This window comes from Heloderma suspectum, chromosome 1 (genome assembly GCF_057233095.1).
Source record: "Heloderma suspectum isolate Gila_16-S chromosome 1, 16-S_ref, whole genome shotgun sequence".
NCBI lineage: Eukaryota > Metazoa > Chordata > Lepidosauria > Squamata > Helodermatidae > Heloderma > Heloderma suspectum.
In genome coordinates this window covers 65,913,758-67,067,190 of record NC_139458.1, presented here as the reverse complement: position 1 = coordinate 67,067,190, position 1,153,433 = coordinate 65,913,758, and the positions used below count along the sequence as shown (strand labels likewise).

General features: G+C 43.6%; 6 protein-coding genes across 17 annotated transcripts; 4 read left to right on the top strand and 2 right to left on the bottom strand.

The window, feature by feature from the left end:
- Positions 1 to 135,047: 135,047 nt before the first annotated feature.
- Positions 135,048 to 153,675, top strand: KATNBL1 (katanin regulatory subunit B1 like 1). 3 transcript variants are annotated; one of them, XM_084844940.1, is made up of 10 exons: positions 135,048 to 135,181; positions 142,757 to 142,884; positions 145,594 to 145,634; positions 146,501 to 146,783; positions 148,567 to 148,685; positions 149,085 to 149,135; positions 149,221 to 149,310; positions 149,952 to 150,041; positions 150,706 to 150,799; positions 152,240 to 153,675. In XM_084844940.1, exons 2-10 carry the CDS (start codon positions 142,771 to 142,773, stop codon positions 152,270 to 152,272), a joined length of 915 nt encoding a protein of 304 aa, XP_084701066.1. In that variant the 5' UTR covers positions 135,048 to 135,181; positions 142,757 to 142,770; the 3' UTR covers positions 152,273 to 153,675. The 3 variants fall into 3 exon arrangements, 2 of the variants coding, with proteins under 2 accessions (XP_084701066.1, XP_084701058.1); XR_014789278.1 differs by lacking the exon at positions 135,048 to 135,181 and adding an exon at positions 137,126 to 137,402 and having other exon boundaries at positions 149,228 to 149,310; XM_084844932.1 differs by lacking the exon at positions 135,048 to 135,181 and adding an exon at positions 137,126 to 137,402.
- Positions 153,676 to 174,979: 21,304 nt separating this feature from the next.
- EMC7 (ER membrane protein complex subunit 7) lies at positions 174,980 to 186,182 on the top strand. The gene is made up of 5 exons (XM_084844895.1): positions 174,980 to 175,313; positions 177,936 to 178,055; positions 179,904 to 180,042; positions 182,987 to 183,067; positions 185,754 to 186,182. Exons 1-5 carry the CDS (start codon positions 175,057 to 175,059, stop codon positions 185,904 to 185,906), a joined length of 750 nt encoding a protein of 249 aa, XP_084701021.1. The 5' UTR covers positions 174,980 to 175,056; the 3' UTR covers positions 185,907 to 186,182.
- A 5,328-nt stretch (positions 186,183 to 191,510) lies between these two features.
- On the top strand, positions 191,511 to 213,045 carry LOC146357308 (fibrinogen-like protein 1). Of its 2 annotated transcripts, none has more exons than XM_084844910.1 (3): positions 191,511 to 191,557; positions 208,991 to 209,182; positions 212,145 to 213,045. In XM_084844910.1, the coding sequence occupies exons 2-3, from the start codon at positions 209,035 to 209,037 to the stop codon at positions 212,840 to 212,842; spliced, it is 846 nt and encodes a 281-aa protein (XP_084701036.1). In that variant the 5' UTR covers positions 191,511 to 191,557; positions 208,991 to 209,034; the 3' UTR covers positions 212,843 to 213,045. The 2 variants fall into 2 exon arrangements, with proteins under 2 accessions (XP_084701036.1, XP_084701044.1); XM_084844918.1 differs by lacking the exon at positions 191,511 to 191,557 and adding an exon at positions 207,570 to 207,613.
- A 12,763-nt stretch (positions 213,046 to 225,808) lies between these two features.
- On the bottom strand, positions 225,809 to 227,398 carry CHRM5 (cholinergic receptor muscarinic 5). Its single transcript, XM_084827393.1, has one exon. The coding sequence runs from the start codon at positions 227,396 to 227,398 to the stop codon at positions 225,809 to 225,811; it is 1,590 nt and encodes a 529-aa protein (XP_084683519.1).
- Positions 227,399 to 240,074: 12,676 nt separating this feature from the next.
- On the top strand, positions 240,075 to 424,359 carry AVEN (apoptosis and caspase activation inhibitor). Of its 9 annotated transcripts, XM_084844871.1 has the most exons (10): positions 240,175 to 240,350; positions 259,229 to 259,327; positions 283,799 to 283,970; positions 353,834 to 353,885; positions 378,880 to 378,986; positions 380,537 to 380,701; positions 394,765 to 394,835; positions 399,803 to 399,898; positions 401,588 to 401,945; positions 423,869 to 424,359. In XM_084844871.1, exons 5-10 carry the CDS (start codon positions 378,959 to 378,961, stop codon positions 423,985 to 423,987), a joined length of 837 nt encoding a protein of 278 aa, XP_084700997.1. In that variant the 5' UTR covers positions 240,175 to 240,350; positions 259,229 to 259,327; positions 283,799 to 283,970; positions 353,834 to 353,885; positions 378,880 to 378,958; the 3' UTR covers positions 423,988 to 424,359. The 9 variants fall into 9 exon arrangements, with proteins under 9 accessions (XP_084701005.1, XP_084700981.1, XP_084700987.1 ...); XM_084844879.1 differs by lacking the exon at positions 353,834 to 353,885 and having other exon boundaries at positions 240,075 to 240,350; XM_084844855.1 differs by lacking the exon at positions 353,834 to 353,885 and having other exon boundaries at positions 240,075 to 240,350; positions 259,229 to 259,417.
- Positions 424,360 to 424,442: 83 nt separating this feature from the next.
- Positions 424,443 to 1,017,705, bottom strand: RYR3 (ryanodine receptor 3). Its single transcript, XM_084844796.1, has 105 exons — positions 1,017,616 to 1,017,705; positions 921,699 to 921,818; positions 895,319 to 895,426; positions 850,843 to 850,917; positions 849,630 to 849,708; positions 847,233 to 847,345; positions 846,074 to 846,173; positions 835,558 to 835,651; positions 826,682 to 826,756; positions 826,022 to 826,178; positions 818,898 to 819,062; positions 817,298 to 817,419; positions 810,367 to 810,535; positions 804,060 to 804,195; positions 801,205 to 801,300; positions 799,759 to 799,877; positions 798,387 to 798,520; positions 797,242 to 797,483; positions 794,500 to 794,692; positions 775,054 to 775,270; positions 774,703 to 774,807; positions 772,394 to 772,497; positions 769,578 to 769,661; positions 766,170 to 766,329; positions 765,509 to 765,656; positions 763,864 to 764,069; positions 755,780 to 755,954; positions 741,664 to 741,872; positions 741,115 to 741,293; positions 740,468 to 740,504; positions 740,164 to 740,166; positions 739,882 to 740,042; positions 736,131 to 736,296; positions 730,895 to 730,981; positions 730,127 to 730,353; positions 725,290 to 726,091; positions 724,181 to 724,381; positions 721,585 to 721,687; positions 719,672 to 719,809; positions 702,305 to 702,578; positions 701,542 to 701,656; positions 686,099 to 686,228; positions 679,594 to 679,697; positions 677,100 to 677,235; positions 669,671 to 669,851; positions 662,833 to 662,941; positions 661,500 to 661,620; positions 657,825 to 657,994; positions 656,669 to 656,889; positions 655,109 to 655,199; positions 646,039 to 646,179; positions 644,619 to 644,782; positions 638,981 to 639,059; positions 631,250 to 631,339; positions 628,971 to 629,117; positions 608,595 to 608,657; positions 604,345 to 604,420; positions 604,077 to 604,200; positions 601,763 to 601,878; positions 599,787 to 599,854; positions 590,068 to 590,189; positions 585,691 to 585,740; positions 581,535 to 581,595; positions 580,695 to 580,933; positions 571,534 to 571,615; positions 567,968 to 568,098; positions 565,043 to 565,363; positions 563,631 to 563,871; positions 559,053 to 559,140; positions 558,846 to 558,938; positions 548,048 to 548,062; positions 543,847 to 544,017; positions 537,797 to 537,856; positions 535,427 to 535,558; positions 530,169 to 530,281; positions 520,179 to 520,275; positions 516,588 to 516,697; positions 515,764 to 515,815; positions 512,770 to 512,838; positions 511,675 to 511,774; positions 510,204 to 510,283; positions 509,615 to 509,691; positions 506,024 to 506,097; positions 505,772 to 505,789; positions 505,222 to 505,302; positions 504,651 to 504,739; positions 501,961 to 502,089; positions 500,540 to 500,644; positions 496,601 to 496,682; positions 494,962 to 496,286; positions 491,987 to 492,045; positions 469,221 to 469,392; positions 468,856 to 468,942; positions 467,396 to 467,593; positions 465,230 to 465,360; positions 461,518 to 461,560; positions 459,564 to 459,691; positions 448,966 to 449,026; positions 444,954 to 445,100; positions 441,818 to 441,952; positions 428,456 to 428,612; positions 427,426 to 427,490; positions 427,192 to 427,292; positions 426,291 to 426,342; positions 424,443 to 425,373 (listed from the first exon to the last, which is right to left on the bottom strand). Exons 1-105 carry the CDS (start codon positions 1,017,664 to 1,017,666, stop codon positions 425,278 to 425,280), a joined length of 14,619 nt encoding a protein of 4,872 aa, XP_084700922.1. The 5' UTR covers positions 1,017,667 to 1,017,705; the 3' UTR covers positions 424,443 to 425,277.
- Between the last annotated feature and the right edge of the window lie 135,728 nt (positions 1,017,706 to 1,153,433).

Sequence of the window (1,153,433 nt, the reverse complement as noted above, 5' to 3'; positions counted from 1 at the left end):
TGATGTTGACTATTTAGACTTCCCCCTACCCAAGCAACTCTTCTATAAAACTGAGCAAGTGTTTGTCTTTTTAAATGCTTATTCATCCTCATTTGTGCCAAGAATGCTTGAGGTCTGCCCACCTGTCTATTTGCAAATTCAGTGATTTTATTTGTGGGAGAGAGACTGAGATAATTAGGAATGGCTCCAGGACCACCAAAACTCCTTAGCCTGAAACAAAATGCACAGATATTGTTGAGTTAGTTTTTATTTTGTGTGGCTTACTTGAAACTTGAAAAGGCTAGGGGTGTACAAAACCCACTCACCTGAGTTCGCTGGGGGGTCCGCGGGGGGGGGGGAGGCAATCCATTCCTCCCCCCGGAATCCTCCCTGGCTGGCTCCATTCTGCAACGAGTCCACGGAGCCGCCGGCCAGGTCCATCTGCTGCCGGACTTCCGTCCGGTGCCAGTCTGAGGACACAAATGGCGTCCGGCATAGTGGACGCCATTTGCGTCCCTGCTCTTTGCTGTGATAGGCTACATAAATCTTTACATAGCCTATCACGGCAAAGAGCAGGGATGCAAATGGTGTAGCAGATTTACGTAAAGTTTTACATAGCCTATCACGGCAAAGAGCAGGGACACAAATGGCGTAGCGGATTTATGTAAAGTTTTACGTAGCCTATCACGGCAAAAAGCAGGGACGCAAATGGCGTAGCAGATTTACGTAAAGTTTTACGTAGCCTATCATGGCAAAGAGCAGGGATGCAAATGGCATCTGCTACACCGGACGCCATTTGCTTCCGCAGACTGGCAGCAGATGGTGGCGGACAGCAGTGGATGACCTGGACCCAGCTGGCGGCAAGTAGGATCTGGCCGGCGCAAACTTTGCAGGGTGGCGGAGGTGAGTGGTCCGTTCTGCCACGGACTCTGGGGGGCCGAATTCTTTAGAATCTGGCCCCATTGGAGTCCATGGCGGAATTCTCCGCCATCCCTAGAAAAAGGCTTCCCATGAACAAACATAGTTCATCTCATATTAATGTTCCTCTTTATTTGAAAGGATTTCATACTAACCAACTTAAAAGTAGGCCTGTGCATCACTTTGGTGACAAATCCGAATCCCGAAGTGAATCAGGGTGCCTTGGTGCAATCCAAAGCAAATCAGACCAGTAGAGCTGTGCACCACTTCGGTATGAAGCCCAAATAACAAGGCGAAGCAGGTTCAGAGGTTCCTCGTTGTGATACGAAGCGGATCACACCAGCACCAAGGCATCCCGAGCGAGGTGGCTCCTCCAAGAAGCATCTCATCTGCCTCATATATTTGGAGCTCTTCTTCTGCCTTCTGAGCAGCCCAGGCAGGCTATCTCCAAAATGTATCAACTTCTGAAAAATCACGTGGAGGGGGAGGAGGAGGAGGAGGAGGGAAGGGGAAGTTGAGATGATGTGGAGGCGCCAATTTGAGAGAGATCCGGCCACCAGGAGAGATGGGGAAGGGGAGAGGAGAGGAGAGGAAGGAGGAGGAGGGAGTAAGCTTTGCTGTGAGTCAGCCTCCATTTGCTCATTGTGAGAGAGGTGGTGTTACTGGAGAGGAGAGGACTGTCTGAATGTTATTTGGCTAGAGCAGTGGTCTCCAAAGTGGGGTGCACACACCCTAGAGGGGCACAAGACGATCCATTGGGGTGAGCGAGCCATATGACTGTGTTGAGCAGCTTCCCGCTGCCCTGACGAGCTGCCATTGTGTGCAATGATGGTGGTGGTGGCGACAGCAGGATGGGACGGGAGCTGAGAGGGGAGCTCCATGGCATTTCTCTCTCTGCTCCAGTCCTATCCTGCCTCTGCTGCAGCCACTGGAAGCAACTGCCCCAGTCTCTGCCAGGCATGGCAGAAGAAGCCTTAACCTTTCCCACTCTCCTTTGGCAGAATTAAGTAGGGATGTCAGAGAATTCCATAGATGCTACACTATTTGCGTTCCCCTTATTTTCGCCGTAGTCTACGTAAATGTTTACGTAGACTAGACGTGCCAAAATAAGGAACGCAAATGGCGGTGCCCATGGGCGCCGCCATTTGCGTACGTGCGGTTTTTTGGGTTTTTTTACTCAGCCGTGATAGGCTACGTAAACATTTATGTAGCCTATCACAGTATTTTTTAAAAATCTAGCCGTGATAGGCTACGTAAATCTTTACGTAGCCTATCACATTTTTTTGTTTTTTGTGGGTTTTTTTACTGGAAATGGTGGTGGCGGCAGCTGGTCGGAAGACCGGCCGCCGCCGCCGCCACCAGGAGGATTCGCCCAAGGTAAGTCCCGTCCCAGGGGCGGGGCGGGGGGGGCAGAACATATCGCCACCAATTTTGGGGGTCCGAATGCGCTGGCATTCGGCCTCCCCGAGATTCGTGGTGAAATTCTCTGACATCCCTACGCTCCGCAGGGATTCCATGGAGCCGCCGGCCGGCTCCGCCAGCAGCTGTACATCTGACCGCTGGCTAGCAGGGATGCAAATGGCGGCGGCCATAGCCGCCGCCGTTTGCATCCCTGTGTTCAGCAATGATAGGCTATGTAAAGACTTATGTAGCCTATCATGGCTGGGTTAAAAAAAAAAAAAGAACGCGTACGGAAATGGCGGCGGCTATGGCCGCCTCCATTTGCATTCCTTATTTTTGGCCATCTTAGTCTACGTAAATATTTACGTAGGCTAAGACGGCGAAAATAAGGGGGAACACAAATAGCATAGTGGACGCTATTTGCGTTCCCCCTTATTTTTGCCATCTTAGTCTACGTAAATATTTACGTAGACTAAGACGGCCAAAAATAAGGAACGCAAATGGCGGTGGCCTTAGCCGCCGCCATTTACGTACTTTTATTTTTTTTTAACCCAGATGTGATAGGCTACGTAAGTCTTTATGTAGCCTATCATGAATGGGGGAAAACAACAACAACAACCGACTGCAAATGGTGGTGGCAGTGGCAGCCGGTCGGAAGACCAGTCGCCGCCTCCACCGAAGCCGCCGCTGGAGCCGCCGCCATCCAGAACATCCGCCCCAGGTAAGTCTCATCCCGGGGGGGATCCACAGGGGGCAGGGGGGGTGGCAGGCCGTTCTGCCACGGAGTTCGGGGGGCCGAATGCACTGGTATTCTGTCAGGGTGGACACTGAGCCCATAGAATCCCAGAGTAGTTCTGATTCTGAGGAACAGCAGTCGCTCCTGGAAGAGGAGCGCACTCCTCTTTCCCAGGGCCGACAGCTGGCGGAGATTTCTCCCACCAGCATTCCTAGCTTAGATAACAGTCCAGGGAGTGACACGGCGCGGGTAGCAGACTTGGTGGACGCGCGACGCCGATGCAGAGAGTGGCGCCAAATGGAGGGCGCAGAAAGGAGGCGTAGTGCCCGGTTGGTGCGCAAACAATGGCTGCGCCCAGAGGATTCAAGGAAAAAGGGAGGGACTCTCCCTAGTCCTTAAGTTCAGGGGTCTGCCAGTAATTCCCTTTCAAATGGGGATCAACTGTTCCAACTTAGGGCATAGGTACTGTGCTGCTCAGATCTAGTTGCTAACGGTAGAGTTGTTAAGTTGTAAAAGAAGAATAAAGCTTTGAAAGGAATCCCTTTGTCTGTGTCTGGACTTGGCTACTGGATTAGACTGAGAGAGGCCTCCAAGGAGCCCTTGACATATTTGGCCTCACATATTCGGCCTCACACACACACTGAACAACGGCCCAGGTAAGGAGGTGGGGGGCTGGGAGGGGTGTTGGGGAGGCCAAAGAGGGATTCAGATGTCCGAATCCCACTTTGGCTTTGTAGGCCGAGGCAGGTCGGAGGACCCCCAAATCAGCGCTTTCATATCTCCCCTCAGTCTTCTCTTCTCAAGGCTAAACATGCCCAGTTCTTTCAGTCTCTCTTCATAGGGCTTTGTTTCCAGTCCCCTGATCATCTTTGTTGCCCTCCTCTGAACCCTCTCCAGCTTGTCTGCATCCTTCTTCAAGTGTGGTGCCCAGAACTGGACACAGTACTCCAGATGAGGCCTAACCAGTACTGAGTAGAGGTGACTAGTACTTCCCGGGATTTTGAAGCTATGTCATTAAATGTCATTCTGTTGTTTTCTGCCTAGTGCTCCAGTCTATCAAGATCACTTTGAATTTTGTTTCTGTCTTCCAGGGTATTACCTATCCTGCCCAATTTTGTGTCATCTGCAAATCTGATCAGCATTCCGTGCACCTCCTCATCAAAGTCATTAATAAAAACGTTGAAGAGCATTGGGCCCAGGATTGAGCCCTGTGGTACCCCGCACATTACCTCTCCCCAGTTTGAGAAGATCCCATTGATAAGCACTCTTTGAGTCCAATTCTGTAGCCAACTGTGGATCCACCGGATCATTGTTTCATCTAGCCCACTTTGAGCTAGTTTGCTCATCAGGATATCATGGGGCACTTGGTCGAAAGCTTTGCTGAAGTCGAAGTATATTATGTCCACAGCATTCCCACAGTCCACAAGGGAGGTTACCTGATCAAAAAATGAGATCAGATTCGTCTGGCAGGATTTGTTCTTCACAAATCCATGTTGGCTTTGAGTAATCACTGCATTGTTTTCAAGGTGCTTCCAGATGGATTGCTTTATCATCTGCTCCAGAATTTTCCCAGGGATTGATGTCAGACTGACTGGTCTGTAGTTCCCAGGTTCCTCCCTTTTACCCTTTTTGAAGATAGGAACAACATTAGTCCTCCTCCAGTCATCTGGCACTTCACCCGTCCTCCATGAGTGCTCAAAGATAATAGACAGTGGTTCTGAGAGTTCTTCTGCCACTTCCTTTATTAGTCTAGGGTGCAGTTCATCTGGCCCTGGAGATTTGAACTCATTCAAAGTAATTAGGTGTTCCTTGACCATATGCCTATCCATCTCAAGCTGCAATCCTGCCCCTTCACCTTTGCCAGGGGGGTCATAGACCCTCTTTTGGGAGAAGACTGAGCCAAAGTAGGAATTGAACACCTCTGCCTTTTCTTTGTCATCTGTTACCCTTATTTAATAGCTGGACCACCATTTCTTTTTTCTGTCTTTTACTTTGCATGTAGCTGAAGAAAGCTTTTTTGTTGCTTTTAGCATCCCTCGCTAACCTCAGCTCATTCTCAGTTTTAGCTTTCCTGACGCCATCCCTGCAATTCTGTGCTACCTGCCTGTACTCTTCCTTTGTTGCTTAGCCTTCTTTCCACTTCCTATATGTGTCCTTTTTTGTTTTCAGGTCATCTCTAAGCTTTTTGTGAAGTCACATTGGCTTCTTCTGTTGTCTTCCACCTTTTTTTCTTGTTGGAATGGTTTGTAATTGTGACTTGAGAATTTCCTTTTTTAAAAACTCCCACCCATCTTGGACTCCTTCTCTCCTTAGAGTCGCTTGCCATGGGACCTTACTTATCATTGTTCGGAGTTCATTAAAATCAGCTTTCCTAAAATCCAGGGTATGGGTTTGGCTACACTCGGCTTTTTGCTTCCCTTAGAACCATGAACTCAAGTATAACATGGTCGCTTTCTCTCAGAGTTCCTGTAACTGCTACTTGACCCACTAAGTCATCTCTGCTGGTTAGGTTCAAGTCAAGGATAGCCGATCCTCTAGTTCCTACCTCTACTTTCTGTAGGAGGAAGTTATCCACCACACACATCAGGAATTTCCTGGAGGGGCCATGGTTTGCAGAATTTGTCTCCCAACAAATATCGGGGAAATTGAAGTCCCCCATTACTACTACATCATGCTTCCTTGTTGAAACATTGGCTATTTGCTTTTCAAAAGTTTCATCCTCGTCTTCTCCTTGATTGGGTGGCCAGTAGGGATGGCGGAAAATTCCGCCACGGATTTCAGTGAGGCTGAATGTACTGGCATTCAGCCCCCCGAAATCCGTGGTGGAACAGCCTGCCACCCCCATGCCCCCACACGGATCCCTCCCAGGACAAGACTTACCTGGGGTGGATGTTCCGGACGGCAGCGGCTCCAGCGGTGGCTTCGGCAGTGGCGGTGGCTGGTCTTCCGACTGGCTGCCACCACTGCCATTTGCAGTCTGGTCTTTTTTCTTTTTTTTTACATAGACCTGATAGGCTATGTAAAGACTTACGTAGCCTATCACGTCTGGGTAAAAAACAAACAAACGCGTACGCAAATGGCGGCGGCTACAGCAGCCGCCATTTGCGTTCCTTATTTTTCACCGTCTTAGTCTACATAAATATTTACGTAGACTATTACAGTGAAAATAAAGAGGAACGCAAATAGCACCCACTACGCTATTTGCGTTCCCCTTTATTTTTGCCGTCTTAGTCTATGTAAATATTTACATAGACTAAGACGGTGAAAAATAAGGAACGCAAATGGCGGCTGCCATAGCTGCCGCCATTTGCGTACGCTTTTTTTTTTTTTTAACCCAGACATGATAGGCTACGTAAATATTTACGTAGCCTATCACGGTTGAATACAGGGACGCAAATGGCGGCAGCTACGGCAGCCGCCATTTGCGTCCTTGCTACCCAGCAGCCTGATGTCCGGCTGCTGGCGGAGCCGGCTGCTGGCTCCGCGGAATCCCTGCGGAGCAGAGTCGGCCAGGCAGGACTCCGGGGGGAGGGATGGAGCGCCTCCCCCCCCATCGAGGATTCCGGGGGGAGGGACGGAGCACCTCCTCCCCCACCGCGAAGCAGATCCACAAAATGGTAAGTGACTTTCGTACATCCCTAGTGGCCGGTAGTAGACTCCGACCTCCAGGTTCCTTTTATTCTTTGCTCCATTTATTTTAATCCAGATGCTCTCGATGGGCTACCAAGCCCATCCTCCTGTATTTCTGTGCAGAGATAAGTATTTTTAACATATAGTGCAACCCCACCTCCCTTTCTGTTCCTCCTGTTCTTTTTAAACAAGTTATATCCTTCAGTTGCTGTATTCCAGTCATGAGAGTCATCCCACCAAGTCTTAGTTATACCTATCAAGTCATAATTTCCCTCCTGTATTAAGAGTTCAAGTTCGATCTGTTTGTTTCCCATACTCTGGGCACTAGTATATAGACATCGAAGACCATGTGCTTCATGGTCTGGCTTTCTTCCTACATGTTTGTGAAGACTATTATTGGGTGCTATTAGAGCTGTTCTCTCCGTTGCGGTGCATGAGCCTTCGTCCATTGTTACCCCCAACTTTATGTCTCCCTTCCCCATAGGATTCAGTTTAAAGCCCTCTTGATAAAATTATTCATGCTGTGGCCAAACACATTCTTCCCAGCCTTTGTGAGGTGCAACCCATCCTTTGCCAAAAGTCCATCTTCCAGGAAGTATAGCCCGTGGTCCCAGAATCCAAATCTCTCTCATCGGCACCACTTTTGTAGCCAGTCATTCACCTGGAGTATTTTTCTTTCCCTTTCTAGCCCTCTTCTAACTACTGGAAGGATGGATGAGAAAACTATCTGAGCCCCAAAGTTCTTGAGTTTCATTCCCAAAGCTTCAAAGTCTGACGTGATTTCTTCGTAGCTCCGCTTGGTGGTATCATTTGTTCCCACATGGATGAAAAGAAAGGGATACCTGTTAGTGGGCTTTATGAGTGCAGGCAACCCTTCAGTCATGTCTCTAATCCATCCTCCCGGGAGACACCATACCTGGCGACTCCACAGGTCTTTGTGACATACTTGGGTTCGATCCCACGCAGCAAGGAGTCTTCCACTACCACTACTCTTCTTGTAGCTGTAGGCCTTGGTTTCATCACCTCTGCTTGACTGACCTTCAGCCTCTTGCTCGCTTTCATGCAGGTTTCCCTGTAATTCTTCCTCTGCAGGCTGTCCTCCATTCTCATCCTCAAGTACCTGAAAATGGTTCCCTAGTTCCACTGCCTTCACTGGTGCTGAGTGTCTTCTAGTTCTTCTGCTCCTGTCACCCTTTTCCAAGGAGTATCCTCTACTGCATTTTTCCTCACCCCAGCAGTTTCCTCTTCTGCCTCAGCTTGCTGTTGCTCTTCAAGCTTCTGTTCTTCACTTTGCTGCTGTAGTTCCACCGTTCTGTCCAAGAACTCTTTGTGTTCTCTTATTCCCTGGAGGGTCGACACTCACCACTGCAGTCCTCTTACTTTTTCTTCCAGCAGCGTATCAACTTGCACTTGTTGCAGGTGTAGGCCATGTTGTTCTCAGGCAAGAAAACAAACCTGGCACACACCTTGCAGGTCCCCACCACTGGAGAGTCTTGTCCTTCCATAGCCTCTTTTCCCTTTTTGTGTCTAGCTTCCTGGTTGTTCTAGACTAGCCTGTGCCTGGTCCTCTACTTACTGCAGGTTAAAAACAGAGTCCCACTGGTATGGAAATGTGTGTAACATGACAAACAAATTTAAAAAAATGTTAGGGGCCTGCCCCTTGACTTCCCCTGCCGAACCCCCCTGGCCAACTCCTGTTTGCTCCCCCTGATCACTCACTCTGGTCGCTCGCTCTCTGGGGGCTTGCTTGCTTCTGTAGTCCCTGGACCAGCTGGAGCAGCTTGCTCTGCTCTGCTCTGCTCAGCTGGGAGGGGGGAAACAGACTGAAGCTTCCTTCCCACTCAGCTGCTGGGAGTACTCAGGCCACACACACATACCCAATTAATTGAAGCTCTCGGGGGCACCTGGTAAGCTCACAGCCACTCAGCAGGAAATGGACAGCCCTCTGGGTTTCCTCCAGCCCACTTACCTCTTTGCCTTGTCTCTTTTGTCTCCTTTGTCTCTTCTGCCACTGCAGGTCCCCTGGCCAACTCCTGTTTGCTCCCCCTGTTTGCTTGCTCTGATCGCTCACTCTCTGGGAACTTGCTTGCTTCTGTAGTCCCTAGACCAGCTGGAGCAGCTTCCTCTGCTCTGCTCTGCTCTGCTCTGCTCTGCTCAGCTGGGAGGTGGGAAACAATTCCATTCCATTTATGTCGTAATAAAGCTTGTCATGTGGGAGCTCTCCTGCCATTGATGGAATTATGAACTGATCTTTGCGGAAGACCCAATAATTTCAACTTGAGTGTTTTTAACAAGAATCTCAAGAATCGATATAGCTGGGCATCTAATTTCAGGACTGAAGAATAGAACTGTGGGTCAGTTCAGAGAATGGCAAACAATGTTCTGCACCCAGAATGGGTATTCCTGCTTATCTCTTGTGTGCTGTAACCCCCACTTCCCCCACCTAAAAAGCTAATCCTGAGAGTCAGGGAACCGTTCTAAATACTGTGGGATATGGTATAGCTGACTGCTGATAGAAAGGATAGTCAGCAGAAATTGGCCCCTATTGCATGAGCAGAACTGCCTTTCTGCTTCTGCAAGGCACCTCTGGTTCCAACCCAGTACACCTGGCAGGGACATATCAGAAAATACTGTAGCTGCCAAAGCATATTGAAAGAGCTGGTTCTGGCTGCACAGGAATGGGTGGAGGAGGGCCTGAAGAGGTTCTGACCTGGAGGGCAGGTTGCTCTGCAGAATGTGGTGGCTGTTTTCCCATCTTGCAGGCAGGAGAGGGAAGCACAACTGAAGGACATCTGAACCTCTGAAGCAGTTCATGGCAAAGTTTGGGAATCCCTGCTGTAGGACTACAACTGTAAAACCTCCTGGACAAATAATGAATGCTGATCAGCATAGCTTGGTCTGCACTTGTATATTCTGGAGGTGAAAGCTAGATTTACCATGGTCACAGAAACTGGATGCATCATGACTCATAATTATCCTAAAACAGAAATAAAATATTTAATTTGGCACAGATTATAAAAAGACTGTTCAAATGATACCTTGTATTCTTCCATTTAGCAATCATCTCAGCCTTTTTTTCTTAAGCCACCTTAAAAGATTTTAAATCATACAGAATTCCACAAGCATAAAATTGGGAGTGAAAAATATCTACTCTAATGGAACTGAGAGGCAGAACATCATGAACGCAAACCTAAATGTCAAAAATGCATTAATTTTGGTTGCACGTACATTTTGATAATGGACAAAGAATATGCACGGCTGGAACTGTATGATGTTGCAATAGAGATGTTAAAAGTATTCTATTCACAAGAATAGATATGTATGTACATATGGGGGAGAACAGCACATGCAACTAGAGCTTTGCTTTTTACTTTTCTTTGCAGCAGTTCCCACTGCTGTACACACAAACCATAGTGTTTTTTTAAGTGACGTCTGGCAACAGAAACTGATGCAGAAAAAAGAGAAAGCAAAGTGCTGCTTGCATGTTCAGTTCTATCCCACAGGTGCATATTATTCTTTGGATGCCACTGAATGAATTCTGTTTCACTAAATGGAACTATAAATACCATTGACAAAGACTGGAGACACGTTTAAAATGACATTGTGTCCATAAGCTTACATGAGTTTATATGGCTGAATGTGGGGCAATGATAACATCAGGACATGTAAGTAGCCAGCAGGAAAAAATTTATAATGTGACAGCATTGTACATATCACAAGCAGTAGAACTAAGAGGACAGACTTGAGCTCCAGAGAGAGACAAAGTTGGAAATAGGAGCAGGAAGTCTTGGGCAGGAAGCAAATGAGGAGATCCTCCTGTTGTAGAGCATGCTGATGGCAGAAACTTTTACAAGAGTTTTGTAAGGGAACTGGATAAAAGCTCTTTCCTCTCATCTGATGATTGTAAGTACCCTGTCTTAATAAGCAACTTATAGCCACTGGAATTATACTGCAGTACATGTTATGTTTACTTCTGTGATAATCATTAGGAATATATCCAGATAGAATTTTGCGTCTTTTATCTTAAACCTTCTTCTACTCGCCGTTCTCTTAGTGTGCAATCCTATGCATGCTTAGACAGAAAAAGTCCTACAACATGCTAGCTGGGGAATGCTGGGAGCTGTAGGACTTTTTTTCTTTCTATACATGCATCCGATTGCAGCCTTAGTCAATAGCTTCATTATCATTTTAAAAACCTATTGAAGTGCATAACCTTGGTTTTATTTTTATCTCCAAGCATATTTCTTTTTTGCAGTAGAGTTAAGAATCAGCAAAGTCATTCTTTACATGAAACATTTTTTGTCTGTGTGCATATTGTTACGGCACTCATTCTCTCCATTTCTGAGAGGTGAGATGTTTCAGGAGTTCAAGCACTAACTCACACCAGTTTCCTGAGAAGGAAGACACATGAGACTTGTGGCATTTCTTTCATAAAAAGTTTGTTTACATTGAGCTCAAGATGACGGCCCACAACATTACTAGTCCAACAGATCTCTGCTTCCCCTCAGCTGTCTCGGGATTTACGTCAGAGAGCCAAAACCAGCTCTCACCTCCATCTTAGGTCTACCCTCAGTCAGGGTACCTTCCTGCTATACCACAGGCCTTGCTTGGCCCTTTCTCCTTCGCCTGGTAGAACAAAAGGTTACCAGCTGAAGAGTTACAGGGTTGGGGGGAAGCCCAAATCGCTTTGTAATCAGAGGCACTGAGCTGTAAGGGATACCTGGAAGGTAATTTACACTGACCCCAAGCATATAACAATATTGATCCGGAGGACTAGAAAACAAGCTCTCTTTCCACTGTTATTTGCAGCTGCTTTAAGCACAAAAATTCAAAACATGCAATTAAATTCTAAAGAAGATTTTACAACATGAACCTGGAATTCATTCTGGAGCACAAAGCTGAATAATAAAGCATATACGGAACACAATCCAAACCAGGCATATGTTTCAAATTTACATGTCCATAGGCGGTCTGTCTTAATATACTCCAGCAGTTACCAGAAATAATATTCACAGATCAACACGTGTTCATTTAGAAGAATTAAAGAAAACTGAGAGCCCATCAGATCTAAGCCCTGACAAGTGACTAGTAAATTATGTAAGCAAATATTTATTATTAAATTGTTAATGTATATCCTCCTCTTCTTCTAGATATCATTTAAAGGGGCTTACAGAGTCTGAAAATATAAGACTAGGGGTCCCCAACAGGGCTCCCGAGGGCACAGTTGTGCCTGTGAGACTTTTAATGGTGCCCTCATGGTGATTTCAATGTATATAAGGAATGTCTGCTAAATTCCTGGTTGCTCTATATTTTAAGTCTATGAACTTGTAGTTGCAGTTTTGGCATGCCCCCTTGCTCTCTGATTGGCCTTTCCTGGAAAGTAAGTAATAGGTTACGAGCCAGCATCTTTATTCCCATTCTGTGCCTGCTAGAAGCGGGCATGAGTGGTGGGTGGCTGTGTTGAAAGGGAAAGGTAAGTGTCCCTCTTGAATGCAAACTGGCAGTACGGGGATGTGATCAAATGGGCTTGGGTCTTTTCCATCTGAGAGGAGAGCCCAGGAAAACAGAGGGCATTTCCTGCCTACTTGCTCACATTCCTATCTGTGTTTTGGGGGGTGAGCAGGTTGGTGCTTATCTTGAACCCTTTATTTTTGTGTGTTGGAAGCTGCAGTGCTTGTCCTCTGTGCATTCTGTTTGTTTGTTGTGGGTGGGTAAACCAATGGAATTTCCAGCCCATTCACTCATCTGCCCACATTGCTTTACCTCCAGGTTTTGTGTTTGGGGTGGTGGTGATGCAGGAGTATTTCCCATTCTCCTCCATGGCTGCCTGCCTTGAGTTTGCTGTGGCACTCTGAATGCTGTTTGGTGCATGTGGGGAGCATGTGCAAAGTTAAGGATTTTGCTGTGTGCTTGCTCACACGCCTGTGCTGTTTTTGTTCATTGTGCGTGCTAGATTTCTGGGCTCCCTGGCTGTCCTACCTAGCCCCGTTTGTTTTGTAGCATGTGATGGTGGAGGCCTTTTGCTGTGGAGGGGGGAAACCAGAGCCTTTCCCTCCTTGCTTGCCCAGCCCACCCAACTCCTTTCTGTGGGCAAGCAAGCAGGGCTGTGAGAGCTGGACTATAAGGAAGGCTGAGAGCCAAAGAATTGATGCTTTCAAATTGTGGTGCTGGAGAAGACTCTTACAAGTCCCCTGGACTGCAAGAAGGTCAAATCAGTCAATCCTAAAAGAAATCAACCCTGACTGCTCATTGGAAGGACAGATACTGAAGCTGAAGCTCCAATATCTTGGCCACCTAATGCGAAGAGAAAACTCCCTGGAAAAGACCCTGATGCTGGGAAAGATTGAAGGCAAAAGGAGAAGGGGACGGCAGAGGATGAGATGGCTAGATAGCATCATGGATGCAATGAATATGAACTTGAGCACACTCTGGGAGACAGCGGAGGACAGGAAGGTCACAAAGAGTCGGACACGACTTAACGACTGAACAACAACAATGTACAAGATTGTACTGCTAGGGCAGTATCCTATTCAGCAGCAACAAACAAAATTCAGCAGCAACACTAACGTAAATTACACTGCGTTAGCACGAGCTGCCTCTAGCACAGTGCCAAGAGGGCCCGCTGGCTTCACAGACTTTCAGGGGAAACCTGCCATGCCAGCAAATACTATTGGCACTGCGCTAGAGGCAGCTTACGCTAATAGAATGTAATTTACGTTAGCACTAGTGCCAAAGAGGATATTGCCCTTAATCCTTAGGACAGGAAATGTACTTTGAAATAAAGCTATTGCATTCTGAAGCACTGAAACAGATCTTGACATCTCCATGGATGAAAATTACTTTAAAAGGTAAGATTACATGTGTTTAAAAGGGTGATTATCAAACAGGGTTTTGAAACAACTGGAGTTTGTTTGTACACCACTGGAATTTAAATTTCCAGGATAATGTGCAGCCTTATGTATTAGGTTGCCATGCTGAAGCTGGCCAAAGATTGGCTATGCAACCATTGGATGCAGCATAAGTACTGCTCGGCTGACTGAGAAAGACGCACACCAGTGGGAAGGCACTTGCACCACTAAAAGCTTCCTGGTAAACCTGTGGAAAGCTCTACAAGTATACATGTCCCACCAGTGGTCAATGGTGGAATGAAAACAAGGTGCTTCAGGGGATCTGCAGGATCCTAAACCCCTCTCATGTCCCCAACTCATACCCCAGAAGGAGACCTCAACTAACCCTGGAGTTGGTGTAGTTCATTCCTTCCCATCGACCACAATAGGAGGGGGAAAGAATGGACAAAAAATGGTAAGAAAAAGCTGCCCTCCCCCCACTATTCCCACCCTGGCTGCAGCATGCTGGCAGGGCTTAGGAAGTGGTGGTAGCTCCACCATGGAATCTCCCTGGCACCACCACCATGGGATTGCTCTGTCTGTCTCCTTATTCTGTAGACACAGATCTTTTGATTTCTGTGAAGATTTTTTTTCCAAATGAAAACTTAGAAGAAATAAATGTTGGAATTGCCATGAACAAAAGCCCTGTTCAGGCGTTCTGCAAGGAGAGATTAAACACATGAGGAGAGGGAGTGTGCTAGCCCTGCACCCTCCGCCATTGCGTTTGTCTCCCTCTATTCATGGAGGGTGGCTTTCTAAAGAGGAGACCCTCCTGTATCTGTGGAGGTTTGCCACACAATTGGTATGCTGGAAAATCATTGTGTGGGTCAGAGGTGGACAACTTATACCAGCTAATGTTTAGGCCTACAACTCCCATCATCTTTCACCATAGGCTATATAGCATTCTAAAAGCAGTTTATGCAGTCCAGGAGATGGATCATATATGGTCCAAGGGGGTGTCTCCATGGTCAATTTGCTGCAAGCTGGCTCTGTTTGGAGGTTCTTCAGGGCACATGACATCGTGGCCATCACGCAGCCACCCTAGGGCTAATCGCAGAAAAACCAGATTTCCTGAGACTACCAATTCTTTTCTTTAAATCAGGTTCTCCATGATATAGTTGTTGTGTGCCCCTTGGGTGTGCTAGTCCTGCCCAGGGATGTGCCTTCACCATGATCCCGATCAAGGGATGTTTCCTGTCCCTGTGTTTCCCAGCACAAACCTATTTGTGTCTACTCAGAAGTAACTTCCCATTGTGGTCAATGAGGCTTGTTCCCTAAAAGCACACTTTCGAAGTTACTGAGATTCCCATCAATCGAAATAGCACATTTAGGAGCCTTAAAGCACTACGTCATTCCCCTACAGGCTGTGAAGTGCTACCTCGAAGCTGCATTTCTCTGATATTTGGTTCATTGCTGTTAGGAAGTAACTAATCCGCAGCTTCGATCCTTTGCAGCATCGCAGAGCAGGAGCTTCAGGGGAAAGGAGAAAAGGGGTAGACAGGGCTGGTTGGAACCAGGGCAAATCAAGTATTGACAGGTTAAAGGCTAACTGGAATAACCATCCTAAAGGCTGTGAAGCACGATCTCAAAGCTGCATTTCTTTGATGTTTGGTTCACTGCTTTCAGGACGTAACTAATCCGCAGCTTCCATCTTTCGCAGCGGGAGCTTAATGGGGAAGGAGGAAGTAGGGGAGAACCTGGATGGGGGGGGGACGGTTCTCTCACTGGTTGAGCTTCAGGGAGGAGACAGGGGAGTAGCGCCTGGACGGGGTGGGGAGGCTCTGCCATTGGTTGAGAAGCCCCTGCCAGGCTGATGATGTTCAGTTCCAATCCCCTCACCCCACCCTTCCTGTGAAGCAACTTATAAAGGTGCGGAGCACTCGTTTGTGGGTCTCTACATGGACCAAACCCAATTCCTTGAAAACTTCAAGTAAGCCACCATTTGCTTCTCCTTTCGTTGTCGTGGGAGATGGATCACCAAAGATCCATATATGCATCTGGTCTGCATTTTTATGAGGGATTCTATTGGCAAGTCAAGCAAAACTGGATTGTTCTAACACAGTTCCCAAGAGTAAGGTTATATAAACCATAATTTCTGCTGTTTTTTAACCAGACAGTGGTCCTGCAGGGATCACATCCAATAGAAACACCAACTGCATCATGATTCACAGCTATAGCAATACCTATCCCCAGCCCTTTTCACTGTTTATTTCTTAGCCCCTTTCCTTCCTCCCCCCCCCATCTACAGTGAGTCTAAAGATCCTAAATAGAATTCCATGAAACACAAGAACTGATTTTTGAAAAAACAAAACATCATTGAAAGCCTTGGAAGCAAATAAAATTTTCATAAATAATATTTCAAACTAATTGCAGCAAGAGCACATTCACTCATTTCTGACCAGTGGTGTAGTGGTGGAAGGTCACGCCAGGGCTTCACTCCAGCACTTTTTTTGAAGCCAGCCCCCAGCCGGGTCGCAATCTGCTAGGGAAGGAGGAGGGAGCAGAGAGAGAGCAGGCAGCTGCCTCTTGGCTGCCTCTCGTCTACTATGCAGAGCTGGCCAGACAAAGGGAGCGAGGGAGCCTGAAGGAGCTCTGCAGCCTCCTCCCCCATGCCATTCTCCTCCTCAGCGCTTGGCTTCTCCGCCCGTCCCTGCTCCATGCCTGCTGCGCCTGGCACTGCCCTTGTCTCCTGCAATACTGTCCACCCATTCAGGGGTGCTGCTGCTGGCCACAGCAGCAGTGGGGGGGGGGGCTGCCACCGTTATTTACTTATGGGGCAGGGCAGGGCAGGTGGCTGGTTTGTGCCAGTTTTTAGGATTTATCACACAGTCCTATGCGTGTTTACTCAGAAGACAGTCCCACTAGGTTCAATTGCCAATTCGGCTTTCTCCCAGGTAAGTGTGCGTAGGACTGCAGCCTTAGCTGCCTTCCCAAGAACTCTGTAAATTTAATTCAAAATAAACACCCATGGGATTGCACTGTTAATTCTTGAACATTAATTTCTACAGTAAGCAGAATTGCCAAATGCAACCTGCTCTGTCAGCTACACTTTTTGGCACAAGGTTGGCATGTACCTGGGCAAACAAACCCTGGTGGAGGGAAGGGAAACAGAAAAAAATCAGTTGGGGGGAGAGGAGAAAGAAGGAGTGTGTGTGTGTGTGTGTGTGTGTGTGTGTGTGTGTGTGTTTCAATCCAGCTGGATTTGTGGACCTTTCTGTTGCAGGATGGGAGAGATATAGTGAAGGAGCTTAGGAAAGGCTAATGGGTAATGTTGGGGCGCTAAGGGTGTGTGCAAGGGGCCTGTTTAAATGACAAGGGATCTGTCCATGAGGGCTGAGTTGAGGGGGTGAAGCTTCCATAGAGTATCATATTTTGAAAACCTAAAATGTTTGTGAGTGAGTGAAAAAGATTAACACCCCTGCATTTTTTTCTTAGACATCCAGTTGAAATACCCCTGCCTTACTCTCAGCTGCACTGTTTTTAGATCCCAACTGAAGGCTGTATATCTTACAAGGCTGTACAATCTTAGAAGGGGGCGTGGCTGTGAGGGGGCGTGGCTGTGGCTGTCACAAAGGGACCCTGCACTTCTGAATTTGCCACTGCACTACTGTGTCTGACATTTTTGCAAGCACGCATTTGAATCAGACAGTGCTGAATAAAGCACATACATATGCCAACAAAATGCAGTATTTCATGTGGTTTCTGGATGATATCATGGAAATGGTCCAATGTGTTATCTATAGCATGTGAATTTATTTGTGCGCTCATAGGGCATATATGCTAAAGAAAGATTTTCCAGATGTATGAGGGCTTGCCTAGAGCTTCACCACACAAACACTTGTACTGAGCTGCTACCAGCTTCTCTTTTTCTCTCTCTCTCTCTCTCTTCTCTCTCTCTCTGTCTCTTTCACTCTTCTTTCTTTTTCTCTTTTTGCAGAGCCTTTCCTTTGGCTTTGGTCTTTTCCTCAGCACTTTTTGTCTATCCAAAGTATGTAGACGGTAAGCTTAAATCACTCGTTTTGTTTATGTGGCAACAAGTTCAGTGTCCTGGCTGAAAAAAATGTTCTTGGCCTTGGACAGCACAGGCCTGGAGAAGCCTCCATCTGTTTTAAATATGCCACAAATTGTAGTATGGAAACCATTGCCCTCAAATAGTAGCCAATTTGCTACATTAAAAAAAATGCAAGGGTGATTCAATTGTGAGCTATTTTTCATGCTTGTATGTAGATTAGCTTCAAAGACATTCAGTCCCTTTAAGGAAAGCATTTCATATTTGTTTGAATATAGCCTACAGATCAAAAAAAATCTGGATAATAGAGACTAAACAATGATAGTGGTGACCAAATAAAATAAATATTTTATAATGCACATTTGTGAACTGGTGGAGTATAGTAGGGTAGCAGGGATGTAGACTTCTATAGCTTTAAGTACTTGGCTGAGTTTTTATTTATTGTTTTTTGTAAGCCAAGCCTAATAATTTTCTGGTTAATTCAAGTGCTTTTATGGATTATGCGTATTTGCTTTTTCCTCTGCCCTTAGTGGATCGCATGAATCATAACGTTTCCTCTAATCTTTTGGACTGTTTAAATATTTGAAAGCTATCAATCCTATTCCCTCTTAATGTTTTCTCTAAGTTAAAATTCCTTAGTTGATATCGGTTTCCCAGTCCATTATTGGTCTCACTCCATTGACAAAGAACTCTAAGGGGACACTGGGGAATGCTAGGAGTTGTAGAACTTTTTTCCGTCTAAACATTCACAGGAGCGTGCCTTAATACAATCAACAAAACTTGAGGTATGCGAAAAATACCTGATCCTAAAAATTTCAACACTAAACAAGCCTTGGAATACATTTAGAGATATAATTTAGATGTTTTTAAATGATGTAACTGCTCCCATGTAAGTTCCTGCATGAACAGAATCATTATCATACTATACTTTTGCTCATACAAACTTCATTATCACTTTTCCTGCCTTTTTTTTTGCATATAGCAGGAGTGTGATTTACATTTACCTTTTACATCCTATTTTGTAATTTTTTGTATTGGCCCCAGGAGCGTAGCCAAGTCATTTATAGTGTTAGAGGGGCCTAGAGATCCATAATGCTTGCTTAAGTTCATTATTGGTGCAATTCCCTTGCTAGTAAGCCTCTGAGCATGTGAAGATGATCCAAAGGGCCAATAACAGCCTTCTCAGCACATTCCTTACTAATGAGTAGAAAGCCTTATCGGGCCGTGCCTGAGAAGTGAAGCTATGTGTTTATGCTGAGCTGCAGGGGGCTGTGCTTGAGAACCAAGTGTTGTTAGGTTATGCTGGGAATGAACGCTAGGGGCGCTTACTAGTGTCATGCTGCCTCATTGCTGACATGTAGAGTATAAGACCCATTGTGCCCAATGGCTCGTGGTTCAGAGAAGCTGTCTGATCCAACCACTGGGTACGCCTGTGTGCTGTAAGTTACCCAATAAAGTCTCCTTGTAAGTAAACCTTTGAATCTGATTTATCACTATCTTGGCACCTCTAACCTAAGAATTCGAAGCCCACAGCCGGGGCGATACATTTTTCGACTCAGAGATTTCTTTAAACCGCACAACATCCAGGAAGGATGAATCACCACCAGAGGTTCCTGCTGGCTGTGTCCAAAACTGACATATTGTAAATTTTCCCAGTTAGAATGAATCACTAGGCCTCTGAGCCCATCTAACATGCTCGTTCTGCTGTGGTTGGGGGCTGAGAGGCCATTGGATCCAGCAGATCCACCACTCCTCACCCACTCCCCCACTCCCAGCACAACCGTTCTCTCCCTTCCCGAGGTTGGAGTCCTGACCTTTTGAGAGGGAGCTGCCATAGAGCTTTCCATGGCGACAGGGAGGCGCTTGTGGAGATCTACCGTCAAATCTCCTCCTCCAAGTTTGAAGCTCTGTCTCCAGCCTTGGAGGGGCAGAGCCACTGCATCTTATGGCCTCTCAGACGTGTCGCAGGATTGCTCTCTTAATGATGAAACACTTAACAGGTATCCCAAGAAGTCCCGATATTTGAAGTACATTATTCTAGCATTTAATTTTAAAGAAATCTGCACTTTAAGCTTTTAATGTTAGCAGTTGTCTACAGCCTGGCAACATATGAAAAGCAGGGATGTCATTTCAGGGTCTGTTCACACTAGTTCATTTTCAGTTATAGGTTGCTGGGGCAATTGGACTAAATGACTGGTGCTTCACTTCAACATTGGGCTGTGGAAAAGCAACTTACACATTAATTTAGAACTTACTTCCGTACCATGTTCCATGCAATATCTGATTCCACCTGCTGGCTGGGAGGTGAACCTCCAGCTGGGGCCTTTCCAGAACCCCACTTGAAACTTTCTAGAGCTGAAAGGAATGTATGCAAGTATTCAAAACATTCTCATGAGTGGAGGAGATAAAAATAATTATTATTTTTACATAGCATCATTAGATTGTTCCAACTCCTTTACATATTATTTATTTGTTTGTTTATTGCATTTATATCCCGCCTTTTTTCCTCTTGCAAGGAACCCAAGGCAGTTTACATTCTCCTCCTCCTCCTCCTCTTCTCCATTTTATCCTCACAACAACAATCCTTTGAGGTAAGTTGGGCTGAGAGTCTGTGACTGGCCCGAAGTCACCCAGTGAGCTTCCATGGCTGAGTGAGGACTAGAACCCGGATCTCCCGGCTCCCAGTTCAGCACTCTTTACATACATTAACTCAACAGAGAAGGGCCTTTTCTATTGCAGCCCCAGGTTGTAGAACTCCCTTCCTAGAGAGGTTCACTTGGGAAGCAGGGTATAAATGTTCAAAAGTAAATAAATGGTCCATACAGCAGCCATGTGGTTCTGTAATGCTGGATTAAATTTATAGTGATATATAATGGCAAGGAGAATTTCAAAGGCTTAACAGTTGTTTCCATGTGAATCCAAGAAACATTCAAGCATTTCTAACTAGAAATTACTTGATGTTCAATAATTTGTTTGTTTTTAATTCTTGTGTTTTCGGTAGGAAGTAGGCCTGGTCTTCTAACTCTATCTAGTTTTAAACTATGTGTTAGGATGTAATCCATATGTAGAGATGTCCCTGGATTATAAAACTCTTCACTCACAATAGATTGTTTGGCAGTAATGTGCTACTATGTGTTCCCTGCCTATATCTTCCCTATCCTCAACCGCAACACATAATGTTGGCAACAGACGCTTGCAAAAAATTTTCCTTGTATATCCATGATGGAATATCACCATCACACACCCAACACTGTCTTTCTGTAAGGGGAAAATAAGACATGGTTACATCTTATTTCCATCTCTCACTACTGTGGTATAAAAACCTGGAATGTTTGAAAGTTGATAACAAGATGATAAACGATGAGGAAAAAATGATCAGGTTAAATCATAAGAGTTTTAGATCATACTGCTTTGGGGTTAAATCCAATGTCTCCAGAGCAGACCCCCACTCACCCAATGGGACTTCCCTTTGCTCTCCTCCCCCATGCACCCCCACATCTGTTCCAGAGGGTCCCCCAACCCTCCAGAGCAGATTTGGGGGAATGGGGGGAGGGGATTCCAGGGGAGAGGGGAAATCGTTCCTCCAGCATTTTCTCTTCTGCTGGTGGACAATTGGTACTGGATACAAGCCCATGTGTTTAACTCCATAGTAACATTCAGTACCCCAGTCACAGTTGTGCACGTATCATTGGGCATGATCCAGCCACCATTAAGCAGTTTTAATTCCCATTGATTTCAGCAGGAAAATTAATTATGTACTTATACCTCTTGAGCTTAACTCTTCCATGGAGTAAGTAAGCATGGGCCTCAGATTATGCCTCATATGTTTTAGTCCCCAATTCAGTTAGCAGGCGTGCATAATTTGTGAGCCACCAAGATGAATTCAGCCCATCACCTGCCATATAATGTGGCTTGCCGGGTGCTTGAAAACTTCACTCTATTATTTTTTGCAGTTCCGGGCAGCTAGCAAAAAAAAAAGTTTACTAAGGCTCTCATGGGCCAGACCACAGGGCTGGTGAATTGTATTCAAGCTGGTGGGCTACATGCTGTATGGGCCAACATGCTCACCATCTTTTCTTCTGGAAACAAGTATATGTTTTTAGTTTGATGAGAACTGTGACTAGTCTGATTCATCTTGAGTTTGGCAAAGTCATTTGGCTCTGATAATATACCCTGGGAACTGTCCAAGGCTACGAGGGCTCACAGTTGCACTTAGAAGGAGCTATAGTTTATCTTCAGTTCATTTGTAATAAAACAAAATACTTCCAAAGCACTAACGATGATGTACAGATGATGGATGATGCTGTACTACGTTTTTGTGAGCTAAATGAAAGTAGGGCTGCAACCCTACACACACTTACCTGGGAGCAAGCCCAATTGAACTCAGTGGAGCTTGGTTCTGAGTTCACAGGTATAGGAATGCACTGTCAGTTAATTTAAATGATTTGTTCAGTTTTTTCTGAACAAGTGCAACCTATGAAAAGGCATGTTTTTTTGCCTTAATGCATCCCACTTTATCTATACTTAAAAGGAATCCATGTAGCGTCTTGAAAGACTGACTGGGTCTCAAATCTTAACCCTGGTTCACATCCTTTCTTAGCAGCATCAGGCTTCATGTGAGGGAGGACTGAGGAGAGATGGTGCCAATACAGCAGCCGTGTATATGGGCAATTGCCTCAAGTACCAACAATCATACTTAGGTGCTTTGGGATTGTAGAAACCCCTGCACTGTTCCTCTACCACAGCCTATCACTGGCATGACTGTCTGAATCAAACCTAAATCACCAGAACTGCCAGGCACCTCACATTGAATTTCCCCATCCTGTCATGTCTAGGTGATTGTGAATAATAGTTGACATCACTAGTGTCTAGCAGAATATACAATATAGTTCCGTAAGTTGCTTATGTTCTACTTGCCTGTGTATTTGCCCTTTCTCATTGGTTATGAAAAGAGCAATGGTTAAACACATAAGCCCTTTCATGCATTGGTCATGCAAAGGGGGCTTCCCAAGCAAAAGGAGCATCAGACAGGGCCGCACCGCTGGCCCTGCAACTGACATCCATGCATTGAGCATAGACATCCGCAAATATATGCCCCGACACACATAGGCTTCCATGGGATTGGGAACCTTGTGCAATTGGGGTTCCCATTCCCATAGAAGCCTCCATACATAGGGTTCTGTGTGTGTTGGCTTCCCTTCTGCATCCACACTTAATGTATGAATGTTGGGGGCAGGACAACCCCACAGTCCCTTTGCATGATGAATGCATGAAGGCACCAACAGAGATACAGAGCAGAGTTATTATGTAAAAAAAACATGGCCACTCTTGGGAAGAATGGGGGACTAAATGAACTTTGTTCTGATTCAGCAAAGTATTTCTTATGTTTTTCTGAACCTTCCAGAACTATAGTAGGGGAGGGGCTGTAGCTCAAAGGCACAGCACCTGCTTGGCATGCAGAGGTCCGAGGTCCAATCCCCAGCCTCTCAGGTAGGGCTAGGAAAGAATCCTGCCTGAAACCTGGGAGGAGCTGCTGCCAGTCAGTGTCAACAAAACTGGGCTAGATGGACCAATGGTCGGACTCAGTATAAGGCAGCTTCCTATAGTACCCAGTGAAATGAGTCAGGCTTAATTCACAAACTTCTAGCATTACCTTCTCCCTCTGTATCTTTTCCATCTACAGAAAGTTAAAGTTAAAAAATATGTGGAAAGATTTAAACATGTCATCCTCCACTTGCATTCTGAAGTGATATAGTCCAGGAAGAGAGTACCATAGCTCAGTGGTAGAGGACAGGGAGGGGCTGTAGCTCGGTGGCCAAGCACCTGCTTAGCATGCACAAGGTCCCAGGTTTAATCCCTGGCATCTCCAGGCATGGCTGGGAAAGACCCCTTCCTGAAACCCTGGGGAGCTACTGCCAATCCATGTGTGTGCCAAGCTCAATGGACTTGCTATAAGGCAGCTTCCTGTGCCCACATTATTTTCCTTAAGCTTTGAACTGCCTCTTTCTCAAATAAATGAGCTTGTGTTGTAATTGTCAGAGTCCTACAGCATCTGACATGCAGCTTGAACTATATCATGTTAAATGGGTGTTCAGTAGCATCTTTCAGTATTTATAGTGCTTCCCGGGGAACAGACAGAACTCAAATCATGCAAGCACGTTAGCAGGGGATGTTGGGCGTTATAGTCCCACACATCTAGCAGGCAGGAGGTTGGAGAAGGCTGCTCTACATAAAATATAGGGGAAACTAGGGCTCTGGATACCAGGAGGATATCTCACTTTGCTTCACAAGCACACACCACAGGTTGTTCTGTTCTTGCCTCACAGCCTCATTGTACTTTTTTATCACCCATTTTGTCTCCCTTCGCTCTATCCCCTCCACTCTCATTAGACATGCCAGATGGCAATGTTCCTTACCGATTTTTTTAAAATTCATGGACCAGACACCACTGTCAACGTTCGTGTCTAAAAAACATTTGGCAAGTTAATAAGACTCATGGCGACAGAGTATTACAGTAAGTTCTTGGATGCAATGTCATGAAAAAGTGCTATTTTCATTAGCAAAATATTTCCTTAAGGCCATGAATTTGGACAAATTGTCCAAGGCTTTATTTCACTGGAGTGGTATTCCTGTGAATTCATAATTGCTTTCCTCTCTCACTCTGCTATAATGTTGCTCTCATCTCTCTCTCTCTCTCTCTCTGCATCAAGACTGGAATTCTTAACTCTGTGACCAAAAGGATTGTTTCTAAAGTCAACTAGTAACTGGCAGACCAACTTCTCAAGATCACACAAATCCTACTGATACGTTTGTTCCTTTCTCTCAATGGCTCTTTCAAGAAGTTATCGAGATTAAAGAAACACCCCCAGGCCCAAGAGGGCAAAATTAGGGCGCAATCCTATGGCCGCTAGTCAGCAGCTAGATGGCCATAGGATAGGTCGGTTTCCGGGAACCGACCTCAGAGCCCACGCTCCAAGGTCGGTTCCTGGAGAACCTACCCCCACCCCCTCCCGCGCTACCTTGTCGGCAGTGTGGATCAGCCCCATGCTCCGCACTTGTAAGAGTAGTGCAAAGCAGCGAAAATGGGGCATTCCTGAGGCCGGGCCGGGGAGGTCAGAAATGCCGGTACAATGCATCCAGCTGCCGTTTCCCACGCTCTGAGGTCCCGTGGCTAGACAGCCGAAATCGACTGTCTAGCCATGAGAAACGGGTGGGGGGAGTGAGAAGATCTGCTCCTCACCACTCCTCCTGCCCTGCACAGGGTAGGCAGTTGTCAGGAGCGCCCTAGCGGCCTCTTTCAGTACACTCCAATAGCCAACTCAAGACACAAACAAAAGGATTCTTTTTAAGGCTTTAATCCTTTTACAACTTAATGACTCTTTCAGATGCTAATCACCAATGACTAAGCAATGAACAGTGGAGTTGCCTATGCTCCGGGTAGGCAGTTGGTCCCCGTTTGAAGGAGAATCACTTGAAGATCCTGAACTTATGGGCCAGGGAGAGATCCTCCCTCTTTCCCTTGGGTCCACAGGACATGGCCGTTGCTTGCGCGCCAAACAGGCGCTACGCCTCCTTTCCGCACCCTCCATCGCTCGTCGCTCCCTGCGTCTGCATCGAGCATCTAGCAAGCCCCCCTCCCGTACTCTCTCACTGCCCGGGTCACTATCTATCTTAGGAATGCCGGCAGGAGGAATCTCTGCCAGCTGCTGTGCCTGTGAGGGATGAGCTGGCTCCTCTCCCATGGATTGCTGATTCTCCTCAGAATCAGAACTGCTCTGGGGTTCTATCGGCTCAGTTTCCACCCTGACAGCAGTCACCCCTGGGCTCGGAGGCGGCCGTCTATCCAGATAGGATTGCTCCCTTACAGAATTTGCTTCATTACTCCCAATCTGAGTAATGCCACAAAAGTCATATAGAATCAAGATCTACTACTTTCTTTACCTGTAACAACCACTAATGGTGAACCTAGGATCCATATCCATATTTGAAACACAGTATCAGCATCAGCACCTGCAGCATCCAGGCAGGGCCTGTCATTGATACACTTTAAAACCCTTGCACTATTTCTCTGACATTTGTCAGGCTTCATACCATCACAGAAGGAAATACTATGCCTGAATGTTTCATCCAGTTCTTAAAAACAAACAAACAAACAAACAAAAACAACACCCCAAAATGTTGTAACCCTTTCTTGATTTCCAATGATAGTCAATGGGAAGTAGAAAGCTTCAGATTTCCAAAGCGAGATTTGGATTCAGTCCCAAATACAATTGGGTGCCCTCTGAATTTCTCCAAGCCAAATTGAGCTGTTTTCTGAATCTCCAATTCGGGGTCCAAATCAAATCATGTGGTTAGTGCACAACCCTACTTAAAATCCTTCCCTGCCTGCACAAGTCCTGCCAGTTATGAAGGTAAGCCACCCCTCACTCCTGATTGGCTCATGGTGCTGCATCGTGACACTGGCCATCCCTGCCTCCTGCTCCATGCAGGAGAGGGATGGGGCAAATCCATCCCCGCCTGCAAACCACAGGCTGGAGATATGCCATCCTACTAAATTGTTCATATTACATTCCACTTGAAACATGGTAGTAGACACACACCCTTCATGGATCACTGCCTTGTTGTGGCGAAGGGGCTTGTGTAACTCAGTGAAGCCATAAGCTATGCCGTGCAGGGCCACCCAAGACGGACAGGTCATGGTGGAGAGTTCTGACAAAATGTGGTCCACTGGAGAAGGAAATGGCAACCCACTCCAGTATTCTTGCCAAGAAAACCCCATGGAACGTATCACAAGGCTAAAAGATATGATGCCGGAAGATGAGCCCCTCAGGTCGGAAGGTGTCCAACATAGGACAATAAAGGACACTCAGCTGTGGATGTGTCTGGTGGTGAAAAGAAAATCCGATGCTGTAAAGAACAATATTGTTTAGGAACCTGGAATGTCAGATCAATGAATCAAGGTAAGCTGGAGGTGGTCAAACATAAGATGGCAAGATTGAACATCGACATCTTGGGAATCAGCGAACTAAAATGGACAAGCATGGGCGAATTTAATTCAGGTGACCATCATATCTACTACTGTGGGCAAGAATCCCTTAGAAGAAATGGAGTAGCACTCATAGTCAACAAAAGGGTGGGAAAAGCAGTACTGGGGTACAATCTTAAAAATGATAGAATGATCTCAGTACGAATCCAGCGCAAACCATTCAACATCACAGTCATTCAAGTCTATGCCTCAACCACTGATGCTGAAGAAGCTGAGGTTGATTGGTTCTATGAAGACCTACAACACCTTCTAGAACTAACACCAAAAAAAGATGTCCACTTCATCATAGGGGATTGGAATGCTAAAGTAGGAAGTCAAGAAATCACCGGGATAACAGGCAAGCATGGCCTTGGTGTACAAAATGAAGCAGGACAAAGGCTAATAGAGTTTTGCCAAGAGAACACGCTGATCATAGCAAACACTCTTTTCCAACAGCACAAGAGGCGACTCTACACATGGACATCACCAGATGGTCAATATCGAAATCAGATTGATTATGTACTTTGCAGCCAAAGATGGAGAAGCTCCATACAGTCAGTAAAAACAAGACCTGGAGCTGACTGTGGCTCAGATCATGAGCTTCTTATCGCAAAATTTTGGCTTAAATTGAAGAACGTAGGGAAAACCACTAAACCATTCAGGTATGACCTCAATCATATCCCTTATGAATATACAGTGGAGGTGAGGAATAGATTTAAGGGATTAGACCTGATAGACAGAGTTCCTGAGGAACTATGGACAGAGGTCCGTAACATTGTTCAGGAGGCAGCAACTCAATTCATCCCAAAGAAAAAGAAATGCAAGAAAGCCAAGTGGCTGTCTGATGAGGCTTTACAAGTAGCTGAGGAAAGAAGGGAAGCGAAAAGCAAGGGAGAAAGGGGAAGATATAGCCAACTGAATGCAGAGTTCCAGAGAATAGCAAGGAGAGACAAGAAGTCCTTCTTAAATGAACAATGCAAAGAAATCGAGGAAAACAATAGAATGGGAAAGACTAGAGATCTCTTCAAGAAAATCGGAGATCTCAAGGGAACGTTTTGTGCAAAGATGGGCATGATAAAGGACAAAGGCGGCAGGGACCTAACAGAAGCAGATGAGATTAAGAAGAGGTGGAAAGAATACACAGAAGAACTATACAAGAAAGATCATAATGTCCCTGATAGCCATGATAGTGTGGTCACTGAACTTGACCTGGACATCCTCGAGAGTGAAGTCAAGTGGGCCTTAGGAAGCATTACTAACAACGAAGCTAGCGGAGATGACAGTCTTCCAACTGAGCTATTTAAAATCCTAAAAGATGATGCTGTTAAAGTGCTGCACTCAATATGCCAACAAATTTGGAACACTCAGCAGTGGCCACAAGACTGGAAAAGGTCAGTTTACATTCCAATTCCAAAGAAGGGCAATCCCAAAGAGTGTTCAAACTACCGTACAATTGTGCCCATTTCACATGCCAGCAAGGTTATGCTCAAAATCCTACAAGCTAGGCTTCAGCAGTATGCGAACCAAGAACTACCGGAAGTACAAGCTGGGTTTCGAAGAGGCAGAGGAACTAGAGATCAAATCGCCAACTTTCGCTGGATCATGGAGAAAGCAAGAGAATTCCAGAAAAACGTCTATTTCTGCTTCACTGACTACGCTAAAGCCTTTGATTGTGTGGATCACAACAAACTCTGGCAAATTCTGAAAGAGATGGGAGTACCAGACCACCTTCCCTGTCTCCTGAGAAACCTGTACGAGGGTCAAGAAGCAACAGTAAGAACCAGACATGGAACAACCGATTGGTTCAAAATTGGGAAAGGAGTACGACAAGGCTGCATATTGTCACCCTGCTTATTTAACTTATATGCAGAGTACCTCATGAGAAACGCCGGGTTGGATGAATCACAGGTCGGAATTAAGATTGCCGGGAGAATTATCAACAACCTCATATATGCAAACGATACCACCCTAATGGCAGAAAGCAAAGAGGATCTCAAGAGCCTCTTGTTGAGGGTGAAAGAGGAGAGTGCAAAAGCTGGTTTGAAACACAACATTAAAAAAACGAAGATCATGGCATCTGGCCCCATCACTTCCTGGCATATGGAAGGGGAAGAAATGGAAGCAGTGACAGATTTTATTTTCTTGGGCTCCAAGATCACCGCAGACGGTGACTGTAGCCATGAAATTAAAAGACGCTTGCTCCTTGGGAGGAAAGCTATGGCAAACCTAGACAGCATAGTAAGAAGCAGAGACATCACTTTGCCGACAAAGGCCCGTCTAATCAAAGCTATGGTTTTCCCAGTAGTAACGTATGGCTGTGAGAGCTGGACTATAAGGAAGGCTGAGCGCCGAAGAATTGATGCTTTCGAGCTGTGGTGCTGGAGAAGACTCTTACGAGTCCCCTGGACTGCAAGGAGGTCAAACCAGTCCATCCTAAAGGAAAACAACCCTGACTGCTCATTGGAAGGACAGATACTGAAGCTGAAGCTCCAATATTTTGGCCACCTAATGCGAAGAGAAAACTCCCTGGAAAAGACCCTGATGCTGGGAAAGACTGAAGGCAAAAGGAGAAGGGGACGGCAGAGGATGAGATGGCTAGATAGCATCACGGATGCAATGAATATGGACTTGCGCACGCTCCAGGAGAGCGCGCAGGACAGGAAGGCCTGGCGTGCTGTGGTCCATGGGGTCACGAAGAGTCGGACACGACTGAACGACTGAACGACAGTAGACACACATTACGTGCCCAGCTTGGGGTGGTTTTCGTGATGGCTTACTGAAAAGATTAACCTAGGAAGCTGCCTTATACTGAGTCAGACCACTGGTCCACCTAGCTCAGCACTGTCACTGACTGGCAGCACTGTCGAGGGTTCCAGACTGAGGTCGCTCCCATCCCTACCTGGAGATGCAGAGGGACTGAAACTTTTTGTATGTAAAAGAAGCGCTCTGCCACTGAGCCCTTCCTAAAATCTTAATTGTATACCTACTCAGTTTAGAGAGGGAGGACGTCAGTTAAGCGCTCCCGGCTTCATACTTGGAGGATGTTTCCTGAGCAATGTCATAGGCCATGTTTGTATTTTATTACCCTGCAGTGGCCATGATCCACTCACAGCTTTCCATTTGTCACTACATAGGAAGCGGCCCAATCCTGATTCAGACCATTGGCCCATCTAGCCCAGGATTGCTGACACTGGCTGGCAGCAGCTCTCCAGGGTTTACAGGCCGGCATTTTTCCTGCCCTACCTGGAGATGCTGGAGATTGAACCTGGGACCTTCTGCATGCCAAGCAGGTGCCCTACCGCTGAGCTTTGGGCCCTTCCACAGTCCCCTTGATTTCAATGGGCAATACACTTAACTTTCTCCCTAGAACTTAAAAGTGCTTAAGTTTACCTGAATCATGCCCATTTTGTTTTATGTAAAGTTTGCCAAACTGAGGCAGTCACTGAATCCATGTTGTGTCCCAGATGCTGCAAGCCCACAATGTAAGTTACCATCCTCAGGGAAAACCTCATGCCACTCCTTTAAGATTACTGCGATCATCCATTGTGGTTGACTGACAGAAGTAGGAAGAGGGAATTAGCCTGGCCTCAATACTACTCAATGCTATTTTACATTTGCCTCCTAGATTATCGCTGGTTGGTCCTTCTATTTCCTGGGAGACACGATGATCCTTCTCATGGGCATATGGTGCTATATAAAAGACTGCTGTACACACATGTCCCTTCTGTGAGATTTCTGGCTTAAAAACTGTATTGAACATGGCTCCCTTCCAAGCACTTGTGAGATCTCCTTCTTCTTCTGAGAACCGAATGAACAGAAGCTATGCTTCGCATGAATTCTCGAGCCTCTGCTGTCTGGCTTGTATTAACTTTTCCATTACCAGTGCTTTGCAAACCTTTTTCATAACAATGCCATCTGCATCTGGAGGGAGGGGACTGAAGATTGTTTTTTCCATGGGTGGCTTTAACCAACTATGCAGCTACCAGCCATCATGATGTGCTCTCCTGGAAACAGCTTTTACTTACAGCGCCAGCACAGGAGAATCATTAGGGATTTTCGTGGGGGAAATTCCAGCTGGCAGCACATTTGTGCTAGCAAATCTATGGCAAGCTTGCCTGTTATTTATTCATCTGTTTCTGTGTATCAACATTCATCACCAGAATGTTGATATATATTGGGGTGGGGGAAGCTACAGAAAGGATAATTTTTAGTCCTTCTGCTGACTTTTGAAAGCTGCATCAAGTAAATTCTACCCCAAATCAATTAAATTTTGTGTTTGGGCTATATCAAGCAAATAAAATAAATACCCATGCCTTGTTTTGCATAATTCTGATTCCAGATTTTAAATTTACAAATAATGTTTAGCAGTAAAGAGGAAACTGGAGATGGAGAAGGGTATGGAGACTAAGAGGGGCCGCGGTGGCTTAGTGGTTAAGATGCTGAATTGCAGACTGGAAGGTCAGCAGGACAGCAGTTCGAGACCCGAGCTGCGTGACGGAGTGAGCTCCCGTCTTCAGTCCCAGCTTCTGCCAACCTAGCAGTTCGAAAGCAAGAAATTGCAAGTAGATAAATAGGTACCGCTTCGGCAGGAAAGGTAACAGCGTTCTGTGCACCTCAGTGTTCAGTCATGCTGGCCACATGACCACGGAAGCATCTTCGGACAGTGCTGGCTCTTCGGCTTAGAAATGGAGATAAGCACCACCCCCTAGAGTCGGACGCGACTGGTTGGGGACACCTTTACTTTTTTTTTTTAATGGAGATTAAGAACAACTGGTGGACAGGAGCTCCCAGGGAGTACTGAATGGAAAAGCCAGTTCCACGCGCCCGACCAGTGAAAGCCCCACCTAACTTTCTCCAGTTTCTGAACTTCAGTTAGGCATTACACACATCTTTCCAAGCAATTTTCTACAACCACCATGAGGGTTAGAAACTTGCTTTTAATAAAAACTAAAGCAAGATTGTCAAGATACCATCCTCTCTTCCAGATTGCCAGCTCTCATGATTAATCCATGGATATGCAAGTTGCATGTGGCATCCATGTACTCTGATGTCACTGCCAAATGTCGTTTATTATCTGCATGTACATCTATGTACATGTGCACAGACTGGCATTTTGCTACAGCTAAGTGTAACAAATTTTTCAGCCCTCCCTTTTGTAATAGCTTATGATGGCAAGAATCAGTCCACTCCTAATTTGTTCATCTAGTACTTTCAGCAAGCATATTTCAGCAATGAGCTGTAGTAACACTTCTAGCCAAGGCCAAACATATTTCAGTCATTACAACTCTAGCTCACTTAGGCTGTCCTCAGGGCATGGCCAGACCAAGCAGAGTCTCTTATCCTGACCTGAGCCTAGACCAGTGCTAGCATGTGTTACTCTATCACTTGCACAGTCACTAAAAGAGCCTCTACACCAAAGGAATCTACACTTCCTAAGTGCTTTTGAAAGTACAAAACTCCATGGGGACAGGGGATGTCACTTGGATGTTCAGCTTCAGATGTAAAAACAGGGGGGGGGAAGTCCAGTCCCTGGGTTGTGAGTTAATAGCAGCAAATTCCGCAGTGTGGTTGAATGGTTACCATTTGAGCCTACATTTTAGAAACTTTTCAGCTAATGAAATATGTGCCCATTTCAACACATGGGAGTAATCAAAACAGCCTTGTTCCCCCTTATATTAGCCACCGGCCACATGCAGAATTTGGCTTTTGGAATTTCAGTGGAAACAATTATTGTTTCAAGTGGTAGTTGTAATGCAATATGGCAGCTTTGCCTGGCAGGGAAGGTGGTGAGGACAAACGGATGTTTGGGGCACCAAGTAAACGGTGGGCCCTAAGTTGAAGGTCAACTTGGCTAGAGACCATAGTGGGTTTAGAATGTGAAACCAGGAGCTGCACTGAGAGAGGGACAAAGGAACACATTGACCAACAAGAGCACAGGAGCAGGAGTAGGGAAAGTACAGGATTTTAAAAACCTGAGGGGGAATGAGGAAGGCCAAAAATGGAGACCCCCCCCCCAAGTCACGTCAGAGCAGTGGAAATCAAGGAGGAGGGAGGGTGCTCTAGACCCATTCTTCCATCTGAGAAGCTGAACTGGGAAGGTGAACTGGGGGGGGCAGTGGACCCTCATGATCACTTTGCCAGTGGGGAGGCACGGGTGTCAAATCTCAGGCCTCTGGGCTAAAGCCAGACCACCTGGGGTCCCAATTGACCCTCCATGGTTTCTCAAATGGCCCCACTCCCTTTTCCTGGACCCACCCACTTCCTTGACTGCAGATCGCTTAGTGGTTTGCCAGCTTTCATGTGATTTTCTCCCCCATCCAAAAAGAGCAAAATGCCTTTCCTAAGGCTTAGCCACTGGCAGTAAGAGCTTTATTCTAAAATATGCTGGTATTTTTGGTATCTTGGCCCTGCCCCTTTTGCCTTCAGCCCAGATGCCACTGGAATGCAGCCCCAGGGGCCTCTCAAAGATTGAAATTGGTGCTGGGGCTGAAAGAGGTTCAACACCCCTGTCATAGGGATAAAGAATCAATACGGGCAAAGCTCTAACTGGGGCCACCAAATACCGAAGTAGTTGTGTGATCATTTCAGTTAGGAGAAATAAACGGCCAAATGGGTACGGAAAGAGGAAATGCAAAAGTGCCATTAGTAAATCCCGAGGCAGTGTGGATTAAGCTTAAACCTTTAGCTGCAGACAGACGGCAAGATTAATTGCACGTGTTTCAACCACCTGAGACAGGAGGCGACTGTATATACTCCATAAACGGCTACTTCACATTTTTAACAAGCTGTTAAATTGCTACTGACCAGAGACCAGAAGAAGGCTCTGCATGCTGCCAGCTTTACAAAACAACTTCTGCTAGAATAATCAGACTGCAGACGATTCATTGAAAAGAGTTGTTTTCGAGTTCAAAAATGTAACCCCAAATAAGGGCAGGACAGGTTAAATAAAACATTTGCTGCACCAGACAAAAGATGATAAATGGGCTGGTGACTGCCTTGAAGGAAATTCTTGGTGGCTTTGTAGTTTCATCTAAGTGAAAGGACACATGCTTGCAAAAGGACTTGTCCTTCCTGACCCTTCTAAGAAGTGCGTTGAAAAGGCCTGGTGTCTGTACAATCACATCACCAGTGCTAATTTTAGTTTTATTTTCAAATCTTTGGTGTGTTTTGCTTACTAGGTCACATATCCTAGTTTTGCAAATACATTTTCTAAAAATATACCAGTACAATTCCACCTTTCCTACTCAAAACATTGGCCTGGTTCACACACAATGACAACCAAAGTGTTGTTGTTGTTGTTTAAATCCTGGGTTGTCATGAATGAGTTGGCATGCTTGTTACTGTGGCTCAAATGCTCCCACTTGGCTCCTGTTGCCAACAGGAGCGGCTAAACAAATGCTGAACCCAGAACTCTGGCTGGTCTCACCCCAACAAGCCAGAGTTGGAATTCAGGATTAATCCTTGGATTCCAACTCTGGCTTGTCAGGGGAGACAAGCCAGTATTCCAGGTTTGGCCATCATGCTGAACAACTCAGGGGTGAGGTGTCCTTGAGTTGTTTAGCCATTTCTGTTGGCAATGGAAACAATCAAGCCCTGGTGACTATCATACTGGCTCATTCACAACAACCCAGAGTTCAAAAAACTCTGGGTTGTCATTACATGCAAACCAGGGCATTCTTGAAAAAGTCAAAGTTTAAGGTAAGGTATAAAAGGTTGTTTTTCCAAAACCCAGACATATAGGTTTGTGTACCGAATGGTGTCCTTCAATTTTTTTCACTGCATTTGAAACACCATGTTGCAGCCGTGGTCAGGAGTGCATTCCACTCATTTTGCATTTAAAAAACCTCTTTCTGCCACATGGCCACATTCAAACCTCTATCAGTTTGGGCTAGAACCAAGTAGTCTGGAACTAGTGAACAAGAGGCTGCATGGTCAGTGTAACTTTGCTCTACCATTATTTACTTGCTTCCTGTGACTTGAAAAATCAGGTGAACGTTACTACATCCAATATAAATCCTTCCTTTGCTCTGGCTTTGCATCTGGGCAACTCGTTGTGGAGAGGGTTCACTGTGTATCTTGCTCCCCTGCTATCATCTTGCCCTGCTTCTCGCCACCTTCTCGCCCCCCCACTGCTAGACAGCCAAAAACGGCCTCCAAGTTCGGAGGCGGCCACCTATCTAGTTCGGATTGTGCCCTCAGTGTCCTAACTTGCTGCCACTAGGCTCACACCACTGCCCAGAGAGAGAGGGCAGACAAGTGAATAAGCAGCTTTTTCTGCTGCTCTTTCTTGCTCCCTTCACCACTCACTCACATGCTCTGTCCCTTTGGGATAGGAGAGGGTGGTGACAGAGGGCATCAAATGTGCAAATCAGGATGTGCAAATAGGGATGTGCAAATCAGCAAAATGTGAGCCTGCTGAAGTTCTCTGAATTCCATCTCACAGCTTGTTCCAACTCGAGGCCATATCAGATGGCACGCTTTATTTTTTTTTTCTTTTTGTGTGAAAATCCATGGGTATTTCCATGCATATTTTTCCAAATATACACATCATTTGTGTACATTTGGCTCATACAACATATGACAACAGCCTACCCATGTATTTAGACACTGGTGTGCCCTAATCACATATAAAGCAGGAGGACGGAAGAGCAAAAGGGGTGCATATGTAGGGGTGCTGAAACCTATCCCTCCCCACAGTATTCATACTGAGAGGAGTTAAAGTGAGAAAGACATACTCCCCTTGAAAGAATAATCATATGCCCATTCCTGAGTTGCTTGTATGTATAACAAATTCAGACTGGTTTACTCTTCATTCTCTAACCTAGCAAGAGCCCTGGGGGCAGTGGCTAAGCTGGAGAAAGGACCTGAAGGAATTCTAGAAATTGATGCCATACTGTTTGCCAACATTAGGGGCCGACATTGTACACACACAAACTTCCCTTCCCTTCTTGGCCCTTATTGCACACAATCCCAGACAGGTTTCTGGGCAAGGCCTCATTTTAGGCTATGATTTGAGTCCCCAATGGTATGGAAGTTAAAAGGAGAAGGACCTGCTTTTTTCCCCTCACCTGCCTGTGCCTCCATTAGAATGTGAATATGCATATAGGGACCAGAACTGAGAACAATTCTGGGTAGGGTGGCCACTTAGTCATCACCAAAAAAGAAGAAATGCCTCACCAAAAAAAGAAAACAAAGGGATACTGATTTGTATAAAATTTGCATATGGTGATATGTATATAGAGGTTTAAATTTAGAAATAATTACTGCAATTTAAATAGATGTACTATTCATCCTAGTGGGGAAGACTGTGACCTGGTGACCTGTGTCCCTGCTGTCTGGGTGCTAACTGCTGATGGACAACTTTAAGACCCCTACTGCTTTCCCTTCTTATAGTTTTTTTCCATCTTCAAACCAGAATTTAAATCCTTCAAATAAAGGACTGCCCTATGACAGCCCTTCAAATAGAGAACTGTCCTCTGGAAAGCAGGACACATGACCACCCTAATTCTGGGACACATGCCACTTGGCTTCACTGAACGTCATCTCCCTGGGGGAAATAATCCGAGTGACAGTCCAGTGCACAAGATCCAAAACACCCTGAGTCTTTACAGACACCAATCGTAATTGCAGTTGCATGGCTTGAGAGCTGCAGAAACATACAAGTGAATGTTAGTACTGTGCCATATAACAGCAGCCTTTGCATCTTAAAGAACTTCTGCTCTTCTTTTTGTGAGTGCTATCATGGAAGTTCTAAAGCTTAAAATGTTTCTTAAAACTAGGGGTGGAATGCGTATGAGCATCTCAGCACCTCAAATGAGAGCTGGAGGTAGGGGAAGAGGGAATTTGGGCATTTCTCTGAATGTGTAACAGCTAAATCCCAGGAAGGGGACAGGGTCATGCAAACTGGCCCAACCCCTAAGATGCCCAAGTGTACCAGACTCTGACCCCTCAGTCCCTGATCTTGTTGCATTGAGCAGCAAGGTCTGATGGGGCAGTCTACTTGCGTTCACTTGAATGCAAGTAGAACTCTCTGCGTGATTGGAGGCCCTATTTTATCAGCACCCCCGGTTATGTGGAAAGCTCTATTCATATTCAAGCAAGAGCGAGTAGAACACCCCTTCAGACCTTGCTGGCTCAGCATGACAATATTACTGAGGGCAGGATGTGTGACCCCAGCCCCCTCACACAGATTTAATCCTCATGCATTCAGCTGAATGCCTGAACAGGGCTAGTATCTCATCACTTTCTGTGGAATGTGTGAAATGGTCCTGAAAAACAGTTCCTAGGAATCATATCCTGTACCGAGAAAGAGGTTTTGTAATGACGTAATTTCCATATTCACTGCTGTTTTCATGCCTCCCTCAGACTCCTCTGAGGACGAAGGGGAATGGCAGGCCCTAGACCTGGGGGAAGGGACTAGCACAGAAGTAGCTCAAGCCCCCTAATCACCTGTTGATGATCCAGGCCCTGCGGCAGCCTCTCTAGAGGATTCAGAGGGCGAAGTTCCACTGATCCCGGTAGAGCGAAGGCATGTAAAAGACCGATGGAGGCAAGCCTCTGTCCATTTAAGATGGAGAGGCTCCCGGAAGCCAGAGGACTGAGTGATTGCCAGCAGCTGCTCCAGGACACTGCAGTTAAAAGCAGGAAGCAGGCAGGGGCAAAACTGCTGGAGAACAACATTGCATCCACACGCCGGATCTCATCAGCCTCACCTTCGACCCTGAACCTCAGCCTTGCTATTGAATCCCTGATGTTTTGACTCTGGACTGGAATAATGGCTTCTCTCTGCTGTGCTGTCTTGTCTTTGTTTCAACCAGTAAAGTTCCCAGCTCAGGCCTCCCTCCTCCTTTCCTGGCCTTGTTCATGTTTATGACTGCTTATCAGCCAATGAGTTGTTGCAGCCATTGCCTGCTAGCTACAGTCAGCCAGCAAGGACTGACAGCTGTACTGGATATTTTGACGAACTGAGATTCAGGTTTATTAAAACATACTGTGGTTCATTCTTAAGAAAGCAATATTGCTTTCTTAAGAACAGCGGACAGCTGTCTAAAACCAAATCTGTGTTTGAGTTGTTCCATGAAGTATTCACAGAATATTTTAGAAAGAGATAATACACAGCTTCATTCTGTCTGTTTTCGCAAGACACTTTTCACAAAACTTGTAATGGAACATGTCGGGCTTGATTCTGTCCACCTCATTATTTTGATGGACTTGAATTATGCACCTGTTGTAGACGAAGACTTCAAGTAGCGCCCTGAGAATTCTTTGGATCAAAAAACCTCTTCCATTTCAGGGGAATGTTGTTCAACTCCTTGTGTCCTACTGAACGTATTATTCCATATCCTAAACCAATATTTCATTTCCTAGTCTGCTACTTTCAAAAATTGTTTTGCACTGCTGTTTTTGAACATCACTATACATTCAACTAAGAAAAATTACATACATCAAATGAGTTACTCCTCCCCTCCCAAAAGTATTTGTAGTTCTCTGTGAGATCTCCTGGATTCTGATGGAACTACATATTATTTTGTTAGATAAGAGTGTCTCAGTCCAATTCATACATGGTTTATTGGACCAAGAACATGCCCATATAATGCAACACATCTGGGGTTAGGCTTACTACATCCAGATACTTCCTTTAGATTAGAATAATGTGCTTTGGAAACTTAGTGTGAGAAGTATGGAGGTTGGTTCTTTCCTTCCTTCCTTCCTTCCAGATTATTATACCACTTACCATATTTAAAAATATCTCTAAGCAGTTTACAAAAAAATTAAATGCATTAGAATCTTTACGATACACATTAAAATGCAATTAAAATACATAATTGCTAAAACATTTATATAAAACATGAATAAAAACATTAAAACTAATACAACACCACAATTACAAACAAACTGGGCAGCACACTCACTCAGGGAAGGCCTAGGTAAAGAAATGGGTCTTTAATTGGCACCAAAAGTATGTTACAGTTGGCTTCTCCCAAATACCAGGTTAAGTTAAATTAAATTAGCCTCAGTTATGCATAGACTAGTTGTGTTCAGACTGGACTAACGTAATGCATCCTACTTGGGGCTGCCTTTGAAGATGACTCAGGAACTTCAGCAGGGGCAGAATGTGGCCCCTCATGTCCTTGTGGGGGCTAGACTGGGGCGCTGAACCTCTTCCAGTCTGAGGGCTCAATTCCATTTCAGAGAAGCTCTCTGGGGGGGTGGGGAGCCAAAGGGGGTAAGTATATTTTAACTTAAAGCTCCTAACTTAAACCACTATATTTTAAACCTAGAGCTCTTAGTGCCAGTAACTAAACCTCAGGCAAGGCATTCCAACCGGGGGGGGGGGGAGCTGCACAAAAGCCAGGAAAACTCTCTTTTTGGGGGGAGAAAGGGGTGGAGCCATCTCAGGGTCCCTGGAAGGCTGGATTGGGCTCCCAGGCCTAAGGTTCTGAACCTCCAGGACAGCCAGTCATACCAATCCTGTACCAGCTGCACTGGTTGCCAGTGCATTTCTGGGCCTGAGTCAAAGTGCTGGTTTTGAACTTTAAAGCCTTAAATGGTTTGGGGCCAGGTTATTTGAAGAAATGCCTACACCAGGGGTCCCCAAAACAGTGCCCATACGTACCATGCCCGCAGGGACCTCTAATGGCACCCATGAAGTTTTCCACTCCCTGCCTGCTTCAAAAATACGTTTTTAAATAAAAATCTGGGAAAATGTTGGGGCCGTCTTTCTTCTCTCTCTAGCCTCTAGCCTTGCTCTTTCTTTTCTCTCTACCTCTTTGTCTTGCTATTTCCCCCTCCCACCCAGCCTCTAGTCTCACTATATCTCTCCCTGCCCCACCCTTCTTTAGCTCCCTTTTGACTTTAGCCAGGCCCCCACAGTGGGCATTAAGTGACTAGCCACATCCTCTGTGGGAGCCATTTTGTGGTGGTGCCTACAGCAGTTTCTCAAATTCCCAAATGTGCCCATGGGTCCAAAAAGGTTGGGGACCCCAGGCCTACAGTGGTATGAACCTGCCCATGTGTTAAGACAATTGTCGGAGGCCCTACTCACTGGCTCACCATTAAGATCTGTAGTGTTGGCAGGCATTAGAGATAGGGCCTTTTCAGTGGTGGCTCTGGCTCTGTGGAACTCCTTCCCAAGAGGAATATGGCTTGTACCATCTGGTTCTAAGAGTTTTTTTAATGCTTTGTTTTTTAATTAGAAGTGTTTATTACATATGCTGTTTTTTTGTTACTGGTTTATTCTTATATTTGTTTAGAATTAATTTAGTAGTTTTATGAACTGATTATATTGATATAGAATAGTATGTTTTATATTGTAAGATGCCTTGGGAAGACTGAACTCTTGAAAGGCGACCAGGAGTGTATCAAATAAACAAGTAAGTTTTAAAAATCTACTTGGTTACCCAGTTATTCTCAGGAACCTATATAACCATATCATTACTCAATTCAGGCCTATACTATATTGTGTTTTAAACTTTGACTACAGAATTCAGGCTCTACACAGGACTGGTGTATTAACAGATTCTAATTCCACTCCCTGGTATTAGGGCCCTTAATATATACCTGCTGCAGGGCTCTCTCCTAGGCTAAGAGAGCAGAGGGGAGTCTGTGTTGTACTCCAGGAGACAGTTCACAGTTAATCTTCTATGCCTGGATACAACACATGCCCACTTATAGACTGCCTGGGGTTCAAATGTGGCCTCATCAATATCTTTAAGCTGTATGTGCTGTGTATGATTAGATTAGCATTTGTTTAATACAGTTGTTATATTGTGTGTTGTCTTTTTAGAGTACATAATTTTGTATTTGTTCGTACAGACATTTCCCCGTTTCTTCAATATGTGTTGTGGACTATACTTACATGTGTAGACTCTTTTATATCTTGGGGGAGGGGGGGTTGTACGTGCTGATGTCAGCATCCTCCTTGAGGACTGATGAAGCTGGGATGATGATCCTGCCACTGCCCATAGCTAGCACCGTCCATGTGCTGAGCGCTGTGACTGTATTCCTGCCTCTTTTGCCCCATACTGCTTATGCTGGGAGTGTCGAGCTCTGGGCCCTGCAGGGCCACAGGGCAAGAGACATAAAAGGGGGGGAAGGCTCAAAAGCCTTAAGAAGTTGCAGGGAGATACATATATTATATCTGGTATCATATTTCCTCTTTGCCTCTGAGCACCAGGGGTGGAGCAGTTACTCAGGCTTCCATGTAGGGCTGTAAGAATCCCTTACTTCCGGGTCCTGTGGGGGGTCCGCGGGGGGGGGGGGGAGGTGATCCGTACCTCCCCCCAGAATCCATCTAGGCCAGCTCCGCTCTGTGGCAATCCTGCAGTGCCGGCCGCCAGCTCCACTCCTCTGGCGATATGGCCGGCTGCCATTGCCGTGCCGTATCACTGTATTAACAGTACTAAATAGGCCGTTATGGGGTATTGACGTCAGTGGAAGCTCGTGGCTCCAATTTCGGTGGGCCTATGCATCCATTCTGGGTTTTAGTCAGAACCAGCCAGCACTCTAAAGGAGCTATCCAAGGTGCCAAACCCTATCCCCAAAACAGTTCCAGCATCTTGGATAGTTCCTTTAGAGTTCTGACTAAAATCCAGAATGGATTTAAAGCCCCACCAACATCAGAGCCACCAGCCTCCACTGACTGCCATGTACCCGACTTAAATCTATGGACCTCGGTCTTAGATATCCATGCCAATAGGTGCATTCCTTCTGATGCCAAAAGCAGCTGGCAAACAGCAATCTGGATTGGGACTGTGATGGAGGTAAAGGGTTAAAGCCCACCCACCCTGCTGCAGTCCCAATCCACACCACCCATGCTACTTTTTTTCTTTTTTTTTAATTACATTCATGCAATTGCTAATTCCGTGAATAAGATCATATCTGGTTCTGATGCTATGTTTAGCGAAGTTATATAATAGGATGTAAATTTGTGACAATGGACTTATGAAGGGGTAAAGATTGGTTACCATTTAGTATAGAATTTAGCCCTAAATCCACTGGTCAGAATTTTCACTGATTTTCATAGGTTTGTTACATCCACGGTGGCTTACAATCCTCTGAAAATAGTTTAATAGTACCTTGCACATGGAATAAGGTATTTCTTTGGATAAGTTTCCTTGCAGCTTCCAGCATCATGGAAGATCTCCAGCAAAAGTTCAGCCCAGCCCCAGCTATACCAAAAATCGCTCTGAATAATTTGGTATTGAGTATCTCTATGGAATTTTCATAGCTTCCTCTGAATATCCCACAAGACTACAAAATGTACCTATACCTAAAAGGTGAGTTAGTAAAGCCTGATTTTCCAGCCCTTCTGGTGAAAATATTGTGGAACTGGTAGATTGAAGTGGCTACCTTGAATACACACATTACATCATTCTTCAAAGCAGTCTGAAAATTTAAAAGCCCTGTGGAATCTCTGATGGCTTTCTTTAGTCCTATTAAAGAACAGCAGGGCCTTTATTTCTCCATCCCATTAGTTTGTGTTGAACTCCTAAAAGTCAATTACTACAGAAATCATAATTTTCCTGGCAACTCACTATTGTGGTTTGAAGAACGGGGAAATGTAGTAACACTTGCACCAGTGGGGGAATGTTGCATGGATTGTATTCGGCAAGTGATGGCTACACATTCCAAACTTGCAGGGGAGGGGGCGGACATCTGGAAACGGCCATGTTTCTTATAAAATGTAGGAACTGGTAGTAGCAGAGAAAAGTTAAAACCCTAGGCTGTAATCCTAGAACCTGCACTTGTGGGGAGGTGTCTAATAAATTGTCAGTATTTCCCTTCCCTAATATGTCCCCCCCACCCCAATAGCTGGTACACTGCTGCTATGCCAGGTCTACTGCAATAGAGTAGGCTGTTCATGTTGACAGCTCATCAGTTCATCCTGTTTTGAACAGGGTTACACTGCCCCCCAAGGATCAGGTTTATTTATTTGTTACAGTTCCATACTGCCCAACAGTACCACTAGAACAAGCAGAAGACTATCCTTGTCATGGCCCAGCTTCAGCACTGCAGTGGGCCTTGTAAGTTATAGCAAAGATTTGATTAAAAGTAGTCTGGAAGGATTTGGGCCTATTCAGTCTCTGGAATGTCAGAGCCACCACGTGTGTTCTAGATCCTTGCCCTTCCTGACTCATAAGAGCAGCCAGAGGTGGACTGGCCGAGTGGGTAAGGGGAGTGGTTAATGCCTCCCTTAGGCAAGGCAGAATTCCAGCTTGCTTGAAGGAGGCGGTGGTGAGACCTTTGTTAAAAAGGCCCTCCCTGAACCCCACTATATTGGATAATTATCGGCCAGTCTCCAATATTCCATTTCTGGGCAAGATATTGGAGCGCGTGGTGGCCTCCCAACTCCGGAGATTCCTGGATGAGACAGATTATCTAGATCCATTTCAATCTGGCTTCAGACCCGGTTATGGGACAGAAACAGCTTTGGTCGCCTTGGTGGATGACCTACGCCGGGAACTAGACAGGGGGAGTGTGTCCCTGTTGGTTCTGCTGGACCTCTCAGCGGCTTTCGATACCATCGACCGTGGTATCCTTCTGGGCCGCCTCGCTGGGATGGGACTTGGAGGCACTGTTTTACAGTAGCTCCATTCATTCTTGGAGGGGCGGACCCAGAAGGTGGTGCTGGGGGACTTCTGTTCGACTCCCTGGCCATTGGCTTGTGGGGTCCCTCAGGGTTCTGTTTTGTCCCCCATGCTATTTAACATATTCATGAAACCACTGGGGGAGGTTGTCCAGAGTTTGGGGGTTCAATGTCACCAGTACGCTGATGACACCCAACTCTCCTTTTCCTTTCCATCTAATTCCAAGGAAGCTGTTGGGGTGCTGAACCGGTGTCTGTCAGCAGTAATGGACTGGATGAGGGCAAACAAATTGAAGCTTAATCCAGACAAGACAGAGGTGCTCCTGGTCAGTCGAAAGGTAGATCAGGGAATAGGGATCCAGCTTGTGCTAGACGGGGTTACACTCCCCCTGAAGACACAGGTTCGCAGCTTGGGTGTACTTCTGGATTTAGCCCTGAGCCTGGATGCCCAGGTTTCAGCGGTGGCCAGGAGTGCATTTGCACAGTTAAAGCGAGTGCGCCAGCTGGGCCCGTTCCTTGAGATGTCTGACTTGGCCACAGTGACACATGCCTTAGTTACATCCTGTTTGGATTACTGTAACGCGCTCTACGTGGGGCTGCCTCAGAAGAGTGTTCAGAAACTTCAGCTGATTCAAAGAACTGTGGCCAGGCTGCTGACTGGGGCTGGTTACAGGGAGAATACAACTCCCCTGTTAAAACAGCTTCACTAGCTCCCAGTCTGTTTCCGGGCACAATTCAAAGTGCTGGTTATGTCCTATAAAGCCCTATACGGCTCGGGTCCAGGTTATCTGAAAGACCATATTCTCCCTTATGAGCCTATTCGTGCCCTGAGATCTTCAGGGGAAGCCCTTCTCGCCATCCCGCCATCATCACAGGCACGCCTGGTGGGAACGCGGGAGAGGGCCTTCTCGGTGGCTGCCCCAAGGCTCTGGAATTCTCTTCCCAGGGAAGCGAGAGTGGCACCCTCCTTGATATGTTTTCGCAGGCATGCAAAAACTTTGTTCCAGCAGGCCTTTGGGGATAACTAGTCTGGACCTGGGAAAATGCAACGTATGGATACCATTTTTGTTGTTCTGGTTATCTTTTAATGTTTTAATATCTTTACACTTTTAATATTGATGATTTAATTATATTTTTAACTTTTATACAGCTGTATTTATATTTATATTTATAGGTTTTAATTGTAGCAGTTTTAACATTGTAAGGCCGTCTTGAGTCCCGGTATTGGGAAAAAGGCAGGATATAAATAAATGTAATCATCATCATCATCATCATCAGTGTGAGTTTATTACTGTCAATGTTCTCAGGGCAGAGCCAGGGGGAGTCACCCTCCTCCCTGTCCACCTGCTGGTCTGGCCTTGGCAGGCAGGGAGGCTGGAAGCTGTCCATGAGAACATGACAGAGGTGGGGTTTGCAGAAGGGTTACCCAGGTTGAAGCATCAACACTAGAGGGCCTAACAGAGATGCCCTGTTTGGATAGGAGCCTTGCTGAAAGGCCAAAAGCCCTTGTCTGTCAACTGGTCCAGAGGAGGTGTCTCACAGTCATGCCTTCCCCTTTTAAGCTGATGCAAAGGCAAAGAGCCTTTGCTAGGAACATCTTGTCTTCATTGCTCAAAGCCTTCTCTGTTTGGATCCATCATCATCTGGGCCTCTGGAGGCACTCTGCACCTGGACTCTCCTTCCAATTGGAAGTTTGGATTGCTAAGGACTTGCCACGAGGAGTACTGTGATGCTTTTCATAGACTTTGAACTGTCATTTTGCTGTAGATTGTGTGTCTTCCTTGTTGTTAGCCCAGAGTGCTGTCACTGTCAGGCTGAGTTTGATCCTGACTCTTGGACTTTTCTCTGTCTGGACTCATGCAGTGTGGAGTTACCAAGGTGGTGTGGAACTCTGCTTGTGTGGACCTACTCTTGGTCTTAATAGGCCTCACCCGTGTAGCACAGAGATCCCAATGAAGGTTCAAGGTTGGATGAAGTCTCTCTCTCTGTGTGGATTTGTTTGGGCCTTTTCTAGAACTCTTGCCTTCGATTGCCTGGGAAGGATGATCCCAGGAATCGTTCCTTGTGATGTTTGTGGAGATTCATGTCTTTGCCTGGGAAGATTGACCCCAGGAATCAGTCAGGGTACTGTCTATTGTCCTCAATTGCCTGGGAAAGATGTCCCCAGGAATCCAGAGCCCCTTCCCCTGTGTTTTGAGTCTCAGAGATTTCAGTGGGGAAACCTGCTGTGTGCATCTCTGCAGACTAACTGGGTATAAGATTGCTGCCTAAATTCTGTTTTATTTCTTTTATGGTTATGTCTTGATTTTTTAAATATCAGAAATTAAATATATTGGAAACTAAATGGAGAAGAAACAAGTGAACAACTAAAGCTAAAGGGTTATTGCTCTTCCTCATGTTTCATATAACCATCATGAAGAGCCATTTGGTATGGTAGTATTAAAGCACTGAAAGCAATCCACAGAAACAAGGAAATTAAAATTAATGCTGTAACTCCATCCTTCACCCGCTCTGCTGCATTAAATAGTATTCTTAGACCACCCAGAGCAAACCGGATCCTGAAAATCATAGACTTACTCAAGAATGTTATGAACAGAATTTCTAATATGATTCTTATTTCAGTTACAGATTTAATTCAGATCAAGAGCATAGCTTGTCACTTACCTTTATTATTAGGCATTATTAATAACGTCTAAAGAAACCTCTTCTTTCAAAAGAGCCTACCAGTGAAATCTAATGGCTTTTGCATATTGTTAATGAGTAGGCTTTGTTAATTAACAGGCCTGTAACTATCCATTTAGCTGGTATTCTTTTCATAGTTTCAACACGAAAAGCACAATCTTGCAGAGAATAAACAGGTCTAGAATGTCATTGACTCTTATAAACAACATTCAATTATATTCAAATACTGTTGATTCAAGCTAGAACTGAAAGTACATGGCACTTCTCAAGGCTTAAGCAAATATATACTTTGCTGCATTTGAATTAACTTTCAAGGGGAATGGAAACTTCTTTATAAAATAGCAGCTATCTTATTGGTGGCAAACCCTGACAAACTTCCACTAAGGCACTTTCAGATACGCGTTGCACTCCAGAGGACTGTGCAGTCACTCCTCAAGAGGCGCTCTACATGGCTGCCATAAAGTATATGTTGATATAGTGGCCCCAATCCAATAGGAGGGAAAGTGTTCAGAAAAGGAGACTGTCCATTCATTTCTCCAGGCTGAAAACCTGATTCAGGAGCATCCAGCCATCTGTTCAAGAAGAGGAAAGGGCTGGATTTAGTTCCTCCCCAGTCTGTCCTCCCCACAAGTGGATGATCAGTACTGACCACAAATTGATGACAGCACTGGAATGCAGACCATCAGGCCAAGGGAAAGCGATGCACAGACTCCTCCTTGTGTGCAGATTTCCTCCCACTGGTTCAAGGTAGATATTTGTAAAAGATTATCATCACTCTTCTGTAACATCACATTAGGGTTGGGGGTGCCTTTAATTTCTGAATGGCTTATAACTGCTGTGTCTGATTTCAGATATCCCAGCAGAATTTGTTCTAATTTTGTAATACTACCCGTATTTGTTTGTACCCTCTTACCCCAAATAAGTATCAGAACATCTTAAAATATTTACTGTCTAAGAACCATTGGGGGATGTTATGTATCATCTGTACTGCATTTTCCATACTTCTCATTTCTAATCTGATAAACAACAACCCAGCTCCCTTTTACCTATTACATAAGACTGTTCATACACAACATCCATTGTATTAAAAACTGTCCAGTCGCTGGCGGTTTCCTTTTAAAAACTGTTTTTCTTTCCTAAACATGATTATAATAAAACCAAAATATTTTGGTGATTTGTGACACCCATAGAAATAAGATCTTTACATGTTGTTTTCTGTTACTGAACAGAGGCATGTTCCAGTGGCAGGGCCAAGGAAAAACCACAGTAACCACTGACGGCAAACAAGAAACTTTGCTCTCACATCGGGCAAAGAGCAAATGGCGTATGTGAAAATAATATTTTAAATAAAAACATAGGGATGATGTTGTAGGCTTATTTTGTAATATCATGCACAGGTTGTGATACAGTTGACCAGCCTGTCCACTGTGATTCCCCTTCATGACACAGGTCTCTGTGATGCTGCTGTCAGCTAATTTCCATCTTACCTGTTGAATTGCTGATAACCTTTTCACTTGCAGGGAAAGGCTCAGAGCACTTGCATGAAGATAGCTCCTTGTATACAGCTCACAGAAACACTGAAGCCATTTTCTTCCTGCTGATTGATGCACAGATATACACAGCAGAAATGTACAACTGACTAATGTGCTAAAATGGTCAGGCCTGAGGCCTGGCTTGCAACAGCCTGCTTACAGAGGCTGGGGCTGACACCGTGTCAAGCGTGGTGCCTCCTCCATAGAGAGGAGTTCCATCCTCACAGTTCCATCCTAAATGGAAGACATGACACAGTAAATGCTGCAATTATCTGCTTTATTGGTCCTCGTTACAGCACAGGATCATTAAAGTCAGTCCGAGTCCTTTAAGAGTTCTAATTCCTACAGAGCAATGAAAGGCACAGGTCAGTAGTTGCAAGATCAGCATTGTCTGGGACTGGGTTTCTTTTAGAAGTGGTTAATTCTTTTGTGCCAATTCGTCCTTGTGTTTTTCTGTCGCTCCTGCTTGAGTTGGGATATTTGGCTTATGCTGCAACTGATAGCTCCCCTCCCCCAAGTCTGGAGCTATGGAAAGGCAGTTCTGTCTTGCAGGTTGCTGTGCTGTGTGGTATACTGGGATGAATTCCTTGTTGGAGGCTTTTCCACCCCCACCTGACAGGCTCTCAAAGGTTTCTCCCCCCGCTCAAAGCATCTCCTCATCTTCTTCACTCCCTGAGTGTTCCGGGCTCTCATGTTCTCCTTCTGCACCTCTGCTTTTTTCACTTGGCTTTTCCCCTTGTATTTTTTTTGTGAGTCCTTCTGACTGTGTCTCTTAAAATCCTTCTAGTGAGCCTATTAGCGCCTTTTCCTTCCTACTACGCCCTTTGGTGCCTTCTGGTCTTTGTGCTTTTCCTGTTGCTCCCTCCAGCCACTCTTCCTGAGCCTCTTTGCTCTGGCTTCATCCTCTCTCTTTCCCCCTTCTGTGCATCAGCCTTCTCTCCCCTGCTTCTTCCCAGCTTCCCTTTTGTCTCTCAGAGTCCTCAGGCCATTTAAAGAGCCCTTGTCCTAATTCTTCCTTTGGCTCAACCAGTCTCATCTGTGGCTTCTGGCAGTTGCTGGGCGACTGACTGGGGGAACACAGGGGAATCAGACAGTGCCCTGCAGTCTGAACATGCAGGTAATTCAATGGTGTGTTGGGCCAGAGCCAGGTGGCATGGCCATGAAAGAGCTGGAGGAGGTTTGGTATCTGGCTGGGCAAACAGGAACTGAGGACCAAAGGCAGGAGACATAGGCCGGCTGGAGGGGCAGGGCAAAGCATTGCTCAGATTGCCAGACTAGCCTAGAGGGAAGAGTTTTATAGGGTTTGGTGCCTCTCCATTGGTTTGGGTGGTCAACTGACAGTCCTGAGGCCAGCAACGCAGCCTAGATGTTGTAATGTGAGTAGGAACTAAAGTGGTTTAGAAACGGTTGTTTGGGGGGAAGTAGTTCTGGGTGAGCCCAGCAGGGAACGGAAGCTCAGGAGGATCTCGGTACTTTCAGTTTTGTATAAAGTTGGTTAGCAGCCCGCTGCTAAGTAAAGTTGTTCCTTATAGTTCAGTCCCTGTGGTCCATCTTATAATCTTGCAAATACTACAGATGTCACCCATGCCCTGCAGAGCCTAGCTTGGCTGGCTGATTAAAGACCTGGAGTGCTGGTGGCACAGGAGGTAAGGCACCAACGGCTGTCAGCTATAGGCCCTGGTTCCACCCTCAGTGCCTTATAGAATAACCTGCCTCAAGCCCAAGTGCTAGCATGGGAAAGAAAATAAAAAGTATTTCTTAGAATAGTAGACATTGTATATGTAATGTTTATTCAAAACAAAGCCAAGTATTTTGAAGCCTAATATATGCTGGAATCTTCGTAATGAAAAGAAACAGTTAACTATAGACATTTGTGAATGCCACATTCCAGAATGCACTTTTTTTCTTGCCAAATGTAACTTAATGTCAAGCTTTCAATTCAGGATGTTATTAGTCAAGTCTGAAATAAAACTGGCAGTCCCTAATCCTTCCTGGTGTGCACCATTGAGAATGCCAGTGACGCTACTACCCTCTAATGTTTACTGACAACACCTTGACATTCTAACTCAACGATAGCCAGAAAATACAAAATATGGTTAAACTGACAACACTAAAGGGGCTTTCTGTATGTATTGAAAAGTATATATTTCTGAATGTATTATTTTCAACCCAATACAGGAGAATCAAGCACCTTCGGAAGTTGTTTTCTGCTGGGATGGAACTTGGCTGAGAAGCTCTCCCAGGTACAAGTCTGTCCATTTTGCTGTTTCTGCTTAGCTGAGTTTCCTTAAAATTATGAAGAAGGATCAAAATATTTCCATTTCTGGTACCAATTGGTAGGGTTGGCTGTTGAAATACCCTGCATGTGCTTCTGATTGTATGTCCCTGCTACGGCCACAGCATAGCTGTTACTTATTCCCCCATTCCTGCAGGTATGGGCCCTCAGTTTATCTTTGAACCTATCCTTCCGGTCCTATGGAAGCCACACATGCTTCACCATCATTGCTTTCAGGAACCAAGTGCCTATGACACCATGCCAATCTCCAGCTTGGCCATTTTACCAAGTCACAGAGAAGAAGGATCTGTGAATCCCTTTGTCCTTGGCCCAGCAAACTGGCAGTTATAAGTGATGGGATTATTTGGTATCGCTGCCTCCTGTTAAAAAGGGAGTTAGTGCAGAAAAAATAAAAGGCAAAACAGAATGAGCATTTACCAGTCCCACGTGCGCACAAAAGGCTAAAAGGAGACCACACCTTACTGAAGAAAGAAAACTGGTTTACTCTCAGTTTCTTGCACATACAAATGCAAATATATGGCATGGTGTGTGTGTTTTAATCAAAGTGTTAATTAAAATGAAAAAATATGAAGACAATAGATCTGTATCTTTGTATGCTTTTGTATTCTGGATTACCGAAAATATCACACTGCCATCTAGAATCCATCTATAATTTTAAGCTGTTATTTTGTGGCTGCAGTAATAGTAGATTCAACGCAACATTATATGTGTTGTTGAACGACAGCTTATGAACATGGTAGTCCAATCTCCTGAAGATAACAGTTTTGCTCCAGACATCTAGTGTGACTATAGCAAGGCCACAGACCTTTTGGTGCTTCTCCATACCAAGCTTTGCATCCCACAACTTACTGGGGCTTCTGCTTCCAGATTCTTTGTGGAACTAAGATTGGATCCTTATGCAGGCTGGCATGGACTTTTTCCCTGGGATTTCCTTGGTCTGCAAGTTGTACATATTACTGCATTTGTTGTCGTTCAGTCGTTACGTCATGTCCGACTCTTCGTGACCCCATGGACCATAGCACGCCAGGCCTTCCTGTCTGCCGCTCTCTCCCGGAGCGTGCTCACGTTCATATTCATTGCATCGGTGATGCTATCTAGCCATCTCATCCTCTGCCGTCCCCTTCTCCTTTTGCCTTCAATCTTTCCCAGCATCAGGGTCTTTTCCAGTGACTTTTCTCTTCGCATTCAGTGGCCAAAATATTTGAGCTTCAGCTTCAGTATCTGTCCTTCCAATGAGCAGTCAGGGTTGATTTCCTTTAGGATTGACTGCTTTGACCTCCTTGCAGTCCAGGGGACTCCTAAGAGTCTTCTCCAGCACCAGATGCTTTCCAGTTCGAAAGCATCTTCGGCGCTCAGCCTTCCTTATAGTCCAGCTCTCACAGCCATACGTTACTACTGGGAAAACCATAGCTTTGATTATACAGATCTTTGTCGGCAGGGTGATGTCCCTGCTTCTTACTATGCTGTCTAGGTTTGCCATGGCTTTCCTCCCAAGGAGCAAGCGTCTTTTAATTTCATGGCTACAGCCACCATCTGCGGTGGAGCCCAAGAAAATAAAATCTGTCACTGCTTCCATTTCTTCCCCTTCTATATGCCAGGAAGTGATGGGCCCACATGCCATGATCTTAGTTTTTTTAATTTTGAGTTTCAAACCAGCTTTTGCACTCTCCACTTTCACCCTCAACAAGAGGCTCTTGAGATCCTCTTCGCTTTCTGCCATTATGGTAGTAGTGTCGTCTGCATATCTGAGGTCGCTCATAATTCTCCGAGCAATCTTAATTCCGACCTGTGATTCATCCAACCCGGAGTTTCTCAAGATGTGCTCTGCATATAAGTTAAATAAGCAGGGCGACAATATACAGCCTTGTTGTACTCCTTTCCCAATTTTGAACCAATAGGTTGTTCCATGTCCGGTTCTTACTGTTGCTTCTTGACCCTCGTAGAGGTTTCTCAGGAGACAGGTAAGGTGGTCTAGTACTCCCATCTCTTTCAGAATTTGCCACAGTTTGTTGTGATCCACACAATCAAAGGCTTTAGCATAGTCAATGAAGCAGAAATAGACGTTTTTCTGGAATTCTCTTGCTTTCTCCATGATACAGCGAATGTTGGAGATTTGATCTCTAGTTCCTTTGCCTCTTCGAAACCCAGCTTGTACTTCCGGTAGTTCTCGGTTCACATACTGCTGAAGCCTAGCTTGTAAGAATTTGAGCATCACCTTGCTGGCATGTGAAATGAGCACAATTGTACTTGTGTTTGAACACTCTTTGGCATTGCCCTTCTTTGGAATTGGAATGTAAACTGACCTTTTCCACTCTTGTGGCCACTGTTGGGTGTTCCAAATTTGTTGGCATATTGAGTGCAGCACTTTAACAGCATCATCTTTTAGGATTTTAAATAGCTCAGCTGGAATACTGTCATCTCTGCTAGCTTTGTTGTTAGTAATGCTTCCTAAGGCCCACTTGACTTCACTCTCTAGGATGTCTGGCTCAAGTTCAGTGACCGCACTATCATGGCTATCAGGGACAGTAAGATCTTTCCTGTATACTTCTTCTGTGTATTCTTTCCACCGCTTTTTAATCTCATTTGCTTCTGTTAGGTCCCTGCCTTCTTTGTCCTTTATCGTGCCCATCTTTGCACATAACGTTCCCTTGATATCTCTGATGTTCTTGAAAAGATCTCTAGTCTTTCCCATTCTGTTGTTTTCCTCAATTTCTTTGCATTGTTCATGTAAGAAGGCCTTCTTGTCTCTCCTTGCTATTCTCTGGAAATCTGCATTCAGTTGGATATATCTTCCCCTTTCTCCCTTGCTTTTTGCTTCCCTTCTTTCTTCAGTTACTTGTAAAGCCTAATCAGACAGCCACTTTGCTTTCTTGCATTTCTTTTTCTTTGGGATGGATTTAGTTGCTTCCTCCTGAACAATGTTACGGACCTCCATCCATAGTTCCTCAGGCACTCTGTCTATCAGGTCTAATCCCTTAAATCTATTCCTCACCTCCACTGTATATTCGTAAGGGATATGATTTAGGTCATACTTGAATAGTTTAGTGGTTTTCCCTACGTTCTTCAATTTTAGCCAAAATTTTGCAATAAGAACCTCATGATCTGAGCCATAGTCAGCTCCAGGTCTTGTTTTTACTGACTGTATAGAGCTTCTCCATCTTTGGCTGCAAAGTACATAATCAATCTGATTTCGATATTGACCATCTGGTGATGTCCATGTGTAGAGTCGCCTCTTGTGCTGCTGGAAAAGAGTGTTTGCTATGATCAGCATGTTCTCTTGGCAAAATTCTATTAGCCTGTGTCCTGCTTCATTTTGTACACCAAGGCCATGCTTGCCTGTTATCCCAGTGATTTCTTGACTTCCTACTTTAGCATTCCAATCCCCTATGATGAAAAGGACACCCTTTTTTGGGTGTTAGTTCTAGAAGGTGTTGTAGGTCTTCATAGAACTGATCAACCTCAGCTTCTTCGGCCTCAGTGGTTGGGGCACAGACTTGAATTACTGTGATGTTGAATGGTTTGCCTTGGATTCATACTGAGATCATTCTATAGTTTTTGAGATTGAACCCCAGTACTGCTTTTCCCACACTTTTGTTGACTATGAGTGCTACTCCATTTCTTCTAAGGGATTCTTGCCCACAGTAGTAGATATGATGGTCACCTGAATTAAATTTGTCCATGCTTGTCCATTTTAGTTTGCTGATTCCCAAGATGTCGATGTTCAATCTTGCCATCTCATGTTTGACCACCTTCAGCTTACCTTGATTCATTGATCTGACATTCCAGGTTCCTAAACAATATTGTTCTTTACAGCATCGGACTTTCTTTTCACCACCAGACACATCCGCAGCTGAGTGTCCTTTCGGCTTTGGCCCAGCCACTTCACTCCTTCTGGCGCTACTTGGAAATTCCCTCTGCTCTTCCCCAGTAGTTTATTGGACACCTTCCAACCTGAGAGGCTCATCTTCCGGCGTCATATCTTTTAACCTTGTGATACGTTCCATGGGGTTTTCTTGGCAAGAATACTGGAGTGGGTTGCCATTTCCTTCTCCAGTGGACCACATTTTGTCAGAACTCTCCACCATGACCTGTCCGTCTTGGGTGGCTCTGCACAGCATAGCTTATGGCTTCACTGAGTTATGCAAGTCCCTTTGCCACAACAAGGCAGTGATCCATGAAGGGGATTACTGCATTACTCCTGATCTTTTAAAAACCATGATAAAGGTCAGAAAGCATGGGAGATGCCCTGGAGGTTGACGACGTCATGTAAACAACCCGCAAACTTTTGTGAGTGACCAATCACGAGCGTGCAATAAAAGCCTCATGTAGAAATGCCCTTGGTCTCTCATTCTGATCACACAAAAGATTTTATATATATATATATATATATATATATATATGCTTCAGAAAGATATTGGAAGAACTAAAATGTACAAAGGGTTTTAACTAGGGCCACTGTGAATTTTCAAGGATGTCCATTTTTATTCTAAAATTTTCACTATTGAGGGATCGGGAATTTTCATCTGATCAGTTCCTAAACATTTACTTAGCCCTAGCTTTAAATTCCTCTGATAAAATATGCATCCTTTATGCAGAGTGATCCCAAATTCACCCACTAAAGTTGTTTCAGAGCCAGTTCAAATGGTCTATTCACACAGAGACAATGCTGACGTGAGCAATGGAAGTCCCAGTGGTACCTTCTGTGAGCAAGATTTGCTGCATTGCCAGCATGCCCCACTCATGAAAGTCCTCTGAACCAGCTCCTTTAACATTTTGTTAAATTCCACTGTAAATTTAAGCTATGGTGCAAGATTACCCTCTATATTGATTTATAAAAAGTCATCATTGGCATATCAGACATACATATGCATAAGGTAAAAACACGATAACTTTGGGCACAATCCTATACATGTTTAGACATGTATACATGTAAGAGAATTCTTACAACTCCCAGCTTTCCCCAGCAATATGCTGGGAACTGTAGGACTTTTCTCTGTCTAAACATGCATAGGATTGCACCCTTAATTGCAAAATGGAAGAATGCTAAGCCACATGAGGGCAATATCCTATTCACACCAAAGAGAAAACAGTATTGGAGGGCAACAAGTATTTTTCTTCTCCTTCTGCTGCCAATAAGCATCTACAGAATTCTGCCAAACAGACCTGTCCAGGTGGGAAATTACCTATTAAGTCAAAGCTTTTGCTATCCAGAAACTGAGTGACCTTCTCACTGTGTCAAGTTTGCGGCTTTGCAGACAGAATGGCTCTTATTTGGCTCTACTAAAGCAGGGAATAAGTTTGATTATAGGATTGGAGTTTGATATATAAGAACCCTGGGCACCCATTTTATTTGGACCAGTTTCAATTGCTGTCATTTATAGTATGAAGGGACAGCCTGGGGATATGCAAGCAACCAACCTCCACCTATCTTGGCAGGTGAAAACCACTTGGAAGAAGCTTAATTCTTTGCTGTCTAGGAAGATTTAGACCTTCAGTAATGGAAGAGTGCCAAAAGACGTCAAATCTGCACATTCAGCCCTGTCAGGTTCCAGCCTCAGACCAATCACCATAGTTAAAATAAAATACAGATTTCAGAGACAGGTTCTCTGACAGTGAGTCCATTAAGGATAAGCAGAAGTATAAGGAGCAGATAAAATTATCTTATATGAAATGCTACACGCTCATTTTGCCTAGTGTAAAAGATGGACATTATAAACCATGGCTTTAAGCTCCGTTCATAAGATCACAGTCTTTCATTCTTATCAGCACAATGAAGTCACCCAACCATCAGCATGCACTGAATGAGCGGGGGGAATCCTACCCCTTTCCCTTCTCAAATCCGTGGTTGCAATCAGGTTATGTGACATATGGACAAACACACCCTTTAGAGACATTACTGGCATCCCATATATGGCATGCCCTCCCTAAGGAGACTTGCCTGGCACCTACATTGTTATGTTTTCTCCCAGGCATTTTAGAGACTGAGTTTTTAGATTTTATGGCTGTTTTATATACCCTGTACTATTTGTTATGTTGTACTGAATTGTATGTTATTCTTTTTACTACTTATATCTATATTTCCTTTTAAGTGTTCTAATCCATCCAGAGAAGGGTTGATATTGGATGAATTAAAAATACAATTAATAAAATGATAAAATCACTACCTTTGTCTGCTATCAGACATAAATGGCATTCTACCTCTAGATCCAGATGTTAATGCATATACATATCAAATAACCACAGTTGTTGTACCCTTTTGCTGACAGGTATCCCTGGACTGAGCCTTCTGTCATGGAATACAGTTGTCAATAGAAGCCACTTGTTGCCTAACATGAGCAGCACATGCCATAGGTGGCATGCGATAATGGGCTGGATGAGGGCCAATAAACTGATGCTAAATCCTGAAAGACGGAAGCTCTGTGGATTGGTGGTTCCCAAGTCCAGGAACTGGGTAAGCGACCTGTCCTGGATGGGATTGCACTCCCCCTGAAGGAGCAGGGGCGTAGCTTGGGAGTATTCCTAGATCCATCCCTGTCACTGGAGCCCCAGGAGGACTCCGTGACTCGGAGTACTTAAGGCCAGCTTTGGCTGATCTGCTAGCTATGGCCTTTCCTGGACAGAGATAATCTAGCCACAGTAGTGCACATGCTGGTAACTTCCTGATTAGACTACTGCAATGCACTTCACATGGGGCTGCCCTTGAAGATGACTCAGAAGTTGCAGCTAGTGCAAAATGCAGCAGCTAGGCTGTTGACTGGAACATCACGTGAAGATCACATAGCACCAGACTTAAAAGAATTGCAGTGGCTGCCAATACACTTCCAGTCGGAATTCAAGGTTTTGGTGATGACATTTAAAGCTATAAGCAGCTTGGGACTTCAATATTTGAGGGAGCGCCTCTCCCTATATATGCTTGCCCGAGAACTGAGATCTGTTGGAGTGGCCCTCCTCTACATCCCACCAGTACGAGACATACACTATGGTGGGATGTGGGAGAGGGCCTTCTCTTCTGTGGCACCCCGGCTGTGGAATGCCTCTCCTTGGAGGCCTGATTGGTGCAGACATTGGTCTCATTTTGGCGCCAAGTAAAAACATGGCTTTTTCCCAAAACCTTTGAGGGCTAAATGCATACCCTAGCACATTGTTTTAACTATTTTATTGTTTTAGATTTTAACTGGTATTAGCCTGTTTAATGGTTTAATATGTTTTTAGGTGTTTAAATTATTTCTTGTTTTATACTCTTTAAATTGATTTTATCTATACACCGCCCTGAGATCTTAATGATATAGGGCGGGATAAAAAGGTAAAAGGTAAAGGTGTCCCCAACCAGTCGTGTCCGACTCTAGGGTGCGGTGCTCATCCCCGTTTCTAAGCCGAAGAGCCAGCGCTGTCCAAAGACGCTTCCGTGGTCATGTGGCCAGCATGACTGAACACTGAGGTGCACGGAACGCTGTTACCTTTCCTGCCGAGGCGGTACCTATTTATCTACTTGCAATTTCTTGCTTTCAAACTGCTAGGTTGGCAGAAGCTGGGACTGAAGACAGGAGCTCACTCCGTCACTCAGCACTCGGGTCTCGAACTGCTGACCTGCCGACCTTCCAGTCTGCAGTTCAGCGTCTTAACCACTAAGCCACCGTGGCCCCATAGGGCGGGATACAAATATATTAAATAAATAATAAAAATACTAAATAAATAAATGCTCTGTTTTTATTTCTTAAGTGAAACTAGTGTCAGGGTGGAAACTGAGTCCATAGAGCCCCAGAGCAGTTCTGATTCTGAGCAGGAACAGCAATCCATGGGAGAGGAGCTCACTCATCTCTCATAAGCACAGCAGCTAGCAGAGATTCCTCTTGCCAGCATTCCTGGGATAGATAGTGACCCTGGCAGTGAGAGAGCACTGGAGGGGGGCTTGCTGGACTCTCGGCGCAGACGCAGGGAGCGACGAGCGATGGAGGGCATAGAAAGGAGGCGTAGTGCTCGTTTGGTGCGCAAACAACGGTCGCGTCCCGAGGACCCAAGGGAAAGAGGGAGGATCTCTCCCTAGCCCATAAGTTCAGGGTCTTCCCGTGATTCTCCTTCAAACGGGGACCAACTGCCTTACCTGGAGCTTAGGCTACTCTGCTGTCTTTCCCCAGTGCTATTCCTTGCTTTGTCGCTAGTGATTAGTATTCTGAAAGAGTCATAAAGTAATAAAGGAATAAAGTCTTGGAAAGAATTCCTCATCGTCTGTTTCCTAAGTTGGCTATTGATGGGGACTGCAAGAGGCAGCTAGGGCGCTCCTGACAGCTTGGTCCCCGTTCTTCTTTTTTTCTCTCTCTGCCCTAGGGATGGGGGAGAATTTCTCCCCGAAACTTCAGGGGGCCGAGCGCCAACGCATTCGGTCCTCCGAAAGTTTTCGGGGAGAAATTCTCCGCCCCCCCCCCCCCAGGATGGGACTTACCTTTCACGAATGTCCCTCCCGGCGGTGGGTCCCGGCGGCGGTTTGGCAGGTCTTCGTCAGGGGCGGGGGCGGCAGCCGGTCTTTCGACCGGCTGCCGCCGCCGCCATTCCAAGAAAAGTAAAAAAAAAACAAAAACGCCCCTATGATAGGCTACGTAACGATTAACGTAGCCTATCACGGCTAGATTTGCAAAGTCAGCCATGATAGGCTACGTTAATCGTCACGTAGCCTATCACGGGTGACTTTAAAAAAAAAAAGTGCGTACGGCTAATGGCGGCCCCCATAGGGAGCCGCCATTCGCATTCCTTATTTGGTCCCTGTAGTCTACGTAAAGATTTACGTAGACTACGGCAAAAATAAGGGCAATGCAAATAGCAAATAGCGTTGCCCTTATTTTCGCCGTAGTCTACGTAAATCTTTACGTAGACTACAGGGACCAAATAAGGAACGCGAATGGCGGCTCCCTATAGGGGCCGCCATTTGCGTACGCGCTTTTTTTTTTCAAAGTCACCCGTCATAGGCTACGTGACGATTAACGTAGCCTATCACGGCTGACTTTGCAGATCTAGCCGTGATAAGCTACGTTAATCGTTACGTAGCCTATCACGGGGCTTTTTTTTTTATTTTATTTTTCTTTTGAAGTTCGCGGCCAGGGAGACGGGGCGCTTCTCCCCGGCCTGAATTTCGGCCGGGAGAGGCGGGAAGCCTCCCCCCCCCGGCCTGAACTTTGGGGGGAGAAGCGAAGTGCCTCCCCCCCACCGCGAAAAAAGCTGCGAGACCAGGTAAGTGACTTTTGTACATCCCTACTCTGCCCCTACTGCCTCTGGAGACTGCCATGGACCCGGCGGTGCAAGCTCTCGCGCAAGAGAACCAGGCTGTTCATGATCAAGTGGCTCAACTGACAACTGCCGTACAGAGTCTACAAGCTGCGGTTCAACCCCCACCACCTCTGATTCCCCCCCACTGTAAGTGCCCGGTGGCTCTGCCATAGACGTTTTCTGGTGAGAAAGGACTTTTTCAGATTTTTCGGGCCCAATTGGAGCTGTACATGCACCTTTGACCTGAGGATTTCCTGACAGAACAGGTTCGTGTGGGCTTCGTCATTAACCTACTTTCAGGCGTGGCAGCTAAATGGGCTTCGGGACTTCTTCTCACTAATGACCCCCTGCTTGGGGACTATCAAGGTTACATGACAGCGATGGCCAGTTTTTTTGGTGACCCCCTGCGCACGCAGACCACTTCTCAGGAGATTCGCCGCCTCAGGCAGGGCAAGGACTCAGTTTCCAGCTACGTGACAACTTTTCGCTTGCTGATGCAGGATTTACAGTGGAATGATGCCGCTCTGGTGGCTCAGTTTTTGAACGGTTTGAACGACGAGACCTTGGATGAGTTGGTACACACGCCTAGCCCGCCTACTTTGGAGGACCTCATCCAGACCTGCCTCCAGATAGATAGTCGGCTGGAGGGGCGCCGGCGGGGCGCTGGGGGCCAAGATTGCCCTCCTCCCATTCCCCCTGTTTCCTGCCCCCTCCCCCACCTGCTGCCCCTGCGGTGGGGACGGAGGAGACCCCGATGCAGCTGGGAGCTACCCGAGCCCCGCTGCCGCCGGAGAAACTAGAGTGGCGGCACGCGGAGTGGCGATGCTTTCGGTGTGGAAAGCTGGGACATTTCGCCAAAACCAGCCGTGCTAGACCCGCAGCCCTACTGCCTCCCCCTCCTCTCCTTCCTCCTCCTTCTCATCCCCAGGCCTGACTAGGCTGCCCCCCAAGCCTGTTGGGGGTTTCCAGGGTGGGGGTAGGTTCCCCACCAGCTGGGTGCCTTCCGCAACCCCCCCACCCTCCCATCTGCTATTGCATGTTCACCTCCGCTCCTCCCAGTGGGGTGGGGTGGAGGCCCTAGCTTTAGTGGACTCTGGGGCTTCGACCAGTTTCATGGATGAAACGTTTGCTCCCTTCCACAAGATTCCTACTCTGCCTCTTCCTGCCCCCTTGGCAGTGGAGACCATCGATGGGCGTCCTCTTTCTTCGGGTGCAGTGACCCGGATTACAGCTCCGCTCACTCTGCACACCCAGTCCCATGTTGAGCAGGTTCAGTTTCACTTGGCCAAGGTTCGCCAATACCCAATCGTGCTGGGTGTTTCCTGGCTCTCTAAGCATAATCCTCAAGATTTCTTGGGAGCTTCAGCAAGTGGAGTTTGCGTCTCCCTACTGCCGGGAGCATTGCCTCCCGACTGAGGCGCCAGTCCCAGTCCAGGCCTTAACCCTTTCCTCCCCCTCCTTGTCTGCTTCTGGCAGTTCTTCAGCTACCGTGATCCTCCCAGAGAAGTATGTGGCTTTTTGGGAAGTTTTCGACAAGAAGGAGGCCGACCAGCTCCCCCTCACTGCCCTTTTGACTGTGCCATTAACCTCATTCCTGGGGTGACCATCCCCTCTGGCTGGCTGTATTCGATGTCGGAGCCAGAACTTTGAGCTCTGTGGGAGTTCAGGGTCTTCCCGTGATTCTCCTTCAAACGGGGACCAACTGCCTTACCTGGAGCTTAGGCTACTCTGCTATCTTTCCCCAGTGCTGTTCCTTGCTTTGTCGCTAGTGATTAGTATACTGAAAGAGTCATAAAGGAATAAAGGAATAAATTCTTGGAAAGAATTCCTCGTCGTCTGTGTGCTGAGTTGGCTATTGGTGAGGACTGCAAGAGGCAGCTAGGGCGCTCCTGACAACTAGTACATTAAATTTTGTTCATGAGCCCAATAAAAAGTATAAAAGGTGTCACTGCTTATCTCCCCAGGCATTAATTCTAGTGATAACCAGAATCAGCTGTTTCAATCAGCTGTGGCACATACAAACGGTACTTGGCAACAGCTGGAGGAAGACAAGTTATATAACTGGGCTGCTTTTCCAAGCACTTCCTAATTGCAAATCTAATTTGTCTCAAACAGAGCTACACAAAACAAATTCCTGGGGAAAGCAGTCCTATGGTCCATGGGAGAGCATCTCAGGGACCATAGGATTGTTCAGAGTCCCCTTCCCGAAGCCGTAGACCTCAGAGGGGGTGTCTGCTTCCAGTCCCCCACCCTCAGCCCCTCACAGCTGCTGCAGAAAGAACAGTGCTGGCTGCTTCCCAATGTCACAGATGTGCCCTTGGAGGGAGTGCAAAGGGGTGGGGGAGGGGAGAGTCCAGAATACAAGAAATCCTATAGCTGCCCCAGCCCAGCCTCTGCCAGTGCACCCTCTCTAGATGCTCTTCCTGTACTGCCAGCAGTAGCCCAGAGATTGGAGCTTTCCTTCTAAGCAGAGCTCGAAAATAGTAAAGGCATAACATAACAGGGATGTAAACACTGTTTGGCACCTTCACCCAAGGCAATTGCTAAAGAAGACAATTTGGTCTGGTTAATCATGCAGGCTTCTGGAACAATAGCCATCATCACCTACAGGATTTTAAAGAGAGGACTATAAAGAACACTTTCAAATAATGCAAGCCAAAAGAACAGGGGTGTTGAACCTCAGGCCCACGGGCCAAATCCAGCCCTGAGGGGTTCCCTAGAAGGCCCCATCCTCATCAGTTGTACAAGCCCTCTTTCTCATGACTGCTGATCGTTTAGTGATTTCCCAGCTTCTACATGGTTTTCTTCCCATTCTTAAAGATTGAAATGCCTCGTCTACAGCTTAGCCACTGGCAGTAAGAGCTTTAAGCTAAAATATGCTGGTAATTTTGGTATCTTGGCCCTGCTCCTTTTCCCTTTGGTCCCACTTCCTTTTGCTCTCGGCCTGGCCCACCACTGGACTGTGGCCCCTAAAAACTTATCTGACATTGAATTCGGCCCTCAGTCTGAACGGGATTTAACACCCCTGCAGTAGAAGTTCTATGGTGAATGTTGAATGGTCACACTGCTCTGTGACACAGTCTAGTAACAATAGTAGTGAATATAGCAGAACAGAAGACAGGAGACTGGAAAACCTCAATCACGTCACTGTTTTATGCCATAATGGCACAAAAGCTTTAAGCACTTTGAGTTATGTGGAGGGACCATAGCTCAATGGTAAAGCATGTGCTCTACTTGCAGAAGGTCCTACTTTTATCCTTCTCCAGTTAAAAGGATCCGACAGAGGGTGATGAGAAAGACCTCTAAGATCCTGGAGAACCATCCAGGCACAGTAGACAAAGCTGGGCTTGATGGACAAATACTTTGACCTGGTATAAGGCAGCCTTCTAAGATTTTAGGACTGGCCACAGAATTGACAGCCCTTGAAGAGGAAGCACAGGAAGCAAACTAATTCTAGGTAGCGGCAAGGGAGGTGTTTTATCATGGGGGCGGAGAGTAACACTGCATATCTGCTTCTCTGTTCTCTGTACAGCAAACCTTCTATTTGGTCAACCAAGGGGCAATTGGATACCACAAGATTCTAAACAATTCTATTCACCATGTAAAACAAAATTGTCGTTTAGTCTAGATAGCAGCTGGAATCTTAACACCATTTCACCACAATATTTACAACGGCATTGTGCATTACATTAAAAAAAGGACTGAATAAGGACTGCCAGACCTGGGACATAGGTTGATACTGAACAGAACTCAGTGCTTGTCCGAAGCTATGAAGGTTTGTTATCGCACACATAGAGGACCTATTTCTCTTCAGTGTTATAGTATTAGAATTGTTTGTGTGACTTTATTATCAGGCCATTTGGGATGGATTCAAAGAGTTTTCCCTGAAATGCACTGACTTTTGCAGTTGTCACATGTGGGCAAATCAAGTGGGACTGGTTTGTCAGAAAGGAGTTGAATAGATTTGAACTGCAGAGTTGACACTTGCTCAAAAAGATAAAAACAAAAACCTCCAATGAGAACTGGCGATGGGATTCTTTCAGACAAACTGGCTTCACTTGATTCCCAACTCATGATGACTATAGAAGTCAATGCATATTGTGGAAAAGCTATTAGTTTGAATCCATTCTTTATCATCACCTCTAGTAAGGACCTCTCAGAGGGTAAAGTGCATCTTACCTATCATAGGCATGAAGGCCAAGTGTGCATGATTCAAGTGCATCTTTTTCTGGAACAGAAAAATATCTATTCTTATGTAAGGAAGCCCTGGTGTGCTCACTGCATCTTTTTGCACTCTGTGCACATACGCACATGGCGGGTTACTGTAAGTAGAGGATGAGCTGCACAGTGTCAAGGGAATGCTCCGGTTTTGCTCCCACCACAATAGTACTTAACAGCCATGCTGGATCAGACCAAGGGTCCATCTAGTCCAGTATTCTGTTCACACAGTGTCCAAACACCTGCCTGTGGGAAACCCACAAGCAGGACATGAGTGCAACAGCACCCTCCCACCCATGTTCCCAAGCAACTGGTGTACACAGGCACACTGCCTCTGATACTGGAGGTAGCATATAGCTGTCAGGAGTAGTCACCATTGACAGCTTTATCCTCCAGAAATTTGCCCAATCCCCTTTAAAAGCCATCCAAAGCAGTGGCCATCAGTACATCTTGTGGAAGTGAATTCCATAGTAACTATGTGCCATGTGAAGTACTTCCTTTTATCTGTCCTAAATCTCCCACCAATCAGCTTCATGGGATGACCCCGGGTTCGAGAATTATGAGAGAGGGAGAAAAGGCCTCCCTATCCATTTTGTCCACAACATGCATACTTTTGTACACCTCTGTCTCCTCTCTTTCTCACCTTTTTGCTAAGCTAAACAATCCCAGCTGTTGTAACCTTTCCATAGGGGAGTTGCTCCAGCCCTTTGAACATTTTAGTTGCCTTGTTCTGCACTTCTGCACTTCAGGCTTTTTATTTCTGCTTAAATAAAAAAGGGGCAAAAATAACAGTACAGCACTAAACTTCTGTACTTCTTTCAGGACTGATCCCTGATACTGAAATAGGTTCTATGGCAAAGTCCCAATAAGCCAAACCTTAAGTGGAACCCTGTAGTTTCTCACATTTTTTCCTGTTTAAAACAATTGATGGAGAAACATTCCAGTGCCCTTCCCTCTCAACAGATAGTTTAGCCAAATGTCATAACAAGTTTCAGCATCTCTAGACTACCCATCACTGTTTTGCCTCAGGCCAGTATCTAGCTAACCAACCATTACGTTTAGCACTTGAGAAGTGCTTTGCATCTGTTATACCAAGAGCCTGTGAGAAACAGAGCTCCTGTCTAATTAACACATTATAAAACTAACTCTAACCAAAAGCTGTTGAAAGAGTGGTGAGTTAATCCATTCCTTTCATTGTTTGCCAATGCCTTTCTTTTCTCTTGATTTACAATTAACTGTTCTGGGTCCCAGGAATGAACTTCAAAAATGTGCAGCCATTTATGACATTCTCTGTTTTTAAAAATACCCCTTTCCAGCCTGGAAACAAACAACCCAAATGAAAGACTTCTCTTGGCACGATCAGGATTTCAGTCCTGCGTACACCTCCCATAGATTACACGATGCTTTCCCAACTACGTAGGTCAGTGTTACATGAACATGGAACTCCTGTGCCTTTCACCTTGAGCTAAGGTCTTTCAATACCACTCCAACGATAGGAGAAGGATGAGTGGGGGAACTACTGCACTTAATCTCCAACTTAAATGCTGGCTTCAGATGTACATAAGTACCCACAAAAAGCACCACTTGAATTACTACAGCTCAGAGCTACAGCAATCTTCCACAGATGTGCATTCAGCTGCTCACGTATATTTCAAGCTAGCATTTCAAAAGAGGATCAAGCACAGGTAAAATAAGAACTAGTACTGCAATTACGGAAGTTAGAGAAATCCGCCACAGATTCAAATGAGGCCGCATTCTTTGGAATCCAGCCTCAGGAATCCGTGGCGGATCGGCCACACTTACTTCCTCTCCTGGAGGATTCCACGTGGGACAGCACGGCTGCTTGTTGCACCAGGAGCCATTCGCCACCACGCCGATCGCCATTTAAAAAAAAAAGGCAATCAGCAGGATGTGCTCAATCTTGTGTATAAGTCTATGTGTCTATAGGCTTATACTCAAGATTCACCACTCTATTTTGCATATATAAAATATATATATATATATTTTATATATATATATATATATATATATATATATAAAATATTTTATTTTATATATATATAAAATATATAAATATATATAAAATATTTATATAAAATATATATATAATATTTTATATTTTTAAAAATGGCAGCCATAGACTTATACGCAAAATAGAGCTGTGAATCTTGTGTATAAGTCTACCTGAATCAACCGGAGTCCTTCACCTCCACGACAATCGCCTTTCTTTCTTTTTTTTAAAGGTGATCGGCAGGATGTCCCCATAGACTTATACGCAAAATAGAGCCATGAATCTTGTAGACTTATATACAAGATTTACAGCTCTATTTTGCGTATAAGTCTATGAGGACACCCTGCCGATTGCCTTTTTTTTTTTTTTTTAATGGCGATCAGCGCGGAGGCGAAGGGCTCCGGTTGATTCAGGTAAGCGGCGGCCCTCAGGTCTGCAGAATCCGGCAGCCCTCGGCTCTGCGGAATCCTCGCAGAGTGGCGCCTCCCCCTGCCACAGATTCCCCATGGTGGGGAATCCGTACATCCCTAACTGCAATATCGCACGGAAAGAGCCTGTGTGATATAGCAGAGTTTTGGACTAGGGCACATCTCCTGTCCCCAGTGTCCCTGTCTCTGCCTATTCCAACCTGGACCTTTGTGTGCTGAGTGGCAGGTCTGAATAGGGATGGGTAAGAATTTTGTTTCAATTCAATTTCGATAAGAATTTACCAAAATCTGCAAAGTTCTCCATATTTGGGACAAAAAGAACTTGGGATTTTTTAAAAAAAAAACCTGAATGTGGGAGAATCCGAAGCCGAAAGATCCATCTATCCAAGCCCAGGGTTTGAATGCTTAGCTCTTAAAAGTCTGGGTTTGAACCCCTGTGTATTCAAGCCATGTTTGTGGTGTTGACTGCCTCTTTTTTTGAATGGCTCTTCATCTTTAACAGCTGTATGACAGGCAAGTACATCATTGTCCTCTCCATCTGAGAATAGCTGTACGGATTAAATTTTGCTGCTGCGGGCAGGTTAGAATTTTGTTCCAGTTTGTTTTTGATAAGAATTTACCAAAATTCACAAAGTTTTTCAAATTTGGAAGAGAAAGAACTATGGATTTTAAAAATACAAATGTGGGAGAAAGCAAAATTCACAGATTCACCCATCCCTAGGTCTGAAGGGACAAACCTATGCATGTTTGGCTTAACATGCATAGGCTCCTCCATGCAAGAACCCCGTGTGATGAGTGTCCCAAATCATGGGAGGAGCTTACATGCATTCAGCTGAACACACATAGATTCCCTCTTCACACCTTCTACTCAACGCATAAAGGTCTAAGGTGGGGCCAGTGGGCACAGGGACATTCCACTCCTCCATATGTTAAAGGACACATGGAGGAATAACAGCTTGGGGCCAGCTTATCTGAAGGATCGCCTCCTCCCATATGTGCCTGCCCAGACCCTAAGATCATCCTCAGGGGTCCTTCTCTGGGAGCCCCCACCAAAGGAAGTGAGGTGGGTGGCTACCAGGAGGAGAGCCTTTTCTGCTGTGCCCCCCCACCCCCGGCTGTGGAATGAGCTCCCTAGAGAGGTTCACCTGGTGCCTACATTGTTCTCCTTCCGGTGTCAGGTGAAGACCTTTTAATTTTCCCAGTATTTTAGCATTTTAGCTTTTTAATCTTTTAGCTCTGGTGTTTTAAATCTGTATTTTAAATCTCTGCATTGCTGCTAGGTTTTATTCTGGTTGTATTGTTATATTGTGGTTTTAAGCTTTTATATTTTATATTGTTTTATGTTGCACTCTGTGGTTTTAATTTTTGTGAACCGCCCAGAGAGCTTTGGCTATTGGGCGGTATAGAAACGAAATAAATAAATAAATAAATAAATAAATAAATAACTTATTTACTTCTGGGGCTACTGGTGTCATGCAATGTTCATAAAAATTCTAAATCTTCGAGACAACAGCCCTCTTCAGGCGTCCTACTTACTATGTTGAAAGAATGTGCGAAGAGAGGAGTGCTCCAGCCCCGCCCCCTTTGTCATCACATCTGTTGCCCGGTATGCCTGCAGGGCAATGGTCTGAGCGCCTCCTGTATCTGTGGAGGCACTCCACATGAATAAGAACCCTGCAGCGCTTCTCTCTTCATGCGTTTTTTCAACACAGTAAGTAAAACGTCTGAAGAGGGCTAGCCTCTCAGTCCAAAGGATAGCACACTGCCCAGACCCTAAGATCATCTTCAGAGGCCCTCCCCCAGATGTCCTTGCCAAATGAGGTGAGGCAGGTGACTATTAAGGTGAGGGCCTCTTTAATGGTGGCAACCCAGCTGTGGACTGCCTGCCACAGATAGGCTCTCCTGGCACCTACGTTGTAGCTTTTCAGTGTCAGGTAATTACCTTTTTCTTGTCCCAGATATTTTAGTCTTTCAGTGTTCATTATTTTTACATGTGTTTTCGTATTTTTACATCTTTACACTGCTGCTGGCTTTTACTTTGGTTTTATATTGTAGTACTAAATTTAAAATATATATCTTATGTTCTATTATGTTGTGTTCTATGGTTCCAACTTTTGTGAACAGCCCAGAGACCTGAGGCTATTGGGTGGCATAGAAATATAGATAGATAGATAGATAGATAGATAGATAGATAGATAGATAGATAGATAGGCAGGCCTAGATTTCCTCAGGGAGCACTACGTCCCCTAGACAGCGTGAGTTTCGGTTTCCTGGCTCCGCACTCTTAGACAGGGCTCTGAGCTCGGAGCCAGGAAACTGCTCTCCTCTCCCCCTCCCTGCCAGTACAGAGAAACCCATACCAGCTGCCCCTCTGTGTTCAATAAATGGTGCGCAGAGATGAGGGAAAGATGGGGCTTTCCTGGGGGTAGGGAGGGGAACAGGCCAGGGTGGCTGGCTGACACTTTTTCCTATTGCCGCCGCAGCCTCCTTCCCTCCCCCTCCCCAAAGTCTCTGGTAGACAAGTGAAATCGCCCTTCTAGCTAAAGTGCAGAGCAGGAGGTGCGAGGCATCTCCCTCTCTGCATAGGATACTCATAAGCCTCCAAGTTTGGGGGCTTATGAGTACCCAGGGATTGCGCCCTAACTCTCTGATGGCTGGCATTTTTAGGGGGAAACTGAACAGGGGTTTATTCAGGACAGCATCCCTAATATGATATTGATTGGAAAGGGTGCAAAGAAGAGAAGAGGGCTGAATTTAGAATAAAGCAATTTGAATGCATATTTCTGCTTCATTGACTACGCTAAAGCCTTTGATTGTGTGGATCACAACAAACTGTGGCAAATTCTGAAAGAGATGGGAGTACCAGACCACCTTATCTGTCTCCTGAGAAACCTGTACCAGGGTCAAGAAGCAACAGTAAGAACCGGACATGGAACAACTGATTGGTTCAAAATTGGGAAAGGAGTACGACAAGGCTGTATATTGTTGCCCTGCTTATTTAATTTATATGCAGAGTACATCATGAGAAACTCCGGGTTGGATGAATCACAGGTCAGAATTAAGATTGCTGGGAGAATTATCAACAACCTCCGATATGCAGATAACACTACCCTAATGGCAGAAAGCAAAGAGGATCTAAAGAGCCTGTTGTTGAGGGTGAAAGTGGAGAGTGCAAAAGCTGGCTTGAAACTCAACATTAAAAAAACGAAGATCATGGTATCTGGCCCCATCACTTCCTGGCATATAGAAGGGGAAGAAATGGAAGCAGTGACAGATTTTATTTTCTTGGGCTCCAAGATCACCGCAGACGGTGACTGTAGCCATGAAATTAAAAGATGCTCGCTCCTTGGGAGGAAAGCTATGGCAAACCTAGACAGCATAGTAAGAAGCAGAGACATCACCTTGCCGACAAAGGTCCGTCTAATCAAAGCTATGGTTTCCCAGTAGCAACGTATGGCTGTGAGAGCTGGACTATAAGGAAGGCTGAGCGCCGAAGAATTGATGCTTTCGAACTGTGGTGCTGGAGAAGACTCTTACAAGTCCCCTGGACTGCAAGGAGGTCAAAGCAGTCAATCCTAAAGGAAATCAACCCTGACTGCTCATTGGAAGGACAGATACTGAAGCTGAAGCTCAAATATTTTGGCCACCTAATGCGAAGAGAAAACTCTCTGGAAAAGACCCTGATGCTGCGAAAGATTGAAGGCAAAAGGAGAAGGGGACGGCAGAGGATGAGATGGCTAGATAGCATCACTGATGCAATGAATATGAACTTAAGCACACTCCGGGAGAGAGCGGAGGACAGGAAGGCCTGGCATGCTATGGTCCATGGGATCACGAAGAGTCGGACACGACTTAACGACTGAACAACAAGAAGAACAATTTGAATGCAACTAAAGAAATGCATATATTTTCCTGTTACACTTATCAACTCTAAGATATATAATTATTACAGTACTAAAATAAATTAATGTAATGCTCCTTGGAGGAATGTTGCAAAAACAAATCAGTACATACACAACATCTACAACAAAATTAATTAATAATTTTCTGAGGTACAATATCTTTTCCTTTGTGGGAGGTTTTTGCAGAAATGTCAAAATCATATTACTGTAAAGCTTTCCTGAACGTTAAACTGTATTCACATGTGTGTCTATGGGAGAAAATTCAGTTGCCCTACTCTGGATGCCATAGCTTACCCACAAGAAGCATCATATACTACAGATTAGAATAGGAAAATGCATGGGGATGAATCCAAATTTAGGCATGTGCAACTAGGCTGATGTGTGCAACTGAGCACGGCAGCTCATCCAGCCCCTCAAAATGCTACACAGAGGGCAGGGCACACTGCTGAATGGGGTAGGCTGTGGTATGGGGAAAGTCTTTTCACAGGTGGTGCCTCTGCCCAGTTTTCAGGGATCTGCTCCTTCCTCATCAGCCCGCTCCATTCAGCAGGGTCCATTTTCAGGGGGTGGAAGGGCTGTTGTGGGGAAGAGGGGGCAGGGAAGTCCAGTTCCACCAGTCTCATTCCTTCTTCAATTATGCCTTAGAGATGCAATCCTACACACACTTACCTGGGAAGGACCTCTCATTAACATGGTGGGACTTACTTCTGTGGAGCGCTTCACACCTTGGAGAGCTCCTCTAGAGTTCTGGCTGGGTTTGACTGAAACCTGGAGCGGATTCACCACCCCACTGAAATCGGAGCCACCACCCTCCAGTGCTTCTGTGGAAACATCCATAGGGTTGTTCTGCATACTCAGCCTTGAGCTTGCCATTACGATACCTTGTCTTTTGATATCTTGACATTGGCTTAACCCTCAGCTTGATGCAAAACTTTGACCTGATTTGGTGACTTAAGGATTCTTTTGGCTTTAATTATAAATTAATTAGGACTATATTTTGGGCCATTCAGGTTATCATGCACCCTCATTTTTACTTTAACCTTGGCTGCAGCCCTGGCTGACTGACAGAATGGTCAAAGTATTTCCCTCAAACATTGTTACTGGAATAAGGTAGTTGGAGACCTAGAGCTATAAACTTAATAATCCAATATTTATCCAAGAGGTTTGGTGAGTGGAATGTGTGGAGAGGGGTGAGATGCTGACCAGCTGCTGTTTGTCCTAAACTAATCCCTAAGAGTGTGGGAAAATATGGGAAACAATTGGAAGTGGTTAACTCACATGACTTGGAATAAAATGAGAATGAGAGTGGATTGAGAATTATGTCTTCTATAGGGCAATCCTATAGAGATTCTACGGTCCTGCCATACCAATGGCTGGTAACATGAGCGTAATGTAGTGAAGGTCCTCACACATTGACAGCGCATGTCATGGGGACTGCCTTCTCCCTCTCCCACTAGTGATGCATATGCCAGTGATGCCCCATGTTTGAAGGAGCCATGAGAATGTACAGATGTAAGCCTATATGGTTCCTCAACCTGAGGTGGAATCCTGATTCTCCCAGGATCCCCCTTGCATGGACAAGCCCTATGTACATATGCTGATGACACCCCCACATTAGCCATGTAAAGAAGGAGCCAATCAAGACAACAGAACACCCGGCTGCCTCAACTGCTCCATCCGGAGGAAATGCATGGAGAACCACAGGAAAAAGCACTCAGGTCCTGGTATGGAAAAAAAATGCACCCACCAAGACACCATAAACAACACAGTTGTGTCAGTATTTGTGTGAGGGGAGAAAGCTTTTGGCAAGGGAGAGGACCACATACACAAAGAAGGAGGGGCAACACAAAGCTCACCAGAACCAGCAGGAGGATCTGCCTCATGGCACAGTAGGAAAGAGCACTGGCATTGAAAACAGCGGAGGGGAGGGTGCTGGATTTTCTTCTCCCATGCAGTGGTACTTAGTGGCAGATGCTGGTAGCCTCCAGCAAACCACCTCATGAGATACCACTGTATGCAACCCTGCCAAGGTTCCCTTTATGACCTGGACCCCCTGAGCAACCCCTTAAGGATCTATTACCTCCGTAAGAGTATCACCTTCCTTCTTTTAAACTTCCCCTTCCCAGTAATGTGGGGTTTAGGCTGCAGACATGGGGTGACTGACACTCTAGACAAGGGTTTAACCACAACAGTTTACTAGAAGATTTAAAGCAAACAAATTACAACTAAAGGTATTCACTGAGTGTAGAAAAGGCATTAAAAGAAAATAAAAGTTGCAAAATGCAAGTTCCTTTACCCTAGCCAACCTTAGACTTTTCTAGGCTGCTTCTTCCTGCTCGCTCTTCGGACTCTGCTCTGGCTGTCTCTGCTCTTACCGGCTCTCTTGCTCTCTTCATATACCTCCTCCCTCAAAACCGAAAGCACTGCTTCAAACCTGAAGAAACTCAAGTGGAGAAATGAAACTGACACTTAACTGGAGAAATGAAACTACTCCTCTCAGGGTTACCCCTCCCAACAGAAAATTCCAGGCCTCTAAGCCTGACCTTTTTCCCCCTTTGCCTCTGTAGGCCTCAGACCTTCAAAAAACCCTTCATCTTTAGCTCCAAGAATGCCATAGACAAGGGTCAGGGAGCTTCCGGCTGATCTGAGCTAATACAAAGACTTAGTAAAGTTACTTCATTAACCTACCAGAAAATGAAGCTTCTGTATACGTCTGGCCCAGTAAGGTACCAAGGGCTCCTCCCTTCAGAGAAATGCATGTAGATTTCAAAAACATGTTTTCTGTAACAAATGATAAATCTAGAAGAAGCACTCATAAAGAATTATATTGATATAAAAAATTAGAAGCCATGGACATGGTTAAAAAAGGCCTATTTATTCTATGTATTGTTATTTTTACTTACTAGTTACTTACCTATTAAAATATAATACATCAAAAATAAAGTAAAGGTTTAGGCCTAGGCACTGAGTGGGATAAAAGTTATTGTTGCAGCAGTATGGTAAATCAGAATCAGGGCTTCATGACCCATGTAATTTTCTGGCTGGGGGCGGGGGGAGAGAAATACTGCAGAAAAAGAAGATTAAAATGCTGCAATTCTGAAGATTTGATAGTAAAAATCCACTGACTACTCCACCCAGGATTGCATAAATGTTAACATGAAAAGAAGCAAGAATACGTACTTTTAAAAGAATGTCTTTCTTGTTTACAATTTCAGTAGTCTAGCGTGATTCATTCCTCAAATGAAGATGATAGCTCTTTAAAAACAGGGGAGGGGGAGTATGTTGATTTTTTAAAATCAGAGATGCTTCCAATAAATTAGAATAACAAAAAAACCCTCTCTTATGAACAAATTTCAAAATCTTACTGCTTGCTTTCAGCAACCATGCAACTTCTTATAATTTCATCTGCTGAAAACTCAAAAACTGAACGATAGGATGTGTTTTACTTTAGAATTTTCAAGTGACAGCTATTGAAATCCGAGACAGAGACCAGCATAATTATTTATCCCACAGAAATGTCTAAAATAGAATATTTTGCTCAATATGTGATTTATTTTTGGGTTTTGTTTTTGGAGGGGCTGTTTGTTTTAGGTAAGAGAGAGCCACATATCCTATAACCCTCAAAATAATTATCCCAAAGGATACGAATTATCCATCTTTAATCTGGCATGAGGCTAGTGCTAAAAGACTTCTGTTTTCCTTCTACCTTGATACTTTTGTTTTGTATTCAGAAGCCTTATTTGCCTCTTCTCAACTGTGGAAATCTATGAACTCTGTATTTCAGAAAATAAGGGCACAATCCTATGCATGTTTCGACAGAGAAAAGGCCTATAACTCCCAGCATTCCCCCACCAAGCTGGCGGGGGAATGCTGGGAGTTGTAGGCCTTTTCTCTGTCTAAACATACATAGGATTGTGCCCTAAGTATTCTAATAATTCATACTCCCTGTCAATCTGGTGAACAAAATGAAGCTCACACAATATTCGTTAGATATCCTTGAACACATTTTTATTACTTGCCTTTGCAAAGGAAGGTTAAAGAATGGTAAAGGGGTACATGTTTGTTTATCTGAATTGCTATTGCAAGCTTATAGCACATCAGGTTGATATTAATTCTGGTTTAAACAATCAAAACTAAAGCCAGATCTACACTTTGTGATCTACACCTTGTGTTATGATCCCATCATGGTGACGCTATAGCCCTCTTGTGCATTCATACTTTGTAGGACACACAATGACGTTTGTTGTGGTATTTTGGATAATGTGGAATAAAAAGCAAGAAAAACACTACAATAGCAGTATATCGAATGTGTAATATGCCCCAACAGTTATCAGTGCACTTCAATACTGCTATAAAGCAGTAGTGTAGATCTAGCCGAAATGTGAAAATTATGCTGTAAAGTTCTTCGTAGCTAGGAAAAACCAGTCACACACATATCTTTAAGTAAAGTGTCATTAGAAAAGTTTGAAGAAGGCAGTAAAGCTGATCCACTTTTCTAAAGGTTTCCCCTATGGGTTTTGCAGTGACATTTGTTAGATTGTTAACAGCCATTTTGGCTCCTTTATGATGTTGGGGTTTCTATGGCATGATATGCTTATTATAATATGATGTAAAAACAGAAGGCAACATTGAACTCAGTGATATTTTCAAGAGCTTTAGGAAGAATATAATTGGAAATTGAATTGGAAAAAGGACAGAGAACGTCTTAAGAGATTTAAGGCATTTTGACCAGACTCATCTTGTTTGGAAAATAATTGACATCATAATATATTTCAGGTGATTTTTTATGAAGCTACACTTAGGGAGCAATCCTATCTAGATAGGCGGCCGCCTCCAAACTCGGAGGTGACCACCTATCCAAAGCAGGGCAGGAGAAGCACGGAGGGGATCATTCCGTCCACGCTTTTCCTGCCCTGCTTTTTTGGCTAGACAGCCAATTGTGGCTGTCTAGTCACAGGAGCACGGAGCAGGGAAGGAGGCTGCTGTACGACACTCGTACAGGCAATTATGCTTTCCCCGCCCCAGAATGCCCCCCAGCCATGCCCCTTTCTGGCTGCTCTGTGCTCCTCTTGTGAGGCAGCGCAGAAGTGGGAGGAGGTCGGTTCTCCAGGAGCTGACCTTGGAGTAGGGATGTACGAATCCCTTACCTGGCTCTGCGCAGGGGCATCCGCGGTGGGGGGGAGGCGCTGCGTCCCTCCCCCCGGAATCCTGCCCGGCCGGCTCCAGCCACCTGCAGCCAGACATCTAGCCGCTGGGCAGCCCTGCAGGGATGCAAATGGTGGCTGTCGTAGCCGCCGCCATTTGCGTCCCTGTATTGAGCTGTGATAGGCTACGTATTTACGTAGCCTATCACAGCAGGGGGAAAAACCCCAGTGTACGCAAATGGCGGTAGCCGCCGCCATTTGTGTACACTGGGGGTTTTTCCCCCCTGCTGTGATAGGCTACGTAAATACTTATGTAGCCTATCACGGCCTCTGCAGGGACGCAAATGGCGTCCCTGTGTTAGCTGTGATAGGCTACGTAAGTATTTACGTAGCCTATCATGGTTAGGAAGTGGAGGAAGCGAATGGCGGCCAGGACGGCAAAGCAGCAGGTAAGTGCTCCATTTCACGCGTCTTTCGTGGGGTGGGGGCGGCGGGGACTTTGTCCCGTGCACCTTTTTTGGGGTGGGGGGGCGGGGGCTTCATTCCATGACGGATTTTGGGGGGCCGAATGCACTGGCATTCCACCTCACCGAGATCCGTCGTGGAATTCTCTGACATCTCTACCTTGGAGTGCGGGCTCCAAGGTCAGTTCCCGGAAAACAACATATCCTGTGGCCATCTAGCTGCTGTCTAGCAGCCATAGGATTGCTCCCTCCAAAACATATCTAGAATTCCTATGACTAGCCAATAGAACAGGGGTAGGGAGCCTCAGATCTGGGGGCCACCCTGGCCCCCTGGCCCCACCCCCTTTTCCCCGACCACATGGTTTCCTAACTTTTGTGCTGTTTTCCCTCATTCCAAAAGGTTGCAATCCCTCCCCTAAGGCTTAGTTACTGGCAGTAAAATCTTTAAGCTATAATAAGCTGGCATGTTGTCTACTTTTGGTTCCACCGCTTTTTTCTACAGCCCTGCCCCCTTTACTCGCAGCCCTGCCCACAACTGGAATGTGGGCTCGGAGAGTGTCCCTGAAATGGAATTCAGCTCTTGGGCTGAAAGAGGTTCCCCACCGCTGCAACAGGTGTTTATTTATCATCCAAAACTTCTAGCAAAAGCTGGCTTTGTAACAAAGATGAGAGAAGGAAAGCGGCCCGCTCCATCAGCTCAACAGAAAGCCTCCTCTCGTTGAGCTGTTTCTATTCCAGCTGGTCATGGTACAAAAGCCAACTACATGGGTTGCATTACACCCATTACAGCTACATTATATTTGGTCATTATAAAAACCTTACATTAAGCACCACTGGCTGAGTTTTCTTGTTTTCCTTTACCCTCCCCATCTTTTTGTTTTGTTTTTGGGCCATGTCTTTATAGATTGTAAGGCTGAGGACAGGGACTGTCTTATTTTTATTTATATGTATGCTACTCTGGGAGCCTTTCTGGCTGGAAAGTGGATAGAAATGGTTTAAATAAAAAATACATAAGCAAGGAAAATTAATCTCCTATTTACTTATGATACATGGGTATGAACTAGCCAAAGTTAGGCGCTTTAAATAGATGCTGTAGGTTTCAACAGAAAATATTTCAGCTGTAATCCTAAGCACACTTACCGAAGAGTAGGTCCCATGCTTGCACAAAAGTAAGTCTCACCATGTCCAGTGGCTCATACTCCCAGGGAAAATTGCAGCCAAGGTCAACCAATTAAATTAGTGGTACTTAAAGGTGCATAACTTTGGCTAATCATGAATATACTAATAGGGAACTTGGGCTCTGAACACCCCAATAGTAGTGGATAATAGTGGACAGCTAATATTAAAGTTTCTTTTAAAAGTGTGCACCGTGTAGTTTTTCTGAAGAAAAAAAAACTAGTTAAAAAAATTAAATGGTAGCCCAAGCCATAAGAAAATATCCACAGTGCAGCAGTTATTTAGCACCTGCTCAAGCATCATTGCCAAGTTATTCTGAAGAAACACATAAAGTCCAAAGTGCTGAAGAGCCAACCCACAAAAAAACATAAGAAGAGCTGTGCTAGATCAGACCAAAGGCCCGTCTCAGCCTTCCCCAACCTGGTGATGTCCAGCTGTTTTGGACTACAACTCCCAGCATCCCTGGCCATGCTGGCTGGGGCTGATTGGAGTTGAAATCTAAAACATCTGGAGGGCACCAGGTTCAGGAAGGCTGCTTTATCTAGTCCAGCATTCTGTTCTCACAGTAACCAACAAGAAGCCTATGGGAACATTACCAGCCCTACCACTAGGCAGACTGAGGCAGTTGCCTCAGGCAGCAGATGGTGGGAAGTGGCAGCAAGGTGCTAGAGGAGGGAGCTGTGGGCACACGGCCTGCCCTGTGCCCCCTAAGCTAGCCAGCTGCCTTCATTTGTGATGGATGATGCTATCCCACTGACAGTGTCAAAGAAAGATTCAACTGCCAGTCCAACCAGCTTTTCTACATGGAATGGTAGAGGCACCATCTTTTCCTTTGCCTCTGGCAGCAAAATGTCTTAGGCCAGCCCTGTATGGGAAGCTCACAAGTGGCACGTGAGCACAATAGCACCCCCCTGCTCGTGTTGCCCAGCAACTGGTATTTGGAAGCATACATATAGCCGTCATAACTGGTAGCAAAAAACACATGTATACTTTGGTCTTCTGCAGTTTATGTTCTGGGGGCACACAGGGAGCCCCAAACACTGTAGAGCTGGCGCTCAAAGAATACAAAGACACCGTAGCCTTCTTTTTGCCAATGTTCTATAGTTTCCTAAGTGCATTCCTTTCCAATGAATGCTGGACCTAGTATTCCAGGCTCCTTTAACTATATTTTTAAGACAATTTTTAAGGTCCTGATTCTGCCAAGCCTTCTGATTTAATCAGATCCCAAATAGTCACTTCCCGTGACCCTGAACTTTGACACTAAGCAAAAGGGTGGTTTTCATGCAGCATTGCCACCCGTTCAACATTTTTATGGTCTTATGCTATTCTGGTTGCTCTGTCCACAATAAGTAGAAAATATGTTATGCATGGAGATTGTCCAGATTTTTTGTGAAGGCAGAGTTGTGTGTCTGAACAAACTGAATATGCTGCTTTCAATCTTCAAAGAGAGAGAGAAAACACTTCCATGGAAAGCAAAGGGTCTGCTTCTTGAAAAGGGGATGGAGGGTGGTAATTTGTTTTGCACCATTAAGTAATATAATATATAGTGTTATTTGGCCTGTCATCTTACTGCATAGGATAACAAAAGTCTATCATGATAACAGCTGTTTTCCAACTCCATATTTAATAATTAAAGTAAATGATGGCACTACATATCCATTCTGATACGTGGTTTCAAGTCATCTTTTGATAGTGTATTTTGTTTGCCTCATTGATGTGCAGCAAATTGTGGACTATCTATAAATGTTCAGGTTAAATGGTGACAACACTGCTTTCATGATATGTTTTCTTAATTTGTTGTAGTAATCATGACTGTTCTGAATTTGGTCAAGCCTGAATGTTGTTGTGTTGGTTTGCCAGTTCATATAATATCAGTCTAGCTGATTTCTTGAGGGGTCAAGTTTCCTCTTTTACAGAGGACTGTCCTCTATTTGAAGGGCTTAGTTCAAGTCTGGGTTTAAAACAGAGAACCTCCTGAAGGAAGACCTGGGCCTTGAAGCTGCCCATCGACAGCACCTGGGCAGAAGACTAAGCACAGGTCACCTAGTCACAGTCTTCCACTCTATGGTGAGATATACAGTATTTTTATTTAAATTACCATAATTATTTCTAAATTTGCATCTATACATATCATAGAATCATAGAATAGTAGGGTTGGAAGGGGCCTACAAGGCCATCGAGTCCAACCCCCTGCTCAATGCAGGAATCCAAGTCAGAGCATCCCTGACAGATGGCTGTCCAGCCTCGTCTTAAACGCCTCCAGTGTGGGAGAGCCCACCACCTCCCTAGGTCATTGGTTCCATTGTCGTATTGCTCTAACAGTCAGGAAGGTTTCCTGATGTTCAGCCGGAATCTGGCTTCCTATAACTTGAGCCCATTATTCCATGTCCTGCACTCTGGGATGATCAAGAAGAGATCCTGGCCTTCCTCTCTGTGACAACCTTTCAAGTACTTGAAGAGTGCTATCATATCTACCCTCAGTCTTCTCTTCTCAAGGCAAAACATGCCCAGTTCTTTCAGTCTCTCTTCACAGGGCTTTGTTTCCAGTCCCCTGATCATCTTTGTTGCCCTCCTCTGAACCCTCTCCAGCTTGTCTGCATCCTTCTTCAAGTGCGGTGCCCAGAACTGGACACAGTACTCCAGATGAGGCCTAACCAGTGCTGAGTAGAGGGGAACTAGTACTTCCTGGGATTTGGAAGCTATGCTTCTATTAATGCAGCCCAAAAGAGCATTTGCCTTTTTTGCAGCCACATCACATTGTTGGCTCATATTCAGCTTGTGATCAACAACAATTCCAAGATCCTTCTCGCTTGTAGTGTTGTTGAGCCACGTATCCCCCATCTTGTAACTGTGCATTTGGTTTCTTTTTCCTGGGTGCAGAACTTGGCATTTATCCCTATTAAATTTCATTCTGTTGTTTTCTGCCCAGCACTTCAGCCTATCAAGATCCCTTTGAATTTTATTTCTGTCTTCCAAAGTATAAGCTATCCCACCCAATTTTGTGTCATCTGCAAATTTGATCAGCATTCCCTGCACCTCCTCCTCCAAGTCATTCATAAAAAATGTTGAAGAGCACTGGGCCCAGGACGGAGCCCTGCGGTACCCCACTCGTTACCTCTCCCCAGTTTGAGAAGGTCCCATTGATAAGCACACTTTGAATCCGATTCTGTAGCCAACTGTGGATCCACCGGATGGTTGTTTCATCTAGCCCACTTTGAGCTAGTGTTTGCTTATCAGGATATCATGGGGCACTTTGTCAAAAGCTTTGCTGAAGTCGAGGTATATGATGTCTACAGCATTCCCATGGTCCACAAGGGAGGTTACTTGATCAAAAAATGAGATCAGATTTGTCTGGCAGGACTTGTTTTTGACAAATCCATGTTGGCTTCGAGTAATCACGGCACTGTTTTCAAGGTGCTTACAGATGGATTGCTTTATCATCTGCTCCAGAATTTTCCCAGGGATTGATGTCAGACTGACTGGTCTGTAGTTCCCAGGTTCCTCCTTTTTACCCTTTTTGAAGATAGGGACAACAGTCTCCTCCAGTCATCTGGCACTTCCCCCGTCCTCCATGATTTCTCAAAGAGAATAGACAGTGGTTCTGAGAGTTCTTCTGCCAGTTCCTTTGTTACTCTAGGATGCAGTTCATCTGGCCCTGGAGATTTGAACTCATTCAAAGTAATTAGGCATTCCTTGACCATATGCCTATCGATCTCAGGCTTCAATCCTGCCCCTTCAGCCTGTACTTTGCCTTTGCCAGGGGGGTCATAGACCCTCTTTTGGGAGAAGACTGAGCCAAAGCAGGAATTGAGCACCTCTGCCTTTTCTTTGTCATCTGTTATTGTTTTGCCATCCTTATTTAATAGCTGAACCACCATTTCTTTCCTCTTCCTTTTACTATGTATGTAGCTGAAGAAAGTCTTTTTGTTGTTTTTAGCATCCCCCACTAACCTCAGCTCGTTCTCAGCTTTAGCCTTCCTGACATCATCCCTGCAATTCTGTGCTACCTGCCTGTACTCTTCCTTTGTTACTTGGCCTTCTTTCCACTTCCTATATGTGTCCTTTTTTGTTGTCAGGTCATCTTTAAGCTTTTTGTGAAGCCACACTGGCTTCTTCTGTTGTCTTCCACCTTTGCTTCTCGTTGGAATTGTTTGTAATTGTGCCTTACGAATTTCCTTATTTAAAAGCTCCCACCCATCTTGGACTCCTTTTCTCGTTAGCGTCGCTTGCCATGGGACCTTACTGATCATTGTTCTGAGTTTATTAAAATCAGCTTTCCTAAAACCCAGGGTACGCGTTTGATTACACTCGGCTTTTGCTTCCCTTAGAACCAAGAACTCAAGTACAACATGGTCGCTTTCCCCCAGAGTTCCTGTAACTGCTCCTTTATCCACGAAGTCATCTCTGTTGGTTAGGATCAAGTCAAGGATAGCCGATCCTCTAGTTCCTTCCTCTACTTTCTGCAGGAGGAAGTTATCCACCACACAAGTCAGGAATTTCCTGGAGGGGCCATGTTTTGCAGAATTTGTCTCCCAACAAATATCAGGGAAATTGAAGTCCCCCATTACTACTACATCATGCTTCCTTAAAACATTGGCTATTTGCTTTTCAAAAGTTTCATCCTCGTCTTCTCCTTGATTGGGTGGCCGGTAGTAGACTCTGATCACCAGGTTCCTTTTATTCTTTGCTCCATTTATTTTGATCCAGATGCTCTTGATGGGGCTATCAAGCTCATCCTCCTGTATTTCTGTGCAGAGATATGTATTTTTCACATACAGTGCAACCCCCCCTCCCTTTCTGTTCCTCCTGTTCTTTTTGAACAAGTTATATCCTTCAATTGCTGTATTCCAGCAAATGTAAATTAGCATATGCAAATATACGCATCTAGGTGTCCTCTGTTGTCCTCTTTTGGGGCAGTTCACAAGTGGACAATGTGCCCATTGTATGTAGCAGCACGCCATTCCCACACATCCACACTGGAACAGCACACCTGAATTATGCCATATGTGCACATAGTCCTATGCTTTTACATATATAGGCCTCAATTCATATGTGCCATCCCCACTGGGAAGGAAAGGCGAAGATGGAGATGGCACGCTAGATAGGGTGAGGACAGCAGGCATGCTTGCACTACAATTCCAGACAATGGCCTGGGGGTTGCATTTTATACTGTTACCCACTTCTAAAGTATGCTGCCAGGCAGCTTCCATTGTTTTGAGCTCCAGATAGCTAAATAAAATCAGTAATATTCTGATCAGTAATAATCAGTAATATCAGTAATAATCTTCAGGAGATCAAATTCAGGTATTTCTCAGTGTTTAACAATTGCATTAGAAGCCTTCAGCCAAAGAACTGACTCACTGGTACAAATTAACATGTGTAATTCAGCCTCCACCACATTGTCTTTTGACTGGGGGCCTCACTATCCCCTTAGGTTTCTCATGTCACAATCCTACAGTGATGGTAAAAGTCACCGTTTGCAAAATTTTCCAGCTTTCATAAATCTTAGGTAGAGGAGCCCCTACGGGGCCTGGACCGGCCATCCCGTCTTGGTTCCCTATGCCTTCATGGCTTCCTTGCCTGACTATTTGCTTCCTTTCCTTTCTGCCAATAGCATTCAACGCTTCCTGTCCTTAAGCCCTATGTGAGATTTTACTCTATCCACTCTGCCTCATTGGCAATTCTTTCTTCCAACCCAGGGCTCCAACATGTTCAGCCGGAATCGGGCTTCCTGTAACTTGAGCCCATTATTCCGTGTCCTGCACTCTGGGATGATCAAGAAGAGATCTTGGCCTTCCTCTCTGTGACAACCTTTCAAGGACTTGAAGAGCGCTATCATATCTCCCCTCAGTCTTCTCTTCTCAAGGCGAAACATGCCCAGTTCTTTCAGTCTCTCTTCATAGGGCTTTGTTTCCAGTCCCCTGATCATCTTTGTTGCCCTCCTCTGAACCCCTTCCAGTTCGTCTGCATCCTTCTTCAAGTGCGGTGCCCAGAACTGGACACAGTACTCCAGATGAGGCCTAACCAGTGCTGAGTAGAGGGGAACTAGTACTTCCTGGGATTTGGAAGCTATGCTTCCATTAATGCAGCCCAAAAGAGCATTTCCCTCTTTTGCAGCCACATCATATTGTTGGCTCATATTCAGCTTGTGATCTACAACATTTCCAAGATCCTACTCGCTTGTAGTGTTGTTGAGCCACGTATCCCCCATCTTGTAACTGTGCATTTGGTTTCTTTTTCCTGGGTGCAGAACTTGGCATTTATCCCTATTGAATTTCATTCTGTTGTTTTCTGCCCAGCTCTCCAGTCTATCCAGATCCCTTTGAATTTTATTTCTGTCTTCCAAAATATTAGCTATCCCACCCAATTTTGTGTCATCTGCAAATTTGATCAGCATTCCCTGCACCTCCTCCTCCAAGTCATGAAGAAAAATGTTGAAGAGCACTGGGCCCAGGACTGAGCCCTGCGGTACCCCGCTCATTACCTCTTCCCAGTTTGAGAAGATCCCATTGATAAGCACTCTTTGAATCCGATTCTGTAGCCAACTGTGGATCCACCGGATCGTTGTTTCATCTAGCCCACTTTGAGCTAATTTGCTTATCAGGATATCATGGGGCGCTTTGTCAAAAGCTTTGCTGAAGTCGAGGTATATGATGTCTACAGCATCCCCACAGTCCACAAGGGAGGTGACCTGATCAAAAAATGAGATCAGACTCATCTTGCAGTATTTGTTCTTGACAAATCCATGTTGGCTTCAAGTAATCACTGCATTGTTTTCAAGGTGCTTACAGAGTGATCGCTTTATCATCTGCTCCAGAATTTTCCCAGGGATTGATGTCAGACTGACTGGTCTGTAGTTCCCAGGTTCCTCCTTTTTACCCTTTTTGAAGGTAGGGGCAACATTAGCCCTCCTCCAATCATCTGGCACTTCACCCATCCTCCATGATTGCTCAAAGAGAATATACAGTGGTTCTGAGAGTTCTTCTGCCAGTTCCTTTATTACTCTAGAGTGCAGTTCATCTGGCCCTGGAGATCTGAACTCATCCAAAGTAATGAGGTGTTCCTTTGTTGCAGAACTCAGAGTCAGAGAGACCACGGAGTGAAGGAAAAAGAGTTTCTTTATTTAACGCGCGGGCTTAAGGCTGGAATCATTTCCAAAGAGCCAGAAGCCCTGATTTACATCAGCACATTGTTTTTATAGATATTGTGACACATAGGAAACGGCTCCTCCTCTCCCTCCCGTGTGGGGTTGCAGTCCTCAACATTTCCTCTCCTAGCACCATTGTTTATAATACAAGAAATGGGTTATAGGGTAGCCATGATAAGCAGAGAACAGAAGAGAACAGCAGAGAACAAGATATACATATCACCATGACCTTAGCCTTTGTTGACAAGATAAGAAATTCCTGTGTCTCGTCAGCTTACAAACATATATTTTAGAGAGCAAGAGCTCAGCAAGAACATGAAGCATGAGACTGCATGAGGCTACTTAGTCTGACCCCCAATATGGCTGCTACATTCCCCCCTTAAATGCATAATTTCATTACAATTATAGCATTTCATTATGCAAATAGACATTCTGGTTTGCGAAGCATAACACAGGACTCTTATAGCAACCCTCTTACTTACTATCTTGTTGAGCTATTAGAGCGTAGAGGGCGGCAGTTTTACTAGCCAAGACATAAAACAGATTGGTTAAACAGCGCATAAGCCAAGGAATGCAAAGGCATAACAGTATTTCTATGAACAACACTGGTAGAATTAGGATGAACAATGCCTTAAGCCAGCTAAGATCTGGAAGCCAAGGGGTTAACCAGTTTAGCTAATTGTTTTGTCCCATTGTTATGTTAGCCACTATATTATGCATGCAGATTATTGATTTGAACATCTACAGCATTACTATTATTAGTCAAATTAAATGATGGAGGAGAAAAAGATAAAAAAAACCTGTTTGCAGATATATCTCTTGGCAAACAAAAATGTTTTACTCTCGTGATGTTAGCCAGGTGAAGCCAGTAATTATCAGCGAATCGCTGGGACAGATTCCCCTCTCTAGGGGTAGACCCCCCTTTTTGCACCTTATTAAGGAAACACAATGCAACACTACAACACGCATGTTTGATCTTCTTTGGGATCTGACCGTACGCTGGGCAGCTATTCACCTGGCTAGCTGCAGTAGGGTCTAGTCCCCTTCTTAAATTCTCCAGTTGCAGGTCTGACTGTACGCAGGGGGACAGTCTCCCGGTGTGCCCACAGTGAGGTCTAGCCTGAGTTTTCTTACTGCTTCTTTAGGACGACTTTTAAAGGATTTTTGAAAAGGAAAGATATCCTTTCAAAGGAGTTTTGTTTATAGTCTACTCCCCCCCCCTCGCTTTCTTGACTCGTGTCCAATGTATCCAGGGTTTAACTTCAGCTACTTTTATAGCTGCGGGGGTGGAAAGTATAACAGTTTTCAGTCCTCTCTATCTGGGAGTCAAAGGGTTATTTTTTCTCTCTTTAACCCATACTTTAACTCTTGGTTGGAAAGGATGAACTTCTGTGATGGGAATTGGGCTTTTTTTCTAAGACAAAACGACGCTGGGCTTGAAGAACTTTGCCCAGTGTTTGGACTTCTTGTTTAAGGCTAACGTTTGCTTGCTCTTGATGCCACTCCAGTGTCAATCATGAAGTCAATGTCATGGCTCCTCACAGTCAATGTCACGGCCCCTCTTAAGCTGTCTTTTCTCTCGCCCGTTCTGGCTCCTTTGGTTTTCTCTTTTGTATTTGATTTATTTCATTTGGGCTTTCACGCCACCAATGTCCATCTTGTCCACACTGGGCACACTGTGCCTCTGCTTCTGCTGGGTCTTCTTCTATTTTTTCGTCCACGTCTTCTTGGGCCTCTGGGTCGAGGGTATACTGGCGATAGGCATTTAAAAGATGCTCCAAGTACGCTCTGGGGCTTCGGTGGCACCTTGCAGCACTTTAGACACTTTGGTCATATTAACTGACTTCTTCATACTTGCTTCCATGGCTTCTAACAGCAGGATTTGATACTGGGTGAGGCGCTTTAGCCCCGCTTGTGTTTTGGGATTCTAGCAGGGGGGGGTTACTTACAAGGAGACTTTATTGGGTAACTTACAGCACACAGGCATACCTAATGGTTGGATCAGACAGCTTCTCTGAACCACGAGCTATTGGGCTAAATGGGTCTTATACCATACATGTTACCCATGAGGCAGCACAACGCTAGCAAGCATTTTCAGCATAGGCTAGAAGTGTTTGGTTCTCAGGCACAGCTTTCTGTAAACAGACTTCGCTTCCCAAAGTGCTTGATAACACTTTCATTTATTAGTATGGGAACAGAAATCTCTCTCTTTCTTTTGCTTTCTTTTTCTTGCTGATCTGCCTGTATTGCAGATCATGTTTCAAACTTTTTACATAAAACTTTCTTCTCTATGCACCAGCCTTGTCTCTTTATTTGTCTTTTTTCAAGTTAAACTCACTTACTTAAACCTTTCTGCCTTACACTAGTCCCAATGACACACATTTGGGATAGGCTCTTCTTCTCCTTCTAGTTACATTTTCTTCATCTTAAAGAACTATTACATTATTGTGGCTACTTTACCCCAGGTAATAAGCTTCAGGCATAATCAGCTGCTTCTAATTCACCCTGGGGGCAACTATGGCCACGCTTCTTCTCTACAAATGTTCTTTCTCTTTGCTTCTTGCCTCTTCTTTCTTCTTGTTTTTCTCCCTTCTCTATCTGTCTGCTACTTTCTCTATTTCTGTCTTTTTCTACTTGCCTCTGTCTTTCTCTACTTGTCTCTGTCTTTTCTCTTGTCATCCATTGGGAACCACACTCAGTATCATTTGGAGTTGCAACTAACACTAATCTGCAAATATCACATATATTTTATGATATCTAAGAAATCATAAAATAGACACAACAAACTTTTTCTGCAATTTAACACAATGAATGGAAAACACTTTTTGCATGGTAAGGCATGATGGAGCAGATCCAGCAATTGGGGGGGTGGAGCTCTCGGGGCTATCTATCACTAGACAAGCTAGCCAGGGATTTATAATATCTCACACACACACACCCCTCTTTTCTTCTCTTCCCCTTTAACTTGGTACACGAAAGCAAAGTGCTGAAACTCAGGATGCTGGGGGGTGATGGGCATCGCCGTATACTTGCATTTTTCAGGCAGCCATTAATCTTCTTCGGGAAGGCGGTGGGGTGATTTGCAGGACTTCAAAGGCAAGCTTTTCAGTTTGTTTGTATTTGTAAATCCCAAGCACAAAACAGGACAGGATGAGGTACAGGGCAGCTAAATTTTTGCTTTGGCACGGGCAACAAATAACTCGGGTCAGCTTTCTTCGCTGGGGTCTCAAACAGGAAAACAGTCTTAATTTAAAGTTGTAACATCACTGACAGCATCAGCCAGCCAGCTACACAGATCTCACTGTTTTTCAAGACAGTTACTCCAATATCTTCTTTTCTTCTCAATCAGGTTGGGTCTCCCAGCTTACACAGTTTATTGCAGCTTCCAGGAGCATGGTAGTAGCGTGATTTTGGCTTGGCCAGGAACATGCTGTCTGGTTTCTCGGTCTTTTCAGCACACACACTCAGGCAGTCTAACACTGGACACTCAAATTAGTGAGATTTCTTCATTGCAGGGAATCCCACGGCAAAAGCTTAATGGTTACGCTCTTCAGAAATCTACAGGCTCTATGAAATTCTAGGACAGTTCAAAGCTAAACACGGCTACCTTGACAGAGATCTTCATCGTGGTCTTTCTACTTCATTCTGCCTTGGCTATTTGCTTTTCAAAAGTTTCATCCTCGTCTTCTCCTTGATTGGGTGGCCGGTAGTAGACTCCGACCACCGGGTTCCTTTTATTCTTTGCTCCATTTATTTTAACCCAGGTGCTCTCAATGAGGCTACCAAGCTCATCCTCCTGTATTTCTGTGCAGAGATATGTATTTTTAACATATAGTGCAACCCCCCCTCCCTTTCTGTTCCTCCTGTTCTTTTTGAACAAGTTATATCCTTCAATTGCTGTATTCCAGTCATGGGAGTCATCCCACCAAGTCGCAGTTACACCTATCAAGTCATAATTTCCCTCTTGTATTAAAAGTTCAAGTTTGTTCTGTTTGTTTCCCATACTCTGGGCATTAGTATATGGACATTGAAGACCATGTGCTTTATAGTCTGGCTTTCTTCCTACATGTTTGTGAAGACTATTATTGGGCGCTATTAGAGCTGTTCTCTCTGTTGCGGTGCATGAGCCTTCATCCATTGTTACCCCCAACTTTACATCTCCCTTCCCCGTAGGATTCAGTTTAAAGCCCTTCTGATGTTCTTCATGCTGTGGCCAAACACATTCTTCCCATCCTTTGTGAGGTGCAACCCGTCCCTTGCCAGCACTCCATCTTCCAGGAAGTATAGCCTGTGGTCCCAGAATCTAAATCTCTCACGCTGGCACCACCTTTGTAGCTCCGCTTGGCAGTATCATTTGTTCCCACATGGATGAGAAGAAAAGGATACTTGTCAGTGGGCTTTATGAGTGCAGGCAACCCTTCAGTCACCTCTCTAATCCATCCTTCCAGGAGACAACATACCTGGCGAGTCCACAGGTCTTCGCGACATACTTGATTTTTGATCCCACGCAGCAAAGAGTCTCCCACGGCTACTATTCTTCTTGTTGTTGTAGGCCTGGGTTTCATCACCTCTGCTTGACTGACCTTCAGCCTCTTGCTCACTCTCATGCAGGTTCCCCTGTAATTCTTACTGTGCAGGCTGTCCTCCAGTCTCATCCTCAAGTACCTGGAATCGGTTCCACAGCTCCACTGCTTCCACTGGTGCAGAGCAGCATCTAGTTCTTCTGCTCCTAACTGTCTCCCTTTTCCAAGGAGTATCCTCTACTGCATTTTTCCCCACCTCAGCATTTACCTCTTCTGCCTCAGCTTGCTGTTGCTCTTCAAGCTTCTGTTCTTCACTTTGCTGCTGTAGTTCCACCATTCTGTCCAAGAACCCTTCATGTTCTCTTATTCCCCGGAGGATTATCGGTCGCCGTTCCAGTCCTCTTACTTTTTCTTCCAGCATCATGATCAACTTGCATTTGTTGCAGGTGTAGGCCATGTTGTTCTCAGGCAAGAAAACAAACATGGCACACACCTTGCAGGTCACCAGCACTGAAGAGTCTTGTCCTTCCATAGCCTCTTTTCCCTTTTTGTGTCTAGCTTTCTGATTGTTCTAGACTAGCCTGTCCCTGGTCCTCTACTCACTGGAGGTTAAAAGCAGAGTCCCACTGGCATTGAAGTGTGTGTTACAAGAAAAATAAATTAGTAGTAGCAGTAGTAGTAGTAGTAGTAATAATAATAATAATAACATAAAAAATAAAATAAAATATATATATTAGGTTCCTCCCCCTTGACCTCCCTTGCTGAACTCCCCTGGCCAACTCCTGTTTGCTCCCCCTGTTTGCTTGCTCTGGTCGCTCGCTCTCTGGGAGCTTGCTTGCTTCTGTAGTCCCTGGACCAGCTGGAGCAGCTTGCTCTGCTCTGCTCTGCTCTGCTCAGCTGGGAGGTGGGAAACAGACTGAAGCTTCCTGCCCACACAACTGCTAGGAGTACTCAGGCCACACACACCCAATTCAGGTGGAGGTCTCAGGAGCACCTGGTGAGCTCACAGCCACTCAGAAGGATAAAGTCCAGCCCTCTGGGCTTCCTCCAGCCCACTTACCTCTTTGCCTCTGTCTCCTTTGTCTCTTCTACCACTGGAACTCCCCTGGCCAACTCCTGTTTGCTCCCCCTGTTCGCTCGCTCTGGTCGCTCACTCTCTGGGAGCTTGCTTGCTTCTGTAGTCCCTGGACCAGCTGGAGCAGCTTCCTCTACTCTGCTCTGCTCTGCTGGGAGGCGAGAAAACTTCTTCTCTTTTTGTTAGCCCCTCTCTTTCTTCTGATCATTCATTCATTCATTCATTGGATTTATACCCTGCCTTTCTGCCAAGGAAATGGCACTCGAGGAGGCTAATAATAATAGCTTATTGTTTCTAGGCTCCATGCCAACTCCCATTCCTCCAGCCTCCGACTGGGGTCTGCCTTCCTTACTGCTCTGCTTCTTTGCCTCCAGGGCTCTCTTGCCCATTCCACTTTCTAGTCTTTGCCTGTCCAGTGCTCAGTAACACTTCTCCGGTCCCTAGGGCCTGTGTGAGGTTTTAATCCAGACACAACCGCTTTCCCTTTCTTCCCTGCGGCGCATTCCACTGTTCTTTGAGGTGATGGAATGTTTATGAATGTTGTGTGCCATCACAATATCTCAGCCTATTAGTGTCAGGCCTGCTCTGCCCATGAAACAGAATGAGGTAGTAGAATCCTGAGGTAGTAGTATAAAGCGCTCTACTTCAGGCTGAAGGCAAGATTTGAGTTTTTAAAAAATCCCTGCTAGTAGAAAGCTAGCATAGCAGCAAGAAATATTGTAGGCTTGCTCACTCCTTCTTGTGCTAATTGCAATGATGTGTGTGTGTATTTTAATGCAACAGAACATTTAAAATTGATTATCTCCCACCTGAAGTAGCACAGATCATTCTTCCACCTCAGAACTCTTTCACTCCTACCTTATTCTGTTGCATCTATAGACCAGGCCTCATAAACTTTACTGCTGCCGTGCAATGTAGATTAGTACATCGAATATTATGTTTTAGTTCAGTAGTTCAGCCTTATTGTCTCACTGAGATAGATAGATAGATAGATAGATAGATCGATCATAGGTTATAGTATAGATCAGTATCTAAGAGCACAATCGTATGGCCTCTAGACAGCATCTAGATGACCATAGCATTTTTCAGTTTATGGGAACCGAGCTCAGAGTCAGTGCTCCGATTTTGGTTCCCAGAAATCTGACTCCCCCCCCCCCACCTCATGGGAGATGTGGGTTGTCCCTGGCGCTGTACTCGTAAGAGCAGCATGGAGTGGCCAAACAGGGGGCATTCCTGGGGGGCGGGGAAGGGAGGGGACCACGGAACTGCCATTACAATGCTTCCTATGCGCTCTGCAGCCTCCCCCACCCTGCTCTGAGGTGCCCCCAGCTAGACAGCAGAAATCGCCTCTCTAGCCGCAAATGCAGGGCAGCTGGAGCTTGAAGGATTGTCAGCCACCTCTGAGTTCGGAGGCAGCAGACTATCCCCATAGGATTGCACACCAAATTCCTCAGAGCAACATTCTCTGCTTCTGTATCCAACATTCAATTAAAAAACACTTCTTTAAAACTGAAAGCTAGGACATGGTAAATACGTCATAAAATTCTATTCGTTCTCATTAAGTGCAATAAACTAAAGAGCCATGAAGACAAACATGAAAACTATGAATAATTGCTCCAGCTAGCAAAAATGTTTGTCTGAATTTTGGATCACATAATAAAAACTAGTAATACAGTTGGCCATTCAGTTGGCAATAACAAAATTCCTGTACGACTGGCTTGATTCCTAGCCTAGTATCCAAATCAGTCAGTCTGTAGGTGGTAATGTAATTTTGCCTACTCTGGATAAAAATTAAACACCAATTAAAAATTATTTTAAGGAACCAGATATTTTTAGGTTTTCCTAAGATATGAGCTAGTGAACACTGGGACTGGAATAATGCCAGCAATTCCTTTCATTTTTAATCTCAGAGATTTTTAAAACATCAAAGATGGAAAGGACCCATTTTTCTTGCATATGTGGAGGAAATTTGGCATTTTTAACTACCTATGGGGGAAAAACATGTTGTGCTTTAATATTTTATCTGAAATTGTAGGCTAAATTGACCAGGAGGTAGTTTATGTTTATACTTTGTGTAAATACCCTTTGAAGAAAAAAAAATTATTTGAATACAATTATAAATATTCAGTGACATCCAACATCATACGAACAAACTTTCACTTGCACAGAAATACTTTTCTCCCCTCTCTTCCCCCCAGCACCCCATGTGTGCCCCCAGACCTTCTCTAGAAGGTCCCCTCACTGTCTGGATCAGATTTTTCAGGTGTGCAGGAGGTGGCAGAGGGTGAAAGGAAATCCATTCTGCCAACAGTGTCTGTTCTGCTGGTAGATGGACACTATTGGCTTTCACCCAACTGAACTATTCTTCTGCATCTTTATTAAGTGTCTATATCATGGTGGCTTAGTGGTTAAGATGCTGAACTGCAGATTGGAAGGTTGGCAGGTCAGCAGCTCGAGACCCGAGTGCTGCGTGACGGAGTGAGCTCCCGTCTTCAGTCCCAGCTTCTGCCAACCGAGCAGTTCGAAAGCAAGAAATTGCAAGTAGATAAATAGGTACTGCCTCGGCGGGAACGGTAACAGCGTTCCGTGCACCTCGGTGTTCAGTCATGCCGGCCACATGACCACGGAAGCGTCTTCGGACAGCGCTGGCTCTTCAGCTTAGAAACGGGGATGAGCACCGCACCCTAGAGTCGGACACGACTGGTTGGGGACACCTTTACCTTTTTATATCATAAGAACTTCCAAATGACATCCTCCATGACAACATGGTACAAATATACAACACATTTTAGTTGTTATTAATATAAGGATACTTATATTATTTACTGGAAAAACAGCACAAAAAGTAACTATAAGGAAATTCCACATGACCTGCAACATTTCAGGAGTTTGGGGAACTTTCTAGTGAACCTGTGGGCCAGGGGGTGGGAGATGCAGCAGACCTAAAAGGTTGACACTTACGGTGGCTCTATATTGTTTGTGTTTCAGAAATCTTTCATCACTTAAATAACCTCCAGGCATTCCTTTCATAGGTCAAAAGAGCAAAGTTGCCCAGGAAAAGCATTCTTTAAAACATAGAGGAAAAATACTAAACTAATCTTTTGGAAATCTTCTTTCTAGCATATACCCAGTGATAAGTATCAGGTTTCTGTTTCTCTTGGCTTTCCTATCCATCACAAGAAATTCCAGAATTTCCCTTCCGAGGGTTATAGGAAGACAACAGTGCTTTTCAGAGTAGGCTCATGGTGTATCCTTATTGGCTGGAAAACAGCAGCATATATTACAGGAGCAGTAAAATACAAAGCCACGTAGAGGACCAAACAAGGAAATCATGGGAGAACAAATATTTAACACCCAAAGACAAAAACACCATTTAGAAAAAGTAACAGGAGCACAAATTTGTGATCTGAGTTTTTGAGCTCAGGGAAATAAAAAGATGTCTAGCATCAGAAAAATGGTCAATCGGTCATTCCTATCATTCATTTTTTCAAGGGGGTCACTTAGTGTACCAGTCACAATGCAGTCATGACTTTCACATCAGAGTAATGATCTTAATTGCCTGAGTATCATATGCCAAATACTGTGCTGAATGTCAAAGGAATGTGAGCTGAAATAGGCATTTTGTGGTTTGAGACTAAGGGGCAATCTACACTTATGGGTTTTTTCACTTCCAATGAGGTTTCACCTCCCGTCTTTCACACTACACAGTTCCCGCCTCGAATTAGAACCAGAATTTTCCACTTCTGTGCTACTGCTTTCAATACCCTGATATCCTGGTATTTCCCCTTAATGTGCTCTGATATCCCATGTTCGTTACCATATCTGGTTGTAGTCCCCTCCTACCCCTGTCCATATAAGGCGTTGTTTGTAGTTCCCTCTTGTCCAATCATAGCTCTCAACAGCCCCAAGTCATCTTCTGGCTACTGTTTGCTAGGGATGTACGAAAGTCACTTACCTTTTCGCGGATTGTGTTCGTGGTGGGGAGGGAGGCACTCCGTCCCTCCCCCCGGAATCCTCGACGTGGGGGAGGCGATCTGGTCCTCCCCCCTGGAATCCTGCCTGGCCAGCTCCGCTCCGCAGCCAGCCAGGCCCGTCTGCAGCCGGAGTTCCGGCCACAGACGGGCTGCTGTGGACGCAAATGGCAGCCACCATAGCGGCTGCCATTTGTGTCCAGCGAGGCAGCCGTGATAGGCTACATAAGTATTTACGTAGCCTATCACGGCTGGGCACAAAAAAAACACCGTACGCAATTGGCGATGGCTATGGCGGCCGTCATTTGCATTCCCTATTTTTCACCGCTTTAGCCTATGTAAATATTTACATAGGCTATTACGGCGAAAAAAAGGGGAACGCAAATAGTGTAGTGGGCGGTATTTGCGTTCCTTTTTTTCTCGCGCCGTAATAGCTTCCGTAAATATTTACGTAGGCTAAAATGGTGGGAAAAAAGGAACGCAAATAGTGCCCACTATGCTATTTGTGTTCCCCTTTTTTTCACCGTAATAGCCTACGTAAATATTTACATAGACTAAAACCACGAAAAATAGGGAACGCAAATGGTGGCCACCGTAGCCGTCGCCAATTGTGTACGCTTTTTTTTTTTTGCTTGGCTTGCCGTGATAGGCTACGTAAATACTTACATAGCCTATCACGGTAAACACCAGGACAACAATGGTGGCCACGGCAGCCGGTCGAAAGACCAGCCGCTGACGCCGCCGGACCCACCACTGGACCCGCCGCCATCCGGAACATCCGCCCCAGGTAAGCCTCGTCCTGGGGGGAATCTGCGGGGGGGGGGGCAGGCCGTTCTGCCATGGATTTCGGGGGGTCAAATGCCAGTGCATTCGGCCTCACTGAAATCCGTAGCGGAATTCTCCGCCATCCCTACTGTTTCCATAGGTTCCTCAGCACTCCCTGTTTCCTCAGCAATAAGCAAAGGGCTGGATGTGCGCATGCTTGTCTGATCTCAGAAGCTCAGCGGAGTCAGTCCCGGTCAGTGCTTGGATGGGAGTCCACCTGGGAATCAGGCTTCCTGCATTGAGCAGGGGGTTGTTCTATCCCTTCAAATGAGACTAAGTTTTACCCCCCTCTATCCCCCGCTTCGGCCTTTTTTTTTTTTTTTAATTAAGGTGTAATCTTCAAAGCTTCAGATCTTCAAAGAAGTGAATCTTTGAAGAAGTGAATCTTCGAAGAATCATAGCTTCTCCAGCCCAATTGCACTGCAAATTTGCCTGGGCAAGCCCAGGCAAGCATAAATGTTTTCGCAGTCCCACCCATGCTCACCGCATGGAAAACACACACATATTCAGGCAGACAGTCCTCAGTGTCCACAGACTAACATCAATAAAAATGCCCGGTGACAATTTTAACGTCATCTCAGGAGCAGGGGACAAACATAGGGTGGTCTTCAAAGATGCGAATTTTCAAAGCTTCAAAGAAGCTAGCAGCCCCCCCAAAATGCGAGCGCTGGGTGCCACCGCCGCTACCCCTCTTCCTCATGCCAGCTGTCAAGGGCTGGCACAGGGAAAAATGCATTGGGAGACAGCCCCCAGCCTCTTGCCCTGGCCTCCAGCAAGGGGGGGAGGTTAGGTGCCTCCTTCTTCCCTCCACCCCCACCTGCTACAGCGGCGGCAGGAAGGGACAAGCTGGTCATTTTCCCTAAGGCCAGGAAAACATGCGGAAAACGACCAGCCTCTCCTGCGCCACTGCCGCTGTTGCAATGATGGGGGGAGGATGAGAGGTGCTGCCTTCTTCCCCTCTTCTTACTGAGGGAGCTAGTGGGGGGGCAGGGGGGTAAATTCTTGTAGGGCTTTGAGCCCCAACAGGATGCTTGAGCAATCCCTACACACACACACAGGGATAGATGAAGAGAGGGATGGTGGGCAGGGAATCAGCAGAAACAGGAAGAGTTTCTTCTCCAATGAGAGCTGCCGTCTTTAAGAGCAGGAAAACAGCACAGCACCTGAGTGTGAACCGTGCTTGTGCATTCGGTGAAGTACTGCAACGGGGAAACAGGGTGAGTGTTGATAATTATGTTTTAATGCGATGGCATTTACCTCGCCAGTCTACTGAATTTGATGCACTAGCAGATGCAATGTAGATTGGCCTTAACTCAGTAAACTAACAAGAATTAAGTGTGTTCAGCCCCAGCGTCAGCTCCAGGTATGAGGGAGGCCCTGGCACCACCACCACAGCCAACTAGCACCGTTCCATCAAGGTTCAGGAATCAGCAGATCAAAAAACAGAGGTATACCTTATTTCCTGTCCCTGTTTCTGGGGAGGTTTCCCCACAAATTGGGAGCCTCCAGCCACTACTAGCCTATTTCTTTCATTGTGTGTATGAGTGTGAATACCCAGTCTATCTTTAACCAGGAATAGGTGAGGCTTTAGACCCTTTTGAACAATCCTCCCAGGTAATTTATTGGTGAGGATAAAGGCAAAAAAGGGGGGGATCTCTAGGCGAGGGGTGGGCAGCCAGTAGATCTCCAGCTGTTTGGGACTTCAACTCCCAGAAGCTCCTGCCAGCATGGCCAATGATCAGGAATGCTGGGAGTTGAAATCCAAAACCTCTGGAGATCTACTTTCTGCCCACCCCTGCCCTAGGCTATTGCTTCTACATGCCTGGAACTTATAGGAGCTTCAGAATGGGAGCCTTTTTATATTAATTCCCTCTTTCTCTCTCTTTGCCCCCTCCCTATATATTTCCCACTGCCAACTTCTCTCTTTTAGTCCCTCTTTGTGCCTCACTCCTAACATCCCTGGAGCTCTCTATTTGTAAGCCTCCCTCTCCCTCAATCCTATTATCATTCTCCCTGCTCACCTTATGAGAATTAGGGCGTCCTTCTGTGTTTTCACAGGCCTGGTTCACAACAAGAGTTTTTTCAACATGAGCAAGTCAGCATGCTAGTTCATGTGGTTCAATTGCTCCCGCTTGGTTTCTCCTGCCAGTGGGAGCAGGTAAAAAAGCCAGGGATTCTTCATCACTGGCTTGGTTAGCATGGCTGGGAACTCTGACTTGTCTCTCCCCTAACAAGCCGGAGTCATAACCCAATAACTAATCCTGGGTTACAACAACTCTGGCTTGTTGGGAGAGAGACAAGTGAGAGTTCCCAGTTTAGACATCACACTAGCCATGCCAGGGATAGGTAGTCCCTAGCTTGTTTAGCTGCTCTTGTTGGCAGGAGGAACCAAGAAGAAAAGATCAAGCTGTGTGCAGTAGTATGCTGGCTCACTCACAGTAACCCAGGGTTTAAAAAAACTCTGAGTTGCTGTGACATGTGAACCAGGCCACAGCCAAGCACTATCCTATTCATTTTAGCTCTTTCCTTATTGTAATTGAATGACTGTATATGGTGCTGAACTTCCCCTGAACTTTGCATATTCTTTTTCTTATTTGTTTGTTTAAATAACTATTACTGTTTTTGAACCTGTGTGTGTATTTGACTAGGCTAATAATCAGTTGTGGTGCACCATGCTTCATGGTGCATCTCAAAATCCCCTTAACCAGTATATTACAGAATATTAGTAAGGCCATACACAAGTCTGCAGAGTGCAGAGTGGTTCCCATTAACAAAGGTGTGAAGGAGGCTTAACTTGATTACAAAAAAAACAGGTCTCAGAAAGCGCTAGGTTTTAGTTACATTTCCAAAGGAATGAACTGGTTTGTCATTTACTTATGATCACCTACAACTAATCCAGATCCAGGACTGTTCTACTTTGGACAGAAGACATTCAGTGGGTTCACACAACATTGAACCGTGGGTTGTTGCTTAACATGGGTTCTGTCAGGAGCGCCCTAGCTGCTTCTTGCAGTCCCCACCAATAGCCAACTCAGGACACAGACGACAAGGAATTCTTTCCGAGACTTTATTCCTTTATTACTTTATGACTCTTTCAGATACTAATCACTAGCAACAAAGCAAGGAACAGCACTGGGGAAAGATAGCAGAGTAGCCTAAGCTCCAGGTAAGGCAGTTGGTCCCCGTTTGAAGGAGAATCACGGGAAGACCCTGAACTTATGGGCTAGGGAGAGATCCTCCCTCTTTCCCTTGGGTCCTCGGGACGCGACCGTTGTTTGTGAGCCAAGCAAGTGCTACGCCTCCTTTCTATACCCTCCATCTGTCGTCACTCCCCACATCTGCGCCAAGCGTCCAGCAAGCCCTCCTCCAGCGCACTCTCACTGCCAGGGTCACCATCTATCCCAAGAATGCTGGCAGGAGGAATCTCTGCCAGCTGCTGTGCCTGTGAGAGATGAGCGAGCTCCTCTCCCATGGATTGCTGTTCCTCCTCAGAATCAGAACTGCTCTGGGGCTCCATTGGCTCAGTTTCCACCCTGACAGATTCTTGTGTTGTGTGAACCCAGCCATGCTTACAAACCATGGTTTGTTAACCACAAACAAGCCAGGAAGAGAACCCATGGTTTGTTGTTTAGGGTGTGAACTGTGGGTTGTTCATGGTTAACAAACCATGGTTTGTTATTGCAACTCAGTTCACACGACACAACAACCCATGGTTCAACAACCCATACTGCTGCCCCCCATCCTTCCTCTTCTTTTTCAGTGCCCTCCACCCATGCTCCTAAAAATTGAGAAGAAAGGATACCAGTTTCCAACCCAGTTTTCTGCTCCAACACCCATTTCACAGAAGTCAAGCTGACGAGGCTCAGAGATAAGTGCCTTGGCTGAGGAACTGTGCACAAGGCAGAGGTGTGCTCTGATCCCCGAATGCCAAATCACATATTTGCCCAACAAAATTTGAAAATTTGTTACCAACAACAACTGAACTGTAAATGACCACTGTTAATAACATGATTGTCACCATCAGTACTTTCTGCATTGAATTTCTTTCTGACCTCACTGTTTACAGTTCTTACCACCACATCTACTATATTTAAAAACAAAACAAAACCCTGAAGCTGTCCATAATACTCCATTCATCTGATAAAGTGCCCTATAGTCCAAGAAAGTGTAAGCCAGAATAAATTTGTTAGCCTTTAATGGGCCACAAGACCCTTTGTTGTTGTTTTTGGCAATAGACTATCACAGCTACCCTCTGCCTCTGGTAATTATCTGAACCAACAGATTATCTATCTGTGTTCATTGTTGTTTCTGAAAACAATCAGTTGAGACAAATTACCAAATAGCTGAGTTGTCCTGCTGCTGGTCTTTGTTGTTGTTGTTGTTGTTGTTGTTCAGTCGTTCAGTCGTGTCCGACTCTTCGTGACCCCATGGACCATAGCACGGCAGGCCTTCCTGTCCTCCGCTCTCTCCCGGAGCGTGCTCAAGTCCATATTCATTGCAAGGCCACAGACCTTTTGGTGCTTCTCCATACCAAGCTTTGCATCCCACAACTTACTGGGGCTTCTGCTTCCAGATTCTTTGTGGAATTAAGATTGGATCCTTATGCAGGCTGGCGTGGACTTTTTCCCTGGGATTTCCTTCGTCTGCAAGTTGTACATATTACTGCATTTGTTGTTGTTCATTCATTAAGTCGTGTCCAACTCTTCGTGACCCCATGGCCCATAGCATGCCAGGCCTTCCTGTCCGCCGCTCTCTCCCGGAGTGTGCTCAAGTTCATATTCATTGCATCCGTGATGCTATCTAGCCATCTCATCCTCTGCTGTCCCCTTCTCCTTTTGCCTTCAATCTTTCCCAGCATCAGGGTCTTTTCCAGTGACTTTTCTCTTCGCATTCAGTGGCCAAAATATTTGAGCTTCAGCTTCAGTATCTGTCCTTCCAATGAGCACTCAGGGTTGATTTCCTTTAGGATGGACTGATTTGACCTCCTTGCAGCCCAGGGGACTCGTAAGAGTCTTCTCCAGCACCACAGTTCGAAAGCATCAATTCTTTGGCTCTCAGCCTTCCTTATAGTCCAGCTCTCACAACCATACATTACTACTGGGAAAACCATAGCTTTGATTATACGGACCTTTGTCGGGAAGGTGATGTCTCTGCTTCTTACTATGTTGTCTAGGTTTGCCATAGCTTTCCTCCCAAGGAGCAAGCGTCTTTTAATTTCATGGCTACAGTCACCGTCTGCAGTGATCTTGGAGCCCAAGAAAATAAAATTTGTCACTGCTTCCATTTCTTCCCCTTCTATATGCCAGGAAGTGATGGGGCCAGATGCCATTTTATGGTTTCGTCTTTACTTTGTGAACTTCTCAGAGAGCTATTGGGCAGTACAGAAATGTAGTTAATAAATAAATGAATCGACTAGTACAAAATGTTTTATAAACAGCATAGAGGTCTGTTTCTCTTTCCACCCATCTGCACTGAAAATGTGTAGTATAAAAACATTTTAAAATTATCACTGTCAGCGGGATTCTTTGCTTTCCAAATCGGCTGACCTTATACTAGATTGCTGAATACTATTTTGAATAAATGTAGATATCTGCCTGGAAAGTAAAGAAAGATCTCCACAGAATAACCAGCAATAAAATAGGATCAGTCTCTTTCACTGAGTTAGATTCTAGTAAGCAATGTAAAGATATTAATTCAATGTAATCTTTCTTACTTGTTTAAAACACACACACACACACACACACTTTCAAGGTAAACAGCTTTAAATCCTGAGAAGTGCACATCTGGTTTAAATAGTCAGAATATGAATATGTGAGCAAAGCAAAAATAGAGAATAAAATAGAGGCAGAGAAATGTGTAAACAAAGACTGGGGGTGGTTACTACTACTACTACTACTACTACTATTTATAGTGATTTGTTAGCAAATGAAGCCATCTCGTGGAAGAAAGCAGAATAGCAAAGCGAGTTAAATAGAGTGTACATGTATTTATTTATGCAATAGTCAAAAGTCAACAAAAGAATCATTTCCAAATTGCTTTACATTTCCTACTAGGCACCAAAAGAAAAAAAGAGGGGGAAAGGGATGGCCGGAGGAAAGAAACACTTAAATTTTGTCACACCGTACAGCCTATGTGCCTTATTGAAACTGTTAGGATACTTTCACATTCCCAGTGCCAACCACAGGTTGGCTTAACTGAGGACCAACCATGTTGTGTACATTCACTGCTACAGAGCAAATATGTCACAGCGATGATCAGGAGGTAGATGGGGTGGTGAATATGTGTTCCAGGTCATTGGAGATAGATTGCTTACACTTCCACCAGCGGCAGCTGCTTCAGCGTGTTTGCACAGTTTCAACTGTAAGTTGTCTGTAACGCATTCACACACATTTATTTTGGGTGCTCCAAAACATAAGAAGCGCAGACCCTCGTGCCAAATTACAAATTAATTTTCTGAGCCTCCTCCATTTCAAAAGTGGTTTGCCATGCAGCATAGGGGAATGTAAGAACTAAAGAAGAGCCGTACAGGATCAGACCAAGGGTCCATCTAGTCCAGCATTCTGTTCACAGAATGGCCAACCAGCTGCCCATGGGAAACCCACAAGCAGGATGGGAGTGCAACAGTGCCCTCCCGCCCATGTTCCCCAGCAACTGGTGTACATAGGCATCCTGCCTCTGATACTGGAGGTAGCATAGAGGCATCAGGGGTAGTAGCCATCAATAGCCTTCTCCTCCAGGAATGTGTCCTATCCCGTTTTAAAGCCAGCCAAAGTGGTGGCCATCACTACATCTTGTGGAAGTGAATTCCGTAGTTTAACTATGCGCTGTGTGAAGAAGTGTGAAGAAAAGAGGTAGGAGTATTTAACACTAACACCACAGGTTGAAATTTTATTTATGCATAAACCAAATGTAGTACTACCAGACTTGCTTGCACTAACTTATACCAGTCCAATACATAAGTAACCTATATTAGTTATCAAACTAATTTGACAATTCTAAAAAATAATTTTAAAACATCATTGCTTGTCAGATGGTGAAAACAGTTCTATTTCAATGAGTTTTTAAGATATGTAAAATTACCAGGACTAAAAAATTGCTGCTGCTGTTTTGTTTTGGAAATGCTTTTACCTACTGTTTTAGTTTCTTTAAGTATAGTATTTGTCTTCAGACACAATCCTATGCATAGGCAGAAAAGAAGTCCTACGTCTCCTAGCATCCTGCAGCCAGCATGGCTAGCTGAAGCATGCTGGGAGTTGTAGGCCTTTTTTCTGTCTAAACATACATAGAATTGCACTCTTAGATATTTTCTTAATTGTTGATTTGTGCTATGCTTTTCTTTTTAACTTCACTATTGCATGATGTCTTGAATATCGTGTAAAAATATGGTGTATATATAATTATAATTATAATACTCTTGCATGCTCCATCAGCCCTCCTTTCTGCCAGATTTTCAGTTCTGCAGAAAGGATAATGTCTCACTCTTGATCCAGTCACCCTGAGTCAAAGTAGACATGGCAGTGGTAGACCTGTTCATTTAAACACCGATCTGCTGTATGATTTTTAGAGCAGAAGGACATGCAGATTAGGGGAGCTGAACCCTACTCATACCTCAAGCCTCTCCCTGAAGCTCTGTTTGTCAGGCCCCCAGAGAACCTTGGTTATTGGTTGCATTAAAAATATAATAAATAAATAAGTTTCTCCCAGCAGAGTTCACTTCCAGTATCTTTCTCTTATTAGTATCTCTTGGGCTGAACATAACCATGGATAACCATGTGGGATCACGTGCTTCTTGCTCCCCCTCTGTCTCCCTGTCACATGTCTATTGGGCACACTCCTCCTTCCCTGACTTTAACCATGGTGGTTATGTGTAAGGATTGCACCAATGTTAATAATGGTGCACACAAGGCTCACTGTTAAGCAGAAGTTAGGACGGGGTAGTCTGTTCCAATGGAAGAGGCTTTCAGGCTGCAGTGGTGCTAGCCCCAGCACATCAACAGCCATGTGAACACTGTACAAACACTGTCTTGCTGCAGCAAGATAACTATGCCCACATAAAAAAAGACTCTAGGGATGTTCACTGGATGTGCATCAGATCTGGACAAAGCCTGAAGCCCAAGCAGAATATGGCCCCTTCAGACAGTCTGGTGCTTCTCAGGCAAAGCTGGCTTCCTTCCCAAGCCACCAGAACTGAAGCCAGGCCAGAACAAGGCTTCATTGCTGATTTATGCCGAGAGATGCAGACATTCTGTCTCCATTCTAAATAGTGTCTTTTTATTTTGTTTTTCTAAAATGTTGAGGAGCAGCAAAGGGAGGGAGTGCAGCTGAGTGACTGAGAGATCCACAGAAAGGAAAGATGGCACTATGAGATGGTCATCCTTCCAACACCACCAGGCTTCACTATGAAAAAAAGAAGACACTTCCAACTGGTTTTAAAACATTATAACTCCTAGCCCCTGCACCTATCCTTCTGAAACTTTGCTGGGTTCTTGCTTGGGGACACCTTCATTCATTCATTCATTTGTTTCAGAAGATTTCTATACCACTTCATTTTTTGAAAACAATAATCCCAAAGCAATTCACAAGATAAACATGATAAAATACCACAAAACCAATCAATAAAACAGTAAAACAAAGATAAAACAAGAACATCTCATTAAAATCCCCATGGATAGATGTATGACATTTTTCATACAAATTGCCCCCCAAAAACAGGGGTGGGGGAGGGAATGAGAAGTAAATCACACACAAGACAAAAAATGTGAGGATTCCCCTTCCACATGAACCACTGCACCTCTCCTTCTGCAGTTTTGCAGTTTTCTTACTTGGAGACATCTCTAGTCTGTCTGCCATTTTCAGAACAATAATTCACAAGAAACATTGAGGGATTAGGGGGCTCCTCTTTAGGATACCCTCAAAATGCTAATACTGCTCTTGCACAAAACCCCTTCTACCTGTTCATCTGAAACTTGGCAGGCTCAGTCCCCACAGAAGGGGCAACTATACCTGCAAGTGTCATCCAACTCTGCCAAAAAAATTAAAAGGTATCATCAGTTCCTTAAATAGATAGATAGATAGATAGATAGATAGATAGATAGATAGATAGATTTTAGCACAACCCACCCTGCACCTATGTTTCTGAAATTTGGCAGGTTTAATCCCCTCCTAAGGGGCTACTCTGCCTTCAAATGTCATCCAATTCTGACAATGAGAAAAAAGTTATAGCCATTTTTAATTTCCTAGAATAGTCAATGGGAGGTATAAAAACTTGAATTTCCAAATCTCAGCTTAAGTTCAATACCCAAATTGAAGCGAATGGCCTCTGAATTGGTCCAAGCAGAATTGGGCCATTTTCTAAATCACCAAATCAGGGTCCCAGTTGAATCTGGGGGGTCAGTGTACATCTCTATTGTTAAAGGGCCTTAAAGAAAATAGCAAGGCATTATTAGGGGAGTGGGAACCATAAGGGACAACCCAAGGCTTTTTACTACCTGAGGTAAAGAACAAGATAAATACACACCCATTCTATGTACAGAAGATGACTGGACTGCAGGGGCATCGTTAAGATAAGCCCACCTGGGCATGGGCCCCGGATCTTTTTTTGAGCTGTGCCTCAGATCTTTTGAGCTGTCCTAATTGCGTTTTTTTTCTCCCCCCCTTCATGGATCACTGCCTTGTTGTGGCGAAGGGGCTTGCGTAACTCAGTGAAGCCATAAGCTATGCCGTGCAGGGCCACCCAAGACGGACAGGTCATGGCAGAGAGTTCTGACAAAATGTGGTCCACTGGAGAAGGAAATGGCAACCCACTCCAGTATTCTTGCCAAGAAAACCCCATGGAACGTATCACAAGGTAAGCTAGAGGTGGTCAAACATGAGATGGCAAGACTGAACATTAACATCTTGGGAATCAGCAAACTAAAATGGACAGGCATGGGCGAATTTAATTCAGGTGACCATCATATCTACTACTGTGGGCAAGAATCCTGTCGAAGAAATGGAGTAGCACTCATAGTCAACAAAAGGGTGGGAAAAGCAGTACTGGGGTACAATCTTAAAGATGATAGAATGATCTCAGTACGAATCCAAGGCAAACCATTTAACATCACAGTAATACAAGTCTATGCCCCAACCACTGATGCCGAAGAAGCTGAGGTTGATCGGTTCTATGAAGACCTACAACACCTTCTAGAACTAACACCAAAAAAAGATGTCCTCTTCATCATAGGGGATTGGAATGCTAAAGTAGGAAGTCAAGAAATCACCAGGATAACAGGCAGGCATGGCCTTGGTGTACAAAATGAAGCAGGACAAAAGTTAATAGAGTTTTGCCAAGAGAACACGCTGATCATAGCAAACACTCTTTTCCAACAGCACAAGAGGCGACTCTACACATGGACATCACCAGATGGTCAATATCGAAATCAGATTGATTATGTCCTTTGCAGCCAAAGATGGAGAAGCTCTATACAGTCAGTAAAAACAAGACTGGAGCTGACTGTGGCTCAGATCATGAGCTTCTTGTTGCAAAATTTCAGCTTAAATTGAAGAACATAGGGAAAACCACTAAAACATTCCGGTATGACCTCAATCATATCCCTTATGAATATACAGTGGAGGTGAGGAATAGATTTCAGGGATTAGACCTGATAGACAGAGTGCCTGAGGAACTATGGACGGAGGTCCGTAACATTGTTCAGGAGGCAGCAACGAAATCCATCCCAAAGAAAAAGAAATGCAAGAAAGCCAAGTGGCTGTCTGATGAGGCTTTACTAGTAGCTGAGGAAAGAAGGGAAGCGAAAAGCAAGGGAGAAAGGGGAAGATATATCCAACTGAATGCAGAGTTCCAGAGAATAGCAAGGAGAGACAAGAAGGCCTTCTTAAATGAACAATGCAAAGAAATTAGGCAGGGACCTAACAGAAGCAGATGAGATTAAGAAGAGGTGGAAAAAATACACAGAAGAACTATACAGGAAAGATCTTAATGTCCCTGATAGCCATGATAGTGCGGTCACTGAACTTGAGCCGGACATCCTCGAGAGTGAAGTCAAGTGGGCCTTAGGAAGCATTAATAACAACAAAGCTAGCGGAGATGACAGTATTCCAGCTGAGCTATTTAAAATCCTAAAAGATGATGCTGTTAAAGTGCTGCACTCAATATGCCAACAAATTTGGAACACTCAACAATGGCCGCAAGACTGGCAAAGGTCAGTTTACATTCCAATTCCAAAGAAGGGCAACGCCAAAGAGTGTTCAAACTACCGCACAATTGCACTCATTTCACATGCCAGCAAGGTGATGCTCAAAATCCTACAAGCTAGGCTTCAGCAGTATGCAAACCGAGAACTACCGGAAGTACAAGCTGGGTTTCGAAGAGGCAGAGGAACTCGAGATCAAATCACCAATGTTCACTGGATCATGGAGAAAGCAAGAGAATTCCAGAAAAAAGTCTATTTCTGCTTCATTGACTATGCTAAAGCCTTTGATTGTGTGGATCACAACAAAATGTGGCAAATTCTTAAAGTGATAGGAGTACCAGACCACCTTACCTGTCTCCTGAGAAACCTGTACGAGGGTCAAGAAGCAACAGTAAGAACCAGACATGGAACAACCGAGTGGTTCAAAACTGGGAAAGGAGTACGACAAGGCTGCATATTGTCACCCTGCTTATTTAACTTATATGCAGAGTACATCATGAGAAACGCTGGGTTGGATGAATCACAGGTCGGAATTAAGATTGCTAGGAGAATTATCAACAACCTCCGATATGCAGACGATACCACCCTAATGGCAGAAAGCGAAGAGGATCTAAAGAGCCTCTTGTTGAGGGTGAAAGAGAAGAGTGCAAAAGCTGGTTTGAAACTCAACATTAAAAAAACGAAGATCATGGCATCTGGCCCCATCACTTCCTGGCATATAGAAGGGGAAGAAATGGAAGCAGTGACAGATTTTACTTTCTTGGGCTCCAAAATCACCGCAGACGGTGACTGTAGCCATGAAATTAAAAGACGCTTGCTCCTTGGGAGGAAAGCTATGGCAAACCTAGACAGCATAGTAAGAAGCAGAGACATCACCTTGCCGACAAAGGTCCGTCTAATCAAAGCTATGGTTTTCCCAGTAGTTATGTATGGCTGTGAGAGCTGGACTATAAGGAAGGCTGAGCGCCGAAGAATTGATGCTTTCGAACTGTGGTGCTGGAGAAGACTCTTACGAGTCCCCTGGACTGCAAGGAGGTCAAAGCAGTCAATCCTAGAGGAAATCAACCCTGAGTGCTCATTGCAAGGAGAGATACTGAAGCTGAAGCTGAAATATTTTGGCCACCTAATGCGAAGAGAAAACTCTCTGGAAAAGACCCTGATGCTGGGAAAGACTGAAGGCAAAAGGAGAAGGGGACGACAGAGGATGAGATGGCTAGATAGCATCACCGATGCAATGAATATGAACTTGAGCACACTCCGGGAGAGAGTGCAGGACAGGAAGGCCTGGCGTGCTATGGTCCATGGGGTCACGAAGAGTCGGACACGACTGAACGACTGAACAACAACAACAATTGCGTTTTTGTTTTGTTTTTTACATTTTCCCATTGACTTGCATTGGAAAACAAAAACGGCCATAACTTTTTTAGTTTGTACGATAAGTACATGACACTCAGAGGCTTGGTATCCCCCATAGAGATGATTGAATACACCAAATTCCAGGCAGTTAGGTCAAGTGGTTTTTGTGCTAGTCACGGGTAAGATTTGCTATTTTCAAGAAAATCTGTCAAAGCAAAGAGCTATAATTTTTTTTGTACTTCCACATATGTGCATGACATTTGGGGACCTGGTCACCTCCATGGAGCTGACTGAGCCTGCCAAATTTCAGACAGCTAGGCCTAGTGGCTTTTGTGCTAGCCACAGGTAAATTTTGCTTTTTCCAAGAAAATGTGTCAAAGCAAAGAGCTATAATTTCTTTGTTCTTCCACGAAAGTGCATGGAATTTGGAAATCTGCCAGCCCCCATGGAGCTGATGGAACTTGCCAAATTTCAGGCAGTTATGTGCAGTGACTTTTGTGCTAGTCACAGGTAAAGTTTGCTATTTTCAAGAAAATGCGTCAAAGGAAAGAGCTAATTTTTTTGTGCTTCCACATAGGTGCATGGAATTTGGGGACCTGGCAGTGCCTATAGAGATGATTAGGTCTTGTGGCTTTTGTGCTAGCCACAGGTAAAATTTGCTTTTTCCAAGAAAATCTGTCAAAGTAAATAGCTATAATTTTTTTGTGCTTCCACATAAATTCATGGAATTTGGGGACCTAGCAGGCCCTATGGAGCTGACTGAACCTACCAAATTTCAGACGGCCTAGTGGCTTTTGCACTAGCCATGCATAAAGTTTCCTTTTCTCAAAGTCTAAAACAAAAAGTAAAAACTGTCAAGTCACCTAGGGGATTAGAGATCCTAATCAGAAGGTGTTTAAGGCGACCATTAGGAGGTCACTATTCCTAATCTCTGGTGTAGGGTTTTTTAAGGTGCAAAAAACCTCTCTCCCCCTACTTTTCTGTTCTTACATGGTGCCCACTGTTGGGAGCTTGCCTGCAATGAAATTTTGAAGAGGGAGAAGAAAGGGAAGAAAGAGCTCCATGTGAAATACTGGTCTTTCACACACCATCTGATTTTACTGCCCCAAACTGGAACCTTTGGATTCTGCAGAAGTTTAGTAGCTACAGTACAGCAAAGGATCCAATCAGCTTCCACAAACTTCTTTCTCTCCCTCCACTTTAATTTATCCTAAATAGCTGTAGGACTCAAATAATCCCAAAGGGAGGGTTAGAACTATGTGGCATCATGATCGAGAAACTGCTGGGACTTTTAAATGGGTTCTAAAGTTTTAGAAAAGCTAGAAAACACCCTCAGCCTCCTCACCTCATAAAGTTCATTTAAGTACGTGCAATCCTTGCAAACCCTGCACAGCCTCCTAAATTCCTTTGAAGTACCACCTCTCTGAAAGGAGCCACTTGGCTTAGGGAATTCTCTCTTACCCCCACCCCCATGCACATTTCCAATCACCATTCTTCTTTTCGTCTTCCCTCCTTTATCCCGTTCCTTCTTTCTTTGTCTTCTTTTTTCCATCCAGAGCATATTGTGGGGAATTCTGAAAGAGAATTCTCTTCAGCTGGCAAGAGAAGTTCTGAACTGTATTTGACTTTATACAAACAGTTTTTGGCAGGGGTAGGGAATCTTTTTGGGCTGTGGATGTTGGGAATATTGCAACCTCGTCTGCAAGTTACTGGAAGGAGTCAGTGTTGCAGTTAGCTAATTCATGGGAATTTTGACCACAGCTAGCCTTAGGAACTCTATAGCCTACCGTGTGTTTTCCTCTGATTTCTCCCTTTTGCTCCTACCCTTCCTCCCCCCACCCCTCCATTGCTGGTAGCACATGGGTTTGCTCTCTCACTCCTGCCGGTGTAATGGAGCACAAAGTGGACTGGATAGTCTTTTGAAACTCTACACTGTATTTGCATTGTATATGCAGGAATATTTGTGAGTAAAACTGTTTTCTTCACTAAAGAAGTGTGTGTCCTCCTTTTTAAATTCCAAGATAGCCTGTGTGCATGTGGGGCTAGTAAGCCCTCATTCTGTTTTGCCTTTTTGTTTTTTTTTTCTGCTAATTGCCTTTTTAGCAGGAGGCATAATTACTAAACAATCCCATCAGTGGGCACATTTGGCAATTTGTTAAACTGTCCTGGACACCACCACAAAATGGCTGCCATGGGAGGTGTGGCAAAGGACAAATAACCAAAGACTGAGCACAATGCAGAAGTGGGGTCTGAGCCCCAACACATTAAACAACTCCTTAGAACCCCACAGTTTTCAGCACCAACAGAAACCTATTTCACAGCAATCCCAGCTGCCAATAGGAAAATGTGTTAATTAAAAATAAGTGGGATGGGGTAGGGCATCTGTGTGGGTCTGGGGGTGCATTGGTGGCTAGGCAGGCTAACTGCCAGAGGAGAAGGATGTCAATTCCAGTGTCGACACTCCTGCAATGAGGGCCAGTTGGCTACTGTTGTGCTTGCCCACAATGGCCTGCACCGGCAATGTATCACTGTGGGGCATTGTGAGCAATTACAGTGGTGGCCACTCTGTGCTTACTGATGCCCTGGAAAAGGGGGAGTGGGTCAGCAGTGCTAGAAGCTGTGGGCTCCTGGACGTTGCTTGAGGATGCTGCCTTGTGCATGCTCCGAAGACTGAGATTGCATTTCCCTGCAATTCAGTATGAATATATGATTTCCTTACCACAGATGCATTACTGGGGATACGACACCTGGATTCCCCACCCCCCAAAAACCAGCAAAGGGCAGGAGGACAACTTTAACAATCTGTAAAGTCCTTAGAATGTATATTTCAGGGTTAGGGAACGTGTGGCCCTCCAGAGTTGCAGTACCACAGCATCCTGAAGGCCACGCTTTCCCCACACGGGACTAATCAGATAGATTGTTTTTAAAGCTTGCTTGCTCTGTAACAGTAGAAGGGGCAAGCTGTCAGCGTGGACACTGAGCCCATAGAATCCCAGAGTAGTTCTGATTCTGAGGAAGAAGAGCCGCTCCTGGGACAGGAGTGCGCTCATCCTTCCCAGGGCCAACAGCTGACAGAGATTCCTCCCACCGGCATTCCTGGCATAGATAGCAGTCTAGCAGGGAGTGACAGAGCGCGGGAAGCAGACTTGCTGGATGCGTGACGCCGACGGAGGGAGCGGTGCCAAATGGAGGGCGCGGAAAGGAGGCGTAGTGCCTGGTTGGCGCACAAACAACTGTTGCGCCCAGAGGATCCAAGGGAAAAGGGGAGGGACTCTCCCTAGCCCATAAGTTCAGGGTCTGCCAGTGATTCCCTTTCAAACGGGGACCAACTGTTCCAACTTAGGGCATAGGTACTCTGCTGCTCAGATCTAGTTGCTACCTGTAGAGTTGCTAAGTTGTAAAAGAGGAATAAAGCTTTGAAAAGAACCCCTTTGTCTGTGTCTGGACTTGGCTACTGGATTAGACTGAGAGAGGCCTCCAAGGAGCCCTTGACACAAGCTTGCCCTGGGATAACATTCTTGTACGACAGATCTATCTATCTATCTATCTATCTATCTATCTATCTATCTATCTATGAATCTGACTAGTCCTCCCAGTGCTGCTTTTTAATTCCTATATCCCCATTCTAGTTATACCTTCATAACTACAATCCAATAATAATTGTTGTTGTTTTCCCACCACAGGCTTATTATTGTTAACGTTCTTCAGATGAGACAGGAAGGAAAAAAGTATTCTCCTGCAAGAGCCTTTTGTAAGATACGTGAGAAGTGAGCAACGTAGGTTTTTTAATCCTTTATGTTCTCTGGGCTGAGCTCTGTAACTGAAGTGCATTAACAAAGATCCTTCCTGAGACCTATTACTGAGAAAATTGTTCCAGACATTCTGCTGTTTCCAGCTAAGCACCACCACACAAAGAGATCTGGGGGGGTTTCATGGAGACAGCATCTATATAACATATGATGGAAAAGGTGCTGTGGGAAAAACCTGTTTCATATCCAAACATAAAAGACTCGAATGACTTACAAGTTATCTTGCTTTATTTTTATAAGGAGACTCTTCCCCTAATTGTCTGTATGTTGGGCATAGTGAATTAACTGTGCACTATCTCCTTAAGAGCTTCTCTACACAAGGCATTTCTTGTGCTCTTGTGTTTCCTTACTCACAGTTGTTTATAGGTTGACGTGATCCTCCAGTTTCACTTATGTTTTTTAATAGCACTTCCCCAGGGATTTGTAGAGTGGGAAAAATGGGGTATTACTTCTGAAAGAGAACAAAAAGGTTGTTTCCTACTTATGTATTTTTGCTGTTCCTCTATAGCACAGCGCCATGCAGAGGTTATATAGCAGGAAAGCAGGAAAGGAAAAGCTCTTTGTGTCGAGCTGGGATCTCAGTTCTGTGACAAAACCAAAAGTAGAATAGGGACGTCAGAGAATTTCGCCACAAATCCTGGGGGAGGCCGAATGCCAGCGCATTCGGCCCCCTGAAATCGGTGGTGAAACGGTCTGCCCCCCCGGCCCCCCCAGGACGGGACTTACCTTGGGCGAATTTTCCTGGCGGCGGCGGTGCGGCGGTGGCGGCCGGTCTTCCGACCGGCTGCCACCACCACCATTTCCAGTAAAAAACAAAAAAAAAACAAAAAAAGTGATAGGCTACGTAAAGATTTACGTAGCCTATCACGGCTAGATTTTTAAAAAACACCGTGATAGGCTGCGTAAATATTTACATAGCCTATCACGGCTGATTTAAAAGAGAAAAAAATGTGCGTATGCAAATGGCGGTGCCCATGGGCGCCGCCATTTGTGTTCCTTATTTTGACACGTCTTAGTCTACGTAAACATTTACGTAGACTAAGACGGCGAAAATAAGGGGAACGCAAATAGCGTAGACGCTACACTACTTGCGCTCCCCTTATTGTCGCCGTCTTAGTTTACGTAAACATTTATGTAGACTAAGACGGCGAAAATAAGGGGAACACAAATAGCATAGCGTCTATTTTGGAGAATTGGATCTTTAAAGAATCGAAGCCCCACCTAATGTAGTGGCTTAGAGGACAGGCTCGCATCTTCGAAGAATCGAAGCTGCACTCACTGCAGTACAGTATAGGCGAAGTTCACAGGAGGGGGACTGTTCTGTGCAGTTTTTGAGTGGCAGTTCCCCGTTCATGGTGATCGCTGTCCTCCTGGACATGTGTGTGTGTGTCGTGAGCGCATCACACAACCCTCGCGGCGAGCGCTGTGTGCTTTGTGCTTGACGGGGCTCGTCCGGGCAAGTGTGTGGGGAGATGGGGGCATGAGCAGGATGCATCTGTTGCTTGGCAACAGCCAGTCATGCTTCGCCCATCTCCCAACAGATATATTCTCCGCTCTCTCTCCAGGCAATGCTCGGCTTCTCCGCCCTTGGCTTTCCTTGGGCATTTGTGGCTTGCGACAGGACTCATGTGTCAATCATGTCCCCAATTAGACAGGGCAGCAAGTTTATCAATCGGAGTTTTGATCGGAGGTTGGGTGGAGTGGGCGAAACTACGATGCCTATGTCTTTTGGAACTCCACACTGTGAAGCAATGGATGCTGGGGCGTTTGTGCCTGGGAACTTGATGTGGAGAGCAGACAGTGTGTTTATCCTGCCGCTGATCCTGGCCAACGGAGCTTACCCCATGCGACGTTGGCTGATGAAGCCTTTTGGGGGACACCTCTCACCAGAGGAAGCTCACTTCAACCAGTGCCTCAGCAGAGCTAGAAACATGGTTGAGCGTGCCTTTGGCAGGCTGAAAAGCAGGTGGAGATGTCCCGCGGGATGACTGGAGGTGGCAGAGGAAAACATCCCATCGGTGATTTCTGCCTGTGTCATTCTCCACAACATCTGCGAGACTAATGGGGCTGCTTTGACAGAGGCATCTGGGGACAGTAACTGCATTGTGTTGGACACCCTGGGGCTTCCCTACGTGAATGACGACCAGCTGCATAATGAGCAGGGGAACGAGGTCCGGAGGGTGCTGTGCAACTTCATGTGGGAGAACAGGGAAGGATTGCGTTGAGGGGACATGTCCTGGGAAGCCCGTTGGGGCCGGTTGTGTGGTGGTGGTGGGTCAGGTTGTTGTCTCTATGTCTGCTTTGTTTTTAGTTCACTCCTGGTTACTTCCCCATTTCTGTTCATGTTATTTGTCCTCTGATTAAAAGTGTTCGAACAACCATAAGTGGCTCCTGCCCCTCTCTCCTTCGCATGCGCGAGAGATGGCAGCTGCCACCCCCACTTCTCTAAAAGCTTCTTCGAAGAATCAGAGATTCGTCAACAGGTGGTGCTGCATGGAGATAGGGGAGGAGGAATGCTCTATGGTGTTGTCCAAACTGCCCCACTGTCATTCTCCTGCCAGCAAAATGGCACTGAGGCGGCTCACGTATTGGCAGGAGAGGGAGGTGGAGCTGATGCTCCAGCTGCTGCTCCAGGGCCAGCGCGTAGAGATGGTTATGAGGAGCTCCATGCAAGGAAACATGTCAGTCTACAGGGCGGTAGCAAGGGGGCTCTCATAGGCCGGGTTCCCTCGCTCTTCCCTGCAGGCCTGCACAAAGTTTAAGGCCTTGAAGGCCCGTTTCTTCGAGGCCCTGGAGCAGCATTCTGGGACGCCACCTCCTACAGCACAGCCCGCCTACTACCGGGAGCTGCACGCGCTCTGGGTGCACGCCAGGAAGCCGAGCCCCGCCGATAGGCGCAGTGCAGGTCAGCCATGGGGTGTTGCCACAACTGTGTATTTGGTGCTGTGCCTGTGTAATGTGTTGCGGGGGGGGTCCTGGAAGAGGTGGGCAGTGGTTCCCCCAGGGGAAGGGCTGGCGAGGGCCCCATGCAGGGCAAGGATGCCCAGGGTCAAGCCCTGGTGGCGGTTCTGGCCGGGCCTGGTGCTGGTATGCGCCCCTTGCCCACATTTGCCACAGTGGCGCCCCGTGCCCTGTGCTGACCATGCGGCGCAACCCAGTACGCCACAGATTGGATGCCCCCCCACTGCGCTGTACACACTGGGGGGGGGGTTCCAGGGCTACCAGGGCAAGCGTTGTGTGGGCGATGGGGTGTGGCCTGGACATGCAAGAACAATACCTGGGATTGCCCCCCTCAATGGCCCCTCTGGACAGGAGCACAGCACTCCTCACCTCAGTGCCATGTTGCCAGGCAGAGTTGGTGTCACAAGCTAAGGAAACCGCGTGCTCACTCAAGCTTCATGGGGCGCCACAGGCCTTGCGCATCAGCACGTTCTCCCCTGCGTGCGCCTGTTCGGCGACTTGTGGGCGGATTGCCACGGGATGGGTGGAAATGCCACCAGGCCTGCACGTGAGGTCATAGAGGTCACCCCCCCAACCCTGAGGCCCACTGTGGTCCTTACCCCAAACCTCTTTCTTCCAGCACTGCAGAGAGCACTTGCCGGGCAGCAAGTTACCCCTTCGGCAGGTCTGGGGGGGGGGCTGTGACCTCCTCCTTGGGTGGTGGAGGTGGACCTGGGAGCCAACTCCCCCCTGCAGCAGCCACCGTGGGGCAGGTCACAGCCAGGAGGAGGTCTGCAGGTGAGTCTGAAAAGAGCATGGTGGAAGCCCTTCCCAGCATGGCCTTATCCTGGGGACAATGCTCCTGGAGCTGGGCCCTGCCCCGCATGCCCCACGGACAGTGTGGCAGGGGTGGGGGAACAGCCAGCTGTCTGGGAGCAGCGCATTGCAGCACACTGAGGGAATGTGGGGAAAAGGTGAAAGGGTTCCTGGCCCGCTGCAGGGCAAACCGCCCATCCCTTGGGCAGACCTATGCTGTCTCCCCACTCCGCTCACATGCCAAATTACGGGAAGAGCAACCCACTGGCGTTGCATCATGCCCTTACGCGGGCGCCCAATCAGTAGGCTTGTGCTAATGCTGCTTCCCTGTCCACCACCACAGGTGCGGCTGTGCCGGTGATGGTGGGGCAGCCCGCACCAGTCTCCACGGGGGCTGCTGTCGCGGGGCCCAGTGGAGGAGTTTCGGGGCAGGCAGGGACAACCACCACCGTCCTCGGAGCTGTCATCTGCCTGGAGGGGTCTGTGAAGAAGACCAGTGAGTATCTCATTCTTGCAGCTTCCGTGTTTGGGAAGTGCGCAGCTTGCTCTACATGGGGGCCCTGATCAGGATGTCTCCCTTCTTTTCAGTGGGCAAGACAGAGAAGCGGCTGTCCTGCCTGGAGAGGGATGCGCGGGAAGAAAAGAAGAGCTGTCGGGAGGAGGCTCGGGGGAGGGGGGAAAGCGTTAAGCTGGGGTTGTTTGTACTGGGGGGTGGGGCAGGCACTTTTCTTATGTAAATGGAAGTTATAAAGAACACGAGCACAAATAATTTTTTTATGAAAACCTGACTTCGTGGTGTCGCATAGCTTTCCTCATGTCACACAACTTGGTAGAGAGTCTTTTTTTCTTTCTATAGAACTTTACTATTGGGATGACGAGGAACACACAGGGGAGAAACCAGAGCAGAGCACGTCTCTTTGGGCGTCCAAGTCTTGCTGGGGCCTCTCTCCGGTGCACAGCCTCTCCCGCCATCCAAGACGCAATTCTAGAAGTCCAGGTTCCTGTGGCTGCTACGAAGCTGTTTCTGGATCTTCTGCTCCCCCCAAATATCCAGCAAATCTACTATCTCCGTGCACCTCCATGACACCCCTCTTCCCTTGCTACTCGATGCCATCCTCTGTTAACGTGGATGGTGGAGAGAAGGGGGGCACGATGCAGCAGATCTTTCCAAGAACGGCACGGGTCGGGATTTCGAGTGGCAGAAGTGGGATCTCTTCACCGTCAAGGCTCACCCGGACCTCCGCACCACAAGATCCTAACAAAAGAACACAAGGAAGAAAATATCAGAGCAGGGACTGGCGCACATAGTCGTCACAGTCCGGGGGGGCATCACAGAGCAGCCGCATGTCATGTGCTGGATTTGGAGCACCTTCTGCACAGGGCACCCCCCCCCATGGTACTGGCGGGAGGCTCTACTGTTGGCCCGCAAAAGTGAGACAGAGCACAGCGCTGAGGCAGGGAAAAAATGACAGGGGGCCAGGCGGGCTTTGCAGGCTTTTCTGGGGTAGGGGAAGCGGGGGAAGCCACCCTGACTCACATGCCAGGGCAAACGCAACCCCCTGGCACTGTGTGCCAAGACACATTATATGTCCCTGTGGGCTGATCAGCCCTTCAGTGCACAATCCCCATTAATGCCATTCCAGCAGGGTCAGCCCACATTGTTTTAAAAACAACAGGCATTTCTCAACAGTCACGGGGAGGGGGGACACACACCCCTTGTGTGGGGGGAAATAACACCCACAAAACTCTGGGGAGGGTGGTGAGGTGGAGACAGGTCCACCTCATGCAGTACACGGGGGCACTCTTGGAGAAGGGGCAGCTTTCACAGTGGAGAGAGCAGCGCGGAGGTCTCCCAAAGAATAATTTATCCATGGTGCCATGGAGGGAGCAGCTCGAGGTGCCGCGAAACACGTCCGGCGAGGGGGGGGAAGCCCAGCGAGGAAGACAGTGGTGTCCAGATGAGGGGTGGGAGGGCACGTTGTGTGCTGAGCAGTGCCAACACAGGGGAAGAACAGAGCGGGGGGGGGAATACACAGGGCGGGATGCAACGCGGGCACGAAAGGTGGGGAGTGTTCTTTAAGTGCTTACCTTAAGATCCCTGCAGACCAGGAGGCTGCAGCGATACCTCTAAGCCCCAAACTTCAATTCTTCGAAGATTCGAAGATCTTCTCCTTGTTTTTTAAAAAAAGCCACGGCCAGGGGCGCAGGGAGGCCACTTGTTTGCTCACGGACGCCAGCTGCTCTGGAGGAGACGCGATCAATAGCCGGAAGATGACCTGTGAGGGTGGTGCATGCTGATTGCCCAGCAGGGAAATACAAACACCGCCGTATATGGGCATGCAGGAGAGGGGACAACAACCATATACAGTAGTGAAGGCGGGAAATCGGAGCACATTAGGGGGAACTACCAGGATAACGGGGTGTTGAAAGCGGGAGCACAGGGCCTGGAAACTCCGGGTCCAATTCGAGGCGGGTAATGTGTAGTGTGAAAGGTGGGCGGTGAAACCTCATTGGAAGCGAATAAAGGCGGTAAGTATAGATTGGACCTCTGTTGTTCAAGGCCAAACTAGACAAGATAGCAGCAGACCAACAAATCTTGGCCAACAAATTCTAGTGGGTGAGGGAGGTTTAAAGTGCAGGATGGGAGTATAATCCTTCTTCCACCGGTACTTTTGCCCACAAAATCACTTCTAAAGCCATCTTTCTTCTGGTGGGATTCTGTGACCAGAAGTAACTCCTGCTGGAAGAGAAATGGTGTTAAAGTGGGTACAGAAACTAGGTCATGATCTACTAGTACATCTCTGGGTAACTGCAGTAGATCTGCAAGGGTCTCTGATTCCCAAATGTTTAATAACATCAACAAGGAAAAGGCTTTCCTCTGCTCCTCCATTAGGCAGCTGAAATTAAGAGCCTTTCTACACAAGGCATTTATTGTGAGTGATCCCTCACCCACGATAGTTTGTGGGTGCTTTACATGATGTCGTCATCCTCCTGAGCCTCTCCCATTGTTTGCAACCATTATAGTGGGGTTTCTTTTTCCTAACAAGGAATGTCTGGTATTTCCATGAATGGCAGCATAAAACCATGATGTAGTTGCACAATTACACTATACCACAGCACCACCTAGTGGTTGTGTCATGGAACATATAGAAAGGCAGAGAAAGAAAACCCCCAGAAAAAAACATGTGTCAAGGAGCTGATATTCATCCCACAAACAATTTGGAAGCAGAAGCCTCAGTAAAGTAGAAGGTTAAAAGTCTCATGTAGAAAAGCAGTAAGAAAGCTTGGGGGTAAAACAGCAGTCAGTTTTTGTGTAAAAGGACTGTGATCTCAGTTCTGAAACTGAAAACAAATTCTTGGTCTGAGCCATTGGTTCAGAGGGACCCAGAGGGACCCTATATGAGTTCAAATCTCCAGAGCCAATTGAACTGCATCCTAGGGTAATAAAGGAACTGGCAGAAGAACTCTCAGAACCACTGTCTGTTCTCTTTGAGAAATCATGGAGGATGGGTGAAGTGCCAGATGACTGGAGGATGGCTAATGTTGTCCCTATCTGCAAAAGGGGCAAAATGGAGGAACCTGGGAACTACAGACCAGTCAGTCTGACATCAATCCCTGGGAAAATTCTGGAGCGGATGATAAAGCAATCCGGCTGTAAGCACCTTGAAAACAACACAGTGATTACTCAAAGCCAACATGGATTTGACAAGAACAAATTGTGCCAGACTAACCTGACCTCGTTTTTTGATGAGGTCACCTCCCTTGTGGACTGTGGGAATGCTGCGGACGTAATATGCCTCGACTTCAGCAAAGCTTTCAACAAATGATATCCTGATGAGCCCCATGATATCCTGATGAGCAAACTAGCTCAAAGTGGGTTAGATGAAACAACTATCAGGTGGATCCACAGTTGGCTACAGAATCGGACTCAAAGAGTGCTTATCAATGAGATTGCCTTAAACTGGGGAGAGGTAACGAGTGGGGTATCACAGGGCTCAGTCTTGGGCCCAGTGCTCTTTAACCATTTTTTCAGTGACTTGGATGAGGAGGTGCAGGGAATGCTGATCAAATCTGCAGATAACACAAAATTGGGTGGGATAGCTAATACCCTGGAAGACAGAAACAAAATTCAAAGTGATCTTGATAGGCTGAAGTGCTGGGCAGAAAACAACAGAATGAAATTGAATAGGGATAAATATCAAGTTTTGCACCTAGGGAAAAGAAACCAATGCACAGTTACAAGATGGTGATAATTGGCTCAACAATACTACAAGAGAGAAGGATCTTGGAATTGTTGTAGATCACCAGCTGAATATGAGCCAACAATGTGATGCGGCTGCAAAAAAGGCAAATGATCTTTGGGGCTGCATTAATAGAAGTATAGCTTCCAAATCATGTGAAGTACTAGTTCTCCTCTACTCAGCCCTGGTTAGGCCTCATCTGGAGTACTGTATCCAGTTCTGGGCACCACATTTTAAGGATACAGACAAGCTGGAGGGGGTCCAGAGGAGGGCAACAAAGATGATCAGGGGACAGGAAACAAAGCCCTATGAGGAGAGACTGAAAGACCTGGGCATGTTTAGCCTTGAGAAGAGAAGACTGAGGGGAGATACGATAGCGCTCTTCAAGAACTTGAAAGGTTGTCACAGAGAGGAAGGCCTGGATCCTGAGGATAATGTAAGCCGCCTTGAGTTCCTTGCGGGAGGGAGAAAGGCGGGGTATAAATGCAATAAATAAAAATAAATAAATAATAATAATAATCTCTTCTCCACCATCCCGGAGTGCAGGACATGGAATAATGGGCTGAAGTTACAGGAAGCCAGATTCTGGCTGAACTTCGGAAGAAACATCCTGACTGTTAGAGCAATATGACAATGGAACCAATTGCCTAGGGAGGTGGTGGGCTCTCCCTTATTGGAGGATCTGTCTGGGATGCTTTGACTTAGATTTCTGCACCGAGCCAGGGGTTGGACTCGATGGTCTTACAGGCCTCTTCCAACCCTACTATTTTGTGATTCTGTAAAAAAAAAAACGCACTGACTCTATAGTGAACTATGGAGAACATATGCATAACCATACAGGAAACCAATTAAACACTCAGACTGCAATTCTATGAAAATGTACTTGGGAGTAAGCCCCCAGTGGGTCTCACTTCTTAGGAAACATGTATTAACTTGAGCTGCACAGGTGCAATGTAAATGGCTTTTAAACTTTTTATATTATATTTAATATTTAAACTTCCGTAAACCACCCAGAGAGTTTCTGCCATGGGGCCATATAGAAATGATGATTATTAATAATAATAACAACAACAACAACAAGAGGCAAAAGTTGCTTCCAGACAGACAGCTCCTAGTATAATTAATTGAAAGACATTGTGCAACTATTCTTTCCCCTGTTACTGGATTTTCTATGGTAAGAAAGAAGATGGAAGAAGCGGTGGGAAAACATGGGAGGGTTACAAATGGAAGATGATGACATCTGGACCCCCATAAAATTCCATGTGTAAGGCAGGGCAATGGCACAGTAAAAGCCTCATCGAGAAGAACCCCAGCACAACAACTACCTGGATAAAAGTATGTTCGCTCTATCTGCAGATGCATTAGCACGACCTTGTGGGTGGTTAAATATACCAAAAGCATTCAAAAGGACAAGTGCACTCCACATAAATTTGTTTGAAAGCAATTTTTATTGTCATGGCTTCCTTCAGATCAATTGTGATGTCTGAAAATTCTATATTAGGCAGCACCGTTAAGTACAACTCTATGCCTTATGTAACAACTCTGTTTTTTAAAGTGTGCATTGTCTTTGCTGTTGTTCTTGTCAGAGCCATGACAGTTGAACAAGTCTGCAACTTGTTAAAAATTGTGGCGGAAGGCTGCCACTGATTATGGATTGGATTCAAACTTGTGCGCAGCAGAGTTTTGCTGGTGCTGGAGGAAGGGGACGAGGTGGCAATGTTTCCAGATTTGTCCCCCACACCCCTTGTCTCTCCAGTCTTCAGCAGCAGCACCTCCCACTCCCACAGTGATCTGGAAGGTACACTTTGTTCCTGATGCTATGAAGTTAGTTTCTACCTGCTGCAACAATATAGCGTAAGGCAGAAGTATCCAAAGTTTCTAAACTAAAGCCCACAAAGGAAAGATTTCATATGACCAAAGATCTTAGACAGGCACACCTTATTTTTCCATCCTTTCGCAACTGCTGTTCAAACAACCAAAAAATCATTGTTCATTCTCTTTCCTTGCATCTTTAGATCATGCTTCTGCTGCCATAACTATGACACATTTCTTAACACGAGATGTAGCCGCAAGTGCATCTATTCCATACTAAATACTTATAAAAAAAAAGTCTTTTCCAGCTATTAGTTACAGCTATTAACTAAGCATTTGTCATGTAAACATCCTGCCTCATTCATTAAATTATATGGTTGGGGAGTATGTCCAAACATGATGGTCTTCCATTTGTAACCTTCCCATGTTTTCCCACCACCTCCATCTTTTTCCTTTCCACAGAAAATCCATTAAGGAGGAAAAGATGAAAGAGCTGCACAGTGCTTTTTGGTTGGAGTGGTAGGAGCCCTCCATCAGGGTTCACCCAAGATGTCTATACTCATTGAAGACTGGCAGATGGTATTCTTTGAAGTGCATGGTAGTGCTTGGTCTCAACTACAAATACTAGCAAATACTCAATTAATCCAAATTAATCATCTTTTAAAGTGTTTATTAATAAAACTATCCAGCATAGAACTTACTTGATCTTAATGGCATTTTTTCTGAAACTAAATATCACTTGTTTTAATAACTCCAAATAGCTGTGCAACAGCTTCTATCTTCATTTAACAACATAGATTTTTAAAACTCTGTTTTATTAATTTACCACCTTGATTAAATGTGCATGGCATATCAGAAAGGTAGGAGGCAGCCTTTCCATCCCCCCACCATCAATATTTCCCTATAGCCTCTATACAAAGGCAGAAAACTATTTCCACAACTAAAAGGGTATTAGAAACAACAGACACGATGAGGGATAACTTACTTCCCAAACATTAGCCATTTCATAACAAACTTAAAAATGCAACTGGATAGATTTTATATGATGATGTCCACCACAAATATAGCCTTTTCAGTTAATACTCTGTGCTTGTTCCATTTGTAAACTGCAGTGACACCTGGCCACTGGGAACTGGAGCAGGACTCCAATTTATTCCACAAAGATCATTATATACATAACAGATGGCTAACATTCTGTTTCCGTTAATCTGGGCTAGAGTTCAATTGGCAATTCAGAGGTGAATGACTCTATCCTATTAGTAGTCTCTCGAGCCATCTTGTCTCCAACTGGCAAACTAAAGATTATCAGATAAGCATGGTGACTGTTACCATCCCCTTGAGAAACTAATTTATGCCACATTTCAAAGTACTGTTTGATCTTAACAGGAGCTCATTTGCATAGCTGCCAAGACATTTCATTTACTCAGTCCCTTATCTTAGAAAGAATAACGAAGGAAGTTATGCTGGAAAGCTAGAAAACCAGTTGGCCTAGTAGTGCCTTCTGCAGATAATTAATGAAGGAAAACTGGCAAAGGGCAAAATAAAAGGGAAGTTGAAAATGCAAACTTTGGGGGGGCAATCTAGAAAGACAAAAAATAGTTTATTATGATCATATTAAGAGATTTAATCAATGGAATTTTACATATATAATCTGATAGCAAAGTAAGAGATCAGGATAGTTTCATTGTTTCACATTGTCATAGAAAAACATTTTACTTCCTGATAAAATGTTCACTTCCTCAATATTTTTTCCTAATCAGGGTCATACGCACACATAAACACACTCATCATCCGCCATACTGCATGTTTTTGTATCTCTGGGAACCTTTTGAGTGGTGTGTCTGGCATGCTGGAACATGGAAGGAGTTGTTACTTGTTAGGCAAGTGAGTAACTGCAAGGCTGTTGCATTAAAATCCATATTATATATTAGAAGAGTCCATATCAGATTGAGGAAATGAGATGAATGACTAGGATAGGCATCAGCAACCAAACAGAGGGAGAAAGACCAGCTTGGAGACCAAACTGGTGAGAAGTAAAATGCAACATCTGATGGCAATGTGTTTGCACTTTGGAAACAGGGGATCGTAAGGGCAAACCAACCAAATTAAGAAACTAAAATGAATGGCTACTGGCTGCAATAGGAACAAGGCAGGAAACTAGAATAAACAGTCAGGATCCAGGATTAGCAAGAGCCAAAGAACACAGGGTGAAGCCATTATATAGAAGTAGACTCAGAAAACTGAAACTGGCCTGTGATGTAGGCAAGGAATGTCACTGCCCTTGGGAGTTTACATACAAACCAAAGACCAATTGGAGTAAGGATAAGAGGTTACCAATCTATATTAGAGCAAAACTATATGTCACAATGCACCTATAGATGCTGGTTTGGATAGGGAGCACCACTGCCTTGATAGTTTTGTGGGTAGTCAGTCAAACACTGAAGCCAGCTAATCCTCAGTCTAGTCCTGTGGTGCTTACCACTTTAATGAGCTTTGTGAAGTTCTACTATACTATGGGACTGAACAGTCTGAAAGCCCATTAGGACACAGATGCTAGAAAATACCCAGAAGGCAAATGGGCATAGAATGGGCACAGATGGAACACAGAATTTGGGTGAAATTAGTTTGCTAAAGTACTTGCATCCTAATGTTCCAGGTTGGAATCTGCCCTCACGTTTATCTAATTATCAGTGTCCATCATAGTCCATCATAGTCCATCATGACTATAATCAAAGGGTTACAGCACAGTACTACCAGTTTGTATATTTTGAGGTAGGTTTTGAGTACTCCAGGCAGCACTCAGTACTTCTCTCTAGCTTCTGGACATTCTGATCTCTTTAAAGAGCACCTCAACACATTAGCAGTCATCTTGCTCTTATGCTAAGTCAGGCAGTGGAGCTAGTCTTTGGATGATCCATGGAACTACGAGAAAGGTTCCAAAGTAAACATTGAAAAGCTGTGACTTTGGCAATCTCGACACATGTCTATTAATGGGGCTGTGAGACCCCATCCAGAATGCCTGCCTGCAATTTCTAGCAAAGCTTCCTTCCTCCAGGCTGGAACACAGAAGAAAGCCCTACTAGGACCAGTGGCTGGACAAGTCCTGATTGAAGGGGAGGTGAGACAGCATAGGAGCAGGAGTGACCAGTCAATGAAAATATCAGGGTTTTTATTTTTCAACTTTTATGCAATCATGAATTATGACATCATATTAGAGAAGCAATTTCTCTCATTTCTTGTCAAAATGTATTATTTCATTTTGCCCTATTTTCAGTCTGGTCCACAAATGTTGTAATTTGATTACAGTTTATAGGGCTAAATTCATTTAAGTGCAATTAATTGGTCTTTGTTTCAAACTGCTCATTATTTTTTTAAAATGCTGTTTTATCTTTATCATGATGTCATAAGCCAGTGATCTTCACTGTTTTTCAGGCAGGAGCCACTTTGGCTCCAGGCTCCACCACCGAGGCCACTTGAGGGCCTTTTCCAGGCTGTTGGGGGCTTCTCCTCTCCCTCTCCTAGTCAAGTGGTGACATTGTGTACAGGGTTCATCTGGAGCCCTTGGGGGGCCTCCTCCTCATCCAAGCAAGGCCGCATCAGTCAGTCACCAGGTAGGCAAATTCTGATAGGTTCCATTCATCCTTAGGTTAGGATGGATCTTTTATTACTGAGAGAGTGCTCCATTCTATGAATTGCTGCAAAATCTCCCAGTGTACTACTACATTGTTCTCTCGCGCGCCTGCTCACATCCCGCACCTGTGCACTGCGCCACTGCAGCAACCAATCATGTTGCTCTTTGTTGGGCTCCTCCATCACCACAACTAATTGGCTGACTGCTCCTAAGTTCTCCACTCCTCTGAGTGGAGGAGTGGCTACATCTGAGGAGTAGCAGGTCTTCTCTGGTAGCCCAGATCACAGCAGCTGGCCCACTGCTAAAGCTAACAATAAGGCAAAACTAAAGAGCCCCTGCTGAAAGACAGCAGCTACTGCGAAGAGAGAAAGTCAATGTGAGAATGAAGTGAGGTGACTGGGAGACATCAGTGGCCCCTCGGCCTTGCACTGAATAGCACTGATGTAAGGAGTGAATGGATTTTCCACTTTTGATATAGTGTGGTAAAGAGAGCTGAAAGAAATATTTTATCTGCAGTCTCCTACCTTGAATCTCTAAGTCCTTCAAAAATATTAAAATCTGAATTTACAGCAGGTGGGCCCATTACAGCTGTTAACTTTGAAATTCTCTGTGTATTTTAACTTCAGCTCTTCTACAATCAGATGGTGTAGAGGAAATTCCAGAAGACCATTGTATATCGAGGAGATAGATGTGACATGCTGCAACTGCTCCTTCCACGCCTAAACTTCCCATGAGGCCTTAAAAGCCAGGTCTCTTAGGCCTCTTCCAGAAGTATCAGACTCCTAGGCCTGATTCTTGTTTTTCAAGGTTAGAATTAAGAGTCAGGATGGTATCGCCTAGGAAGGCAGGGAGGATCTCTTTGGCTGCGGTCCACCTGCTAATTTAACAGAAGATGCCTAGGCATCATGAGACCATCACAGCAGGTTAACAGAAGATGCCTAGGCATCATGAGACCATCACAGCAGGTGTCATTGATTAAGAAGGCTATGGACACAGCATGACAACATGGGGAGCCCCTGTGAGAAACAGCACGTAGACACAGGGGACTTCACGTATATAAGTCCCTCCAGAGCATCACTCAGTTGAGCTTCGGCGCAGACTGAGACCATGGAGGTGCTGTGTGTTGGCTGACTGGAGTCTCTCCACTGTCGTTATCTGGGGCTCCCGACAGCAGAACGGAGGATTAAGATATTTTGCTTAGTTTAGCTTTATAACATTGTATGCGTACCTGTAATGCTCTGCCTGCTATAGTTAATAAAGTTTTTTGACTCTTACTCACTTGTGTGGTCATTGCTCTGAATCATAAAAAAAAAAACCCTCTCTGCCTTTGGCAAAACAGATGGCAGAATAAAGAACAGTATATACAAAGAATAGGTGACATTAGCATTATTGTCAAATAAATGAAAGATTAGACATGCAAAAATAGGTAAAATTATTTTATTCTGGGCATCTGTAAAATACAGTATACAGTCTATGAGTTCTATCCGAATGATCTCTGCTGCAACGCTACTTCATTAGCACTACAGAAATACTACTGCCCTGTTTATTGTGCACTTAGGTCCGATTTTACTAAAGTGCCTTCTGGTGATCAACAAGTACTTTGTCTTGGACCATCATGGCAACAATTGTCTGTATCAAATAGATTATATAATCAAACAGTAAATATGATAGGGGAAGGAGATTTGGGGGGGAAGTATGTGCTTTGTAGCTAAGAAGGAGAAGCCAAATATAGTCAATACACCAAATATAGTCAAAGTTCCTTCATCAAACAAACCCACTCATATACACAGAGACACACATAGGTTGCTTCCACATGAAACCTTTTCTCCAGAACTGCTATCCATTGTTCACTCACTTTTTACAGATAATCCAGATGACATTGTTGACACATTGCCCTCCATGATTTTCAGATCTGATTAGTGGCTTTTAAAAAAAAAATATTTTGGGTAGTAAAACACAATTGCTGCAGCAGTCTGTGTATTGTGAACTGGCAAAAATTTTTGAGGACTCCTGCACCTTTAATTAAAAGTTCCTGTTTACAGATTCAGCCCATTTTAGTGCTTCCTTTTAAGCATAACTGGGGCATTAGAATTTAGGGATGTACGAAAGTCACTTACCTTTTCGTAGATGTGATTCGCAGGGGGGGGGAGGCACTCCGTCCCTCCCCCCGAAATTCTGGCTGGGGGGGAGGTGCTCCATCCCTCCCCCCCGAATCCTGGCCGGCCGGCTTCGCAAATGGCGGCGGCCGTAGCCGCTGCCATTTGCGTCCCTGCAGTCAGCCATGATAGGCTATGTAAATGTTTACGTAGCCTATCACGGCTGATTTAAAATAAAAAAAACGCGCGTACGCAAATGGCGGCGCCCATGGGCGCCATTTGCGGTCCTTATTTTGGCACGTCTTAGTCTACGTAAACATTTACGTAGACTAAGACAGCGAAAATAAGGGGAACGCAAATAGCGTAGACGCTACGCTATTTGCGTTCCCCTTATTTTCGCCGTCTTAGTCTACGTAAACATTTCCGCAGACTAAGACGTGCCAAAATAAGGAATGCAAATGGCGGCGCCCATGGGCGCCACCATTTGCGTATGCGCTTTTTGTTTTGTTTTTAAATCAGCCGTGATAGGCTACGTAAACATTTACGTAGCCTATCACGGTGTCTTTTAAAAATCTAGCCGTGATAGGCTATGTAAATCTTTACGTAGCCTATCACGTTTTTTTGTTTTTATTTTTTTTAAGTGGAAATGGCGGCGGTGGTGGCCGGTTGGAAGACCGGCCGCCGCAGCCGCCGCACCACCGCCGCACTGCCGCCAGAGCCGCCGCCGCCAGGAAGATCCGCCCAAGGTAAGTCCCATCCCGGGGGGGGTGGCGGGGGGGTGGCAGACCGTTCCGCCACCAATTTCGGGGGGCCGAATGCGCTGGCATTCAGCCTCCCCGAGATTCGTGGCGGAATTCTCTGACATCCCTATTAGAATTGCCCTTTTCTAATTGACTGTCATTTTGTCTCCCATGATGGCAGGGGTGGGGTGTATAAGTACTGATTTCTTCCCATTATTTTTTCTTTTCATTTTTATTTAGCAAAACAGCACTATTTCACCATATTAAAATTAAAAGATAACAGTAATGGGAGGAAATCAATCATTAAATACACAGATACCCCAGGCATGGAATTGAAACAATAAAGGGGATTATTGAAACAATTAGCTGACTATAACTGACAGTGTTTATTCAAGAGGCAATTAAGGGGCAATTCATCACTAAGCCACACTCAGTAAGAAGCAATAAAGTTGGCTGAACCTGCAAGCAGGAAGATTTTGCTTGACATTAGAAGGGATTTTTGCTGAACGGGACTGATTTCTGAGTAAACATTACAGAAGGATCTTGGCCATAGGGAAAGGCATTGCTGTATAATACACCATTATATTAAATCAGGGTTTGTGAACATGTGGCCCTCTAGATATTGAAGGCCTGCAACTCCCATCAGCCCTAGACAGCATAGCCCATGGTGAAGGATGATGGGAGTTGCAGTCCAATAACATCTGGAGGGCCACAAATATACTGTTTCTCTATTAAGTGCTATTTGGAACCACTGTTTTAGTTCCACTTCCAGTTAATTGCAGAAAACCAATGCCTCAACGGTACTAGAGGGCTCAATTGTCAACGCAACCACAGACAAAAATAACGTATAAGAACACGTCAGGTGTTTATTTTTAGCAAAATGTATACAGGGTCAGACTCATATTAAAATATGGCATCGCTGAGGTACAATATGTAATCCAAAGGAACAAAATAAAGATTTGGGAATTTTCAAAGAGGAGCACATGCAACTGTTCTGTTCCGCCTCTGTCATGTGATAGGCTTAGCATTGTTGGGCAGTGGTGAGCCGTGGGTTACTGGGTTCCACTATGGACTGGATTTTCACCAAGGCCTTGGGCTAGTCAGGTTTCCCGGGGAGGCAGGAAGGGGGATAGGACAGCATCACAGAGAGCTCTGAGTGGTACTGGAACTAAACACCAGACAAGCAGCAGATTTTGACTGAGCACTAAGTAGAGGTTTGGCTTCTTTTAGGCTGGTTAGCCCCACCTCCACACTGCCTAAATGCTTTTCTCTAAGGGCCTGGTCTGTTTTAGCAGGCTCAGACTGCAATAATGCAGGGGTGGCTAAGGTGTGCTGGTATCCATGGCTAGAATCCTCAGAGTCTGAAAACAGCAATGTGACCTCCTCTGGACACAGGAGGTCAGGTCCCTGGGGTCTTCCTGGAGAACTGAGTCCTGAGGAGGTGGAAGCCTTGTAAGGCTTTTTTGTAACCGAATCCTCTCCTTGAATGATTAACTCAGGAGCCTCTTCTTCTGAGGATAAGGGGTCAGGATCCTCTGAGGACAAGGGCTCAGGGTCCTGGACCATGACAGCAAAGCAAAAACACACAGCACTCTTGTCCTATTGACACCTAAATGTTGCTGCAAAACTCTCTACTGTACTTTTAGCATCTGATTACCAAAGCATATTACAAGAAAAGTGCCTTAATTATACTAGCAGTCCTGACTAAACAAACCAGTTCTACTCTACTAGCCTGAAAACTAAATGCAAGCTCATGTAAACTTTTCAGCTAAAATAAACACTTGCAAATCCCTGATTTATCTGTGTGATGATGATGATGATAATTGCTAAATCTGAAGAATCATTGTACATAAAAACAGTAAATTGCATTTTAATGTTTTAATTTTTGCAAGTTTTTCAAAATTTAAAACAATACAAATATAATAAATAAATAAACATGCAGTATTATTTTTGCTCACAGGCCAGGTATGTGGTTTTGTTATGAAGCATTTTACTGCATTTTAAATAACTGAGCACAATATTTCATTCTGCTGCTGGATCAGTTTATTTTACACCTGATAGTAATGTTAAAGGGCAGCATATAATGATGGGATGAAATGTGAGGAACCTCCCTCCCTGGCAATGTGTGTACATGTGTCTTTGTGTTTTAACCAAGATAGAGGCAGAATCATAAAGTCATACTTGAAGGGAACTTGGTAGTCAGCTAGTCCAAGTTTAACAGATGTTGTCTAAGGGCACAATCCTGTGCATGTTTAGACAGAAAAAAGTCCTGCAAGTCCCAGAATTCCCCAGCCAGCAGGGCTGGTTGGGGGATGCTGGCAGGTGTAGGACTTTTTTCTGTTTAAATATGCATGGAATTGCACCCTTAAACTACCTGATGTAAGATCCAAGTTCGACAGTAGGAAGAGCTTATTATGAACACAGTTCAGTTATGAGGCAAGTTATGTAGAGAAGCTGTAGAATCTCCTTCCTTTGAGATTTTCGTGATGGGTTTAGACCAGGGGTTCTCAAGTGTTCTATTCTCAGGACAAGCTAGAGAGAGCTGAAAATGACTGAGATCACAAATAGTGACAAATGGAGGCAGAGTTTGGCATAGTCAGCTGGCAATTGCTGATATCATTTTATATTGATATCTAATCACTCATTAAAAATTGCTAAATTCTTTGTCACACCTATTTACTTGTAGCAAGGAGTTTCATAATTCAGCTTTCTCGAAGTTAGGTACAGACAGTGGCTCTGAAGGTATCATTACTCAGCCTCCCCATTTGGGGAAGAATTTGCTGATCCAGAGGCTTTAAGTCTGGGGGCTCCTTCACACGGAGTTGTTTTTAGGGGTGTACGAATCACTTACCCCGTTCCGCTGGGGCCATCCGTGGGGGGGGAGGCACTCCGCCCCGCCCCCCCCCAGAATCCTCCCTGGCCGGCTGCAGCCGGGCTACAGCTGCAAATGGCGGCTGCTACGCCAGCTGCCATTTGCGTCCCCGCCAAGCTGTGATAGACTATGTAAGTATCTACGTAGCCTATCACAGCAAAAGGCAGGGATGCAAATGGCGGCCAGCGTAGCGGCTTCCATTTGCGGCCGCAGCCCAGCTGTGGCCAGAAGACAACTCAGAGCCACCGCCGGAGCTGCCCCTGGAGCTGCTGCTGCCACCAGTTAGGTCCATTCTGGCAGGGATTTCGGGGGATGGCGGGGGGTAGTCCGTTCCACCATGGACTCTGGGGGGCCGGATTCTAAAGAATCCGGCCTCACTGGAGTCCGTGGCAGAATTCTCCAACATCCCTAGTTTTTTTGGTGCGATTGTCATTCTTCAGTCATAGTTTTTCCTGCACTCTTTACACAACATCATTGCTCTGCAGCTGTTGTCCCGTCTCCCGCTGCCCCATTTCCCTGTGTTATTTCGTAATGGGGGAAATGCAGTATTTTCTCAGGTAGCGCCATCAAACTACCACCTCCTGCCCAGGTACTTTTGCTGTGGCACAATGAGCCACTTTTGTGTGGGCAGTTGTTGGGGGTGTGGTTATCATGACGACGCCTGTGACAAGGATGGGGTGGGAGTGTCACCCTGCTGCACCTGCGCCCTTTCGCCTCTTTGCCATTCTGCTATTGGTTGCCTGCAGAGCACAACATGGTGGGTGTCTGTAAACCGGCTAGGGTAGCTTTGCTGCCCTTCCTCCATTTCTCCTTCCGGCCTGCTCCCACCACCACCCCAGCAGTGCTTTACAATGGGGATTGGAGATTGCTCTGTTCTGCAAGCACTGCCTGGAAAACTTTTAACCCTTTCTATTCAATCTCCATGTACACACAAATGAGAGAAATGTAACTGCTTGCCTTGGGGCATGGAGCAGACTTCTGACATTGCAAAAGTACTGTGGAATACAGTGGCTGAGGTAGGGATCGCAGACAGTGGAAGTGAAAAGGGGAAGCAAGGAAGTTGAAGTGAAAGTGTTCATGTCAAGACAGGGGAGGGACTGCCCCAGAGGGAGTGGGCAGTGCATACAATGCTGCTGACATCCGAAAACATCCCACCAGGCTCCACCCACCAGTGTAAATGGCAGGTAGCGTTATGCAGTAAAGAAAAACCAGCTGTGTAAATTGCCGATTTAAAATCCTGCAAAGAATCCAGAAGAAGAAGGAGTGGTGAATCATGGGATAAAAACCTCGCGTAGAGAAGCCCTGGGTTTCCAACATGGTGCCCATGGGCACTAATGTGCCCATGGATACCTCTCTTGGTGCCCACCAGGCTCCTTGTCACTCCTGATTTCAATTTTATTTCTTAAGATTATTTTAAAAAATTTAACTGGGAGATTGCCATGCTGCCAAGCAAAGTGCTGTCCTTTATTTGGGTTCAAAATCTTTATTTGGGTTCAAAGGGGTAGTTTTGTATTTTGAAGCTCAGACCCCCACCTCTGCCTTCTACTTAGGTTCTTGGTCTAGTTACTTTTCTATGAGTCTCAGCAGTTTGCCTTCTGGAAAATGAGTATTTTGTGACTAGCCGTGCCCACCATGGCAGCCATGTTTTGAATGAGCAAGCCACACAACCCCATGGCTGCCATTTTGTGAGACTGCCCATGATACTCCCTCAAAATTCCAAATATGCCCACTGACACAAAAAGGTTAGGGACCCCTGCTCTAAGTATAGAAAATTGTTTATTTTATTTTGTTTTTCTCCTCCCCTCACATGCCTCTCAAATGTATTCTTACTCATCTCGTCATTTCTTCTCCCATTCTTTCATGCTTAATGTGTACCCCATCCCCAACTGCTAGTTTCTTTCATCCCTCCCTTCTGTTGCTTTTACATTCACTTCCTCCCGTAACAGCTCCCCTTATCCCTTTCCTCTTTATTCCCAGTTTTTAAAAAGTATTATTATTATTATTAAAAATAGTAGGCTTGCTCTCTAACCAACTCCCATGGTCACACCTCCCTATGCAGTGTGCATAGTATCACTATGGTATGGGGCAGTCAAGCAAAGAGGCACTGGGAAATCTGCAGCACTGAGGCTTACCTGAAAGTGGGCTGAGACCCACTGGTGGGTCCCAACTCACAGTTCGAGAAACACTGGCTTAAGGTGTAATCCTATGCATGTTTAAACAGAAAAAAAATCCTACAACTCCCAGCATGCCCCCAGCCTATATAGCTGGCTTGGGAATGCTGGGAGTTGAAGGACTTTTTTCTGTCTAAGGGCACAACCCTATGGCCGCTAGACAGCATCTAGATGGCCATAGGATTTTTCAGTTCCCAGAAACCCAACTTCCCTCCCTCTCCCCTGCCACCTTGTAGGAGGCACAGTTTGCCTCATAAGAGCACATTCCTGGGGGTAGGGAGGGAACTGTGGAAGTGCTGTTACGATGCTTTCTATGAGCCATCTGCACCCCTTCCAATGCACTCCAGTTAGACAGCCGAAATCGGCTGCCTAGCCACAAATGCAGCGTGGCTGGAGTGCAGAGGAGAAGATCCCCTCCGCGCTCCACCTGCCCTGCATTGCATAGTTGACCGCCTCTGAGTTTGGAGGTGACCAACTATCCCCATAGGATTGTGCCCTAAACATACATTGGATTGCAGCTTAAATCCATTGGCCGGGATACAAAGAACCATACAAATTATAGTGTGCCCAAGGATGCTTTGTGCTTGAGTTTCTCAAACACCATCCAGGAGGGTCAGGGGAGACATGATAGAGGTGTACAAAATTATGCATGCTGTGGAGAATGTTGATAGGGAGACATTTTTCTCTCTCTCTCAAAATACTAGAACCCAGGGTCATCCCATGAAGCTGATTGGTGGGAGATTCAGATAAAAGGAAGTACTTCTTCACACAGCGCATAGTTAAACCATGGAATTCGCTGCCACAGGATGTAGTGATGGCCACCAATTTGGATGGCTTTAAAAGGGGGTTGGACAAATTCCTGGAGGAAAAGACTATCAATGGCTACTAGTCTTGATAGCTGAGTGCTACCTCCAGTACCAGAGGCAGTGAGTCTGTGTACACCAGTTGCTGGGGAACATGCGTGGGAGGGTGCTGTTGCCCTCATGTCCTGCTTGTGGTTTCCTATGGGCAGCTGGTTGGCCACTGTATGAACAGAATGCTGGACTAGATGGACCCTTGGTCTGATCCAGCATAGTTCTTCTTTTGTTCTTATGTTCTCCTATGCTGCATAGCAAACCACTTTTGAAATGTAGAGGGCTCAGAAAATTAATTTGTAATTTGGCATGAGAGTCTGCTGTTCAAAGAAATATAGTCAACAAACTCCACAGGGAATGTCGAAGCACTGGGGAACATTTAAAGTAGCCCTTTGGATCCTGGCAGTAGCTTCTTGTCCTAATCTCTGTGTATCAGATGAATACATCTCTAGACATAAAACATTTGAAAACTGCCAACAGTATGAGAGCTAGTGTGGTGTAGTGATTAGCAAGTCAAACTAGGATGGAGGAGATGCAAATCCCATATTCAGCCAAGAAGCTCAATGGATATGGTAGAGCACATGCTTTGCATACAGAAGATCCCAGGTTCATTTGCTAGTATCTCCAGGTACGGCTGGGAAGGACCCTTCTCTGAAACCCTGGGGAGCCTCTGCCAGTCAGTGGAGAAAATACTGAGTGGGATGGACCAATGGTCTGACCTGGTATAAGGCAGTTTCCTATTTTTCTAACCTCTGTTTTTCTAACCTCAGCTTTTGTAATGATACAGCGTGGGAGGAGGGAGAGAGAGAAGAAACGTATGCACCACCTTAAGCTCCTAGGAGGAAAGACAGAATATAAATGAAACATATTCTCTAAGATTAGAGAAACATATTCTCCTTTAATCTTCTTTACAAGCAAAACATGTATTCCTTTCACCTTACCTCATATATGGCATCTCTAGAGATTCAAGCAATTTTGTATTTGTCTTTGAATTTATTCTAGCTTGTCTGTCATCCACCTTGAGCTGTGCTTTAAAACTAAATTCAGTATTTCAAACATAAAAATGTAAGACGAGTCATGCTGAATCAGACCAAAGACCTATCTAGTCCAGCATTCTGTTCACACAGTGCCAACCAGCTGCCTGTGGAATCTTAACAGTGCTGAGTGAAACTTTCCTATTGTTTCTCAGATCTTGGATATGTCACTTGTAATAATACACTAGCTTTTCTTGCTTTCACATTTGGGTGGCTGTTTCCGGGGGGGGGGGTTCTTCTTGACCCCACCATGGCATTTATGCTTTGAGGTCCCACAGAGTTCCATCTTATTCCCCATGCTATTTAACATCTACACAAAATCTAAAAAAAAATCTACATGTACAGTTGGGTCCCAAGCTCTATAAATACCATCAAGGAAAACATTCTTCTGGACTCTGTACTAGTTTTGAATATCTGGATGGTGTATTCTTCATTCAGAAGTACCATAAATGAACCTAGTGTTTAGTCACCAAATTACTTCTGATCACAGCTACTTTATTATCATCACCTCATGACACTGCCTCGTCACTTGTTAATATATATGTTACCTTACAAAATACCATGTGTAAAGTGCAACATCACAAGCCTGACACACACTTAGAACACAGCATTTGACATCTATACATCATCATGATGCTTCTTGGTTGATTAGAAGCACCCACAAAAATGTCTGTAAAATTCTTAAAGCACTACAGCAACAATCCTATTGAACTCAGTGTGACATACTCCCAAGTAAACATACACAAAATAAAAGTGACTGATCATCAGGAAAGAAAAAGGAAATATGGTTGGTTTTGGCCTATGATAGATTTCACTAAAACCAAGGGGTAAAGAGAAGATAGGGAGATGTGCAGTACCGCAAAAATCAGGGGACTGATGCTACACAGTAGCAGCTACTGAGAATACCTGGTGGTGGGTTCAGGATGAAAAGTTTAACAAACAAAACCACCACGGAAATGGAAGTTGCTGCATCCGCTTTATGCAGTGTGATGTGTTTGTAATGCGTTAACCCAGTTTAGGCTTTGGGAAATAAAGCACTATGCCTGGCAAATTCAGGGTGATAATTTGCCCGTGAGACACAGCACAAAAGAGGACAGTAATATTTAAGCCCTGCAGCGTTATGAGATTGAAGGCAAGGTTGAGGAGGAACAAGCAACATCGGCCATTGTGATGGATCGATTGACACGGGTTTTAATTATGGAGCAGTCTGGCCTCGGGATGGTCATACACGCTGAGACGCCTGTTTTAATTCTCTTTTGACAGCCAAGCCGCTCACTTCAGGCCCCCGCAGTTCGACGGAGCGAAGCGCCTTTTAATTAGAAAACGGCTTTATGAGTCGAGGATCCAGAGGCGGCACTCGCCTTTGGCGAACAGAGGTGTCACTACTCTGAGGTACTGGGGGACCGTGGAAGGAGGTGGTGAAAAGCGGGGTGCAGGGAGCGGTGCTCCGTGCACTCCGCGTGTCCGTCCGTCGGAGGGGCTGCGGTGCCAAGACCTGGGCAGCGCTGTATACGCGCCTGCGACCGGGGCGAGCGAGCGAGCGAGCGAGCGCGGAAGGACGAGGAGGAGGAGGAGGAGGAGGCGGGGAGAGAGAAGCGCCCGGGCCGCCCCGACGGGCCCGCCTGTCCGGATTCCCCGGTCCCGGCATGCAGCGCGGCGTAGTTTGAATGGCGCTGGCTCCGCTGAGTGGGCCGCGGCGCTAGGGCTCCGCCGTCGCCCAATCCGGCGGCTTCCATTTGAGGCCTGGCCAGCGCCGGCAGCACCAGCGGCGCTGGACCATGAGCAGCAGCAGGTGAGCGATCGCCGGGTCCTTGGGACATCCTTCCCCGGCGGCGGCTAGGCCGCTCAGTTCACACGTTCTTCCTTTCCGCCTCTGGACAGGCCGGGGGCGGATTCTAGAGAGCCTGGTAGTCGGTTGGGGGCAGGGAGAAAGTGCCCCGCCAACCCCGCTGTTCATCTTTCCTTGGTTGGGGGGGGGGGCGTCCCTGGGTGGGGAGGCCCCTCGGTGGGGAGGCCCCTCGGTTTCTGCTCCTGTTGGGAGGAGTGTTCATGGGCGGGGATGAAGTTGGCTAGTCTCTACCTGCCTGCGAGCCACCCACTATCTGGTGCTTGTTGAGAAGGCTGTACCTGTGTCGTGCGAGATCCCCCCCCCCCCCCGCCGCATGGGTATTAGCCCTAAAATGTACCTTAAAAATCGAGGCACGCCTTATTTCAAACCACCGGCGCCATTCTTTCGATTCTCTAATCCAAGAGAAGGATGTGGGATAGCTGCTTACACTTTTCTTTCATGGCCCCTGCCCATGTTCATCTACAAAAGCAACCGGACGTTGGGTGTACAGAATGTTTAAGGTTGCAACCCTATGCATACGTAGCAAGGAGAAAGTCCTATTCGATTGGATGGGATTTACTTCTGAGTAAACATGCTTATGATTGCATTAGTATGCCTTTTTCACATAGCGTGAAACACTAAACCCGGGTTCCTCTGCAGTTCTGTATTGCGTTGGGGTAATATCCCTCCTAAAGCCTGTGTGTTTTAATTACAGAATAAATAGAACGAAAACATATGTATCGTAAAAGGTAGATCTAGGTGCCTTATTTGGGGGGGGGTAATCTAAATCCTATGGTGGGACACTTTTTGGCTCTTAATTTATTGGATCGTATTATAGCTGGAGAAAGAAAAAACCTTGGCTAACTTGGGGCTATTTGAAGAAATATCTGTACAATTGAATTTTAAAGGGATGTCGCTGTTTAACAGAAGGACATGGAGGTAGTGCACAAGGTAAAGAATAGCTATTAGTGTTGCATTGTGTGAAACAGTACTAATTATGATGTGGCTTCCTCTATTATCTTTGGGAGGGAGGAGGTGTGTAGCACAAGAGGGAAGAGGAGGCTGGAGATGAAAAGTTGAAAATGCAAGTGGAGCATAGGGTTAGGGACGGTGGAGTCAGACAAGTGGGATCAGAATATCTGAAGGACCCTCATGAACCTGCCAGTCAGTTACAGTGATCATCATCAGATCATGCTCTGTTGCCAAGGGAAGTGTGGCTGGTGGTAACACCCAGTATAGCGTTCTCTGTGGCAGCACCCCAGTTGTGGAATTCTCTGCTATGGTTTTTAGATGGACAGTTCTAAAACTTCTATTCGCCAGACTTTTAATGGGTTTTAACTGTGTGATAACTTTTGCTGGCAGTTGCATTTATTTATTTTTATAGCAATTTCATTGTATCAGGATTGTGTTTTGTTGTTGTGAACCACCTTGGGGGCCCTGATGGGAGCCAAAAGGCAGTATATAAATGTTTCTATACATAAATGATTGCCCCTAAGACTTTGGCCAGTATCCAACAGGGCCATTGCATTCTTGCTGATTGTGTTCTGTGAACTCTGACTTGTCCCATTTTGGAAATCATTTGTGCTCATTTCACATTACTTTTAGAACAACTAACTCCCTGTTGTGCTAGCAGTAGCTCCTGCTGGTACACAGGCACAATGGGATACTTCCCTTAATTTGCAAGGTTGATTGAATATAAGGTGGCTAAGTATTCTGTCACAACTTCTTAAAAGGTTGGACAGTAAGTAAATAGCCTAGGGTGCTCCTTAAAGCCCCTTTCTATTAGAGGAGGACGTAAACTTGCTTCATCACAATATATGTGTGTATAAGTGTGTCTATATCTGACCACTGGACCCTTTATATCCCTGCCCGGTCACTGCAGTCATCTTATATTGCCAGCCACTGTGTTGCACCAAGTTTATATTTTATTGTCTCTTAACCAGTGTTTAATTTGTACACTGCTTAAGTATTCTTGGGATGCTGGGTGGTTTATAAATGCTTAATCTGTCTGTCTGTCTTTCTCTCTCTCTCTCTCTCTCTCTCTCATACACACACACATACTCTCTCTCTCTCTCTCTCTCTCTCTCAGATTTGTACATGCCTACAAAACAAGTCAGCCTTTGGTCATTAGCTCCAAAACTAGATAAGAAAAAAGTATTTCTACTGTCATTTTCAGAAACTGCAGGTATTGTACACTGCTTGTTATGAGATTGTGTAGACCACCTGATTTTTATCATAAAAAGCCAGCTATTTTTTTCTGACGTCCAGAATTTGCTTGCTTTAGTGGTTCTCTTGGCCTTCCTTCCTGTGTGGTTCTGTTGCATGCATCTACCAAAGGGAGATAATCTTGTCTGATCTATTTCTTGGAGGGAGCAAGGCTATGGCCGCTAGACAGCGGCTAGACGGCCATAGGATATGTTGTTTTCTGGAAACTGACCTCAGAGCCTGTGCTCCGAGGTCGGTTCCTGGAGAACCGGCCTCCCCCCACTTCCGCTCTGCTTTGGAGGCAGCGTGGAACAGCCCCATCCTCCGTACTCTCAAGAGAAGTGTGGAGCAGCTGAAAAGGGGCATGGCTGGGGGCATTCCAGGGCGGGGAGAGTGTAACTGCCTGTACGACACATCCTATGGAGGACAGACAGGGGAAGGAGGCTAAAAACATTTAGGGAGCAATCCTATCTAGATAGGTGGCTGCCTCCAAACTTGGAGGTGACCACCTATCCAAAGCAGGGCAGGAGAAGCACAAAGGGGATCGTTCCCTCTGCACTCCTCCTGCCCTGCTTTTTCGGCTAGACAGCTGATTGCAACTGACTAGCCGCAGGAGGACAGACTGGGGAAGGAGGCTGCGGTACGACACATCCTATGTATGACACATCCTATGTGGCCACCTATCTAGATAGGATTGCTCCCTAAATGTTTTAACTTTGCACATTGTATCTAGGCAGTCCTGTGGATAATTTTAGGAGTTCACCCATCATGTTGTAACTAGAAATTCCAGTAGTGGTGGTGGCAGTGGCAAATGGAGGGATGTAACTGTGATATTTTAGATTTTTAAAATTGCTATATTTACCTGTTTAGCACATCAGTAGCTCTATTTGCATGTAACACTAAACCATAGTTTAGTTCCCTCCTCCCTTCTCCTCCAGTGTGGTTGCAAGGAGGTGATTAGAAACATCCATTTCTGGTTTCAACTAAAGCAGTTTGTTATGTCTGAACCCAGACAAACTGTGGTTAGTGTTAATTGTGGTTTGTTGAAACAAGCCAGGATAATTCATCATACTTTGAAGTTGGCTAGTTTGGGCATAATAACAAACAACAATCCACATTTAGTTGAAAATGGAAGTAGATGCTTCCAGTCTACTCCTTGCAAACATGCTGGGGAATGGGAAGGAGTTCATGAGCCCAAGGCTTGTGCATATAATACTAAACTGTGGTATCATATTACTGGTGAATACTAGTCCACAGCACTATACTGGGATAAAAATGAATATGTTATTTAAGAAAAACATAACTGCTAAGACAGACATGTCAGTGTAGGCAAGGAAGAAAGTAATGCATGCTTGTAAATAGCCACTTGGCTAGGTTGTCCAATGGCAGATGAGAACTTACTCTAGTCTAGGTGATGAAACAGGAGAAAGTTTATATACTGAATTAGATATGTTATCTTTGTCTTATTTTAAATTAATATGTCACAAGCAGTGATGTGGGGTGGAAATGTTTCCATGGAAAATTTTCCAGGGCTCAATTTTTCTGTGGAAAGTGTGCCATTTCAAGAGTTAATTAGCAACAATGAAAGGATGCCAGTTGCAAGTACAAAAGTAGGCAAGCTTGGCAGTTTCAAAGTTGTAGATGAATGGTTGTCAGCATATTGTGCATAATTCTTTCAGTTGCTAAAATGTACTAGGGCGCAATCCTATGGAGATAGTCAGCTGCCTCCAAACTCAGAGGCGACCAACTATCCAATGCAGGGTGGGCAGAGCACAGAGGGGATCTCCTCCACGCTCCAGCTGCCCTGCATTTGTGGCTAGATGGCTGATTTTGGCTGTCTAGCCAGCGTGCCTCAGAGCAGTTAGGGGGGAGAGGCTGGACGGTGCATAGGAAGTGTCGTAATGGTGCTTCTGCCCTCCCCGTCTCAGGAATGCTCCCTTTTTGGCCGCTCCGCACGGCTCTTACAAGTGCGGAGCCAAGGATGAACCATGCTGCCTATGAGGTGGCAGGGGAAGGGGCGGGGAGCCAGTTTTCTGGGAACCAACCTTGGAGTGCTGGCTCCAAGCTCAGTTCCCAGAAAACGAGAAGTCCTGTGGCTGTCTAGGCACTGCCTAGCAGCCATAGAAGTGTGCTCTGAGTGTATCAACAGTATCTTTTATTTTTTTTCCCATTACATTTAAACAATGTAACAGGAGTACATGCTATTGATTAATTTTTTTTTACAAGAATTCCAATTTTAAAAAATCTGTATATTATAACATTTAAATTGCATTGAGTGTTATTTTATTGTTTTCCTGTAATATTTCAGGTCAACGGCTTTTGTATTGGGACAAAAAAAAATAACACGGGTACTTTTTTTGCTTACGAAATACAAATAAAATAAACATGCTAAATTTAATTACACTGGGGTATCAGAAATTTTTCAGATGCAACAACAAAAATTTCTGATGCAAACTACCTTATGCAGTTCAAAATGTTCTGGAAAACCCACAGCTCTAGTCACAAGTGACTAGAATAATGCGGGCAAAATATGTGTAACAATTCTTGTGGGCTTGTCATTGTACGGTCTCTGTTTAGCCTGGAGAAGATCACATGTTTGTTTGCTGTAATACCTGAAATAATATTTTTAAAGTAATGTAGTGGGCTTCGTGATTACTATAGTGGTTAGTATTGGTAGATTAGTAGAAAGCATTGGCCCAGTGCAAATGTTAAGCATTCCATCACCTAACCATGGTGCCTTGTGGGCTTCCCCCTCCCTTTCAGTTTTGGAACTACCTATCGTTAATGGGAAGCCACAGTTAGAACCCATGGTTAAAGGGGTGTTTGCAAACTATTGTTTGGTACCAACTTTGGCTGTGCGTGGAGTGCTAACCGTTGTTAGCTCTGAAAGTGAAAGTGGGGAGTACATGAGGAGGGGGAGCAGGTGAGCCTACAGATCCCTCCCAGTTGCCTAGCCATTGTTAAGCAACTAGGTAGCAATATGACTGCACCAAGCCATTCTGGAAGAACAGCATATCACTATAGTTATAATTTTCAGTATACATGACAAACTGGGATTGTTCTTCTAGGAACTGCAATCTGGAAGCCACTTAGGCATGTCACTGAAGTGCAATTTTTCAGCAGTAAGTGGTTTCAGAATTCCATTCCAGAGAACCAATTTAATATGTTCAGTTGTTACAAGGCTGATTGGTTATAGATTACTCATGTAATAACTGATTTCACTTGAGCTATATAGCTTGGTTAGATAACTTTTAATTTGCTAATTAAGATGACTGGGATTTTTGTTCTGGAAATGACACATGCTCAGAGATGAGTAGCTCTGAGTCTATCTGTGGTGGCAGTCCTTTACACACTTACCTGGGAGTAAGGGTCATTGAGCTCAATGGGATTTACTTTTTAATATATATGCATAGGATTGCACTGTTAATGCATCTTTGTAAAGTCTTCAGGCCCTTGGCTCTTCAACTGAAAAAACACCAACCACTCCATGTGTGTGACTACAGTTTCATCAAAATATAGGCCTGATCTACATTTTCTACTGTAGATGTGATATAATTACTGGAAGGCAACTTAATATTGAAGTGAGAAAATTTAATCATGGGCATGTGCTTTAAAAAATTGCAAATAAAATACTGCCTGGGCTAGAAACTTTATCCATGATATACTAGAGTTAGGATTCCTTTTACATGTAAAGAGTTTAAATTGTGGGGGGACATTCCAGACCTCAGATGTACAACCTAAAAAGGACATCTCTACATTACTACTATGGCTGTGCACCACTTCGGCCCAAACCCCGAGTCGAAGCAGGCTGCTTCGGGTCACTTTGTGCCCCTTCCGAGGTGAAGCGGAGGGGGTACAAAGCGACCCAGAGTGGGTTGGGGGCTCACCGAAGCACTCAGTGCTCTTCGAAGCTTTGGCCCCCGGCCCAGCCCCCCTCCCAGTGCCTCCAGGGCCTTACCTGAGCCACCTTCTCCACTGCCTTCTCTGCTGCCGCCGCCGCACCGCCTCCACTGTCTTCGCCACCGCTGCTGCTGCTGTCTTCGCCGCCGCCATCTCCTGAGGCCTGGACACACAGCGACTCTTCTCCTTCCAGGGAGTCGCCATTTTTAAAATGGCAACCTCCTGGAAGAAGAGTTGCCACGCGTCTAGGCCTTGGGAGATGGCGGCGGCAGCAGAGAAGGCGGCGGTGGTGCAGCAGTGGAGGTGGCAGCAAGGAGAAGGTGACTCAGGTAAGGACCTGGAGGCACTGGGGGGGGGCTGGGCCGGGGGCCGAAGCTCCAAAGTGCACCAAGCACTTCGGTGAGCCCCCAACCCGCATGGGGTCTCTTCGTGCCCCATCTGCTTCACCTCAGAAGGGGCACAAAGTGACCCGAATCAGCCCACTTTGACTCGGGGTTCGGGCCTCGGGCTGAAGCAGTGCACAGCCCTACTAATTACTACTACTTCATAATTCTGCCACCTCGTTGCGCTGTATGTGTAGGCCTGGTCTTAGGCACAAATAACCATAACTGGATTGGGGACTTGGACTAGTAATTGCTGATCAGCTACAGTGTGTAGATTTATTGGGAAATTGAGAGCATGTACTCTAATGTTTCTGATATTCTAATATTTGTATTGATGTCTTGAGTTTACTTTATAAAGACATGTGGAGTATAAGGTTTTTAATAAATAAAACTTAAGCTTCTCTGGGCTATATCAAACAATACTTTCCCCTGATTTACCTATCTTCATGGAAGGCACCTATCCCACCTCTGACATCCACATGTGTCCATAACATTTCAATATAACCTATGTGCATACATTCAAAAGTGCATAAGCCAAAATAGCGACCGTTGGTTTCCTCAGTAAAATCCTGGTAATGAGCCATGCAATTTTTCCATTGGACCCTATGCTCATAGGCCATATTTGAATGTACTATATTTCAGTCTGTGCGGATGTGCTGGACTGTCAAAGGCAACCAGGAATGCTCCCACCCCAATGCCTATGGGCCAAATCGGGGTGAAGCATTGTTAAATCCAGCCCCTTGTTGGATAGAAAGATGGGATAAGAATTTTAAACCCATGTAATTCTAAACAAATGTAGAACTTCAGACATCCTTATTGGACTTTATCACAGATGGGGAAACATTTTTAACAGTTATAATATTCTCAAGGCTTAGAATTGTAAACTACTTACACTGACAGAGTTTTGTAGACATCCATGTGTATGTAGTATGCACCCTCTAGATCGTGTCTAATATTCTAATAAATGTTTTTGTTAAATTCATTAAATGATTTAACATTGACAGATAATGTTAAGAATGTAAATTAACTTTTCCTCTGTCTTGAAAATCAGGGATTTCGGTGATTATGGCATCTGAAGCCCAAAATGTTAGAAAACGGAACCTATTGTATATTGAGGGTCGTACTGTTGATCTCCCTAGAAAAAGGAGCTCTCGTTCCATTAATGAGAACATGAAGGAGGTATGTTTTTTCCATTGCTTTTAGATGTTTATCTTGCATTAGATCACCAATGTTATCAGTTCAGAAAAAGTTGCATATCTAGTGCTACTGTTTCATCAGTGTATGTTGTGAGTGACCTGCCATTTGGAGGTGTAAAGGATCTCCTATTTCCCCTATTAAAATCAACATGCGTTTTAGGTGCCTATTATCACCTCTTCATTTATTAACAGCTTTCATGAGATACCTTAGTATTTCCAAAAACTGAGCACATGATAGTAGGTTTTTTTTTAAAAGGGAAGAAGTTGTAACTTAGCTTTGTGTTAACCTTCAAGGACTGAGTAGAAGAGCCTGCCTTGGGGTTAGTGGGGACTGGAGATCATGATTTCTTTGAGACTTCTGGCATTATTGTGTGAAACAATGGCTAGCAAGCAGTGCTACAGTCTAGTATGCCCTTCCAGCAGTTTACCAAGGAGGTTATTTTATTGTTTATATCTTGGCTCTCTTCCTTTTTACATAAAGATTAGTTTCAAGCATTTATTGTAAGTCCGTAATTCAGTGCCAAACTCATCAAAGCTGGATCTTTCAGAGATGACTGGAAAGCAGCCTTTTACTTTCTGGCTTGGATCCTGAGTTGCCCTTTCATGTACGGAAGTTTGACTCTGATCCAGCAGAGACTCCTGCTAGTGGAAAGGGGAGAGGAGATGACAATCACCAATTTCCCCTTTCTCCCAAACTGCCTTGCATACTCCTCCAGGGGGTCCTCTAACCCTCCAGAACAAATTTTTGGAGGGGAAAGGGGAATTGGCAAAAATCTCCTTCCCCTTCCTCTTCCACCAGTGGGTTATCCCGTTAGCAGAGTTCTGCTCACAGAAGATTAGGATCGAAGCCTCTAAAACATGAAGCAAAGTTATTATTGGCAGGACACGGGGGAAGAATTGTCCAAATTGCCTGAGGGGAGTTGATACTAACTTAATTAAATCTCTGTCCTCAATGTCGCAGTATCTTCAAGCAAACATTCTAAAATTGTAAGAATATGGTACAAAACATGTAATGTAAAATAATTTATTTTATCAATACATAATTAAGGGGGGATGGTTGGTAGCTTTTATAAACAGTGGCTTATAAATCATGCTATGGTTCTTGTGATTCACCAGCTGAAGCTTTTGAACTGATTGAGATGACGGGATTATAATGAGTACATTACATGAGTAATGATTGGCCATCTAGACAGGCAAATGTACCAAGATGAGGGTCTTTGGCTAGGTGAGGGTCTGTGACTCAGTGGTATTGCTCATGCGTTCCATGTGGAAGGTCCCATGTTCAATTCATGGCTTCTCCAGGTAGAGCTAAGAAGAATCCTGCCTGAAACTGTGGAGAACTGCTGCCAGTCAGTATCAGCAATACTGGGCTAGATGGACCAATGCTCTGACTTAGTATAAGGCAGCTTCCTATGTTCCTAGAAGGTCAGTGTGTTTGACTCTGGTAACATGTGTTATTTTATGGAGGATGCTGTGGTGCGGTCGTAGAGCACATGCTTTGCATGCAGAAGGCCCCAGGTTGAATCTCTGGCATCTCCAGGTAGGACAGGAAAATCTTCTGGAAATCTTCCTGGATGCTATTGTTACTACTTCCTGTTAATAGGATATCTGGGATTTTTTGTATTCCAACACAAAAGAGAAGGGAAACTGGAGAACAGTTTAAAACATCCTCCAGTGTTTGCATTATGGTGTACCAGTTGCCATATCATAAAACCTTTAATCTACTTTGTACCTATCCCAACAATGGGGGGAAATATTCTCACTAATCTGAATCTTCCTAGTAAGTCATAATACAATGTGAGATGCTTCAATTCATGAAGCATGATTATGGTCTATGCATTCAATTGAAGAAGAAAGTTTTTCACTTCAGGGGTTGAAATGTGAAAAGCACAAAGGAGAGCCTAAATAAATGAGATGCACAGAACCCCAAAGACCAGAGATGGAAGAAGGCAACTCTTGACTTTTGGGTAATAGATTCGAAATGTTTGACAGCAGCAGTGCTGTTCAAAAATGAGAAATTGGCTTTCCCCAACACCATACGTCCACTACACACAAAGATTGCAAATATAAATTGGCACATTTATGATACCGAAGGTGGCAACAGAAATATTGTTTGTATTCATACCTGGGCCTTTTTATTTTTTAAAAGTTATTAGTGCACTTAGTTGTCATGTGCGGAATCCAGATGGTAAGTCAGAACAACAGATGTTAAAATAGTCAAGAGCTGACCCATCTAGTATCTAATATTTCAGTATATAGTAGCTAACTTGAAGAAATCAACCACATGATTATCCCTCCCCCACCTTCTCTCTCTCTCTCTCTCTAAGCAGTTGGCAAATAGCAGTCTCCATGTTAGGAGAATGAAGTTTAGTTTTTTTCCCTTTCATTAGTCAAGAAGAATGATATTATAGCACAGGTTTAGTACAAAGTTTTCTCCTATCTCTGATGTCATAATCCCACCTCTCGCCATGGATGTCACAATATCTTGTCCTTCAGCTAGATGATCAGAGCAGTCCTTGGTGGTTTGCTCCTCTACAGCAAAAATAAATGGATTTTCTCCAGGTACCAATTGTGTGCAGTAATTGAAACAAGGTGAAAATACATTTTTAAAACCTAGAAAGTTAAGGAGTTACTAGTCGTTTTGTTTTGGGGGGGTTTCATTCTCAATAACATTTATGCTGTCTATTTCTAGGGTAAGAAATCTGCAAAACATTTGGCTTCTTGCATAAGCAGGTAAGAGCTTATTATAATTTTTTTTATATTTACAGTTCACACTCTAGGAGAGATGTTTACTTTCCAATTTAAATGATCAGAGAAGGCTGTTGAAAGACAGCATCATTTGGTCTTGTTTCTTAGAACTAAGTTTTAACGCATCATTAGTATGCTAACAAATGAGGCGATGGAGTGTTTCATCTCCACCCCACCCTCTGGTGCCCATCTCTGCTCAGGAAAACGATACATTAAAGATAGTTACCTCAGTGTTTCAGAGATGTCTGGTAAACTTGTGACCTACCATGCTGAATGCAGCCCACCAAACACATACTGCGATTTGTCAGGTGTTTGATAAACACCCTTCCTCTGCACTTGTTTTTGCTGCTTGCCTCACAAAAGAAAGAGATCTGAAGTATACACCCCCCCCCCAGCCACTAAATGACAGGTGAGCTACATCCAGTTTAGTAGGTCACAAGTTGTACAGACCTGTTTGAGCAATATGCCTTGCAGATGTTCATTGAGTGAGGGTGGTTGTGATATCAGAATACCGTGGTCATGATTGATTGTGCATCAGTTTCCATTTTTCCTCAACTCTGTGTGTACTGGGAGAGCTTGGAGATGTATGGGTGTAAAGGTGTCCAGTAGCCTAGAGAACAGTGGCTCAAATGGGTCCAGATCTTGCCACTCCTAACAAGTTGATTGATGGAAGTGTTTCTCATGTAAGTCTAAGGGCAGACTTGAATTATGCCAGGACAGTCTTCGTTATGTGAAAGTGTTCTAAAGTAAATGGCAATCTTATTGCAAAAAGTTGTAAAACATTGCATATATATGCTTTATACATGTTATATGCGGAGATACCATGATATATGTTAACTGTCTTGTTGCAGAACAACAGTTGGACAAACTGTGACCAGCCCCCATCCTCTGTTCAAAGTAGTATATTGCAGAAGAAAAGTTCACTATTATTCTCCAAAGCCTTGTTTCAGAAAGAAACAGCTCCCTAAAGTCAGGGGCTGTGACATGGCAAATAAGGAAAATGAACTGGCATGTGCGGGTAATCTGCCAGCAAAATTGCCTGCTGATGGTCGTACATTCTTACTGAACTCCAATGATTCTAGCCGCTCACAAACAGAGAGCCCTTCATCAAAATACAGTGGGTTTTTTTCGGAGGTAAGTTAAACGTTAATACTTTGTTTAAAAACAACTAATGAAACACAATGTCAAACCTGATAGTAAGCTCCCTAGCAAACTCTTGTTTCAATGTTGCCTGCCTTTCTCAGATTTAAACTCTCTGAGGCAGAGCACTGGATGTCTTGAGTCCTGTTTATCCCAAATAGACTGCTACACATCCATTTCAAATTAGTTTTGGTTCTCTGTGGTTCTTTTTGTGATTCCCCATAACTTCAAAAATAACAATACTTACATGACAAGAAATAATGACATGAGAGCTAGCCCTTGAATCAACTTTACCTGACTGCTGGCAGTCCTATCAAAGTTTAATTGTGGATGTGGTGATAAACCTTGTTCTGTTTCAGTTTTAAGAAAAAGAAGCAAAGATACTCTGTATATTTCATATAAATTCTATTGTATTGGCAGCTCATGCACTTTTCTGGAAAGGACCACCACTTCACTCATTAGTTTCATTCATTAGTTTATGTCTATGCCACTTTTTCACAAGAGTGTGTCTATAGGGGCTTACAACATATCAAATGAATACCAACAGCAGTAAATATAATAGCTCAAGGTAGCAGCTTTTGATCAGGCCTCTGGGGCAGAGGGGTGGGACTGGGCAACTGACAATGTGCAGCCCTTTGATGTTAGTCTCTCTTCACACACTCTGTCTCTTTGTGGGGGAAGCACGTTTGTCTCTCAGCACCTCCAATGGGTGGCTTCATACCACTTGAGTGTACATGCTGAACCTCTGTTGGGTTCAGTGCTATTTTTAATAATATTTTTTCAGTAATCATTACATTTTTATTGTATTTTTATTGTTTTATTATTTTAATTGTTTCTGTAAGCCGCCTTGGGTGCCATTTCTTAGCAGAAAGGCGGGATATAAATAAAATAAAGAAATGGTCCATTCCAGCAAAGCACTACTAAAGAGTGATTTGGGTTTTTTTTTTCAATTTATAAAGTGTTTTTCTTCAAAACACCTGACGTGGTGATGGATTTTCAGTCATTCTACTGACTCTTAACAGGGACATCATTTAATTACTAGAACCTACCCCCAGCCCCCATATTTAATATTTTATCACTAAAGGAGATACCTGTTTCAAAAGGTAAGCTTTTATTCTAAGCGAGTTATAATTTTCCTGTTTCCAGTATTTCTTAATGAAAATTCTTAAACTACTCATTGGGGAGGAGGAGAAAGCCTGACTGTGAGAGAGGTCAGATTGTTCCAGCTTCTGGACCAAAGTGGAGAATGGCTGTCTCCCAGGATACAGGCATTTGGTCATCTCTGGTCTAGTGTACTAGGCATCTCACCAGAACTCCTGCCATAACTTAAAATTGTCTGTGGGTGGAAACACAAGAACCACAGTGCTCTTCTGGGTTTTCCTCAGCTGGAGAAATGCATCAGCATGCTGCAACTGCACTCTGTCTTCCCTATCTCTGTAGAAAAACAAAATGTGCATGTTGCTGTTGCTCTAGTGGGGAAATGTAACAGTATACTATGGTTGTACTTTCTCTTTCTGGAGGGGAGAAGGTGAATGGGGCAAGGTTGGGCAGTCACTCCTTGTATTATTTGTAGGGATAGTGCATCAAACTTGGACCTAGGGCATGCTTTATAAAATATTAACTACCAATCATAATTGTTTCAGAATCTAAGCATTTTTATTATCCAATAACCTCTAAGGAACTGTATATGGTAGCATTAATGAGACCCAACAGAATAGGAAAAGTATAGAATGGCAGTTGTGAGCAATTAATGGTTAAATCTTTCCCATGTCCCTAGGTTTCTGAAGATCATGACACAATGGCACAAGTTCTCTTCAGTAGAAACCTCCGGCTGAATGTAGCTTTAACGTTCTGGAGAAGAAGGAGTATAAGTGAGCTCGTAGCCTATTTAATGAGGTAAATATGGAAAAAGTTTATCCAGCCCACCACAGTCCCAGCACTTGTATGTGAAGGATTCCCTTTCCCCCCACAGAGAGCGGGGTGGATGTGGGAGACATGTACACACCTTCCATTCACCTTAATGATCCCAGTGCTGCTTTTAGAAGTGCCCAAAGACAAGGTATGAGGGACAGCAGGACTCTATAGCATGTGGGAATCCTCCGCAAATGCTTTGCCTGTGGTTGTCTGAACTGTGTCCTGAAAATGTGATGTTTGTGTGTTTTTTTAAAAGCAATTCCTAGTCTACTGTACTTAAATGCTTGTGCTCACTCCTGAAATACTGAGCTTAAAAGTCTCAAGTGTAGGAGAATTACACAAAGCCATGTTTAATGGTGTATTTTTCGTTGATGTTTATAGGATACAAGATCTTGGTGTAGTGGTAGACTGCCTTCCTGTCCTTACCAGCAGGTAAAAAAAGTTCTAAGGGAGGGAGTTTATGGAGTTTATATTCAAAAAGTATATGTTTATGTATACTGACACTACCTTGTTTCAGCTTACAGGAAGAAAAAACATATATTTCTGTTGGCTGCTGTGTAGACCTTCTCCCATTAGTAAAATTAATTCTCAAAAGCAAATTTGAAGAGTAAGTTTTAAAATGCAGTTATTTTATGAATAGTTAGATGATAAAATAGATGTTAATCTTTCTCCACTGGCTGTTGCAATTTATTAACTCTGATATATTCATAGAATTACATGGCTAGATTAGTCTTCCTGATCATGTAGTCTGCTTCCTTGTGCTAACTCTCTCTCTCTCTCTCTCTCTCTCTCTCTCTCAACTTTCCTCATCTTGATCACATACTTTCTGCTTGTAACCTGCAAAAAATAGCCATGTTGGATGTTCCCACCCCAATTCAAAGAGTAGCTTAACGAAGCCATCTAAATAGGTTCAGTTGCTTAATCCAGTTCAAGTAAAAAGATACCCAGAAAATTAAACCCTTGGGTTTCGAGACAGAGTGATCTGGAAGAAAATTTCTTTCCGTCACAAATTCAGTGATAGTAGACTGTGCATCTGAAGAAAAACACTTCCACTTTGCCTCCAGAAGAAAATGTCCTTGACCCTGTAGTAAATGTAGTGGGAAGATCCTTCGCTACTAGCTCTCCCCATGCCAGTTTTCTTCTGTTTCTCTGAAGCAACATTTTGCCAATGAATTGTCTGAGCAGATTTCTTCTTGGGCTTGAATTCCCCTTCAGCATCTTTTGTAACTAATTTTTTTTTTGTTTCAGATATGTGATTGTTGGTTTAAATTGGCTCCAGGCTGTGATTAAGAGATGGTGGTCAGAGCTCTCTGCCCATACAGAAAAGATAGAGGATGGGTAAGCTTATTACAGCAGTGTTGCACTTCCTGACTGTCAAGATCTAGAGACTGCCTGAAACATTTTTTGCATGTTTTCTAATCATTAGAAATCATAGATGCACCTCTGATTCCAGGAAAGAACTAGATTTTCTAGGCAAACTGCTTGGAGCAGCTCTAAAATCAATCAAGTTAAACAATATAATTTTAAAGAGAACATTCTGTCTTGCAACGTTTTTAACTAGTTTTTAACTGTAATCCACCCAGAGAACATTAGTTATTGGGTGGATTAGAAATGTAATACATACATACATACATACATACATACCATACTTTCTCTCATTAAATTTATGATCAGATGAAGGGCATGTAGTATTGAGGCCAAAATACAAAGGTTTTCCTGGAACATGAAGCAGCAAATAGTACTCCAAAGTAACAATAAAGTTGAGACCTGATGTAGTTCCAGCCCGTCCACCATTTATGTGTATTGTGACCTCCTCAAAGTACAGATGAAGGTTTTTTCCACTGTTTTTTGTCAAGAAAATAATGTACTTCTAGATTAGCTTTTTTTTTCTCTAAAGCCTGTTTGAGCCCTTCACAATCTGTGTCTGAAATCCTGCTAAGACAGCTACCGCAGTACACTTCTAACTGCTGTATAATTCCATACCTATGCCTTTCTTTCATAGTAATATTCAGATTTTAAAGGAACAATTATGTGGATTGTGGAAACAAGAAAATCATCTTACATTGGTTCCAGGATATACGGGTAATATAGCAAAGGTAATAATTAGACTTATAAATCTAGCTTCACAGTGTTAAATGTATATAAACTGACTTAGAGTTAAATTGTAGTGAGTTGCTTTATTTCTTTGTGGTGTGTTAATTGGAAATCTGAACTGGGTCTCCATACATCAGCTCATTATTTTGCCTGATGTACTGATATGGCCATGGACCTACAAATTTTGCATTAGCCTACCTTATCTATCAACTTCTACACCTTCCCCTTCTTTTCCTTATTAAGGTGAATAAAGAAAGTTGGGTTGAATAAGCCTGGCTTATTGCTCTATTGTGTATCTGCTCTTGAGTCTCTGCTTGGTATCCATTTCTCACCTCTTGGTTCTTTTGCCCGATCATCCGCCTGACCCTTGCTTTTCTTACTGTGCCTTCCTTAGTCAAAGGGAAAAAAATCCTAGGAAGCAACAGATGAAAATTTAAAATAGAGGGGAGGGTGTAAGCCTTATTGTTAAAATTAGGTTGTAGATAAGAAGGCATAATCCTAATAATACTTAACATTTATAGAGCAACTTATTATTCAAAGGGCTTCACTTTATCTTGTTGCAAACCTTGCAATAACCCTGTAAGAGAGATTAAAAGTATTGTACCTATATTGTAGATAAGAGGCTGAGAGGCAGAGACAGAGAAGTTTACTTAAGCAACCTGCTGAGTTCATGGCAGAGGTGAGATTCAAACCAGAGACTACCTGATTCTCCCTCAGCCTCTTAGGCGTTTTGCTACACCAGCTCTCATGGAGAAGCATGCATGGTTGAGGAGAGAATCATGCCCTTGCACAGACATGACTGGATCTTCCTCTGTTTGTATCATCTTCTTCCTCGTTGCTTCCTGAAATGGCTATGGGCAAGAGGGTGGGGAATGAAAGAACACAAGATGCGCCTTCCATTTTACTATTTCTTGATAGCTCTCAGTTGAGGTCTTGGTGCTATCTAGAAAGGCTAATAGACATGTACAGAAGAGGGGGAAATTTCCCTGTATGCATGCTTAGCATAGTGTCTGTTGCTGAAAGAAGAGGGTGTGTGCATATAGAGGAACTGTACCTAGAGATCCAGCATTTCAAAATGAAGCAACAATTCCAGTGTAACACTTCAAATGCTTGATGTAATTATTTTGTAGGTACTTACAATGGGGTGGGGACTATCTTATCCATTTGGATTTCTAGGAAGGAATATTTATGAGCAAGGTAAGAGATGCATGCAGGAAGGAGTTCACTAAATCATCCTAGAAATGTCCAGGTGGATGATCAATCTTGAAAAATGGTATTCCTGTCTGGAAATAAATGCTACTTGGAAAATGCCCTTAAATGGCTGCACAATGATTGCATCAGTTCAAAGAAGCAGTGGTAGCCTCCCCTTGGATTTCCAGTCCTACTGTGTGCTATGAATTGCTTTTTGAATTAATGTCTTTTTTTCTTTCTGCTTTTTTTAGGATGTGGATGCTTATTTATTACAACTGCATTGACGTTCCTTGAAGACAGTGTCTGCGTGCGTGTGCACACATGCTAGTGTGCGTTGGCTAAGAAAACCTTTCAAGTAACACTGAACTATAATTTCTAAAAGGACTTTTCTTCTGAGAACTGTCTTTGACAGAAGAGGACTAGACCGTTAGACTGTTTAATGCAACCACTAAAAATCCATCTGCTTCACATTGAAGTGGAAAAAATTCTAATAGGAGCAACTTTTACTTCAGTGAGGTGAAAGAGCACTATGAAAACTGTATGTATGCCTTTGCTGCATTTGGGGATTTGTTCAGTTACCTGGTGAAGTCATGAAAGTGTTTCTACTACATAATTGTGTAAAACAGCAAAACTTAATTGTGAAGACAGAATTGCAGAACTAGTTACTAGGAACCACGAGAGACCAGTTGCCATAAATATTTTTTAAACTTTGTTTTTCATATGAACTGTAAAAATGTGTATATTTTCAAGATATGTTAAAATTTTGCGGTTTTGCTGTATTGAAATTCTGAAATGTGTGTCTGCTATATTAATCAAGATATTAAAGACTGTTTTTGTTGCACTACTGAGAAACTGTATATAGCAAGAGGCCTTAACTACTTGTATTGCAAATAGCCAATATGTTAAGATACCATATAGCCAATATATTAAGATACTATATAGAGGGATGGAAACTACTAAACAAATATCAGGGTGTTTACACTAAATGTGTACAAATCATTTTGAAACATTTTGCACACTTAAATATATTTAAGTGGATATTTCCACTGACTGACTACTTAAATAATTGTATGATCTAATTGAAAGAGTACTAAAATTTAGGCATGGAGGAAAGTTGACTGCAAATATCAGCAGAATAGTTAATCTGTACACCTAGCATTTTTAATACATAATTTTTCTAATATATTCTGAATTGTTTAAATTACACAGATTTGAGTAAACATACTAAATGTTACTACTGTTTTAATTAAGTTCAGATTAATACCTGGGTATCTCACCCCACTCAGAACCTCTTCTGCTGTACTTCAGATATTTATAACTCCCGCCCCTAGAAATGTTTACAGGCGGGGTAGGCCTGCGCTTTTCAGATTAACAACGCATCTGCTACCTCCTCTAACAAACGTTGCCGCAGCTCTTGCAAATGTAGTTGCCATCTCGCCATATTCCTAACTTAACATTTAAACTTAACTGGAACATGAATGCAATACATCCAGTGCAAAAGTTTACAGCTGTACTTTGTTTTACTAATTTGTGATATTTTAGTTCAACCTGCTGTGACTTACCAGCTGTATTAAAAAGAAAAACAGAGCTTGATGGGTTTGTGGGATGGCACCTGTGTTTTATGTAACTAGTAAATATGTTTGTCCAAATAAAATTCTATGAAGTGCCAGCTGTGCACAAAAACAAACTGAAATGTATTTTTGCAGCATATCAAGCAAGTTGATAATTCACTGTACTTTTGATACTTAAATATGTCTCAGGATTGTACTTCAGCTGCTTCTGCATACAACAGCAGCCTGTTAGGGTTACTTTCATGTGTGATTCTGTGAAAACATGATCTTGATGTAGTACAAGCTTGGTCAAAAGCAAGAAGCAATATCTCTACATTGACTTACTATGAAGGCACTTCCCCCAAGTTTCAACAAGCTTCTGTAAATTAAGAGAATTGTCAAAACCAAAACGAAAGCCTAGTTTTTTGTTTTGGTTTACAAAACCTTGTAGCTGTGGGAAGAGTGTGCAGAGTCGATGCAGATTGATCCTAGGTCTTGTTGCCGCTGTTTAGTTTTTTTTTAAAATCACCCCATTCTTCACCTGAAAAAGGCTCCCTGAGCAGCTTTGGGACCAGGTATATGAGAGTTGATAGCGTCCTGGAATAATAGGAAGCAAAGAGAAGCTCGTTTAAAATCTCAATTGCTCGATACTACAACAGTACCTCAGCAGTCTGATCAGGCTAACTTCAGCCTGCCAGCAACACCATAGTACTAATGCACACACAATAATCACCTTGTTAGGCATTTTCTGTTCTAGTCATGGACAGAAGACTGTAAAGAATACAAGTGGCAGTGCACAAAACAAGGGCTTGACTAGATTCTAGTTTTAAGTACTTTCAGAAGGGGATACCTATGCAGTGGTCCAGGTAATATTTTGTGAGTTACAGTGCATCTAGCTCCTGTTGTTTATTCGCTCATTCGCTTCAGACTCTTCGTAACTTCATGGACCAGCCTACGCCAGAGCTTCCTGTTGGCCGTCATCACCCCCAGCTCTCCCAAGGTCGAGTCCATCACCTCCAGAATATCATCCATCCATCTTGCCCTTGGTCGGCCCCTCTTCCTTTTGCCTTCCACTTTCCCTAGCATCAGCATCTTCTCCAGAGTATCCTGTCTTCTCATGATGTGGCCAAAGTACTTCAGCTTTGCCTTTAATATCATTCCCTCAAGTGAGCAGTCTGGCTTTATTTCCTGGAGGTTGGACTGGTTTGATCTTCTTGCAGTCCAAGGCACTCTCAGAATTTTCCTCCAGCACCACAGTTCAAAAGCATCTACCTTCGCTCAGCCTTCCTTATGGTCCACCTCTCGCAGCCATAGGTTACTACGGGGAATACCACTGCTTTAACTATGTGGACCTTTGTTGTCAGTGTGATGTCTCTGCTCTTCACTATTTTATCAAGATTTGTCATTGCTGTCCTCCCAAGAAGTAAGTCTTCTGATTTCCTGGCTGCAGTCAGCGTCTGCAGTAATCTTTGCGCCTAGAAATACAAAGACTGTCACTGCCTCCACGTTTTCTCCCTCTATTTGCCAGTTATCAGTCAGGCTGGTTGCCATAATCTTGGTTTTTTTGAGGTTTAACTGCAACCCAGCTTTTGCACTTTCTTCTTTCACCTTCGTCATAAGGTTCCTCAGCTCCTCCTCGCTTTCAGCATTCAAAGTGGTATCATCTGCATATCTGAGATTGTTAATGTTTCTTCCAGCAATTTTAACTCCAGCCTTGGCTTCATCAAGCCCAGCACATCACATGATGTGTTCTGCATACAGGTTGAATAGGTAGGGTGAGAGTATACAACCCTGCCATGCTCCTCTCCCAATCTTAAACCAGTCCGTTGTTCCATGGTCTGTTCTTACCGTTGCTACTTGGTCATTATACAGATTCCTCAGGAGGCAGACAAGATGACTTGGTATCCCCATACCACCAAGACCTTGCGACAGTTTGTTATGATCCACACAGTCAAAGGCTTTAGAATAGTCAATAAAACAGAAATAGATGTTTTTCTGAAACTCTCTGGCTTTCTCTATTATCCAATGGATATTGGCAGGTTGGTCTCTAGTTCCTCTGCCTTTTCAAAACCCAGCTTGTACATCTGGCAATTCTCGTTCCATGAATTGCTGGAGTCTACCTTGCAAGATCTTGAGCATTACCTTACTGGCATGCAAAACAAGTGCCACTGTGTCAGGGTGGACACTGAGCCCATAGATTCCCAGAGTAGTTCTGCTGCTGAGGAAGAGCAGTCGCTCCTTCGGGAGAAGAGCGCGCTCCTTTTTCCCAGGACCAACAGCTGACGGAGATTCCTCCCACCCACATTCCTAGATTAGAAAGCAGTCCAGGGAGTGTCTCAGCACAGATAGCAGACTGGGTGGATGCGCGGCGCAGACGCAGAGAGCGGCACCAAAGGGTTCGTGCTCAAAGAACGGTTGCGCCCAGAGGATCCAAGGGAAAAGGGGAGGGATTCTCCCTAGTCCTTATATTCAGGGGTCTGCCAGTAATTGCCTTTCAAACGGGGACCAACTGTTCCAACTTAGGGCATAGGGATGCTGCTGCTCAGATCTAGTTGCTACCTGTAGAGTTGTTAAGTTGTAAAAGAAGAATAAAGCTTTGAAAAGAATCCCTTTGTCTGCGTCTGGACTTGGCTACTGGATTAGACTGAGAGAGCCCTCCAAGGAGCTCTTGACACACTGTTCAATAGTTTGAACATTCTTTAGTGTTTCTCTTTTTTGGTATGGGGATATAAGTTGCATGCATCACCTTGACAGCATCATCTTGCAAGATTTTAAACAGTTCAGCTGGGATACCATCATCTCCTGCTGCCTTGTTATTAGCAATGCTTCTTAAGGCCCATTCAACCTCACTCTTCAGGATGTCTGGCTCTAACTCACTGACCACACCGTCAAATCTCTCCCCGATATTATCCTTCCTATACAGATCTTCCATATATTCTTGCCACCTTTTCTTGATCTCTTCTGCTTCTGTTAGGTCCTTGCCATCTTTGTTTTTGATCATACCCATTTTTGCCTGGAATTTACCTCCGATGTTTCTAATTTTCTGGAAGAGGTCTCTTGTCCTTCCTATTCTATTATCTTTTCACTTTCATGCATTGCTTGTTTAAAAATAATTCCTTATCTCTTCTGGCTAACCTCTGGAATTTTGCATTTAATTGGGCACATCTCCCTCTTTCGCTGTTGCCTTTTGCTTTCCTTCTTTCTTGGGCTACTTCCAGTGTCTCAGCAGACAGCCATCTTGCCTTCTTGGTTTCCTTTTTCTTTGGGATGTTTTTTGTTGCCGCCTCCTGAACTATGTTGCGAACTTCTGTCCATAGTTCTTCCGGGACCCTATCTACTAAATCTAGTCCCTTAAATCTATTCTTCACCTCCACTGCATATTCATTAGGAATATTAGTGAGCTCATATCTAACTGATCTGTGGGTCTTCCCTATTCTCTTTAGCCTGATTCTAAATTGTGCAATAAGAAGTTTGTGATCTGAACTACAGTCAGCTCCAAGTCTTGTTTTTACCAACTGTATAGATGTCCGCCACCTTTGGCTACAAAGGATGTAGTCAATCTGATTTCGGTGTCGACCATCTGGTGAAGTCTATGTATAAAGTTGTCTTTTAGGTTGTTGGAAGAGAGTGTTATGCACAGTGAGTTGTCTTGGCAAAATTCTATCAGCCTATGTCCTGCTTCATTTTGTTCTCCCAGACCATGTTAGCCTGTAATTCCAGGTGTTGTTTGACTACCCACCTTAGCATTCCAGTCTCCTGTAATGAAAATAACATCTCTTTTTGGCATATTGTCCAGTAGGTGCTGCAGATCCTCACAGAACTGATCTAATTCTGCTTCTTCAGCATCTGTGGTTGGGGCGTATATTTGGATCACTGTGATGTTGAATGGCATACCCTGAATTCGAATTGAGATAATTCTGTCATTTTTTGGATTGTATCCAAGCCACTTTATTATTAATTACGAAGGCTACTCCATTTCTTTTGTGGTCCTCTTGTCCACAGTAGTAGATCTGGTGGTCATCTGATGTGAAGCCCATTCCAGTCCATTTCAGCTCACTGACACCCAAAATGTCTATATTTAATCTTGACATCTCCCCAATAACCACATCCAATTTGCCCTGGCTCATAGATCTTACATTCCAGGTTCCTGTGGTGTGTTGATCTTTAGAACATCGGATTTGTCATTCACCACCAGCACCGTCGGCTGCTAGCCATCCTTTCGGCTTTGAGCTAGCTGCATCATCACATCTGGGGCTAGTTGAACTTATCCTCTGTTCCTCCCCAGTACAGCATTTTGACCATCTTCTGACCTGGGAGTCCCATCTTCCAATGGTATACCGGCATGTCTCTGGTTGTACTGATCCATTTAGTTTTCACGCCAATAATACTGGGGTGGGTTGCTGTTACTTTCCCCAGGGATCGTATTTAGTCTGACCTCTCTGCCATGACCTTCCTGTCTTGGGTGTCCCTTCACGGTTTAGCTCATGGTGTCATTGAAGTGCTCAAGCTCCAGCACCACGACAAGGTAACGATCTAGCTCCTACGTCTGTGCATATCCTGCACATAAATCCAGTTGAATTCAAGTGTGAAGCATATCGTTAATGCCCTCCGTTTCAATGGAATGTAGGTGTACCTGTCTCTGGCTGACACAATTTGTCTGATAGTGACCTTCATCTTGCCATACTTACATGCTTTCCTGGGGCACTATCACCTGTTAGTTTGCAACATCTAGTACTTGAATGTATATATATAAAAAATTCATTTTAGCTATTATAGGTCAATGTCTATTAGCTATCTCTATGAATTCATCTATTCTGTTCTGTAACGCACCAGATAGTGCCAATCACACCAGCTTTTGCCAATCAATTCTGTAGGCTATTTGTGTGACAAAAGTACTTTATTTGTCCATGCTGAGTAGTAGAAGAGATCCTGTTTTTCTAAACATATCAACAAATCATATTGGCACCTTTTCTTTATGTGTACATAGGATTTTTTAAAAATTCCTTTCAAAAATACAATACTAACTAGTTGAAATCACACCTAATGCCACTTCGTGTGGCACTGTGTCTAGTTTAAGGATAGAGTTCCACAACAGAGATATCAGATGGTTGTGTGATCAGGCCTTATGGATACTTTCCTTATTGGAACATCTAATGAAGAAAGAACATGGAATAGAATACTATAAATGTGTTCACAGTTGCTGAAACTAAAACCACATTGGCTTTGAAGTTACTGATAAATGTGGTCAATGGTTAATGTGGATTGTAAGGAAAAAAGCACATGTCCGTTGACAGTAATTTAAGGTCTTATATAATGGATCAAATTGATAGTGAATGAAATAGCAGATGGTAATCTTTTTGTGTTATGTAGAAACTTCTAACTTGCTTAAAACAATATTCTCTTACAGTCCTGAATATGAAACTTGGTTTTGATCTTCAAAAGGCTGGGATGCTACACTCAAGAATGTTTCTGTTGTCAAATAGTCATTGGAACCGTTTGAGGTTGTTATGCCAAACATTTCAGAAATGTATTACAAACCTGGACTTGCTTGTTTCCTAAACTGAACAGAGAAACCCTTGGTAGTCTTTATGCTAAACTCACAGGGAACTAGTTGGAAACTGCTTGTAATTTCTCCATATTACTGGATTACCTATAAAAAGGTAAAGAGGAAAATACCAAGTCATCTTATCTTATCCTATTGCATTCCAGGTGAAGAAGTCTGGGATCTTGATCTTAAACATTTCGTGATACTATTTCTTCCTACATTCCTGGTGCAATACTTTATATGTAACCCAATGCATACTCGCTTGGAAATATGTCCCACTGTGTTCCATGGACCCCAATCCTAAATAGATGGACACAGAATTGCAGCCATGTAGATGTTGCATACATGTAGCCCTTCATAACATCGCATCCTAAGGACTTGCATGCTATCAGTTGGGATGCAGAACTTCTGTATATCAAGTATTTCTGGACGAGCTTGATATATTGCTTTAGGCTGACACTTGCGCACACACACAAAGACTAAGTACTTTATTGAGTTTTCTAAACCTGCTCTGGACTTCTTTTTTTGAAAGAAAGCATTCCTAAGAGTCTGGAGATGCTAATAGCAGATTTTAGAATCCACATTGATTAGTTTTTGTTTAAGGCTGGTTAATCCAAGTTCTAGCAACCTCATTTTTTGCTAGTCTCAAATGTTTTGTCCATTTTACATATTCTGAGCTTTCTTTGTCTCTAGCCCTTTTTCATATGCTGCCAGCACTGCAAAACTAATAGCTAAGAAGAGCATGAGAATGTGTCTGCCACTGAACTGTTGCACAGGATGAGCTTTAGTCTGATTTTGCATTGAAGCATGGTCTTCGCTGTGAAGTGTGAGTAAATTGGCTCTCTTGAGCATAATTATAATCTATGAGATAATGTATGGGTTTAGCACAGACCTAATTTTACCTTAAAAGAAAGAAGAATTAAGAGAATACAATGGCTTCATGAGTGCTAAACAATATGCTGTAAAGTGACTGAAATACGAAAATAAAACCATTATTCCCAGGGGAGGTATCCCTGCTAAAATATATACAAGCACCCTAGAATAGCACTCAGTAACTGCTAGCCAGTGTTGCCGTACCAGCTGTAACCAAAATAGGCTCATGGAAGGAATGGTGCCCATAACAATGGGGCTTGCTGGCACTCCATTTTAAGGAAAGGGGGTCCTGTTGCCTTACTCCACTGTCTTCCATCCCATCCTCCATGTGGCTCTCCTGTAAAACTAGTAGCTGATATTTTAAAATGTCATTTAAAAAATGTTCCGAAATGGTACTAAATCACCATATGTAAGATGAGGTAGCGTTCTTCATGGCCTCTGTGCATCACATATATGGGCTCTGTGCCTGACCGGAGCCTCAACTCAGGAAACCTCTACAGCTAAGGAGTTTTGATGGGAACCTTTCCCTTACCATCTCAGTGTGCATGTCCCTAAGCGGGTTCCTGCTTATTCCCTCAGTTCTCTTTCGACCACCATTATGGTAGCCTTCTCTTGCATTCAGTTCAATCTGAAAGCCTTTTTCAAAGCTGAGGTTTTTATTCTATCTATCTTACTGAACAGAGTACTTCTATATTTTCCTTAGCATCATTTTTATTTTCTATTTGTTTTTGCAATCTTGCGATCTCATTTACAGGTGTATGGCTCTTACAGCGCCATTTCAGGTGTGTAGGGGCGAAGCGTGGGGTGAAGCTACCACATTCCGTCAGGCATTCTTTGTGCCTTTTCTGCATTGGCAAAGGCCACATTGTCAAGGCTTGTCCTGCATGCCTAGCCTTCTCAAAACAGAACCTTTTCAAAGCAGAAGACCCTCCCACTCCAGTTGGTCTCTGACGTTCCCAATGGCTAAGAAGCTAACCAGAGGGCTAAAGCTTCAAAATAGGCTAGTCTGTCTTCTTCAGAGCCTTAAAGAAGAAAAAGACCTCTAAAAAGTCAGATGACTTTAACTGGGATTGAGCGCACCCTTTGGGATCACACGCTCTCCTGACTCTGCACGAGGATTGACAGCGACCTCCACATTCAGTTGCGTCTCCCAGCACTCCAACATGGGATGAAGTGCATCCCTTGACTTTGACCGCTCCACCCGTCTCTATTCCAGCATCTCAGGATCGACAGCGACCCTCGGTACAGACCACGTCTCTCACTGCTCCACCAGTGCCTCAAGGTCTCCTATACCGACTACTGTATCTGCTGCTCCACCAATGGTATGTTCATCGATTCATATGGTGACTCTGATCCAGGCAGGAGAGCCTATTCCAGTTGTTGTCAACGTCAGAGGGTGAGATCCAGTATCTATCCCCAGCAGATCCACCCACTCTACCACCTCATTATTACTGACTGTAAGGCTACGGCACAGGTCATGATTGGTGTCCCTGATCACCGGATTCAATCTATTCGGGTGCCTCTTCTAACAGAAGTCTAGTTTTTACAAGCAAATCAGTTATAGGGACAGATCTATATCACCATTCTATGTGTGGGATAGACATTCAACCTAGGACTTGCAATACAGAAGACCCCAGGATTAGGTTGAGGACTGTGATGATCCTTATGGTCTATGTTACCCTGCTCACCATCCTGATCCTCCTTATTGAGGAGAAAGTTGATACCAACGACAGCCGTTGGCTACGGTATCGAGACCTCTGGAGAGAGATGCTCTTCATGCCCCAACTCTGGTCACACCGTCTGTTCAACCGCAACCACAGATAGCGCAGTTGCAGACTGTCCATCCTGCTCTATGCCATCTCTCCGTCAGTGGACCTGGGACAAATTTCTAGTCAGGTTCTGAGAATGGTGCAGGCCTTGGGTCTACAGACCTAGCAAGTAGCCTCCCACAGTGCAGGATCCAGTTTTTGATGCAGTGAATGCAGAATCTTTCAGACCCATGGCCATTCCTCTCCTCCCTGCATTAGAAGAGACCATTAAACAATCCTGGAAAGCCCCCTCCACTGTGCCACCAGCATCTAGTGCTTGGAGGGGCTGTGTCGTGTACAAGAGCCTAATGCCAATTACCTATTCAGCCACCCAGCCCCAAACACAATGGTTGTCGAGGTGGCGCAAGGCAAGACTCGTAGGGCACATTCCTCCCCAAATGACAAAGAAGGCAGAATCTGCCTTGATCTGTTTGGGAGGATATGATAGTCTTCCCCAGCTATGGGTCTGAAATCTCAAATTATCAGGCAGCGATGTCTGGGTACCAGCTATTACTATGGGACAAAGTTGGCTCTGTCTCCTAGACCATCTTCCAGATGACAAGGAGTTAGGTTGCCTCTTCCAATCCAAAGCTAAGAAGCCGTCAAGACAGCAAATAGATACATTGCGCCACCAAGTCAACTGTGCCTCAGAAATACTAGTTGGTTCCATCACCCTGCATCACCATGCCTGGCTGGGGTCAGCCGACCTCCCACAAGAGACTAGAACCTGTATTGAAGATTTGCCCTTCGATGGAAAAGGGTTGTTTAACACAAAAATTGACAATGCATTAGACTTAGTCCAAAAGGCCTGTACCATAGTACATTGTATGAGTTTTATATCCCAACAGCCATCCAGACAACACCACTGGTTCCAATGTTCCACAGCCAGATATCAACCCCAACAACTGGGGCCATCACAGCAGCATCATTCTCAACCTGTGGTATTGGGAAAGTCTTTCTCGACATCGAAGCTTCGCAGTTATCACCATAAATCTAACAATAGGAGTAGGCAGTGGCTTTGACTCAGACCCACTTCCCTTTCATCTCCTGGCTCATCCTCCTATTTTTGGAGATCTTCTGTCCACTTATTATCAGACCTAGTGTTCCAACACATTGGACTCCTGGTCTGATTGTACAGAGGGGCTACAGGTTCGAGTTTGATATCCACCCTCCACTGGATACTGTGAAAGTCATGGTTCCATCACCTGTCCTCCACCAAGAGGTCAATACTCTTCTCAGGAACGAAGTCATCATGCCCATCCCACATTCATGTCTCCGAGACGGGTTCTACTCCATGTACTTCACAGTAACAAAGAAGGATGAAGTGCTCTGGACAATCCTGGGCCTCCAAGAACTAAACCTGTACAAACTTCCCTGGAGACTTCTGCCTGGCAGACCGCCAGTCCCTGCAGGACCAGGCCCCCAGGTACTGAGCCAGCTGTGCTGCTCCACCTGCCCTCCCTGGAGGGGCTACATAAGCTGGCTGGCTGAGGTGGCCTGGGAGAGCCAGGGCCTGCAGGAGAGGCCACCACCACCGGGGAAGAGGCGGGCCTGCTGTTGCTGGGCCTGCTGTTGCTGGGCCTGCTGTTGCTGGGCCTGCTGTTGCTGGGCCTGCTGTTGCTGGGCCTGCTGCCACCGCCGCCGCCACCACCACCTGGCCTTCCCTGTGGACTGCGGCCTGGCATTATTTTTAAGGGGATTTTTAATTGTTTTGTGTTTGTGTGTGTGTGTGCGTGTATGTGTTTTCTTTTTCCTGGGGGATTTTGTTGTGGTTTTAGGGGTGGGTAGCCTGCCTGATAGGCGGGCACGAGGGGGCATGTGTCCACCTGATGGAGGCAGTGGGGGGAGTGTTGGGGGCCAGAAGATACCGAGGCTGGGCAGCAGGCGCTGGCGGAGCGCTAGGGGCAGGCCATGCCAGGTAAGGGGAACAAGGGAGAGATGTGTAGTATCTGTCCCCTGCTCCGGGCCTGTCCAGAGCCAAATGATGGCTGGGGAAGGCGTGACCCCATCTTCTGGCCTTCGTTTGCTGCTCTGCAATGCCAGGTCTGTTACCCAGAAAACCTCCCTCATCCATGACACGATCCTGGATGAGGGTGCAGACCTGGCATGTATTATGGAGACCTGGCTGGCCGAGGCTGCTGCTCCAACCCTTGCAGCCATGTGTCCAGCTGGATTTTCGTATGCACAGCAGCCGAGGGCTGGGGATTGGGGAGGGGGAGTGGCTGTTATCTACCGAGAGTCCTTGGTCTTCACCAGACCCCCTCTCCAGGAGACCAAAGTTGCTGAGTGCATGTACTGGAGGTTGGGCCCGAAGGGCAGTCTGGGGATTCTGCTCGTGTACCGTCCACCCCACTGCATGACTGACTCCCTGGCCGAGGTGCTTGAGGTGGTCTCTGATGTGCGTGTACAGTCCCCTAACTTACTGGTGTTGGGGGACTTCAACGTACATTCGGAGGCCATCACAGGAGCACCTCGGGACTTCATGGAGACCATGGCCTCCTGGGAGCTGCACCATATTCTAACTGGGCCCACCCATGTAGCCGGTCATGCACTAGACCTTGTGTTTGTTTCTGGAGAAGCGGGGAGTGATCTGGAAGTCGGGGGTATATCCACCACCCCCTTGTCATGGTCAGATCACTATCTGGTGACGTTGGACTTCTCGGTTCCACAACCCCTCCGCAGGGGTGGAGGACCCATTAAAATGGTCCGCCCCAGGCGTCTTATGGATCTAAATGGATTCCTGAACGCGCTTGGGGATTCTCTGGGGCACGCCAACGGCCACTCGGTCGAGACCCTGGTGGGTGGCTGGAATGCCGCAATCACTGGGGCATTAGATCAGGTGGCTACGAAACGCCCTCTCCCCCTGAACAGGGCTCGGACTGCACCATGGTTCAATCCGCGGTTACAAGCTCTGAAACAGGAGGTGAGACGGCTAGAGCGCCGGTGGCGGAAGTCTCGCTCCAAAGACGATCAGACACGGGCTAGAGCTGTATCTTCAGCCTATCACGTGGTGGTGAAGGCAGCAAAAAAGGAATATTATGCTGCCTCCATCGCGTCTGCAGAGTGCTGTCCCAGGAGGCTGTTCCAAGTGGTCCGGAGCCTGGTCAGTCCTGTGGCTCCGGAACCACTGGAGCATTCTAAGGCCTCCTGTGAGGCACTTAGCAGATAAAATTGATCAGATTAGGTGTGTTACTCTGCACACTGTGGATACAGTTAGTGAGCAAGAGGCGGCCTGTGGCAAACCAGTTTTGTGGGATCGTTCCAGCTTCTTCCTCCTGATGAAGTGGACAAGGTGCTTTCATCGGTACGGCCGACCACCTGCTTACTTGATCCTTGCCCATCTTGGCTCATTATGAGCTGCAGAGAGAGACTGGGTGAGGGGATCAAGGCGGTGGTGAATGCCTCCCTTGAGGAGGGAGTGATGCCATCAGCCCTCAAGGAGGCAGTGATAAGACCGCTCTTAAAGAAGCCCTCCTTGGATCCTCAAGTTTTGAACAACTTTCGCCCAGTCTCAAATCTGCCATTTTTGGGCAAGGTGATTGAGCGGGTGGTGGCGGTGCAGTTGAAGGCACACTTGGAGGAAACTGATTATCTAGACCCATTTCAGTCGGGCTTCAGGCCTGGGCATGGGACAGAAACGGCCTTGGTTACCTTGGTAGATGATATGAGGAGGGCTCTGGATAGGGGTGAATGCTCCTTCCTTGTTCTCCTCGACCTCTCAGCGGCTTTTGATACCGTTGACCACGGTATCCTCCTGGACCGCCTGGAGGGGTTGGGCATTGCAGACACCGTATTGCGGTGGTTCCGGTCCTTCCTCTCCAGCAGGTACCAGAGGGTAGCACTGGGAGAGGAGGTTTCGGACCCGTGGCCACTTACTTGTGGGGTGCCACAGGGTTCCAGCCTCTCCCCGATGCTATTTAACATCTATGTGAAGCCGCTGGGGGCTATCATCAGGAGGTTTGGGGTGCAGTGTCATCAATATGCGGATGACACGCAGCTCTACCTCTCGTTTAAATCTTCACCAAGGTTGGCCGTAGAATCCCTGTCCAAATGTCTGGAGACGGTGAGTGGCTGGATGGGGAGGAATAGGCTGAAGCTGAACCCTGACAAGACCGAGGTACTTTTGGTGGGAGACAAGAGGAGGCTGGGGGATGCTGACCTGGTGTTGAATGGCGTACGGCTACCCTTGAAAGACCAGGTCCGCAGCCTGGGGGTAATTTTGGACTCCCAGCTGTCCATGGAGGCTCAGGTGTCAGCTGTGAGCCGGACAGTGCTGTATCAACTCCATCTGATATGGCGGCTGCGCCCCTTCCTTCCCGACCATCTGCTCCCATCGGTAGTACATGCCCTGGTCTCCTCTCGTTTAGACTACTGTAATGCGCTCTACGTGGGGTTACCCTTGAAGACGGTTTGGAAACTGCAGCTGGTACAGAACACAGCGGCTCGCCTGATTAAAGGCAGCCGCCAGCGAGATCACATCACTCCAGTGCTGAAGGAGTTGCACTGGTTACCAGTTGTTTTCCGGGCCAAATTCAAGGTGTTGGTTTTGACCTTTAAAACCCTATATGGTTCCGGCCCAGCCTATCTTAAGGAGCGCCTCCAGCAGCACCAGACAGGCTGCTTAACAAGATCAGCCTCAGATGGCCTTCTCTCTGTCCCATCAGCCAGGACAGCTAGACTGGCGGGGATGAGGGAGAGGGCCTTTTCTGTGGTGGCCCCCACTCTGTGGAACTCCCTCCCTAGGGAACTCTGTCATGCCCCCTCTTTAATGAGCTTCCGTCGTGCATTAAAAACGTTGTTGTTCAGGCAGGCATTTGGGGTGGGTTAGGGTATTTTAGAAAATGTTTTTATTGTAGAATTTTATTGTTTTAAACTGTTTTTATTGTGTGTTGTACATCGCCCAGAGTGGCTGGGTGACCAGCCAGATGGGCGATTAATAAATTAATAAATAAATAAATAAACCCGGAAACTTCAGCTAGTCCAAATAGGGCAAGATTGTTAACAGGGACTGGCCAATGAGATCACATTACACCAGTACTTTTCCAGCTGTACTGGCTGCCAGTCCATTTCCAAGCCCAATTCAAAGTGTTGGTATTAACATTCAAAGCCACTAACGGCTTGGGGCCAGCTTATCTGAAAGATCGCCTCCTCCCATATGTGCCTGCCTAGACCCTAAGATCAGCCACAGCGGTCCTTCTCCGTGAGCCCCTGCCAAAGGAAGTGAGGCGGGTGGCTACCAGGAAGAGGGCCTTTTCTGCTGTGGCGCCCTGGCTGTGGAATGAGCTCCCTAGAGAGGTTTGCCTGGCACCTACGTTGCACTCCTTCCGCTGCCAGGTGAAGACCTTTTTATTCTTCCAGTAGTTTAGCATTTTAGCTTCCTAGTCTTTTAGCTTTGGTGTTTTAAATCTGTATTTTAAATCTCTGCATTGCTGCTAGGTTTTATTCTGGTTGTACTGTTATATGTGGTTTTGAGCTTTCATATTTTATATTGTTTTATGCCGTGCTTTGTGGTTTTAATTTTTGTGAACCACCCAGAGAGCTCTGGCTATTGGGCAGTAAATAAGTAAGTGAGTAAATAAATATCACCCAGGAAGTTCCACATGGTTTCTCTGGTGTCCATTGTCCCTCTCCTCTCTCAAGATTGGTTTGCCTCTATCAAACTCAAGGACAAATATTTCCAGATCACCATAGCGGAGTCGCACCAACATTATCTCCGATTTGTCATTGGTTCTGACACCTTGACCAGTTCCAGATGCTACCTTTCAGCCTAGCCACCACCCTGAGAGTATTCACCAAATGCATGACAGTGGTCTCTTCTCATCTTCACTTGCAAGATGTCGAGGTGTACCCATGCACTGACAATTGGCTGTTGGTGGCATCAACATGGAACCGCCTTCTTTGGTCGATAGAAGTGAACTGCAATCTCCTTCGAAGTTTGGGAATTTGTCTTGAGAAATCACACCTACAGCCTACCCAGACTGCAATTTATTGGGCCATTGCTGGACTCTCGCTTGGGCAGAGAATTCCTCCCTTGGGATTGGGCAGAGGTGTTGGCCGCGTTGGCAGTGGATCTAAACCTTCCCAGCATGGGGTGATGGAGACTGAACTGGTCCTACTATTGTTACAGAGGATCCTCAATGCCGCTCATAAGCCTTCTATGCAGTGTTCCTATGTGAGGAACTGATTAGGCTGACTAACTTCTACCCTGGGAGTCCCTGTCCATCTCTTTTATGCCCCTTTAGATAAAATGAACTATTTAATGTTCCCCTACTCAGAGAACAGTGGTTGGATTAAAATTATGCTAATTGAAGCCAATCATATATTAGCATAGGGGGCTATGATGTGTTGTTGAACTTATCAGGTGGTTTGTAATTTGGGGGTCAATTTGAAATAATGGGGTCAGAGTTATATGAAACAAAGAGACATTTTCATAATAGCAGTTTTAAGAATAAAAAAACCCAGTCCGCAAGATCCATGTACATCAGGCCCAGCCCTACCATTAGGTTGGGTGAGGTGGCTACCTCAGGTGACAGATGCTGAGGAAGAAGGAGCATCAGTGAGGTGTTGGAAAACGGAGCTGTGCGTGCCAGACGGCCTGCCTGCTGCCCTCACATGTAGTGGAGGACATTGTCCCATTGCAGTATTGAAGTAAGATTCAGCTGCCAGTCTGGTTGGCTTCTGTATGTGAAATGAGGGAGGGGGTGCTATCTTGTCCTTCAGCTCAGGTAGCAAATATCATGGTCTAGTTCTGGTGCACATGGATCTGTTATGCAAATAGGCTTTCCCATTTATTTCAATGGATTGTACAAAATGTACACTGGATTGAGTTCCCGGTGTACATTTTGCATGTGCAATGTTGCCTTCTCCACTGAGGGGAATGGAGCAGCCCACTTAAGTGGGGTAGTTCTGTATGCATTTTGGAACCCTTATCACTGAAAGCAATCAGTGGAGCAGGTTATGCATGTACAAAATACTGTTTCAGCAGAGTTCTTTCACATGATCCTTAACATTCTCTAGTACTGAAGCTGGCTAGCTTACAGTAAAAAGTACAATAATTCGTAAAGCATAAAAAGCTATAAAATATATTTAAATAAGTAACAATACAGCCAAATACCTAACACTGTTACCTTTACAAATGTTCATTAAAATCTTTCTGCAAAAGGAAGTCCTTAACAAGGTCCTCTAAAGGCACATCAAGTAGAGCAAAGCCAGGAGTCTTTGTGGGGTGAATTCCACAGAACAGAGCCCAGAAGCTCCCAGGGCACAGTTAAATAGCAGCAGGCTACAATTTATGCTATTAGATTGCTTTATTTAGGCAGACCAGAGCAATTCCTTATTCTGAAACTAAGAGGTTGGCACAGACCGATAGGAGTTTGATTTATAAGAAAACTGATGCTCAACAGCATTGTTAAAACAACACACCCGTCTGAGCTTTATTAGGCCTTTAATTCTAGAAACTTATGGGCTGAGAGATTAAAAAGCAGAGCCAAAATGGAATACACTTCTTGAGCCAAAAACAATTAATTCTGATACAACTGCCTAGAACATTATGCCAGAGGACTATAATACAATACATACAATAAAAATGCTAAATTGTTTCTTCTATTGTAGGTGATAGAATAGATACACAAAATAGCTTACAACCTCCCACGCTATCAGGCCCCACACTATTGCCTAAATGATATATTTAGTGCTCTTGCCTGCCAGTTAACAGAAACAGCAATGTAGCTAGGTTTATCTTAGTGGCCAAACAAAACGCTTGAAATAGAACCATTAGAAGACATTATTGCTTATAGGGCCAGAGAATCAAAACAATACTTTCACTTGCATCCCTGTTTCCAGCCCTTAATTTCCCCCCAAACATTGGAAGGTGCTGTTTTGAGGCTGAAGCTATTTTATGTCTTAATCATGCAGGAGTTATAAGAACTGTCCAAACATCTGTCGTAGGGCAATGGCTAGTGACCACTGACTCCAGTGTTTATTTTGGACTGAATGAGGCCAATTTCTCATGATATGTACTTACCTGTTATAATTTCATAATCATACTTTCCATTCAAACGAATTACTGGGTAAAAAACATTAAAAACCATCATTTAAATGAAGGCATTGGATTACAGTGTTGCCACCAAAATCAAGATTTGCCACTGAAAATTTGGCAGGAAATGTGTCTAACTTTCTGGCTGTTGGGTCTAATTTTTGTAGTGTACAAAAACATGCAACACTCTTAGGTAGAGGGTGTGCATTTCTGAAGTGACTATAGCCATCAACTTACTCCGCAACTGTAATTATTGAGTGCATTGCCATTATGGGTCAGATTAGGCCCAAATCTCCACATCAGCTCCCTTCTTAGAATGTTACAGCACCAAGCTACATTATTATGATTTTTACATGCTTTGCCTTCATTTCTTTGGGCTTAGTTGTAACCCTACAGATCTCTGATTGAAGCTGACTTTCCTTTAGCCTCCAGAGCCATAATCATGTTCAGAACTGTTTTTAGCATGGATGTGGGAGACACACAAAGGGATTCCCTAACCACAGCATCAGTGGCACCAGAGTCCCAACAAACTCTGTTGTTCCACTGTGAGAATTTTGAGGCAGTCAAAGAGCCAATGGAAATTTGGCAAAATATCATTCATTCATTCATTTATTTATTTATTGCATTTATATCCCGCCTTTTTTCCTCCAAGGAACTCAAGGCAGCATACATGATCCTCCTCCTTCCTCCATTTTATCCTCGCAACAACAACCCTGTGAGGTGGGTTGGGCTGAGAGTCTGTGACTGGCCCAAAGTCACCCAGTGAGCTTCCATGGCCAAGTGGGGATTAGAACCCGGATCTCCCGATTCCCAGTCCAGCACTCTAGCCACTACACCACACTGGCTCTCATGTGGGAGGGACACTCAAGAGACTTGCAATTTGGCAGCTGTATCACTGTAGTAAAACAGGCTTTAATATTCTGTAGTACAGGGATGCAGAACTTATTTTAGCCTGAGAGTCAAATTCAATTTCAGAGAAACTCTTGGGGGCCACATTCAGGGGTGTGTGGGGCTGAAGGCAAAAAGGATGTGCCCAAAATACTCATAGGTTTTAGCTTAAAGCTCTGACTGCTAGTAACTAAGCTCTGGGAGAGGCATTTCAACCTTTACAAACGGGGGGAAAATGGCACAAAAGCCAGGAAACCGCCCAAAGATCAGTAGTTGGAACAGGGGTGGGGACATCTAGGGAACCCCAAAGGGCCAGATTGGAACCCCAAGTGGGCCAGATTTTGCCCCTGGACCTGAGATTCTACACCCCTTCTATAGTGGATCTCACTAGATATTGTGCAAGACCACCTTGTGGTTAACAATAGATAAGGAGTTTGTTTTGTATGCATGATGGAGCCACTATGACATACTAGTTGTGTTACAGACAGTGGCAAAAAAATTGTAGCACATCAAGTACAAATTCTGAAAGTTTTTAATCATACATACTTTTGGAGTTCCACATGTGCATGTTTACAAGGATAGTAATTATCTTGTCATTAGAATGGTCATCATGTGTCTCACCACAGCCTTTGTTTGTATGAGAAATAATAATAATGCAATTTCAAGTATCTTTATCATTTTTTAAAAATTTAAACTACTTCTATACCTCTTGATATCTTAAGATCTCCAGGATGTTTACATCAAAAGTACATATAATACAATATAAAAGCCAATGTAAAAACAATATAAAACAATAAATACATTAAAATGTTACAAAAACAGTAGGATAGAGCAGTGCAATTACTGGTCAGGGAAAGCCTGAGTAAACAGATACAATTCTGAGAGGAATTTAAAGCTCACCACAGTTTCTGCCTCTTGAACCACATGTGGAAGCATGTTCCAGAGAGTGGGTTATGTGCCATTGCCTGGCAACACACTTGTAGGTTTGGGGGTGACCAATAAGGCCTCCTTGGAAGATCTTGGAAGTAAATTTGGTGTATATAGGGGAAGACAGTTGGCTAGGTCGGGGGCTGGCAAAATACCAATGGGGGCAGCTCGCAGGGCCTCTCCCAGTAAATCGTGAGGATTGTGCTTGACCCCACGTGCCATAGCCAATTTTCAGCCTTGAAAAAATCACCCCATCTCTCACTCTCCACCAGAGCTTGCACAGTGCAAGCAGTGGGAAAGAGGAGACAGTGTCCATGACGGGGCAACTAATGTGTCTGGAGAGAAGCAGCTCTACCTGTCTCAACAAAAAGCTTTCCACAAAAAACAAAAATGAACGGGAAGTGGAGAAGAATGAGAGAAAAAAGAAAGAAGTAAGGAAGTGTGTGTGAGAGAGAGAGACAGCCAAACGGAACATTTTTGTAATCACGCATAGCTCTGCTTGGTTTATTCACTCCAGAGTAAGCATGTACAGCCCCAATTTGGATCAGGACCACAGTTTTCCAGGAAGAGGTAAACGTCCTCACCCAACCATTTTTGTCCCAAAATTCCACACACACAGCCTGTCGTGGAGTTAGAATAAAGGAAAACACGTCTCCATTGGAGTCAGTGAAGGCAGTTTTTATTTTATTTTTTTAACATCCCGCCCTTCCAAAGGGGGATGAATTTTTCTGTCCCAAAACCAGTCCTAAACCCAGGCTGGAATGGATTTTTTTATTAGTAATCTGAATGCTAGTTTAACCTACACTGGAAAAACAGGATATCCCTCAACTTATTTCAGTGTTTAAAACATTGTTAGTGCTTTTTAGATCTTTGCACTGCTGTTGTCCTCTATTTTACTTTGGTTTTATTCTGTATCTCTTTTTAAACATTTTAACATTATTGATTTATTATGTTCTTATATTTTATGGTTTTAACCTCTATTCTGTGAACTACCCAGACAGCTTCAGCAATTGGATGGAACAGAAATGTAATAAATAAATATTGCAAAGATGTTAAACTTGGAAGTTAGTGATCAAATCACTTCTGAAGCTGTGATAGCTTGACTTTAGGGAGCACATATATCAGCGTTTTAACAGAAGTTCAGTGCATTCTAGGTAGAAATTTCTTTTTGGGTTTTTTTTTGGCGGGGGGAGTTACAGCGGACAGAAGGATGACATCTTGGGCAGACAGTATTCCATGTCTTATATATTGGACCTTCTCTTATTAGTGCTCTCTTTTTTGGTGCTATGGTGTTATAGTAAAAACTATTAAGGGCGCAAACCCATGAACGTAGGACGTTTTTCGGTCTAAATGTGCATAAGACTGCATCCTAAGTTAAACTTGGAAAAGGTGTTCATAAAGGTATGGATTAGTTCGTCTGAGTTGAAAAGAACTGAGTGAGAGGTGGACATTTTGTTGCAAATTTGTTTCAGTTCATAAAATAATTGGTCTGTGGAAGATATACATTTGGGAAGTGAGGGAGGTAAAAATTAAAATGCCGTAAGCCACTCTGGGCATAAAGAATAGGGCAGGGTATACGTTCAATTAATTACATGACTAAAACTCACAAATTATATTACATTTAATCACAGCTCAGACTTGTGTGATGTTGATGACTGGATCTGATAGTACAACTCTATGCATATTTCTTTGGAACTAGGTCCCACTGAGTTAAGTGGGCCTTCACTTAGTGGCAATGAACAGGCTTTGCAAACAAAAGGTCTCAGGTTCATTCTCTGGCCATCTCCAGATAGTACCAAGAAACACTCATCTGAAACTCCAGAGCTACCAGTGTCAATGCAGACCAGGGGTGGGTAACCTGTGGCCTTAAGGCAGTATGAAGCCCTCATCCTAATTTAACGCAGCCCTCAGCTTTATTTCAAAAGTCCTCTGCATGGAATCACCTCTGACCTCTAGCAAGAGACACCTGATCCTTCCCTGACAGCCCACTGCATGGAAAGGAGGGGCTCTTATACCATCTAGCCTGATGATGAGTTTTGGAGAACTCAAAAGGTTGCACCATCTTTTGTGGCATTTTGGTTGGTCAGCATAAAGGTGTGGCCTAACTGTGGATTTCATTCCTGGACTTTGCCCGGTCACTGGGCAGCAGCATGCACCCTCCACAAACAAAAGGCACCAATAAAATCTATACACTTTCTAATTCAGCTCTTAAAAGTTTTTGAATATTTACAGTCCAATCCTATTGAGATAGTCAGCAGCCTCTGAAGTCGGAGGCAGTCGAGTATTCAGTGCAGGGGGGACATAGCACAGAGGTGGTCCTCACCTCTGTGCTCTAGCTGCCCTGCATTTTCGGCTAAATGGCCAATTTCAGCTGTCTAGCCATAGCTTGGAGGAGGGAAGGAGGCTGTGCAGTGCATAAGCAGCTGCATAAAGTAGCTTCCATGGTCTCCTCCCCTCCCTCAGACCACCCCCTTTTCACCGTCTCCACGCTCCATTTCCAACCACGGAGAGAACCACACCAGCTACAGGGGGGTGGGGGAGGGGAGCATGGTTTCTGGGATCAATGTCCGGTGGCCATAGGGTTGCTCCCTTATTTTATTTATTATTTATTTATTATATTTCTATCCCTTTTTTCCTCTCACAAGGAACCCAAGGCAGCTTACATTCTCCTCCTCCTCTCCATTTTATCCTCACAACAACCCTGTGAGGTAGGTTGGGCTGAGAGTCTGTGACTGGCCCAAAGTCACCCAGTGAGCTTCTATGGCCGAGTGGGGACTGGAACCCGGATCTCCCGGCTCCCAGTCCAACAGTCGAGCTGTGGTTGGGATTGTTGCTTAGAACAGCCTTGCTGTGTATTCCACTATTAACATTGTAGGATGAAGGTGAGGCTGGGCCTGGGCTGGATTTCCTGCCAAAAAAACATCCCCAACATGAAACAGCTCTCCGGTTGCAACGTTAATCTAATAACATTACCCGCTTCAGACTCCCTCACAGCACCAATCTAGCATATGCAGAAACCTCGTGCTCTACATGCAGTTTTAAAATATTTTAAGCCTTTTTTAATCCACATTTTCCACACGACCTTTACTTTTTCAAAAAAAAAAATGTTCTGAAGGAGGTGGGGCACAACCGCTACCGAATCACAACGCTACTAAAATCCTAGCTTAGTGTATTGTTTTCTGTGGAGAGCTCTCACTTCCGCTGCGTGGCGGCTTTAAACATGGCGGCAATAAGAACCCGGAAGCCAGGACCGAGCGATTATGAACGCAAGAGCTCGGAAACTTTCTCGCCCTTGTTTGTCACGTGACCGCGGGCTCCTCCGGAGCGTCGAGCTTCGCGTCCTGCCGCTTGGCGCATGCGCCGGTGGAGGAGCGCGGCCCTTTCTTCCTCCTGCGCCTCGCCCCCCGCTGCCTCCTTCCCGGTACCTCACGCAACAGCTACAATGGCGGCCTGGCGCGGTGGCGTCCCCGGGGCGATGCTTCTGCTGTTGACGCCCCTGTTCTCCGCCGGCTCGTGGGCTTCGGAGGTTACCGGCGGCGCCAGCAGCAGCAGCAGCAGCAGCAGCGGCGGGGAAACGGGCGGCGCCGGCGAGCGGTTCAAGATCGAGGGTCGCGCGGTGGTGCCGGGGGTGAAGCCCCAGGACTGGATTGCGGGGGGCCGAGTGCTCGTGGACGGGGAGGAGCACGTCGGCTTCCTCAAGTGAGTACCGGCCGGGGACGCCCGTCACCTTCCGACTCCGCCGCTCTCCGGACCCCGAGTCGTGCGCAGCCGGGGATGCCGGTGGCTGGCCCTCAGCGCCCCCGGCTGTCGGCGCCTGGGGCGACGGATGTCAACAGCAGACCTTCCAGCCCCTGCTCTGTGAGGGGAGGAGCCAATATTTATTTGTGTTTTTAGCCCGCCCTTCGTTCAGAGAGGTCAAGGCGGTTTTAATCAACTCATTCCAATGGCTCTTGTACAGTAATAGCATCGCCTATGGGGAAAGGCAAGATTATCCTGGAGGTGATTATCCTGGAGGTAGTCATCCTGTAGTTTTTATTTTCTCCACCTTCAAAATGTTCATCCAGAGAGAGTTGCCTTTTGAATCTAGACAAGGCCAGGTGAGACTGTCCACACCAGCCTTCCACAATTTGATGCCCTCCAGATGTGTTGGACTACAACTCCCACCATCTCTAGCCAGCACACTCAGTCTATGTTGGCTGGGCATTATAGGAGTTGTCCTCCAACACATCTGAAGGGCTTCAGGTTGGGGAAGGCTGGTCCAGAGCAAATTTTAGGGTATTGTTTGTTGTCACATTCAAAACTTATAATACAATAACAGTTGCACATTTTTGGTATAGATTCTAAACAACTCTTCTCGAGGGAGTTGCTTTTCTCTCCTGCACTCCAACAACAATATTGGAGATCTACAAAACATGACTATTTATTTCTGCAGTCTTTGTTTTTCGGTTCCAGGGTTTCTACAGAAAGTCCAGGGTGTGTCAGATATCCTTGCTTTTAGGAATTGCAGGTATAAATCTTGTGCACATTGCTATTTGCAACCAAATGTGAATTCTATTCATTGCATTCAATAGGGTATGAGTTCAGATGTGCATCCCCATTATTAAACCGCTCGCTAACATGTGCAGTAGAGTACACAAACAACTGATATTTTTGCTTGCTGGCAAATCCACTAGAATTGAATAGACGATGGTTGAGCATAGTTATGTACGTCAGCAGAATTATATCAGTGTTAGTGATAGATTATTGTGGTAGTCCTTAACAATATATTGTTGCAGAGATATAATTCTTTTCCCAGGTAGCAAGTAATTGCTTTTTGGAGTTGGAATGTGGTTGTACTGGTGTTTCTGGCAGCTAGTGTCTATTACATAAGTGATGATGACCAACTCTTCCCTATTGTACCTAGTGTTATGATGCTACTTCTCATACCGCAAAGAGTATGGTGAGCAGAAACACGTAGGTGCACACATTGTGACTAATTCTTGCCTCTGCTGCTCTTTGCAGACCAAGTGCTCTCCATTGCATATGTTTGAATGTGCATTTTAAAGGCAACAATATGTCCAGTAGCAAGTGGTTATCTTCCCTACCCCAATGATTCCCTTCCCACTCCCTATACATGGGCTGGATATTATTTTAGACTTAGAGCCTTTGAGTAGAATCTTGAAAAGTTATGTCATGGTAGAGCACACTGGGAAAAGATTATTAAGTTAAGTCAATCGTGGTAAAAGGTGATGGTTTAAGGACATATGATGTGCCCTGCTCAATCAGACCAAAGGCCTATCTAGTCCAGCATTCTGTTTGCATAGCGCCATCCAGATGCCCAAGGGAAATCCATGGGAAGCCCACAAGCAGGATATGAATGCAAGAGCATCCTCCTGCTTATGTTCCCCAGCAACTGGTATAAAGAGGCATACTGCCTCTGATACTGGAGGTAATATATAGCTAGTAGCCATTGATAGTATTATTCTCCATCAGTTTGTCTAATTCCCTTTTGAAGTCATTCAAATTGATGGCCATCACTACAACATCTAGCAAATTCTATAGTTTAAGCGGGCACTGTGTGAAGAAGTACTTTTGTTTGTCCTGAATCTCCCACCATTTAGCTTCATTGGATGACTCCAGGTTATATGAAAGAGGCACTTCTCCCTATCGACTTTCTCCACATTATGCATAATTTTATACACCTCTCTCATGTTCCCCCTTACCTTCTTTTCTAAACGAAAAAGCCCCAAACATTATGACTTTTCATCATAGGGAGTTGCTCCAGCCCCTTGATCACTTTGGTTGCTCTTTTGTTCACCTTTCCCAGCTGTACAATATTCTTTTTGAGGTGTGGTGACCTGAATTCTACGCAGTATTCCAAGTGTGGGCGCACCATAGATTTATATAATGCAGGGGTGGGAAACAGGATTGGTCCCGGGGGGGCAAGTGCACAATTGTAAAGGCATGTGCTGGCTTCACCCGCCACTCATCATCCCATTCAGGATGGTGAGTGGGGAACAAGCCGTTTCCTCCAAAACACCTTTCTCTGTGTGGGGATGTTTGGGGGTGGGGTGTGCATGCTCATGCATGTCCTGTCCCCAGTTTAGCTGCAACCAGGTTGTGGCCGAATGTCTGCATAGTACTTAGGTAGGCATTGTAATCCCGTTTTCTTGCAAGACAGATACTGATGTTCTAATAATAGGGGGCTGGACTAGATAGCCCTTTGATCTGATCCAGCAGGGCTTTTCTTACATTATGGTATCTAAAACTTTTATGGTATGTTTTAAAATATTGTATCTTTTCTGTGGTGGAATTAATCTATGGTAGCTTTTGTTCTATCAGGACAGATGGAAGCTTTGTGGTTCATGATATTCCTTCTGGATCATATGTAGTTGAAGTTATATCTTCAGCTTATAAATTTGAACCAGTGCGAGTGGACATCACTTCAAAAGGGAAAATGAGGTGAGCTTTTTAAAATCACATATTGAACCAACTTAATATACTGTGTAAGGTAATGGTGGCAAGAAAACACAGTTGGTTGTCCTGTATCAGTAAGTCTTTAAACATTACTTTTGCACTAATGGAATTGTTTCTTGATGCTACATGTCCCTTACTGTTGCTTTCCTCTGCAAGGAACAGAGAAACATCATTTCTCAATACCTATATACATAATGCATTTGCACACACAACCTAACATAATCAACAAGCTTTGGGGTAGGGAACAGCTACTTAATGAATGCTTTGCTCATCCTGATAATTTGAAAGGCTTGGCTTTGCTCACTGACTTTCCTTTATCTGGACTTCTGTCTATCCCCACCTGAAATATTTGCCCACTACTTGAATATTTGAAATTAAATAGATTCTGTCTTTAAAAAATGGTTTTCTATAGATGATTTGAAAAATGCACTTTTGATCAGGAAGTATTTATGTACTGTAGGTACCAATGCAGATTATTTTTCCAAAATATCCTCTGCCCTGTAGGCTGCTGCTACCTGGGGCAGGTGGAGTGATGAAGGCAATTTTGCCTCCCATTTCTCCTCCAGATAAAAAGCCCAGCTAGATGAACCTCTGAGTCCATGTAGCTCACTTACTGGTGGTGTGCAGGGATGGCAACAGAGGCCATAAGGTCTGCGTATCCTGGCCTCTCCTCCCTTCCTTGCCTACTGGAATGCCCCCTTTTTGGCCTCTCCAAGGTCATCCAAAGTCATACCCACAGAAAGCAGCCACAACAGTTCTTTCTGCGGCAGCTGCAAGTGGGTGGGGCGACATCTAATGTTGGATTTCCCCTCTCAAGGTTGTAGCAGTGTCTACAGCCTCAGGAGGGAGGATATGAAATATACCGTGTTCACTCAGACGCTCTCCTCCTGGAGTTGTGCCCTAACGGTGTTTCTTGAATTGTTGTTTGGTTGTTAAGTCGTGTCCGACTCTTCATGACCCCATGGACCATAGCACGCCAGGCCTTCCATTTCTTGAATAGCCCCTACAAAATCACTTAAAATAAGAGGAAGGGGGATATATTCCGTTAAATATACTGAATTAATATATCTAAAATCAAACTGCTGTCAACTATGAAGCGAAATTTAACTAAAGTTAACTTTAAAAAATGCAAATAGTAATCATGACATTTGGGTAGATGTTCTGTAAGTAAATATGAACAAAGCTTCTATTACCATTTGTTTTATCAGGTATCCATAAAAATATTGAAAAGAAAACTTGTCTCATTTTGTCTTCCATCTCTGTTCAAATTCTTCCATTGAAAGCCATTTGGCAAAGCTTAGCTAAATTTCAATTTGGTGCTCATGGCTCATAGAATGTTTTTCAACTTACAACATAATATGTTAAATTTTATTATATTTTTAATCTGCCCAGTAACAAAAGTTTTCTGGGTGGATTACAAAACTGGGACTGGAGAGACCATCGGATTCTTCATAGTCTGGCCTCTCCTCTCACCTTCCCTTCCTGACCCCCGAGAACATCCCCTTTCTTACCTCTGTGTGGTCCTCCAAGGCCACTTTTGTGGCTCTTTCCATAGCGGCTGTGAGTAGGAGGCGGAGGGAGTGAGGACAGGGAAGGATAGTTTGTTAGAGTCCCCATTACGAGTTCTAGCAGTGTTGACTGTCGTGGAGGAGGATTCCGAAGAATCCTATGGTCCCTGCGGCCCTCTCTAGGGACCATAGGATTGCTCTCTTAAATGTTCAAAGAATAACGGTTTAAACAAATGCACCAATAAAGAAAATATAAAACCATATAATTTGCTGGGGTTTAATGGAGAAATTGTATAGAAAAATGCTTTTAAATCCCTTCCTTCAGAGCAAGATTTGTGAATTACATCAAAACATCAGAAGTAGTCAGACTGCCATACCCTCTTCAAATGAAATCTTCTGGACCTCCTTCTTATTTCATAAAGAGAGAATCTTGGGGATGGACAGACTTCTTAATGAACCCCATGGTATGTATGAAAGCATACATGAATCAACTAGTTTGCTGCAAATTACCTATTTAATCTCAATTTTGAACGCTGTTTTACAGCCCTGCTTGTGTATGTTAATTATGTCATTTCTAGAGGGAGAGAATGCATGAAGTAGACATGATTAAACAAAGCTTGTTTTCAGACAAGTATCTATAAGATTTACAAGAGACATCTCTAGAGAAATTAATGGTTACATCATCTTAACAGGGATTTCTTGTAGTACAGTCAACTGGGAGAAACTAGAATAGTTACAAAGCAATATAGACTTAAAGTGAAATCCTTAGGGTGAAATGTCTACCCAGAAGTAAGTCCCACTGAGTTGAGTGGGATTTACTCCCAAGTAAGTGCACTTGCAATTGCAGCCTTAAAATAACATCCTCCTTGCAAGTTAGTTTGTTTGCAAAGTTAACAGACATTATAACTTTATGGTATATAGTGGCTTTGAAGTAAAATTACAAATATGTAAACAGGTATTGTAATAGGTATCCTGCCCCAGCTATGCACTTGGCATTTCAATTGGCATTGGGAGGAGAAACATATGGGAGGAAGAATATGGAAAAGTGTATTTGAGGCGGTATATTCTTTGAGCCAACCTGAATTACCATATTTCTCATCCTTGGTGAGATTTCTGAGTAATGGGGCTGCTATGCAGCTTCAGGCACACCTAGCAGCCATTTGCTTTATTGACTCCTGCCTTGCTTTTATCCCAGGCATGCCACTGAGATTGTGTTTGTGGTCTTGGGTGACATTCAGAAAAAAAAGATTCTATCAGATCTTTGAGGCTTTTGACATCATTGCTAATTAGAGTTATAGAACTTAGCAGACGTTATGAAGATAGGAAGCTGCCTTACACCAAGTCAGCCCATCTAGCCCAGCCCATCTAGCCCAGTATTGATGGCACTGATGGGCAGTCGCTCTCCAGGGTTTCAGGCGGGAGTTTTTCCAGCCCTACCTGGAGATGCCAGGGATTGAACCTAGGACCTTTCTGCATGCAAATACATGCAGTTTTTAAATAGTGTTACATATTTGGTGTATGGTGATATTAGAGTGATTATAGAGCTCCACAGGGAAGGAGATATCCCATTCTTGGTCTACTCTTGTGCAGTGTGAGGATGGACCACTGGGTGAAATCATTATCCTGTTCATAGAATTGTAGAGGTGGAAGGAAACTTAGAGGTCATAGTCCAACCCACTGCTCAAAGGAGGATAGATATGCAATGTGAGATGCAACTACAGCTTCCTTAACAGTTGGCCATCCAGCCTCTGCTTAAATTCCTATTCCAAAGGCGAGTCCACCATCTCCTGAGGCAGTCATTTCCACTGTCAAATGGCTGTTTCTGTGAGGATGTTTCTCTTAATGTTTATCAAGAATGTGCTTCCCTACAATTTCCTCCCACTGGTTTTAGTCATGCCCTCTGGAGCAGTGGAACACTTCTGCTTTGGACATGCTCCTTCTTAAAATTTGGTACACAAGGGGAGTTGCCTGTTTTGCTTTCATATGACCCATAATTTCAGTGGTTACTTGGGAGACATGTTGACTAGAGTTGAAGGCTAGGCTTTGACCTAGGTTTGTGTTTGCCCTTCCCTGCTCGTAATGGTTCATAGCATTAGGTTGCTCATAGATCTATAGTTGTGCCTTGAACATTCCTAGTCATTACTTGTGACAGAGGGGTATATGGCTGTGTTGTTGTTGTCGTTCAGTCGTGTCCGACTCTTCGTGACCCCATGGACCATAGCACGCCAGGCCTTCCTGTCCTGCGCTCTCTCCCGGAGCGTGCTCAAGTTCATATTCATTGCATCCGTGATGCTATCTAGCCATCTCATCCTCTGCCGTCCCCTTCTCCTTTTGCCTTCAGTCTTTCCCAGCATCAGGGTCTTTTCCAGGGAGTTTTCTCTTCGCATTAGGTGGCCAAAATATTGGAGCTTCAGCTTCATTATCTGTCCTTCCAATGAGCACTCAGGGTTGATTTCCTTTAGGATGGACTGATTTGACCTCCTTGCAGTCCAGGGCACTCGTAAGAGTCTTCTCCAGCACCACAGTTCGAAAGCATCAATTCTTCGGCGCTCAGCCTTCCTTATAGTCCAGCTCTCACAGCCATACATTACTACTGGGAAAACCATAGCTTTGATTAGACGGACCTTTGTCGGCAAGGTGATGTCTCTGCTTCTTACTATGCTGTCTAGGTTGGCCATAGCTTTCCTCCCAAGGAGCAAGCGTCTTTTAATTTCATGGCTACAGTCACCGTCTGCGGTGATCTTGGAGCCCAAGAAAGTAAAATCTGTCACTGCTGCCATTTCTTCCCCTTCTATATGCCAGGAAGTGATGGGGCCAGATGCCATGATCTTCGTTTTTTTAATGTTGAGTTTCAAACCAGCTTTTGCACTCTCCACTTTCACCCTCAACAAGAGGCTCTTTAGATCCTCTTCGCTTTCTGCCATTAGGGTGGTATCGTCTGCATATCAGAGGTTGTTGATAATTCTCCCAGCAATCTTAATTCCGACCTCTGATTCATCCAACTCGGCATTTCTCATGATGTACTCTGCATATAAGTTAAATAAGCAGGGTGACAATATGCAGCCTTGTCGTACTCCTTTCCCAATTTTGAACCAATCGGTTGTTCCATGTCTGGTTCTTACTGTTGCTTCTTGACCCTCGTACAGGTTTCTCAGGAGACAGGTAAGGTGGTCTGGTACTCCCATCACTTTAAGAAAGTTCTAGGCATATGCAAATTAGTTATAATATGCTGAATTACTACCAGTGACTTCTGTTTTGGCTGATCATAGTTATCACCACAGTAGTTTTACCATTTTGTGAATACTCTGCAAGAGCTGTCACTCTTTTTTTTTTTTTTGCCATCAGTTGAAGTTCTAACAAATTCTGAGAAATAAATTAACACCATCTTTTGAATTTCTACTATTTAAGGTTATGATGATGATCCTTCCATTGCTGATATTTGTATTACTGCCTAAAGTTGTCAATACAAGTGATCCTGATATGAGACGGGTGAGTAAGCTTTGCAAGAGTTAATATTGTATTTTAATAAACCAAACCAATTATACAACACACACAGGCCAGAATGTGCCTGGGAAATAGAAATTATTTTTCAATTACTGGTTAGGTAGAAATATAGTTGTGAGCCTTCAGTAATGTCTTATAATTGAAAATTTGCTACAGGAAATTCAGATTCTAAGAAATGTTAAATTATGTGTGCAGTACATTTTTGTTAATTTATTCAGTGTTTTATATCCAGTCAGGGATAATGTGGAAAATGCTATGGTGAAAGAACAGAAATGTGGGCTTGAAAGGGGTGGGGAGAGTGGTAATATGGTGAGATCAGGAAGATGCAAGCTAAATGTTATAGGACTGAATGAACCTGTTAGTGCTTGAGGGTTTATTTGTGTTGGATAGTCTCCTTCCTTTCAACAAGACATTCAACAACTTTCTGTTTCCATCCTCAAAAGGGACTGTGATCTGCTGTGAACCTCACAAGCCCATCCAGACAGCGGTTGTGTGGGAGAATTCTCAACTGCCCCCTCATGCCATGACTGAGAAGAGATAGGGAGCTGTGCTTGGCAGGCAGATCACATTTCTAGCTGGGTTTTGGGAGCAGCAGAGATTGTTGCAGCATCCTGGGTGTCGGCCAATAGCATCCATTCCTTCCTGTTAGCAGAAGTAGCAACTGCCTAAAGCTTCCTCGCTGCTAATGCTAGGTATTAGCATGAACCTTGTGGGGTGTGGGAGCTCTGGTGAGAAATGGTAATCCAGCAGAGCCACTGAGGAGAAATAATTAGTACAACTTTGTGTTGAATGGTGAGCATATGCACTGCTGTACCATCATTTGATTTCTTGAGCTGTTGCAATGCTAGGTCAAGCACCATGCTATTGATCATGGTGGCAAAATATGCGAGTCACTAGTTCGCCATGAAAACATTGTAACTCATCTTGAGTGATAGAAAAACAAGATACATTCTCTTCCTATGTTGTTTAAATATCTCCCAAGGCTTTCTGCCACTTTATATTGTCTTCTCCTTCTCTTCCGTACTGTAATTGAAACAAGAATTCACATCCTAGGCGCATTCTGCTGTGACAGATCCATGGTAACAGGAAGTTTAAAGTATGATACTCATTAAATTATCCTAATTTATTGTCCTTTCACCATGCGTTATGCCGAATAGCGGAAGGCTAGAACAAAATGGAGATTCAAGGTGTTTACTAAATCTTCTCTGTTTAGCAGTGTTTACTGTCGGTCTTTAGCTGCTGCTTTGGGGGGTTCTGTTGGTATTGATTTCCCTTTTTGCAGAATAACCACTGTCGTCAGTAGTTCTTTACAGGTTTCAGGTTATTTTCAAGTTATATCTATTATACCAGTCTAGATCCTGAGACATCTAATGTTTCAGGTTTAGCTCAGGTTGCACTCTTCTGCACACTTACCAGGGCGAAAGGCCCCATTGAAAAAAGTGGGATTTCTGAGTAAGCCTGCATAACATTGCACTGTAAATGTTTAATAGAGGCTAAAAAGTTGAACCCTAGGATATACTAAACTGGGCTGCATCCATATGCTGCTGTGAACCAACATGTTGACTGCTCTCTTGGGCAATAAATTGATTATCTAATGCAAAGGTAGGCAACCTTTTTGGATCATGGGCACATTTGGCCATTTGAGAAGCTGTCCTGGACACCACCACAAGATGGCTACCATGGGGGCATGGGAAAGGACAAGTAAGCTGCCCAAAAGACTGAATTGGGATCTGAGCCGCAACACACTATTTGTTTATTTCATTTCTATACCGCCCAATAGCCGAAGCTCTCTGGGCGGTTCACAAAAATTAAAACACTAAACAACTCCTTTGAACTCACAGTTTTCAGTGCCTATTTCACAGCAATCCCAGTTGCCATTAAGAAAACGTGTTGTTGCTTTTTTTGAGTGGGACGGGTAGGGCACCTTGGTGAGTGCCAAGAAATGTGTCTAGGAGTGCATTGGTGCCCGCAGGCTCCACAATGCCTGCCTCTAGTGGGAAACTGTCTTGGTGCTCATCCTCTTTGGAAAATACTGGATAGGCTGGAATGGAAGTAAACTTTTCTGTTCAATTCTGAAAGGCTAGAAAAAATTACAAGGGTCTGCCACATTGTGGCATAAACCACAGTCAGATCAGCTTTTCCATACAGAAAAAGCCCAGACCCTTTATGACATTTGCCAGATACTATTTAAATAAGAGACCATTGTTAGAAGGAAATTGTTTTGCAAAAAAATGTACTCCTGGGAAACATTAATTAGAATGTTAGTTCTATGTTCTTTAAACAAAGTTTTAACAATGGTTGTTTAAGCTTTTTACTGGAATAGGCTACTTTTTTGGATTTGAAACTAGGAGAGATTTCAACAATAAATGAGCTTTTAAAACCTCTAGATGGTAAACCTTTGCCCTGTAAGGCTACTTTAGACATGGTTATTTATGCTTTTTGCTTTTTTTAGAACTTTCTGTTCGTATTATATATATATATATAGTGTAACAATTTTCTTTTTAATTCGTAGTCTAGGCTGTGGCTGTATAAAGGAGTCTGTAGTGGGGGTGTATGGTAGAGAGCAGCTGTAACATAATTACTGAGAGAACAATTAACCCACTGGGTGTATCTTTATATATGATTTAGAAATTGTTATACTTACACATTCTTCTTTTTTGTATATGTTTAGGAAATGGAGCAATCAATGAATATGTTGAATTCTAACCATGAGCTTCCTGATGTGTCAGAGTTCATGACAAGATTGTTCTCTTCAAAATCTTCTAGCAAGTCCAGTGGTGGTAGCAGTAAAATAGGGAAAAGTGGTGCAGGAAAAAGGAGGTAGTTGTATCTTCCCCTGGAACCACAATTTGCACAGCTCTGTTATGTGGTATCATCTGTACGTTCTGTGGAAGAACAAAAAGCCACTACTGTAATATTAATCCAATATGAAATTGGATATGATTCAAGTGTTGCGTGTGGTGTAGCTTTTTAATCTATTTAAATATCTTGTTCTTTAAACACATGGGGACATTTCTGTTCTTATCTCTGTAAAGTCAATACTGATGATGAGTTAACCCCTTTGTAGAGAATGACATTAAATAATTTAAATTATGTGGAATATATTGATTCTTTAATACCACTGTAAAGTATTTAATTTCAAGAAAGAAACAATGATACATTGGCCCAGTTTGCACAGTTGCACAAATAATCATGGGTTGTTTGTGAATGCGAGCATATTGGCTCACACCCATTCGCCCACTTTTGCTTGCTTGCTTGCTTATTTATTTATTTATTTATTTCATTTTTATACCTCCCAATAGCCGAAGCTCTCTGGGCGGTTCACAAAAACTAAAACCAAACAACACACAGTAAAACAATTTAAAATATATAGAACATTAAAACCACAATATAACAATACAACCACAATAAAACCTAGCAGCAGTACAGGAGTTTAAAATACAGATTTAAAACAGCAAAGATAAAAATTTAGAAAGCTAAAATGCCTGGGAAAATAAAAAGGTCTTCACCTGGCGCCAAAAGGAGTACAATGTAGGCGCCAGGCGAACCTCACTAGGGAGCTCATTCCAGAGCCGGGGTGCCACAACAGAAAAAGCCCTCCTCCTAGTAGCCACCCGCCTTACTTCCTTTGGCAGGGGCTCACGGAGAAGGGCTGCTGATGATGGTGAAACATTCAGCTGCTTGCTGAAACATTCCAGGAACGCCCATTCCTGACGTGTGAACCCAGTACTCTGGATTGTTGAACAACCTAGAGTTTGAACCTATGGTTTGTTAGGTTAAAATTCTGGGTTGTTTAACCCTAAACAACCCAAAGTGCTGGGTTCACATGTCACAACAACACTGCAAGAACGGGGGTCTCCTGGGTGGTTTCAGGAACTGAATGTAAAGCAGAAGCAATGAGCACGTGGAGTCAGCTCCTTGCTGCAGTGCAGCCACATGCTATGGGTTGTTTAATCCATAATTAGCCATTACATGTGAACCAGGTCAATGTCCTCTACTGCACTGTAAATGCATAATATCTATCATAATATGCATCACGCAATTACTGACAGAAGGTTTGTCTCCAAGCTCTTTGGATTTATTTCAGTGGTAGACCTTAGGCTCCAACATAAGTTTAGGCTGTTAGCCAGTTTGTACCGGTTCCTAAATGCACATGGCAGTTTTTTGTGAAATAGTTGGATTTTCCTTTTTCACTGTTGACAAGGGGAAAGCCATATAGCAGTGGTGGAGTGCCCTCAAATTCCTATATTGATTTCTGGCCTCTTAAAAACCATGAGTTCTTTTGGCTACCCTTTGCCACAAGAATATCTTAACAGATGCTTTAATACAATTCTACCCTGGTATAGCTTAAAATAAAAGGATTAATGACCAGTCCTGTGGTTGAGACACACAAGACTAGAACTTGTACTAGTGCAAGGCAAGTTAGTATCTTATGTTTTTTCAGCAGAAGAAAGCATGCTAATAAACATTATCAGAAGAACAGATATTGAATACACAGCCACCAACAATAGCACCAACTCTGCGCCAATTAATGGCAGTATTACCAATGCATAGCTCATTTATTTATTTAACAATGTTTATGAATCACATTAAAGAAAGTTCTAAGCAGTACTGCACAAAAACAGTCCTTCATACAGACAACATAGAAAGCCTTGAAGACATAACCCACTCTCCTCCACACAGTAGCCAAGAAGGCTGGCAGACAAAGGCAACCAAAGCTCTAATCTGTTATGTTTTATAGTCTAGGCTAGAGATTAGGAAGGATACATGAAGGACAAGAATGCCAGCTTTCTCTCTGGGAGAGAGGTTCCATTCTACTCTTAGGTCTTCTGCAACCTGTAATGTCAGTGCAATGTACATCCCATAGGCATGGCCATCCACAACTTCTGTTTTGCAAGCATCCATGGACATACAGGTAAGGAGCCACATCAGTCTAAGGGCAATATGTATATGCTGGTGTCCCCAAACTTCTAAGCCTGTTCAGCCACAATTGATGGCTCTTTCATACTTGCCACAAGAGCTAAATAAAGCAACTTGATGAAGGGAGGTTTTGCTACCTGGCCCACATTAAGCAAATGGGGGAGGAATATTAATGTCAGAACATACTTAGCTAATAAACTTCTGTACTTTGTCCATTAACCTGGTGTGTGTGTGTGTGTGGAGGGGATGTCAGGTGGAGGATGTAAGGAGATGGTTAGTGTAAAGCTATCCCTGCCCCCACCCAAATGACTGTTCTACTGCATGGTTCAAGGTATTCCAAGGCTGCAGAGAAACTGCTGTGTCTTTTATGCACTTGCCATTTGTTATGAGCTTGAAGAGACAATTCACCAAGACAATGGTAGATGTAGGTGATTTGACATTCCCATATATAAGTGCCGGCTGTTTAAGGCTTTATATCAAAAGCAGCATGTTGAATTGGGCTTGTAAGCCCATATTGACTTTTGAGTACTGTGGTAATATACTTCCAGTGGCTGCCATCTTGTTAGTGGTTTGTAATTCCTCAGTCAGGGATTTACCGGACAATAACCTCAAGATTATCTGACCTAAGCTTCTATTTACTTAACTACATCTCACCTCTTAACAGGTTCCAGATGCTGAACAGGGTATAACAAGAGCAGAGCGTATATCCTCAACAAATTCATGACACTTTGAGAATGTGTGGCACTTTGAATTAAAGACAGGTTTATGGAAATAAACAATCTTCTAGGACTTCCCTCCTAGTATGCAGCGACAGGACTTGGCAGATCCTATGGGTATTTGTTATGTCCTGCAGTTGTATGATATCTCATAGTCAATGGTATTGAAGGCCCCAGAAATTCATTCCACCAGCTATGTCTAATTCGAAACCTGTATTATTGCCTGGGATCACTTGCAGATCCTGGTGCTATGTCAAACCTGGAGAAGTGGTGATGTCATCACCATGTATAGCAGCTACCCTCACAGCCTTTCGTCCCCAAATATCAAGCTAATCCCATGGTCTGATCATGGAAAGGTTAACTTTTATGGCATATCTAGAGCAATTGGACCCTAAACTGATTATGATTACAGAATTAACATATCAGTCCAAAATGGATGAGATTTTAAGAGCTGTTTTGAGATAATTCTTCTTCTTGTTCAGTCGTTAAGTCTTGTCCGACTCTTTGTGACCCCATGAACCATAGCACACCAGGCCTTCCTGTCCTCCACTCTCTCCCAGAGCGTGTTCAAGTTCATGAGATAATTCTACCCAGTCTTAATTTTGTGTCTATCTGGGATATTTTTAAAGGGGTCTGCTGAGACCATGCAATTACTGTTAGCTTTATGGAGTTAATTGAACAACTCTATCAAATGGAGTGTTCTTATAAGAGACAGACTAAAAAAAACCCTCACACATTCATAGCAAGGGACAAGTTTAATCTCTACAACATAAAATAGAAAGTGTTCTTGTTTATACAAATCAAGGGTATTAGAACAAGGTGAAGAAGGGTCATTACCTTTTAGTATGAAGGTCAGCACAGAATAAGCTATTAATCAAGGCTTCAAGTTGGGCAAAGACAAGAGGTGATTAAAGCAATTGAAAATAATTACCTGCTACCTGTATATTTAGAATTCATATAGATACTACATGTCTTGATTAAGTTCCCTTGTCAAACAAATGTAAACCATTTCTAAATTGCCAACATCTGATTTCAAAAATAATGGTGCCTGGGCAGGCCTTGGAGGACTTCATCAAGAAGAGGTTTGCAGGAGCTTTCTGTTTGCTGTAGTGGCTGGTGTTGGCAAATACAGTGGACTGGGTCTTCAGTTGTATTTATTGTGGGTGAAGGAGCTGCGAGGAGAAGTGGGAGTGAGAACAATCCTCACAGTTGTTTCTGCCATTGTCATGTTGCTCTGCTTTCAGCCATTCTCCCTGTTTTAACTTCAAGACAGCCTGTGCGAGGCAGCTATGGAGGAAACATGCAAATGTGCTCTGCAATCTCTTACAGCTGCACATGAAATGTTGATCTGGGTATCAGCTCCTTATGGCATCTGCATGGCTTTCAAAGGAAACTTTGTTGGTGCAGATCAGTGTTTTCAGAAACCTCCAATGAACAACTTCTGAGCCCATGAACCTGATGTTGCCAACAATGGCATAGATAGGTTCTGTTCAGAACACAGGAATGACCTAGCACTTGCTCGGTATATGTTTATAAAGCGAAAGAATTTGGAAGATGGATCCACTTTAGAATTCTTAAATGGATGGAGAAGAGGGGAGGAAGAGATCAAAAGCATTGCAAAGCAAATCACACTGTACCTCAACGTTTATTATTTACAACATTTATATACCACTCCACATCTAAACAGGTTCTGGATCAGTGAACAATAAAAGATAAAAAGAATAAGACCATCTTAAAACATATAAATAATAAAGCAATGTATTAAAAGATTTTTCAAACAATACCAATAAAAACCATGGCTGGTCAATCAAGGAAGGCTTTTGAAATAAAGATATCTTCAGCAGGAGCCAAAAACAATACAATGTTGGTGCTTGCCTGACCTCCAGAGGCAGGAAGTTTGAAAGAAAGGGGGCCACCACGCTGAAGGCTATATTCAGGGTGGACTCCAATCAGGCCATAGGTCCATGCGGAACCACCAGGAGCATCCCATCTGATGACCTAAGTGACCGTATATAACATACCCTATGCAGAGGTGGAATCTGTTTTATTGACTGTGTTATTGTTATTATGCCATCAGTGTACATAGCAATTGTAAGAAGGTGATGTTTACAAGAGAACGATATGTACTGTGGGCATTTTGTTCCAAACATAGCAGGCATTCCCTTTTTAAACAATCTATAAACAGTTACAACCCATCTTACATGAATGTTATTGTGGTATTAAGCTGTCTTAATAGAGGCCTTGTTTGCATCTCCTAGGTAACATCTTCCCTTATCAACAATCCTTTGTAATAATTAATTGGCTCTTGAAAAAAAACACTTTGGCTAACAGCATATAGGAACTATATGGGCTGGGTAAGATGCTTGAAACTAGAAACTATCATTTATTTTCTAATTTACTGCGTAGTAACAGTGGTCTGTATCCAAAATGTCATGTACTATGTTCTGCACATACATGGGAGATCTTCAGCTTCTCTTTTCAGTGACCATCTCTCAGAATTTGCAAAAAGTCCCCCGAAGGTCATACCATCCAGGGCAGCATTCCATGAGTTGTGACGGCCTGCTGCCCGAAAAAAAATCAATCCTTTTTCTCCCATGGACACACAGAAGAATTTTGCATGCATGCATGGACCTCTTTCAGTCCCAGCCAGAGTAATTTACTGTACTCTTTTCTGTTTGTTCAGTTAAAATATGTAGGGCAAAGTTTGACACTATTGTTGACTGATTGATTGTGCCATCAATGTGCATGGTGCTTTATGTAGTACAAAAAGGCAGATTCCTGCCCCAAAGAGTGTGCAGTCTGAAATCTGAGCACAAGAAGTGAAGGCAGGAATAAACAGGTACTTGTGCTTAGTTACAGAAGGGCATGGAGATATTCTACTGTCCAGTAGAATATTTTATGCTTGTCCATTTGCATGAGAATGATAATTTTGAGGATGAGTTTTAACAATGATTTGCATAGCAACATTTCATCATGAGTTAATAGTTATATTTATATTCTCCTTGTTGAAATAGAAATACAACTATGTTTGTTTCCAATACGTGAATGTTGCATAGTTCTCTCTCAGTCTTACTACATGATGTGCATTATAAAAAAGGAAGAATGGGTGAAAAATATAACTTCCTGGTGAATGTACATTGTATAAACTGACTCCCAGTATCAGTTCATTGTAAAACAGCTAACTTAAAGCAAGGACGGAGAACTACCAGCCAAATCAGCCCTGGCTCGACTCTTAAGGTTCTTATTAATTTTGGCACCACTGTGCACTTTGACCTACCAAGCCCCTTCTCTATTGACTGAATGAAATGGGTGGGTTGTGAAAAGTTTGGATAACGTGTTCTGGGGAAAACAACGAGTCCTGTAGCACCATAAAAGCATTCTGCACCCATAAGTACATATACCTGGCCCCTGAGAGTAACATTTCACAGATCTGATAATGTGGACTCTAGTCCACAAAAGCTTATGCCATAATACATTAATTAGTCTTCAGGGTGCTGCAGGACTCCTTGTTGTTTTTGCTGCAGCAGACTTACACAGCTACACCTCTATTGTTGTCTGAGAGAGGAATGTGGTAAAAGTGGAGGCCTAGCTACAGAAGCTGCTGGGGTTGTCATGTTTCCAAGGATTGTATAAACCTCAGAAAGGCCTGCATAACCCTTTTTAAACAATAGCCATAAAGAAATGCTTGCCACTGAAGGTATTTGGAGGTGGAATATGGTACTTATTACTGACGGTGTGTTTATTGGAGAGAAATGAAACTATTGATTTGTTATATGGAATAAGGACTAAGATTGTATTTTGTTGTTGTTGTTCAGTCGTTCAGTCGTGTCCGACTCTTCGTGACCCCATGGACCATAGCACGCCAGGCCTTCCTGTCCTGCGCTCTCTCCCGGAGCGTGCTCAAGTTCATATTCATTGCATCCGTGATGCTATCTAGCCATCTCATCCTCTGCCGTCCCCTTCTCCTTTTGCCTTCAGTCTTTCCCAGCATCAGGGTCTTTTCCAGGGAGTTTTCTCTTCGCATTAGGTGGCCAAAATATTGGAGCTTCAGCTTCATTATCTGTCCTTCCAATGAGCACTCAGGGTTGATTTCCTTTAGGATGGACTGATTTGACCTCCTTGCAGTCCAGGGCACTCGTAAGAGTCTTCTCCAGCACCACAGTTCGAAAGCATCAATTCTTCGGCGCTCAGCCTTCCTTATAGTCCAGCTCTCACAGCCATACATTACTACTGGGAAAACCATAGCTTTGATTAGACGGACCTTTGTCGGCAAGGTGATGTCTCTGCTTCTTACTATGCTGTCTAGGTTGGCCATAGCTTTCCTCCCAAGGAGCAAGCGTCTTTTAATTTCATGGCTACAGTCACCGTCTGCGGTGATCTTGGAGCCTAGCCTGCCATTTGGGCCCTACAGTTGCTGCCCCTTTTACTTCACACTCTCACTTGCCAGAGTGTATGACAGGAGTCACTGGGTTGCATTATTACTTTATTTATACTTTCCCATACTAACAAGTACACCCTCTCAATCATGGTGCAGGCCAGGTTTCTGATTTCAGCTACGAGTCATCCTATTGGCCATCTTTCGTTCTATTGGTCTCTCTCCCATTCACTCTGATTTCCCTTACCTTGGATTGGCTGGCCGCCGTTTGTTCCCTCCCCTTTACTCATGGTTTCTTTTCTGACTGTGCAGAGCATTTAGTTTCTCTCCCCTCTTCCTGCAATATCCAGCGACCAAGCAAGTTAGTGTTAAATATCTTTGCCCCTTTCGATGCCAGATGTATCTGTTAGTGGTGTGTGATTAACACTAATGTGAAATGTGGTGCGGTGTGTGCTCACCTGTCTGAGAGGCTGGGATGACACAGTGGAGTGGAGAGTTAGGGCTTTATTCATAAAAGAGTGAACTGCGGGGAATTGAGAAGGGAATTGCAAAATGAGGGGCAAAATAGCAGAGTTTTAAGTGTAGCTGAATTGAAGATTTTTGTGTTTGTTTGTTTGTGGCTGGCTGTGGGGCTGTCTGTAACGCAGGGAATAAGGGGGAGCTGCCCTGGGTGTAATCACACTGTAGGGGTGATTGTTGTTGTTGTTGTTCAGTCGTTCAGTCGTGTCCGACTCTTCGTGACCCCATGGACCATAGCACGCCAGGCCTTCCTGTCCTGCGCTCTCTCCCGGAGCGTGCTCAAGTTCATATTCATTGCATCCGTGATGCTATCTAGCCATCTCATCCTCTGCCGTCCCCTTCTCCTTTTGCCTTCAGTCTTTCCCAGCATCAGGGTCTTTTCCAGGGAGTTTTCTCTTCGCATTAGGTGGCCAAAATATTGGAGCTTCAGCTTCATTATCTGTCCTTCCAATGAGCACTCAGGGTTGATTTCCTTTAGGATGGACTGATTTGACCTCCTTGCAGTCCAGGGCACTCGTAAGAGTCTTCTCCAGCACCACAGTTCGAAAGCATCAATTCTTCGGCGCTCAGCCTTCCTTATAGTCCAGCTCTCACAGCCATACATTACTACTGGGAAAACCATAGCTTTGATTAGACGGACCTTTGTCGGCAAGGTGATGTCTCTGCTTCTTACTATGCTGTCTAGGTTGGCCATAGCTTTCCTCCCAAGGAGCAAGCGTCTTTTAATTTCATGGCTACAGTCACCGTCTGCGGTGATCTTGGAGCCCAAGAAAGTAAAATCTGTCACTGCTGCCATTTCTTCCCCTTCTATATGCCAGGAAGTGATGGGGCCAGATGCCATGATCTTCGTTTTTTTAATGTTGAGTTTCAAACCAGCTTTTGCACTCTCCTCTTTCACCCTCAACAAGAGGCTCTTTAGATCCTCTTCGCTTTCTGCCATTAGGGTGGTATCATCTGCATATCGGAGGTTGTTGATAATTCTCCCGGCAATCTTAATTCCGACCTCTGATTCATCCAACCCGGCATTTCTCATGATGTACTCTGCATATAAGTTAAATAAGCAGGGTGACAATATGCAGCCTTGTCGTACTCCTTTCCCAATTTTGAACCAATCGGTTGTTCCATGTCTGGTTCTTACTGTTGCTTCTTGACCCTCGTACAGGTTTCTCAGGAGACAGGTAAGGTGGTCTGGTACTCCCATCACTTTAAGAAGTTGCCACAGTTTGTTGTGATCCACACAATCAAAGGCTTTAGCGTAGTCAATGAAGCAGAAATAGACATTTTTCTGGAATTCTCTTGCTTTCTCCATGATGCAGCGAATGTTGGCAATTTGATCTCTAGTTCCTCTGCCTCTTCTAAACCCAGCTTGTACTTCCGGTAGTTCTCGGTTCGCATACTGCTGAAGCCCAGCTTGTAGGATTTTGAGCATCACCTTGCTGGCATGTGAAATGAGCGCAATTGTGCGGTAGTTTGAACACTCTTTGGCGTTGCCCTTCTTTGGAATTGGAATGTAAACTGACCTTTTCCAGTCTTGTGGCCACTGTTGAGTGTTCCAGATTTGTTGGCATATTGAATGCAGCACTTTAACAGCATCATCTTTTAGGATTTTAAATAGCTCAGCTGGAATACTGTCATCTCCGCTAGCTTTGTTGTTACTAATGCTTCCTAAGGCCCACTTGACTTCACTCTCGAGGATGTCCGGCTCAAGTTCAGTGACCGCACTATCATGGCTATCAGGGACATTCAGATCTTTCCTGTATAGTTCTTCTGTGTATTCTTGCCACCTCTTCTTAATCTCATCTGCTTCTGTTAGGTCCCTGCCTTCTTTGTCCTTTATCATGCCCGTCTTTGCACAAAACGTTCCCTTGAGATCTCCAATTTTCTTGAAGAGAACTCTAGTCTTTCCCATTCTGTTGTTTTCCTTGATTTCTTTGCATTGTTCATTTAAGAAGGCCTTCTTGTCTCTCCTTGCTATTCTCTGGAACTCTGCATTCAGTTGGGTATATCTTCCCCTTTCTCCCTTGCTTTTTGCTGCCCTTCTTTCGTGAGCTACTTGTAAAGCCTCATCAGACAGCCACTTGGCTTTCTTGCATTTCTTTTTCTTTGGGATGGATTTCGTTGCTGCTTCCTGAACAATGTTACGGACCTCCGTCCATAGTTCCTCAGGCACTCTGTCTATCAGGTCTAATCCCTGAAATCTATTCCTCACCTCCACTGTATATTCATCAGGGATATGATTTAGGTCATACCTGAACGGTTTAGTGGTTTTCCCGACGTTCTTCAATTTAAGCCGAAATTTTGCAAGAAGCAACTCATGACCTGAGCCACAGTCAGCTCCAGGTCTTGTTTTTACTGACTGTATGGAGCTTCTCCATCTTTGGCTGCAAAGGACATAATCAATCTGATTTCGATATTGACCATCTGGTGATGTCCATGTGTAGAGTCGCCTCTTGTGCTGTTGGAAAAGAGTGTTTGCTATGATCAGCGTGTTCTCTTGGCAAAACTCTATTAGCTTTTGTCCTGCTTCATTTTGTACACCAAGGCCATGCCTGCCTGTTATCCCAGTGATTTCTTGACTTCCTACTTTAGCATTCCAATCCCCTATGATGAAGAGGACATCTTTTTTTGGTGTTAGTTCTAGAAGGTGTTGTAGGTCTTCATAGAACCGATCAACCTCAGCTTCTTCGGCCTCAGTGGTTGGGGCATAGACTTGAATTACTGTGATGTTGAATGGTTTGCCTTGGATTCGTACTGAGATCATTCTATCATTTTTAAGATTGTACCCCAGTCTCTTAGCTATGACTTTTTATGCTGAATTTTACAGCATAGAATCTGTTTTTTCTTTCAATTACATACATTTTTCATTGTAAATCAGATTTTAAAACCATTATTTGTTACATCAAAACGCAGGCTCAGAGCAACTGGCATTGATTTAATACTCAACGTCAGTTTTAAGAGCTTAAAAGTATGTTTCCCACTGTTTGCATCGCAAAACTTCTCTCTTTTGGAAATATTTGTATCTATTAATAACACATGAAATCTGCCCGTATTCAACTTTTTAAAAGTATGCTTATATAACTTATAAAATGTTCTCAAGGCTTTTAAACCTATTTCCTTTTTCTTTTCTTTTGATAAAAAGTATTTCAAACTAAATGGACTTGCTCTTTTAACTTAAAATGAAATTTTATCTATCTCAGTTTCTGCCTGATGCCATTAGTAAACTTAGCATTTGTACCGTACTCTAGTACCATTGCATTGTATGCCCTCCGATGTTGTCGGAAGGAAACAGGGTGAAGGAGCAAAGAAGAGCAAATATACAAGAAATGGGATGGAGCAAAGGTTCTGGAACTCTCAGCCTAGAGAGATTGGCTCCCCCTCAGTTGTCCTTCTGCTGGCAGGCAAAAACATTTTTATTCAGGCAGGACTTTGGCATATAAGCTGGTCTGCTGCTGAAGGATTTTTTTTAATTGGCTGGTCTTGCTTATCTCTCTGATTTGTGTGTTTTTAAATTATTTGCTTTTATGCTATGTTTACTTAAGATTTTGTTTTAATTTGGTTTTTAAATGTTAGCTGCCTTGAGTACCATTCTTTGGTAGAAAGGCGGGATATAAATTAGTTTTTTTGCAGGCGAGCTAGTGTGGTGTAGTTGTTAGAGTGTTGGATAGGAGAGACCGGGGTTCAAGTCCCCACTTGGCCATGGAAGCTCATTGGGTGACTTTGGGCCAGTCACTGACTCTCAGCCTAGCCTACCTCTCAGGGTTGTTGTGAAGATAAAATGGAGAGGAGGAGGATCATGTATGTCACCTTGAGTTCCTTGGAGGAAAAGATGGGATATAAATGGAACAAACAAACAAAGGCAGCCCAAAGCCGACATAAGCGGAGGCTCATTCATGGGATCAATGTTCTTTCCAGGTCAGAAGAAGCTGGTACTGGGAGCAATCTTCAGTGGCCCCTGCTACAGCTCCTGCAGTTTTATCTGTCTCTGTCTCTTACCTCTGCTGCTGCTTCTGGCCATGCAAGAGACCAGCTGAGCAGCATCAGCGGCATCGGCTGTCAGGGCACACCTGCCACGCAGCTTGTTCAAGACTCTTTTGCGCTGCTTTGGCCGTGGCTGGTACCACTCCGATCCTTGAGCAAGTGGAGAGTGCTCAAGAACCTTCTGCAGCACCGTGTAGGTGTTTTGTGAATGCACTTCGGGGGTTATCCCAGATATCCTCCATGCTAAAAGTAGCAGGAGAGCCCAAACGATCACGTTTTATTTGTTCATTTGATTTATGCCCTGTCTTTCCACCAAAAATGGCACTCGAGGCACATTGTGTCTAGTGCCCAGTGAAAACTGGCAGCATTGGAGCAGTATTTCCCAAATGGTATGCCCTGCTAGTGTGCCATAGGAAATCAATGATTAAACCATGTGAGACTCAAACTGCAGAAAGGAGGGCTGCACGCTGAATCTCTGCATCATTCACTGCTCTAGCTTTGCCTCATTCAAACTGACCTCCACTGGCGCTGGATAATCCTGCTATCTCTGCATCAGGTGTGATTGGATCATTTATTCGCTCCCAATGTAAACATGCAGCAGAATTATGCACTCCCGGAGGAGGCTTTGTGCCACATCTTTGCATGAATCACTGATCTGTGCTCACCTCCTTCCAATTGGAGATGTGCCCAGAGCAGTGACTCATGCAGAAGAAGCACTGTGGGGGTGGACTCCTCTGAGGACTGATCATTCTGCCTCTTAACACACTCCAAAAGTAAACCGTATTTGGATGTAAGAGTGAATTGTGCCTTCAATTTTAATTCAGGCAATAAGCGTGCCTCGGCACTCAGGATTTGGGAAACTCTGGATAGGAGGATGTGGAATTGCACGGTTAGCTTTGCATGTGCGCGCACACACACACTCTTTGTAATTATGATCCCTTCTTCAGAGGTGAGTGTCATTGCTTATGTAGCCAAAACAGCATTGTCCATGCACAAGAGGGAGGTATCTGCATAGTTCAGAGAACACCCAAGGTTTGCAGAAATACCAAAAAAGTAGGTGAAAAACTCTGGGGGGGAACCCCAAAAAACAGCCCAATGAGGACTGAGCATGCTGAATGGCTGCAGAGTGCTGGCTGACTGTAGCGGGGTGGGAAGCAGTGGAGGCTGGTGGCTCCGATGACAGTGGGGAGATGAATCCGCCACGGGTCTCAGTCACAACCGGTCAGAAGTCTAAAGGAGTGATCCAAGGTGCCTCATGCGCACCCACAAAGCACCTTGGGCAGCTCCTTTAGAGTTCTGGCTGAAACCCAGAGCGGATTTGCCACCCCACTGACATCAGAGCCACCAGCCTCCACTGGTGGGAAGGGGATACTGTGGCGGGAGGGATTGGAATGAAATACTTTGAACAGGAGCACTCCACACTGTGACATTTTGTGGCCGGTCCCACTTGTTTAGTTTGTCAAAATGAGAGATCTTTGAGAGACAAGTCATTTAACTGAATAGAGACTGAGATTAAGAATTGCTCATAAACTGGTGATAAAGATAAAACTCTTTACTCCCCTTAATCCTCCTAGCCAGAACTTCTAACGCAGGGTTTTCCCCCTTTCCATTCAGTAGGAGGCCTATTTATCAAAATGCTAACAGGCTTGGGTTAGGGACCCCGCCTACCCATGCAATTCGTAAAACAGCTGCTCTCAGAACTGCATATTTGTAGCAATTATCTTGTCCTGCCAGCTTCTCTTGCAGCAGTTCCAGGCAGATCTATACTTACTAGGCTGGCTGTGACATGTCTAGCCTCCTTTTCGCTTGGCACAAGGCACCCATAACCCTGCAGGAACAGAGAGATCTAGCAGCACTCAGCTTTTGTGCCAAATAAGTGGACTGGGGGTCTTGCTAGTGCAAGACGAACCTCTTTGATGGGACAATGGGTGCCCTGAGGCGTTTTTCTGCTTATGTCTGAAAGAGATCTCTAACATTCATGACCACTGATAGCCAGTTGGACATGGTAGGTGCCCCCATGCAATCACCTCGAGAGTAAGCGGGGCTGCTGCTAGGCTTGCTGCAGTAGAAGCACCATTTGTGTGGACTAGAGCCCCTCTATGGGTGCTGGATATGCAGCTGCCCCCATTCCGGTGACAGTGGCAGCACTTTCAGAGCTGGCACTATTGCAGGAATTAGGGCAGCCACACATATTTCAGCCATGTGGAAACATCAGTTGACCCAAATATTGCCGCCATATGAGCCTGGCTTAGCTGAACAAGTCATGGTATACACACACACACACACACACACACACACACACCAGGCAATCATATACATCAGGGATGGGGATCCTCTTTCAGCCCAAGGGCCAAATTCCATTTCAGAGAACCTCTCAGGTGCCGCATTCCAGTGGTGGGTGGAACCAATGGGAAAGAGGGCAGGATCAAAGGTAAAGGGGGTGGGGCCAAAAATACCAAAAAATACCAGATATTGTAGCTGAAAGCACTTCCTCCCAGTGCCTAAGCCTTAGGAGAGGCCTTTCAGTGTTTTAGAATGAGGAACAAACTGCACAAAAGGTGGGAAGCCACCAAACAGTTGGTAGTTAGGGGGACGGGGCATGACCCTCTCTGGGGACCCCTGGAAGCCAGAGTTGCCTCCTGGGCCTGAGGGTCGCCACCCTGATACAGGGGATACATCAACTCCTAGAATAACAGCTCAGGTTTATCCATCTCCAGCGTCATCCTTTCTCCCATAAAATGACGAAGTCATTATTTTTAAAGATACTGTCTTGGGTAAGTAGAAATAGGTTTTGACCATCACAACCTGATGCCACTGAAGTGGGTGAATTTCTCCTACCATTTCATCTGTGCCATTTGTAGAATTAAACTTCATGAGATAAGACCCAATTTTCCTTTAGAATAGGAAGTGAAGTTGAAATCATTACTTCATTAAAGTACTGTCGCCTCCTCTTATAAATATGTATAACTGGAGTATACCACAAATACAGTCTTATGCTACTGCAGCCACAATAACATCCTACATCTGACAAATGTGAAGAGTTTTCTGGTTCTACTCCCAACCATCACCACTGAGCAGTGGCTAAGAAGATGTAGGAGGAAGTCAATTACTTCCTGTCTGTAACTGCTGAGTGACAACTGAGGAGGAGGGAGCCTGGTTCCAGATGCATGTTTGCAAGGGCAATTATCCATCCAGAACTCTAAAGGTAGTGGTGCTCCCCCCCCCGGGGGGGGGGAGCAGCCTGGGAGCAAGCTTGAGTGGCAAAAATGGTCAGTGTGAAAAGGGTTAACTACCCCTTTCCCATTTCTTGTTCCCCTGCTCAAAATTAGAGCCTCCTGAGGAGACTGTCCATTTAAAAAAGAAACCACGTTGGCTCTTCATTGCGTGGATTTACATATAATATGTAGTTTGCCCCTGACTCTCCTGCACCAGCACCTAATCTAGAATAATATTCTGTCATTGGCATTCTAAAAATTGAGGAAAAATTAGTACCCATCCTAAGATCTCCTCTGGTGAAAATAAAACATTTGTTCATAAACTGATTATTTGCATGGATTTAAATGGGACTATTCCATCTAAACCCATTTTAGCTAGTTTGTTTCTTGGGTTGCCCATGGTTTTATTTGTGTGTGAACTGGACATTTGCACTTTATCTGCCAGGGAACATATTTTGAAGTCTATAATCATCTCTGTTGAGACATTTGAAACAATGAGTTGAAGGCTTAGTTCTAATGCAGTATTGGTTACTCATACTCCCTTATACTTTGTGTTTCAATTTTTTTTTTAAACACACACACACACAGGAGCATCACTGCATTTGGAGGTCCATTCAAGAATGTCAGGTAGCTTCGTATTAACATATGCAAAGTCACTTTGCAGTTTGTTAAAAACATAGCACTGAAAAGCTATGGGCTTCAGTGGGGCCAAGGCAATGTCCTTTGACTTTCTTTTATTCTCCCTCCTGTTGCCCTCATTAAAAATGAAAGGCAGCTAAGAGCTCTACCTTTAGGAGCCTGCTGCTAAAAAGGACAGTTTCATAGGCAGCCTGCACATCATCTTTCCTACTGAGTCACAACTGACACATATTTCTTTTCTGTGATGAATCCTCCATATCCCCTCTGGAACTCATTTGGTGCCCCCCTTTCTACACCTATGCAATAAATTGTTAATGAGCCAGATTACAGGCATTTGCTTCCTTTCCAGCTAAACTTTGGCCTTTCCCCACCACTCCCTTGATGGGACAAAATGATTGTTTGGAAGACAGTTGCTTGCAGGATTTCAACATTCTCCCCCCACCCCACCCCACCCCTGCCGGCACTTCTTTAAATGGGTTCATGCTGCTTATGCCCTGTTGTATATTTAATTATCTTCCTCCAGTTTGCATCTGTACATTTTGACTAATTTTTATATCATGTTCCAAGATAGGAATAGACATATTTCTACAATTATGGGGTATTTTACTTATGATATTAAAGTAGTATATCCAGTGCTGAAGTAGGAAATTATTCCTCTTGTGGTTGCTACAGCTCTGTAGCAAAGTAAATCACAACCTATTTGCTCATTTTATTCATATGAAAACAGAGCCAGAAGCATAAAAATACCCCACTTTCCTGTGTAGTCCTTGAGCTCCTTAGTATCAGGGAATTGTTGGTTCTGCAACTAAAATAATTCTTACAAAGTCTGGCAACTGTCAGACTCGACAGCGAAAGTCTGTGGTGATTATGTACCTGTGGCCACACTAAAGTTCTAGTAAGGTTTTTGTATATCATCTTAAAGGGATATATCATGACTCACAGCTAGTTCATGCCCTGACCTCTAAGGTGGATCACCATATTATTTTATTCTACATTTGCTCTGTTTCAAGTCTGCTCTGCACATGCAGTAGAATGAGGTGGAGATGAGTTGGTACAATGGACAGCACCACTTCATTCTGCAGCCTGGGGATCACTTAATGCTCCCCTTGGGTTAAAGAAAATCCTTGCAAGTAGAAACCTACTTGCATAGAGTCTTGCTTGCTCCCTGATGTGTTTTCCTTGCATTGAGTTTTTCTATACGGGGGGAACATTCCCAGATGTTAACCTCCCTCTGTAGTTTGAAGTGGTACAGCGCTCTCTACGACCTCAGGATTCTACAAAAGATTCTCTTGAACATCTAGTCCAAGCCTCAGTTTTCTCTTAAGAAACAGGGTGAAAGACAGCAGGAAAGAGAGAGTTAGAAAATAAATATCTTAAAAAAAAAATAAAATGTGGGTTCCTTATTGGTTGGTGTTAAAAGTGGGATTGCAATGGTTGAAAGATATTAGACTAGAGGACACTTCGTGGTCTTCACAGTCTCTATCAATGGAGAATTAAACCTGCTCATGAGGTTCAGGGCAGCAATGACTATCTCTGATGATACCAGGGCCAGTTCAGAAAGTAAGCAATCCCTACATGATTGTCCCAGTAGTATGATAGGCCAGTCAGCAGGGATTATGTGGAAGGAAGGAAGGAAGGAAGGAGGGAAGGAAGGAAGGAAGGAAGGAAGGAGGGAAGGAGAAAGCAAGCAAGCAAGCAAGCTTCAGTGCCTCCTCATGGGACCTCTACATGCAGCCACCAGCTGTGTCTGAGGGATCTTACTGAGCCTTTAGTCAGACAACAAAAGGATATGAATGATATGCAACCCCACAAGAGTTTCCAGTACAGTGAAAGGATTCCTGTGGACATCATATACCTCGACTTCAGCAAAGCTTTTGACAAAGTGCCCCATGACATCCTGATGAGAAAACTAGCTCAAAGTGGGCTAGATGAAACAACGATCCGGTGGATCCACAGTTGGCTACAGAATCAGACTCAAAGAGTGCTTATCAATGGGATCTTCTCAAACTGGGGAGAGGTAACGAGTGGGGTACCGCAGGGCTCAGTCCTGGGCCCAGTGCTCTTCAACATTTTTCTTAATGACTTTGATGAGGAGGTGCAGGGAATGCTGATCAGATTTGCAGATCACACAAAATTGGGTGGGATAGGTAATACCCAAAATTCAAAGAGATCTTGATAGGCTGGAGTGTTGGGCAGGAAACAACTGGATGAAATTTAATAGGGATAAATGCCAAGTTATGCACCTCAGAAAAAGAAACCAAATACACAGTTACAAGATGGGCAATACTTGGTTCAACAATACTGCAGGCAAGAAGGATCTTGGAATTGTTGTAGATCACAAGCTGAATATGAGCCAACCATGTGATGTGGCTGCAAAAAAGGCAAATGCTCTTTTGGGCTGCATTAATAGAAGCATAGCTTCCAAATCCTGGGAAGTACTAGTTCCCCTCTACTCAGCACTGGTTAGGCCTCATCTGGAGTACTGTGTCCATTTCTGGGCACCACACTTGAAGAAGGATGCAGACAAACTGGAGAGGGTTCAGAGGAGGGCATCACAGATGATCAGGGGACTGGAAACAAAGCCCTACGAGGAGAGACTGAAAGAACTGGGCATATTTAGCCTTGAGAAGACTGAGGGGAGATATGATAGCGCTCTTCAAGTACTTGAAAGGTTGTCACAGAGAGGAAGGCCGGCATCTCTTCTCCTTCATCTCAGAATGCAGGACACAGAATAATGGGCTCAAGTTACAGGAAGCCAGATTCCGGCTGAACAGGAAAAGCTTCCTGACTGTTAGAGCAATATGACAATGGAACCAATTCCCTAGGGAGGTGGTGGGCTCTCCCACACTGGAGGTATTCAAGACGAGGCTGGACAGCCATCTGTCAGGGATGCTCTGACTTGGATTCCTGCATTGAGCAGGGGGTTGGACTCGATGGTCTTGTAGGCCCCTTCCAACCCTACTATTCTATGATTCTATGATTCCTTCTTTGGGAATTTGGGAAAGAACTGTAGCTGCCTCTTCTATTTGATCCTTAAACCACCTACTTGACTTCTGTTTTTCAAGCTAGAAGGAAGAGAAAAGGAGAGAAATGGTGAAGAAAGAGCTGTGAAATCAGAAGAAGGATTCAAGTAAATATAAACTGAGAAAGAGGGAGGTACGAAGAAAGATATCTTGCAAAGCACTGGTGATGGCTGCTTTGGGATTCACTGTTGGCTAGTTATAGAAAGTATTTCATGTAGGATTGTGTGAAATCATTTTAAGCATTAGAGCATCTCAGGGCCAGGCCAGACTTGATGGGGCAGCCATTTGTATTTATTTATATGGCTTTCCCATTCACATATAAAGCAGTGGGCATAGGGCCTATTTTTTGCATAAGAAAAAGTGTGAACATGAGAGAAGCTAAATCCTCCGCTGCCATAAGTCACTGTATTCTTGTTGCCAAAAACATTTTCTCCTAGACCAGCTCTGATACTGGAAGTGAACCAGGCTGGGGAGAAGAGGGCTTGAAGCAATGGAGTGCAGCGAGTCAAGGTGAGGCAGGGGAGGGGGAGAGGGTTTTGTTTCTCTCACTTCCATGCTCCTTTTCATGGAAGGAATAGACCCATCTCCTGCCTTATACATGAATGGGGCAGGCATGTTAATAAATTCATGTGGCTACCGCCATCTACTTTGGCCCTCAGTTGCTCACTAAGAAGATAATATTTTCCATTATTTTCTAGCCTATCTTTGCAGATCTTGGTAGTGTAAAGTAATTGTATTTGTTTGGGAAGATAATTGTATAAGCAAGCTCTACTTCCCTGAATCAAAAACATTTTTTTGCGTGTTTACAAAGTGCTTCTTCAATTTGGGGGCATTTGTTTGTTTGGGGCATTAATACAGTAATTCTTGATTTGGGTTTGTATTTTAGAAGGAATGTGGAAATCTAACATACAGCCTAATCTTATGCATTTTTATGTAAAAAAATTATAGAAATTGTATTTCTATTTAAGAGCACAGTCCTATGGGTTGCACCCTGGGTACTCATAAGCCCCTGAACTCAGATGTTTATGAGTATGCTATGCAGAGAGAAAGGCACCTCCTGCCTCCCATGCTGGATTTAAGCTAGATGGGCAATTTTGCCCATCTAGCAGAGGCTTTGGGGAGGGGGAGAGAAGGCGGCTGGGGTGGCGATAGGAAAAGGCATGAGCCAGCTGCCCTGGTCTCCTCCCCTCCCCACCCTGAGGAATGCTCCCTTTCCCCCATCTCTGCATTCCATTTACGGAGTGGAGAGGTAGCTGGCATGGTTCTTTCTGCACCAGCTACAAGTGGAAAGGGGTGGGGAATGCAGTTTCCTCTCTATGAGGTCAGAGCCCTGTCTACAACCTCATATACAGGAAACTAAAGAATCCTATGTCCCCCAGACACTGTATGTTTTGGTGATGCATTTCTTCTTTTTTGGCAATGCAAAAGTAGCCACCCTTCTCTGGGAAGCCATGTTGAAGTTTTCATGTAGCATCTGCCACACTTGTCAGTACTTTACCTCTTTTTATTGTTTTTAGCGTATGTTAGGGATGTCAGAGGATTCCGCCATGGATCTCAGTGAGGCTGAATGCCAGTGCATTTGGACCCCCGAAATCTGTGGTGGAATGGTCTGCCACCCCCTGCCCCCCCCCCGCAGATCCTCCCCGGGATGAGACTTACCTGGGGCGGATCTTCCGGGTGGCAGTGGCTCCAGCGGCGGCTCCGATGAAGGCAGTGGCAGCGGCCGGTCTTCCGACTGGCTGCTGCTGCCGCCATTTCCAGGCTTGTGGGGGGAAAAAAAGACGTGATAGGCTACGTAAATCTTTACGTAGCCTATCATGGTTGGGGGTGGGTTAAAAAAAAACCCGCGTATGCAAATGGCGGCGGCTACGGCCGCCGCCATTTGCGTTCCTTCTTTTTGGCCATCTTAATCTACGTAAATATTTATGTTGACTATGACGGCGAAAATCAAGGGGAACATATATAGCGCAGCGGGCGCTATTTGCGTCCCTTTTTCATTCACCATTTTAGCCTACGTAAATCTTTACGTAGGCTAAAATGGGGAACCAAAAGGGGACGCAAATGGCGCCCGCTATGCTATTTACGTTCCCCTTGTTTTTCGCCATCATAGTCTACGTAAATATTTACGTAGATTAAGACGGTTAAAAGAAGGAATGCAAATGGCGGTAGCCGTAGCCACCGCCATTTGCGTGCACGTTGTTGTTGTTGTTTACTCAGAGCCCTCCGCGGCCGGAAATCCGGCTCTGGGCGGCTCTGGCCTGGCCAGGCCGGGCCTGGCTGGCTGCTCCGCAGAGCTGCCATGGAGCACAGCCAGCCGTTCGAGGATTCTGGGGGGAGGAACGGAGCTCTTCCCCCCCCGGCCAGGATTCCGGTGGGAGGGATGGAACGCCTCCCCCCCCCATCAACATAATCCACAAAAGGTAAGTCACTTTCGTACATCCCTAGCGTATATATGTATTGTTGTGATTGCATTAATTTATTTGCTATTAGCCCCTTGGGCAACATGAAATGCATTGGAAAGGGGAGAGATAAATTTTCTAACAAATCAATAATAAATGGTCATAAAACATCAATGGAACAATTCAGTCTGTCTCCTGCATATGTACATATGTATGAAGGGCAGGCAGTGACATCAAGGAGGAGAAGGAGCAGGGCCAGGGGGCTCCAGGGGTTGGCAGTAGGCCGCAGCAGGTAACCAATGAGCAATGCTGTCCCCTGATTCCAGCCTTGTAGCATTTCCTCCCATATTGTTCCTGCTAGTCATTTTGGACAAGCAGTGATCAGAACAGGTCTCATCTGTCTGAAAATGGGAATTGAGGGCTACACGTGTTATACCCTGTTCCCTCCCCGCAGTAGATTCACTAAGCTGAAAAATGTCAACAGTGATCACTTTCTTACAATGAATGGAACTTTGGCCTTTTAAGATACTTATTTGTGGATACAACATGTTGGAGTAAAGTCCACCAGCCAAAAGACAGATACACTGGAAACGTAAAGGCTTGTGAAGTCTGCTGGCCATTTATGTTTGAGATAGAGATCTTGGGCTGAGCTGTTCACCTGGACTTCAGCAGTAGGCAAAGTACATATCCAAAGAATTATCTCATAGATTAATGTTCAGCTGCCAGTTGTCACTTTGAACAAGAAAGGTAAGCAATTCTCTCTCATTCTGTTGTCTTTTTTTCTTATTCTTTTTCAGTTGCCTAATTCAATGCTTTCAAAGATACCATGTACAGTAAAGCAGCCAGCCACTACATCGCTTCAATGTGAAGTTTAAACATTGTGGGGAGGAAAAACATTTGACTCCTTCTTTCAGCCCTTTATAAATCCAAGAGCCAGTTGTAGCTCTTTTATCCATTCCTAGGGCTGCAATGCTGCACACACTTCTCTGGGAGGAAGCCCCATTGAACTCAGTGAGTAGACTATAGCATTGTACTATAAATTTCTCAAAATGAGGGAGAATTTGGATATTGGGTCAAATTAGGCATGTCTACTCAGAAGTAGCTCCAGTTGAGTTCAATGGTGCGTACTCTAAGGTTACTGCGTACAGGACAGCAGTCTTAGTAGTGGAACAACACAAGCACATTTTGAGGTCACTATTTATGCTTTGCATGGAAGGAAAACCATCACCTTGGCTGGTATTTGGTTTAGGAAATATATTAATTAGGAGCAATGGCTGCATATGGAAGACACAGATCCTTCATCCTTCCCAATCTGGAAGAAAACTGTATACCACTACTCAGGATTAAGTAAGTAGTTGAAAAGGGGATGGAATCAAGATACAGTTGGTTTACACTACAGGAGCGTTCCAACATATGATACACAGAGGTACTTACATTGATAGAATGTTATTATTTATGTATCTTTTTACAGTTTTAAGACAGGCATGTTTTAAAGCTTATGAAATCTTAGAGGTTTTCTGATTTTTTTTTTTTTTCACATGAAAGCTTGTACTTAATGAGCAACAGAACATGAATCATGATGGACACTACTCTGTAAAAGACTGAAATAGATGTTTGAAATCACTGTCAGTTATTTGGACATTTGTGCTATGGGACAACTGCTGTCTGTGCAGACAGCTTCCTTGGAGATGTTTTTTGAATGGTTACATCCTTTCTTTCTGTGCTACAATTTCATTTCAGATGTGGTCCAGGGAATTCACAGCACATCAGTTCTGATAAAGGAGAGATGTACTTTTAAAACTGAAACTTTGACATGACATTATTTTCTATTAGCTCTTACAGTGCACACAATTGTGCTATATCACATTGATTGATAAAATAATAACAAGATGAAAAGTCTTCTGTGTGACAGGAAAGTTCTAGATGTCAAAGAAGTATTTTGTCACAATTAATGCACTGTGACATACTAAAAAAACACGCACACCCCACCCTGATTTGCAAAAGAGAAAAGAAAAGGCATTTTTGGCTGATCCTGACTGCTGAAACCAGATGTTTCAATTTCTCTTCAAGAATTTCTCTCTGTGGGCAATCAATCTTTTAATGCTAAATGCCAGTCTCTGTTAGGTTTCCAGCATCCATCTGAGTGAAGGATTTATTCAAGAGAGAAAATGAATTTGAAAAATTCAGTGGGTTGCATTCTGCTGCTACTCTTTCAATGTGAAGTATGGACAACTGCAGAAAAGGCCTTTGAGCTTGCTAATTCCCACCTGCTTCCACCAGGAGGTTACACAAGACTAATCAACATGAATGCAGAAGGTACTGAAAGTGTGACATTATGTTTTCCTCTGTGTGGGGTGTAGTTTAGACAAGGGCAACCAAAATGATCAAGGGACTGAAGGATGTTTCATATGTAGAAAGGCTAAAGCGTTTGTGGCTTTTAAGTCTAGAACAAGTGATGACTATGCAGGATGGGGACAAAATTATGCATGGTGCAGGGAAAACTGAAAAAGCTTTTATCCTTCTCCCATGATACTAGCACTTGAATGTGAATGAAGTTGATTGGCTGTAAATTCAGGATAAAAAAAAAGTCCTTCTTCAGGACATGGTGATGGCCATTCACTGAGGTGGCTTTAAAGGAGGATCAGACAAATCCATGGGGAACAGTTCTATCCAGGGCTATTTAGCTAAATGGAACCTTCATGTACAGGACAGACACCAAATACCACTTCCTAGGGTCAGGGAGGCAGGCAGATGTATTGCCATCATGCCCTGCTTTGGATCTCCTGAATTAGATGGACCTGATCCAGCAGGGATCTTCACATGTGTGGGTGAGGGGTAGGGAATTCGTAGACTTCACACTACGGGTATTATCCAAAGGTGGTGCAGCACTAGTGTGAAAGATGTTGTTCTGGCATAAACCAACACTAGCAAAACATCATTAGTGTTTGCTAGTGCAAAGGGGAACAGTGGTGAATTGCTGCCAAAATTTAGTGGTGCTGCCAAATTTTCAGCAGCAAATCATTGCCTTTTCCCTTTGCACTAGCAAAGGAGAATGACGTTTTGCTAGCATTGGTTTATGCTAGTGCAACACCATTAGTGCTAGTGTTGTGCCACTGTTGGATACTACCCTATGTTTTTATTATGCTTCTTACCATTGAAACAGGAGGTTTTCCTGAATGTTTTTCTGTATCCAAACATAAAACGATGATTAATTAACAATAAATATGCTACTTTTCATTTTCAATTTGGTGTTTACTACAAGGGGTTGGAACAAGACTTAGTAATGGTTACAGCAAACCCATTGAAAATAATGGGATTTAAGTTAGTCATGATTTACTTGTCCCATTGGTTTCAATGGGTCTACTCTAAGTATGACTAAGTCTGAATCCAACCCATTGTCAGGGTTTAGGAATTAATAAGGAAATTGCTGATATTATTTCTGAGAGGAAAGAAGCATCCAGTCCAGTCCAAGGTACTTACCCTTGAAAGATGGATGCAATTTCAAACTATAACGAATTGCTTCATTCTTGAGGTTCTTAGGAGTTTGACTTCTGAATTGGGAGACAAATAATACTTGTTGGAGAGGGAATTCCTACTTTAAAATACCCTTTTGGCTAAAAGAACTATCCATTATTTATTTGTTAAGAGAGATGGATTATGGGAAGTTTTTGTGCCATATCCTCTGAATGGGCATAGTCATCTCTCTCCCACGCCTCTTACAGGGATGAAAAATTAGCTTGAACCAACCATAACCTAATCATCATCATGAGAGAGAGAGAGAGAGAGAGAGAGAGAGTTTGGGTTCATCTGTGTGTATAATGATAGACTTGGACTTAACCATAATAGTACTATGGACATCCATATTATAAAACTACATACACTGATCTTGAAGGGCCTTTCAACATTTTGCTGACTTCGAGGAATATCACTGAATATATAACTATATTCTTTTGACCAGGGTATCTGTGAAGTACTCTTCTCTTCAGTGCCACTTTCTGTCCATATTAATGCTAGCATTAATTTCAGTATGCATCCACATATAACCTGGTAGTACAAGGTAGACTTTAAACTACATAATATACTGATATGTAGGTGATGCAATGTGCATGTCACAGCACTAAAAAAAAAAGGCAAATTACTACCAGTAGCACATCCAATTTAAAAATTTATAGATTTAAAAATAAAAAATTTTTAGATAAAAAAAACTATACACACACACACACGAAAGAGAGAGAGAGAGAGAGATTTTAAAATGTGAAATGTTTTGGTATAAAAACCAGCTTCCGTCACAAATAAGAGTGTGCTACAATACCATTTATTGTGAGGTACACCAGAGGACTGCCTGTTTTGAAAATCCCATTTGTGACTGGCGGATTTGTATGGGAAGCTCAAAATATCCTTGATAGCCATAACATCAAGGCTAATGTTGTTTGTACTGCCCCATTAACACTGAAACAACATCTTGTGAAGTACTACCTGTATGACAACAAATGCTGGACATGGGAATGCCCTATCTGCATGGACGGTAAGGGGAAGTGTACAATTAAGGGTGCTATTTATAATACTGAGTGTTTGGAATGTAATTCCTGTTACATTAGTGAAACTGCAAGACCTCTCCTAAAAAAGTATAAGCAGCATTTGGCTTATATTCAGCATAATGAAACTAGACATGCTAGACCTTGGTCCCTTCATATGAGGGAGAAACATGCTGGCAGAGCAACTTTAGTGAAGATCTTTGTGCTAGCAGTTGAATAGAGCCTCCAAAGGAGAAAGATTAAGGAGGCAGTGTGTACTGATCAGCTAAAACCTGATAACAATGTAAAGAATGAGATGAAATAAGCCATTATGTTTAGTAATGTGGTTGACTGGCTGTTGAATACAGGTGCTGATTGCTAATCGTTGTTCCCTGATTGAGGTTTGGCCTGTTCCTGGTTGGTTCTGACTCAGCTTATAAGCAGTATTCTACCATACTCTTGTTGTGACTGAAGCTGGTGTTTTATACTGAAATGTTTCACATTTTAAAATATGCATGCATATATATATATATATATATATATATATTTAAAAAATTAAAATCTATAATTTTTTAAATTGTAAATCTATAAATTTATAAACTGGATGTGCCACTGGTGATCATTTGTTTTGTTTTGGACTACAAAATATATCCATTTCAAATCCTGATCAAATAATACATTTCCTATATTTTAGGGTAAAAGCCCATTCTTGTGGCAAGTTTGTATGCCAAACTTAAAACTCTTTTCTTTCCCACTATATGCAGAGTATCCAAGGGACTGCAGTGAGATTTTTAAAGAGTCTGAAGAAAACTCCCAAGATGGTCTTTATGTCATTCAGCCAGCGAAGGAGCCCATTGGTGTGTACTGTAATATGCAAGATGGTGGCTGGACCGTAATTCAGCACATGACTGCCAACAGTACTGTAGACTTTGATAGGACCTGGCAGGACTACAAATATGGATTTGGCTCAATTAATGACAACTACTGGTTAGGCAATGAATACATGCACCAAATAACCAGTTCTCCAAGGCCATATACACTTGGGGTTAAACTTGTAGACCTAAATGCTCAAATCAAGTGGGGAGAGTATGAGCCATTCCGTATTGAAGACGAAGCATCTCAATACAGGATCAGGCTTGGTTTGTATAAAGGTGATGCTGTTGATGCCCTGTGTCAGGATACAGAAGCATATCTCCATGATAACCAGAAGTTCACCACAAAAGACAGAGATAACGATAACTATTTTCAAAACTGTGCCAGACTTGAGTACAATGGAATTCCTGGTGGAGGCTGGTGGTATGATGCTTGTGCTGGAGCAAATTTAAATCGCAGGAATGTTATCTATTGGCAACAAGATTGCAACAAAAAGCATATGTGCAAATATGCCTGGATGATGGTCAAGCCGGCTGACCACAGCCAGGACTGCTGCGAGGCTTGTCTGTCTCAGAAAGATGAATTGTAAGCAAGACTATGAAATATAATCCAGAGAGACAGCCACTCTTTCTTTAACTTCCATCTAAAAGAAAAATGTTTTCATTGGTTGTATGTTTTGGAATATATGACTGAAATTAGGCCCAGTACAAAAGACTAAATCACAAGATATGAATAATGAGCACCCCAGTGTTTATTGTTGCTATTCCAGTAGTAAATCCTGAGTCATGAGCTAACAATGGGAAAGGTCTATATGATATTATTTTCCCACCCCTGATCTACGTGAAGTGAGTAGAAAGCATGTTTACTGAATTCACAGACTATAGAATACTCAGAAGATTGTCAAGGGGCTGTGAATATGAAGAAGTAACAGAGAAGAATGAGTGAGAAGAGAGAAATATTGAGGGAAGATAAACCTTTAAGAAATAGTTTAATAAGTGAGATATGAAAAGTGGGCATTACATAAGTTTAGAATCATAGAATCATAGAATCACAGAATAGTAGGGTTGGAAGGGGCCTATAAGACCATCAAGTCCAACCCCCTGCTCGGTGCAGGAATCTAAGTCAAAGCATCCCTGACAGATGTCTAGCTTCATCTTGAAAGCCTCCGGTGTGGGAGAGCCCACCACCTCCCTAGGTAGTTAGTTCTATTGTCGTATTGTTCTAATGGTCAGGTTTTCCTGACGTTCAGCTGGAATCTGGCTTCCTGTAACTTGAGCCCTTTATTCCGTATCCTGCACTTTGAGATGAAGGAGAAGAGATGCCGGCCTTCCTCTCTGTGACAACCTTTCAAGTACTTGAAGAGCGCTATCATATCTCCCCTCAGTCTTCTCAAGGCTAAATATGCCCAGTTCTTTCAGTCTCTCCTCGTAGGGCTTTGTTTCCAGTCCCCTGATCATCTGTGATGCCCTCCTCTGAACCCTCTCCAGTTTGTCTGCATCCTTCTTCAAGTGTGGTGCCCAGAAATGGACACAGTACTCCAGATGAGGCCTAACCAGTGCTGAGTAGAGGGGAACTAGTACTTCCCAGGATTTGGAAGCTATGCTTCTATTAATGCAGCCCAAAAGAGCATTTGCCTTTTTTGCAGCCACATCACATGGTTGGCTCATATTCAGCTTGTGATCTACAACAATTCCAAGATCCTTCTTGCCTGCAGTATTGTTGAACCAAGTATTGCCCATCTTGTAACTGTGTATTTGGTTTCTTTTTCTGAGGTGCATAACTTGGCATTTATCCCTATTAAATTTCATCCAGTTGTTTCCTGCCCAACACTCCAGCCTATCAAGATCTCTTTGAATTTTGGGTATTACCTATCCCACCCAATTTTGTGTGATCTGCAAATCTGATCAGCATTCCCTGCACCTCCTCATCAAAGTCATTAAGAAAAATGTTGAAGAGCACTGGGCCCAGGACTGAGCCCTGCAGTACCCCACTCGTTACCTCTCCCCAGTTGGGGAAGATCCCATTGATAAGCATTCCTTGAGTCCGATTATGCAGCCAACTGTGCATCCACCGGATCGTTGTTTCATCTAGCCCACTTTGAGCTAGTTTGCGCATCAGGATATCATGGGGCACTTTGTTGAAAGCTTTGCTGAGGTATATTATGTCCACAACATTCCCACAGTCCACAAGGGAGGTTACCCTATCAAAACATGAGATCAGATTCGTCTGGCAGGATTAGCTCTTCACAAATCCATGTTGGCTTCAAGTAATCACTGCATTGTTTTCAAGGTGCTTACAGAGTGATCGCTTAATCATCTGCTCCAGAATTTTCCCAAGGTTCGATGTCAGACTGACTGGCCCGTAGTTCTCAGCTTCCTCCTTTTTGAAGATAGGGACAACATTAGCCCTCCTCCAGTCATCTGGCACTTCCCCCATCCTCCATCATTTCTCAAAGAGAACAGACAGCGGTTCTGAGGGTTCTTCTGCTAGTTCCTTTATTACTCTAGGATGCAGTTCATCTGGCCCTGGAGATGTGAATTCATTAAAAGTAATTAGGTGTTCCTTGACCATATGCCTATCGATCTCAAGCTGCAATCCTGCCCTTTCAGCCTGTACTTCGCCTTTGCCGGGGGGGTCATAGATCCTCTTTTGGGAGAAGACTGAGCCAAAGTAGGAATTGAGCACTTCTGCCTTTTCTTTGTCATCTGTTATCATTTTGCCATCCTTATTTAATAGTTGAACCACCCTTTCTTTCCCCTGTCTTTTACTATGCATGTATCTGAAGAAAGCCTTTTTGCTGCTTTTAGCATCCCTCGCTAACCTCCGACCACCATGTTCCTTTTATTCTTTGCTCCATTTATTTTAACCTCTGCACAGAAATACAGGAGGATGAGCTTGGTAGCCCCATAGAGAGCATCTGGAAGAAGATTGAGCTAAAGTAGTAATTGAGCACATCTGCACTTTCTTTGTCATCCGTTATCATTGCATGTATCTGAAGAAAGCCTTTTTGTTGCTTTTAGCATCCCTTGCTAACCTCAACTCGTTCTTAGCTTTAGCCTTCCTGACACCATCCCTGAAATTCTGTGCTACCTGCCTGTACTCTTCCTTTGTAGCTTGGCTTTCCTTCCAGTTCCTATATGTGTACTTTTTTGTTTTCAGGTCATCTCTAAGCTTTTTGTGAAGGCACATTGGCTTCTTCTGTTGTCTTCAGCCTTTTTTTCTTGTTGGAATTGTTTGTAATTGTGCCTTGAGAATTTCCTTTTTTAAAAACTCCCACCCATCTTGGACTCCTTTTCCCATTAGAGTTGCTTGCCATAGGACCTTACTTATCATTGTTCTGAGTTTGTTAAAATTGGCTTTCCTAAAATCCAGGGTACGCGTTTTGGCTACACTAAGCTTTTGCTTCCTTTAGAACCAAGAACTCAAGTATACCATGGTCACTTTCCCCCAGAGTTCCCTTAACTGCTACTTTATCCACTAATCTCTGTTGGTTAAGATCAAGTCAAGGACAGCCGATCCTCTAGTTCCTTCCTCCACTTTCTGTAGGAGGAATTTATCAGCAACACAAGTCAGGACTTTCTTGGAGGGGCCATGTTATGCAGAATTTGTTTCCCAACAAATATCGGGGAAATTGAAGTCCCCCATTACTACTACATCATGCTTCCTTGAAACATTCGCTATTTACATTTCAAAAGTTTCATCCTCGTCTTCTCCTTGACTGGGTGGCCAGCAGTAGACTCCGACCACCATGCTCCTTTTATCCTTTGCTCCATTTATTTTAATCCAGATGCTCTCAATGCTCTCAACATGCTCATCCTCCTGTATTTTTGTGCAGAGATATGTATTTTTAACATGTAGCACAACTCTACCTCCCTTTCTGCTCCTTCTGTTCTTTTTGAACAAGTTATTTCCTTCAATTGCTATATTCCAGTCATGGGAGTCATCCCACCAAGTTTCAGTTACACCTATCAAGTCATAATTTCCCTCCCATATTAAGGGTTCAAGTTTGTTCTGTTTGTTTCCCATACTCTGGGCATTAGTATATAGACATCGAAGACCTTGTGCTATAGTCTGGCTTTCTTCCCACATGTTTTTGAAGACTATTATTGGGACTATTAGAGCGGTTCTCTCCATTGTGGTGCATGAGCCTTTGTCCATTGTTACACCCAACTTTATGCCTCCTTCCGCCATGAGATTCAGTTTAAAGCCCTCCTGATGAAGTTCTTCATGCTGTGGCCAAACACATTCTTCCCAACTCTTGTGAGGTGCATCCCACTACTTGCCAGCAGTCCAGCTTAAAATGAAAGGGAATACATTCAGGAACTAGAAAAATCACATGAAACCTGCAGCTGTGTCCCCTATCCTTTTCCACAGTATGAAAACATATAATATTTTCCTAGTTTTCTTTCATTCTCAAAAGCTCATATTAACAGTGATTTTTGAGGTGCTGCTGTCTTCTACGGAAGAAAAAATGAAGTGCAATCAATTGAAAGTCACAAAGCTCCATGATCCCTTAGAAACAGTTTATTGTGGTATGAGCTTCCTTAGATGCATGAAGCGATGAAATAGGCTCTTACCTATAAAGGCTTACAGCATAACAAACCAATTAGTTTTAACAGGCCACAACATTTAATTTTTAATTTTTTGTCTATGAGGTAGCATGGCTGCTGTTCTAAATGAAAATAGTGTTACTTGTCAGGAAGATTGCAAGACTGCATGGTCATGTGAATGATTCATTAAATAATATATTGCATAAAGATAGAAAAATGGTAACCAATAATTGATGTCTAAGAACAGTTGATTTCCAAGATAATCTTGAATGAGTTTTAAGAGCAGTTCCACTTCCTGAGCACTGAAGCGGAATGGATGTGCTAATATGCATATCTGAGATATTCCATCCAACAGAGGGCAGTGATGGATGTGAAAGTCAACAAGAATATTGTGTTGCACACAGTTAATTATTAATTTTTTGTTTCATCTGTTTTCATCTGGAAACTAAACATGCTCAGTGTTTAAGTTAAAACGTATTGTTTTATATCTCATTGTCACCTATATCTTCTGTGGTATTTTCTTCCCTTGTTTCAAATTCTAATTATTTAAGATAAGGCTAGACTTCTCCCCATCAACACTCCCCCCTTTATAAAAAGCATTCCAGAATATAGCAGCATACTAATACTGATCTTCAGCTGTGCCCACGTTTATGTAGCTGAAACGGCACCACCCACAGCAGTGGAGGCTAGTGGCTCCGATGTCAGAGGGAGAGTGGATGTGCTCTGGGTTTCAGTCAGAACTCTAAAGGAGCTGTCCAAGGTGCAAAGCACCTTGGTCCTGACTGAAACCTGGAGCGGATTCACAGCCCCACAGACATTGGAGCCACCAGCCTCCACTGAGAGACCACGCAAGAGAAAGCTATCAACAGACTTGGGAGAACCCTGTGGTTTGCAGAAGGACATTAAAAATAAAAAAGCCCTAAGGGGAAGGGGAGAAACTCTCCCAATAACAGTCCAATGAGTTCTCAACATGCTCAGTGACTGCCTACAGAATTCTGACTATTGAGAGGGAAAAGATGGAAAACCGTATGGAAGGGGAAAATGGAACTTTCAACAGAAGCATTCCATGCTGCAACATTTTGCTGCATATTTCACTTGTATATACCAATACTGAACTCAATTCTCTGCCTGATGGTCCTTATGTGTGCAAACTAGCACCACACACACACAAGAAGGAGGTAGCAGCAGGCTTGGGGAAACCCCAAGATTTGCAAAAGCACAAAAAACCTTTAGGGAAATAAATGTTAGGAAGGGGAAACCTCAAAAGCAGACTAATGAAGACTGAATGTGCTCAGTGACCACAGAATGCTGACTCTTGGGCGGAGGGGATAGAAACACAGAATGGCTATCAAATTTCACCTGGTCCAAATCTATTGGGACATCACTATACTCCATTCACATTTCTATTTGCACTGATATTTTAAAAACACCTCTATTCAATGGATCCACATCATGGAGTGCTACCAATCCACTGTAGAAAGTGGCTGTCCTGGGGCTCTGCAACAGGAAAGTCACACTGGGTCTACTTATTTGTTTATTCATTTATTTAAAATATGTATGTCTTGCCTTCCCATCTGAGATGCCCAACTTCTGAGATGCCCAAGGAAGATAACATCATCAACAAAAATTAAACAGTCATGTAATATCTGGACACAAAAAAAACGTGGATAATGCAGCAACTTTCTTCCCTTTGTTTTAAAAACACACACATTAAAAACCATGGAGATAACAATTCACAGGCTAGCCAGGCCAAAGACCTGCTGTAATATACAAGTTTGAATTCAACATCTGAACACTATTGGGGGTAGGGGTGGACAGACAAATCTCCCAGAGCAGAGAATTCAACAGCCTGGGTGCTACAATTAAAAAGACGCTTTCCTACCAACTGTACCTCACGTGGTGGTGGTACATGAACCAGGACCTCTCCTGATGACCTGAGTGGATGAGCAGTCTCACATCAGAAGATATGATTCTTTAAGGGCGCAGTCCTATGGGGATAGTCGACTGTCTCCGAAATTGGAGGTGGCTGACTATCCAATGCAGGGCAGGTGGAGTGTGGAGGGGATCCTCTCCTCTGGGCCCCAGCCACCCTGCATTTGCAGCTAGATCGCCAATTTTAGCTGTCTAGCCAGGGCACATCGGGGGGGGGGGGCAGACAGTGCATAGGAAGCATTGCAATGGCACTTCCACGGTCCCCACCCTTCTCCCCGGAACAACCCCTTTTTAGCCGCTCTGTTCTGCTCTTACAAGTGCAGAGCTGGGGACGTACTGCACCACCTACAAGGTGGCGGGGGAGGAGTGCCAGGTTTCTGGGAACCAACCAAGCTCAGAATGCTGGCTCCGAGCTCAGTTCCCAGAAACCGAAAAATCCTACGGCTGTCTAGATGCTGTCTAGAGGCCATGGGATTGCACCCTAAGATGGTCTGTTGCTCAAGGCAACCATATCACCCATCTGTGAAGCATTTGAACACCAGGACTTCAGTCTGATCAGGACTCCTGTTAGTAAAGGAAGACACTGGATCTGACACCTGATCTGAGTTTTCTGTGGAATCTTTCCTTCCCTGGACCTGACGTTGCACTTGCCTCAGTGGCCTTTGAACCCATCAGCTGCTAGTTCACACTTTTGTTCTCTGTCCCTTGGATCTAAGCTACTTGCTATGAAGGCCTTGTAAGAAGCATGTTGTCCAATTCCTGCTTGTTATAGAGTTCTTGCCTGACAGGTTTCCAGAAGAAGCAAGGACCTTCAGCCTCTTCTCAACAGTTTTTGTGCTTCCCTGATGAATGACAGGAACTGCCAGTACAACTCCCAAGATGGAATCAGATGAAATCTCTTCTGAGGAGAACACCACTATGGGCCTCCTCATGACCTAGGACCAGCAGGAGACAAGGAACCCAGAAGAAACTCCCTATGATCATACCCCAGGACAATACCCCATGAAAGGAACCAGGGGACTTAGGGAACATAATGTACCCCAACTGAATGGACTCCTGACTCCACCCCCGCCTAATCACCATCATCAAGAACAGTGATGACAACAAGTCCCGATGGCATAGTGCTTGCTTGGCAGTACCAGGCATCCCCCCTCTTCCAAGAGTCCTACTCAGGAGAAGGAACCATGGTAAGGATCAGGACCTCACTAATACACCAGGTTGAGTACTTAAACCCAGAACTGCTACCTGTAAGATGCGGATGCAATAGCCTCCATAGACCTATTCCTAGTCTAGCTACTTTCTGGGACAGGTAATCCTAGATTAAACTGCATCCTAGAGTAATAAAGGAACTGGCAGAAGAACTCTCAGAACCGCTGTCTATTCTCTTTGAGAAATCATGGAGGACCGGGGAAGTGCCAGATGACTGGAGGAGGGCTAACGTTGTCCCTATCTTCAAAAAGGGTAAAAAGGAGGAACCTGGGAACTACAGACCAGTCAGTCTGACATCAATCCCTGGGAAAATTCTGGAGCAGATCATAAAGCAATCCATCTGGAAGCACCTTGACATCAATGCCGTGATTACTCGAAGCCAACATGGATTTGTCAAAAACAAGTCCTGCCAGACAAATCTGATCTCATTTTTTGATCAAGTCACCTCCCTTGTAGACCGTGGGAATGCTGTAGACATCATATACCTCGACTTCAGCAAAGCTTTCGACAAAGTGCCCCATGATATCCTGATGAGCAAACTAGCTCAAAGTGGGCTAGATGAAACAACGATCATGTGGATCCACAGTTGGCTACAGAATCGGACTCAAAGAGTGCTTATCAATGGGACCTTCTCAAGCTGGGGAGAGGTAACGAGTGGGGTACCGCAGGGCTCAGTCCTGGGCCCAGTGCTCTTCAACATTTTTATTAATGACTTGGAGGAGGAGGTGCAGGGAATGCTGATCAAATTTGCAGATGACACAAAATTGGGAGGGATAGCTAATACTTTGGAAGACAGAAACAAAATTCAAAGTGATCTGGATAGACTGGAGTGCTGGGCAGAAAACAACAGAATGGCATTTAATAGGGACAAATGCCAAGTTCTGCACCTAGGAAAAAGAAACCAAATGCACAGTTACAAGATGGGGGATACGTGGCTCAACCACACTACGAGCGAGAAGGATCTTGGAATTGTCGTCGATCACAAGCTGAATATGAGCCAACAATGTGATGTGGCTGCAAAAAAGGCAAATGCTATTTTGGGCTGCATTAATAGAAGCATCGCTTCCAAATCCCGGGAAGTACTAGTTCCCCTCTACTCAGCACTGGTTAGGCCTCATCTGGAGTACTGTGTCCAGTTCTGGGCACCACACTTTAAGAAGGATGCAGACAAGCTGGAGAGGGTTCAAAGGAGGGCAACAAAGATGATCAGGGGACTGGAAACAAAGCCCTATGAAGAGAGACTGAAAGAACTGGGCATGTTTAGCCTTGAGAAGAGAAGACTGAGGGGAGATATGATAGCACTCTTCAAGTACTTGAAAGGTTGTCACAGAGAAGAAGGCCAGGATCTCTTCTTGATCATCCCAGAGTGCAGGACACGGAATAATGGGCTCAAGTTACAGGAAGCCAGATTCCGGCTGAACATCAGGAAAAACTTCCTGAGTGTCAGAGCAATACGGCAATGGAACCAATTACCTGGGGAGGTGGTGGGCTCTCCCACACTGGAGGCCTTTAAGACGAGGCTGGACAGCCATTTGTCAGGGATGCTCTGACTTGGATTCCTGCATTGAGCAGGGGGTTGGACTCGATTGCCTTGTAGGCCCCTTCCAACCCTACTATACTATTCTATGATTCTATGACAGGTCCTCTTCACCTTAGCTCTAGTACGCTGGGCCTGGAAAGCCAGATTGTGATACATATGGTAACATACTTATTTGCAAGTTCCTGGCAGATTCTTCTCCATTTTGGAAACTCTGGTTTACACTGATGTGTTGTCACAAGGTGTTGGACAATCCACGCCCTCTCGGAAAACTCATCTGCTTTTGCTGTCCTTCTGTATATATATAATCTGGAAGCGGCGTTAGCATTTTCTTCTAATGTGTGTCTTTTACCTTTGCTTCAGGGATGAACGCCACTGCTATGGGAAATAACCAGATAATTCAGCCATCTCACTTAGATATGTCCTCTAAACATTGTAAGAGCACTGTAGAATCCAGTCACGAAGAAATAGCTCTCATGCAACAAATGAACTGGGCATTTAAGAATCATTTAGAAAGCTTTCTTACTCCTCTCCTTGTTTATTCAAAACTAAAAAAGGTGTCATGTCTACATTGCTATTGGATAGCTCTCAGTCCATCCACCTGGCTACCACTGCCGCTGCTGCTGCTACCACCATAGATTATGCAAACATAGTATATGAGGAAGCAATAAACACACTACATTTTTAATACAGTTCCAGATATTTACAAAGTATCCCAGAGTTTGGCAGTGTAATGTTTCAGTTTTTAGCAGCATAGGTTGAGCATATACTTAACAGTTACACTTAACTGATACTTTGGCATCCATCACTGTGTAATCTTATATATCTACTCAACGAACAAACTATAAACATTTATAAAACATTCCTGCTGAACAGAACCTGGTGACAAAAATAACTTCCCATTTAACTTCAGTAGTAGAAGGCAAAGCTTTTCTTTAGCAATAACATTGCAGTTAGCGGAAAACTTTTACAGTCTTACACATTTTGCCATTATTACATAGCTTGTGTTGTAGAAGTGCATGTCATTTGAATCACACACATATCATACACATATGTATGTTTGTTCAAATTAGAAATAAGCCAGTATAACCCAAAGCATATACTATATACAGAAAATGCTCTGATGGTGGACTTAAGAAAATAATCAGAGGTCTCTAAAGTAACCCGCACTTTCCTTTAACAATTATATGCGAAAGCACCAAAAACAATTGGCAAAATACAAAATACTTAGAATCAATCATGTTGAATCCAGAATACACATTTTCACATTATTATACAGCTTCTTTAAATCATATCAAGTCCTCCTGCAAAAAAAATGGGGAACTTTTGTAAATAACTCACATAGTAGTGAAATTATTCACAACGTTGCTTAATAGTTGTGGAGAAACTTTTACTTTCCCACTCTACCTATTAAAGTACTTATGACCTTATTGGAAGCAATGACAAATATACAATTACTCTCATAAAATTCACTGTGTTATCTCTGAACTGTGGAACATTACATTTCACAACTGAACTATTACCATGCTAAGCTATAGATGAGGATGATGTGATACACATATGTACCCTTACACCAAAACTTTGCACTTGTACCTTCTTTAACTCTGAATCAGGATATACATTTTTGTAAATTGTCCATTTTTAAACAGCAGGTCAGCAAACCATGAATGTCTATAGCATTGTCAGCTATAGAACTACAAAGAGCCATGTGTAATCTCATGAAACTTTGGATCTTTACACTTCTATAGCCAGTGATGGAAACCTTGCTCCTCAAGGTTTGCTGGATTGTGTCTTATTAGTATTAGTTCCCATCCCAGAGCCCATGCACATTCAAATAAATATATGGAGATCCTGGATGAATCACCTTCTCTGTTCAGTTTAGTGGAGGGAGCATCTCCATATGAACATCCCTTTGCATACACAGAGCTGACCACTCCACTGAAGAGGATAGGGAAGTTCTTGCTGGTGGGGAGCTCTGTGTGTCCATCGGACCTCCCACCCCTGTCAAGAAATGATTGGATCAGGGCACTGGAGTAGAATTTCTAGGCCTTTTAAGATTTTAAATGTTGAGCTTTCTATACTGTTGAGTAAATAGCGGTTTGTTTCCACAAAATTAGATCCAGATGCTGGAAGAAGAGGATGGGTGGAAGGCTACTTTCCTCCCACTGGCAGCCCATGTGAAGACTATCCTAAGGGTTAAGGACCCTGATGAATGGGATGGGCTGTGGAATAGGGGACTGGGGGTCATAAATGATCAGGCAGAGGTACCTTCCATGAATGAGAGGTATTCATGGAAGGTACCTCTGCCCAATTTTTTGTGACCTCCCTTCTCCCTGAACCACAACTCACTCCACTCAGGAGGACTGGGGGTGGTGGTAAGTGGGTGTCTGGGGCAAGGAGATGTAGGAAAGTCACCTTCTGCCCACCTCCTTCCCCCAGTGTTTGTCTAGATAAAACCCAAAGTAGTTATTTCCATAGATTTGGATCCAGACTTAATTGTACTTAGAACAGACCCGTCGAAAGAAATGAAACTGAAGTTAGTCCAGCTTAAGTCCCTACTTTAAGTATGACTAAGTCTGGATTTTGATAGCTGATTTTAATTGTGATTTTAAGACCAGTTACTCTATAATAACTCCAGTTGCTGCCTTTGTTTCAGCAAATCCTTATCTTAATAAACAGCTATGCATTGTAAGCACACATATCTAAAATAGCCATTATATAAATATCACTTCTTCCTATCCAGGAAGAAGAGACATATATTTAGCAACTTCCAACTGATGCCTACTTCCTACTTGTGCTGTGAGTTTAGGCATTCAAGTATTGCCAACAAAAATCCAAAGGTTAGAGAGGCTGATGACTTCTCTTTCTTTTTCAGATTGTTGTAGTCTTTTCTGTTTCACTGATTCATGAAAAAATCCACTAAAAACTATTCAGTGAGTAATTGTTTGCAAAACAGGACCTGTTGCATCTTCAGGCAATACCAATTCTATTTTAATATGTTTTTTGTGAACAGACTAGCAATCTCATTAATTAATTTCAAAGGATTTATTTCCCCCGCAAATGTGATTTGAGATCAGGGTGCAAAGTCCCAGATCTAAAACCAGATCCTTATGGATAAATGTAATGTGAGTAATACATTTTCATAAAGCTTACTCATCAACAAGTTTCAGCTCATAACCAAAGGCTTCAGTCTTGAACACACATTCTTGAAATTCTACAGAAGTCAAAGGGTTCTGTAGACTGCTTAGGCTGCAATCATATACTCACTTACCTGAGAGACCCATTGAACTCAATGGGACTTACTTCTGAGTATAGGATTTCACTGTTAATGTGCTATAAAATACTAGACAGAAGGCAAGTTGGTGTAGGAAATCATATGAAACCTACACATCGATTGCCATGTGTGAAGCAGCTCTTACTTCAAATGAAATGTGTTTAAGATTGGGTGCTAAGATAGTTATTTGGGATGGTAATAAACAAATGCATATTATTTTACTTTTTCCTTTGAAGCCATGCATTGAATTGTAGGCAAGAGAAAAGTAGTGCATAAGGTCAATTCTGTTTTGCATTGTTCAGATTAATACACTGGATTTTAATAATAAAGCTCCTTCAGAGCCACTTAAATATGAAGAAATAAAATTGAAAAGACAATTAACTACTACCCTTGTTTTCAGGTAATGTTAATTTCTCTGACCGTGTTGGTACTGTCATTGGCTTATTCATTTACAAAGGACGTCATACAGTCTATTCCCTACGAGCCATCTCTCAGCTTCCCTAGAAAAACTCAGATGGTGCTCATAGCCTCACAACTAACTCTAAGAACACATTTGTCCATGGATAACCATTTATTGTTTTCTACTGATACTTGCCTTCTTTTTGCTTCCATCCAGTTAAGAGACAATTTTGCAGGAGAAGGGATGCAGCCTCATTCTAATAGAGACCTACAACTAAACTCAACAACAACAACAAAAATGTGGGGAGGCATATGTTACTTTCCAAGTAGGTGGACTTGATGAATGGATTGAGGGTCTATTCCATCACCAATCATTAAGGTCTTTTAATGTGCCACTATTTGGCAGAAGTGTGGAAGAAAACTTTCTATGATCAACATTAATAATACTCTGTGGAGTAGCCCCAAATGTAGAAATGTTCATGGTTGTGGCTGCTTCCTTCATAGCCATAAGTATATATTTATCATCACACAAATTGTGCTTCTTTTGTCTCCAGACATGCAAAGCAACAAGTTTACAAAGAAAGACTTGCAGCCAATGTAATTTACAGTGCTTGGCCAAGGTCAATTATTTTTCAAACACTTTAATTTGAAGTGTTAAGGTAGCTTTGTATTACCCTGCCAGTATAATTTTTCTTCCATCTTTTTCTTCTTCCACTGACAGAAGAGCAACAACCTAAAGGTTTTTCTGAAAGTTTTGTTACAAAGAGCATAACAGATGGGATTAACAGTACTATTCACATAGCACAGCCAATAGCCGAGGTGCCACAATGTTGGAGGAATGCAATCTGAGCAGAATGTGGAGACCAAAACCATTATATTGTAGGGGGTCCAAGTGATTATGAAAGCTAGAAGAATAGCACTTAAAGTCTGGGCTGCCTTACGCTCCTTTATAAGAACCATTCTTTTCCTTTTAGTAATTTGATTATTTATATTGGGATCCATGTTTTTGATAGAAGCGTCCTTGGATAAAGTGGCAGAACAAGGAGTGATTTTTACTTTTCGGCAGCCATTGTTAGTTTCTGGAGCACCATCAGCTTTAACCACCAAGCGGAACTTATAAGCCACACATTTATCACTTTTTTGAGCATGGCCTTTGCTTGGCGTTAGAAAGTATTTCTGGGTCTCATAGTCATTTTCCCTAGGATGGTCTTTGATAAAAGCTCCCTTTTTCTCTTCTTTATGCTCATCATCCTTCCCTTTTACTGAGGTCTCATAAGCTACTTGAAAGACTGGATCAGAGGCATGTTTATCCTCCTCTTCTGATGATGCATAGCTGCTGCAGGTGGTTAGCTGGTCTGCCTTAGACCAGTCTTGACAAGTATTTTGGATCTGGGATGCTTTTGCTGTAGCAGAAGTGCTTCGGCTAGATGAAGACCATGAAGCCTGACATCGCTCTCTTTTGGCTAAATTTTGTTGCTTGCAGCTAAAGCAGGACTTCAGCAGAGCCTTCTGGGGCTTTATCATTTCAAACTCAGCCACGGAACTGGAGCCTTGTAGTTCAGCCAGGTCCTTGGTGCGTTTTTCGGTCTCTTTATAAATGCGGCAATACAAAATAGTCATCACAGAAACTGGGATGTAGAAAGCAGCAATTGCAGTACCAAAGGTGATAATGGGTTCATACAAAAATTGTATCTGGCATTCTCCAGGTGGGACAGTTCGTTCCCCTACAAAGTACTGCCAGCATAAGATTACAGGTGCCCACAGAATAAAAGAAATTAGCCAAGCTAGGCCAATCATGATGCCAGCCCTTTTGGGTGTGCGTTTAGCCCTGTAGGTTAATGGCCGTGTGATAGAAAAATATCGGTCAAAGCTGATAACTAGCAAATTCATTACTGAGGCATTGCTAGCTACATAGTCCAAGGCTAGCCACAAGTCACATGCCAGACTTCCAAGAGACCAGTGCCCTATTAATATGTAGGATGTATAAAGATTCATAGAAAATATTCCAATTATTAGGTCTGCACATGCAAGACTGAGTAAATAGTAATTGTTCACTGTTTTGAGCTGGCTGTTGACTTTGAAGGATATCATTACAAGAACATTCCCCACTATGGTTATTAAGCTTAAAATGGCTGTTACAGTAGCAATGGTAATTACTTCCCAAAGGCTATGGCCTTCTAAAGGTTTATGGTTAGCAGTTGTACCATTGACAATGGTTGAATTGCTCTGTAACTTTTCTTCCATTCTTTTTCTTGGCGTATTAATATCAGCCTCTTTTAAGTTGCTCTAGCTTCTTCATCTGTATTTTGAAGACACCTTTTTAATGACAAACAAAGAGAAAGAAAGTTCATAAAACAATAATGGGCTCCTGCCAAATATATTTAGCGTAAGAAAATGGTTAGACTATTGTACACTTTCAATTATTAATTAATCTGAAGTTCTAAGATATTTAAGTATCATTAAATAAGTATTCAGTTTACAGATGTGAGACAGACATGTCAATGTCTTTCATCAAATCAGCATCTGTTGCTGTAGCAGTATGTAAGCTTAAGACTTAAATAGAACTCTTCATCAGGCAAAAGTCTGATTATTACTTGAACAATTAGTTTAACTATTTAAGATAAATAATTAAGTATATTTTGTATTATTTTCTCAAACCAACATGGTAATAAGAGCCAAACTAGACATGATGCTAAAATGTTAAAAACCACAGGATGTTAAAAACCACATCAGTTTTTTTTTAAAAAAAATTAATAGCAAGAATGGGTGGGAAGCAGCACATTTTAAGCTTTTCTGGCTGCAATCCTGATAAAAATGTTTTCCTTTATAGAATTAGCCTTAGAAAACAAACAAAAAAACTCTTATTGGTACCAATAGGAGCTAACAGGCACCTGGGATGGGGGATTTTCATTGGAATTACAGCTGGGAAAGGAAGGATTTAACCACCGCTCCCTGTGTGCTCCTGTTTTGGGAGAAATTAATCTACACGTTTATCGGATTAGATTTTATTTATTTATTGCCTTTATATCCCACCTTTCCTCCAAAGAGCATAACGCAGCATACATGATCCTCCTTCTCTCCATGTTATCCTCACAACAACCCTGTGAGGTAGGTTAAGCTGAGAGTCAGTGACTTGCCCAAAGTCACCAAGTGAATTTCATGGCAGAGTGGGGACTAGAACCCAGGGGTAGGATCCAACAATGTCCTACCGCTGGTAGCCAGCACCACCAGTTCCCGGTGCACATGCTGCCCCCAGCGTTGGTGATGTCTTGCTTCCTAGGGCAAGCCCCCAAATGACAAGAATGCAAGTTTCTGGAAGGGGCAGGTCACGCCTTCCAGAAACTTGCATTTCTGGCTGTTTGGGGGCTTGTCCCAGGAAGTGCGACATTGCTGCTGGTGGTGGTAGGAGCCACGTGTGCACATCAGGAACCGGCAGTGCTGGCCACCAGCGTTGGGTCCTACTCCAGGTCTCCTCAGTCCTAGCCCAACACTCTAACCACTATACCATATGGTTTTCTGTTTATTTTACCTGGAGAACGTAATCCTATGGCCACTAGTCAGTGGCTAGACAGCCATAAGATAAGTCAGTTTCCGGGAACTGACCTCCATGGTCAGTTCCCGGAGAAATGACCTTTCCTCCCTCCTGCACTGCCTCGCAGGCAGCTTGGAATGGCCTCACACGCCGCGCTCAGAAGAGGAGCGCAGAACGGCCAAAATGGGGTGTTCTGGGGGGCAATCTGGGGTGAGGAAGGTGGAAATGCCGGTACGACACATCCTCATCTGGCAGCCACTTCCCACGCTCTGCCTTCCCACAGCTAAACAGCCGAAACCGGCTGTCTAGCTGCAAACGCAGGGCGGCTGAAGCACAGAGGGGACGACCCCCTCCATGCTTCTCCTGCCCTGCATTGGATAGGCGGTTGCTTCCGAGTTTGGAGGCGGCCGCCTATCCCCATAGGATTGTGCCCTAAGGCTGCAAAGCTTGCTCTGCTCCAGATTTTGCCCTAAGATAAACAAACGTTACGTTTTGGTGACATTTATGCAGGGCTGGTTCTGTATTTGAGGGGGCCCTGCCTGGGCAAAGTGCGTTTTGTAGTCCCCCTCCTTTGTTGGCAGGCTCTCCTGGATTAACCTGGCAGCGGCATTGTCAGGGTGGAAACTGAGCTGATAGAACCCCAGAGCAGTTCTGATTCTGAGGAGGATCAGCAGCCAGCTCATCCCTCACAGGCACAGCAGCTGGCAGAGATTCCTCCTGCTGGCATTCCTTAGATAGTGACCCGGGCAGTGAGAGAGTGCGGGAGGGGGGCTTGTTAGACGCTCGACGCAGATGCAGGGAGCAACAAGTGATGGAGGGCGCGGAAAGAAGGTGTAGTGCCCATTCAGCATGCAAGCAATGGCCACCTCCTGTGGACCCAAGGGAAAGAGGGAGCATCTCTCCCTAGCCCATAAGTTCAGGGTCTACAAGTCATTCTCCTTCAAACGGGGACCAACTGCCTAACCTGGAGCATAGGCTACTCTGCTGTTCCTTGCTTAATCGCTGGTGATTAGCACCTGAAAGAGGCATTAAGTTGTAAAAGGATTAAAGCTTTGAAAAGGATCCTTTCATCTGTGTCTTGAGTTGGCTATTGGAGTGGACTGAAAGAGGCCGCCAGGGTGCTCCTGACAGGCATGCAGCGACACCACTCCAAGCAGCTCAAGGCAGCTCATTGTCTAATGGCCATTTTCATTTCCCAATACTCCAAATTTAAAGTAATATAGGGAAATTGTGGGAAACCTAGCCACCTTGTGCTGCTCAGAACTCCCTCCAAGCAGGAAAAAATGTTTTAAAGGAGTGTGTGTGTGTGTGTGTGTGTGTTGTGGGGGGAGGGGGAGCAGGTGTTGGTGATTGGTTCTGCTAGGGTGGTGTGGCCCTGGCAGCTGCCTAAGGCTGCCTGGTGCTGGTATTAACCCTGCATATGTGATTATTCCTGGTGTGCAGCTATCACTATGTTTTAAAATACAGTGAGAAGCTCAGGCATACATTAGAAGATGCACTGGTGTGTTGTAAGGTACTCAGATATGTACAGGTCTGCAAACTCATGCAAGTATGACTTAGATATTGTACGTTCTTCATTAAACTGTGCTGTACATGTTTCAAAAATGATCCTATGGTTATACTGCAAACATACTGTGTTTTATACTGTGTTATAGGAACAGAGGTGAATTTTTATGAGTTAGGTAGGATTTCTGGAGAAAAAGCATTTGCTAAGTGGATATGAAATCTTAAAAAGCAGAAGTAGAAACTGGGATTGGTAAACTAGTGGGACCAGAAGATAACCTTGGGATTAGAAAAGAGTAGGGGAAATATTGCAGGGGTGAAGAAGGCAGTAGAAGGTATTGGGATCAAAGAAATGGAATAATGTAATAATCTAAAGAAAAATAAATTTGAAGAGTAAGAAAATGCAGTAAGACACGACTGTTAGGATGTAATGGGGGACTAAGGGTTTGAGTCGTGGTAAAGAGAATGATGGAGTAAGGTCTCAGTAGAAGTAATTCTCTTCTTTCAGGACCAGTTTTACATTCCTATATGTGTCGGCTCAGAAATATCTCCCTTTGAGTTCAGTGGGGCTTACTCCCAGGTAAGTAGGATTGCACCCTTAATCATTTTGATGCCTTGCCTGGTACCAAATATATATAAAAATGTGTTTCTTATTCTACCCCCACACACACACACACACTGAATGAAACCTAGCCCACTGCTCTGTTCCTCCCTCTCTTGGCCATTGCCACTGGAATTCCTTGCCTGTTGTTGGTTCTTTCTCATCTCCCTATATCACAACCCCCTCCTTCCACTATTATTATTTCCTGTTGTTCTTCAGAAATACATATACCAAAGTGCAACAACAATACTTCCATCTACGGCAGCCCCATAAAGTGTTGTCAAAAGTGGTCTACAGTCTCCAAATGGTAAGGCCAACCTAGGCCATCTCCCACCATTAAAAAAAAAGTTGTGGAAAATAAGTCCTAGCTGGAGAAACACAGCAATGGGCTCAATGGGCTGGAGCAGTGACTATTAGTCATGTTTGACAGTTTACATTTTAAATTGTCCTCCAGCTGCATCAATTCCAAATAACCAAGGTATATTGGTTATTTGGAATATACTCATTACTCATCCCCTACGTGAGTAATTTCTTCTGGTAGGTTTGTTGAAAATGCAACAAAGATGTACAGCAAAATATTAAATATCACTGTAGCTTTTCAATTCTACAACATGATTCCCAATTGACATACACATGATCAAAGTAGGGCAGAAGAAGCAGATACAAAGTCTCAGGATAACTACATGTAGTTTGGATTTGTATTGTTTGCACTGGGGATTAGTGCTCTCTGTGTTCATTTGAACAGGCTATTTGTGACTAAATAGTCAGTTTTTCACCAGCAATATGGGATTTGCTGTTACCTGATAGAAAATGTGTTAGGAAGGTGGTGGTGATGGGAGATCCCTTGAAATTGGGATAGGCAAGATCATTTATGTTGATTGACGTGGTGTATATTTGTGTAAGGCTTCTACCTATTCTAGGAAGCAGTGTGTTCTTTTGTTGTGAATCAACTTCCCAAAGGATGCTTTATAAAAATGTTAGGACATTTTCAAATGTGAAGCTTCAAATAGGTTTTTCCTTAAATTGGTTTCTAATGCAAATCTAACATCTAACTGGCCATAATGCATATTCAATTTTAAAATGGCTTTCTCCCCCCACTAATTTTGAAGCAGATGTTAACATCTTTTATGCATGGAACAAATAGCGCAAGAGAGTCTCAGAGAATGTCTTTTAGAATCATGTGTGAAATGGTCCTTGGAAATGATATCTGGTTCACCCTTAACTGAGTTTTTAATGTGTCATAAGAACTTCACATAGGGAACAAAGGGAAATTCATTTTACTTAACAAAACTTAAAATATAAACTTGATGAACAAGGAATGGAAAAGAATACAATAAGGAATGAGATAAAAGTAGCATAAAGGAGTAACAAAATTAACATAAGCATAATAATGATAATGTCCCAAAGATACAATTACAGTGAGAACAATGATTATTTAGTAATGACTGAGATCTTGATCTTTTGATCTGCTCTGCAGAAGCCATAGAGCACAGTCCTGTACTCAGAGCTCCCAACGACAGATCAAGGGGGGCACTCCATCCCTTTGCATTACTGCAGGGCTAGGCTCAGGATTTCATGGGTCCTCAGGTACCAGAGTAGCTATGGAGTCCACTTTCCATTGTCCATTTATATCTGCAGCGGTGGCAGAAGTTGCTGTGCCTCCTCTTTGCTGATGCTTGCCATCCCATGGTATGGATTGGGCCCTAAGTGGGTAGGCATCTGAATGACAGGTAGTGGAGTGGCTGCTGCCAAACTGGGCTGGGTGAGGTGGTGCGCAATGACAACTGCCTCCAGAGTTCAAAAATGTTGCTGCTGTCATGCCACATTCTGTTGTTCCTTGCTGTCTTGTACGCATGTCCAAGCATGTGCACAAGGTTTAGCAAAGATGGTGGCAGTGTCTCCAGTCAATGGTAGGTCGTACCAGTTTGTGCTCCCTGGCAGGTGTCTGACCGTGGCCTCTCCTGATGTTGGCTACTGTGTCAGTGCAGGGGAGAAATATTTATGAGGTGCATGAGCACTATGTAAGCTGCAAGGGACTTTTGGGCACAGCAGAAATATTTCTGCTTTGATTTTAATGGCAACTGTCTGATCACCTCACCATGCACCCAGCTGCTGATTAACATGTGGCATGGTGTGCTAATTCAGTAGCTAGGTTTGTGGTGACACATTATTCACCCTGGATTTTTTTTTTTACATGATGTGACCAGAAAAATCATCACCAGATTGAGCCCTGCCCCGCAAAATTGTTGTGTGAATCAAATATAATTTTAATATTCTAAAATCTGCATGTATCTCTAATGCTTACAGGAGTTCATGTCACAACGAACTACATATAGTATAATCCTACATATATTACTCAGATGTAAGTCCCAGTTTGTTGAAAGTAACTTATTCCAAAGTTTCTTTCTTTATTATATTTATTTATGTATTTAATTTGTGATATTTACATACCACTAAATATAATAAAATCCCTAAGCAGTTCACATATAAATATTATAATCACATTTCAGAGTAGGGCTGTGTCCAAAGAATCACAGCCTTACTCTCTAAAGTGCCAGATAAACAAAACTTTCAGAAAGATGAGAAAATCTGTGTTCTGACAACCCTTTTAACTAAATATAAAAGTGTGACCAAATGGTGCTAAGTGATTACGAATGCCAGTTAGGGACCAAGAGGAATTACTTGTCGGGGGAATAAACCACTGCAAAATTCTCCCAAATAGCACAAGACTGCTGAATTTTGGGGTTAGACGAGTAGCTTCCTGCTTACTTAGCCCTAAGCCTCAGCAGTCCAGTGTTACAGCAGAATTATAAACGTTAAAGGGCGCTGACCTGTGATGTGAAAATGCAAAATGTTATAGCACAAATGGCTTATAGTAATTTTGCATTTTCACATCAAAGTGTCAGATTCCTTGAAAGTCTATAATGTCTGGGGGCCGGGGGGGAGTGGTCTCCACCAGCGATTTTACTCCAAGCTGGATGCACGTTGAAGACATTAGGGATACCTGACATCATGGCCATCCAGCAGCCACCCTGGAGCTTATCAGGGAAAAAACGGATTTCCTAAGACTGCTTAAAGTCCGATTCTTTTCCTTAAGTTGGGTTCTCTGCGGTATAGCTGTTGTGTGACCCAACCCCCGCATTTACCTTGGGTATGTTGGCCCTGCCCGAGGGTGTCCTTTTCACCGTGACCCCAGTCAAGGGGTGTTTCCTGTCCCTGTGTTTCCCAGCACAAACCAGTTAGTGTCTACTCAGAAGTAACTCCCATTGTGCTGAATGAGGCTTGCTCTCTGAATGCCCACATCAGAATTTACAGAGATCCCCCTGAACTGAATACAGAGTTTAAAGCACTGATTCCTTGAAGGCAGTAAAGCACTTTACCGAATCTGCGATTCTCTGTGGCTTGGTTTATTGCCTTCAGAAGTAACTAATTCACATCTGTATTACAATGATCTTGCGCAGCGTTGGGTTACAATAGGGGCTGGTTTTACTGCTGCCTTTCCCATGACAAACCCATTAGTGTCGACTTGGAAGTAACTCCCATTGAGGCTTGTTCCCAAAATGTTCCGGGAGTTACTGAGATTATCAAGACACAGGAAGATTTTATCGACGAGAAAGGGCGGGGTGGGGGGAGCCTGGATTGGGGGAAGCCTCTCTTATTGGTTGAGCAGGCCCTGCCAGTCAGATGACATTCACTCCACCCCACCCCACCCCACCAGGAAGTATGTTCTGTATAGTGACTTCGAATGGTGCGATTCACACGCCCGTGGAGTCCTGCATGGACCAAAGCTGGCTCCTTGAAAAATGCAGGTAAACCACTCCTGGAGAAGGAAATGGCAACCCACTCCAGTATTCTTGCCAAGAAAACCCCATGGAATGTATCACAAGGCTAAAAGATATGACGCCGGAAGATGAGCCCCTCAGGTCGGAAGGTGTCCAATATGCTACTGGGGAAGAGCAGAGGGTATTTCCAAGTAGCGCCAGAAAGAGTGAAGCGGCTGGGCCAAAGCCGAAAGGACACTCAGCTGTGGATGTGTCTGGTGGTGAAAAGAAAATCCGATGCTGTAAAGAACAATATTGCTTAGGAACCTGGAATGTCAGATCAATGAATCAAGGTAAGCTGGAGGTGGTCAAACATGAGATGGCAAGATTGAACATCGACATCTTGGGAATCAGTGAACTAAAATGGACAGGCATGGGCGAATTTAATTCAGGTGACCATCATATCTACTATTGTGGGCAAGAATCCCTTAGAAGAAATGGAGTAGCACTCATAGTCAACAAAAGGGTGGGAAAAGCAGTACTGGGGTACAATCTTAAAAATGATAGAATGATCTCAGTACGAATCCAAGGCAAACCATTCAACATCACAGTAATTCAAGTCTATGCCCCAACCACTGAGGCCGAAGAAGCTGAGGTTGATCGGTTCTATGAAGACCTACAACACCTTCTAAAACTAACACCAAAAAAAGATGTCCTCTGCATCATAGGGGATTGGAATGCTAAAGTAGGAAGTCAAGAAATCACTGGGATAACAGGCAGGCATGGCCTTGGTGTACAAAATGAAGCAGGACAAAAGCTAATAGAGTTTTGCCAAGAGAACATGCTGATCATAGCAAACACTCTTTTCCAACAGCACAAGAGGCGACTCTACACATGGACGTCACCAGATGGTCAATATCGAAATCAGATTGATTATGTCCTTTGCAGCCAAAGATGGAGAAGCTCCATACAGTCAGTAAAAACAAGACCTGGAGCTGACTGTGGCTCAGATCATGAGCTGCTTCTTGCAAAATTTCGGCTTAAATTGAAGAATGTCGGGAAAACCACTAAACCGTTCAGGTATGACCTAAATCATATCCCTGATGAATATACAGTGGAGGTGAGGAATAGATTTCAGGGATTAGACCTGATAGACAGAGTGCCTGAGGAACTATGGACGGAGGTCCGTAACATTGTTCAGGAGGCAGCAACGAAATCCATCCCAAAGAAAAAGAAATGCAAGAAAGCAAAGTGGCTGTCTGATGAGGCTTTACAAGTAGCTGAGGAAAGAAGGGAAGCGAAAAGCAAGGGAGAAAGGGGAAGATATACCCAACTGAATGCAGAGTTCCAGAGAATAGCAAGGAGAGACAAGAAGGCCTTCTTAAATGAACAATGCAAAGAAATCGAGGAAAACAACAGAATGGGAAAGACTAGAGATCTCTTCAAGAAAATTGGAGATCTCAAGGGAACGTTTTGTGCAAAGACGGGCATGATAAAGGACAAAGAAGGCAGGGACCTAACAGAAGCAGATGAGATTAAGAAGAGGTGGCAAGAATACACAGAAGAACTATACAGGAAAGATCTGAATGTCTCTGATAGCCATGAGAGTGCGGTCACTGAACTTGAGCCGGACATCCTCGAGAGTGAAGTCAAGTGGGCCTTAGGAAGCATTAGTAACAACAAAGCTAGCGGAGATGACAGTATTCCAGCCGAGCTATTTAAAATCCTAAAAGATGATGCTGTTAAAGTGCTGCATTCAATATGCCAACAAATCTGGAACACTCAACAGTGGCCACAAGACTGGAAAAGGTCAGTTTACATTCCAATTCCAAAGAAGGGCAACGCCAAAGAGTGTTCAAACTACCGCACAATTGCGCTCATTTCACATGCCAGCAAGGTGATGCTCAAAATCCTACAAGCTAGGCTTCAGCAGTATGCGAACCGAGAACTACCGGAAGTACAAGCTGGGTTTCGAAGAGGCAGAGGAACTAGAGATCAAATCGCCAACATTCACTGCATCATGGAGAAAGCAAGAGAATTCCAGAAAAACGTCTATTTCTGCTTCATTCACTACGCTAAAGCCTTTGATTGTGTGGATCACAACAAACTGTGGCAAATTCTGAAAGAGATGGGAGTACCAGACCACCTTACCTGTCTCCTGAGAAACCTGTATGAGGGTCAAGAAGCAACAGTCAGAACCAGACATGGAACAACCGATTGGTTCAAAATTGGGAAAGGAGTACGACAAGGCTGCATATTGTCACCCTGCTTATTTAACTTATATGCAGAGTACATCATGAGAAATGCCGGGTTGGATGAATCAGAGGTCGGAATTAAGATTGCTGGGAGAATTATCAACAACCTCCGATATGCAGACGATACCACCCTAATGGCAGAAAGCGAAGAGGATCTCAAGAGCCTCTTGTTGAGGGTGAAAGAGGAGAGTGCAAAAGCTGGTTTGAAACTCAACATTAAAAAAACAAAGATCATGGCATCTGGCCCCATGACTTCCTGGCATATAGAAGGGGAAGAAATGGAAGCAGTGACAGATTTTACTTTCTTGGGCTCCAAGATCACCGCAGACGGTGACTGTAGCCATGAAATTAAAAGACGCTTGCTCCTTGGGAGGAAAGCTATGGCCAACCTAGACAGCATAGTAAGAAGCAGAGACATCACCTTGCCGACAAAGGTCCATCTAGTCAAAGCTATGGTTTTCCCAGTAGTAATGTATGGCTGTGAGAGCTGGACTATAAGGAAGGCTGAGCGCCGAAGAATTGATGCTTTCGAACTGTGGTGCTGGAGAAGACTCTTACGAGTTCCCTGGACTGCAAGGATGTCAAATCAGTCCATCCTAAAGGAAATCAACCCTGAGTGCTCATTGGAAGGACAGATAATGAAGCTGAAGCTCCAATATTTTGGCCACCTAATGCGAAGAGAAAACTCCCTGGAAAAGACCCTGATGCTGGGAAAGACTGAAGGCAAAAGGAGAAGGGGACGGCAGAGGATGAGATGGCTAGATAGCATCACGGATGCAATGAATATGAACTTGAGCACGCTCTGGGAGAGAGCGCAGGAGAGGAAGGCCTGGCGTGCTATGGTCCATGGGGTCACGAAGAGTCGGACACGACTGAACGACTGAACAACAAAAACCACTCCTTCCTTCTCCTTCCGTTGTCATGGAGACAGGGCCCTGGACTGAAGTTGGGCATTAAAGTTAAGGGATCCATACCTGAGCAATATGACACCACCTTGTGAAGGTTTTATAGCCTGAAAGGCAGTTTAGGGCACAATCCTATGCATGTTTAGACAGAAAAAAATTCCTGGGGCATGCTGGGAGTTGCAGGTCTTTTTCTGTCTAAACATGCATAGGATTGCACCTTTAGAAATCTTTTAATAAAATAAAAAAGTGAACTAATCCCCTGAGTATTGGAAACTTCTGCTTTGTGGGTGGGAGGCATGGGTCCATCAAGTTCGTAATTAGCATAGCACAATTTGTGAACTTCAGCAAAATGCTGCAGTGTATTCCCAGCTCCTAAAGGCAGTGCTCCTGTTCAGGACTCCTGCCAGCCTGGAACTGGAGCCTTATACTATGGAAATCAAGAGTGTTTGTGTGAGGGGAAGGGATTCAGGAGGGGCAAAGGGAAAAAGACATATTTTTTTCTTTTACACTCTCCAGAAACCTTTGCCACTGTGCGGCTCCAAACTGTTTTTGCTAAATAGCAAGGGCTGGGGGAGAGTTTCTGGAGAGTGGGAAAGGGGAAAAAACTGTTCTTTTTCCTCCCCTCTTTCAAAAAATATTTTCCTTTCCTTAGAATGGCCATGTGTCCTTTTTTTTACAGAGGACAGAACTCTATTTGAAGGGTTGCCAGAGGACTGTCATCTTTTTTTGAGGGCGTCCTTTATTTGAAGGCTGTTCAGTCCAAGTCCAGTATCAGGATAGAGAACCACCAGAAGGAAGAGCTCAGCCTTGAAGCTGCCCATCACCAGCACCACAGCAGACTGAGCACAGCACACAGGTCATTTGGCCACAGTCTTCCACACTGGTGAGATGTACTGTATTTTTATTTAAATCATAATTATTTCAAAATTTGCATCTATACATAAAAATTAGTACATGCAAATTCTATGCAACTAGGTATCTTATTCTCTTTTTTTGGTGATGTGTGCCCTCCTTTTAGGTAATTCACAAGTGGCCACCCTACAACTGATACTCTGCATTCTGTAGGCCCCGAAGTCCACTGAGCATCCTGTCCTCTATTTTCTTTTAATTTAAAAACGATTATATTTCTGCATATCTGGAATCCCTTAAGTCTTCAGAAATCAATATAGGGATGTGCGAAATCTCCTTACCTGGAGTCCGCGGGGGGGAGGGAGGCTTTCTGTCCCTCCCCCCCCCCCCCCCGGAATCCTCACTGGCCGGCTCCGCGGCGAGTCCGCAGAACTGCTGGCTGGCTCTGGCCGCTGGCGGACTTCTGGCTGCTGGGACGCAAATGGCTTCTGGCGTAGCGGGCGTCATTTGCGTCCCTGCTCTTTGCTGTGATAAGCTTCGTAAATATTTATGTAGCCTATCATGGCAAAGAGCAGGGATGCAAATGGTGCCCGCTACACCGGACGCCATTTTCTTCTGCAGGACGGCAGTGGATGGACCGGACTGGCCGGTGGCAGGTAGGATCCGTTCTGGGGCAACTTTGCGGGGTGGCGGAGGTGGGTGGTCTGTTCCACCATGGCCTCCAAGGGCAGCTCATCGGAGTCTGTGGCGGAATTCTCTAATATCCCTAAATCAAATACCTTGCATATGAGTGGATCCATTATGTTGCCGACTAGCCACGGGATCACCAAGTTTGCTATTGATCATTATATATAGGGCGATGTGCCCTGTATGGGTGAGGTGTGGATGCATTGATAAAGCCATGAGACCGGAATGATTTTGTTATTCAATCGACTTTATAGAGCAATCAGATCTCAATAACTGTTATTGTTTAGGAATCATTTATGGATGCCTTTTCAAGAACCTAGTGTGGGTATATTATTTTATTATTAACTGTGCGTTGTGAGGGGTTAGGTGACTATGTTAACTGCTTTGTGAGATACTTTGGTATGGGTTATTTCACAGGGTTTTACTTTGTGAGGGGCTTGCAGCCGCATTCTTGCCGTGTTTACCTCGGCAATAAGGCTGGTTTACTTCAGTTTACTTCCAAGCATGCAGGATTGGAGACTCACGCAGGACTCGACATCTGTGTTGTGAGGAGCTCTGCGGTGGTGATATCTTACCGCTATTATTAGTAAGAATTCACGCAATATAATTACTCCCAGAAACTCAGTAACAGCTAAGCGCTGCGCGGTTACAGGAGCCGGGCGGCACCTGCATTTCCTTGCGCGTTTGCGTCGGCTCTGGAGCTTTGCACTTGGGAGTCGCGCGTGGTGAGTTACTGGCGAGGCTTCCAGCGTCTCGCTCGGTAGGCCCAAGCCTGGCGCCGTCTCAAGTTTCTGCGGCGGAGCAGCCCGTTTTCCGGAGGAGGCGGAGACCCGCGCCGGCCTAGAGAAGCGTGGCGGGCGGGCGGAGTAGGTGCCATGCAGGCTGAGCGCGGCGGCAAGCCCCAAAGGGGAAGCGGCCGGCAAAATCGGAGGCGGCCAAGCGGTAGGGAAAAGCAGGCGGAAGGCGCCGGAGGCAGCGGCGAAGACGGCCGCAGCCGAGGAGGCGGGAGCCGCGGCAGAGGCGGAGGCGGGGGGCGCGGCAGGCGAGACGCTCGTGGCAGAGGAGCCGCCGCGCCTTCCCCCGCTTCTCAGTGTTATGAGTCGGTAAGAACAAAGAAACGTCCCCCGCCCCGCCAAGCTCCTCACGGAGCAAGGCCGAGGCGGAGCTAAAGTATATCCTGCTGCTCCCCACGCCTCTCAGCCTGGAAGGCTCCGTGGCGAATGGCGCAATTCTCGGTATAGCGAGTTTGCAGTTATGAGGCTGTGGCATGGGGCTGAAGGATTTCTTATCCGACGCGCTGCTGAGGCAGCTACTTCTTTATTTTTAATCTCCCCATTAGGTGCCAGACTCGAGCTTCATACGTTCTTTAAATAAGTCCTGCTGCGGTGAATGGGGCTTCCGGAGGGCTAGCCTCTGTTAGCCTGTTGTTGCATCAAATACATCATCTTGAGGTGGCATCTTTAACAGATGTACTGTGGCGTAAGCTTTTGTGGATTAGGGTCCGCTGTCAGATGTCTAAAGCAGCCCATGCTAGCTTAAAATGATGGGAGTTGCAGTACAGCACACCTGGAGGGCATCCGGTTGGGGAAGGCTCGTGTAATCCCAATTTGTTAGATCATATATACCTATGGATATCGCTGAAACAGATTTGTATGATAAAAAGTGGGGCTAAGGGCCAGGAAATGAAAAGGATGACAGGGTGCGCGTGACATTTCCACCCATTTTTGTTTTAGTGAAGACTAAAGCTGCAATCCTAAACTCACCAGGGGGTAAGCCCCATTGAACACTGTGGGACTTACTTCACGGTATACATGTATAGGATTACACTGCACATTCACAATTCCCCCATCTCCCCCCCCCCCAATTGGGAACCACTCTACTCCTTTTTGTTTCATGTACAGTGAAGTAGATAAGAGTTAGGATAATTAGGGAGCAATCCTTTGGCTGATAGTCAGTGGCTAGACGGCCACAGGGTATGTGGTTTTCTGGGAACTGACCTCCGAGCCTGCGCTGCCAGGTCAGTTCCTGGAGAACTGACCTTCCCTCCCTTATGTGCTGCCTCGCACGTAGCGCGGAATGCTCCTATGTTCCAGTGCGGAGCAGCCAAAACAGGGCATGCCAGGGGCGTTCTGGGGCGGGGAAGGTGGAAATGCCGGCACAACACATCCTATGTGTTGTCTGGCAGCCTCCTCCCCCGCTCCGCTGTCCCACGGCTAGACAGCTGAAATTGGCTATCTAGCTGCAAATGCAGGGCAGGAGAAGCGTGGAGGGAACAATCCGCTCCGTGCTTCTCCTGCCCTGCGTTGGATAGGTGGTTGCCTCCAAGTTTGGAGGTGCCGCCTGTCTCTATAGGATTGCGCCCTTAGATAGGTATCTGGTATCTACCTCCATTTGAATGTGACACTGGGTGTCTTTGTCACTTGAGGTTCAAGTAGCCTCAGTGGCATGGAGTGCTTTCTACGTACTTCGGTTGGTGGCCCAGCTACGCCCCTATCTGGACAGATAACCTGGCTTCAGTTGTCTGTGCTCTGGTAATCTCCAAGTTGGATTACTGCAATGTGCTGTTTGTGGGGCTGCCTTTGAAGATGGTTCAGGAGCTGCAGCTTGTGCAAAATGCGGCAAACAGACTGATAACAGGGACCAGAAGGTCTGAACATCTAAGACTGATTCTGGCCTGCCTGCGCTGGCTGCCTATATGCTTCCGAGCCCAATTCAAAGTGCTTGTTTTGACCTATAAAGCCTTACACGGCTGGGGACCAAAGTATCTGATGGAATGCCTCTCCCAGCATGAACCAACCCATACACTATGCTCTGGATCTAAGGTCCTCCTCCGGGAGCCTCTTCCGAGCAAGACTTGGAAGGTGGCAACAAGGGAGAGTGCCCTCTTGGTGGTGGCCCCCATTTATGGAATGATCCCCCTGATGAGGCCTGCCTGACGCCAACATTGTCATCTTTTTGATGCCTGGCTAAAACTGCCCTCTCCTCTCAGACATTTGGCAGCATATAATGAGTCTCTTTGATTGTCTCTGGCTGATTGTTTTAAATAGCTTTAAATATATGTTATGTGTGCTATTTCTTCTATGTCATTATGTGAATGGTTTTATACTTTAATGTATTTTAATGGATTTTTAATTTTTGCGCCCAGAGAGCTTTGGCTATGGGGTGGCATAGAAATATAAGAAATTAAATAAAAGGAATGAAAGGAACCAGTGTGGGACTACACGTGACTGTATTTAAACTGGGTTGTCAGCTCCTATATGTGCAGTGTTGGCATGCTAGTGTGCATCAGGCCCATGAATTCCTGGTGTGCTAACACTGCACACCTAGTAACTGATGACCCAGTTTAAATATGATGGTAAGTTTGTTTCACACATTGGGTGTCATGTTTAAATTGGGCATCAGGCCAACGAGAGAGGTTTTTCACAAAAGGACCTAATGGCAAATTGTCTTTCCTTTGCTTCCTTGCTTGTTCAGGTGTACTTGTGGAATCTGTTATCTGGTTCCTCATCTTTCTAAAGTGTCAGTGGCCCTAAACGCACTGTGCTGCCTCAGAGATATCATGGGATGGGATAAGAGGCTATATTAAGCCCTCAGTATACTATACTGAGCATGTTGAGTCCTATATGCTAGGAGTCTACTCTGAGTTTGCATGGTAACTGGAAGATGAACCAACCTCCACCCCCTCCCCCTTGTAGGCAGCGCGGATCAGCCCTACTCTCTGCACTCATAAGAGGAGCACGGAGCAGCAAAAAAGGGGCGTTCCTGGGGGCCGGCAGATGTGCCGTTTCAATGCCTCCCATGTGTCATCCGACCTCCCACAGCTAGACACCTGAAATCGGCTGTCTATCCGCAAATGCAGTGTGGCTGAAATGTGGAGGGAACAATCCCCTCTGTGCTGCTCCTGCCCTGCATTGGGTAGGCGATTGCCTCCGAGTTTGGAGGTGGCCGCCTGTCCTGATAGGATTGCACCCTCCATATATATTACAGGTATTTTTGAATTCTAAATAGTTTGCTATAACTCTTGAGAAGACTGTAAATAATTTATTTTATTTGCTTTTAACCTGTAGGAGAGTGATGATGTCATTTATAATATGGATGTTTTGGTTCTTTTACTTTTGGATTGTGGTAGTCTTCGGTTATAAACAATAACATTGTAACAAAATTTAAATAAAGTTGGGTTACCAAATAGGATTTATGTTAAGGGGTATCCTTTATTCCAGAATATCTCAATCATGTCCTGTTTCATACACAGTTCTCAAAAACCCTTGATCTTTGAACTGACAAACTAACACTTCTACGTACAGTTTATGTCAGTGCCATCAAACCATTTTGGTTTGAGATTATTTACATATTTTAACTGATCAGTCCATGAAAAGGTTTAGGTAGTCTTTAAATTGTTGTTATTGTTCCACCATACAGAATAACAGGTGAAAGAATTCTTAGGCCTTGTCCTAAGAAGGCTACAATCTAAATTTAGATTGGGGATGGGGAGACAAAGGGAGGGGGAAGGCAAGGAATTGGGGAGAGGCAAGGGTAAAATTTATTTTAAAAGGAGATACTGGGGTTCATGCTTGCCTAGAAACATACCATCTAACTTGGAAGCCCTGTTTCTTACCTCCACTGTGTAAGAATAGGCTTCAGTTGCTCAGTGGTAAGAAATGGTATAGAGTGCCTTTCACATCTTTATTAGTAGTTATATTCCATGTTTGAGCTCAGCCACAAATAAAGCCCTGGTTTCAAGCCTCATTATCTGATGTACTTGGAATCATTGCAAAATTTGTTGATTAAAGAATGGTCAAGCCAGTTTGTGCAAGGTTTCCCTTGTGTTTAAAACAGGAACGATACAGAACTGGGCTAGAGTCTATAAGGTTATAAGAACTCTGTGTATCACAGTGGAGAAACCAAGTGGAAGGTGCAAAAGAGGAAATACAAGTTAAGTGGTTAATACCATCACTTAAAAGATAAATCATTTGTTTTCATATAACACTGGTCTTAGTATGAAAAAATCATCTGTTACTTGACTTTGCTCCTGTTCTGAAAGTTCGAAGTACATTATCTCAGTAACCTTACAACATTCCTCTAAGATAGGCCAGTATTATCTACATATTGCAGGTAAGGAAGAGAGTAGCTTGTATAAGGATATCCAGTAAGTTCATGGTCAAGGTGGGATCAGGGCACTCCCTGGCCCACAACCTGTTCTCTTGATTACATTACTGCAAATACTGTATTAACAGTATATAAAAGTCTCAGTAATATTTCTCAAATCAGAGTAGGACACAGTGGGCCATGTAAATCTCTTATGCCAAAATATACTTTATTCATTCTTTAAAAAAAACTTGATGAGAGGAGTTTGCATATCTTACTAGGAAGCTTCTTTCATATTGCCCCTTTCACATTTACTTTGTTTTGTATATACTCCAGCATTGTAGTTGATAGCTGCTATTAACTTTCTAAAATCCACATTAAAGATGCATTGTACATGTGACAAAAGACATATGTGCTCTTGTCACACATAATTTTGTATTTTCCCCCCTTAATGGTAGTTGTACCCACATTACAGAATTATGAAAATGTCTCTAAAGCAGCCCTGAGGTGAATATTTGCAGTAGTGGATTGTGTCCATGTGGGGGCAGAATGCTCTATGTGATGTGTACAGTGGGAAATTGCATGCAATACCAAGTATTCTTGCTCAGTGATCTGAATACAATCCTAACTGGGTATTGGGAGTAACTGCATTTGTGGAGTAATGTCATATAGCATTATGTAATTTGGTGCCTGATGATCAGGCAAATTGCGGGGCTTGAATAAAGCTTGATGTTTCTTGATGTGTATCCTGCCTTTAAAAGAATCACATTTGAATTAGGAGTGCAGTCACATTTCTTACCAGATTTGTAAAAATAACTAACAGTTAGGCCTTTTCTCACCCAGGAATATGATGTTAATTCATGTTTGCTATCATATTGCTCCTTTATATATGTGAATGTTGGTAACCATAGGTTGTTTCCATTTTAATGTAGGCATGGACATGTCCATGTAATGACACCAAGAGGGTATCTATTCCTGGTTGCATCTTAGCAATCTGTTGTCTTGTATTATGGCGTGTAAGTAATCAGAAGCAACTTCTGTAGTTCCCATGGAAACTTCATGCTTACTCATTCCTTTGTAAGGGAGGTTGTGGTCTGACATCAGTGTGCTTGGTATTAGTTAATTTTATCATATTGGAAACTCTCTGCTAGAAATGGGTGAGCCCTCCTCTCAGGCTTGCTCAGAAATAAGCCAAGGTACTTCCCCCAAACTTCAGGAAGTAGCTCAGTTTATTTATGAGCCAACTCAAATTCATCCCCCAAATCCTTTCTCTCCCGTCCCACTTATGAAGTTTCAGTGGTGGTTCAGCTCTGGTAGTAGAAAGTCACATAGAGAAGGAAGGGAGGGAGGTCTTTTCTCTCCCCCTCCTGGCACCTGGTACACATCTGAGATATGCAGTAATCTTTGGAAAAAACCTATAATGTTAGTAGTACTTGGGAAAACTATATTTCTAGGAGGCTACCTGTGGCAGTGCAGCCTGGAGCTGGGGAGGGGAAGATAGAGGGATTCCATTCTTTCCGTGTCTCTGATGAGGCTGGGTTCACACAACATGCTAACCCACCCAGTGTGGTTTGTTGTTGAACCATGGGTTATCGTGTTGTCTGAACGCAGCATGTTTTCCACGGGGTTGCTCATTAACCATGCAGTGTGGCTTGTTAAACACCCTGAACAACCCAACAACAAGCCATGGGTTCTCAAGGTGGCTTGTTTGAGAAAAATAAAACACCCTGCATGGTTAATAAGCCACCCTGTGGAAAATGCCCTGCATTCAGACAACACAATAACCCACTTTGTGGATAGTGCACTGCGTTCAGACAGCACGTTAACCCACCCTGTGGAAACCACACTACATTCAGACAACATGATAACCCATGATGGGTTAGCATGTTGTGTGCTTGCCACCACTAGAATGTTACTGGTAAGTTGGGTTGAAGGAAGGAGGAGGCAGTAGAATATTGTTAGGCAGGTTGGGAGGTTGTGTAGGAAGGAAGGAGGTTAGAAGTAAATTCTTCTCTGGCTCAGATTAAAATCTGAGGCAGAAAAGAATTTGGGGATGGGGTGTCATAATATTTGCCTCATAGTTGAGCCAAGTATTACAAATCCATGGAACTCATACTTTCAAGCTTGGAAGTATGAATTCAGTGACATTGCTACTCTCTGGTTTTGTGCTCACAGTCACTGATGTAGATTAGATCCCATCTTTATCCTAAAACATGTATTAAGGGAGGTTGTAAAAATTGTGATTCTGAGTAACCTACATTTATTTTCCCATGAATTTGGACATTAGTTATGGCCCTGTTGTTGTGAGCTGCTTTTGTGGTTCTAAGCTGTGAATGGGGGAAGATTTTGTGTATTTGTGGATGAACATTTTTCATACTGCATTGTTTTTGGATTATGTTTTTAGGGTATTTTTTTGCTAATTATGGTTTATATCGATTTTTGAGTTATTTCCCTGTTATATTAATCTTGAACTTCTGTATTGTGTGTAATAATAAAAAATTATTTTGAGTGCAATCCTATGCAAGTTTAAGCAGAACTTGAGTTCCACTGTGGCGTTACAGAGAACTTCAGACATGCTGGCTCTTTAGCACATGTATTGTGTGCTAAGGAGAAGCTCCATTGGCAAGGCTGTCTGCCTAAATCTATTTTTAACCAAATTGTGCTGGCTCCAGGATCCCCAATAATGGCTAATCCTCCATTTGGTCTCCCCATCATTGCCACAAAGACTAAATGATCTAATATGTTCTTTTGGCTGTTTCTTGATAATTTAGTCTTCAGTCATGCCTAAATGGCTTGAGACTTATACCCCATGTTTTAATTTGGTACTAAAGCTGAGAAACCAAGTGTAGCCTATTCTTACAGCATTTTTCTAATGTTTGGCAACTAGGAACCTTTGGGTTCATCTTCTTCTGAAGTCAGGTAATTATAGCAGCTCCTGCTCTCTTTTTCTTTCCTCTTAAATCCACCCATTTCTACCCCTACAGTCCACCTTTATCACAAACACCTGAGTAGGGATGGCGGAGAATTCCGCCACGGATTTCACTGAGGCCGAATGCACTGGCATTCGGCCCCCCGAAATCCATGGCGGAATGGCCTCCCACCCCGCGGAATCCCCCGGAACGAAACTTACCTGGGGCTCCGGCAGCGACGGCTGGTCTTTCAGCTGGCTGCTGCGGCCGCCATTTGCGTCCAGCCAGGCTGCCATGATAGGCTACGTAAGTACTTACGTAAAGAGCAGGGACACAAATGGCAGCCGCTACGCCGTTTGCGCTGCTGCTCTTTCCGTGATAGGCTATATAAGTATTTACGTAGCCTATCACGGTAAAGGCAGCCACGCAAATGCAGCCACGTGGCTGCCCTTGCGCCGCTGCTCTTTCCGTGATAGGCTACGTAAATACTTACGTAGACTATCATGGCAGCCTGGCTGGACACAAATGGCGGCCACTACGGCGGCCACCACTTGCGTCTGCAGCAGCCCGGCCGCGGCCGGAACTCTGGCTGCGGCTGGCCCTGGCTGGCTGCTCCACGGAGCTGCCGTGGAGCGGAGCTGGCCAGGGAGGATTCCAGGGGGAAGGACGGAGCGCCTCCCCCCCACTGTGGAAGCCCCACAATGGAACAAGGTAAGGGATTCGTACATCCCTACACCTGAGCTGTCTTGGTCACATAGCCTCCCAATCCCCTATTTTGCTATTTCCATAGTAACACCATCTCCTCCTTAATTGACAAACGCTAATTTTCCCCATCTTCGTCTTTCTCTGTCTCTTAGGCTGGTTAGAACTAGTAAACTGGGCATCATGCTAGGGGGTGGGTATATTAACCAAGCCATCTTTCTCTTCTGTAACAAATGTGCATGTGTCTGTTTTGAGAACAAAAAACTGTAAAAATAACATCTCTGTATTTGGACTTTAATAAGCATTTGAGCTAATTTCCCCCAATTTAGAAGTAGCTATTTCCTATTTGTTAGGATCATAATGCGTACCTTTGCAGTGTGCGCACCGCATCTCTGGTTAAAGGCCCCCTTAGACTGGTGTTGGTTGCTGCCAAAAAGCGGCACCAGTACCGGTCCTGCTGTGTTGGGAACCCCACCCCCAGTCCTACCAGGTCATCTTGCTGTTAAAAACTTTTTTTTTTTTTGTCTTTTTTTTTGTAAGGTTGCAGCATCTTCCCACATCCTGTAGAACACTCTAGAACTAGCAATGTCATGACTGGAACCATAGAGCACACTGAGAGGAACTCCCAGACTGTGTCCTCCTAGAAGATGATTTGTCCTCTAGTGTCAGAAAGCTCTGTGGTTCCATCAGCTCCTGCTTGGCCAGTTCTCAGTGCTGCCTCTGCTGCTGCCAGGAGGCACAGAGAAATGCAGCTTTTTAAACAGCCCTCAAGTAACAGCAGTAGGAAAAATAGTGGTGGGTATGTATGTGTGGAATGAAATTAAAAATTCAAATGAAAATGAAATGCCTAACATCACTTCACTGGGAAAATGAAATTGAAGTGCCTGATTGGGGTGGGAAATTGTAGTGGGAAATGTTTTAATTATAAACACTGAGGACATATAGAGGAAATTAAAGTGCTTTATTGAGGGGAATTGTGGTGGGATATATTTTAATTAACTTGAGCACACTCCGGGAGAGAGCGGAGGACAGGAAGGCCTGGCATGCTATGGTCCATGGGGTCATGAAGAGTTGGACACGACTTAACGACTGAACAGCAACAACAACAATGTTTTAATTATAAACACTATTAAGAGGAATAATTATGCTTTAATGCCAGATTTGGCTCTGGCCACACCCCTTTTTAGTTCTGGGCACACCCATTTTCTGTACCCAGAAACACTCCATGCCATTATCTAGGTGAAAGCAAGTCATGTCCAAAGTACCTCCCTCAAATTCATAGGGAGGTAATCAAATCAAATTTATGGTTTCCCCCGTGACAGGCAGGACCTTTGGCTCCTTCACCAAAGACTCCTGAGCAAACATAGCAGTCATGGGATAAGAGAAGAGGTCCTCTTATGGATCAGTAACTGGTTAAAGAACAGAAAGCCGAGAGTATGAATAACTGGACAGTTCTTACAATGGAAGGATGTAAACAGCGAGGTCCCACAGGGATCTGTATTAGAACCCATGCTTTTTAACTTGTTCATAAATTATCTGGACTTAAGAGGGAACAGAGAGTTGGCCAAGTTTGCTGATGATACCAAATTATTTAGGGTGGTTAAGCGCTCCAAAAGGATATCTCCAAACTGGGAGAAGGGGCATTAAAATGGGAAATGCAGTTTAATGTAAGCAACTGTAAAATGATGCACGTTGGGGCAAAAACATCCCAACTCCATGTATATACTGATTTGATCTGAGCTGATGGTGACTCGCCAAGAAAGAGATCTTGGGGTTGTGGTAGATAGCTTGATGAAAATGTTGACCCACTGCTGTGAAACACGCAAATTCTATGTTGGGAATAATTAGAAAAGGAGTTGAAAATAAAACTGCCAATATCATTCTGTCCTTATACAAATCTATGGTGTGACCACTACACTGGGAATACTTATGGTCACCACATCTCAAAAAGGATATTATAGAGTTGGGAAAGGTGCAGAATGGTCAACCACAGTGATCAAGGGGTTTGAGCAAGTCACCTGTGAAGAAAGGTTATAACATGTGAGACAGTTTAGCTTAGAAAAAAGTAAGTGAGACATGATAAAGGTGTACAAAATTATACATGGTATGGAGAAAGTACATAGAAGTTTTTCTTCCTTTCTCAGAATACTAGAGCCCAGGGTCATCAAATGATGCTGAATGGTGGGAGATTCAGGGCAGATAAAAAATAAGTAGGTCTTCATATGACATATAGTTAAGCTATGGAATTTGCTACTGCAACATGTAGTGATGGCCACCAACTTGGATGGCTTTAAAAGGGGATTAGACAAATTCTTGGAGGATAAGGTAATCAATGGGTACTAGTCGTGATGATTATATATTACCTCCAGATTTAGAGGTAGTTTGCCTCTGTATGCTAGTTTCTGGGAATATGTCCTGGTCTGGGCCTGCAGCTGGTTGGCCACTGTGTGAACAGAATACTGGAACTAGATAGGCCTTTTGTCTGATCCAGCATGGCTCTTTTTATGAGATTGCTCCCATTTACACCTCTGGCCCACTTTGCTGGGTTACTTGCATAAGTAGATGCTTATTATTGGTTCTTCTGCCTATGTAAGGAATCTCAGGTGCCCCAAGAACATTTTACTCTCCACCTGATTGATTCATGCCCCCCCCCCACTTCCTTCCTGGGGGAAGGGCCATAGCTCAGCGGCAAAGCACATAATTTGCATGCAGACGGTCCCAAATTCAGTCCCTGGCGTCCCCAGACAGGGCGAGAAAAAGTCCTGCCTGAAAGCCTGGAAAATTGCTGCCAGTCAGTGTCGACAATACTGGGTACTAGGACCAGTGGGCTGACTCAATGTAAGGTAGCTTCCTATGGGCAGGATCCAGTGGGGGCATTCTGCACATGGCTGGCTCTGCCAGCCCCAGGGCATGCATGGCCACAGTGTAGTGCCTCTGGGAGCAAATGTTTGTTTCTGGAAGGGGCAGGAGACGCCTCTTCCAGAAACGAGTGTTTCTGCTTATTTCAGGGCTTGCCCCCAGAAGCGCTACATTGTGGCCACCAGCAGTAGGGGCTGTGTGTGCAGTGGGGCCAGCCATGTGTACACCGGGACTGGCGGGGGATGGCCATGCTGGAAAGGCTCTTGTTGGATCCTGCCCAGTGTTCTTATGTTCCTCTTCTCCCTTTTTGAATCTCTAGAGATAAAAAGAATGAGTTTCCCCAGATACATGCATTTCCCAATGCAGGTATTTTGAGTAAGCAATTATATTTATTTAGAATAATCTGAACATGAACTCAGCAAACTTGTTGGTGTCTTTTGGAAATAAGAGCTAGTTTCTAACATATTGAAGAGAAAGCTGCTACGCCTGATATTTTAATCTCTTGTCTGTGCTGGCATTTCTGTCTCTAGTACTATGCTGTTCTTGTATGATATGTCTATAATAATGAGATAGCTAGGCTAAATCTATAAAGATTATGTCAAGTTAAATTAATGCCACATTTCTCTCATGATTGGCTGGTCGTGTTGTCATGCAGATGAAATATTAAATATAAAAATAATTGTCTTGTTGACAAAAGGCAGAGTATAAATATAATTACTGACAAATAGAAATGAATGTTTCAGCATAATGTCACCCAGTTTCATTAAAAAAATCTGTTCGTTAGAAAGGCATATACTTGCTTTCTTAGCCAATTAGAATGCAGAAATTAATAATTTGTTTTGGCAGTAAGCAATTTATACTAGCTTGAAAGGAAGTACAAAATATAAATCACAGGAATTAAATATTTTTGATGTCTTGGTAGTTAGAGGAGAAAATGAACAACTCCAAATCACTGCATTTCTTGTCACGATACAGCAAGACATATCTGGATTCACTCTGGATTCATTGAAAGGCAATGAATTGGGTAAAAAAGGATTGTTAGTACTATTATCTGAAGAGTGAGGATACTATAGGGTAGGGGTAGGCAATTGTTTTCACCTGTGGCCACATTTGGCAATTTGAGAAACTGTTTTGGGCACCACCACAAAATGGCTGCCATGGGAGATGTAGCTAGTCACAAAGAACAAGTAAACTGCCCAAATGACTGTATACAAGGAAGAGGTGGCATCTGAGCCACATCACACTTAATTACTCCTTTGAGCTCACAGTTTTCAGCAGAATAGAAGCCTATTTCATAGAAGGCACACTCTTTTTCTCTTCCCCTCTTCTTCCAGCCAACTCACCCCACCCCCGTCTCTTTCTGTCTTTCACTCTAGATCACAATTGATAGATGCGCTCACTGGCTGGGTGTCACTGAACCGTGGGTTGTTGTGTTGACTGAACCCAGGCACACTAACAAACTATGATTTGTTAACCATGAACAACCCATGATGATAACCAATGGTTTGTTGTTGGGTTGTGAACTGTGGATTGTTCATGGTTAACAAACCATGGTTTGTTAGTGTGGCTGGGTTCACACAACACAACAACTCCACGGTTCAACGACATCCCACACTCAACCTTGAATATGGGTTGAGTGTGGGTTGCAGTGTTGTGTTGTGGCAGATCAAGCAAATCTTTCATATTTGCATCATCTTACCCCGGTGCTCAATTAGGAAATTCTATAATCCAATACCTCCAAGAGAATTCTGGAATAAAAAATGAGATTCTAATGCCTAATACCACCCAGTGTAGCCTTCTGATCCAGGAGTAATAAAAATGTCTCATCTCTGAGGTTTGCCAGATAAGATACAATTGTACCAGGCCATTAGAAATAGATATGACTTTCACTTAGTAGGGTATCATAAAACAAGGCCAGATGGGTCATCAGATAAGTGACCGAGAGGCCTCGTTACAGGCCATAAATATTTAAGGAAAACAAGCTCACAAGACAAGATGATGTCAAGGAAATATGGTTGTGTCAAAAACATACCTGTAACATATCAAAGAAAGCTATAATGTTTGGATAAATATGTTGGTATCCATATTAATCTCAGTAAGAAGCTTCAACATTCATTAGTCTTATTTAGACATATGAAGATTTAAAGTAGAAATGTTATCTTTGGAATTCTTGAATAAGAAATATAAACTGTAATAAAAATAGTCTGGACATATTTTGTAGCATCCAAAAAGTATATAAAAGAGACTCGGAACACGCAACAGTGGAAGCTATTTTTTAAGATCAGCCTTCCCTAACATGTTGCCTGTAGAATCAACTGGTAAACTTGCTATTGATTATCATTGAGAACTAGCAAACATACTTGACTCTGCTTAGAAGCCTTGTTTATGAATGATGTTAGATGTTTCATGTGTTTGAATTTAGGCATGCATACGCTCTTATATTTACTACTGTTATGCTAATACTTCGTAGTAAAAAGGCAAAAAGACAAATCTTGTCGAGAAAGTGTTTCTTAAAAAATAGAATTCTGTATCACCCATATCAAGAGTAAAGTATTAAACTTACTCTTAGATGATATCTGGTTTTAAGAGAAATCTGACCATATACACAATAAACAGGTAATCAGTGGTTGCCAATGTACTGACAATATAGTTTGAGAGAATCTCTGAACCAGGGCATATGCCACAGTGTGAACCCATCCTCTCTCTCTCTCTCTCTCTCTCTCATTTCCTAATAATGTCTGTGAGCCCCATCATGTAGCCCAGAGGCATTCATGGGATATGAAGATGGAAGAGGTGGAGGCACCTAGGGGGGTGCCAAGAAAGTTGTCCAGGGCACATTGGTGTCTACGAGCACTGCGTTGCCTAACCCTTTTGTAGGGCGTGATTACAAGGAGAGGAAGAGCTGGTTTACTGGCCAGTTTTCATCTTGTAAAAAGCCACAGAACCTGAAATAGCCCATCTTTGGGGCAAAATGAAAGATACAGCATGGAAATTGCATTTACTTCATGCTATTTTCATGTTGATTTTAATATTTTAAGTTTTCTGTGAGCCTCCTTGAAGGCATGGTATATTTGAAATACAGGGCATAAAAATAATAAGATGGAAAATGGGTGTAGATTTACTTGCCTCTTTTCATTTAAAATTGTCATCCATGCCGAAATGGGAGCATCTTTCAGAAGACCTATCCAGCCTCTCTATTTACGCTGACTTTAGTCTTTCTGATATTTAAGTTACAAATGTATGTATCCTTTTCTTTAAAGTATTATTTCCAACCCTAGGTCCATATAATTGGGGAAGAAGGGTGATAATTAAAATAAAAGCACTATGAGCAATTATGATATTGCTATCATAGCCACAAAGGGGAGTAAGAAAATGGTGTCCTTTATTAATTTGGGTATAAATATATCAGTCAGTGTCAGGATCATAATGCTTATCAAGGGTCAAATGAGAACAGACAGAATTAGACAATAAGTCCTACATTTTTTCAGCACCTACTAAAGAATTAATCTAAAGTAATTGTTCACTGATTTATATTATACTAGCAATCTATAGGATTAATTTTTATTTATTTATTTATTAAATTTATTAATCGCCCATCTGGCTGGTCATCCAGCCACTCTGGGCGATGTACAACAAGAACAATTTAAAACAATAAACTACTACATTAAAAACATCACATTTCTAAAAATACCCTAAACCCACCCCAAATGCCTGCTTGAACAACCATGTTTTTAATGTGTGGCGGAAGCTCATTAAAGAGGGGGCATGGCGGAGTTCCCTAGGGAGGGAGTTCCACAGAGTGGGGGCCACCACAGAAAAGGCCCTCTCCCTCATCCTCACCAGCCTAGCTGTCCTGGCTGATGGGACAGAGAGAAGGCCATCCAAGGCTGATCTTGTTGAGCGGCCTGTCTGGTGTTGCTGGAGGTGCTCCTTGAGATAGGCTGGGCTGGAACTGTATAGGGTTTTAAAGGTCAAAACCAACACCTTGAATTTGGCCCAGAAAACAACTGGTAACTGGTGCAACTCCTTCAGCACCGGAGTGATGTGATCTTGCCGGCGACTGCCTTTAATCAGGCAAGCCGCTGTGTTCTGTACCAGCTGCAGCTTCTGAACCGTCTTCAAGGGTAACCCCATGTAGAACACATTACCGTAGTCTAGACGAGAGGAGACCAGGGCATGTACTACTGATGGGAGCAGATGGTCGGGAAGGTAGGAGTTGATACAGCGCTGTCCGGCTCACAGCTGACACCTGAGCCTCCATGGACAGCTGGGAGTCTAAGATGACCCCCAGGCTGTGGACCTGGTCTTTCAAGGGTAGCAGTACCCTGTTCAACACCAGGTCAACATCCCCCAACCTCCTCTTGTCTCCCACCAAAAGTACCTCGGTCTTGTCAGGGTTCAGCTTCAGCTTATTCCTCCCCATCTAGCCACTCACTTTTATTACAATAAAAACAAAAGTGTCCCCTGTTGCAGTAGTCTTCAACTTAGTCAGACCTGGGGTCTGTCTTTTAGCTCAAACATGCATTTGGGGACCCACTTCTTAATTTGTTTACCATATATTTATCTGGTAATTGTACCATAGGCTGTGACCCATAGGATATTCGTTGAAAACCAATATCCTAATGTGTATTGAAATCCTTTTTGATGGACCGCTGTACCATGAGCTAGTATTGCTCTGAAGACTGCTGCTCATCTTTGTGAGCAGGAGAAAATTTAGTCTAATGAGGAGAAGCTGAGCTTCAGTTAAAGAGCAACAGAATTCTGCCACCTCAGGGACTTGGAAGTGCCTTCATTCTCCCCTTCTTCAGCAGTAGAAGACAATTGGGGGACATACGTGTGCAGAAGTAGGTTTTTGTATGTGTATTCCTGTCTGGTTGGGGAATTGTGTGCAGATGGTTCTTTAGCCTCATGTAGCTGGCATGCAATTCCCCTCCCCCTTCTTTACATAGCCAGAATTCTATCGATCTGCTGTTCAGGAAGAAGATGCCTCTTCTCTCTCTTCCAAACAGCTGCTTGGGGTTTTGGCTCCAGCTGCTCTGCTCATACTGTTTAGCTGGAGCCTAGGTGCCCTCTCAATTCCGTGGTGTGTTTTGTGTTCTGCGGGCACTGGAGCGGGTCCTGCTACTAGTAGAAATGGAAATAAAAGAGGTAGGACTGGGAGCTATTTATTAGGCAATTGTGCTGTGTAGTTTCATTTCTTGTACAGACTGGCCCAAGATAAATGTTGTGGCTTAAATGCTTAGGCATCTTTTAAAAACTTCATTGCTATTTTTTTAATCATGTATTTGTGTATTTCATATTCCTCTTGTATATGAGAAATATGAGAATATATTGAGAACATATTATATACACACCATATAAAGAAGCAAGTGTGATTTTTGAACAGAGATTACTTAATATGTAACGTTAATGTTTTTTTTTCCTTTTGGGGACCACACGTTAGGGACTTGCCTCTCCCCCTGAAGCTTTATCTGAACAGAGTCTGGTAGTATCTTGCCCTTTATTTGTGGCCAAATAAAGGGCAGCTAAAAGATGATCTAGTGTGTTTCTCTGTCCATCGTCACGCTTCTAAACATCTGTCAGGTCTGATGGTATGGACGCTAGGAAGCAAGAACGCAGAAACGGACAGCCTAAGGCTCAAAACTACATTTGAGTGCAGCAGACCTATTTGTTTAAATCCAAATCATTGTGTATATTGTGGGAGTCCTGATTTTAGAGCAAAAGCACTACCTAGCTGAGGTTTGTAAAAAACCCTCTCTAGTCCAAGGCTTACCTCCATGCATTCTGTCTTCCCCCATGCATTTTTGTCCTCTTCTGAGTTGAAATAAGATTATGGTGGGGGCGGGGGGAAGAATGCTATGTTCTAACAGTATTTGCTGCCATCCTCAATTTTATACATGGAAAATACATGCAGGCAAAAATGTAAACAAATGAACTATTGCCACTGTCTTAAGTATAACTTGAGCCTGAAAGCTCAATCTGTGCTGAGTGGCTCAGACTGAGAGCTGAAGGATGTTAATTGCATGAACATGATTAATGTGCACTTTTAAAAAAAAGTGTACATAGTTCCAGGGGCCCTGGCTAGGATCAGGACTGCAGGGTACAGGGACGGGTAGGTTAACCTTCCTTTCGTCCCTCACTACAGTTTCAGTGAAAATCACTTCCTCGAAGTTGCTATTTTGCATCAGGAGGGAAGTCTCTGTAGATTGAATTGAAATTCCATTGCCCCTTATTGATACTTGTCCTGAACCAGTCCTAATACAGTAGAGAGTAGATAAGTTGCTTCTTCCTCCCCAAGCTACCACAGTGGTGTGAAGAGGAAGGCACTTGGGTCTTGCTGCCAGAGTCCCCAGACTGAGGCCTCAAGTACACTGTAGTGTCTTAGCTTAATGGCAAGGCAAACTATGGCCATGGACTGGGCATTTTTCTGAATCTGTGGTGATTGCCTGTTGACCATTTGATCAGAAGCCACTCTTTTAGAGTGCTAGGATTGAGGGAAGAGCCAAGCCATGTGAGAGGCATCCTTCTAACGGTGGCAATGCTTCAGCTTCTGGGAGGGTTGCTGCAAATGTGGGTAGCGACAGCCAAGGCAACTCCAGCTTTCCTGTCCAGCATCCACCCCTACTTTTATCTGCCCTCCCTCTGCCATCTGCTGTAGCAAACAGCACTACACCACATTTAAAAGTTAATTTTAAGGAGAAGGAACATCTTTAATTGTACTGCTTGTCTCCTTATTTAGACATTATAGTGCACACATTCCTCCATAACCCCTTCACATTTTAAAAAATGTAATGTTACATACATTGTTAGCTAGCAAACATTACATTTTGTTCTGTGCTGCAATGTGAGGAAAAAACAGCAAAGTCTTCTTGTAAATGTGTTTCATTCAGTCGTCCTTGCAATTAGCTACTTGCCTAGGACAAATTGTTATTGCCTCTGGGTGAGCCTTTGAATGACAGGCAGCTGCAGTGACAGGGCTGTTGGAAATAGTGAGCCTTAGCCAGAAATTAGGATTGGGTGTTAGAAGAGTACTATGTGCAGCTAAAATAGCATCAAAGCACCATTTCTCTGTGAGTATGCCTTCTTTCAATAGGGCTGCTTGGTTGCATCCTAGAGATTCTCTTTTTACCATTCAGTTTCCTACAGCATTGGGAGTTAAGACAGCCACAGCTTCTTCCTCCTGTCTTTCACTCCCCTGGTCCTTTTAGGCTCCCCACTCCCCTGGCTTCTATAGAGAGCAGGATTCCAGGTGTGCCATGTAGGAAGTGCATATAGAGGGGCGGTGGGCGGTGGAGAAGAGACAAAACAATGGGAAAATGGGCAGTCCATTTGATTTCTGTGTGGCAGAGCAGGAGTCATGCTTGCTTCAGCAGGAAGTGATCAGATAAAAGGACTGGAGGAAAAACCGATGGTAAAAGGCACCTCTTGCATGTCTCCTAATTCAGCTGAAGACTTAAAAGGTGAAGGGATGCTCAGGCTGAAGTTTGTCAAACGAATTTGGTAATGGCCAAAATGAGGTCTGCTTCTACCTGGCCCTATCTACAAGCATGATACTGTTGTAATAGTGCTAATGTCCCTCTTGCCCTGAACAAGCACACAGTTTGTTTTAAGAATAATATGCAAGTCTGGTATAATGGTATACTTTTTTGTTGATGTCTATCTTGTGGTTCATTTTAGGGCCTGCTGTCTAAATTCCACTTTTACTTTTTAAAAATGTATTTTGCACACTGGATATTCTTGCCTAGATTTCAGTATTGAAATGGCATATCAGGCATGCTTGTAAGCCCTTCTTCAGGGAAATAAGTTGTGTTTTTCTTTTCTCATATTATTAGCAGTACATTTTTTCTTCCTTTTGTGGTGGAGGAAAGTGAGCTCTATATTGTCATTATTTTCTTTATTCTTGTTGGCTAGTTTCATGAGAGCATATGCATTCTCAAATTGGAGCTTTACTATATTGTTTGTTTAAAAGATGTAAAATTGACATAAATTAGTATCTAATCTTAACAAGTCTGCCCCTGAGACACCCAAATTATACTCATTATTAAATTCTGTACTATTTCCCACCATACTACACTGGCTATTAATACTTGCATCAAAAACCAAACCAAGGTAAGCCTAGATAGTCTGAGTCATGCATGTACTACAACTGTAAGCAATAGTCATCAGTACTGAAATTTATAACAAACATAACACTAGATCTTTGCTCAGGATTAATTCAGCCCTCCCCCCAGATGTGCAGATTACATAGGCATCTAATCAAATCCTATAAATGCAGACATTTCTGCCAGTGATTTGTGCTGAAAATGTAATGCACAAGCCAACATGGTACATCCATTTTGACATTGCTCTCAAATTGCTACTGTTTGGCATTAAGTAGAAAGGTGGAATCACTTGATTCTGTCAACATGCATACATTTCTCTTTCAGTCATTCATTTTAGGTTGTGTTCCTCCTGTTTGGATCCTCCCAAAATATATTGAGGAATGGTTCTCCAGTGGCTAAGCATATCGTCGTACAAAACTGGAAGTAAGGAAGTTCCGACAATAGAGGAGTTGGATGTAGCAATAGAAGAAACAACAATTGCATAGAATAGAACAGATGCCAAACCTCAGATAAGTATGATCAAATCTGGAACACCCTTTTGGAATTATTTAAATAATAAGCCAAATTAATATACCACTGTAAACAGCCTTGATTTGCTACCCTGGTTTAGCTGTATATACAGTCCTCTCCATTTCTTCACCAATCTATTTCTTAATCTCTTTAACCCAGACTTTTAAATTATTTTCGTGTGTTGATGTTTAATGTTTTCAGTTGATTTATTAATGAGTTTGTGGTTTATGGCTTTATTTTAGATTTATTATGTACCACCTCAGTGGCTTTTTGGCAGAAATAGTGGCATAGAAATATTAACAATAAAATACAATAATGAATAAAATAAATAAAAGTTAATAACTTCTGCCTCTTGTTTGAAACTTAAATCTTTAAGCCAGTCCTATAATTACCTAACCATACTTGATTCCAGGAAAAGTTGTATGGTCTTTCATGAGTGATACAATCTGTAAAGGCTTTCTGTGGGACTGGAAAGCCATGTTAATAAATCGCTTCCACAGCAGTAATTATTCCCGATTGTATGCTTAAGGGGTGTTTTTATTTATCTGCCTTAAAATATCCATTGAAGTGGTGGCAGTGAAACCTGGGGTTTGGTGTCAGCTTTCACATGGGAGGAACCAATTTCCATTCTGAAGTTTCAGACCTAAGACCCAGCTTTAGTTCAAAATGCTTTACGGGACCCACTGGTTAATTTTATACCATGTATTTGTATGGCAGCAGTGTTGCTGTTGTAACCCACCCTGGATCATTCTGCTACCCAGTATTGGGTCTTGACCCAACAATTGAAAAACAATGGTAATTATCAACGGTAAAGGTCTCTCAATACTAGAGCCTGGTAGAACCTGATAGCTGATTGAAGCTGATAGAAGCTGATTGGTGGGAGATTCAGGACAGATAAAAGGAAGTACTTCTTCATACAGCAAATAGTTGAACTATGGAATTTGCTACCATAAGACATAGTGATGGCCACCAATTTGGATGGCTTTAAAAGAGGATTAGACAAATTCCTGGAGGAGAAGGCTATCAATGGCTACTAATCCTGATGGCTATATGCTACCTGCAGTTTCAGAGGCAGTATGTCTATGTACACCAATTGCTAGGGAATATGGGAGGGAGGGTACTGTTGCACTCACGTCCTTCTTGTGGGTTTCCCATGGGCAGCTGGTTGGCCACCATGTGAACAGAACGGTGGACTAGATGGGTCCTTGTGATCCAGCATGGCTCTTATGTTCTTAAGGTGAAATAAGTAGGGGAGTAGTATATGCGTTTAAAACTGACTTTAGTAATTTCCATTTTCTGATATGGTTTTAAAGTGATAGAGCTGGGATGTATGACGTTAACGCCCCCCTGACCCCTCCCCCCAGTCTGTTACCGTCCCTCAACTCTGTATCATGTTGCTCAGCGAGGCTGTACATACAATTGGATAGGCTAAAGTGCTTTGCATGTCTTCTGGGTTAGAAGAGAGAAAGATTTTTGAGGTTGCTTAGCAACCTCTGAACATGCATCAGAACTTGAAAGCAAGAAGGCCATCTTGTTGTCCTTTTCTTTGCTTTCTGAAAAAGCAAAATGATGGTGCTACTGCAATTATTGCTATGGAGGCAAAAGTCAGTAAAAGTCTTGCTTGCGCTCATTAATTTTGTTTAAGGCTGCAAACCTATGCACCCTTACACCAAAGTAAATCCCATTAAACTTGGGAAGACTTCTTCCAAATAATAACTCTTAGGTTGGGCTGTAGCTTCAAAGTATTTAATGTATCTATTTGGAATATTTATACCCCACCTAGTAACTGAGATTCTCAAGCAAGTTTACTATATATTTAAAATACAACAAATTGTATAATCACAATAGTAATCCATTACAGGGCAGAGCTTTCTCATCCAGGCTGCTGTTGATGTCACTCAGAGGTTCTGGCTCCTGGTTGCAGGTGCAAGAGAGACTGCGGTAGAGGTGGGGACAAAGCTGCTTGCAAGCCCCCCACCCCCCAATTCTCAGATGTTCCATCAGAATATTTTGGTTTGCCATGATTATTTGTAATTGAGAAATCTATGAGAATTCTCACTCAAGCAAAAATCCAGTGTTTGGTAAAGAAATTTGTGGGAGAAAACATTTTTGAAATGTGCCAAGATCCATAGATTTGTTGTAGTGATTAAATAATGGGCCGCTGCGTGGGGTGGCCTGCATCTGATGATTTCAAGAACTTTGTTTGGAGTAGCTAAAAAAAAAGCAGAAATCATGTAGCTTTCTGGTGTGCTTGCAGTTCTTTGGAATTGGATGAAATACTATAGATGTTTGGTATTTGTTTGCCATTTGTTGTATTTGTTAGTTGCTTTATAAAATGCAATTCTTTAAGCAGTCCTTAAGATCTCCTACATTTAACTTGATCATATTCTTTGGAAGCTGCTAAAAAGATTCGTTTGCATTTAGACGTGGAGATGCATGTAAAATGAGTCACTGGTGGCAAAACCTAGTCTGAATAGTCAGGCTTTTCTTTTGACAGTGAGGAACTTCAACCTTGAACAAATTATTATTTCCTGTGAGGGTGCTAGCTGTGTTTTTTCTCTTCTTGCTTTTTTTTTTGGTTGGGCGTTGCCATTTTATCTATACTTGTATCAACAGTTGATGTTTTCTTTTTCTGTTATTGATGCAAACCCTAATAAAGAAATTGTGAATCTGAAAACTTTATACTCAGGGAGGGGGGAGAGGGGGTGGTTATGAAAGGCTCTGATTCAAAGTTTACTGTGTGCTTTTCTATCTCCATGTCTGCCTTCAAAGAAACTCCAGATTAAGGCCTCTTTAAAAGTTATTTTTTGTAGGTAGGAATTCATTCCTGAGCACAGACTACTCATGAACAATGGCATTTATGAATGGTGTATGATGTTTAAATGTGTGGCTTTCACTATCAAAATACATGCAAGCAAGCATCTGATCAAGGCTGGCCCTGCCATGCAGCAGGTGACACCATGGAATGTGTGTGGAATAGATGAAGGCAGGACCTGATGTCTGAATGGTGCAATGAGAGCCTTTAAAATGTTGGTCCAGGGGTGGATGGGAATTCCTTGGGCTCTTCAGGCAGTAAAAAACTGCACCTGGCACTGGATTTGATTCTTATTAGGCAACCGTCTGAGTATATTTTGCTGGCAAAAACAATTCCTATATGCACTTGTCATTCATGAAAATTCCCTTGTTTGTTTGTGTTGTGTTGTTGGGATTTGGTTCATGAGAACAAAAGGACTGGTATGAAGCAGACCTTACTTATGTGTATGTGTGTGTGAGTAGATTAGAAGGGACTGAGGCAGCTATAGCCATGTAAGCCAATGCACTTGGAGGAATGGCGGAGTGGCAGCGGGGGTGGGTGGAATCCTTTGTAAATGGTCCTTTAGCTGCTGATTTTTTTATTTTTATTTTTTGCAACATGCATTATTTTAAGTCTGGAGTTAGCCCTTCCATATGGTAGTGAATGAAACAGTCAAAACTAGGTAACCACGTGAGCTTTAGCTTCTTCTTTTTTTAATAAAAAAACAACTAGTGATGCTTCCAAATTTTGTAATTTAGATGTTCAGTCTGCATCTAACAACACCATTTCTGTGCATGCTCTTGAATGCTCCAGTGTGTCCACCTCTGCTTCCCTCGTTGTTGTCGCTGCCATCGCAGCTCTGGCTCTGCAGGTCCATCTTCTCTCTTCCATATACTGGCAATTGATGAATAACCATTACATCACACAGGCAGGTCACACAAAGACAACCAATAAAAAAGGGGGAACATAACGTGGTGATGCATGGGGTCATGATTCCAAACTACAGCTCCCAAGATGCACTTTGATATTATGTATGCACAAGAACACATATACATGGAACAAGATCTCAGATTAAAGAAGAACTCTCATCCAAGCTCACCTGTATGAATTTGGTACTTTCTGAGGAAATAACAAACTCGCTTGGAGTTAGTTTGCCCATCTCTAATAAAAACCATTTGTTTCCTTAGTGGCCGTACGTTCTTACATTTAGGTCACATATTGGAGATATATTGGGAGTCCAAGACCCAGCTAGCACCAAACTATTTCTCTTTAGTTATCAAAGTGCCCTACTTAAAGATGAACCTTGATCATTTGCTAGTTTTTCTTTTCTCTTTTGTGACAAATTACTTTGCAAGAGAATAGCTGCAAGAACTGTAAGTATTAACAATTAGTCTCTAATAGCCCATATTTTAAAAGAATGCAAGGAACGATTAAAAGAATAATTAAGCCCCCTCATTTGGGGGGGGGGGATTTTTAACATATGCAACTTCTTCTTATCCATTCTTAGTAGAACATACATAGGATGGCCTAGGATACAGCTTCAGTTGGGTGAGCCATCCCAGAATCTGGCTTTCTAGATGTGCAAGCAAAGGCTACCTGAAGCCCAGGCCAAATTCATGCTTTTATTATTTCTGTAGTGGCAAAGAATGTGATAATTGGTTTTCACATGGGGGCAGAGTGTATTTGCGCCACATGTTTTTTTCTAGGCATTAGTAACAGTTCAGTTTTTCGGATAGAACCTATGCTACACAAATGGCTTCCCATGTAAAAATGGGAGCAGAATCACAAAGTGACGATTTGTCAGTCTTAGAGGCTAAATATTAGCCTTGTTCAGCCATTTCTCCAGAAATACCAAGGATGGGGTTGTGGTGAGACCATACACCACCCTCATGTCTGCATGTTAAAGCAGGACATCTGAAAAGTGGTGCCAATGCATGTACAACTGTAGGCCCTCTACATGATTAAGACCATGCAATCGGGTCTCCCAGTAGAGTTGTACGTTTGTTGGTGCTCCTTTTTAAATGTTTCACTTGGCACATGGATGCTGGGGTGGGGCCAGTTGTGCACTCTGACATCGGGTGTGTGTGTGGGCACAGTTCTGCCCTCTTCCACACACGTTTCATGTATATGTAGAGGAATGACTGTACAGGGCTGATGTTTTTGTTGCAGCACAGGTCAATTTCTGCCCCTCAACTCCTGACCCTAAATGCCAGTTATTCATAGGCAGACACAGTGGCAAATTTTAAATGCCTCTTGAAAACACACCTATTCACACAGGCTTTCCCTGACCTGTGAGGGACTTTGTTACTACACTGCTATAGTATTGTAATGTTTTGAAATGTTTTGAATGTTTTAATTATTTGTTATTTTATCTAGGCTGTTACGTTATGTTGTATTTTAATGTGAACCACTTGGGGATTTTAATATATTAAGCAGTGCAGAAGTATTTTTATGAACTTGAGCACACTCTGGGAGAGAGTGGAGGACAGGAAGGCCTGGCGTGCTATGGTCCATGGGGTCACGAAGAGTCGGACACGACTGAACAACAACAACAATTTTAATTAATAAATAAATAATGCCCTGTTACTGTGTGTCTGCCAAACAGCAAACAATCTGCCACCCACCATACACATATAAATAAGATGTGGATGAGCAAAATTTGCATAATTTAATTGTAACATGTGGAGGTAGAATTTCCCCATCTGATCCTACAGCATTGTTACCAGTGGTGGCTTTCATTCTGCAACAGATGTTACTATCTAGTCTTTCTCTTAGCTCTGGGAGATAACCAGCACACTTGTAAGAGGACAAAAGAGATATTTTTTCTGTTTTTTGTCCCTTGTAAGTTGAAAGCTAATGGCCTGATGTCCAGCATTGAAGTGTTGTTTTTTTTGTAGTTTTATGGTCTTCTATGAATGTACATGACATGGATTAAAAAGCTGTATGCCCTGTTCCTGGCTTTTTAGCTGACCTATTTTTTCTAATTAAACTTATTTTTACCTTTGGTAGATCTCTCTAAAGGTCACAAATGGAGCAAGCAAGTAAAGAGAATTATTCCTCAATGCATGACTATTTTTTATCCAAGATGTTTGTGCTAGATGAGAGGTGTAATATTATTGGTAGTAGTAGGATGATTGAGGGGAAGTAATAAATTATTGCAGTTACTGAAAAGCAGAATATAGAGGGCATTATGGCAAGCTGTATTAATAGATATCTCAAATGTCAGTATGAAAGCAATGCATGTAAAGAAGCTAAAGAAATGTGTTATACCTAACTCAGATTTGTTTACTTCTCCACTGTCCAATTTTATAATTTTGACAATCCCTGTGGAATTAATTTCAGTAGTAGTGTTGTTTAAAACTGCTATGTGTTAGCAACAGAAAGGCAGAAACGAATATTTTACAGCTAGAGAAAAGTCATGCTGTTTTGCCTCCAGACTATAATAGTCATTTTCAGACAAATTCTGAAGAGAACAAAGTACAAATGCATGAGGAGTGCTAATACCTACTTTAGCTTGTCTGTGATATCTAATAAAATTGCAGTCGAATTATTTTTACAAATGGTTACTTTCTAATGAATAGTTCATGATTAATGGGAAGGAGAATGAGGTTATCTCTATGATGTAAAACAGGGAAAGCAGGAAGATAACGGAGGATGATTTAATTAATTTCAGTGAGACAACAAACTAGATTGCTTGATTTCTCATCACACTCACCTGGTTTGCATGATCAAATTAAGGCATGGTTTGTTGGAGGGTTGTTTCCCCCTGCAACAAGCATGCCGGCTGGATTTGGACGACATGGCAGGCCGCACCTGGGCAGTGATTATGGAAATCGTGCCCCATACGTGCCACATTTTAAATAAACCACCATGGCTTATTTTAATCTTGCAAACAAGGTCACTGTCTCTTCTGTCAGATGATACACTGCTAAAAGAGCAAGCAATATTATATATTATGCCAGATTTCTTTTTTAAAAAAATCAGAGAAATGATACACCTATAGTTACAGTATAGGACTAGCATTTTGGCTTTGTGCATTTGGAAAAACACAAGCTGTTTCTGGTTGCCAAAATGGTAATTCATTCATTATTCTCATGACAGAAAGTTGTATTCTCACTCTGGTTGTATTCATGTGTGGTTTCCTCTGAATTTGTTGAGTCTGGTTATCTTGATATTTGTAAATAAGCCTATCACTGTGTTTTGCCTACAGTGTCATATGATGGGTAGTCAGGAATGTGACCACAACGGTTTTAATGGGTTTCAGTGCGCGAGCTGAAACAGGAGAAGGTGTAGCCTGCATTAGAAGTGAATGGCCCCAAGGAAAAACAGCTGAAGCCAGCAGGCGTGGGCAGTCCTGTAGTCTCACTCCGTATGTACCCCCTGTAGACATTAGTTATAATAGGTAGGGGTGAAGTTCCACAGAGGCAGTAGCTCAAAAGCTTATGAATTATGGAGGCAAAATAGAGAGAGGAGCTAATCTTCCTCCATTTGAGATCCCGCCAAGTATAAGCAATAGGGATGATGGCAGGAAAGAGGAATTCTTATTCATAGTCTCTTTGTAGGCCCACTAATGAAATTATGTACCTTTGCAGACCCCAAATTCTAATGTTTAAGCCAAGGAAGTGGTGCACACCCCCTCCCTATAGGACAGGAGTGGGCAAATTGTAGCTGTCCAGATGTTTTAACTTATAGCCCTGCTCACACAATCAAATTGAGCCATGGTGGCTTAACTAAGCCACCGTGGTTTGCGGGTATCCTCAGGGCCCATTACATTACCCAATCCCCGCTTGTAGGTTCTTGTGTCATCTGAACCAGGTGAGGGCAAGTTGTCGGTGTGGTTAACAAACCACCCACAACACTAAAACAGGTCACGGGCACCCTCAAACCACAGTGGCTTATTTATTTAATAATAATTTGGGACAACTCAATCATGTGGAGTCTGTTGTTGTTGTTGTTCAGTCGTTAAGTTGTGTCCGACTCTTCGTGACCCCATGGACCATAGCACACCAGGCCTTCCTGTCCTCTGCTCTCTCCCAGAGTGTGCTCAAGTTCATATTCATTGCATTAGTGATGCTATCTAGCCATCTCATCCTCTGCCGTCCTCTTCTCCTTTTGCCTTCACATATGGAGTCTACAACTCCCATATTCCCTGACCTTTCACTATGCTGACTGCAGGAGGTTTCTGTGGAGAAACAATCTTAGAGAATTGGCTCCAGGTGAGAGGAAACACTGAGATGTTAAAAGAAATGGCTGGTCCCTTGTAAACGAATATCAGAGACTGAAACAATGGCTTTGTTGTAAAGGGGCAAATGTTCCATTTTGTTTCGTTCTGTTAATGAAGTACTCTGCAATTGTGTGGAAACTTGTGAAGGGGGAATAGTTATGTCTAGAAGGGAAGATATTTATTGGTGGTGGGAAATAATTAGTTTGTAAATAGTTAACTATGTATCATCTTCTATACTCTATTTTTTTGTTAGCTTGTCTTTTCTTAAGGACTATTTTTTAGCCCCTTAAGCTCTCTCAGTATGGTAGGCAAGGCACTTTGAAAAGAGGGATGGTGGTGTGATTTTGGTTGTCTTGTTATCTGTGAATGGGTCTTCCACTATGATCTTCCTAAAGTGTCACCTAGTGAATAGTTGAGGACTTGAGAAAATAATATTTATGGTTCTCAGTGCTTGTGCATGGTTTTCTGAATAGGCAATTCATCTACAGGGGTGGATTAGAGCTGGATCAAACCAAACAGCTATCTAGCCCAGCATTCTGTTTTGTTGTTCAGACGTTAAGTTGTGTCCGACTCTTCGTGACCCCATGGACCATAGCACTCCAGGCCTTCCTGTCCTGCGCTCTCTCCCGGAGTGTGCTCAAATTCATATTCATTGCATCGGTGATGCTATCTAGCCATCTCATCCTCTGCCGTCCCCTTCTCCTTTTGCCTTCAATCTTTCCCAGCATCAGGGTCTTTTCCAGGGAGTTTTCTCTTCGCATTAGGTGGCCAAAATATTTGAGCTTCAGCTTCAGTATCTGTCCTTCCAATGAGCACTCAGGGTTGATTTCCTTTAGGATTGACTGCTTTGACCTCCTTGCAGTCCAGGGGACTCTTAAAAGTCTTCTCCAGCACCACAGTTCGAAAGCATCAATTCTTCGGCACTCAACCTTCCTTATAGTCCAGCTCTCACAGCCATACATTACTCCTGGGAAAACCATAGCTTTGATTATACGGACCTTTGTCGGCAAGGTGATGTCTCTGCTTCTTACTATGCTGTCTAGGTTTGCCATAGCTTTCCTCCCAAGGAGCAAGCGTCTTTTAATTTCATGGCTACAGTCACCGTCTGTGGTGATCTTGGAGCCCAAGAAAATAAAATCTGTCACTGCTTCCATTTCTTCCCCTTCTATATGCCGGGAAGTGATGGGGCCAGATGCCATGATCTTAGTTTTTTTTAATGTTGAGTTTCAAACCAGCTTTTGCACTCTCCACTTTCACCCTCAACAAGAGGCTGTTTAGATCCTCTTTGCTTTCTGCCATTAGGGTGGTATCGTCTGCGTCTCTGAGGTTGTTGATAATTCTCCCAGCAATTCTTAATCCTGTGATTCATCCAACCCGGCGGCGTTTCTCATGATGTACTCTGCATATAAATTAAATAAGCATGGCGACAGTATACAGCCATGTCGTACTCCTTTCCCAATTTTGAACCAATTGGTTGTTCCATGTCCGGTTCTTACTGTTGCTTCTTGTCCCTCGTACAGGTTTCTCAGGAGACAGGTAAGGTGGTCTGGTACTCCCATCTCAAGAGTCAAGAAGCAACAGTAAGAACCAGACATGGAACAACTGATTGGTTCAAAATTGGGAAAGGAGTATGACAAGGCTGCATATTGTCGCCCTGTTTATTTAACTTATATGCAGAGTAGCTGGATTGGATGAATCACAGGTCGGAATTAAGATTGCCGGGAGAATTATCAATAACCTCAGATACGCAGACAATACTACCCTAATGGCAGAAAGCAAAGAGGATCTAAACAGCCTCTTGTTGAGGGTGAAAGTGGAGAGTGCAAAAGCTGGTTTGAAACTCAACATTAAAAAAACGAAGATCATGGCATCTGGCCCCATCACTTCCTGGCATATGGAAGGGGAAGAAATGGAAGCAGTGACAGATTTTACTTTCTTGGGCTTCAAGATCACCACAGTCGGTGACTGTAATCATGAAATTAAAAGACGCTTGCTCCTTGGGAGGAAAGCTATGGCACAGCTAGACAGCATAGTAAGAAGCAGAGACATCACCTTGCCGACAAAGGTCCGTATAATCAAAGCTATGGTTTTCCCAGTAGCAACGTATGGCTGTGAGAGTTTGGCTATAAGGAAGGCTGAGTGCCGAAGAATTGATGCTTTCGAACTGTGGTGCTGGAGAAGACTCTTGCTAGTCCCCTGGACTGCAAGGAGGTCAAATCAGTCAATCCTAAAGGAAATCAACCCTGAGTGCTCATTGGAAGGACAGATACTGAAGCTGAAGCTCAAATATTTTGGCCACCTAATGCGAAGAGAAAACTCCCTGGAAAAGACCCTGATGCTGGGAAAGACTGAAGGCAAAAGGAGAAGGGGACAGCAGAGGATGAGATGGCTAGATAGCATCACTGATGCTATGAATATGGACTTGAGCACGCTCCGAGAGAGAGTGCAGGACAGGAAGGCCTGGTGTGCTATGGTCCATGGGGTCACGAAGAGTCGGACACGACTCAATGACTGAACAACAACAAATCATATCTCCCCTCAGTCTTCTCTTCTCATGCCCAGTTCTTTCAGTCTCTCTTCATAGGGCTTTGTTTCCAGTCTCCTGATCATCTTTGTTGCCCTCCTCTGAACCCTCTGCAGCTTGTCTGCATCCTTCTTAAAGTGTGGTGCCCAGAACTGGACGCAGTACTCCAGATGAGGCCTAGCCAGTGCTGAGTAGAGGGGGACTAGTACTTGACGTGATTTGGAAACTATGCTATGCTTCTATGAATGCAGCCCAAAATAGCATTTGCCTTTTTTTCAGACACATCACATTGTTGGCTCATATTCTGCTTGAACAGTATGGGTTTAGATGGAATTAGCTAAACTGGCATGTCCACCTTGGTGAGGCTACACAAAGTACTTTTGGGGAATCTGATGCAACGGTCAGGAGATTTGCTGCCTGTTTTAGGAATACCTATTCTCTTCCATGATGCTTTGCTTATATATTTGTAAATTTATTTGCAAAAAAAGGACAGGTTACAAAGACACCATATATCTCCAGTGTTCTCATTGCAAAAGGAACTAAATGTAGCAGCTTTTCCAGCAGCAGCTGGAACATCTTGCTGCTCTGGGTTGGGAAGTGGGTAACATTAGTATCCCACCCTTCTTCCAAGAAATGCAGAGCGGTGTGCCAAGGTGTTTGAACATTTTATCTGCATAATATATGAGGTTTGGCAGAGTGAGAAATAGTAACTGGCACAAAATTACTCAGTCACCTTTGTGATTCAGAGTGGATTGGAACACAGGTCTCCTTGATCTAAATCTAATGGTTTGTCCATTACCCTACATTACAATTTGTTTCTCATGGTCTGCTGGCTGTGCCCCTTCTGTCCTCAGTCTTGCCATGTTGAGCTGCAAGGTTTGAAGGGGCGTTCTACTCATGTTCACTTGAGTACAAATTGAAGACCCATTCAGACCAATGTGGGAATGTGGGGACGACATGGGGAAATTGGGGGGTGAGGGAGCAGGGCTGGCATGCATGGGAATGTAGGGGGTGGGGAGGTAAGTGTGGCCCAATCCCCTACCCAATTTAAACCCTCGTGTGTTCAGGCAAATGCATGAATAAGGCTAACCTCTTACTGATATTTCACAGTGTAGTGTTGTGTGTTCCCTGCCCTTTTACCCCACACCCCCAAGTATGTCCACATTGGTGCAGTAAATTTCTCATTCAAGAAGTTTATGCAATGTTGCATCTAGATTTTCATTCTACTTTTACTCTAGCACGTGTAGTAAAAAGTAATTTGTTAAATAATTATGGTTGATCTTTATAAATATTTTGTGAAAATTGGAAAGTTACCAATCTCTAACTAGTAAGTAATTTGAACGGTTGTCATCTAGACTCATAAAAAAACAGCTTTTGTTTGTTTAAAAAAACTCATATAGAAAGTGGAAAGCAGCAGCAACAATGACAACAGCAGACAAACAAGAACACTTGGAACAAAAAGGTTATTTTATGTCTGTATCTCTTTGATACCTGCTGCACTAGTGAAGGCAACCTATATTCTAAAGCATCAGTACATATAAAATAAAATTGAACTCTCAGTTAGTATGAATAGTATGAATACTACTATATACATATTGTCATTTCTGGTCTGTCTCTGAAGTATGTAATGGAATTACAAATTGCAAGCACTTGCAATTTAAATATGTCCACTCAAATGTAGGTAACACTGAATCTGTGGAATTAGTCTACATCATTCACATTAACAATTATGAGAATTTCATGGTTTATTTCATGTTAAAATGGAGAAAAATGAACCAGTATATTGCTTATTTGCCATCGATAGATAATTTGCCACTATTATTTCCATATGCAGAAAACCTTGTTTGGATTTTAACCCTTTTGTAAATATGGGATTGTGGGTAGAGCCATCTGGTTGCTAGGACAACCCTGGAATGTTTATTCAAAAGCTAGCAGCTTGGAGTGGGCGGAAAACCAGTAGAACTTGTCAGTTGCAATTGGCTCACTGGGGAAAAAACGCAAGGATCTTGATGATGGTGCCGGAGATCTACTCTGACGTGATTTTAAGGATAGGTCACCATTAAAATGGTAAATGGTTTGGTTGCAGTGGATTTTGCATTTCTAATAATAAGTTTAAACTATAATTTGAAATGAGGCCTATAGAAATCCAGCATAGTACTTTCATTTTTCACTATTAGTGTTGTTAGCAACAGTGCCATCCTATGCATGTCTACGCAGAAGTAAATCTCATTCAGTTCAGTACAACTGACTCCCAGGTAAAATAAATAACTTCGGTTTACTGTACCTAAATGTAATGACCAAGCTGCTTTTGCAGTGATCATCCATGGAATAGAAGGAAGTTCAACAAAGGGGCTAAAATCTACCAGTGGAAATCTAATAGTGTTGAGATTAAGGTGGCCTTGAAAGCTGAGTTCAATTGTTCCCTAGTCAAGCTTCTTTTGCTCTGAATATTGGCAAAACAATACAGGAGTGTGTACATACCTATTGGTCTGTTTGTATCTCAACTTGTATCTTAGTTTGTCTCAAACAGCAGTTGTTTATTTCAGTCTTCAAGTGCCTCACTTCTGTAGCAGCCACATTGCTAACTTGGTTTGCTCCCCCTCATTGGTGGTATAAACGGTACAGAAGTGGAAAAACACTTTACCGGTAGAGTAAAGCCCTTTCTCTGCGATTGTGAGAGAACAAACTCTGGAAGTAAAGTCTGCTCCCTTCAATCCTGTGGATCATGTCATGGAGTTCAGCTTTTGTGGGAGAAGTATGGAGCTATCAAATTTCCTTCACTGAAGAAAATAAATGAATTGCTTTGACTTAGCCTTTTTGACAATTGGGGTAAACTTTGTAGCCCTTCAATCTTATTTAGTGGTCAAGAACATGAACTGAACAAGAAGTCTTTGGTTCTAGTCATGCCTATAAACTCCTTAGGGGTTTTTAGGCAAGATACTATCTTTTAGCTTCAGCCTTAGACTGCTACAATATGAGGATGCTATTGGCAATGGTCCCCTTCATGGATCACTGCCTTGTTGTGGCGAAGGGGCTTGCGTAACTCAGTGAAGCCATAAGCTATGCCGTGCAGGGCCACCCAAGACGGACAGGTCATGGCAGAGAGTTCTGACAAAATGTGGTCCACTGGAGAAGGAAATGGCAACCCACTCCAGTATTCTTGCCAAGAAAACCCCATGGAACGTATCACAAGGCTAAAAGATATGACGCCGGAAGATGAGCCCCTCAGGTCGGAAGGTGTCCAATATGCTACTGGGGAAGAGCAGAGGGTATTTCCAAGTAGCGCCAGAAAGAGTGAAGCGGCTGGGCCAAAGCCGAAAGGACACTCAGCTGTGGATGTGTCTGGTGGTGAAAAGAAAATCCGATGCTGTAAAGAACAATATTGTTTAGGAACCTGGAATGTCAGATCAATGAATCAAGGTAAGCTGGAGGTGGTCAAACATGAGATGGCAAGATTGAACATCGACATCTTGGGAATCAGCGAACTAAAATGGACAGGCATGGGCGAATTTAATTCAGGTGACCATCATATCTACTATTGTGGGCAAGAATCCCTTAGAAGAAATGGAGTAGCACTCATAGTCAACAAAAGGGTGGGAAAAGCAGTACTGGGGTACAATCTTAAAAATGATAGAATGATCTCAGTACGAATCCAAGGCAAAGCATTCAACATCACAGTAATTCAAGTCTATGCCCCAACCACTGAGGCCGAAGAAGCTGAGGTTGATCGGTTCTATGAAGACCTACAACACCTTCTAGAACTAACACCAAAAAAAGATGTCCTCTTCATCATAGGGGATTGGAATGCTAAAGTAGGAAGTCAAGAAATCACCGGGATAACAGGCAGGCACGGCCTTGGTGTACAAAATGAAGCAGGACAAAAGCTAATAGAGTTTTGCCAAGAGAACATGCTGATCATAGCAAACACTCTTTTCCAACAGCACAAGAGGCGACTCTACACATGGACGTCACCAGATGGTCAATATCAAGATCAGATTGATTATGTCCTTTGCAGCCAAAGATGGAGAAGCTCCATACAGTCAGTAAAAACAAGACCTGGAGCTGACTGTGGCTCAGATCATGAGCTGCTTCTTGCAAAATTTCGTCTTAAATTGAAGAACGTCGGGAAAACCACTAAACCGTTCAGGTATGACCTAAATCATATCCCTGATGAATATACAGTGGAGGTGAGGAATAGATTTCAGGGATTAGACCTGATAGACAGAGTGCCTGAGGAACTATGGACGGAGGGCCGTAACATTGTTCAGGAGGCAGCAACGAAATCCATCCCAAAGAAAAAGAAATGCAAGAAAGCCAAGTGGCTGTCTGATGAGGCTTTACAAGTAGCTCACGAAAGAAGGGCAGTGAAAAGCAAGGGAGAAAGGGGATGATATACCCAACTGAATGCAGAGTTCCAGAGAATAGCAAGGAGAGACAAGAAGGCCTTCTTAAATGAACAATGCAAAGAAATCGAGGAAAACAACAGAATGGGAAAGACTAGAGATCTCTTCAAGAAAATTGGAGATCTCAAGGGAACGTTTTGTGCAAAGACGGGCATGATAAAGGACAAAGAAGGCAGGGACCTAACAGAAGCAGATGAGATTAAGAAGAGGTGGCAAGAATACACAGAAGAACTATACAGGAAAGATCTGAATGTCCCTGATAGCCATGATAGTGCAGTCACTGAACTTGAGCCGGACATCCTAGAGAGTGAAGTCAAGTGGGCCTTAGGAAGCATTATTAACAACAAAGCTAGCGGAGATGACAGTATTCCAGCCGAGCTATTTAAAATCCTAAAAGATGATGCTGTTAAAGTGCTGCATTCAATATGCCAACAAATCTGGAACACTCAACAGTGGCCACAAGACTGGAAAAGGTCAGTTTACATTCCAATTCCAAAGAAGGGCAACGCCAAAGAGTGTTCAAACTACCGCACAATTGCGCTCATTTCACATGCCAGCAAGGTGATGCTCAAAATCCTACAAGCTGGGCTTCAGCAGTATGCGAACCGAGAACTACCGGAAGTACAAGCTGGGTTTAGAAGAGGCAGAGGAACTAGAGATCAAATCGCCAACATTCGCTGCATCATGGAGAAAGCAAGAGAATTCCAGAAAAACGTCTATTTCTGCTTCATTGACTACGCTAAAGCCTTTGATTGTGTGGATCACAACAAACTGTGGCAAATTCTTAAAGTGATGGGAGTACCAGACCACCTTACCTGTCTCCTGAGAAACCTGTACGAGGGTCAAGAAGCAACAGTCAGAACCAGACATGGAACAACCGATTGGTTCAAAATTGGGAAAGGAGTACGACAAGGCTGCATATTGTCACCCTGCTTATTTAACTTATATGCAGAGTACATCATGAGAAATGCCGGGTTGGATGAATCAGAGGTCGGAATTAAGATTGCTGGGAGAATTATCAACAACCTCCGATATGCAGACGATACCACCCTAATGGCAGAAAGCGAAGAGGATCTCAAGAGCCTCTTGTTGAGGGTGAAAGAGGAGAGTGCAAAAGCTGGTTTGAAACTCAACATTAAAAAAACTAAGATCATGGCATCTGGCCCCATCACTTCCTGGCATATAGAAGGGGAAGAAATGGCAGCAGTGACAGATTTTACTTTCTTGGGCTCCAAGATCACCGCAGACGGTGACTGTAGCCATGAAATTAAAAGACGCTTGCTCCTTGGGAGGAAAGCTATGGCAAACCTAGACAGCATAGTAAGAAGCAGAGACATCACCTTGCCGACAAAGGTCTGTCTAATCAAAGCTATGGTTTTCCCAGTAGTAATGTATGGCTGTGAGAGCTGGACTATAAGGAAGGCTGAGCGCCGAAGAATTGATGCTTTCGAACTGTGGTGCTGGAGAAGACTCTTACGAGTGCCCTGGACTGCAAGGAGGTCAAATCAGTCCATCCTAAAGGAAATCAACCCTGAGTGCTCCTTGGAAGGACAGATACTGAAGCTGAAGCTGAAATATTTTGGCCACCTAATGCGAAGAGAAAACTCTCTGGAAAAGACCCTGATGCTGGGAAAGACTGAAGGCAAAAGGAGAAGGGGACGGCAGAGGATGAGATGGCTAGATAGCATCACGGATGCAATGAATATGAACTTGAGCACGCTCCGGGAGAGAGCGCAGGACAGGAAGGCCTGGCGTACTATGGTCCATGGGGTCACGAAGAGTCGGACACGACTGAACGACTGAACAACAACAACAATTGGCAATGGTGGAATAAGCATTATAGAGATAATTACTGAACTCTCCAAAAGTGCTATATAAATGCTGAGTGATGTGTTAAAGACTGTGATTGCTAGTGTGATGAACATAAAGAGGTATGTAGCAATATCCTTATTTTTATGTATGAGTAGCTTTATACTATTTCTGGGCTTCTGTTTTCTGATGTTTGGTAACATCAAACATGCTGTTCAGCTCACTTCAAATTTAGAATGCTGGAATTAAAGAGTAGGCTAACTGAGAGTGTACAGTAATGTAGTGATAAATTTTGAAGTGCAGGCACTCATCATGACAGTCCCCATAGCTACGCCCCCAAGGAGAGTCCAAAAATTCAGACAGTTGGAACTGACAAGTTCTACTGGTTTTCTGCTCACTCCAAGCTGCTAGCTTTTGAATGAACATTCCAAGGTTGTCCTAGCAACCAGATGGTTCTACCGACAACCCCATACTTACAAAAGGATCAAAATCTCCAGCAGGAGTTTTGAAAAGCTCATGGGTCTTAATTGCCCAATTCAAGACCAAGTCACCTGAAAAATACTTCGCATTACAACAGGGAGCAATGTATTGTTGTTGGGAAAATTCATTCCCCCCTCCCCCCCCGTTCCCGCCCACAAGCTATTGTGAATATTGCAGCTAAACTCAGAGGGAACAGGGAATTCTGAGAGAGGTGGCGGATGACATCAGCATCCCTCCTAATAAGAAAGTGTCCCTGCGAGCCCTTGCTCCACTACACCATCGAGAATGTTTCACTATGGCAATTGTCAGTGCTGTACTGGCTGGATAGTTAGGTCTTGGTTATTGTAATGCCAAAGTATTGGAGAGGAAAGAACAAGATATGTGATGCATTTAGTACTTGCCTTTACTGCACAGACATCTTTCACAAATTACAATTTCCAGAGCGGGTAGCTGTGTTAGTCTGTTGCAGCAAAAACAAGCAAGAGACTTGGGGCACCTTAAAGACTAGCACACTTATTCCGGCATAAGCTTTTATAGACATTACCTGCTTCATCAGATTCATGAAGTGTTAACCTCAAATTTGCAAATTTATGTACACATGCTGTTGGGATGGGGAGGGGAAATGTAAGCGATGCCGTCAGAAGGAATTGAAATGCAAAAAAGTACAGACAGTGATAATGTCATTATCAGTCATTGCCATTCACAAAATATTGTTGGGTGATAACAGTGTAATGGTAAGCGGATTAACATATGTAATGTGATTTAAAAAATCTTATTCAAACCATAGGAAACAGAGTTGAACTCTTAATTGTACATCAGCAATTTTGTGTTTATCTGTCTTTGAAGTTCCTTTGTTCAAGAATGGCCACCTTAAGGTCATAGACAACACAGAGTGTTCTGGGAGGCTGAAATATTCCCCTACTTTTTTTATATATTGCCATTCCTATTATAAGATTTCAGTTCCCTCTGACCAAATCCTTGACTGACAAACAATTTAGGTGAAGCTAAAGTGATCCACAATAAAGTGATCTCTTGTTCAAGTGGGGTTCAAGTAAAATGTTAAGGAGTGGAAAAGCAAGCTGTAGAGAATGGGATGCTATTCCAGGGAAAGAGCAACATATGGGCAGGTATGAAAGCTGAGATGGAAGCAGGCCAGTAGATATTCTTATTCTTTCAGAAAGCCTGTGATGATGTTGCTTCCCTTAATTCATACACTAAGGCTGCAATCTTAAACACAGTTGCTGTGGAGTAAACTTTATTGAACACAGTAAGCCTGCATATGATTGTGCTGAACATTTAGCTAAGTACTTTTCATAAACAGAATGGCAAATTCTTAGCAGTTTTATTTTTCTGGACTGGCTAAAATACTTTTCAAAATCTGTTTCTCCATTTTTTAAACTGTAACTCCTTTCCTCACAATTAACATCAGAAGGATTTTAGAACCATCATTTCTGTTCTTGACTATACTATGTTTGATTTTTAATTGTATATGTTTATAATTGCTTTTAAACTGCTGGGGGGAAGGACTTCATGCTGAAAAGCAGACTCAGAATATCAACATAAGCACAATTCCAAACTGAGCATTAGAAATATATGTGGATGTATTCATATGAGAGCACTTTAAGCTTCATAATTCCTACTCATTTTATATGTAACTTAAAGTTTATTTTTAAGCATTTATCTAGTTCTGAATTATTTTTACTCTGCTTTCCAGGTTTTGTAGTGCCCTTGGGCAAGATGCCCTGGGGGGGGGGGCGAGTAGTTCCACCACCTTGTTCTTGCTCCTTACCCTGTCCTTCTAGACCCAATTGTCACCACTCCCCAGAATGCGAGATCAGGGTCTGTAGGGAGCTGCTGTTCCTTTTCTCTCTCTGCTCACTGGAGAGGACTGGTGAACAGGCAAGGACAACATGATTCACAAAAATTAAAAATGCAAAATAGTACTTGATCAAATGTAACATAAAACCTTTAAAAGTTTAAAACAGAATAAAACCAGAGTAAAAACCACCAGCAGGGAAAGATCTAAAAACACAAGGACACACATCTAAAAATAAAGCTGAAGAACTAAAAAGCCTGGGGAAATAAAAAGGTCTTCATCTGGCACGGAAATGACCACAATGTAGGTGTCAGACAAGCCTGTCTGCAGAGGGCATTCCACAACTGGAATGCCACCCCCGAAAAGCCCCTTTCCTTAGTAGCCACCCACTTCACTTTGTTTGGCAGGGCACCTGAAGAATGGCCCCTGAAGATAGTCCGGGTAGGTATATATGGGAGGAGACTATCTTTCAGGTAACCTGGCCCCAAGCTATTTAGTGCTTTAAAAGCTAATAGCATCACTTTTAACTGGGCCAAGAAACAGACTGGAAGCCAGTGCAGATCATGGAGCACTGGCATAATATGATCATATCAACCAGTCTTGTTAACAATCTTGCTGCCCTATTTTTGGATCTGCTGAGGTTTCTGGACCATTTTCAAAGGCAGCCCCACATATAACACATTGCAGTGTTATACGAGATGTTACCAGATCATGGATAACTGTAGCCAGATAGGGTTGTAGTTGGTATATCAGCCTAAGCTGATAAAAGGTGCCTAACTATGCTGATTTCTGACACCATCCCTGACTATTCTACATGCAACCCATGCGTCTCTAGAGCTTATATTTATAAAACATTAAAATAAATCATAAGGTTTTGCTGTTTTAAATATGCTTGGCTCAGTCGAACCCCAGTAACTGGGGTCTCCAACGTGGTGCCTGCGGGCACCAATGTGCTATGTGCCTGCTACGCTCCCTGCCTCTCCTGAATTTTATTTTGTTTCTTAAGATTTTTTTTTAAACATTAATTGAGAGGCTGTCATGCTACACAGCAAAGGGCTGCCCTCCAGCGCCATCTTTGTTTGGTTTTCATAGAATCATAGAATCATAGAATAGTAGGGTTGGAAGGGGCCTACAAGGCCATCGAGTCCAACCCCCTGCTCAATGCAGGAATCCAAGTCAGAGCATCCCTGACAAATGGCTGTCCAGCCTCGTCTTGAAGGCCTCCAGTGTGGGAGAGCCCACCACCTCCCCAGGTAATTGGTTCCATTGCCGTATTGCTCTGACACTCAGGAAGTTTTTCCTGATGTTCAGTCGGAATCTGGCTTCCTGTAACTTGAGCCCATTATTCCGTGTCCTGCACTCTGGGATGATCGAGAAGAGATCCTGGCCTTCTTCTCTGTGACAACCTTTCAAGTACTTGAAGAGCGCTATCATATCTCCCCTCAGTCTTCTCTTCTCAAGGCTAAACATGCCCAGTTCTTTCAGTCTCTCTTCATAGGGCTTTGTTTCCAGTCCCCTGATCATCTTTGTTGCCCTCCTTTGAACCCTCTCCAGCTTGTCTGCATCCTTCTTAAAGTGTGGTGCCCAGAACTGGACACAGTACTCCAGATGAGGCCTAACCAGTGCTGAGTAGAGGGGAACTAGTACTTCCCGGGATTTGGAAGCGATGCTTCTATGAATGCAGCCCAAAATAGCATTTGCCTTTTTTGCAGCCACATCACATTGTTGGCTCATATTCAGCTTGTGATCGACGACAATTCCAAGATCCTTCTCGCTCGTAGTGTGGTTGAGCCACGTATCCCCCATCTTGTAACTGTGCATTTGGTTTCTTTTTCCTAGGTGCAGAACTTGGCATTTGTCCCTATTAAATGCCATTCTGTTGTTTTCTGCCCAGCACTCCAGTCTATCCAGATCACTTTGAATTTTGTTTCTGTCTTCCAAAGTATTAGCTATCCCTCCCAATTTTGTGTCATCTGCAAATTTGATCAGCATTCCCTGCACCTCCTCCTCCAAGTCATTAATAAAAATATTGAAGAGCACTGGGCCCAGGACTGAGCCCTGCGGTACCCCACTCGTTACCTCTCCCCAGCTTGAGAAGGTCCCATTAATAAGCACTCTTTGGGTCCGATTCTGTAGCCAACTGTGGATCCACATGATCGTTGTTTCATCTAGCCCACTTCGAGCTAGTTTGCTCATCAGGATATCATGGGGCACTTTGTCGAAAGCTTTGCTGAAGTCGAGGTATATGATGTCTACAGCATTCCCACGGTCTACAAGGGAGGTGACTTGATCAAAAAATGAGATCAGATTTGTCTGGCAGGACTTGTTTTTGACAAATCCATGTTGGCTTCGAGTAATCACTGCATTGTTGTCAAGGTGCTTACAGATGGATTGCTTTATGATCTGCTCCAGAATTTTCCCAGGGATTGATGTCAGACTGACTGGTCTGTAGTTCCCAGGTTCCTCCTTTTTACCCTTTTTGAAGATAGGGACAACGTTAGCCCTCCTCCAGTCATCTGGCACTTCCCCGGTCCTCCATGATTTCTCATGAAATTTTAATAGAGTAGTTTGGTGTTTTGGAGCTCAGAAATCATCCCTGCCTTGTACTTAGGTTCTCGGGCAAGTTACTTTTCTTTTAGTCTCACCAGTTTGCTTTCTGGGTAATGAGTGTAGCCCTGCCCCCATGGCAGCCATTTTATGAAAACACCCATGATACTCGCAAATTCCAAATGTGCTCACTGGCCCCAAAAAGTTGGGAACTGTAACTGTCCTACACTTGTAAACTTCCTCCAGTCTTGCCTGGAAATAGCTGTCAGTTCATCCACCCAGCAGTGCCACAGCAATCTGCCACCTATCTGCATTTCCTTCTTTTCCTCACCTATGGTCTGTTCCTATAGAAAATGAAGAGCAGAAGGAAATTTCTAAGTGCATATCTGCTTCCAGGCTAAGATGATAAGCAGCTTTCTCAAGCATTTCTAACAGATTTCCTGGTTAGTATGTTTGTGAAGGGGAAAGGGAGAAAGAAATGCATCCCCATATTAAAGAGAATAAAGACATTTAAGCTGCAAATCTATACCCACTTACCTGGCAGTAAGCCCCATTGAATTGAGTGGGACTTACTTCTGAGTAGACATGTAGAGCATCGTTCTGTTAGGGTATGGGGTATATAGAGGCATGAGGCAGAATAATCTGACTCACTGCACCAATGTTAGCACAAGACTTGCCCATTCTCACCCAGCTAATTACCAACCACTTTTACAAGCCTATTCTCCCACTTCTCTTCTGTATGTATTTGTAAACAGATGGTTTTCCCCAGACATCATTATATATAACTTGTCTGTCTTCAGCCTTGTTTTTAAGGCTGAAGACTAGCCTTGTAATTTGCTTCTCTCCTGCTTGCCTGGAGTAGATAGCTATTGTTCCATGCAATGATTACCTAAGTGACAAACTTCACAGGTCTGTGGTAGCTATGTATGTGGCAGATTTCCCTTTTCACTCTTCTAGCATGGAAGAGTTGCTAGCATGCTTAGCTTAATGATAACAGTGAGAAGTTCTGCTTTCCTTCCTATTTTTTTCTCCAGTACAGTCTTTAAAAAACAACAACAACTTCACCATAAAAATAAATATTGTCCTCAGTAAAGTATGGCTTAATAAATATTTGTAGTTAAAAGACTGATTTACAGCTTGATACACTAGCTGATACACAGTCTACAGCCCAGCCCTGGCACAAGCTCTCCCACCGCCTGAGGCGGGTGAGTGCATGTGCTGCCGCTGACCCTGCTCTCACCGCCTCATTGCATCCCTCATCCCTTTACTACCGCTGCCTCATGTCCCACGCCCCTGTATCGCCACTGCCACATCGTATCCCCCATCCCTGTACAGATGATTTTCTGGAACACAGCTCCCACAATGCCTGGCTCTGAGGAAGGACCCCCTCAAAGGCAGGCATTTTGGCCTGGCCAGCTCTCTGAAGAGCTGCACTAGCCGCTTCCTTGACCAACACAGTTCTCCAGAGAGCCTATGACTCAGTGCAAGTCAGAGGGCAGGTGGTTGAGAACAGCTGCTTGTGCACTGTTTTGCTTAGAGTAAAACAGAGAGTGGACTGCTGCTCTGGAGTGCCCTGCTAGCCACTCTCTTGCTGTGGCCTTTGGAGAGTGGGACTGGCGGGGTTCTTCGGAGCACCTGCCAGCATTTCCGAGTAGGCAGATGCTCCAGAGAGCCCCACCGGCCCTGCTCTCCCGCTGTGGCAAATGTCACGGTGGAGAGTGGCTGGTGGGGCTCTCTGGCACACCTGCTGGAGGTGGCGGCAGTGGGCCTGCCTGGTGGAGGCAGGGGAGTGGGGCCCAGCTGCAGCTACTTGGTGGAGTCTGCTTTGAATTGTTCCATGTGGCGACTGTAATGTGGCCCACATAACAATGGCCCATATGGCAATGCAAGTTGAATATGTGGCCACACAGAAAAATCTTACTTATACCACTGCAGATGTTTTTGATGGGGCATGCATGCATGCATATGTATGTATGTATGTATATGTGTATATGTGTGTGTGTGTGTGTGTGTGTGTGTGTGTATATATTTATGGTACAACGCCATGTGTTCTACTGCTGAGCCATGACCCCTCTTTATGACAACATGGAGAAAAATGCACAACTCATTTGGCTGTGGCATATGAATGACTTGGCAAGGAATGCTGGCGGCCATAAGACTTGTGGTGGTGATATGTAAGTGCATCAAATAAGATTTAGTCATAACATTTAATGAGATTTAGTCATAAAATTTAAGATCGGTCCCGTCTGTTATGTTCAGTATATATTTTGACTTGCCCCTTTCAGTCACAGACAGTAGGGGGATGAGAACAGCCGACATAACGTAGCCTACATACAGATTGGAATAATTTACCAACCTGTCTTTATTTTAGTTACCCAGGGTAACTACCTTGCTTTAACTCTTGATTGTAGTTCCCTTACATCTGAAAGGGGATAGAAGCCTGAAGTCTAAGGGGATTAGATAAACTGGATTTACTGTTTACTACTTTTAAAATCCATCACAGCCAGGACCAAGTCTGAAGAGTGGATAAATATGAATTTCCAAGACCAGCAGTTTATTGTGACGCTAGGCCAATGTTGCCATTATATTTTGTGTCACAGACAGGCATAATGATGCAAGTGATGTATCTGAGTGTCAGGGCTGGTAATCTCGTCATGCTTACTAAATAAAATGTTATGTTAGGACATTGATTCGAGGCAGCTGTTTAATTTTTCAGTAAACCCAAATTAAAAGAAGAAAAACTAATTTAATCCTCTTACTCAATCATCTTGCTGATACATGCTGTAGGCTGCTGCTGATCTTGAATTACGAGAAGAGGTAAAAGAAGAACAGGGAAGTTATTCAAGAAGAAAGATAGTTTCCAACTGGCATCGTTATGAAGACACCGAGAAAGAAACACAGAATGACAGTGGTGAATCTCAGCGTGGGACAGACTTCAGTGTTCTCCTTAGCTCAGCAGGTAAGAAAGAGAAATCACAAACAATTTTACATGTTACATGTTTGTCTCTTAATAATGGCATTTCCAACTTCTCACTCTTGCTTCTGATAATGGAATACTCCTCGGAAGATTACGTTTATATCTAACTAATGAAAAGCTCATGAATTTTCATAGGCAGAAGGTGGTGTTTTTAGGAAGAAAGACAGGAATATAGGAAACAGCCTTATACTGAAGTCAAATCATTAATGCATTTAGCTCATTATTGTGACTGTCAGCAGCTCTTTAGTATTTCAGAGAGAAGTCATTCCCATCCCTACCTGGAGATGCTATGGATTGAACCTGGGACCTTTTTTTCAAACATGTGTTCTACCACTGAGCTATAGCACCTCCCTAATGATATACCATGTAAAATTATCTTCAGCTTATTAATATAAACATTGTCTAGTTCTTTCTCTTTCTGTTTTCTGCCTATCAAGGAACCTGTGTGTTTCACCTAAGGATGGAGATGGTTTTTGAGTAACAGCTGGATTTTACATTTTCAAAAATAGGAGTATCAACCATTATTCATTCTTTCCAGCAACCATTGGGAGGGTCCCAGGTGCAACCTGAAATCATCTCAGAACTGGCAGAGCCTAATTTGAATGTCTGCAGCCCCTTCCCACGTTCTATCTTAAAACTGTAACTAAATGCAGACTGCATGGCTTGAACATCCAATGCTAGCTGTAGGGATGGGTGAGCTGGGTGGTTGCCCTGGGTGCTGAGCTAAGCTTATTGGCTCAGTGTTGTAGGTTGGTCAGTCTTAAGTTTAACTGAGAGTGTAAGTGAAGATGAAAAGACAAAAAATGTGTGAAAATGAGATATGTATTTAAGAGTTCTTTATGAAAATTTGGAAAGGGAACCAGAACAATAATTGGAAAAAAATGGCTAGTGGCTTTGATATGTTACAGTGAAATGATTTCTTGTATCACATGAATGATTTTGTTTGGCATGAACTTCATGTGCAATCTTGCGTGTGTCATTCTAATCATTCTTGGTTAGCATCATTATATTAACATGCAGATCATATCTGGAGAAGCAGGTTATTAAAGAACCTGAAAAATTCATTTTAGTATATTATGCCTTTACTTCCCCACTTAAAAAATATAATTGTAGTAACTGCTACAAAATATGAAGTCTTGCAGGAATGGGCAATTTGTCCCATGCCTATGCTTTGTAGCTCTTTTACAAATGGCACTTGCAACCCACATGCCCGCTATACACTCTGGTGTTAATAGTATGCTCCCACTACTTTTATCCAATTTTTATGTTGCTGTATTGGGTCAGTGTAGATGTAATGCTTCTGATCCTTTAATCATGGTTAAGGGATCAAGAGTGAGCTACAGAAGCAAGGCCTCTTACATCTGTATCCACTCTTGTTAAGCTAGAAGAAAATTTGTACCTGGACTTCGCTGGAGTGCTTAAAGATATTTGAGGTGAATCATACAAGTGTTTAGTATATGCTCCTTTGGGAGCCTCTATAGACAAAGAATGCAGAGTAGATGTGTAATAAATAGTATTGTGTGGATGGGAGTGGGGATTGATACACACAAAATATTTACATTATGTTTTATATATACTTGTCTAAACTGATTTGTGGTAATCCTCGGGGTTTGATCCAATGTCATGTGAGTGGAAGTCTGCTCGTGCAACAGGACTTCCCTTTTCTCTCCTCCCCCTGCAGCTGCATACCCCCCCCCCCAATCTGTTCCAGTGGGTCCTCCAAACCTCCAGAGCAGATTTCGGTTGCAGCGGGGAGGGGAAATCTGTTCCATCAGCGGCTTTCCTTCTGCTGGTGGAACAGCACCGTTGGATTCAACCCATTGCCAATGATAAGTTTGTGTTTATAACTTTTGATTATTTATTATAATTTACAAAATATTTCAGTAGAGGTGTAGTGCTAATAGGTATTTTTCAAAGTGGATACTCTGAAAAGTCATGTTTTCTGTCAGTTCTATGTGAGGCAGGCCTTCTTAATGAGGCATGTCAGCCCAATAGTGGTGGTTGTGTGCTGTGTTCTTGCAAACTAAACAGTGCTTTCTCTAGCAAATGTCTAGAAGAAAGTATTCTTTTTTTGCTTAAGATTTCTGCTTCTATGGGTCCTTCATTAAGAGCCTGAAAGATATGGTTTGTGGATCAAGGTGGCTTAGTTTCCCTCTTTCCCTTTAATCTATTGATTACAGGCTGATTACAACCTCTTTATAACTTTGGCTGTATACTTCAAAGCCATCCTGTGGGGTGAGATATGCCAGCCTTAGAATCCACCTAGACCAGAACACAGATAGTGTTATAGAACAGATAGGAATATAGAATATATCAACATTCAGAACAAGTAAATAGTTCTAATAACCAAACATCAACATATATAATCTCAGTAACTCCTCTCCCTGTCTCCTAACCCACACCCTCTCTCTGATCCTCCTTACTAACTGACTTTCCCAACTTCCACTACCTTCATCCATAATTCTGTTCTGACCCATTTCTCCATTTATTCTTCTATTACATTCTTCTAATATTCTTGGCTGACTGTGGCCAAGTTCAGATGTAACCCTCTGTGGTTTATAGTCTAGGAATAAGACATGTTCCTGCATGGATACTCATTCCTTTCCTCATGTGCCAGGATGCAGGGAATCTCTTGTATTTTCTTAAACCACAGGTCCCAATGACATCCAAACAGGGAAACGATGACAAGGATCATATCCTGGCTCAGAGGGAGCCTTTACAGCTTTCCAGTTTGGATGTCATGTAATACTGGTTTGAGAAACAAAGAAAGCTTCATTGAAGCCAGTGACATGGTTCTCATGATTGCAGCTTGCCAATCATGTGCTGGACAGATTTCTCTAATCACCCTCACTGGCATGGCTCGCTGTGTTGTCTGAACCCAGATGGCATGGCTTGTTTGAGGGGCCAGCAACCCTCAAGTAACATATTGGCTGTTATTGGGTAATGCAATTTTTACCTTGGATTGACTGGTGGGTGCTGCTCCTGAGTTTTTGTCATCCTCTATTTTGCAGGCTGAATATGATTTGCCAGCTACGCCTGAATGTCAATACCAAACTGCAATGTTTGTTAGTATCTAGGTTTGGCCCAGCTGCTTTTACAGCTTCAGCATCTCCCTCTCTATTGGAAACACTTATTGAGGCTGATCAGGCAAATCGACCTACAATCCATGTCTATAAATACTTATTATTGGTGAATAAATATGATATACAGGGTCTTAAGCAGAAATGGAATAGGGAACTGGATTGTCCCATTATGCCTAATCAATGGATCGCTGCTTTGGCATCTGTATCTAATGTGTCTATGGATCTCAGGTTGCATCTTATTTAGCAAAAACGTTTGTTTCTTATCTACTGGATGCTGCAATGTCACTTTAATAAGGGTTTGTCTAAGTTGGCAAAGTGTTGGAGGAGTAACACAGCAAATGCTTCTTTGAAGCATATGCTTTGGCAATGGCCAGTAGTTGCCTGTTTTGGGGAGGACGTCATTATACAGATAAATTTTGTATTGGAACACTCCTTAATATTTACCGTTGTACATGCTCTTTTAAATTATCTATCTGCTTCCTGGAAGTTAATACATGGTCAGTGCAAATGGGTTCTTTGCAGCTTTCTAGAAGCTAAGATTGATATTACAACACTGGAAAGATAAACACTCACCTCCTATAATGCAATGAATTGAAGACCTTACAACATTTTCAAAAATTGGGTGGTTTATAGATGCCACCTGCGAATGGTACTTTTTCGGATATTTGGTCTTCTTTTGTTGAAGTTATGTATAATTCTTAGAAACTTGTCTCTCTCAGGGGGGCATATGAATGCATTGAAATTGATATATTCAAATCTATGTAGCTGTATATATATATTATTTTATTTTGTTGAAATTTTATAATAAAAAATAAGTTGTTATTTTTTAGAAGGAGTCCTAACAAGTGTGTGTGTGTACGTGTACGCCATGATTATTCTTCATACAACTGTTAATGGTTTTCAGGATTCTGTCTGCTAGAGGGATGTCTCACTTCTCAGTATTCATGCAGTTAAAAACAAAGCCAGGTGGACATACCAGCCTGGCTGAAAGTGATGTATTTTATCATTGAACAGGATATTAGAGATGTGTGTCTAAACCTGAATCTACTTTGTACTATTAAAAAAAGATAGAGTAATTCTAAAATGTATTTCATACCTAATTTTGCAGCTGCTACTAAATCTTTGAAAGGTGTTGGAATTTTAACTCGGATTATACTGGCTCTGTACATGTAATTAAAACTTAATGAAAATATGAAATGTCAACATTTACTGCTTAATTCAATGAGGATTTGATATTAAAATTCCCTCTAGATTTACAGAGGTGTTAATGTTTATTAAAAATGACTGCTTAAGAGATTACTTTTCAGGTCTTGTAGCATTTCCATTCAGGAAATTGAAGCAGAAAAAGTGCTATGTTTTTGTTTGTTTTCAGCAGTCATGACTTAATTTTTTTTTTATAGCATGTGGTTATTTGCATAGTATCATCAGGCTGTTTTAGTCACCTGCATAAGGGCACGCATTCTGCCAAAGCATTCACCATAATCCCCCTAATTTGATTTTGGTTACCTGTGACTAAATGATTTCAATATGGTAGCCTTTATGTTCTAAGAAAGGTACATCTGCCTTCATACAAACAAGCTACAGAAAGAAACACCAATGAAAGAACCCTCTTTTAAACTTATTTTCCGAAGGGGCAAGGGTTATATGTGGCTTGGTAAGTCTTGCCCATGTAGCATCTTAATATGTCAACACCTGCTTCTGCAGTAATTGCCACCCACTCTAATATACAACAGTGTGTGTATTCTTGGGTGTTTACAGCCAGGCAACATATAAGCCTGGCTGAAAATTCCTCCTGGTACTCGCTTATCCCTCCAGAAAAGGAGGGTGAAAAGAATTCATTTCAGTAAGCCTGCACGACTTGTGATCATAATAAACCAAATGCAAACTTCTAGCAAAGCATGGTTACTCACCAGTGATTGATAAACCTACTTTTGCTGCATGTTCGGACTACAAAATCAAGGCTGTTGACATATAGACTGTTTATACATGGCCAGTAGATTGTGTCTGGGTCACATGTACAGACAAACCCATGGAGGATAAAGCTATCAGTACCTACTAGTTATGATGGCCATATATTATCTCCAGTATCAGAGGCAGTATACCTCTCAGTACCAGTTTGTGGGGTACACAAGTAGGAGGGTGCTGTTGCACTCATGTTCTGCTTGTGGGCTTGCCAGAGACACTGTGATTCAGCAAGGCTCTTGTTATGTTCTTATAAGAAAATTAGACCTGGTTTTGAGCATTGCACTTAATCATGACTGGACACTTCAGCAAGACCTGTGTATTAGTACAAGGCTGAAGGGCTTGCTTTAGTTTTCCACACATTTGTCTGCCTTGCAACACTGTTTAATTTATAATATATTATTTTCCAATTTATTGACATTTTTTGTTGTGCTATCACTAATCTAATGTTTGTACTATTGAAATTCAGTGAAGTTCCATTTCAACGTATTAAATCCTTAATTTATGGCAAACATGAAGTTTACCATCCGCTGAAATTTAATTACTTGTATAATCACATTTTCTTTCAATGTTTTGTATGCCTTATGACTCAAATATGAGATGTGGTTACATTTGAATGCTATGGTCCTTCAATGCAGAATAATTAACTCAGTTCACAATACCACAAAATGGTGATTGAAATCAGAGGAGCAGCTTGAAAACAACACCTCCGTAGATATCATGGCCTCTCCATCCCTAACACTTCCTAATTCTTTATCGAGTCCCTTTATCTTTGCCTTGCCATCTGGCGTTCTGATCCTAAAGATATGCTTGGCAGTGATGTGCTAGTGACATCCTGAGAGGCAGATCTTTCTTGTTGTGCTGTGCGTTAGTCCCAGTCCACATTGTAATACACTAAGGCTTCCTTGAAAGACAACCCCTTTACAAATAGGCTTGTCTTTCAAGGAAACACTGTGTGTATTCTGTCCTAGGACAAATACTAAGAGCATGAGCATTAGTCTTCCCAACCCAGAAGTGATCCTTATAAGCCATAACACATCCCACTCCAGCAGGTGTGGATGCTGTCAGTGTGCCAGGCCATTATGAGGAATGGGAAATCTGTGCACACATCCCATGTCCTGATCCAGCCTGCCCCACTCCACTCTATCAAGAAACATTGAGCTGCTCTGATCATAGTCTCTAGCTGCCACACAGCTTAGATCCTAGAGAGCGACAGAATAGGCAGGCCTAACGAGAAAGGAATAGACTAGGAAGGTTTAATCAAGGAGGGCTGTCAGAAGCAGCAAGCCCTGAGAAGCAAGAAAGGAGGATTGAAACAGTATGTGATCCAGAGGGGTAATCAGATGTTAGCATGGGTGCTAGCACTGTAAGTTCCCAAAACAATCCAAATGCACAGTCCACTTTAAGAAATCCTTGACAAAGTCAAGGCAGGAAGAGTGACATCAGAATAATCTTGCATAAAGGCTCTGCCGATCACATACCCAGTGTCAAATCTGGCGATGTCAACTTGAGTAGAGCTATAAACATTCAGTTTCAGTTCAGTTTTATTGTTTATAACTCTAGGTCATCACAATATAACAGAACGAAAATATCCAGAATATTACAGAAGTAAAAATAAATAAGTTAAACATAGATCAAAGGAAATGGCTGATAATTCAGAGCTGACAAAACTAAAATTACTGTTAACAATTCCCTAACACTGATTTCCAAGTTTTATAAAGTCTGTTAAGCAAACCTATATATTCAGTAGTTGGACGATAAGCAAAATTAGGTATGTATTCACCAGACACCAGCCCAAAATGAATCAGTATCCAGGTATAGCCTATATACTATCCAGGTATAGACTTTTTATATAGTGTGTATGCATAAATTGTCACTGTGCATAACAAACACTCTCTTCCAACAACCTAAAAGACAACTTTATACATGGACTTCACCAGATGGTTGACACTGAAATCAGATTGACTACATCCTTTGTAGCCAAAGGTGGCGGACATCTATACCATCGGTAAAAACAAGACCTGGAGCTGACTGTAGTTCAGATCACGAACTTCTTATTGCATAATTTAGAATCAGACTAAAGAGAATAGGGAAGACCCACAGATCAGTTAGATATGAGCTCACTAATATTCCTAATGAATATGCAGTGGTGTGAAGAATAGATTTAAGGGACTAGATTTAGTAGATAGGGTCCCGGAAGAACTATGGACAGAAGTTTGCAACATTGTTCTGGAGGCGGCAACAAAAAACATCCCAAAGAAAAAGGAAACCAAGAAGGCAAGATGGCTGTCTGCTGAGACACTGGAAGCAGCCCAAGAAAGAAGGAAAGCAAAAGGCAACAGCGAAAGAGGGAGATGTGCCCAATTAAATGCAAAATTCCAGAGGTTAGCCAGAAGAGATAAGGAATTATTTTTAAACGAGCTATGGACGGAAGTGGAAGAAGATAATAGAATAGGAAGGACAAGAGACCTCTTCCAGAAAATTAGAAACATCGGAGGTAAATTCCAGGCAAAAATGGGTATGATCAAAAACAAAGATGGCAAGGACCTAACAGAAGCAGAAGAGATCAAGAAAAGGTGGCAAGAATATACGGAAGATCTGTATAGGAAGGATAATAATATCGGGGATAGATTTGACGGTGTGGTCAGTGAGCTAGAGCCAGACATCCTGAAGAGTGAGGTTGAATGGGCCTTAAGAAGCATTGCTAATAACAAGGCAGCAGGAGACGACAGTATCTGTTTAACATCTTGCAAGATGATGCTGTCAAGGTGATGCATGCCATATGCCAGCAAATTTGGAAAACACAAGAATGGCCATCAGATTGGAAAAAATTTACTTGTATCCCTATACCAAAAAAGGGAAACACTAAAGAATGTTCAAACTATCGAACAGTGGCACTTATTTCACATGCCAGTAAGGTAATGCTCAAGATCTTGCAAGGTAGACTCCAGCAATTCATGGAATGAGAATTGCCAGATGTACAAGCTGGGTTTCGAAAAGGCAGAGGAACTCGAGACCAAATTGCCAATATCCGTTGGATAATGGAGAAAGCCAGGGAGTTTCAGAAAAACATCTATTTCTGTTTTATTGACTATTCTAAAGCCTTTGACTGTGTGGATCATAACAAATTGTGGCAAGTTCTTGGTAGTATGGGGATCCCAAGTCATCTTGTCTGCCTCCTGAGGAATCTGTATAATGACCAAGTAGCAACGGTAAGAACAGACCATGGAACAACGCACTGGTTCAAGATTGGGAGAGGAGTACGGCAGGGTTGTATACTCTCACCCTACCTATTCAACCTGTATGCAGAACACATCATGCGATGTGCTGGGCTTGATGGCTGGAGTTAAAATTGCTGGAGGAAACATTAACCATCTCAGATAGGCAGATGATACCACTTTGATGGCTGAAAGTGAGGAGGAGCTGAGGAACCTTATGACGAAGGTGAAAGAAGAAAGTGCAAAAGCTGGGTTGCAGTTAAACCTCAAAAAACCCAAGTTTATGGCAACCAGCTTGACTGATAACTGGCAAATAGAGAGAGAAAACGTGGAGGCAGCGACAGACTTTGTATTTCTAGGCGCAAAGATTACTGCAGACGCTGACTGCAGCCAGGAAATCAGAAGACGTTTACTTCTTGGAAGGAGAGCAATGACAAATCTTGATAAAATAGGAGCAGAGACATCACGCTGACAACAAAGGTCCGCATAGTTAAAGCAATGGTATTCCCCGTAGTAACCTATGGCTGTGAGAGCTGGACCATAAGGAAGGCTGAGCGAAGGAAGATAGATGCATTTGAACTGTGGTGCTGGACGAAAATTCTGAGAGTGCTTTGGACTGCAAGAAGATCAAACCAGTCCATACTCCAGGAAATAAAGCCAGACTGCTCACTTGAGGGAATGATATTAAAACCAAAACTGAAGTACTTTGGCCACATAATGAGAAGACAGGATATCCTGGAGAAGATGCTGATGCTAGGGAAAGTGGAAGGCAAAAGGAAGAGAGGCCAACCAAGGGCAAGATGGATGGATGCTATTCTGGTGGTGCCAGACTCGACCTTGGGGGAGCTGGGGGTGGCGACGGCTGACAGGAAGCTCTGGCGTGGGCTGGTCCATGAAGTCACAAAGAGTTGGAAGCGACTGAACGAATAAACAACAAATGCGTAAATTCAGTCTAATTTTGGGCTGCATTTGGCTGGAGTTCCAGCTTTCCCTGGTGAACTAGTGGGAAGAATTGAGGCCAGGCCTCCTCTATTTTGTTTGAGCAAACTTATCCTTTTTTCCCACTTCACTCCATTGGTATCAAGGCAAATTCTCCCAGATAAGTTGTCCTAACATGCAATGTGTTTTTGAGTCCTATTCTGCACAGTAAATTCCTGGAAAAGAAAACAAGAGGAAATGCACACAATGCTAGAAATTGGAGTGAACATGTTTTTGAGCTCAAGTAACCTTCTTCTGTCATCCCCTTTTGTTGTGACTGTGCCTTAGGACTAGTTTGAGCACATTGCCCATTGTTAGCAATGTCCATTGCCCATTGTTAGCTCCTGCAAGCCCTTCCTTTCTCCCCCCCCCGCCCCACCTTACAAGCTCACCGCAGACCTTACTTTTTCTTTCCCAAGTGTGTTATGAACTCTGATTTACTTAATCTCAACCTCTTCAGACTCACAAGCCCATCACCAATCAGCACGGAGTGTTCATGCATGTCTGCAGCCTAGCCTTAAGCACTAGAGCCCTCAGATTCAGCCCGCACGAGAACTAAACTAATTTCCCCACAGTCTGGTTCTCTCTGCATTTGCTGAGGGGTTCTTGCATTTTTATGTATGTTTTTGCTTGTTTTGATTTGTCAAGACTTACCAAGTTAATTTCCCTGATTAATGAGTGTACATCTTAAATTCTTGCTTGTGTTTAATACATTTCCCTGTTATTGAAGAAGCCTGTGAGTCATTGGGTTCCTTCTGCCAAAGATCATATTGCCAAAGTTTAAAAGTTCCTTAAGAAATGCGTATCTTGAGAACATGCACAAGTTTGTACACATATCTAGAGGAGCACTTCAGTAACACAGAGGGAGGAATTTGAGCGGGGATGACAAAATGTGAGATATAATGGGCAGAGGAGAGTTTCAGGAACTGCAGAGGTTAGGAAAGCTGATGTTCAGCTCGTATGTTTTAGAACTTTTTTCCAGTTCCATGAGAGCTAGGAACTTGACAGTTTTTTGAGGGTTCTGAGAGAGGACAATGCATTTAGAGCTGTTTAGGATCCTTGTACTCAGAACCTATGAATAATCTAAACCTACTCCTTTTACCATTTGTAGAATCAGAAGGTTATCTCATGAGATTGTATGACATTTAGATAGGCTGATTGTATGGGACTTGAGATGCCTGCCTTCGTGAGTGGATGAACCCTGGGTTAGCATTTCCTGTATTACTTGGTGTGCAGTGTGTTGGATTGTGTTTGGACAGCATATAGAAGTTCTATGCAGTCTTTCCAAATGGTTTCTGTTGAACTGTTAGAAACACTGGCTTAGCTTTGCAAAGTTATCATAAGCTTACTTAATTAAGCAGAGCAACCAATTAAGTTTTTCAGTTTTAACTTCTGTCCCAATAATTAGAGCAGAAATATAGATTTGTTCCATTGTTTACATTTTTGTAATATAATTTTAATTTCAGTGTCTAAGTTTTCCATTTTAAATATGGATTTTCAAATGTTAATTTAGCCTCTTCCCCTCACAGCCCTGTTTGTTGGTTGGTTTGTTTTTTAAATGAACAAAGTGCTGATCACTGCAGGTGAAATTTAGGTCTCTTGTTGAGCCTTTTGGGAATGAATCTTGAAACTACTAAAATCTCTGTTCAAGCAGAAGAAACAAAAGAAGTGGAAATAATGCTATAACTTGACTGGACTATAAGACTTTGTGTTTGAAAAGTTGCCTTCCGTCACTTATTGATCTGTCTGTCTTAAGTATCCAAAAATAGATTTTTCACTTCAGGCTATAGCTCAGTTAAATTTGTGTTGGCTCGCTGTAATCAAGGGCATGTACTGTCTTAAATGCAAGTTATCCAGTTTAACTGGATTTTGATTTTTTTAAATTCTTAATATTTTAATGGCAACAACTTCTTTCTGAATCTTTGTTGTTGTTGTTCAGTAGTTAAGTCATGTCCAATGCTTCGTGACCCCATGGACCATAGCACGCCAGGCCTTCCTGTCCGCCGCTCTCTCCCAGAGTGTGCTCAAGTTCATATTCATTGCATCGGTGATGCTATCTAGCCATCTCATCCTCTGCCATCCCCTTCTCCTTTTGCCTTCATTCTTTCCCAGCATCAGGGTCTTTTCCAGGGGGTTTTCTCTTTACATTAGGTGGCCAAAATATTTGAGCTTCAGCTTTAGTATCTGTCCTTGCAATGAGCAGTCAGGGTTGATTTCCTTTAGGATGGACTGATTTGACCTCCTTGCAGTCCAGGGGACTCGTAAGAGTCTTCTCCAGCACCACAGTTCGAAAGCATCAATTCTTCAGCACTCCGCCTTCCTTATAGTCCAGCTCTCACAGCCATACGTTGCTACTCGGAAAACCATAGCTTTGATTATACGAATCTTTGTCGGCAAGGTGATGTCTCTGCTTCTTACTATGCTGTCTAGGTTTGCCATAGCTTTCCTCCCAAGGAGCAAGCGTCTTTTAATTTCATGGCTACAGTCACCGTCTGTGGTGATCTTGGAGCCCAAGAAAATAAAATCTGTCACTGCTTCCATTTCTTCCCCTTCCATATGCCAGGAAGTGATGGGGCCAGATGCCATGATCTTAGTTTTTTTAATGTTGAGTTTCAAACCAGCTTTTGCACTCTCCACTTTCACCCTCAACAAGAGGCTCTTTAGATCCTCTTCGCTTTCTGCCATTAGGGTGGTATCATCTGCGTATCTGAGGTTGTTGATAATTCTCCCGGCAACCTTAATTCTGACCTGTGATTCATCCAACCCGGCGTTTCTCATGAGGTACTCTGCATATAAGTTAAATAAGCATGGCGACAGTATACAGCCTTGTTGTACTCCTTTCCCAATTTTGAACCAATCGGTTGTTCCATGTCTGGTTCTTACTGTTGCTTCTTGTCCCTCGTACAAGTTTCTCAGGAGACAGGTAAGGTGATCTGGTACTCCCATCTCCTTAAGAATTTGCTGCAGTTTGTTGTGATCCACACAATCAAAGGCTTTAGCGTAGTCAATGAAGCAGAAATAGACGTTTTTCTGGAATTCTCTTGCTTTCTCCATGATGCAGCGAATGTTGGCGATTTGATCTCTAGTTCTTCTGCCTCTTCGAAACCCAGCTTGTACTTCCAGTAGTTCTCGGTTCACATACTGCTGAAGCCTAGCTTGTAGGATTTTGAGCGTAATCTTGCTGGCATGTGAAATGAACGCAATTGTACGGTAGTTTGAACACCCTTTGACATTGCCCTTCTTTGGAATTGGAATGTAAACTGACCTTTTCCAGTCTTGTGGCCACTGTTGAGTGTTCCAAATGTGTTGGCATATTGAGTGCAGCACTTTAACAGCATCATCTTTTAGGATTTTAAATAGCTCAGCTGGAATACTGTCATCTTCGCTAGCTTTGTTGTTAATAATGCTTCCTAAGGCCCACTTGACTTCACTCTCTAGGATGTCCAGCTCAAGTACAGTGACCGCACTCTCATGGCTATCAGGGACATTCAGATCTTTCCTGTATAGTTCTTCTGTGTATTCTTGCCACCTCTTCTTAATCTCATCTGCTTCTGTTAGGTCCCTGCCTTCTTTGTCCTTTCTCATGCCCGTCTTTGCACAAAACGTTCCCTTGAGATCTCCGATTTTCTTGAAAAGATCTCTAGTCTTTCCCATTCTGTTGTTTTCCTCGATTTCTTTGCATTGTTCATTTAAGAAGGCCTTCTTGTCTGTCCTTGCTATTCTCTGGAACTCTGCATTCAGTTGGATCTATCTTCCCCTTCCTCCCTTGCTTTTCGCTTCCCTTCTTTCGTGAGCTACTTGTAAAGCCTCATCAGACAGCCACTTGGCTTTCTTGCATTTCTTTTTCTTTGGGATGGATTTAGTTGCTGCCTCCTGAACAACGTTAGGTGATAAATGGCATATTAAAGTATGTATTGTTTTGTGTCCTATGAATGTAAATGTTCTATTTCACATTGACAGCCTAGTTACCACTTCAGTTCTTTATGTTAAGTCTGAGTTGTGTTAAGTTTTGAGTTATGTTAAGTCTGAGTAAGGAGTATCTCCTTCTTGAGTAATACTGAAAAAATATATTTTGGAAAAATATAAAAGGATTTTCACACCTCTTTTGTGACTGATTGGGAATCTGAGGTGGATGTTCATGACGGATGTGATGTGGCTTTGCACAATACAGTGAAAGTAATGAGAAGCCATTTCCCTTTCATTAAGAAGGGATAGAAGAGGAATAAAAGGAACAGTAGCATCAAGGTTGGCAACTTCCTGGTTGGGGGCGCGGCTGGTAGTTTTGGACAGAGTGTTTTTTAAAAACAGATTTGTCCTGGTATTTTCTGGAAAAAGTAGAATTCAGTTGTTAATATACTAACTAAAATTCCTGAATTATAGGTTGCAATTTGGAAGTGGTATAGCCTGCTTACTTTAAATTAAACAAAACAAAAAAGAGCCACAAACTGAACCTGCATGAAGCTTTATGTACAAGCTAATTGCATGCAGTTCAGATGCTTTCCTGTCTTGCTGTGGGAGTACAACTGAACTTAGTGAGGAGTAACTCCCAGTCTAATATTTTTATTTTCAGCATGTGCAGAGTGGAAGACCATTTGTCCCAGTTTTTGAGCGTTTGGAAGTAGTGTAATATAAAATGGTAAGGAGAGATGCAGGCAGAATGAAAGTGGAAAGGCAGATAGGTTGTATGAGGAAATATTTTGTCAAATGTGAGAGACCAGAACCACAGATTACTCCTGATAAACGTGAGTACTTAAGATAACCCCCTATATAACGTATTTGAAGGAATGTTAATATTTTGCTTATATGTCATGAGAAAGTTATATTTTAATAATGTATAATTTATTTAACAATTATAAGATGTTTACTTGCTGGAACTGGGGTTTATAGAAATTACCATTTGAATGATGAAATATTTGCAATAATTTAATTAATTAATCAATAGTAATAGTAGTACATATTGATACAGTTGTTTTAAACTGGAAACATTAGGAGTTAAACTGGAGGTAATTAGTGCTCTAGGTCACCCCCCCCCCCAACAAACCTTGTCCTTCGTAAATACCTGGTTTGCATGATCACTGCAGCCCACCAGGTCTTATTTAACCCATGGTGCGTTGTGGTGTGTGCTGGTGGCCATTTTGAATATTCAGCCCCAGGGGGGTTGTTATGGTTTGTTATGTTATCTGGACCTGGGTGGCAGGGATTGTTTGGGGGTCAAATAACAGATGGTCTACTATGTGAACCGGACAATTATGTTGATCATTCCTGCTATATCTCCTGTCCTATAATATTCAGAAAGTTAAAACATATTCATGGTAGCTATATAGCCCAACAACAGATCATGAGTTTGGACAACATGACAGACAATGGCAGCTCCCTATTGAGGACTGATTATTCAAAATGACCGCTGCAGCCCACACACCATGGTGGGCTGCGGTGATCATGCAAACTGGCCCATCAACCTTATTTGGCATCTTCCTTAAAAATACACAGTAGTTTTACTTGGGATTTTCTTGCTAGTGTCTCTTGGGTTGTTTTTGCGGCTTGTTTTCATAGTGTCTTGTGACATGCGAAGCTGGCACGATGGCTTGTGCCAAAAGGCTACAGAGTCACTTAGCAAGAGCAGCAAAAAACCTGACCACTCCGCCTGCTGCCTCATGATCTCACTAGCCGTATGTCAGGCTGGCAACACCCACGTGCCAGATTGCTGCTTGTCTTTGCGATCACTGCTTGCTCTGCACGAATGGGAGAACTGTGCAAATTGAGCACTGCTCGACGGTGAAATTTTCACAAATTTCCCTAATTTGCAGACTTTTTTTTTTTAACTTTCCGGAATTGTGCGCAAATTTAGTCTGGGGGGAAAAACACACAGAGGTGTTAGTTAATGTGCACATGTGGAAATGCGCATTAGATAATGCAGATGAGCACAAATCTCCTCCAAAGTGAAAAAAAGATTTTAAAAGCACAAATCCTCCCCAAATCCTCATTTTCATGTTTTAGCCTAAGGTGGAAATGCATATTTTTGGTCTTTGGGTTTTTAAACCTGGCTAAAATTGTGTACAATTCCAGAAGGTTAAAAAAGGACACCTGACAATCTGTAAAACACAGTCACGAATAAAAGTCCTCCTTTGTCTTATATACTTTAAAAATACTTTGCAAAATTTAAAATTAACCTAATTTGGGTTTTCAACATGTTTGTGCATTTTTCAGCATTTTAATTAGATTAGATCATTGGAATTTTAGATAACCAGCTTCTCATAGGAGTGGCAAGTTCTTGTTTTTTTAAAACAGCCTTCTATATATTGCGACTATAAATAAAATAAGAAAAGCATCTTGAAAATGTGAATAAAATATATCTTAATTTATAAGTAGCTCTGCAGAGTTTGGAACAATAACCAATGTATGTAAATTAGACAGTTCATCCTGGCAGCCAATAATGCTATATAAATGTCCTAATAATTTTGTACAAGAAGCAAGGCAGAAGGTTGAATATAAAATTTCATTTTGGTGCCTCATATGAAAAGCATCTTGGCCTTTCTCATTATGAAAAAAACAAAAGAGATGTGAGCATCAAGATTTCACTGTGATGAGAAACTGAAGGGGCATCTTATACAAAATCTAGAAATTTGTCTGTTTATTCTGTAGCACAAATAATATGGCATCTAATGCAGAATCTAGTATCTGAAGCAGAAATGTGAGAGTATGCATTATCATTTAAATATGAAAATGTGGTTCTAGCCCAGCCTAGACATGTATTAGGGATTCCTGCTAAAGGTTTAAGGGTACTGTACACATGACCTATTTTCTACATAAACAGCATTCACGGTTTGGTATGGAGAATACGCACCTGGTCTTTTGCAGCATGTACATCGGGGGTATCACACCTCTTACAGCCTTAGGGAGGGGCCAAAATACCAAATCCAATATTAGTTTGTTTCATGTAGCTAGCTAGCAGTTAATGTTACTGACATGCTGGGCGTTTATCTGGTGCCCCTTTCTGGAATGAGACAATTAGCATTATGGAATCACTGTCAAATGTGGTCAATATTCAGAGAGGCAGGGTGGAGATGAGGGAGGGCAGAAGTCTGGGTGCAGGGGGAAGCAAAATTAGATGGTTCTGGACTGATGGAGTTGCTGGCAAAAGATTGTAACCAGCATATCCAGGACTGAGGTTAATGTGACCCAGCAAGTTTTTATAATGGAATTCTAAGCCAGTGTTGGCCTCAATTTCCCCCCAAGTAAGGCATGCTTAATTGCAGTTATATTTTTTTCAGTGTGTATTTTTATAGATTAAACCAGCTGTGGACTTAGCTTCTCAGATACTAGCGGCTGGCAGGTATAATATTTGAAAGTTATTCTTTGATATCTAGATATAATTGTTAGCTTGATAATAATTGCCTCAGAATGTGTAGAATGCCTCAGAATGTGTAGATCAGCCTCTTAGGGCACAATCCTATGCATGTTTAGACAGAAAAAATTGTAGAATTCCTAGCATGCCCCAGCCAGCCATGCTGGGTGGAGGATGCTGGGAGCTATAGGAATTTTTTTTGTCTAAACATGCATAAGATTGTACCCTTAATCTTCTTTGGCAGTCCCTCAGGACTGACTCAGCTATTACATTGACTTGGGAAACTTTTATATCTGATCTAGTAGTATGTTTTGATGGTTTTGGCAACCAATTATTGCTGTGTGGATTCTTCTGAAGGGATTGAAAAGGTAATCAGCTGTAAGGCTATCATGCTTTTGATGTTTTTCTAAAATCCAGCTATCAGTACGTATGGGATTCCTTCATACAACTTTGTTGAGGGCAATTCCCAGTACACGAAGCTTGTTAAACCAAAACAAAGCAACAAAAATAGAAAAATAGTTGCATGAATCCATTTATATTCTCAGCCAACTCTAGTAGTCTGAAGGAACTCTTAAAAGACTTCAATTAGCTCTCTAACAAACTTCAAAGATACTGTTCCATTAGTTACGTTCCAGCTAAGTTCTGGGTTCTTCCTACATATTACTGCCATTGGGCCTTTATGAGATCAAATTGATATATTTTTTTCACGTGACTACACTAGACCTGCTCAGAGCTAGGGAAATATTGACCTGGTTCACATGATCACTGCTGCCCACTGTGGCTTGTTTAAGCCATGGGCATGTGCCTGGTGGTTTTGAGTATTCAAGCAGTGATTTGTCATGTCATCCAAACCAAGGGACCAAGGGTTATGCAAGGGTTAAACAACCCTCATGCAACCCATGGTCTGTGGTTGGGTCATGGTGCAGCTCGAATATTAAAAATGGCCACCAGCATGCACTGCAGCTTACCATGGCTTAAACAAGCTACAGTGGGCAAAATGATTATGCAGACCTGGTCCTTGTTTTTGTTGTATTTTTTATGTGGACCTGAGAAGGGGGACTATGCATGTGAACCCATGTAGTGACAGCTTATCCTGTTATACAGTACTGTGCAAAAGTCTTAGGCCACCACCAGCTTTGTTGTTTTAGCAAAGTTTTAATGACCATCCATAATTATTTTTCGGTCTCTGTATTAAGATACAAACAGAAAATACAGGAAATATGTACAGGCAAAAGTCAGTATTTAGGGTGACCTCCCTTGGCTCTAAGCACATCTTGAACTCTTTTGAGGAGACTATCCTGAAGTTTTCTGAAGTAATCTTCTGGTATATTATACCAGGCTTCTTTCCACACTTCCCAGAGTTCTTCTTTAGATGTAGGTTGTCTTTTTTTCTTTCTCTGTCCTGGTGATCCCATACTGCCTCTATAATATTCAGGTCTGGACTCTGTGGAGGCCAGTCCATGACTGTCAGTGTTTTATCACCTGTTTTCCTCGCTAAATATGATTTCATTGCATTAGCAGTGTGCTTGGGATCGTTATCATGCTGAAAAATGAAACCATTCCCAATCAGGTGCTTTCTAGAAGGAATGGCATGATGAATTAAAACCTGTCTGTACTTTTCAGCATTCATGATCCCATCAATACGGACAAGATTGCCAACACCACTGGCAGAAATGCAGCCCCAAACCAGGACAGACCCTCCACCATGGCTGGATCTACACTTACCACCTTTTTTCGCTTCCAATGAGGTTTCATCGCCCGCCTTTCACACTACGCAGTAGCCGCCTCGAATTGGAACCGGAATTTCCCACTTCCGTGCTCCCGCTTTCAATACACTAATATCCCGGTATTTCCCCTTAATGTGCTCTGATTTTCCGCCTTTGCTACCATATCCAGTCGTAGTCCCCTCCCCCGCCTGTCCATATGTGGCGGTGTTTGTATTTCCCTCCTGTCCAATCATAGCCCCATGTCTTCTTCTGGCTACCAATCGCGTAGCTTCCTCAGAAGCCCCCGTTTCCTCAGCAACAGGCAAAGGGCTGGATGTGCGCGTGCTTGTCTGATCTCGGAAGCTAAGCAGGGTTGGTCCCGGTCAGTGCTTGGATGGGAGACCGCCTGGGAATCAGGCTTCCTGCACTGAGCAGGGGGTTGTTGTATTCCTTCAAATGAGATTAAGTTTTACCCCCTCCTATCCCCCGCTCTGGATGTTTCTTTTAAAAATTCAGGCGTTACCCTCGCAGAATCAAGGCTTCTCCGTGATGTTTTTTTTTCTAATTGAGGCATGATCGTCGAAGCTTCGAAGTTGTGATGTGTTTGCAATGTAGATTGGCCCCATGTTTCACTGAAGGCCGCAAGCACTCATTCGTCCATCTCTCTCCAACTCTTCTTCTCACATATTGTCGATGATTGGACCCCAAAATTTCAAATTTGGATTCATCACTCCATAATAGTCTTTTCCACTGATCCTCATTCCAATCTTTGTGAGCTTTATCATATCTTAGCCTTTTCATCCTGTTCCCCTTCCGCAGAAGTGGTTTCTTGGCTGCTACCCTTCCATGAAGACCATTCCTGGCCAGCCGCCTGCTGTTACTCTAGTGTAAGGGGAGGTCACACTATATACTTGCCACTTTTGCCACTTTTTCTGATTTTTTTTTCTATTGTTGAATACCACATACAAATTCCCTGTATTTTCCGGTTGTATTCTAATGAAGAGACTGAGAAATAATTATATATAGTCATTATACCATTGCTAAAACAACAAATCTTATGGTGGCCTAAGATTTTTGCACAGTACTGTATACGTTCAACATATGGGTGAGTAACATTCATTATGAATTATAAGAATTGCATTGTTGGGTCAGACCAAAGATCCATGTAGATCAGCACTATCACTGACAGCCAGGCAGTCAGCCAGATGCTACTGGGAAAAGAATAGAGCCTGATAGATAGAGCCTGGTATTTCATGGTATGCTGCCTCTGAACATGGAGGATGCATTAATAGATCTATCCTCCATGGATTGTCTAATCTCCCCTTTTTTTTAAAAGGCCATCTAAAACAATGGCTATCTCACAACTTGTGGCAACAAATTCCATAAAGTTAATTATATAGTGTTGTATGTTTCTCAGCTTGCAATAATGGAATTTGTTTTAATAAAAATGCATAAGGAAATCATCATCTCCTCCCAAATGCTTAATATCCTTTGTGAGTTTAATATAATCTGTCTTGCATAGCAAAGGAGTTCTAAAGGCAACCATACTAAAATGAAGAGTTTGAGTCTCATATATATGAGAACCAACTATCTAACAAATTTAATGTTAATGGAATATCAAAATTATCAGAACAGAAATTGTGTTTTGGTTTTCATTGGTGTTACTTTTAGAAATACATTTCAATTCATTTCAATTCATTGTGGGGTTTCCTTTGACACCTTAGTACACACCGTTCCAGGCTTGATTTCAGTGAGAAGACCAATGTAGACCAATATTAAGCATCTCTTGTTTTGCAAATAGTTTACACTTTTAGACCCAAATTGGAAATACATCATAAAACGGAGGTAGTATGTTCAGGGAAATTATACAGTGGAACTTGTTGATGAATCAGCTTCTACCCTGTAACTGTAGCTAGGGCCTGAGGGCAAGGTCCTGTGCCAGGATTGTTCTCTACCCCCCCCCCCCCCCGAAGCAGATTTTCTGCTTTGGTAGAGACCTTGGCTTACATTGGTGAATGCCTCACCTCCATATGCAAGATTATCTCCATTATGGGGTGCCCAACTTGGAAATAGGTATGATGATTTTTTGCATCTGTTTTCAAGCTTCACTCTAATGACATGCTAGAGACCAGATAATAAAAAGGGGGATATTATTCAGGCAGATCCTTTTTATTGCTGCAAATATTTCAGCTCAATGTAGTTTTCTTCAGGTGGTGTCACATTTTAGGCTGCCCATGCACAGTTTGCTGCAGTTAGCTGCTTTCTGCTTTATGAAATCACAGCTTGAAAGAGCAAACATTCCGTGTGGTGGCTGCACATCTTGACTAAGCAGTGCTACTGCTAGGTGCACACTGTGTTCTCTCTCTTTCTCAAAACTCAAATCCAAATGTTGGCCTTTTTCACAGATTTGTCTTTTTCACAAATTACATGACCCAGTATAGGGCTTTTATTACTTTTTAATGAATAAAGGAAACATTAATCAGATGTTGTTCTTAACTTCACTTTGATTCACCCCTGAATGTAGTGAATGTTACTCATCTTGTGTGTGTACACATAACACTGCCTGACATTTTGTGACCCTACCGTGCCATTATATCCCTCCACCTTCAACAGCACAGCCTACTCTGGGTGAGGGTCTTCTGACACTCCAGTTTGGCTTCTTGGGTGGTACAGGGGGCTATAGGATGGGATGGAGGGGAAAGATTCATTGTACAAGTAGTCTTCTGCTCAGGCAACCTTTGGATCCAACCCTTTTTTCTGGAAAGTTCTGGACACTTATAGCCCAGTCTTACTGGAAAGTCTGGACACTTATAGCCCAGTCTTACCCAATATACTAATAGCGAATTCATTCTATGAGTATGGATCCTTATGTAACCAAAACTGCATCAGTGCTCAAGAGGGTAGTGTCAACATTCCTTGGGGAACCCCAGAGTTTCTACAAGTACAAAAAAAACTTTAGAAAAAGAACCCTGGGGGTGAGAACTCCAAAGCGACTGAGTAAGTGGGCATGGGATGCTGACTGACTGTTGAGGGTGGGAAGGAAAACCAGAGGGAGGGGAAATTGAATCTTAATAAATCTTAAGTATCCTGGAACAGGGAATAGCTGACTGGCTGGAATCCTGAACAGGATCACTCCACAACGCAGCATTTTGTTACAGGTCCCACTTGTGCATATTTATTTTGAAGTAAGTCTGAATTTGTTAGTGGAACTTTCTTCCAAATAAAGTGTGCATAGGATTGCAGCCTTAGCTTTCAAATAAATGATCTTGTGTATATCCTTCCAGGTTGGTAGATGGAAGATAGATGGATAGCCAGCAGAAATGGCCTATAACAGATATACTTCTAGAGTGCAATTAGATTGCATGACCAAAAGTTTTAGATTGCGCTTCTAGATTGTATAGAGGTTCTGTTTTGTTACAAACTAATATGGCTTAATTGTTATAGTTTGTGGGGAATATTTGAATTTCAGAATAGGAAACTTGATTTAAATCAGTGAATTAAATAGTCTTGATTTAAATAAGGGCACCCTGACAAGTCATAATAAATTTGACCTCCCGGGGGAAAAATGGAAGTCCTCTAAAACATTCACTCACTCATTACTCATCCTTTGTCTGTCTGTTTCTGATAGAAAAAATAATTGATCATAGGAAGTCATTGTCATATTAGTGGCACTCCCCCAGGTGTGATCTGAGAGGTGGAAACTGGCAAACTTTAGATGAAGACAGACCTGTTTACTCAGGGTTTCCTGGATGCATAATTGCATTGCTTTGTTTTATTGTTTTTGTAATGTTTTTAATTTATTATTTTATATTGTCTTTTATGTATTTTATATAAACCTCTTATAGAGCTTATTATATCAAGTAGTATATAAGTAGTTAAAATAAAATAAATAAATACATGTTAGTAGAAAATGGGAACTGCAGAATCGCTAAGATGATTACCATGGTTGGATGAAAGAAAACTTTGTCATATAAAAATAACTCAGAAATTAATCAGGCTCCTTTAAATATATACCAAGATATCAAAATCTTATTAAAATGCAAAAATTGGCAACAATGTAGGCTGGATTTCCATCTGTTCAACATTTCCTTTCTAAAAGTTTCCAACATTACTTTTTTTTTCTTTATCGAACAAGCTGTCCCTTTTTAATACATTTTGAAGTGCTTAAAACAGGAAATGTCAGAATTTATTTTTCCCAGCACACAGAAATAAAATAAAGCTGGTACTTTAAAGTTCTGTGGTTTCAAAGCATGTACCTCTTTACTATTTTATTTTAATGGATCAGGCTGTTGTCTTGCTCTAACTGACATAAGCTGTTGGGTAAAAATACTAGGAAGTGACTGTTAAAACTTGCAATGAGCAATACTTGTACAAGATATATGCTTACAGTGCATTGATTAGTGCTTCATGGAAATCTTGTGTCTTCTATGAATATATTTTAACTTTCTGAATATTATAGGACAGGAGATATAGCAGGAATGATCAACGTAATTGTCCAGTTCACACAACAGATCATGGGTTGTTTGACCCTCAAACAGCCCCTGCTGCCCAGGTTTGGATGACACAAGAAACTCTGGCGAGCCCCCGTTGGGGGCTGAATAATCAAAATGGCCACCAGCACACATCACAACACACCGTGGCTGAAATAAGCCATGGTGGGCTGCAGTGATCATGTGAACCTGGTCTCTATCATGTAGGATGAATGAATAGAAGAATGTGATCCTGCCTTTGGCATTTCAGTGTTGTTTTTACTTAGAATGCATCTTATTATTTTAAAGTACATTTCTGTTAGTCATAGTTACATCAGTGCATTGTAGGTGATCAGAAGACACAATAGGACAAAACATGTCAGCTAATTCATTGTTTGATTTAAGAGCTGTTTCATGATCTTAAGCACTCAGCATTAGCAAAAGTAAGGAACTCCGTGGTCTGAAAACTCAGTGGTCTGAAAGATAAGCTTAGCCTTTTCTGGAGCTAGAGGATAGTGATCTTGAGGGCTGTCATTCTGACTTATTTCCCTTAGAATTATTTCATTACTAAATCTATGTCTCCTCTTTTGTTAAGATGTTAACAAAACCTACTGTTAACCTCAATAGCTTTCTGCCAATTCAGTTTTATCAGCATGTCAGAGTAAAACCAATAAAATATCTGCTTATACCATTATTATGACCTCTATTTATATGACTCACAATATTTGCTACACTGATATCTTTATTTTGAATAGTTCCTAATTGCTTTGGTTAGGTTTTTTTGCACCTCTATTGGTTTTGTTGTTCAGTCGTTAAGTCGTGTCCGACTCTTCGTGACCCCATGGACCATAGCACGCCCGGCCTTCCTGTCCGCCGCTCTCTCCCGGAGTGTGCTCAAGTTCATATTCATTGCATCGGTGATGCTATCTAACCATCTTATCCTCTGCCGTCCCCTTCTCCTTTTGCCTTCAATCTTTCCCAGCATGAGGGTCTTTTTCAGGGAGTTTTCTCTTCGCATTAGGTGGCCGAAATATTTGAGCTTCAGCTTCAGTATCTGTCCTTCCAGTGAGCACTTAGGGTTGATTTCCTTTAGGATGGACTGATTTGACCTCTTCCAGGGGACTCGTAAGAGTCTTCTCCAGCACCACAGTTCGAAAGCATCAATTCCTCGGCGCTCAGCCTTCCTTATAGTCCAGCTCTCACAGCCATACATTACTCCTGGGAAAACCATAGCTTTGATTATAAGGACCTTTGTCAGCAAGGTGATGTCTCTGCTTCTTACTATGCTGTCTAGGTTGGCCATAGCTTTCCTCCCAAGGAGCGATTGTCTTTTAATTTCATGGCTACAGTCACACCGTCTGCGGTGATCTTGGAGCCCAAGAAAATAAAATGTGTCACTGCTTCCATTTCTTCCCCTTCTATATGGCAGGAAGTGATGGGGCCAGATGCCATGATCTTCTTTTTTTAATGTTGAGTTTCAAACCAGCTTTTGCACTCTCTACTTTCACCCTCAACAAGAGGCTCTTTAGATCCTCTCGCTTTCTGCCATTAGGGTGGTATCGTCTGCGTATCTGAGGTTGTTGATAATTCTCCCGGCAATCTTAATTCCGACCTGTGATTCATCCAACCCGGCGTTTCTCATGATGTAACCTCTATTGGTTACTCCTGTTTTAGTTCCAGGAAACCTTAGCACTTAATTATACCACATTCAGATGAAAACCATAGGTGCCCTTCAGACACAGAAGCTGCCATGTGGGAGCTGACTCTATAAGAAAGAGATGCTCTATTAGCCTCACCCATGTAGTTCTGTCCTTAAGATGCTGCCCCCAGCTGCATGGGATTCCCTCATGAAAAACAGCTCCCTCAAAGTTGTCCTGCGTTTAACATCTGAAGGGTGCTATATTTGTCAATGAAAGTATGTATGCCTCCCTTTCAGTCAAGACCTTGAAAATAAAGAATAGCAATTCTAGAAATACCACACATTTCATGAGCTACAGTGTTGAATGTACACTGTTAAGGGAAGGTCATCTGATTCACCTCCCACTAAAGGTTGCAAATGAGTCAGTCAAACAAACCAGCCCCCTCTCCCTCCCGCCTGCCTTCTTTCTGAGAGAGCCTTCAGAAGCTCTCGTATGTATGAAACAGTGACTTCTGCCATCATTTAGTACTGAAAGTGACTCTTCTTGCTGTACCCATTCTTAGAACACACTTCACAAAGGTCTTGCATTCTGCACTTCTTACTTTCTTACTAAGAAAAGTGTCTCTTGGAAGGACACATATATTTGCTATATGCCTTATTTAGTCTCTTACGTAGTCTTTCTCTTTTATTCACATTGTTTGATAAAACAACGTCTTAGTGGTTTACCTGGCTTAGTGCCATCTTTCACAAGGAAGTAGGTGAGGGTAAAGCACATTCAGACTTCCATTTCTAAGCACAGTGTTAAGCCTGCTGGTAGTCCTACTTCTATTAATGATTTGCTTGAGCCATGATTTGCTGAGTTTCAGGCACATCCATGTTGCACAGTATGAACACATTGTGTTCCCTAAATGTCCATTCAGTCCCTCTAACCAAAATCAAGACAAGTATGAAGTGCAGCTTCATTCCACTGTGGTTTGCACTTGTACAGCTGATGGATGGTGACAACTACAGGCCAGGTAGACGTATGCAGTGTGCATAGCTGACATTATTCAATTGGCAAAGGCATGTCCTAAAGATTCTGCAGGATCTGCACAACAGCAAAAAGAAAAATGTCCCAAATTTTGTAAATAAATCTTTATGAAAGGATCCCATTATGTTTGAGCCTCAGTTTTAACTCAGGGAAACAAATTATATGCAGAGGCAGACCTATTGTTTGGGGCATACAAACTACAAAGAGAAAATCGTGGATGTAACAAATTGGGGATTCCCCCCCGCCCACACACACACATGTATTGGAGAAATTCCACCACCACGCCTGCAGGGCATTATGGAAGATAAGCATTCCAGGTGATCCCTCATATCAGGGTAGCCATCCTGGTAGGTACTTGACACCAAATTGTCACTTGGAATCTGCTTGCCTTGCATATCAAATTATAGCTGTGTAGTGATGCATAAGGCATGCAGGAAAATGTGGATGCATACGCATGAATTGAACTGTGAACACTGAGTGAAGGAAGGACTATAAAAGACTAAATGGGATAGCAGCAGAAGGCCTGTTCTCTCAGTTAGGAGGTTTGGAGTTTCAGCAACCCCAGGGACTCTTGCCTTCCTAGCAGAGCTTACTGTGTTAGGCATACCCCTCCTTAATGGCAGAGCAGGGGAGAGCAAACCTGCTTCTCCTTTGGGGAAACTTGTGAGAAGCAGGCAATGAACATCTACCCACACAGGAAAGTGGTGAAGTAGATAAGACAGAGTGACACTCGACCAGACATATAAATAATTAAAGGGCAATCACCTGTCTCTTTCTCTGTTCACCATCTTTGGCCTCTTCTTTCTCCATCCTCTGCTGCCATCTTCCCAGAGCCAAGACAGGTAGCCACCATAATGCTGTACGGTATTTCTATATTACAATTGACGTAGGTTTCACTTTGCCCTCTGGTTTTGGTTTTGTGAAATGCTGACTATGACTTCTTCCATTTAGAGAGGAGAGAGAGAGGTATGTTGAATATACCCTTGTAGACTTAGAATTCTGGCACAAGTTTCCTTAAAAATAGGCAGGTGTAGCATTATTGACTTCTGTTCCATTCACTCAGTACCACACACTGAAAGTAATTTGTGATGTTAACAGGTGTGCATGCATGTATGCTTTATGAAGGAGAACCTGCCACCTTCTGGAGCAGTCTGTTCCTCTGTCATATAATCAAGAAACTCTTCCTGATGTTGAATTGAAATCCTCTTTCTTGTCATTTGAACCCGTTGTTTTAGGTCATACCATTTGGAGCAACAGAAAACAAATTTGATCCATCATCTATGTGGTAGCCCTTCAGATTGAAGATGGCAATCACATTGTCTCTTAATCGTCTCTTCTCCAGGCTATACGTATCTAAATTCTTCAACCTTTTCTCATCAGACTTCGTCTCCAAGTCCCTCATCATCCTTGTTGCCCTCCTCTGGACACATTCTAGTTTATCCATTATCCTTTTTAAGCTTTGGTGCCCCAAACTGGACACAGCTCTAGGTGAGTTCTGACCAAACAGAGTGGTACTGTTATTTCTCATGATCTAACATAATATACTTCTGTTGATGTAGTCTAGAATTGCCTTAGTCTTTTGAACTTCCACTTGCACTGCTCAACCAAGTTTGCTTCTGGCATATTAAAACTCCTAAATCCTTTTTACATGTACTGCTGCCAAACCAGGTGTCACACAGCCTGTATTTGTGCATCTGATTTTTCCTACCTAAATACAGAAGTTTACCTTTATTTCTGTTGAAATTAATTTTGTTATTTTTGACCCAGTCCTTCATCTTTTCAAGACCATCTTGAATTTCTGTCTTCTGAGATATTAGCTACCCTTCCTGGTCTGGTTCATCTGCAGATTTGATAAGCATCCCCTATGTTCCTTCATCCATGTCATTTAATAAAGTTGTTGCATAATGCTGGGGCCAGGACAGAAATCAGTGGCACACTACTTGTCACTTCTCTCCAGGTTGATGAACCATTCAATAACACTTTTGGGGTACAGTCTATCAGCCAGCTTTGAATCCACACAACATTAGTGTTGCCTAGCCCATGTTTTACCAGCTTGTCAATAAAAATATGGTGGGAGACCTTCTTGAATGTTATGTTGACAGCATTTCTCTGATCTACCAAGCTAGTAACTTTATCAGAAGAGGAGATAAGGCTAATTGGCATAACTTGTTCTTGAGAAATCTGTGCTGGCTCTTTGCACTCACAGTATTTTTTTCTAAATGCTCACAATCCTATAACTGGGAATAAGACTAACTGGGAATAAGACTGAACTTGCTGGGATTTACTTGAGTAGACATGTATAGGATTGCTCTGTGAGTGTAATAATCACAGAAAATGAAAAACAAACATTTTTATGTGAAAGGGTGTGATCTGTTAGTCCATGAATTTGTGAAGATCTTTATATATTTCATGTTTGTGAGGGAAGATCAATGTGACATTTTAGTGTGGTTAGAATGATTTAAAATCAGCAGTAAGAATAATGCAATTTTAAATAAGGAACTAAATACTAGTCCTATCTCCTGTGTGAAAATTAGGAGTGATAAATGAAGCATTTTCATATTGTTTCACAGTATGAACATGTTTGGGATGATGCTACAAATCTTTCTGTTTGCTTAGGACCATTCTAAGATCTGTGGCTTCAAGGACCTGCCCGCCATCGCCGTATCCACTAAAGCTGAATTCAAATGGCTTGGCCTTGTATACATTAATGTGTAATAAAGAGGGAATTTTATTATTGTTTTATTGATTAGGGGTCCCCAAACATTTTGGTTGGTGGGCATATTTGGAATAAATCCTTTAAATTCTTAAAATGGCTGCCATGGTGGATGTGGCCAGTCACAAAGCACTCAATTCCCAAAAGACAAATTGGTGAGACTAAAAGAAAAATAACTTGTTCTGGAACCTAAGTACAAGGCAGAGGTGAGGTCTGAGGCCCAAAATACAAAACCATCCTTTTGAGCCCAAATAAAGGTGTTGCCTTTTGTTTCGCAGCATCCTGTCTCTTGTTTAATAATAGTTTAAAACATCTTAAGAAATAAAATAAAAATCAGGAGAAGCAGGGATACTTACAGGTGTCAAGAAAGGTGTTTGTGGGTCATTGGTGCCCATGGGCACTACTTTGGAGACCCCAATAATAGATGGTATGCAACAGAAAGCACAGATCTGACAAATTGTTCAGAATGGATTTTGAATTTGAGTTGATCAGTTTGTTGTGACCTACTATTGCCAGAGTAATTGTGCCCGAGAAAGTCCTAAACTAAAGCTTTCTGTATGTCTCTTCCATTGCCACTTTGTGCACATTGCCTATTTCTTTTCTCACGCACATTCTTCTCTCATTCATACCAGACTTCACATTAATTATCTGTTCCGTTTCTTCGCTCTTTCATTTTGCCAACCTCCTCTTTATCTTTGTAACTTTTGAACATCAGCCTGCTTTTTCATCGTTTATGTCTGAATGTGATGAGATGGGGAAAGTGAACAGCAGAGACTTCAGATGAGAGAACAATCAACAAAGGAAATTTAGGCATCAATGTGATATAAAATTAGCCAGTCTAAATATAACCTGATAACATTCACCTGTAAAAGTATAATTTGCACATTTTAGCTTGACAGATTCTTGTAAGTCATATTACAAGCTTCTGATATGGGCCAGCATGCTAAACTAGGGAAAAGTTGGTGCTTGCCTCATGAGATTATAGCTTAAGAAAAGGACAGAGACCATTAATTTAGGACTCTAATAGAAAAAGTCTGTATTGATTTCTGTTATGGAACTCTGTTATGTTCAGTCCACTTGACAAGTGACTTTAGCTGCTTGTCATAGCTCCTTGGGTGTTGTTTTCAGCTAGGCATCACCATGTTGCTTGGCTGTAGACAAGTGCAGGCTGCTCTATGATGTAGGTGGGATGTACTGCTGAACATTGGTGTGAAGCTCAGGTTACTTCTTGGGGTTTAAGGTGGGTTGGGGACAGAGAGCTTATAAGGAATGGGAATCAACTTTGGCCTGTCTTTCCTCGAGGGCAGAAGGTTCTTGCTGCCTGGAGTCTGAGATGCAGCAAAAGACAGTTATGCTGAGAAAGCTTGATCAAGACATGGAACAATAGAGCAGTATGAGAAGTAGTACAAGGTTTCTTACTCCCTGCAGCTAGCAGCTCTATGAGCTTAGGGCATTTCCCTGTCCCTGATAAGGCTTAATCTACCCTAAAACAATTCCTGATATTCGCTAAAACAATGGGAAACTATTTTGCAGGTTTCTGCCCTGCAACTTGTTATTTTACCAACAGAGAACTTAATTTTTAGTGGGACAAGTAGGGAGAAGGAAAGAAGCTAATCAGAAGGCAGGAAAATTCGGCGTTGTTCAGAGATTAATACGCACTGCACCGCAGTGTTGGGGCACTCACTCTTTTTACTTAACTTTATTGTTTGCTTAGCTGCAATTTAGGTAGCACACCTTTGCTTGTTCTGGGGCCTTTTGGATCCTAGTTTGCCTTTTTGCCTTTTCTTTGAGAGAAGAATGGATTTCTTGCTTTGACCATGCCCCTCCTTCAGATGCTTGGCTCATATTTGTTTAATAGATTCAGCATTTGCAGGGTTTTTGAAATATAGAACTTCTTATTTTATTTTTGTTCCCTTGTAAGGGTCAAACTTTACTATTTTATTTTAAAACTTTTTTCTTCTATAACTCACTGAACTAATTTTCTCATCTAGATTTTCTATGCTATGATCCTGGATCAATCTTCCTCAACTTTCATCTGAGCCCACATGTGCCCGACTACTCTGCTTAGGATAGGTAGCCATAATTTTCCTTTCCACCTGCCCCCCCAGCACCTTTTCTTTAATGGTTCAGTTGGCATGTCACAACAACTCAGTGTTTTAAAGTTGCCTAATTGCTGCCACTGCAAGTGCGAGCTGCTAAATGACCCAGGGATGTTCCCTCTGGCTTTTCAGGGAAAGGGAAGCCAGAATTCCTGATTCACCTGTCACAGCAAACAACCCAGGGATGGGCTATTTCTGGGTTGTTTAGCCGATCCTGCTTATAGCAGGGGGGATTGAGCAGCATGCTGTGATGGGCCAATATTTAGGCTAATTAGCTACATAGAGCTGGGAACCAAGTAAGCTTTAACTAGTTTGCACTGGTGGAAATTTTGGTAGCTGCTTGGGGTTTTTTACTTAATTATTCTTTTATAAATTGCTGATACCTTTATATTCCTGTTTTACTGCCTTGTTCCTTAGATTATGTTTCTATTTTTTTGTATTTATAGTTTATTATATATTTTTACATTTCCCACTCAGTCATTATATCTATCTACTTTTCCATTTATACACTCACTCATATTTCATTGCTGAGTCTGTATGTTTTTATCATTTGTCAATGAATAAATGTTTCGAAATTATTTTCCAACTCTGGTCCTTTCTGGTTACTACCACTAGCTGCTGAGCTAGAAGTCAACTTGACTCCTCAATTGTGAATAATTTCTACTAATTCCAAGCAAGGTACAATTGCAGTGTTGACACAGCCCTACCCACTTTAATTAAAAGCTTGCTTATGCTCCCTGATAAAATTCACATCAACTGGATGGTCCAGTCCTCTTAAACGCTGGATTTTACCCCTGAAGAGCAGTAAGATAAGGTCTTCCGTGTGGGGCAAAAAATAAAGCTTGAGTAATGTCTATAAAAATGATTAATAAAACACATCTGTAAAAGCAAAGACCTATTGATTTCATTTGTTTATTTTAAATTGGCTGATCTTTAGATGTATGTTAATATTCTTGTGGCTGCTGACTGATCATTTCTTTGGTAAGCTGATTACTCGCTAATAGCCCAGGATGATTGTTTGATGTTTCACTAATGCAAGTGAATGACAAGATAGGTGGGAATTTCTCTTGAGTGCTTTGCTTGAGATGGCCATCAAAACTTGGAGAATGAGAAACCCCTCCAAATGAGGGTAGGTGGGGAGAGATAGCCAAAAAAATTGTATGATTTTAAATATGACAGATCCCAGCAGGGGAAATAAGCCACAGTCATCACATGCCGAGGGAGTGGTATAATTTCCCTCGCCAGCATGGCTTCCCATATCATGCAGACCTGGCAAGGGTGCCTTGTTACCATGGTTAACAACCCACCAGAACCCATACACTGTTTTAGGGTTCTGGGGTGGCTTGTTAACCATGGCAACAGGTCACCCTTGCTGGGTTCATATGACCCAACAAGCCACGCTGGCGAAGGTAATTATGCAAATCCCTCCCCCCTGCACGCATGGTAGGGGAAATAAGCCACTGTGGCTTATTTCCCCTGCCATAATCATGCAAATGAGATCACTGTGTGTTTCAGGCTGGAGTTAGCTAGAACCAGGAGTGCAGCCTTGGGTGGGCTGCCCATGTTGACCTCTGACAATCTGCTGTAGGAATGCTCGTTTTCCTCCATTGGTACTCTGCTTCCATATTTTTAAATTAAGGAAAGGTGACAAAGGTATTATATCTAAACCCTGTAGCACTTGCCCTGGAAGTTCCCACCACTCAAGGAAGTGGGGAGCGCATAACAGTATTCATTGTGTATAATTTTATGTTTGAGTTTCTTTATTTGCTTTTCATGTTTTTAATAATACGTGGACCATTTTCTAGATTTTGGTACTGCTTGTTCCTAAACTTGTGCACTTCAAGTCTTTTAATGTACCACTGCATTTTCCTTCTGCTGCAATGATTCTAAAAGCTGTGTGCGGCAAATGTCAGTTTTCTCTGCGGATAGAAAAGGGCAATCTGACTTAAGAAAAGTGTTTAGAAACCAGGACCATATCAAGAACTAGGAACTTAGATACAGCAGTTTTGAGGCCTATTGCCCTAAATTTAAACAAGTTATTTATGTTTATTGAAAAATACTGTACTCAGTTACAGTATTTTGAAATAGTAAGAATCCTAATTAAGTGGGTGAAATAAGGCATTTTTTAAATCCAAACTTGTAACTGTTTGCTACATTGCTTTTTAGGGTATGGGTTGACATCTGCTGAATATCCGAATATATCCAGGAATAGTTAATGCAGACTTCACCTTGTCATGTGCCATATCTTACAGAGGGCTATAGTCCACAAAAGCAGATGCCAGAATAAATGTGTTAGTCTTTAAATTGCCACAAGACTCTTTGTTGCTTTGCTGCAACAGACTAACACTGCTACCCCCCTAGAAAATGTTTTGATTGGTGTTCCATGTTTGTTTTATAGCTTAAAAGTTACTAACACAGTAAGCAGGTAGTAATCTTTGTGGAACGTCTCCTGAATTTGGGTAGTATGACCAAGACCACACTGTTTCCATAGATGCTCCTTTACTGATTGTAGCTGTTCATGTGTTCTTTTTTTCCCCTCCCCCTTTTTTGCATTTTAACAAAGGTGTGTATGAATGTACCCTTCCCTCTGTACATATATTCAGCATTTTTAATTACCTGCCCTGAAGAATAGCCTAAAATTCTATGAGCAGGAAAAATGAATAGATCGAAACATAAGAAGAACCCTGCTGGATTAGGCCAAAGCCCTATTCAGTCTACTTTCCCACAGTGTCCAGCTGGAAGACCATAAGCAGGACATGAGGGCAATAGTCCTCTCCTGCTGTTGTTCCCCAGCAACTGGTATTTTGAGTATAGAAGGACATTAAGGGACAGCCAAGAAAAAGCAAACAAAACAACATAAAGAACTGCAACAGACAGAGGAGGTTTGGTGCAAACATACCTTCAAATTTATACAGATTACCATTTATATCTGAGCGACAGGGGAAACTTTCTTACTTTTACCTTGACACTAGCCCTAGTTCTACAAGAGTAGTGAGCAGGGAAACTTTCAACAGTGGAGGAAAATCCTGCCTGCTCTTTTAAACAAAGCAGAACTGAGATTGTGCTGGAGAGGGATATGATTACGCCATTAAGTTTTGTTTTTTAAAATAATTAAATCTTCTTGAAACAGCAAGGAGAGACATATTCAGATTGATAGTTCCCCACACCTTATCAGAATTGGGAAAATATTAATTCTCCCTCCCTCTTTAATAACAGTTTCCAAACTAAACAAGAATTGGGGAGGGCGGAAATTTTATCTTGCTATCAGTGATATCATGGGCAAGATTCAACAGTTGCCCTGTGCTCATGACATTGGACAAAAATGTATATAACTTTGTCACAGGCTGTGCTTATAAGTTGGGGAAAACAGGAAACACCTTGAAAAACTGACTTGCCAATGGCTGAAATACAGGCCTAAACATAAATGTGTACATAATGCACAAAAATGTACATTATGCATCCGCACCTCTGAAAATGCTGCATCTGCAAGACCCCAAAGTTAGTCTCTCTCTGGTTGTTGTATATCTCCAGTGTAATTATTCTAGAGTAAAATGTATGTGGCAGCATGAATTTTGATCTCATTAACTCTTTTAGGATATGTACACAGCTGGTAGAATAAATTACAGTACAGTATAAATTATTGAAATGTACTTTCGGAAATATCGTTGATGCTGTGAGTCAATGTTTTATTGTGAAAAACATATCAATGCAATAGTAGCAGGATACAGGGCAACTGGAACACAGTGGGCCTGTTCAGACATCATGTTAAGCCATGATAGTTAGTGTTTTTGAGGTAACCATGATAGCTTAGCATGATGTCTGAATGGTGTTTTCCCCAGCCATGGTGGTTTATTAATCACGGACGAACCACGCTCACTAATTAGTTGCTGCAGGTGGTAATGGGTTCTACCATGGCGTAGCGTGACATCTGAACAGCCTCCATGGTTAATTGAAACTGCCATAGAGCTCCCGCAGCAAGAGTGGCCAAAGAAGGAGTAGCCACTCATGCCTGAGCAGCAGATCTCTATAGTCAAGATCTGCCTAGCAACAAATGTCGCAGCTGCTGTGAGCCCACTGTGAGCACACCGCCCTAAGCAACAGCCCATTGCATGCCAGCAGAGAAGTGAGTGTAGAGCTGTGGCTTGTGGCCGCTTGTGCCCTGGTCTGCCGCTGCTATGGGCATGGCCAGGCGCGCCATGTGCAATGGCACCTGTTACAATGCAACTGCAGAGGCAGCATGGACTCTGACACTGTGCCTGCAGCGACATAAATGATCAGCGGAAGCAATGGAAGCTGATTCCTGATGGTGACCCATGTCTATTTGTGCCGCAGGGGATGCTTGAATGTGCTGTGCATCATTGTGGAGAATTATGGTGGTGAGTGGTGATTATAGGCCTCTGGAATGGGAAAGATGGATGTCAGATCATGAGTACATGCTGCAAGATGTGCCCTGGGGCTGTGTGCTGTGGTACAGGAAGCAGCCAAGCACCAAAATGGCCAACAGCGCAAAGGTGGCTGGGATACATGGCCACCCACCTGGAAGACTGTGGGTACCTGCAGGAGGGCGGGTGATTAGAGAATGGTTAGTCTAGCCATGTTGCAGAGTATGGTTACCTGCACATGTGGCAGTAGCTGTCAGGGTGGAAACTGAGCCCATAGAGCCTCAGAGCAGTTCTGATTCTGAGGAAGACCAGCAATCCGTGGGAGAGGAGCTCACGCATCTCTCACAAGCACAGCAGCTGGCAGAGATTCCTCCTGCCAGCATTCCTGAGAGAGATAGTGACCCTGGCAGTGAGAGAGCGCTGGAGGGGGGCTTGCTGGATGCGTGGCGCAGACGCAGGGAGCGGAGACAGATGGAGGGCACCGAAAGGAGGTGCTCCGCTCATTTGGCGCTAAAACAACAGTCACGTCCTGAGGACCCAAGGAAAAGAGGGAGGATCTCTCCTTAGCCCAAAGGTTCAGAGTCTTCCCACGCTTCTCCTTCAAACTGGGACCAACTGCCTTACCTGGAGCTTAGGCTACTCTGCTATCTATCCCCAGTGCAGTTCCTTGCTTAGTCGCTAGTGATTAGTACCTGAAAGAGTCATAAAGTAATAAAGGAATAAAGCCTTGGAAAGAACCCTCGTCATCTGTGTCCTGAGTTGGCTATTGGAGGGGACTGCAAGAGGCAGCTAGGGCGCTTCTGACAGTAGCACTCACAGTGGTTAGCTTAACCACCCTTCCCCAAGGTGCATCTGAACAGGGCCACTGACTGCTTTGGGTACGCAGTCAGTATACAGTATACCGAATACAGTATACAGAAGAAAGAAATGGTATGCAGCACAATGATATGCAGTTATAGCTGACTGACCTTGCATGGAAGCATGTTAAATTTTTCAGAACCAGTTAACTATTTCTCTTGGCCTAGGTCTTATATGCAAATCTTGCTCCTGTATATAGTTCATCACCAGTCCAGGTTATTAGTCCACTTTGGTTTGAAGGTGTGAAAAGTCAATATTTGTGGAAAAGATATATAACCTGAGCTGCTTCAATCAGAAAAGGGGCTGGGGAATCAGTTCATTAGAACAAATACTTGTGGGAATCCACCCTTGAGGACAGAGCCAAAATGTTTAACTGATTGGACAAATGAATGTGGCAAATGTTCAGAGCTCTGGTGAAAGGCTGACTCTGGGCCGGTTTGCACGTCATGCTAAGCCACCCTGTGAATAAGCCACCACAAGTTGGTTGTTCACTGAACAACCCACGGTACTCCTGACAGACAGTCAGGTTTGCCATGGCTTGTTTCTCCCCTCATTCCACTTCAGACCTCCCGCCTGCTCCAGCACATGTCCCAGGTGCATTTGCAGCAGAACACCTTGTTGCCTTGGTCCCTACGTCAGCATACTTTCTGCAATTAGTCTGCTGGGAATGCCGGCTACTGAGGAAACTCCCCACACACACATCATATTGCCAAATTGAATTAATTTTCAGGGCCCTTATGAATGCAGGAATGCCTTATTATATTTGGGGGGGGGGATTTTGTTGCTGTGCAAGAGCGTCTCTCTGATTTTTCACAGAATCATAGATTTGTATGGTTGGAAGGGGCCTATAAGACCATCAAGTCCAACCCCCTGCTTAATATAGGAATCCAAGTCAAAGCATCCCTGACAGATGGCTGTGCAGCTTCATCTTGAATACCTCCAGTGTAGGAGAGCCCACTACCTCCCTAGGGAATTGGTTCCATTGTTTTATTGCTCTAACAGTCAGGAAGCTTTTCCTGTTCAGCCAGAATCTGGCTTCCTGTAACTTGAGCCCATTATTCTGTGTCCTGCACTCTGGGATGATGGAGATGAGATGCTGGCCTTCCTCTCTGTGACAACCTTTCAAGTTCTTGAAGAACCCTATCATATCTCCCCTGAGTCTTCTCAATGCTAAACATGCCCAGTTTTTTCAGTCTCTTCTCATAGGGCTTTGTTTCCAGTCATCTTTGTTGCCCTCCTCTCCAGTTTGAACCCTCTCCAGTTTTTCTGCATCCTTCTTCAAGTGTGGTGCCCAGAACTGGACATGGTACTCCAGATGAGGCCTAACCAGCGCTGAGTAGAGGGGAACTAGTACTTCCCGGGATTTGGAAGTTATGCTTCTATTAATATAGCCCAAAAGAGCATTTGCCTTTTTTGCAGCCATATCACATTGTTGGCTCATATTCAGCTTGTGATCGACAACAATTCCAAGATCCTTCTCGCTTGTAGTGTTGTTGAGCCAAGTATCGCCCACCTTGTAACTGTACATTTGGTTTCTTTTCCTTAGGTGCAGAATTTGGCATTTATCCCTGTTAAATTTCATTCTGTTGTTTCTTCCCAGCGCTCTAGCCTATCAAGTTCACTATGAATTTTGTTTCTGTCTTCCAGGGTATTAGCTATCCCACCCAATTTTGTGTCAACTGCAGATTTGATCAGCGTTCCCTGCATCTCCTCCTCCAAGTCATTAATAAAAATGTTGAAGAGCACTGGGCCCAGGACTGAGCCCTGCTGTACCCTGCTTGTTACCTCTCCCCAGTTGGGGAAGATCCCACTGATAAGCACTCTTTGATTCTGTAGCCAACTGTGGATCCACTGGATTGTTGTTTCATCTAGGCCACTTTGAGCTAGTTTGCGCATCAGGATATCAAGGGGGACTTTGTCGAAAGCTTTGCTGAAGTCGAGGTATATTATGCCCACCGCATTCCCTCAGTCTACAAGGGAGGTTACCTAATCAAAAACTGAGATCAGATTTGTTTGGCAGGATTTGTTCTTGACAAATCCATGTTGGCTTCGAGTAATCACTCCATTGTTTTCAAGGTGCTTACAGATGGATTGCTTTATAATCCGCTCCAGAATTTTCACAGGGATTGGTGTCAGACTGACTGGTCTCTAGTTCCCAGGTTCCTCCTTTTTGCAGATAGGGACAACATCAGCCCTCCTCCAGTCATCTGGCACTTGACCCATCCTCCATGATTTCTCAAAGATAACAGACAGCAGCTCTGAGAGTTCTTTTGGCAGTTCCTTTATTATTCTAGGGTGCAGTTCATCTGGCCCTGGTGATCTGAACTCATTCAAAGTAATGAGGTGTTCCTTGACCATATGCCTATCGATCTCAAGCTGCAATCCTGCCCCTTCAGCCTGTACTTCGCCTTTGCCAGGGGGGTCATAGACCCTCTTTTGGGAGAAGACTGAGCTCAACTAGGAATTGAGCACTTCTGCCTTTTCTTTGTCATCTGTTATCATTTTGCCATCCTTATTTAATAGTTGAACCACCCTTTCTTTCCTCTGTCTTTCCTCTGAAGAAAGCCTTTTTGTTGCTTTTAGCATCCCTTGCTAACCTCTGCTCGTTCTCAGCTTTAGCCTTCCTGACGCCATCCCTTCAATTCTGTGCCATCTGCCTGTACTCTTCCTTCATAGCTTGGCCTTCTTTCCACTTTCTATATGTGTCCTTTTTTGTTTTCAGGTCATCTCTAAGCTTTTTGTGAAGCCACACTGGCTTCTTCTGTTGTTTTCTACCTTTTTTCTTGCTAGAATTGTTTGTGATTGTGCCTTGAGAATTTCCTTTTTAAAAAACTCCCACCCATCTTGGGCTCCTTTTCTCATTAGAGTCACTGCCATGGGACCTTACTTATCATTGTTCTGAGTTTGTTAAAATTAGCTTTCTAAAATCCAGGGTACACGTTTGGCTACACTCGGCTTTTTCCTTCCTTTAGAACTCAAGTATAACATAGTCACTTTCCCCCAGAGTTCCCGTAACTGCTACTTTGTCCACGAAGTCATCTCTGTTGGTTAGGATCAAGTCAAGGATAGCCGATCCTCTAGTTCCTTCCTCCACTTTCTGTAGGAGGAATTTATCAGCAACACAAGTCAGGAATTTCTTGGCGGGGCCATGTTTTGCAGAATTTGTCTCCCAACAAATATCAGGGAAATTGAAGTCCCCCATTACTACTACATCACGCTTCCTTGAAACATTGGCAATTTGCTTTCCAAAAGTTTCATCCTCGACTTCTCCTTGATTGGGTGGCCGGTAGTAGACTTTGCCCACCATGCTCCTTTTATTCTTTGCTCCATTTATTTTAATCCAGATGCTCTCAATGGGGCTACCATGCTCATCTCCTTGTGTTTCTGTGCAGAGATATGTATTTTTAACATGTAGTGCAACTTTACCTCCCTTTCTGCTCCTTCTCTTCTTTTTGAACAAGTTATTTCCTTCAATTGCTATATTCCAGTCCTGGGAGTCATCCCACCAAGTTTCAGTTACACCTATCAAGTCATAATTTCCCTCCTGTTCTAAGAGTTCAAGTTCATTCTGTTTGTTTCCCATACTCTGGCCATTAGTATATAGACATTGAAGAACATGTGCTTTATAGTCTGGCCCTCTTCCTACATGTTTTTGGAGGCTATTATTGGGAGCTATTAGAGCTGTTCTCCCTGTTGTGGTGTTTGAGCCTTCGTCCATTGTTACCCCCAACTTTATGTCTCCCTTCTCTGTAGAATTCTGTTTAAAGCCCTCCTGATGAAGTTCTTCATGCCGTGGCCAAACATATTCTTCCCAGCCTATGTGAGGTGCAACTCATCCCTTGCCAACAGTCCATCTTCCGGGAAGTATAACCTATGGTCTCAGAATCGAAATCTTTTGCATTGGCACCGCCTTCGTAGCCAGTCATTTCGCCCAGCATACTGATATCCCTATCTTGACAATGTACTTGTCAACTTCAGTCTCCATTTCGGGGCTTGCCTTGCTAGCAAACACCTTTTTTGTTCAAGGTTGCTTCACATTTCATGAAAATAACAACACCCGCCTGCCAAAAAGCCTTCTTTCCTACACTTGCCAGCCAGTTTCAGTTCCTTCCCCCGCAATTCCAGGCATGAGATCGCAAAATAATAATAATTCTAAGCCTGTACAAACACAGGAGTGCATTTAACCACTTTGTATTTTTATTTTTGGGGGCTTTTGCTATTGCTCAAGAGTGCAAGTCTGTCTCTCTGATATGTAGTCAAGCATCCCCGTATTCCCCTCTGCGACTTCAGTGCTTTCCTTGCTAGCTAGCGAGCACTTTTTTTTTTAAGCCTGCTTCAAGTTACACTGAAACAAGCACCCCCATCCCCAAAGTGCCTTCTCATGCAACCGCCAGCTGCTTATGGCTTCCTCCCCCTTCCTTCTTGTCACTTCCCTCTGTTGCTAGCTGTCACATCTAGATATGGGCTACAGAGCAGTGAGTGGGGTCAGTAACCATAGACAAATGTCATGGCAAGCCAGTAACATAGAGAGGAAAATTGCGCAAATCTCAAAGCAGAGGAGTAATGCAGAGCAGTTTACAACATGGATGAAATGAAGTGGGGGGGAAGTGCTTGAAACAAAATGTCATTGGTCTTGTGAATTTCATTTTGCCTTTTCTTCTAGCAGCTGTCATTCGCTCCTGTGTACTTGCACAGGAGCGAAAATAAAAACAAAAAATTGCAAATGCTTTTGGGACACTCTGTGGTGTCCTTTCTTCATGATTCCTAGAAGAAGAAAAATCATCCTGAGGCTGAGAAGGGATGAGGAAGAATGGCAGCTGAAGTAACCCCAGCAATAATTGCTCTGAAAAGGAGCTGCAATGCGGGGAGGCAATCACTCCCCTTTGTTGAATTCATTAGGACTTGAATTAGGGGAAGTGTCGGAAGGGGGGAGGACACTGACAGGTGTCAGTGCAAAGCACAATAGCTAGAGGATGACGTTGCTAAGTGGAAGTTATTGACCCATCCCTTTGGTGCTCCTTTTTGGAGCACTTTGCTCGCATTTTTTTTTCTTTTTTGGTGCTTTTGAATTGCACAAATGGGTTTGTACTTTCACTTAGCATTATTTTTTCTCCTGGTCCTTCACAAGTGTGCACAAATTAGCCTATTTGAAGTCTCACCTTGACAATTTTCTGGTGTGTTATTTATCAATTTTTTTATTGTAGATTTCAACAAAACAAACAAAAACAACATTTTAAAAAATCGCAAGTATAACTACATGCTTTTAAGACCTCAGTTTCAAATATTACAGCATTCTAAAAAAGGAAAAAGGAATAGATTTCCCATAAACTTCAGTAAAAGCAGACCAAATATCCAAATATAAATCCATTCGCAAGTGGCACCTATATACCACTCTTTCAAATGTTGCTAGTGTTGTTAAGTCTTCAATCCATTGCATTATAGGCGGTGAGCTTTTATCCTTCCAGTAGTGTAATATCAGTTTTTTAGCAGCCAAGAGGGCACAAAAAATCCATTTATGTTGACCATGTGTTACATTCAAGAAGCGGGTAAATAATTGAAGAGAACATGTACATCAGTAAATACTAGAGAGCTTTCCAATACAAAGTTTATCGATATGATAACTTCCTCCCAAAAGCAGGCAACTATTGGGCATTTCCAAAATATATGAACAAAAAGAAGCATTAACTGTATTACACTTCCAACAATTAGCCTAGTTAGACAATCTTTTATTAAAGAGACGTTGTGGCTTCCCATAAACCTGAAACAAGAGTTTTTGCTGAATAAGATGTAATATTCAGAGACATATCCATTGATTAGGCAGAATAGGACATTCCACTTACCTGTTCCATTCCTGCTGAAGACCCTGTGTAGCATATATATTCACTGATAATAAGACTTTATAAACAGGAGTCGTGGGTTGATATATGCTCAGCTTCAATAAGTGTTTCCAATAGGAAAAGTGACTCCAAGGTGATAAAAGCAGTGGGATGGAATCTAGATTCTAACAGATGTTACAATTGCAAATACTGCCACTCAGCAGTAGCAGGCAAATCAAATTTATCTTGCAAAGCTGAAAATGGCAAAAATTCATAATCAACACCCAATAATTGATCCAGGGTAAAAACCATTTTATTAGTACAGGTCCGCCACAAAAACATTTTCTTTCCAATTTTTAAATCTGGATTTCCCCATAGAGTCAATTTGGCATGGGAAAATGGGTCAAACTATCATCTTAATATGCTGAGAATCTAATGCCATCCATTTGGAGAGAGGCTCCAGACAAGAAGATTCCAAAAGTGACCAAGGTGGAAAATCAAATCTACATGAGAAAGACCAAAATTTAGTATAGGTCAGCAGATAAACCCAATGATATGTAGCAAGATCTAGAAAGCCAAACCCACATTCTTTAATTGGAAGTTGCATCCTTTTCAAATATATTCTTGGTGGAAAGGAACCCGTCCAAAATGTACAAAACAAAGCTTTAAACTTTTGGAAATATTTGCCAAGTATAAGTACGGGGATCCCACGTATAACATAAACAGTTGGAGGCATAGTATTCATCTTGAGTGTATTAACCTTACCTCATAAACTCAACTTTAAAGATGCCCATCTATCTATATCTCATGAAATACATTAATCAACTTGTTTAAATTGGACTTAATCATTTCAGATATATCTCTAGGGATAATTATTTCCAAATAAGAAATGAAATCTGGGCACCGTCAAAATTGCCAATTAGCTAATACATTGGTATGTTACCTACTCCACTTCCAGGGCTTCCTTTGACAGTTGTAACATACAAGGGAATTGACAAGGCGAGACTACAAATAGCAGACAGGCAAATCTGCGCCCTTGTGCACTTGCAAAGGACCCGGGGGGGGGGGGGTGTTTAAAAAAATTACAAACACATTTGCATAGTCCCAAAGCACTGAATTTTTTTTTAAAGTCGCAACCAAGTTATGGTCCTTCCAAAGGGCCATTTTGGCATCATTGGAGTGGCAATCATTGGCAAGGGAGAGGGGAGGCTGGAGATTGGCTAGATCACACAGAGCAGCATTGGCTTTTTTGCTGCTCTTGCCAGGTGGCACTGTAGCTGCTTGGGAAAAGCCATGCTGCCAGGTTCAAACGTCACTTCAAGCCATGCTGAGAATAAGTTATCCTCAAACACCCTACTACAAGCTATTGGTTCTCAGGGTGGCTTGCTGGTTAGAAAAACAACCCATGCTGTATCTTCCGATCCTGGTTCGCACATCACGGTAAGTCATGCTGACACTAACAAGGCTCACAAGCAGCCGTGGCTTATTGTGTCATGAGAACCCAGTCTCTGACTTTGATAAGCAGATTTTGCGTTTAGCCATCAGTGATCTAAGGATCAGTTTAAAGCCCTTGGTAAGGAAAATACTCCTGTGTTAAAGGGAATGGTTGTTTTTCTCTGTTCTTTTTTTTTTCTTCCTTTTTTTGAATTGTTGACAGATTGTCATGCCATTCTTGCAACAATTTTTATCTTGAAATAATTTATTGCAAATGTAATTTGCAATACCATTTATTAGTAATCAGAAGCAGATGTATTTACTGATTTTAATGCAAACATAAGTTCTCTGTGAAATTTTCATGACAACTTTTTGATAAAGCAGAGTTTTTGATGACATGTGCTTCATTTGAAATTTGAAAAATGGAATAAAAATGTTGACACAGTGGCAAATTTATTAACAGGATTAGGCAAAGAGATGAAAAACAGAATTGAAGCATCTATTTCCTTTGTATATATTGGCCTCTAACTAACTCTGCTATAGTTTTATATAGGAATCAAATGGTTCAAAATGAATGCAGCTTTTTATTGAATTGTATTGGTAGGGTGGCACATTTCAGAGCTCTCACTGATGAGGTTTTACGGAGTTATAGATAAGGAATAACTGAAGCTTAGTGCTGTATATAAAGACATCTGGTGTAAAGAGAACATACATGCGCAAATGGAGGCAATACAATGGGGCAAAACTACAGAATTGTAGTCCTTCATTTGCATACCTCAGGTGAGGCTCAGGGAGCTGAATGGGCTCTTGGCTGATTATTCTTCAGTGGGAATAATCTTCCTGTTCAACGAAGAAACCATTCCTGGTTTGAAACAGAAGCTATGTGAAATTAAGAATGCAGGTCTGTACTTGGTTAGGTGTGCATAACATGTTGTAAGGTGTTTTTTTTAAAGTCCATGGCGGGTTAAGTTCCAGTTTATGCATAATCTGATGGACCATAGTAACAGAAGGCATGCCTTTTGTCATTTCTCTCTAAAATTGTTAATATTGATGCTTCTCAGGGTAATAACACTCTCACTTCCAATAATAGTACTTAACTTGCCCTACTCTGTGTATTGTAAGTGGGAAAGAGCTATTTTATCTATTGCAGGGGACTTCAAGCTTTTTGGGCTTGTGGGCATGGGTGCTGTTACAAAATGACTCCCATGGGGTTGCCCATTCACAAAATGCCTGCTTTGATGGGTGTGCCCAGACGCAAAACACCCTTTTCATATGCCCACTCCTTTCTTTCTCCCCACCCCCGGTCATTCACACCACAAGCCCCCTAACCGCTCCCATTGCTATCCGCAGCCTGCCCTAGCCTCGCCACTTCCTCCTCTCAACATTGGGTTGTCCCTCAGTCCTGCCCAACCCCAGTCTCCCTGCTTCTTCCTCTTACCCCGTTGTGTGGCCCCCAGCCCAGTCTCCTTGCTTCTTCTTCCCATCCTGTTGGGTTGCTCACAGCCCTCCCCTGGTTGCCCCGCTGCCACCCCCAAGTCTCCCCATTTCCCAAGCCATGGCAACAGGGTCCATCCCTTCCTCCCATCCTTTCTCCTCCAGGCAGCTGGGAGCACTTCAAAAAGAAGCTCTGGCCTCCAGCCACCCACCCACCATTTTCTTAAGAATGTTTTTGGGTCCACATGGGACCAAGAGCAATTTGGAGTAATAAAGGCCACCTGAAGTTATGAACATTTTAAAACTAAAATAAACCAAACTATCAGCAATGCGCTTTGCGGGCACAGGGAAAGTGTCGATGGGCACCATGTTGCCTACTCGTAATCTATTTATACACTGAAACACTGATGAGAGAAATGAAGTGACTTTCCTTCCTTTAAGTGGCCTTTTTAGAGGCAAAATACCATTTCTTCCTCTCTGTCTTTCTTTCTTGAAAAAAATATTTCTCTCTTGTAATGAGAAAAAATGCAGCATTGGAAGGGGGAGGGTATTTCTTCCCATTTTATTTACTGGTTCTGTTCTGTCTAAAGTCATACACAGGATGGAACTACTTTCCTGCCAGTAGCAAGATGCCCTTATGGCTACCCTATTTCTTTTTCACTTTTGAGAAAAACATCTTTTTCTCCTGAAGTTCTTCAATATTCCTTCTACCCAGATTGCCGCCCCACACCCCCAGAATAGCAGAACATAGACTCCCCCATTCAGAAGAAGCTGTGCAAGCCTGCCACCTTATATAGCAAGGGTGATAGTTGGTTTGTGGAAAGTCTAATTCTAGGTTTCCATTGCCTAGTTTCCGGAATTTAAATTTGTCCTGTTTCAGTTTTGCTGGGGCTATTTTTTTTTAATTTCTTAAATATGTCCCCTCGTTGGTTCCAGTGTTCTCCCTTCGTTCTCTCCTTTTTAGCACCATTCTATGCCTTAAACTCTTCCACATGCTCTATTTCTTTCATTTTTTGAAACATGTTAGGTGCACCAACATTATAGATACTAAGAAAATTGAGTACAAATTTTAAATATAATAATGGAGAATGTCATTTTCAACTGTGTGTAGTGGCAACTCACCTTTTTGGGGGAAAGTATTCAAATGTCTCACAACACAAATGGGTTGGAAACACCACTGTATAGTGGCTAAACTACAAAGTGTTTCAAAAAGAACATGGGGTTGGAACATGGATGTGTTTCACAAAGAAACATGGGCTTGGAAGCATCAAGAAAACTCTTTTTATATTTGATTTATAATTAGATAGTAATGTATAAGAGAACACATTTGTTATATTACTAGACTGAAAAACTGAGAGTAAAAACCTCTGGGCTCTATTCCTGATTCTATTACTTGCTGAGCTAATGATCTTGAGCTAATGATCAGCTAATGCTGAGCTAATGATCATTTAACTATTCTGTGATCCAGTATAGCTTTCTGTTAGATTAGCTTTTACCACAGACCCACCAAACACCGTACTCGTCAGTAAAAGACACTTCTGAAATGCTTTTAGTTTAGACCCCATTGCAGTCATTGTGTTAAAACAGGGATGGGGAGTGTATTGCCCTACAGCTGTTGTTGGACTGCAACTCCTATGATCTCTCACCATTGGCTGTGCTGGCTAGGACTGATGGGAATTGCAGTCCAACAACTGGAGGAACACACATTTCCCATCACTGTGTTAAAAAAATATTCTTATGAAACAGTATTACCTTTAACACTGGCTATTTAAATTCTGTTGCTTGTTACATCCTTTGCTTTAATAATATTATTGAAGGTCTTGTCTTCATTTTGACTTTCCCAGAGGTCAGCGCTCATTGAAAGTAGCATGAAACGGGTAGTCTGCACTGTCTGTGTCAGAAACCTCTGAGAATTGCTGTAGGCACCATTCAGAGTTGAATATTTATGATTTAAATTGTACTTATTAAAATGTTCCCACATTTGTTAAAAAGGGTTAATCCTGCCCTTGATTGATATGGGTTTGCTGGCCTGAATTCTATCCTCCCTTATCTCTCCCCAGTCTTATTCATTGCACCTGACATGGAAGGTGGTAGGTGTATCAGATCTGTGTGGTGTTGTGTTACTTTAGTGTAAACAAGCCTTTAGTAATGAATATGAGCTTTTTATTTTTGAGTCCTTGAGTGATAACCTTCAGCAACCGAGTGTCCTAATCTATATTTAAGGGGTAAAGAAAATCCTTTTAAAAAATCCCCCTGTCATACATATGTTGTTTTGTTTTTATAACCTTTGAGAATATTTCTTTTTTGTTTTCTTTTAGAATAAGAAGTTTAAACTGGACAAGATTTCTGAAATGAGTGCAGGGTGTCTCTCTCTCTGTGTGTTTCTTTAATCTATGCATAGATTGTCTGTATTTTCAAGAATGTAGTTCCAGAGTAGTCAGTCTTTTTAACACTTTAACTTTTTAATATTTGATACTGCAAACTGTTGACCTTTTCACCTTTGGGAAGTAGCAACCTTTTGGAAAAGAGAGTGTGTTTATAGATTTAGGTTTCTGTCCCTTTCTGACTGTACAAGGGTGAACAGATGCAAGATGTTGTGTTTCAAAGTCTCCTGAAAATATTTCCACAGCAAATTGCTGCTCATAATTGAGCATTCCACACTTTACTGTTGTGTTCAAAGTCCTAAACTGGTACATTGTAGTCTCACATTCACATTAGCTATGTTTCTGCTGCTGCCAAGGAGCCCTGAGCAACAGGGAATGCTATTTGTAGCTGAAGAGAACCCTAAAATAAACAGCACTGGAAAGTAGAGTAGACAAGCAAAAAACATTGTGCCCTTCTAACCCTTATGGATATTAGACATCTAGAAGAGGAATAAAACCTCTTTGTACATATTAGTTAGATTATGGTGAAGAGGTGGGCAAAAAGGTCAGAAATCCATATGGGAATAACAGAGGTTGACACAAGGAATTTCATATCTATAGAGGAAGTGCTGGCTGGAGTATAAAGAGTGATGAACCCATAAAGATGACTTGGTCTCAACATTCTGGTAGGGTCCCTAGTCCCTGATGGTACAAGAGCTGATTTTTTTCCACTTTGGCATTGTTCCTCAGTTTTGGCTATTAGGTTTCTTCATGTCTACTAAAAACTCCATAATTCTTTGAGTCTGTGTATGTTCGCACTTGGTAAAGAAGAGGAAGAAGTAGTTGAGATAGGTGAAGAAAAGAGGTCTGAATAAATTGCAATATTGTGAAGAAACAAATGAGAGAAGAAAGGTAAGACCATATAACATATGTAGAGAGATAGTGAGTACGTACATTATGAGTTTTCTTTAAAATTAAGGGAGATAATAATTTCATTTTTATTGTGTTATTGTTTATGTTTACTTGGAATTAAATTCCACGTAGCTGTTTTTGTAGAGTTGAGTATTTAAGAACATTGTCAGCCCAAATACCTTTTTACAAGACCCTTAGCACACTACCAGTCTTTGAACTAATACAGGTTGGTGTCTTGTCCAAGCCTTACTGTGTTCTAGATTTGAACTATGAAGCAATATGTAGTGTTCATATTAGGTACCCCATTATAACCATTTTAACAGTGCTCTTTGGCTCTCCATCTCTATTTTCATTTTATTGTCTAATTTGGATTAAAATGCCTATACCCAGCCCTCATTTGTAATGCTGCTGAACACTTATCCTCAACTTGCATTTTAATGGTATGTTAAGCCTTCATTGCTTAACACTATGCTTTTACATCAGTTACTATAGTTTCACAGCTAACTATAATTGGCACTTTAGGTCGCTTTTCTTTGTGTATTTTAAGCATGGGTTTTACTTAAATAACAATACACATTTAAAATGTGATGGCGACATTGTATTAAATTATTTGCTTTAATAGCTTGCATTAAATACTGAAGTACAGTAAATATTACTTTGTAAATAGTAACTGTGGTATGGCTTTATATACGTGGGTATTATTTCTACATTTCCCAGCTTTAAATAAACAGCAGTTGAGCAATTTGAATCTTGGCAAACAATTCTAGACAAACCTAGTGAGAGCAGTTTAATAAGGTAATTTGGAAAAAAATAACATATAAAATCAGTTATTTGTACAGTGCAAGAAAAATTACCTTAAAGGTTTGAAATGTATCTTCAGTCTGAATAGGGGCACAACTGAAATTCACCCATATTATAGCCACAAAGTCAGAGCAATATTATTCATATGAGAAAAGCTAAATTGTTTTATTTAAAATAAAAACTTACCTAGCAGATGACTGAAGACCATTTGTGGATGCTGTTTCTCCAAATACTGAAACACACTCCCCAGGTAGGAAGGTTTCTGTATTAGATCTATATTAGAAATGCATTCTGCACACTAGCTTTGCAATTTATTTTTCTCTACTGTGTCTGTCTCATTTGCTGGTGCTGCTTCATTTTGTTGCTGCTTGCTTCCAGTTTACTCCCAGTTATTCCAAATCCTTGGGTTTGCTTTCTAAATGGTACTTTGGATTATTCTTCTCTTAACAGGCTATGAAAAAGAGCTTTCATTGGACTTTGCATCTTCTCATATGATGGAGGCAGATACATCGATTCTAGTTAACTCAAATGTTCAGTATTTATCAAATATTAATTGAAAGCTTCAGCACTCGGTAAATCCCATCTGCTTTCGTCACATGAATTCCAGTACTGAAAACTTCATTCTGTTCCCCAAAATCCAGTATATATATTGTGTTCAGAGGTAGGAAGGGCAGAATCACTGGACTTCTGGCTCTGCCTTAACTTTTCACCTGCACAGCCTGCTTTTGCTAGGGATGTTGAGCAGTCTGCTCTGCTTCTGTCAAACACAGATGTGAAATGCTGCTTACGAACAGGGGAGAAACTCCCAAAGGGTGTAGTGTGTGTTGTGTCATCTCTCAAGACAGGGAGTACGCATGGCATCAATGAGTTGCTTATATGAGCTATTCAAGTCAGGCACTGAATTGTTAGGATGACGTTTTCCATACATGATCCACTAATTATTTCTTCTGATGGACTGCGATACTTATTGGTAGGAAGAAAACTCAAATAATTCTAAGAGGTTTGATATGACCTTCCTGTTTGAATGGTTTGTCACACTAGAAAATCTGCTATTAGTGAAATGGACAAATAGTGATGTTGGAAGGGCTCCCAGCCCCCATGATTAGACCTTTTTGTTTTTTTGCAGCTATCTGGTATTAAGTGTATCTGAAAACGGTAGCCACTGAACATTTTCATTTAAAGTAGATTTTTTACATTTGATAAAATCATTGGTTTATTTCAGAATATGTACTTCAGATCCAAATCTTTTTTCCCACCTTTAAAAAAGACCCTTCACCATGTTTACTTGGAAGTAAATTCCACTTATTTCTGTGATGAATGTTTAAGATTCCAGTGTAAATCAAGATGTCATTCAAATCCCCGTATTCCCCCCCTTCAATTTATACGTAATTTCTGACTTTAGAATACTTGTTGGATTTTGTTTTTAAAGAGACATTTTCATTTTAATGCTGTGTGGCTAATGCTCTTTTGAGGTTAACGTGTTGTTTCCGGACTTTTAGCTTTGCTGTTTTAAATCTGTATTTTAAACTCCTGCACTGCTGCTAGGTTTTATTGTGGTTGCATTGTTATATTGTGGTTTTAATGTTCTATATATTTTACATTGTTTTATTGTGTGCTGTTTAGTTTTAATTTTTGTGAACCGCCCAGAGATCTTCGGCTATTGGGTGGTATAGAAAATAAATAAATAAATAAATAAATAAATAGTTTAATTTAAGCAGGAAATAGGATATATGTACATAGGGATAGCACTTCAAAGTTAGGTTTAAATACCCTGTTACCAGATTAGTTACATCACTAAATTATTTGTTCTATTAACATATCTGAATTAAAAAATAATAATTTTATGAGAGTTTATTTTACTGGGGGCAGTATCCATTGCGATACTACCACTAACATAAATTATGTTGCCCTAGCATAAGTGACTTCTAGCGTAATCCCAATAGCATTTGCTAATGGGACCCTTCCACCTAGCAAATGCTATTGGCATTGCGCTCGAGGTTGCTTACACTAGCATAATGTAATTTATGTTATGAGTAGTGTCGCATACTGCATTAGATACTCTCACATGTACTGTGAGTGGGAAATACTGTCTTGGAACCTAATTAACGCTCCAGTGGGATTGTCCCTTCAACAGAGTTCCACTCACAGGGTGCTTCTGTCTGTGGGAGAGGGGGAAAGGCATTTTTTGCTGATTCCCCCTTCATCCCCTTATGCCCCTGAAAATCTCTTTCAGATGGCTTGGGGACCTGCTGGAATAGTGTGAGGATGGTGCTGGGAGATACTGAGGGGCTGGGGAACTGGTGACAATTGCCTTCCCAATTTTCATCCTCCACCAGAAGCCTCTGCTGAGCTCTTCATTTGCAGAGTATTAGGGTCCAAACCATTGGTAGAAAATCATTGCTTGGAAAGAAAGCAATCAGTATCAATAGTATCACTAATAACAAAAATCAGTATCAGTGATGTGTCCAAAACTCTGGGACAAAATTATGCTGCTTTACTTATAAATACCACTCTCCTACTTCTATTCCCTAACCAGCTTATCCTCCTTTTGCTTGGTTGGTTCATCCACATAATTATTGATGGCTGTTGATCTAAACCTATCCTCCATGCATCTTTTTGCGTGATTTATTTTAAGAGCCATACGGTCAAAGGCTCTTGAAATAAATCAGAGTACACAATATAGTTTTTGTGTACGTGAGGCTGGGCTGGCTTGTGTACAATTATGAAAACAAACACTTCTGCAGACCATGTGATTCTGGCGAACACAGGATATGACTGGGATCACTACTATGATTTTTGTGTATGCTGGATGGAGGCTCTGAAATAATGGAAAATTCTGATGTCCATGTCACACATGTGTTTACAGACAGTTTGCATACTCATAGAATAAAATGTAAGTGTGTGTGTGTGTTGTGTGTGTGTATGCATGCATGCATGCACACATGTAAATCTTGGGGAAATCATGTGGAACTCTTTGTTAAGACTTGAAAATCTGACACTTCAGAACTGATGATGTTTCCTAGCTATGAACATTCTTGTAATTGTTGGCTTAAGGGTAGAATTGAGGGCGCTGTTAGGGTGACTTGAACCTGAATTTGGCCTAAGATGAACATCTGCATTTTCTGATGCTGAACTATGCCTTTGGCTTAGCTTTCTTCCTCCTCTGATTAGTTGGAATGGGTTATAACATAGTTTTAACTGCAAAAATAGCTTCCTAGATCCCATTCTCATTTAGGGTTAAACTACACACTGTGTTAAATACACAACATGCAGCTGATCCTTGCTCTTCTATTTACTTCTGTGAAAGCATGTGGGGCCTTGATCTCAATTGGGACCATGGCATGTGGGTAGGGGAGGTTTAAACCTTCCTACCCAGCTGCTTTTTGTCTTTAATCCCCCTGCATGGGGGCTAAAAAAAAATTAAAGAAAAAATATGACTGGGTGGGAAGGTTTAAACCTCCCCTTCCCGTGTGTGAGGTTCCCCATCTGGAATGGGGCTCTGCATCCTTACACAGAAGTAAATAAAAGAGTGAGGATCAGTTGCATGCTGTATATTTAATGTAGCGTGTAGTTTAGCCCTTTGTCTAAGCTGGCAGAAAATCCTGCTCCTGCCATGGAAAAGTCCACCTTGCACTGAGGTGTCTGTTTTGCAAATTAACTTGCAGAATGTGCTGGTGACCCAGTCTTAAAGAGACAAATGTCTCTGGCAGTAGGAAACTGATTTTGTGGGATTTTTTAAAATGAATAATGTAATAAAGTAAATCTAAAAGATTTGGCTTGTGAGGGATCATTGGTAGGGAGAGTGACAATTAAAAAAGTGGTGGGAGGGGAGAATGCAGAATGGCCTTATAGGGTTTGTCTTTTTCCAGTGTTCCTTGAAACACTATTAAGATTATAAACTACCAGTAAATGCTTTGTGTTTTACTGTGTTTATAACAGATGGTCTCTCTCTCTCTCTCTCTCTCTCTCTCTCTCTGTGTGCGTGTGTGTGTGTGTGTGCACGCATATATGATGTAAATGGATGCAGAGAGGGGTAAGTGGAATGTTTGTGATTTAAATTTGATGGGGCTCATTGCTTTCTGAAGAAAATGTTTCAGTTCTTTTGTCTTTGTGAATAGTTGCAGCTAAAACAAATAAAATAAACCTCTAACTTTTTTTTAGTCCTTATTCTGTGGGGCGGGGGGGGCAGTATTGCTTCTATACGACAATTATTCACTATTTCAATTGCAGTAGTTCTACTCTGTGAATTGAATATGTGATTATCGTTCAACTAAATTCAATCTGTCTTTAAAGCTGTAATTTTAACAGTCAGTTTAGTCTTCTGTACATTGTGTACAGATATTTGTGTCTAAGGGAAATCAGTAAATGTTTATAAAAACAGATGAAGCCTTCAGAGGTCAAGTGGTTTTTAAAATGAGATATTAAGGTAAGTTTATTGTAGTGTAATTGTTTTATGACAAAATCAGTCATTCTTAACATTATTTTTAGAACATAAGTCTGGATGGGAGAATCTGTTCCTCTTCTTTAAACCTGGAAGAATAATCCATGATGAAATGGAACAAGAACTTGGCTTCATAAAGTGGAAAGAACAATGAAGTGAAACAAAACAGACTGGAAGAGGCTGTAGCTGTAGATATTGCATTAAAAACGCAGTCACATTTTTACAGTAGAAGAGCTTAACATTTAGTAATGGATTCTCCCTGTAGTCATTTAGAAGGGTGGTGTCCCTTAATATGTTCAGTTTTTCTTGTAAACGTTCTTTGACTGTGCAGTTTGTCACTGTAACTAGCAAAATAGATCCCTTTTCAGCAAATATGCTAACTGCAGGCAACTTTAAATGGGTAGTTTGGGGAAGACTTTGCCTGGGCCTGTAGGAAAGGGTAAGCCAGCAATATTCTCAACAGTTCTTTCCTCAGCTGTGTAGTAGAGAGTTGGGGCTGGAAGCAGAATGGGGCCACGAAGTGAGATTCTACACTATACCAAATACATCCAGTTTGCTGTCTCATTTGGTGAAGGGCAGTTGACCAGGTAAGAAGAAGAGCATAAGTCTCTCACATGTTGCTTTTAACCTAGCTGGTGACATTTCCTATACAAAGATAAAGTGAGCAGTTTTAGAATGTGAAGAGGCACTAGCTTGGCCAGAAGTAGTACATGGGAGACACACACACCACTGTGCTGCAGAGGATTCTGAACGGTACTCTAACTTTTTATGCATCTTGCCTTCCTCTTCATGGCCAATCCTCATGAAGGGGTTGCACGGTTGATTAGTAACACTGATGAAGAGTACTGGAGGCAGCTGGAAAACCAGAATATATTTCTTTGGTGGCTTGGGGCTGAATTCCCCCTCCCCTCAACCCTAATTTAGAAATATCTTGTCATTTTCTCCCCAGTGCTATAATGTGTTCAAAAAAGTAGATTCACCAGATGGTCAATATTTAAGTAGGATCTCCTTCATCCACAACACTGTATCTGCCTAGAACACACAACACTAGTCTGCAGTGTCTCTTAATCCTGAACATTTTATCTTTTAAGCATTAATGGCTGTAGGCCCAGAATTTGGCACTGAGGGTTGGCTCTACCCATTCCTGCCTTCCAATGCTCTTTGGTAACTTCAAACTTCTCTCCGTTTTCTATCCCTTCCTCATCTTAAGCCCTCTTTGAGCGAACTTACACACTCAAGGCTTCTTTTGTGTCCTACCCTCTTCCGTCACCCAACCTTAGATTAAGAAGTTGCCAGAGCTCAGTAGTGGATCAGAATCATCTGAAGGTGCACTTGACAGTTCTTCTGCTGAAGCTAAGCATGTCTAGGTGTAAATTGCCCGAGAACCATATGCAATCCACTCGTTCCTCCTTGGGAGAAGAGTAAGATATAGACTGGATGTGATGGCAGTCTGTGGTTCAGATCTCATCTCTGCAAGTTGTCCTCTCTCAGCCTCTCACCTGCAATATCGGGTGGCAGTAATACTGATGTATGTATCAGGCTTGTTGTGTAAGCATTACAGTAAATATAATCTTTGTTAAAGAGCTTTGAATTCTATACAATTCTATATTGAAAAAGAAGAAATAAATAAGGTCCCAGACATCAGGTAACTAGGTTAGGAAGCATCATACATCCATATGATACTGGGCTGTGGACCAGAGGTCTGACTTGGTGTGAAGAAACTCTTTATATCGACCAGCAGGTTTCTATTCCTGTACCTTTCCAGGCTGAGCTGGCTCTGGCTCCCTTTCCCTTCACTTTCAGAACATAGTATGTGGGGAAGTTTGAATTACATGTGCACCTTCACACCATTTGCTGGTCACATGCAATGCACATGGTTCAATACAGTGAATACAGTCTGGTCAGATTAATGTTCTGCTTAAATACTTTTCTCCCCAGCAGTTTTCTCTTTCCTTCTCCTTTCTTAAAGAGAAATTGAGAAATGTGACTGGGATGAATGTGTGTCAGAGGAATAATAACTTGGGACATGTTCCTGTTGCATGTTCCTGTTACTTTTTTCCCAAGACCTGCCTGCCACCTGCCTAAAATATAAAACTGTTTTGAAACATGACTGTTTCTTACATATTTTCCTCAGTTCAGTCCATACTGTCCGAGATGCTCTTATGCTCAATAAATCATGCTAACACTGCCACAGAGTAGATATGATCCTTTGCTCTTCCTCCTGCAGGTGCAGTGGCAGAGGGAGTTTGCATAACTCACATTGTATTGGATGTGTAGGTAGTTGCTTCTTTTTCAGAAGGCAAGAGCAATGATGGCACAGATTTTTCAGCAGCTCAGACACCCTCCTCCTGCTCCTCATTCTGTTCTGTAGAGGCATTTACCAGCTTTGCCTAGCAGATTACATTCACTGTAAAGTCTGCTCCTTTGCATTTCTAGGATCAAGACCTTTAGGGTTACAAAGGTTATTGAGTTGTTGGTTATTAGGAAGTTCATTGATCCTATTGCCCACCAAGGCCCAACTACCCTTTTGGGCTCTAAATGGCATCCATTAAGACAACATAAAGATCTCAGACATTACAGTCTAGAATAGGACAGGTACTTCTATGTTCCATCTGTATTTTGGTGTTTGTATTACAATTTCTATCATTTGGATAGGTGCACCTGTTAGGATCACTCACCACCCTTTTCAGAGGAGTCATCCAAGATGCCTTATTCATATGCATCTGTGATACCTTCAGCCTCTTTGTTCACTGGAAGGCATTTGTCTTCCCAAGCAGATTAATACCTCAAGAAACAATCTTGACTGCCGATCAAAAACCAGGGCAGGATGCATTACACTATGCTAACATGCCTGGCTAGCTGCCACCATCATGAGTCTGTGTGTACAACCCAGGATGTGTACCCTCCAGCTATGGATTCTCTGTACCTTTTTCCCACTTCAGACTTATCAGTCCAAACTTCTCAAGATTTCTCCTGTAATACTGGCTTCACTACATTGGTAGCAGCGCCAGTGGAACCTACTTCCGGGACTGCCCTCCTAGCTTCAACCTCTGAAATTGCTGTTACCAGAGATGAACGAGGATCCCACTGCCAAATTTTTCAACTGAGCATGGTTTCCCACAAACCAAAGATGCATATAAACTGCCTTGATGTTGGCTGCCCATAAAGCCCTACTATTTTCCCCCTCTCTTCTGTAGGGCAAGTTTGTCTGCATAGCTACAGACAAAATGGCCACCATATTTTATATTAACAAACAGAATAATGTGACCCTTTGACACGTAACAATCACTCTCTATGAGATTCCTATCTTCCCTGCTGCCATACGTATCAGTGGTCTATACCAGTGGTCTCCGAACGTTTTTGATCTCTCACCCCTATCAATAAAATTTCTTTGAGCACCCCCCCCCAATATCTGTATATTTATTTATAAATAATATACACGTACGACTCTATTCAATTTTCCAGCAAACATTTCATCGGGACAGGAGTGATGGTTTCCTCAATCCTTGCTACCTCTCTTCCATTTCTGACCTTTACGGTTAACATTACATAGGCCTTTTTCCAACATTGATAGATGCCAGGTGCAGACATCTTTCTACGGAGGGGGTACGGATGTACACCCCTGGAGGACAATCATTCATTACCACATTAACAAACTAAATCTTAATGGCCTTGGGGATTCAGCTGTAGTAGTGTAGCAGCCATGTCGGGGGTCAGACTAAGTGGTCTCATGTTCTTGCTGAGCTAGCATAGTTTGGCAGGAACAGCAATGTAGAGACTTCCCCTGTCAGCAAGCCGAATTGCACAACACAGTCATGATTTTGCCTTTTTGCTTACTGCAAGACTGTATCCTTGTTCTCAAGATAGAATGTCCTATGGCCCATTTCCTGTACTATAAACAACTGTACCAACTGTAAAACCACAGGAGAGGGGGTGGGAGAAAGGGTCACTTGTGTGTCATCATCTCTATAAAAGTAATGTGTGGCTATGCCTCGGGGCTTCTAGCTCCTTGGAAGTGATTCCAGCCTTAAGCCCGCGCATTAAATAAAGAAGTACTCATTTTCCTTCACTCCGTGGTCTCTCTTACTCTGATTTCTGCTACGTAAATGGTGCCATGACTCGGATGTGGCAGGCTCTGAGACAGAGAGGTGGCAGTTGCCTGCTCTTTATCGCCGCACCGGGAGGGAGAGCTCGGTGCATGCCTCCCTTTCTTGGCGCCACCGACCTTTTTGTCGGGTGAACAGGAGAAGGCCTGCGCCTGGATCGCCCAAACGGCAGTGAGCAGCAAGAGAACCTTGGGAAGCGGAGGAAGGAACTTGAGCCCTGCCTGTATCGCAGCTGCAATTGAGTTGAAACCCACATTGGAAGCCTTCAGGAGAAACGCAAGTATATAGAGTAGAAAGTGGGCCCCGCCTTTAGGGAGAAAGGCCACTGGGCAGAAAAAAAGAGGGCCCCACCTTAAGAAAAAGGTCACTGTTGGTAGAACCTACTCCTTGCGGGTAGAAGGGGGGCCTGATCACACCCCCGAGCGGGTGCCAGTATTCAGCGCAGACAGGACTCAGCAGGAAGCTGAGGAAGCTGGGGAAGCCGTTTTTCCGCTCTAGTGAAAAGTGGGAAAAGTGGGTGGCAGGGACATATGAATGCAGTGGAGAGATTGATGATTGTGTGAGTGGCTACTGCGGTTTCTGACACATACCGTTGACCGTCCGGGTGCCCAGGCCAGTAGCAAAGTGTGTGGTGTGAAATTCCTTTTGTGTCGGCCAGTGAGACCCCTTACTCACTGACCAATCCCCTTTCCCTCCTTGTGTCTGTCTTTATCTTAGGAGAGAGGCTATGGGAGGTGGGGGAAGCAAGACTTGCACCCCCTTGAGATGTATGTTAAAAACAAAAAGAAAAAGATTTTTTTTAAAAGGATTCAGAATAGAGAGAGAGAATAGCAAAAAAGCTCAAGGAGAGAAAAAAAAGAACAAGATCTGAGGCTGTTAATCAGAGAAATGTTTCAAGACAGCCTGGCTTTTGACGAAGCGTGGGAGTGTGAGGCCGAAGAATTAACCGTTAGCCTAGTGCGCCGGGAGGGCAGCAAGAGAATTGCCCACAACGTTGTGAGTTGTGCAACATCATCACCTCGCCTAATTGAGATGAAATCCCTAAGAAATGGAAACTGAAAATGAAGACCCAGAAGATGAAGGCGCAAAATGAAATAAAGGTGAAGAATCAGCCCCCAGGGCACAGGCTAGACCCCTCTTCGAGTGGAAAGTGTGCCATAGGACGGTCCCAAGGCAGAATGAAGCGGAGAGACCATGATGAAAATCTCTGTCAAGGTAGCCGTGTTTAGCTTTGAACGGTCCTAGAATTTCATAGAGCCTGTAGACCATCAGCTATATGATTTCTGAAGAGCGTAACCATTAAGCTTTTGCCGTGGGATTCCCTGCAATGAAGAAATCTCACTGATTTGAGTGTCCAGTGTTAAACTGCCTGAGTGTGTGTGCTGAAGAGACCGAGAAACCAGATAGCATGTTCCTGGCCAAGCCAAAATTACGCTACTACCATGCTCCTGGAAGCTGCAATAAACTGTGTAAGCTGGGAGACCCAATCTGATTGAGAAGAAAAGAAGATATTGGAGTAACTGTCTTGAAAAACAGTGAAATCTGTACAACTTTAAATTAAGACTGTTTTCCTGTTTGAGACCCCAGCGAAGAAAGCTAACCTGAGTTATTTGTTGCCCGTGCCAAAGCAAAGATTTGGCTGCCCTGTACCTCATCATGTCCTGTTTTAAGCTTGGGATTTACAAATACAAACAAACTGGGAAGCTTGCCTTTGAAGTCCTGCAAATCACCCCACCGCCTCCCCGAAGAAGATTAATGGCTGCCTGAAAAAATTATATCATAAAATCTAAAGTGCTGCAAGGTGCCACTGAAGCCCCCAGAGCGTACTTGGAGCGTCTTTTAAATGCCTATCGCTAGTATGCCCCCCTTGACCTAGAGGCCCAAGAAAACGTAGATGAAGAAATGAAAAAGACCCGGCAGAGGCAGAAGATTCTTAAGAAAAAACCAGTGTGCCCAGTGCGGACAAGATGGACATTGGTTGTGTGAATGCCCAAATAAAATAAATCAAACACACGAAAGAGAAAACCAAAGGGGCCAGAACGGGCGAGGGAAGAGACAGCTTAGTTAGCAACCAAACTGGAAAGCAGGGGTCTATAAAAATGTATAAAGAAGCCCCCTTCATTAAAGTGGCTAAAGCCAAAAGTCTTAAATAAGACAAACCGGGCCCCCTTAATCTCAGCCCCAGGAAGCCCCTAGTCATTGCCACTGTGAGCGGCCATGACATTGACTTCATAATTGACACTGGAGCAGCATCAAGAGCAAGCAAACGTTAGCCTTAAACAAGAAGTCTAAACACTGGGCAAAGTTCTTCAAGCCCAGCATCGCTTTGTCTTAGAAAATAAGCCCCAATTCCCATTACAGAGATTCATCCTTTCCAACCAGGAGATAAAGTATGAGTTAAAGAGGGAAAAATGACCCTTTGACTCCCAGATAGAGAGGACCAAAAACTGTTATACTTTCCACCCCCACAGCTATAAAAGTAGCTAGAATTAAACCCTAGATACATTAGACATGAGTCAAGAGAGCAAAAGGAGAGGAATGGACTGTAAACAGACATCCTAAAAATCCTTTAAAAATCATTCTGAAAAGGCAGTAAGAAGACTCAGGCTAGACCTTACTGTGGGCACACCTGGAGACTGTCCACCCAGCGTACGGTCAGACCTGTACCTGGAGAATTGAAGAAGGGGACTAGACCCTGCTGCAGCTAGCCAGGTGAATAGCTGCCTGGCGTACGGTCAGATCCCAAAGAAGATCAAACATGCGTGTTGTAGTGTTAGTAGTGTTGTACTGTGTTTCCCTAATAAGATATAAAAAAGGGGGGCCTGCCCCTGGAGAAAGTAGTTTGTCCCAGCAATTTGCTGATAATTACTGGCTTCACTTAACTAACATCACTGGGATAAAGTATTTTTGTTTTCCAAAAGATACACCTGCAAACAGGCTTATTAGCACGTCTAATACCTGTCTGTAACCATCCTGAAAGAATTCAAAAGATACCATGTTAAGAGTTTATAGTGTAAGTTTAACTTACTCCCAAAATGCTGATTGGGGCATGGTTGCAAAGATCCTACCCCCTACAGAATTTACGCACCCCCATTGTTGCTGGAACAAATGCTACGTGTGTGCGAATGCCCAATTGTCAAAAATCTTCCGGAAAATGTAAAGCTATCCCTGGTCCCCCCCTTCCACTGTAATGAAATTCAAAATATATCTTTTAATGAGGCCCACATACTTTTGCCTCATGGATAGTTTTAGACATGTGGTTCCCGCACTTGGTCATTTATTCCTGCCAACTTGTCCGATAACCAACCATGTTGCCTCAGTCGCCTAGTGCCATTCCTTCCCCTGTGGCCTAAAAAAATCCGTCAACGGAAGCCTCGAGCACTGCAACTGAGTGAAGATTGTAATAGTCATGTGCAGCTATACTCTGACTCGGAAAAATTGGCCTTAGCGATGTCACTAGTTGGTGTTCCAGGTTTAGCCTTGGCTGATGGTCTGAAAATCAACCGGTTAGCGTGCAGCTTGGCCAAAAGTATAAATGCCACCTCACGAGCATTGTCATTATTAAATAAAGAAGTTGCGTGATCTAAGAGGTGCGGTTCTAGAAAATAGAGCTGGTATAGATTACCTCTTCCTTCTTCATCATTTGGGTTGTGAGACACACCCAAAGCTCTGTTGCTTTAACTTAACTGATAATGGCAATGCTGTAGATGAACAGATCAACAAACTGCACCAAATAGTCGCTGACATCAAAATAGAGCAACATAATTGGCTCGACTGGTTGACCTCTTGGCTTCCAGATCTCAGCTGGCTCAAAGCATTATTTGTTCTGATTTTACCAGTAGCAGTGGTAGGGGTACTGTTATGCCTCTGCATCCCCTGGTTTATGCGTTGCTTAAACAATCTGTTTATTGCCTCAGCCACAAAAACAGCTGCCCGCTATGCTTTAATAGCTCAACAAGATATTAAGTAAGAGAGTTGCCATAAAAATCCTGTGTTATGCCTTGCCAACTGAGATGTCTACTTGTGTGATGAAATGCTATAATTGTAATAAAATTATGCATTTAAGGGGGGAATGTAGCAGCCATGTCGGGGGTCAGACTAAGTGGTCTTATGTTCTTGCTGAGCTAGCATAGTTTGGCAGGAACAGCAATGTAGAGACTTCCCCGTCAGCAAGCCGAATTGCACAACACAGTCATGATTTTGCCTTTTTGCTTACTGCAAGACTGTATCCTTGTTCTCAAGATAGAATGTCCTATGGCCCATTTCCTGTACTATAAACAACTGTACCAACTGTAAAACCACAGGAGAGGGGGTGGGAGAAAGGGTCGCTTGTGTGTCATCATCTCTATAAAAGTAATGTGTGGCTATGCCTCGGGGCTTCTGGCTCTTTGGAAGTGATTCCAGCCTTAAGCCCGCGCATTAAATAAAGAAGTACTCATTTTCCTTCACTCCGTGGTCTCTCTGACTCTGATTTCTGCTACAGTAGGAGCTTCTGAAAAAGGGGGAAGATAAAATCAGCTTCTTATATTTTGTAAGATCATCTCATGTTTACCACAATTTTGTAGCATAAATATCGGAGCCCAGTAGTTGTTCAGGTTAGTGTTGCCAAAGTTTGAAATTGGGAGGTCCATAAAGATACACTTAAGAATCCCCCAATCTATACAAGCCAAGCACAAACTCCATGAAACTTTGGGAATGGCTCATAATTGAAACAGTGATGGTCCTACCTTGGAACCATCACTACTCACTACCACTTCTTTCTTTTCCATCTTCTAAAGCTTAACTGTTGATCACAAAAGGCCACCTAGAGCCATGCAGTTTTCAGCATGCATGACAACCTTATTTAAGCACTTGTGGGTAGAAGCTACACGTCCCAGGATCCCTTGCATCTGGGATGTTGCTATTTCAGTGTTATAGACAATGATGGAGGCTTCACAGGAGGGTCTCCTGAGAGGTTTGTTTGTTGTCATTGCCTGGTACATTTTGAGGGGAGAGAAGGGGCAAGGCTCAGGTGGTTGTGGGGGTTGGGGGACATGTTCAGGCTCTAACATGCTTCGAATGAAGTTTTCTGGAAATTGATGGGGTTCAAACTTCAGGATGGGCTTGGAAACAATATGAGTTGATGTTCTTGAGGTGCTTAAAAAATAATAATAACGTGTATTAGCGAAGTCCATTCTGAATTAAGTCCAGGGAAGTTCAATCATCACTAGCTGAGATTCTAGAAGTAACGTCACTATTAAACATTTCTAAAGATTAGTGGTTGGAATGTCAGTTCTTTAATGGATTTTAATAACAGGATTATGTTTTTGGCAGGATTACAACTATGCATATTCTTTGTCTTTTTCTCTATCTGACAGTTCTAGTTGCCATAACAACTTGATTGTACCCTAGTATTTCCTGCTTGTGGTGAAGGTTCTTTCAATACTGCTGTTATGAAATATAATTTTTAGGAATTTATCATTTATACCCATATCCCCAAATATCAAGGTGTACCATTCCTTCTCATGCTGAAATGAATGGCCCTGTGCTGACTGGTATGGCAGAGAAATGGGGCCACCCAGAGAGAATATAACAGTCTCTGCATAACAGGAGGATACCTTTTAGGCATACAGGAAAGGAAAACATTGTTTTCTTTTTTAAAGGAAAAAAAGGGAATCCCTCAGTGTGCCAAGTGGCTGTTAGGCTGCAGTTTAAGAGGCAAGTGGCTGTTTTCCTTCAGACTAGGGCCTAATGGGGTGGTGGCAGCATACATCCCCAATTCTACTTCCCTCCCCTGGATCTTTTAAACTGTCAGGGGGATCTGCCCCTTCTCAGTTTAAAAAGTGTTTGGATTATGCTTTATAATGATGATTTACCCAGCTTTTCTTTTTGTGTAAATAAATACCCAAGTGGCTCACATAAAATAAAAATAATACAATACAAAATAAAAATAAAAATTGAACTAGAACTAAAATAATAAAATTCCAGGACTAAAGCAACATAACTTTAAAAGACGCCTTCAGATCCAAATTAACCCTTCCTCGGGACAGTTTAACCTACAAAAGGAGCAGACCAACAGCTTAAAAGACTCTGTAGGAGGGAAATCTGGGTCAGGGATACACACTATTAGGAATGCATACCCCTACTCCTTTTTTGCCCTGGACCCTCCGTAATCCATGTGCTATGACGGAGGACTCAGGGATACCTATTTCAGCCCTAAACCTGAGCACTGCAGCATTATTGTGCTATAGAACAGGAAAAAGGGAAACTTCCCCATAGTTTACCCCTGCAGCTCCCAACTTGTCATATAGATATAAGATTTTATGTTGTATCCAATGGTTCCATTCTGCTAATGTAAAGCTTATACCACTTGTGGAAGCACATTTTTATCCTTGTGCAAGTTTCAGATTAGTACTTTGATTTCACTTGTGCAAGCTGTAGCACCAGTGCTTTTATTTAAAATATTTCTAGGCTGCCTTTCAGGGCAGAAGCCCTCCCAAGGCGGCTTACAGCATTAAAATTCATACAATAAAAGACTGATACACTAAAAAGGCAGGCAAGCATTCATAAAACAACAGACACCAGCAGTAAAACATTACTAGAAACCTACAGCATAATTGCAGCTACAGAGCAGAACAGTCCAATAAAACATAAAGGGAAGGCCAGAGTAAACAAGTAGGTCTTCAGGGTCTTCCTGAAAGCCTGCAAGAATGGGGCCTGATGGACCCCCGATGGCAACCAGTTGCAGAGGTGTGGACTACTGCAGAAAAGGCCCTCTCTTGAGTCTGTGCACACCTAACTGCCCTCAAAGATGGGCAAGCAAGAAGGGTCTTTCACAACTCATTACTACTTCATTACATTATGTTTTGCTTGCACTGGTTGTTCTACTAGTGCTAGCATAATTGCCAGCAGAACATGAAACCAGAGGAATGCCACCTCTTGTACTTTTGCCAGTAGCATTACATTGGATACAATCCACTATTTAAAGCTAAGCATTTTGAAGGGGAAAAAAATAACCTTTTCCTAGTCATTACAATTTTATTTTATTTGTCAGTTTTGTATCCTGCCTTTTCCCCAAGGAGCACAGAGGTACCCTGCGGCGAACAGGGTATTTATCCCATTTTATCCCCTCAACAACCCTACTAGGTAGGTTAGGTTGAAACATACTGACAGGCCCAAGGTCATGTAGTGGATTTCATGGTTGAATGGGGATTTGAATCTACGTCTGCATGATTCGTCCAGCATTCTGTCTTATACAGCAAGGGTGGACAGATATCAGCTTGCAGGATCTATTTTGTTTTTTACTAGAACGGTCAGGTTTACCAACCAGAGTCAGACACAAAATTGTGTCTCAAGAGCAGAATCAGTTATCTGCTGCACCCCATAAACCATATACTGGCATAGATCAGGGATTCTAACACATCATTCTGAAATTGCCCAACAGCGCTGAATAAAGACTTGATCAAAAGCAGCCAATTAGTACAGCTATTTTACAGATGAAGAACACTAAGGCTGAGAGACAATCAGTTAGGGTAAGACCAGCTATGGCAGAGACTTACCATAGCTCCTTTGCTCCTATCAGTCAGAAATCCTTTGAGATCTACTGCAAACCACCCAGTGATGTGCCCCTAGATTGTGATCTACATTCTGTCCTCCCTTGCTATATAGCACACTGGTTCATTCTCTTTTTAAATAGCATACTGAATAAAGATAAATTCCAGGGAGAGTAGCTGTGTTGGTCTGTTGATGCAAAAACCAAGTGTCTTGTGGCATCTTGAAGATTGATAAACTTAACTATGGCATAATGTTTTATGTATTTAATGAGCTTCCGCCGTGCATTAAAAACGTGGTTGTTTAGGCAGGCATTTGGGGTGAGTTAGGTTATTTTAGAAAATGTTTTTATTGTAGAATTTTATTGTTTTAGACTGTTTTGTTGTATGCTTTGTACATCACCCAGAGTGGTTGGGTGGCTGGCCAGATGGGTGATTAATAAATTTAATAAATGAATGAATGAATGACTGAATGTACAAGAATCCATTTGTATCTGAAGAGGTGGACTCTAGTCCACAGACGTTTATGCCATAATAATTTGTCTTTAAGGTGCCACAAGGCATAGTTGTTTCTGAATAAAAATAAAGTGGTATTAGTCCCGTCCCCCCCAAGTTCTAGGATCAAAGGGTGACCCTTATCAAGAAACATGGTGAAGCAGTCACTTTGGCAGATAGAAGGAAGAGTGCTATTTTCCTGCCTTCATTCGTCATGTGTGTCATTTAAAAAATGTATAGGTGCAGGTGTAATTTTGTCTTGGGGCGCAAACATGTCTTAAAGCCTGTACTGGTTAAAACTAAATATTTTAACCAGTTCATACCAGGTCAGACTATTCATCCGTCCCTTCTGAGATACCTCTCCTGAATGGCAGTGGCTCTCTTAGGTCTTTCACATTACCTAGTCCTTTTTTCAAACTGGAGATGCCACTGATTGAATCTAGGACATTCTGCATGCAAAATATATGCTCCTCCACTGAGCTATGGTCTCTTCCCTAAACGATGAGGCCTGAGAAATTTCAGAAATCTCACTCAGTCTGAGTAACTGTAATATAACTGCTTGATACTATTATAGATTTATTAGTGCAATTATAAATTCTCTGGGGTCCCTTCTGCTGAAGAAGGAGTAAAGGACATAATGTTTAATGCTGAAACAGTTTAAATTTTAAAAAATGGAAAAGAAATTAAAATGCAGAAAGAGTATTTATTTAAAGGTTTACACAAAAACTCTTAGTAAAATTTTAGTGCCTATCACATTACTGAATTTAATCTATATTGTCTTTGAAGAACAAATACAGTTTTATATTAAATTTTTTTGACCTGGAGCATTTAGATTCTGATTATGGATTTATATGGAAGTGGCAGTGCAGAATTTAAAACTGCATAATGTTATGTGTTTTAAAAATTACCCATTTAGTGGCAATTTAATGTCCAATCACAAATCCAAAAGGCTTGATCTGAATTTCCATTGTGAACAAAGGAAAAGTAATGTTAATCTTTTGTTGCTCTTTAAATAATGAAATACAGTTTTAATTAGTGGAAGAATGGTATTCATAGTTAATATAATTCTTGCCTTTAGAATGAGAAGATTATAATAGAATGGTACAGAACAGTAATCTTTAAAGGTATTTATCATCCATTTCAAAATGAAATGTGTTCGTTCAAGTGCATTACAAAGTCCTGCTTCTAGAGAGTGCTACAAATTATGCTGTCACAATTTTTCTAATTTCCCTAACCTTCTGTTGCTACTTGACTTCCATATGGCATATTCAGTGTTTAACTTCTACTCATGAGGACAAGTTCCCGTTACATGTATCAGAAATGGATATAGAGATACATCCTCACGTGGTGTAAGGACTTAGACTGCTCAACTGACTACACAGGGTTCCTTCCTTTATGGAAGAGCAAACACACAGACAGGTATATAGATATTATAAAGGCAAAATGTCAGCTTTATTCAGAAAGTCACATTTAAAAGAAATATAGCGTATACTTTTCATTGTTTCAGCCACCAACTTATATCCTGATTTGAAGTACCCTAATCACCGGTTACATATTAAAATTTTGCATTTGGGTTTTCAGGAGGCAATAGAGACCAATGATTAGCAAATACTCTTGGTTATTAAACTCTTAAACAGGAAACATACACATCCCATGTTACCAGATAATCTTTAAATTAACAGTTGAGAAACTTCTTTCCTGAAAATCCTAATTAATCCTGTCAGCATCAACATGTACATTCAGTGGTTTCTCAGCCAGTAGTTTCATCACCTTATAACAAAGACAATGTATTTTAACAAACTATGTCTCCAACTTAAAGCAAACTTTAACAGACAGTAGACCTTATGTGCAGGTTCCCGTAAGCCTCTCACCAAACTAGACTGGCAATGTCAGACTCTAGGTCAGACTGAAATCAGGAAGTCAGAGGGCTTTAATATAAAATGCAGGTGTGAAATGTAACAAAACGTTGCAGTGGATCCTCATCTGCTAACTGGCGTTCTCCTGTTCAGGGTTCCACCCAGTTATGCCTCCAAGATACTAGAAACTATAAGAAGTGCAGTCAACTCCCCCAACCTGGTTTTCTGTTTTTGTTTCCCATCTGAGATTTGGTATTCTGTTGCAACTAAGCATGTTTGGTCCTCATTGGGCTTCGTTTTGGATTATTTGCTACTTTAGGTGTTCTTTTTTCTTTTCTTTTTTTGAAAGATTCATTGTACTTCTGCAAACCCTGCAGTATGCAGGGTTCCCCCAAGCATAATGATACTTGGGCTCCAATTGTGTTGGCACTTGCTATTTGAGTTCTTTCTTAGAGGGAGTCATGAGTATTTATTTACTTAAAACATTTTTAGGCTGCCTTTTAGGACCAATTCTGCACAATGATGATATGAGCATATGTCAAAGGGATATAAATCTAGATCTGTACTCCACAATGTGTTTTGTCATAAAACACTTGATTTATAGCTGGACCTTCCCTCTTCCCTAGCTTCCTAGTCTGACTTGGCCTGGATACATGTTTTAACAGCTCCCCTGCTTTATCAGCAACTCTAGTCTAGGACTCTCACCTTCTTCCTACCCTGCTGGACAGTTCCAATGCCAGCTTTGGATTCTGCACCACAAAATTTGCTCCAATTTTGTTGCAAGATTTTGGGACTAAACCTCTAGACTGGTGAATCTGAAATCTGAGCCGTGGAATGGTTCTCTCTCAGACAGTGAATGTGCTGTCATTCATAGCTTGGTAATCCCAAAGATTCATTATTTTAATGCACTATATGTGGAGCTGTCCCTGAAAACTAATGGGAAATTGCAGCTGCTATAGCACACTGTTGCCCACTTAGTTTCAGGAGTGGTTCACCAGGAACACAAAATGCCTGTACTATGTTATTTGCAATGGCCTGCTTGTTAGATTCTAGACATAATATGAGGTGTTGTGGCCCATTATATAAGGGAGTGCTTTTTCCCATTTGAATGTGAAGAAACATACATGCCCTCACACTGAGGCCATTTATGGTAGATACCTTGCTTGGGCTTCATATGGCCAGGATGCAATATCTGCTAGGAATGTAGATCAGGGCCTCTCTGTAGTGGCACCACACTTGTAGAATAGTTTCCTCCAAAACTGAACTTTACAATTACTTAGGATGTACATAAATGTACATATTCATACATTAAGAAGCAAAAGAGAAGAGAGCCACACCCCAAAATTGAAAGGGGGAGAAAAAAAGACCAAAGTATGGAACACCCTCCCCCCCATACTTTTAATAGTCAGTATATATACAGTTTGAACAATATTGCTTTCTTCAGGGAAACTGTTGATAAGAACAAGTTGTATTCTCAGCTTGCTCATCATGGGATTCCCCTCCTTTTGCACTGTCCCCTTGTTGAACAGCATGTATATACTGACTGTATGGTGGCACTGAAGAAAAATGCCCCTGCCAACTGTAGACATTCAAAATGCAATCTGGTTAAGGTGTACATGTGAACATGTATTTATATTCACTGGGTACAGGAATACCCTTGCACTGGTGAGTACATTTTTAAAATCTGGCAAGAGCTTCATCCTCTCTTGAGCCAGAAGAAAGGTAGGAGCTCCCCGAGAGACTCTGAAAGTACCTGAAGGATCATCTCCTTCCATATATACCTGCCCAGACCCTAAGATCATCCTCAGAGGCACTTCTCTGCGTTCCCCCACAGAATGAGGTGAGGTGGGTGGCTACTAAGGAGAGGACCTTTTCAGTGGTGGCACCCTGGTTCTGAAATGACTTTCCTAGAGAGGCTTGTCTGGCTCGTCTGTTGTGGTCTTTTGGGTGTCAGCTGATGACCTTTTTATTTTCCCAGGCTTTTTAGCCCTTCAGTTTTAAAAACTGTTAGAGCCTTTTTAGATCTTTGTATTATTAGGGGGAGATCGCACACAGGTGTGTATATCTGTAGATATGTATTATCACTATTTGAATGCATGTTACTTTGAATGCATGGTGGTGGGCAGGTAGCATACACCTTTCTGAAGACATGCATAGTCCCCAAAACCTTTTAATATAGGCAGGCATTTATGGATTGAGCATTTATATCAGATGTAGATTGCTTTTTATTTTTCTCAGGCTTTTAGTTGAAGGTATTACATTTATAACCCTGGAACTCACACCGTTTGGAATTGTGACTGGCCCGCTCACTTTCTACATTCAGGAAGGGGGTCAAGACACATCTGTTTAACTTAGCTTTTTAAATTGTTATGGTTTTTAATGTTGTTTTCAACAATTTATGACTTTTTTATGTGAAGGTGTCTTTTATCTTTTGAATTTTGTAAACTGCCTTGGTTGGCCTCAGAAAGGCCGTGTTGAAGTACAGTCACTCAATCAATCAATCATCACATTATGTAGACTTATGTTAAGTGTCTACTATCTGGTGCACTTTGAGCTTTCTATTAGAAGGCAAAGGTAAGTATAAATCTTAAAATAAAATATCTCTCCAGCAATGAAAAATTGTTGTTAATCTAAATCTTTTCTGCTTAAGAAAGCAGAAGAGCTTTTTGTTTTGCTAATTAAAAGTGACATCGATCTACTACCATTTTAAGAGAAGCTCTTATCTGTATAAACACCTTGTTGTATAATCTTTTTTGAAGGTAGTCCAAGTGAAGGCAGCCTGCTAGAACAAAGTTTCTTGCACAGAACCATAGAAGAATCTCCTCTGCTGGTTTGCTCCTAACAATGGTAAAATGTTGGCTTAGATGTATAAATAGGACTGAAAACATTGGAAAGCATTTTCTGGTAATGTAGATCTGCCCACTTGCTTTCAAATATGTACTTTTAATAATTCCAAAGGCCAAACTGACAAAAACAGCTCGTCCGTGAAGATTCAAATAGAACAGTGAATGTGTTGAACAACACTTAAGAGCATTATAGAAAAACTTGGTAGTTTGAAATGGACTATTCCAAATATTTGGCGAGATTTAGCATACTGTTTAGTAGAAGCACAGTATTTTGAAGGACATTGAAGAATCATTAATTTGACGGTCTTTTATTTTTTTATTTTTTTAAAGGAGCTTTCAAATGACAACGAATCAGCCTTCTTGGCAGTAAAGAGCAGTTCAGGTATAATGTGTGTTTTGTGTTGGTGATATTTTCCCTTGCACAGTTTCCCAAAGCATAACCATGTACTGGAATGAAATGGTTCTTTTTTTGTAATCAACAGAAGTTCCTGAAAGGAAAGTAACTAGAGTGAATGTAAAGAGGAAAAATACTTCTTGGGGCTTATATTGATGTATTTATTTTCAAGCACTTTTGAATTGCTTTATTAGAAAACATTTGTTTATATGGGCTTTTATAACTCTTCTGAAGAAACCCATCTACTCTTTTTGAAAATGTTTAGGGGATACTGCTAAGATTATCATATTAAACCTATAACAGGTTTGAAAAGAGGATTTTAATTCTTATGTTAACTAGAAATTATTAGTGTTTGTTGTCAAAAATACTTGGCTAAACCAAATATGGAGAAGCCAATAATGGCTAAGGTGTACACAATCTGAATTGCACTCAGGAAAAAGGCCTGAAACGTTAGTCTAGACACATTGAAATGGTAACTTTTAGGAGAGGTTATTGAGGTTGTATTCATCTCTATTTCAGCAGAACCTTTCTACTTGGTTAAGCATGTGATCCCTTCTTTCCAGGTTGTGGGTGGGTAGATACCTAAAATCAAACCATCAGATATTTTAGAACCTTTAGCTACATTCAGACGTCACTTTAAGGTATGGGGGCTTAATAAGCTACTCAAAGTAGCTTATTTTTGAAGTAGACCACTATGCCCCACCACACAACCATGCTAATAAGCTACTGGGCATAGTTTATTAAGATGCTGTGCCTAATCTGACACCTCCCCCCTCCCATTGTCCCGCTGCAGTCCTCCCGCCCAGGCAGTGGTGCTGTTTCACCCATTCATTACATTGTAGCAGGGGTTACAAGGAGAGAAATCATGGGGTGCTCCAAAAAGGGGGTGGCACAAATAAACCTTTGGAAGTCTGCAGGATTGGGACCAAACTTCACACACAGCCTCCCCTAGTCAGAAGGCACCCGATGCACCATCAAAACCCTGAGCAATTATCCCAGAGGTGGGAAAATCCCGGGTGCACCAAAAACGGGGTGGCATAAATAAACCTTGGGGGTTTGCAGAATCGGGGGAAAAGTTCATAGGCAGGCTCCCCTCGTCAGGAAGCACCCAACGCACCTGCAAAACCCTCAGTTGTGCATTTCCCCCATAGACGCCTTTAGTGTTCTCAAAATAGCTAAAGCTCTATAGCACTAAAATGGAATTGCACATCCCCCTGACTTTGCAGGCAGAGCCGCATCTGTTCTCAATATCGCTAAAGCGCTCTATAGCTGTATTGAAGTTGAACATTTAAAGGGTGAACGCAGTACCACCTATGGTTTTAAATGCACAACTGCAATATAGCGACAATGAATTAGCACTACTGCGGTACGGGGGACAGCTGAAACCGGCTACTCCTGTATTATCTATGGGTTTGAAGGCAAAAATCCCAGGTGCCAAAAAGGGGGTAGTGTCTGTAAACCCTTGAAACTTTGCAGGATTGGGACAAACGTTGACACACAGCTTCCCCACACTGCAGCAGAGCGGTACTGCCCAACTCCTTGGCAGTTTGCTGGAATGGGGTGAAATTACACAGGTGGGGTGACCTTAGGGGGAGCCTCCAGAAGCTTGACTGGATAACTGTGCAATTTTGCTTCTTCAGGGAAAAGTGCACAGAAAAGGAAAAAGGGGGTGGGAGCTATAACTCCTTGACGGTTAGATGGAGGCGAACTTGCACAGGTGGGGACCCCTCATGGGGAGCCTCCAAATGCTGTCCCATATAACAGCGCAATTTTCCTTTTTCATGGAAGAGGGAGCATGTTTTCCCCTATTCCCAATTTTCTCCTATTCTGCAGTTGCCTCTGTTCCTCCTTATTTTTTTTATTTTTCCTTTGCACTTTTGCAGATTTCTGAATTTGCTCATTTTCAGAGTTCTGAACAGCGATCTTTTCCTCTTTTTTGTTTTACACAAATGTGCATTCTCACAGTGACATCAGGGAAGTCTGTGATTGTGTAATTTCGCTGTAGTGAGGTCGCGCAATCTGGGAAGGCTGGCCAGAAAAGGAAAAGGGGGCTTGGAGCTCTAGCTCCTTGACAGTTTGCTGGAATAGTGCAAAATTGCACAGGTGGGTTGCCCTCTTGGGGAGCCTTCAGATGCTGTAGTGGATAATTGCACAATGTTGCTTCTTCATGAAAAAGTGACCAGAGAAGGAAAAAGGGGGGGGGGAGGTATAACTCCCTGACAGTGGGAATGGGGCGAAATTGCATAGGTGGGGTGCCCCCATGGGGAGTGTCTATATGCTGTAGTGGATAATTGCAGAACTGTGTTTCTTCATGGAAAAGGGAGCCGTTATTTCCCTATTCCCCTATTTTCTTGTATTTCCCAAGTTACACAATTTCAAAGTAGCTATCAGGGAAGCCTGTCATTGTACTAGTGGAAAGCTGCCATTTTGTAACTGTAGTACGATATCAGGGAGGCTGTGCTTGTTTGGATGTGATTGCTTGTCAGATCTCAGAAAACGGGGTCTGCAGGCTTGAGCAGAGCAGAGCCGCAGCAGTTTTGGCTACTCTTGCCAGCCAACTCTGTAGGCGATCGGAATACGCCACAGTGAGTGCCAGATGACACAACAACCCACAGTGGGTTAAATAACCCTTACTGCAAACCGTGCATTATCAAAGTATGTTATTTCAGCCAAATAAGCCATCGTATATTAAAAAATTCTCGACAGATGATGCAATAACCAATGATGGGTTAAATAAGCCATTGTGGCTGATTTAACCCATCGTGGGTTATCATGACATCTGAACCCAGTTATAGAGTGTCAGGAAGAATACAGGCTCTTAAACACATGGTAGTGTATATGAGAAACAGAATACAGTTATGCTTTATTTCGTGTAAAAGACTCTGTTATGTTCATTTAATATTTTTCTGGCCTCTGCTGGAATTATACATGAGTAATGAGTACAAATGATGGAAATAATATGAATATTCATTTGACATTCTTAACTGATTCACTCATATTTGAGCTAAGTTAAGTACCAAAAGTGTTGATTAAGCTACCATTTTTATAGGTAAATAAGGGGATGGTTATTGACTGTGGGATGTATTATTTCATAGTTAGTACGTTTTAATACTGAGTGTGGCTTTGGGAATAAAGGAAGCACTTTGACACGTTTAGTCACATTTAGGATCTCACTAAGCCTTGTAACTGGATAATATTATTTTACAATTCCTTTGCCCTCCTCTGCAAGATAGTACCTCATTCTTTAAACATTTTTGTAGCTATTGTATTCTCCTTAGTTATTGTATTCATTGCAAATTTCTTGACAATGAAGTTCTGTAGTATTAAATGGAGTGTCATTCTTATTGCACTTACTTAGCTCTGTATGGCTTAGCTTTCTCAAAAATCACCATGATCCTATTTGGGAAGAGAAAGCTGAACCTAAGAATACCCTTTTTGTATCAGGCTGCTTATCCCTTAAAACCTATTCTGGCAGTGGCCAATTCCTTTTGATAAGGTGGTTATGGGAATGTGGATTTATTATGCAGAACAACTCTTCAGTTAATAGCTGTGTTGACCAAAATAAAACATGCAAAAGAAAAATTCCATGATCCATATCACTGTAATAACTTTTGCAGGCTAATTCCAAGGTCACAAAAGAAACAAACAGGGTACGTCCCCTCCAGCTACTAGGTAGAGCTAACCAATTTGGCTTCCGTTGACTTTTGTTTTGCACATTCTAAAATTATCTCCAGCTTTGTTCATATAACAACAGTCTAGTTTCTCTCTACTTCTGTTTTCCATCTACCAAGGAACATGTGTGTTTCGCCTAAGGATGGAGACCATTCTGAATAACAGATGGATTTTATATTTTAAAAAATAGGGGATAAACCATTGTTTGTTTCTTCCTGCCAGCAACCCTTGGAGGTGGGGAGCAGGGTAGGATCCCTGCTGCAACCTGAAACCATGTCATTACCTGGTAGAGCCTATTTTGAATATCAGAGCCTTCTCCCACTTTTCATCTTAAGACTGTTAACAAATGTAGACTCCATGCCTTGAACAAAAGCCACTTGTTCCCTTTCATTCCCTTTTTTGTTTGCAGTCTTACCTGATGAAGAGTTCTGGAGAACTTGAAAGCTTGAACAGTATTTTGTGACCTTTGAGTTGGCCTAATAAAGGTATTATGCTGATAATGGATTTTGGAGGGTTGAATAATGGTATCAAGAATATGGAGAGATCAGTGTCCTGCACTCTCTTTGTCTTTAACTGTGCTTTCATGACTCTGGGATAAGGAAATAGACTGTAGTTCTAGGCTGGAAGCAGCGTCCTTCCTACATTGCCACAGAATAGGAAGCACAATTCAGCTGCCTATCACTCATCTTTGCTGCCCCTAGTAAAAAGGGCGGAATTAGGGTAAGTAGCCAGTTAATTAAAAACAACAAAAATAGAGTTCAATATTTGCTCCCTATTGGCTCCTTTGGGTTTGATTACTACCTCAATTCTGGTGGCCTTGGTTTTCAGAATCTGGACCGCCTCAAATCCATTCTTTGTTGGCCTCTGTCAGGAAACTTGAATAGTGATGTCAGTATGAAGACACTGAAACTCTGATATTGCTTCTAGTATGTGTGCAAGTTTATTTTTTTATCTTTGTATAGACTGATAACTATAGAGTCGCCTTCCTGAAATATTGTCTCTTAATGTGGGACATCTAGAACAGCCTTTCCCAACAGCCTTCAAGATGTTTTGGACTTCAACTCCCATCAGTTTCAGCCAGCATGGCCAATGGTCAGGAATTCTGGGATTTGTTGTCTAAAATATCTGGAGGGTACGAGATTGGAGAAGGCTGCTCTAGAAGAAGGAAAGTTTATAAAAAGGGATGTGAGTTTGGCGGTCTTGATCCCTGTGAATAGTCACCTGACAAGTATACAGGGATGAACAAAGTATCTTTGTTGGGAGCTTTTAAAAAAGGAAATTCTCAAGGCACAATCACAAACAATTCCAACAAGAAGAAAAGGTGGAAGACAATAGAAGAAGCCAGTGTGGCTTCACAAAAAGCTTAGGGATGACCTGAAAACAAAAAAAGGACACACATAGGAAGTGGAAAGAAGGCCAAGTAACAAAGGAAGAGTACAGGCAGGTAGCACAGAATTGCAGAGATGGTGTCAGGAAGGCTAAAGCTGAGAACGAGCTGAGGTTAGCGAGGGATGCTAAAAACAACAAAAAGGCTTTCTTCAGCTACATGCATAGTAAAAGGCAGAGGAAAGAAATGGTTGTTCAGCTATTAAATAAGGACGGCAAAACGATAACAGATGACAAAGGAAAGGCAGAGGTGCTCAATTCCTACTTTGGCTCAGTCTTCTCCCAAAAGAGGGTCTATGACCCCCCTGGCAAAGGCGAAGTGCAGGCTGAAGGGGCAGGATTGCAGCTTGAGATCGATAGGCATATGGTCAAGGAATACCAAATTACTTTGAATGAGTTCAAATCTCCAGGGCCAGATGAACTGCATCCTAGAGTAATAAAGGAACTGGCAGAAGAACTCTCAGAACCGCTGTCTATTCTCTTTGAGAAATCACGGAGGACGGGGGAAGTGCCAGATGACTGGAGGACGGCTAATGTTGTCCCTCTCTTCAAAAAGGGTAAAAAGGAGGAACCTGGGAACTACAGACCAGTCAGTCTGACATCAATCCCAGGGAAAATTCTGGAGCAGATGATAAAGCAATCCATCGGGAAGCACCTTGACAACAATGCCGTGATTACTCGAAGCCAACATGGATTTGTCAAAAACAAGTCCTGCCAGACAAATCTGATCTCATTTTTTGATCAAGTAACCTCCCTTGTAGACCGTGGGAATGCTGTAGACATCATATACCTCGACTTCAGCAAAACTTTCAACAAAGTGCCCCATGATATCCTGATGAGAAAACTAGCTCAAAGTGGGCTAGATGAAACAACGATCCAGTGGATCCACAGTTGGCTACAGAATCGGACTCAAAGAGTGCTTATCAATGGGACCTTCTCAAACTGGGGAGAGGTAACGAGTGGGGTACCGCAGGGCTCAGTCCTGGGCCCAGTGCTCTTCAACATTTTTCTTCATGACTTGGAGGAGGCGGTGCACAGAATGCTGATCACATTTGCAGATGACACAAAATTGGGCAGGAAAGCTAATACTTTGGAAGACAGAAACAAAATTCAAAGTGATCTGGATAGACTGGAGCGCTGGGCAGAAAACAACAGAATGACCTTTAATAGGGATAAATGCCAAGTTCTGCACCTAGGAAAAAGAAACCAAATGCACAGTTACAAGATGGGGGATATGTGGCTCAACAACACTACAAGCGAGAAAGATCTTGCAATTGTTGTCGATCACAAGCTGAATATGAGCCAACAATGTGATGTGGCTGCCAAAAAGGCCAATGCTCTTTTGGGCTGCATTAATAGAAGCATAGCTTCCAAATCCCGGGAAGTACTAGTTTCCCTCTACTCAGCATTGGTTAGGCCTTATCTGGAGTACTGTGTCCATTTCTGGGCACCACACTTGAAGAAGGATGCAGACAAACTGGAGAGGGTTCGGAGGAGGGCAACAAAGATGACCAGGGGACTGGAAACAAAGCCCTATGAAGAGAGGCTGAAAGAACTGGGCATGTTTCGCCTTGAGAAGAGAGGACTGAGGGGAGATATGATAGCGCTCTTCAAGTCCTTGAAAGGTTGTCACAGAGAAGAAGGCCAGGATCTCTTCTTGATCATCCCAGAGTGCAGGACACGGAATAATGGGCTCAAGTGACAGGAAGCCAGATTCCGGCTGAACATCAGGAAAAACTTCCTGACTGTTAGAGCAATATGACCATGGAAACAATTCCCTAGGGAGGTGGTGGGCTCTCCCACACTGGAGGCATTAAAGGCGAGGCTGGACAGCCATCTGTCAGGGATGCTCTGACTTGGATTCCTGCATTGAGCGGGGGATTGGGCTCGATGGCCTTGTAGGCCCCTTCCAACCCTACTATTCTATGATTCTATGATTCCTAGTAATATTCTGGAGAGCTTCTGAATAGCATATCTGAAAGGTCATTGTTGCTGTACCAATCCACATAGTTTCATGGCAAAATGTGAGCCTAAAAATTGACTAATCAAATCTAACTAATATGTGGCTGAGCACATGTTCACATAGGAATCCTGAGCTGCTGCTGCTGGCTGACCAAAGATGCAACAGGAGGTATCTCTGTCTTATAACACTTGCATTATACTTCTGGTTGTTAAAGGAATGGTTAAGTGGGAAAATGAATTTACTTGATTCCTTTTATATTTAAAAATACTTTATTGGACAGCTCATTTCTCTACTTCAAAAAAGCAACAACTCCTCATCGGGCCACACCTGCCTCTAAACTACTGATAAGTTTGTTCCTTGAAACAGGCACAATAAGATTGAAAGGAACAGAATTAAACTATAAATGAAGCCAGCCCCTATGATAATTTCAGACTTTTATATTCAGAAAGATTGCAGTCCTCAAACCCCTTAATCTACAGTGGTACCACTAAGGTCAGCAAGAATACTCCTGAGAAATTGGTTTGAGGATGGCAGCTGAGATCACAGTGCAAATTTGTCAAATAAAGAATAACTACAATTCACAGAAGCAAGTCCATCAAGTCTGCTTCCCACACTCTGTCGCTCCCTGGACTGCTATCTAAGCTAGGAATGCTGGTGGGAGGAATCTCCGTCAGCTGTTGGCCCTGGGAAAGAGGAGCGCACTCCTCTCCCAGGAGCGACTGCTCTTCCTCAGAATCAGAACTACTCTGGGATTCTATGGGCTCAGTGTCCACCCTGACAGTGTCTCCCTGAAGGTTTTGGTTCAGAAAGTACTCACCACCGATGCCCGCCTATTTGGATGGGAGCCCCATCTGGGGAACCAAGTCACACAGGGGATCTGGTCCAACAAGGAGAAGCATCACAGCATCAGTTGGCCATTTCCTAGGACTTCTCACATTCCATTCATCCCTGTTGGGCAGTCATGTTCTGGTCAGGATGGACAATACCACGGCAAAAGCCTATGTCAACAACAGGGAGGGATGAAATCTTCATTGTTGAACAGGTTGGCCTGGCAGCTCCTCAAGTTCATCTCAGCGGAACATCTAGTGGGCTGTCCAATCTTACAGCAGATTTGTTGAGTCAGACATCTCTCAAGTTATCCAAATGGGCTCTAAACCCTCAAATCGTTCAGATCCTGACCAGAAGGCTTGGAAAACCATCGATGGATCTGTTTGCCACACCACAGAAGGTACAGGTTCCCACTTTCTTCTCAAGGTTCCCATGTCATGCAGCAGCAGGCACAGATGCTCTCATGGAACCATGACCAGAAGGGCTACTGTACACCTTTCCTCCAACAGTACTTCTTCCCAAGGTGATATGCAACAGTTGAAGAACTCCAGCAGAAGTCATCCTGGTGGCTCCATATTGGCCCAGGTGTCCATGGTTTCCAGAACTGATGAACGTGTCAATCTGGAATCTGTGGTGACTGCCCAGCAGCTGGATCTGCTTCTCCAGGGTCCTGTAGTGCACCCACATCTGGATCTCTTCTGACTAACAGCCTGGATGCCAAAAGGCAGTGGCTGTTGAACCTGGGGTATCAGGAATCTGTTGTTAAGAGACCCTTCTGTCTTCCAGATGACGTTCCACTAATAGGGTCTATAGTACCACTTGGAAGGCTTTTTTGGTTTGGTGTCAGAAGATTGATAGGTCTCCAGCCCCTGGAGGGGTACAAGAGGTGTTGGGTTTTCTCCAGGTGGGGCTGGATAAGGGTTTAATTATCCAATTAACAATTGGTACAATTAACAGGCAAGCAGCTGCTCATAGCAGCCTGCTGGGATGGAAGGGAGTCCTCCCATTTCATCTCACCTGCATCACAAAAGGTTCTTAAAAGGAGTGGATTTCTTAATCCTCCAGTTGTACATCAATTTCCTACCTGGAAACTGAACTGGGTTTGTACAGCACTGATGGGTAGTCCATTTGAACCCATGGCTTCATGTTCTTTTAAGTTGACACTCTTAAAACAGTCTTTTTGGTGGCTATAACTTCAGCAAGGTGAGTTTCGGAGTTAGGAGCCCCCTCTGCTGATCCACAGTTGTGTATTTTTCATGAAGATAAGGTGATACTTTGTACTGAGCCTTCCTTCATCCGTAAGGTTAGCTCCACTTCCCATAGATCCCAGGAAATTTCTCTTTCATCATTCTGCCCTAAGCCACTACATCCAAAGGAACAGAGTTGGCATAAATTAGATGTGAGAAGGGCATTGAAGTTTTGTTTAGATAAGACTGCTGGCCACAGGGTTTCTGGCTCTTTGTTCATTTCCTTTGACTCCAAGACATTGGGGGCTAAGGTGTCAAAGTCTTCCATTCTAGATGATTGAAAGAATGCATTGTGCTGGCCTATCAAACTTTAGGAAAGGACCCACCTGGGGGCATCACTGCTCATTCCTCGAAGGGGGCATCAGCATCTGCCACTTTTAAGGGAGATTTTCCCATCCTGGACATATGTAAGGCAGCCACATGGGCATCAGATCATATGTTTGTTAAGCATTACAAAATAGACACTTCTTCTTTGGCAGATGCTGCTTTTGGGCGCAAAGTGTTTCAAAAGGTGCTGGCGCATTGGACGGTGGTCCCTTCTCCGTCCTGTTGATGTACTGCTTTGTTACATCCCAAAGTGAAGGGATGCCTGCTGTGGAGCTCTAGAGAAAACAGACATTTTCTTACCGTGAATTTTTGTTCTCAGAGCTCCACGGATGGCATTCTGCCCACCCTGCTAGGGGCCCAGCATATTATTCTGTTAAGGAGGAAGAGTTTGGGGTGGTTATGGCTTCTGCTATTTTTATGCCATTGGCATAGGTTTACTTTTTTTCCCTTTGGTTGTGGAGTTGAGGGGTTTTCCTCTGCTCCACCAGTCCAGTCTGGGAGGGCAGCGTGGCTTCTCCCCCTGAAGAAGTGACAAATCGACTCTGTCTACGTGGTCCAGAGAGAAGTGCCATCCCAAAGTGAAGGAATGCCCTCCGTGGAGCTCTGAGAACAAAAATTCAGAGTAAGAAAATTTCTGATTTTTATTGCCTAACAAGAGTTTTTCAAATATAGCTTGTCTCTACTATCCTGCTTGGTGGCAAACGAACAGAATTAATTTTGATGTTTCAGATAAATTAAATGGATTGTCATGTCAGATAGAGTTAGCTGTTCTCACCTCCATATCAACTATGTTGCCTGGCATATGCTTTTTTCTTATAGTATTTAATTGTTAACTAGAAATCTTGTATGGACTCACTAGAAATTAAAATTTGTCTAATGTTACTTTAAAATATTAGGTACGTAATATTTATTTTTAGAGCAGTTCTTCTGTTGCCATCCTTTCATTAAATGATCCTTCCTGTTAGTAACCTATAATGTAGTGAACATGATTTAAATTGTACCCAAGAACTATAATGAAGAGTTCAAATATGATAGTGATCAAATAAAATAAAATTAGTTACCAGGCTTGTAGATGACCGTTTAATTACAGTATGCTTTTTATTTCAATTATAGAACAGTAAAGATTTTTATTACAAATAAACAGAACTCATTCTGGATCTTTTTAAATGATTAACCATTGTAGACTTCCTAATGTTTCCAGCATATGGTATGTACAACACTTTATAACTCCGCACATTTACTCACATGCACTTTTCTTTACTATGTATGTTTACAATTGTTTCCCTAGAATAGCATTATCATGACTTTAAAATAAACACCAATATCACCGTGGCAAACGAGAGTTGGTTTGTATATTGTATAAAAAATCAAACACATTGAATTCAAAGTAATGTCTATATTAATGTCACTCCCTGAGTTTGTGTTGTTCTGTTATTGTGGAAGATTTAGTGCTCTTTCACATGTGCACATGCATCAGTTGATTTCTTGCTACTTTTTACTGAATACTTCATGACTTACAGCTTGAATGTAGAAGAGCATTATGCTTGAAATGATCTGAAATAATATGAGGGTCTTGTCTACGGTATTCAGTCTCATTTGCTCAGGAAGGCTTCACTTGATTTTGCAAGCGATGAACGTGTTAAGTGTATATAGTTTGCCTCCTTTTTAGTTGCAGGATATGCTAACAGATTATTCCAGGGAGTACAATAGTGAGCCTCTGCCCTCCATTGCACCTTCATGGGTCCCTGCCTGGTAGGCTTTGTGTCTGGACTCCAACCTTGCACCCCCTTCTGAACAGGTTTGGCACTGACTCAGGGTGGCTTTCCTACCCGGCAAGTTTGTTGCACTGCCAAATGTTATCCGTACCATCTTTGGAATTGACAGTGGTTCCCATGACTTCTTCTCTTTGAGACTCTTTCTCTTCCTGGGTACATTTCCTGGAGACTGCTCACCTCACCTTGGTCCACAATGTCATGTCTTTCTATGGAAAAAAAATAGAGCAATGAAGCGCCTGCCAGCTCAGTGTGAGAGGGACATGTCTTCTCAGTTAAACATGTCTGTGATAATTGGCAATCCAACTCACTCCCACCCTAAGTGACTAATCCAGTGGAAGATGGGGTGGAAAGAATCAGCCTGGGTCTCTAGATGGCAGGCAAAGCACAGGACTGGAGCTCCAAAATGCCCTCTGCCTTGGAGCAGGCAGGACAGGAGCTGGATGTTGGCACCTTCCACATGGGTGGGCTGGGGGGGGTCAAAGCAAGGTTGATTTGAATTGGCCCATCCTATCTTTGCAAATGGAAGGAGCAGTCAGTTTAAGGATACATTCCTCTACTTAAGGAGAATAGTTACATTCATGAAAAATAGCAATAAAATAGGCATTTATCGACCTTGGAGTGACCACAGTAAAACAAGCTGCAAAAGACATCTCTGTGAACTCCTTTGGAGCCTTCAACCAAGATTTTCTGTTTAGAAGTGAAAGTCAACTGGAACTGCAAACACAGTTCTCTTCATTCTCAGGCTTGTTATCTATTGGTTGCCTAGCAACCATGACTTTGCATACATGCAATACATTAACTACTTTTATATTGCCTCTGCTTTGTGTTTTTAAGCATGAAAACAGATAGAACATCTGAAGACTGGATATGTCTTGCTTATCAATAGTCAAATGGATTAAAATGACTTCAGAGATAAATATGCATAAGTTATTTGCATGAGAAGAATAACAGAGTGCTAATATATATTCAGTGTCTGAAATAAGAACAAGGTTCAATTATGAAATTATACTGAACCATTTTACGTGTTACTAATTTGACTTCAAGCTTCTAATTTAACTATTTGTGCAATGTTAAAAAATAATGGCCAGGATCCTGTGCGTTGCATTCTGTGCATACAGCAAGACTTTTCTGACCCCTTTCCTGCTACAGCGCCTTGCATTTCCCTGTCCTAAACATCTGTTCCACTGAAGATCAGGAGATTTTCCACAGCGGTGTATGATGTGTTTGGCAGGGGTGGGAAACCAGGTTGGTGTCAGGGGCCAGATTGCCTCCTGAGACCAATCCAGAGGGCTGGGTGACAATGGAGTGAAACCCTCTTCTGAAGTCCCACCCTCTCCTCCTGGGGCCTCCTCCCTTGACATTGCTGGACCCATTTTCCCTTTCTCTGTGCAGAGAAAGGCACAGACCCGGCCAGTAGCAGGCAAAGGCACTCAGCCAGCGCCTTGGGGAGCCACTCCTCCAAGCACCACCTGAGTGCACAGTGCCTATTCCCATCACTCGTCATTCCAGTCAGGATAGGGAGCGGCAGATCAAGGAACTCAGCTGACATTTTAGTCCTGAGCCAGCTTCACTCCTCCTGGGCCTTCTCCGATTGGGAAAGGCAAGGGAGGAGTGAGGTGGAATCAGCTGGTGCCTTGGACTTCAGGGATTGGGAAGGGCCTTGCTTGAGGTCTCTGCAGGATGGAGGGATTGGCCTGCCCTGTCTGGCTGAATTCAGCTTGTGGGCTGGAGGTTTCCCATCCATGGTATAGGCTATGCAGATAGTGATAGAGGGAATGCCACTTCATAATCTCATGGATGTGCATTTGCATATTTGGATCATGGCCAAACATACATTGCTTAAAATGTTCTGCATTTTTGGATAGCTTTGCACCACAGTTAATAATTATATACTTCTTTTAAACTTACTGTAAATTTTAAAAAAAATATGAAGATTTCCATGTATTTAATGCATGTCTGTGGGCTTATTCAGAATGCACTGCAGTGAACTTCCACCTCCTTTGTGCATGAGAATAAGAGGTTGAACGTTTTTGAAGTAACCACAGTTCCCTGTTATCTTCTGAAGTTTGGTAACTGTGATTTGTTCTAACTGTGGTAAATTAAAACAGGCTCAAACCATACTTTCCATGGTAAGATTTCATAACAGGAACACATGGATCAAAGGCTTACTTGGTTTTGTCTGTAGGGAAGGGGCAATTCATCAAATGGGCTCTTGAGAGTGCCCTGTTGGAAATACCAGGGAAAGTAATACACAATATTGTGACTGGTAACTGCATTCCATTGTGGCTTTATTTATATATTTAAGCAAAAACAAAGCTCTACAATATTTTTATGCTGTATTGTTAGCAGCCTTGTGTTGTTTTTATAAGGCGAGGTATGTATTTTAAAAAGTAACTTAATATATGCATTTCCTTCTTATACTGTAGCTGCTCGTTCATAGGAGTTTGGAATATACTGCCCACCTGCAGAAATGCTGGTGAGGGGGATGACCCATTAAATTCCAGTGGTTCTGGGGGTTGATTATTCTATTAGTGGAGCCATAGTGAAATACACTGCCCCCCCTTCAGTGAATGTGTAAGCGGGTTGTTTGAGCACCCCTTCTTCTAGGAGATGGAGCATGAAGTGCTCATACTCCTGTGGCACAGATCCTGAAGTTTACTGAGCTTTTTGATGCTGTATATGTATAAACAGTTCCTTTTCAAGATGGTTAAACAGCAGCCCTAGAAATAGAACTCTTTTGTCTGGGACAGGGAAGGAACTGCATGAGTGGGTGTATGCCAGCAGTGGAGGAAAGGATATAGGAGGAAGGGTAAAAGGGAAACTTCTTTCCACTTTAAAATATCCCATGTGCTGGCTGTAGCATTAAATAACTCTAAGTGGGCCATGGATTTGTGTATGGTAGGGGAGAAGTTCAGGGAAGGTGGACAAGAGAAAGTTGTTCTGGAGAGCAGAGCAGCAGAGTGGAGGGTGGCAGATAGGTTTTGCAGTCAAAATTTGGAGTCACGAGTTGATGCTGCCTTAAAGAAGTAACATCCAATTTTGTGTAAATATTTTTATCTAGGTTCAGAGCATCAGGACTGTATATATCTTTGGGCTTGCTCATATATGTATGCACATTTTTTATTTCTCTACACTTGATTACTGTACACTTGATGACTGACAGCTGATTATATGAACTGAAAAGCAATGCTGCAACGGTATTCTTCAACATGCTTGTTTAATCAGGCTGGAAGTAAAAATGTAAGGTTCTCCTTGATATGTAGGCTTGACCTCGCCTCATTTCAGTCTGAAGTGTTTGCGAGCAGGATGTACTGAAGAGAATTGTGTAAAGACTGCAGATGAATTAAATTAAATGGAATTTGGTAAGAACACTGGGGAGAGGGGGGAAATCAAAATTGTAGTATATTAGAAACAATAATTAAATCTTCATTCAAAATCTGCTCTCTTTCCTACTTGAAGAGATCTGAAAAGGCTGCCTCCAGTGGTTCTCCCCTATGACTGATGGAGATTGCTGTGTTTGGCAGTGCACATTCAATATAGTGGATTAGCTGAAGGCAATGAGGACTGTGCTAACAGGAGGGAATTTTTCTTGCAATCTTGTCTAAATTTATTGTTGACACCTGAGTAAAGATCTTACCCAAGCTTCCACATTTTATTCAGTGTAGATTTAGAAACTGGCAGCTGACATTTTAATTACAGTATGAATTTCAATTCTCTCTCTCTCTCTCTGGCTTATTTTCTAGTCAAGGAGAGAGCTTTTCTTATCTTTGATAATAACTATGCTTACTAAATAATTATCTTGCTTTTATATTGGCATGCTTGTATAATGGTTTAGATAGGGTAGATTTGATACTGGCGTGAGATGAATTAGGATTGTATAGCTATCCTGCTGAAATATATGTTATGAAGGAGGAAAAAATACAAAGAGTTGGAAATGTTTAGAAAAAGTGTTGGTAAGTTTACTGAATTTGGTGGAAAGATAACAAATATAAGTTATTAATAATGAATGATCATATAAGGAAGCAGTGAAATAATGAAAGGATATACAACTCTCATTTTCACTTTTTGAGTATTTTGCTAATGAGACATTATGTAATCCAGTAGTTAAAAGTACAGCATGATACAGATTCATTGGCTATGCTAGCTAGGGGTGATGGGAGTTGTAGGCCAAAACAATCTGGACGGCCACAAGTTGCACACCCCTGATCTGCACCCCTGATCTGCAAAATACAGTTTTTAAAGATGCAGTAGCTATTAAGTTATTAATAGTTGTTAATAGCTATATAATTATTAACATCTATGAAGTGCAGAAGTTATTGTTTGCCTCTGTGATTTTCATTTTAATTAATTCAGTAATAAAATGTCTGACCAGAACCTCCTACTCCTGCATTAAAAAAAGCTTAAGAGTGCTATCCTATACATTATGTAATTCCTATTTAGCTACATCTGTTCTTCCTCTCAGTGGTGGCAAAATACATTAGTACAGGACAATCACACTGTGTTCTGTAGCTGTACTGTTGCTAGTTTGATTCTAGCCAAATATTTCCTCCTTGCAAGTCAAATGCTACAATGTAGTTCACGTACTCTAAATTTTCAGATGTAAATGAAGCACTACAGTTTGATTGTGTACAAAAATTCTTAGCAGAGAATCATGGCTGCCAATTAGCTTAGTAGTGATATGTCCAATTTACCCTTTTGTTTTACTTCTGCTGTCTCATCCTGTCCTCTTCCACAATCAATAATTCAGTCTTAATGTGAGTTTATACAGTCAAGTTCCACATGGGTTTGGGGTTGTTTTTCTTTTACTTTGTGTTTTGCATGCAGCTCTTCAATTGTAAATAAAGCCATATTTGCAGGGCAAAGGAAGGATCCTAACACGCTTATTCAGAAGGGACCTCCTATGGTTAATCTGTTCTTGCTTCCCCTGTCTTATTTGCATTCATTATATCCTATCTGATTGGAGAGATTTGACCTAACTTAAAAATGCTGGAAGAAGTTGTGGTTTTGTGCAGGAGTGCTGATGAGTGCATCAGTAACCTGTGAGAGGAAAAAGACATCTACTGAAAACTGAGGAATGCACATGTACCAATTCTTTAAACTTGAAGGCAAGTGGAGAAGAATACAGGGCAGAGTAAACCCATGGAACAAGGAAGTGAAGGGGTAAATCCTCCTATTCCTAGTTCTGTGTCATTCCTTTTTCTCAATGGGCGTCTCTTCTATGAAGGGTAATACTGTTGTTAAGGAGTGCTGTGTCACTAGGTAATTCTGTGCACTGAAGCAAACAGCCCTATAATATAACCCAGTAACAGAACATGAGTGTTACTGCAGCAACAAAATCAGAGGAAAAACAACAACAGTAATGTCTTCCCATCCAAAGAAGATGAATGTTTAAAATAGAGTTGACAGGTTTTACTCCCAAACAGAAAAAGATAAACTCACACATTAACAGGGGATACTTACCCAAAAAGTATTCCACATTTCTGAGCTTTTCTGAGAGAGAAGCAGCAACAAATGTCCTATTAATAAACTATCTTGAACCAGGCAGATGGTTGTAACTCCCTAGTGCAGAGTCAGATGGGACTGTAATAATTTAAATAGAACATAAAATCACTAAACAACTTTACAAACTGCATTTAGTACTGGTATGTGTAACTCCTATCAAGGTAGGGTGCTTCTAGTGTTAAACATTGTGCCTTAGATCCTCCATTGCTCCTTTGTTCATGTAAGGGGGTGGCTATTTCCTTCAACTCTTTCTTCCATCTGTAGCCCCTACATCATATCTCACATCATTTCCATGGGTCCTCCAAGCCTCATGGACAGATTTTCAGTGAACACGGGGCTGCAGAGGGAAACAGGAGGCCCAATCCCATGAATATGAACTCTTCTGTTCAAGGAAGGAAAGTTAGAATCCAAGCCTATGTTAACTACTGTAAGATGCTGTTGGAAATGCAGGATCAAGCTCTTGATTTCAGTCAACCCATCTCTGATAAAAAGAGGGAGAGAGATTCTAAAAATGCAGAGTTTTAAACTAATTCCCTCTTTTTTTCTCTAGTGGACTTGCACTTATTATTTCAGTAATTATGAGATAGCATATTGTGAATGGAAGTATAACAGATGATAAAGAGAATTGATCCTTGACAGAAATCCTTGACCCTGAAAACAACAGAAAAAAACCACTTACACAAAGGCCAGCTAGATTATGTTTTGAACAATGCAGCAGTAATTCATGAATAAAAACGTATTTACACTCTTGTAAAGAATTCTTATTTGTATGGAGGTGGCATGAATGCCTTTCTTTCTCACATTCCTGCCTGTCTTTCCAGCCAACATTTTGAAGGGGCTTATCATTATAAAAATAAAACTTTTCAGTAAACCTAGCAAATAATGTTAAAACTCTTATAAAGATTTTTATCTGTTAAACATGAGTGTATATATGTGCTTAACGCAACAGAGAATGAAAATGCTTCTTGTTCCCTCCAAACAGCTAACATTTTAGTCAAATGTAGCAGTTCAAAAAGAATTGCCGGATGATTTTTGACATCTGTTGATCTGATTTGGACTTAATGCTGAACTGTGATTTAGTGGGGGTTGGACTCGATGGCCTTGTAGGCCCCTTCCAACCCTACTATTCTATGATTCTATGATTCTAGTGTTATGTACATGACACTCAGAATCAGGCACTTCCCTGTTCTCCTCTAGGGTGGCCATGAGGAAATCAGAAGCTTGCTCTTCCAATTTCCATTAATGTTTTACTATCATGTCTGACCCCCTCATGGATCACTGCCTTGTTGTGGCGAAGGGGCTTGCGTAACTCAGTGAAGCCATAAGCTATGCCGTGCAGGACCACCCAAGACGGACTGGTCATGGTAGAGAGTTCTGTCAAAATGTGGTCCACTGGAGAAGGAAATGGCAACCCACTCCAGTATTCTTGCCAAGAAAACCCCATGGAACGTATCACAAGGCTAAAAGATACGACGCCGGAAGATGAGCCCCTCAGGTCGGAAGGTGTCCAATATACTACTGGGGCAGAGCAGAGGGAATTTCCAAGTAGCAGCAGAAAGAGTGAAGCGGCTGGGCCAAAGCCAAAAGGACACTCAGTTGTGGATGTGTCTGGTGGTGAAAAGAAAGTCTGATGCTGTAAAGAACAATATTGTTTAGGAACCTGGAATGTCAGATCAATGAATCAAGGTAAGCTGGAGGTGGTCAAACATGAGATGGCAAGATTGAACATCGACATCTTGGGAATCAGTGAACTAAAATGGACAAGCATGGGCGAATTTAATTCAGGTGACCATTATATCTACTACTGTGGGCAAGAATCCCTTAGAAGAAATGGGGTAGCACTCATAGTCAACAAAAGGGTGGGAAAAGCAGTACTGGGGTACAATCTCAAAAATGATAGAATGATCTCAGTACAAATCCAAGGCAAACCATTCAGCATCACAGTAATTCAAGTCTATGCCCCAACCACTGCGGCCGAAGAAGCTGAGGTTGATCGGTTCTGTGAAGACCTACAACACCTTCTAGAACTAACACCCAAAAAAGATGTCCTCTTCATCATAGGGGATTGGAATGCTAAAGTAGGAAGTCAAGAAATCACTGGGATAACAGGCAAGCATGGCCTTGGTGTACAAAATGAAGCAGGACAAAGGCTAATAGAGTTTTGCCAAGAGAACACGCTGATCATAGCAAACACTCTTTTCCAACAGCACAAGAGGCGACTCTACACATGGACATCATCAGATGGTCAGTATCGAAATCAGATTGATTATGTCCTTTGCAGCCAAAGATGGAGAAGCTCTATACAGTCAGTAAAAACAAGACCTGGAGCTGACCGTGGCTCAGATCATGAGCTTCTTGTTGCAAAATTTCAGCTTAAATTGAAGAACATAGGGAAAACCACTAAGCCATTCAGGTATGACCTAAATCATATCCCTTATGAATATACAGTGGAGGTGAGGAATAGATTTAAGGGATTAGACCTGATAGAGTGCCTGAGGAACTGTGGACGGAGGTCCGTAACATTGTTCAGGAGGCAGCAACTCAATCCATCCCAAAGACAATGAAATGCAAGAAAGCCAAGTGGCTGTCTGATGAGATTTTACAAGTAGCTGAGGAAAGAAGGGAAGCGAAAAGCAAGGGAGAAAGGGGAAGATATATCCAACTGAATGCAGAGTTCCAGAGAATAGCAAGGAGAGACAAGAAGGCCTTCTTAAATGAACAGTGCCAAGAAATCGAGGAAAACAATAGAATGGGAAAGACTAGAGATCTTTTCAAGAACATCAGAGATCTCAAGGGAACGTTTTGTGCAAAGATGGGCATGATAAAGGACAAAGAAGGCAGGGACCTAACTGAAGCAGATGAGATTAAGAAGCAGTGGAAAAAATACACAGAAGAACTATACAGAAAAGATCTGAATGTCCCTGATAGCCATGATAGTGCGGCCACTAAACCTGAGCCAGACATCCTAGAGAGTGAAGTCAAGTGGGCCTTAGGAAGCATTACTAACAACAAAGCTAGCGGAGAGGACAGTATTCCAGCTGAGCTCTTTAAGATCCTAAAAGATGATGCTGTTAAAGTGCTGCACTCAATATGCCAACAAGTTTGGAACACTCAACAGTGGCCACAAGACTGCAAAAGGTCAGTTTACATTCCAATTCCAAAGAAGGGCAATGCCAAAGAGTGTTCAAACTACCGTACAATTGTGCTCATTTCACATGCCAGCAAGGTTATGCTCAAAATCCTACAAGCTAGGCTTCAGCAGTATGTGAACCGAGAACTACCGGAACTACAAGCAGGTTTCGAAGAGGCAGAGGAACTAGAGATCAAATCGCCAACATTCGCTGGATCATGGAGAAAGCAAGAGAATTCCAGAAAAACGTCTATTTCTGCTTCATTGACTACGCTAAAGCCTTTGATTGTGTGGATCACAACAAACTGTGGCAAATTCTGAAAGAGATGGGAGTACCAGACCATCTTACCTGTCTCCTGAGAAACCTGAACCTCTCCCCAGTTTGAGAAGGTCCCATTGATAAGCACTCTTTGAGTCCAATTCTGTAGCCAACTGTGGATCCACCGGATCGTTGTTTCATCTAGCCCACTTTGAGTTAGTTTTCTCATCAGGATATCATGGGGCACTTTGTCGAAAGCTTTGCTGAAGTCGAGGTATATTATGTCTACAGCATTCCCACTTTTTTGTTTTCAGGTCATCTGTAAGCTTTTTGTGAAGCCACATTGGCTTCTTCTGTTGTCTTCCACCTTTTCTTCTTGTTGGAATTGTTTGTAATTGTGCCTTGAGAATTTCCTTTTTTAAAAACTCCCACCCATCCTGGACTCCTTTTCTCGTTAGCGTTGCTTGCCATGGGACCTTACTGATCATTGTTCTGAATTTATTAAAATCAGCTTTCCTAAAATCCAGGGTACGCGTTTGACTACACTCGGCTTTTGCTTCCCTTAGAACCAAGAACTCAAGTGCAACATGGTCGCTTTCCCCCAGAGTTCCGTAATTGCTATTTTATCCACTAAGTCATTGCTGTTGGTTAGGATGAAGTCAAGGATAGTTCCTCTAGTTCCTTCTTCTACTTTCTGTAGGAGGAAGTTATCCACCACACAAGTCAGGAATTTCCTGGAGGGCCATGTTTTGCAGAATTTGTCTCCCAACAAATATCGGGGAAATTGAAGTCCCCTATTACTACTACATCTTGCTTCCTTAAAACATTGGCTATTTGCTTTTCAAAAGTTTCATCCTTGTCTTCTCCTTGATTGGGTGGCCGGTAGTAGACTCTGACCATCAGGTTCCTTTTATTCTTTGCTCCATTTATTTTAATCCAGATGGTCTCGATGGGGCTACCAAGCTCATCCTCCTGTATTTCTGTGCAGAGATATGTATTTTTCACATACAGTGCAACCCCGCCTCCCTTTCTGTTCCTCCTGTTCTTTTTGAACGAGTTATATCCTTCAATTGCTGTATTCCAGTCATGAGAGTCATCCCACCAAGTCTCAGTTATGCCTATCAAGTCATAATTTCCTTCTTGTATTAAGAGTTCACGTTCGTTCTCTTTGTTTCCCATACTCTGGGCATTAGTATATAGACATCGAAGACCATGTGCTTCATAGTCTGGCTTTCCTACATTGTACATTGAAAAGTACAGTAAATACAGAGGAGCTGATTCCCACATCAGTGTCTGCTTATTGTTTGAAAAATAATCTTTTGGAATATTTGGCTTTGGCACCTTGCAAATTGCACAACTAGCTAAGCGGTTTGGCTACACTGTTTTGTTATGGACTGAGAAAATGTCACTTGAATGGTTATGAAGATTAAAGAATCTGAGCCACAGTTCTTTTAGTGATGGAAAATGTTTTCCTTTGCACTCAGGCAGATGATGTCTTGCAGTTTACCTTGTTGTATTTCTTATTTTTGCATGTTTACCTGGAAGGTAGAATTGAGGGCTGATAATACCAATAAGCCCAGACATTTTCATTTTGACATAATGAAATCAATAAAATATTAAATAAAATTAAAAGAAATCATATTTTTTTAAAAGCCTTGTTCTTTTTTTCTCTCTCATCAGACATATTAAAAATATTGAAACTGAATTACATTATTGAAGCTACAATAACAACAAATGATTTGTGGAAACATAGAAAGTAGCAAGTTGCCATTCAAGCATCAAAAACAATAGAAATAAAAACCAATGTTCTCACTTTATCCTTCACGATACATCAAATAATATTAAATCTGAATTATGTAATATTTTAAGTGAATTTATAAATATTTTAAATTAAATATTATTTTTGGATTACTGGAAACACGAATTTCTGACCTAGAATCTAGCTTCCCTTTGAATTATTGGTACAAAATTATGGGAGGTCAGTGAGCTTTTAATTCAAATTCAGTTTTTTACATTCACTTCCATTGTGCATTTCAGGCTAAAGCTCTGTTTAGTTCTGGTGCTTCTATGTATATGTCAAACCTCCAGTTAAGAGATGTTTGATTCAGAAATAGAAATGTAATCCCATTGTATCTCAAAGCAATCTATCTAACAATACTCTGTCTTGCATTTCAATGGAGTCCAAGCTGTGTGCAATCACTAATCTCTGTGGAGGAAAAATGTATTATGGGAAGTTTTCATATAATTTTCGTATATGTTGTTTTCTTGTTAGTATGTGTGCTGCAAGTATTGTTCTGTCTTAAGTATAGTAATGAATGAAATCGCTGCAGATATTTGCCCAGAGCCTATGGGTATACATATAGGTTTGTGTGATAAGAGATGTAAATGTGAATTCTATATACTTTTAAAACTTTAGAAGTGGTCATCCAACCTTTCGGCCTGAGACATACATGAATCTATCTCCTGGATTATTAGCATTCCCTGCTAATGTTGGCAGGCTTTTTTAACTGTAGGTGCTGTCACCTCATAGCCAGTCTCTCCACACCAACCCATGTGCCTCCCTTCTGAGTGTTTCTTTCTGTAGTGAAATCTATGAAGGGATAAACACTACTCCATCCCAAGCCAGACTCTCTTACCATTCACCAGACTATTCCTGAATCAGATTCCACGTAGTTTTAGGTTTAACATTACCTGGGTCTGGTCATCCTGTGGTGGAGAATCTCCAACGTTCGGTTACTTCCTCACTCTTTGACAGACAAAATGCTAACCAAGGTTTCAAAGACCCTAGTTTTAACAACCCCAGAGGTGAGCTAAGCCATGTGCTCTGCTAGTTCTAGTCATAAATATATGCCCAGTACTTCTAATCATGCTAACTTTTCTACATTATGCAGCATTTGAACAAGCAGTTAAAATGATTAGCAGGAGTTTGCTAAATTTACTCAGGGCAAATAAATCCGCTCCCAAACTTCACAGTCTTTGTAGTGATTCGGCTAGCATGTTTTCTGCCCCCACAGCTGATGCATTAACCATTTTATCCCCAAATATTGCACTCCCTGCTAAACAAGAGGTTCTGCTCCCAAATCTTAACTGATTGTTAACTGGAGAACATTTTAAACAAAAGCTTTTATCCTGTTACTTAAAACTTTAATTGTAGGATCTTACTTTGCTAAAGCTTTTCTTTTTTGATTAAATGAAATTAAAGTACAGATTCAAGGTGATAAAATATCAATCATATTAATAAAAAATATTCTGACTACTGCTTACATGGCAGATGCAAGTCTGGATTCTATTAAACTTGCAGTCCGTGGCATGTCTACAGAGCTTTTAGCTGTGTGGGTGCTCTGCCCTAGAACACTGATCCACTATCTAGAGGTCACCCAATTTGCTTATCTTACTCAGGTGAGATTATTTGGATAGTTTCTTTATAAACTTCTCAAAGATGCCTCTCCCATATATTCTCCCCCATCTTTCACTGCCCCATACCTTTCATCTCTTTAGCTACTGGGTAGTATTCATTTCATTGACCCCCTTTCAGTCTTGTACCTATCCTGCGTTTCAGCCGAAGTGGTGGAAGAACCAAAAGGGCTACCCTGGCATCTATTGTAAATGCTGTCTACAAATAGAATGCTGGGCTAACATGCAGTTTTCTTTCCACGCAAAGGTCGGATAAAAGGGAAGTTCACAAGCTTAGTGTAAGCTGCTTTAAATTTGTTGATCCATTTTGTGGGACACTCATATTCATTTCTGGTTGGATGTTTTCTTCTTGATGATTAGCCTTAAAAATAATTGGGGGACTGTTCTGCTTTTGTTCGGAATGGCACTGTAAATAACCTAGAGAATGTCCAACCTTGGAGTTGCCATTCTTAGGGTGATCTGCGCTATCTTGCCACATCACCTATCTGGACCAACAAATGCCAGTTTGCATATAAGAGAGAAAGAGAGAGATCAGAGACACAAATGTTAAAGAAGTACTTCACCACTTCCAATGACCCAAGGTTCCCAAAGCTAAATGAATATGGCTCCTTTTTGTCAGTTTCTTCTCTTCCTACTACATTCAATATGTCTTTCAGGTTACATGAGTAATTCTCTGTCGGAGATTTGTGTTATTTTTTTTAGTTTTATTTTTAAATATTTTCATTTTGTGTGTCTGCTGCTTTAGAAGTTTTCAGCTGGGAGACTGTCGGATGGGGCAGGGTGCTTCAAAAAGGCAGTGGTCTTTTATTTATCTGATACAAATTTGCCTTTTATACAGAGCAGTGGAGCATAACCCAATTGTTTATGTGTTGTGGCAAGCCTAAGAAGGACTGTTCACAGGTTTTAGTTTCTATTCACAGGGGGAAAAAACTGAAATCCTCTTCTACTGTGAAAAAGAGTAGATTGTAATATGAGGGCACAATCATATGGCGATGGCTGTTAGCTCCAAATTCGGAGATTTATGGCCATCCAATGCAGAACAGGAGGCGGTACAGATGACCTTTGGCTCTGTGTTCCTCCTGCTCTGCATTTGAACTAGATGGGCTTTTTTGCCCGTCTAGCTGAGGCATCGGGGAGGGGGGAGAGAAGGAGGCCAGGGAGGCCAGGGGATTCCTCATAAGCTGACCTCCCCAGTCCCCGCCCTGCCCACAGGAATGCCTCCTTTACCTTCCCTCTGAAATCACCGTCACTGTTCTCTCTGTGCCAGCTGTGAGGGAGAGGAGGTGGAGAGCTCAGACTCCTGGGCCCGAGGGTGGAGCGCTGTCTCCAACCTTGGATACCAAGAATCAAAAATATCCTATGTACTCCAGATGCTGTCTAGGCATGATAGGATTGCTCTACCCGTGAACTATTTACCTAGTACATTGTGAAACATGCTTTTGATTATTCTGTATCCCAAATTCTTACTGTCTTCATCAGAGGCCCTGTTACATGTCCCACCTCCTGAAGAGGTGAAGTTGGTGCAGACCCGAGCCAGAGCCTTCTGTGTAGCAGCACCATGATTGTGGAACTCTCTTCCCAGGGAGGTTGGTCCTTCATTATTGACCTTTAGATAGCTGGTTAAAAACTGTACTGTTGCACCAAAGTTTTACTGAATAAACCTGCTCTTTCATTTTAAAAGGTTTCCCTGTTTTATTGTCATCTATTTTATCAGTTTAGTTTTAATTTTGGTTGGAATTGTTGTGTTTCATTGTGTTTATGGTTGTTTTGTAAACAGTAGTGCAGTGGCAAATTCAGAAGTGCAGGGTCCCTTCGTGACAGCCACAGCCACGCCCCCTTCTAAGATTGTACAGCCTTGTAAGATATACAGCCTTCAACTGGGATCCAAAAACAGTGCAGCTGAGAGTAAGGCAGGGGTATTTCAACTGGATGTCTGAGAAAAAATGCAGGGGTGTTAATCTTTTTCACTCACTCACTCATACACAAACATTTTAGGTTTTCAAAATATGATACTCTATGGAAGCTTCACCCTCTCAACTCAGCCCTCATGGACAGATCTCTTCTCATTTAAACAGCCCCCTTGCACACACCCTTAGTGCCCCAACATTACTCATTATCCTTTCCTAAGCTCCTTCATTATATCTCTCCCATCCTGCAAAGAAACATCCACAAATCCAGCTGGATTGAAACACACACACACACACACACACACACACACTCCTTCTTTCTCCTCTCCCCACAACGGATTTTTTTCTGTTTCCCTTCCCTCCACCAGGGTTTGTTTGCCCAGGTACATGCCAACCTTGTGCCAAAAAGCGTAGCTGACAGAGCAGGTTGCATCTGGCAATTCTGCTTACTGTAGAAATTAACGTTCAAGAATTAACAGTGCAATCCCATGGGTGTTTATTTCAAATTAAATTTACAGAGTTCTTGGGAAGGCAGCTAAGGCTGCAGTCCTACACACACTTACCTGGGAGAAAGCCGAACTGGCAATTGAACCTAGTGGGACTGACTTCTGAATAAACACGCATAGGATTGTGTGATAAATCCTAAAAACTGGCACAAACCAGCCACCTCCCCTGCCCCATAAGTAAATCAGTGGCAGCCCCCCCCCCCCAGCTGCTGCTGTGGCCAGCAGCAGCAGCAGCCTTGAATGGGTGGCCAGTATTGCAGGAGACAAGGGCAGTGCCAGGTGCACAGACATGAAGCAGGGGCTGGCGGAGAAGCCAAGAGCTGAGGAGGACAATGGCACGGGGGAGGAGGCTGCAGAGCTCCCTCAGGCTCCCTCGCTCGCTTGCTCCCTTTGTCTGGCCGGCTCTGCATAGTAGACGAGAGGCAGCCAAGAGGCAGCCGCCTGCTCTCTCTCTGCTCCCTCCTCCTTCCCTAGCAGATTGCGACCCGGCTGGGGGCTGGCTTCAAAAAAAGTGCCAGCACAAAGCCCCGGCACGACCTTCCACCACTGCACCGCTGATTGTAAATAATCTCAAGCAGTCATTGAATGGAAGGGTAATACAGACATATTTTAAATAAATAAATAACGTGCCTCTAAAAATACAGGAATCTTTAGTCTTGTTTACTGGGTAGAATAGAGGTACCAAGTTTCACTTAGTAGTTCTAATGTTTCTCTTGTATTTAGAGGTTTTGGAAGTTCTGAGGTTGTATTATCTGCAGTGCCCAATCTCCATGCTGTTTTTCCTTCCTCCATTCTTTGGATGTTTTACGCAAAGTTCTGAGTCACTCATCCGTCCTGGACTTGTACTGGATTTAGCTTTTGCTGTGAGTCATGAGAAAACTGATGTAGGTAAGGTGAATACTGCTGACAGGCTTGGCTTAAGAAAACTGCACAGTAATGAAGTCTGAGTGAATTTGGTCAGTCAAAAATACCTTGATTTCATCTTTTCAGAAATTCCTTCATAATTCCTATAACTAATATTTGCGAAGAGTTATGTTTTTTTCTATGTCCCAAATCCTGCTAGTTATGTTTAAGTGTAGAACATGTTTGTCAGAAGGTTTACTCGGTTTGATTGGCACAGAGTGATTTTAACCTTTTATATAAAAGCTCTGCTATATCAGACCAAGATTTATTTAGTCCAGCATATTGTTTCTAACAGTGGTTTCCCACACTTCTGGAAAGTGTTACTGTTTTACTTTTTTTGAGCTATCTGCTTATAGTTCAGCACTCTAGGAGCCGTTAGCTACCTGGTAACCCCCTATAGTAGATAAAAACACTTCTAAACAAAGTGTACACCTAGTGTTGTTTGGTGGATTGCAGTCTAGAACTTGTACTAACAGTAATTATAGTGCAGGAATCTTTGAATCCATTTCTTTCTTTATTGATACAAATATAAATTTCCAATTAAAGTACAAGTAGTAAAGTATTTAAGAGCAACTAAAGTTATATTTCCTACACATTTCTTGTTGTTACAAAAGAGAGCATTGCTAAGTCCATTTTGCTTACCAAGGCTTCTCTGTAGTCTGGCAGTATCATAGGCAAGGAGCTTCAATATCAAAGAAACTATCTGACCCCCAAATGAAGCCATATTTATACAGTTTCTAAAATATTACCACATTGTCAATATGTCAATACTAATTGCTATTTCATAAATCTGGGCTCACAATCTTGACTTCTAAAAGAATCCTTCATGATCACAATACACATAGAAAGCTTAAACATACACCTTTCAAGTTAGATACAGTTAATTTTGATATATGCCTTTGACAAAGTGATTTCTTACTCAAATTTTACTAATTCAGCCAAAGTGCGTACACTTTTCTAGACATCTGTATATCAAGCTGTTTAATGTTTTTACCTTATATAATATTTTTTGCTCATTAATTGATAAGCAAAAACTTTAAGTTCACTTTGACCCTGAATAGTACAGTTTGCTGTCGCTTCATCTCTTGCATAACCCTTTTTAGTGATGAGCTATCATTCAGCATTTTCTCTTTGGATATTATCCAAACTGCTTTGCCAGTTACATTTTGCTAACTGTTACCTAAAGTTCATTGTGAACTCAGTTTGCATCTTCTGTATTGGTACCAGTTACCTTATTATGTATTTAATTCTCTGGATTCCTAATTTTCTTTTATGCAACATGCTTAATTATCTGGGGATTGCAGCTCCAAGACAAGACAGCTTGTACTTTTGTGTGTGTGTTGGGTGTGTGTGTGTGTGTGATCACTTTCCTCAGTAATTATTTTGAGCACATTAAGGACTATGCCAGAGCCTTTTTGTGACAAAAGTCCACAAACAGGGCACGTAGGCAATAGCAACCCCACCCCCATTATGTGACACGCAGCAAAGGGTATTCTGTGTTGTACAACCTCTGGAGATTCTAGTTAGCTAGCATAGTTAATAGGCATTAATAGACCTATTCTCCATCATGTTCCCTCATTCCTTTGTAAAACTGTCTAAGCCAGTGGTCATCACCACATCTTATGGCAGTGAATTCCATAAGCTAATTATGAGTATAGTAGTATTATTTCATATCAGTCTTTGATTTGGATACAAGTTTCACCTTTATGCTGTCTGAGTTCAGACTTCAATGATATCTCCAGAACTAAAAGGCTTTTGTTTTGAATCATTCACTACTAATACAACAGTCAGTTACAGCATTTGAGGTAGAAATTATTTGGGGGCAATATACCAGAAGTTTGAAAAATTATTGGTAACATAGGGGTTTGTTATCCTTTGATCCTGACAAGACACAGTCTAGGCAAGAATTTCTGTCCTCCTTCAGGGCAGACTTAAAGATTTCTCCATATCAAGGACCATGAAAGGACATTGGTGATCTAGGGTTACTCTTCAGTTTCAAAGGAAATTGGCTGAAACAAATGGAGGTGATTACCATATATTTCTCTCTCATTGTGTTGTCCAGGCATAAAAATCTCTTACAAATAAAGTTCCAAACTCAAATATGATTGTCCAGTGAAATGTCCAAAGATGAGAGGATTCGTATTTTCCTATGGTTTTAAAACACTTTGTTGCATTAATTAAAGTGTGAATGCATTCTTATTCCTTATGTTGTTTTTCCTGTTTGATAATGCTATAAACCTGAGATTTACAGTATGGCGAAGCACAATATGTCTGGTGTAGTGGAATGTCTTGTAAAATTCAGGGCAATAGAGCAGAAATGTGAAACATCAGATGCACAACATCAAACTACTCAGATATTTTAGGCCTACACCTCTATTAATTATTCATAAAGAATTTATATATAGGTCTGCAAACGCTGTTGATGCCATGAACAAAAAAAGACTTTCGATGTGAGTGAAATTGGTTGAGAGACTCCAGGCGGATAGGTGACCCTTTAAGTTACTAAAAAATCCCCTGTGATGTCACATTTGTGTCTTGAAAATTAAACTGTAATGAGAAAAATTCACTGTAAACACAGAAATTATTTCCCTTGGAACTAGGACTGTGCAGTTCCAGGCAGCACAAATGAAGCCTGGCTTGTCATGAACTTCACCTTATTAGCTCTCTTGTGGGTTATTTCAGTCATGTTTTTACTGCTCATCTTCTTTGAGTGGTATTTTGGTTATGGCATATCCTCTTTGTGTTATATTTGTCCCACTGTGACTTGTTCAAATTTAATTCGAGAGTTCTAAGGACTCGGTTGTTTAACTTATTTGCATCTGCAGTTTTAGCTGTGTTGCATCGGTGTTTTTCACTGTTGAATATACGTTGAGTGGGCTTCAAGGAAAAGTAACTGAGGTTTACATTGCGCTCAAACATGCAAGTTGCATGCATATTTTTAGGCCTCACTATAAGAGGTGGTAGCAAGAATGGCTGGTTGTGATGTACTAGTAACTGGCAAAGAAAAATGTTACATGCAAAACTCTTTCTCTAAAGAGAATGAAGTATTTAATTTCAGTAACTGTGTGTGAAACATTATACATGTCACTGTGAGGAAAAGTGGGTGTGGTGGGGGGGGATGTGGCAACCTTTTAACTTCAGCATATTCTCCAAACTTTATTGGATGCTTGTATGCCCTGTCTGTCTGTCTGTCTGTCTGTCTGTCTGTCTGTCTATCTATCTATCTATCTATCTATCTATCTATCTATCTATCTATCATCTCTCTCACTTAATGTTCCATTCTTCAGCCCAAAAGGATTTCCTGAGGAGCTAACATAACCTATACAACAAAACAATAAAATCAATTAAAATAATCTCCAAGTCATACGTGCAGTACTGGCCAAAATTAACCTCTTTTAAATATAGTGATGGAGTCTATTCAAACTCTAGAATCATAGAGTTGGAAGAGGCCATTTAGGCCATCAAGTCCAACCCCCTGCTCAGTGCAGGAATCCACTTTAAAGCATCCCTGACAGATGGCAGTCCAGTCTTTGCTTGAATACCTCCAGCAACAGAGAGCCCAGCAGCTCTCTAGGTAATTGGTTCCATTGTCTGACTGCTCTGACTGTTCAAAATGTTGAACAACATTTTCCCTGATGTTCAACCAAAATCTGCTTTCCTATAACTTAAGCCTGTTATTTCATGTCCTACAGCCTTGGATGATAGAGAACAGGTTGCGGCCCTCTTCTTCACTTGAACCTCTCTGCATCGTGACATTTGGAGTAGGTCTAAGGAAGGTCTTCCCTGCTGCCCACTCAACTCAAGAAAATAATGAAATGACTGCAGTGATATATCAGGAAATGTCTCAGTTCAGTCCTTACCTTGTATGTGTGGCGAGGAAGGTGAGAGAGTGACCATGCCAATTCTATTCCTAAACTCCCTGTGTGTAAAGTTACAAGGGGAGAAGCGTGAACAGGCTCAGTGTCTAACAGACCTAGGGTAATTTGCCAATTGACTAGGTATGATATAATGCACATTTAACTCTTCTGTGTAATTCATCAAGAACTAAATTAGCAAGTTATTGTGCTATGTTGAGAGAGAAAGTGCACATATTGAAAAGGGAGATTTAAGAAATAGGTAACCCAAATGTATCTCTTCTTAATTTTGGTTGGGGAAGTGTTAAATAAGCAGAACTATAGCTACCATTTAAAATGTACCCCCTTGGGAAATTATCTGCATACTGAAATTTCTGAGTATTCAGAAACAATAAGAACAACAAAAGTTATACTGAAAGACTGTCTTGCCATCTGGTTGATCAGCTGTGTCTAATGAATATAGCATACCAGGTGGTTTAGGGAGATATTTTTCAAAAGATGTTTATTTTGTTCTGTACAGTATGGATAATAAGTACCTTCATCACACATCTAATAACAATAAAACCGAGTGATTTAATCAAAATTATATATGTAAATATTGTCTTTTTTAGTGATACTGTTAAGTAGCAAGGGAGAAGTAGAGGCAGCCGCCTGCTTGATGTTTACACTGCATACTAAAGCATAGCTGAGTCTGCTTTTTCATTAGATTTTCATTTTGTCTTAGAGGCTCTATAAGGGAAACTGGGTTCCTTCCCATCTACTCTTAGGTCCCCTTTCCCTTCTTTTGACTTGAAGATGAACAAGGAGAAGTAATTTATAGAATACTGTGTACAGTTCTGGTCATGATATTGTGGCGCTGGAGAAGGTGAAGAAAAGGACAACTGAAATGCCCAGTGGGCTGGAGCAGCTTCTCTATGAGGAAACATTTGGGGCTGTTTAGCTTAGGAAAAAAATGAGTAAGGTGTGTGTGGGGGACATAATAGAGGTGTATAAAATCATGCATGGTATGCAGAAAGTGGATAGGGAGACATTTTTCTCCCTCTCTCAGAATACTAGAACTGAGGGGTCATCCAGTGAACCTGAGTTGTGGGAGATTCAGGACAGTACACACAGTGCATAGATAAACTGTGGAATTCACTACCATAAGATGCAGTGATGGCCGCCAACTTGGCATTAAAAGAAGATTTGACAAATTCATGGAGGATAAGGCTATCAATGGCTAGTAGTCATGAAGGCTCTAGATTACATGGGACAAGGAAAGCCTCTGAATACCAGCTGGAGAACACAAGCAGGAGGGTGCTGTTGTAATCACATCCTGGTTGTATGCTCCCATAGGCTTCCAGTTGGCCACTGTGGGAAGAGAATGCTGGACTAGATAGACCCTTGATTTAACCAGCAGGGCTCTCCTTATTTTCTTAGGTTCGCTGTGCAATTACCACTTTCCATCCTGGCACGATGCATTTCAGCTGCGTTCCCCATCTTGAGCCTCTCTTGGAGCACTTAGCACTGCAGCTTTATCTTGTTCCTCTAGCAACTGCTGAACATTCCAATTATCGCTGTTACTTCAGTTCCTAGCTTCAGCTGTTTATATTATAGCCCCCTGCATTATTTGGCCTCTAACAAGATTTATTATATACTATTTTTATTGCTAGCCTTTGTGAAGTTAGTTATATTTATATGAAAAAACAACAACCCTACAGTGTCCGAGTGTGACATACAATGTCACACTCAGATATATGCATTGAAGTTTTAATAAAACAGATGTTGAGTTGGTTAGAGTGTTCGGACTTGGACCAAGAGACTGGGGTTCAAATCCCTGTTCAACCATGAAACTTGTTGAATTATGTCTGGCCAAGTCACACACACTCCACCTAGCCTCCCTCACAGTAACCCCATGTGTGCTGCCCTGAGTTCCTGCATGGAGGAGTGGAATACACATTATTAGTGTATTCATATCATCTCCGGTATGAAATGGGTCTGTTGTGAGCTTCAGAGATGTCGTTTCTCTTTCCCTTTTACTAACTTTGCATTTGTGATAGCTGTTACATTTTACTTGGAGAGAGCAAAGGAAAATGTACTGTTTACAAACATTCAATGTGAACACATTTAAACCATGCTGTTTTCCATTCCAGTTAGTTTTGATTGGAATTATGATCTTGCTGTTTTTACATTTGAAAGCATCTACAGTCATTGTCCAATAGTTTATTGGTATTCATGGCATAAAAGGAAATTAGTTTCAGGCTAAGATAATTTTTTGAAAGATAATTGGTTAGACCAACATTCTCATTAAACTAATTTTCATTAAATGTGCTTCTGTGAATTGTAGTTATTCTTTATTTGACAAACTAGCACTGTGATCTCAGCTGCCATCCTCAAACCAATTTCTCAGGAGTATTCTTGCTGACCTTAGTGGTACCACTGTAGATTAAGGGGTTTGAGGACTGCAATCTTTCTGAATATAAAAGTCTGAAATTATCATAGGGGCTGGCTTCATTTATAGTTTAATTCTGTTCCTTTCAATCTTATTGTGCCTGTTTCAAGGAACAAACTTATCAGTAGTTTAGAGGCAGGTGTGGCCCGATGAGGAGTTGTTGCTTTTTTGAAGTAGAGAAATGAGCTGTCCAATAAAGTATTTTTAAATATAAAAGGAATCAAGTAAATTCATTTTCCCACTTAACCATTCCTTTAACAACCAGAAGTATAATGCAAGTGTTATAAGACAGAGATACCTCCTGTTGCATTTTTGGTCAGCCAGCAGCAGCAGCTCAGGATTCCTATGTGAACATGTGCTCAGCCACATATTAGTTAGATTTGATTAGTCAATTTTTAGGCTCACATTTTGCCATGAAACTATGTGGATTGGTACAGCAACAATGACCTTTCAGATATGCTATTCAGAAGCTCTCCAGAATATTACTAGGAATCATAGAATCATAGAATAGTAGGGTTGGAAGGGGCCTACAAGGCCATCGAGCCCAATCCCCCGCTCAATGCAGGAATCCAAGTCAGAGCATCCCTGACAGATGGCTGTCCAGCCTCGCCTTTAATGCCTCCAGTGTGGGAGAGCCCACCACCTCCCTAGGGAATTGTTTCCATGGTCATATTGCTCTAACAGTCAGGAAGTTTTTCCTGATGTTCAGCCGGAATCTGGCTTCCTGTCACTTGAGCCCATTATTCCGTGTCCTGCACTCTGGGATGATCAAGAAGAGATCCTGGCCTTCTTCTCTGTGACAACCTTTCAAGGACTTGAAGAGCGCTATCATATCTCCCCTCAGTCCTCTCTTCTCAAGGCGAAACATGCCCAGTTCTTTCAGTCTCTCTTCATAGGGCTTTGTTTCCAGTCCCCTGATCATCTTTGTTGCCCTCCTCTGAACCCTCTCCAGCTTGTCTGCATCCTTCTTCAAGTGTGGTGCCCAGAACTGGACACAGTACTCCAGATGAGGCCTAACCAGTGCTGAGTAGAGGGGAACTAGTACTTCCCAGGATTTGGAAGCTATGCTTCTATTAATGCAGCCCAAAAGAGCACTGGCCTTTTTGGCAGCCACATCACATTGTTGGCTCATATTCAGCTTGTGATCGACAACAATTGCAAGATCTTTCTCGCTTGTAGTGTTGTTGAGCCACATATCCCCCATCTTGTAACTGTGCATTTGGTTTCTTTTTCCTAGGTGCAGAACTTGGCATTTATCCCTATTAAAAGTCATTCTGTTGTTTTCTGCCCAGAGCTCCAGTCTATCCAGATCACTTTGAATTTTGTTTCTGTCTTCCAAAGTATTAGCTATCCCGCCCAATTTTGTGTCATCTGCAAATGTGATCAGCATTCCGTGCACCTCCTCCTCCAAGTCATGAAGAAAAATGTTGAAGAGCACTGGGCCCAGGACTGAGCCCTGCGGTACCCCACTCGTTACCTCTCCCCAGTTTGAGAAGGTCCCATTGATAAGCACTCTTTGAGTCCGATTCTGTAGCCAACTGTGGATCCACTGGATCGTTGTTTCATCTAGCCCACTTTGAGCTAGTTTTCTCATCAGGATATCATGGGGCACTTTGTTGAAAGTTTTGCTGAAGTCGAGGTATATGATGTCTACAGCATTCCCACGGTCTACAAGGGAGGTTACTTGATCAAAAAATGAGATCAGATTTGTCTGGCAGGACTTGTTTTTGACAAATCCATGTTGGCTTCGAGTAATCACGGCATTGTTGTCAAGGTGCTTCCCGATGGATTGCTTTATCATCTGCTCCAGAATTTTCCCTGGGATTGATGTCAGACTGACTGGTCTGTAGTTCCCAGGTTCCTCCTTTTTACCCTTTTTGAAGAGAGGGACAACATTAGCCGTCCTCCAGTCATCTGGCACTTCCCCCATCCTCCGTGATTTCTCAAAGAGAATAGACAGCGGTTCTGAGAGTTCTTCTGCCAGTTCCTTTATTACTCTAGGATGCAGTTCATCTGGCCCTGGAGATTTGAACTCATTCAAAGTAATTAGGTATTCCTTGACCATATGCCTATCGATCTCAAGCTGCAATCCTGCCCCTTCAGCCTGCACTTCGCCTTTGCCAGGGGGGTCATAGACCTTCTTTTGGGAGAAGACTGAGCCAAAGTAGGAATTGAGCACCTCTGCCTTTCCTTTGTCATCTGTTATCGTTTTGCCGTCCTTATTTAATAGCTGAACAACCATTTCTTTCCTCTGCCTTTTACTATGCATGTAGCTGAAGAAAGCCTTTTTGTTGTTTTTAGCATCCCTCGCTAACCTCAGCTCGTTCTCAGCTTTAGCCTTCCTGACACCATCTCTGCAATTCTGTGCTACCTGCCTGTACTCTTCCTTTGTTACTTGGCCTTCTTTCCACTTCCTATGTGTGTCCTTTTTTTGTTTTCAGGTCATCCCTAAGCTTTTTGTGAAGCCACACTGGCTTCTTCTATTGTCTTCCACCTTTTCTTCTTGTTGGAATTGTTTGTGATTGTGCCTTGAGAATTTCCTTTTTTAAAAGCTCCCAACAAAGATACTTTGTTCATCCCTGTATACTTGTCAGGTGACTATTCACAGGGATCAAGACCGCCAAACTCACATCCCTTTTTATAAACTTTCCTTCTTCTAGAGCAGCCTTCTCCAATCTCGTACCCTCCAGATATTTTAGACAACAAATCCTAGAATTCCTGACCATTGGCCATGCTGGCTGAAACTGATGGGAGTTGAAGTCCAAAACATCTTGAAGGCTGTTGGGAAAGGCTGTTCTAGATGTCCCACATTAAGAGACAATATTTCAGGAAGGCGACTCTATAGTTTGTGATTGTGCCTTGAGAATATATTTGTGATTGTGCCTTGAGAATTTCCTTTTGTAAAAGCTCCCATCCATCTTGGACTCCTTTTCTCCTTAGAGTCGCTTGCCATGGGACCTTACTTATCATTGTTCGGAGTTCATTAAAATCAGCTTTCCTAAAATCCAGGGTACGTGTTTGACTACACTCGGCTTTTGCTTCCCTTAAAACCAAGAACTCAAGTATAACCTGGTTGCTTTCCCCCAGAGTTCCTGTAACTGCTACTTTATCCACTAAGTCATCTCCGTTGGTTAGGATCAAGTCAAGGATAGCTGATCCTCTAGTTCCTTCCTCTACTTTCTGTAGGAGGAAGTTATCCACCGCACAAGTCAGGAATTTCCTGGAGGGGCCATGTTTTGCAGAATTTGTCTCCCAACAAATATCGGGGAAATTGAAGTCCCCCATTACCACTACATCATACTTCCTTAAAACATTGGCTATTTGCTTTTCAAAAGTTTCATCCTCTACTTCTCCTTGGTTGGGTGGCCGGTAGTAGACTCCGACCACCAGGTTCCTTTTATTCTTTGCTCCATTTATTTTAACCTAGATGCTCTCGATGGGGCTACCAAGCTCATCCTCCTGTATTTCTGTGCAGAGATATGTATTTTTCACATACAGTGCAACCCCACCTCCCTTTCTGTTCCCCCTGTTCTTTTTGAACAAGTTATATCCTTCAATTGCTGTATTCCAGTCATGAGAGTCATCTCACCTAGTCTCAGTTATACCTATCAAGTCATAATTTCCCTCCTGTGTTAAGAGTTCAAGTTCGTTCTGTTTGTTTCCCATACTCTGGGCATTAGTATATAGACATCGAAGGCCATGTGCTTCATAGTCTGGCTTTCTTCCTACATGTGTCTGAAGACTATTATTGGGTGCTATCAGAGCTGTTCTCTCCGTTGCAGTGCATGCGCCTATGTCCATTGTTACCCCCAACATTACATCTCCCTTCCCCGTAGGATTCAGTTTAAAGCCCTCCTGATGAAGTTCTTCATGCTGTGGGCAAACACATTCTTCCCAGCCTTTGTGAGGTGCAACCCGTCCCTTGCCAACAGCCCATCTTCCAGGAAGTATAGCCTGTGGTCCCAGAATCCAAATCTCTCTTGTTGGCACCACCTTCGTAGCCAGTCATTCACCCGGAGTATTTTTCGTTCCCTCTCTATCCCTCTTCTAACTACTGGAAGGATGGATGAGAAAACTATCTGGGCCCCAAAGTTCTTGAGTTTCCTTCCCAAAGCTTCAAAGTCTGACATGATTTCTTTGTAGCTCCGCTTGGCGGTATCATTTGTTCCCACATGGATGAGAAGAAAGGGATACCTATCAGTGGGCTTTATGAGTGCAGGCAACCTTTCAGTCACCTCTCTAATCCGTCCTCCTGGGAGACAACATACCTGGCGAGTCCACGGGTCTTCACAACATACTTGGGTCTTGATCCCATGCAGCAAGGAGTCTCCCACTACTACCACTCTTCTTGTTGTTGTAGGCCTGGGTTTCATCACCTGTGTTTGACTGACCTTCAGCCTCTTGCTCACTCTCATGTAGGTTCCCCTGTGATTCTTCCTCTGCAGGCTGTCCTCCAGTCTCATCAGCAAGTACCTGGAATCGGTTCCACAGCTCCACTGCTTCCACTGGTGCAGAGTGGCGTCCAGTTCTTCTTCTCCTAACTGTCACCCTTTCCCAAGGAGTGTCCTCTACTCCATTTTTCTTCACCTCAGCATTTCCCACTGCCTCATCTTGCTGTTGCTCTTCAAGCTTCTGGTCTTCCCTTTGCTGCTGTAGTTCCCCCATTCTGTCCAAGAACTCTTCGTGTTCTCTTATTCCCCGGAGGGTCGACAGTCGCCGCTCCAGTCCACTTACTTTTTCTTCCAGCAGCGTGATCAACTTGCACTTATTGCCTGTTCTCAGGCAAGAAAACAGACATTACACACACCTTGCAGGTCACCACCACTGGAGAGTCTTGTCCTTCCATAGCCTCTTTTCCCTTTTTGTGTCTAGCTTTGTGATTGTTCTAGACTAGCCTGTGCCTGTTCCTCTACCCAGTAGAGGTTAAAAGCAGAGTCCCACTTGTGTGAAAGTGTGTGTTACAAGACAAATAAATGGAAAAAAAGTTAGTTAAAAAATAAAATAAAATAAAAAATGAAAAGAAAATGTTAGGGGCCTCCCCCTTGACCTCCCCTGCTGAACTCCCCTGGCCAACTCCTGTTTGCTCCCCCTGTTCACTCACTCTGGTCGCTCGCACTCTGGGAGCTTGCTTGCTTCTGTAGTCCCTGGAGCAGCTTTCTCTGCTCTGCTCTGCTCAGCTGGGAGGTGGGAAACAGACTGAAGCTTCCCGCCCACTCAGCTGCCGGGAGTACTCAGGCCACACACCCCCAACTCAGTTGGAGCTCTCAGAAGCATCTGGTGAGCTCACAGCCACTCAGAAGGATAAAGGGCAGCCCCCTGGGCTTCCTGCAGCCCACTTACCTCTTAGCCTCTGTCTCCTTTGTCTCCTTTGTCTTTTCAACCTCTGCAACTCCCCTGGCCAACTCCTGTTTGCTCCCCCTGTTTGCTCGCTCTGGTCGCTCGCTCTCTGGGAGCTTGCTTGCTTCTGTAATCATGTGAGTTCTCTGTCTATGCTTATCAATGGGAGAAGTACACTGGAAAAATAGGTGGGGTTACTCAGTGAGCAGCTTAACTGAGACCATTTGAACCCAGGTGTCCTGAGTCCATCTCCAGTATTCAGCCACTATACCAGATTGACACTTCAGTGTGTTTATGGGAATGGCGATATAATGCATTATGATCCTTAATGCTTTGGTGAGGTCAGTTCTTATCAGGCAGGAGAACTGGAGACAAACATTTGAGAGCATGGAAGAATACAAATATAGACTGCAAGTTGTAACTATGTGCATCATTATCAGTTAAAAATGCAGATTGGCCTGTTAAGATACAGGCTTAACAGAAGATTAGATATGATTTCCATAGCTTAGCATACTCTATTTCTAACTTCACCAAATCTACCATCAACAATTCACTTTGAAACAATATTTTCTAGATCTAATGGGGTGCTAGTCATAACTGACATCTGTTGCATTTTGTAGTTCTAAGTTAGCAGGCTCCTTTTAAAGCAACACCAACAACAATCCTAAAACTGTAAGGCATCTAGTACAGAAACCCTTGCACCTATCTGAAATTTGGCAGGCATAAACTACTCATAAAGAGGGATGGATGGAGGGGAATGCAACCCCGTTGATTCTGCTTGACTTCTTGGCAGCTTTCAATACCATCAGCCATAGTGTTCTTCTGGACCGTCTCTCTGGGTTGGGCTTGAAAGGCACAGTGTTATGGTGGTTTCAGTCCTTCCTGGAGGATTGGTTTCAGAAGGTGGTACTAGGGGATTATTGCTCTACCCCATGGCCATTAGTTTATGAGATTCTGCAAAGGTCTATCTTATCTATGCTTTTTAATATTCACATGAAACCACTGCGGGAAGTTAGCTGGAGATTTGGGCTGAGGTGTCATCAATATGTGGATGCCACCCAGCTTTACCTTTCATTTCCCGCTACTCCTCCCAGGGAGGCTATGGACTAATGTATAGAGGCAGTCTGGGGATAGATGAGGGCAAACAAGCTAAAACTTAATCCAGACAAGACAGAGGTAGTCTGGGTAAGGAAACCAGCTACTCTGAATGGAATCTTATAACTGTTCCTAGGTAGGTTTGCTGTCCCCCTGAAGGAGTAAGTACACAGTTTGGGGGTTCTCCTGGACTCGGAGCTAATTGGGTGGAAGCAGTCCAAGCCCAAATGAGACCACTTTCCAAAGCACCAAAGTAGGGTCCGAACCAAAGCTTGGCTTCTGCGCACACACCTACTTGAGAAGCTTTCTCAGTGAAGATTCTCTGTGATTATTTTATACCAACTATTGTTGCTGGGCATCACATAAATTATACAGCTTCCCATATGTTTTCTAAAATCTGTCTGTCATGCTGTGGGAGGCTATGTGAGAATAAGTCTCCCATGTCTCTGTGATGTGGGCTGTCTTGCACTTGTGTCCATACACACACACAGGCAGTAGGGAGAAACTCCTGAGGCAAAAGAAGCTATGAGCCTGAGCATTATTATTATTATTGACTGGTTCTTATTCCTAGGTACTCCTTGTATTCTTTCTTCTCCATGTTTACAATTATGTAATTGCTACCTTATTTTAGAAATAACAGTGCAGTCCTAAATTGGGGGCGGGGCACTGAGGTGGCAGATAGTCTGCCGCTTCCAAAGACTTTCCAGCTTGTGCTGGCCAGGGTGGGCGGTGGGAAGGTGGTCTCAGCTTTCCCCCTCTCTAGCGGTCCCCTCCCCCGCAGTGGTTTAAACCAGAGGGAAAATACCTTTGTCAGCTCCAGGCTAGCATAGTTGAGGGCCTGGTCCTAAAGCCTTTCAAGGGAAGACAGGGGCCTTGAATATGGGGGATCTAAGGCCACATCTGCCCTGCCTCAGAATGCCTCATTTCAGAGCCTACCACTGGCTTAAACACTGTCAGCAGTAGATTTATGCCCACAGAGCTTTCCATGAGAGTACTGTCGGCCACCAGAATGGATGTGCCCCACCTCTCCACCCACCGAGCTCTTCTCCAGCAGTGGAAGGAGTCTTCCATCCTATCTTCTAGCCAGTGGATGTTGGGGTTAGGATTGCACACTAACAGCGGATGCAAATTTATATTTATATGACTGTTTAAGAGTTTGGGGTAGCCTTTTATTAAGGTCTCAGCTTAGTTGAGCTCTCTAATTAAGTATATATTGAGATGCTGTTAACACATCTGAGAATTCTTGATTCTCACTAATGTAACCTTCATCCCTGCTGATAAATGGGATTTATTTGGGAAATCTATTGACATGTGTGTTATTTTATTTCTAGGAGATTCCTTTACCCAGTTCAGATTCGCTGAAGAAAAGGAGTGGATTGCAGAAAACCTTTGCCCAAAGCAGGTAATGGAGAACAATTGTTTCTTGAAAAGATTGCTGTGTGTATTTTATTTCTGCTGCTAAACTGTACCATCCCCAGGGAAGGTAACTTCTTTTTTTAACCAGTCCCCTCATTTTTGAGAATTTTCCTCTTTTGAAGTCAAATGTGACTTCCTTGGTCCTTTTCCACTTACAGATAAACTATATTTTATAGCACTGTGGTCAGTGTTTCCAGACAGTTCAGCAACTCTCACATCTTGCACTAGATCCTGGACAGCACCACTTGGGATTAGGTCTAGAGTTGCCTCTCCTCTGGTTGATTCCATGACCAGCTGTTCTAAAGCACAGTAGTTTAGGGTACCTAGAGATTTTATTTCTTGGCTGTGACAGAAAAATGCATGTATCCACTTATGTGAGGGTAACTGAAGTCACTCATTACTACAACTCTTTTTCCTTTGGATGCCTCCCTGATTTCATTCTTCATCTCAAGATCACCCTGCACATTTTGGTCAGGGGGTGATACCATGTCCCCGTTGCTAAATTAATTTTGGGGCCTGGTATTGTTACAGCGATTCTGTGGAAGAGTCTGCCCCTTTTGAGATATCTGGTTTGTTTGACACCATGCTGTCATTTCTCTAGAGAGCAACACCACCCCTAGTTCTCCTATCCCTGTCCTTCCTATAGGGTTTATATCCAGAGATGACCATATCCCTCTGGTTCTTTTTGTGGTCTCTGTGACTCACACATATGGGTTATGCCCCTATGCAGAACAGTCATTTGGAACATTCTAGAGCTAACAGAGTTTAGGCAAGAGGCCTGCCCGCCTTCTCTGCACACACTTTGTTCAGGGCTCTTGCCTGCCCCTTCCCAGCTCCTTTTTGTTTGCCGCAGCGATTAGCAGTATTTGGAACCTTATCTGCCTAAAGGCATTGCAAAACAAAACACTAAACAGAGTCTTTCTTCCTTTCTTCCTCTCTGTTTTCAACCCTTTGGGGAGCATGGCCTCCAAGGCCGCCTTCAAAAGGTGTGCCCGCTGCAGCGGGAAAATATCCTCATCCAACAGACAATCCTCGTGTCTTTTCCGCCTCAGAGAGGTGCACAAGGTGGGTTCCTGCTCTCACTGCCGGGTCTTTACTAAACAGGCCAGAAGGAATAGAATGGTGTGCCTTCATACCCTCCTGTGGGAACAGGCCCTGAAGGGGGCAGATACAGCTGCACTGTCTGAATCGGTCTCTGGCCACTGCTTCACCCTCCATTTGCAAGAAACCAGCTCCATCTCTCAACTTATTACTGTGCTCTATCCATGGAAAGTGCTGCAGAGCAGCCATCCCAGTTACCAAGAGTACCAGCACTTACTCTGCTGTTGGCTTCTGCTGCAACTTTAGAGCAACTGGCAGCCCAATTGGAAACCAAGTCCTCAGTACCAAAGGTGAAGACCGATAAGGGCAAGCCAGTGAAGTCCCAAACAAGCACCCCACTAATCCCCGGGCACCAGGACCAGAGAGCAAAAAGAAAAAGACCACACACAGGATTGAGTCAGTTGACAGATCAATGACTACAACTGCACCAAGAAAAACACCCTCAGTACTGGCAGTTTTACAGTTCCTGGTACTGAGCCCAGTTTTGGAACTTCAACTCTCACGGGATCCTGACTCCTGTGATGATGTTCAATGTATCGGATTGATATCAGAGGGCAACTCCAAGCAGCGTTTCTCCCTGGAACTGTATCAGGGAGATCTCCTGTTTACTACTACAAGGACCATTCACCGCTGTGACGACACCATTCGTCCTTATGGCAGTACTGTGACTATAGGGACAGAAATGCCCATCATTACCACCCTTGCCATCATTGCTCTCACTCCCCTCATTATGTGGAACAACTGGAGTACCCTACCCATGTACTGCTGACTCGCATGGTATTCAAACCACCTGATATGCAGCTACCACAAACTGCCATGGTACTAAAATTTGCCAGCTTACTGCTCACTCTTCGCCCTCCTCTTCCATCTCTTCCAGCTCACTTCTTCTAGGACATAGTCAAGAAGGAGACTGCTCCTTTCTCTTTAAACATCCCACTTGCAAATCTATAATTGAAATAATCCCAATCGAAGACTAAACAAAAACCTCACTCCACCTCCATTGACTCGGAGGGGAGAAAATTCATCTACCATTTTAAACAGTAGATGGTAAATATTGGTAAATAGATGGTTGTTGTTGTTCAGTCATTAAGTTGTGTCCGACTCTTCGTGACCCCATGGACCATAGCATGCCAGGCCTTCCTGTCCTCTGCTCTCTCCCGGAGTGTGCTCAAGTTCATATTCATTGCATCGGTGATGCTATCTAGCCATCTCATCCTCTGCCGTCCCCTTCTCCTTTTGCCTTCAATCTTTCCCAGCATCAGGGTCTTTTCCAGGGAGTTTTCTCTTCGCATTAGGTGGCCAAAATATTTGAGCTTCAGCTTCAGTATCTGTCCTTCCAATGAGCAGTCAGGGTTGCTTTCCTTTAGGAAAAGGAAAGGCTTTGACCTCCTTGCAGTCCAGACTCTTAAGAGTCTTCTCCAGCACCACCTCTTTTAAAGCGGCCGGCAGCACTCCCTCTCTCAAGGAGGAATTTGCAACCTCCTGGACCCAGCTGGACATCCCCTCCTTGTTTGATTTAATAAGCCATGAAGGGCAAGGGTCAAGCACACATGTGGTCGATCGGACTTGGCCAAGCACCTTGTCTGCATCCTCAGGCCTCAATAACTGAAACTCATCCAATAAAACTGGACCAGACAGTGCTCTGAACGCTTCTGCCAGTGGAACTGCATTACTGGTGGTGTCCATCCAATTCATGACGAACTGAGTGACTTTATCTTCAAAGTGCCTTGCAAACTTATCATAGCGTGCCACTGAGGGTTCCACCATCTCTCCCTGGCTCAGAATGTAACAGGCTGCAAACCACTCGGAAAAGTTCCGCGGGACGACACTGAGAAGATGCAATGCTTATGGAAAAGAACTGTCTCTTTGCCACCCTCACCACCACAGAGTAGGTTCAATAGTGAGCTCTTACTTGTGTTTGGTCAGACTCAGCACGAGTTTTCCTCCACCTGCATTCTAGCCATCTCCCCTCTTGCTCCCCTCTTGCTTGTATACCAAGCTGCTGGCTGGGCTCTGCTCAGAGGGAGAGGGTGCTTGGGTGTGATCGTGTCAACCGCCCAAGTCATCTCTGCATTCCACACAGCGACCTGGGCTTCAGCAGGAGCACCAGCCATACCAGCAGGAAAATCCCCCAGAGCCCTCTGGAATCCATTAGCTTCTGGGGACGGACCATTTTAATAGGTCCCCCAGCCTTGCAGAGGGGGAAGGCTGCCAAGAGTCTAAACCTCAACAGGAAGTGATCTGACCATGACAAAGGGATAGATGTTAATTCCTCCACTTTCAGATCACCATCCTACTGCCCAGTCGAGAAAACCAGATCAAGCGTGTGTCCTTTTATATGCGTTGGGCCAATGACATGTTGGGACAGCCCTATGGTTGTCATGGCGGCCATGAAGTCCTGAGCCACCCCAGATACAGTGGTCTCAGCATGGTGTTGTATAATACTACATTTTTTTTTACCAGGGAGAGAGGGAGAATGAGAAGTGGGGCTGCTGTTTTTAAGGGCAGTCTCACATCTGCCACAATAACTAGTTCCAGCCTTGCTTTGAACATGAATTATATTTGGCTATTGAATGACTCCACCACTTTTTGTGGAAATTGTGTTACACATCACTTCTTGTATTTTCATAAAATCTGTTTTAAAGTCTCTCTGTGTGTCAGAAAATTAATCAAGTCAAGTATGAACTTCAATCCAGTTGTGAGTGAAATGATTAATATTTTGTGCTTCTCATACACCTGCATATCTATAAAATACCTTTTGTCACAGACGTTTGACATGTTATTCAAATGAGAATTAGATACTTTACTTCGTTCGTTTCAAAAGCTTATTTCTCATATTAGAATATGTCCACAATAAGCTAAATACATTTATAACTGGGGTCACCATCATGGTGCATGTGGGCACCAATGTATCCACAGACACCTCCCTTGGCACCCACCAGGCTCCCTTCCCCTCATTTTTAAAGAGTTTTAAAAAATAACTAAAAAACCGCTGGGAGGCTGGCATATTGCAGAGCAGTGCACCACCCTTCAGCACTCCCTTTATTCACAAGAATGCCTCTGTGCCCCACAAGTACCGCAGAGAAATTCTTAGAAAATAAAAGTTGTGGGGGGCTGCAGCTCAGCACTTAATTTCAAACAGGGATGGGGAACCTCTAGCCTGCTGGCCAATTTGGCTTGCCAGCCCAGCCCAGCCCAGCCAACCCAGAGATCCTTGGGCAAGGCCCCTCCCTGAATCCTGGCCCACTGAAGGCCGGAAGAGGAATCCCCACTGTTATCTCTGATTGGAGTTAACAGCATGGATTCCTCTCCACACTAGCTTCGCCAGCTCTGTGTCCTCCATGGTCAGGGCGGCTTCACTGCACACAGACTTCCCCAAAACCTGTTCTCCACCCCTATTTTGAGGCACGTCCAGAAAAAAGAAAGGTAAGTTGGGATGTTGGATATCTTGGGGGGCCAGAGGGGGTGAGGGTGAATCTTTTGCCTGGTGTGTGTGTGTGTGTTGCCTGTGTTTTGTTTGTTTTGGTGTGTGCATTAGCTGGTTGGTTGGTTTGTGTTGGTATGGAACTAGATATTGTTTCATTCTCCCTCTTTTCCTGGTAAAAAAAAATCTAGTGGTACATAACACCTTGTCCTGGACTTTATCTAGTTCCAGCTCCAGTCTGTACATGCCGTTCTTGTGTACATAAGCTACCCAGTTCATTTCAGTGGAGGCAGAAGATCTCACTTGGCCCTACAGCCACTATTGAAAAGGCAGCTGTTGCCCTTTGGGGTACGATATTTGAGAGATCATTCTGAGATCAATGCAGACTTAATTTAGCTTGGTGTGTGCTTTTCTTTACTATTTTTCAGCTGTCTGGGTTGTATGTTGACTCCCAGTCCTTGGTCCAGGCACTAGAGGCGTTGCCTCTGCATCTGAAACTGAATGTGGCTGCTGAGCTGGTGCAGGTAACACTCAAGCTGCTCATAAATATGTTAAGCCTTACTTTAAGCCTGAGTAGCCTTATATTATTTTAATGTAATTGGCATATGTTGTAATATACTACACATAACTACCTCAAATCTGAAAGGGAGGGGGGCTATTAAACGGAAGAACTGGCCATCAGCACTTCTTATGCTTCACTGCACCCTTTAAACAAAGCGTTCTGCACATACCAGGTGCATCTCTGTCAAAGCCAGCATCCCCAAAGAGGCACTTGTTCTAATTTTTTCTCCTTCCTTCTCTTTCCTTAGCAGCATTGCAGAGAAAACAGAATATTGTAAAAATTAAATGTAACATTTATTTCTTCATTATAACTTTTACTGATCCATGTAGGAGTCCTTGCACTGATACTGTCCACTATGCAGTCGATCTGGTTCAGCATTGAAACTGCCTAACAGGCATATATATAAGACCATTGTTTATACCCAGGGTTAAGCACATTAGGTAGCAACACGAAAACAAAATGTAGTCTGCAGATGGGAAAAAAAATGAAATATTCAGGAAGAGGGAAGAGAGCTAATGAAAGTTGTGAGAAAAGCATGGCTGTTAGCTAAGATTACAGTTTATCAAATGCTAGAAAATCAATCTGCATTAGAAAAGAAAGGCTGCTAACGACTAAAAACAGTTTTGTTCTCCTGTGGGATTGCTCAAAGTGACTCAGACACTGACATTGCTTACTTTTTTCTTGTTCTAGCTCAAAGTAGTTTCTATGAATGTAGCAGAGAAATTTGCATTTGTTTTTCCAAGTAAAAAGCAAAATAGCAAGACTGGATGTCATTCCTTTTCATACTATTAATTGTGCTAAGGCAGTGGCTGGCTTTTTCATACACCATTATGGGACATTCTGTCCTGTAATGGAGTAACAGATTCTCCTGTAGTGCAGGATTAGAAGCAGCAGGTCAAGGAACTGCAGGCTGTAGTGCTTTATATTTTCTTGCCTTTTCTTTTTGCCGCTGAATGGAATAATGTGCTGAATTGGGTTGTCCTAATCTGATAATACCTAGGCAATCATTCAGTAAAGATCTATATTATTTAGCAGGGTGAATGCTTCTCATTTCATTGTGGTTGCTTTTCAAACTTCTTTGTTGAATAAAATTAAGATGTAGACAAACTTTTAGAAAAGAATTTGTCATTAATATTTTACAGTCTAAGCTCTTCAGTGGAGAAAGGCTTGCCAAGCTATCAGTTCCACTGGTTCACTTTGCCTGACTGCAGGTGTATTTTGTTTTTTTAAATCTCTTATTAAAAGGAAAACAAACACATTCATACAACAGCACTGCCCCACCTGCCCCGCCCCCAAATATAACGTGAGGAATATCATTGCAGAAATAAACAAAACTTGAGAAGGGTATAGTTATGGTAAATGAGAGACAGAAACAGGAGCTTCTTATAATATTCAAATAATCATTATTAATATTGGGAATACTTCAAGTATATTCTAACTATGGGTAAGATGGTGGCTGTATTGCTGTTTTGTTTTTTTTCATGGCCTGTACCTTTATACGATATACATTTATTTTCAGTACTGCATGTTATATATTTAATTGTTTAATAATTGCTTTTTTCTATCTTAAGCAAAACTTCTATTTGAGTTACTGAGAGGTTTGTTGATAGCATTCACCTTTGCACAACTTTCTGTTCTCTCATTATCGTAGGATGCGACACCTATAGCACTCCCTCAGATTAAATTGAAAAGTAATGAAGTTCCCAAGGGAAGCAGTGGTCCATTACAGCAGCCCATGGGGCAAAGTACAGTTGCATCAACCCCTTATCCTGCTGAAGACTCTACTACCCACTTAATGCTGCCAAATAAAGATGGAATTGGAATTTCTTCAGAGGCCCTTCAGAAAAGCCCTTCAGTTTCACACCAAGAAAAAGATCATTTAGATGAAGACCTTGATCTACTTCTGAAATTAGATGCCCCTGTTAATCCTGAAAATAACTTTGCATTGGAAATGATGTCCCACAATACAGCTTCTAGGGATGAGTTGAAAATGCCTTGTGAAGAAAATGGTAAGCATTGCTTCCCCTCCCCCCCATTTTTAATCTTTTTTTTATTGTACTTGTTTGCAGTGGTGCTCTAGTTCAGTCAAACTGGAACTTTGACCAACTGCCTTTACCTCCACAGCTATTACTGTAGCACATGGCATTAACTGGGATAGCACTTCAGACAAGTCTACTATAAGCTGATCTGGGGGAAAGCTGACAGGAGCTGGGAAGCATCCGGTTCAGGTCAAATCATCCTAAAGGGGTGAAAATGAAAATGTTTTTGATTCCTTCTACATTTGGGCAAATAGGCCAGGAATACATGGTAGAACATAATAGCCCATCAAAGGGGCCAACGTCCCATAGCAAAAGATGCACACGCCAGAGGCATCTTGGGAGGGATACTGTGTACAGGTGTTTTTATGCAAATGCTAGAAGCCTCTGAGCCAAAATGGGAGAATTAGAGTGCTTGATTTTAAAAGAAAACCTGGATATAGTGGGCATTACAGAAACCTGGTGGAGCAGAGAGAGCAAGTGGGATATGGTCATCTCTGGATATAAACTCTATAGGAAGGGCAGGGAAGGACGTACTGAGGGAGGTGTTGCCCTGTACATCAAAGAGGGCATAGTGTCAAGTGGACTAGAACACCTAAAAGGGGTAGGCTCTTCCATAGAAGCACTGTGGTAACAATACCAGGCTGTGGTGACAATACCAGTTAGTGCTAGGAACATGCTATCATCTCCCAGACCAGATTGCTCAGAGTGACCTGGAGATGGAAAATGAAATCGGAGGCCTCCAAACAAGGAAGTGTTGTAATAATGGGTGACTTCAATTAGTCCCACATTGATTGGATAAACACATGTTCCAGCCACGACAAAGAGGTTAAATTTCTCAATTCCCTAAACAATTGTGCCCTCGAACAGTTGGTCATGGAACCAACCAGAGGGGAGGCGACCTTGGATTTAATCCTAAGTGGTGTCGCCCAGGACCTAATACGAGATGTAAATGTTGTTGAACCACTTGGAAACAGCAATCACAGTGCTATCAGATTGTATATATATATTTAAGTGGAAAATTGCCCAGGAAGTCCAACACAGTCACATTTGACTTCAAAAGAGGAAAGTTCTCTAAAATGAGGGAACTGATGAAAAGGAAGTTAAAAGGGGGAGTCAAGAGGATTAAATCCCTTCAAAATGCTTGGAGATTACTCAAAACCACAATAATAGAAGCTCAGCTAAAATGTATACCACAGGTTAGGAAAGGTAGCACCAAGTCCAAGAGCTTGCTGGCATGATTAACAAGCAGTGTTAAGGAAGCTATTAGAGAAAAGAGAGCTTCCTTCAGAAAATGGAAGTCTTGCCCAAGTGAGGAAAACAAAAGGGAGCACAAGCTTGCACAAAGGCAATGCAAGCAGAAATCAGAGATGCAAAAAAGCATTTTGAAGAGCATATTGCTAACTATATCAAGGCCAACAGGAAAGAATTCTTTAAATATATGAGAAACAGAAAACCAGCTAGGGAGGCAGTTGGACCATTGGATGGTAATGGAGTTGAAGGAGTGCTGAAGGAGGACAAGGAGATTGCAGAGAAGCTGAATGAATTATTTTCATCCGTCTTCACTGCAGAAGATATAGGATAGATACCTGTGCCTGAACTGATGTTTTCAGGAAGGGAGTCTGAGGAACTGAGGCAAATAGTGACAACAAAAGATGAAGTTCTCAACCTTATTGATAAATTGAAAGCAAATAAATCACCAGGCCCAGTTATTATCCATCCTAGAATTCTCAAAAAACTCAAATATGAAATTGCTGATCTTCTAACTATAATATACAATATATCCCTAAAATCAGCCTCTCTACCAGAGGACTGGAAGATGGACAATGTAAAACCAATTTTTTAAAAGGGATCCAGGGGGGATTCAGGAACTTACAGGCCGGTTAGCTTAATATCTTTTCCCGGTAAATTGGTTGAAGGCATTATTAAAAATAAAAATAGTAAGCAAATAGAAGAACAAGCTCTGCTGAAAAAGAATCAACACGGCTTTTGCAAAGGTAAGTCCTGACTCACTAACCTTTTAGAGTTCTTTGAGAGTGTCAATAAACATGTAGACAAGTGTGATCCTGAGCAAACGTAGCAGTCATGGAATCAGAAGACAGGCCTTTTATGGATCAGTAACTGGTTAAAGAACAGAAAGAAAAGAGTAGGAATAAATGGTAAATTCTCCCAATATAGGGAAGTAAATAGTGGGGACCCACAGGGATCTGTATTGATACCAATGCTTTTCAACCCATTCATAAATGGTCTGGCATTAGGAGCGAGCAGTGAAGTAGCCAAGTTTGCAGATGACACCAGATTATTTAAGGTGAATTAAAACAAAAAGGGATTGTGAAGAGCTCGAAAACAATATCTCCAAACTGGGAGAATGGGCATCTAAATGGCAACTGTGTTTCAGTGTAAGCAAGTGTAAAGTGATGCATGTTGGGGTAAAAAATCCCAACTTTAAGTATAGCCTGATGGGATCTGAGCTAGCGGTGACTGACTAGGAAAGAGATCGTGGGGTTGTGGTGGACAGCTAGTTGAAAATGTCAACCTAGTGTGTGACTGCTGTAAAAAAGTCAAACTCCATGTTAGGCATAATTAGAAAAAGAAGGAAGGACTTCTTCACACAGTGCATAGTTAAACTATGGAATTCGCTATCACAAGATGTAGTGATAGCCACCAATTTGGATGGCTTTAAAAGACGGTTGGACAAATTCCTGGAGGAAAAGGCTATCAATGGCTACTAGTCCTGATGTCCAAGACCAGAGGCAGTGAGCCTATGTACACCAGTTGCTGGGGAACATGGGTGGGAAGGTGCTGTTGCGCTGATGCCGTGCTTGAGCGTTCCTAGCCGACAGCTGGTTGGCCACTGTTCACAGTGTTGGACTAGATGACCCCTTGGTCTGATCCAGCATGGCTCTTCTTATGTTCTTATGATCTGATATGGATCATCTTGCTTAACATGTTGAAAAATCGAAAATGTTCTTCTGCATGCAGCTAACACTCATGAGCCAAATTTTATGCATAAGCATAGAATTTGAACATGGATCTTTCAATTAAAAGAGGAAGGACACCTGCCTTCATTTGAAACTGGTCCATAATAACATGGCAGAGAGGGTGGTTTTCCCTAAAGCTATTCTTCAAAATATGTACTTATGCCATTGTTGTTGTTCAGTCGTTAAGTCGTGTCCGACTCTTCGTGACCCCATGGACCATAGCACGCCAGGCCTTCCTGTCCTCCACTCTCTCCTGGAGTGTGCTCAAGTTCATGTTCATTGCATCGGTGATGCTATCTAGCCATCTCATCCTCTGCCATCCCCTTCTCCTTTTGCCTTCAATCTTTCCCAGCATCAGGGTCTTTTCCAGGGAGTATTCTCTTCACATTAGGTGGCCAAAATATTTGCGCTTCAGCATCTCTCCTTCCAATGAGCAATCAGGGTTGATTTCCTTTAGGATGGACTGCTTTGACCTCCTTGCAGTCCAGGGGACTCGTAAGAGTCTTCTCCAGCACTACAGTTCGAAAGCATCAATTCTTCGGCGCTCAGCCTTCCTTATAGTCCAGCTCTCACAGCCATACATTACTACTGGGAAAACCATAGCTTTGATTATACGCACCTTTGTCGGCAAGGTGATGTCTCTGCTTCTTACTATGCTGTCTAGGTTTGCCATAGCTTTCCTCCCAAGGAGCAAGCTTTTAATTTCATGGCTACAGTCACCGTCTGCAGTGATCTTGGAGCCCAAGAAAGTAAAATCTGTCACTGCTTCCATTTCTTCCCCTTCTATATGCCAGGAAGTGATGGGGCCAGATGCCATGATCTTCGTTTTTTTAATGTTGAGTTTCAAACCAGCTTTTGCACTCTCCTCTTTCACCCTCAACAAGAGGCTCTTGAGATCCTCTTCACTTTCTGCCATTAGGGTGGCATCGTCTGCGTATCTGAGATTGTTGATAATTCTCCCGGCAATCTTAATTCCGACCTGAGATTCATCCAACCCGGCGTTTCTCACGATGTGCTCTGCATATAAGTTAAATAAGCATGGCAACAGTATACAGCCTTGTCGTACTCTTTTCCCAATTTTGAACCAATCGGTTGTTCCATATCCGGTTCTTACTATTGCTTCTTGACCCTCCTACAGGTTTCTCAGGAGACAGGTAAGGTGGTCTGGTACTTCCATCTCTTTCAGAATTTGCCACAGTTTGTTGTGATCCACACAATCAAAGGCTTTAGCATAGTCAGTGAAGCAGAAATAGATGTTTTTCTGGAATTCTCATGATCCAGCGAATGTTGGCGATTTGATCTCTAGTTCCTCTGCCTCTTCGAAACCCCGCTTGTACTTCCAGTAGTTCTTGGTTCACATGCTGCTGAAGTCTAGCTTGTAGGATTTTGAGCATCACCTTGCTGGCATGTGAAATGAGCGCAATTGTACGGTAGTTTGAACACTCTTTGGCATTGCCCTTCTTTGGAATTGGAATGTAAACTGACCTTTTCCAGTCTTGTGGCCACTGTTGAGTGTTCCAAATTTGTTGGCATATTGAATGCAGCACTTTAACAGCATCATCTTTTAGGATTTTAAATAGCTCAGCTGGAAGACTGTCATCTCTGCTAGCTTTGTTGTTAGTAATGCTTCCTAAGGCCCACTTGACTTCACTCTCGAGGATGTCCGGCTCAAGTTCAGTGACCGCACTATCATGGCTATCAGGGACATTCAGATCTTTTCTGTATAGTTCTTCTGTGTATTCTTTCCACCTCTTCTTAATCTCATCTGCTTCAGTTAGGTCCCTGCCTTCTTTGTCCTTTATCATGCCCGTCTTTGCACAAAACGTTCCCTTGAGATCTCCGATGTTGTTGAAAAGATCTCTAGTCTTTCCCATTCTATTGTTTTCATGATTTCTTTGCATTGTTCATTTAAGAAGGCCTTCTTGTCTCTCCTTGCTATTCTCTGGAACTCTGCATTCAGTTGGATATATCTTCCCCTTTCTCCCTTGATTTTCACTTCCCTTCTTTCCTCAGCTACTTGTAAAGCCTCATCAGACAGCCACTTGGCTTTCTTGCATTTCTTTTTCTTTGGGATGGATTGAGTTGCTTCCTCCTGAACAATGTTACGGACCTCCATCCATAGTTCCTCAGGCACTCTGTCTATCAGGTCTAATCCCTTAAATCTATTCCTCACTTCCACTGTATATTCATAAGGGATATGATTTAGGTCATACCTGAACGGTTTAGTGGTTTTCCTTACATTCTTCAATTTAAGCCAAAATTTTGCGATAAGAAGCTCACGATCTGAGCCACAGTCAGCTCCAGGCCTTGTTTTTACTGACTGTATAGAGCGTCTCCATCTTTGGCTGCAAAGGACATAATCAATCTGATTTTGATATTGACCATCTGATGATGTCCATGTGTATAGTCGCCTCTTGTGCTGTTGGAAAAGAGTGTTTGCTATGATCAGCATGTTCTCTTGGCAAAACTCTATTAGCCTTTGTCCTGCTTCATTTTGTACACCAAGGCCATGCTTGCCTGTTATGCCGGTGATTTCTTGACTTCCTACTTTAGCATTCCAATCCCCTATGATGAAGAGGACATCTTTTTTGGGTGTTACTTCTAGAAGGTGTTGTAGGTCTTCATAGAACCAATCAACCTCAGCTTCTTCGGCCTCAGTGGTTGGGGCATAGACTTGCATTACTGTGATGTTGAATGGTTTGCCTTGGATTCATACTGAGATCATTCTCTCATTTTTGAGATTGTGCCCCAGTACTGCTTTTCCCACCCTTTTGTTGTCTATGAGTGCTATCCCATTTCTTCTAAGGGATTCTTGCCCACAGTAGTAGATATGATGGTCACCTGAATTAAATTCGCCCATGCTTGTCCATTTTAGTTTGCTGATTCCCAAGATGTCAATGTTCAATCTTGCCATCTCATGTTTGACCACCTCCAGCTTACCTTGATTCATTGATCTTGCATTCCAGGTTCCTAAACAATATTGTTCTTTACAGCATCGGACTTTCTTTTCACCACCAGGCACATCCACAGCTGAGTGTCCTTTCGGCTTTGGCCCAGCCGCTTCACTCTTTCTGGCGCTACTTGGAAATTCCCTCTGCTCTTCCCCAATAGTATATTGGACACCTGCCGACCTGAGGGGCTCATCTTCCGGCGTCGTATCTTTTAGCCTTGTGATACGTTCCCTGGGGTTTTCTTGGCAAGACTACTGGAGTGGGTTGCCATTTCCTTCTCCAGTGGACCACATTTTGTCAGAACTCTCCACCGTGACCTGTCCGTCTTGGGTGGCCCTGCACGGCATAGCTTATGGCTTCACTGAGTTATGCAAGCCCCTTCGCCACAACAAGGCAGTGATCCATGAAGGGGACTTATGTCATAGCCACATTCAAAAAGCATGCTGATAAGATATAGAGACCATTTTAAAATGAGGCAATAAAACAAGGCTTGGTCTTGAGGGTCAGCATTGACTAAAACTGCATAACTACATCACACAAAAGAGGTAACCTTGATTACTGACTCGTGAGCTCCAGGTGTTAAATTCCATGGCTGAGGCTGTGTCTGCACCAGCACTCTTGTCACAAATCATTTCACTCTGGTCCATCATTGTCCAGAAATTATCTTTGCACATTTCCTGTGTGTATATGCCTTTTTTAATTCTCCTGCTAAATTGCATTGTCAGGGATTCTTCTTTATTCTTCTTCTTAATTTCATGTCAATTTGCCTAATTCTCCCTGTGCACCCATACCCACTTAATAAATTTGATAAAATGTACCATAAAAAAGTGAGAGCGTATGGAAGATTAGCCACATGAATGGCAGGGGGTTATGAAGTAGCCATGATTTAAGTTTAAGTAGCAGACAAAATTAGCTGGGTAATATCTGCTTAGACTGAATATATGATGGTTGAAAGGGACACATGCTTGTTTGCTGAGCACACATTTTCAGAACTTTGTACCTTTTTTTAGTGGGGTAGGTGGTATTGTAGGAGAAAAGCAGCGTAGAGTACAAATGGAAACCACTACTCAAGGAAATGTCAGAAGTATATAAAACAAAAAAGGACAGGTTGCTACCTGTAACTGTGGTTCTTCGAGTGGTTATCTGTGCATTCACACACATGGGCTCTGCACCTGCATGGAGCCTTGATTCAGGAAACTTGTATAACTGAGGAAGTTTGGCAGGAACCCTTCCTTCACCATCCCAGTATGCATGTTCCTAGCAGGTTCCCACTTATTCCCTCAGTTCCTTGAGACCGACATTGTAGCCTTGGAACCGAGAAGAAATACCTTCAGCACCCAATATCAAACTCAAGTATGACACCCAAGAGGGGATGGCGGGTGGGTTGTGTGAATGCACAGATGAGCACTCAAAGAACCACAGATATAGGTAGCAACCTGGCTTTCTTCTTCATGGTCTCTGCATCACACATATCAGCAAGTAGCAAGCTAACTTACAAGGTGGTGGATTGGTGTCCTATTACAATACAGAAGAAAGGATGGCACCACCAAAAGTACAGTCAGCTCTAGCCTGAACATCCAGTCTGTAATGTCTAATAAAGATAGGTGTTGTCAATCATGTTGCAGCGTGGCACAGTTCAGGGACGGCAACCCCTCTGTCATATGTGACCAGCGTTGCTACCACATGAATAGAGTGAGCTCGGACTGGGGCAGACATTCAAGTCTAGCCAGCTCATACTATAGTTCAATAGTCATTACAACCCAGGATGCAAGGCGCTGAGGTGAAAGCGGCTGACCCTTACGTTTGCCTCCATAACAGACAAACAGGCGAGGTGAGAGTCAGAATTGTTCAGTCATCATCTTATAGAAGGTTAAAGCGCAATGCACATCAAGCATGTGCAAGGTCGACTCTAGAGGTGTAGCCGGGGAATTAAACAACGCAGGCAGAATAATGCCTCAGTTTAAATGAAAATCTGACGTGACTTTTGGCAAGAAGGTGGGGTCAGGTCTTAGGACCACCTTATCTTTGTGAAAAGTGAGGTACGGCTGGTCTACTCTGACCTGGTGTTCGCATGTTACTGCCACCAAAAATGCCACTTTCCAAGAAAGGAGGTGTAGATCTGTAGTCACCAGTGGCTCAGAGGGATTGGATGAAAGTGCTTTAAGCACTACGGAGAGGCTCCAGCTTGATAACATGGAATGAACTGGTGCTGCTAGATTCCTGATCCCCTTCAGGAATCCCTTCACTGTCAGATATGAGAAGACAGAAACCATCAATGGGAGGGTGAAAAGCAGAAATAGCAGACAAACTCTTAATGATGACAATTTGAGTCTTTTCTTGTAGAGGGAGAGGAGAAATTGGAGTATTTGGTGCAGGGAGCACCAGAGCAAGTGAAAACACTGAGTGTAAACAAAGGCAGAAAAAGCAGTCAATTTCCTTGCGTACAAACACTGTGTAGAGGGCTTACGAGCAGTATCGAGGATTTTCAGTATTGTTGCTGGGACCGGTTCAGTCTCTATCACCCAATCCTCCATGCTGTCAAGTGGAGAGTTGCTAGGTCTGGGTGTTGGATTAGGCTGTTCTCCCTGGTGAGAGGGGACGGATGCCACAGAAGACAACGGTTCTGACCTTGCACCATCCTGAGCAGTGGGGCAAACCACAGTTGGCGGGGTCACCACAGACTTATGAGGATGCATTCAGTACCATCTGTCTCAATTTTTGCCAGAACCCTGGTGATCAGCAGGATCGGGGGGAAAGGTAGAACAATGTTCCTGTTCATTTGAGAACAAAAGTGTCTCCCCATGAACCTGCACTGTGACCTGCTCGGCTGCAGACATTCTAGCACATAACGTCCCAAGTGGTGAATACGTCCACACGTGGCATGCCCCAGCTCTAAAACAGAGCTGATCTTTCCAACTCCCACTCATGGGAGGTAAGCCTGGTACGGTTGAGCTGGTCCACCAGAACATTGTCCACGCCAGCAACATGAACTGCGACCAGTCCAATCAGATGAAGTGAACATCACTGGAAGATCTCTAGCGTTAGAACAAGGAGTGGGAGCAATCTTGTACCCCTTCTTTGTTAGGTATGTGATGACCTTTGTATTGTCCAAGGTGACCTGGACCAATCTGCCCACTAGGTCCAGCTCAAATACCTGTATGGACTTTTTCACTGCTCTGAGCTCTAGGAGATTGATACGTTTACTGAACTCCATGGTTGACCATTGTCCATGGACCATGAAGCCCGAACAATGAGCTCCCCATCCCAAGAGAGACGCATCCATAGTTACAACTTGGGATAGCGAGGGTTGAAGGAAGGGTATGCACTTCGATAGGTTGGCTGGCACCATCCATCATTATAAGAAGTCCCAGATGTCCTGTGGGAGCCGCAACTTGGTCTGATGGGCGTCCAGCTCAGTATCGAAGTTATGTATGAGCCAGTTCTGCAGAGGCCTCGTATTCAACCGAGCATAGTTGATCACAGCTGTTGTTGTAGCCATAAAGCCTAATAAACGTTGGGTTTTGAGTGCTAAGGTGGACTTGCAAGAGTTTAGCTCCTCTGCCAGCAACATTAGCACTTCCATTCGGTCCCGAGGGAGGAACGCCCTGCCCGAGCAGGAGTCTAGCAGCGCTCCAGTGAGCTGCAGAATTTGTGTAGGCTGTGGGTGAGATTATTTGAGACTGAGGCATAGTCCCAGATTCTGAAGGAGATTGCAGGTCAGCTTTATCGACCAAAGGAGACAATCCTGTGTTGATGCCACCTACAGCCAATTTTCGATACAGGGGTACACCTCGACATTCGATGAGGAGAACAGACCACTGCCATGCACTTGGTGAGTGCTCTTGGTACGGTGGCAAGGCTGAAGGGTAGTACCTGGAATAGGTAGGCATCGGAACCGATAGTTGCTATCAGAGGTAATGTTGGTACAAGTCCTCTATGGCAATGTGAAAATATTCATCCTTGAGGTCGATAGAGACAAACCAATCTCTTTGAGTGAGAAGGGGGGGGGGGGATAGTAGCCAGAGAAACCATGAAGAACTCCTTGAGTGAAATGTACAGGTTCAGTTCTCAGAAGTTGAGGATTGGCCAGAGCCTTCTGTCTTTCTTCAGTACCGTGAAGTACCTGGAATAGAACCCATACATCATGAAGATATGAACATGGAACAGGCACGATGGCTCTCTTCCTGAGAAGTGTGTTGACCTCCATTTCCTGTTCTCTATCAGAGAACAGGAAATGGAGCCATGACTTTCACAGTACCGAGTGGAGGAAGGTCATCGAACTCGATTCTGTAGCCCCTCCACACAATGGAAAGAACCTTGGAGTCCACTGTGATGTTGCACCATGCCAAATGATAAGAGGAAAGAAGAATTCCAAAGATAGGAAGGTGGGCAGAGGGACAAAGAAGAAAAGGGTTTGAGTCAAAGGAGCGGCTTATTTCTGTTGTCAATTTTGTGGCAGTAACTACAAAACTTGGAAGTCAAGAAAGACTTGCTCGACACCACCGGCTGAGAATCCTGCTGCTGCAACGATGCTGGTTGTTGGGGCTGGTATCTGGTGGCAGAGCCTTGGAACCAGCGTCATTGTTGGGGTGGCTGCTGGGGCATGAGCCCCATGCGGTGCACCGTGGTATGGGCCTTTTGTACTGAGTCTAATGCATTGTCAGTCTTTGCATTAAACAGGCCCTGACCAGTGAAGAGCAGATCTTCATTGTGGGCTCTAGTTTCCTGGAGAAGACCAGCTGACCTCAACCAAGTATGATGGCACAGGGCCATGGAACCGACGAGGACTTTTGAGTCGCAATCAACTTGATGGCGAGACATGTTGATTTGTTGTCTTGATAACTTCATCATCTTAGGTTGAAAGAGGCGGGCCAGTTCCTTCTTGTCATCCGGAAGATGCTTAAAGAGGTAGCTAACCTTGTCCCATAGAAGCAGCTCGTACCCTGATATAGCTGCCTGATAATTTGAGATCTTTAGGCCTGTCACTATGGAGAAATGTAACTTCCTCCCAAGTAAATCAAGGTGTCTGCCTTCTTTATCAGTCAGAGAAGAATGTGCCTTCCATGATTTCCTTCGCACCACCTAGACAAACTTCGAATTTGAAGCAGGGTGTTTAAATAAGTATTCAGCATTAGCTTCCTGGACATGATACATCCCTTCCAAATGCTTAGACATTGGTGGCATAGTGGAGGGAGCCTTCCAGGATTGTTTAATAGTTTCTTCCAATGCTGGAAGGAGTGGTACAGCTTAAGTCAGGATAGTTCTGCATTCACCGCATCAAAAACTGGATCCTGCGCTATGGAAGTCACTTGCTGGGTTTCCAAGCCCAGGGACTGTGCAATTCTCAAAACCTGATTAGAAAATTGTCCAGGGTCCTCTGATGGCAAGATAGTGTCATTCAACCCAATAACAGCATCAGGTGAAGAATAGCCTTCCATACTGGAGAGTGGGAATTCTCCCAGTGGAGCCTGAAGTGGAGCTTGTTTATCGCCTTCCTTGTGAGGAAGCAACGAAACGTCATCAGTAATGGTTTGTGGTAGTGGCTGTAGTGTGGCTGTCAGTTGCCCAGGAGGCGGGTTGGCCAGCAGTTGAGTTGTTTGCCACTGCTGTGGAGCAGGAAGTGCACTCTGAGGGAGCACGCAAAAAACTTCTTCCTGATCTGTAGATGATGGGAGCCAACGGTATCGACTTGCTTCCCAGTATGGAGGGTTATGATGGCGAGGAGGGTAGTAGAGACCGTATGGGTCATCACGGTATTCAGCCCAATCATAGTGCCTCCTGTATCAGACATCCCAAGCCAAACATCTGTCCCAGTCATAGAATGGTGATCTATGGCTCCACTCATAAAAAGTAGGGGGAAGATCTCTGTTAAATGAAATAACGAAGTAGAGTGAATCTGGAGACACAGGAGCAGGGCTCACCATATGCAGTGAGAATAGCATCGGTGGAACAGGAGGTACAAGAGACCGTGTTCGATCCCAAGGTATTGGAGGAGCAGTGGGAGATGTGGCTGGTACTGGAGGTCACTGTCAATCCCAAGATGCTAGAGCTGAATCAGGGAGTGCAGTATGAAGTGAAGAACGCACTCAATCCTGAGTTGAGGTGCTGGGAGACGTGGCCTGCATGGGTGGGGGGGTCGCTGTCAATCCTGAGATGCCGGGGCAGGATCAGGGAGCGTGGTAGGAACCAAAGGACGCTCTTGATCCTGAGTAAAGTCATCCAACTTTTTAGAAGTCTTTTTTTTTTCTTTTTAGGTTCAGAAGAAGACAGACTTTCCTGTTGAGAAGCTTTAACCTTCTTGTTTAGTTCTTAGCCAGTGCAGATGTCAAAGACTGGCCCGGAGTGGGAGGATCTTGTGTACTTAGAGGAGTATGACATTGAGGGGAAGACATCCCTGACACTGGATCAGGCTCCTGCATGGCAAGCAAATCTCCTGGTGGGGAGGTTGGCTTCTCCACCACCCCCTTTGGTTCCTCCACCGCTTCCAACACTTCTTACCACAGAGCGGCTTTCAGCTGGTCCGAGCAATTTCATCTTGCCCGCTTTGATAAGCTTGGACAAGCCTCAACAACTGGCCTTCTCTGAGGGAAAAAGGCAAAGAGAATTCCGTCAGTTAGCAGTAACTTGCCTCCACGATGGACACACTTCCTAAATGGCGCCCTAAGGGCCATACACCTCTGAAAGCCATTGCAAGTTCAGGAAAAACAAATATATATAAAAACAACGCAGAAGAGTAAAGATAGAAAACTTCGATAGAAAGAAAGAAGGAATGAAGAATAAAACCTCAGCTTTCAAAATGCTTTCAGAATGAACTAAATGCAGGAGAAGTTACCTCACAAGACTACCACAGTGGTGGTCGAAAAAGAACTGAGAGAATAAGTGGGAACCTGCTAGGGACATGAGCACTGGGACAGCCAAAATTCCTTAGCTATAGAAGTTTCCCAAATTGAGGCTCCATGCAGGCGCAGAGCCCATATGTGTGATGCACAGATACCATTTGAAGAACTGGTGGTCTGGATACATGTCACAATAATCTTTCCGTCTTTTAAATTGCTACCCAACATTTTTTGGCACTTTAGCATTATAATACTAATATTGTCTAATGTGAAGGAAAAAAGCACTTAACAAAAACAGAGCTAATAAGTTGTGAGAACCAGACTTAAAAAGTGAGCTTTGAGTGAATTTTACCAACTATTGTCAAATTTCATGTCACATTTTTAAGCTGAACATTCCAGTCTCTTCACAGATATGTTCATCCTTCTGTGTAAATGCTTGCATTCCTACAGACACATAACAATGTACTCACACACTTTGTATGTGCTTCCTTGTCTTCACTGGGATGCCAGCCTCTCACCCCCTATTTCATTTATATCAACCATAGGATTATTATTCAGTACTTGAATTTGCCAGGTCTGGCAAAATTGCTTGATTGCCCCATCCAAACTCAATTCCATTCCCCCAAATCTTCTCATCCAAATTCAAGTCCTCTGGTTCTGCCATATGGGATCTTTCTCTCCCCCTCTCTGGGTTGAAACTTTATTCCTATTATCATCCCTCAGTTTGTGACTTGTCTTTGGAAGTTTGCAGACATCTGGTATTGGCCATCAGCCAGGCAAGAAATGCAGTGGAATTCAACAATTTAGGAATTTTTGGAATACTCAGAACCTCTTTCTAAAAGAGGTTCATACTGTCCTTTAAAAGGGGGACATTAAGCTCTCGTTCTGTTATTTGTGACAAAGGCATCCATCTCATCCTCAGTTTCTGGTGGGGTCAATAAATTCTTCACTCACAAAAAGTCCCATATAATTTTGCTGGTGAGCACTTTTTACTCTTCTTGACAATAGGTATTTGGTATAAGCATTTACAGTTCTATCCACCCACAACATTGCAAATTCCTTGCTGATCATCAGAAGCCATTGTTTTCAGTACCACATTTTCCTTTTGGCCTTTCCACTGCCCCAAGCAGAACTATATGGCTACGATAGGACATCAAGAAATTTAACTTCTTTGTTGTGACTGGAACATGCATTTATCCAGTCAGTGTGGGAGTAATTGAGGTCACCCATTATAACAACAGTTCCTCATTTCGCGACCTCCCTGGTATCTGTAACTTTGAGATCCCAAGCGATGGAGGAAACTTCTCTAAAATGAGGGAACTGGTGAAAAGGAAGTTGAAAGGCGGAGTCAGGGGGGTTAAATCCCTTCAAAATGTTTGGAGGTTCCTCAAAACCACAGTAATAGAAGCTCAGCTAAAATGTATACCACAGGTTAGCAAAGGTAGCACCAAGTCCAAGAGGTCACTGGCATGGTTAACAAGCAGTATCAAGGAAGCTATTAGAGAAAAGAAGGCTTCCTTCAGAAAATGAAAGCCTTGCCCAAGTGAGGAAAACAAAAGGGAGCACAAGCTTGCACAAAGGTGACGCAAGCAGACAATAAGAGATGCAAAAAAGCATTTTGAAGAGCATATCGCTAACAATATCAAGGCCAACAATAAATACTTCTTAAAAGATATCAGAAGCAGGAAACCAGCTGGGGAGGCAGTTGAACTGTTGGATGACAGTGAGTTAAAGGAGGACAAAAGGAGGACAGGGAGATTGAGGATAAGCTGAATGAATTATTTTCATCTGTCTTCACTGCAGAAGATTTCGGACAGATACCCTTGCCTGAACTAACGTTTACAGGAAGGGAGTCAGGAATTGAGGGAAATAGTGGTGAGAAAAGATGAAATTCTCAACCTTATTGATAAATTGAAAGCAAACAAATCTCTGATGGTATCCATCCAGGAGTTCTCAAAGAACTCAAATATGAAAATGCTGATCTTCTAACCAAAATATGCAACATGTCCCTAAGATCAGCCTCTGTAGCAGAGGACTTGATGATGGCCAATCTAACACCAGTTTTTAAAACAGGATCCGGGGGGATCTGGGAAATTACAGGTTGGTCAGCTTAACATGTGTTCCGGATAAATTGGTTGAAAGCATTATTAAAGATAAAATTAGTAAGCATATATAGAAGGACAAGGCCTGCTGAAAAAGAATCACCATGGCTTCTGCAAAGGTAAGCCCTATCTCACTAACCTGTTATAGTTCTCTGGGAGTTTCAGTAGACATGTAGACAGGGGTGATCCAGTAAACATTGTTTACTTGGACTTCCAAAAGGCTTTTGACAAAGTCCCTCACCAAAGACTCCTGAACAAACTTAACAGTCATGGAATGAGAGGAGAGGCCCTCTTATGGATCAGTAACTGGTTAAAGAACAGAAAGTAGAGAGTAGAAATAAATGGTAAATTCTCCCAATATAGGAAAGTAAATAGTGGGGACCCACAGGGATCTGTATTGGTATCAATGCTTTTCAACTCATTCATAAATGGTATGGCATTAGGAGTGAACAGTGAAGTGGCCAAATTTGCCAGTGACACCAAATTATTTAAGGTGGTTAAAACAAAAAGTGATTGTGAAGTGCTCGAAAACCATCTTGAAAACTGGGAGAATGGGCATCCATATGACAAATGTGGTTCAGTGTAAGCAAGTGTAAAGTGATGCACGTTGGGGCAAAAAATTCCCCCAAATCTCATAACCTGGTGGGATCTGAGCTAGAGGTGACTGACCAGGAAAGAGATCTTGGGGTTGTGGTGGACAGCTTGATGAAAATGTCAAGCCACTGTGTGGCCACTGTAAAAAAAAAAAAGGCAAACTCCGTGTTAGGCATAATTAGAAAAGGAATTGAGAATGAAACTGCCAATATCATACTGCCCTTATACAAATCTATGGTATGACCACACTTTAAATACTGTGTACAATTCTGGTCTCCACACCTAAACAAGGGTATTGTGGTGCTGGAAAAAGTGCAGAAAAGAGCAACTACAATGATCAAGGTGCTGGAGCATCTCCCCTATGGGGGAAGGTTACAACAGCTGGGATTGTTTAGCTTGGGAAAAAATGAGGGTAAGGGGAGGCATGATAGAGGTGTACAAAACTATGCTTGGTGTGGAGAATGTGGATAGGGAGACTTTTTTCTCCCTCTCACATAATACTAGAACCCGAGGTCATCCACAAAGCTGATTGGTGGTAGATTCAGGACAGATAAAAGGAAGTACTTCTTCACGCAGCACATAGTTAAACTATGGAATTCGCTACCACAAGATGTGATGGCCACCAACCTGGATGGCTTTTAAACAGGGTTGGACAGATTCCTGAAGAAGACTATCAATGGTGGCTAGGCTTGAGGGCTATGTGCTACCTCCAGTACCAGAGGCGGTATGCCTAAGTCCCCCAGTTGCTGGGAAACATGGGCGGGATATGATAGCTGCATACATACATCACAGAGGTATAATCATTTCCCCTTATATTAACGATTGACATCTTGTGGCAAACTCACAGATTTGCTCGTCTTGCAACCTTAAGACTCCTGACACGTCTCAGTCTCTCATCTCTGGCCATGCATTTGTGCAATTCTGGACTCCTTATGAAATTGCATCTACCTTCATTGGTACACTGGTGATGCCATCATGTCCCTCATTTGCACACCCTGCCACATTCCCCTTCATCTGGCCCTTATGATTGAATTCACGTGTGGCCCCATGACCAAACAATGTTGGAGATTCAGTTGGCCTCCCTTCAGATACCAACTCTGTAGCTGGGATCCATTTTGGTGAGCACTCCACCTCAAAACAGCCAGTTGACACTGTTGCTGCTTCCTAAGGTCCCTGAACTGTTGCTGTCCCTGAACTGGTGGCCTCATCTTTGTTCAAAGGGGAACCATTCGCTTTCACCAAACTAGAACTGACAGCCACCATAACACCTCCCTGTGGGTTTGGGGGGACATTGCCACTCTCAGTGGGAAATAGTTGTCTCCCAAACAGGAGATCACAAAAATTACCTAGAGCAGGGGTAGGCAACCTGGCACCCTCCATAATTCCTAATCATTGTCCATGCTGGCTTAGGTTTATGGGAGGTGTAGTCCAAAACAGCTGGAGAGCACCAGGTTGCCTACCTCTGATCAAGAGTGATGTGATTAAAGTCCATCAAACACTATCCTGTCTTTCCCTCCTTGGGGCTCTGTAGTACAGATTGCCACAGACAGCACGGTACATGAATAAATAAGGGATCATGGGATTGTGTATTCTCTGCTGCCTGGCTATTTCCATCTGGGACTTTTGCATTGTCCACAACATCTGTCCAGTGGCAAACCCTCTTGCAGGGATGAGCAGTGTCCTCACCAACTCCCTCTGTCAGGCTCATGCTGTGGTTTGGAAATAGAGCTTTGATGTACACTGTCTCCACCCCCATCTTCAGGCACTGGGGGTTTCCCACACTGAATCTATTTGCCACACTGAGGAATGCAAAGTTCCCAAGTTCTGCAGTTCTGCCATCAACTGCTCTAGGGAATAGGTTTCTAATCTCTTGGCATGGCACTGCTATTTTACCTGTTTCCTCCATTCCTCATCTTCCACACTTTCCTGAAAGCAAAAGACAGTAATCAAATAGTACATTGTTTCTCAAGTCACTTTTGATTGGACATTTCTGCACTCTGTTAATCTGACTTGTTTTTAATCAGCCAAAATTTGGGAAACAAGCATTTAGCATTGCGTTTTGAAATCAGAAGAGTCAAGTTACAACATAAATATCACAAACATCTTAGGAAAAACATCATTCGAATAATTTCCCCGTATGCCCCTGGCAACGTTGTTGCATATGTTTGCTATTTCCACTTTCTGATGAAGTGGTAAAACTGCAAGACTTCGCTTTTCAATCCATCATCCAAGTCTTCAGAGTAAAAGAAGACACAGTTGTTTACTGATACTTCATATGGTTTCTGAACAGGATTGCATTCTGTGAGGCTTGTAAAAGAGTATAAAAAGTTCTCATAGCACTTCTGATTGTCTTTATGAGCTGGTTGGTAATAACACGAAACATTTCAACTTCAAACATCTTTCCAGGTGAAAGGCAAAGTACAGCATGCAAATTTTTATCAGGATATTTCTTCTGTTGTACTTATTTTCCACCTACGCTATAATCTTTTACCATCATTTCACTTCAGGTGTCTTCTTCATAGGTTTCATGTTTATTCCTTTGATCAGAAACAAACTCATGAAGTGAAGGCATCAATTGACTTCCATGAAACAAGTCCAAGTTTCTGGAATGCCACCCAGCCCACCTCTGGATGCAAAATCTCTCTCTCACACACATGCTTTTTGTGCATATGAGCAGTAAATGGAACATAAGAGCCCTGCTGGATCCGACCAAGGGTCCATCTAGTCCAGCAGTCTGTTCACACAGTGGCCAACCAGCTGTCCACAGTAAACCCATAAGTAGGACATGAGTGCATCAGCACCCTCCTGCCCATGTTCCCTAGCAACTGGTGTACATAGGCATATTGCTAGCCATCAGGACTAGTAGCCGTTGATAGGCTTCTCCAGGAATTTCTCCAACCCCCTTTTCAAGCCATCCAAATTGGTGGCCATCAGTACATCTTGTGGAAGTGAATTCCATAGCTTAACTGTGTGCTGCATGAAGAAGTCCTTCCTTTTATCTGTCCTGAAGCTCCCACCAATCAGATTCATGGGGTGACCCTGGGTTCTAGTATTATGAGAGAGGGAGAAAAATTTATCCCTAACCACTTTCTTCACACCATGCATAATTTTATACACCTCTATCATGTTTTCCGTTACTCTCATTTATAAGCTAAACAGTCCCAGATGTTGTAACCTTTCCTTGTAGAGGAATTGCTCCAGCCCCTTGATCATTTTAGTTGCCCTTTTCAGCACTTTTCCCAAATATCCTTTTTAGGTGAGGTGACCAGAACTGTATACACTATTCCAGGGCAGTATGTATTGGCAGTTTTATTTATACAGATCCATGTGGGACCCCACTATTTATATCCCTCCATTGGAAAAATTTACCATTTATTCCTACTTTCTGCTTTCTGTTCTTTAACCAGTTACTGATCCATAAGAGGATCTCTCCTGTTATACCATGACTGCTAAGTTTGCTCAAGAGTCTTTGGTGAAGGACTTTAGCAAAGGCCTTTTGGAAGTCCAAGTAAATAGTGTCTACTGGATCACCCCTGTCCACATGTTTATTGACACTCTCAAAGAATTCTAAAAGGTTAATGAGGCATGATTTACCTTTGCAGCCATGTTCATTCTTTTTCAGCAGGGCTTGCTTACTAATTTTATTTTTTATAATGCTTTCAACCAATTTACGTGGAACAGATGTTAAGCTAACTGGCCTGTAGTTTTCCAGATCCGTCCTGGATCCCTTTTAAAAAATTGGCGTTATATTAGTCATTCTCCAGCCCTCTGGTACAGAGGCTAACCTTAGGGACTTGTTATATATTTTTGTTACAATCTGCAATTTCACATTTCAGTTCTTTAAGAACTCCAGGATCAATACCTCTGGGCCCAGTGATTTATTAACTTCAGTTTATCAGTAAGGTTGAGAAATTCATATTTTCTCCCCACTAATTGCCTCAGTTCCTGAGACTCCCTTCCTAAAAACATCAGTTCAGGCACAGGTAGGTGCCTTATATCTTCTGCAGTGAAGACCCTGTTCCCATTTGGACAATCAGAAACATTTTCATCTTCATCCCCTAGGGATGATTGAACCCAAAACTGAATGCTTCCCAGCTGCTGGTGACTTTCCCCCATGTTCAGTTTAAAAGCTGCTCTGCCACCTTTTTCTGTTACACACTAGCTGCCTAGTTCCATTTTGGTTCAAGTGGAGCTTTGCTTGTCCCAAAATGTTCCCCAGTACCTAACAAATCTGGAACCCTCCTTTCTACACTACCGTCTCATCCATGCATTTGAGACTCCTCAGCTTTGCCTGACTTGCTGGCCATGCACATGGAACAGGTATTATTTCAGAGAAAGCTGCCTTGGTGGTCCTGGATTTCAACCTCCTACCTAGCAGCCTAAATTTGGCTTCCAGGTCCTCATGACTACATCCTCGGCACAAGAGGGTATTTGTTCATCTTCAGAAGAATGGGTCCCTTCTAAGGGATCATTTCCGTCTTCCTCAGAATTATGCCCTCCTTCCCTAAGACCCCCATACTTCACAGCAGCACAGGACCCAGGGATCGAGACACTGCTATTAGGTCTCCAAAGGTGTCATCCACCAACCTCTCTGCCTCTCTCAGCTTCTCCAGTTCAGCAACCTTGGCTTCAACGGAACAAACTTATACCAAGCATATATCCATGACTTCTGTCCAGCTGGCAGATAAGTAATACATGTGGCACTCAGTACAATACACTGGATAGCTCCCACATCTCTGCTATGAAGGTTTTCTACCTTCATAGCTGTTTTTAAATTAATTTTATTGTTATTGGGTTTACCTGGAAAACTAAGTTATTTACTAGGAGGAGGTGGGGAATTTCTTTATAGAGTTTTTAATAGTTGTTTGTTTATAATTTCTAGTAGAAAGAAGGGAAAGGAGCAATCCTATGCAGATAGGTGGCCACCTCTGAACTCGGAGATGACTACCTATCCAATGCATGGTGGAAGGAGCGTGGAGGGGGTCGTCTCCTCTGTGCTCCAGCCACCCTGCATTTGTGGCTAGATAGCCGATTTGAGCTGTCTAGCTGCAGGATGTCAGAGCGCGGGGTGGGGAGGCCGGACAACACATAGGAAGTGTCGTACCGGGACTTCCACACTCCCTGCCCCCGGGAAAGCCCCCTTTTGGCCCGCTCTGTGCTGCTCTTACGAGCACGGAGCCTGGGGACGCTCCATGCCGCCTATGAGGTGGCGGGGGGAGGGTGTGGGGAGGCGGTTCTCTGGGAACTGACCTTGGAACACAGGCTCCGAGGACTGTTCCCAGAAACCAACCAATAATAGCCATAGGACAGCCCCCAAAGAGTCTGTTGCTCTGGCCTCCTCACCCTGCTGCTAAATTTGCATGGGTGCTTAACTCACTTGTGTGCTGATGCTTTGTCACTGGGGCTGAGACACTTTGTCACTAGGGCTCTTCGCACTCGTAAAGCTGGCTGCCTAGCAAGCCTGCCTCCCTATATAGCTCTGGCTAGCTTGCCCCAACTGCTAATGCAGCCAATCTGATTAAAGGGCCTCCTTTAAAAAGCAAGGGTGCCTGTGGCTCAACTTTCCAGAGAATGGAAACCTAGGTCAGTTGAGTCCCCTGGGAGCGGAGATTTTCTATTCAGGGGAGAAGGCAATAGTCAGTGGAGGGGACAACAGATGTACAGATGATTTGGGAAGGGGTGTGGTTAGGTCTGCCTAGGAATACAAAGGGCTGAGGGGCTGATAATGGGTACCTGGTTTAGGAAGGGATGTGGTTTGCAAGGGGCTGATTCCCTCCCCCCCCCTTTTTTTTTTGTCCCACAGAAAGCAGCCTGATATCAGGTCAGACTAGCTTTGTCCATCTAGCCCAGCAGTACTTACTGTGGTGGAAGTGGCTGTCCACAGTCTCAGAGGAGGTCTTTCCGAACATCCTACTACTTGATCCTTTTTAATTAGAGATGCCAGGGATTGGACCAGGAACCTTCTACAATGAAAGCATGTGGTCTACCACTGAGCTGTGGTTCCTGCCCCGCATTGTGCCTGGCACAGCAAGGAGTTTGCCCAACTGAGAGGCTTCCTGTGGTAGATTCTCTCCTCATGGGTGAAGAGCCCACAAAGCCCATGTATGAACACCTGTCATTGTTCTATAACCTCTGTTTCTTTGGTGCAGTACATTAAATTGGGTGGAGGCTCTCTTTATATATGTCAGAGTAACCTCCCTTTCCAGTAGGAAGACTGTTTTCTTCCTTTTTTTGTCTTCTGGAAGATCCTAGCTCACAGCTTATAACTGACTGCTTTTGGAACTCAGCCATCCATTCCTCCCTCAGAGGCTAGAATTTAGAGAATCTGCTTCCTAAGGCTCTTAGGCATGTCAGTACTGGAGTTTGTCAGCTTTCCTTGCCTTTTCATTCCCAGAGGGGTTACTATTTCATTTTCTTCCTTTTTTTTGTCAGACCTTTTAAAACTGGATGGAACTGAAGACATTTGCTCAGCATTGCAACAGCAGGAAGTTAGATCCAAAAATATTACTGAGGAGGAGCTTGAAGACTGGTTAGACAGCATGATCTCCTAATGCCTGCATTTTGTTTGTCATGCAAGTAACTAAAGAATAAATTAACTTGACATTAGCTAGGTATAAAATATCTATTTACAAATATTTACTTAAGTAACCGCTTCATCTTGATTTTTAAGTATATTTCTAACTTTGTTTGTATTGACACATTGAAACAACAAATCTGAATACCCTCCAGATAAGATGGGTGATGCAGAATTCTTTGCATCAGAATGTAATGATGCTCATTTGAAATTCTTTGTAGAAGAATTTAAAATGTTTCAAAGGTGGCTTAGGCTGCAAGCGATATGGACAATGGAACAATTTTGGTTCCTTTTGTTCGAGAACTTATTGCTCAGAATTGCAAAATAAATAGTGCTATAGTAAATGCAACTGTGTGTTAATGATGTAGTTTGTGATGTGACTTCTCATACATTCCTAACACAAAGAAATCCAACAACATGAAGGTTTGTTTTGTAAATTCTTTATTGCAGTGGGTACTTTTATTTGAAAGAAAAATGCATAAACATAGCAACTTTACCACTAGTTTACCATAAAGCATTATTTTTATTTGGCCTACAATTTAATTTTGTAAGGTTCCGAGACAGTATTTTTTTAATCAGCCGCATCTAACAAGCTGTTTTGGAACAAGTATGTGACTAACCTTCAAGTATTTCATACATTAAGACAGGAAAGCAACACAACTAATTAACAAAAATGTCAATCTAAAAGGCCAACATTTAAAAAAAAGTTTGCATAGCTATGTCTGCAAAGATTTAAGGCACTTAATTAGGATTTAGGGACAATAAAGGTTTCAAAAGTTTTCAGCACTGAAGACTTCAAAACTTTCTACCTTTCATGAAGAAATGGCATGGGGGCTGTCAATATTTCAAGGCTGGTTGAAATCACGTTTAATATAACATGATTCAATAATTGAGGCATTGTCACCTGACATTCAAATTCTTAAGTTGCAGATGTAACAAAATATTATATAGCCCTTTCAACTATGCTATTTCCTATTTTATAAAGGATTGGGTTAAAGATAAATAATTTCTGAACTAGAATATTGAATTGTAATGTTTAAGCATTTTAGTCCTTTTCCAAAAAGAAAACTGAAATCCAAACAATATAAAGTCTGTTTCCGCTAGGTGCAAAAAGCCCAGCTGAATCATCAAAACAATTAAGCAAACTACTTTAGTGTATGGAAAGGTTAAACATATTTAATATCTATATTATGCCATTAAATAGTAAGAATTTGATTTTTGTTTAGATCTTGTAAGTTTGAGTGCAATAGCTTTTTTGTTGATACGTTTATCCAAGTTGATCTTCATACTGTTTACGAAAGCAATCTCCAGCTGGGAAAAAATCCCAGCATCTTTCTTGATACATTTTCCATACATATGACTCCTGAAAGTATGAAACACACACACATTTTTAAAAAGATTATCTGTGGAGAAAAGTCTGTTTGTCTGATACAGTATCCATTCCAGGGTCAACACGACTATGTTTAATTTACATAAGCAACTCCTGTTAAATTTATTCAAGAGCAATGGCAGATCTTCCCCCCACCCAAAAAGGGGTGTGCCAGTGGGTGGGGAGGATGTGGATTCACAAGCATCTCCATTCCCACTCCCACCCTCAGGAAGCTAGGAGAGCTAGAACAGGCCTCTAAGCCCATCCATCTCAAAATGCATTTAAGAAGGACTGGAGCCTGAAAAGGCCCTGTCATTCCTCCTGCCCTGCCAGGCAAGGCCTAAAGTAGATGGAGGGCTCTGAGATTGTTGTCCTCCATCCAACAGTCCTGTTGGATGGCATTCTTAGTGTATGTTACGCTAGTTCAGTTGAGTTCTGTTGAAAATAGCCATTATAAACTGGCTAATTTTTTTTTGATAGAGAAGTTACTTGAGTGCCACATACTGCACATAGTGAAGAGTATAAAAACAACTTGCATATTTGTAGCTTTGGTGGAATTTAAAATGTCTGAGAAGTGTTTTAAATTCTCATTTGACAACATTATTTTGAACTTAAAATCTTTTGCTGAGTTAAGGGTTTGATCAGACACCTCATCTTTGGCTCACATGAGTTGTACTAGCATTCCCCAATTGCTTGTTTGAGTGTGCAGATGAAACGTGGATCAAGACCAGACAATTTGTGCCAAGGCATGATTTGCCTTGTGCTGAGATTTGCACACTGCCATCACAGGACAGCCCTTCCTTATCCTCTCCTAAATTTACCCCTGTCTGGATGGATGACCCCATTTTGCTGCCTTACTGATAGGCACAGTTCAAGTTCACTATTAGACGCAGTAATAATTTTATGCTTACCTGCCCAGTGTGCTCAGTTTCATCCTTATTAATGAGATACATCAGAAAGAACCTGGAACAAGAATATGAAACTACACATGGTGTTTTAACTGTAGAGTCCTGTTTCCGTTTCTTGAGAAAGCAAAAATGATTTCAGTGTAAGAAAGATCTTTGAAGTAACTAAAGAAGAAATGTTTTGTGGTTCTTTTGCTGGGGCCCTAGACCTGGTTCACTACTGAATTTTTCACCATCTTTTAATATTTGTAAAAGTACTTAAAGAATATTAGACATGTATAAAGGTAAAACTAAACAGATCAATGTCCAGAGACTTACAATCCAAAGAGAGTTGACATAAGCACACACAAGAGGAAAAACAAATAATTCATGGGTAAATGAAACGCATTTACTGAACAAATATCCAAAGCCCTGCCAACTTGCTGCAGCCAGGGCAGAGTGGTGATGGTTTTCTATTTTTTCCCCTTTGTTTTTTTCCTCTTTTCCTCTCCCATTGGCTGCAGTTTCAGATGGTGTAGTTTCAGAGCCTGTTTGGGGGTATGTTGCAGGAACAAGGGGGCGGCCTCCCCTGGCATGCCCCACTTCAGCCTCCTTTGCTGGCAGAACACCACTGATGAGACAGTGGCAGCAGTGGAGCTTTCTGCCACCACATCAGAGGAACCTCCATCAGTAGACATGGCATCCCAATGGTGGGCTCCTGAGCTGCCCACCTGGAAGCATAGGATTGCTCCCTAAAGCTGCTATCCTGTACATACTTATCTGGGAGTAAGTCCCGTTGAACTCAGTAAGATTTTTGTCTGAGTAGGAATATATATAATTGCACTGTAAGACTGGACTAACAAAATCTCACTGCTAAAAATCTTTTAAAATACATTTTTATTACTAATACAGATGGGCGTATACTCACAGGTAGTTGGCCAAGTTGTGCTCTTGTAAAGTATGCATTTCAAACCCATGGGGAGTCGTGTCAAAATAGTCATTACCAATTCCACAAATAAAACATTTGGTCTAGAAACAAAATAGACATTTAAGTCAAATATATTCTACACTGTGAATTAATCTAGATTCTTATCAGTAATTACTTCACTTCTTACATTTAGACATGTATTGAAAACAAAAATCAATATAGGCTTGTTAATACCTCCATATCTTCTTTGACTTGCTCTTGTTGGTCTCTTAATTCACCAAAGGCATCAATAATCAGACCTATTATTTGAGTGGAATGGAAGCAGAAGGATAAAGAAATCCACATTTGGGGGGGGGACCTCAAAAAACACTTTGCACCATTTATATTCTTCAGTATTAGAAAAGTATACTTTAAAATACATATCTCTTCTTTTCAAATGGTGCATTTCTTAAAGGTGTGTGAAGGAGGCAAGGCTCATAACATGGCTATGGGCTGAAAGCATACACTGAGCAGGGTATGGATCCATATGGATACATACATGGAGTGTTCTGTCCTATAAAAGGGTACCTATAAATGAAGATTACTGGTGGACAAGAGGAGAGACTTCCAAAGGAGAAAAGAGGCTCAGATGGGGCACAAGGAGCAATGTGGAAAGAATATCCGAATTGACAGCATGTTTCAGAGCAGGATAGCAACACATCTGTGGACATGATGGTGAGTAGGAGATATGCAGAGGAATGCTGTTAACTCCACAACTTTCATCTCCACAGCCATCCTTAGTGGCATTCATCATTTAGAATTTTCAGCAGTTCCTACCATCAGTATTCAGCTGCATAGTTTTGATCCTGTTTTGCAATGTGTATTGACAAACTAATCCTTCTATTAGATTTAGATATCTGCCTAAAAAACCATTTGAAATATTGTACTGAGCAATTGCAGGAAAGAGGAAACAGAAAACAAATTATACTTTAAAATCATAATGTTATATAATTAGTGTGAATATTATGTGATTGCCAGTTAATGAATGTTTTCTGAGACTCATTATCTGCAGCGCAGCAGTAAATCTACCGTACTGGCCACTGAGGGCAGGAATGTGCAGTTTTGTATTTCCGTGTTTACACACTAAACACGGCTTTCTGGCATGTTCCTTTTCTAATCTTATTCGTTAATTCTGCAATAAATGGTTTTATGCTATTTAATATAAATGGCATGCCACTAGAAAAGATGAGTAAAATCCAGGTAAAATTAGTAAAATTCAACATACCTTGAATGATGGCCAGAAGGATAACAATGACAAAGAAGAAAAATGTGATATCAAAAACAATTCGATACATTTCATAAGGGTCGCCTGCAGGGTCTTCAATTTCATCCCCGATGCCTCCACCTGCTCTTACACCCACATACATATGGAACAGGTAACACTAGAAAGAAGAATTTACTGAATTTCATGAAAGAGAACTCAACTGCTTTGAATTAAAAGAGTAACAAATATATTTTTTGTGCTGCCACTACATTTTATATCACATTCTAAGGAAAGGGAAATAATTTCATGAAATCTAAAACACATTGCATAAATGCTAAGGGCTCAATCCACTACAACATTCTTGTGAAGCTTGCATTATTTCATTAGGACTTGCACCTCAAAACGTCCTCGTGCGTTATGCTAAAAAAATCAGTTCTCATATTTTAGGATAGAGTTATGTGTTGTATTTTGGAGTTAGGTATGAGAATTGCCTTTGAAAATGTTCTTTGTCTCTGACTTCCAAAACAAACCCATAAACCAACTGCAAAGCTGATGCTAGTATCAAAATAGGCTTAAGGAATTGTTTACACAGGGCATTATCCAAAACTCTTGCTGCGCCTCTGCTGGTTCTCCTGCATTTGTGGGACCCACTGGGAGCACAACAGGAACTAGTGCTTCCTAAAGGAATCCCAGAAACAGATGGAATTGCTTGTTTCCAGAACAGGACAGACCAGTGGAGCTCCCTTCTGAGTTCTTTTGACCTGCACTGTTCCGGAATGCATGTTTCCATTAGTTTCTGATTTCTTCAGGAAGCACAGCTTGCTTACCTGTAACTATAGTTCTTCAAGTGGTCATCTGTCCATTCACACACATGGACTCTGCAGAGCCTCAATTTGGGAATCTTCTATAGCTGAGAATGTTTTCACCCAAGAAAAACACTAGATCCAGATTTAGCCAGAATAGGTCCATTGAAATCAGTGGGACTTGTATTTGTCATGTCTAACTTAAGTCCTATTTATATCAGTGGGTCTCCACTAATTATGACTAAATCTGGATCCAACACAATAAAATCAGACCATTTCATTCTATTTCAGCCAGCCACTCCACCATAACATCCACAAGCAGGGCCACAAATATAAATGCATCCTATTCTCTCAGTTAAAAGCCTGAAATAAAAATGTGTTTAGGGCCCATCTAGAATACAACTGTGAGGGAGCTGATTGTATCTACTAAAGTGTGGAATTCCAAAGATGTGGCCACCACTGAAAAGGCCCTATCATTCATCCCTGCCAGCCAACCAACCTTTCAGGCAGGCATACAAGCAGGGCCTCCATAGCAGATCTCAACACTCTGGCAGATTCTTATGGGCCTAGGTGGTCCTTTAAGTAACTTGATCCTAAACTATTTAGGACTTTAACAGTCAATACCAGCACTTTGAAATGGGCTTGGAAGGGAACAGGCAGCCAGTGCAGCTGCTGCAGAATCTGTAACGTAGTTCGAATGTTAAACCTTTGTCAAGAACATTCTTCACCTCTCCCACCATCCTACTGTGCATGTCCAGGTGGGTTCCCACCTATTCCTGCAAACGGAGAATAGTAACACCTCAGTATTGACACTCATCAGAACATAAGACACAGAAGCAGGGATGGTGGGTAGGTTGTGTGAATGCAGAGATGATCACTCAAACAACCACAGTTACAGATAAGCCACCTGTCCTCCACCTCAATCGTGTTGTGCATCACACAGGTAGGTGATTAGCAAGCTTACTTACTGGTGGTGGATTGGTGTCCTAACATAGAACAGATGACAGTACAGCCCTTCCGCCCGGGACCATATATCCAACTGGTAGTGCTGGATAAATGAAGTTGGTTTCAATTATGTTGCCTCTCAACAAAGATCCAGAATGGGGACCGGTCTTTCCAATGCCACCGATGTCGCCATTGCCCTTTTCCAAATGGGCTCGAATCAGTACTGGCCGTATGGCTCATTACAGTAGTCAACCCAATTCTGGGGTCTCCTGTACCACACATCCTATGTTGAACGTCTGTCCCACTCTGAAAACGGGGCTCTGGACTTTCCCTGATATTCGCTTTGCTTGCAAAAACTAGGGGGGTGACCTCTAGTGGTGGAGACACACGTCCATACCGACTCCAGCGAATGTGGGAGCTGTTCACAGCCTGTAATGTGGACTTTTAAGCCATAATGACAAGGTGGTCAAGGGATTGGTTCCGTTGGAGACAGGTCTTGGATCTCACCCTCTAACCTAGATGTTATCAGAATGGGTCGGTCCCATCCCCCCCGGCATTGGCTGCTCTGTCGCAGTGAGTGAAAATAGCATTGTGGAGCAGTGAGTAGGGTTGTGTCAGGGTTGGTCGGAGCCCAGAGAGCCCCAAAGCAGTTCTGATTCTAAGGAAGAGATAGAAACTGCGGGAGAGGAACCCGCGCACTGTTCAGAGGAGCAGCCGGGGGGAGAGCCCTTCCCGGTACACATTCCTGAGAGTGACAGTGACCCTGGCAGGGAGAGGACGCAACAGCAGTTTCTGGATGCTAGGCACTGGTGCAGCATCAAGCGGGAGATGGCGGGTGCTGAGAGGAGGCGCTCAGCCTGCTCGGCGCGGCGGCAACAGCGGCTCCCCGATGCCCCACAAGAAAAGGGTGGACTCTCTCCTCCTAGCCCATAAGTACAGAGGTTTCCCGCCTTCCCCTCCAAACGGAGATCAACTGATTCCTAAGGTTAGAACCCCCGAGTAGGGAGCTCTTTTAAGTCTCACTCGTAGGATCAAGCACTTAGCATCTGAAAGCATCATTAGGTTGAATTGAAATAAAGCCTTGGAAAAGAGCCCTATTGTCTGCATGTTGATTCTGGCTACCTGAGGATTTCAGAAGGCGGCAGGGGTGACCTCCCGACAGGTTGTCGGTACAGATTACTGCATCTGAGTGGAAGGCATTGGTGGAGCCGTGGGAGATGTGGCCGGTATGGACAGTCACTGTCGATCCTGAGAGGTCTGTACCGTTGCAAGTGGGATGGTTGGCTCATCATCTTGCATCAGTGCTGGCAGACAGAGCCTGTAGGAACCAATCTGAGTCATGAGGCACTTGCGCAGGGTCAGAGAACCCAAGGGGCCCGAAGCTCCATCTCGAGCAGGGTCGTGTGACTCCTTAGAAGTCTTCCTTTTTTGGGTGTGAAGAAGACAGACTAACCTGATTAGAGACTTTTGCCCTTTTGGTTAGTCTTTTCTCCAGTGTAAGCAACAAAGATTGGCTTGGAATGTAGGGTTTTGTGTACTCGGGAAAGTACAATGCTGAGGGGATGACAACCCCAACACTGGAGCAGGTCCCGCATAGCAAGCGGGTTGTGTGAGGGCGAGATTGACAGATTTGCCATATCTTTAGGCTCCTCTACAGATTCCAGTGCCTGTTTCCAAAGTGTGGCTGTCAACTGATCTGACCTGTTTCTTCTCACTTGCTTCGAGAAGGCTTTACAGTGAGGACAAGCCTCAACGACATGCCCTTCACCAAGGCAGAACAGACAGATTCCCCTTCTGATGACAGCGGTTTTGTCCTGCATCAGATGCATTTTTTAAAGGGGGCCCTGAGGACCATACACCTGTGAGGCCAATAATGAAAGTCACCATTTTTTTTTTTAAGAAACTAAAATATAAGGAGACAGAGAAATATTTGATAGTAGGAAGTAAGAAGACAATCTGAGCTTTTTGTCAAAAAACGCTTTTGAAACAGCGAAATGAAAAGAGAGCTTTCCCTATGAGGCGCACGCAGTGGCGGTTGAAAGAGAACTAAGGGAATAAGTGGGAACCCACTAGGGACAGGTGCACTGGGATGTGGGGGAGGGGTTTCCACCAAAAGTTCTTCAGCTATAGAAACTTCTTGAACTGAGGCTCCGCGCAGGCACAGAGCCCATATGTGTGATGCATAGAGACCACGAAGAACAATCATCTGCACTACCCAGGAAGGGAGGTGTTGGGTAAATACTGGTTGACCTTTTTCTTCATACCAAAGCAGAGAAAGAGGTGTGGTGATTGCCTGAACCCTTCATTTCGGGAATTGTAGAATGCCAGTGCTCTATGGACATCCAGCATGTGTAATAGTGACTCCAGGTCCAATGTAGGGGATGGAAAGAAGGCTAGCAAGACAATATTCTGATTGACATGGAAATCAGATACCATTTTTGGCAGGAAATGAATGTCTGGTCTAAACACCAGTTAGTCTTGATAGAATGTAAGGTAGGGTGCATCAACATGTAGTGCAGTGTGCTCACCAGCTCTTCGTGCCTATGTAATCACCACAAGGAATGCAACTTTCCATGACAAAAGATGGAAATCAGCAGTTGCCACGGGTTTGAAAGGTTTAGACTTCAGTGCCTGGAGCACCACTGAAAGACTCTCATACATGACCAGTGGCTGTACTGAAGGCTTGAGATTTCGGGGTCCACGGAGAAACTGTCACACCACCGAGTGCGAAAAAATGGAAAACCCTTCTATCGAAGCATGAGAAGTAGGGATGTACGAAAATCACTTACCTTTCGGGGATTATGCTGATGGTGTGGGGGGAGGCGTTCCATCCCTCCCCCCAGAATCCTTGCCGGGGGGGAGGCGCTCCGTTCCTCCCCCCCCCCCCCCCCGGAATCCTGGCCGGCCGGCTGTGCTCCGCAGTGATTCTGTGGAGCCGCCGGCCGGCTCCGCCAGCAGCCGGACATCCAGCCGCTGGCTAGCAGGGACACAAATGGCGGCGGCCACAGCCGCCGCCGTTTGCGTCCCTGCAGTCAGCCGTGATAGGCTACGTAAATGTTTACGTAGCCTATCACGGCTGATTAAACAAAAAACAAAAAAACGCGCGTACGCAAATGGCGCCAATGGACGCCGCCATTTGTGTTCCTTATTTTGGCACGTCTTAGTCTACGTAAACATTTACGTAGACTAAGACGGCGAAAATAAAGGGAACGTAAATAGCATAGCATCTACTCTATTTGCGTTCCCCTTATTTTCGCCATCTTAGTCTACGTAAATGTTTACGTAGACTAAGACGTGCCAAAATAAGGAATGCAAATGGCGGCGCCCATGGGCGCCGCCATTTGCGTAAGCACGTCTTTTGTTTTTTTTAAATCAGCCGTGATAGGCTACGTAAACATTTACGTAGTCTATCACGGTGTTTTTTAAAAATTTAGCCGTGATAGGCTACGTAAATCTTTACATAGCCTATCAGGTTTTTTTGTTTTTTGTTTGTTTTAAACCTGGAAATGGCAGCAGCGGCAGCCGGTTGGAAGACCGGCCGCCGGAGCCGCCAGGAAGATCCGCCCCAGGTAAGTCCCGTCCTGGGGGGATGGCGGGCTGTTCCGCCACAGATTTCGGGGGGCCGAATGCGCTGGCATTCGGCCTCCCCGAGATCCATGACGGAACCTTCGTACATCCCTAATGAGAAGTGGATATCTCTGCTAGATAGACTTTTGAGTGAAGATAGCTTGAGACCTTTTTCAGACAAGGATAAAAGGAACTGCAACACATTGTGAGCTGAGCTATTAACAGGATCAAAACTTAGCAGCAACAAAAACACAAAACTTGTACAATTTTCAGGCATAAGAAATCCTTGTGGCTTGTTTCCTAGCGGCTTCCAAAACTCTCTGACCCGCCATTGAAGCTAGTGGGTTACCCACTGATCTTTCAGTCTCCAAGCAGTTAATTGCAAAGTTATCAGATCTGGATGTCAGATCCGACCTCGATCACCGTGTAGTAGGTCTGGCCTCAATAGCAGGGGTATATACTGTCCTTGTGTGTGGTGATGTGGAGTGAGCCAACCCTGTCTGGGCCACCAAGGTGTCAGAAGAATGCAGTCTGTGTTGGCTATCATAAAATTTGCCAATACCCTCGTGATTAGAGAAAATAGTGGAAAAATGAAGAATAGTTCCAATTCTGAAGGAATGTATCCCCTAAAGACCTTGAGTCTGTGGCGGTTCTGCTACAAAAACAACGGCATACTGCGTTCTCTGTCACAAACAAATCTGTTGATGGGGTGCCTCATCGCTGGAAAATTTCGTCAACCAGTTCCCGATGAAGTTGCCATTCATGGAACAACTGGAAAGACCGGTGCAAATGGTCTGCTAATGCATTGTCTGGCCCTGCGATGTGAACCACTGTGAGTGCGATGTTGTGCTGGACACACCAGTCCAGAATTCTGATGGTAAGGTCGATCAGCAGTACTGATCATGACCCACCTTGTTTGCTGATATAAAAAACAATGGTGCTGTTGTCTGACCTGCATGTGTCAGTTCCAAAGATCAACCACAAAGGCTCTCAAAGCCTTTTCCACTGTGTGTAGTTCTAACAGGTTGTTATGGTCTTGCCTCTCCCTCCACGACCAAGTGCTTTGAATTTCAAGAGGGCCACAATGAGCCCCCCCCCCCCCCGATCAGGGACACATCTGTTGTGAGCATTCTCGATGGCAACAGTTGATGAAACGGAACACCTATGAGGAGATTCTTCGGTACCATCAACCAGAGCAGAGATTGTGCCATTTTGAACAGTATTCGAATGAGATATCTGCTCATTCACATCTGCTGTGAGATTGAACACATACGCGAACCAGACTTGCAAGTGTCACATCTGAAGACGAGTGGCGGCCATAAGGCCTAGTGCTCATTGTACGATAAACACTCTGACAATAGTGAGGTTGCTCACCTGGCGAGCCAACTTGATTAATGTGTCTGCACTGTCTGAAGACAGGTTGCTACCTGTAACTGTAGTTCTTGAAGTGGTCATCTCTGCATTCACACATATGGGTTTTGCACCTTTGTGGAGCATCAATTTGGGAAGCTTCTATGGCTGAGGAATTTTGGTGGGAACCCTTCCCCCCGCCATCGCAGCATGCATGTCCCTAGTGGGTTCCCACCTATTCCCTTAGTTCCTTGAGACCAACATTGTAGCCTTGGAACCAAGAAGAATAGCTTTGGTACCAAACATCAAACTCGAGTATGACACTGAAGAGGAGACAGTGGTTGGGTTATGTGAATGCACAGATGACAAATTGAAGAACTACAGTTACAGCTAACAACCTGTCCTCCTTCTTCGTGGTCTCTATGCATCACACATATGAGTGAGTAGCAAGCTAACTTACTGGAGGTGGATCAGTGTCCTATTGCAAAATAGAAGAAAGGACTGCACGACCAAAGGAACAGTCAGCTCAAGCCCAAACATCCATTCTGTAGTGCTTGACAAAGGTAGACTGTGTGGACCAGGTTGCAGGATAGCACCATTCAGGAATGGCAATGCTCCTCTCGAATGCGAGTGATGTTGCTACTGCACGAGTAGAGTGAGCCTGAACTGGGGTAGACAGTTCGAGCCCAGCCAGCTCATACACTAGCTCAATCACCTTGACGATCCATGAAGCAAAGCACTGAATTGAGAGAGGCAGACCTTTGCATTTGCCACCGTAGCACAGAAAGAGTTGTAGCGATCACCAAAATTGTTCAGTCCTCGACTTGTGGAATGCCAAGGCATGGCAGATGTCTAATGCATATAGAGTTGATTACAGAGGCATAGAGGGGGTCAAGAAGAGAGCAGGCAAAACAACGTCCTGATTTAAATGAACATCTGACACTACTTTTGGTGGAAAGGCAGGATCAGGTTGGAGGGCCACCTTATCATGATGAAAAAAGAGATAGGGAGAATCAATGTGAAGCACACACAGTTTGCTAGTGTGTCGTGCCAAAGTGATGGCCACTAGAAAAGCTCCCTTCCAGGACAGGAGGCATAAATCCATTGCCACTAATGGCTCAAAGTGTTTGGCCTTTAGATCCACAGAGAGACTCCACCTCTCACGGAGCACCTCCAGCAACACCAGACAGGCCGCTCAACAAGATCAGCCTCAGATGGCCTTCTCTCTGTCCCATCAGCCAGGACAGCTAGGCTGGTGATGACAAGGTGGAGGGCCTTCTCTGTGGTGGCCCCCACTCTGTGGAACTCCCTCCCTAGGGAACTCCGCCATGCCCCCTCTTTAATGAGCTTCCGCCATGCATTGAAAACTTGGTTGTTCAGGCAGGCATTTGGGGTGGGTTAGGGTATTTTTAGACAATGTTTTAATGTGTAATTTTACTGTTTTAAATAGTATTGTTGTACATTGCCCAGAGTGGCCGGGTGACCGGCCAGATGGTCAATTAAGAAATTGAATTAATTTAATTAATTAATAAACTCAGCACTGTAGGGCAAACTCATGGGGCTGCGTTTTTGATAGATCTCTTCGCTGTTGGATGCGAAAAAACAGAAAATCCTCAACAGAAGGGTGACGCGCAGATACAGATAGACTCTTAGAGAGAACAGTTTCACTTCCTTGTCAAAAAGGAATAGTATGAACTGTAGAACTTGGTGTAGTAAGCATCTGAGCAGGTGAAACCCTTGAGCAAGGGTGTAAGTGGAAAAGGCAGTCTACTTCCTCACGTAGGAATGCTATGTAGAGGCTATATGAGCAGCATCAAGGATCCTCTATATTGGGGCCAGAACTCTTCCAGGCTGTCATGTGGAGAGTTGACAGGAGAGTCTCAGTTTTCAGAGCTGATCCAGGCAGTCTTAGAGGTGGCTAGGACGACAGCGACCAGATGTTCTTATGTCCTTAAATGTGAATATTTTTTTTGGCATTTGTGATTTCTAGAGGGTTAGAACCAGTTACATGTTCCCTCCCTCCAGTTTTGCAGTTCCTGTTGTCCTTATTTGAAAAGGGACTTAAATTCCCTGGTGTTAGAGTTTACCTTGCAGCTATTTCAGTATTGCATGCTACGATGGGGATTTTTACTGTTTTTTCACCCCCTCATACTCGGCAGTTCCTTTGTGGAGTAAGGAATTGGAGTTTGTCATTAGCTCTCCAGGCTGTAACAGTTACACCTTTTGAGCCTCTAGCAACACCGGACTTCCATCTATTATCATGGAAAGTGGCCTTCTTAGTAGCAATATCTTCTGCCGGACGGGCTAGTGAGTTAGCAGCCCTTAGAGTAGATGAACCTTACATGGTCTTCCACAAAGATAAAGTTGTACTTCGCCCAGATGTGCAGTTCTTACCGAAGGTAGTTTCACATTAACCAAGACATCATTTTACCTGCCTTTCTTCCATCCCCAACATCCCAATTGGAATCCAGATTGCATGCCTTGGATGTGAGAAGGGCATTGGCCTTCTATAAATCCAGAACAGAAAGCTTTCGTAAATCGTCAAGGTTTTTTGTGTGCTATGGGGGAAGGAAAAAGGGTCTCCCTCTGTCGTCTCAGAGGCTGGCCTCTTGGGTCACTCAGACTATTACCCTTGCCTACCAGCTTGTGGACCTAGATTTGGGTAAAGCAACAGCGCACTCCACAAGGGCCACGGCGATGTCGATAGTGTTTGAGAGGGGTGTCTCCATTCTGGAGTTGTGCGTGCTGCTACTTGGGCCATGCCATCGATGTTCATATGGCATTATCGCCTGGATCTCAGATTTCGAGCAGACTGTTCCTTTGGTTGTGCTGTTCTTTCGTCAGTGTTACGTTAGGACACTGACCCACCTCCAGTAAGTGAGCTTGCTACTCACCCATGTGTATGTGAAGCACAGAGACCATGAAGAAGAAGGACAGGTTGCTTACCTGTAACTGTGGTTCTTTGAGTGGTCATCTGTGCATTCACACAACCCACTCACCATCCCTGCTTCGGCGTCCCAGCTGTTGCATTATCCTGGTACTGAAGTGAAATACTCTTCTCGGTTCCGACTGCAAGGAGGTCAAATCAGTCAATCCTAAAGGAAATCAACCCTGACTGCTCATTGCAAGGACAGATACTGAAGCTGAAGCTCAAATATTTTGGCCACCCTAATGTGAAGAGAAAACTCTCTGGAAAAGACCCTGATGCTGGGAAAGACTGAAGGCAAAAGGAGAAGGGGACGGCAGAAGACGAGATGGCTAGATAGCATCACTGATGCAATGAATATGGACTTGAGCACGCTCCAGGAGAGAGTGCAGGACAGGAAGGCCTGGCATGCTATGGTCCATGGGGTCACAAAGAGTCGGACACGACTGAACAACAAAACTGAAGGAATAGGCAGGAACCCGCCCGAACATTTGTACTGAGATGGTGGGGGAGGGTTCCCCCCAAAACTTTCTCAGCTTTGGAAGTTTCCCAAGTCAAGGGTCTGTGCAGGCACAGAGTCCATATGTGTGAATGCACAGATGACCACTCAGAGAACCACAGTTACAGGTAAGCAACCTGTCCTTCTTAGTGGCCCTGCTTTTAGATGTTACAGTGGAGTAGCTGGCTGAAATAGAATGAAATAGTCTGATTTATTGTGTTGGATCCAGATTTAGTCATAATTAGAGGAGACCCATTGCAATAAATAGGATTTAAATTAGACATGACTAATTCAAATCCCACTGATTTCAATAGGCCTATTCTGATGCTGACTAAATCTGGATCCAGCATTTTTCTTGGGTGAAATCCAAAGATATTGGAGGACATCCTCTTGCTATTATTTCTGACTGAAGATAACAATGGGGATTCCCCACTACGTATGCCAGCACTGGATCCCCCATTGTCATCTCCGATGAGGAGATGAGTGGTGGCAGCATTGGGACTTGCATGCGCCAGAGGAAGCAGCTACTTTCCTCATGCATGGGCAAGTCCACTTCTGCTTAGCACAATAGGGGAAGGAGACAGTGCAGGCAAAGCAGCTGAGTCCCCTTTGCTCCGCCATCAGCTAAGCAAAGGGGGCTCAGTAGCTTCTCCTTCATGCACCCCCCCTTCCTCCATTATACTGTAAATGCTGAAGACTAGTTTTCAAACTTACATATTATAGGGCCATGGTTTGTTTGATTAAAATGTCTATACATAAATTACAAACAAACAGATGTAATATTCGTATTGATGTGGTTTCAAATGCAGTCAGGGCCAGAAATATTGGAACAAGGACAACTGTTTTGGCAGTTGGCCTCTGTACACCACCACACTGAAGCTGAAAGGAAACACACCCAGATGGGAGCGAAGTCAGGACTTCCAGCTGTAATTCAAGGGGTTTGACAAAAGTGGGGCACTACCCATTCAGGAAGTGCAGCCAGTGGCATACACACACACACCCATCATTGTAATGGCTCATAAGTAATGGAACGAATGGCTGACAAGCAGCTGCATGGCCAGGTGTGGCCTGTTTCCTGGGTACCCCATGGCCAATCAAGCAGATAAAAGGCCTGGAGGTGGTTCTGAGTGTTACATTTGCATTGGTAACTGCTCACTGGAACTCCCAACATGAGGTCCAAAGAGGTGTCCATGCGAGTGAAGAAGGCCATCATTAGGCTGAGGAAACAACATAAACCCATCAGAGAGATAGCAAAAACATTGGGAGTGGCCCACACAACAGTTTGGAACATCCTGAAAAAGGAGGAATTAACTGGCAAGCTCAGCAACAGCAAAAGGCCTGGAAGACCATGGAAGACAACTAAAGGGGATAACTGCAGAATTCTGCTCAGGGTGAAGAGGAACCCTTTCACAATATCTAGCCAGGTCAAGAACGCTCTTGCTGAGGTAGGCATGTCATTCTCAACATCTACAGTCAAGAGATGGCTTTATGAATGTAAATACAGAGGCTTCACAACAAGGTGCAAACCACTGGTAACGCTCAAGAACAGACAGGCCAGATTAGTCTTTGCCAGCAAACACCTAAAAAAGCCTGCCCAGTTCTGGAATAAGATTCTTTGGACTGATGAAACCAGGATTAACTTGTACCAGAATGATGGGAAGAGAAAAGTATGGAGAAGGAAAGGAACAGCTCATGATCCAAAGCATACCACATCATCTGTCAAACATGGTGGAGGAAGTGTTATGGCATGGGCATGTATGGCTGCCAATGGAACCGGGTCACTGTTGTTTATTGATGACCTGACTGCTGATAAAAGCAGCAGGATGAGTTCTGAAGTGTATAGGGCTATACTTTCTGCTCGGATTAAGCCGAATGCTGCCAAACTGATAGGACGCCACTTCATATCGCAGATGGATAATGACCCAAAATATACAGCAAAAGCTACCCAAGAGTTTCTGAAGGCAAAGAAGTGGGATGTTCTTCAATGGCCAAGTCAGTCACCTGATCTCAACCCAATAGAGCATGCTTTTCACTTACTGAAGACAAGACTGAAGGCAGAAAGACCCGCAAACAAGCAGCAGCTGAAGGCAGCTAGGGATGTCAGAGAATTCCGCCACGAATCTCGGGGAGGCCGAATGCCAGCGCATTCGGCCCCCCGAAATCAGTGGTGGAACGGTCTGACCCCCCCGGGATGGGACTTACCTTGGACGGATCTTCCTGGCGGCAGCGGCTCTGGTTTGGCGGCGGCAGTGGCTGTGGTGGCCGGTCTTCCGACTGGCTGCCGCCGCCGCCATTTCCAGTTAAAAAAAAATAACAACAAAAAACGTGATAGGCTACGTAAAGATTTACGTAGCCTATCATGGCTAGATTTTTAAAAAACGCCGTGACAGGCTATGTAAATGTTTACATAGCCTATCACGGCTGATTTAAAAGAAAAAATAAACGCGCGTACGCAAATGGCGGTGCCCATGGGCGCCGCCATTTGCATACGCGCGTTTTTTTCACTTTTAAATCAGCCATGATAGGCTACGTAAACATTTACGTAGCCTATCATGGCTGACTGCAGGGACGCAAACGGCAGCGGCTACGGCTGCCGCCATTTGCGTCCCTGCTAGCCAGCGGCCGGATGTTCGGCCGCTGGCGGAGCCGGCCGGCGGCTCCGCAGAATCCCTGCAGAGTGGAGCTGGCCAGCCAGAATTTCGGGGGGGAGGGACGGAGCACCTCCCCCCCCACGAATGTCACCCTTCGAAAAGGTAAGTGACTTTTGTACATCCCTAGCTGCAGAAAAGGCCTGGCAAAGCATCTCGAAGGAGGAAACCCAGCATTCGGTCATGTCCATGGGTTCCAGACTTCAGGCAGTCATTGACTGCAAAGGATTTTCATCCAGGTATTAAAGGCGATCCTTAAGTTTGAAATGATGTTGGTTTGTTCCATTACTTATGAGCCACTAACGATGGGTGTGTGTGTATGCCACTGGCTGTACTTCCTGAATGGTCAGTGCCCCACTTTTGTCACACCCCTTGCATTACAGCTGAAAGTCCTGACTTGGCTCCCATCTGGGTGTGTTTCCTTTCAACTTCAATGTGGTGGTGTACAGAGGCCAACTGCCAAAACAGTTATCCTTGTTCCAGTATTTCTGGCCCTGACTGTATGTATCTACAATATCAGCATTCAGTAGCTACTAAGTAACAGAGTCTTCTGTTTACTCGCTTAGATAATCCTAATCATGCATAGGATTGCACCCTTAGCGACATTTCTGATTTAAAAATTCACAGTGATGTCCTAGAACTTACAGTCATCATGTCGTCACACTTCATGTCTGGCTCATCCTCATCTTCACTCTTGTTATAAAATTTGCGGAAGAAGTTGAATGCTACAACTGTGTAAAGGTATACCACTACAGCCAAGAGTCCAACAGTCAATACAAGCTATGTGTAAGCAAATCAAAATATAATTGGGGTGGGGGGGACAGCAAAGTCATTTATTATTGATTTATTTGCAAGTATTTATAAACTGCTTACATCTAAAGATTTCAAAGCATTGTACACATTGCATAGAAACATAAAAATGAAGACCAACATATAGAATAATGTACATAAGATGGTAGGCTACACATACAGGGAAGGCTTGAAATCTCTCTCACTGTATATAAATGAACTAGACAATTAAAATGTGAAAAATCATGATTTCCTAAAATAGTGAGACTAGAATATAGTAAGACAAGTAAGGTTTGAGGTTACAGATTGTACCTGCTGCTTAGGGCCCTCAGCCATTTGATCCTACCCTCTTTAAAGTGTTCTGTGTGGTGGCCATCATTTGGCAAGTGATTCATGTGGCGTGGCTCCACACATGTGGCAGTTTTCCCTGCACAACAGCCCTATATTATTCCACTGCTAGCACCCAAGGGGCTGAGCCATTGCAAACATTCAGTTCAAAGGCTCACAAATCGCCTATGTTTGCCATCTCTCCCTTCACCTATTCCAAGGCCCAGAAACATACTCTGGATCAGGAGAAGACAGAAGCTGCTTCCAAGGCCTTGGCGGAGCATCATATATGGAGAATTACATATTCTAAGTATTCTATATTGAATAAACTGAAAGAATTTCAATTCAGTTTGTTTGCTAATCAATGGCAGGCTACTTTTCCTCAATTCTACTTCTCCCTCACAGCTAGTGGTGGTGTAACAATCTGTTCTGAAGACAGATATAAAACATAACATCCACAGTCCATCACCCAGTGTCCTCAGAAGCAGAATGCCCAGAAAGAGCTGAGAGTCATGGAACAGGAAATGGAAGCAGTTGTACCAGGACCTTAGAAGGATTTGTGGCGGTTGCATCCTGATGGTGCTGCTGCCACTGCCACCACCTCCTCCTCCAGTTCTTCTGATTTAGGAGCCAGATCATTCTTCTTCTGCTTGGTCTAAGCCTTGGGCACACTTTAGTACGAATCTTAAGTTCAATTATGACATTGAGGCCTGTTGTGCCTCTGTAGATTGAATCAGGCCTTAGAAAGGGGGGCCAGGTTCTAGGAGAGATTCAGTGACATCACCTCAGCCTGTGTAGAAAGCCAACGTGAAGAAGCCACCATGATACTGGGAATCTGGCTCTTGGGAAAGCAAGGTGTGTGAAGGTACAAAAACCACACAGGGCTTTGCAGGCAATGATGCAGAGCCCACATGGAAGATTCAGCGACAAAGTATGCTTCCATAAGATTATCCTCTGATGTGTCAAACACCTGCACATCTACTGATTGCAGGCTTAGCCATTGCTCCTTTATGTGCTTGACCACATACCATCTAAAACAAAACAAAAGACAGGGTAGCAACCCAGCTATTTCTCCTCCTAGGTAAGCCAACAGTTGAAAAAACTGTTGCTTTTGTGCGTTCGTGTCTGTACTACGATGAGATGTGAAAATAGTAATGCTAATCCTTACGCATCAAGGAGTGCTTCTTATATTTTTATGGAAATCTATAATCTTGAATGAAATGGTTTCATCAGCATAAAAACGTTGAGTGTTGATAAAATACACCAGTGATTGTAATTAATTGCTGCTGTTTGACAAAGCGTGGAAGAGAAACCAGAACTACATACAAACTGGCAATAGCCTTGCTCCTTTGGGAAAAAAGAAAAATACCGATCTTTGGAAAGTTCTAACACAGACTCTGAAATTCTCTGCAGAGTCTTTGGAAGAGGAAATAAAATAGTAGATAGATATGATTGCTGGGACTAAAGCTGTAGTGTCAAACTTCAATTTTTCATTCAATATGAATTTTTTTCTTTTTTTTTAGTGTGGAAGCATGTATCTGGAGCCTATAAAGAGGACTGAAAGAGAATGGATACTGTTTCAATGGTAGAAACTCTTTAGGAATTTAACCACAAATTGAGGACTCCTTCTAAATTCAGTCATGTAAATTGATTGTGGATCTGAGCTGGATGTTACAGCTAAGGATAATCTTAAACATTTAGGTGACTTTGTATCCTGATAGATATCTAAATACCATCATCCTCATCAATCTAAAGAGAACTGCATGCTCCTGCAGAGTTCTGCACTGGCTGAATCAAGTCTTATGCAGGCAGGATTGGCGTCTTAGGTATAAATCTGATGTTGATTCACATGTGGATGGTATCTATCTGCACTGAATTGTGCAGAGAAAACTGCGTGTTCCCCAGAAAATGTAATAAATTTGTTGACATCTCTTCTTTATATTGTGTCTGTGAAAAAATATCCCACACACAAAGTTATTAAGAGTTACCTAAAATAATATTTGTTTAACTTAACTTACAATATCCCTTTCAGAAATTTAAGATAGAAAACACAGGCTCTGCAGCCCCATGTCATGAATCTGTTGTTGGAGTGTACTATTGTCGATTGCAAATGTTTGACTGCTCCCTCGTAAAAACCCCACATCTTCCTACACATTCAAAAGAAGCATATAAGGGCTAGTTTTTAACTTCCTCTCTGGCATGCCAATTTTGTTTATATAGGGAGGATTTTTTTGTAGGGAAACATTCAAAATTGATTCTTCCATCTGCAGTCTGAAATGGTGCCATCTACTGACACACATCATGTCAGGCTGTTGATCATGTATAGTGGCCTTCCCCAACCTGGTGCCCTCCAAATGTTTTGGACCATAACTCCCAGTATTCCTGACCATTGGCCATGGTGGCAGGGGCTGATGGGAGTTGAAGTCCAAAACATCTGGAGGACACCAGGTTGGTAAGGCTGGTGTATAGCATTCATCAAACTTGACAATCATGTACTTTTAAATTATAGTACTGCATTTCTTCACTTGTTTTTTAATATATTTGAAGAGAACATCACTATGGTTAGTTGTTTAAGCGAATGGTTTTACAGGCTGATTAACAGTAGTATAATTTTTCAGTAGAGGAATTCATTTTTAGGACATGCATCATAGAAACAGTAACTCACCTGTTTCCCATTATGGGTTACAGAAGACAGGATGGTACGTAAAGTCTTAAAACCCATAGCAATATCGAGCAAGTGAGCAGCAAAGAAGAAGTTGTTGTAGTGGCCAAGGATAGACATGGTTGTGTACCACGCTAAGTACAAGAAGGACTAAACAAAATGTTAGATGTCAGAAAGCAACTGCTACTATTCTGATTTTGCAAGTATTTTTATTATTATTAAAATGTATTTATAAAATTATTTTGTACCATAGTACTCAAGTGCTATATAGCAGGTGCACTCAGATATATAATACTTGGACTAAAACCTCAACAATAAAGTCAGTATAATTCTGCCTAGGTAGATTAATTCTATAACAAGTTGTTTGTAGCTTGCAGCCCTAGGGAGTTTGAGCATAGCACCCATAACCTGAATTTTAGTATCTCTACCGCTTTGGATCCAAAGATGAGCTAGTGGAAGACATTCTGGCAATGGCGCTGTTCTGTGAACTGTTGTGCATGAGCTAGCAGAAGACATTGTGGAATGTTGTGCAAGGGAGAGTGCATCGCTTTGTGCTAGCACACATCTTAATCTGTGCAAGACATTGTGCAATGCCTTGTACAAACAGAAGCACACACCTGGATTACAGTTCTCTCTTCTTGCACAAGGACCTAGCGGTAGATCAGAAAAAGCCCTTCCATCTGCAGAAGAGGCCTTCCACTCGCAGAAGTGCACCGCTGGAACCAACTCATTGTATCTAAATATCTTTGTTATATTCCTTCAGCATGCTCATGTGTTTAGTTGCTGCTGCCTTGAGTGGTGGTGACCCCAAGCCGATCGATAACACAGAGATGAAACAATGTGAAAACAAACATAAGGGGAATTTTATTTTATTAACATGGACTGAATAATTTTCAAGTCAACATAGGGCCACTTAACATAACTAGAGGGTCTCTCAAGGTCAAGAAAATGCATCAAACAAGATTTTTTAAAAAAACAACAATGCAGTTTATTTTATAATCAAGTAATAACACATGAAATCAAATATCTACTCAACAGAGATAGAATATGAAATAGATTTGCAGATGTTGAAATGGATCATCCATTGCAAAGTATTCAATAACTCATTTGTCCTTAGATTCTTCATGATTTAATATTTCTCCAGTAACATATTGCTGTCTGTAGTAATCCACATCATTGACCTCTCTTCTGGCTCCTTCCCTACTGTGTTCAAACATGCCACATCTCCCCATTCGTAAAAAAACACAAAAAACTTCCCTTGACCCATTCTCACCCTCTTACTAGTGGCCAATCTCACTTCCCCCCTTTGCCTTCAGACTCCAGGAGAACACTGTTCACTGCTGCTGCCTTGACATCCTCTGAATCACCTCCACTATTGCCACATTCCAATCCATCTTCCATCTTCTGCACCTCACTTAAATTGATCTCACTGAAAATCATCTCACTGCCATTTCTAAAGGTCTTCTACTTTTTCCTTCTCCTCTTTGACCTTTCTCCTTCCTTTGATATAGTTGACTGTTTCCTCCTTGAGTCCCTCTATGCCTTAGGCTACTGTAATTCTTACTAGGTAGCTGTCCTCCTAATTCACAGAGAGCTTGTGCACCATTTCCACTAGTGGAACATCCTCTACCTAGGGATGCGGAGAAATCCGCCACAGACCCCAGTGAGGCTGGATTCAAAGGAATCCAGCTTCCAGAGTCCACGGCGGAGCGGCACCACTCCCCTCCGCCTCCCTCTGGAATCCTATGGAGCCAGCTTCTCTCTGCGGCGATTCTGCGGAGCCACGGGCCAGCTCCGTATCACTGGCCTGGCGAATGGCTACAGCCGCACGTGGCGTAGTGGACACAACTTGTGGCCATAAAGCCCCTTAGTTTAACCTAAATGCAGCCATAAATGGCTGCAATTATGTTAAACGAAGGGCTTTACGTCCTCAAATGGTGTCCACGACACCATTTGCGTCCCTGTTTTTTCACGTGATAGGCTAGACTATTGCATGAAAAAACAGGGACGCAAATGGCGTAGTGGCTAGCCTATCACGTGAACAAATAGGGATGCAAATGGCGTCATGGACGCCATTTAAGGACGTAAAGCCCTTAGTTTAACCTAACTGCAGCCATTTACAGCTGCATTTAGGTTAAACTAGGCATGTACGAAACACCTACCTGGCTCCACGCCGGGCAATCTGCAGTGGGGGGGAGGCACTCCATCCTCGACGGGGGGGAGGCGATCCGGTCCTCCCCCCCGGAATCCTGCCGGGCTGGCTCCGCTCTGCGGTCAAGCCACGGAGCCGCCGGCCGCCTCCGGCCACCCGCAACCGGACATCTGGCTGCTGGGCATCCCTGCAGGGACGCAAATGGCAGCTGTCGTAGCCGCCGCCACTTGCGTCCCTGTATTGAGCCATGGTAGGCTACATAAATATTTACGTAGCCTATCACGGCAGGGGGAAAAACCGCCGCCATTTGCGTACGCTGGGTTTTTTCCCCTCTGCCGTGATAGGCTACGTAAATACTTACGTAGCCTATCACGGCCTCTGCAGGGACGCAAATGGCGTCCCTGCGTTAGCCGTGATAGGCTACGTAAGTATTTACATAGCCTATCATGGCTATGAAGAGGAGGAAGCGAATGGTGGCCGCAGGATGGCCGCCATTCGCAAAGCAGCCCAGACGGGAGCAGGTAAGTGCTCCATTTTGCGCGCCTTTTGTGGGTTGGGGGAGGCGGGGACTTCATCCCGCGCACCTTTCGTGGGTTGGGGGAGCGGGGGCTTCGTTCCATGATGGATTTCGGGGGACCGAATCCATTGTGGAATTCTCTGACATCCCTAGGTTAAACTAAGGGGCTTTATGTCCACTACACCACTTGTGGCTGTAGCCATTCACCAGGCCAGTAATATGGAGCCGGCTGCTGGCCTGCGGCTCCGCGAAATCCCCATGGAGAGCAGCTGGCTCATGAGGATTCCAGGGGGATGAACGAATCGCCTCCCCCTGTGGGTGGATTCCCCACGGACCGGCAGGTAGGGAATCTGCCCATCCCTACCTCCACCAGCCTTTCCCCTCTTTGCTGGAGCCCCTTGTTCCGGGTCTCCTTCTATTCTCTCCCTACACTCTCCCCTTGGGTGACTTCATCAATTCTCATGTCTTTCAGTACTACATATATGCTGATGACACCCAACTGTACCATTCTAAGCCAGACTTTTCCACCTTCCATCTAGTCAGAAATCTTTGCCTGCCCAATCATTGTCTCTGACTTGGCATGTCCGAGACTGAACTAATTATCTTTCTTTCTAGCCTTCCCTTTCTTCAATTGTTCTAAATATGTCTTGACGACATCACCATATATCCTGTTGAATAGGCATTGGGTTTACCTTTGATTGCCTTGGTCCCCACATTCAATCAACCCCTGTGTAACTTCTCCAGTACAACATTACAAAAATCTGCCCATTTGTGTCAATTCCCTAGGTAAAAAAACTGGCTCATGTTCTGATCATTTCCTACCTTTACTACAGCTACCTTCTCTGTGATGTCTTTTACACCTCAATTCTCTCACTTCTATCCCAAACTCCACTGCAAGATCATTCACTTCTCCTTTTGCTCACATTATAGTGCTGCCTCTCTTCAAAGCTCTTCTGTATCTTCCCATTTCCTCATCTATCACAGAACTCCCCAGAATACGTTTTGATTAGAGCATTAGATAAAAAGTCTAGGTGTGGGTTTAGGAGTAATGAACTCTATGGTGGGTCTAGGATCAGGACTCATGTGCCATAACCCCCCTTAAAGGGGTTAATAACCTTTAATGTGAAATGGCTGCTTGCAGAAACCAGTATGATAAAAAGGTGGACAGAACCTGTGAGTAGGACAAACTTCTTAAAGCATGTAAGCCCCAGTTCACATTAAACGTTGTATACATGGTAAGAGAGGACACATGAGTGCGAGGCTTGTTCCCTACCCATACCCTGTGTGAAGCATACATAAGAATAAGGAAGCAGAGGAATTTTTCAAGACAAGTACTGTATACTTACATTATCAGTGAAAACTACACCAAGCTTCCAGATATGGTACTTGGCATCAATAGAACTTAACCTAATAGAGTATAAAAAAATATTTTGTATTTTTGTACATTATTTTGTACATTAATTACAGCATAAGCATCCTTTCTCACATTTATTATTTTTGTTAGGGTTTTCTCCCCCCCAACACTGATGTGTGATAAAATATTTTAAGACTTTTGCGGAGGTGTATTGGGTATTTTGAAGAAATGTATTTCAGCTCTAAAGATGAACATTTTACAGCTCTGAAGATTTATTTTATTTATTTGTTACATGTATATTCCGCCTTTCCCACAAGGAGCCCAAAGTGGCATACATAATTGTGCTCCTCTCCATTTTATGCTCACAACAACCCTGAGAGGTGGGCTAGGTTGAGACTCAGCGACTGGACCAAAGTCACCCAGTGAGTTTCATAGCAGAGTAGGGACTAGAACCTGGGACTCCCCAGTCCTAGTCCAAGACTCTGACCACTACACCACACTGGCTGTAGTCAGGTTGCTTACCTGAAACTGTAGTTCTTCAAGTGGTCATCTGTGCATTCACACATACGGGCTCTGCACCTGCGTGAACCCTCAATTCGGGAAACTCCTACAGCTGAGGAATTTTGGCGGGAACCCTTCCCCCACCGTCCCAATGCACATACTCCAATGGGCTCCCGCTCAATCCCTCAGTTCTAAGGAGACCACCAATTGTGAGCCCCTTTAAATACCAAGGAACCTCGGTACTAACAGAGAAAAGCATTACATTGACACCAGTGGGTGAGTTTGTGAATGCACAGATGACCACTCGAAGAACTACAGTTACAGGTAAGCAACCTGACTTTCTTCTTTGCGGTCACATCACACTTTGGGGAGACTAACAAGCTTACATACAAGGAGGAGGGTTGGTGTCCTCATCAAAGAATCTCTGCAGAACTGTCCAGCTGAAAGAACAATCTCTCCTAGCTTGCACGTCGAAATGATAGTGCTTGACAGAAGTGGATGGGGTCAACCATGTTGCTACCCTACAGACATCTGGTATCAACACCCCTCTTGTAAACGCCACCGATGTCGCTACTGCTCTAGTTGAGTGCGCCCTCACCGGACCAGACAAGTCCAAGCATTGCAGTTCATAAGACAGTTTAATAGCCTGGACTACCCAAGATGCTAGGTGCTGGGAGGAGTCAGGGAGCCCTTTCTTAGAGCCCCCATAACAAACAAACGCTGGGATCGATGAAATGGCTTTGACTCTGCCAAAGCCCTGCGAATATCTAAGGTGTGTAGCGTTTTTCAATTGCTGTCAAGGGCAAAGTGAAAAGGCAGGAAGAGCTATATCCTGACCCAATTGAAAACTTGAAGCAACCTTAGGCAAAAAGTCAATGTCAGGACAAAGTATTAGTTTGTCCTTACGAAAACACAGATATGGAGTGTTCACTCTAAGGGAACATAACTCTCCAGAGCGTCTGGCAGAGGTAATGGCCACTAAAATGCCACTTTTAGAGAGAGAAGATGAAGATGTGCATGAACAAAGATGATCAGGGGACTGGAAACAAAGCCCTATGAAGAGAGACTGAAAGAACTGGGCATGTTAAGCCTTGAGAAGAGAAGACTGAGGGGAGATATGATAGCACTCTTCAAGTACTTGAAAGGTTGTCACAGAGAAGAAGGCCAGGATCTCTTCTTGATCATCCCAGAGTGCAGGACACGGAATAATGGGCTCAAGTGACAGGAAGCCAGATTCCGGCTGAACATCAGGAAAAACTTCCTGACTGTAAGAGCAATACAACAACGGAACCAATTACCTGGGGAGGTGGTGGGCTCTCCCACACTGGAGGCCTTCAAGACGAGGCTGGACAGCCATTTGTCAGGGATGCTCTGACTTGGATTCCTGCATTGAGCAGGGGGTTGGACTCGATGGCCTTGTAGGCCCCTTCCAACCCTACTATTCTATGATCCACTGTAGCAAGTGGCCTGAAAGGTTTCCTGGTGAGCACATGCAGTACTACCGATACACCCCATGCCGGCACCAGAGATCTTACCAGAGGGGCAAGATTCTTAACTCCCTTCAAAAACTGACGAACAAAGAGGGATGGCGGAGAATACCGCCACGGACTCCAGTGAAGCTGGATTCTTTAGAATCCGCCCCCCCCCCGGAGTCCGTGGCAGAACGGCCTCCCCCTGCCACCCTGCGGAATCCCCCCAGGACGGACCTACCTGGTGGCAGATGTGGCGGCGGCTCCAGATGAAGCAGCGGTGGCAGCTCTGGCCACTGCCGGGCTGCTGCGGCTGCAAATGGCGGCTGTCATCGCAACTGCCATTTGCGTCCCTATGCTAGCTCGTGATAGGCTACATATATATTTACATAGCCTATCACGGCTAAAGTAGGGACGCAAATGGCATCCCCTACGCCATTTGCATTCCCGCTTTAGCCATGATAGGCTATGTAAATATTTACGTAGCCTATCATGGGCTAGCGTAGGGATGCAAATGGCATCCCCTACGCAGGATGCCATTTGCGTCCACAGCAGCCCGGCAGCGGCTGGAGGCCCCTCTGTGGGTTGTCCCGGCCGGCGGCTCCGTGGACTGGCTGTGGAGCAGAGCTGGCCAGGCGGGATTCCGGGGGGGAGGAACGGATCGCCTTCCCCCCATCGAGGATTCTGGGGGGAGGAAGGGATCGCCTCCCCCCACCTGCGGACCCCAGCGGAGCCAGGTAAGTTGAGTTTTGTACGCCCCTATGAACCAAAGGATGGAAAAAACAGAAGAACCATTGGCAACAGGACAGGAAGCCGTAATGGCTGCTATATAAATCCGAAGAGAAGAATACTTAAGTCCTTGCTCATGGAGTGACAACAAAAAGTTCAGTATGGTACAGCAGGCAGGGTCAAAATCATTGCCCTTAGCAAGAGATGTAAAACACACCCACTTACTTCCATAAGATTTCCTGGTGGCAGGTTTCCCAGCTGCCTCAAGAACAGCTTGAATCAGTGCAGGCAAGTTCATCTGATCTAGGGCTGGATCCTCCAAGCCGTAAGATGCAAGGTAAGTAGGTCCAGGTGTCTCACTTTGCCCCTGTCTCTGGAGAGCAGGGTCGGTATTGGTGGGAGTTGAAGATACTCTCCTCCAGCCTGCAGCAGGAGTCTGGCAAACCACAGCTGCCTTGGCCACCACGGCATGATCAGGATGCTGTCTGCATTGTCCCTCTCCATCTTCGCCACCACTCAGGTGAGGAGTGAAAAGGGGGGAAACATGTAAAGAAAGCTTCTGCGCCAGTCTCGTAAATGTGTCTCCTAGGGACCATGCACCTCTGCCCGCTTGGCCGTAAAACATCTCACACACAGAGTTCTCCTCCGACACAAACAACCCCATCAAGTGAACTGATGGGCGACCCCATCAACTGAACAGCCAGTTGCATACACTTGCCTTGAGTTCCCATTCGTGGGATATTGGAAGCAAGAGACTGAAGTGGTCTGCCCAACAGTTGCCTTTGCCTGCCACATGAATCGTAGTAAGGACGATCCTCCGAGCAATGCACCACTCCAGGATCTGCACTGAAAGACAAAGTAACAGTACAGCGTGGTTCCCTCCTTGTTTGTTGAGGTAGTACCCAACTGTTGCGTTGTTGGTTGCTATTTGAATATGATGGTTGCAAACGACCTCCTCGAATGCTCTCAGAGCCTCATTGACACCAAGAAGTTCTAGAACATTGATGTGGTTGCTGGCTTCATTCTCCAACCACAACCCCTGAATTGAAAGGTCCCCTCAATGAGCACCCCATCCTAGTAGAGGCATATGTCATAACCAGCCATGTTGGAGTAGGAAGCTGGAAAGGGGTGCCTTGTATGAGGTTGGGCAGCACCATCCACCACCAAAGTGAAGCTTTGTTAACAAAAGGGAGGCGAAGGTGGACTTTCTGTGTGTCTTGTCGAAGGACCTTATAAACCAGTTTTGTATCATTCTCATGTGGAGACAGGCATATTGCACTACTGCTGTTGTAGCTGCCATCAACCCCAGCAACTTTTGTATCATGTAAGCAGTCATGGTGCAAGGACCCTCAATATCGGTAGCCAACTTCACTAACGTTCACACTCAATCCCGAGGCAGGAACACTTGACCTCTGACAGAGTCTATGGATGCCCCAATGAACTGGATAAGTCTGGTTGGAGTCAAGACTGAGTTCTCCATGTTTATACATAAACCTAGGTCTTTCAACAGATCCAGCATCCGTAGAATGGCATTTTGTAACTGGCGCTCCGACTGAGCAACCAGAAGCCAGTTGTCAATGTCAGGATAAATCTGAATTCCTTGTAGTCTCAGGTGGGCACACACCACAGCCATACATTTCGTAAAGAGTCTTGGAGCCATGGCAAGCCCAAACAGCAAAACCTGGAACTCGTAAGGAAGGCCATCAACTGCAAACCGTAGAAAGTGCTGGCTGAACTCTGTCACAACATGAAAGTACATGTCTTTTAAGTCAATGACCATGAACCAGTCTCCTGTCTGCAGAAGGGGTAAGATTGAGATCAGTATTGTTATTCTGAACTTTGGGGGTGAGATAAATGCATTGATCCCTCTGAGGTCCAGAACTGGGCAAAGCTCTCCATCCCTTTTTGGCACTGTAAAATACCAGGAACAGAAACCCCCTTGCATGTCCATGGGAGGCACCAGCTTGATTGTGCCTTTCAGCAGGAGGTTGTTCTTCTCTTCTAAAAGCACCAGAGAGAAGCCATGGTTGTAATGCCCAAAAAGGAAGGAAGAGCATTGAACTCGATTCTGAAACCTCAGCATACAAACTCTAGGACCCAAGAATCTGTTGTTATTCCCTCCCATACTGTAAAAAAAGGTCGCAAGATGCAAAAGAGCACTGTCTGAGGAAGGTGGTAGCATGATGTAGTCAAAGAAGTTGCTCTTTTCCAAAGTCAGGCATTCAATGAGATGACAAGAAGCACGAAGCCGAGAGAAACTGATGTTTCTGTTGTGCGGTCGGTTGCTGACGTGACTGGCAACCACCTGCAGGCCTAGATTCCTAGAATGACGATTGACAGTCGTCAATCTGCATTGTTCAAATGCTGGCTGTGCTTATAAAAACCCCATTTTCCGTGCCGTGGCCTTAGGCTTCTGTTGCCATCAAATGGTAGGTCCTCAATCCGAGAACGCATCTCCTGCGTAAGTCCAGCCAACCGCAACCAAGCATGCCTACGGAGTGCGATTGCTCCCACCATCGCCTTGGCATCACAATCCACTTGGTGTTGAGCAGTATTAATCTGCTGCCTCCCTACTCTTGTTGCCTCTGATTGAAAAATGCAAGCCAACTCACATTGATCATCTGGGATCCCCCATTTTGTTTAATTTTTATATTAATTCATTGGTTCAGACTATGAAAAGGATAAATTCACATCCCCCCAAGCTGGCAAATAGACCCCTGCAAATTCTTCTATATGCAGATGCTTCTTCTTTTATGCTAAAGGTGGCCAATATATTCCTGCAGCCATGCAAGTTTACACTGCTAAAGTAATCTTGCAGATGTTATACAGCTGTCAGATATGTGTTATTGAGAACTATGCTCCTCTTGAGGTTGCACAAACAAAAATTTTAAGAGCAATATTAGGAACCCCTACTTGTATGCCAAATGTAATCCTACAGTTAGAGATTACATTATTGACACTGACCGATACATTTCACTCTAAATGGAAAAGATCATTGATGGCAAAATTACAACATCTGGGCTTTTCAGTTGATACTTTACATATTTTGGGATATTCTAAGGTTAAGGCAGTTATTACACAGTGTATTAGAGACATCAAATTTCAAAACCATTTGAATTTGATCACCCACTATTCTAACTATCAGGATTATGTAGGAACATTTAAAATGTCAAATTATATGTCAAATCTGCAAATTCCCAAATACAGGAAAGCTTTTATGCTAGCTAGATGAAATGTCCTACCTTTTGCACTTTTGGAAGGCAGGTATAATAAGATCCCCATTCAACAGCGAGTATGCCCATGTGATTTAGAAAGTGTGGAAACGGAAGCTCATGTACTGTTTTATTGCCCTTTTTATTGTGACCTCTGAAAAGATCTTCTTACTCCTATTCTTTAAAAAACAAACAGGAAGGTCTGAAGCATTTAAAATATTTATTATCAGACTGGAATTCTCAGGTCACTCATAATGTAACACATTTCTGCGCATCTGCTATTTCTTGTAGGGAAGCGATGATAAATCAAGGATAACAAATTCTTGCAGAGGTTATATTATAATTAATATTGTGTTATGTTTATGAGATTTTGTGTTTTAGATATGAGATTCTGTCCTTTTGTTTAAACATTGTAACTGAGGCTATTTTAACTTGTGTTTTGTTTTTGTTTTTTAGTGATATTTCTTCTTTTGATTTTAAATTGGACAGTTTATATAAACAATGTATTTGAAATTATCTTTTAATGTTGGTCTATGACCATAATAAACTGATTTGATTTGATTTGATCATCTGGGAGATAATCACACAGTGAACCCATCTTTTCCCACAAAAAAAGCTGATAGGGAGCTTGATTTTTGTGACTCATAGTCCCAGCGAAGCAGAGGAATATATATACCTACCCATCAAATCCAATCTCCTGCCCTCCTTATCAACTGGAGAAGAATGAACATGATGAGATCTGCCCTGCGAGGATTCAACAATCACGGAGGTCAGAATAGGATGAGTACACAGGAATTTAACGTCCTTCTCCTGTACTCTATACACGCTGTCCAGCCTTTTAGATGCTGGTGTCATAGACAAGAGTGCCTTCCAGGAGAGCTGCACTGTCTGTAGCAAAGTCAGAAGAAACAGGATGGCCACAGGAGCATCTGACCCCAAGTGAAGAATATCAAAGATCGGGTCCTTCATCCTCTCTGGAGGTTGCTAGGTCTCCAGACTGAGTGACTGGGCCATTCTTGCAGGGGACGCTGAAGCAGGCTGACACTGAAGCAGAGTCAGGCTGGTAGTCCTCTCTCGGGGACACAGAAGAGCTGCAGTGAAGATTCTGATCGTGAGGTTTAGGCGATGCCTCCCAAGGCAACGGAGGCAAGGCTCTACGGCCCGTGTCGACTTGCACAGTTGCCACCCTAGGCACTGATGGCTGAGGCAGAAGAGGGGACTGCAGTGCAGGAGGTGGTGCCTGTACTGCTGGTGGTGGCGGTGGCGGTGGCAGAGGCAGAAAGGTTTCTGGAACTGGTGGTCTAGCCGTGGGAGCTGACGGAAGAAACTCCTGATGGCGACAGTGAGCATCTGGGTAGACGAAATTTTCGTAAGGATGAGGATGATAATAATTCCAATCATCCCATTCGTAGCAATGTCTTGGTGGGGGAAAAAAAATCCAATCCTTTATCCCAGTCAGAATGGGGCGATCTCAACCTGTTTTGATCATGAGACCGTTGGAACAGGAGGAGGCCTCTCAGCCCTATGGGAGTAAGCAGAACAGACCGACAGAGAGGACTCTCGGTATGGATGGCTTCATAAAAGATCATCACCCCGAACCTCCATCTTGAATCGGCATGGAGTCATGAATTTCCCCTTCTGAAACAGATGCCATCAGTACCAGTACTGACGTCGATACCGACAGTGGGACAGCCACTGGAATTGGCGAATCCAACAGCAGAGGAGGTGGTGGTAAGCAAGGCACAGTCTGATTGAGACTGTGCCGTTGACTCTCTCCTGTTCTTTTTCTTTTGGCCCTCAGATGACTGAGAGGATTGTGCCTTTTTCGACAACTTCTTTGCTAGAGAAACTGCCAAAGAACAGCCTGGCATAGGCGCTTCAGAACGGCCCATGGCTAGAGCCCGAGCTGACCGGGAAGGTGCAGCAGGTGCCAATCTTTCCTTCTGAGGAGGCTTATCTGCCATCTTCACCTTGTCCAACTGGGGGTCTGATGAAGACGCCATTGATTTTTTAGGGGCATCCGCCACCTCCAAAGCCTTTTCCCAGAGGATTACCTTTAGTCTATCATCAGCATGCCTGTTTGCTGAAGGACATAAAATGATGGCATGCTTCAACAATGTGCCCATCTCCAAGACAAAGAAGGCACAAATAGTGTCCATCAGTGGGCAGCCGCTTACCCCTACAGCTAACACACTTCCAAAAAGGAACCTCAATGGCCATACGCCCAAGGGTGCTCCACAATCCAATGATCACCGTGAACCAGAAAGAAAAAATAACTCAATACGAAAAAACGTGAAAGGAAGAAATACTAGCAAGAAGGAAAGACAGAGAGAGAGAGAAGAAAATAAACAAGAGTTTTCCTCAGCACAGTCACAAATCCCAAGAAGTCCCTTCAATTGAGTGCTGCCACAATGGTGGTTGACAAAGAACTGAGGGACTGAGTGAGAACCCGTTGGAGTATGCGCATTGGGACGGTGGGGGAAGGGTTCCCACAAAAATTCCTCAGCTATGGAAGTTTCCCGAATCGAGGCTCTATGCGGGTGCAAAGCCCAGATGTGTGATGCACAGAGACCACAAAGAAGTACTTACGTTTACCAGATGAAATTCAAATGAATGTTAATGTTATATGTTTGAGTAATGTCATCATACATACTACTAACAGTAATCTCAATTCTGCAAGTGCTGGTCCTTAGGTAGACAAAATGGCACCACCAAGCACAAGCCACAGGTATCAGCAGCTTGAGGGATCCCCAAGGTTTGCAGAAATACAACATATCTCTAGAAAACAACCAGGGGGAGGAGCTCCACAAAACAATCCAATGAGGTCAGAAGATGGTCAATGGACAAGGAATGCTCACTGTTGGGAGGGGGGGATGGAAAATGAGACCGGGGGGGGGGGATGGAATAGTGTTTCCTGAAAAAGGGCATGACTGATATAGCTGGAACACTGAAAAGAAGGTCCCACCTCACATGTGTTGCTTTATACCTCCCACAAACCAATGTCATGTGTCAAAGTGATTATGCAGAAGAAACAAGTATTCCATTTGCCATTTTTATATTATGACCTAAGATGTCTGTGATTGGCTAGCAGCAATATGACTATTGCAAGCACCAGGCACTAAATATTGAAAAGCATTCGGCTCCATTGGTCACATAAGATAAAAATAGTTGTGTTCACATTCACATGTGATGCATTTGTAATAATCTTACAATGGGTCAGTCCAGTTCCTTGCATTTCTTGGTCTGTTTTCTCCTAATTTTTCTAAGGGCAGCTTTGGATGGTAAAAGGAAATGGCCCTGAGATGATATGTGAATGGGTCATTCACAAATGGTGTCATGTTCAAAGCAGCAACCTAGTTGGGTGTCTCCCCAATGGCGAGATGTCAAAATTCCAGATGTACAACTAGTTGGTGCATCTCACCATAGGAGAGAATCACAAATAGCCTCTTCAGGCATTACACCATATGCACAAAACACAGATGCATAGTGACGTTACAACCTTTCTGGGTGCTCCCTCCTAAGAGCTGAAACCCCTCTCAATCTGCTTTATCCATTGCATTTGGAGATTAGCAGTCCTTTTCCTTTGATTGAAGATAACCAGGCATGTTAGCTGATGGGATAAGGCATTTTAGTTATTTGCCCTGAGACTGGAGAGCAGAAGCTACCATCAGCCAGGGGACCAAGGGCCACTGGGAGGAAGCATCCCTGCTTCCTAGAAATAACATCAATCCAAGGGGGTGGCCAACCTGGCCCATCCATCACCCAGGGAAGGAGCAGTTGCAGGGAGCTTGCTTTCCTCTCCTTGCCAGAAAGACCACTCGGCTCTAGCAGCCTCTAGCCCTGAGACTGCAGAAGAAAGGGGAAAGAACACTCTGGTCCTATCCATTGGCCAAATAGCCACCAATTGCTACTGAAGCCAGTAGCATTGCTACTGGAAACACCAACAAGTGAAGATCAGCCTGGCCTCTGAACTGCATTTAAATACCCACTTATAGCTCACTGCTGTGCTAGTGCAACATTATGAAATCGTGGTGTTTGGGCTGCTGTGATGAACTGATGCACAGCACCACTATGTAACTCAGCATTTTCACCCAGAATAGTAGTTACTGTGGCTACATATAATGATGTGGCAGCCACCCACAGAATGTACCCAAGGAGGAAATGACTTACCTGGTCAACATCCTAAAGGTATTTTGACAACAAATGATCAAACTCTTTGCATCCACTGTATGGCAGCAACACTTTAAACAACAGTATTGCTACTCATAGCTTCCTCTTGTTAGGATGCTAACAACTGGTATCAGTAGGATGCTATGTCAGCGCAAGACACCCTGTACTGTCGCAATTTCATGTATATACAGGATAGGGTTGATAAGCCTTTTTTAAAATTACAGATGTAAAAGTAATGATGCCATGGGGATTTCCAGTAACAATATCTATGTATAAGTATCTATAACTGATTAAACTTCTCTCTCTGTTGGTTGTATTGTTTTCAAAATGAACGTTGTTGGAACTGTAATTGTTGTATGTCACTTTGTGCATACTAGTGATAAAACGGAAAAAACAATTCAAACTTTATAAATAAATAAATAATAAGAAAAATATATATTAAACCAAGTATCACGTTGTTTCTGATCTAATGCAGTTATAATATATTCTGTTTAAAAAGCAATTCATACCATGAAACAAAAGATGCTTCCTCTAGTTCAGTATGTTCCACTGGACTGAAATCCAGAGCATTTTTGTCCAGACCTAAGAGTTCTGCAATACGTTCTGCTCCATATAAATCACCATACTTGTTGATTACCTTCAAGGGGAAAGATATGAGGTATCATCAACTTTAATTTAGCCAGTATTTGTCAGAATTTTAAACAACTAAGCATTCCAGAGTTGATACTCCTAAAACAATGACAGCTCAGACAGGGGGAAAATGGCATTCAAAAATTGAAGAAGCATAAAAAGCCATTATCTGAAAGCATCTCTATAATTTAAAGTAATTTAAGATGGCATTTTTTTTCTCTTTTAGGCAGATGTGCATCCCTAAGGCAGCAATGGATGCTAATAAGACCTGTACATATGACAGACAGCAAAAATGTGTACAGCCTAGCAATGAAGCCAAAGTGTTCTGCCCCTCTCTCCTTGTACATCATATAGGTCATAGCTGGTTGTTCCCAGTGTGACTTGCTATGACTCAGAATTTAACCAAACAAAATGCAAAGGGGTGGCCTTCTCTCTAATATGGCAACTTAGGGGCAGAGGAAAGATGCAGCATTGCAGAGACAGAGATGATATGCATGTAGGAAGTAAGACTCATGCTGATTGAGAGGCAGAAATGCAAGCTGTGAAGGCCAGGGCATAATCCTAGGCATGGGGCCTCCTTAACTCAAAAGCCTTCAGCACCAAACTCACTGTCCCCCACTCCACAAACATTAGTGGATGCTACATAGGGAGCAATAATGTGGCCCCTAGATATCATCTAAAGGACCATAGGATTGTTCAGATTCCCCCTTCTGAGGTCAGAGACAGTGCTCCAAGGGAGTTGGAGATCCAACCCCTCTCCCCTGCCCCATCGCAGCCAGCATGGAAAGAACTGTGCCAGCTGACCTCTGAAATGGGAAAAGCGACCTCAGAGAGGGGGAAAGGGGGAGTTTTGTTGGGCAAGGAGGGGAGGAGACTGGAGAGGCCAGGACAGAGCTATCCTGAGGCCTCTCCAGCCTCTTTCCCTCCTCCTCAGAAGTGCCCCAGCTAGATGGGCAAAAAGACTCTCTGGTGAAAAATGCAGGGCGGGAGGATGCAGAGGCAAAGACTGCCTCCACTGCTCCTCCCACCCTGCATTGGATTATGTCCTGTTATATGTCCTGAGGATGTTGCAGGTGAGGGGAATATAAATCTAAATAAGTAAATAAAATGGAAGGAACCTAACCACTGTCTCCAGATGGGTCCAGGTCTGTGGTCTCTCTACTAGGCATGGCTTTGGCCTCCTGAGGAGAACCTTCAGAGGAGCTGGTCTTGTTGCCAGCTGAAAGGAGGGTGTTCCCTGCCTGGAATGACTCATTACCATGCCTAGCCTAGAGCTATGCTCCTTTTTGCAGCCAGATCTGGGTTTGTTGTCCAGGCTAGACAGCTGGCCTCTCTGCCAGCGGAAAGGAGGATTCTCTCTGCCTGGGATGCTTGTGCACCCTTGTCAGAAACTAGCCCAGAAGAAATGGTCGTCTCTGTGGCCATCTCTGGTTCTCTCCTCTAAAGGGCATACAGCTTACATGTAGCAGAAACATCCCTCATCATAGTCAGATGAATTCTCAGGCAAACCAACACTAAATCCTACTGCTAGCACAACAAAAATGGCGCGTAGAACTGGAGCTGTGTAAAAGGCATGGTGCTTTGAAGCAGGCAGGACTGGAAGTGGGGAAGTGTCTCCTGCTGAGGGCTTCCAAGCATGAAGTCATTTGCATATCCCTAACTATGAAGTAAGTGGGAGGAGGAACCAATCCCTGGATAAACACCACCAAAGGAGGAGTCAAAGAAGGGCTCCTCTCCACACTGGCCTTTTGGGCTTAGTAGTTGCTATGGTTCTGCAATAAAACTGGCCTCATACTATACATATATATCTTGATTGGCATTTAAAGAACCTACCTTTCGTTTTACAAACTTGTCCCAGTAATTATTTGGGAAAGATCTGCATAGAGAAATAAGAATCCAAAATTAATTAGGCAAAATCCAAAAGAAGTACTTTTATTACATTAGTGTTTTATTAGTATTATAATTTGCACTGGGCAGATACTACCACTTGCTGATCTATTAACAGAAGTTTCTGTCATATAAATGGAATAAATCTCTATAGCTCTGAAGAAATTATAATTCACTTGCAATAGTGGATGGTTGTTTTTTCTTCAGTGGTTGTCCCATCATTCATAAAGTGTCATCTCATAAGGGATACTATTGTTTTGTAATCCATAATTAAATAGTATAATGTGGACTGTAAAATTATTCCCTTTAGTATTAAATCAGTTTACAAATCTAAAGCTCCTGCCAGGTGTGAGGGAAAATAAATTGGCTCCTTTCTGCAACATACTTATTAACCTTTTTAAGCATTAATTTTATTACACTTGTCTGGATTTTTCTTCATGATTACCAAGAGGAGACAATGTGTTTTTGCAAGGAAATGTTACAGCTCAGGGCATCAAAACTGCTCTTTCTTCACCATTTTAGTTCAGTTAGGACTTTTCAATACTTTACACAATACCAATAGGTTATTACTCTCCCAAAATTTAGGTAACACTATATGAGATCATGTGATTGGCCAACAGTTCATCCAATGCCACCCCACTAATCCTTCACTCATCAAAATAGTGCTAAGCCTGTTTTAACATGTCTGCAGAACTTTGGTAGTTTTGCTGTTGTTCAGTTGTTCAGTCGTGTCCGACTCTTCGTGACCCCATGGACCATAGCACGCCAGGCCTTCCTGTCGGAGCGTGCTCAAGTTCATATTCATTGCATCGGTGATGCTATCTAGCCATCTCATCCTCTGCCGTTCCCTTCTCCTTTTGCCTTCAGTCTTTCCCAGCATCAGGGTCTTTTCCAGAGAGTTTTCTCTTCGCATTAGGTGGCCAAAATATTTGAGCTTCAGCTTCAGTATCTGTCCTTCCAATGAGCACTCAGGGTTGATTTCCTTTAGGATGGACTGACTGGACCTCCTTGCAGTCCAGGGGACTCATAAGAGTCTTCTCCAGCACCACAGTTCGAAAGCATCAGTTCTTCGGCGCTCAGCCTTCCTTTTAGTCCAGCTCTCACAGCCATACATTACTACTGGGAAAACCATAGCTTTGATTAGACGGACCTTTGTCGGCAAGGTGATGTCTGTGCTTCTGACTATGCTGTCTAGGTTTGCCATAGCTTTCCTCCCCAGGAGCAAGCGTCTTTTAATTTCATGGCTACAGTCACCATCTGCGGTGATCTTGGAGCCCAAGAAAGTAAAATCTGTCACTGCTTCCATTTCTTCCCCTTCTATATGCCAGGAAGTGATAGGGCCAGATGCCATGATCTTAGTTTTTTTAATGTTGAGTTTCAAACCAGCTTTTGCACTCTCCTCTTTCACCCTCAACAAGAGGCTCTTTAGATCCTCTTCGCTTTCTGCCATTAGGGTGGTATCATCTGCGTATTGATGTGGGAAGTACTGTCAGCCTTCCTACATAGTCTCCCCATTGCACATGTTACCAGAGTAGTGTGAGAAGCAGCCAAGGTGAAACAGTAACCACAGTGCTAAAGTAAAATAGGAAAGGGGTCTAATTCTGAAAACTGGAAGCAGTTGGTGTTGGGTTTCTGTAGCTAAACAGCTGCTTGAAATCAAAATGCTTCTGCTTTCAAAATCACACTGTCTAATAGCAAACTCAGGTAGTTGAGTGCCAACAGGATTGGAGTCAAAACAAGACCACTGAGAACCCACTGAAAAAAAAACCCAGACGGGGGAAAAACTTCCAAAAACAGCTCAAGGAGGACTGAGTATGCGTTTGGTGCCAGCTGGAAAAAAAACCTGGAAAACTGTGTGTGGAGGGGGAGGGGTACGAATTAGCCTGCTTGAGCCCTTTACACCTTATAAAATCCTGGAGGAAGGCATAGCTGTCTAAAGAGGAGCATTTGTGTTAGATACACTACAACATTTTGTTACAAGTTCCCCTTCTTCCTTACTACTTATAAATGTAAAGGTATGCATTTACATGAAAATCGTGTTAATTGTCATTTTGATAATTTCAGTTTTATTTTTAAAACACATCAACACTCCTTCCCCCAGCAGATCTAAACTAAGGTAAGAAGTGTGAAGGGTTGGGGGTGGGGGACAAGAGGCCTGCTAAATGCAGATACTGAAGAATAGAACATATGCACTGTGAAGCATGAGCTCCTGAATTAACTTCACAGGTCCAATCCAGCTGGCATAAGGAGCCAACTGAGAAGCTTCCATTTGGCAGCCACAACAGCAGACTTCAAGCTTAAGTATGTTCAAGTTTTTTCCCGGTGCAAGGGCTTTTGTTTTTATTGTACCAGCAACAGATCCTCCACCAGCTTGACATACTTGGTTAGCTAGTCTATGAATTAAGACAAAAGGGATAAATTGGACTTATTAGTGAATTTTCTATTTGCCCTATCCATCAGCATACAATCTAACTCAGCTTTCCCCAACCTAGTGCTCTCCAGATGTTTTAGACCACAACTCCACCATTCTTGACCATTAGCCATGCCGTTGAGCTGATGGGAGCTGAAGTCCAAAACATCTGGAAGGGTGGTTCCACCAAGTGGTGGTTCTGCAATCTGGTCCAGTAAGCTAAGTAGGGGTTGGATCCAAATTTCAGTATGTGCAACTGGACTGGCTGAAGTGGACTTTCCAGCCCCATTCTTGCCATGGCAGTTTTTCCAGCCTACTGAAAATATTACACAGAAGATTGGGGGACCCTGCTGAATAGGGTGAACTGTGGTTCAGGGAGCCACCCCCCCATCAGGTGAAGGCACCTTCTGTGAGCAGCGGCCCTCTGCTCACAGAAGACAGATTCTGAATACAACCCTAGTATTGGTACATCCTAGGAAAGAGGTCACTCCCATCTTCCCAGGAAGCATACTGAAACACTGGAAGAAACTCTCAGAAGCAGTGACTAGGTAACATAGAAAGATCTGTAATGTTTAATATATGATGAAGAATCAAAGGAAAATTAGACCAAGAAACAAAGATGGACCTGACTGATCTATTAAAAGGTTGTATCAGAAACAGGTAGACTGTCTACTTAAAGATAGTTTAGACTGGAAACTTGCTATGAATCATTCTATTATCCTTTCCCAGGAAGATAGCCAAGTGATGAAAATACCGATGAGTATTTAAGAGTACCATCTTTTTCTAGGTGGGCAAAACCAGAATCCCATGTCTTCCAGCTTCCTGGTCAGTTATTCCAGGCACCCCATGTAATTTCCATTCCTGAAAAATCCAGTGGCACAGAAATCACAAGACTTGTAACTATGGCAATGGCCATGCATCTAGTGAAGATACAAATATATGAAGCTGCCTTATCGGATTTTTCAGCATTCTGGCTGTGTGGAGAGCCTCTGCGGATACAGGAGGCTTTCCTCTTTGGACAGTCACCCTCCATGAGGAGAGGGAGACCAATGCAACAATGTAGAGGGGCGGAGCTGGAGCGCTCCCTCTTGTCAAGCGTTTGTGCTATTCAGGTACAGGACATCTGAATTGGGCTACTATATATTTATGATGGGGAAAGTAACTAACAAACAATTATTTTGGGTAGAGCACCAAGGCACCATTAGTGAAGTCCTACCGGAATACCTCAGTGCAAAATGTGGTACTTACAGAGTGTTTATGACCAGACGATCCCATTGTCCTTTAATGTCATCTTCAGAGGGCTGTTCAGTAATGTATAGACCATCAAATTCCAGTTTCCTTGCAATGTCCTTTTCCCGCTTGAATACAACCAGGGGAACCTTTTGCAAAAAATATGTATAGGTTTTTCAAAAAATGATTTAGAATCTCCACATTAAGCTAAATGTTTTCAAATGTTTTGGAAATGGTTCTGAATATAACATTTTACAGTATTACTAAATCCACTTTTCGAAGCAATGCTGAAATTGCAACTGACTATATGTGATAGATATATGCTATTTGATTTGGACAGTTTGTACTATGGTAAACAACAGCATCTTCAACAATGGAAGAACTCTTCACCTAGAATAAATTAAACTGGGTAATGAATACACATCCCATTTCCATATCTTAATAAACACTCCTGGCATACAAGTTATATAAATGGTATGGTGTGGGTACAAACGTGGAGCTTGGATGTCTTTTCTCATCACCCATACAATATTTAATGTGAATTGGGACCTATATGCATAAAGGTCTATGCAAATAGGCTGTGATTATATGCAACCTTTACTCCAAAGAAGGAACAGGGATCCCATGAAAGAGGCATACTTGGATAGACATTTATGCAGCTAAGTCTCATGTTAGGAAGAAGCACAAGCCCAAAGCTTTTTCCACACATAATTAGGAATGTCGGAGAATTCCACCACGGACCCCAGTGAGGCCGGATTCAAAAGAATCCAGAGTCCATGGTGGAAAGGATCCCTTACCTCTGCCTCCCTGTGGAATTCTCCCCTGCCGGATCCTCCCTGCTGGTGGCTCCAGATCACCAGCGATACAGCCACCATTGCTGTGCCATATCGCTGACTGAGGCTGACTCCGGATGCAAATGGCGTCCACTACACCATTTGCAGCCATAAAGCTCTCAGATTAAGCTAAATGCAGCTGTAAATGGCTGCATTTAGCTTAAACTAAGGGCTTTATGGCCGCAAATGGCATAGTGGACACCATTTGCATCCGGAGTCAGCCCGATATGGCACAGCAATGGCAGCCGCCCGTATCGCTGGCGATACAGAGCCGGCAGCCGGCTCTGCGGAATTGCTGCGGAGTGGCGCTGGCCAAAGAGGATTCCAGGGGTGGGACAGATCACCTCCCCTCATGCGGAACCCCCCTGGAACAAAATGTAAGGGTTCCGCCCATCCCTACACATAATGCATATGCCTGGGTTGTGCATTGACCCCAAGATTACAACCTATTCTTCCATTAAACTCATAAAGGATATCACGTTTTTGAGAATAGTGACAGGATCTGCTGACAGCTTCCTATGTTGCGAGCCATGTGACTGCAGCCTTTCAGGGAAGAAACTTCCAGATCTGGCCTGGGTCCACCCACCCAGGCTGGCCACTGGCTCTTCCTGGGCAGGAAGGAATATAAAGGACTTTTTTTTTTTTAACAAGGTCTACCTTAGCCCTTTATGTGTTATGTGTTTGTGGTCTTGCTCTTGATACTTAGTTGGTTCAATTGGGATTCCTAAGGACTGGCCTAAGATTATGCCCCTGCAACTCTGGTGAGATTGAGACTATTTCTCATGTGCTGTTCTACTCTGGTTTCTATAAAGGGCTAAAGAACAATTGCTGCCTTCTATTTTCGTGTTATTTCCTAGAAACTGTGAAGGATTTCTGCTTGCTTTTTGTTTGGATAGCTGTAATGCCATGGTAACATTAAGGGTTGCTATATTTTTGAACATTGCTATAATTGCCAGATCTCTAATGGTGGGAAAATAAACTGTACTTGTGCTCTGAACATGGCTCTTTGTTTTGTTTTGTTTATTATGGTCATTTGACTAATAAATTTGATAATGACAACTCCGAGCTTGTTTTCTGGTCCTGACAAGTAGTCAGTATATAGACCTGAAAACAATATTTATTGAATTTATATCTCACCTATCTGCACAGGGTTGCCAAGACATCTAGCAACACAAATCCACATAATAATAATATAAAATGTATTGAGGAACATAAAATTAAAACAAGAGCTGATAAAAAGCAACCCGTAGAATCAATAAAACAATAGCCAGAGAAAGCCTATTAGATACAAGCTGTGGAAAAATCAGATTCTTATTACTGGGTAATTATGGGTTAAAATGAAATTGCTAACCTTTAAACAATAATATCCAATGACACATACAAAAGAAATGATTGTATGAATAACAGCTAGAGCTCTGAGCGTTGGTGCCATGTAACCTGTACTCTCTTGTAATACAAAGAATACAACTCCTTCTTCATCCTCATCCTCATCTAAAGAATGCCATAAATCAGAATCTTCTTCCATTTCTTCAAACGGCTCTTCTGTCACCTGAAATTGATACAAATACACACACAGTTTGTGTGCACAGATGTTTCAAATACAACTTATAAAAACAGCCCTATGGAACCATTTTTCTAACATTTTATACACTTTTTTTCATAAATGTATTTACATATGAGAGAAAGACTATCCTAGAGAATAAACACCTATCCTTTTGAAGGCCTGAAACAAAGAAGCAATTCAAACTCCAGTACCTGTAGCCTTTACATATTTGTCAGCACTCCTCACAGCCTCAAGCTCTGATACTTCTTGGATCCGTGGAAGCATGATGCATGTGGGACACATAGGCATGCATATATCCTCGTTCAACTAGTAGAGATATGCATATAAAAGCTTTTGCATAGCCCTAGCTAAATCAGGAAAATGTGTTTAGGATGGAGATATTATTTATGGAGGTGGTGGGGATGGAATCTAAGCATCTCAGGATGGTAACTGTTTGGCTTGATGCAAGTATTCATTTTGCAAATGTGCTATGCTGCACACTGCAATATTGTCCTGGTGTTGTGCAGTGGCTAAGAGACTGAGCTATGAATCAGTTCAAATCTCGCATCTGCCATGAACTCACTAGGAGGTCTTCGGCAAGCCAATCTCAACTGACTTCATTGCAGGGGCAATAATATTGACATACCTTACCATGTTGCTGTAAGAATTACAACAAAGTTCATGTATGTGAAGCACTTTGAACACTCTCTGTGGCTAAATATTACAATGCTTAAGAACTGGAATATAAACAAAAAATAACTGTGAAACCAATGCTTTATTATCACTGTTCAAACTGAACATACATTTTGCGCTCTTTGAAAGTTTAATTGGATAAAGAACTCATGAGGCTGGATCCAGACTTGCGCTCAACAGAGTTCTACTGGTGCTGAAGGAAGGGGGCTGTGTGGTGATTTTCTCCAATTCCTCCTCCTCCTTGTGGTCCCCAGCAACACTTCACACAATGTTCTGGAAGGTTGGCGGACACACTGGAACAGCTTGGAAGGTGGTGCTGGGGCTGCAGGGGGAAAGAATTGCCTCCCTCTTCCTCCATACAGGAGTCTCCACTGGATACTAGTTCTCTCTGCAAATGGAAGGAGTCCTTCCGTTCATGGAAGGGCAAGTCTGGTTTCAACCTATGATTTTTACAGTGGTAGTATTTATTTTAATTAGCTGATGTTGTTTACTTGAATAGTTGTCTAATTTTTCATGATAACAAATGTCTCTCTATATCCATTCTTGACAGACGCCTTGATTTTCAATGACATTACCTTGTAGAAGAGCAGAATGAAGTTGATGGCGAAGGCAACAAAAAGTGCAAGAAATCTTAAATTGTAGAAATTTCTGGCCAAATAGTGCTGAAAATGCAAAGAATGTTATCAGTTCCTAAAGCAAGAATCAGAACTCAAGGGAAAACAAGCAGATTAAGAAAAAGAAATCAAAATAATGCTTCAAATTGCAGATAGTATAACATCAATTAAGTTTCATTTCAGACTTTTCTTTCCCTATTACAGACCTGTTTGCAAAAGCCCCAGTATAATTTAGTTTTTACTTCAAGATGCAAAAAAAAAAAAAAATGTTCTTGTTTGATTTTGTTAAAATCGCTGGCAAAACATGAGAAAGAAGGAAAACATACCAGCATTTTTGTCTGATAAACTTCCAGTACTTTAAAAAAGTTAGCCATAACTGCATCAGGTTTCTCTATTTTTTGCCCATGCCTTCGTTTCCTTTTCCTGGGTCCTTCAACTTCCAAAGGTTGGGAATACACATCATCCTTTATTTTATCTTGTTTCTCACCATCTTCCATGCTACAGGAAAAGACATCAGCTATTAAAAGGGTCTAATTCACAGACTGCCCACAAGTAAGACATGGGCAGTCTAACAGTAAGAGCTTAATTCTGACAATTAGAGGCCAAATACACACAAAGAAAATATCATGTGTGATCAGTGCTATGCACATGGCATTCCAAAACGATCTTTCTAAATTGGGTGAGTGGCAAAAAAATGGCAAATGAGTCTCAACTTTGTGAAAGGTGATGCAATAAAATCCTAACCTCACATATACACTGATGGGGTCTGAATTGGTGCTGACTTAACAAGAAATCCCCCCCCCCCCCCGGTACATATCAATTTTGTGCATTTTTGAAATGTATGAATTTTTCTCCCATTGACTAAAGCATGTTTCTGCATATTTTTTCAAATGCATGCATTTACTGAGCACATTTTTGTTGTGCAAATTGCACTGCAAACTCTGGAATGTATGGAATACTGACTGCAGATTGCGTTCGAGTCTGTCTTCAGTTCCGACTCCGAGAGGGATAAATCCTGGTCAAAAACTAACTGAAACGAATTTCTCACCATACTGACTGTGCACTTGAGCGGCTCACAACATGGTAAGAATTGCTATATGGAGCAATTTAATGCAGTCTATGTGATGTCCATAACATGTTGAGTTGAATGCTCCTATAATGTAATACCAGGTTTAATTCACCTGGAATCACCACTAAAACATCTCCATTTCAATGTAAAGGAGAAGGTTAGCAAGCTATTAATTATTGCTATACAGTGAAAAAGTGGGCTGATATTAGGGAGTTGGTGATTTCAACAACCTTAATTTCATAAGCCTATCAGAAAGCGATTTCATGTGTTTTATACAACAGCTCTAGGATTTGTTTGTTTCAGTCTGAAAACAGCTGGCACTCCAGGTTACATTTTACCCAGTTCCTCCTCCAGAATTGACCTCTTGCTCTTCCTTACTCTTCTTTGAGTGCTAAGGGCCATACTCTGAACTCAATTCCAGGAATTACTCATGAGTTTAAAGTCAAATGTAAGTACAACATTGATTATTCAAGGCCATAGCTCTGAAAATTTCTTTTACATTATAAAGGATAAAGCTCCCTATCCAAAGTGTCTAGCTTACCCAGAAGTATGGGAGTGAGCAATATTTGTTGATGGTTGTTAATTTTTTCTCTCTCGGAAATCTTGAAACCTTAAGGGCACAATCCTATGCATGTTTAGACAGAAAAAAGTCCTACAACTCCCAGCATTTACCAGCCAGCCATACTAAAAGACAATCAGATGTTGACAGCATATGAGGGTGCCTTCCAGTACACTGCTATCCCCTTGTTCTATGTTCCACAATTCAAGAGGCTATAATTTAGGGATGTCAGAGAATTCCGCCACAGATCTTGGTGAGGCCGAATGCCAGTGCATTCAGCCCCCCCGAACTCCGTGGCGGAATGGCCTGCCACCCCCCCGCCCCCCGCGGATCAACTCTGGGACGAGACTGACCTGGGGCGGATGTTCCGGATGGCGGCGGCTCCAGCGGCGGCTTCGGCAGAGGCAGCTTGTCTTCCGACTGGCTGCCGCCGCCATTTGCAGTCTCCCCCCCCATTCGTGATAGGCTACGTAAAGACTTACGTAGCCTATCACGTCTGGGTTAAAAAAAAAAAAAGCGTACGCAAATGGCGGCGGCTACAGCCGCCACCATTTGCATTCCCTATTTATGGTTGTCTTAGTCTACGTAAATATTAATGTAGACTAAGACGGCGAAACTAAGAGGGAACGCAAATAGCGTAGCGGACGCTATTTGCGTTCCCCATTTTCGCCGTCTTAGTCTACATAAATATTTATGTAGACTGACAGTGAAAATAAAGGGGAATGCAAATAGCGTCCGCTACGCTATTTGTGTTCCCCCTTAGTTTTGCTTAGTCTATGTAAATATTTATGTAGACTAAGACGGCCAAAAATAAGGAATGCAAATGGCGGCGGCCGTAGCCGCTGCCATTTGCGTACGCGTTTTTTTTTTTTAACCCAGACGTGATAGGCTACGTAAGTCTTTACGTAGCCTGTCACGACTGAATACAGGGATGCAAATGGCAGCGACTACGGCCGCCGCCATTTGCGTCCCTGCTAGCCAGCGGCCGGATGTCCAGCTGCTGGCAGAGCCGGCCGGTGGCTCCGTGGAATCCCCACGGAGCGAAGCTGGCCGGCCAGGATTCTAAGGGAGAGGCGCAGAGCGCCTCTCCCCCGGCGAGGATTCCGGGGGGAGGGATGGAGCGCCTCCCCCCCCAGCGGAACCCCGTGGAGCCAGGTAAGGGTGGTTTCGTACATCCCTACTATAATTATAAAGGGAACAGGAATTTCTGTAAGTGCAGCAAGAAAAATAACACTGTGGAACTGTCTGATTTTTAGACCATAAACACTGATGATGATCAGCAAGAATGAATAAATATATATAAAAAACATTACTTGTTAAACTTAGGCACAAACTGGTCAGATCTTATCCTCTCCTTGCTGTTGAAACTTTGGTACTGAATACTTCCAATCATGGCAATGAACATTTCAGTATTCAGGAAGATTGTAACCCCATTTTTGTCTCAATTGTAACCCATTTTTTTAAAAAGAAGGTTGTATGTTACTTTAGGGCAGCCTTCCCCAACCTGGTGCCCTCCAGAGCTGTGCTGGATTCCAACCCTCATCAGCCTGATCCAGCACAGCCAAAGAATGCTGAGAGTTGTAGTCAAGAATGCTGAGAGTTGTAGTCCAAAACATCCAGAAGCAGCAGGTTGGAGAAGGCTGCTTTAGGACTTTGGGGAAGGCTTTTATAGCTAAATAAGAAAACTGTACTGTTCTAGATTTGCTAGACAAATTCAAAATGTGATTAAGGTCTGCCTGAAGTTCATTCACCTATGTATAATTATAACAATTATTCCAAGTGGCAGTGTATCTCCACCTTATTCTTTAACAAGTGCAGTGCACCGGCTGCCCCACTTACCCAGGCTGGTCTGTTTTCTGTTCCTGGAAGGTCCATAGCTTCCTTGGCTAGTACATTCCTGTGCATTTGGCTGAGACAGGCAGTGAGGCAGGGCATCCATTAGGAATGTTCTGCTTTACGGCCAAATATGGGCTTGTTCCAGCTGTCCCACACTTGCGGAGAATTTGGATTTCCACTGCAAGGGTGGGAGTCCATGCTGGGTACCTCGTTTTAATAAAGAAAGACAGGTTGCTACCTGTAACTAGTTCTTCAAGTGGTCATCTATGCATTCACACATATGGGTTCTGTGCCTGTGTGGAGCCTCGATTTGGGAAGCTTCTATAGCTGAGGAAGTTTTGGTGGGAACCCCTCCCCCACTGTCCCAGTGCGCATGTCCCTAGCATGTTCCTGCTTATTCCCTCATTTCTTTGAGACCAATGTTGCAGCCTCGTAACCAAGAGAAATTTACAAAAGAATACCTTCGGCACCCAACATCAAACTCAAGTATGACACCAGAGGGGACAACAGGTGGGTTGTGTCAAGGCATACTGTGGCGTATGCCCTGGTTCAGAGATTCTCTCAAACTATATTGTCAGTATGTTGGCAACCACTGATTACCTGTTTACTATGTATATAGTCAGATTTCTCCTAAAACCAGATACCATCTAAGAGTAAGCTCAAGACTTTACTTTTGATATGGGAGATAGAGAATTCTATTTCTTAAGAAACACTCTCTCAGACAAGTTTTGTCCTTTTAGTACAAAGTATTAGCATAACAGTACTAAATAGAAGAGCTTATGCATGCCTAAATTCAAACACATGAAACATCTAACATCATTCTTAAACAAGGATTCTAAACAGAGACTAGTATGTTTGCTAGTGCCCAGTCATAATAAATATCAAGCTTACCAATTTGATTCTACAGGCAACATGTTAAGGAAAGCTGGTCCTAAAGGATGGTTTCCATTGTTGCATGTTCTGAGTCTCTATTGCATACTTTTTGGATTCTATAAAGTATGTCCAAACTATTTTTACTACAGTTTATATTTCTTATTCAAGATACCAAAGATAAACTTTCTCCTTTAAATCTTCATATGTCTAAATAAGATTATCTAATTTTGAAGCTTCTTATCGAGATGAATGTCCATACCAACATACTTATCTAAACATTTTAGCATTCTTTGACATGTTATAGGTATGTTTTTGACACAAACATATTTCCTTGAAATCATCCTGTCTTCTAAGCTTGTTTTTCATGCATAGTTGCAGTCTGGAATGAGGCCTCTCATTCACTTATCTGATGGCTCATCTGGCCTTTATTGTTTTACCCTGCGAAGGCCAGTTGGGATGGACCCTACCTGGCGGCGGCCAGTCCAGGTCTGTTGTCTTTGTTCCGCAGCCGGGCTGCGCCATTTGCGTCCCTGCTCTTTGCCATCATAGGCAACGTAAGTATCTATGTAGCCTATCACGGCAAAAGACAAGGATGCAAATGGTGTAGCGGCCGCCATTTGCATCTCTGCCTTTTGCTGTGATAGGCTATGTAGATACTTATGTAGCCTATCACGGCTTGGCAGCGACGCAAATGGCGGCTGGCGTAGCAGCCGCCATTTGCAGCCGCAGCATGGCAGCGGCTGGAAGACAACCCGGAGCTGCCGCTGCTGCCAGGTAGTAGGTCTGTTCCGGGGGGATTTCAGGGGGCGGTGGGGGGTAGTCTGTTCCGCCACGGACTCCAGGGGGCCAGATTCTAAAGAATCCGGCCTCACTGGAGTCCGTGGCGGAATTCCCCAACATCCCTAAGCACGGCACAGTTCAGGAAAGGCAACCCCCCCTGTCGAATGCAACCAATGTCACTACCGCACAAGTAGAGTGAGCTTGGAGTGGGGCAGTCAGTTTGAGCCCAGCAAGCTCATATTACAGCTGGATAGTCTTAATGACCCAAGATGTGAAGCACTGAGTCAAGAGAGGTCAGCCCTTGCATTTGCCACCATAGCAGACAAAGAGGTGGGGTGACAGTTGAAACTGTTCAGTCCTTGACTTATAAAAGGCCAGGGCATGGCGAACGTTGAGCGTATGCAGAGTCAACTCCAAAGATGTAGAAGGAGAACCAAAAAAAGCAGGCAAAACCATGTCCTGATTTAAATGAAATTCAGACACTTCTTAAGGTAAAAGGGCAGGGAACTACTTTATCTCAATGAAAGGTGAGATAAGACTGGTGCACAGAGCTCACTAGCACAGCATGCAGATGTAATGGCCGCCAGAAATGACACCTTCTACAGGAGGAGGCGTAGGTCTGTAGTTGCCAGCAGTTCAAAAGGCTTTGACAAAAGTGCCTTAAGCACCAGAGAAAGGCTCCAGCCTATGGTACTGTAGAGCAGACTGGTGGTGCTATATTCCTGATCCCCTTCAGGAATCTTTTCACTGTCAGATGCGAGAACACGGAAAATCCCTCAATAGGAGGGTGAAATACAGAAATAGTAGAGAGGTAAAGTCTAAGAGACAACAGTTTGAGTCCCTTCTCAATAAGGGATAGGAGAAATGAGAATTTGGTGCAAAGAGCACCAATGTGAGTGAAAACCTTGTTCATGAGCAAAAGCAGAAAAAGTAGTCAATTTCCTTGAGTAAGGAACGCTGTGTAGATGCGAGAACTCACCCCAGCTCGATTTCTCTAGGTGCCCGCTGAAGCAGTGCCCCTGCTTGCATGCACACACCCCAGACCTGCGCTCAGGCTGCCCACAAGCTTGGTGAGTTCACTGGGCTCACCGTGATCCTGTCCAGTGAGCACCCGCCATTTTCCCGCCTTTGATTTCTATGTTAAAAAGGATGTTTAAAAAGTGCACATATTTAAATATGTGCAGTTTGGGGCCAGGAAAGCTTAATAAGCACAATATTAGAGGAATTCTACCTCTAATATTGTGCATGTTATGCTTTCCCGGCCCCAAACTGTGCATATTTAAATATGTGCATTTTTTAACTTCCTTTTTTACGTAGAAATCAAAGGCGGGAAAATGGTGCATGCTCACAGGATGGGATCGCAGTGAGTCTGGGAGGGCATGAGCGGGCACAAGTGGGGGGTGAGCAAGGACAGCATCTCAGCGGGCACAGTCTAGGGGTCATGGGTGGAGGGAGCCCAACGGATTCCCAGACCCAGTCTGGCACCCACGACATTCCTAGTATACGGGCAGCATCCGGAATCCTCTGGATTGCTGCCGGAGCTCAAGTAGCATACGTCACCCAATCCTCCATGCTGTTATGTGGAGAGCTGTCAGGTCTGGGTGTTGGATTCAGTTTTCTCTCTTGAGGAGAGATGGATACAATGGGAGCAGTCAGTACTGACTAGGGATGGCAGAGAATTCCGCCACAGATCTCGGTGAGGCCAAATGCCAGTGCATTTGGCTCCCTGAAACCCGTGGCAGAATGAAGCCCCCCGCCCCCCCACCCTGCGAAAGCACGCGAAACGGAGCACTCACCTGCTGCCGTTCGCACTGCTCTGCAAATGGCGGCCACGTCTGCGGCCGCCATTCGCTTCACCATTTTAGCCATGATAGGCTACATAAATACTTACGTAGCCTATCACAGCTAATGCAGGGACCCATTTGCGTCCCTGTGGAGGCGGTGATAGGCTACGTAAATATTTACGTAGCCTATCACGGCAAAAAAAAAAAAAAAGGTAACGCAAATGGTGGTGGCTACGGCAGCCGCCATTTGTGTCCCTGCGCAGCCCAGCAGCAGACGGATGTTGCTGTGGGCTGCCCCGGCTAGCGGCTCCATGGAGTTGCCACAGAGTGGAGCCGCCTGTCGAGGATTTTGGGGGGAGGGATGGAGCGCCTCCCCCACAACAGCGGATGTACGAAACGAAACAGGTAAGTCATTTCATACATCCCTAGTATTGGCCCTTTGCCATTTTGAGCAGCGGGGCGAACCAAGGCTGGCATGGCCACCACAGTATTACTATGACTGCTGTCCACCGCAATCTTCACTAGGACCTTGGTTATCAGTGGAAAGGGGGGAAACAGGTAGAACAACACCTCCATCCACTGAAAAACAAAGGTGTCACCCATCGATCCTGAGCTTTGTCCTGCTCTGCTGCAGAATGTTCTGCAAAATGCATTTTCCCTTGTGGCAAAAAGATTGATTTCTCGCATCCCCCAAAGCAGGAAGAGGCTGTTCAGAACCGATCTGTCCAACTCCCACTTGTGGGAGGTCAGCATAATCTGGCTGATCGGCCAGGACATTGTTAACACCAGCCACATGTACTGCCACAAGTCCAATTCAATGGGCTATGCACTAGTGGAAGATCTGGAGAGTAAGGTTGAGCAATGGGACAGATCTGGTACCTCCCTGCTTCTTCAAATACTCAACAACAGTCATGTTGTCCGAAGTGACCTGGACCAGTCCGCCCACCAGATCCAGTTCGAATGCTTGAAGCACTTTGTCCACTGCTCTTAACTCCAGAAAGTGGATGTATTGTGTGATTTTGTTGGCCGCCCATCGTCCATGGACCATGAGGCCCAGTGAGCTCCCCATCCAGAGAGTGACACATCCATAGTCACCACCCTGGATGGTGAAGGTTGAAGGAACAGCATGCTCTGGGTTAGATTGCTTGGTGTCAACCACCACCAGAGAGAGTCTTTGACATCTGGAGGCAGACAAAGTCTGATTCACCAGGTGTCCCGATTGATACCAAGTTGTGTATAAGCAGTGTTGGAGTTGTCTCATATGCAGCTGAGCATGGCAGACAACAGCTGTCATCACAACCATGAAACCCAAGAGATGTTGGACTTTGAGCACCATGGTAGATCTGCTCATCTGCAGTTCTGATGCCAAAGAAGTCAGTGCCTTTACCCTAGTGTTGGGTAAGAAGATGCCGCCTAGTTAGGAATTCAATAATGCCCCGATGAATTGGATCCATTGTGCCGGTACAAGATGTGATTTCTCTGCATTGATATAGAGTCCAAGCTCCTAAAGGGATTGCAAGTATCGATGAAGAAGTTAATCTTTCGTTGACACCACCAACAGCCAATTGTCTAGGTATGGGTAGGCCTCTATGCCTTGCAATTGTAGGTGGGAGCAGACTACTGCCATGCACTTGGTGAATACCCTTGGGGTGGTGGTAAGACCGAAGGGTAGCACCCAGAACTGCTGGGCGTTGGTACTGATGGCAAAGGGGAGGTAGCGTTGGTGTGATTCCTCTATGGCAATGTGGAAGTAGGCATCTTTGAGGTCTTCAGAGTGAACCAATCTCAAGAGAGGAGTAGCAGGATAGATTCCAGAGAAACCACGCGGAACTTTCTGGGTGAGATGAACCAGTTCAGTTGTTGAAGGTACATGCTTGGCCGAAGCCCTTCATCCTTCTTCGGTACCACGAAGTACCTTGAGTAAAACCCGTCCTGAAGTTGAGTTGAAGGGACAGGCTTGATTGCCCCTTTCTCAAGGAGGGACTGAACTTCAGTATGGAGGACCAGGGACAGTGCACCAGCACTCTACCAAGGGGAAAGAGGGTATCGAACTCAATCCAGTAGCCCCTCTGGACTATCGCAAGGACCCAGGAGTCTGATATGATGTTGCGCCACGCTGGATTGTAAGCAGAAAGGCGCAGTCCAAAAATGGGTGTTTGGGCCACAAGGTGAGGAAGGTGAGCAGGAAGTGAGTCAAAGGCACTGCTTAGTTCTGCTGTCAGGTTTCCTGCAATAATTGCAGAATTTTGAAGTTGGGAATGATTTCCCTGACTGACCTGCCTGTGTCCACTGTTGTTGATGTTATGCTGAAGTTGGTACTGAGTGGCAGATGACTGAAACCAGCAACATTGCCTGGGAAGTTGCTGCGCCATAAAACCCATATGGCACGCCATGGTACAGGCCTTCTGTATCAAGTTGAGCGCATTGTCATTTTTTGTATTGAACAAGCCTTGCCTGCCAAAGGGTAAGTCTTCCATATGGTTTCTGGTTTCCTGTGGAAGACTGGACGACCTCAACCAGGCATGGTGACATAGGGCTACAGATCCAACTAGCACCTTTGAGACACAATCAGCATAGTGGCTCAATGTATTTATTTGCTGTCTGGACAGCTTCAAGCTCTCCCATTGGAAGACATGACCTAGTTCCTTCTCGTCGTCCAGAAGATGCTTAAGAAGATGACCCACTTTGTCCCATAGCAGTAACTGGTACCCTGACATTGCCACCTGGTAATTCGATATTTTAAGGCTCATCACTGCACAGGAATATAGTCTCCTGAGTAAGTCCAGGTGTCTGTCCTCCTTGTCAGCTGGAGAGGAGTGCACCATGCGGGCCCTGTGCAGCTTATTAATTAATTAAATATCTTAACTGCCCATCTGGCTGGTCATCCGGCCACTCTGGGTGATGTACAATGGTACAATTGAAAACAGTAAAATTATACATTAAAACATTGTCTAAAAATACCCTAACCCACCCCAAATGCCTGACTGAATAACCAAGTTTTCAGTGCGTGGTGGAAGCTCATTAAAGAGGGGGCATGGTGGAGTTCCCTAGGGAGGTAGTTCCACAGAGTGGCGGCCACCACAGAGAAGGCTCTTTCCCTCGTCCTCACCAGCCTAGCTGTCCTGGCTGATGGGACAGAGAGAAGGCCATCCGAGGCTGATCTTATTGAGTGGCCTGTCTGGTGTTGCTGGAGGCAGTCCTTGAGACAGGCTGGGCTGGAACCATATAGAGTTTTAAAGGTCAAACCAACACCTTGAATTTGGCCCGGAAAACAACTGGTAACCATTGCAACTCCTTCAGCGCCAGAGTGATGTGATCACGCCGGCAGCTGCCTTTAATCAGGTGAGCTACCACATTCTGCACCAGCTGCAGCTTCTGAATTGTCTTCAAGGGTAACCCCACATGGAGAGCATTACAGTAGTCTAGACGAGAGGAGACCAGGGCATGTACTACTGATGGGAGCAGATGGTTGAGAAGGTAGGGGCGCAGCTGCCATATCAGATGGAGTTGGGACAATGCTGTCTGGCTCACAGTTGACACCTGAGCCTCCATGGACAGCTGGGAGTCTAAAATGCCCCCCAGGCCATGGACCTGGTCTTTCAAAGGTAGCCGTACACCAGGTCAACATCCCCCAACCTTCTCTTGTCTCCCACCAAAAGTACCTCGGTCTTGTCAGGGTTCAGCTTCAGCTTATTCCTCCCCATCCAGCCACTCACCATCTCCAGACATTTAGAAAGGGGTTCTACGGCCAACCCTGGTGAAGATTTGAATGAGAGGTAGAGCTGTGTGTCATCCACATATTGACGACACCGCACCCCAAACCTCCTGATGATAGCCCCCAGCGGCTTCACATAGATGTTAAATAGCATCGGGGAGAGGATGGAACCCTGTGGCATCCCACAAGTGAGCGGCCATGGGTCCGACACCTCCTCTCCCAGTGCTACCCTCTGGCACCTGCCGGAGAGGAAGAACTGGAACCACTGTAATATGATGTCTCCAATGCCCAAGCTCTCCAGGTGGTCCAGGAGGCTACCATGGTCAACAGTATCAAAAGCCGCTGAGACGTCGAGGAAAACAAGGAAGGAGCATTCACCCCTATCCAAAGCCCTCCTCATATCATCCACCAAAGTGACCAAGGCCATTTCTGTCCCAGCTTCGATGACCATCAAATTTGGGGCTGGATGTTTGAACACATACTCAGTATTGGCCTCTTGCAGGTGGTACATACCCTCCAGGCATTTAAATATTGATGGCACAGTGAAGGGGGCTTTCCAGGATTGTTTAATTATCCAACATCAAACTCGAGTATGACACCGAAGTGGGGATGGTGGGTGAGTTGTGTGAATGCACAGATGACTACTCGAAGAACTACAGTTACAGGTAGCAACCTGTCTTCTTCGTGGTCTCTGTGAATCACATATATGGGCTATTAGCAAGCTAAGTTAAAATGGAGGTGGGTGGGTGTCATACTAAAAAACAGAGGATAGGACAGCACGACCAAAGGCACAGTCAGCTCTTGCCTGAGTGTCCAATTTGTAGCACTTCACAAAGGTGGGTGGTGTTGACTAGGTGGCTGAACAGCACAGTTCAGGGATGGAGACCCCTCTGTTGAATGCAACAGATGTTGCTACCACATGAATAGAATGAGCTCTAACTGGGACATACAGTTCAAGCCCAGCCAGCTCATTAGGGTTGGCGGAGAATTTCTCCCCAAAACTTCGGGGGGCTGAGCGCCAACGTGTTCGGCCCCCCGAAGAAGTTTCGGGGAGAAATTCTCCGCCCCCCTGCCCCCCCCGGGACGGGACTTACCTTTCCCGAATGTCCCTCCCGGCGGCGGGTCCCGGCGGCGGTTCGTCGGGTCTTCGTCAGGGGCGGGGGCGGCAGCCGATCTTTCGACCGGCTGCTGCCGCCGCCATTCCAATAAAACTAAAAAAAAACCAACGCCCCCGTGATAGGCTACGTGACAATTAACGTAGCCTATCATGGCTAGATTTGCAAAGTCAGCCGTGATAGGCTACGTAAATCGTCACGTAGCCTATCACGGGGGCGTTTTTTTTTTTTTTACTTTTTATTTCGCGGCCAGGCGAGGCGAGGCGCCTCCTCCCCGGCCTGAATTTTGGCCGGGCAAGGCGGGAAGCCTCCCCCCCGGCCTGAATTTCAGCCGGGCGAGGCGGGAAGCCTCGCCCCCCGGCCTGAACTTCGGGGGGAGAGCAGTGAAGCGCCTCCCCCCCACCGCGAAAAGCTGCGAGACCAGGTAAGTGACTTTCGTGCACCCCTACAGCTCATACAACAGCTCAACAGTCTTAATGATCCATGAAGCAAGGTGATGAGTGGACAGAGGTTGTCCCTTCTGCTTGCTGCCATAGCAGGCAAAGAGGCGAGAGGACAAAGAAAATTGTTCATTTCTCACCTTCTAAAAAGCTAGGGCAAGGCGCACATCAAACATCCAAAAGTATAGACAGAGAGACAAAGAAAGCAGGCAAAACAACATCCTGAATGAAACTCTGAAACAACTTTGGGTAGAAAAGCAGGATCAGGTCGAAGCACCCCTTTATCTCAATGAAAACTGAGATATGGCTGTTCTACCCTGAGCACAGAGAGCTCGCTGGCATGACGTGCAGATGTTATTGCCACTAGAAATGCCACCTTCCAGGAAAGGATGCATAGGTCCACACGGGCAAGCAGCCCAAAGGGCTTCAATGAAAGTGCTTTTAGCACAACAGAAAGTCTCCAGCTCGGTACCACAAAGCGGAGTGGAGGTGCCAAATTCCTGATCCCTTTTAGAAATCTTTTTGCTGCCAGATGTGAGAAGACTGAAAATCCCTCAACTGGAGAGTGAAACACTGAAACAGCACAAAGGTAAACTCTGAGGGAGGAGAGTCTGAGTTCTTTCTCAAAAAGGGATGGGAACTGGAGATTCTGGTGCATGTAGCACCATCTTGGATGGAAACACTGCTGATGAGCAAACATCACAAAGGCAGTTCCTTGAGTAGGAGTACTACATGGAAGGCTTACGCGTTGCGTCTAATATTCTCTGCACCCCAGCTGGGGCTGCAGAATTGTCAGTCACCTGATCCTCCACACTGTTATGCGGAGAGTCGACAGATCCGGTTGTCAAATCCGACACTTCTTCCTGGTGAGGAGAGATGGAGTTGATGGGAGCCATCAGTACTGACCTTGTGCCATCCACATTAAAGGAGTGAACCAAGGTGTTATCAGTATGCAGTCAGTATCTTCCATTGTGATTTTTGTCAGGACTCTGGTCATTCATGGGAGGGGAGGAAAGATACAAAATGGAGTTCCTTCCCATTGAAAAACAAAGGCATCCCCCCACGAGCCTGGACCGTGTCTCGCTCTGGTGCAAATGGGACAGACAGCACTGTTCACAGTGGCAAATAGGTTGACCTCTGGCATTCCCCAACACCTGAAGAGGTTGCTCAGAACAGATCTGTCCATCTCCCATTCATGGGAGGTCAGCATTGTCTGACTAAGCTGACGGGCCAGAACATTGCCCACACCTGCTACATGAATTGCCACTAAACCTATCTGATATGGTATGTGCATCGGATAGGTTTAGGTTCAGCCATATTGAGCATAAGGGCTAAGAGTGGAAGTGACCTGGTACCTCCTTGCTTGTTCAGGTACACAATCACGGTTGTGTTGTCCAATGTTACCTGGACGTCCCTGTTTGTCAGCTCCAGTTTGAAAGCATGAAGTGCTTTGTCCACTGCCCTTAGCTCCAGAAGATTTATGTGTTGAGTGACTTTGCTGGTGGACCACCAACCATGCACTGTTAGTGTCTGACAATTAGCTCCCCATCCCAAAAGGGATACATCTGTAGTCAACACCACAGATGGGGACAGTTGGAAGAACTTCCAATTGGGAGCCCCCAGTCCAAGTTGGTTGGTACCGACCACCATCGCAGGGAGTCCTTGATGTCAGTAGGAGTGTAAGCCTGGTTTGGCGAGCATCTAGCTTGTTGTTGAAATTGTGGATAAACCAGTTCTGTTGCGGGTCCCCTCCACAATTGTGCACAGCGAATGACAACCAAAACCCCCAGTAAGTGTTGGATCTTGTACGCTGTAGTAAATTTGCTTGCCAGCATGTCTGAGGCAAAAGCAACTAGTACTTTCAGTTTGGTGTCAGCTAGGAAAGCCCATCCCAGTTGGGAGTCCAATAATGCCCTTATGAACGTTATGCTCTGGGTAGGCATAAGATGAGACTTTTCCACGTTGATATATAGTCCTAGACCTGTGAGGAGATTGCAGGTCACCTCTATCGACTGTAAGAGCTGAGACCTTGTTGAGGCCACCAAAAGCCAGTTGTCAATGTAAAGGTAAACTTCTACGCTCCGGAACCAAAGATGGGCACACACAACTGCCATACACTTTGTAAATACCTTTGGAGCAGTAGTGGGGCCAAAGGGTAGAACTCTGAATTGGTAGGCATTGATACCGATGGCAAAGTGCAGGTAGTGCTGATGAGACTGCTCTATGGTGATATGGAAGCATCTTTAAAATTGATAGAGGTGAATCAGTCTCCTCAGGAGAGGATGGGGAGAATAGACACCAGATAACCATGCAGAATTTTGGGGGCAAGATGATTTTGTTGAGTTGCCAGGGATCCATAATCGGTTGAGGCCTGCCATCCCTATTTATTTATTTCATTTCTATACCGCCCAATAGCCAAAGCTCTCTGGGCAGTTCACAAAAATTAAAACCAAACAACACACAATAAAACAATTTTTAAAATATAGAACATTAAAAGCACAATATAAGAACACAACCACAATAAAACGTAGCAGCAGTGCAGGAATTTAAAATACAGATTTAAAACAGCAAAGCTAAAAGTCTAGAAGCTAAAATGCTAAAAATGCCTGGGAAAATAAAAAGGTCTTCACCTGGCGCAGAAAGGAATACAAGGTAGGTGCCAGGCGAACCTCGCTAGGGAGCTCATTCCACAGGCAGGGTACCACAGCAGAAAAGGCCCTCCTCCTAGTAACCACCCGCCTCACTTCCTTTGGCAGGGGCTCACGGAGAAGAACCGCTGAGGATGATCTTAAGGTCCGGGCAGGCACATATGGGAGGAGGTGATCCTTCAGATAACCTGGCCCCAAGCCGTTAAGGGCTTTAAATGTTAATACCAGCACTTTGAATTGGGCCCGGAAATGGACTGGCAGCCAGTGCAGCTGAAAGAGTACTGGCATAATATGAGCTCGCTGGCCAGTCCCTGTTAACAATCTTGCTGCTCTATTTTGGACCAGCTGAATTTTCCAGACCATTTTCAAAGGCAGCCCCACGTATAACGCATTGCAGTAATCCAGACAAGAAGTTATCAGAGCATGGATAACTGTAGCTAGGCTATCTCTGTCCAGATAAGGGTGTAGTTGGTATACCAGCCTAAGCTGATAAAAAGTGCTCCGTGCCACTGAGTTCATCTGTGCCTCAAGTGACAGTTCTGGATCCAGGAGCACCCCCAAACTACGAACGTGATCCTTTAGGGGGAGTGCAACAGGTTGAATATCACCTAGCTGGGCAGACAAACCACCCACTAACAGTACCTCCATCTTGTCTGGATTGAGTTTGTTCACTGGCCCTCATCCGGTCCGTTACCGTGCCCAGGCACTGATTCAGAACAGCCACTGCCTCACCTGGTTTTGATGAGAAAGAGAGGTAGAGCTGGGTGTCATCCGCATATTGATGGCACCTCAGCCCACACCTCCGGATAACCTCCCCCAGTGGTTTCATGTAGATGTTAACACCATGGAGGATAAAACAGAGCCCTGTGGAACCGCATGGCACAATTGCCATGGCACAGAGCAGTAATCACCCAGCACCACCTTCTGGAGTCGGCCATCCAAGTAGGAGCAGAACCACTGTAATGCAGTGCCTCCAACTCCCAACCCAGGCAACCTATCCAGAAGGATACCATGGTCGATGGTATAGAAAGCTGCTGAGAGGTCCAGGAGAATCAACAGGGTCGCACTCCCCCGTTCCTCTCCCAGCAGAGGTCATCCCACAGGGCGACCAAGGCAGTTTCTGCTCCAAAACTAGGGATGGTGGAGAATTCTGCCACAGATTTCAGTGAGGCTGAATGCACTGGCATTTGGCCCCCCAAAACCCGTGGCGGAACAGCCTCCCACCCCCCGCCACCCCGCGGAATCCCCCCCGGGACGAAGCTTACCTGGGGAGGATGTTCTGGCGGCTCCAGCGGCAGCAGCTGGTCTCTTGGCCGGCTGCTGTGGCTGCAAATGGCAGCTGCCATTTGCGTCCTGCCAGGCTGCCGTGATAGGTTACGTAAGTATTTACACAGCCTATCACGGCAAAGAGCAGGGGCACAAACGGCGGCCGCTACGCCGTTTGCACCGCTGCTCTTTCCATGATAGGCTACATAAGTATTTACGTAGCCTATCACGGCAGCCTGGCAGGACACAAATGGTGGCCTCTACGGCGACCGCCATTTGCAGCCGCAGCAGCTGGCCGAGGCCGGAACTCCGGCTGTGGACGGCCCTGGCTGGCGGCTCCATGGAGCCGCCGCAGAGCAGAGCCAATCCAGGGAGGATTCTGGGGGGAGGGACGGAGCGCCTGCCCCCCACTGCGAATCAAAGCTGCGAAAAGGTAAGTGACTTTCGTACATCCCTATCCAAAACCAGGCCTGAAGCCCGATTGAAATGGATCTAGATAATCCATTTCATTCAACAGCACCTGGAGCTGTCCTACAACCACCCGCTCAAGCACCTTGCCCAGGAAGGGGATGTTGGCCACTGGCCTATAATTGTTAACATTCTCCAGGTCCAGGTTAGGCTTTTTCAGGAGTGGTCTAATTACTGCCTCTTTTAAAGCGGCAGGCACCACTCCCTCTCTCAAGGAGGAATTTACAACCTCCTGGACCCAGCCGGACATTCCCTCCTTGTTTGATTTAATAAGACGTGAAGGGCAAGGGTCAAGCACACAAGTGGTCAATCGGACTTGGCCAAGCACCTTGCCCGCATCCTCAGGCCTCAGTAACTAGGGATGTCAGAGAATTCCACCACGGATTCCAGTGAGGCCAGATTCTCCCCCGCCCCTCTGCGGAATCCCCCTGGGATGGAAACTTACCTGGGGCGGATGCGGCAGAAGCGGCGGCGGCTGGTCTCCCGGCCAGCTGCGGCCAGGCTGCTGCAGTCACCATTTGCGTCCTTGCAGCTATCATAGGCTACATAACTATTTACGTAGCCTATCACGGTAAAGGCAGCCACGTAAATGGCATAGTGGCCGCCATTTGCGTGGCTGCCTTTACAGTGATAGGCTACATAAATACTTACGTAGCCTATCACAGCAAAAAGCAGGGGCGCAAATGGCGTAGCGGCCACCACTTGTGTCCCTACTCTTTGCCGTCATAGGCTAGGCAAATACTTACATAGCCTATCATGGCTGCTTGCAAGGATGAAAATCGCGGCCGCTACGATGGCCGCCATTTGCGGCCACAGCAGCCAGGCCGTGGCCAGAACTCCGGCTGCGGCCGACCCCGGCTGGCGGCTCCACGGAGCCGCTGCGGAGCGGGACAGGCCCCGGCCGGCGGCTCTGCGGAGCTGCCACTGAGCGGAGCCAGCCAGGGAGGATTCCAGGGGGAGGGACAGAGCGCCTCCCCCCCACCACGAATGCCCCTGCATGGAGCCAGGTAAGGGATTCGTACATCCCTATCAGTAACTGAAACTCATCCAATAAAACTGGACCAGACCGTGCTCTGAACACCTCTACTAATGGAACTGCATTAATCGTGGTGTCCAATTCATGACTAATCTGAGCAACTTTATCTTCAAAGTGCCACGCAAACTCATCACAGCATGCCACCGAGGGTTCCACCGTCTCTTTCCCTGGCCCAGAATGTAACAGGCCGTGAACCACTCAGAAAAGCTCCGCTGGATGACACTCAGAAGATGCAATGCTGGTGGAAAAGAACAGTCTTTTTGCCACCCTCACCGTCACAGAGTAGGCTCGATAGTGAGCTCTTACCTGTGTTCGGTCACACTCAGCACAAGTTTTCCTCCACCTGCGTTCTAGCCGTCTCCCCTCTTGCTTCATTGCCCTCAGCTCAGGTGTATACCAAGGAGCTGGCCAGGCTCTGCTCAGAGAGAGAGGGCGCTTGGGCACGATCATGTCAACCGCCCGAGTCATCTCTGCATTCCACACAGCGACCTGGGCTTCGACAGGAGCACCAGCCATACCAGCAGGAAAATCCCCCAGAGCCCTCTGGAATCCATTGGAATCCATTTGCCTCTGGGGGCGGACCATTTTAATATGTTCCCCAGCCTTGCAGAGGGGGAAGGCTGCCAAGAGTCTAAACCTCAACAGGAAGTGATCTGACCATGACAACGGGACAGATGTTAATTCCTTCACTTTCAGATCACCATTCTCCTGCCCTGTCAAGAAAACCAGATCAAGCGTGTGTCCTTTTACATGTGTTGGGCCGATGACATGTTGGGACAGCCCCATGGTTGCCATGGTGGCCATGAAGTCCTGAGCCGCCCCGGATACAGCGGCCTCGGCATGGAAGTTGAGATCCCCCAGGACCATCATCCTAGAGGTCCTCAATACCAAGTCTGAGACCACCTCCGTCAGCTCAGGCAGGGAGTCTGATGGGCAGCAGGGTGGGTGGTACACCAAGAGAATCCTTAATCTGTCCCGGGTACCCAACACAAGGTAGAAACATTTAAGATCTGCACTCGAATGAGCAGGAAGCCTAGAGAGGGAGATTGAATTCCTACAGACCACGGCAACCCCCCCTCCCCAACCCTCGAGTCAGTGTTGGTGCTGCACTGAGTACCCAGGAGGGCACAGCTGGGAGAGAGTGACCCCTCCCAGTTCTCCCACCCAGGTCTCAGTAATACATACCAGGTCAGCCCCCTCATCCACAATCAAATCATGGATGAGGGAGATTTTATTTTGGGCCAACCTGGCATTCAGCAGCAGCACCAACAGGCCCGAGGGCAGACTGGTAAGGCTGCCAGGAATCATCAGTTGGGGGAAGAACCAGAAGAGGGGACAGCTGTAAGGTGTGTAGGCCCTCTTCTCCTCAGCTGGCCTGTTAATCCCCCAATGTCATACCTCCCCCTGCCCACGACCACAGTTATGGTGGTACCTCCCCGACCCCCTAAGTTGCTCAGTAGTCCTCCCAGGCACATATTAAAATGTTATGATATAAAATATACAACAGTATAAAAGTATATAAAAGATAAAAGAGATAAAAGAGAACAGCAGCTAAGAAGGAGCAGATAAAATCTACATTTGCCCCCTTTTCCCTGGTCTTTTTGGTACTATGAAGTACCTGGAATAAAAGCTGTCTACCAGTTGGTTGCGTGGGATCAGCTGGATTGCTCCTTTGTCGAGAAGGGTTTGTACTTTGGTAAGAAGGACTAGGGATGGAGCGGTCACCTTCACAGTACCGAGTGGAGGCATGGAGTCGAATTTGATCCAAGATCCTTTCCAGACTATGGTCAGGACTCATGAGTCTGTTGTCTTGCCAAGCCAGATGGTATTTTGATAGGCATGTCCCGAAAATGGGAGGTTGTTGGTAGGTTGGGAGAGAAAAAGGCAGCAAGTCAAAGGCGCTGTTTGCCCTTGCCATCCAGCTTTCTGCAGTAATCGCGGAATTTGGATTGCTGGAAAGACTTTCCTTGTTGGCTTGACTGTGGCCATTGCTGCTGACCTAGCCTGGTGTTGTAGGGCTGGTATCAAGGGGGCGGAGATTAGAACCAATGACAATGCCTAGGCTGCTTGTTGTTGTTGTGGGAGGAATCCCATTTGGCGGGTGGTAGCACAAGCTTTCTGTACTGTGTCTAGTGCCTTGCCCATCCTGGCATTGAACAAGCCTTGCCCATCGAATGGTAGGCCTTCTATTCTTGTTCTTATCTCCTGTGGAAGAGCAGAAGACCGACGCCAAGTGTGGCATCGAAGGGCGACTGAAGTGAAGGAGTAAAGTCTCCTGCCGAGCAGATCTAACCTTCTCCCTTCTTTGTTGGTGGGAGAGGAATGTGCCCTTTTCACCTTTTGCTGCCTCGAGCACCATGGAATTGGGTGCCGGATGCTTGAACAAGTACTCTGCATTGTCCTGCAGGTGGTACATACCTTCCAGGTGCTTCAATATTGGTGGCACCATGGAGGGGGCACTCTATGATTATCTGATGGTCTTGCTGAGGGTAGGCAGCAAAGGAATAGCCACTGACTTATACGATTCAGCATTTATGGCAGCAAAGACCAGGTCTCAATGGACAGAATGGCTTGTTGTGTCTCAGATCCGAGAGCCTGTGCCATTCTGAGGATTTGGTTGGCGAACTGACCCAAATCCTCAGAAAGAAGGATGGCATCATTGGTACTGACCATCGTATCTGGTGAGGAGAGCAGCAGTGGACCTGAAGACTTGGAAGCAGAGTCAGGTTCGTATCCCTCTGTTTCAGACAAGTGTGGCTGCACTGTTGGTTGTGTAGCAGGCTGTGGTATTGGTGCCATAGTTGGAATAGACAGTTGAGTTTGAAACAAAGTTTTACTAAACTTGCTGCAGTGGTACCAAAGGCAGAGTCAGTGGAGACAGGAGGAGGACAGCCTGTGGAAGGGGCTGCAAAGACACTGGCACTGGCGGAACTGGTTGATCTGGTAGCTTTGAGATAGTAGCTGACAGCTGGGTTTGGGGTCGACTTTCTTCCCAGACCGGGTGCTCAGGCAAATGGCGAGAGTGCCCTACAGGGCTTTCATTGTATTCAGACCATTGCATTGGCCTGACATGTCTATGGTGAGAAGGATGCTTTCCCCAATCAGAGTGTAGGGACCTGGAATGCACCCGGTATCAATGATGGTCTCCTTGAACAGATGTATAAGTTCTATGAGATGATACTATGGAGTACACAGACTCTGGCAATCATTGATGCTTATCCCATCTGGGATCATAATAGTCATCTCTGGGCCATGGTAGACAAGGTGGTGGCCCTAGAGGTAACGGCTCTCTGATCTCACTGTCTGATGTAGACATTTGAAGGAGGAGCTCCCTTTGTGGGATGGGCACCCTTGGTATTGGTGACGATAGAAGTGGCAGCATGGGTACAGGCGCTGGTACAGATGGCATCGGTATCACTGGTTGTTGATCCCGAGGTGTTGTCAGGATGGAGGCAAGAGGCTCGTCTCGAATTGGCATCCCTGGTGGTGGAGTAGACAGTGAGTGACTCAAGGGACTGAAGAAGCGGCATGTGAGCCCTTCACTGGGTCCTCAGTATCATCATTAGCCTTTCTGGTGGTCTTCTTTCATTTCTTATGTTCAGGAGATGAAAGGGTAGATTTTTAAGAACCTTTTGCCTTCTTTGAAAGTGAGTGTCAATGCCAAAGACCAACTTGGTAACGGGGGGACTTGGGTGCCTGGTGAAGCACAACGTTGAGAGGATATGATTCCAACGCTACAGGCTCTAAAACCACTGGCTGTGGTGAAACAACGGTTTCCACCATTTGCTTAGGGCCCTTGATGGACTCTAATGCTCTCTTCCACAATGCAGCTTTCAGCCGATCAGAGCTATTTTTCCTTGTCTGCTTTGAGAACTGTTGCAATGTTGGAAAATTTCCACAATGTGCCCTTCTCCCAGGCAGAACAGGCACAGATTATGTCTGTCTTCATGAGGTAACTTTGGCCAACAACGGGTGCACTTTTTGAAAGGCGCCTAGCGGGCCATATGCTCATGATGGCAGTTGCAAAAAAGGAACAAAGAAAACGAAGAAAAAACATAGAAATGGATAGAAATACGATAGTAAGAGGCAAATATAGAATAAAACCCCAGTTTTTTCTTCAGAAAAGCAACAAACAGAGAGAAGTTCCCATGAGGCACATGCAATGGCGGTCGAAAGAGAACTTAGGGAAGAGGCAGGAACCCGCTAGGGATATGTGCACTGGGATGGTGGGGGAAAGCTTCCTGCTTAAGACTCCTCAGCTTTAGAAGTTTCCTGATACGAGCTCCGCACAGGCACAGAGCCCATATGTGTGATGCACAGAGACCACGAGGAAGAATATACACATTAGAAGTCTCTTTTTTTTTGAGTGTGAAGAAGACAGACAGGCCTGCTTAGAGACTTTTGCTTTTTATGTTAAGTCTTTTTGCCTGTGTAAATGCCAAAGATCGGCCTGGAGTGGAGCGATCTTGTGTATTCAGTGGAGTATGGTGCTGAGGGGATGATGACCCCAACACTGGAGCAGGCTCCTGTGCAGCAGGCGGGTTGTGTGAGGGCAAAACTGGTGGGTTTGCCATATCTTTTGGCTCCTTTACCGATTCCGGCACCCTTTTCCAAAGAGTGGCTTTTCGCTGGTCTGATCTGTTTCTTCTCGCTTGCTTCGAGAAGGCTTTACAATGAGGTCAGGCCTCAATGACATGCCCTTCACCAAGGCAGAACAGGCAGACAGAGTGGCCGTATGAGGGCGGCAGTTAGGCCCAGCAGTTGGGTACACTTTCGAAAGGGGGCTCTTAGGGCCATATGCCCATGGGGGCGATCGCGAAAGCTGTGAACAAATTAAACTAAAATATAAGGAGACAGAGATAAATACTTTATAGTAAGAAAGAAACCTCAGCTTTTTGTCAAAATCTGCTTTGAAGCAGTGAAACGATAAGAAAGCTTTCAGTATGAGGCACACACAACGGCAGTCAAAAGAGAACTGAGGGAATAAGCGGGAACCTGCTAGGGACATGCGCACTGGGACAGTGGGGGAGGGGTCCCCGCCAAAACTTCCTCAGCAACAGAAGCTTCCCAAAACAAGGCTCCACACAGGTACAGAGCCTATATGTGTGATGCACAGAGACCATAAAGAAGAAGAGGCAGTGCCTGTGGAGAGCAGAACAGATCCTTCTATCTTTTTTTCTTGCTCACAAGATGGTGGCTACCTACACAGCTTCACAAATGGTTTTTAAGAAGGAAAAAAATCTCCTGTGTGCCTGGTAAGGGAGAGATTTGGGCGGCTGGGTGGCAGCAGGCCGGAGCAATGTAAGTGGGAGGGCTTACCAGGGGTCTCTGGTGTGTGTGTATTTAGAGTTGATGTGCCTTGTCTCCCCTTTCAGTGGCATGGATTGCTGGGGATTCAAAAGACTGCTGCCCCACCTCTGCTGACCCCTTAGATCCACCCCACCAGACCCAGTGGACACCAGCCACCACTGATTCCAAGAACATATAGTGAAATATAGCTTACTCAGCTTTCTCAGATTCTGTCCTTGTTTCTGATTCATCATCCTTTGCAATTTCAGGTATCTAAAAAACATTTAAAGTGCATTGATTTTAATTTGATATAATTTAATTTGATATAAAACATATATTTCAAAAGTGCCAAATGATTACAAATATCCTCATCAACTGAAAGTTTATAATAATATAATATTAGTAATGAATAATCTACTAATGTAATAATCTAACCATACTAGCAGTAAATTACAATATACCCAAACCGTGTTTCAGCCTTAGAGAAGTTTTGAGCCCCATTCCAGCTGTGTGTGAAATAGTAATATGTTGGAAAGGATAAACCTTCTGCTTGGCCAGACTTTATTTATTTAAAGAAGGTATCATTTTCCCACTTGAAAGCCTTCAAATGCATCTTACAAAAGCAATTAAGATTATATAAACACATCCAGCAATGTTAATAAAATTAATAGACAAAACACAAATTACGGCTGCAATCTTATGCACACTTACTTGGGCATAAGCCCCCTTCAATTTTGTGGGATTTACTTCTGAGTAAGCAGCCCAAACCATTTTGTAGCATTCCCTGACCCACAGAGAAGCATTTCTGATAGGGATGTATGAAAGTCACTTACCTTTAACGAAATTTGATTCACGGTGGGGGGGAGGCGCTCCGTCCCTCCCCCCGAAATTCTGGCCGGGGGGGAGGCGCTCTGTCCCTCCCCCCCCGAATCCTGGCCGGCCAGGCCTGCAAATCGCAGCGGCCGTAGCCGCCGCCGTTTCCGTCCCTGCAGTTAGCCGTGATAGGCTACGTAAATGTTTACATAGCCTATCACGGCTGAGTAAAAAAAAAAGAAAAAAAAGCACGTATGCAAATGGTGGCGCCCATGGGCGCCGCCATTTGCGTTCCTTATTTTGGCACGTCTAGTCTACGTAAACATTTACGTAGACTACGGCGAAAATAAGGGGAACGCAAATAGCATAGACGCTACGCTATTTGCATTCCCCTTATTTTCGCCGTAGTCTACGTAAATGTTTACGTAGACTAGACGTGCCAAAATAAGGAACGCAAATGGCGGCACCCATGGGCGCCGCCATTTGCGTACGCGCTTTTTTTTTTTACTCAGCTGTGATAGGCTACGTAAACATTTACGTAGCCTATCACGGTATTTTTAAAAAATCTAGCCATGATAGGCTACGTAAATCTGTACGTAGCATATCACTGTTTTTGTTGTGGGTTTTTTTTACTGGAAATGGCGGTGGCGGCAGCCGGTCGGAAGACCGGCCGCCGCTGCCGCGCCGCCGCCACCAGGAGGATTTGCCCAAGGTAAGTCCTGTCCCGGGGGGGCGGGGGGTGGCAGACCGTTTCGCCACCAATTTCGGGGGGCCAAATGCACTGGCATTCGGCCTCCCTGAGATTCGTGGCAAAATTCTCTGACATCCCTAATTTCTGAGGGCTGGGCTGGTGGCTGCTGGTAGCAGAGAAGTCACCATCCACCAGCCCAATTACGCATGTGTTGATCTGGATCCAAAGTGGGCTGTGCAGGATGATCCATCGGGGTGCATGAGCCACCTGATAACTGAGCAGCCTCCCGCTGCCCTGATGAGCTGCCATTGTGTGCAATGATGGTGGCGGCGGCAGAGGCAGCAGGATGGGATGGGAGCCGAGAGGGAAGCTCCACGGCATTTCTCTCTCGGCTCCAGTCCTATCCTGCCTCTGCCACCGAGAGCAACTGCGCCATTCTCTGCCAGGCACAGCACAGGAAGGCACAGTTGCTTGCTTGGCTGTGGAACTGCAGCAGCTGCCACCCTGCTAAAGGAGAGCAAATTTGTTCCACATTCGCTGACCTGTTCTGTGATGTCCATAGTATGCTATCTAGCAGATATTTTTGAAAAAATAAACACACAATCTGTCCCTTCAAGGTAAAGGTGACATTTTAACAATGAGTGAGAAACTAGCTGCTTTTCGGAAAAAAACTTGTGCTGTGAAGAGAGCATTTTGAAAATGGATGTTTGGAAATGTTTCCATCGGTATGTGATTTTATTGCTGAAATGATGTAAGTGTGTCACCTATAAAAACTCTCGTATCTGCACATTTTAAAAATTTGGAAAAGGAATTTTCAAACCTCTTTAAAAATCTTCCAAACAAAGAGTTTCAGTGGGCTTTGAAGCTATTTGTTAAAAATATAAAAATGCAACACCTTCCACTTAGATTAGAACAACTGATTGACATCAGGGAAGGTAGAAGTTTACTAGCTGAATTCCAACAGAAACCTTTGCATAATTGGTGGACCAGATTGAAAAATGAGTGTCATGATTTAGTAAGTGCAGCCAACGATGTACTTCTTCCATTTGGATCTACATAGCTTTGTGAGGTGTCTTTTTCAGCTATGACAGCCATTAAAACCAAGTATCGAAATAAACTGAACTTAGAACCAGACCTTCGAATCGCTGTATCACAAAGTGGTAAACGAAGATTTTCAAAAATAATGAAGCATCTTCAATCACATCGCTCTCACTAAAAATATTGATAATAATATTTTTTAATGAGAGCAAAAAGGTTTTATACCGTTAACAAATAAAATAAATTATTTTAAAAATCTTGTTTATTTCATCTTTATCTCATCCTTTTTTAATTTTAATTTTTTGTGTATGTTTTATAATGTATATAATCTATTAGTACAGTACATGTATATTATTTATTTATAAATATGAATATATTGGGAGTGCATTCTCAAAATGTTTTACTGATAGGGATGCGTGATCAAAAAAGTTTGGAGACCACTGTTCTATGTAATGGATTTTACAGGCTTCTAAAATATGGTTCAACATAGTCTTTAGAATGGTCTTTAAACCAGCTTGCTGTACCAAAATATCTTATATCACAAGCATGAATATACAGTTTAATACAGTCCCTGGTATTCTCACTGTCAATCAATAAATAAAGAAGCAGAATAAAAATGTATTATGTTACACAGTAAATTTATCTACCTGTGCTTTTTTCTTCTTGCCAACTGCACTTTCTAAAGGAGGAGAAGTTTCTGATCCAACAATATCAGCAATGTCCCCTAGGCCAACATCATGACTATGTTTTGATCCACTTTCTTTCTGCGTATGAATGCCAAAAATATCTGACAAGATGTCAGTTTCTCCCTTTTCATTTTTTACAAACTGCACAATTTCAGCTGTAATGCCATGTTCTGTAACTTCAACTTTCTCCGTTTCAAGGACATCATCATGGATTCCAAACTGTGTCGGATCAGGCATGTCTCCTAGAATTTTGGTAACTCTTATATTTTTGGCTCCTTCCACTAGGCCACCCCCGAACACAGTACTCCAAAGAATCTGAAAGATACCCCACACTATAGTGAGAAACGTTTGGAAGAATCCTACAAATAGCATCCAGAAAAAGAAAAAAGACACTTTCACCAATTCTTTTACAGTCATCTTTCTCACTTTTCTGTACTGTTTCCTTAGATTTTTCAGTCTAATCATTTTTAAAATGGCGGCAACATTTTTCTTCACTGCAACACATGCCATTGCAAAAGCTGAAGCTGATTCAAGGGATTGTTCTTCTTTCTCATCTTCTCCAACTTCCCTCACATAGCAGGGCTCATCCTCTTCTTCCTCCTCAAGTCTGTCAACTGTGTCTGATTCAGAGATCTGAGATGCCAACTGCATTTCAAAAATTGTATCCTCGCAGAAGTTTACAAAAAGCTCCATTTTCTCTTGTTCTCCACCCTCATTTACAACATCAAAAATAAACTGCCTTTTTGATTCTTTCACTTGTGGCTTTTCCCACTGTGTCCTACTGGATTCACTGATCTCAAAATAAACCCGTTCTATCTTCTTGGCACCACCCATTATCTCAATGCGCCCCAAATAAGGTTCAAAATAGTTAAGGACACTTTCTGCTGGATCTAATAAAGTCTGAAGTCGAGAATCATTTGGCATGTGCTCGGAAAGGTTTGTTAAGAGTACTGCCACATTAAATCCAATATCTTTGGCTGGCTCGTGAAATCTTTCAACAAAATCAACATAGTTAAACATGTCATTTTCATCAGTTTCTGCACAGGACAGGAGAAACTCAATCTCTGATGGTGTGTATTGCTTCTGACCTTCCATGGCTTTCTGGAATTCCTTCTTTGAGATAATGCCTTTACTTTCTGGGTCATATTCTTTGAAGGCTTCTGAGCTTGTTAGATCTTTCAACTTGAGAAACATGTCAAAGAACTTCAAAATCATTTCAACATTGCTAGATGATTCAACCAGAGTGTCCACCATCTGTTTTCCAATTGTGCCATTTACAACATTACCTGTATTGTAAGTTGAAACATTGTTATTTAGTTCATTTGTACAGACATTGAAAATATGATTATTCTATACTCATCTTTAGGAATGATGAGAATTTGTCTTCAGGCTTATGATTTATTTTTAAATGTGATTTTGGTTTAATACCATTGTTCAACATTATTATACATCTTGATTTTTGTCTCTTATTTAAAATTATCAAGTAGAATTATTGTAGTGGGCTTAATATGCATTACATTAAATATAATTTTTACATATATACAATTATGTTTGATGATGTTTGAATTCCATAGCAATGGAAGCAAGAAAAAGGTTCAACCTTCAAGTAGTGACAAGAGCATCACCACCATATCCTTCAAAAGATCTAGTAGCTCTTTCAGCAATTCAATCTGACTGGAATCCTAGAGTACAAACAGAAGAAACATTAAAAAAAACAACACTAAACAAGGACAATAGTCACAATCCACATCCACAAACTTGCAATGGTCTGCAAGAAAAGCCAGTTTGGGAGCCAAAAGTCGGGGTAGGAATTATTCTTTAAATAATAAATAAAGCATGTGGTCCATCACTAAGCTATGGTCCCTCCCAAAAGGACACTTAGAATGAATATAGAAAGATCACAATGATTTGTTAGACTGGATCCAGAGAACTGATGAGCAGATGGAAGCTCCTGATCATCGACAGTGCGGATATTATTTTTGCTGATTCCTCCTTCCCTTTGAAAAGCTACGTCCTCTGAAAAGCTGCTCCAGAAGCTTGTAGGACCCTCCAGAAAAGTGTAGAAAGTGGTGCAGGAGGCTGTAAGGGGAAGGAGGAGTCAGAAAAACTCCCTCTCCTCTCCTTTCAGTGAGTGGAAATCTCTACTGGATTCCATCCCTTCTGTGAATGGAAGGAGCCCTTCCATATGTGGAAGAGCTATTCTGAATCCAAGCCATTTCTTAAAATATCAGGCTTCTTGGTGTTTTTAAGCAGTACCCTTCCCTCAGATGAAAAGAAACGTTGACATGGGAATAAATAAGTGGGGTAATAAGAAGGATATCTACACATGGGTGATATTGTGCCTAGTGCCTAATTCTACTGAGCTCTGAAGGAGAGATTGTGAAGAAAAGTGTGCAAATGACTGCAGCTTTTTATGATGTAGACATTAAACTCTTAGGCCTGATCCACTGAGGAATGACCGACATACATACCAATTTTGCACCCTTCCCTGCATCCAGCAGTATTACAGCCCTCCCTGCCCCCAGCAATCCTACAATCAGCAGGCACAGCCGCTGTGGAGCCCACCAGTTCTCATGAGTCCCACTGCACCCATGGATCAAGGTCCTTCTGAATAAACTGTAATTGAGATTGTGGCTATCAAGACACATTCATACGAAAAACATATTTTCTGTCATCATAATTATGTAGTTACACTTCAGCACTTTATAGGACATATATCAAAATAATGTCAATATCCTATGAAGATGGTGGGTGGCTGCAGGGTAATACTTTCCTCTGTAGTGCACCCAGCCACTAAGGTGGTGGTGACCAGGACAGTTTCTCAAATTGCCAGATGTGCCCATGGGCCCCAAAAGATTGCTGATGCCTGTCCTCTGAGGCAAATATATTGTATAGTACATGCAGATGAAAGGGGAATAATTAAGAAGGTTAAGGAAGAAATTAAGGAAGAAAGGATATGACAAGGCCAATGTGGGTAGCTAGCTGGTAATGACTGGTCCTATGGGTACAAAAATGGTTGTGGCTTGCTTCTGTCTGCCTTCAGTGGACATATACATGTGAAGGTACATATAACTTTATAGAAATCTCAGTATCCCTATTTGACAAGTGAGGACCCATAACAAAATACTCTGTGAGTTTTTTAATGAGTTTAGGGCCCCACACAACCCTACATTTCTAGGACTCTTGTTTCCCTCCCCCATGTGCCAGCCCTCGTCCTCTCTCCCTGCTGTGCCTCCCATTTTGCACCTCTCCTTTCCCACCCTCTTCTCTGCTCTGTCAATTGTCCTGCTATTTCCCCCTCTCTTCACCTCTGTTCCTGCCCTGTCTTCACTTTTTTGTTTGGCTCTTCTCCCTGCCCTGCCCTCACCCCTTTCATCTCTTCTTTTCATTTTGGCCTCTGTCATCTCTCCTCTATCCTATCCTATCCTATCCTATCCTATCCTATCCTATCCTATCCTATCTCCTGCTTCTCCACTCCCCGCTGCATCTTCTCTTGCTGCCTAGCTTGTTTGGCTTCCCCCATTCTAGTTTCTATTTCAGTCACCCCTCCTTCATCTCTGCTCCAACCCTCTCCATTGTGCATCCCTTCGTGTGTCTCTTTTACACACGCACGCACATACATACATGCTGATGCTTCCTTCTCCAAGTGCTTTCAGCCATGAGTCTACGCAACAGCTTTTGTAAGCCTGTGGGCCTGACTCAGAGGCCTAGGTTCCAATGGATTTTTAATGGACCTGGGTGAGTCCCTTCCAATTCTGTCATTCTATGTGGATGGTATCGGTTTCTAACTGAGTACTTGTAATGTGGAAAGGTAGCTTCAGTTGCATAGACTCCAGGTGTCTATTCCAGTGAACAGACATATCTGGGACTTAGTCCACCACTCTGCCTCTGACAGCCATCCTGCTCTAAGGTAGTGATGAAACTAGAACTAATCACAGCATAGGATACCATACTATATCCATATAGCCTAAACAACATGACTGTTAAGGACATAGCTATAATTTCCTGGCATTTTGGAGGTGAAGTGAACATGGAAAGCCCTTAATACAACATGCTAAACCAAAACGTTTTTTGTTAACTGAATATCTGTAACTAAGAGCGCAATCCAATGGCCCCTAGACAGCAGCCAGACAGCCATAGGATTGTTCGGTTTTCATGAACTAAACCTGGAGCCCGCACTCCAAGGTTGGTTCTCAGAAAACTGCCTCCCTGCCCTGCTGCCTCATAGGTGGCACGGATCGTCCCCAGCCTCCACACTCGGAAGACCAGTGCAAAGCGGGGCAATAAGGGGCGTTCCCAAGGGCAGGGAGGGCTGGGAAGTGCAGAAGTGCCAGTACGATGCTTCCTATGCATCGTCCGGCCTCCCCCCCAGCTCTGAAGTCCATGAATGCAGGGCAGCCAGAACGCAGAGGAGAAGATAAAGCCCACTGACAGGCATCTCTTTCTTCTCATCCATGTGGGAACAAATGATACCGCCAAACAGAGCTACAAAGAAATCACGTCAGACTTTGAAGCTTTGGGAAGGAAATTCAAGAACTTTGGGGCCCAGATAGTTTTCTCATCCATCCTTCCAGTAGTTAGAAGAAGGATAGAAAGGAAAAGAAAAATACTCCAGGTGAATGACTGGCTACGAAGGTGGTGCCAGCGTGAGAGACTTGGATTCTGGGACCACGAGCTATACTTCCTGGAAGATGGGCTGTTGGCAAGGGACGGGTTGCACCTCACAAAGGCTGGGAAGAATGTGTTCAGAGGAGGGTTCAGAGGAGAGTTCAGAGGAGGGCAAAGAAGATGATCGGCGGACTGGAAACAAATCCCTATGAGGAGAGACTGAAAGAACTGGACATGTTTAGCCTTGAGAAGACCAAGGGGAGATATGATATATTATATATAGATATGATCTATCTATCTATCTATCTATCTATCTATCTATCTATCTATCTATAATATATATAGATATATTATATATAGATATGAGATATTCTCAACTATTGAGAAGACCGAGGGGAGCTCTTCAAATACTTGAAAGATTGTCACAGAGGGGAAGGCCAGGATCTCTTCTTGATCATCCCAGAGAGCAGTACATGGAATAATGGGCTCAAGTGACAGGCAGCCGAATTTCGGCTGAACATCAGGAAAAACTTCCTGACTGTCAGAGCAATATGACAATGGAACCAATTACCTGGGGAGGTGGTGGGCTCTCCCACACTGGAGGCCTTCAAGACGAGGCTGGACAGCCATTTGTCAGGGACGCTCTGACTTGGATTCTTGCATTAAGCAGGGGGTTGGACTCGATGGTGTGGTAGGCCCCTTCCAACCCTACTATTCTATGATTCTAAGATCCCCTCTGCTCTCTGCCCGCCTTGCATTGGACAGGCAGTCGCCTCCGAGTTCAGAGGCGCCTGCCTATCCCAATAGGATTGCTCCCTAACTGATGTAATTTATTACACAGGTCATGCCATATATTTATGCTCTCAATGTATTTCTTACTCTATTTTACATTCATAAAATATATTGTGCAAAGATGCCACATAAAATTTACCTGCGAAAGTTTCATTTGCATGTTAGCAAAAACATGAAGAAAGCCAACAACTGCATCCCATAGTCTACTGTGAGCCAGGCTCTGCTGGTTTCCAATACAAGGACCCTGAAATTAAAGGGAAATGCTTTAAATTTAAATTTCAAACATCTATTCTAGTAATCCAAAAGATAAACAGGAATTTCATTAAATGCACATGCTGTCATAAAGAGTTGCTCATTACACAACTGTGTATTCTAAACTAAAAAGAAATATTTTCTATTCAAAGAATTTTGTGTTGGACAAAATGAAGGGGGATGCAAGTGTGGCAAGGTCTGAAGATCAGTGGTACAGCTAGGTAATTTTAGAACCTGGATTTAATGGTCTTATGGATGCCCCACTTTAGATCACCATGTGTACTACTTCAGTTGTGAAGCACACAATTAACATTTCCGTCCCCTCCACACACACTTACTATTCCATGCTTTACAAGTGCTTCTACATTCCTGATACATTAAGAGCTTTTAAAAACTTGTTTATGAATCAGCATTAAAAAAATACTCTGAGCATGCACAGTTCCATATTTTAAAGTCATTTAAATCATAGCACCATCATGACTTCAGAAACAAAATGGTGTTTGGTTCTGTTGCCCTGATGATTAACAAATGTAATTGGTAATAAGCACCATTTTGTTGTAGAAAAGGATAATGTATATTATTAAAAATAATAAAATGAGCATCTGTAACCATGCACCTGCCCAGCTGGCTGCCTCCTGACTGTAGTTTTTAAAAAATAAAATGAGAAAGGATGCTGCTGTGACCAACGTCAACCCTGGTGGGCCCCAGCATGCGGATGCTGGGCCTGTCTGCCACTGCCCCTATCACCTACCACTCTCTGGATGGTCATTTTGTGAGACCTTGGACCTCAGCCCTGAGGTCTAGCCCCAGCTGCATTACTGGTGATGATAAACAGCATAATCAGGTGACAGAAACCATCAGGCAGGAAACGTGTTGAAGGGATGCACTAGCAGGAAAACCCTAACCTTTCTGAATGTAAGCCCCGTGTATAGCGGTTGGATTGATCATTCCAGAAGTGGCTGTTTTCATTATAACTGGGCAGCAAGGATTGATTCTTCCTACACCTGTGATCTAAGGACAGTATTCCTGCAAGGGGACCCAGAAGCAATGTAAAATCTTAAGTTTTCCTTCCTTCTTCCTTCCCCTCATCCACACCCCTCATGCACTACTGTGGAAGAAGAATAGTTAGCATCCTGCACTGGTTCTGCAAATATCACCCCCCTTGACCACATCTACAGCTGGTGGTGATGATGAAATTCTACTGAAAGCAGTCAGTGCTGACCTGTTGACTTCAGAATCCATGCATCTCTTGCACATACGCATTCATGTACACAAAGTATACAACATAGAGAAACAAGTGTCACTTACTTGGATATATTCAGTAAGTGAATTAAAAATCTGCTTGGTCACAGCCAGTGCTTTAGAGAAGTTACGTTGTCCAGATTCATCAATTATATCTTTTCCAGAGTAGTACCAATAGAAGTCACTGATTGATTCCTAAGAATAAATAATAGCTGTTTTTTCTCTATTTTTTGAAGTACTAATCAAACTGTATCACATAAGGAAAGTTTAGACAGTGGATGGCATTTTTATATAGGATAGATGGTCTTTGAATATGAAATGCCATTAGCCAAAGGGCAAATGCTCAGATTTTATAAGTAAATATATATGAAAATGAAATTATAATACATTGTATTATTTCATCCATTTTATAGTACTATAAAGTATCTTAACTGCTATTCTTTCTTTCCACTAAGATCAGCCTTCAAGACGGCTTATAATTTATGTTAAACAATACAACAATATGCATTAAAAGCAGCTGCAAACAACACACTCCAAATTTAAAAATATACAGAACAGTAGTAGTAAACAGTGAGTAAATAATAAGCAGATCCGTACAATTTATCAAAGGCTTGGGAGAAAGAGAACCTAACCTCCTGGCAGTCGTAATTATTACCCGAAGGTGAGCAATCCAGTGAGAAAGGCAATGCAAACTGTTCTGAAAGTTGATTAGGAAGCCATGTTCTTGTAGGCAGTCTAGAATGGTCTGAATGTCCCACAGAAATCAAGTGTAAGATAATGAAACAAGAAGGATGTTTAAGTAGGGATTTAAGAGAAGCCCTTGCAACTGTAGATGTACCACTATAGTGATGAAGTTCTTAATCCCTCACTGAAGGGGCTAATTTGTTAGTTAGTAGACCCTCTGCTGAGTGGATCAGGTATCTTCCAGAAGTTAGGAGGATGGCTACAAGCAATAGGGCTGTTCTGTGGTGGCACCCTGATTGTAGATCTCCCTTTCCAGACGTATTTGCCTTGTGGTGACATCATTAGCTTTTTAGTGCTAGACTAAAACTCTCCTCACTTTTGAGATTTGCTCAAAAATGACAGCAACAGTTCAGAGGCTCCTCAATGCTCATTAACCCTAAAGGATTGTTTGCTATTTTTCAATTTTGCCCAGCTGACTTGGGCTGGTGTGCAACTTGCCTCCATGGCGTTGGGCTGGATAATGTAACACTTATGTCCTTGCTCTTATATGCTAAACCAGATGGAAGTTTGATTAATAAAACTGCAGCTTGTTTATTCACCCAGTTCAGTTTTATTGGTTTCCTTATTTCTCCTTACACCCACCACAAGCACAAAAGAAAAGTAGTATTTTTACATTTATTTTTGCACTCACTAAGCCTCCAGACCCAGAGAGATTCAAATAGGCCTGCTTCATAGGTGGATGCAGGACAAAAAACCCAGAGGGAGTAACTCAAATGACAGTTTGAAGCCTCTATACTTCTGGTCTCCACTTGTGGATGGGCAGAATCATCAATCACTGATGTATTCAGTGCTGTTCTGTGGTGATCAAATGCTGATCAAATTTGCAGATGACACAAAATTGGGCGGGATAGCTAATACTTTGGAAGACAGAAACAAAATTCAAAGTGATCTTGATAGACTGGAGCACTAGGCAGAAAACAACAGAATGACATTTAATAGGGATAAATGCCAAGTTCTGCACCTAGGAAAAAGAAACCCAATGCACAGTTACAAGATGGGGGATATGTGGCTCAACAACACTACAAGCGAGAAGGATCTTGGAATTGTTATAGATCACAAGCTGAATATGAGCCAACCATGTGATGTGGCTGCAAAAAAGGCCAATGCTCTTTTGGGCTGCATTAATAGAAGCATAGCTTCCAAATCCCGGGCAGTACTAGTTCCCCTCTACTCAGCACTGGTTAGGCCTCATCTGGAGTACTGTGTCCAGTTCTGGGCACCACACTTGAAGAAGGATGCAGACAAGCTGGAGAGGGTTCAGAGGAGGGCAACAAAGTTGATCAGGGGACTGGAAACAAAGCCCTGTGAAGAGAGACTGAAAGAACTGGGCATGTTTAGCTTTGAGAAGAGAAGACTGAGGGGAGATATGATAGCGCTCTTCAAGTACTTGAAAGGTTGTCACAGAGAGGAAGGCCAGGATCTCTTCTCTGTCATCCCAGAGTGCAGGACACAGAATGATAGGCTCAAGTTACAGGAAGCCAGATTCCGGCTGAACATCAGGAAAAACTTCCTGACTGTTAGAGCAATACGACAGTGGAACCAATTACCTAGGGAGGTAGCGGGCTCTCCCACACTGGAGGCATTCAAGATGAGGCTGGACAGCCATCTGTCAGGGATGCTCTGACTTGGATTCCTGCATTGAGCAGGGGGTTGGACTCGATGGCCTTGTAGGCCCCTTCCAACCCTACTATTCTATGATTTTTGATTCTATGATTCTATTCCTTCCACCGAGAACTGTTTTTCAAATGTGGATGCTGCAGTTTCTGTTCAAACAGGCTGCCATGTTGCATATAATAAAGTAAGTAAAATATAGTTGAACAATCAACATAATTAAACCCACAAAAGGTAGGTGGGAGACATAACAGTACACAGTGTCACAGAAGCTCTAAGAAGAGAGGGGAATAAAACCACTAACAGTGATAAAAGCCAAAAGTCTATAACAGTGTGGAAACTTCTCAAAGTAGGAGGTGAAGTAATGGAATGGAATAATAAAAAAATACTCTGCATCTTACCTGAAGACGCAAGAGATAATCAACCGTGCTAATAATAATATTCACTGTTGTGGTATTGCCCATCTGAGTGCGTAGGTAGTTCTGAAAATCTGAAATGTAAAATAATTTAAGAGATCAGTAAATGGAAAATACAAAATATTCACAATTATTTTCATATGTGTGTACATCTAGAAAATGAAAAATATGAATTGTTCTATTATTTTGAAGGGAATGTTATCTTTATAATAGTAGCCAATGGATGCCACCACAGTAGCGTGCTTAATAATATGACAAATGGCAATATTTCTTAAGCAAGAGCTGTAAGAAATAGTATTTGCACAACCTCTTGCATAGCTTATTTTGTCAATTATTATAAGCATCTTAAGCATTTATAAAATGGCAACTCAGTTTCTAGCTAGAAATAGCTACTACATGTTAAAAATGTTTTTGAGAATTCTGTGAAACTAATTAATTCTTCCTGCGAAAGAACTGAAAATCAATTTAAATAGAAAAATATTGAATTGATTTTTCCCTCCAAAGAAGCATTTAAATGAAACAGTAAATTACTGAAAACTTATTACAGCCCACTTACCATTGTTATGACCTTCACACAGCAGTTGTAAAAATCTAAACAGATCTTTAGTAAACTCATCATTCTGTAGTACTTTCTCACCTTGAAAATATACAGTACAATGAATTACGCAATCATCGTTCCTTTTTAAAACATGCAGAACAAATAGTCTTCCAACAGCATCCTTCATACTAAGTGATTTTAATAAAAAAGCAAATACTGTAAGCTGATTTACAGTAATTTTTAAAAATAAATGTATTGGAGAGAATGATAAAAACAAACTATGGAACAGAAAAAGCAAAGCCAAAATATTTAGCACTCCAAAGCATTCATGATCAAAACTACAGGACTAAAGATCTAATTGGAAATGGTTAGTCTTTATCAAACCATGCCTTAAATATGAAAGACACTTCTTTAATTAAGCATCAAATTGTTTCTCCAAGCTCAACACGCAACCGGCTGCAGATCATGAAACTAAACCTAAAAGATGTCTGGAAAGATGCAATTAAAGAAGATTTCTTTCTGTATTTGCAACACACAATAGCATCAAAAGCTGTAAACCCAAACATACCACGCTCACGTACGATGACTGTGGATCAAAGAAAAATAATAAGAATATAGGATAAGCAAGTTATAAGTTACATTATATCTTTTGTTTAAAGTTTCTCTTGGAAACTAAAATAAAACATTATAGCTTAATACCATGTTATTTTAATGAGACTATCAATAAAGAAACCCTTAAAAGGCTGGACCATTTTGGTGTTAAAAAGAAAAAAAATGTAAACCTTATGTGAATTAGAAGTACTGAATGTACTATACTTACGTGTTCCTTCTTCTGTAACCATCCCAAGGCCTTCTGCTTTATTTTGCCTCTCAAAGGCATTCAAGTCAAGAACACTTTTAACAAAACAAAACAAAACAAAAAGACAATTGAGAAAGGATTGCTGTATCTAATAGCAACAGACACCCTGAACTGCTGGCATACAGTTATAATAAACAAACACATCCCAACAGTAAAAAATGAGTTGTAAAGGTTTAAAAATTTGAAAAATGAAACCTTAGCTCCACTGAAGTCAGTGGCAAACATCTCACTGAACCCTAAAGCGTTAATGTTCCCTCCTAAATTCAAGTCTGCTTTACAATATTCCTTCTGTTGATATCAGTACAAGTGATATGTAAATATCTTGAGATGAAAGTTAACCTAAAACACTTTCAGAATGCAGAATGTGCTGGATCCAGACTTATGGTGCAATCCTATCAGGATAGTTGGCCACCTCCAAATTTGGAGGCAACCACCTATCCAATGCAGGGCAGGAGCAGCACGGAGGGAATTGTCCGCTCCACGCTTCAGCTGCCCTGCATTCACAGGAAGTTGGAGTGGGAGGGCAGACACCAGACAACACATAGGAAGCGTTGGAACAGGCTTCCACCCACCCCGCCCTGGCACACATCCAGAATGCCCTGCTTTTGCTGCCTCATGCTCCACTTAGGAGCGCGGAGCGTGGGGCGGATCTGCACTGCCTACAAGGCAGCTCTGGAGGGGGTGGAAGCCAGTTCTCAGGGAACTGACCTATCCTATGGCCATCTTGCACCTTTAGTCATACTTAGAGTAGAAATAATTTATTTCAATAGTTGAAATAATTTATTTCGATATGTCTGCTCCAACTAAGTCTGGATCCATCCTAAACTTTCTTTTTCTCTTCCACAAATCGCAATTTCAATTGACAGCTCTTCAATTTTCAATTTCTACCATTTGCTGAAAACATAATAGTCTTGCAAAACCCAAAATCTTTTCAGCTATTAATTTACTATACTAACACTTATTTACTTGGAATTACAACGTATTGAGTAAGTGTTAGTGTGCCTCAATGAAATTGTTACAGGTCTTGAAAATTCAGATTTTTTTAGTTTATTTTGTTTTTCAACCTAGGTCATAAGACACAAGAATACAGTCATGAATACACAAAATATGCAGTAAGACCTTCTATTTATTTTTATAACGATCTGCAGCATATTTATCCAATAGATTTGATAGAACATCTCCGCCATGAATGCAAATGAAGCCATCCTTTCAATTATTACTATAGCCCTCTTCAGGCATTTAGAAAATATGTAGTCTCTACATGTGAGGAAGGAGAGGGGAATGAGCATGCTAGCTCTGCCCGCTCCCCTCCACTGCTACCCTCATCACCTCCAATGATTCCTGCATTGAGCAGGGGGTTGGACTCGATGGCCTTGTAGGCCCCTTTCAACCCTACTATTCTATGATTCTATGATGGAGGTAGTTTACTCCCGCACTGCACACATTTCCTAAAGGAGGCCCTGAGGGAGCTTCCTTGATATTTGAGGGAGCGCCTCTTCCTATATATGCCTGCCTAAGTACTGCGATCTGTTGGAGGAGCACTCCTCTGCATCCCACCGGTATGATACATACACTGTGGTGGGACATGAGAGAGGGCCTTCTCTGCTGTGGCATCCTGGTTGTGGAATGCCCTCCCCTTGGAGGCTAGATTGGCACAGACATTGGTTTCATTTTGGCCCTAACTAAAAACATGGCATTTTACCAAAGAGGGCTAAATTCCCTAAAGAAGCTCACTGTTTTAATTGTTTTATTGTTTTAGATTTTTAAATTGGTATTAACTTGCTTAATGGTTTAATATGTTTTTAGCTGTTTAAATTATTTATTGTTTTATACTGTTTAAGGGAGCAATCCTATGGGCGCTAGTCAGTGGCTAGATGGCCATAGGATATGTGGTTTTCTGGGAATTGACCTCGGAGCCCATGCTCTGAGGTCAGTTCCCGGAGAACCGACCTTCCCCCCTTCTGCGCTGCCTTGGAGGCAGTGCAGAATGGCCCCGCACTCCGTGCTTGGAAGAGGAGTGCAGAGTGGCCAAAATGGGGCATTCTGGAGGGCATTCTGGGGCAGGGAAGGAGGAAATGCTGGTACGACACATCCTATGTGTTGCCTGGCAGCCTCCTCCCCCACTTGACCTTCCCGCAGCTAGACAGCTGAAATTGATTGTCTAGCTGCAAATGGAGGGCAGGAGAAGTGTGGAGGGAATGATCCCCTCCATGCTTCTCCTGCCCTCCATTGGATAGGCAGTCACCTCTGAGGTCGGAGGCAGCCGCCTATCCCCATAGGATTGTGCCCTAAATTGATTTTATCTGTATGCCGCCTTGAGATCTTAATGATATAGGGTGGGATACAAATGTTTTAAATAAATAAAAATGCCCTCACGGGCGATCAGAAGATCGTAGTAAACAAAAGAAATAAAATTCAAACAATGAGAGAGAAATAATGATAAAAGGAAAGAAAAAATCAACAACAAGAGAGAATAAAATGCCGAATACAACAACCACACAAACTGATCACACGAGAAGCTTCCCTACAAGGTTTCTGTTATGGCGGTCAAAAGAGAACTGAGGGAATACGTGGGAACCTTTAGGGCCATGTGCAGTAGATAGTGGGGAGGGTTCCCACCTAAAACACTGTAGCTATAGATGTTTTTTCCTGAATTGAGGCTCCACACAGGCGCAGAGCCCATATGTGTGATACACAGAGACCACAAAGAAGAACTGGACATCATCAAATGGGTACGTGTGGGGAAGCAAGGAGAATTGGTCTCTGCCCCCCCCCCCCCGATTGAGCACAGGGTCGAAACAACATCCTTTCAAAGCAGCTCCACCCAGTGAATATTTAAAGGGGTAGGCAGGGATTGAGCACAGGGTCGAAACAGCATCCTTTCAAAGCAGCAGGGCCGACTCCCATTCCCAAGGCAATGAGTTACTTCTGGGTAGACATAAGCCCCCGCCCCATGCAACAATTCTCTTCCACAAATCAGTCCGCGCTGAAGCCATTTGAGGTCACATGGACTCCCAAACTGCACTGAAGCTGCTGTGACTAGAAAACTCACCACAAAAGGAGTTCTAAAACTCTAGGGCAAGAAATGCCACATTAGCTATGGGGAGGGGCAGATGATCGACTTGGGGGCGGAGCAGAACAGGAGTAAAAGCCTGGTGTAGATGAGCCCAAAGTTAACAAAGTATTTTAAAATGCCATTCTACAATTATTCTTAGCACATGTGGCAATTTAAGCAATCAACTGTAAGTTTAGGACTGGTTAGCAGATAAAAAGCTGGACAAGTTTTTCTCTGCACAATACTCCCAGCCATCTCCAGGTGTGGGGTTATGTGGAACTAGAGTATTCCTGGATACAGCCATCAGCAATTCCTTTGATCACAATGGGGATAAATTGCAGAAATGGCTGCTGACTAGAACTGGCTAGATCCATTTTTCAGACTGGCATCTACATTCTAGTTATACTGACATAGTTTTGAGTTGGAAAGATTACATGTTCGACTGGTACTTGCAAATGAGCACATTTAAAGTATAACACCATAGTTTGTGTACTTACCTGCATGATTGCATTAAGCCAGAGAGCGACTGAAAAAATCCAGCATCTTTTTTCTCCTTCAGGTAATCCAACATTTTCTGAAAAAGACAGGTTGAAGAAAACATGTGTTAAAATTGGCTAGAGCTTTTTGTGACAAAACTGGCCAAGAATACATTTGGGGTTGTTGTTCTGTTTTTTGTTTTTTTTTTAAGAATGTGTAGAGTTACTTACTACCTTGACACATGCTGAAAGAACCAATTTACCTATACACATTTATTCAGGGCAGTATCCAAGTTGATACAAGCACTAGCATAAATTACTTGGTGCTAGCATAAGGGACCTCTAACGCTATGCGGATAGTGTTAGCTGGTACAATGGGTTTTCTCGGGAATCCTGTCATGCTAGTTAATGCCACTGGAATTACACTAGAGCTCCATTACACTAGTAATTAGGTTAGTGCTTGTGTCCACTTGGATACTGCCCTCATTCTTCTAAAATAGCCATGATTTTTTTAGCAGTAATTCTCAACTTATCAATGCTTCTAACAATAAAATAACATTGTCAAAATAATATGCATACAAAGAAAAAAAAACTCATAAAATATCGTTACCTGTTGAACAACTGAGTTACCTCCATTTAGAACAGCAATACCAAGTTTCAAGGTTTCAACTACCATGGGGCCCATTTCACCTGTCAATCAAGAATATAGTAATTAAATTATAGTCAAAAGAATATAGTAAAGGAGGGAATGGTCCTATGGACTCTAGACAGCATCTGAGGGGCTATAGGACAGTTCAGATTCCCAGATCCAAGGTCAGAGATAGTGCTCCATTCTCAGAGCCGGGAATCAGAGCTTTGACCCCTCCCCTGCACAGCTGGTGTGAAAAACACACACCAGCTGCTCTCTGAGGGAACTCAACCTTGGAGGATGAGGGAAGGGGGCGTTTCGGTGGGCAGGGAGCGGAGGAGACTGGAAGGGCCAAAATATGAGCTATCCTGAGCCCTCTCCAGCCTCCTTCCCTCCCCCTCTGAGACCTGTCTAGCGGGGAAGCCCATCTAGCAAAAATACAGGCAGGAGGACCATAAGCCTTCAGGTTCGGAGGCTTACGGTCATAGCCATAGGATTGTGCCCTAAATTATAGTCTAGTAATTGATATTTCTAAGTAGCATCACTTTACTCCATATCCTAAGCTCCTTTCTAATTTTCCCAAGTTTCCCAAGTATACACACAATCCTGTGATAACTTTTAGGCTGCATGCTAGATTGGCACTATTTGTTTATATTTGTAGTTTGACAGTTGATTGCTTGAATTGCCAAACGTTCTAAGAATATTTTTTTGGTTATTTTGTTAACTTAATTGGAGCGGCTGCATTCAGTCATCGCAGTAAACCATGGGTTATTCTGACAGGAGTGCCACAGCAAACCTTGTACTTGTGCACTTCTCCCTCTCCAAGGCAAAGAAGACATGAACAGTGGCAATCCATCAGTGAAAGTTTGCTCCCACAGGAACACATTTGAAAGAAAGGCACCTTCTGAGCCATAGGCTCATGAAGGGCAAAAGTAACGTCAAAGATGTGTTAAATTAAATTAATTCCCCACCCCACCCCGCAAAGAAAATAAATACAAATTATAAATGTTAAGTACACAGAAGAGACAGAATAAAATAATTAAAGTTTTTTAAGTATTGGGGTGTTTTGGGGTTTTGCTTTTGCTTTTTTCTAGCTACACACAGTGAAGTTCCTTGAGGTGCCACCACCGTGGCAGTTGAAAAAGAACTGAGTGGGAAGGCAGGAACCAGCTTCCTTCAACATATGCACGGATGGTCAAGGCGGAGCACCTGCCAAAACTCTAGCTTTAGCTTCAGAAGTTTCCCCAGTGGAGCTCTGTGCAGGCACAGAATCCATACAACTGACCGAACAGAGGCCATAAAGAAGAACATATTTTGTACTTCATTTTTTTTTTAGTCTGTTTAACAAGCGATTTTCAACTTTTCTGTGCCTTTGAGACAGAATGTAATATATACAGCCAAAGAAGCAAATGAATTAGTATCTATCAATCCTTCATTTTTTACAGAACATTACCTTTACTGGCACTAATCATCTGTAATACCATCTCAGCAGCTCCACGTTCATGGAGTCGAGACTGCTGATAAAGTGTTTTCTGCTTTTCCATTTCTTTTTCCTGAGTGTGTAAATACAGATATATAAATATTTGTGTTTCCTTAACATATAATGGTAACTGCTTTTAGTAGCCAAAAGCTGAGTGAGATTTAAAAAATAATAATAAGCTGACTGTTTCAGAGATTCATCTACAACTCCATTAAGTCACAGAGCTTTTCTACAAAACGCTTTCATTGTATGCTCATCATTCCTCACTCATAGTGGTTTATGAGTGCTTTAGACAACATTGTGATCCTCCAGGTTCACTTCTGTTTTTTAAGAACACCTTCGTGTGTGTTTTTGGAGCGGGAAAAATGTAGTATTTTTTTCATCTTGAAAAAAGTGCAAGTCTCCACTAGGGTAATTGCGTTATTCTGCTGTACCACAACACCACCTAGAGGTTATGTAGCAGAAACAGAAAGGCAGGAAAGGAAAAGCTCTTTGTGTAGAGATCCAATCTGAATTCTGCGATGAAACCGAAAGTAGATACAGCAGGTTAACAGCCTTGTCTAGAAAAGCTCAGAGTCAACAGGACTAAAACAGCTGTGAACTAGACTAATCATCACCCTAGTACAGCAACATCTGATAGGTGTTAATTTTTTATAATAGATTTCCATAACAATTTTCTATAAGAAGGTTTCACTCAGAACTGGAGTAATAAACTGCATGGAATAAATGCTTTAAGAGAAACTATTTGAATTTAAAAAGAATAATAAGCAGCTTTTCCAGGTGTATCAAACAAAAGGCAGGAAAAAAATGAGGTGAAGGAGAAAATGTGATATGAATAATGAGGAAAAAAATGTTGGAATAAAAACCCAAAGCACTGTTTGCAATAACTGAAAATGTAATCATAACGTATGTAATTGGATGAACACTTTTCAGAGAGCGTTTACATAAAATTTGTAACTTGTCTCAAGGTAGCTATTATTGCTGCATCATCTCTAGTTTGCTGGGATAAAATATTGCTCTAGTTTTGTAAATTCTGAGGTTAAAGAATTATACTTAAAAAAAACCCACCTCAAATGTTTTCTCCTTTTCTTCTTCTTCTTCTTCCTCTTCATCATCATCTTCACCACTCTGACAGCTCTTCCCCCATGAGAAAGAAAAAAGGCTCAGTTTGAATTAAACTGTGGTTTTACTTTCATTTGGTTATAATGAATAAGCAGAAAGGAAGTAAAAGAAACTTTTAAATCACAACCTACAAGCAGAGACCTGGATATTTCTGAAAGACTGTTTTTATTTTTATACAAGCATAGCACTCAGTCAATTCATACATAATTATGCATAGAAACTCATAACAAAACACATAACATTAAGCCTATTCATTTCTCCCTCTCTCTCTGGCTGGATCTACACAATAACAGAATGAGAAGTCTATTGAGGTGTTATCCGGATTTTCATGAAATCGGCTTTGGTCCATCAGGGATGCACCAAGCAAGAAAAGTGGAGTACGCAGCACCAAAAAAAAAAAAAAAGTTTTTCCAGTCGCACAGTCGCACAGGGCTTGAAACGTCGAGGGTGGGTGGGTGGGTGGGGTCTGAGAGGAGAGCTGAACATCATCAACCTGAGACGAGCTGCTCAGCGAATGAGAGAGGCTTGTTTCCCACCCCTAGCTTCCCCGGCTCTTATGAAACAGAGAGGAAGTAATGCCAATTCTATAACTACCCTGCCTTGCCCATTCATCAGACTGCTATGCCTCCCCCTCAGAATGGCAATTTACTTCAATGAGACTAGCTAGCCTGCCATGCTCACACATAAAAGCACCACAGCGCTATTCCTCCCCATCAGAATGGTGATTTACTTCAATGGGGCTTGCTGCCCTCCTGTGGGGGGTGGTGGTTTCCTCCTTCCCCACCCAATTTATGAATGGGAAACAGCAGAGAGTGGAGCTGCTACTTCACTCCCCGACCCCCACCATCCCTGTTGCCTCTTGCTTGCTTCCTCCCTCCCTGGCTTGCAGATTACTCCAGAAAGGCAGGCTGCTTGTTGTGAATGGGAAAAAGGCTACAACAGGAAGTGGCAAAGGAAGCCCCCCCCCAACCCCTACTGCAATGGGGGAGCAAAGGGAAGGGGGGAAAGGACTACCCCACTCCTTGACCATGCCACTCCCAGGTCACAGCCACATCGCAGAGGCATGGCTAGGATTTAATGTGGGCGGGGGGGGGGGGACACAGCAGTGGGACCGCTTGGGAGCCACTATAACTTAAAAAACCAGAGTGCAGGGAGTTTCTGAAAATGTGGCTTTTCAGGACGGAAGCTGCTGGAAGGATGCAGATTGGAGACGACGTCATGTGATGTGAATGATCTCAAAGTGCTCCTACTCCGCACTAAATCGACTGTGAAGATACCCCCCCACACACACACACAATATTCTATTGCCATATTCACTAGAAGTACCAGTAATTTTATCTGATTTGTGGGAAAAGAAAACAAACTGCTGGAATTCCTAGCAAGTATGCAAACATGGGAACAATCCTTCTAACAGGCATTCAGAAGAGGGATTAAACCTCTTGCTCAGTCATTTCCACTGTCCAGCAAACCTCGCTGAAATTTCAAGAATCTTCTCTCTCACCTCAGTCAATGGCTGCAGAGTATAAGCACACTACTAGGTGGGATGAGGTGCACCAAGGGAAGATGGGTGGAGAGTGGAAGGAGATGCATTCTGTGGGAGTGGACAGGGTAATGGAGAGTGGGAGAACTGGGAGAAAAGTTGTTGTTTTCTCCTTACCATCATGAATCCCTTTCCTATTCCCTCATACGCTCCACTTACAGTTACAAACATTGGCAAATTTAGAACAGTCTTTCCAGCCAAGCCAGCAAGCTTCCACAGCTGCTGGTGTTAGGTCTTCCTGGAGGTCTTCTCCTCTGTGCTAATCAGTTCGCAAGTGCTATGAATTTAGGTGCTCTAGTTTCTAATTTGTGAACTAATTTCCAGTAACTTCCCCTTTTCTTTTCATGTCAGATTAGGCTAAGATCTCTACCAGCTCAAAGTGAGAATCCCAACAGCTTACAAAGCCAACTGTATCTTCCAACCAAACCTCATTCAGAGTTCTGTTTCAGTTGGCCTCTGTCTCAGTGTCCTCTCATTCCCATGGCAATAGCCATTCATAAGGCTAATCCCATCTGGATGTGTACATCAGTGTCTGATACTATAGTCCTAGTAAGTCTGTGTTTTTTTGTTTTTTTTAAAGAAGTATTTCCTCTGATTGTGCATTGTCTGATCCAAATCTAACTTTTAGCATCCCATCTAGGCTTGAGGTTCATTTCAAGTCCTAAAGCAACTTTCTTACCCAGAAGAAGTACTTCATCTGATTATAATATTACAGCTAGTGGCCAATAAATATATGATAGCAGGGCCTCAATCCAGTCCCCTGAGGACCCAGTGCACACATTTAAAAGAGTCCCAATAAAGCATAAGAAAGTCCCATTTCCCTCCATCATACCCTGAAACCATGCTAGGCCACTATGAGGCAAGAGAATTCTGTGAGTGCCGTCTTTAGGGCCAATCTAGCTCCCTCCAAAGACCACTCTTGTGTTCCTTGACCAAACAGAGGAGCTACGGATGGAAAAATACATACATGGGCCATAGAAGTAGGAGGGGAAAATTAGGCTCTTTTACGCTCTGTGGGGACCCCACCACATATGGGTACTGTCACTGTGCCAAAGGTAGACTTGATCAAGGTTCAGATTAACTGCTACCAGAACAAGTGTAACTTCACTTTTTGGTGATGACAAAATAGGAGGGCTACAAATAGAAAATGCCATTTTTGTTATTTCAGTTACATGGTCATTTTTTTAAAAAATCTAACTGTGGCCCTTAAAACAGCTTGCAGAAAATTAGAAGTTGCCTATTCATGGATCAAGCCCTATATTTTAAATTAAATTTTGTATGATACTAAGATCAGGCAGCTCAAGTGTCAAAAGGATAAAACGGATTACAGAGGTACATGAAAGAGTGGTGGCAAACTAGATGCAACTGTGTTAGAGCAGATGTTTAAATTACATACTCACCTTTGCCATCATTGCTGAATATGCAGTGTACAAAGGGTCATTTTCCAATTTGCTGTAGGAAGGTGGAAATATTATTCAAACTGTTTCTGAAGAGGGCTTAAAATTCAGTGAATTGCAGTTTCAGTAATCACTAAAGCAGAGAGACTTTCATCCTTGCAACCCCATGATACCATCTTACAAGGAGCTATGTCAGATTCTTTGTTAAAACCCCTATTTACCATGTGCATTCACAACTGAATAATATATCTGTCTGCTTCACAAGAGAGGAATTTATTTTTCCTCTATTGTGCCTCCAAAATGCTCACAAGCAGCCAGAGATTCCAGCCATGTATTTTCTATAGCACTGATGATTATCTGTAATCATATCAGGCTTGAAATCTGTTTCCTACAATAACTGAAAATTCTGGTTAACATAAATGTTTCTTCATTGTTCTGCTAAGAGGATTTTGAGAAGATGGCAATCTCACTCTTATAGGTATAACTTCTTAAAGTTTTAACATTTCCTTGTTTTTTATTCTTTAAACTTGTCCAACAGATTAATGTCTAATAGAAATGGCACAACAACATCCATGCCTATCAACAATATCTCCCCAAAACACTACTAAAAAAATGACCAAAACAATTTTTCAGTTTACACAGTTCTTCACTGCCATCTCCAGCACTATAGCAAGTACCCATGGGCTAACTTCCTGTGAAATGCAAATACATGTAACAGATCCTTATGGACCTTGTTTTTTTAAATAAGAAAAGCTGCTTCAAGAGGAGTTCACTGGGGGTACAGATGTGATGGTGGGTCTATAATGCTTTAAGTAAAGTCCAGTTACCTTCTTTCAGTGAGAGCATTCCGACTGAAATGAAGAATAATCTGATGAAGAGGATCTGGATGTTTTTCAATCTCTTCCTCCTCCTCCTCCTCACATTTTTTGGGGGGAGTCTATGCAAGAATTATATTTAAATATTTTATAAGTAAAGAGTATGAAAGAAAAGAAACAAAATGTAATTTGGTGATCATTTCACATTTTTAATATTAGATTAAAAATTATTTTAACACTATCCATATGCTCAAGACCTTAAAACAGAGAACACATAACTGTGTTCTCATAATATGTATTCACAATACCCAATTTTGTAACTTTCCATTAGGCTTATATGAGTATAATCTACAGGAAAGAGAAATCAAGTTTACTATTTTGCATAGGTACCTCTTCTATAAATGTTTAAGGCTGAAAATGATTTAATAGTTGTCTATACATTTTGCAAATCATCAATCTTGAGTCACAAGATTTTCTCTTATTGAAATCCATGTGTTTTAAATGTTTTTGAACTAAGTATATAGTTAAAACTAGGAATGGGCAAACACTGATTCTGATTAAAAATTAGTCTGAGTTTACTGCACCATTTCTCTAGAGACCTGCTTGCTATTTACTTTATTATTCTGGAGTCTGATTTGTTCTGTCTTGCTCTCTAGATGCCTTTAGGCTGCCTTCGTCAACATGGTGCCCTTCAGATATTTTGGACTGCAGTTCCCAGGATTCCTGACCAGTGGCCATGCTTGCTGGGGCAAGGAGGAGTTAAAGTCCAAAACATCTGGATGACACTGGGTTGGGGAGGGATGCTCTAGGGCCTGACATATGCTGATATTTTATGTCTGTGCTGTTGCTTTAGAAGCCTCCATGTTTTCTGTGGCCTACACAACATGGATCGTCCTTCCTTGTCAATCCTGTGGAATCATCTGGGATTGATGGTGGTGGGAACAATACATGCTGAGGCTCTAGATGCTGCTCCTTTTCATGGGAATTATAGTTCCCACAATGTTTATGACCTAGAATAAACTATACCACACACCTAGGGGTCAGATGGATGAGGCACATACCCTTTTTCTCTCTGTAAACACCCTGACACAACTGCCCACATAGCCTCTTGCACAGAACAACACAAACATATAATCTCTCACACACAAATCATAGATACATTATTACATATCTCTTATAACCCAACTGAAACAATATAATAGCCAATCTCTATCCATCATACAAACCCCTAATACAACATTTTCACCTGAATGTTCTAATCGGATTTTTGTTCTCATCTGGTGAAGTGGATTCTGGTATAATCAACATTTAACTTTTGTAAATTGCCCAGAGAGCTTCAGCTATGGGGCAGTATAGAAATGCAATTAATGATGGTGATGATGTTGATGACGATGCTAGTATTTAAGGTGCCACAAGATGCTTTGTTGTTTTTGCTGCAACAGACTAACATGGCTGCTTCTCTGGAAATTCTCACCTCTTCCTGATCCTCTCTCTCTCTCTCTCTCTCTCCCTCCCTCTCTCTCTCTCTCTCTCTCTCTCTCACACACACACACACACACACACAAACACAAATACACAATTTCAACAAGTATATTCTTTCTTCTCAATTTATAATTTAAAATAATGTATGTCTCCTACTGCTAATAAATCATTGCTGTTCTGTTGTAAACAGAATTGCAATTCACTTTCCACAATCCACAAAAGGACTGTGTACTTTTTCTGTATGTTCATCCTCTTATGTTCCATCCATTCCAGTGGACATTAAAAAATATATGTGCTGTGGGTGGAGAAAGGTCCAATTCACTTGAGTGGCCAATTGAACAAAAAACTGACAATGACCAAAAATATTTTTCTTTAGTTTTTAAATTAGTGCTATAGTATTCTAGTGCTATAGCAACTCTTTCATTTAAATGGTATTTTGCTAATATTTTAATTTTTTAAAAAACTGGATGGAAGTATAGACTGGAAGTGTTCAACAGGGAGGGCGGGGAGGAGGGCATAATAAAATGGCAGTGACCAGAAAAGTTTTTCTCTTTATTTTTTCATCTGCTCAATTCATCACATCAAAACTTTTTCATTTTAAAAAGATGGAAGAGTAGCACTAAGAGTAGCACCTGTGGAGATTATGCTTCCCTTCTATCCATTAAGGAAGTTGGACTTTCTGCAGTAAGAAAAAAGACAGAAGGACCAGTGGGAAAATAGATGGTTGTATCCAACTGTGCCATTCTGCTAAGAGAAGCAGTTCTGTCAACAGAACTATTGGGGGGGAATCAATCCTACACCCACCCCACCTCACAGCCTCCTGCAGATCCTCAAAAACTGGTCCAGAGGGCTGGCAAACCATCTGGAGCAGATTTTTGGGTGATGCAGAGGGCTGCAGGGGGGAGGAGAGGGAGAAACGCCCATCACAATAGCAGACTTAGGGCAGGTTCACACAATCACAGAGGGAAAATAAGCCATGGTAGCTAAATTTCCCCTCTTTGTGCCTGCCGGTTGCGAGCCACCTAATTAGCAAAACTACCCTCACAGGGCGCAGGTTGTCGTGACATCTGAATCTGGCAAGGATGGCTGGCTGGGGTGGTTTACAAACCACACTGAAACCCTAGAACTAGCACAATGTTGGATTTAGCCCAGAAGGATTACAAATGGATAATGTTGTGTGGACCCCCATAAAATGTGAATGCATTGCACATAGCGATTCCACACTAAATGCCTAGCTTAGAAGCAGCCTGTTTCAGCTGAAATGCTGCATCATTCATACGTTTGCATTTTAAGAGAAAAAAAGTCTTATTATAGCCCATGCTGATAGGTTAGCACCACTTCACACACCAACTGTTGAAACCTATCACTTCATTTCTCTCTACTAATGGGCACTGCTTTCACGGAATGGGAAGCTCTGTTAATGACATCTGGGGGAAACTAATAATTTCACGCATACAGAGAAATCAAACAATAATCATAGTCCTAATTCTGATTAAGAAAGCCATTTTTCTTAATTGGGAATGGATTTTTTTATTCCATTTATTTTAAATGGATTTACAAACTTAAATAATTTCCCCAGTTCTAATATATTGGAGCCAAGGTCTGATGCTGAGTACTGTCATACATGTTTACAATTCATTAGAATACCACTCTATTAACATATCAAGGAAAAGGCAACATTAATTTGTATAAAAGCTTAGAATGTTAAAATAAAAGGCAGGGTTATGCAATAACCGAAATTCAAAAACACAAAGAAGCATTAATTGTGTTAATCCTTCAAACAATTTTTCATAAAAATATAAGAATTGCCAAACTGAACAAAACCAAACAATGATAAATTTTAGGTCAATCCTATTTCTAAGAAAAGATAAGACATACTTCAAATAATGGCATAAGCCATAGCTGTGCCATGCACATAGTATACGTAACGGTGTTATACTGTACAGCTTGGATTTATTTTTTTTTAGCACAACAGGAGAACAACTTATGCTTTATAAATTTAAGAACATTAACTGTGGCACAGAAAAAGTGATACACATTTTAATATATATATATATATATATATATGGCATATAGTATTGATTAATGGGGGCATTTGAGCTCAATTATATCTGTACTTACAGCCAAATCCTGAACTAGTTTCTCCTCAAAGGAATATTCCTCTGTTTCTATCCAATATTTCTGATAGCCATGGAGGAACAGGTTAATAGAACGGTGCCTGGGGGGGGGGGGGTGAAAGTGAGATCAAGAGGGATAAACGGAATACAGTATAAAAGCTTAGGTGGGTTAATGATTAGTAAGCATATGGATTTTGTACAATTTTGTTCCTCTGATTGGTCAGTAAATATTAAAATAAAACATATTCAATTTTCCCAATGAAAGTGTATTGTTTTAAAAAGTTGGCACAATAAAACAGATATATGGAGCATGAAAACAAAGCCTTCACACTCTCGCATTCAAGTGCATATTCTATTACACATTTCCCATTGCATTTTCTATTAAACATAGGTTGGGATCCAAATAACTCCAGAAGCATGTTCTTCCTTTCCTATTTTCTTCCACAAGGAAAGAAACTTCACACATGCAGAGGACCAGACAGTAGCACTTATAAAGGATTCCCAAGCTGTCCATACCACAGTTCAACAGCTGGAAAAGTGGAAATTGGAAAGATACTCATTTTGCATTTCTTGATTTTAAAAAGGATTATAATTCATAAAAAAATCCTCAACATCTATTTGACATTTCTCAAGAGTAACAACAATAATAATCCTTGATTATAAGAGCAATTTAAATGGATCCCATCACACCTTTGCTGTTCTGCATCCTTTAGGCTGCAATCTTAAATCTACTTACTACAGCTTAAGTTCCATTGAACTTAGTGAGACATAAACATGCACAGGATTGCTTTGTCAGACTCACATCTCCAGAGATTATTGTACTTCAGGGTTGATGTTTTTTACAAGGATGGCCAACCTCCAGAGTTCCTGGAGCCATTTTTGCCCCCCGGAACCCTGCCATGGGCTGCATTCCGTGGGATGCATTGCAGTTCATGGGGTGCCCCCCCAAAAGAAAAAAGGGCTATCACTTCCCTGTTAATGATATTCTTCAGAGAAAAACCACAGTTTGGTGGGCTAGAGCAGCCACCTCTCCTCTCCTCTCCTAGGAGGGAGAGGAAAGCTTTCCCTGCCCAGGGGAAGAGGTTTAAGATCCTGATCCCCCATGGAGGGGATCTGAATTCTTAACTGTGGCTAAGCTTAACTATTGTTAGTAGCAATAAGCCAGCCCCATCAAACTATGGTTCTGTCTTGGTTTGTTTCCATTAACCATGGTTAAGACAAACCAGTTTGCCCTGATTCAGATGACACAGCAAGCTGTTTTTAGGCTAAAATGGAAGTAAAACCTTCCAAACCCCTCACAGTTGTGCTGGAGGAGGAAGGGGTAGTGTGTGAGCTTGAACCTCACCATGGCTTATCCTTTTAATGCTAAGCCATGGTTTAGCATTATGTGCAAATGCAGCCAGTGTGTCATACAGTTAGGGGCACATTACTAGTCAAAAGTATAAAGAGGTGTAACTTAGGATGCAATCCTATGTAGATAGGCGGCTCCCTCCAAACTTGGACGTGACCACCTATCCAATGCAGGGCACGAGAAGCACGGAGGGGATTGTTCCCTCTGCGCTTCTCCTGCCCTGCATTTTCGGCTAGACAGCCAATTGTGGCTGTCTAGCTGCAGGAGGGCTGAGCGGGGGAGGAGGCTGCTGTACGACACATTGGATGTGTCGTACAGGCATTTCTGCCTTCCCCGCCCTGGACCGCCCCCCAGAGTGCCCCTTTTCAGCTGCTCCGTGCTCCTCTTGCAAGTGCGGAGGATGGGGCTGTTCCACGCTGCCTCTGAGGCAGCGCAGAAGTGGGGGGAGGTTGTTTCCTGGAAAACCAGATATCCTATGGCTGTCCAGCCAGTTGTTTGTATTACACCAGGTGTGGGCAACACATGGCCTGTGGGCTGCATGCAACCCCCCGCCACACCCATTGCAGCCCCTGTGGCTCCCTGTCTTCCCCAGTACCCAAGCAGTTAAAAAAAAAATCTCAAACAATGATATCTGCAGTGGCTATTGAGCACACGAGTGGCCAAATTTAGCTTGTTTGCAAGCTAAATTTGGCCCTTTTTGTGCTCCCTAGCCAGTAAGGAGCATGAAAAGAGTTAAATTTAACTTCCAAACAAGCCAAGTTTAGCCATTGTAACACTCTGTAGCCTACCCCTGCACTAATCCATTGTTCAGCATTACCTGCAAATTGGGCATTTCATGGGAGTGCAGTGAAAATGCCCTCCCCTAAAGACTGAATCAATATTGGAGGGGGGATTATTCTTTTATATATATAGTTATACATTAGTATCAGACCAATATTATTATAGAAAAAGAAAGTATTGTAAATTCCTAACATATCTTCTAGCACCCTTACATTTCCTACATCTTAAATTTTGCCCATTAATAAATATGGATTTACTGCATCTTGGACCTCCGTCATTCCAGTATGAAATAAATAAACTCCATCCCTCTATGAACCTGTTGTCTTGCTGTCTTCCCTTATCAGATTAGTTATTTTCACCATATAGGCCATATCCCATATTCCTCACTAGATGGAGGATTAGGTTTTTCCATTTATAAGAGACTGCCATTCATGCTGCTGTAAGTAAATGCCCCATTAGCTCAATATCTTCTTCATGCACTATTTCTTTAACATAGCAAAATAAAATCTTCAGTGGATCAAGCAGTATATCATAGCCCGTTATATATTTTATATTTTTAGAACTGAAATCCAGTAACTCTTCATTCTTGGGCAGGACTCAAAAATATGGTATATGTCTGCTTTCACCAAATTGCATCTCAAATATTTACCATTAACTTCTGGATAAATTTTGTTTAGTATGCAGGCATTAAGTACCATCTAATAACCAATGTGTAAAAACTCTCTTTAAAATTTGAACATAATATCATAGAAGATATGGTTTCCCAGATCCACTTCCATACTTCTAGAGTTGCCAGGTTGTTTTTAAAGAAAAATCCAATTCCCATTTAATCTCATAGTGATTACTCGCTGTCTCTATTCTTACAATCATATTATAAATACAGTTTAATAACCCCTTTGATCTATTGGAGATAATCATTTTCTCAGAGTCTGAACAACCTCTCAGAGAGCCATTTTACACAGCAATTGATTTACTTGAAGATATTGAAACAAAGGTAATTGAGCTCCCCTCATAGCCTGTCTGATCTGGCTATAAAGTTTCATTAATCCTTCTTGCAGTATCTTTCCAAGTTCCATTAAACCACCCTTCTCCCATAAAATCCAATCTTCCAATTGACCTTTCATTATAATTCAAGGCTGTTAAGGGGAAGGCCCAGGACTCAATTTACTTTTAAATTTTTGCCAATTCTGAAATAAATTCACAAAGGCCATGTCTTTCTTATTACAGTACCAAGGGCACAATCCTATGCCTGCTAGTCAGTGGTTAGATGGCCATAAGATAGGTCAGTTCCCAGGAACCGACCTCAGAGCCCACACTCCAAGGTCAGTTCCCTGAGAATCAACCTTCACCCCCTCCTGTGCTCCCTCATAGGCAGCACTGAACAGCCCCGTGCTCCGCACTCAGAAGAGGAGTGCAGAGTGGTGAAAACGGGGCTTTTCTGGGGGCGTGCCAGGGCAGGGAACTCGGAAATGCTGGTACAACACATCCAATGTGTTGTCCAGCCACCACTTCTCCCGCTCCGACTTCCTGCACCTAGACAGCTGAAATCAGCTGTCTAGCCGCAAACGCAGGGTGGCTGAAGTGTGGAGGGGATGATCCCCTCCATGCTTCTCCTGCCCTGCTTTGGATAGGCAGTCGCCTCTGAGTTCAGAGGCGGCCGCCTATCCTGGTAGGATTGCTCCCTAAATAACGTTTCTTATAGTTGTTGATACATCTCCTTGTTCAAAGTTTGCTAAGCTATCTGCCTTTAGGTGTTGCAACACTGCAGCCTGGTAATACCACTTTATAAAAGGGAATGCTTCTACTTTCTGATACAGTGTTTTGACTGTAATTCTTGATTCTCCTTCCCCCTGCACACAATGAAAAATCCAATATAAGCTTTTAAATAAATAAGATTAAAACTCAGCAAAGCACATTTATTTTTAGTTTTGAATTTTGGCCCATTCAAGTGATCTCCAATTGTGTCCATTTTATTAAATCCCTTTTAATTTCTTGGTATAGTTTATTATGATTAATTTGAATGAAATCTTCCAAATGTTGGATAATCCATATTCTGAGATATCCTAGTGCAGCATTTCTCCATGAAATCAAATACACCTTTGCTTCCTCATCTTTTCTTTTTTTGTTTAAATGAAGCCCTATCCATTCTGATTTGGTTAAACCGATCTTATAACCAGAAACACAAGTAAAATCTGTAACTCTAGAACTCTCCCAAATGTTTGTTTTGGGTCCTCTAAAATTAAAATAACATCATAAGCAAATGCATTTATTTTAAACTGAGTGGGCTTCAATTTTAATCCATGTATATTATTATCAGAAATAATAGTTTCTGTTAACATATACTGAAGCTGTGGGGTTAGTGCACATCCTGATCCACTCAATATATTCTTGTCCCAGTCCAAATTCTGATCAAACTTGGTACAGATACTTCCATTCCACCCTGTTGAAAGCTTTCTCTGAATCAATAAGCAGAAGGCCATAAGGTTTATCCTGGTTTTTGGTCTTGTAAATCAGATTTAAACTTTGTGGATATTTGTTGACCCTTAATAAATCTTGACAGGTCTTCCTTTATGTATTGAACAATCATATTACTTAATCTGTCGGCAAGTATTTTGGCCCAGATTTCAAAATTCTGATTTTATAAGACTATAGGTGTGTATGCTTCTGGTCTAGTTTAGTCTTTAGACAATAATTATCTTAGCCTCCTCACAAGTTTTTAGAAAAACATTTTTTGCATGATTTCATTGGGCCAGTTTGTATGTAATGACAGGCCATGGGTTAAACAATGTTGCTCCAGGGGCCCCATTGCCCGTTCCTCCTCCCCCACCAAGGCAGTATCTGATTGGTTCAGATCACTGCTACTCAAAATGTAGGTTTTAAAATCACATGCTGCAGGGCCTAAGGCTTGGCCAGGTCCTGTGGCCCTTTGCCAGCGAGCGGGTTGGCCGGAGGCGGGTGTTTTCACTTTCACCGCCACTGCCCAGCAAGATCAATACAAACAGAAAAAATGAGGGAACATGGCTGGCTGGCTGGCTGCATGGGTGGGTGGGGGCAGTTTCAGCAGCCGGTGGCCAGGAGGGTGGCTTGGGTAGCCAGCAGGTGGGCTTTGGTTCTGATGGTACTGGCAGTATGTGGGGAGATATTTGGCCCAGCCTGAGTATTTACATTCTCCTGGAGAAATTAATTGGAGGAATGCCTTCTCATTCACTTCTACTGAAGAACATTAGAGAGACTGCAATTGGGGACATAACTGAGAAAGCAGCAAAATCTGACCCTTCCACAGATAGTGGTGGTCTGGATGCCTGGGGACCAGAAGAACATAAGAAGAGCCATGCTGGATCAGACCAAGGGTCCATCTAGTCCAGCATTCTCTTCACACACTGGCCAACTAGCTGTTGACCAGGAACCCACAAGCAAGGCATGAGCACAACAGCACCCTCCCACCCATGTTCCCCAGCAAGTTTTCTCTTCACATTACATCTTCCTGGCTGGAACTTGGGAAATTTTTATTATAAAAGTCTATCGGAGCCTTTGACTTCCATAGGAGAAAGAAAACATATGGCAAAAGCCATGCTGCGTATACCTCTGATACTTAAATTATTCTATGTCAGCTTGCTGAGTTGTGCCTGAAAGGATGAAGGGGTCAGGGTAAGCAACAGCAGAACATGGGGTGTGGTGAGACTTGTGAGGAACCCTGCAGGGCTTGAGAACGCAATAAGTCTGTGTGCTTCATTGTTTTCCCCCCTTCAATGCAAAGTCATTGCCATGCTGGACTTTCTGTGAACACATGCCCCTAAAAGGAGTAATGTTGCACCTTAACAGGTAAATGAAAAATGTTCAGAGTTGGCAGATCTTAACAAGATGCAACATGGGATCAATGACATAACAATTATATTTTCCAAATTTCACTGGTATATTTCAAATGAGCTGTTTACAATACAACCCCCCCCCCCCCCGCCGCCACCATGTACCTGTAACTCAGCATAATGCTTGATGCATCTGATGAAGTGGTCTGAGGTATAGGAAAGCTTATGTGATAATAAATTTGTTTATCTTTAAGTACTACAAGATTCTGGGATTGTTGCTAACATTTCTAGATGCTGTACAAATTAGAAACAATGAAGACCCTACCCTCAAGCTTACAATCTAAAGATTGTAATAATACATTTAAAAGGTACTATAACAGCAAATACAACTTAAGCACAGTCATTTTTAGGAAAGACATAAACATCAATTATAAAGTCTTAATTCATTATTACAAATAAGAAATTATTATGTAACCCATTTCTTGTGTTTCGTTGCCAGCATATATACTGTTTTCCACACTTGTTTTGAAGACTGACCAATCAGAATCCCTCATAAAATTGTACAAACTCATTGTATGATATCATATCATGGCTAGGAAGGAGTAAGTGTGTGCATAAGGAAGAGGCTCTCCATTACATTACCGTTAATGTGAGTATGAGCCTGTCATATTGAGTTTTTTCATGTACTTTTTCCAGCCATACACGTTGAAAGGTGCTCAGGAAGAAATTGCTAATTTTGTGTCTGAAGAAAAGCATATAGGTTTTAACTAACAATAAATAAACAATTTAATTTTAGTAAAGCAATAAGAGCAAAGGTTATCTAAACTTGTAAATTATGTTAAAATCATCATCACATTCTATCCAGTTGTGTATTTCTATATGGCCAAAACAATAAAAACGTAAATGAAAACAATCCTAATAAGATTTTTAAAATACTTTATATTTTTTATATTCAGTTCTAAGAATGTCAAATGCTCTCTCTCTCGCTCTCTCCCTCTCTCTCTCCCTCTCTCTCCATACACACACACGCACGGAAAATCCCATGAGTGCATGGGAGTCTTGTTTCTTGTCCTTGTTATTACTTAAGTTATTACTCTTTAAAAGATTATGTGCTAATATAAATTAGAGAGCAAGGCTGCAATCATGCACTTACATCTATGTAAACAATGGCTTGGATCCTAAGGTAAGTTAACAAAGTTCACAGAAGGAAGACTTCCGCCTCCCCCCCCCCCCCTTGCTCTGGCAGGGGCCTTCTGAACAATGCACAGGGGGCTGCTGGGGGAAAAAAGAGATGGGAAACTTGCCTTCCATGAACCCCTTCAAGTTAACTTCTTCTAGGATCCAAGCCTGATTTGGGATGATTCCCCCTTGACCAGCAGCCCCACCCCACATTGTTCAAGAGGGCCCCCAGACCCTTCAGAAACGCTTTTTTAAGGGGGGTTTAGGTGGCCACAGGGAATGGAGGAGGAAGGAGCAGTTAATGTAACTTCAATTAACTTCCTTATGTTACTGTTTCTTAGGATCCAAGCCAATGAGCTTACATGCGTGTAATTAGGTGCACAATTACAACCCTTCATATTTTAAGAACGAATCTTACAGATATTTACTGGGAAGTTCTCTAAGTTTATTGTGACTAACTCTAGGTAAGACTGAAGCTTTAGGAAAATATCTGTATCATGGAATAGTAGAATAGTAGTATAGTAGGGTTGGAAGGGGCCTACAAGGCCATCGATATTCATTTCTCTGGAGTTGACACTATGTGGAATAAAATAAACACATTTCAATGCCTTCACAGCGCAGTTCTATACATGCATACTAGTATGTACCACTGAGTTCACTGGGGCTTACTTTCAGGTAAATGGGTATAGGATTGCAAGCTTAAAAGCTTTACTGTCATGAACAACTGAACAGCAGTACACATTGTGAAAAATATTGTGGGATTTTCAGTCAAGGAGAAGGGAGCAGCTGAATAACCTTAGGTTCACATGGGGAAAAGGACATGCAGGTATATCTTGATGGACTGAAAAAAAAAATTGATAAGCGGGCTGAAGTAGCGTTAACAACTGGTGAAATATAGTGTGTTAAACAATGTTATGGCTGTCGTCCCCCCGCCCTGAATTCTCAAATATTTAATTCCCAGTTGTCCCAAGCTAACCTAGAAGCTAAAAAAAGCAAAATGCCAGAAAAATTACATCTGCGCATTGGCAATTGTGGTTCAAAGAGAACTGGTTGCATAGCACTTGTAAACATCAGGGTTATTTAATATAAATTGTCCAGAGATTTCTTGATCTTGGGCACAATCCATCCTTACAGAGCTGCATGTGTGGGAGAGGATTCTCACAGAGCAGTATTGGGCCACTTTCACCCCCTCTTCCTTCACTATCTTGCTACCAGGTACACAACTATATGCTTCACCATTAGCTGCAATGGGAGTCCTGGGCATTCCTCCCATAGAAGGACCCAGAGGTGCTGCTCCTCTCCATGAATAGGCTAGCTTCTACCTTGCCATGTGCAGCCCTGGGAAGCCCTTTAATGGGAATCATGCATGAAGTTTCCTTGTCAAGTAATGGCATTGCTGTTGCAAATTTCCAACTGAGGACTGGCAGGAAAGGGGGAGGGATTTGTGCAGGAGTGGATGGAACATGCCCCAAATCAGTGAAAACTACATATGTGTATGTGTAAAAGTTGAAAGTATTCAATTTATATATATTACAAAATAAGTCAGCAAGCCCACAGATGTTTTTGGGTTAGGACCTTAAACCATCACACTCAACTAAATGCTCGTTCTATGTCATTATCATTGATGTTTTAAAAATTAAAGGCATGATCCACTCTTCCATGTTCCCAGTCTAGTAAGAGGGGGGCTAGCTTGCTCTCCATATGAGAGATGCAGAGGGATCTCCCATAGGGATGGAAGAACCAGGAATGCCTGAGCTGAGCTCACAAAGGTTCTCCGAACCCCACTTGGAAGCTCAGTTTGCTTTGCTCCCGTTTTCATTTGCAAACTGTTTTTCTTTTCATTTGAATGGGGAAAGTGTGTACTTTCCCCCCATTGACTTAAGTGTGAAAATGCTTTTTAAAAAGCATTGTAAAGTGCACCTTTTTTAAAACAACAACAACACATTTTTGTGTGAGCTTTTTTTTTTTAAGTGCTTCCATTCAGGTTCAGGGTTTCAAACAAGGCAAGTTCTGATGATTTGTAAGCTGAAACAAAATTCTCATACATCCCTCATAGTGGTAAATAACTGGTGCACTGTGGTGCAACCATATTTATTTATTTATTTATTTATTGCATTTATATCCTGCCTTTTTTCCTCTTGCAAGGAACCGAAGGCGGCTTACATTCTCCTCCTCCTCTCCATTTTATCCTCACAACAACAACCCTGTGAGGTAGGTTGGGCTGAGAGTGTGTGACTGGCCCAAAGTCACCCAGTGAGCTTCCATGGCCGAGTGGGGACTAGAACCCGGATCTCCCGGCTCCCAGTCCAACACTCTCGCCACTAGTACACCACACTGGCTCTCATATACTGACTCGAGGGCCAATGGAGAAGGAGAAGGATGGATTGTCTCCTAAACTATTTAAAGTAGCTGGAGGCTCTCCAAAATCAAATTAATAAAAAAATTATATAGCTTACCAAAGACCAAATTAAAACTTAATTTATAAGACCAACAAAGCTTTTTGATATTAAGACAATTAATGAAAAGTAATGAAATAGAATAGAAATGCATTTTTGCAGAGCTACATGAAGAGGTTAGTGTGAATTCTGGATGCTATTGTGCAAATATTAGAATACTATTAATGACAAACTAGACTACTTCACAAAACGTTTCTGCAGGTCATGCATGTCATCAACTTCCATTTGAAATAGAAGAAGGATTAGAGCATTTGCTATTACAAATCATATGATGCTCTTCAGATATGGATAAGCAGATTGCTTAAAGAAATGAGCTGAACTTTCAACAGCGTTTCACAGAAAGCATGTGAGGTTAAGAATTTCCACTGCTCTAAAACTCAACAGTAAGAAACTCATGTAAAAAGGCATGAAAAAGAATGTACCTTGGCAGATTATACAATGGCGCCATCCTGAAACAAGCAACAACAGCTCTTTTACGTTGTTTTGACAAGAGTTTGTGCCAAACCGCTTTCTTTGATCTTAATGGTTGCTCAACCTACAGAAAAACACCACTGTGGATAAGAACTCTGGTATTAGATGATGCTTATCTGTAAAGCTAAGATGGTAGCAAAGGCAAGAATTGGTAGATAGTTTTATTTTTATATATACCCCTTTCTTTTGACCCCCAAGATGGCTCACAAGCTTAAAAGAAGTATTACAACAAAGTATAAAAACAATAGAAACAGTGTTAAAAATAGAGACAGATATAAGTTAACCACACAGCCAAGACAAAGCTTGGCAAAACAGAGAAGACTGTGTGCCACCTAACAACCAACTGAAGGTCTGGTGGGAATGGGATAAAGGGCAAATGCTTAGATGATGGGCACAGTGGACAGGAATGCTCATGTGGGAGAAAACAGTTATTTAAATATCCTGGTACCAAACCATGTAGGGATTTATAGGTAATAACCAGCACCTTGAATTGAGCCCAGAAATGAACTGTGAGCCAGTGCAGGTTGAACAAAAACTGGAGAAATAAGTTCCAAAAAACATATCTCAGACAACAACTCTGGCTGTTGCATTTTGCATCAGTTTATTTGCATCATCTTGCAAATAAACTTGCATCAGTGACCATAGACGATATGACAGTTGCTGGTCTATCTTTTCCAGGCACACTAGCTGGAACTGTGCAAATGTACTCCAAGGTTGGGGTGAGAAATTTAGGGACATTTTTGGGGAGGGGGAGAAATTCTTAAATCTTTTGGTGGGGAGAAGAGTACTTACACATTCATTATGAAGTGGTCTGAGGGCTTCTTTCTTTTTCTTTTTTATGTGTTTACGTGACATGGCCCAGCTGAGTGCCAGCTGGCAGCATAGCTCCTGCTTTGGAAATGGTGCCACATATGTCCCTGACAGCTGTCTTTTTTTCAATACGATGGTATGGTAATCATTCAGCGTCATCACGTTGCATCTGCCCATGGGCATTTACTGCCCCATTTTCAAAGTGGGCTGGAGCTGTGCTGCTGGCTGGTTCCTAGCCAAGCTGTGGCAGTATTTTAAAAAATTATTTATTTACTTATTTTTAAAAGTTCTCAGCTGCCCTTCACCCACAGGACTGGATCCTAGGAAGATGTACAGACATAAAATTAGACATCACCAATAGCTTAAAACACAGTAAAACATCAACCATAGAACTGAGAGGAATGAAAACAAAAAACTCTTCACCCAGATTTGAAAAACATACAATCAGATTAAATTACTAACAGATAAGAATGCTGAAGCAAATAGAATTTTTTTAATCTGCACCAAATACAAGAAGTGCCTACCTTGACTGTATCTTGTGTTGGGTACACAGTATAGATTAAGGAGTCTTCTGGCGTACCGCCACTCCACTACCCATCAGTCTCCTTCCCTGAGCTGATGGAGATGGTCTTGGATTTGTTGTTGCGGACCCCAGGATGATAGCTTTGGGGGACCCTAGCTAGTAGTCTTTCCCCTCTGCAATGGTATGTGGCCTATTAAAATGGTCTGCACCCAGAACCAATTTCTGGGGGCAGATTCAAATGGATTCCAGACAGCTCCTGGGGATTTTCTGACAGCATGGCTGGCACTTCTGTTGAAGCCGTAGTCACTGTGGTATGCATAGATGGCCCAGGTAGTTGACAGGATTGCACTCAAGCATCCTCTCCCTTTGAGAAGAGCCTGGCAGCTCCTCAGTATACATGTCAGTTGAGGCCAATGAACACATCTGCTACAATGCAAGTAGAGGAAGACCCATGACAGGTCTGACAGAACACAGGTTAGAAGAACTCATTATTGAGCCTATTTTGTAGTGGTGATGGTGGCAGAGAGAGTTCTATAACAAGTGCGACAAACATACTGGGACATGTTTGTGTCACACTTTAAAGTCACTTGCATCTGCCACAACATGGACTCTACAGTTAATGCAGTTCCATTGATAGAGGTGTCCGGAGTGCCAGATGGTCTCGTTATATTGGATGACTTTAAGTTGTTGAGGCTCAAGAATGCACACGAAGTGTTTGGCAAAGTCTAGTCAATCATCTGTGTGCTTAATTCTTGCCCTCCTTGGCTTATTACATCTACTAGGGAGGAGATGTCTGGCTGGGTCTAGGAGGCTGTAAATTCCTCCTTGAGAAAAGGAGTGGTACTGGCCTCTTCAAAGGAAGCAATAATTAGGACACTCTTGAAGAAACCTAACCTGGACCTGGAAGATATTAACAACTATAATCCAGTTCCAAACATCCCTCTCCTGGGCAAGGTGCTTGAGCAGGAGGTTGCCAGCCAACTCCAGACTCCTGGATTAAACTGATTTTCTAGATTGGACTTCAAGCCTGGTTTAGTAATGGAAACTAAACTGTGGGATTATCTATGCTAAGAGAGGAACAGTGTGAGTGGGACCCTGTTGATTCTGTTGGATGTCTTGGCAGCCATGATACCATAGATCATAGTATCCTACTGGGTAAGCTGACTGTGCTAGGTGTTGGAGGTTCTGTGTTGCAATGGTTCCACTCCTATTTGGATGGCCAATTTCAGCAGGTGTAACTGGGGGATTATTGCCTTACCTTATGGCAGTTATGCTATGAGATTCCACAGGGCTCTATTTTATTCCCCATGCTGTTTAACAGGTACATGAAAGCAGTGGGAGAGGTTATCCAGAGATGAGGACTCTTTATAGAGTGAGCACCATGCCACATAATGTGCCCACTCTGTATTCTCCCAAATGAGGGAAGGCATGTGGCAGGCAAAGCTGCCCCAACTGAGGCACCAGCTGGAGGAACACTCCTCCAGCTAGCACCTCAGCTGGGGACCAGATAAAATAAGGGGGTAGCCATGCCCCCTAACATCATCCAACCCATGGAGGGCTCAATGGTGGGGGTCATCCAGCCCCCCACTTACAAAGCATCCCCCACCCCTGCCCTAAAAGATCAGTTTCATAGTTTAGGGGTGCTGATGGATCCAGGATCCTTGCTAGAGGCACTGGCTGCCTTGGTAGCACAGAGCACCTTATACCAGCTTAGGGTGATGTATCAACTATGTCAACTCTATCTGCACACAGTTATCTACAAAACTAGCTACACTTATCCATACTCTGGTGACCTCTCATTTGGATTACTGCAATGCATTATACATGGGTCTACTTTTGAAATGAGCCTCGTGTGGCGCAGCGTGGTAGGCGGCAGTATTGCAACTGAAACTCTCCCCACGACCTGAGTTCGATCCCAGCGGAAGCTGGGTCCCAGGTAGCCGGCTCAGGTCAACTCAGCATTCCATCCTTCTGAGGTCGGTAAAATTAGTACCTAGCTTGCTGGGGGGAAAGGTGGTCACAACTGGGGAAGGCAATGGCAAACCACCCTGCTATAGTCTGCCATGAAAACGCCAGCATAAGCGGCGTCCCTCTAGGGGTCAGTAATGACCCAGTGCTTGCACAGGAGGAATCTTTCCTTTCCTACTTTTGAAAACAGTCTGGAAACCTCAGCAGGTTCAAAATAGGGCAGTGAGATTGTTAGCAGGGACTAGCTAATACTATCATATTATGCCAGTGCTTTGGGACCTGGATTCCAGTCCATTTCTGAGCCCAATTCAAAATGCTGATATTAACTTTTAAAGCCTAAAATGGCTTGGGGTGTGGTTACCGGAAGGATCGTCTTCTCCTGTATATGCCTGCCTGGATCCTAAGATCACCTTCTGAGGCCCTTCTCCGGATGAGCCCACCAAATGAGGTGAAATAGGTGGCTCCAAGGAATGTTGGAGAAATCCATCTGAGGGGTGGAGTTCAACAGGTTATCCTAGGCTTGGCCCCCCTGGACTTCGTTTTCATTTCCGCTACAGTGCCCAACACAATCTGTAGTGAGTTGGGCAAGTTTGTGGATTTTCCACATATTTTGTGCTTTTGGGAGGGGGGCACACATTTGTGCAAATTCAGCCAGAATTTATGCAAATTGCAGAACCTTCCCAAAAATGTGCAAAAAAAGTTCCCAGAGTTCAGGGAACAACCTGCAGCTTGGCTCAGGGATGCAAAGCAAGCCATACACACCATGGACCTCTGTAGAGCCAGAGAGGAGCCAGATTGCACAGCAACGGACATCCCTTGTGGCTACTAAAGAGTTGGCCTTTAAGTGGTGGTACCCCGGTTGTGGAATGCCTTCCCCAGAGAGACTTGCCTGGCATCTACACTGTGCTCTTTTGGGCACTAGGTGAAGACCTTTTTATTTCTCCAGGTTTTCAGTTACAAAAACATGCTTTAGTGCTTTTTAGATCTTGGGCATTACTGCTGCTGGTTTTATTTTGATGCTGTTTTAACGTGTTTTTAATGTTATTTTGTTTTGTATTTTGTATTTTTAGGTTTTTGTACACCACCCAGAGAACTTATTATTAATGGGCAGTATAAAGTTTTGTTTTCCCAGAAGTAATATGGCTGTGAGAGCTGGACTATACGGAAGGCTGAGCACCGAAGAATTGATGCCTTCGAACTGTGGTGCTGGAGAAGACTCTTACGAGTCCCCTGGACTGCAAGGAGATCAAATCAGTCCATCCTAAAGGAAATCAACCCTGACTGCTCATTGCAAGGACAGATACTGAAGCTGAAGCTCAAATATTTTGGCCACCTAATGCGAAGAGAGAACTCCCTGGAAAAGACCCTGATGCTGGGAAAGACTGAAGGCAAAAGGAGAAGGGGACAGCAGAGGATGAGATGGCTAGATAGCATCACCGATGCAATGAATATGAACTTGAGCACACTCCGGGAGAGAGGGGCGGACAGGAAGGCCTGGCGTGCTATGGTCCATGGGGTCACGAAGAGTCGGACACGACTTAAGACTGAACAACAACAACATAAAGTTTTGTAAATAAATAAATAAGCCTTCAGACCACCTCATACTGAATTAGTAAGCACTGTTTCCTCCCCTCTTCCAAATGCCCATTTCTCCCTCCCTTCCCAATCTTCAGGAAGTCTTTGTCCCCAGGAAGATTAATGAAAGCCACAGAATTCACCTGGGTGGAATGTTCAGTTTAACTGTGCTGTATTGCAGATGAGGGGTGGGGGTGGAAGCTGAGAGTTCATGGCAGAGACAAGTTTCAAACTGGAGACTTCTGTGTTTATGCTAAGATATATGTCCTTAGAAAAGCATTTCATGTTCTACTTTTAAAACATATAGCTTATAGGTGTAATCACTGCTGTCACCTGTTCAAGATGAAAGACAGCTGCTGAGATCCTTTGCACACGTTCCACAGTTCTCTCAGGATCAGCACGTTCATCAGTTTTCAAGACATCTTTGTACAGGTTAAGCTGCCATTTCACAGCTGGATCATCTGACTACAAATCAACATATTTGACCTTGTATTATAAACGTTTAAAAGTGTAAAACAGACTTAATTAATTAATTAATTAATTCCCATACTGCCCCATAGCTGAAGCTGTCTGGGCGGTTCACAAAAAAACCAAAACCCTAAGAGAGAAAATAAGAAAAACAGTGTCACACTCTTACAGAGCAATCCTTCACACCAATTACATTTGAGTGTATGTGTCGGGGTGGGGGGGAGACACATTATTGCTATGCTGGAGGAATGGCCACTGTATCCTATACGCACACTTAGCCTGCAAGGGGAAAGGAAAACACACCACTCCAAAAATGCCCCAAACTGTCAAAATGGCAGGTATGTCCATAGTGATTCTGGACATATTGCCAAAGCCCGCCAATCAGCCTGTGTCAGCAACAATGAACATGTGCCATCCACACACAGAGGGAGCCAAAGAACTCCCAACTATGGGAACTCCACTACCACCATCACACACTCCTGCATCACAACACACACACACACACAATACAAAACGATGCCAGAGTGTCCTCAGACTATCAGCCCCAGCAGCTTAGGCAGCAACAACCCTGGTATTGCAAGTCCATAGGCATCCTTACAGGCAGGGTTTCAAATCTCCTTTATGTTGTGGACAACTATGGTTTTGGAGCACAACACACAAAGGGGTGGAAGGAGAACCCACACAAAACAGCACCCACATACTCTTCCTGGCAGGATGCCTATAAAGAGCACACAAAGCCCTTCTGAAACAAGGGTCAAGACCCATTAAAGGAGAGAAAAACTCTTCTGCCGAGCGGCCACAGGGAGTTGCCAGGATACACAACAAGGGCAGACGCAGATTCACCCTGCAAGCAGCAGCCTCCACTGGCTCGCTGCATAGGGCATGGGCTGGGAAGCAGGAAATGCAAGAATGTGGGAAAACACCCCACGATCACATTTTGCATCCCTAGCAAAAAACAAAACAAAACCCCAAATCAAACCAAATCCCTATGTCAAGAGGAAAAGAGAGGGAGCTCCTGTAACTCCTATGCTGCAAATACCATAAAGCAGCTCCCTAACTACTTAGCCACAGCATCAGGCATGTGCCTTCCCTTGCCTCAATCCCTAAGACCCAGTTATAGATGTCAGAAGAACAGGAGGAGCCCTAGCCAGGTGGAACAGCTCACGTTTTATATGCAGGAGTCCCAGATCCAAATCCAGAGTACAACCCCATGCTAGGAAAAGGAGAGAGGATCTTCCACACTCAGGCACACCTGAGCCAGTCAGAGGAGTACCAATAGCTTGGCTTCTGCATGGGCCAAGCAGCCCTTTTGATCCTCCCCTTCCCCTGGCAACTCACACGATCAGTTTCTATTTTCCCGGATAGGCTAGCCCTACTGAGTAGTATCTTAGCAAGCCTCATGTATCTCCTATCGTCTCTCCCTATTTACAGCCACAGTTCATCATTCCTTCCTCTCTTTATTTGTGCCTCTCCCCCTGCCAATTGACTGCCTCATACATCCTGGCAGCACCCCTAAGCTCATCAATCTCCCTGCCTTCCCTACTCAGAGTCCCATCCTGAAGTCAGCTGATGCCAGAGTGTGGGAAAGGGATCCCTATCTACCATTTGCTAGTAACAAAGAAACAATACACACGGCAAAGTTATAGCCTTTATTTCACAGCAGCTGAGATGGAGTAGATCTTGAAAGGGAAAAGATGCATGAGTTCCATCCAGCAGGGCCCCTGTGACTTGGACAGTTGCTCAACAAATAGCAGGATAGAAGATGTAGTGTCATGGCTCCAGCCCCATGTTAGAAATGCCTTCACCTGCTGTATAAATGCCTATCATTGGGCTTGCAAGGGTGCCAAAGCCTGCCTGGAACAAGCAGGTTGTCAACCCCATGAAGGAACAGTCAGGTCCAGGGCTGCTGTAGAGGGGTGTGACTGTGTTCTGGAGGAATTTAGAATATACCATATGTATGATCCCTCCCCCACTCCTGTACTGCTCCTGACCTGCCCACAACTCTGCCTGTTTAAGCCATTCTGCCAGCATATCTTTGTCAATGGAACAGCTACTCCAGCAAAGTGTTCCGCTGATGTATCTGGGGTGTTCCACCAGCGTATCTGTCAGGGCAACAGTGTATCTTGTGTTCTGCTAGGGTAGGAGTGCTTCCACCAAATCCTATAGCCCCTCAGCCAGCGTAACTTGAGTGTAAGATTGCTCTGTTAAATATTTATATGTTTTTCTTAACATTACCTTCTCCTGCAAATGCAAGTTATTGCGTAAATGCTCTTTGACCTCTTCTTCTGTGTCCTTCTGCAGACAAACGTAAGCATATGTTAATATGTGCCATAATAAAATTTGAACTAACGTATCAAAAATATTTTGGTGAGGAGACAGACTCACAACCATCTTTAACTGGGCTGCAATGTTTCATCAATTAAATAATAAGAATAACCCATTAAACATCTTTTGATCACTTAACAAAGTACCCCAATTAATCAGTCAGGAGATTACACACACACACACACACACACACATAATGTAAGTACATAAAAATTCTTCCTCTTCTGGGATAGTACCTGCTGTGACACATGCAGACATCACCTAAAACAAAGAAAGCATGCTGTTTCCCTCATATCAGAATTAATTTTGTTGATATGCATATTCTGTTGCTTTAATCAGTTAATCAAACACATGTGATTAAATCAAGTAATCAACTAATGTTTCTTGAGTGATAGCTCTGATGTTTAATATATTACACTGCATAAATGGGCCAAAGACAACACAGCATTATGCATTGCATTCAAGCACTCCTAATACTGCACTGGGTTTTGGTTAAATGTTATCACAAAACATGGCTCAGTTATTGAAATGATATAGTTTTTGATACAAATCATAGCCTGGACGTATATATTGTAGAATTACACATGGAAAAATAGATGAATAAATTATTGATGTGCTAAAAAAAAATAATGTCCATCTCTGGACTATGGGTTGCTGTTAGACTATTACAGCAAACACAAAGAAGAGCTGTGTGGCTCTGAAAGACATTTTCTGTGCACGTAACTGGTCCCAATGTTTCCCATTTTTCTTCTTTATACCCAGATACATAAAGCCCTATGCAGACATTCAGACCCATGGGAGGCAAGAGTGGGGTTGCCCTGCCCCCTCGGTTGCATCCCCGTTGCATCCTCGGTTGCATCCCCAGATTGAGTGTCAATGCTAGAGGGCTGAACAGAGATGCCCTGTTTGGACAGCAGCCTTGCTGAAAGGCCAAAAGCTCTTGTCTGTCAAGTGGTCCAGAGGAGGTGCCTTACAGTCATGCCTTCCCCTTTTAAACTGATGCAAAGGTGAAGAGCCTTTGCTAGAAACATCTTGTCTTCATTGCCCGAAGCCTTCTCTGTTTGGATCCACCATCATCTGGGCCTCTGAAGGCACTCTGCACCTGGACTCTCCTTCTAATTGGAACTTTGGATTGCTAAGGACCTGCTATGAGGAGTACTGTGATGCTTTTCATAGGTTTTGAACTCTCATTTTGCTGTAGATTGTGTGTCTTCCTCATTGTGGGGTCCCACAGGGATCTGTATTAGGACCAATGCTTTTCAACCTGTTCATAAATGATCTGGAATTAGGAGTGAGCAGTGAAGTGGCCAAGTTTGCTGATGACACCAAACTATTTAGGGTGGTTAAAAAACAAAAAGGAATTGTGAAGAGCTCCAAAAAGATCTCTCCAAACTGGAAGAATTAGTATCTAAATGGCAAATGTGGTTCAATGTAAGCAAGTATAAAGTGATGCATGTTGGGGCAAAAAACCCCCAAATTCAAGTATAACCTGATGGGATCTGACCTAGCAATGACTGACCAGGAAAGAGATATTGCGGTTGCGGTGGACAGCTCAATGAAGATGCCAACTCAGTGTGTAGCCACTGTAAAAAAGGCAAACTCCATGTTAGGCGTAATTAGAAAATGGATTGAGAATAAACCTGCCAATATCATACTGCCCCTATACAAATCTATGATGCGACCACACTTGGAATACTGTGGCCAGTTCTGGTCACACCTAAAAAAAGATATTGTAGAGCTGGAAAAAGTGCAGAAAAGGGCAACTAAAATGATCAAGGGGCTGGAGCAACTCCTCTTCCCCCTATGAGGGAAGGTTACAACATCTGGGATTGTTTAGCTTGGAAAAGAGGAAGATAAGGGGAGACATGATAGAGGAGTACAAAATTATGCATGGTGTGGAGAATGTGGATAGGGAGACATTTATCTCCCTCTCTCAAAATACTAGAACCGGGGGTCATCCTATGAAGCTGATTGGTGTGAGATTCAGGACAGATAAAAGGAAGGACTTCTTCATACAGCACAGAGTTAAACTATGGAATTCGCTACCACAGGGTTTAGTGATGGCCACCAATTTGGATGGCTTTAAAAGGGAGTTGGACAAATTCCTGGAGGAAAAGGCTATCAATGGCTACTAGCCTTGATGGCTATGTGCTACCTCCAGTACCAGAGGCAGTGAGCCTATGTACACCAGTTGCTGGGGAACACGGGTGGGAGGGTGCTGTTGTGCTCATGCCCTGCTTGTGGGTTCCTGGTTGACAGCTGGTTGGCCACTGTGTGAACAGAATGCTGGACTAGATGGACCCTTGGTCGGATCCAGCATGGCTCTTCTTATGTTCTTATGATCTCTGTCATGGTTGTAGTTTTTAGCTTTGGACTGTTTTGGAATGACATAGAGCTTACAGCTACTGACTATCAGCTATATGATTTCTGAAGAGTGTTACCATTAAGCTTTTGCTGTGGGATTTCCTGCAATAAAGAAGTCTCACTGATTTGGGCGTCCAGTGTCAGATTGCCTTAGAGTGTGTGCTTGAGGGATTGGGAAACCTGACATCTGGGTTCTTTGAACTATGAGTTGTTGTTACGTGTGAATCCAGAACCTGGGGTTGTTCATGGGTTGTTTCACCAGGCTACAGAGGCAGGGGGCAAGAGTGGTAAAAGACCCAAGCCACTCTAGATGCCAGTACTACAGCACCACAAAGCCATTTGGGATATAGAGAGGGAGCAGGCGGAGGGAAGAAACAATCCAGGGATTGAGAAAACAAACCACTGTTTGTTCAATTGTCTACCAGACAAACCCTGTGTAGGGCAACAAAATGGGATAGCTATCACGTTCCTTCGTCGTCCCCCTTTGCAATCAACACACTCCAGGAAACAGGGGTCAGTGAGTAAGCAGACAGTGTCATCTACTGCTCCTCCTTCTCACTATCTACACTACTTTATTAGTTAATGACTAGCTTCTTTACAAATGCAGACTCAAGGAAACTCTCAGACTGCAATGAAACAACTAATCCACACATCTGTGAATATCAATAGAGGAGACAAAGTAAAAGTTAGAGAAGTTGTCAGCTGTCTGGGCAAGAATTTCTCTGCCAGACTAGCTTTGCAGGGATGTCCCTCCCTTAGGGTGGCTCCTTCCTATTTATTATTTATTTATTATTTATTTATTTTATTTCTATACCGCCCAATAGCTGAAGCTATCTGGGCGGTTCACAAAAACTAAAACCAAACAACACACAATAAAACAATTTAAAATATATAGAACATTAAAACCACAATATAACAATACAACCACAATAAAACCTAGCAGCAGTACAGGAGTTTAAAATACAGATTTAAAACAGCAAAGATAAAAATTTAGAAAGCTAAAATGCCTGGGAAAATAAAAAGGTCTTCACCTGGCGCCGAAAGGAGTACAATGTAGGCGCCAGGCGGAACCTCACTAGGGAGCTCATTCCAGAGCCGGGGTGCCACAGCAGAAAAAGCCCTCCTCCTAGTAGCCACCCGCCTCACTTCCTTTGGCAGGGGCTCACGGAGAAGGGCCGCTGATGATGATCTTAAGGTCCGGGCAGGCACATATGGGAGGAGGCGATCCTTCAGGTAACCTGGCCCCAAGCCGTTAAGGGCTTTGAATGTTAACACCAGCACTTTGAATCGGGCCCGGAAATGGACTGGCAGACAGTGCAGCTGGAAAAGTACTGACGTAATATGAGCTCGCAGGCCAGTCCCTGTTAACAATCTTGCTGCCCTATTTTGGACCAGCTGAAGTTTCCGGACCGTTTTCAAAGGCAGCCCCACGTATAACGCATTGCAGTAATCCAGACGAGAAGTTATCAGAGCATGGATAACTGTAGCTAGGCTATCTCTGTCCAGATAAGGGCGTAGTTGGTATACCAGCCTAAGCTGATAAAAAGTGCTCCGTGCCACTGAGTTCACCTGTGCCTCAAGTGACAGTTCTGGATCCAAGAGCACCCCCAAACTACGAACCTGATCCTTTAGGGGGAGTGCAACCCCCTCCAGAACAGGTTGAATATCACCTAGCCGGGCAGACAAACCACCCACTAACAGTACCTCTGTCTTGTCTGGATTGAGTTTCAGTTTATTGGCCCTCATCCAGTCCATTACCGTGCCCAGGCACTGATTCAGAACAGCCACGGCCTCACCTGGGTTTGATGAGAAAGAGAGGTAGAGCTGGGTGTCATCCACATATTGATGGCACCTCAGCCCACACCTCCGGATAACCTCCCCCAGCGGTTTCATGTAGATGTTAAACAGCATGGGGGATAGAATAGAGCCCTGTGGAACCCCATGGCACAATTGCCATGGCACAGAGCAATAATCCCCCAGCACCACCTTATGGAATCGGCCATCCAAGTAGGAGCGGAACCACTGTAGTGCAGTGCCTCCAACTCCCAACCCAGACAACCTATCCAGAAGGATACCATGGTCGATGGTATCGAAAGCCGCTGAGAGGTCCAGGAGAATCAACAGGGTCGCACTCCCCCTGTCCCTCTCCCGGCAGAGGTCATCCCACAGGGCGACCAAGGCAGTTTCCATTCCAAAACCAGGCCTGAAGCCCGATTGAAATGGATCTAGATAATCCGTTTCATTCAACAGTGCCTGGAGCTGTCCTACAACCACCCGCTCAAGCACCTTGCCCAGGAAGCGGATGTTGGTCACTGGCCTATAATTGATAACATCCTCTGGGTCCAGGTTAGGCTTTTTCAGGAGTGGTCTAATTACCACCTCTTTTAAAGCAGCAGGCACCACTCCCTCTCTCAAGGAGGAATTTACAACCTCCTGGACCCAGCCGGACAACCCCTCCTTGTTTGATTTAATAAGCCATGAAGGGCAAGGGTCAAGCACACAAGTGGTCGATCGGACTTGGCGGCCAAGCACCTTGTCCGCATCCTCAGGCCTCAGTAACTGAAACTCATCCAATAAAACTGGACCAGACGGTGCTCTGAACGCCTCTACCAATGGAACTGCATTAATGTTGGCTTTCATGAGTGGCCAACCTAGCAAAGTGTCTGAGCCCTGCCTCTAACTTTTCTCGCTTTGCTCTGCGATGAACCCTAACATCCCTCAAGTCCCTTCCCTCAATCTCCTCCTCCTCTGAAATCTGGGTTCTCATGGTGGAGGAAAGGGGTGGGCCATCTGTGCGTCAAGGCCTTGGGAAGAAAGTCTTGCTGTATCTGAGCTCACTAGGGAGGGTGCCTCCCTCTGTTCTGGCTGTTCCCCTTCTGAATCTGAGCTGCCAGACATCTCCATGCTCAGATCCATTCCTGACAATAACTAAACCATGGGTTAGTGTTATGTGCAAACCAGGTTGAGTGTGAGGACATATTCCTTTCTTTTTGGCACCAAATCAGAACATTCCTTTTTGCCTAGGCTTTTTAAATTTAAAAATATTTTTATTAATTGCTTTGCTTGTTTGCTGGTTAAATAATTTTATGCCTCTTATTTTGTAATCTTATCATTATTATATTGTATCTGCCTTTTCATAATGTTCTGTAGCTCTAACCCATGAGCGTTCCAACTGGAGGTCAGCCTATATTAAGGGCACTAAGGACTTTGAAGAAGCACGAGTACAGGCGAAAGGGAGAAACGAGCTCAGCAGAAGGCACGTCAAGCAAACCCTCACCGTGACTGCCTTCCACCTGGAAACCTATGTCCTCACTGTGGGAGGCTGTGTAGATCCAGAATGGGCCTTCACAGCCACCTGCAGACCCACTGCTAAGACTCTACCTCTGCAAGACAATCTTACTCAGTCACGAGTGATCGCCACGATGATGATGACTTTGTGAATGAACTGCAGTTTATAAATTTTAAAAATAAACATCCCAAGACTTCAAAGCTCCATTTACTTTGAAACCACACAAACTACATTAACAATATTTGAAAAGTGAATCCCTAGAATGTTGAAGTTTTCTTTTTAGAAACTGAATAAAACGTGGACTTACACAGCTGTATCTAGACTTAGCAAGAGAAATCAGTTCTTGATCTCCAGGAGTACACATATTCAATCCAATGGGAAGCATCTTTTTAAGTGCAGCTACAATCAGGGAAGTCTGTATTGAGTAAAAATCCCCTCTACGTTTTGATTTCTTTCGTTCTTGATCATGACCTCCAGACTACAAGGGGGAGATACATAGGAAAGACACTGTATATTTCATTCATACAAAAATAGTTACCCTTCCTAATTATTTAACCAGATTTAGACATCTATATTAAAAGTTTAATATTTTGAATGGTTGAACTTGGTAAGATAGAAGTGAACCAAAGAACTGCTGTGGAAAATATGTAAATAGTATTAGAAGCATTTTACAACTGACTTTACCATAGAATATCCAAAAATACGTATTTGTAATTTTCTACACATTTCTAGAAACACATACGTACACATATGAATAACATCTGAAATGGTAAAAAAGGTTATGACAATAAGCTTTGTATTTATTAGAAGATACGTCAGTGTTTTTAGTGTCTGAGTCTTATATGAAATGTATCTGCAATGTTGCTTTGTAAAAAGTCTGATCTTCAAATTATGATTTCAACAAAATCATACACTTATGAGTTAATGCACTAGAAAACTACTTTGCTTAGCTCCGTTGTTGATATAGAAACATTTTAAAGGTATCAGACTACACTGTCAGCAGCTTCAGCCACCCAAAGTATGAGGAGAATGAGCCCTACGAAAGAGACAGTAAACAGGTTGCACATCAACGTAACATCTGTCCTATTCTATCTAAAATAGACACTGTACAATTTCATTTAAAATAAAACTTTTTATTTAAGGCAGCAAATCAAAGCTCTGAGCAACAGCATTGCTTCTTATAATTAACAACATCATACGATGAACAAACTTACATTAAACAGCCACAAAAATGCCCCATTTCTGAATTCCATGCATAGAAGAGACACCCATTGACCCCAGTGAGAATCATACTACACACATGAATTCAGGATTGGGCTCACAGCATATAATCACTACAAACAGCAGATGCTTGCTATCAACCCTCCACATCTTTTTGTCTCTGAAAATGAAATTTTAAGGCCCAGAGCAAGTATTTGTACTGTACAAGCCAGGTACACTGGTACAGTAAGAGTCATTAATACTGATTATTTGCAAACAATTACCACACAATTTCTATTCTAAGAAGTAGAGAAAATTCTGATAGTGCACATACATTTGGTAAGTTGTTGCAAAGCTCTCCTTTAAATGGAAACTACCAAAGCATATAGCCATTCCTACATGTCTGGCAGTTTAAGATGAACAAAAACATGATGTGGTGGTTTTCTTTGGGGGCTGACAATTGCAAAACTACTTTGCCTCAAAGCTTTGCTTGTGGAATTGCCTTAGAAAAAGTTTTCTACAGTAGCAATGAGATAATGGCTCTATATTTAATGACATTAATTTGTACTCTACTTTGATAGCAGACAAACAAATGCCACAACGTATCACGGGGACCCAGTGGCGTCACTAGTCTCTTAACCAAGGGAGGTAACTGATATAACAGGGGAGGTAAGTCAGCTCTAGTTTTTCTTTCATCTATTCCTTGGAGGACAAGTTTCTCCATAAAGGATTTCTTATATTCACTTCAGTTTGGGTGGATGATTATGTTGTTAACATAATAATAAATAAAAAAATACTTTTTAAATGTGAAGAAATGCTCCATTCTGTCTCTGCCACCAAAGTTCATCCTTTCTAAATGGCCACTTGGGAAACTTCTACTGGCAGTTATAAAACCAGAGCTACACATAACAGTGAAGTGATGGTTTGTTCCTTAAAGATATCTGCACATATTTATTATATACCACCAAGGGCACTAGTCTTCTCCTCTGCTCTTCCCCCTAACTAGCCAAACAGAGAGTAGGCCTGTACTTCTCCCTCTGCAATGGTATGGCAGTTACAATTAAGTATGAGAGGAACAGGAAGTGGGGATGGAGGATTATTCTTCCTCCACTCACAGTCCACCCATCCATCACTGAAGCAATTGCTCTGTTACCCTAAACCAACCATGGCCTCCAGGCTCTGAGAAGGAGGTGAAGAATACTCATCCCGTCCCAACCAGCAATTGTATTCCCTCCTTTCATTACGAATCCAGCCCCTGGTTTTTTTTGGAGGGTGGGGGAATTGGAGAAAGCAACATCAGAAACATATTGTCCCTTTACGTACAATACCTGGAAGTCCACTACGTCCTCCAGTGTCCCTCTTGGTGGTGGCTGTACCACAGTGTCAGGGATGGCGTGGGCATGTTTGACTACTGCCAAATATTGAGAAGTTGGCTATTGTATTGATAGATACACATTGTGGTCAGTGCTTTCACTATCCTGGTTTGAACATAATGTTAAATCATAGTTTGTTTATTTATTTGGAGTATTTATATACTGCCTATGAAGTTCTTGAGGCAGTTTATAATATATTTAAAATACTGGAAAATACCCAAGAGTTACTGGGGAAGAGCAAAAGTATATACAAGTCATGTGTTCCCCCCACCCACACACACACAGCAATTCCTCAGATTTTCCAGCTCTGCTGAATCTCTGAGCTGTAGCAGGTCTCAGAGGAAATACTAGTATAAAGTTTGGGAATGTGGCAGCTTGTAGGACTACTGCCAACATTAATTTGCTATAAGCTTGTTCCACAGAAATAAATATTTTAACATTCAAAACAAATTCAAGCTGCGCTTCTCAAATTATGCCACATGCAACTAGTATTTCTTAAAGAAATGTAATGACATTGTAAGATTAGGTGTATCTGCACCACGGAGAACTGCAGCTGCAGGTGGAAAAAGACAGCTGGTAACAGGCACTACATGGGGCTCTAATTGTGCAGAGAGACAATTATATGTAGCCTCTGGGGATGTGCTAAAGCAAGCATTCTCTTTCATTCCCTCTCTCTCCTGGATTTCTGTGCAGGTGGGGATGGGTGGTAATGCAGGGCTTACTGTGTGGCTGCCACAGGCTACTGTTTCACTATGTGCTTAGAACCATCATGCGACAAGTTTTGAAGTCACTTACATCAGTTAGTTTTATTTGTTTCTTTCAGTCCTCTGATTCTGCAATCTACAGGATGGTGGTGAAGGTAAAAACTGTGGGTGACATCCAATGTCATGCAAATGGACTTCAAACTGCCCCAAAGGGCTTCTCCTTCTTTCCTATCCCCTACTTCCCCCCCCCCCCAAATCTGCTCCAGAAGATCTCCCAACACTCTGGAGCAGATCTGAGTACACACAAGGAGCTGCAGGAAAGAGGAGGATTCCAGTCCACTGGTAGACACTACCGGATACAAGCCTGCACTTGTAGAATTAGGGGTGGGTGTGGTGTAGGACGATCTTAAAGTTTTGGTCTTGAAGGTGTGCAAATGCTGGAGGATTGTATCAACAGTCAAGATGTTCTGCTGTGTAGATGTCATAGTTTAGTTCTATGTTTAATTGCATTTGATGTTAAAAAGATCTGCACGTTTGTAACCATGGAGACACAGCCTTACAAAGTATTATGGCTTATCTTTTAATTCTTTGACACTAAGTATTTTATTTCATCATTGAATCATCCCATCATTATCTTACAACCAATGAGTTTTACATCTATTTGTGCTAGTAGCTGAAGCTATAATTTCATTTCAAGGAGGAGAATTTTAAACAGATTGGTACCTGAAGTACACAAATATTTTAGCGTACTCCAAATAGTTTTGTTTGTCTTGGTTGAGGGGAGTAAGGGCAGAGATGAGGAATAAAATAATTTGTTGAAAATATCTAGTTATTCTACTGGGCAAAAGCAACAGTGGCAAGCACAGTACTTCATTATTCTTTTTTGGTTTCAAATGTTAAAGATCCCAGCACCTCCATTTCTCACTAATAAGATACTAAAATAGTTTGCATAAAATGAGGGTGGTAACAGAGGCAGAAGAGAGACCTTATTGAACTATTCCTTCCCCACTCCATATGAAATCAGTACCCAGGCCTGTATGGAAGAGGTGTGCATGAGTATAAAAACAGATGTTCTTGTAAAATCTGCCTAACTTTCCAATAGGATTTATATTGGGCAGAACATGTACCTTCCCTTTGTGACGCCACTGCTGTGATCAATGGAAAGAATGCTGAGAGCCTGGTCATCTCTAAAACTAAAACATAAAGACACATCATGCACTTTGACCTGTACCTTTACTTGCATGGCCTGTATGAAAGAAAGAATACAAGGGAAAAAAAGTAAGTAAGGTTGATGAAAAGATGGAAATTTTATGTTAATTAGAAACAATATCTTATTTCTCAATACAGCAACTAAGGCTGCAATCCTATACTCATTTACCTGGGAGTAAGCCCCACTGAAGTCAATGGGACTTACTACTGAGTAGGTCAAATATATGACTGCATTGTAAAATATCTTGGTTTTATAATGAACCATTATACATTAAGCCAAAACATGTAATTACATGCTTCCTTAATTAAAAGATTTACTATATCAATTCATTTCTTCTACTATTAAATTTAGTGAGGTCTATTTCTGAAAATAAAAATATACCAAGGAATTACCAATGGTCATTATAGTTCAGCATACCACAATACTATTGTTTTACTTAGTTTAGCCCCAAAGGGAACCAATTCTATCACAATATACACATTACATTTGCCATTTTTATAATGTTTTAATATCGGTCTTTAATAATATTACTTGAACTTAAAACCAGTTGATGTTTAACAACATACACTTACCATCATTTTTAAAAGCTGTGTATCTGCCAACAAACAACATTCACAAGAAATGCGACAAAACACGTGCTTTTGCTTTAACACGAGAAACTAACATTACAAAAAACTTTGTGCAGGTTACCAAAAGTTTGATTCTGTAATTAGTTGTAGACACTTCTCTCCTTTGGCCTTGTTAGAGATTTATCAAGGCCAATAATACAAAGTTGGGAGTTCTGGTCTAAATCACATCTACTTTTCCCCCACCAATATATTTGAAATAGTAGAAAACAAAGGAGTACTTTTGGCCCATGGATTTAGGAGTGAGAATTAAGGCCTTACTAAACTTTGCTTGACTTCCCTCAGGAGACCTGTCAGGTTTTAGGCACTACGCCAAAACTTGGCTCTTCCAAGCAGCCTTTGAACTAGACTGAATGTGCGGGTTTTATTCCTGGTTTGAGTTTTGTTTTCTGCTTTGGCTACACTATAGATATTTTTACTATTCCTCTTAAATGCTGGACATTTTCTTGTTATTGTGGTTGCTTCTGTTTAAAATTATATGCTGCCGCCCTTAAGTTATTTTTACACTATAAGGTATTTAGGTATACAAGTTTACAACAAATAAAATACATTTTGTACTGAAATCAATGGGACTTACTAGTGCTTAATTCTGACAGTACTGTGAATGTACTCTTTGTCTGGCAGATAGTTATGAATATCAAAGAGGAGGGACGGTGCGCACAGTAGTATCGAAAGAAAAACTGCTGAAAAATTCCATTGCTGATGTTAACTAAGGCCCACACTAGACACGATGTTAACTGTGTGAAGGTGGGTTTTTCTTTTTCTTTTAATGTAAATAGCAACTGCAGGGGAACTCAAGCAGTATTGGGACCACAGGGTGTGGGAGGGAAAGATTAACCCTTCCCCCCCTGCCATGGCCCTGACTCCCCCCCCCCCCCCGCTATTTGCATTGGGAGGGAAGCATCTAATAGCAACTTAGGGAACATATAGCACCTTGGGCAGATTCTCATCAGGATCACAGCAGTTAAGTTGGCCCTCCCCACTGCTGTAGTCTGAAGCTGCTCGGGCTGCCACTTATGTGCTGTTTACATTTTTTAAAAATGTACAGGTCAATTAAATTCATACAATTAATGTCACATCTCTAGTTTGGCCCTAATATCTAATACTCCAACATCCATCTAAAGATGCCATGGAAAAACATTTATCTTAGTCATGAAAAATAAATTACGTAAGATATATGTTTAATTTGATCCATTATTATTAAGCAACCTTCAGATAGTATGCTTGGCAACCAAACAAGTCTGCAAGGGGGCAAGAGCAGCAGAGTAACAACTCTTGGTACTTACATTTTATGCTTCTTAGAACTCCCTCCCCCCCCCCCATGTTCATTAAAAAGTGGTGTATGAAATGAGTGAGATTCTCTCTTATATTCACCATTTAGCCCATGAAACATATTTTAGATCAAGAACATTTCTGGGTCTGCTTATTTGCTAGATAAATAGTAAAACCTAGTAGCTATAACATGGATTAAGAATGTGTCTGGATTCATTCTTCAGTGCATTTACAGCAGGGCTGGGCAAAAAGTATATCTCCAGAAGTTTTGGACTTCAGTTCCTAGCATTCCTGACCACTGGCCATACTGGAAGTTGCAGTTGTTCAAAACATCTGGAGATCTACCTTCTGCCCACCCCTGATCTACAGTATCAGTTCAGCCTTATATGTGTAAATGACTGCTAGCTGCATATGTGGTATTGACTGCAGCCACAATATTGGAGAATATTTACTAAATGACCATACTGGAGCCCAAGAATATTTAAGGCTTTCTAAAACTGATATACCAGACATGGTAATTCTGTACATACATTATATACTGTAATAGGTGGTCCTTTTTGTCATTTTATGAGTTACTTATGAGCTTTGCTCATTCCTACCACGTAAAAATATATTATATAAACAGATCTGACTGGAAGGACCAACATCCAGTAATCAAAACCAAACCCTAAAACCCTGAATCAGTAACATCAATCACATACTATACTAGATTCGGCATGAGCAAAAGTGTGTTGCATGAATATTTCCCATTTCTGGATCCTTGGCACAACACATATGGTTGTGCATGTAATTTTGGATTGGGACATACATGCCACAACATGCAAATAATTACTGCTGCTGAATTTATCAGCATGACCTGTTTGGGAGGGATGGAGAGGTGTATGGAGGCTGAATCGAGGCTGCCCTTGCTCTCCCTCCAAGGCCTCCACATGATCCTCTGTAGATCAGGGCCTGAATCTATTTATTCCAAAATATAGCATGATGTTCAGAATATAATTTTAGATGTAATTGATCTATTTAATTATATAAGAAGCTATTCAAATTAGTTGGAGGATTCAAAATGGAGGATACTTAAAAAAAAAACCCTTGACAACTCATGTCTGGAAAACAGAAAATCATGTATCCTGAAAATCACAGCATGTATTTCATATATAGTTTTAACATGCAGTTGTATTCAGAGTCATTGTTTCATAATGCACTGTGACACAGAAGGCATGGCACAGCTACTTCCACACAATAACCTGGTAATTTGAGCACTGATGTAGTGCCAATTTGTGCATAGTACAGAAGCTTTTCATGGAACTGCACATGCTCTGTGCTAAAAAAAATTAAATCAAAATTCTGTAACAAGAAAAGCCAAATTCAATTACCAATGTATGCAAATTCAATGTATGCAAATTATGCAAAATTGCCTGATTTGTCTTGTTTTACATAATGTATTCTGTAGTTTCTGATATTTTCCACATTTATTCTGCTTCTGTTAGTCATATGGAAGAACAGAGAACAATGGGGTTCTTGCCCCTCTCACCGCTGAAAATCTTATTCAGCAACTCCTCTGGACTCTGGATTCCACCAGGCATTGCCAACTAACTTTTAAGCATATTTCCCTAACAACAACAACTAGAAAATTGTGCCCCAGTCCAGCAGGACAAATTTATTACAATAAATAGCCTTCGACGTGTGTTATCAGTCAACAGAGATGCACAACTGAACAACTGGCAAGTTGCTTCTATTGATGAGAAAGAAGATGCACATCTGCATCATGGGCCACCAGTTGTTAGGTCTGACTACTTGCCTGTGAATACAGCTCAATTAGGGCCTTGTTTTTTAAAAAAAAATTAGCCTGAGAGTTTTCGGAAGCTGAATTCTGTGTTGAATGCCAAACATTTCACTTTTCCTGCATTTTGGTGGAACAGTGATATAGATTGATATATATATTTGGTGGAACAGCGATATAGATCAATCCTGGGTTTGCACACTGGTTGTCAAAGCAATGTTCTATGTCAATCACTTCAAAATAGATTAGAGCTCTGACTTGACTGAGGAGCAGGGCATAAATGTTTGTTTTAGGGATGTCGCAGAATCCAGAGTTTGTGTGTGGAGTCCAATGGACATCCACCCACTCAGCCCCCTGTACTGGAGTCTGTGGACCTATGATTCTATGACCTTGCCAGCCGCCTGATCCTGTTTGGCATGGGGTGCGAGCCGCTGGCCAGTCTGAGGGCTCCCGGGGAGCAGCGCACAGCCACCTGCTCCCTCACTGAGCTGCCATTTTGCAGAAAATGGTGGCCTGTTCTTTTACATAAAGGGGCTTTTTATGCAAATGGTGGCTGTAAATAAGCTCCTTTATGTAACATTACAGGCATAAATGGTCTAAATAGCGGCCTGTAATGTTCCACAAACGGGCTTATTTACAGCTGTCATTTGCATAAAAAGCCCTGTTACGTAAAAGAACAAGCTGCCATATTCTGCAAAATGGCACCTAGTCGAAAGAGCAGGTGGCTGTGCGCTGCTCGCTGGATGGCTGCAGACTCGCCAGCGGCTCGCCCCCGTGCCAAAAAGTGTCGGATGGTTGGCAGCAGTCCATCAAGCGGAGCACGAGGTGGACCTGTGTAAGTTCACCCATCCCTAGTTTGTTTTGTTCTTGCAATGTAAGGCTTCAGCCTGAGTTTCCTTAACTAAGGTTGGAGTAGGTGAGTCACCCTAAGTATCAATGGACATATATTATTAAAGTTGAAAATCTGGCCTATATGCAATATATTGATAGGTAAATACTACAGCATGTTCAGATAAATATAGATGTGAAATAAACTACAATAAGAAATTATTATATCTGCATGTCTCCTTCATAAAAACACCTACACAAAGTTAAAAAAATAACAGATTAATGGAATGGAATGTGTGTTTCAGTAACCTATTTGACAAAAATCTGTTATTTCAGCCCAAGTAACCCATTCTTTCTCAGACTAAATGTTCACTAACTTACCATTCCCCTTCGAGCAATCTGCTGCCATATTATCAGAAAAAAAAAGTTTTAAAAAACTTGCTCAGCTTTGAATAAATTCAGTTTAACAAAAGTTAATAAACAAGGTTGCATTATTTTTAAAAATAGCATTCTGCTCTATTAGGTTTAGAGCTGTGATTGAATGTTATCATGAGACAAGTGATACTAATTATATTCATCTTCTGCATACAGTAGCTAAGCTAGTATACCATACCATAACACATACATTTCTTACCATGCACATATGTAATTTTTAATTTTAATTGTGTTAGATCCAGCTTCTTCTTTTTTTGCCAGCAGGAGCATTCCCTCTGTGGAGTTCCACTCAGAATGCTCTTGCCAGTGGAAAGGCGTGGGGAGGTGATTGTTGCCGAATCTTTGCCCTGTTCCAAGGGTCTCCCAACCTCCAGAGTAGATTTTCAGGGGGGTAGAGGGGGCTGCAATGAAGATTGCCTCCTTCCTGTTCTACCAGTGGATCCAAGCCAAAATTTATTTTAATTGCCCAGCTAATAATATTTAGCCAATAAATACACAGAGGAATTTTAGTGACACCGGAAAGTGATTTGACATATCTCTGAGTCACCATTGAGAAGACTCTCTTCATGTTCACCAATCACATAACCTCTGAAGGCCGGTGAGGGCTTGGATACCCAGATAAGGGCCTCTAATGCAAATCTTAAAGATCAGGCAAATTCATATAGAAGGCTTTCCTTCAAATGTCCTGGCCCCAAGCAATTTAGATCTTCTTTGTACCCCAAAACAAACTGTGCTGAATAGTTTTGAAACAAACAACACAGGGGGGAAAATGCAGCCTGACTCAACTGCTAAAGGGAGGAGCACAACTTAGTTCCAGTCATATAATCTAGCTTTTAAGGATTTTTTTTGGAAATCGGCCTCTAACTGGCTTTACAAGACACCAGTGTAGGCCGGTGGCTCTGATGTCAGTGGGGCTGTGGATCTGCTCTGGGTTTCAGTCAGAACCACTCAGAACTCTAAAAGAGCTATCCAGGCTGCTGAATCCTAACCTCCAAAACAGATTCAGCACCTTGGATACCTCCTTTAGAGTTCTGACTGGTTCTGACTTAAATGTAGAGCAAATTTACAGCGCCACTATCATCGGAGCCACCAGCCTCTACTGCAAGAGACAATAGTGAAATGCTGCTAATGTTCTACATGGAGAATGAGAATGGTTTCATCTTGTAATTTCAACTGATAATGCCACCCTGCCATGTTTTTAAATAGTTTGCAAATGCGTGACAGCCCTGGCCAGGAGGTAGTTTCCCCAGTCATACTAACAGACAGAGGCCTGGTTCACATATCACAACAGCCCAGGTTTTTTTTTTTTTTAAAAACCCAGGGTTGTTATATAGAACAGGAGCAGCTAAACAAGCATTGTGTCTGAACCCAGATTCCCCTGATAAGCCAGTGAAATAACCCAACAACAGACTGTGGGTTATTTATCTAGCTTGTCAGGCAAGAGATAAGCCAGATGTCCAGGTTTGGACACAATGCTAAAGAACCCAGGGATGGAGTGTCTGTGGATTGCTTAACCTTGGGGTCTCCAACATGGTGGCTGTGGACACCAATCTGCCCACAGACACCTCTCTTGGTGCCCACCAGGCTTCCTGCCTGTCCTGATTTTTATTTTTAAAGGTTTTTTTAAATGTTATTTGTTTTAAATTAGGAGGCTAGCATGCTGCAGGACTGTCCTCCAGCATCATCTTTATTTGGGCTAGAAAGAGTGGTTTGGGTTTTGGAGGTCAGACCCCACCTCTGCATTGCACTTAGGTTGTTGGGCAGGTTATGTTTCTTTTAGTCTCACCAGTTTGTCTTTTGGGAAATGAGTGTTTTGTGACTGATCATGCCCACCATGGCAGCCTTTCAGGAATGGACAAGCCCCCCACCATGGCATTTTGTGAGAATACCCACAACACTCTCAAAATTCCAAATGTGTCACTAACCCCAAAAGGTTGGGGACCCTGTGCCACTCCCACTTCCAGCAGGAGCAATGGCAGTGTGCACCAGGGTTTAAAAAATCCCTGGGTTTATTGTGATGTGTAAACTGGGCCAGAGATACTGAAAGCAGCAAACTTATGATGACCCTATTTCCCTCCACTGGAGGAAGATGAGGTCTTCATCCACTGAGGTCATCAGATGAGGCACTGCTGGTAGTTCCGCATGGGCCTATCGCCCAGTTAGAATCCACCCAGAGTAGAATCTTCAGTGTGGTAGCACTCTCTGTGTGGAAGCCCCTGCCTCTGGATGTCATGCAGGCACCAACATTGTTTTGTTTCCAGGGTCTGCTGAAAACATTTTTATTTCAACAAGCCTTCCCCAACTGACCAGCCATGGTTTTTATTGGTACTCTGTTTTTAAAATTACTGTTAATATTGTGTTTTATTCCTTTTACCTTTTATTGTTCACCACTCTGGAATCTATTTAGATGTGGAGTGGTATATAAATGTTGTAAATAAATAAATAAGATACTTCAGTAGTGTTACATAATGAAAGAAATTCTGACACACACACACACACACACACACACACACATTTAGAACACTTTGATAACTTTTTATGTATAAGGAAAAGGGAGTTAGATACTTTCCATATAATGAAAAAAATTGAATTGAATTGAATTAACACTACAACATGAAGGAGTTTGAACAAGGAAAGTTTTAACAATAGGAAACTGGCTTAACAGCAGAAAGCAAAATTATACAGTGATTTATTATTTTAAAAATTCATTTAAGCAACCAGAGATACATATAATTGTACTTTTTAATGGTACTATATTTGCTTAAAATGCTTTCAATAATAATTCTCAGCAAGTCAACATTGCATGCTTGGAAAAGTCTTAGCTACTTGTCGGCATAATGGACAATTCTTTAAAATTTATATGTCTAAGCTACCAAGAAGTCCAGAACATCTGAAAATGTATCTCAGATGTAGAATAAAATGGTTCATTTATATGTAAGGCAGTAGTTATTTGTGATCATACATTACAAAAGGCTTGTACTATATTTCCCATATGAACACACACATATCTATGTGATAAATCTATAGAAGGACAGCTATTCATGCAAAGATAAGATCCAAGGCCTCCTATGGGGCAACCTTGGATCTTTTTTGTTCTATGAAGGAGAATTCTGAAGCTGAAAGCCTCAGAGTGCAATCTATGCATGTTTAGCACTGCTGTGCTGGGTGTTGTAGGACTTTCTTCTGTTTAAACATGCATAGGATTGCACCCTCTGTGTGTTCTGCTCCACATATGCACTGAAGTTGCTTAATTTATTCTGTCATTTCAATTTATATTTTTAAAAACCTGCACCAAAAGATCTCTATGTAAATCTAGACATCCATGCATAAAGACATCTGTTATGACTTTTAATTTGAATATAGTCAGTGGGCACATATGAAATCAGAAATGCAAACACTTTAAAACTTCATGTTTCTCTGAGTTCTTAGTTCTGGAGTAGTTGCAGTAATCAACAGGGCTAGTCCTACTGTTAAACAGGGTAAGGCAGCTTGCCTCTAGGGAAAATTATCTTCTATTTCACCTGTAATCTCATACATACTTACCTAGGAGTAAGTCCCATTGAATTCACTGGGGCTTACTTCTGAGTAGATATAGACAGGATTATGCTGTTTGTTTATTATGATGTTTTTACTGGCACAAGGGCCCATTTGGATTTTCTGCTTCAGGTACCAAACTTTCTTGGGTTGTCTCTGGCAATCAAAGCCCTCTGTTCATTTTTATAGTCTGCACATGCCCTTCTCTTCTAATGTCAGTAAACACTATAAATCATGTATGTATTTTAATATATTATGCATGATTAATTTTGCAGGCATCTTCATATTTGGATGCATTACCAAAATTAATAAATCACAGATGAATGCTGTCAACGGAAAGCCAGAACTCTGAGAGCCAGTGTGGTGTAGTGGCTAGAGTGCTGGACAGGGAGTTGGGAGATCCAGGTTCTAGTCCCCACTTGGCCATGGAAGCTCACTGGGTGACTTTGGGCCAGTCACAGACTCTCAGCCCAACACACCTCACAGGGTTGTTGTGAGGATAAAATGGAGGAAGAGGAGGAGGATTATGTATGCCACCTTGAGTTCCTTAGAGGAAAAAAGGCAGGATATAAATGCGATAAATAAAGGAGAGAAGTAAGATAGTATATTCATAAAACTGCTAAATGAAGCTTGCATTCTACAAGCGTAGGCTCAAATTCCAACCATAGGCTTGGAATTTGGAACGAAACCCGATTCAATTCTGTGAAGGAGCAGCACTCACACAGCCCACATGTTATCCTAATTGTAGCTTGGCTTTTCTGTGCTTGAGCGCTGGCCTCTATGACGTAAATCTATTTGAGCCCTAATCCAACTAAAGTGTATCACAATGTAAGTTGCAATCCTATGCATATTTACTTGAAGTAAGCCCCAATTAATACAACCAACTCATTGCATTGATTTCAGTGGGAATTGCAGCACAATCCTATCCGCATTCACTTGGAAGTATGTTCCAGTGATTTCAGTGGGTTGTACTCTTTAGTAAGTGTGCATAGGATTGTAGTCATGTAGCCCAATCCTATGCATGATTTACTGGTAAATCCCACAATGTTCATTGGGGCTTACTCCAAGGTAAGTGTGCACATAAATAAAGCTTTAGTCACAACTAATTTCAGCTGGATCAAGACCAGTGTCTCAAGCCTTCAACTTTAGTTGTAAATATTTCAGTCTGTATACTTTTCTTGTGATCAGTGCATTTTGGACTAGGGGTATACCAACTTACATATTTCTAGCCAATACTGAAATAATGTTGGACTGAACTTATCTGGGGTTCATTGTATGTTTCTCATTTCAAGTAAGAGACCATATAGAACAATAGTACTCCTAAATGAATGCATATCCTGGGATTTAGTTCTACACCCCAGAATATCAAATCAAATTGATCTTAAGATGCCCCAAATTGGCAACCAAAAGGCCAGATTCCAGAGACCTGGACATATTCACTGACACCCTGCTCTCAAAAGAGAAATCCTAGATTACTGACACATAACTATGATTCTCAGAACTGTTTGCTCCAGACAGCCATAAAAGGCTTAATGTACCAGTGTCCACGAAAGGAAAATTACATTCCTGTTAGAGGCTCCAAGGAAAATCTCATTTCAAATCTCTTCTATATGCTTTGCCCTCTACATTTTAATATTTATCATCTTTCTTATCCTCATTCTTTCAGCCCTTCCCTTCCTTCTACTGAAAGTGATTTATGAATTATTTATGTAAGCCTCTTCCTAATAAATATCCATGACTATCTCTGTAAGACCTTTCTCACATGTAACCTCAAACTTAACAAAGGGAGATGTTTTAGCATCTACAATTATTTTATACAAATATTATATTTTCAGATTTTTCTAGGGATCATGATATCTTGGGCTATATGTGCACTAAAGTTTCAGCTTTCTAGGTCAAGTGGACTTGTTCTAATAATTCTGATATTCCTATGAGTTGTTGAGTCCCCAGCTTCTTTATATAAATTAGAGACACTGTTAGAAACAGGAGTAGAAGGAAGTGCTGGGCTCATCTTGTTTCACTACAATGAAAACAAAGACAAGACAAATTCCTAATATAATGTTTTCCCAACAATACTGTATCTGCATTATGACAAATATACTGATACTTCTAAAATCTTACCATATAATTCATTTTGGTGCTTTTTCGCAAAGGCTGTAGTGACATACTAAATCAGAACATTTACATCATAAAATGTGGTAAGTAGAACTGATTTTCACTTCAAGCAGCAATTACTTCTAAATTTATCAGCAGTGAAATGCAGCTTGATATGGTTAGTGGCATTATTACCAAGTATAACACACTGAATATAATACATTTGGACCAATCTAAATACTTTTTGACTTACTTTTGAAATCTTACTCTTGTTGTCTCCTGTCAAAAATGCCAAATTGTTGATTTCATTCTGAATCACAAAATTTTGTTCTTCTCTCTTGAAATTCTGAAATAAATGGCAAGTTAAAATGTGACTATTGAGTATTTATGTAAAAGGTTGATTATATTCATATCTGTAAATATGCATATTATAAAAATGAAATGTGAAACCTCATCTTACATGTGATTTACACCAGAGGATGAAAACTTCAGCTACCATTCGGAAAAGTTCATCAGAATCTGCATCTGGTTTTTTAAGCCAGTTGGATCTAAATAGAAAAAACAAAATAAGTTTATTAGACTAACACATGATTAATATGTGTTCTATACTATACTATTCCTGCTAGCTCCCTTGCTTTCTTCTGCACTTTGTTTCTGATAAGCACAATAGCAGCAGCCCACTGCAATGTAAAAGTATGCGTTTGTCCATCAACATATGTAGAAGCGATGCTCTTTACTCCTTTTACTGATAGGCTGCATGCATTTAATACATGGAGGGAGCAATCCTATGGCCGCTAGACAGCGGCTAGATGGCCATAGGATATCCTGTTTTCCAGGAACTGACCTCAAAGCCTGTGCTCCAAGGTCGGTTCCCGGAGAACTGACCTCCCACACTTTCATGCTGCTTCAGAGGCAGTATGGAACAGCCCCATCCTCCGTGCTCGCAAGAGGAGCGTGGAGCGGCTGGAAAGGGGCGTGGCTGGGAGCATTCTGGGGCGGGGCAGGCCTGTACGACACATCCAATGTGTCGTACAGCAGCCTCTTCCCCCGCTCCGCCCTCCCGTGGCTAGACAGCTGCAATGAGCTGTCTAGCTGAAAAAGCAGGGCAGGAGAAGCGTGGAGGGAATGATCCCCTCTGTGCTTCTCCTGCCCTGCTTTGGATAGGCAGTTGCCTCAGAGTTCGGAGGCGGTCGCCTATCTAGATGGCATTGCTCCCTAACAGTGCAATCCTATATATGTCTACTCAGAAGTAAATCCCACTGATAAACCTGGAAGTTAAGTCCCACTGAGCTCAGCGGTGCCTACTTCTGAGCCATTGTGTCAAGTATAGGATTCCACTGTAAGATGCTAATGTAGAAGATACATTACCTTTTATCACAATTTTTTTTCATAAAACCGCATTATCTTAAACACCACCCTATGTGATACAAGTATAATTAGTGTAGTAATGACATCTGTAGATCCCTTTGCAACAAACCAATAAAGACTTCAGAAATACACAAACTTTCAGGGTCTAGAGCTCACTTTGTAAGACGTATGGTCTAGAAAGTTTCTAATTCTAGAGTGATATACTTTCTCTAAAACAGAAATTTATTAAGAATATGTTTTTGTTTCAATATGTGAGCATGCTCATTGATTTTAGCAAATGAATGGCCTAAAGTGCCTGGGGGCATTTGGATGCAAGCTTTCAAGGTCAGAGAACTTTTCCCCCTTTAATGAGCATTGCTGATCTATTGAACAACTTCAGACATTAAGAGTATCATAACATTAAAATATTCTGAATTGTAAAATTTAAAAGGTAAGCTACGTTAGAAGGCTGAGAACTAGAAGCCTGCAATAATGATGATATGCTCATTGTGTATCTGAACATCCTGAATTCTTCTGTTCATACAGTGCTTCCCCGAATTAAAACTGATGTTAAGGCAATCATTCACATGTTCCTTTCTCAGCCTAACCTAAATTTAGTGAAGCTTGATAATGTTCTCTTTGCCCTATTCTTTATTGATTTTTTCAAGAAAGCACTCTATTCTTCCTTGTGCCAGGTGTCAAAGCTATCAAAGTTTCCACTTGCTGGCTTTAGTTAACACTGTTTGTTGATCCGTGAAGTGACCTTGACTTCCATGGCCTAGACAGGCACGATTTGCTTGTCTATTGGTCCAAAGAATAAGGGGACTCTATTATTTGAATTACACATAATCTGAATCCTGATTTTTCAACACTGTTATGGCAAGCTAATATTTCACACATGCAAATGACGGTGTAAATGAAAAATAGATTTTGTTTGCATTTTAAAGTGAGGTAAGAAAATTCCTTCACTTCCAGAAAATATTTTACTTTTTCATAATGCTGAATGATAGTTTGGCAATTTTCAGGGAGGGGAGAATTGGAGAAGTGATAAGTGGCAGACAAAATGCCAGTGTTTTTGAGGGGGAAAAGAGGAAATCGTTATAGTGTGTGTGTAGCTGGGCTCAAGGTTCCTGGGATGGCTCTTGTTATCTACTCACCCTGATGCAGGGCTAGCCAGTAGAGCTGGGACATCCTACAGCCTTAGGTGGGGCCAACTTACCATCTTTCTGACCCTATCTGGCACTGTGTTGATGCCTGAGAGAGACACTACCTCTGAGGCTGGAGCTGGAGAAAAAAAGCCCTCCCCCAAGCAGGTTATTGCTGATTTGGGCCAGCTGGGCTCAAGGTTCCTAGGACAGTTGACATGATTGCTCCTGAGTGCCCTTTCCTGAGTAGAGTTCATACTGCTCCATGGTATACCCCAGAGGTGAGAGCGATGAAACAAAATAGGAGATGGCTTGAGTACAGATGGAGAAGAACTTCTAGCCGGTGCAATCAAACCCTGGTGTGTGCCTATGGTAAGGTATACTCAGGGGCAGTGAGGATGACAAAGAAACAATAGTTCACTGCCTCCATTCAGTCTTCCATATGCTACCCAGCAGAGCTTTTCAGGGCTGTTTGTGGCCTATTATGTGCTGGCCCTAAGGAGACTATAGATCCATCTGAGGCCCGCTGTAATTCCTTTGCTAGGCACTCCCAGGGTAAAATCTCTTGCATCCGCCAAGACTTAGACTCCGGTCTTACAGCAGGTGAATCTGGTGAGGTGTCCACAGCACAGCCTTGTCCAGTTTTCTTTGATGAGTTTCAACTGGTACAGCTCTAAGATGTTGACAAGGTGCTTGGACTGGTTCATGCAGCCACTTCCATACTGGACCCTTGCCCCTCTTGGCTTAAAAAAACTGGCAGGAAAGGAACAGCTGACTGGGCCAGGGAGGTGATTAATGCCTCCTTGCAAAAGGGAGTGGTCCCAGGCCAGCTCAAAGAGGCGGTGATGAGACCACTCCTAAAGAAACCCTCTTTGGAACCGGTAAATCTTAATCATTTTAGGCCAGTGTGGAAGGTTCTTGAGCAGGTGGTTGCCAACCAGCTCCAAGCACTCTTGGAGGAGTGGGTCTGGAACCCAATTCAAAGTGTTGGTTTTGACCTATAAAGCCCTACACAGCTCGGGACCACAGTACCTGACAGCATGAACCGACGCCTCTCCCAGCATGAACCGACCCATATACTACACTCTGCATCTAATGCCCTCCTCTGGGAGCCTCCTCTGAGGGAGGCTCGGAGGGTGGCAAGAAGAGCAAAGGCCTTTTTGGTGGCAGCTTCCCATTTATGGAATAATCTACCTGATGAGGCCCGCCTGGTGCCAACATTGTCTTCTTTTCAGCGCCAGGTTAAAACTGCCCTCTTCTCTCAGGCATTTGACAGCGTATAATGAGTCTCTTGATTGTCTCTGGCTGATTGTTTTAAATTATTTTAGATATATGTTCTTGTTGTGTGTGTTATTTATGTAATTATGTGAATGACTTTTATATTTTATATGACGCATTTTAATGGTTTTTAATTTTTGTGAACCACCCAGAGAGCTTTGGCTATGGGGCAGTATAGAAATATAATAAATGAAATGAATGAAAAATGTGTGTTGCTTCTGAAGTGGCAGCAGTAGAGTCTGCCTCCCTTTTCTTTTTTCTCCGCTATAGACATAGTGACCTGGTTTGGATGATACAACAGCCCACCATGGGGTAATTAACCTTTCAGACACTGCAGTGTGTGCTGTCCACCATTGTGAATATGCAAGCCATGGCCAGGGATTGCTGTGGCTTGTCAAGTTGTATGAACCCGGACAGTGGAGGCTACTGGAGGTGTAACCCTTTAAAAATGGTCTATGTTAGGGTTGTTTAGCCCTCAAATAACCCCCACCACCTGGGTTAGGACAACATGACAAGCCATGGCAATCCCCGGCCAGGGCTTGCATATTCAAAATGGCAGCAGGCGCATGCCGCCTCTCCTTGTGGGTAAGTTAACCCACGATGGGCTGTCATGTCGTGCGAACTGGCCCAGTGTTTGTGCTGCAGTAAGTGCCAGCAGCCCAACAAGTGGCCTGGCAACCATCCCTCCCCTCAAAAATGCCCCTGAAATGATGCTATGAGAATAGACCTACAAAAGTGGGGAGGCATTTTCAGCTCAACTTTAATTTTTCGTATTACCTTCCAAACTACTCAGTTTATTTATCTGCTCTTAACATCTGTCAAGTGTTAGGAACATAAAGATGGTTAAATGTTTGTGAGTTTCAGTCTGCTATAATGGAAGGAAATCTAACTCAGTCACAATATTATTTCATCTATCTCTGCATGTACAATACTACAATTTTAGGCTAATGGGATTTGAAAAAGAAGATAAAGGAAGATAAGCATTCTTGAAAGAATCTTCTAGAGGTTAGGCTAGGTGAATAGGTTATGGCTGCTGGCTAGCCATTCACCTGTTGGGTGGATTGTTTGTTAATGTCCCAAAGTAGGTGGCTGATGGGAGTTAATGGCTGGAAGATAACTGGTGTTCTTTGTGTATTAGTTATCAGAGCTTTGAGGAGATCACATCCCACACTAAGGGGTGCGTATGTGTGACGGAACAAAAGAAACAATTTGGGAAACAAGACAGAGAAAATCAATCAATCAATGTAATATATTTTATATTCACCTACCTGTTGTTGTCTACATAACGGATCAACATAGGATAAAAAGCATAAAGATCTCGGCAAAGAACTGCAAATTCATCTAAAATGAGGAGTTCTGCTTCTTGGGTATCAGTTTTACTATCTGCTTTCAGTTGTTCCTCCTCCATCACTATCTTTATGGCTTTCTTCTTTAGTTTTTCCAGGGTTGGAATAAAATGACTTTTCAAAAGATCCGGTCTGGCTTTGCTAATAATTGGCTGAGCATACACTATATACAAAACACATATATGTGAAAATACATCTAAAACATATTTTATTACAGTGCAAGAAATTATATGCCCAAATACATTCTTTCTAGTTTTAACTTCATGACTGCACTGAACTGTGACTCTAGGCCTGAACTGTGATGTAAGAATATGTGCATGAGCTGCCTTGAGCCTCGGCGTCCCCTCCCTTATAGCGTTGCCCTTATTTTCGCTGTAGTCTACGTAAATCTTTACGTAGACTAGACGTGCCAAAATAAGGAAAGCAAATGGCGGTGCCCATGGGCCACTGCCATTTGCGTACGCGCTTTTTTTTTTCAAAGTCACCCGTGATAGGCTACGTGACGATTTACGTAGCCTATCACGGCTGACTTTGGAAATCTAGCCGTGATAGGCTACGTAAATTGTCACGTAGCCTATCACAGGTGTGTGTTTTTTGGGTTTTTTTTACTTTTTTATTTTGTAATGGTGGCAGCGGCAGCCGGTCAGGAGACCGGCCGCTGCCCCCAACGAAATGCCGCCGAACCGCCGCCGGGACCCGCTGCCGAGATGGACATTCGGTCACGGTAAGTCCCATCCCGGGGGGGGGGTGCGGGGGGCCGGCTGAGAATTTCCCCAACACTTTCGGGGGGCCGAATGCCTCGGCGCTCGGCCTCCTGAATATTCGTGGAGAAATTCTCCGCCATCCCTAAACATAACCCATTTTGAGGGGCATATTAGATGGCAGTCTTTTCTGTACAACATATATAAAAAATGGATATACGCATTTCTACTAGTTTCTGAAGTTATTGTTAGTTATCTTGATTGCTTTTTAAATGTAAGCACACTGACATGGAAAAAAGAGCCATTTTATACAATCATCACCCCACTCCCCCTCGCTTTTTTATAGGAAACTAATTGTGGTCATTTTTTTTCAGGAAAGTAATTGTGGTCATTTTTTTCCTATCTCTCTCTGATAGCTAAGTTTTCTGCACAAAGGAAGCCATATACTGTCAGATTTGAACGTAACCATATAGATAACTAATTTCATAAATTACAATGCTTGTTAAATGGAAATCTGACTGTGAGAGAGAGACCTTCATAAAGAAAGTTCAGCCATGAGAGAATTAATGTTTTCTTGGTGCGGACAAATATAACTGGTATAGTGATTGTTTGAATTAAATTTGCCTTAGGTACCTGCAATTCTCTTCATCCAAGTTGCTTCATCTATCCCCAGGTTGTTGTTGATGATTTTCAAAATGTTACCCAGTATTACGCTGAGATGCTCAGAGGTTACCATTGTGCAGCAGGGCCCAGCACTTTCAGAAACATTTTCAGGCCCTTTTTCCCACCAGAATGATAGGTAGTTGCATAGCATTGGCAAGATCACCTCAATCACATGTGGCATTTCAGTATATCTGGCTCCAGATTCTGCCAAGCTGTTTATTTCTTTCATTAAGCCATCCAAGTGAGGGATTTCTGGACACATTTCTTCTACTGTTTCAGGCATGCCTAAGACTTCACATTGTAATACATAACAATAATTTTGTGTAGGTTAACATGTTTAATGCATTAAATAGCTGAAACACAATTTATATAACTTTATTTCCACCACATCACTGACACAAGGAGACAAGTTTTATCCCTTCCTTTCTTGGACAAGAGCTAGACAGGTTGTCCATGGCTGCAAACATGATTCATCAGTTCGATAGCAATGGAGTCTTAGCTTCTATACTGTATATGAAGCTTTTCATTCATTCCATATCACAAAAGTCTAGTTCTCACAAGCAGATAATCAGCAAGTAATAAACAGATAACAATGAACCACTTCAGCCTACAGATGGGGGCCCATGTGACTGAATGCTGTACAATACAAAAAAAATCCCACATGAAATGGCATATTATGGTAAATATGATTGTGACAATATTATATGCTGAAGAAACAGTAAAATGCTAAAAAAAAATGAGCAAAACAAATTGTTGTCACTGTGGCTTCATTTGCACGGAGAACATAAAATTGTGACCTGGACAATCCACAGAGACAGTGATAGCTTCCTGGCAATGATTGCTATAACTGTGGCAGAAAATTTTCAGCTACTTTATTATGATGATGATGATCATCTTGATCATCATCATTATTATTAATTGCATTTATATCCTGCCTTTTTTCCTCTTGCAAGGAACCCAAGGCAGCTTACCTTATCCTCCTCCTGGCTGTTTTATCAACAACAACCCTGTGAGGTGGGTTGGGCTGAGAGTCTGTGACTGGCCCAAAGTCACCCAGTGAGCTTCCATGGCTGAGAGGGGACTAGAACCCGGATCTCCCGACTCCCAGTCCAACACTCTCGCCACTACATGACACTGGCACACTTCAATAATAGGAATCAGTTCTGAGTAACTGTGACCATTGTATCTGTGGAGAGCCCAAGGGTGAATATTTTGAATGTATGAACTTGCCCACAGATACATTCCAGAAGTAAATCTGATACAGAGTCTATTTTCACTATATTATGGCCATTCTATGTACTCTCTACTTCAGAATGTCTCCACATGATCTTTTTTCTGTGAGCTTTGGAGACACCTGGAGATTCAAAATTAACACCGAGACCAAACTAGATGTGGCACTGGAAATGTGTAATCAAGATCTCTCATACTGTTAGGAGCTGCTGGGAATGTGTGCAGCTCCTCCACGTGAGAAACCACCAAAGTTCAGACGGTAGCTTTTCAATGAAGTAACTGCAGGCCCTGAATTGACTTCATCCACCCAGGCTGACCACTGGATCCTCCTGGGCAGGCAGAAATTTAAGTCTTTGTGCTCTAGTTGAGCCTTGCTTGAGCAACACAGTTGTCCTGAACTCTGATGTGTTCCTATTTCCTTGGTTATTCTTTGGTCCTAACTACTGACTAGTTCTCCAGTCCTGACTCCTGGCCTGTCCCAAAGTGTCAGGTTCCCAGCTCCTGGCTTACCTCAAGCTCCTGCCCACAGCCCAGCCCTGATACATTTTTTAAGTTAATAGCAGTGGCATGGAGTCCCTAATCAGACTGGGCCACAGCACTGTGGGAGGTTCAGTCCTTTCCCACTGCATCTGTTTGTCCTGGAAGAACATAAACATATGTGTACCTTGCATGGGGCAAATAGCAACTGGGGGGAGGGTGATTTTAACCAGGAAAATGAGGCAGGAAGAAAGGTTTATACTACCTACCCCCAGTGCTGTGTTCATGATACAATTCCCCCATCCCTTGCCACACCACAGGAGATCCTGATCACAGATTTTCTCTGTCACATCCGATCTGGCCTTTCAATTTACTTATGTAATCTGGATGCAAGGCTGTGGGATGAATTAGTGCAACTACATAATTTAGCAAAATATACTTCAGTGGGAACACAGATAAAAAGCATGGCAAACTGGCTACTGTTAGACCAGTAGTGGGGAATATCTTTCAGCCTAAGGGCAGAATTCAATTTTGGAGAAGCTCTTGCGGGCCAGATTCCAGTGGTGGGTGGGCCCAAAGGCAAAAAGGTGGGGCCAAAAAAAGAGCATGTTGTAGCTTAAAGCTCTTACTGCCAAGTACCTAAGCCTTAGGAGAGGCATTTCAACCTTTTAGAATGGGATGAAACTGCTGGGGAAACTACCAAATCATTGGTGTTTGGGAGAAAGGGGTGGTGCCAGAGAAAGGGGGCATCTGGGGGACACCAAGAGGGCCAGATTTAGCCGATGAGTCTGAGGTTCCTTACCCCTGTGTTAGACTATATGCATGGTATCTAAACATGCTATAAACTTATCAATTCAGTTTTGTATCCATGGATATAACCGATATTTTTCATTACCACAGGCAACAAAATAAAACTAAAACTTATACAATAAAATTAAGTTATCAGACAACTTGATATATTATAGACACTTGTGCCATGGAGAAACCCACAGACTAATGGTCTTTTTACACACATGCAATTCCATAAGACCTTCAGTCAAACATATCTGTTAAAGAGGGTAACAGAAAATGTATCAGCATAGTTCCAAGTAAAGTGCAGGAAAATGTCTAAAAATGGACAAGGAAGATGCAGTTACATTTTCAATCCAAAGGACCATATACGTCCTGAAGCTGAAGCAAAGTACTTACTAGCTCTCTCTCTGGCAGTTTTTGTGTTGAAGACAGAGAGGGGATTGTAAAGATTGAGAGAAGGTTCAAGAAAGGCTACTGGAATTGCTGCTGCAAGAGAGGCTAAGCACTCACCAAGAGCTGGTCGTTGCCTGTAAATGACAGAATTAAAATGCTATAAATGGGGGGGGGGGATCTACAATGTATTAGAAATTCCAAGACATGAACTATTTTTCTAATCAAATTCACAGAATAAGGGTTGAATCCAATGCAGTGCTAGCAAAGTCTGCTAGTGCAATAGGCCTTTCTGTCCTCCCTGCCCCTGCAGCCCTCTGCACCATGGTAGAATCAGCTCCAGAGGGTTTCCCAACCCCCTGGAGCAGATTTTGAAGCCATGCAGACGGCTGCAAGAGGAAGAGAGAGTTGCCTCCTCCCAGTTCCACTGATGGAACAGTGTTAGATTCAACTTAAGTCAACTTTTATCAGCAGTAAGATTTGGATTCCAATGTTTCCTTAGTTGACTTTTCATATAGGAAATGTTTCCAAATAGGATTGCATGTATCTTTTAATAGAGAAGGCAATGTCATGTTAAACCATTCTTTGTGAATAATCAGAAGTTACAGCTCAATGCATTGCTCTGCTTGTGCTGCTGTAGAATTTTTAGTGACTTATATGTGAAAACACTCAGGGACCAAATCTCAACAGAATTCATTATCTCAGTTGGCCCAGGCCTATTTCTTTCTGTACCTTATAATATTAAATAGTACTAACAGTAACCTTGTGGAATATATAAACTGAATTATTTTGATTAACATGTATGTTTTCTGGAGGAGAATTAATAAATGGATTATTATGTGATTTTTTGTATTTATTTTTACAGAAAGTGGGAGGGAGTGCAGTCGAGGTTGGATCATCACCAAATTCTCTTCCCAGTGAGTCACCAATGTCGCTTCTCAATGCTTGGGAGAGAGGTAGGTGACTTCCATACTGTGAATTTTCACTTGTAACTTACTATGATAAAAAAACAGTCATTAAGCTGTTCTGCCAGTCTCATTTCAGTGGGAAGCTATTTAAACTGAACATGCATTTTTTTTTTCAATTTATATATACAGACTGAAAGTCAACTAGTGTTCAGAAGTAACTAATACTCAGCAGCAAAGAGAAACTCTATATATTCTGAGACATTTAAACCTGAGAAAATCAAAAAGTAATCTTCAGTGAAACTCTCCCCTTCCTTGGAAAAATGATGGTATGAATTTACCCTTTATAACTTTGATGATTTAAGCAACAGAAGAACAATCATGCAATGTGCATCAAAACGTCCCTATAAGGAACATGTGTGCGATATAGCTTATAATAAAATACACTGAAATAGACCATTCTGCCGCCTGTAAACCATGGAGGTGAATTGGGAACCAGAGTCCCCAGTGTGCTTCTTTGTATTAAACATATTTTACAATACTATGATCAAAACCAGGTTCCCATATAACCATGGTTAGGGAGGGGTTGTAGCTCAGCAGTAGAGCACATGCACTGTATGCATAAGGTCCCAAGTTCAACCCCCTGGCTTCTCCTGGTAGGCTTAGGACAAAATCCTGCCTAAATCCCCAGAGAGCCACTTTCAATCAGTGTCAACAATACTAAGCTAGATGGACCCATGGTCTGACTCAGTATAGGCAGTTTCCTACGTAACCCACTTTCAACTTCCCTCCCACACACAGGGTTGTGTTTGCTCTTGGACATCTGCATTTTCAACGCAGTAGAAGGAAAATCCACTTGGGGAGGATTTGGAGCTGGGAAATGGGTAGGCAGAGAAAGGGTTAAAACTCCCCCTGCTGCTTCCCCACTTTAATCACCTCTTCTGAATCTGCTTTCCTCAAGTCAAAACAAAACACAAACCCCATAACCAACAGAAGATTAGGGATGGATGGACTCATCTCCATCTGGTTTTGCCGGGCACTTGCCGAGCTGCTGTCGCCACTCCCCCCTGCTCATTGCGCTGCACCAGTTGCTGGATGGCCCAGCAAGCACCAACGAGCACCACGGGGCTGACAGTCCCCTTAGTGAGCATAGGAACCCATTCTGCATAAAAATGGCAGCTTGTGATTTCTGAGAAACAAATGCTATAGCTGTAGAGGGGCCATTTATGCAACACGACAGGTCAGTGTGTGGCAGCAGCAGGAAGGAGGGAAGGAAGGAGCCATGGTGCTGCCCCTCCCGCTGCCACCCATCATTGTGTGGAGAAGTTTCCCTTCTTCCCTATCGACGTCCCAGTGGGGAGGAGAAGGGAGACTTTTCCACAAAATGACGGGCACTGGAATTGCCTGCTGCCTGTCATTGTGCATAAAAGGTTCCCTTCTCCCTGCTGGGGCCAACAGGGAAGAAGGAAGACTTGTGCACAATGACCAGCAGCAGGCAATTCCAGTGCCTGTAATTTTGAGTAAAAATCCCCCTTCTTCTCCCTGCTGGGGCGGTGACAGGAAAAAAGGGAGACTTTTCTGCACAATGACTAGCAGAGGCAGGAAGGGCAGCACCATGGATCCTTCCTTCCCTGCCACTGCCAACACTGCTGCTATCAGCAATGGCCTGTAATGTTGCATAAATGGCCCCTTTACGGCGTCCAGTTATGCAGCATTAGATTTCCGGAAATCCTGAGCCTCCATTTTTATGCAAAATGGCAGCTTGCTAAGGGGACGGTTGGCCGCCGGGCACTCATGGACTGTGAAAGCACCTGGCAAATGGGTCCAGTGTGTGGCAGTGGCTCAGTGAGTTGGGTCCGGGAGGCTGAGGAGGGTCCACCGGACTCCATCCCCCTCTCAGACTCCTGTGACATCCCTATATGAGATGTGGGACACTCGCTTTGCATTAACTATAATTTGCATTGGTCCACACATAACATGGTATCATGGTATGAAGGAAAGAAAAGGGGGCAGAAATGTTATGGAGAGGGGAAGAGGTACATATCTTCAAGGCTGATTCCTGGTTTGCAAACCATGGTTTGCAGGTTGCAAGTCTGTCCAGACTAGACCAGTAAGCAACTGAACACTGAGTTGAATTCCTCCCTCCCACACTAGAAGCTGCTCCCAGAAAAAGCAGGTATGCAAGTCTAGGAATTGTGGAACATTGAACATTCAGTTGTGAAATATCCAATGATCTCAATAATGCAAGGATTTGTCAGAGTGTGCTGATGTATTCAAATTAAACTAAATTCAGAATTAAATTGAATCAAAATTAAACTCAAATTAAATTGAATACTTTATAGATCTTCAGTAACCTCTCTAATGAATATATTAATCCATGGTAGGTTCTCAAAAGAATCTTATCCCAGTGGTATTATTGTAAATATATTTTGGTTTAGTAATTCTGACCTTACTCATAAAAACATAATAGTAAACTAGAATGGCTTTCCAATAAATTAAAAAAAATCAATCTGTACATCTTGAATACAAGACGTTGTACAACTCCAGAAGGACATGCTTTAGCTGCTACAGTTTACTGTTGTATTTTGGGGCCATAGTAAATCTTAAGTTAGTTATATATAGTAAGAATATTTTTTTCTAGTACATTCAGTTCTTTCTATCAAGTACCTTTCAACATAAATGTTCTTTCCAGTTCCAAGAGAGTACAGGCTACAAAGAATTCTGTAACATGAAACTTGGACATCACCTACTGAAAGAAAGTAAAAATAAATGTTATTGTGTTCAAGCTAATATATATTTTACATCAAATATTTTAGTCTCTCTATGGGATTTATCCAAACAATGGCTGGTTCTTTCATATAATTTCTTATTGATAATGGATGTTTTATTAAATTTTAATTAACTTTCTATCCATTGTTGCCACTGGGTTGCATACATAAGCAGAGTTCCACTCACAGAAACAGTATTCCCAGTCTCCAAATATGGGAGGGGAAGAGCCTATTTTTTACCTATTCTCCCTTCTCTCTGAGCTAGCACCCCCCCCCCCATCTGCTCCATAGAGTTGTTTTTGTGGACCAGGTTGGGATGCAATTTGGGGGGCTGCAGAAGGAAGAGCAAACTGATGAAAATTGCCTGCCATCCTTTCCATTAATAGAAGGGCACCTTTGGATACAACCCAATATCTTTCAGAAATTAATTAAAATGCTATTGGATTAACAGACTATGATAATTAATCAAGTTTTATATTAAAATAACATTTAAAAACACCCATACAGTCCTTGTGAACCTGATCTAAAATACCTTCAAATCAGTGGGTGTCTTTTAATTAACTTCAAAGAGTATTAGATCATGGCCACTGATTTCCAGTCTTCTGTATTATTCACAATCTCCACCAATGCCTGATAGAAAATACCTTTCAACCGTATTTATTGGCATACCTGAGCTCAATGCTAAAGCAAGACCTCTTTAAAAAACACACATTTTCTTACCATAAATCTCTTGTTCTGGGGAGAGTGAGGAGGGCATTCAAAGATCCTTCGGGTTGCCCTTCCCCTCTGCAGGAGGCAGGGCTGGTCTGCAACTTTGACTCCTCTGCTGGGGGAGGCACTCCCAATTTCCCAGACTGGAACTGGCAAAAGCAGGAACTACCTCCAAAACAAACTAACTAAACACATACCAGTGAACAAACTCTTTAGCTGAACAAGCTAAAGGATAAAAAACCGAATAAAGAAAACATAGGTACTGGTAAGGAAATTCTAACTACCCCCCCCCCCCCCCGTGTAGCCTATCATCCAGAAGAACAAGACAAAATCACCAAGAAAACAGGGTGGGTCGAATGCCCTCCTTATTCTCCACAGAACAGGATATTTATAGTAAGAAAATTCCTGTTTTCTTCGGTAGAGCAAGGAGGACATTCGAAGATCCTTAGAAGATCCTATAGAAAAGCAGAGACAGAAACTGTGGGAGAGGTCTTGGTGATTAGACACTCTATGAATTAACCACCCTCTGAAGCACCCTTGTACCAAAGGCTGCTTCAGTCAATGCAAAAACATTAAAACATTGTCAGGTGGCTGCCCTACAAATTTCCTCCAGGGGAGCCTTACTCCAAAATACTGTGGAAGCCGCAGCTCCCCCTGACCAAATGAGCCACCACTCTGTGTGGAGGTGACTTACCAAAAGCCCAACATGATTCTGCATAGAATCACTGGCATAGCCACCTAGACAAGAGTCAAAGTGGAAACCTTCTTTCCCAAGGAAGCTGCCTGAAAGGAAATAAAAAGAGATTCAGACTTCCTGCACAAAGCTGTCCTATCTAAATAAAAACAAAGTGCCCTCCGGACATCTAATCTGTGCGCTTCTTCTGTGCACCAGATCTGGGAAAAGAGGGCAAAATAATGTCTTGGGCTCTTTCAGACTTTCAAAACATGGTGATTGTGGCAGAGATGGATGGGGTCTGGGTAAGTGTGGGTGGCTCAGCAAGCGGGTGTGGGCTCGAGCACAGGTCTGGGGATGCGCAAGTGGGGGCAGGGGCCGGGTAGGCACCCAGAGAACCCAGATGGGGGAGGGGAGGCACCCGTCCATCCCTACTTGGATTGCCTGGGGTGGATTATGCCAGGAATCTTCTGAGCCCCTTGCCCTGTATTCTGAGCCATAGAGATTGTAATAGGGGAACCATGTCATATGGATCTCTGACATGGTTGTGATTATTACTTTTTGACCATTCTGTAATTATTTATGGAGCCTATAGCTAACTGTCACCAGCTATATGTTTCCTGAAGAATGTAATCATAAAGCTTTTACCATGGGATATGCTACAATAAAAGAGTCTCATTGATTTGGGGTGTCCTGTGTCAGAATGCCAGAGTGCGTGCCTGAAGGATTGGGCCCATGACATCAACTCGGGACATCGGGACATACTCCAGACGGTGTATAGATGCTAGGAAATCCCAACTCTCTGTGCAATCTGTGCATCACACATATCTATTTGGGAAACTTCTATAGCTGAGAGGTTATGGCAAGAACCCTTCCCCCACTGTCCCAGCCTGCATGTCCCTAGCAGGTTTTAATTTATTCCCTCAGTTCTCTTTTGACTGCCATTGTGGTAGCCTCATCTAGGACCTTCTCCTGTGTTCAGTTTGTCTGAAAACTAAATATTACTAAAATGCTGAGGTTTTATTCATTCTTTTTCTCTTTTTATATTTCTGTCTTTATCTTCTGTGTTATTTGCTTTATTTTTTGTTTCCCAACCCTGTGATCGCCCTTGCAGATGTATCACCCCCAAGGCACTGTTTAGAAAGCTCTCCCATTGTGGGAGCAAGTTACTGCCATCTGATGCACACTTACTGTGACTTTTCTGTCCTGGAGAAGGACACATTGTTGAGGCTTGTCCTCATTGCCAGGCATGATCAAAACAGGCCCAGCAAAATCATGTTGATTGGCTGAAAAGTGCGCTTTGGAAGAATGCACTTGATGCAGTTGCAGACCTCACAATGGCCCAGGTCTCTAACCTCCCAATTGAGGATGTTCCTGCCTTGCCTACGCCTGTACAAGTGTTGGAGTTACTTCCCCTGCTCACGTCCTGCACAAATTTCCTTGACTGCAACTAAGCCCCCTACTCCGGGGTGGGTGCTGACACTTTCGCTGGCAAAAAAGTTATCAAAAAAGGCCAGAATGCCAAGCAGGCAGTTCAATCTTCTTCGAAAGTAAAGAAGAAGAAAAAAGCCCGTCAGAGGCTAACAAGTTCTCCTAGAGACTGAGCCAGGACCCCACCTCAGGATTGCTTAAAGCCTCTGACACTGACAGTTGTTGCTAATGCTCCAGCGGGGCCTCAGGATCGACTGGCATCCCTGGTACTGAAGGCGACAGCCGCTGCTCCACCAATGCTTCATTTGCCTATCCTGCTGGTGATACCCAAGCCGATATCGGAGAGTGAGATCTGGGACTTCTCCTCTCCTGAACCACCCACTTTGCCACCTCATTTTCACCACTTCCTGAGGAGACACAGATCCCGAGATAGATGCACAGGTTCACCCGACTCCCTCTTCTCAGTTGCATCCATTAGGCAGAGTCAGCCCCCTAGATTCTATGAGTAGCCGCAGGAGTGGTCCAGATCTCCAGGCTCAGAGTGGGGCAGATACTATGAATGGGATTTCCCATACAGACAGCCAAGAGATCTGGGTGAACAGAGGGAAGACCCTTACAGCCGGCACTGATACTTTCCGCAGGAGAGATCTTCAGATTGGGCACCTCCTCAGTGCCAAACCCAGCCATCGGCTACAGTGTCAAAACCTCCTGGATCCTGGGAGATTTTTGCTGCCCTCCACCAGTTACTAGAGAGCTGCACAGCCTGCTGGCTTCACACATGCCTCCACCCATCCATCAGCCAGCTAGCAGGCGCCACTTCAGGCTTCAGCCAGGCTACCTCCCCCCACTCAGACACCACAGCATCCATGGGAGGAAGTTATTGAGCAGGTCGCTCTGCCACTAGCTACAGAAAGGCTGCCACTATCAGGCACAGAAGGCTATGAGTCTGATTCCACATCACTTGCATCGCAATACCCCTCCTTGTCATCTCCAGACCTGACTGTTGGGTCTCAGGACGATATTTCATCCTCTGAAGATCTCAGGCAATTCTCAGATCAGATCATGAGGATGGCTCAATTATTGGGGTTTGCCACCCAGCAGGCTGCCCCTATAGTACAGGATCCAGTTTTTGACTCCGTCAACACAGATGCAAACAGACCTGTAGCCATACTGCTATTGCCCACACTGCGGGACATGATTAAGCAGTCATGGAAGGCTCCTTCCACCATGTCTCCCACCTCCAAGTGTTTGGAGGAGATGTATCGGGTGCAGGAGGTGGATGCTGAATTCCTATTTAACCACCCTGCCCCAAACTTGATTGTGGTCAAAACAGCTCAGGGGAAGTCCCATACAGAACACTCCTCGCTAGTGGATGAGGATGGCCGATGCCTTAACTTCCTGGGAAGGAGGATGTACTCCTCTGCTGCACTTGGCCTTAAGGTTTCCAACTACTAGGCTTCTATGTCGGGATATCAGTTGTTCCTTTGGGACAAGGCAGGGAAGATATTCAAACATCTCCCTGAAGACAAAACCCCCTTGGCTCATGTGTTGTGGAATGATGAAGCTGTCTAAGCAGCAAATAAACACCTTGAGACACCAGGTCGACTATGACACTAAACTCCTGGTATGACACTGTGGCGAAACTCATGGCTTAGGTCTCCTGGACACTCTCAGGAGGCTTGATCCCAAATAGAGGACCTCCCTTTTGATGGGCAAGGTTTATTCAACACCAAAACAGGTGAGGCGTTGGACTCAGATCAAAAAGCCAGGACCATGGTCTGTACGATGGGTTACCAACCACAGTCTGCAGCTCCGCAACACCACTGATGGTTTCAACCACCTACAGCCCCGTATCAACCTCCTGCCTTGGGTGTTCTGCAACAGTGGCAACAGCCTACTCGTTCAAAGATGCCTATTCAGCGTTGAAGTACCATTCTTTCTGCCAGAAGGGTGACGGAGGAAATAGGTGGCATCTTTGACTGACTCCCCCTTTCTCTTTATCCAGCTGCTCAGTTCCCCATCTTTGGCACTGTTCTGTCCCAATTTCTTTCGGCATGGACCAACATCACCATGGACTCCTGGGTGCTTTCCATCGCATGGTGGGGTTACAGGATCGAATTTGATTCTGTCCCCCTGCTTGGTACCGTGAGTTTCCAGGGTTGTTCTCCTCATCTGATCAGATTTGTTGCAATCCATGTTGCTGGAGTGGACAATGTCTTGGCTGACCAGCAGAGTCAGACCAACCTTCCATGAATGGGAGCTGGACAGATCAGTCTTGAGGATACTTTTTCAGTGCTAGGGCTTACTGGAGGTGGATCTCTTTGCCACTAGGGATGTACAGATTCCCCACCGTCTGTTCCAGTGGGAATCCGCGGATGGGGGGAGGTGATCCATTCCTCCCCCCCCCAAATCCTTGCAGAGTGGTTCTGCTCTAGGATTCCGCAGAGCCGAGGGCTGCTTACCTGAATCAACCAGAGCCCTTCACCAAAAATGGCGATTGGCAGGATGTCCCCATAGATTTATATGCAAAATAGTGCCGTGAATCTAAGCCATGTGTCCATAGGCTCATACGCAAGATTCACGGCTCTATTTTGCGTATTAGTCTATGGGGACATCCTGCCGATCGCCATTTAAAAAAAAAAAAGGCGATCGGCGCAGAGGCGAAGGGCTCCTGGTGCAACAAGCAGCTGTGCCGTCCCGCACAGAATCCTCCAGGAGAGAAGGTAAGTGGGGCCGATCCACCATGGATTCCTGAGGCCGGATTCCAAAGAATCCGGCCTCATTTGAATCCACAGCGGATTTCTCTAACATCCCTATTTGCCACACAGTGCAGGCTGTTTGCCAAGCTTTTTGCAGCTGACCAGGCCATGGTATGGGTTCATTGGGAGATGCTTTTGTTTTCACATGGACAGCAGTGTTGTAATACCTTTTTCCTCCATTCCTACTGATTACAAAGGTCCTGGCAAAGACTGGGACAGATGGTAGCGACTGCATACTCATAACCCCATGGTGGCCTTGTTGGCCCAGGTTTACCCTGCTGCTCAGAATGGCACAAAGTCGATACTATTGTCTCCTGTCACATCCATCCCTCCCTCCTCACCAGGAAGAACAGGAGAGTCTGGCACCCAGACCTAGTGACCCCATTGCTTGACATCATGGAAGACTGGGTGATGGAGACTGAATCGGTCCTGGTGCCAATACAGAGAATCCTCAATGCCGCTTCTAAACCTTCCACACTCCTTGCTCCAAATCCTCCAGTTTCAGAAAAGACTCAAACTATCATGTTTAAGAGTATATCTGTCTGCTGTGTCTCCTTTTTACCCTCCTGTTGAGGGATTTTCAGTTTACTTGCATCTGACAGTGAAGAGATTTCTAACGGGGATCAGGAATCTGGCACCACCTGTTCACTCCAGGATACTGAGCTGGAGCCTGTCGGTAGTGTTAAAAGCACTTTTGTCTAAGCCCTTTGAGCCACTGGTAACCACAGACCTGCACTTCCTTTCCTGGAAAATGGCATTTTTTGGTGGCCGTTACTTCTGCACATTGTACTAGCAACCTCTGAGTAGTCAGAGTAGACCAGCCTTACCTCACTTTTCACCGAGACAAGGTGGTCCTCAGACCTGACCCCTCTTCCTTGCCTAAGGTAGTGTTGGACTTTCATTTAATAAATTCTAAACAAACATTCCAAGTGTAAGAAACCTGAGCAACCGACCAGAGTGCCTACCCTTGAATTCTTTGTTCCCACATAGCCCAGCCCTGAGAAAAAGGCTGAGGGGCTGCTGAAGAGGGATGCTGTATGAAAACTGCCAAAGTAAAGCATTGGGAATCTGCACTTTGCAGGCTGGCACAAAGCAAGCTCTGACTGAGCTGCAAGGGAGCCATTACATCACATTCTTCAGGCGCGTCCCTGACCGTGACAATGAACAGCCTGACTCCCTCCTTCCATACCCTCCTAACCAGGCCCTGAAGAAAAGGCTGGGAAAATGCATGACAACTTAATTCACACTTGGCATGACAGAAAAGAAGGCAGGAGCCTAACTGTGCCACCCACTTACCGAAAAGTAGGGATGGCGGAGAATTTCTCCCCGAAACTTCAGGGGGCCGAGCGCCAACGTGTTCGGCCCCCCGAACAAGCTTCGGGGAGAAATTCTCCGCACCCCGCACCCCTCCCCGGGACGGGACTTACCTTTGCCGAATGTCCCTCCCGGCGGCAGGTCCGGCCGGCGGTTCGGCGGGTGTTCGTGCGGGGTGGGAGCGGCAGCCGGTCTTTCGACCGGCTGCCGCCGCCGCCATTCCAATAGAAGAAAAAAAAACAAAAACGCTATTTGCGTTGCCCTTATTTTCGCCGTAGTCTACGTAAATCTTTACGTAGACTACAGCGACCAAATAAGGAACGCGAATGGCAGCTCCCTATGGGGGCCGCCATTAGCGTACGCGCTTTTTTTTTTTTTTAAAGTCACCCGTGATAGGCTACGTGACGATTAACGTAGCCTATCACGGCTGACTTTGCAGATCTAGCCGTGATAGGCTACGTTAATCGTCACGTAGCCTATCACGGGGGCGTTTTTTTTTTTAAAAAAAAAAAACTTTGGAGTTCGTGGCCGGGCGAGGCGGGAAGCCTCCTCCCCGGCCTGAATTTCGGCCGGGCGAGGCGGGAAGCCTCCCCCCCGGCCTGAATTTTGGCCGGGCGAGGCGGGAAGCCTCCCCCCCGGCCTGAACTTCGCGGGGGGAGCAGCGAAGCATCTCCCCCCCACCGCGAACAAGCTTCGACGACAGGTAAGTGACTTTTGTCCACCCCTACCGAAAAGCAGCAGGGCAAGCAGGGGTGAGCTACCTCCTAGCCTTTTGAAGAAAACAGCAACAACAACACTCCCCTCAGCTGAGCTGAGCAAAAGGGCTGTCTTCTCAGGCATCTGAGGAGTGAGAAGAGGCAGGAGGCCCAAAACTGCTTTCCCCCTCCACTACCCTCAGCCCACCCATGTGAGGAAAACCTTTAAGGAAGTTGAGGGTGGGGATGGGGAAAACAAGTGACTACATAAAAATAAAAAACCAGAAAATTAAAGTTAAAAAGCTGCAAGCACTAATTGATGGGCTGAAGAAAGCCCACACAGACCCAACTTCCTAATCACGAGGTAGAGCTGGTCTGGGAAATTGGGACTCCTCCAGCAGCAGAGGAGTTAGAGTTGCAAGCTGGCCCTGCCTCCTGCAGAGGGGAGGGGCAACCCGAAGGATTTTTGAATGCCTTCCTTACTCTACCAGAGAACTGAGCTTTCACAGGCAGAGCTCACTGAGAGGGGCTGTCAGCTCTTTTCTCTGCCTTTAGAAGCTGAGTACCAGGCAAAACGTCAATGAGGAAAATTCTCACACGTCATTGCATCTCATCCTGGTACAAGCGACACCACTAGAATTTCCACCTGTCATGCATCTGATAAACCGCAGGAGCTCTGTCAGACAAGATATGGCAATCCTATTCTCTCTGTAAATAAAAAGATATTCTGAGCAATCAGACTGAAAATCTAGCAAGTTCAGGAAGCTGTTTTTCATTTATTTAACTCTGCATTAAAATAATTGCTTTCACCACAAAGGGCTCATATCCATAACAATAAATGAGGTGTCACTAGTAAGCAAAAATGCAGCTAATTTCAGACTTTGCTATAGCTCATGCTATATCAGAATAAATAAGAGAGAATGAAGTCGAATGTTCACAACTTGAAGTGCATTTATTGTAACAACTACGTTTGTTGCAGGCACTTGACCAGCAAAAGCAAGCCTACAAATACCACTGCTGCCCCCTTTCCTTCCATCCAAGGCCCAAGTAACTTACCCTGGTCAGGATAGGGGAAGGCAGCAGATACTCTCCAGGGGAGTGTGTTTTCCCACCAGGGATGAGATTATACCTATTTGCAAAATTTTTACTGTGGATTATGAGAGAGGTCTTCCCAGACCCATCCACAGGGAGGAAAGATGTTTAGCAGAGCCTTGGGGCCCACCCTGCTCTGTCCCAGATATATTGCTAGCCCCTTGAAGGCAAGGAACATGGAAGCGGAGGAGATGGAGTGAGCTTTGTGAGAATCCTCCAAGTTTTTGGTTCCTGTTTAAACAGAACACTCGCAAAAAGTTTGACCAAGCCCTTGATTTCAATGCAAAGATTTTATCCCTTTTGGGGTGAGCAGCAAAATGCTCATGCATTCCTACTTAAAACTGAAACTTCTTCCAAAACCAAATACAGAATTGAGAACACTTACAAAGCAAATCAGTGCCGAAATGATGCTGAGTGACATGTTCAAAAATTGATGTTAAAATAGGCAACAACGCGACTGTCGTGTAGTTGATATTCTGTGAGACCCCTTTAATTTGTGTTCGGGAATGGGTAAATTTGCCCAGTTTAAGATTTTCTGATGTCTTCTCCAGATCTTCAGCTGCATTTTCAAAGAAGTCACGCAATCCTGCTTTAACCAGCTCTGAACCAGACTTCATGACGGTTCTACAAGACAATTTTTAAAATGTCACTTGAAAATCAAATGGGTATAGCTGCTATACGCTGACATTGTAAATTGAGTCTTACCCAATTAACATCTGTTTTTTAGCATTTTGGTGTCTACATTAGCCACATGTACACCAGTATTTACAACTGGGGGGAAATCTTTAAATTCTCAAACTGTATACAATAAATTGCTGAAAAGTGCAATTTCAAATTCAGATTTGTGATATTAAAACTTAAGATTGAATGTTTAGATTTTGCCCAGATGTTGTGATTAATCCACTGTCCACAATCAGCTTTTTGGTATCACAATAATTGACACACAGAAGCCCAGCAGAAACTGTGGAAGGTTAGGGCCTAGCTCTCATTGTGGTGGTAAGCCTATGCCTAGGCTGTACCCTTTCATGCTGCAGGTGGGAGGCTCACATGACTGAATATTCCTCCATAGAATATAAACCCTCCCTATAAAACCTGATGGTAGAAAGGAGGTTTCAGGCCTAGCCCACTCCTTATATGTAGCTCAAAAAATCTTTGAAAAAATTGCTTTAAATAATATCTTATTTACGGGTAAGAATGGAACACAGGAGTAAATCAGAAAACTTACCTTGTATCTAGTGTCTGAGCTAAGATATGTAGGCAGCTAACCATTGTAGTAGCATCACTACCTATGAAAAATTAAGGGGAACAGTATGTGTTGCTCTTTTAAAACCTCTTTAACACAAGAAAATATAAAAATCAGGATATCTAGGAAATTTATTTATGCTGGGGAGACCTAATATCTTATTCTGCTAATGAAAGTTGGAATTATTATTTTCTTCTTTTTTTTCTCCCTAATAATTAGGTTAACTGACAGCATGCAGACTCTGCTCCAAAATCTGCTATTTCTGCTTGCCTTTTAGATATCCTTCCCATCCAGAATTTACTTTGATTTCTTTATTTCAAGAGTTGCCAATACAGAAATTTTCTAGAATGTCCAGGGGAACAAAAGAAGCCACAAGATTATAAGATGTGCAGGACCAGAGGATGCACAGCCCACGAGACTCTCCTTCCTAACCACTCCAACTAGTGGTCCAACTGTCAGAAGGAGAGAAGGGGATTGGATTTTAGCCATACAACTTCTCAGCTCTGGGCTTTCCCAGGCTTTAGAAGTCCTTCCTTGGCATCTTCTTCTGCCACTTCAAGGTGGCTCTCCCATTTCCTATTCTTCCCTCTCCTTCATACTTGTGATAGGCTCCCTCTCATTGGTCATAGTCTCAGTTCCTTGCTGAAGAAGCATTTTGGACAACAATGCTAGTAACCATGTGCTCCCATCCTCTAGGGTTGGCTGTCAGGAAGACGTAGCTCTCTATTGTGTCCACAGCTTTTTCCAGTGTTCATCTCTCAACTTCATCACCCATCTCCTTCATCCTTTCTCCCACCCATGGACTCTGTTCTTGCATCCTAGGACTTCGGTGAGATGAGGGTAACTCCCACCTCAAGATCAAAAAATAAAGACTTCATAGGAGAATTGGTTCTTGATTCATTTTTTGCATAATTTATTCTATACTTTCATTACGACACCATCTTCAGTTGTTGACAACTGTGAAATGATCTTCTAGAAAGACTTGTTGTGACTAGTGCTGTGCCAAAGATTTCTCCCACATTTTTTTCAACTATTCTCATTCAATTGGATGGAAAAGAAATTGCTTTCGAAAACAAATTTGAAGGAGGAGAAATTTTGGAGAAATTCTCATGGTTGGGTTTGGGGTTCTTGTGCTGACCTTACTTATGAGGTGGCTGAGGAGTATGCATGCGTGTCCACAGAGATAATTGTGCAATTATCTCTGTGGCAGCCTGTAGCCTCCTTGGCTTCCTGCACTTCAGTTAAAGCCATCATGAGGCAATTCCTCTCATGAGGCTTTTTCAGTTCAGAAAGTGCAGGTGGCCTGGGAGGCTGCAGAACAATGGAAAGATGCATAATAGAGAGAGAAAACATGCACAGCACCCTCGGCCACTTCACAGTGATTAGGTAAGATCAAAAATACCACCAAAAGACACTCAAAATACTGCCTCAAAATAGTGGAAGCATCACCACAGTTGATGCTGTTGCCACCTACAGAAGCAGTGCAGTAAACCAAAAACACTTAGGAAAAAAGAAATAAGCTGTGCTACAACCCCTGCCAATAGTGAGCCCTATCTGTGAGAAACTATAGGAGAATTTCTCCTCCCCTAGGAGAAATTCTGTGAAATTGTCCCCCCAATTTCTCTGCCCACAAATAGGCTGGAGAATTTTGAGAGGCCATTTGTGCACAGCCTTAGTTGTGACAGCAAATTTCATTTCATTTCTATACCACCCAATAGCTGAAGCTCTCTCCGCCTCAAATAAGTGCATAAAATATGGTATATCAACTGCTGACTCACTGCAACACTGCAAAGCATTGTGTTATCGCCAAGGCTGCAGGGATGTTGCAACGATCTTACAGGAAGGTCCTGTGAGCAAAATTTGAGGATACTGTACATTTGATAGCCCAACTGCCTTTTCCACAGTAACTGGAAAAAACATTTCAGGGGATATTTGTACTTTACAGGACCCAAGAATGCTAAACTGCACAGAACTGGAACACACAAGTGTAAATAATATAATATTATAATGGAAGCGGACAAAAATAATGTGTATACAAAAAGGACCACAGTAAGTAACAGCACAATACAAGGAACAAAATTGTAAAATTGTAGATGAAACTGGCTTAATGCTACGAAAACGAACAGTAATGAATTGCAGCTGGAAGAACTGTGCTGTAGAAGTTGTGGCCTTCGGTTTTTACAGGAATCTGGATGTACTCCTGTTTCACAATAGGCTTCCTCAAAAGTAAAAATCATACAAGCTGAAAATAGACATCACATATTCATATCAGTTCCATGTGCACTGTAAATAATATAATCGTCCCCATTTGAGGGTGAACATCAATACATAAAGGTGCTGCAATCTGGATGGACCTAACAGTCATAATAAACTCACCACCATGGCCAAGATAAAGGTTAAATGAACGCTATGTATCTAGGCTGTATTATCAAGCTAACAATTCTTTGCTTTGGGCAATATGTGGTGGCTCTATTTTTGTCTGAATCCTAGTGTAAAATCGATACATTCCAATGCAAAATTGTGCACACTCTCTGTACTATTAATATGGGTTTGTGCATTGTTTACCTGAGCTGTTTGAATTCTGAGTTATTTAGGATAAACATGTACAATTTCAGCAATAATTTTTACATTTTGCATTTTGTATTAATTTTTTTTAAATCACTGTATCTCTCAGTTGTGATCTTGTGTTGGCAATCCTTTTTGTCATTGAATAATTGAGTAGGTATGTCCTTAAGAGAATATTGCATCTCTTTAGTATATATGCCTTTAAGACAACTGCATATATTGTAAGGGCTGGGTTACCACACCTGCCTAAACTCACTGCCATAGAAGCCTCTTTACCTTGGTTGCATCTGGGAAGCGAGGTTTGAATATTTGTTTATATTTTTCTAACTGTTAAATATTTTTGTTCAATTTCATATGGTGTTAAGCTATTTTTGTTTTTTAGTAAGAATTCTTTGGAAGAACTGGGTGGTAGTTGGATGTGAGAAACAATGTTTTAGTTGGTTATAGAGAGTATCTCACCCCCACATCTTTATCTTGGCCATGGTGGTGAGTTTATTATGACTGTTAGGTCCATCCAGATTGCAACACCTTTATGTATTGATGTGCACCCTCAAATAGGGACAATTATATTATTTACAGTGCACATGGAACTGATATGAATATGTGATGCCTTTATTTTCAGCTTGTATGATCTTTACTTCTGAGGAAGCCTGTTGCGAAACAGGAGTACATCTGGATTCCTGTAAAAACCGAAGGCCACAACTTCTACAGCACAGTTCTTCCAGTTGCAATTAATTACTGTTCATTTCTGTAGCATTTAGCCAGTTTCATCTACAATTTTACAATTCTGTTCCTTGTATTATGCTGTTACATACTGTGGTCCTTTTTGTATACACATTGTTTTTGTCCCCTGCCATTATAATATTATATTATTTACACTCGTGTGTTCCAGTTGTGTGCAGTTTAGCATTCTTGGGTTCTGTTTTGTTATAACAGGTGCCCTTTGTACTTGATAATTGAACTTCATTCACACAGATGATAGGTTAAACAGTTTTTGCAGTAACTTGGGTTATGCAAAGATTTAAAGTTTTTTTAATTTTTCAAGAAAATGTTTTAATGATTAAATTTCTGTGTTACAGTCCAGTCCCATGGTCCCACTTTAGCACTGTAGTCTAGGTGTTACCATAGCAGCATCTTGTACTTAACTACAGAAGTAAAAATGTTCTGTTCTTCCTGTTTGCTTAAGACTACAATCCTATAAACAGTTGACTGGGAATAAGTGCCACTGAAATCAGTGGAGCTTATTTCTGAGTAGACATATATAGGATTGTGCTGTAAAGGTATTACTGATAACAAAATCAGCAGGAAACAATAAGGAAGATATTGCTATAGAAGCAAGAAATGGGAATGGTAGAAGATTTTGCAAGATGAGCCACGAAAGTACATAGGTGTATGATATGAGCAGGAGATGAAAGGGAAATAGAAAGGGACAGTTTGGGGGATTCTTAAAAACACACTAGCTAAAGTTAGTCCACATTTTCCCACAAACTCAGAGATCCAGACAATCCATATACACTTGAACACATTAAAATGGCATGCATTTATAACTAAATCAATATTTTTCTTAACTTACCAAAAAGTGAAATCCTATGTCTAACAAGAGCAGCAAGTTTGCAGAAAAGGCTAAAGCAGAAAAGAATGCAAAACAGTAGGAAAAATACACAGAGATTAAAGTTCTGTTAAGATAATAAATTAATATAATAGAGAGGAACTGTGAGAATGGTAGATGTGAAACAAAGATACAAAGTATACTTTGAATTGAACAGTGAGTCTGATAGTAACTGCATTTAGAAATAAACATGTATATGTTTTAACATCCAGAAAAAAAACCTGAACATGATCCTAAAGACATAATTATTTCCTTCATGCCCACTATATTTTACATAACCAAATAATTCTGTAGTGTAATCATTGTTTCTTTTTTTAAGATATCAAAAAATTGGGTTGAAAAATTATATGATTATAATTGAGCTAATATTTTATAGATATGGACCACAAATAAGTGTTTTGCTCTGTTAAAACATTTGTAAATAAAATTAAAACAAACACCGGGGAAAGAAATAGTCCATAAACTTGCTATTTCATTATTTCTATGCTTAGAAACCAAATAGTGAGCACAAAATAATGAAAATGGGAATATAAACTCATCAGAAGACAATGGAAAGAAATGTTGAGTTGACTGATGAGGTTTTTTCTTCTCATGGAAAGGAGAGCTTCCTTTGTTGGCTGACTTCTCCCATCCATTTCAAGAAGACAGGACTTCCAGAGAATTCTGAAATCTCTGCTAGGAGGGGGAACCCTCTCAGTTTGGAAGCTTCCACAGATGAGGAACAAAAAATCAACTAACCAGAAAAACTACCTTAGAACTTAATATTGCTTCAACTTCAGTAACTCCAACAAGACAGGAGGTCGTCCCAATTGCAGACTAAGTGCATGCCCTGCTTGAGGTGGGTCAAGATGGGCTGTCTTTTCATGACCAGAAAGTACCTTCATGAGAAGTCCAATGTCATGCAAGGACATACTTCAAAGGGATGCAAAGTAGAACCCATCCCCTAATGGGAGCTAACTGCTATACTCCCTACACCACCTGCAGCAGGACCCTTTACCCAAACGATGCTTCAACACAGCTGAAGGTTTCTATCCAGTAGTGCCAGATGAAGGTAGATGGAGTGCTCTATATATCTGCTCTTCAGATATGAGGTTATGGTGCACTGGTATTCAGTGTGGCTAAGATGGCTGCCCCTCTCCCTTAGTTTGCCAAAATCCCTTTTGGTGGCTTGGTGATATACAGTCTTTAATCCATGTACACAGGGCTTGAACTGAAAATCTTTTCCCCAAAAGGAAACATAGAAGGAAACAAACAAGGAATAAAAGAAATAATACCCACTGTTTGCTGTAAATACACATTGAGTACTCTACATGTACCCAAGGTGAGCCCCCTCTCTTTGAGTGAAATGATTTAAAGAAAAATAGGGGAGAACCAGTTCCTGACTGTGACCTATGGAACATGGAATACATTTTAGGAGTAGATAAAGGTATTTTGTTAGCTTTCCCAGGAACTATGATACTGAAGGGCAGGACACATCCTCTAAATCAGAGGTGGGGAACCTATGGCCCACAAGATAATGTTAGACTCCAACTCCCATCAGCACCAGCCAGCATGGCCAATTGTCAGGGATGTTGGGAGTAGTAGTCCAGCAATATCTGGAAGGCCACAGGTTCCCCACCCTTGCTCTAAAGTAGGGATGTGCGGATTCCCCACCGTCCGTTCCACGGGGGCGGGGGAGGCAATCCGTTCCTCCCCCCCCCCAGAATCCTTGTGGAGTGCCTCCGCTCTGCAAGGATTCCGCAGAGCTGAGGGCCGCTTACCTGAATCAAATGGAGCCCTTCACCTCCGCGCCGATTGCCATTTTAAAAAAAATGGTGATCGGCAGGATGTGCCCATAGACTTATACGCAAAATAGAGCTGTAAATCTTGTGTACAAGCCTATGGACACATAGACTTATATGCAAGATTCACGACTCTATTTTGTGTATAAGTCTATGGGGACATACCGCTGATCGCCATTTAAAAAAACAGAAGGCGATCGGCACAGAGGCGAAGGGCTCCCAGTGCAACAAGCAGTCGTGCCGTCCTGCACGGAATCCTCCAGGAGGGGAGGTAAGTGGGGCCGATCCGCTGTGGATTCCTGAGGCCAGATTCCAAAGAATCTGGCCTCATTTGAATCCGAAGCAGATTTCTCTAACATCCCTACTCTAAAGTCTAGTCACTAAAATAATAGTAGGTGGAATGTAACCGCACGTAGAACAGGCATGCTTACAGTGATCCCTCACTGTCCCCTTGGTGTTAGAACTAGAAAGAAAACACCAGACATCAGTCTTCAAATTCCCACCCATCTAATTGGCTAAGCCAATAAGCTAGGGATGGGAGCAATGCCAAGAAAAACAACAACCCATACCTCAGAGAGCAGTGAAAGCCCTGCTCCCTTATGTTGGGGAAGGACAACATTTGAGAGAGCTCGCTCTTCCTGCAGAAGTTCCAGAAGCCTCTGGAACTCCTGCTTCCTTGAAATGGATGTGAGGAGTCACCTACTGAAGGATGTCCTCCTTCCATGAGCAAAACAAAATGAGCAATAAACAGTATGGCATTCTAAAGAATAAATCTTATAAGGCAAACTTGATTAGCATTTTAATTGACTCACAAACAGAAAGTGTGCATGAGAAATTAAAAGCAACATATTTGCATCTTAGAAAAGTATTTGATATTATGTCCTTCAATACCAAATATTAAATTAAATAAATAAAATAAAATAAAAATGTCTTGCATGAAAGAACATTATATGTAAATTGGACACTAGATAAAAAATATACACAAAGTCAGTGAAAGTCAATTGTACTGAAAAGACTTATTTAATATCTTAATTATTTATATGGAATACATTACAGTTGAAAGATACAGTAGGGAGACTTGTGAGTAGTAATCTGGCTAGAGGAATAAAGAAAAGAAAAATATATGGGCCACAATCCGTAAAATTATGTTTACAAAAACAAATGTTTCGTAAGTGGCACTAGCAGTCCAATTTTCATCTCTGTAGTTAATAATTAAAAGAATAAGAACCTAAGACAAGCGTTACTGGATCAGACCAAAGGCCTATCTAGTTCACCATTCTGTTCCCACAGTGGCCAACCAGACACCTATGTCCACTCATGTCCACAAGTCTCCAACTCATCTTCCCCAGCAACCGGCACACAGAGGCAAACTGCCTCTGATGCTGGAGGCAGTATATAGCCCTCATGACTAGTAGCCATTGATAGCCTTATTATCCAGTGTGACTAGATGCCCAGGAGCTACAATACAACACTTGATGTCCTGAATAGTATGGGCCATGGACAAACTGAATGGGCTATGAGGTCAAAAGTTGGCTGCAGCCCCCACTACTTTGAAAAAAAGAAGAACCTTTGGAAAAAAAACACCCAGAAAGAATAACTTGAGATAGGAAAAGAAACATGGGAATCAATAATACAGAGAAAGATAGAATCTAGAAATGGGTCCAACTTTTCTTTCAAGGGGTCTGGCTAAAAGTGAGTCCTAAAGGAGAAAGGTAGGATATAAATGTAAAAATCATTATAAGTATTGATTTTGATACTAGATGTCCAGAATGGGATTTTGATCATTACCCTGGAAAGACTGCTGAAAGCTAAAATATACACATGATCAATCAATCGAATCATTAGATTGGTTTGAATTAGGGCGGAGAACCTTTTCCCCATGAACAGCCATTGACCCACAGGATAAGACAGTGGGGGCTGCAGCTGATGGTAAGTGAAGCCAGAGTCAGTGGTGGGCAGAGCCAGAGCCCAAAGTGGGCAGAGTGAACAGCACTACAGGATTGCATAGATCTCTCTCTCACCCACCCACCCCATCCCTTCTCTACCTCTCATTCACACGCACAAAGCAGAAGATGAAGCAATTTCCAAAGGGGTGAGAGCAAGAATGGGCCCACATCTTTTGAAGAGCCAGATGATTCTGATTGCCATATGAAATTAAGCCAAAGGATGCCTGAGTCCCTTGAGCTACAGCTTCCCTATGCTAGGTTTAGAGGATTGTCTGAGCCAAGCCTATGTATGACCACTCAATGAATAATAATATATAAAAATACAGAATATTGTCAACCTATATAATAAGTGATATAATCTTACTTATTCAAATCCATAATCTGCTAAACTAATATGAGAATTATAGTTTACCTGAAATATTAATTCTGGGTAGACAAAATGTTTTGTTTTGAAATAAAGTCCTCCGTTAATTTGTACATGCATGGATTTTCTTGATATGAATGCATTGACTAGAATCATATGGATAAGAAACAAACATTTTCAAAGATGCTACTTTCTTCATTATAACATTAAATTTACAATGTCATAGAATTTATCTTCTTTTGCTACATACCTTGCTACCATTTCTTTTTCTTTATTTGAAGCGTATCCACTACTGCTGAGTGGCTTAGTTGGGGACGAGAGGAAGTACAGGCAATGATTGGTAAAGTACTGGTCAACTAATGGTAGCAGAACCTAGAGAATAAGATAACAATGTATATAAACTACGAGGATGACCATGAAACACAAATAGTGTGTGTGTCAGAGGGAGGTTATGCAGATTGGGATAGCAGTTTCTCCAGGTTCACTGCTGGATCTGGAAAAGCCCCTGCTAGCCTCCCATTCTCACCAATAGAAGCAGATTGGCCCTTTTGTCGCTAGTGTCAAAGGCAACAGACAAGGAAAGGCTTTACGGGGTGGACCTGGGTCTTCCTGCCTTGGTTCTGTATGAGCAGCAGATGCAAAGGAAGGGGCCAGTTCCAGAGTGGAGTAGGGGATGCGAATGCTGTGATAACAATGGCAAAATAAAAGGAACAGAGGGCTCCTCGCCACAGTACAACCTGACTTCTCCAGCCCAGCATGTAATTATTTGCCAATGAAGTCAATGAAGCCTATTCATGTCTATGGCAGGAAGTAAGCTGCTGTTCTCCAGGACACCACTGTGACCATCAGTGTCAAGAGGAGCAAGTTTTATCTTTACCCTACCTGAGTCCCTGAATTCTTTCTTCCATGGAAGTGAAGAGGAGCCAACCAGTTATATAAGTCAAACTAAATGGGATATAATTGTGGACACAGTTAAGGGTGAGAGAAAAGTCACCTCCACAAACACTGGAGTCATCTGTGTTAAGAGTGTGAAGCGCAGATTTCTTCCCCTCGACAATGGCCCTAAATATAGCACATTTACTCTCTTCCTACCCTATACGAGGGGCGTCATTATGCTGAGGCTTTTAAATAAGTTCTAGAGGGTTTTTTTTTTTAAGCTAGAAAAAGCCCTCAGCTACCTCACCTCATAAAGTTAATGTAAGTATGTGCAATCCTTACAAACCCCCCACAGCCTCTTAAATTCTTCTGAAGTACCACCTCTCTGAAAGGAGCAACTTGGCTTAAGGAATTCTCTCTACATGCCCCCCACCCCGCATTTCCAATCACCATTCTTCTTTTCTTCTTCCCTCACCTGTCCTATTCTTTCTCTCTCTTTACCCAGGGCATATCTTGAGGAATTCTTAAAGAGAATTCTCTTCCATGGGCAAGAGAAGTTCTGAACTGTATTTGACTTTATACAAACAGACAAGAGGGTTGGTTTTTCTCCTTCTCCTCACTCAAGTCATTGAGAAAAGTGGGTTGACATGGTTGCAGAGAAACAAATCTGGGGCTGTTTTGTTTGTCAGTTGCCATTATCCCGCAATAGGAAGGGCCTGTAGCTCAGAGCACATGCTTGGCATGCAGAAGGTCCCAGGTTCAATCCCCAGCATCTCCAGGTAGGACTAGGAAACAATCCTGCCTGAAACCCTGGAGAGCCACTGCTGCCAGTCAGTGCCAACAATACTGTGCTAGATGGACCCAGGGTCTGACTCAGTACAAGGCAGCTTCCTATGTTCCTATGAGCAGAAAGCTTTAATAAAAAATAGGAGTTTTTGGTTTGTTTTTTAAGTGGAGGGGAGATAAATACTGCTCATTTGTGCAATCCTATGTATGCCTACTCAGAAGCCCCATTATGTTTAATGAGGCTTACACTCAAGAAAGTGTGCATAGGTTTCCAGCACAAGTTACTTTTGCAGGGAGGTTTGCACCTTGATGTTCTACTCAAAAATAAGTCCTGAGTTGTTTAATGCCTATCCAGTTCCAGCTAATGAATTGACTACCCTTTCAGCTCAGTCCTATGCATGTTTTGTCATTTGTGGGTGGTGGTGGTTTTGCATGAACCCTATCTTCAGTGGTGAGGAAAAGGCACTCAATACATGCTCAGAGTTTCTCCATAACTTAGCCCTAGGTTTGAAAACAGACTCACTGAGTTTTGAAAACAGACTCATTGGCTGAGTCCTGGTGAAGTCTTGGCACAAATGAAGTTATGGGGAGGAAGATACAATGAGAGCTTGTGCATAACAAGGAGGAGGTAGAGAAGAGTTGCACAAAACAAAACATCTGTTTTTATGAAGAGTTGCTGGAGGATGGTAGGATGAGGAGGGATGGCTGCATGGAGGGGAATAGAATTGTTAGGGGGAGAATGTAAGTGCTCAGTGGTGAAAGAAAAGCATTCTGCATATGCTCAGAGGCACTCTCTATTTAAGAAAGTAAGAAGAGCCATGCTGCATCAGACCAAGGTCCATCTAGTCCAGCATTCTATTCACACAGTGGCCAACCCACAAGCAGGACATGAGTGCAATAGCACCTTCCCACCCATGTTCCCCTGCTGCTAACACTGGTGAAATGTAAATAAATTGTAGTCATTCTAAATTTGCAGGCATGTATATCCTTCAGAAACTTTGCAGGTTTCTTGCCTGGGGGACGCCTGTAATGACTGTGCATTTTCATACAAATCTACCCAAAAAATATTGGGGAAGGGGCAAATGGAAGGGACAGAAAATCACTCCCTCCTCCAAAGTGGAGAACTCCCCTTCCACATGAACTGCTGCACCTATCCTTCAGAAACTTTGCTGGTTTCGTACTTAGGGACACCTCTAGGCTGTCTGTAATTTTCAGAACAATGGTCCACAAGGAACATAGAGAGAGAAATATGTCCTCTTTTGGAGACCTCAAAATGTCAAGGCTACCCTTGCACAAAACTTGTGACTATCATTCTGAAATTTGGTAGGTATCATCTCCTCCGATGGGGCAATGAATCCTGACATTTTTATCCAGTTCTTCCAAGGAATAACAATGTTATTGGCAGTTCTCTTTAAAAGAAAATCAAAATATGAACTCTGCACCTTTTTTTTTAACGACATTAGGCAGGTGTAATCCCCTTCTAGGGGGCTAGTATTCCTGAAATTACCATCCAGTTCTGACTAAGAGAAAAAAGTTACAGTTTTGTTCTAATTTCCCATGGTAGTCAACAGGAAGCATAAAGACTTGTTTTTCCAAACCTTGACTCAGGTTTGGTGCTGAGCTGAAGTGGACTGACTACAAACTGGCCCGAGCAAAAGCGGGATGATTTCCAAAATGCTGAATCGGGGTCTGAGTTGAAGGGGGGGAGGTCAGTGCACACTTCTCATGTATGTAATCTATGCACACACATAAGCACACCACATGCATCCCCTCACACACATATATTAGAGATCCGCTTATTGTTGTTGTTGTTCAGTCGTTCAGTCGTGTCCGACTCTTCGTGACCCCGTGGACCATAGCACGCCAGGCCTTCCTGTCCTGCGCTCTCTCTCGGAGCGTGCTCAAGTTCATATCATTGCATTGGTGATGCTATCTAGCCATCTCATCCTCTGTCGTCCCCTTCTCCTTTTGCCTTCAATCTTTCCCAGCATCAGGGTCTTTTCCAGGGAGTTTTCTCTTCGCATTAGGTGGCCACAATATTTGAGCTTCACCTTCAGTATCTGTCCTTCCAATGAGCACTCAGGGTTGATTTCCTTTAGGATTGACTGATCTGACCTCCTTGCAGTCCAGGGGACTCGTAAGAGTCTTCTCCAACACCACAGTTTGAAGGCATCAATTCTTCTGCACTCAGGCTTCCTTATAGTCCAGCTCTCACAGCCATATGTTGCTACTGGGAAAACCATAGCTTTGATTATACGGACCTTTGTCGGCAAGGTGATGTCTCTGCTTCTTACTATGCTGTCTAGGTTTGCCATAGCTTTCCTCCCAAGGAGCAAGCGTCTTTTAATTTCATGGCTATAGTCACCGTCTGCAGTGATCTTGGAGCTCAAGAAAATAAAATCTGTCACTGCTTCCATTTCTTCCCCTTCCATATGCCAGGAAGTGATGGGGCCAGATGCCATGATCTTAGTTTTTTTAATGTTGAGTTTCAAACCAGCTTTTGCACTCTCCACTTTCACCCTCAACAAGAGGCTCTTTAGATCCTCTTCGCTTTCTGCCATTAGGGTGGTATCGTCTGCGAATCTGAGGTTGTTGATAATTCTCCTGGCAATCTTAATTCCGACCTGTGATTCATCCAATCCGGCGTTTCTCGTGATGTACTCTGCATATAAATTAAATAAGCAGGGCGACAATATACAGCCTTGTCGTACTCCTTTCCCAATTTTGAACCAATCGATTGTTCCATGTCTGGTTCTTACTGTTGCTTCTTATCCCTCATACAGGTTTCTCAGGAGACAGGTAAAGTGGTCTGGTACTCCCATCTCTTTAAGAATTTGCCAGAGTTTGTTGTGATCCACACAATCAAAGGCTTTAGCGTAGTCAATGAAGCAGACATAGACGTTTTTCTGGAATTCTCTTGCTTTCTCCACGTTCCAGCAAATGTTGGCCATTTGATCTCTAGTTCCTCTGCCTCTTCAAAACCCCGCTTGTAGTTCTGGTAGGGATGGACGAAAGTCCCTTACCTGTCCTCGAAGCTTGCTTTGCGGTGGGGGGGAGGCGCTTCGCTTCTCCCCTCGAAGTTCATGCAAGGGGGGGGAGGCGCCCCATCCCTCGCCGGCGAAATTCAGGCCGGGTAGAAGCGCCCCGTCTACCCGGCCGTGAAAAAAAAACAAAAAACGACCCCCGTGGTAGGCTACGTAACGATTAACGTAGCCTATCACGGCTAGATTTCCAAAGTCAGCCGTGATAGGCTACGTAAATCGTTATGTAGACTATCACGAGTGACTTTGGAAAAAGAAAAAAAAAAGCACGTATGCAAATGGCGGCCCCCATAGGGAGCCGCCATTTGCGTTCCTTATTTGGTCCCTGTAGTCTACGTAAAGATTTACGTAGACTATGGCGAAAATAAGGGCAACGCAAATAGCGTTCCCTTATTTTCGCTGTAGTCTACGTAAATCTTTATGTAGACTACAGGGACCAAATAAGGAACGCAAATGGCGGCTTCCTATGGGGGCCGCCGTTTGCGTACGCACTTTTTTTTTTCCCCCAAAGTCACCCGTGATAGGCTACGTGACGATTAACGTAGCCTATCATGGCTGACTTTGGACATCTAGCTGTAATAGGCTACGTTAATTGTTACGTAGCCTATCATGGGGTGTTTTTTTTTTTTTACTGCACTTGTAATGGCGGCGGCGGCAGCTGGTCGAAAGACCGGCTGCCGCCCCCGCCCCTGACGAAGACCTGACGAACCGCCGCCGGGACCCACCACCGGGAGGGACATTCGTGAAAGGTAAGTCCCATCCCGGGGGGGGGGGAGAGAATTTCACCGCCGATTTCGGGGGGCCAAATGCGTTGGCACTCGGCCCCCCGAAGTTTCGGGGAGAAATTCTCCCCCATCCCTAAGTTCTGGTAGTTCTCGGTTCACATGCTGCTGAAGCCTAGCTTGTAGGATTTTGAGCATAACCTTGCTGGCATGTGAAATGAACGCAATTGTACGGTAGTTTGAACACTCTTTGGCATTGCCCTTGTTTGGAATTGGAATGTAAACTGACCTTTTCCAATCTTATGGTCACTGTTGAGTGTTCCAAATTTGTTAGCATATTGAGTGCAGCACTTTAACAGCATCATCTTTTAGGATTTTAAATAGCTCAGCTGGAAGACTGTCCTCTCCGCTAGCTTTGTTGTTACTAATGCTTCCTAAGGCCCACTTGACTTCACTCTCGAGGATGTCCGGCTCAAGTTCAGTGACCGCACTATCATGGCTGTCAGGGACATTCAGATCTTTCCTGTATAGTTCTTCTGTGTATTCTTTCCACTGCTTCTTAATCTCATCTGCTTCTGCTAGGTCCCTGCCTTCTTTGTCCTTTCTCATGCCTGTCTTTGCACAAAACGTTCCCTTGAGATCTCCAATGTTCTTGAAGAGATCTCTAGTCTTTCCCATTCTATTGTTTTCCTTGATTTCTTTGCATTGTTCATTTAAGAAGGCCTTCTTGTCTCTCCTTGCTATTCTCTGGAACTCTGCATTTAGTTGGATATATCTTCCCCTTTCTCCCTTGCTTTTCACTTCCCTTCTTTCCTCAGCTACTTGTAAAGCCTCATCAGACAGCTACTTTGCTTTCTTGCATTTCTTTTTCTTTGGGATGGATTGAGTTGCTGCCTCCTGAACAATGTTACGGACCTCCATCCATAGTTCCTCAGGCACTCTGTCTATCAGGTCTAATTCCTTAAATCTATTCCTCATCTCCACTGTATATTCATAAGGGATATGATTTAGGTCATATCTGAATGGTTTAGTGGTTTTCCCTACGTTCTTCAATTTAAGCTGAAATTTTGCAAGAAGCAGCTCATGATCTGAGCCACAGTCAGCTCCAGGTCTTGTTTTTACTGACTGTATGGAGCTTTTCCATCTTTGGCTGCAAAGGATATAATCAATCTGATTTCGATATTGACCATCTGGTGATGTCCATGTGTAGAGTCGCCTCTTGTGCTGTTGGAAAAGAGTGTTTGCTACAATCAGCGTGTTCTCTTGGCAAAACTCTATTAGCCTTTGTCCTGCTTCATTTTGTACACCAAGGCCATGCTTGCCTGTTATCCCAGTGATTTCTTGACTTCCTACTTTAGCATTCCAATCCCCTATGATGAAGAGGACATCTTTTTTTGGTGTTAGTTCTAGAAGGTGTTGTAGGTCTTCATAGAACCGATCAACCTCAGCTTCTTTGGCATCAGTGGTTGGGGCATAGACTTGAATTACTGTGATGTTGAATGGTTTGCCTTGGATTTGTACTGAGATCATTCTATCATTTTTGAGATTGTACCCCAGTACTGCTTTTCCCACCCTTTTGTTGACTATGAGTGCTACTCCATTTCTTCTAAGGGATTCTTGGCCACAGTAGTAAATATAATGGTCACCTGAATTAAATTCACCCATGCCTGTCCATTTTAGTTTGCTGATTCCCAAGATGTCGATGTTCAATCTTGCCATCTCATGTTTGACCATCTCCAGCTTACCTTGATTCATTGATCTGACATTCCAGGTTCCTAATCAATATTGTTCTTTACAGCATTGGACTTTCTTTTCACCACCAGAAACATCCACAGCTGAGTGTCCTTTCGGCTTTGGCCCAGCCGCTTCACTCTTTCTGGCGCTACGTGGACATTCCCTCTGCTCTTCCCCAGTAGTATATTGGACACCTTCTGACCTGAGGGGCTCATCTTCCAGCGTCATATCTTTTAGCTTTGTGATACATTCCATGGGGTTTTCTTGGCAGGAATACTGGAGTGGGTTGCCATTTCCTTCTCCAGTGGACCACATTTTGTCAGAACTCTCCACCATGACCTGTCCGACTTGGGTGGCCCTGCACGGCATAGCTTATGGCTTCACTGAGTTACGCAAGCCCCTTCGCCATGAGGCAGTGATCCATGAAGGTTGGTGATATACACACACACACACACGTACAAATTTGTGTTATGGGCCTGTGCCCCAGATCTTTTAAGAACCTAGCAACGACCCTGCCCTATACCATTATTAAGTAGGCAATACCACTAGCACTATGATAGGGCAATTCACAATGGCTAATTTTTAGTCATTTTTACAGGTCAAGATCAAGACACTTCCTATAAAGTTCAGTGTCTAAAATATTTTTAATTAAACATTTGCAGCCAAAGAATTGGCTAAGTCATTTTAATCCATTGCCTACTTCAGAAGTAGGAAGAAAGTAGATCTCCAGATGTTTTGGACTTTAACTGAGAGCCAGTGTAGTGTAATGGTTAGAGTGTTGGACTGGGACTCGGGAGATCTGGGTTCTAGTTCCCACTTGGCCATGAAGCTCACTGGATGACTTTGGGCCAGTCACTGACTCTCAGCTTAACCTACTTCAAAGGGTTGTTGTGAGTAAAATGGAGAGGAAGAGGACTATGTAAGCTGCCTTGGATGCCTTGCAAGAGGAAAAAAGGTGGAATATAAAAGTAAATAATAATAACTATAATAATTACTACTACTACTACTCCCAGCATTCCTGATTATTCCTTTAGAAAACATTTTTATTGTAGAATTTTATTGTTTTACACTGTTTTATTGTATGCTTTGTACATCGCCCAGAGTGGCTGGGTAACCAGCCAGATAGGCGATTAATAAATTTAATAAAATAAATAAATAAATAAATAATTATCGGCCATGCAGTCAGGGGCTTCTGGGAGTTGAACTCTGAAACATCTGGAGGTCTACCTTCTGCCCACCCCTGGCCCTACTTTGTACTAGGGATGGCGGAGAATTTCTCCCCGAATCTTCGGGGGGCCGAGCGCCAGCGCATTCGGCCCCCCGAATTCGGCGGTGAAATCCTCCGCCCCCCCGCCCACCCCGGGATGGGACTTACCTTTGGCGAATGTCCCTCCCGGCGGCGGGTCCCGGCGGCGGCCTTTTGTCGGGGGCGGGGGCGGCAGCCGGTCTTCTGACCGGCTGCTGCCGCTGCCATTACAAAGTGTAAAAAAACAAAACAAAACCCGTGATAGGCTACGTAACGATTAATGTAGCCTATCACGGCTAGATTTCCAAAGTCAGCCGTGATAGGCTACGTAAATCGTTACGTAGCCTATCACGGGTGAGTTTGGGAAAAAAAAAAAGCGCGTACGCAAATGGCGGCGGCCTATGGGCGCCGTCATTTGCGTTCCTTATTTGGTCCCGGTAGTCTACGTAAAGATTTACCCACAGACTGCGTATGCGCTTTTTTTTTTTTTTCCCAAACTCACCCGTGATACGATTTACGTAGCCTATCATGGCTGACTTTGGAAATCTAGCCGTGATAGGCTACGTTAATTGTTACGTAGCCTATCAGGGGGTGTTTTTTTGGGTTTTTTTACACTTTGTTTCGTGGCCGGGGAGACGGGGCGCTTCTCCCCGGCCTGAATTTCGGCCGGGCGAGGTGGGAAGCCTCCCCCCCCTGGCCTGAATTTTGGCCGGGCGAGGCGGGACGGCTCCCCCCCCTCACCTGAACTTCGGGGGGAGAAGCGAAGCGCCTTCCCCCCACCGCGAAGCACCCCTGTGAAAAGGTAAGTGACTTTCGTACATCCCTACTTTGTACCCTTCCTTCAGCCTCATTACCTTTCCATTCTCTGCCTCTTATCTTCCATCTGGGGAACTCTTCCCAGTCCTTAGCAAGTCCCTATGTGAGGTTTTAGTCCCAGCAAAACCCATAACTTTTCTTCACAGAAGCTGGACTACAAACTATTTAGATTCAGTTGTGACACCACAACACAGCCAATCAGTATCAAAGACTTTACCATATCAAGTGCAATATAATATGAATTATAATAAAAATAATGGAACCCAACACCAGCTAAGCTCAACAGCAGTCAATAGCCCTGCTGCATCAGTGCTTCCACCTAGGTCTGTTGACTACTTAGGTACTACAGCCATGGAAGAATAATGCACAGAAATACTGATACAAACAAAACAACCTGTAAAAACAAGTTACTAATTTGTAGTGCAACTGCAGTAATCTTCAAGACAGCAGACAGGGAAAATGAAGCAAGTGCTCCATAAAATACTATTACATTCTATCCAACCGAAATTAATTGCTTTGCCTTTTAATTTAATCACTACAACACTTACTATGTAAAAAAGATAATTTCAGGAATTGTGCCTCAAATCAGTATTTTGGAATGTTCAATTTGCACTACAGATTTCATCCCCCACCTCCTGTGATGGGAATCAGATGTTCCATTAAATGCACAGTTCTCAACATTAGCACATGCTACACTCTTGCATTACTGTGGGAGTTAAAGTAGCTTATTTGAAATAATGTCACTCACTTTGGCAAAGAATTTTATTTCTTGGTCATGTGGGGATTTCTCAGTTTTTCCGCTGGTGACAGTGGCTTCTGTGGAGAAGAATATCATTTTATATCATCCACAGGTTTTTGAAATGTCCTAATCATCTTAAAATTTCAGGAGCACCAACAATGTGTTCTGTAAGAACCAGAGAAGCAACCCTGTGGCCCTATTCAGGTATCACCTCCATTTTAAGTAAACATAGGAAATGATATGGCTCTTTGTGATCTTGTACAAAGTAAAATGGACTGAGAAAGCTCTATCTGTAAATATCAAACTCCTATTCTGAAGATTTTTCCTGAAAACTAGGGTGCTTCCAAATGAAGATTTTAATGTACAATCACACTGCCTCACTCATGGAATTTTATGGGGCTCCAGATGACATGCTTCCTATCTCCATGCTTCTTCTAGTTTGAAATAGAATGTTTGCATTTCCAGCCACCCGCTGCAATCCATGGGAAGATGTGCTTGTGTCTGATGTGAGAATACCATGTGCACATTCCAAGACTTCTACTTAGGGATGGGTGAACGAGTGATGTTCACATTCACCCAAATTCTCTGAGCATCAACTCAATTTCCACGGGTGGTTGTGATCACTGTTCAATATGCGCGAATGGGAAAACTGCATAAATCAAACGTGATTGAACAGGAAAATTTCACAAAATTCTGAGTATTTTCAAAGCTGCGTGATTTCCCCCATAGATTAAAATGTGAAACTGCACATTTTTAAAAATTGTGCAATTCTGAACTGCTTTTTTTCTTAAATTTGTGTAATGTTCGAATTCGAGCGCGTGTTCAAGAATTTGTGACCATTTTTAGAGAACACATTCTTCTACTCGCACTCTTGTCTGAGGTTGCAAATGGGGCATGTTTGACTGTTGGAAGCACAAATAAAATTCTCATAAATTCCTACTTCCACTCCGATTAAGATTAATGATGGGAGACACTCATCTCAAGCTCATTTATATTTGGGTCCAGTAAACAGAGGTATTTCCCCCGTCCCCCCACAAAAAGGAAAATACTTCGTTTTATTCTGAGCACAATCATGAATGAAAATCAGATCCCATTGTGTTCCTGCCCCCACATTTCCACCCCCAAACTCTCTTAGCTGGTAGGAGAGGTGCCTACTCCAGTGAAAGCAAAAGGAGAGGCAGTTCTCTGTCTCCCTTCCTTGGCACCTAGAATGCTGTTATGGCAGCAATCCAGGTGGCCAGGAATTTCCACATCTTCCAGAAGTATGCATGCAAATCCCTTTAAGGCTTTTACGCAGCACCTGCAGCCACCACCCTTCCGCTTGCTCCTTCCTCTGCACAGCTCAGGCGGGAGAGGGGGAGGCAGAGGCAGCAGTTACAGGTGCTCTCAGTCCTTCTGGCCCTCTGGGAAGCATTCTACCCCTAGAGGGAAAGTAATGCTAAGAGTGCCATTCCTGCCAAGGGAGAGTGTTTCAGAGGCCTTCTCCCTCAGCAGGAAAAACTGAGCAATCTTTTCCCACCGTGGACTCTACATGAACAGCCTCTGCAGTGAACCAAATGAGGAAGAGGGCCCTGTGTCGGCAGAACGGCGCTCTTAGCACCGTTTTCCCCCGGCGAAGGGAAGCTGGACAGAAGTTTTCTAGGGGAAAGGGCTGCTGAGTATGCCTGCAGCAGCTCCTCAGCCTTCCCTTACTCCTTCCCAGGTAAGTGTGGTGGGTCTATGTGCGGGGAGGGGGGGAGGAAAAGAGGGAGGCAGAAGTGGCTCTGAGCACTCAGTGTGCAGGTTGAGCAGGTCCTGCTCTTCGCATGCTTGCAACAGGTGAGGATCAGAGCTCTGCTGTACCTCCTTGTAAGGAAATGAATAGGAGATCTTGCAATGATTATGATAATGATGATAATAACAATGATGATAATAATTATAACCAACAGTACAAAATTTTTATCTCTATTTTTGAATAGTTGCCTAAAAACACTAGAGAAACTTACCTAAATGTGCAATAAATTCTTGAGCAGAGTCAACATATTTGAGAATCTTCTTCAGAAATTTATAGGCAAACCTCTTTTCCATTGATGAAGCATCCAACTCAATGTCATGTAAGCCTCTATTGGAATGAAGGTTTGAAATAGCGTGCTTAGTATAACTTTTAAATTGTATTACTTTGTTGTTTACTTTGTTGTTTATTATAGTCTATATGTTTCTTTTGAAACTTTTTTTTAATAATAGCAGCTTCTAAATGGAAAAACCAATCAATTTCAACTTTTAAGTTTTATTTTCATGGAGTAGCATTTACTATTAACGGAGTGCTCACTTCTTTGGCCAAAAGCTACCAGTGTGTAGGGAGAATATAATCTGCTGGTTGAACTAGGACAAGGATTGTCATGAACATTTTGGAGTGCCAGTCCTCAAAGTTTCTGATGCCAGTTGGCACTTTTATAATGAAGAGAACAAAAGTGAATGAAGTGTAACTATTATTTTTGTAACCAACATGAAAAACACACATATTTTTCAATCACAGGAAAGTCTAAGAGTTCAAGTACTTATGTCTCCTCAAGTGGTTGAGAGTGGCATGGAGGGGATTGACCACTATGTCTTTTGTGGAATTACACTTCTATATCTTGTGAATTGGAAATATGGGTAGGGAGAACAGAGACAGTCACAATATGATACTTTGAGTGAAAATTTCCACCATATAAATAAGAACCCAATGGGAACTGTAAATACCCTTATAAAGAGTCACAGACCCTGTTAGGACATCATGGCAGTGTCCAGTGGTAATTCATGGATTAATTAATTATTAATTATTAACCCACTTATTAATAATTAATTAATAATTAACCCACAAATTCATTGTGGGGACGTGCACCACATGCATGTGATGCACAAGCCGCTTCTGGCTTCCTGGAACGACCTATGGATGTAACATTCGCAGGTTGCTTCTATGACATCTGAATCCAGCAACCTGGGGTTGTTCATGGGTTAAACAACCCCAAGTCAAATCAAGAAGAAACTACGGGTTAACCTGGGGTTGTTTAACCCACAAACAACCCCAAGTGTCTAGATTTTGATGTCACAGGAACAACCTACAACGAATGTCATATTTGGAGGTTGTTTCAGGAAACAGGAAGCAGCTTGCATGTAGTGCACATCCTTGCAATTCGTGGCTTTATTAATTCATTAACAGGGAGCCTGGTGAGCACCAAGAGGTGTCTGTGGGCACTTTGGTGCCTGCTGGCTCCACTTTGGAGACCCCAGTGCTAGAGTATACTAATTAATTAATCCACAAATTGCCAGCAGACACTGCCATGACATCTAAACAGGGCCACAGTCTTTAGTTTTTATATTCTGCAAATTTGGTTTTGGCAGCTGTCTTCCATTTCTGGATTTCTTTTTCACGTGACATTTAGGGCCTTTCCACAGATTTGTTTTATTGTATAATAAATGCAGAGTTGTTACTCAGTAGTGGTGTTTGGAAGCATGTTTCCCTGAGCCATCATGTATGCTGAAGGGAAACAGCAGTTCCTAGCTCTCAAACTGCATTATTTTTTCTAGGAGAATGCACGTTTTTCTAAGAATGGGCAAAACCCTGCTATGAGACTAGACTAATACGTGTGGGGCTAGACTCTTGTGGTTCTCCATTTCCATAAAAGTGGTCAGCAATCATAGAGTCCTCTACAGCAGGGGTAGGGAACTTTTGTTCTGTTAAGGGCCATATTCCCTCAGTAATAATATATTGGGAGCCACATGCCAATGGAGAACAGGGACAAAGCCAACAGTGGGCAGGGCCACCCCTTCATTCTCTCTCTCTCTCTCTCTCTCTCTCTCTCTTCCTGCCCAGCAGACTGCTGGGGAAGGAGCAGATCACCTTGCTAGAAGTCTGAGCTGATGATTTGCAGAGGGTTTTTGAAATTAGGCTGAGAGCTGCTTGCGGCCCTGGGGCGACAGGTTGCCCAGAACTGCTGAGGGATTTCACACAGCCTGTCCTCCTGCTCAGAGTTTTTACAAAACTCTGGATGAGAATATGCAGGGATTAAAAATAAGTTGTCTTCAGCATGCCAATGTGTGGGATACAGAAATTATTCTATATCTAATTTTAAATAGCATTTTTATTTCACTCTGCTCTTGTTTGAGGTAGTGATTTGAAGTGAGCATTTTACGTAGATGCTTAAATGTAATATATAAAATGCCTCTAATTTCATCAAAGCTGCTAAGTTGGTGGTCTTGAATGATTTGCGCCAAAACAATGCAAAAACAAAACAGAATACTAGCCCGAGAAAGTTTGTATAGTGATGCATAATTTACCTAGATATGGCAATACCATTCACTAGAAGAAATTTGAACAATTCTTGTGCTTTCTCCCTATCTCGAGACTTTTCTTTGGCTGTCAAAGTGTCATACGGTACCAATAAAGGATGACTACCTCCACCTATGGCAAGATGAGAGAATTGTTAATATTTATTGCTGAAGTAATAGTTCCAGACTGTTAATAGACCGTTCTTATAATGTTTTCTGTATTTTCAGATATTCCTCTACTGAATCTCAGGTTCTGCACAAAACATTTCAGTCTTACCTTTACTTTCCAGTTCAATTTTCTTCTTTTTAGCCCAGATATTATGATAGTTTTCTGCCACTACTTCAACCATTCCCTGAATCACCACCAAATCAAGAAAAAATAATCCAAAGTCAAAAGAAGCATGAATAATACAATTCCACAGAAATATATATTATATTAAAATTAAATTAAACATTAAATTAAAAAGCATGCATTATATGTGTTAAGCAGAGAAGGACGAATATCAAAGAGAACATCTGCCTGAGGAGAAGCTTTATCCATCTTGCCTCTCCTAGTGATTTGCTACCCTGAAGGAACCAGATGGACATGGGACCCTGGTGAGAGGGGATTCTATTTCAGTTGCTGGAGAGTGGATTGTACAAAGTGCCTTGTGGTTATGGTGTGTTCTCTTTTCTGGCTAGAGTTGGAATACTGGTGGGAATCTCGTCTGGGACAAAAGTGGGGCTTCTAGTTGGATATTTTGGCTGTGTTCGTGTTAGAGATGTACGAAAGTCACTCAACTTTACAAAGGGTAACATTCGCGGTGGGGGGGAGGTGCTCCATCCCTCCCCCCCAAATTCTCTCCGGCCAGCTCCGCTCTGCGGAAATTCCGCGGATCCACCGGCCAGGGCCGCCCGCAGCTGGACATCCAGCCGCTGGGCAGCCTACAGGGACGCAAATGGCGGCGGCCATAGCCGCCGCCATTTGCGTCCCTGTATTTTGCTGTGATAAGCTACGTAAATATTTACGTAGCCTATCACGGCAACAACAACAACAAAAAACAGCGAACGCAAATGGCGGCGGCTATGGCAGCCGCCATTTGCGTTCTTTTTTTTTGTTGCCATTTTAGCCTACGTAAATATTTATGTAGGCTAAAATGGCAAAAAAAAGGGAACGCAAACCGTCGCCGCCACCATTTGCGTTCGCTGTTTTGTTTTTGCCGTGATAGGCTACATAAATACTTATGTAGCTTATCACGGCCCCCGCAGGGACGCAAATGGCATCCCTGCATTAGCCGTGATAGGCTATGTAAGTATTTACGTAGCCTATCACGGCTATCATGAGAAAGTGAATGGCGGCTGCAGATGCGGCCGTCATTCGCAAAGCAGTGCAAACGGCAGCAGGTAAGTGCTCCATTTTGCGCGCCTTTCATGGGGGGGGTTCGTTCCACCACAGATTTCGGGGGGCCGAATGCACTGACATTCGGCCTCACTGAGATCCGTGGCAGAATTCTCTGACATCCCTAGTTTGTGTAGGGATATAGTATGGTTGGCTTGGCTGGATATTGTTGCTAAGGGTAGTTACACTGCATTAGTTCGTTGTACCTTTTCTTTTACTTTTGATTTGGGAGAGGTATTTTATTGCTACATCTCGGTGAATGAATTGCTTAATGTAGGTATAATATTGATCCTATTGGAATTAGATATAACCTATTGGCATGTTCATGCATATTTAAACTTTTGATATATTTTAAATAAACTGTGAATGAGTTGTTGACCTGTCAATGTCATATTGTAATACTAATGTATTCTGGCTATAGCGGTTAGTGATATGTGCCATTATTGAGCTTTTCTACATGGCCCTGTTAATCTGCTGTATCTACTTTCAGTTTCATCGCAGGACTGAGATCGAAGCACTACATGAAGAGTATTTCCTGCTTTTCCACTACGTAACCTCAAGGTGGCACTGTGCTACAGCTGAATAACAGAGATGAAGTACTAGTTCCCTTCTACTCAGCATTGGTTAGGCCTCATCTTGAGTACTGTGTCCAGTTCTGGGCACCACACTTTAAGAAGGATGCAGACAAACTGGGGAGGGTTCAGAGGAGGGCAACAAAGATGATCAGGGGAATGGAAACAAAGCCCTATGAAGACAGACTGAAGGAACTGGGCATGTTTAGCCTTGAGAAGACTGAGCGGAGATATGATAGTGCTCTTCAAGTACTTGAAAGGTTGTCACAGAGAGGAAGGCCAGGATCTCTTCTTGATCATCCCAGAGTGCAGGACACGGAACAATGGGCTCAAGTTACAGGAAGCCAGGTTCCGGCTGAACATCAGGAAAAACGTCCTGACTGTTAGAGCAATACGACAATGGAACCAATTACCTAGGGAGGCTCTCCCATGCTGGAGGCATTCAATATGAGGCTGGACAGCCATCTGTCAGGGATGCTTTGACTTGGATTCCTGCACTGAGCAGGGAGTTGGACTTGGTGGTCTTGTAGACCCCTTCTAACCCTATGATTCTATGGTTCTATGAACACAATTAGATAGTTGGAAATTATGTTTTATTTCGCTTTCACAAATCATACTCCATTCTTCCCGCTCTAGAAACCCCCGCGAAAGTACTCCTTAAAAACAGAGGTGAAATTGGAGACATCATCATCTAAAGAATCCATGAACAACTGTAAGGACTGATGAGCACACACTAAATGCCTCATGTAGAAAAGCTCATTATTTTAAAACAGTTGTCACTTTATTATCTGTGCACTATTATGAATGGAACTCTCCCCACTGGATGCTCTCGCTGGTAAAAGGGGGAAGAGGAGATATCACCTCTTCCCTCTTCCGCCTGTAGCCCCTTGTGACTCCTGAAAATCTGCTCCAGAGAGTTGGAGGACCATTTGGAACAGCACTAGACAGGGTGTTAAACACTGCAGGGGGAAGGGTTATTTGGTGAAACCCCATCTTCTTACCCCCTTCTGTCAGTGGGAGCCTCGACTGGATCAAAGGCCAACCCACAAATGGAAGAAGGCAAACGAAGGATCCAAGCCAATGTATTGTGGAAACTGCAGTACATAAATAGACTGATTATGACTAAGTTAAAAAGAATAGGTATTTCAATGAAAAACTGCATTAAAGTAATACTCAGAAGAGAGGTACCATTTGAGTCTGCTACAGCAAAAACAATGAGTCCTGTGACACATTAAAAATGAACACATTTACAGCAGTATAAGCTTTCTTGGACTAGAGCCCACATCTGATGAAACAATAGGGTTGGACTCGATGGTCTTATAGGCCCCTTCCAACCCTTGTTGTTGTTCAGTCGTTCAGTCATGTCCGACTCTTCGTACTATTCTATGATTCTATGGAATATACGGATCAATATATCTGTCAGTCTTTAAGGTATCACAAGACTCTAAAACAGCAAAGGCAGTCATATTGCTTCATTACGAAAAACATTTCCAAGATCCACAGTTTTTGATAAACTAATTTGATATAATTATTAAAGGACTTCTAGTAATATTGTTACTAGAAGCCTATAGCCAAAACATTGGCTGGTTAACTCAAATTAATATTTGAGTTAATATAATTAATGTAAATTAAATCCCTCCCCCACATTTCTTTTTGGTTCTCATTGCCCTCTTAGGATTGCCAGGTCATCATGCTGCAGTGACAGTACAGGTACAACAACAACAAAATCCTGTTACAGCCCGCAGTTCCCAGTTTGTTCATAATGACAAACATGCAAGTTCTGAACTCAATAGATGCTAAACCTTTTTGATGCTATTCAACTTTTTTCTATCAGTAATATAAATTATATTTTTATTGCTTACATGTTATTCTGGACATTATTTTGCTATGGTAAATATGCCATTAGAACTCCATTTGGAAATTTAAAATATATATAAAAATGTATATTTCACAGCTATTTGAAAATTTGTTTTCAACCACTTAACAAAATTGTTGCATTTCATTTTAAGCCCTACAGTATCACTGAGTCCATAATATTACTGTAAATCAGTAATTACTGTTCCGGTGAGATGTTTTATATGGTAAGGTGAGGCCAAGTGTTATTTGAAATACATAGTATTCATTTTCAAACCATGGTAACTCTGAAAAATACTAGCTAAATTTTCAGCATAAAATGTATCAGTATCAGATCTGCAGACACAAATATGCAGAAAATAATGGTTTTGTTATTTAGAATGCATAACTGTAGATACAAAGGCTCTTTCTCAATTTACAAACCACAGCAGCATGAGAGGGCAGGGGATGTATCGGTGGAGCCCATATTGTGATCGATCCCTACCCTGCTGGTTCTCCCAGATCCTGGAGTAATGCTGGTGTGGGGAGAAACCACAGTATGGGTTGTTTCCATGTGACTCATGGCTTCCCATGTTACACTGGTGGCACAGGAAGGCATAGCACCACAGGAGTCTCACACCACCTTCATAATGTGAGGACACCCTCTTGTTTGCCATGGTTGATTTTACTTAGAAATGTATAGCTTTTTTGATGTCACACTTCTTTGAATATTTTTATACTAACCTGGAGTTCTCTGGAGAGTACAACATTTGAAAGATCTAGTGGTGCTGGGCTATATCCATTCCCCTAATGGGGAGGAAAAAAGAAGAATTATTGGCTGTTGTTTTGCATATTTAGATGATTCATATATCAATCTATTTTGATTAAAGACATTTTAGGCATGCAAAATGCTTAAAGCTAAGTCAGTATTCAATCTTAAATAGATTAAATGTTAAACAAGTTGCTCCTACTCCTATCTTCATGGTTTTAGACAATGGTAGGCGCTGACTCCCATCAGCATAGCAGTGCTAGCTAAAAGAAACACTGGGGCTAGTTTCCAGAGTCTGAACAATTCCACATGCGGTAGTAGTGCACCCTTTAGTGCCATTCTAGGTATCTGGCAAAATGTAAGATCATAAGATTGAACTGTTGGGGCATGATTTCAAAGGCAATGATAGTCAATAACATTTTAAGGAATTTAAATGGGTTTTTAAATCAAGTAACTTTTAATGCAAAAAAGGCTAAGTGTTTCCAGCCTTTTCAAGAAGACTTTTGTTGTAAATGCAGGCACATTTCCCTCTGACACATGCTCATTCTTTTCAGATGCTCTAGTCTTTGTTCTGTCCTTTGAAGTAAGGTTCATTAGCCTTTAGTTATAGTGAATCAATCTCACAATGGATTCAATATTTTTCCTAAGTCTTAGATTTCAGTATCAGTCCCATAATGGCATTCAATGGCACACTAAATAGGCAGAGGGACGAGAATAGTTACTGTAGTTGTTACAGTTTTCAGAAAAAAATTACTTTAAAGTTACCCTAGCAACAGCAGAGATTGAAAATGGTACTTATTGGCTGACAGAATTACATCACTGCTCTGTTTCCCCAGCTACAGCTGAGAAAGTTTGCAACTATTCTATTGGGGTTTCACTCTCTTTCTTGCCTTTTTTTTTATAGCTATGCTGTCACCTGTCAGTCCACAAAATCAAGTCAAGCTCTCCAGGTGCTGTTATTGAGATGGACTTCGTTGTGTCTGTTTTCTATTTTTTTCTGATCAATTGACTCTCAGTTTTTGTAGGCCACAAAAGACTTGCCTTGATACAGCAGGCCTTACATGGATGAGAAGGTTGGATCCCTTAGTTTGGTGGGAGAGTGGAAGGCCACAGAATCATAGAATAGTAGGGTTGGAAGGGGCCTATAAGACCATCGAGTCCAACCCGCTGCTCAATGCAGGAATCTTAAGTCAAAGCATCCCTGACAGATGGCTGTCCAGCTTCATCTTGAATGCCAAGCCTAACAGAAGGGAAGTTCTAGTCCCAGTTGGTTGAATTCATAATTTCTACCATGGTCACATCTAGTTTTTTTTTAATCTCCTGTTATTGAAATCCGAAGAGCTTTATATGCATGCTCAAATGTCACACATATGGGCTCTGCACCTGCACGAAGCCTCAATTCGGGAACTTTCTGTAGCTAAGTATCATTTTTGGTGGGAACCCACCCCCACTGTCCTACTGCAGATGTCCCAGTGAGTTCCTACCTATCTCTTCTCTTGAAATTAAAACAAAAATTGGCCTCGCAACTGAGGATGCATACCCCTTGGTACCAACACCGATAGTGACATTGACACTACAGCTGGGACAGTGGGTGGGTGGGAATGCACAGATGACCACTTGAAGAACTACAGTTACAGGTAAGCAACCTGCCATTCTTCTTCATGGTCTCTGTGCTTCGCACATATGGATGATTAACAAGCTGACTTACCAAAGGAGGGTAGGTGTTCTATGATGACCTACTGTAGGATCAATGAAATTGATCCTACAGTAGGTCATCATAGGACACCTACCCTCCTTTGGTAAGTCAGCTTGTTAATCGTCCATATGTGCGATGAAATACAATGAAATACTGTAGGATCAACTGCACGCCCAAAGGTACAGTCCTCTCGAGCCTGAATAGCAAGTCCATAATGTGACATGAATGTCAATGGCTTCAACCACGTCACAGCTCTGCAAAGGTCTGGCAATGATACTCCACGACCAAAAGCTGTTGTCGTCGACGTTGCCCATATTGAGTGAGCCCTAATTGGTTCCGACAACTTGAGCCCAGCAATCCCATAAGCCAGTTTAATGGTCTGTACAATCCATAACGCTAACCTTCAGAGGCAACTGGAAATCCCTTCTTTGATCCCCCCATAACTTATGAAAAGTCAATGAGATTTGCAAAATGATTCCATTTTAGCCTTATAAAAAGCAAGTGCTCTGTGAACATCCAAAGCATGCAGCATTGTCTCCAATGAAGATGATGGGGAAGGAAAAAATGTAGGCAAACAATATCTTGGTTAAGGTGAAAATCAGACACCACCTTAGGCAAGAAACACAAATCCAGACAAAGAAATGCCTTTTCTCTATGGAAAACTAGATGAGGTGGATCAATCCATAGGGCACATAACTTGCTCAACCTTTGAACTGTGGCGATAGCAATCAAAACAGCAACTTTCCAAGACAGCAGATGTAGACTGGCTTTCGCAAGTGGCTCAAAGGGCTTGGTGGTCAAAGCTTTAAGAACAACAGACAAACTCCATTGTGGAATTGGAGATCTTGTTCAAGGGGCAGATTTTTAAGTCCTTTTAAAAATTGCTGTGTAATATGTTGAGTACATATTGAGAAACTTTGTATTGGTTGGTGATTAGCTGAAATAGCTGTAAGACAGACGTTAATGGAAGCAAGCTTGAGACCTCTTTGAAAAAGTGTATGAAGAAAGGTAAGTACATTCTCCACCAGACTAGATGGAGGATCAAAGCTGTTTAGACTAAACAAACGCAGTGAAAGCCTTCCACTAGGATTTTCTCGTGGTCAGCTTCTGAGCCACATCCAACACCGATTGGACATCCTTAGAAAAATGCCTGCCTAGTGATGTATCCTCCATGCCATCAGTCTGAGGACTGTTAGATCTGGGTGTTGAATACATCTGTGGTCCTTGGACAACAGTGTTGGAATCAATGGTAACTAAATGAAGGTTCCCCTCACCAGTTTGAGTTCAGGAGCAAACCAGAGTTGTCTTGGCCACCATGGAGCAATTAGAATGCAATCAGTACTGTCTGTCCTGATCTTCTGCAGGATTTTTGTCATCAGAAGGAATGGTGGAAACATGAAAAATAATGTCCCTGACAATGACATCAGAAAAGCATCTCCAAGAGAGTTCCTGCCTATTCCCCCTCTGGAACAGAACCTGTTGCATTCTGTATTCTGAGCCATTGTGAATAGGTCCATGTCTGGAATAGGGATGTCAGAGAATTCTGCCACAGATCTTGGTGAGGCCAAATGCCAGTGCATTCGCCCCCCCGAAATCTGTGGCGGAATGAAGCCCCTCACCCCACCACCCCGTGAAAGGCGCGTGAAATGGGACACTTACCTGGTGCTGTTTGCGCTGCTTTGCGAATGGCGGCCGCGTCTGTGGCCGCCATTCGCTTCCCTATTTTTGCCATGATAGGCTATGTAAATACTTACGTAGTAAATATACGTAGTACGTAGTAATTTTACGTAGTAAATACTGCGTGGCTAATGCAGAGACACCATTTGCGTCCCTGCGGAGGCCGTGATAGGCTACGTAAATATTTACGTAGCCTATCACAGCAAAAAAGGGAACGCAAATGGCTGCTGCCGTAGCCACCACCATTTCGTTCCCTTTTTTTGCCGTGATAGGCTACTGTCAGGGTAGACACTGAGCCCACAGAACCTCAGAGCAGTTCTGATTCTGAGGAGGAACAGCCGTCCGTGGGAGAGGAGCACGCTCATCCCTCCCAGGCCCTGCAGCTGGCAGAGATTCCTCCTGCTGGCATTCCAGACATAGATAGCGGTCCTGGGAGTGAAAGAGCATGGGAGGAGGGCTGGCTGGATGCTCGACGCAGACGCAAAGAGCGACGAGCTATGGAGGGCGCGGAAAGGAGGCATAGCGCCCGTTTGGCACTCAAGCAACGGTCGCATCCAAAGGATCCAAGGGAAAAGGGGAGGGACTCTCCCTAGCCCATAAGTTCAGGGTCTGCAAGTGATTCTCGTTCAAATGGGGACCAACTGTTTCCATCCCGGGGCCTAGGTTACTCTGCTGTTCATAGCTTAGTCGCTGGTGATAGAGTTATTAAGTTGTAAAAGGAATAAAGCCTTGAAAAGAATCCTTTGTCTGTGTCTGGAGTTGGCTACTGGAGTAGACTGAAAGAGGCCGGCTAGGGCCCCCTGACAGCTACGTAAATATTTACATAGCCTATCACAGCGAAAGACGGGGCGCAAATGGCGTAGCGGCCGCCATTTGCACCCCTGTTTTTTTTGCCGTGATAGGCTATGTAAATATTTATGTAGCCTGTCACGACTGAAAAACAGGAACGCAAATGGCGGCCGCTGTAGCCGCCGCCATTTGTGTCCACAGGCTCCACACGGCGCCTGCGAATGCACCCAGCCAGCGGCTCCGCGGAGTTGCCACGGAGTGGAGCCGGCTGGGTTAGAATTTTGTGGGGAGTTGCAGAGCACCTCCCCCCCACCGCTAATCACCCCGTCGAAAAGGTAAGTGACTTTCGTACATCCCTAGTCTGGAATTACCCACTTGTGGAATATATGACAAAGGACCAACCCTGCCAGTTGCCACTTGTGTGAAGAGACGTAATTCCGGCTGAGTGAATCTGCCAGAATATTGTCCTTGCCTGCTATATGGAGGGCCATAAGGACAATTCCTCCGGAGATGTCCCAGTTGAACATGTCAGTGGTCCTGGCTACAATACAAAACGAATGAGTCCCCTGCTCTCTTGTTTGTTAAGGTGTCAGAGAACTACTGTGTCGTCTGAGTACCCGTATATGTCTGTTGCAAAGGACTTTTTTGAAAGCGAATACGGCCTTTTTCACCACTAGCAATTCCAGTACATTGATGTGCAAATGTCTCTCCATCTTGTTCCACTTTCCCTGTATCTTCAATGAACTGCAATGAGCTCCCTAGCCCTGCAGTGAGGCATCGGTCATGAGAACTCGAGTTGGTGTTGGTGGAACAAAGGGCAGACCTTGTAGGAGGTTGTTTAAGTCCATCCACCATACTAGTGTATCTGCAATTATGTCCGGTATCATCACCCAGAATCAGGGAACATTTACAGTACTGGTAAACATCTTTAAGAACCAGGTCTATAACAGATGCATGCAAAGACAGGATCCGCCATTATGGACACCACTGAAGCTACATAAGCTGGCTGGCTGAGGTGGCCTGGGAGAGCCAGGGCCTGCAGGAGAAGCCACCACCACCACCGGGGAAGAGGCGTGCCTGCTGCTGTTGGGCCTGCTGCCGCCGCCGCCGCCACCACCACCACCACCAGGCCTTCCCTTCAGACTTCTGCCTGGCAGACCTCCAGTCCCTGTACGACCAGGCCCCCAGGTACCGAGCCAGCTGTGCTGCTCCACCTGCCCCTCCCTGGAGGGGCTACATAAGCTGGCTGGCTGAGGTGGCCTGGGAGAGCCAGGGCCTGCAGGAGAAGCCGCCACCACCACCACCAGGGAAGAGGCGCGCCTGCTGCTGCTGGTCCTGCTGCTGCTGCTGCCACCACCACCACCACCACCAGCACCAGGCCTTCCCTGTGGACTCCTGCCTGGCGTTATTTTTAAGGGGATTTTTTTTAATTGTTTTTTTTTTGTTGTTGTTTTTTCTGGGGGATTTTGTTGTGTTTTTAGGGGTAGGTTGCCTGCCTGATAGGCTGGAGCGAGGGGGCATGTGTCCACCTGATGAAGGCAGTGGAGGGAGTGTTGGGGGCCAGAACCTATCGAGGCTGGGCGGCAGGTGCTGGCGGAGCGCTAGGGGAAGGCCATGCCAGGTAAGGGGAACAAGGGAGAGATGTGTAGTATCTGTCCCCTGCTCCGGGCCTGTCCAGAGCCAAAGGATGGCTGGGGGAGGCGTGACCCCATCTTCTGGCCTTCGTTTGCTGCTCTGCAATGCCAGGTCTGTTACCCAGAAAACCTCCCTCATCCATGACATGATCCTGGACGAGGGTGCAGACCTGGCATGTATTACGGAGACCTGGCTGGCCGAGGCTGCTGCTCCAACTCTTGCGGCCATGTGTCCAGCCGGATTTTCGTATGCACAGCACCCGAGGGCTGGGGATCGGGGAGGGGGAGTGGCTGTTATCTACCGAGAGTCTTTGGTCTTCACCAGACCCCCTCTCCGGGAGACCAAGGTTGCTGAGTGCATGTACTGGAGGTTGGGCCGGAAGGGCAGTCTGGGGATTCTGCTCGTGTACCGTCCACCCCGCTGCACGACTGACTCCCTGGCTGAGGTGCTTGAGGTGGTCTCTGATGTGCGTGTACAGTCCCCTAACTTATTGGTGTTGGGGGACTTCAACGTACATTCGGAGGCCATCCTCACAGGAGCAACTTGGGACTTCATGGAGACCATGGCCTCCTGGGAGCTGCACCATATTCTAACTGGGCCCACCCATGTAGCCGGTCATGCGCTAGACCTTGTGTTTGTTTCTGGAGAAGCGGGGAGTGGTCTGGAAGTCGGGGGTATATCCACCACCCCCTTGTCATGGTCAGATCACTATCTGGTGACGTTGGACTTCTTGGTTCCACAACCCCTCCGCAGGGGTGGAGGACCCATTAAAATGGTCCGCCCCAGGCATCTTATGGATCCAAATGGATTCCTGAACGCGCTTGGGGATTCTCTGGGGCACACCAATGGCCACTCGGTCGAGACCCTGGTGGGTGGCTGGAATGCCGCAATCACTGGGGCATTAGATCAGGTGGCTCCGAAACGCCCTCTCCCCCTGAACAGGGCTCGGACTGCACCATGGTTCAATCTGCGGTTACGAGCTCTGAAACAGGAGATGAGATGGCTAGAGCGCCGGTGGCAGAAGTCTCGCTCCAAAAACGATCAGACACAGGCTAGAGCTGTATCTTCAGCCTATCACGTGGCGGTGAAGGCAGCAAAAAAGGAATATTATGCTGCCTCTATTGCATCTGCAGAGTGCTGTCCCAAGAGGCTGTTCCAAGTGGTCCGGAGCCTGGTCGGTCCTGTGGCTCCGGATCCACTGGAGCATTCTAAGGCCTCCTGTGAGGCCTTGGCAAGGCACTTTGCAGATAAAATTGATCAGATTAGGAGTGTTACTCTGCATGCTGTGGATACAGTTAGTGAGCAAGAGGCGGCCTGTGGCAAACTGGTTTTGTGGGATCGGTTCCAGCTTCTTTCTCCTGATGAAGTAGACAAGGTGCTTTCATCTGTAAGGCCGACCACCTGCTTACTTGATCCTTGCCCATCGTGGCTCATTATGGGCTGCAGAGAGAGACTGGGTTAGGGGATCAGGGTGGTGGTGAACGCCTCCCTTGAGGAGGGAGTGATGCCATCAGCCCTCAAGGAGGCAGTGATAAGACCGCTCTTATAGAAGCCCTCCTTGGATCCTCAAGTTTTGAACAACTTTCGCCCAGTCTCAAATCTGCCATTTTTGGGCAAGGTGATTGAGCGGGTGGTGGCGGTGCAGTTGAAGGCACACTTGGAAGAAACTGATTATCTAGACCCATTCCAGTCAGGCTTCAGGCTTGGGCATGGGACAGAAACGGCCTTGGTCACCTTGGTAGATGATATGAGGAGGGCTCTGGATGGGGGTGAATGCTCCTTCCTTGTTCTCCTCGACCTCTCACCGGCTTTTGATACCGTTGACCATGGTATCCTCCTGGACCACCTGGAGGGGTTGGGCATTGCAGACACCGTATTGCGGTGGTTCCGGTCCTTCCTCTCCAGCAGGTACCAGAGGGTAGCACTGGGAGAGGAGGTTTCGGACCCGTGGCCACTCACTTGTGGGGTGCCACAGAGTTCCATCCTCTCCCCGATGCTATTTAATATCTATGTGAAGCCGCTGGGGGCTATCATCAGGAGGTTTGGGGTGCGGTGTCATCAATATGCGGATGACATGCAGCTCTACTTCTCATTCAAATCTTCACCAAGGTTGGCCGTAGAATCCCTGTCCAAATGTCTGGAGACGGTGAGTGGCTGGATGGGGAGGAATAAGCTGAAGCTGAACCCTGACAAGTCCGAGGTACTTTTGGTGGGAGACAAGAGGAGGCTGAGGGATGTTGACCTGGTGTTGAATGGGGTACGGCTACCCTTGAAAGACCAGGTCCGCAGCCTGGGGGTCATTTTGGACTCCCAGCTGTTCATGGAGCCTCAGGTGTCAGCTGTGAGCCGGACAGCGCTGTATCAACTCCATCTGATACGGCGGCTGCGCCCCTTCCTTCCCGACCATCTGCTCCCATCGGTAGTACATGCCCTGGTCTCCTCTCGTTTAGACTACTGTAATGTGTTCTACGTGGGGTTACCCTTGAAGACGATTCGGAAGCTGCAACTGGTACAGAACGCGGCGGCTCGCCTAATTAAAGGCAGCCGCCGGCGAGATCACATCACTCCAGTGCTGAAGGAGTTGCACTGGTTACCAGTTGTTTTCCGGGCCAAATTCAAGGTGTTGGTTTTGACCTTTAAAACCCTATATGGTTCCGGCCCAGCCTATCTTAAGGAGCGCCTCCAGCAGCACCAGACAGGCCGCTTAACAAGATCAGACTCGGATGGCCTTCTCTCTGTCCCATCAGCCAGGACAGCTAGACTGGTGGGGATGAGAGAGAGGGCCTTTTCTGTGGTGGCCCCCACTCTGTGGAACTCCCTCCCTAGGGAACTCCGCCATGCCCCCTCTTTAATGAGCTTCCGTCGTGCATTAAAAACGTGGTTGTTCAGGCAGGCATTTGGGGTGGGTTAGGGTATTTTAGAAAATGTTTTTACTGTAGAATTTTATTGTTTTAAACTGTTTTATTGTATGTTGTACATTGCCCAGAGTGGCTGGGTTACCAGCCAGATGGGCGATTAATAAATTTAATAATAAATAAAAATAAATAAGCCATCAATCCCAATAGCCACTGGATGTGCAAAGCCGTAGTCCCATGGTACCAAGAAAGCTTTTAGGCCAGGTTGACTAAAGTTAGCGCTCAATCCTTTAGGAGGTTAGCATGAGCTGTTAGAACATTCAGTTCCACCCCAATGGAAGAAATTACCTGCATCGGACTCAACTTGGACTTCCTTTCATTGACATAAAGCCTGAGAGAACAAAGCCCGAGAAAATCCAGGAGGTTCCAAACCACCAACAGGGCATATACAAACTGACCCTTGGATGATACTACTATCAACCAGTCATCCAGATATGGATATACCTCTAAGCCTATTGACCAAAGATGAGTGCACACAACCGCCATACATTTTGTGAACACTCGCAGTGTGGTGGCTAGTCCAAACAGAAGGACTCAAAACTGGAACATGTCACTCTTGATGATGAATCTGAGGTATCTTTGATGAGAGTTCTCAATAGTGATATGGGAGCAGGCATCCTAGAGGTCTATCACCACAAACCATATCCCTTTACATAGTAGAGGCAGGATTGTAGCCAATGTTGTAATCTAGAACTTCCTAGGTCTGATGAATTTATTGACATTTCTGAGGTCTAATATCAGACGAAGTCCTCCATCTCCCTTTGATGCCATAAAATAACAGGAGAAGAAACTGTCCCAACTGTGGTATGCTATAATGTGCTGGATAGCTCCCTTCTTCAAGAGACATTCTGTTTTCAGTTCCAAAATCTCAGATGGAGCAGTCACCTGTGTGGTACCAAGAGGAGGGAGGACATCGAACTCTATGCTGTACCCATGCTGGATATTAGTCAGGACTGAAGGGTATGATGTAACTGCAATCCAGTTCTGCAGAAATTGAGATAGGAGAGTTCTGCAGAGAGGGGGAGAGTAAGAGGGATGAGTCAAAGCTTCCACTTAGAAGAGTTGTCAGACTTCACACAAGATTGTCAGAAATAGCCAGATGATGATTACTTTCTCTGATGTTGTGGTTGCTGGTAACGAAACATAAAATCTGTTTGCTGTCCAGACTGACAGAAAGGCTGTTGCTGAAACCAACACTGGATCTGTAATATGGTTGCTGCTGTTGTTGTTGTGCAAGGCCCATCTTTTGTCTGTTGTTTTCGCTTTCTGTATGACATCCATAGCTTTGTTGGTCTTCACATTAAAGAGCCCCTTCTCATCGAATTGGAGGTCTTCAATATGAGCTCGAGCCTCTGGTGCCAATCCCGCAGAACAGAGCCAAGCGTGTTGCTGGAGAGCTACAACTCCTACCATTGCTTTTGCCTCACAGTCTGCCTGATGATGTGTCGTATTTATCTGTTCTTGAGATAATTTCAGATTAATTCTAGCCAAAAGAATTCTAGCAAGCTGTCTATGATCTTCTGGGAGATGGTCACATAACGTTCCCATCTTTTCCCACAGGAACAACTGGTATCACAACATAGTGGCCTGGTAATTGGCCACACTTAGTCCCAGAGCCACTGAGAAATAGATTTTTCATACCAGAAGACCTAACCTTCTACCCTCTTTATCTGCTGGGGAGGCATGAATTTTCTGAGACTTGCCCTGAGATGACTCCAGTGTAATGGAGTTGGGCTGGGGATGGGTGAATAAGAATCCTGTATCCTTCTCCTGTACTCTATGGAGTGACTCCAAGCTTTTTCCAGGTTGGTGTCATTGAGGATAGTGTTTTCCATGATTGTCTGACAGTTTATAGCAATGTTAGTAAAAACAGAATGGCTACTGGAACTAAGGCCTCCATATCTATGGCATCAAAAACTGGATCCTGTAGCCATTCAGAAGGTTGCTGTGTCTCCGTGAGACTCGGCCATACTTAAGATTTGATCAGTAAAATGGCCTAAGTCCTCAGACGGAGAGGCCCCTTCTTGTGCTGACACAACAATATAATCCAGTGATAAAATAGAAGGTGGAATAGATGAATATGATGTGGAGTCAGATTCATAATTTTCGACTGAGTGAGAGGTATCATAATCCTGTGGCTTTTCCCCTTGTGGTTTCTGTACAGGCACTGCAGGAGATGGCAAGGAGCAAACCGGAAAAAGTGACTATGTCTCACTGCTCAATCAGTTGTACTTGAGAAGGTGAGCCTTGATGTCTTAATGACGTAGGTCTTGGTGGGACCGGTGGTGGTGGCAGAAAAGGAAACACTGTTGCAGATGGTATCGGGGGGGAGGTCGCCCCTAAGTACATCACCCAATCAAAATATGCATCACAATCCTGGCAAATTTGCTAGTCATTATAGTGATAAGAAGCACTTATCACTATAATGATAATATATATCATTATAGTGGGGGAAGAGACCATTAGAATATCTGTTCCAGTCACGAATGGGAGACCTAGATCTCTCACGGAAATTATGTCCATACCTGTTAGGTCTGTGCCCCTGTGAATACTCTGAATGAAAAGATTCTGGAGAGAGATTTCGATGCCAAAGATCCCCATGGATTGGTGAGAGATAATAGCAGCCACAGAATCATAGAATAGTAGGGTTGGAAGGGGCCGATAAGACCATCGAGTCCAACCCCCAGTGGTTGGGATGACTAACTTTGCCTAACCTATACTGGGGAGAGATCCTTAATTTTTACTTCAGATGTTGAGGCTGTATGCGCTGGCCCCGATATTGGTACCACCAAAGGTCTTGTTGGTATGGGATAATCCAGCAACAGGTGGGGGAGGGATTGAAAGATTCTGCCCTGCCTCATGATATTTCCCAAGTTCAGAGCTGTCAGACTTTTTTGACTTGTTCTTCTTCCTCTTTTTCTTTTTCTGAGCTTCCAAGGCTGTCCTGGGCACTCTTGCCTCCTTAGAGAGTTTCTTGGCAGTAGGTTAGAGAATGCCCAGAAGATGAGGGCAGTCTTTATGGCCTGTGCTTAGAGCCAATGTACCCTGAGGAGTTGGAGAAGAGGATGGCATCTCCGCTACTCTAGTGGAGTCCTGAGACATGGCAACAGGCAGCTTTTTAAAGTCCACCACCTCTAGAGCTCTCTTCCACAGCACAGCCTTTAATTGGTCTGAGTGACTGTGTCTGGCTTGCTTGGTAAAGCTCATACAATGGTGGCAGGTTTCCACAGCATACAACTCCCCCAAACAAAAAAGACAGAGTGAACATCCTTCAGTGGGGGGTAACTTACTGCCACACTACACACATTTCTGAAATGGAGCTTTAACTGCCATATGCCTCTGCCTTGCAGTGATCAGGGACCATAGGACCAAATGAAGGAGGAGAAAAAATCCAAACTACATTAATTTTTTTTAAAGAAAGAAGAACAACGGAACAAATGACAGAAAAAATACAAAATACTAAACAAGAATGAATAAGCTCTTATAAAGGAATGAAGTTCCCTAGGAGGCAAACCATTAGGCAGTTGAAAGAGAAGTGAGGGGATAGGTAGGAACCCACCAGGACATGCACAATAGGATGGGGGGGAGAGGGTTACCACCAAAAACAATACTCAGGCTAACTCAGCTATAGAAAGTAGGGTTGTGCACTGCTTCAGTTCGAAGCCTGAATAATGAGTCCAAGTGGGCAGTTTTGGAGGTGCCTCTGCGTAGTATGAGGAGTAGACTAGCAACAAGGCACCCCAGAGCGAAGCAGCTTGCATATGAAGAGCCTCGTCTGACTCAATAATTCGTTCTGAGAAACCCAGACAGCCTGGAGCCAAAACTATCAACTTCAGAAAGTTCAGCAAAGGGTTGTGGAGGAGGAGAAGGAAGGAAGGAGGGAAGGAGCTTTGGCAAATGGAAACTCTAGTTGCCAAATCAGGACTGAATGTAACCCAGCAATCTCCAATCAGAGACAGTAGTGGAGGAGGGGGGAAGATTGAATAACTGGAGAAAAACAGCTACGTTTCAGAAACAGAAATCATTCTGGTGGTGTTACTTAGGGATATAAGAAGTGAGAAAGCCCCCCCCCCCTCTGCTCGCTGCTTCCGCTGCCTACGCCGCAATCGCCATATTCTTATACGCAAAAAGCGCTGTGAATCACCCAGGCATGAGGAGGAAATGAGGCCCACATCCCTGCCGCTCGCTAGCTCTCTCCTCTTCATAAGCAGGAGACAGCTAGCAGTCCTTGGGCGTGTTTCCACCAGCAATTTACCCCCTCAGTTGACAAGGCACAGCACCCTTTCATTATAGAGATCCTGAGGGTTAAAATGGCAGCTGGTTTCCATCTTTGTGTTGGAAGAAAGTAAAACAAGGATCCATTAAATCAAAGAGGGATTCTCATGATTTCAAATGATTTTTAAAGGGGAGACTCCCCAAACCACCATCCAATCTCAGAGCACATCTGCCTCCACAGACCGAAGCAGAAAAATCATGGATCCGCCACAGGGCGCAGCCATGGCACAAAAACAGGGATTCCTTGGTAGGGATCCTCTTGATTTTTCACACCATTTGAGGTGAAGCAGCAGATCTGGGATCTGCTGGGAAGCAACAGATCTGGGATTCTTAGTGTGCATACTTGGACAAATGTCCCGATTTAAATGAAAGTTCAACACAACTTTTGGCAGAAAAGTAGGATCACATTGGAGCACTTTGTCTCAGTGGAAATTGAGATAGGGCTGGTCTACTCTGAGTGTACAGAGTTCACTAGCCCTTCGTGCAGACATGATAGCCACCAAGAATGCCACCAAGAACACTCAAAAAGCTTGGATGAAAGTTCCTTAAGCACCACAGAAATGTTCCAGCTCAGTACCATAGAGCGAGTTGGTGGTGCCAAATTCTTGATCCCTTCAAAAAAGTATTTTCTAAACTGAAAACCCCTCAACAGGTGGGTGAAAAGCAGAGACAGCAGATAAATACTCTGAGAGATGACAGCTTGAGTCCTTTCTCAAAGAGTGAGAGGAGGAATTGAAGTATCCAATGCAAGGAGCATCGGAGCGGGTGGAAGCCCTGAGCGTGAGTAAAGGTGAAAAAAGCAACCACTTGTGTATGAACACTACCTAGAGGGTTTATGAGCAGCATCTAAGATTTTCTGTACTGATGCCCATACAGGTTCAGTGTCTGTCAGCCAATCTTCCATAGAGATGAAAGAGGGTGATTAGGTCTGGATGCCAAAACTAGCCATTCTCCCTGGTGAGGAAGGATGGATGCGATGGCACGCAATGGTACCAACTTGGCACCATTTTGAGCAGTGGGGGAACCATGGTTGGCAAGGCCACCACAGAGTTATGAGAATACATTCAGTACCGTCCATCGCAATTTTTGCCAGAACCCCAGTGATCAGTGGGAATGGCGAAAAGAGGTAGAACAATGCTCCCTCCCATTTCAGAATGAAAGTGCCCCTCCAGGACCCTTTGCCACAGCCCGCACGACTGCAGAAGACCTGGCATGCAGCATTGTCCAGAATGGTGAACAGGTCCACACCTGGTGAGCCCCAATTTTGAAATAGATTCCTCAGAACAGACCTGTCCAGCTCCCATGGGAAGTAAGTGTGGTGCGGTCGAGCTGGTCTACAAGGATATTGTCCACCCCAGCCAGGTGGGTTACGACCAGTCCAATCCAAAGAGGTAGGCACCAGTAAAAAATCTCTAATGTTAGATTTAGGAGTTGAAGCAATCTCGTACTCCTTTCCTTCTTTAGGTACATGATGATTGTGGTATTGTCCAAGATGACCTGGACAAGTCATCCCACCAGGTCCAATTTGAACACTCGAAGGGCTTGTTCCACTGCCTTGAGGTCTAGGAGGTTGATGCATTGTGTTGCCTCCATGATCAACCATCTTTCATAGACTGTAAGGCCTGAGCAATGAGCTCCCCATCCTGAGAGTGGCACATCTGTAGTTACTACTTGCCAGTTCTGAAGAGGCCTCATATTCAACCAAACATAGCAGACTACAGCCATTGTTGCAGCCATCAGGCCAAGTAAATGTTGGACCTTGAGTGCCAAAGTGACTGGGCAAAGGTTTAGTTCCATTGCCAGTGAAATCAATACCTCCACTCAACCTCAAGGGAGGAATGCTCTGCCCAATCAGGAGTCCAGCAGCACCCCAATGAACAGTAGACTTTGGAAAGGTTTAGGTGAGACTTTCTGATGTTGAGGCAAAGTCCCAGGCTCTGAAGGAGATTGTAGATCACCTCTACTGACTGAAGGAGATGGTCCCATATTGATGTCACCAATAGCCAATCTACAATGTATGGGTATATCTCAATGCCTTGCATCTGAAGGTGAGAACAGACCACCACCATGACTTAGTGAATACTCTTGGAGTTGTAGGAAGGCTGAAGGGTAGCACCCTGAACAGGTAGGCATCAGAACTGATGATGAATCAGAGATAGTGTTGGTGCGACTCCGCTATGGTGGTAAGAAAATTGACCTTGAGGTCAATAGAGGTGAGCCAATCTCCTCGAGAAAGGAGAGGGAGTATGGATACCAGAGAAACCATGAAGAACTTCCTGGGTGTGATGCACATGTTTGGTACCATGAAGTACCTGGAGTAGAAACCATCGCGGAGGTGTGAACACAGCACAGATACAATTACTCCCTTCCCAAGGAGGGTCTCAACCTGGTGTAGGATGGAAGATGGGGCCAGGATTTTCACGGTACCAAGAAGAGGAAGGATATTGAGGAAGGATATTGAACTCAGTCCTGTAGCCCCTCAGAATGATGGAAAGGACCCAGGAGTCTGATCTGATGGTGCACCAAGTCCCATGGTAGGATGACAGAGGAGCTTTGAAAATTGGAAGAGGAGCTGAGGGGCAAAACTAAAGTGGGTCTGAGTCAAAGACACCACTTACTTCTACCATCAGATTTGTGGCAATAGCTGTGCAGCTTTGGAGCTGAGAAAGATTTTCCCAACATCGCCAACTGGGAACAGTGCTGTTGTGATGACCCCAGCTGATGAGGCTGATATCTGGCAGCGGAACTTGGGAACCAGTGCCATTGTCTGGATGGCTGTTGAGGCATAAAACCTATACAACACACTGTGGCATGGACCTTCTGGACCTAATCTAATGTGTTGCCAGTTTTAGCATTAAACAAACCCTGACCATTGAAGGGCAAGTCTTCAATGTGGGCTCAAGTTTCCTGTGGAAGGCCAGCAGACCTCAACCAGGACAATGGAACTGACCAGTACTTTGTCCCATAACAGCAGCTGGTACCTAGATATCACTGCCTGATAGCTCGAAAATTTCAGGCCCATTGCTTCAGAAGAATATATTCTCCTTCTGAGTACATCAAGGCATTTGCCCTCTTTGTCAGTTGGAGGGGAGTACACCATACGAGCTTTTCCTTGTGCTGCCTCGACAATCATTGATGGATTGGAGCTGGATGTTTGAATAAATAGTTGGCATTAGCCTCCTGAATACCCTCCAAGCACTTGGACATCAGTGGCATAGCGGAAGGGACTTTCCATGACTTAATGGTCTCTTCTAGTGTAGAGAGGAGAGGAATGGCCACTGGCGGGGAATATTCTGTATTGACTGTGGCGAAAACAGGGTCTTGTACCATGGATGTTACATGTGAGGTCTCCAGACCGAAAGCCTGTGCCATTCTCAGAACCTGGCTGGAAAACAGTCCCAGTTAGGGTGTGAAGGACCTCCTCCTGATCTGGAGGTCTCGACACTGTAGTCAACGGCTGCCTTCGGTACCAACGTCCTCCCCAGAAGTCAGGATTGCAAGGGAGGTAGTATGGCCTATAAGGCTGGTCACGATATTCAATCCAATCCTGGGGTCTCCTGTGGTGCACATACCAGGCTGGACATCTATCCCACTCATGAAGTGGTGATCTAGACCTGTCCCTATAACTGATTCACTTGTAAAAACTAAGGGCATGACATCTGTTAGAAGATGCGACTGAACAGACTGAATCTGGTGATCATGGACATTGATCATGACCTGCGCTGTAGTCCTCCAGCCGATATTGACAGAGTGGAAGAATGGGTAGGTCTGTTGGGGATTTATCCTGGATCTCTTCCTCTGACATTGACATAATTGGAATAGGTGCCGTTACCTCGACTGGTTTCATCATATGCATTGGTAGTCGGCCCTGAGGCGTTGGTGGAGCAGCAGGACATGCGGCCAGTATCAAGGGTCACTGTTGATCCTGAGAAGCTGGAATAGAGGCAGATGAAGTGGCTGGAGCTGAGGGATTCACTTCATCCCAGGTTGGAGTGCTGTGAGACGCAATCAAATGTGGAGGTCTCTGTCAATCCCAAGGTGCTTGTGTAGAGTCAGGGAGAGTGTGTGGGCCCAGACAGCTTGCTCAATCCCAGTTGCAGTCATCTGACATTTTAGAAGTCTTTTTCTTCTTTTTAGTCTCCAAAGAAGATAGACTTTTGTCCTTTTTGTTAGCTTCTTGGTCAGTGAGAACATCAGAGATTGTCCCAGTGTGGGAGGATCTTGTATACTCGGAGGAGTATGACATGGAGGGAACAACAGCCCCAACACTGGAGAAGGCTCCTGCGTGGCAGGCAAAGTCTCTGAGGGTGAGACTGGGTTCTCCACCGTACCTTTTGGCTCCTCAACAGCTTCCAATGCTCGTTTCCAAAGAGCGGCTTTCAGCTGGTCAGAGCGATTTCGCCTCACTTATTCTGAAAAGGCTAAGTAATGAGGACAGGTCTTGACAATGTGGCCCTTGGCAAGGCAGAAAAGGCACAACAAACGTCCGTTGGAGAGTGGTAGTTTACCCCACAGTGGCTACACTTCTGAAATGGCACCATAAGGGCCATATGTCCGTGAGAGTGATCGCGAGATCGCAATAAACAAAATCAAGAAAATAACTAACATGAAAGAAGGAAATCACTTTGAAAGGGAGAAGAAGAAAGAATAAAACCTCAGCTTTTTGATGAAAAAAACGCTCTCAGTACTAACTGAGTGCAGGAAAAGTTCCTTCGCGAGGCTAGGGATGTCAGAGAATTTCGCTATGAATCTCGGGGACTTACTGTAATGCTAGCGCATTCGGCCCCCCGAAATCAGTGGCGGAACGGTCTGCCCCCCCGCCCCCCCCGGGACGGGACTTACCTTCAGCGACCCTTCCTGGCGGTTGCGGCTCCGGCTGCGGCAGCCGGTCTTCCGACCGGCCGCCGCCGCCATTTCCAGTTAAAAAAAAACACAAAAAAACGTGATAGGCTACGTAAAGATTTACGTAGCCTATCATGGCTAGATTTTTAAAAAACACCATGATAGGCTACGTAAATGTTTACATAGCCTATCACGGCTGATTTAAAAGAAAAAAAAAACACCACGTGTATGTAGTGTCTACGCTATTTGCGTTCCCCTTATTTTCACCGTCTTAATCTACGTAAATGTTTACGTAGACTAAGACGTGCCAAAATAAGGAACGCAAATGGCAGTGCCCATGGGCGCTGCCATTTGCGTATGCGCGTTTTTTTTCTTTTAAATCAGCCGTGATAGGCTATGTAAACATTTACGTAGCCTATCATGGCTGACTGCAGGGACGCAAACGGCGGCGGCTATGGCCGCTGCCATTTGCAGACCTGGCCAGCAGGATTTGCGGCGGGAGGGACAGGGCACCTCCCCCCAGCCATAATTTCGGGGGGAAGGGACGGGGCACCTCCCCCCCGGCCAGAATTTCGGGGGGGAGGGATGGGATGCCTCCCCCCCCGGCCAGAATTTCAGGGGGAGGGACGGAGTGCCTCCCCCCCACCGCGAATCAAATTTCGTAAAAGGTAAGTGACTTTCGTACATCCCTAAAATGGCAGTCAAAAGAGAACTAAGGGAATAAGTGGCAACGCACCAGGGCCATGCACATTGGGATGGTGGGGGGAAGGTTCCCATCAAAACTCCTCAGTAATAGAAATTTTCTGAATCAAGGTTCCATGCAGGTGCAGAGCCCATATGTGTGATGCACAGAGACTACAAAGACGAAAGGTTGGTTGTCATTCATATTGTATCCTAATAACTAAGGAAACAATGGGGGATAGGCCTCTGGAAAGTGTTGGTCTGAACTATAGACCCCAGTGATTATCTGATTATTCCCCATAATTGTTGGGGGAGATGCACCAAAGGAGGAATGGAATTATTTGCACTTCTCCTTGCTGAATCTGACAAGCCAGACTCTTATGCCACTGAGGGAGGTGGGGTGCATTCAGATTTCTTCAGACCATGACAAGCTAGACTTCTGCACCACAGATGAAGGGAAGCTTGGTAAACCCAAACCACTGCTTACATGCCAGATCTCTGAACCACAAAGTGCAGTGGGGAGGGAACTTGATGAACTCATATTTCCATTGCGGATAGGCCAGACTCCTCAACCATAAAGCTGTCTTTATGGGGTCATGTTTCAAATCTCTGAGTCCTAACATGAGATATCACTGTGCAACATGGTGGAGTGGAGCTTGATGTTTGGGGTCCTGCTGATTCAATGACTGCCTCCATAATCACAGGCAGTAAAGGAGAGGTGAGTAGACTTTCACTAAAGGAACACGTGAAGGGGGGGGGGAAATTCTCACAAAAAGAGGCAAGAAAAGTGAATGAAGAGAGCAGCCAAAATGAGGTGAGAAGCTGATGAGGTGTTGAGGGTGGGATAGCCCTGCCCACTGCCTGAACCACATGCCACTCTCCTTGCATGTAGGAGCTCTCAGAGAGTTCCTTCTCATGGATATCCAACGGACATTTGTCAGAGGAGGGGACAAATGTGGTCCAAGTGGTGGGAGGGACTGGCCATGCATTCACTAAACATGTGCAGGGGGCCATGTATAGTTACGGATGGGGGAGAATTTCATTTGTTCCACATTTTTAAGTAAACTGACTTAATTCGCGCTTGCCCGACTAATATGCAGATTAGACCACAGTTATTCCTTGGATTGCATAGTTCTCTGAATTTTGTGATGTACTTTGCAGCTCAGAAATTGTATCCAAAAATACAAATATTAGGAAAAGTTACAGTATGTACAAAAATGCAAACATTAGGAAAAGCTGCATCCAAAAATGCATATGTTGAGGAAATTGTGTACAAAAAGAAATGTGTACAGAAAGAAATTTTCATGCTTTTTAAAAAAAACTGCGAAGTGATGCGGAAATTGAATACATGCAAAACTGACATGAACTAGATAACAGACTGATTTGCCTATAAGCTCCCCTACAGTTGCTTGCTCTGTGTTGTCTCAGAGTACACCGAGACAGCCATAAAGGAAAAAGCTTATAAGCATTTTGTCAAAGAACAAAAGGATACCCTGCACATTGCTCCGACACAGCAAACCTCCTCTGTTGAAGGCAGACAAAGAACTAGGCTATAAGAGTGGGATGTCCCTAAGCAAAGCCTTCAGTCTTTGATGTATTCTGCATCTTACTGTGCAGAGATCACTACCCACGGTGAAGCAGTACATAGGCCCACTAATGTCATCCTTAGAAATAACTTTCTATTAATAACTGTTATTGTATTGTAAAACATTCCCCACAAATACTGATTCACATGACCATTTATAACATGAAAAGGTCACTGCATCCCACTAATAGGATTCATACTAAAGAAACAGATGAACTTCTGTTTTCCTCTGTTTTTAAACAGAGTTCTGCCTTACTTGGCTGGACTGTGATATGCTCCGGAGCTTCTCATTTTCACGTTGTTGTACAATTGATTCTCCTTCTTTAGTCCTTTCTAGATGCCATCCCATTGCTAACATGGTTTTAAGAGATTCTCTGGCAGGCCATCGATAGATCTCCTTTTCCTTTTAAACAAATGCATACAAATTTTGTGATGTTTCACCTAGAATAACTCTATAGAGAAATATTTTCTTCATAATGACAACATGCAAGTTCTGAAGTCAATTGATGCTAAAAAGATGTATCTAATCTATATCTACATATAGAATTCAACATGTTATTATCAGTAATTATATTTGTATTGTTTACATGTTATTCTGGACATTATTTTGCTATGGTAACTATGCCATTAGAACTCAATTTGGAATGTTAAAAATAAGAGCAAAACCAAAATCTTTTTTTAATTAACAAATAACTGCGCTGGCCGCTAAGAGGAAATAAATAATTAAATGGTCCACAGGCAGAGAACAGAAAATGACTAATTAAAACGCTGATTCTGTAAAGGGCCAGGGGTGAACAGGAATCAACCAAACTGCCAGTCACTAGGAGAAACAAAAGCCATTTGTGATTGCTGCTCCCTCTGTACGAACAGGAATATTGCACAAATCAAGCAGTGATCAAATGTGAAATCTGCACAGATTTCCTTACATTTGCACAAATTTCCTAAACATGAGCACATGTCCAGCAATTTATAAACATTTTTGTGGACAAGTGGTCGCAGTCAGGGCTTTGAACCAGGCATGCTTGCATGTTTTGCGAGCAAAAACGAAATTCTCATACATCCCTAACACAGAACAGTGCCTGCCAACAATCACTAACTACATCACAAACTGTTTAAAGAACCACTCTTCCTGAAAGGTGCCTCAACAGAGCTTTGCCAGTCAATACTGAACAGGCAGGTACTTCAATTACATTAAAAGTCAGAAAAATAGCCACAAACCAGGCCTTTAAAAACACAGGAGGATTACAGAAAAAACACTAGACTGAACAATTTAGCAGAGACATTGTCTGCATTCTCTGTCATCAATGAATGAATGAATCAATGATGTTAAATTCTGGAGAAAATAGCTAGAGCAAAAGCAAAGTCTGTCTCCCTCCATCTAAACTACAAACTGCTGGCTTTTTGCAGTTTCTTTGCCCCTTTCATTTCTGTCGGAGAGCTTGTTATCAATGAATTGCTATTAATAGGCTGGATGAATAAGAGTGGCTTATTTAAAAGCCTGCAGGAACAAATATACATACTGTTAGACTAATTAAGTTAATTTATATAGAACAGTGCACAAATATATACACGTCAGTGTAGCTGGAGTCTTCCTCCTAATGTCTTCTACTGACCAAGTGAAAAAGCTGAGAAGCCTTAAGGTATTTATGACTCCTGAGGCATCACATGTACAAGCATCAGATGTACAAGTATACTAGGCTTAACACCTAGAGTTATAACCTAGATAGAAGGAGGATCGCCACTAACTGGACCTTTCGTTAGTGATAGTAACTAATCAATTGTACTGCAAAGGAAGGTTTCATGACCTGGCTCCTAATTTGGGTAGGTTCTAGATATCAAGGGTCGGCTAGGAGAACTTGCTGAAGCCAGCTTCCTGCTCACCTGAAGTGCCACTGTGAAGTTGCACTGAATTAAATGAGCTTATGTGCACCATGCAGGAACACAGCCTTAAAGATCCAAGGCACCTTCCATCCAAGCATAATCACAGTGTTACATATTCTGTGCCCAGAAATCACATCAGCACAGTGGAATTTATATGTATTTTTTAAGGATGGAGTGCTGCACAGAGGTGACGGTGAAGTAGCTAGGATAATGTCGTATCAGCTAGCAGAAATGTTATCTTTAACTTCTTCCATCTTTCTGAAAATCTGTGATTTTCCTTGTCAGAGAACAGCATGGATTTGCTCTAAAAAATGTTCATCAAGGTCACAGCTCAGAGTTAGGCATGACTAAGCATGCTATAAGCATATCTGTGTATTGGATCACTACCTAAACAGTTTTAGAGTTTTTTCTGGGATGTCCTTTGGAAGAACTAATGTGTGATTCTAACTCTTTTTTTGGAAGTAAAAGAGACTAGGCTTTACATTCTAAACTGGAGTCTCCCTGGATGCATTTTGCTAGCTAAACTAAGTAGAACTTGGATTTACATCTTCTCCCATTTTCATTTCACATTACATCATCAATACTAATATATTAAAGAAAGCTGCACATAAAATATTATTTCACTGAATAAAATGTTTAACTTTCCTTCATTACCTTTTCAGTCAAAGTTTTAAAAGGCCGTATTAAAGGATGTGTCTTCATGTTGTCATCAAGTGATGCAGCATACTTCCATCCACCATTAGTCTGAAACAGACACGTAATCCACACAGTGTATAATTAGCCTTTGGAACTAATTGCCTGGGATCATCCTTATGGCCTTTTAAAAAGTAAATGGACTAGATGAATTGGTTTATAAAATGACAAGAAACAAGAAGCAAAAACTCCATGTTCAGATACATATAAAACACTACCAGATTACCAGGTGCTAAGAACTAAGGACAAATGGAGGCTCTAAGCATTGCGCTTTGGGTTAATACTACAGTATAACTACGAGTGAATCCCACAGGTAGTTTGTTTTTGGGAGATACATAGTCCATAGAATAAAGGAACAGAGCCACCACTCATATGAAACTGACAAAAAAAAAAAAATCCCTCCCTGAGTGAGGAGATAGTCCCATGTGAACTGAAAGTACCTGTGTATGTGGCTACATAGGATTTCCACAATTTCCACATCCTCAACAGCACTTTCTGAAGCTGCTGAGATCAATTGAACTTCAATCCTCTAGTTCTATGCAGGTGTTTTTACTATGTATGGGGAGAGAGGAGGATTACACTCACTGGCCATGCCTCCTCCATCACATTCCCATTGGCTTGGCTCTACCACCATCCACATGTAGGGCAGAAGTTCTGAAGTGAGGAGCCTGCTATGCTTTCAGGTTCCCAATATGATTAAGAACCCTGGTCATGCAGGGCTCTAAATCATGTGGGGAGCCTACATAAGTAGAGCAAGCTCTACATTTCAGACCTTCCACCTCCAATGTGTGGAAGGCAGCAGGGCTGGGCAATGTGGGTGTGACAGAAGGGACAGGGGCAGCAAATGCGGCCTCACTCTCCCCCTTCATCTGATTCTATCGTGTAAGAAGGCTCAAATAGGGTTTATATCACTGTGTACACACTTAACAGTATCTCTACAAAGCCATGTGTATAAATAAGCCAAAGAATGATTATGTAAAGGGAATCCATTAGCACCACTGTAAGTGTGAGCAATCCTTAGAAAGTAGTCTTTGCTTTCTTCTTGATCCCCGGTGTGCTTCACCTCCCTAAGGGGGCACTACCAGAAAGAGAAGTCCCTGTTTATGCAAACCAACATTTTTATTTTGTTGTTACTGGTACTATCAGGTATAATTATTTATTCCTTCTTTCCAGATCTTCTCAGCTAGCCCTTAAATTTCCCTACAGTCAATGACCTGGTTCACATGACACAACAGCCCACCGAAGGATAATTTACCCATGGGGCCTGTTGTGTTCTGCTGGGCATTCATGGGTGCCATTTTTGCATGGCACCCATGGGTAGGTTTGTGTGAACTCACCTGAGTCTGCCCAGCGACCCTCTCGCCGGATCCCTGCCCACTGCTGGACCTGGCTCCTGCTGGGACACAAGCTGGCTGGCTCAGCCTAGCTGTTCGCAGGGGCCCAGCAGGCGCTGTTGCTGCTGCCACCATGAGCAACTGCATCCCTCTCTGCTGAGCACCGGCAGAGAGGGGCGCAGCTGCTCTCAGCGGCGGCAGTACGGCAACAGGCAAGGGAAGCACTGCTTCCCTCTCCCCTTGCTGAGCAGCAGCAGAGAGGGGAGCAGTTGCTCTGGGAGGTGGCAGAGATGGGAGAGGGCCTCTCCCACTACCGCCCAGAGCAACTGCGCCCCTCTCTGCTGAGCACTGGCAGAGAGGGGTGCAGTTGTTCTCGGTGGCAGGATGGAAAGGCTTCCCATCCTGCCGTCACCACTCAGACAAGGAGCACGCCACCACGCTTGCTCGACTCGGCATGCGCCAAGACAGGCAAGAGCAAGAAGTCGCGGACAGGCATTCAGGGGGCTGAACTGGCAGGAACTTGCTGAGCTTGAGCCCCCAAATGGATGCTCATGAAATCCCTACCTGTGGATAACCAGCTTGATGTGGCTTGTTATGTTGTCTGAACCCAGACAACAGGGTCTATTTGAGGGTTAGACAACCCTCAAATAAACATGGTTTGTTTTAGGATTATTTGCGGGTTATCTAACCCTCAAACAACCCCTAACACTTGGGTTTGCATGACATGACAAGCCACAGCATGCCAAGGACCTGCAGGTACCCGGCACAACACAACAGGCCCTGCAGGTCAATTAACCCATGGTGATGACTTCCTTCCTGTTGCCATGCACAACTCTCCCACTCTCCCTACAGGGGAGAGGGAGTGTTGTGCATGGTGGTTGCTTCATTTTTTCCCCCTATAAAAACAGCCACAATTAATTTATCTTGCCATTTTTACAGGGAACCCCCCCCCCCCAATCTGCAAGTTCCAGCTGGAAGGCTGTGGCTCAGCTCATGAACACAAGCTGATCCAGGGGCTCTGGGAAAGCCATCGAGCCCCAGGAGGGCCAGATTTCCCCATGCCAGACATCCCTACAGTTAGTGCCTATCTTGTAGCGCAGGGGTCCCCAACACAGTACCAATGGACACCATAGCACCCCCAGGACCTCCAGTGGCACCCATGAAGCTCTCCCCTCCCTGCCCCCTTCACAAAAATTGCTTGAAGAAAAACTTTGGAAAATGTTAGGACAACCTTCTTTCTCTCCCTTTCCAGCTTCTCGCCTTGCTCTTTCTCTCCCCTCTACCCCTTTGTTTTATCCTTCCTCCCAGCCTCTAGACTCGCTATTCCTCCTCCCTCCTCTTTAGCTCACTGTTTCTCACCCTTCTAGCCTCTAGCCTTGCTCTTGTCTTTCCTCTCTACCCCACTGCCTTGCTATTTCCCCCTCCCTCCTAGTCTCACTATTTCTCTCCCCCGACCCTTTTAGGTCACTTTTGACTAGCAAGGCCCCCACAGCATTATGTGACTAGCCACATCCTCCATGGAGCCATTTTGTGGTGGTGCCCACAGCATTTTCTCAAATTCCTAAATGTTCCCATGGGTCCAAAAAGGTTGGGGACCCCTACATAGCATATATTCAAGGTGCCTTTACTACATGAGAATTGCATGGTTATTACATTGGATGGATGTGTGTTCGCATGATAAGGACCAGTGTTTAGCACAGCAACATGAACCACTAAAAGCTAGCGTTTGCCCTGATGTTAAATGCCAGTTTTCGTTAGGTAGAGGCACATTCAAAACGTATTTGCTGTATTGTCTTGTGTTGAATGTATGACAAGTAAATGAAGTAAACAAAGAATTAACCCTGAATCCTCTAGCATGAAGAATAACATAAACCTTTTATTTATTTTATTTATGTTAAAATGTATAGGCCATGTTTTGACCAAGAGGGCCCTCCAAAGCAGCATACAGCCACGTTAAAAATACTATAAAAAACAACATGATTAAACACTCAGCAGGATAGAAACATAGCCAGAATGTTGTTGTTGTTCAGTCGTTCAGTCGTGTCCGACTCTTTGTGACCCCATGGACCATAGCACGCCAGGCCCCCATGTCCTGCGCTCTCTCCCGGAGTGTGCTCAGGTTCATATTCATTGCATTGGTGAGGCTATCTAGCCATCTCATCCTCTGTTGTCCCCTTCTCCTTTTGCCTTCAGTCTTTCCCAGCATCAGGGTCTTTTCCAGAGAGTTTTCTCCTCGCATTAGATGGCCAAAATATTTGAGCTTCAGCTTCAGTATCTGTCCTTCCAATGAGCACTCAGGGTTGATTTCCTTTAGGATGGACTGATTTGACCTCCTTGCAGTCCAGGGGACTTGTAAGAGTCTTCTCCAGCACCACAGTTCGAAAGCATCAATTCTTCGGCGCTCAGCCTTCCTTATAGTCCAGCTCTCACAGCCATACATTACTACTGGGAAAACCATAGCTTTGATTAGACGGACCTTTGTTGGCAAGGTGATGTCTCTGCTTCTTACTATGCTGTCTAGGTTTGCCATAGCTTTCCTCCCAAGGAGCAAGCGTCTTTTAATTTCATGGCTACAGTCACCATCTGCGGTGATCTTGGAGCCCAAGAAAATAAAATCTGTCACTGCTTCCATTTCTTCCCTTTCTATATGCCAGGAAGTGATGGGGCCAGATGCCATGATCTTCGTTTTTTTAATGTTGAGTTTCAACCCAGCTTTTGCACTCTCCTCTTTCACCCTCAACAAGAGGCTCTTGAGATCCTCTTCGCTTTCTGCCATTAGAGTGGTATCGTCTGCCTATCGGAGGTTGTTGATAATTCTCCCACCAATCTTAATTCCGACCTGTGATTCATCCAACCCAGCGTTTCTCATGATGTACTCTGCATATAAGTTAAATAAGCAGGGTGACAATATGCAGCCTTGTTGTACTCCTTTCCCAATTTTGAACCACTCAGTTGTTCCATGTCTGGTTCTTACTGTTGCTTCTTGACCCTCGTACAGGTTTCTCAGGAGACAGGTAAGGTGGTCTGGTACTCCCATCTCTTTAAGAATTTGACACAGTTTGTTGTGATCCACACAATCAAAGGCTTTAGCGTAGTCAATGAAGCAGAAATAGACGTTTTTCTGGAATTCTCTTGCTTTCTCCATGATCCAGCGAATGTTGGCGATTTGATCTCTAGTTCCTCTGCCTCTTCGAAACCCAGCTTGTACTTCCGGTAGTTCTCGGTTCGCATACTGCTGAAGCCTAGCTTGTAGGATTTTGAGCATCACCTTGCTGGCATGTGAAATGAGCGCAATTGTGCGGTAGTTTGAACACTCTTTGGCGTTGCCCTTCTTTGGAACTGGAATGTAAACTGACCTTTTCCAGTCTTGCGGCCATTGTTGAGTGTTCCAAATGTGTTGGCATTTTGAATGCAGCACTTTAACAGCATCATCTTTTAGGATTTTAAATAGCTCAGCTGGAATACTGTCATCTCCGCTAGCTTTGTTGTTACTAATGCTTCCTAAGGCCCACTTGACTTCACTCTCGAGGATGTCCGGCTCAAGTTCAGTGACCACACTATCATGGTTATCAGGGACATTCAGATCTTTCCTGTATAGTTCTTCTGTGTATTCTTGCCACCTCTTCTTAATCTCATCTGCTTCTGTTAGGTCCCTGCCTTCTTTGTCCTTCTTTGCACAAAACGTTCCCTTGAGATCTCCGATTTTCTTGAAGAGATCTCTAGTCTTTCCCATTCTGTTGTTTTCCTCAATTTCTTTGCATTGTTCATTTAAGAAGGCCTTCTTGTCTCTCCTTGCTATTCTCTGGAACTCTGCATTCAGTTGGATATATCTTCCCCTTTCTCCCTTGCTTTTCGCTTCCCTTCTTTCGTGAGCTACTTGTAAAGCCTCATCAGACAGCCACTTTGCTTTCTTGCATTTCTTTTTCTTTGGGATGGATTGAGTTGCTGCCTCCTGAACAATGTTACGGACCTCCGTCCATAGTTCCTCAGGCACTCTGTCTATCAGGTCTAATCCCTTAAATCTATTCCTCACCTCCACTGTATATTCATAAGGGATATGATTGAGGTCATACCTGAATGGTTTAGTGGTTTTCCCTACGTTCTTCAATTTCAGCTGAAATTTTGCAACAAGAAGTTCATGATCTGAGCCACAGTCAGCTCCAGGTCTTGTTTTTACTGACTGTATAGAGCTTCTCCATCTTTGGCTGCAAAGGACATAATAAATCTGATTTCGATATTGACCATTTGGTGATGTCCATGTGTAGAGTCGTCTCTTGTGCTGTTGGAAAAGAGTGTTTGCTATGATCAGCGTGTTCTCTTGGCAAAACTCTATTAGCTTTTGTCCTGCTTCATTTTGTACACCAAGGCCATGCCTGCCTGTTATCCCGGTGATTTCTTGACTTCCTACTTTAGCATTCCAATCCCCTATGATGAAGAGGACATCTTTTTTGGGTGTTAGTTCTAGAAGGTGTTGTAGGTCTTCATAGAATCGATCAACCTCAGCTTCTTCGGCATCAGTGGTTGGGGCATAGACTTGAATTACTGTGATGTTGAATGCTTTGCCTTGGATTCGTACTGAGATCATTCTATCATTTTTGAGATTGTACCCCAGTACTGCTTTTCCCACCCTTTTGTTGACTATGAGTACTACTCCATTTCTTCTAAGGGATTCTTGCCCACAGTAGTAGATATGATGGTCACCTGAATTGAATTCGCCCATGCTTGTCCATTTGAGTTCGCTGATTCCCAAGATGTCGATGTTCAATCTTGCCATCTCATGTTTGACCACCTCCAGCTTACCTTGATTCATTGATCTGACATTCCAGGTTCCTAAACAGTATTGTTCTTTACAGCATTGGATTTTCTTTTCACCACCAGACACATCCACAGCTGAGTGTCCTTTCGGCTTTGGCCCAGCCACTTCACTCTTTCTGGCGCTACTTGGAAATACCCTCTGCTCTTCCCCAGTAGTATACTGGACACCTTCCGACCTGAGGGGCTCATCTTCCGGTGTCATCTCTTTTAGCCTTGTGATACGTTCCATGGGGTTTTCTTGGCAAGAATACTGGAGTGGGTTGCCATTTCCTTCTCCAGTGGACCACATTTTGTCAGAACTCTTCGCCATGACCTGTCCTTCTTGGGTGGCCCTGCACGGCATAGCTTATGGCTTCACTGAGTTACGCAAGCCCCTTCGCCACAGCAAGGCAGTGATCCATGAAGGGGATAGCCAGAATACAGTCATTCATTTGGTAGCATGAATGTGCACGTGGGGGAGCAATACTGCAGTGTTAGGCTTCTCCCCTGACCTATGTGCTTTCACTAGCATGTAGGCAGAGAGCCTTTGTGGGTAGAGCTGTACTCACAGAGGGCTCCCTACATGATATCAGAAACTTTGTACATAATCAGAAACTGGACACCACAGTGCTTCTCCTCCCCCCATTCATACACATTCAGTCTTCCTGGATGAATGACTGAAAGGTTAAGTCAGTCTTGCGGAACTTTTCTGCTGGCCAGTGATAAAAGTACTGGTGACAACAAGGACTGCTTCAGGCTGAGACAATTTAGGATGAATTCTGTTTAACTGGGAAAAACTACAAATTCAAATTTAAATTCAAATACAAATTTCAGAAAGAAAGAAAGAAAGAAAAAAAGAAAGCAATCTTTTTCTTAGATTTATTTATTTATAGTACTTGTAGGGATGTCTGTCACTGGGAAATCCATTTCTTTTTAACTTGACAGAGTTCCGCAGCATCTACGACGCACTTTGCATTTGTAAGCCAAACTTCAGGCTCTGCCCCAAACTCCAGGAACCTTTTTTGGCACATTTTTTGCAGGTTCTGTAATTTGTGCAAATTCTGAGCAATTTCTGCAAATTGCAGAATCCGAGTGAAAAAATCCACAAAATGCCCAGAAAATCCATGAACTAGCTTGACTCACTGCAAGTGCCATGACAGGAACTGGAACAAAGTCCATGGGGCTGAACCTAGGAAAACCCATCAAACTCCACCCCCCAAACAAATTTATCTGACACTGCTAAGTACTTGTATACTGCTTAATATAATAAAATATCTAAGCAGCTTACATACAGTTATAAATAATACCTACAAATACAACCTACATGCTCTGATGCAATGAGAATAATTTTTACTAGGTTTAGAAACTGCCAGAATATTCCCAGTCTCATGAGAAAGAAAGAAAAAACATTGAGATACACTGCTAGAGAGTGCTGCTATGCTATAACAGTCTAGGGCTCTGAAAGGCAAATTTGTCATGGAAAAAATTGGGCAGATTTCTTTCAACTTTCATTGTTCCTTAGTTGTCCTTTTCTGACAATTGTCAGATTTATAATAATCCCTACCTTGTCACAGGCCCATTTGTCATGTGTATGTTCAGCATACTTGTTGACAATGTACTCCAACTTTTCAGGTAGTGTAAAACTGAAAACACAAAAGAGCAATATAATTTACACATAATTTGTTCCAATTGGGCATATCATGAAGCTATATTAATGATATATGTGTATACATACATATTTATATGAATTAACAGAGTGTTGAGAGGCTTAAAGCACACCGTTCCAGTTTACAAGAAATGCAGGTTGCTTACCTGTAACTGTAGTTCTACGAGTGGTCATCTGTGCATTCACACATTGGGCTCTTCACCTGCACTGAGCCTCATTCAGGAAACTTCTAAAGCTGAAGAATGTTTTGGTGGGAACCCTCCCGCACTGTCCACTGCACATGTCCCAGCAGGTTCCTGCCCATTCCCTCAGTTCCTTGAAACTGCCTGGTGTGGCCTCGAATCCGAGGGAAAAATCACACCTCAGTACCAACATCAACTTCGATATTGACACCAAAGTGGGAACAGTGGGTGGGTAGTGTGAATGCACAGATGACCACTTGAAGAACTACAGTTACAGGTAAGCAACCTGCATTTCTTCTTCATGGTCTCTGTGCATCATACATACAGGTGATTAACAAGCTCACTTTAGGGATGTACGAAAGCCACTTACTGTTTCGCAGATCTGCTTTGCGGTGGGGGGGAGGCGCTCCGTCCCTCCCCCCGGAATCCTCGACGGAGGGGGGGCAATCCGGTCCTCCCCCCTGGAATCCTGCCTGGCCGGCTCCGCTCCGCGGGGATTCCGCACAGCTGCTGGTAGGGATGTACGAAAGTGACTTACCTTTCGCGGATTATGTTGATGGTGGGGGGGGAGGCATTCTGTCCCTCCCCCCGGAATCCTGGCCGGGGGGGGAGGCGCTCCGTTCTTCCCCCGGAATCCTCGAACGGCCGGCTGTACTCCGCGGCAGCTCCGCGGAGCAGCCGGTCAGGCCCGGCCCGGCCAGAGCCGTCCGCAGCCGGATTTCCAGCCGCGGAGGGCTCCGGGTAAAAAAACAAACAAAAACAAACAAAAAAACCCCAACTGCGTATGCAAATGGCGGCAGCTATGGCCGCTGCCATTTGCGTTCCGCCTTTTTGGCCGACTTAATCTACATAAATATTCACGTAGACTATGACGGCGAAAATCAAGGGGAACGCAAATAGTGTAGCCGCCATTTGCGTACACGTTTTTTTTAAACCCACCCCCAACCACGATAGGCTACGTAAAGATTTACGTAGCCTATCATGTCTTTTTTTCTTTTTTTTTAAACCTAGCCATGATAGGCTATGTAAATCTTTACATAGCCTATCACTTCTTTCTTTCTTTTTTTTCACAAGCCTGGAAATGGCGGCGGCAGCAGCTGGTCGGAAGACCGCCCGCCGCCGCCCGGAAAATCCGCCCCAGGTAAGTCTCGTCCTGGGGGGGATCCGCGGGGGGCGGGGGGGTGGTAGGCCGTTCCGCCACAGATTTCGGGGGGCCGAATGCACTGGCATTCGGCCTCACCGAGATCTGTGGCGGAATTCTCTGATATCCCTAGCCGCCAGCCAGCTCCGTAAATATTTACATAGCCTATCATGGTTAAGTACAGGGATGCAAACGGCGGCGGCTACAGCGGCTACGTAAATATTTACATAGGCTAAAATGGCTAAAAATAGCGAACGCAAATGGCGGCCACCATAGCCGCCGCCATTTGCGTACGCTGCGCCCAGCCAGGAGACAAGCCGCCCCCGCCCCTGCCACAACTGCCGCCCCCACCCCTTCCGCCGCCCCCACTGCCGCTGCCCCGCCACTGCCACCCCCGCTGCCGCACCTTCTGCCGCCCCTGCCCCTTCCGCCGCTGCCCCTTCCGCCGCCGCTGCCACGCCGCCACCTCCGCCCCTTCCGCCGCCCCCGCCCCTTCCACTGCCCCCGCCACCGCGCCGCCGCCACACCTGCCGCTGCATCCGCCCCAGGTAAGTGCCGTCCTGAGGGGATCCGCAGGGCGGGTGGGGGGGCAGGAGGCCATTCTGCCATGGATTCCGGGGAGCCGAATGCCAGTGCATTTGGCCTCACTGGAATCTGTGGCGGAATTCTCCACCATCCCTAGCTCACTTACCGGTTGGTGAGTAGGGGTTTCACAATAAGACCGATGACAGCATGGCTCACGCAAAAGCATGGTCAGAACATGCCTTGACATCCCGTTTGTAATGCTTTACAAACATTGAGGGTTTTGATCATGTCACTGCTTTACATAAGTCCGACAAGTGCACACTGTTGCCAAAGGCTGTAGATGTGGCAACTGCTTGCATGGAATGCGCCCGAATATCAGATGGACACTCCAAGCCTGATACATCATAGGCCAGACCAATAGTCTGCACAAGCCATGAGGAAAGCCTTTGAAAAGAAACAGGTCCTTCTTGGGACCACTGTAACACACAAAAAGTCTTTGCATCTTATGGAGAGATGCTGTCCTCGACTTATAAAAGGCCCATGCCCTCTTTATGTCCAGAGCATGCAATTTCCTTTCCAGATCAGAAGAAGGATCTGGAGAAAAAGTTGGAAGCGAGATGGATTGTTTGACATGGAAATCAGAGACCACCTTTAGTAAAAAGTCAATTTATTTATTTATTTATTCATTTATTTATTTATTTAATTTCATTTCTATACCGCCCAATAGCCGAAGCTGTCTGGGCGGTTCACAAAAATTCAAAGTCAATGAATTTTTGACATTGAATTTTTGACACAAAAAAATGTCTGGTCTTAGGTCAACTTTGTCCTTATGAAAGATCAGGTAGGGGTGATAAGGCACAAATCTCACTAAAGCATCTAGAGGACGTGATGGCAACCAGAAAGGCCAGTTTCCACGACAGCTACCGAAGATTCATCATGGCCATAGGTTCAAAGGGCTTTGAGAGAAGGGCATGATTGGGCCTCAGGCATTAAGCCCGCATGCCTCCGGAACGTGATCGGACCTACCACTGATTTAGTGCTATAGTCAGCTTCATGATGGGAACTATTAATCTGCTGCCTGGACAATTTGACAGCTTCTACGTGAAAACCCCTGGCAAGATTCCTTTAGTCCTCTGGGAGATAAGTGCAAAGAGAGTCCATTTTCTCCCATAGGAACAGTTGGTATCAGGCCTGATAGTTCACCACACGGAGACCAAGAGCAGTGGGAGAATACAACCATCTTCCTAACAGATCCAGTCTTCTAGCCTCGTCAATGGGTGAAGCATGAATCTTCTGCAACTGCCTTTGTGCCAATTCCACAATGATAGGAATCGGTCATGGATATGATATAAAAATGCCATGTCTTTCTCTTGTACACGGCACAGGCAGGAATGTGCAGAACCCCTACCTTTTGTTCCAGGGGGGTTCTGGGGGGGAGGTGATCCAGTCCTCCCCCCAGAATCCTCCTTGGCTGGCTCTGCTCCGCGGCAATTCCGTGGAGCCGCTGGCTTGCTCCATAGCACCAGCGATACGGCTGCCATTGCCGTGCCATAGCGCTGGCTGAGGGCTCACTCTGGATGCAAATGGCATCCACTACGCCATTTGTGGCCATAAAGCCCTTAGTTTAAGCTAAATGTAGCCATTTACAGCTGGCTGTAAATTTCTAAAGAATTTCTAAATTTCTAAAGAATCTGGCCTCATTGGGGTCCGAGGCAGAATTCTCCGCCATCCCTAGGCACAGGGATTCAAGCCATTTAGATGTCAGTGCCATAGAAGATGGGGCCTTCTATGATTGTTGAACTGTTTGAAGGAGGGTTGGTAAGAAAAAGACCGCAAGCAGTTTCGACGATTCAGCATGGACTGCGTCAAAAACTGGGTCCTGGACATGCTGCTCCAGTTGCTGCACATCAATATCCAGTGAATGGACCATTTTACTAACCTGTTCAGCAAAATGAAACATGTCCTCCAAAGGAGAAGCTCCCTCCTGCATCCCCATGACATCATCTGGAGAAGGAATCAAAGGCGGAATGGAAGAATACGAAGAAGAGTCTAACTAGTAATCATCCACAGAATTATGAGGTGAAGATGGTCTAGAAGCTGGAACAGGTAGAGGATTAGTTTTCCCTGCAGGTGAAGGTGGCAGCTGAGTCAGCTTGACTGACATTTCCTGGCTTCGTAGTAAGGATGATGAGTGATGCCCTTACACAGGGCACAGGCGGAGGTGGAACAAAGTCATCTCCTGCAGGGGGACACGACTGAGTCACTGACATCCAAGGACGGTACCAAGGTGAAGTTGCCCCAAGATATCTTGCTCAGTCATAGTAATATTCTCGATCCCAAGAATAATACCAATCCTTGAACACATAGTGCAATGGGAAAGACCATTGGGAGCTTCTATCCCAATCACCATTCGCTGTCAAGAAGTCTCATTTCTCACTGAGGACGACAACTGGCAATCTTCCAATGGAGAACTTTCTCAGTCCTGAGAAACCAGTTGTGGAGGAGACAGCTCCAATATTTTATCTTCTGACGCAGTAGAAATTGGCTCGATTACAGGAGCGCTCGATACCGACGGCAATACCAGGATAGGTGAATCCAATAAAGGTGGAGGGATTGGAATCTTAGATTCAGAAATCTTATCAGCAATCCGCTTTTTCTTTTGTTTCTTGAGGCTATCAGATCCTGACTTTGGAACTTTAGCCTTTCTCGAAAACTTCCTTGCTACTGAAAGTGCTAAAGAGCAACCTGGAGTTGGAGGGTTGGCCCAGTCAGCAAAACCCGAGGGACGAAGAGATGACAGCTTTGACAAAGACATAGCTGCCACTGTCTTCTCCTTTACACAAGAGTTAGCTGAATTTTTTGGATCTGTGGTCAACAAAGCCCTCCTCCGCAGCTCTATCTGGAGTCGGTCAGACCTGTTCTTCTGTTTAGTGAACGACTGGCACAAAGAGCAAGCATCAGGTAAATGACCCTCAACCAAGCAAAAAAGGCTAAGAGAGTGAGGGTCAGTGGGGCCAATTTACTCCCACATTTGACACATTTACAAAATGGGGCCTTTGAGGCCATATGAGGCCATGGCAGACGACAAAAGGTAACAAACAAAACAAGAAAAAAAAATTGAAGAGAAGACGAAAAAGAGAAAGAAAGGACCTCAGCACCAGTGTGAAAAACACTGACAAAAGTTCTCAATGAACAGAGGAATCTCCCAAAGACGTTATTGCTAGGAGGTTGAAAGAGAACTGAGGGAACAGGCAGGAACCCACTGGGACATGCACAGTGGATGGTGAGGGAGAATTCCAACAAAAATGTTCCCTAGCTTGAGAAGTTTCCCAAATGAGGCTCAGCACAGGTGCAGAGCCCATAGGTGTGATGCACAGAGAACATGAAGCAGAACCTATGTTCTATCATTACAATTCTGTTTACATGGAATAACCAATGACACTGCTGAGTGACTTGTAATAAGGGGCTGGAGGGAAAGCGAGGAGTTACTACACCTCGATGTTGTAGCAAACACTCCATTCCAGACCATAGCACTGTCCCAATTACTTGGCAGTCATCACCACCAAGAAACAGTCATCACCCATAAACAGAATGACATCTGCTATGAAAATTAGTGTTTACAGAATATTTTTATCTGGTATAATGCTGCACTCAGTTAAAGAGAAAGAGTAAGGCCATTGTGACTCACTTTACTGTGTTGATGGGTTTGGGATCAAAGTTTCCTTCAGCATCCACTGACGTCTGCTTTTCTAAAATTGAGATAATTCGGGTGTCTAAATAATCTGGTGGCAAAGCCCCAGCTATTGCACTTAAACAAGGCAAGGCCATTCGGAAAAGCTCCGGATCATACTTCTGCAGGAGAGATAGGAACTGGTTGGAAAGTCCAATAGAAAAACATGCGAAGTGTTAGTTAATGCAACACAGCCATGTAAAAGCAGCATTAATAAATGCTGATAAACGAGGAAGCAAATTTTTAAAACACACCTAGCATAATGGACCAAATGTATACATTGTTTAAATTAATTGCTTAAAGAATCTATTTCACAGTGATTGCATAATTTTTGTATAGGAAGGGTTTGGCTGAAAGGAGAAGTGCTTTTCACAAATATTTCCAGTACTGTCAAAAGCACTCCCACCCCACACATACACACTACCTCTTTCATTGTGTGTGTGTGTGTGTGTATGGTTGCTGCAAAAAAGCTAAACAGCATTTGCTAGTTCAGGAAGCACTGTCCCCATTCTGAATCCATTTTTGTTTTATCTCTCTATCTACATTTTCTGGCATTTTATGGATGTTACACACCATTCGCTTAAATTGAGATTTTATTTATTTATACCATCCCACCCAAGTTGTCAAATGTTCACTAGGAGTAGGAAGAGAATGAATGTCCTTGTGTTGTGTCATGTTGTAGCAATATCAGTAGGAAAAAACGGCTGTATGTCAGGAAGGAACCCAATTTGAGTTTTCCACATGCTGTAATCAACAAAAGCGTGCTCAGTCCACCAAAGTGGTGATTTTCCAGCTTAATTAAAGGGAAAACTGAAGGTAGCCAAGTAATATTATGCGAAGTTCATACTTGCTACCCATATCCGGACTTCTCTGGGCTGGATTGGACCATAATTCCCCTCACCCCACCCACCCAATCCAGCCAATTGCAGGGAGAGAAGAAGAAGTATGTCTACTGTACCTATTCGTGAAGCCCCAGGCATCTGTGAGATAAAACACACCGATTTCCCTCTCTTCACAGTAAGTCAGATGTGTGTGTGTGTGTGTGTGGGGGGGGCATTATTGGCCAATGCACTACACTGTTCACTAAAACTAGTAAGACTCAACAAGGTATATCAGTTTACCTGACAATGTGATTTTTTTTTTTAATGTTCCAAATCTAAGATTTATTTTCTTACTAATCAATGAGTTCCTATGGATCTGGTTCTCTGAATAGTTCCTTTAGCGATTAAGCAAGACATTTTACTTGGTGCACTTATTTTTCAATCAGTATAGGATTAAGTGGAAGCAAAATTCAAACAATCAATTTGTGCAGTGTAAACCAGCCTAGGTATGCACCATAGTTTCCCTTGCAAATCTTAATCTGGAGTACTACCTTTACCTTATGAGAAAGGGAATCAAATATTCCCCAGAAAAGTTTTTCAGTTAAATGTAGCTCTTCTTCAGCTGCAATTCCATTGCTTCCCCATCCAGAAGGCAAGCAGTAATATTTCCAGCATTGCTCGTAGTGATTTGTTAGAAGCTATGAATGGCAGAAAAAATGCATTAAAATGCATTAAAATGCATTACAACAAACTAACTTCTATAAAACAAAAAAGATTAATATGGTCAATCTGAATATTTTATATGGTTTAAATTATGAGAGTTTATTTTATTCTTTATAGATCAGAACATTGGATACTCACCATTCATAGCAAAGGAGGCATCTACTATGGGTTATGCCCCACCATTGCCCGGGGCAAGGCAGGGAGCATGACATGGCCAGACTTTTAGCCTAATCCCTCCAACTGGCTTCTCTTCTCCAGTTCATTTGTGACCAAGCAACAGGTAAAGTAGTTCTGGGAAGCCCAAACATGAATGGTACATTTGGAAAGGAGGAAAAAACCAGCAGAAGAGAACAAAAAGCAGACCAAGGGTAGACTTGCTGCCCTTCCAAAGGGGGTGGGCTCAACTGAATGTGCACAGCAGCTGTGATAATAATTCTGCATGTGACATAGATGCCTCTTTTGCTACAAACACGAAGGAATCTTCATGGTGAGTATCCAATGTTCTGTTCCCTGTTCTAGCAACGAGACATCTATGTGCACAAGCCAATTAGAATTTCAAGGGAGGGAAGAGGCTGAGTCTTGTGTTTTGCTGCTGCAGCACTTTCTGCCCAAAGGAGGCCTCTGCTGAGTCATATGTTGCCAATTTGTATTGTTTTACAGAAGTATTGGAGGTAGACCAGGTGCTGCCCTTGCAAATCTCCGATAAGGGAGCATTAGTGCTAAAAACAGCTGAGGCAGCCACTGCTCTGATAGAGTGAGTCCTGACAACTCTTGGCTTTGATATGCATTGTAGTTCATATGAGGTGAAAATAGAGGCTGTTAGCCACCAAGCCAAGGTTTATCCTGAAGCTTTTCTCCCTACTGTTCTGGGGCTGAAAGGGACAAAGAGTCAGATTTTCAGAATGGTGTGGTTCTGTTAATGTATATTTTGACAGCCCTACACACATCTAGCTGGTGCTAAGCCCACTCAGAAAGTTGTGAGGTCTTGGTACAGAAAGATGGAAGCAACAAGTCTTGAGAGTGATGAAAAGCAGAACTGACTTCAGGAATAAAGGACAGGTCAGGGCATAGAACGTATTCCTTATGGAACATGTAGTGGTTGTCCCTTACAGAAACGGTTGCTACCTCTGAGACCCATCGTGCCAAGGTTATTACCCCAGGGAAGATGACTTTTTGAGACAGGAGTTGTAGAAAGGTAGCCCAGATCTAAGTAGAATAGCCTTTCAGAGTCCAGGTGGTAGGTGTAGCCAGCCTGGGTCCAGATGTAGGATAAGCCCTTGGTGTAGAAGGTGAGAAGTCACTGGAAGAAACCAGGGGCCTTTGGACTCCAGATGAAGAATTGCAGAAAACCATGGGTGGAATGGCCAGTACTGAGCCACCAGCACTATCTCTGCTCTCTCCCATCTGGCCTTCTGAAGCACCCTTGCTACGAAAGTGATAGGAAGGAAGACATATAGTTGCCCTTTTGGCCAGGGCGATATTAGGGAATCCTGACCTTCCATTCCTGGTGCTAGAAATCAAGAGAAATACCGTGGGAGCTTGTGGTTGCTGCAAGAGACAAACAGGTCCACCTACATTGGGCCCATGTGTTGCTGAAGAGTGAGAAACATCTGCTGGGCTAGGCTGCATTCACCCAGGTCAAGTTCTGCCTGGCTGAGGAAATCTGCCTTGACATTCAGAGACCCCTGTAGGTGTTGTGTCTTGATAGGTAGAAGGTTGAACTCCACCCGATTTAGGAAGGCTGCTGCCTGGAGGGAGCAGGAAAGAGTTCCACCATGTCGATTCAGATGTGCCTTGGCAGCAGCGTTGTCATGTGCACAAGCACATGTCTGGATTGCAGAGTAGGTGCAAAGTGCTTCACAACCAAAGGAATCACTCTTAACTACAGCCAATTTATACTGTGTCTTTTGTCCTCAGGGCTCCATAACCCCTGAACTATTTTGGATTGACAGTGCACTCCCAGGCCATCTAGGCTGGCTTGTGTTGCTATGGTGATTCTTGGGGGAAGTTGGAGTGCGGTGCCCCTCTGTGAGAGGTTACCCCCCCACCTTGGGAGAGCCTGACTGACAGTGACAAGGTGACCCTGTGCTGACGTTTGTGGGTAATGCTGTCCTGGTATGGGAGCAGAAGCTACTGTGGAGGCCAGGAGTGCAGTCTGGCTCAGGGAAAAGTGCCTAGGCATGATATCATGAGGCCCAAGAACTGAGTTAGTATCTGCTTCAGACCCTGAACTGTATTCTGGATTTTGAGGATGTGATCCAGGGAGCAGGACATGAGGTTGCAAACAGTGTCCATCATAAATGAGTTGACTTAAACTTTAGTTTAGAAGGAAGCCATGACTTGTCAGGCAATGTACCATTTGATCCACATTTCGATGTGCTCGCTGCACAGACTGGGATCTTATCAGCAGGTCATCGAGACAAAGATATATGTGCGTGGCTTGTAATAGGTGAGCCATGACTGACAGAACTAATTTTGAAAAGGCTCTTGGGGCTGAGGCTAGGTTAAAGGGCAGGGCCTGAATTGAAAGTGCTGGCCTTGGTAAGCAAACTGGAGATACAATCTGTGAGATGAGGCAACGGGAACATGGAGATATGCTTCGGCCTCCCGAATGGACTGGAGGATTTCCATCCTGAATTTGTGGTATGCCAAAAACTTGTTGATGTACTTCAAGTCCAGGACGGCTGTCCAGCCCCCTCCCCATCTTTGGACATGACAAAGAACAATGAGTATATGCTGAAGAAGCTTTGCTGTAAGGGAACAAACTCTATTGCCCCTATGTCTAAGAGGGGGTTGACTGCCTGTAAGGCTATAGCATGCTTCTTTCTGGACCAAGAGGCTGAAGAGGATAGGAATCTATGTTTGGGAAGAGAGACAAATTCAATTAGGTAGCCATGTCCAATCATTTTGAATGTCCAGTTGTCTGATGCTGTCACCACCCAGGCCAGGAGAAAGTGGCTCAGTCTTCCTCCCACCAGGGTCATCAAGGTATCAGAACTGTTGTCTGGATTTTGGCTGGGTAGTGCCAGATTTTGCAGCTTATGGGTTTTAACCTCTGGCTTGAAACCTGGATCTAGACCAGGGCAGATTGAAGGTTTTGAACTTTCTAGATTGAAAGGAAGGCTGAAAGGATGATCTGGTAGAACAAAAGAAAGAAAAAGGTTTTGAGAAGGGTTTTCTATCCTTTTTCTTTGTCATGATAGGCACTGCTCTCTTTTATCTTTCATTTAATTTATTATTTATTTATTAACAACATTTATATACCACTCCCTATCTAAAACAGATTCCAGAGCATTGAACATAAGAGGTACACCAGTAAAAACAGATAAAATATTAAAACACCATATTAAAATAATTAAGAACAGAATGCCAATAAAAACCATAGCTGGTCATTTAAGAAATGCTTCCTGGAACAGCCTGGAGGAGCTGGAATCAACACAGTGTTGGTGCCTGCCTGACCTCCAGGGGCAGGGAGTTCCAAAGAAAGGGGGACACAAGAATATCCTTCAGGGCTTCCTCCCCAAATAGGTATACTCCCTTGAAAGGCTTGGTGGCCAAATTACCTCTGGAGTTAAGTATCAATGCTTCAATGGTGCAACCACAGAAAACATCAAGCTACTGCAACAGCTGCAATGGAGTGGCCTGTGTAGATGACAGCATCTTTGTTGCATCAGCTATGAAAGCATAGCCTTAGTACAGCTATGATTAGGGAGCGATAACAAGGTGGACCTATCCAGATTCTTGCTGCCCATGAGGTTCGCTACCCATATGATGGATGCCCTTGTGAAGAATGAAGTTGTGGATAAGGTCCTGAGTGCAGTTTCATGCGCTCTTTTAAGAGAGGCCTCAGACCATCCTTCACCTGGATTTCTAGGGAAACATCCCCGTTCTTAGAAGCCACCGCATCAGAAATCAGAGCTGCCGCAGGGGCATCAACTTGGGTCACTTTTAATGGTTCCGTGAATTTTTCAAGCAGTGCATAAAATCTTTGGGCCACCTGTGCAGCCTTAACCAACTTTTCAGAGGGCGATGGAAAAGGTAAGCTTTGTGGTAAGCTTAGGTCCAGAAAACAGTGCTGCACCTCATGTAGCTGTCTTAGTGGAATCTTGTGTTTCCGGTTGCAAGGCTGGCATAGCTTTTACCAACAGAGGAAGAAAATCATCACATTTAACCTTCTCATGGTAGTGGTTTCTTCTGCTATACCAGTGTCTGACCAACCCCAGGTTCTTTATTTGACCAGTCAATCTGCTTAGATGGAGATTTGGGAGAGTCATGATCTGCGTTTGTATTGGTAGCCCTTTCAGACCCTTCTTTGTTAGCTTTCCCCCTAACAATGGCTCTGTGGTTGGGGGAATCATCACCTGAGTCTAGGGATGAATGAGGATCTGGTCTGGAGTGTGCACGTTTTGCATTTAGGCAGAGCTGGAGATGACTCAGAACAAGACAGTGTTAGCTGGATCCTTGTCTTGGGACAAGATGGCCTCTCTGAAAGAGTGGGTTGGCTAGAGTGTGCTGCCAAAATGGCTTCCTAAATTTTGGAGAGAAACACCTCTGACTCTTTAGCTAGATTAGAGGAGGCAAGTTCTTGTCAGGCAATGACTGAGTTTGCTTCCTGATAATGGCAGCCAAAGTCTGCTGGTGGCCCTCGCAAGCAACACAGCATTGAGAAGTAGAATCTTCCATTTCATCCAGAAAAGGGCAGGAAAATATGAGGGACCCACCAGCTTCATTTCCCACCCCCACCCCCTGTTATTAACAAAATGGCCTACTGAAGGCTTATGTGACTGTGACAAACTCTAGGTGGGAGAGTAAGTGCCTTTCCAATGTCATTGCCGACTTCTTCCTCAGAAAGACTGGCTGAGCAGGTCTCCAAATGGCAGAGGGGAGGAGGAGGCTCTGGAGTGGAACGGACGGATGCTGCATTCAACACAGAACAAATCTGGTGGGAGGAGGCTGGGACTAGTCTGTTATGATGGGTGTCCCTGGCATCAAGTAGCTCATCTTGCTGGGCCACACAGTCAAGAGAGTGCCCCGGCTGCTTTGCTGGAGATCTGGACCTGCCATGTATTCTGGTTCTTTATCCTCATGTGGAACCTTCTTCAGACAATTCTGATATGCTTGATGGTCTTTTGTCCTCTGTATTTCAGGCTTCTGTGTTCGCTTATGAGCTCAGGAGCAGAGTAGAAGAAGATAATAGAAGAACGGAAGAGGTGTGTGTGTGTGTGTGTGTGTATTATAGAAGACAAAAAGCTAGTAGGAAAAAAAGGAGAGGAATAGGTTGAGGAGCAGAAGGTTGAGAGAAAATGAGACAAGCTCTGTCCTGGGCAAAGGCAGGGAACAAACTGGAGAGGAGGAGCCAAGTGGCGGGACTAGGCTAAACATCTGTGATCCCTGCCTTGCCAAGGGTGGTGGTGGGATATAACCCACAGTAGAACCCTCCTTGCTAGAACAGAGAAACATCTAGTATACTTTTAGACAAATACTATTCTTATTACTAAATTCATATTAAGCTAAACAGTGAGAATATGACCTTTCAATGTACCTCCTAATACTTAAAGGAGTTTCATAATTTTATTAATATTATAGATATCAATGCTTTCTATGTCAAGAGCATTTGACTTTAATCTTGTTGTTACCTTAAAAATCCAGTTAAGTATAGCCGCCATGAGCTTTTAGATTAGGAGTGGGCAAGTTTGGGAGGCTTGGGGGCCATTTTTGCCCCCATAGCTCCTGAAAAAGATAATAAAATTTTAAAAATGGCATCTGTTGCAGTACAGAGCACCAAAAGAGTCAATATTAATGTGTTTGCGAGCTAAATTTGACTGTTTGGGCATTCTGAAGCCACTATGGATGGCATTTTTAATTATTTTCTTTTTCTGAATTTGAGGGGCGGGGGGGATGGGGGCACAGTGGGGACAGGCAAGGGCCACATGCTGCCTGCCCATGGGCTGCGTGTTTCCCACCTCTGTTCTTGTTAGCCCTGGCTTTGTTCCAAAACATGCACACACACACAAGTTTATCTAAATAAAATGGGGTGTATGTAATGGTAACTTTGCTCTAGCAGAAAGCACTTCTTATGTAAGGGAAGCCATGCAATTTTCAGCAATGACTCCTACCTACTGCAGCCCTCCACATTATATCCCATACTGTTCTGGAGGGTCCCTCAACCCTCAGGAGCAGCTTTTCTGAAGGTATGGCTGGCTCCAGTGGGTAAGAGGGATAATAAAAAACCTTAAGTGAGCAGAAGTGCTTTCCACTAGTGCAAAGCCACCACTGGATAACATACAATTCAATATGTTCTCTTTTTTTGTAAAGGGAGAGAATACGGAATAAAGACCTAGTCTAAGTAATCTAGTTTATATCAATTCCATGGAAATCAGTTGGATCAGTTGTTCTATTTAGCAAGATCATGCTCTTTACCTTACTTCCCCTTTCTCTATAAAAATTACCCTCCATTTCCTTTTGCATTTCCCCTGGACAAAATGATTAACAGATGAGAAATCATCTCCAAGTAACACATGATGATGATGATGACGACAACAACGTACATTTTCATTCTGCCCTTTCTCTAAGGAGCTCAGGAAAGCACACGTGGACTTCCCCCAGAGTAAGACTGGCCAAACCACTCACTGAGCATCATAGCTGAAGGCATTGGGATAATGCAGTCCTAGTCCAACACGCTATTAACCTAATATCCATTCACTTTTTCTATTGTATTCTCTGCGCTGAAGTGTAACTGTCACAAAGATCCCTCCCTCAGGTTCCTCTAATCCTGCAATTCAGAACATTTTTAAAGTCAGTTCTGTAAATCACGGTGGTACTATCTTGGATAGAGATCAAATTGCCAACATTCGCTGCATCATGGAGAAAGCAAGAGAATTCCAGAAAAACGTCTATTTCTGCTTCATTGACTACGCTAAAGCCTTTGATTGTGTGGATCACAACAAACTGTGGCAAATTCTTAAAGTGATGGGAGTACCAGACCACCTTACCTGTCTCCTGAGAAACCTGTACGAGGGTCAAGAAGCAACAGTAAGAACCAGACATGGAACAACCGAGTGGTTCAAAATTGGGAAAGGAGTACGACAAGGCTGCATATTGTCACCCTGCTTATTTAACTTATATGCAGAGTACATCATGAGAAATGCCGGGTTGGATGAATCAGAGGTCGGAATTAAGATTGCTGGGAGAATTATCAACAACCTCCGATATGCAGACGATACCACCCTAATGGCAGAAAGCGAAGAGGATCTCAAGAGCCTCTTGTTGAGGGTGAAAGAGGACAGTGAAAAAGCTGGTTTGAAACTCAACATTAAAAAAACTAAGATCATGGCATCTGGCCCCATCACTTCCTGGCATATAGAAGGGGAAGAAATGGAAGCAGTGACAGATTTTACTTTCTTGGGCTCCAAGATCACCGCAGATGGTGACTGTAGCCATGAAATTAAAAGACGCTTGCTCCTTGGGAGGAAAGCTATGGCCAACCTAGACAGCATAGTAAGAAGCAGAGACATCACCTTGCCGACAAAGGTCCGTCTAATCAAAGCTATGGTTTTCCCAGTAGTAATGTATGGATGTGAGAGCTGGACTATAAGGAAGGCTGAGCGCCGAAGAATTGATGCTTTCGAACTGTGGTGCTGGAGAAGACTCCTACGAGTCCCCTGGACTGCAAGGAGGTCAAATCAGTCCATCCTAAAGGAAATCAACCCTGAGTGCTCATTGGAAGGACAGATAATGAAGGTGAAGCTCCAATATTTTGGCCACCTAATGCGAAGAGAAAACTCCCTGGAAAAGACCCTGATGCTGGGAAAGACTGAAGGCAAAAGGAGAAGGGGACGGCAGAGGATGAGATGGCTAGATAGCATCACCGATGCAATGAATATGAACTTGAGCACGCTCCGGGAGAGAGCGCAGGACAGGAAGGCCTGGCGTGCTATGGTCCATGGGGTCACGAAGAGTCGGACACGACTGAACGACTGAACAACAACAACAACTATCTTGGAGTCTGGCATATTATCTGGAGATTTATTGAAGTCTATTTAAAAGGTTACTGAAAGTTATTTAAAGTTTAATAAATAACCTTGCATTTTACGTCCTACTGTCATCTTTGCAAAGCTTCTTTGTTCATTGATACCTTGAATTTCAGATTTTTAAAAATTGTAATCTTTAAGAGATTATCGGAGAGCTCACTGATTTCCTGAACTGTCAGCAATTTGCATGAGTGATGCCTTGACTATCTCTATAATTGCCCTAGTTTAGGGGTGTCAGTAGTCTTCAGACCTGATTGTACTCATCTAATCAGTCCAGACGTTATGCTTAATAATTTCCATTTGAGTTCAAGAAATAAGTAATCAAGTCACAAGATTAGCCATTGGCTAGTCATTATAGTTATTGCTTTCCCTTGTCCTATGGTAAAGTTTCTTCCTTTTATTTTTGTACTGTTAGTAGTAGATCTGCAACCTGCAGTCACACAACGATGTATCAGAACCTAAAATGTTTTTTCATATCTGCCTATGTTCTGTTAAAACATAACTGTAAGCAATTTTTACAGCTTCAGGTTTCACTGTGAACAGGCCATAAACTGCAGGAAGTTTATCCTTTTCACAATATCTTAACTGGGCCCTAGTTTAAAATGCAAAAAATCCTTTTATCTCCAAGGACCAATACCTTCCCTTTTTGAAAGAAAACTCTTTTAAGTACTATTGTTTATAGTGTGGTGGCATGCTTTATACACAGTTAAGGTTTAAAATAAATTTCCTTGGCTAACAAAGTGACGTTCAGTGTTGATGATGCTGACATCCCAGTCACTGGAGTGGGATGTCACACAGCCTCCCAAAAAATTTTGAACGAAAAGGAAAGAAAGCCCTCACACATCATGCAATTAGTAGAAATGGAAATATTTACCTTAAGTGGCATTTTACAGTATTCATTAAGTAAAGGTACATCAAAAACTAGCCGTCGCAAAAGCTGCTGCAGCATAGAAGGCCGTAAATGACTATAATTAACAAAGAAATTCATAATTAGTAATCTGCATATACTTTGACGAAACTGCAAGGCAATTACAGGCATGATTGGAATGCAAGGCACTCAGTGCAAGTGTTCTGTAAAACAGATTACCTCAAAGGAAAACAGGAGAGTGATTAGGATCTACTCAGTCATGTACAATGCAAACATTCTATGGTGATGGTGGTAGGATCAATATTCTTGAGCAGCAATGACATATAATCAGGAAGATTCTCATTCCTGATACATCAGAACAGGAGAAATTGAGAAGGAAATACATTTTCACCGCTACTCATCTCTTATTAAAGTTCACAGTCTAACAAAAAGACATGCTTCATATTGGCTCGTATTTGACCATACAGAAAAGCCAAATGATTTTCTATATAAAATCTTAATTAACTGAACCCCATCCCCACATAGTGTAAACATGATTCTTCCATTCATTCCATCCTGAATAATTTTGCATTTACACTCTAGAGCAGTGATGAGTGATGAAATTCTTGGAAGCTACAAAACAATATAACAGGCATAGGGTCTGGAGTTCTGCCGCCTCCCCAAATTCATAGCTTTTTTCAGAAAGGTTTCAGGAAGAGATGTTCAAATAAGTAACGTTACTCTCCAATCAAATTTAGATCAGGAATTTATGCCTATGAACTTCTAAAGGAATATGGGAAGCATTACAGGGGCAGTAGCAATGCTCCCTTCACTCCCAACTAGCACCTCCTGTAGCCAAAGATTTTTTTTTTGTACTTGATAAAATGTAATGTTTTTATTTAAGGAACAAAATTAATGACCTAACGCCATTTTATGTCACTCACACTCTGTGTACTGTGCTGTAGTCAGGCACGTTAACCATGCATTGTTCCCTTAAGTCAGGGGTGGGCAACATGCAGCCTTGTCCGCTACCCCCTGGTGCTGAACCCACTGTCACTACCACACTGCCAAAATTTGCAGTGGCACCAAAAACACGGGCGGTTTGCTGCCAAATTTGGCAATAAACCACCACAGAGCATTAAAAAGGGCAGATTTAATTTAAAAATAAGCTAAATCTGTCAATGTTAACCATCCGTAGCAGTTTGCCACTGAAATTCAGCAGCAAATTGCTGTGTTTTTGCTGCTGCTGAATTCGTCAGTGCAGTGGTGTCAGGACTGTGGCCTGCAGGGAGGGTCCAGAGCAGTGAAAGTGGTCCCCAACCCCCCCAAAGTTGCCCACCCCTGCCATAAGTACACCCAGCCTCCTCTCTTTCTCTCTTAACTTGGAGAAATCCTGCTGCAGCACTTTGCGTAGTTCCTCACCAGAGAAGTAAATATAACCCTGTTTAATAAAACCTTTAATTACTGACACCTGCATGGAGTCAGAATCAGTGGTCAGGGTTCAACAGACAAGGCATATAAGATGAATAGTATTGGAAAGACAGTGTATTGATATGAAATGGAAAAGGATACTGTATAGATACTTACTGGCAAATAGCAAGCAAGCATTCTTCTATTGTGTCTCTTTGTGCTTTTGTAAGGGAGCGTCCTTTGGATAGTCGATATATTGTATGAAGTGTGGAATCAATCAGAGAGACATAATGCTCAGTTCCCGAAAAGAGAGAAGCGCACCGAGTGAGTAATGGAAACACAGCTGTGCAAATATATCTGTTTAGAGCAAGAGCTGTCTCTGTGGTACTCAAAGAAACCTGCAAAAACAATATATGCAAGGATTAATATATTTTATGAAGTCTGAATGTTGTAAATATAGAAGATGTTTAAAAAGCCTTTTAGTTGAGAGAACATTATTGCCTGATCAATATGAATGCTATTTCAATATTAAAGGCTTTGTGCATAAGCCTTCACTGGAGGCCTGCACAACCTATGATCAAACAGCCCACCAGCCATGTTGGAGTCTACTAAGAGCTGGACAAAGCTCCTGTCCTTGCCTGCAAAGGATGGAAAAAAAGGAATTGTCACGCACCTGCTAGAAGGCTATATTCATTTCAGTGGGTCAGAAATTGTACAGGCCTGTATTATTAGAACTGGAAACATCTGGACTCTTCATCAGTCTTTCTATTCTACCTGCCAAAATGTTCTGCATAACCTAAAACGTTTCATGCTCCTATATTCTATAATTCTAAGATCTAGATATTTATGTTGGGTTTAGTCTTTTCTTTCCATTTACATAGCATCCCCTTTTAACAGCTAATGCTGCTTTTCTGATCCATTTTCTTGAAATGTATGTCTCATTCACATGTTCCTCATCCGTAGCTCCCTTCTACTAGCTTCACTGACCTGGAAACGAGCATTTTAGCTCATTCCCATTTGCTTTAAGAAGCACTAGCTTCCTGTTGTGCCAGCAGCACATCCCAATGGTGCACAGACAGCATTGGATACTGCCCTGAGACTCTCAGCAATGAAATTATACCAGCTGTCTTCTATAATATCTTTTATTAGACCAACTTCTATTGATAAAGTTGCATGACAGCTTCTGAATTACACAGAACTCTGTCTCATGCAGAATAAGGCATATTCTCTTATCTATTTTATACCCTACATTGCTTCTACTATTACGCAAATAAATCTTAATTTGTACACCACCCTGAATACTGCTGGAAAATAAGATAAAAATTATACTCACTGTATCCAGTGAGGCACATGCCCTTAAATCTGGTAGAAATCCAACCTCCAGGAGGTGGAGAAGGAAGGTTTGGTCCTTTATACCATAGACACGATCTAGAAAAAGCACCATGGGTGCCTTATGGTCAGGGCAGAAACTTGCAGACATGTCTGGCTCTGTGACTGTTCCATCTGAAAAGAAATCCAATTATCCTGGTACAAAATATTCCTCATACAAATTCAGTTTTGCTTTCTATAATTGCTATTCACAAACCTATTAAAATGGAGTTCTTGCCTTGGATTTAAACTGATTCAAGGTTAACATTATCCCAAAGTTCATAACTTTGTATTCACAGAAGCCAATGGGACTATATCACCCTAGATCCAAGTACCCCGCAACTCCACTGGGTTTCATGGCCACACTGTAAAATGGTTAAGATTAAATAGTACAAAATTTGAATTACTTGGCAGTTGTCTAGCCCTTGAAATTTGAAGAAACAGAGTCGGACTCTTTAAAGCTTTATATGTGGTGGAAATAAATAGTTGGTAAGCCTTCTGGTATCCCCCTCTTGTGCTTGGGTGGTGTCATTTGCCTATATAAGTAACAGCCCTCACCCTGTGAAGCTGGGAAATGGAATCATAGTGGTCAAAGACATTAACAACCTCAATGACTAAGATGATGACTGGGTTTGTATGATCACTGCAACTCACCATAGCTTATTTAGGCCACGGTGGGTTGCGGCATGTGCTGGGTGACTTTTGAATATTCAAGCCATGACCATGGCTTGTCAAGTCATCTGAACCCAGTGAGGGTAGGTTGCTGGAGTGGTTAACGAATCAGCCAGAACCTATGGGCTGTTTTAGGGTTGTGGGTGATTTGTTAACCACACTAACAACCCACCCTTGCTGGGTTGGATGACATGACAAGCTATGGTTGCAGCTTAAATGTTTAAAATGGCTGCCTGCACACACCATGTGGCTTAAATAAACAACGGTGGGCTGCTGGAGACTGCAAACTGGCCCAATGTTTATTTATTTCTCTAGTTCTTTAAAATCATGAACAGCCCTTCCTTGGAAATCAAGACAAGAGGTTAACCTGTAAGATATTCAAAGGATTATTCAGACCAGCTGCTACTTACTGCCTATGATTAGGTAAGATCACAATGAAGACTCCAACACAGAAAATCTCAAGGTTCCCACAATCTATTGTTCTACTTATCTGCATTATTTTCTACTCTAGGGCTAACTCCTAGATTTGGTTTATAAACCACAGCTGCCCTGAAAAGTCATCAGTTGGCTGGAGCTGCTAATGAAATTCCAAAATAAAATTTTATTGTTTTAAACTGTTTTATGGTGGGTTGTACATCGCCCAGAGTGGCTGGGTGACCAGTCAGATGGGCGATTAATAAATTTAATAAATAAATAAATAAATAAATAAATAAAATACAGTTTTGCTTCAGTGTCCCTAGCAGGCCTTTCATTTTCTATGGTTATGGAGACTACATGTTTCATGGAGATCTGTGATCTTTTCTTCAACACTTTCAAAGCCAAAATCAGCATGGATAGACTGTAAATCATAGTGGAGGAAAGGCAGACAGAAAGGGGTTAACTCTTTCCATCCATATCTTCACATGCACACACACATGGGTAAAAAAAAGTCACTATGCGTGATTTTCACCTGAAAAATGACCAGAGGGGAAAGGGTTCAACAGCCTTTCTCTTGTCTGCTATCCTCCATCCAAACTCCATATAGCAGCTAAATGGAGCTGAAGAGAAGGCAAGTCTAAGTCTAGAAGGTGCCAAACATGGACTGGCACAGGCAGAGAACACATATATGAGACTGTACAGAGACCATGAAGAATTATGTAAAATAAATGCCTGCTCTATTATGTAATCTATGTGGCAAGTATTTTAGTCATAGGTACAATTTATGTTCTGTTGTGTATTCTTATTGACTGATTTAAAAAATATCACACACACACACACTCACTCACTCTAGTTGGGTCATAATAAACTAAAATAAAATGTTTAAACAAATTATATTAATGTATGCTACAATTAATACACAGTGGAATGCTATGCGGATAAAAGAGAGAGAAAGTGAGGCGTGGGACCACCTTTTCTTATGCCCTGCCAACTTGTGCCAGCAGGGAGGATTGTGGAGGAAACTGCACGTTTCCATTACTTTTGGAATTGTATGACAAATTTTCTTCTTTATTTTTAAACTGTTCCCTCCTGTTGCTCTCAATGGGAGGGGGAAAACTATCCCAGCTCCAGACCTGGCATAGTTTTTCTCTGGTTCTGAGCAGGTTCTGGGGAATGGGAGGTCTTTGGATCTTGAGTATCCTGTGCCCCTCCCAGAATGCTCCTGGAATGCCTGTTTTGCCCTCTCTGATGTTGGAGTTTTGACATCGGTGGAACACCAGCTAAGGACATTCTTGCAGCCTCATGGAGGGGGCTTACGAAGTCAGATCTCTTTCTCTGAGGGCGGACCTCTCCCTCTGCTCTCGTAGGGGGAGATCTGAAAAATCCTATGGCCAGGGACCATAGGATTGCACCCACTATTATAATAAAATCATAAAAACATTCTTCAATATATATAGCTTATTACTAATAACTTCTTATCAGTGCTCTGGCAGGATTCTAAGTTCAGGGGCAGACTAGACATGCCATGATATGGGAGGTCTGTGTCGGAGTTCTTGACATTTTAAAAAAATTCTATAGTGCCCTTCAGCATCTTATGAGGAGCTTCCAGAGTAGTTTACAAAAACAGGGAGACCATGGTGTGAGGGAAGGGTGGTCTAATTCTTTGCCCCTGCACTTTAGCTACAACTGAAATCAGCCTCTGAAGCTGCCATAAGCCACAGATGGAAACCTCTGAGTTTACGATATTGCCAAGGTGTTTTTTTTTTAAAGAGTTACTGTGATATTATATTGTGTTTTGACAGTTTAGTGCCTCTATTATTTGACTGCATGTTGTTATTGCTTTACGTTTTATTTTTATAATTGTTGCTAGGCTTGTTCTTTTTGTTATATATTACTAATAATTCTGAGATGTTGGTTGAGATGAACTATTGCTATTATTTGAAAGGTTGTTATTTTATACTTTTGAACTTATTTACTGAATTGTTTAGAAATGTCATAATTTGTAGATAACACTATGTAATGAATTATTCACGAACTGTTTAATATCCTGATGTTGATCTTGTTTGATGTTTTTTTTTTTGCTGTTTATTACTGTCTTCATTAGTGAATTGTTCATTCTATTTTGTCATTTATTGTGCGCCAACTTGGGACCAATTCTGTGGAAAGGTAGCATATTAATACAGTGATTGAGATTTAGTCAAAATATCTTAAAATGCTTTCAAGATGGAAAACAATGGGAAGAGCAATCCTAAACCCTTCAGACAGCCATCCAAGGAAAGTTAGGATGTGGTGGAAAGACTCCTCCACTGGCAGAGAGGAGCTCCACCGACAGGGGGTACATCTACCCTGGAGAGTAGATGCCCATTACACCCCACGGAGAGCTCCACAGCTGTAAATTACCCTGAAATGGGGCATTCCAAGGACAGGCCAGAGGCAGCTTTAGATCCACTGTATGCAAAGCCCCTGTATTCCCCCAAGTAAAGCTGCCTCTGCCCCAAATCTGCCACTTTGCTCCCTGCCCAAACCCAGTTACGATTGCTCTCACAGTTACCTTTGTTTACTGTTGGTAATTTTAGCGGTATGCTTATAATCCCAACCAAATCTTCTGTTGGCACTAGGGAGCGCAGGATTGACCGGATTCTAATAGCTTCACCTTTTCCAGTTTGGATAAGCTGTTAAAACATGATGCATTAAAACATTATCTTCTTTTTACAAAATATTACATTAACAGAAGTGAAAGAAGTTAGAATACTCTGCCTGTCTCTTTTGCTCTTTAAATGCAAATAACTGCAGAATTATAATTCCTTCTTCTAAGAATATGAACTCATATTGGTACTGATACTGGCACCAATTACTAGAACTTTCCACATGATCCGGAAGCCTGAGAAGGCAGGGCCCATGATTGCACGGAGACTTCTCTATTCATGTTCAAGCGAACTTGAGTAGAATTCCCTTTCACACGTTGCCGACTCAACATGGCAAGTTCTGAACTGAGGGGGCTGATGCCACTGTGCCTGGAGGCATAGGGGGCAGGGCCAGCATGCATGGCCCCAACCCTCTACCCACTTTAAGCCCTCATGCATTCAGGTGAATGCCTGAACAGAGCTAGTGCCAGTCAAAGAAGAGGGGGACCTCCTTGTCTTGCTGGCGACATCAACAAGCCTTGCATTTCTATATTCTGGCAAAGAAGACTGTGCTACGGCTGCTCCGTTGAGAGTAGGGAGAGAAAGGGACTAATGTTTTTCTGGAGATGCACAGGAAGGGGTTCTCCTGACCAAACAGATACTTTTCTGACCTTCCATTTTTGAATATTAAATGGACAGCCCTGCTGTGAAGACCAGCAGCTATTCCAGCAAGCTGAGTTGAGGGACAGCAGGACCATTCCACCAGCCCTGCTGAAGACCTCCCCCATGAAGGCTCCTCCTCCCTCAACTGTCACCACCAGCAGCCATTCCAGCAGGCTGTAACAGAGGGAGGTGAGTGGGGGAAGCGTGGCCATTCCACCAGCCTGCTGAAAGACTGAATTTTTCTGCTCTTCCCTCATTTTTCCTTGTGTGTCATACCTTTTAGATTGTCAGCCCCCTGTGGGCAGGGACTACCTTCTTTTATTGGTTATTTGTAAGCTGCTCTGGGAATCTTTTTGGCCGAAGAGTGGGATAAAAAGACCCTAAATATATAAATAATAGTGTTTTCCTATTTGAAATTGTCATTCTAGTAAACAGAAATTATTTATTAGATACTAATGATAAACCATGAGAGTTAAATATTAATGGAGAAACCATAAAGCAGCTCATACATTGCTTAACAGAAATATTTCAAGGTAATTTACCAAAGTATTTCATATGACTTTTTACCTTTTCTGCATAAAGATGGAAACCACTTACATGCAGTTCTGGTGCACAGCGCCCAAGCAAATCTATAAGAGCTGAGTAGAAAGACATGATTGCATTGCCCATGTGCACTATCTCTTCCTCTTCCTCATCTTCTTCAAGGCTACTAAAAAGAAAACAAGCAGGCATGAATACTTTTTGAGCTCATTCAGAAAATTCAAATGAATTTGGAAACTGGCACCATAAAAATAATAAAAAATTATTTAAAAAAATGTTTTGGCTTCAGCAACATAGGGAGTATGGAGTTTGGCTGGCTTGTTACCTTCTGTTCTTTTTAGAACAAACTCCTAGTGTGAATCCTATAGCAAGCTGACACAAAGGCAGAATGTTGAAACTGAATTGATTCATTCTTTCTTTCTTTCTCTTTAAAACTTGCACCAAAATAAAAAGAACAAACTCCAACTGAAATTCCTGCAGATCTTCCCTGTGGCAGTATACGTAGTGGTGAGCACCCAGGATGCAATCCACAGTAGTTCAGTAGGGTGGTAAGTACATATAAGGGAGGAGATCCCAGCAGACTTCAGGGATGCCACAATTATGACTCTCTTTAAAAAGGGTGATAGAACAGATTGTGGAAACTATCGAGGTATCTCCCTTCTATCTACAGCAGGCAAAATCCTGGCAAGGATCCTCGCAAACTGCCTTCTACCTATCTCAGAAGACATCCTCCCTGAATCCCAAAATGGCTTCCGCCTTCCAGGGGGACAGTGGATATGATCTTCACCGCACGACAGCTCCAAGAAAAATGCAGGGAGCAAAACCAACCCCTGTACATGGCGTTTATTGAGCTGACTAAGGCCTTCGACACTGTAAATCGTACTGCTCTCTGGACCATTCTTCTGAAATCCGGATGCCCTAATAAATATGTGAACATCTTGCGGCTCCTCCATGACGGCAACCATCTTGGATAACAATGGCTCTCAAAGTGATCCCATTCAAAGTGGGATCAGGAGTTAAACAGGGATGCGTCATTGCTCCAACCTTATTCGCTATCTTCATTGCTATGATTCTACATCTTGTTGAAGGGAAACTTCCCACTGGTGTAGAAATCATATATCGAACAGATGGAAAACTTTTTAATCTCAGTAGGCTGAAAGCAAAAAGTAAGGTAATTACATCCTCTGTCACAGAACTTCAATATGCTGATGATAACGTAATCTGCGCACATTCAGAGGAAAATCTCCAAACTATCCTAAACATCTTCGCAGAAGCATATGAAAAGTTCGGCCTCTCGCTTAACATCAAAAAAACCAAAGTGCTTTACCAGCAGGCACAAACCAACCCCTCTGTAGCACCATCAATCCAGCTTAACGGTGTGATGCTGGAAAATGTCGATCCCTTTTCTAATCTTGGCAGCCATCTCTCCACAAAAGCTGATATCGATGCTGAAATTCAGCGCCTGAGCTCTACGACTGTAGCATTCTCCCGAATGAAGCGTAGAGTCTTCAAGGATTGGGACATTCACAGGGAGACCAAAATGGTTGTTTACAAAGCCATTGTGCTACCAACCTTACTGTACGCCTGTGAAACATGGACCATCTATAAACGCCACTCCCAACTTCTCGAAAAATTCCACCAACGCTGCCTCCGAAAAATTCTGCAAATTACTTGGGAAGACAGATGGACTAATGTGAGCGTACTGGAAGAAGCAAAGACCACTAGCGTTGAAACAATGATTCGCAACATCAACTTCGCTGGATCGGCCATGTTGTTCGAATGCCTGATTATTGTCTTCCAAAGCAGTAACTCTATTCCCAACTTATAAATGGAAAATGGAATATTGGTGGACAGCAAAAGAGATTTAAAGATGTTCTTAAAGCTAATCTAAAAAAAAATGTAACATAAGGATTGATAACTGGGAAGCTCTAACCCATGAGAGTTCCAACTGGAGGTCAGCCTATATTAAAGGTGCTATGGACTCTGAAGAAGCACAAGTACAGAGCAAAAGGGAGAAACGAGCTCAGTAGAAGGCATGTCAAGCAATGGAAACCTATGTCCTCACTGTGGGAGGCTGTGTAGATCCAGAATCGGCTTTTACAGCCACCTGCAGACCCACTGCTAGAGATTAATGTGTTGATTGACCTATCTTCTATGAATCTGTCTACTCCTTTTAAAGAGTTATCTATATAGACTCTATCTTTGGAAGACAATCTTACTCGGTCACAAGTGATCGCCATGATGATGAAGTACATATGATTCCTAAATTGTTGTTGTTGTTCAGTCATTAAGTCATGTCCGACTCTTCGTGACCCCATGGACCATAGCATGCCAGGCCTTCCTGTCCTCCACTCTTTCCCAGAGTGTGCTCAAGTTCATATTCATTGCATCGGTGATGCTATCTAGCCATCTCATCCTCTGTCGTCCCCTTCTCCTTTTGCCTTCAATCTTTCCCAGCATCAGGGTCTTTTCCAGCGAGTTTTCTCTTCGCATTAGGTGGCCAAAATATTTGAGCTTCAGCTTCAGTATCTGTCCTTCCAATGAGCACTCAGGGTTGATTTCCTTTAGGATGGACTGATTTGACCTCCTTGCAGGCCAGGGGACTTGTAAGAGTCTTCTCCAGCACCACAGTTCGAAAGCATCGATTCTTCGGCGCTCAGCCTTCCTTATAGTTCAGCTCTCACAGCCATACATTACTACTGGGAAAACCATAGCTTCGATTATACGGACCTTTGTCGCAAGGTGATGTCTCTGCTTCTTACTATGCTGTCTAGCTTTTCTCCCAAGGAGCAAGCGTCTTTTAATTTCATGGCTACAGTCACCGTCTGCAGTGATCTTGGAGCCCAAGAAAATAAAATCTGTCACTGCTTCCATTTCTTCCCCTTCTATATGCCAGGAAGTGATGGGGCCAGATGCCATGATCTTCGTTTTTTTAATGTTGAGTTTCAAACCAGCTTTTGCACTCTCCTCTTTCACCCTCAACAAGAGGCTCTTTAGATCCTCTTCGCTTTCTGCCATTAGGGTGGTATCGTCTGCATATCTGAGGTTATTGATAATTCTCCCGGCAATCTTAATTCCGACCTGTGATTCATCCAACCCGGCGTTTCTCATGATGTACTCTGCATATAAGTTAAATAAGCAGGGCGACAATATGCAGCCTTGTCATACTCCTTTCCCAATTTTGAACCAATCAGTTGTTCCATGTCCGGTTCTTACTGTTGCTTCTTGACCCTTGTACAGGTTTTTCAGGAGACAGGTAAGGTGGTCTGGTACTCCCATCTCTTTAAGAATTTGCCAGAGTTTGTTGTGATCCACACAATTAAAGGGTTTAGCGTAGTCAATGAAGCAGACATAGACGTTTTTCTGGAATTCTCTTGCTTTCTCCATGACCCAGCGAATGTTGGCGATTTGATCTGTAGTTCCTCTGCCTCTTCGGAACCCAGCTTGTACTTCCGGTAGTTCTCATTTCACATACTGCTGAAGCCTAGCTTGTAGGATTTTGAGCATCACCTTGCTGGCATGTGAAATGAGCGCAATTGTACGGTAGTTTGAACACTCTTTGGCATTGCCCTTCTTTGGAACTGGAATGTAAACTGATCTTTTCCAGTCTTGTGGCCACTGTTGAGTGTTCCAAATGTGTTGGCATATTGAGTGCAGCACTTTAACAGCATCATCTTTTAGGATTTTAAATAGCTCAGCTGGAATACTGTCATCTCCACTAGCTTTGTTGTTACTAATGGTTCCTAAGGCCCATATGACTTCACTCTCGAGGATGTCCGGCTTCAGTTCAGTGACCACACTATCATGGCTATCAGGGACATTCAGATCTTTCCTGTATAGTTCTTCTGTGTATTCTTGCCACCTCTTCTTAATCTCATCTGCTTCTGTTAGGTCCCTGCCTTCTTTGTCCTTTATCATGCCCGTCTTTGCACAAAACATTCCCTTGAGATCTCCAATTTTCTTGAAAAGAGCTCTAGTCTTTCCCATTCTATTGTTTTCCTCGATTTCTTTGCATTGTTCATTTAAGAAGGCCTTCTTGTCTCTCCTTGCTATTCTCTGGAACTCTGCATTCAGTTGGATATATCTTCCCCTTTCTCCCTTGCTTCTCGCTTCCCTTCTTTCCTCAGCTACTTGTAAAGCCTCATGAGACAGCCACTTGGCTTTCTTGCATTTCTTTTTCTTTGGAATGGATTGAATTGCTGCCTCCTGAACAATGTTACGGACCTCCGTCCATAGTTCCTCAGGCACTCTGTCTATCAGGTCTAATCCCTGAAATGTGTTCATCATCTCCACTGTATATTCATAAGGGATATGATTTAGGCCATACCTGAATGGTTTAGTGGATTTTCCTACGTTCTTCAATTTCAGCTGAAATTTTGCAACAAGAAGCTCATGATCTGAGCCACAGTCTGCTCCAGGTCTTGTTTTTACTGACTGTATAGAGCTTCTCCATCTTTGGCTGCAAAGTACATAATCAATCTGATTTCGATATTGACCATCTGATGATGTCCATGTCTAGAGTTGCCTCCTGTGCTGTTGGAAAAGAGTGTTTGCTATGATCAGCGTGTTCTCTTGGCAAACTCTATTAGCTTTTGTCCTGCTTCATTTTGTACACCAAGGCCATGCCTGCCAGTTATCCCAGTGATTTCTTGACTTCCGACTTTAGCATTCCAATCCCCTATGATGAAAAGGACATATTTTTTTGATGTTAGTTCTAGAAGGTGTTGTAGGTCTTCATAGAACCAATCAACCTCAGCTTCTTCGGCCTCAGTGGTTGGGGCACAGACTTGAATTACTGTGATGTTGAATGGTTTGCCTTGGATTCGTACTGAGATCATTCTATCATTTTTGAGATTGTACCCCAGTACTGCTTTTCCCACCCTTTTATTGACTATGAGTGCTACTCCATTTCTTCTAAGGGATTCTTGCCCACACTAGTAGATATAATGGTCACCTGAATTAAATTTGTCCATGCTCGTCCATTTGAGTTCGCTGATTCTCAAGATGTCGATGTTCAATCTTGCCATCTCATGTTTGACCACCTCCAGCTTACCTTGATTCACTGATCTGACATTCCAGGTTCCTAAACAATCTGATGCTGTAAAGAACAATACTTTCTTTTCACCACCAGACACATCCACAGCTGAGTGTCATTTCGGCTTTGGCCCAGCCGCTTCACTCTTTCTGGTGCTACTTGGAAATACCCTCTGCTCTTCCCCAGTAGTATATTGGACACCTTCCGACCTGAGGGGCTCATCTTCTGGCATCGTATCTTTTAGCCTTTTGATACGTTCCATGGGGTTTTCTTGGCAAGAATACTGGAGTGGGTTGCCATTTCCTTCTCCAGTGGACCACATTTTGTCAGAACTCTCCACCATGACCTGTCCATTTTGGGTGGCCCTGCACGGCATAGCTTATGGCTTCACTGAGTTACGCAAGCCCCTTCGCCACAACAAGGCAGTGATCCATGAAGGGGATGCTTCCTAAATATGAGGGCCTAATTAAATGTTACATGCAAATGCATGTACTGAAATCCCAACAGCCTTAAAAGAGACAGACAGACAGACTGTGGGAGGAAGTGATTTAAAGTGGAGAAACAGTAGAATAGTGCTATGCTTCATTCTTTACGCACCCATTGCTAATTTGTTCCAATGCCATCCCCTAGCTGCTTTCCTCCAGCAATTCCAAACATGTGTTTGAAAACATAAATAATGTCTGAAATCCCATAGGAAAGAACAGCTTGTGGGACAATTTGGAGTGCAGAAGAGACAGGTGGGAAATGGTTGAGCACCAACTTCTCTCACTGCTTTTTCACTCTAAAGCACCCCTCTGAAGAGCTTTTCTCTTTAAAAAAAACAACAGTCATTTGGGGCTTTGTTTGTATAACACTTACTTAGGGTCTGAATAAACTTTTAGAGAACAACAGAAGTGGAATGTAGCCAAAGGCAATCTAGTCCAATTTCACATTCTAGTCCAACGTCACAAGAATGTACATATCAGCTTTCCTCCTCCAGAAAACCAGTGTGGTGCAAGCCACAAAATAGCACAAGCAGAGCACAGTTGCACTACATAAAGATAAATCAGCGTTGTCTCTCTGACAGGCACAGATGTCGCCCAATTGAGCCTGCACAGCTCAATTGGGCTCAAACAGAATTTAAATGATACAACAAAAGGGGGCTGGAGCACTGCTGAACAGGAGCTGGACATTGATACCAGTGTAAGAACCCAAATACTACATTTGTAGCAGCGTTTGGGATATGTTTTTGTGAACCGCCCAGACAGCTTCGGCTATTGGGCGGTATAGAAATGAAATAAATAAATAAATAAATATGTAAACCTGATCTGTGGTGTTCTAGCAGCAGGGAGCTAGATTATTGGCTTTTGACCATATTCATTACTGTTAATAAGAGACGTCTACAACCAAATAACCTCCTGGAATTATCAGTTCAGGGGTACAGTGCATCTCAACAATATGTATTGCGGTTTACATAAGAGAAATGAGACTTCTAGACTGATTAATCCAGACAGTAATTTTTCCATTTTAAAAAATCTGATTTCTATATCAATTTTCGAATCCAGAATTTAAAAAGCGATCAGTGGGTGGCACCTGCTTTGCATGCAAAAGGGTCCATGTTCAATCTCTCGCATCTCCAAATACAGCTGGGAAACTCTCCTGGTTGAAATCCTGGACAGCTGCTGCCAGTCTGTGTAGTCGAACACAGAACTAAATGCTTGAATGGTCTCACTCACGGTAAGGCAGAGTCCTATGTTCCTAAATTGCTAATATCCTTTACTACAGAATTGTTTTGTAATCGATGTTTTGTAATTGTAATTAAGTCAGACATTTGAACAGCGTCTTCCAGAATGGTGGGAAGTATGGTTTATATGCACTTACAGTTCCCTCTTATACCCCTGAGAGGGGAGATCTAGAGCTGGGTTCTCAGATATTTTAATTGCTCCTTGCATAGCAGCCAACAAACCATTTCCTCCTTCTCCTCTAAGAGCTGGACCAAAACATTCTGGCCGTCGAATAAGAAGTTTGACAACTACACTGGCATTTTCCTCGACACTTTCACCTAGAAACCAAAAAGAGAACATGTTACTAAATTGACTATAAAAACAAAAAACAACACTGAGAGAACTCTACACATTAAAATTTAAAAAAATAAAACACACATTCCGTGATAGAATGAGTTATTAATCTTTGAGATGTTTTTATATATTTGATACAGATTTTTTTTCTGATATCAAAATTTGGATTCTCTGAGAAAGGATTCAGTGGGAAATACTATGAAGAGAAATTAGGAATGAACCATTCGTGCAGGGTCCAAGAGGCACATTCTCAACAAGTGGATGCACTATCAAAGATTATCATTAGAGGCGCTCCTCAGAGTGTCTCTACTGTCTTAGTGGGTAGTGACTGGGGAGAGGGCCTTCTTGGTTGTGGCACCCCACATCTGGAATATTCTCCCCAAGGAGGCTCACATGGCACCCACTCCGCTTGGTGCTAAAAAGACACCAGGTGAAGACTTCTTAAAATTTTCTTAAGAATTTTAAATTATGAGGGAACTGCTTTTATACTGCATTGTGATCTTATGATTTTGGTTTTGTGTTTTTATCTGCTGCTCTAAATTTTATCCCCTTCATGGATCACTGCCTTGTTGTGGCGAAGGGGCTTGCATAACTCAGTGAAGCCATAAGCTATGCCGTGCAGGGCCACCCAAGACAGACAGGTCATGGCAGAGAGTTCTGACAAAATGTGGTCCACTGGAGAAGGAAATGGCAACCCACTCCAGTAGTCTTGCCAAGAAAACCCCATGGAACATATCACAAGGCTAAAAGATATGATGCCGGAAGGTGAGCCCCTCAGGTCGGAAGGTGTCCAATATACTACTGGGGAAGAGCAGAGGGTATTTCCAAGTAGCGCCAGAAAGAGTGAAGCGGCTGGGACAAAGCCGAAAGGACATTCAGCTGTGGATGTGTCTGGTGGTGAAAAGAAAATCCGATGCTGTAAAGAACAATATTGTTTAGGAACCTGGAATGTCAGATCAATGAATCAAGGTAAGCTGGAGGTGGTCAAACATGAGATGGCAAGATTGAACATCGACATCTTGGGAATCAGCGACCTAAACTGGACAGGCATGGGCGAATTTAATTCAGGTGACCATCATATCTACTACTGTGGGCAAGAATCCCTTAGAAGAAATGGAGTAGTACTCATAGACAACAAAAGGGTGGGAAAAGCAGTACTGGGGTACAATCTTAAAAACGATAGAATGATCTCAGTACGAATCCAAGGCAAAGCATTCAACATCACAGTAATTCAAGTCTATGCCCCAACCACTGAGGCCGAAGAAGCTGAGGTTGATCGGTTCTATGAAGACCTACAACACCTTCTAGAACTAACACCAAAAAAAGATGTCCTCTTCATCATAGGGGATTGGAATGCTAAAGTAGGAAGTCAAGAAATCACCAGGATAACAGGCAAGCATGGCCTTGGTGTACAAAATGAAGCAGGACAAAGGCTAATAGAGTTTTGCCAAGAGAACACGCTGATCATAGCAAACACTCTTTTCCAACAGCACAAGAGACGACTCTACACATGGACATCACCAGATGGTTAATATCAAAATCAGATTTATTATGTCCTTTGCAGTCAAAGATGGAGAAGCTCTATACAGTCAGTAAAAACAAGACCTGGAGCTGACTGTGGCTCAGATCATGAGCTTCTTGTTGCAAAATTTCAGCTGAAATTGAAGAACGTAGGGAAAACCACTAAACCATTCAGGTATGACCTCAATCATATCCCTTATGAATATACAGTGGAGGTTAGGAATAGATTTCAGGGATTAGACCTGATAGACAGAGTGCCTGAGGAACTATGGACGGAGGTCCGTAACATTGTTCAGGAGGCAGCAACTCAATCCATCCCAAAGAAAAAGAAATGCAAGAAAGCCAAGCGGCTGTCTGATGAAGCTTTACAAGTAGCTGAAGAAAGAAGGGAAGCGAAAAGCAAGGGAGAAAGGGGAAGATATATCCAACTGAATGCAGAGTTCCAGAGAATAGCAAGGAGAGACAAGAAGGCCTTCTTAAATGAACAATGCAAAGAAATCGAGGAAAACAACAGAATGGGAAAGACTAGAGATCTCTTCAAGAAAATCGGAGATCTCAAGGGAACGTTTTGTGCAAAGACGGGCATGATAAAGGACAAAGAAGGCAGGGACCTAACAGAAGCAGATGAGATTAAAAAGAGGTGGCAAGAATACACAGAAGAACTATACAGGAAAGATCTTAATGTCCCTGATAGCCATGATAGTGTAGGGATGTACGAAAGTCACTTACCTTTTCTCAGCTTGGCTTCGCGGTGGGGGGGAGGCGCTTCGCTTCTCCCCCTGAAGTTCAGGCGAAGGGGGGGAGGCGCCCCGCCTCGCCCGGCCGAAATTCTGGCTGGGGTGAAGCGCCCCGTCTCCCTGGCCGCGAAACAAAAAGTGAAAAAAAAACAACAACCCCGTGATAGGCTACGTAACGATTAACGTAGCCTATCACGGCTAGATTTCCAAAGTCAGCCGTGATAGGCTACGTTAATCGTCACGTAGCCTATCACGGGTGACTTTGGGAAAGAAAAAAAAAAGCGCATGCGTACGCAAATGGCAGCGGCTCATGGGCGCCGCCATTTGAGTTCCTTATTTTGGCACGTCTAGTCTACGTAAAGATTTACGTACACTACGGCGAAAATAAGGGCAACGCAAATAGCGTTTTCCCCCCCCCCAAAGTCACCCGTGATAGGCTACGTGACGATTAACGTAGCCTATCATGGCTGACTTTGGAAATCTAGCCGTGATAGGCTACATTAATCGTTACGTAGCCTATCACTTTTTTTTTTTTTACTTTATTTTGTAATGGCGGCGGCGGCAGCCGGTCGGAAGACCGGCTGCTGCCCCCGCCCCCGCTGAACCACCGCCGGGACCCGCCACCGAGAGGGACATTCGCAGGAGGTAAGTCCCATCCCGGGGGGGCGGGGGGGCGGAGAATTTCACCACCAATTTCGGGAGGCCGAATGCGTTGGCATTCACCAAGATTCGTGGAGAAATTCTCAGAAATTCTCCGCCATCCCTATGATAGTGTGGTCACTGAACTTGAGCCGGACATCCTTGAGAGTGAAGTCAAGTGGGCCTTAGGAAGCATTAGTAACAACAAAGCTAGCGGAGATGACAGTATTCCAGCTGAGATATTTAAAATCCTAAAAGATGATGCTGTTAAAGTGCTGCATTCAAAATGCCAACACATTTGGAACATTCAGCAATGGCCGCAAGACTGGAAAAGGTCAGTTTACATTCCAATTCCAAAGAAGTGCAATGCCAAAGAGTGTTCAAACTACCGCACAATTGTGCTCATTTCACATGCCAGCAAGGTGATGCTCAAAATCCTACAAGCTAGGCTTCAGCAGTATGCGAACCGATAACTACCGGAAGTACAAGCTGGGTTTCGAAGAGGCAGAGGAACTAGAGATCAAATCACTAACGTTTGCTCGATCATGGAGAAAGCAAGAGAATGCCAGAAAAACGTCTATTTCTGCTTCATTGACTACGCTAAAGCCTTTGACTGTGTGGATCACAACAAACTGTGGCAAATTCTTAAAGTGATGGGAGTACTGCCTCCTGAGAAACCTGCACGAGGGTCAAGAAGCAACAGTAAGAACCAGACATGGAACACCCGAGTGGTTCAAAATTGGGAAAGGAGTACGACAAGGCTGCATATTGTCACCCTGCTTATTTAACTTATATGCAGAGTACATCATGAGAAACGCTGGGTTGGATGAATCACAGGTCGGAATTAAGATTGCTGGGAGAATTATCAACAACCTCCGATAGGCAGACGATACCACCCTAATGGCAGAAAGCGAAGAGGATCTCAAGAGCCTCTTGTTGAGGGTGAAAGAGGAGAGTGCAAAAGCTGGTTTGAAACTCAACATTAAAAAAAACTAAGATCATGGCATCTGGCCCCATTACTTCCTGGCATATAGAAGGGGAAGAAATGGAAGCAGTGACAGATTTTACTTTCTTGGGCTCCAAAATCACCGCAGACAGTGACTGTAGCCATGAAATTAAAAGATGCTTGCTCCTTGGGAGGAAAGCTATGGCAAACCTAGACAGCATAGTAAGAAGCAGAGACATCACCTTGCCAAGAAAGGTCCGTCTAATCAAAGCTATGGTTTTCTCAGTAGTAATGTATGGCTGTGAGAGCTGGACTATAAGGAAGGCTGAGCGCCGAAGAATCGATGCTTTCGAACTGTGGTGCTGGAGAAGACTCTTACGAGTCCCCTGGACTGCAAGGAGGTCAAATCAGTCCATCCTAAAGGAAATCAACCCTGAGTGCTCATTGGAAGGACAGATACTGAAGCTGAGGCTCAAATATTTTGGCCACCTAATGTGAAGAGAAAACTCTCTGGAAAAGACCCTGATGCTGGGAAAGACTGAAGGCAAAAGGAGAAGGGGACGACAGAGGATAAGATAGCTAGATAGCATCACCGATGCAATGAATATGAACTTGAGCACACTCTGGGAGAGAGCGCAGGACAGGAAGGCCTGGCGTGCTATGGTCCATGGGGTCACGAAGAGTCGGACACGACTGAACGACTGAACAACAACAACTTAATTTTATAATTGTTTTTATACTTATGAGTGTTAGCTGTTCTAGAAATATTATTATTGAAGGGCAGGACAGAAGTTTATATAATCAAAATGGAATAAATGGAGGGGTCAATTCTATCCCCTGTGTTGTTTAACATCTACATAAAACCACTGTGTGGAGTCATCTGGAATTTTGGGGTGCACTGTCAACAGTATGTTGATGACACACAACTCCACTCCTTTTCTCAGGCAGGTGTGGCAGTGGATGTGCTGAACCAGTGTCTGGGCTTGGTAATGGACTGGAAGTAGGGATGGCAGAGAATTCTGCCACGGACCCCAATGAGGACCCCATAAATGGCTGCATTTAGGTTAATCTAACAGCTTTACGGCTGCAAATGGCATCCACTACGCCATTTGCGTCCGGAGTTAGCCCTCACTCAGCCAGCGATATGGCATGGCAATGGCGGCTGGCCATATCGCCAGTGATGCGGAGCCAGTGGCTGGCTCCACAGGATCATTGTGGAGTGGAGCTGGCTCCTGAGGATTCTGGAGGGAGGGACGGATTGCCACCCCCCGTGGGCAGATTCCCACCCGGACCAGCAGGTAGGGAATCCTCCCATCCCTAACTGGAAGAGAGCCAATAAACTAGGGGTGTACAAAACCCTGCTTACCTGGCTCCGCCGGGCTCCGCAGGTGGGGGGAGGCGCTCCGTCCCTCCCCCTAGAATCCTTGCTGGGGGGGAGGCGCTCCATGCCTCCCCCCTGGAATCTTGGCTGGCTGGCTCCGCTCTGCGGCCAAGCCGCGGAGCCGCCGGCCAGTTCCAGCCGCCCACAGCCGGACATCTGGCCACTGGGCAACCCTGCAGGGACTCAAATGGCGGCTGTCGTAGCCACCGTCATTTGCGTCCCTGCAGTGAGCCGTGGTAGGCTACGTAAATACTTACGTAGCCTATCATGGCTGAAGAAGGAGGAAGCTCCGTCCCACGTGCCTTTCGTGGGGTGGGGGGGTGGGGGATTCGTTTCGCGACGGTTTTCGGCGGGGCGAATGCACTGGCATTCAGCCTCACCGAGATCCGTCTCGGAATTCTCTGACATCCCTACAATAAACTGAGGCTCAATCCAGACAAGACTGAGTCTTTGCTGGTGGGTGGTTCCTCTGTCCAGTTGGGTAAAGTGCAATGGGCTCTGGATGGGGTCACACTGCCCCTGAAGAAGCAGGTGTGAAATTTGGGGGTAGTCCTGGATCTATCATTGGCACTGGTGGCTCAAGTGACCTCTGTGGCACTGAGTGTCTTCGTTCTACCAGCTTTGGTTGGTGGCCCAGTTGTGACCCTATATGGATGAAGATAGCCTAGTATCAGGGGTCTATGTTCTGGTATACTCTAGGTGAGTTTACTGCAATGTGTTGTACATTGGGCTGCTTTTGAAGACGGTTCAGAAACTGCAGCTAGTGCAGAATGCGACAGCCAGGTTGTTGACTGGGACTAGGCAATGTGAACATAGAATCCCAGTGCTTGCTCACCTGCACTGGTTGCCAGTTTGTTTCCAGGCCAAATTTAAAGTGCTGGTTTTTACCTATAAAGCCCTACATGGCTCGGGACCTCAGTATCTCAAGGACTGCCTCTCCCCATATGAACCTACCCAGTCCCTGACGTCAGCTTCTGTGAGAAGCTTGGGGAATGTCAGTTTGGGTAGGACATTTTCTGTGATAGCCTCGTATTTCTGGAATACTGTCCCCAAGAAAGCTTGTCTGGCACCAACACTGTCATCTGTTTGGCACCAGATGTACATATTTTCCCAGGTATCTGGATATTAGTTATGGCCTGATTGTTGAGGGCTGCATTTGTGATGTTCATTCTAGACTGTGAGGGGGATCAGATCTTGTGCATCCATGGATGAACACTTTTCATATTGTGTTGTTTTTAGATTATGTTTTTAATTTTATTTGTAGATCGTTTTGATCCCCCCACCATTATATTAATCATGGATTTCTGTATTGTGTGTGTAAGTCGCTTTGAGACTGCTTTTTACAGTGGGAAGCAACGCATAAATTTAATAATTAAATAATATATAAATCCAGATGGGGTGGCCTTGTTAGTATGTTGCAGCAAAAACAACAAAGAGCAACTTAAAGGGTAATGCATTTATTATAGCATCAGCATTCGTGGACCAGAGCCCACCTCATCAGATGCACAGAATGTCATTCTGAGTTGCTAGATGTTTATAAACACTGCTTAGTGAATAGTCACTATAATTATTTGATATATAATATCTAATCACCAATGTAATTATCAGTCTGTATTTCTTGCATTTCATTCTACTCTTATCTCACTGCTAACATTTTTTTCTTCTACTTCCTACACCCATATATCTATAATGACACTCCAAGCTTTTGATGAAGTGCGATCTGCTCCATGAAAGCTTGTGCCATAACAAACGTGTTAGTCTTTAAGGTGCCACAAGACTCTTTGTAGTTTATATAAATCCAGTTCTCTTCCAATCTGGAAGTTTACCACACATTTTTAAGCTCTTCTATACAAATGTAATGGGTAGACACTATTAAAAAATAGCTTGAGCTATAATTCTTGTGAATCACAGCCTATGATTTGCTGTGTAAGTAAAGCAACTCATAAAATCCAGTCATAGCAAAGTATTAATTTTTCCACATAATTTTCAATCCAATATTTAAACTTACCATTAACAAAAACAGCAAATCTTAAGAATGACAGATATCGTTCGCCCTCTATTGGATTCCAACCAATGTCAGGATATCCTGCTGCTAAAAGCATTGGGCAGCTCTGAAGACCACAACCTGCCAAGTAGGTTACAACCTGTCCAATACAAACATATCACGGGCTATAATGTTGGTTCCAAGGCACCCATAGCAGAAACTAAGGTGAAGCAATTAGGGGAAAAAAATCTTAGCCACCTTTCAAGACTGTGGTGTTCCCAAGGCAGCTTACAGTATCCAATGCACCTCTGCTCAGTCTGTTGTGCCCGCAGGACCAACCACAGGTGCAAAAGGAATCAACCCTGGAAAGAAGCCAAAATACTTGTTTCCAGAACAGAACGGGTCAGCGGAGCTCCCTTTTGCAAGCTCCACTCACCTTCCCCATTCCAGAAATCAGCATTTTCATTTGTTTCCGTTAGCTTCCCATTATTCTGGTGGTCAGTCCTGCAGGCACAGTGTTAGATACTGCCCATAGTTATAAAAGCACCTTAAAATGTAAACAGTTTTAAAGGCCAGAGAGAATAGATATATTTATAAATGTCTCTTAAAAGCAGCCACAGATAGAGTCAGCTGTATCTGTCTTGGGATTCCATAGGGAAGGGCCAGCACTGAGAAGGCATTCCCTCTAGTACCCACCAACTTAGCTGTTCTTAGAGGTGGGCCAGAAAGTATGGCCTCCAAGCATGATCTTAAAACATAGACAGGTTCATACAAGTGTAGGCAGTGCTTTAAATAACCTGGACCCAAACCACTTATGGCTCCAACACCAACATTTTGAATTGGGCCTAGAAATACACAGATAACCAGTGCAGCTGGTACAGAATTGCTGTAATACGATCCAACCATGTAGCCCCAACAAGGTCATGAGCAGCCACATTCTGTACCAGATAAGAATTTCAAGTCACCTTGAAAGGCAGCCCCATGCAGAGTACATTACAGAGTCTAGTCTAATGTAACTAGGGCATGTATAACTCCAGCTAAGTCCACTTTCTCTAGATAGGGTTACAGCTGATATACCAACCAAAGTAAGTAAAAGTTGGCATTGATGTCTGGGAGTAATAATATCAATAGTCTGAATCACCCCTTCATTCCAAGCAGTGACCAAGGCCTCAGCAGGACTGCCAGCTAAAACTGTAGGAAACCGCCCTAGAGAAGCCAGAAAACCATCTGGATTCATCAGTCTTCAGAGGCGGGCCATACAAACTGCCTCCTACTCTTGCAGAGGTTACAACCAGCCTGAAGGTCTAGCTTGATCTGTTCATGACAACAGAGTCATCCCTTGCTCCTGCACCCACAGATTATTTTCCACTATTCCATTGCAGAAGACCAGATCCAGTGTGTGCCTTGCTATATGTGTTCAGCCTGCTATAATCTGAGACAGACCCATGGTTGTCACTGAGGACATGAAATCCCAAACTGAATGTTGAGATCCCCCAAGATCACCATCAGGGGTGGACGATGCACCAACAGAATCCCTATCCTGTCTCAGGTTCCCAACATTAAGTACAGGCACTCAAAACTGGCTGACTGTTAGACAGGTTACCTGACCAGGAAATGGAGGCTGAATCTACACATAGCAGTTATATCGTTATCATACTATCATAACTATTGGTGCCCATTGGTGTCATGTGTACCAATAGTTATCATAATGGTATGATAACAGTATAACTGCTATGTGTAGATTCAGCTGGAATCACTAAGGACCATGTGCGAACTTCCAAGATTCAAAAGGAGTAGAAGGAATGGAAGATATAATTTCACTGGACATAATTGCTCCAGGCCAGAAAAAAGAATCTGCTTGCAGAAAGAAACTAATTTCCATACATGGATCTTTTCTAACAGGCCCAAAAATGCTTATTGCCAGGAGGAAAGGGGGACCTTACATCACGATCTCAGAGAAGAATATGTGGTGCTCTGGTGTTGCCAAAGCTCAGAGATCATCCCTGACAACATTAGCCACCCCATGAGTGGGTGGGGAAGAGACCAAGTCCACGCAAACCCTTTTTCTCCGCAGAAGTGGTGATTAGCACTGATCAAATTATGGATATCTCAAGCATTCATTCAAGGGCACTCGCAAACTCAAATGCCCTTGGTCAAAAGCTTGAGAGCACAACCATGTCAGATACAACCCTGGTCACAGTCTATTCTCACCCCAGTCGTGTGATTCCACACATCCCCCTTCTCCTGCCTCAAGGCTTCCTGGAAACATACCTTTGGGAAGGGCAAAGGTTATTTGCTTTAAAATGTATCTTTCATATGTTTAATAAACTTATTACCACCAACACAGTTACAAAAATCATGAAAACTGTATCTTTTTATACTATTTAAGAGTGAGTAGACTGTGGTGACATAATAAAAATGAATAATATGCCTAATGAAAATTAAGCCTCACTAAGACAAGTTATGATTGAAAGTGAAACAGAGTCACAGAGGAAAAATTGAGACAGTGAGTAATTACTTTTTCTAGGTCTGGCTCCTCCAGCGCAAGTGCAAGCTCATTATTGTCCATTACAGAGGCAGCTGCCACATCTAGTGGAGTGGAACCCCTCATAGAAGGAGAGGCTGGAGAAAGAGACGTGATAATGCACAGTAATTAAACAATAAGTTTGCAATTATGCTTCTTATACAGCAGAGGGCAGCAGTTACATTGCAGTTTAGATAAAAAGAAGAAAAATGTTTTGAGTTTCATGTTCCCTGGTTCAGTATATTAAGTCTTAGTTTATGGAGAGCGGCCCCAAATCTTTGTTTATTTTTTACTTGTTCTCACTTACTATAATGTATTTGCATTAGTTTTAGGGGTGAGTCATACTGTAGTTTTCAAACTTGCATATAAAAAGTATGCTACTTTAAATGGCTAAACACATGCATGTTATGACCTGTGAATGGTGTATACACACCTAAACAGCTTGATTTCCCTGCAATAAAAAATGGAAGTCAGGCCTCATCCTTTCCCAGTCAACATACCTATACTTCAGAGAAACCTAGACACATAAATTGATGTCTGCCATTCAGAATTGGCAGCACTGCATGTATATATTTTGTTTTTATATATATATATATATATATATATATATATACACACACACACACACATACATACACACACACACACACACACACACATTTGCCCAAATTTTAAAAAAAAATGTAGTCTGCACTCAGGCATATGATTTCCATTTATAAAGTATATGAGAACAGTCTGTTCAGTCTATATGATTAAATTCTGAAACGCTCATGTATTTTCCCCAGGCTCACTAAGAACACTGAAAATAGTGAAACAGTGTAATATTCTCTGAATGTCATTGGGAAGCCCAGCCCTATCATGATTCAGATGCAATGCCTACAGACCTGGAGGAATGCCAAAACTTGTAGGAATAAGAGTGTATCTACTCAAAAGTAAGCCTCACTGAGTTCAATAAGAATTACTCTCAGGTAAGTGTGTATGGGATTGCAGCCTAAATTTATTCAGAAAAGAAGTCCTGTTCTGTTTGCCCTAGTCTACTATTGTAGCATTTACAATGGTTGATCAGGTCTCATTCAGCCCATTCTGCTAGGGTGGAGCTCTTTCCTTTTAAGCCAGCCTTGAGCATCAGCAGCCACTTTACCCATCATCTCAGCAGTGATGACTCTCTGGAAATGCCAGAGGGTGGATGAAATTAAAGAGAGGGCCACATTTGGCCGCCAGGCCTGAGCTTTTCCACCTTTGCACTCTCTGAAAGTCTGAGGGCCTTCAGCCAAAGCATACCTTGTTCTATAAACATAATGCCATATGACTTTTTTTAAAAGCTTAGCCTGGCAAGTAATGAAAATCTAGGTTGCCCTGCCTACTTGTCAAGTGAATTTTTTTATTACTATTATTACTGTGAATTTCTGTTCTCTGGGTGTCATGGAGGCCATTCAACACCTAGCAATGGCAGTTTCTCCTGGAGCAAATAGGCAGGGTCCACTTCATTTCTTTGCCTTCTTCTTCTGACATGCTCCCCAGACCAGCCTGGAAGAGCAAGACCACCCCTCAGTTCATCTGGAGAAAAAAAATGCTTCCGTCATCAATTTCTTACATCTGCTAACAGTGAAATCTGCAAAGATAGGTTGTTTACAGCTACATCTTTCTGCAGCCCTCCTCCATGGCAGAGGGTCGGGAGACACCTCTCGAATCTCACTTCCCAACATTGAGGCCAGGATTAGTGGGGCATCCTTTAGATGATCCTCTGTTGTCAGATTCAAGGTCTGCTGTTTAAGGAGGTAGTGAGAAGGTAGTGCTGGGATGGCGCACCTGGTGATTGCGCCAGAGCCAAATCAGTCAGCAGAGATGCTGATACCAAGATAGACTTGGAGTGAATGCCCGATGAAGTTGGCTTCTTCTTCTTCAGCTTCAGTTGAACCAGCTTGCAAGATCTTATCTGTTTAGGCAGTTTCCTTGTTGTGGCAGGATTCAACAACCAGTTTTGATGTTGGAGGGTTGATGAGGATAGCCTTGGAAGGGGATGGTACTGATGGAGAGGCTCCAAGTGAAGCCATGGGGGAAATCACATTAGAGTGGTCAGAAGTCCCTAATGCCCCAAGGGGGAGGGTCTTTGAGCAACAGAGACATCTCCAGGTCTGTGAATGAACAGATGACTAATGGTGTCTGGTCTCTAGATTTAGGGTCAGTGCCTGTTGCCCTTAAAGCTTGCTCCCACGGTAGAACACGGAGTCTGGTGGACCGATTATGATGTGTCTGCTTCGTGAGGGCCTGGCAGAACAAACAAGAGTCTACTTTATGTCCTTTTCCCAGACAAGCAGACGGAATATCCATCTGTTAGGGGAAGCATACTCCCACAACAAACACACTTGCAAAAGGTGCCCCTATGGGTCATAAGCCCTCAGGCAATCATGAGGACCACAAACAGAAATAAAAAATACAAAACAAAGACAGAGGGCAAAGGAGGGCAAAGAAATTTCTTGACTCCTGTGAAACATGGAATTTATCTTAGGCATCAAGTATGGATCAGGTCTAAGAACTACCTTGTCACTGTGAAAAATGCACAGTTGGAGATCAGCAGACAGAGCCCCAACTTCCAAAACCCTGAAGGCACACGTAACAGTGACTAGGAACAGCATTTTGGGTGTTAAAAGCTTGAGAACCCACATGGCCATAGGTTCAAAGGGTACTCATAAGTGCCGTTAGTATATTCCAAATAGGAAAACAGTGTATAACCAGGGGTTTAAGCAAAGCCACCTGGCAAAGAAAACACTTTAGGTGTGGAGGAGCTGACAGGGCTGCTTTCCCTCACAGCTCAGGATGCTGCTTAGGGCAGCTGCTTGTCACTTAATTGTCTTAGAGCTTAAGCCTTTATCCAAACCTGCTTAAAGGAAACCCAGCACTTCCTTTATCACGCTAGGGCCCACCCCAGATCTAATACACCATGACAGAAAAGCTTTCCATGTGGCAGAATATACCCTATTTGTGGACTGCTTCTGAGACATCAGAAGGGTTTCTAAAACCTCTGGGGTATACACAGATGCTGCAACCACCCCTTCTAGGATTCTAGACTGCTAGCCAGAAGAGACCTGGCTGGGGTGGAGAATCGGCCCCTGCAACAAAAGATCCAGTCTGCTGGGCAATCTCCTGGGTTTCGGCACTGACACACTGAGAAGCTCTGGGAACCTCAGCTGGTGAGGCCAACAAGGTGCAATCAGGATCACCCTCCACCTGGGTCTTTTTGATTTTCTGAATTACTGTTGGATTCAGAGGGATGGGGAGAAATGCATACAGTATTCCCTTCGGCCATAGTTCCACCAAGGCATTGGTTCCCACTGCTGATTGACACTGGAATCTTTACATGAACCTCTCTACCTATGTGCTTTCTCTTGTGATGATCCAATGCAGGATGCTTGAACCTTGCTGTGATGTCTAGGAAGATATGCGGATTGAGTGCCCAGTCCATTTCCTGGAGAGACAAATGGCTTAGCCAATCCCCTGCTATGCTGGAGATCCCTGACAGGTGTGCCGCCTTGATCGACCTGAGATGAGTCTCTGACCATGACAGGAGTTCCCTGGCCAGCTTGTGGAGAGAGATTGATTTCATACCCCCTTGGTGATTCGCATATGCTTTCGCAGAAGAGTTATCTGTCTGTATCAACACATGTGCTCCCTGCATGTGGTTACTGAAGGGGAGAAGGGCCAGCTAGATGGCCCTCAGCTCCAGCCAGTTTATGTTCTTGAGGTCCTTTGTCACTGACCAGACTCCTTGCACTACAGCACCCTCCAAGTGGGCTCCCCAACCGAACAGACTGTAGGACTGGTTCAATGGCTTTGATGGTAATGAGATGTTCTACTGCTTGCAGAAACTTTAGATGTTTCTCTGAGGTTTTCTATCATGGGGAGGCAATGAATTTGTCCTTGGGACTTACTGCAAACAACAGCACATAGTTCCTGGATGAGGTCTCTTGTACACACAGGCCTGAAGTGGTTTCTTTCCATAATGCCCAAAATGAAGGAGCCGCCCCTCAATCTGGCAAAGGCAGACTTGTGTTTCTTTCCGTTCTTGGATCTTGAGGTGGGGTTGAAAGACAAGGAAGACCTGGTCCTAGGGGAATGTTTTGCCCCTCAGTTCCATTGGGCCTTGAATCCGGTTGATGGCCAAGCCCTGGAGGAGGCCTTGCTAGAATGAAAGGAATATTGTGCCTTCAGTTTGAGTGCTTCTCTCCTGGCTGTGGGAAGAGCCTTGGTCTTGTCCTTAGTCTTGACCAGCACTTTCTCCAGTGGTTGTCGAAAGTGCTTGGCTCCCTCGAAGTAAGAGTTTGCAAGGCACACTTAAGAGCCCTGGTCAACATCCCAGTTTCTCAGCCAAATATGCCTGTGGGCCAGGATGTTCAAGGTCAAGGTCCTGGCATTCAGCTAAATAGTGTCTAGCACAGAATCCATTAGAAGGGCAGCTGTGAGTTCAATTTTCTTCAGGCCATTCTTAATGGCTTTGGGGGTAGATTCCACAGCCACCAGATCACCTGCCCAGAGACAGATAGCTCTGGAAAAGAATGAATTGGTTGCTGTTGCTCTGAAAGCTGCAGCTGAGGCCTCGGACCCTTTGCGAAGGGCTGACTCAACTTTCTTGTCACATGGGTCTTTGGGGCTCTCCCCTTCCAAAGGTATGACTGCGATGGATGTGAGGGCAGCTCCTGGGCATCCACCGCCAGAACCTTCAGTAGGTCCATGGCCTTAGGAGGAGGAACATACAATGTGTTAACCAGTTTATGCACAGTCTTTGTTTTTGATAGGTTGACCTAGTCTGACTTCCAGACCTTATCAAAGGACTCTGGGATGGAGACCAGCATAGGCCTGGGTGGCCCCTGTGGGAAGGCTGCTTTGTCCCATTTTTGTGCAGTGTCTAACTCCTCTGGGCTTGGCTGTTCCTCAGGGAGTTTCAGTTTCTTGCTTGCCTTTGCCAGGAGTGCTGGAAAGAACTCAGGGGAGAATAATATGCCTTGGCTAGAAGAAGTTTCTATCTCCTCATCTGAGAGCTCCCCTTCCCCTTCATCACTAGGGTCAGAGATTGTGTGCCCCTGTTGAGGGTTTTAGGAGCTTGGTCAGAGCGCTGTTTTCTAAGGGAGAACTATGGGTTCACTTACTTCCCAACTTGGGGATTGAAGCCCTGATGGGTGAGCTCTGGACACTCAGTGAACCCATGCTGCTTGGGGGGGGGGTGAGAAAGAGGAGTAAGACTCCCTGGAGTCCTGAGAACTTGAGGAGCTGGGCCTAGAATTGGATCCCTGTCTCTTGCTGGCTTTATGTTTGCCTTTAGATCGATGGGGCCCCTTCTTGTATTCTTCTTTTTATGAGAAGTATGGGATTGAGGCCTAGATCTAGGCCAGGATCCACTCAGTGCCCCTAGACCCATGTGGTGAAGTTGGAAATGACCCCTTCCCCAGAGATTAGGAACTGAGGGGAGGGGGAGGGGATTGCTCACCCCACCCACCAAGGCTTGCTGGAGAGGCTGGGTCCCATAGCCTTCATGAGAACAGGAACCGGGTGTTTCCTCCATTAGGCAGGCCTCTAGGCCTACTGTGGCCTGGTCACATTTTCCTGTCACTGAGGAGAAGCAGGGAAAGCGCGATCTAGTGGATACATCCCTTGCCTGCCCTAGGTTGAAGGAAGCAGCAAGGACACGTGGAGGGGCTATTGCGCCTGCTACAGCCTCCTGGATTCCCACGACTGCCTCCTGGTATCCTGGGAGAAGCCACTGCTGCCCTCAGCTGTGGCTGCTATTACATGGGCCCACCCAGGCCACAATAGGCCAGGGCTCAAACATCAATCAAGTCTTTGCCTCTCCCCAGCTAAATGAAAATGCCTCCCCCCCTATCTGGAGAAAGAAAGAAAAACTAAAGAAGCCTAAAGAATAAGAGCAACTGGGTTGCACTTTAAGAGCAGCAACTCCACCCAATGTACTGGTTTGCTAGGCCAAGCTGGGATATATGGGTGTCCCCTCCCCTTGAAAAGCAACATTTTGTCCCAGCCTACTAGTTCCAGAGGGAGGTGCCATTCCAAGGTGAAGGAATGCCCTCAGGGAACCTCTGGAGAATCAGGCTATTCAATCTGTAAATCCCAGTTATAATTACATCAAAGGGAAGCAGTGTCAAGAAGCAAGTATTTGTTTCTTCTAAAGCAGCAATCCTGTACACACTTACCTGAGAATGTCCCATTGAATGCTGTGGAATTTATTTCAGAGCAGAAATGCAAATAATTGTGCTGTAAGTCTTTCACAGCGTTTAAATGACAAGAATGAGCTCTTTCATAATTTACTTCCTAGAATCTAGAATTCTAATGCTACTAAAAAGAACAATATCAATTGTATTATTGATGATGATGATGATGATGATGGTGATGTAAAATCAAGATCATACCAGAATTGAAAGCTAAAGGATCATAAGTTAAACTTGTGTTATGGTAAATGTAAGCAAATAACAGTAAAAATTATACAGCATACCAAGTCCCACACTGCTATTTTCAAGTAAATAACTTAGGTGCTCAAACATGGCTTTTTGGTTTTGGCGACTGATTCGACAGAAATAGCATAGGAAACGACAACAACTGGCTACCATTTTAGGAAAAGCAATCTGTGGGAGAAAAACATTGTCAAATAATAGAAAGTATTAATTTCTGCTTAAGTTCCTAATAACATATATACAGTCCACACAAATAAGAGCATCCCCACGGCACATGCAGAGTTTCCTTTGGCAATTAAGTGATGTGAAAATTAATTCAATAACTTTGGATTGGAGATAATTGCTTGAATCCCTAGTTCCCCTTCCACAAACAGAAGGGCTCCTTCTGTTCAAGGAAGGGACTCTGATCTATCAGCACCTCTCATTAGCAGAAGGAGAGGAAAGTGATTTATGCCAATACCCCCACTCCCACTGCACTAAACAATCCATCCCTGGGTTGTTTATCATGACAACCCAAAGTCTGAACCCATGGTTTGGACATCAAAATAAACAACTTAGGGATGGAGCGTCTGCATAGGGAGCAGATGGGAACCGGCACACTTACTCGGTCCTGCTTCCTTTTCAACAACCCAAGGGTAAGAAACGGTGGGTTGGTGATGATGTGCAAATTGGCTATTATTTGTTAAATTCCAGTTCAGTGGACCAGTTCCAGCCAGTAACTACACACCAGAACTGTATTCTGTATTCAGAAGAGTTCAGAAAACAGCTTAGGTGTTCTATAACTATTGGTGCACATGAAAACAATGGGTACCAATAGTTATCACTGAAGTATGATAATGGTAAAACTGTTATGTGTAGATTCAGCCTAGATGAATTTACTGAAACAAAAAGGTTAGCGTGCATGTGTGTGCACACACGTACACACACACACAAAATCTGTGAAAAAGTGCATTAGAATTATTATTCTCTTTTATTTGTTCACCAAAAGGCAAAATAGTGATGCATATCCCACAATATGGCTCAAGTTCTATCCTGAAACTAAAGATCCAATTTAGTTACACTGGTATAAATAGTTATCAAAGATAAGAAAGTATCCTGTGGGCTTCTTCTGTCCCCCCACAAGTACAGTTCTCTCCCCCTATTATGTTTACTATAGGGTAAGCATGCACAGTGTTTTGTTGGGCTTTCTATTAGCTACCAGCCAAAAAGCCCCTATAATAAAATGGCAATTTTGCATGCATCATTAATGTAGATGAGAAACTCATAAATATTTCTACATTATCATGCATGTACTAAGAGAAGAGAAACCCAGTAATTTCTGTCTAACAGTAAAAGCATTAGAATAGTACATCTCAGCCATTTGCATCATAGAGGGCATATCTGGGTCAATACTCAAAACCATTAGTGATTTTCTTCTGACATCTTAAAAACATATGTCATACGTATTTGTCAGCCTAAGTAAAAACTTACAACCATTCAAGTGTCAAATAGCAGTGTGCCCCCAAATTGTTCAGCCTCCTAAAATACCAGCAATAAGTAACCTTAGCATTCTGTAGCTTAACCACCGATAAACGGTATTCTATTGGAACAACTCCAGCTGGCACAGTCCAACTATTTTCTGAGGATTTTTTTTACCCACCTGAACAGCACAGCATCCAAATGCCTCCCAGCAATATATTAAAAGATGTGAACATGTGCCATTTCTGATTTTCTCTCATCTTTTTCTCAGTAAATGAGAAAGAATAATTTTCATCATTTTCGTTATCTATCTTACATTAAAATTTGATATTTTTATAGACAAATATATACATATATATCTGCATTTATAAAGCAGGTATTGGTGACATTCAGCCTACAGTTTTAAAGCTATATATTTTGAAAAGTAGCTCAACTGGAATATATGTCACACAAATATTAGAATATATTAGAAATCCTACAACCTTACTAGTCTTTTCAGATAAATTATTTCCTAGTGGAACAGTCATATAAAACAGTCATATAAATTTAAACCATAAATGTCAAGGAGAAAAGTATTAACTTTGTAACTTCTCCTAACATGAGTCCAATGAGATGAGACACAGATGATGGCACTGCTTGGATGGGCTAATGTAGACTGAGGGATCACACCAGCCCAGAGGGCGTTCATGTATTGGGATACCCATCCCATCCTCCCAGGCCTAAGTGTAAGGTCTGATTTACATAAGCAGAGAAAGCAAGTCATGTGGAGCAACCTTCCAGCTGACTGTACCACTTAAGAATGAAGATGGATTCATACATTCAAACAGAAAATGCCTCCCACCTGCAGTGAAGTGGTACAGTTCCCTGGAACATTGCACCCCTTGATGTATAGATTGGCGTTAAAACTGCATAGTGCCACACAGACTCTCAGCAAAACAACCTAACCAATCCTCCCAGAAACATTAGTTACTGTCACGATTCCCTTGGCTCCCTCTTTCCTTAAACTCCCACGAACACACAAAAGGAGAGGCTTCAGTCTCATGCCTTTAATTCATTATTCACAGGTTCATTACAGATACAAATCCTTGAAGACTCTCTGGCTACAAAGGAATGCCTCTAGGGGATTCAAATAGGATCACCGAAAGTTGTCTGCAGTTTGAAAGGGCGGCTGTCTGGCTAGGCTAACTTAGGGAGGGAGGTCCTGCCCCTTGCGTGCTGCTTCTCTGCGTAGCCTCTCACGCATTGCTAACCAGTTCAACCATCTGACCTCCACCCCTGACGTTTCCCTCTTAGCTCTGCGTCTCCACCTTGCATCTTTTAGATCAACCCCCTCCTCCTCCTGCTTGGTGCTTCTCACAGAGGGGGTAAGGAGGAAGCTTCATGCCCGGCCATCTGGGAGTTGGTAACCTGAGAAGCACGTGTACCCATATCTGAACTGGCTTGTGAAAAAGCCTCCCCCAGTTCTGGCTGCTCCTCTTCTGAATCTGAGCTGCTAACTATCTCCCTGCACTCAGAATCAATGCTGACAGTTATTGTTTGTAATCTGCACAGAGAACATTAGTTACTGAGTGGATTAGAAATGTAGGGATGTCAGAGAATTCCGCCATGGACTCCAGTGAGAGGACTCCCCCGGAATCCGTGGCAGAACGGCTTCCCGCCCCCCGGTGGAATCCCCCCAGGATGGAGCTTACCTGAGGTGGATGCGGCGGCGGCAGCAGCTCCAGCGGCTCCGGCTAGTCTCCTGGCCGGCCACTGCCAGGCTGCCGCAGCCGCAAATAGCGGCCATCATAGAGGCCGCCATTTGCGTACTTGCAGGCAGCCGTGATAGGCTACATAAGTATTTACGTTGAGGATTCCGGGGGGAGGAACGGATCGCCTCCCTCCACCCCAGCGGATGCCCCGACTGGAGCCAGGTAAGGGATCTGTACATCCCTATAGAAATGTAATAAATGAATAGCCAATATATTCTAGAACAGGGACATAATCCAGGCAAAGTTAAGTACTTGCAAAATTCCACTGATTTCAGTGGAAGTTACATGCTTGCTTAACTATGTTCCACTTATATGGATGGGACTTTAAAGGCACAATCCTTTGGGGATAGGCAGCCGCCTCCAAATTTGGAGGTGACCACTAGGGATGGTGGAGAATTCCACCACGGACTCTAATGAGTTCATGGTGGAACGGAACACTTACCTCCACCTCCCCATGGAATCCTCTTTGGCCGGATCCTCCAGCTCTGGATTGCCAGTGATACAGGCAGCCACCATGCCGTATCACTGGCTGAAGGGGACTGACTGCAGACGCAAATGGCGTCCAGGACGCCATTTCAGCCATAAAGGCCTTAGTTTAAAGTAAATGCAGCCGTAAGTGGCTGCATTTAGCTTAAACTAAGACCTTTACGGCTGCAAATGGCGTTCCAGATGCCATTTGCGGCCATGCTTTTCATTCACGCGATAGGCTACTTAAATATTTGTGTAGCCTATCATGTAAAAGAGGGACGCAAATGGCATCCTGGACGCCATTTGCAGCCCTGTTTTTTCACGTCTGCAGTCAGTCCCCTTCAGCCAGCGATACAGCGTGGCGGCCGTAACACTGGCGTTTCGGAGCTGACTGAAGAGGATTCCGGGGGGAGGAACGGATCACCTCCCCCCCCCCGCGGGCAGATTCCCCATGGACCGGAAGGTAGGGAATCCGCCCATCCCTAGTGACCACCTATCCAATGCAGTGCAGGAGAAGCACAGACAGGATTGTTCCCTCCGTGCTTCTCCTGCCCTGCATTTTTGGCTAGACAGCCAATTTTGGCTCTCTAGTTGTGGGAAGGAAGAGTGGGGGAGGAGGCTGGCGGATGATACATGTGTGTCGTGCCGGCATTTCCACCTTCCCTGCCCCGGAACTCCCCCCAAGAATGCCCCATTTTGGCAGTTCCGCGCTGCCTCGCAGGCAGCGTGGAAGGGGAAGAAGGTTGGTTCTCCAGGAACTGACCTCGGAGCACGGGAACCGAGGTCAGTTCCCAGAAACCCATATATCCTATGGCCGTCTAGCTGCTGACTAGCAGCCATAGGATTGCTCTCTAAAATACTTAACTTTAGCAGGATTGTATCCCAATTAACTAATATTTATAGAAATAAGTGCATGTGTGCAAATGTTCAAACAGAAAACTACTTCCATAATAGCAGACAACTTTTAACCTGCCATTCTAGACTATTTTCATGCCTTTTCTCCTTTGAGGCTTTTACTTTATTTTGCAGCTTTAAAGAGCTCTTAACATATTTCAGTTCTAATAGGTGTCAGGGTGGAAACTGAGCCCATAGAGCCCCAGAGCAGTTCTGATTCTGAGGAAGAACAGCAATCCGTGGGAGAGGAGCTCGCTCATCTCTCACAAGCACAGCAGCTGGCAGAGATTCTTCCTGCTGGCATTCCTGGGATAGATAGTGACCCTGGCAGCAAAAGAGCGCTGGAGTGGGGCTTGCTGGATACTCGGCGCAGACGCAGGGAGCGACAACAGATGGAGGACACCGAAAGGAGGTGCTCTGCTCGTTTGGCGCTAAAACAACGGTCACGTCCCGAGGACCCAAGGGAAAGAGGGAGGATCTCTCCCTAGCCCATTAGTTCAGGGTCTTCCTGTAATTCACCTACAAATGGTGAACTGCCTTACTCCAACTGCCTTACCTGGAGCTTAGGCTTCTCAGCTACCTTTCCCCAGTGCTGTTCCTTGCTTTGGCACTAGCAACTAGTATTCTGAAAGAGTCATAAAGTAATAAAGGAATAAAGTCTTGGAAAGAATTCCTCGTCGTTTGTGTCTTGAATTTAGGGATGGGGGAGAATTTCTCCCTGAAACTTCGGGGGGCCGAGTGCCGACGTATTCGGCCCCCCGAAGTAGTTTCGGGGAGAAATTCTCTGCACCCCCCCGCCCCCCCCCCCGGGATGGGACTTACCTTTCACGAATGTCCCTCCCGGCGGCGGTTCAGCAGGTCTTCGACAGGGGCAGGGGCGGTAGCCGGTCTTTCGACCAGCTGCCACCGCCGCCATTCCAAGAAAAGTAAAAAACAAAACAAAACGCCCCCATGATAGGCTACGTGACGATTAACGTAGCCTATCACGGCTAGATTTGCAAAGTCAGCCGTGATAGGCTACGTAAATCGCCACGTAGCCTATCACGGGTGACTTAAAAAAAAAAGCGCGTATGGCTAATGGCGGCCCCCATAGGGAGCCGCCATTTGCGTTCCTTATTTGGTCGCTGTAGTCTACGTAAAGATTACGTAGAGTACGGCGAAAATAAGGGCAACAGTATTTGCGTTGCCCTTATTTTCGCCGTAGTCTACGTAAAGATTTACGTAGACTACAGCGACCAAATAAGGAACGCGAATGGCGGCTCCCTATGGGGGCCGCCATTTGCGTACGCGCTTTTTTTTTTTTTTAAGTCACCCGTGATAGGCTGCGTGATGATTAACATAGCCCATCACGGCTGACTTTGCAGATCTAGCCGTGATAGGCTACGTAAATCATCACGTAGCCTATCACGGGGGTGTTTTTTTTTTTAACTTTTTATTTCGTGGCCGGGCGAGGTGGGAAGCCTCCCCCCTGGCCTGAATTTCGGCCGGGCGAGGAGGGAAGCCTCCCCCCCCGGCCTGAACTTCGGGGGGAGCAGCGAAGTGCCTCCCCCCCACTGCGAAGCAAGCTGCGAGACCAGGTAAGTGACCTTCGTGCACCCCTACTTGAATTGGCTATTGGTGGGGACTGCAAGAGGCACCTAGGGCGCTCCTGACAGTAGGAGCTAGCTCCTGATGCAAATAGACGCTAGGGCGCTCCTGCCTACACTGGGCATTTTGGCGTCGCCAAGACCCTGCACGGAGTGACGTGGGATTTTTGGTGGCCTTGTGTGTGTCAGGACGTCAAGACCTATGTCGCCTCCTGCCCAACCTGCCAGCAGGTGAAGGCCCCCTCAGGCAAGCCCACAGGCTTGCTTCACGCCCTGCCTACCCCCTCAGGACCTTGGAAAATGCTCTCCCTTGACTTCATCACTGCCTTGCCTCACTCACACGGTAAGACCACTATTCTGGTGGTGGTGGATTTGTTTTCTAAGATGGTCCATGTTTTCCGGCTCCACGGATGGCCTAAGGGTCTCATTTCGGATGGGGGGCCCAGTTCACTGCCTATTTCTGGAGGGAGCTACTTGGGCTTCTCCTCCGCCCACCATCCACAGACGGACGGTCAGACCAAGCGCACCAATGCAACTCTGGAGCAATATTTGCGCTGTTATGTCAATTACCAGCAAGATGACTGGTTTTCCTTGCTGCCTCTCACAGAATTTGCTTATAACAATGTCTGCCATGCTTCCACCCGTCAAACTCCATTTTTTGCCAATTTTGGTTACCACCCCAAGGCTTTCCCATCCACCCTAGCTCCCTCTTCGGTGCCGGCGGCCCACGACTTTTTAGAGGAGTTGCGAGCGGTACACCACCTCTTACGGGACTCCCTCGAGCAAGTCAAGACAGCCTACAAAGCCAATGCAGAGTGCAGACTGGCGGCGCCAGCCGGGTCCGTCTCTGCAACTGGGGGACTGGGTTTGGTTGTCCACCCAATACCTCCCCTCTCACTCGCCCACAAGGAAGCTCGCGCCTCGCCGCACGGGGCCTTTCCAGATTACGGCCCAGATTAACCCTGTTGCTTTTCGCCTGGCTCCCCCCCCCCGAAGATCCATCCTGTTTTTCATCGGTCCTTGCTATCCCCCCTGGTTTCTGGCGACCCTCATCACTCGGACGGCTCCCCCCCGCCGCCAGTGCTGGTGGAGGGGGAGGAGGATTTTGAGGTCGTGGAGATTCTGGACTCCCGCCTTTCTCGCAGCCGCCTGCAATATTTGGTGGTCTGAAAGGGGTATGGGCCAGATGAGAAAAATGTGGATGCTCCGTTGCTGCTGAGGTTCTTCCACCAGCTGTACCCCCACAAACCCAGGGCCCCAGGGGAGGAGCACAAGGGGGGGGCCTCATGGGAGTGGGGATGATGTCAGGGTGGAAACTGAGCCCAAACAGCCCCAGAGCAGTTCTGATTCTGAGGAAGAACAGCAATCCGTGGGAGAGGCGCTCACTCATCTCTCACAAGCACAGCAGCTGGCAGAGATTCCTCCTGCCAGCATTCCTGGGATAGTGAGATAGATAGTGACCCTGGCAGTGAGAGAGCGCTGGAGTGGGGCTTTCTGGATGCTCGGCGCCAACACAGGGAGCACCGACAGATGGTGGGCACAGAAAGGGGGCGTAGCGCTCGTTTGGCGCACAAACAACGGTCATGTCCCAAGGACCCGCCTGTTTGCCGCCTCCCAGCTGAGCAGAGCAGAGCAAGCTGCTCCAGCTGGTCCAGGGACTACAGAAGCAGGCAAGCTCCCAGAGAGCGAGCGAACAGAGAAAGCGAACAGAGCGAGCAAACAGGGGGAGCAAACAGGGGGAGCAAACAGGCGTTCGGCAGGGGAGATCAAGGGGGAGGCCCCTAACATTTTATTTATTTATTTATTTTTAACTAACTTTTTTCCATTTATTTGTCTTGTAGCATACACTTTCACACCAGTGGGACTCTGCTTTTAACCTCTACTGAGTAGAGGAGCAGGCACAGGCTAGTCTAGAACAATCACAAAGCTAGACACAAAAAGGGAAAAGAGGCTATGGAAGGACAAGACTCTTCAGTGGTGGTGACCTGCAAGGTGTGTGCAATGTTTGTTTTCTTGCCTGAGAACAACATGGCCTACACCTGCAACAAGTGCAAGTTGATCACGCTGCTGGAAGAAAAAGTAAGTGGACTGGAGCGGCGACTGTCGACCCTCCGGGGAATAAGAGAACATGAAGAGTTCTTGGACAGAATGGGGGAACTACAGCAGCAAAGGGAAGACCAGAAGCTTGAAGAGCAACAGCAAGATGAGGCAGTGGGAAATGCTGAGGTGAAGAAAAATGGAGTAGAGGATACTCCTTGGAAAAGGGTGACAGTTAGGAGAAGAAGAACTAGATGCCACTCTGCACCAGTGGAAGCAGTGGAGCTGTGGAACCGATTCCAGGTACTTGCAGATGAGACTGGAGGACAGCCTGCAGAGGAAGAATCACAGGGGAACCTGCATGAGAGTGAGCAAGAGGCTGAAGGTCAGTCAAACAGAGGCGATGAAACCCAGGCCTACAAGAAGAAGAAGAGAACAGTAGTAGTAGTGGGAGACTCCTTGCTGTGTGGGATCAAGACCCAAGTATGTCGCGAAGACCCGTTGACTCGCCAGGTATGTTGTCTCCCGGGAGGACAGATTAGAGACGTGACTGAAAGGTTGCCTGCACTCATAAAGCCCACTGACAGGTATCCCTTTCTTCTCATCCATGTGGAACAAATGATACCACCAAGCAGAGCTACGAAGAGATGACGTCAGACTTTGAAGCTTTGGGAAGGAAACTCAAGAACTTTGGGGCCCAGATAGTTTTCTCATCCATCCTTCCAGTAGTTAGAAGAGGGATAGAAAGGGAACGAAAAATACTCCGGGTGAATGACTGGCTACGAAGGTGGTGCCGATGAGAGAGATTTGGATTCTGGGACCACGGGCTATACTTCCTGGAAGATGGGCTGATGGCTAGGGACGGGTTGCACCTCACAAAGGATGGGAAGAATGTGTTTGCCCACAGCATGAAGAACTTCATCAGGAGGGCTTTAAACTGAATCCAACGGGGAAGGGAGATGTAATGTTGGGGGTAACAATGGACGTAGGCGCATGCACTGCAACGGAGAGAACAGCTCTGATAGCGCCCAATAATAGTCTTCACAAACATGTAGGAAGAAAGCCAGACTATGAAGCACATGGTCTTCGATGTCTATATACTAATGCCCAGAGTATGGGAAACAAACAGAACGAACTTGAACCCTTAATACAAGAGGGAAATTATGACCTGATAGGTATAACTGAGACTTGGTGGGATGACTCTCATAACTGGAATACAGCAATTGAAGGATATAACTTGTTCAAAAAGAACAGGAGGAACAGAAAGGGAGGTGGAGTTGCACTGTATGTGAAAAATACATATCTCTGCATAGAAATACAGGAGGAGGAGCTTGGTAGCCCCATCGAGAGCATCTGGGTTGAAATAAATGGAGCAAAGAATAAAAGGAACCTGGTGGTCGGAGTCTACTACCGGACACCCAATCAAGGAGAAGACAAGGCTGAAACTTTTGAAAAGCAAATAGCCAATGTTTTAAGGAAGCATGATGTAGTAGTAATTGGGGACTTCAATTTCCCCGATATTTGTTGGGAGACAAATTCTGTAAAACATGGCCCCTCCAGGAAATTCCTGACTTGTGTGGCGGATAACTTCCTCCTACAGAAAGTAGAGGAAGGAACTAGAGGATCGGCTATCCTTGACTTGATCCTAAGCAACAGAGATGACTTAGTGGATAAAGTAGCAGTTACAGGAACTCTGGGGGAAAGCAACCATGTTGTTGCTTTCCCCCAACCATGTTGAGTTCTTGGTTCTAAGGGAAACAAAAGCTGAGTGTAGTCAAACACGTACCCTGGATTTTAGGAAAGCTGATTTTAATAAACTCAGAACAATGATCAGTAAGGTCCCATGGCAAGCGACGCTAACAAGAAAAGGAGTCCAAGATGGGTGGGAGCTTTTAAAAAAGGAAATTCTCAAGGCACAATCACAAACAATTCCAACAAGAAGAAAAGGTGGAAGACAACAGAAGAAGCCAATGTGGCTTCACAAAAAGCTTAGGGATGACCTGAAAACAAAAAAGGACACATATAGGAAGTGGAAAGAAGGCCAAGTAACAAAGGAAGAGTACAGGCAGATAGCACAGAATTGCAGGGATGGCGTCACGAAGGCTAAAGCTGAGAATGAGCTGAGGTTAGCAAGGGATGCTAAAAACAACAAAAAGGCTTTCTTCAGCTACGTGCATAGTAAAAGGCAGTAAAAGGCAGAGGAAAGAAATGGTGGTTCAGCTATTAAATAAAGATGGCAAAATGATAACAGATGACAAAGAAAAGGCAGAGGTGCTCAATTCCTACTTTGGCTCAGTCTTCTCCCAAAAGAGGGTCTATGACCCCCCTGGCAAAGGTGAAGTACAGGCTGAAGGGGCAGGATTGCAGCTTGAGATCGATAGGCATATGGTCAAGGAACACCTAATGACTTTGAATGAGTTCAAATCTCCAGGGCCAGATGAACTGCATCCTAGAGTAATAAAGGAACTGGCAGAAGAACTCTCAGAACCGCTGTCTATTCTCTCCGAGAAATCATGGAGGACGGGGGAAGTGCCAGATGACTGGAGGAGGGCTAAGGTTGTCCCTATCTTCAAAAAGGGTAAAAGGGAGGAACCTGGGAACTACAGACCAGTCAGTCTGACATCAATCCCTGGGAAAATTCTGGAGCAGATCATAAAGCAATCCATCTGGAAGCACCTTGACAACAATGCCGTGATTACTCGAAGCCAACATGGATTTGTCAAAAACAAGTCCTGCCAGACAAATCTGATCTCATTTTTTGATCAAGTAACCTCCCTTGTAGACCGTGGGAATGCTGTAGACATCATATACCTCGACTTCAGCAAAGCTTTCGACAAAGTGCCCCATGATATCCTGATGAGCAAACTAGCTCAAAGTGGGCTAGATGAAACAACGATCTGGTGGATCCACAGTTGGCTACAGAATCGGACTCAAAGAGTGCTTATCAATGGGACCTTCTCAAACTGGGAAGAGGTAACGAGTGGGGTACCACAGGGCTCAGTCCTGGGCCCAGTTCTCTTCAACATTTTTCTTCATGACTTGGAGGAGGAGGTGCAGGGAATGCTGATCAAATTTCCAGATGACACAAAATTGGGCGGGATAGCTAATACTTTGGAAGACAGAAACAAAATTCAAAGTGATCTGGATAGACTGGAGTGCTGGGCAGAAAACAACAGAATGACATTTAATAGGGATAAATGCCAAGTTCTGCACCTAGGAAAAAGAAACCAAATGCACAGTTACAAGATGGGGGATACGTGGCTCAACCACACTACAAGCGAGAAGGATCTTGGAATTGTTGTCGATCACAAGCTGAATATGAGCCAACAATGTGATGTGGCTGCAAAAAAGGCCAATGCTCTTTTGGGCTGCATTAATAGAAGCATAGCTTCCAAATCCCGGGAAGTACTAGTTCCCCTCTACTCAGCACTGGTTAGGCCTCATCTGGAGTACTGTGTCCATTTCTGGGCACCACACTTGAAGAAGGATGCAGACAAACTGGAGAGGGTTCAGAGGAGGGCAACAAAGATGATCAGGGCAGGGGGCTGGAAACAAAGCCCTATGAAGAGAGACTGAAAGAACTGGGCATATTTAGCCTTGAGAAGAGAAGACTGAGGGGAGATATGATAGCACTCTTCAAGTACTTGAAAGGTTGTCACAGAGAAGAAGGCCAGGATCTCTTCTTGATCATCCCAGAGTGCAGGACACGGAATAATGGGCTCAAGTTACAGGAAGCCAGATTCCGGCTGAACATCAGGAAAAACCTCCTGACTGTAAGAACAATATGACAATGGAACCAATTACCTGGGGAGGTGGTGGGCTCTCCCACACTGGAGGCCTTCAAGACGAGGCTGGACAGCCATTTGTCAGGGATGCTCTGACTAGGATTCCTGCATTGAGCAGGGGGTTGGATCCGATGGCCTTGTAGGCCCCTTCCAACCCTACTATTCTATGATTCTATGATTCTATGACCCAAGGGAAAGAGGGAGGATCTCTCCCTAGCCCATAAGTTCAGAGTTCTCCCGTGGTTCCCCTTCAAACGAGGACCAACTGCCTTACCTGGAGCTTAGGCTACTCTGCTATCTTTCCCCAGTGCTGTTCCTTGCTTAGTCGCTAGTGATTAGTATCTGAAAGAGTCATAAAATAATAAAGGAATAAAGCCTTGGAAAGAATCCTCGTCGTCTGTGTCCTGAGTTGACTATTGGAAGTGACTGCAAGAGGCAGCTAGGGCGCTCCTGACAATAGGTATATACAGTCAGGGCCAGAAATATTGGAATAAGGACAACTGTTTTGGCAGTTGGCCTCTGTACACCACCACATTGAAGTTGAAAGGAAACACACCCAGATGGGAGCCAAGTCAGGACTTTCAGCTGTAATTCAAGGGGTTTGACAAAAGTGGGGCACTAACCATTCAGGAAGTATAGCCAGTGGCATACACACACACCCATCATTGATGGCTCATAAGTAATGGAACTAATGGCTGACAATCAGCTGCATGGCCAGGTGTGGCCTGTTTCCTGGGTGCCCCATGACCAATCAAGCAGATGAAAGGCCTGGAGGTGGTTCTGAGTGTTACATTTGCATTTGGTAGCTGTTCACTGGAACTCCCAACATGAGGTCCAAAGAGGTGTCCATGCACGTGAATGAGGCCATCATTAGGCTGAGGAAACAACATAAACCCATCAGAGAGATAGCAAAAACATTGGGAGTGGCCCACACAACAGTGTGGAACATCCTGAAAAAGAAGGAATTAACTGGCAAGCCCAGCAACAGCAAAAGGCCTGGAAGACCACGGAAGATAACGCAAGTGGATGACCGCAGAATGCTGCTCATGGTGAAGAGGAACCCTTTCACAACATCTAGCCAGGTCAAGAACACTCTTGAGGAGGTAGGCACATCATTGTCAACATCTACAGTCAAGAGACAGCTTTATGAATGTAAATACAGAGGCTTCACAACAAGGTGCAACCCACTGGTAACGCTCAAGAACAGACAGGCCAGATTAGCCTTTGCCAGCAAACATCTAAAAAAGCCTGCCAAGTTCTGAAATAAGATTCTTTGGACTGATGAAACCAAGATTAACTTGTACCAGAATGATGGGAAGAGAAAAGTATGGAGAAGGAAAGGAACAGCTCATGATCCAAAGCACACCACATCATCTGTCAAACATGGTGGAGGCAGTGTTATGGCATGGGCATGTATTGCTGCCAATGGACCCGGGTCACTGGTGTTTATTGATGACCTGACTGCTGATCAAAGCAGCAGGATGAATTCTGAAGTGTATAGGGCTATACTTTCTGCTCAGATTCAGCCGAATGCTGCCAAACTGATAGGACACTGCTTCATATTGTAGATGGATAATGACCCAAAACATACAGCAAAAGCTACCCAAGAGTTTCTCAAGGCAAAGAATTGGGATGTTCTTCAATGGCCAAGTCAATCACCTGATCTCAACCCAATAGAGCATGCTTTTCACTTACTGAAGACAAGACTGAAGGCAGAAAGACCCACAAACAAGCAGCAGCTGAAGGCAGCTGCACTAAAGGCCTGGCAAAGCATCTCTAGGGAGGAAACTCAGCATTTCGTCATGTCCATGGGTTCCAGACTTCAGGCAGTCATTGACTGCAAAGGATTCTCACCCAGGTATTAAAGGTGATCCTTCAGTTTGAAATGATGTTGGTTTGTTCCATTACTTATGAGCCACCAACGATGGGGGCGTGTGTATGCACTGGCTGTACTTCCTCAGTGCCCCACTTTTGTCACACCCCTTGCATTACAGCTGAAAGTCCTGACTTCGCTCCCATCTGGGTGTGTTTCCTTTCAGCTTCAATGTGGTGGTGTACAGAGGCCAACTGCCAAAACAGTTATCCTTGTTCCAGTATTTCTGGCCCTGACTGTAAAACCCACTCTGTGTTCCTACTAGAACTGTAATGCTTAAAACCCATACACATCTTTCTCACCTTTTGTAGACCACAGAAGGACAGAATGTACCTGTTAAAATCTTAGTATCTAAAAAAAAACAAGTTGGATGCAGACTACACTATGAAGAACACAGTTTATTAACAAATACCTCACAAAATGATTACATCATGACCGTCAGTTCTCTAAGTGCAAGGTCTGAATTTGAAACCAAATTACATATTATGGTGAATGTATGGCTGCTGCCAACCCACATCTCCTCTGTAACCTTTATTTAAAGAAGACACATAATGTAACATCACGTATCATCCTAATGTATTCATAATGTCTAGTCTAGGCACAGGAGCTCAAGTTCATTCAATAATGTTTGAAATTCAGAGCTTAACTAGAAGATACAAGGATGTGTCTCTTGGCTCTCCTTTCCTCATAATACATAGTTAAACAGGAGAAGCGACAATATTGTCATCACATGGCATTGTCCTACCCTCTGCGGCTTACAGCCTATGAGTGAGGCAAGGACAGGGTAAGGCACACAAATGTCATGCACTGCTTTTACCTAGTCTACACTTGTCTAATGTGCCAAATGCAGCCCACCATACACATCTAGTGACCCACCTGGTACTTGATAAACCTCCTATTTTTGTTTCCTGCCTGGAGCTACAAAAAGAAGGTGGCCATCAAGATGGATCACTTCCTGGCTTATCTGCTTCGCTGTTAACTGACGTTAAGCCAGAGTTCCCTGGTGCATATGTAAAAGGGAACTCTGGGTTAATGCAAGCTAGGAGTTTTGAACAGAACTGTTGTGCAATGGGAGGAGGGCAGGGGTGAGGGAAGAACACTTGGCTCTGATGCTCATTTCTAGCTTCATGAACCATGGTTTGTGAAGCCAGGCATTATAATCTGAACCAAGTCTGTGTGTGTAACTGAGTTCAGGAAATCAGACTTTGGGGCTACTTGAATATGCACATAATCATATGCAAAAAAACCATTCTTAATATAGAAAAATACATTTTGTTCATGTGCTTTGAGTAGTGGACTATTTTAAACCAGTACTGGCATGCTGTATATAACAGGTTTGATTGAAATATTTTTATTCCCAATTTTCAACTTCTTTTGTATGTATGATCTTTATAGTCCCTCTCTAATGTATGAAACATTGTCTATACAACTCTCATAATGAATGGAGCTGACAGCTCATACTCTGTTCTGTTTGTGCTAAATATACTATCTTTCTTCACCTGTACTTTCTTCCAGCTGCAGATGACATGCTTCACAAGAATAGCCACCTCGAGTGCCATTTTTTTTTGGTAGAAAGGCAGGGTACAAATCCAACAAATAATAAGAATCATAAGAAAATACTTGTGAAATTACCTGAGATCTGTCTCCTCCAAGCACATTTACCATAACTTCCATAACTGTCTCATGCATACCCAGGACTCTCATCAAGTTAGGATGCTGATAAAATACTTTGTTGTTCATTATATCTCTAAATGGGAGAAGAAACAAATACAACAAAGTAATAATTTCATTTTTCACAGGATCTATGTTCTATCAATTATACGAATGTGTGTTGTGTGTGTTTTAGTTTCATAATTCAAGAGCAATTACAAAGATATGAATATTTATATTCTAATTCTAACATGCATTACAAGGTTACTATCATGAATAAAACAGCACTTTTCCTTGCCTACTTTACTGAGCCCTTAGTTCAATGGTAGTCACATGATTTGTATGGAGAAGGTCCAGGGTTCAATCTAGGTTCTCTAGAGAAAGAAAAAGATCTCAGGGAAGAGCAGGGCTGGGAAAGACTTCTGTCTGAGCCACTGCTAGAGACAGAGTAAATAATATTGGGATAGATGGACCGATGGGCTGACTCAGTGTACGACATGTTCATATGTTCCTTTATGTATGTTCAATATGTGCTAAAGAAAGGAAAAGAATAGCATTTAAATGGGGTGAATACAGAGCTTATTCACCAAATATAATTGAGCCAAAACAATCTTGTCGCAAAATTACAATCAGGTTTGATAGTGGGCTTAAGCTACTACTATAATCAAAAAACGCGATTAAAGGCTTAATATTCCAGTCTGTAATTATTTCAGGCTTAAAAAGAAAATGATGCTTATTGTCATACCCTAGGCCATTAATCATAAGCAGTTCTTCTTCTTTTCCCATTCTGACACTGAGAAGAGAGCGAATTTGACCCAGTGCTGCTAATAAATTGATCGTATCTTGCACAGAGGCAGCACTTATAGTATAGGACTTCCTCAGAGCCTGCAGCAGTTCACCAATGCTATCATACTGTCTTCGAAGAAGGTTAAACATAATACGAACTAATTCTGGATCTTGGATCTGATCTTCTTGAGCCCAGCGAACCATAGTTTGAGATATCAACTCCTTCAATGTAGCTGCAATGGGAGGTGAAAAAAGGCAAGAAAAAAGAAGAAAATGCAAACTATTATCTACTGAAAAGTTTGCATTTCAAAGGGTTTTTGGAATTAAATGACCTGACAACTCAGTAACAAGCATTACCTAACAAATTCAGAAAAGACTTTTACCAACTATAGGGAGAGAAGCTCTGGCAGTTGCCATTTCCTTCCTCCCCAAGCCCTATGACAATGCTATATGATACTGTAGCATATCTCTGAGGGGGCTCCTGGGTAGAAAATGGTGGCTGCTGGTGGCACCATTTACCCCATCCCCCCCCCCCGACTTTCAGAACAATGCTGTGTCATTACACAGCATCACTCTAAGGGCTTTCAGGAAGGTGAAATGGTAGCTTCTCCTTCCAGTTGTGGTAGTGAGTTCTTGGCTCTTTGGATTCACCCCAGCTCAATGGTTTGCCAAGAGATTTGCCATACAACCAAATTTTGGTTCAGTACTCAATAGCTCATCAGTTCCAATACCGCATCGAACCATCATGATCACAAATCAAGATTTTACAAACACATTTGTGTACTTCCGAAGCACTGAAAAAATAATTTTTAAAAGGTCGCGATTAAGTGATGGTCCCACCAAAGTGCTGTTTGGGCATCAGTGGAGGGGCAGTCACTGGGGAAGGAGGCTGGAGGTGGCACTGGCGAGATCACAAAGAGCAGCATGGTTTTTTTTGCCACTCTTGACAAGTGGCTCTGTAGCGGATCCTGGCAACCCACAATACAATCACTCTCCCAGCTTCAGATGACACAACAACCCACCATGGGTATGAACAACCCTACAACAAGCCATAGGTTCTCAGAGTGGCTTGTTTGTGAAAATTAAGCCAGTGCGGAGAACACACTGGGTTCGGACTTTACAACAACCCACGATGGCTGGCTGCCCATGGTGGATTGTTTTTTCGTGCGAACCCCACTTCTCATGCACAAGCCTCTGGTAAAAAGCAGGCATTTTCCCCTTCTGCTGTCTCTTCAATCACTGCTTTCTCTTTCTCTTCAATCACTGAAACAAACATAACAGTTGAAAATAGTAAACTCCTACCTCACAAAAAATCAGTTTGTTCACAATGTATATTTGATATAATCCATTCTTGCGAACTTCACAATGTATATTTGATATAATCCATTTAGAAGTGGGGTTCTGAAGCTGCAGCCAATTTGGGCAACGTACTGATTTGTACATATAAATGTATGTATGAAAAGCACATACATTTTACTTTAAGGAAAATTTTGGTCCTCCTGAAAACCCACTCTTCCAAAAATATTTTCTCCTGAACATTTTGCTGAGCTCTACACTACAAAGGCATATTGTGGGGGTTGAACTTGATGGTCTTATAGGCCCCTTCCAACCCTACTATTCTATGATTCTATGATATTGGTTTTATATTCATTTAACTGGTCATGGCTTCCCAAAGAAAGAATTCTGGAAATTGTCTGCTAAAGATACCTATTTCGCCCCCTCCACACAAACATATAAAGCTTCCATGGTGTTATTGAAAATAGAATTACTATTAAACTGGTTTAAGTCTGTGACTGAGGTATGCCGCTATACCTCAGTCAATAATAAAATGGTAGGAGTCTGTTTAGATTAACGTAAGGAAAACAAAGACTTGACTAAAGTTAAATCAACAGTTCATGTGATCAAAATAAGCTACTCATCCTGAAAGATTAGTTTTTCCACATAGCAAACATGTTCTCAGTCAGTATGAATACTGGATCATGTCAGACATGGGGGTTGGACTCGATGGCCTTGTAGGCCCCTTCCAACCCTACTATTCTATGATGTGAAGAGTTACTCCTGTATAAACCTCCCTCTCTTGAGAATACATTTCAAAGGAGCAAAAAACTTCCATTTACAGTTTCGCCACACATGTTCCTGCTACATGTGCTTTCAAATCAATAGAATGTATTTGTATGCCATTTTAGATTTGCTTTTACACAAAACAAAATATAAAACTGAAAAAGTAGAATGGATTTTGATAGTGCCTATACAGCACAAGCTTCTGTGAAAAGTGTAAAAATGATTAGTGATGTACTTATACAGAGTAATATTTTCCCTATGGAGAGGGGGATTCAGATAACACAGGCAAAAATATTTTACAAACTCTGTTTAATGGCTGTTAGCTGCATGCCAGCAGTGACCTAGAATTCCTAATGTCCTGGGTCCTTGGATACTTCAGAAGTATATATGTTTGCTTTTCATTTTTAATGGTTGACTGGATGAACTACTGGAGCATCAACTCCATGCATCCTTTACAAGGCAACCTTTGTGAATCCCAGCTGTTTTATTTTATTGTAAATGATGTGTTTACTATTGTATTGTATTTTATTGTAAACAATGCATTTCAAAAATTTCAGACAATAAATCTTGTCAAACAACTTTGAGCAGTCTATAGAGGAGGAAAGATCTTCAACTAAATAACTGTGCTAAATTAATGTGCAGAGGCCAGATGTTTCATGCAACATGCAAGATATCAAAACCAGAACTGGCTGGTCAAACAGTATCCAAGATTTAATACTTGGGGAGGGAAGCATCAAGTGGATTGTTATGGGCAGCTGCAGGCTGAACATATGCTATGCTTTGCTGTTATTCTTTATCTTTTCCAAAGTGAATAGATGGTATACAGGGTAATTGAGGAGCGTGTGCAAGTGGTCTCTCCAAGTGCGAGGAGCTCCAGTGATGAAGCATCTCATCCCCAGGGACAAAGCATCAGCAAACAAGTGAGTTAAGCAATTGTGCAAGGGAAAGGTAAGTGAAATTAATAGAAAATTAAGGGCACAATCCTATGGCTGTTAGACAGTGGCTGGACGGCCATAAGATTATTTGGTTTTCAGGAACCGACCTCAGAGCCTGCACTCAAGTTTGATTCCCAGAAAAACGCCTCTCTGCCCCCTCCCCTGCCGCCTCATAGGCAGCACGGATCATCCCAGGCACTGCGCTTATAAGAGCTGCGCAGAGTGGGAGGAAAGGGGGCGTTCTGGGGGCAGGGAGGAGCAGAGACTTTGGAAGGGCCAGTACAACACTTCCTATGCGTCGTCGAGCCAGCCCCCCTCCCCCACTCTGAAGCACTGCTAGACAGTCGAAATCAGCCATCTAGCCACAAATGCAGGGCGGCCGAAGCATGGAGGCAAAGAACCCCTCCGTGCTCCATAGGGATGGGCGGATCACTTGCCCCATTCCAGCTCGGGGGGTCCGCAGGCAGGGGGAGGTGATCCGTCCCTCCCCCCGGAATCCATCCAGGCCGGCTCCGCTCTGCATTGATCCTGCGGAACCGGCCGCCTGCTCCGCATTGGTGGCGATATACCCAGCAGTCATTGCCGTGCCATATTGCTGTGCAAAGTCTTCAGACACAAATGGCGTAGTGGGCACCATTTGCAGCCATAAAACTGTTAGGTTAGCCTAAATGCAGCAGTCCCTGGCTGCATTTAGGCTAATCTAAGAGCTTTATGGCTGCAAATGGCGCCCACTATGCCATTTGCGTCCGGAGACTTAGCACAGCGATAAGGCACAGCAATAGCTGCCGGCCGTATCGCCAGCGATGCGGAGCAGGAGGCCGATTCCACAGGTTCAACACACGGAGGGAACTGACCTGGACAGATTCCGGCGGGAGGCAGAGGTGAGTGCTCCGTTCTGCCATGGGCCCCAATGGGGCCGGATTCTAGGATTGGTCCCTAAGTAAAGTGCCTCAGGTAATCATTTAAAATTGATAAACAGCAGCTGAAGCCAAGACAAGGGCACAGCTAAATCCCAGAGGGATGACCCCTTGCAAATTTACAAGAGTTAAATATCAGGGGGGAATCCAGCAAGAACTTACAGGCCTTGCAGCCTTGCATTAACAAAGACCCCTGAGTGGTTGAAAAGAACCTCAACTGCAAATTTTAAACTAATTCTACGCTTAGAAAGGGAGAATAAGAGTCTGCTTAATGCAGGAAAAGGTGCAGGCTAGCTTCAGATTGGGTTCAGCCTAGGCTCAGGCTTTAGGCCTTAAAAAGCAGTTCATTAAATACAGCAAGTTCAAGAGTTCATCACATCAATTAAGTTTTTAAAAACACACAGAAAGAGGATCCAGACTTTGCAAGCCACAGTCTTCACAAATCACCTACCCTTTGTCTGCTGTCCCCTCCAACAACCATTGAATAGAGGTTCTCCCCTCAATAGGTCTCCCATTCACTATTGTCCTCCTTCCTAAATAGGAATCATCATTCCCTGGGGAGCCAACTGACCTACATTCACAGCCACTGAAAGCCAGTGCTGATCAGGAGTTCATACACAGCTCCCCTTGCTTTTTAAACGAGGCCCTCCAATCAGATTCGTTGCAATAGCAGTTGGGCCGATCTATATAAGGAGGCACGCTTGCAAGTGAGTCAGCTCTCTGAGTGTGAGAAGCACCAGTGATGAAGCATCTCTCAGCCCCAGGGGCAAAGTGTCAGCAAACAAGTCAGTTAAGCAACAGGACAAGGAAGCCAGGGTGGTGGACTCTTCCTTCCCTATTCTGTACTCACATTCAGTAACTGTAAATAAATAACTATAAATAATTTCCCTACCTTCTTGTAGTAAACAACTAAGTTTTCCAGGGAAAACACACCACACATCCAAGCTTGGTGGATGAGATCTTCAGGGACCTATTAGCTGTGTCCCACTCCCAGGGTGACAGCTCCTCTTTTGTCATGGAGAATGCGGGTCTTGGGGAAGGAGGGCATCATTCTGAGGAAGAGGGGAATGATCCCTTAGAAGGGACCCATTCCTCAATAGACAAACAAATATCCTCTTGCACTGAGGATGTGCCTCTAGGGGGAGGGGGGCTTGTGGTAGTGGGAGATTTGATCATTAGAGACATAGACAGCTGGGTCTGTGATGGGCATGTAGACTGCATGGTGAATTGTCTGCCTGGCGCGAAGGTTGCAGAGAAGTTTCTTCTTTTGAAGTCAAATGTGACTGTATTGGACTTCCTGGGCAATTTTCCACTTAAATATATATTAAATCTGATAGCACTGTGATCGCTGTTTCCAACTGGTTCAACAACATTTACATCTCGTACTAGGTCCTGGGTGACACCACTTAGGATTAAATCCAAGGTGGCCTCCCCTCTGGTCAGTTCTATGACCAACTGTTCTAGGGCACAATTGTTCAGGGCATCAAGAAATTTAATCTCTTTGTCATGACTAGAACATGCATGTGGGAGTAATTGAAGTTGCCCATTACTACAACACTTCCTTGTTTGGAGGCCTCCCTGATTTTGTTTTCCATCTCCAGGTCACTCTGCGCATTCTGGTCTGGGGGATGATACCATGTTCCTAGCACTAAATTAGTTTTGGAGCCTGGTATTGTCACCCACAGTCCTTCTGTGGAAGACGCTACCCCTTTTAGGTGTTCTAGTCTGCAAGATACTATACCCTCTTTGACGTACAGGGCAACACCTCCCCGCGGCCCTTCCCTGCCCTTCCTATAGAGTTTATATCCAGAGATGACCATATCCCACTGGTTCACTCCACCAGTTTTCTGTAATGCCCACTATATCCAGGTTTTCCTTTAAAAACAAGCACTCCAATTCTCCCATTTTGGCTTGGAGGCTTCTAGCATTTGCATAAAAACACCAATACACGGTATCCCTCCCCAGATGCCTCTGTCGTGTGCATCTTTTGCTATGGGATGTTGGCCCCTTCGATTGGCTATTATGTTCTGCCATGTATTCCTGGCCTATTTCCTCCCCTTCTACATTTGGGCACTGAAAATATTTTCATCTTCATCCCTTTGGGATGATTTAACCCGAACCGGATGCTTCCCAGCTCCTGCCGGCTTTCCCCCAGGGTTTAGTTTAAAAGCTGCTCCGCTACCCTTTTTATGTTTAGTACCAGCAGACTGGTTCCATTTTGGTTCAAGTGGAGCCCATCCCCCTTGTACAGGCCTGGCTTGTCCCAAAATGTTCCCCAGTGCGTAACGATCTGAACCCCTGCTTCCTGCACCACCGTCTCATCCATGCATTGAGACTCCTCAGCTTCACCTGTCTAGCTGGCCCTGTGCATGGAACAGGTAGCATTTCAGAGAAAGCCACCTGGGTGGTCCTGGATTTCAACTTCTTACCTAACAACCTAAATTTGGCTTCCAGGATCTCACAACTACATTTCCCCTCATCGCTGGTACCAACATGGACCACGAACACTGACTCCACCCCAGCACTATCTACTAGGCTATCTAGATGGTGCATGATATCCGCAACCTTCGCACCAGGCAGGCAATTCACCATGCAGTCTACACACTCATCACAAACCCAGGTGTCTATGTGTCTAATGATCGAATCTCCCACTACCACAAGCTCCCCTCCCCTCAAAGGCACAACACTGGTGCAAGAGGATATTTGTTCGTTTTCAGAGGAATGGGTCCCTTCTAAGGGATCATTTCCCTCTTCCTCAGAATGACTCACTCCTTCCCCAAGACCCATATTCTCCATGACAGCAAAAGCTGTCACCCTGGGAGTGGGACACAGCTAATAGGTCCCTGAAGGTCTCATCCACCAACCCCTCTGCACAGAGAGTGCAGGACTGGTTGAGCATGCAGCAGGTCCCAGTACCCACCACCCAAATAATAATGATAATTTTAAAAATAATACATACGTACATAAAAGGGGGAGGTTTATTTCCTCAGGCAGGAAGCATGAGATCTGGTCATGACTGAAAGACAGACATTGCCCAATGGACAAACTGGCAAGGGCACACAGCACTCATGCGGTTTTCTCTCTTAGTATTTTCTCAACAGAATGCCACCAAACAAACCAAGCTCAGAGGGCACAAGGTACAAGGGCACCTTATTCCCCACCTCACACCAGGGGCACAAGCAACAGAAGGCTCATCTCTAAGCCTCCACCAGCAGCAACCCCAAACAAGGGCAAGGTCACAAAGGGTCATAAAAAGGAGCGACAGACACAGGACAGCAATGCACTGATGCAAGGCCTAATTCAGGCCCTGAATCATTTTAACGAGCACATGGAGCAGATGATGACATCTAATGCAATGGCTCCAGCCACAAGGGCAATATAGCCCTCAGCATCACATAGTGTGACAATGCAGCTCCTTGCAACTAGACCATGGGTGGCATTCCAAATACCAGCAAGAGAGTCTAGTGATGATGAGACTCCTATCACCTCCTGGGTTGGCAGGACCAAAGCCAAGAAATCCAGGAGGAGCTGGAAAGACAGGATAACGTCAAAGAAACACAGAGAGGAGACAGACAGCGGGGGAACATCAGGTGAGTTCTCCTTACTGGAGGAGGGATCTCCAGCACTAGCCAGGGACTACTGGACAGTGGGGGCTCGCACTCCTCGCCTTCCCAGGTGGGCACTGTGCTGCAGGGCAAAGAATGCAAGGGAAAAGGGAAATCCTAGGGAGGTATGGGTAGCAGGACAAAGCAGCTCAGATGAAGAGCCCATCACGTCTACATACAGGGACAATGAAGATCCCTCAGCATTCACCCCTTGTGGAAGGTAAGGGAACACATCTTGGACAGGGATTATGTGGTAATCTTCTCCCTATTAAAACGAGAGATGGGGGAAGGAAAGGGTGAGAAAAAAGGGAAGAAGGACAGCAAGGTTGGGAGAAGAGACAAAGCAGAGTGGTCTTTCTCCAACTGGTTCTCAGATTATGGGGTATACATGGGGTAGTCACATCTGCCTATCCAGATAGGGGGTGGCACTTAATTAATCACTACTGCACAATGCTGAGGTCCCAAGCATTAGCAGATAACAGTCCAGCCATTGAATATGCCATGGCCTTCCACAGAAGAGCATCCCACAACCCCAAAGTCTGATGGGACCTCTTCAATGATACATTGTGGCTCCTGATGGTGGGACCACACATAAAATATAGGCCAGAGTCCTTTTGATCAGGCCCTGGTCAAAATGGGATGGCCCTCATATGGTATCAGGGAAAATCCCAAAGAGCACAGTGCAAATTCCAGCATAACTACAAAATCTGTGTGGGTTCCCACCCCCGGGCCACATGCCTGTGGATCCAGTAGGGCCAGGGCTCCTTTTGGGGCACAAGAGCTATAGGAAAAGGAATGGAGCCCGGTGACCCTCAACCACTCCCAACCTGGCCGTAGCCCCTAAGAGTAAACCAAGGACAGAGGCAGAGGTGTTGGGGATTGCAGACACACCAATTATTCTGGACACCCTTCTCCCCCTCCTGGACCACAATCCAGACAAGGAGGCAGCATATTATTTATGGGGAGGTTTCACACAGGTTTCCACATATCATTTGCAGGGGAATGCAAAGCCATGGATGTGCCAAACCTTAAGTCTGCTAGGGACATGCCAGAAGTGGTTGCAACCAAGACAGAGAAGGAATGCAAGGCCAGCAGGGTGACTGGCCCCTTCTCTACACTGCCAATACCAAACTTCAGGATCTCACCACTAGGAATAGTTCTCAAGACAACCTCAGGAGAGTTCAGGCTTACTTACTTATTATGCCTAAAATGGGCCTCTGTCAACGACGGCATACCACCAGAGCTCTGGGGTGCTACCCGTGCACCCACAGGACTTCAACCCAGTGGGTTTCAAGTCCAATGGCTATTGGTGTGTGGATAAGGACATGCCAGTGGGCTGCTCAGTAGCCTGTGCAGCATTTGAAACATTTAGTACCTTCCTGGAATGGGCACTTGAGGTCAGGGTTGGTCGCCATCAGGTCACTCACTATCTGGATGACTTCCTATTTGCAGGGGCGGGTGTCAGGTTCTCTTACAAGCTTTTCAGAGCCTGGCCAAGAGTTGTGTGTGGGGGGTTCCACTGGCACAAGAAAAAACTGAAGGACTGGCCAGAAAACTGGTCTACCTAGGTATATAGCTGGGCTCTACTTCTCGACCACCACCAGACAAGCTAACTGACCTGCAGCGCATGATCGAGCTACTGCTTCAGCACCAAAAATGCACTTTGAGGGAAATGCAGGCTTGCTTGGGCCACCTCAGTTTCACATGTAGGGTAATTTCTCGGGGCAGAGCCTTCTGAGCACACCTGGCAAGGTCAACAGCCAGAATCCCATCCCCACACCATCCTCTTAGACTAACAAAGGCATGAAGGAGGATTTGAGGGTATGTCTGAGCTTCCTGTCTGAATACGATAGCATATCATTCTTGCAGGATCATCTTCTAGCTGGAGCACAGTTACAAATTCAATCAGATACTTCAGAGAGCTTGGTTTCAGGGTCTTCTTCCAAGGCTCATGGTTTGCAAAAAGATGCCCAGCTTACTAGCATGATTCAGGCATCACACACAAACTCACTTTCCTGGAATTTTTTCCCATCCTGGTGGCGGTGTATATCTGGAGAGAAAGATTTAGGGACAAGCAGGTGCATTTCTGGTGTGACAATCAAGCTGTAGTCAGAGTCATTACCAACCAGACATCATGCTCAGACAGAGTTATGCAGCTGGTCAGGAAATTTGTGCTGGCATGCTTGTTGGCTAATATCCTGTTTTCAGCTCAACATGTCCCAGATGTGGATAAAAAGATTGCAGATGCCTTGTTCCAGTTCCAGGAGGAGAGATTCTGATCCTTGGCACCAGAGGGGAGAATCAGTCTGGACCCATTCCTGGAGGAGTTGTGGGCACTTGGGAGTGAACAATAATGCAGGGAATATTGAACTCAGTCTCAAAATCCACACTGCACTCCTATACGTCACATTTAGCTCCTTTGCCATTAGTAACGGAAAAAGGGACCTCTGGCTCCCATCTGAAGTAATGGTTTTACAATATTTGGCATACTTACAGGGCTGGGGCCTTGCCCCAAAAACCATGTCCACCCATTTAGCAGCCATATCCTTCTTCAGTAAGGCACACAGGGGGCACAACCCCTGTGAGTCTTTCCAGGCACAGAGGGCATTAGAGGCTGGTGCCAGGAGAGACTAGCAACTCCTGATGGGAGGGGAACCATAACATTTAACCTGCTGGCCCAGATGTGCCATAAGGCCAACAAGTTGTGCTGCTCATGATACAAAGCCAAGTTATTCAGGGCAGCCTTCACCCTGGCCTTTGGGGGCTTTATGAGTAAGTGAACTGATGGTGGCATCCAAGTCAGATGGCACTGGTCAGGCCCTAGATGTCCAAGATACGATAACTAGTTGCAAAGAACAGGAGAGGCCTTGGAGGATGACGACATTGTGTAAAGCACCCACAAACTACTGTGAGGGAAGAATCATGAGCACACAATAAATGCCTTGTGTAGAAAGTCTCAGAGTAGGGAACTCAAAGGTACCTTTTTTCCTCAAAACACCTTAATTATATCAAGAAATGTAATATTCATTGCTTTAGTATAATGTATGGATATGATCAGAATGAATTCAGATATTAATCAATAAACAATATTCTTCTTGGCTTCTTTGTCATGCTTGGCTGAGTATTCAAGATAGAATGAGAAATATTTATTACCATGGCCTAAATATGCCTCTTCTGGGTCTTCAAACAATTGCTGGTATGCTATTCAATGAGATTTAAACACCTAGACAGGAATTCCAATATGAATGTGCGTGTTACAGTTCGGGCGCAGTAAAACACTTAGATACATACCCTTGGTTCAGATGCAGTAAAGTTTAACTTTATGTATATAACTGAGGACTTATAAAGAGTTCTCCACTGATATAGCAACTTAGTTTCTGCAAGACATTGAGGTCCAACAGGTGAGGTTGCCAGATCAAAGCAAAACATTCAGAGCACAAACCACCTTAGTACTTTGCAAAAAGTTGATTCGTTAATATATAATCTAACCTCAAGTGTTTTGGATTGATGCAGCAAATTTAGCTCTTGGATAGCCTTAATTGTCAATAATATTAATTAGAACAGTTCAATTAATGTGAAATTAACTAAAAGAAAGTTGGGAGTTCCAACGGGGTAGGGATATTAGTCTTAAAATGGGTGGCAGATATGGAATTGAGAAGTATGTATAGATCAGCCATTCCCAAATGAGTGCCCTCCAGATGTTTTGGACTACAACTCTCATTGCCCCTGACAATTGGCCATGCTGGCTAGGACTGATAGGAGTCATAGTACAAAATATCTGGAGGCCACAATGTTGGGGAAGGCTGGCCTATATTATCATTGCTTGAATTATGGGCCCTTAATGAAATTCACAAGTCACACACCTAACTGCCCCAATTTTAGTCATAACTAAGGTGGTGAACCTTAGTTATGACTAAAATTGGAGCAGTTAGGTGTGTGACTTGTGAATTTCATTAAGGGCCCATAATTCAAGCAATTATGACTGCAAGGAGGTCAAATCAGTCCATCCTAAAGGAAATCAACCCTGAGTGCTCATTGGAAGGACAGATAATGAAGCTGAAGCTCCAATATTTTGGCCACCTAATGCGAAGAGAAAACTCCCTGGAAAAGACCCTGATGCTGGGAAAGACTGAAGGCAAAAGGAGAAGGGGACGGCAGAGGATGAGATGGCTAGATAGCATCACGGATGCAATGAATATGAACCTGAGCACGCTCCGGGAGAGAGCGCAGGACAGGAAGGCCTGGCGTGCTATGGTCCATGGGGTCACGAAGAGTCGGACACGACTGAACGACTGAACAACAACAACAAAGGTGGTGAAACCCTGTTTGGGCCCCCTATAATGCAAGCCAAATAATTATACAAGTTAACTATATCACTTGCTAGTAGTTAGCTGGAATAATTGATCAACAGCCCAGAAGTTGCTGGGGAACATGGGTGGGAGGGTGCTGTTGCACTCGTGTCCTGCTTGTAGGTTCCTGGTCGACTGCTGGTTGGCCACTGTGTGCACAGAATGCTGGACTAGATGGACCCTTGGTCTGATCCAGCATGGCTCTTCTTATGTTCTTACGTAACAATAACTGAAAAGATCTGAAATTGTATTGTAAGATTTGGAAACTGAACTTGCATATATGAGAACAGTAACATGAGCAGCTATATATTCTAATGCCTCAGAACATATCTGTCCTGAAATTGCAGCAATATGACACTCATTTTATATCAGGCACAGTTAGGGATATCAGATCAAATTACTAAAAAATACATGATACTTCAGATCTGCAAAATCTGTTGTACAGAATACCAGGGAAAAGAACCATTCTGTTATTTCTTATGGGGCTGCCAGTTTGTACACTGAGAAACTCCCTTAAAATATGGGTTGACCCTTAAAATATGAGATTTAAGGTAACCCAAAACACAACCTAGGTTGCATTCCTAATTTACTCACCAAAGTAGGTCAGTTTTATGTTTACAATGCTAAAAGTTATGTTCAAGAATGCCTCTCTCCGCAAAATATTGTATTCACTTTACATGTTAAATGATATGCAAGTTCTACAGTTTCACATTGCTTTAAGATTACTGATGCAGTTCCAGTAGTAGTGTGTAGTATTTTTATCATCTTGTCATCTAAACATGCTTGGAGAACCAAGTTAAATAATTCAGTGGCATATATCCTAGATTCCTTCCAATATTATCACATCTTCAGTGGAGCTGCCCCAATGGAAGCTAGAGGTTTAAAGAAAAGTACACCTGCAGAACAACCAGAAAGAGACTCTCATGCATTCCTATCCAAATTTTTTCATTAATATTTATTCCATTCATTAAAATTGTGAGGAATATTGCATGCCACACTAATTACCTCTAAGTGATTGAAGACTGCCTGGAATAATTTCAATAAGAGCTCAAGGGGAAAAAGCTGGTGGATGTATTCAACACAGTTTATATTATTGGTGGTTTGAACGGTAACGGACAGTTAAATGCACTGTAAATGAAAACCTAATCGATATTAACCAAGCCTACAAAATATATAGTTATTGTAATTTCATGGACACTTCTCATTGGACCATTTCGGACAATCACATCTTGGCTTAATCTAGCTGAGATACACATGAGCCTTTTCCCTGCATGTGCAGCCCCTTCACTTCTCCTTTTGACCAAGCTGCAATTAAACTAGGCAGTTTCTAATTAACCATAGTTTCCTGTTTCATCCAATTTGGGAAATTATGGCTTCAGAACAAGCCATGATATTAAACCAACTTCAAACTGGAGGTGGTAACCATAGTTTCCCAGTTCTGACCAAATGGGAAATTATGGTTAATTAGAGACAGCCTGCTGCATACCATGAGAGAAGGACTGAAGGGGCTGTATGCATGAGGGGTTGTATGCATGAGGAAAAGAGTCATGATTAACTCAGGTTAATAAGCCAAAATATAATTGCCTGAATGCAGCCGTTGTTTGAAACATTAAAAAAGATTACCTGAAGCATGACTCAAATAGGAGGGGTTCTTTTTGGTGCAATTAAAGGATGATCCACAATCCTTTAGTAAGGCACCAAGGAGACAATTTATTCAAATGGCTCCAGTATTAGCTCCATTTGGGGAAGGGGGTCATATATTTCTTTAAATATGACCAGTGCACTGCATGTATCTGTAAGTGTGTATGTCTCAAGGCCAATGAAGCCTTTTCAAATTAATACAATTTCTGGACTTGTTGGACACTTGGGGAAGTGTTGAAAGGGAGGAGGACACTGAGAAGTGTCAGTTCAACACTTAGTAGTGAGAGGATTACAGTCTAAAGGATAGGGCTTTGAATTGATAATGATGGCCCCCGAATGCAAACAGTAGCAATTATGAGGAAGAAATGAGATGCAATAGCAGCTAGTAACAATGCTGGTGAGAAGGAACACTCACTGAGGGAGGGGGCCCACTTAAGGTGTCTTGCCCGGGGGCTGTCAAAAACATGGAGTCAGCACTGTAAGGAAGCTGTCAGTAATTCTATTCTGCAATATACTTCTATTTAATTTTAATTAAAACATGAAGATACTCAATGTTTCATAATATTTCAATAAATTTAAGAAACGTCTCCTCAGGGAATAAATCCTATGCACTTTTAATGAATGGTGATTGTTCTTTTCCACCTCCTGTATATCTAAAAAAATGAAAGGTCAATAGGGAAGGCAGAGGCAGACAGATTGATGAACTATGGACCAAAGTTTTCAGACAAACTGATTATATCTAGACAATATTTTGCTCAGTGTTCTGCTTTCAGAGACATGTGTTACAGATTTATAGAAGTGTTGTGTAAGATGAAAGACTAGCATATGAATAATGGGATCTTCTCCTACCCCAAGCCAAAGATATATACCCCAGATTTATACTAAACTGTAAACTGATTTTTTAAAAATCTCTGAAAACGACACTGCTGCTTTACTACCCCAATACATAAGGAAGAGATTACAAAAGAGTTACTGACACAACCCCTGGTTTCCACATCACTTTGCGATAGGGATGTCAGAGAATTCCGCGATGGATCTCGGTGAGGCCGAATGCCAGTGCATTCGGCCCCCCGAAATCCATCGCGGAACGGCCTGCCACCCCCTTGCCCCCCGCGGATCCCCCCCAGGATGAGACTTACCTGGGGCGGATGTTCCAGACGGCAGCGGCTCCAGCGGCGGCTTCGGTGGTGGCGGCTGGTCTTCCGACCGGCTGCTGACGCCGCAATTTGCTGTCTGTGTCTTTTTCTTTTTCCCCCCCCATAGATGTGATAGGCTACGTAAAGACTTACATAGCCTATCACGTCTGGGTTTAAAAAAAACAAGCAACGCATACGCAAATGGCGGCGGCTACAGCCGCCGCCATTTGCTTTCCTTATTTTTCGCCGTCTTAGTCTACGTCAATATTTACATAGACTAAGACAAAGAAAAGAAAGGGGAACGCAAATAGCGCCCATTACGCTATTTGCGTTCCCCTTTCTTTTCTTTGTCTTAGTCTACGTAAATATTGACGTAGACTAAGATGGTGAAAAATAAGGAATGTAAATGGCAGCGGCCGTAGCCACCGCCATTTGCGTACGCTTTTTTTTTTTACCCAGAGCCCTCCGCGGCCAGAAATCCAGCTGCGGATGGCCCTGGCCTGGGCCTGGCTGGCTGCTCCGCGGAGCCGCCGCGGACATAGCTGGCTGTCGAGGATTCCAGGGGGGATGAACAGAATTGCGAAAAGGTAAGTCACTTTCATACATCCCTACTTTGCAACTTAAAAAAAAAAAAGTCTGCACAAAAGTTTGAATATATTTTTGTGTGCATTTCTACTTATATACATTTTTGTACACAGTTTTGCCTAATACATGCATTTGCAAGCAGTTTTCACTTATACTGTATAATGCTTTGTTGTACTTTTCCCCACAAAATATACATTCACCCCCATCCCTGCCCAGCACATGCGTTTAGTCAGCCTGAGGTCTGTAGTTTAGTTGTCAGTCAGAAAGCTCATGCTATTAAGGGCAAGGTTATGCTCAAAATCCTACAAGTTAGGCTTCAGCAGTATGTGAACTGAGAACTACTGGAAGTACAAGCTGGGTTTCGAAGCGGATCTAAAGAGCCTCTTGTTGAGGGTGAAAGAGGAGAGTGCAAAAGTTGGTTTGAAACTCAACATTAAAAAAAAACTAAGATCATGGCATCTGGCCCCATCACTTCCTGGCATATAGAAGGGGAAGAAATGGAAGCAGTGACAGATTTTATTTTCTTGGGCTCCAAGATCACCGCAGACGGTGACTGTAGCCATGAAATTAAAAGACGCTTGCTCCTCTCCCAGGAGCAACTGCTCTTCCTCCGAATCAGAACTACTCTGGGATTCTATGGGCTCAGTGTCCACCCTGACAGGCAGCATGAAATACTTACTCACTGCATAGTTCCAGACTGGACTGCTATCCAGTCTCCTAATTAAGATTCCAGTATTTGACATCTAGTCTTTAGTTTCAACATATATTACATATATCAGGGATGGAGAACCTTTTTCAGTCCAAGGGCTAAATTTCAGTTTGGAAAAGGTCTTGTGGTGGGGGAACAAAGGAAAAATCTTTCCAGTTTTAAGCCTATTCAGGAGTAAGCAGGGGCCAATCTACACCCAGCTTTTACTCTGGGATGGGTGCTAGTTAAGGTCCCTCATGATAGATGACACAGTCACGACTTCACAGCCATCTGTGGTTTTCGCCTGGAAAATGCAGAGTTCCAAGGAATCGTTTTGCTGCAATGTTTTTTGTTTGCTATGGGTTTCCCTGCACTTGTGAGCCATCTGTCCCTTCCCCAAACTGACTTCGCATTTTGCAGTGGGTGTGTTGTAGGCATGCCTAGTGCCTGCGTCACTCTGTGATGCCCCTTTACTCCCCCCATCCCTTTGCAGCTGTGCAGTTACAGAGGCAGAGAGGTGTGTTTTCATCTATTTAATGAAATAGATTTTCATTAAACACTTTAAACACTTTCGCACATTTTTGCAGCTTCATATCTTCGCAACAGTTGCTTTTGGACTCAGTACCCAAGGGACGGGGGGGGAGTGTCTTGGGGAAGGACCAACATCACTCCAGCCACCATTTCGGAGTGATGGGTAGGCACATAACACTCACACTTGTGAGTGCAAACCATCACGAGAGTCTCAGGCTGGGGAACTGACAAACTGATAGTGTGGAAATGAAGGGGCACAAAACACCCACTTTTTACCTAAAAAGGGACAGAAAGACAAAGCAGAGCCCCTCAAATACAAAACAGCCACTGAAGTGTCACACCCCTACACTCACAGGACTGCACAGCTGCGCATTTCAGCATAATGGCAAAAAAAGGGGCACTGCCAGTCTGTTAGGGAAGCGTGAGTGTATCGCAGGGCATGCTGATTTGAAGCTGCATTGCTGCACAGTTGCGATGGGGTGGGGGGTCAAAGCGGTGCCATTTAGATGGGGCCCTGAACAAGTATCTGCATGTCTGCTTCAAAATAAACAGGACTGAAACACTCAGCAGCACTTTCAAATAGAATCCCAAATGCCAAGTCTCGGCAGATCTACTCAGAAAGTAAGCATGTGCAGTCTGTTTACTCACCACAAGCAGGACAACCCTCTGCATGTCTGCTCGGAAGTAAGCCGGACTGGTTCCTTCTACAGCTTCCTCCCCAAGCCCCACCCTCTCTCCCCTGCAGTAAAAAGCTCTTATCAGCTGCTGAAATAATCATACTTCGCAGCTCATACTTTACCAGTTTTCAAATGCGATGTGTTTTTCTCTAACAAATAAAAATAAACTGTATTACTATGGATAAGATTTTAAACTCTTACTAGGATATTTTTCTTCCTCCTCTGTAGGCTCTCTCTCTTCTGTTTTGAGGGGCCCTTTTAGTTTATACATCAATGAACGTAGTTTGCCAGTCCATGAAATATCTTCCTCTTCTTCCTCTTCTTCATCTAGTGGAATACCTAAAGGATAATAAACTTAATTTGAAACAAAGTGGATTCAATATGTTGCCAGAACTCCCATAATGTTAAACTGACTTAAATAAACAACAATAATAATACTTAGAGGCCCATCCATGCCCACTTCATGTACATGATTAGGTATGCAAAGCCATCCCACAACTACAACTCTCTGGTCAAGGGAGGGCTGACAATGTGAAGTGAAGAAATCAGTATCAGGGAATTCTCATGCACAAAGCTACATGCACAGGAGCGAGTGGGAAGGATGCAGTGGGTGACCTTTAATAATGACAACACTTTGTATAATGTTTTGACAGGCCTCTGCCTACATATTTATGTCCGCTTCACCACAAAGCAATCTCATGTTTAATACTATTGACCTTCTTCAATAAAGTAAAGAATTTCAAAAGTGTTTGAGTATCGCAGAAATACTGAAGATCATTCAAGCACTTATTTTCTTAATAATTTAAACAGACTTACACGAAGTCTGTTTAATGATGTAAAAATACTTGCTAGTTATTTTTTGTATGTAATTGGAGTGGAGACATTTTTACTTATTAATATATGGTCTGCATTTGAGAAATATAAATACATTGGCTTCTGTTTTGTATATGGGATGGGATTTTTCTTCCTCTCCCTTCCTGTTGCAACCCTGAAAATCTGCTCCTGAGAATTGAGGGACCCTATGAAATAACACTGCATGTGGTAGGGGGCAGTGGAGGGCTGCAGCAATAAGGGGGGGAATAGCTGGAAATTTCGGATGCTCCATTAAATGAATGGTAGAGCCTTCTGCTTGCACAACAACACCTTTGGGTCCAAGCTATTTATCTGATGGCATTGTTTGACATGAGAGACTGCTTAAAAGTGCACTTTCCCAATTTCAGTGATTCCACAATATGACATAAACTTACAGCTAAGAATGTTAAAAAATACATATAAAAGAAATAAAAGGAAATTGGTTTACTTGGATTCTTTTGGCTTATATAATCACAGAGGCTCTGGGCACATAGCAACAGATTTTAAAAACTCACACAATAGTAAAATTAGGAGACCAAAATACATGAAGTGTTACAAACCAGCCCTCACCAATACTATCTTACCCATCCCATTGAGCCAGGATTATAACCAAAACCTCAAAACCTCAAATATCAAATACTTGTGATAAAATTGTAAAAAGGATAAATATAGATTATGATGGCTGGAGGGGGGCAGGGGGAAGGTGAGCAGGATGAGGGACCCTGTATATATTGTGGGGACCTCTTGGTGAGACACATTTAGTGCCCAAGCTGGCTTTGTGCACTTTGAACACCCGGCAGGTTTCTCTTAGAGAAAGCTAGGACACCTTATATCAGTGACGCAGGGGAATGTGTTGCACCCATCATTAACATTTCCAGAAATACATCGTATTTTTCTTCCCACAGGTGTGAATAGCTACAATTCAGTTACATGGGAGAAAATAAAACCTTCTCTTACTAAACTTACATGCTTGCTCTGGGAGAAAATATGTTTTCAGAAACCAGTTCTCTTACACCTACCGTCACAAAACATTTTTGGTTGTAAATACATGTGGTTTGCTGCTTGCTAGAGAACATTTGGGATGATAATTCTAATTAACTTTTATGTTTTCTTTTTCATCTTGGCAGTTTTCTGTTATATTTCATCAATACAGGTTTGCTAGGAAAATCCCGTAACAATAAAACACCTGCAGGAAATAATCTTCCACAAACAATCACATTCCCAGTAACAACAGGCTCTGCCCAATAAACACAGTCACTTACCACAATGGATTAGGAGATCATCATGAAACTCATATAGCTCTTCCCGAATCTCCTCTGGACAAGGACAATCCTCCCCCAGTTGAAAATTTAACAACATATTAATCTGAAATTATAAAATTAAACTGAAACATCTTTGAAGCATTGTTACATTCATTACACTATGGCCACAGTAAGCAATCCATTTAAGCTGCTCTCCTATATACACATTCCTAGGAGTAGGTCTTATTGAATCCACTGGGACTAGTGTCTGAGTAGACATGCATAGGGTTGCATTGATAATCTACAGTAATCCTACTGATTTTGACTGGGATAACTCTTCAAAGTAAGTAGTTCCAGGTCTGCAGCTGAGGGGCAAACTATACATTACAGACAAATGTATGTAACAAAGCCCCAATGGCCATTTTTTGTAAAGAGAGTCAGCTTCAGATAGTGAGAATTTAGGGCGGAGAAATGGGAGTGGTGGAGTGCTTAACATTTTCCCCACTGGCCACGAGGCCAGATTAACCAGTAGGCTAAGGGGGCTGCAACCCCTAGCCCATCATTTTAGTAGGGCCACTAGCTAGCCCAGATTCTCAGCTTTCAAATAGAAAAAAAGAACAAGTCACTAGTACTTGTAGAACTCAAATTATGAGACAAAATGTTCAGGCAAAATTTATCCAATTGTTTTGTGAGAAATGTAACCACCTTTCAATATGTTTAGCCAATGGGTGAAGTCATAGCTATGACTGACATTTCTGGAGCAGAACAAGCCATACAGTTAAGTATAGAGTGACCACTTGTGTGCAGAAGGGACTTCCTGGTTTATTTCAAATTCCTTTTTTGTTTTTGTTTTATTTACCCTCATCAAGCACTGATTACTTCCCACAGAAAACAGCAGAGAAGTCCAGAATCATAGCATAGCTGTGATTGGGCAGTAGCATATCCAACCAAAAACAAGTCAGCAGCAACGACAGGAATTCATGTTCTTTCTAGCTCAGGTCTTATTTCATGCAAACACACATATGTTCCTTTTTTTTTCCCTTTTTCTTTTTTAACTTAGGTAGCACTCAATGCACAGATGGACAATTTACATGCCAGGGAAGCTTAGTTTGAACTATTAATACCATAGTGTAAGTAAATTATGTTTCCAAGTATATCTGTTTTTTTACTTTATTTTATTACATTTATATTCTGCTTTTCCTCCAAGAGCTAAAGGTCTCGCCATTTTTATTGTTATAATAAACCTGTAAGGAAGGTAAGGATGAGAGGTAGTGACAGCCCAAGATCATCCAGGCAGGAATGTGGGCATTTGCTGGTCCTCCCCAGGTAGCATCTGTCCTTGCTGTGTTTATCTCTCTCTTTCTGGAGAGCGAGAGAGAGAGAGAGAGAGAGAGTGTGTGTGTGTGTGTGTGAGAGAGAGAGAGAGAGAGAGAGATTGAGATTGATTTGTTTCTGAGATAGTTTCTATGGGTGTTTATGTTTCTTGTGCTATATTACTGTAAAAGAAGTGATAAATGGGAGCTTATGTTTGTATTTGAGTTCTCTGACATAGACAAGGTATTCATCTCTTGCTTCCAAGAAGCACAGAAGGTGATTTTCACTAAGATATGTATTAAAATGTTTTTGCATTGTTGTACATAAAATAGCTGTGTGTGTGTATGCACAAATGTGTGTGAGTTTAGTATTTGGAACATAGTCAGGAGCCTGCTAGTCTCAGGGCCCATCATGGCCTCAATTCAGTCTTGTCTGGCCATTTTTACACTCAATATCACCAATAGTTGCTTTGGCCCCTTTGGTGTTGTGTTTGTGAAAATAAACATACCTGAAACAGCTGGTGGGAAAAAGGCAAATCCACTGAGTTGCCAACAACGGCCTCCTCCTGAAGATGCATTTCTTTCCCCCAAAAATAGCCGTCAAGACTTCGTTACATGTATGCATGTATAATGTGTTAAGCCACTCTTTAATACCTATGATGTTCTAGTCAGAGGATTACATAAACAGTATCAGATAGCAATCTGTGCTTAACATACCAAAAAAAGTAATTCTTTTACAGCATTTTGAAGCCAAACAATATGGGTTTTTTTGGTATGTATTGTTTATTGAAAGGTTTTTGAGATTTTTTTTACAATAAAAGAATCCTCTCTTTGTAATTCTACAGTTGATGATACAACAAGACATACAGCAACAAGCCTCCCTTTCCCTTTCCCTACTCCTCTTTTCAGGTCACTCTTTTCAGGTCACTCTACATTCCTCACAAGGCCTCCTTGTCACATCCCTTTGAAATCGTCTGAGAGGCTGCCAGACCTTTGGAAGCTTTAAAAGGCTGATGTTTCCTGATCAGAGAGGTGAAATCACCCCCTTTGTGTAATGGTCCTGGAGACTGCCGTGACTAAGTACAAGCAAGTGCCTAACTATGTATGATTCTGAATAATTTAAATTTTTGTAGGTATTGGTATACTCATGAACCCTAACAAACATCATGTCTCATGATGCTGTGAAATCCTTCCATCCTATCTGATAGGAAGTGCCTTTTTATGGGCATTGTATTTTAAGATCTCTGAAGATTCTGCTCCTTCCTCACCGTATAGGGAGAGAGAGAGAGAGAATCTGCTTTTACCTGTTCTTGAGGTGGAGAACGAAATTCCTTTGTCTTCCTGGCAGTTAAAGCAGCAGACATATTCAAGGCTTGCATGAGTTCATTATATCTGTATTTCTGATTATACTGCAGCTTTGAGACGTAAGTATCTGCGAATGATACAATGGCTTCCACTCTGTGTTTCAGCTCACAGTCACAGAAATAATTTAGCAGCTCACACATCTAGCAAGAAATAATATATGCATTATATAGTTGAATTATGTACCCGCACAATAGAATTATATGCGGAAGAACTACAGTAGATCTTTCTACATTATTGTCAGTGGGAATTCAGTTTTGTGGTCCATGACAAGGAGAGTGGGTTAGATCCAAAGGGGGCCCTTTCACAGGTGGAAGGAGTCTTCTATTCAAATGGGCTGTTTTTACACCTCACACTAGAGCACAATGTGAGAAAAATAAAACTAAATCCACCATAAAACAACAGTGAGACTTGTGGCACCTTAAAGCCAACGCTCTTTGTTGTTTTTGCTGCAAGAGACTAATACGACTGCCCCCTGGAAATAAATCCACCATGTCTTTTCTTCTTTTGCAAGAGTTTGCACTACCTCTTGCAGAAGCACAAGAACATCTATAGAACCTACCTATTATAACACCGTAGGAACTCTTGTGCAAGCTCTTGCATAAGCATTTGAAGAACTGCACTAGTGGCTACTTTCCTTCTCCTTATAGTTTTGGGGATCCAACCTAATGTCTCTTGTTTGCTTGTTAACCTATATGCAATAATTACAGTAGAGGGGACAAAATCATTCCACATATTTAATATGAATAGAACTCCTTTCTACATCTGTGTGTTTTCCAGTTCTGCACCCTTAATGTGCTTTAGAAATGTTCATCTCTTCTATCAAGAGCATGTGATGTAGCATTATACCAGTTCTGCCTCTCATGGAACAGTAACATAGGAAGATAAAAGCAACTTAATCCTGGTCACACATGAATACTAATGGAAGAATGAGGATAAAAACTCTTCAAGAATTCTGATTGTCAGGGTCTTTGCTCAGGTTACTGGAAAACACTTTAAAATTTGGTTCAATAATATTACAATACTTCTGCATTTACTTTAAGGTTGTCACCTGGAGTTTAACAGATTCAGGCAATCTTGTTTGCAGCAAGCCTTTTATTGGAGTTTTAGATTCCTTGATTGCCTTTTCCCCAGCCTCTACAGCTTTTTCTTCTACCTGTGTAACATCCTCCTTCTCTGCTTTCTCCATTGCTTCTTCCTTGGGCTCACCAAACACACATGGATCGATGAGGAGTAAAATCTGCTTTATATCATGATCATCAAAAACTCCCATTATGAGCAAAGTTCCTATAAGTTTAAGAACAGGAACAAACTGGAACTCAACTTTCCCTCCAACAGGGTCTCGTATGTGAGTTCCACTGCAGTAGACTGATTCTGTTAGCATGCTTATGGCCCTGGACTTAAGCATCTCAAGAGGTATCTCTGGACTAGGTTTCTGATGATCCTCATGAGACAAAATGAAACAAGGGGTAGAGAACTTGAAGTCAGGTTTCAGGCAAGTGCTAAGCCCAACTCCAGGCAAACCATGTCTCTTTGATTCATCTGGAAATAATTTGATTTTTCTGGTTTCCTCTGTAATAGGAATAATAAATTCATTGTTCATCATGAGCTTAGCTTCCTTGGAGTATCCTAAATGAATGCTGATAAGCAAGTCATAGAATCCAGAACGTAAAAATCCAGGCAAATATTGATTATCTATTGTATAAAATAATTGGGAAACATCCACATGGCTGCAAAGTGCATAAGCTACTCTGTTATTACCCAGTGCACAAACAGAACTATATAGTTTTAAAGTATGGTAGTGGAACCTCATCAAATCTTCTTGTTCACATAGCTCCAAAATATCGATACACCTGAAATGAAAAAACAAAACAAAAACAGACATTTCAGAAGTTTTTATTAAGCATATTTTATTAAGTATATTCCTTTTATTAAGTATTGGGTACTTCATGAGGAGGAAAGAAGGATGGACTGCATGAAGTAGATGCATGCTTGGGAGGAGGACTCACTTCTGCTTCAGCAGAAAAGGCTTAAATAAACTTTAGATGAAAATACTGACACTGAAGATAACAAAAGATGTGTAATTTTTACCAATAAGATTTTTAACAAGATTAAAAGAAAGACAGTCAAGGTATACTGGAAGAAATGAGGTGCTTTGCTTGATGGAGGAGGGGGTACATCCCAATTAATATTTATACTCATTCAGTGGAGGCTGGTGGCTCAGATTTCAGTGGGGCTGTGAATCCATTATGGTTTCAGCCATAACTCTAAAGGAGCTATCTAAGGTACTGAATCCTATCCCCAAAATGAGTTAAGCACTTTGGATAGCTCCTTTATAGTTCTGGCTGGTTTTGACTGAAACCCAGAATGGATTCACAGCCCCAAGGTAATCCGAGCCACCAGCCTTCACTGTACTCATTAAATGGCAACTTTCTGAAAAGTAATTGTGAAACCAAGCTGTAGATCATCATCATCACATGCAGTATTTTAGACCACTGAAATATATAGAAGCAGTGAAATTTAATTTAAAAATTCTACATCTCTCCTTCCATCTTTATTAAAAATTGGCCTACATGTATATAAAAAGTATCAATTTCTAAGCAAAGACTCAAATTATATCTTAGTGTAAATCTGTATTTTCTAGAGGGTATCTTTTCGGATTTATGATTTAATATTTTGTAATCTAATTCAGAAAATTAGTACTGAGCTCTAGATACAACGCAAGAATTATGATAGAAATAACTTGAGCACACTCTGGGAGAGAGCGGAGGACAGGAAGGCCTGGCGTGCTATGGTCCATGGGGTCACGAAGAGTCGGACATGACTTAATGACTGAACAACAACAACAAAGCTATGTAACTTGTAGCACAGCCTAAAATGATAAACAATCCACATAAATATTATAACATATGAAGGACTTATGTTGTAGATGTCTTATAGGCTGTATTATAGTCTAAATTAAGGGATGAAAAATTAATCTCCAATGTTGTTTTACATGTATATAACAGAAGCACAGAGTTCCTTTTGTATGTCATGAAATGGTTATGCCTTCAAACAGCTTGGTAAAGAAGTACATAGTACAGCTAGGATTCAAATGTGCCCTTCCACCACCCCAAAGCCTAGTGTTCATAGAAAGGCTGTTTCCAATTTAGCAAAAGAGCACTGGGAGAGAAAGGTGACTTCAAATCTAGAGAAGTATTTCCATTTGTACAATTTCTTGTACTTTCCACAAGCCCATTTCAAGGGCCTTTTTTGACCCAACAAGGTTTATGTACACTGCCTGTATCTTCACCCTATACGCCATGTTTCTCATGCTGTATCACAGCCTTCCCCAACCTGGTGCCCTCTAGATGTTTTGAAGTACAACTCCCAGCATTCCTGACCATTGCCTCTGCTGGTTGACACTGATGGGAGTTGATGTCCAAAACTCCTGGAGGGCACTAGGTTGGGGAAGATTGCTGTAACCCAACCTCCAATACACTGTGACACTGCAGTGCAAGCAGTCTTCCATTAACTCCCCACAGGAATTAATTGAATACCACTAATATTTAGGCCTGGTTCAGATGTATTATGTTGGATTAAGAAGTGATGTATACATAGGCCTTTTCCTCTTCCCTTCTTGGTGTGCCTTGATTAAGCACTTTCTGGGTTAATTAACCATAATTATGTTCAAACCAAGAAATTATGGTTACTAGGATCAGAACAAGACAGGATGTTAAACCAACGTCAAATTGTGGTTTAAGATCCTGGCTTGTTCCTATCCTGGCTTGTTCCAATCCTGCAACCATATTTTTCAAATGTAAGGAGAAAATGTGGTTAATTAACCCAGGTGTTGAATCAAAGAGCATTGAGGAGGGAAGGAGTTACACAAGGTTGGAGTACATGGCCACAAGGCTTGCTTGTATCTTGGTTTATCAAACCATGATATATACATCTGAACCAGACCGTATTCTTCCATTCATGAGTCTTTGGATCCAGGTCTATAGTCCCAATTCAGCTAAGAAGATCTCCATGCAGAAGCACTTCAAAATGTTTTTCCTTGCTGAATCAGGAATGACCAGCATGGATCTGATGTACATAGGAATTTGAAGGTGAATCCTGATACACATTCTGGCATAACTAGTCATGAATAAATAACTTTTATAAGTACAACTAGGGCTGGATCAGACAGTTCCTTTAAGCAGTAACATTTTGTTGAGAATTGTAGTGGTCAAGTGGACATTTCACAAAGATACGAAGTGCTCCAAGCTGGGATGTCTGCTGAAAACCTTTGCAATTAAAAAAAAAAAAATCAGGTCTGGGTAGTTTCAATGTTACAAATATCTTCTATTTGTAACTCCTCCACATCACACACACATGCATGCGCGTGCACACACACAATGACCTGGTTCACACGACACTATAAGCCACTGTGGGTTGTTACCATGGATTGTTTCAGAGTAGTTTGTCATGATGTATGAACCCAGAGCAGTTTTTTTTAATGTGGGTTGTTTTCCATAAAAAAACCACTATTTATTTATTTCATTTCATTTCATTTGATGAAATTACTATGAGAATCATAGCTTGTTGTTGAGTTGTTCAGAGTGGGTAGCTTTCAGGGTGACTTGTTGTGACATCTGATCCCTGCAGGGCAACTTCATCGTGGGTTGTCAGGAATAGCTAGAAAGCTACTTGGCAAGAACAGCAAAAACCCCTGCCACTCTTGCTAGTGTCACTGCCATCTTATCTCATTCCTTGCCAGTGCCCTCTGACCCATGCTCCTAAAAATCAAGACGAAAGGACACCGGAGAGTGTCCTGAACGCATTTACAACCTTTTAATTACTATTTATTTATTTATTTACCCCCCCCCTCAGTCTTGCGCAAGTATGCACATTTAAAAGTCCACTGCTATGAGATCTGCGTAATTTTCCCTTCCACTTTACTGCTGTGCCATGAAATTTGTGTATATTTAACAATCCCCCTCACTCCCTGCTCTACTTTGAAATTTGTGTATCTTTTACCGATCTACCTCACTGTTCTGAAACCAATATGTATATCTGACAGCTAAGAGATATACATATGGAGCAGTGGAGGGAAGCAAGAAGCATGAAGAGGGTGAGGGAGCTGAAAGCGTCTGGCAGCTGCAGGAGAAGGAGGTTTTTGGACGGGTGTAATTACTTCAGTAGTAGGTGAAGCAACCTTTTAAAAATAAAGGGATTTGCTAACAAGGCAAGCACCAAAGTGGAGGATGAAATTGACAAGGACATTGACAAGAGGGGGATATCGTATGCTGGGCTAAAAAGTGGACAGGCAATCTTGTATTCCCGCACACTTGCGCAAGACCCTGAATTTAAAAAAAAGTTTGTGAATGTGTTACTGCATTCATAAGGGCTCAGAGAATTATATGCATTTGGCGATCTGATGCAGGAGGAGAGGGAAGTTTCCCTTGTAAGCCAGCAACCCCAGTAAACCAACTGCAGAAAGGGTGCTGACACAGGGAATCAGGAAATGAGGATTTCTGTTGCAAAGGTGACTAGGATATATGCAGGAACAGGTGGAAGGACTGAGGGGGAAACAAGCCATGGCAAGCTGCAGAGTGCTCGATTGTCTGTCAGAAGTAATGAGCAAACCACCAACTCACTGTGGCTTATTCTCAGAGTGGCTTAACATGATGTGCAAACTTGCCACTATATTTCACATTTCCAAAGCAAAAAAACCCACAAAGCCAAGGTACTTGTACATTTTATTTGTACATTGTGTTTGTACAGAAAAAAGTGGGAAAGTATTGAAAGAGAAAGGAAGATTCAACTTGTTTGCACTTAGATACAAAATGTATAAAACTGCAAAGAGAAATAAATCTAACATATTCTACCTGCTCTTAGGGAAACTAATTTTGTTTTAAATGTACCTGTTTTCTTCTGGAATATGAAGGGCCATCATCTGCAAAGGTTCCAGGCATTGCACCAGCCACCCATGACGGTCACTGACCCGGTCAGCCTCGACTTTTAGGAAATTGTTTGGCATTCTGCTCCACACAACAGGTGTGATTGTTTGAACATCTAGTCGAGGAGGACACTGGGGAACAGGGTTTCTCTCTTCACTTTTAAAGATTGCTGCTGATAAAGGCATGGTGTTCTATAAAAACATACATGAAGAACATTTAAAAATTGAACTTTAAATTTATGTTATAATATTTCATGGTGTGTGTGTGTGTGTGTGTGTGTGTGTGTGTATACACCCCCTCCCCATATACACATACAAATAAACAAATAAATAAATAAGGGTTGCTTTTTAAAAGTATTAACACAGAGATGCTTGCCAAATGGATGCTGGGAGGGACCCATTCCAGCTCCCAGGAGGTGAACCAGAGAAAAGCAGTTGCTCTTCAGTTTGCCTCCCCCACTTTTTCCCTGTGTTCAAAGTCCATACCAGCACCACAGTGTGTTATCAGTTAATGTGAACGAGGCCCAGACCACAGTGGATTCTGGGAGACATTTTCTCACATTCTATTTTAAGCAGTACAGTTTGTTATTCATTGTTATTTTAATTTGGGGTTATTTCACTACTAATTCAAAGAATGGAAAAGTGAGATTCCACTGACTAATTAATACACTGTGCATTCCTGAATTTACTTTAAAACCCATGATATCTAATCATAGTAACTGTATTAAAATACCTTTAATTTACCCAGTTCAAACTGTATCAGGTTTGTGCTCGTAGGCTGTAAAAAAACTGCTGGAAATAATTTTGTGTTTGGTTCAACCTGAAAAATATATTTATCACAGTTAAAATGCAGTATGAGCCTATCATCAATTTACACTGTGGTGACACATTTACTAAGGCTGCAATTGTATACACAGTTACCTGGGAGAAACTCCCACAATGGGGCTGATCTCTGAGTAGACATGCAATCGCTGTAAAGGTAGCACAACAGTCAAGCAAAGAAATATTCTCATAAAAGTATACCATTGGACCGTTTACTGCACTCTCATTCATTCTGCATGAGAGTGTAAATATACTCTCTCTCACACACACATGCAGAGTAATTTGTGTGTGCATATGCTTCGCATTTGTAAGGCATATGCACATGTCAGTCCTTTAATCTTATATTAAAGGACTGACATGTATGAAAGATGTATATATATACACACACACACACACCTTATTTATTTGTCATAATGTATTTTAATACAAAGTATTAAACACATACACAAATTATACACAAGCAGCCTTACATTTCTTTCAAAACGTTGTAGTACCTACATGCACAACCCTGCAGGGATCTAGATTTTATAATCTTTTAATGTGAGAAAACACAATACTGTTATTTACTTTGATATTTATATCTTGCTTTCTTGCAAATGCTCTCAAGGAAGGTAACAACAGCAATTAAAGTAAGCAAGAATACAGTAAAACAGCAACAAAAGCAGGAGACAAAAAGCAAAACAAAAAACAATAATGGTAATTATAACGATCTAACAATGAGCTGGTGAGCAAAAAGCTTTGAAGCAATCAACCAATTAAAAGTAGGACCGGATATCATAAAATGCAATCACATGCTATTAAAGCCTAAGAGAAAAGGATGGTCTTTACCTAGTGTCTAAAATATAGCAATGATTGCATCAGGTGAATATGCCTAGGAAGCTAGTTCCACAATTTGGGCACCACCACTGAAAAGGCCTCCTCTGAACTCAGACAGCATCAAGAGAAGGGTCTCCAACAACGATCTTAAATAATGGGCATCCTCATTTGGAAGAAGGCAGTCCTTCAGAAACTCAGGTCCCAGGCCATTTGGGGCTTTAGAGGCCAAAAACAACATGCCAAATTGGACCTGGAAATAAACTGGTAGCCAATGAAGCTCTATTAATACTGGCATAATATGCTCACAGCACCCAGTCCCAGTTAACAGCCTGAACAGTGCATTTTGAATTACAGAAATTTAGTCTGGATGTTACTAGAGTATGGGTCACTGTGGTCAGGTTATCCCTTTACAAGAAGGGCCACAGCTGGTGTACCAGCCAAAACTGGTTAAAGGTACTGTGAGCTACTGGTGCCATTTAAGCATCCAGTAGCAAAGCTGCATCAAGCACCACCCCAGGCTATAAATCCAGCTCTTAAGGGGGAGTGCAACTCCATCCAGAACAGGTTGAATACCAGTTCCCTGGACTGATAAACTAACAGCTCTTTTGTCAGTTAGTTCTTATCTACCCCATTACTGAGTCCAGGCACCTGTTCAGGGTGTCTACTGCTATATCCATGTCTGATGTAAAGGGGAAATAGAACTGGGTGTCATTGTTATATTGATGGCAACCACGACAAAATCCAGTGACTTCTCCCAACAATTTCATATAGATTTTTAAGAGGATGTTTAACAAGATGGGCCAGCCATGAGGGCATTACTGCAACATACTGCTCCCAACTCAGACTGGTGATCCAGAAAGAAACTATTGTTGATGGTATCACATACCACTAAGACGTCCTGGAGAATCAACAGGGATACAACCCCTGTTACTCTCTTGGTACAGGTGCTCCAACAAGGAGACCAAGGCCGTTTCAGTTCCCAAACCAGCCTTCCACCTTCTGGTATCCTCTAGACATGTTGGGTTACAATTCCCATAATCTCCAGCCAGCAACAGTTATACTGGCTTGGGGTGGTGGGAGTTGTAGTACAACATATCTAGAAGGTACTAGGTTGGAGAAGGCTGCCCCAAACCATTATAGAAGCCAGACTGAAATGGGACCAGAAAATCAGTTTAATCCAGGTTGATGTAAAATAAATGCATATACAACAAATGCACATTTTATTATCTAGAGCATGTTCTGATGTCACAGTGATGTCTGGCGGCAAATGAACCCATAGATTGGGGGGATGCACACTGCACCCGAGCTGCTTCCTATTTGAATTAGCAACCCTTGAATGCTGCCTTCAAGGGTTGTTTCTATGACGTCCAAAAAGGGGTATTTGGGATTGTTCATGTGTTAAACAACCCCAAGTTACCCAAGAACAAGCCATGGTGCTGCTGGATGCTGCCGTGACATCCAAACATGGTCCAAGTCTTTACATATAAAATCTGGAATCACAATACTGTATATATGGAATGGAGGAGAGATAAGTAACGAACAGTTAAGTTAAAAAAAATACAAGCATCTTATTTTAAGCTGAATTAGAAATATATTTGCACAAACCTAACTCTCAGTTCTACTAATGATTAAGTAACTGCCTTTCATTTCTTACTACTGCTGCTGAATATGAATATGCATTAGCATTCATATATCTAAAGCAGGTTCTATTTCTGTTCTTTATAGATTTTTAGTTATATGGTATTATTAATTATAAATATTTATACTGAACCTATATTACTCTTCTACTCAGAAAAGAAGAAAAAAAAATAATAAAATGAAACCCCTTATTTTCATAATTTGGTTCAGACCTTTGTGAATGTAGATTCTGCATATAAATACTGTTTTCCACTGTGCATTAGGTAGTTGAAAAATGAAAATAGATACTGCATTGAAATAACAGTTAAGTAGTACTCTTTGTCCAATACTCAGGCTGAAATATCTCCTGCTAATCCCAATGCAGTAGAAAAATATGCTTGCAAAAACACAATTCTTTATTTGTATTTCAGGGTTTTTCCTCCTTCCACCCCACAAAAAAGACAAATAGTTATAATTTAAATTGGAATTATAAAAAAATGAAATAAACAATAAGTTGACATGCAGAATGAAAGTAAAAATACAACTTGAAATTGTAAGCAGTTTTTCCTTCTAGTGACCCATTTGCAGACAGATTTCTGAGTTTGGTTATATTCAATAGTATTTGGACACTCATTTTATATAGGAATCCCAGATCCTGAACTATTTTAAGCCTCTATAAGTGAACCATACAAGATGTATATCTTACTAGAACAGAGCTAAAAACAGCTGTGGAGAAAAAAGCACTAGTCTATAGATCTAGGAGCAATGTTGGAGGAATGACATTAGCAGCAGTGGAAATTCACTAATGATGGTAAATAAACATTCTTTAAAAAATGAATGTCTTAAAAATATATCATACTTCTCCTTTATATTGTGATCAAGTAGTGAATTCAATGCATGCATATTCTTTTCTTTTTCCACAAACCTCTTTCTTTCAGCTCACAAGATAAATGCTGAGTTAATGTTCAAATCTTTTGTCTTCATAAAGATCATACAATAATCTTTATCTTCATAATTATAGTTTCATCTCATGTTTATTTTATATCCATCACACACTGTGCTAAATATAGAATTATTAATTTCACCCTCAGCTTTCCTATGAAATGTCTGACTGAAGTTGAAAACATTGTCACAGGGAGAATCCTCATAATTTCACTAGGAGATGTCAGCCTTTGTCTCACACATGGGGAGAAGGAATTTCAGCAAAAACTGCATGGATTTTAAGTACAGGGTTGATATAAGCTACAGCCTATTGTGACATGGTGATGGATTTTAATTCTCAGGCATGTCTCTATGTAGATTTGATGTACGTCCCAGACAGAGAACATAAATGATGATTTTGTGATGCAATTTCATTTGTGATCTCAAATGCCATCCCAGACTATCATTTTAGCGCATTAATTGCAGTAAATGCACAGTTGTTAATTTTGTTTATCATGAAATCCAGAAGAATTTCTCCAAGAAAATTCTTGTGTTATAGGGATATTGCATTTTCCAGCACTCAGCCTGCAATATTTTGTTCTTGGCAAAATGTTATTTTCTCCCCCCACACACACACTGTTTCTAATGAAATAATGTCTGTAGAATGTGGTTGTACAACAGGCACATGTTAGATACTGTCCATTACACCAAAAAGCAAAAACCTTCCCCACCACCAATGCAATTCTGTGAATATTTTAAAAATGTATTTGAAATGACAAAATGGAGTGGATAGATCCCGTGTGGGGGTGTACACATGTAGGCCCCATTTCACATTACAGACTATGCCCACTGTCTCGGAGGGTGCACAAAGCCAAGTTGCATGTATGACCTAAGCCCAGGGCCAGTGCCAGGTTTGAAAGGACCCTGGATGCCCTCAACTAGTACCACCCTGGTGGGCCCTCCCAGGGAAATAGGACAGCAGCAGTTGCTGAAGCCACTTTGCTCAGCATTTCTCTGAGTGTCAGGCTGAGCCTCTATCTGCAACCTGCTCCCCACCCCAAGCTTACCAGGGCAGCAATGGGGATGGGCAGCATTTCAGCCCGGTGCTCACCGAAGAAGCATTAAGTGAAGGAGCTGCAGCCATCTTTACTACCTCAGAATGCCTCTGGCCCCATGTAATTTGGGGCCCAGAGGATGCATTCTGGGATAATAAAAACAGTGACAGTTGCTGCAGCTGCTTTACTCAATGCTTTTCTGATGAGTACCAAGCTCTTCTCCCCCTCCGCCCAGGTTGTTGTAATTTTTATTTTAAAAAATGGGATGACAGCATCAGCCCCTATGGGCCCTGGCATTTGCCCCATCATGCTGGGTGCTGATGCTCAGCTGAATTTGAATCATCCGTAAATTATAGAAGCATTCCTGAGAAATCTATATTAACCTCGTACTTAAAATCCAGGCAATGTTTGCTGAAATTCCTTCTACCTCTGTGCAAGGCAAAGGCTATCCAGGGAGCCGAGGGGGAGTACAAAATCCAACCACTTCCCTGAATGGGTTATAGCGATGTACAAGCTGACAGCAGTATCTCTATGCCATGTGCGTTTGTGCAGATCCTTGCACAGAATTGAGTGAGTACAACCTGCTACTCTGCACAAGGATATCTGGATCAAGGCCGTGTAATACATGTCCAAAAACTATGTACACTGTCACATGGTAACATGAATATCAAACAGTCATCATACATTATCAGTTGTATATTGATAAAATACATAAAGTGGAAGGGCGGGGGGAGGTACCTGGTAGAAAGTCCCCAGCTCTTTTCCATTGGCTGTGAAAGACAGCATTCCGGTAGCCAATTCAACAAGACACCCAATTTCTAAATCAACATTACCACGTCCTGATCTTTGTGAATTCACAGATGTTTCTCCTCCCCAGACAAGGTAACAATTGCTACGTTTTACACTGAAACAAAACCATCCAAAGTCATCAGAACAAGCAGAGGTTAGTGAAAATGCAGATTTCTTCAAATGTATATTATTTATTAGAGCCTTTATCCTGCCCTAGCCTATGGGTTTCATTACAACAGCAACAAAATACAACAAATGTTCCATTATAAATACAACTGCATTTAAAATAGACTAAAATTATATTCCCTTGGTAGTTTACATTTAGTAAAAAACATGCCTGCTCAAATAGAAAAGTGCTTTTTGAATGTTTCTGGAAAAGGATCCAGTTTGGTATCTGAAGAGTCTCCAGATGAAATGAGTTCTATAAGAGTAAGTGAGAGTATGGCATACATAGATAGAATCATAAAGAGGGTGTTTTTGATGGAGCTAATTGATCATGGCAAAGCATAGGAGAGGAATTATTTTTGGCCATGCCACTTAGGGCTTTAGAGGTTAAAACTAGGGAAGTGCTTTGGATTCAGCTGAATCCTGAACTGAATCGGGCTGATTCAGAAGATGTCCAAATGGAAGTGGGGCTCCCCCAAATGCAGACTGGATTTGAAAGTCTCCCAAAGCTTCGTTAGTGATTTGGATTTGGAGGGACACAGAGGCACAGATAGTGGGCCAGTTCACATGACACAGTCGGGCCATTTTTGGTTTCAATGTGAAGGTGCTCTTCGTTAGTTCTTTCTTCCAAGAGCAGGAATGTAAAAAGAGTTTTTGTGGAGTTTGTGGGACCTGGGAGAGTGTAGCATTGGGTGCTTGCTTAAAAAATGCTGGATGTTGAAGTCCTTCTGCCTCTCCTACCTATGCTCCACATACATCATCCACCTCAGTCCTATTGCATGTTCTGGAATGTTGGTGCCAATTAGGCAGAAAACAAAAAAAGCCTTATGTTGTTTTTCATTCTTCTGATATTTTGCAGGTTTTCTGCCCAAGAATGTTCCTATGACAAATACCATTTCCATTCAAATTGCCCCCCTCCCCAAAAAAACATGAGGGGAGGGGAAAGAAATCAAACCCTTCTCCAAATTTGAAGATTACTGCACCTATCTTTCCAAAAGCTTTCAGGTTTCTTAGCTACAGCCACCTCTGTTGTATGTCATTTTCATAATAATTGCCCACAAAGAATGTAGATGGATAGCTTGGGGACATCCTTGGGGGCAGGGAGGGGGTGACCACAAGCTCTAAAGGCTGCTTTCACACACACACAACAGCCCTGAAGCAATTCATCTGAATCTTGGCAGGATTGATCCCCTCAGAAGGGGCAACTGTGCTTGTGATTTTTATCCAGTTCTGCCAAGAAATAAAAAAAGTTATTGGCATTCTGCTGTTAAAAAAATCAAAATGTAAAGGCATCTGTCATAAACCCCCTGCAGCTATTTGTCTAAAAGCTGGCAGGTTTCTCCTCCTCACATGAGACTACTATGACAGATAACATCATCTAAACAGCAAAAAAGCTATGCTTCTTTGTTGATCTTTAACAATAGTCAATGGGAGGCACTGTCAGATTCCTGAACTGAGATTCAGATTCAGCCCTGAGTCAAACTGGGCAGCCTTTGAATCAGTCCAAGGAGAATAAGGCTGTTTTCCAAACCACCAAATGGGTTTCTGAGACAAATCTTGTGATTGGCGCACACCCCAGTTAAAATAGCACTCTGAATTGTACCTGGAAAACCATGGGGAGCCAGTGCTTTTACTGAAGCATTTGTGTAATGGGTGAGTCTAGGGATGTACGAAAGTCACCTTTTCGAAGGGTGACATTCGCTGTGGGGGGGAGGCGCTCTGTCTCTCCCCCCGAAATTCTCTCCGTCCGGCTCCGCTCCATGGAGATCCTGCAGAGCCGCCGGCCAGGGCCACCCACAGCCGGACATCCAGCGGCAGCCTGCACAGGGACGCAAATGGCAGCTGCCGTAGCCACCGCCATTTGCGTTCCCTTTTTTTTGCTGTGATAGATAAATATTTACGTAGCCTATTACGGCAAAAAATAAATAAATAAAGGAACGCAAATGGCGGCCACTACGCCATTTGCTCCCCTCTCTTTTGTCGTAATAGGCTACGTAAATATTTACGTAGCCTATCACATGGCAAAAAAAAGGGAATGCAAATGGCGGCCGCTGTAGCCGCTGCCATTTGCGTTCCCTTAGTTTTGCTGTGATAGGCTACATAAATACTTACGTAGTCTATCACGACTTCCGCAGGGATGCAAATGGCGTCCCTGCGTTAGCCGTGATAGGCTACGGATTTACGTAGCCTATCACGGCTATATGGAAGAAGTGAACGGTGGCCGCACACGCGGCCGCCATTCGCAATGCAGCACGGACAGCAGCAGGTAGGTGCTCCGTTCCGGGCCCGTTTCGTGGGGTGGGGGGGCAGGGGGCTTCATTCCGCCATGGATTTCGTGGGGCTTAATGCACTGGCATTCGGCCTCACCGAGATCTGTCGCAGAATTCTCTGACATCCCTAGGTGAGTCTCAGTTATCCTCCTCTGCCAGAAGTCCCACCCTGGGATTGCAAGGTTGTAGATTACAGTTGCTATCGTGGCCTTCTCATCAGCTGGTGCTGGCAAATATCATGCCCTGTCCCTAATGCAATCTAAAGTTCCATGCACTACAATTAATCTAGCAGCACCTTAAGGCTGCAGAACCAGAATCCCTACAAAGGGAGAAAGCAACTGGGGGAGGGGAGGAGAAGAAGTTGTCATGTAAATATGTAGGCAGGAAAAGGATTAATTACCCCTCCTCTCCTCCAGTCCAAACCTTCTGCTCCCAAAACTGGCTTCCTGAAGAAACAGCCATCAAGGGTTAAATACATATGTTTGCATGTAACCTGTAGTTTGGCTCTAAGAAAGCAGAGAGGTTGCAATACCCAGGTCAGATAGAAAGTACAGGGAGATTTGGGGAGCGAAATTGATAAAACTGAACTTCAGTTCTTCAGATAGCCTAAACTAATTACCTCTCAGACTCACAGAACATGAGATAGTAGTGAAAGGAATTCTGCAGCACTGTAGCTATGATAAAACAGTGGATAATGACCAATATTCAGAAAGTTATGTGGAAGTAGGTTTTAGGCATTTGAACTTATTTTGCTTTTAAGTCAGTATTCACATGCAAAGATTAGTATTCACATGAAAAGTCCTTTTCTTTTCTTTTCTTTTCTTTTCTTAAGTACAATGTAATTGGAACTGTCTTATTTTTCTGTCATTTGGCCTTTTGCATGGTATTAACTTATGGAAATGTTACTGCAACAAAGTTATACTCTTGGGGGCTGAATTTATAGCCAGTGTTTTTAGTTCTGCAGCAAAGCGTACATCTAAACGATCATCAAACTTAGAGCCACAAGATTGCGAAATTTGAGGAAGTTGAGGAAGAATTGCAAAGTTATGTTTGATAAAATAGAGCCTGATAAACTGTATCAAATATTAGTAGATTATGACATTAAGTACTTGCAAACAGCACACTTTCAAGTTAAAATATTACTTATAAGTTCAAACCAAGTTTATTTTCATCATATTTTTGGGTTATAAACATTAAAATACAAATACATATAGGAAAAATTATTTAAACATCAGTTATTCAGTAGATAATTTCTAAGTCCAAACCTTTCATGAACTCTGCCTCTTTCATCTCCCAATGTAACTGTTACAGTGCAGTTCTTATTTAGGTCAAAATGTTCACTGTAAAAGTGGTAGTCAGGAGTTACCCAACCAATCCAGACTGAAGATGGGTCTTGACCAGCAAAGATCCGCACTGAGTAGAAGTACTGAAATAAGCAGAATATAGTGTACGTATCAGAAGTGGCAAATATTCTTAAATGGAAACAAACTCAAAACTTTGTCAGAAAAAAATCATTTCATCAAGGGAGAGACCTTTCTCCCTGTCACTTGCTGCCCTTGAGCCACAACAGCAGTAGCTGCTGGGTAAATCCTGGGAGGGAACAGGGGTTGAAGGATCACTGAGAACTATTTGGGGCCAGTGGGGGGAGGGTTTGGAAGTGGGATAGGGATCAGACCCCATCATGTCCATGATCAGGGGCATGATGGGGTCCATTGATCTGGATTAGCTTTGATTAAGCAGAGCTATTTCCTGATTTCAGGGGAAATAGATCAGCTTAATCTGAACCAACCCAATTCAGATCTGTGGCAACTAGTCCATCACTAAAAAAATAACCCATGGCTATATACTTACTGCTGTGGCATGAATGAGTAGCTCCTGGCTTTGCTTTCTGGAAATAAGTTAAGATTATCAGTATTTTAAAACATAAAGCATTAGATAATTCTGTATAACTCTGAAATAATGCTGAAGAAGAGCTTTTATGGATTGGTTTTCCTTTGGTATGTATGAACTACAGCACTTTTATTCATAGAGTGAAACTTGTTCTAGACAGAATTATGAAAGGAAAATGATGCATAGGTTCTGTCAGTTAAAAGAGAAGGATGTAAAATCAGCCAGCTTCAGAATGTCATCCTGTATCTTGACTGCTTTAAATGAAAACAGGCATATGCTAAAGAGAAAGGCTCCCAGCAGCATATAAATTCAAAAAGGCAGCATGAGTACAATATTCTGAAACAAAATCTTGAGTGACATAGTGTCTCCCAGTACATTCCATTTCAACCAAAGTCTTTCAGGCTCAGTACCCCTGAATAATCAAACCCATCTAGGTACAGGATAAATACATCTCTTGTTTTTTGACTAAAGAGTTGGGCACCATCAAATCCAAAGCGGTAAAATTACAGTGTAAGTGGAAAGAATTAAAAATGCCATGAATAAAAAACGGAAGAGAGCTGTTTTAAAACATAGCTTTAAGCTAACATAAGATTAAACTTATATCTAACCTTTTTTGGAAACCATCAATAAGTTCCAAACCGGTGCTGTAGTTAAAAGATGAGTGGAATTCAATCGGCATGCTCAAGCGACAATATATCATGTCTGCATTACTATTCTGTGTTCCAAACGTCTTATGGGTAACTTTTAAGCGTGGTGGGCTGTCAATGTTTCCATCAATTCTTGTCACCTGAAAAAGGGTTATCCAAAATTTGCTTATGAAACAGGAAAAAGGAGCAATTCTATTAATCTATGATAGTCTGAAGAGTGATTGCCAAGTTGGACTCCCAACAAAGGAAGAATTCACAAAGAGATTGATAGAATGATAAAGGTAACATCTGCAATATACGCCTTAGGGTGCAAGCCTATGCATGTTTAGACAGAAAAAAGTCCTGTATCTCCCACCATCTCTCTAGCCCACTATGTGGGCTAGGGCATGCTGGGAATTGTGGGACTCTTTTCTGTCTTAACATGCATAGGATGTTATATGACATAAAGTGTGAATAATGACATAAGGTGTGAATAAAGATATGACATCTCTTCTTACTATGCACTATTACCTCTATATGCGGGTGGTTTTTTGGTACATTGACAAAAGTTGGTAAGCGTTTGCTAAACCACATAGCCACTTCTCTGTTCATGTTGACAGCAAAAGGTTCAAAGCCTTCTTGAAGACCACACATTGTATAATACTTGAAGGTGCTGGCATCTCTTCCAAAGTTCATTCGGCCTATCTGAGACAGACCCAATGAGCAAATAGGGACAAAACCTGAATGAATGAGAAATGAAAATGGACTTAGGGACATTCATACACAGAGAACCTTACAGCTGATTATGCTAACCGCAAGCTAATAGCTTCCATACTCACATTTTAGGATCCCTCTTGGTTGAAGTTATAATTTGATTAATCTTTTGATTAAATAAATTCCAAAAAGTTGTCCAAAAAAGTACCCTGTCCAGATATTTTATTGACAATAATACTTTATTATAATAATCAAACATCATATAGCTATGTAGAAAGCCTTCTGAAAAAATAGTTGCTTAATATTCCATTTAGTCAGTTTTCTAATGCCAGTTGACATTTACTGCAGGTTTAAAGGACAAACAGCTGGCTGATCCTGAACCATAGGAAAGCCATCATAAAACATTTTATGAAGCTAATAACATGGCTCTGCCTGAAAGCTTCCATAAGAAACATGGGATGTTGAAGTCAATGACAAGAACACTAGACAGGTGTAGATTGGCTGACTAGGAAACAGATAATCAAAAGGGACACAATCTTGTTAGCAGTTGGTGATACAAAATAACAACAAAAAATGAATGTGTCCAATAGGAAATTTATCCAAATAGTGGGAAAAGTGGATGCTCAAAGAGTATGGCTTTGCTTTGTTTTGTTTTTAAAATAATGATAATGTAGTGACTATTCTGAAAGCATATTGTTTTGAAGGGGCAAGCAACGATGGAAGAAAGGAAGGCAGTTAAATGTCACTGATTAATCTACTTCCAATGGAAGTAGGCAAGCCTACTCCTAATACTTTTATCCAAAGAATTTGGCTTTGTTAGGACAAACACATGCATTTTTCTTTATACAAAGGTGATAGGACAACAGATATGGCACCCTGGTATTTATTAACGTAAAAAGATACTCACAAAAACTGCAAGTAACATAGCTCAGTGTGATAGAGCACATGCTTTGCATGCAAAAGGTCTCGAGTTCAATCCCCGGCTTCTCCAAGTAAGGTGAGGGAAGATTCTTGCCTGAAACCCTCGAGAGACGCTGCCAGTCAGTGTTAACAATACTGGGCTAGATGGACCCAGGGTCTGACTCAGTATAAGGCAGCTTCCTATGTTCCTATGTTATCAACATGTTTGTGACAAATTCAAGGGTTAAGTGTATAACATATAAACTAACTGTTTTAGTTTAGGTATTTTAATGAATTAGCAGAAGCTTTCGTGGGTTACAAAACACTTCATCAAATGCTATAAGTGGAGCTGGAGGCTTTGGGTCTGAAAAAGCACTTAGATAGGCGGATGTGCAGCAAGCATTCCATTCTCATAAATTGCGAGGCGCACTAAGAGCACAATCCTATGAAGATAGTTGGCAGCCTCTGAACTCAAGAGGCTGTTGGGTATCCAATGCAGGACAGCTGGAGCATGGAGGCAATCTTCGCCTCTGCTCTCCAGCCCCCCTACATTTTTGTTAGAAGGGCAATTTCACCCATCGAACAGTGGCACTTTGGAGTGGGAAGGAAGGAGGCTGGGGCAACCATAGGAAAAGTATGGCTGATGCCCCAGTCTCCTTCCCTTCCCTGACCCCAGGAATGCCCCCCTTTCCTCTCTCTGCACTCCAGGGACGTAGCCAGAACCGTGCTAGCTACGAGGAGGAGGGGACAGCAGTTTCTGGGCTCTGAGGTCGGAGCCCTGTTTCCGATTTCGCAGCCCAGAAACTGAACAATCCTATGTCTTCCCCAAACACTGTCTGGGGGGGACATAGGGTTGCTCCCAAAGAGTCTTCATAATGTGCATACAAACCATATTCCCTATTGAATCTCTGATTAACACAATCAAATTTCTTTATCATCTCTTGTTCTGCAATCTCACATTCCAGCCAGTTTTCTCCTCCAAAAATTCCAGCCTGCTCTATTGGTGCCCTCTGCAGCCTCTCCCTTTTTTTTCTTTTCACCAGCTTCAGTCAGCTTCACAAACTGACAGTCCCAACTGCCTATCCAAGATTCTGTACTCATATTCCCCCCCCCCCCATACACACACACTCAGATAGAATGTTCAGGCCTTACATACAGCCTGAACATTTGAAGATCAAAAAATTAAAACTAATCCTGATATGTACTTTCAAATAATAAAAAAGATCCAAACATCACAGATTATTATTTGTCGTTTCGAGGGGTTTTATTGGTTTTCCAGGGGTTTTATTTTATTCACCCAATAAAACAGAATGCTGCAGAATGCTACCCAAAGTTGGATACTAATGGATTTGAGTTTCTACTTAGAAAGGATCTCGTGCAAATCTCAGGGGGACCTGCCCAATATAGTGTAGCAGAGGACTGCTGGCAGGGGTGGGCAACTGGTGGCTTTCCAGATGTTTTGGCCCACAACTCCCATCATCCCTCACTATGCTGGCGAGGGCTGACAGAAATTGTAGGCCAAAACATCTAGGGCCACCGGTTACCCACCCCTGATGTAGAGCTGCATATGATAAGTCAGCTTATCGAGCACATGGGAAAGGGCCTTTTCTGTGGTGGTTCCTCAACTTTGGAACACCCTCCTGATGTAGTTGTGCCTTTCCTCCACTATTCAATTATGCAAATGAGCATTAAAACCTTTCCTTTTTAAGACTTTTTGGCAAACCTGCAAATGGCTCATATGCTAAGGAACAACTTTCTATGTCAGCTTTCTTCCTGTGGTATTGCCTACAGCCTATTGTCTTGTATCTTAGTATACAAGTCGCTTTGTATTGTTGTTGTTCAGTCGTTCAGTCGTGTCCGACTCTTTGTGACCCCATGGACCATAGCACACCAGGCCTTCCTGTCCTGCGCTCTCTCCCGGAGTGTGCTCAAGTTCATATTCATTGCATCGGTGATGCTATCTAGCCATCTCATCCTCTGCCGTCCCCTTCTCCTTTTGCCTTCAGTCTTTCCCAGCATCAGGGTCTTTTCCAGAGAGTTTTCTCTTTGCATTAGGTGGCCAAATTATTTGAGCTTCAGCTTCAGTATCTGTCCTTCCAATGAGCACTCAGGGTTGATTTCCTTTAGGATGGACTGATTTGACCTCCTTGCAGTCCAGGGGACTTGTAAGAGTCTTCTCCAGCACCACAGTTCGAAAGCATCAATTCTTCGGCGCTCAGCCTTCCTTATAGTCCAGCTCTCACAGCCATACATTACTACTGAGAAAACCATAGCTTTGATTAGACGGACCTTTCTTGGCAAGGTGATGTCTCTGCTTCTTACTATGCTGTCTAGGTTTGCCATAGCTTTCCTCCCAAGGAGCAAGCGTCTTTTAATTTCATGGCTACAGTCACCGTCTGCGGTGATCTTGGAGCCCAAGAAAGTAAAATCTGTCACTGCTTCCATTTCTTCCCCTTCTATATGCCAGGAAGTGATAGGGCCAGATGACATGATCTTAGTTTTTTTAATGTTGAGTTTCAAACCAGCTTTTGCACTCTCCTCTTTCACCCTCAACAAGAGGCTCTTGAGATCCTCTTCGCTTTCTGCCATTAGGGTGGTATCGTCTGCATATCGGAGGTTGTTGATAATTCTCCCGGCAATCTTAATTCTGACCTGTGATTCATCCAACCCGGCATTTCTCATGATGTACTCTGCATATAAGTTAAATAAGCAGGGTGACAATATGCAGCCTTGTCATACTCCTTTCCCAATTTTGAACCACTCGGTTGTTCCATGTCTGGTTCTTACTGTTGCTTCTTGACCCTCGTACAGGTTTCTCAGGAGACAGGTAAGGTGGTCTGGTACTCCCATCTCTTTAAGAATTTGACACAGTTTGTTGTGATCCACACAATCAAAGGCTTTAGCGTAGTCAATGAAGCAGAAATAGACGTTTTTCTGGCATTCTCTTGCTTTCTCTATGATGCAGCGAATGTTGGCGATTTGATCTCTAGTTCCTCTGCCTCTTTGAAACCCAGCTTGTACTTCCGGTAGTTCTCGGTTCGCATACTGCTGAAGCCTAATTTGTAGGATTTTGAGCATAACCTTGCTGGCATGTGAAATGAGCGCAATGGTGCGGTAGTTTGAACACTCTTTGGCGTTGCCCTTCTTTGGAATTGGAATGTAAACTGACCTTTTCCAGTCTTGCGGCCATTGTTGAGTGTTCCAAATGTGTTGGCATATTGAATGCAGCACTTTAACAGCATCATCTTTTAGGATTTTAAATAGCTCAGCTGGAATACTGTCATCTCCGCTAGCTTTGTTGTTAGTAATGCTTCCTAAGGCCCACTTGACTTCACTCTCGAGGATGTCCGGCTCAAGTTCAGTGACCGCACTATCATGGCTATCAGGGACATTCAGATCTTTCCTGTATAGTTCTTCTGTGTATTCTTTCCACCTCTTCTTAATCTCATCTGCTTCTGTTAGGTCCCTGCCTTCTTTGTCCTTTATCATGCCCGTCTTTGCACAAAACGTTCCCTTGAGATCTCCGATTTTCTTGAAGAGATCTCTAATCTTTCCCATTCTGTTGTTTTCCTCGATTTCTTTGCATTGTTCATTTAAGAAGGCCTTCTTGTCTCTCCCTGCTATTCTCTGGAACTCTGCATTCAGTTGGATATATCTTCCCCTTTCTCCCTTGCTTTTCGCTTCCCTTCTTTCCTCAGCTACTTGTAAAGCCTCATCAGACAGCCACTTGGCTTTCTTGGATTTCTTTTTCTTTGGGATGGATTGAGTTGCTGCCTCCTGAACAATGTTACTGACCTCCATCCATAGTTCCTCAGGCACTCTGTCTATCAGGTCTAATCCCTGAAATCTATTCCTCACCTCCACTGTATATTCATAAGGGATATGATTTAGGCCATACCTGAATGGTTTAGTGGTTTTCCCGACGTTCTTCAATTTAAGCCAAAATTTTGCAATAAGAAGCTCATGATCTGAGCCACAGTCAGCTCCAGGTCTTGTTTTGACTGACTGTATAGAGCTTCTCCATCTTTGACTGCAAAGGACATATTCAATCTGATTTCGATATTGACCATCTGGTGATGTCCATGTGTAGAGTCGTCTCTTGTGATGTTGAAAAAGAGTGTTTGCTATGATCAGCGTGTTCTCTTGGCAAAACTCTATTAGCATTTGTCCTGCTTCATTTTGTACACCAAGGCCATGCCTGCCTGTTATCCCAGTGATTTCTTGACCTCCTACTTTAGCATTCCAATCCCCTATGATGAAGAGGACATCTTTCTTTGGTGTTAGTTCTAGAAGGTGTTGTAGGTCTTCATAGAACCAATCAACCTCAGCTTCTTCGGCATCAGTGGTTGGGGCGTAGACTTGAATTACTGTGATGTTGAATGGTTTGCCTTGGATTCGTACTGAGATCATTCTGTCGTTTTTGAGATTGTACCCCAGTACTGCTTTTCCCACCCTTTTGTTGACTATGAGTGCTACTCCATTTCTTCTACGGGATTCTTGGCCACAATAGTAGATATGATGGTCACCTGAATTAAATTTGCCCATGACTGTCTATTTTAGTTCGCTGATTCCCAAGATGTCGATGTTCAGTCTTGCCATCTCATGTTTGACCACCTCCAGCTTACCTTGATTCATTGATCTGACATTCCAGGTTCCTAAACAATATTGTTCTTTACAGCATCGGATTTTCTTTTCACCACCAGACACATCCACAGCTGAGTGTCCTTTCGGGTTTGGCCCAGCCGCTTCACTCTTTCTGGCGCTACTTGGAAATACCCTCTGCTCTTCCCCAGTAGTATATTGGACACCTTCCGACCTGAGGGGCTCATCTTCCGGCATCATCTCTTTTAGCCTTGTGATACGTTCCATGGGGTTTTCTTGGCAAGAATACTGGAGTGGGTTGCCATTTCCTTCTCCAGTGGACCACATTTTGTCAGAACTCTCTGCCATGACCTGCCCATCTTGGGTGGCCCTGCACGGCATAGCTTATGGCTTCACTGAGTTACGCAAGCCCCTTCGCCACAACAAGGCTGTGATCCATGAAGGGGCGCTTTGTATTATATAACCCTAAAATGAAGGCTTATAAAATCCTTAAATAAATTACAATAAATAATAATACATAAAAGCCTCTTGTTGCTTGCACAATGTAGAGGGCTCCATCCACAGGTCTACTAACACCCAGCACACCAGGGAACCTCAGGATTCCTGCAACTCTCCTGGTTTTAGTGAAGTCTGATTCTGAATTCCCATGGAAAATTGGTGCCAAGAGAGAGAGAGTATAGGGGGAGAATCCTCCCCCTATCTCAGGTTTTATATAATAATTTCTGCTCTGCATTATACTATGGCAACTACCAGAAATTGAAACATAAATATTTTCTTTATGACATCTTTTGTTTTCTGAATGATTATATCTGTGCATATTGTATGTGTGTATCAGCATTTCATATCCCTGGTTGCTAATGAAAATGGGCTTTCAGGACTAGTCTAATATGACTAATTAATGTTTTTGAAAAAAATGTATATGTATCATTAATTGTAGTAAGAATGCAATAAGCTTGATGGTTTAACAAAGGAAGTTGGTCAAACACCTTTTCCAATTTGATGAAAAACCCTGCAGGATATAGTAATACATTAGTGGTCAATACATTCAATTTGCTAACACCAAACATTAAAAGCTATTTTTAGGATATACTAAAATAATTTTAAAAAATTAACAGTTTCAAGTTTTAAGTAATGCTCTTGGAAAGTCCTGGATTACAAAGTACAATGGCCACAATACAACACAGAATTAGGCATGCTTACCAGCACAAGCTATATGTAGCTATTCAAAAGTAAATCCCATTGAGTCCAGTGGGGCTTATTCCTGGGAAACTGTATATAGGATTATAGTCTACATCCATTGAAAGCACTGGGCTTAAGGATACCAAAGTCTGTGTTGGGTTTAGGCCACTGTCTTGTTAAGAAAAATCCTAGATTGGATTCAACAGTTCCTTTCCTCCAATAGAAAAACTTCCTCCAGTGGATGGAATCTTCTTACAATGGAGGAAGCATCTTCTGTCATAGAATGGAAATCCTTAGATCCAACCTATTGTTAGTAAATACATTTTTTAAATTAGTAGCTATCCTCCCAGAGATTCATTTCTGGGTCCTTCAGGATTGCCAGAATGATCTAATGAGAATGAAACAATCATGACAAGATTGTCTTAAACCATTCAGAATGACTTTTTAGTATATTAAGTGCACAATCCTATGCATGTCATGAAGGGAGAGGAAGGGGGTTACCCAAATTCCCTGCAGTGTAGGCAGTGGGCAAACCAATTACCCGGTAGGCTGCCATCACTTCATGTCCACCTCAACCTGAGCCAGAGGATTCTCAGATCTTTTGGGGCACAGAAATAATGTTCAAGCTGACATCTTCTATTTCAAGCCCCAAGCCAAAAATTCTAAACAGTAGCAAGACCAAACAGAAGGCTCTGAATTTAGTTCTGGGGCTTCACATAGATGTGAAGTTTATTTACAATAAGGGAGGTGGGGGGAAGGGATAAAAAGATGTAAAGAAATCAAAGGAACCAGAGGAACCCTTTGAAACAATGGAAAACCCTCTTGAAACAATGCTGAATCCTTTTGGAAGCATCCTACAGGCAAAAATAACAAAGCAATGCCTATCCAATCCTTTACCTAGGTAAGGGTCCCCTAGCAGGCCAGGGCCCAATTCAAAATCCAAGAGCTCATGAGTCAGTTAGTGTAGGCAAATGAAGACTGAAGATCAAAATGAAGATCAAGATGAAGACCAGACAAAACAAAGACCAAATGGCAACAGTAGCCCCCCTAGCTTTATACCCCTCCAGGGCCTTGGCAAGTGTGAGGTGAGCCTCCATAGCCAATCACTGTTGGGCTAGATAACTTCTCAGCTTCCAGGAGGGGAGGAGGGAGTGAAAAGCTCTCATTGCAATATATCTAACATCAGTTAGTTTAATTTTGGCAGAAATTCAGCTCTGACCTTGACGGCCTGGGGATTAGAAAAACCTATGATAATGCATGCAGGTGGTTTTAACAAGTGCACGCCAGCCGCTCCTCATGAAATAGAGCTTGTTACAAGCAGCTAAATCTCAAAAACAAAAATGCATTTCTTGACACATGTTTAAACAGAAATAAGTCTGCATAAACATGCATAGGAATGACCCCTAATTGTATTTTCCCTGCACTCTGTTCGTAGGATTTTCTCCTGCTCTTAATTCTCCTGTTTGCGATGCTTTAAAGTTTCTAAATTTTTTCTGTGATTTAACATTGTTTTTAAGTTTAATTGTAAGATGCTTTGGAGTCACTATCTGGGCTGAAAGACAACTAATAAATTTATAAAATACATAAATAATGTCATTTTAATCAAATGACAAGTAATAAGCAATGTTCACAGTATTCACAGATAATCTTAAAAGTTCAGTTTTCAAGACATCTGTCTTCTACAGCTGTTAAATTACAGTTACAATTACTTCACTGAAAACTAATGAGTAGCCAATGCCTATTAGACAGACAAGTGTAAAGTTGTGGAATGCCCCAAAGATTAAGCATTATTTTAACATCCGAATAATTTGAAACTTGTAGCAAGATATAACTTTCTCAATATTACTTTACAATTAGAAGCATTGTCTAAACAAAGAATCAGCTTACCATTATCTATTTCAAAGTCAGCAAAAGCAAGTTCTGAACCTTGCCATAGCTTTCCTCCCAAGGAGCAAGCGTCTTTTAATTTCATGGCTACAGTCACCGTCTGCGGTGATCTTGGAGCCCAAGAAAATAAAATCTGTCACTGCTTCCATTTCTTCCCCTTCTATATGCCAGGAAGTGATAGGGCCAGATGACATGATCTTAGTTTTTTTAATGTTGAGTTTCAAACCAGCTTTTGCACTCTCCTCTTTCACCCTCAACAAGAGGCTCTTGAGATCCTCTTCGCTTTCTGCCATTAGGGTGGTATCGTCTGCATATCGGAGGTTGTTGATAATTCTCCCGGCAATCTTAATTCTGACCTGTGATTCATCCAACCCGGCATTTCTCATGATGTACTCTGCATATAAGTTAAATAAGCAGGGTGACAATATGCAGCCTTGTCATACTCCTTTCCCAATTTTGAACCACTCGGTTGTTCCATGTCTGGTTCTTACTGTTGCTTCTTGACCCTCGTACAGGTTTCTCAGGAGACAGGTAAGGTGGTCTGGTACTCCCATCTCTTTAAGAATTTGACACAGTTTGTTGTGATCCACACAATCAAAGGCTTTAGCGTAGTCAATGAAGCAGAAATAGACGTTTTTCTGGCATTCTCTTGCTTTCTCTATGATGCAGCGAATGTTGGCGATTTGATCTCTAGTTCCTCTGCCTCTTTGAAACCCAGCTTGTACTTCCGGTAGTTCTCGGTTCGCATACTGCTGAAGCCTAATTTGTAGGATTTTGAGCATAACCTTGCTGGCATGTGAAATGAGCGCAATGGTGCGGTAGTTTGAACACTCTTTGGCGTTGCCCTTCTTTGGAATTGGAATGTAAACTGACCTTTTCCAGTCTTGCGGCCATTGTTGAGTGTTCCAAATGTGTTGGCATATTGAATGCAGCACTTTAACAGCATCATCTTTTAGGATTTTAAATAGCTCAGCTGGAATACTGTCATCTCCGCTAGCTTTGTTGTTAGTAATGCTTCCTAAGGCCCACTTGACTTCACTCTCGAGGATGTCCGGCTCAAGTTCAGTGACCGCACTATCATGGCTATCAGGGACATTCAGATCTTTCCTGTATAGTTCTTCTGTGTATTCTTTCCACCTCTTCTTAATCTCATCTGCTTCTGTTAGGTCCCTGCCTTCTTTGTCCTTTATCATGCCCGTCTTTGCACAAAACGTTCCCTTGAGATCTCCGATTTTCTTGAAGAGATCTCTAATCTTTCCCATTCTGTTGTTTTCCTCGATTTCTTTGCATTGTTCATTTAAGAAGGCCTTCTTGTCTCTCCCTGCTATTCTCTGGAACTCTGCATTCAGTTGGATATATCTTCCCCTTTCTCCCTTGCTTTTCGCTTCCCTTCTTTCCTCAGCTACTTGTAAAGCCTCATCAGACAGCCACTTGGCTTTCTTGGATTTCTTTTTCTTTGGGATGGATTGAGTTGCTGCCTCCTGAACAATGTTACTGACCTCCATCCATAGTTCCTCAGGCACTCTGTCTATCAGGTCTAATCCCTGAAATCTATTCCTCACCTCCACTGTATATTCATAAGGGATATGATTTAGGCCATACCTGAATGGTTTAGTGGTTTTCCCGACGTTCTTCAATTTAAGCCAAAATTTTGCAATAAGAAGCTCATGATCTGAGCCACAGTCAGCTCCAGGTCTTGTTTTGACTGACTGTATAGAGCTTCTCCATCTTTGACTGCAAAGGACATATTCAATCTGATTTCGATATTGACCATCTGGTGATGTCCATGTGTAGAGTCGTCTCTTGTGATGTTGAAAAAGAGTGTTTGCTATGATCAGCGTGTTCTCTTGGCAAAACTCTATTAGCATTTGTCCTGCTTCATTTTGTACACCAAGGCCATGCCTGCCTGTTATCCCGGTGATTTCTTGACCTCCTACTTTAGCATTCCAATCCCCTATGATGAAGAGGACATCTTTCTTTGGTGTTAGTTCTAGAAGGTGTTGTAGGTCTTCATAGAACCAATCAACCTCAGCTTCTTCGGCATCAGTGGTTGGGGCGTAGACTTGAATTACTGTGATGTTGAATGGTTTGCCTTGGATTCGTACTGAGATCATTCTGTCGTTTTTGAGATTGTACCCCAGTACTGCTTTTCCCACCCTTTTGTTGACTATGAGTGCTACTCCATTTCTTCTACGGGATTCTTGGCCACAATAGTAGATATGATGGTCACCTGAATTAAATTTGCCCATGACTGTCTATTTTAGTTCGCTGATTCCCAAGATGTCGATGTTCAGTCTTGCCATCTCATGTTTGACCACCTCCAGCTTACCTTGATTCACTGATCTGACATTCCAGGTTCCTAAACAATATTGTTCTTTACAGCATCGGATTTTCTTTTCACCACCAGACACATCCACAAACCTTTCGGGTTTGGCCCAGCCGCTTCACTCTTTCTGGCGCTACTTGGAAATACCCTCTGCTCTTCCCCAGTAGTATATTGGACACCTTCCGACCTGAGGGGCTCATCTTCCGGCATCATCTCTTTTAGCCTTGTGATACGTTCCATGGGGTTTTCTTGGCAAGAATACTGGAGTGGGTTGCCATTTCCTTCTCCAGTGGACCACATTTTGTCAGAACTCTCTGCCATGACCTGCCCATCTTGGGTGGCCCTGCACGGCATAGCTTATGGCTTCACTGAGTTACGCAAGCCCCTTCGCCACAACAAGGCTGTGATCCATGAAGGGGCGCTTTGTATTATATAACCCTAAAATGAAGGCTTATAAAATCCTTAAATAAATTACAATAAATAATAATACATAAAAGCCTCTTGTTGCTTGCACAATGTAGAGGGCTCCATCCACAGGTCTACTAACACCCAGCACACCAGGGAACCTCAGGATTCCTGCAACTCTCCTGGTTTTAGTGAAGTCTGATTCTGAATTCCCATGGAAAATTGGTGCCAAGAGAGAGAGAGTATAGGGGGAGAATCCTCCCCCTATCTCAGGTTTTATATAATAATTTCTGCTCTGCATTATACTATGGCAACTACCAGAAATTGAAACATAAATATTTTCTTTATGACATCTTTTGTTTTCTGAATGATTATATCTGTGCATATTGTATGTGTGTATCAGCATTTCATATCCCTGGTTGCTAATGAAAATGGGCTTTCAGGACTAGTCTAATATGACTAATTAATGTTTTTGAAAAAAATGTATATGTATCATTAATTGTAGTAAGAATGCAATAAGCTTGATGGTTTAACAAAGGAAGTTGGTCAAACACCTTTTCCAATTTGATGAAAAACCCTGCAGGATATAGTAATACATTAGTGGTCAATACATTCAATTTGCTAACACCAAACATTAAAAGCTATTTTTAGGATATACTAAAATAATTTTAAAAAATTAACAGTTTCAAGTTTTAAGTAATGCTCTTGGAAAGTCCTGGATTACAAAGTACAATGGCCACAATACAACACAGAATTAGGCATGCTTACCAGCACAAGCTATATGTAGCTATTCAAAAGTAAATCCCATTGAGTCCAGTGGGGCTTATTCCTGGGAAACTGTATATAGGATTATAGTCTACATCCATTGAAAGCACTGGGCTTAAGGATACCAAAGTCTGTGTTGGGTTTAGGCCACTGTCTTGTTAAGAAAAATCCTAGATTGGATTCAACAGTTCCTTTCCTCCAATAGAAAAACTTCCTCCAGTGGATGGAATCTTCTTACAATGGAGGAAGCATCTTCTGTCATAGAATGGAAATCCTTAGATCCAACCTATTGTTAGTAAATACATTTTTTAAATTAGTAGCTATCCTCCCAGAGATTCATTTCTGGGTCCTTCAGGATTGCCAGAATGATCTAATGAGAATGAAACAATCATGACAAGATTGTCTTAAACCATTCAGAATGACTTTTTAGTATATTAAGTGCACAATCCTATGCATGTCATGAAGGGAGAGGAAGGGGGTTACCCAAATTCCCTGCAGTGTAGGCAGTGGGCAAACCAATTACCCGGTAGGCTGCCATCACTTCATGTCCACCTCAACCTGAGCCAGAGGATTCTCAGATCTTTTGGGGCACAGAAATAATGTTCAAGCTGACATCTTCTATTTCAAGCCCCAAGCCAAAAATTCTAAACAGTAGCAAGACCAAACAGAAGGCTCTGAATTTAGTTCTGGGGCTTCACATAGATGTGAAGTTTATTTACAATAAGGGAGGTGGGGGGAAGGGATAAAAAGATGTAAAGAAATCAAAGGAACCAGAGGAACCCTTTGAAACAATGGAAAACCCTCTTGAAACAATGCTGAATCCTTTTGGAAGCATCCTACAGGCAAAAATAACAAAGCAATGCCTATCCAATCCTTTACCTAGGTAAGGGTCCCCTAGCAGGCCAGGGCCCAATTCAAAATCCAAGAGCTCATGAGTCAGTTAGTGTAGGCAAATGAAGACTGAAGATCAAAATGAAGATCAAGATGAAGACCAGACAAAACAAAGACCAAATGGCAACAGTAGCCCCCCTAGCTTTATACCCCTCCAGGGCCTTGGCAAGTGTGAGGTGAGCCTCCATAGCCAATCACTGTTGGGCTAGATAACTTCTCAGCTTCCAGGAGGGGAGGAGGGAGTGAAAAGCTCTCATTGCAATATATCTAACATCAGTTAGTTTAATTTTGGCAGAAATTCAGCTCTGACCTTGACGGCCTGGGGATTAGAAAAACCTATGATAATGCATGCAGGTGGTTTTAACAAGTGCACGCCAGCCGCTCCTCATGAAATAGAGCTTGTTACAAGCAGCTAAATCTCAAAAACAAAAATGCATTTCTTGACACATGTTTAAACAGAAATAAGTCTGCATAAACATGCATAGGAATGACCCCTAATTGTATTTTCCCTGCACTCTGTTCGTAGGATTTTCTCCTGCTCTTAATTCTCCTGTTTGCGATGCTTTAAAGTTTCTAAATTTTTTCTGTGATTTAACATTGTTTTTAAGTTTAATTGTAAGATGCTTTGGAGTCACTATCTGGGCTGAAAGACAACTAATAAATTTATAAAATACATAAATAATGTCATTTTAATCAAATGACAAGTAATAAGCAATGTTCACAGTATTCACAGATAATCTTAAAAGTTCAGTTTTCAAGACATCTGTCTTCTACAGCTGTTAAATTACAGTTACAATTACTTCACTGAAAACTAATGAGTAGCCAATGCCTATTAGACAGACAAGTGTAAAGTTGTGGAATGCCCCAAAGATTAAGCATTATTTTAACATCCGAATAATTTGAAACTTGTAGCAAGATATAACTTTCTCAATATTACTTTACAATTAGAAGCATTGTCTAAACAAAGAATCAGCTTACCATTATCTATTTCAAAGTCAGCAAAAGCAAGTTCTGAACCTTTATTGGTTATAAGTAACTCTCCATTCAGTGTAAATATCATTGATTTGTCATCTAGATTGATCATACAGCCCACAACATCTCCTGGTTGCCAATTTCGTCCAAAGAATCCACTCCCCTGGTGCCAGCATTGCCCCTGAAAAGCAATCAGATTTAAGTGTGTACATTAGAACAAGGTCATTACAGGGTGGTTTAAAAGAAGACCAATAAAAAGCTGTTATTCTCAGGACAGTAGCACAATTAACTACTAATTTAGCACTGAATGATACATATAAGCCTCCCCAGAAGTCCTGTGTGGTGTGGTATATGCACGTGTGTAAATGTGAGCTAGTAATCTAAAGTACTTTTTAAAACAAAGGGTAATGACTAACTTAGGCTGCAATCCTATGGATACTTAGGATTGCCTTGTTGGAGTTGAGTTGCTTTGAGTTGGTTAAATCTGGAGTCTGAACTGCCATTACTCAGGACAGGAAGTAACATTGGCTCTTTTTGCTGCTACACTCTTAGAAATCAGAATGTTTATAAACAGATTTTTAGAGAAACATAATAAGCCTCTAGATATTTTTGCTCCAGTGGAAACTGATCCTACTGATCAACTGATGACAGCCATCCTGAACCTCCTTCACATCCCTGAGGGATGGGACATTTTCTGTTGGCCTCTCAAATATTGATAATCTGTGAGTACCAACCCTCTCCCCTTCATGGATCACTGCCTTGTTGTGGCGAAGGGGCTTGCGTAACTCAGTGAAGCCATAAGCTATGCCGTGCAGGGCCACCCAAGACGGACAGGTCATGGCAGAGAGTTCTGACAAAATGTGGTCCACTGGAGAAGGAAATGGCAACCCACTCCAGTATTCTTGCCAAGAAAACCCCATGGAACGTATCACAAGGCTAAAAGAGATGACGCCAGAAGATGAGCCCCTCAGGTCGGAAGGTGTCCAATATGCTACTGGGGAAGAGCAGAGGGTATTTCCAAGTAGCGCCAGAAAGAGTGAAGCGGCTGGGCCAAACCCGAAAGGACACTCAGCTGTGGATGTGTCTGGTGGTGAAAAGAAAATCCGATGCTGTAAAGAACAATACTGTTTAGGAACCTGGAATGTCAGATCAATGAATCAAGGTAAGCTGGAGGTGGTCAAACATGAGATGGCAAGATTGAACATCAACATCTTGGGAATCAGCGAACTAAAATGGACAGGCATGGGCGAATTTAATTCAGGTGACCATCATATCTACTATTGTGGGCAAGAATCCCTTAGAAGAAATGGAGTAGCACTCATAGTCAACAAAAGGGTGGGAAAAGCAGTACTGGGGTACAATCTTAAAAATGATAGAATGATCTCAGTACGAATCCAAGGCAAACCATTCAACATCACAGTAATTCAAGTCTATGCCCCAACCACTGAGGACGAAGAAGCTGAGGTTGATTGGTTCTATGAAGACCTACAACACCTTCTAGAACTAACACCAAAAAAAGATGTCCTCTTCATCATAGGGGATTGGAATGCTAAAGGAGGAAGTCAAGAAATCACCAGGATAACAGGCAGGCATGGCCTTGGTGTACAAAATGAAGCAGGACAAAAGCTAATAGAGTTTTGCCAAGAGAACATGCTGATCATAGCAAACACTCTTTTCCAACAGCACAAGAGGCGACTCTACACATGGACATCACCAGATGGTCAATATCGAAATCAGATTGATTATGTCCTTTGCAGCCAAAGATGGAGAAGCTCCATACAATCAGTAAAAACAAGACCTGGAGCTGACTGTGGCTCAGATCATGAGCTACTTCTTGCAAAATTTCGGCTTAAATTGAAGAACGTCGGGAAAACCACTAAACCATTAAGGTATGACCTAAATCATATCCCTGATGAATATACAGTGGAGGTGAGGAATAGATTTCAGGGATTAGACCTGATAGACAGAGTGCCTGAGGAACTATGGATGGAGGTCCGTAACATTGTTCAGGAGGCAGCAACGAAATCCGTCCCAAAGAAAAAGAAATGCAAGAAAGCCAAGTGGCTGTCTGATGAGGCTTTACAAGTAGCTCATGAAAGAAGGGAAGCGAAAAGCAAGGGAGAAAGGGGAAGATATACCCAACTGAATGCAGAGTTCCAGAGAATAGCAAGGAGAGACAAGAAGGCCTTCTTAAATGAACAATGCAAAGAAATTGAGGAAAACAACAGAATGGGAAAGACTAGAGATCTCTTCAAGAAAATTGGAGATCTCAAGGGAACGTTTTGTGCAAAGACGGGCATGATAAAGGACAAAGAAGGCAGGGACCTAACAGAAGCAGATGAGATTAAGAAGAGGTGGCAAGAATACACAGAAGAACTATACAGGAAAGATCTGAATGTCCCTGATAGCCATGATAGTGCGGTCACTGAACTTGAGCCGGACATCCTCGAGAGTGAAGTCAAGTGGGCCTTAGGAAGCATTAGTAACAACAAAGCTAGTGGAGATGACAGTATTCCAGCTGAGCTATTTAAAATCCTAAAAGATGATGCTGTTAAAGTGCTGCATTCAATATGCCAACAAATCTGGAACACTCAACAGTGGCCACAAGACTGGAAAAGGTCAGTTTACATTCCAATTCCAAAGAAGGGCAACGCCAAAGAGTGTTCAAACTACCGCACAATTGCGCTCATTTCACATGCCAGCAAGGTGATGCTCAAAATCCTACAAGCTAGGCTTCAGCAGTATGCGAACCGAGAACTACCGGAAGTACAAGCTGGGTTTAGAAGAGGCAGAGGAACTAGAGATCAAATCGCCAACATTCGCTGCATCATGGAGAAAGCAAGAGAATTCCAGAAAAACGTCTATTTCTGCTTCATTGACTATGCTAAAGACTTTGATTGTGTGGATCACAACAAACTGTGTCAAATTCTTAAAGTGATGGGAGTACCAGACCACCTTACCTGTCTCCTGAGAAACCTGTACGAGGGTCAAGAAGCAACAGTAAGAACCAGACATGGAACAACCGAGTGGTTCAAAATTGGGAAAGGAGTACGACAAGGCTGCATACTGTCACCCTGCTTATTTAACTTATATGCAGAGTACATCATGAGAAATGCCGGGTTGGATGAATCAGAGGTCGGAATTAAGATTGCCGGGAGAATTATCAACAACCTCCGATATGCAGACGATACCACCCTAATGGCAGAAAGCGAAGAGGATCTCAAGAGCCTCTTGTTGAGGGTGAAAGAGGAGAGTGCAAAAGCTGGTTTGAAACTCAACATTAAAAAAACTAAGATCATGTCATCTGGCCCTATCACTTCCTGGCATATAGAAGGGGAAAAAATGGAAGCAGTGACAGATTTTACTTTCTTGGGCTCCAAGATCACCGCAGATGGTGACTGTAGCCATGAAATTAAAAGACGCTTGCTCCTTGGGAGGAAAGCTATGGCAAACCTAGACAGCATAGTAAGAAGCAGAGACATCACCTTGCCGACAAAGGTCCGTCTAATCAAAGCTATGGTTTTCCCAGTAGTAATGTATGGCTGTGAGAGCTGGACTATAAGGAAGGCTGAGCGCCGAAGAATTGATGCTTTCGAACTGTGGTGCTGGAGAAGACTCTTACGAGTCCCCTGGACTGCAAGGAGGTCAAATCAGTCCATCCTAAAGGAAATCAACCCTGAGTGCTCATTGGAAGGACAGATAATGAAGCTGAAGCTCCAATATTTTGGCCACCTAATGCGAAGAGAAAACTCCCTGGAAAAGACTCTGATGCTGGGAAAGACTGAAGGCAAAAGGAGAAGGGGACGGCAGAGGATGCAAGCTAGATAGCATCACAGCTAGATAGCATCACGGATGCAATGAATATGAACTTGAGCACGCTCCGCGAAAGAGCGCAGGACAGGAAGGCCTGGCGTGCTATGGTCCATGGGGTCACGAAGAGTCGGACACGACTGAACGACTGAACAACAACAACCAACCCTCTCCCCCTTGATCATGACAACAACAAATGGAAAAATAAAGATATACATTCTGAAAAGAAGAAAAAAAAATCCAGGAAAAGATTGCAACTAAATGAGGTATACACCATTTACTCAGATATACCTGGATGTACATAATTTATTCTAACAGCAAAATCTGGGATTTTCTGCAATTTTTGATTTTTAGCAAAGCAACTAACAAATATAAATTAAGTTAATACAGTCTGAAAATATAATAAATATTGAGGACTTACAGTGAAATCAATTGGGCTTTCTCTCAAATAAGTCTACAGTTGTGGCCTTGAATTCTTCTTCCATATTATTTATGAAAAGGTTAAAAGGCATAATAAAAGATAACACACTGGCTAGGATCTAAAGGGTCCCATCCCTTGTGTGAGTGGAATGCACTTCTACTCATGCAATACCCCACCCCAATTTCTGGTAATTGCCCATTCCTGCTATAGCCCCCATACCATAGTCTACACCATCCCAGAGGGTCTCCCAACAATCCAGGAAACGCTTTGGGGATGTGTAAACAGCTGCAGCCAGAGGGGGAGACAGGAGAACCCTGTTGTGTGAGCAGAGTTCCACTCATACTTCCCGGGATTCAATCCACTGAAATAAAAATCTGACTTGCTTAGTCAAACATATGTTCAGTTCAAGTTAGGATGGACTGATTTGACCTCCTTGCAGTTCAGGGGACTCTTCTTCAGCACCACAGTTCGAAAGCATCAATTCTTCGGCACTCAGCCTTCCTTATAGTCCAGCTCTCACAGCCATACATTACTACTGGGAAAACCATAGCTTTGATTAGACGGACCTTTGTCGGCAAGGTGATGTCTCTGTTTCTTACTATGCTGTCTAGGTTTGCCATAGCTTTCCTCCCAAGGAGCAAGCGTCTTTTAATTTCATGGCTACAGTCACCGTCTGCGGTGATCTTGGAGCCCAAGAAAATAAAATCTGTCACTGCTTCCATTTCTTCCCTTTCTATATGCCAGGAAGTGATGGGGCCAGATGCCATGATCTTAGTTTTTTTAATGTTGAGTTTCAAACCAGCTTTTGCATTCTCCACTTTTACCCTCAACAAGACGCTCTTTAGATCCTCTTCGCTTTCTGCCATTAGGGTGGTATCATCTGCGTATCTGAGGTTGTTGATAATTCTCCCGGCAATCTTAATTCCGAACTGTGATTTATCCAACCTGGCGTTTCTCATGATGTACTCTGCATATATGTTAAATAACATTCCCTTGATATCTCCAATTTTCTTGAAAAGATCTCTAGTCTTTCCCTTTCTGTTGTTTTCCTCAATTTCTTTGCATTGTTCATTTAAGAAGGCCTTCCTGTCTCTCCTTGCTATTGGATATGTCTTCCCCTTGCTTTTCGCTTCCCTTCTTTCCTCAGCTACTTGTAAAGCCTCATCAGACAGCCACTTGGCTTTCTTGCATTTCTTTTTCTTTGGGATGGATTGAGTTGCTGCCTCCTGAACAGTGTTACGGACCTCCGTCCATAGCTCCTCAAGCACTCTGTCTATCAGGTCTAATCCCTTAAATCTATTCATCACCTCTACTGTATATTCATAAGGGATATGATGTAGGTCATACCTGAATTGTTTAGTGGTTTTCCCTACATTCTTCAATTTAAGCCGAAATTTTGCAATAAGAAGCTCATGATCTGAGCCACAGTCAGCTCCAGGTCTTGTTTTTACTGACTGTATAGAGCTTCTACATCTTTGGCTGCAAAGGACATAATTGATCTGATTTCGATATTGACCATCTGGTGATGTCTATGTGTAGAGTCGCTTCTTGTGCTGTTGGAAAAGAGTGTTTGCTACGATCAGCGTGTTCTCTTGGCAAAACTCTATTAGCCTTTGTCCTGCTTCATTTTGTACACCAAGGCCATGCTTGCCTGTTATCCTGGTGATTTCTTGACTTCCTACTTTAGCATTCCAATCCCCTATGATGAAAAGGACATCTTTTTTTGGTGTTAGTTCTAGAAGGTGTTGTAGGTCTTCATAGAACTGATCAACCCCAGCTTCTTCGGCCTCAGTGGCTGGGGCATAGACTTGAATTACTGTGATGTTGAATGGTTTGCCTTGGATTCGTACTGAGATCATTCTATCATTTTTGAGATTGTACCCCAGTACTGCTTTTCTCACCCTTTTTTTGACTATGAGTGCTACTCCATTTCTTCTAAGGGATTCTTGCCTACAGTAGTAGATATGATGGTCACCTGAATTAAATTCGCCCATGCCTGTCCATTTTAGTTCGCTGATTCCCAAGATGTCGATGTTCAATCTTGCCATCTCATGTGTGACCACTTCCAGCTTACTTTGATTCACTGATCTGACATTCCAGGTTCTTAAACAATATTGTTCTTTACAGCATCAGATTTTCTTTTCACCACCAGACACATCCACAGCTGAGTGTCCTTTCGGCTTTGGCCCAGCCGCTTCACTCTTTCTGGCGCTACTTGGAAATTCCTTCTGCTCTTCCCCAGTAGTATATTGGACACCTTCCGACCTGAGGGGCTCATCTTCCGGCGTCATCTCTTTTAGCCTTGTGATACGTTCCATGGGGTTTTCTTGGCAAGAATACTGGAGTGGGTTGCCATTTCCTTCTCCAGTGGACCACATTTTGTCAGAACTCTCTGCCATGACCTGTCCATCTTGGGTGGCCCTGCAAGGCCTAGCTTATAGCTTCACTGAGTTACGCAAGCCCCTTCACCACAACAAGGCAGCCAGTGATCCATGAAGAGGTCAAGTGAACATACGTATGTTCATATCACAGGTTTTGAAGAAAGCAAATAAGACAAAATAAATCAATGAAGGAGAGATTCTTCTTAGAGGTGGGAAAGCTTGCCCCAGTGTACCTCAGACAGACTCAGAAATAAGAATAAAAAAACCAGAAATAATTCTGAGCCAATCTGAGGTTTAGAAAATAAGCCCGCCCACCTTTCCAGACCTTCCCAATCCTCAAAGCACTATCCTGCTTTTAAAGGCTATCTCTGGAAAAACTGCTCTTCGGGGCAAAAGCCCATCCCCCATGGGAGACCATCTTGCTTCATGAATCCCCTGCAGGGGGTTGCCTTTTGACCCAGATCTGAGTTTTTCCAGGGACAGTTTTTCAAAGCAGCTGCTTAGTAAATAACAGAGACAACAATCCATTGCTTTGTTAAGAGGATGATTTAAAGATCTTCCCTCAGAAAAACTGGAGCTAGGGAGCAAAAGCTCACCCCACTGTGGGGCCCTTCTTTACCCCCATTTCCGATTGTCCTGAAAAAGTTCTTCAAAGCAGCTGCCTAGCAAAACAATGGAGACAGTTGCAAGACACCATTCTATATTTCAAGTTCAAACTGGAGCATGTCTCCTGCATCCATCCTCAAGGATGGCCAGGTATAAGTGAGAACTCAACCACTGTGCTGCTCACATTCAGTATACAAACATGTATATAAATCTCCCCCCACCCCCAAATTTAAGAAAACATTAGATTTGCAATCTGGAAAAGGCCTGTTTTGATTCTAACATCCTGTCATTGTGAAGTGTTATTTCTGTAACCTTTAGATGGGCATCTGGCAAAAAAAGAAGATATTCCCAATGCAACAAAATACAAGAGGATTTTGAGAGGTTATGCATAATATACAGGTCCTGAACAACATACAAACTTAGGGTGCACTCATATATTTAAACAGTCAATCATGTCAGGCCTAATTACAGATTAATTGTCTTTTTCTACCTCAGGCAAGTATCCTCAAGTGGGAATCATTTCACACAACCTTTTTCAAAGTGCAACAGGCATCACAAAGATACGTTTCCCTCAATAGTGATTTTATAATATGACCTTGCAAAAGCACCCCATATGATGCAATAGCCTGGAAAGCACTAATTTTCTAGCATCCTAAGCATAAGCACATAGGAACCACTAAGGGCCTAGTTACTTTCTGTCACTTTTTGCCACATGAGAGACCTTTCATAAATCTAGCTATGTCAGCCACTTCAAACATTTAACTTTTCAAATGCAAACCATTTTCCTCCATAGCAGTAATTTAGCCACACCCACAGACTTACAGTTTCACGTTAATTAATGTTTTAATTAACATTAAAATTAATGTACTAACTTTGCTGCCTTCGAACACAAATGCTTGGTCATCAGCTCCCAGTTCTATGTCAGGCCGACAGCCTGGCCTTGCCCACCCAACACGCATATCTCCTCCTGTTACAGCTTCAAATTCAAAATACCACTTTCCAGTCTTAACTGCATAAGACCGCTCCACTCTGAAGAAACGTATCTTGTCAATGCTCACTTTTTCCACTGTTTGGTCAGCTATGAAAAATAGAAGAAAGCAAAAAAATGAAAGTTAGCTATAACTGAACATTCCAAGGTTTGTGGACTTAGCTAGGAAATGGCGGTGTCGAAGCAACCACAGAATAATTGCTTATTTATCTTGTTTTGGCATGGTAACCATATGTACATAGGAAGAAATATTCCAATATTGCAGAGTATTCATATATAGGGATGAAGTGGTTATTCAAACCAAAAGTGCTTGAATATGCAAGTAGCCCTGTCCAACTTAGAGCAGACCCACTTTGAGGTGGGCCCCCTGAGTAGTCCCTTCTTGAATTGTGGTTTGTACCCCTGTTCTCCTGCCACCCCGTGCCTCCTTCTGAAAGCCTAAAAGCCTGACATTGAGGAAGGCAGATCTGACAGCAGGCATGGACATCACCCTTAACACAGGAGAGGTTAAGGGCCCTTTCTCAGCAGCAACTGACATGTGAAGTGTCTTTCCTACGGAAGACCCATGATTCTCAGCAGGAAATGATACTCCATGTTGTTCTCTTGTAAGAATAGTTACTCTCTTTGTCACTGAGGAGAAGCTCCATGGGGCCTCTCCGTGTTGGGAGGTCCCTCTCCACCTGCTAACCCTTCCCTCTTCCCCATAGTAAGGCCTTTTTAGCTAGGGGAAGGGTGAGGGAGTAGCAAAGAAACAAACGTCAAAGTGGCATTTTAGTGCGTTTTTTTTCACCTAAGTATGCCCTTCAAGATAGGGATGTAAGGACTGTGTAAAATCTGTTCCATCTTCATTTTGTGGGTTGTCAGGCACCTTCATTCCATCATCCACTCATTGACAGAATTGGATTTTTTTAGTTTCTGAATTTGTGCAAATTCACAATTTTGTGCAATTTGTGCAAATTCACAAGTTCACAAATTTGCATGTGCAAAAATGCACAAATTCCCCCAAAATGCACAAGGAAGGCTAATGCTTAGCTTTTGGGGAAATGCCCATTTTTGGCTGGTTATTATATTTTCGAGTATTTTTCTATGACAAAGTTTGCATAAAATCCGAGAAAGTTAAAAAAACAAAACAAAAAAACAGTCTGGACATCTGCGGAATCTGCCTGATGGAGAAAAGCTGGTCCACTATGGAATCTGAGCTGAGTAATCAACATGCAGGCTTCAAAGTGCCAAATTGCACAAATTGTGATAGTTGCGTTTGAACAATATCTCTGTGCACATGAATGGTTAGCAAACATGTATTTATCATTTCTGGGTTCTAAGAAGGACATTTCTGAGTGCTAAGTAGGGCAGAGGAATGAGAGCCTGCATGAGACAGTGCTTCCAATATCTATGTCTGTCTTGTAGCTGAAATATTAGAATACTTTATAGGCCTATTTTACAGGGCTTTTGTAATGATGAAATGGATAGTAAAGCATGTTAGAGGTACCACAGTGCTAAGAAGTTAATAATAAAATAGTAACACATGCCTAGTTCTTGATCCGGAGGCTCAATGTTATATCCATAACCAGCAAAGGTACGAACAGCTTCACGAAGGCTGTCTCTGTTTGATTTCTTAGTACGTTCATCTAATAATGTATATGGCACCAGTCGAGGATTTCGTTTGTTTTTGAGATCCTAAGGAAGGTTACAGGTAAGAAATGTAGTATTTAAGTTATAAAGAGATGTGGGATAATATACAAAAGGGGGCACTTTCTACTTTTCCTTTCTGTGAAAAGTCTAGGTAAAGACACTAACAATAAATAAAACATTAATAAACAAAACACAAAGGCACAAATGCTGTTCTAACAAACAAGAACACCATGTCCTACAGAACACGTATTTGGGCAAGGGGCTGAATATTAAGCTACAGATGTGTCTGACTTTAGGATATACACACAGACAATGAAAAGGCAATTCAAGTCATCAAGGTCTTTGTGTGACGACTATAATTGTCATGTGACAGCTCTGTTGAATTATCATACTATCATAGTTCAGTTATCATAGGCTTTCCAGAAAAGATTATCGTCGTCGAGGGCATGTTTTTCAATAATTACATGTCTCACCCAATAGTATAACTTCAACTAATCATGGCCCTCACCCTAACACCACTCAAACATTCTTTAAAAAAATTCTTAATATTATTATTACCTGCTGAATGCCATAGGTCCAACTTTGTTTTATTCTGTCTTTCGCCCAGACATTATGTGCATTCTCTGCAAGTTTTTCAACCAGTACTTCTTGTGATGGTAACAATTTCACTTCAGAAAGATCTAGAGGTGCTGGCTTATAGCCATTTGACATCATATAACTGTAAACCAGCAAAACAGTGGAGCCAAAATAAATTGTGTTTAGCAGCTCTACTATATACAAAGCTGTTGAAGAGTTCCAACTGCATGTAACAATTTAAACAAAAGAAAAAGGTGTGATCTTGGAACCCAGTGTACGAAAAGAAACATCAGTGTGAACCCAAACATATTTAATAGTTTTAGATAAGAAGCGACTGGTTCAGAGTTCCTCAACCTCTTTGGCAGATTTACTTATACATGTTAGTGGATGATAGCTTCACAACTGACTTCACAGCAAAAGTCACAACTTCAAGGAACAATATTGGTTTACATGCCAAAGTGTGTTGTATATATATATCGTGAATCTATTCCACACATCCACTTGACCAAGCATGCCAAATCAGCAATAATAAGAAGCCCAACACAGGAAGAGAAGCATGCACCACAAAAGTCATAGAACAAAGAGCAACTGCTATGAGGGAAACTGTGAGATGCACTAGACTGAAATATTTTCCCTATTCCTACATACAATTAAATTTATATACTACTTGGAATTAGGGATGTACGAATCCCTTACCTTGTTCCGTTGTGGGGCTTCCGCGGCCGGGCTGCTGCCAGCCGCAGCCGGGCTGCTGCAGATGCAAATGGCGGCCGCTGTAGCGGCCACCATTTGCGTCCAGTCAGGCTGCCGTGATAGGCTACAAAAGTATTTACATAGCCTATCACGGTAAAGGCAGCCACGCAAATGGCATAGTGGTGGCCATTTGCATAGCTGCCTTTACCGTGATAGGCTATGTAAATACGTACATAGCCTATTACGGAAAGAGCAGCGGTGCAAATGGCTTAGCAGCCACCATTTGTGTCCCTGCTCTTTGCCGTGATAGGCTACGTAAATACTTACATAGCCTATCACGGCAGCTTGGCAGGATGCAAATGGAGGCTGCAGCAGCTGGCCGAAAGACCAGCCGCTGCCACCACCCCAGGTAAGTTTCATTCCGGGGGGATTTTGCGAGGTGGGGGGGTGGGAGGCCGTTCCGCCACAGGTTTCGGGGGGCCGAATGCCAGTGCATTCGGCCTCACTGAAATCCATGGCAGAATTCTCCACCATCTCTACTTGGAATGCTCCATATCACTGAGGCACCTAAATGCACATAGGGATGCCGCAAGCACTCAGTGTGGGGGTAGGGTCCAATGGACTCCCCCCTGCTTGGCCCCCCAGACCCAGCTCATCTGCAAGCGTGGTGCAGTCCACGAAAGGGTCCAGCAGTGCCCACTTTTTCCCTGAGTCACCATTTTGCTCAGGTATTTCTGTAAAACTAATGTTGCAGAAATGGTGGCCATAAAGGGGCAATTTCCACAACATTATAGGCAGCGGCAGGGCAGGAAGAGGATGAGAGGGGCTTTCCTCTCATCCTCCTCCTCTCCTGCTGCAGCTGCTGCTACCACGGTAGCCAGCATGGGAGAAGAAGGCAGCTTCCTTCTCCCATCCCGACTACCATGGCAGCAGCAGTGCTGGTGGGGCAGGAGGAGGACAACAGGGGCTTCCCTCTCATCCTCTTCCTGTCAAGCTGCTGCCACCATGGTAGCCAGAATGGGAGGAGGAGGAGAAGAGAGCTCCCTTCTCCTTGTCCCATCATCCCATGGCATCAGCAGCAGTGCCAGTGGGGAGGAGTAGGAGAAGAGGGGTTGGGCTTCTCTCTCATTCTCCTCCTATCCCACCGCCACCTGTAATGTGGCGGAAATTGCCCCTTTATAGCTGCCATTTTTGCAACATTAGAGTCACAGAAATATCTGAGCCACCATTTTTATGCAACGTGGTGGCTTGGGGAGGAAGCGGGTGGCTGCTGGACCCACTCATCAGGTGTGCGGGTGCTCAACATACGGGTCCAGCCAAGCATGGCAGCACGACGAGCAGGTCCGGGGTGCATGAGCGGTGATGGCAACTTGTCAGGCACCTGGGCAACCTGGATGGAATTGACTCCATCCATCCCTAAGTACACACAAGTATGTAGACAGGGCATAACTGAAACATTATGTACAGCTGCCCATTGCACCATTCCATTTACTTCACACCTTAGTCCCAGACCAATCGCAGGATTCAGCTTTTTCAGAGATCCCTGCTAGCATTTATATATAAAAACTGACCCCTGAAGAAGGCCCATATTCAGGTCCAAAACATGTAGGGCTACTTCTTGGCAGAAAACCACATGAATTTTTCAACATCCTGAGACTTCATCTCTTCATTCCATTTGATCATTCTGAATGTTTTCCCATTTTGTTTTACCTTTAGAGAAGGCTGCCACCCCCCAAATGTTGTCTCTTTCATAAGACCCATAAAAGACTGCTGGAAGAGGGAGGGGACTGTTTAAGTGTGCAATCCTATCTGGATGCCCATCAGCATGTGGGCATTTTCGCTCGTCTAGCTGAGGCATCGGAGAGCAGGAAGGAAGGAGGCTGGGGTGGCTGGACGATTGTTTGTAAGCTGGCTGCCCTAGTCACCTCCCCTCCCCACCCACAGAACCACCCCCTTTTCCCCTTCTCTGAGCTCACATTTGCAAGCTTGTAGAGGCAGCCAATTTGGTTCTCTTTGTGCTGGCTGCAAGGTGGAGGGGGCAAGGAGCTCAGACTCCTCAATCCAAGGTCTGAGCACTGTCTCCGACCTCAGATCCAGGAATCTGAACTATCCTACAGCCCCCCAGTCACTGTCTAGGGGACATAGGATTGTTCTCCCCATTACTTACAAAAGCTTCTGCAAAAATCACCTCCCTTTTCAGTTCAGCCCTAGAATGGGGCACCGTAACATTATGGAATTCCGGGAAAACATTCCACCCATATTCATCACTGAGCTTACAGCACAAGGCAAAACATGCTATCTGCTTTCATCACTCATCAGGGACCCTGTCTGTCTGTCTGTCTGTCTGTCTGTCTGTCTGTCTGTCTATCCATCCATCCATCCATCCATCCATCCATCCCAATCCCCATCTTCATCTAATAAAAATACTCTAAATACAAATAAGTACTAGATAGAGAAGGAAAAAAAGAAGTTTTTGTGGCAGCTACCATTAATAATACTGTTCCCACAATGTCCACAGATTGCTTCCACAACTCAAACTCCTCAGAGTAAGAACAAGCAGCTCTTCAATAAATCTGAGATTTATGAACCTTGCTTGCAAAAAGCTATAAAGAAATTTCAACCAGCAATTCAAATAAAATTATTACACAACACCACATGAAATCAATATGCAATCATTATTGTTATAAACGTGCTCACTTTTTTGGCAGCTTGATTTTCTTAAGATCTTCCTCTGCTCCTGGATGTATATGAACAATATGACACCCAAGGGCTAAAAGCGTTCTACAAAAATAAAGAGTCAGTTGTAAAAATACAGTAGAAGTATGACATCCATCAGATGTTATGGAAAAATTGTTGTCCAGAGTGGCTCAGAAAAAGTTTTCCCCCTTTGCCCCATATGACTTTGATTTCCTCCTTTTATCAGAACTGCAGCAAATGGGGACAGGATATGGGGTGACATGAGGATGTTCCTGATAACATTTTTTTATGATGATTCTGTGGATGGGGTTTGCTCACACTCAGAGCCCGTCTGGTTGCCACATATAGGTTGTGGGCGGCAGCGGGGGGGATTCTCAGGTCAGAGTGGTAAGTGAATGACCCTGGGGGGTTTGCCTTTCCCTGCAGCTCATGGCTTAGCCTTAGGGATGTCGGAGAATTTCTCCATGAATCTCTGGGGGGCCGAATGCCAACGCATTCAGCCCCCTGAAATTGGTGGAGAAACGGTCCGCCCCCCCCCCCGGGATGGGTCTTACCTCGTGCAAATGTCCCTCGCGGCGGCGGGTCCCGGCGGCGGTTTGCATTGCCCTTATTTTCACCGTAGTCTACGTAAATCTTTACGTAGACTACCCATGCCAAAATAAGGAATGCAAATGGCCCATGAGCGCCGCCATTTGCATACGCGCTTTTTTTTTTTTTCAAAGTCAGCCGTGATAGGCTACGTAAAGATTTACGTAGCCTATCATGGTGTTTTTTTAAAATCTAGCCGTGATAGGCTACGTAAATCTTTACGTAGCCTATCACTTTTTTTTTTTTTACTTTACTTTTTTCTTTCGCAACTGGAGAGGCGGGGCGCTCCCCCCCGGCCAGAATTTCAGTGGGGAGGGATGAGGCGCCTTCCCCCCAGCCAGAATTTCGGTGGGGAGGGACAGGGCACCTCCCCACCCGCCAAGAATTTCCGGGGGAGAAACGGAGCGCCTCCCCCCCCCCCCCGAAAAAAGCTGCGGGACCAGGTAAGGGACTTTCGTCCATCCCTACGTTAGCCTGTTTGTCTAATTCATCTCACATTACTGATGCTCTGAGAGTACTTTTCTAGAGTGTCTGCTTATGGATAACTAGTTTGATTGTTTCAGGCTAATCTACTATATGTGTAGATGGTGGATCTATATCTGCAGATCCAAAGAACCTTTTGGTCTCTTCCAACTTTACACTTCTGTGAAAAGCTATCTCCTTATATCCATCTAGAATGTGCCATATGTCTATGCACAACCAAATTTAGAAGATTCACATTCATAAAAAATAATTTAAAAATGGCTGCACCAATGCTATAATTCCCCAGCTATTTGCTATTCATTCATACAGTTGCACCTTTTTTCTGGACTTCTAATTATTTCTTTCTGTTCTTGATTCATACTTCAAGCCCTGAATACAGCCTTGACATCATATTCTAACCTTGTTTATTAGCCCACTGACTTCAGTAGGACTTACTTCTAAATGAGTATGCTTAGGATTGCAGCCTTATTATTATCATCATTATTTTTATTTATATTAGTGCAATGCTATGCATATCTACTAAAAAATAAGTCCCACTGAGTTCAACAGAAGTTACTTCCAGGTAAATGCATATGGGATTGCATCCCTAGTTTCATTCATGTCTATCTTTATAATGTATTCCAATAGTTTCAAACTTATTTTAGAAAAAAAACCCCACCAATTGTATTACTGGTTACTACAATGTCCATGAATCAACAGTATGAAAGTTCTTCTTTTATGGTGTCATAATTTTCTTGCTTCAATAACTAATGGGTATTTCTGAGGTCATATATTGGCTATTAGATCTTCTATTATATGCTTCTGCTTTCTATTAAAATATTAATAATATGCAAATTAAAAATTGAGAATTGTTTTATAGCACAGTAAAAAGATCCCTCTTTTTAATTCACATTTTATTAATATTTTAGGGCTACTTTTTCTCCAAGTTAATTGGAATTGGACCATCTACCAAAAGTCAAAGCTCAGTCAGTTTCTGAGGCAGAGTACAGGAAAGGAAAATGCTAGAAGCCCTCCTTAGAAGAAATGGAATTTGAGGGAGGAAGACTGTAACATAAGGGATGTGGAGACAAAAAATTTTGCTTTGCCGTTAATTAAAAAAAATATCCCGAAAAGGACCGAACATATTGCTCGCTTTTACATTTGTATCAAGAACATAAGAACACTAAGAAGAGCCATGCTGGATCAGACCAAGGGTCCATCTAGTCCAGCATTCTGTTCACACAGTGGCCAAACAGCTGTTGACCAGGAATCCACAAGCAGGACATGAGTGCAACAGCACCCTCCTGTCCATGTTCCCCAGCATCTGGTGTACATAAGCATACCACCTCTCATACTGGAGAGAGCACAAGAATGAAAGGACAGGAGTCTGCCATGAGAACTGACTCCCCCTCCGCCACTCACATGTCTGCAGATGCACAGCACCCATTATTTAGGTACAATATGGAATCCCATATCCAATTCAATGGGACTTACTTCTGGTAAGGATTCCATTGCCAATGTATATATGATGCACAATGTCTGAAACAATGGGTTGGATACAGACTTATTCATGCTTAGAGTAGGCCCACTTAAATCAATGGGGTAAGTTAGTCATGACTAACATGTCTCATTAATTTCAGTGGGTCTGCTCTAAGCACGATACAGTTCAGATCCAACACAATTAAAATGTCTTCATAAAATGTTCTATTGTATAATTAATTATTTCTCATAGTATTTTATTTTTATTCTACCATTTTATAACTTACTTTAAAGTTTCTGTTGACATTTGAAGATTATAGTTCTTCTCTGTTTCAGGTAGTTTTGAAAACTCCACTAGACAAGGGTGTTGTCTTTTATTATCATCTCGTATCTATAATATGATTTACAAAAGAAACTGGAATTAATCTTAGACCAATGTAAGGCTAACAACAAAATATTTGTTTCTTTCACAGATAAAACTTGGGAGCACAACCATCCATCAGAGGTCTCAACTAGAACGTAGATGAAAATCTGGACTACTGATAACCAATGAAATATAGAAAATAGTCCCAGGAAACTCATATATATCTGGGGTCTAGAGCTTGCATGTTCCAGGTATTGTGCCACATCTGTTGTCATGGCCGTGACTAGCTGGAGCAATCACAGTAGCTCTGGGGAATTAGGTACTACCAGCTTGTGCCTCCTTGCCAGGGCTGCTGTAACTGTTCCTACCGGTAACAGCAGTGGTACTAGTTACTGCACAACAGCTGGATTATATAAGTTAGGCTTAGGTATGGCTGGCTTTTTCTAGGACTCAGTTCAGAGCCCCACAGTACAGCAAAAGTGCAGCAGAGATTTGGACTGGTACCATAGTAATACGCATTAGTTCAGATTTCTATTCAAAATTGTATAAACAGCCTTAAAGTAGTTTACTAACTAGTATTAGATAGGGATGAAAACTTTAAAAAAACCCTTAGGAGTCAGTCAAATATTCTAGGAGCCAGCTTTGAAGGAACAATGGAAACTTAAATGTGCTAGCGAGGGGAAGAAGTCTGGTATTACTGGTGCAGAAAACCAGCAATACAGGTTCTTTCTGTCTTCACCTGCTTAGTTAAGAGAAATCAGGGCTTAAGCCTCCTTGGAAGCCATAGCCTCTTACTTGGAAACTCTTCCTCCAATGAGTGACTGCTTGTTGTGATGATCAATTGCTGAGCGAAAGGTACATTGTGTATGATCACAGTCACTCTTCCTAATTACAACTACTGCTGCTATTACATTGAAATGGGCTCTAGAGCTGTGTCCTAAAAAGCCCTAACTAAAATTAAGTCCTGCTTCTAGTGAAGGCTTTTGGGGAAACGGAAGAAAGATGTGTATCTGATAAGGCCACTACCTTTACATTGTTTCTTCATTCTCTATGAAGAAAATACGTGAACAATACGTTCCTCCAATCTGCAGAGCAAGAAAATTGGAGTTGAAAGACAAAGAGAAAGCGTGGGTGTGTGGAGGCTAAATTATATCCTGTGGAAACCCCTATGGAAGCTTTTTCAACAGTAGAGGCTAAAAAGCTAGAAAGCTAGAAAGCAAGCAAGCAAGCAAACAAGCAAGAAGAGTGTAGGCCATATTTACTGCTTACATGGTGTTGAAATTAAGCTACAATTTCCATTATTTTTAGCACATGAGTATATCTATAAGCTTCTTTGAAAGAGAAGGATTTTTGATCCCCAAATGCAGGGGTGGGTAGAAAGTATATCTCCAGATGTCTCAGACTTCAACTCCCAGAAGCCCCTGCCAGCATGGCTAATGCTAAGGAATGCTGGGAGTTGAAGTCCAGAACATCTGGAGATCTACTTTCTCCCCATCCCTGCCCAAATGTATCATTAGTGTTTTCCATATACCAACACTACAAGCAATGGAGTGCCATATTCTGGAAAGGAAGAACACATGGCTTATTTTCCAGCTGCAATGATTCTTCAGTTTTTCAACCCTGTGAACTGTACAACTATGGCTTTCTCATAGAATCATAGAATAGTAGGGTTGGAAGGGGCCTATAAGACCATCGAGCCCAACCCCCTAATCAATGCAGGAATCCAAGTCAAAGCATCCCTGAGAGATGGCTGTACAGCTTCATCTTGAATGTCTCCAGAGTGGGAGAGCCCACTACCTCCCTAGGTAATTGCTTCCATTGTCATGTTGCTCTAACGGTCAGGAAGTTTTTCCTGATGTTCAGCCAGAATCTGGCTTCCTGTAACTTGAGGCCATTATTCCATGTCCTGCATTCTGGGATGATGGAAAAGAGATCCTGGCCTTCCTGTCTGTGACAACCTTTCAAGTCCTTGAAGAGCGCTATCATATCTCCCCTCAGTCTTCTCTTCTCAAGGCTAAACATGCCCAGTTCTCTTACCCTTTACTCAATTCCAGTAATATTACTTCCAGTAAGTAGTAAAAATAAATTTTTAGAATCATAAAATTCTGCTCCCCAAGGCTTTGTTTTAAATTATTGTTTTAATGCAAGTGAATATTGTGATTAAAAAAAAAACATCCAGACTTTTTAAGTTCAAGGCTCATTTTCCCTCACATAATTACTCTTAAACTGTACCTTGCCATAAGTCCAGCCGAGTTCTATTTTATTCATTCCCCAGAGTTCATGGATATTTTCAGCAAGCTTGTCTCTGATCTTCTCAAGATGGAAAGGCAGAACAATCTATAATATATGAAGAATATATATATGTGAAGAAATTATCTGAAGAAAATATGTGAAGTTCATCAAGATAAAAATAATTCTAAGCAATATCCTCTGTGTTTTATGAATGATCAGATTACATAATAAAACAAATTTGGGGAAATAAATTCGATTATAAGGATGCTGTACTACTAAGGAAAGGTGCCCTGATAAGTTAAATTTTCAATCAAATATGTTTTATATATTGTTATTTTTTGGTAAACATACCTGGCTGGTGTCAATTGGAAAAGGAATAAAATTAGCTTGGGAGAGAAATTGTGTAGTTCCAAGCAAATCTCTAATTCCATCTGAATCTCTCTTATATTCTTTTACTGGCTCTAGTTTCATCTTCTCTTTTGGAAGCAAAGCTTCATAGCAAGGCACATAGCCAGTAGGAGGGAGAAACTTGAACTCTCCATGGCGGCCACCCATTAAGAAACGCACTCTACATAATTGTAAATGGGAAAAAGTGTAATAATATTTAAGGAGGGTTATATTAAAAACATGACATATATCTATTTGATAATATAAGGGCTATATTTACTGTGCTAACTTAATTTACAAATTCCCACCCAGCCCAAAATTAATTAAGCTGCAATTTTATTAAAGAACATCAACTTTCATTATTTAAAAAATTATTTGAACAAAAAACTAATTATTTTCCATATGTCTTCTACCATATATCATGAATAATCTTTAATTTCCAACCGATCAAGATTCCATGAAACCTCCTCATCAGTTGATTCAGTATTTTACTTATGACATTTATTTACACTGAAAACACAAAAAAATAATATAATTTTTTCTGTGCAAAGACATTTCCATAAGATGGCACTGCTCTCATGGCCATGTTAGCTAGCCAAAACACACAATGCAGACCTGATATTGCATTTGATGTTTCTGTTAGGGATGTTATGAGAAACCAAAAATACTATCACCTTCTGAGAGCCCAGATTTCTTCCCTCCTATGTTGACACCAAGATGGAACAGGAAGATGAGTACATGAGCCAGTTGGACTGTAGAGCTCTCAGAAATAGCAAGGCTAGAGCCTGGGAGGGAGAGGGTAATTGCAAGGCAAAGGGGTAGAGAGAAACAGTGAGGCTAGAGGCTGGGAGAGAAACATCAATAGAAAGAGGTGAGTGGGAGAGAAAGAGCAAGGCTAGGTGCTAGGAAGGGTGAGAAAGGGATGGGGGAGGGAAAGAAATAGTGAGGGAAGGGGTTGGATGAAGAGAATTAGCAAGGCTGGGAGTGAAGAGATAGAGAGAAGCAAAGGGAAAAGGTCTGTGTGAATGGAAGAAGATTGGGTGGGGGCGGAAGCAACTCTTTCCTTCTCTTCTTGCTTTCTGAAGAGCTGATCAGCAGCAAGTTCAGGAACAGGAAGCAGAATCCGGTGCCCTAACATTTTTCAAGTTGTTTATTCAAAATAATTTTTTGAAGGGGCAGTGAATAGAGAGCTTCATGGGTGCCATTGGAGGTCCCCACGGGCACCCTGGTGCATGTGGGCACCTCATTGGGGACCCCCTGATATACAAGAATAATAAATTCTCTGTCTCTTTGAATATCTAAATAAGGATAGCATAATATGGTTATAACATATATCATGTAGTACAATCCAAAAAACGATAGAATTATCTCAGTTCGAATTCAGGGTAAGCCATTTAACATCACAATGATCCAAATATACGCCCCAACCACAGATGCTGAAGAAGCAGAAGTAGATCAGTTCTATGAGGATCTACAGCACGCCAGCACCTACTGGATAATACGCCAAAAAGATATGTTATTTTCATTACAGGAGACTGGAATGCTAAGGTGGGTAGTCAAACGACACCTGGAATTACAGGCAAGCATGGTCTGGGAGAGCAGGACATAGGCTGATAGTTTTGCCAAGACAACTCCCTGTGCATAACAAACACTCTCTTCCAACAACCTAAGAGACAACTTTATATACATGGACTTCACCAGATGGTCGACACCGAAATCAGACTGACTACATCCTTTGTAGCCAAAGGTGGCGGACAGCTACACGGTCGGTAAAAACAAGACCTGGAGCTGACTGTAGTTCAGATCACGAATTTCTTATTGCACAATTTAGAATCAGACTAAAGAGAATAGGGAAGACCCACAGATCAGTTAGATATGAGCTCACTAATATTCCTAATGAATATGCAGTGGAGGTGAGGAATAGATTTAAGGGACTAGATTTAGTAGATAGGGTCCCGGAAGAACTATGGACAGAAGTTTGCAACATTATTCAGGAGGCGGCAACAAAAAACATCCCAAAGAAAAAGAAAACCAAGAAGGCAAGATGGCTGTCTGCTGAGAGACCTGAAAGAAGGAAAGCAAAAGGCAACAGTAATAGGGGGAGATATGTCCAATTAAATGCAGAATTCCAGAGGTTAGCCAGAAGACATAAGGAATTATTTTTAAACAAGCAATGTGCGGAAGTGGAAGAAGATAATAGAATAGGAAGGACAAGAGACCTCTTCCAGAAAATCAGAAACATCAGAGGTAAATTCCAGGCAAAAATGGGTGTGATCAAAAACAAAGATGGCAAGGACCTAACAGAAGTAAAAGAGAGCAAGAAAAGGTGGCAAGAATATACAGAAGTTCTGTATAGAAAGGATAATAATATCGGGGATAGATTTGATGGTGTGGTCAGTGAGTTAGAGCCAGACATCCTGAAGAGTGAGGCTGAATGGGCCTTAAGAAGCATTGCTAATAACAAGGCAGAAGGAGACGACGGTATCCCTGCTGAACTGTTTAAAATCTTGCAAGATGATGCTGTCAAGGTGATGCATGCCATATGCCAGCAAATTTGGAAAACACAAGAATGGCCATCAGATTGGAAAAAATCAACCTATATCCCCATACCAAAAAAGGGAAACACTAAAGAATGTTGAAACTATTGAACAGTTTCATATGCCAGTAAGGTAATGCTCAAGATCTTGCAAGGTAGACTCCAGCAATTCATGGAACGAGAATTGCCAGATGTACAAGCTGGGTTTAGAAAAGGCAGAGGAACTAGAGACCAAATTGCCAATATCCGCTGGATAATGGAGAAAGCCAGGGAGTTTCAGAAAAACATATATTTCTGTTTTACTGACTATTCTAAAGCCTTTGACTGTGTGGATCATAACAAACTGTGGCAAGTTCTTGGTGGTATAGGGATACCAAGTCATCTTGTCTGCCTCCTGAGGAATCTGTAAATGTCCAAGTAGCAACGGTAAGAACAGACCACAGAACAACGGACTGGTTTAAGATTGGGAGAGGAGTACGGCAGGGTTGTATGCTCTCACCCTACCTATTCAACCTGTATGCAGAACACATCATGCGACGTGCTGGACTTGATGAATCCAAGACTGGAGTTAAAATCGCTGGAAGAAACATTAATCTCAGATATGCAGATGATACCACTTTGATGGCTGAAAGCGAGGAGAAGCTGAGGAACCTTATGACGAAGGTGAAAGAAGAAAGTGCAAAAGCTGGGTTGCAGTTAGGGATGTACGAAACCATTTACTTGTTTCATAAATGGCATCCCACGGTGGGGAGGAGGCGCTCTGCCCCTCCCCCCAAAATCCTACCCCAGCTGGCTCTGCTCTGCGGCACCTCTGCGGAGCCGCTGGCTGGGTGCATCCGCAGTGGCATGTCTGCGGATGCAAATGGCAGCCAGCGTAGTGGCCACCATTTGCGTGCCTTCGCTGAGCCATGATAGGCTACGTAAATATTTACATAGCCTATCATGGCAAAAGCGTGGACGCAAATGGCAGCCGCTATGCAATTTGCGTGACGCATCTCCGCTTTTGCCGTGATAGGCTACGTAGATGCTTACGTACTCTATCACGGCTTGCCAGGGATGCAAATGGCGGCTGGTGTAGTGGTTGCCATTTGCGGCCACAGCCCGGCAGCAGCTGGAACCGCCACCGCTGCTGGAGCCGCCGCTGCTGCCGCCACAGCCGCAGTCAGGTAGGCTCTGTTTTGGAGGCTTCCACGGGGTGGTGGGGCGGGTTGCTTCGTTCCGCCATGGATTCGGGGGGCCAAATTACCTGGAATTCGGCCTCCCTGGGATCCATGGCAGAATTCTCTAACATCCCTAGTTGCAGTTAACCCTAAAAAAAACCAAGATTGTGGCAACCAGCTTGATTGATAACTGGCAAATAGAGGGAGAAAATGTGGAGGCAGTGACAGACTTTGTCTTTCTAGGCGCAAAGATTACTGCAGACGCTGACTGCAGCCAGGAAATCAGAAGACATTTACTTCTTGGGAGGACAGCAATGACAAATCTTGATAAAATAGTGAAGAGCAGAGACATCACACTGACAACAAAGGTCCGCATAGTTAAAGCAATGGTATTCCCCGTAGTAACCTATGGCTGCGAGAGCTGGACCATAAGGAAGGCTGAGCGAAGGAAGATAGATGCTTTTGAACTGTGGTGTTGGAGGAAAATTCTGAGAGTGCCTTGGACTGCAAGAAGATCAAACCAGTCCATACTCCAGGAAATAAAGCCAGACTGCTCACTTGAGGGAATGATATTAAAAGCAAAACTGAAGTACTTTAACCACATAATGAGAAAACCGGATACCCTGGAGAAGATGCCGATGCTAGGGAAAGTGGAAGGCAAAAGGAAGAGGGGCTGACCAAGGGCTAAATGGATGGATGATATTCTGGAAGTGATGGACTCGACCTTGGGAGAGCTGGGGGTGGCGATGGCTGACAGGAAGCTCTGGTGTGGGCTGGTCCATGAAGTCACCAAGAGTCGGAAGCGACTGAGCGAATAAACAAGTATTATGTAGTGCTGAGTAAACAACTGTAAAATATCCAAACTGGGACACTGTGATAGGAAGAAAGTTTCAGAATTAATTAGGGATAGTGGAGAATTCCGCCACGGATGAACTTCGGGAGGAGAAGCGAAGCGCCTCCCCCCCACCGCGAAAAAAGCTGCGGGACAAGGTAAGTCCCTTTCGTACATCCCTACCTTGCTCTTTGCCGTGATAGGCTATATAAATACTTATGTAGCCTATCATGGCAGCCTGGCAGGACACAAATGGTGGCCTCTATGGCAGCCGCCATTTGTGGCCACAGCAGCTGGCCGTGGCCAGAACTCCGGCTGCGGACGGCCCTGGCCAGCGGCTCCGAGGAGCCGCTGCGGAGCAGGGCCAGCCCAGGGAGGATTCCGGGGAGAGGGACGGAGCACCTCCCCGCCACCGCAAATCAAAGCTGCAAAAAGGTTAGTGACTTTCGTACATCCCTAGAATTAATACCACACACAGTGCAAACAAACTTTGTCCTGCAGTGCTGCTTACTAATAATCAGGCTATTGTCGATACGAGAGAACAGATGCTCAGATTAGAAACTAACCACATCAATATTTTTAAATTAACATGCTACATAAAAAACCCACAACATTTTCTGCATATTTTCTTTCTTTTTTTTAAGCAGCAACAACACTAGAACTACCAAGTTGCCCATATATCTTTTGTCACCAGGACTACACATTTAATCCAGCACAAATGAGAGAAATACTGCTTGTTGACCTCTAGCACACAAATGGCCCTTTCTATCAGTTTTTTTAAAAAAATAAAATGGCACCTGCCCAATCTAAACAATTCTAAGGAAGAATAGAACAGAGCCACTTACTCAGAAACAACAACAAAAGGGACAGTAACATAAAAAGAACCAAAAGGAAAGAATGTAAAATTAGTTCAATAACATATAAATCTGCATGATATATGAGCAATTCTCTATCCTTTTGTGAGGGACTAGAGAAGCTCTGAAGGCCAAGTTCCTATTCCTTACTCCTTGAACCAATAGGGCTGCTAGCTGGAGGAGGCAATGGCAGGAAGCTGGAGGAGGCAATGGCAGGAAGGTCAACCCTGGACTCAAACACAACAAAACAGAATCATGCAATGCGCAAAAGCCAGTCCTTTGCCGGTTGTACTGCTGCTAGGTCTGCTATGGTTCTTAGAGATCACGGCTCAGTGATAGATCACATGCTTTACATGCAGGAAAGGTTCAATCCCTGCCCTCTCCAGTTAAAAAGGACAGCAGATTGGTGGTGAGAATGACTTCTTCTTGAAACCATGGAGAGCCGTTGCCAGTCAGAGTATTTATTTATTTTTAGATCCCACCTGCCAGGCCTTGTAAGGAGCCCAGAGGAGACAATAATGGGGTAGATGGATAAATAGTTTGCCCTGGTATAAGGCAGCCAGCTTCCTCTGGCTCAGAGCCAAACTACATGTGATATGGGAGCTCCAACATAGACTTTTCTTTGCTTAAAAATAGCTCTGTGAGTTGATTTTGATGAGGGCAGGGGTTAACCCTTCCCACACTGTTTCCAAAATTTAAATAGCTCCCAAAGCTGCTACTAGCCATGGAAGGGGGAAAAGACAGGTATTCGCTATACATTTTCCTCTCTCAACAGCTAACAGAAGCTTTCAAGGCAATTTTCATTGGGAAATGGTGCTGCGGAAAGTGTTAAAACTCTCCCAGCACCACAGCCACAATCCAAATTGCGCCCCCCCTCCAACAGCTATACTATTGCATACATCCACATACATGATCTGTGGAATTAATAATGCAAATGGGTTTATTAGTCAACCTGTGCTGCCCTTATTACCTGTCAGTCCACACTAGCCATTACCAACAATTTGCCACTGTCATCAGTTACCTGCTGCTGCAATATCCTAGCAGCCTAGTATTAAAGCTAGGAGTGGCAGCATAAATCTCACTGTGCATCAGTTTCCAGCCCAGAAATACCGTGCAGGACCATGTTGCACTACGTGCATATCAGCCTCTTTCCCTTTCATCTTGTAAGGCAAAGGAAGAAAGAAAACTGCATCCACACAAGTGTTATAGTGCTGTGCTAGTTTTCCAGACTGGAAAGTGCAGTACTGGGCTATGACAACTGTGTATCCAGACTTCTCTTGCCTTTGCAGCCTAGAAACCCAATACAGCACTATAGCAGTTGCACATATGCCTCACTCACTATTTTGCCCTAAAATGCGTGCCAGCACTTTGAGGCAGGAAAGAGAGATGCACACACAACCGGCACAATCTCCACTTGGAATCTGAACCATGGGGTAATTAATGCCACCAGTTCTGGCTTCACACTTATGTGCCTGGTATAGTTGTGGCATTGTGAAGAGAAAAATGAAAATCGTAACATGATATGGGTGCTATGTGTGGAGCACACACCCAGTGGGATTTAAAACAAATAAAATGGAAAAGTACTTACATTATTATGGTATAGGCAGAGTGCCAAATTAGTCTAAAAATAATAGTTGTAGCAATATTGCACAATAGCTACAACGTGGTTAAACCTGAGATAACCTTTGAGAGATGATATGGAGGGGCCTTATTCTCTACAGAATAACACTGAAACACTTATGAGGAATGGGAAGACAGAATTAGATAAACAACTTTCCACTAGCACTTCCTATATTGAATGTTTTATTTAAAAAATCTCAGAGAAATACATTTTCATGATGGAGCTTTTCCAGGTAAACATTGATTTAATTTCATTTAGTTGGTTTACAAATTATTTCTTTGTTTCATTGTTTCCAAATAAAGTAATGGATGTATGGTGAGCAGAGGTTCTAACACCGACTTGTTCTTACCAGCTACCAGTTCATTATAGAAGAACAAGCCTACTGAGTCAAACTGTATTCAAGTAGTTATACATAATATTTAGCTAATAAAGAACACCAGTTCAGTACTAGAACTGACACAAATGATCATAACAATCATTTGAACATATTTTGTTAGGCCTGTTCCCCAACTGCCTGAGCAGCTGTGATGACATCTCTAGCCACTTTACATAATTTTCCTAGGATGAGTTTCAGGAATATGTCAAATACCTAATATTTTTTCTGTGACACTGTGAGTTTCAGATACAGGCAGCCCTGCAGCATCATTATTTAGCATACCACCTGTTCAGTTACAAAAAGCACCAGGCATATATCTCAACGATGTTGACTTTTCATGTCAACACATCTGGACCCTTGAGTTTTCTAAATCCTCTTAGCAAGCAAGATAGATGAGAGATCCTTTCATGTTATTTCTCAGTGCACAATGTATTTATACACACACACACACATATATATATATATTTCCAGAAACAAATTTTTCCAGACACATATGCTTGTTAAGAACCCTCCTTGAGGGTTCTTAAGATTCCAGGGAGGATTCCGGGGGGAGGGACAGAGCGCCTCCCCCCTACCGCGAATCAAAGCTGCGAAAAGGTAAGTGACTTTCATACATTCCTACTTATACCACTGATGTAGTGCTAGCATTAGCGACCTCTAGTGGAATGCCAATAGTGTATGCTGGAGCAACTGGTTTACCTGGGGGGAATCTCCATGGCAACGGGTTTAGTTCACTCTTCACTTTGTTGCGGTTTTTACTGGAGACAAATCAGTTCTGTCTGATTATCCCAATGCTAGCCTGGGCTCTGGGCGGGTCAGATGCAGTTTACTGGGAATTGTTTGGGTGGCTACTGGATGGAGTCTCATTCCCATCATCATTTAGAAAGCCTGTTCTTCCCCCGCACCTGGTTCCACCCCTTCTGCTTTCTCTGGCAGTGTGACTGTTAGTGCCCCCACCCTCCCCGACCTATGTCCAACCCTCCCCCACCCATTTTTTAAATTTATGTACCCTCCAAAACCACAGTAGCGACAGGACTAAATGCAACCCCTCACATTACCACATTAGTGGGGCCACTCAATCATTCAAATCAATTTAGGCAGCCTGCTTTCAATCTTTAACATTCTCCCCACCCCTTTTTCTGTGCATGTTTATTCAGAAGTGAGAAATAACACTCACTCTCATGCAGTGAAAGTGTTAAAGGCTAACTGTAGTAATGTGCCCTGAAGCGCTCTTTTGATTCTCCAATGCTCTCTTAAATCATGATTGCGAAGTTGTGCTTCTTTGATATTCTGTAGTTTCTCTGTTATGTACAATCACTTATCTCCTTGATCGCTTCACCACAGTAAAGATCTTGCCTTCTCATTGCAGGGGGAAGGAGAAAAGGAAAAAGAGGGGATGTGTGGAAGAAGTAGGCAAAAGTGCACACATGGGGGAAAATGGGCTGCGGAGCAGTAACTCCACAGCAGATCTCTGGGATGCGGAGAAATTGCGGGGGGGGGGAGCTAGAAATGGGGAACATTGCAATACTATGACGCTTTACTCAGACGTAAGCCCCATTGGGTTCCATGAGGCTTTCTCCCCTGTAGGTGAGTTTAGAATTGCAGCCAACATCTCCCATAGGACTTCTGGAAACAAAAAGAGGAACATTTAATAACAATAATAACAATAACAACAACAACGATGACGATGACGAGGAGAATCCCTCCAAAATGGGCAAGCTGAAATCTGAATTTGAAGACTGAATTTAAAGCAGATTTCTGAGATGTAGGGAAATTGGGGTGGGAGCTCTGGAGGACCAGGTTCACAAGGAAGTCTTCAAATTCAGATTTCGGCTTACCCATTTTGGAAGGGATTATCATCATCATCATCATCATCACCACCACCAAATGTTCCTCTTTTTAAAAGGTAGAAGCTGCTGAGCAGAGCACACCTATAATTTTGGGGGGATGGCCGCCAGAGGTTAGTGGTAGGCAAGGCGAAGTAAATCATAGAATCATAGAACAGTAGGGTTGGAAGGGGCCTATAAGACCATCGAGCCCAACCCCCTGCTCAATGCTGGAATCCAAGTCAGAGCATCCCTGACAGATGGCTGTCCAGCCTCATCTTGAATGCTTCCAGTGTGGGAGAGCCCACTACCTTCCTAGGTAGTTGGTTCCATTGTCGTATTGCTCTAACAGTCAGGACATTTTTCCTGATGTTCAGCCGGAATCTGGCTTCCTGTAACTTGAGCCCATTATTCCGTGTCCTGCATTCTGGGATAATCGAGAAGAGATCCTGGCCTTCCTCTGTGTGACAACTTTTCAAGTCCTTGAAGAGCACTATCATATCTCCCCTCAGTCTTGTCTTCTCAAGAAACATGCCCAGTTCTTTCAGTCTCTCTTCATAGGACTTTTTTTCCAGCCCCGATCATCTTTGTTGCCCTCCTCTGAACCCTCTCCAGCTTGTCTGCATCCTTCTTCAAGTGCAGTGCCCAGAACTGGACACAGTACTCCAGATGAGGCCTAACCAGTGCTGAGTAGAGGGGAACTAGGACTTCCCAGGATTTGGAAACTATGCTTCTATTAATGCAGCCCAAAAGAGCATTGGCCTTTTTTGCAGCCACATCACATTGTTGGCTCATATTCAGCTTGTGGTCGACAACAATTCCAAGTTCCTTCTCGCTTGTAGTGTTGCTGAGCCACGTATCCCCCATCTTGTAACTGTGCATTTGGTTTCTTTTTCCTACGTGCAGAACTTGGCATTTATCCTTATGAAATTTCATTCTGTTGTTTTCTGCCCATGCTCCAGCCTATCAAGATCACTTTGAATTTTGTTTCTGTCTTCCAGGGTATTAGCTATCCCACCCAATTTTGTGTCATCTGCAAATTGGATCAGCATTCCCTGCACCTCCTCCTCCAAGTCATTAATAAAAATGTTGAAGAGCACTGGGCCCAGGACTGAGTGCAGGACTGAGCCCTGCGGAACCCCGCTTGTTACCTCTCCCCAGTTTGAGAAGATCCCATTGATAAGCAGTCTTTGAGTCTGAATTTGTAGCCAACTGTGGATCCACCGGATCATTGTTTCATCTAGCCCACTTTGAGCTAGTTTGCTCATCAGAATATAATGGGGCACTTTGTCAAAAGCTTTGCCTAAGTCGAGATATATTATGTCCACAGCATTTCCACAGTCCACAAGGGAGATGACCTGATCAAAAAATGAGATCAGATTCATCTGGCAGGATTCGTTCTTGACAAATCCATGTTGGCTTCAAGTAATCACTGCATTGTTTTCAAGGTGCTTACAGATGGATTGCTTTATCATCTGCTCCAGAATGTCAGGGTGGACACTGAGCCCATAGATCCCGGGTCCCGGCGGCATAGATCCCGGGTCCCGGCGGCGGTTCGTCAGGTCTTCGACAGGGGCAGAGGCAGCAGCCGGTCTTTCGACCGGCTGCCGCCGCCGCCATTCCAATAAAAGTAAAAAAAAAAAAAAAAACGCCCCCGTGATAGGCTACGTGACGATTAACGTAGCCTATCACGGCTAGATCTGCAAAGTCAGCCGTGATAGGCTACGTAAATCGTCACGTAGCCTATCACGGGTGACTTAAAAAAAAAAAAAAGCGCGTACGGCTAATGGCGGCCCCCATAGGGAGCCGCCATTCACATTCCTTATTTGGTCGCTGTAGTCTACGTAAAGATTATGTAGACTACGGCGAAAATAAGGGCAACGCTAAAGTATTACTCTGTATTTAGATATGGAAGACCATGTGCTTTATAGTCTGGCTTTCTTCCTACATGTTTCTGAAGACTATTATTGGTAGGATGTCAGAGGATTCCGCCATGGATCTCAGTGAGGCCAAATGCCAGTGCATTCGGCCCCCCAAAATCCGTGGCGGAACGAAGGCAACCCGCCCCACCACCCCGTGAAAGGCGCGTGAAACGGAGCACTTATCTGGTGCTGTTCGCACTGCTTTGCGAATGGTGGCCGCATCTGCAGCCGCCATTTGCTTCCCCATTTTTGCCGTGATAGGCTATGTAAATACTTACGTAGCCTATCACAGCTAACGCAGGGATGCCATTTACGTCCCTGCAGAGGCCGTGATAGGCTACATAAATATTTACATAGCCTATCACAGCAAAAAAGGGAACGCAAATGGCGTCCCTGCATTAGCCGTGATAGGCTACGTAAGTATTTACATAGCCTATCACAGCAAAAATGGCCGCCTACATAAATATTTACGTAGCCTATCACGGCAAAAAAGCAGGGGTGCAAATGGCGGCTGCCGTAGTCGCCGCCATTTGCATCCGCAGGCTCCGCACACCTGCGAATGCACCCGGCCGGCAGCTCCACAGAGTTGCTGCGGAGCGGAGCTGGCCGGGTTAGGATTTCGGGGGGAGGGGCAGAGTGCCTCCCCCCCCACCGTGAATCACCCCTTCGAAAAGGTAAGTGACTTTTGCACATCCCTAATTATTGGGCGCTATTAGAGCTGTTCTCTCCGTTGCTGCACATGAGACTTCGTCCATTGTTACCCCCAACTTTACGTCTCCCTTCCCCATAGGATTCAGTTTAAAGCCCTCCTGATAAAGTTATTCATGCTGTGGCCAGCATTCATGCTGTGGCCAGTTCTTCATTAATTTCAGCCTTTGTGAGGTGCAACCCATCCCTTGCCAACAGTTCATCTTCCAGGAAGTATAGCCCGTGGTCCCAGAATCCAAATCTCTCTCGTTGGCACCACCTTTGTAGCCAGTCATTCACCTGGTGTATTTTCTTTCCCTTTCTATCCCTCTTCTAACTACTGGAAGGATGGATGAGAAAACTATCTGGGCCCCAAAGCTCTTGAGTTTCCTTCCCAAAGCTTCAAAGGCTGACATTATTTCTTTCTAGCTCCACTTGGCGGTATCATTTGTTTCCAATGGATGAAAAGAAAGGGATACCTGTCAGTGGGCTTTATGAGTGCAGGCAACCCTTCAGTCACGTCTCTAATCCGTCCTCCTGGAAGACAGCATACCTGGCAAGTCGACGGGTCTTCGCAATATACTTGGGTTTCGATCCCATGCAGCAAGGAGTCTCCCACTACTACTATTCTTCTCTTGTTGTTGTAGGCCTTGGTTTCATCACCTCTGCTTGACTGACCTTCAGCCTCTTGCTCGCTCTCATGCAGGTTCCCCTGTAATTCTTCCTCTGCAATCTGTCCTTCAGTTTCATCCTCAAGTACCTGAAAACGGTTCCATAGTTCTAATGCTTCCACTGGTGTAGAATGGCTTCTAGTTCTTCTGCTCCTGTCACCCTTTTCCAAGGAGTATCCTCTACTGCATTTTTCCTCACCTCAGCATTTCCTTCTTCTGCCTCAGCTTGCTCTTCAAGCTTCTGGTCTTCACTTTGCTGCTGTAGTTCCCCCATTCTGTCCAAGAACTCTTCGTGTTCTCTTATTCCCTGGAGGGTTGACAGTTGCCACTCCAGTCCTCTTACTTTTTCTTCCAGCAATGTGATCAACTTGCACTTGTTGCACGTGTAGGCCATGTTGTTCTCAGGCAAGAAAACAAACATTGCACACACCTTGCAGGTCACCACCACTGGAGAGTCTTGTCCTTCCATAGCCTCTTTTCCCTTTGTGTGTCTAGCTTTCTGATTGTTCTAGAGTAGCCTGTGCCTGGTCCTCTAGTCACTGGAGGTTAAAAACAGAGTCCCACTGGTATGGAAGTGTTTGTTACAAGAAAAATAAAGTAAAAAAAAATGCTTTTAAAAAAATGTTAGGGGCGTTCCCCTTGACCTCCCCTGCTGAACTCCCCTGGCCAACTCCCATTTGCTCTCCCTGATTGCTCGCTCTCTGGGAGCTTGCTTGCTTCTATAGTCCCTAAACCAGCTGGAGCTGCTTCCTCTGCTCTGCTCTGCTCAGCTGGGAGGTGGGAAACAGACTGAAACTTCCTGCCCACACAGCTGCTGGGAGTACTCAAGCCACACCCCTTCAATTCAATTGGAGCTCTCAGGAGCACCTGGTAAGCTCACAAGGAAAAGGACAGTAAGCCCCTGGGCTTACTCCAGCCCATTTACCTCTTTGCCTTTGTCTCCTCTTCCACTGCAATTCCCCTGGCCAACTCCTGTATGCTCTCCCTGTTTGCTCGCTCTGATCGCTCACTCTCTGGGAGCTTGCTTGCTTCTATAGTCCCTAGACCTTCTTCTGCTTCCTCTGCTCTGCTCAGCTGGGAGGCAGGAAACATGAAATACCATGAAGTAGCTCGGAACTCCTGAAGGGCCAGCTGCAAAATGGCAGAAGCATTGGGGAAACACAGGGAGGGGAAACATTGGGGGAACACCTCTTGACCAAGGTCAGTGAAGTCATGGTCAGGTGAAAGACACGCCCGTGGGCAGGGCTATCATGCTGTTGGTACACACTGAAACAGAAACACAGACAAGCCGAATTAAGCACACACAAAACAATCAGACTAAAAGTAGTCTCAGAAAAACCATTTTTTCCATGAAAATCTCAGGGATAGCTGCGAGATGGCTACAACTGTGCCCCAAATGACCTCCAAATACAGCCAACTCACAGTAAATCGCTCGTGGAGAAACCCCCTGGAAAGCCCGTCACAACAGCATACAGTATTGGTGTTGGGCTTGAGATAGCTTACAGTGGCGCTACATTAGTGGTATAAGCGGAGTGGCAGTGTTTGATACTGCCCAGTATCAACAGAACAAACATAAAATCTACAAAATCCAGAATAAAATCAACAGAAGATCAGCAAAAGAAGGATGCAAAACGCTTGGGAGTTACATAACTAATTGATCCCCTTTTAAACACAGTTTCAGCATATTCAATATACAACTGATTGATCATCATTAAAAAAGGAGTTTATAGAGAAAAGGTTTTTAGAATGATGTTCCACTTTGTGAAGTAAGGGAGAAATATATTTATAGATCTAAAAGACCTTAGTTCTACAAAGAGAATGAACATCCATACCATGCATCTGCAAGCCTTCCTACTACCCTTTCATTTCAGGGAGCTGGGGGGAGAAGGGGGCAGGAAATTCAGCTTCTCACAGCTCCATTCCATGAGCTTCTCTCTAGATCCAACATATAGACCATTTCTTCAGCTTTCAAACTTTTTGCTATCCTATTTCAAATAAATTTACAGATCTGTAGTTTATTTAAAGCACACTAGAAAATAATCCCCATTGAACACTGTAGGACTTAATTCTGAGTAAAAATGTTTAGGATTGCTTTTTGTGTTAGCTTTTCAGGCAGACTCGCAAATGAGTCCACAGATGTTAATAGCCTGCTACAACATTTTTTTAGTAACCTACCTCTATAAAAGTAATTTTTAGCATGTGAAAAGATTGAAAGGAAGTTCCGATTCTTCCAATTTACCAAAAATATAAATTAAAACAATCCTTGACTTGCCACTTGCCTGTTTTAAGTCTGATTCAGTTCATACATACATTCAAGCAATTTTTGACTGCACCATCGCAAGTCCTCTGTTTGATAACTTATCATGCTGTGGTTAAAATGGTTAAATTGCACAGGAGAAGTGTTTTGATGAACTGCTTGCCACATTAAGCTGTAGTTGGACTTCAAGTAGCCACCCACACGGCTGCTTGAACATATTAATCAGGCATCACAAATTTATTTGAGATATACTGTCTACTGGTAGCAAAAGCAACAAAAAGACTTGTGGTTTAAAGGCTTACAAATTTATTATGGCATAAGCTTTTGTGGATTAGAGTCCACTTTATCAGATATATGAAATGTTATCTCAGTCCAGTCCATGAAAGCTTATGTCATAATACATTTGTTATTCTTTATGGAGTTATTAAGACTGCTTTTGTTTTTGTTTTGCTCTAATACAGACTGATACAGCTAGTCCTCTGGAAATTGTTACAATTGTCTACAAATAAAGTGATTTTACAAACTCATTTTTCACGTAGGACGCCACTTGGAAATAACTCCCATGTGAATATCTCACCATAGCAGGTTTGATTTGAAGGATAATGTTGGAGTTTTTCACATAGGGTTTATTTCAGACAAATGGCTTTCTATGTGAAAATGATGTGGCGAAGGGATTGACTTCACAGATGCAGAAATAAATGTATGAATCAGACCCAAGGATTCTTTTATCACAGGAAGACAATCTGCCTAACTGCTTAGAGCCATAACCAATGGATTTACCTCTATCCTTTGAAAGGTCCTGCTCTCTCCAATGCTCCTAGGATTCCATTCCTTCTAGAACTACATGAAAGATTATCTACAAAGGCAGGCAGCCTTCTGAAGTCTTTTCTCTCACTCTTTTTAAAATAGGAATCTTCCTGTTTAATAATTTTTCCAAGCTGATAAGTATAAGCAAGATTTCTCAATCCTTTGGATTCATTCTTGAGATTCCTTTTCATTTAGACCAGGGTGGGCAACATGTGCCCACCATCATCCCCCAGTGGAACCCCTGCTGCCCTCCATTGCCTGTATTCTGCTCCCCCAAGAAAAAGGGGGGAAAGTCATGGTTTGCTGCCAAAATTCATTTGGGAGAAGGCGGTCCTTCAGATATCCAGGTCCCAAACTCTTTAAGGCTTTAAAGGCCAACATCAGCAATTTCAACTGGGCATGGAAAAAAATTAGGAGCCAATGAAGTTGGAACAATATAGGTGTTATCTAAGAACATAAGAAGAGCCATGCTGGATCAGACTTTGGCTCAGTCTTCTCCCAAAAGAGGGTCTATGACCCCCCTGGCAAAGGCGAAGTACAGGCTGAAGGGGCAGGATTGCAGCTTGAGATTGATAGGCATATGGTCAAGGAACACCTAATTACTTTGAATGAGTTCAAATCTCCAGGGCCAGATGAACTGCATCCTAGAGTAATAAAGGAACTGGCAGAAAAACTCACTGCAGTGCTGGGCCCAGTGCTCTCCAACACTGCAAGTGAGAAGGATCTTGGAATTGTTATAGATCACAAGCTGAATATGAGCCAACAATGTGATGTGGCTGCAAAAAAAGGCAAATGCTCTTTTGGGCTGCATTAATAGAAGCATCACTTCCAAATCCTGGGAAGTCCTAGTTCCCCTCTACTCAGCACTGGTTAGGCCTCATCTGGAGTACTGTGTCCAGTTCTGGGCACCACATTTTAAGAAGGATGCAGATTGCAGACAAGCTGGAGAGGGTTCAGAGGAGGGCAACAAAGATGATCAGGGGACCGGAAGCAAAGCCCTATGAAGAGAGACTGAAAGAAATGGGCATGTTTGAGAAGAGAAGACTGAGGGGAGATATGATAGCGCTCTTCAAGGACTTGAAAGGTTGTCACACAGAGGAAGGCCAGCATCTCTTCTCCATCATCCCAGAATGCAGGACATGGAATAATGGGCTCAAGTTACAGGAAGCCAGATTCTGGCTGAACATCAGGAAAAACATCCTGACTGTTAGAGCAATACGACAATGGAACCAATTACCTAGGGAGGTAGTGTGCTCTCCCACACTGGAGGCATTCAAGACGAGGCTGGACAACCATCTGTCAGGGATGCTCTGACTTGGATTCCTGCATTGAGCAGGGGGTTGGACTCAATGGCCTTGTAGGCCCCTTCCAACCGTACTATTCTATGATTCTATGACTCTAGACCAAGGGTCCATCTAGTCCAGTATTCTGTTCACACAGTGGCCAACCAGCTGTTGACCAGGAACCTACAAGCAGGGTACAATGGCACCCTCCCACCCATGTTCCCCAGCAACATAAGCTCACTGTCTCTGGTACTGGAGGTAGCACATAGCCATCAAGACTAGTAGCCATTGATAGCCTTTTCCTCCAGGAATTCGTCCAAGCCCCTTTTAAAGCCATCCAAACTGGTGGCCATCACTACATCCTGTGGTAGTGAATTCCATAGTTTAACTATGTGCTGTGTGATGAAGTACTTCCTTTTATCTGTCCTGAATCTCCCACCAATCAGCGTCATAGGATGACCCCAAGTTCTAGTGTTATGTGAAAGGGAAAAAATGTCTCCCTATCCATATTTTCCACACCATGCATAATTTTGTAGACCTCTATCATGTCTTCCCTTACCGTCCTTTTTTCCAGACTAAACAATCCCAGCTGTTTTAACCTTCTCTCATAGGGGAGATGCTCCAGCCCCTTGATCATTTTAATTACCCTTTTCTGCATTTTTTCAGCTCTACAATATCTTTTTTCAGGTGTGGTGATCAGAACTGGTGTGGTGATCAGAGCACAGTATTCCAAGTGTGGTCACACCATAGATTTGTACAGGGGCAGTATGATATTGGCAGTTTTATTCTCAGTTCCTTTTATAATTATGCCTAACATGGAGTTTGCCTATTCACAAAGCTGGACTCCTATCAGTAGGGGTGGACTAAACTGCCAATTTCTTTTTCTGTCCATTTCTGGACACTTTTCAAAAGATGGTCCCATGTATAGTGTGTTACAGTAGTCCAACCTGGAAGAAACTAAGGCATACACAACTCTGGCAAGACATGCCTTCACCCAGAATATCTGTAGTAGTTGGCACATCTGAAGTTGTGTAAAAGCACTGTAGGCCACAATCACCACCTGTTTATCTAGCCTCAAGGTCAGACCCAAGAACATTCTCAAATTATGAATTTGCTCCTTAAAGGAGGGATGCAATCCCATCCACACTGGTTGAAAGCCTATTCCTGGGCTGGCCACAAGTCCAGCTAACAGATCCTCCATATTTCCTTATTTAATAGACCTTTCTTTCAAATTAGAATTCAAGCTTGAAAAATTTGTACAATGCTTGCTACTTTGACACATTATGCCTCAATATTTCCATTCAAATTTAATTGCTGCTACAGTTTCCCACGGTCAGAAGCATGAACATTCATGCAACAGGATTTTCCTGCCTTTTCTCTCATGCTACAGCCTCTTTGCTCACAAATAGCCACTTCTGAGGGTGTCATGAACATAGCCTTGAGCAAATTTCAAGGCTCAGAGCTGGAGGAGGATGAGCTGGGTTGCAGTTTAGGCTGCTGTACTGCCAGATGAAGAACACAACTGGATTCCTGACAGTGAAACTAAGGATCTTGTGGCCTGTGAGCAAAGATCCTCACAGACATTTCACCTTGAGCCCAACCTGAGGAATGAAGCACTCTCTGCTCCACAACACCTGACCATGTAAGAAGCTATGGAGATGAAGTGAAGCTTTCACCTTCAAACCAGAAGGTTGTTCCTTTAAGAAGCCATATCCCTCAGGCAAGAGGATGGAGGCTAGGAGAGGTAATCTGGACCAAGGCAGTTATAAGGCCCCTGTCAACTTCCAGCATTTGTTGGAGCAATGTGTGCACTCACAGTGGTCTTAAAAACATTGGTGCTCTAGTTGTGATAGACAACTAGATCCAATAAAAGTCAGCAGTTCTAAGTTCTCACTGATTGTTGGAGGGAAAGTCAGGCATGTGTTAAAGATTGCTTAGTTGCGGCTAGGATTGTGTTCTTACTTCCTAAAATAATATCATAGAGAAGGGGTATTCTTTTGTTAAAGGGAAGGGGGGCAGGAATAATTGTTGAAATGCACCACAATTTTTCATAATTATATTACAGCTTGAAAAAGGTACCACATTAATACAGCTGAATCTCAAAGGTCTTCATTGTACTATTTTATGGAACTGAGCAGTGAAGCATAAGCCATACCGATTCATCACTGTTCCTTAAATCCTTTTATGTGAGAAGAGAGCTTGACCTCTTGTTGATGCTGCCAAGAAAGATCTCAGTTAGTGCCAAATATGGTGCTATGTGTAGACACTTGTCCATTGATGAATGACAGAGACCTAAATCATTTCACATAGGTCATGAAAAAAATCATTAAATAATAGTGACTTCACTCAGTGCCAAGGTGGGAATAATTTGAACCAAGGACAAGAGGTGTCAAAGATTCTATATTTCATTGTCCATTATCTATGACTCAGGGTTTCAACTTAAAATTGTTTTTCTTTTCATGACTGACAGCTGCAAACTACCTCAGAAGAAGGATCTAGTGACCATGATTGGCAGTGTTCAGTACAATAGCTTGGCTAAACATGGAAAACTATTAATCTGAAAAAATAATCTACTTACTTGACACCTGCCGAGAAGCTCACCACAGGAAAATAAAGTCCATCAGTGTTGAAGTTCTCAAACATTCCTTGCACGGGCTGCCCATTAATGCGGAAAGAAATGCTGGGTGCCCCTAAATCCAAGCAACAGCTGACCACGTCATCAGAGGCTAGCAAATGCTGATTGACAGATGCAACTGCTCTGGGTACTCGACCTAATAAGCAGGCAATCACAAAAAGAAAACTTTTTGACTTTGAAAGCAAAGAAAATAAAGTATGTTTGTGAAGAATTATGAGATTTTTATGGCATTTCCAATCACATTTCTTTTAAACTGAAAATATGACCTTGTCCTTTCATTTGCAGATGATGATGATGATGATGATGATAAATTAAGATTCAAACAAATGAGATATATTTAGAGATGCTCAAGGATTTTGTTCAGTCCGTATTTTTAAGCAGACTAACCAGCTTCACATTTCCTGGACTAATAGATCAGAACTCACTTCTCTTAATTTTGTGATGCAGTTGTCGGCTAAGAAAATGTGTACAAAAATGTAAATTTTAGGAAAAAATATTCAATTTAAATGCAGTTTTTCATGTGGCTTTAAAAAAACACTGCAGAGTAATGCAGAAATTTATGATTGAACACTTGTGAAACTAACACAACTGGAAGCAAACTGAGCCCTCCATCCCTAGATACATTATCCATACTGACAATTAATTAGGTTCCTGGCATGGGGAAAACTTTTCTGTAATCTACATATCAATTAGACCTCAGATTACAACTACTAAATGAAAGGAGCATTAGAAGTATTTCGGTAATATGTTAAACATCCTCATGTCCACAAACAATATGCCGATTCTCACACAAAATTCAAGATTTCAGTATGATAGCACTTCATTTTGTATTGTCTATATTTGTAAAGGAACAGAACCATCCTCCATTTTTTAATTTAGTTTAGTTTTAGGGTATTACGGGGTTAAAACTTTTTTCATGCCTGTGCTAGTCATTTGAGAAAGCTTAATAGTTTAGAGGTCAAAAGATTAGTTGGAAGGTAGAGGTCAGGAAGTTGTGCTCAGTGGAGCAGGAGATTATGAAGTTCACCAGAAGGTCAGAAGAAGACAGAGATAGAAGTTTTAACTCAAGAAACAGAAACTCAGTTTTAAAAAGCAAACAAGAAACTACCCTCCTGATTGGTTGGAGTTGGGGAGAGAAAAAAACTAATTTTAGAAGACATAAGAGGAGAGAGAGAGAGAGAGAGAGAGAGAGAGAAAAGCCCAGCGCATTAGAGGAAAGAAAGAGTCAGAGCTTCTAGAACTTGAAAACTGATTGAGAGATTAATGATAGTATGATAATGCTTGGATAAGGGACCTGGATAAAAAAAAAGAACACAGTCTAGTTAGATTAGCTGTGCGTTTATTCTTGGTTATTTATTTACTGCATTTTTATCCCTCTTTACAGACTCATATAGTTTGAGGTGCATGTGTATCCATTCAGATTTTAAAACGTTTTCTTATAGACATTTTTCTTCAATAAAACAAAGTTTGAAACATTATGGTCTCCTTCTTTGGGTTTCCCACCACACATCTATTACCCAACTTGCACACTACCTAAAGTAGATACCTGAGACCAAGAGAGTTTTAAGGCTGATTTGGTGGAGGCAGCCAAACGAAAAAAAAAGTGGCAGCAGAAAAGACTATAGGAAGGGAACTGCGAAAAGGAGTGTGGGCACACCATTTTGCCTGTTTTCCCTTCTACTCATAGAAAACGGCATTGCCAATCCATAACAATATCTCATAATGTTTTACAGTGATTTTAAAAATCTATCTTAACTGAGGATATATATCTGATATATTGCAAGAATGTTAGTAATTACAGACATAGCAAAAATACTTTTGAATTATGGATTGAAGGGCAGAATCTAACACAAAGAAAACTCATTATCTTCTTTCCTGTTATTTGGTTTCAAATAGTATGCACTTCTAAATGCTCAATTTTCCATTCAATTTAACACAACAAAGGACTTCTACACAACTCCATGAATTTAAATTGGGTTTGCATGGGAGTACCATTCAGTGGTTTGTAACCAAAGCTCTTGAATAAAACAAAACAAAAGACTAACCTGACACATTTTAAAGGCTCAACAGAAAATAAATATATTTGAGAACTGGGGAGAGCAATTCTATGGCCCCTAGACAGTGTCTGGCGGGCCATAAGATAGTTCAGATTCCTGAATCCGAGGTCAGAGACAGTGCTACAACCTCGGACGCAAGTCTCCTCCCCTTCACAGCCAGGGTGGAGAGAATCACATTGGTGACCTTGGAGAAGAGGGAAAGGGGGCGGTTCTGTGGGTGGGGAGGGGACTGGGGAGGCCAGTTTATGAAGAATCCTCAGGCCTCCCCAGCCTCATTCCCTCCCCCTCCTCAGAGCACTAGCTAGATGGACAAAAACACCCGTCTAGCCAAAATGCAGAGCGGGATAAGCGCGGAGGTGTTCCTCCCTCTCTGCATAGGATGACCTTCAGCGTCCAAGTTTGGAGGCTGGCAGGCATCTGGAAAGGATTATGCCCTAATTCTTTTGCACCTGCCCCTTACTTACTGTCAGCATTAATCTAAGAATACCGGCACTGAATATTTACCCATGAAAATTTGGGGGGCAAAGGGTGTGATTTTGAGGAGGCCAAAGGATTCCCTTTAAAAAAAACCTATGTTGAGAATGTTCGCATTGTTTGCTCCTGTTCACAGTTTTAAGTCAGTTCTCACCAGACCATAGATGAAGTCCATCAAAGCCATATGAGTATAGGTCATCACCAACACCATTGCCTCCCCATCCTTCCCCACCTCCAGGATAAGGAGCGTAGCCTGATGTGGAGGCCCAGCCAACCCGTAGATGTGTAGGTTCTGCCGTCAAAAATGGGTCTACTTGATCAATTATTAGTTCAAAGTACCATTTCCTATATTGTGCTGAGCCCTCAGCGATTCCAAGAAATATGCTTGGCCTCATACTAAAAGAGAAGGAGAACAAGGAGTGTATAAAATGTACTGTATTACTATATGCATATGTATCTGCCTAGCACTACACTTTGAAACATGATTTACTGTGTGAAAACCATAATAATTATAAATACAAATATGATTCCTATATTGATCCAGATTAAGATAAAATTAGTAGACACAACATATAACAAAATACTGCTTTGGAACTACAGATAAGGGCACAAGCAATAGCAAAATGAACCTTCCGGGTACCAGACCTAATTTTATAATACTCTTGTTTTCAGGTTATCCAACAGTTTTGTGCTCAGCGTACTCAATTACGAGTCAATTACAGAGAAATGAAAATGCCAAGGTGGTGCAATTGATATAATACTGGTTTTGGATTTTCAAGGCCCAGGAACAAATTCCTGCTCAGCCATGAAGTTCACTGGATGGTAAGTCACAATCTGTGACGTAGAAAAAAATCTAAGGCTGCTGCAGCAAACATAACAGTAAGTACCACTGAACTCAATTAGGCTTTGAGTAACCATGTTTAGGATTTCACTGCACCCACTCTCACCAGTAGTGGCCCATGGATGAACAAGGGGCACCACAATCTGTCATGTTAATTTTTAAAGTATTTGTTCAGCTGTTCCAACACCAGTTTCTAGCAACAGCAAGTTTTCATTCTTGACAGGCATGCAGTGTTGGGAAAATGACATGTTTAATTTGTTCAATAAACACAGGTCCCACGTGAATCTCTACATCACAGTAAGAACCACAAGAACATATTACTGTGGCAGAAACCATTATACAGCCCTGAAGAATAATGGTGCACACTGATATTGCTAGCCCTTCCCTGTTACAGTGATCACATCAAATGACATCTAATGAATAAAACGCAATCTGTGTAACAGATATATGCACGATACCTTGTCACATCATTCACCAGCCGTGTTTGCAAGAGTAGATCTCTTCGAGGAAGAAGATGGTCACAAATTAAGTTCTGGTTAGCACGCACCGCTACTCCATTACAGAGACAGAGAGAGCAAAGCACATCAAGAACCTAGAAGATATTATTAGATGTTGGTCCTTTATGCATCCAGTACATAACACAATACAGGTTCCAATGGTTCTAAGGGGAACTATAGCCCTATTCAGGCATTGAACGGAATATGCAAGGGCATAAAGTAGAGAGGGGGAGGGGCCACGTACAGAAGCTCTACTCCCAACATCCCCGCTACTCTCATATACATGCCAACAAACTGCCTAACTTCAGTTAGGGGAAAGAAGGGATTTACTCTAAGGAGGGGAATGCTGTGCAAAGGTCTGAAGAGAAGGCCTGTGCGTAGGGAAGTTGGAGGCAGGGCTTGGCCTTCATGTGTTCTGGCAAACAGCATTTATCTGAAATAGTGTTTCAGCCCAGATCTTTTTAGATGTCCAGGAAGCAGTTAGCCTGACCTTCATTGACTCATTCTATTCCCAGTGCAAATAATTCCATAAAACTTGTCCATTGCTTCAGTGAGGAGATTTCTTCAGAGTTATCCATTGCATACCTTCACCCATATGCTTTTGTCTTTCAGGCTGAAATCCTATACCCACTTCCTTGTGGGAAAGCCCTACTAAACTCACTGGGACTTACTTCTGAGCAGATATGTATAGGATTGCACTGTCAGTTTCCTATAATTATACAACCTACCATATAACGGCCCAGTGCAGACACAGCACTGTTTTTTAAAAGAACATCCATTTACAAATCAGGTGCTAGACCCAGAAATGTACACACTTTTTTCACAGCATTCCCCTCCTTAGAGCAAATCCCTTCTCTCCCCTAACTGAAGTTAGGCAGTTTGTTGGTATTGATATTAACTAGAGTTCCAACAAGTGAGCATTTCCGTTAATCCAGTATTTGAAACTGTGGTTTCAGATCCCTGGCTTAAGGTGCGCATAAATTGTTCTATCACTATAAAGGTAAGGGGATTCCCTGTTCCAGGGAAAGATCACACATTCCTGAGGCTGGGCCCCAATTTCTCATCTGTGATTAGCAGAACGTTATGTCTGCACAGTCTGCTTATAGCACACTGGAAAATAATTACTTCTGAGGACTTAGATTTAGCATAAACAAAGAAAAAGAATCTGTATTTAGAATTCACACTTGTCTTTGTTGTTTGCAAAGGAACAGATTTTTATTATGTGTTTACTTCCTTTTGCAACACAGTATACAGGTGTACAATAAGGACCCATTTGCTTTGTCTGTAAATCCCTCTCCATGTTAATGACACATCTTGAATTTTTCAAGCATACCTTATGGTTGCGTCCATGCTTATCCAGCAATGAGATGATAGATTTGATATGGCCTTCTTCTATCAAATTTAAAGCCTCTGGGCTTTCAATCAGGATGCAGTGCAACACTTCCAAAATACCTGTATGAATGCCACAGGCACAGATATCATTTTGACATTAAAGAATAGAGTGTAGTGAACATAATTCAAAAACTGAAGAAAAGAACATCCTACAGGAAAGGAAGAAAATGCCTCCACATTCTTGGTATATCTCTAAACTGTAAAGAATGATGTTGTTTGAAACATGCTTCAGGGCTTCAAGGGAAAATTATTTAACGTAGGTCTGGTTTTTAAAAACTATCTCTAACCAATTGTAAAATGCAGGTAAAATATAATAATTTTTCTTCAAATACACCTCTGCAATGCCTCCATCCAAGGCCAGCAAAGTCACCAACCAATAATCAGATTCAAATGAGGACCAGTTTTGGAAAGAGTGAGTCCTTAGCCCTAAAAGGCAGACCCATACATATAGGACATCTTTTCAACTTTAGATAGAATAATAAGATGTCCACAATAAAGAAGTGTATAATCTTGTGATGTAAGTATTTTTAATGAGTATGTAGCCAAAACATTTGTTCTCATCCTTTCTATATAAAAAGGTAAATAAAATCAAAGATTTTGTACAAACGAAGCCCACATCCTTTAATGTAATCAGAGTCACTCCTGGTATTGTCAAGAAGCTATCAGAATGACCACCTGAGAAGTCACAGGTAGACAGCTATCTCTAGAAATGAATACAGAGCAGAGAGTGCCAGAGAGGCAGGGACAGAAAAGCATCCTATTCAAAAGGGGGCCTAGCTCTCTTAGTTTCAAAGCAAAGCAGATGTGGTAGCTTCTTCAGTCTCCTTTGATAGCAGCGGCCACCCTATCAGTCCAGTCCCACTCATCAGTCTCTCCAGCCAGCTCTCCCTAACTTCAACTTTGTTCAAAGCACAACTGTCCTAACCACCTCAGCACAGAATCTATGCAAATGAGGACTCTGTGATGGTACTTCTAAAAGCTCTGCTATCACAGAGCTACCAATTAGAATTCTGAACAATGGAATTACACCCACCTCCAAGGGGTTTATGCTTAGCTTATGAATGTCTCTAAATTTAGCATTGCTTTTTTTTTATAATATTTGTCACATGATATATTGTATTATACTGTTTCAGGTTTCTTGTTTCGTCAAGAAATATGTGCAACTGTGTCATACCCAAGCAGTAAAAAACAGTTCAAAATTTTGAAACATAGCAGCATCTTAACAGTAACATTGGGTTTCACCAAAATGCATAAAACGGTTCTAGGGCCTAATTCACTGGATAACCTTGAGGGGTCTGAGGTCCAGAAGAATGGGGGGGGGGTCTTTTATATGAGATAACAAAACTAGCACTAGCAACTTGATTTATATTGAGTAAAAACATCTCACCTGAAGAAGATTCTAGTCTGTCCAATTTACTAATTAGCCAGTCAAGATTATTAGAAAACTGGGCACAATTGTTTCTGTTACCACAAATGAGAGCAGCTGGAAGAAAGATTTGAGATGATCTGTCAACTCTGAGAAGTATTTTAATAAAATGCCAAGAAATAGGATTCTGTTTGTGTCTCTAGCAAATCCATACTGATATCCACTATCTAAGCACTTATATTTAATGCAACCTAAGTGGATAAGGACATTCGTAATGGTTTATTGGACCATTCCACTGTGGATAATTGATTATTACAGTCCCAGAAGACACCAAAAGTTATCGACACTAGATACCCATTTCATATCATTAAGGCATCTTTTCTGGATCTGATAGCATTGCTAATAGTAAATGTACTCATAAAAATCCTCTATCTACATTTCCCCAATTGTCTCCTATGAACATTTTTCATATAAACATCGATAACAACTGAAAGTACTGTAAAATCTTCTAATCCTTTAATCAATTAATGAAGAAAGGACTTTTCAGTAAAAGGAAAATAGGCCACCATGCTGATCCAGCACTGCTTTTTCTTCACAGCTGTGTGTCATAGCTTTCTGGACATCATTCATTGTTGTTCAGTTGTTAAGTCGTGTCCGACTCTTCGTGACCCCATGGACCATAGCACGTCTGGCCTTCCTGTCCACTGCTCTCTCCCGGAGTGTGCTCAAGTTCATATTCATTGCATCGGTGATGCTATCTAGCCATCTCATCCTCTGCCGTCCCCTTCTCCTTTTGCCTTCAATCTTTCCCAGCATCAGGGTCTTTTCCAGGGAGTTTTCTCTTCACATTAGGTGGCCAAAATATTTGAGCTTCAGCTTCAATATCTGTCCTTCCAATGAGCAGCCAGGGTTGATTTCCTTTAGGATGGACTGATTAGACCTCCTTGCAGTCCAGGGGACTCGTAAGAGTCTTCTCCAGCACCACAGTTCGAAGGCATCAATTCTTCGGCGCTCAGCCTTCCTTATAGTCCAGCTCTCACAGCCGTACATTGCTACTGGGAAAACCATAGCTTTGATTATATGAATCTTTGTCGGCAAGGTGATGTCTCTGCTTCTTACTATGCTGTCTAGGTTTGCCATAGCTTTCCTCCCAAGGAGCAAGCGTCTTTTAATTTCACGGCTACAGTCACCGTCTGCGGTGATCTTGGAGCCCAAGAAAATAAAATCTGTCACTGCTTCCATTTCTTCCCCTTCTATATGCCAAGAAGTGATGGGGTCAGATGCCATGATCTTAGTTTTTTTAATGCTGAGTTTCAAACCAGCTTTTGCACTCTCCACTTTCACCCTCAACAACAGGCTCTTTAGATCCTCTTCGCTTTCTGCCATTAGGGTGGTATCGTCTGTGTATCTGAGGTTGTTGATAATTCTCCCGGCAATCTTAATTCCGACCTGTGATTCATCCACAATTAAACATACTTGAAGTAAAGCCGAGATCTTATATATGAGGGGGAGAGTGCACTTTTAAAGCTGCCTCCAATTTTCTAACATTTCCGGGTAGGAGGATTCCACACAGCTGCAAGAGGCTCATATCATTGTGAACAGTGGCCCTTAAGTCCACCTACTAATTTGGAGGCACTATAGAAGACATAATTATTATTCTTCAGCAGCATCAGAATCACTAACATGGATGAAAGTGGAAATTTCAGTAGTCTTCAGCAGGCTGAGATAAAAGCAGGAGTCTTAATCACTGCTCCACAGTAGCCTACTGTCTACTACAATTAATTGATACAGAATGTCAATGTAAGGATGGTGACAGTACTGTCAAGGAAAATATCTCAAGAAAGAATGCGTAAACAGTGCATAAAGTGTTCATTTTCCAAATGAACACCCCCATTATGGCCTTGCATCTTCCTAATTTGTGTGCATGAGCCTTCAAATTCTCCATTTCCCTTCCTTGTCTCTCTTCAATACCCACATGAATAATTTCTGAATCTTAAAAGGAAAGAAAACCACATTTTTTCAAGGCTCCCCTGGACCTATATTAGCTTAATAACAAATAGTCATAGTCAAGTGATAGGTGGATCAGACACCAAAATTACATAAACTGGATTCACATGATCACCGCAGCTCACCGTAACTTATTTAAGCCACAGTGGGTTGCAGTGCTTGCTGGCTGCCATTTTGAATATGCAAGCCATGGCAGATGGATGTTGCAGCTTGTCACGTCATGCAAACCTGGCATCATGGGGTATGCGAAGGCTGAACAACCCTTGCATGTTCTAGGGTTATTCAAGGGTTGCTTAAACCTTGCATAACCCACAACGGTCAGGTTTTCATGACACAACAAGCCATGGTGTGCACACATCATGGCTTGCATATTCAAAACAGCGGCCAGCGCACACCGTGAAGTCCTGCAGGTTAATTACCCATGGTGGCTTATTGTTACATGCGAGTAGGCCCACTGTAAAATAAGTTACATATAATATATTTTAGAATTGGTATCTGGAAAACAGGTGGATTATTTCTGGTTGGAATGAAGGATTTGGAACAGGCCAGTCTATATATTTTTTAAATAAAATTCAGAAAGACAAATGAGTTTGCTATTTCTCTGATTATTTGTATGCTGTGGTTAAATATAATTCTGTTTCATTTTAACTTACTTCCACATAATCATGAATAAATAATGCAAGCTCTACATATTGTACTGAATGTATTTTTATTAAACTATTACTAAATGCCCTCTGAACATCCCACAATATAAATAGACATGGAATAAGTTGGAAAAGTATATTATAATAATATTTTAGTTCATTGGTAATGCTTTAATAGGTTATTTATTAATAGGGGAAATTATCCTATCCTATGATTTCACTCACCTAGCAATTTGTAAAGAAGATTCAGAATTTCTTTCCATGCTGTACCATTTTCTTCTCTACCAACCCCTGCAAAATGAGCAGTACTATAGTAGACATTTAAGCGATCAATGCAGTTCAAAACAAGTGCCAGCATCCCCTGTAAAGACATCATAAATAAATAAAACGTTTGCACGTACATAAATGAATTCCTTCGCATTTTAAATGTTTAAATAAGATAAATGTTTTAAATGCCTTTCAAATATTGAGCTTAAAAATACTGGATATGAACTATTCCCTGCCCAAAAGAATGTACCCAGCTATTACCTGGCACTGGTGTGCACAAAGAGCCAAACTAGAGATTATATTTATTACCTTGCTTAAAGGAGCCATGAGGACACTGATTTTGATTGGAGCCATGGCACTGGGAAGAGGGGAATAGAAAGCCTTTCCCCAGCACCTTTTCCTTGATCTGAAATCATCCTATCTCCCTCAGCAGCGAGGATGGAATGGGGAGGCATGTTCCCATATCATTATTCCTATACGGAGCTAGTTGCACCTTGATCCCAGTGTGAGTGTGGAGAGTTAAATCAGGGAAATAGTGAAGGGAAGGATTGATCTCTGATCTAAATCAGGAACCCCCCATGGCTGCTTTTAAGAACACACACACACACACACACACACACACACACGGATGATCTGATCACAGATCTCCCAAGCCAATCTCATTTGGCCCACAGTGACCCCATTCCATGCATACAGTGACATACTGTATAGTGGCTCAGCTTTGAAATGAGTAGCCTGAACATGTGGAGACAGATGGTTTGATTGCTCTACAGGAGGCGAGTATGGGTCTCCCATTGCAGGTAACAGCCAAGAGTATTCTCAGCACTAGATGTGCACATTCACAAGCTGAAAAGGGAGGGGGAGTTAAGAGAGCTTAATTGAGCCTTTCAGCCCTATGCACATGCATAGGCACACTCAGGAGGTGATGGATAAATCGTTTCTATGATCTTCCATATTAATTAAACTATATTAATTAAACTAAGCTATATGTTTACGAAGATAACTCACATTTACTTATCTCCTGCTAATAACTATTTAGCATCAATATGCTGTATCTTCTGGATTGTTGTTTATTCGCTCAGTCGCTTCAGACTCTTCGTGACTTCATGGACCAGCCCATGCCAGAGCTTCCTGTTGGCAGTCGCCACCCCCAGCTCCCCCAAGGTCGAGTCCATCACCTCCAGAATATCATCCATCCATCTTGACCTTGGTCAGCCCCTCTTCCTTTTGCCTTCCACTTTCCCTAGCATCAGCATCTTCTCCAGGGTATCTGGTCTTCTCATGATGTGGTCAAAGTACTTCAGTTTTGCCTTTAATTTCATTCCCTCAAGTGAGCAGTCTGGCTTTATTTCCTGGAGGATGGACTGGTTTGATCTTCTTGCAGTCCAAGGCACTCTCAGAATTTTCCTCCAGCACCACAGTTCAAAAGCATCTATCTTCCTTCGCTCAGCCTTCCTTATGGTCCAGCTCTCGCAGCCATAGGTTACTACTGGGAATACCATTGCTTTCACTATGCGGACCTTTGTTGTCAGTGTGATGTCTCTGCTCTTCACTATTTTATCAAGATTTGTCATTGCTCTCCTTCAAAGAAGTAAATGTCTTCTGATTTCCTGGCTGCAGTCAGCGTCTGCAGTAATCTTTCCGCCTAGAAAGACGAAGTCTGTCACTGCCTCCACGTTTTCTCCCTCTATTTGCCAGTTATCAGTCAAGCTGGTTGCCATAATCTTGGTTCTTTTTGAGGTTTAACTGCAACCCAGCTTTTGCACTTTCTTCTTTCACCTTCGTCATGAGGTTCCTCAGCTCCTCCTCGCTTTCAGTCATCAAAGTGGTATCATCTGCATATCTGAGATTGTTAATGGTTCTTCCCGCAATTTTAACTCCAGCCTTGGATTCATCAAGCCCAGCACATCGCATGATGTGTTCTGCATACAGGTTGAATAGGTAGGGTGAGAGTATACAACCCTGCCGTACTCCTCTCCCAATCTTAAACCAGTCCGTTGTTCCTCAAGAGGCAGACAAGATGACTTGGTATCCCCATACCACCAAGAACTTGCCACAATTTGTTATGATCCACACAGTCAAAGGCTTTAGAATAGTCAATAAAACAGAAATAGAAGCTTTTCTGAAACTCCCTGGCTTTCTCCATTATCCAGCGGATATTGGCCATTTGGTCTCTAGTTCCTCTGCCTTTTCTAAACCCAGCTTGTACATCTGGCAATTCTCGTTCCATGAATTGCTGGAGTCTACCTTGCAAGATCTTGAGCATTACCTTACTGGCATATGAAACTGTTCAATAGTTTCAATATTCTTTAGTGTTTCCCTTTTTTGGTATGGGGATATAAGTTGATTTTTTCCAATCTGATGGCCATTCTTGTGTTTTCCAAATTTGCTGGCATATGGCATGCATCACCTTGACAGTAGGGGTGCACGAAAGTCACTTACCTGGTCTCGCAGCTTTTCGCGGTGGGGGGGAGGCGCTTCGCTGCTCCCCCCGCGAAGTTCAGGCTGGGGGGGGAGGCTTCCCGCCTCGCCCGGCCGAAATTCAGGCCGGGGGGGAGGCTTCCCGCCTCGCCCGGCCGAAATTCAGGCCAGGGAGGAGGCGCCTCGCCTCGCCCGGCTGCGAAATTAAAAGTAAAAAAAAACAAAAAACGCCCCCGTGATAGGCTACGTGACGATTAACGTAGCCTATCACGGCTAGATCTGCAAAGTCAGCCGTGATAGGCTACGTAAATCGTCACGTAGCCTATCACGGGGGCATTTTTTTTTCCTTTTATTGGAATGGCAGCGGCGGCAGCCGGTCGAAAGACCGGCTGCCGCTCCCGTCCCAGACGAAGACCCGACGAACCGCCGGCCGGACCCGCTGCCGGGAGGGACATTCGCCAAAGGTAAGTCCCGTCCCGGGGGCGGTGCGGGGGGCGGGGGGTGGACAATTTCTCCCCAAAACTTGTTCGGGGGGCCAAACACATTGGCACTCGGCCCCCCGAAGTTTCGGGGAGAAATTCTCCGCCATCCCTACTTGACAGTATCATCATCTTGCAAGATTTTAAACAGTTCAGCTGGGATACCATTATGTCCTGCTGCCTTGTTATTAGCAATGCTTCTTAAGGCCCATTCAACCTCACTCTTCAGGATGTCTGGCTCTAACTTGCTGACCACACCATCAAATCTATCCCCAATATTATTATCCTTCCTATACAGATCTTCCGTATATTCTTGCCACCTTTTCTTGATCTCTTCTGCTTCTGGTAGGTCCTTGCCATCTTTGTTCTTGATCACACCCATTTTTGCCTGGAATTTACCTCTGATGTTTCTGATTTTCTGGAAGAGGTCTCTTGTCCTTCCTATTCTGTTACCTTCTTCCATTTCCGTGCATTGCTTTTTAAAAAATAATTCCTTATCTCTTCTGGCTAACCTATGGAATTTTGCATTTAATTGGGCATATCTCCCCTTTCACTGTTGCCTTTTGCTTTCCTTCTTTCTCGGGCCACTTCCAGCATCTGAGCAGACACCCATCTTGCCTTCTTGGTTTTCATTTTCTTTGGGACGTTTTTGTTGCCGCCTCCTGAACAATGTTGCAAACTTCTGTCCATAGTTCTTCCGGGACGCTATCTACTAAATCTAGTCCCTTAAATCTATTCCTCACCTCCACTGCATATTCATTAGGAATATTAGTGAGCTCATATCTAACTGATCTGTGGGTCTTCCCTATTCTCTTTAGTCTGATTCTAAATTGTGCAATAAGAAATTCATGATCTGAACTACAGTCAGCTCCAGGTCTTGTTTTTACTGACTGTGTAGCTGTCCGCCACCTTTGGCTACAAAAGATGTAGTCAATCTGATTTCGGTGTTGACCATCTGGTGAAGTCCATGTATAAAGTCGTCTTTTAGGTTGTTGGAAGAGAGTGTTTCTATCAGCCTATGTCCCGCTTCATTTTGTTCTCCCAGACCATGCTTGCCTGTAACTCCAGGTGTCGTTTGACTACCCACCTTAGCACTCCAGTCTCCTGTAATGAAAATAATATCTCTTTTTGGCATATTATCCAGTATTTGCTGCAGATCCTCATAGAACTGATCTACTTCTGCTTCTTCAGCATCTGTGGTTGAGGTGTATATTTGGATCACTGTGATGTTAAATGGCTTACCCTGAATTTGAATTGAGATCATTCTATCATTTTTTGGATTGTATCCAAGCACTGCTTTAGCCACTTTATTAATTATGAAGGCTACTCCATTTTTTCTGTAGTTCTGTTGTCCACAGTTGTAGATCTGGTGGTCATCTGATGTGAAGTGGCCCATTCCAGTCCATTTCAGTTCACTGACACCCAAAATGTCTATATTTAATCTTGACATCTCCCCAATAACCACATCCAATTTGCCCTGGCTCATAGATCTTACATTCCAGGTTCCTATGGTGTGCTGATCTTTAGAACATCAGATTCGTCGTTCACCACCAGCACCGTTGGCCGCTAACCGTCCTTCGGCTTTGAGCTAGCTGCGTCATCACATCTGGGGCTAGTTCAATTTATCCTCTGTTCCTCCCCAGTAGCATTTTGACCATCTTCCGACCTGGGAGCCCCATCTTCCGATGGTATACCGACATATCTCTGGTTGTACTGATCCATTTAGTTTCCATGGCAAGAATACTGGGGTGGGTTGCCGTTTCCTTCCCCAGGGATCATATTTAGTCTGAGCTCTCTGCCATGACCTTCCCATCTTGGGTATCCCTTCACGGTTTAGCTCATGGCATCATTATGGTGCTCAAGCTCCAGCACCACGACAAGGTAACGATCTCCTTTGTTGGAGATCTTTTGGATAGCTGGCTTCAAAACATTTTCTGACACAAAATTTGCATACTGCATAGTATTTGTTCCCTGAAACTATAAACTACTCAGAACAATTAAACTGTGATGCAGATTAGAATTAATGTTTAATAAACACTTAAGATATCATAAATATAAACATGTATTATTTGTGTAGTGCATCTAAGGGAGCAATCCTATGTGGAGAGGTGGTGGCCTCGAATCACCTATCCAGTGCACAGCGGCAGGAGCACAGAGGAGATGGTCTAGATCGTTGATTTTGACTGTCTAGCTGAGGGATGTCAGAGTGTGGGGGTGAGTTGGAAGTGTCGTACCAGTAGTCACACACTCCCTAACCCTGGGACCGCCCCCTTTTGCCCCACTCCTAACTGCTCTTATGAGTGTGGAGCCCAGGGATGATCTGCGCAGCCTACGAGGCAGCAGGGGAGGAGGCAGGGAGGCAGTTCTCTGGGAACCGACCTCAGAGTGCAGGCTCTGAGGTTGGTTCCTGGAAACCGATCAATCCTATGGCTGTCTAGCCGCTGACTACCAACCATAGGATTGCGCCCTAAGAATATTAATAATGAATAGGAGTTGAACTGACAAATTCTTTGAATTTTAGCGTGTCATAATGTTGGAATATTATCCTGTATTGTTTAGAAAACTGTATCCTCCACATTTTACCTACAGGAATGTTCTATTTATATTCCTATAAGGTGACAAATCTATTATTGGTTGAAAACAAAGGCCCTGCTCAAAAGAATAAAAATATATCCATTTCCTCCTCCCATTGTACTTGGAGCAAGCTTGGTAGTTGGCTTTATATTTGTGTGTTCCCTTCTGCACTCTTTTTTATCTTTTCCCCCTTTCTTTCAGGGGTAGGAAGTGATTAACCAAACCGGGGAATCCTCCGTTTGTTTAAACGCAGCATGTCCCTTCCCCAGAATATAAAACACACTTTCAAGTAGTATTAATCCTGAAAAATCAGTAAGATCCCACCATCAATGTGGTGTACTACTTTGGTTTTGTGTCTTCCCCATGGTGTGAAGTGTTGTGGTTTTGTCCTCCCTGTAGTGAGGACAGCAAGTGAGAGGGAGAAAAAGAAGAGCCCTGCTGGATCAGACCAAAGGCCTATCTAAATAACATTCTGTTTAAAAAGCGGCCAGCCAAATGCCTATGGGAAACCTACAAGCAGGACACAAGTACAACAGCAGCCTCTCAGGGGTCCACCTTTGATCTTTCCCTGGGTACACAGTGGGGGGTGGTGGAGGGGGGGAAGTAGCATCTTAACAGAGCTTATAACAATCAAGCCCCTAAGGCTCTATGCACTTTATGGGGGTGGGTGGGTATAATTAAAACAAAAGAGGATGTTTAAAGCATGTCTGCAAGGTAAATCACAACTGCACTTAGCCCTTCACAAATTCCCATGTCATGCACAAACAAAAACCTCCTGAAGCCTTCCTAACCTCTTCTTTGAATAGATTTTGTCTGTTCTTGAGTGAACGAAGTTTGTTTTGCTTATCCTCATGTTCTAGCTCTTCTTCTGGAGGCAGAAAATATGTAATCAAATCTTGCAGAGTCTGAAGTACCTCTTCGATGGGCAGGGTAATGGGAGTGGAGGTTCTGTTGCTTCCACTGAGAACCGATAGAAAGACAAAGAAAACAATTGTCAACATTAGTAAATTAGTAATAAGCATGATTATTATAATCAAAACAATAATAAATCTAACACTGTTTCCCTTTTCAAATATAGTTCTTCTTATACACAGAGTTTACTTAATCCAAAAATGGACTGTCTAAAAAGATGGATTATGACTTCAACATGAACTGGCAGGATGGACAACTCCAGTCATCAGAGGGGCATCTCCACACCCTACAAATGACAGTCATCAGGAAAGAACCACTAACTTCAGAGTAAAAATAGGGTGTGGTGAAATAGGCCATATCTGCCAATAGTATGGTGAGAAGGAAGATCCCTCAAATGCAGTTCATCTGAATGGAGAAAGGATTCACCAATCTCTCTAAAGTACCTCTCCTTTGAAGTAAGTCATACCTCAAGTCGATGGAGAGAGAAGATATTGAAAATTTTCAAACTTGGTTGGGGAACTCAGTTTGATGATTTGTACAGTACTATCAATGTACATTATACTTTACTGAATTAGGAAGAAAGGGGAAATCTCTGCCTCAAGAAGCCTACAATCTAAAGTTTAACTGTGGGGAAAGAACAGAAAGGGGGCAAGGCAAGAGGAATCATAGAATCAGAGAACAGTAGGGTAGGAAGGGGCCTACAAGACCACAGAGTCCAACCCCCTGCTCAATGCAGGAATCCAAGTCAGAGCATCCCCGACAGATGGCTGTCCAGCCTCATCTTGAATGCCTCCAGTGTTGGAGAGCCCACCACCTCCCTAGGTCATTGATTCCATTGTCGTATTGCTCTAACAGTCAGGACATTTTTCCTGATGTTCAGCCGGAATCTGGCTTCCTGTAACTTGGGCCCATTATTCCGTGTCCTGCATTCTGGGATGATCGAGAAGAGATGCTGGCCTTCCTTTCTGTGACAACCTTTCAAGTCCTTGAAGAGTGCTATCATATCTCCCCTCAGTCTTCTCTTCTCAAGGCTAAACATGCCCAGTTCTTTCAGTCTCTCTTTATAGGGCTTTGTTTCCAGCCCCTGATCATCTTTGTTGCCCTCCTCTGAACTCCCTCCATTTGTCTGCATCCATCTTAAAGTGTGGTGCCCAGAACTGGACACAGTACTCCAGATGAGGCCTAACCAGTGCTGAGTAGAGGAGAACTAGTACTTCCCAGGATTTGGAAGCTGTGCTTCTATTAAAGCAGCCCAAAAGAGCATTTGCCTTTTTTTCAGCCACATCACATTGTTGGCTCATATTCAGCTTGTGATCGACAGCAATTTCAAGATGCTTCTCACTTGTAGTGTGGTTGAGCCACGTATCCCCCATCTTGTAACTGTGCATTTGGTTTCTTTTTCCTAGGTGCAGAACTTGGCATTTATCCTTATGAAATTTCATTCTGTTTTCTGCCCAGCACTCCAGTCTATCCAGATCACTTTGAATTTTGTTTCTGTCTTCCAAGGTATTAGCTATCCCGCCCAATTTGGTGTCATCTGCAAATTTGATCAGCATTCCCTGCACCTCCTCCTCCAAGTCATTAATAAAAATGTTGAAGAGCACTGGGCCCAGGATTGAGCCCTGCAGAACCCCGCTCGTTACCTCTCTCCAGTTTGAGAAGATCCCATTGAGAAGCATTCTTTGAGTGCGATTCTGTCACCAACTGTGGATCGTTGTTTCATCTAGCCCACTTTGAAGTAGTTTGCTCATCAGGATATCATGGGGCACTTTGTCGAAAGCTTTGCTGAAATCGAGGTATATTATGTCTACAGCATTCCCACAGTCCACAAGGGAGGTGAGCTGATCAAAAAATGAGATCAGATTCGTCTGGCAGGATTTATTCTTGACAAATCCATGTTGGCTTCAAGTAAGCACTGCATTGTTTTCAAGGTTCTTACAGATGGATTGCTTCATCATCTGCTCCAGAATTTTCCCAGGGATTGATGTCAGACTGACTGGTCTGTAGTTCCCAAGTTCCTCCTTCTTACCCGTTTTGAAGATAGGAACAACATTAGTCCTCTTTCAGTCATCTGGAACTTCACCCATCCTCCATGATTGCTCAAAGATAATAGACAGTGGTTCTGAGAGTTCTTCTGCCAGTTCCTTTATTAGTCTAGGGTGCAATTCATCTGGCCCTGGATATTTGAACTCATTCAAAGTCATTAGGTGTTCCTTGACCATATGCCTATTGATCTGCAGCTGCAATCCTGCCCCTTCAGCCTGTACTTTGCCTTTGCCAGGGGGGTCATAGACCCTCTTTTGGGAGAAGACTGAGCCAAAGTAGGAATTGAGCACCGCTGCCTTTTCTTTGGCATCTGTTATCGTTTTGCCATCCTTATTTAATAGCTGAACCATCCTTTCTTTCCTCTGTCTTTTACAATGCACGTAGCTGAAGAAAGCTTTTTTGTTGCTTTTAGCCTCCCTCACTAACCTCAGCTCGTTCTCACCTTTAGCCTTCCTGACGCCATCCCTGCAGTTCTGTGCTACCTGCCTGTACTCTTCCTTTGTTGCTTGGCCTTCTTTCCACTTCCTATATGTGTACTTTTTTTGTTTCCAGGTCATCTCTTAGCTTTTTGTGAAGCCACATTGGCTTCTTCTGTTGTCTTCCACCCTTTTTTCTTGTTGGAATTGTTTGTAATTGTGCCTTGAGAATTTCCTTTTTTAAAAGCTCCCACCCATCTTGGACTCCTTTTCTCATTAGAGTTGCTTGCCGTGGGATCTTACTGATCATTGTTCTGAGTTTATTAAAGTCGGCTTTCCTAAAATCCAGGGTACGGGTTTGGCTACACTCGGCTTTTGCTTCCTTTAGAACCATGAACTCAAGCACAACATGGTCGCTTTCCCCCAGAAATCTCTGATGGTTTCCCCCAGAAATCCCCCAGTTATCTCTGATGGTTAGGATCAAGTCAAGGATAACCGATTCTCTAATTCCTTCCTCTACTTTCTGTAGGAGGAAGTTATCTGCCACACAAGTCAGGAATTTCCTGGAGGGGCCATGTTTTGCAGAATTTGTCTCCCAACAAATATTGGAGAAATTGAAGTCCCCCATTACTACTACATCATGCTTCCTTGAAACATTGGCTATTTGCTTTTCAAAAGTTTCATCCTCATCTTCTCCTTGATTGGGTGGCAGGTAGTAGACTCTGACCACCATGTTCTTTTTATTCCTTGCTCCATTTATTTTAACCCAGATGCTCTCGATGGGGCTACCAAGGTCATTCTCCTGTATTTCTGTGCAGAGGTATGTATTTTTAACATATAGTGCAACCCCAGCTCCCTTTCTGTTCCTCCTGTTCTTTTTGAACAAGTTATATCCTTCAATTGCTATATTCCAGTCATGAGAGTCATCCCACCAAGTCTCAGTTACACCTATCAAGTCATAATGTCCCTTCTGTATTAAGAGTTCAAGTTCGTTCTGTTTGTTTCCCATACTCGGGGCATTAGTATATAGACATCGAAGACCATGTGCTTCATGGTCTGGCTTTCTTCCTACATGTTTGTGAAGACTATTATTGGGCGCTATTAGAGCTGTTCTCTCCGTTGAGGTGCGTGAGCCTTTGTCCATTGTTACCCCCAACTTTACGTCTCCCTTCCTTGAAGCATTCAGTTTAAAGCCCTCCTGATAAATGAACATGAGTAAAAAGAACTACAAAGACTTCTATACAATGAGGATTGAAAAACATTTCACAGAAAAGTTTGGTTTTGAGGAGACATTGGAATGAAAAGACATGAAAAGATGGTATGACGTAGGTGTTCTGAGAGGAAAGTCTGAGGGAATGAGCAAAGCTAAGAGATAACTTAGAATGGCTACACCTTTCTGGAGGATTGAAGGACACATGCAGGCATATATCAAGACATAAGATTAGAAAGATAAGGTGAAACAGCACCACACAGAGCTTTGAAAATAAGGACAAATTTCATGACTATTAGACGTACAAGATAAATATATAATGGTAGATGATGGAAGAAACAAAGGTCCATGTAATCTCCATGCCTTGTTGTTGTTGTTCAGTCGTTCAGTCGTGTCTGACTCTTCGTGACCCCATGGACCATAGCACGCCAGGCCTTCCTGTCCTGTGCTCTCTCCTGGAGTGTGCTCAAGTTCATATTCATTGCATCGGTGATGCTATCTAGCCATCGCATCCTCTGTCGTCCCCTTCTCCTTTTGCCTTCAGTCTTTCCCAGCATCAGGGTCTTTTCCAGAGAGTTTTCTCTTCGCATTAGGTGGCCAAAATATTTGAGCTTCAGCTTCAGTATCTGTCCTTCCAATGAGCACTCAGGGTTGATTTCCTTTAGGATTGACTGATTTGACCTCCTTGCAGTCCAGGGGACTCGTAAGAGTCTTCTCCAGCACCACAGTTCGATATCTCCATGCCTAGCTTTCATATAAATCTTCTTGGGGTGCAGAACTAAAATGGGGTGGGGGCCAGATGACAAGCCACCCAGCCCTATGTGGGCCATATGATATCAGGTGGGCAGGGTAACATCCCCTGGCATCAGAGGACATGGCCACACCCACCTGACATCATTTGCTCCCTGGCTAAAGTTTGCGCCAGGGACCAGGTTCAAGAAAGCACCACATGCAGTGAAGCCATGCCGGCTGAGTCCCCTTTATTCCTATGACAGAGAAGCGAAGGGGACATGGTTGGCTTCACCCACTGCACTCTTTTTCCCATTGGAGAGGAGGCAGGGGAAACAATACCAAGCCAGCCAAGTCTCTGTCACTCCTCTATCAGAGGAGCAGCGGGGACTCAGCCAACTTGGCTTCATGAGGTTTCTCTGACTGGGAAAGCCCTTCTGAGTGAATCAGCAGCACAGCTGCACCACCACTGTTATCTCCAATCTGTGACTGGAGATAACAGTAGGGATTCCTTTCCCTGGTTTCTGGGGAATCCCCTGTATGGGGCTCCCATTTCCAATTGGAAGATAACAACAGGGATTCCTCCCAAATCCCTCCCAAACAGGGATTCCTCCCAAATCCTATTGGGGGAGCTTGTGGAGGGGGCAGGGCTTGGGAGGGTTGAGGGGGTGGGGCCCCCATATTTTTATATATATATATACACACACACTTACTTATTTCATTTCTATACTGCCCAATAGCCGAAGCTCTCTGGGTGGTTCACAAAAATTAAAACCAAACAGCACACAATAAAACAATTTAAAATATATAGAACATTAAAACCACAATATAACAATACAACCACAATAAAACATAGCAGCAGTGCAGGAATTTAAAATACAGATTTAAAACAGCAAAGCTAAAAGTCTAGAAAGCTAAAATGCTAAAATGCCTGGGAAAATATAAAGGTCTTCACCTGGTGCCGAAAGGAATACAAGGTAGGTGCCAGGCGAACCTCACTAGGGAGCTGGGGTGCCACAGCAGAAAAAGCCCTCCTCCTATTAGCCATCCGCCTCACTTCCTTTGGCAGGGGCTCATGGAGAAGGGCCGCTGAGGATGATCTTAAAGTCCAGGCAGGCACATATGGGAGGAGGCGATCCTTCAGATAACCTGGCCCCAAGCCATTAAGGGCTTTAAATGTTAATACCAGCACTTTGAATCGGGCCCGGAAATGGGCTGGCAGCCAGTGCAGCTGAAAAAGTACTGGCGTAATATGAGCTCGCTGGCCAGTCCCTGTTAACAATCTTGCTGCCCTATTTTGCCTCATAGGTGGCTAGAGATGTATGAAACGACTTACCTGTTTCATTTCGTACATCCGCAGTGGGGGGGGGAGGCGCTCTGTACCTCCCCCCGAAATTGTCAACAGCTGGCTCCACTCCGTGGCGACTCTGCAGAGCCGCCAGCCGGTGCAGCCCACAGCGACATCCGGCTGCTGCTGAGCTGCGCAGGGACACAAATGGCGGCCACCGTAGCCGCTGCCATTTGCGTCCCTTTTTTTTGCCGTGATAGGCTATGTAAATATTTACGTAGCCTATCACGGGGGGGGGGGGGGAACGCAAATGGCAGCCACCATAGCCGCTGCCATTTGTGTTCCCTTTTTTAGCCATGATAGCAAATATTTACATAGCCTATCACCACCTCCGCGGGGACGCAAATGGCATCCCTGCATTAGCCGTGATAGGCTACGTAAGTATTTATGTAGCCTATCACAGCTAAAATGGTGACGTGAATGGCAGCCGCAGATGTGGCCGCCATTCGCCGAGCAGCACAAACGGCAGCAGGTGAGTCCTCCGTTTCGCACGCCTTTCGCGGGGTGGGGGGGGTGGAGGGCTTCATTCTGCCACGGGTTTTGGGGGGCCGAATGCACTGGCATTCGGCCTCACCGAGATCCATGGCGGAATTCTCTGCCATCCCTATAGGTGGCACAAGTCTCTTCAGGCTGGATACAGAGCCTCTGTGAACCATATTGGGCCTGTAGACTGAAGGTTGTGCGCTCCTGGGCTAGAAGAAAACAAGTTCCAGACTATGTAAAAGGGAAGAATACAACTTAAGTTCCACCTGCACAACTGGTTGCAGATCTTAGGTTTACAAAATGGTCCTCTGACGCAACTGGAAAGGCAGTGGAGCTCTGCTAGCATAGCAATTTCTTCCTTTAACAGTACTTTGGACTTAGGCCTTTTTCCCCCCCAAAACTATTTTAACTGTTGTATTGATAATACATTGAAGAGAGAATTCTTCAAACAATAAAAGACTACAGTCCTAAATTAATGGAATTTTCTTCCAAGTCAACACTGTTAGGCTCAGATTGTAAATGTTCTTTTATGAGAATGGGATGATCCAAACAATATGAAAATAGCTGATATACTATACCTTATAAATTGACTAAATAATCTTGTTGTGTTGAGAATGATTCTAGCAGCCTGGGATTCTTCATGCTGACACCTTTGCAATGTGAGGCCATCATCCATGTGCCCTTCTTGGTGTAATATAACCTATAAACAATGGCCAAAATAATGCTTTAGAAATACTTTGTCATTCACGCTCTCACGGGTTAAGCACTGTGCCAAAGGAATGATATACTGATGTTAGTGTCAGGGGGGTGGAGTGGAAGCTGTATCAATCCTAAATTTCTAATACAGAATAATTCAATGTATTTGTGTTTTGCTTTTTATTCTGATAATACACTGAACAACTCATAACACTGAAATGGTGAGTTGAGGACTGCAGGTGACGGTGGTTGCATTCAGACATCACATTCTCCATGGTTTCGAGGAGCAGGATCAAGCCATGTGCACACATGCTCCCTCCCTCCTCCCATTGTGCACCTGGCTTAATGAAATACTTTCCGGTCTGTCAAACCAGTCTGCTATTCTGTTTGAACTGGCAAGCTATGCACCGAGCAATCCTTCCAAACCAGGACTGCAAACCAAGATCAAATCCTGGCCTCCACTCCTGGTTTGGAAGGATCACTCAAATCACTCTTGAGTCAGACATCACAGCAAACTATGACCAGGAAGTGTTCTATTAAGCTAGGCATGCCAGGGGGAGAGGTAAGCGAACAAGGAGGAAAGCCCACACATGCACACAGCTTGCTCCTGATACTCCAAACCAGGATCAGAGAACGTGATTTCTGCATACAGCTGAAGAGCTGATATCCTGTATCTAGCCCACATGTTCTTCACTGCAAGATTTATATCAATTTTAAGAGAGGCAGTCATGCATGTTCAACAAAACAACAAATGCTGTACGGTTTTGTCTCAGATGTCAGAATAAAGATATTCTCAATCTCAAAAAGATATTTGAAGGTATAATGCCCATGGTCAAAAAGAAAAAAAGAGTGAGAGGGAGATCTAAATGCACAGTTTAAAAAGCAACTTGCAATGCTGAAGGAGATGGGGCAGCTGCCGTTCATGGAATGTTTAAGAAAGAAGGCTCAGCTGTGCGCATCTAGTTCCTTGAACATTTGTAAAGAGTTTCAATAGAGACAGGAGCCAATGGGCGCAAACTGATTTAGAGGGACATATACATAAATTCCACTAAAATCAAAGGGGTTGGTCCTGCCTTTATCCCAGTAACATGCAGAAGGCAAGGTGCAGAGCACTGCATAAATAGAAGCACACTAGGTGCCAAGTGGACCCAGCTTCCCAAAGCCCCATGTGTGAAACCATCTACTATGCAATAGTTGCAGAGTGCATCTTTCTTTGCAGCAGCACAGCACAAAGACTACTTTGTAGTTTTGCCTCACAGTTGGGCATCCAGTGGTATGAGCCCCTGTGCATCCATGCATACAGGCTACACACAGCTGGAGTACTGTACCAAATATAAAATAACGATAGTGAATGAATTCAGTGCATCTTAAAGGGAAATGCTCTCTCAAATCTTTATTTTCAGAGCATTGTGACATTATTCAACTTTTATATATCTATGTTGGATGAGTGTGGAAAACAAGAAATTTAAATATTTTGTTTACCTTTCTTTTCAGAGGTCCTAAGCGTGTTGATTTAGCATCTTGTGCTTTATAAGTGAGCCATAAAGTGCTGGCTACATGCTGAACAAAACAAACAGAATCACCATACTTTATTTCAGGAACTCCCATGCCCTCTATATCACGTTTGTGAGCAGCATCCAGTTTTTCCTTTATGCCATAGAAGAAAAGGAGAATAACATGTCTGGAATATCAGTAGTGCAAACACATACTTTGGTAGATACAAGCCTTTTAAAATCTAGCAAAGTATTCCACAAACAAATAGTGCAAGAGGCAGCAAACAGCACTTTTATCACTACTGAAGAATACACTGGAGTAAACATGCAGTAAGTTGGATTGTGACTCTTGTGATACCAGTTCAACACTTCTGAATCAAAATGCAGCAAGAAGGAAAGATGTGCTTGTATGCAAGGTTTCCTGCAACAATCTGGTTCTTTCACTTCTGTTGCCTGTGCTGCCCAGACATGGGAAGTGGGAAGTGCAGATGAAGAGAAACAAATGCTATTTAACATGCAGAGATTTTATATGGAATTGCCCAGGCAGATGCATCCTCCAAGTAAACTATCCTACATAAGAACATAAGAAGAGCCATGCTGGATCAGACCAAGGGTCCATCTAGTCCAACATTCTGTTTACACCCTGGCCAACCAGCTGTCGACCAGGAACCCACAAGCAGGACACGAGCGCAACAGCACCCTCCCACCCATGTTCTCCAGCAACTGGTGTACAGAGGCTAACTGCCTCTGGTACTGGAGGTAGCACACAGCCATCAAGACTAATAGCCATTGATAGCCTTTTCCTCCAGGAATTTGTCCAACTCCCTTTTCAAGCCATCCAAATTGGTGGCCATCACTACATCCTGTGGTAGCGAATTCCATAGCTTAACTATGTGCTGTGTGAAGAGGTACTCCCTTTGATCTGTTCTGAATGTTCCACCAATCAGCTTCATAGAATGACCTAGTATTTTGAGAGAGCAATCTGGATTGCTTCTGTTACATGCAGATTTTATTTAAATCCATGGATTACTAGCACCACAGAATTTAATAGTGTTTTTCTTCTTCTTAGTACATAATTCATTTTTAAGAACAGAAGTTCCATAATGCAACTTTTTTTCTACTTGGGGCTATCTAGAGAAAGACTGTTATGCTCAAATCCCATTGATCTCAATGGTATGTAAGCACTTCTGCGTGTGCCAAATAAATCCTGTTGGATTAAGCTATGGCTACCTTCACAGGATTGCACCCAGAGTCAATTACAGACAAAGTCAATTGTGTGATTAAGAAAAAGGGGATTAAGATTTTCTTTAAAAAGCAACATACATACAGAAGGAGTAAATTTAATCATTGTTGCCTTAACTATGTTAATTCCCTTTTTACTCCAGTGGATTACAGCTGTCAGATTTCAGTGTCAATTAAGCCTAATAGATAACGTTGTCAAGATAAAATGAAACAAAATTTCAATACAGTCCTTAGGGATGCTGTCACAGTGTCAAGACCACACAAAAATTATGTCGTATCAAGCTGAAGGAGATTACTGCCTGAAATTAAATATAGGCAGCGAATATTAGCAGTGAAGACAAAAATATTAAGTATACTTGCAAAGATCTATCATAAGTGAAGTGAATATTTTTAATATCACATACAGAAAATTGACAAATGTTTTTCCTATGCACTCAACAGAACATGCAATTATATCAGTTCCTCACTACAGAGTTTATTAAACCCCAGCCAACGTAGCTAATGGTGAGGGATCATAGGAATTGTAGGCTAAAACATGGGAGGAGCACATGGGACAGCCAGTGTGGTGTAGTGGCTAGAGTGCTGGACTGGGAGTCGGAAGATACGGGTTCTAGTCCCCACTCAGCCATGGAAGCTCACTGGGTGACTTTGGGCTAGTCACTGCCTCTCAACTCAACCTACCTCACAGGGTTGTTGTTGTGAGGAGAAAATGGAGAGGGGGAGGATTATGTACACCACCTCGGGTTCCTTAGAGAGGAAAAAAGGCAGGATATAAATGTAACAAATAAATAAATAAGTTGCCCAGCACTGATTTAGAGCCACAGAACTGACCTGAGCCAGATTAACCACAGGGCTAAGCAGGTTGTAGCCCCCAGCCCACATCTCAGGGGGCCCACTAGCTAGCCCAGATTCCCAGCTTCTAAATAGACAAGAACAAGTATTCTAGCCCTTGTAGAACCTGAAATATGAACCAAAAGATCCAGATGCATTCTAATCATTTTGGGAGAAACTGACAATCATTTTGTCCAGTTGTTCAACATAAGAACTAAAGAAGTGCCATGCTGGGTCAGAGAAAGGGTCCATCTAGTCCAGCATTCTGTTCGCCCAGTGGCCAACTAGCTGTTTATGGAAAACCCACAAACAGGACATGAGTGCAACAGCACCCTCCTGCCCACGTTCCCCAGCAACGGGTGTACATAGGCTTACTGCCTCTGATACTGGAGGTAGCACAGAGGCATCAGGACTAGTAGCCACTGACAGCTCTTCAGGAACTTGTCTAATCCCCTTTTAAACCCATCCAAATTGGTGGCCCTCACAATGTCTTGTGGTAGCAAATTCCATAATTTAATTATGCGCCGTATGAAGAAGTCCTTCCTTTTATCTGTGAATCTCCCGCCAATCAGCTTCATAGGATGACCCCGGGTTCTAGTATTTTGAGAGAGGGGAAAAAATGTCTCCCTATTTACTTTCTCCACGCCATGCATAATTTTGTATACCTCTATCATGTCTCCTCTTACCATTTCTTCAGGCGAAACAATCCCAGCTGTTGTAACCTTTCCTCATAGGGGAGTTGCTACAGCCCCTTGATCATTTAGGGAGCAATCCTATGCAGACAGACAGCTGCCTCTGAACTCGGAGGTGACTGCTTATCCAATGCATGGCAGGAGGAGCATGGAAGGGATCCTCTCCTCTGCGCTCCAGCTGCCCTGCATTCATGGCTAGAGGGCCAATTTCAACTATCTAGCCATGGGATATCGGAGCTCGGGATGGGGAGGCCAGATAACACATAGGAAGTGTTGTACTGGCACTTACAAACTCCCTGCCTTGCCCCTGGGAATGCCCCCTCCCCCCCCACTCCACGCTGCTCTTATGAGTGCGGAGCTTGGGGATGATCCGTGCTGCCTACGAGGTGGCGGGGAGGAGGTGGGGAGGCGGTTCCCAGAAACTGACCAATCCTATGGCTGTCTAGCCACTGGCTAGCAGCTAGGGATGTTAGAGAATTCCGCCACAGATCTCAGTGAGGCCGAATGCCAGTGCATTTGGCCCCCCGAAATCTGTGGCAGAATGAAGCCCCCCGCCCCCCCACCCCATGAAAGGCGCGTGAAAGGGAGCACTTACCTGCTGCCATCTGCGCTGACTTGCAAATGGCAGCCGTGTTTGGGGCCACCATGCACTTCCTCATTATAGCCATGGTAGGCTACGTAAATAATTACGTAGCCTATCACGGCTAATGCAGGGACACCATTTGCGTAGTATTTACGTAGCCTATCACGGAAACAAACAAACGAACAGCAAACGCAAATGGCAGCGGCTACAGCAGCTGCCATTTGCGTTTCCTTTTTTTTTTACCATTTTAGCCTATGTAAATATGTACGCAGGCTATTACGGCAAAAAAAAAAAGGGGGGGAACGCAAATGGTGGCCACTACGTTATTTGCGTTCCCCTTCTTTTTGCCATAATAGCCTACGTAAATATTTACGTAGGCTAAAATGGCTAAAAATAGGGAACGCAAATGGCGGCCGCCGTAGCCGCCGCCATTTGCGTACGCTTTTTTTTTTTTGGCTTGCCATGATAGGCTACGTAAATACGCAAAAGGCGTCCCTGCGTTAGCCGTGATAGGCTACGTAAGTACGTAGCCTATCACGGCTATGATGAAGAAGCGAATGGCGGCCACAGGGCAGCTGCCATTTGCAAGTTAGCATGGACGGCAGCAGGTAAGTGCTCCGTTTCACGCGCCTTTCTTGGGTTGGGGGGGTGGGGGCTTCGTTCCGCCACGGATTTCAGGGGGCCGAATGCACTGGCATTTGGCCTCGCCGAGATCCATGGAGGAATTCTCTGACATCCCTAGTACAGAGGAAATGGCGGCCACAGACTGGGGCAGTCATTCGCGGGGCAGCGGACGGCCGACAAAGGTAGGCTCCATCCCAGGGGGATTCCACGGGGTGGCAGGAGGGATAGCTCCATTCCGCCACGGAATTCTCTAACATCCCTAGTGATGATTGTGCAGTAGCATATCCAGCCCCAAACAATGGCTAGCAGGAATGAAATGAGTTCATAGTCTTTGTAGCTCAGGTCTAATTTCCTGGCTCCAAAATTGCTTTTTGAACTGCTTTTGTAACCATTAAAAAATGCCAATGTAAACAAAGTCTGCTATTATTAGGAATGGGCAGAACGCTTACCTTGCCTTCTGCTGGGGGTTGGCTGGGTGGGGAGGCGATCCGTTCCTACCCTCTGGAATCCTCGCCGGCCGGCTCTGCAGCAATTCTGCAGAGCTGCCAGCCAGCTCCAAAGTGCCAGCGATACAGCCGCCATGCCATATCGCTGGCTGAAGGGGATGTACTGCGGCTGCAAATGGCGCCCCAGATGCCATTTGCGTCCGTGCTTTTAATTAACGTGATAGTTACATATTTGTGTAGCCTATCACGTAAAAGCAGGGACGCCCTTCAGCCAGCGATATGGCATGGCGGCCATATCACTGACAATCTGAGCTGGAGGATCCAGCTGAAGAGGATTCCGCGCGGAGGCAGGGGTAAGTCTTCCGTTCCGCCATGGACTCATTGGAGTCCGTGGCGGAATTCTCTGCCATCCCTAACTATTATACCTTTATGGACACTGTGGCTGCCTATGAGTATGCAAAATAGTCCATGGTTGTTATAGCCATATTGCTAGGAGGAGAGTAGTGTATGACATCACTGCAGTATAGTGCAGTGTTGTTATCTAGTGTGCTGGAATTTTATTTTATGGAAATGCAATAGGGGAGGGCTGTGAAATATTTACTAACAAGGAGGATACTTTCCTTCATTAAATACTTTCTGCATTAATTTTCTTTTGACCCCACTGTTTACAATTCCCCACCATTACCACGCATGCTGTATATAAGCCTGAAAATCTCCATAATACTCAATGGATCTGATGAAGTGAACTATAGTCTACAAAAACTTGTGCCAGAATAAATGTGTTAGTTGTTAAGGTGCCAGAAGACTCTTTGTTGTTTTTGCTGTTAATAAAGTTTCTTTGAGTTGATGTTTGTTTAGAAGATGGAAGCATATGGGTGGGACATATGAGAAGCAATAGGATGTTTTGAATGTTTTGAATATTTAATAAGTTATAATTGCTGGTGTCAGTCTTCAGGCTCCCTCCCCAGGGACTCTATAAGGTAAATTTCTAAGTGGGGTACTGGATGCATCTTGTCTCTACTGCACATATATGTAAATGAGCACATTCAGTAATGAAACGCACAGGTGGTCATTTTACATGCCAGGGAGGCTTATTATGAACATAGTGTAAGACAATTATATTTTTCTAGTATAGAATTATTTACTTTATTGTATTATATTTATGTTCTGCCTTTTCTCCAGGTACTAAAGATCTCCCCATTTCTACCCTCACAACAATCCTGTGAGAAGAGATCGGTTAAGTTGAGAGGTAGTGACTGGCCCAGATCATCCAGTGACAAATGGGAGACAGTTACTCCTCCTCCTCAGGCAGCAAAATCTCCTGGATCACCACTGATTGTGTATGTGTGTCCTGTTTGGCTGTTGTGTCTGTATAAAGCAGTGAATCAGCCTATGTCTCTTTCTTGAATGAGAGAGAGAGAGAGAGCACGCTTTGATCTGTGTCTATGTTTTCTTTGCCTGTATGCTGTATATTGTAAAAGGGGAAGCTTGCGTTTGTATTTGAGTTCTCTACAGTCAAAGTGATATTAGTCTTTTTCTTTAAGAAAAGCACAGAAGATGATTTCCACTAAAAATAAATATGGAGTGAAAAATATATTTGTATTATTATTGTACATTGTTGACTGTGTGAGTGTATGCACAATGTTGTGTGTGAATACAGTATTGGGGGCAGAGTAGGGGGCCTGCCACAGATACCTAGCTCTGAAGCCATTGTTGTCTTGAACGTATGGGAATTTCGTTTCAGTTCACAAATCACTCAAACCTGCCCTGTTCACAATTTTGAATGCGAATGGGAGCATACTTTCTCTGAAAATGTTCGCAAATTCCCGAACTTGCATTCACAAAATGTGTGCTTGAAAAATGCGTAACTTTCCCAAAATGCACAAACTTTGAAAAATGCAGAGTTTTCTCAAAATGCACAACTTTCTTGAACTGCACAACTTCCTCAAAATGCACAACTTTTAAACCATCTATGCTTTAATCTATGGGGAAATTTGTACATATTTGAGAATTTTTGCACAACTTTCACATTCGATAGCTGCAAAACAAACAGTGCAAAAATGAACAGTGATTGCACACGTGAGCACAAATCCAAGAAAGACAAGCAGCAAGTTGATGTTCAGAAGATCTTGGCGAGCTTGAACATCGCTCATTCACCCAATCCTTAGCCTTGATCTGGCCCTAGATCCAAAGGGCTGCACTTCCCCATTGTGGCCAACAGTTGTTAAGCACAGTGTATTATGAATATATACAGACAGACCCAGGCCTCTACGGAGTTTTTGCTTTCCAATTATTTGTCAGCTCTTATCATTGTATTATATTTTGTAAGAAAAGAAGTGTGTTTAAAAGGTTGAGCAATGTCTCCACCATGAACTGAAGACCAAAATCAAAGTGGCAGTGGTACAAACAGGTCTCTTCAAATGCAGGTCAACCCCAATCATCATAAGGGTGGGGGTGCGGGGGTCCAATTTAAAGAGCGGAAGGAGAACATGGCTGAACCCTCCCCCTGCCTGAGGTTTCCTTTCCTGCAGTCTGTCCCCTAAAATCACTTTTCCCTAAGTGAATTTTGACCAGTGGCATTTATTTATTTTTAGTTAGGAAATGTGATAAATGTATTTAGGTACAATATTTATATATTTTCATATTCATTTTTTTTGCATTTTTCATATTCATTTGATTTATAAAAATGACTTACCTTGGATGCTCTAAAACAAAAGGAAGTTGATTTTGTGTCAGCCTTTTCTCTGTCTAACAAGACAAGACCCAAGTCTTCGGTCAGGGCCAAAAATTGTCCTGTTGTAATGTGGCGAAGACGAAAGGGCTGTCCCCAGCGGATGTTACTTCCACTCCAGCTTAAAAATTGATTGAAAATGTTACATTTATGGTTTATGTGGGGCAAACTGAATATATTTATGTCATGATCTTGTCAAAACTAAGAACTTTTAGGACCTGCCGATTGCCTTGGGAGAGAACTAAATGCATGCTTAACTCTCCCACTAAAATCAAAACCTCAAAATGTTTAACTCTAGCTGGATCTTATCTCATTTCAAACTGAGTTTTTCCTCAGTGGCATTCTTGAACAACAAATTTCAACCTGCTCTTTTCACTCTGTTGCAAATTAATTCAAACTCCATATTTCTTCTGCACCTGGACCATATTTCTGGAGATCTCCTTCCTTCCTTTTCACCGCAATTGGTGCCTCACCACTTTGCTTTTCTGTATCTTAATTCAAAAACTTAAACACCATATTGTTGACCTTCAGCCTTATAGTATTTACTAGTTTCATATTATATAAATTCATTAAGCAACTGTAAAACTTTATTTCAAATCATGTTTGCAAAGAAGATCTGAATACCTTATTCGAAGGGGTTCTACTCTCCACAGTGATCTTGCACGGACACCAGCTCCCCCTGCTTCATAAAATAGCCGCCTGCAAATAGATTTTTATTTATATAAAAAAATTAAATTTTAGAAATAGCCCTGTTCCATTATGTACATCTAAATTCCCAATTATTGTGAAATCAAGGGTCCTTTGGCATTCATAACTCTGCATAGGATTAAAATCTGAAGTGTATAATGTAAATTCGAAGTTACTTTGATGCAGCAGCTGTTTTTACAAGTAATGATGAGCAACACCCACCCTCTGGTCTCAATTTAGAATTGGACTTGGCTAACTGAGCTCTTTTCCTACAAAGAAAGAAAAGAGCTCAGTCATCTCCAAGCTGAGTTTGGACCCTCTCATGTTCCTGATGCTGTCATGGGGAATGTGATGGGCTCTGAATCCCTCCTTCAACTTGAGATTTCAGTATCTCAAAATAAAGATAACATTTTACTCCAAGCTTTAAAAAAAACTATGGCGTTAATTGATGTTGATCGTTGTTGAACTCTTTGGGTAGTATCCAATGGGGCTGTTCTGCCTCCACTGGTTCTGTTGTGCTTGCAAGAGTGATGGCTTGCCCAATGAGACTTTCACACTTCTAAAAATAACCTGAAATGAGTGTAAATGCTTGTTTCAGATTGGAACAGGTCAGACGAGCTCCCTTCTGCAAGCTCCGCTCACCTGCCCTGTTCTGGAAGCAAGGATTTTCACTTATTTCGGGTTATTTTTAGAAGCGTAAAAGCCCTGTTGTGTAAGCAGTCACTACTGTGAGTGCTTGTGCACAATAGTATAGTACCAGTACCACTTGATATTAACATTTGGAATATCCAGAAGTGTGAGACATATTTTTGAATTTTAAGGAAAAAACAGAATTCAAGTTTGAAACTCTTTTATCCAAATGTGTCTTGGCATTTTTCCTTAAATGTGCATTATTCACTTTTTACCATTTTGCAACTTTTTGTTTTAGTTCAACAGAAATCATTCAGGGATGAAAACAACTGGAATAATGCACACTTCAACATTTGTTCTGTGTTCCACTGAGAATTTTGGATATTATCATCAGTGTTCCTCTTGACAATTGTTAACTATAATTCCATACCCTTGCCCATGTTTAAACTTTTGTTATGTCTTTAGCTCTCTCTCTCTCTCTCTCTCTCTATATATATATATATATATATATATATATATATCATAGGCCTCTCTTTGCTCATGGTTGGAAACTGGGTAAATGTGTAAAGAGTAATTGATGCTGAAACTCTAAACCATTATCCTGCCAAATCTAAAAACAAAAAGCTAAAGCAATTAACTTTTTCTAACTGTGCAATTCTAGGCATGTCTACTCAGAAGAAAGCCCATTTAGTCTAATGGGTCCCTTACATGGCTCTGGCTCCTAGAGGTCATTGGGTATAAACAGTCCACTAAGTTAATATGTCCCCTACTATTCTCTCAAATAATCTGCTGCCACAGCCTACTGATTTACATAAAGCAGTGGTCTCTTCCTTTTATATACTTGCTGTGTAATTCAAAGGTAGCCCTTGGGGTGAGATATGCTAACTGAAAAAGCCCAGACCACAACACATTTATGAATTAAAATCAGTAAGTATATGTATTGATGGAAAATTACAGCCAGAACAAATAACAGCGCAGAGTGGTAGGCGGCAGTATTGCAACCAAAACTCTCCCCACGACCTGAGTTCAATCCCAGCGGAAGCCGGGTCTCGGGCAGCCGGCTCAGGTCGACTCAGCCTTCCATCCTTCCGAGGTGGGTAAAATCAGTACCCAGCTTGCTGGGGGAAAGGTAGTCACGACTGGGAAAGGCAATGGCAAACCACCCTGCTATAGTCTGCCATGAAAACGCCAGCACAAGCGGCGTCCCTCTGGGGGTCAGTAATGAGCCAGTGCTTGCACAGGAGGTACCTTTCCTTCCCCTACATGGATCACTGCCTTGTTGTGGTGAAGGGGCTTGCGTAACTCAGTGAAGCCATAAGCTATGCCGTGCAGGGCCACCCAAGACGGACAGGTCATGGCAGAGAGTTCTGACAAAATGTGGTCCACTGGAGAAGGAAATGGCAACCCACTCCAGTATTCTTGCCAAGAAAACCCCATGGAACATATCACAAGGCTAAAAGATATGACACCGGAAGATGAGACCCTCAGGTCGGAAGGTGTCCAATATACTACTGGAGAAGAGCAGAGGGAATTTCCAAGTAGCGCCAGACAGAGTGAAGCGGCTGGGCCAAAGCCAAAAGAACACTCCGCTGTGGATGTGCCTGGTGGTGAAAAGAAAGTCCGATGGTGTAAAGAACAATATTGTTTAGGAACGTGAATGTAAGGTTCCAGGTTCAATGAATCAAGGTAAGCTGGAGGTGGTCAAACATGAGATGGCAAGATTGAACATCGTCATCTTGGGAATCAGTGAACTAAAATGGACAAGCATGGGCGAATTTACTTCAGGTGACCATCATATCTACTACTGTGGGCAAGAATCCCTTAGAAGAAATGGAGTAGCACTCATAGTCAACAAAAGGGTGGGAAAAGCAGTACTGGTGTACAATCTCAAAAACGATAGAATGATCTCACTACAAATCCAAGGCAAACCGTTCAACGTCACAGTAATTCAAGTCTGTGCCCCAACCACCGAGGCTGAAGAAGCTGAGGTTGATCAGTTCTATGAAGACCTACAACACCTTCTAGAACTAACACCAAATAAAGTAGGGGTGGACGAAAGTCCCTTACCTGTCCTCGAAGGACGTTCGTGGGGGGGGGGAGGCGCTTCGCTGCTCCCCCCGCGAAGTTCAGGCCGGGGGGGGGGAGGCTTCCTGCCTCGCCCCAGCCGAAATTCAGGCTGGGGAGGAGGCTTCCCGCCTCGCCCAGCCGCGAACGCAAAAGTTTTTAAAAAAACAAATAAGCGTTGCCCTTATTTTCGCCATAGTCTACGTAAATCTTTATGTAGACTACAGCGACCAAATAAGGAACGGGAATGGCAGCTCCCTATGGGGGCCGCCATTATCCGTACGCACTTTTTTTTTTTTTTAAGTCACCCGTGATAGGCTACGTGACGATTGACGTAGCCTATCACGGCTGACTTTGCAAATCTAGCCGTGATAGGCTACGTTAATCGTCACGTAGCCTATCAGGGGGCGTTTTTTTTTCTTTTATTGCAATGGCGGCGGCGGCAGCTGGTCGAAAGACCGGCTGCCGCTCCTGCCCCGCTCGAACACCCGCCGAACCGCCGGCCGGACCCACCGCCGGGAGGGACGTTCGGCGAAGGTAAGTCCCGTCCCGGGGGAGGTGCGGGGGGCGGGAGGGTGCGGAGGATTTCTCCCCAAAACTTGTTTGGGGGGCCGAACACGTTGGCGCTCAGCCCCCCGAAGTTTCGGGGAGAAATTCTCCGCCATCCCTAAAATAAAGATGTCCTCTTCATCATAGGGGATTGGAATGCTAAAGTAGGAGGTCAAGAAATCACCGGGATAACAGGCAGGCATGGCCTTGGTGTACAAAATGAAGCAGGACAAAGGCTAATAGAGTTTTGCCAAGACAACACGCTGATCATAGCAAACACTCTTTTCCAACAGCACAAGAGGCGACTCTACACATGGACATCACCAGACGGTCAATATCGAAACCAGATTGATTATGTCCTTTGCAGCTGAAAGATGGAGAAGCTCTATACAGTCAGTCAAAACAAGACCTGGAGCTGACTGTGGCTCAGATCATGAGCTTCTTGTTGCAAAATTTCAGCTGAAATTGAAGAACGTAGGGAAAACCACTAAACCATTCAGGTATGACCTCAATCATATCCCTTATGAATATACAGTGGAGGTGAGGAATAGATTTAAGGGATTAGACCTGATAGACAGAGTGCCTGAGGAACTATGGACAGAGGTCCGTAACATTGTTCAGGAGGCAGTAACTCAATCCATCCCAAAGAAAAAGAAATGCAAGAAAGCAAAGTGGCTGTCTCAGGAGGCTTTACAAGTAGCTGAGGAAAGAAGGGAAGCAAAAACCAAGGGAGAAAGGGGAAGATATATCCAACTGAATGCAGAGTTCCAGAGAATAGCAAGGAGAGACAAGAAGGCCTTCTTAAATGAACAATGCAAAGAAATCAAAGAAAACAATAGAATGGGAAAGACTAAAGATCTCTTCAAGAAAATCGGAGATATCAAGGGAATGTTTTGTGCAAAGACGGGCATGAGAAAGGACAAAGAAGGCAGGGACCTAACAGAAGCAGATGAGATTAAGAAGAGCTGGAAAGAATACACAGAAGAACTATACAGGAAAGATCTTAATGTCCCTGATAGCCATGATAGTGCGGTCACTGAACTTGAGCCAGACATCCTCGAGAGTGAAGTCAAGTGGGCCTTAGGAAGCATTACTAACAACAAAGCTAGCAGAGATGACAGTCTTCCAGCTGAGCTATTTAAAATCCTAAAAGATGATGCTGTTAAAGTGCTGCACTCAATATGACAACAAATTTGGAACACTCAACAATGGCCACAAGACTGGAAAAGTTCAGTTTACATTCCAATTTCAAAGAAGGGCAATGCCAGAGAGTGTTCAAACTACCATATAATTGTATTATATGGTACGAAACTCACCCTTTCGCGGAATTTTTCATGGTGGGAGGGGGAGGCGCTCTGTCCCTCCCCCTGGAATCCTGGATGGGGGGGAGGCAATCCGGTCCTCCCTCCTGGAATCTTGCCCGGCCGGCTCTGTTCCGCGGCGGCTCCGTGGAGCAACCAGCCAGGGCCATCCGCAGCCAGAGTTCCGGCCATGGACGGGCTGCTGCGGATGCAAATGGCGGCCGCCATTTGCATCCTTCCAGGCTGCCATGATAGGCTATGTAAGTATTTATGTAGCGTATCATGGCTGGGCAAAAAAACAAAAACAAAAAACCGCGTACGCAAATGGCGGCGGCTACGGCGGCCGCCATTTGCGTTCCCTATTTTTTGGCATTCTAGCCTACGGAAATATTTATGTAGGCTATTATGGCAAAAAATAGGGAACACAAGTAGCGTAGTGGGCGCCATTTGCATTCCTTTTTTTCCCGCCGTAATAGCCTACGTAAATATTTACGTAGGCTAGAACGGCGAAAAATAGGGGAGGCAAATGGCAGCCGCTGTAGCCACCGCCATTTGCGTATGCAGTTTTGTTTTTGCCGTAGTAGGCTACGTAATTACTTCCGTAGCCTATCATAGCAAAGACAAGGATGCGAATGGTGGCTACGGCAGCCGGTCGAAAGACTAGTCGCCGCCGCCACCGGAGCCGCCGCCATCCGGAACATCCGCCCCAGGTAAGCTTCATCTCAGGGGGAATCCGCGGGGGGGGTTGAGCCGTTCCACCACGGATTTCGGGGGGCAGAACTGAAATCCGTGGCAGAATTCTCCACCATCCCTACAATTGCGCTCATTTCACATGTCAGCAAGGTTATGCTCAAAATCCTACAAGTTAGGCTTCAGCAGTATGTGAACCAAGAACTACCGGAAGTACAAGCTGGATTTCGAAGAGGCAGAGGAACTACAGATCAAATTGCCAACATACGCTGGATCATGGAGAAAGCAAGAGAATTCCAGAAAAACCTCTATTTCTGCTTCAATGACTACGCTAAAGCCTTTGATTGTGTGGATCACAACAAACTCTGGCAAATTCTTAAAGAGATGGGAGTACCAGACCACCTCACCTGTCTCCTGAAAAACCTGTACGAGGGTCAAGAAGCAACAGGAAGAACCGGAGATGGAACAACCAATTGGTTCAAAATTGGGAAAGGAGTACAACAAGGCTGCATATTGTCACCCTACTTATTTAATTTATATGCAGAGTACATCATGAGAAACGCCGGATTGGATGAATCACAGGTTGGAATTAAGATTGCCAGGAGAATTATCAACAACCTCAGATACGCAGACGATACCACCCTAACGGCAGGAAGCGAAGAGCATCTAAAGAGCCTCTTGTTGAGGGTGAAAGAGGAGAGTGCAAAAGCTGGTTTGAAACTCAACATTAAAAAAAAAACTAAAATCATGGCATCTGGCCCCATCACTTCCTGGCATATAGAAGGGGAAGAAATGGAAGCAGTGACAGATTTTATGTTCTTGGGCTCCAAGATCACCACAGACGGTGACTGTAGCCATGAAATTAAAAGACGCTTGCTCCTTGGGAAGAAAGCTATGGCAAACCTAGACAGCATAGTAAGAAGCAGAGACATCACCTTGTGACAAAGATTCGTATAATCAAAGCTATGGTTTTCCCAGTAGCAATGTATGGCTGTGAGAGCTGGACTATAAGGAAGGCTGAGCGCCGAAGAATCGATGCTTTCGAACTGTGGTGCTGGAGAAGACTCTTACCCCTGGACTGCAAGGAGGTCAAATCAGTCCATCCTAAAGGAAAACAACCCTGAGTGCTCATTGGAAGGACAGATATTGAAGCTGAAGCTCAAATATTTTGGCCACCTAATGCGAAGAGAAAACTCCCTGGAAAAGACCCTGATGCTGGGAAAGACTGAAGGCAAAAGGAGAAGGGGACGGCAGAGGATGAGATGGCTAGATAGCATCACCGATGCAATGAATATGAACTTGAGCACACTCCGGGAGAGAGCGGTGGACAGGAAGGCCTGACGTGCTACGGTCCATGGGGTCACGAAGAGTCGGACACGACTGAATGACTGAACAACAAGAAATAATACTTATAATAATGTAACCTGGTTCCCTGCTTTAACAACTATCCTAACCACCAGCCTTATGCCTCATCTTTTCTCTATCCTTAAGTCCTCTGTCTTTTATGCCATCTCCTAACAGATTTTTATTTTCCCCACTTGTCATTCACTCTAACTCCATCCACCATCCACTGCTACTATCAATCATTCTTCCATGTATTCTTCTGTTACATAGGCTTACTCCTACCTAAGTCCCATAGGGGCAGTATCCAGTGGGGACGATCCACCTCCACTGCTTCTGTTGCGTTCACAGGAGAAAAATAGCAAGGCAGGGGAGGCACAGTGGGAACGATCCCCCCTGTGCCTCTCCTGCCCTGCTTTGGATAGGCGGTCGCCTCCGCGTTCAGAGGTAGCTGCCTATTTTGATAGGATTGCGCCCTTAAATAACATTTGGAAGACATTTAGTTTTTTAAAGCAGTTATAGACAATGGTTTGGATTCTGAATTCCCTTCCACTGGTGAAAGTATTCCATGAGTAGAGTCCCACTAGACAACTTTACCAATTACCTCTCTCTCAACCTCTCTCTCAACCTCTCTCTCTCTCCTTCACACACACACACACACACACACACACACACACGTCTTCTTTAATGGTCCTGAACTGCTATTTTAATAAATTCAAGACAAATAATACGATCATCATTCCATATCTTTAGCATATAACATGTGCATCCGGAACAAGTTCATTTTGCCTCACTAGATCAAATACTGACAACCTCACTAACTGTATATAATTCTGCTAGAAGCTATTTTGAGATACAATTACTGGAAGCTGGTAGACACCATTTATCTCAAGTAGCAAACTATTTTGCTTGCAGATATGGTTATAACACCTTATTAAATTCAGCAGAACATAACCAAGTTTAGCAGAATGCAGGCTTGCAATCACACTGTACTACACATCCTAAACACAGTTACAGCCTGACACTAGATTAGAGTTCTTCACTGCAAGGCCTGAGGGCCTCCAGTGATTCCCAATCACCTTAAGTGTGTCTCTCTGCCTCCCTCCTTCTCTGATCACACACATTCTCTCTCTCTCTCTCTCTCTCTCTCTGCAGTAGAGAGCTCCCCCTGCCCTCCCAGCCTGGGAATGGCCACCAGGTGACCTTAGTGGTGAATGGTGATGCCTGGAACCAAAGTGGCTCCTGCCTGAAAAATAGTGAAGATCACTGCACTAGATGATACAATTACAACAGCAGTATCCTCTAATTAGCAAGTAAAGAAGAACAGAGCTGTCAGATTCTACTGCACCTGGCTCTCAGCTTGCCAATGCCTCTTACAATGTTCTAGCACCAAGCCATACTCAGTCTCAGGGGTACAATGAATGGATAGTTCCATTTCCTTCCCCCTTCCACACTGGAGAAACCATTTGGGTGGCACTCTTGCTCTGTGTAGGGCCCTATCCCCAGCATTGGTAAGTGCTGGATCCAGGTTTTGGGATGGCCCTGGACAAGATGCCCTCCCTTGGCCCACTTCCTCTTTGATTCTGTCACTGCTGCCCATTTGTTTGCCCTTTCTCATTGGGCCTAATTCACCCAGCTGGCTGAAGAGGGAGGACAAGAAGATAAGCAGAGAATGCTGCTCCTCATTGCTCTTATCACTGCTCATATCTTTAGAGGGTCAGGTGAATAGGCGACGACAGCAAGAAGGGCAACAGAGCATCAGACATTGGCAGTGGGATGCCTGCTGGGAAGTATCCAACTATGCTGATCCCTGGCATTGGTACAACACCAGTGATAACTGCTGAAGACAGAACAAGGCTCTTACTCGGGGGGAAAATATGGAATTTACTGCTGAGTAGGTATGTTTGTGATGTGAGAATTTTCATATTCTTTAATGCAACTTATTTCTGGACAAAATAATAGCATATTATGTTTCCTACAGGTTAAATATGCTGATGACAGTTCCTCCTTTTTCATGACATCCAATATGAATCATATTGCATGGATATAATTGTGGTGAGAATCTGGCCCACGGTCTAAAACAGAAGGCATTCTGAAGTGTTGCCATAGGATGTACAAATACATCCCCCCACCCCTCTCTCTTTCTCTCTCTATGAATGATGGCTCTTTGGGGTTTTCAGTAACAAAACATTGTGGCATCAACAATGGAAAGTGTATATAATATACATCACAACTCACTTGTGTGCTGAATCGTTCTGCTCTGTAGATGGGATTGTCAAACACTCATCATGGCCATGAAATAAACGTAATACATGCCCACCAAGTAGGTACCCTAAAGAAAAAGATTATTCCTCATTAATCGGGGGGGGGGGATTAACAAATAAGCATCTGGGATTCTTACCATCAGAAACTATACATCCAAATAGATAGTTAGTAGGTAAAAGACTGAGCTGGGAAGTTCCTGGTTCAATTTCCTCTTAGCTATGAATACACTAGAATGCCTTAAGAAAGCCACTGGCTGCATTTGGATGTCATTATAAACCATGGTTTATTGAGAAGGGAACAAGATACAGTGAACTTGAAGCTCATGTGCTCCCTTCCCCCACTCTTCTCTGTCAGCACAACAGTGGAATTCAACCCTTTTGCTTCCATTTTTAATTAACCACAGCTGGTTTCAGACAACCTGACAAACTCGTTAATCTCAACTGTGGTTCATGACATGAGTTACAAAACTGGCTTGTTTCCAAGAAAGCATAGTTAAGATTAAGTATAGTTGAGGGTTCAGACATAACACTAAAGTGTGATTAATTAAAAAACTGAAGCAAAAGCATCCAATCTCCTCCTTGAGGCTGCACTGGTGCAGAGGGAAGGGGGAGCACATGACTGGAAGCTCACTGTGGCTTGTTCCTATCACTATATATGTACTATATGGTTTATTGTGATGTCCAAACACACCACTTCCTCTCAACTTCAGCCCCTTGCCTCAGAAAATACTCATGTACTTTGTAGTACTGTTGTTATAATGATTACTGATATAATGTACATCAAAAAAAAATTGAACACTCTATAGTGCTATATGTGGTGATAATGATGATGACTAGAGTATATACACGCATAGAAGATGGTGACCAACTAGGAAAGAGATCTTGGAGTTGTGTTCATACTCAATGAAAAAAAAATGATGAAATGTGTTGCACCTGTGGGGGAAAAAGCAAATCTATTCTGGGATAGGGATGTATGGATGGTGTAAAACCCACTCCATCTGTGTTTCGCAGATTGTCAGGCACTTTTTGTTCTATCGTCTGCCCATCAACGGAATCAATTTTTGTTTCTAAATGTGTGCAAATGTCCATCTGTGCAAATTTGCGCATGCAAATTCACAAATCCCCCCCCCCATGTGCATTTTCATGCTTTAGCCTATGCGGGAAATGCACATTTTTGGCCAGGTTGGTTTTTATTTTGCATATTTTTCAACAGTGAAATTTGCACAAAATTCAGGAAAGTTAGAAAACTGGTCTGCAAGACTGCAGAATCTGACCAACAGGGGAAAACAGTCTGCTGCAGAATCCACAGGTTGGATTCATGAAATTCCGAACTCATTTGGTTGTTGCAGATTTCTCTGACGTCCCTATTCTGGGGATCATTAGGTAAGGAAGTGAAAATAAAACCATCAGTATTGTCATGCCCATATACGTATCTATGGTTCAGCCACATTTGGAATACTGTATACAGTTCTGATCACCCCATTTCAAAAAAAAATATTATAGAGCTAGAAAAGTTGCAGAAAAGGCCAAACTTTTCCTTACAGGGGAAAAGTGTTTGTAGCTTTTTAGTTGAGAAAAAAGGACTAAAAATGGAGACATAAGAGTTTATAAAACTTTGCAGAACAGAACTCATCAAATGAAATTTATCAGCAATAGATTCAGGCCAGAGCCAGACAAAATAAAGTACTTCTTCATATGACATATAATTTATAGAAACCGCTGCCATCACTGTGGTGATAACTACTAGCATAGATGTCTTTAAAAGATTAGGTAAGTTCAAGGATTGATTTATTAAAGGCGATATGAAACCGCCAGATTCAGGGCTTTTCTACACGAGGCTTTTTACCCCCGCCTTTACTGAGGCTTCTGCTTCTGGATTCTTTGTGGCATTACGATCAGCTCCTTTACACAGGTTTTTTTCCAGGGGGTTTCTTTCTCTGCCTTTCCATATGTTCCATTACACAACTGCTGGGTGATGCTGTGGTATAGCAGAATTGCGCAAATACGCTAGGTTTCATGCCACCATTCAGAGATATTCCAGACTTTCCTCATTAGGAAAAGGAAACTACCATGAGTGAGGAATCACAAGCACACAATAAAAGCCTGATGTAGAAAGACTCTCAGACGCAGTATGCCAATGAATACCAGCTATTGGGGAGCAACCTTTGAAGAGATCTATTGTCTGAATTCCTGCTTGCAGGCTTATTGGAAGCATCTGGTTGGCTGTTTTGAGAAGCAGGATTCAGCAAGGCTCTTCTTCTACTCTTTTCAGCAACAACAGATGGCCAATCCAGAAAGACCCTTTATGGCAGGAATGGGCAACTTTGGGCAGTCTGGGGGCCAATTCTTCCCCCTGGACCCATTGCAGGCCATACCCCTGCCTCTGCCACAAAAGGGGAAAGCAGGTGTGGGCAACACATTTTTTTAACTTGAGAATAAAGTTTTTTTAGGGCGCATTCCTATTGAGACAAACAGTCACTTCCAATTGCCTCTGAAGTTGGAGGTGGCCACCTATCCAATACAGGGTGGTTGAAGCACAGAGGAAAGGATTCCTTCCATGTTCTGGCTGCCCTGCAGTTTTCCTTAGATGCCTGATTTTGGGCATCTAAGCGCAGCTTTGGGGAGGGGGCGGGAATGGGGCTGGAGACCGCATAGGAAGCTGTCTAAAACAGCTTCTGCAGTCTCCTCCCCACCTCACCCATAGGCACACCCCTTTTTCACCCTGTCCATGCTCCGTGTTATGATCATGAACAAGCATGGAGGGGCAGCCGCCATGGTTCTCTCCACCCCAGCAACAAGGGGGAGGGGGGAGGAGGCAGGGAGCATGGTTTCCCGGCTACGAGGTCGTAGCTGCCAAACTGAAAAATCCTATCTTCCCTAGATGCTATCTGGATTGCTTTCTAAAAGTTATAGTTTGCTGCCAAAATTCAGCAGCAAACCACTATGGAGGCTTGGAATTGACAAATTTTACTTGAAAACAAGATAAATTGTCCATTCTAAGCCTCTGCAGCAGCTTGCCACCAAACTTTGGCAGCAAACCAGAACTTTTAAAAAACGTTTTTCCCTAGCTCAAAAAGAAAAAAAAAAAACAGGCATGTCTGGGACCACCACACTGGAAGTGGCATGTTTCCCACTCCTGCTTTACGTGCATGCAAAAAAGGGATTTTCACAGGAGAAATTTAAAATTTTGAGAATTTCAAAAGCAGTTCTGAATTGAGTGTGAGGTGCAGGTATTCAGAAAAAAAATTCACAAAAGTCCTGCAACAAATTCTGATGCCACATGCTTCTCTTGAGCAGGGCTAGAGAGTAGAATGGGAGGCAAACTTCATTTTTTGAAGTGAGTGAAGTGAGACTCTTGAGATAAGCTAGTGAAAATGAAAACATCTAGAATTACTCTTACTGTGTAGTAGAAATTCTGCAGAAAATAACAGTTTAATATATGGTTGCAGCATAGTTTTAAATATTTATCCAAATTATTGAAATGTAAATGCCAATGGAAATGTGATACATGATACATTCCCCTTTCACAAAATTAATCGTTTGTATAAAAATCAATTCTGCACAATGGTAATAGGTGATTGGGAAAGGGTAAACAACTTGCCGGTTCTATAGATTTACACTTTAATGGAAGACAACTTTCCAACCCATTTAACACAGAGACACCAGGACAAATGAAGGCACTTTGTCTCCCAGCAAAAAAATGGGGAAGTGATTCATTAGCATCTCACTGAGAACTACTGTTCTAAACTCACCTGCTGAATAACCATCAAATTAATATTTATTTGAAGACAAATATTACCAAAGAAATAGCAATATAAATATTAGACACCTGCATATAATGTTGCCATGACAAAAACACTCAAATAATTCTGGATTCAAGCCCAATACCTAGAACAACCAGCAAGAAATTTTGAACTGCCAAAAGTTCACGGCTTCAAACAGCGGCTCTTCCAGCTCCTAGCTATGGGTGCTTAGAGAGATAGATCCCTCTAAGCAGAAAAAAAAACCATAAGCAATCGTGTTGGGATTGCTAGAAACGTTCCATTTGGGAATACTAAAACAATACCTTACTAGGATGAGCCAAACATCACAAAGAAGTATGCAAGCTTTCAAGTTCACCAGAACTCTTCTTCAGGCTTTATGTTAAGCAACAATGAAGAAAAAGAGGGGTGGGGCAAGAGAAAAATCTGTTGTAGGACATGATGAAAGCCCCACTATTAAGCAGGCACAGGTGAGGCAATTTGCAGACTGAATTAGGTTACATTGTGCCAGGTGCAAAAAGTTATCAGGTCTCAGGAAAGCATACTGGAACAAAGAAGCAACAGCCCCTCCCCTTTGGAAATATAAAAAACAGCATTTTTCAAAATCAGATTCCCCTTTTTCCAACTGTTAGCCACCTCATGAGAAGACCAGGCAGGTGCATAGTGACTGCCACAACAGATCTCTTATGTGGGCATGACAGTAGTATAGACAGGTTGATGCACTTAGTTGTTACCAAAATCCTCAGTGCGAATTGCTTTCAAAGCATCCTTGACCTTGGCTTTCCACAGGAGCACACTGTTATTCTATCATCCAAGAAATCCAAAATTTCAATCACATATGCAGAGAGAAAGTGTTTGAAACGCCCACTTAATCCAAAGAGTCATAGGAATTCCAGAGCTTATATGGCTGGGAAGTGGCTTAGGTCAGGGCATCTGGTCATGTGCCCACATTGGTAAGAACAGCTAGACTGGTGATAGCAGGAGCAGGGCTTTCTCAGTAGTGGCCTCTCAATTATCTAACTTCCTTTCTACTGTTTTGCAACTTATACCTTCATTTGAGACCTCTAAGACAGTTTTAAAAACGTATTTCTTCAATCTGGTCTTTCCTCAGTTTGTTGTTTATTCGTTCAGTCGCTTCTGACTCTTCGTGACTTCATGGACCAGCCCACGCCAGAGCTTCCTGTTGGCAGTTGGCACCCCCAGCTCCCCCAAGGTCTGGTTTGATCTTCTTGCAGTCCAAGGCACTCTCAGAATTTTCCTCCAGCACCACAGTTCAAAAGCATCTATCTTCCTTCGCTCAGCCTTCCTTATGGCCCAGCTCTCACAGCCATAGGTTACTATGGTGAATACCATTGCTTTCACTATGCGGACCTTTGTTGTCAGTGTGATGTCTTTGCTCTTCACTATTTTATCAAGATTTGTCATTGCTCTCCTTCCAAGAAGTAAACGTCTTCTGATTTCCTGGCTGCAGTCAGCGTCTGCAGTAATCTTTGCGCCTAGAAAGACAAAGTCTGTCACTGCCTCCACATTTTCTCCCTCTATTTGCCAGTTACCAATCAAGCTGGTTGCCATAATCTTGGGTTTTTTGAGGTTTAACTGCAACCCAGTTTTTACACTTTCTTCTTTCACCTTCGTCATGAGGTTCCTCAGCTCTTCCTCGCTTTCAGCCATCAAAGTGGTATCATCTGCATATCGGAGAATGTTAATGTTTCTTCCAGCGATTTTAACTCCAGCCTTGGCTTCATCAAGCCCAGCACATCACATGATGTGTAGGGATGTACGAAAGTCACTTACCTTTTCACGAAATTTGATTTGAGGTGGGGGGGAGGTGCTCTGTCCCTCCCCCTGAAATTCTGGCTGGCAGGGGAGGCGCTCCGTCCCTCCCCCCCAAAATTCTGGCCGGGGGGGGGAGGCGCTCCATCCCTCCCCCCCCGAATCCTGGCCGGCCGGGTCCGTAAATGGCGGCGGCTATAGCCACCGCCGTTTGCGTCCCTGCAGTCAGCCGTGATAGGCTACGTAAATGTTTGCGTTCCTTATTTTGGCACGTCTAGTCTAGACGCTATGCAAAATTCCAGAGGTTAGCCAGAAGAGATAAGGAATTATTTTTAAACAAGCAATGCGCGGAAGCGGAAGAAGATAATAGAATTGGAAGGACAAGAGACTTCTTCCAGAAAACTAGAAACATCAGAGTTAAATTCCAGACAAAAATGGGTATGATCAAAAACAAAGATGGCAAGGACCTAACAGAAGCTGAAGAGATCAAGAAAAGGTGGCAAGAATAGACGGAAGATCTGTATAGGAAGGATAATAGTATCGGGGATAGATTTGACAGTGTGGTCAGTGAGCTAGAGCCAGACATCCTGAAGAGTGAGGTTGAATGGGCCTTAAGAAGCATTGCTAATAACAAGGCAGCAGGAGATGACGGTATCCCAGCTGAACTGTTTAAAATCTTGCAAGATGATGATACTGTCAAAGTGATGCATGCCATATGCCAACAAATTTGGAAAACACAAGAATGGCCAACAGATTGGAAAAAATCAACTTATATCCCCATACCAAAAAAGGGAAGCACCAAAGAATGTTCAAACTATCAAACAGTGGCACTTATTTCACATACCAGTAAAGTAATGCTCAAGATCTTCAAGGTAGACTCCAGCAATTCACGGAATGAGAATTGCCAGATGTACAAGCTGGGTTTAGACAAGGCAGAGGAACTAGAGACCAAATTGCCAACATCCGCTGTATAATGGAGAAAGCCAGGGAGTTTCAGAAAAGCATCTGTTTCTGTTTTACTGACTATTCTAATGCCTTTGACTGTGCGGATCATAATAAATTGTGGCAAGTTCTTGGTGGTATGGGGATACCAAGTCATCTTGTCTGCCTCCTGAGGAATCTGTATAACGACCAAGTAGCAACGGTAAGAACAGACCACGGAACAACGGACTGGTTTAAGATTGGGAGAGGAGTACGGCAGGGTTGTATACTCTCACCCTACCTATTCAACCTGTACACAGAACACATCATTATGGATGTCAGAGAATTTCGCCACGAATCTCGGGGAGGCTGAATACCAGCTCATTTGGCCCCCCGAAATCGGTGGCGAAACGGTCTGCCCCCCCGCCCCCCCCCAGGACGGGACTTACCTTCGGCGAATCTTCCTGGCGGCGGCGGCAGCTCCGGCGGCGGTTTGGTGGCGGCAGTTCGGTGGCGGCGGCTGCAGAGGCCGGTCTTCCCACCGGCTGCCACCGCCGCCATTTCCAGTAAAAAAAAATAAAAATAAAAAAACGTGATAGGCTACGTAAAGATTTACGTAGCCTATCACGGCTAGATTTTTAAAAAATACCGTGATAGGCTACGTAAACGTTTACATAGCCTATCATGGCTGAGTAAAAACAAAAACAAAAAAACGCTTGTATGCAAATGGCGGCGCCCATGGGCGCCGCCATTTGCGTTCCTTATTTTGGCACGTCTAGTCTAGACGCTATGCTATTTGCGTTCCCCTTATTTTCGCTGTAGTCTACGTAAATGTTTACGCAGACTAGCTGTGCCAAAATAAGGAACACAAATGGCGGCGCCCATGGGCGCCGCCATTTGCATACAAGCGTTTTTTTGTTTTTGTTTTCACCTCCACTGCATACTCATGAGGAATATTAGTGAGCTCATATCTAACTGATCTGTGGGTCTTCCCTATTCTCTTTAGTCTGATTCTAAATTGTGCAATAAGAAGTTCGTGCTCTGAACTACAATCAGCTCCAGGTCTTGTTTTTACCAACTGCATAGATGTCCGCCACCTTTGGCTACAAAGGATGCAGTCAATCTGATTTCGGTGTCGACCGTCTGGTGAAGTCCATGTATGAAGTCGTCCCTTAGGTTGTTGGGAGATAGTGTTTGTTATGCACAGTGAGTTGTCTTGGCAAAATTCTATCAGCCTATGTCCCGCTTCATTTTGTTCTCCCAGACCATGCTTGCCGGTAACTCCAGGTGTCGTTTGACTACCCACCTTAGCACTCCAGTCTCCTGTAATGAAAATAACATCTTTCTTTGGCATACTATCCAGTAGGTGCTGCAGATCCTCATAGAACTGATCTACTTCTGCTTCTTCAGCATCTGTGGTTGGGGTGTATATTTGGATCACTGTGATGTTAAATGGCTTACCCTGAATTCGAATTGAGATCATTCTGTCATTTTTTTTTGGACTGTATCCAAGCACTGCTTTATTATTAATTATGAAGGCTACTCCATTTCTTCTGTGGTCCTCTTGTCCACAGTAGTAGATCTGATGGTCATTTGACGTGAAGTGGCCCATTCCAGTCCATTTCAGTTCACTGACACCCAAAATGTCTATATTTAATCTTGACATCTCCCCAATAACCACATCCAATTTGCCCTGGCTCATAGATCTTACATTCCAGGTTCCTATAGTGTGTTGATCTTTAGAACATTGGATTCATCATTCACCACCAGCACCATCGGCTGCTAGCTGTCCTTTCGGCTTTGCGCTAGCTGCATCATCACATCTGGGGCTAGTTGAACTTCTCCTCTGTTCCTCCCCAGTAGCATTTTGACCATCTTCTGACCTGGGAGCCCCATCTTCCGATGGTATACCGACATATTTCTGGTTGTACTGATCCATTTAGTTTTCATGGCAAGAATACTGGGGTGGGTTGCCATTTCCTTCCTCAGGGATCGTATTTAGTCTGACCTCTCTGCCATGACCTTCCCGTCTTGGATGTCCCGTCACGGTTTAGCTCATGATGTCATTGAGGTGCTCAAGCTCCAGCACCACGACAAGGTAACGATCTCCTTTACTGAAGCTTTCCTCAGTAGTTAATTAAAATGTGTGTCCCATTCTCAACAACCTCACACTTGGCTTAATTTTCCTTAATTCTGATAGTGCTGCTTTTGTATATTTATATGTGCTTGTGTTCAATGCCTTTGTTGTTCATAAACTGCTTTGTGAGGGTATATCTTTGAAAAGTGGGATGATAAATAAATAAATAAATAAATAAAGTTATTAAAACGTTAATGAATGAATGAATGAATGAATTTCTGTCCATAGGCAGGGATGCATGAAGAAGTATATCCCTCTGACCACTTCCTTTTGCAAGAGAAATATGATCTCATTTGCCTTTTCTTTCTGAAGCTGATCTATCTGGGAGGGTTGAAAAGAAGAACAGATGATAGGGCCTACTCAAATGTTCTCTAGATTCAAGAGCCAACCAGCAATCACATAGTAGACGTGAGGACATCAGGAAGTTATGTAGCCAATCAGATTTGGCTATTTGCTGATACCACCAAGGGCAAATGCAGCCTAAAGCTTCCTTTACAGCAGGAGCGTTGAATCTCTTTCATTTCAGAATTCAGTTCTGGAGAAGCCCTCAGGGACTGCATTTCAGTGATGAGCAGGGCCAAAGTCAATATGGGGCCAAAATACCAAATGTACCAGCATATTTTAGCTTAAAACTCTTCTGTCAGTAACTAAGTCCTCCAACCTTTTAGAGTGGAAAAACCCTATAAAAACCCAGAAAACCACCAAACCATTGACAGTTGGGGGAAAGGGAAAGGTGGTTTGACCATCTGTGGAATCCCAAAGGGCCACCTTGGTACCCCATTCAGGCCAGGTTTGGCCTGTGGGCCTGAGGTTCTGCATCCCTGCTGTACAAGCCAATCAGGGATCCAAAATGGTCAGGGATCAAAAATTGGAAAATTTTTACAACCCTTTCACAGCAATGCCCATGCCAAAATGAAGGGGGTGGCCTCTCTCAGTTCTGTCAAAGGTTCTCACAAAGTGGGATCCCTCTTTCAGCTGAGGTCTACCAGAAAATGTGTTTCCATTTCCTCCATTCTGGACCACTTGGCAAATGTATATAACACCCTGACATAGTAACTGGGGTTGGAAAGATTGGGGTTGTACAGCCCCCCACCCCACCGCTTCAGGTCAGGACACTGGAATTCCTAGAGGACAGAAGCACTGTGACAGAATAGGGACTACCTAGGAAACTACGGGTACCAATAGTAAGGATGTCAGAGAATTCCGCCACAGACTCCAGTGAGGCCGGATTCTTTAGAATCCACCCCCCCCCCGGAATCCGTGGTAGAACATCGTTCCCCCCCCCACGGAATCCCCCCGGGACGAAGCTTACCTGGCAGCAGCGGCAGCAGCGGTGGCTCCAGATGGTCTCCTGGCCGGCCGCTGTAGCGGCCGCCATTTGCATGCTTGCAGTCAGCCGTGATAGTAAGTAAATACTTACTGATAAGTAAGTAAATACTTATGTAGCCTATCACGGCAAAGAGCAGGGATGCAAATGGTGGCTGCTACGCCATTTGCGTGGCTGCCTTTACCATGATAGGCTACATAAATACTTACGTAGCCTATCACGGCTAACTGCAAGGACGGAAATGGCGGCCACTATGACGGCCGCCATTTGCGGCTGCAGCAGCCCAGCCGCGGCCGGAACTCCAGCTGTGGCCAGCCCCAGCCAGCGGCTCTGTGGAGCCACTGCAGAGCAGAGCCGGCCAGGGAGGATTCAGGGGGGAGGGACAGAGTGCCTCCCCCCCACCACAGATTGCCTGGCACGGAACAAGGTAAGTGTTTTGTACATCCCTAACCAATACTCCACTGGTATTAGAATTTGAAGAACAATGATATTGTTAGCCATGGAAATTATTATACAAAGTTACAAATTAAAAAGAAATATTAACTAGCAGCATAACTATAATTTAACAAACCTTCTTCAATGCTACTTCCTGAACATGTAGGGTGCACATTCCACAGTGTTTGCATAAAGGAAGCATCCACTTGTATATTTCCATATGTTACAGAGAGGTGCTGAAAAAGAAAGACAAATTCACAGAGAACACAATGAAAACAATGTTTGAAATAAAACATTAATTTCTCAAAGGAAGTACAGACTTATCACTAATAGACTTATCACTAATTAGTCTTATAAAAAATAATCACATTAAATAGTTATTTCTTTTTGGGATAAGACTGTTCCTGCCTGTAATTAGCCTTCCATTCCTTTTTTCCCAAGCTAAATTTTGTACCTCACTAAATATATACAAATCTTGTCATAACTGGTCCGAAAGGAGTCTTGTTGTATTTGTTTTTCTTCCTAGCTTTCTTCCCACTTTCTCAACACTCCTCCTTCATTACTGGAAACGTTTCCTTTCTTAATTATTTTTAACACTGGCTTCTAATTTCCTTTACCAGTTTCTTTCAGCAGAGGCTAGACTACTTCACAACCCCACCTCAAGCCTCACCTTCCCACCCACCCCACTCATTCTTCCAGTATTCTTCAAATGTACAAGGGTATGAATGGGGAATCTTGCAAATTCAGTTTTATTTCAGGAGAACAAATCTCACCACAGTTCAGGCAGGACATATGCACAGGAAACACGCAGTTTATGGGAATCTCTACACCAGCCTAAAGTCCTGCATTTAAATGGGGCTTTCTGCTTCCATTCTTAATGCAGGAGCACAACAACTCCCTTTTTCACCTGCTTCCTTTCCCCCCTCCCCTTTCCCCCTCCTTTTCCCCGTATCTGAGTCTTCCATATCTTTCATTGATCTTGCTCCTCTTCTTGTCGCTTTTCCTCTTTTCATGGAGGGAACTCAAGCGGAACACAATGGGGTAATTTGATAGCTCATTATCTGTGATCTATTTAAAAATGGAACAAAGGGCATTTAGTGCAGGAGACACCTTGGAGGATCACGGCATCATGTAAAGAGCCCGCAAACTTCCGTGAGGGAGTAATCTCAATCGCAGGATAAAAGCTCCATGTGAAGAAAGTCTATAACTGGAAAACAGAGGGACAAAACTGGCATTGATCAAAATGCCAATATGGACACACATTAAAGCTATCATGAGGATTCGAAGACCCTTACCAGGTATCTTTCAGAGGACACGCTAACCAGGATAAGATCATCTCCAATCCGTACCTTTTCTCCTTCAGACCTTTGTTTAGAAGCAGGATGTATGGTCCACCAGCATGCTTCACCTACATTATGCATAGGTGCCTACATTAGATCTCTCATGTGCAATAAACAATATAAATTCTCAGATCATTTTATAAGAGACTCATACAATATTTACAAAAGCAAATTCATATTGCATAGAATTTCATTTTTCATGAAGATGATATCCACCAATTATTTCAGTTCCATCATATGCACTTGTTTTTATGTTGATTTTATTTTGGAAGCTGCAATGGTCCAGGGGCTAGACAATAGAAATTTCTGCTATCTCTCATCATATGCACTTACTAGTTGCCATCACAACTCTTGCTTCCTTTGTTTTATGATTACTTAAAACAGTGTTTAGATATGTGCAAAACTAGTGATTATTAAAACACACCTCTTGATTTGGAACAGGCTGCATCTTTCAAAGCCTTTTTGTAGAATTCTTGAGGAAAACTTGAGCTTTTCCCAAGAATTCCCCAAAGCTTAGAAAAACCCCATCCACGGAGCTCTTCTACCATCACCAGGCCTTTTGGTTGCCTGTTTCTCTCCCCCACCCCTTTCCCACACTTCTACAGGTTGCAGGCAGTGAGGATGGGAAAGAGCCAAGAAGCCAAGAAGGTTTGGAAAAACATGAGCTTTCCCTGCATTTCCAGCTCTATGCAATGAAAGCTTCTGCACATTCTCAAACTGTTCATTGGCAATAGGGACTCTGGATATTGTCACTTTTGTTCTTCCTGGTAAATGAGAGAGGAAAAATAAAAATGAATTGGATTATGCTGAGCTATTTCTTCAACTAAGTCAAGAAACAGCTAGGCTTAATTTGAGCAACCCGAATTGATTTGGATCCCATTGTAGCACAGACAGGGACATGATTAGGCCCAATCGCTATCCCTTCCTTCCACCCATCCAGCACTCCTGGTAGGATCCCTGAGAAAATTATATATCCCAGTGGTCCTACAACATGGCTTGCTGCCATAGCAGGGCCAAACACCAGGCACTGGCAGGGGAGGGAGGGATTGAGAGTGAGTGAGAGAGAGAGAGAAATATCCTCTTCCTAGCTGCTTATTGCTCTGTGGTTGTGTGCCTTGAGAGAGTGCTGGAAGAAGGTTCTCCACAGGTGTTTTTTTTACAACAGCAAGTAAGGGTACAATCCTATGCAGATAGGCAGCCGCCTCAGGGCAGGAGAACCACGGAGGGGATTGTTCCTTCCGTGCTTCTCCTGCCCTGCATTTTCGGCTACACAGCTGATTGCGTCTGTCTAGCGACGGGAGGGCAGAGCAAGGGAGAAGGCTGCCGTACGACACATTGGATGTGTTGTACAGGCATTTCCACCCTCCCTGCCCTGGAACGCCCTCCGGGAACGCCCCATTTTGGCTGCTCCATGCTTCTCTTGCGAGCGTGGAGCTGTTCCACGCTGCCTTGGAGGCAGCACAGAAGTGGGGGGAGGTCAGTTCTCCAGGAACCAACCTCGGAGCATGGGCTCCGAGGTCAATTCCCAGAAAACCAGATATCCTGTGGCCATCTAGCCACTGCCTAGCAGCCACAGGATTGCTCCCTAAGTCTCAGAACTAATAGCTGCTCCATCACTCAGAGATTTTTCATCACATAAATGCTCTATTTAGGGTTCCCAGGTGAACCAGGGCCTTTGTTTTTGACTTTAAACACTTCAGATTGTGAGCCACTGAATTCAATGTATATCCTACAAGAGCTGAGAAGTTGTATTTAGGACTGAACTCTATGTATGATGGAATGTTTTTACTGCATGGGAATGACACATATTTAAAACGGTGATAATTACACTTCCATACACAGTAGGTTTTTGTTTTCTTTAATGCTTTCTCTGCATGCAGCAGTACCTAATGAAAGTGATATTTTTTCTTTATGGAGAAAGGCTAGTTCAGAGGCTTCCAGTATTATTAATATTCATGTTCACCTATTTTTTCTTTCTTTCCACAACTACAATTCATATCTTTTATTACAGAATAATGCTTAATAAAGAAATGAGAGTTTCTGAGCATGTGTAGAGTGATTTGCTTCCCACAGAGCAGGCCTGCACAACTTGTGACCCACCATGCTGAATGCAGCTCACCAACCATGTACTGTAACCTGCCCAGAACAAATAAACACATTGTTTTTCCATGCCCTAAGCAGGCAGCCAGAACCAGGAGTTCTATCAACTTCCGGCAAACCACCATACGTGACTGGTGGACTATGTTTGGCTTGCTGTGGCACATGTTTTTCAGGCCTGCTACAAAAGCAATCTGAGATTATATTGTGTCTGAGATTAGAGGGCAGGGCTCCCACAGCAATCAGCATACATACCTGCTGCATTTTCTTGTAGCCCCACATCAAATGCAAGCTTATCTGTCTGAGATCTTGATGTAGTCAAGCATGTCAAATACTGAAAAACATGCTGAAGTTATTAGGAGCACTGAAATCCATAAACTAAAGTCATTGTAATATTACCTCGGATCTGAATTCAAAGATCTTGTGCTTTTAGTTATTCATACCAAGGGAACCTAATCTTTTCTTACATATTCTGTTGTGGATGTCAATCAGATTCCTTTTTCACTGAAATGAACAGGGATCTTTTGAGGGATCCAAGGTCCCTGGTTATTAGACATCACTTGGTGAGCCAATGTAGTGTAGTGGGTAGAGTGCCGGACTGGGACTTGGGAGACCAGAGTTCTAGGCCCCATTCAACCATGAAGCTCACTGAGTGACTTTGGGACAGTCACCCACTCTCAGCCTAACCTACCTCGCAGAGTTATCGTGAGGGTAAAATGGAGAGGAGGAGGATCACGTAAGTCACCTTGTGTTCCTTGGAGAAAAAAGGCAGGATACAAATATAATAATAATAAATAAATATAAATAAATTGCGATGATTGAGTTCAAAGAGAATTTAAGATCTGGGCATGGTTTTTAAAAACACCATTATCCTTTTAAATCAGTGGAGCCTTGTTGGAAGGGAAGTTATTAATCGTAAAATTTGATTAATTTTATTCATCAAATAAAATTAATTTTGAAGCTACCATTTCACAGAGCAGCTTCTTTTATAAACAGGTTTTCAGAAGTGAATGAAGCTTGCAAATGCTATACAGCAAATACTGTTGTGATCTTACAATCTTATCTAAAGTATTTAGTGGTTCACCAACCCCTCCCTTGCCAGCGATAGGGGTGGCAGAATTTACACAGAAAAGGAGTGAGGGCAAGCAAGGGGTAGGGTTGGTTTTAGTTCTCTAATTCTAGCATTGCACCTCCCTTGCCAAGCGATGTTGTCTTCGGCAAAGATGCTGGGGGTGGGGGTGGAGAATGGGAAAGTCAGGAAATAGTAACACAAGGTTAAGTTGGAAGGGGAAGAGTCAAAGTCATTTCTTATTTCAGGAATCTGAGAAAAGGTGGAGCAGACAAGAGTGTGTGGGAGAAGGCACTTCTTATCCTATCTCTCTTGTTCATCCTGCTTGGCAAGCCACAGACAGCCTTGCCCACCCACACGGTGACAGGTGTTTGGTTAATAGTCAATAAACCAGCTTACCATTCCACTGAATGAATGACGAAGCAGTATAGCATGGCCGTACAACAGTGTTCTATGACCACCACCTTGAGCTGCCTGTAGAATATAGTAAGGAAATCTTAGTACTCACAAGAATTGGAACCAAAAAGACTCAGGCTGCAACCCTATACCCACTTAACAAGGAATAAGTCCCACTGAACTCAATGGAACTTGCTTCTGAGTAGACCTGTAAAGGACGGTCAGCTAAAAATTATGCAGCTTTCACATTAAGCTATTAAGGGCACAATCCTATGCATGTATGGACAGAAAAAAAGTCCTACAACTCCCATCATTCTCCAGCCAGCCCTAAAACTGAGTTAGACTAAGATGTTCAAGTGAAGGGCAGAAGTTGTGCACAGTGACATCAAAACATGCATATTTGCATAATGTTATCGTGAAAAAATGCAAATGCTTATAGATTACTATCAATATTTCATAATTGCCCTTGAGCCTGCTCCACAACCTAATTAAGCCAAAGCAGGAGCTGATCTAGAAAAGCATGCCGTACAACACCCTTGAGGAAAGATAACTTCAAAAGGCAGGTGGGGGATTACACAGCTGAATGCTATCCTGTGTCAAATAATACCCCGGCAGTAGAAAGCGAGCAAGTCAGAAAGAATGTCTCTATGTGCAGGGAGCATTCAACCATATGGGAGCATGTAACAATGAAATACCCCACCTGCATTATGAAATGGCTCACTCCCAGAAGAAGTGTATAACATGCTTTCCAATACACAAACCAATTATTATAGCTCTTTGGAGATGGTGCAGAAAGATGTATTATTTCCTATCCCTTTACCATGATTAAAGAATAGTCAGAACTGGTGGGCATAAGACAAGAAAGAGTGAGAGTCTGTAGAATTCAGGTTGAGGAGTGGGACCAGAATCAGCACCTTTATAAGGCTATCCCAAGGAATGGTCTGAAGATACATAGTGCAGCAACCTTGCTGAAGCTCAGGTCTGAGTATAGTCAGCACCTGGATGGGAGACCACCATGTAACAACTCTGATGCTCATAAGAGAATAAAGGAGGATATGGATGTGATAAATAAATGGGACCCTATTTGTTCATTGGGTCACCTGATCACTGCTGAACTAGAAGCTGCAGTACCACCCTCTGATATCTGCAGGGATGGTGCTACAGCACAGCACCAAGCCAGCAATTTGCTAAATTTACAAGCTGCAAAATTTCCAAAATTTACCAAATTTGCAAGCTAAATTTACAAGGTGCAAAAAGTAAGGTGCCTTTGTCATACTCCTAAAAGCTACAGTTCGAGACCTACAAAAAATAAGCACAGCATGGAATTGTGCATTCCTTCTTTCCCAGCCATTCCCCTTGTTATTTCTGCATCAGCTCTGTTTTATATTTGCATGTCTATGAATTAAAATGTTTTCTGTAATGATATATTTGGAACTTAAACTTCTAAAGGTACCTCTTACCTTTCTTATAAACTTTCCAGAAGCATTAAAAAACAAACAAAAACAGATTATAAGAACATGAAATGATTGTTATAAACAATCATTGCAGATGACCAATACACTGCTAATGGGACTGGAATTTGCTAAATGTTATTTTGTCAGTATCACGTTATCGTAAACACTATATTTTATTTGCAATTTACCATCATATATTAGTGCTCCCTGTACGATATGAGCTTATGCACAAAAGACTGATAAACAAAACTACAAAAGAGGAGGCTTTCCAGTTCTACACAGTTGCCCTTAACTAGAGACTGATGAATTTTTCACTGTAAACCTGATGGAAGTACCAGAAAATACTACATGCTAATTTCACTCGTAAGAATGTTGCTTTCAGTGCTTTCAAATAGCAGGTGGAAAACAAGTTGTTGTGTCCAAAGATATTATGTCATTCCTTCTCTTCAGTTTGTACTCAAGACACAATTAAAACTATTTAGCATTTTGAACTGTAGCCGGGGTACGCAAACTGTGGTCTGCAGCCACCTTCAGTGCGTCCTGTGGAGCCATGGAGACCCTGCCCAGAGTTTCCCTGGTTAGTGCTAGTGCTAGAAATTGGAGATTAGGGAAGAGTTTCCCTTACTAGTGCTGGCAAGGGAAAGCCTTATCTCCAGTCTCTCAGGAAAGGCCTGTCCATGTGTGTGCACACATGTATGGGGGAGGATATGAATGAGTGTATGTGTGACTGCCGCACGTATGTATGTGTGCGTGTGAGAGAGAGAGAGAAGGAGTGTATATGAGTGTGAATGTATGTTTCTGTGTGTATATGTGTATGAATGTGTGAATGAGTGTGTAAGTCTGAATAAGTGTGTGAGTGTATGTGTATGTGTGTGTATTTATTAATTATTTATTATTATTTACAAGATTTATATACCACTCTGCATCCAATATAATATCTGAGTGGTGAACAATCAAAAGGAGACAGAAATCATAATCACTGCTGTCATTGTTGTAAAAAAAAACAACTTATTTTAAAACCTTTAAAATAAGATTGTGCCAGTAAAACTATGGCTGGTAGTCAGGAAAGGCTTGTTTAAAAATAAATGTCTTCAGCTTGTGCTGAAAATGAAACAATGTTGGTGCCTACCTGACATGAACTGGCAGGGAGTTCCACAGAGAGGGAGTCAGTACATTAAAGGTTCTACTTCAAGTGGGTTCCAACAGATTGCAGATCCATGTGGAACCACCAGAAGCACCTCGTCTGATGACCTTAGTGACCGGGGCAAGCTGGCAAGGGAGAAGGCGCTCTCCCAACTCCCTCCTGGCTGCAAGTTTGTGTCTGCATGTGTGTGTGTGTGCATGCGTGTGTGTGTGCATGCGTGTGTGTGCATGCATGTGTGTGTGCGTGCATGTGTGTGTGTGTGCATATATGCGTGCATGTGCACGTGCACATGTGTGGCCCCTAGCACCCCGACATACACCCAATATGGAACTGAAAAGGTTGTGCATCCCTGATATACACTAATGAAAATCTCTGAAACAATTCGGGAGCAATCCTATGACGGCTAGACAGCGGCTAGACGGCCATAGGATTTCTGGTTTTCCGGGAACCAACCTCCCCCCACTTCTGCGCTGCCTTGCAGGCAGCACAGAAAAACCCCATGCTCCGTGCAGAGCAGCCAAAATGGGGCATTCCCAGGGATTGTTCCAAGGCAGGCGGAAATGCCTGTATGACACATCCAATGTGTCATACGGCAGCTTCCTTCCCTGCTCTGCCCTCCCATGGCTAGACAGACACAATCGGCTGTCTAGCCGAAAATGCAGGGCAGGAGAAGCACGGAGGGAACGATCCCCTCCGTGCTTCTCCTGCCCTGCTTTGGATAGGTCGTTGCCTCCAAGGTCGGAGGCAGCCACCTATCCCCATAGGATTGCGCCCTCAATTTCTTCTATTTTATATTATGGGCTCATCTCTGATATTTTCATAAAGACATAGTCTTAGGAAATTCTGTCCTTCAATGTCCCTGGAAAGAAAGACTCAGTTACAAGTGCGCAGCTAAGGACAAAACTGACTGGAACATAAAGAACTTCATGGAATAAACCCAGGTGTCCACAAAGTATTCCAATCAGCATTGACTGAATAAGTATTACAGCCTTAAGAGATTCAAAGATGGCCCTGTTTCCTCTGCCACAAAACAGGGATGGGATGCAGTAATAGCTAAAGCAGTGCAAAACTCAGCTAGAATTGCTGCTACTTCTGGAGTTATGTGCAATCAGTCCCCATTTTACCTTGTTAGGCATATGAAGACAATCATTCTCTTTACCCAATATTTATATGCATAAAGTGGGCGGAAACCCTCAAAATCAAATGTATTAATGATTGAAATTCTCTCTGTCCACTACTGATTTCTATATTATTTCAGGTTTATGTATTATAATAAAATACTTCATACTCCAACTTGTAAATCTGAATAGCAAGCATCAGGTTAATGCAACAGAAAACAAATAGCGAACAGGGGGAGCAAACAGGAGTTGGCCAGGGGAGTTGCAGTGGTTGAAGAGACAAAGGAGACAAAGGAGACAGAGGCTAAGAGGTAAGTGGGTTGCAGGAAGCCCAGGGCGCTGCCCTTTATCCTTCTGACTGGCTGTGAGCTCACCAGGAGCTTCTGAGAGCTCCAACTGAATTGGAGGGGTGTGGCCTGAGTACTCCCAGCAGCTGACTGGGCGGGAAGCTTCAGTCTGTTTCCCGCCTCCCAGCAGAGCAGAGCAGAGCAGAGCAAGCTGCTCCAGCTGGTCCAGGGACTACAGAAGCAGGCAAGCTCCCAGAGAGCGAGCGAACAGAGCGAGAGAACAGGGGGAGCAAACAGGAGTTGGCCAGGGGAGTTGCAGTGGTTGAAGAGACAAAGGAGACAAAGGAGACAGAGGCTAAGAGGTAAGTGGGTTGCAGGAAGCCCAGGGCGCTGCCCTTTATCCTTCTGACTGGCTGTGAGCTCACCAGGAGCTTCTGAGAGCTCCAACTGAATTGGAGGGGTGTGGCCTGAGTACTCCCAGCAGCTGACTGGGCGGGAAGCTTCAGTCTGTTTCCCGCCTCCCAGCTGAGCAGAGCAGAGCAGAGCAAGCTGCTCCAGCTGGTCCAGGGACTACAGAAGCAGGCAAGCTCCCAGAGAGCGAGCGAACAGAGCGAGCGGACAGGGGGAGCAAAGAGGAGTTGGCCAGGGGAGTTCGGCAGGGGAGGTCAAGGGGGAGGCCCCTAATATTTTTTTTTTTAACTAACTTTTTCCCATTTATTTGTCTTGTAACACACACTTCCACACCAGTGGGACTCTGCTTTTAACCTCTACTGAGTAGAGGAGCAGGCACAGGCTAGTCTAGAACAATCACAAAGCTAGACACAAAAAGGGAAACGGGGCTATGGAAGGACAAGACTCTCCAGTGGTGGTGACCTGCAAGGTGTGTGCCATGTTTGTTTTCTTGCCTGAGAACAACATGGCCTACACCTGCAACAAGTGCAAGTTGATCACGCTGCTGGAGGAAAAAGTAAGTGGACTGGAGCGGCGACTGTCAACCCTCCGGGGAATAAGAGAACACGAAGAGTTCTTGGACAGAATGGGGGAACTACAGCAGCAAAGGGCAGACCAGAAGCTTGAAGAGCAACAGCAAGATGAAGCAGAAGTGGGAAATGCTGAGGAGAAGAAAAATGGAGTAGAGGATACTCCTTGGAAAACGGTGACAGTTAGGAGAAGAACTAGACACCACTCTGCACCAGTGGAAGCGGTGGAGCTGTGGAACCGATTCCAGGTACTTGCAGATGAGACTGGAGGACAGCCTGCAGAGGAAGAATCACAGGGGAACCTGCATGAGAGGGAGCAAGAGGCTAAAGGTCAGTCAAACAGAGGCGATGAAACCCAGGCCTACAAGAAGAAGAAGAGAAGAGTGGTAGTAGTGGGAGACTCCTTGCTGCGTGGGATCGAGACCCAAGTATGTCGCGAAGACCCGTGGACTCGCCAGGTATGTTGTCTCCCGGGAGGACAGATTAGAGACGTGACTGAAAGGTTGCCTGCACTCATAAAGCCCACTGACAGGTATCCCTTTCTTCTCATCCATGTGGGAACAAATGATACCGCCAAGCGGAGCTACGAAGAGATCACGTCAGACTTTGAAGCTTTGGGAAGGAAACTCAAGAACTTTGGGGCCCAGATAGTTTTCTCATCCATCCTTCCAGTAGTTAGAAGAGGGATAGAAAGGGAACGAAAAATACTCCGGGTGAATGACTGGCTACGAAGGTGGTGCCGACGAGAGAGATTTGGATTCTGGGACCACGGGCTATACTTCCTGGAAGATGGGCTGTTGGCTAGGGATGGGTTGCACCTCACAAAGGCTGGGAAGAATGTGTTTGGCCACAGCATGAAGAACTTCATCAGGAGGGCTTTAAACTGAATCCTACGGGGAAGGGAGATGTAATGTTGGGGGTAACAATGGACGTAGGCGCATGCACTGCAATGGAGAGAACAGCGCTGATAGCGCCCAATAGTCTTCAGACACATGTAGGAAGAAAGCCAGACTATGAAGCACATGGTCTTCGATGTCTATATACTAATGCCCAGAGTATGGGAAACAAACAGAACGAACTTGAACTCTTAATACAGGAGGGAAATTATGACTTGATAGGTATAACTGAGACTTGGTGGGATGACTCTCATGACTGGAATACAGCAGTTGAAGGATATAACTTGTTCAAAAAGAACAGGAGGAACAGAAAGGGAGGCGGGGTTGCACTGTATGTGAAAAATACATATCTCTGCACAGAAATACAGGAGGAGGAGCTTGGTAGCCCCATCGAGAGCATCTGGGTTGAAATAAATGGAGCAAAGAATAAAAGGAACCTGGTGGTCGGAGTCTACTACCGGCCACCCAATCAAGGAGAAGCCAAGGATGAAACTTTTGAAAAGCAAATAGCCAATGTTTTAAGGAAGCATGATGTAGTAGTAATGGGGGACTTCAATTTCCCCGATATTTGTTGGGAGACAAATTCTGTAAAACATGGCCCCTCCAGGAAATTCCTGACTTGTGTGGCGGATAACTTCCTCCTACAGAAAGTAGAGGAAGGAACTAGAGGATCGGCTATCCTTGACTTGATCCTAACCAACAGAGATGACTTAGTGGATAAAGTAGCAGTTACAGGAACTCTGGGGGAAAGCGACCATGTTGTACTTGAGTTCTTGGTTCTAAGGGAAGCAAAAGCCGAGTGTACTCAAACGCGTACCCTGGATTTTAGGAAAGCTGATTTTAATAAACTCAGAACAATGATCAGTAAGGTCCCATGGCAAGCGATGCTAGCGAGAAAAGGAGTCCAAGATGGGTGGGAACTTTTAAAAAAGGAAATTCTCAAGGCACAATCACAAACAATTCCAACAAGAAGAAAAGGTGGAAGACAACAGAAGAAGCCAATGTGGCTTCACAAAAAGCTTAGGGATGACCTGAAAACAAAAAAGGACACATATAGGAAGTGGAAAGAAGGCCAAGTAACAAAGGAAGAGTACAGGCAGGTAGCACAGAACTGCAGGGATGGCGTCAGGAAGGCTAAAGCGGAGAATGAGGTGAGGTTAGCGAGGGATGCTAAAAACAACAAAAAGGCTTTCTTCAGCTACGTGCATAGTAAAAGGCAGAGGAAAGAAATGGTTGTTCAGCTATTAAATAAGGATGGCAAAATGATAACAGAGGACAAAGAAAAGGCAGAGGTGCTCAATTCCTACTTTGGCTCAGTCTTCTCCCAAAAGAGGGTCTATGACCCCCCTGGCAAAGGCGAAGTACAGGCTGAAGGGGCAGGATTGCAGCTTGAGATCGACAGGCATATGGTCAAGGAACACCTAATGACTTTGAATGAGTTCAAATCTCCAGGGCCAGATGAACTGCATCCTAGAGTCATAAAGGAACTGGCAGAAGAACTCTCAGAACCGCTGTCTATTCTCTTTGAGAAATCATGGAGGACCGGGGAAGTGCCAGATGACTGGAGGAGGGCTAACGTTGTCCCTATCTTCAAAAAGGGTAAAAAGGAGGAACCTGGGAACTACAGACCAGTCAGTCTGACATCAATCCCTGGGAAAATTCTGGAGCAGATCATAAAGCAATCCATCTGGAAGCACCTTGACAACTATGCCGTGATTACTCGAAGCCAACATGGATTTGTCAAAAACAAGTCCTGCCAGACAAATCTGATCTCATTTTTTGATCAAGTCACCTCCCTTGTAGACCGTGGGAATGCTGTAGACATCATATACCTCGACGTCAGCAAAGCTTTCGACAAAGTGCCCCATGATATCCTGATGAGCAAACTAGCTCGAAGTGGGCTAGATGAAACAACGATCATGTGGATCCACAGTTGGCTACAGAATCGGACTCAAAGAGTGCTTATCAATGGGACCTTCTCAAGCTGGGGAGAGGTAACGAGTGGGGTACCGCAGGGCTCAGTCCTGGGCCCAGTGCTCTTCAACATTTGTATTAATGACTTGGAGGAGGAGGTGCAGGGAATGCTGATCAAATTTGCAGATGACACAAAATTGGGAGGGATAGCTAATACTTTGGAAGACAGAAACAAAATTCAAAGTGATCTGGATAGACTGGAGTGCTGGGCAGTAAACAACAGAATGGCATTTAATAGGGACAAATGCCAAGTTCTGCACCTAGGAAAAAGAAACCAAATGCACAGTTACAAGATGGGGGATACGTGGCTCAACCACACTACGAGCGAGAAGGATCTTGGAATTGTCGTCGATCACAAGCTGAATATGAGCCAACAATGTGATGTGGCTGCAAAAAAGGCAAATGCTATTTTGGGCTGCATTCATAGAAGCATCGCTTCCAAATCCCGGGAAGTACTAGTTCCCCTCTACTCAGCACTGGTTAGGCCTCATCTGGAGTACTGTGTCCAGTTCTGGGCACCACACTTTAAGAAGGATGCAGACAAGCTGGAGAGGGTTCAAAGGAGGGCAACAAAGATGATCAGGGGAATGGAAACAAAGCCCTATGAAGAGAGACTGAAAGAACTGGGCATGTTTAGCCTTGAGAAGAGAAGACTGAGGGGAGATATGATAGCACTCTTCAAGTACTTGAAAGGTTGTCACAGAGAAGAAGGCCAGGATCTCTTCTTGATCATCCCAGAGTGCAGGACACGGAATAATGGGCTCAAGTTACAGGAAGCCAGATTCCGACTGAACATCAGGAAAAACTTCCTGAGTGTCAGAGCAATACGGCAATGGAACCAATTACCTGGGGAGGTGGTGGGCTCTCCCACACTGGAGGCCTTCAAGACGAGGCTGGACAGCCATTTGTCAGGGATGCTCTGACTTGGATTCCTGCATTGAGCAGGGGGTTGGACTCGATGGCCTTGTAGGCCCCTTCCAACCCTACTATTCTATGATTCTATGATTCTATAAATAAGGGCTGATTCACATATGCAAATTCAGTGTTGGTGACTACACCATCAAGTGCTGTCTTGCATATGTGAATAAGCTATCACAGATCAAACACCACATTCAGAACTTTCATTTCATCATTTATCACATAATCTTTTTCAATACTTCACAAATTCAGTTCCAAGTCTCCAAGAGCCAATTCCCACATTGCAGGAATGGAGTTACTGCTGCTACCATATGGTAGCTTCCCATACTACTCTAACATGTGGGCCCAAGACATCAGTAGGAAGGCACAACATTGTTATGCCCACTACAAGTATCACCCACAGGGAAGGATGTCTTCCTACACAATTTTTCAGGTTTACTGGTTACTGGAGCAACATGGGAAGTGACCACATGAAAGTGGAAACTACACCGCTTGTTCAATGTAAGAATCAGCCCCAAATGCAAACCCATTGATCCACTTGCATGTATGAACTGGCCCCAGGCTGCAAGCCTCTCAGTATATTTAAGAATATTCTAATGCTAGTATTTCACTGTAAGAGGAATACACCGGTAATGGCAGAAAAATGGTTTGCAAACATCCTATTGATCCCAGGGTTTGCGAACTTCTCTAATATTTTTTTGCACAAGGGATTAATAAGAAATCTTGGCTAGGGCTAAATAAGACTTGGGGAGTGAGAATTTATGAACATTAACATGTTTTTTGTTATTATTAGATTCTCTTGCCAAGAATAAAAGTTCAGCTGGCTATCTTAAGAGGAGAATAACTGCCACAACTGAAAGGCATGAGATTTCTACCTGAGGCACTTGATGATCAAGTAAAAAATGAATCAACAACCCACACAGTGACTTTGCTCTTATTACGACTTACTAATCCACCTAAGTGCGGAGGCCAGGTCTGTGATATCCTGCAGTTAATAGAAAGCCACATTGTGAGCTGAAAGCTACTTCTTACATTGTGTTGTGGATTTTATGGTTTGTTCCTTTGAGTGCATTTACTCAGCAGACAGCAAGGCAAGTCACAGCGACCCAGTTGCCAGTCTAACACCAAGATGTAGGGGTGAAACAATTCTATATAGCTCTCCGCAGGGCATCTCTCATTTCAGTGCATAGCACCAACTTGCTACAAAGGTAGAAAAACACACATGCTATAATGAGGGTGTGTTGCTCTTCTTCCTCAGCAAGATCTTCATCAGCTAAGAGCTGTCAACTGAAGTGAATGCAGACCAAATCAGAAATGACATGGGAGATCCTCCCACAGTCCCTATTTTACTTTATTTTGACTTTATTGGGTCTGCTTTGAAGATCAAAAAAGTGCTGTTCTGGTATCCTTTCCTCCCATGTTCTTTATACAGTGTAAATCCTCCCTCCAAAAGCTGATATTGGCTCCAGCAAGGGAAGTGGAGGGAGAAGAGGAACAGCATCTCCTGCATCAAATCTAGTTCATGCTCAGACCTGAACTTGAGTGGCAGACTGAATCCAGATTACTGCTGAATAGCTGAAATGTAGCTAGGGATGTATGAAACACTTGCCTTGTTTCGTCCAGGGACATCTGTGGCGGGGGGGAGGAGCTCCGTCCCTCCCCCCGAAATTCTCCCCGGCCGACTCCACAGAGCTGCCAGCCAGGGCCGCCCGCAGCCGGACATCCGGCCGCTGGGCTGCGCAGGGACGCAAATGGCAGCCGCCATAGCCACCACCATTTGCGTCCCTGTCTTTTGCCGTGATAGGCTATGTATATATTTACATAGCCTATCACGGCAAAAAAAACAGGAACGCAAATGGCGGCCACCGAAGCTGCTGCCATTTGCGTTCCCTTTTTTGCCGTGATAGGCTAAATAAATATTGCAAATGGTGTCCCTGCGTTACCCGTGATAGGCTATGTAAGTATTTACGTAGCCTATCACGGCAATAATGAAGAAGCAAATGGTGGCCGCAGATGCAGACACCGTTTGCAAAGCAGCGCGAACGTCACCAGGTAGGTGCTCTGTTTCGCGCACCTTTCGCAGGGTGGGGGGGTGGGGGGCTTCGTTCCACCATGGATTTCGGGGGGCCAAATGCACTGGCATTTGGCCTCACTGAGATCCATGGCGAAATTCTCCAACATCCCTAAACGTAGCAGGGGGAAGGTGCCAGTTTGAACAGAGAAGAAATGGAGTGTTAAACTCTTCTCTCTCCTGCTACATCTCCCTTCCACAATCACTTTCCCTTTAGCCAGGATTCTCTAAGGCTGAATCTACACATAGCAGTTATACCGTTATCATAACATCATCGTAACTATTGGTACACATGACACCAATGGGCACCAATAGTTTTGATAATGGTATGATAACAGTATAACTGCTATGTGTAGATTCAGCCTAGATGTCAGGGTGGACACTGAGCCCATAGAATCCCAGAGTAGTTCTGATTCTGAGGAAGAGGAGTTGCTCCTGGGAGAGGAGCGTGCTCCTCTTTCCCAGGGCCAACAGCTGATGGAGATTCCTCCCACCGGCATTCCTAGCTTAGATAGCAGTCCTGGGAGTGACAGAGCGCGGGAAGCAGACTTGATGGACGCACGACGCCAACGCAGAGAGCGGGGCCAAATGGAGGGCGCGGAAAGGAGGCGTAGTGCCCGGTTGGCACGCAAACAACGGTTGCACCCAGAGGATCCAAGGGAAAAGGGGAGGGACTCTCCCTAGCCCTTAAGTTCAGGGTCTGCCAGTGATTCCCTTTCAAACGGGGACCAACTGTTCCAACTTAGGGCATAGGTACTCTGCTGCTCATATCTAGTTGCTAACAGTAGAGTTGCTAAGTAGTAAAAGAGGAATAAAGCTTTGAAAAGTATCCCTTTGTCTGTGTCTGGACTTGGCTACTGGATTAGACTGAGAGAGGCCTCCAAGGAGCCCTTTACAGCTTGGTTCCCGTTCCTCTCCCCCCCCCCTTCTCCTATTGCCTTATGGAGGGTGCCGGGGACCCAGCGGTGCAAGCTCTAGCACAAGAGAACCAGATGCTCCGTGATCAGATGGCTCAACTGACAGCTGCTGTGCAGAATCTACAGGCTGCGGTTCAACCCCCTCCACCTCCGATTCCCCCCCGCTGCAAATGCCCGGTGGCTTTGCCAGAGAAGTTTTCTGGTAAGAAAGGACTTTTTCAGATTTTCAGGGCCCAATCAGAGCTGTACATACGTCTTAGGCCTGAGGATTTCCAGACGGAACAGGTTCGTGTGGGTTTCATCATTAACCTACTGTCAGGCATGGCAGCTAGATGGGCTTCGGGGCTCCTGCTCGCTAATGACCCCCTGCTCGGGGACTATCAAGGTTTCATGACAGCCATGGCCCATTTTTTCGGTGACCCCCTGCGCACCCAGATGGCTTCTTGGGAGATTCACCGCCTCCGGCAGGGCAAGGGCTCAGTTTCCAGCTACGCGACAACCTTTTGCTTGCTGATGCAGGATTTACAGTGGAATAATGCCGCACTAGTGGCTCAGTTTTTGGATGGTCTGAACGACGAGATCTTAGATGAGTGGGCACGCACGCCCAGCCCGCCTACTTTGGAGGACCTCATCCAGACCTGCCTTCAGATAGATAGTCGGCTCGAGGGGCGCCGGCAGACCCAGCGGGGCGCCGGGGGCTGGGATTTCTCTCCTCCCATTCCCCCATGTTTCCTGCATCCTCACCCACCCCCCGCTCTGGGGGTGGAGGAGACCCCGATGCAGCTGGGAGCTACCCGAGCCTCACTGCCGCCAGAGGAACTTGAGCGCCGGCGCGCTGAGCACCGATGTTTTCGATGAGGAAAGCTGGGGCATTTCGCCAAGACCTGTCAAGTTAAATCTACAGCTCCGCTGCCTCCTCCTCCTCTCCTTCCCCCTCCTCCTCCTCCTCGTCCCCAAGCCTGACTAGACTGCCCCCAAGCTTGTTGGGGGCCTCCAGTGCGGGCGTCAGTTCCCCACTGGGTGGGTGCCTTCCCCAACCCCCCCACCCGCTGTTGCATGTTCACCTCCACTCCTCCCAGTGGAGTGGGGTGGAGGCCCTAGCTTTAGTGGACTCGGGGGCTACAACCAGTTTCATGGATGAGGCCTTCGCTCTCTTCCACAAGATTCCTACCCTGCCCCTTCCTGCCCCCTTGGCAGTGGAGACCATTGATGGGCGTCCTCTCTCTTTGGGCGCAGTGACTAGGGATGTACAAAAATCACTTACCTTTCGAGGATTATGCTGATGGTGGGGGGGAGGCATTCCATCCCTCCCCCCGGAATCCTGGATGGGGGGGAGGCGCTCCGTTCCTCCCCCGCCGGAATCCTGCCCGGCCGGCTGTGCTCTGCAGCAATTCTGCAGAGCTGCCGGCCAGCTCCACCAGCAGCCGGACATCCGGCTGCTGGCTAGCAAGGATGCAAATGGCAGCGGCCGTAGCCATTTGCATTTGCCACCATTTGCGTCCCTGCAGTCAGCCGTGATAGGCTATGTAAATCTTTAGGTAGCCTATCACAGCTGATTTAAAACAAAAAAACAACAACGCGCGTACGCAAATGGCGGTGGCCATGGCCGCTGCCATTTGCGTTCCTTATTTAGGCACGTCTTAGTCTACGTAAACATTTACGTAGACTAAGACGGCGAAAATAAGGGGAACACAAATAGCATAGCGTCTACGCTATTTGCGTTCCCCTTATTTTCGCCGTCTTAGTCTACGTAAATGTTTACGTAGACTAAGATGTGCCAAAATAAGGAACGAAAATGGTGGCGCCCATGGCCGCCGCCATTTGTGTATGCACGTTTTTTGTTTTGTTTTTTAAGTCAGCCATGATAGGCTATGTAAACATTTACATAGCCTATCACGGTGTTTTTTTAAAATCTAGCCATGATAGGCTACATAAATCTTTACGTAGCATATCATGTTTTGTTTTGTTTTTTTTAACCTGGAAATGGCGGCGGCGGCAGCTGGTCGGAAGAACGGCTGCCGCAGCCGCCGCACTGCCACCGCACCGCTGCCGCAGCCGCTGCCGCACTGCTGCCGCAGCTGCCGCCACCAGGAAGATCCACCCAAGGTAAGTCCTGTCCCGGGGGGGCGGGGGGCGGGCCATTCCGCCACCGATTTCGGGGGGCCGAATGCGCTGGCATTCGGCCTCCCCGAGATCCGTGGCGGAACTTTCGTACATCCCTAGCGGTGACCAGTATTACTGTTCCACTCACTCTACGCGCCCAGTCCCACGTTGAGCAGATTCAGTTTCACTTAGCCAAGGTTCCCTTATACCCAATCATACTGGGTGTTTCCTGGCTCTCTAAGCACAACCCTCAGATTTCTTGGGGGCTTCAGATAGGGATGGCGGAGAATTTCTGAGAATTTCTCCACGAATCTCAGGGAGGCCGAATGCCAACGCATTCGGCCCCCCGAAATAGCGTTCATTTATTTTCGCCGTAGTCTACGTAAATCTTTACGTAGACTAGATGTGCCAAACTAAGGAACGCATTAGGGACTCTCCCTAGCCCTTAAGTTCAGGGTCTGCCAGTGATTCCCTTTCAAATGGGGAAAACTGTTCCAACTTAGGGCATAGGTACTCTGCTGCTCATATCTAGTTGCTAACAGTAGAGTTGCTAAGTTGTAAAAGAGGAATAAAGCTTTGAAAAGAATCCCTTTGTCTGTGTCTGGACTTGGCTACTGGATTAGACTGAGAGAGGCCTCCAAGGAGCCCTTGACACACAGAAGCATTTTTGACATGGCTTGGAGAGAGAGCTGTATACCTTTCCTTTATAGCTGGATTTCAGCTGTGCCCCCAAAATGTCCAGTTCAGGACCTTAGAGTCACTTCATGCACTGTATTTGAATATAAATCAGGTAGGCCACATATAGACTTGTCATTCCTCCTGGTATTTAGGAAAGGTGGTAAAATGTGCCTGTTTAGGAAGGTGTTTGGCTAGCGTAGGTTTCTGAGTGATGGTGATTTTTGTGAATGGTGAATGTGTAAAGCAACTCTCAGAATCATATATGGATGACTGACCTGGTTCTCATTACATGGCAGCCCACTGTGGCTTTATTTACCTGCAGGAGCTGTTGCATTGTGCTGAGCACCCACAGGCACCATTTTTGCACAGTGCCCGGCTTGCTAAGCCATATGAACCCAGGTGGCTGCACAGAGTGGGTGCACAGAGTGTAAGCTGTAAGCAAGCACAATTTGTGGCATTGTTCAACATGATTACTTATCATGGGGCATGTCTGTTAAGGCATCAGCCTAAACTTCCAATTTCCTGGCTTTATGGAGCTTGAGTCAACATCAGATAGCCTTAACTCTGGTCTTAAACTGGCAGGCTTTTTAAAATCATTGAATATAATTAAAGGTTATCAGAGAGGAATGCAGTTGACATTACTTAAAATATCATTTAAGTTCTTTGATGTTTTAAGCCAAAATCAGACTGTACAGTTCTGGATATTGTGGAGATGGAAAAGGTGCAGAAAAGAGCAACCAAAGTATCTAAGGGCGCAGTCCTATGGGGATAGTCAGCTGCCGCTCAACTTGGAGGTGGCCAACTATCCAGTGCAGGGTGGGCGGAGCACGGAGGGGATCCTCTCCTCCGTGCTCCAGCCACCCTGCATTCACGGCTAGACAACAAATTTTGGCTGTTTAGCCAAGGCTCGTGGAGCAGTGGGGGAGGCCATTTCACCCACCCTGCACTGCTCTAACAAGCGCAGAGTCAAGGACAACACACCGCCTATGAGGCGGTGGGGGAGGGGGGAGGGAGGGAGGTTTCTGGAAACCAAAAAATCCTATGGCCACCTAGACACTGTCTAGCTCCTCAGGGTGGTGCCCTAAAATGATCAGGGGGCTGGAGCAACTTCCCTATGAGGAAAGTTGCATTAGGGTGGGGATGGCAGAGAATTTTGCCACGGACTCCAATGAGGACCCCTGGAGTCCATGGCGGAATGGACCAACCCCCATCTGCCACCCTGCAAAGTTTGCCTGGATGGACCCTACTTGCCACCAGCCAGGTCTGGGTCTGACCACTGAGTCCCCAGCTGTCTGCCGCTGGTCTATGGACGCAAATGGCATCCGGCGTAGCGGACACCGTTTGCGTCCCTGCTCTTTTCATGATAGGCTACGTAAATCTTTGTGTAGCCTATCTCGGCAAAGAGCAGGAACACAAATAGCATCCACTACGCCAGTTGTGTTCCTGCTCTTTTCGTGATAGGTTAAATGAATCTTTATGTAGCCTATCACGGCAAAGACCAGGGATGCAAATAACATCCACTACACCATTTGCGTCCCTGCTGTTTGCCATGATAGGCTACATAAAGATTTACATAGCCTATCAAGAAAAGAGCAGGGACGCAAATGGCGTCTGCTATGCCGGACGCCATTTGCATCCTCAGACCAGCAGCTGGCCCAAGTCCGGCTTCGGATGGACCCGGCTGGCGGCTCTGCAGACTTGCTGCAGAGTGGAGCCGGCCGGGGAGGATTCTGGGGGGAGGAATGGATCACCTCCCCCCCCCCGCAGACCCCCAGGCAGACTGGTGAGTGGGGTTCGTACACCCCTACATTAGGGGCTTTTTAGTTTTTAAAAAAGAGACAAGTAGGAGTGGGAACATGATAGAGGTTTATTCAGAATTATGCAAAATGTGGAGAAAGTGGATACAGGGAAGTTTTTCTCCCTCTCTCATAATACTGGAACCTGGAGTCATCCAATGAAGCTGAATGGTTGGTGCTTCAGAACAGGTAAAAGGAAGTACTTCTGCACACAGCACATAAACAATGGAACTTGCTGCCTCAAGATGTGGTGATTGGGTCTAACTTGGATCACTTTAAATAGAGGATTCATATTGAGAGAGGATAAGGCTATCAATGGCTGCTTGTCATGATGACTTCATGCTGTCCCTCAAGAATCAAAGACAGCATGCTTCCGAATATCAATTGCTAAGGAACCATAGCAGGAGAAAAACCTGTTTGTGAGCTTGTTGGCTTCCATGGGAAACTGAATGATGGACTAAATAGCCCTGTAGTCTGATCCAGCAGTGCTGTTCTTATGTTCTTAGGAAACAAAGATCTTGCTCCCGCTCATCTGTGTAAAGGCAGTGGTGATGTTAGCACAGGAGAGAGCTGTTACACATACAGACCAAGCTGCCTTGTAACAGTACTTGAACATAGCTTTACACAGCATAACACAATATGGGCAGGTTTTAGAGTAAGCTCAAGGGATTGGTGCAGGGCAGGCATGTCACTGCTGACTGCTGAACCATAGTGGAGCAATTGGCAACTGGCCACAAGATCTCACACTTCCTCCCCACCCACTCCTTTCTAGAATGCACATTCACCGCAGGCCTAATGAGGTGAACAATTACATTGTCTACAATTTTAATTGCAGATAGGGATAATCAGGAGCCCCACTTAATCTAGGATCTGAAACCATGGGTTGAAATTGCCATTTTGACAGTTAGCTATGACTAAGCCTAGTGCAGAGTCGGCAGGGGGTGTTTATGCTCCAGATGAGAGAAGTTGGAGAGAGGGTGTGAGTCACTCCACACAGCCCACTGATGACTGGCGGCACTACTGCTCCGGTAGGCCAAGTGGTAAAGTGTTTTTCTGTCTTTGATGCAATATAGATTAGGTCAAGCTCAGTTGCTGTGAACATATATAAAAGCACATTAATACAATTTCTTGTAAATAATGAATCAAGCTGGGATTTCTGAATTACTCTTCAAAGATTAATAGGAGTATTTATGTTGATAAAAAAGTATAGATGTTTAAAAAACACCATCTACTACCTCTGTCCTTTATTTTTTACAGCTTGAGTAAGTATAACCTACTGGCTGATCAAGACAAAATTGCCCTCAATTATTTCACAGTTCTGATATTCAAACTACTCCACCACAGCAGATAGCATTCACTATAATAGGGGTTGAAGCTGTGCAATGCATGGAGAACTGGGATGAAAATTATTAAATGAACACCCTGCCCCCAAACCCCAGCCCCATAATTATGGAGAGAAGGCATCACAATCTCACTCCAAACTGCACAACTAGTTTTGTGTGTGTGATCATCTGCTACTGCATTTATAATTGCAGCTGTATAAGAGGCACAGATACCTAAACATAGACTACAAATCAAGCTATTCCCCCCTGCCTCCCCCTAAAGATCAGTAGGCATTTTTCAGGCACTGGAAAAGGATGAGTCCATAGCCAGCCTCCTCCCTATGAGGGACAGACTGAAACTTAGCCTAATATCATGTTCATGCAGTCTCAAATTCTAAAATAAAAGAAAAAAAATCTGCTCTTGACATGGAAGATTTATTACTAATGTATAATTTGCATACAAGTATTATATGCAAATTAAAAGTTATTTTAGGGAGGAATCCTAAGCTCCTGGACAGGATATTGCAGACCTCTGTCTCTTCACAAATGGAGAAGGAGGTCCACCACCTCATTGCAGTGATGGAAAGCTCCTCCACCATGATCCCTCCAATGCTGGTGGAGCATGAGAAGGGCATGTCAGGGGCAGGAAGCCAATGGGTGGGAAGAAATTTAAAAGTACAGCCAGGGACAAAAACAGGGGCAGGGGGAGGAAAAAAGCCTTGCCTCCACTTCTGCCATGTCTGGAACAATCCCAGGAAAGCTTAGAAACCGGTCGTTCCTCTGCCATAGGACTGTTCTGTTTGTTGACTATGGCAGAGGTGGCCTCCCAAGAACTATGCCAAAAGGGAAGCTAAAGGGATGAAATTGAGAAAACCTTGATAGAAATTGACCATATGCTTTTAGGTTTCCTATTCAACTATGATTATTATTTTTTCAGAACACAGAAAGCCTGCCTTCTAGTCTAGTGACAAATCTTAGAAAAGGCCTTAGAAATGAAGGTTACACAAAGATTTTGTTACAATGTGGAACTTCTTTATGCTTTTTTTAAAAGGGACACTCTTCCCAGAAGACTCCCTTTCTCCCTGCCTCTCTCAGCACAGAGAAAAACAAAGATAGGTGGGGCAGATGCTATCAGTGGGCCACTCCCACTGATCATCTAACCCATGGAGGTGTGTCGCCCCGGCCGTGGGCATTGAACTTTTAGGTTAGAGGTGCCAAGATAGTGATAAATCAGACTCAAAGGTTTACTTACAAGGAGTACTTTATTGGGTAACTTACAGCACACAGGCATAACCAATGGTTGGATCAGACAACCATTCTCTGAACCACGAGCCACTGGTTACAATGGGTCTTATACTCTCCAGGTTAGCAATAAGCAGCGTTTCAGCAGCACGTGCCCCTAGCATTCATTCCCTGCATAGGCTAGCAGTGTTCGGTTCTCAAGCACAGGCACCTGTAAACAGACTTTGCTTCCCAGGCACATCAGAGATAAGACATTCTCCTCATTACTAAGGAATGCACTGAGAAGGCTGTTATTGGCCTTTTGACTCATTTGCACATGCTCAGAGGCTTACTAGCATGGGAATTGCACTAATAATGAACTTAAGCAAGCGTTATGGATCTCTAGGCCCCTCTAACACTATAAATGACTTGGCTAAGCTCCTGGGGCCAATACAGGAGGGTCTGGCAGTGGGCAATATGGTCTCCCACCATAATTATGTTCTGCACCTCTGTGTTATACAATGCTCTAATATTAAATCAGCTACAAACGCAACACACATGTGCAATATCACATGCATCCATATCTGAAAATGATCACTATGACTTAGTTCACATATGGTTTACATTTGGGGTTCCAGGGCATGGCTTGAATGCACAGGAGGCAGCCACCTTGCTGAAACTAAGTAGGTCTGAGTCTAGTCAGTATCTGAAGGGGAGACCACCTAGGAATCCCATGTAACCACCTTGACTTCCATGATGGAAGAAAGATAGGGTATAAAATGTAACAATACATTTGGTGCTTTTCTGGAAAAAGTCCATGATCATTGTGAAAAGTTGAGCTCTACTGCTGACTGCTGTAATTCATTTCCATAGTATTTCCTGCAGTGGAAAGATGGATTTCTTGGTCAAGGGAATATTCTTTTTTTTAACAAAGTGCTTTCTAGAACATAATAACATTTTTGTGCAAAGTTCACCTTTTCAGTATTCGCATCCCACCTATTCTAAATAATCCGACAGAGATACCAAAGAGTGAATAAGCCTTCGTCAGCATGACTGTGGTCTAGCAGACCCAACTAGATCTGATTTTTCTGTAATCCAAACTGAGATATCCACATGTTGTTTAAACTACTCACCATAAAATGCGTACCACTTTTAAACTTAGCTCCAGATCTACAGTCTGCATTGTTCTGTGACTGGCCAGTACAATAAACATAAGGGAGAAAAAGAAAGGAATTGTAATGCCTTCTGTATAGAAGGCTGGACGCAATGAAGCAATACAACAGCTTCCATAAAGTTCTGTGTTGACCCCCCCCCCCCACCTCCCAACCCACCCAACCCTAAAGACTTCTGCACTCAAACTACTGAATTAAATTTTGGTATTACATGCACGAGCAAAGAAAGGGCCAATGTCCACAATACAAACAGTAGTCACATCTTTTAAGGATCTAAGAGCCATTATCACTGAGAAGTGCTTGATTTTGTTATTTTACTGGCCTCAGTTGTTGAATGCAGGCATGGTGTGACATGTGTGAGATAGGCCACTGGTCTCAGGGAATTTGTTTAAAATTCACATGCCATGAGGGAAGAAGCAGCTTGTGGGAGAACCGAGCACAGAAAGCATCATTCAGTATACTGTATGCCTTGCATGCACAACTTATATGCCTCTCTAAGCAACGTCTTATTTTGCCTACCTTAACCATTCCATTGCATTCTGCCTGTGCCTTGGGCTGAGTCGCCCAAAATGGTTGAGAGGTATATCCTGCAATTGCTAGGCAACCACACAACATTTCCCTCTCTCGCCTCCAGAAATTACAAATGATTATCTGACCAGGACTGAAGTGCAGCAGGGTTGAGGAGGCCTGACAGCTACCCACATAGCATTCAAAGGGAAAGTAAATGTCAAGGCAGCTTCATCTTTTACAAGGAATAGGGAGGAGTAGATAGATGGGTGACTTTTGCATCTGCTTTCTGCATTCCTGGTGTAACATACAAAAAGAAACTCACATGTCTTGCTATAGTGAGATGTGAGCTCCATGTGTGGGGGCAAGCTCATTCATCTCCGGCTAGAATAAGACATTACCAGAAAACATGGGGCCACTGACAATAATGTCAGCATAATGCCTAGGGATATTCAAGATGTGACATGACATCATTGTGTTGTCAGTTTCCCATTTCTACAAAACACAGCCAATGAAGTGGAGCAGGGGAGGAAAGCTTGCAGCGCAATGGCATCCCATCACGTATGGAGTATCACTAGATGCGATACAGAGAGGATAGGAGAAGGAAATATGGAACGGCCATTTTCTTTTTTCTTTTTTTTAATCAACGTGATAAATAAATATAACCAGTGAATATATTTATTATATTATAGAAAATGGCCTATATCTATTAATATACACATGAAACAGAGCTGTCATTTTCAGTGGCAGTTTCATGTCTGTTATAATATTTAGTTCCTGACTCGAGGGGGTGGGGGATACACAAATTCTGCATTTACAATGGAAGCAGGAATAGCAGATTCACAAGTCACTTGTGTACCCAGTTCTTGTTCTTTTTTTGTAATATGCAAAATAATCCTAAATGTTGATTCTAACATCTATGCATGGTGCTAAAGTATTTAGGACTGTGGTCCTTAAGAAGAGTGCTATTAGGACATGTTGTTATCTTGTACATCAAGCAGTGTACTTGGCTCTTTTCTAAAGTACCAATAATCCCCGCAATCCAAATTCACTCAGCGCAACTTGCCAAACTGATCTGTTTTCCACTGACACAATAAATGCATGACAAGAAATATGACAGAGATCAGGCCATGATCTTTGTAAGAAAGATACCTTAGCAATCTGTCTTTATTTTTATTTTTTATATGTGATTCCCTCTGCCCTCTCCAGATATTGCAATTCAGTTGCTAGGGGGAAAAAATTGGTCTTATCATAGGTCATGATTGTATATCAAGATTTTCTGATATTTTCATTTATATGTTCGTGTTATTCATTAAGTCTGAATGCCCTTTTGGGAAGCCCCTAGGAGGAGGAAGTGTTTTGGCCGAAAGTAAACGGAAACAGAGGATTTCAATTGAAAAAGAACACCCACAAACAAGGCGGTGAGCACAATTCATTTTTTTTTTTAAAGTACATATTTATTATCGGAATATACTACCTTGCGTTTTTATTTACGAAAATTTCACGACTCTGTGCGCATGACCAAAAAAAAAAGCCACATGACTGCTGGCTCCACAGGACCTCATGATGTCATTCCTCAGAGGATTCCGTGGCACGGACTGAAGGGAATTCATTCCCATTTCAGTCCGTGGCGGAATTCTCTGACATCCCTATGCGGCCACTGCTGAACCTCACTCTTAGATAGAGCTCCTTCGCACCGAACAAGCTCGGGATCCCTTTGTGCACAATAAGGTGGAGGAACTAGGACAAGCAACTGGTGCCCCCAAGTCTACCCCCTTCTCTTTGCAAGGAGGACTGTTTTACCACTCATGCAGGGTTTATGTGCCTTCCAAACACCTCTGGGAAAAGGTCCTCCATCAGTGCCACAACTCCCCCACCGCTGGGCATTTTGGCTTCTCTAAGACCTTATATAGGGCCGCGGTGGCTTAGTGGTTAAGACACTGAACTGCAGACTGGAAGGTCGGCAGGACAGCAGTTCAAGACCCAAGTGCTGCATGACGGAGTGAGCTCCCGGCTTCAGTCCCAGCTTCTGCCAACCTAGCAGTTCGAAAGCAAGAAATCGCAAGTAGATAAATAGGTACCGCTTCAGCGGGAAAGGTAACAGCGTTCCGTGCAACTCGGTGTTCAGTCATGCCAGCCACATGACCACGAAAGCGTCTTCAGACAGTGCTGGCTCTTCGGCTTAGAAATGGAGATGAGCACCACACCCTAGAGTCGGACACGACTGGTTGGGGACACCCTTACCTTTACCTTTTTAAGACCTTATATGGTGTTATGAAGGACTTTTGGTGGCGTCAGGTGTGTTGGGATGTCAAGACCTATGTTGCCTCCTGCGATACCTGTCAGCGAGTGAAAGACCCCTTGGGCAAACCCCCTGGCTTACTCCACCCCCTACCTACACCCTTGGGCCCCTGGAAGCTGTTCTTCCTTGACTTCATCCCCAACTTGCCCCGCTCACAAGGTAAGACCACCATTCTGGTGGTGGTGGACTTATTTTCAAAAATGGCCCACTTTATCCTTTGCTCAGGGCTGCCCATGGCCAGGGAGACGGCAGAGCTCTCTCTTTTTCTGAATCTATTTTCATTTTTATAAATGAAATAAACAATACCAACAAATGCCGGATGGCTCAGACCGGACATCCACGGCAGAGCTCTTTTTGTCACATGTTTTGGCTGCATGGCTGGCCGGAGGGTTTGTTTCGGGGATTGGGAGCCCCAATTCACTGCTTATTTCTGGTGGGAGTTGATTGCACTGCTCAATGTGACACTCAGGCTTTCCTCCGCTCACCACCCCCAGACGGATGGGCAGACCGAACGCACCAATGCCTCACTGGAACAATACTTACACTGTTATTGAAACTACCAACAAGACAACTGGTTTTCCCTGCTGCCTCTGGCGGAATTTGCTTACAACAATGCGTGCCATGCCTCCACATGCCAAACCCCTTTCTTTGCCAATTTTGGGTACCATCCCAAGGCATTCCCCTCCTCGCTCGGCCCTGCTGCCTCAGTGCCTGCGGCCCATGAATTTTTGGAGGAATTGTGCTCTGTGTACCACCTGTTATGGGTCAGCCTCGAACAGGCGAAAGTAGGGATGTCAGAGAATTCCACCACGGACTCCAGTGAGGCCAGATTCTTTAGAATAATAGAATCTGGCCCCCCGGAATCCCCCTCCCCCGCCGCCACCCCGTGGAATCTCCCTGGGACAGAGCTTACCTGGCGGCAGCGGCGGTGGTGGCTGCAGCAGCAGCTCCTCCGGCTGGTCTCCCGGCCGCTTCCAGGATGCTGCAGCCGCAAATGGTGGCCGTCATAGCAGCCGCCATTTGTGTGGCTGCTTTAGCCTGATAGACTACATAAATACTTATGTAGCCTATCACAGCAAGGAGCAGGGGTGCAAATGGAGTAGCAGCCACCATTTGTGTGGCTGCTTTAGCGTGACAGACTACGTAATTACTTACATATATCACGGCTTGTAGCCATGCAAATGGCGGCCAGTGTAGCAGCCGCAGTAGCCCAGCAGTGGCCAGAATTCTGGCTGCGGCTGGCCCTGGCCAGTGGCTCTGTGGTGTTGCCGCAGAGCAGAGCCAGCTGGGGAGGATTCCGGGGGGGGGGGACAGAGAGCCTCTCCCCCCACAGATGGCCCCTGCGGAACCAGGCAAGTGTTTCATACATCCCTAGCTGAAAGCAGCGTATAAAGAATCTGCAGAACGATGTTGCCCAGCCCGCCCCTGCAAGTTGAGGACTGGGTCTAGTTGTCCACATGATACCTCCCCTCTCACCCCCCCACTAAGAAGCTCGCAGCCCGAGGCACGGGTCCCTTCCAGATTACAGCCCAGATTAACCCTGTCACTTTTCACCTGGCTCTCCCCCCCCCTCCATGAAGGTGCATCCTGTTTTTCATCGTTCCTTGCTTTCCCCACTGGTCTCTGGCAATCCCCATCACTCCGACTGCCCCCCCCCCGCCTCCAGTGTTGGAGCGGGAGGAGTTTGAAGTCACTGACATCCTGGACTCATGCTTTTCCCGGGGGCACCTGCAATACTTGGTAGACTGGAAGGGGTATGGACTGGACGAACGTGCCTGGGAACCAGCCAAACATTTGCATGCCCCTTTGCTGCTATGCCATTTCCACCAGCAGTACTCCCACAAGCCCAGGGCTCCCTGGGGGGAGCAGGAGGGGTGGCCTCATGGCAGCGGGGATGATGTCAGGAGTGCTTCTGAGCACAGGGAAGGGGAAAGCAGTTCAGATTCTGAAGAGGAACTGCCAGACATGGGGGATTTATGTTCCCAGGCTAGTCCAGACATGGATAGGCAGGCTCATCAGGTTTCAAAGGTCCAGCTGAAGGCAGGTCCCTCGTCACCCCCCCCCCCAGTGAGAGACAGCGAACAGGGAGAGGCGGTGTTTGGCGAGTCTGAATTAATAGATGCAAGGCGCAGACGCAGAGCCAAGAGGGAGATGGCTGGGGTGGAGCTTAGAAGGACTTCCTGACTGGCCCTGTATGAACAGCAGCACTTAGAAGCCTCCTGAGAGAGAGGGACCTCAACCCACCTCTTAAGTTAGGCTAGTGAGCCTGCCTTTCTTTCAAATGGTGGGCAACTTTCGCAGCTCCCTTTTGAACCCCCTGAAGGCATTTCCTTGCAGACTGAGAGCCACTGAGAATTTGCATCTGTATGACCCTTTGTGATATGGAATTAAAAGCTGTAGATTGAAGCCTCTTCTCTGTGTTTGATTCGGCGTTTGAAGATCAGTGGGGGCAAAAGGGAATCCTGACACCTTCGCACAGTGGTACACTCAAAGTTCAGAGGGATCCATTTTGGAATGATGGGTAGGCACGTACCTCTCATGTGGGCATGTGCAAACCATCGCGAGAGTGTGGGGCTGGAGGACTGCTGCTGTGATTGTGTACAAGCAGTTGGCATGGTAACAAAGGAGGAGACTACGCACATCTGACCAAAGAGGAACAGACAAACACAAAAGAAATCCTAAAATACAAAACAGCCACTAAAACCCCGAAGTGTCGCACCCCCATCCTCATGTAGTGGCTGCACATTTAAATATAATGGTAAAAAAGAGGAGCACAGCTGCCGCAATTTACTTTGCTTTAATGGACATTTGTCAGGGCACAGCGGATTTTTCTGCTGGGGAATTCTGCAGTAAATCATGTGTGTACCGCAGCATAAGTTAATTCGCATCCGCAATGCTGCACAGTTACAATGGAGCGAACGTTGAAAGCGGTGCTGTGTAGACGGCCCCCCGGTCTCAAACCTGGAAACTCTGGAAAATTATTTCCTGAACACACACATGCACACACAAACACAGGGCAATCTGAGAGACTGACGATGTGAAGAAAACCACAGTGCATTGTGAAGATACGTCAACTGGTAAATTCCAAAATGGTGCACCAAAACTCTAAGACTAGGGATGGCGGAGAATTTCTCCACGAATCTCCGGGAGGCCGAATGCCAATGCATTCGGCCCCCCGAAATTGGTGGTGAAATTCTCCGCCGGCCCCCCGCCCCCCCCGGGATGGGACGTACCTCGTGCGAATGTCCCTCTCGGCGGCGGGTCCCGGCGGCAGTTCGGCAGCGTTTTGGAGGGGGCGGCCGGTCTTCTGACCGGCTGCTGCCGCCACCATTGCAAAATAAAAAAGGAAAGTAAAAAAACAACAACACACACCCATGATAGGCTACGTAACGATTTCCAAAGTCAGCCGTGATAGGCTACGTAAATCGTCACGTAGCCTATCACGGCTGACTTTGAAAAAAAGATTTACGTAAAGATTAAAGATTTATGTAGACTATGGCGAAAATAAGGGCAACGCAAATAGCTTTACTTTTTTCTTTCGCGGCCGGGTAGACGGGGCGCTCCTCCCTGGCCTGAATTTCGGCGGCGAGGGATGGGGCGCCTCCCCCCCGGCCTGAATTTCGGCCGGGCGAGGCGGGGCACCTCCCCCCCTCGCCTGAACTTCGGGGGGAGAACCGAAGCACCTCCCCCCCACCGCGAAGCAAGCTGCGGGACCAGGTAAGTCGCTTTCGTCCATCCCTATCTAAGACTGCAATCCTATACGCACTTACCTGAGAGTAAGTCTCATTGAGCATAGTAATGTTTTTAAGTAAAGAGGTATAAGACTGCACTGTAAGGCTTCAGTCCCCAAAACCCTAACACTGCAATACTATGCCCACTTATCAGGGAGTAAACCTCACTGAAATCTATGGGGCTTAGTTCTGAGGAAGCATGCATAGGACTGTGCTGTCAACTGAAAGTAAGTCCCATTGAATGCAGTTACTTATCAGAATATTTAGGATCATACTGCATGAAGCATCCGCAGAATTCATCTGAGCAAGGATTCATTGGCTGAATCGGAATGTAATGATAGAACAATGGTTTATCATTATATGAATGATCCATGGAGAACCTCAGGCTTGTATCCTCCCCCATCCTCTCTTTTTCTCTCGTGCAGGCATGTGGAGTTTGGAAGCTTTTGCTTTGCTTTTTGATTAAGCATAGTTTGTTTTTACATCTGAACCCAGCCAAACTCTGGATAATTTTAACTATGGTTTACTGAAACATTCCAACTTCAAAACTCGAGTTGTGAAGCTGTCTTGTTTCAACAAATTACAGTTAAGATTAACCAGTTTCATCTGCACCAGAGGGGATAAGGGAGTGCACAAACCCAAGACTTGCAGCAGATCATTCCTGTAACGATTAGCTATAGTTTCTTGTTATGTCTGAATGCATCCAGTGAAGCTAAACTTCAGAATCCATTTTTGATGCCATGGAATATGTGCAGCAATAATAAAGAACATAACCTTGAGCATGCACAGTGGGTTGTTCCCTCAGAACTAAGCAATCACAGCCAGTTGCACTGCATCTGTGATTAAGGCTAAGACTGTTCAAAACAAAACTTTAAAAATGTAGTGTTTTGCTCCAGAATCATTTCCTTACAATTTAGCTTTGACAAATGTAGCAGCCCAACCCACAGTAAACAGCAGGTGTAGGTGTGTGTAGGTGTGTGCGCAGGTGTGCGCGTGTGCTTTTCTGTAAACCACAATGAATAGGAATGACAGTTGAATGGAAAAGTAATTTTTAAATTAAAATGGTCAGCTTCAAACTCTACTGAAAGCAAGTTGTGGACCTGCTTCTTTTTCTTTAAGAATTTGAATTCCACTTATGCTGACATCTGCCTCCATGGAGGTTTAGGCTTTTAAGTAACCACTAATTTCCCAGAGGACTGGGAAGATAAAATTAACACAGTGTGATAATTTCATATTGCACAAAAACCTGAAAATGATTGCTCTGCTGACCAGCAGATTTTTTCAAACTATGTGTGGGATTTATGAGAACAGTAATCAGAAATACAAAGGAAATAAAGGGCACAAAGTCTCCTGTGCTGTTCTAAGATTCTTCAAATGAATCACCAGGCCCCAATCCCCAAAATATTTTTTTTTTGGGGGGGGGAATACAGATTTGTAACACAGATCTCCTCCCACACATGATTCCACCCTATACATAAAATGTCATGAATTCTGAAAGAAAAGTTTCTATTTTAATGCAGAAATTACATTTTCTCCATTTCTGTAATTATACCATGGTCCACTGAGGTTTTTCTTTTTCTTTTTTTTAACATAACACCCAGCCAGAAGAGTCTTACAAAACCTTGCTGATTGTTTTGAAAATTTTGAGTAGGTCCTAATAAAAGTATTAGACTGTTGAGATTTTGATTTTTAATTTTAATGGATCAACACAACCGCAAACATACATACATACATTCATTCATTCATTTTATATCCTACCTTTCTTCCTTTGTGGAACTCAAGGTGGCTACATTTGGTTCCCAGGTGGTCTCCCCTCCAAGCACTGACAAGACCCAGACCTGCTTAGATTTGGCAAGGTGGCTCCCTCATGTCTTGGGACCTGGACTAATTCACTTTAAAGCTTTAAAATGCTCTTTTCCATTCAAAATCACGCACTGTTTCCCCTTACAGCCAGACATAACAGTATGTGTGTGTGTGTGTGTGTGTGTGTGAGTGAATACTAGACATACACACACACACACACACACACACTTATATCCTACAAGTAACACTAGCCCTCCATGTCCCTAGGACCAATGCCTTTGATTGTTATGGTGCTTCTAGACTGGCAGTTCTTGAGAGAGCAGACCAGTTTGCACAACCAGACAACCCATCGAGGGTTAAAATAGACCATGGGTTATGTGAGGGTTGTTTAAGCACCAAATAATCTCCATCACCCAGATTCAGATGACACAACAAGCCACGGCAACCCCCAGCTGGGGCTTACATATGCATAATGGTGGATGGCACAGCACCCCCAGCCCCAAAGGTTAATTAACCTTGTCAAGAACCCAGTCAGCATGTCACACAGGGAAGCATGCATCTCTCTGTCTCTCAAACTAAAAGTCATACTTTAACCGCACAAGTATACTCTCTCTGTTGTGGAAAAGGTTTCAGACGAGCAATTCACACTTCAGAATATTGCACATTCTGTTCTAACCCTGCTTCTAATTGGCTCTAGCAAATCTCACAACATCTGAGCAATAGATACATAGATACAGGGAAATAGGTTTCCATAAATATCTTCAAGCATAGTCTATAATTTAGCCTCATTTTCTCCCTCATGGTAATGAGGTTGCAGCTTGGGAAGAGGCCCCAGTAAAGGGTAATTCCCCCCACCCACCCACCCAATATGCTTGGGTCCCGTGAATCACCACATCAGCTAATAGGGTAGACCGTATCAGTCACGTGATGGTGCATCTAAACTTCCAACAGCTACGAATTACCTTTGTTCTTTTTAATAAAATTGGTGTCATTTAGAGCTCTACCTCTCGTTCAAATCTTCACCAAGGTTGGCCGTAGAATCCCTGTCCAAATGTCTGGAGACGGTGAATGGCTGGATGGGGAGGAATAAGCTGAAGCTGAACCCTGACAAGACCGAGGTACTTTTGGTGGGAGACAAGAGGAGGCTAGGGGATGTTGACCTGGTGTTGAATGGGGTACAGCTACCCTTGAAAGACCAGGTCCGCAGCCTGGGGGTCATTTTGGACTCCCAGCTGTCCATGGAGGCTCAGGTGTCAGCTGTGAGCCGGACAGCGCTGTATCTACTCCATCTGATATGGCGGCTGCGCCCCTTCCTTCCCGACCATCTGCTCCCATCAGTAGTACATGCCCTGGTCTCCTCTCGTTTAGACTACTGTAATGCGCTCTACGTGGGGTTACCCTTGAAGACGGTTCGGAAACTGCAGCTGGTACAGAACGCGGCGGCTCGCCTGATTAAAGGCAGCCGCCGGCGAGATCACATCACTCCAGTGCTGAAGGAGTTGCACTGGTTACCAGTTGTTTTCCGGGCCAAATTCAAGGTGTTGGTTTTGACCTTTAAAACCCTATATGGTTCCAGCCCAGCCTATCTTAAGGAGCGCCTCCAGCAGCACCAGACAGGCCGCTTAACAAGATCAGCCTTGGATGGCCTTCTCTCTGTCCCATCAGCCAGGACAGCTAGACTGGTGGGGACGAGGGAGAGGGCCTTTTCTGTGGTGGCCCCCGCTTTGTGGAACTCCCTCCCTAGGGAACTCCGTCATGCCCCCTCTTTAATGAGCTTCCGTCGTGCATTAAAAACGTGGTTGTTCAGGCAGGCATTTGGGTGGGTTAGGGTATTTTAGGAAATGTTTTTATTGTAGAATTTTATTGTTTTAAACTGTTTTATTGTATGTTGTACATCGCCCAGAGTGGCTGGGTGACCAGCCAGATGGGCGATTAATAAATTTAATAATAAATAATAAATAAAAAAAATTAGATTTTTCCTGCCAGAATAGGGACTACTGAGGCATATTCACATAACCAATAAGAATGGCTGTGAGAGCATCACCGGATCTGTATACTGTAAGGCCAGCTTGCTGCCTTTAAATGGAAGACTCCTGGATTGAGGAACAATATGCTTAACTCAATGATTAGGGTTGCCAACAGACCAGAAATTTCATACTCCTAGGAAGAAAGTATGCTGCACTGCTCAGAGTAACACAGTCCAAGGTGCACGACTTCTTAAATGTATAAAAATTAGAAGCGTCTCTGATAACATCGCCATGTCCCTAGTTCCATGCTGCAATGCACACGTGTGGCTGCAATGCACACATGACCTAATCAGCAAATCCTTTTTCACAATGTTTTCATTCTTTTCACCTATTCTGCAGTTGTACACAGTATTAAAACAATATTATTATATTGTTTATAATATATAACCCAAATTCAGCAGCAAGCAAGTTGAATTGCATGATCTATCTATCTATCTATTACATAGATTTGGCAAATTTTCATAGACGTGCTGATTTTGTACACACTATATTTTCTTGTATTTGTTTCTTCTTTTGTTCCTGCTGAGATTCTCAGCAGAATATGCACATCCTCATTATACTTCAGTGTAGTTATCACTTCCTCTAATAGCGAAATGAGGTAGTGAGTGCTGACAGAAATAGAGCCAAAATGTTACCACCGAGAAACAAGGAGCATGCCTGGGGGAACCCTGAGGTTTGCAAAAGCACAATTAAGGGGGGCACAAAAGAAAGAGAAAATAAAGCAAAACAGCCTAATGAGGATTGAGCATGCTCAGTAGCCATGGAATGTTGTGTCAGACAGGAAAGTCCTGCTTGAGCTCCTTATTGTAGTACCATACAGGAGGGCATGGGTGACTGGCAGGAACCCAGAACAGGTACACTCCTGCTAGCAGGGGAGGATGCGCTGCAAGATTTCATTGCAGGCCCCACTTAATTTCAAATGAGTTACAAGGTGGTGAATAATGTCTCCAAATACTTGATGCCATATTTCCAATCCTCGATTTTAAAGATTTAGGCTGCAATTCTATGCATACTCGCTAAGGTATTGAAATATGTCAGATTTACTTCTTAGTAAACATGCTTAGAATTGCATAGAATGCCAGTTATATATAAAAGCTTTCAAATACTTTAAAATGTCAAACATATTTTATTAATAGTTTCAAACACCAATTAGTGTACGGAACAAAAGAATGTTCAGCAAGACCAATATTTTATGTCTGATCATTAGTCCTGAGGTTTTATGGCCACAACAAAAACCACATGAAACAACTAGTGTACAGAATGAATCCACTGAGAACAGCAACAAGCGAGAGGTTTAATTTATCACAAATGGATTGAGTTTCATGCGGTGGCTGAAGACCAGACAAATGAATTAAGAACATACCCATTCGGAGAGATCTCCAGGCTAGGAAAGTTAGAAACAAAATGGTAAATGAAAATTTAGTCTCACGCATGATTTGTGTGGGTTTGTGTGTGTGTGTGTATGTTAACAAACAGTTACACAAAACACCATCTCAAACAATATTTAGGCAAATATGTATATACTTAAGTGGTAAGGGAATATATTTGAGGCTGCAGTTCTGTACTCACTTTCCTGGGAGTAAATCCCATGGAACTCAATAGGACTTACTTTTCAGTAAACATGTATAGGATGCACTGTTAAATCTTTACCTGAAACAAACAATAATGATGGGCACAATCCACCAGGAGCTTCTCCTGCCCAAGCCCTACCCCATCCCAGAAATGAAACGGAACTGTGTAAAATCCAGGTATAATTGCAATGGGGCTTGCACAAGTAGATGATGTCCACAATATTTAACATTCATTGTCTTTGAATATGGATACTCCAAAGAAACTGACTAGCATGCAACATGCTAAATATATAATTGAGCTACGAGGAATAATACATTACAGCCATAGTACTGCAGCAGCTTTATATAATCATATTTATGAGACCAAAGGAAGTGGTCAGCATGTAACTTAGCTGCTCTTGCTTTTACCAAGAAAACCCATTGAGATACTTTAGCTGGCACATTTATTGTTTTTCTTTTAGTAGTTTTCCTTCACAAAGATGGTCCTCAGGTGAATTCTTTCTCTTTTTCTTACCAACAATGTAAAAACTTGTACTAATAAACAATCTGAAACTGGCCTTTTGTTTGACAATTAGTATTATAAATTCAGCATACCAATCAGGACTCCTGTTTACAATACTAAACAGGTTCATATAAATGTCAGACATGCACACACAGACACACACCTCAGGCACTGGACCCGGCCCAAACATCTTCATACAAGCAGCAGGTGTATGACACTTGCCCATTCACACCTGCCAAACAGACAGTCACTGCTGCCAGCTTTCAAATAGCTGATCACCTGGGGGCAGGGGGTGGGGAAGGCTGGTTTCAATCTCTACAACCCCTTAAATCAAGGAATTGGCAATTCTGATGTGGAACTCTCAGCACCTTCCATCACAAAAAGATGTGCCACATCTACCCAATACAGGGGCATCTTTTATTGATTTAAAATATTTTTATCCCACCTTTCCACACAGTGTGCTCAAGACAGCTTACAGGTAACAGAATTCATGCAAAAACAAAACAATTATTATTTTTTAAACAGTCATGTTCAGATGGGAACAGATCACCCTTCCAGGTCTCTCCACATGGAGAAGTGCAAACATTCCATGAGAACAGAAAATGTGAGACAACTGTACTTCCTTTTCTATCACTTCAGTCAGAGTATTGAAAGCTGCTGTTAGTTTTATAGTATGGAGATAATCTATAATATGATCCTAACCAACAGAGATGACTTAGTGGGTAAAGTAGCAGTTACAGGAACTTTGGGAGAAAGCGACCAGGTTATACTTGAGTTCATGGTTCTAAAGGAAGCAAAAGATGAGTGTAGCCAAACCCATACCCTTGATTTTAGGAAAGCTGATTTTAATAAACTCAGAACAATGATAAGTAAGGTCCCATGGCAAGCGACTCTAATGAGAAAAGGAGTCCAAGATGGATGGGAGCTTTTAAAAAAGGAGATTCTCAAGGCACAATTACAAACAATTCCAACAAGAAGAAATGGTGGAAGACAACAGAAGAAGCCAATGTGGCTTCACAGAAAGCTAAGAGATGACCTGGAAACAAAAAAGGACACAAATAGGAAGTGGAAGGAAGGCCAAGCAACAAAGGAAGAGTACAGGCAGGTAGCACAGAATTGCAGGGATGGCGTCAGGAAGGCTAAAGCTGAGAACGAGCTGAGGTTAGCGAGGGATGCTAAAAGCAACAAAAAGGCTTTCTTCAGCGACGTGCATAGTAAAAGACAGAGGAAAGAAATGGTGGTTCAGCTATTAAATAAGGATGGCAAAATGATAACAGAGGACAAAGAAAAGGCAGAAGTGCTCAATTCCTACTTTGGCTCAGTCTTCTCCTGAAAGAGGGTCTATGACGCCCCTGGCAAAGGCGAAGTATAGGCCGAAGGAGCAGGATTGCAGTTTGAGATCGACAGGCATATGGTCAAGGAACACCTCATTACTTTGAATGAGTTCAAATCTCCAGGGCCAGATGAACTGCACCCTAGACTAATAAAGGAACTGGCAGAAGAACTCTCAGAACCACTGCCTATTATCTTTGAGCAATCATGGAGGATGAGTGAAGTGCCAGATGACTGGAGAAGGGCTAATGTTGTCCCTATCTTCAAAAAGGGTAAAAAGGAGGAACCTGGGAACTACAGACCAGTCAGTCTGACATCAATCCCTGGGAAAATCCTGGAGCAGATGATAAAGCAATCCATCTGTAAGCACCTTGAAAACAATGCAGTGATTACTCAAAGCCAACATGGATTTGTCAAGAACAAATCCTGCCAGACGAATCTGATCTCATTTTTTGTTCAAGTAACCTCCCTTGTCTCCTTCATGGATCACTGCCTTATTGTGGCGAAGGGGCTTGTGCAACTCAGTGACTACAAGGAGGTCAAATCAGTCAATCCTAAAGGAAATCAACCCTGACTGCTCATTGGAAGGACAGATACTGAAGCTGAAGCTCAAATATTTAGGCCACCTAATGCGAAGAGAAAACTCTCTGGAAAAGACCCTGATGCTGGGAAAGATTGAAGGCAAAAGGAGAAGGGGACAGCAGAGGATGAGATGGCTAAATAGCATCACTGAGGCAATGAATATGGACTTGAGTACGCTCCAGGAGAGAGCGCAGGACAGGAAGGCCTGGTGTGCTATGATCCATGGGGTCACGAAGAGTTGGACACGTCTGAACGACTGAACAGCAACAACAACAACCTCCCTTGTGGATTGTGGGAATTCTGTGGACATAATATACCTCGACTTCAGCAAAGTTTTCGACAAAGTGCCCCATGACAGCCTGATGAGAAAACTAGCTCAAAGTGGACTAGATGAAACAACAATCCGGTGGATCCACAGTTGGCTACAGAATCGGACTCAAAGAGTGCTTGTCAATGGGATCTTCTCAAACTTGGGAGAGGTAACGAGCGGGATACCACAGGGCTCAGTCATGGGCCCAGTGCTCTTCAATATTTTTATTAATGACTTGGAGGAGGAGGTTCAGGGAATGCTGATCAGTTTGGCATATAACACAAAATTGGGTGGGATAGCTAATACCTTGGAAGACAGAAACAAAATTCAAAGTGATCTTGATAGACTGGAGACTGGGCAGAAAACAACAGAATGACATTTAATAGGGATAAATGCCAAGTTCTGCACCTAGGGAAAAGAAACCAGATGCACAGTTACAAGATGGGGGATATGTGGCTCAACAACACTACAAGTGAGAAGGATCTTGGAATTGTTGTTGATCACAAGCTGAATATAAGCCAACAATGTGATGTGGCTGCAAAAAAGGCCAATGCTCTTTTGGGCTGCATTAATAGAAGCATAGCTTTCAAATCCCAGGACATACGGGTTCCCCTCTACTCAGCCCTGGTTAGGCCTCATCTGGAGTACTGTGTCCAGTTCTGGGCACTGTACTTTAAGAAGGATGCAGACAAGCTAGAGAGGGTTCAGAGGAGAGCAACAAAGATGATCAGGGGACTGGAAACAAAGCCCTGTGAAGAGAGAATGAAAGAGCTGGGCATGTTTAGCCTTGAGAAGAGAAGACTGAGGGGAGAGATGATAGTTCTGTTCAAGTCCTTGAAAGGTTGTCACAGAGAGGAAGGACAGGATCTCTTCTTGATCATCCCAGAATGCAATACATGGAATAATGGGCTCAAGTTACAGGAAGCCAGATTCCGGCTGAACATCAGGAAAAACTTCCTGACTATTAGAGCCATTTGCATCCCTGTATTTTGCTGTGATAGGCTACGTAAGTATTTACGTAGCCTATCACGGCAAACAACAACAACAGTGAACGCAAATGGCAGTGGCTACGGCAGCCGCCACTTGCGTTCCCCCTTTTTTTTGCCGTTTTAGCCTACTTAAATATTTACGTAGGCTATTACGGCAAAAAAAAAAAAAAAGGAATGCAAATGGCGTAGTGGCCGCCATTTGCGTTCCCTTTCTTTTTTTTTTTTTTTTGACATCATAGCCTACGTAAATACTTATGTAGTCTATCACGGCCTCCGCAGGGATGCAAATGGCATCCCTGCGTCAGCCGTTATAGGCTACGTAATTGTTTACGTAGCCTATCATGGCTATAATAAGGAAGCGAATGGCAGCTGCAGATGCGGCCGCCATTCGCAAGTCAGCGCAGACGGCAGCAGATAAGTGCTCCGTTTTGCGCACCTTTCGTGGGGTGGGGGGGCGGGGGGCTTCGTTCCGCCACAGATTTCGGGGGGCCAAATACATTGGCGTTCTGCCTCACCAAGATCCGTGGCGGAATTCTCTGACATCCCTACCAGCCAGCTCCGCTGCAAGGCCACAGAGCCGCCAGCCAGGGCCGGCCGCAGTTGGAGTTCTGGCCGCTGCCAGGCTGCTGCGGCCACAAATGGCGGCCATCGTAGTGGCCGCCATTGGCGTCCTTGCATTAAGCCATGATAGGCTACGTAAGTATTTACATAGCCTATTACGGCCTAATGCAGGCACACAAATGGTGGCCGCTATGACGGCTGACATTTGCAGCCGCAGCAGCCCGGCAACAGCCTGAAGACGAGCCGGAGCCACCACATCCACTGCCGCATCTGCCACCACATCCGCCGCCGCCACCAGGTAGGTCCGTTCCGGGGGGGATTTGGGAGGTGGCGGGGGTGGAGGCCGTTCCGCCACGGACTCCGGGGGGCGGATTCTAAAGAATACTTCTAAAGAATCCAGCCTCACTGGAGTCCATGGCGGAATTCTCCAACATCCTAAAAGGGGTAAAGTAAACACACAGATCTCACCACCTATGACTTCTCACCAGGGTGGTTAGGAAATGGTACAATTTACTGGCACTTCTTCCAGTAGGACGAACAGAGAACTAGAGATGAGAAGCTATATGAGAAGCTTCTACATCCAATTTTCCAAGAGCAGACAGAAAAATAAGCTCATTGCTTAGTTAAACTTAGAATTTTAAGGCTGCAATCCTATACACACTTACTTGAGAGGGATTCCCATTGAGTTCAATGGGGTTTACTTCAAAGTAGACATGTATACGGTTCTACTGTAAAGATCTCACCTGGATTGGGTTCCTGTCTCTCACAGACCTTTCCCATGGATAGCGTAGTGTTACCACACAAGCAGAAGGCCATCTAAATTTAGCTTTGGTGAAAACAGACTCATCTGCATGGGGGCCGTCCTAAAATTATCTCATCTATCAAGCTAGGGTGGGGAATAGGATTAGCAAAGCTGTAGCAATGGCAAAATTTAGTTTTATCACTGCCTTGTTGTGGCGAAGAGGCTTGCGTAACTCAGTGAAGCCATAAGCTATGACGTGCAGGGCCACCCAAGACGGACAGGTCATGGAGGAGAGTTCTGACAAAATGTGGTCCACTGGAGAAGGAAATGGCAACCCACTCCAGTATTCTTGCCAAGAAAACCCCATGGAACGTATCACAAGGCTAAAAGAGATGACGCCGGAAGATGAGACCCTCAAGTCGGAAGGTGTCCAATATACTACTGGGGAAGGGGAGAGGGAATTTCCAAGTAGAGCCAGAAAGAGTGAAGCGGCTGGGCCAAAGCCAAAATGACACTCAGCTGTGGATGTGTCTGGTGGGGAAAATAAAGTCTGATGCTGTAAAGAACAATATTGTTTAGGAACCTGGAATGTAAGATCAATGAATCAAGGTAAGCTGGAGGTGGTCAAACATGAGATGGCAAGATTGAACATCGACATCTTGGGAATCAGCGAACTCAAATGGACAAGCAAGGGCAAATTTATTTCAGGTGACCATTATATCTACTACTGTGGGCAAGAATCCCATTGAAGAAATGGAGTAGCACTCATAGTCAACAAAAGGGTGGGAAAAGCAGTACTGGGGTACAATCTCAAAAATGATAGAATGATCTCAGTACGAATCCAAGGCAAAGCATTCAACATCACAGTAATTCAAGTCTATGCCCCAACCACTGCAGCCGAAGAAGCTGAGGTTGATCAGTTCTATGAAGACCTACAACACCTTTTAGAACTAACACCAAGAAAAGATGTCCTCTTCATCATAGGGGATTGGAATGCTACAGTAGGAAGTCACGAAATCATCAGGCTAACAGGCAAGCATGGCCTTGGTATACAAAATGAAGCAGGACAAAGGCTAATAGAGTTTTGCTAAGAGAACACGCTGATCATAGCAAAGACTTCCAACAACACAAGAGGCGACTCTACACATGGACATCACCAGATGGTCAATATCGAAATCAGATTGATTATGTCCTTTGCAGCCAAAGATGGAGACGCTCTATACAGTCAGTAAAAACAAGACCTGGAGCTGACTGTGGCTCAGATCATGAGCTGCTTCTTGCAAAATTTTGGCTTAAATTGAAAAACATAGGGAAAACCACTAGACCATTCAGGTATGACCTCAATCATATCCCTTATGAATATACAGTGGAGGTGAGGAATAGATTTAAGTGATTAGACCTGTATAGACAGAGTGCCTGAGGAACTATGGACGGAGGTCCGTAACATTGTTCAGGAGGCAGCAACTCCAACCATCCCAAAGAAAACAAAATGCAAGAAAGCAAAGTGGCTGTCTGATGAGGCTTTACAAGTTGCTCACGAAAGAAGGGAAGCGAAAAGCAAGGGAGAAAGGGGAAGATATACCCAACTGAATGCAGAGTTCCAGAGAATAGCAAGGGGAGACAAGAAGGCCTTCTTAAATGAACAATGCAAAGAAATCGAGGAAGACAACAGAATGGGAAAGGCTAGAGATCTTTTCAAGAAAATCAGAGATCTCAAGGTCTGTGTTCTGTGCAAAGACGGGCATGATAAAGGACAAAGAAGGCAGGGACTAACAGAAGCAGATGAGATTAAGAAGAGGTGGAAAGAATACACAGAAAAACTATAAAGGAAAGATCTGAATGTCCCTGATAGCCATGATAGTGCGGTCACTGAACTTGAGCTGGACATCCTAGAGAGTGAAGTCAAATGGGCCTTAGGAAGCATTACTAACAACAAAGCCAGCGGAGAGGACAGTATTCCAGCCGAGCTATTTAAGATCCTAAAAGATGATGCTGTTAAAGTGCTGCACTCAATATGACAACACATTTGGAACACTCAACAGTGGCCACAAGACAGGAAAAGGTCAGTTTACATTCCAATTCCAAACAAGGGCAATGCCAAAGAGTGTTCAAACTACCGTACAATTGCGCTCATTTCACATGCCAGCAAGGTGATGCTCAAAATCCTACAAGCTAGGCTTCAGCAGTATGCAAACCGAGAACTACCGGAAGTACAAGCTGGGTTTCGAAGAGGCAGAGGAACTAGAGATCAAATCGCCAGCATTCGCTGGATCATGGAGAAAGCAAGAGAATTCCAGAAAAAACGTCTATTTCTGCTTCATTGACTACGCTAAAGCCTTTGATTGTGTGGATCACAACAAACTGTGGCAAATTCTTAAAGAGATGGGAGTACCAGACCACCTTACCTGTCTCCTGAGAAACCTGTACGAGGGTCAAGAAGCAACAGGAAGAACTGGACATGGAACAACCGATTGGTTCAAAATTGGGAAAGGCGTATGACAAGGCTGCATATTGTCGCCCTGCTTATTTAACTTATATGCAGAGTACATCATGAGAAATGCCGGGTTGGATGAATCACAGGTCGGAATTAAGACTGCCGGGAGAATTATCAACAACCTCAGAGACGCAGACGATACCACCCTAATGGCAGAAAGCAAAGAGGATCTAAAGAGCCTCTTGTTGAGGGTGAAAGTGGAGAGTGCAAAAGCTGGTTTGAAACTCAACATTAAAAAAACTAAGATCATGGCATCTGGCCCCATCACTTCCTGGCATATCGAAGGGGAAGAAATGGCAGCAGTGACAGATTTTATTTTCTTGGGCTCCAAGATCACTGCAGACGGTGACTGCAGCCATGAAATTAAAAGACGCTTGCTCCTTGGGAGGAAAGCTATGGCAAACCTAGACAGCATAGTAAGAAGCAGAGACATCACCTTGCCGACAAAGGTCTGTCTAATCAAAGCTATGGTTTTCCCAGTAGTAATGTATGGCTGTGAGAGCTGGACTATAAGGAAGGCGGAGCACCGAAGAATCGATGCTTTCGAACTGTGGTGCTGGAGAAGACTCTTACGAGTCCCCTGGACTGCAAGGAGGTCCAATCAGTCCATCCTAAAGGAAATCAACCCTGAGTGCTCATTGGAAGGACAGATACTGAAGCTGAAGCTCAGATATTTTGGCCACCTAATGCAAAGAGAAAACTCTCTGGAAAAGACTCTGATGCTGGGAAAGACTGAAGGCAAAAGGAGAAGGGGACGGCAGAGGATGAGATAGCTAGATAGCATCACCGATGCAATGAATATGGACTTGAGCACGCTCCGGAAGAGAGCGCAGGACAGGAAGGCCTGGCGTGCTATGGTCCATGGGGTCACAAAGAGTCGGACACGACTGAACGACTGAACAACAATAGTTCATTTTTGGGTCCCTTGGCAGAATATAAATGTAGCATAAGATAAGCATGTTGTTGTAACCTGGATAATATAAGCAGCTCCAGCATGTAGCTTTCAGCAAATGCAGAAAAGCAGAATATAAATGTAACAAATAAACAAATAAAATAAATATTCCAGATAGCTGTTGGCTATGCAAAAGCAACTTCCATTCAACGCAGTATAACTTGTAGCTGCCACCGTGCATCAGGTGTTTGTACAGCTACTCATGTAACATGAGCTGCCTATGTATGTCTTCTTGGAAGTAAATTCTACTGAATTCCGTTGGACTTATTCCCAAGTAAGTGTGCATAGGATTGAAACCATATCTTTGTTATATAAATCCTGCAATAAATAAGTAAAAATATATGAGAAATTAGTCTAAGGGGACCTGGGGCCAGCTTGAGAATCCTACACATGCATGCTGCTCCAAGCTCCTTGCAGAAAGGATGGGATACTAATAAAACAAAGAAAAATCTTCTGTTCGTGGTTATCTTTTCAAATCACACATTTTAGCACTCAAAACATTTTAGCACTCAAAAATTGCACCATTTCATACCACATACCATTCAAATATCTCCTGCATATTTTCTTATAGTCATTTTCCATCATAAATAAATAGTATTCAAACCAAATAGGCCATTGTCAACCAATTGCTACTTTCCTGTTTAAAAATAATTCCCTCTGGGCTTCCCTACCCAAAGGAACCCTTACAGTCTACTTGTTATTTCATATACAATTTCTGGGCCATCAGTGAGTTAGTTCTATGTTGAAAGAAAGAGGAAAACGCTGAAAGTATATTTAATTAATAATAAGCCTAGAGAAGCATGAAAATTCCCAGTCAAAGGAAGGGTTTTTTTCCTTCTTCTTTTAATCATGAAGCAACATTGGAATAATTTATCATTTATCCAAAAAGAAAATTACTGCCGGCATTTATATTTATGCAGTCTATGTTTCTACTTCTGAGAAACTTGTGCTTCAGTGAAGATTTTATCCATCACAACTCCACTTTTCCCTAGCATTGATTTTGACAGGTGTCTTCTAGATGCCTCATAAGGGGAAAACCGTAGGGAGATTTTGCCGTAGGAAAGAATATTTGCATAATTATAGCTTCTTTTCATGTTGCTGCAATAGTCAGAGTTTCTTTATGCTCTGTTTATAGGAACATGCATCAAAATTTATTCCATGATTAAAAATAAAAATAGGGGAATACCAAACAGCTTCTGCAAAGGAAAAAAAAAACACCCAGCTGCCTGGATAATAATAGGCCCGCTCGTAAGACGGAAAGACTGGCTCGACAGGCAGTGCAGACAGAAGTGAGGAGGCACATATTGTGTTTTAATTTGTTCTGACCCCCATGTCAAAGGACTTCAGACCATCATTTTGACCAACACTTAGTGTGTGTGTCTGTGTTTGTGTACACATGCAATATTTTATCCCAGGGTAGTTACCAAGAGGAACAGCTATGAGCACATACATCCATTGCACTGGAGAGCTGCTGCCAATGTTGCAGTGAACAAAGAAACAATAGCTTTCAGCTAGGGTTATTTACTCTGGTGTCCTGTAAGGGTCATGTTAATGATTACGATACACATCTAACTCAGTATCCAGTGTGCATGCATTTATTGGGGGCGGGGGGAACAAACATGTTTCTAGTCTTCATGGCTGGAGATAGAGGGTTATATTCACAGTTATGGTAACGGAAAAATTACAACAGCTGGTGTTGTTCCGCTCATGGTTGCACAACTGCTAGCAAAACAATGAGAACTAGCGCAAGCAAGACCTAGCCTACTGAAGTCGTAATGAGTTGTGCAGCGCCTTGTGCAATGGTCTGCAGAAGTGGAATCAAAGTATAGGATTTGACACTTCTGCAAGGCTGAAAATGCGGTTTCCACAGGAGTTAGAAGATTTGCACTAGGAGGATGACACCACTGGATACAACCTAAAGGAAGCACCTTGACTTCTAAATGTTTTCAGACTAGAGGGAATATGAAAGAGTACAAAACTTGCTCACACTTCCATCTGTCATCCTCTCCCAGCTCTCCTGCCCTTACCTATCCCTTGCATTTATTCCTCTTTTCCTTTATTACTGCCCTATTTTGCAAGTGTCTAGCATAAGCTGAATGGCATTGGCTCTGATATTGCTGATCCTGAATGATTTGTTTTGTATTAAAGATCAAATTGGATCAACATATTTGGCCGGACAATCAAGTAACCCTTGCATATTTTTATTATATGATTACTATATTCTGTTTGTAGCAAATCTGACTACAAACTTGATAGTTCATGTGCTTTAAAGAAAAATTCATGCATACAGGTAAATGTATTGCTTGAATTCTTTATACAGAAACTGAGGGATAAAACTGTAGACCTGTTATGTAGATTTCTCTAATGCTCTACCTATCTTACAACTCCCTGTACAAGTACAAAAGAAAACTCTTGTAGTCTTTTTCTTTCACGCTAGTGTTTATGTACTTGCATATTTATATATCATATATCCATACAACAATGCGCAGACCTGACTACTTATCAGGCAACTTCATAAAGGGCCAAAAAAACACTTCTTTATATCAAACCAGTGACATTAACAAAAATAACATGTTTATTTGTATATGTATTATAAAACACTGAGGTTGCAACTGAAAGAAAGCTATTCACACAAGTAAAACAGAATTACAGTGTTTAACTGGGAAGTTGTCCTATTCTTTGGCTTACTCCCAGCAACGGTAATTAATAAAAGAGTTGAGCATGTATAACGGTCTGGGTTTTGCCTTTTGGGGCACTCACACAGTAGCTCACAGAATGGGGCAGTGGGGCACCACCATTAGTGTAAGACACTGCTGGTCCCCAAAGTTATGGCCAGTTCACCAGAATCCACGGGCAACGCTATGCAGCAGTTGCTTCCTGCCCTTGCTGCAGCACAGCTGGTCACAAATGATCTTACACAGATCTATCAGGACCAGTCGTGGCTAAGAGCTGGCAGAGTCCCTTTGAGCTCAGTGAAGCATTTGAGGCCCTAGGAGCCATGGGAACCGTGCCAGCCATTCATTTAAGAAGACCTTAAGTGGGAGAAGGGTTACCTTGGCAGCATTGGATACACTTTTGTGCCTTTGTACCATTGTGTATAAAAAACAGGATCAGGTAACCCATTCCACTGAAATGAACAGGACTTTGGGCCCTTTTCACATGCAGAGCTTTCAAAATGGGCATTACTTCCACATGGTATAATGCCACACTGGAGCAGTGTATGATCAATAATTTGATCGCATGGGCAGACCAATTGTGTGGGTCTTTTCTACCTGATTATCATCCTTAACCAAAGCTTAACCTTTCCCATTGTGTGGGAAAGCCCATGCAATCAGCCCCTCCCACACTGTTGGGTTATTCACAAGTGCATCACTTTTACACCATATAGCTCCCACGTTGCTGGCTGTATATGTGAAGGAAAACTTTAGCATGCCTCATGTGAATTAATTAGTTTGTTTCATGTCTTTAAGTGTTTAGCAATTACACTGGAAAACCATACTTAAATTAAGAGGGGGTGGGAAACCCAGAATGATGTAACTGAAAATATCTTCTCATTTGAGTGCAAAGTGTTGAACAAAAGGATTTTATTCTCCTATTCTGCTCCAGTGATTCCTAGTAGAAAAGTAATGCTACCCCTGCATGACCTAAATTCAAAGCAACTTGACTCTTAAGCACCTTGGGCTGGCAAAACCTAGCTGTATTTCAAAGGATGTTCTTCTCTCAGCAACCATTTACATTCAGGTAGTATAATACTTGGTCTCTGAAAAAGCTGAGTATGGCTTTTATATTATTGTTTATTTTGAAGCTACCAAGTAAATTAAATCCAACTGGAATTTCTTAAAAATGGTCGGGATTTCGAAACACTGAGAGTAAAAGGCTCCCAAATAAAATTTAAAAAGCAAGATTAAAGGTATTATTGACCTCATTCTGAATAGCCTCTCTTTTGAAAGGCTCTTGGATCCAGGCAGAAACAGAAAGACAAGAAGCAGTTTAAACTTTGATGGCTTATATCATTTTACTTACCCCTTCACTGGAATTGTCTCCCGTATTGGCAAGCATTTCCTGGAGGGCTCTGACTGATAAAGACTGCTCCAGCACAAAGTTACAGATGCAAAGGTCAGGAGGGACATACTGTAAAAATAAAACAAGCAACAAAGATCAGTGCTTCATCTAACATAGGAAGCTCTTGCCCATGCAAGCTACAATATATCTGTTGCTCCTTAAGGTGCTTCAAAACTCTTCGAGTTGGAGCCAGATTTACACTGGATCAACTGCAGGAATGAAGTGGCCTTCTCCAACCCCTCCTTCCCACGGCAGCCCCTCCAGCCTCTGAAAATGCTACACAGAGAGTCAGGAGAACCTGCTGAATGGTGTGGGGGGAGGAGGATTCCCAAAAATCAGGGGCAGGGACTTTCCACAAGGTGAGCCCTAGAAAGCCCCTTCTCTTGTAGAAGGCAGATCTTTGAGCCAAGTGGTCACTGTTATTTTTCCTGAGGGGAAAAAAAGACTTGCATGGCTACGCCTCTGAAAAGTTTAGCATATGACTGTAGATCAGACTACACAAAACACACAGCTCTGTATACTTCAATGGTTCCCAAACATTTTGCACACCATGAAATAAATGCACACTTCTGCCTTGCACACTACAGATTCACTGGGGTCACATACTTCCTAAAAGTGCTGCATGTAAAGCAAACCTAAATAAGAAGTGTATAAACCAAGGATAAGAGAAAAGAACCACCATTTTATTTATTTTTAATTTTCAGGTTAATTCCCAGCCTGAGGCAATGGACAATAAAACTAATAAAAGACATTTCAAACACAATTAAAACAAGACAAAAGCAGACAGCAGAACAGTAAGAAAATAATACCTCAGAAAAATCAGTTATCAGTCTGCAGCCCAAAAGGAAGAAATGTCTCCACTGCTTCCTCCCTTCAGTCACCATTTGAAATCACTGATGCATATGACTTAGGTTATGTGGCGGTTTTCTCACAAAAGCACTTTCAAGAAACATACTAAATATTTTGTCTTGAATAGCACCATCCTGGTGGTGAAAATGATCTTAACAGTCTTCCTATCAACAAATATTTTTCTCAGAGTGTCATGTCCTTAAATAGTAAACATAGAGATAATGATAATATTAATAGTGAATAAAATATTGGTGTTTTTGTTTAGACAGGGAGAAATGTCCCAGCGAAGACGTCTCCTCAATATTTTCATGGGAAACAATTCAGCTTGTACCAGCTTATTCATGTCAATTGCCTAAGTACTCATAAATCATAATATGGTGCCAGATTTCTGGTTGTTATAAAATGTTAACCTGAACTTTTATTCTATAAGAAAACTAGAAATTATTAATAAGATAATAGTTTAAAGCCTATACTAGAATTTTCTTGCAAACAGAATCACAAGTTTACTGGAAAGGTTTACTAAAAATATGAGAAGCATTCAGCATGATTGGCTAGTAATGGACTTGTATTTTGGAGATTGTTGCCACTGCACATATTAATACATAAACAATACATTTGTGCTTGTAATATATGATCTGTCATTGTTCATTATTTGTTACGCTATTGAGCAACAAAAAGCTATGTTAAATATTCAGTGCATGCACAGTCAGTGCATGCACTCTCTTTTTGAATTAACAATGTCACCAGTATCTTCATCGTCAACAACACAGAACTCAGCAGAATGCCCTTTTTCTCCATACATTTAGAAAGGAGGTTGCATAATATAGACCTAGACGTTGCTCTGTGAAGGTCATGTTCTTAAAATTTATCTTTGATTTTAAATATATCAAAACATAGTATTATAACATCCATGTCAGTTAATTCTTCTTAATTGTCAATATGAGGCAAACAGAGGACAAAGGCTTTGAGAAACAGGCCTGTTTTCATATCCATAGCCAAGAGATTTGCTAGGCTAATTAGATGACATAATAGCAAAGAAAAAGTCCCTGTGGCTAATTTGATTATAATACCTATAACTCTAGTTTTCATGATTCTTTAATTATATGGCTAGATAGATCAAGGTCTTTTCAACTTGAATATAACCCTATGAGCACTTATTGTTACCAACATTCTTTCTTTCCTACTCCCATTTGCTCCTTTCTCCCTTCACCCACCACTTCTGTCCCACTTTTTGTGATGAAAACTTGTCTGAATTCTTTCCTTTTTACTCCTAAACCAGAGACAGTCCATAAAAGCTACATGCATAAAAAGAACACATGAAATATTGGTTAGAAAGGAAAGAATTCAGAATGTGGCAGAGATAAGATCCCATATTTCACAAACAAGAACTGGACCAGACCAAAGACTAGGGACCAAACCCTGGCAAACAATATGCAGAAGGAACCTCAAGATCAACCTTTTTTAGGAGGCAGGAGGAACCTCGGGTTCTTTTTTCTTCTTTTTTCTTTTACAAAAGGTTAGGAAGTTGCTAGCGTAGATCAATCTGTTGAAAATTTGAAAGGAGACTCTCCATTCTGACTGATTCAGAAAGGTGACAAATGTCATCAGTTAGGTATCTCACAGTGGCAAGGAAACTGCATAGAGGGCAACCTAACAGAGCACAGAAAACAGGTAGATATTATTAAGGCTGAGCCAAAGGGGTGGGGAGGAAATGGCTTTTCAAAAACATTTGGGGCAGACTCAAATGGCTTCTCCACATGGAGTTTTTATCCTGAGATTGAGATAGGTTACTCATGGAAGTTTGTGGGTCCTTTACATCCTCCAGGATGTCTCCCACACTTAATGACCTTTATCCCATTTTTTAAAGATCAGAAATAATGAGCTATCAAATTACAGCACTCTTGAGTTTCCTCCTGAAAAGACCATAGCGCCATCTAGTAGCTATATAATGAAAATATAGAACACACAGATAAGGGGGAAAGGGGGGGGGGAGGAAGCATGTGTAAAGACAGTCTGTCGTGATCCTGCATTTAAAATGGAAGCAGAAAGCCCCGGTAAAGTTGTTGTGAGATTTTAGCCTGGTGTAGAAATACTCAAAGACTCCCCTTCTCAGAAATGTTTTCATTATTGATCTAATGTGTTTGCTACCGGTTCCTACCATAACACTGAATGTAATATTTACCATTACCCTTGATTACTGTAAACCTCAAAAGCTAAACCCATCTGAAACTTGAAGATCTGTGCAGCATCTACATATTCACTATGTATAACTGGCAACTATCCATTACCCTCCTTTCCATTGCTCATTTAGCTATTCCTATCTCTATCCTCTGACTTTCTCTTCCTTTGTCCCTCCTTCTCATCATCCCTCATCTTATAATTTCATCTGCCATCCCTTGCTTTTCTCCTCGATTTTAATCTCTAATAATTTCATTCACTCCACTTAGCTGCAACACTGGAGAATCCTAAGCACCCATTAGCTTAGCATTTTTCCTCTTTTTACATCAGTTTATCAATCCCTCCTTACCCAAAAATTTAAAAGCAAAATAATATTTATATAGATTAGTAAAGGCACTGGATCATAGGTTCACATGGAAAAGGTTCACTTTCAGAGCCTTCTCTGCTATGGAACCTCAGTTGTGGAATGCCCTCCCCTTGGAGGCCCGATCGGCGCATACATTGGTTTCATTTCAGCACCAAGTTAAAACATGGTTTTTTACTAAAGCCTTTGAGGGTTAAATGCATTCCCTAAAGTTGTACACTGTTTTAACTGTTTTATTGTTTTAGATTTTAATTGGTCTTAGCTTGTTTAATGGTTTAATAGGTTTTTAGCTATTTAAATTATTTATTGTTTTATATTGTTTAAATTGATTTTATCTGTACACTGCCCTGAGATTTTATTGATATAGGGCAAGATACAAATGTTTGAAATAAATACAATAAAAATAAATATCCAAATCTGTGCTTTAATCCAAAATTATGAGCAAATTATTCACTTACCATGTATGTATTTTCATACTATTGTTGCAATCTTGACATTTTGCTGGTTTATCTGAGCTTCTGCAAACAGACCCAGAAATAAGGGGTGGGGGTGTTCTAGGAGGCCCAATTTTAAATTACACATTAAATTAAAAAGGGATCCCAATTGTAAAGGCACAGAAATAACACACTCAAGAATATTAGATAGATGATGGCAGCAAAACCAGAAGCTTAATGTTCAAGCGCATCCCCTTCACTCTCAATCTAAGCTCTTTCTCCTCTCACATTAGCTTTCAGTTCAGCTCTTCGCTCCACACACAAGCTCTGCTCCCAAGGCACAGCAAGCAAAGCAATGCAGTCAGTTGCTGCTGGGTCCTAGAAAATGGGCTGCACCTCTCCTTCCTCTGTATCAATTAGCCCATTCTACAGTAGCAGTCTTTTGGGCATAGTCCAAAGACTTGTAGAGGAGGGGTTCTGGTCCCCTAGCCAATCTTAGAAGGGGTCTAGCCACCTCTGCCACCATCACCATCCACTCCTCCTCAGGTCTCTTGTGCAAAGATATGATTATTTTCATACGTGAAATACTACTTCTGAATAATATGGACATGGTTTCTGGCAAATGGCCACGTCAACAGGCAATAAGGATAGAGCTGTTTATCTAACAATCTCAAATGCCTTAAAAATAACAGTTGAATCAGTTTTCTAAAGCTCCTGTTGGGCACAATAGGCTGGTGTGAATCAGATGAGAATCTGTTTCATTTAGGCACTTCACTAAGCAAGGATAATGAGATGGTAAGTTGATAATGTTAATTAGCCACCCAGGGTCCTGAATTTAAAACCCTTACAGACTGTTGTGAAATAACTTCCAAGTAATTTTGTCCTTTTAAATTTTATTTAAATTTTATTTAAATTTTGGGGAATTATCATTGAAGGTATTATCCATGTCTGTATTGTGCTATGGATTGGCCCTTTTATTTCTCAGCTTTAAGTCAGCTTCTCTCATTTCTTTATCAGCTGTAGTCTGCAAATATCATTACTTTTCCTGGAAGACATAGTAAACAGCATGACAGTCCAGAAAATAAATTATTATTATTATATTATTATTATTATTATTAATGCCCCACATATACAATTAAAACAAATGATAATATACAAAAGTTAAAATATAAATTAAAAACTGCATTTTAGCAGCTTACCCGCAGGTTCCAACTATGTCCCAAAGGCCTGCTGGAACAAGAATGTTTTAGTCTGCCTCCAGAAACACATCAAGGAGGGAGCCATCCTAGCTTCCCTGGGAAGGGTGTTCCACAGCCGTCTGTGGAACACCCTTCCCACAAGGCCTTCTCCCGGGTTCCCACCAAATGTTCCGGTGACAGTGGTGGGACTGAGAGAAGGACCTCCCCAAAAGATCTCAGGACATGGGCAGGTTCATAAGGGAGGATACGGTCTTTCAGATAACCTGGCCCAGGACTTTATAGGTTATAGCAAGCACTTTGAATTGTGCCTGGAAACAGACTGGAACCCAACTAAGCTGTTTTAACAAGGGAGTTGTATGCTCCCTGTAACCAGCTCCAGTCAACAGTCTGGCAGCAGCTCTTTGAACCAACTGCAGTTTCCGAACACTCTTCATAGGCAGCCCCACGTACAGCGCATTGCAATAATCCAAATGGGATGTAACTAAGGCATGTCCTACCATGGCCAGATCAGACATCTCCAGGAACGGGCGCAGTTGGCGCACTAGTTTTAACTGTGCAAAAACACTCCTGGCCATTGCTGAAACCTGAGCATCCAGGCTTAGGGCTGAATCCAGGAGCACCCCCAAACTACGAACCTGAATCTTCAGGGGGAGTGTAACTCCATCCAACACAGGTTGAATCCCTATTCCCTGATCTGCCTTTTGACTGACCAGGAGCACCTCTGTCTTGTCTGGATTAAGTTTCAATTTGTTCTCTCTCATCCAGTCCATTACCAATGCCAAACACTAGTTAAGGACAGAAACAGCTTCCTTGGAATCTGGTGGAAAGGAGTAGTAGAGCTGGGCGTCATCAGCATATTGGTGGCACCGAACTCCAAAACTCCGGACAACCTTTCCCAGAGGTTTCATGTAGATATTAAATAGCTTGAGAGACAGAACAGAAACCCGAGGGACCGTGCAAGCTAATGGCTGTGGAGTCAAACAGGCATTCCCCAACACCACCTTCTGAGTTCGCCCCACTAGGAAGGAATGGAGCCACTGTAAAACAGTACCCCCAAGTCCCATCCCAGTGAGGCGTCCTAGAAGAATACCATGGTCGATAGTATCGAATGCTGCTGAGAGGTCCAGCAGAACTAACAGAGACACACTCCCCCTGTCCAGTTCCCGGCGTAGGTCATCCACCAAGGTGACCAAAGCTGTCTCCGTCCCATATCCAGGCCTGAAACCAGATTGAAATGGATCAAGATAATCCGTTTCATCCAGGAACCCCTGGAGCTGGAAGGTCACTCTAATACCTTGCCCAAAAATGGTACGTTAGAGACTGGACGATAGTTATCTAGTATGGTGGGATTCAGGGAAGGCTTCTTCAACAGAGGTCTCACAACCACCTCTTTTAAGCATAATGGAACAATACCTTGTTCCAAAGAGGCATTAACCACTCCCCTTATCCACTCAGCCAGTCCTCCTCTGGCCTCTTTAATAAGCCAGAGTGTAAGACACTGTTTGGCTTTATTATGTAGGCGATGCTATTAAGATGATTAGTGTTCTAGCTTTTAATACAATCACTTTTTATGTCAATAAGGGTGCAATCCTATGGTCACTAGTGAGCAGCTAGACGGCCTTAGGATACGTCGGTTTCCAGGAACCAACCTCGGAGCCTCCACTCCAAGGACAGTTCCCTGAGAACTGACTCCCCCGCCCCACACTGCCTCACAGGCAGCTCGGAATGGCCCAGTGCTCCACACTTGGAAGAGGAGTGCAGAGTGGTGAAAACAGGGTGTTCCAGGGGGCATTCCGGGGTGGGGGAGGCAGAAATGCCAGTACGACACATCCAATGTGTCATCTGGCAGCTGCTTCCCTTGCTCCACCTTCCCGCAGCTAGATAGCTGAAATCAACAGACTAGCCCAAATGCAGAGCAGCTGAAGTGTGGAGGGGACAATCCCCTCCATGCTTCTCCTGCCCTGCATCAGATATGCGGTCACCTCTGAGTTCAGAGGCGGCTGTCTATCCCAGTAGGATTGCTCCCTACGTTGTCTCAAGTTCATGTAATCATTATGCTTCCTAGGACTATTTGATGCTACTAAAAGGCTACGCTGGCTATTTAAACCTAATATTCATATATAATACACCTGAGTAAACAGGCCTAATTTTATAAATGCTTGAGTTTAATTCTACAAATGGGAAACGAAACAGAAATTTATAATAAGCAAACAGGCCAAATCAATTTAAGGCTGCAATGCTATGTGCAATTTCTGGGGAGTAAGCGTCATTGAACTCAGTAAGGTTTACTTCTGAGTAAATATGCATAGATTAAGCTGAGGCAAGAAAGATATATACTAGATTCCCATAATACAAAAAAGATTTAACTCTTTTAGCGTGAACTCCCACTGTAAAATCTCATCTACTGCCTTCGTTTCAGTCAATTTCATCTGAAGTACTGGAAAATCATTATGCCAAACTAGGGCTGGAAAGACCCAAATTCAAATTCCCACTCAGCCATGAAGCTCACAGGATGACTTTAGGCCAGGGATGGGCAACTTACGGCCTTCTGGAGATTTTGTCCTGCAACTATCATCAGCCCTAGCCAGCATAGCCAATTGTGAAGGATCATGGGAGTTGTAGGCCAACACATCTGGAGGGCCACAAGTTGCCTACCCCTGCTTTAGGCCATCACTATCATTCAGCCTAACTTATCTCACAGAAAACCATGTATACCACCTTATTGGAAGAAAGGAAGGATAAAAATCAAATAAATAATAGATGGGATATCTAACAACCTGTTGCAGAGTGGGTGCTCCTGTTTAGGGTTCCAACAGACTAGCCACGTCCTCTTTCAGGATACTTCATTCTATTCCTTCTTCCCTCCTCCCCCTGCCACCCTGGTTTTCCAATCTAATCCAACAAACATTCAGCATTACATAGCCACTGAGCATGCTCAGTCCTCATTGGACTGTTTGAGGGGTTCATCCCCTTAAGGTGCAATCCTATGCATGTTTAGACAGAAAAAAAAGTCCTACAACTCTCAGCAATGTTGGGAATTGTAGGACTATTTTTTGTCTAAATATGCATAGGATTGCACCCTTAGGGAGCAATCCTATGGCCGCTAGTCAGCAGCTAGATGGCCATAGATAGGATATGTGTTTTTTTGGGAACCAACCTCAGAGCCCGCGTTCCGAGGTAGGTTCCTGGAGAACTGACCTTCCCCCCCTTCCGCGCTGCCTCACGGGCAGCATGGAACAGCCCCATGCTCCACACTCGGAAGAGGAGCACGGAACGGCCAAAATGGGGCATTCCGGGGGTGGGGAAGGCGGAAATGCCAGTACGACACATCCTATATGTTGTCCAGCAGCTTCCTCCCCTGCTCCGCCTTCCCGTGGCCAGACAGCCAAAATTGGCTGTGTAGCCACAAACGCAGGGCAGGAGAAGCACGGAGGGAATTATCCCCTCCGTGCTTCTTCTGCCCTGCATTGGATAGGTGGTCACCTCTAAGTTCGGAGGCAGCCCCCTATCCCATAGGATTGTGCCCTTAGTTTTCTTTTCCCCTATTCTCCAAACCTTGGGATTTCCCCCAGCATGCTGATCCATTCCTCTTGTTTTGTTTCTCAGTTGTCCTGTTTCAGTTACATAGCTATCAGCACTCACTGCCTGTTCTCTGTTTGAGGGAGTGATAAAATAAATAAACAAAGGTTTCCCAAACCATGTCAGTAAAAAACAAGGTATGCTTTCCAACCTATTAGGGCCTAACTACACAGGATGTTGAGTCATGCATTCTTTTTTCCTGTTGTTTTTTACACACACACACACACACACACACACACTTGAGTTTCTACATTTTCATTCGCCATGGTGAATGTGATGAGCACCAGCCTTCCTCTCAACCATGGAGCTGCAGAGATGTATGGGGATCATCCCCACAGTCACATGACAATCCCCATCCCCTCCCAGCTCCAACTTTTGGAGGAAGGCTGGATGTTGTTTGGCCACTGTATTGCCAAAGTGTCTGAGGCACCTCAGCCATGATGCAGGGTCAAGCCTGCAAGCAACCTGAAGCTGATGAGAAGAGCCAGGGACTATCCCTGACCTCACTTGGAGACTCAGGGGCAATCTACATTACAACCTTAAACTGGTTTCAAACCTGTTTTTAGTGATTACGGCTACCAAATACAAGAATTCTGGGAATTGTAGCTCTAGGAAGAGGGGCCGCTTGGGCAGGGGACAGGGGTCTCTAGCAAAGAATTCTCAGTACCCTCATGAAACTGCAGGATCCCTTTAGATAAAGCGGTTTGAAACCAGTTTAAAATTGTAATGTAGATTGGCTCTACTGTGAATTAAGTGACAAGACAAGGGGCAGGGTCCTGGCTTCCACAACTTTGGGCTTGACTACCAAAGCCAATCAAAAATTCTTATCCCCTGTATAAAATGCAGTCATTGGCAGGGCATTTTCAGATAGATAGATGACAGACAGACAGATAGACAGACAGATCAGGAAGACCCTGCTTCAAGTCCACATGAATTCCCCATGTAATATACCAGTGAAATGCACTTTTCAATTCACTCATGCCTGGTTTGCATTTCACAGCAACCCAGGATTTATTTTAAATTTAAACCTGGGTTGTTTTGCACAAGCAGCTAAACTTTTAGCATTGCGTACGAACCCGGACCTCTGGCTTGCCTCTCCCCTGACAAAATACCCTGGGTTGTCGTAACATGCAAACTCAGCCTCCATCTCTTCCTTCAACCTGAAGACATGGGTCCCTTTGCTCCTCTGGCCCTCTGCTCGTATCAGGATACTCAAACAAGCTGCTGCACCGCAGATGTCCCTTTTCACACTGCCCCATCCACAATGCATTGTTCAGAGCAGCATACAGGAAGGGCTGTGATAACTGGGAAGCAAGTTTAAAATGAAGCTATCCCTGTCTCTTTCCTAGCTCAGAGCTGCCTCCCTTTCTTCTTCTGCCTATCTTGATTCTTGAATACTAAATGGGCAGCAAAATGCAATAGTAACTGCCCACTTCAATAAATCTAGACAAGCAAAAGTTAAACTGCTCCCCAGTTCTCTCATACACTCAGGCTTTTGTATTGTTCCACTTCATGGTGGTAGAGGGAAATGTGTGCATGTTTGGAAGGTGGGGGAGTGTAGCTCTGTCTTGTTAAATACAGAGTAAATAAGTACATCTTGGACGTCAAGTACAAGAGGGGGATAGAGTAAACTTACTCTCATCTACTTTGGAAATCTCATCTATGACATTCCTTGAATCCTTTGCCAAATTCCTATCTCTTTTAATAAACAGGCAGCCCTAAAGGCTAATAGGGAAGGATTTATTGGAATGGGAAAGTGAATGCAAGCAAGCAGCTCCATGTCCATTCTTCCTGTATGTGAGAGAAAGAAAGGCCTAGCTTGTGAGTTTGAGCAGGGAGATTAAGGCTGCAATCCCATACCCACGTACCTGGGAGTAAGCCCTGTGGAACTCAATGGGACTTATGCCTGAGTAGACATGTATAGGACTACATTGTAAGTTTGTAGCCCAGCAGCCTAGAAAATTCAGATGAGGTTTTTGTACAGTGCCAAATGCTACAAGAAATACAAAAAAGGAAGCATACAAAGATGCAACACACTGCTGCAAAATGTCTTAAAATAAATTAACAAATCTTTCTTCTTCTTTCGTGCCAAGTATTCTTCAGCTACTGCTTTTGCTAAAGCAAAAATATATTTTGGAATAAAATGATACACCTCAAACAAAGCCGAGAATACCTGCTCAAAATGAGGACAAACCACTTTTGCCAACAAGAATTAGAACTGCAATGTCAAATATATACCAAAAATTGACTGGCAGCGTCGTACAAAAGAGATAACGAATGAAAAGGGAGTCTTTTACTATCAAGGCATAATGCTTGATATCAGCTTTTTAAAATAAATAAATCCAGAACTGGAATTCCTTGAGACTGTTAAGAATGGGGAAAATGTGTATATTGCCCACCAACTGTCAAGAATACACAGAAGAGGCAAAAAGAAGTCCTCAGCGAAGGGGACTGTTCCAATTGCTAGTGGTTTAAAGAGCTGGTGGAGAAGAACAAATATTATTTCAGAAAGCTGGACACTTTGGGTTGAATATAAGTGCTGAATTTCTTTAAATCACAGTTAATGTTAAAATAGATTTACTATAATATTTATTATTTAATTTGCACTTTTACAAAAGCCCCTGCCCCACCCCCCACCCCGAAAACTCCTTTAAAACAGCACTGGCAGCTGTGGAGGCCTGTTGGATTCCTGCACTGAGCAGGGGGTTGGAGTCGATGGCCTTGCAGGCCCCTTCCAACCTTACTATTCTATGATTCTACAAGCTCTAGCATTAGATGTGAGGAGGCCTCTGAACCCTTTCCTCTCCAGCACATTTGCTTTTCTAAAATTTCTCCCCAGCTGTTTTTCCCCTTCCCCAGGGGATATGTAGTTTAGCCTTGAGCTTGCTAGATCAAAGCAATGCATTTTCTATAACAGCTCTTCTTCAAACCAATACATAGATGGGCAACATAGCTGAATAATCTTTGGGTTAGAGTACAGGGTTATAAATCTGAACCTTTCGAAAACCAACATTCTGGCTTCCCAAATTCATAGAATTCATTTGAAAATTGTATGATTTTAAAAATCAGTCTGGAGTTCTGATTGTGTTTTGCTTTCCCAGTATTTAATATACCCTGCTTTCCTAATTTTCTCACAATTCCCTTGTTATTGCCACTGTTGGTAGAAGGTAATTGCTTGGCAAAGCTTGGAAGATTACGTCCACACACATATTCCTTCCACACACATACACACTGAAGTATTCAGATTCCCCCACACTCCTGCTTTCTTCACAGTGGTATCTGCAGCAATTCAGAATGTACAAGTTATATTATGTTTGCACACTTTTTTTTGCTTAGGCTTGTGCCTGTGTTTTGTTGCAACTTTTGGAAGATTTCCTGTGCAGAACTCAGATATTTATTGATATCCTGCTCTGTAAGCAAGCTATAAATCACATGAGATAACAAACATCAGCCTCCAATTTGCCTCCAGCTTGGGGCTATGCCAATTCCTGCCATCCTTTCCCCCAATGCAAGAACAGTAAGTCCTGATCTCAAGAAACGCTACAGTGGCCTAACACAGCTGATGTTCTGCTAATACTATTTACAAGACTAAAGGCCAAACTAGATATGACATTATTCACCTTGTTTGGCCTTGTATACATAATTTTTGGGGGGTGGGGGGTTGTAACAAATAACTGACACGTAAGAAAGGGAGACAGATCGAGACTGTGGCATGGGGACTTTGCTCCACCACAGTCCCAAATGGAACTGGAGCGCCTTGCTTCTACAATTTGCGATAGGAAGAACGCTGCCATCGTGCATAGCAGGTGCAAGGGGCGGGGGGCTCCTACCACAGTCCCAGTGATGTTCACCTCCCCCCTCTGTTGGCTGTTTGTTAAAAACAACATTTGAACTAGACAGAACTAATGTACGAGGTAACAAATCAAACTCTCGGGGAAGTATCCTATTCAATACTACTGCTAACTTAACTTATGTTGCGCTAGTAGAAGCAACCTCTGGTGTTTGCTGGTGTGACAGGTTTCCCCAGAAAACTCGTTGTGCCAGCAAATGCTATTGGTGTTGTGCTAGAGGTTGCGTCCACTAGTGCAATGTAATTCATGTTAGCAGTAGTGTCAAATAGGATACTGCCATTGGTCTGCAGAAGACTGTCTGTGATCTGACGACTTTCAGTAGCTTTGCCAACTACTCAGATGAGACAGATGATAACATATGAAATGCATGAAACTGCAGGTATTTTGTTTCTTGCCATTACTTAGAATAGATTTCCATCCTCTGAACCAAGGATTCCAAATGTTTCTCATTTCTGTAAAATAAGCCTTCCATATTTCTATAAGTAGGTATGCTCCTTTTTATATCAAGAAGTCTTCTCTTCTATGAAAATACTACTTTCTGTTATGTATTGGAAACCAAAGGAAAAAGTAAATGAAAAAGAACAATCAGAATGAAGATCACTGTCAGTAAGGCAGGCCCATAGCTCTCAGCTAGCTAGAGCATAGAACGTACACAGAGCTAATAAACTGTTACCAGGAAATTGTCACTTTAAACAATTTTAAAGCAACAATTTTAATCCAACAATTTTAGCAAAGCTTTTCCATACAGCACAATAGGAAACGGGTGGTGATTATTAATATTATTTACACTGCACCATCAGTAGACATAATATTTTACAGAGTGGTTGCCAGACAACTCCAGACGCTCTTGAATGAAACTGTTTATCTAGATAATTTCAATTGGATTTCAGGCCTGGTTTTGGAATGAAAACTTTGGTTGCCCTGTGGGATAATCTTTGCCAAGGGACAAAGGGAGTGTGACTCTTCTGGACCTCACAGCAACTTTCAGTATCATTAACCATGGTATCCTTCTGGATAGGCCATCTGAATCAGGTGCTGGAGGTACTGTGGTTCTGCTCCTGCTTTGATGTTACCTCAAGGATAATCTCCTCCCAAATATAACTGTCCAGGCCATAAGATCATCATCTGAGGCCCTCCTCTGGGTGCCCCTATCAAATGAGGTGAGGTGGATGGCTACCATGGAGAGGGCCTTTTCAATGGTGGCACCCTGGTTGTGATATGCCCTCCTCAGAGAGGCTCATCTACATTGTGGTCTTTTCAGCCCCCAGTGAAGACTTTTTTATTCTTCTATGCTTTTTAGTCCTTCAGTTTTGTTTTGTTTTTAAAACTGTTAGTGCTTTTTAGATCTTAGCACTGCAGCTGATTTTATTTTGGTTTGTTTCTGTAGCTGTTTTTTTTCATTTAAAAATGGTTTTATGCTATGTTTTATGATCTTATGTTTTTAAGCTCTATTTTGTAAATGACCCAGGGGTGTTTCAACTATTGGCTTCTAATCTATATTGAAATTGGGGAGGGGGAGAGAAGGGATTATGGAAATGCAATTAAATGCACTAGGCTTAATTAGGGATGAAGATTTATTTTATCCCACATTTTCTTGGTTCATAGTGGCCTACATCAAACTAAAACAATACATATTTTAAAATAATAAACAAAAACTAACACCTGCAATCCAATGCCTTACAAAATAAATAATGTTAACAGTCTTTTCAGAATGAGAATAGCAACTCTGATTCTCAACATGTTGTCAGGCCTAGCCCCAGTGCCACTGTAGGGCCTACCCGTTCAGAGCCAGATTCTGATTCAGACTTAGAAAAGGATTTCTCAGTCCAATCATGGGAAACTCAAGGCCTGAGAGCCTGGCTCTGCCTTGCCTCTCCTCTGATTACAAGCTGAAGGAGAGCAAGACATCTTTTCAGTCACACCTGCAAGATAAGGCTTTGAGTCAGTCCTCTGCTTTACAGCCTAAGAGTAGGGGAACTGGACAGGAGGAAGACTCTGTAGCAGAGGGGATTTCTGGGGTGTCACCCAGGCTGAAGCATCAAATCAAAAGGGTGGAACAGAGACACCCTGTTTGGTGTAGTTCTTGTTTACAGGCTAGATTCCCTGTCAGGATAGATCATCAGAAGGTAGGCTGTAGCAGCTCCTTCCCTGTAGGCTGGAAAGCTTCACTGAGAACAACTTCAGCTTAATATCCTGTAAAGCTTTCTCACTTGGACTAATTATGAACTTTGGACTCTTGTCTGCTTGATTCCTGTACCATGTAATCCATGATCTGAACTATCTTATGGGACTTTGAATTTTAACTTGATTTTGCATGGATACTAGCCTCAGAATTGTTTCTTGAACTAAGCAGTGTGCTGGCAGTAAATGCTTTTGTGAACTGATTTATAGAGGATTGTAACCATTAGGTTTTCACCATGGGATCTGAGATGTCCTGATTTACAACAGTGAAAGACCTCACCGTTACTTGTGTTTCCGTATACGTTTGCCAGCATGTAGCAGAAAGACAGGTCATGATACAGGTATCCCAATGCCTCAAGTCCCAGTAAAGCTCTTGTTCCTTGCTGCTGAAGGTAAGATATAACAAAGAGCTCTGCTGGATCACACCATAGGCCTATCTAGTCCAGTGTTCTGTTTCCCACAGTGGCTGATGAGACATTTTGAGAAGCTCATAAACAGGATATGAGGGTAACAGCCTTCTCTCACTAAAGTTCCCCAGCAACAGGTATGCTGTGATGCCCCTGATCTGGAGGTAGCGTATAGCCATCATGGCTAGTAGTCATTGTCACCTTATCCTCCATGAATTTTGTAAGCCCCTTTTAAAAGCAATCTCAGTTGGTGGCCATCACCACATTCTGTAGTAGTGAATTCCATCGTTAAACTTCACTGTGTGAAGAAGTACTTGGGAGGGGGCGGGGTTCTGCCCTGAATTTTCCACCATTCAGCTTAATGGGGTGGGTGACCCAGGTTCTAGTACTATGAGACAGGCAGAAAAACTTCTCTCTATCTGCTTTCTCCTCACCATGCATACTCTCCTTTCTTCTAAACTAAAAAGCCCAAAACATTGCAACCTTTTTTCATAGGGGAATTTATTTAGGTTAGAGGCAAAATCCTACATCTCTAAAAGGAGTTCAGCAATAGAAAAAGCTGCCTACAGAGGCTGCGGGATCTCCCTTCTAGAAAGTGTCAAAGATAATACAGGCAATATCTTAGGGTTATTTTAGCTTGCAGGGGTTGAACTACTGAATAGTCTGGATGTTTCACCTTGGCTTCTGCACTTAGGCATAACAAATTTAATAATCTATTTGAGAGTTTTAGGATTTCAGAGAGAAAAAAACTGTTATAGATTTAGGAACTTAATTTCAAATGCAGGGATAATTCCTAGGGAACAGCTTGAAAACCAGGACTGAACTCCAAGATGACCTTGTAGGCCCCTTCCAACCCTACTATTCTATGATTCCACCTTGGAACCAATATCTTCAGATCCAACATTTAATTCTACAAAGAATAAAATAAAACAGTTTTGAAAAAAGAGGAGCTTTTGATGACATTTGATGAGATTTTGATGAGGACAAATATAAGTATTCTAAGATATATTCTATTATGAAATCATTTCACAAATTAAAAGAAACATCTAAGTTGATGTGGACAAGGGATTTAGGTATGGCTATTGGAAATAACATTTGGCAAAAGATCTTTGATGTAAATAAAAATGTTTCTGTTCATATGAAATTGAAAGAGACCCAGTTAAGGGTATTTTTTTTTCATTGGTAGATGTCTCCATGTAGATTGAACAGAATATATCACACCAACACATTTAATAGTTGGAAATGTGAAGAGTTGGATGCTGGTTTATTACATTTTTTTCGAGTTCTCCTAGAGTGCAATTATATTGTAGACACATTTTCTGTGAGATAGAACAAATTATAGGGTGAATTCACAGTTAATTTGGCTGTGAATGTTTTATTAATATTGTTTAATTATATAACTGATGTCCCAAATCTGAATCAGGTGTATTTGATTGCTAATCTTTTGGTGGCTGCAAAGATTGTGTTGGCAAAATATTGGAAATCAGCAACTATTCCAAGTACTAGGGAATGGTTATTTAAATTGGGTCATACGGACAAATCAACAGAGATGGTCCATAAAAGAAATGGGCTAATCCTTCAAAGAGATTTTTTTCTTTAAGTGGAACCCATTTATTAGGTATTGGAATAGTGTTTTGTGTTAACTAATATATATATAGGATAGGATGAAGTGGTACTATATTGTATTGTATTGGTTTGTGGTACTCTTTCTCCTGTTAAAGTTATTTAATTATTTTGTATTTTTGTTTATAAATAAACAAAATTAAATATTAAAAAATACTGTAGGGACTGGTTTGCAAAAGTTGGGACACTAAATACTGCATCAAATTTATCATCCAGATTACATTTCTATGTTCTGGTCTTGCAGCTCCTAGTGTTTTCAACGATTTTGAAAAATGACACATATGCCAATTATCATGGGTAACATCAATCTTACTTAAAAAAAAATAGTTTAGAAGCTCATTTATTGTTATGGCAAATGCTGCAATTGTCTTTAGGTTGGCCATGTTGTGTTTAGGTTGGCCACTTTACAGAAGACACATCCTCTGTTTAAAAGGCTATCTAATACAAGTACAGTTTAAAGATAAAGAACACAAAGAAGGGAGAGCAGCGGGGGCCTCGAAGTTGCCCCTTCAACAGCACCTGGTCCTGGACAGCAGACTGAGCAGGCACAGAGGTCACCTCGTCACACAGTATGGTGAGTTGTATTGTATATCTATTTATATTGTAGTAATTATTTCTCATTCGGCATCTATACATATAAATTAACATCTCATTTTATGCAAATCTGAGTTCTCTTTTTTAGGTGATACATTTCCTCTTTTTTATCAATGTGGAAGTGACCACTTCAATTGTATTATACTCTTAAAATCCTGTGCAGTGGTGAGATTGTTGCCATGAAACTGCTGTCCCCAATAGAGTAATAAAGAAAACATTTATTTACATTCATCAGCTAGTGAAATGTAGAACACATCCTAATTGCAGTGATATAGTTCTCCCATTAATCCTCTTGGACAGGTGAAGCAACAAAGTAATACAGACAGTACAAGATGAGGCATTATAGTTGTTTTTCCGAAAGTAAAGTATCCAGGGCTGGATCAAGACCATGATGGGCCCTGGGGCTAGCAGGCTGTATTGGGGCTCCTACTCTGGCCAGGACACTAAATTAACACACAGCATTTGTGCACACACAAGTCAAAGAAAGGTATTATATCTACAACCACCATGCAGAAACATTTTTACTACATATTTTACTGGAAATCATCTTCATGCTTTCCTGGAAGCAAAAAGACTAATACCTAGCCCAAATTCAAATACAGACACAAGCTCCCTGTTATTAGTTCTCCTTTTAAAGCACACATGACTTAGGAAACATAAACACAGAAACTCTTTCACAAACACACACACACACACACACACAGAGATTGCACAAATACCCAGTCACTACTTCTCAGCCTAATTTACCTCTCATGGTTCTTGTGAGGATAAAAATAGGGAGATCTTTAGCTCCTGGAGGAAACACAGAATATAACTGTGATAAAATCAAGTTTAAAAAAATATACTTGAAAAAATATAATTGTCTTGCTTTACTGTGTCCACACATGTGCACTAGTGACTAGATGCATCCAATATACCACTTGGATTTTTTTCTTAATATAGACACACTGGGAAGGGACCTAAATCCTAACCACTGACAGCACCTCATCTTAAAAATTCAAAATTGGAAAAAGATATCCTCTGGCTTCTCATTTGCCCCATGCATATCCCTCTGTCCTCTGCATTATAATCGCATTATAATCAACTCAAACAGACGTTATTGACAGTGCAATCCTATACTTGCCTAGTTAGAAGTAACTACTACTTAATTCAGTGGGACTTACTACTCCCAGATAAGTGTATATAGGATTGTCTACTTAGAAAAAAATCCCATTGTCTTCAATAAGACTCACAGGTAAGTGTGCATAGAATTGCAACCTAAATCTCTCTTCTTCACCCACCCTTCCTTCGCTCTGGTTGTTTTATAGCCCTTAACTTCACAGCCTCCAACCTCAACTGCATTTTCCTAAAAATGACAACACACCAGCAGATGGGTTAACAACACTGGACTACATTGCAGGGATATCATACACTACTCCTCACAACAATATGCGTATATCAACAATGGGCTACTCTGCAGTGCTGATGATTAGCCACAGTGCAACCCCTGCATGCGCACGCATACACACACACACACACACACTATGGTATAATGGGGGTATTTTATTTGCATTGGCAAGACAATTAAAAATTATTTAAAATCTCAGTGAAAACAAATCCAGTTGGGGGGGGGGGATGAAATGACTTGACCTACAAAGAGCATGAACTCCTCTCGTTATTGCTACTTGGTTTTGGCTGGATATTCTACTACCCCATCATAGCTACACTAAAATTATGGATTTTTAAATTGTTTTCTGTGGATTCAAAATGAACTAAGAAATCCCTTCTGTAGACAAATGGTCACTCTAAACACAATATCTGTTGCTAGCAATGCTCCTGAAATGTCAATCATACCTGTGACTTTACTCATTGGCTAAACACACTAAAAGATGGTAGCATTTATCACAAAACAATTGGACATAATAGTGCCTCAACATTTAATCTCATATCTTGGGTTCTACAAGAGCTAGAGGCTTTCTCTTTTTTACTTGAAATCTGGGCTACCCAGTGAAGATGATGGGCTGGGGGTTTGTAGCCCCCTTAGTCCATGGGTTAACCCAGCCATGGAAAATCCAGTTGTTTTGGTATGGTGAAATTTGGAAACAATAAAAATTGTATCCACATCTTAGCTCCATCACTCAAATGAGAACTAAGAACAAAATAATAGCTGTACTTGCAGGTTCAGAAAATGGAACAATAAACTGCAAAGTAGAATGTATGCATAGTAATTGTTCTTAAAACCACACGAAAATTTCTTCAGGTTGTGAACAAACATTATGAAGACAGTACATTTTAGCAGATTAATTAATTATATACTATCTGTGTAATGAGCAGAAAGATTATAACTGCTGTAAAAACATAGACAAGATCCAGCCAAACACTTTTAGTTCCCATTGATTTTAGCAAGAAAGAGTTAAGCGTGTGCCTAATTTTTCCACTGAAATCAACATGACTTTAATGTGCTTAGATCAGTTGTGCCCATTAACATTAGCCTGGGCTGCTGAAAAAGAATAAGAAGTTACTGTGTGCAGATAATTGATTTGATGGAAGCCATTACGGTACTATAAAACTTCAATGATATAAGTACAATTTTACTAAGTTTGATTTCTTATTATCTTAACTAGAATTTCATTTGCATTTTCTACTTCATTCTCAGACTGAAAAAGAGACAGAGGTTTTCTGCAGCATTCAAAGACATAAGACAAGTATGCACTACACTGGTGGATTTTATTTTACTTATAAAACCATTTTCCTTTATCTCATTCTTACACCTTAAGGGGCTGCGTGCAGCACAGATACTGGAAAAATGTTATTGAGATATTCACACACACATTCACACACACACAAACATGAGATGGTGAAACAATTGCAGTCTGTAGATTTGAGCTGCGGTGTAGCATAACCTTTTTTTTCTTCAGACTTATTCTATTCTATTATTTTATATTTATTATTAACAATTTGCAAAGATGTGTAAAAGCTTTGTGAGGGTTGCTGTGAGCTCCCTTAACTAGAGGCTAACTCTATCTTCCTTGACAGATAATATAAAATCTATTTTAGGGCGCAATCCTATTCAGATAGGCGGCCACCTCCAAAGTCGGAGGCGACTGCCTATCCAAAGCAGAGCAGCAGAAGCACGGAGGGGATCATTCTCTCCACATTTCTCCTGCCCTGCATTTTCTGCTGTCTAGCTGCGGGAGGGCAGAGCAGGGCAAGAAGCTGCGGTATGACACATTGGATGTGTCGTACAGGCATTTCCGCTCTCCCCGCCGTGGAACGCCCCCTGGAGCCGCTCCATGCTCCTCTGAGGCAGCGCAGAGGAGGGGGGAGGTCGGTTCTCTGGGAACCAATCTTGGAGCGTGAGCTCCGAGGTCGGTTCCTGGAAAACCAGATATCCTATGGCCGTCTAGCTGCCATAGGATTGCTACCTCCATATATAAAGATAATATATTTTACACATTATTGTGGATAAGCATAATGTAGCCCTGACCACTTCATCTTTCCTAGCAGAGACTATGTAGGAAGACTGCTACTCAGGTCTTACGAATAGAGGATAGGAGAAATGATACAAAGAATGAAAGTGGTGTTACAATTTGGCTTTGCCATGTCATTGGAAGATCCAGCACTGGCATGGTATTACTTATCAGTTGTGGACAGCAAGGAACAAAGAGGCATGAAGTTTGGAACAAGGAGGCCACAGCTTTATTCATTTTAAACATGTCAAACTGGTTAACAATAATAGACCAGTGATGGGGAAAGCTACTTCTGATGTCGCCATGTCCAGGTAGAATGACCTGGCTGTTCTGCCTGGATGTCCCCCCCCCCCCCCAGGCCTATCAGCTCAGTTCAGAGCTGATTTTCATGGGCAGTCCTGCCTTGTCTGTGCAGGTGGACAGAGTGTCACATAAACAGCAGCTGCTCAGATCTCTACCACTTGTCTACCGCACTGTTTCCACTAGGTGGAGATCATACATCTGCTGGTCTGCTGTCTAACTTGCCCAACTGAATTGCCCCTCCTCTATTTGCTCTCTGAATAGGTTGTCCTTCCACAAGCTATGCTGTGGAGGTGAGGTGCCCTTATTGTACTTTAGATGCAGGAGTCATGAATGAACTTGGCTATGGCTGTTGACAAATTCAAAGTAAGCTAAGCTGGAATGCCATCACAGTGGTTAAGGCCTGTATTGCCCCTGCAGTAGGCCTCTTAAATTAGAGGAGCCAAGATAGTGATAAATCAGATCCAGGTTTACTTACAAGGAGTACTTTATTGAGTAACTTACAGCACACAGGCGTACCCAATGGTTGGATCAGACAGCTTCTCTGAACCCAGAGCCAGGGGGTAAAATGGGTTTTATACCATACATGTCAGCAGTGAGGCAGCATGACAACAGCAAGCATTATTTAGCATTCATCTACAACTTTCCCAGCATAGACACCTGCAGCTTTAAGGCAAACAAGCTTCACTTCCCAGGCACATCTTTATAAGACTCTCCAGCTCCTTGGTATGGAATGTGCTGAGGCTGCACTATCGACCTTTGACTCATCCTGGTAAATCAAGAGGCCTGTTAGGGAAAACAGCAGCCAACTGGCCAAAGTCAGAGAGCATTATGGATCATCTAAACCCCTTTAAAACTACTGATAGCTTGGTTCAGGCCCAAGGCCTTACAGGGCCTTAGGAAAAGAGGGGATTTCCTGATGGCTTGACAAAATGAATCTGATCAGGACAGCTTGACTTGCTTGTGGAAGCCAATGGTGCACTGCCTTGCCAAAACAAAAATGAACAACTGAACTATATGGTTTATGTTCTTTCTTTATAAAGACCCCTTTCTACACATTTCCAGCTTCAGAACATACAAGTAGACTAGTACTGGATCATTCCTTGAATAATCTCAAATGATTTGTCATGTATGTAGCCAAGGTTAGAACATATTCCCCACTAATTTAAAAATATCATTGCTCCCTATTGGGGAAAGTGTATTGCCTTTTTCTTAGCAGGTATTCTCTTTGTTTGAACAGCCCCCTTCCTAGGCTCTCATTCAAGTAGACAAAGCATAAACCTTGGTCCTCTATATGCACTTCTAATCTGGTTTTGTAAAAAAAACCATCTTCCACTGTGATTCTTGTCAGTATTGGGGCTGGTTCACACAGTCATCATTTGATGACTTGAACATCAAATGACAATTTGTGTGTGTGGATGCGCCGTCGGCTATCCTCAAAATATTTACAAAGCACTATTGCATTTAGATTATGCTTTGGAAGCCGTGTAAGTAACCTCTGGGACTACAAGCCTATATGACTTAAGGTAGAATTTATGTATCACTTGCATTTGTTAACCAAGCTGAAACCAGAGTTTAAAAAACACTGTCACAAAATTGGTGCAGAGCAGGTGTATTGATTCACTTCATTAACACTTGAAAGAATGATCTAAAATCTATTAATTTTTACCTTTGGGATTGTGATTTTAATCTATATAAATTAATTTTATAAGTTAATAAAAAGAAATACATTCTGATATAGAAAGCAAACATTGGTTTATGGCAAAATTTCTCTTTTGTTATTTTTTCCTTAATTTTTTATATTCTTGTTTAAGAATATAATGGCTCCATGCCATTTTACAGGGAGGAAGAGGGCAGTTACAGTAAAGAGCAAGTTGGATCTTTAAGTAAAATGATGCATTTTTTACTATCTCTGTTCCAGAGTATTGATCCCACTTCTGCTGAGCATGTTTTCATGCAACTTGAAATATCAAAATGTTATAATTTCTGCTGGTCTGCTATGGATCAAGCAAGCAACTTGGGGTAAAAGAAGACAAATAAATTTATTGATTGACTGACTGATTGATTGATTGATTGATAGATTGATTGATTGCATTTCTATACCCTCCCATAGCTGAAGCTCTCTGGGCAGTTTACAGAAGTTAAAACATTAAATACAATATAAAAAGTTTAAAAGCCATTTATAAAAGAGCACAGACAAGCACACAGACAATATATACAAACAACATATAACTAAAAACAACATTCACATTGAACTATCAGTCATAACTAAATACACATCCAGGACCGATTATTTGCCAGTAAACTAATGTTAGCCATTCAAAGTCCAACATCTACCGAACTGTTAGTTGCCATACAGACTCCAAATTTCTCTAAGCTAGCCGAACAGTACAATTAATTATTCAAATTCATTTCAGTCACACCGAATTCCAGAACAAATCTATCTCTCAGGAATCTGAATGATAGATTTGTTCAGGTTATGCCATAGTCTGTCACTTTCTTTTGAATTATGTATTTGCCTTTTTCATGCTCTGCCTTTTTTCATTACTCTGCCTTTTTCATGCAGGCAGAGTAAATGACTCTTACAATTTTAATAATGAGTCACAGCTGCCAAATTCTTAATGGCTATTTCTCTTTCTATAATGTGGAATTTTCCATTTCAACAGGTAGGGGAACAAAATAAGCCTGAGCAGCAGGATGCCTGCCACATCATGACAGAGTAAACATATGATACCCTGCTGTCATGACCCAGTCCTGAGTCACCTCGAACAGTGACCTTGAGGTATCTTTGCAGTCCCATGTTCATGGCATAACTGAGGGAGAGCAAACTGCAGTTTGCTCAAAGGAGGAAGGCTGGATGCCTGACTCTGAACTCAAGGACAATGAACTGGTGTTCTCAAGTAAGGAGTCTCTTCTTTGTTCAGTATTGTGATGTTTATATCTGAAAACCAAAAATCATTTAATAAAAAAACATTTAAAAAGAAGGAGCCTCTTCTGCACCAAGACATCACTCACCCAAGACCTCTTACTCCCCTGTAAGCATGGATGTACCTAGAGGCCTTTCAAAGGCTCCAAGCCACAGCTTTGTTCTTTTTAGATCCTTCCAGCTCACCACAAAGGGACAGGGCCTGGGCAGCCATGAAATCTGCACCAGTATGTAAATGCTTAAGCTTTGACTCCAGTCTAAAACATGGCTCCTTGGCCCAGAAAAAACTGCCTCTGGATCTCCGCTGTCTGCTCTAATAAGTATTATTTCCATTTTGGGTCCTTGGCCAGACTGGTACAGGACAACCAGAGATCTTAAAGGCATAGGTGGGGGACTGTGTTATTATTGGACTTCAACACCCATCAGCCCTAATCATGGGAGTTGAAGCCCAACAACATCTGGAGGGCCACAGGTTCCCCACCCCTGGCATAGAAGCTTCGTATCCAGTTGGGAGTTGGCAAGTGCACAACTCATTTGATTTCATTAGACCAGCTGTTGCTTGCACTAGGTGTGCTAGTTCTGATAGCAGTTCTGCAACAATGTCAACTGCTGTAATTTTTCTGCTTCATTCATGTAACTCTATAATTCCTAAGAATCTAATAAAATCCTTATATCCTATATGCCAAACACTTCTGTGGCAGTCTTGCAACGAATTACTGAGAGTCAGTAACCAGTCACCACTTGCTGTAGTTGCCCACCTGTTTTTTTTTCTGTCTCCCCTACCCAGTTCCCCTCTGCCTGCTCTCAGTGCCACCTCCCTTTGGCCTAGGAGGCTCATAGGGTCAAAGGAAGTGGTTTCTGGAAACAGAATGATTTTGATATCCTCATTCTTTCTCTCCTCCACTTCCTTGGGGCTATACCATTTCCATTAATTCACCCATACCTTTTTGTTGTTGCCAGTTACACTCACTCCCTTCATCTTCTCAGTTTCTTATTCATTGTCCTAGACGCCTTCAATTAGACTGCTGCATTACTTATTCACTGACTCAGCCTTCACTGAAGCTACACTTTATGTCAATGACTGAAAGGAGATGGTGTTTCTGGCAAAAGCAGATCGGCAGAACAGAAAGCTAAATGCCAAAGTAATCAAAGCTTTGTTGGCAAACTTGCATTAAAAACATGTTTATGAAGATTTATGAAACAGAACCATATACTTCAAAAAAGTTTTAAAGACAGAGAGAGAGATATTTTGGATAGACATTGTTTTTGGATCTGGAAAACTGTATCCATGTTCTCTTTTAGTCAAACTCAGATAAACCACCATTTCCCCTCCTCAATTCCCAGCCTGTAAAATGGGAACAACAAACATGTGCCTCATAGGAATGTTGTGATGTGGTAATTTCTTTCCACCAGTTGGTATCAGCTTCAAAATACTGAAGACTACATACTGAAGACTTATTTGTTTACACTGACTTTCCCTGACCTGTAACGGATTATGACACTGCTCCATTTCATGAGTGTTTTGTTGTAATGTTTTTAATTATGTATTGTTTTTATGCTGTCTTTACATTGGTTTTAGACTGTATATTATATTTATTGTGAATCTCTTAGAAATTTTAGGATATTATGCAGTATAAAAGTAGTATGGATGGAGGGATAGATAGACTGTATTCATTGGTCAGAAGCCAAAAAATAGTTTGGGTGTGATTAAGGTCTTGCAATATTCAACAGTATTGTTGACTTATCACAAACTGCAATTGGAAGTCCCCTCAGTTCCATGAATAGCTTGCTATGCAGTTTAATATTTATTTATTTATTTAAATTATTTGTATCCCACTTGATATCATACAATCTCTAAGAGGTTTCCATAAACACACATATAAAACAATATAAAATAATAAATACATTAAAAACATTGCAACAAAACCAGTAAAACAGAGCAGTGCCATGGTCAATTACATGTCAGAGAAAGCCTGAGCAAACAGATGTGAGCTTTAAATGCCTCTTGAAGGCACCAGTTTCGAGCTCTGGAACCATATGTGAGATAGTGATTTGGAGGGTGGGTGCTAGAAGGCCCACTTACATGCTATTACCTGGTGACACACGGTTGGTTGTGGAACAACCAGTAAGGCCTCCTCGAAAAATCTTGAGGTTGATTTAGTGTATATAGAGGCAGACAGTTAGCTAAGCAGAGTTTTTAACCTTGAATTGCAAAGTAGCTGGCAGCAAAAGATTTAACTTGAGACTATACAATTCAGCAAAACTCAGTGAATTGGAAAATAATTTGATATTTTGCATTTTATATATAACATATTACAGGAAGCACAATTAATTGTTTTAATAACCATTTGTGGATTTATGACTATCAATTACCCTAACTAAAAACACTTGCAGAAGGGATTCTTACTTTAGCTTCTGAAGTTGGTTCCAAAAAGCAAAGGCGATTCCCAAGCCCCTCAGCTGCCAGGCAGAACTTCCGCTGTTCTTTGTGAATGCTGGCAACGCACTGAAGCACTACTTCATCATCCTGCCAGAAGACATGAGAGCCATTTGAGAAAATAGAAAATACCTGCAAAGTTTAACTCAGTGATAGATTGGTCCCAAATCCATACAAGTTCCAAAGCAACACATTTGTTTAAAGATGGTAACGTCCATACATTTTTCACATAAAGAATGAGAAAAGAGGAACTTTCAGTTATATATTGTTTTCTGTTAAATTCATACAGTTGAGAGCAAGGTTCATGTGTAACAACAAATTATGGTTTGGAATTATATGACCAAGCCTTGGGCTCACATGCTCCCTGCACCACCACCACTCCCCTCACCCTCCCACATTTCTCCTTTTCTAGCAAATCATAGGTTACTGCTACATCCCAACCAGCAATCTATGGCTTGCACTTACCTGAATCAAGCTGTGGTTTGCTTTTCTCATTTGTAGGGAGTGTAGTTTGCCAGTTTTGATGTAAAGCAACTTATAGTTTACTGTAAACGTAGGAAGGGAATCAGAGCATGTGAGGAGAGGAGGGATGAGTGGGAGAGGAAGAAGCACCGGGGCCTAAGGCCCAATCAAGTAATGCCCAAACATGTGAACCAAATCATCTCATTAGATCATTCTGTGATAGTTTAAAAGGGGATTGAGGTCATTTTGGTTACTTGTGTGTTCCAGAATAAGGAGCACAATCACAATAATCAGAGAAAGCCAGAGCTGCTCCAGAGAACTCCACTGGCTGCTTGCCACAGCAGGACAGCAGCTGATGTAGAGCTGCCTTGCTGGAGGCAACAGCAAGGGACCTTCCTAGCACGGGGAGGGCACGTGATTTGCTGCTCCTTCCACTCTCCCACCTGAGGTGGTGCATTCACCCCACCTCATGGAGGACCAGCTCTGTAACAATCTAAAGCCTTGCCATTCCTCAGGACTTGGCTGTTTCTCTACAAATTAAATAGATAAGATTCTCTTAGTACAATCTCAGCTGGAAGCTCCAAATCAATTAAATTTCTAGGAGACTGGGCTGCCTGTTGATCTTGAACAAGAACAGAAAATTCGACAAATGCCTGGTTGTGGGCAGCTCTTGATTTACCCCCCAAGTTAAAAGCTTACTTTTTAGTACTGATAACCAATGCAAAATAGCTTTTGCTCATCATGTGGAAGGGCTGCATAAGAACTCAAGAGCTTTTCTTCCTAGGGCTCCAAAGAATAATCAATTACTGAAGCTGAAATGTTTCTCAACCTTAACCTGCCCAGAATTTGAACATGCAATAAATTCTAAAGGACACAGAGTCAACGGATTAACAGTTGGAGCACCCCCAATGAATTAAATCCTCTGAAATACCACTTTCTCCCTTTGCGGACAGTTTAACTCTTCAGTTCTCGAAACAACCTCCCAAATAATTACTACTTCCAGTATTTAACAAAGGTTTCTTTGCCGTATCATAAAATATTCTAGATGGAATCAAGCCATATTTAATGTTTGTTTTTCTCTAAAAAGTAAAGTTAGACACCTTGATGTTTTAAATATTAGGTGATATCTCTTTACTGAAGCACTACCATGCAAACTCTTTATTTTAGAAAGACCTATTTCACTCTTGGGTACCCCCAAGGAGGTAGCATAGATGCTGAATTGCGAATCTCCTTGAACCCTGGTAAGGAATATTGCCCTTAAAAGGAAGGATGGCAAAGACTAATTTAGAGGGCTGCAATACTAAATTATTCTGGGAGCTAGTAATTACCTGCCCCACCTGTTTAGATCTTCCAGGCTTATACTGCTTGTCTAACTGATATATTGTAATAGCTATTCTTTTTCCCAGTGCTTTCAACAATACAACCAAATTCTCAAGTTTCTCCTCTATTTGATTTAGTTGGAGGTAAATTTTGGACTGTTCTAGCAATTAATAGGGTTTGCTCTACACAAAGGGAATCCCTTATCTGTTGCCTTTCCCCAGGATTTCCCAACTCAGAAAATGAATTTGCAATCTTAGGGCTTCTCTCTATATTTGGCACAGATGGGCTGGATTATCAGCCACTAAAACATCACCCCCACCCCCCAAATACTGTCAATCTTACTGTGTATTGAAGTGGGCAAAAGATTGCACTCTTCAGGACTACTTACTCATTTAAATGTTGGCATTTTAATTAATTAATTAATTAAATGATACATACTATCAACAATTAAACTAAAATTACACAAACCAAGTAATTAAGAACATAAGAAGAGCTGTGCTGGATTAGATCAAGGGTCCATCTAGTCCAGCATTCTGTTCACACAGTGGTCAACCAGCTGTTGACCGGGAACCCACAAGCAGGGCACAAGCACAACAGTACCCTCCCACCCATGTTTCCCAACAACTGGCATACATAGGCTCACTGCCTTTGGTACTGGAGGTAGCAAATAGCCATCATGACTAGTAGCCATTGATAGCCTTTTCCTCCAGGAATTTGTCCAAACCCCTTTTAAAGAAATCCAAATTGGTGGCCATCACTACATCCTGTGGTAGTGAATTCCATAGTTTAACTATGCACTGTGTGAAGAAGTACTTCCTTTTATCTGTCCTGAATCTCCCACCAATCAGCTTCATGAGATGATCCCAGGCTCTAGAATTATGAGAGAGGGAGAAAAATGTCTCCCTATCCACTTGTTCCACACCATGCATAATTTTGTAGACCTCTATCATGTCTCCCCTTACCCTCCTTTCTTCCAAGCTAAACAATCCCAGATGCTGTAACCTTCTCTCATAGGGGAGATGCTCCAGCCCCTTGATCATTTCAGTGCCCTATTCTGCACCAAATTGTTAAATCAACATAATCCAACAAAATCTAGAATAATTAACTATTTCATGCAAATTAAACTACTATAGTATGGAGAGAGAGAGAGAGAGAAAGAGAAAGAGAAAGACAAAGGAGAATATCTCACCCCTCTACAGCTACCAAATGGGCAATGTGTTTTGGCACTGCACTTTGGCCATTACCCAAGGCTGCTGCCTTGGGCTTCTGTAGATTAGTGTGCTGGGCCATGCCTCTTAAGAGCCACTCAGGTGGACACTGTTGCTGCTCACAGACACACAGATGCTTCAGCGGGTAAAGATGGCTTGCCTAATCCCTCCTTTATAATATTATATCCATCACACCATGTATTGAAATATCCAGTGTAATCATTTCAGAATGTTGCGGTTGGGGTTATCTGGGATGGGTTCATTTAGTGTAGTGGTGGTACAATGCAGCAGGACCGGGAATAATCGATGTGGAGCCATACAATAATTATGGGTGAAATCCAATAGAGTCCGTCAGCCAACAGAACAGACACTTGCTGTAACAGATTTCCCCTCCCCTCTGCAGTCCCCCATGCACTCCCAAAATATGCTCCAGAGCAGATTTTGGGGTACAGGGGAAAAGTGGAATGGGAAGTCCCATTGCCAAGCAGACATCCAATGTTGATTTCTCCCTATATATGCCTATCTTGAAAAAAGTTGGGAAGGGGTGCCAGATAAGTGAGCAATTTGAAGTCATTGCCGTTAATGGTGCCATGGTGGGAATGCTGATGATCTTGTGGACATCTTGTGGCCCTCCAGATGTTTTGGCCTACAACTCCCATCATCCTGCACCACTGGCTATGTTGGCTAGGGCTGATGGGAATTATAGGCCAAAACATCTGGAGGGGCACAATTTGCCCACCCCTGATATAAGATAAAATCCTAGGCTGCTACATCCATATGGATATAGATCCATTGGGATCTTGCACAGGGAGATAACTGCAGGTCAACAACTCTAATTTCCTCTAGAGAATGGATTTAATCATGAAAAATATTGCTATTTGACTTGGATAACCTTATCAAAGTACTTTCATTTATTATTAATATTTTCCAGGGGGAATATAAAAAACCATCATTAGTCACTTGACATGAAATATGTACAAACTAAAAGTCTATTGCATTTGTTTGTTAATTAATGGCACGATCCTATGGTCCCTGGGGCAGCATTCAAGGGGCCATAGGAAAAATTGAATCCCGCCCCCCTCACACTCTTGGAGGGGTAGATCCAAGCCACACTAATATGATACAGTTTTACAACAATGAAAATGCTATTGTTTATGTACTTCTCAGTATTACTGATGAAAATTCCAACACTCCAAGCAACCCTTTCAGAATATTTCCTGTACATTAAAAAAAATATACAGTTATTCCATTTCTCTCTAAATGGACCTTATTCAAAGCACACTTATGTAGGCAAAGCTGATGATAAAGAAGACAGGTAACATGTTAACTAAAATCTTCTCTTTGACAAGGGTAATAGCATTACACCTTCTGAAGTGTAGCAATCTGTGAGGATCATGTACTAACAGGAATGCATGTGCTTGTTTGAATTACTGATTGAAGGCACTGGTGGAGAAAGCTACAGAACGTCTTAGAAACTGTATGAAACATTTTGGAAATATATTCCTTGCCCATTCAAGTAAAACTTAATCCACATTGCCCTTTTTAAAATTTGACTTTGTAGACTGAAGCACTGTGAAGAGACTGAGGTAAAAGTTTAACTGTTATATTTCATTTCAACCACTGAAGGTCTGAAGGGGTTAACATCTGAAGAAAAATGTATGCATTTTACTTAAGCCTTGTGCCTGAGGAGAGTTACTTACATTGTAGATATCCTGACCTGGCAAATTGGCAGTTACTGTTACCACTAGGAGGTGAGGCCAGGTTTTCTCTATTTATATAGGAAGGTAGGACTGAAACTGGTACCATAAGATTGGAGAATAACTGAAAACTCTAAAGATGCCCACTGGTCAACAGTTTACATGGAGATGGGGTGATGGAATGTTGGCCACCCCAAAGCTAACTGGCTGGAGGGTTCTGACTACAATGAATATAAGGAGCTGTGGAGAGTCCAACTGTGGGGAGTCTGAGTCTGTCAGGAGTCTGACTGGAGAGAGGCTTGAGGAGGTGTCTTCGTGAGAGGCTGGGGAGCCTGAAGAAGACATCAGCCAGGAGGAAGAGCAGCTAGAAGACTGGGAGACAGACTGAGCTGAGAGAACGTGAAGCAGAAGCTGAAGAGCGAGGAGAGGAAAACGCTCAAAGGAAAGAGCTGAAGCCCAAGTGACAGCTGGTGGCAGGGGTCTGAAGACTGAGCAGCTGCTGGACCAGAGTGAAGACTTCAGGAGATGCCTAGTGAACAGCATTCAAGGTTCCAGGTGGAATTTGAACCTGGCCAGAATAGAGACTGCCTTCCAAGCCCTCACATTAGGCCTGTGAGTTAACTGGGGTGGAGCTTGATAGGGGAATTGGCTAAAGTCTAGGTAGGGATAGAAACCAGACATGAAAGTAGTTGAAGGAAGACTTAACTGCTCCCACTGAAAGAACTGCTTAAATCAAACAGGGAAGGCTGAATCCCCCTGCAGCCCCCCATGTGCCCTCAAAATCTGCTCATGGGAGTTGTGGGATTGTCTGGAGCAGATTTTCAGGGAGTGCAGGGGTCGGGGGGGGGTCAGGGAGAAGGAGAAAGTCCCATCACACAAATGGACTTCTTGTACAATGCTGGATTTCAGCCCAGATCTATATACTCAAGGTTGCCCCCTCTGGTAGAAAATGGATAAGCCCTTGCACATAGATGTGCACATCAGATTACTTGCAAATGCAAGAAGCCTCTGGAGTAGGGTGGAACGCTTTTGGTGCCAACATGATGGGAGCTAGGATTAGGGAGGGAGGGATCAGTCTATTTCTGGTACATGTTAGTTTGACATAAGTCAGTTCTATCCTGTTTCTGCATTAAGCTGTGATTAAAATAAAACAAAACAATACAAGTTTTTTCACAACATACAGATTTCTAACGCTGCAATCCTATAGGGATAAGCAGCCACCTCTGAACTCAGGGGTAACCACTATGGGGATCATCCCCTCCATGCTTCAGCCACCCTACATTTGCGGCTAGACAGCTGATTTCGACTGTCTAGCCGCAAGAAGGCAGAGTGGGGGAAGCAACTGCCGGACAACACATAGGATGTGTCGTACTGGCATTTCCAACTTCCCTGCCCCGGAACACCCCCAGGAATGCCCTATTTTCACCGCTCTGCACTCCTCTTCTGGGTACAGAGCGTGTGGCCATTCTGAGCTGCCTGCAAGGCAGCATGGGAGTAGGGGAATGTCGGTTCTCCAGGAACCAACCTCGGCGCGTGGGCTCCAAGGTTGGTTCCCGGAAACCGACATATCCTATGGCCATTTAGCCACTGACTAGTGGCCACAGGATTGCTCCTTCCATGTATTTTCTCCCCCCAAAAGACACATTTTAAATGCATTTTTATCATTTTTTTAGCCAAGAACTGCATTGCAAAATTCAGAGAAGTGTGACATTCCAAGGGTAAATGCTTTCTGATCCACACATTAGTCTGGAAAGTACAGAGCAGGCCAGTTCACAATAAAATGTGGAATGAAACAAAAAAATTTCAAGCATCCCAAGGTATGATATAGATTTATTAAAATATGCATGGGGTGGAAAAAGTAGACAGAGGGGAAAAAACCCTCCCTTGCCCATAATATTAGAATTTGGGTTCACCAAATGAAATTAATTTGCAGGACAAACACAAGAAATTACTTCTTTACACAATACAGAATTCATTTATGGAAATTCCTCCTGCAATATTTGGTGATGACCAACCTATTAGTTTAGGAGGCTTTTGTTGTTCAGTCGTGTCCGACTCTTCGTGACCCCATGGACCATAGCACGCCAGGCCTTCCTGTCCTGCGCTCTCTCCCAGAGTGTGCTCAAGTCCATATTCATTACATCGGTGATGCTATCAAGCCATCTCAACCTCTGCCATCCCCTTCTCCTTTTGCCTTCAATCTTTCCCAGCATCAGGGTCTTTTCTAGGGAGTTTTCTCTTCGCATTAGGTGGCCAAAATATTTGAGCTTCAGCTTCAGTATCTGTCCTTCCAATGAGCAGTCAGAGTTGATTTCCTTTAGGATTGACTGATCTGACCTCCTTGCAGTCCAGGGGATGCGTAAGAGTCTTCTCCAGCACCACAGTTCGAAAGCATCGATTCTTTGGCACTCAGCCTTTCTTAGAGTCCAGATCTCACAGCCATACGTTGCTACTGGGAAAACCATAGCTTTGATTATATGAATCTTTGTCGGCAAGGTGATGTCTCTGCTTCTTACTATGCTGTCTAGGTTGGCCATAGCTTTCCTCTCAAGGAGCAAGCGTCCTTTAATTTCATGGCTACAGTCACCGTCTGCCGTGATCTTGGAGCCCAAGAAAGTAAAATCTGTCACTGCTTCCATTTCTTCCCCTTCTATATGCCAGGACGTGATGGGGCCAGATGCCATGATCTTAGTTTTTTTAATGTTGAGTTTCAAACCAGCTTTTGCACTCTCCACTTTCACCCTCAACAAGAGGCTCTTTAGATCCTCTTCGCTTTCTGCCATTAGGGTGGTATCGTCTGCGTATCTGAAGTTGTTGATAATTCTTCTGGCAATCTTAATTCCAACCTGTGATTCATCCAACCCGGCGTTTCTCATGATGTACTCTGCATATAAGTTAAATAAGCAGGGCAACAATATACATCCTTGTCGTACTCCTTTCCCAATTTGGAACCAATCGGTTGTTCCATGTCCGATTCTTACTGTTGCTTCTTGACCCTTGTACAGCTTTCTCAGGAGACCGGTAAGGTGGTCTGGTACGCCCATCTCTTTAAGAATTTGCCACAGTTTGTTGTGATCCACACAATCAAAGGCTTTAGCATAGTCAATGAAGCAGAAATAGACGTTTTTCTGGAATTCTCTTGCTTTCTCCATGATCCAGCCAATGTTGGCGATTTGATCTCTAGTTCCTCTGCCTCTTTGAAACCCAGCTTGTACTTCTGGTAGTTCTCAGTTCACATGCTGCTGAAGCCTAGCTTGTAGGATTTTGAGCATCACCTTGCTGGCATGTGAAATGAGCGCAATAGTACAGTAGTTTGAACACTGTTTGGCGTTGCCCTTGTTTGAAATTGGAATGTAAACTGACCTTTTCCAGTCTTGTGGCCACTCCTGAGTGTTCCAAATTTGTTGGCATATGGAGTGCAGCACTTTAACAGCATCATCTTTTAGGATCTTAAATAGCTCAGCTGGAATACTGTCATCTCCGCTAGCTTTGTTGTTAGTAATGCTTCCTAAGGCCCACTTGACTTCACTTTCGAGGATGTCCGGCTCAAGTTCAGTGACTGCACTGTCATGGCTATCAGGGACATTCAGATCTTTCGTGTATAGTTCTTCTGTGTATTCTTTCCACCGCTTCTTAATCTCATCTGCTTCTGTTAGTTCCCTGCCTTCTTTGTCCTTTCTCAAGCCCATCTTTGCACAAAACGTTCCCTTGAGATCTCCGATTTTCTTGAAGAGATCTCTAGTTTTTCCCATTCTATTGTTTTCTTCAATTTCTTTGCATTGTTCATTTAAGAAGGCCTTCTTGTCTAGGGGTGCACGAAAGTCACTTACCTGGTCTCGCAGCTTTTTGCGGTGGGGGGGAGGTGCTTCGCTGCTCCCCCCGCGAAGTTCAGGCCGGGAGGGGAGGCTTCCTGCCTCACCTGGCCAAAATTCAGGCCGGGGGGGAGGCTTCCCGCCTCGCCCGGCCGAAATTCAGGCCGGGGAGGAGGCGCCTCGCCCGGCCGCGAAATTAAAAGTAAAAAAAAACAACCACCCCCGTGATAGGCTACGTGACGATTAACATAGCCTATCACGGCTAGATCTGCAAAGTCAGCCGTGATAGGCTACGTAAATCGTCACGTAGCCTATCACGGGTGACTTTAAAAAAAAAAAAGCGCGTACGCAAATGGCGGCCCCCATAGGGAGCCGCCATTCGCGTTCCTTATTTGGTCGCTGTAGTCTACGTAAATCTTTACTTAGACTACGGCGAAAATAAGGGCAATGCAAATAGCGTTGCCCTTATTTTCGCCGTAGTCTACGTAATCTTTACGTAGACTACAGTGACCAAATAAGGAACGTGAATGGCGGCTCCCTATGGGGGCTGCCATTATCCGTACACGGTTTTTTTTTTTTTTTTTAAGTCACCCGTGATAGGCTACGTGACGATTTACGTAGCCTATCACGGCTGACTTTGCAGATCTAGCCGTGATAGGCTACGTTAATCATCACGTAGCCTATCACGGGGGCGTTTTTTTTTTTCTTTTATTGGAATGGTGGCGGTGGCAGCCAGTCGAAAGACCGGCTGCCGCTCCCGCCCCAGACGAAGACCCGACGAACCGCCGGCCGGACCTACCGCCGGGAGGGATATTCGCCAAAGGTAAGTCCCGTCCCGGGGGGGGTGCAGGGGGCGGGGGGGCGGAGAATTTCTCCCCGAAACTTGTTCGGGGGGCCGAACACATTGGCGCTCGGCCCCCCGAAGTTTCGGGGAGAAATTCTCCGCCATCCCTATTCTTGTCTCTCCTTGCTATTCTCTGGAAATCTGCATTCAGTTGGGTATATCTTCCCCTTTCTCCCTTGCTTTTCGCTTCCATTCTTTCCTCAGCTACTTGTAAAGTAGCTCATCAGACAGCCACTTTGCTTTCTTGCATTTCTTTTTCTTTGGGATGGATTGAGTTGCTGCCTCCTGAACAATGTTACGGACCTCCGTCCATAGTTCCTCAGGCGCTCTGTCTATCATGTCTAATCCCTTAAATCTATTCATCACCTCCACTGTATATTCATAAGGGATATGATTTAGGTCATACCTGAATGGTTTAGTGGTTTCCCCTGCGTTCTTCAATTTAAGCCGAAATTTTGCAAGAAGCAGCTCATGATCTGAGCCACAGTCAGCTCCAGGTCCTGTTTTTGCTGACTGTATAGAGCTTCTCCATCTTTGGCTGCAAAGTACATAATCTGTCTGATTTCGATATTGACCATCTGGTGATGTCCATGTGTAGAGTCGCCTCTTGTGCTGTTGGAAAAGAGTGTTTGCTATGATCCATCGCAAACACTCCATGTACTACGTTCCAACACTACGTTCCATGGGGTTTTCTTGGCAAGAATACTGGAGTGGGTTGCCATTTCCTTCTCCAATGGACCACATTTTGTCAGAACTCTCCACCATGACCTGTCCGTCTTGGGTGGCCCTGCACGGCATAGCTTATGGCTTCACTGAGTTACGCAAGCCCCTTCGCCACATCAAGGCAGTGATCCATGAAGGGGTTAGGAGGCTTTACGTAGGGATTAACAGATTCATGGAGAATAGTTCTATCAATGGCTATTAGACATGGTTGCTAAATGGAACTTGTAGGCTCAGAGGCTTAAAAAAGGTAGACAGTCGAATAGAGGGGTAGCCAACATAGTCTGTCACAGCAAAAACAGCAGCATTGTGGCACCTTAGCAGATTTATTGTGACATAAACTTAGAATCCATTTCATGATTATGGAAGGCAGCTTTTGCCACATATATCTGTGCTCTAATTACATTAAAGATTCCCTTTCAAGTTGGGGGTGGTGGGAATGGCATGTCCCTTAACCATTCACTCACAGTACTCTTCTTATCATTATTGATAAGTGACTTATTATTCTTATTATTATGACTTATTGACTTATGACTTATTATTCTTAGTGACTTATTATTCTTAGGCAAGCTCCCAGAGAGCGAGCGAACAGAGCGAGCGAACAGGGGGAGCAAACAGGAGTTGGCCAGGGGAGTTGCAGTGGTTGAAGAGACAAAGGAGACAAAGGAGACAGAGGCTAAGAGGTAAGTGGGTTGCAGGAAGCCCAGGGCGCTGCCCTTTATCCTTCTGACTGGCTGTGAGCTCACCAGGAGCTTCTGAGAGCTCCAACTGAATTGGAGGGGTGTGGCCTGAGTACTCCCAGCAGCTGACTGGGCGGGAAGCTTCAGTCTGTTTCCCGCCTCCCAGCTGAGCAGAGCAGAGCAGAGCAAGCTGCTCCAGCTGGTCCAGGGACTACAGAAGCAGGCAAGCTCCCAGAGAGCGAGCGAACAGGGGGAGCAAACAGGAGTTGGCCAGGGGAGTTGCAGTGGTTGAAGAGACAAAGGAGACAAAGGAGACAGAGGCTAAGAGGTAAGTGGGTTGCAGAAAGCCCAGGGCGCTGCCCTTTATCCTTCTGACTGGCTGTGAGCTCACCAGGAGCTTCTGAGAGCTCCAACTGAATTGGAGGGGTGTGGCCTGAGTACTCCCAGCAGCTGACTGGGCGGGAAGCTTCAGTCTGTTTCCCGCCTCCCAGCTGAGCAGAGCAGAGCAGAGCAAGCTGCTCCAGCTGGTCCAGGGACTACAGAAGCAGGCAAGCTCCCAGAGAGCGAGCGAACAGAGCGAGCGAACAGGGGGAGCAAACAGGAGTTGGCCAGGGGAGTTGCAGTGGTTGAAGAGACAAAGGAGACAAAGGAGACAGAGGCTAAGAGGTAAGTGGGTTGCAGGAAGCCCAGGGCGCTGCCCTTTATCCTTCTGACTGGCTGTGAGCTCACCAGGAGCTTCTGAGAGCTCCAACTGAATTGGAGGGGTGTGGCCTGAGTACTCCCAGCAGCTGACTGGGCGGGAAGCTTCAGTCTGTTTCCCGCCTCCCAGCTGAGCAGAGCAGAGCAGAGCAAGCTGCTCCAGCTGGTCCAGGGACTACAGAAGCAGGCAAGCTCCCAGAGAGCGAGCGAACAGAGCGAGCGAACAGGGGGAGCAAACAGGAGTTGGCCAGGGGAGTTGCAGTGGTTGAAGAGACAAAGGAGACAAAGGAGACAGAGGCTAAGAGGTAAGTGGGTTGCAGGAAGCCCAGGGCGCTGCCCTTTATCCTTCTGACTGGCTGTGAGCTCACCAGGAGCTTCTGAGAGCTCCAACTGAATTGGAGGGGTGTGGCCTGAGTACTCCCAGCAGCTGACTGGGCGGGAAGCTTCAGTCTGTTTCCCGCCTCCCAGCTGAGCAGAGCAGAGCAGAGCAAGCTGCTCCAGCTGGTCCAGGGACTACAGAAGCAGGCAAGCTCCCAGAGAGCGAGCGAACAGAGCGAGCGAACAGGGGGAGCAAACAGGAGTTGGCCAGGGGAGTTGCAGTGGTTGAAGAGACAAAGGAGACAAAGGAGACAGAGGCTAAGAGGTAAGTGGGTTGCAGGAAGCCCAGGGCGCTGCCCTTTATCCTTCTGACTGGCTGTGAGCTCACCAGGAGCTTCTGAGAGCTCCAACTGAATTGGAGGGGTGTGGCCTGAGTACTCCCAGCAGCTGACTGGGCGGGAAGCTTCAGTCTGTTTCCCGCCTCCCAGCTGAGCAGAGCAGAGCAGAGCAAGCTGCTCCAGCTGGTCCAGGGACTACAGAAGCAGGCAAGCTCCCAGAGAGCGAGCGAACAGAGCGAGCGAACAGGGGGAGCAAACAGGAGTTGGCCAGGGGAGTTGCAGTGGTTGAAGAGACAAAGGAGACAAAGGAGACAGAGGCTAAGAGGTAAGTGGGTTGCAGGAAGCCCAGGGCGCTGCCCTTTATCCTTCTGACTGGCTGTGAGCTCACCAGGAGCTTCTGAGAGCTCCAACTGAATTGGAGGGGTGTGGCCTGAGTACTCCCAGCAGCTGACTGGGCGGGAAGCTTCAGTCTGTTTCCCACCTCCCAGCTGAGCAGAGCAGAGCAGAGCAAGCTGCTCCAGCTGGTCCAGGGACTACAGAAGCAGGCAAGCTCCCAGAGAGCGAGCGAACAGAGCGAGCGAACAGGGGGAGCAAACAGGAGTTGGCCAGGGGAGTTGCAGTGGTTGAAGAGACAAAGGAGACAAAGGAGACAGAGGCTAAGAGGTAAGTGGGTTGCAGGAAGCCCAGGGCGCTGCCCTTTATCCTTCTGACTGGCTGTGAGCTCACCAGGAGCTTCTGAGAGCTCCAACTGAATTGGAGGGGTGTGGCCTGAGTACTCCCAGCAGCTGACTGGGCGGGAAGCTTCAGTCTGTTTCCCGCCTCCCAGCTGAGCAGAGCAGAGCAGAGCAAGCTGCTCCAGCTGGTCCAGGGACTACAGAGGCAGGCAAGCTCCCAGAGAGCGAGCGAACAGAGCGAGCGAACAGGGGGAGCAAACAGGAGTTGGCCAGGGGAGTTGCAGTGGTTGAAGAGACAAAGGAGACAAAGGAGACAGAGGCTAAGAGGTAAGTGGGTTGCAGGAAGCCCAGGGCGCTGCCCTTTATCCTTCTGACTGGCTGTGAGCTCACCAGGAGCTTCTGAGAGCTCCAACTGAATTGGAGGGGTGTGGCCTGAGTACTCCCAGCAGCTGACTGGGCGGGAAGCTTCAGTCTGTTTCCCGCCTCCCAGCTGAGCAGAGCAGAGCAGAGCAAGCTGCTCCAGCTGGTCCAGGGACTACAGAAGCAGGCAAGCTCCCAGAGAGCGAGCGAACAGGGGGAGCAAACAGGAGTTGGCCAGGGGAGTTGCAGTGGTTGAAGAGACAAAGGAGACAAAGGAGACAGAGGCTAAGAGGTAAGTGGGTTGCAGAAAGCCCAGGGCGCTGCCCTTTATCCTTCTGACTGGCTGTGAGCTCACCAGGAGCTTCTGAGAGCTCCAACTGAATTGGAGGGGTGTGGCCTGAGTACTCCCAGCAGCTGACTGGGCGGGAAGCTTCAGTCTGTTTCCCGCCTCCCAGCGGAGCAGAGCAGAGCAGAGCAAGCTGCTCCAGCTGGTCCAGGGACTACAGAAGCAGGCAAGCTCCCAGAGAGCGAGCGAACAGAGCGAGCGAACAGGGGGAGCAAACAGGAGTTGGCCAGGGGAGTTGCAGTGGTTGAAGAGACAAAGGAGACAAAGGAGACAGAGGCTAAGAGGTAAGTGGGTTGCAGGAAGCCCAGGGCGCTGCCCTTTATCCTTCTGACTGGCTGTGAGCTCACCAGGAGCTTCTGAGAGCTCCAACTGAATTGGAGGGGTGTGGCCTGAGTACTCCCAGCAGCTGACTGGGCGGGAAGCTTCAGTCTGTTTCCCGCCTCCCAGCTGAGCAGAGCAGAGCAGAGCAAGCTGCTCCAGCTGGTCCAGGGACTACAGAAGCAGGCAAGCTCCCAGAGAGCGAGCGAACAGAGCGAGCGAACAGGGGGAGCAAACAGGAGTTGGCCAGGGGAGTTGCAGTGGTTGAAGAGACAAAGGAGACAAAGGAGACAGAGGCTAAGAGGTAAGTGGGTTGCAGGAAGCCCAGGGCGCTGCCCTTTATCCTTCTGACTGGCTGTGAGCTCACCAGGAGCTTCTGAGAGCTCCAACTGAATTGGAGGGGTGTGGCCTGAGTACTCCCAGCAGCTGACTGGGCGGGAAGCTTCAGTCTGTTTCCCGCCTCCCAGCTGAGCAGAGCAGAGCAGAGCAAGCTGCTCCAGCTGGTCCAGGGACTACAGAAGCAGGCAAGCTCCCAGAGAGCGAGCGAACAGAGCGAGCGAACAGGGGGAGCAAACAGGAGTTGGCCAGGGGAGTTGCAGTGGTTGAAGAGACAAAGGAGACAAAGGAGACAGAGGCTAAGAGGTAAGTGGGTTGCAGGAAGCCCAGGGCGCTGCCCTTTATCCTTCTGACTGGCTGTGAGCTCACCAGGAGCTTCTGAGAGCTCCAACTGAATTGGAGGGGTGTGGCCTGAGTACTCCCAGCAGCTGACTGGGCGGGAAGCTTCAGTCTGTTTCCCACCTCCCAGCTGAGCAGAGCAGAGCAGAGCAAGCTGCTCCAGCTGGTCCAGGGACTACAGAAGCAGGCAAGCTCCCAGAGAGCGAGCGAACAGAGCGAGCGAACAGGGGGAGCAAACAGGAGTTGGCCAGGGGAGTTCGGCAGGGGAGGTCAAGGGGGAGGCCCCTAACATTTTTTTTTTAACTAACTTTTTCCCATTTATTTGTCTTGTAACACACACTTCCACACCAGTGGGACTCTGCTTTTAACCTCTACTGAGTAGAGGAGCAGGCACAGGCTAGTCTAGAACAATCACAAAGCTAGACACAAAAAGGGAAAAGGGGCTATGGAAGGACAAGACTCTCCAGTGGTGGTGACCTGCAAGGTGTGTGCAATGTTTGTTTTCTTGCCTGAGAACAACATGGCCTACACCTGCAACAAGTGCAAGTTGATCACGCTGCTGGAGGAAAAAGTAAGTGGACTGGAGCGGCGACTGTCAACCCTCCGGGGAATAAGAGAACACGAAGAGTTCTTGGACAGAATGGGGGAACTACAGCAGCAAAGGGCAGACCAGAAGCTTGAAGAGCAACAGCAAGATGAGGCAGAAGTGGGAAATGCTGAGGAGAAGAAAAATGGAGTAGAGGATACTCCTTGGAAAACGGTGACAGTTAGGAGAAGAAGAACTAGACGCCACTCTGCACCAGTGGAAGCGGTGGAGCTGTGGAACCGATTCCAGGTACTTGCAGATGAGACTGGAGGACAGCCTGCAGAGGAAGAATCACAGGGGAACCTGCATGAGAGTGAGCAAGAGGCTAAAGGTCAGTCAAACAGAGGCGATGAAACCCAGGCCTACAAGAAGAAGAAGAGAAGAGTGGTAGTAGTGGGAGACTCCTTGCTGCGTGGGATCGAGACCCAAGTATGTCGCGAAGACCCGTGGACTCGCCAGGTATGTTGTCTCCCGGGAGGACAGATTAGAGACGTGACTGAAAGGTTGCCTGCACTCATAAAGCCCACTGACAGGTATCCCTTTCTTCTCATCCATGTGGGAACAAATGATACCGCCAAGCGGAGCTACGAAGAGATCACGTCAGACTTTGAAGCTTTGGGAAGGAAACTCAAGAACTTTGGGGCCCAGATAGTTTTCTCATCCATCCTTCCAGTAGTTAGAAGAGGGATAGAAAGGGAACGAAAAATACTCCGGGTGAATGACTGGCTACGAAGGTGGTGCCGACGAGAGAGATTTGGATTCTGGGACCACGGGCTATACTTCCTGGAAGATGGGCTGTTGGCTAGGGATGGGTTGCACCTCACAAAGGCTGGGAAGAATGTGTTTGGACACAGCATGAAGAACTTCATCAGGAGGGCTTTAAACTGAATCCTACGGGGAAGGGAGATGTAATGTTGGGGGTAACAATGGACGTAGGCGCATGCACTGCAATGGAGAGAACAGCGCTGATAGCGCCCAATAATAGTCTTCAGACACATGTAGGAAGAAAGCCAGACTATGAAGCACATGGTCTTCGATGTCTATATACTAATGCCCAGAGTATGGGAAACAAACAGAATGAACTTGAACTCTTAATACAGGAGGGAAATTATGACTTGATAGGTATAACTGAGACTTGGTGGGATGACTCTCATGACTGGAATACAGCAGTTGAAGGATATAACTTGTTCAAAAAGAACAGGAGGAACAGAAAGGGAGGCGGGGTTGCACTGTATGTGAAAAATACATATCTCTGCACAGAAATACAGGAGGAGGAGCTTGGTAGCCCCATCGAGAGCATCTGGGTTGAAATAAATGGAGCAAAGAATAAAAGGAACCTGGTGGTCGGAGTCTACTACCGGCCACCCAATCAAGGAGAAGCCAAGGATGAAACTTTTGAAAAGCAAATAGCCAATGTTTTAAGGAAGCATGATGTAGTAGTAATGGGGGACTTCAATTTCCCCGATATTTGTTGGGAGACAAATTCTGCAAAACATGGCCCCTCCAGGAAATTCCTGACTTGTGTGGCGGATAACTTCCTCCTACAGAAAGTAGAGGAAGGAACTAGAGGATCGGCTATCCTTGACTTGATCCTAACCAACAGAGATGACTTAGTGGATAAAGTAGCAGTTACAGGAACTCTGGGGGAAAGCGACCATGTTGTACTTGAGTTCTTGGTTCTAAGGGAAGCAAAAGCCGAGTGTACTCAAACGCGTACCCTGGATTTTAGGAAAGCTGATTTTAATAAACTCAGAACAATGATCAGTAAGGTCCCATGGCAAACAATGCTAGCGAGAAAAGGAGTCCAAGATGGGTGGGAACTTTTAAAAAAGGAAATTCTCAAGGCACAATCACAAACAATTCCAACAAGAAGAAAAGGTGGAAGACAACAGAAGAAGCCAATGTGGCTTCACAAAAAGCTTAGGGATGACCTGAAAACAAAAAAGGACACATATAAGAAGTGGAAAGAAGGCCAAGTAACAAAGGAAGAGTACAGGCAGGTAGCACAGAATTGCAGGGATGGCGTCAGGAAGGCTAAAGCGGAGAACGAGGTGAGGTTAGCGAGGGATGCTAAAAACAACAAAAAGGCTTTCTTCAGCTACGTGCATAGTAAAAGGCAGAGGAAAGAAATGGTTGTTCAGCTATTAAATAAGGATGGCAAAATGATAACAGATGCCAAAGAAAAGGCAGAGGTGCTCAATTCCTACTTTGGCTCAGTCTTCTCCCAAAAGAGGGTCTATGACCCCCCTGGCAAAGGCGAAGTACAGGCTGAAGGGGCAGGACTGCAGCTTGAGATCGACAGGCATATGGTCAAGGAACACCTCATTACTTTGAATGAGTTCAAATCTCCAGGGCCAGATGAACTGCATCCTAGAGTAATAAAGGAACTGGCAGAAGAACTCTCAGAACCGCTGTCTATTCTCTTTGAGAAATCATGGAGGACCGGGGAAGTGCCAGATGACTGGAGGAGGGCTAACGTTGTCCCTATCTTCAAAAAGGGTAAAAAGGAGGAACCTGGGAACTACAGACCAGTCAGTCTGACATCAATCCCTGGGAAAATTCTGGAGCAGATCATAAAGCAATCCATCTGGAAGCACCTTGACAACAATGCCGTGATTACTCGAAGCCAACATGGATTTGTCAAAAACAAGTCCTGCCAGACAAATCTGATCTCATTTTTTGATCAAGTCACCTCCCTTGTAGACCGTGGGAATGCTGTAGACATCATATACCTCGACTTCAGCAAAGCTTTCGACAAAGTGCCCCATGATATCCTGATGAGCAAACTTGCTCGAAGTGGGCTAGATGAAACAACGATCATGTGGATCCACAGTTGGCTACAGAATCGGACTCAAAGAGTGCTTATCAATGGGACCTTCTCAAGCTGGGGAGAGGTAACGAGCGGGGTACCGCAGGGCTCAGTCCTGGGCCCAGTGCTCTTCAACATTTTTATTAATGACTTGGAGGAGGAGGTGCAGGGAATGCTGATCAAATTTGCAGATGACACAAAATTGGGAGGGATAGCTAATACTTTGGAAGACAGAAACAAAATTCAAAGTGATCTGGATAGACTGGAGTGCTGGGCAGAAAACAACAGAATGGCATTTAATAGGGACAAATGCCAAGTTCTGCACCTAGGAAAAAGAAACCAAATGCACAGTTACAAGATGGGGGATACGTGGCTCAACCACACTACGAGCGAGAAGGATCTTGGAATTGTCGTCGATCACAAGCTGAATATGAGCCAACAATGTGATGTGGCTGCAAAAAAGGCAAATGCTATTTTGGGCTGCATTAATAGAAGCATCGCTTCCAAATCCCGGGAAGTACTAGTTCCCCTCTACTCAGCACTGGTTAGGCCTCATCTGGAGTACTGTGTCCAGTTCTGGGCACCACACTTTAAGAAGGATGCAGACAAGCTGGAGAGGGTTCAAAGGAGGGCAACAAAGATGATCAGGGGACTGGAAACAAAGCCCTATGAAGAGAGACTGAAAGAACTGGGCATGTTTAGCCTTGAGAAGAGAAGACTGAGGGGAGATATGATAGCACTCTTCAAGTACTTGAAAGGTTGTCACAGAGAAGAAGGCCAGGATCTCTTCTTGATCATCCCAGAGTGCAGGACACGGAATAATGGGCTCAAGTTACAGGAAGCCAGATTCCGGCTGAACATCAGGAAAAACTTCCTGAGTGTCAGAGCAATACGGCAATGGAACCAATTACCTGGGGAGGTGGTGGGCTCTCCCACACTGGAGGCCTTTAAGACGAGGCTGGACAGCCATTTGTCAGGGATGCTCTGACTTGGATTCCTGCATTGAGCAGGGGGTTGGACTCGATGGCCTTGTAGGCCCCTTCCAACCCTACTATTCTATGATTCTATGATTCTATCTTAGCCAAGAGCAAGTAAATAAGGTTTTAGTAATGAAATATAGTTGGCCATGGCCACATAAAGTTAAGAAAGCTGCTCTGCTTTTTAAAAAAAATCTTTCCCATCTTGAAATATAACCAAGTCAGCTCAAAATTAAGTGACACGCACCCTTTCTATATAAAGAACATTATTGATTTAGAAAGTCCCATTTTCTCCTGCAGCTGCAAGTAATTGTTGTTTCAATCTATTCAATAAAGGAGAAGTAATGCTGCAATCTAAGTAACAATACATACCAGGAGACAGCCAACAAAGTTGCAAATCAAAGCAGATGGCCTGAACAATGGAACACCTGAGAAGATTTTTTCCTTCAGTCTACATTCTTTTCTCATCATTAAGTTAATTTAAGTCATTTTGTGTAAGTATGTCATGTTTATGTCATCACCCCACCCTGCCCATGCAGATATAAAGCATTAATCTTCATCTCAGAAAATATGAGAAATGAGTTGGACTTGAAGAAAATGTATCATCTATTGTTGGGACAAGATTCATAGAAAATTACTAAGCTATGGCCATTGGAACTTTTAAAGGATTGTCAGTGGAATCCTATACAGGACTAAGGGTGCAATCCTATGACATCCGTGTCTGAGGGTCATAAGCCTCCAAACTTGGAGGCTTATGAGCATCCAATGCAGAGTGGGAGGAGCGGCAGAGATGATTGTTGACCCATCTGCTCCTCCCACTCTGCATTTTAGCTAGATGAGCTTTTTCACCTGTATAGCTGGGGCACTGCGGAGGGGGAGGGAAAGAGGCTGGAGAGGCCTGGTAATGCAATGTAACCTGGCCCCTCCCTTCCCCTCCCACTTCAACACCCTCTTTACCCCCTCCCCAAGGTTGCTTTTGCAACCTCGGAGAGACAGCCAGCGTGGTTCTTCCCACACCAGCTGTAAGGGGGAGGGGTTTAAATCATGGATCCCAGGACCTGTGGTCAGAGTGCTGTCTCCGACCTCGGATCTGGGAATCTGAAATATCTTATGGCCTCCCAGATGCTGTCTAGGGGCCATAGGACTGCTTCCTCCATGTGTGCAGCCTAAGCCTGTCTGTCTTCTCATAGGAAGTTTCATAGTTCCTGTGGTCAATTCAGTGTGTGTGTGTGTGTGTGTGTGTGTGTATACACACACACACACACACACACACACAAACACACTGTTAAAAACATGAAAATGAGTAGAAAATGTAAACATGATGCCAGCTAATCATATAACTGATCACATCATCAGTACATTTGTATATTATTGTTAGTTAATATTGAATAATGTAAAATTAACAGAGGTATATTATAGGTTTTACAGCTTTTTGCATTGCCTAAAAATTGCACCACCAGATTATGTCAAACTTCTTTAACTTCACACTTTCCATTTTGCTACCAACACAAGCCACTGAAATAGCTCATAGCCGCTGCAGTAAATGCACATGCAGAACCTTGGAGTCACCACATTGCTTAGGGTTGGGAAGAAATCTGACCTAAACGTTCTTCAGCAAGGATACTAGATCTCAAACCTCTATAGCTCAACCCCCTAATTTCCCAATTTCCTCATCGTACTACGATGAAGGGAAATGACACATTGATATATTATGCCGGTCACTAACAAATGCAATCAGTTTTAGAAACACTAACATAGAAGAGTGGCATATGATTCTACTGTCAAGGATGCACAGTGGGCATCAATGAGGACTGTGTAAAAGCAAGTATTTTTACTTTACCCCTGCAAATAAAATGTGTCTCATGTTCAGGGAACATATGTTTGATAATTCTTGCATGCAATAAGATCTAATGATGAATTCCAGTGGCAGGAAGAAACTTCCTCTTGCTCTTTTAAAAGTATCATCTTCAAACCATTTGGTTCAGAGTACATTGAGAACTAGCAGCATAAATTATATTGAAATGGGCAGAGCGATAGAATTAAACAAACTAGTCAGATTTTTTTTCCATTCCACATGACATCCAGTTTCTCTCTCTGTGGATAATAAATGACTTAGTTCGCACCCTTTGGCATTAGGTTAACACCACATAAAATTCTGTGACCCATATATCCTTGGGTTTTGCAACATTAAAGAAGGAAGTTGGCCAAGGGTGACTCAAGCCAGTGACTATATTCAAGTTCCACAGATGAAGAATGCAAAAAATATCTGAAGTCCAAGATGTATATTCCAGGTTTATGATTTCTGTAGTTGCAATAATATAAATGGTAAAACGTAACCAAGCACCGTTCCAAAAAGACATCTATAATTTACCTCATCTCCATGACTCTGCTTTCACCTAATAGTTACTGGGGTAGTAGAAAATTATATTAAAATTAATAATTAGGTGGCTGGAACAAAACAAAAGTTTGACATAACATAAAAGCAAAAGAATCTGAGTTATACAGGGTTCTATAGATAGACTGATATAAAGAGCCTACTAAAAAATCTGGAATTAATCTATTTTGTTTTATATTGCTTTTCTTTACTGCAAATACCTGTTTCACAGATCCTCACACATATGAATCTGCTCTCTGTGCTCAACTTTATTGATATAAAAGGAAAAAAGGAAAGGTTCCTCCTGTGCAAGCACCGGGTCATTACTAACCCCTAGAGGGATGCCTGCTTATGCTGGCATTTTCACGGCAGACTATAGCGGGGTGGTTTGCCATTGCCTTCCCCAGTCGTGACTACCTTTCCCCCAGCATGTTGGGTACTCATTTTACCAACCTCAGAAGGATGGAGGGCTGAGTCGACATGAGCCGGCTACCTGAGACCTGGCTTCCGCTAGGATCGAACTCAGATCATGGGGAGAGTTTCGGTTGCAATTCTGCCACCTACCACGAATAAATAGGGAGCCAGTGACTCCAGTCTGTCTGCCTCCCATCTCCCCATGTTTTGCTGGTTGCACTGCACATTCTTTCCTTGGAGAGGATGTCATGGTGGTAATAATAGGTCTGATTTTGTACATTTCTGAAAAATAGTGTTTTAAGTCCCTGCAATGGAGAAACATGGAAAGTTTAATATTGAATTAACATTCAATTTTAATTAAATACATTTAATTTTAATATTAAAATTTCCATTATTCTCCATTGCAGGGGTATCCCGTTATATTTATTATTTAAAATACTTTTATACTTCCTTTTGAGGAAAAGTCTCAAGGCAGTTTACAAGGTAAAATTGTAAAACAATTGAAATATAACTAACTAAAACAACATCATAAGACAGTTAAATCTATAAAATAAAAATGTGCATCCATTCTTTTAAAAGCAGAATGGAACATTCAGGTCATTAAAGCCTGTTTGAAAGGAGCCAAGGAGGGAATCACACCCACATCCCTCGGTAGGGCATTCCACAAGGAACAGATTCCATATGTGAAAATAGTCATGACAACTGTTCTGCAATTAATTTTTAGATGTAAAAAGAAAATCAATGCAAAAGTCACCTATCAACTACAGTCCTAGAATCATAGAATAGTAGGGTTGGAAGGGCCCTATAAGACTGTCGAGTCCAACCCCCTGCTCAATGCAAGAATCTAAGTCAGAGCATCCCTGACAGATGGCTGCCCAACTCCAGCTTCATCTTGAATGCCTCCAGTGTGGGACAGCCCACTACCTCCCTAGGTAATTGGTTCCATTGTCATATTGCTCTAACAGGAGGTTTTTCCTGATGTTCAGCCGGAATCTGGCTTCCTGTCACTTGAGCCCATTATTCCGTGTCCTGCACTCTGGGATGATCGAGAAGAGATCCTGGCCTTCTTCTCTGTGACAACCTTTCAAGTACTTGAAGAGCGCTATAATATCTCCCCTAAGTCTTCTCTTCTGAAGGCTAAACATGCCCAGTTCTTCTTTCAGTCTCTCTTCATAGGGCTTTGTTTCCAGTCCCCTGATCATCTTTGTTGCTCTCCAGCTTGTCTGCATCCTTCTTAAAGTGTGGTGCCAGAACTGGACACAGTACTCCAGATGAGGCCTAACCAGTGCTGAGTAGAGGGGAACTAGGACTTCCCGGGATTTGGAAGCTATGCTTCTATTAATGCAGCCCAAAATAGCTTTGGCCTTTTTTGCAGCCACATCACATTGTTGGCTCATATTTAGCTGGTGATCTACAACAATTCCAAGATCCTTCTCGCTTGTAGTGTTGTTGAGCCATGTATCCCCATCTTGTAACTGTGCATTTGGTTTCTTTTCCCTGGGTGCAGAACTTGGCATTTATACCTATTAAATGTCATTCTGGACATTTACACTTGTAAATTACACTTGTAGATTGTACCAATCTACACTTATGTTTTTTTTAGCTTCCAATAAGGTTTCACCACTCGTCTTTCACACTACGCAGGACCCGCCTTGAATTGGGACCAGAATTTCCCAGTTCCGTGCTCCCGCTTTCAACACCCTGATATCCCGGTATTTCCCATTCATGTGCTCTGCTGTTTCGTGCTCATTACCTTATAAGGTCATAGTCCCCTCCCATGCCTGTCCATATATGGCAGTGTTTGTATTTCCCTCCTGTCCAATTACAGCTCTAGATGCCCCCATCTGGTCTTCCAGCTACTGATAGCATAGCTTCCTTAGCACTGGAAGTTTTATCACCAACCAGCAGAAGGCTGGAGGTACCGGCTCTTCTCTGATCTGGGAAGCTCAGCCGGGTCAGCCCTGGTCAGGATTTTGGATGGACAACCACCTGGGAATCAGGCTTCAGGGTAGGCATGTCGGAAAATTTCTCCACCAATCTCCGGGAGGCCGAATGCCAACGCATTCAGCCCCCCCAAATTGGTGGAGAAACGGTCCGCCACCCCTCCACCACCACCCCGGAATGGGACTTACCTTTGGCAAATGTCCCTGGCGCTAGCGGCTCCTGGCAGTGGTGCGGCGGCGGCAGCGGCGGCCAGTCTTCCAACCAGCTGCCGCCGCCGCCATTTCCCAGTAAAAAACAACAACAACAACAACAAACGTGATAGGCTATGTAAAGATTTACGTAGCCTATCACGGCTAGATTTTCAAAAAACACCGTGATAGGCTACGATAGGCTTTCACAGCTGACTTTTGAAAAAAAAAAACAAAAAGCGCGTCCGCAAATGGTGGCGCCCATGGCAAATAGCATTGCCCTTATTTTCGCTGTAGTCTACGTAAAAGTTTACGTAGACTACACGTGCCCAAATAAGGAATGCAAATGGCGGCGCCCATGGGCGCCGCCATTTGCGTACATGCTTTTTTTCCCCCCCAAAGTCAGCCGTGATAGGCTACGTAAGGATTTACGTAGCCTATCACGGCTGACTGCAGGGACGCAAACGGAGGCGGCTACAGCTGCCGCCCTTTGCGTCCCGGCCGGCCAGGAGGATTCGCGGCCGGAGGGATGGGGCGCCTCCCCCCCGTCCAGAATTTCAGCTAGAGGGATGGGGCACCTCCCCCCCGGCCAGAATTTCGGCGGGGAGGGATGGGGCGCCTCCCACCCCACCCAGAATTTCGGGGGAGGTACGGAGTGCCTCCCCCCCACCGCGAAGCAAGCTGCGGGATAAAGTAAGGGACTTTCACCCATCCCTACTTCAGGGAGTTGTTCTTTCCCTTCAAATGACACTAACTTTTACCTCCTTCTCTCCCCTGCTTTGCCTTTTTTTTAAAAATTAAGGATCACAACTGAGTGCCTTTACACATGCTGCCTTCCCCCACCCTTCCCCCCCCCATTCTTCCAGTAGCTTAACTGGTGCTGTAATGTTTTCTCATGGCCCCAATCCTGGGCACACACTTACTCAGGAATAAGCTCCATTGAGCTCAATGGAACTTACTGCTGAGTAGACATAAGATTACCCTGTAAGTGATTTGTGTGTGTGTCAAGGGCTCCTTGGAGGCCTTTCTCAGTCTAATCCAGTAGCCAAGTCCAGACACAGACAAAGGGATTCCTTTTAAAGCTTTATTCTTCTTTTATAACTTAATAACTTTACCATTTGTAACTAGATCTGAGCAGTACAGTACCTATGCCCTAAGTTGGAACAGTTGGTTCCCGTTTGAAAGGGAATTACTGGCAGACCCCTGAACTTAAGGACTAGGGAGAGTCCCTCCCCTTTTCCCTTGGAACCTCTAGGCGCAGCCGTTGTTTGCGCGCCAACTGGGCACTACGCCTCCTTTCTGCGCCCTCTATTTGGCGCCGCTCTCTGCGTCGGCGTCGTGCGTCCACCAAGTCTGCTACCCGCGCTCTGTCACTCCCTGGACTGCTATCTAAGCTAGGAATGCTGGTGGGAGGAATCTCCGTCAGCTGTTAGCCCTGGGAAAGAGGAGCGCGCTTCTCTCCCAGGAGCGACTGTTCTTCCTCAGAATCAGAACTACTCTGGGATTCTATGGGCTCAGTGTCCACCCTGACAGTGTGTAAAATTAAGGCATTATCTTCAGATCTTCAAATCTTCGAAGAATAGTGGCTTCTCCAGCCTGATTAACCCACACACAAGCATACATTTTTTCACTGGACAGTCTTCGAAGACGCAAGCAGCCCCCCCCCCCATCTCCTGCCTCTGCATTTCTCAATCGGGGGGAGAAGAGGGTAAAATGCCTCCCTGCAATGAAGGGAGATACCTCTGATCCCCCACCCAACCAAGCTCAGAAGCCATGTCCTCTTTTGTTCCAGAGCACCCTATAGGGCTCAATGGGGTTTACTCGAGGCTTGCAGACTGATCTTATGTCTACTCAGTAGTAAGTTCCATTGAGTTCAATGGGGCTTACTCCCAAGTAAGTGAGTGCCCAGGATTGGGGCTGCAAGAAAACATTACCACACTGGTTAAGCTACTGGGAGAATCGGTGGGAAGGGTGGGGGAAGACAGCATGTGTAAAGGCACTCAGTTGTGATCCTTAATTTAAAAAAAAGCCAAAGCAGAGGATAGAAGGAGGTAAAAGTTAGTGTCATTTGAAGGGAGAGAACAACCCCTTGCTCAGTGCAGGAAGACTGATTCCCAGGCGGTCACCCATCCAAAATTCTGACCAGAGCCGACCCTGCTGAGATAGACAAGAACATGCACCTCCAGCGGTTTCTTTGCTGGTGATAAAGCTTTGAGTGCTGAGGAACCTATGCAATGTCATCTCACGGTCTTTGAAACTGCACAGCTTTGAAGCGTCAAAGATGCTGGCAGCCCCCCCCCCCAAGTCCAGGTGAGGCAGTAGATGTTCTGAACTAGTACTTGGGTGTGATAAAAGACTGGTTGAGGGGCAATAAACTGACCTCAGTTCACACAAGATGAAGATGAATGGGTTATCTACCCAGCTGAGAGTTATTTAATCTGTTCTGGAGCAGGTTTGTTCGTTGTTGTTCAGTCATTCAGTCGTGTCCGACTCTTCGTGACCCCATGGACCATAGCACGCCAGGCCTTCCTGTCCTGCGCTCTCTCCCGGAGCGTGCTCAAGTTCATATTCATTGCATCCGTGATGCTATCTAGCCATCTCATCCTCTGCCGTCCCCTTCTCCTTTTGCCTTCAGTCTTTCCCAGCATCAGGGTCTTTTCCAGGGAGTTTTCTCTTCGCATTAGGTGGCCAAAGTATTGTAGCTTCAGCTTCATTATCTGTCCTTCCAATGAGCACTCAGGGTTGATTTCCTTTAGGATGGACTGATTTGACCTCCTTGCAGTCCAGGGCACTCGTAAGAGTCTTCTCCAGCACCACAGTTCGAAAGCATCAATTCTTCGGCGCTCAGCCTTCCTTATAGTCCAGCTCTCACAGCCATACATTACTACTGGGAAAACCATAGCTTTGATTAGACGGACCTTTGTCGGCAAGGTGATGTCTGTGCTTCTTACTATGCTGTCTAGGTTGGCCATAGCTTTCCTCCCAAGGAGCAAGCATCTTTTAATTTCATGGCTACAGTCACCGTCTGCGGTGATCTTGGAGCCCAAGAAAGTAAAATCTGTCACTGCTTCCATTTCTTCCCCTTCTATATGCCAGGAAGTGATAGGGCCAGATGACATGATCTTTGTTTTTTTAATGTTGAGTTTCAAACCAGCTTTTGCACTCTCCTCTTTCACCCTCAACAACAGGCTCTTGAGATCCTCTTCGCTTTCTGCCATTAGGGTGGTATCGTCTGCATATCGGAGGTTGTTGATAATTCTCCCGGCAATCTTAATTCCGACCTCTGATTCATCCAACCCGGTATTTCTCATGATGTACTCTGCATATAAGTTAAATAAGCAGGGTGACAATATGCAGCCTTGTCGTACTCCTTTCCCAATTTTGAACCAATCGGTTGTTCCATCTCTGGTTCTTACTGTTGGTTCTTGACCCTCGTACAGGTTTCTCAGGAGACAGATAAGGTGGTCTGGTACTCCCATCACTTTAAGAATTTGCCACAGTTTGTTGTGATCCACACAATCAAAGGCTTTAGCATAGTCAATGAAGCAGAAATAGACGTTTTTCTGGAATTCTCTTGCTTTCTCCATGATCCAGCGAATGTTGGCGATTTGATCTCTAGTTCCTCTGCCTCTTCGAAACCCAGCTTGTACTTCCGGTAGTTCTCGGTTTGCATACTGCTGAAGCCTAGCTTGTAGGATTTTGAGCATCACCTTGCTGGCATGTGAAATGAGCGCAATTGTGCGGTAGTTTGAACACTCTTTGGCGTTGCCCTTCTTTGGAATTGGAATGTAAACTGACCTTTTCCAGTCTTGTGGCCACTGTTGAGTGTTCCAGATTTGTTGGCACATTGAATGCAGCACTTTAACAACATCATCTTTTAGGATCTTAAATAGCTCGGCTGGAATACTGTCATCTCCGCTAGCTTTGTTGTTACTAATGCTTCCTAAGGCCCACTTGACTTCACTCTCGAGGATGTCCGGCTCAAGTTCAGTGACCGCACTATCATGGCTATCAGGGACATTCAGATCTTTCCTGTATAGTTCTTCTGTGTATTCTTGCCACCTCTTCTTAATCTCATCTGCTTCTGTTAGGTCCCTGCCTTCTTTGTCCTTTATCATGCCCGTCTTTGCACAAAACGTTCCCTTGAGATCTCCAATTTTCTTGAAGAGATCTCTAGTCTTTCCCATTCTGTTGTTTTCCTCGATTTCTTTGCATTGTTCATTTAAGAAGGCCTTCTTGTCTCTCCTTGCTATTCTCTGGAACTCTGCATTCAGTTGGGTATATCTTCCCCTTTCTCCTTTGCTTTTCGCTTCCCTTCTTTCGTGAGCTACTTGTAAAGCCTCATCAGACAGCCACTTGGCTTTCTTGCATTTCTTTTTCTTTGGGACGGATTTCGTTGCTGCCTCCTGAACAATGTTACGGACCTCCGTCCATAGTTCCTCAGGCACTCTGTCTATCAGGTCTAATCCCTGAAATCTATTCCTCACCTCCACTGTATATTCATCAGGGATATGATTTAGGTCATACCTGAAAGGTTTAGTGGTTTTCCCTACGTTCTTCAATTTAAGCCGAAATTTTGCAAGAAGCAGCTCATGATCTGAGCCACAGTCAGCTCCAGGTCTTGTTTTTACTGACTGTATGGAGCTTCTCCATCTTTGGCTGCAAAGGACATAATCAATCTGATTTCGATATTGACCATCTGGTGACGTCCATGTGTAGAGTCGTCTCTTGTGCTGTTGGAAAAGAGTGTTTGCTATGATCAGCATGTTCTCTTGGCAAAACTCTATTAGCTTTTGTCCTGCTTCATTTTGTACACCAAGGCCATGCCTGCCTGTTATCCCGGTGATTTCTTGACTTCCTACTTTAGCATTCCAATCCCCTACGATGAAGAGGACATCTTTTTTTGGTGTTAGTTCTAGAAGGTGTTGTAGGTCTTCATAGAACCGATCAACCTCAGCTTCTTCGGCCTCAGTGGTTGGGGCATAGACTTGAATTACTGTGATGTTGAATGGTTTGCCTTCGATTCGTACTGAGATCATTCTATCATTTTTAAGATTGTACCCCAGTACTGCTTTTCCCACCCTTTTGTTGACTATGAGTGCTACTCCATTTCTTCTAAGGGATTCTTGCCCACAATAGTAGTTATGATGGTCACCTGAATTAAATTCGCCCATGCCTGTCCATTTGAGTTCGCTGATTCCCAAGATGTCGATGTTCAATCTTTCCATCTCATGTTTGACCACCTCCAGCTTACCTTGATTCATTGATCTGACATTCCAGGTTCCTAAACAATATTGTTCTTTACAGCATCGGATTTTCTTTTCACCGCCAGACACATCCACAGCTGAGTGTCCTTTCGGGTTTGGCCCAGCCGCTTCACTCTTTCTGGTGCTACTTGGCTCTGCTCTTCCCCAGTAGCATATTGGACACCTTCCGACCTGAGGGGCTCATCTTCCGGCGTCATATCTTTTAGCCTTGTGATACGTTCCATGGGGTTTTCTTGGCAAGAATACTGGAGTGGGTTGCCATTTCCTTCTCCAGTGGACCACATTTTGTCAGAACTCTCTGCCATGACCTGTCCGTCTTGGGTGGCCCTGCACGGCATAGCTTATGGCTTCACTGAGTTACGCAAGCCCCTTCGCCACAACAAGGCAGTGATCCATGAAGGGGATCTGGAGCAGGTTGCCCTGCCCTAAAGCAGAGTGCTTTTGGATCCAGAATGACCATCAGAAGAATAAATGGCCTCTGTGTCTAAGAGGACTTTTCAGTCATCTTAGGGCACAGTCCTATTGAACTTGGAGGCTGACAACAATCCAATGCAGGGCAGCCAGAGCACAGAGATGATCCTTGCCTCTGTGTTCTGGCCACCCTGCATTTTTGGCTAGCAGGCAATTTTGCCTGTCTAGCCAGGGAGCTTCAGAGCAGGAGGGTGCAAGGCCGCACAACACATAGGAAGCGGCTTCCATGGTTTCCTCCCCTCCCTGCCCCAAGGACCATCCCCTTTTTCCCATCTCCATGCTCCATATCTGAGCATGGAGAAATACTGGTGCAGACAAACTGTGCCAGCTATGAAGAAGCAGGGGAGGGGGCAGGGAGCACAGTTTCTGGCTCAAAGCCAACCTCAATTCCCAGAAACTAAAAAATCCTATGGCCCTCTAGACAGTATCTAGTGGCCACAGGATTGCTCCCTTAAGCTGTTACACCTACTGTGACCCTATCTCAGGGGTAGGCAACATATGCCACCTGTCACCCCCTGGTGTGGCCCCTACAGCTCCCCACAATCTCTGTGCAGATTAAATTTGCAGCAATGGCAGCAAAATATTTCCAATTTGCTGCCGAAAATCAGTGGCAAAGTAGTACAGGATGCTATGGAACGGAAAACTTGTTTTCAAGCCAAATTTGGCCACTGTAGTGTTCCATACCCCTTCATGGATCACTGCCTTGTTGTGGTGAAGGGGCTTGGAACGCAAATGGCGGTCCCCATGGGAGCTGCCATTTCCGTATGCGCTTTTTTTTCCCCCCAATGTCACCCATGATAGGCTACGTGACGATTTACATAGCCTATCACGGCTGACTTTGGAAATCTAGCCATGATAGGCTACGCAAATCGTTACATAGCCTATCACGGGTGTGTGTGTTTTGTTTTTGTTTTTTACTTTTTTTCCATGGCCGGGTAGACGGGGCGCTGCTACCCAGCCTGAATTTCGGCCGGGCGAGGCAGGGCGCCTCCCCCCCCTCACCTGAACTTCGGGGGGAGATACCGAAGCGCCTCCCCCCCACCGCGAAGCAAGCTGCAGGACGAGGTAAGTCCCTTTCATCCATCCTAGCCACAGAGGGAGCCAGGGGTGGCAGAAGTTGGCCCCAGACCTCCTAAAGTTGCCCACCCCTATCCTATCTGGACAGAGACAGCCTAGCTACAGTCATCTACCCTCTGATAACCTCCCTGTTGGATTACTGCAGTGCCTTGTACATGAGCCTGCCTTTGAAAATGGTGCAGAAACTTCAGCTAGTCCAAACTAGGGAGTCAGACAATTAATTGGGACTGGCCTATAGAATTATATAATGCCAGTACTTGGTGACCTACACTGGCTTCCAGACCCAATTCAAATGTTGGTATTAGCCTTGCTGCTAATTCTGTGAATGAAGCAGGGCAATGTCTAAAAAAAGAAGAAGCTTCATCTGGAAGCACCCAATGTCTCATCTTCACACATTATATTCATACCACTGCCATCTCCTGTGCAAGTTTTTGTTTCTGATATCAGTCAATGATCATAATTGGTCTTGCCTTTACAAGTACACTCTGAAAATGCTCTCACAGCTGACCCAATTTTTTACATGGCACCACATTTATAAACATTTCTGAACATTCCACTATAGCAAGCATGCCCTACTCTAACCTTATGTTTGTGTGATTAAATCACGGATATCTACAAAACTGCCTGTACAGCTCATCAATCATCTTATCTCTAGCCTCTTCTTATATTTTGTTCCACAAACACATAGGGCATCTCTACACCAGGCTAAAATCCTGCATTTAAAACAGGGCTTTCTGCTTCCGTTTAAATGCAGGATCAGAACGACTCCCTTTTTCACCCACTTCCTCCCCCCTCCCCTTTTCCCCTCCTTCTCCCCATATCTGAGTCTCCCATTATCTTTCATTGATCTCGCTCCTCTTCTTGCCACTTTTCCCTCTTTTCAGGGAGGGAACTCAAGTGGAAAACAATGGGGTAATTTGATAGCTCATTATATGTGATCTATTTAAAAATGGAAAAAAGGGCATTTAGTGCAGGAGACGCACTGGAGGGTGATGGTGTCATGTAAAGAGCCCACAAACTTCTGTGAAGGAGCAATCTCAATCGCAGGATAAAACTTCCATGTGAAGAAAGCTACAGAATCTGTAAGGGCACCAAATGAAATATAACAACAGCCTATGAAAGAGAAATATCTGCACAAACACAAGTAATTATTTTACAATCAGATTAGTCATTTTACCCGACTAGATATGAAAGATTTTGCCACTAGGTTTCAATTAAAGTTTCAGCTAAGGAACTCTAGATGTTAGCTTAGCAATAAAATTATCCTCTTCCTTGCTTTCTTGCTGTCTAAACAAAACCCCGTGAGATTCTTTCCTTCCATAACTATTCCGGAAAGCAATCGTCTGGAACATGACATCTCTAATACTTCAAACATTTCTAAATTTACATCAAAAATGTAATACTCAAAGAACAGGAACATAGGAAGCTGCCTGATACTGAGTCAGACCAGTTTTGTAGACACTGACTGGCAGTGGTTCTCCAGGCTTTCAGGCAGGAATTTTTTCCGGCCCTACCTGGAGATGCCAGGAGTTGAACCTGGGACCCTCTATATGCAAATCATGTGCTCTCTCACTGAGCTATGGCTCCTCCCAATAGCCATCACTTCTTTAAGTCCCCAGCTGGTTTTGTAATCATATTAACTTTGATACTTTTCTAGACTAGTACCATTAGTCACCAAAGGTTTGATGTTACACTTTGGCTAGATCTATACTAGTGCTTTTTATTGGTTTTTAAGTGCACTGATAACCGTTGGGGCACATGATGTATTCTGTATACTACTTTTGTAGCATTATTTCCTGTTTCTTATTCCATATTATCCAAATTACTGCAACAGATGTCCTTGTGTGTGCTATGAGGTATAAATGCTCAAGAGGGATATATTGCCACCATGATGGGATGATATCAATATGACACAAGGTGTATATCTGTCCTTTGTGTCACTTTCATTTCTGTTACTCTACTTCATTATTTCACATAATTCATCCCAGTTGAAGGTTTTCTTTTAAAACTTGCTTGATATGCAAATTGCCATTGATTTAAGCTCTGTTGATTTTAAGATGTTCCAACTCATTTCTCAATTCAAGGTGACACAATCCCTCATCCAAAGTCATACGTGTGACATTTCCCATACAAAACACAAACCTCTTATTAACCTAACATAGATTTTGTTAAGCTGATAGTTGACATTTCTCAGAGATATATTGACATTTTGATATACATTCATGAAGGAGGTACATTTCTCAACTTCCAAATCAAATCCTGTTCTCCCCATTCTTTTGAAGATTGTTCCACCACAGCTTACTCTTTTGCTATGCAAGTATTATGTATTAATCTACTTGCTTACTTTTAGTAAGGTAACACATGAAGAATGCGTTGGATAATAGAAAAAACTCTCCATACTTCCAGACACTAGGGGGCGATAGAGAATGTTTCTTTTTCATTCCCTTTGTTGTCCTGTAAATCAATTCCTTTTTCCTGCTCCCTCCCCCTCCTAGGGATGGCAGAGAATTCGGAACGAAAGACTCACCTCTGCCACCTGGGGGAATCCGCGCCAGCTGAATCCTACTTGCCGCCAGCCAGCCTCCGCCGTCTGCTGCCATCCGCTGCTGCCTGTCTTTGGACGCAAATGGCATCCAGCGTAGCGGACGCCATTTGCGTCCCAGCCTTTTGCCGTGATAGGCTACGTAAAGATTTACGTAGCCTATCATGGCAAAGATCACACTGACACATCCAGCTTACTTGTAATTAAACAGTGTTAGTTAGCCTTCCCTGATGATGTATACAAAAGCACTAATAAAGTTAATATGAACTTCTTTTAAACTGGCTCTTGCCTGCGTTTATTTCATCCAATACGAAATGCTGTGTTTCCACACTTTCTCTGTCTACAGCAACTCTGCTGTAAATCACACCAGACTTTCCAACATGATGGAGGGGCCAAAAACACACAGAGATGCAACAAGAAAGCAAAAGGAAAATGAAACAAGAAATTAACTTCTCTCACCAAAGGTAGCCCTTCTAAGCCTTTCATTTTAGAATGGGGAAAATTCTGCACAAAAGCTGGGAAGCCATCAAACAATCAGTGCAGTTGCAGGAAAGGTGGTGGAGCTGGGAAAAGGGGAAATTGCCTTCTGGGGAACCCCAGAGGGCCAGATTGGAACCCTGGGCCTGAAGAGGAAGCCCAGCGACAAAGTGTCAAGGTAAAAAGAAGTGAAGCACACATGTGATCCAGTAGGGCTCTTTTTATGTTCTTAACCACATCTGCTCAAAGTACAGACAGCCAAGCCACTCTGTGTACTCCAGGAGCATGAAGAGGGAAAATGACCTAGGTTTGAAAGGGAAAACGTGTGTCTTCCAGATAGGTTTGCTATGTCCAGGACATTTGTATTCAAATTGCACATTAATAATAGATTCAGGATTATCTCTATTATATACGTTTTATACATTTTCAGTAATCTAGCATTCTCCATTTTTTATTTTTTGCAGATAAGATTTCAGTCCTATTTATTGTAGCTGCAGCAGTGTGAGTCACAGCTTGCAACACTGTGGCTACAGCAGAATCTAAATGTTGGAGAGCAAAGCAGTGTGTCAGAATAAATCATTTTAATGCAGCTGATATGACTTTCCTAGCTCAGACACTCTCAAATATTTTTGTAAGAGGAAGAAAAGAGGACCAGTTACAGTAACTCTAACACAAATTAGGTAGTATTTCTTCAGTTTCTACATGTTATCAAATCAGCCTACATACAGGCAACTTTTCTTTAGCCACTGTATTGTACTGTTCTGCTCTCTTCTTGTTCTCTCTCGTCACCTATAATAAAAATGTTCCTACCATTTAATTAAAGCTATTTTATACCCAATTATAACCACTTCTTTTTGTCTCATTAAGTAGTAATATTTTTATGTCAAATAAATTTCTAAAAGTAGGGGCACTATTCTGTTACAGGGGCATGTTATCTTCCAAAAGGTTCTGAAGGGTAACTTGGTTCTATAGCAATGATTGAGGAAGGGGAGTTAATGTGATTCAGGCCTTCCAGTGCCTGCACCCTCAAAGGCTCCTGTGTATTGTGGTAAGGAAGCCCCTTCTACACCATTATTCATATTCAGTAGGCAGAGCAGGTTTTGCAGCAGCCCTTGGTAGAGTGACTATTCTATCAATAAGACAAGGCCAGAAGCATGGGCGCTCCGGGAGCTTGATCATGAGTGGTCTCAATCATGGGAGAAGGGGTGACTAGCTCTCCTGTACCCTACCTAATCAGACAGAAACCTACTCCTACCTTTATAGTGCAATCTTATACATGTCTACTCAGAAGTAAGCCCCATTCAATCCAATGAAGCTTATACTTCCAGGTGTGTGCAGGTTTGCAGCCTTAGTGTCCTCAGACTACAGATTTGTGTTACATTTTAACTTTTTATTTATTTAAAAAACAATCTATCCTGCTTTATTTTCAAAAGAAAAGTCAAAGCTGCTAACAGTAAAAAGAGTAAAAGCAGCAATTGAAACAATCATAGCTATCAAAAGAAAAGTCATAGGGAATGGCCAGAGCAGCAGATAAAAGAACAATAAATCAGAAACGCCAAGCCTGGTCAAAACCATAGAACAGCGGGAAAAGAAATCAATAAAAGGGGTCACAACCCCACCAACACTAGCATTCAACCAACCTCAAACATCTCCTTAAACCCCCCAGTCTTTGTTGGTATTGGAAGGCACTCAGGGAAGGGATTGGTGGGCCTCACTGAGGGGGACATTCCATAAGGTTGCACCTATTCCACTGTTGTTGCGACAAAGCTGTCTCCCTCCCTCAAATACCATTCTTCCTCACCCTTCTTCTTCTCTTTATGACAAGACAGACTCTTCTTTTAGAGCTACCTGGCTGAAGGCAAGGTACCGTAGCCCACATCCATTCCAGATGACTTCCATGCTTCCCAGCACATTAACCACTGCAGCTATGATTGGGAGATAATAATTCAAGTAATATCTGTTGTTAAGAATGTTTGAATATATTGTTGTTGTTATTATTGTTGTTGTTGTTGTTGTTGTTATTATTATTATTATTATTTCTCCTGAATAGGTCAAGCTTGCACTTTTGAACAGAGGTTGGTACAATCAGTGGCCACATCCAGGCTTTCTTCACACTGAACTTTTACCCTGCAATTGAGATTGCTCCTTCATGGAAGTTTGTGGGCTCTTTACTTTACATGACGCTATGACCCTCCAGGGCATCTTGTACACTAAATGCCCTTTGTTCTGTTTTTAAATAGATCACAGATAATGAGCTATCAAATTACCCCATTGATATGGGGAAGAGGAGGGGGAAAGGGGAGGGGGGAAAGGAAACGGGTGAAAAAGGGAGGTTGTGATCCTGCATTTAAAATGGAAGCAGAAAGCCCCATTTCAAATGTAGGGTTTTAGGCTGGTGCACAGCAGAGATGCCCCTAGACTGCCATATTGTATGGGCTGGGTAAGTCATACATACCAAACACAGCACAATAGCCACTTTCCATTGTGCTCTGGGAACATGTGAATGAAAGAACTACAGCAGCAGGTTGTGACTTTATATGTACTACATGCTTTATGGTGAGTATACCTAGGGTGAAAGTTGGATGAGTGACAGGAGGAATGGTGGATCTACATATGTGAGATGATTGGCTGAGTGAGTGAAGGGGGGTGAAGTGTGCGTGATATATATAATCTGGGTGCTGTGTTTGCGTGAGTCAGATAGGGTTCAGAACAGAGATGCAATTTGTGTTAGGTCTGTGAACAGTTAAATTGAAGAGAGGGAGAGAGAGTGACTAGGATTTATGTGTATGAGAGGATAAATATAGCTAGAAGCTTTAAAAGTTACTGATTTACTGTTGAACATCTTCATATTATAATTAATAAAGATTTGTTTGTTTTGTGAAATCCTACACCTTTGCTCTTGGTTACATACGGGTACGGTAATAAAGGGAATTATACAGGTTTTAGAAGAAAGCAGTTGCTCGAGGACAAAGTAAAAAGGGTTAGTCCTCAGCCTAAAGGCCCTGGTGACAGCATTACTGTGTGTGGGGAACGTGTTGCCTGCTGTGGGAAATGCCTTATTGAAGAAGAATTCTCACTGGGAATAGTCAGGAGGAATGCCGCACAGGTCAATGACATGTTTCCTTCCCATGCAAACATTAGCTCTATTCAAGCATTCAGCCGAACACATGAGGGCACAAACTGTGGAGGGGGCATGGGTCTCTACCCCCTCCACTTCCAGTCTTCACCTGTTTGGCACAAAGGTGAGAAGGGAGGTTCTAAGTGCATTTAGCAGAACACACTTAGAATTTCCTTTCAGATCTTTGTATAAAGGTCAAGAATGGAGGGGGTGGTGCATGCAGGAGACACTGAGAATGGCCATCACATGCATCCTTGTTTCTCCCTAACCACCTGGTCTCTGTCTCCTATTTTATACTAACCTTGGTTGACACCATCCAGTTCCCACACCTTCACATTCTTTCCCTTCTCTAGTCAGCTTTCCCTCTATGGTACTATGTCACTTGTTCTTTCCACTTATCTGTCTCCCCCTTTCTATGTCTTGCATTGCTCATTCTTTCCTTCTCTCTTTTCTCCTTTCTCTCCATCTTTACCATCTACTTTATTGATCTGACCACTTATTTGCAGCTCCACCTCTCCCCTCCAAATGACTAGCTGTTGTCTATCATCTGACCTCATCAGTGGGTGCCAGGACACACAACAACTGCTCCCAACTGGCCCTAAAACTGCATTTCAGGGGAAGGCAACAAGAAGAGCCCTGACGTTGTCTGACAGTCCATTCACAATTTATACTTTGTATTTTTTACCATTTAAATGCAGGCACTTTTTGTAACAAAGCCAAAAATGCCAAGTTTTATTTTTCCAGTAGGGAAAACCCTACAATTAAACCAAGCTGAGGTGGCTGCTTCAGGCAGCAAATCCGGGGGGGGGGGGTGTCGCGGTGTTGGATGGCAAAGCTGTGTGTGGCATGCAGCCTGCCCCGAGACCCCTAAGATAGCCTGTTACTCTCAGGTGCACTGGACAATGCTGTCCTATCACCAGTGTTAAAGCAACTGCCAACTGAAGTAACAGCCAGTCTGGTTGGCTTTTGTACTTCGCTTTCTGCCATTAGGGTGGTATCATCTGCGTATCTGAGGTTGTTGATAATTCTCCCAGCGATCTTAATTCCAACCTCTGATTCATCCAACCCAGTGTTTCTCATGATGTACTCTGCATATAAGTTAAATAAGCAGGGCGACAATATGCAGCCTTGTCATACTCCTTTCCCAATTTTGAACCAATCGATTGTTCCATGTCTGGTTCTTACTGTTGCTTCTTGACCCTCGTACATGTTTCTCAGAAGACAGGTAAGGTGGTCTGGTACCCCCATCTCTTTCAGAATTTGCCACAGTTTGTTTTGATCCATTGACTTTAGCATAGTCAATGAAGCAGAAATAGACGTTTTTCTGGAATTCTCTTGCTTTCTCCATGATCCAGCGAAAGTTGGCAATTTGATCTCTAGTTCCTCTGCCTCTTCAAAACCCAGCTTGTACTTCCGGTAGTTCTCAGTTCGCATACTGCTGAAGCCTAGCTTGTAGGATTTTGAGCATAACCATGCTGGCATGTGAAATGAGCGCATTGTACGGTAGTTTGAACACTCTTTGGCATTGCCCTTCTTTGGAATTGGAATGTAAAATGACCTTTTCCAGTCTTGTGGCCACTCCTGAGTGTTCCAAATTTGTTGGCATATGGAGTGCAGCACTTTAACAGCGTCATCTTTTAGGATTTTAAATAGCTCAGCTAGAAGACTGTCATCTCTGCTAGCTTTGTTGTTAGTAAATTGTTTTTACTGACTGTATAGAACTTCTCCATCTTTGGAGAATAAAGGACATAATCTGATTTCGATATTGACTATCTGGTGATGTCCATGTGTAGAGTCATCTCTTGTGCTGTTGGAAAAGAGTGTTTGCTATGATCAGCGAGTTCTCTTGGCAAAACTCTATTACCTTTGTCCTGCTTCATTTTGTACACCAAGGCCATGCTTGCCTGTTATCCCAGTGATTTCTTGACTTCCTACTTTAGCATTCCAATCCCCTATGATGAAGAGGACATCTTTTTTTGGTGTTAGTTCTAGAAGGTGTTGTAGGTCTTCATAGAACCGATCAACCTCAGCTTCTTCGGCATCAGTGGTTGGGGCATAGACTTGAATTACTGTGATGTTGAATGGTTTGCCTTGGATTCGTACTGAGATCATTCTATCGTTTTTAAGATTGTACCCCAGTACTGCTTTTCCCACCCTTTTGTTGACTATGAGTGCTACTCCATTTCTTCTAAGGGATTCTTGGCCACAGTAGTAGATATAATGGTCACCTGAATTAAATTTGCCCATGCTTGTCCATTTTAGTTCACTGATTCCCAAGATGTCGATGTTCAATCTTGCCATCTCATGTTTGACCACCTCCAGCTTACCTTGATTCATTGATCTGACATTCCAGGTTCCTAAACAATATTGTTCTTTACAGCATCGGATTTTCTTTTCACCACCAGACACATCCACAGCTGAGTGTCCTTTCGGCTTTGGCCCAGCCACTTCACTCTTTCTGGCGCTACTTGGAAATACCCTCTGCTCTTCTCCAGTAGTATATTGGACACCTTCCGCCCTGAGGGTCTCATCTTCCGGCGTCATATCTTTTAGCCTTGTGATACATTCCATGTGGTTTTCTTGGCAAGACTACTGGAGTGGGTTGCCATTTCCTTCTCCAGTGGACCACATTTTGTCAGAATTCTCTGCCATGACCTGTCCGTCTTGGGTGGCCCTGCACGGCATAGCTTATGGCTTCACTGAGTTATGCAAGCCCCTTCGCCACAACAAGGCAGTGATCCATGAAGGGGAACCCACAACCCTACTGGAGCATTTTGCTTCCATTTCTGTGGCACGATTAAGATTAGCTCCTTTAGACGACAAATGTGACATGGAATGGAAAATGCCCTTTCTCAACAGTCTTAACAGGCTTTCTATATTTTTCAGTGAAACATCGCCATTTAGTGGAGGAATTATTTTGGCACGCCAGCTGTACACACTGCAGAAATGGAGGGTTTTTTTTTAAAATATTCCTGTTTACCTCCAATCTTTTTTAAGGCGGGATAACCGGGAAATACTACTGAAGATGTCCTGGAGGTTTATGACGTCTTTTAAAGGACCTGCAAGCTTCTGTGAGAGGCCAATCACAAGCACACGATAAATGCCTCATGTAGCTCATGTTCAGCTTTAAAGTGAATTGCTGGTGCTAATTTATGGTGGCAATAGAAAAGAAACCACTCTCACAAGACTCAGAATGTTGTGCCTCCCATTTGACTCTGTGCTTCTAGTCAGTGCGCTCGTAGCGCTACAAATCAGAAGGCACTGTGCAACTGTTCTATCTTTCCTTCCTTAGTGGATTTTCTGCAGTAAGAAAAAAGATGGAAGTGGAAGAAATCAGGCAAGGCGATTTCACAATTAAAGCCTTGTCTGGAAACACCCATCTGTTTATATTGTGTATAGCGTACATATTTATATCTTGTAATCTCTATTCACTGCCACATGAACCTATAGTTGAATGATGCATTACTTAGGGTAATTTTCATATTTACTGTGTTAGGACAAAAGCAGTAAGGGACAGTAACTGAAGATTCACCAACTCCTTTTCTTTCTCTTGCAGGTTCTTTGAGAATCCTTTGGATTCTTATCAAAAAGATCCAACTACTTCATTCTTATCCAAAAGATCCAACTCCTTATTCATTTCGTAGAGAGGAGTCTACTAGCAATATCAAAGTTGGTAAAAAAAATTCTACTAGCACAGGATTGGAACTTTTTTCTTTTTTTTTTTACGTGCATCAATCTATCTTCAAAGCTGTAAAGGTTTCAGTGCTATGGTTCCAATATTTTCAATGCATAGATTCTAATTAAAATGTGTCCATGTTATAATTTCCCCAAAGTGTGATAAATATAGTATTTAAATTATTGTGTCAGCTGGCAGTAATCAAAGGACAGGCTATTTAAAAGAAAGCAGGGGGATAAAATAGATTTTTGTAGCTTACCTGATTTGTTTGTTTTACTTAAAATTTGGATAAGCAGCTTTAAGGGCCTTTTTCAGTTCTCAGAAAACAATTGAATTCTGCTTTTTGGAGAGAGTATACCTTGTTGATCTGGTCACCAAGTTTATTGTATGCCTGTGGAGAGGGGGTTTGTGGCTTTCTCTATAGAGCTTCTACCATAGTTTTTCTTTGCTATGTGGGATTAAAAATATGTAATCCCTGCTTTCTGGGTGGGGTATATACATTTGTTTATATACATATGCCCTATATTAGTTCTGACTGTTTTCCATGTAGCTAGCAGCGGCTCTCTGGGGTCTCATGTAGTGTCTTTCTCAAAATAACCTGCTACCTCACCCTTTTACCTGTAGTTGCCAAGGGCTAAACTGCAGACCTTCTGCCTGTAAAATATATGTTCTAAGCTAAAGACACTTCTTCCAAAGCTATTAAAGCAATTGTTGTTACAACAGCAGAATAATAGAATACAGATAAAATATAAAAGTATTAAAAAGGTATTATTCACCAAAAAAATAAAATTCAGCACAACACAAAACAACAACAACACAGCAGCACCATCTATGACCAAGTATTCTGAAACCCCAAGGAAGAAAACCCCATGTCTTTGGGGCTACTTATTACAGCACATTTTCTATCTAACAAAGGAATTCTGATGAATGAGCCTGCAGTACATCGCTGAAACGTTCTGAGCCCCTGTTGGAGCTCCTAGCAAATGGACAACCAGTGACCAACTGGCTAATATATTTCCCACAGCTGGGATAGCAGTGTCAAAGCACTCTACTTATTTTACTCGACATATAAAACTTAGCAGGGTACTTTCAATTTTGTTCAGGCAGATTACCTGCTGTAGTCCCTGGAACTGCTCACCTTCTTTGGGTAAACTCTGGTCTCATACCCACTGTAAGAGCTCCTGAATCTTAAGGTGTTTCTACATTAAGCAAAACCCCCACAAAAATCCACATCCTTTCCGGAGCTTCTTGCTTTCGGGTTCTTTCCGGGATTAGGAAGGGCTCCTTTATACATCAGACACGTGGTTTGAAAACTCCCTGGAAAAGACCCTGATGCTGGGAAAGACTGAAGGCAAAAGGAGAAGGGGACGGCAGAGGATGAGATGGCTAGATAGCATCACGGATGCAATGAATATGAACTTGAGCACGCTCCGGGAGAGAGCACAGGACAGGAAGGCCTGGCGTGCTATGGTCCATGGGGTCACGAAGAGTCGGACACGACTGAACAACAACAACGTGGTTTGAACTGAGGGAGTGTCTCCCTCCCGCCTTGGTATGTGTGCAAAGGGGTGGGGTGGGGGGTTCTTGCTTCTGTAGCTTAACTTCTGCTATACCCTTTTCTCGCAACCCCCAGGAAACCTCTGACTTCTGAGTAGACATAAAATGTAAGATTGTGCCGTAAGTCTGCAACCCTCGGCACACTTACATGGGAGTAAACCCCACTGAACTCAATCGGACTTTGTTCTGAGTGGACATAAGATCGCCCTGTAAATCTGCAACCCCCCACACACTTCCTTGGGAGTAAGCCCCGCTGAACTTAATGGGGTGCTCTGAATCAACAGAGGATGTCGATTGGTGGGGTGGGGGATCAGCTGTGTCTCCCTTTGTTGCAGGGAGGCATTTTACCCTCTTCTCCCTCCAACTGAGAAACGTGCTCAAGCATTGACATGGCAGACACCTGGGAATCAAGGAAAGTCCTTCCTCAGCAAGACTTGAGCGGAGGCAGGAGTTGCAATTGGTGGGCAATTCTTGCCCTCGCGCCTGTCAAATCTGTTCCTGCACGCCCCGCTCCCATCCTCAATGCCTTCGTCATCCTGACCACACGAAACCCCAGCAACGAAAAACAAACGCCCACAGCCACCCAGACACGGTGGTTTCTTTGGAGAATTTCATGGGGAGGTCATGGTACTCCATTTCCTTGTGCTGGAAAAATACTTTTTTTAGGTATGTACGAAAGTCACTTACCTTTTCACGGATTCTGTTCATGGTGGGGGGGGGAGGCGTTCCGTCCCTTCCCCGGAATCCTCAACGGGGGGGGAGGTGATCCGGTCCTCCCCCCCCCGGAATTCTCGATAGCCAGCTGTACTCCGCGGTGGCTCCGCAGAGCAGCTGGCCAGGCCTAGGCCAGGGCTGTCTGCAGCCGGATTTCCGGCTGCGGAGGGCTCTGGGTAAAAAAAAAAAAAAGTGTACGCAAATGGCGGCGGCTATGGCCACCGCCATTTGCTTTCCTTATTTTTCACCATCTTAGTCTACGTCAATATTTACATAGACTAAGACAAAGAAAAGAAAGGGGAACGCAAATAGCGTAGCAGGCGCTATTTGCATTCCCCTTTACTTTCACCGTCTTAGTCTACATAAATATTTACGTAGACTAAGATGGCCAAAAATAAGGAACGCAAATGGTGGCGGCCGTAGCCACTGCCATTTGCATACGTGTTTTTTTTTTAACCCAGCCGTGATAGGCTACGTAAGTCTTTACGTAGCCTATCAAATCTATGTAAAAAAAAGAGAAGAGACTGCAAATGGCGGTGGCGGCAGCCAGTCGGAAGACCAGGTAAGTCTTGTCCCGGGGGGGATCTGTGGGGGGCGGGGGGGTGGCAGGCCATTCCGCCATGGATTTCGGGGGGCCGAATGCACTTGCATTTGGCCTCACTGAGATCTGTGGTGGAATTCTCTGACATCTCTACTTTTTTTGCATTTGGGGAAAACATGGGATAGGCTGGGGGAAATGGCGGGAGATGCCCTGGAGGTTAACGACGACGACGTCTAAAGAGCCCACAAACTTCTGCGAGTGAGCAATTTCAGTTGTTGTTGTTGTTGTTGTTCAGTCGTTCAGTCGTGTCCGACTCTTCGTGACCCCATGGACCATAGCACGCCAGGCCTTCCTGTCCTGCGCTTTCTCCCGGAGTGTGCTCAAGTTCATATTCATTGCATTGGTGATGCTATCTAGCCATCTCATCCTCTGTCGTCCCCTTCTCCTTTTGCCTTCAGTCTTTCCCAGCATCAGAGTCTTTTCCAGAGAGTTTTCTCTTTGCATTAGGTGGCCAAAATATTGGAGCTTCAGCTTCAGTATCTGTCCTTCCAATGAGCACTCAGGGTTGATTTCCTTTAGGATGGACTGATTGGACCTCCTTGCAGTCCAGGGGACTTGTAAGAGTCTTCTCCAGTACCACAGTTCGAAAGCATCAATTCTTCGGCGCTCAGCCTTCCTTATAGTCCAGCTCTCACAGCCATACATTACTACTGGGAAAACCATAGCTTTGATTATACGGGCCTTTGTCAGCAAGGTGATGTCTCTGCTTCTTACTATGCTGTCTAGGTTTGCCATAGCTTTCCTCCCAAGGAGCAAGCGTCTTTTAATTTCATGGCTACAGTCACCGTCTGCGGTGATCTTGGAGCCCAAGAAAATAAAATCTGTCACTGCTGCCATTTCTTCCCCTTCTATATGCCAGGAAGTGATAGGGCCAGATGCCATGATCTTCATTTTTTTAATGTTGAGTTTCAAACCAGCTTTTGCACTCTCCACTTTCACCCTCAACAAGAGGCTCTTTAGATCCTCTTCACTTTCTGCCATTAGGGTGGTATCATCTGCATATCGGAGGTTGTTGATAATTCTCCCGGCAATCTTAATTCCGACCTGTGATTCATCCAACCCGGCGTTTCTCATGATGTACTCTGCATATAAGTTAAATAAGCAGGGTGACAATATGCAGCCTTGTCGTACTCCTTTCCCAATTTTGAACCACTCAGTTGTTCCATGTCTGGTTCTTACTGTTGCTTCTTGACCCTTGTACAGGTTTCTCAGGAGACAGGTAAGGTGGTCTGGTACTCCCATCTCTTTAAGAATTTGCCACAGTTTGTTGTGATCCACACAATCAAAGGCTTTAGCGTAGTCAATGAAGCAGAAATAGACGTTTTTCTGGAATTCTCTTGCTTTCTCCATGATGCAGCGAATGTTGGCGATTTGATCTCTAGTTCCTCTGCCTCTTCGAAACCCAGCTTGTACTTCCGGTAGTTCATGGTTCGCATATTGCTGAAGCCGAGCTTGTAGGATTTTGAGCATCACCTTGCTGGCATGTGAAATGAGCGCAATGGTGCGGTAGTTTGAACACTCTTTGGCGTTGCCCTTCTTTGGAACTGGAATGTAAACTGACCTTTTCCAGTCTTGTGGCCACTGTTGAGTGTTCCAGATTTGTTGGTATATTGAATGCAGCACTTTAACAGCATCATCTTTTAGGATTTTAAATAGCTCAGCTGGAATACTGTCATCTCCGCTAGCTTTGTTGTTACTAATGCTTCCTAAGGCCCACTTGACTTCACTCTCTAGGATGTCTGGCTCACGTTCAGTGACCGCACTATCATGGCCATCAGGGACATGAAGATCTTTCCTGTATAGTTCTTCTGTGTATTCTTTCCACCTCTTCTTAATCTCATCTGCCTCTGTTAGGTCCCTGCCTTCTTTGTCCTTTATCATGCCTGTCTTTGCACAAAACGTTCCCTTGAGATCTCCAATTTTCTTGAAGAGATCTCTAGTCTTTCCCATTCTGTTGTTTTCCTCGATTTCTTTGCATTGTTCATTTAAGAAGGCCTTCTTGTCTCTCCTTGCTATTCTCTGGAACTCTGCATTCAGTTGGATATATCTTCCCCTTTCTCCCTTGCTTTTCGCTTCCCTTCTTTCCTTAGCCACTTGTAAAGCCTCATCAGACAGCCACTTGGCTTTCTTGCATTTCTTTTTGTTTGGGATGGATTTCGTTGCTGCCTCCTGAACAATGTTACGGACCTCCGTCCACAGTTCCTCAGGCACTCTGTCTATCAGGTCTAATCCCTTAAATCTATTCCTCACCTCCACTGTATATTCATCAGGGATATGATTTAGGCCATACCTGAATGGTTTAGTGGTTTTCCCTACGTTCTTCAATTTAAGCCGAAATTTTGCAACAAGAAGCTCATGATCTGAGCCACAGTCAGCTCCAGGTCTTGTTTTTACTGATTGTATAGAGCTTCTCCATCTTTGGCTGCAAAGGACATAATCAATCTGATTTCGATATTGACCATCTGGTGATGTCCATGTGTAGAGTCGTCTCTTGTGCTGTTGGAAAAGAGTGTTTGCTATGATCAGCGTGTTCTCTTGGCAAAACTCTATTAGCTTTTGTCCTGCTTCATTTTGTACACCAAGGCCATGCTTGCCTGTTATCCCAGTGATTTCTTGACTTCCTACTTTAGCATTCCAATCCCCTATGATGAAGAGGACATCTTTTCTTGGTGTTAGTTCTCGAAGGTGTTGTAGGTCTTCATAGAACCGATCAACCTCAGCTTCTTCGGCATCAGTGGTTGGGGCATAGACCTGAATTACTGTGATGTTGAATGGTTTGCCTTGGATTCGTACTGAGATCATTCTATCGTTTTTAAGATTGTACCCCAGTACTGCTTTTCCCACCCTTTTGTTGACTATGAGTGCTACTCCATTTCTTCTATGGGATTCTTGCCCACAGTAGTAGATATGATGGTCACCTGAATTAAATTCGCCCATGTCTGTCCATTTTAGTTCGCTGATTCCCAAGATGTCGATGTTCAATCTTGCCATCCCATGTTTGACCACCTCCAGCTTACCTTGATTCATTGATCTTACATTCCAGGTTCCTAAACAATATTGTTCTTTACAGCATTGGATTTTCTTTTCACCACCAGACACATCCACAGCTGAGTGTCCTTTCGGCTTTGGCCCAGCCGCTTCACTCTTTCTGGCGCTACTTGGAAATACCCTCTGCTCTTCCCCAGTAGTATACTGGACACCTTCCGACCTGAGGAGCTCATCTTCCAGCGTCATATCTTTTAGCCTTGTGATACATTCCATGTGGTTTTCTTGGCAAGAATACTGGAGTGGGTTGCCATTTCCTTCTCCAGTGGACCACATTTTGTCAGAACTCTCTGCCATGACCTGTCTGTCTTGGGTGGCCCTGCACGGCATAGCTTATGGCTTCACTGAGTTACGCAAACCCTTCGCCACAACAAGGCAGAGCTCTGTGTGAAGAAGCTCTTTAAGGTCCTGAAGATAAGGCCCTCCTCAGTGATTTATTCTAAAAGTCATCGTCCCAGGAAGCTGCCCTATACTGAGTCAGGCCATTTGATCCACCTCGCTCAACATTGTTTACACTAGGGATGGACGAAAGTCCCTTACCTGGTCCCACCACAGCTTGCTTCACGGTGGGGGGGAGGCGCTCTGTCCCTCCCCCCAAAATTCTGGCTGGGGGGGAGGCGCCCCGTCCCTCCAGCTGAAATTCTGGCCTGGGGGGAGGCGCCCCTTCCCTCTGGCCGCGAAACCTCTTATCCTGCCAGGACACAAATGGCGGCAGCCATAGCCACCGCCGTTTGCGTCCCTGCAGTCAGCCGTGATAGGCTACGTAAATGTTTACGTAGCCTATCACGGCTGACTTTGGGGGAAAAAAAGAAAGCACGTACGCAAATGGCGGCGCCCATGGGCGCCGCCATTTGCATTCCTTATTTGCCTTTATTTTCGCCATAGTCTACGTAAATGTCTACATAGACTACACGTGCCCAAATAAGGAGTGCAAATGGCGGCGCCCATGGGCGCCGCCATTTGCGTACGTGCTTTCTTTTTTTCCCCCAAAGTCAGCCGTGATAGGCTACGTAAACATTTACGTAGCCTATCACGGTGTTTTTTGAAAATCTAGCCGTGATAGGCTACGTAAATCTTTACATAGCCTATCACGTTTGTTGTTGTTGCTTTGTTTTACTTGGAAATGGCGGCGGCGGCGGCAGCCGGTCGGAAGACCGGCCGCCGCTGCCAAACCGCCACCAAGCCGCCGCCGGGAGCTGCCGCCGCCAGGGACAATCGCACAAGGTAAGTCCCATCCCGGGGGGTGGGGGGGTGGCAGACCGTTTCTCCACCAATTTTGGGGGGCCGAATGCGTTGGCATTCGGCCTCCTGGAGATTCGTGGAGAAATTCTCCGACATCCCTAGTTTACACTAAGTGGCAGTAACTCCCAGGGGGTTCCGACAGGGGTCTTTCCCACAGTCAAATCTAGAGATGCTGGGGATTGAACCTGGGATCTTCTACATGTGAAGCATGTTCTCTGTGGCCCCTCCCCTGGAAGGGAAATAGGTCAGTGGTAGATGCTGTGTATATATATTGAACCAGATTAAACTCCCCAGTATCTTTGGTTAGAAGATCTCATGTAGGAGAGCTGGAAAAGTCTTTACCAAACTACTCTTCATCAGAATATCGGGCAAGATTGATTAGCCTCCTATATCATTCTAGGGGTCCCTCGGGCATTGCAAGCTTTCAGTAAGGCCTTGAAGATTGACCTGTTTTCTTTGGCCTTTCCCTGAGTAGGTTTTATTGGACTGTTCTTCATTTTTAGCTGCAATTGTGAGGCTTTCAGGAAAGTCATCAAAACTCATTTATTTTCCATGGCCTTTCCTTGAATTGTATTTTTACAGGACTACTGGTGGATTTGACTGCAATGTTTTTGGTTTGGTTTGTTGTTAGTATTTTTGGGTGGGTGAGATGTGTTTTATTATCATCACTAGCTTCTATTATGCTGATGTTTATTGTTGTATTGGGCAGAATCCAATGGGGTGCTTATGCCCCCACTGATTCTCTTAAGCCCTGCCAGTTCTGTTGTAGAAGCGGTCCCCACTTTTTGCACGGTGGAAATTTAGTGCTTCCAGGGCAACCTGAAATGAGTGGAAATGTTCATTTCTAGAAGGAGGTCAGTCGGCGGAACTTACATAAAGGACTCCATCAACCTGCCTCCTTCCAGACATGAGTGTTTCCACTTGTTTTGGAGCTTCCCCTAGGAAGTGCTAGATTTCCCTTGTGTAAACAGTAGATCCTGTTTGCGCAACAGAATTAGTGGGACCAACCACTTGCGGAAGGGAATTGGTGGGGTGGAAAGGAATCAGTGGGGTGTAAACGTCCCATTGGATTCTGCCCATTGCTTTTAATCTGTGAACTATCTTGAGAGGGATGTACCCTAAAAGGTGACCTAAGAGATATTTTAAATCAAGATAATTCCATTCTATCAGGGATGCTGTATCACTGGATTTCCTACATCAGCAGGAAGTTGAACTAGTTGACCTTTAAGACCACTTCCAATTCTGCAATTCCTAGTGCTGTTCTTTATTTATTTATTTATATTTATTTATTTGATTTCTACCCCACCTTTCTACCAAAAATGGCACTCAAAGTGGCTTATGGAAACAATTAAAATTGGTTAAAAGAATAAAACAATACATTATAATACAATAAAAATATAATTACAGAACAAAAACAATACCCAGACCCATTTACAAACCAAAGGCCTTCTTGAATAAAGTAGTCATTTTCTGCTGGCAGAAGGATAGCAGAAGGGAAGTGAACCTGGTCTCCCTTGGGAGTACCACAGCCTGGGAGCAGCCACCGAAAAGGCCCGTCTTCATTTTATAGATAATTTAATTTCTACAAAATGATTGTTAGTACAAATTCATCTTCAAGGGGTCAGCCCTGCCATGAGCCATGTGGCTCAGGGGGTGGAGCATGTCCCAGATCTGCTTTCCTCAGGACTGACCATTGCCCACCTGCCCCTTGTAGACCAGTGCCACTGATTTTGCAGTTTGTTGTAACAAATACTATTAAACAGCATTTGCCACCATTGCAGCAAAGTCGCAGCACAGCCACTATTCAAGGCCACTTTGCCCTCAATACCTCACTCTGAGGAAGGACCCCTTACAGCATGGTACTGAGAGGGAAGATAGCCCTGCCAATCCTAAGTTTGCCCACACCCCTGCGGCTAATGTGGCAGCAGCCAAACAACAAAAGGCAACAGGGGAGAGAATGGAAAGAGGAGGACGAGATGGGTCCATCCATCTCAGGAGGTGCAATGTCTTGCACTGGGCTCACATTTTCAATGTCAATTGTTTTGAAGAAGAGGGGTTTTTTTTTTGAAAGCATACAAGTGTGCTTACAAGCATACTTTCTGTGTGATGAACTTTTTATATCAATTATTTCTTCCTCATATTAGCTAGCTGACCTTACAAAGTGCTGGCAAAATGTGCCAAATGCTAAGCTTATGTCCATTTCAATTTTTAACATCCCAAGCTTCTGGCCATTTGTGATTATAATTATTACTGCCAGCAAGGGCTGGTGTTTGTCTCTACAAGGGCAAAGACTGTTGTCATCTTCCACACAGTGCTGTGACACACTATTTGCCCAGGACTTGCAACGTTCTGTAAAAATAATTCCCCAAACTGCATCATACAGAACATTAAATAGTTCTTGATTTGTATAACTTATAATAAAAACAAAGATGTTTTCAGAGATTTATGCCACAGAGGAAATAGTATAAAAGGTATAAAAATGCTGGTAGAGAAGCCTTGGGCCCTGGATAGCTGCAATGCAGACTGTAGATTTCCAGTCTCCTCTGGGCTTTAACAGATGTACTGACTATACTGTTTCAAGTTTTCAACAGCCAATGGAGGCTGGTGACTCCCATTTCACTGGGCCTGTGAATCCATTCTGGGTATCAGTCGGAACAAGCCAGAATTCTAAAGGAGCTATCCAGACCCTATCCCCAAAATAGGTTCAGCACCTCAGATAGTTCATTTAGCATTCTGGCTGTTTATGACTGAAACCCAGAATGGATGCACAATCCCATGGAAATCAGAGCCACCAGCTTCCACTGTCAACAGCTCATAAAAATGCAGGGGTTGAGATTATTTAGGGTCCTGAAAATGCTAAAAAGCAGCTTTACATGACTCATAACACAAGCATGGTCAGGCAAATTCAGTGGTGCATTAAGTACCTTTTCTGAAAACACTAATTCTATACCCAGAAGAAGAGGCAATCTGAAAAGAACTGCAGGAGGGTAACACAAAAGGAGGAAAGAGAGGAAGAACATTCTCTTGTCCTTCCCCTGGATTGTCTCCTTTTCCCCACTAGTCCCCATCTATCCTCTTCATCCCAGCTCCCTCTTCCCTACCTCCCAGCAAGGAATGGGGGTAAATATGTTTGGTTCACATTTTAATCCAAACTGATTCACACTTCCAGAGCCAATATGTGAACTGGACTGCAATTATCCTTCAGTTTTCACACTTCTCTGAATTTTGTGATGCAGTTCCCCATCCAAAAAATGTGTACATTAGGACAAATGCGTAAAAAAAGTTGTTTGCATTTTGTTTGCTTGTCTCCTAATGTCTGGATTTTAATAGACATTTCTTGCACACATGTTTGTATGCATTAGGAGAAATTCATACAAAAATGGAGATATTAAGGGAAATGCATACAAAAATGGAGACACTGGGTGAAATGTGTACAAAAACAAAGTGTATGATTTTTCATGGGAACTTTTTACTAAAAAAAAAATTGCAGACTGATGCAGAAATGGGACAGAGCAATCTTGTGCTTCAAACAGCTCAAAAGTTGTAGAAACAGACAGATTCATCCATCGCTTTTCCCAACACTTGCTTGAGTCCTGCCTCAAACACATTTTCATGCTCAATCTATGCTAAAAGTGGCTAGCATTAATGTCACCACCTGGTTTTGTGTCCCAATATCCTTCAAAATCCAGCAACTAGATTCTGCCAGTCCCAACTGATAAAGTGTTGCGTGGGGAGTCCTCCTACACAGAACAGAATGGCAAAAGAGGAGTACACAGTAGACAGTGGGCTGAGAAGCAGGAGAATTGGTAGGAAAGACAAAGAAGGGCAAGGGATTTGAGGAAAAGTGGCTGGGGAAAACCAACAGAGCTTGGAGTAAACTTTCACACAGAGCATAGGTGTTTGTGGGGCTGTGAAATGAATGCACAGGCCTGAGGTTCTGGAAGCAGGGGAGTAGGATGACTCTGGGCTATAGAGGCAAAATGTTAAGAGGACAAAAGAAGCACTCAAGAGAATGGATTGAATTTACACATTGATTTGAATTACCCAGCCAAATCTTTTGCTGAAGGGCAGGCACATAATAATCTATCCTAAGCAGGGATTCTCCAGTCATCAACTACAAACAAATAATTGGTTACTAAAGGCTTCTGCTGACATTTAGCTATTTCACTTGTGTGTTTGTTGTTTGCCCCATAACAATCTTTCATGGATAATTACCATGGCACATGGCAGATGTTCTGTGCATGGCTTAGATTATAGGCACAAGACTTGAATACACCACTTCATTTTGTGGTATTTTACAGAGCATAAGATATCTATTTTCATGGAAATACATTTCAGTTCTTACTGCACCATTCCCCCTCCCTTGCCCAGCAGCACTTAACATCTCAGCAGTCTGCTAAATTCCTTGCTATGAGCTAGTTGACTGTATATTCAAAGGCCTCCCTCTTCACCTCTTGCTGGGCATCTTTAATGTTTCACCTGCACCACCACCAATTCAGGAGAGGAGAAGAGAAGGGGAGACAGCCTTTGCAGATGAAAAGGCAGTAGAGATGAGTAGTGAGGTGGAAGCTGGATTGGGGAAGAATTAGGGGGCTTGCAAAGGTCACCCCTCATTTTGAGGTGGGCTTTATGAGCCCCCTAAATCCATTTCCAAGCCTGGCTTGGAAAAAGTGTACCTCTCCTTACAACTGGGTCACCAGCAAAGCTGAGCTGTTAGTCCCAGGGTTCAATGTCCTTCTGGTGTCCCCAAACCCCGTTTGCTGCTGGTAGGTAAATCAACTCAGCAGTTAGGCCACTTGACACGGAGGGGTGGTGAATAACAAGGTGTTGAGGGGAAAGTCCAGTGCCTATGTCTACCACACAAATGTTCCCATAATTATATCAGTGTTGTCTTAAAGGAAAAATGTCCCAGTAATAACTGTGCCCAGACATACCAGACTGGGACACAGAGGGTCCTTTTCTTCTTGCTCCAACTTTTACAGCAGCTGAGGCAAGCAATCTTTGTTTTATCTGATTTTGTTTAACATCCTTCTCTTTCTCGCCATTTAAACTTTTTTCTGCTATGAAAGGTTCACTGAGGGCCAAAACAAACATTTCTTTAAATCCATACCTAGCAGAAATGTATTTTCCCCCATTTTTACTCTAGAGTAGGTGCAGGGGCCCCAACCCAGATCAGGAACCCTAGCATAGGAGTAAGGGGGATTTTAAGATCTGGCTGGGGTTCCTGCACCTCCTCTGGGATAAAAATGAATAAAAGCATTTAAAGTAATGTCTGTTTGGCCCTGAACCACCTCATGTTCATGTTTCATTGAAAACAGTAACCTAGTAGATTATTCCTCTGGGGCATATAGTTGTTGTTGTTGTTATAAATACATTTCTATACCGCCCTATAGCCGAAGCTCTGTGGGCGGTTTACAAAGGTTAAAATGTTAAAAGTACAATATGCAAAATTTAAAATATAAAAAACACATAGACAGTATACACAAAAACAACATATATCTAAAAACAACTTTGAGCAATCAGCCAAACCATGAAACAAATCCAGGATCAATTAAAGCTCATCACATGCTGCCAAATACCTGGAAAAAGATTTTCTAATTCGATTTTCTATCCTCGCCCCTCCCACATTTTATCGCCTATAGATGTGCATATATTACATGTTATATAGTAGAAGGAATTCCTAGACTTCTGTCCTACCAAACATCTTTGGTTTTATCTTCTGAAATGTCCAAAACAAACAGTATGTGATTCAGTAAATGTCATATAGACGTGCTTTTTTAAAACAATGGTGGATGTTGTTATTCATATATATATTCATACAGATACAAAGAAAGTTTAAAACTAAATGAGAATAAAGATCATGCAAATTATGGTTTTTTTTCTCCCTGCCGTGATAGGCTATGTAAGTATTTACGTAGCCTATCACGGCAGGGGGAAAACCCCAGCGTACGTAAATGACAGTAGCCGCTGCCATTTGCGTACACTGGGGTTTTTTCCCCCTGCCATGATAGGCTACGTAAATACTTACATAGCCTATCACAGCAGGGAGAAAAAAACCCAGTGTACGCAAATGGCGGTAGCCGCTGCCATTTGCATACGCTGGGTTCCCCCCCCCACCCCCGCCGTGATAGGCTATGCAAATACTTACGTAGCCTATCACGGCCTCTGCAGGGATGCAAATGGCGTCCCTGCATTAGCCGTGATAGGCTGCGTAAGTATTTATGTAGCCTATCACGGCTATGAAGAGGAGGAAGCGAATGGCGGCCGCAGGACGGCCGCCATTCGCAAAGCAGTGCGGATGGTGGGGATGTACGAAAGTGACTTACCTTTTCATGGATTCTGTTCATGGGGAGGGGGGAGGTGATCCAGTCCTCCCCCCCGGAATCCTGCCCAGCCGGCTCCGCTCCACAGCCAAGCCACGGAGCCGCCGGCCAGCTCCGGCTGCCCACAGCCGGACATCCGGCCGCTGGGCAGCCCTGCAGGGACCCAAATGGTGGCTGCATTTGCGTCCCTGTATTGAGCCATGATAGGCTACGTAAATATTTACGTAGGCTATCATGGCAGGGGGAAAAACCCATGTGTATGCAAATGGCAGTAGCCTCTGACATTTGCATACCCTGGGTTTTTTCCCCCCTGCCGTGATAGGCTACGTAAATACTTACATAGCCTATCATGGCAGGGGGGGAAAAACCCAGCGTATGCAAATGGCAGTAGCCTCCGCCATTTGCGTACGCTGGGTTTTTTCCCCCCTGCCGTGATAGGCTACGTAAATACTTATGTAGCCTATCACGGCAGGGGGAGAAAAACCCAGTGTACGCAAATAATTGTAGCCACCGCCATTTGCGTATGCTGAGTTCCCCCCCCCCGCCGTAATAGGCTATGTAAATACTTAAGTAGCCTATCACGGCCTCTGCAGGGATGTAAATGGCGTCCCTGCATTAGGCATGATAGACTACGTAAGTATTTATGTAGCCTATCACAGCTGTGAAGAGGAGGAAGCGAATGGCGGCCGCAGGATGGCCATCATTCACAAAGCAGCGCGGACGGTATGGATGTACGAAAGTGACTTACCTTTTCGTGGATTCTGTTCATGGGGGGGGAGGCTTCTGTCCCTCCCCCCGGAATCCTCAACAGGGGGGGAGGCGATCCAGTCCTCCCCCCCGGAATCCTGCCCGGCCAGCTCCGCTCCACAGCCAAGCCACGGAGCCACCGGCCGGCTCCGGCCACCCGCAGCCACACATCCGGCCACTGGGCAGCCCTGCAGGGACGCAAATGGCAGCTGTCGTAGCTGCCGCCATTTGTGTCCCTGTATTGAGCCGTGATAGGCTATGTAAATACTTACGTAGCCTATCACAGCAGGGAGAAAAAAACCCAGCGTACGCAAATGGCGGTAGCTGCCACCATTTGCGTACGCTGGGTTCCCCCCCCCGCCGTGATAGGCTATGTAAATACTTACGTAGCCTATCACGGCCTCCGCAGGGATGCAAATGGCGTCCCTGCATTAGCCGTGATAGGCTACGTAAGCATTTACGTAGCCTATCACGGCTATGAAGAGGAGGAAGTGAATGGCGGAATCCTCGATGGGGGGGAGGCGATCCGGTCCTCCCCCCCGGAATCCTCGCCGGCTGGCTCTGCTCCACGGCAGCTCCGCAGAGCTGCCGGCCAGGCCAGGGCCGTCGGCAGCCAGATTTCTGGCCGCGGTGGCTGCTGGGTAAAACAAAAAACGGCGTATGCAAATGGCAGTGGCTACGGCTGCCGCCATTTGCATTCCTTATTTTTTGCCGTCTTAGTCTACATACATATTTACGTAGATTATTATGGCGAAAATAAAGGGGAACGCAAATAGCGTAGTGGGCGCTATTTGCGTCCCTTTTTGATTCGCCATTTTAGCCTACGTAAATATTTACATAGGCTAAAACGGCGAATCAAAAAGGGATGCAAATAGCGCCCACTACGCTATTTGCGTTCCCCTTTATTTTTGCCATAATAGTCTACGGAAATATTTTCGTAGACTAAGACGGCGAAAAATAAGGAACGCAAATGGCGGCGGCTACGGCTGCCGCCATTTGCGTACACCGTTGTGTGTTTGTTTAACCGGGATGTGATAGAGACTTACGTAGCATATCACGTCTCTGTAAAAAAAAAAAAAAACCAAAACGACAAGACTGCAAATGGCGGCGGCAGCAGCTGGTCGGAAGACCAGCCGCTGAAGCCACCACCGCCGAAGCCGCCGGCAGAGCCACCGCCTCCCGGAACATCTGCCCCAGGTAAATGTTGTCCCGGGGGGGATCCGTGGGAGGGTGGCAGCCCAATCCGCCACAGATTTCAGTGGGCTGAATGCACTGGCATTCGGCCTCACCGAGATCCGTGGCAGAATTCTCTGACATCCCTAGCGGACAGGAGCAGGTAAGTGCTCCATTTCGCGCACCTTTTGTGGGTTGGGGGTGGCGGGGACTTCGTTCCACGACGGATTTCAGGGGGCTGAATGCACTGGCATTCGGCCTCACCGAGATCCGTCACAGAATTCTCTGACATCCCTAATTCTAGTCCCCACTCAGCCATGAAGCTCACTGGGTGACTTTGGGCCAGTCACTGACTCTCAATGTAACCTTCCTCACAGGGTTGTTGTGTGGATAAAATGGAGAGGAGGATCATGTAGGCACCTTGAGTTCCTTGCAAGAAGAAAAAAGGCAGAATATAAATGTAATAAATAAAACCATCCAGATCTGTCACATTGCCATTAAACACCCTCCCTTCTTTAAAAGAAGGTTAAAGCAATCAGTCTGTAAGCACCTTGAAAACAAGGTAGTGATTACTCAAAGCCAACATGGATTTGTCAAGAACAAATCCTGCCAGACTAATCTGATCTCATTTTTTCATCAGGTAACCTCCCTTGTGGACTGTGGGAATGCTGTGGACATAACATACCTCGACTTCAGAAAAGCTTTTGACAAAGTGCTATTTTGGGCTGCATTAATAGAAGCATAGCTTCCAAATCACAGGAAGTACTAGTTTCCCTCTACTCAGCACTGGTTAGGTCGCATCTGGAGTACTGTGTCCAGTTCTGAGCACCACACTTTAAGAAGGATGCAGACAAACTGGACAGGGTTCAGAGGAGGGCAATGAAGATAATCAAGGGACTGGAAACAAAGCCCTATGGGGAGAGACTGAAAAGAAGACTGAGGGGAGATATGATAGCACTCTTCATGTACTTGAAAGGTTGTCACAGAGAGGAAGGCCAGGATCTCTTCTCGATCATCCCGGAGTGCAGGACACGGAATAATGGGCTCAAGTTGCAGGAAGCCAGATTCCGGCTGAACATCAGGAAAAACTTCCTGACTGTTAGAGCAAATCGACAATGGAAGCAATTACCTAGGGAGGTGGTGGGCTCTCCCACACTGGAGGCATTCAAGATGAAGCTTTACAGCCATCTGTCAGGGATGCTCTGACTTGGATTCCTGCATTAATCAGGGGGTTGGACTCGATGGTCTTATAGGCCCCTTCCTACCCTAGTCTTCTATGTTTCTATGATTCTAAAAAAAAACCAATAGGGTGGAGATTGTAAGAAATCTCTGAGATACTTCTGGTTGCCAAACAATGCTCTATGTCTTCAACGAGCAAGAGAGAGGTACGCATTTGTTATGACAGCATTTGTTTACTGCCATGCCAGTGGTCAGGCTGGGGAATAGAGGCTTTCTCCTATCCATTCTAGAGCATGTGAATCTGCTATGGCAGCAAAACAGTTCACAGGACTGAGCTATTAACTTCAAGCTTGATTAAGAGTCTTACACTGTGTTACAGGAGAGGAAATGACTTTTCCTCCCGGTGGACCCCTTCTTTAAGGGTTCACCAGGAAAAACAATTACTGGTAAGCTGCCACCAATCAGACTGAACCTTCTGACACACCTTAGTCCATCCAGCTGCTTGAGGAGTTTCTGAGCCCTATTTCCAAGGTCCTCTCCCTTCTGCCCAGCCCTAGTGGTGGTGGGGGGATAAAAAGAAAGGTGCTTTGGATTTTTCTTGCCCAAATCACAGAAACACATCAAAACCTTGTAAAAATCCTGAGAACACAAGTGGTATCTTTGTAACTAATCTTTACCTGGGAGTAAGCCCCAATGAACTCAGTGAGACATAGTTCTAGTAGACGTGTGTAAGATTACACTGTAAGTATGTTGTGACAAAGACACGAGTTACAGGTATATGGAAGTAAATCAAATTTGTTCCTACTAAACAGATATATGCAGATAACATGCATAATCTGTTTGCACTATTAAAAGTCCTGTAGGTAAAAATATCAAAGGAAAACCCCAAATGAAATGCAGCATCTCTTTTGGCTTTCAGATTATGCATTAACCAGAACAAACAAGAAGATAAGCATAGAAAGTTACTTTCTACATAGGCAAGGTTAGTTACTACTATCTATTGCTTTGCTGCTACAATAGTAAATAAACTCATTCTTTTTACTCTGGCAAGTTCTCTTTTGATGTACGATAAAATGTTTGTGGCTTGCCAGGAGAGGAAGCAGACAGGACTTTTTAATTTCCTCTCATAGAGGGGACATTACTAATTTATTTGTATATGAATGTGCGTACCTATTTTGTATATTTTGCATACATAATGTTTGATATAGAAAACATTGCACCCAGTCTTAGGTGGAATGGATATTGATTAATTTGATCTAGCTGTAAGACTTGGAATCAGTCATTTAAAACAATTAAAATGGTTGTTTTTTTAAAAGATAACCATCTTATATTTTAATTGAAAACACTGCATTTGAATAAAACATTCTGTAAAAAATAATTTGTCTAGAGTATATTTACAGAAAAGAGGTACGTAGGTTGCAATATTAGGAGCATCATCCAGTTATTAATGATCCCCCCCGCCCCCCGAAACATGCAACTACAGCACATCATACATCAAGCTTTTATAGATCTTCATAACACATCATGGCCTGACAGGGAAGCATAGTTTGTTGATAATTTAACATACACCAAATCATAGTGGATGATATGATTTTTATCCTTGGCTATATGGCTGTGAACTATTCTTACTCTTTGTACAGTATCCACATATCATGTAAATGGAAGGAGGGGGCTCTCAGTGCATCCTCATTTATATTGCAAGCGTTGCTGGGATACATGCTAGCCAATGCAAGGATATAATAAATCAGAATAGCAAATTTCACATGAGTCACCAAAAGAAGTGAACAGATTCTCATTATCATAGGCCCATATTAAAAAGAAACAATAGAATGGCTATTACTGAGATGTGTTGATATACATCAACAGTCTACGTGCTGAATCTGCAGCATACAAAGAGGTGGAAATACATATATTACACAGAAAAAGCTATGAAAAGCAAAAATGTTGCTCTTAGAGCCTCAAATATAATAAATAATTTTATTCAGCAGTTAACATTACACTTATTTATCATATAGAAATAATATAAAATGCATTATATTTTTTCCCCAAATATTTAGGGCACAATCCCATTCAGAGAGGCGGCTGCCTCCAAATTTGGAGGCAACCGCCTATCCAATGCAGGGCAGGAGAAGCACGGAGGGGATCGTTCCCTCCATGCTCCTCCTGTCCTGCATTTTCTGCTAGACAGCCAATTTTGGCTGTCTAGCCGCTGGAGTGCCGAGTGGGGGAAGAGGCTGCTGTACGACACACTGGATGCACAGACTCTGAGGTCGGTTCCTGGAACACAAGATATCCTATGGCCATCTAGCTGCTGTCTAGCAGCCATAGGATTGCTACCTCCACTACTTATTCCCAGATGTTCAAAGAAATATATTGTCTAAAGAAAGTGCAAACTAATTTCACCAAATCAATTCCATATTATGGGGAAGGAAATTAGTTATGTGATCTACATGAAATTTTGAGACTGGGTAGCCCCCATGGAACTGATTGAATATGCCAAATTTCAGGCAGTTATGTCTAGTGACTTTTGTGCTAGCCACAGGTAAAATTTGCTTTTTCCAAGAAAATCTGTCAAAGTCCGACCACAAATTGGCCAGAGCAGAAGCGGGATGTTTTCCAAAATGCTGAATCGGGGTCTGAGTTGACGTGGGGTGGGGGGTCAGTGCACACTTCTTATGTATGTATGTATGTATGTATGTAATCAATACACACACACAAGCACACTGCATTCGCACACATCACACACGCGCGCGCACACGCACACACATATATTAGACGTGCGCTTAGACTGGTGTGTGTGTGTGTGTGTGTGTATATATATATATATATACACACACACACACACATATATACACACGCGCATATGCACATTTGTGTTAGGGGCCTGTGCCCCAGATTTTTTAAGAACCTAGCAACACCCCTGGTCAGCGGCATTGAGGAAAGTGGCTTAGTCCTTTTTCTCTGCACCACTTTCCTGATTAAATCATCCACTTAAAGTTCTGTTTTTACCCTAGGTTTGCCCTGTGGAGCAAATGAAAGGTGTGTTTTTTTAGGGGGTGGGGGAAGTGGTTTCAATAGAGACGATTTCAATGGGGAAAGGGTCAACACCCCCCCCCCCAGCACTGCAGACCCAATCCAAATCACCCTGTGTCTGCTTTGGTCTTCTAAAAACACATAGGAGATCCTGTTCATGAGTCTCCCTTATTAGAACTTGTTTGGCCTTCAGAAAATGTGTTTTCATCATCTGGCAGATGTTGGTATGGGATGGTAGCTTTAGGGAGAGTCATCATCCAAACTATGGATGAAATGCCCTGCTCTACACAGTGATAGATCATGCTTCCCTATGAGAGGGCTTTTGAAAGAGGATACAAGGGAAAGAAAATGGAACACGCATACACACACACACACACACATATACATACATGCATACATACATATACAGTATATTAGTTAGACCACCATTGTAGTCTTATAGTATGCGGCTTAGTCTGAGGAACCAAAGAATTAGTCAATGACTCATCAATTCACCAGTCATGACTGCCTTATGCTTGCAGACCAATGGACAATAGTTATTTATTCAAGCAGAACTCCATGCTATCTTTCTCTTTAGAGATCTTATTTTGCTTTTTCCCACCATTGGGATGATTACTGTCAAAAAGATTCTAGGCAACAGGCCAACACGTAACTACTGGAAAGTCCGAAAGGATTTCGCCCTTTTATTTTCAATCATTGGCTGTGATGAGATGATTACAAGAATATGCTTCCTTAGATGCCAACTTAGAGCCAGTTACCAGCTGCCAATAAATAGTTTTGGCAACTAGCCTTGTTGCTCAGTGTTTACTGCAAGATACCCATATGAGGCACCCGCTCATTTTATTATAAATAGAATCTACCATATTGGCTCTCAAAAGCATGCAAGCAGAAATCAAGACCAATAAAACCCTACATAGTTTTAAACCTTAGAAACCACCATTTTCCTTTCTCCACCTTGATCTCCAAGGTTAAACGTAAGTTACCCCGTGACAATACTATCCATGTACCAATTCTAACTTATATGGCTCAGGACCACAATACCTGACAGAGCACCTCTCCCTATGAACCTACCTATACCCCACGATCAACATCTGTGCCCCTTCTTCAATTGCCTCCTCTGAAGGAGGTTCAGAGGATGGCAACAAGGAAGAGGGCCTTGGTGCCCCCCCCCCATTATGGAATGCTCTTCCCAGCCAGGCCCACCTGGCATCAGCACTGATGTCTTTTCAGTGCCAGGTTAAGAGGCACTGAAATTCCCAGGTATTTGATGGCATATGATGGGCTGTTTAATGCATCAGTCCAATTACTTCTGGTTGTCACTGATATTTTAGGGTGCAGTCCTATTGATTGCACCCTCATGGATCAGAAGCCCCCTGAACTCACAGGTGTCCAATCATCCAATGCAGGGCAGCGCAGGAGGAGTGGCAGAGGCGATCCTGCAGATTTCTCTAGATGTACTTTTTAGCCCATTTAGCAAGGGCACTTGTATCCTGGCCTCTCCGGTTTCCTCCCCTCCCTGCTAATTGGAATGCCCCCTATTGTCCTCCTCCAAGGTCACTACTGCAACCTCAGAGGGCAGTTGGCATAGTTCTTTCTGTGCTGGCTGTGAAGGGGTGGGGAAGGAGGGTTGGATCTCTGACTCCCCCTTCCAAGATCAGAGTGCTGTGTCCGACCTCAGAAGGAGGAATCTGAACAATCCTATGATCCTTGGGATGCTCATACAGGGACCATAAGATTGCTTTCTTAGTTGTTTTATGTGTTTTAATGGATAAGTGCTACAGCTGTTTTAAATTTTGTATGTTTTAATTCTATTATACGTAGGCTGCCTTGAATTTTTTTTTTTTTTGAGAAACACATCTAAGAATTTTAAATAATTGATGATAATAATAATTAATAATATCATCCCATAGTAAGGCATTTTGGTGCCAAATATGGCCACAGAAGAACTATATTTTTCCAGGAAAGTTCCAAAATCTAACCCCAAGAATTTCCTGGAGATACAGAGAGCTTCTGTTATTGGGCAGTATAGAAATGAATGAATGAATGAATGAATGAATGAATGATACTGTAAGACTTTTTAATTAGGATAACTTAGTGCCTTGTGAGATAGGCTGTGGAATACACAGTCTACATCGTTTCCCAAAGCTGGGATCACTGTGCTGGTTTTGAGCCCTTGGCCCACCATTTCAGGGGGCCTCAGTACCACCCAGTCCCTTCCAGCATCAGTTTTTTCCATGCTGTGTGACACCCCTTTTATAGTGCACCATTAGTCCTTATTTAAATAAAAAGAGCAAGGGGAAAGGTATGGGGTTGGGGTGGCTTGCTAAATGGTGCCACCCCACTCTACCCCTCAATGAACCATTAAACTTTTTTTTAGCGACAGAACGAGTGGGCTCTTGGCTGACTTTGAACCGATTGACAGTGCTGGTGTAAGCTGTGCTCCCCCCGCCCCATTGGGGGCTGGGAGGTTGGGAGAAGATGAGGAGCAAGAGTATGCCTTTCTCCTCTCTCAGAGCATGGACAGCTAGCAGTAGGGATGTCCGCGGAATCCGTCACGAACTCCAATGAAGCCGAATTCCAGTGAATTTGGCCCCCCGAAGTCTGTGGCAGAACAAACGCACTTACCTGTGCCTCTCCAGACTGAAAATCCCCCCCCCCCAGGCCAGTTCCATTCCACCGTCTGTGCGGAACCCAGAAGTAAGTGACTGGATGCAAATGATGCCCACTACGCCATTTGCGTCCCCATTTTTCCTCGCAATAGGCTATGCGTCTCTATTTACGTAGATACTTACGTGGCCTATCGCGTGAAAAAACAGGGACGCAAATGGCGTAGCGGACGCCATTTGCGTCCCTAGTTTTTCACACAATAGGCTACATAAGTATCTACGTAAATAGAGATGCGTAGCGTATCGCGAGAAGAAATGTGGACACAAATGGCGTAGTGGATGCCATTTGTGTCCGGAGAGCACTGTTCCATGCAGATAGGAGCTGGGACAGAGCTGGCCAGCTCGGATTCTGGGGGGGGGGAGGAACGGATGACCTCCCTCCCCGTCGAGGATTCTGGGGGGAGGAACGGATCGCCTCCCCTCCCAGCGGACCCCCCTGCTGACGTGAGGTAAGAGGATTCGTACATCCCTAGCTAGCAGCTAGGCTAGGCATGGTGTGCTGACTCTGAATCTGTGGGTTGGGAAACCATCTACTTTGGGTGGAGGTTCACAACTGGTCTTAGATGGGGTTGCACTCCCACTGAAAGACCAAGTGTGCAGTTTGGGAGTCCTCCTGGACTCTGAGCTTACTGGGGAAGCCCAGGTGGCTGTGGTGCCCAGGAGTGCTTTTTACCAGCTTAGGCTGGTACGCCAACTGCAGCCCTATCTGGCAAGGATGGACCTTGCCTCAGTTATTCACACACTAGTCACATCCAGGCTGGACTACTGTAATGCGCTATATGTGGGGCTGCCTTTGAAGACGGTTCAGAAACTCCAGCTTGTGCAGAATGCAGCCACCTGAGTATTGGTGTGGGCAAGGTGATTTGATCACATAACGCCGATACTGTGCCAGCTGCACTGGTTACCGGTGTGTTTCCGAGCCCAATTCAAAGTGCTGGTTTTGACCTTTAAAGCCTTAAACGGTTTGGGACCAAGTTTCTTGAAGGACCGCCTACACCCATATCAGCCTGCCCGCACTTTAAGATCAGAAAGAGAGGCCCTTCTCATTTGCCCACTCATGAGAGCAGTCAGGTGGGTGACCACACATGAGAAGGCCTTCTCTGCAGTGGCCCCACACCTTTGGAACAAGCTGCCATTGGAAGTCTGCCATGCTCCGTCATTGTAGACTTTTAAGAAGGCCTTGAAAACGTATTATTTTACCTTAGCCTTCTATTGATATGACTGCTATTGTTGCTGTTGCTGCTGTTAACATCACTTTTGCTGCTGTTAACATCGTCATTGGTTTTATTGTTGGCTTTTATTGTTGTTTGTATTGTTTTTATGTTTTTATCACTTTTAATATTTTAATTGTTTTATGCATTTTATTGTTGTAAGCTGCCTTGGGAGGGCTTCTGCCCTGAAAGTCAGCCAACAAATATTATAAAGAAAGAAAGAAAGAAGGAAGGAAAGAATCAGTCTGAGGATCTGCAGCTGTTCAGTTGTTGGCCAAGTTGTGTGTTTATTATTGTTTGCAGTTTGCTTGTTCTTCTTGCTCTGGTTTTCAGGAAGGAAGAGAAGAAGAGGCTTGTGGAAATGGTGTCCCCTGCCCTGGTCTGACAACAGTGGTGCAGACACATGCTAAAGATGGACCTAAAAACTGCCCCTCCCATCTTTCAACCCTAAGTTTTTAATGTGCCACAGGAGACTTTGTTTCTCCCCTAGTCACACCTGGTGAAGTGTGCTGGCACAGCCTTTCAGGGGTCAGATCAGTGGACTGCATCCAGATACTCACAGCCTCAAAGGATCACTCTCTTTCTTGCTGTATGGATCTCCCCACACCCTTGCTTTGCATATAGAATCTTGGTCTATTTACTGGCCTTAGTTTGCCTTTTTGTGCAATGCATTGCTGTTCAAGCAGAAAAAATGTGGGTTTGAAGGAGTATTTTTATCGCTATTGTTGTGAGGATCAGACTCCCCCTTTGCTTTGAACTCATGATCTACCTGTACTCCTGGCTCCACTTACTGTGACACCTAGCTCTGCTGACTTCTCCGCTGACCATTCACTGTCTGCCCTCTGCCCCGCCTGCCCCAATGGGCACTAGCCACTACAGCTATGTGCGCACGTGCAAATGCCATATGATGTATCTGTACGTTTGGTGTTGAAGGCAAAGTACTTGCCCACTACAGCCTACTGTCCCAGGGCCCATTAGGGCCTTGATCCAGTCTTGATGAATGAATGGTTTAAGAATTACAGTTTGAGGTGATAAACCTATCTATCTATCTATCTATCTATCTATCTATCTATCTATCATCTATCTATCTATCTATCTATCTATCTATCTATTCAAATGCCTTTAGCTTCCATTTGACATTCTATTTTATTTATTTTCGGACATATCACCAAACAACTACTTTTACAAATGAGGTTGTTCTCATAAGTAAACATGACATTATTTTACATTTAAATTCTACAGAGGAAGAAAATAATAATCCTTTAAAGGAAATTTTGTGCCTATATGTCAAGGGTGGGCAAATTCTACAGCTCTGACGGCCGCATGTGGTGTTGGGTTCATGGCCACTCCCACCCCACACACAAAGCATACACAGACTCACACATACACAGAGAGATTAAGAGAGAAAGAGAGAGAGAGAGAGAGAGAGAGAGAGAGAAGCTGCTGATCACAAAGCTGTTGATATTACCTCTCTGCTGCCAGAAACGTGTGAGACACACTCTGGTCTGCATTAACAGGGCTCTATGGCGGAAGGTGATACTCTGTCACCCTCCTGCACCATACAGCTGACTCTACTGAACTGCATATAGTCCGCTCTATGATGCAGAAGGGTGACAGAGCATCCTCTTGCACCACAGAGCCCTGTGAGAGCAGATCAGAATGCTTCTCACAGGTTTCCGGGATGAGAGGTAAGGTTACTGGCCACTTTCTTTTTAATGGTAAAGCAGCAACAATTCTGATGGCAGGGGAGAAGAGCAGTGAGTGTGGCAGCTGCTTGTTGTATTATGCGGGTGGGGAGAGGTCGTATTGGTGGCGGTTCAGCAGCATTCTAGACTCTTGGGAAACCACAGAGGCCTGGGGGAGGGGCAGAAGTAGCCTACCCCTGCTATATATCCTTAAAAAAATGTTTTTAACCTTTTCACTCCTCACGATCACATGAATTATTACCAAATAAGGATGGTGCACTGGTCATAAATACAAATACAAACTGAGATCATGATAGCAAGGCAAGAAACCTTTTCAAACCAATGGGATTTACTTCCAAGCAAACGTAATTAGCACTGATGTGCTAGGCATCTGTTCTCTGTGCAACAGAAACTGATTTCAATATAAAGAGCATATTACAATGGCTCAGAGAAGTTGTTAAAACAGTTTCATTATGATGATATCATATAATAAAGCACAGATGTATGGAAGACTTCGATAGCTCTTCAATTTCAGGCCTATTCAAATTGCTAAAAATATAAGAAGAACTGACAATTCTAAATGATCAGCTAGCAGATGCAGAAGGAAGAAAAGGCAGACAGAATAAAAGATCAACTTACATTCTGAATTCTATGAATGTAACAAGGGATAGAATGTGACCTTCATGGGGAAAAATACATATCTTTTAGATTGAATGAGTTGATTATTCTCAGAACTTGGATCAATGGAGGTGAATACCAGAGAGTAACCCAATCCTAAATATGTTAACTTCACATGGAAATAAATTCCTCAAATAATACCTTGTTGCGGAAAATATGTTTAGGATTATAGGTTATGTTAAGATACAGTCTTTGTAAACAAGCTTTGCTCTACACCAGTCATCCTCAACCTGGGCCCCCCCAAATGTGCTGGACTACAATTCCCATCATTTCCAGCCAGCATGGCCAATGGGAGTTACAGTTGAGCACATCTGGAGGGCACCAAGTTGGGGAAGGCTGGTCCACACTAACCATGGATATTCTTTGTGTTATTTGTATGAATATCTGACACTTATTTTTTCTCCAGTCCTGACTCAAATTTTGGTCTTCAGTAGAATATCTCCTTGCTTGCTACTACTAATGTGATCCAGTAGATCGAGATTTGGATTGTGATAATGGATCCACATATACTAACATGCAAAAAAAACCTTTCATACCTCATCCATCTTTCTTGTAATCTGCAAAGTAGTCCGCAGCCTAGATTGGAATATGTAGGAGACTTACCTAGCGAGGTGTTTTAAAGAAGGACTGAGATTCAAAGTGCCATGTTTGGTGTTCCATATGTGCAAAGGAGCTTTTATTTTTCTTGTCCTTCCGGCAGCAGTCCCTCAGTCCCTGACACACATACCCCACTCCACCCCAATGTAAAGCACCCTCCTGAGCAGCATCCCATGAAGTACAAGGGCCTGTTGCTGGAAGGAAAAACTAGTTACCTCCTTGGATGTACACATGGAAAAATTTTGAATGCACAAACAAGGACCTCTCTGGATTCCATTCTATAAAGACTGGAATTCATCTTGCAGATTAGAAGTACCATATAAAATGATAAATAATATCTCTTACCTTTGAGAGGTAAAAGAATTCTAGCTGTCTTCCCAATGCAGTGGTGAACCTTTTGTGGTGTTTGTTTGGTTTCCCTTGCACAAGTACATCTAAAGGTGAATTCATCACTTGACAGCTGCAGTTTCAAATTCGAAGAGCTTTCATATCACTCACATAATACTTTTCAATTATGGCAGTTCATTCATTCAGCTGTGAGTTGAATGTTAAGACAGCACATGTTTGTGCAATTCAGCGATAAGATAAGGCTGTAAAATGTTATTATGGTGAATGCTTAATAAATCTTGTTCAAATAAAATAGGGTGCTGGCTTCTAAGGGCTGAATCATGTAAGGCATTTCACCATAAAATGTGGAAACCAAATCAGGCTGTTATACACCACTTGCAATGTTGCATGCCCCACAGACCTCTGAGCAGGAAGGCAAAAGGATTTTCCACTTTTCCAATAGGTCTGCTCCACAGTAGCAGCTGGTGGGACAGAGGGCAGGACAGCTAATTGCAGATGCAGCTATGTGTAGGCAGAGCCAGTGTTCACAATAGGCAGGGCAATAGCAGGCAGAGTAACAACAAGGGGCAAGTAACTTCAATATCATGAGTGCAAAGCAGAGGATTGGGAATGTGTGTGCCTGAATCTTACGACAACACAACAGCACACCTTTGAACCCTAATTTTCTGCCCCAGCACCAACCCATTACATAGAAAAGGAAAACTGAAGCATGCAACTTCAAGATCATGAGTGGAAAGGGGGGGGTGCCTGCCCCTTACAACCCCAATTTTTCTGCTCCAATAGCAATCCATTGAATAGAAAAGGCAAACTGAAAGGAGGTTTTTAAAGTCATTTTAAACAAATAATTCAATTTTTTACATTTAAAAATAAATGTAAAATTAGCAAGTCCCCATGATTGCCCCAGCACCCCCAGCATGCCAGTTTTTTTGTGTGTTTTTTAAATATAAATAATAAGGGAAATGAAAAAATGGGCAAAACAGTGATGGGCTGGGGGCTTCCAAGATACTCCCCCCGCAAAAATCATTCCCACACACCCACCATGCCATGTTAAAAAAAAATAGCTAAAAGGGGGGGAAATGAAAAAAAGGGGGGGATACCCTCCAGGCTGCCATTTTAAATAAAGAAAAGAGTTTTTGAAATTGCCTACCTGCCCACTGCTGCTGGCTGCACTGCTCTTTGCCCATGGGGACAGCCTTCCTTGCCTGTCTTGAGACTCTTGCCTCTGTCCAGGACACTGTTCAGGACACTGAAGCTAAGCCAAAGTGTCTTGGAGAACACTCTGCCTGAATTCCCCAGGAGCCAATCAGGAAAAAAACTAGAGGAATTAGGAAAGGCCTGGTTCCAGGATGCTCTTCCTGGCTTGTGGATAGAATAAGTATCCTCCTGATCATGCCCAGTTTTGAGCAGACCATCCTGGGCTCCATCTACATGGAAACAGAATGAAAAGAGCTTTCTGGTTATATCTGGATTTCCATGAAATCACTTTGGTCTGTCAGGGGCACATGAAGCAAGAAAAGCAGAGTATGTTGTTGTTGGTCAGTCGTTAAGTCGTGACCGACTCTTCATGACCCCATGGACCATAGCACACCAGGCCTTCCTGTCCTCCGCTCTCTCCCGGAGTGTGCTCAAATTCATATTCATTGCACCGGTGATGCTATCTAGCCATCTCATCCTCTGTCGTCCCCTTCTCCTTTTGCCTTCAGTCTTTCCCAGCATCAGGGTCTTTTCCAGGGAGTTTTCTCTTCGCATTAGGTGGCCAAAATATTTGAGCTTCAGCTTCAGTATCTGTCCTTCCAATGAGCAGTCAGAGTTGATTTCCTTTAGGATTGACTGATTTGACCTCCTTGCAGTCCAGGGGACTCCTAAGGGTCTTCTCCAGCACCACAGTTCAAAGGCATCAATTCTTCGGCGCTCAACCTTCCTTAGAGTCCAGCTCTCACAGCCATACGTTGCTACTGGGAAAACCATAGCTTTGATTATATGAATCTTTGTTGGCAAAGTGATGTCTCTGCTTCTTATTATGCTGTCTAGGTTTGCCATAGCTTTCCTCCCAAGGAGCAAGCGTCTTTTAATTTCATGGCTACAGTCACCATCTGCGCTGCGGTGATCTTGGAGCCCAAGGAAATAAAATCTGTCACTGCTTCCATTTCTTCCCCTTCTATATGCCAGGAAGTGATAGGGCCAGATGACATGATCTTAGTTTTTTTAATGTTGAGTTTCAAACCAGCTTTTGCACTCTCCACTTTCATCCTCAACAAGAGGCTCTTTAGATCCTCTTCATTTTCTGCCATTAGGGTGGTATCATCTGCATATCTGAGGTTGTTGATAATTCTCCCGGCAATCTTAATTCCGACCTGTGATTCATCCAACCCGGCGTTTCTCATGATGTACTCCGCATATAAATTAAATAAGCAGGGTGACAATATGCAGCCTTGTCGTACTCCTTTCCCAATTTTGAACCACTCGGTTGTTCCATGTCCGGTTCTTACTGTTGCTTCTTGTCCCCCATACAGGTTTCTCAGGAGACAGGTAAGGTGGTCTGGTACTCCCATCTCTTTAAGAATTTGCCACAGTTTGTTGTGATCCACACAATCAAAGGCTTTAGTGTAGTCAATGAAGCAGAAATAGATGTTTTTCTGGAATTCTCTTGCTTTCTCCATGATCCAGCGAATGTTGGCAATTTGATCTCTAGTTCCTGTGCCTCTCCGAAACCCAGCTTGTACCCCAGTACTGCTTTTCCCACCCTTTTGTTGACTATGAGTGCTACTCCATTTCTTCTAAGGGATTCTTGCCCACAGTATTGGTCACCTGAATTAAATTTGCCCATGCTTGTCCATTTTAGTTTGCTGATTCCCAAGATGTCAATGTTCAGTCTTGCCATCTCATGTTTGACCACCTCCAGCTTACCTTGATTCATTGATCTGACATTCCAGGTTCCTAAACAATATTGTTCTTTACAGCATCGGACTTTCTTTTCACCACCAGACACATCCACAGCTGAGTGTCCTTTCGGCTTTGGCCCAGCCACTTCACTCTTTCTGGCACTACTTGGAAATACCCTCTGCTCTTCCCCAGTAGTATATTGGACACCTTCCGACCTGAGGGGCTCATCTTCCAGCGTCATATCTTTTAGCCTTGTGATACATTCCATGGGGTTTTCTTGGCAAGAATACTGGAGTGGTTTGCCATTTCCTTCTCCAGTGGACCACATTTTGTCAGAACTCTCCACCATGACCTGTCCATCTTGGGTGGCCCTGCACGGCATAGCTTATGGCTTCACTGAGTTATGCAAGCCCCTTCGCCACAACAAGGCAGTGATCCATGAAGGGGAAAGCAGTGTATACAGAACCTAAAAACCTGCTTCCAGGGGTCACCCTGTAGGTGCTGCTCAGCAAATGAGAGAGGCTTGTCCTCCGCCCCTGTCCATACTCCTCTGTTCAGGGAAGTTTACTGGAAGTGCTGAATTAAGCCCCTGTAGTTTATCTCACACCTCTCCCCTCTCATCCACCATTGGGATATTGTGAAAGATTAAAAGATACTGCATGTCAAGAAAGGAGGGGCAGAAGGATCCCCGCCACCAGGACCGGCCCCAACCTGCGAGGGAGGACTGCCCAGAAGCCAATCCTTCCCAAAAACAGGACTGGCCAAACCTGGCCTTTCAGTCCCCCCAAATACCCAGTGTAGCCACCCTCGTAAGCCAAGAGGCACTGAAATTAGCACTGAGGTTATGCAGAGAGATTACAGCAACTAAAGGTTGGATAAAGATTTATTAAGATCAAAATAAAGGGGTAGAGGGAAAGGGAAGAATGGAAATAGCAAGTTACACAGAGGGTACAAAGCTAAATCACTTAACTATATACAGAGAGCTTCATGAATGCACACCCAAGCAAAATAATAAATCTACCTGGCCTATCCTCACATATGTACGTATGGATCTCCCTGGATAGCAACCAGCCGTCTGCAGGTCCAGGACCACCAGGATGAAGGGAGACCCCATGCCTTGACCTCAGCCCACTTTTAAAGCGCAGCCCTGGCAACCCAGGGCAGATTTTGCCTCAGCCCATCACTGGCTCAGTCCCTGGGTGGGCCGCCCTGGCCTCCAAGAGGCTAGAACTCCCCACTACCTCCAGCTGTTGGCACTTTCTAGTCATCAGGGGCTGCATCTGGCCTTGGGCAAAGGGCCGAGGAGCCTCTAGGTTACAAACAATTCCAGGTGGTTACATCCGACGTGACAGCCTGACCTGATCTTATGGCGGGAAGCAGGCCGTTATCCTTAACACAACACTATTCTGAATGGGAAACACACTGTGCATGGGGAAAGCAGCTACTCTGCTATTGTGAATGCCTGTGAATGGAAAAGCAGCCCTTTTACAAATGGGGGAAAAGAAGGAATGGGCGCGAGGAAAGGGGGTGGCCCAGGTCACTGCCAGGTCACAGGCAGGTCACAGAAATAGGCACACCAGGATTTAATGCAGGGGGACAGGGCACACTGCAGCGGAACCGCGCAGCAGCCATGTTTAAGGGGAAAAGACGCATTAAAATGACTTTCCGAAAATGTGCCTTTTCCAGAAGGAAGCTGCAGGGTTGCTGCAGAGTGGCAATAGCATCACTTGTCATGAACGACCCTGATGTGCTGTCGCTCTGCACTAAATTGGACATGTAGATTGGGCCCTGGAATCAGTCATGAGCAGGCTAGTGGAGAATACCACAGGAGGCAGCAAGCTGAAGAAACTTCAGCTAGGAAGGCGACTTGCAGGGGTGGGGTGAGCAAGTGGGTGCGTGCCTGCCCTCTCCCCTTTATAAGAAATTGCCCCTGTTACTCCAATTCTCTTTCCAAGCAACATTTGCTCTCTCCCCTTTCAGCAACAAAAACAGGCAGGGAGTGGGGGAAGGCTTGTTACATGTCACTTGAAGGCATTGTGAACAGCAGGTGCAATATTTTCTAGTAGTTCTAACATACCAGAATCTTGGCCACTTCCAACTACAGATTTTACTTCTGATACAAGCCATTTTCAGACATCTTTATGCACATGAAATGCCTTGGATCCAGAGTTGGCTGTCCACAAACAGAAAGGCTCCCACTGGTAATTTTTACCAATACTGCCTTGAAGGCATCTCCCACACTATTCTGAACCCCCCCCCCTTCTGTCAGCAGGGTCATCTGCTCATGGAACTCCACTCATAGGATCTCTGGACCCAACCCAATGGACATGCCTGTGTGTGTTACGGCGGGGTGGGGTGTTTGGGCAGCAGGCTCAGACCCTGATGTATGCATATCCACTGTCCTGCCCATGTGTACAGCTGTATGTGTAGAGGGATCTTCTCTCTGCATTTGGGTACCTTGTAAAAGATTTCTAAGTGAATGGAGAATAGCCACCCTTGCAGACATTTTTATTGTTACTTTATAACTGTATTTCCATCTTCTCAAATGTTATTCTTGCTCAGCTTCGTCAAGTGCAATGTCATCATTACAATTTATTCTGTTTAGTAATATGCCAATCAAAGAATGATGAATGCAGTCTGATTGCTGATCTTAGCATAGTTTGGTCCTCATTAAATTTCTCTGTACTAGATCAAGAAAGATGACAATTCAATTCAAAAATAGGTGTGGTGAGCCAAAACAAACAAAATAACAATATATTAGTCAACAATACCTTTGTTTCAAGGGTAAGTGGAGTGACACCATTTAAAGGTAAGTGGGTAGGTTCTTTGCAGTGAAAAAAATTCTTGAAGTCAAGTTGAATTATGTTTCCATGGAGGCAAGACTCCCACAGGAAAAATTGCAGCATTTTAAGGCACTTGTTGCAGGCTCCTGGGCAGCCAAATAAATGACACTGCACTTGTTGCAGGCTTTATTAGGTCACTCAGTTTTTTAACTGCGAAGTGGTAGCTCAAGGGAAAATGTGTGTGTGTTTTGGATTGGGGGGTTGGTTTTAGCAACTTTTCTTTCCAGCCAAAATCAGAAGCCCTGTTTTATTACTGACTGGAAAGATAAGCTTACTGATCTGTAATGAAATGTCTTGCAGAATTCAAACAATGTCTTGTAGAATCATAATCTATTATTGGCAACAGGTACAGTATAAATAGCCCTAACATTGGTTTGTTTATCTCAGTATATAGAGCAAACACCTTTCAACAATGACTTTTGTATAGAATAAGAAGAACACTTCTGATAAGAATTTCTCACTTCTGCTGCCTAGGTGCTGCTGTTATAGCCAAGTGTAGAGAATGAAGCTGATACTGGGCTTTTAGAATGATGACTGAACTAACTTTTCGCTGAGCCTTTCTGCTTACGTTCCTAGCTAGTGAATGTTCATTCAAATGAGGGTTGTCTTCCTAACCCCCTCCCTTGGCTTACTTTACTCCATAAAGACAGAGCATAGGGGTAGACAACCTGGTGCCCTCCAGATGTTTTGGACTACAACTGCCATAAGCCACAGCAAGCATGGCCAATAGTCAGGGATTGTGGGAGCTGGAATCCAAAACAACTAGAGGGCACCAGGTTACCACCCCTCTAATGGCACACGTGATTTTAAGGAAGCTCTCATGCAGTGGCTACCTTTAAAGGCAAGAAGAAGTCTCTCTGGCTATGTGAGGGTTTATCTGGATGGGCAGATAGAAGGATGGACTATTATTTTGCTGCAGTTTTAATACTGACTGGGTCCAGCTGACTTCCTCCAGTCACAGTTAAATTTCTGATGGGGTCAAGTTCTATGAAGTGTTAAACCTAGGCCTAGGAAGAGGGAGGATTATTTTTAAACAGGAAGATATGGATCAAAGAGAAGCACAGTTCAGATAGATATATCCTCTAGAAAATGAAGACACATGGTATTCTCAGACCCATACTAGTTGAATACAATTTGCAAATGAATATTACAAATTATATAAACAATCTGGCATGTGTGCAGACATTCCTCACATGTCTAAGCACACTAGAGCCAGGCAAAAACAACTATGTATGTCTGACTCAGATACTGGCCATCATGACATCACTGTGACTGGTCTAGCAAAGCAGTGACCCTTTACCCTATTCCAGGTACTCAGCAGCCGATGCACCTATGCACACTCATCTCTTGCCCCTGAAAAGCATATTTTGTTGCACATCCACAAAACTGAAGCCATATTTTTAAAAATCACACAATAGCAAATGCTAAATTGTTGATTTTGGTGGTGCTTGGGAAAGTTTGAATGAAAAAGCAGTTTATATAAATACAAACTATATTTTACAACGACATGATACCACCAGTTCAAATTGCCTTTGTGGAAGGACAGTACAGTGTAAGTGGAAAGTGTCTTCTGGATTTTTATAAGTTCCTGGACTATTCCAAGATGTAAAGATTAGAAATTCCAAAACTAAGTCTTTAAGGGTACGAGCCTATGCAAGTTTAGACAGAAAAAAGTCCTACAACTCCTAGCAGTTGTAGGACTTTTTTCTGTCTAAACATGCATAGGATTGCACCTTTATAGTCATACTTGCATCTAAGCTAAATATGCAGTTAAGAAGCACTTGTATTTAAAACACCAGCTTCATAGGTTTAATTCTTTTGGATTCATACCATTCTGAGGATCAGGTTAATTTGGCCACTAAAAGTTGGCTACAGGCTAAAATTGCGCACATTTTTTAATTAGTAGTTCCCTCTCATCAGAAGTTTTTTTTTCTTTTCTGCCATTGGGTGCACTACAGGTTTTCTAGCTATGTAAAATGTTCTCTGCTTTTATTTACTTACATATCTCTTGCACTGAATTCTGCTTAAATATCTTTCAACATTTTTAATCCAATGTGAATTCATGGAGGGAGCAATCCTATGGCTGCTAGACAGCAGCTAGACGGCCATAGGATATCTGGTTTTCCAGGAACCGACCTTGGATCCCACGCTCTGAGGTTGATTCCCGGAGAACCGACCTACTCCCACTTCCATGCTGCCTCCGAGGCAGTGCGGAACAGCCCCGTGCTCTGTGCTCGCAATAGGAGCCCGGAGTGGCCAAAAGGGGGTGATCCCGGATGGTGTTCCAGGGCAGGGAGGAAATGCCTGTATGACACATCCAATGTCTTATACAGCAGCAGCCTCCTCCCACACTCGGCCCTCCCATAGCCAGACAGCCGCTATCGGCTGTCTAGCCGAAAATGCAGGCCCGGAGAAGTGAGGAGGGAACAATCCCCTCCATGCTTCTCCTGCCCAGCATTGGATAGGTGGTCGCCTCCAAATTCGGAGGCAGCCGCCTATATGAATGGGATTGCGCCCTAAAGCTGCTCATCTGGATTGAAGGCCATTATTGGGACCATATTCTCTTTTGAGCAGTAGTTTCTAAGCAGCTGTTACCCAGACATATGGATTAACAGAATACTTGCCATATTTCAAATGTTAAGTATAAAAGCTGATCCAGTGTCTCATTTTGTTACTGCTCCTTTGAATCCTTTTTCTTTCCTGTCATGGGCAACATGAGGTCAACTTCTACTTGTTTATTTGCATGTAACTTCTGACTTGAACCATTTCCATTTCTAAGAGAATGTCTGCCTTAAACCAACAAAAATAGGGAAAAAAATGAGGTCATAAAACCTGTGAAAATGATTTATCATCTCTTCTGATATGTAATTTGCAGCAGGTCTTAGCATTATTTTATTCTTCTGTATTGCTCTTACAATATTTAACTCCAAAGTTCCAGAATTATCTTCTCTGCTAAAGGTTGATGATATCAGGAAATCACTTTCCTTTTGCCAGAAAAATAATAAGATATTGGCTTGAAATATTCAAGCTTTTCTAACTAGACTTGTGTGCCTGCCTATTGAGATGATTTATCACCTTTGGGTGACTTGTAATATACCAGTCTTACAAAAACTTGGCATAATATGGATGAAATATATAGGAGTTTAATACCATCAATCTATGTAGCCTTAACTGGCACCACTGTGGATTTGTGCTGCCACAGATACAGTTACATTCTATGCCTGTCAGACTCCTCGTACAAGATGAGAGATGAAGGACAAGACTGAATGATATGGTAAGTTGATTGAGTGATATGTAAGTTGAGGGAAGATGGGCTACTATGACATCAGTTATGCAGGAGGGAGAGGAGAAAGGGGTAGCAAATAAGGAGTGGAGGATATGGTGTGCATACCAATACTTTTTCAATTTGGGTAGTGACCACAGAGGGAAGCAGGAAAGATTTGAGTAGTGAGTGAAAGATGTGAATGTGACAGCAAGAGTTCTAAGCCAGAGAATCAACAAGGCTGTGGGTGACTACAGAATACAGATAACCCATGGTAACATGGAGAGGAGAGCTGTCTACTGTGTAGGGAGGAGGATTTTTTTTTTACGCCCCCTCCACCTTGCCCACATTTCTGCTTCTTCCTTCTATTTGTGGTCTTAGTTGTCTGCAGCACTGCCACCTTGTTAGGGCAGCGTTATAACTTGACAGGCATGCCCATTGAGTAATGGAATCCCTGCTTGGTATTAGGTTGCACGATCACCCAGAAGTTAGTATCTTAAGATTAATTGTAGCCTCTTGCAGTGAGTTGGCTTAGTGGCAGGCCACCAGCTCCATCACATCAATATTGCATAATAGTTCTGTGAGTAGTCATGGACTTTTTGTTAGTTTTAACAGATCCCTCACATCCCTTAAAACACTGGGCAACTTCTGCTTGCCATTTGAAATGTTTAGTGTAACAATATTTGTCTCAGTTTCCCAACAAATGAACTAGAATACTCTCCCTATTTCATAAAAGTTTGCACTGACTGCTTCAAGAGTTCCTTCCCAAACCCCTTGGCTCAGAACTATGATGAGGTTTGTGCTTTCAATAATTGCCCACTAAAGCGAATTTCACCTTGTTTGCTTCATTTGGGATGGTGGCTGACAATAAGAAGAACCAAGCACATTAAGTCATGCAGGGCCAATTTAACCGTTCAGGGTAAGATTGAAAATTAAATTACTTTAATTACCAATCTTCCTGGGTAATGACCATGAAAATCTACTGTAATATTTCTTGTGAGGACTGTTTGAGTTAACTTAGTCCTGCTTTTTCTGCTGGTCTTCGCTGTACTTGGTATTCAGGCATCTAAATTAGAAATGTTGTAAATTCTTATTGGGATTCTAATCAAGCAAATGCCCCAACAGATTTTCTGTATTTTCAAAGTATAATGCCAAAGTTTCTCTTGTTATCTTTCTCTGCTGTGTTTCTGAACTGGATGTAAAAGAGGAAACTTCAACTTTCAACCATTTAAAAATGACCCTGAAGTGTTGTTTTCACAGACTAACATTTAAAGTTTTCTGTCTCACATGCTTAGGTATAATTTTCAAGAAAATTATCATTTTTTCCACAGGAAGGAATGTACAAAATGGAATGTATTACTGGGCTTCTTATCATATGCTGACAAATAAATAAATAAAACTGGCTTGGTAAATAGCCAAGTTAAAAATAAAATACTTTTTTATCTTCTTTCTTTAAAAGAATCCAGTGCAATGACACAAAGCAGTTTCTTTTAATTTTAAATTAACAAGTGTATCACATGTTACCATAATATTGACATTGCAGCTATTCATTTCCCTCTAACTAGAAGCACGACTCCCCAGATGATGGCCAAATATCCTACTGTAAAATCAATTTGCATAAAGGGGAAAGAAAGGACTCTCTGATATGGCTTGGATGTAACATTAAACTATGGTATAGTGTTATATGCTTGAGCCTCGGGCTCATGATCTCCCCACCTCTCCATTTTCTGTTAACTGTTTTCAGTTAGCCACAGTTTATCATTATGTCCAACCTCAAAACTGTAGTTGATTTAAAATATGGTTTATGGAAACAAGCCAACTTCATAAAGCAGGGTTTGAATTTGGCTTGTTTCCATAAAACATAGTTCAGACTAACCACAGTTTGTCTGGGTTTGAACATATTGCTGAACTACAGTTAGTTAAAAACAGAAGCAAAAGCTTCCAACTTGGTCACACAATGCTAAACTCTGCAGAGATAGCTGAATGTTCTGTTCATCACTGAAATATATTGCTGCCTATGTAAACAATATAATTTAAAAAATCAAAATGAGGGTTACTCCTAAAAACTGAATTAAACCAGGATAAGCCAGGATAGTCTTACACTAACTCAGATAACTGTCTGGATAATGTGGCTTTATTTTTAGAATATGTAACTTCTTAAGAAAAGATAAAACAGAAGTTGATAGAACGTGACAGATTCCACACACATATGCGTGCGCGCGCACACACTCCTAGCATATATGATCATATTCCAACATAAAAGCCAAAGTAATTTTACACAGTAAAAGGGATGGTAGTACAAATTACACTAAGGCAAGAACTCAGGAGAGAGAGAGAGAGAGAGAAGGAGAGAGAGCAAGTGAACTTTGGCTTTTAGAAGTTTTAAACATGAAGCTTACAGAACTTTCAGTGAATTGTGGACGCTATTCTAAAAGCTTCACATAAAGTAAAATTTAAAATGCATTACATTTAATACTTAATTAAATGCAAAGTTACAATAATATTCAATTTATTAAAGTGTGTGTGCGTGCGTGTATATGTATATTTCCAACTGAAACATTTCCCATCAAAGCAAAAAAATAAAAATAAAAATCTAATAACCCACACTCTCATAATCAAAGTGATTATGGTTGTCTTTTTCAGAAGACATATATAAATGCAATTAATGTTAGTGTCAATGTTGGTATGCTAGGTATAATGATAGAGGGAGGACAACTGGCAGACAAAAGGGGTCTCATTTAAGAGCCAAGTGCTGTTGTAGGGAGTTTGAGCTACCATAACTGTTTAGGCATGATGAGCGTTCTCCTCCTAAACTGGATCAAGGCACTCCATGTGGATTAGCAGTGATCAGAATAAACATTTGGCTTGCAGGTAATTGAAGGACCAATTTAGAGTGCCAATTCCTTAGCAATTTGAAATTTGGAAGCATCTTAATCTTTCCTCGTGCCTACTTTACGGCAACCCCCCCCCCCAATCATTTAATAGTTCAGATCTTCTTTCTTGTATTTGAATTTGCAGAAACTGAGCCATGGAACTCTAAAAATATATGTACAACAAATCAAATACTTCAGTTCTTTGGGCAGTATCCAACACTTCCTGTGCGCCAGCAGAACTCACTGCCAATGCAACGGGAAGCGAACACTTCCGAAAGCGACTGGGAACAAGCTGGAACACTATTTTCCGGAACAGAACAGGTCAGTGGAGCTCGCAGAAGGGAGTTCTGGTGACCTGTCCCATTCCAGAAATTAGCATTTCAGCTTGTTTTCAGGATTGCTCAGGAAGCAGTAGTTTATTGTTGTCCCACTAAGTGTTGTCCCACTTAGTGTTGTCCCACTAAGTGGGACAGTGGGTCCCACTTGTGTAACATAATCAGTGGAGGCACAGGGGCAGCATCTGATAATGCCCTTTGTCTTACATTCTTTGTCTCATAAATACATAATCTCATAAATAAATATAGAAAGTCAATATTGTACCTAGGACAGGGGCTGGGCAGACTTCAGGGTTGCAGGATCTACTCTGTTTTTTAGTAGAACTCTGAGATCCAAAGAAAACATGCACACACACGCGCACGCGCACACATACACACACGGATTTAAAGAATTCTGAGCTGAGGAGTTCGTTTTAAATATCAGAACTGAACAGAGCTCAGGGCCAAATTCCCTGCTCATTAGCCCAGGCTTTCTTAATTCCACCAAATAAGTTAGGACAGTAGGGGAGTGCTGCTATTGTTAAACAATAGGAAAACAGAAATCTTTGCTGATCTACTACAAATCACCCAGAGATCCAGATCTACTTTGTGTCCACCCCTGGCCTAGGAAACTTTAAATGCATATGTTACAGTTAATTTCCCAAATTTGATGCATATTCACATTCACAAACGCATGTTGTAAATTCACACATTCTTTTGGGAAATACACCAAGAATGATAACAAACATTTAGGATTATTTTTTACACTCATTTTGAACATTCACAACATTTATCTGGGATTATCAGCATTAATATACAAGAGAGTACTGTAATGCATGTGGCATTTCTTCTGGAGAATAAGTTTTCTCTCTTCATGGACTTTCAGATACTGTATTCGCATGAGATGTAAAATTTAATTATCAGCATCATATATAAGTCAGAGGAACAGGGAGTTCTAAGCAGACAAAGATTGTCAGAACACCCTTCCACGCTGAGCACCACAGAAAGAACTAAGGCAAGATACCACTGTGCAGTGAATTCTGTAGTAAGATGTTGAACAAGTATTAGTACATTCTGTCAACAGATGCATGAATCACACACAATGAGAACTGTGAAAAGAAGCCAGATGCTTCTGTAAGACTGATATGACCCCACAACATAAAAAAGATAACCGCCAATGGTTTTCAGTAAAGCTTATCAAATAGTGAGAAATGTCTTGTTTCTAACTACCCCAAAATCACCATGATAGGTGACATCATGTAGCAGAAACATTACAACATTCTTGTTTGGGACCATTAGACCTAGCAGATATGTCTCCATCATCACAATAATTATCCTAAGCACCATTTTCATCATGCTTGAGTCAGAATTCACAACTACCATTAAAGTAGTTTTAGGGACTGGAAGTACTAATGGGAATACTAGAAAGGAGACAAATATAAGAGGAAGAGGAGGAGTCAGGTTCATTCCCTGGAATCTCCAGGTAGGGCTGGAAAACACTCCGGCTTGAAACTCTGAGGAGCTGCACACAGTAATGAGCTAGATAGACCAATGGTCTGTTTCCGTAAGTGGCTTCCTATGTTCTTAAGTAATAATTGTTGTTTGTCAAATTTATTCACTGGACATGAATCTGTGGGAACCGATATCAGTGCTTAATAAATTGTGTTAGAATTCTGTGCCTAAGTGAAAGAAATAGCCATTAATGAGATGTGTAGAATCGGTACCATTTATTTATTTCCCTTATGGGTTTTTTTATACATTCCACTGCAAAGACTAAAGAACTGCAGGCAAAGAATTTCAGAAGGGTTGCTCACTTCTTGGGTGGTTGAAGTTATTTGGCCCCAGGCATGTTTTATATCACCACTCAAGGCATTATATTCAGTATTCCAGACAAGAGGCATTTGCATTGCATTTTATTATCAGCTTACTGTTTGTAGGAACCATTTCTCAGCACAATATCCAGTCAAAACTCTGATCCTTTCAAATGTGCTCTACCAACTTCAGGTGCTCTGGGGGTGTGCATGCCAATGCTGAAATGCTGATGTGTTGAATTCGTGTGTTTTTAAAAAATCACATTTGGGGAGGGGGGGAATCTTTAGTTCAGTTTTATACTGAACTAAATATAAGCAATTTTCTATTTATACTTCCCCAAATCTATTGCTGTTTTAATGCATAGTGATATTAAATATGTAAGGATAGTGATTTTGTAAAAAAAAATTAAAGGGCCATTTAGAGACAACTTTGTCTTTCACACAGCATGATTCACAGGTGTATTATGTTTAACTGGGATACTGTTGTGAAATAAATGTCAGAGGCTATTTTTGTAAAGCATTTTTTAAAAGAATCAGTAAAATGATTTCATAGCAACATTTAAGATAAACTTCTCTGAAGTCAGTACTAAAGCTATTCTACTGTTTCTATTAAGGATGATTTATGATGAAATGTTTTCTCATAATATTAAAAGTTATTATCTTTAATGAATGGCAGATTGCTAAGAACTGTGGCACATTTGCTGAAGAACTAAAACAATTGAGCATTACTCTGAAGCTCAACATTAAGAAATTATGTTTCTGTTTAAATTCATATGAGACCCATTTTGCATAAGGAAACTAACACTGATTTGCTTTCACTCCTAAATTGCTTCAGAAGTGATTAACTCTCCCACAAGGAACATTTGACATTCTCAGAAAAAATACAAAAAAACACAAACCTTTACATTTGAAAACTTAACGTTTTGAAATGTCCTATCCCCCCAACCCAACTTACACCTTTTAAAATTGAGATGGTACCAGGCTTATTTGCTACCAGACTACAGTATTGTCAGAGCAGATTGTTATCAAGGAGGATGTAAGAAAAGAAAATCTAAGGGCAGGGGCAGGTGTAGGAAGGAAGCAATTCACTAACAGAAGATATTAGGCACTAATAACAGTGGGTAAGAGCCAGTGTGGTGGCTCTTGGCTAGGCTGTTGGTCTGGGAATCAGGAGATTCCAGTTCTAGTCCCCACTCGGCAATGAAAGCTCACTGGGTGACTTTGGGTCAGACACAGACTCTCAGCCCAGCCTACCCCACAGGGTTGTTGTTCTGAGAATAATATGGAGAAGAGTAGGATTATGTATGCCGCCTTGGGTTCCTTAGGAGGAAAAAAGGCAAGATATAAACATAACAAACAAATAAACAATATCATGTGACGTGCTGGGCTTGATGAAGCCAAGGCTGGAGTTAAAATTGCTGGAAGAAACATTAACAATCTCAGATATGCAGACGATACCACTTTGATGGCTGAAAGTGAGGAGGAGCTGAGGAACCTCATGACGATGGTGAAAGAAGAAAGTGCAAAAGCTGGGTTGCAGTTAAACCTCAAAAAACCTGAGATTATGGCAATCAGCTTGAGTGATAACTGGCAAATAGAGGGAGAAAATGTGGAGGCAGTGCAGACTTTGTCTTTCTAGGCGCAAAGATTACTACAGACACTGACTGCAGCCAGGAAATCAGAAGACGTTTATTTCTTGGGAGGACAGCAATGACAAATCTTGATAAAATAGTGAAGAGCAGAGACATCACACTGACAACAAAGGTCCGCATAGTTAAAGCAATGGTATTCCCAGTAGTAACCTATGGCTGCGAGAGCTGGACCATAAGGAAGGCTGAGCGAAGGAAGATAGATGTTTTTGAACTGTGGTGCTGGAGGAAAATTCTGAGAGTGCCTTCGACTACAAGAAGATCAAACCAGTCCATCCTCCAGGAAATAAAGCCAGACTGCTCACTTGAGGGAAGGATATTAAAGGCAAAACTGAAGTACTTTGGCCACATCATGAGAAGACAGGATACCCTGGAGAAGATGCTGATGCTAGGGGAAGTGGAAGGCAAAAGGAAGAGGGGCTGACCAAGGGCAAGGTGGATGGATGATATTCTGGAGGTGACGGACTCGACCTTGGGGGAGCTGGGGGTGGCGACAGCCGACAGGAAGCTCTGGTGTGGGCTGGTCCATGAAGTCACAAAGAGTCGGAAGCGACTGACCGAATAAACAACAAAACAAATAACAGAAGATGTGAGGGATGCTACAGCAGGACAGAATAAATAGTGATGCACAAAGGCATGATGAGGCTTGAGCTTTGGAATAAAGCCTTGAGGGTCTGTGCACTTAAACCAAAGTAGCAGTGGAAGAACTGCAGTTTTAAGTAGATAGAAACCATAAGTGGTCATTTAGCTCTGCATCCCTTAACTAGAATCCTGATGGCACAGTGAGCAAGGAGAATACATTCTGGTAAACAGTGTTTGAATCAGATGATGCATTACAGTGACAATAACAATAAGCATTGCACCTGAAAATAACCTGCCACATCATTTCACAGTTCTGTATAGATCATTAGCACTTACTTCACCAACAAGCCCAAAACAGATGGGCATAAAACAAGGCAGTATAAACCTTAACAGGAATCTGAACTCTGCATCCTTGAACCTTGTGTAATTAGTCTAATACATCATGCGATGACACAGACAGATTTCCTGAATATTAGTAAAGTTAACACCAAGTAAGTTGATGATCAGGCACTACCCTAGCTTACAAGCAGCATGGTAAATCTATTCTTTGACAGGAAAAGGATCTGGGGCTGCTCAATGGATCTGTACTAGGAGGGTGACATTTGAAAGCCCTTAGTATAAATACAGCACTTTCCAGGTTAGCAGCCCAGGTTATACTGCTCAACTCAAAAGGCAGAGATACTGATGGAGGATTTTTAAAAAAAAAAAAAAAAGCTTGGACTACTCAGCACCAGTTTTACTCCAGTCTTTTCAATTCTGGAGGTGGCTGTGATAAGACATTTAGCAATAGCCCTGATGAAAAATAAAAAGGAGTGGGTGCGTTGGGGATAAAGACATCGCATGTGAAAGAACACTTAGTAAACTGAGAGATCAGATGATGATCACGCATGGATCCTAAACTACTTTCAACAAACATCAAGGTTATAGCATCATCACATGCTGAATATCAGCACAGTACTGAGCACATTGCGAAGAGAAAACTCCCTGGAAAAGACCCTGAAGCTGGGAAAGACTGAAGGCAAAAGGAGAAGGGGACGGCAGAGGATGAGATGGCTAGATAGCATCACGGATGCAATGAATATGAACTTGAGCACGCTCCGGGAGAGAGCGCAGGACAGGAAGGCCTGGCATGCTATGGTCCATGGGGTCACGAAGAGTCGGACACGACTGAACGACTGAACAACAACAACAACAACTGAGCACATCCAGCACAGCACAGTTTCTGAGAATCTAAGTCACAGATCTTAGAAACTGAAAATTATAGAGGCTAGATAACATGGTACTGCAAAAACAGACACAGTCAGCACAGTGGTTGCTATACAACAGACATTTCTGAGTGGATGGTTGGTAGATTACATTGTTTATAGCCATTAAATGAAAAACAGCATAGACATATATTCTAAACAAGTCCATATCTCCCAGGGCTGATGAGGGATGCAAGACAGAAGCTGAGATGGTCATGGTGTGTCTGCTAGTCTTTGAGGGCAGGTGTGACTGACCTTGTAGCCAAAAAGATGCTCATCTAAGGGGCTCCACAGTTAACCTGGAGATATCCCATAGTCTTCTGGCTGGCTGCTTGCTTTTGCTGGTTTTGAAGCACAATGGTCGCAGTCAGATGTAATGCAAACCTGATCTTTAGTATTATGAGTATGAACCTAGCCTCCTCTTGGATGTGTGCCCTCCCTCTCCCCTGTTCTTCTCTGGAGCAGCTGCAAAGAGGAGATTGGAAGCTTTCACTTCCATTCTAGATTAACCACAGTTTAGCATGTCTTCCAGACCTAAACTGTGATGAATCTTAGTTATGGTTAGTGAAAACAAGCCAGTTTCGTAAACTGTGGGTTGAAGTTGGCTCATTTCCACTAACCACAGTTAAGATTGACCACACTTTGTCTTGGTTCAGACAACATGGTAAGCCACATTTAATCAAAAGCAGACGTGAACACTTCTGAGCTTCTCATAGCTGCAGTGGAGGATGCAGGGTGAGTGCACAAGCCCATGGAGAGACTAGGCTCATTCTTATAGTGCTAAATTATGGTGTAGTGTTATGCCTGAACCAGCCTCCAGTACCATGTATCGGTCATGTGCTCTCAGTGCAAGCTTGAATGTTCTCCTAACCTAGCACCTCTAAGAATTGAAAGAAGAAACTAAAACTTGATTTCTCAGAGACTGGTATTTCCTGATGAAGGTTTGTTGTGTCACTCTTCACACAAATAAATGCTTCTCGTTCAGGCTGGGCATATTTGTCAAGTCCATTTCCATGGACTTCCTTCTTTCCCCACCTCCAAGTCTGTTCCATGCCAGTTCCATGTGGATAGTCTTGCTCATTGGTCCTGACTCCTGGCTTGTTCTCTGGTCCTGCCTTTAAATTTGTACCCTGATCTTGACTACTCAGCAACCTGGACTCCTAGCTCCCTCCAGACTGCTTGTGAATGCCAACCCCTGACAACTTTTCAAGTGCACTTGCCTTGAGCCCTCCTCAGGCATTCTAGCTCTCATGCAATGAGAGTTACATCCACAAGCCCCTCACACACCATCGTGACCCAGTTGCCTGGCCCTGCCACTTTCCATGTATTGCAGGGCAACAATCTGCAGCAGGGAGCCTGTAGTACAGGTATGAACTCCCAGCATCATTTAGAACCCTGATTGCACAGAGTTTGAAATCATACGGACAGCCTACATGTGTAGACCTTAATGCTACAACACATGGAGGACAGCAAGGGCCAATCTACATTGCGCCTGCCATCGCAATGAATTCGGTGTCCCGTCGGGTTAAACGCTCTTGCATTAAAACGTGATTATTCACACTCACCCATTTTCCCCGTTGCAGTGCTTCATTGAATGCGCAAGCTTGGTTCACACTCGAACCCTGTGCTGTTTTCCTGCTGTTTTCCTGCACGTGCTTGTCTGATCTCGGATGCTAAGCAGGGTTGGTCCCGGTCAGTAGTTGGATGGGCGACCGCCTGGGAATCAGGCTTCCTGCACTGACCAGGGGGTTGTTCTATCAGTGCTTGGTCCCCCATCCAAGCACTAACCTGGACCGACCCTGCTTAGCTTCTGAGATCAGACAAGTGTGCACACATCCAGCCCTTTGCTTGTTACTGAGGAAAGAGGGGCTGCTGAGGAAGCTATGCGATCGGTAGCCGGAAGAAGACATGGGGCCATCAAGAGCTGTGATTGGACAGGAAGGAAATATAAACACATATTTATGCCGCATATGGACAGGTGGGGGAGGGGACTACGACTGGATACGGTAGCGAAGGCAGAAAATCAGAGCACATTAAGGGGTAATACCAGAATATTAGGGTATTGAAAGTGGGAGCACGGAAGTGGGAAATTCTGGTTCCAATTCAAGGCGGCTACTGCGTAGTGTGAAAGGCGGGTGGTGAAACCTCATTGGAAACGAAAAAAGGCAGTAAGTGTAGCTCCAGCCCAAGACTGGGAGACTGAGATGTTATAGAGGGGGCAAGGCCAGCTAGCATGGCCCCACTCTCCTCTCACATGATGCCATTTGCATGAAGGGTAGAACACCTGAACAGGGTTTGAAAGTTCCCTCTTCACTGTCCTAGCTCTGTCCTCCCTTCTAGTGGCAGTCTGCAGAATCACTTGTTTTGAAGCATTTTCCTCTGGAATCCGGGCCTGTAGGATGCCATCCAACCCCTTTCCTCCATATAAAGAGGAATGCCTTCTGGAGTAATAGGCTATACATGCTGTGGATTGATAATAGTGCAGAATTAAATGTGTCATCACTCCTCGCACCATAATTAGGACCCACAATTTGCTGCATAAGTGGTGATGATTATTGACATTATTGGGTTTCATACCACCCTGAACCGGAACAACCTAGTAGGTCCTCCTAATTACGAAGACCAGATGCAAAACAAAAACAAACAAAAAATGGCTTCTGTCCCTTCAATAGTTGTATAAAAGAGGGGATTTATTAAATGCAGCTTTCTACTGGTGCATTAAAAACTAGTCTGACAATATTCCTGCATCTACCAATGAATTAAGATATAGGAGAATTGTCCTTTACCTCTAGTCACTCTATTCTTACTGTGTTTGTTTGTTTGTTTTGCAGGGAACTTGTTTTTAATATGCATGCATTAGAGATGTGGGAGCAGCAAAAAGCATCTTTCTTTTTTCTCTTTTGCAGACTCCATCTTCCATGTTGTATGTATGTCTGGGGTAATTGCTGCCTATGCCATTGGAGTGCATTAGCAGAAGGGCTGCTGTGCCAGTCCACCTTCCACAGTGTTTTAAGTTCCCTTCTTTGCTGTTGTGTTCCTGGAGGACCAATCTGTTGCTGAGTGCTCAAACCCCATTATAGTGTTGGAACTGAACTGAGAGGAAAGGGACCAATTTTGCCTCAGAGAGAGAGACACAGGGACAAGTTTGCCATTCCAAAAGTTCCAGTTTGTCATGTCCTTCTAAGATATGTGAATGTGATCACCTTTGCATCACTTCTAGTTATGTCTTTGTGACTTCTGGTCCGAATCCCATATTCTTCCTTAACTAGAAGATGTTAAAAGTTGTAATCTGCTTTAGACACCCACAAAGGGTTTTTTTGACCAGGAATGAATTCAGCAGATCCAGTCTCTTTTCCCTTCCCATTGAAACTCAGGGTGCTTCCAGACAGGGGGTTCCTAGTGCTACCAATCAGAAGGTATTGTGCAGCAAGTCAGTCTTTTTTTCATTAACAGATTTTCTGCTGCAAGAACAAAAAATGGTGCAGGGTGATGGTACTAAAAAAGCCTTGCCTGGAAGCATTCCCAGTTGTTATTGCTATGAAGCCAGTGTTGTCCACAACTGGCACATTTTAAAACCTTTATCAGCTTTATTCCAGGAAGGATGAGACACTGGGAATAAGGACATTTTCAGTCTCTTTTTAAAAAATTATTAAATCTAGAAGTAGGGATAAAAGGTGGGGTCTGAGCAACTAAGCACTAGGAATCTTATATCCCTAAATGAAACCTTACTGCTTGCTGCAAGGGAATGTTTGTCCCCGCCACCCCGCCCCACCTCGTGTGTGTGTGTGCATGCGTGCAGAGGAGCTGACAGGTTTGAGCGATCCCCAGGCAATATGACTTCTTTCCTCCCCTTCCCCCCATTTTTTTTTTTTTAACTGGGAGGCACCAGGTTGATCAGCTTGCTGGCTCCCTACCACTGCCACTGCCTTTCTTTTTTCTCTGCACCTTTTTGTTGATGTTCCTGAAACATCTCCACTGGCTCCCACACATCAAACAGAAGCTCTGTAGATAAAGACGGGTATTCTATTGGAACTAACTGCTATCCTTCTCCCCTGGGGGCTCATCAATGAGCTGGAACTCTATTTCTCGATGATCCTGCCTGAAAACTTTGCTGTTTCACATTTCCCACCTTACTGTGAGAAATCTCTCGCTGGGGATGTCAGAGAATTCTGCCACGGATCTCGGTGAGGCCGAATGCCAGTGCATTCGGCTCCCCAAAATCCATGGCGGAACGAAGCCCCCCCACCCCCCGCCCCGCGAAAGGCGCGCAAAATGGGACACCTACCTGCTGCCGTTGGTGCTGACTTGCGAATAGTGGCCGTGGCCACGGCCACCATTCGCTTCATCACTATAGGCGTGATAGGCTACGTAAATACTTACGTAGCCTATCACGGCTAACGTAGGGACGCCATTTGCATCCCTGCGGAAGCCGTGATAGGCTACGTAAATATTTATGTAGGCTATTATGGCAAAAGAGGGGCACAAATGGCGTAGTGGCCGCCATTTCTGTTCCCTTTTTTCTTCTTCGCCATAATAGGCTACGTAAATATTTACGTAACCTATCATGGCCAAAAAAAAGGGAACGTAAATGGTGGCCATTGTAGCCGCTGCCATTTGCTTTCACTGCTTTTTGTTTTTGTTTTGCAGGGATGCAAATGGCAGCGGCTACAGCAGCTGCCATTTGTGTCCCTGCGGGCAGCCCTGGCCGGCGGCTCCACGGACTCTCCGCAGAGCAGAGCTGGCCGGAGAGAATTTCGGGGGGAGGGACGGAGCGCCTCCACCCCCACCGCGAATGTCACCTTTCTAAAAGGTAAGTGGCTTTCATACATCCCTATCTCTCGCACCCATGAATTCCTCTCCGTTCACCTTTAAGTTTTCCCCTTTCTACTCTGTAGTCTTTTGCACCCTGAAACCTGTGGCTTGTTTTGCCACCCATACGGCTTTAGTATTTATTTATTTAATTTATTAATCGCTCATCTGGCTTGTCACCCTGCCACTTTGGGCGATGTACAATAATAAAATCAGTTTAAAACAATAAAATTTTACATTAAAACATCATATTTCTAAAAATACCCTAACCCACCCCAAATGCCTGCCTGAACAACCACATTTTTAATGCATGGTGGAAGCTCATGAAAGAGGGAGCATGGAGGAGTTCCCTAGGGAGGGAGTTCCACAGAGTGGGGGCCACCACAGAGAAGGCCCAATTGGAGTGTCCCTCTGTCTATCTTCTCCTCTTCCCATATTTGGACACATATATACCTACCCGCTCTGGCTAGGAAAGGCATATAGCACAAATGGTGTACTCCTTTTTACTAGTTACTGGTTTTGCCTTATCCTTCCTAGGACAGGGGCGGGCAACTTGTAGGCCAAAACATCTGGAAGGTCACAATTCCCATAATCCCTCAACATTAGCTATGCTGGCTAGGGCTGATGGGAGTTGTAGGCCAAAACATCTGGAGTGCCACAAGTTGCACACACCCACCCGTCACTAGCATTGGTGGTTGTTCTACGCCATTGTTAACCCTAAAAAAGCTGATTCTTTAATGCCTTGAAAACAAACTGCTTACATTTCCCTATGTTTTAATCTTAATAATTTTTAATAAATGGCACATGTTTTTTAAGTCTTGGTCTCTGTCATTGTCTTTGTTCTAATACCCAAGTGCCTATTTTCAAGTGCTGGGAAGTATCTTAGAGTTACATGTGTCTGAGGTACATGTATGAAGTTAAATGCATGTTAGCTGGAACATGGGTCAACAAGTCTTTGTTGAACTGCTCCTTCCAAGAAGGTGAAGGCTTTTCAGCCACGAGCAGTTGATTTCTTTACTGGTTTCCACCTTCATCCCCTGGGATAATTGCATGCATCCCTTCCATTTAAGCTGATGCAGGATTTTGAAGATCTATCTGTACAAAGGAGGTTTTTTCCTCGTATCCTTACATGTGCTGCAATTTGCTATACTGGTGCAAGAGGTGGGCATAAAACATGAAAGTGGTCACTGTTCGCACTAAGTTGTGCAAACTTAAATGGAGTGGATAGGGTAATAAATGTCCTACAAATATTGATTCTCAAACAAGTTTCATACGTTTAAGTATTTAATAGCTATTCTAAGCATTTAACAGACTGTGAGAGTCACATTACACAGCATTAAATGTTGTCACAATTGTTTCCTAAAATTGTTATTGGGTTTCCAAAAGTGCATCTTTTCTCCAACGGTAGCCAATAAGACGCCCACAGGAAGATCACAAGTTGAACAAAATGACAATATCTGTATTCTCTACTTCATCCCCAGCAAAGTCAGATATATACTATCTCAGTATATGCTTCTTGCTATCATCACAAATCAGCCTGTTTGACATCATCTTTTTGCAGGCCTTATATTTTTAACAGCTAGGTAATGAGCAGAAAGCTAGCAGGTGATGTTTTTCTAATCATATGCAAAAAAGAAAAAGAAAAAAAAAGCTTTACTTGCTGAATTTTTGTTTGTTGTTACAGGTATGGAAGACAAGCCAGAAAAAAAATGGCAACCCTACCCACAGACATACATGCCCTTTCTATGCTACATCTATTTGTCACCTATTTGTAATTCATTTGCGGGGCAATAGTGAAGATTATAAAGTGCTTTGGTCAATCACAGCACTGCGAGCCTTAGATATTTGGGAACATAAACTACAAACACATATAAACTACAAACACATATACCTTTGGAGGCCAGGCAGGCGCCAATGTCATGTTGCTCTTGGTGCCTCCTGAAGACACTGTTATTTCAAGAGGCCTTCCTTGAGTGACCAGCTGCGGTTTATTAAATTTGGAATCTGTTTTTTTTAAAACATTTTAATTGTTTTAATATCATGTCTTATTCTTTTATCTGTTGTTTACCTCTCTGAAATCTTTGATGTAGAGTGGTAGATAAATATTGTAAATAAATAAAAACAAATATACATTATCAATACAGCCAAGATTTCGTATCTGGAAAATATTCTGTCACATTTCTGCATTCATTATGGCTATATTTATTTTTCACTTGGTTTCCTGAATAAAGCCTCTTACAATATAATGACACTATGTTGCTTCGTTGTTGTTACTGTGCTACACACATGCTCTTTGATCCAAGTAATTATTTCATATGGAAGAGATTAAGAAAAGACTGTGCACTGAATGAAAAAGACCAAATGAAATAAGAGTTTGACAGATATATGATCCTAAATTCAACAGTCTGGAAGCAAACCACAGTTATTTTCTCTAGTTCCTGTACCATAACAAGTTAACTCTTATCTGTGCAACTTCTGCCCCTTATTGAAGAATCCACATTTCTGCAATTATTTAAGTCACAGTGGCCAAAAGCAGCAGTGAACACAAACTGGATTGCTATCTTACCCTAAACCTGCTACAGAAATGCAGCCCTAAACATGCCTAGTCAACGCTGGCAAGGCACTGGGTGACCTTACAATGTTCCATCTGAAGCAGTGGGAATGTTGTGCAGCCCTTATATGGAAGTAAATTTAATTAATTTTAATTAGGCTTCTACACAATATACTCAGGATTCAAACCTGGGAGAGGCATGTAAACAGTAGCTGAGCCATATACAGGGCTTAATTCAAATCAGGATTCATGACTTAGCTCTGAAAACTTTATCACTTCCGTAGTGTAGTGGCTACAAGGCTACAGCTGCAATCCTATACGCACTTACCTGGGAGCAACCTATACACAATCCTATACACACATGTCCTATCAAGCTCAATGGGACTTACTTCTAAGTATATATGCATATGACTGCACTATGACTGTGAACCAGGAAGTCTCCATTTTAAACCTTGTCTTTTCCATAAATTAACTAGGTAGCCTTACTTCTCGGCCCAATGCCCCATCTAGAATAGGACAATAATATTGACCTACCTTGCAGGCTTTTGGTAAGGACTACTGAGATAACCTTTGTGAAGTGCTTTGAACACTCTAATGTGCTGTATAAATTACTATTATATTTTCAGTGCCAGAACCCCAGACCTTGTGAAGTAATCACGAAGATGCCACCTTGTTAGTCACAATGTCGCACATTCAGAACTGGAGCTAAGGAGTGGAGATAATACCACCTTGTTAGTCACAACCTCACACATTTAGAACTGGAAATAAGAACAACAGGTCAAAGGAATGGCTGCCTTGACTATGAATGCTATGCAAGTAACACAAACAGTGGTTCTAATGAAACATCATGTGATCCAAGAGGCAAGTACCAGGATCTCTTGCAATGTCATAGCATAGGAGTGGGCAGAAGATAGGTCATGATCAGTGCTGGACACATTTCTGGTGGACTACTTGGTGTACAATGTTTGCTGCTGATACTATTGTAAAAAAAATGTTGGACTAGATGGACCTTGATCTGATCCTGCAAAGCACTTCTTATGCCCTTGAGCTAAGGAGCATACTCAGGAAGATCACATAGCAGAGATTAGTTATACCTTCACTGTTAATCTATGTTAAGCAATCCTTACTATGCTCTCTCACTTTGTAATTTAAGACACCTATAGCGGACAACAGAGAGTTCTAGTTGTGTGTGTGTGTTTTAAAGGTAGACTATACTGCAAAATGTCTTAGGCGTTTTGCTGGGATGGAGCACACAATTTTTACCAGGTTGGCTTGAATCCTGGCAATTTTATTTTAAAAATAAAGCAATGATATGTAGAACTAAACATAGCAAGGATATGTAGAACAAACATCCTCTAATTCCTTTTCTCTGTAGATGGGGTACATCAGCACTATAACAACCCAGTGAGAACTTCCTCTGAATCCTTAGTTGTATAAACAGGAACCAAGTAGACATCTGTATGCCTACAACAATAAATTTGCTCCTGAAATACAAAACATACAATCATAATGTAACTGAAGAAGCATAGAAATACAAAACTTAAGTACCACTGCATTGGTTAGTAAAACACAACCGCTTCTAAGGTAGAAGGCAGCTGCTTGAAAATGACTCACTGAAATTTAGATGTGCGAGTGGGGTGGGGGAGGAATCAGATTGTCTTCCTTGACTTGATTTACATAGATTTTGCCAGTGATCAGAATATAGACTTGCTAACAGAGAAGCATAAGATCAAGCAGCAGATGTCTCACACATTTTGAGTGGTATACTTTGTGGGGAAATCCTGTTATGTATTTCCAATAGTTACATGTAGAAGGGACCACTTTATATGGCTAGTACTAAGCACTTTATAAGGGAAGGATATTGGCTCCTGTCACATTTGTAATATATGCAATAACTTCTGCCAGTCTAAGATTAGGGTTGTGCTGCATGTGAGAAACGATTCTTAAGAAAATATGCAAGAAATTAACGCCCTGCAAATAAATGTGTTTTAAGATTGAGGATTTCAGTCAGTAGCTATTCTAACATCTAATAACCTAGAAGCAAAAGTGCTTTCATATTGTGTGCATGGCGTAGTATACTGTTCATGTTCCAAAGTGCGTAATTAATCTTGAGTATTTATGGCCACAATCAAAGTAGCATGCTATTGGCTAATTAATAATACCAGTCGCCCTGGCATGAAGAATTCAAGGCAAGTTTTAAAGCTGATATACCTCTCTCTGAATGGGAAATTGTCTAGAAAAGAGAGGAAACCTGCATTTTGTGCTTTACAATGAGAACCGGGGCTGCAAAGAAGAAATAAGTAGTGACAAATGAGAAACAGCAGCCCTATCATTATGCACTATTCAGTGGTGCCAAGAAGAAAGAAAGAAGCCTCCTAAAAATCCTAGAATAGCTTTACAATATATCCTGAGAGATAATTCAGTGAAAGATGGAAAGGGTTTCTATCACTCTGAATAAGGAATATAGGTTGTGGTCTAATCAGAGGCCACCGCATGTAGGAGAAGAGGTAATTCTTTGTCAGGGAAGGAGAGAAAGATTTTCACTCCGTTACTATGTGAGGATATGAAATGAAGCCATTGGGAAGGGTGTCACATCAAAGACATACTTTGGAAGGTGTGAGGCAAATGCTATTGCAAAATATCAACTGCTGCCCAAGATCTATGTTTAGGTGCCTCTCTGAGCAGCTATGTGGTTGTCCCATCACAAGAAGGAATGGAAAATGTAGTAAAATTGCTCTTCATGGAAATTACCTCTTCCCTCATGAGGTTTTGAGAAGCAAGCAAGTGCCAATGTCATTTTATCAAAAACAGCATTTTTTAGAAGCTGCACCAGGCAGCTTTTTGCACATCCTCCTTATTCCCCCACCCCAACTGGCAACGATGTGTGCTTATTTTGGATAGCTATCATATCTATTTTTGGAAACGCACCTTTTTAAAAGTTGCATTCTAAACTGCAGGGATTCTTGTTCCTGACATGGTTTTCCCACAATGAAGTTGAGAAATGGTGAAGGGTTAGCAGAAGGAAAGCATATTCAAAGGACTATTCCTCATGCAACTCCAACCACACATCAACATATAGGATTTTCACAAGGAGATAAAGAAAAGATATCTCCCAGACCAGACTGGTAAAGTTAGTGTGTGGACAGTCCACAATAAGAGTGGATCATTATGCCAATTTCTATAAAACGTTATGGAAGAATGGTGTAAAAGATCTTTATGGAACATTATGAGAGGTGCAGCTTATTATTTCACTCATCAACACCCCCAGCCAGAACATGGGTCAGTATCCATTCAAACTAAACCTCTTTTTTAAGCTCAGAAAATATATGTTACTTCTGAAGCACATTTGCTCATATAAACACATCCCAAATGTCTGTATATCTGCTATAAAGGTATTGGGGGGTGGGGGGATTGCAGAAGTCTCAAAGACCCCTCTTTCAGTTTTATTCCTAATTTTTACCCTCTTGCACCTGCAAAGCTTCTCTTGAATATCAGCAAAACGTCACCTAGACAGAAGTTTCAGAGGTCAGGTATCTGGCATGCAGCATTTAGAAACACAAGTACAAAGTTGACAAGGATGCTTCAGACAGAGACACACAGAATTACAGAGCAACCCACTCTCTTTCAGTACCAAACTCCTACCGAGATGGCTAATAAGCAGATTTAAAGGGAGATGGCACGGAAGGTGCTCGGTGCGTGTCTCTTTCAGATCCTTGTATTATTTTCCACTTCCCCAAACAGTCATTCCTGGCTTACAGAGCGCAAGCGGAGATAGAGAGACGAAGAAATGCTATTTTGTAATTCAATCCAGCAGGAACAGTCAAGGAGACAAAGGAAAAAGAACCTGGTTCTTGACCTAGAAAAACAGATACTTACAGTTCGTAGGAACTGTATTTCATCTTCCCCTCCTTCACCCCCTTCAGCCATAGCTCTGGAAGAGGTAGCTCTGCTCAGCCTCTGATTGCCTCCACTGGCAGCAGCTCGCTGGGTTTAGAACAGCTCCTTTCCCTCTATCTGTATTAGCATATAGCTAATCCATAGCCATATAGGGAGCCCAGCTAACTCCACTGCACTGCAGACTGTCAGTCAACCCCCTCGCTGCCAGAACCAACGGAGCTGCTTTCCCAATTCCACAGCAAGCTAAACCCCCAAGTCCTGCCCCCCACCCCCGTCTCTAGGGAGAAACCTATCGTAAAGGCATTGCAGGAAGCGTTCCATGCATCACTAAGCCCCCCCACCTTTTAAATGACTCTCAGCCACACAATAATGGAGAAATCTTAATGAAAGAAAAGCTCTTATTCCCTTTTTTGCTAGATTATTTTCTTCATATACAGACATACACACATACATATAGTTTGCATGGAAAAATGTATCACAATCAGCAACTCTCCCCTTATTGATGAGTATCTCAGTGGATGGGAATACTGATGCTCATCAAAATCCTAGGGTGATGATTTTAACAGCCCATTTTAAGCATGTGCAAATTATTTATTGCCTTCCTGCATAAGCAGCAGCAGTTCTCGTTGGCAAGACCATTTAGTCGTGTAAAGGAACTATATGTGATTGTTAATGATGCTGCCATTTCCCAGAAGCAGCCACACTGAGCTTAGGAAAAAGTTTGCACCTGCAACGTGATAAAATGTAAGCAGAACATTAGCCATCTATTTTGAATCCAGAACGCTGAAGCAAATAATGGTGAAGACCATTATTTGCAGCTTGGATCCTCAAGTCCCATCCCATGCATGTTTGTTTACTAGGAAGCAACCTCTGCTGAAATTAGTGGGGTTAAACCTGGTTAAGATCAGATGGCAAGTGACTACCTCCTCCGCAGAGTCCCAGTACAGTCTGTTAAATGAATTATGTTTGTACTGTTTTGAATTTGTGTAGCAAGGTACACTAAAGGAATTCTTACTCGCTATCACACAGCTTTCCCTACAGGTCATCAAAGGCCATAGACACAATTCACCAGGAGGCTCTCCTCTGTAAATGCCCATGGAATGGTTGGGAGTAGCACAAGAATGTCTTTGCCACTTTCAGAAGCATTGTAAAACGTTATCACTGACTTGTCCTTAGGGGCTGCCACAGGTTACAGTATAAGCACCCATAAAAACCTCATTAAATTGAAACTTGTCCCAATACCTAAGGATGGGGCAGGCTAGAAATCTAAATTAACAGTGCAATCCTGTACATGTCTACTCAGAAGTAAGTCCCATTGATTTCAATTAGGCGTACTCCCAAGTAAGAGAGTATAGGATTGCAGCCTAAATATCTCAATATGCTGCTTTGAGGATCATTTAGCAGAACTGGAAATTGAGAGTTTAGAAAGTACTTGAAAACAACAGAAAGTGATGATTAAATGTTACAGGTTTCTTTATGAATCACTCTGATAAAGGAATTAGGGAAAAACAGAATGTGTGTGCCAGGAGTTTGGATTGTATTATGCCACCTTGTACCAGCTTCACTACTTTCCAAGTTGTTTCTGGGCTCAATTCAAGTCCTGGTTTCAACCTTGGGCTGAGCAATCCTGTGGGGGGAGATGGCTGCCTCTGAACTCGGAGATGACCGCCTATCCACTGCAGGGTGGAGGAGCAGTGAGGAGCGCATCTCCTCCACGCTCCAACCACCCTGCAGGCACGGCTATATAGCTGATTCCAGCTGTCTTTCCACGGGACCTCAGAGCGCAGGGTGGGGAGGCTGGCCAACACATAGGAAGTGTCGTACAGGCATTTCCGACCTCTCCAGCCCCAGGAACACCCTGTTTCCCCGGCTCTGCACTGCTCTTCTGAGCACAAAGCATGGGGCTGATCCACGCTGCCTATGAGTTGGCGGGGGAGGGGGGGAAGTTCTCTGGGAACCAACCAAATCTATGGCCATCTAGCCACTGTCTAGCAGCCATAGAACTGTGTGCTAAAACCCTAAGTGGTCTGAGACTAGAGCTCTCTTCATGTATACCCTGCATATGGACACTGAACATGGGAAGGAATGGGACTGCACCCACTGGCTAAGCCCTGATGTCACACACCCCATTGACCATGACTGCTAAGGCAATATCTGTAAAGGACTACCTATGCATCTATAGCTGTATGCATCTACAGCAGGCATTCCACACAATCACAAATTTATTTATTTGAAATAAATAAGGATTTATTTCAAATATTTATTTCCTGCTTTTCTTTCTTTCAATGAGCCTGCTTAGACATCATACGAAGCCATGATGGTTAGGGGTTTTGAGCTAACCATGGTGGCTTAGCATGACATCTGAATGGGGGTCAGACCCAACCATGGTGGTTTATTAACCACGCACCACCTGATGCAAGATGGATAGCGGTGCTAACCATGGCTTAGTGTGACGTCTGAACAGGCCCCTGTGGTTAACAGAGCACTTCCATAGAGCTCCATGGCAAGAGTGGCTGAAAACAGCCATTAAAGGAGCGGGGCTGCTGATGGCTGTTGGCGGCTATTTTCTACTTTCTTTCTGATTCTGTTACAGAAATAAGCAAAAAATAAATAAAAATGGTGGGAAATTGTGCAAAAATCACCATATTCTGCCATTTTGTTGTTATTGTTTTCCTTATTTCTGTAACACAATCAGAAAGAAGAAAATGGCCACCAACAGCCATCAGCAGCCCTGCTCCTGTAATGGCCATGTGAGCCACTGAAGCTGCTGTGATATGTAGGGATGTACAAAAGTCACTTACCTTTTCGCAGGGGTGATTCGCGGTGGGGGGGAGGCACTCCGCACCTCCCCCCGAAATCCTAAGCGAGCCGGCTCCGCTCGGCAGCAACTCCACGGAGCCACCGGCTGGGTACATTCGCAGAAGTCTGCAGCCTGCGGATACAAATGGCAGTGGCTACGGCGGCCACCATTTGCGTTCATGTTTTTGGCCATGATAGGCTACATAAATATTTACGTAACCTATCATGGCAAAAGACAGGGGGGCAAATGGTGGCCGCTATGCCATTTGCACCCCTGTTTTCTTACCATGATTTGCGTTCCCTTTTTTTGCCATGATAGGCTACGTAAATATTTACGTAGCCTATCATGGCAAAAAAACAGGAACGTAAATGGCGGCAGCTACGGCAGCCGCCATTTGCGTTCCCTTTTTTTGCCGTGATAGGCTATGTAAATTACGCAAATGGCGTCCCTGCATTAGCCGTGATAGGCTACATAAGTATTTATGTAGGTGATCACGGCCTAAATGGGGAAGCAAATGGCGGCCGCAGATGCGGCCGCCATTCGCAAAGCAACACGAACGGCACCAGGTAAGTGCTCTGTTTTGCGCACCTTTTGCGGGGTGGTGGGGCGGGGGGCTTCGTTCCGCCACGGATTTCAGGGGGCTGAATGTACTGGCATTCGGCTTCACTGAGATCCGTGGCGGAATTCTCTGACATCCCTAGTGATTTGTGACGGAGCAGTTGGAGGACTGCGGGACGGAGGGTGGTTAGAGAGTGGTTAAGCTAACCATGCTGCAGGCCATGGTTAGATGCACTTGTGGCAGGGGCTTTCACAGTGGTTAACACTAACCACCCTGCAGCAAGCTAACCTAACCACCCTGCCCCAATGTGCGTCTGAACAGAGTCTTTCTTTCTTTCTTTCTTTCTTTCTTTCTTTTTCTTTCTTTCTGTTTTTGAGATGCCTGATGTAACCACTAAAAGAAGTTTTTAAAACAATCATCTAATATATTAAAAGAGCAAACCACACAGGCAAAACATACAGTAGATTTTTAAAACAAAAAAAATCTTAAAGCCAAAGAGATAGCAATTTGCATGGCAGCTGGACCAAAAGCCTGTTAGAATATATTTTCTCAGTCAACTTTGGACCAGTCCAGACAACTATCTCAAGCCACAAATTCCAGACCCTGGGTGCTACAACAGAAAAAGTCCTCTTCCATATATCTCTGATAGTGGTGGAATACAGAACTGGACCTCTCAGTGATCTGAGACAATCCTATTGGCTTCAATGGGGCAAAAAGGCATGATGCCCAGTACCATTATTGCCTCCCAGCACAGCAGCTTTCCTGAAAATCAAAGACACACATGACTACTTTGAAATTAAAAATAACTAAAGTTGGAGATCAGGTTATGGACATTTCACATCATGTCCATTTTTGCTCTGAGAAAATGTTTCTGACCAGATCAAGATCAGTAATATATAAACTGGGAAATGGATCAGCCACCTGTCCACTAATGTTAGCAGTGAAGACATGACAGATATCATCTAAAATATTCATAAATCAAATCATTTTTCCATTCCCCCCTTCTATTATTTTTCCAACTACAAATGCTACCATTAGAGCCAAGGCAAATATCACACCTTACACAGGTCTAAGGATGTAATTCTATGTGGATTAAAGAGAGGTGAGCAAAAACCTGAAGAAAAAGAGAAAGATTGCCCAGAGGAAATATTTGAATGCAAACCAGTACATTCCCCTCATAAAATACAGCAGCAGGTGGGGAGGCTGGTGTATTGCATGCTCCCATCTGTACTTTTACACTGATTATGAAGCTTGGCACATTCCAACAGGAATTTTTCAATCATCAAGCCAGGTTTTTCCGTGAGATTTATTTTGCCCATCATGACGTCAGTAATAAGAAAAAATGAAAATCATCTAAAATAAGATCTTTTGTTCCTTGTGTTTTATACTTTGAAATAATCTCTCTCTCTCTCTCTCTCTCTCTCTCTGAATGGGAAACAATTTAACAGGAAACCAGTCTCTCACACTTTCCATACTGAATTTGATTTTTAAAGATATGTACTGTAAACCTACATCTTTAAGACCCACTGTGCTCAATGGGGTTACTCCCAGGGAAGTGTGCATAGGATTGTGGCAATACAGTACAATCCTACACATGTTTACTTATAAGTAAGTCTCAATGGGTTGAAACCAGATTTAGTCATATTAAGACCTGCTAAAATGAATGGGACTACAGTGACCCATTAAATCCCATTGATTTCAATGGGTCTACTCTTGTTGTTGTTGTTCAGTCGTTCAGTCATGTCCGACTCTTCGTGACCCCATGGACCATAGCACGCCAGGCCTTCCTGTCCTGCACTCTCTCCCAGAGTGTGCTCAAGTCCATATTCATTGCATCGGTGATGCTATCTAGCCATCTCATTCTCTGCCGTCCCCTTCTCCTTTTGCCTTCAATCTTTCCCAGCATCAGGATCTTTTCCAGGGAGTTTTCTCTTCGCATTAGATGGCCAAAATATTTGAGCTTCAGCTTCAGTATCTGTCCTTTCAATGAGCACTCAGGGTTGATTTTCTTTAGGATGGACTGACCTGACCTCCTTGCAGTCCATAACTTGTAAGAGTCTTCTCCAGCACCACAGTTCAAAAGCATTGATTCTTTGGTGCTCAGCCTTCCTTAGAGTCCAGCTCTCACAGCCATATGTTGCTACTGGGAAAACCATAGCTTTAATTATACGGACCTTTCTCGGCAAGGTGTCCCTGCTTCTTACTATGCTGTCTAGGTTTGCCATAGCTTTCCTCCCAAGGAGCAAGCGTCTTTTAATTTCATGGCTATAGTCACCGTCTGCGGTGATCTTGGAGCCCAAGAAAATAAAATCTGTCACTGCTTCCATTTCTTCCCCTTCTATATGCCAGGAAGTGATGGAGCCACATGCCATGATCTTAGTTTTTTTTAATGTTGAGTTTCAAACCAGCTTTTGCACTCTCTACTTTCACCCTCAACAAGAGGCTCTTTAGATCCTCTTCACTTTCTGCCATTAGGGTGGTATCGTCTGCATATCGGCGGTTGTTGATAATTCTCCCGGCAATCTTAATTCCAACCTGTGATTCATCCAACCCGGCGTTTCTCATGATGTACTCTGCATATAAATTAAATAAGCAGGGCGACAATATACAGCCTTGTCATACTCCTTTCCCAATTTTAAACCAATCGGTTGTTCCACGTCCGGTTCTTATTGCTGCTTCTTGACCCTCGTACAGGTTTCTCAGGAGACAGATACTGGTACTCCCATCTCTTTCTGAATTTGCCAAAGTTTGTTGTGATCCACACAATCAAAGGCTTTAGCATAGTCAATGAAGCAGACATAGACGTTTTTCTGGAATTCTCTTGCTTTCTCCATGATCCAGCGAATGTTGGCAATTTAATCTCTAGTTCCTCTGCCTCTTCGAAACCCAGCTTGTACTTCCGGTAGTTCTCGGTTCACATGCTGCTGAAGCCTAGCTTGTAGGATTTTGAGCATAACCTTGCTGGCATGTGAAATGAGTGCAATTGTATGGTAGTTTGAACACTCTATGGCGTTGCCCTTCTTTGTAACTGGAATGTAAACTGACCTTTTCCAGTCTTGCGGCCACTGTTGAGTGTTCCAGATTTGTTGTCATATTGAGTGCAGCACTTTAACAGCATCATCTTTTAGGATTTTAAATAGCTCAGCTGGAAGACTGTCATCTCTGCTAGCTTTGTTGTTAGTAATGCTTCCTAAGGCCCACTTGACTTCACTCTCTAGGATGTCTGGCTCAAGTTCAGTGACCGTACTATCGTGGCTATCAGGGACATTAAGATCTTTCCTGTATAGTTCTTCTGTGTATTCTTTCCAGCTATTCTTAATCTCATCTGCTTCTGTTAGGTCCCTGCCTTCTTTGTCCTTTATCATGCCCATCTTTGCACAGAACGTTCCCTTGAGATCTCTGATTTTCTTGAAAAGATCTTTTCAAGAGTCTTTTCATAATTTTCAGATTATGGAATCTGAATTCATGATCCAGTCTTTCGCTGGATCATGGAGAAAGCAAGGTCTTCCCCATTCTATTGTTTTTCTTGATTTGTTTGCATTGTTCATTTAAGAAGGCCTTCTTGTCTCTCCCTGCTGTTCTCTGGAACTCTGCATTCAGTTGGATATATCTTCCCCTTTCTCCCTTCCTTTTCGCTTCTCTTCTTTCCTCAGCTACTTGTAAAGCCTCCTGAGACAGCCACTTTGCTTTCTTGCATTTCTTTTTCTTTGGGATGGATTGAATTGCTGCCTTCTGAACAATGTTACGGACCTCCGTCCATAGTTACTCAGGCGCTCTGTCTAATCCCTTAAATCTATTAGTCACCTCCACTGTATATTCATCAGGGATATGATTTAGGTCATACCTGAATGGTTTAGTGGTTTTCCCTATGTTGTTATTTAAGCCGAAATTTTGCAATAAGAAGCTCATGATCTGAGCCACAGTCAGCTCCAGGTCTTGGTTTTACTGACTGTATAGATCTTCTCCATCTTTGGATGCAAAGTGCATAATCAATCTGATTTTGACATTGACCATCTGGTGATGTCCATGTGTAGAGTCACCTCTTGTGTTGTTGGAAAAGAGTGTTTGCTATGATCAGCGTGTTCTCTTGGCAAAACTCTATTAGCCTTTGTCCTGCTTCATTTTGTGCACCAAGGCCATGCCTGCCTGTTATCCCGGTGATTTCTTGACTTCCAACTTTAGCATTCCAATCCCCTATGATGAAGAGGACATCTTTTTTTGGTGTTAGTTCTAGAAGGTGTTGTAGGTCTTCACAGAACCGATCAACCTCAGCTTCTTCGGCATCAGTGGTTGGGCATAGACTTGAATTACTGTGATGTTGAATGGTTTGCCTTGGATTCGTACTGAGATCATTCTATCGTTTTTGAGATTGTACCCCAGTACTGCTTTTCCCACCCTTTTGTTGACTATGAGTGCTATCCCATTTCTTCTAAGGGATTCTTGCCCACAGTATTGGTCACCTGAATTAAATTCGCCCATGCTTGTCCATTTTAGTTCACTGATTCCACAGATGTCGATGTTCAATCTTGCCATCTCATGTTTGACCACCTCCAGCTTACCTTGATTCATTGATCTGACATTCCAGGTTCCTAAACAATATTGTTCTTTACAGCATCAGATTTTCTTTTCATCACCAGACACATCCACAGCTGAGTGTCCTTTCGGCTTTGGCCCAGCCGCTTCACTCTTTCTGGCGCTACTTGGAAATACCCTCTGCTCTTCCCCAGTAGTATATTGTACACCTTCCAACCTGAGGGGCTCATCTTCCGGCGTCATATCTTTTAGCCTTGTGATACGTTCCATGGGGTTTTCTTGGCAAGAATACTGGAGTGGGTTGCTATTTCCTTCCCCAGTGGACCACATTTTGTCAGAACTCTCCACCATGACCTGTCCATCTTGGGTGGCCCTGCACAGCATAGCTTATGGCTTCACTGAGTTATGCAAGCCCCTTCGCCACAACAAGGCAGTAATCCATGAAGGGGGGGTCTACTCTAAGTATAACTAAATCTGGATCCAATCCCCTGGGTTCAATAGGCCTTACTCCCTAGTAAGCGTGTTTAAGATCTGAGTCTAAATGGTATCACTACATAGTAAAGCTTCACATACATATGTGCCCCACCTCTTTCTCACAAGCATACACATTTATTTCATTTTATTTTATTTATTGCATTTATATTCTGCCTTTTTCCTCTTGCAAGGAACATAAGAAAATAAATGTGATCAAACTTGATTGGCAGCCTGCAGCTTGATCCTATGCATGTTTACTCAGAAGTAAGTCTCAATGAATTAAATATGAATTGCCCCAAAGTAAGTTGCTCAGAACTGCAGCCTTAAATTCTGAGCACAAAGATTAGGTCATATTTATCCACATGTGTATTCTTAATCCAAAGGCTTTAGTACCAGACTATCATTGGCTATGAAGTATCAGTGGCTACTAGTCTTGATGGCTATGTGCTACTTCCACTACCAGAGACCGTGCGCCTATGTACACCAGTTGCTGGAGAACATGGGTGAGAGGGTGCTGTTGCTCTCATGCCCTGCTTTTGGGTTCCTGGTCAACAGCTGGTTGGCCATTATGTGAACAGGATGCTGGACTAGATGGACCCTTGGTCTGATCTAGCATGGCTCTTCCTATGGTCTTATGTTCTTAAGTACCCTGGCATACATTAAATTAATTTACATTTGAATTTAACATAAGTGGATTTCTCCCAAAATGCTCTCTCTAAACCTGATATTACTACTCAGTTTACTTTACCACTAGCACTGTAGGCCAAAACACATTAATTGGACGTTCTGTGGAAATTAATGGGATATATATATATATATACTGGCTATGTATTTGTTGAGGACTGATGCGTTATGTACATTTAGCAATTCAGTTAGTGCTACACAATCAAGAACTAACCATGGCAAAATGCTGTCTAATCCAAGTTTACAGTCACCACCATATTTTATTTATTTGCTACGTAAAGCCTCCCTTCTTTGAGTTTGCATTATGTTATCTACCCAGTACTGTATGGGATATTTTGGGGAAACAATTTCCTGCCCGAATAAGTAAAATACGTTGGTTTGATTTCATATATCTAACACTGACAAGTGAACTGCAATATCATTTTACTGTACTTGTATCCCTTTGAGTTCTGTTTCACTTCGGATTATGGCTACATGTTTAATGAGACAGATTCTGTTGCTATGGAATAACAACAGTCTTCTTAAGGAGACAGAGCTGTCAGGGATTTCCACCCCAGGCTTTTCCTCAGGTTTTCCAAGGCTGAGGCTCCCTATACATGTCCTCGCACCCCTTCAGGAGCCGCTGATCAATCAACAGCTCCCGCATGACTAGGAGAACCTTGAAAGACCCCCTGAGATCTTTTTGTTTAGAGGGATAAATGGATTTCCCTCAGAATAAGCACAATGCCTGTCTTGGTTTTTTACTGGCTTCTTTTAACTTGAAGGCAGCTGGAAATGCAGAACATCAACAACCCAGGATTAGTCAAGGCATCATTTAAGGAGAGCAGGAGAAGGGGGAGTAGTTCTCCCTCTCTCCACCCACCCCCTTCCCCAAGCTGGCCCATGACATTTTACTGCCTGAGGGGAACAGCAAATGGTGCCTCTCACCCACCCACCCATATAGGACCCCAAACCAGACAACTTGGTTTGACATCTGAGGCAGAAAATCCTAGAAGCATCTCTCCTCATCCTTGGCAGTAAAAATACAATAATTATATAGCTAACAATTTTCTTCTTTTTTAAATTTGCTGACTGAGGCAGCTGTCTCATTTTGCCTAATGGTAGGGTTGGCCCTGCTTGCTCTCTCTCTCTCTCTCTCTCACACACACACACACACACTTCAGATAATATGTGATTATTCACATGGAGCACTTATTGCACTGATTGTTCTTGAATTGATCAAATGCAAGGCTTTGTGCCTTGCCAAGAATCTGGCCTCCCCTATCTCAGTATTATCAACAGCTCCCTTGCCAACTTTTTGTACAGTTCTTTTCAAAGTTGAATTAAAACTAGACCTGACCTGAAAGTTCTGCTGTGAAGACTATTGGCTTGAATTTTGGCAGGGAGGACAGTGGGATGAAAGTTGCTCCAAAACCACATCTTTTTTCACTGTTTCTGGTTTCATGGCAACAGTACTCTTCCAGGTAGCAGTAGTGTTCCTCTGGACATAGCCTCAGTCCCAGGGGCCCTATGGGAATTAAAAATGGTGATTGCCAGCAATCTAGAGGAGTGCTCTCACCAATGGTGGTAAGGCTCCCAGATTTCACCCCCCTCAAAACACCAAAATGGCTTCTCCACATGCAAATGGGACAGCAAAGTTGTGTATATGGTGGTGGGGGCGGGCATTTCAGCTAAGCCCTAAAACTATGGTTATACATGGCACTTAATACAGCTCCACGTTCTCCATAAAAATACAGCAATGGCTGCTCCTGCAGGCAAAATCGTAACTATGTTTCCTCAAGTAACTCAAATATGGTTCAATAAAACTTATTTCCTAGAAAGTGTGCATAGAACTGCAACATTCAATCAACAAAAGTTTCCTACATTACAACTTTAAACTGGTTTCAAACCGGTTTATCTAAAGGGATCCTGCAGTTTCATGAGGGTACTGAGAATTCTTTGCTAGAGATCCCTGTCCCCTGCCCTAGCGGCCCCTCTTCCTAGAACTACAATTTCCAGAATTCCTGCATTTGGTAGCCGTAATCGCTAAAAACAGGTCTGAAACCAGTTTAAAGTTGTAATGTAGATTGCCCCCATGTTACTGAAAGTGGTCCTTTAAATTAGTAGTGTCCTGTGCCTTGCTGGTTGTGGGTGCTTTAATTGTCCATTTCTTCTTTGCAGCCAGAAAAACTGTTCATTAAACAATTATTAAACAATCGTTAAATTATCAAGTAATCAAACAATTAAATAATTAAATGAATGTCGATGTTTCTAACTTTGATATTAATTATTAATCAATAATGTTAATGAATAAATTATTAATTATTAAATAACTGTCCATTAGCTTGTTCATTAAAGCAAAACAAGAAAAAAAAACACTTATCTGTGCAATGGCACTTCACTGAAAACAAGGAACAATTGTTTTTGAATGAATGAACAGTGCTCTAGCACAGGTGTGTCAAATCTCGCAGTCTGAGGGCCAAACCTGATTTTGGAGATGCTCTCTGGGAGTGCATTCTGGGTGGGTGGGGTCAAAGGCGAAACCACAAAGGCCCAAACCACCACACATACCAGCATATTTTAACTTAGTGCTCTTACTGTCAGTAACTAAGCCTTAGGGGAAATGTTTCAACCTTTTAGAATGGGGGAAAACTGCACAAAAGCTGATATATCACTTGGCATTTAGTGGAGAGGTGGTAGCATCAGGGGAAGGGGGTGTGCTCATTTGGGGAACCCCAGGAGGGATAGATTGGGCCCCCTACTCTAGTAGCAAAAGGAAAATGCATAATGAAAGCAATGCAAAAAGGTTAGGCACCAACCACATCACCAAGTGGCCAATGAACCAGATTTCTCACCACATGCATGGCTTTTCCAGTTCATGATGGATAGGCTGGTACTGCAATTATATTCAAAGACAAAAAAAAATGACCACAAACCAGATCTATAAGAAGATGTAGGGGGACAACAGGGACAACACTGGAATGCAGTTTTTGGCAGTGGTATCATATAATAACGGAAAGGTGTTGATTCCAGAGAAAATGGCTAGGGTGTAGGCAAGTTATCTTCACTAACCAACTTATTCTCCCCTCAAGTCTTGGCCATAAATCCATGGCCAGCCATGATTTTTCTGCCTGAGGTCAAGAACAAGATGGCGCTCCCTCCCATTCTGTGCACAAAAACCGACTGAACTTGTAGATGAATCCTTCTTCAGCGCTGTGATGGGACAGTATCCTCCAATGCACCTGAGGGCAGGAGGCAGGGCAGGCTAAGTGGCACAGTGTGCTCTCCTCCAACACCTTGCTGCAGCTTCCCAGGATATGCTGCCTGAGGCAAGTGCCTCACTGTGCCTAATGACAGGTGAACCCTTGCACACTAATAAAGAAATATCCCCAACAGCCCTAAGGACTCAATTTGCTACACTTTGATACCAAATTACTGTTTTCTGATCCTTCTAACAATTTAACTGTTCAGATTTAGTGAAATGGACACTGGAAATGATTTACATCGGTTCACTACACTTTTAAATAGTTGAAACACAACTGCGATTATGAGCAGTGAGAAAAGAAAGTAGGTGTTTTAAGGGAATATGCTTTAAGGAAATGTACATTTTTGAATAAGGAATGAAAAATATTTTCATTTTAAAAATTGGACTGGCTTCTGGTCTCATATCCATGTAAATCAATGAGTAATTCTGCTGAGCTCCACTGTGAAATTTACCATACTACTGGGTATTAAAGCCGATTGTGTTTTGATCTCACAGGTGTATCTATTCTTGTTAGTGCTTAGCTATTTTTAAACACTAACAATAATGGATACACCTATGAGGAGGTCAAACCAGAAAGACTTTTATCTAAACCCCCTTTCTTCTGTTTTTCTCATGGGCAAACACACTACTCTGCTTCAAATGCAATGCACAGATGCCCTACTCTTGTACTGAGGGATTTGGGATGGTTCTTCACATGAGATCTTTTTTCTAGCTTGTCTTTTGGCAGATTTTGCCATTGTTACTGCCAACCAATAAGTCAAAAATTTTGCAGTGGCAACAGCATGGCAGGAAGAAGCAACAGCATGATGAGTTTCTCAACAGGAAATAAAGATCTATGCTGTTGTACTGGGACAGATTTTTAGTCACATTTTTGTGTCAGCTTTAAAAATGTTTAATTGCTATACAAAAGACCTTTAACAGGTTTTGGTGTTTTTCAAATGCATAGCAATATCACTCATTCAGTACAATATTATGTGTGCCTATAGGCTGGGGTGCTGAAACAGTAAATCAAAATCTACTTCTTGATAACAATAGCTCTTACAATCATTGTGGTTTTTAAAAAAACATTCAAGAAAGCTCTTGTACACACAGGAACCAATCCAGAAAGGTATCGTACATGCCTGGGTTTATCAAACCATTTTCTTGCCTCTGGCTCAGATGAGGATGTCATAAGCTTCTTTTTGAACACAAAGAAGTGTAAAAATCTGGTCAGGGAAGCCATTAAACCACTACAACTTAATAATCTAGGATTAGACAGCACCATTGTTTTAAATGTACAGATTTCCAGAATCTGTTTCTATAATATATTTTGAGATATGGAGAGAGCAATCCTATGGCCGCTAGTCAGCGGCTAGATGGCCATAGAATATCTTGTTTTCCGGGAACCGACCTCGGAGCCTGCATCCTCGGTTCCTGGAGAACTGACCTTCCCTCCCTTCCGCACTGCCTCACAGGCAGCATGGAGAAGCCCCATCATCTGCACTCGCAAGAGGAGCATGGAGAGGCCGAAATGGGGCATGCCAAGGGGCGTTCCGGGACGGGGAGGGCGGAAATGCTGGTACGAAACATCCAATGTGTTGTTCGGCAGCCTCCTCCCGCATTCAGCCCTCCCGCAGCTAGTCAGCCAAAATGGGCTGTCTAGCTGAAAATTCAGGGCAGGAGGAGCATGGAGAGAACGATCCCCTCCATGCTTCTCATGCCCTGCGTTCGGAGGTGGCCACCTATCTGCATAGGATTGCGCCCTTCATCAATTATTATAACTTCATCACAAATTAAAATTTTATCTAATAATTGAGTCACAGCTTCCAGACAGATAGGTCTTTCTCTGAAAAGCCATTATCATCGTATTTGGCACTGGGGAAATCTATAATGTATTGCATTGCAGCCAGGATGGGCCAGTGGAGACATCACCCCACTTGGAGTACTTATTCTCCCCACTTAATTATTTTTTGAAAAAATAAGCTTTTAAGGGCATAAGCCTATGCATGGTTAGGCTGGCTGGGGAATGCTGGAGGTTGGAGGACTTTTCTCTGTCTAAACGTGCATAGGATTGCGCTTTTAATGTGTGATAATTTAGCTTCAATTTAAAGAATGAGAGCTTCTTCATCGGATAGGAACATTTTTACTTTTTTTTCAAATCAGTAGCAGCTGGTCCCCCCACCCCAATTGGTAGAGCTTTCCCCAGCCCTGATCTCACCACCAGCACCTTTGCATATTACCCAGAGAAGTTCTGAACCTCAAGGCTGAAAAGCTCTCCCAGAACTATATGACAGGATGCTGGGATTTCTTTTCATTTAGCACTGGGAATACAGTAGCCACTTACATGTTGCCAAAAAAGATGAAATGCATTGCCAAAAATACAGAAGAAAAGAAAGCACAGATTTGCATAAACTTACATATGCAAATTGTTATGAATAGATTCAAATGTAGAAATAATTATTTCAAATAGAAACATAATTAATCTCACTAGAGTGGAGAAAACTGTGATCAGGTGACCTGGTATGTCAGCTCAATCTGCTGCCCAGGGGTTAACTACTGATGGGCAACATCAAGGCTCCTGCTTTTTCATCTTCTGGTTCTTTAGGTTTAAATACTTAGACTGGACAGCCGATCAAATGACAATGACTTCAAATAGAGGGCTGTCCTTTGACAGGCCTTCAAATAGAGGATTGTACTTTGTACAGTAGGACACATGACCACCCTAGTTGGGAAGTAGGGATGGACAAAAGTCCCTTACCTTATCCTGCAGCTTGCTTCGCGGTGGGGGGGAGGCGCTCTGTTCCTCCCCCCGAAATTCTGGGCGGGGTGGGAGGCACCCCACCCCTCCCCGCCGAAATTCTGGCCAGGGGGGAGGTGCCCCGTCCCTCCGGCCGAAATTCTGGCTGGGGGGGCGGCGCCCCATCCCTCCGGCCACGAATCTCATCTCCTGCCGGGATGCAAATGGCGGCGGCCATAGCCGCCGCCGTTTGCGTCCCTGCAGTCAGCCGTGATAGGCTACGTAAATCCTTACGTAGCCTATCACGGCTGACTTTAGGGGGAAAAAAGCGCGTACGCAAATGGCGGCACCCATGGGCGCTGCCATTTGCATTCCTTATTTGGGCACGTGTATAGCATTGTATACGTGTATAGCATTGTATACATGTATAGCGTTGCCCTTATTTTCGCCGTAGTCTACGTAAATGTTTATGTAGACTACACGTGCCCAAATAAGGAACGCAAATGGCGGCGCCCATGGGCACCACCATTTGTGTACGCGCTTTTCCCCCCCCCCAAAGTCAGCCGTGATAGGCTACGTAAGGATTTACATAGCCTATCACGGTGTTTTTTGAAAATCTAGCCATGATAGGCTACGTAAATCTTTACGTAGCCTATCACGTTTGTTGTTGTTGTTGTTTTTCACCTTGGAAATGGCGGCGGTGGAAGCTGGTCGGAAGACCGGCCGCTGCCGCCGAACTGCCGCCAGGAGCCGCCGGGAGCTGCCAGCACCAGGGACATTCGACAAAGGTAAGTCCCATTCCGGGGGGGATGGCGGACCGTTTCTCCACCAATTTCGGGGGGCCGAATGTGTTGGCATTCGGCCTCCCAGACATTCGTGGAGAAATTATCCGACATCCCTATTGGGAAGTATGTCAGCCTGCTGTGAACAGCACTGGCATTTGCCTGACCACCACCACCACTTCCCTTGGCTCTCCCTCCCTGTCCCCACCTCACTGTACAGCAATGTGAAGACACCCCCAAGGTCTCAGGAATCCTTTCATTTTGACGTGGCTGCCATTCGCACATCAGCACGGATGGCAGCAGGTAAGTGCTCCGTTTCGCGTGCCTTTCGTGGGGTGGGGGGCGGGGGGCTTCATTCTGCCATGGGTTTCGGGGGCCAAATGCACCGGCAATTCTCTGACATCCCTACTAAACATGCCCAGTTCTTTCAGTCTGTCTTCACAGGGCTTTGTTTCCAGTCCCCTGATCATCTTTGTTGCCCTCCTCTGAACCCTCTTCAGTTTGTCTGCATCCTTTTTAAAATGTGGTGCCCAGAACTGGACACAGTACTCCAGATGAGGCCTAACCAGTGCTGAGTAGAGGGGAACTAGTACTTCCCAGGATTTGGAAACTATGCTTCTATTAATGCAGCCCAAAAGAGCATTGGCCTTTTTGGCAGCCACGTCACATTGTTGGCTCATATTCAGCTTGTGATTGACAATTCCAAGATCCTTCTCGCTTGTAGTGTTGTTGAGCCACGTTTCCCCCATCTTGTAACTGTGCATTTGGTTTCTTTTTCCTAGGTGCAGAACTTGGCATTTATCCCTATTAAATGTCATTCTGTTGTTTTCTGCCCAGCGCTTCAGTCTATCAAGATCACTTTGAATTTTGTTTCTGTCTTCCAAAGTATTAGCTACCCCACCCAATTTTGTGTCATCTGCAAATTGGATCAGCATTCCCTGCACCTCCTCCTCCAAGTCATGAAGAAAAATGTTGAAGAGCACTGGGCCCAGGACTGAGCCCTGCGGTACCCCGCTCATTACCTCTCCCCAGTTTGAGAAGATCCCATTGATAAGCACTCTTTAAGTCTGATTCTGTAGCCAACTGTGGATCCACCAGATCATTGTTTCATCTAGCCCACTTTGAGCTAGTTTGCTCATCAGGATATCATGGGGCACTTTGCCGAAAGCTTTGCTGAAGTCAAGGTATATTATGTCCACAGCATTCCCACAGTCCACAAGGGAGGTTACTTGATCAAAAAATGAGATCAGATTCATCTGGCAGGATTTGTTCTTGACAAATCCATGTTGGCGTCGAGTAATCACTGCATTGTTTTCAAGGTGCTCACAGATGGATTGCTTTAGAATCTGCTCCAGAATTTTCCCAGGAATTGATGACAGACTGACTGGTCTGTAGTTCCCAGGTTCCTCCTTTTTACCCTTTTTGAAGATAGGGACAACATTAGCCCTCCTTCAGTCATCTGGCACTTCACCCATCCTCCATGATTTCTCAAAGAGAATAGACAGCGGCTCTGAGAGTTCTTCTGCCAGTTCCTTTATTAGTCTAGGGTGCAGTTCATCTGGCCCTGGAGATTTGAACTCATTCAAAGTAATGAGGTGTTCCTTGACCATATGCCTATCGATCTCAAGCTGCAATCCTAAACAGACCAGATCAAAGCGGTGGTGCTGTCAGGGTAGGAATTTGGGGCAGAAGTCCAGGTCACCACTCAGCAGAATGAGCAGAAGGGCTCCCAAATGCAGCACAGCTGGCTTGTCATATTTTGAAGTAAGTGAAGAAATATGCACTGCCAGCAGCAGAGGCTGGTGGCTCCACTGTCAATGGAGAGGTGAATCCGCTCCAGGTTTCAGTCAGAACCAGTCAGAATTCTAAAGGAGCTCTCCAAGCACCTTGGACAGCTCCTTTAGAGTTCTGACTGAAACCCGGAGCAGATTCACCTCCCACTGACTTCAGAGCCACCAGCTTCCATTGGTAGACAGCTAAAGAGCGGGCCCCATATAAGACTGTTAAGTACAAAGCCTAGACATACATCACTGCACCCCTAGATCAAATTTGTATTACTCTGGAGAAGCGGTGAAGAAACCCAGTGAGTACTGAGGAAAGAAAAACATTAGGCATGAGCCCTTAAGAGATACAAGAGTACAAATACTTCATAGCAAACTTACTGGGTTACTCTAAAGTGGAGCTAGGCCTACCTGCTTTTCAGACCAGTGAAACCTCTGCTTTCACCTCCTCCATCCCAGCTCCTCCCAAACCTGGCTGTGGTGGCATGTAAGGCTTCCTTAGGGAGTCCTAGGGAATTTGGTAAGGAATGGAGCAAATCATTCCAAAGCAAATGGTTTTCCTTTTAATAAAGCCTCATATTATTTTAAACACAGCATTTATCTTCCTAAATTGAAAGTGTCAAAATTTTCTTGTCTCTGTGCCTGCAGGTCACACAAATCTTTAAGACCCGCAGTTCAGACCAAACCAGGCTCTCTGCCAGGAAAGCATATATCTTAACTCTCAGACTTCCGTATGTTTCATGACTGTCGTACAAATGTGTTAACCACCTAATATTATCTTTTCTTTAAACATTTTGCATTTATCTTACAAACCTGTTAACACTGAGATTTTTGAAATTTGAGAGATGTCTTCTAAAAAAATTTAGGTGAAAATTTTGTGAAAAGGTGAAAATAGACAGAACAGCAACAACTACTAAGATACATTATTTAGAAGAAATAGATTTTCTGTGACCTCCCAGTTAGAGGTAGCTCCAACTGATCCCTATTTACAGGGCCATGGCCTGTTTCCTTTGACCTGACCTTGACAAATCATGGTCCCTGTTTTATTAATATTGCCTTTGGTAAATATTTTAGGAATGGATTCTAAACTTTTACATGTGCACTACAATTGTCATTCTCTTCTGCAGCCAATGGCAGAAAGAATAATCAAATACTTCTTTTTGAACACTCTTTTGTTTTATATATTAAGTGACCTATGCTTTGGATATAAATAATATTTATCTTACAACCGGTTATAAAAATGCAGGCAAACAAAACCCTATCAACAGCATGACCGCATTAAGACATTTCAGAAAAAGTCTTAGCTGAATATATGAACTGCCACATTTGTTAAAGTCTATACTTTTTCTAACCTCTTGAAGATGTGACAAAGAAGACTTCAGTACCACACGTTCACTCAACCTACCCCTGTCAAAGTCACTCAGCACTTTGCTGAGCTGAGTTTTGAAGCAGGCACTTAACCACTACGCACCATTTGCTCTCCCTAAGTACCTTTCAGCAGCCAGTTGAAACGGAACTGGAGGAACTGACACCAATGTTATGTTTAGAACAGAAGCACACAGACATTGGGGTTGGGCACCTCAGCCAGGAGAAAATGGAGGGTGACCAACAGAGTCTGCAGGGTGCTGAAGGTTGAAAATCAGCATCTCTGATACTTCAGGAGGCCTAGCACATATATTTTTAGATTTTCTCCACAACCACAAGAGCTAAACTACGGGATGGGCCTGACAAGGGCTATTTTATATTTATATTTATTTAAATTTGTTACTGTACTTGTATAGCCACCCCATAACAGACGTTCTCTAGATGGCTCACGAAGAAATAAAATATTAAAATACAGTATGAAATTATAAAAGCTAACAAAACTAAAAACAATTAAAACACAGGGTTTTTGAACTAAGGCTAAAAAACAAACCATGGGCAGTTCCAGTACTGCCAGCATGCTAGCCGGACCAAAGTGAGCAAAAATAAGCACAAGCAGAAACGCTAGTTTCCAGAATGGCGCAGGTCGGTGGACTGTTTTTGAGGTCCCATTTGGAGTGCTTGTTTCTGGGGTTCATTTTGGAAGCACAAGTTCTTGTTGCACTCATGCTGGGTCAGCAACAGGTGGAAAGTCCCCAAATGAGGAATTCTGGGGAAGTTCCAGGGGTGGGAAGAAGCCAGCTTTGAACCTGTTGGATCCAAAGCCACTCTGTTTTCTCAGATGGGCCCAGTCTGGGGCCCATCAACTACAATAGCTGCCTCCGTTTTGCCCTGGCCAAAATAAGCTGGCAGAACTGGGAATAAGGCAGGAGACCTGCCTGATTGCTCTCCTCGCCGGCACACTCAGAATTGCTCTGTATTCCATTCCACTGCTTAGGAATAAAGTGAAATGTGGAGCACTCCAAGCTGGGGGTGGGATGGGGGGTGGGTGGGGGAGATATTCCCCTTTCTCCTTCCATCTTCTCCCCTCCTTTTTTTTAATTAAAAAAATGAATATCCATAATTTGTGTTAGGTTGCCATCTGGTGGCAGTACTGAAAAAATAGATGTAAGTATCATTTAGTTAGCTATTTACAACATTTGTATACCGATCCAAAGCAGATTCCAGAGCAGTGAACACAAAAGGTAAAATGATTAAAATATAAAAAGTATTAAAATACCATATTAAAATTGTTCTTTTAAAAACAGAAGACCAATAAAAACCATGGCTGGTCAGTTAAGGAATGCTTCCTGGAAGAGAGCTGTTTTCAGGAGGTGCCAGAAGCAGCACAGTGTTGGTGCCTGCCTGGCCTCCAGGTGCAGGGAACTCCAAAGAAAGGGGGCCACCACACTGAAGGCTCTTCTTGTGGTGGGCTCCAGTTGGGCCATGTGGAACCAGCAAGATCATGTACTCATGTCTGTTGCAGGGCAGAAGAGACATGATGCAGGAATTATGTGATTAGATACCCTGGCTTAAATAAAAATAAAGCATCAGCAGGGGGCTCCAATTCTGAGTAGAGAAATAGTGGTTGCAAGGGGGTGCTTAACCTTTCCCCATGTTGTTTTTGAAATTTAAATACCACCACCAGTGCCAGCAGCTCTTAGGCCCACTAAGGTAAACATGCAGGGACGATACAAGTGCCAAGATTTTATTCCTTTGAGATAAAGTTTGGATTGAGGGAATTTACAAAGGGAAAACACTGCCAGGAAAAAGGTCAAATTCCCTCATCCAATGTGGTTTCTCTGATCAAAATTAGAGTCCCCTGCAGCTGATCAAAAGGTTTAGAACATTAGAAGATCTTATTAATTATATCCATCATTAAGGACTGGCCCTACCAGTAGGCAGAGTGAGGCTTGCTGTTCTGTCTCAGGCAACAAAATGTCTTGTGCTGGTTCTGCCCACATGACATCTGTTTTGGCCCTTAGGAATTTTATTTTAAGGGGGTGGCAGAGGATGAGATGGCTAGATAGCATCACCGATGCAATGAATGTGAACTTGAGCACACTGCGGGAGAGCGGAGGACAGGAAGGCCTGGCGTGCTCTGGTCCATGGGGTCACAAAGAGTCGGACACGACTTAATGACTGAACAACAACAATTATATTTTAAAGGTAGATTATTTTGAATGTTGAAGAGCTTGCAGAATTCCTTGAAACTATCACGTCTGAAACAATGGATTTTTAACATTACATTATGTCTGCTAAAAAAATACCACCTTCTGACCCCAAGCAGGTCACTTTTCTATTTCCGTTTTTACAACACAGTTGGATCACATCAATCTTGATTTGGGGCATATTAACCTATTAAGAAAGGAGAAGTCACATGTACAAGAGATTCAACGTTTGATTTTGGGTAAGAATTGTTTGCTAAGTTTCACTGATTACGTACCAGAGGAAACTTAGTTTGGTGTAAGGCCCACTGTGGAGTGATCATGCATAAGCGCAGCAGCTCACAAGACTAGGTGCAGGGTGACCATGTGCCCTGTTTTGAAGGTGTCCTGTATTTAAAGGGGTGCCAGTCCCAATCTGGTTTAAAGCTAAAGAACGCTGGGCCTTGAAGTTGTAGCTGGACAGCAGACTGAACAAGGCACACAGATCAGCTGGTCACAGTCCTTCACACCATGGTGAGATGTACTCAATTTCTATTTAAATTGTAAAAAAAAAATATTTCAGAGTTTGCATTCGTATATACAAATGAGCATATGCAAATTGGTGTCCTCTTTTGTCCGATCTTTGGGTGATGTGTTTCCTCTTTTTTGGCAACTCATAAGTAGCCACCTTAATAGGCAGTAAGATCCTAGCACCAGCACAAATGATGAAAAGATATCCTCCTGCCAGCACTGGAAACCAACTTCACCCACAACAATAAAGGCAACTGTCAATGTTCGAGGTTTTCCCTCTATCCTTGGCCAGCATATTTGTTCCAGATAAGGGTCTCCTGCAGATGTAATGAAGCAGGAGAGGGACATTATAATAGGAAGTTGGTTGGCTAAGACAGTGCTGATAACAGCTCCTTCCACAATATCCAGGGTCATTTAGAAGCCTAGAAGTAATTGTGTCACCAAGCACCTCATGTTTGATGCCTTCAGAACAGAGGGCGAAGAACAATCTGAAAAAGAAGTCTCTCTCATTATTGATCCCCAATGCAGAGATTATCATCCGAAGTCACAAGCACAGTCTCATTATTCAGATCAAAAGCTCACTGGAAGGTCTAGAAAACTGATAGCAGCCTCAAGCACATCAGAAAACGATTTAATGTGCAACAGTTACAGGCCACTTTTCCAATAAAACAACCAATATGTAATTTTAAAACTTAAAATCATTAGAAAACAATAGCAGCAATAACACAACTTAAAACAATAAAGAATGACCAGGGGCCTGTTTCCACGCTATCGGCTTCACTTTGTTTGCAACTTTGCTGCAATGTTTCCCCAATCACATCTTCTCCTTTTCCTGTTTCCACAGCCCTTAAAGACTCGGCTTATCGCTGTAGCCTGGGGCTCTGTGCTGTTTCCACTGAGCTCTAACCACATTATTTTCTTGATCGCTGGGTGGCATCTGGGTGGCTCTGGTTGGGTCTGATTACCCCATCAGCGCTCCCGCCTCCTCCTCTTGCCGATTCCCTCTCCCTTGTCCCCTTGCACGCCACTCCAGTTACTGGCTGCCCTCCCCCTCTCCCCGTGCTGTTGTTGCTCTTCTCCTTTATTCTGGCTTCCCAACAACCCTGCAAGGTGGGCTAGGAGAAGAGATAGTGGCTGGCTTTCTCCCCCCCCCCCCCGCTGTTGTTCTCCCCCCTTATTCTGGCTTCCCAACGACCCTGCAAGGTGGGCTAGGAGAAGTAGTAGTGGCTGGCTGGCTTCCCAATCGAAGGCACTTTTGATACCCATTGAAATCCTAACTATCAAGCCTTTCTCCTGTGTGGCTGAGAAGGGAGGCCCCAAGTAAATGCACTGAAGGGGATGCACTCCTATGCATGCCTACTCAGAAGCAAGCCACACAGATTTCAATGGCACTTACTCCCAGGAAAGGAAAGCCATACTGCCAATGAATTTACTCAGAAGTTAACACCCCTAGTACATGCCTACACAAAGTGGGACAAGGTGCTAAAGGGGAAATACACTGGGAGGAAGTGGCAAACAGAGCCAGTGGATGATATACTAGTTGTGCATCTCTTCATCTCTGCTTCCCTCGCCCCCCCCCCCGCTTCAGCCCTTTTGTTTTTTCCTTTAAAGTGAGTTTTAAAGTGCACTTTCACTTTAAGGAAGGAGCAAAATGCGACTTAACGACTCTCAATTACTCTCCATCTCTCGGTGAAGCCTTAACGACTCTCTGTAGAGCCATCTTTGCAGCTCTCCTGATTTCCCTGCCACCACCTTGACTGGGAACTTCATAGGGATACCCAGGGTGGGCGGACACTGCACTCGCATGCCAGAGGGGCTTATGAGTGCATCTCTTCATCTCTGCCTGACGGCTCCCTCCAGTATCATCTCCCTCTCCTTCACATGCAGCTGCTTCCGGTGAGAACCGGGGCAGGTGAGCAACGCACCCACAAGGGCTGGGCTACACGCCCCAGGGGCAGGACTATGATACAGAACTCAGTGCAGTTGTGGAAACAGCAGCACAGTAACGGAGCTGAGGTAAGCAGGAAAAGTCGGACTATAACCAGTCTCGGAAGAAGCGGTTTTTCTGCAATAAAATGCGGGGCTGAGGCTGAATGGCCACAACATCATGGAAACACAGAGACCTCACAGTGCAGCCAGGTTGGAGTAAAATGTTGGTGGAAACAGCCCAGGATCCAAACAACCATCTGAGCAAATAGAAAATGGGAGGGGCTGCTGATTGTCCTTTCCAATTGCAGTCCTTTGAGCCATGTCAAATCCAACTCCAGAAGGTTCTCCAATCTTCTGGAGGAGCTGGGACACTGCAAGAGACTGTAGTGGCAAGGTGGCAAGAAAATACCTATTGCATACCTGGGGCTAAGCATTTCTTCCTTTGGATCCAACAGAAGTAGTAGCATCATTTTTTTAAAGGTAACTGGTTCAAAAGGGTCTTGATAAAGCAAAAAATAAAAATGCCAAATTACTCTCCCATAAAGTTTGGCTAAACAACAGGGCCAGCCCAAGGCATTTTGCTGTCTGAGGCAGAGCAGCAAAGAGCACTGCCTCCAATGGTCACAGTGCATCGCCCAGTCACCTGAAGCAGAAAATCTCACACATGCCTCTCCCCCTTCTTGGCAGTGAAAATATAATCACAGTAGATTAAATAACAATTTTCTGCCCTTTCATGGCACACCAAATCCACTTTACTCTGCCTAATGGTAGGGCTGGCCCTGATAAACAATGATATTTGGAGAAAGGGCATTAACTAGCTTATGAATTGCCACCAAGATCATTTGGGCACCCACACAAGAAACATTTTTGCCTTATGACCACTAGGTGGCAAAAACATAAACATATACTTATTTGCACTGGAGCGGTGGCAGATGGGAGAGAGGTTCAATTCTTCCCTCACCTACTACTCCACCATAGTTCTGGTCCCAGGTGCAGATTTGTTGCATCATAGGAAAACGTGGCAGGGTGGGGGTTCCCAAAAGGAAAATAATAGCTGGCTTATGTAACAATATGAAAGAAGTGCTGGATTTGGCCTAGATGGGGTGTGCTTTCTGGGAGGAGCCAGGAAGTAGCTGAGGGCAATACCCGTTGCTCTGGCCTGAGGAGAGTGAGGCCGCGGCCTGAAAGAGCTCTGTAGAGGGGACTTTGTTTTTTAAAAAAACTTGGAGGTTTCTTTACAAAGCAGAGTCTGTTTGGTTCTGTGGAGTGCAATCCACCAAGTCTGAAGCAGCTTTTAGTACCTCCTCTTACTCACTACTTCTCCACTGCAGTCATTCCCTTCATTGTGCTCCTTTGCAGCGGTTTGGCAGAGAATGGTTTCCTAGATCCAGGTGTGCTACTGAACATTTAGTTCCTGCCCTAGTCTTGGAGCAATGACAGACCACACTCACCAGATCATTCATAGCTTTCCAGTGGTTACATGCAGTGAAAAATCCATGTGGATGACAGTGACATGTTATGATTTCCATGCTGCTTTTCTACACATTGCTTCATGGAAGTGCCTTCTTTGCAGAAATCTTGTTCACACAGGAAGCTGCCTGGCAGCAGCTCTATTTCAGACATGGATCTCTTTCCCAGCCCTGCCAGGCAATAGCAAAACTTGAACTAGGATTTCCTGCATGCAAAGCATGTGCTCTACCACTGAGCTATGTGTAAAGCTGCCCTTAGAGAAGACAGTAAGAGCTGGGATGGAGAAACAGAGGAGGAGGCACAGTGATAGGAAAGAAACATAAAACATTAGAGGAGACGGAGCAGGAAAACAAGTTCCAGCATTCAGACAGGTGAACAAACACTACTAAACAGTGGAGGATCTTATTATCACTTAAGAATTAGTGGTTTGCAGCTTGAATTACTATTTGGAACAGGTAACACGACAACACATGCTGAGCCACCTGAAATTTATGCAAATTGTAATCCAGCCAACCAGTCAAAAGGGAATTGCACTAATTCATTTTTCATGGCAATAAAAGCATGCCTAATCATTTTAACTACTGGCTGAGGCCAAAATAAAAGCCAGAGTAGGAATACTGAGCACACAGCTGTCTTCCCTGCATTAAGCTATAGCATAAATTAAGTACACAGTAATCAGTGAAGAGCATGACAGTATTATAAGAGTTAACATGTAATTAGAATTGTTTTCTCTGGAATCCATTTCTGTGTAGCTTAAAATATTACCACATTAAATGCAAGGGGGTAGATTAACTGCAGAACAAGAGCTGAGAGAATAAATTCACAATGAATAATTTATCTGACAAACGTAGCCTTGTTCTCCTTACTAAGTATCTACTTGTATGATGCAATCTCCTCAGATTTGTTACTTAAATAGTCTGTCTTCCCACCCCTATACTCTACAGATGGAAATAGTCTGTGTATAATTGGATATTTATATTGGATATATGAGTGCCCAGCAGTGACACAAGTACTGTCAGAGTGGAAATTGAGCCCATAGAACCCCAGAGCAATTCTGATTCTGAGGAGGATCAGCAATCCGAGGAAGAGGAGCCCATTCATCCCTCACAGGCACAGCAGCTGGCAGAGATTCCTCCTGCCAGCATTCCTGAGATAGATAGTGACCCTGGCAGTGAGAGAGTGCAGGATGGGGGCTTCAAATGGGGACCAACTGTCTTACCTGGAGCATAGGCTACTCTGCTATCTTTCCCCAGTGCTGTTCCTTGCTTAGTCACTGGTGATTAGCATCTGAAAGAGTCATTAAGTTGTAAAAGGATTAAAGCCTTGAAAAGAATCCTTTTGTCTGTGTCTTGAGTTGGCTATTGGAGTAGACTGAAAGATGCCACTAGGGTGCTCCTGACAGCTTGGTCCTCGTTCCTCTTTTCTCTCTCTCTCTCTTCTCCTACTGCCAATGGAGGTTGCCATAGACGCGGTGGTGCAAGCTCTGGTGCAAGAGAACCAGGCTCTCTGTGATGAAGTGGCTCAACTGACAACTGCCATACAGAATCTGCAACCAAGAATCTGAAATCTTGGTTCAGCTCTCACCACCTCCGATTCCCCCCTGCCGCAAGTGCCTGGTGGCTTTGCCAGATAAGTTTTCTGGTAAGAAAGGACTTTTTCAGATTTTCCAGGCCCAATCGGATCTGTACATGCGCCTACAACCTGAGGATTTCCTAACAGAACAGGTTCGTGTGGGCTTCATCATTAACCTACTTTCAGGCGTGGCAGCTAAATGAGCTTCGGGACTTCTTCTCGCTAATGACCCCCTGCTCGGGGACCATCAAGGTTTCATGACAACGATGGCCTGTTTTTTTTGGTGACCCCCTGCGCACGCATATGGCTTCTCAGGAGAGTCGCCGCCTCAGGCAGGGCAAGGACTCAGTTTCCAGCTACACGACAACTTTTTGCTTGCTGATGCAGGATTTACAGTGGAATGATGCCGCGCTGGTGGCTCGGTTTTTGGGTGGTTTGAACGACGAGATCTTGGATGAGTTGGCGTGCATGCCTAGCCTGCCTACTTTGGAGGACCTCATCCAGACCTGCCTCCAGATAGATAGTTGGCTGGAGGGGCGCCGGCAGACCTGGCGGGGCACCGGAGGCCGAGATTTCCCTCCTCCCATTCCCCCACATTTCCTGCCCCCTCCCCCAGCCCCCGTCCCTGCGGTGGGGGCGGAGGAGACCCCGATGCAGCTGGGAGCTACCCAAGCCCCGCTGCTGCTGGAGGAACTAGAGCGGCGGCGCACGGAGTGCTGATGCTTTCGGTGTGGAAAGCTGGGACATTTTGCCAAAACCTGCCGCGCTAGACCCGCAGCCCTACTGCCTCCCCCTCCTCTTCTTCCTCCTCCTCCTCCTCCCCAGGCCTGACTAGGCTGCCCCCAAGCCTGTTGGGGGTCTCCAGTGTGGGGGTTGGTTCCACACCAGGTGGGTGCCTTCCGCGACCCCCCCACCCTCCCATCTGCTATTGCATGTTCACCTCCACTCCTCCCAGTGTGGTGGGGTGGAAGTCCTAGCTTTAGTGGACTCTGGGGCTATGACCAGTTTCATGGAGGAAACGTTCGCTCTCTTCCACAAGATTCCTACCCTGCCCCTTCCTGCCCCCTTGGCAGTGGAGACCATCGATGGGCATCCTCTTTCTTCGGGCGCAGTGACCCAGATTACAGTTCCACTCACTCTGCGTGCCCAGTCCCACGTTGAGCAGATTCAGTTTCACTTGGCCAGGGTTCCCCAATACCCAATCGTGATGGGTGCTTCCTGGCTCTCTAAGCATAATCCTCAGATTTCTTGGGGGCTTCAGCAAGTGGAGTTTGCGTCTCCCTACTGTCGGGAGCATTGCCTCCCGACTGAGGTGCCAGTCCCAGCCCAGGCCTTAACCCTTTCCTCCCCCTCCTCGTCTGCTTCTGGCAGTTCTTCAGCTACCGTGATCCTCCCAGAGAAGTATGCGGCTTTTCGGGATGTTTTCGACAAGAAGGAGGCCAACCAGCTCCCCCCCACAGCCCTTTTGACTGTGTAATTAATAGGGATGGCGGAGAATTTCTCCCCGAAACTTCGGGGGGCCGAGCGCCAACGTGTTCGGCCCCCCGAACAAGTTTCGGGGAGAAATCCTCCGCCCCCCCTGCCCCCCGCCCCCCCCCCTGGACGGGACTTACCTTCCCTGAATGTCCCTCCCGGCGGCGGGTCCGGCTGGCGGTTCGTCCGGTGTTCGAGCGGGGCGGGAGCGGCAGCCGGTCTTTCGACCGGCTGCCGCCCCCGCCATTGCAATGAAAGAAAAAAAAAAACACGTCCCCTGATAGGCTACGTGACGATTCACGTAGCCTATCACGGCAAGATTTGCAAAGTCAGCCATGATAGGCTACGTGAATCGTCACGTAGCCTATCACGGGTGACTTTAAAAAAAAAAAGTGTGTACGGATAATGGCGGCCCCCATAGGGAGCCGCCATTCCCGTTCCTTATTTGGTCGCTGTAGTCTACGTCAATGTTTACGTAGACTACAGCGAAAATAAGGGCAACGCTATTTGCGTTGCCCTTATTTTCGCCGTAGTCTACGTAGACATTGACGTAGACTACAGCAACTAAATAAGGAACGCGAATGGCAGCTCCCTATGGGGGCCGCCATTCGCGTACGCGCTTTTTTTTTTTTTAAAGTCACCCGTGATAGGCTACGTGATGATTCACGTAGCCTATCACGGCTGACTTTCCAGATCTAGCCGTGATAGGCTACGTGAATCGTCACGTAGCCTATCAGGGGACGTTTTTTTTGTTTTTTTTTTACTTTCGTGTTCGCAGCCGGGCGAGGCAGGAAGCCTCCTCCCCGGCCTGAATTTCGGCCAGGTGAGGCGGGAAGCCTCCCCCCCCGGCCTGAATTTCGGCCGGGCGAGGCGGGAAGCCTCCCCCCCCGGCCTGAACTTCACGGGGGGAGCAGCGAAGCGCTCCCCCCCACCGCGAAAAAGCTGCGAGAAAAGGTAAGTGACTTTCGTTCACCCCTAGCCATTAACCTCATTCCTGGGGCGACCATCCCCTCTGGCCGGCTGTATTCGATGTTGGAGCCAGAACTTCGAGCTCTGCGGGAGTTTTTGGACACAAACCTCAGACGTGGCTTCATTCACCTCTCCTCCTCCCCCACCTGCGCCCCTACCATGTTTGTGCGCAAGAAATTCGGAGAACTCTGCCTGATGCATGATTACAGAATGTTGAATTCGGTCTCGATTCCCGACAAGTACCCCCACCATACCGGAGATGCTGGAGTGCCTGGGGCGAGCCAAGATTTTCACAATTTTGGACCTGCGTGGCACTTACAATCTGATTCGCATCCGGGAGGGGGATGAGTGGAAGACCTGTTTCAGCACCCTGTATGAAGTGTATGAATACCTAGTGATGCTGTTTGGGCTCGCCTGCGCCCCCCCCCCCGGTTTTGCATTTTATGAATGCCATCTTTATGAATTTGGACACTTTCCTCATTGTGTATCTCGATGATTTACTTATATTTTCTGAGGACCCCCACGCCCATCAACACCATGTCTCCGCCGTCCTCCAGCGCCTCCACAAGCACCATCCGCAAGTTGGAGAAATGTGCGTTTGACCTAACCTCTTTGGACTATCTCGGCTACATTATCTCAGCTGACAGTATCAGGATGGATCCTGCAAAGGTCCAGGCTGTCCTCTCCTGGCAGGCTCCATCCACCAAGACTTGCAATGTTTTCTGGGGTTTGCTAATTTTTACAGAAAGTTCCTGCCCAGCTTTGTTTGGCTGATATCTCCTCTCATGGATCTCCTTAAGGGCAGGAAATCTCCTTTTCATTGGACGGCATCTGCCCAACAGGCTTTTGAGGAACTTAAGAAGCTTTTTAGTTCTGGGCCGATCCTGTTATATCCCGACCCAAGGAAGCCTTTTGTAGTGCAAACTGATACCTCTGACTTTGCAGTGGGAGCAGTGCTTTTTCAGCCAGATCGGGCGGGCGGCGGGTTGCAACCCTGCACCTACCACTCCAGGAAGCTGAACATGTCTGAGAGGAATTATACCATCTGGGAGAAGGAACTGTTGGCCATCAAGTCCACTTTGGAGACCTGGCGTCATCTGCTGGAGGGGGCACAGCACCCAGTCGAAGTTAGAACCGACCATCGCAACCTGGAACATCTCCAGACAGCCCGTGCCTTAAACCAGCGGCAGATTAGGTGGTCGCCTTTTTTTCCCCGGTTCCACCTTAAGATTTGCCACGTGAAGGCCTCTGACAACCTACAAGCAGATGCTCTTTCTCGTAAGCCGGACCTCCAGCCAGGGGGTGAGGGAAATTCCCCCCCTGATTCTCCCCCCCCTGATTCTCCCCCCCCCCCGAGCCTGGCGTCAGCTGCAGTACCTCACTCTTGGGAGGAGCTCCTTCACTCTGCACAGGCTCAGGATGCTTTTGCCTGCACACAGTGGAGGAATTGGGGCTAGCCTCTGCCCCCCCCACTCTACCCCCTTTCCTTTGCGAGGTGGCCTGCTTTACCATTCTGGCTGGATCTATGTGCCTTCTAGACCCTTCTGTGAGAAGGTCCTCCATCAGTGACATGACTCCCCCACCACTGGGCATTTTGGCATCGCCAAGACCCTGCACAGAGTGACGCGGGATTTTTGGTGGCCTCGTGTGTGTCAAGAACTATGTCGCCTCCTGCCCAACCTGCCAGCAGGCAAAGGCCCCCTCAGGCAAGCCCACAGGCTTGCTTCACCCCCTGCCTACCCCCTCAGGACCTTGGAAACTGCTCTCCCTTGACTTCATCACTGACTTGCCTCCCTCACATGGTAAGACCACCATTCTGGTGATGGTGGATTTGTTTTCTAAGATGGCCCATTTCATCCCCTGCTCTGGGTTGCCCACAGCCAGGGAGATGGCAGAGCTTTTTTTGGCACATGTTTTCCGGCTCCACAGATGGCCCGAGGGTCTCATTTCGGATAGAGGGGCCCAATTCACTGCCCATTTCTGGAGGGAGCTACTTGGGCTTCTCGATGTGACGCTCAATCTTTCCTCCGCCCACCATCCACAGACAGACGGTCAGACCAAGCGCACCAATGCAACTCTGGAGCAATATTTGCGCTGTTATATCAATTACCAGCAAGATGACTGGTTTTCCTTGCTGCCTCTCGCAGAATTTGCTTATAACAATGCCTGCCATGCTTCCACCCGTCAAACTCCATTTTTTGCCAATTTTGGTTACCACCTCAAGGCTTTCCCGTCCACCCTAGCTCCCTCTTTGGTGCCGGCGACCCATGACTTTTTAGAGGAGTTGCGAGCGGTACACCACCTCTTACAGGACTCCCTCGAGCAAGCCAAGACAGCCTACAAGGCAGGGATGGCGGAGAATTTCTCCCCGAAACTTCGGGGGGCCGAGCGCCAACGTGTTCGGCCCCCCAAAGACGTTTCGGGGAGAAATTCTCCGCACCCCCCCGCACCCCGCACCCCCCCCGGGACGGGACTTACCTTTCCCGAATGTAAGGAAATTTACCTTTCCCGAATGTACTTACCTTTCGCCGCCATTCCAATAAAAGTAAAAAAAAAACAAAACGCCCCCGTGATAGGCTACGTGACGATTAACATAGCCTATCACGGCTAGATTTGCAAAGTCAGCCTTGATAGGCTACGTAAATCGTCATGTAGCCTATCACGGGTGACTTTTAAAAAAAAAAAAGCGCATACGGCTAATGGCGGCCCCCATAGGGAGCCGCCATTCACGTTCCTTATTTGGTCGCTGTAGTCTACGTAAAGATTTACGTAGACTACAGCGACCAAATAAGGAACGCGAATGGCGGCTCCCTATGGGGGCCGCCATTTGCGTACGCGCTTTTTTTTTTTTTTTTAAGTCACCTGTGATAGGCTATGTGACGATTAACGTAGCCTATCACGGCTGACTTTGCAGATCTAGCCGTGATAGGCTATGTTAATCGTCACGTAGCCTATCATGGGGGCGTGTTTTTTTTTTTTACTTTTTATTTCGCGGCCAGGCAAGGCGAGGCGCCTCCTCCCCGGCCTGAATTTCGGCCGGGCGAGGCGGGAAGCCTCCCCCCCGGCCTGAATTTCGGCCGGGCGAGGCAGGAAGCCTCCCCCACAGCCTGAACTTCGGGGGGAGAGCAGCGAAGTGCCTCCCCCCCACGTGAAAAGCTGCGAGACCAGGTAAGTGGCTTTCGTGCACTCCTACTACAAGGCCTCTGCAGACCGGCGTCGCCAGCTGGGTCCGTCTCTGCAACTGGGGGACTGGGTTTGGTTGTCCACCCAATACCTCCCCTCTCACTCGCCCGCAAGGAAGCTCGCGCCTCGCCGCATGGGGCCTTTCCAGATTACAGCCCAGATTAACCCTGTTGCTTTTCACCTGGCTCCCCCCCCTCCATGAAGATCCATCCTGTTTTTCATCAGTCCTTGCTGTCCCCCCTGGTTTCTGGCAACCCTCATCGCTTGGTTGGCTCCCCTCCGCTGCCAGTGCTGGTGGAGGGGGAGGAGGAGTTTGAGGTTTCAGAGATTCTGGACTCCCGCTTTTCTCACCGCCGCCTGCAATATCTAGTGGACTGGAAGGGGTATGGGCCAGATGAGCGATCCTGGGAACCCGCAGAAAATGTGCATGCTCTGTTGCTGCTGAGGCACTTCTACCAGCTGTACCCCTACAAACCCAGGGGCCCATGGGAGGGGCATGAGGGGGGGCCTCATGGGAGCGGGGATGATGTCAGGGTGGAAACTGAGCCCATAGAACCCCAGAGCAGTTCTTATTCTGAGGAGGAACAGCAATTCATGGGACAGGAGCCCGCTCATCCCTCACAGGCACAGCAGCTGGCAGAGATTCCTCCTGCCAGCATTCCTGAGATAGATAGTGAGATAGATAGTGACCCTGGCAGTGACAGAGTGCAGGAGGGGGGCTTGCTAGATGCTTTATGCAGACGGAGGGAGCGATGAGCGATGGAGGGCACGGAAAGGACGCATAGCGCCTGTTTGGTGTGCAAGCAATGGTCATGTCCTTTGGACCCAAGGGAAAGAGGGAGGAACTCTCCCTAGCCCATAAGTTCAGGGTCTGCAAGTGATTCTCCTTTAAACGGGGACCAACTGCCTTACCTGGAGCATAGGCTACTCTGCTGTTCATTGCTTAGTCGCTGGTGATTAGCATCTGAAAGAGGCATTAAGTTGTAAAAGGATTAAAGCCTTGAAAAGAATCCTTTCGTCTGTATCTTGAGTTGGCTATTGGAGTAGATTGAAAGAGGCTGCTAGAGAGCTTCTGACAAGTACCTATTGGATAGTACCTGTGAAATCACTAATAACAAGACATGCCATCTTCCCTGCCCCCTGACAAAAATAAGAGGGCATTTTTTTAAGTTTTATTTTTATTTCTTGCTATGGGGTTTTAACAGAAATATGTCAATATAAGTTCCCTCATACCCCAAATAGAATACTGCTGAGCTATATATGCACAAATATAAGATAAGAAAAATAATACAACAAAATAATATAACAAAACATGTATCAGATGTTAAAACAGCAGCACATAGGGTCAGTGAAAAATATCTTAGATGCTGCTTGAGAAGGAGCAAAAACCTGTCAATTAAAACTGAGCGGACTGTTCTGCATGGATAAACATGTTCTCACTTGGAATAATAGAATTCTGAACAAGCGTTGACAAGCATGACTCCAAACCATGACTGCTGACAGATAAAGAATAGATGGATAATCATAAAAGAATATAAATAATAGACTTTTTCAGTAGTAAAAATGCTTATTAATTTGTTGTTCAGTCGTTAAGTCATGTCCGACTCTTCGTGACCCCATGGACCATAGCATGCCAGGCCTTCCTGTCCTCCGCTCTCTCCTGGAGCATGCTCAAGTTCATATTCATTGCATCGGTGATGCTATCTAGCCATCTCATCCTCTGCCGTCCCCTTCTCCTTTTGCCTTCAATCTTTCCCAACATCAGGGTTTTTTCCAGGGAGTTTTCTCTTTGCATTAGGCGGCCAAAATATTTGAGCTTCAGCTTCAGTATCTGTCCTTCCAATGAGCAGTCAGGATTGATTTCCTTTAGGATTTACTGATTTGACCTCCTTGCAGTCCAGGGGACTCGTAAGAGTCTTCTCCAGCACCACAGTTCGAAAGCATTGATTCTTCGGCACTCAGCCTTCCTTATAGTCCAGCTCTCACAGTCATACATTACTCCTGGAAAAACCATAGATTTGATTATGCGGACCTTTGTCGGCAAGGTGATGTCTCTGCTTCTTACTATGCTGTCTAGCTTTCCTCCCAAGGAGCAAGTGTCTTTTAATTTCATGGCTACAGTCACCGTCTGCGGTGATCTTGGAGCCCAAGAAAATAAAATCTGTCACTGCTTCCATTTCTTCCCCTTCTATATGCCAGGAGCTTATTAATTACCAAATGAGAATTCATAGGGCTGCCAACTATAACTTTTCATCCACCCTGTGAAGAGGCAGTAAGTAGTGGGCTCAGAGAGATCTACTGAGCACCATTTTTCTAAATTATTTTCTAATCAACAATAATGATACGGACTTTTCTTTTCAACCCCCCCCCCCAACTGCAGATCACACCATGATGAGACTCTGCCTTTCAGTCTTCCTTCATGTTGGTGGGGTAAGTACCCAACTTAAATGAATGGATGTTGCAAAACAGTCGATTGCAGCTTGATTTCACCCTGCTTCCAAAGGGCTGTGCTGGCTCTGTTGTAAAGCCTGTACAACACTGATGTAAATAATGCCACCTTAACAATTTTCATATTGGGAACTTTGATAACAGTATACAGCCGTTCTTCCCAAGCTGTCTGCCTTCATGAAAGACGCCACTAATTAATCAAAGTTCTTGGCACCCAAAAAAGATCCGTCTATAGGGAAGGCTGTTGACATCTCTGGATCTCACTACAGCTCTGACTCTGGTCTCTGCGCAATCAGCCTCTGCTGGGGATGGTCCATTCTGCCCTGCGTCTGCATCAGATGTGATTGGAGCATTCAGTCCATTCCAGTCTAGGGATGTACGAAAGTCACTTACCTGTTCGCGGATTATGCTGATGCTGGGGGGGAGGTGCTCTGTCCCTCCCCTCGAAATTCTGGCCTGGGGGGGAGGCGCTCCGTCCCTCGCACCCCCGAATCCTGGCCGGCCGGCTCCGCTCTGCAGGGATTCTGTGGAGCCTCCGGCCGGCTCCACCAGCGGCCGGACATCCGGCCACTGGCTAGCAGGGACGCAAATGGCGGCAGCCATAGCCGCCGCCATTTGCATCCCTGCAGTCAGCCATGATAGGCTACGTAAATGTTTATGTAGCCTATCACGGCTGATTAAAAACAAAAACAAAAAATGTGCGTATGCAAATGGCGGTGCCCATGGGCACCGCCATTTGCGTTCCTTATTTTGGCACGTCTTAGTCTACATAAACATTTATGTAGACTACAGCAAAAATAAGGGGAACGCAAATAGCGTAGACGCTACGCTATTTGCGTTCCCCTTATTTTCGCCGTAGTCTACGTAAATGTTTACGTAGACTAAGACGTGCCAAAATAAGGAACACAAATGGCGCATGGCCCATGGGCGCCGCCATTTGTGTACGCGCGTTTTTTTGGGTTTTTTAATCAGCCGTGATAGGCTACATAAACGTTTACGTAGCCTATCACAGTGTTTTTTAAAATTTAGCCGTGATAGGCTACGTAAATCTTTACATAGCCTATCACGTTTTTTTGTTTTTGTTTTTAACTTGGAAATGGTGGCAGCAGCAGCTGGTCGGAAGACCGGCTGCTGCAGCCGCCACCACCGAACCACCGCTGAACCGCTGCCGGAGCTGCCGCCGGAGCCGCCGGCACCGCCGGCGCCAGGAAGATCCGCCCCAGGTAAGTCCTGTCCCGGGGGGGCGGGGGGCCGTTCCGCCACCGTTTTCGGGGGGCCGAATGCGCTGGCATTCGGCCTCCCCGAGATCCGTGGCGGAACTTTCATACATCCCTATTCCAGTCCAGAGAAACAACAGAGTGGCCAAAGCTCCCTTTTGTGTCACTGTGCACAGCATAAGTCATTGCTTGGGCTTGCTGCCTTCCAGTCAATAGGCAAAAGAGTGGCACAGGCAGAAACAGAGATGGACCTCTCTGAGACTGCTTAATTAATACTTGCAGTTATGCAGTTTATATATGATCACCCTTTTCAAACAGAAGGGTGAAGTGTGCCTCAGCTATAAAACATTTTTTTGTGGGGGTGGGGGGAATCTTTGTTATGTAGTTATGTGGCGGTGCACCAAGGGCATTTGCACATTACAAAGAAATATCAAAAGAGGCACTGAGAGTGAGCTGTGCTTCCTTATTTTGTACCTCCAGGGTAACATGCAAAGGGAGGACTTCTGCATAGATTAGCAAACCCCAGATTTGGAGACAACTCAGGATCTCACATTTGGGACGTACACATGGGCAAAGCAATCCTATTATCACATTTTGCCAGGACTGGAGATATGCCAATTGTAGGCAGGGACATGGTAGCAATGTGGTCAATGTGGTTTCCATGTGTGTGAGGCCAGGCCGTATATAGTCCCATTCCACATGCCCTTTCAATGGAATTGTGGTCTCCCTGTGAGGGGTTCATATACTGGTGTTCGGGGATGTCGTGACTGGGTGCTAATCCAATATATCCTATGCCAGTGGTGGGGAACCTCCAACCCATGGAAGTTCCTGATCTGGCTCACAGAGTCTTGGCCTCCCTTCATGGGCTCCTCTCACTCCCCTCCCTAAGCCCCACCCCTGGTCAGGAAGCCACATCCACTGACATCATCTGGCCCACAGAGGGCCCAGTGGGGGTCAATTCAGCCCCCACCTAAAACCTGTTCCCTACCCCCATCCTAGGCTATATTGTGGTGATGGACAGGATGGCCTTCTTGCTCTGGCCCCCCAATTATAGAATGATCTCCCTGACAAGGACCACCTGGCACCAACATTATTATCTTTTCTGCACCATGTTAAAACTGCCCTCTTCTCTCAGGCATTTGGCAGCATATAATGGGTTTTTAATCAGGTCCTGGGTGGTCTTTGGTTGGTTGTTGAAAAATTGTTTTTAGCTATATGTTGTGACTCTGTGTGTGCTGTTTATATGTTTTTATGTAAATGGTTTTGTCCTTTGCATGATGTATTTTAATGGTTTTTAATCTTTGTGAACTGCCCAGAGAGCTTCAGCTATGGGGTCGTATAGAAATATAATAAATTAAATTAAATTAAGATCATCAACATGGGGGCAGCTATTTTTTAATGTGACTCCTCTCACTGAAAGCAATGGTATGGACATTTCTTGCACCAGATCTGGGTTGGTGTAATGGCCATGGATCAAAGGGGTATAAGACCCACTGTGCTGCTCATGACTCCATCATGTTTCAGCTATCCTACTGCCATATCTTCACTGATGGAATATTCTGCCAGTGGAGTTTTCTGCCAGCGTATCTGAGATGTTCTGCTGCCATATCTATCATGGTAGTGGCATATCTGGTGTTCTACAAGTATAGCAAGGTTTCTCCCAAATCAGTTAATGGATCTACAGTATGGGGTTGCACCCTAGGTAGCCTTGATTGGCCATGACTCATGCATGCTCACTGCAGGAACATGCAACTCTCTTTCACACCTTACATGTTTAAACTCTAGTAATCCTGTTTTGGCTGTAGCAAACATGTTTGTCTCATAGGGTGAAGCATGAGAACATATAAAGAGCCCTGCTGGATCAGACCAAAGGCCTGTCTAGCCCAGCATTCTGTTCATATTTGGGCAATCAGATGCCTATGGGAAGCCCACAAAAGAACATGAGTGCAATAACACCCTCCCACTCGTGTTCTCCAGCAACTGGTATAGAGAGGTATACTACCTCTGAAACCTTCATGACTAGTAGTCATTAACAGCCTTATCCCCCATGAATTTGTCTAATCCACTTTTAAAGTTTTCCATGTTGGTGGCCATCGCTACATCTTTTAATACCTAATTCCATAGTTTAACTAAGTCCTGTGTGAAGAAGTATTTCATTCTGTCGGTACTTAATCTCTCACCACTCATTTCATTGGATGGCCCTGAGTTCTAATATTATGGGAAAGGGGGAAAACCTCTCTATTCACTTTCTCCACATGATGCAGCTCCAACTCTAGCCCTTAAGCATTCATTTTGGTAAAATCAATGCCTGGTGTGGACTGATCAGGAATATGCCTGCTGTCACCATGCTAACCTCTGTGCATTCATCTAATTGTCTGTACAGACCTTATGCATATATGAGTTGTACAGACTGTATATACATGGGCTCTATACAGACAGTAAGATGAACATGCAGGTGAGGTCTGTATGGACAATCAGCAGTGGTGTAGGGAAGCCAAGGCTCTCAAGGTTGAAGTGCTGGGACTTTCTGATTGGCAGGGATGATGATGTCAACTGCCTCCCCCACCAGGCTTCTCTATTCCCATTGAGGTTAGCTGCAATCCCCACAGTAGCTTGGGGAGAGATAGACTTTCCCAGTAACAATATATTGTTGTGAACTATCCTTGTAGTGCAAATTATGTTGGAATGTCAATTATTTTGAATGGACAATTAAGACCTATTAGCTTTACAAAATACCTTCTCCAGATGGAAATGAAAACTGCTAGAACTGTTTTGTTGATATGGATCAGCGCCGCTGCCTGCATTTCTGGACTTCCCTTGGAGGTGCAGCCATTGGGACTGTTATGATGAGTGCATGCACTTCAAAATTTACCACTACACTACTGACATTCTGATGAACATGCAGAGGTCGGGAGACTGGACAGCAGGGGCATTCCACATATATAGAATGCCTTTGTCTTCACTCATCTCCTGAAGAGTGCTGGGATCCCATCCGTTACCCTGCCCCTGACCTTGAAATGTTCATGTATACTGACTGCATGGAACCTACACCTACACACACACACACACACACACATCCAAATGCACATAGGATCCTGAATGTGCAATCTTGGACCCTCCATTTTCAAGGTATAGGATCACACCAACAGGGGCTGCACACAGATGATACACTTGAACATGTGGAAATTGGGGCCAGTGGGTGGGACCCCAATTACTTAGCTCCATGCATCCATTCACTCTATAGTAAATACGGCTTTAGTCAAGCATTCATTTAGATATGCTAATCCAATCGGCCTATGAGATATCAGTCACCATGACCATTCCCACACTTCGCTGAAAATAAACTTTGTGAACCTGAAAACTGCATAAATGCAACAGCAAAATTTGGTCCAATAAAAGGTTTTGAATATACAACAGAAGGAAATATTCCCAAAGAGAAATTGCATGCTAAGATTAGGAACGGACCCTCTTATTGATATATTGGTGCACTGGAAATACGTTAGGGAAAAGTGTGTGTGTGTGTGTATATATATATATATATATATATATATATATATATGTCCTTCCCTGTCATACCTTAGCATGCAATTTTCTCTTTGGGAATATTTCCTTATGTTGTTTTTATTTAAGACATTGGATTCATTATTAACCCCCTTTCTGCAAGTCCCTTGAGGACTTGCATGTATGATACCCATGAAACATAAACAGTAAAAAAGCCATAAGGCTTCCACATTTTGCAGTGTCACATGCAGTCAGCTTTAGGCTGCCTGTTTTAGAGCTATTATTCAATCTCTTCTTACATCTCAAACCTAAACTTTTTCAGTAGTGTATACACCTGCATTGATGATGTGATGTTTCTGCAATCTGCAATGCTGGGAAAATGCTGGCACAGTGGTCTCAAATGCATTCCAATCTGCAATGCTACATCCTACACAATTATTTGCTGCCACAGCATTTTTATGATTAGGCTATCAGCTATTCTTCATTAATGAAAAATATAAAGGAGATAACACACAGTTAATTCCTTTTATATAGCTATTAGTGCTTTTAACTCTAGGAAAAGCACATGGTAACACTTACAGATTATCAATTGCAATTAACTCTTCAAAATATTCCCCAGGTGCAGTTATGAAAATCAGAGACAATGGTGCTCATGAATGCATAAAATGATGGAAAGGTTTTTTTCCCCCAATTAACATAGTGAGGCCCTGCTGCACTATTGCTGCTAAGGACCTATCACATATCCGAAAAATGATAATGAATTCACAGTCTACAGAAATTTATCTTGGCAGAATATTTTAATTAATGAAAATTTGCGCCTGTAAATGTAAGGAAGACAGCATTCTTTTGAACAGATTTATTTTGCTCTCCTGAAACATTCAAAAAGCTTGGTAAAATAATGGTTGGAAGGCTGTATCATAATTATTTTTGCCAAGGATGGGGGAAAACAGCAAGTATGACATGATGAGGTCCACAAGCTTCTGGAAATTATGACTACATAGTACTTATGACTACATAGTACTTAAAATGATTATGAAAGAGTCACCAATGTTTCTCACACCAGTGTTTGGACCCAATACAGAGAAGCACTGATAGGAGATCAGTGTGCATAGTAGGGACGTACAAGTTAATGACACAGGCTGCCTCATCTGGGTTACCAGAAAATAGGGATGTTGGAGAATTCTGCCACGGACTCCAGTGAGCCCATGGCAGAATGGGGCAATCCCCACCACCACCCCACAGAATCCCCCCGGGATGGATCCTACCTGGAGGCGGTGGCAGCAGCTCCAGGTTGTCTTCTGGCTGCTGCCGGGCTGCGGCTGCAAATGGTGGCCTACACCGGCCACCATTTGTGTCCCTGCCAAGCCGTGATAGGCTACGTAAATATATACGTAGCCTATCATGGCTAACTCAGGGACACAAATGGCATAGCAGCCGCCATTTGAGTCCCTGCAGTAGCTGTGATAGGCTATGTATATATTTACGTAGCCTATCACGGCGAAAGGCAGGGACACAAATGGCATAGTGGCCACCATTTGCATTCCTGCCTTTTTCCATGATAGGCTACGTAAATATATACATAGCCTATCACGGCTATGGCAGGGACGCAAATGGCGGCCGCAGCTCAGCAGCAGATGGAGGTCCGGCTGCGGGTGGCCCTGGCCAGTGGCTCTGCGGAGTCACCACAGAGCGGAGCTCGCCGGGGAGGATTCTGGGGGGGTAGCACCTCCCCCCCACTGCGGATGGCCCCAGCGGAACAAGGTAAGTGTTTCATACACCCCTACCAGAAAGGGCTTATGTTCCTTTCACAGGTAAACATGCAACATCCCTTGGCTTGCAAATGCAGAGATGGGTAAAACGGCCCTTCTCGAACTTCTGTAAGATCATCACCTTTTCCCTTGGGAGATCTTCCAAGCCTTTCCAAATGTTCTAATGTGCATACATGTAGGTGAAACTTTCTCCATTACTTCATCTCTGAGTCTTCGAAAGCTTCATTTTCCCCCCACCAAGCAGCTTTCAAAGGGACGAGAGTTCTGCCACAACAGGGTGCTACAGCTATTTGCTTTTGCTCTTATATGCAAAGCCTTTGCTATGCTAATCTGCAGTCAAGGAAAAAAGCATCTCACTGGTTAAACTTTGCAGGCTGTAAATACTTCCTGCACACCTCTTCCTGAACCTGCTGCTCAGATCTGTCCTTAGGCAGAGTTCTCATCAGGGAATATGGACATCTGTTTCAAATGCTCCCGTTGTTTATAGTTGAGAGATAAATGCCTCTGCCTTCAGATCTGAAGGCCATGATTTCTAGTTTCACACTTGGCAACATCTGACAAATTGAACCTAGTACTTAAGATATGGTAATGCTGGTAACCTTTCAGGGTGAGAGAGTAGAGTTATATGTCTCTAACCTTGAGACCATAGGAGAATTGTGGGCAGATTACTGGTCTGGCCATATTTATTTGGGTGTATGGAATGCCTTATTCCCAGAGTTCAGTTACCTATAAGACAGCTCCAGAAAGAAGCATTGGCTGCCTCTGCCTTGACACCCTGGCAGCTATGCTGTGGAGTGCTGCAGGGTACCCTCCTGTCTCAATTTGCTTTTTGGTATCTATATAAAGCTACTAGGGATGGGCATTAGGAGATTTGGGGTGAGATGTCATCAGTATGCTGAAACTCAGCTCTATTTTCTATGAGGCATCTGGATCAGGAGAGGCTGTGCATATTCTGAACCAGTGCCTGGCTGCAGTGATGGGTTGACAGAGGGCCAACAAACTGAGAATGAATTCTGACAGGATAGTCAGACTGTATGGGGGACGCAGTTCTCTCAGGCATGGGAATTAGGGAGTTTTTCTGTTCTAGATGAGATTGTATCACCATTATTTTCTCTTCTCAATCTCCTTTCTATATACCCTAAAGCAAGGATTTTTATACAGGGTTTCTAGAGGGACGCACAGCAAAGGAATCTATGCAAAGATAAATGACTTCGACCAATCTCTTACATAATACAATGTTTCATTATATATATCTTCACATTTAAGTATCATCACGTATAGTGCTTGATAAGTAAAAATAAGTCCAAATAAGTCCAAAGCCAAATTTTAAGTACTGTCCATTTAAGTCAGTCTTTCCTTTGCACCTCTCTCTTTGTCCTGCAACTTTCTCTGCTGTCTTATGAAAACAGATTGGCCATTTGCTGCACTCACGGCCTTTCCAGAACAGTCTTCTTGAGGAAATGGCTGCCAGTCATTTTCACACAGAAAGGAAAGTTTCAAGCCCTGTATAACACAAAAAGAACATTAGCCAGAACAAACTTTTATATTTCAAATCTTCAACACACTGGGCCATTTCACACATAATGACTGTTGGGGATGAGCAGGAAAGAACGGGCGTGCTGCATGCTGCAGGCACGCCACTTCCACTTTTAATCAACAACCTACGATTGGCCTGTTCATAGGTTTTTGAATGCAATGTGTAAACTCAGAGCACTGGGTTGTTTAAGGGCTAAACAACCCAGTGGTTAACCCAATACCAAACCATGGGTTAACCACCGAGTTGTTTAGCCAGTAAACAACCCAGTCCTCTGGGTTTACATGTCATGCTCAACAGCCTATGAACAGGCTGACCATAGGTTGTTGATTAAAAGTGGAAGTGGCAGGCACATGGGAAGCAGTACACCTGCTCTCTCCATACATGAAAATCCATGGTTTGGTTAAACCATGGGCTATCATTATGTGTGAATCTGGGGGCTGTCCTGATGGGGAGTTTGCTGTGAATTGGGAGCATTTTTCAAGGTCATTAGTGGCAGATGATGTTGTGGCCAATCTGCAGCCACCCCGGAGATTTCCGGTGGAAAAGCCAGATTTTCTGAGACTAGAATCATAGAATCATAGAACCATAGGGTTGGAAGGGGCCTACAAGACCATCAAGTCCAACCCCCTCCTCAGTGCAGGAAGCCTGATTCCCAGACAGTCTCCCATCCAAGTACTAACCAGGGCTGACCCTGCTTAGCTTCTGAGATCAAACAAGATCAGGCACATCCAGTCCAGAAGTTGCTAGTTTTACTCCATTTTATTGCTTGAATTTGGGTTCCGCGCACTTCTGGCACTCTGTGCCCCATCCTCTGCATTTGCTTTGGCATGATAGCCCTCCCCAGGGGTGTGTCTTTCACCTGGCCTTCACCTCACTGAGCCTTTCCAGCCTTCAGAATTGCCCTGCACTTCCATTTTGGCAGTAATTAGCCTCCGTGATGATGCACTTCTCTGATGATTGCATTACTTCGCTTCTCCATTGTTGTGTTAAATTAAATCCCATCTCTGATATTGTGTAAAGTCACTTCTCCAATCTGGCAGTGAGGTCTTGGGAAGCTGTCATTGCAAGCAGGGAAAAAGTGCCCAAAGGAGAAAGGGGTGGTGGTGGAAGCAATAACTCCATGACAGTTTGCTGGAATGGGATGAAATTGAAGGGGTGGGAGGATGCTCTTGTGGGAGCCTTCAGATGCTGCACCGGAGAATCGGGGATTTTGGCTTCTTCATGCAAAAGTGGGGGGGATCCTGGATGGGGAGGGGAAACAAGCCTCTCTCATTGGTTGAGCAGCCCCCACCAGGTTGATGACATTCCATTCTATTCACCCCAGCCAATCCCAAAGTATATTCTTTTGAAGTGCTGTGTGACCTCTGAAAACCAGACGTTAAAGGTATATTACACTTGGGTTTTCTTGCTTTCTGTGTCCCTGACGGACCAAAGCTGATTACATGAAAATCCGGATACTCCAACATGCTTCTCATTCCGTTGTCGTGATGATCCCCCCCCCCGTCACTGAATAGAATAGAAGAGTAGTAGGGTTGGAAGGGGCCTACAAGGCCATCGAGTCCAACCCCCTGCTCAATGTAGGAATCCAAGTCAGAGCATCCCTGACAAATGGCTGTCCAGCCTCGTCTTGAAGGCCTCCAGTGTGGGAGAGCCCACCACCTCCCCAGGTAATTGGTTCCATTGTCGTATTGCTCTTACAGTCAGGAAGTTTTTCCTGATGTTCAGCTGGAATCTGGCTTCCTGTAACTTGAGCCCATTATTCTGTGTCCTGCACTCTGGGATGATCAAGAAGAGATCCTGGCCTTCTTCTCTGTGACAACCTTACAAGTACTTGAAGAGTGCTATCATATCTCCCCTCAGTCTTCTCTTCTCAAGGCTAAACATGCCCAGTTCTTTCAGTCTCTCTTCATAGGGCTTTGTTTCCAGTCCCCTGATCATCTTTGTTGCCCTCCTCTGAACCCTCTCCAGTTTGTCTGCATCCTTCTTCAAGTGTGGTGCCCAGAACTGAACACAGTACTCCAGATGAGGCCTAACCAGTGCTAAGTAGAGGGGAACTAGTACTTCCCGGGATTTGGAAGCTATGCTTCTATGAATGCAGCCCAAAAGAGCATTGGCCTTTTTTGCAGCCACATCACATTGTTGGCTCATATTCAGCTTGTGATCGACAACAATTCCAAGATCCTTCTCACTTGTAGTGTGGTTGAGCCACGTATCCCCCATCTTGTAAATGTGCATTTGGTTTCTTTTTCCTAGGTGCAGAACTTGGCATTTATCCCTATTAAATGTCATTCTGTTCTTTTCTGCCCAGCGCTCCAGTCTATCCAGATCACTTTGAATTTTGTTTCTGTCTTCCAAAGTATTAGCTACCCCACCCAATTTTGTGTCATCTGCAAATTGGATCAGCATTCCCTGCACCTCCTCCTCCAAGTCATGAAGAAAAATGTTGAAGAGCACTGGGCCCAGGACTGAGCCCTGCAGTACCCCGCTCATTACCTCTCCCCAGTTTGAGAAGATCCCATTGATAAGCACTCTTTGAGTCCGATTCTGTAGCCAACTGTGGATCCACCGGATCGTCGTTTCATCTAGCCCACTTTGAGCTAGTTTGCTCATCAGGATATCATGGGGCACTTTGTCAAAAGCTTTGCTGAAGTCGAGGTATATGATGTCTACAGCATTCCCACAGTCTACAAGGGAGGTTACTTGATCAAAAAATGAGATCAGATTTGCCTGGCAGGACTTGTTTTTGACAAATCCATGTTGGCTTCGAGTAATCACGGCATTGTTGTCAAGGTGCTTCCAGATGGATTGCTTTATGATCTGCTCCAGAATTTTCCCAGGGATTGATGTCAGACTGACTGGTCTGTAGTTCCCAGGTTCCTCCTTTTTACCCTTTTTGAAGATAGGGACCTTAGCCCTCCTCCAGTCATCTGGCACTTCCCCCGTCCTCCATGATTTCTCAAAGAGAATAGACAGCGGTTCTGAGAGTTCTTCTGCCAGTTCATTTATGACTCTAGGATGCAGTTCATCTGGCCCTGGAGATTTGAACTCATTCAAAGTAATGAGGTGTTCCTTGACCATATGCCTGTCGATCTCAAGCTGCAATCCTGCCCCTTCAGCCTGTACTTCGCCTTTGCCAGGGGGGTCATAGACCCTCTTTTGGGAGAAGACTGAGCCAAAGTAGGAATTGAGCACCTCTGCCTTTTCTTTGTCATCTGTTATCGTTTTGCCATCCTTATTTAATAGCTGAACCACCATGTCTTTCCTCTGCCTTTTACTATGCACGTAGCTGAAGAAAGCCTTTTTGTTGTTTTTAGCATCCCTTGCTAACCTCAGCTAGTTCTCAGCTTTAGCCTTCCTGACGCCATCCCTGCAATTCTGTGCTATCTGCCTGTACTCTTCCTTTGTTACTTGGCCTTCTTTCCACTTCCTATATGTGTCCTTTTTTGTTTTCAGGTCATCCCTAAGCATTTTGTGAAGCCACATTGGCTTCTTCTGTTGTCTTCCACCTTTTCTTCTTATTGGAATTGCTTGTGATTGTGCCTTGAGAATTTCCTTTTTTAAAAGCTCCCACCCATCTTGGACTCCTTTTCTTGTTAGCGTCGCTTGCCATGGGACTTTACTGATCATTGTTCTGAGTTTATGAAAATCAGCTTTCCTAAAATCCAGGGTACGCGTTTGACTACACTCGGCTTTTGCTTCCCATAGAACCAAGAACTCAAGTACAACATGGTCGCTTTCCCCCAGAGTTCCTGTAACTGCTACTTTATCCACTAAGTCATCTCTGTTGGTTAGGATCAAGTCAAGGATAGCCGATCCTCTAGTTCCTTCCTCTACTTTCTGTAGGAGGAAGTCATCCGCCACACAAGTCAGGAATTTCCTAGAGGGGCCATGTTTTGCAGAATTTGTCTCCCAACAAATATCGGGGAAATTGAAGTCCCCCATTACTACTACATCATGCTTCCTTGAAACATTGGCTATTTGCTTTTCAAAAGTTTCATCCTTGTCTTCTCCTTGATTGGGTGGCCGGTAGTAGACTCCGACCACCAGGTTCCTTTTATTCTTTGCTCCATTTATTTCAACCCAGATGCTCTCGATGGGGCTACCAAGCTCCTCCTCCTGTATTTCTGTGCAGAGATATGTATTTTTCACATATAGTGCAACCCCACCTCCCTTTCTGTTCCTCCTGTTCTTTTTGAACAAGTTATATCCTTCAATTGCTGTATTCCAGTCATGAGAGTCATCCCACCAAGTCTCAGTTATACCTATCAGGTCATAATTTCCCTCTTGTATTAAGAGTTCAAGTTCGTTCTGTTTGTTTCCCATACTCTGGGCATTAGTATATAGACATCGAAGACCATGTGCTTCATAGTCTGGCTTTCTTCCTACATGTGTCTGAAGACTATTATTGGGCGCTATCAGAGCTGTTCTCTCCATTGCAGTGCATGCGCCTATGTCCATTGTTACCCCCAACATTACAACTCCCTTCCCTGTAGGATTCAGTTTAAAGCCCTCCTGATGAAGTTCTTCATGCTGTGGCCAAACACATTCTTCCCATCCTTTGTGAGGTGCAACCCATCCCTAGCCAACAGCTCATCTTCCAGGAAGTATAGCCCGTGGTCCCAAAATCCAAATCTCTCTCATCGGCACCACCTTTGTAGCCAGTCATTCACTCGGAGTATTTTTCGTTCCCTTTCTATCCCTCTTCTAACTACTGGAAGGATGGATGAGAAATCTATCTGGGCCCCAAAGTTCTTGAGTTTCCTTCCCAAAGCTTCAAAGTCTGTCGTGATCTCTTCGTAGCTCCGCTTGGCGGTATCATTTGTTCCCACATGGATGAGAAGAAAAGGATACCTGTCAGTGGGCTTTATGAGTGCAGGCAACCTTTCAGTCACGTCTCTAATCTGTCCTCCCGGGAGACAACATACCTGGCGAGTCCATGGGTCTTCGCGACATACTTGGGTCTCGATCCCACGCAGCAAGGAGTCTCCTACTACTACCACTCTTCTCTTCTTCTTCTTGTAGGCCTGGGTTTCATCACCTCTGTTTGACTGACCTTTATCCTCTTGCTCACTCTCATGCAGGTTCCCCTGTGATTCTTCCTCTGCAGGCTGTCCTCCAGTCTCATCCGCAAGTACCTGGAATCGGTTCCACAGCTCCACTGCTTCCACTGATGCAGAGTGGCATCTAGTTCTTCTAACTTTAACTGACTTTTAAAGGTGAGAAAGCACACCTTCTCCTTTAGCAACCAACTCCTACATGCACGGAGGATGGAGTCTGCTTTCCTTTTTACTTCTCAATCCTTGCCCATAATGCTGGGTGCTCCACACTTCAATTCTCTACTGAGGATGTGCTGTCATGTCCTCTAATTAATGATTCTTAAAGGAACACGTGGGTTACAGTCGCACTTCCTCAGAACCAACAGGCATGTAGTTTGGCATGCTTCTGGGCACGTTGTGTCATTAAAAGCCCAAGTGACTCCGGTGGCAAGGTGCGCCTGTTACCAGCTTCAGTTGGTATGCCAACTACGCCCTTTCCTGGACAGGGATAGCCTGGCCAATGCAGTCCATGCGTTAGTAACCTCACGTTTAAATTACAGTAATGCACTTTATGCAGGGCTACCCTTGTGCTTGGTCCAGGGGCTGCAGCTGGTGTAGAATGTGGCAGCCAGGATGCTGAGTAGAGTGCCTGGGCATGTATATAGTGCACCAGTGTTGAAATAACAGCACTGGCTGCCTGATGCTACCAAGCCAAGTTCAAGGTTTTGTTGCTGGTATATAAAGTTCTGAAAAACTTGGGACCAGGTTAACTGGTGGCTCATTTTGCCTGATGTAGACCTATTTGATCAACAAGAGGAAAAGGCCTTGCCTTTGTATCGCAACCTGCAGATTGCCATCTGGTGGCAACTCAGAACTGGTCTTCTCTATGGTGGCACCCAGTCTGTAGAATGACCTCGCCCTTGGTATGCAGGAGGCACCAACTGTGGCATGTTTTAGGCACCAATTAAAGACCTACCTTTTCATCCATGCCTTCCCTGACTGGTTGTGCTGCCCAGTTTGATTATTAGCTCTTTGATGTTAATGTTTTAATTGAGGATGTTTATCTTTTGATTTTAAATGTTTTTAATGGAAACATTTTGTATTTTCTGTTTATAAATGTTTTAACTGTGGTTGTTTTTTATGTTAAACTTTTATGTTTTAAACTGCTTTGAGATGTCTTTTAGCTATAGTCAAACAGCCTATAAATTGATCAAATAACTAACCTTACCATTGTTGGGGAAGAGTGGGCAGATGATGGGTCTGGCAAAATGCTTGCATCCCTGCTTTATAAATATAACTTGCAACCCTGAACTTTTGCTATGTTTTTGTTCAGTGATCTAAGGACTGAGCAATGCATAGGAATAGTTATACTACTCAGATTTTATAGACTTTGAAGAGTAAAGGCAAATTTGACCTTTGCTTAACATTTAAGAGAATAATTCTCTTAAATAGTGGAGTACCTCTCCTAGTATTGACCAACCCATGTATTATGATAATCATCTGAGGCCGTCCTCCAGGTGCCTCCTCAGAGGGAGGTTCGGAGGTTGGCAACAAGGGAGAGGGCCTTCTTGATGGTGGCCTGCTGATATACAAACTGGAATCCTTTCCTTACTGAAGGCCTCCTGGCGCCATCATTGTCATCTTTCTGAAGGTAGGTCAAGATTTCCTCTACTCCCAGGCATTTGTCAGCATGTGTTAAGTCTTTTTTTAATGGGTCCTGGGATTTTTATTGCTGACTGTGTAAAATCGTTTTATATGTTTGTATATGTTTGCATATTATGTTTGCATATTATACAATACTACTATATTGTATTTTTATGGTTTTAATCTTTGTAAACCACCCAGAGAGCTTTGGTTATTGGGTGGTATAGGAATGTCATAAATGAAAAATGAAATGAATTTAGTTCATTTAACATTACCTGTAAAGCAGACCAATTCTTTCAGAAGATTAAAGATTTAGAATTTAGAACTAAAATCAATCTAGAAAAGACAGCTGGAGTGGTTTTGCCTAGATAATGCACAATAGATCACCAGCTGTTCATGAATCCCTTCCCTTCTATCAGCAGTGAGCAAGGACTGCATGCATCGTTCTTTCGTATTCCAGCTTGAGTTTGCATAACCAAATAATTGAATATCCGGGCTGTTAAGCACTGACTTGCAAAAGCTACAGCAGTTGTTATTCTACTTTTAGGGTCTGATCCTGTACAAAACATAGAGGATTATTTCCAGAAATAAAAGGGATTCTGATGTGTACAACTTTGTGTAAGGTCATTGGTGTACAACAGTTTACGTAAAAAGTACAAAATTACATTTGGAGATGGGAAAGGCACAAGCCCAGTTTCATGTTCCTGTTTTTCTGTCAGGCAGCACACACGGCTACCTTGAACAGTGAGATTTTGTGGAAGAGTCTTTCAACATATGTATGCACTCATCTGTATTTGCAGTAGTTTTATGAGTTTTATAAAGTTTTATGCACTTTATTTTAAAAAGTGCTTTGAACAATCCTGTTTTTACATTTGGATCCTAAGAATTTTTAACTGATGGGATTTCCTTTTTACAGAAAAGGAATTATAAAGCTTTTCCTGATGTGCCAGAATTTTAAGTGTGGTATACAAGTTGATAAATAATAGCTATTATTTCAATTTTTACTTTGCTTTTTTTGTTTTGTTATGTATGTGCATGCCCATTTCCAAGCAGTGAGAGGTTTCAGGGATTCCAGTGCTTACCTACAGTTCAGTTTCCTTAGAAGGAGGTCGCTGGAGACTTATGTTTGTGTTTCAGACTTTCAGTGATATAAGGTTTATTTACACATATATAAAGCCTGAGTTCAACAGATTCCTGTTCCCCATCAGATTTCAAGGGGCACTCATAGTGTCATAAGATTTCCTGCAGAGAGCAGAAGAACATAAGAGGAGCCATGCTAGATCAGACCAAGGCTCCATCTAGTCCAGCATTCTGTTCACACAGTGGCCAACCAGCTGTCCATGGGAAACCCAGAAGCAGGACATGAGCAACTTCATATTTGAATTCTTTAAGAACTCTAGGATGGACACCATCTGGGCCTGGTGATTTATTTACTTTCAGTTTGTCAATAAAGTTGAGAACTTCATCTTTTGTCACCACTATTTGTCTCATGTAGAAATTAAGCAGGCAAAGTTCTCCCTGGCTTGTTGGTTAAGTGGTGAAAACAGCTTCTTTTGCTACGTTTCCATGTGTCTGACTTCTGTGAAAGACCAAGGAACAGTACCAGTTTGGAGGGGGGAAATTGCCAGACCTAATAGGAATAAAACTGTGGGTACTGTTACGGGTTTGGGCAGGGCTGGCATCAAGGGCCTCTGCTGGGATGTGGGCCCTCAGCAGATGCTTGACACATGGAAATGTAGCAAAAGAAGTTGTTTTCATCACATGGTCTTGCACCTGCTGAGGGCCCAGCAGGGGCCCACTGACAAGAGACCCCTCCTCCTCACCATTGCAGCCTGCTTGTTCACCTGCCTCTTGCTCTGGCCCAGGCAACGCTGGTGGTGAGAAGGAGGAAGAGTAGGCGCCATTACCTACTTGGTTACTGACTCTCTGCCTGTCAAGCGAGCAAGTGGTAGCAATGATGAGAAAGAGGGTGAGGAGCAACAGCAACTGGTGACAATGGTGGTGAGAAGATACGCAGTGAGAAGGCGCTGAGGGAGGGGCTCCATTGAGGGTGTCTTGCTGCATCTGGCACTGGGTTTGAGGGTGGTTTGAATGGTATTTCATGGATCCAACCCGGTGCTTCCGACTGCAAAAAGATTCAGGATCCTTTCCACCTCTGTAATTCTGACTCAAAAGATTATTTATTATTTATTCATTTTGTTTATTTATTTACAATATTTGTATATCTCTCCACATCCAAAAGATTTCGGAGTGTTGAACAACGAAGATAAAAGAATAAAACACCATTTTAAAACAGTTAAAACATTTTTTTAAAAGACAAGTTCCAATAAGGCCAAATTTAATAAACCGTGGCTCGTCACTCAGGGCATGCCTCTTGAAATAACAATGTCTTCAGGAGGTGCCGGAAGGAACACAGAGTTGGCGCCTGCCTGACCTCCAAAGGCAGCCAGTTCCACAGCAAGGGGGCACCACACTGAAGCCTCTTTTCCTGGTGGGTTCCAAACAGGCCATGGCATGGGTCCATGTGGAACCACCAGGAACATGCCCTCTGATGACCTCAGTGACCTGTAGGGGTGTACGAACCCCACTCACCTGTCCGGTCTGGGGAACCCGCTGGGGGGGTGAAGGAGATCCGTCCCTCCCACCCGGAATCCTTCCCGGCCAGCTCTGCTCTGTGGCGAGTCCACGGAGCTGCCAGCCGGGCCTGTCCGCAGCCGGACTTCCGGCTACTGCCACGCAAATGGCGTCCGGCATAGCAGACGCCATTTGCGTCCCCGCCCTTGGCCGTGATAGGCTACATAAATATTTACGTAACCAATCACGGAAAGAGCAGGGACGCAAATGGCATCTGCTATGCCGGACGCCATTTGCATCCACAGCCCAGCAGTGGATGGCTGTGAACGGCAGCAGATGGACCCGGACCAGCCAGCGCCAGGTAGGGTCCGTCCCTTCCAGACTTTGCGGGGTGGCGGGGGTGGGGAATAGCATGTTCCACCACGGACTCCGGGGGGCTGGATTCCTAAAGAATCCAGCCTCACTGGAGTCCGTGGCAGATTTCTCCGCCATCCCTAGTGACCAGACAGGTTGGTAAGGAAGGAGGCACTCTCTCAGGTATTCTGGTCCCAAGTTTTTTAGGGCTTTGTACGCTAGTACTAGAATATTAAACCTGGCCCTGTAGTGAATAGGCAGACAGTGCAGTTCCCTTAGCAAAGTTGCATGCTGAAAAGGGGCAGCTCCCTACAACAGCCAAGCTGCTGCATTCTACACTAGCTCCAACTTTCGGACCAGCCTTAAGAGCAGCCCCACACAGAGCACATTGCAGTAAAGAGGGTTGGACTTGATGGTCTTGTAGGCCCCTTCCAACCCTACTATTCTACTATTCTATTATTCTAATCCAGTTTTGAGGTTAGTAATGCCTGTACCACCGTGGCCAAGCTGTCCCTGTTCAGGAAAGACAGTAGCTGGTGAACCAGCCGAAGCTGGTAAAAGGCGCTCATGGCCACTTGGGCCTCCAGCAACAGCAATGGATCTAGGAGTCCCCCCAGACTATGAATCTGATCTTTCAGAGGGAGTGCAACCCTATCCAGAACAGGCAATGAGCCTATCTCCTGGACTCAGAACCACTAACCCACAGGGTTGCTGTCCTGCCAGGATTCAGCTTCACTTTATTGGCCCTCTTCGAGCCCATCACTGAGGCTGTCTTTAAACGAGGCATTTATAGTGCACTCATGACTGGCCACCCACAGATGTTTGCGTGTCTATTACATGATGCTGTCATCATCCAGGGCCCCTCCTGTGCTACCCCCAGCAAAAAATGTAGTTAAAAAAAAAGAAGTTCAAATGAAGTATTTAAATACAACAGGGTGCACTGCCGGTTTTTCGCCACTACATCGTACTGTTTTTCACTGAAAGAGATACGGGCTGCTGAGAAAGGACATTTGGTCGCATTGCTCATCTAATGAGCCAATTCTCATCATACCACAGAGATGGAAGATAATGCTCTGGGGAGCGCCAAGATTTTCCTCTAATGTAGAGAAGTCCTGAGTCTAGGAAGTGATCCAGAATTTGCACAGACTCATCTGATTCAGATGTCACAGGGAGATAGAGCTGTGTGTCATCAGCATACTGATGGCACTTGGCCCCAAATCCCCTAATGACCAATCCCAGCAGCTTCATATAGATGTTGAACAACACTGAGAACAAGGTGGTACCCTGCAGAACCCCACAGACCCATTGCCAAGGGGCTGAGGAATAATCACCCAATATTACTCTCTGAAATTGGGCTCGTAGGTAGGACCGGAATCACTGTAATGCAGTGTCTCCAATGCACATCCCAGGAGGACATCATGGTCAATATATCAAAAGCCAATGAGAGAGCAAGCAGAATTAACAGGGTTGCACTCCCCCTGTCCCTCTCTCGATAAAAGTCATCCATCAGAGTGACCAAGGCTGATTCAGTCCCATACCCCGAACAAAACCCGGACTGGAATGGATCTAAATAATCAGTATCCTCCAAGAGTGCCTGCAGTTGCTCCACCAAAACCCTCTCAAGTACCTTCCCTAGAAAAGGGGTATTTGCGACTCGGCAGTAATTGTCTAGTACCATTGGGTCCAGAGTGGGCTTCTTTGGGAGTTGTCACACTACTGCCTCCTTAAGGACAGCAGGGACCATCCCTTCTCATTTATCACTCCCTGGACCCACCCAGTCATACCTCCTCGGCCAACTTGTATTAGCCAGGAGGGGCAGGGATCAAGAGGGCACATGGTTGGCTGCATTGCTGCAAGCACTTAGTCCACGTCATCAGGCCGCATCCCACAAAAACTGATCCCACAAAATCAGGCAGATGGTGACATCAGCCACCTCGACTGGAACTGTGCTAACAACAGTGTCAAGTTCTCTGCGGAGACAAGTGATTTTGTCCTCAAAGCATGGTGCAAAAAGGTGGCAGCAGGTCCTTGAGGAGACCACGATCCCATTTGCTGGGGAGGGTGTTAAAAGCCCCCAGACCGCCTGGAAGTGCTCTGCTGGATGGCGACTCAAAGATGCAATGGAGACAGCAAAATAAGCCTCCTTTGCTGGCTGTACTGCCACGCACTCGGCATGATTATGTGCTCTGGAGCCTGCTCAGTCATCTTCACTTCGAGTCTTATGCCATTTGTACTCTAGCTGACGTCCAGCCTGTTTCATTGCCTGCAGCTCCCCAGTATACCAGTATACACTCCATTCATCCAACAATCACTCCCAGCCAAACTAACACAATTACAAGTTGTAGCTTGTGGTTATAACCAGCCACTGGTCACATCTAAGACATCAGGCTTGCCAAGCAAGCAAGCAACATAGAGAACAAGGAAAACACTTATTTCCTAGCCATTCAACCTGCTTACATTAGTTGATGCTCATTCTATCTCTCACCTGGAGTGTGGCAAACACTTCTCCACTCTGGCTCTCACCCCACTTCTAGCTAGCACAGGCTCCCACCCTGTGGAAAAGATTCCTGTAAGTACAGCTATCAGGGCGCTTTCAGATTGGGGTGGGGTGGGGGGTCACAGAGCTAACAATCAAAAGGCATTGTGCAGCTATTCTGTCTTTTCTTCCTGAACAAATTCTTTCTGGTAAGACAGGGATGTACGAAAGTCACTTACCTTTTCGAAGGGTGACATTCGGGGTGGGGGTGGAGGTGCTCCGTCCCTCCCCCCGAAATTCTTTCCGGCTGTCTCTGCTCCGCGGAGATTCTGCGGAGCCGCCGGCCAGGGCTGCCTGCAGCCAGACATCCGGCCACTGGGCAGCCTGCAGGGACGCAAATGGCGGTGGCTGTAGCCACCGCCATTTGCGTCGCTGTATTTTGCCGTGATAGGCTACGTAAATATTTACGTAGCCTATCACGGCAACCCCCCCAAAAAAAACAGCGAACGCAAATGGCGGCTACGGCGGCTGCCATTTGTGTTCCCCCCCTTTTTTTTGCCATATTAGGTTACATAAATATTTACGTTGCCTATTACAGCGGGGAAAAAAAAGGAACGCAAATGGCAGCCACTACGCCATTTGCGCCCCTCTTTTGCCATAATAGCCTATGTAAATATTTACGTAGGCTATCACGGCAAAAAAAAAAAAAAGGGAACGCAAATGGCGGCCGCTGTAGCCGCTGCCATTTGCATTTCCTTTTTTTTGCCATGATAGGCTACGTAAATACTTACGCAGCCTATCACGGCCTCCGCAGGGACCCAAATGGCGTCCCTGCATTAGCCGTGATAGGCTGCGTAAGTATTTACGTAGCCTATCACGGCTATAGTGATGAAGCGAATGGCAGACATGGCCACCATTCACAAGTCAACACGAATGGCAGGTAGGTGTCCCGTTTTCCGCACCTCTCACGGGGTGGGGGGCCAGGGGGGCTTTGTTCTGCCATGGATTTTGGGGGAACAAATGCACTGGCATTTGGCCTCACCGAGATCCATGGTGGAATTCTCTGACATCCCTAGACAAAATATGAAGAAGCACTGGGAAAACAGAGGATGCTTACAAGTTGAAGACAACAACATCTGGACCCCTTGCATAATTCCATGAATAAGGCAGTGCAATTGAACATAAAAGCCTCTTCTAGAAGCTTTCTCAGTGTGAGTGCCCTGAGGCAATACCTCTTAAAACCTGAGAACATGCTTCTGAGTTCTTTTCAGGATTAAGATCAGCTCCTTTGCATATGCTTATATGTGCTTTTGGTGGGGGGGGGGTTCCTTTTTTCTACAAGTTCTATATGTTTCATTATAGACCCACTAAATGGCACTGTGGCATAGTTGTTATATAGCGGGATTACAGAAGTTCACCAGCCATGAAGAACTTCAAAGTGTGATGAAAATTTATTGCCACAAAATTTATTGAGGGTTCCTTGTCAACAGCTGGTTGGCCACTGTGTGAACAGAATGCTGGACTAGATGGACTCTTGGTATGATCCAGCATGGGTCTTCTTATGGTCCTATGTTATGTTAAGTTGCTGATAAAGGCATAATCAAAGGAGCAGGGCCCATTTAAAAACAAGCTACCAACCCTACCTATTACAGATAGAATTAGAATCTTAGATTCTATGAAATCCAACCCATTGCTACAGTGTATGATTATCTGATACTTCAACTACCTTGGTCCCAAACTCTTTCTGATTTTAAAGGTCAAAAACAGCTGTGTTAAAGGTAAAAAACTATTAAAATTGCTTGGAAACAAGCTGGCAGCCAACAAATACCTTTAACCACTGGCGAGTAGGGATGTACGAAAGTTCTGCCACAGATCTCGGGGAGGCCGAATGCCACCGCACTGGGCCCCCTGAAATCGGTGGTGGAATGGCCCCCCCCGCCCCCCCCCCGGGATGGGACTTACCTGGGGCGGATCTTCCTGGAGGCAGTGTCGGCTCCAGCGGCAGTTCGGCAGCGGCGGCTGTGGCGGACGGTCTTCCGACCAGCTGCTGCTGCTGCCATTTCCAAGTTTTTAAAAAAACAAAAACAAAAAAACGTGATAGGCTACGTAAAGATTTAAAAAAAAAAAATCACGTACACAACAGAGGACACAGTTCTGCATAAAATATGCATATGCTAATTTATATGTATAGATGCAAATTTAGAAATAATAATTATAATTTTAATAGAAACACAGTATATCTCAGCATAGTGTGGAAGTAGGGATGGGGGAGAATTTCTCCCCGAATCTTCAGGGGGCCGAGCGCCAACGCATTCGGCCCCCTGAAATCAGCGATGAAATTCTCCGCCACCCCCCTGCCACCCCCCCGGGATGGGACTTACCTTTGGCAAATGTCCCTCCCGGCGGCGGGTCCCGGCGGCGGTTCGTCGGCCTTTCATTGGGGGCGGGGGCGGTAGCCGGTCTTCCGACTGGTTGCCGCTGCTGCCATTACAAAGTAAAGTGTTAAAAAACAAAACAAAACCGCGATAGGCTACGTAACGATTAACGTAGCCTATCACGGCTAGATTTCCAAAGCCATTTGCGTATGTGCTTTTTTAAAAATTATTTTCTTTCAAAGTCACCCATGATAGGCTACGTAACGATTTACGTAGTCTATCACGGCTGACTTTGGAAATCTAGCCGTGATAGGCTATGTTAATCGTTACGTAGCCTATCACGGGGTTTGTTTGTTTTTTAACACTTTGTTTCATGGCCGGGGAGATGGGGCGCTTCTCCCCGGCCTGAATTTCAGCTGGGCGAGGCGGGAAGCCTCCCCCCGCGGCCTGAATTTCGGCCGGACGAGGCAAGACGGCTCCCCCCTCTCGCCTGAACTTCGGGGGGAGAAGCGAAGCACCTCCCCCCCACCGCGAAGCACCCCTGCGAAAAGGTAAGTGACTTTTGTATGTCCCTATGTGGAAGACTGTGACCATGTACTCTGTGTGGCTCTCTGTTCAGTCTTCTAGCCAGGTGCTAGGTGTTGATGGGCAACAGTTCTTATAGTTCTTTAGCATTTAGCGTGTGCCTGTGATTGATCACTCATGGAAGTTTGTGGGTCCTATACATGACGTTGTCAACCTCCAGGGCATCTCTCCCTGCTTTTTGCAACCTTTGTCGCATTTTGTTTCCATGACAACAAAAGTCTGGCATTTTCCCCCTCCCCGCTATGAACCGCAGTAAATCTATGGTGTACTGATCAATTGGTGCTTTAGCACAGCAATATCACAGTGCCATCTAGTGGCTTTATAATGAAACATATAGAACTTGTCCAGAAAGGGAAAAAAAAAGGGGGGGGGACATGTGGAGAGGAGCTGAGTGTAATCCTGCAAGGAATCCAGAAGCAAGAGCCCCAGTAGAATTTCTGGATTTTAGCTTCATCTTTATCTTTAGACCAGAACTGAACAGGACAGCCTTTCAAAAGAGGACTGCTCTCTATAAAAGAGGACACTTGGCCACCCTAGGTACAATGTGTTGCAGTAACTTAATCTGAATTTGGGAGAGGATCAAGAGGAAAGAGGAACTGCTTCCTCTCTTTTGCATTTAAGGGGTGGGGTGGGAAATTTAAGGGTGGAGCCACAAAACTCACAGGTTTAAATTTCCATATTGCCCTGAAATGATACTCTTCCATAGCATTATGGGAATTTCAACATGGCAGTATGAAGGAGCCAGGTGGAATGCCAGTGAGTTCTGTGTCTCTCCTGAAGATAGGATAAATTCTCCTCCCACACTTTGTGAATGGGGCCACAAAAGGGGAGGCATTATGTTACAGCCCAGCTGTGGCGAGATCATGTTTTTCCCTGGAAAGGCTGCAACTGGTGCATCAACCAAAGTTGGTGAAAGGTGCTTGGAGTCATAGATATCACTTGGCCATCCATCTTTGGTTGAGTAAATAGTGGCTTTGTGTAGTTTGTGACTAGGTTAAGATTTGAACTGGGGAATTCCAGCTCACAGGTCACACTCTTAACTGCTACACTACACCAGCTCTCTATTAAGCCATCCAAGCTGCTTCTGTGTGTGTGTGTGTGTGTGTGTGTTTAAGGTACGTTTCTTTCAAGGTGGTTTACACACATGTTCCCACTGATGATACTACTCAAATCTGTTCCTTTCTAAGGAAAACTTGTACATAAGCTCTAAACATTCATGATATCATTTCTCAGCCTATAGGCTAAGATCAAGTGTAAAAACCTATGGTAGTATTTTGTTGTCACTTGGTTGGTTCTATTGAGTGCCATTTTCTTGGCAGAAAGGCAAGGTACAAATCAAATAAATACTGTGATGCGAACATAGCTCTGTTTCTAATAATGCTCTGTTCTTTAGTCCCTGCTTACTACTGGCAGAAGCTCTAAACCTTCCCAGCCAAATGCATTTGTCTTGATGGCATTCTGAGATGAGATAAAGCAAGCCGAGTAGTGGTGATGGTTGCACTTTAATTAAAATGGTTTTTGGCAGGTGGAAAGCTAGATCTGAATTCTGTGTAAAGCATGTGGTTGGTTGGTTTCTAGTGGTGCCTATGTGGTGTTGCTTTACAACAAGCTAGCAGAGGATGTTGGCTAGAATCATTGTTCAGTTACAACTTTTCCTCCAGTCACAGTATTTTATCTCCTCTGTTCTCCTGTGACTGTTTTCCTTTTTCCTTTCAACCCTTGATGCTGAATGCTGATGATGCGATTTTGTGGGCCAACTCTCTTCTCTCAAGTCACCAGGGACAATGTATCAGACCATAGAATGTTTTCTTTTAGTGTTTACAAAGCAGTAATATATGTATCTTATACAGTATAAGAACACGTCTCCATGATTTTTTCTTTATATGTCAAGTTCTTTTTATTTTACATAGTGGAAGAAGAATTATTCCCCGCGCCAACCTCTCATTCTAGAAATGAGAACATACAGTATTCAATCAACTTCAAATCCCATTATATATTTCTCCTAATGCTGAGTTGCTCAGTGTTTTAAATAGCTTTTAAAATACTGACTGGGTGATGGCAGTAGTTGGCTTTTGTCATTCATCTCCCCCTGTGTCTATTTCTTGGCTGCACATCCTAAGTAACTGGGTGGTTATTCATCAGTACATGTAAGAGAGCAAGAGAGGGAGAAAGGAAGCTTTGCCTTGAGATTTGACCTGGACACATTCAAGAACACTGGTTGAGAGCTGCAACAGACAAGATCTTAGTAGTTACAATCCGCTTATTGTGCATTATTTGAGCAGCCAGTGTTAACTCTGTGGAATAGTAATCAAATGGGTCAGTCCTCAAAGCAGTGAGTCGGTGGACTGTGAAGCAGCGGAGGCTTGCTTAGTGACAGTGAAAGAGTCCAAGAGAGGAGAAAGCTCTCTTGTGCAGTGGCTGGAGTTGGACTAGGATGGGGAATACTGCTGCTGTGCATCCTTGTTCATACGGACGTGTAACTTCTGTGTATACACAAGGAATGACCAATGCATGTCAAAGGGGGCGTGTAATCAAAGGTGTGGTGTGCACACAGTGGACATATCCTAAAATGGGGATTTTAACTACTTCTGAAATGTGAATATTAGCTCAAATTATACTCAGGTATGCATAGCCTGGCTGATCTATCTGAAACTGGACCATTTTCCCACCAGGGTTTTTGACTGGTTAATTCAAAGTAGCCCTTGTGGATTAGCTGGCTGGGTGGTGGCCTGGCAGTCAGCCAAGCATTTGCATGTTTTCCCCGGTGGCACGGAACAACCCTCTTTAATTTTATCAAGCAGGAAGCATGTGCATTCTATGGCTCCTTTGCCTCTGCAGCAGCTCCAGAGCCTGAACAGTGTTTATAGCAGCTCTCAGGCTTTGCCTTTCAGAGCAAAATGGATTCTTGTGCCAAGGTGTCAGGATAATGCTAATGAAATCCATAGTGCACACTAGACATGCCAGAGAGACTATGCATCTGTAACAAGACCAAGGGAAAAAACCTCACTTGGCTATTTCTCAACCTAGCCTTTTTCTCTGAGTTGCTGCAAGCATAAAATGAGATGACCGACTGAACTCTTTGGGTAAAGCAGAATACAAGTGCGATGATAATATGTGGAAGCCGCTTAAAATAGCCTCCGCATGGTGGTTACTCTGTACAATGGGCCATTTTATGTGTTAGTTACATTAGGTGTTTTTGCTCTCTCGTGCACAAATTACAGGCGGAGCTGCCCCTTAAACTACTTCTTTTAGACGGCTACAGGGAACATTATTTCACCACAATGACACCCGTGATGGCACCCAGTGTATGAAATGATTTCCCCAATGGTATTCAGGAGGTGCCAACTTAGGCTCCAAGTTAAAGCCCTATTCCTTTACTCGGGCCTTCCCTGAGTGAATGTGCTGCTCAGTCTGTTTGTGCGTTCATTAAGTGTTGTTTTAATTGATTTTAATGTTTTATTAATTGTTTTATATTAATGTGTTAGCAATTTTACGTACTTGATTGTATTTTAATGAATATTAATGATTGTATTTTAATGAATATTATGTATTTTGTGAACTGCTTAGAGATAGTTTTTAAATATGTTCAGCAGTTATATAAATCTATAAAATAAAATAAAAATAAAAATAGGGGGAGTTGAGAATGACTTCTGGATTTAATTACTGGGAGGGGGAGGAACCCTCTTCCCCCTCCTCCCAATAATTCCAGCTCCTATCAGCTGTGAAATATTTCTGATAGAGGCTTATGGCCACAATCAAAACCACAGAAAACATCCACAAAAATCACAACCACAGAGTGGGGACTGATCATCTACTTGGCTGGTATGCATGAAACAACTTGCTACACCAAACAACTTATACATGAAGGCAGTTTCAAATGGCTTTAATGAAGCAGCCATATCATGCAAAGAATTATCTCCTACTGACACCAGCTAGTTTGGTGTCAGTAACTTATACTGGATAACATATACTGTAGCAAGAAAAAGTTTGTGAACCCTTTAGGATTGTCACATATTTCCAACCTGAAATATTATTAGATCTTAATCTAACCACATAATCCTAGATAAAGAACAATAGATAACACGAGTAAACAAATGACACACAAACATGATGCTTTTTCAACATTTATTTATCCACGACTGATTCAACATTCAATATCCATGTGTGAAGAAGTCTGTGAACCTTTAGATTTAGTACCTGGTGGCACCCCCTTGAGCAGCAATGACTTCAAGTAAGCGTTTCTTGTAACTGTTGGTCAGTCTCTCACATCTGTTTTCAGGGATTTTGGCCCATTCCTCCTTACAGAACTGCTTCAACTCTTTTTGACGTTGGAGGGTTTCCTTGCATGAACAGGTTGCTTCAGGTCTTGCCACAACATGTCAATGGGATTTAGGTCTGGACTTTGACTAGGCCATTCTAAAACATGCAATTTCTTCTTTTGCAGCCATTCTTTCATAGATCTGCTTCTATGTTTAGGATCATTGTCTTGCTGCATGACCCACTTTTGGTTCAGCTTCAGCTCAAGGACAGATGGCCTGACATTCTCCTCTAGAATCTTCTGATATACTGCAGAAGTCATAGTTGTGTCAATGATGGCAAGCTGTCCAGGTCCTGAGGCAGCAAAGCAAGTCCAAACCATCACATTTCTACTACCATGCTTGATGGTTTGGATGAGATTCTTCTGTTCGAACTCAGTGTTTGTTTTTTGCCAAACATAATGTTTCTCATTGATGCCAAAAAGTTCTACCTTTGACTCGTCTGTTCAGAGAACATTGTTCCAGAAGTGTTGGGGATCACCTCTGTGATCTTTAGCGAACTTTGATAGGCAGCAATGTTATTTTTAGAGAGCAGTGTTTCCTCCTGGCTATCCTCCCATGAACACCCTTCTTGTTCAGTCTTTTTCTGATCATTGAGTCATGAACGCTCACATTAGCCAAGGCAAGAGTGGCCTGCAGATCTTTGGATGTTACTTTGGGGTTCTTCTTGACTTCCTGGATGATGCGCCGGTTTGTTCATGGAGAGATTTTGGTAGGACGACTGCTCCTGCATAGAGTGACTGTGATCTTGGATCTTCTCCATTTGTAGCCTATCTGTCTGATAGAGGATTAGTGGAGTCCCAAATCCTTAGAAATGGTTTTGTAACCCTTTCTAGACTTATGAGCAGCAATAACTGCTTTTCTGAGGTCATCAGAGATGTCTTTTGATCCTGGCATGATGTGTTTCCACACAACCGTATGGTAAAGACCAAACTCACAAAGTTTCTGATCTTTTTATAGGATGGGGCCTCCCAAACTCACCCCTGAAAATCTACCTATTACTTAAATGCCCCTTTAATTGAGCTGATGCAACCAGGAGTTCACTTACTTTGCACATACCCTGACTCCTAAGTGCTCATTGTTTCCCTAATTTATACATTGTTTTATTTCACAAGACACAGAATTGGTTAATATAAACCCCATTGGATTTAGGGTTTTGATTCACGAAGGCTATCATAGTAAAACTATGGAATTTCCGTAATTATCATTAGGGTTCACAGACTTTTTCTCGCTACTCTATGTCATTTATTCTAGCTACTGAATAATGTTCTACAGGGAGCTGCTCTTGATCTCTCGTCAGAGACAACTTTTTGCACAATGTGACAGCCTACCCTGTTGCTGAGGGTGAGTAATGTGTTAGGAATACAATAAATGCAGCAAGTTCAAGCAATGAAGAAATGGTGAAAGCTAGATGTAACAGCTATTCTGCCATTATAGCGCTTCCTTCCCTGGCTAGCCCAATAACGTGAAAAATCTTCTGAAGCAACATAAGAATAAGATCTTTCCTCTAATAGCTGAGGATAAGAACATGTTCACTCACCATAGGCGGCTTCAGATATTCACTAAAGCCTCTGCTGCTCTATGTGTGTGATGATTGATACCTGGCATACATACTGAAGTCTTGCCTGTAAGTCATCTTCAGCAACATGCCAAAAGATAATACATCACTGATGGTGGAACCATGGGTTTATTTATTTATTTGTGACACTTGCATACCGCTGAATATATAAAAAAATCCCTCAGCAGTTCACAATAAATATTATAATACATTTAAATACAATATTAAAAACACAGCGTTAAAAACACTTCCAACTACAGTAGATACAATCCAAGGAGCAGTAAAATGGAGTGCATGATTACTTACAGCCCAAGGAAAACCTGGGTGAACAAGTTTTCAGAAGGCATTTAAAAGATGTTACCTTTCCTGCCTCCTTTTCTGCATGGGGGAGGGTTTTCCAAAGGGTGGGTGCTGCTACTGAGAAGGCCTGCCCTCAGGGTACTTCATGGCAACATTCCGTTCATTTTGGAATGACCAGCAAGGCCACTGATAACTATATGTCTAAAGGTGCCCTGTATAATTTTATAAATACCGTTAATAATTTGTTAACTGGTTATCTAATCTGCGCTTTTCCCAGATATTACACCACTGCAGATTTAAATTATGGTAATAAAGAGCTTTTCTACACAAGTCTGCTAATGTTTGTATCTACTTTCAGCTTCATTACAGATTAGAGATTCGAGCTCTACACAAAGAGCTTTTCCCTTCCTATTTTCCTGCTATATAACCTCTAGGTGGCACTGTGCTACAGTGGAGTATCACAATCACACAAGTAGGAAAATACCTTTTCTTTCATTTTCAGAAATAATAGCTCATTTTCTCCACTCTACAAAAACCTGGGAAAGTGCTTTTAAAAAACAGAAGCAAAACTGGAGGATCATGACGTCATCTAAAGAACCTGTAAACAACTGTGAGCAAGGAATCACAATAAATGCCTCATGTAGAAAATGCATATTTAAACAGAACTGTCTCCCGGTCTAGGTAACGAAACGCAGAAAGGCCTTTTCAAATATTAACTAACCCTCCCATGTTTTCCCACTGCTTTTCTTTCTTTCTTTCTTTCTTTCACCATGAAAAATCCATTAGGGAGGGAAAGATGGAGTAGCTGCACAGTGTGTTTTGATTAGTGGTACTAAGAGCTGTCTGTCTGGAAGTACCCATTCAATATGATTTATGTCTGGGCCCAGGTGTGGGGAGGGGAATAATGTATGTCATCATCGTTGGTTATTGTCTGCCATTGGGTCCAGGGTGACTGAGCGGAGGAATTTTATCTTCCGAATATGTTATGTACTTCATGACCTGAAAATCAAAGCTGTTTTCTCCTTGTTGCTCTGCTGTTGTGCCGCTTTATACCAACCTCCCCCCCCCATATATATGTTTGTGTGTGTGTGTGATCTATCTATATCTATATCATCTATATCTATATAGATTACACACACACACACACACACACGTGTTTTATTATATGTGTGTGCGTGCATGCTTTGTTTTATCTTCTCTTTTGGTTTATGTTTGTTTTTATGGCAAAAGCTGGTTATTATTGCTTAAAAAGTTAATGAGATATGAGTTAAAAGCTTATTTTTAGTTGCTCTTCTATATGTAACTGCTACTGTTTTAAATTGTGTAAGTGTTCTGTTTGGCACTGCTTTGAAGCTAAACTCATATGATCCCTTCCACTGGGTGGCAATAATGGGCAGGTCATATGAGTCAACCATACAGTGCTGTCAATTCCCCCCACCCCCCAGTCCTAGCCATCCAGAACATTTTCAGCCCCATTCTCCTGAAAAATATGAGATGTACTGAGGTAAGAGTTAGCTAGCTAACGTTATCTAGTCATAGACATTGTTTATACAGTTTTAATGTGAAACATGGTTTTACTTCATGGAGTCAGCTTTCCTGTTAAAGTTTTGTGATTTGCTAAAGTTCTTGGAAGCAATTATATCAGTTTGCCAAGACATTTGTGTCTGATACTGAGCATTGCATCTTGTGTCCAGGAATTCTACACTGTAATTCTAAATAGAAGCACCAGAGAAGTTTGTAATTGCTTGGTTTGGAAATTGGAATATGAATTTGTTTTGTTCATAATACTTGAATGTGTTATAAATTGAGTGTTAATCCCCTATAAATTCTTTTCTGTCTTGGAGATGAGATTCTGCACATGTGCGGTCAGGCTGATCAGACTGCTTTGTAAAGCACGTGCACATACGTTCTTTACTGTCAACCCCTTACTCTTGATGAATCTCTTCTTGATTTGTTGATTGCTGTAGTGTGAACTATGTGACCAGACCATCCTACCTTTTGTTTGGTGAATATGCTCTCTCTGATGATTTATTGTAACTGTTACTTGCAAATGTTTTATATGGTTGTCGTCCTCCATATGGGTCTAAAACCTTCTGCTTTTGTGTTTGTTTTGGCAAGGAGGAGGGGGCACTGTTAGACTCACCTTGCATTCCAGTCCATCTTTGCTGAATCAGAAACTTTCCATCATAGGATGTGGAGTGGATTCTCTATCCCATGTCTGAAGGTCTCTGTTCCAGTGAGAGGAAGGTAAAAACACCACGGGGATGAGAGCCACCAGCATTCATGGAAGCCATTGCTAGAAGGTGTGCTGATGGCCATCGGCTTAGCTGGGTTTTTTTTTAAATTTATCGTTAGACAAATTCAAGGAGGACAGGCCTGTCACCAGCTATTCTTCATAAGGCTAAATGGAGCCTCCATGTTCAGAGGCAATGTACCTGTGGATGCCAGATGCTGGGACAGATAACTGGATAGGGCTGTTGCTTTCATGCACTGTTTGTGAGCTCTCAGAGGCATTTGTCCCCTGCTGGGGAGAGAATGTTGGACTAGAACAACGATTGTGTGTTAAAGACAGGGATGAGGAAGTGGCAGCAGCAAGAAAGAAATGTGGTTCCTACAGTTCACCGATTGTGTACCTGTTTGCAAAGTTTGTGTGTGCTGGAATTTACTAGGCAAAACATTGGCTTGAGGCCTCTACCAATTTTAGTTGCTGTGTGCTGAGCACATGTTTCATTTGCCAATCCTAACATAGCTTTTTAAGCAAATGTACAATTTGCAATATAATATGTTTTAATAAGCTTGAGGTCTGTACCCAAAGTTTTTCTGGTAAATTCCAATCCATACACTGTTTCTGGCAATATTTCACTGCCACAAGTGCAATACAATAGATTATCGATCCTTTTACATTGCACAGTGTAGTCGGAAAGAAACGGAGTTTGGAAGAAAAAAATGCAATTTGCAAAAGCAAATTGAAAAAAAGCAAATTGCAACAAACATCAACAAGTTAATTGAAAAAGAGATAATCTAACCAACAATCAATAAATAAGAAAATAATTTAAAGTAAATCCATGGCATTGTCATTCCTGTTTTTCAAGAACCCTTCACCTTGCCAGATTAGTTTCAACACTTTGTTCTGGATCTTCTGACTGGTGATGGAGAGTGCAAGAAGCCCAGTGGTGCAGCAGGGTAATTTTAGAGCCTGGACATAATGGGCTTATGGGGACACGCACCACCACCACCACCACCACCACCACCTTTAAACTCCTATGTGTATTACTTCAGTTGTGAAGCATACAACTAACATTTCTCTTCTCTTTCCTCCTGACCGCTAATCAGCCAGTGTGACAGCCAGTGTGGTAGAGTGGCTAGAGTGTTGGACTGGGAGTCGGGAGATCTGGGTTCTAGTCCCCACTCAGCCATGGAAGCTCACTGGTTGACTTTGGGCCACTCACAGACTCTCAGCCCAACCCACCTCACAGGGTTGTTGTTGTGAGAATAAAATGGAGGAGGAGGACTATGTACGCCACCTTGGGTTCCTTAAAGAGGAAAAAAGGTGGGATATAAATGTAATAAATAAATATACATAAATAAATAATCCATGCTTTACAATTACAATTGCTTCTGCAGTCCTGATACAATAGAACAAAAATGAAACAAACCGTTTGCCAATCCCGATTAAACAAGCCAAACAAAGCTCTGTACATGTGCAGTTTCACATTTAAACTCATTTAAATTGTAGCATCATCATGACTACAGGAATAATATGGAATTTCTGCTGCTAAACACACTTATTGATGTTAAATTGTTACTTGGGAATGAACACCATTCTGTTGTAGAAAAGGAGAATATGTCTTTACAGTAAAAATAATAAAATGTACAGCTGGAACCGTGTACATGGCCCCTGACTATAAATGTGCTTAAAAATAAAAAAGAAAGGATGCTGCAGGTGAGCAGTGCGGGCCCAAGCATACCCATGTTGGCCCAGGGGCCGATGTTGGGCCTGTTTGCCATTGCCCCCACCAACTGCCACTTTCTGGATATTCATTTATGAACATAAGAAGAGCCCTGCTATGTCAGACCAAAGGCCTATCTAGTCCAGCATTCTGTTCACACAGTGGCCAACCAGATGCCCATGGGAAGCCCACAGTAGGACATGAATGCAATAGCACCTTCCTGCTCGAGTTGTCCAGCAACTGGTGTACATAGGATACTCCCTCTGATACTGGTGGTAATATACAGCCATCATGACTAGTAGCTACTGATAGCCTTATCCTTCATGAATTCATCTAATCACCCTTCAAAGCAATCCAAGTTGGTGGCCATCTCTATATTCTGTGGTAGCGAATTCCATACTTTAACTATGCACTGTATGAAGAAATACTTCCATTAGTCTGTCCTGAATCTGCCACCATTCAGCTTCCTAGGATGAACCTGGGTTCTAGTATTATGAGAGAGGGATAAATTTATTGTCCACTTTCTCCACACCATGCATAATTTTCTACATCTCTATCATGTCTTCCCCCCTCCCTTCACCTTTTGTGTAAGCTAAAAAGCTCCAAACATTGTAACCTTTACTCATAGGGGAGTTGCTCATGATTTTGGTGGCCTTTTCTCTACCCTTTCCAACTCTATAATGTCATTTTTGAGCTGTGGTAACCAAAACTGTACACAGCATTCCAAGTGTGATTTCACCATAGATTTGTATAGGGGCATAATGAGATTGGCAGTTACTGAGGTCAACAGAGCCATGTTTCTTTTTTCCCTCCACTTAAGTGAATACATGGAATCAATGCACCAGGACACTATGGGGAATGAGAGGTCTGTACATACCTCCCATATCTCTATTCAGACTTTCCCCTCTTCCTAATGCAAATTTCTTGAGACCCAGAACTTGAGGTTAGGTGGGGACAGAAAAAACAAGTCTCTGTTGAGTTCTTTTGAGTCCCCTCCATATGCAAGTACTGTGGCTCTTGTGTGGGGAAGGAATGTGTCTCTAAAACTACTGTAATTTTCAGTTATTCATATTCAGTTATTCTATTGTAATATTCAGTTATTCTTATCATACTACTTCATTACATGACGAAGGTATACAAACTGGGAAGTCATGAGAAACCACCACCTGATCAATGACAACAGCTTCAAAACAAATACACAGTTACACTTTGTCATGCAACGCCTTCCCCAGGCCCATACATTGAGTTATTTATAATACTCGTATATTGCCCTTCAGCAAAGCTTCCAGTTATGAGTTGTGTGAATCTCCTCTAAATGCCTCCATGATTGTTGGACCCTCCCTACAAATCACATTCCTCAAATGGTCAGGGTGCATTTAAGGGCTTCTAAGGCTGAAATGATATTAAAGAATTGTGTTAGAAATATAGCATCCATCCTTAGCAATCATATTTACCAGAAGAAGGAAAAAACAGCTTGAACTGCTAAGGCTGCAATCCTACGGATCCCTTTTTTTAAAGTGAGTCCTTGGACTTCATGATACTTAATTTTAAGTAGTCATGGCTAGGATGTCATGGCTAAATGTGTCAACAGACCTACTACATTGATAATTTATTTGGCAAAGGATGCTGAGAAGATGCACCATAAGCTAATGCTAAGTCTTAATTGGACAAATCAAAATTAATAAACTCTTAAACTTTCAAGGCAATTACAATTTACTTCTTATTTGTGAATGTGAGGCATTACATGCACAGCTTCTTTCAAGCTTGGTAAATTTCAAGCCAAAGTGAGCATATACACACACAAGAGTAAAATTTCTTTAATTTAATCCCATTGACTTTAATGGGATTTGCCTAGCTAGTAATCCCCTTCCAGGTAAATCTCTGAATATTTGGAGTGAATGCACTGTCTCAAACTTGCCAGTCTAAAAATGATAATTGAATCTAAGCCCCACGTATAATAAGGCTCTGTTAACTTCTATATATTATTGTAAGTCTTAACTTTTCAAGGGCCTTTTTTCATGTTGTATGGTGGTTACTGTTATTGCCATAGCTCCTGATTTGCTTTTCCTTCTAACATAAAGGAAAGGAGAACATACTTGCAGTGTTATGACATTCCATTTCTAAGTATTGATTAGTAAATCTATACAAGTTGGTGAACACCTTAAATTCCTTGCAGTCCTACAGGTAGTTTATACACATCAAAATGCCATTGATTTGCATTACATTGTAGTTGTGAATGGATAACTGATGCAGGATTGCAGCCCGAGAGATATATAACTACACATAATGAGGCAAACATGGGATTTCCAAAACCATGTTTGCATGATAATACTAATGCTGAATCCTTCCCCACTGACTCACTGCTTTTAACCTGCATTGCCTTACCATGGATGGGAAATAAGCCCTGTTGGAGAACAAGTATTGGGCAGGGGAAAGGTCAAGAATGCTCTAAACGCTTGCTATTAAATGATCCCCAACATGGGTTTCGAAACATATTGTTACCAAAGTAACGATAATTCTGCCCATACTGAAGCACCGTAGTTCACTTATCAGCCATTTTTAGTTACTCCAGGTTGGGACCTATGAAAATTCATGGGGGAAGGGGAAGCTTAGCTCAGAGGAAATGCATCCTCCAAGTCCATTTCTTCCCGCAATCCTTTAAGCAATAAAGAGGTAGTCCCCCATCCCACATCACTGAAGGATCTTTGTTGGGGTGGGCACTGGCCTTGGACAATTTGTGACAAATGGCACATGTCCACAGGAAACAGCAGTGAGACCACTATGGAAGAAACGTAGCTTAGATTCATTGTTTTTTATCATTACCACCCAGTGTCAAATTTGCCATTCTTGAGCAAGGTGTTATGGCATGTGGTTGTGTAGGATGATTATGTGGACTTTTTGGATCCATTCCAATCAAGCTTCAGGCCCAGTTCTGGGATACGCCTGGTAGATAACTCACACTGGGGAATGGACAGGGGGAGTGCAACCCTTTTGGTTCTCTAGGACCTGTCAGCAACTTTCATTACCACTGACCATGGTATCTTTCTGGATCACTTATCTGGTTAGGCATATGAGGCACTGTGTTATAGTGGTTCTACTCCTTTCTGTATGAATTGTTTCAGAAGGTTGTGCTTGGGGTCTTCTGCTCTACCCTGTGGTCATGGGCCTGTGGAGTGCCACAAGGTTCCATCTCGTCCTTTTATGCTTTTAAACATCTACATGAAACCACAGGGGAAGGCATTTGGAGGTTTGGGCTGGTGTCATCAATATGTGGATAATGCTCAGCTCTACCTCTCATTTCCATCTCATGATCCCAGGGAGCCTGTTGAATGCCTGAACCAGTGCCTGGAGGTGGTTTTGGAATAGATGAGGGCAAACAAACTGGGATGTAATCCAGACAAGACAGAGGTACTATGAGTAGGGAAACCGACTAATCTGGATAGAGGACTACATCTTGTCTTAGATGGGGTTGCGCTCTCCCAGAAGGACCAAGTGCACAGTTTGGGAGTGTTCCTGGACTCAGTGCTAACTGGGGAAGCAGAGGTGGCAATGGTAGTCAGGAGTACGTTTTACCACTTCAGGTAAAAGGCTCCTTGAAGAGGGAGGATTTTGCCTCACCTATTCATGCTCTGGTGACATCCAGGCTGGGCTACTGTAATGCACTGTACATGGGACTGCCTTGGAAACTTCACCTGGTGCAGAGTATTGTCACCTGGATATTGGTGGAGGCTGGGTGGCCAGTTCATGTGACAATGTTACTTCACCAGCTGCAGTGTCTGAGCCCAGTTTAAAGTGCTTATTGTAACCTTTAAGTCTGAAATGGTTTCGGCCCAAGTTAGGACAGCCTTCTCCCATATCAGCCTGCCTGCAATCTGAAGTCATCAACAGAGGCCTTCTTGCTTGCCCACCACAAAGGGTGGTTAGCCTGGTGAGTAAAAGGGAGAGGGCCTCCTTAGTGATGGCCCTACACCTTTGGAATCAGCTTCCATTGGTGGTTCATCAGGCCCCTTCCTCATTGGTTTTCTTGTAGGCTTCACCTGTTTTGGCTGGCTTTTCTGTAAGTTCTTGGTCTGCTGATTTTATTGGTAACTTTTTAAATTGAATTTTTATCAGTAATCCCTGTTTTATTGAACTTTTAGTGAATATGTATCTATTGAATTTTATTATCTATTTTGCATGGTTTTTATCTTGTACACCACCCTGAGAAGCTTTTATGCTTCAAGGTGGCCTACATATTATTTCAAATAAAGAAAGAAATAAGTGGTGAAGGGACAGTCCTCATCACTATGAAAAGGGAAATTTGGCGCAGGAAATGCAAGATATTGACTGGGTTCGTACAATCACTGCATCCCACTGTGGCTTATTTAAGCCACAGTGGGTTGTTGGTGCTTGCCGACCACCTTTTTGAATATTTAAACCACGCTGGGTGGCCACTGTGGCTTATTCTGCCATGCAAACCCGCGAGGGTGGCTTATGTGCAGGCTTAAAACAGCCCATGGGTTATGCAAGGGTTGTTTAACCCTCACATAAGCCACCTTCCCAGGTTCGTACAACATAAGCCATGGAGCCCACCTGCCATGGCTTGAATATTTTAAAAGGCCACCAGCATGCACCACAACCCACAGTAGCTTAAATAATTCACAGTGGGCTGTGGCGATCATGCAATCTGTCCCTTTCTCTCAGGCCAGTTTCCACTTCTTATGGAGCATTCCCTCTGGCTGATGGGAAGCAAGCAGGCTATTGCTTCCCTTCAATGACCTGAACCAGCTCCAGTCAGCTGTCTTCGAATACACGTCTGAAAATGGATACAGCAGTCTGGTATTATCTTTTGAATAATATACACATATTATTTAGCTCTTTCAGTGTTCAGCACATTTCTTATGCAAAGTGCATTACATTCATTCTCTCTCCTGTAACAGTCTTTGATACTGCCAGAAGAGAATGGAGCACAAGTCAGAGGGGGTCTCTCAGCAGCGGTGATAGGATCTGGCAGCAGAGGTACGCTCAGCAGCATAAGCAGGAGGGTCCCCAAATGCCCCACTTTTGAAGTAAGTATAGTGACACACATTGCCATCTGAAGAGCTCCCTGCCCCCAGAGACCACTAAGTTCACATTTTAAAATATCTAACTGCACCACTAGATCTGAGTGGTTTTATCAGCAAACAATCTAGCTAAATTGTCACAGCTTGCTGCTGATATATCCAATTCTATGAACACCTCCTTGGGTCACAGTTGGCTTGACACTGTGTAGAGTAGCTCAGCTAGACATAATTCTGCAAATGCCATTATGGCAGAAAAGAGAGTGATAATATTCATGATTGCAACTTCATGGGCTTCAAGACTCAGCCCAAGTTCTTTCCACTACTTGTGTTGCATCTGCCTCCCTTACCTGTCTTCAGTTCCTCTGTATACTGCTGTGACAATTGCATGAATTGGGTCTCCAGGGAAGAGATGCGGAAAGATCATGCCTTGCCCAAGGCCATCCTGTAAAGCCAGAGGTGAATTAGGAGCTGAACGAAAATGGTTCTCATTAAGTGTTCAAAACTTTAGATCTGAAGCTGATCACTTTCTGCCCCAGTTGCACTGTTGATATGAAAAATACTGCGACATGAAATAAGCCAGTGCCTATTAATATGAGCTATGGCCTGCAACTTCTACGTTCTTACTTGCATGCCTGGTATTTCTGTTCTGCTTTCTGAACTGAATGAATATGTAATAAATGTCTGTAGAGATTCACAAAACAACTTCTATTCATGCAGTGAATATACAATCTGCATAAGGTACAGCGCCAGGTAAGCAAACCCATTGCTTTCAGAGGCTACCTTTTTTATACTATAGCACTTTTTTCACCATTTCACCCATGAAGAAACACAGGCGGCAACAGTGAGTAGGAGTGTCTTTTTCCAGCTTAGGCTGATACACCAGCTGTGACCCTACCTAGAGAAAATGGACCTTGCCCTAGTTACCCATGCAATAGTGACATCCAGGTTAGACCAGTGCACCTATATCAACCTGCCCATGCTTTAAGATCATTCTCTGAGACCCTACTCATGTGCTTACAAGTGGGAATAATTTGTTTAGTGGGCATGAGTGAGAGGCCCTTTTCAGGGGTGGCCCCATATTTATGAAATGCTATTCTATCAGAGGTTTGTATGGTCTAGCTGTTGTAAGCTCTCAAAAGGGTGTTAAAGACCAAGTTTTTCCATGTTGTTTGTTCTTGACAAGTTGATGCTGCTGCTGCAGCTTGATTTAATGCTAATTATTTTATTAGTTTTAATAATATTGGGTGGAATCCAATGTCATGTGACTCCCTATTTCTTCAGCTCCCTACACCCCTCCTGTCTCCAAAATCTGTCCTGGCGTTTCAGAGGCCCTCCAGATCAGGAGGGTTGCACAGGGAGAAAAAGGAAGGGAAATCCCATTGTGTGAGCAGAAGTCTGCTTGTGTTATTTTGGATGTCATCTATTGTGTTAAACTGGATGCTGCTATTTATTATTGTTGCTGTCCTGCTAGCTAGGTAGCTAGCTATTTATGTATTACATTTATATCCCACCTTTTTCCTCCTGAAGGAACCCAAGGCAGCATACATAATCCTCCTCCTCTCCGTTTTATCCTCACAACAACAACCCTGCGAGGTAGGTTGGGCTGAGAGTCTGTGGCTGGCCCAGTCACCCAGTGAGCTTCCATGGCCGAGTGGGGACTAGAACCTGGATCTCCTGAGCCCCAGTCCAACACTCTAGCCACTACACCACCCTGGCTCTTATTGATTTTTACTGATGTTTTCATTGCTCCTTTTATGCTGTCTCTTAGATTGTGTTTGATGTTATATAGTGATTTTTCAAATATGAAATATTGTGATTTTATATTTATATGATGGAAGCTGTCTTATGAGCGCTTGGCCCTAAACACCAGCTTATAAATAATTAAAAATAATATTTGCAGTAATTTGTAATCTAGAGAATTACAGTTATTCTGGATAGTCACTTCACAATCATGCATCTACCTTCTGTTTATCAAGGAACAAGGGTTTTCAGACATTATAAAATCATTCCAAAGACACCACTTCATCTCAACTGATGGTAGGGTATTGGAGGTGGTGTCCTGAGAGCTAATTAAGGGCGCAATCCTATGGCCGCTAGTCAGTGGCTAGATGGCCATAGGATAGGATTTTCCCCTGAGAACCAACCTCCACCCCCTCCCGTGCTGCCTCGTAGGCAGCGCGGATCGGCCCCACGCTCCGTGTTGGTAAGAGGAGCGCAGAGCAGCGAAAACAGGGCGTTCCTTGGGATAGGGTGGGGAGGGCGGAAGTGTTGTTCTGACACTTCCTACGCATTGTCCAGTGTCCGCCCCCCCCCCCCGCTCTCACTTCCCATGGCTAGACAGCTGAAATCAGCTGTCTGGCTGTGAATGCAGGGCGGCTGAAGTGCAGAGGGGACGATGCAGGGCGGCTGAAGTGCAGAGGGGACAATCCCCTCCACGCTGCTCTTGTCCTGTATTGGATAGGTGGTCACCTCCCAGTTTGGAGGTAGCCTCCTATCCTGATAGGATTGCGCCCTCTGAGGTTTAAAATGGATCTAGACACAACTATGGGGATTTACTTAAGAGCTCATGGTCCTCTTCTCACCAAATTCCCATCCCGGAGACCACATGAAAGTAGAAAAGTCCATGTCTGGAACATCTTGATAAGTTTTAACTACATGTGCTCAGTGCATGCAATGTATGCTGTGAAGATCTGAGGCGTACAGGGGCAAAGTGGGGTGGGGGGGAGGCCAGGCTTAGAGGCCTGGTGTTTGTTTTTTTTTGCTGGGAGGGGGTGAACCTGAGAGGAGTAGTTTCATTTCCCTGATTAAGTTTCAGTTTCATTCCCCCACTTAAGTTTCATTTCTTATGGCTTAGAATCATAGAATCATAGAATAGTAGGGTTGGAAGGGGCCTCCAAGGCCATCGAGTCCAACCCCCTGCTCAATGCAGGAATCCAAGTCAGAGCATCCCCGACAGATGGCTGTTCAGCCTCGTCTTGAAGGCCTCCAGTGTGGGAGAGCTCAACAGTCCTTTCGGTTTTGAGGGAAGACGGTACATAAAAAGAGCCAATAAGAGCACTGTCAGAGAGGCCACAGCATGAAGAGAGAGCAGAAAGAAGCAGCCGGGAGAAGTCTACATACAACTAGGGTAAAGGAACGTGTGTTTTGCAGCTTTTATTTTCTCTTAGGGAGCAATCCTATCCAGATAGGCGGCTGTTTCCGAACTTGGAGGCGACCACCTATCCAATGCAAGGCAGGAGAAGCACAGAGGAGATCATTCCCTTTGCGCTTCTCCTGCCCTGCATTTTTGGCTAGATAGCCGATTGTGGCTGTCTAGCCATGGGAGGGCGGAGGCTGCTGTACGACATTGGATGTGTTGTACAGGCATTTCCGCCCTCCCTGCTCCAGACGCACCCCTTTTTGGCTGCTCCACGCTCCTCTTGTGAACGTGAAGGATGGGGCTGTTCTGTGCTGCCTCAGAGGCAGTGAGGAAGTGGGGGGAGGCCAGTTCTCCAGGAACTGAGAGAACCATTGCCACCTGTGTTGGTTCCTGGAAAACAAGATATCCTATGGCTGTCTAGCTGCTGTCTAGCGTCCATAGGATTGCTCCCTCCATACCTTTTTGTATCACTCAGCTCTCTTGTGTAAATACCTTTAGTTGTGATTTGCTTGTTTTATACTTACCAGTAATTTTTGTTTTTCCAAAATTAAAATGTGCAGCTAACTTCTATAAATCCCTCTGATTACTAAATTTAGTGATGTGCACTCTTGCAATCTCTCTCTCTCTCTCTCTCTCTCTCACACACACACACACACACACACTTTAGAATAACTTATGGTTAGGGGTGTATGAAACCCCACTTACCTGGCTCCACTGGGGTCCGCAGGGGAGGGAGGCAATCTGGTCCTCCCCCCAGAATCCTCAAGGGGGGGGAGGCGATCCGGTCCTCCTCACCGGAATCCTGCCCGGCCAGCTCCACTCTGCAGCCAGTCCGCGGAGCTGCCGGCCGGGCCAATCTTCAGCGGGGCCTCCATCCGCTGCCGCGCTGCTGCAGACACAAATGGCGTCCGTGATAGGCTACATATATATTTACGTAGCCTACCACGGCTAAAGCAGGGATGCAAATGGCGGCCGCAGCAGCCCGGAAGACGACCCGGAGCCACTGCCGCCAGGTAGGTCTGTTCCGGAGATTTTGGGGGGTGGCGGGGTGGTAGTCCGTTCCACCATGGACTCCAGGGGGCCAGATTCTACTGGAGTCCGTGGCGGAATTCTCCAACAACCCTACTTATGGTAGACTTTCAGCAGAACTGCAATTTGAATTTTATTCTTTGTCCTGGTCCTGGCACTTCTCTGCCATCCCTGCAGTGCCATTTTAAATGGAGAGTAGTGTTAGCTGCAGAACATAAGAATCTTCTGTAAATCACATTTTTATGAGGCATGAGCTAGCACTTCATTCCTTTTGTATAGAATTTACTATAGTGAATAAACCTTATTCAGTCGTATTAAATTCAACTGTTGTACTAATTTATTCTAAATGCACTGAATCAAAGATTGTTTATAGATTTCCTCTTCATCAATACCATTGCTGTCCTCCATGAACCAACATCCCAGTTCCTTATTATTCAGGCAATTAACTATCTTGCCCGTAGATGCTAAAAATGCTATACTTGGGCTGCGATCCTTTTCACACTCTCTTGAGAGTGAGCCCTCACTAAATTCTGTGGGACTTATTTCTGAGTAAATATATACCTAGGATTGAGCCGTTACGCAATAGACTTCCTGGTACATGAAATTAAAGGCTTTCGCACTTTGCATATTGTGGCGCTTTGGAAGCAGGAATCATTGTAGCACTGGGACACTTTTGGGGATTGTAAGGCAATACAGTTTCATTCAAACTTTCTGGCTGTCTGATTCATACAAATCTACCAAAGCTCTCTATATAGGGTAAATGAAGCAACAGGCAGGTTGCATTTATCCTATGTGAGATGAAAAGCGGATTATGAAGCTGAGTGCAGATGAAGGGGAAACCTTTCAGAGATTAGGTTTGGCTCTCCTTGTGCCCTACATTACTGATTGACATAATCATTTCATGATGGTTACTTTAGACATTTATTATTCATTTCATTTCATTTCTATACCACCCAATAGCCGAAGCTCTCTGGGCGGTTCACAAAGCTCTCTGGGCGGTTCACAAATAGCTGTTCCTCCACTTTATGGGAACAGATGTACATGCTTTACTTCTTTGGCAAATACTAACTTACAAGAAGGCTCCTCTTGCTCATGGATTTAGGATATCCAGCAGTAATATTGTAGCAAAGTATTTTAAAGCTTAACAGGATGTGGTCTTATATCTGCACCCAAGAGTCTATGGCAACAATCCAAACAGTACTGCTATTTATTTTACAGATTTATATCCTGACCTTTGAAACACACCTTTCCAGGTGGCAATGAACTCTTCTACATGAGGCTTTTATTGTGTGCTCTTGCTTCCTCACCCATGGTAGTTTCTGGGTCTTTTACATGACATCGTCATCCTCCAGGGCTTCTCCCATGCTTTGCAACTATTATCACATATTTTCCTAATGGGGAAAGTCTACTGTTTTTTTCTCAATGGCATTATAGAACCCTGGTGTAATTGTGCAATTCCACCATACCACAGCACCACCTGGTGGTTGTGTAATGGAACACATAGAAAGGCAAGAAAGACCCCCTCGCCCCCAGAACAAAACACATGTAAAGGAGCGGATTCTAATCCTGAAAAAAACAAATTCAGAAGACTTGGTAAAGGTGCGGTTTAAAAGCCTCATGTAGAAAAGCCCTAGAACAACAATGGCTTTACTTGCCTTTGTACAGCACCCTCTGGTGCTGTATGCCAAACTCTTCAAAAGTGCTGCCACATGGAATGGCAACCAACATTCCAAGTGAGAATATCCCTTTGCCTCAATGGACCTCAGTTGTCTCTCGAAAATGGGAACAATGATCATGTGTCTCATAGAACTGTTGTGAGAATAAATAAGGCTTGTAAAGCATTGAGCACATTTTTTTAAAGCTTGTATTTTGAATAACAAAGGTAGTTTACACAGAAGTACCACAGTCCTGGGAATGTTTGTTAAGGTTGCAAATTTCCTCCAAGTACTTTGTTTACCTTTAACATTATAGGTTCTACGTCTGCAACCCTATACATACTTACCTAGGAGTAAGTCCAATTGAACACAGTGGAACTAACTTCTGAGTAAACATACACAGGACTGCGCTGCATGCTACTTTGGGCAGGGGCCTGTTTACTTTTTGTAATGCATCTAACAAGCACTTTATATACCATATAAAGTAAAACTCAGTGAAAACTATACATTTTAAATGTATGCTCTTTGTGGGAGAAGGGCAAGTCTATTCGTTAAAATAAAAGACTATTCAATAAAATAAAAATAATCGCTGAAATCGCTGAATTTAAAATAAAAATAATCCCTTTCCTTACTACCCCAACCGCAAAATCAAAAGCTTTGAATATTTATTTTACGGATCAGTATCTTGGCATGACCTTAAGAGAGTGCCCACACAAAGCACGCAAGAAAAATCCCCTGGAGTAGGGAAGAAGGTGAGGTGCCAGCCACAGGAAAGGGTCGAGGTTTAGTGGCTCACTAAATATGCCCTCACACCGAAATACCCCTGGGTGCCTGTCTCTCTTCAGGGGCCTGTCGCCCCCCCTGCAGGCTTCCTTCATTGGTTTGGCTGGCGCCCTCTGATGCAGTGCTATTGGTTTCCCAATCAAGCCGGGAGACTGCTAAGGCTTCAGATTGGTCAGTGGTCCTGTCAGTTCCTTTTCTCTCTGAAGCTGCCGCACACACGCACAGGCTCTCTGGTTGTGAATGAGCCAGGGGGGGGGGGGGATTAAATATGAGCCGGTAGCAGCAACAGCGGCGTCGCCTGCCTGGAAGGGGCACTGGGGCTAGCAGAAGGCTCCGAGGCCGGACTGGGCATCCTCTTTCTTGCGCACCTGCAGCGGCGCTAGCTCAGCCCAGGGCGGGCTGTACTTCTCACAAGGTAAATAATAGGCGCTGATTTGTCTGTCAGTGGGGAACTCCGTCAAGTTCCCTGCAGCGTTGCTTCTTGCCAAGATAAGGCTGCTTATTCTCTTGAGGGAGGCAAACTCCTCCTCCTTCCCCGCCCCCCCCTTCCCCAGCAACGCGACTACCAACCCGTCCAGGTCGGCCACTTCAGTTACACGGACAAGATGAAATTCCCCACGGACGGCGCCTTCTGCCGGCCTGTTTTCCCTCCCCACGCACGCTGTCGCGTCGCCCTAGTAATTAGCCGCATTTACAAATGCACCGACATATTCTTGTCCACTCATTACAATGGACCGGGGGCCCCCGTCAGTCGTTGGCATTGTAGTCGGGCACAGTGCGAGAGAGCCCAAGCGTGCTCGCGGCAGAGGGGGCTGCGTCTCGCCCGTCGATCAGCTTTGAAGTGCTGCGGAGCCCCTTCGTGGGTAGCTGAGCAGAAAGCACATGATTAATGTTTACAGTCTTCCAGCAATCTGTTAACACTCGAAGTGCTAGAGTAGCCATGCTGGGAAAGCGGGAGCTGCCCAGCCCTGCTTTGAATGGCAAACATTGCATGTCCCTGGTATCATTTAGCAACATAACTATAGTATCTTAACTAGGAGGCTCTTGAAAATAAATACTTGAGGACGTGTGTGTGTATACAGGAAAAATACTAGCATTTTTGTGTGGAGTGGAGGGTAGGGGTTGCTCTCCCCTCTTTCCAATCTAACCAACTCCAGAATTGCTCGCTAGAATGCAGGCATTTTAAAGAGAGGAACTCTGCAGGCAGACAGTATGGTCTAGTGGAAAGGGCATCAATTTAAGAATCAGAAATACTTGCACTGTTCTGCCACTGCTTTGCTGTATAGAGCTCTCATGTTTATTTAGCATGTATCTAGTATCTTTTGCCAGCTGTCAAACAAGATGTGAAAATGGGATGATGTAGCATACAGCTGTGTTGTTGTTGTTTATTCAGTCGCTTCCGACTCTTCGTGACTTCATGGACCAGCCCACACCAGAGTTTCCTGTCGGCCGTCGCCACCCCCAGCAACCCCAAGGTTGAGTCCGTCACCTCCAGAATATCATCCATCCATCTTGCCCTTGGTCCTTCCTTTTGCCTTCAACTTTCCCTATAGCATCAGCATCTTCTCCAGGGTACCCGGTCTTCTCATGATGTGGCCAAAGTACTTCAGTTTTGCCTTTAATATCCTTCCCTCAAGTGAGCAGTCTGGCTTTATTTCCTGGAGGATGGACTGGTTTGATCTTCTTGCAGTCCAAGGCACCCTCCGAATTTTCCTCCAGCACCACAGTTCAAAAGCATCTATTTTCCTTCCTTCAGCCTTCCTTATGGTCCAGCTCTCGCAGCCATAGGTTACTACTGGGAATACCATTGCTTTAACTATGGGGACCTTTGTTGTCAGTGTGATGTCTCTGCTCTTCACTATTTTATCAAGATTTGTCATTGCTGTCCACCCAAGAAGTAAACGTCTTCTGATTTCCTGGCTGCAGTCAGCGTCTGCAGTAATCTTTGTGCCTAGAAAGACAAAGTCTGTCACTGCCTCCACGTTTTCTCCCTCTATTTGCCAGTTATCAATCAAGCTGGTTGCCATAATCTTGGTTTTTTTGAGGTTTAACTGCAACCCAGCGTTTGCACTTTCTCCTTTCACCTTCGTCATGAGGTTCCTCAGCTCCTCCTTGCTTTCAGCCATCAAAGTGGTATCATCTACATATCTGAGATTGTTAATGGTTCTTCCAGCGATTTTAACTCCAGCCTTGGCTTCATCATGCCCAGCACGTCGCATGATGTGTTCTGCGTACAGGTTGAATAGGTAGGGTGAGAGTATACAACCCTGCCGTACTCCTTTCCCAATCTTAAACCAGTCTGTTGTTCCATGGTCTGTTCTTACTGTTGCTACTTGGTCATTATACAGATTCCTCAGGAGGCAGACAAGATGACTTGGGATCCCCATACCACCAAGAACTTGCCACAATTTGTTATGATCCACACAGTCAAAGGCTTTAGAATAGTCAATAAAACAGAAATAGATGTTTTTCTGAAACTCCCTGGCTTTCTCCATTATACAGCAGATATTGGCAATTTGGTCTCTAGTTCCTCTGCCTTGTCTAAACCCAGCTTGTACATCTGGCAATTCTCATTCCATGAATTGCTGGAGTCTACCTTGCAAGATCTTGAGCATTACCTTACTGGCATGTGAAATAAGTGCCACTGTTCAATAGTCTGAACATTCTTTGGTGCTTCCCTTTTTTGGTATGGGGATATAGGTTGATTTTTTCCAATCTGATGGCCATTCTTGTGTTTTCCAAATTTGCTGGCATATGGCATGCATCACCTTGACAGCATCATCTTGCAAGATTTTAAACAGTTCAGCTGGGATACCATCATCTCCTGCTGCCTTGTTATTAGCAATGCTTCTTAAGGCCCATTCAACCTCACTCTTCAGGATGTCTGGCTCTAGATCACTGGCCACACCGTCAAATATATCCCCGATGCTATTATCCTTCCTATACAGATCTTCCGTATATTCTTGCCACCTTTTCTTGATCTCTTCTGCTTCTGGTAGATCCTTGCGATCTTTGTTTTTGATCATACCCATTTTTGCCTGGAATTTACCTCCGATGTTTCTAATTTTCTGGAAGAGGTCTCTTGTCCTTCCTATTCTATTATCTTCTTCTGCTTCTGCATATTTCTTGTTTAAAAATAATTCCTTATCTCTTCTGGCTAACCTCTGGAATTTTGCATTTAATTGGGCATATCTCCCCCTATCACTGTTGCCTTTTGCTTTCCTTCTTTCTTGGGCTGCTTCCAGTGTCTCAGCAGACAGCCATCTTGCCTTCTTGGTTTTCTTTTTCTTTGGGACGGTTTTTGTTGCCGCCTCCTGAACAATGTTGCGAACTTCTGTCCATAGTTCTTCCGGGACCCTATCTACTAAATCTAGTCCCTTAAATCTATTCTTCACCTCCACTGCATATTCATTAGGAATATTAGTGAGCTCATCTCTAACTGATCTGTGGGTCTTCCCTATTCTTTTTAGCCTGATTCTAAATTGTGCAATAAGAAGTTCGTGATCTGAACTACAATTAGCTCCAGGTCTTGTTTTTACCAACTGCATAGATGTCCGCCACCTTTGGCTACAACGGGTGTAGTCAATCTGATTTCGGTGTCGACCTTCTGGTGAAGTCCATGTATAAAGTCGTCTCTTAGGTTGTTGGGAGAGAGTGTTTGTTATGCACAGTGAGTTGTCTTGGCAAAATTCTATCAGCCTATGTCCTGCTTCATTTTGTTCTCCCAGACCATGCTTGCCTGTAATTCCAGGTGTCGTTTGACTACCCACCTTAGCATTCCAGTCTCCTGTAATGAAAATTACATCTTTTTCTGGCGTACTGTCCAGCAGGTGCTGCAGATCCTCATAGAACTGATCTGCTTCCGCTTCTTCAGCATCTGTGGTTGGGGCGTATATTTGGATCACTGTGATGTTAAATGGCTTACCCTGAATTCGAATTGAGATCATTCTGTCATTTTTTTTTGGACTGTATCCAAGCACTGCTTTATTATTAATTATGAAGGCTACTCCATTTCTTCTGTGGTCCTCTTGTCCACAGTAGTAGATCTGATGGTCATTTGATGTGAAGTGGCCCATTCCAGTCCATTTCAGTTCACTGACACCCAAAATGTCTATATTTAATCTTGACATCTCCCCAATAACCACATCCAATTTGCCCTGGCTCATAGATCTTACATTCCAGGTTCCTATGGTGTGTTGATCTTTAGAACATCGGATTCGTCGTTCACCACCAGCACCATCGGCTGCTAGCTGTCCTTTCGGCTTTGAGCTAGCTGCGTCATCACATCTGGGGCTAGTTGAACTTATCCTCTGTTCCTCCCCAGTAGCATTTTGACCATCTTCCGACCTGGGAGTCCCATCTTCCGATGGTATACCGCCATATCTGTGGTTGTACTGATCCATTTAGTTTTCATGGCAAGAATACTGGGGTGGGTTGCCATTTCCTTCCCCAGGGATCGTATTTAGTCTGACCTCTCTGCCATGACGTTCCCGTCTTGGGTGTCCCTTTACGGTTTAGCTCATGACATCACTGAGGTGCTCAAGCTCCAGCACCATGACAAGGTAACGATCTCCTTTGCTGAAGATACAGCTGTAGCTATAGCTAAAGATGGAGCATCCTGAGAGGCGACACAAAGCATCTTAAAATGTTTGTCGAGTATCAAATATTTTACATATTATACTCAGTAGCTAGAGGAAGATGGGTAGTAACTGTATGTTATGTATAAACACACATATTGGAGTCCCAGTGCCTTTGTTGGGGGGGGGGGGATTTTTTTTAAAGGAAAGCAGCTTTGAGAGGGAAGAATTTGGAATGGAGAAGCAAGGGGGGAGTTTAACCCTTTCTCTGCCCTATAGCTTCTGTTCTCTGCTTATTCTTCAAGGGACTCAAAAGGCAAGCAAAGCACTCACTGAGAAAAAGCTGCAGGGGGTGATTTGGAGTAGAGAAAGTTTGGGCTAGAAAAGGGTTCAGCACTGCCCTCCCCTCTCCTTATGCTCCTCCGCTCCAAATTCACTTCCCTCTCCCCAAGAAGCTTTCTAAAAACAACAAAAGCCCCTCAGTGTCATGGCTTGTGTATTTATCCCCCTAGTCTGATTGGGACTTCATGTCACTTGAACAAATGTAATATATTGCTACCAATTTCCATTGCTGCTAATGTTCTTGGATGTTTCCAATAAGAAAGCCATTCACCAACTTTAGGTCATACAGTGCACTATGTGGCACTGTGAACATGCTGTCCATGTTTGGATGTCCAGGTTAAGGAAAATGCATCAGATTTGGCAAACTTGGATGGTGAGGGGCATACGGGAAGGCTTGAAATATGGTGGGTAGTTTTGTAGCATAGTACTTCTATTGCTGAGTATTTGTGTGTGTGTCTGTGCATGCTTCCACAGGCTTCATGGTAGAGTTGTTTGACTTCAACACCAGTGAAACTATTCCAACTCTTTCCCCACGCTTTATTTTAAATCGATGTAAACACACACCCTGCCCAGGCTTCCTCCAGTATGTACCAGCTCTGCCTTTGAGATCTTTGGAGGCGAACCTACTGTGGTCCCCTCCATGGGTTGTGTCCAGGGAGTGGAGATCCAACTGAGGGCCTTCTTGGTTGTGGCTCCTTCATTATGGAATTCCCTATCTTTGGAGGTGTGTTGGGCATCTCCAGGAATTGGATTTAATCAAGATTGTAGACACATTTATTCACCCAGGCCTTTGAGTCCTTTTAACGAGACATTTGAATCTGTTGTTTGCTGAACAGTATTTCATGTTCTCTCTTGCTGCTGGTTGGATTTGATGACTTTTTAGAGTTTTAATAGTATTGTTTTATTATTGTTTGTGTTTTGTTTTGTTACTTTATTTGTAAATGATTTTGTGATTTGTTATGGATAGTGGTATATAAATTTAATAAATAATTAATAATTTGATTTGATCCTAATGGGTTCCTGTGGTCCTGAATAATGGCTAGCAACTAACAGCTGCTAGGTCTTGCCAATTCAGAGGTGAAAGAGGGTTGTGGAAAGTGCCATAGTATTGGGTGCTGAAAGCAGAACACTTTGGAGGGTGCTTAAGATGATGCAGGCCGGCCATTACTCTCTGACACCTAGCAGATGCGGCTGCGTGGGTACAGGCCTTTGTTAGGAAGCTAAAATCTCAGTGATTGGCAGTTTAGGAGCGGGAGAGGAGCCCCCTGACCCCCCATTTCCCACAATACGTTTGACTGAAGGATTTTGGTTTTCAAAAGGGAGTATAGGCATGTGCAGCCCAGCTGCCTCTTATGTACTCCAATGGATTAGGCCAAATAAGGCATGTGTTGTATTTTTTTGAGCTTTCTACAGGACCCAAGAACTAACAAGTCATCACAGGTATTAGAAAACTGGAAATGCCATCCTGTATCTTAGCAGAACCATTCACTGAAGCCACATAGTTAATATTGATTACTGCTTTTCTGTTTTCCCAGTTCTGATTTCCTCGTTCAGTTATCAAATTATGAAACTGTATGACTGTTAAAACTGCATGATTTACTTTCCATTTCACTGAGAAACAGTATTTTGCTCAGCCTCTGTTTCTGGAAAGTTCTGGGCGCTTTCGTAATCCAGTCCTAAGCATGCTTACTTGGAAGTAAGGCCCACTTTTTCCAGTGGAACTTACTTCCAAATAAGTGTTCGTAGCCTTTGAGTAATCTTGTTTAGTGTCCTTCCATGAATACAGAGGGAGCCAAACTATCTAGTATCTAAGCAGATATGATTCTGCAGTACAAAAGGGCATGTAGGGATTAATGACCAAAGGTTTCCGGTGATGATGCTCCTAGATTGTAGAACGGTCCTATTCAGTTGAAAACCAGCATGTTTTAATCAATACAGAAACGAGTTAGTAGACATGCTTGTTCAGGAAAAATTCAAAATGGAAAACTTGATCTGAATCATTTTTTTAAGTATCAGTCCACCCTGGCCCCCACATTCAAGAAACAAAAACTTGCACTTCTAAAAGGATTTCTACCCCTCATGTAATCAGCAACTTCTCATCCCTTCACCAAGGACCAAGCTACCTATGATATGGAAAACATGTGATTGGATTCAGTGGAGGCGGGTGGCTCCACTGTCAGTGCGGTGGTGAATCCGCCCCAGGTTTCAGTCAGAACTCTAAAGGAGCTATCCAAGGTGCCCAACATTGGATATCTCCTTTAGAGTTCTGACTGAAACCTGGGGTGGATTCACCACTGCACTGACAGTGGAGCCACCCGCCTCCACTGATTGGATTTCCCAGTGTTTTCCTTTTTACTTAAAAGCTGCTGTGGAATTCCTGAATTCAATCAAAGCAGCAGCAGTGGCACCTGTTTCCCAGGCTAAGGCTGCAATCTTTTCCTCACATATCACGAAGCATGCCTCACTGAACTCAATGGGACAGGCTTGAGTAGACATGTATAGGATAGCACTGTAAATCACCTCCAAATGTACTGTTAGCCCTACAGCAGCAAAAAATAGAGATAGCCCCACACTACAGCTAATAACAGCTTCAGTGGGAAATTTAGATTGGGAGAAAATTATTTTTTAACAGACACGCACGCTCCTGTTTCCTCTAACATCACTGCTCCAATCAAATGCAGAATCCTTCTTGGCTGCTGTGACCAATAAAGCCTTCACAGTTTATTAAACCTAGCAGGGAGGGGATGTCTCTCTGGGTCCAGGAGGTTGTAAATGCCTCCTTGAGGGAGGGAGCAATTCTAGATTCTTTAAAAGATGCAATATTCCCTCCTTAGGCAAGACGATTAACAAAGTGGTGGCCAAGCAACACTCTTGGATAAAATTGATTGTCTAAATCCATTTCAGTCATGTTGCAGGCCTGATTTTGGGACAGAAACTGTCGTGGTTGCCCTGTGAAATGACCTTTGTGAAGAGAAAAACAGAGTTCAGTGACCCTGTTAATTCTCCTGGTCCTCTCAGGGATGTTCGATACCATCAGCCATGGATAGACTGTCTGGGTTAGACGTGGAAGGCACTGATTGCCAGGGGTTCTTCTCCTATTTGTAGGGCCGTTACTAGAATGTGGTGCTGAAAGATTATTGTTCAGTCTCTTGGCATATTTTAGGGTTCTGCAAGGTTCTATTCTTTCTCCCATGCTGTTTAACTCTGTTAGCAGTTCTATAGATGTTAATCTGGAGATTTGATCTGAGGTGTCACCACTGTGAGGATGACATGCAGCTTTATCTTTTTTTTTTTTCATCAGACGCAGGTGAGGCTGTAGTTGAACTAGTAGTTTGTTGCAGTAATGGACTGGATGAGGGTGAACAAACTGAGACTTAATCCAGGCACAACAGAGGAACTGGTGGTTGGTGGTTAAGAACATAAGAAGAGCCATGTTGGATCAGATCAAGGGTCCATCTCATCCAGTATTCTGTTCACACAATGGCCAAACAGCTGCCTGTGGGAAACCCACGAGTAGGACGTGAGTGCAATAGCACCCTCCCAGTTCTGTTCCCCAGCAACTGGTGTACATAGGCATACTGACCTGCTCCATATCATGGGCAGGGACACCATCTCTCTCTCTCTCTCTCTCTCTCTCTCTCTCTCTCTCTCTCTCTCACACACACACACACACACACACACACACCTACCTCATATGTGTATTCATACACTTATGTACATAACACATACACTCTCTCTTACACATAACACACATACTAATACATATGCAAAATCACTCTGCAATTATGCTTGGAGCGGGTTAACCCTTCCCTCTCTAGCTGCCCCCCCACATTGTCCCTTTGCACTGCAGTTAGATTTTGGAAAAAAAACAAACACCTTCTATTGAAGGCAATGGAAGATTTTTTTCCAGCCTAATTGCTGCTGCGGGGTGGGTTTGGTGGGGCGGGGCAGGACAATGAGGGGAGGCTGCAGTTCAGGTGGGGCAGCCCAGCAGGATGGAGGCGTTCATGTTTTAGTGTTTCTCCTTTACAATCTAGTAATGCATTCTGACCAATATTCCACCAAATCACTCATTCAGATAACAAGCCATGGCCCACAAGAATTCTTGGTGCCCTAGTTCCAACCACTCCCATGTAGCACAGACACCTCACCACACACACAGAGACTGAATGCTACCTGTTTATTCCAGTTCCTCTGCCACCTGTGGGTTTCCAAAGTAGACTCTGCCCATCACATTGCAGTTTGCAGGCCACAGATATTTCTAATGACAATTTTATTTTATTTTATTTATTTATTAAATTTATTAATTGCCCGTCTGGCCGGTCACCCAGCCACTCTGGGCGATGTATAAAGTATATAATAAAACAGTTTAAAACAATAAAATTCTACAATAAAAACATTTTCTAAAATACCCTAACCCACCCCAAATTCTGCTTTTTGCCAACACTTCCAGCCTTGCCTCTTCTTCCATGTTGATTTTAGACCATTATTTTCTCTACCATTTTCTTCTAGTGGCCACCATTCCTTTGTATCCTCCTTCCTAGTGTGGCTGAGTGTGAGGTAGAAGATATCTGTGTATATGTTCAGTAGAACCCTGAGATGGCCAGATACTCCACTCCAGTGCTGCATGAAATATACGTAGGTCCAAGTATGTAAGGGCTGTTGTGTACTTACATTGGTTTTTTTTATTTGATTACATGGCTATGTGTATTAATTTGGTTTGGCTAACTATTGCATGAATAATGATTTGTTGTTAATTATACTGAATTATTATAAAACAAAGCAGAAGAAAACGTTAAAAATAAATGAAATTCCATTAATATGGTAATTTTGATGAGCAGCAAATATTAATTCACTCATGAAATTAAAATAATATTTAGAAATAACTTGATGCATTTATTATATCCAAATATGCATAGTGTTTGGCACAATGTGGCCTAGCTGTCCCTGTGTCCTAATTCCACACCAAATGTACCTATATACCTACAGGAAACCACTTACAATTGCTGAAATGTTTCTAAATGCCACATTCTAAAACAGGCCTGCACAATTGGTGACTTGCCAAGTATTAACTAAGCCAAGCATCCATGTACTGTGGTCTGCTAGGTGCTTCACAATCTCTCCTGTTTCCTCAATGCTAAGCAAGAGCACATTTTGCTTTAGTTTTGTTTTGTTTGAGCTCCTGGTGGGCTGTGTGCAGCTTGGTGGTTCACAAGTTGAACAGGCCCCTTGAAATCAGACTAGTTATCCTCTACTTCTCATGCTTACTTAGGATCTTGGAAAATATTGCAGTTACTGCTGCAATCAAATTAGCTGTTCAGTCCAGCAGGATTTTTTAAGAGTGCCCAACTTAACTTTACTTTCTGACTAGTTTAGCATAGCTGGTGCCATTTTGACGCTATTTGTTTTACCACAGTGTTGTTTGCTGGCTATTACCTTTAGGATACTACAATCCATAATCCCTGATGATGCAGAGCTATTGGCTTTAGGCTTCTTGCTAATTGCATTTACATGTCACAGTAGTTTGCTTAGATCTGTGTAAAAATCAATAGTGAACACTAGCATTCTCTTTAGCACAAACATGATGCATTGTTTTAGTATAACTTCCACAGACATGATAGCATTATTATTGCATGTTAATATTAATAAATCCTATGTCATACCAACTGAGTCAAGTCTTCTAGGTTGTTGTTGTTGTTGTTTTAAATTCCATAGCTGCTTCTTGATGGCTTTATAATTAAACTGCAATGCTTAGCCCAGGACGTATATTTTTTGCAATTAAAAATGTCAATACCTCCCTTGCCCAACTAGAAAGTATAAGAAAATTAGACAAATTCAGTAACTAATATATTAGAATTATTTTTAAAATAAACTATGCTGAGTTGTTTCATCATTTACTGTGGAAATGCAAAACATGTTTATAGCCTCCTAATTAAATGCATTTATTTATTTGCGTTTTTATCTTTCAATATATCAAATGCTGAGAGCAGTTTACCTATATTTTACTAAAAAGATGAAGGAAAAGCAAATAAAAGTCACAACTGATGTATGGCCCCCCTCCAACTTAATCTTGAATGTTGACAGATCTTTGGGGACAGGAAACCAGTGAGAATGAGTCTTTACACCCTTGAAGGATTGGCGTGGAGCTGGCTGGCAAAGTGTAAAGGATGGTCTCAGTTGAGCTTGAGCCGGTGTGGTGTAATGGATAGTGTTGGACTAGGACAGGGGATCCTCGTTTAAATCCTCAACCATTAAGCTTGCTGGGTGAAATTGGGCCACTCACTGTCTTTCAGCCTAATTCACAGGATTGTACTGAAGATAAAATATGGAGCGGGAGAGAACCATGGGTTGTATCCAACATTAGTCTAGCCTGTCCCATTCATTTCAGTGGGTCTATTCTAAGTAGGACTAACATTGCATACAACCACATGTGTGCCTCTCTCAACTTTTTGGAGGAAGAACACGAGAAAGGTGTCATAAATAAGTGATGCTGGGACACAGAGAAGAAGCCAGAAGACCGCCAAACCATGTAAAGTTTCAGAGATTAACAGGGCGACCCTACCTGCCATTGTGGAGATCTCAAAGTGGGAACCTCTGACAAATCCAAAGCCTGCTGGGCTCATGTAGATGGGGCTATGGAAGACAGGGGGGAGTGGCATTGCCCCATTTTCCCTCCTCCCCCAGCCTTGTGTCATCCCCCCACCCCGTTTCATAACACATTCCATTCCACTGAAAGCAATGGAAAGGAACTGATCCATCCCAGACCTGGCATAGATCAGGGATGGGCAGACTTCAGGAATGGGTAATATTACTTTGTATTGTACTAGAACTCTGAGATCAACCAGCCAGAGCCAGGTGCAAAAGACATACACTTTGAATGAAAGAATTCTGAGCCCAGGGATTTGTTTTGAGTAATGAGCTTACAGTCCTGCCACACAAAACTCCACTTCTGGCCTTCCCTCCACCCCAACGCTCTTCATTGAAAGGCTGAGAGACACTTCCATGTTGCCATTATAAAACAACTGGGAATCAGAAATCCTTGCCGATCTAAAAATCATTCAGAGATACTCAAGCAGATCCTAATATACCTTCTGCCCACCCCATGACATAGATCATCAGCTGGTTTGGGGGGCACGTCTAGGGGTCTGGAGAATTCTGGATCGGCCACTTCTCCTGACATGCTCTGTAGGCCACCCTTAGCACACTTGCTTTTAACCCTTTCTGATATTGTAATTCTGATGTGAGAAAAGAACTTCCTTGGTGGTTGGGTGGGTAAATGTTGAAGAATAATGTAGTGTTAATGCACAACCTGTACTGACTTCATTCAATGCTCTATTCAATACATTAAAATATTTGTAATGTTAAATGGATTCTAGTTTTCATGGACTCCTGGAGTTTTTCAGAGGCTTATAAGGGGTTACTCAGTGAGAAAATGTAGTGATGGCAGACAAGCTTCGTTGAGAGACAACAATCCTCCTTTGTAACATGAGAATTGGGTTGATCTAGAATGCACACTTGATTCATGCAGAGCAGTGGTGAGGCCCAACAGGCCTGGCTAGTGCCATTCTGCAACTGGGTGTGCAATTCCGGAATATGCTTCAGAACCTTCTGCAATGTACATGGCTTGGTTCGCAGATACCTGATAAGGAAAAAGCTCCCTGAGATAGAATGTCTGAACACCGCTGTCCTAGCATTCTAGAATGAATATTGTAGACACTTTCAGATTATACTTAGTAGGTACTGCTAAAATTTTAGTTTCTTCATTATTTACTGACTAGCAACCTCTTTGTGATAGTGGCCAACCAGATGCCTATGGGAGGCCCACAAGCAATACATGGGAGTACTAGTCCTATCCTGCTGTTATTCCTCAGCTAACAGAATTCAGAGGCATGCTGCCTCTGATCTTGGATTTAGTATATACTATGTACTAACTGTGTGTTGAAGCCATTGATAGCCTTATCCTCCATTAATTTGTCTAATCTCCTTTGAAGGCTGTTTAAGCTAAAGTCCATTATTACATGTTGTGGCAGTGAATTTCACAAATTATGTGCTATGTAGGGAAGTACTTCCTTATGTCTGTCCTGAATCTCCTGCCATTCAATTTAATTGGATCATCCTGAGTTCTGGTATTATGAGAGAGGGGCCAACGCCCCTCTGTGTATGGCTCTTCTGACCCCTCCTCTTCCTATGGTAGGTCTAGTGTCTTCCGGGATCTTCAATTCCCTTTCTCCACCAGAGACTGAGATCCGCTTTATACATTAAGCAGAATGAAGCATTAAAGTTTTTCCTGGACTGTTCAAAGCATAGCAGGAACCTTCTGGCATGGTTCTGAGGAATTTGCACTGAAAGCTCCCTCAGCCTTCTGCAATGTACAGGACAGGAAAGGGGTTCTCATCAGAGAGGGAAGAGGCAGTTGCCATTGGTGACCAGGTGAATTGTGGAACCCTAGATACAGGCCCAACATCGGCATGCAACGCTGTTGGGCTGGCAGCTGTTGGGAACCTGGCAGGGCCCACCATTCACAGATGCCTGCCTCAGGCCCTTCTTCAAACAAATGTTTCTGGTGCTGGGCAGCTCAGTCAAGAGGCACAAGTTAAATTCCCAGAATGCTGTTGCTTTGCCACACCAGGGACATTGTGGAACTCCCATTGGGACCCACCAGTGCTAACTGGAGTGTTGTTGCTGTGTGTTTTGGGGATTGAGGGGGAAGAGCCTTTTCCATTTTGCAGATATGATGGTATACACTATATAGTAAAGGAAAGGATACTCATCTAATAAAGATGTTTGAGAATAAATCCAAAATTCATTTTAAATGGACTGTTCGTCCCTCATTTCTAAGAATTACCAGATGGTTTTTCAGTTCTGCCTAGGAAGGCATTGTCAGCAAAGTTCTTTTCATTACACTCTTAGCTGTGTGTATCTGCTTGTGTATGCTTTGAACTGGAGCTCTTCTTACATGGCTACTGTCATAGTCCAGATCAGTTCTGGGACTTCAATGCTCACTGAAGTCAGACATGGTGAGCCTTCCGCCAGAAGCTTTGTAGATCAGATGCTGTCCCCTTGCACCACGGGAGAGTTTAGCTGTGAGATTCACACAGTATAAAAAAATAAAATAAAAACATGGCCAAAAGCAATGACTAGGATGCGCCCAGCTGCTTCTCTGTGGGCTTGTTAACCTACTTGGCCCTGGCAGGCTCCTGTATTCTTGCAAGCTCCATGATGGACAGTTATGCAACAGGTGTTCCTGTCACTGATCTGGTGCAATAAGGGAAGTTGCACCTGCTATGCTGCTGTCTGTCAAATCATTGCCCAAAAGACCAGAGCACTACTGGGACGATTGGTTGACAATCCACTCTGACCCAGATGCTGACCAGCAAAGGTGTTTATGTCGCCACATGAGTTGCTTATTGATAGTTAGGAAGTGGGGTTCCCTTTCCCTCATCCTCATACGATCTGGCTTCAGCTGACTCCAGAGGGCACACAGCTTAATAGGCTCTCTTCTCTCTGCTTATTCAAGGTCAAACTAAACATTGCTTCTAATAAGCAGCAAGCTCTGTCTGTTTTTTTCCCCTTACTCCAAAGTAAGCACAGGCAGTTAGGTACCTAGCATGGGACACAGGGGCTTTAATCTTTTGCCCCCTGCTGTGGCTCTTATTTGGATTAGATCCCCTCCAATACCTTTAATGTTCTTATTTTATTTATCTAAAGTGATTTTTAGGCCACTTTTAAGGGGAGAATCCTTTCAAGGTGGTGCACATAAATATGCCAATAAGATACTATAAAACCAGATAACACCAATAAAATAGGCATCCCTCCTGTTCTGCACAGAAAAAGGTCTGGGGTGGATTCTGTACCTGTGGGAGAGAAGCCTGTGGCAAGCAAGGGAAGACACACAGTGAGAGCAACAAACAGTAATGGTTGGAGCACATAATCATAGTCCCCGAACCTGGAGAGGGAAGAATGAATGGTGTCATTTGGGTGCTTGGCTAGTGCTCATGCCTCAACCCCTCTCCCATGGGGAGAAGGGGAAATTGCGGCGACTGTGAGTATACTCCTCCCTTGGTGGTTATAGTGAAACACTATTTGCAGTGGCTGTTTTGTTCTGCTCCATGCATCCAGGCTGTCATCCTGAAAAACAGAAGTGCTGATGAGTGTTTTGCCAACCATGGAAATGGTTGGAGTGAGGTGTCTGGCCTTTTCCAACAGAGAGTCTATCTGTGTGCAGGGATGAGTGCCTCCTCTGTTGTGGTTATGGGACAGAGGGAAGAGTGATAAGAACAAGACCGTTCAGACAAGACACCATATTCACATATGATATGGCACAGGGGGTGGGAGGAGACATGGGAGACAGTTGCAGAAGTATAACATGTTTCCCCTTCCCTTTTTTACCTTTATGGCTACCTCAATTGTTGAATTTGGTGTTGAGTGTTTGTATCTAGGCGAAGTGTCTCTTAGGATTCCTAGCAGAGAAGTGTTAGCAATGCACTCAAGTTCCCATGTTTTTGAACAAAAGTGCTCTTTCTCCATAGTTTTCCATCACCAGAGTTCCCCCTTGAGAGCTCTAATGTGCACAACATGAGGCCAGAGAGACAGAGCCTTATGCTATGCACCCAGTCATCTCAGTTATAGGTTCCCTGTATGGGGTTTTCAATAAAGTTTGACTGAACCTTTCAGCCCAGCTTTTTTTCAGCAATTCATTGGGGATGGGGTGGAGTAAAAACACCTCTGATGATGATGATGGGAGAATTATCTTGGTTTACAGATGAGATGGCCAAAGGGTTTTCTCCATTTTTTTTTACTCATTTAAAAAAGCCTTGGCAGCCACTGTGACTCTGCAGTCTCCTGTGTACGATGATGGCAATGATGCTATCATGTTCATATACTGGTGGTTGCACTGTGAGAGCTGAATTACACCATGTCCCATGCTCTGTTGTGGCAATGTGGTTGTTGATGCAGAAGCGGCTATTTCTTATTCCCTACCCTACTGTTGAAGTCAGTGGCAGGGAAATTTCCAGTCCCAGGTATGCAGTTGCTCTGTTGCTCCATCGACAGGAGGTGTGGCCATGTACTGAATGGGTATAGGATACAGCTTAAGTGTGGTCGACCCCTATGCCACCCATGTTCCGCCCATGAGTCTGCCATGTTTCAGCTGTTTTGTTGGTGTATCTGCTAAGAGAACAGCAGGGTGTTCTGCATATCAGGGGAGTTCCATCAGGATATCTGTCATGGTAGTGTCCATTATGTCAGCATACTGAGATTTCCACCAAATCCTAATGCCCCTCAGCCAGTGTAACTCCAGTACAGTTTTATGCCCTTATTATTCTATATTTGAGCTGTTTTTTTAATGATTGTGAGCCAGTAGAAATCCTGCTGCTGAGGTGGGCAGGGAATACATTTTAGGAAGCACAACGAAATTATAATCGTGCTCCTCATTATAGCAAAGTTTAGCAACCATACGTGTACTCCTTTGAAGGAATTCATGTTACTGTGGACTTCCTTAAAACAATAATCTAGTCTTAAAAAGAAAAGCTAACTCAGTAATGTTGCTTTTCCAAAACACAGTTGGTTTTAAACCAGCAGCTTCAGCTTATTACTATGTGGTGTGACTGATAATCTACTGTAAAAAGTCCCTTCATCTTCATCTACTGGAGAAGGAGTGGACCATAGAAAATGGAACTTCTTTGACAAAAAATTGAGTTTGAAACTTCTGTTGAAATTTTACTTTTTTGTCATCCTGCAGTTGTCTTAATAAATACTTAGGAAGAAGATAAGAAATTTTCATCTGTTTACGTGGATTTCAGCAAAATAATTTTATGGGCAGCATGACACAATTTACCATTGTTGTACTGGCTAGAAAATACAATATTTTGACTAAAAACACAACTAGTTTCAATCTTTACATTCGACTGACTTCTGTTGTTTGTTATCCACTTCGATTACATTTTGCTTCTATATTTAAAAAACATCCTATCTCTATATGAGAGGCTGCCCAGGTTTATGTGGCTTATCTTGGCGATCTCCAACCTTATGTTCTGAGTCAACCCCTTGCTGCTTTTTATGAGCTGGGCAAAGTTCATAAATCAACTTGTCTGCTTTTCTCATGTGGGGAGTATATAACATTTTGCATCCATAAAGCTCAGTTTTGATCTCAGAGGCTGCCAAGATATTTTTTATTGAACAGTTCTGCCTTAATAATTATAAGTAGGATTCCTTTTAAATATATATTAGCTTCTACTAGCAGTAAGACATCTGGTGAGAGAGTGGATGAGGTCAAGGCAAGACGGTGTTTCAACTAATATTACATTAAAGAAGTAACACTTGATCCAGGGCCATAGGGATCCTGATCAGAAGAGAAAGAGGAGAAGCGCAAGTGATATTTATTTATTGAATTTATTTTTGATTGCCCCTGCACTCAGTGAGTGTTTGAGGCTATTTGCAATATTACCATAAAATAATAAAATATAACAAAAAACTGGAAACAGAGAAAATATATACAATAAAATAGGAGAACTCTCTAAAATCAAGGAGTGGCATTAATCACAGACAGCTCAGCACAACAGCATAATTTTTTCAAGCTATCTAAAGGCCAGTAAAAAAAAGGAGCCGACCTAACCTCTCTGGGGAAGGAATTCCATAACCAGCATGCTACTTCACAGAAGACCCTTCTCAAGTCTCCACTAACTTCACCTCTCTAGGAGATGGTCCACATAACAGGGCCTCAGGTGATGAATGCGGGCTCCGGGAGGAACAGCAGCACCTCTTCTTTGGCAGTTAACTACTTTATTTCAAAGTACTATTGTTGACCTGTAAAGTACTATGGCCAAAGTATCTATGGAGTGACCTTTCCCTGTGTGGGCTTGCCCATTTACTGAATAGTAATATGATACCCTATTTTGGATGCTTCACCGGCGGAGGTTAGGTGGATGGTTATGGGACAGTGCCTTCTCAGTGGTGGTGCCCAGGCTCCCTAGCGACATTTGCATGGTGCCCACTCTGTATTTTTAGCACTAAGTTAAAATCATTTTATTTTTATATCTGTTACCTTGAGGGTCATTCAGCTGCTGTGTTATATATATGTTTGCTCTTGTTATATTTCATATTTAGCTATTTTATTGTGTATTTTACGTGTATGTATTTTAATTTGCATTGTATTTTCTATATTTGTTAGCTGTGTTTTAAACTGTACTGTGAAAAAGTGTGGTTTAAATATTTTAAATTAACTATTTAAGGCATAGAGAATAAGATTAGCTATTTCTGGATATAGCATGTTTCCAGAAGATATTAGTTAAAAAACCCATATTTCTAAAATATTTTTAATCATGCACTTTACGTGGAGAAACTGGATCCCCCTATCCAACCTTCTGGGCACACATGAATGCGATATACATGCTATGAACAATATGTCATATGCTAAGGTGTTGGGCAATTGCCACCCCTGGGTGTGCATATATGTATATAGGTTTGCGTCCGTAGGGTGTAAATGTGACCATTCACATTTTTTTCATGCTGTAGAATTCACAGCTATTATATAAAATCTAGGACTATATTATGACAGCAGCTTTGAATTGTTCAGTGAGAGTTTCCCATCCCCTCCTTCCCCTGCAGCCTCTGCACCTTCCCCAAGTCTGCTCTGGATGATTCCCCAACCCCCTGGAGCAGATTTGGAGAGTATGTGGGTAGCCGGGGAATTCAATCTGCCAGTGACGTCTGTTCTGCTGGCAGAAGGACACCAATGGATACAACCCCAATATGTTCAAGAAGAGACCTTTCATTTTAAAACATAAGAGCAAGAGAGCTAAAATATGTGCTTTAATAATTTAGAACTTCATATAAATTCCAAGTACGTTTCAAGAAATCTTATGTATCATAGTGGCCAAACATGTTTTTTTTCCTCCCATAGAGGTGCAGACTTGAGAATAAATGGAGAAATAAATATAACAAACATTCCATCAGAATGTTCTATATATTTTAAGTTGTTTTATTGTGTGCCATTTGGTTTTAATTTTTGTGAACTGCCCAGAGAGCTTCGGCTATTGGGCGGTATAGAAATGAAATGAATAAATAAATAAATAAATTTAGAAGCTATGTAGATTTTTCAGAAAGATCTTCAAGAAGTTGGTAGGAATCTATTTTATTTATTTATTTACAACATTTATATACTGCTCCACATTTAAACAGATTTCAGAGCAGCGAACAATAAAAGATAAAAAGAATAAAACACCATATTAAAGATTTTGTTTTTAAAAGCAGAATACCAGTAATAACCATGGCTAGTCAATCAAGGAAGGTTTTTTGAAATGAAGATGTTTTCAGGAGGCATAAAAAAAACATAATGTTGGTGCCTGCCTGACCTCCAGAGGTAAGAAGTTTCATAGAAGGGGGGCCACCACACTGAAGACTGTTCTCCAGGTGGACTCCAAATGCTCTATACGTCCATGTGAAATCACCAGGAGCATGCCATCTAGTTACTGGGCAGGTTGATAAGGGAGAAGATGCTCTCTTGGGTGCACTTGTTCCAAGTTGTTGAGGGCTTTATACACTAGTATCAAAACCTTAAACCTGGCCCGGTAACGAATAGGCAGCCAGTGCAGTTCACTTAGCAAAAGAGTTGCATGCTGAAAAGAGGCAGCTCCTATCAACAGTCAAGCTGCTGCATTCTGCACTAACTACAACTTCTGGAGCAGTTTTAAGGGCAACCCCACATAAAGTGCATTGCAATAATCCAATCTTGGTTTACTAGTGCCTGGACCACTATGGCCAATCGATCTCTGTCCAGGGCCCCATCTACATGGGGCTTTTACTCCGGTTCTACTCCACCCCCAAGACGATAGTGTCAGATGACGCATGCTGCTTTCTGTAGTTAGCCTGGCATTTCTTGCTCTAAATCTGTTTTTTCTTCAAACTCATTTAGTGTCAGATTTTCCTGTCACAGTGGCTTCAGTGGTGTTTGGGAGTCCGTGTGGCCTCAGCTGGCTTTGGCGCAGGCTGGTGGAAGCAGCGCTGATTGGCGGAAGGGAGAGTTGTATGGGATGGGGGCATGGAGAGAGCAGAGGGGTAAACATGTCTACCTGAAAGTAACTCATTGCCTTCAGTTCCACTTTGCTGAGTACAGGAGCAGCCCCACTGCTTTGAAACTGTGCAGCTACAAAGGAGTCGATACCTCTCACTTTAAATAGTCATTGAGCTTAGGAGCGGGGTGGTGGGGAGCGATCCCTCCTGTTTTGAAACTGTGCAGCTATGAAGGAGCACAGCTAAGAAATGGTGGACGCCTGTTGATCTGAACCTCTGAAGCACTTAATTGAGCCTGTGTTTATGGAGGGTGGGGAGCTCTCCCTGCTTGCCGTCTCCATGCTCTCTGCTGTCAGAGCCTGTTGTGCTCCTGCTCATTCTGCTTAGTCTCCAGGTGGCAGCTGCTGCCGCCTGCTTGCCTACCTCCCTCATAAATGTGTGTGTATGTGGGGTTTGTCATGAACGTCTACTCATAAGCAAATCCTCCATTGCACTTCACAGAACATGCAAGAGAGGGGGAGCAAGCCTCCGATCATTGGTTGTCTCACACCTATGCAATTGCTGAAATTCATTTCTACTTGTGATGGGACTTGCCCACCACACCAACTAATGTGGCTTCAGTTCCTGTATACATCGCAAAAGCGGAGGAATACAGCACTGTGTGTATCATGTAAAGAACTAATTCGATTCTGTGAAAATGCAGATTTTGCCCAAATTACTTCACAAAGTGTTTCCGTTTAGATTGGCCCCAGGAGAGGCTGTAGCTAGGGATGTCAGAGAATTCCGCCACAGATCTCAGTGAAGCCAAATGCCAGTGCATTTGGGCCCCTGAAATCTATGGTGGAACAAAGCCCCCCGCCCCACCACCCCGCAAAAGGCGCGCAAAATGGGGCACTTACTTGGTGCCGTTTCCGCTGCTTTGCGAATGGCGGTTGCTTCCCCATTTAGGCCATGATAGGCTACGTAAATACTTACATAGCCTATCACGGCTAATGCAGGGACGCCATTTGCGTCCCTGCGGAGGCCGTGATAGGCTATGTAAGTATTTACGTAGCCTATCACGGCAAAAAAAGGGAACGCAAATGGCGGCTGCCATAGTTGCCGCCATTTGCGTTCCTGTTTTTTTTTTTGCCGTGATAGGCTTCGGAAATATTTACGTAGCCTATCACGGTAAAAAAATGGGCGCAAATGGCGGCCGCTACACCATTTGTGCCCCTATCTTTTTACCATGATAGGCCATGTAAATATTTACGTAGCCTATCAAGGCAAAAAGGCCTCCATTTGCGTCCACAGGCTCCAGACGCCTGCGAATGCACCCGGCTGGCGGCTCCGTGGAGTTGCCACGGAGCGGAGCCAGCTGAGTTAGGATTTCGGGGGGGTGCGGAGCGCCTCCCCCCACCGCGAATCACCCCTGCAAAAAGGTAAGTGACTTTCATACATCCCTAACTGTAGCTGGCAAACCAGCCAAAGCTGGTAAGGCACTTCGAGCCACTATGGCCACTTGGGCTTCCAGCAACAGTGATGGGTCTAGGAGTACCCCCATACTACAAACCTGATCTTTCAAAGGGAGTGCAACGCCATCCAGAACAGGCAATGAGCCTATCTCCCAGGCTCGGGAACCACTCACCCCCAGGGCTTCCATCTTGCCAGGATTCAACTTCAGTTTATTGGCCGTCATTCACCCATCATTGAGTCTAAGCACAGATCCAGGACTTGCACAGCCTCAACTGAATCAGATGTCACAGGGAGATAGAGCTGTGTGTCATCAGCATACTGATGGCACTTGGCTCCAAATCCCCTTATGACCGCTCCCAGTGGCTTCATATAGATGTTCAGTGACATTGGGGACTGGATGGTGCCCTGCGGAACTGATAGCTCAATTGCCAAGGGGCTGAGGAATGGTAACACCCAATGTTACTCTGAAATCGACCCTGCAGGTAAGCCCGGAACTGCTGTAACGCAGTGCCTCCAATGCCCAGCCCACCGAGTCGATCCAGGAGAATACCATGGGCAATGGTATCAAAAGGCGATGAGAGATTGGGCAGAATTAACAGAGTTGCACTTACCCTCTCCCTCCCCCAATAAAGGCCATCCATCAGTGCAACCAAGGCTGATTCGGTCCCATAGCCAGGTTGAAACCCAGATTGAAATGAGTCTAGATAATAAGTATCTTCCAAGAGTGCCTGCAGTTACTCTGACATGACCCTCTCAAGTACATTCCCTAGAAAAGGGGTATTTGTGACTGGGCAGTAATTGTCTAGTACCATTGGGTCCAGAGTGGCCTTCTTCAGGAGTGGTTGTGCTACTGCTTTCTTAAGGTCAGCAGGAACCACCCCTTCGCACAGAGATGCATTTGCCACTCCCTGGACCCACCCGGTCATACCCCCTGAACTAGCTTTTATTAGCCAGGAGTGGAAAGAATTGAGAGGGCATGTGGTTAGTCACTCTCAAGAATGACTTCCTGTTTTCCACCATAATGTTAGGTCAGGCTGTCATGGCAGATGTAACCACCTGGGATTGTGTGTTATCCAGAGGCTCCTCAGCCCTTTGCTCAAGGCCAGGTGCAGTCCATGCTAATTGGGAAGTGCTAACAGCTGGAGTTAGTGGGGAGTTCCAGCCTCTTTGGAGGCAAGGGCAGTCCACCCAGGGGCTGGGCCAGTGATTGGCTCAAGGATCTCTTGGGTGGTCCAGGGGCTGTTAACACTCTCCCCAGCAAATGGGGCCCTGGTCCCCTAAAGGACCTGCTGTGATCTTTTTGCATTATACTTTGAGGGCAAATCGCTTGTCTCCACAGTGAACTTGGTGATGTTCCTACGGCTGGGCCAGTGATTGGCTAAAGGAAAATCTGTCCTAGGCTGCCAGGGCTGGGCTTTAAAAGAGGGCTGAGGTCTCCCTTCATCCAGGTGGTCCTGGACCTGCAGATGTCTGGTTGCTATCTGGGGAGATCCATACTTACATATGTGAGGATAGGCCAGGTAGCTTTAATATTTTGGTTTGGGTGTGCGTTCATAAAGTGCTCTGTATATAGTTAAGAGACTTGGCTTTGTACCCTGTTATGTAGCTTGCTACTTCCATTCTTCCCTTTCCCCCTTTATTTTTATCCTAATAAATCTTTATCTAACCTTTGGTGTGATTTCTCTGCATAATCTTAGTGCTAATTTCAGTGCCTCTTGGTTTAGGAGGGTGGCTACTGGGAATTTTGGGGAAGGCCGGGTTTGGCCAGTCTTATTTTTGGAAGGAGAGCTGGGATCGGGTCCTGAGCAGTCCTACCTAGGAGGGAGGTTGGAACTGGTCCTGGTGGATCATTCACAGTCACATTACTGCAAGCACCATCAGGCTGCAGCAACTGAAATTGATCCCACAAAATTGGGCAGATGGTGGTGTCGGAGACCTCGACTGGAATGGCCCCCATAACAATATTGATTGATTGATTGATTGATTTCTATACCGCCCAATAGCCAAAACTCTCTGGGCGGTTCACAATAATTAAAACCAAACAGCACACAATAAAACAATTTAAAATATATAGAACATTAAAACCACAATATAACAATACAACCACAATAAAACCTAGCAGCAGTGCAGGAGTTTAAAATACAAATTTAAAACAGCAAAGCTAAAAGTTTAGAAAGCTAAAATGCTAAAATGCCTGGGAAAATAAAAAGGTCTTCACCTGGCGCCGAAAGGAATAGGTGCCAGGCGAACCTCACCAGGGAGCTCATTCCAGAGCAGAAAAAGCTCTCCTCCTAGTAGCCACCCGCCTCACTTCCTTTGGCAGGGGCTCACAGAGAAGGGTCGCTGAGGAAGATCTTAAGGGCCGGGCAGGCACATATGGGAGGAGGCAATCCTTCAGGTAACCTGGCCCCAAGCCATTAAGGGCTTTAAATGTTAATACCAGCACTTTGAATTGGGCTTGGAAATGGACTGGCAGCCAGTGCAGCTGAAAAAGTACTGGTGTAATATGAGCTCGCAGGCCAGTCCCTGTTAACAATCTTGCTGCCCTATTTTGGACCAGCTGAAGTTTCCGGACCATTTTCAAAGGCAGCCCCATGTATAACATATTACAGTAATCCAGACGAGAAGTTATCAGAGCATGGATAACTGTAGCTAGGTTATCTCTGTCCAGATAAGGGCGTAGTTGGTATACCAGCCTAGGCAGATAAAAAGTGCTCCGTGCCACTGAGTTCACCCATGCCTCAAGTGACAGTTCTGGATCCAAGAGCACCCCCAAACTACGAATGTGATCCTTTAGGGGGAGTGCAACCCCCTCCAGAACAGGTTGAATATCACCTAGCCGGGCAGACGAACCACCCACTAACAGTACCTCCGTCTTGTCTGGATTGAGTTTCAGTTTATTGGCCCTCATCCAGTCCATTACCGTGCCTAGGCACTGATTCAGAACAGCCACTGCCTCACCTGGTTTTGATGAGAAAGAGAGGTAGAGCTGGGTGTCGTCCGCATATTGATGGCACCTCAGCCCAGATCTCCGGATAACCTCCCCCAGCGGTTTCATGTAGATGTTAAACAGCATAGGGGATAAAATAGAGCCCTGTGGAACCCCATGGCACAATTGCCATGGCACAGAGCAATAATCTCCCAGCACTACCTTCTGGAATCGGCCATCCAAGTAGGAGCGGAACCACTGTAATACAGTGCCTCCAACTCCCAACCCAGACAACCTATCCAGAAGGATACCATGGTCAATGGTATCGAAAGCTGCTAAGAGGTCCAGGAGAATCAACAGGGTCGCACTCCCCCTGTCCCTCTCCCGGCAGAGGTCATCCCACAGGGCGACCAAGGCAGTTTCTGTTCCAAAACCAGGCCTGAAGCCCAACTGAAATGGATCTAGATAATCCGTTTCATTCAACAGTGCCTGGAGCTGTCCTACAATTACCCACTCAAGCACCTTGCCCAGGAAGGGGATGTTGGCCACTAGCCTATAATTGTTAACATCCTCTGGGTCCAGGTTAGGCTTTTTCAGGAGTGGTCTAATTACCACCTCTTTTAAAGCGGCAGGCACCACTCCCTCTCTCAAGGAGGAATTTACAACCTCCTGGACCCAGCCAGACATCCCCTCCTTGTTTGATTTAATAAGCCATGAAGGGCAAGGGTCAAGCACACAAGTGGTCGATCGGACTTGGCCAAGCACCTTGTCTGCATCCTCAGGCGTCAGTAACTGAAACTCAACCAATAAAACTGGACTAGACGGTGCTGTGAACGCCTCTACCAATGGAACTGCATTAATCGTGGTGTCCAATTCATGATGAATCTGAGCGACTTTATCTTCAAAGTGCCGTGCAAACTCGTCACAGCGTGCCACCAAGGGTTCCACCGTCTCTCACCCTGGCCCAGAATGTAACAGGCTGCGAATCACTTGGAAAATCTCCGCTGGACGACACTGAGAAGATGCAATGCTGGTGGAAAAGAACTGTCTCTTTGCCACCCTCACCGCCACAGAGTAGGCTCGATAGTGGGCTCTTACCTGTGTTTGGTCAGACTCAGCACGAGTTTTCCTCTACCTGTGTTCTAGCCATCTCCCCTCTTGCTTCATTGCCCTCAGATCAGGTGTATACCAAGGAGCTGGCTGGGCTCTGCTCAGAGGGAGAGGGCGCTTGGGCGCGGTTGTGTCAACCGCCCGAGTCATCTCTGCATTCCACAGAGCGACCTGGGCTTCGACAGGAGCACCAGCCATACCAGCAGGAAAATCCCCCAGAGCCCTCTGGAATCCATCGGAATCCATTAATCTCCGGGGATGGACCATTTTAATAGGTCCCCCACCCTTGCAGAGGGGGAAGGCTGCCAGGAGTCTAAACCTCAGCAGGAAGTGATCTGACCATGACAAAGGGACAGATGTTAATTCCTCCACTTTCAGATCACCATCCTCCTGCCCAGTCAAGAAAACCAGATCAAGCATGTGTCCTTTTATATGCGTTGGGCCGATGACATGTTGGGATAGCCCCATGGTTGTCATGGCGGCCATGAAGTCCTGAGCTGCCCCGGATACAGCGGCCTCGGCATGGAAGTTGAGATCCCCCAGGACCATCAGTGGGGTCCCCCCTGCAATTTTCAGATCTTGTTGATGGATCTAGTATCTTGTTGATGGTTCTTTCCTGAACAGTATATGCAGAGTTTGAATTCCTCTGTGGGAGACATTCCAAATGTCATTTGGGGAAAGGAAATTACTATACTGGAACCACTTCAGAGCCTGGAAGCAAGGGTAAGCAAAAACAAGATCAGAATTTTTTAAAAAGTAGAGGCATTGGGGCAGCAAGGTGGAGCAGTAAAAGAAAAATTTGTCTCACCAGCATATTTACTTGCCACCTGCTCCTCTGAACAGTGAACAGCTGGGGCCAAGACACCAGACTGGTTGTGACCAAGGGTGCTTCCACGCTACATGTTTACTCTGGAATAGCCACACTTAGTTCATTCACTTTTTACAGGGCATCTACACAGGTTTTCCCTTTGCTTCTGCCATTTTTCTCCAGACTATACAGTAAATTAAAAAAATGGGGGAAAGAATGACACAGTAGCACAATATCTGGAAGTACAGTTTGACTTAGTGCTGTCTCTTACTTTGCTTCTGTTTTTGTTTTTTAAAGGCATGGCTTTGACATGTGCAGTGATGCATTAGACAGATAAGCTTATCCTCATGCATCTATACTTCATCACATCTTTACCTTTACCTTTCTGATTCATACTATTTTGTCAGCATATTTTTAAAAACCTTTTCCCAGATTTGCTACAGAGGGTTCCCCTACCTCCAAAGCAATTTTAGGAGGTATGCAGAAGGCTGGATGGCAGAGGGGGAAACTGTTTCTCCAGCTGTTTCCATTCTGCTGGTGAATGGTCAAAGTTGGACACAACCCTATATCTTAAAAAAAATAAAAAATAAAAATACAACATCCACACAAAGGCACTTATATGAAAAAGTGTTTTAGCACAAATTTAAACATTGATTAAAGAACAGCCGTTGTCCCAGTTGGTGCCATTTTAGCACTGCATTTATTTCTCCCCTGATCTTTTAATTACCACTGAAACATTTTTTAGCATTCCTTTAAAAATGTTATTAAAGTAATTGCATAGTAGAGCCTAAATAGAAATATACATTTGCACACATTTAAACCTTGAGCAAACTGTGATTTAAAAAAAGGCGTGCTCTGATGAATTAGCCCCTTCCCTAGCTACATAGCTATGTCAGACATATTAGCGTGGTCAGAACATAGCAGGATGTTCTCTCTCTCTGTCTCTCTCTCTCTTTCTTTCTCACACACACACACACACACGCACACACAATGCTATATTTCTTTAAGTGTGGAAAGTTTTAATTCAGCATATAGCTTGCAGAGGAAGAGCAATTATTAGATAGCATTAGGAGGTACCAGTCTGGAAGTATTCCAGTATTTGGGGGTGAACAAGAAATTACCCAGTGTACCCTGAAACTGTGTTGAGGTTTGGATGCTGGATCATATGATCACAACAAAATAATTAAGTGCGTACCTGCAAGGAACTTTCTCTAGTTTACAGTATTGAAGAGGTATGAATAGACTCTTGAAGAAAGCACTGTGGACATTACTGCCTTATTACTTCCCACAACAATTTTGTAGTCTTGATAGGCTGTTACTCCTAAGCAATAAGAATCAGCCAGATGACAAATCACTGGTTTGGAAGAAGAATTGTTCTTCTGCGGTGGGAAGAATTGTTTTTCTGTAAATTTCCACAGACTGTGGAATCATCTTGTATATGTGTGATTTAGTCAAACATACACAGGCTCACATCACTATACAGTACAAAATTATCCTAGAAAAAATGGTTACAAATTGTATATTAACCTTTACATTTTTATGACACATCTTTAATTTTGAATATTATCCTACAGCATGCAATTGCAAAACATGTGATTAAATTATTAAGCATTCTTCTAAGATCAGTGCTAATTTTTGTGGAGATTGTGCACTATATGTTATGTGCACACACATCAGCAAACATAAATTAGCCCTTTAGCATACAGAGTTCATCACTGTTTCATGGGAACCTTTAGTTGTTGAGGTTCAGTGGTAAGGTTACATATCCTGGATGTACGGAATTTTGAGTAGATTAGACAAAACAAGCAGATTTTTCTATATTTTCCCTGTGTTGGCACTCACTTTACCCTGTATAAGGTTGCTGTCCCAGAGTAGTAGTCATGCAGCTCTATGCCTCTTGTCATTGCAAGATACTAATTGTAGTCTACTAGTACAAATTTAGGTGTAGGATTGTACCAATATTGCTCTCCTGATTTGCATGCAATGAGTCACTGTTGTATCCCTGGTGTCATGACCCTCCGCCCTCAGACTCTCCAGTGTGCAGCCTAAGATTCTGATAAGGACAAGGATCAGGCTACTTCTTCAAAGGTAATATAGTCAGCGCTTTATTCAGGGCCCTCCTGGGCAGAGGACACAGCCCTGCCATCATCCTCTGACTCGGAGGAGGAGTCCCTTGCAGAAACACCATCTCTCCAGCCTCGCAGATGTCTTAGGCTACAAAATCAGGCAAATGCTTTTTAACACACCAGTCAGCCCCTCCAGGAAGGGTAGAGCTGACCACCCTAGAGGTCATGTCAGCCTATATAAAGCTTCAAGTGGCTTTAGCTCCCTGCTGAGATAATATGCTCCTATTGTTCCAGTAGGAGAGAGTTCTAGGCAGCTAGGTTCCAATTGGACCTATCCAGGATCCTATTTTCTTCCTTTCTAAATCTGATTGCCATCAGACACTACCAGCTTCCCTTGTGAGCTTCAGGAAACCACTGCATGGGACACCTTCCCCACTAGACCGACTTCTGCGCCTAGCATAACACAGCAGAGCAGAGACATGGGGGCATGACATCTTCAACTGTGTAGGTTTCTGCCTGCCTCATTGTATGAGCAATTGCATCAGCTAAGTGGGTGTGTTCCTAAATCCCCTTTACTTTCATGCAGACATTTCTTGGGCAGGTGTACAGTTAGAGAAGCATCTAAATAATTCTGTGAGAGATTTTTTTGCTAGGAAGTTAGTAATAGTCACAACTGTGGGAAATGGAAAGCCATGACCTTTATATCACTTATTTGGGGGAATCCTATTGAGATGTATGATTTTGTCAGATCTTTCATAAGCACAGACTGAGAACAACTGTCTGTCACGTTTTCCAGTGCTATGATGTAAGTGGTGTGAAAGTAGCAGCATATTGAACAGAAAGCACTGTACTCCAAAATGAAGTGGAACCAGAATGGAATATATAATGCATGTCACTTGGGAGAAATTAAATTAGAATGTAGCATAATGTAATTACTCTGTCTCTAGCTTCTGCAGTGCTGTTATCACATGCTCATACATCATACTTTATCAATAATATGTCAAACCAGATACGAAAACAAACAGGCAATAAATGTTCTGGTTAAACTCCACATTTAAAGGAGTTTGGGGGTATGTTAAACGAGATTTAACTCTGGGGCTATCATGGATTATGTTGCAATCTGCAGACTCATACTGTTGATAGTTACTGGTAGGGGTGGATCAGGTAGGAAAATATGCTTTCCATAGGCCCATCTAACATTTCAGGATGCGCACAACGAACGTTAACTAGAAACATGGGCATCTCATGTCTGGATGGAACCTTACACCAGTTAGGGCAAACATTCAAAACTTTGGCATGGCTTCCAGACAAAGTTTTTATCATACAGTTGCCCTGCCTCTTTCATGGAATTTAAAGGGGAGGTCCGGACATCATCATCTTCCACTTGTAAACCCCACTACTGTGTTTTCCCAGTGCTGCTTCCATCTTTGTTCTTTCTATACAAAAACTCTTAAGAAGGAAAAGTCAGAATAGCTGCACAATGTATTTTGATTTGTAGCACTGGAAGCTAACTGTCTGAGAAAAATGCGCCCTGGGTACATGGGTTATTCATGTGTCAGGGCACAGGAGTAAGCATGTTTGCACACTTTCTTCCCCTGATTGTATAAGCTATAATGAAAACAAAGGCCACAGTTATGTTACACTGTTTTATAGATTATGAATGTAGTGGGGGAGAATGTATGACCTAAGGGATATTGTGGAGCAGTACCACGTGGGTAACTTCCCACTACCACATGGGTAGCATATATGCCTGGGTATGTCTGAGGTGGTCTTATAAATGTGGGAAAAGGTTCAGCTAAGTGGTGCTATTTCTGAAATAGTCCAACAGTTCATCATATACCTGCATGCACTCTAACTATAGCCTTCCAGAGGTCTGTGCTTTCATAAACATTAATTGTTTTACTTATTTAAAGTATTTTATACTACCTCTAATCCTATTTAGGATTTCAGAGCAGTTTACAACCAAATTATATTACAATATAGATACAATAATAAAGCTAACAAATCCGTTACAATTAAAACATTTACAACTGATTGGCACCAAAGGGATTGCAGTGTAGGTGTCAAGCAAACCTCTTTAGGTAAGGCATTCCATAACTGGGGTACCACTGCTGAGAATGCCCTCTCCTTTGTTGTTGAACAGTGTACCTCGAATGAAAGTGACACCTAGAGAAGGGCCATGGCAGAAGATCTTAAAGAGGTGCTCCTTCAGGTTTGGGTCCCAAGCCATTTAGGATAAGTAACAACACCTTGAATTGAGCCTGGAAGTCATCTGGAAGCCATTGCAGAATTTTTAAAATTGGTGTGATATGCATAAACCTGACTGTACCAGTCAAGATTCTGGTGAAAATATTCTACAGCAGTAGAAGCTTCTGAGTCATCTTCAGTGGCAGCCCCAGATATAATGCCTTGCAGTAATCCAGCTAGGAGATTACCGCCACATACATACACTGTGCTTGTGTAGTGATTAAGGGCATGAGCTATAATGAAAAGTCTCTGGTTCAAATTTCAGCCCAGGCTGAGTTTCTGAGCCTCCATCCATAACATGGAGATAAGGATATCAGATCTCTTCACAGCTTGTTTTAAGAATTACTGAGATAATATGTGTTGTTTTTACTTTTGGGAGCTGGGGATGGCCAGAATTTATTTTTTGACAAGTTTCTCTTTTACTTTTTTAACAGGAAATGTTACTGTAGAAGATTAGTCAGATGCCTCCTCTACTTTCCTTGCATCACATGGTGTGTCATGCAAGGTTAGGAATATTGACCTCATAATTTAAATGCATGGATAATTAGGCAAACACAATGGAAGGCACTCATACTGTCCTCCAGTTGCACAGACCCATTATGGAGCTTTGCTACGTCAGTTTCTATCTTCCAAAGGGAAAAGTCAGAGGATTTACATACAAGGGCTGTATAACTCTAGACAAATCCAATAAACGTTTTCATAATTGCTATCAAGTGAGGGAAGGCTCTGAAGAAGCAGGATCAAGTGGGCAGACCTGTGAAAACATTGGAGACATCTTTTTTAAACAAACGACAACGAAAGATATTCTCACTGAGCTGTATAAACTAAATGCTGAAAAGGAAAGGCTCTTGGCTACTCTTCTTAGTTCAACCCAGATTCTAGGTATTAAAATGGGAAATCAGGATGGAAAGCTGCAAGAAGTCTCTGAAAGCTTGAAATATAAAGATGATGACCACCTGGATCACCAAGAGTCTCTTTGGGGATCCATGGAGAAGAAGAAAAACAAAAAAACAAGGAAATCTAGCAAACGGAGAGAGAGCATTGAAGACTTTATAAACAAAAAAATGAAAAGAAAGATCCCTGCAGCTTTGGAATCTTCAGCATTGAACCACAAAGAAATATTATTGGGAAATGACAAATTACTTTCTGCCAAATACCCTGCTGATATCTCCTCCAGTTTTTTCACATGTTCTTATCAGGAGAAGGTGGAAGGCAAAGATGATTCATCATCAAATGTGAATAAACTACCAGAAAGATCAAGGAGAGAGTGGTATTTGCTTGAGAACAGTCAGGCTATGGGATCTGATACAGATCTCTCTGTTTCTTTTTCAGAGTATGACAATAATGTGTTTGGACATTGTTTTGCACATTCCAGCCATAGTCTGTTAGATGATGTAGAGGATACCCTTAAAGTGATTCATGTGCAGCAAAGCAGTCCTTTGCTGAATGCTTTTCAAGAAACTTCAGTAAAAAAACCCAAGGCCTTTGATGAGACTGTAGCTCCTGAAGTGATGCATGGGTATAACCTTATTGCAGGGAACTATAAAACCAAATCTGAAGACGGAGAGGTATTGAAAGCACAAGACTCAGAACACCACCTGCAGAAAGTTGAAAGTGCCTCTACTGAATATGGTCAGCTACCTTATGCCACTAGTAAGGTGAGCAAAGCACCAACTGGTTCTGTTTTTGCCACTGTAATGCAGGTGAAAGCGCACGAAGGTTATATTCAGCAATTTAAAGGAGAACAAGGTCCTGTTATTGATGAACCATGTAGTCTAATGGGAGCAGTCAATAAAACCTTACTGAAAGTTATTCAGAATGATAGGTTAGATGAAACTGCAGAATGGAAGAGATTACAGAATGTACCAAACCCAACAGGCTTGGTATATGAAAAAAGAGCTCTGGTACCCCAAGAGAACAAACGTCTGTCTTTACAACTGCCAATAAATTTGAATCCTGATATTTGTCAGACAAGGATCAATGTTAAACAGGAAGATAGAAAGCCACTGTCTCCATCTTTAGTAGCAGTTAGCAGTGTTTTTAATACTTCATATCCACCATCCAATGCACACAACCAGATGTCGCCTCTGCCTTCTCCTTTATCCTCAAGTCTGCCTAGTCCACAGCTACACCACAGAATACTTCCATTGCCCACACTTGACACTGAGGAAGAATCTGTGTTTAGTGACTATCACAGTTCGAGACATGCTACTACAAAGTTCCCATTGGGTAAAGACTTGGAAGTACAGTTGCATCTCAAGTTTTCAGAATTTGGACATCCTGGACTTTCTATGAGACAACCAGGCCTATATCAAGGTGCCAGTGTGGAGCAATTGGAAAGCAGCCCTCAAGAAAAAAACAGTATTCAGCTACAGCCCCAATTGAATTCAGGTTAGTCATATTTTAAATATTTTTTTAAAATGCCAAGATAAGGTATAATCTATTGGGAACTTCTTTTATGCAAGTTGCATTGATATTGATAGGATTTGTGCAGGACAAGCTCCTGGAGAATTGCATAACGTTTTGTTTTGTTTTAAGTGCCTATGAAGTTATGTTTATTTTCTAGCTCTTGGGGAACAATTATTTGGAATTAAAATAAAATGTTAGATATTAGTCTAAGCTTTTTATACATAGGTCAAATAAAGAGATTAAAAGTTCTTATTATCTTCACCAATTAAGTTTAATTAAATAGAACGAAAATTAAAATATATAAAGATCACAATCATATATTACATTTTACAATAACCTTTTTATTTCTTCCATTAAACATGCTTCCTATTTATGAAGAATTTTCTTCATTTTTGTATATTGAACTAATAAATTCTGTTTTGAACTAAAATACTATAGTCATTTGCCTACATGTGGAGTATAATCTGCCACATAACCTTTCTTATTTATGAATGTCAACATAACGAATCTATAAAACAATGTTTCTGGATATCATGCCACACTAAATTTACTGAATATGAGTGTGTACTGTATGCATATGGTTATGTATTTTATACCGTTGTTTAATATTTTTATTTTAAAATGTGTATACCATTCTTCTACCACCCTCCCATTAGCACTCAATTTTTCTTTGATCTGTTTTCTGAAAATATAGTAATGAATTGCAGTTTCAGTCAAGAGGCTTTTATTGGGGTTTTTTTCTGGTGTATATGTATGGAGAAATATATAAACATCTGATGTTACCTTTCCTAATTCACATCTTTAAGATATGTTTACAGTAATTAAACAAAATAGCTAATGAAAATCTTCACTGGAATGGTTAGACACAATGAACTGGCAAAGCTTCTCAAAATCTGGTCCCTAAATTGCAATTTAACCATGGGCGTCTTCAGAATCTTTCTCTTTTAAGATGAGCGCAAAGGGAAAGAATGTCTGAACAAACCTTAACTTGGTTTAAGCATTCACCATTTTAATAAACAACTGTAAAATCACATAAAGGAAATGGTATGAGCGCTACCCGTCATACAAAATCATTTTTTAAAATATATTTTTATTTATTTTATCTTTATAAATGAAATATACAATACCAAACATACCACCAACCTGATCAATACTAGAATTTCCCAACAATACAATATTCTGATGAGGACACCATAATAACAAAAAGAGAAGGAAAAAGAAAGGAAAAAAGGAAAAAAGGCAAAGGGAGGAGGAAAGGAAGTGAAGAAGAAGGAAGAAGATTGTAATGTAACTACTTGAGACTGGGAAGGTAGAGGTGATAGTCTAATATCAAGTACCAAGTTGTACTTAAACATGTTTTTCTGCAGATCGTTTTGAGAAACTCTCATTACTATCACCAGTGACTATCCAAACATCGAATTTAGGAGAGCAGTAAGGTGCTTTGTTTTAGTTGTTTTGCATTTACTGTTGAATCAGGTATGGTGAAATATTTTTTTCACTTGCTAGCAGTGGTGATCTGAAACACATTTAAGGTGCCACTCCCATTTATTTGTTACATTTGTTTTGTGATTTATATCATCCTTCTTCTGTGAAATGTTCATTTTAAATTTTGGGCTGCCATTGTTGGCACAATGAAAACTTTCAATTGTTTAAATAATGTTTGTGAAGTACATTAAGAATACATAGTTTTCACAATTATGAGAGATAATTTGTTTTTACAAAACAGAGAAAACATCTGAATTTCTAAAAATGTGTTTGGATGGAATTTAAAACAGCTCCGTAGCTAAAATGTCTTCTGTAGTTTTTAACTAAAATCACAAGGCAAGAATACCTGGTGAGTCAGATGCTTGCATTATGATGAATTAACTTGCCAGAATGATTACAGTCACTTTCATTCCTGCACTCAAGCCTCAGGACTGCTTAAAATCAATACAGCAATCAGAAATTGGAATGACTGGACAGAAATAGATGCTAGATGTTGCATGGATAATAGTTTCATTATTTGGCAGTATCAATTTTGGATGTGTCTATACTTTCTGGTAGGGGCCATGGTGGCTTAGTGGTTAAGACGCTGAACTGCAGACCGGAAGGTCGGCAGGACAGCAGTTCGAGACCCGAGTGCCGCGTGACAGAGTTAGCTCCCTTCTTCAGTCCCAGCTCCTGCCAACCTAGCAGTTCGAAAGCAAGAAATTGCAAGTAGATAAATAGGTACCGCTTCGGCGGGAAAGGTAACAGCGTTCCGTGCACCTCGGTGTTCAGTCATGCCGGCCACATGACCATGGAAGCGTCTTCGGACAGCGCTGGCTCTTTGGCTTAGAAATGGAGATGAGCAGCACACCCTAGAGTCGGACACGACTGGTTGGGGATACCTTTACCTTTTTATACTTTCTGGTATCCTTTTCAGGAGAAGCCCTCCTTAACAGAAGTGAGTTAGCATGTTAATTGCACTACTAATTGCAGATGTTTATCATTAAGATTATGTGTAAAGCTATTTTTAAAATGAGTTCTTGAATATCTGCAACTTTGGCTGCAATTACAAACATGCACACATGGATGTAAATTCTATTGAAATCTAGTCGGGCGGAGCTTGCTTCTGAATAAACATGGCTGGTTGGTATATTGGGCTAGAGGCCATAATCAAGCTCAGCCTCTTCACCTACACCCTGTGTTCCATTTTGGTAAGCTACTAGAGGGTACAGAGTGGAGGAAGAAAGGACAATATATTACCCAGATTAGCTCTGTACTTCACATAGCTCATCCCTGGTAGCCTTCTTGGCATGACCTGGCCATCAGCCAAACAAGATTCTTAGTCTTGCTCCAGATGTGTGTTTATTATTTGCTTTCTGTATTTTAACCCCACTTTTCTATGAATTATTACTAAAGCAGCTAACAAGACAATAACACAACCAACAAATATTTTTTAAAAATGTAATACTAAAATACAAGGAATTACAGCAGCAGAATCATACAGGTATTCCTGCCTATCAGCCTTCTTGTTGCTCTGTCTTCTTCCTCCCCTCCCACTCTGCCAGCTGCCATGTCCAGTTTCTTGTGCACTTTCGTGCTTGCTTGCATCCTCATTCCAGCACCTTCTCCTCTTTGGATGGGCTATTTGGCTCAGACCCTATTCAACCATTTTCCTTTCCTTTGGATTGACCCTCCTGTCCATCTGCCCCCTCTTCCTACCAAGATTGTTACCTCAGCTTCCTGCTTGTCTGCCCAGTGCTGCTAGCCCAGGTACAAAACAGCAGTGTCTGGAAGTGGTCACTACTTTTATAGTCTTACAAATTGACTGGTTGGTGACTGTGTCTTGAAAAGGAATGCTTCATAAAATACTGGAAATTATTGCTACAGGAAGCACTGATAACTTGAACGATCAAAGATGTATTTAAAAGCCTGAGCGGAAATGTTGCCATGGTGCCTGAGGCTGTGCCCTTCTGCCAATGCTCCACACTATCTTAGTCCAGTGAACACTCTACCCCTCTAGCAGTTGTTTGAACAAGAAAATGGATCTTTGATCTAAAAAGAAACAAGTATGCTTAATAAGAGGAAAGTCTTGTGATCAGTTCTTACGTGATGCTTTTGGAAGATTCTGCTTATAAAACAAAAAAGCCCTTTTACAGGCTCTTTGAAAAGAAGACAGCTGATAATGCTGTTTGATGATTTGTTCTGAATGAGATCTGGTGAGAAAGTGTCTCCGGTTTTAGTTTTCCAACAAGACAAGCTTAAGCAGCATTTGGTATTGTTGTTTCTATATAAATGTGACTTCCTGGTAAAAGCCAGTCACTGAAGGGTAGCAAAGTGAATGAAACAGAACTGAAAACCCAGAAGCAGCTTAATGTTTCATGCTGGTCATAAATTAACAATTCAGTATTTTGAGGGACAAAAGGACAGCACCAGTTTCATGTTTGTATCATGACATGGTATTAAAAGGCTTACCTTCAAGCCTCTTTTAACCAATATATGAAGGTGTTTAAGACAACTTGGATGCCTAGGTATAGTAGAGAAGAGAGTTGAAAGTATTTTGTACAAATAATAAAATAAAGGACGAAATTTAGAACTGACCTCTGAATAATATGAGTTATTTCCTGATGTGACATGTTCTAAAATAATATATGTGAGGTGAGCCCTTTCAGAATCAAGCTGAAGAGAATTGTATTTATTCAAAATATTTATTCCCCACGTTTCCAAGTTTTCCAAATAAAAACTTGGTAAGTATTGGTTGCCTTTTCAAATCATTATCTTTTTGAGATATTGGCAGTGCAGTCTTTGATTTGTTATGTTTTTACTTTGTAGTTTCTTGTGAGCCACTGATGAAGATGGAAGTTGAAATGCATTTGGCCCATTTGTACTTTTTAAGGTTTTATATACTCTGGTTAAAAAAAAAAAATTATATACATGGCCATATGTTTCTTTTTACATTGCTAAAACATTTTAGCATTATAGCATTCCGGTTTTATACACTCATGTTTTTATTTGTATATTATGACACATACGTCTACGTCATAATGTTTTTAATATTTGCGCTGGTGGATCAGATCACTAAGGGGTCGGGTAACTTTAGAACAGGGGTGGGCAACTTATGGCCCTCCAGATGTTTTGGCCTACAACTCCCATCAACCCTAGCAAGCATAGCCAACAGTGAGGGATCATGCCTGCTTTAGAACATGCTTAAAATGAGCCACTGAAGAGCCTACACTTGGCAACCTTAATGAGGGAACAAGGCCCAACAGACAGTGAGGGAGGATTGGAAGGCAAAACTTTGGCCTGTCCAGGCCAGAATTGCTAAAGTTAGATTATGGCTTAGATTATCAGAAATGAGCCACAGCGAGCTTTGGGCTAGCATTCTCTCCCTGTGCTCCTTTGCATGTGAGAAGAAGGGAGTGCAAGCGTTCACTTCAATTTTTGATTAACCACAATTGTCCATTACATACAAGCTCACAGAACTGTGGTTTATTGTAATTCTAGATAGAACAATCCAAGATCAAATCATGCTTTAGATAAGGAGTAGGCAACTTCAGGCACCTGGGATCCCCCTGTGACCACACCCCTGCTGCTGCCATGCTGCTGAATTTGGCGGGCAAAAAAGAAAAAAGAAAACCCCAAACCAGCAGTGTGTCACCAAATTCTGGCGGCAAACCACTACAGAGGGGTAAAAGGGACAAATTTAGCTTGTTTTCAAGCTAAATTTGCCCTTTTTACCCCTCTGTAGTGGTTTGCCACCAAAATTCAGCAGCAAACTGCCAACATTTTGCTGCCATGAATTTTAGCAACATGGTGGGGGCCACATGTGGCCCACTGCCCACATGTTGTGTACCTGTGGTTTAGATGAACATCTGAACCAGGTCAAAATGGTTGATGAATTGTTCTTCTTAACTAACATAAAGGTAAGAGAGAACCATGTTCTTGTAACTAGCGAAATATTGTATTCTACTTAAAACATTTGCAATGAGGTATCTGAATAATTCCGTTTATAAGTAATAATTCTTTTTTTTTTAAATTAAAAATGTGTGTCACATAATTAATCACCTACATATTTGCCTTATTTGGGTCTCTTTTGAATAACAAGATGTGAATTGTACCGAGAAGAAGTAATTTAACTCTGTATGCTAGAGCCACTAAATATAGTTAACTTTGAACTTACAAAGTCAATAGACTGTAAAGATTTTCTGGAAAATGTCTTTATGCTTGTTCTTTTGGAGCAGTTTCCTCTTTATCTTGATAGAAAATGTGATGAAGTGCAACTAATTGGCCACTTTTGATGGAAGGAAAATATATAGCCCAGAAGATCTTTTGACTTCACTTATGAATGAATAAGGGAATGTGGGTAAATGTTTAACAAATACGTTGCTACAAGGAGAAGGGAAAAATCAACTGTAATAGAGACAAAGTGGCTTTGTATGATTATTACATTGCCTTTCAGTAAATGAATAAACATAAAATAGTTAGTAGTACCTGCATATGTATTCACAAGAAAGTACCATTAAGACCAAAGGAATAAAGACTCCGGCACATTAGGAGGTGATGAGGGGGAACGTGGTTCCAATGCAACCACTTGGGGTTGGATCACCCACAGTGTTGCAACCATGAAGGACAACGTCCTGCAAATGTGGCCATCTTGAATGCTGCACTGCCCTTGGCCATTGTTTTGTTGCACAGCTGTGGGTGGCTCAATGGTCATGTTGGAGCCAGGAGGAGGGTTGGAGTCCAAGAGCAGCAGCAAAAACCCCTGAAGGAGGAGGAGGGGGCCAGCCAGGAGAAGGAACTGATCAGGGCTCGCTCCTGAGTGGAGCGAGGGAGAGTGACAGGCTGAGCTAGGGAATGGGAATGACAGTCAAATGCCTGCTGGCTAAGCTTCCTGACACTCAGCCTCAGCCAGTGACTGCCTCTTCCCATGGGAGAAGGGAGCTCTCCCCTCCTACAGGGATGGTCAGGGAAGATACTGAGAACTGTAAAACATGATGCCCTTAACATGAGGCTTCAGAGCATGGGAGACAGGGGAACCGAAGGGTTAGAGATCATCATCTGGATATGGAGCTTCCATTTTTAGGCCATCAGCCAGGGAGGTTTCAAAGGAGGGGTCTTCTTTAAGTTATACGCATTTAATTTTCTTTAAGATTTGAGAAACATTATTATTATTTCAGCTTGGGTCACAGTCAAAGTTTTATTTCTCAGCAGCCAGTCAGACAGTTTTGTGCCTTTCTTACTAAGGGCACAGTTGAAGAAAGTTTTCTTTGCCAGGTGGAGCAGCTGCCCAGCAGCCTTTGGGCATTCTCAGTTTGGGCACCGAATGTTTAGTAGTCTAATTTTGAAGACTAGGCTTTTATGTTGCATATTTTTCACTTCACATTGCATTTGATTAATTGCTTGAACATTTTAAAATGTCTATTTCCCATTTAGATTTTATTTCCTGTCAAGTTTTGGGTGGCTCTGTTCTGCTGCTCTCTGTTCGAGGTATATTAGTTCTTGGGTACTGCCAGTGGCACTCTCTGTCCTGCTTCTTTGCTCTTTCAGTTTGCAGGACAGCATAGTGATTCTTGCGCACCGTCAAGTAGGTTTTCAATCACTGTAATAATATTTTAACATTCCTGTTGCAACTTTGGGTGTTCTATCATGGGCAGATTTCTAATAAAACTTGGTCTTCAGCACGTACCTTTCTTCTCTGCTGCACAATCCAAGACTTGTATGGGTGGCAGATGGTCATTCCATGTTTAATTTCATTTATTATATTTCTATACCACCCCGTAGTGGAAATTCTCTAGGCGGTTCACAAAAATGAAAAACCATTAAGATACATTATATAAAGTACAAAAACCATTCACATAGGGTATAAAACAGATAGCATACACAACCACAACCACAACCACCACAACAACAAATATCTAAAACAATTTAAAACCATCAGCCAGAGACAATCCAGGACCTGATCAAAAAGACATGTTATATGTTGCCAAATGCCTGAGAAAAGAAGGCAGTTTTAACCTGGTGCCAAAAAGATGACAGTGTTGGTGCCAGGCAGGCCTTGTCAGGAAGATCATCCCATAAATGGGGAGCCACTACTGAGAAGGCCCTTCCACAGACCAGGTTCATAGGAAGAATGTTCCCAAGTACCTCGAGGACCTAGGTAGCACACAGCCTGAAAAACGACATCTCCCCACCTATCTAAAATCCAAAGTTGGAGATAGAGAGAAATGTTTTAATAGTAATTGTACAATGGATGTTCCTGGTTGGAATATTTGTTTTCATTGACTAGGTTTCTCTGTCACTAGTTGTTTTTTAATAACTGGAAGACTGCTCCAGAGAGCAAAAAAGGATTTTCCATGCATTGCTCATCCTAATTTCACATTATAGTAATGTGTGCTTGGGAAGAGCAGAAGTAGAGGTCAGTTGCTGTATGACAAGGAGAATGTGTTGGGAACTGGTCTATACAAGTCTACATTCATTCATTTATTCATTCATTCATTCTTCCATTCCATACCATTCCATTTCTATACCATCCAATAGCCAAAGCTCTCTAGGCGGTTCACAAAGTACATTTACTAAAAGCCTTCCTCAAGCACTGTGTAAAAAAGGGAATGCATTGGATATCCTCACCCCAAATAAAGTTTTGTTGGAGTTCATGATGCTGCCTCACTCTTCTGCATAATGCTGTCAAAGTCTGAGTTCTGAGGATATTCTGCCACTTAGTGTAGGCTTCTAATTGTCATGGAATGGTATTCTGAGCAGCAAAGCATATGTGTGTGCACATGTGCGCACGCACGCGCACACACACAGAAAATGCATAGGTGAGTTGTAGTGGTATGTGCTATGCGGCATGCAACAGTCATGGTTTGGGGGTATTCCTGGATCCATCTTTGTCACTAGAGGCCTAGGTGTCCTCAGTGGCCCGGAGTATCCATTCCATTACCAACTTTGGTTGGTGCACCAACTACACCTATTCCTGGATACAGGGATAGCCTAGTTGTGGTGATCCATTCACTGGTAACCTCACAATTAGACTACTGTAATGCACTCAGTGTGAGGTTGCCCTTGTGTTCAGAAGCTGTAGCTAGTGCAGAATGCAGCAGCTAGGATGCTCTGTAGAGCACTTAACTATACACATATTGCACCTGTGTTAAAATAACTGCAATGGCTACTTGTTAGCTTCTGAGCCATGTTCAAAATTTTGTTGCTGACATTCAAAGCCCTAAACAACTCAGGATCAGGATGCTTAGCTGACTGTCTATACACCAAATTGATCCCTGAGATCTTTTGAGGAGGCCATACTGGTAGTTCCATGACCAACAGTGTGTCGTCAGGTAAAGGCATGTGTTGTTGTTGTTGTTGTTTATTGGGTCAGTCGCTTCCGACTCTTCGTGACTTCATGGACCAGCCCACTCCAGAGCTTCCTGTTGGCGAGTAATGGTGTGTAAGCGAGCCTTATTGGTAGTAGCGCTCAACCTTTGGAACACTCTCCCATATGTGTTCCAAGAGGCAGAAACTGTGGCAAGCTTTAGGCATCTCTTGAAGAGTACCAGCTTACTCAGGCTTTCCTGACTTGTAAATTGCTCCGTTCTTCTGTTCTTGTAATTTTTTTAATGTATTTATTATTTGATACTGGTTTTGCATAGTATTTTTATTGTATTTTATGTATTTTCTATGTAAACCACTTAGAGATTTTAGGATATCAAGTGGTATGTAAGTAGATCGAATAAGTACTAATAAAAGAATAATCAGTAAAAACAATTATATCACTATGCAGGTAAAAAAAATCCTTAACGCACCCCCCCCCACACACGCTGTGTAGCAAGAAGAATGCGGTGGGCGCTGTATATTCACTGTGATCAGGACTCTGCCCTCATCCTAAGATTCTGCTCACTTTAGGTGTCCACTGCAGATGTACACATTTTGTCCAAAAACAGTCTGCCCCAGCAGAATAAATTTTCTGCTGCAGTCTGCCCCACCAAGATAAATTTTCTGGATACATACTTGCAGAAAGTTCAGTGGGGCCTATTCTCAAATCAGTAGATACAGGATTGCAGCCTAAAGCTGGAATCCTATGCATATTTAACGTGGAAGGCCCATTGAACACAGAGGGACTTATTTTTGCATAGGATTGTCCTGTAAAGCACCCTTCAATATTTAGATAATTTAGATAATTTAGAGTTAAAACAGATAATCAGATTATTTTCAGTTTGCCTGTATGACCTGCGATGCTTACTCATTTTGGTTATCCATCAAAACATATTAATAAAGGTATGCACATGTGAACCATGGGATTCTGGTGAGGTTTTTTTGACATTGTTAAAGGTTTGTTTTATCTTTAGTACACTAGCTGGGATAACAGATTGTAGCTTGCTGGTGCATGAGCAGTATTTTGCTTATATCTTTTTAGGGATGTACAAAAGTCACTTACCTTTTAGCGAAATTGATTCGAGGTGGGGGGGAGGCGCTCCGTCCCTCCCCCTGAAATTCTGGCTGGGCGGGGAGGCGCTCCGTCCCTCCCCCCCGAAATTCTGGCCGGCCGGCTCCGCTCCGCAGGGATTCTGCGGAGCCGCTGGCTGGCTCCGCCAGCGGCCGGACATCTCGACGCTGGCTAGCAGGGACGCAAATGGCGGCAGCCATAGCCGCCGCCGTTTGCGTCCCTGCAGTCAGCCGTGATAGGCTACGTAAATGTTTACGTAGCCTATCACGGCTGATTTAAAAGGGAAAAAAAATGCGCGTACGCAAATGGCGGTGCCCATGGGCACCGCCATTTGCATTCCTTATTTTATCATGTCTTAGTCTACGTAAACATTTACGTAGACTAAGACGGCAAAAATAAGGGGAACACAAATAGCGTAGCGTCTACACTATTTGCGTTCCCCTTATGTTCGCCGTCTTAGTCTACGTAAATGTTTACGTAGACTAAGACATGATAAAATAAGGAATGCAAATGGTGGCGCCCATGGGCGCTGCCATTTGCGTACGTGCATTTTTTTTTCCTTTTAAATCAGCCGTGATAGGCTACGTAAACATTTACGTAGCCTATCATGGTGTTCTTTAAAAATCTAACCGTGATAGGCTACGTAAAGATTTACGTAGCCTATCAGGTTTTTTTAAAAACTGGAAATGGCGGCGGCGGCAGCCGGTCGGAAGACCGGCCGCCGCAGCCGCTGCCAGGAAGATCTGCCCAAGGTAAGTCCCGTCCCGGGGGGGGGGGGCAGAATCTCCCCGAGATTCATTGCGAAATTCTGTGACATCCCTAATCTTTGTACTTCATGTCAGTGAAAGATAATACGTGATGAACTGGCAGTGAACTTCTTTTTTGTTGTTTATTGAACTTTCAAAGGCAAAAACAACCCTGTAAGGTAGGTTGGGCTGAGAGTCTGTGACTGGCCCAAAGTCACCCAGTGAGCTTCCATGGCCGAGTGGGGACTAGAACCCAGGTCTCCCGGCTCCCACTCCAACACTCTCATCACTACACCACACTGGTGTAGTGTGGTGTAGAATAAAAAAAAGTGAGAATAAACCTGCCAATATCATACTTCCTCTATACAAATCTATGGTGCAGCACTTGGAATACTGTGTACAGTTATGGTCACCACACCACACCTAAAAAAAGATACTGTATTGCTGGAAGAAGTGCAGAAAAGGACAGCTAAAATGATCAAGGGGCTAGAGCATCTCACCTATGAGAGAAGGTTACAACTGCTGGGATTGTTTAGCTTGGAAAAGAGGAGGGTAAGGGGAGACATGATAGAGGTCTACAAAATTATGCATGGTGTGGAGAATGTGGATAGGGAGACATTTTTCTCCCTCTCTCAAAATTTTAGAACCCAGAGTCGTCCTATGAAGCTGATTGGTGGGAGATTTAGGACAGATGAAAGGAAGTACTTCTTCACATAGCGCATAGTCAAACTATGGACTGCAATTGAGCCCCTCTCACGCTCAGCGAGCAGCCTGCACTCATCCCAGCAGCCTTGTCGGGCTCCGCAGTTGTCATTAAAAAAATGTGCATTTTTGCAAATGCACATATTCTCATGTGTGAAATGCACATTTTTGCAAAGGCACACATTAATGTGTGTGCAAAGATGTGCATTTTTGGGAAATGTGCAGTTTTGTGCATACGTGAATATGCACATTTGCAAAAGCACATTTTCGCATATACGAATATGCACCTTCTCAAATATGCACATTTTTGCAATTGCCATTTTATTTCTCAAAAAATGGTGACCGACGAGGCCACCGGGGTGAGTGCACGCCATTCGCTGAGCATGGGCAGAGGGTGAGCAGGGGCAGGTACTCGGCAGGTGGGGCTCGGGGATGTGGGGAGGAGTGGGTCCTCCGGATTCCCGGACTGAATCGGACACCCGCGCCATCCCTACTTTATTCTGTTTGTATGTTGTTAGCTGCCTTTTGTTGTGTTGTCAGAACCATTTGGTGGAAAGCCAGGATACAAATGTAACAATAAATAGTAATTATAGTGGTAGAATAAAATTATCACTGACATGCAGTGGCTTCAGATGCCATTTTTCCTTCTTGACCACTGAAATTATCATGTGACCATGTGAATTGTAAGCTTATGTCAGAGCTCTCTTGTCAGACTTCCATGTCCTGTTTTTACTTACATTGTTGATGTTGTTTTGTTGTAGTGTAATTGTCTTTCATGTGTGCAGCAACAGTGGTTACAGGGATGATACTACTTTCTCAAAATTATTCCTACAGAGGGTGAAATATAAAAAACGTAATTGTTTTTATATGTTCCAGAGATTTATTCAAGATTCTTTAGACCAAAGAAGAATATTCTTGGCAGGAAGCCATGGTTACCTTGCCAGTTAATCCATTTGGAAATTGTTAGCCTTCTGATTTTCTTCAGAAGCTGGAGCTCTAGCCCACATTTCATAATTAGCTGTGCTTGTTGCTCTTTATTCTTCCAGCTTCACTGTTCAAAAAAAGGGGGGAAAGAGGGGCACAAGTGGGTCATGTTCAGAATGTTTTGCGGTTCTGTTGCATTTTATGTGTTTACTGACTTGTTTAGAGTTGGAAGTGGCCTCAAGTTACTGTACCCACTAAGAAAATGGGAGGGAAAACTTCCTACTGATGTTAAGGGCAACATAAATGCATATTTATGCTGTTTCTTGGGGAAGGAGGAAGAAGGGAAATAGTTCTGTGCCACCAAGTCCATCTGTGCCTCTAGTGAGAATACAGGATACAAGAGCACCCCGAAACTACGAACCTCATCCTTTAGGGGGAGTGCAACCCCCACCCGAACAGGTTGAACATCACTTAGCTGGGCAGACAAACCACCCACTAACAGCACCTCCATCTTGTCTGGATTGAGTCTCAGTTTATTGGCCCTCATCCAGTCCATTACCACGCCCAGGCACTGATTCAGAATAGCCACTGCCTTGCCTGGATTTGATGAAAGGTGAGATAGAGCTGGGTGTCATCCACATATTGATGGATGACACCCAGCCCACACCTTCCGATAACATCCCCTAGCAATTTCATGTAGATGTTAAACAGCACAGGGGACAGACTAGAGCTCTGGGGAACCCCATAGCATAGCTGCCAAGGCACAGAGTAATCATTCAGCAGTACCACCATCTGGAATCAGACATCCAAGTAGGAATGGAACCACTGCAGCATAGTGCCTCCAACTCCCAACTCAGACAGCCTGTCCAGAAGGATTACAATACCTCAAGTGCCGACTTGCATGTGTGAAACTGGTGTCACAGATTAATCACTGCAGAATTTTCATATCATTTGATGTTACCTAAAACATAATACTTTTCAAAGGAGAGGTTCCACACAGTCAGCGTGTGTGTGATCCTTAATGTGTTTTGGATTAGAAAGTGCGTAGCACATTCAGCTTCAGCAAAGGAGATCGTTACCTTGTCGTGGTGCTGGAGCTTGAGCACCTCAATGACATCATGAGCTAAACTGTGAAGGGACACCCAAGACGGGAAGGTCATGGCAGAGAGGTCAGACTAAATACGATCCCTGAGGAAGGAAACGGCAACCCACCCCAGTATTCTTGCCATGAAAACTAAATGGATCAGTACAACCACAGATATGGTGGCATACCATCGGAAGATGGGACTCCCAGGTCGGAAGATGGTCAAAATGCTACTGGGGAGGAACAGAGGATAAGTTCAACTAGCCCCAGATGTGATGACGCAGCTAGCTCAAAGCTGAAAGGACAGCTAGCAGCCGATGGTGCTGGTGGTGAACAACGAATCCGATGTTCTAAAGATCAACACACCATAGGAACCTGGAATGTAAGATCTATGAGCCAGGGCAAATTGGATGTGGTTATTGGGGAGATGTCAAGATTAAATATAGACATTTTGGGTGTCAGTGAAATGGACTGGAATGGGCCACTTCACATCAAATGACCACCAGATCTACTGTGGACAAGAGGACCACAGAAAAAATGGAGTAGCCTTCATAATTAATATAAAGTGGCTAAAGCAGTGCTTGGATACAATCCAAAAAATGACAGAATGATCTCAATTCGAATTCAGGGTAAGCCATTTAACATCACAGTGATCCAAATATACGCCCCAACCACAGATGCTGAAGAAGCAGAAGTAGATCAGTTCTATGAGGATCTGCAGCACCTACTGGATAGTACGCCAAAGAAAGATGTTATTTTCATTACAGGAGACTGGAGTGCTAAGGTGGATAGTAAAACGACACCTGGAGTTACCGGCAAGCATGGTCTGGGTGGGAGAACAAAATGAAGCAGGACATAGGCTGATAGAATTTTGCCAAGACAACTCACTGTGCATAACAAACACTCTCTCCCAACAACCTAAGAGTCACCTTTATACATGGACTTCACCAGAAGGTCGACACCGAAATCAGATTGACTACACCCGTTGTAGCCAAAGGTGGTGGACATCTATGCAGTTGGTAAAAACAAGACCTGGAGCTGATTGTAGTTCAGATCACGAACTTCTTATTGCACAATTTAGAATCAGGCTAAAGAGAATAGGGAAGACCCACAGATCAGTTAGAGATGAGCTCACTAATATTCCTCATGAATATGCAGTGGAGGTGAAGAATAGATTTAAGGGACTAGATTTAGTAGATAGGGTCTCGGAAGAACTATGGACAGAAGTTTGCAACATTGTTCAGGAGGCGGCAACAAAAACCGTCCCAAAGAAAAAGAAAACCAGGAAGGCAAGATGGCTGTCTGCTGAGACACTGGAAGCAGCCCAAGAAAGAAGGAAAGCAAAAGGCAACAGTGATAGGGGGAGATATGCCCAATTAAATGCAAAATTCCAGAGGTTAGCCAGAAGAGATAAGGAATTATTTTTAAACAAGCAATGCGCGGAAGCGGAAGAAGATAATAGACTAGGAAGGACAAGAGACCTCTTCCAGAAAATTAGAAACATCGGAGGTAAATTCCAGGCAAAAATGGGTATGATCAAAAACAAAGATGGCAAGGATCTACCAGAAGCAGAAGAGATCAAGAAAAGGTGGCAAGAATATACGGAAGATCTGTATAGGAAGGATAATAGCATCGGGGATAGATTTGACAGTGTGGTCAGTGAGCTAGAGCCAGACATCCTGAAGAGTGAGGTTGAATGGGCCTTAAGAAGCATTGCGAATAACAAGGCAGCAGGAGATGACGGTATCCCAGCTGAACTGTTTAAAATCTTGCAAGATGATGCTGTCAAGGTGATGCATGCCATATGCCAGCAAATTTGGAAAACACAAGAATGGCCATCAGATTGGAAAAAATCAACCTATATCCCCATACCAAAAAAGGGAAGCACCAAAGAATGTTCAAACTATCGAACAGTGGCACTTATTTCACATGCCAGTAAGGTAATGCTCAAGATCTTGCAAGGTAGACTCCAGCAATTCATGGAACGAGAATTGCCAGTTGTACAAGCTGGGTTTAGAAAAGGCAGAGGAACTAGAGATCAAATTGCCAATATCCGCTGGATAATGGAGAAAGCCAGGGAGTTTCAGAAAAACATCTATTTCTGTTTTATTGACTATTCTAAAGCCTTTGACTGTGTGGATCATAACAAATTGTGGCAAGTTCTTGGTGGTATGGGGATCCCAAGTCATCTTGTCTGCCTCCTGAGGAATCTGTATAATGACCAAGTAGCAACAGTAAGAACAGACCATGGAACAACGGACTGGTTTAAGACTGGGAAAGGAATATGGCAGGTTGTATACTCTCACCCTGCCTATTCAACCTGTACGCAGAACACATCATGTGATGTGCTGGGCTTGATGAAGCCAAGGCTGGAGTTAAAATTGCTGGAAGAAACATTAACAATCTCAGATATGCAGATGATACCACTTTGATGGCTGAAAGTGAGGAGGAGCTGAGGAACCTCATGACGAAGGTGAAAGAAGAAAGTGCAAAAGTTGGGTTGCAGTTAAACCTAAACCCCCCCGAGATTATGGCAACCAGCTTGATTGATAACTGGCAAATAGAGGAAGAAAACGTGGAGGCAGTGACAGACTTTGTCTTTCTAGGCGCAAAGATTGCTGCAGATGCTGACTGCAGCCAGGAAATCAGAAGACATTTACTTCTTGGGAGGAGAGCAATGACAAATCTTATAAAATAGTTAAGAGCAGAGACATCACACTGACAACAAAGGTCTGCACAGTTAAAGCAATGGTATTCCCCGTAGTAACCTATGGCTGCGAGAACTGGACCATAAGGAAGGCTGAGTGAAGGAAGATAGATGCTTTTGATCAGTGGTGCTGGAGAAAAATTCTGAGAGTGCCTTGGACTGCAAGAAGATCAAACCAGTCCATCCTCCAGGAAATAAAGCCAGACTGCTCACTTGAGGGAAGGATATTAAAGGCAGAACTGAAGTACTTTGGCCACATCATGAGAAGACAGGATACCCTGGAGAAGATGCTGATGCTAGGGAAAGTGGAAGGCAAAAGGAAGAGGGACCGACCAAGGGCAAGATGGATGGATGATATTCTGGAGGTGACGGACTCGACCTTGGGGGAGCTGGGGGTGGCGACGGCCAACAGGAAGCTCTGGAGTGGGCTGGTCCATGAAGTCACAAAGAGTCGGAAGCAACTGACCGAATAAACAACAACAAAAGCACATTCAGGGAATTGTCAATTGTCATGGCATTTGGTACATGTGTTTCTGCAGTTGGGTTCTCATAGGAGGCCTAGCTCATTGAGAACTTAGAAAACAAACGAATTTGTATTTAGTGATCAAAGATAAACAAGTAGACATGAAATTACAATGCATGGTAAGTCTGACTTGAGCTGGAGCCTAATAATAGCAAAGGTGAATGCATTGTATGTACAACTTCCTGTTCTATGCCAGTCCATTCATTGCTGCAGGTTCTGTATTGAATGGACCAGTAGTTTTTTAGTTTGATATTTGTAAGCCATTTTAGAAATGCGTGTTAAAAAGAGCTGTAGAAATACCGTAAACAAAATAACTGAATTGGATTAAAGGCACATTTTAAGATCTGATTATAAAATATAAGGGTTGTTTTGCAGGGTCAGATGTACCTGTGTACAGGTAGGCAGTGCAAATCACAACAACTTCCATCGTATTTAAGCTGTTTAAACACATGCAGGATTGCAGTCCACATCCATCTAATTCAGCACTTAGTGCAGTTACATTCTACTGTAGTGCAGACTAGCAAGCAGGGCCTGATAGGACTCGCTTTCCTCTGATATTTGGCCCCAACAACTACTTACCTGAGTTATACAGCTTCTAAGTATGGAGGTTCCACTTTTAGTTGTCATGGCCACTGATAGAGCTATTGCGAGCGGAGATGGGTTAAAGAAGACGCAGACAACAAGCTTGGGTTGAAAATTGGGCCACATTTATTGAAATAGCTGCAAAGGGGTAACTAGGACGGGCATCTAACTGTGTCAGCGGCTAGCTGGCACTTCTTGGGCGAAAATACACCCATCCTGAGGGGTGGCGGTGATCTCGCCATCCCTCCGGACTGCCCCTTCTGGGGGAGGTAGACCTTCTGGTGTCACCCCCAACCCGGTGCCGCACAACACCTGGGTGAGTGAGTAGGGTTGGTCTCCCAGGCAACCCTTATCCCCCCGCCGAGCCGCACAACCTGTTCGGGGGGCCTCAGGCATCACCTGTCACCATAAGGTGCCTCTGCATGCACACCATCCCTACTTTCCTGTTTTTGCCCGTCACAGGAGTCACAAGCCTAGAGCTTGTGAAACTCCCCCCACCTGCGCAGAAGAACTTCCCGCAGGCCCCTTTGCAGATCAGACAGAATTATGTTATACACTACATGAGACAGGCGGACACCGTCCTTCCTGTAATGCTCCCTCCATGTCCACAGAATTCCCTGGCAGGTGGAGCATCCATCACCTCATTCGTATAGGCCATAAGCCATTTCTCTGTGCACTTTCGGACGTGCCCTGCTGCTGGCACCGTCATTCCATTCCTTCCCATTGATCCATGGGAGCATTGAGGGCTGCAATAGGCTACTTCCGGCCAGGTATGCCGGACCACCTGCATCTCAACCAAGGCCTGTTTGATCAGGTCCTCGCCTGGCTTACAGCCGAAGTCATTCCTCTCAATGTGCAGCACCTGGACCTGCGGAGGAAGATTGACAAACTTTGGTGGAACCGAGTGAGGAGGGGACTCCCACCGTATGCCATGTCTGTGAAGCCACTGGATCTTAATGTGACGGGGTGGCAGAAGCTGAAGTCTGAAGATGACATACAAGCCCTTCATGCAACTCCATACGTCATAACGAGCCCATGTAAGAGCACCCGTACCGGCGTACGATGAGTCTGCTGGTCTAGGGAATAAGCACATTAGGGCAAGCAAAGCGAAAATTGTATCATGAAGAAGCAGACAACTCGTGAACGCAGGCCGGAACGCTGTGAAGTCCCATTTTTGAATGCTATAACATGCCTGAGAAACCTCCAGCAACTACCATGGAGACTGCTTCAATGTAACAGTAGTGGGTTCTGAACTGCAAATTACCTAGGCCTAGCGGGGTAGAGCTAATGTAGGAACTGCCAAAATTGCCTTTATGTCAACAGTGAGCCATTGAAGTGATAAAACCAAGGCCCCTCCTCAGACCCGTGGCATTCCATAAAACCCATAAGGTGCTGACGGGGCATAACCCATTGGCTTACGTTTGGACCACTGCCGTGCCCTTGCCATACTGATCAGTTTGATCACCAATTACGTAAATGGGTTACATTGGGCCAGACCTGTACTTTGAACATATCAAGGCCCACCGGGACAAGTTGGTCTTGGGAGCCCAGACCAACCCTGAATTCCTAAGGGGGGGGGTTGAAGAAGGCCATTAAGGCTGCTACGTGGAACAGGGAAACGTCTTACTGGAAGGCTCAAATGGAGGGCCATTACCCCAGAGCCCGAAAGGGGTATCCGGAGGGAGAGGGTGGCTAATTTATTAAAGTAGGGCCACATCTGTGCCCAACCCTATATTGCACACCGAACCAAAAATCTGACATGGAGTCAGTGCATCCCACCATTGTGGGCCGGAAGGCTAAATGGCCAACTTGCGACTTATGGTCCCAGATAGTCTGTTGTTCCTTAAGGAGGTGCAAAATTGCAGCCCATGATCTATAGGTAAGGGCCATGAATCCTATCGCTGAAGCTTTGCCTAATGCGCGGCACACCCTACCTGCTCTGTAGCAGGCGGCTCCTGTATGGAGAACCATGGAATGCAGTATAGCATGCCTAGCTTCAGTATTCCAGTCTCCCATAGCACTGCAAGGATGGGATCTGGGAATGGAGCACCCGCGGGGCTAAGGCCCGGAAATCGTTGACCTAATTTCATGACAAAGCATCGACAGTTGGGTATTGCCTAACCCAGCACTTGGTGGACCCAGAACCGGATGTTGTAACACTAACACTGGAGCGTGAACAGACTGATACATGGCATGACCCTCCGATTTCAGGAGGACGGAGAGTGAATAACGTGGTCACGTTGTCATACCGAAGGGGGGGGGGGTTACTGACTTGGCTATAAGGTCATCCAAAATGTGCTTGGAGGCGGCAGCATTCACTCTACAGGCCTCTACCTACCGCACGATTGGACCTGCCCTAAGAGTCTGAAACCCCCTGGGGTAGCGGCGGAACCACATGAATCCGCAGTCCAGCTTTTAGGAGCGGCTCGCGCCTCCGTAAGGAGGTGCCATTAAAGCCCTACCAAGTTGAAGCCATGCCCATGGATACGTGTGCACAGCAGAAGTGATCCTGGTTCAATGGTGCGGAAGCCGCAGTCCTTGCACTGCCCAAACTGAGCCGGCGCAAGAAGACACGGTCAGGGGCTGCTACCCTAACTGTGAAAAGATGCCCTACAATATCTTTACATGGCCCCCCAAAGGAAAACCCTAGGAAGATGTATAACTGCTTGAAGCTGTGCTCAAATGACCTGAAAGTTGTCCTCAAGGAGGCGAGAATAACGCCTAAGAGTATCAGATTGGCTTCACCCAATGTTGATGTAGGAAACAGGCCCTCAGCCTTTGTGAGCTAAGGGACACCGAGGTAACAGAAAAGGGAAGCAATACTTGCGTTAGGTCAGAACATTGACCAACGTCTTTGGACTCCAAGTAGCATATGCCCACCAGGGACCCGTGGCTGGATCCCAAACCAAGACAACTGCCACTTCGACGAGGTGTATTGCACTGAATGCAGATGATCAGGGATCTCATGATTAACAGTCTGGCCCTCCAGGCAGATAGGGTACAAATCAGGATAAATTCCCTAGAGGATTTCCTGGGCACCATTTCAAGAAGGGAGATCCCTAGAGTAGATAACGGGGTGTAGAAAAAAGGGGAGGAGGCTATACTCCTTCTGCTAGTACTGCCTTTTTAACTTCTCAGGAACCTGTCAACACCTGGCGAGGAGAAATGTTGCTTGATGTCAGGGTGGACACTGAGCCCAGAGAATCCCAGAGTAGTTCTGATTCTGAGGAAGAGCAGTCGCTCCTGGGAGAGGAGTATGCTCCTCTTTCCCAGGACCAACAGCTGACGGAGATTCCTCCCACCAGCATTCCTAGTTTAGTTAGCAGTCGAGGGAGTGACCAAGCACAGATAGCAGACTTGGTGGACGCGCGACGCAGACGCAGAGAGCGGCGCCAGATGGAGGGCGTGGAAAGGAGGCGAAGTGCCAGGTTGGCGCGCAAACAATGGCTGCGCCCAGAGGCTCGAAGGGAAAAGGGGAGGGACTCTCCCTAGTCCTTAAGTTCAGGGGTCTGCCAGTAATTCCCTTTCAAACGGGGACCAACTGTTCCAACTTAGGGCATAGGTACTGTGCTGCTCAGATCTAGTTGCAATCGGTATAGTTGTTAAGTTGTAAAAGAAGAATAAAGCTTTGAAAGGAATTCCTTTGTCTGTGTCTGGTCTTGGCTACTGGTTTAGAGAGAGAGAGAGACCTCCAAGGAGCCCTTGACACTTACGAGGTAAGGATGGCATATGTTGACGTAGAAAAAGGGGGAGGGGTCCTAGAACCTAGCATAAAACCATGTTCCAAGTTAAAATGTGTTGCCCCTGTTGGGATAGCGTCTTAAAGCCGGAGTAGCGGCACAACCTTACCGGGCATGGGCCCATCAGAGCTTCCTACTGCCTTGGCCTTTCCAAGGGGGGACCTACCATCCCCAGGCATTGGGCAAGAGGTGGACGAGTACTGACTGCTACAAGGGAGCACTCCTGACGGAAACAGCATGTGTCCTGGTAGTATGCGCCCTTGGGGCTGTATTCCCAGCACAGACAGCGGTGCTGAAGCCACGGACCCGCCATAGGCCGAGGGCCAATGTGGGAGACAGACTGGTGAACGTGGCCACTGCCAAATCTGTCGCCGAACAGGCCAGGAAGGAGTCAAAATTGGTGCGAAAGGTCCTGGTCCCACAGGTCCCTGCACAGAGAAGGGTCAATGGTGGCCCTCCTGTGAAAGGCCTTGACATAAGCCAGGCACACACCTCCTCAGGTGAAAGCCATTATGAGAAGGAGTAGCCCTGGTGGCCTCACAACTCACCAGATTAGCGTAGGGACCCGATATGCCAGTTACGTGGATGCCCAAGCGGGTGGGGGCAGGGTGAGAGATCCTAAATTGCTCCAGCAGAACCCTGTAAGATGCTGCGTTAAGTGGCTGGGGGTACTGTGGGGTGTGACTGGCGGGGGTGCAGGTGACCCAGGCGTCATATAGGGAGATGACATTGGGAGGGACAGCCGTCCCAGGGAAGTAAGCTAAGGTGGCAACCGCACGGCCTTGCACGTTGCCCGTCTGGACAAGTGGGGTGAGGTGCAGTCATGTCACCTATATCCAGGTCGGCCACGACCGGGTCCCCGGGAGCAAGGGAGACGATGCCGCTTGCAGTGCTCCTGACGGAGATGCCCCAGGAGGGCGGACTGCCCCAGCTGTGGAGTGTCACCTGGGTGAAACCACAAAGGAGAAGATGGAGGCTTCAGCAGCATCCAGACGAGCTGCACCCCGTGTGGCTGTGTTCTGATCCTTGACTGGAAAATTGGATGTTGATGCTTGGGCACTCGGGGAAGAGGAGGCTGCAGAAGGGACGAGCTCAACCGTGGGCAGTGAGCCATCCAGAAGAGCTAATGGAGAGGAAGTGAAGGCTTCAACAGCATCCAGATGAGCTGAAATAGAAAGTATTAGTGAGCGTTGAGTCTGGTGTCGTGTTTGCTTGGGCTGGACAGCCGAGGGTTTCTATGGTCTGGCCGGGGGCGGGGGAGAGATCCCCGAGGAACACTCATCGGCTTCCAAAGGAACAAGAATTGATGCCAGTACCAGGTCTGCTTCCTCCTCAGACTCGGATTTGGGCCTTGGCAGCGGTCTCTTGGGGAGGGGAGGCGGGGCCTTACCCTTCCCTTTCTTTCTACCTTGGCCTTTCTTGGGGGGCATGATGTAGAAAGTGGGTTAAGCTTGGCACCGTGTTGGCGAGAAAGAGGCAAGGGCCTGGGTGCCCGGACCTAGTCCAACACTCCAACCAGCACCCCATAGAATGCAGCAGGAGGCTACACGCTGGGCTCCGAGGGCAACAGGCAACACCCCCCAGGCCTCGAGATCCGCGGACCCGAGATCAAGCCAAGGCAGAGAGTCTTGGATGCCAGATAGGACGGCCACACTCGGCGGCCGATAACGGCTAAAGAGGTGAGTGGCGCGGAGGGGGGGGGGAATTGTCGCCTGTGGTAAGAACCGGCGCCCACAAGGCGCGGGAAGGGCCTGCGGTTTGGGCGCGCTGATTGCACGCAGAGTCTGGAGGCTGCAACGACGACGAAGCCGATCTCCAGCAGGCAGGTGTCCTTCATTCGTTTCAAGGCAGAGCTGTCGTTCTCTACAGCTGTGTCGAGCCAGAGAGCTGAGATTGGGAGGGGGAGCTGAGTTTAAGGCAGTTCAGCCTGCCCCTCCTTGCATGGTGGTGCCACTGGGGTGCACCAATCAGAGGCCCCTACGTCTTGTCACCCCACCCGCCCGCAATGGCCCCCCTCCTTTCAGCCAGACAAGCTGGCCCCGGGGTGAGGGCATTTGTCCATTTATTTAACTATTACCATATGCTAGTTTGTCTAGAAAAATAAAATAATATTGGTAAACCTAGCACTACTGATAAGTACTTGAGGGAGAACCAAACAGAGACACACAACATGTTTCCAAGCCTTCATTGTCCCTTTCAAAACTGCATTGAAAGAGCCTCATATGGATAAAGGCAGCGGCATTCTGCACCAGTTCTTAAAGTTTCTGCCTAATCATCAAAAGAATAGCCAAACAGAGAGAGTATTGTGGAGGTCCAGCCTTGAGACTATAAAGGCATGGATTTTAGTTGCTGTGCCTTAATCACTGGCAGAAATGGATTGTCCTTTCCCCTTTGCAA

Bases quoted from the DNA above. Each gene is read 5' to 3' on its own strand.
- KATNBL1 (XM_084844932.1), top strand. From the start codon at position 137,213: ATGCTTAATCTGTCTGTCTGTCTTTCTCTCTCTCTCTCTCTCTCTCTC. The intron at 146,784-148,566 runs GTAAGTTAAACG...CCATGTCCCTAG, and splicing joins ACAGTGGGTTTTTTTCGGAG to GTTTCTGAAGATCATGACAC. The intron at 150,042-150,705 runs GTAAGCTTATTA...TTTCTTTCATAG, and splicing joins ACAGAAAAGATAGAGGATGG to TAATATTCAGATTTTAAAGG.
- EMC7 (XM_084844895.1), top strand. From the start codon at position 175,057: ATGGCGGCCTGGCGCGGTGGCGTCCCCGGGGCGATGCTTCTGCTGTTG. The intron at 175,314-177,935 runs GTGAGTACCGGC...TTGTTCTATCAG, and splicing joins GAGCACGTCGGCTTCCTCAA to GACAGATGGAAGCTTTGTGG. The intron at 180,043-182,986 runs GTATGTATGAAA...CTACTATTTAAG, and splicing joins ACTTCTTAATGAACCCCATG to GTTATGATGATGATCCTTCC.
- LOC146357308 (XM_084844910.1), top strand. From the start codon at position 209,035: ATGAATTTGAAAAATTCAGTGGGTTGCATTCTGCTGCTACTCTTTCAA. The intron at 209,183-212,144 runs GTACTGAAAGTG...CACTATATGCAG, and splicing joins AATCAACATGAATGCAGAAG to AGTATCCAAGGGACTGCAGT.
- CHRM5 (XM_084827393.1), bottom strand. From the start codon at position 227,398: ATGGAAGAAAAGTTACAGAGCAATTCAACCATTGTCAATGGTACAACT.
- AVEN (XM_084844807.1), top strand. From the start codon at position 240,123: ATGCAGGCTGAGCGCGGCGGCAAGCCCCAAAGGGGAAGCGGCCGGCAA. The intron at 283,971-394,764 runs GTAAGAAAGAGA...TTTTATTTCTAG, and splicing joins TGTTCTCCTTAGCTCAGCAG to GAGATTCCTTTACCCAGTTC. The intron at 401,946-423,868 runs GTAAGCATTGCT...TTTTTTTGTCAG, and splicing joins AATGCCTTGTGAAGAAAATG to ACCTTTTAAAACTGGATGGA.
- RYR3 (XM_084844796.1), bottom strand. From the start codon at position 1,017,666: ATGGCTGAAGGGGGTGAAGGAGGGGAAGATGAAATACAGTTCCTACGA. The intron at 846,174-847,232 runs GTAAGGGTCTTC...TTTCTTTTTCAG, and splicing joins TGTCCTCTGAAAGATACCTG to CACCTCTCTGTAACATATGG. The intron at 425,374-426,290 runs GTAAGCATAAAA...TCATACTTTCAG, and splicing joins AAACTGAGCACACTGGGCAG to GAGTCATATGTATGGAAAAT.